General features: G+C 44.8%; 2 protein-coding genes, 1 non-coding gene and 2 pseudogenes across 6 annotated transcripts; 3 read left to right on the forward strand and 2 right to left on the reverse strand.

The window, feature by feature from the left end:
- Window positions 1-226223: 226223 nt before the first annotated feature.
- On the reverse strand, window positions 226224-774064 carry GLIS3 (GLIS family zinc finger 3). Of its 3 annotated transcripts, none has more exons than XM_047831214.1 (11): window positions 773956-774064; window positions 732394-732570; window positions 526574-526781; window positions 518380-519505; window positions 328179-328340; window positions 323990-324100; window positions 293504-293648; window positions 274200-274347; window positions 256075-256250; window positions 231271-231453; window positions 226224-230426 (listed from the first exon to the last, which is right to left on the reverse strand). In XM_047831214.1, the coding sequence occupies exons 2-11, from the start codon at window positions 732452-732454 to the stop codon at window positions 230290-230292; spliced, it is 2457 nt and encodes an 818-aa protein (XP_047687170.1). In that variant the 5' UTR covers window positions 732455-732570; window positions 773956-774064; the 3' UTR covers window positions 226224-230289. The 3 variants fall into 3 exon arrangements, with proteins under 3 accessions (XP_047687170.1, XP_047687168.1, XP_047687169.1); XM_047831212.1 differs by lacking the exons at window positions 732394-732570; window positions 773956-774064 and adding exons at window positions 660023-660509; window positions 673574-673707; XM_047831213.1 differs by lacking the exons at window positions 732394-732570; window positions 773956-774064 and adding exons at window positions 660023-660509; window positions 671427-671488.
- On the reverse strand, window positions 400085-413596 carry LOC125150447 (deoxyhypusine synthase-like; annotated as a pseudogene).
- Window positions 487162-487268, forward strand: LOC125151021 (U6 spliceosomal RNA). Its single transcript, XR_007146584.1, has one exon. It is a non-coding gene; the product is annotated as a U6 spliceosomal RNA (small nuclear RNA).
- Window positions 774065-833766: 59702 nt separating the features above from the next.
- On the forward strand, window positions 833767-834472 carry LOC125150566 (hypoxanthine-guanine phosphoribosyltransferase-like; annotated as a pseudogene). The gene has a single exon (XR_007146383.1). The product of XR_007146383.1 is annotated as a hypoxanthine-guanine phosphoribosyltransferase-like (transcript).
- Window positions 834473-859023: 24551 nt separating this feature from the next.
- On the forward strand, window positions 859024-942767 carry SLC1A1 (solute carrier family 1 member 1). Its single transcript, XM_047831419.1, has 12 exons — window positions 859024-859240; window positions 899822-899962; window positions 919264-919356; window positions 921003-921117; window positions 922583-922625; window positions 924290-924388; window positions 927358-927542; window positions 929092-929199; window positions 931091-931213; window positions 931879-932073; window positions 938353-938487; window positions 940559-942767. The coding sequence occupies exons 1-12, from the start codon at window positions 859150-859152 to the stop codon at window positions 940803-940805; spliced, it is 1575 nt and encodes a 524-aa protein (XP_047687375.1). The 5' UTR covers window positions 859024-859149; the 3' UTR covers window positions 940806-942767.
- Window positions 942768-958992: the final 16225 nt, after the last annotated feature.

A 958992-nucleotide genomic window follows, 5' to 3' on the forward strand; every position in this document is an offset into this window, starting at 1 on the left:
ATCCGCCTCCCGGCTTCTGGCGGCTCCTGGAGGCTTCGAGGCTCCGGGGCCCGCGCCGGACTGGAAAGTCCGAGCCGCCCGCGCCCTCCTGCCCGCGGCGCTCCGGTCCACTCGCGACTCGGAGGAGCGCGGGCGGCGGGGTGTGAGCGAGCCGCCTCCGCCGCCATCTTAGAGCCAGCGAGCCCGGGGCGCGTGTGGGCCGCGCGCCGCCTCCCGCTGTCCCGCCGCGGCTTGGCGCGGGGACGGCCGGGTCCGAGCTCGCGCGGCCCCCGCTCCGGAGCCGGAGGCGAGGTGCCCCCCTCGCTCCCTGCGGGGCCGGCCGCTGCCTTCGCCGGAGGAGGAGAGGCGGCCCCCCTCGGTGGAAGGCGTTGAGGGTGGGGTAACTCCCACCTGCCGGACCGAGCGCCCCGTTCGTCTCTAACCTCCCCCACCCCGAGATAAGGCGCTCCCGCCCGGCTTTCAAGCCGAGCGAACCGGGATCCGGGCTCAGCCCACCGTCCCAGTGCTGGCCTCGCCCGCCCCCGGGCCTGCTGACCACCCGCGCCGAGGGCCTGGGGTTTCCGGCCAGTGGCTTCCGCAGTGATGGATGCCGCCCGCGCCCCGCCGCGCCCACGGCTCCCCGGTGCTGGTCCGCTGCTCCGCGCCCGGGGTCCCGCAGGCACCTTCGCCCGCGCCCCCGGCCTCCAGCACGGCCGCTAAGCTGCTTATCCGAGACAATAACATTAGAACTAGAGCCCGAGGAAGTCCGCTCTCCTGAGGCTTAATTTTTGCACCTGCAAAATAAGGGCTCGGGGCCGACATAAATTCCCGGGGCTAAAATAAGAACAGCGACCGTTCCTGAGCTCTTACACTGCCCCAGACATTGTGCTTAGCGTCTTACATACATTATCTCATTTAATCCTCGCGGCACCGCTATTAGGTACGAAATATTCTCGTGTTAGGGAAAGCAGGCCCAGAGTCTTCATACATAGTGGTTTTATGTCACCGATCCGTGCCATGCAATATTAGATAAGGGTATTTTAGGAAGCGACTCTTTAAACAATAGGCCCAAGAAAGTCATGTTGCCGTAAGGTGATCTCGTAAGGACCCCACAGAGGCTTACGCTCCTGGGTTCTAATGCAATAGTGCACGGTGGTGAGCTCGGGGCTACCCCTCAAAGGTTTAGGAGGTAGACCCTTCTTTGAGCCTGAGGCAAAGGACAGTGCGGTGCCCGACAGCAGTTAAACCCTCCAGGTTGAGAAGAATCATTGTGACATCCACGTGGAAGATAAGGGACGCATTCCAGCCGTAGAAAAACTGGTAACCATTATGAATACTCGTTTCTAGTACATTCACAGGTGCAAGACCTCTCTCTCCTCGTAATGGGGTGCGGGGCACTTTGCTCGCGCTGCATGGCACTGAAGGGCCTCTGCTGTTGCAGTCCAATCTTAACGGGTCGCCTGTCCCTCCCCTGGCCGTCAGCTCTTGCTCCTTCACTGCTCTAAGGGAACGCAGTGGTAGTGGCCTCCCCACCCTTTTAATTGACTGCTTTCGATCTGCAGGCCAGAAAAACCACAGAATGAAGCTTGTGCAAAACTGTGTCCCCAGAGTATAAATAGGTATTTTGAGGAACTCTTAAAAAAAAAAAAAAAAAAAACAAAAAAACACCCAAAAGTGTGTGACCTTTACATGAGGACGTTGTAACATCAGGTTTAAGCTGCTTAGAGACTTTTTTTTTTTTTTTTTTTTTTTTTTTTTACCGACTCGATGTGGCCTTTGCCAGAGTTAGGAATCAATAAACTTAAGTGAGTTCTTTAAAAGTTGGGATTTAGAATATTTCCTCCTGTTTTAGGATAATTGATGATGTGACTTGTACACCACTAGTGAGGTTCTGTAATAGGAAATTTTCGATGTTACCGCCAAACTGAATCAAATAACCAAGCTACCAGTTCTAGATTCAGAAACATACCGGATTATACCTGGATGTATTGTTTTCTGCTGTAACTAGTTATGAAAGGACCCAGAAACCCCTTTACCTATAGCCAGTTCTTTTTTTTTTTTTAATGTTTATTTATTTTTGAGAGAGAGAGAGAAAGTGCAGGTGGGAGAGGAACAGAGAGAGAGGGAGACACAGAATCCGAAGGAGGCTCTAGGCTCCAAGCTGACAGCACAAGCCCCACGTGGGGCTTGAACTCACAAACCATGAGATCACCACCTGAGCCGAAGTCCGACATTTAACGCCTGAGCCACCCAGGCGCCCCCCACTGTAGTCAGTTCTAGTAGGATCTTTGTGGTCATTGTTAAGCATCCTTGCACGTTCACATATGTTGTACACAGATTTCTGAAATAAATTACGGGGGCGCCTGGGTGGCTCGGTTGAACGTCTAACTCTTGGTTTAGGCTCAGGTCATGATCCCACGGTTCATGAGTACGAGTCCCACATCACGTTCTGCACTGACACTGTGAAGTCTGCTTAGGATTCTCCCTCTCTCTTCCTCTCTCTCTCTCTCTTTCTTTCTTTCTCTATGCCCCTCCCCCTCTCATTCTGTCTCTCTCAACATAAATAAACTTAAAGAATTTTTGAAAAAGAAATTATGGAAGTCACAGAAAACACCCAGCAGTGTCTAGCATTTATCACCTGTCAGGAGGCTTAATAAGAAAAGATACCCAACCCCAAAATACTTCACATTCCTTGACACATGCAGTAAAGTGCCAGTGCAGTCACTATTTGTTGAGTATCTAAAATGGGCCAGACATCGTTCTTGTCTATAAAGTGCTCAGAGTCAGTATCTGTGAATTTAAAACGTTGTGGCCTTGGGAACATGGACTGTTTTTGCTCTCAGCTTGGGCTGATTGGCAGAGACATCATTTAACGCATTTGTATCTGCACCACTTGAAAAACATGAAGCCTGGATTATGTATGGATGAATACTTTATAAATCACTCTTAAGGGTGAATTTCCTTTTCAGTATTGTCTTAGGTTATTTCCTCCTATTGATATCTGCTGCATATTGAAAAACTAAGAAATAAACATAAATGCTTATAAAAGGAAAAGGTGAATGTGGAAAGATAAAACACTGATACGGGATAGGTTTACTTCTGAAAAATTGTAGGTATGAGAGTGTTGAAAATTAACATATTGGTCTGTGACAGCTTACCCCTGAATTTGTGGTGAATCTTTGTGTGAAGCAGAAACCACTCCTGTTTTAAACTTTTCACTTGATTATAATATCTAATTTTCTTCAATTAAGAGATGCCTAGAGTCTTAATTCTCATATGTGAAATGAATAGTTTCATCTCAACCTGTATTTATTGAGTACTGATGATATGCAGACCACTGGGGAATTAGACTACTAGATTACTAATTGCCTTTACAAGTTCTAAAATTCTGAGTATATATGACTTATCAGTACTAATAGAGAATGGTAAAGGGCAAGGTAATTCAAAACTGTAAATAATTTGCCGCTGTTCTCTGGAGAACTCCCAAATCTACCCATCCCCACCCAAAATATATTTTGGTTTTAAAAACATTGCGGGGTGCCTGGGTGGCTCAGTCGGTTAAGTATCTGGCTCTTGATTTCGGCCCAGGGCATGATGTCACAGTTTGTAAGATCAAGCCCCACATCAGGCTCTGCATTGACACATGGAGCCTGCTTGGGATTCTCTCTCCCTCTAGGTCCCTCCCAGGCTCATGCTCATGCTCTCTCTCTTTCAAAAAATAAGTAAACATCAACAACAACAACAACAACAACAAACGTTGCAGTATTTTTTCTTCTGGTAGATTGGCCTTTCTAATTGTGTTTTCAGTAATACAAGCCAGGTGTTTACTCAGCAGTTTTGAGGTATGTCCATCCTTATATATATCCAGGAATGAGATTTTTACCCCAGCACGGAAAGATGGTAATAGAATCCTAAGTTGACTGACTTTTCTCGAGACCAAAATACACACATGCAGCTCTTTCCTTCAATTAATGCAGAATGTCAAATATAATAATTGCCACATTAAAAACAAATACCTGGAAACAGCCCAAATGTCTGTCAGTAAGAGGATGGAAAACAAATTGTGATACATTCACACAATGGAATACTATTGAGCAGTTCAAAGGAACTGACTCGTGAGACATAAAACAACATGGACGAATCTCAAAAACAACGTTCAGCAAAAGAAGCCAGGCACTAAGAGGACATACCACATGAATCCACTTGTGAAAAGTCCAACAACAGAGAAAACTAACCTGTATTTAGTGTTTCTCAGTGATGGCAGGGGTGATGAGATGAGATTTACCAGGAGAGCACGTGAGAGACAACTATCTAAAGTGATGGAAATATTCTGCGCTGTCCACAAGCCTCATACGGCTATTCAAATCTTACTGTAGATCAATTAAAAATTTAAATTCAGTTCTGCAGCCACACTGGCAACATTGTAGGTACTCGGTAGCCACAGATGGCTAGTGGCCACCAAATTGGCTCACACAATTACAGACCATTTCTGTTGCAAAACTTCTACTGGAGAGTGCCGTTCCAGATTTTGTTTTAGGTGCTATTTATATGTGTGGTTGCCATTGTCAAAATTGTATACAGTAACACTGCATATGCATTATATGTTGATAATAGCTGCCCCCAAGCCCCAGACATCACCATTAGACCTATTTATTACCGTATCACCTACCCATTTGAACCCACCTTTGACATTTCACTCAACACGGCAGAGAAAACAAGAAGTAATAGTAAAATTATCATTGGGGCGCCTGGGTGGCGCAGTCGGTTAAGCGTCCGACTTCAGCCAGGTCACGATCTCCCGGTCCAGGAGTTTGAGCCCCGCATCAGGCTCTGGGCTGATGGCTCAGAGCCTGGAGCCTGTTTCCGATTCTGTGTCTCCCTCTCTCTCTGCCCCTCCCCCGTTCATGCTCTGTCTCTCTCTGTCCCAAAAATAAATAAACGTTGAAAAAAAAATTAAAAAATATATATATATTAAAAAAAAATTATCCTTGGCAAATTTTCAAAAATGTGTTCAACGTGACCATACGGTAGACAATGTTGATATGCCACTCGAAGAAATGAGTTCTGCCACATTACAATCCTGAAAGCATCTAGAAGCCAAAGGAATTGCTTTTGAGGGCGTAAGTGAATGAATGCTAGATGAATAAAGAGATTTTTTTTTCCTATTTCCCTACTGGGATGGAAATGTCCTAAACATGTTGAATGTCATATAATCTTATTCTGAGGTAACGTTGGGAGTATTTGAGAGATATGCTGATTCTATGACCAGATTGAGGAAGCCATGTAAACTCTTTAAGTAACAGTTAAGACTCAATGCTTTTAGAGGTGGAAGAAAAGGTTCATAAATCAAGGACTGAATGATCCCAATTCTAAGCTTCTATTTTTTGTGCATTTTCATGACACACTAGGTGAATCAGTTTAAAATACTAAAAATATACGATCTTGTAATACTTTGTGAATTTAGGAAAAATTTTGGTGGAGTAAATACTTAACTATAAATAAAGTTAATAGGTATTTCCACCAGCATTTCTTAACTTTATGAACCGCTGGCATATTTTTACAAGATAATGAACGTGAACTGTATTGGAGATTATTCTTGTAACTTAATGAGCAACTAATATCAATAATGCATGCTGGGAAGTATTCTATTTTTACTCAATTATTATCAAAAGTTCTTTATAAAGAATGTGATTTGATTTAATCCAGTCTTTAGCTGGGAAAGAAATGCTTTTTAAGTTGGTTCTGTTTCTCCCTTTATTTTTTCCCCCCTTTAATGTACTGTACAGTCTGGAAAAAAACATCTCCCAAGTTCCTGTAGGGCCATTATTCCTATTTTAAGTATACTAAAAGTATCTTCCCACTGGAACACGTCAAATATCTCACCTTCCCCCAACCGACATCACAATACATTATAAAGCCTACATTTAAATAGTTTTTTAAATACTTATGTCAACAGTTAAAGCATATGACTGAATTTTTTTCACCCTTTTAAATATTTTTTTACCAACTTAACTCAGCCACTACTAAAGAAAAAATAAATCACAGATTCAAATTACATGAATTTGTCTCTCAGTGATGTTTTGTTTTGAAAAAGAGAATTTATGTGCATGGAATGTTTTTCCAAAAAAAAAATTTTTTTTTTGCTCATAAACATTTTTTTAAGTTTATGTATTTATTTTAAGAGAGAGAGCACGAACAGGGGATGGGCAGACAGAGAGAGACAGAGAGAATCCGAGCAGGCTCCACACCGTCAGCACAGAGCCCAATACAGGACTCAAAATCACAAACCGTGAGATCATGACCTGAGCTGAAATCAAGGGTCTGGACTCAACCAACTGAGCCAGCCAGGTGCCCCTGCTAACAAACATTTTTATTTTGAGGGACAGGGAACACAAAAATATACATTGTACAGTGGAATGTTTAAAACACTTCTCTCCAAGCACTATTTGAAATGTCATCTAGAATTTTCTTCCATGAAAGAGATTAAAGGTGGGGCGCCTGGGTGGCTCAGTGGGTTGGGCATCGGACTTTGGCTCAGGTCATGATCTCACAGTTCATCGGTTCAAGCCCCTCATTGGGCTCTGTGCTGACAGCTCAGAGCCTGGAGCCCACTTTGCATTCTGTGTCTCCCTCTCTCTCTCTGGCTCTCCCCAGCTTGCTCTCTGTCCCTCAAAAATAAATAAACGTTTAAAAAAATGTTTTTTAAGAGATTAAAGTCATTTTTAAGATTCATAGATCTGGCTTAATGTGTGAAAGTACTTATTAAAATGTGGTTTTGCAGACCTCCAGTCACATCATATCAAACATATTAAAATGCACTCATATATCACATAAAGTATAGGTAACTAAGAATTGGGTTACAAATGACACATGGTAAGTTTGTAGACATCTAATTATTTGTTCATCCTGATGTACAGCTTTCTTTTCATATTTCGAAGTCAACTTTTTTTTTTAGGATCACCAACATTTTCAGAGAAGCTTGAAAAATGTGTAAGTCCTGAACATAGTGCTTGATGAATAAAATGGCCCTGAAATATATAGCAGGAAAACTAAATTTAAAACAGTTTGCCTCTTAATTTGTTTTTTGTTCTTCCTATGGGGGGGGGGTGGTGGTGGAGGGAGTGTTAATTAACCAAAAAATATGGAAATCCAATGAGATAACAAAATGTCAGTGAACTTTGAATACTAGTTTCATAAAGGTGAGAAAAAACTAATATACTCAAGAAATAGATTGTTTTCTAAGATGACTTAAGTGCATTTGAACTCAGTACCCTAATTTGACACAACAATCTTTACTTCATTATCAAATTACACAACTGGATTTACATTACCAGGACACCCTATTTGTAGCTTCTAATGTGTGACACCATAATTATAGACTTCTTGTTAAATGTGATATCATGCTTCACCTAGAAGAAGTAACCCTTAAAGAAAGAACACTAATTTGGTTGAAGATTGATGAAAGAGAAGAAACATGAATGTGAATAATTTAAAGTGATATATAAAAAGTCTGACAAGGGGTTTTTCATAGGATTACATATGCCTATTTCTGAAAGTGAATAATTTTTTTTAAGATTAAATTCTTCCTGAAATCAAATCAAAAAGATAAAAAAGTAAAATCGCATAAAATAACCATGTCATTTCCTTTCAAGTCAGTGCTGATTCAGTGACCCAACAATGTAACACAAAGCACTGTGTTTCTGGAAGCACCAGAAAATACATCGGCTTCTAAGGAACCAGCTACAGAGATAGGAGAACTGAATGACACGTAAATAAGAAGGTCTAAAATGGAGTTTTATCTGAGTAGGCATTCTTACTTCCTTGGTAAACTAGGGAAGTGTCCAATATAAATAAGAGTGATTCTTAGAAGAATGTTGTTAACTTTGTTGTATAATCATAACATTACAACTTGTTAGCACTTCTTGGAAAGAAAGAAAGGAAAGAGAAAGAAAGAAAGAAAGAAAGAAAGAAAGAGAGAGAAAGAAAGAAAGAAAGAGAAAGAAAGAAAAAAAGAAAGAAAGGAAAGAAAGAAAAGAATGAAAAAGAAAAAGTGCTACATTTGGCAATCATCTTTGAGAAAGAAATATCCCAAAAGTTTATCATAGACTTCAAAAGATATAATGCCTACCTGTCAGAAACAGGTAAGGTAGTCTGGGGGTTATAACATGTTTGGAAAAGAAGTTGACACAAACTTGAATATCTGCAAACATCCTTAATCTGATGCCAACAATAATGAAGCAATACAAAGGTAAGAGAAGGAAAAAAATGTAACCAGAAAATATCGTCAACTGAGATGGTTAGTACGGTTTTTTTTTTTTTTCAAGTATTGTGGCTTGTGGGTTGACTTGCTCTGCTTTTTTGTTTTTTTGTTTGTTGTTGTTTTTTTTGATTTGTGGAGAATGAACCAACAAGAAACTATGAACCAACAAGAAACTTAACTACAGTTAAGACTTGGATTAGCACTCTAGCACGAGTGAGAGACACATTCTGAAAACCAGTAGGAAGGAAATACTGACAATATGCGAAAGTTACTGAGCATGAAAGACACTCAGTGCCCAGATATTTATTGAGGACATCCTACATATGCCATAGGAGTTATTGAGGGGAGGGGAAAGAGAGCAGGTAGGGAGCAAGAAGAAAGTAAGATACAAAAGAACTTAAAGGTGGAAGTTCCTCCCTGTACCAGCTATCTTTTATTTGTTCCTCCAGATTCACTATTCTCCACCTTCCTTTCTAGAAGGCTGACCGTCATGGGCCACCCTGTTGGAGTCCCATGCTTTCTGGTTTCCATCAGTGGGTAACACTGGCAGATTGCAGTTAGGGAGGAGGGTGAGATCTGGGTTTCCCCCTTACCACGTTGATTCAAAATAGCTGTATTCCTTGACTAAAGATTCTGATAAAGCCTCCTTCCCCATGTGCCTTTGGGTTTAGGGGCGGTTACAGTAACAGCCCCACTGCTCCCTAGGTCGATGCCCCATCCTCTCTGGCTCCCTTACACCCACCAGCTCCTCTGTCCTTTAAGTCTCCTCAAATTGTCCTCTTTCTCATGTGTGCTCTGTTTCTTTCTCTCTCTTTTTACGACTATTTATTTATTTAGAGAGGACAGAGAGAGCATGTCCAAGTGGGAGAGAAGGAGAGACAGAATCCCAAGCAGGCCCTGCACTGTCAGTCCAGAGCCCAACGCGGGGCTCGAACTCACGAACCATGAGATCATGACCTGGGCCAAAGTCGGACACTTAACCGACTGAGCCATCCAGGCATCCCTGTCTAATCCTGTCTTTATAAGGACACCAGTCATACTAGATCAGGGCTCACCCTAATCAACTCATTTTCACTACAGACCCTATCCCCAAACACAGTTGCATTCTGAGGTAGTGGGAGTCGGGGCTTCACTATATGAATTGTGGGGTGGGGGTAGACAATTCAGCACATAAAAGACTAGCTGAAAGAGAAAGGCATGGAATAAATTAGAAAATAATCTGACGGTTAGGAGGACAATACAAATATAAGACAAGGGAAGTATTACACTTTGAGCAGAACATTAGAAAGGGGGAAAGAGGAGGGGGATGAGCACAGTTTTACGAATAAATGCTAATTTCGGTGGCACGGTAGAGTGAAGACACCCCTACAGAAACCACAGGAGCTACGAAGAACCGTCCCTCTGGAGACTGAGCTGGGAGCCGTCTAGGTACCAAAGTGACAACAATAGCTAACATCTGTGAAGCACTCTGACGGATTGCTAGTTATTTTTCCCCCTCCTCTATCATCACAGAATTACCCCCTGGCTTTCCCGGAACTTTTCCACAAAGCAACCTTTCAGACTTGCTTTTCCGGTCGCCCCTAACACTAGGTGAAGAACTGTAACTACCTTCCCATCAGTCGCATGTATTCAGAAACACTGATGGGGCCCCTTCTAAGAAATCTCCACTTTGCTTGCTTTGCCCTTTTCTCCTTGATCCCCTTCTCCATCCTGCTGCTTAGAACAAGGATACCACAAACTTGGACCAAGCCGAGCACATGGGGCGACAGAATAGAAGACTAAGTCCCCACAGATTGTGAGACCACTATACTGCCCTGTCTCATCTGTGTTTACTGGAGAAAAAAACACTGACAGGCATCTTGTCATCTAGCTGAAATGAATCCTCATTAACACAAGCATTTTCTACGTGCTAGATTCTGTTCTCCGTTGGTTTACATGTATTATTGCAATTAATCCGGTTAACAGTTCTTTCTGTAGGTGCTATTAAGATCCTCCATAAGGAAACAGAGATTAAACTTCCCGAAACAACACATCTGTGGAGTTTAGGATTTCAACCAGACTAAGAATCAGGTCACTATGTTGAGCCGCCTTCCCCTAGGCTGATCTTACACCCAACAGTCCCCCTTATGGGGAATACGGTTACTTTTGAAAGTTACAGCCTAAAGGAGAGATTCGTAGTTGATTTTGCAACAGCGCTACACCGTCTACCCAAGGAGGGAAAGCAAAGGAAATGAAAAACTTTGGCGAAGCCTTCTGCACATCCATCCTCTCATTCTGCTGCTTCTTTTAGCCTCAAATGGGCACGGTTTTGTTTACCCACAGTGTGTCTCTTTCTAAACGTAATTTCTGAGACCTTTACTTTGGAGCCCCTTGTGAAGCTCTAAAAAATGTAAGATGCATCTTCTCTGTACTTCTCCGCCTCTGATCAGCCCCAGAGGGCAAGAAGGTGTTTTAGATCTGAGCCACAAAGGAGCCTCCCTTGGCCTTATTCTGCCAGAACCCTTCTCAGAAACCCAGCTGGGATAATCTTTGGTGCGATCCAGGGGCAACTTCTGCACTTAATTGTCAGATTTCTCTTGAGAAAGACTCAGCTCTCAGTCAGGAGTCCATCCTTATGGTGACAGTCCCTGTTGTACTCCGTTTAGCAGCAGGACACCCTTTAAGAGTGTTACTGGGCTTTGTTAACCCCTCTCTTAGAGAAACTGGAGAAAAAAGGATTTTAAGGGCATCTTGATTTTTTTTTTTTTTTTTTTTTTAATGTTTGGAAAGAGGGAAAAAACTGGACCAGTGGAGATTGTTCCAGTCCCTTCCCATCTGGCCACATAAAAGGCTTCAGAAAGGCCACTGGATCTACTCGGAGGATATTAAGTCGCTATAATTCCATAAAGAAATAATGCACTAAATAAGGGACCCATTTACCCACTTGCCGTAAGAAGTTCTGAAGGCAGAACACAGAAGGCAAAGGACTTGTGATGTCTCTCACACAATTTGCTCTCAGGCTACAGATAGCACAGATCCTTACAAATGGCTTTATTAAGATGGGATTGTGAAATGAATGTATCCCTGAACCGACTGCGGTTTTTAATTTCTCCTCTTTCCAACCAATTTTTCCAGCTAACAGAGGCATTTGTAAAGTACATTCACACTCAGCATTATGCTGGGGTATAAATAAATGCCTATTCCTTTTTTTTAAACAGCTTTATTGAGGTGTAATTCACATAGAGTAAAATCCAACCATATTAAGCGTACAATTAGATACACTCTAGCAAGGTATGCAGTCATGTGGCCATGACCGTAATCAAGCTATGCAACATTGCTCTTACCATTAAAGTTTCCTTGGGGTTCTTTGCAGTCAATCATCTCTCACCCCCCTACACCTCACCCCTATCTGTGGCCCCAGGAAAACTTTGATCTGCTGTCATTATATTTTCCCTTTACTGGAATATTGTATAAATGGAAACATACAACATTGAAAGTTTTGGAGGTTTTTTTTTTCTTTTTTCTTTTTTGGTCTGGCTTCTTTTACTTGTCAGGATATTTTTAAGATTTATCCATATGTTGTGTGTATCGGTAATTCCTTTTACTGCTGAGTAGCGTTCCATTGTATGGAATATGACAATTTGTTTTCTGACTTTTGTTATTATAGATAACGCCGCTATGATTGTTTGTGTACAAGTGTTCTTGTGGACAGATGTTTTCATTGCATTTCTGTGGATACCTAGGAGTGAAATTTCTGTGTCACGGTAAGTGTATGTTTTTACTTTATAAGAAATTTCTAGAATGCTTCCTAAGTGACTTTATCGTTTTGTACGCCGAGCAGAAATGTGTGAGGGGGCTAGAGTTACTCCACAGCCTGGCCAACCCTTTGGACAAGGGTTAATATGCCTTTTCAATTTTAGTTCTTCTAATGCAAATGTAATAATCTCATTGGGGTTTTAATTTGTGTTCCCCTAATGGCTAGTAATGGCGATCATTTTTTCACATGCTTGCTGCCCATGTGTCTATCCTCTTTGTGACACGCCTGTTTATGTTTTGTATATTGTTGACTCGCTTGTTTTCTTAGTGAAAGAGTCCCTAACACAGTTGGGATGTAAATCCCTGTTTCTAAAATACTTGCAAGAAGTATGCCTTTTCATTTCCTTAAAGTTATCTTTCAAAGAGCAAAAGAGTTTGGGGCGCCTGGGTGGCTCGGTTGGTTAAGCATCTGACTCCTGATTTCGGCTCAGGTGGTGATCTCACAGCTCATGAGTTGGAGCCCCCGCATCGGGCTCTGCGCTGACCGTGCAGGGCCTGCTAGGGATTCTCTGTGTCCTTCTCCCTCTGCCTCTCTCTCTCTCTCTGTCTCAAAAATAAATAAAAACATTTTTTAAAAAAGAGCAAAAGAGTTTAATTTTGATGAAGTTTCATTCATCAATATTGTATTTTATGGTTTGCGCCTTTGTTTTATCTAAGAATTCTTTGCCTAACCCAAGGTCATTTGACTTTTCTCCTATTAACAATAGTTTATTGGGGTGCCTGGGTGGCTCAGTCGGTTAAGTGTCTGACTTTGGCTCAGGTCATGATCTAGCCGTCTGTGGGTTTGAGCCCCGGATCCAGCTCTGTGCTGACAGCTTGGAGGCTGGAGCCTGCTTCAGATTCTGTGTCTCCCTCTCTCTCTGCCCTTCCCATGATCATGATCTGTCTCTCTCTCTCTTGCTCTCTCAAAAATAAACATTAAAAAATTTTTTTTAAACAATAGTTTATTATTCTAGCTCTTAAAGTTAGGTCTATGAGACATTTTGAATTGATTTTTGTGTAGGATGTGGCGTAAGGTTAAGGTTCACAATATCCAACTGTTCCTGTACCATTTGTGAAAAAGACTATCCTTCTCCACTGACTTGCCTTTCTGCCTTTATTGAAATCAGTGGCCCAGACATGTGTGGGTCTATCTTGGGATTCTGTTCTGTTCCACTGGTATGTTTGTCTGCCTTTGCCCCCATACCACATTATCTCGATGACTGTAACTTTATAATAAATTTTGAAATCTGGTCCTATTAACCCTCCACTTAGGCCCTTTCTCAAAGTTGGTTGGGACATTCTAGGTCCTTTGCATTTCCGTGTGAATTTTAGAATCAACCTGTCAATTTCTACAAAAAGACTTGCTGGGATTCATGTTGGTATTGCATTGAGTCTGTAGATCAATCCAGTGAGAAGTGACATCTTAATAGCAGAGAGTCTTCTGACCCACGGAAAAGACATATCTTTACTATTATTTACGTATTCTTTCATTTCTCTTGGTAATGGGTTTTTTTTTTTTCATTTTTTATATACAGGTCTTACACATCTTTGACATACTTATCCCTAAGTATATCATAATTTTTGATGCTATTGTAAATGATATTGTTTCTAAATTCCTTTTATTTGTTGCTGGTGTAGAGAAATGTAATTGATTGTTTATATTGATCTTGCATCCTGATACGTCGTAAAAGTATCATTTAGTTATGGGTGTCGATTCCATCACATAGTCTATGTAGAGAATCACGTTGGCTGTGAATCAAGACCATTTTATTTCTACCTCCACAAACAGTAAGACTTCCTCTCCTAATTCTCCCTCCCCACTAAGGTCTCAGAGATGAACACTGTTAGCAATTTCTGGTTCTAATTCCTCTGATAGTTCAAATTGAAATAGCGTCTATTGATACTGGACAATGAAAGATGCCAAATTTACCCTATTTTCCCCTTCCTGCATCCTGCTTTTCTCCCTGACTCCAATTTTTCAAATTACATTATACTTTTACATTGTCTAGATGTATAACAATTTTTCTTTCCATTTCTGATCATATAGTGGGGTAGGTAAGCTGAATAAACACCCTTCAGTGAACGCCTAAGAACTCTGGGTGAAGTATTTTAAAACAGCTTATTAAATGCATTGCTGAGCTGGCAAGAAAGTAGGGGAAATTCTTAGACTTAGGAAAGAACAAAAGCCCCAATCAAAAAAAGTAAAACCAGTGTTGAAAAGAGAAATATACCATTCCTTAGTAAGCTAGAATTTCGATTTAATGGTCACTTGGAGACTGGAGACAAAGCCTTGGACCTCATGAGATGAGAATTATAATCTGAAATCCTTCCACAAAGCCAAGACCTCAAGGCTACACCCTCAATGAAAATGTGAATTAGGTAAAAGAAAACAGTCATACAAGAGAGAGGACAAAGAAGACAGAGAGGGCACGGGGGCCTTGGACAAAAGAGATTCCCATATAAAATCTTTTGCAGAGTCAATTAAAACCTCCTTCATTTTTATTTATGTAATCACTATTTTCAGGGATTTTTGATGAGTGTGGCTTCATTTTAATATTTTCTGTACTTTTCAGTTCGTCTTAGTCTCTGAATCCTTTTTCCCTGTGGTTATTGGATAGTGATGAATTTATGAACAGAAGAAAGAGAGTTCACCTTACTCTCAGCCCCAACCTTCAGTTTATCCACAGACAGCCAACATACAGTAAATACCACTGGCTGTCTTGGGCTTAAAGCAGATGAAAATGAATTTGAATTTAGTTGTTAAAATGTTTTTGTGCTTGCTAACGTGATCAGTATGCCACTCTTTGATTTTTGTTTCTCTTTGCTAGATGCTAGTCTGAAATTTTAAGATGCAGAAAAATATCGGAAAGCTTTGTGTTTCCTTAAAAAGAAAAGGGAATCTCACTTCTTATATTTGTGTTTGTATGAAAAAAGTATCACTTTGACAAATACATCAGCAATAGTGAGTGCGTGTCAAAAACTAGGAAGTAAAGGTATAGAAATTAAAATACAATACGAAAAGTTAGAACTACAGTTTTTTTAAAAAACCCACCAAATGCAATCCTTTGCTCCTCTGAGATATTATTCCTTAATGGTTCACAGTTTGGAATCCTTGTACTCTCCTAACTCCCCACAAATTGATTTTTCGTTCCATAAATTTCTTCCACAGACTATAGAAAAGTTTCTTGATTTCTTTTCTTTTTTTTTATTTGTTTTTATTTCTTTTGAGAGAGAGAGAGAGAGAGAGAGAGGGAGGGAGGGACAGAGTGTGCAAGTGGGGGAGGGGCAGAGAGAGAGAATCCCAAACAGGCTATCAGCACACTGCCCAACTCGGGGCTTGAACTCACAAACCCTGAGATCATGACGGGACCTGAAATCAAGAGTCGGATGCTTAACTGACTGTGCCAGCCAGACACCCCAAACGGTTCTCAATTTCTTTTTTTTTTTTTTTTAATTTTTTTTTTCAACGTTTATTTATTTTTGGGACAGAGAGAGACAGAGCATGAACGGGGGAGGGGCAGAGAGAGAGGGAGACACAGAATCGGAAACAGGCTCCAGGCTCTGAGCCATCAGCCCAGAGCCCGATGCGGGGCTCGAACTCACGGACCGTGAGATCGTGACCTGAGCTGAAGTCGGACGCTTAACCGACTGCGCCACCCAGGCGCCCCTTTTTTTTTTTTTTTTAAATTTTTCAATTTCTAATTTCTGTTTGTGCTATAGTTTTATTCCTTCACGAATTTGGAATTTTGTGAATTCTAAGTGGGATTTTTTTTTAATTTTTTTTTAACTTTTATTCATTTTTGAGAGACAGAGAGACAGAACACGAGCAGGGGACAGGCAGAGAGAGAGGGAGACACAGAATCCGAAGCAGGCTTCAGGCTCTGAGCTGTCAGCACAGAGCCCAACGCGGGGCTCGAACCCACCAACTGCAAGATCATGACCTGAGCTGAAGTTGGACGCTGAATCTACTGAGCCACCCAGGCGCCCCTCAAGTGGGATTTTAAATGAACTTGGAGGCTATATAATTAGGCACTTTTTCTCCCTTCTCCAGTTCTGAAGGCTGCAGATAGTTGCTTTTAAAGGAAGAAGAGGCATTTCCCTCTTCATCCAAATACACCTTCCTTCTCACATTAATGTGTTACTAGTGTTAGACCATCCTACATTTAGCTTTTCACCAATGGCCTCCAAAATGATTTAAAATACATTGCACTTCCTATTAAGAAAGGTGCATATTATCTGGTCAACTTTCTCCTGGCGATCTAGCATCAGAAGAATTTACTCAATTTATTTTCAATTTGGGTTTTAGAACTAGCTTTATTTCAGTGTTTTTTTTTTTATTTTTAAAAAAAAATTTTTTTTTCAACGTTTTATTTATTTTTGGGACAGAGAGAGACAGAGCATGAACGGGGGAGGGGCAGAGAGAGAGGGAGACGCAGAATCGGAAACAGGCTCCAGGCTCTGAGCCATCAGCCCAGAGCCCGACGCGGGGCTCGAACTCCCGGACCGCGAGATCGTGACCTGGCTGAAGTCGGACGCTTAACCCACTGCGCCACCCAGGCGCCCCTATTTCAGTGTTATTTTGAGGAAATCACATCATCTCTCTGGGCTTCAGTGTTTGATCTATAATGATCTATAAAAGGATTAGCGATGTTTAAAGTTTAAGGAATACCTCACTTGAAAGTTGATCGCCCTGGGCGCCTGGGTGGCGCAGTCGATTAAGCGTCCGACTTCAGCCAGGTCACGATCTCGCGGTCCGTGGGTTCGAGCCCCGCGTCGGGCTCTGGGCTGATGGCTCAGAGCCTGGAGCCTGTTTCCGATTCTGTGTCTCCCTCTCTCTCTGCCCCTCCCCCGTTCATGCTCTGTTTCTCTCTGTCCCAAAAATAAATAAAAACGTTAAAAAAAAAAAATTAAAAAAAAAAAGAAAGTTGATCGCCCTAAAAAGTGTGAGCAATGCAATGGTTTCACTGCAACTTTATAATTTAAAATGGTTACCCGGTTTTTGGTGAAACAACCTGAAACAGTATCACAGTTTTGAGCTCCTTCTTGAATACATACATATTAAAAAAAATTTTTTTAATGTTTATTTATTTTTCAGACACAGAGAGAGAGACAGAACAAGAGCAGGGAAGGGGCAGAGAGACAGAGAGAGAGAGAGAGAGAGGGAGACACAGAATCCAAAGCAGGCTCCAGGCTCTGAGCTGTCAGCACAGAGCCCGACGCGGGGCTCGAACCCACGAACCGTGAGATCATGACCTGAGCCGAAGTCGGATGCTTCACCGACTGAGCCACCCAGGTGTCCTGACACATACATATTTCAGTGCAGTTTAGTTTTTGAATTTGTATAATTCCCACAGATGTTTAAAATGCTATATTCTACTTTCTATTAGTAAAACTCAATACAGGAATATTGCAATTGACATACTAGAATTTGAATTTTTACTAACTCTGAACCTTGTATAAAATATTTAACATAGTAAAATGTTGATGAAACAGCTATTCATGAAAGCAAATTTTATCCCTATTAATAGGCTTTTATGGATCTAATTAATGTAATTGTGTTTCACTATGGCAAACACCATGTGTTTGCATGGTCCGTATATTTTTCTGTAAAGTTAAGTGTGGCAAACTACCTCCTAAAAGCTGTGGGAAAGATTTTGAAATACCATTGGAAATTTTCAAACATTTAGAAAAATAATTTAGATTTAGGAAATATTTTGGACTCTTTGTGCTATGGAAATCCAAAGTATTGCTTAGATATTCTTAACATATGTTCACTTTAACCACACTTGTAGCTATGTTTCTTTTATGTTTGATCTCTCAACATGTATACTGTTATTAATGTGAGACATAAATCTGTATATATATATATATATATATGTGTGTGTGTGTGTGTGTGTGTATATCCATCCATCCCTTATTAGTAGTTACAAATAATGATTTTTAAAAAATCAATGCAGCATATAAATTTGCAATTTTTAAAAAATATGGTTTAAAAATTTCTTTAATGTTTATTTATTTTAGAGAGAGACAGAGCGCAAGGGGGGGAGGGGCAGAGACAGAGGGAGACACAGAATCCGAAGCAGGCTCCAGGCTCTGAGCCATCAGCAGAGCCTGATGTGGGGCTCGAACTCACAAACCGTGAGATCATGACCTGAGCTGAAATTAAAAGTCGGACGTTTAACCCACTGAGCCATCAGGGTCCCCCTGCAATGTTTTATGCCCATGTTCAGGAGGAACATGATTTTACCTGAAGTTAAATTAAATAATGCAGTAGTGAGAGGAGATGTTTTCCAGTGGAATTTTCCTGTGTTATCCTGGATAATAATGACAACTAACATCTATTGAAGATTCTCCCTGTGCCAGTCAGTGAAATGTATATTCACTCATCCTTCTAAAAACCCTAAGAAATAAGTACTATTGTAATTCCCACTTTTGGATATTGAGAAAATGAGGCCCGGAGAGCTTAAATAATTGTTCCTAGGTCACAATTTTTGCAGCATTGTAGAGTCAGGATACATACACCTAGCTGAGGGCCTACAATTCACTCTGGTGCCCCTCCAAGGTATGGACAGTTATATAGGTTGACTAAACACAAATCCTTTTTTTTCCCCCCCAAATAAATGAGTAGGCCAGCTTGAATTAATGATGAATGCAGACCTTTCAAAAATGCTTTAAAAGATATGCCTATTGGGACGCCTGGGTGGCTCAGTCGGTTAAGCGTCCGACTTCAGCTCAGGGCATGATCTCATGGTTCCTGGTTCGAGCCCTGCGTCGGGCTCAGTGCTGACAGCTCAGAGCCTGAAGCTGCTTCGGATTCTGTGTCTCCTTCTCTTGCTGCCCCTCCCCTGCTCACAGCCTGTCTGTGCCCGCCCCCCTCCAAAATAAACATTAAAATTTTTTTTCAAAGATATGCCTATTAAGATAGCAAAAGGTAAAGTATGTGATTGCTGAACCTTTTGGTCTGATTCATTCATTAATCTAATGAAAATCAGGTACTCTAGGATCCTATAATGCGTCCAAAATCACCAGACACTGATTTTTAGAACAGAAGAACTTCTCGTTTATGATAGAAGATATATATACCTAGTCTGAAAACAAGAATCATCGTCTTCCTCCCTTTCCACGTGCTCATTTAAAAATCTGCATGTTCAGGAAGGCCCAGACTTCTCTGCTGATGGGCATCTCTACCTAGAGTCCCACAAACACCTTCAACTCAGGATATCTATCCGACACTTGACCTTACCATTTTTATCCTAAAATTTAATTTTTTATCCTGTATTCCTTTTCCTGATGAATGGCATCACCTCCATTCTAGTTGCCTGAGCTAGAAATCTGGTGGTCCTGTTAGACTCCTACCACTTACCTCCTGTAGCCAGTGAGTCACCAAGTCCAAAACATTCTGTCTCTTTCATCATTTATCTCTTTCACCCTCACTGTTTTTCCTCCTTCCCCGCTGCCACTGTTTTAGAACAGTCCCGTCTCCCCGGGATTAGCTGAGCAGACATTCCCAATGGTTTTTCTTTTATCTGATCTAGAAAATGCTACTAGAATAAGCTTAAAATAGAAATCTAGGGGCGCCTGGGTGGCGCAGTCGGTTAAGCGTCCGACTTCAGCCAGGTCACGATCTCGCGGTCCATGAGTTCGAGCCCCGCGTCAGGCTCTGGGCTGATGGCTCGGAGCCTGGAGCCTGTTTCGGATTCTGTGTCTCCCTCTCTCTCTGCCCCTCCCCCATTCATGCTCTGTCTCTCTCTGTCCCAAAAATAAATAAACGTTGAAAATAAAAAATAAAAAAAAAAAATAGAAATCTGGTGATGTCTTTCCTCTATGTAAACTCCTTCAGTGGTTCTTCATAGGTTTTTTTTTAACTTTTTAAAATGTTTATTTATTTTTGAGAGAGAGAGAGAGGGAGGGAGAGAGAGAGCGGGGAAGGGGCAGAGAGAGAGGAAGACACAGAATCCAAAGCAGGCTCCAGGCTCCGAGCTGTCAGCACAGAGCCCGACGTGGGGCTCGAACTCACGAACCGTGAGATCGTGACCTGAGCTGAAGTCGGACGCTTAACCGACTGAGCCACCCCGGTTCTTCATAGTTTTGAGGGTATTGTTCAGATTCCTAAGCTGAACACACAACACTTACTACCATTTGGCCTAAGCCTATCTTTCTAGACAATTGGCCGGTCGTCCTCCCTGTCTGGTGGCGCAGGATGCCTCTCAGGCTAAGCTGGCACGTAGCCAGGAGGGTGACTGGAACGGTAAGGTACATGTCAAATGTGGCTGCCGTTCATAGAGCCAGTGGGCAAATACCAAGAGCTGTGTCTTCTGGAGTGCACGGTGAGGTCTGTGATAACAGCCCAAACCTGAGAGCCAGGCTGAGAGCAGAGACCGAACTCTGGAGCCAAACCGAATTCAAAAACTGAGTAAATCAAGGATGCAGGAGGTTTGGAAGGAAGGTCCGTCTCAAGGAATTCCTGAGGCGAATCACAAATGTTTGTAGCCAACTTTTTGTGTTATTTCCATGCCAACTGCAAGGACATGCTGGGCTTCATGAAAATGGATTAAAGCAGAGGAGGTCAAAGCCACATGCGTTTATCTAGGGATGTTACTCTGTTTCACGTGTCTGTGGCTAACCCAGGTCATTGCTTTTCCCCGAAAGTCTTCCTTCCATTTCCCTCTTCCCTAACTCCGACTCACCCCACACAATGCCTGTCAAGCATCACCTCGTCTGTCAGTAGTTAAGAGCCAACATAAATTGAGAATTTCCAATCTTAGTGGCACTCCACCAAATGCTTTCGTACATCATCTCACTTAAGCCTCATTAAGAAAGGTGCCTCTGTTTTCTTCACTTTGCAGATTAAGAAACTGATGTTTTGAAGGGCACCAGGGTGGCTCAATCGGTCAAGCATCTGACTCTTGGTTTCAGCTCAGGTCACGATCTCACGGTTCATGAAATCGAGCCCCACAATGGGCTTTGAGCTGACAACACGGAGCCTGTTTGGGATTCTCTCTCTCTCTCTCTCTCTCTCTCTCTCTCTGCCCCTCCCCTGCTCTCTCTCTCTCTCTCAAAATAAATAAATAAACTTTAACAAGTTAAAAAAAAAACAGATGTTTTGAGAGATGACTCAGTGTGCACAAGGTCACATGACAATTACATTATAGGGTAAGGAATTAAACCCGGACAGTCTGGCCCTCAGGTTTGAGCCTGTTAACCACTGCTGGCCCTTACCAATTCCCCAGGGTGATAGGAGATGCCTCCCCATGTGCATGTGTGTTTACACTCTTGTGACCCCAACCCTCTCTAATATAATCTTTTACTCATCCGTCTCTCCCAGTGCTTGAAAAACTCCTAAAAATCAGGGGTCAAATACCTATGACAAAAGTAGAATTTCAATAAGCATCAGTTTAATTAATTAATCATTACTGTCCATCAAGTCGCTAGGGTGCATAATTAAGGACTTTGGGTATTGAACCAAAAACATTCATGTCAACTAAATCTGGACTGTTGTATTATTCTTCTGTCCTTTGAGGATATTTCTTTAATAAAATCTGGGCTCAGTCCACAGGAATGAGAATATTCTCTCACCTAGACTGTATTAGATATGGATAAAATACCAATTTTATTTGCCTTCATGCTTTATGCAATCAACCGTTTGCTTCAGGTAATCATTACCATACTACAGTTTTCAAGATAATTGTTATATATACAGTAGATTTAAGTAAAATGTTTTTCCTAACTCATTTTGTATCCAGCTTGGCCTTCAAGAACTAGACTGTTTTTCTCCTTTTTCTAAAAGGGTGGCTTAGTCGGTGAAGCATCTGACTTTGGCTCAGATCATGATCTTGCTATTTGTTTGTGAGTTCGAGCCCCCGCGTCGGGCTCTGTGCCGACAGCTCGGAGCCTGGAGCCTGCTTCGGATTCTGTGTCTCCCTCTCTCTCTGCCCCTCCCACACTAGTGCTCTGTCTCTCTCTGTCTTTCAAAAATAAATAAATGTTAAAAAAATTTTTTTTAAGATGTTTTCAACCAATTGTTTCAAATTGTAAATTTTAGGATTTTATTTCAGTCCACCAGTAAGTGCCTCCCAGGCTTTTAAGGGAAGGAAAAATGGAGGCGGGGATAAACCTGAAAATATACTACCAGGAAGGATATGCATTGTCCAGTCCCAACCAGGCTTGAGGAAATTGGCCATTAGTCTTGTTCAGGCAGGTGCCTCGAGCCCCAGAGGAATGAAGCGAGCAGCAGATCTACAAGCAAGGAAAGCAGCTTGTAAGCTCTTCCCCACCTTGCCTACCCTTGCGCTCGTCCCCTGAGACGCAGCCAAGTGGTGCTCCTGTGCTTACAAAGTGGTCCGAAGGAACACGAAGAAGCTTCATCTCATTTGTTTCCAGATTTAATCCTGCTCCCATCAGTCCATCTTTTCTTTTTTCCTTTTTAAACAGGAAGTACAGACTGACAAAATAGGAATGCTCACCCAGGGGGCACCCGGGTGGCTCCGTTGGTTCAACATCCAGCTCTTGGTTTCGGCTCAGGGCATGATCTCATGGTTTGTGGGTTCGAGCCCCGCATTGGGCTCTGTGCTGACAGGACAGAGTCTGATTGGGATTCTCTCTCTCCTTCTCTCTCTGCTCCTCCCTTGTTCTCTCTCTCTCTCTCTTTCAAAATAAATAAACTTTAAAAACTTTTCAAAAGGGGGCACCTGGATGACTCAGTCGGTTAAGCATCTGACTTTGGCTCAGGTCATGATCTCGCGGTCTGTGGGTTGGGGCCCCACATCCAGCTCTGTGCTGATAGCTCGGAGCCCGGAGCCTGCTTCGGATTCTGCGTCTCCCTTTCTCTCTGGCCCTCCCCTGCTCATGCTCTGTCTCTTTCAAAAATAAACATTTAAAAAAATTTTTTTAAACGAATGCTCACCCAAACAATATCACAGGGCAAAACAAAAACAAAGCAAAAAAAAAAAAAAAGGTTTAACATTTTTGTGAGCTAATTACAGCACTTCTATCAGAATAAAGGAGAGAAAGACATTAGGAGTTGTTTCGTCAAGGCCACGGATTTCACCAGGACACCTTGCAAGCTGGAGGAGGAGGCCCCACCTCCAACAACGACCTCATTTCCCTTCAAGAGTAGAGGGCAGCCCTGGATCCCTGCCTTCGCCCTGGTGCTTTCCATCAGAGCAACCGTCCTGGGGCTCGTCACTCCCTTTGGATCCCCCAGCACACGGGCTAAGTCTCCAAATCTTTTCCTCATCCGTCATGATCTAGCCACACACTGAGACCTCGGAAGATGTGTGCAAGACAGCTGAGGGACAAGTGGAAGGAGACTTAGTTGGGCAAGAAACGATCACCTGTTGTGTCAAACTCCTGAGATGTTATAGCTGATCTGACCCATCAACTGGCTCTACCCTAACCTAACTAGGTCTCCCCAGAACTGGGGTGGGTCTGCAAACCTGGGGGAAGGCTGTCTTGGGTCACTGGGTTTTTGTTCAATCTTTAATAAAAACTTTTTGAATGGCTCAGTCCTGGCTCTGTTTCCTGATATTAAAGGAAGGACCACAGGTCCATTTGGGGCCAGACTATTAAGGAAGAGCTGCTCATGTCTCAGACTAGATTTCTGGTGGTCCAGAATTAATTAGTGATACACATCAATGAAGAGACAAATCTGGGGGACAGAGCAGGACCATGTATGTGGTCCAGATCTTTGTTCCAAAGAACAAAGTCCAGTTCCAACTCGAAATTCTAGCTTTTATGTTTTGTGTGTGTATTTTTTTTTTGGGGGGGGGGTCCTTTTTTTAAGAAAAATTGTTTATTTTTGAGAGAGAGAGAGAGGGAGACAGAGAGCGGGGAAGGGGCAGACAGAGAGGGAGACACAGAATCTGAAGCAGGCTCCAGGCTCTGAGCTGGCAGCACAGAGCCCGACGTGGGACTCAAACCCACGAGCCATGAGATCATGCCCGGAGCTGAAGTCAGAGGCTCAATGGACTGAGCCACCCAGGTGCCCCAGGGGTTGTTTCCTTTAAGTTTTATTTTTATTAAGGAAGATTGTATTTTTTTTACCAAGATCTTATCTGGTATACCCTTACGCATCTTTTAAAATATAAATGACTATGATTTTTTTAATAAATAAAAAATAATAAATAAATAATAAATAAAATTTATTATTTTAAAAAATAAATAAAGTTTTATTTATTTATTTTGAGAGAGACAGAGACAGTACAGTTGGGGGAAGGAAAGAGACAGAGACAGAGACAGAGACAGAGAGTCCCTAGTAGGCTCCACGCTGCCAGCACAGAGCCCAGAGTGGGGCTCAAACCTGCAAAGTTGTAAGATCATGACCTGAGCTGAAACCAAGAGTTGGAGGCTTAACCAATTGAGCCACCCAGGTGCCCCTAACATATAAATGGCTATTATTAATGTAATATTACAGTAGCAAAAAAAAAATATGTTGTCTTAAGTAGATTTCATTTCCATTGAAATATCATTTACAATTTCAGGTACATAGTTCAAAGTTAAACTCAAGTGTAGCCACTGGTCAAATTGCCACGTAACACATGTTGGTGGGATACAAATTGACTTTACTGCTATCAGTATATGGTCAAGTACTATCAAAATTTAGCAACAAAAATCAGTGAGATAGACAAATACATCTGAGAAATTAATCCTCCTACGGGAAACATTATGAAAGTTAATTGGTAAAGAAAAGTGAAATGTGTAAATGAAAATTAACTTTCACACTCAAAATTATTATGGAAGCATAAAAAGAAAGCCAGGAGAGAACGTGCTGCCACAAATAAACTTTCATCATGACATTCCATGGCAAAATACAAAAACAAACAAATGAAAAACTACAGGAAAAAAAATCTGTCTTCAAATTAAGACATTTCATATGTTGAGGTGGTCCCAAAATACAGCACATCAAACCCGTGTTGTTACAGGAGAAATCACAGGCAGCCAGAATCACAGAAAAGTTACTTTCCTTAAATATCACAACAGGAGATTCCTTTAAAAGCTCAGATTGTTTACGAACGAGGAAGAACAAGTTTCCGACTTTCTGAAGAATGTTTGGACTTTGGGTCCTGAACCACCCCCCCCTCCAACAACACTAAACAATGTCTCAACATATTTCATTAACGTCACGTGAAGTCTTTGTTGTAGCATCTGACAAATTTTCCGTGTTGAGCACTTCTGACATTTACGGTTCAAACGATTAAAAAATATAAAAGTGATACTCTCAGAAGCATTTGAGCGGTAAGAAAGGAAGCCTTTTCCAATGAATTTTACAATGCACCTGAATGGAATTAGCCCATCATTTTAAAGCTTAAATCATATCCAGATGGTTTTTCAGAAGACACTTAGAGCCAGAATCAACTTAGAAAACCAGGGACGCTCATATCTACACAGATTTATAGTTAAACGGTAATTGTTCCTTTGTCTTTTATAAATCACTAACAAGAATAATACTGTTAATTAATGGTGAATCAGGCTCCAGTGATCTATTCATATTCTCCAGCATGTTGCTCTGGAGGTGGTAAGCAGCGAGGGTGTTGATAACTGTATTGACTCAACTTGGAAAGAGATTAAGAATCTCAGTATGACAACTAATATGTATTTTCTTGTTATAAAAACATTTCGTTCTTCTGTTCAAAATCTACAGCGGCTTGCTTAGTCTTTTTATATAGCAGCTCAACTCCTCTGCCTAACCCTTAAGGCCCGTTGTCAATTCACACCTTATGCCCAATGTCCTCGCTCAGATTCATTCTCTCTCTCTCTCTCTCTCCCTCTCTCTCTCTCTCTCTCTCTCTCTCCCCAACATGGATATTTTTGCATCACTCAAGTTGTTCCATTCCTTCCCCTCCATCCATATCCACACCGTCCTCCAAATCTGACTCAAAAATCAACCACAGGGGCGCCGGGGTGGCTCAGTCGGTTAAGCATCCGACTTTGGCTCAGGTCATGATCTCACGGTTCACGGGTTCAAGGCCTACGTCGGGCTCTGTGCGGACAGCTCAGAGCCTGGAGACTGCTTCGGATTCTATGTCTCCCTCTCTCTCTCTGCCTCTCCCCTGCTCGCACTCTATTGCTCGCTCAAAAAATGAGTAAACATTAAAAAAATAACAACAAAAATATACACTTCGATGGAGGTTTGTTCCAAGCCTTTTTAAAATAAAAATTAATCAATTTTTAAAGCAGTTTTAGATTTATGAAAAACAGAAAACACATTTCTCATATCTCCTTACCCTCCCCTACAATTTCCCCTGTTATTAACATCTTTCATTGTTATGGCACATATATTACAACAGAGGTGTAATGTGCATTGATGAGCGAATATTGGTGCATATGAACTCAAGTCCATTGTGTCCACTAGGGCTTGCTCTTTGGATTGTACTTTCTATAGGTTTTGACAGATGTTTAATGACTTGTATCTAGCATTCCCACACCAGACAGCATAGTTTCAACGCCCTTAGGATCCCATCTTCTCCTTCATCCCTCTGTCCCCTTGATTCTCTGGAAACTGCTGATCTTTTTACTGTCTCCATATTCTCGCCTTTTCCAGAATGCCATATAGTTGGAATGTTACACTTAGGTAGCCTTTTCAGACTGGCTTCTTTTACTTAGCAATCTGCACTTAAGATTCCTCCTGTCTACTCATGGCTTGATAGCTCTTTCTTAATCACGGAAGAGTATTTCATTGTAGGAGTGTACCACAGTTGGTGAGCCATTCGCCTATCGAAGGACCGCTTGGTTGCTTCCAACTGGGCAACTGTTAACAAAGCTGCTATAAGCATTTGTGTGCAGGATTCTGTATAGGCCAAAGTTTCCAACTCATATGGGTATGTTTCATGCCTTTTTGAAGAGACACGGCCTCGGGCGTGATGTCTTTCCCCTCCTCCCCCAACCAGTTAGAAATGGCAGATGGCATAGTCAATCTGGAAATCTTCCCCAGGTTTTCACTGAAGCCAGTGTCGCCTTGGCAGGGATTACTGAATACCCATTTGCCTTAAGAAGGCCACCTAGAGAGTATTTCCAAGGGCCAGCTCACTGGTACCTCTCACTCCTATCCACCCTCACCCAAAAAGTTTCCAGCAGGGAAAGGGCACCTCGTGAAGACACTTTAGGGAAAGCAACCAGCAGGGAGAGGGGACTATAGGACGGCACCTTTAAAGATCCCTCAGGCCTGGCGGCTGTGGCGAGACGTGCCCAGCAGGTGTCTGATGGCCATCAGATGGGCCCCATGATCGAATCAGTTGCTGTACATCACCGTTGACAGGAAGCAGCCTGGGTGAACCCAAATGAAGCCAGAGCCAAGAACGGCTCTCAGACTTTAAAGGGAGGTGCCCATCTGGTACCTCATTGTCAAGTGGGACGAATGTCATCGTGGAGACCAACCAAGACAAAAGACAAGGCAGGCAGAAACACCCGCCTAAGCCTCTCATGCCCCTTATCACCAAAGAACCGCAAGGACCCCGTTGCTTCTGTCTTGAACACAGACTTCATCTTTGGAAACGGGAAGAGAAAAAGGAAAGAGACCTCTAGGGATTTGAACTTTGCTCTAAAGGAATACTCCCCCGAAGTGGATCTTAAGAGACTTAATCTGCATGATTTGGCGTTCTTCCTTTCATCTCTTGCCACTCACCCCTAATGGGAAATGAGGTCCTGTACCTGTAATGATGTCTAGGTCCTTAGAAGGAGGAGGACAAAAAGAAGGAAAAGGGGAAACGGGCAACCTAAGGGAGGGAGCTTGTTACATTTGCATTCTTTTTTTTTAACATGTATGTATTTTGAGGCGGAAGGGGAGAGTGCAAGTGGAGAGAGAAAGAGAGAGAGAGAGAGAGAGAGAGAAAACCCCAAGCACCCTCACTTATCTTGAGCAAATTAAATAACCTGTGAGCATCCAAGTCCTTCTCCATAAAATTAAAAAACAAAACAAAACAAAACCCAACTCCTAATGTCTGTTTCACGAGCTGCTGGGATGATTAAATAAGATGCATGTAAATCTCCAGCATAGTCCTTCACACCAAGTGTTCTTAAGCTCTAAACTTTCCACTTGGTACAGGTCATATGGGGTATTTGACCTTAAATGTTTCATCAGTAAAAGGAGGGAATTACTACCTCTTTCACGCGTAGTCATAAGGGTTCAAGGGGGTAACTAAATAACAAGTGAGCACATAGTAAACGTTCACAGCAAATCTGTTTCTCCTCCCCCCCCCCCCCACCTGCTCGGGACACCTAGAATCGATGAGAGGCTCTTTTAGCCCTTCCTTAAGGGTCTAAATTCACACAAGCTAGTTTCTGTGAAGAATTTCTGAAGTTTCTAGTGTGTTAGGGAGTCTGGTTAACCTCACGAACGAAGTGCACTTATAATGTGGACACATTACACCTTGTTTCTCGGTGCATTTTCCTTTTCCATTCTTACCCCACACTCCTCTCCCTTCACTTCCTACGGTCCTCAGCCCTACCCAGACCTTTTTGCTGCAGGCCATGGGCTCCATACTTCTTTTACTGGCCAATCCTTCCCGTCTGCTGACCAGTGAAGGGTTGGTGGCCTGAAAATGGATCCCTCTTGGGTCTGCAATTAGTGGTAATGTGCTAATTAGTGTGTCATTACTTCTTCCAAGGTGTCCCATTTTAACAGGCTACTCTGGTAGATTTTGCGCTATATCCCAAAGGAATAATTTTTTTTTTTTTTTTACAGTTCTGATGTCACTCTTGAGTGCTAATAATGGGATATTTTGAGGTTAGACACTCTTTGGGAGCCCCTCCTATCATACTCTGAGCTGTCTAGTCTGCCAACACATAGTATACCCTGGTCAAGCCGGTAAAAACACCGGGACACCTGAGAACGTTAATTTACCCCCATTTTATCCAGTGCCAAGGGGGGGCGTGGAGCTCGGCACGCGTAAACCAAACAAGGAAATTGATTAAGTGGAAGCAATTTTACTGACCTAGAGATAAAATTCTGCCCTCAAACCCTCACTGGAGTTATATACATTTCATGTTGGAAACCGAAGAACACTATAAAATCCCCTTTGAATAGACATTTCACAAAGGGAGCGTATCAATAATGTGCTCATTGGGAACAGATTGTATTTATTCTGCTAAAAGTCAGCTTTGTGCAATGATGGTGTCTGCCCTAAATTTGGGACGTTAAAACCTCCCAAATCCGCGGTGATCGTACAGGGCTTTCGTGCTTATCATCTTTGTTCTTTCCATGAAATATAGACGCAATTACCATCGCCTCTTACGTGGAGAATTAGAAAACACACTCTGCTCCCTTTGGCTCTCATCCAGAAAGGCGGGCTTTCTACTCTCTCCCCAGCCTGGCAGGGTGTCCGTGGTGAGTCCTAGTATCTCTGATGAATCACTAACACTATGCATTTATTTACATATTTTTTAAATTTTGTTTAATGTTTACTCATTTAAAAAAATGTGTATTTAATTTTGAGAGAGAGAGAGAGAGAGAGAGCGGGGAAGGGGCAGAGAGAGAGAGAGGGAGACACAAAATCCAAAGCAGGCTCCAGGCTCCGAGCTGTCAGCACAGAGCCCGACGCGGGGCTTGAACTCACGAACCACGAGACCATGACCTGAGCTGAAGTTGGACGCTTAACCGACTGAGCCATCCAGGTGCCCTACTAACGCTATGTATTTAGAGAAAACTTTAAGAGATCTGAGAACTGATTCATGACAGCAGCATCTTGCCTAAAATATTTGAAAACTCCCTTCTTAATCATGAATTCATTTACTTGCAGTATTTGTTGAGCCTGCCTATTTCCTAGGCGCGAGGCTAGAAAGTGTGGTAAATACAAAGAATCCTTTCCCCGAATGGCTCCTAACAATCTATTCGAAAGGCAAGGTATACACAAGGTAGCTGGAATGTTCCTCTCACCCAAGGGATTGGCAAACTGCAGCCCCGTGGGCCAAATCTGGCTCACAGCCTGCAAGCTAAGAAAGGTTGCTCGTATTTTGAAGGGATTGTAAAAAGCAAAACAAGACAAAAACAAAGAACATGTGACAGAGTCTGTAAGTGGCCCCCAGAGTCTAGGACATTTACCATCTGGCCCTTTCCAGAAAGTTTGCTGACCCCTGCTCTACACAGTTCTGGATGTTCCTAATAGGATAAGTCCTTCTCCAAAGGCAAATGCTGGAGAACCTTCTCATGGTCCCCATAGACACACCCATTACCCAACCTCCTCTCTGATGTGTTTCCAAGGGTCACATATGTTTCTTTATATCTTGAGAGAGAATTTCAGTCTGCCTGGGCACTGTGTCCTACTGCTGACTTGTGCAGAAGGACAAACGCAGCAAAATGGGAAAGCAACCTTGACCGTTAGTTGTGTCTACACTGGTAGTTGTGTCTAAAGCACAGAAATGAGGTGAATGCATGCTTTTCAAGGTTTGGGGGAAAGGCAGGTTCCCAGTGTGACCTCTCCAGATGCAGCTAACAAGCAAGAGGCCAAAGTATTGGAGCTCGTAGCCATCAGCTCTCGGTTGCCACACTGGCCACCATTTTCAGCACACGCTCCATCACAGACCCAGAATTCCTGCTCCCTTGTCCCCCAGTGTGATTCTCACCTAAGTAGTTGTGGAGGTTCTTTTTATACCAGACGTCCTATATTCATCCAAACCTAGTTGCCTCGGAATATTGGCTTGCAGAGGGTTTTAAATTCAAATCCATTTTCAACGCCTACAGATCAGAAGATTTCATGAAGATCGGCCAGAGCGCTAAGGCAATGGGGCTGTGTCATGATGACTGCAATGGAGAAAATCACCATTGCGTCACTGCTGCTTGGACCCTGAGGCTGAGTGTCTGATGCTACTTAACGTCTTCATGGGTCTGCCTCGCTTGTGCTTCGTGACCCCTTTGGTCCCTGTGGATGTTGGAGTTTGTAACTCCTGTTTTAAATCCTCAAAATGCAAGAGATCGACTTTGCACCCATTAGGGTGGCTACTGTCAAAACGCAAAGCCAAAAAGAAAATGGCAAGCCTTGGCGAGGACGTGGGGAAAATGGAACGCTCGTGCACTGCTGGTGGGAATGCAAAGTGGTGTAGCCACTCTGGAAAATAGTATGGCGGGTCCTCAAAAAAATTACAACTACAATCACCACCCGGGTGCACACCCAAAAGAGTTGAAACAGGACTCCAGCAGATATTTGTACAATCGTATTCCTAACAGCATGATTCGTAGTGGCCAAAAGGTGGGAGCAACCCCATCATCCACTGACAGATGAACAGATGAACAAAAGGTAGTACGTATATATACGTACATACGCAATGGAATATTATTCAGCCTTGAAAAGGAAGGAGATTCTGATACGCGCCTGGGTGGCTCAGTCGGGTAAGCGCCAGACTCCAGCTCAAGCCATGATCTCACAGTTTGTGGGTTTGAGCCCCGCCCCACATCGCGCTCTATGCTGACAGCTCGGAGCCTGGAGCCCGCTTCGGATTCTGTGTCTCCCTCTCTCTTTGCTCCTCCCCCGCTTGCACTCTCTCTCTTTCTCAAAAAAAAAAAAAAACACAAACATTAAAAAAAATTAAAAAAAATAATACATCAAGACCATTTTCCCCATAACCGGCCAGTTAAATATTAACCACGCGATCGGGGGTAACTCAATCCCCCAATTCTATTTTCTTCTCTCTGAAACAGGCATGCTAAACCCTTAGCTCACTGCATTGTCATGAGGCCGTGGTTTCTAAACTGCCTCATGGTGGAATCAACAGGTGAGCTTTTTCATACCCCCAACAGCAGATCGCACCTCAAAATGTTGGGGGTGGAAGCTAGACATCAGTAATTTCTAAGTGTTTCCTGGTGATTCCAATTTCCAGCAAAGCTGGGGAGCCACAGGTTAAGGAAATGAGACAACATATAAAAAGTACCTTGCAGGTAGGAAGCGCTCAGTAAATAATCCATCTCGTTTACCAAATGTCTACTGGGTTCTCACATTGAATTAGCATTCTTTTTTTAATGTTTATTTACTTTTGAGAGAGAGAGACAGAGCACGGGCAGAGGAAGGGCAGAGAGAGAAAGGGAGACACAGAATCCCAAGAGGCTCCAGGCTCTGAGCTGTCAGCACAGAGCCCCGATGCGGGGCTCAAACCCACAAAATGTGAGACCATGACCTGTGCTGAAGTTGGACGCTTAACCAACTGAGCCACCCAGGCGCCCCTGCATTAGCTTATATATTCATTACATCTGTACACTCTCATCATATCCTTGTGATGTTTCATTATCCTGATTTCCCAAAGCAGGAAACCCCAAGTGATTAAGGAACTTGCTCAATGTCGATAGCTCATAATTCAGGGATGGTGATTCAAACCCATGTCGGCCAGACTGAAGTCCCCACCTTTCTGTCACATTGCATTAGGCTACGGACATTTTTTTCCCTTTTTTTTCTCCCTTGCTTTTCCAATCCTATAGAAACCAGTTCATCATAATGCTTTTCAAACTGATTAGGTTGCATGTAAAGAAAAATTACATCTCTATTCTGTGGGGTTTCTATCCACATCTTTAACGGTACTAATTTCCGCTCCGAGGCACAGAAAATAAGGGTTAACGCGTGTGGCAGAAGCAGACTGAGCACGTCTATTTGATAAATAATGTTACTTGAGCTTCCAATGTGGGTTTTATCCCTTCACCGATAGGCCAGTTAAGTATGAACAGACTAGAAAGAGACGCATGGATGCCACTCAAGGCCCTACTGTTTTAAGTATCTTTTACATATGTAACATTTGCTATAAGGGAATTTGTACTGGCTTAAAGCGAACTAATCACCACCACTAGAGAATTAGGCACACATGTATACACATTTTATAGATGCACATAACTGTTTCGAAACAGACAAAATTCCTGGCGACACCATGATTATAACAAGGCCTGCAATCACCACGCTGCCCCAAACACGTTGTCACGACTGCCTCCATCTGCGGGTTACTTAAGACTCACGTCAATTTTTATCCTGTAGGAAGACACATTCAAATGATTTCCCTAACTTTGGAAGTTACTCATTCCACATTTTTCTTTATTATTTTTTGGCATGGGAGGCTATTTTATTGCTCTGACCAAATGTCTATGCCTTGATAGCAAAAACACTTGCTTTCTTCTCATCTTACTTGGTATTTTTGGAAGAACAATTTGACGACTCCCATGAATGATTCTGAGTTAGCGGGAGAGCATCTGTTGCAGGCCGGTCCTTCCTCTTGTCAAGTTCGCGCAGAACCTAGTTTCAGCATTTCAAAAGCCAAAGCAGTGCCTGATCTGAGGTGACAATAAAAGGACTTTAGGGACGCCTGGGTGGCTCAGTCGGTTCAGTGTCCGACTCCAGCTGGGGTCATGATCTCATGGTTCCTGGGTTCCAGCCCCACCTCGGGCTCTGCGCCGACAGCTCAGAGCCTGGAGCCTGCTTCGGATTCTGGGTCTCCCTCTCTCTCTCTCTCTCTCTCTGCCCCTCCCCCGCTCATGCTCTGTTTCTCCTTCTCAAAAATAAATAAACATTTTAAAAAATTAGAAAAAAAAAGGACTCTGGATTCAAAGTCTTGACCCCTCACACCCATACAACCTTAACACGTTAACATCTCATTGGTAGACACCAATAAGTACTGTTTATACTAAGAAAGCATGTCCATAAATAGGACTCCTGAAAGGGTCTATCTTATATCCACTTACTTAATTTGGGTCTTGACATTTATCTTTGAAAAAATTTTTTTTCATGTTTATTTATTTTTGAGAGAGAGAGAGAGAGAGAGAGAGAGACAGAGCACAAGTAGGGGAGGGGTACAGAGAGAGGGAGACACAGAATCCGACGCAGGCTCCAGGCTCCGAGCTGTCAGCACAGAGCCTGACGCGGGGCTCGAACTCACGAACCGTGAGATCATGACCTGAGCCGAAGTCAGACACTCAACTGACTGAGCCACCTAGGTGCCCCAACATTTATCTTTAAATTTTTGATATTCAGGTGGGTTCTATTTTCAAAACGTTTCAATGGAGAGACATGCACATTCATTGCATTTGATAGTACTTACATGTTAAAATTGGTAAAAGAAGTCTTTTTCAAAGAATTGTCATACTTTGTTAGTAAGGACGAAGGGGTTTATTTCTTCATTGTTCATAGCGTTAATTTTTTTCCTCCAATTTTTAGCATGCCTTCAGTGGCCCATTTCTGCTACATGTTTACTTTATTGATTTTTTTTTAAAGATGTATCGATCATTAAAGATCTTTGGGAATATGTTCAAAAATGTTAAAATACTGGGCTTAATAAAATTACTACAGGCAGCATAAGCCAGATTGAGAATTATCTTGCCAAATAGTATTTCTCAGCAAGCCATTTGGAGAGACTTTTTTTTAAAGTAGTTGATACCTTGATCAAAAATATAATTTCTCCCTTCCCCCTTTTATTAACATTAGTCTCCTTCTATGCGTATTAATTCCTACCTAGCCACATATTAATTCCTGTATAGCTAACAATTCTAAAGTATTCCTAGCATTTATATGCAGTCTCAAAGGGATTAAGAATTTTTCTTTAGAAAATCAATTTGGATTTCTGTTATACCTTTGGGTTCCAAAACCGTGAGCTTTTTCCGAAGTAAGGAGGGGAGAGGAGAGAAAATTCTCCTAGTAACGAACCCAGTATTTTTCTGAGTTTTCCTTGAGGAGAAAAGTGTATTTGAATGGCTGTTGACAACTCAGTCAGCTTTGTGATGCCAGAAAAGAAACTCTTGGCCTACTGTAGGTAACAGGTGGGTGTTGGGGTCATTGGAAATCTATCTGGATAGCGTGGCCAGGGAACACCTCTTAGGTGGTAGATTGAAAAGCTGAATTCTGAAGCAAGAAAAGGAGCAAATGGTGTGAAATGTGGAAGTGATGGAGAACTTTCTGGGCAAAGGGGAAGGCCCATAAAAAGGACTCTGAGGGGGCGCCTGGGTGGCGCAGTCGGTTAAGCGTCCGACTTCAGCCAGGTCACGATCTCGCGGTCCGTGAGTTCGAGCCCCGCGTCAGGCTCTGGGCTGATGGCTCGGAGCCTGGAGCCTGTTTCCGATTCTGTGTCTCCCTCTCTCTCTGCCCCTCCCCCATTCTTGCTCTGTCTCTCTCTGTCCCAAAAATAAATAAAAAACGTTGAAAAAAAATTTAAAAAAAAAAAAAAAGACTCTGAGGAAAGAGGTCCCTGTGTTTGAGGAATGCACAGTTCCTAAGCATGTCTGAAACGAAACGGGAAGGAAAAGAATGCCACGAGAAACAATTATGATGGATAAGATGGCTCACGAGGGGCACAATAAAAAGTTCAAATGTTAATTTCTTTACTGAGTAGAGTTTTAAGCAGAACAGTAATATGGTTTAACTTCAGTTTTAAGAAGATTACCGTGACCACTAGAATATAAACTAGAAGAGGCAAGACTAATTAAGAAGCTATTAAAAAACAGAAATTGGGGCTCCTGGGTGGCTCAGTCTGTTAAGTGTACAACTCTTGATTTTGGCTCCGGTCATGATCCCATGGGTGCATGAGATCAAGCCCCATTCCATGTCAGTTGGAATTCTCTCTCTACTCCTCCTGTCCGCACTTTTTCTCTATCTGTCAAAAAAACCCCACATAAACATCAAAAAAAAAAAAAAAAAAGAAAAAGAAAAAGAAAAGAAAAAATGACCAGGGCACCTGGTTGGCTCAGGGGAGCAGATAACTCTTGATCTCAGGGTGGTGAGTTTGAGCCCCACATTGGATATGGAGATTACTTAAAAACAAAATCTTAAACAAACAAACAAACAGAAATGACCTAACTGGTTCAAGAAGAGAACTATAGAACAAATCACAAAGGTTAAAGACTGATAACTTTAAAAAATTTTGAAATGTTTATTTTTGAGAAAGAAAGAGACAGAGCATAAGCAAGGGAGGGGGAGAGGCAGAAAGAGAGGGAGGCACAGAATCCGACGCAGGCTCCAGGCTCTGAGCTGTCAGCACAGAGCCCAACGCGGGGCTTGAACTCACGGACCTCGAGATCATGACCTGAGCCAAAGTCAGATGCTTCACCAACTGAGCCACCCCCAGGCATGCCAAAGATTGATAATTTAAGCAGTACCAGGCACAGATGGTTTCAGAGCTGAATTCTTTCTAACCATCAATAAATATATAATTATTTTTAGTCTATCCATTCTACACTGTAGAAAAACATGAACACTTTTGAATAAAGTTAGAATAGCTTTAATAAAAAACCAGATGGGGACACCTGGGTGGCTCAGTCGGTGAAGCTTCTGACTTCTGCTCGGGTCATGATCTCACAGCTCGTGGGTTGGAGCCCTGCGTCGGGCTCTGTACTGACCATGCAGAGCCTGCTTGGGATTCTCTCTCTCTCCCTCTTTCTGTGCCCCTCCCCCATTCGCCTTTTTTTCTCTCTCTCTCTCTCAAAATAGATAAATAAACTTAAAACAAAACGGATGAAAGTAACAAGAAAGAAGTTTCTACTTGCTGCTTTTTGTTTTTTTTTTCTTTTTTCAACGTTTTTTATTTATTTTTGGGACAGAGAAAGACAGAGCATGAATGGGGGAGGGGCAGAGAGAGAGGGAGACACAGAATCAGAAACAGGCTCCAGGCTCCGAGCCATCAGCCCAGAGCCTGACGCGGGGCTCGAACTCACGGACCGCGAGATTGTGACCTGGCTGAAGTCAGACGCTTAACCGACTGCGCCACCCAGGCGCCCCTCTACTTGCTGCTTTTTGAATGGAAGGTATCCATCAAGAGAGCTCGACACACCAAATATTGCAGGAGAAAAACCGCATGATTCTGTCATTGCTTTTCACAGAGTCATTTGATAAAATGCATTAGCCACTCCTAAGAAAAACTAAGTAAGACAGGAACACCAGAAAGCCATGTGGTAGGTCTTGGCAGCTGGAGGAGCAGGTAGTAAAAACAACCATACCCACTGCTACAAAAGGACCAGTTTCTCTACCTGCCCGGCCCGTGTTCCAAGGACGCCTACCAGTGACAACCGGCATGGACACCTTCAGCACCAGTGGCAGGTGACCCAATACCAAGACCTATGACCTACTTCTGTTCCAGGGGCCTTCCAAGTGAGCAGTCCCGTTCCACCAAACACCTGTGCTCTGAGGACCAGCCCTTCAGTCCTCCTGACCCAGCCCATGCATGGGGCAGTGGTCCCAAGGATGGGGCACTTTACAACTACTGTTGGGATATCTTCTTCCTTTTCCTCCCTCTAGGAGACAGGAGATTTTGGGGGGCTTGGCTAGTCAGGGTTTCACGACCTTGATGCTAGGTGACGTTTTGGACTAGATAAGTCTTTGTCGTGGGGAGCTGTCCAGCAATTCTAGAAACCTTTGCAGCATCATTGGCCTTTATCTACGTGATGCCCGTAGCACGCAACCCTCTCCCCCAGTTGTAACATCCAGAAATGTCTCTGGACACTCCTGAATGTCCCCTGAAGGCCAAAATTACTGCAGTCAAGAACTGCCAGGCTAGAGGAGAGCAGTATGACTGTGTTGGTCACAATTTATGGCTTTGTTGCAACTACACCAGTAAATTCTCACTTGGGAGACAAAAAGCGAAGCTATCTGTATTAGTTTGGGCTGACAAAACAAAATACTGTGGACTGAGTGGCTTAAGCAAGAGAAATTTATTTTCTCATGCTTTTGGAGGATGGAAGTCTGAGATCAGAGTACCAGCACAGTTGGGTTCTGGTGAGATCTCTTTCTGGCTTGCAGAGAACTAGCTTCTCGCTGTGTCCTCATGTGGTGGAGACAGTGCGAGCTTTCGGGTCTCTTCTTTTTCTCATAAGGAGACCAGTTCTCCACTCCCATCACCACGTTTAACCTTGATCACCTCCTTAAAGACCCTGTCTACAACACATAGCAAGCTACGGCTTCAACGTATGAGTTTGGGAGTGGCGTAACTCAGTCCACAGCGACACCGATGCAAGACTTAAGAAAAACAATCTCTACCGAAACCCAACAACTACATTATATACAATGGGCATTTTTAAAATTAAAATCAGTAACAAGGCTGGGGTTTCTTCTATTATCACTATTCTTCAACACATTTTAAAGATGGATAAGGCTAGAGAATAAAAGAAACAGTGTAATATGAGGAATGAAAAAATAATACTGTCTTCATTTCCAGTTGGTACTTAGAAAATACAAGATATTCTGCTAAATATCTCTTAGTACTAAAAAGAGAATTTGTTAATGTGACTGGCCACATACAAAGTTAGTAGCTTTTCTATCAATATTATGTAATTAGAAATGAAAATAGGATATAATCCATTCATAAGCACAATTGAAAAATCAAGTATCCAAAATAAATCCAGGAAGACAGGAATTTGATCTAAATGAAGCAAATGATAACATTAAAATTTTTTTTAATGTTTATTTATTTCTGAGACAAAGCATGAGTGGGGGAGGGGCAGAGAGAGAGGGAGACACAGAATCGGAAACAGGCTCCAGGCTCTGAGCTGTCAGCACAGAGCCCAACTCGGGGTTCAAACCCACGAACTGTGAGATCACCACCTAAGCCAAAGTCAGTTGCTCAACCGACTGAGCCACCCAGGTGCCCCAGCAAATGATAACATTCTATTGAAGGACATAAAACAAGACCCAAAATTGGAGAGACGGTCCTTTCTATATTAATACATTATATTTATTGCAGTTCTAATTAGAATCTCAATATAATATTTCTTTCCAATTGGTCAAAATAAGTTTTAAAATTCAAATGGAAAAAGAATGTGCAGCAACTTTCCATTTTAAAAAATGACATCGGGGGGCACCTGGGTGGTTCAGTTGGTTAATCATCCATCTTCTGCTCAGGTCACGATCTCCCGGTTTGTGAGTTCGTGTCCGTGTCGGGCTCCGTGCTGACAGCTCAGAGCCTGGAGTCTGCTTCAGACTCTGTGTGTCTCTCTCTGCCTCTCCCCCACTCACACTCTGTCTCTCTCTGTCTCTCAAAAAATGAATAAATGTTACCAAAAAAATTGAAAAATAATTTTTTAAATGACATCAAGTGGGGACTCACTCTATCAGATACTAAAAGTACTCTGTACTCAAAACACTCGGTACTAGCACAATAATAGATAACAGTTAACTGCATTAAAATGAAATCTAAAATGAACACAGTAAATGATAAAGCTGATATTTTGATTCCATAGAAAAAAAGATTTTCTCTGTTAAATGATGTTTGCATTCCTAGTCAGTAACCTGAAGGAATATAAAAGTATCCCAACAATGCCTAAAGACAGAAGTATAAAAAATTTACAAGACAAAAATATCAGAAGAAAAATTAAGAGACTTTTTTTTTCAAACCTTGGAATGGAGAGAAAGCAAGACAGTCAAGTCTTGAAAACATACAGAAAAAGCAGTAGGTTTGGTTACACGAACCTTGTAAACTGTCAAGTCAAGTCAAGTCTTGAAAACATACAGAAAAAGCAGTAGGTTTGGTTACATCTGCCGTTGTCCAGATGGGAGGGAAGAGTGGTCACAATAGTGGTGGCCATGGCAATTGAGAGCAAAAGTTTTCATTCCCATGGTAAGGTGGCAATAACAAGATTTCCAAAAAGGTCAGATGTGGGTTTGAAAGTGGGGGAAAAACGTCAAATTAGATCAAAGTTGCGTGAGATCATTTTTAAGAAAAGAAATACAAATTACTCACCAAATTAGATGCGAAAGTGAGTATTTCTTTAGAATGAGAAAAGAAGCCACAACAAATTACAAATTTAAGAAGCTGCCAAATACTATAAACATCACTGAATCCAAAGAAATTAAAAAGACATACTATTTTTAATCAATCAACTGCTAGAAACGTTTTGGCAGTAAACTCTTTGTATCGCCTTTTATATGACAATGATTTTGTAAGATTATTTTGTAGATAAAGAAAAGGAAACTAATTCAGTCTTTGTTGTAGCCTGGTTGGTCAACTTCTGTCTTTTTATGATTGAGAAGTGGGATACATGAAACACGTGACGTCACATACAGATATACTTCTTATTTGTAGTACAGCCTCAATCTTATAGTCTATATAAAATATTCTGGTAAATTCTATTTCATGCAATTTTAATCCAAAGTATGGATTTTTTTTTTTACAATTTAATATGTTTCATTATTGAGTATTTGTGGCAAGAGAGAACTTCTGTTTTGACGAGGCACCTTTATGTTTCAAATGTTCCAATATTTACCTAAGTAAATGCTCTAATATTTAGTTAAATAAACATTAAATATTACACATCTGATGACTGGAAGAATGTTCCACAGCCAAACTTCTGGGTCCCCAAAGTTCAAATATTACTTCTCCTCTCTACAAAATACCTCTCCGTGAGATAGGTCATACTCATAATACAAGACAACCATAGGTCCTGAGCCTTAGTGTCACAAAGCGAGGTGAGTCAGCATGGGGAGTGGTCGGGAACTTTCTAAAGTGCCCCCATGCAAGAATACCTAGTAAGAACTTAACTGTATGTAGGAGTATCTGTGGGTAACAATGTTATCTCACTAAATCCAATCTAAATATATTCCTAACACAACTTCTTTGTAGCCACATCTCAAAAGTGTCTACGGCAATGGCATGAGGGAATATGATTAACGGTAAGTCAGAGATAAAAACAGTTTTATTTAATTGCAGATAAAATATGCTACTATTGCAAATTTAGAAAAAAATGCATGATATACAAACACATTTAGGTCCCAATATCTTAGAAAAGGCTCCTGCAAATGAAGGACACTGAAACTTAAGCTTTATAATTCTTAGTAAATTCACTTCTGCTTGACAGAAGAATCATATATGATTCCAGGTTTCTGGCTAGAATAACACAAGCCAATCCCTTGTGTAAAGACATGTCTCTTTGTTGAGGTTCATGGCATTTACCTAAAAAAAACCAGGTGGCTGGGTAGCACTGGGAAGGGGAATCCTTCCATGATGGGTTGCCTGGCCTATGAAGCTTCTTCCCTGTGGGTCAGAGACTCCCTTCCTCAATGTAGAGGCACCAGGCAGCCTGCCTGGGAAACTTTTCCTACCACTTCAGGCAGCACCATTATGGACCTTTGGAAACCCTACTAGCATGAGATGAACCAAGTAGATAAAATAGTACAAGAGCTCTGAAAATTAATTTGTAACTAGAACCACCATAGGGTGACTTATTGCTAAAATATAAGCTCTAAATAGGACCCAGTGTCTTCTAAAATAATAACCAAAATGTCCAGGATATGATTTTTAAAAATCCCGTTATATTCCAAGAACCCAGAAAATCACAACTCGAATGAAAAAGTGCAATAACCAAGATACATTACCCAACAAGGACTTTTTTAGAAGTAAGCTCTATGCCCAGCATGGGGCTTGAATTCACAACCTGGAGTTCAAGAATCACATGCCCTACTGACTGAGCCAGCCAGGTGCTGCTATCAAACAGGGGTGTTAAAGCATCCATATTAAGGGGCGCCTGGGTGGCTCAGTCGGTTGAGCATCCGACTTCAGCTCAGGTCATGATCTCCCGGTCCGTGAGTTCGAGCCCTGCGTCAGGCTCTGGGCGGATGGCTCGGAGCCTGGAGCCTGCTTCCGATTCTGTGTCTCCCTCTCTCTCTGTCCCTCCCCCATTCATGCTCTGTCTCTCTCTGTCTCAAAAATAAAATTAAACGTTAAAAAAAAATAAAAATAAATAAAGCATCCATATTAAAAATACTTCAGTAAACCATTACAAATTCTGTTGAAGCAAAGTAAACAATAGAAAATCACAGAAAAGAAATAACAGTTTTTAAAAGAACGATGCTGAAAATGTAGAACTGAAAATACAATAGTAAAATTAAATATTTGCTTGATGGCTTAATAGATTTGAAATGGCAGACACAGAATGAGTGAACTTGAGGACAGATCAACAAAATTTACCAAGTTTGAACGGTAGAGAAAAAAATAGACTGAAAAATAATTGAACAGAGTCCCTGAGCAAATGGAGGTAATAACAAACAAACAAAAATACATTAAGAAGGAGAGAAGAAAGAGAGTGGGCTGAAGGAATAGTGGTTGAGAACTTTCTACACTTGGTTAAAAAAAAAAGAAAGAAAGAAAAAAAGGGGTCAGGGGGGCATGGAAAGCCCTGAGACTGTATAATTAAGAAACTGAGCAAACTCCAAACATGATAAACTCAAAGGACTCCATGCAAACACATAAAATTATACTTCTGAAAACTAAGGACATAGAAAAAATCTGGAAAGCAGACAGAGAGAACTAACACATTAGCTACAGGGACCACCACTGTGAAGGTCGGTGGATTTTTTACCTGAAACGATGGTGGCCAGAAGGATGTGCCACCACATTTTTCAAACACTGAAAGAAAATACTTGTCAATATCAAATTTTATATGTGGCAAAACTATCCCTTAGGAATGAAGAGGAAATAAAAACATTCCCAGATGAAGGAAAACTAAAAGCATTTGTTGGTAGCACACTTACTTTTCAAGATTGCTAAAGAACTTCCTTCAAACAGAAAGAAAATAATAAAAGAATCCATTTTGAGCATCAGGGGTTAAAAAGAAATGCCAATGGTAAGAACATAAATATGGGCACATACAAAAGACTATCCTTCTCTTCATGAATTTTGTAAATTGTATTCTATGATTAAAACATACTGTGACCCTATCCTATACTCAAGACAATGTTACATAGAAGTGGGGAATGCAAATGGAACTGAATGGAAGAAAGGATTCCACATTTTACTCAAAGTAATAGAATGTTGATACCAGTAAAATGGTATAAGTTATATACATATTTTTAAAAATTTTTTATGTTTATTTATTTCTGACAGAGAGAAAGAATGTGAGTGTGGGAATGGCAGAGAGAGAAAGAGGGAAATACGGAATGTGAAGCAGACTCCAGGTTCTGAGCTGTCGGGCACAGAGCCCAACACGGGGCTAGAACCCACAAACCCCAAGATCATGACCTGAGCCAAAGTCAGACACTTAACCAACTGAGCTACCCAGGTGCCCCAGTAATATACATATTAAAATTTTTTTAATGTTTTTTATTTATTTTTTACAGAGAGAGAGAGACAGAGAGAGAGAGAGACAGAGAAAGACAGAGAGACAGCATGAGTGGGGGAAGTGCAGAGAGAGAGGGAGACACAGAATCTGAAGCAGGCTCCAGGCTCTGGGCTGTTAGCACAGAACCCAACTCTGAGCTCAAACTCAAAAGCTGTGAGATCATGACCTGAGCCAAAGTCCAATGCTTAGCTGACTGAGCCACCCAGGTGCCCTCCTATTTTTTAATACCCAGAGCAACCACCATGAAAACTATACAAACAGATAGACTAGATAAAAACACTATAAATAAATCAAGATGGAAGGCTGAAACATGTTTATGTAACCTGCAAGAAGGCAAGAAAAGAGAGACAGAGGATCAGGAACCCAAGGAAATTAACAAAAAGACTGAAGTTCTAATACATCAGTAATTTCCCTTTAAGTGTAAATGAGTTAAATACAGACATTAAAAGTATATCAAAAAACGCAAGCCAACTATATGCTGTTTACAAGAAACTCACTTAAAATTCAACAACATAGCCTAGAAGTGAAAGGATGGAAAAGTATACCATGGAAATATTAATTTTTAAAAAGCAGGAGTGGCTATTAATATTAGAAAAAGTAGACTTCAGAACAAGGAGTCTTATTAGAGGCAAAGAGGCACATTCCATATGTTAAGAGGATTGATCCACCAGAAAGACATTTCAATCCTAATGTGTATGCGCCAAGGAGCAGAACCTCAAAACACATGAAGCAGAACTCAATAGAGCTGAAATGTGAAACAGACAAATTCACAATTGTTGTTTGGTCTTTAATACTCCCTCTTAGCAAACAATAGAACTGATAGATAATCAGCAATAGATAATTAATACATACACATAGAAGGTCTGAACAACACAATTAGCCAACAAAAAATTGATATGTAGAGAACACTCTACCCAACAAGAGCAGAATGGGCATTTTTCAAGCATCCATGGGACATTTACCAAATAGGTCACATCTTGGGCCATAAAACAAACGTTAATATAGTTAAAATAACTGAAATCATACAAAATACATTCTCTGACCCGATGAAATCAAACTAGACTCCAATGAGAGAAACACAAGGGGAAAATCTCCAAACACTTGGAAATTTAACAACGCAGTTCTAAATAATGTATCAAAGAGAAAGTTTCAAAGGAAATTTTAAAATACACAGAAGTAAATGAAAATGAAAATACATTTTATTAAAATAGGTGAGATGCAGCTAAAGCAGTGCTGAGAGGTATATTTATTGCACTAAATTCTCTTTCATTAGAAAAGACGAAAGGTCTCAAACTAATAGTATAAATTCCTATCTCAAGAATTCATTGGAAAAAAGAGCAAAACAAGCCCAAAGCAAGCAAAGAGAATATATAGACTACACCCAATTTCTTCACTTCTCTTGTTACCAGGCCTATAGTCCATTGTCCAGCATTATAATTGTTCCTGTACAACTGTCATTAATTACTTGCCTATCTCCTTGATGTTTGTACCTAGCCAGAAAAAAAAAAAATGGTCTTCACATTTGTTAACAAGATTTCAATGTAACTGGAGAAAATCACAGCGCTATTGACCAGAGTCATTTCAAATCCATTACCATACCTCTCAGAGAGTCACTTGACACCAATATTATCCCAGTTTTCTGATGTAACTACTTTTCTACTATGTCAGCAGATGATTTCAAATCTCCAACATCCTCTTCCCCCTTTGTTCTAAGCTAATAACCTCTCTGCATGTTTTACACAAAAATAATACCATTCCAGTAAGAACTACCTACCTCGTCTTTCAACCAGATCGCCCACCAACCTATTTGTATCCATACTCACATACTGGCCTCCCTTGTAGTTACAATAAAAAAGTCACCGCTGCTATCTGAGTTCAACCTCTCCGCTTCCCTGTTTTCCTTTTTTTTTTTCAAAAAAGGAATTTTTGCTGCCAGTTTTTCTTTCCCTATTCCATTATTACGTTCCACTGGAGCCTTCCCATCCAAACTGAGGCATACTTTAAGACGACCCATTGAAACAAACATACACACACACACAAACAAGCAAACAACAAACTTCCATTGATTCCACACCCTGTCCCAGCTACACCCATTTTTCTTTGCCTCTGTAGAAAAATAGGGCATTGTCTTACACTCACTGCCTCCACTATCTCACCTCCCATTTTCCCTTCGAATCATCTTAATTGGGTATTTCGAGACAACTCAAATTTATATCTCTAGCCTAGACCTCTCTTCAGAACTCCAAACTCCTATATTCTACTTGACATTTCAATTTAGATGTCTAATAGAAAACTTAAATGCAGTCAAACGGAATGATTAATACCCCTTCCCAATTTGCTGCTCCAAGATCTTCCACTTCTTGCCAGATCTGCCATCAACCTAACTGCTCAAGCGAACACATAAAAACTTACAGCTTTTGGAACCCTTGATTCTTCTTCCGCTCACAACACAGCCTATATCCCAACCCATTGGTGCGTACCGTTGGTGGTATTTTCACTATTTCCGGGACCTGCCCACTTCTACAATCTCCATAGCTACCACCTTAGTCCGCATTACCTACTCGCCTCACATTTGCTTCTTAACTGACTTTCTGGATCCACTTGAAACGGAGACATGGCTAACAGGTCATTTTAAAGCAGTAGTACCTTAAACTTCTCCAGAAGCACATATTGTGTATGACTGTTTGCTTTTACTTCGAGTCTTAAAATAACACGTTAGGGAGAAATGGCTTCAAATGTCATTTGAGACTGGAAATGTCTGAGCTTCTATTTTGAAAAGACAAAAAGCAAAAAGAGGAATAGATAACCGAAGTTTGTATAAAATAATAAGGCAAAAAGAGGGGGATTTGGAAAGTTATACTAACAAGCAAGAGAACAAATAGGAAGGGGTAGGCCCTCTGCTAGAGACAGATGGTGACAACAGATGACAGCAAGAAAGCAGGGCCACTCCGTTCCTGTTCTGCCTGTCTTCTGCATCAGAGACAATGATCTTCAGACTGGAGGGGGGAGAACAAACTAGTTTAAGAGGCACTGATGTCAAAGATAGGTGGGAAGATAGAGAACATCAAGTGCCCTGGCTGAGTGAAGTTCGTGAGAGGGTTGGAGAGAAGAGGGGGTGAATCTTCCGAACCCCCGGAAGAATGCTGGAGAAGGGGAGAGTGTCACAGAAGAGGAGAGCAGGAAATGCCGTGCAAATTTTCACTGGGGGAGAACAGGAAATTCTGCAATTATAAAGCAGTGAGCCTGACATTCATCCCTGTGCAAAATTATGGAACGGATTATTAAAATGGATGGGTTTTCAAACAGTATAAAATGAGAGCCCGTAAATTCTTACAAAGGGAAGTGATAGTCACTAAGACCCAGCATGAGCTCATTAAGATTAAGCTGTACCCGACTCACCTCGTTTTCTGTTTGGGTAGGTTAACGACTACTGTTAAGAAGAGCTAATATTCTTCTGCACTTCGTCGATGTTAGCGTCTAGGTTAAGTGCTTTATGTGCATTTTCTCATGTGATCTTAAGTATCATTCCCTCTATTTTAGAGACGAGGTAATGGGTTTAGAGCAGTAACTGGCCCGAGACCACAATGCCAAAACTGGGGAACATGCATGTAAGCACAGGTTGGCATGTTTCAGAATTCACGGTCTTAACCTCTGCTCTATGATGCCCCTAAGGAGTACAGGTGTATCCCAAGAGTGCTATTCAAATGGCACACCTGGGGCCCCTGAGTGCCTCCATCGTTTTAGCATCCAGCTTTGGCTCAGGCCATCATCTGGCAGTTCGTGGGTTCGAGCCCCACATCGGACTCTGTGCTGGCAGCTCAGAGCCTGGAGCCTGCTTTGGATTCTGTGTCTCCCTCGCTGTCTGCCCCTCCCCCACTCACGCTCTGTCTCTCAAAAGTGAACAAACATTAACAACAACAAGAAATACACGAGTGGCACACCTGAATTACGTCCATGGCCACAAGATAGAAAGAGACGGAGCCACTGATGGTATGTTTGGGGTGGCCCATAAATGATGGAATGACCATTTTCAAAGAGCAGTGGTTCATGTGTCATTGTTTTCCTGAAAAACAAATCCCCACCCATCCCAGAGCCCCATCCTTAACCAATTGTTGGTTAACATTTTCATGAACAACCTGGCTAGGTAAGTAGATGGCATATTATCACATATGTGGGTGACCTGAAACCTAGCTGGCTAGTAATGGACTTCCCCAAAGATCTCAGCATAGGATGAATAAAACAGGAAGCAGTAGGTTAGGAATAAATGTAAAAATCTATCACTTGGGTTTTTCAAACTCTACCCAATATCACATAGGGGGAAAAAAAAAGACGGGCCAACAACAATTCATGAACAGCTCATGCGTGGTCAACGGCAACTCTGTAGTGTCACAGCCCCACGGTCAAACATCTCACCAAGGCAGAAAGGTCAAATCAGGAAGTTTTAGACTAGATCATTGAACTCACTCTTTACAGAAAGGCTCCAGGATCACACAGGTATTACAAATAGTGCTAATAGCTGAGTCCAGAGAGTAACGCAGGGGAACATACTAGACAACAAGCAGCCAGGAAACTTAGCAATGGTACAGCTTTACAGCAGGAGACGGAGAAAGATTTCAGTGAAATCAAATTTCCTTTCTTTCTTTCTTTCTTTCTTTCTTTCTTTCTTCCCCTTTTTTATTTCTTTCTTTTTTCCCTTTCTCTTTCTTTCTCTTTCTTTCTTTCTTTCTTTCCTTTTTCCCCTTTTTTCTTTCTTTTTTCCCTTTCTCTTTCCTTCTTTCTTTCTTTCCTTTTCCCCCTTTTTTCTTTCTTTTTTCCTTTTCTTTCTTTCTTTCTTTCTTTCTTTATACTATCTTTTTCCCCTAAATGTATATAGCAGAAGGCTTCTAATTGCTGCGGTCTTTTATTATTTTCCTTTCCTGTACTGTAAGTAGGCCTTAAAGTAACTTTGAGAACAATGTTTCTTGGTTTACTTCATCATTTTAATGTTTAAAAAATTAAAATGCTTTTAGGGTTTTTTAAATCTTTTCATGTGTATACTCTTTTAAATGATTTTAGGCTTGAACATGCATGTGTCCCTTGATGTTAAGGGAAATCCTTTTTCAGATTAAAAAAAACCCTTTTTTAATGTTTATTTATTCATTTTTGAAAGAGAGAGAGAAAGACAGAATGTGAGCAGAGGAAGGCAGAGAGAGAGGGAGACACAGAATCAAAGCAGGCCCTAGGCTCTGAGCTGTCCACACAGAGCCATACATGGGGCTCGAACTCACGAGCCATGACATCATGACCTGAGCCGAGGTCGGACGCTTGACTGACTGAGCCACCTGGATGCCCCATCCCCTTTCAGATTATTGTTGCTATACTGAAGCTTTCATTTTGTTTGGTTCCTGATAGGTGTTTGGGGAAGTACATATAGCACCTCTAAGGAGCCTGTGAAAATTGTATTTCGTAGAAATACAAGTACAGAGTATGATGTGGCCACCAAACAGCCTAAGATGATTTGATACTACATTAATTAAATTATGTATCCAGGAAGAAGAAATTGATCATCTCTCTATATATACAGCTAAACCCACACTTCGACTAATGCTTAGTTCTGACCCTTTAAGAGGATGCACAGACATGCCTGTATTTCCACAGGTGATCTGGGTGATGGAGAGATTTGGAATCATGTAAGATGAGCAACTTTTAAAGAAATTGGGATGTCTTTCCCGGATAAGACACTAGTCCCTATTTAGCACGCTGTAGAAGTGACAGGACTGATAGCAGATTATAAGAGCAAATGGAAAGATCAGAGTTTTGTCACTTTACACAGTAGTGTAGCGGTTATAGCGTTAGACTGGCCTGGGTATACAGCCCAGCTTCACTGCTTCCTAGCTGTTTAACCTTACTCAAGTTACTTAACTGCTCTGCGCTACAGTTTTCCTATCTGTATGTGGTCAAAATGACAGTACACGTGTCATTAGGATTAAACGAATTAAGCTATGTAAAACACAGAGAACCATGGCTGGTACCTGTTAAGCACTCAATACGTTGTATTTACTGATAAAGCACAATAGAAATTTTCCTCTTGTTGGATGACAAACGGATGATCAGACTTCGGGTGGTGGTTCAATCCGGAAAGGGAATGATGGGGAAGGAAGGAATGATCAGGTCAGGTTTGAGAATCGGAGTTTGCTTGTGTTTCTCGTGGAGTAAATCTGGCTGCAAAAAAATGCACTATAATTACTCAAGTTAGGGTATTTAAAAATATCTAGTGACGTCCCATAACCCAGCAAGATCAAACACAACTCATTGCCATTTGATTTTTAACTGGACTGTCAAGAAGAAAAGTGGTCTAGCCGGCCTGGGCAAACGTCTTGGTCTTTGCATGAAACAATACAACCCGCTGCGAGTATTCTGTAAAAATTACCGTGAAAGTTACCTCTCACTTCACTCTGAGCGGAGGTGGCCCGTCAGAATAAATTGCAGTCCTATGGATGATCTAAGGAAAATGTGTACATACACATGAAGCAAGTTCTATCACGAAGTTAATTTTATTACATCTCTGGCCAATTGACATTTCTTTTTTTTTTTTCTTTTTTTTCAATATATGAAATTTATTGTCAAATTGGTTTCCATACAACACCCAGTGCTCATCCCAACAGGTGCCCTCCTCAATACCCATCACCCACCCTCCCCTCCCTCCCACCCCCCATCAACCCTCAGTTTGTTTTCAGTTTTTAAGAGTCTCTTATGCTTTGGCTCTCTCCCACTCTAACCTCTTTTTTTTTTTTCCTTCCCCTCCCCCATGGGTTTCCGTTAAGTTTCTCAGGATCCACATAAGAGTGAAAACATATGGCATCTGTCTTTCTCTGTATGGGTTATTTCACTTAGCATCACACTCTCCAGTTCCATCCACGTTGCTACAAAGGGCCATATTTCATTCTTTCTCATTGCCACGTAGTACTCCATTGTGTATATAAACCACAATTTCTTTATCCATTCATCAGTTGATGGACATTTGGGCTCTTTCCATAATTTGGCTATTGTTGAGAGTGCTGCTACAAACATTAGGGTACAAGTGCCCCTATGCATCAGCACTCCTGTATCCCTTGGGTAAATTCCTAGCAGTGCTATTTCTGGGTCATAGGGTAGGTCTATTTTTAGTTTTTTGAGGAACCTCCACACGTTTTCCAGAGTGGCTGCACCAATTTCCATTCCCACCAACAGTGCAAGAGGGTTCCCGTTTCTCCACATCCTCGCCAGCATCTATAGTCTCCTGATTTGTTCATTTTGGCCACTCTGACTGGCGTGAGGTGATATCTGAGTGTGGTTTTGATTTGTATTTCCCTGATGAGGAGCGACGTTGAGCATCTTTTCATGTGCCTGTTGGCCAATTGACATTTCTTGTCTACTGTGTTTACTGCTGTAAATCTTCTTCCCCAAAATGACTGTAAATCTGTAAATGCTGTAAATCTTCTTCCCCCAAATCTTCTTCCCCAAAATTTGAGAAACAGGAGCTGGGGAGCCGTTGCCAATGTTAGGCTGGATTCTGTGGGTCCCAGAGTCTCCTGATTCCTTTATCCCTGTAGCAAATTTTTAGTGAGCTGTGTGCTAAACTCTCTCCCAAGTCCCAAGAAAAGAACAAAAAGAAGGCAGACAGTGTTGCCGCTCTCCTATAACTCACATTCTAGTGAGAAGACGCAAACAGGCAAAGGAAGGCCAGGAAGTATAGAAAGCATTCGAAGAGAACTGAACAGGGCATAAAGGTAGGACTTTCTGGATGGTTGCTTTGGACTGAGTGGCCGGGGAGGCCTCTCTAAGGAGCATCACGTCTCACTAAGACACGAATGACGATAAGCGTCCAGGACTGTGAGGCTCACCATGCTAAGGAAAGGCAGCATCTAGTACAATGATTCTAAGGTGAGAGAGAAGGCCAATTAGGCTGGAAGGCTGTGGCTAGGGTGGATAATGTTTATGGGAAGTTCAGGGATGCAGAGTCCAGATCATTTACAGCATTGTAGGACAAGATAAGATATCGAGACCGTAGCTTCAATCAGGAGCCAGGCATTTGGTAGATTTTAAGCAGAGGAGTGATTTGATCTGATTGTATTTGCATACACCCATCTTGGTATTACATGGAGATTAGATCACAGAAAGCAAGAGAGCAAGCAAGGAGATGAATTGGAAGGTTATAGCAGTAGTCCAGGCAAAGATATGGAGATGACTTAGCAGGAGATAGGGTGATGGACAGAAAGAGAAATAGTCAGATTTGGGGTAGCTTTTGGAGTTAGAGTGATGGAACTTGGAATTCTTTGGTGAAAGACAGAGAGAGCCGAATGATGGATGTGTTCTAAGCTTTTGGCCTTAGAAATCTATAGAAATGGTGCCATTTTCAGATATTTGGGAGTTTGGGGAAGGAATGGGTTTGGGTAGGGAAAAACGAAAATTTCTCTTATAGACAAATTAAGTTTAAATGCCTATTAGCCATTCAAGAAGAACTGTCTAGTATGAATTTGGATATTTGAATCTAAGTTTCAGAGAAGAGGTGACAAAGGGAAGATAGTGATTTGGAAGCCTTAAGCTACCTGAAACCATGAGAAAGGCTATACCACTTAAGAGGATAGGGCCAAGTTACCAGGCCAATGGGTACTCCAATATTTAGAGATCAGGTAGAAGAAAAGGAGGAGCCAGAATACAAGACTGAGAAGGCTCAACCAGTGAGTTAGGAGGAAAGGCAGGAGACACGCTAGCCAAGAGGCCAAGAGAAGAAATAATTTCAAGGAAGGAAGGGTCAATTGAGTCCAACGTTGCTACACAAAATAGAGACCACTGGATTTGGCAGTTTCAATAGAATGGTGCATTCTGAAGCTCAACTGGAATAAACTGGAGAAGAGTATGTGAGGTGAGGAGACCAACAACTAATAGTACATCTAGACAATGTAATTAGTAGAGCCCTCTGAGACTGCAACAGCCTCCTCATGATACTGGAAGAGCTCAAAGAATGGTTCATAATTTTTAAAAAAAATTTGTTAGTGTTTATTTTTGAGAGAGAGAGAGAGAGAGAGAGAGAGAGAGAGAAACAGAGCATGAGCGGGAGAGGAGCAGAGAGAGAGGGAGACACAGAATCAGAAGCAGGCTCCAGTCTCTGAGCTGTCAGCACAGAGCCAGACACAGGGCTCGAACTCATGAACTGTGAGATCATGACCTGAGCTGAAGCCAGACACTCAACCAACTGAGCCACCCAGGCGCCCCAAGGATGGTTCATAATAATAACGAGGGGATTTGTGCACCTGTTAATGATTTGGACCAGATGACCTTGGAAATACCTATCATGTAATGGTGGTCTACGATTCTTTTATTCTCCAGGGTTTATCTGATACTGCTCTCTTGCTTGCCTAAATTGCCAGTGCGGTGTCCCCCACCTGATCCCTCCTCAACCTTATCAGGGATAGATAAATTATTTTCATTAGACTTTATAAAATACTGGAAATAGCTCTTGAATTTTTATTACCTTCACAGTAGACTCTAGACTGGGAACAAGTGGCCTCATTCAACCGTTTCATAATGTAGATAAGGCAATTAAGGCTCTGAGAAGTGAAATGACCAGTCAACTACAAAATTCAAAGATAATAGCAAAGCTAGGGCTAGAACCCACGTCACCTCATTTTGGTTCTGATCATCTCATTACTTGCCCATTTTCGGTTTCTATCTCTGATTTTTATAAACTATCTGCTTACAATAGGAACTTTGAAAGTTGTGTTACAAATAGCAAAAAACAAACAAACAAAAAAGCAAACTAGAAACCAAGGAGCACCTCAAATTCTCAGCTTCAGAGAACGGAAGTTCTTTTTTTTTTTCAGGAATGAGCTAAGGCATTTGTTCCTCCAGCTGCTGGAGTAGTGACAGCGGATGGCTCGCAGCCGAGTCCTTCTCTGAGAAGTGTCAAGTCATAGGGTCAGGCAGACTCAGCAGCAATCCATAAGATGGAAGAGGTAAATCCAGAACCAAGCATCAGCAGGACAGAGGGCACAATTAAGTTGCATTGACATCTTTCCTTCAACACAAACCTATGGCCACATGACGGGTCCCTGGTGATTAGCTTACCAGGGAGGGAGAAGCCCAACAGATGGTTCACAGATGGGTCATCCTGATATGGAGCGCAAGCTAAAAATGGGCTGCTGTTGCACTAGCTACACTCAAGAGTGTCTCTGAAAGTAAAGTGTGAAGGGAAATCCTCACAATGGGCAGAGCTTCAGGCAGCGCATCTGGTCATCCACCTCGCGTGGAAAGAATGACGGACCAAAATGACCCTCTATACCAGTTCATGAACCTAGGGAAATGGTGTAGCTCATTGTTCAGGGACCTGGAAAGAGAAAAATTAGCAGACTGGTGACCAGGGCACCTGGGGAAGATTTACATGGGTGGGCCAATGGGAATGAGCCCGTGTGTGAAGATCTTGGCATCACGTGTAAGAATGCCTTCTGGAGAGCATCCTCTTCTCCTTCATCATTCTTTGTAGAAGAGGCCCTAAACAATGAAAAATACAGAATGGCATGGCCAGTTGCTAGCGGCTAGCCTCTGTTATTAGCCATTCCAGGGCTGGCATAATGGTCACATGAACAGAGAAGTCACAGTGGCAGGGATGGAGGCTATGCATGGGCCCAGAATGGCTGCCATTCGTCAAGGTTAATCTTGCTACTGCCAGTGCCAGATATCCCACCTCCCAGCAACAGAGACCAGTGCTAAGTGCTGATATGGCATCATCTTCGAGGACACCAACCAGCTTCGTGGCGATAAACTGACCACTCTAAACCCCTTCCATTCTGCAATGCATCTTGGCTAGAATCAAGAGATAGTCCAGGTCTGGTTTTGCCTTTGCGGTCCACAGGACCTCAGACAGCACCACAATTCAAGGGCTTACAAAGTATCTGATCCCCTGACATGGGATCTTGCACAACATTGCAATGGACTAAGGATGCGCTGGACAACAAATGAGATAATAGCAGTAAACACATGACTGTGGGACCTACTGGTTTGATGACATACTGCACCACCCATAGGTTGCCAGTCTGATAGAGTAGCCTTTTGCAAGTGTAACTGAGGCAATTGCCTTATGCTTATGCTCTAAGCATAAGCTTATGCTCTAAGACCTAGTAACTTAGGGCTTAGGGCTTAGGGCTTATGCTCTAAGACCTAGTAACACCCTAGATCCATGACTACTATATGGTACCATGTCCCCCGGTAGGTAGAATATACGGGTCTGGTGCCCAAGAGCAGGAAGTAGTGAGTATCCTTGCTCACCACCCCTCCAAGGGACCAACTTGTAGAATTGGTGCTTCCCATTGCTACAATTCTAGACAATGCAGGTCTCGATGTTCTTCCCCCACAAAGGGAGAAATGTTCTGTCAAAAGATGCAACAACAGTCCCATCAAACTTTCAGTTAAAACTACTACTGTCACTTTAAGGTCCTCATGAGGAGAAGAAAGCAAAGAAAGTAGTGCAGAGAAAAAGGAGTCACGATCCTGACATGAGTGCCTGACTCTGAGCATCAGGGGGAGGCAGGGCTACTGCTTCACGATGAGGGCAGGGAAGAATGGTACCCATGTGGTTCCGTTGGGAATCTCTTGATATGCTATACTGCCCAGTTTTGACAATGATTGGGTAAGTGCCAACACCCATGGATTGAAAAATTCATGGTGCAGCGGTTTGGACCCACAAGACATGGGGGTGTGTATCACCCCATCATATACACTGGTTAGATCAGGCAGAAATGTTGGCCAAGTCTGTGTGAAATCTACAATAAACAGTAGAGTAAGGACACAATGAAAACTTAATAAAATACGTAAGTGAATTCAAATGGCACAGGAAATAGACTTCAGCAAGTACTGTTATGTATCATCTAGATTCCTTGTTCAGGACTGAGGAATTTATTACCTGAGTTGCTCGTAATATTGACAACTAATGGCTTTCAGCTGAATTTTTACCTGTGAATCGCCCTAGCTAAAAGAGGTACTTTGCCCAAGGCCACACCTACTCCTGGGGCACAGTCCCCATTCAGTTATTGAATGATAAAGGGGTTCAAGGACTCAGGCCCTTTGCCTTAAGGAGGGACAACTCTGAAGGACCATCCCAGCTCCAGAGCTCCAGGCTCTTGTTTTTTTTTTAAAGTTTATTTATTTTGAGAGAGAGCTAGTGGAGGAGGGGCAGAGAGAGAGAGAGAGAGAGAGAGAGAGAATCACAAGCAGGTTCCTTGCTGATAGCTCGGAGCCCGAAGCGGGGCTTGAACTCACAAACTATGAGATCATGACCTTAACCCAAACCAAGAGTTGGACGCTCAACCAACTGAGCCACCCAGGTGCCCCATAGCTTCCAGACTCCTTATTGCAACTTCAGTGTAGTTCCACTCCCCCCCTTGACTCAAATTTACTTCCTTTACCATCCCATTGAAGGGTTCATCCCAAGGGTGCTCACCAATGAAGTTACTACACACAACACAAATCTTTCTTAGAATCTGTTTCTCAGGGACAGGCAGTTCAAAAAGCATATGGTAGGTCCATGTGAGATAATATCTCTAATCATGAGGATTATATTGTAGTAGATAATTTCATGGAATTGGGAAAATTAGCTTAGGACAGTTGTGAAACATTTGCTCCCACTTTTATAAAACACATGTGTATAAACATGTAAATACACCCTGAGAAGAAGTATAAAGTAGCAAAATATTAAAGAAGTTTCTTTGGGTACTAGGCTCAAGATGTTTTTCTATATTTTTAATAATCAATACTAGATATCTTTATTTTTAAGCTTATTTCTTTATTTTGAGAGAGAGAGTGCACGCAACTGGACGAGGGGCAGAGACAGAGGGAGAGAGAGAATGCCAACCAGGCTTGGTGCTGATAGTATGGACCTCCACATGGGGCTCAATCCCACGAACCAAGAGATCATGACTTGAGCCAAGATCAAGAACTGGACGCTTAACCAACTGTGCCACCTAGGTGCCCCTAGGTATGTTTATTTTTAATCAGATAATGCATTGTTTTAGTGAAAAATTTTGAGTGTGCAATATACCTAGAAAAACAAAGATGCATGTATAAAACAGAAAGAAATAGAGGCAATAAACAGAGTCCAATATAATTACTATCTATTCTAGTTGACTCTTGAGTTAAGAATGGGAAATAATTTATCTCTCTTCTCTAATGCATCTTCTGACTAACTGAAGTTACCAGGTAAGGTGGACAAACAGGAAACTAACACCTAGGAGTGGAGTTTCTGGGCCACACGGTCACTGTATCTGTAACCTTTTGGGGAACTGTCCGTCTGTTTACCAAAGTGGCTGCACCATTTCACAGTCAGTAGTTATAAGCCACATTATTTTTATACCCTTAGTTGAAGCAGTTTTATGGTCTGAATATTCTTCCAGATACAGATTAGTCATTTTTCTTAGATGGGTCCTAACACCAAGGAAAAGACTAGAGAAAAGCAGGAGAATTTGATTGGTTCCCAAGGCACCATCACCATCCCAAGGTGACAATGAGTTAAACGTATTAGTTTTTCTTCAAGTTGGACACTCACCCCTTAGAGCATTTCCCTCACTGTTCCTGTCCATCCATTTAAGGTGTGCACTCATTAGCCAACCCACTCAAGAATCGCTACATCAATGGTATAAATATACAATGGAATATTACTCAGCCATCAAAAAGAATGAAATCTTGCCATTTGCAACAACATGGATGGAGCTAGAGTGTATTATGCTAAGGGAAATAAATCAGTCAGGGAAAGAAAAATAGCGTATGATTTCACTCGCATGTGGAATTTAAGAAACAAATCAGATGAACATATGGAAGGGGGGAAAAGAGAGAAGGAAACAAACCATGAAAGACTCTTCATGATAGAGAACAAACTTAAGGTTGATGGAGGGAGGTGGGTAGGGGATGGGCTAGATGGGTGATGGGTGATGGGTCCTAAGGGGGGCGCTTGTGATGAGCACTGGGTGTTGTATGTAAGTGATGAATCACTGAGTTCTACTCCTGAAACCATGATTACACTATATGTTAACTAACTAGGATTTAAATAAAAATTTGAAAGAGAAAGAAAAAGTAGCTGGAAAATAAAAAGGATCACTACATCAAAAGTGTGAACTTTTTTTTTTTTTAGTGTTTATTTTTGAGAGAGAGAGAGAGAGACAGAGACAAGAGTGTGAGTGGGGTAGGAGCAGAGAAAGGGAGACACAGAATCCGAAGCAGGCTTCAGGCTCTGAGCTGTCAGTACAGAGCCTGATGCAGGGCTTGAACCCACGAACTGTGAGACCATGACCTGAGCCGAAGTCGGACGCCCAACCGACTGAGCCACCCAGGTGCCCCTAAAAGTGTGAACTTTTCTCATTGGCTTGTTTATCCCCAAGATCCTCTCAAAGAAAAGAACCTGATTATTGTCCACTCAATTGCTTTACCTTGCATAGAGATCCAAACTTTAACTGAAACCAGAAATTGTGAAAATTGTTACCCAGTGCAAGGTTGTTTTGCTTACTTTTAAAAAATTATGCTATGGGGATGCCTGGGTGGCTCAGCTGGTTGACCATCTAACTCTCGATTTCAGCTCAGGTCATGATCCCAGGGTTGTGGGATCAAGCCCTGCGTTGGGCTCCACCTGCTTAGGATTCTCTCTCTCTCTTTCTCTCTCTGCCAGTCCCTTGCTCTCTCTCTAAAATAAAAATAATAAATAATTGTGCTATGTAAATTTTATAAACAGGGTATATTTGCTTTTCCTTTCTCCTTTCCCAAGGTTGGATGATCCCAAAATTTGGAAAATTAGGAAATCTGCCATAGACTATGATTGAACATCAAGTTCAACCCCCAGGTTCTTGGCAGAAGTTCTCACCTTGTAAGAGGAAGCATACGGTTCTTACGTTTTTTTTTTTTTTTCATTTTTTGAGAGATAGAGTCAGAGCGTGAACAGAGGAGGGGCAGAGAGAGAGGGAGACACAGAATCTGAGCCAGGCTCCAGGCTCTGAGCTGTCAGCACAGATGTGGGGTTTGATGCAGGGCTCGAACCCACAACCCATGAGATCATGACCTCAGCCAAAGTCAGATGCTTAACCGACTGAGCCACTCAGGCACCCCAGGAAGCATCCGGTTCTTAAAACCATTTTTCTGGTGCAAAATTTTAAGTGGGGAAATTATGATTTATTCAAGTGGCATCGAGGAACACAATGACCACATCTTTAACAGATTCAAAGAAAATGCAGAAAAACAGTTTCAAGTGGGTGTCCTTGAGCAACTCTAAATAAAAGCCAAATGAATCCCATCAAAATATATTTTCAGTGAAGATTTTTTTTGAGGAGGCTAATCAAGAACAACGTGGCTACATTTCACAGGATGTTGAACTTCCCTAATTTGAGGTGGGGAGGTTCTAAAACATTAATAAAGACTCTATGTATATATTTTGAAGTAATTCATATCTCTTCCAATTATTAAAAATAATCAGGAATTACATAATTCAAAGCCAACTGGCTGAATACATTATAAACTGTGTTTTTGCTATTTTCTTCAAGAGGTGGCTAATTAGCTGGTGAACAGACCTGCCATCCTTTATCGGATCTAGTGACAGTTAGTTGTGAACTCCACTGCTTGGAATTAAGTGATATTTCCAGGAATGTAGCATTCACACTCACGTAAGTACCCTGTGGTTAGCTTTCAGGGGTTCTACCTTCATAGAAGGAGAAATCCTTAACCTCTGAGGGATGTGAGAAAGCCCTGGGTGAACATCAGACTTACCTGGAAAGTTATTTACAAGCCACATTTTGTCACGGGCATTACAGAAATACTATTTTTCAGTCCTTTCTGAATACATAATACTCTTGGCTCAAATTTCAGAAGATACAAAAGGTTAGGCTGTGATAAAAGCTCTCTCCCACTCCTATCTGCCAACCACCCAGTTCTTGACTCTAGAGGCAAAACCCATAGTATCGTCTTTTTGTAGAACCTTCCAGAGATATTTCACACCTATATAAGCAAATATGTATATTCATCCTTCTTTTTAGCAGCACTGGGAGCAAATGATACACACTCTCGCTACTTTCAGTCCAAGTATCTTGACCATTGGCCTGTGTCTGTAACCTAAAGTTCCTCATTCTTTATTGCAAACGCATTACGTATTATTTTATGTACGCACCGGAAGTGTTTCATCTACCTGGAAAGGTTTCAAAAATACATGTTCCTGGGCCCCCTCATCGCCCTATAGAACCCAAATCCATGGGGCTACAGTCTGGGAAGATGTATTTTCAATAACCTCGCCAGGTGACTTTCGCCCATTCAGCCCAGCTTCTTCCTGCTGATTGGTTCCGGGGAATCGGCCTTCTGGGTTATCTATTCTGAGTATCACTATTGCCCGCTGAGCTTTTCGCTGGCGTTACAAAGCAGAGGTTGTATTTCCCCTACTCATCGGTAGTACATGTTTCTGACCGAAAGGAGGTATATACTATTCATTGTTAGATTTATAAAAATCTAACAGAAAAAAAAAAAAACAGAAAAAAAACAACCCCCCCCCCAAAAAAAACAACCCCCCCAAAACCAAAGCAGATTCCTACAGACTGGTGCCAGTAAAGTTCCCTATCGATTTACTACACCACACTCCGCTGAAATGGTTCTCCGTGAACCTCCACTTTTCCTCTGCTTTACTTAACCCCCCTCAGCCGCTCTGTCTGCCTGCCGCTCAGGGTTCTCAAGGGGAGCAGGAGCAGGAGAATGATGATGGCCACAGCGAAGGCTCTGATCAAATCGCCAGGGGAAGCACACCTACCCAACCCGTGCAGAAAAACTGATTGTGATTCTCCAGGAAGGCCCTGAAAATCTCCTGGGTCATCACTATATTCGTTCGGCCAAGGGAAAATGATTTATTTTTTATCAAACAGAAGAATCAAAGGCAAAGGATGGCACATCTGTATCTTTTCCTTCCCCCTCTTACCAGGGTAGGACATGCTCTCCCCCCCCCCCCCCCCACCCAGAGGCTTGTGGTACAAGATAGCGTATCATCCAACGGTTTGTAATCACATCTGTATAAACTCCCCTCTCCCAACCCATCCCCGAACTGAGCCTTTCATTTTTTTAACATTTGCTTCTCTTCTGGTGTTACCAGGTTCATCATCAGTGAGAAGGCATAAGTAAAATGGTTCATCCCCTGAATGTGGCCGGAGGTCTTGCCAGTAGAACCCTACGTAACGGATAGTTGTTTTTGTCTGAGTGATTTGAAAAAAAAAAAAAAATTCTAACAATTGCTTTAAACGGCTAAAATGAAAGATGTGGTGTTCCTAACTGCTTTGGAACCCTCAGTATCTTAATTGATGACAGCGACCTTTGAGGTGGATTTTATGAGAGCAGGAAAGGAACCCACATGTACTGATTACATTCTCTGTCGATTACTTAGATTAATTACAGAAGGAGGGTTCATATGTCCCATGTCATAGATGGAGAGAGGAAGACTCAGAGAGTTTAAGTAATTTACCCAAATCCCACATCTGGTGAGTGACATAGCTAAGGCTGGAAACTAGTTCTGACTCCCAAAATTATGCTGCTTCTACTAAATCACGTTTACCATCTAGACAAATTACATAATTTACAGGCACATTTGCAAGAAGAAAATAGTAAACAAATGTAGATAAAACCTATTCGATATTTCATTATGAATCCCCATACTGGATAATTGAGGTGATTCAATTCCCTAGACAAGCATTTCTGTGGCTGAATGGATAATTATTGAACCCATTATGCTATCAGATCACTTAGATCGTGTGTTATTGAAGAGAGACGCTATTCTAAATATACTACTATACGTAAATTGCGCATTGAGTTTAGTTTTAGAATACTTTTAGCTATAACTGAGTATAACAGCTTCCTGAGCAAGTTCCAAACGGAAAAGTGTTTGCACATTTGTTGTTGTCGTTGTGGATCGGGAGCAGTTCTATACTAAATTTAATCAAACATTAGAAGTGGATATATGGATTTAAATATTGGCTTTAAAGATAGATCCTGATGCATACTAGGGTTCTCTAACAACATCACACTGAAAGGGATCAACCTCAATAAGATTTTTTTTTTTTAGTCTAAAAAATAAGATTGTTTTTTAAGGACGATGTTTATCTGTTTTGAACCTCCCTGGGTTCTGAAAGTATCTGTCCCTGTTATCAGGAATGTAAAATCTTTGCCTGTTGACTTCTGCTTTTGTGTCCCTGGTGAATACCAAGTCACATGGCTACCACAAGCTACAGTAGTCTTAGGATAGAAAATATTTTGCTTTTCCAACCTTAAAGCAGAAGTGGGCAAGTGGTGGGATGCCTGGGTGGCTCAGTCGGTTAAGCTTTTGACTTCGGCTCAGGTCATGATCTAGACATTCGTGGTTACAAGCCCTGTATCAGCCTCTGTGCTGACAGCTCAGAGCCTAGAGCCTGCTTTGGATTCTGTGTGTCCCTCTCCCTGCCCTTCCCCCGCTCGTACTCCGTCTCTCTCTCTCTCTCTCTCTTTCTCTCTCTCTCTCTCTCTCTTTCTCTCTCTCTCTCTCTCTCTTTCTCTTTCAAAAATACAATAAAAACATTTAAAAAATAATTAAAGAAGTAGGTAACTGGTTATGAGTTGAGTAGCCCAGCTATAGGAGTTTGCCGTGAGGCCCAGGAATCCTATGTGGCTGGGCAGAGTGACTGGGATTAACTAATGGGTTCTAGGGGATTGTTACTTTAGGTTAATCCCATAAAATGCAAAGTGCCTTCTTTGCTTATTAAGAGTCTTTAGCTCAGATTTCCCCAAAGTGTTCTCCTTGGACCACGACTTAGTGGGATGTCTCTCAAGCTTATTGATTTGACCACCATGCAATGTGGTCAAATGAGCTTGAAAAATTAGAATTGATTTACTACCTTGTTAAAATAGATTTGTACAGTATTAAGTTGTATGTAATTTCTCGCTGTCTCAAAATTCCTGTTTCTGGTGTATTCCTCAGCACAGAGTTACTGCACTTTATTTTCTTCCCTGTTCATTCAGTTCATAAGCGTTACACTTTATATGAAATTATAGCATGTCAAGTCCCTTTACTCTAATTTCTGTTCCTTTATTCCAATTCCCTCAAGTAATATGAATCCAAAACATGGTTTTATTATCATTTGAGATTAAAATCACAGGACTTCTTCATCTCTTTCCTTCCAACTATTTTTATTTTTTTGAAGTTTAAATTATTTTTTTAAATTTATTACAGTCATACAGGCACATATTTATGACATCAAATAGTCCTAAAACTTTACAACAAGCACAATGTCCCCATGCCTCACCTCTCTCCTCCCCAGGGACACTGTTCCCATATTTATACATCTCTCTGTCTATAAATAATGTGCATATTATCTTGATTTTGTCCCCTTTTCCTCAATTGTTATTTTATTAATAAAAATTTCCCTTTTCTTCAACTATTATTTTATTATTAATAATTACTTTTATTCAATAAAAATTATTATTTTTATCTTATATTTCAGAAAATTTCACACATATTTAACAGTAACAGAAAGAATACAATTAGCCCTCACGGACCCATCCTTCAAATTTAACGATGGTCACCTTATAGCCATTCTTTTTGCATGTAAATCTCGCTCTTTTCTCCAGGATTATTTTTCCACTTACCGTTTTTCGCTGAATATAGATACAGAAAAGTACAAGTGTCAAAGTGCATTGCTCATTGCATTTTCAAAGGGAACATAGCCACAAAACTAGTACCCAGATCACGAAGCAGGCAGGGCATCAGCAACCCCCAGAGTCCCTCATTAGAGCCCCTCACTCAGTCCTCTTTCCAGTTGACAACCCCCCAAGAGTAACTACCCTTCTAACGGCACAGATTCAGTTCCTCTGTTTTTGTGTATCACATAAAGGGATTCGTACAGTATGGACTTTTTTTGTTCTGACTTCTTCCGCTCCATACTGTATTCCTGGTATTCATCCTATTGGGTGTCTGATGTACAGTGTTCTTTCTTTTTTCAAATGTTTATTTTTGAGAGAGACAGAGACAGAATGTGAGTGGGTTAGGGGCAGAGAGAGAGGGAGACATAGAATCGGAAGCAGGCTCCAGGCTCCGAGCTGTCGGCACAGAGCCCAACGCGGGGCTCGAACCCACAAGCTCTGAGATCATGACTTGAGCTGAAGTCGGTCGCTCAACCGACTGAGCCACCCAGGCGCCCCATATTGTTCTTTCATATTCCTGTTTGGTGTCACATTGTGTAAGTATGCTATGGGCTAGCCATCTCACTGTAGATGAGCATTTCAGTAACTTTTTAGCTATTTCCAATAGCATGGCTTTGAATGTACTAAACACGCTTTTGCCGTCCATATGCTTGTGTTTTTGTTGGGTACCTAGAAGTGGAATTTCTGGGTCATAGAGTATGTATATATGTTTGGCTACAGTACATTCTTTCAAAAAGTTGTCAAAGTTTATTGTCTTAATACATACTCCCACCACACTAGATCGGAGCCCCAATTATTCCACATCCTTGACAACACTTTTTTTTTCTTTCATTTTAGCCATTCTGGAGGGACTGAGGTAGTTTCTTATTATGGTTTTAATTTGGACTTCTCTGTAGACTAATGAAGTTCAACACCTTTTCATATGTGTATTGGCCATTTGGATAGCTTCTTCTATGAAGTGTGTGGTCAAGTCCTTTGTCAATTTTCCTATGGATTTGGTGAAATTCCCTGTGTTTTGAATAGGAGTCCCTTTTCAGATATATGTATTGACAATATCTCTTCCTACTAATTGGGTTGCCTTTTCAGCCCCATAATAGTATCTTCTCATGGATGGAAGTTTTAAATTTGAAAATAGTACCGTTACTCATTAAAAAAAATTTGGCTGGTGTTTTCTATATGCTGTTTAAGAAATGTTTACCTACTTCAAGTCATAAATATGGTCCCCTACATTTAATTCTAAACTCTTTACAGTAAAGTTTACAGGTAAACTGTTTTCCCTTTCATGTTTAAAACTTCAATCTTTCCGGAATTTCATTTATCATGTGAGGTAGGTAGAGGCCAAGATTTATATTGTATACAATTGTATATATATATGTGTGTGTGTGTGTGTGTGTGTGTGTATATATATATATATATACTATAATATATGTAAGATATATGTTACATATACAATATGTATAATAATATACTATTAAATATTGTAAATTTATTATATATAATATATATAATATGATATATAATGTATAATATATAATTAATTATATTATATTAATATATTAATATTATATTATTGTATTAAATTTATAAATAATATTATAAATATAAATATTGATCCAGCACTATTTATTGACAATTTTTTCATTTTTCCATTGCATTAAAATATATCCTATTTGTCATAAATCAGTTGAGTACATGTGGATCTTTCTGGAATCACCTCTTTTCTGTAGGTTTGTTCTTACTGAAATATCACAGTTCAAGTCACCGTAGCTTTATAATAGATTTTGGCATCTACAGTGTAAGTCCTCCAGCTTTCTCCCTTTTAAAGATTGTCCCAGGGCACCTGCGTGGCTCAGTCGGTTAAGTCTCCAACTCTTGATTTCAGCTCAGGTCCTGATCCCAAGGTTTATGGGAGCAAGCCCCATGACAGGCTCTGTGTTGACAGCTGGGAGATTGCTTGGGATTCTACCTCTCTCTCTCTCTCTCTCTTTCACTCCCTCTCTCTCTCCCTCTCTGTGCCTCCCCTGCTTGCTCTCTATATCCCTCTCAAAATAAATAAAATAAACTTAAAAAACAATAAAGATTCTAAGGAGTTTTTTTCCAGTTCATACCATTTCCATATCAACTTCATAATTACCTTGTAATTGTTCGAAAAAATAATAATAACCTGCTGGCATTTTTATTGGATCAAATTGTGTACAGAGATTAATTTGAGGATAATGGGCCACTTTAGAAGATAGAGTCTTCTGACTCATGAACATGTTAAGTATCATCACTTACTTTGGTCTTATTTACCTTCTTTAAAACTGTGTTGTATTTTTTAGTGTCGCTGTTTTGTACTTCGTTAGATTTATTCCTTAAAGTATAAAGTATTTTATACTTTAAATTTTTTTACTCTCTCCCTTTATGTGGCTGGTATACAGAAAAACAATTGAAATTTGATTTTTTTGAGAGAGAGAGCATGAGCTGGGGAGGGAGAGGGAGAGGGAGAGGGAGAGAGAGAGAGAGAGAGAGAGAGAGAGAGAATCTCAAGCAGGCTCCACACCCAGTGCGGGGGCCCGATGGGACTGTGAGATTATGACCCGAGCCGAAATCAAGAGTTGGATGCTTAACCGACTGAGCCAGCTAGGCACTCCTTGAAATTTGAACGTTGTCCTTGAACTCAGCAATCTTGTTAAGTTTACTGATCATTTAGATGCTTCTAGATTTTTCTAGATAATCACATTATCTGCAAATAATGATAGATTTCTTTCTTTCCATCCTTTTTACATTTTCTTTGCCCCCATTCATTTGCCTGGCTAGGAGCTCCTAGTTGGATAGAAATGGTGATAGCAGGCATCCTTGTCGCTTTGCCAATTTCACAGGAAACGTTGTCAGTCCTTCATGAGTATCGTATTAGTTATAGGTCTTTATAGATTTCAAAATCACATTCACTGTGATTAATGCAGTAAGTTTCTTCTATTCCCAGTTTGCCGAGATGTATTTTTTAAATCTTGTATCACAAATATTTCTCTTTAGATCAGGAGTCAGCAAACCAGAAGCTGATTGCCTCTTTTTAATAACGTTGTGTTGGAACACAGTTACACCCATTCTCTTATGTATTGTCTATAACTTCTTTTGCACCACCATGGCAGTGTTGGGTAGTTGCAGCAGAGGTCCATATGTCCTTCGAGCTTAAAATATTAAGAGTCTGGCTCTTTAAGAACAAGCTTGCCAATATCTGATGTACATGATCACATACTTTTTTTTCCCTTTTTCCGTTAATGGAGAAAACCACTGATAAATTGACATGGTAAACCAGTCTTGCATATGGGGAGAAGTCCCAATTGGTCGTGGCTATCCCTTTTATAATTTGCTGGGTTGGATTTGCTCATTTTTATGTATTTATGTCCCCTTTTTAACTGCCCCATTTACTTTTTAAAGTCTGCTGCCTCTTACCTTCCTTTCCACTTTTATCTGGGTTTTCTCTTTCCTCTTTCCCAGTGTCCCTGTCTTGCTCAATTTAGATTCTATTCCAAGAAGCATCTCCTAAGCGTGACTTTGCCCCTATAGGTTTCCGGTTTTGCCAGTTACTGGGGCCATACAATTCCCAAATTTCAGAGCGTACAGTGACTCCTTTACTCATCCCAGTGCATTGGACTCTAACATTGGCTGTTTCAGATTCTGTCCTCAGATTGTCTCCTGGAACCTTCTAGCAAGTACCTGTTGGTGATTTTGAGGTTCTCCTATCCTCAGGACACCCTTTTGCCTTCCTTCAGCTTTCTCCTTCATACCACACAGATGTCGATGGAGCTACAGCTATGACTTATTTGTCACCAGTTGTTCATATTTTAGGCTCATGGGGATATTTTATTACCTAATTTAATTGTAAATGTTGTGCTTGGATTTTTCCTTTTGTTATTCTATTTGCTCTGTTTTATTATAATTCAGGGAGATTTACTGCCCACAGCAGCAGCCTGGAATCCTCCTTTATTTATTTCTAAATCAAACAACTGCATATTCTTTGTCACGTAGAAATGCGTACTTCAATTCCTGTACCACTAAAACTTTAAAATCACTTATTTAGCATGGAGCAATTCAAATACCCTACGCAGGATTAAGGGGAAAAAATCGTTCAATTCAATGCAGACCTCAAGTTGTAAACGCACACTCTGTAACAGGATTGGGATGTGTGTCACAGAAAGAATCAGCTTTACCCAAAGAGAGCTCTGTCTTTTGCCTTGGCTGCTGGGAGATCTCTAGCCCCTGGAATATTTTGCCTGATAAGAGTGTTTTTGTTTGCTTGGGAGCTTTTGCTCTGAAGAGTCTACCAATGTGATGTATGATAGGTGTTTTGGAATTTGCTGTATCAGTTCAAACTTCTAGAAGAACTAGAGATTCAAGGTATTAACCAGAACCTCCAGGAGTGGCTGACACCTAACGGCCAGCCACATGGGCAGTATGTGATCAAGCCCCATAAGAGCCCTGGACGCCAAAAGCTCAGATGAGGCTTCTCTGTTGGGTAATACTCTGCATATTGTCACATGTGGATATGCCAGGATGATGATTTGTCCCTGAGGCTGGTGAAAGCTTCATGGTTGGAACCCTCCCAAACCTTGCCCTATGCGTCTCTCCCTTTGGCTGCCTTTGATTTGCTTTTTATTGTTGTGTTTGTTTGTTTTTGCTGTACTAAAACTGTAACCCTACGTATAGCGCTTTCCTGAATTCTGAGTCATTCTAGCAAATTAGGGAAATTAAGGCGGGGAGCGGGAATCCTTGACTGTGTGGCCAACTGGTTAGCAGTGAGGATGGCCCGAGGAGTCCCAGGCTGGTGGCTGGTGTGTAAGGGAGGGCATTCTTGTGGAGGACTGTGCCTTTCTCCTGTGAATTGTGGTCCGATTTCCAGGTAGGAGGTAGGCATCATGACTTTTAATTAAAAAAAAGGTTGGGCATCCACATATTGTGCAAATAAACACAGATTCATTATAGACTAAGACAAATTAAGAAAGCATAGTCTAAAATGGCATATTATAGGGAGTTGAAATATACAACAATGACAAGGAATTAAAAACACATGAAGGAATTAAGGTGGCATTGGTTGCTAGTTGGATGGCATTCTTGCTGTGATTCTAGAATGCTTATCTCCTTCCTGCTTGTCATCCTCACAGGGCTCAAGATGCATCTCTAATAATGAAGATCGATAGGAAAATGGGAATCCACAGAAAACAAACTGTTATTCTAATGCAGATCTGAGGGAAGTGCAAGGGTGACTGGGTCACTAACTACATAGCTGCCTGGAAAGAGGAGGAGAGAGAAGCAGATGACCAGGGAGGTGGCCTTGTCTGGCTCTCCTTGGCATGTGGAGAAAAGCAAGCAAAAAGTACAGAGTAAAAGGACATATATCCTGTGCCCATGCATTTTAAGTTACACTCAACCCACCCACTAGTAATGACAGCCAGTCTTTGTGTTAGTGTACCTAGTTACATCTTCCTCCAAGTAGAGTTCTCTTTTCTCTCTTGGCCAAGTGTAGGAGGCCATGCCAGACCTACTCTACCAAAAACTCAAGCAGGTTCAATGATATGGTAAGAGACGCAACACAAAAGCATGTGCTCTGGCACAGATTCTCTTATGTGCAAATACTGTGCCTTCTACCCAGCTCAAGGAGTTCACGAGACAACCAATGGGTCTATGTCCACCAGCCGGGAAGATCGCATATTTCATTTTGGGCCATCGTAATCACCCAGCTTCCGTGAAAGACAGCAGATGGTATTAGAGAACCCTGTCTACCCACCTGCATTCTTTTTTTTTTTTTTTTAAATTTTTTTTTCAACGTTTATTTTTGGGACAGAGAGAGACAGAGCATGAACGGGGGGGAGGGGCAGAGAGAGAGGGAGACACAGAATCGGAAACAGGCTCCAGGCTCTGAGCCATCAGCCCAGAGCCTGACGCGGGGCTCGAACTCCCGGACCGCGAGATTGTGACCTGGCTGAAGTCGGACGCTTAACCGACTGCGCCACCCAGGCGCCCCCCCACCTGCATTCTTCATCACATATAATTTTGCACTTGATCTCCTATAATTTTGCCGGTTTGGTAATTTACAAAGTGCAAGTCACTTCGGACTGAGCCAAGTTGTCAATATTACCAGTATTTGCACTTAGAACGTGTGTTCTGGTCTAGAGTTGTCTGTGGTTAATGAACAAGGTCAGTGGCAATGGGTGTGGACCATGACCGCAAGATTTGCAGGACAGATGTTCTATTTGCTCTGATACACTGCACTTGATAGGTGGCTTGTCTTCCAACCATGTCCAAGAATGTTGTCGTCTTCAATTTAGGATTATTTTCTGCATCCTTGAAGGAATGGCAATATGTACAGGGATAGAAAATCAGGATGTGGGAAGCCCAGAGAACACTCAGCAATAAGGTAGTCATATACCATTTTTATCAGACTCCTCTAAGATTTTGTTAAATGTGTTGTTCTAGGATTCAGTGCACTTAGTGGCGGGGTGTAAGCGGTGCCTGGATGCAGGGAAGAAACTAAGTAAGGTCCGCCCTTCAGTGAGCCGTCCTAAAATCCTCACTTCCCTCAGAGTTACACGCATGATCATTTCCCCGTGTCCCCAGCAGCTAGGTCTGTCCCCCTCAGAATGAAGAATGAGAAGCTAAGGGCACCCACTTGGTTTGTAACTCTGACATTTGGTCATGTTACTTAGCTTTATTAGGATTTTGTTGATGACAAGTATGGTTTCCAGGGTGTCGGTACAAGACTAGGCACTGTTTCTACTGGGTTTTCCATTCTGCTGATCATCTTTATGTGTTCCTCTACTATTTCATCTGGGGAGGATGGTCTCGAGGACTAACAGCCATGATAGGTTCACCCTCTGATTACTTCCAGAGGTAACTACTTCCTTACTTCTTTGTGAGGAAAACCTTTCTGTTAATGGGGCATCTGTAATTATGAGAAAGCTATTCCCTGTGTTGTGACTTTCCACAACTCCCCCCCAGAACAATGTACAACAGATGTACTTCCTTTTCCAGAGGGCCAGATTTAAATATATAAAGCCGGCTATCTACTCTTCTCTTCAGGCATTATAAACATATCCAATGACTTTATGTGTTCTGTGGTACACTTCTAGGATGTCACATTTCATAGACATCATCTAGGTAACTTCATGTCAATACAAGGAGGTAAATGAGGCCCAGAGCAGTTGATGAAGGAAAACTCTACTTTAAATGCCAATTAATGAAAGTAGAAGGAATGAGAGAATTAGGAAAACATCATTTCAAAAACTTCTGTTAACATCAATTTGGATAAAGTGCATCAAGGTTAAAATCCTCGGGCGAATGGTTGATGGAAACCTGGACATTCATTTGGTGTCAAACTAATTCCACATAGAATACTTTCCAATCACAAGAGGTTAAGTAAAGTTGCACACAGTGGGTCCAGAGTGCAATCATTCCAGTGAAGGTCAATTTTAGCAGATTAATGGTAGATCAGCTAGAAGTAATGTGTTTTCCGATGGGATACAAAACATGACGTATACAACATCATCTATGGTATTCTGTCCATGGTGTTTCACTTGAATCTATCCATTTAAAGTCGTTTGCACAGGAAATACACTAAAAGAGGCTGTCACCAGATAAATCCAAAAAGGTAGAATATTCTGGAGATCAACTAGCCTTTAATGTTCAACCCAACTATTGAAGGAACTATTCTTGATTAAAAGAGACTTATGGGATATATGTATATATTTCAAAGATATGCCCTAAGGTGTGGTGGGATGTGACATTCTTTCCTTTTTCTTTCTTTCTTTTTTTTTTTTTTACAATGAATATCGTGTATTCTTTCTATAACAATAAAACATCACTTTAAAAATGTATGGCCAGGGCACCCAGGTGGTTCAGTAGGTTAAGCGTCCGACTTCGACTCAGGTCGTGATCTCACAGCTCTGGAGTTCGAGCCACACATCGGGCTCTATGCTGTCAGGACAGAACCCACTTCAGATCCTCTGTCCCCTCTCTCTCTTTGCCCCTCCCCTGCTCATGTGCTCTCTTTCTCAAAAATAAATAAGCATTTAAAAAAAATGTATGGTCAACTTGGCTAAATGATTTAGGAGATTTTTTCCAGATGATTCCGTATGAGATTTTTTCCAGATCCTGCCATACTTGTCATCCTCCCCTGGCTGAACGCCTCCTCGCTATTATTGTTTTCACATGTGATTCCCATCATTTGGCAACACGCCTCAGATGTAATCTTACTGGTACACAGTGGAACTTCTGAGCTGACCATTATTATTAAGGCAACTGAAGACTACATTGCCTTTATGGAAACTCAGTCATCCTGTTGACTGTATAAACAGTCTGTAGCCCCTTTAGAACACAAGTTAATGATTTAGAATAGACTATTTTAGAATATAAATTGACTATTTAGAATAGAGGTCAAGAACATGGACTCTGGAAGTCTGGGAAAAATGATTTAATCTCACTAAGTCTCCATTTTCTCATCTAGAAAGCCAAAGAAACACTAGAACCTGTTTCACAGGAGTATTATGGAGGCTAAATGAGACAGCATAGCAAAGGAGTTGATTATGGTGCCCGGTTCAAAACATGTAATAAATAAATGTGACCTAGTAAAAAAATTATTATTGTGGTTATAAACTCTTAGCATGAAGGTTGCATCATTTAGACTCCCTCTAATATTTCAAAATTACTTTGATCAAAAGTGGTGCATTTTACCTAGGGAAAATGTCTTTTAATAAAAAAAGTAACCACATAAGCAATTTTCTTCATTTGACAATAAATATACCACTGTATTTCTATTTTCCTTGTACTGTGAATTCTTTCGTTAACTCACCAACAATGGAACCTTTCAATGGTTAGGACCAGTGGGGTCCAGAAAGCACTCACTTGAGTGGAGTAACCCCTGGACTTCAGGGTAACACTTTAGGGGACTTTTGTGTGCACTGACATTCTGTGAGAAGACTTAGAATTTCATGAGTCACCTGGATGATTGAATGCTCTGAACTTTTCCATGCCAGACAATTTGCTCTATATAGAGTTGGTATACTCACAATTAGCTAGTATAACAATGAAACCTCAAGACGCAGGAGGCAAAAATCTCAGAATTTTTTGAGAGCATTCATTAAAATGCAGAAATAAATACATGGTCATCTGCGTGAGAGGTAGGTAAAGTGATAGAGAATCTTAAGTTTAAAAACAGTCCCCAGGGCGCCCGGGGTGGCTCAGTCGGTTGAGCGTCTGACTTTGGCTCAGGTATGATCTCATCATGGTTTGCAGGTTCAAGCCCCACATCGGTCTCTGTGCTGATAACTCGGAACCTGGAGCCTGCTTCAGATTCTGTGTCTCCCTCTCTCTCTGCATTTGCCCACCCCCTGCCCTGCCCAGCTCACACTCTGTCTCTATCAAAAGTAAATAAACATTTAAAAATAATAATTAAAAAGATTAAAAAATAAATGAATACAAATAAAAACAATCCCCTGAAAATGCCAAACAAGCAGCCCAAGAACAGAAAAATATAGAGAAGTTGGATTACCTTAAAGTAAAACCTTCTTTTGGAGTTTGATGTTATTTTAGTGATTTAAATGAAATCGCTAATTTTGCTATATTAATTAGGATTCTTTCCACTGCAAGTTACAGAAATTCAGGTGATTTCAATAATAATGAGATGTATTGATTCACATAACTGGTAAGTGTAGAGTAGGGCAGATTTCAGGGTTGGCTTCATCTGGCAGTATTAGCATTCTGTCCCAGAGGTTGTTCTTTGGGGCACTGTCCTCCTCTGTCTGTTGCCTTCATGAAATGGCAGACCCAGTTCTAAAACCTGTTCATCACCACTTCCAATGTTATCATTTAAAGGTAAGAAAACATTTTCCATAAATTTCCAACAAGGTCCCCTTGACCTCCCTGGCCAGTACTGTGTCTTAGCCCCCATTCCTGAGCCAATCATTAACAAGGGGTGGGGTTACTTCTTTTTTTTTTTTTAATGTTTTATTTACTTTTGAGAGAGAGAGAGAGAGAGACAGACAGACAGAGACCAACCACAAGCGGGGGAGGGGCAGTGAGGTAGGGGACAGAGGATCTGAAGCGGGCTCTGCACTGACAGCAGTGAGCCTGATGCGGGGCTTGAACTCACAAATCTTGAGATCATGACCTGAACCAAAGTCAGATACTCAACTGACTAAGCCACCCAAGTGCCCTGGGGTGGGATTACTTCTAAGGGAGCTGTGGATGAATGGACAAAAACTGGGAGATTCTTGGTAGGAAGAGAATCAGTGTTTTTAGTAGGTCACCAACAAGGAGTCATTTTTGCAAATAGGAAGTTGGATGAAGCGGGGTATTACTTTATTTCCAGAAAATTAGTTTTTCTTACAAAACTTGGCTTTTAAACAATTATGAAGGGAAAGAATCCAAACCTTTTCCCATCTGGTTTTCCCCTTTGCTGCAATGACAATAGTAATTCTGAGCGGGAATAACAATATTGTTATATATCCTATCTCCACCAGGTTTTAGAATTCCCAAATGGCTATGAACACTTTCAAAATGTGTGTAGTTTGGAAAAACCTAAGTTTTATTACCTACGTGGTAATTTTCCTTTAATTTTTAGAACGTGGGATTTTTTAAAATGGAGGTGCAATCTGTATATAATAATCTAGACTTCAAAATGTTGTTATGTAACAGCTATTTGATGTTTGACAAGTTTTTGACACTCTTTAATGAGCTTGTTTATATCTTTAATCTTAGAAATAAATTTACCAAGTGCAAATCTAGCACCAAGTATGATGAATTCATCATTTTATCCTTCAAGAGCAGAGTGGCATCTAAATTCAGCAAGTCACTTCTTAATTTTCTTAAACTGAAAACATACCTATGTACCGTAATTACTTCCATCTCAGTACTTTTCTCTGGCTTTCATTTTTCTTTCTTTTTTTTTAACCAAATTAACTATCACTTTCTTATTATTTGGGACTTCTAAGCTATTGTATGTGGAGAAAAGCCTTTTTGCCTCTCTGAATCACCATTTTCTCCTCAGATCGCTAGAGTCCATGAATCATTCATTCATTCATTCATTCACTCAATAAACGTTTGACTGCTGATCACAGCATTAGGAATTCAGTTTTTGTTCTGTTTTAAGTAGGCTTCACCCTCAGCACAGAGCCCAGTGGGAGCCTTGAACTCACAACCCTGAGACCAAAACCTGAGCTGAGATCAAGAATTGGATGCTTGGTCTACTGAGCCACCCAGGCGCCCCAGAGTTGGGAATTTAAGAAGAAAAATTAAAAAAAGACTTGGTCCTGGCTTTCAAGGAATTTACAGTAAAATGACATCGACGGACATCTAGCACAAAGGAACTTTTAGAAGGGGTTCAGTCCAATAATGGAGATGGGAATGAGGTATTTTGGAATTACCTAGGAGAGGTAGCCTAAGTCACCTTCAATCTAGAGATGAATCAAGGGCAAGTTTTCTTGGAGATGATGATATTTGTGCTCAATACTGAAGGATGGGTGGGCATTAGCCAGGTAGACACAGATGGGAGGGGAGGTGAGGACATGCAGTGACAGAAGACCCCGCGGTCAAAGGCATGAAGTGAAAGCATAGCTTCACGCCAGGGGAAATTATAAGCTATTCATGTTATTGGAGGAACAAGTATGAAGCAGAGTGTGAGAAAAGCAAAGACAAAACAGGAACCAGGAGGCACTGGGAGATTTTCCTTCCTGTAGGTGACGAGGATTCATTGAAAGATGCTATTTAAGGGTTAGATGGAAACATCAGTGTTTTTCTAATATGGTATTCTAGCCTTCTTTAATTCCACTTATGGATTTCATCTTCGACATTTGAAACAATCTGAAGGAAGCTGTCCCTGGTTTATCCTGGAATTTTCTACCTTCCCGACCTCACTACCACTGCACCGTGATTAGTATGGTGCTAGGATACTGATTGAATCCAAAATTCTTTCCCTTACTCAACGGAACCAAAATAGTTGTGGAACTTTCTGATGTCAAGGAAACACAACTGTGAATTAGTAAAGTGTGTGTCAAAGGAGATCAGCAAAGCCTCCACTATTACCCTGGATTATGCCACCCTCAGTTCAATTTTCTTTCCATTTTCATAAGGTTAATTGTTCCCCCAGAGACACAAACTTCAGAACTAGCAGAGTAATCTGTTGCCTTTGCCCTCTCTGATACATACAAAATTCTGGGTATTAGAACCCATTTTCCTCCTCCTCCTCCTCCTCCTCCTCCTCCTCCCTCTTCTTGTACTCAGAACAATCTCCTATTAAGATGCAAATTCTAGAAGTGGGGATTCATTAAGCTATTACCAGATAATGACAGCATGAATTTACTGACTCTTAGATGCCCAATCAGAAGGGAAATGTATTTGTTGTCCAGGGTCAAGTGGCCAGAGGTGAAGAAGGGCCTGGAAGGCTGAGAAGGAAGGACCCAACATAAGCTCTGCCTTTTCATAGCAAGAGGGCCATTTTCAGCCACTATGGTTTTTCGAGTAAAGCAATCCAGGGTCAAGAAGTGCCTAATACTTGTTAACAAAATAATAGAAGGGTTTATTATTCAAAAGGTGTAAGTTCAAAACCATTAAACAGAAGCGCATTTCTTCAACGTGACTACAATCTTGTCCCAGAAACTAATAAAATGCTTGCCTTGTTGGTGCACTAACCTCTCCTGGGTGACCAGGCAAGGAAAGTAACCACAGCTATGACAGGGAAACTGAGTTCAACTTAGAGCATCTATTATCTTCCTCCTTGCCTTGTCCACGCTGTTGCTTGAATGAACAGACGAGAGATGCCTGAAGTTCTGGCAAAGAATGGGGCACATTTCTTTCAGAGTTCCCCAGAAGGAGAGCTAGAGGCAGTAAAGAACACTGAGACGGTCCTACAGGGAGGTTTGAATAAAGAGAGAGAAGAGAGGGGGCTGTGTGTCAGATAGGGAGGGAGAAAGCACACAAGAGGAGCATTTTCCTCCTGAGGCTTAAGTCTGGAGAAGCTTTCCAGTAGGCTGTGTACTAGAAGGAGTGAGCCCGAGAGAACTCCTATGACCTCCAGTCTTCCTCATTGCCCTAGAAGTCTGGCTTCATGGATGCGCAACCTGCGTAGGCTCGATTTTTAATTTGAACTTGGGTTTGGTAAGCCAAGTGACAAGGGAGCGTGAGCAGAGGGGATATTTGCAATAGGGCAACATGCACGTGTGCCTCCATCGTCTGCCATCCCATTCGGGTCTAATGTTCAGGATGCCCCGTGAGCACAGCATTCCCCTGCGCCCAGAGCGAGTGGGGACTTACTGGGATTCAAAGCAAGTACGTGGTAAGCTTGTTACACCCATGTCTGAATAAGCAGAGGCTCCAACAGCCGCCAATGGCCAGGCTTTCTCTTTGAACCAGAGTTTGCTTCAAATGCAGAAGGAAGGCAACGGTGTTGTAAGAAACACCAACGACCCGGTAACCTATCCCCGCCTACTTGTCTCACATCCCTGTACTAGCTAACTGCTTATGCTAAAAAGAATGTCAGTCAGTTCTTCCCTACTCATCAATCACTTAAGGTACGACGTGTTGGTAGGTTGTGCACAGATCAACAGAGGAACTAAAAACAATACTTCCGTGCCGTGGTTCCACTGTTGCAATGAGAACAAAATTCGTATGCAGATATGAGCTATGAGACAGGAATGTGTAAGTTCAGTGATCCGGCACACAGGTTCATGGCTCTTTTGTTTGCGTTTCAAGCTGGTCTTGCACAATAAAAAGAGTGGTACGATTGATGCTAATAATTAATATTTTGATTCGTCTTTACTTGGAACAACATTAAAGAGCGAATTAAGAAAACGCCGTGACAATTTGAGAAAGCTTTTCAAAAGAAAAGAAAAAGCTTTAAGGTTTCATACCACTAATGATGTTCTTTTTCTGCTTTTTGCACAAGGGGCCGCGCAGTTCTGTTTTGCACCGGACTCGACAAATTACGTAGTCAGCCGTGTGGCCCTATCTCTTGAGATCGACTTGAACTTTCAGTTCAGATTTTTGTATTTCTTTTTTTTTAATGTTTATTTTTGAGCGAGAGAGAGAGAGAGAGAAAGAGAGAGAGAGCATGCAGGGGAGGGACAGAGAGAGAGGGAGACAGAGAATCCCAACTTGGGGCTCAAACCCACGAACCGGGAGATCATGACCTGGGCCGAAATCAAGAGCTGGACGCTTAACTGATGGAACTACCCAGGCGCTCCAAATTCTCGTATTTCTTAACCGAACATGGTTGGCCCAGTGGGTCTTGCTTTCCAGCATGGCTCATCTCACTTATCTCCATCATGCTTTTTCTTGCAATCAGAAATAGGGTAGGCATAGCACTGCACTCCAGCCTCTACTCATGGTCCAACCCACTATTCTTCTTCTTTGTTAATTGGATATATCTGGCATGTAACATTATGTAAATTTAAGGTGTACAACTTGTCAAGGTGCCATATTTATATATTATACTGTGATTGCCATTGTAGTGATTCTTAGCATCTCTAACACATTACGTAATTATTCCTCCCTCCAGCCCCTGATTCTTAACACCTGTTATGAATTACGCTCTACCAGTATTTGGGGGCCTTCATATTAAGCTCCAGATTTCACTAAAACACAAAGGCTCATCTGCAATAAAATTCATGCCTCTAGCATCTTGCCTCCAAATGGAAGAAATACCATCTCTGTTGATTAAGCTTTGGTTAGGGGGCGCCTGGGTGGCTCATTCGGTTAAGCATCCAACGTCAGCTCAGGTCATGATCTCACAGCCCCTGAATTTGAGTCCAACATGGGGCTCAACATCTGGGCTGTTCTGACAGCTCAGAGCCTGGAACCTGCTTCAGATTCTGTCTGTCTGTCTGTCTATCTCTCTTCTGCTCTGCCCCTCCCCCACTCATACTCTCTCTCAATAAATAAACATTAAAAAAAATGAAAAATAAGTAAGCTTCAGTTCACCTACAAGTGACAGACAGCCCCCCCCCCCAAATATTGGTTCCAGCAAGTTTGCAGCTCTTTCCTCTCAGAATCTGGAAGTAAGTGATTCAGGGCTGGTATGTGCTCTACAGGGATGGTGGCTATTTTGTTACTTCTTTTTCTTCTCTTTTTCTTCTCCTATTTTGTTGCTCTGCTCTGCACAACCTTTCTTCCCAAGACTGCCTTGACATTCAAGACGTCTGTAGCCATCAAGCCTGTCTGCGGAATAGCTGGAATGCGCAAAAGGAAGGAGAAGGGAATGCCCCTTTCCCTTAAGAAACTTCTAGAAATTACACAGACCACTTCTACCGATATCTTACTAGCCCGAATGTAGGCACTTAGCTATACTAGGTGCAACAGGGAAATTGTCACCGTTCCCAATTGAGTTTTCAGGTCCCCATAACCTTAAGCTTTCTGCAGAGTGTTCAATGAAGTCCCTGTGGTGCAATGCCTCACACACAACATAGTCGGTGATTTTTCCTTTCCTTTCCCTTTCCTTTCCTCTTTCTTTCTTTCTTTCTTTCCTTTTTAGAGAGAGGGAGAGTGTGAGCAGGGGAAGGGGGAGGGGGGAGGGAGAGGGAGGGAGAGGCAGAGGGAGGGACAGGGAGAGAGAGAGAGAGAGAGAGAGAGAGAGAATCTCAATCAGGTTCCATGCCCAGTGCCAAGCTGGACAACATGGGGCTTGATCCCACGACCTTGGGATCGTGACCTGAGTCAAAATCAAGAATTGGAGGCACAACTAACTAAGCCACCCAGGAGCACCTAATTTCTTCATGTTTGTTTTGGCTGATAAGTCAGGAGCAGATAAAAAGGAATATAATTCAAATGCAGTAACAACAATATTTAAAAAAAGAATCGTGCTATGTTATCTGCTTTAGAAACTGGATTTATGTTCTAATAACAGATATTCTTAAAGTGGATTCTATCTGGAAATGATAGACAAACTTGAGTGTGCACAGATGCCTTTTGGGGGCAGCTGCACAGAAGACTGATTTCTGGATGCTATCAACAAATATTCTGACTCAGAACGCTTGGGGTTGGGCCAAGAATCCCAATTTTCAGTAGGTACCCAGGGTAATGACCATGACAAATAATACCATAAGACATGGCAGTTTAGGTTGCCTTCACCTATAGTTGGCTCCCTCAAAGCCCAGCACAGGGCCACATCTTTTTTTTTAAGTTTATTTATTTTGAGAGAGAGAGAGAGGCAGAGAGAGAGGGAGAGAGGGAATCCCAAGCACTGTTAGTACAGAGCCTGGTGTGGGGCTTGAACTCACGAACTGTGACATCATGACCTGAGCTGAAATCAAGAGTTAGAAGCTTAACCGACCGAGCCACCCAGGCATCCCTAGGACCACATCTCTAAAAGTTAGATTATGAAGTCGAGAACGTGATCATTCTTCCTGTACCTTCCATACACTACTGCTAATCCCAGGCTTAACTTATTTCTGGAGTTCCCTCTCCAAAACTACTATCTCCTTTCTATGTTTGCATTATTCCTGATTTTTTTTCCCCATCAAGCCCCCTCTCGAGTTCTCTACAACCCAAGCCAAGAAGGCTGAGAAGCCTTGAGGACCGGCCGGGGGAAGTGCTGGGTGGTCAAGAATAAAATGGATGCTATTTGCCATTACACCCATTCGTTCATCTGATCCCTAGGTTGGTCAAACAGTAATGTCTTTACACAGTGTATTAATAGTACAGTTAATAAGCATGCATCCTAACGCAATACTTATGCGATATTTGGCTTCAGGTAGAATATATTAAGAATTAGAGTTTTGATATTGATTTTACCCTGTGATTCAATGTTTCATAAAATGTGCTATACACATCTTATATATACATGAGGTCATTTTAAGCGGTACCTCTGAAGATTTTAAATTTGAGTAGCTTCATTCTCACCTTGCATTTGTGGCATGCAGATCTAAATTTCTATTAGTGGGAGTGACACGAAGTTTTCTTTTAATTGTTTTTAATGTTCTCATTTATTTGTGAGACAGAGAGAGACAGAGCATGAGCAGGGGAGAGGCAGAGAGAAAGGGAGACACAGAATCCGGAGCAGGCTCCAGGCTCTGAGCTGTCAGCACAGAGCCCGATGGGAGGCTCAAACTCATGAACCGTGAGATCATGACCTGAGCCGAAGTCCGATTGAGCCACCCAGGCGCCCCTCTTTTAACTTTTTAAGTAAAGAAAATGACTTAACTTTAAATGAAGATATTAAGTAGAGGGGGCTTAACAAAATGGGAATCGTGTGCTTACAACAACAGAGAAAGTTATGTCTCCTTCTGAAGGCAAAATAAACTATAAAAACTTGGATGCGAGTTCTGGGTCTGTGTTGGGGGGTTTTGAGTGTCCTTCTTAACCTCCCTAACCCTGTTTCTTCATGTGTAAAGTGGGAATAATAACAACTCAGAGGATTGTTGTATTAAATGAAATAATTCATGTAGATAGTATGTTCAATATGGACAACTATTATTATTTAATATGGATCAAATTTATCTTGCCTTATCTTGATGTTCAATGTGAAATCTGCCCGGACAGTGAAAGATTCTCTGGGCTTTCCAAAAAAATTGGTTTCTCAAAAGGTGGCCTGAGAATATTAAAAAAAAAATTTTTTTTAATGCTTATTTATTTTAGAGAAAGAGAGAGAGAACGAGAGAGAGAGCAGGGGTGGGGCAGAGAGAGAGAGGGAGACAAAGGATCCGAAGCAGGCTCCAGGCTCCAAGCTGTCAGCACAGAGCCCCACGCGGGGCTCGAACTTAAGAACCACGAGATCATGATCTGAGGTGAAGCTTGCTGCTTAACTGACTGAGCCACCCAGGTGCCCCAAGATGGCCCGAGAATAAAGGTGGTAAATGTCCATCGATAGCTTACTAGGTAATTTATGATCGAGCAGCAAGATAGACGTCACATCTCTAAGGACACTAGGGACAGGAGGCACCATACCAACCCTGGCCTGCCTTTTCCCCCAGACTTTAGTATGTAAAAGACAAACAAAAAACTACGTTCTTTAAACTAATGTTACTTTGGGTGTTTATTGTTTCCAGCTGAAGAAAACGAAAGCCTATACAATAGGTGATCACAACATACCATACCAACAGCTTGCACAGAGGGGCCCCTGGCCCCGTCTTGGAGGATCCAGGGAGACTTCTGGAGGAGGTTGCTTCAAAGGAAATGAGATATACGAGTGCGGATCCAGTTCTAATGTATGAACACGGTGAAGGAACATTGTGGAGGGGGGTGTGGGGTATAGGACAGTATTTTAATAAATTATCAGGCATGTAAAAAAAGGCTGTATATGTACACATATGTGTATATATAACGTAAGGAGTTATATTCTGCATAACATATATCCTATATATATAGACACGTGCACATGCAACCAGCAAGAAGGGGAAAGCTGGGGTCAGGGGAGGGGGTGGTGAGGATCTGAAAAGACTTTATAGCAGAAATGAAGGTCGAGAGCATTTCTGAGAGTTGAGAGTGCTAGGCTAATGAAGGAAAGACCAGGTAGCTGGGACCGAAGAAGCACCAGGAACACAGGCAGAGATACAAGCAACAGCCTGATTTTGTGAGCGTGACCTCTGTGTAGAGATGCCAGCACCTCTGTGTGGCTCCGCTGCGAAGAGCCGTGAACCCTGGGGCGCACCTAGAAACGAGTCTGGACGGTGGGCACCAGGTCACACAGAGGCTTAATGCCAGGCTAAGACAAGGGATCAGGGGGTGCCACGAGCGACCTTCAAGACAAGAAGTAATACCACCAGGACCGTGGGCTTGAAAGTTCACCTTGGTGACAATGCGGAGGATGGTTTGTTGTGTGAAACGAGGGGCCATCACTACAGTCTAGACCAGAAATGGGGAAACAAAACAAAACAAAACAAACAACCCTTAGCAGGGGCCACTGCAGCGGGGCAAAGAGAGGAGGCAGCAGGCAGAAGGACTGGGTGAGTTGAGGGAAACGGAGAGGCCAAGACTGATTGCCAAGTCTCTTGATGGATACAGAATCTAGAACACGGAAAAGAACATGGCATCTAGGACATACCGATGGTCGTTACAGAGATGGTGAATACAATTTACCATCGACTGTATTTGTAGTACCAAAGGCACATACATCCAAATGGCCATTAGCTCTGTGGGCCCGTGGGTCTAGTACTCAAGGGAGACAGGGCCATGGAGAACTGTCACCTCTTGGTTGGGAGCTCACCTCACATCAGAATGTTCCAGTGAAAACCTGTCTGAGAGAGTCTTTAATAACACAGCCCAAGATGAATCAATGCAAGCGTGGAACGTCCTCTCATTTTTGCCTTGTGGTCTATTTCCACATCATTTGTGTCATGCTCTGGCTTCCCAAAGAGGATCTGGTCTAACTGCTCGGAGGACCATTCCTAACAGCTCTAATTTCAGGCCCCTCTGTTTGACCCCGATTGATGGTCCGGTCTCCCCCATCAGACCAAAATGTCACAGCTTACCCCAAAAGTTCTGCCAGGAAAGGTCCTAAGACATATTTCCTATCTCGAGAGTGAGATGGCCTGTTTGGATGGGGGTGCTGAAATCAACAACAAAAAATCCTCACCTCCACGGTCCAGGGGTCTTTCTGGTACCCTGGTTATTGAATACACAGAATTCTGGATTTCTGCAGGTCTTGAAGACAGGGCTGTTTTTAAAGCTCGAGTAACATCCAGATGACTCTTTCACAGCCGGCAACCGGACGGCCCGCCTGTGAAGCCTCAGCATCACACGTGGCTCTGCCCGGTGTTCGCAGTGACCAAAGCGAATTGGGGCCAGAAGAGCCCCCAGTAAAGCTGCTCTTCTGACTCTCTGCCTCTGCCCTTCTTGCTTCTGCCACTGAGCAGATTGCAAGAGGCTGGTGCCAAGTCTACATTGCTTAATAATAATTCTCATTAGCATGCTGCCTTGGATGTGTACTGCAGAGCAAAATTTAGCTCCTCCTCGGTGTGCACCAAGAGAAGAGCCGTGAAATTCTCAGAGCGTGCAAAACGCTGGAAGTCCTTGGCGGAGGAGACCCCTCTGCTTGGTGACAGTTCCCTCTCCTTTTCTCTCCCCGACACGGTGGGAGAGACAAACAAGAATTTGGGCGCCGAACCGGGAACCTTAGGTTCCTTCTGCCTCTGCGTCTGCGCGGCCCCCACCCTGGAGATCTCAGTCGTTCCTGGCTTCCGACCACAGGGTCTGATAAATTCCAAAAGCCCGCGGCCTGCGCATGCCCGGTGGGCCCGCAGAGCGGAAGCGGTCCGCCCTGGTCTGTGCATTTGACCACGTGGCCACCGAACGCGTGCACCGGCCACCCCGTGACTTTCCTGGGGTCGCTCACGTTAGCGTTCATCATGAAAGCGACCGGGGCGCCGTTTACTCCCCTGCAGATGCCGGGGTGACCGGATAACACCCTCGAGGGGGCACACAACACCTTGTGCATTCACAGTCCTCCATCGCCTCTCTAACAGGGGCCCCCTTTCCCACAAAGGCTTTCACATGCCATCTGCTGTCACATGATAGCCTGTGCCAGGTCCTTATAAGAAATGTATTTGATCACCCCGTTTCTCATGCCTTCTTTAGAAACGGCAAACTGAACAAGACATTACGGCGGCTTCCCACGGCAGGAATTATGTGCATATGAAATGCAGTGAATTAAAAAGACTTTTTATTGTAATTGCTGGCTGCCAAATGGCAAGCACACCCCCTTATGAAAAATGTACAGAAGTTATCGGACTTAGCATCTAGCAGAATAGATATTTTTCTGTGCGTGTGAATTTGCTTGCCAAGAAATGTACAAGGGGAGTCTGGGCCATTTTGTAGTTCTATATATACACACACACGTATGTGTATATATACACACATACATACAGATAACATATATTACATACATACATAATATATATGTTATAGATGTTTTATATGTATATGTTTTATATGCATACATGTTATATATGTGTGTTATATGTATATGTGAGATATATATAATATATATTATATATTATATATAATATAATTATTATATAATATTATATATAATATAATATATATAATATGTATTATATTATATATAATATATATTATATATAATATAATACATATTATATATATTATATTATATATAATATATATTATATATATTTACATATTTTCTTTTTTTCCTTTTCCTTTTCATTCATTTTTTTCCCTTTTTTCCTTGTCTTTTCTTTCTCCTGTTGCCACCATTGCTCTGGACTGATCGGAAGCTAAACTCCGTGGCCAAGAAGTGCCACTCTGTGAAAGCCGCCAGAACAGAAGCAAGAGACAGAACGGGTACAAAGTGTCCCAGGCAACAAATGAATGAGTCCGTTCTGCCACGTCTTATTCTCGAAGAATGGCACTTCCTTTGTGAATTGAAAAGAAATGTAAAGTGGGGGAAATGGCGAAACAGAAAATTAATAAGAAATAAAAGATTTCTGGCTCTCCTGTCTCTCTTCTCCTTCCTGACCTGTGACAGCGCACGGCCATGTTTCGCAGTCTCGCATTTTCATGTATTATTCTGTTACCTGTCTGTAGGGAGCCTCGAACGGGCTGCCAGAGAGACAGTCTGTAATTGAATGTTCTTTCAAGAGAAGGACTTCTATCAGGCCTGCCAAGGGAATAGAGGCTCCACCTGCTGACTTTTTTATGTTTGCCGACTCCGAAAGAATGCAAAGCATAAAGAAATTGAATGGCAGTTATTTCTTTTATAATTTCTCCATGGAAATAGAGTTTTCAAAACTATCGATGAGATACACCAGGCGAACTCGGGCTTTCAAGATGAAATTGCAATCTATAGCTTGTTCTAAGAGTGGGGATTATAGCTGGCTTCCCTGAGCCAGCATAAGTAATTACTTTAATCTGTAACAACATATAAATTCATAAATTGTTGCCACCGTGGCTCTCAGGGAGTACTTGACTTTTCAAACCGTGGCTCTCGGCCGTAAATTTACACTACACGGCTGGTCCAAGTGTGTGCTGTTTTAAGAAGCTACACAGTCCCTCGTTATAGTCTGGAAGCAATGCTAGGCGTTTTCGATCTGAGGAATAAAGATGAAATCCTAGTGAAAACATTAGTATTTTCAATCGCATAGACGCGATTTGAGTATTTGTTGCCCGCATTTCTGAGAGAAGCTTGGCTTCCAGACAATACCCACGTAAAACTCTAAGCCATTTGCTTGTCTTTTCCTTGGTTAAAATTGCCGTGAAAATGAGCATGGAATGCATTACACATGTGCTTAGTTACTTAGCAGCTTGGACAGTGGGATCCTTGAGGGCAGGCACATCTCCCTGCAATCTCCATGTGGTGGGTTTCATTTCTCATCGCGATTTCATTCACTGACAAATGATAAGCTAATTACCTGTTGGATTCAATGAAATAATGGACCCTGTATTTATGGCCTGGGTTTTGTGCTTGGAAAGACAGCTTTACATTATGTGTCTGTTTGTTAATTTTTTTAACGTTTATTTATTTTTGAGAGAGAGAGAGACACAAGCATGAGTTGGGGAGGGGCAGAGAGAGAGACACACACACAGAATCCGAAGCAGGCTCCGGGCTCTGAGCTGTCAGCACAGAGCCAATGTGGGGCTTGAACCCGTAAACCATGAGATCATGACTTGAGCCAAACTTGCAAGTTTAACCGACTGAGCCACCCAGGTGCCCCTGCTTTACATTATTCTTAATTATGAGTATTTTTCTGTATTCTTTTCTGTACTCCTGTGAGCCACTCTAAGGGACAAAAGTGTATATACTCGAGCATCCCCCCAGCCCAATGATGCTTATGGAGGTGTTAGTTAATGGGTTTTTTTTTTTGTCTTCCCCATAACTCTTCCGCTGGTGACACACTAAGTACCTCATGAGCTACGACACATCCCCACTTCTTTAGGGTTAGTCACATGACCCAGGTCTGGCCTCAACATCCTGGTCCAGTCAGAGATCTTCCCTGGGATTAACACATGGACAGTGGGAGGGAGAGGCTACCTCCTTTCTCAGGAGTTGCTAAGCTGTGGCTGTAGGAGGCCATGTTTTCTCTCACGTGGTGACAACATGGCTGACGTGGGGAAAAAGAAGCCTCAAAGCTAACTCAAGACTGACAGAGATGAGAGGCAGAGCGGGAGAGAAATACCTCAGCAGGGTCAGCTCTTGTTCCTGTCCCCGAGGCCCCGGTTCCTCCAGCCACTTCCTTTGTTTCTGGGGGCTACCCTGGGGTCTCCCCGTGAATCCTGTCTCTGGATCACCTGACTCTGTGTTGGGTTTCTGTGGTTCACAACCGAAAGACAATTAAATACTTGCGGGGGAGTGAAGAGGCCGCGTTTTCTCTGTTTTGCAACTAGAATCACAAAGGATGGACAAAGAGGAGCAGAGACACTTCTCGAGAGTAGCAGGTAACAACACAACCCAGCATTTGGGTAGTGCTCTATAGACGGTCTTCCAAGTACTTCCATAACCATTTTCTCATTTGACCCTCGTGGTAGTTCTGTGACATGGAGAGAGGACGGTGCATAATTATACACATTTATAAACAGAACAGAGTGGCAAGTGGAAGCTTTGGCTGTGGTTCTGGAATTCGAGTGAAGGCCCACAGCCGAGAACAGAGGATCCCGAGGTGGGTTTACGTTCTGTATTCCGAGGACTCCCGGTTTGGGGGCCCAGCCCCTCACTTTACAGGTTTACTGGGAAGGGAGCCAGTTTGGACAATCCACACAATGAACCCCAGATCCAGGGAGAGCCAAGAGAATCCCTTGTGAACAAAGGGGCATCCGTAAGAAGTGGTGGCTGGCGTACCCAGGCCTAGGCGGACATCCGTTTCACCAGGCTGCCTGAGTCTAAATGGAGCACAGGAAAAGGGCAATGCAGAGAAAAAGGGGAGTGGGAAACGGATGGCCAGAGAGGTTACTCTCCAAGGCCACAAGCCCAGGCAGCGGGTGAGCTGCGGTCTCCAGACAAACCACTGAGGTTCACGGTGTGAACACGCGTCAGAAGCACGGGGTGTGAGCCTTGTACAGACTGCTCATCCGACCCTGAGTCCCTGATTCGCGAAGCCTGGTGAAAAGGCCAAGACTCTGCATTTCTAACAAGTTTCCAGGTGAGGCTGATGGTCCTGACCCGGCGATTCTGCTTTGAGGGAACCACTAATCTAGGCCAACTCACTTCAAATTCAGGATGTCTTGTGCACCGTCACAGCGCATGCTTTCACCAGCGCACCAGGAAGTGTTCATTCCCTGTCTCACTGTGCTACTGACATATTGTCGATATTCCGAAATACGATTTTCCAAGAAAGAGGATTTCCTATCAAATATGCACTTTTAGCATACCTCTGCAATTTTGTACTATGGATCTGAAATGTGACGAAAGCTATCCTGGACAGGGGCTACCTAAGCTGATGTTGGAAGCAAATGTTCTAAACTATGAAGTCTGCATTGCTTTTTCAGTGTACTTTAATTAAGAAACGTGCAGTTTAAAAGCATGGCTGATTGCACCAGAATTCTTCTCAAAGCTAGAACAAGCCATCCTAAGGTTTGTATGGAACCACAAAAGACCCCGAATAGCCAAAGTAATATTGAAGAAGAAAACCAAAGCAGGAGGCATCACCATCCCAGACTTTAGCCTCTACTACAAAGCTGTAATCATCAAGACAGCATGGTATTGGCACAAAAACAGACACAGAGACCACTGGAATAGAACAGAGTCCAGAATTGGACCCACGAAAGTATGGCCAACTCATCTTTGACAAAGCACGAAAGAACATCCAATGGAAGAAAGACAGCCTCTTGAACAAATGGTGCTGGGAGAACTGGACGGCAACATTCAGAAGAATGAAACTAGACCACTTTCTTACACCGTTCACAAAAATAAACTCAAAATGGATAAAGGACCTGAATGTGAGACAGGAAACCATCAGAACCCTAGAGGAGAAGGCAGGAGAAAACCTCTGTGACCTCAGCCGCAGCAACTTCTTACTCAACACGTCTCCAAAGCCAAAGGAATTAAAAGCAAAAATAAACTATTGGGACCTCATGAAAATAAAAAGCTTCTGCACAGCAAAGGAAACAATCAACAAAACTAAAAGGCAACCGACGGAATGGGAAAAGATATTTGCAAATGACATATCGAACAAAGGGCTAGTATCCAAAATCTATAAAGAACTCACCAAACTCCACACCTGAGAAACAAATAATCCAGTGAAGAAATGGGAAGATGAATAGACACTTCTCTAAAGAAGACATCCGGATGACCAACAGGCACATGAAAAGATGCTCAACGTCACTCCTCATCAGGGAAATACAAATCAAAACCACACTCAGATATCACCTCACGCCAATCAGAGTGGATAAAATGAACAAATCAGGAGACTATAGATGCTGGCAAGGATGTGGAGAAACGGGAACCCTCTTGCACTGCTGGTGGGAATGCAAACTGGTGCAGCCGCTCTGGAAAACAGTGTGGAGGTTCCTCAAAAAATTAAAAATAGATCTACCCTGTGACCCAGAAATAGCACTGCTAGGAATTGACCCAAGGGATACAGGAGTGCTGATGCATAGGGGCACTTGTACCCCAATGTTTATAGCAGGACTTTCAACAGTAACCAAATTATGGAAAGAGCCTAAATGTCCATCAACTGACGAATGGGTAAAGAAGATGGGGTTTATATATACAATGGAATACTACTTGGCAATGAGAAAGAATGAAATCTGGCCATTTGTGGCAACATGGGTGGAACTGGAGGGTATTATACTAAGTGAAACAAGTCAGGCAGAGAAAGAGAGTTACCATATGTTTTCACTCATATGTGGATCCTGAGAAACTCAACAGAAGACCATGGGGGAGGGGAAGGGGGAAAGAAGTTACAGAGAGGGAAGGAGGCAAAGCATAAGAGACTCTTAAAAACTGAGAACAAACTGAGAGTTGATGGGGGGTGGGGGAGAGGAGAAAGTGGGTGATGGGCATCGAGGAGGGCACCTGTTGGGATGAGCACTGGGTGTTGTATGGAAACCTGTCTGAAAATAAATTATATTTAATATAAAAAAGTTAAAAACAATAAAAGCAAGGCTGAAGAGTAGCAGTGCACATGAGAAATGGTAGCCTTGGCTTTGCACATGAAATGTACATCAGGAGAAAAAAATAAAGCAGAAAATAAACAAGATGAACTCAAAATACTGTAGCAAATGTTGGGCTGAAACACTGCCAGGTGTGGAGGTGTAGAGAGATGAACACACATTTTGGTGGCAAGGCACAAAACTGTTTAAATCCTTTTTGCAGAAGTTTCTGAAAACTGTAATTTTGGCATGGATCTATGAGCAGAGTTACTGCTTTTATCGTGTAGGCAAACCAGCAGTATTCTGTGAGAATTGCCCTGTCCGGCCTTGAATGTTGTGTAACTTCCCAGAAACATCACCTCCACAGATGCCAAAGAATAGAAGAGAGCAATGAAGTCAGAAATTTTTTCTATACAATAAAAATATACCAGAAGGTGTGAAGTCTCAATGAATGGTAGCTAGCTCGTGTTCTCTTAAGTAATTAAATAATGTTCCTACAAAGGACTCAAACTGTTATTTTGGGGTCTATGAGAACATGTATACATAGGTATATATAGATATGGTTTTTTTCTTTAAAATGTTTTATTAAGTTTAGCTTACTACAAATTTGAAAAATTATAACTTCTTCTTGCCAGTGTTGATGGCGGAGGAAAAGTTTGAGATGAGAGAAGACAGTATGTGTGTGTATGGTAGTGACCAGAAACTTTAAAATAAAGAATCTCAAATCTTCACTTATTACCTAGAAAATGGTTGATGAAGGGGAGGAATGGAGGCAGGTACCCCTGAACATATCTGTCCTGCAAAGAAATAATGAAATATTCTAGCCACCACCTCATCATTGCTCCCGTGGGAGAAGTTCTTGTCAGCCTTGAACTTCTGATTAAAGAACTCAAGGCTAATCAGGGGAGGGGAAGACAGAGAACTGTGCTCTCTGGCTTCTTCCTCCCTTTCTGACTATGGGGCCAACACCTAACCTTACACAGAAATGGAAAAGAAAGACCCTGACCCAACGAACTATCTTTATGTCTCAGAGCCCTCTCTGTGAAGTAGATTTTCTTAGGCAGGATTTCCAAACACTGAACCATGGTTTGGAAGGAAGACAGAAAAAGAAATATAGGATGCTAGGATGAGACCAGGAAGGAAGAAATCATGAGAAATTTATATACTGGTGAGAAAGTTTGAGAAATGTCTTTGGGTTCACCCAGAGTTTTCTCCTTGGACTATTTCCAGTGGACTAAATTTGAAGGTAACCCAACTAGATTTTTCCTGTTGCAAGCACAATAATACCAATTGTGTGTGTGTGTGTGTGTGTGTGTGTGTGTGTGTGTGTAAATTAGGTGTGTACAGACCTTGCTCATTTCTCATCACTATTGTGTTCAGAGAGAGGTATTATCTTCATCTGACAGATGACAAAATTTAAGGGTAGGGGATAGCACAGCACTTATAAATGACTGATCTGGGGTGTTCCAAACCTGGCTCTCAGACTCCAGAGCCCTCTTGGCCTCTAATGGCCTCCCTGTATTGGGGGGGGGGTGGATTTTAGTGGAATCTAGTAAGTGAAAATATTCCTTAGTGGTTAACAACTTGTAATGGCTTTAGTTGAAAGTTGGGACGTGGCATAAACCTAGGGTAAGGGAAGGAAAGAAAGAAAAAGAGGAAGCAGTATTTAGGATACGGGCACGGCCATCCTGGAAGGAAGGACCAATAAAATTAAACCAGCTCAGCTTTTCACCCTGGTTGAGGACTGCCCTTGGCTATGTTATCCAAGGCATGTAGTAATTAATCAATTCAGCACATACTTATTCGGTGATTGGTTATTTACTGGGTGATTGGTTATTAAGCACTACACTTGGGTTCCCAAGACATAGCCCCTGCTTTTATGACTGACACGCAATGGTTCTCAAACTATCACAATTAGAATATTCTGAGAATTTAAAAGGTCTGAAGCCAGGAACTATAGCTATTTGGATTCACCTGCTCTGAGGGGAGGTCTGGATACTGTTATCTTTTTAAAGCTCTCCTGGTGTTTCTAAGGTATAGCCACAAGTGCGAGCCTGTCTAATGGGGGAGACCAGTTCCCAACGGCAGGACGGGACTGGGTTATAGGTTTGTGGAGATAAAATGTCCCTTGGCTTTAGTAGTGGCGATACAATTGTCATTTCCTGTCTACTATAGTATGTGAAAGGTTGGGAAACATTCAAATCATTAGCAAATAGATCACAGGCAAAGAGCACGGCGTATAGGCAGTCAGTATTTGTGTCCATGTGTCTCTGTGGGGGCTTGTGGAATCTGATCCATTATCTAAATAAATGCTCCAAGCAGTCCCCTGCAGGAGCCCTCTCAGTAGGGCATAAAACAAAATTGGAAAACCGAGGGGATCTTAGAAATCTAGCCCAATATTTTTGTCTCAGAGATAAGGAAACTGCTTCAAGTCACAGAACATGTCAGGGGTGGACCCTGGCCATGGGCTCCATTCTTTCAGACCCTCCCCAAGTATCTTAATGGTAAATCATAACCATAACCCTGCATAGGATGTAGCGTTTCATTGCATCAAGTGAAAAATTAGGTGTGTGCGCAAGTCATATTTATAACGAGGCATCCCCCACCCATTGGTAAAATAATAATAATGATAATAATAATAACAAGGTAACACCCTGGGAGGACTTCACTTCTGCCTCTATCCGTATACTGCATACCGAGGAGAACCAAAGTCCAAGTGACAGAAACCCAAGCCAAAGGATCTCAGGACAGTCTGATCATTTCCTTGAGCCCCACGAGAGAAAAAAGAAGATACATAGAGCTTCCCCAGGTAGGTAAAATGCCAAGTTCCTGCCAAGCCTTCTTCACTCTCCCCGGCTGCCTCTCCATCCCTCTGCCAGCTGCTGTTTTCATTGCTGTCGTTATTTATGCTTCTCTGAGGGGAGCAGAATGCTGCCAACCTGCTCGGCCCTCCTCAGACCCCCTCTTCCCACTGTTCCCTAAAGTGCCTTCCATCCAGCCTCCCGCCCATTTCTTTCTCTGGCCTTTACGTTGCTCCTCATTGTCCCCGAGGTCTTAACCATCCCGTCACTTACTTCCTGCCGCCATTGCTATCGCCGCTGCTGTGCTCCGCTGCCATTTTGATTGGAAGCACCACCATTTCCGGTGGAAATTCTGACCACTGGTCCTCAATCCCCAGTTAGGTGGGGTGGATGGCTGCTAATACGGGCTCAGAACACGCAGTGGGTGGAAACACTGCTCTGTTCTGCAGACACACTTACTACCAGGTTCTACCCAGGACCACACTCTGGCACTCTGCCCTTTCTCTTTAATGCTTTCCTCACGGGAAGAATATTCTACCTTCTTTTAGTAATAGAGGGCCACCTAGCTACAGACCGTGTCGTCCAGCCACCTGGAAAGGTGGTCCAGCTTAGGTAGTGGCTCAGTTTGGGCCAATGGATGTGAGTATCACCTCATATCCACTTAGGATATTCTTAGCTTTTTAGAGTCCCCAAAACTATTCGACTGTGACCGTCCCGCATAGTTGTTGAGTCTAAGGACTTTGCCCAGCAGCCTGAGTTTGAATGTCAGCTACGTCACCTGCCAGGCGTGTGATCATGGGCCGATCAGTGACCCTTCCGAGCCTTTGTAAGTGGGGAACAACAGTGGTACCTACATCGGAGTGTTGGGGGGACTAGATGGAATACACATGAAATACACACGCACATGAAATACACATGCAGCACACTATTTGGGACCCAGTAACTGCTCAGCGCCATCAGCTGTTGTTGGAGTGTACCCTACCAATGATCTGTCTACAGGTTAGGATCTGGGTAAATTGCATACAAAATAAGAAGGTCATGGGCTTTCATCGCTCATGATGACTGATGTCTATTGATGGAAGTTTTGTCATTAGCCAGGGGTTTCCCATCACAGTTGCACATTTTGCTGGGATGCTCAACACAGCCTGGTGACCTTCAACTCTGCCCAATCTGTTCTCTATATGGCTACAAAGGCTATCCCTTTGTTTTTAGGTTAATGCCTACAGTTTTATATTCTCCCAGATTCCCATGAGGAATTCTGTCATATAAACTGTTTTCCCTTAAAATTGCCATTGCTCAGAGATCGGACCTACAGTTCCTGGCACTATTATTCTTTTTAGAAAATACCCTATTTTAAAATTTTTGCGCAAATATTTTTTCATATTATTTTAGTTATGATATAGTGAAACTGCTGTACCAAAGGGACCCCAAATCCAATGGCTTAAATGGGATAGAAGTGTGTTTTTTCTCCCAGGTAACAGCCCAGAGGACTGTGTGTGGTCCAGGCACACAAACCACAGGTCGTCCAGGACCCTGGGTTCTTTCTGCCTTATTCTACCCTCTCCTGCGGTGTTGGCCTCATCTGCGTGCTTGAAGCTATTTCATCTTGACGTCCAAATGCCAGAAGAAAGGAAAGGGCAAAGTTCAGGATGAGTGGTTTCATCTTTACGGAAGTGACCTCAAGGAAGTCTCACATATTGTTGATACTCACATCCACTGGCCCAAACTGGGTCAGCACCTGGCTGGACCACCTTTCCAAGTGGCTGGACGATGTGTTCTGTAGCTGGGTGGCGCCCTGTTACTAAAAGAAGGAGGCAGAATAAATACTGGGGACAGCGAGTGGCCCATGCCACAGATACACGTGATTAAAAAGCTCAGCTAAAAGGGAGGGGTGTATTATGAAAGTCACAGACACCTTCCTACCCTCTCATCTTCAACACCACTGCCCGAAGGAAACCACTAGCAGAATCCAACGCTGTGCCTTTTAGCTATTTTGATGACCGAGCTTATCCCTACGTAATATCGTATAGACTCTAAACCGTCTATCAAAATCACGTATCTCTACATAACACCTCATTGATTTCCTGTAATGCCTCACTAGGTATTTTGTCCTCATGCTGTGGACAGCTAAAGAAGTTGGAGGAGCTGCACAAAACACCTCCTTGAAAGCAGCAAAGACCTGCAAGACGCTAAGGAGACTTGGGGTTAAGATGTAAAAGAAGAGGGCAAACTAGAGGGAGAGAGAGAGACCCAGCCCTCGACATGCTTTTTTACCAGAGGGCTTTTGCCAAAGTTGGGGAAGCGGCTGCAAAGCTAGCACCCTTCTGGTGACATTTCGGGGATTGGCTCAGTCAGTTGAGCGTCTGACTTTGGCCCAGGTCATGATCCCATGATTCGTGGGTTCAAGCCCCGCACCAGGCTCTGTGCCGACAGCTCAGAGGCTGGAGCCTGCTTTGGATTCTGTGTCTCCCTCTCTCTCTGCCTCTCCCTTGTCTGCACTCTGTCTCTCTGTCTCCCAAAAATAAATCAACATTAAAAAAAATTTTTAAAAAATAGTGCAAGCAACTCTAACGTTGACGTTCTATTAAGGGGTTCTGGGAAGACCTTCATAGAGCAGTAACACCTACTGCTATTTGCACAAGCAAATGCATAGCTCCCCACGAGGAAGACGTCACCATCCCAAGGCCTCAAATTTGCCTCCAAATAATTTGTAAAATACACTATCGAACATGCAATGAAAAATAACCAGGCTTGTAAGACAACAGGACGCAATGCTGAGTAACAGAAGAAACTTAAACAATGGAAAGAGAACCCCCAAACTTGAGTTATCAGAATTTTCAGACATGGTTCATACAATAACCATGCTTGCTACATTTATTTCATAAATAGACGGTCTCACCGTATCAGAAGCGAACTGGAAACTCTAAAATGCAATGTTGAGCCTTAAAAAAACAAAACAAAACAAAAAAACAAACCCAAGATTAAAAACACAAGGAAGAAAACATCCGGAATGTAGCACAAAGAGACAAAGGAAGAACATTACAAAAAGAGAGGGTAAGAGGTATAGGGGATCAGTGAGAATTTCTAGCCTATAAAAGGTAGAGGGGTGCATGGATGGCTCAGTTGGTTAAGCCTCCAACTTTGGCTCAGGTCACGATCTCACAGTTTGTGGGTTCGAGCCCCACGCAGGGCTCTATGCTAACAGCTCAGAGCCTGGAACCTCTTGGGATCCTGTGTCTCCCTCCCTCTCTGCCCCTCCCCCACTCATGCTCTGTCTCTTTCTCTCTCAAAAATAAATAAACAAACAGACAAACAAATAAAAAATCTTTTTAAAAAGTGGAGAGAATGGGAAGGAGGTAAAATTTGAAGAAATGATAGCTCTGTCTTTTCCTTTTTTTTTTTTTTTAATGTTTATTATTTATTTTGAGACAGAGAGAGACAGAGCATAAGCAGGGGAGGGCGGGAGAGAGAGGGAGACACAGAATCCAAAGCAGGCTCCAGGCTCTGAGCTTTCAGCATAGAGCCGGACACAGGGCTGGAACTTAAAACCCTACAAACTGTGATATCATGACCCGAGCTGAAGTCGGAAGCTTAACCGACTGAGCCACCCAGGCGACCCATCTCTGTCTTTTTCAAAAGCAATAAAGCCATCCGCACATGATCCCAAGAATCCCCATGAACCCTATGTAGGTTAAATAAAAATAAACCTGTACCTGGACACACAGACAAAAAATAAAATCTGTAGGGGTGCCTGGGTGGCTCAGTCGGTTAAGCGTCCAACTTCGACTCAGGTCACGATCTCCCGGTCCATGAGTTCGAGCCCCGCGTCGGGCTCTGGGCTGATGGCTCGGAGCCTGGAGCCTGCTTCCGATTCTGTGTCTCCCTCTCTCTCTGCCCCTCCCCCGTTCATGCTCTGTCTCTCTCTGTCTCAAAAATAAATAAGCGTTAAAAAAAATTTTTTAATAAAAAAATAAAAAATAAATAAAAAATAAAATCTGTAAAACAGCATGAAAAAGAAAAGAAACATTTCAAAAGAAGGGCAGTTAGGTTAAGCACTCACTTCTCTGCAGTAACAAAGGAAGCAGAGAAAACAGAATAATTTTAATTTTAATGTTGAAGCTTGCTATGTAAAGAAAATAAATTGTCATTTATAACTAGACCACTCCAAAAAGTGCAGCAAGAGTACAACTTGGAAACTAATAGAGACAAAAAAAGTTGGATTGTTACAAAGGGTAATGCAAATAAAACAGTCGGGAAAAGTCACAGCAAATAAGACCACAGATTGAATTCAAACATATCAGTCATTCCATTGAACATGAAAGAACCAGATATTCAGTTTGAATAAGGGATGTTCAGATTGCATTTAAAACAAAAGGAAAGTCAATTATACACTGGTTTATAAATATTTTTTAAATATTTAACATAGAAGGATACAGAAAGCTTGCGAGTAAAAGGAAGAAAAATCATTTCAATACTAACTTAAAGAAATAACTGTCACTATACTAATACCAGAGTAGTCTTGAAGATGAAAAGCATCAGCCTAGTCTTTACAGAGAAATGGTTTCTACTTAACGAGAAAATGCCCTGCTCACTATGAAGAAATCATTTAAAATTTGAATGTACCTACTGACATGGCCTAAAAATATATGAAGCAGCATTGACCTAACTAAAACCAAAAATAGACAAAAGTGAGAAAAAATTAGTACATCTCCGTAACTGAAAGAACACAGCAAAAGAAGGAGTATGTAAAATTTAAATAACATGATTAACAAAATAGACCTCAACGACACAACCTCAGAGTATACATAGTTCTCAAGTACACACAGCCATAACATTCTCAATAGAGAATTTATTTCCTAATAACAGGAAATTAAAGTAGTGTGAATAAAAATCTGTAGAGCATTCCCATAAGTTTGGAAATTAAGAAACAGTCTGCTGAATAATTAATGGGTCTAAGAAGAAATCACAATGGAGAGTAAAAATCATTTTCACTTGGGGCACCTGGGTGGCTCCGTTGGTTAAGCATCTGACTTCGGCTCGGGTCATGATCTCACGGTTGGTGAGTTCGAGCCCCGCGTCGGGCTCTGTGCTGACAGCTCAGAGCCTGGAGCCTGATTCTGACAGATTCTGTGTCTCCCTCTCCCTCTGCCCCTCCCCGCCTGTACTCTATCTCAAAAGCAAATACACATCAAAAACATTTTATAATAAATATTACTATTTATGTATTATTATTACATAAATAAATAAAAATAATAATAATAAATAAAACAGGGAAACTGCCAGAGATTCTACAGACATTACAAAGATTGTCAGAGGATGCTATGAGCCACTTTATGTCAATACATTAAATTTTTTATATGAAATGGAGAAATTCCTAGGCAAATTTAACTTACTGTTTAAGAAATAGAGACTGAAGAGTCATATAAAGTCGTATAAGGGTCACCAATTAAAGCCTTTCCCACAGAGCGCCTGGGTGGCTCTGTGGGTTGAGCATCCGATTGGTTCAGGCCACAATCTTGCAGTTGGTGAGTTCACGCCCCACATCGGGCTAGCTGCTGTCAGTGCAGAGCCTCCTTCGGGTCCTCTGTCCCCCCCCTCTCTGCCCCTCCCCTGCTTGTGCTTGCTCTCTCAAAAATAAATAAAACATTTAAAAAATTCTTAAAATTTTTTTTAATGTTTTATTTATTTTTAAGAGAGAGAGAGAGAGAGAGAGAGAGAGAGAGCGCAAGTGTGTGTGAGTGGACGAGGGGCAGAGAGAGAGGGAGACACAGAATCCAAAGTAGGCTCCAGGCTCTGAGCCATCAGCACAGAGCCTGATGCAGGGCTTGACCTCATGAACCGTGAGATCATGACCTGAGCTGAAGTTGGAGGTTTAACCGATGGAGCCACCCAGGCGCCCCAACATAAAAAAAAATTTTTTTTAATAAAATAAAATAATAAAATCTTTCCCACAAATAAAACTCTAGGCCTACCCACATTGTTTCAATGGTGAGTTCTACCAAACACTTAAGGAAGAAATTATAACATGCTTAAATAACTCTTCCAGAAAATGAAAAACAGGGTGTAGTCCCAAAATTTACTTTATGAGACTGGCATGACTTTGCTGCCAAAACCTCACACTACAGTCAGAGAAAGGGAAAGCTTCCAGCCTTGTCACTCATGAATACAGATGCAAAAATCTGCATAAAATAGAAGCAAACATATGATCAAGTGATATTTTCCCAGGAATACAAAGCCTAAGGTCATTGAATTCAGCAGGCATTTACAATAAAGACGTATAAAAAAGTTAAAAAGGGAACTTTCTTAGGCTGTTAGAAGACATCTACAGAGAAAAGAAATCTTTTAACAAACATTCTTAAAAAGGTTGAAAGTTTTCCTCTAAGATCGGAACAGGGTAACAGGAGAGACATACTGTGTTTCAACATCATGCCTTTTAACATTACTGACGGGTTGAGCAAGGCAAGAAAAGGAAATAAAGGGTTGGGAAAGGAGCGGGCAAGCTGTCATTATTTAAAGAATATAGAATTGTATATGCAGAAAAAAAACAATATAACTATGAATTACTCAAATTCATGAGCGAGTTTGTAACTCTGTAGGCTAAAATCCAGTACACGAAAATCAGTGTTTTCTATACATCATCAATAACAGAATGAAATATTTTAAAGGTTCAATATTAAATGACATCAAAATACTATACAGACAGGAATAAATCCAAATAAAAAATGTCTAAGGCCCTTCCAGAAAGAACCATAAAAACATATTAAGAGACACTTAGAAAAAAAAAAAAGAGAGACACTTAGGGGGTGCCTGGGTGGCTCAGTCCGGCTCAGTCCGTTAAGCGTCCAACTTCGGCTCAGGTCATCATCTCATGGTTCATGGGTTCAAGCCCCACGTAGGGCTCTGTGCTGACAGCTTGGAGCCTGGAGCCTGCTTCAGATTCTGTGTCTCCCACTCTCTCTCTCTCTGCTTCTTCCCCACTCATGCTCTGTCTCTGTCTCTCTCTCTCTCTCTCTCTCTCTCTCTCTCTCAAAAATGAATAAAAATGTTAAAAAAAAATAAGACATTTAGGAAGACCAAAAAAATGGAGAGTTACCCTATGAACACAGATTGGAAGCTGAATGCAGTAAAAACTGTAATTTCTCCAAATTGATATATACAGTCAGTGTATCTCAGTCAAAATCCCAAGGGACGGTCCTCTCTGCCCTGCTCTGGGTCTATGTGTCCACCCTTATGCTGCAACCACACTCACTTGGTATCGGGGGTACAAGTCCTTTCAGCTTGCTCCTCATCTTTAAGAGTATCTTGGCTTTTTTTAGCTTTTCACATTTCTTTTTTTTTTCATGTTTATTTATTTTTGAGACATAGAGAGAGCACAAGCAGGGGAGGGGCAGGGAGAGAGGGAGACACAGAATCCAAAACAGGCTGCAGGCTCTGAGCTGTCAGCACAGAGCCTGACGCGGGGCTCAAACTCACAAACCGCGAGACCGTGACCTGAGCCGAAGTCGGAGGTTTTACTGACTGAGCCATCCAGGTGCCCCAGTTTTCTGCATTTTGAAAATGCAGACTCAGTTTATCCAATTCCATTAACCAACAAAGAACGAGCCACACACGCGTTTGGGCGGTAAACTTCCAACAAAGGCAGCAATGCAGGAAAGAGGGAAAAGATGGGCTTTTGGATGGATGGAACTCACGTCATTAGATATTTAAATGGGAAAAAAAGAATGAAATTGTACCCCTATGGCAGAGCATAACTAAATCAGTCATAGATGGGTTATAGAGTTTCAACGTGAAAGGCAAGACAGTAACCCTCATAGATGATACGACCGGAGATTATCTCCATGACTCCGCATTAGCATAAACATCACACACTGCACCCCGAGTCTGTGCCGACACCCATACAATCTGTAGGTGAGTGGAGATTGGCTCCGTCTATGCTCAAACCCTTGCCGCCTTCTGGGAACAATATCCTGTCTGTAGTTTCCACGTGAGGATGCTTCCCTGCTGTGCTGAACCAGGATCACCACCGGGGGAGAGCCCCCTGCACCTTTATTTATAGATAGGACTAGGCTTCTTCTTTTAAAAAAAATTCTTTAATGGTTATTTACTTTTGAGAGAGAGAGCGCAAGCAGGGGAGGGGCGCAGAGAGATCCGCGAGATCATGAGCTGAGCTGAAGTTGGATGCTTCACCAACGTGAGCCACCCAGGTGCCCCAGAACTGGGCTTCTTGAAGTACCCGAGTCTGAGAACGTGAGAATCAGACATGAACTTGGCAAGAAACGGTGCGCCGTTAGAGGACAGACCACGGTTAATTGTTTCCACCCATTCTGAACGTCAGGTGTCAATTTTTTGGACGTGGCTTAGGGGGAAGGTATGGAATTAAGAGAAGAAAAAGGGATGGAAATAAAAAGACTTTGCTCTCTGCCAAAGCGACAGTCAAAAAAAAATTTTCTTGGTGGCTCAGTTAGCTGTGATCTCCCTGAGTTTGAGACAAGAAAAGCTTCAGCGTGTAAGCAAACGGGGCTTAGAGATGGAAGGCACGAGTCAGGTGGGTCCTGAGGGGGATCGCAGGTCAGGCAACTGTCCATCATCTCCAAAGAACTAGCTATCGAAGATAAGCCATATTGGACAGCATCTTACTGGAAAGATACAACAGCATCACAAAGCACCCGTCTCCCTTTACTCGCCCCTAAAGTTTCTCTGACCTTTCCCAACATGTCTGAAATTCCCCCTTGGAGGAATTTCTGTCGTTAATGCTTTGATCCTGATTACAACACGAGGAAAGCCACGGTTACCGGCATGTTGGTGTAAATGACTTACTGCAGAGAATAGGTCTTGATGAAGCAAAAACAGGAAGCACTCACATGAGGGGAGGCAGAGGCAGAAAAGCAAGAAGCGAAACTGGAAGAACAGGTGCCCCAAGAAAAGGGAGGGACGGATGTAGTTCAGGTTTGGGGTTAAACCGACAGATCTGGGTTAGCACTGTGGCTGCATTGGACTAGTGATCAGAGCCTCGATTTTCTTGGCTGTAAAATGGGAATATACATGACCTGCATTTGTTTCAGGATCAAAGGAGAGTATCTGTTAAAACACCCGGTGGACTGTTGGACCCAGAGTGAGAGTTCATTTTTAGCTCCCATATGGCCAGGGTTTCATTTTTTTTTTAAATTTCATTTACTTATTTATTTTTGAGAGACAGAGAGAGAGAGACAGAGAAAGAGAGAATCCCAAGCGGGCCCTGAGCTATCAACACACAGCCAGACACGGGGCTCAATCCCATGAACTGTGAGATCATGACCTGAGCCAAAACCAAGAGTCAGACGCTTAACCAACTGAGCCACCCAGGCACCCCCAGGGTTTCATTTTTTAATTTTCCCACCCAGACCAATCTCCCTCAGAGCCAGTTCCTTCATAGTACCTTACATCTATCTATTGATACGTTTAAAAACTTACGTCTGCCTGTGGCTTTTGGGATTATATAAGAAAAGATTCTTTAGAAAAAAAACCAGCATGAGTCAGTCCATTTTGTACTCCTCAGCTCTTAATATTTGTGGTACTATCTTTCAAAGGAACTATCAGGGACTGGAAGAAAATGAAAATATCATTTGCTTTCATAGTTTTTTCTTCTCAAGGTGACAGTGTTTTTTACAGCTCTCTCCTGACGAAATGTATCGAAGTATTGATAAAGGTACATGGTGATCTGAAATCATATAGGAATAGTTTGGACAGGACCCAAGGACAAGGGTATTTAGATAAAAGTCTACCTTCCCTAGAATCAATGATGCTGTCTTCGAACAAGGCCAAGAGAGAATCTAATTTATTGAAAAGGAACATAGCTATTTCTTTCCCTTTGGAGCAGTAGCTTTTAAACCTGAACCCACAGTAAGAAATATATTTTACATTGTGACCTGATACGTACACATTGTGTGTGTGTGTGTGTGTGTGTGTGTGTACGTGTATCAGTTTGAAATAAAAGTTTTTATGGAATAAAACTTAGCCTTACTGTATTTCATACACTCAGAAATGTTCCGTTTTACTCTGATCTTTTTAAATGCTGTGTGAGACCATGATATTGATTTTATGTTTCACACTTCAAAAGCCACTGCTTCTGGATTTTACTCTTTTTGCTTCTTTTGAGTGGAAAGCCGCCTCGTGTTAGTTCTAAGTGCACTTAATTTGGTCCGTTCCCATTCCTGGGATCTGTGTCTCCAGAGATAAATGTTAGCTAAGGTAGAAGAATATTGAGAAAAAGGAATTTGTGATCGGGTTGGTTCATGGACCTGTCATGTAAATAAATGCAACAAGGAAACTCTTACCAAATTTTATATTTCCTGCCCGTTCAACTTTTATTGTTCTCTATTTCCTTCTTTTCTTATTTTCCAAAGACTAATTTTCAGCTGATATTAGGCATGAGAGGCTATCGAAAGTAGGAGACGAGACTAACGTTTAACGAGCACCGACTATGTCTAAGGTCCATTATTTCTTCCCGTCAATCGCTCAAGGTATTTTTGTTCTTTTATGTTTCAAAAAGAAGCTTTTACTTTTTTCCTGAGGAAAAATAAATTTCATATTTATATTACCTATATTTATATTATTTCCTTTCAATCTATAAAAAAGGGGAGATTTCTCAAGTGTCTCCTTTGACTTACAAAGTTTTACCCACACACATTAAGTAAGATTCCGTGTTTGCCCTTCGATTTAATATTGTGGCTCACCAGAAACCAAACATACCAGTACCCAAACAGAGGTAACCACATTCATCTTGCAGCAAAAGCAAAGTAGGTTGCCCACGGTCCAAACGCTGAAAAACCCGGTTCATGGTAGAACGAAGCCACAAACCCAGATTTTTACACCAAATCCCCGCAATGTATTTCCTTTATGTCAACATGAAGTTAAAACCATGAAAAAGAAAAATTAAACCTTATGTTTGTAATCGGCTAACTCCAGTAAAGCACACGCATATCGCTTCTCTTTGAATTATTTTGTTGTTGTTGTCAGACTCCTATATTTGCCAGTTATTACACAGAACATATGTTGAACCTTCCAGCACGTCTATGTGTATACATACTCCCAGCGCACCATTTATCCATTGAGAGCACTCTGGAGCTTATAAGTTACTTCTGTCATTTTTCCCACAAGGATTCCATGTTTTCGGCTGGCCTCACAAAGAAACTCGGGATTCTAATTTATCTTTACACCACAACATTTGCTTTTATATTAGCCCCCTCAACGTTGCAGAGAAAAATCAAAATAAAATGCTTTCCTTTTTAACCTCTAGGTCTAAGTGAAGCCCGTCAGGGACTTTAAAATAATCACATTATAGTGGATTCTTGCTTTGGTAAACACTTTGCAGGAAGTGAAATAAGCTTTGCCTGTCCGAGGCGAGAGTGAAATCAAACAACAGTGCGTGTCACTTGCCTGAAGTGACAGGAATAAAGAATAGATTGTATCCACTTCTCTACTCCCACCGAAGCTGCCTCTTTCTCCTGAGATTGTATCGCGGAGATTCCGGGACACCCCTTAACCTACAGGAGACACTGGATCTAAAGCTGAGGCAGGGACCCCATGCCTTTTTCTAATTAACAGCTCTACTGAGATATAATTTACATACCAGAGCCCTGTAGTGATTCTCCCCATAACAAAATCTGTAACTCCGAAACTTGAAAGGCAAATAATACAAACATAAATTTCATGCTTTCACCAATTTCCGCTCAACCGGCCTCCCTTACCATTTTGCTCACTCCCTCTTCCCCATTTTTCTTTCCCACTGGCCCATTCTTTACTGCTCTGTACAGGCTATATTGAACACAGCAGCCCTGGTATTTTCACATGGGAGCGTTCAAGGATTCCATACCAATTATGCTTTATGCCAAGTAGGAACAACCATAGAATAGCATCATTATCCTTGAAAACGCAATCATCGCTGCGTTAGGGCAGAACTACAATTATACCTGATGCTTTCTTTTCAGAGAGAAATAAATTGGCAGGAGGGGTAGATTTCTGAGCTATGATTTTTTTCCCATCACCATTAACACTTAGTACCCAGTTTTTCCCTCATAGCATTTGAATGGTGGCATGGATGGAGACAGGTCCCAGGCCAGTGACTAAATAAAAGGCGAGACTGACATCACACACATGAGCCCGTTCTGTCCAAGCGAGGACTTCACATGCCAACCCTCTAACTCATTCCAAACCGTCGTCAGGTACGTAAACGTTGCTTTAGTGTCTGGAAAGATCTTATGAAAACCCCAAAGAAGTTGACCCTCAGCTGCATTGCATTGTGAGTCTCCGAGATCCTGAGGTTGCGGTGGGAGATGCCATATGACAGAATGTCCTGCTGGAGGCGAATTAATTTGTGTTTCTTACTCTTCTATGGCAAAGGAGCATGCCCGAAAACTGACTTTGGAACTCACGTCCAGGGAGAGAGAAGACGAAGTCCTGGAATCAGTGAAGTAGAGGGTGGGGCAAGGGCAAGGCATCCTTTTTTTTTTGTGTGGGGAAAAGGGTAAGATGAGTCTTTTGTCCCCCGAAAGGTTTAATCGGGCAGAGGATGTTTTCAGGTTAGAAAAGGGACAGTTATCTAAACCCTGAGGGTATAGATTCCTGAAAGGCAAAGTTATCAGTGGACAAGCTGATTATGAATAAAGCAACCGGGGGTCTGGGGGGGGGGGGGTGACTGTAGGGAACTTCTGGCCAAGACCAAAATGGAAAGAGCTGTATTTCTTCAAGGACCACAGAAGCTGGACAGGAATGTGGACGGTCAGGCAGCATCTCGGAGGGAACCTCGATCTCATGTGGGAGTGTGAAGGGCAAATTCACTAGAGCAACAGGGCGGAAGAGCGAGACTCAACTCAGGTGTAGAAGTTGTACTGACTTCTGTTGGTCTATGTAAGGCTGAGGATTATTATCATTATCATTATGTTACAATTTATGGAAACGGGATGCATCAGCTTTCTATCGCTGCCATAACCAATTACCACAGATCCAGTAGCTTAAAACAACACGAATTGATGGCCTTACCGTTCTGGAGGTTTGGAGTCCAAAAGGGGTGTCTCACTGGGCTACAATCAAGGTGTTTCAGAGCTCCCTCCTTTCTGGATATTCCAGGGCAGAATCCATTTCCTCGTATGTCCCAGCATCTAGAACCTGCCCATGTCTCTTGGCTGGGAACTCATTCGCTCTAATGCCTCACACTGAGTCCTTCTGACACTGGTGTCTCTTTGGCTTTCTTGGTTCTGCCTCCCTTTTCCCCGTGTAAGGACCTCTGCGATTATACTGGGCTCACCCGGGGAGTTTCCTCATCTTGAAGTCAGCTGATGAGCTATCTTAATTCTATTTGCAACCTTAATTCTCCTGGGCCGTTCACCTAACACGTTCACGGGCTCCAGGGATTAGAAGTCAGGCCTCTGTGGGGAAGGGGCACTGTCCTGCCTATCCACACACAGGAACTCCAACAAGGACGTACTGAATGTCCCCGTAATGCATCCTGGGAGAAGGAGCACCAGCTAGCTGAGGATTGAACGGAACCGACCCTCGTTCTCAATACTGGCTTGCACGTGGAAGCGTAAAAAAGCGCCATCGCCCCGGCTACACCCTCAAGTGTTTTTTAATGTTTGTTTATTTATTTTGAGAGCAAGAGAGAGAGAGAGAGCTTGCAAGCAGGGGAGGGAGAGAGAGAGAGAGGGAGGGAGAGAATTCCAAGCAGGCTCCACACGTCAGCACAGAGGAAGACTCGGGCCTTGATCCCACGAACCGTGAGATCGTGACCTGAGCCAAAGTCAAGAGTCAGGTGCTTAAGTCACTGAGCCACCCAGGCGCCCCCACTCTCACCTGTTCTAATTTAACAGAATGGGTTTCAGACACGGTAATATGACCCAGGTGATGGTTATGTGCGGGTGGGGCTGGGAACCACTGACTCGGGAGCTAGGACTTGCCATCCTAACTCCAGTGGGTGAGGACAGAAACCCAGATCACGTATGTCCTGGAATTCTGGGTTCTTTCCTGACTTCTATCAGTTCCGTTACATGTCAAGTACCACTTTTCTAATTTACCTCAAACCATCAAATATAATGTGTGGGCTTTAAATACTCTTAGCAGTAAAGAAATCTTCCCCTAGGGGAAAAAAAATATTATTTAAAATTGCATTTTGTACATTTTAATGCACTTTCCCCATCTGTCTAAACTTGTTTTCCAAAAACGCTTTTCACTGAAAAATCACATCAAGGGTCCATCAATAATAGTTTATTTGACTATATACACACCCAGCTCACGAGTAATGAAGAGTTAAACTCTATTTCATTTACTTTAATGAAATCTATTTTCCTGAGGCTTCACTCTGTAGTACTTACTTCATAAACACTTTGTGGTACTTCATTCAGTTTATGCTTTTTCTGTGTTGTTACTTTTCTTGTTTTATTTCATTCTTGCATATAAAAATTGTTGGTGGTTGCCATGGCAATTCTAATTGATTTCTTTCTGCTGTTTTTGTAGGCTTTTTAAAAGATTTGCACAATACATCACTCATATTGTTATTTTTATCTCCGTAAATTTGTAATGGTCTCTCCAAAAAAAAAAAAAAAAAAGCCATGTAACAAGAGCATCAGACGTTTCTTTGCTCAGTGGTGAAGGCTGGTGAGAACAGCAGAAAACAGGAAGCAAAGCCAAACTGGGAAGAGCAATGAAGAAGAGGGTTACAGTTCAGAAGTAAAAGCGTGTGCCACACAAAAGACAGAGTTCAGGTACCCGACTGAGCGGCCATGCAAGGGTGAGAGATGCGCTTTTACAGAGAATTGAACTTGTCAGTGTGAGTCAGCTCTGGAAGGACCAATAAAGATGGAGAGAGAGACAACCAGGTGACAATGTTCCCGTTTTCTTTGTTTATCTCCTGATGGATCTGGAAACCATCTCTGCTACTGCCACACACACACACACGCACGCACGCACACACATATGCACGCACACGCACAGAGAAGCATGCCCTCCCAGAATGCAAAAATGTCTATTGTCAGGAGCAGCTAACATTTCCATAAACCAGAAATGTCTTCTCCGACAGGATGCTGCCTCCTTGTAGGGAATGAGCTACATTCCGTTTGCCGCCCTAGAGATCATCAGAAAAAGTAAAGAAAGATTCCTGCGGATCTGGAATCAATTGAATCAGATTTTAGGTTCGCTGTAGAACTCCAGGAAGTTTACGTATTTTTTTTTTTTTACTTACACCACATTTTCACCCAAAAGCTAATTGCGGTGGGATACAAAAAACAAAACAAAACAAAACAAAAATACAAAAAACAGAAAAACAAAAACAAGACACCAATACAACCAAATAACAAGAAAGTAAAGGTAATTTAAAATCATGATGTTGTACACCTGAAACTAATACAATGTTATATGTCGGTTACGCCTCAATAAAAAACCGAAAGTAAGGTACACTGTGAGGTCTGCATGATGCTTAAAGACCAACTGAGAATCTGCCTCTGAGCTTCTTAGTAGCTAACGCAAGGAGGACAGCTTGATAAGAATCAAGATTCACAGGGGGGCCTGGGTGGCTCAGGCAGTTAAGCCTCCAGTCAAGCGTTCGTGAGATCAAGCCCCATTGCAGGCTTGCTCTGATGGTGTAGAGCCTGCTTGAGATTCTCTCTCCCTCTCTTGCTGCCCCTTCCCCACTCTCTTTCTTTCAACATAAAAAAAAAAAAAAAGAATCAATATTTACAGTGCCACTTATCAGGTGCATCAGAGAAACACAATCTTTCCCAGAATTAAGACAAGTAGGAGATTCCCCCGGAGGAAGGGATCGTTGAATGTAATGGACAGTGGCCTCAAGAATTTCCCTGCCGTATGAAGCAACACCTATCAGTCACATAGCCACTTTTCCAAAACTCCCATCGACTGAAGTCAAGAGCATAAGGCTGGAGCACTGCTCAGAGGCAGCTGCTGCATGAATGTCAAGAGTTTTGAAAGTCAACCCTACGCTCTGTCTTTGTCTTGGTGGTGGAATTGACATTCCATCTGTCTTTATTGGGGAATCATCAGCTAATTTCCCTGAAAGAGGAATTCACATATGAAAAAGGCGGCCACATTGTCTTAGTTCCAGAATTTAGTCTTCCTCTGGAATACTATCTAATCCCCTTCCTTATCATAGTGGGGATCTGTCTCATCTTGATAGTCATTTTCATGATCACAAAATTTGTCCGGGATAGACACAGAGCTAGAAGAAACAGCCTTCGTAAAGATCAACTTAAGAAACTCCCCGTGCATAAATTCAAGAAGGAATTCTTGGGAACTGGTACGGAGGAGAAGAGAACAGAAGATAAGATCGGTTTATTTGCTAGAAAGAACTTTCATTGTTTTCTCTACTAGTGAAGTAGGGAATAAGTGGCCAGGTATTTTCTCTACCAGAACAGTAATTTTTGCTTTGAAGCTCATGAACCCAATGGTACATCTTCCCTGGGCAGATTATTTAAAATGTTTTTGTTATTATCTCTCGTGAAACCTGTATGTGTTTGAACCTAAATATTCACTCTTCCATCGTTTACTTGAGGAAACATATTCTAGTTGACTAAGCCCTGGTCTATTTTGTTATTAAATTGCACAATTAAGTTTTGCAAAAAACCCCGCGTACTCAGAAGACAAAAGGTCTCGGGGACAGTAAACATGATTCATCTGAGGAACCCGTTGTAAAAATTACATTACACAGGCCTATGTGAAATATGCAAAAGCTTGGGAAAATAAATGCCCGGCATAACCTACCATAAAACTTTTAGATAAATTATTATGACCCTATTCCTCTGGTACAAGCGTAAATGTGTTTCCGATAAATGCATTTTATTGTGTTTTGCTTCGTAAGACCACCCTATTATAAATTCAGGATGGTTAAAAGAAAAATGCAAGATCCTCTCTTCCTTTGGCAGTCAGAACAAGGTTTTTTAAACCAAAAACATATGTTAAAATGTACCTCCACATGTGCCAGCTAGTTACTGACTGATTACTGACATGTGTTTGGGCTCCAGGGACCTCAGCTTTGCTCTCTGCTTCTCTCCTCAGCTCAAGACCATGCGTCTCTCTCTCTCTCTCTCTCACACACACTAACACGCACACCACACGTTGGGAATTCAGACATTAAGGAGGTAACAGGGACCTCGGAGTTCAGAGTAAACACGTTCCTTGATGGAAGAACAGTGTGGGACGAGGCACGCAGTACCTTACCCTGGGCGGGGGTGGGGGGGGGGGGCGGGTCACGAGCGAATGGTTCTTGCCAAATTCTGAATACCCCCTCGAGCTTGACTTGCTCGTTGGCTCGATGGTTTTCCTCTGAATGTTTCAGTCGTGTGCATGATGTACTAAAAACAGAGAATTTCTTCATCGGTTCTTCCCTACAGGTAAGTGAACCCACCATACTGCTGGTGGGACCCTCTTAGCAGCTTACGGTGAGAATACGGCTTCGCAAACAATCTAGTCTTGTTCCTCTCGGTTGCCAAACCCTGCGTCTGGTGGCCATGGGAACGGGCCACACGGACCCCCGACTGTGGGGAGCGAACCCACAAGGGCCCCCCAGCTGGTACCCTCTGGAACCCCCCCCCACCACATCTGGGCTTGGTGCTGAGGCCACACTTCCCAGGCTGCTCTTAGCCAGGAGCTCAGGGGGGCAGGGAACTGGGTGAGGCCCACGCCTGGGAGACCCGGGGGTCTTTTCACAGCTCCAGGACTCCTGACACCCTCGCTGAGGGGGATGCTTCAGTCCTTTTTCTCTCCTCCACTCAGAGTCAGACTAGCACCAGGCCTGAAGACACAGAACTTTTCCAGCTCCTTCCCCGTTTTCTCTCACACAGACAGTTCCCCTGAGGAAACCTTTGCCTATTTTAATCCTGGCTTGGCATCTGCTTCTTGGAGGACCAGGACGGATATAACATACTCTGTTTAGTTTCAAAGGTAGGTGATGTCACCTACGCTTAAGGAAATACATCCCCGCAGGGCGCCTGGGTGGCTCAGTCGGTTAAGCGTCCGACTGGCTCAGGTCATGATCTCACCGCTCTGGAGTTCGAGGCCCGAGTCGTGCTCTGTGCTGACAGCTCAGAGCCTGGAGCCTGCTTCGGATTCTGGGTCTCCCTCTCTCTCTGCCCCTCCCCCACTCACACACTCTCTCACTCTCAAATATAAATCAATGTTAATTTTTTTTTTTTTTTTTTTTTTTTTAAGGAAAGACATCTTCCCAAAGACGGCGGCTCTCAAATAGTTTTCTGCCTGGAAAGGATGTATTACATTTTGAGCCTGATCTTGCCACACCCGTAGATTTGGATCCTGAATTGAACCAGATTAAAATGCCTTATAATTGATGTTCCAAAATAAATTCCTAATTTATTCTCTTATCCCAAAAGTCACAATGCTTCCTCTAAGCCAAAAGTCATTGACAATCAATCCATTCTTCCTAAGAACGCTGAGACTTGGTTTCCTAGGGCTCCACTCTCACATAAATCCTACCTGTAGATTTCATCAGTCGGAATGTACGAATTAGGGTATGTTCTGCGGCCTAAATCTCAGCCTTTCTCCTGATTGACAGTATTGGCAATATTCAGCCTCATATTGTTGCTTATACAAGAGATCCGTCCCGACATCATGTGGACAGGTAAGCATACATGTAAGATCACTCAAGGAAATGCAGCTTTTTGGGGTTCTTTGAAGCAGCAACCAACCCCTTCCCCCCCGCCGCCCCTCAGAATTTGGAACCACAATGGAGTCAGATACAGATCAAAAGATCATCTTTTAATATTTGGTAGACCTTCTATCTAGACCATGGGTTGCCCATCGAACCTCCTAGTGCAAACAGACAACTGAAGGACTCCCAGCTGTGAGCCAGAGCATGGCCATGGATAGAGCACTGCATGTGGCCAACGAGTGATTCCAGAGAGAGGAGCAAATCCTTCCTGAGAACAGGCCAGCTCAGAAATAAAAGTGTCAGTCTGTTCTCCCCCTCACGACTGACATAAGTTACTTTTGCTCTCTTGGGAAGTAGTGAGAGGGAGGCAGAAAGAAGCTTCCTACTTCTTCTGCAAAGACAGCGTTTTTATTGTGTGGGCCACGGTGGAAAATCAGAGAGTAAGACAGAGAAAGAGCGGGTCCCACCAAACCCCAGGCCCTGATCTACCACCGGGGAGGTCAGCGGCATTAACTCTGTGCGCAAAGGACAGAATGTCGCTGGGCCACCTCGGGTCTGGGGCTAGCCAGGGTAGACGCTGTGCGGAAAACAAAGCAGACTTTCCTTCATTTCATTACTCTTCACATGTTTCAGAACAATTCATTCAGGATTCACATAAAGTTAGCTATGGGCTTTTCTAAATAGAGCTCTTACATCTTAAAAATAAATCCCAGGCTTTTAAAGCTCTGTAATTATCCTGTCTGTTATCTCGTCCGCTGTTTCGTCTCTCATTTGTTCCCTTGATCCTTTATCTGGATGGGGGTTTGCCATTTTTACATGGCTCTTAAAGCACATTCGGGATATTTTCAGAGATGGGGAGGTAGGAGAACAGATATGTCACCATTTGTATGACTTACTCATTTTTCTGGAAATTAACTCCTCAAGCACCTGATGAGTAACAGGCACCTGGGCATGTGGATTTTGAATAAGAAGTTCCCTTGTATCATTTCACTGCTGTGATCACATTTAAGGATGAAAATTCCTACCATTTCCCGCTCCGTGGCACTTATATCTTTAATTGCATTGCATTGTTTAAATTGCATATTTTTAGGGACCCCATTGTTAATGACTCATATAACTGATTGAGACCTCAGTGACCTCTGCAGAATAAGCTTGTTCTTTCGGGAAAGATGTGTAGAAAAAATGTGGATATACATCTCAGGGGAAAAAAAAAAAAATCATGTGTGACCGAAATACCACATAAACAGATGTAAATTTATGTAGAGTTTTCTGATTTAAAAAGTATTACATACTCATGCAGAATTTAGAAATTACAAAAAACATATAAAATGAAAAAAAGCACATAAAGTAGAATAAAAGCCATCTTTTAAATTATCATCTGATGCAACCATTAGCATTTGGGCATCTTCCTTTGCGGTGTTTTACCTCTCACACCCATACACACAATGGATCATACTAAGTAGGGCTTCATAACGAACTTTTTCAGATTGTGAGTCCTTCCAAATACCATGAAGTAGACATTAAAATGTTTTTTAATGATGGCATACACACGAATTTATCATTAAGTATTTTATCAGACCCCTCTCCTTTTTTTCCTTTTCTTTTTTTTATTATGTTATTTTTCATCATGATCCCCATCACCTATTTAACCCAATCCCCACCCCCACCCCCACCTACCCTCTGGTAACCATCAGTTTCTTCTCTGTAGTTAGGAGTCTGTTTCTTGGTTTGACCCTTTCTCTCTCTCTCTCTTTTTTGTTCCTTTGCTTGTTTGTTTTCTTTCTTAAATTCTATGTAGGAGTGAGGTCATATGGTTTTTGTCTTTCTTTGACTGACATTTTGCTTAGCACTGTACTCTCTAGATCCATTCATGTTGTTGCGAACGGCAAGATTTCATTCTTTTTATGGCTGAGTAATATTCCACGGTGTGTATATACCTCACGTTCTTTATCTATTCATCTATGGACGGACACGGGTTGCTTCCATATCTTGGCTGTGGTAAATAATGCTGCACTAAACATGGGGGTGCATGTATCCCTTTGAATTAGTGTTTTTTTTTTTTTGTATTTTGGGGCTAAATACCCAGGAGTGCAATTAACTAGATTGTAGGCTGGTTCTATTTTTTTCTTTTTTTGAGGAACCTCCATACTGTTTTCCACAGTGGCTACACCATTTAGCAGTCCATTTTTTTCAACCAGACCACTCTTAAACATATAATACTTGTAACTCCAAAATTTTCACCACTGTAAATAATGGTATCATAAACGTATTTATACAAAGTTTTTTTTTTTTTTTGGTTATATTGCTATTTCCATAGGAAACAAAACAAAATTACTGAATTACAAGACATTAATATTTGAAAGGCGAAGATCAAATGGTAGGTTATTAACTTACTCTGGGGGAGTACCCAACGAAGACACTTTTCTTCTGGTATCAGAATAACTCGGGAAGTCAAATGAATAGAAGTTCTTTCAAGGAACGTAGAATCAGAGCCAGTGTTGGCAGTCTTGAGGGATATTTCCTCCAGGTCGTGGGGAGTTCTGATACCTCTGACTTCTTCAGTTGAATTGATATCTTTATGCCAAAACATTTTGTCATCACAAACCTTATTTATGCTCCAATTTAGACAGCTCTTGGCTTGCAGTATTTACCACAGTATAAGGCACTTTAAAACTCCACCTGTGCCCAGATCCCTCCCCACCGTCAACAAAGGGCTTCATTTGTCCCAGCTGAAATGTCAGCTACCTGGCCCTTGGTGGGGCTGGGGCTTTTCCAGTGAGAACGTGCTGATGTAAACAACAAAAAGACCGATATGCACTGGAGAATTAAAGTTCACAAGGGAGGAACTGAGCACCTACAGTCGCGGGGGACAGAGTCAGGTGACAAACACTGAAGAAGCGAAAGAGGCACTGATGGCTTAGATGTAGTTATGATAGATGCTGCTTCTGGTAAAAGACTGTAATTTCCATTTTTTTCTCATTTGACATAAATAACTGACTTATTATATACTTCTGACTTTTCTATCTTTCTTCTGACAGTTCGAATATGTTTTCATTTCTCTTGGGAATTGGGAGAATTATCTATGTATTTCTTGAGCTCTCGTTCAGCCCAACCTTCCCTCAAAAGTAGGCTTGGAGTCAGATGTGAAGTCAAATTAAAATATACCTGGAGAGGGGTGCCTGGGTGGCTCAGTTGGTTAAGTGTCCGAATTAGGTTCCGGTCATGATTTCATGGTTCATGGGTTCGAACCCTACATCAGGCTCCCTGCCTGAACAGATCTTCTGTTCCCCCCCCTTCTCTGCCCCTCCCCAACTCTCTTTCTCTCTTGAAAATAAATCAAAACACTTAAAAAATGTATCTGGAGATTGAGTAAGAAACTAACAAGGAAGAGGGCTTGTTACTAGGGCTACTTACAGTTGGAAAAATCCAAGTTACTTTATAGTTCAACATGGATATGTCTGCATGTCCAAAAGGAACACAAGGGGCGCCTGGGTGGCGCAGTCGGTTAAGCGTCCGACTTCAGCCAGGTCACGATCTCGCGGTCCGTGAGTTTGAGCCCCGCCTCAGGCTCTGGGCTGATGGCTCGGAGCCTGGAGCCTGCTTCCGATTCTGTGTCTCCCTCTCTCTCTGCCCCTCCCCCGTTCATGCTCTGTCTCTCTCTGTCCCAAAAATAAATAAATGTTGAAAAAAAAATTTAAAAGGAACACAAGAAATTTAGGCACTCTGATGTGCAGCTCTTTGAAGGCTAAATTATATCAATTAGCTCCTCAATGACTGCCTTTTGGGAGTTTACAGGCCACGGGGGTATCCCTCAACCAGACAGATCTTTTTTTTTGTTTTTAATGTTTATTTCTTTATTTTGAAAGAGAGAAAGAGAGAGAGAGATGAGATCCCAAGCAGGTTCCATGCTGTCAGCACAGAGCCCAATGCAGGGCTTGACCCCTCAACCATGAGATCATGGCCTGAGCCAAAATCAAGAGGTAGATGCTCAGCCGACTGAGCCACCCAGGCACCCCTAGACAGATCTTTAAAAATGCAGGTAACAGAACCAATATTCAACAGGTACAGAGACAAACAGTTGATGAAATGAGGAATGTTCGGAATTCTGAATTCGACTCAGTTGAAAACTGTTTCATTCGTTTCTTCAGCACATATTTACTGAGTATCTCCTACATGGTGGTGCTAAACGAGATACCATGGATTTAGGGATGGACAAGACACACAAGGTCTTTGTCCTGTTTTCTGAACTCATAGTACGATGGAGGGGATAGGACATAAGCATACACAAAGGCACTACAATTCTGTGTAGTGGTAAGTGCCAGAAAGAAAAATGAAGCAGTGTGAGGGGATAGAGGTGATGGGGTGCTGCCTTAGTTGGGGTGTCAGACTCGATGAAGTGAGGGAGCAAAGCCACGAAGAAGCACAGAGGAAGAGCTTCCCGGGTGGAGGGAACTACAGGTGGAGAATGGTGATGTGACTCCAAGGGCCTTTTGAGGGAAGAACAGGTAAAGGATGGAAGGAAATTAAGAGTTCTGTTTGTGCCGTTTTAAATTTGGGCTGCCTATTAGACACACAGCTAGAACTACCACAGAGCCAGTAAAGGTGAGTTTAGAGTTCAGGGAAGACTATCCAAGACAAGGTAGAGATGTGGGAACCACCAAAATATAGATAGTGTTCCAAGCCGTGGGACTGGAAAAAATGACTTATGGAGAGAATATGGGGCGAGAAGCGACAAGAGGAGAGAAGATAGGTGATGTGAGAGCCTGGCATTGTGCCAACGTTTAGAGGTCAATGAGAAGCACTTCTGGGTTGTTGAGAAATATGGTACCAAGAAGTGACCGGGAAAGTTTGCAAGATGGAGGTCCTTGGTAGGATGATTTATAGCCCATGTAATTTATAGTCCAAACCGTGGGGTTTTTTGTGAGCTATTAATAATTCTGCCAACACAACACGTGCAAACTGGGACTATCCTGGGCAAACAAGAACATATGGTCATCGTGGCCACTGTGACCTCCATGAGACTGGTTTCAGTGGAGTAGTAGTGACGGCAGTCTGGTTGGTGTGGGCTCTGGAGAGACCAAGGGTGAAGAAATGAAAACAGGAACCCCAGGCAACCCTTTCGAGAAATTTCACAATAAAGAAGCCAGCGGAAAAATGGGACATGGCTAGAGGGATACGAAATCAAGGAAAGGGGTGGCTGGGTTTTTTTTTTAATGTTTGTTTATTTTTGAGAAAGAGAGAGAGAGAGAGAGCATGAGCAGGGGAGGGGAAGAGAGGGAGGGAGACACAGAATCTGAAGCAGGCTCCAGGCTCTGAGCCATCAGCCCAGAGCCCAACGTGGGGCTGGAACTCACGAACCACGAGATCATGACCTGAGCCAAAGTTGGATGCTCAACTGATGGAGCCACCCAGGCACCCCAGGTTTTTTTGTTTTGCTTGGTTTTGTTTTATGGGAGATCTCGTAGCATCTGCGTATGCTAATGTGAGGGATCTAGGAGAGAGGAAAAGTTTGGGGATGCAAGGGAAAGGAGGAGCAGCGGAAGCAGCTTCTGGAAACAGGAGGGCAAGGAGGGATCCTGTGTGCAATTGGAGTGGCTGACGTCACACGCGCATGAATTCGGTTCACCCATCGCAGTGAGAGGAGGCAGACGACGTGGAGACGGGTGCACCCAGTTGCTAGAGCTGGTGGTGGGAACAGGAGTGTGCTTCGTCGACAAAGCAAGAAAGAGTCTACCCTTTCCCTCCCACCAGAAGTCACGGTTTACCATTTGGGGGCAATTTTCTTCATAGGTGTTAAGGAGAGACATGCGAGCTATTTCTTCTCTCAGGAAAATGTTCCAGTATGGAGCCTTTAACAGTTTACCAGCAAATGTGGAAATTCTCTCAGGTCCAATTTAGATCTGGCAGAGAAGATGAATATTACTAGTCAGTCAGCAACTGCCTATAACAGATGTTTTTGTTGAATTGTGAACATTAGCAGTTCTATCTGGCCTTTTCAGAATTTGAATTAAGTAACAGGAGAAATAGCCAAGGGTACATTGAGACCTGGGTGGGAAAAAACTGTGGCCAGAAATGTGAAATACAACATCTCATGAAAACTTGAGCACCCAAGAAACGTGTGACCCTGATTATTTGATCTGAAAGAGGGAGAGGGGGGATAAAAGCTTATATTTAGCAGAATTCAGGGGTTTATGGATGTGGATAATCTATTTCAAACAACCATTGGTAGGAATTTTAGGGAAATGTAAGCTTTCTGTGGGGCAGCATCCAATAGACCAAGCAAATAAGTATTCCCAGTGATTTCCTGTCTGGGTATAACTTGGTTCAATGGACTCAGCAGAGAAAAACCAGAATTGAATGGTTCAGATTCCAAATCGTGTTCTTTCCAGAGTTGAACCCCCTTGAATCTACCATACGGCAGGGTAACGGTAAAGACCACATTCTCTCTCTTGTACGAATTAAACTTCCATTTTCCTCACTGGCCAGATAAAGTTACTGAAAGACAATTTACTCATCTGGAAAATGGCGGGTGAGTAGTCATTTCCAGACGTGCCTCTGGTCTCTGCAGACATTGGTCCACAGCAATAGAATTATAATGGAAGTCACCCTTCGGCCTTCTCCAGGCAACAATTGCACCTGCTAAGGTAACTGCCAGTACGACCCAGCCCGCTCACCAGTGAGACCCTGTGGCTCACACTGGTACCCTACCACCTGTGCCCTCTACTGCCATTGTGAGAAATCGACCATGCTTGGACAAAACCAATGCTCGGTAAATTCACTCACTCCATGGTGAAAAATGGAGTCCCTAAGAACAGGATTTTACAGAGGGCACAAATGTCGCAGTTTACGGAGAGTTGAAAGAACGACCCATAGTGGAACGGTACTTGCAAGATAGTTGCTAGAACTGATGTTATTAGTTGATCCCACAGACCTTTCTATTATTCAATGACTAACTTCGACCTAGGTGTACTAGCAAGCCTTGTATCCAGAAGAATTTCCCCTTTCACACTGGGGGTAAAAGCAAAGTACATTTTATAAGCGTTTGTAGACATAATCAGGTCATTATCTTATACTGATAACCCCAACTACGGAGAAACATTGACTACTACGTGATATATACCATCAACAGCCTTTTTAAATTGAAATATGATTTTTTAGGGGCGCCTGCACGGCTCAGTCTGTTGAGTGTCCAACTCCTGATTTCGGCTCAGGTCACGATCTCAACAGTTCATGAGTCTGAGCCCCGTGTCCGACTCCGCACTGACAGCAGAGGGCTTCCTTGGGATTCTCTCTTTCTCTCTCCCTCGCTCTCTCTGCCCTTCCCCTGCTCGTGTTCTCTCTAACTCAAAATAAATAAATAAACTCTAAAAATAAGAAATATGTTCTTTAAAAATTCCTTTTTTAAAAAAAACGAACACCATGTTAACTGAAAAGATAGATTAAGCAGAGAATGTAGTGTTTCACGACAAGCTCTCATTTAAGGTTCAGTTCAGGCTCAGATGCTTAGAAACCGCTGCAATTACAACCGCATCCTCTAGACCTGGATTCGCCCTTCAGAATTCACCTGTGAGGTGCGGGGATAATGGTCAGCATGATGTGAACTATAACTGAGCACGTAGATGAAGTTGTTTTCGTTACTCATATATATGTATGTGTGTGTATATATATAAGAACTGGGTTGAGTTGCCTTCAACTGGTTGACCTAATGCCACAGTTTCGAGGTATTTAATGAAACACTTGTTCATTTCACTACTGTAATCGTCCTTGCATATTGGGGAACAGAAAAAATACTGTTTATATTTCAAACATTGTTATAGAGCCTTAAGTAAACATTTGCTAATTTTATACGCCATAATCTTTTCTTGTTTCGGAGTGATTTTTTTTTTTTTTTTTTTTTCGTCAGGGAGGGTAATGTGTGTCTCAAACATTTTTATAGGCCCTCGGAAAACTCGCAGACCTGGGCTCGGCACCTTCGTGCTTGATGGCTATAGCGGGCCTGGGTGCTGACAAGGACCTTGGGCTTGAGCGATGTCTGAAACTTTAGTTCTGCCAAGTTTCAGAGAAGCTGCACCGCGATAGGCATTCCTCGCATGGCATCCACATTCTGGTTGTCAGATGCAAGGGAGGTACTTCTTTCTAACTTTTCCATCCAGGCTCCACTTTCCTTTTCTTCTCCCCCCATCTCTTAAAGGTCTGTTGCATCACAACAGCTAAAACACACTTTATTTGCTCCCCCCGCCCGAAGCTCTTGCCTCCAACCACAGAGGGCCAACAAGGTAGACTTGCTCAGATGACACTCAGCCCAATCATCGAGTACACTTCGATTACACAAACTAATTGATCAATTAAATTGAATGGCTTGGATGGTTTGTAGTAAGGTGCTGTGCATTTTTGCTATTTAAACATACATGTTCGGCTTTCTCTAAAATATCTTGTAACTTTCCAACGAAGCTTTTCTACTGACTTTCCTTTGAATACGCTTAGCACATTTTTGCTGTTGTTTGTTCATTAACTCAGTCATTCAGCAAACATTATTTTAAAAAATTTTTCTAATGTTTATTTTTGAGAGAGAGAGACAGAGCGTGAGCAGGGAAGGGACGGAGAGAGAGGGAGACGCAGAGTCCGAAGTAGGCTCCAGGCTCCGAGCTGTTGGCACAGAGCCCGACACGGGGCTCGAACCCATGAACTATGAGATCATGACTTGAGCTGAAGTCAGAAGCTTAAGCGACTGAGCCACCCAGGTGCCCACCCCTCCGCACCCCTCCCCCTCCTGGCCCAGATCTGTATTTTGAAGCTCATTCCCTCACAGTGCCGAGTGGGAATTGCTAAAGACCACTGGAGGCCTAAAGACCCAGCCTTGGTGGCTACGGCTGGCAAAACGGGGCAAATTCAAAGTCTGTTATAATAGCGTAGGTGGAAAATGATGCAAGCTTGAACCGAGGCAACAGAGGGGAGAGAATGGAGGCAGGAGGGAAAGAGGCGTCAGGAATGAAGAACAGGGGGAACTGGATAAAAAAAACAGGTATAGGGGAACATTCTCTATTATCAAAGCCCCACAGAGTCCCCCTCCTCCAGAAATCCTTTTAAAGCCATTGCACACCATGGCAAATTCTTGCACCTCCGTATTTTTATCTCTACAAGTAGATTCTCATCTCGTTGCAGCCAAAGACCGTATTGTGTAGTTGTTTGTTTCTCCTCCAGTGTTATGGGCACAGTAAATGCTCAATAAATACCTGTTGGAGAATGAGAATCACGAGTGCTTTTTCACATGGCTCAAAGGCAGTGCCCATAAGAATTAAGCCAACAAAGGAAGAGTTTAAATCTTCTTCCTTAGATGTATTTTTAAGGTTAGGATGCTCGTTTATCTGTCCAAGATGGCATAAATGATTTCATAGGGCCCTTTCCAACTACGTGATTAACAGCCCTTTTCTGAGAAGAGCTTTATATATGTTACTGCTAATAGCAAGAGACCTTCTCCTGGGGCCTTTTTTCCTTTTTATGTGATTACGCTGATATTTTAGAGAAAATGAAATTACTGCATCCCAGCTGAGAAGTCCTTTTGAATTTATAAAGTGCAGATATTGCCAGAGGACTGGAAAGTTGAGGCAGATCTCTTATCCAATCATCAATGGATAGTTTTGTTTTTTATGATCCTTCTTACAAAAGTTCCACTGTGGTTACCAGTGTCCAAATTTAACATTAGTGTTACCCTTGACAACTGAATCCAAGAGCTTCTCTGGAAATTATTCCAGCTAGTGTAAAAAGATGATTATAGTTGTAGAAACATTTGGGGTGCCTGGGCGGCTCAGTCGGTTGGGCGTCCGACTTAGGCTCGGGTCACGATCTCGCGGTCCGTGAGTTCGAGCCCGGCGTCGGGCTTTGTGCTGACAGCTCGGAGCCTGCTTCTGATTCTGTGTCTCCCTCTCTCTCTGCCCCTCCCCCACTCACGCTCTCTTTCTCAAAAAGAAATAAACATTAAACAGTGTGAAGGCAAAAAAAAAAATTTAAAAGATAAAACTGTTAAGGCAGCATTCTAAAAAACTCTGCTCATTCAGAATCTCAGAGAGGGATCTTTAACAATATTTGAAAGCATTTTTGGGGCGTCTGGGCGGCTCAGTCGGTTCGGTGTCCGACTTAGGCTCGGGTCATGATCTCGCTGTCTGTGAGTTTCAGCCCCGTGTCGGCTCTGTGCTGACCACTGGGAGCCTGCTGCAGATGCTGTGTCTTCCACTCTCTCTGACCCTCCCCCATTCATGCTCTGTCTCTCTCTGTCTCAAAAATAAATAAACATTAAAAAAAATTTTTTTTAATTTTTTTTAAACATTTTTGTAAGGTTTATTTATTTTTGAGACAGAGAGAGACAGAGTATGAACGGGGGAGGGTCAGAGAGAGAAGGAGACACAGAATCTGAAACAGGCTCCAGGCTCTGAGCCATCAGCACAGATGCCTGACGCGGGGCTTGAACTCATGAACCGCGAGATCAGGACCTGAGCTGAAGTCGGACGCTTAACCGACTGGGCCACCCAGGCGCCCCTAAAAAAATTTTTTTAAAAAAAAGAAAGAAAAATTTGAACTTAATGTGTCTGAGGGTGGCTTTGTCAGATTTCCGTTTGTGGTGAGATCTTGATCCATTCTGCCAGAAATTATTATTTGTTACTATCTGTTATTATTACTACTATTATTTTGAACAAGGGGCTTTTAGTAAAGCTCCTCCAAGGGGACTAGATCAGTCCTTTGTCCTCTGCTTCTCACTTCTGGATGATGGGTAAAATGTTGAATGCGGCGGGCCACGAGGCAGAGCTGAAGCAGTCCTATCAGCCCCTTGTTATCTACATCTAAGCTTCTCATCTCACGGGGAAAATGAAATCGTTACTATGTTTACGCTACTGTTTTTCCATTTTTTTTTTAATGATTCAGAGCTGAGTATAATCTCTAATTGCAATGTGAAGGCTATGATCACAAGATACTTTAGGTTTAATTTGTATGAGTAACATTCTCTTCATCATTCTTAAGTCTAGAACGTCAACACAACAAGAAATCAAGCCCTCCTGTATAGTATTTGCTGATGTCCATGGTGTAAATATTCCCACTGTGGCTGATTTTGAGATGACGAGGTGACGTTACTGAGGGCAGAGTTGGGAACGTGTGCAATCTCATACCATTTTAAAACATCGCCACCCCACAGATAAGAGAGATGTATACCTCAAGAGCACAGATAATGGTAAAATGTAGAAAAACAATTGGGAAGTGAGGAATTTTGCGTACATAATACCTTCGTTTTCAGTATAATTAATTTAATTGCAAGTCTATATAATTTCACTCTTAACAATGACTGTATCTAATCCCGAAATCACAAGATTCCTGAAACTTAACAACCGGCTTCTGTGAACTGGTACAAGTCTTACTTCCACACCACTGGAAGTTTCCACACCATCTGAATGATGGGTAACAAGAGGGACAGACTCTAGTAGACAGTCACCTGCCAGAGAGCTATCCTTCTATTTTCCCTTCCTAACAAAATCTGATTTTATTAAATGAAGCATATGTCACAAAATGGCATTTCTGAGTCTTCCATGTAGATGGGGTGGCTTTATCCTTCCAGCTAATAAGTTGCGAGTGGATGACATTGAATGAGATCATAAAATCTCCTTACAAGTGGGCAGGAGGAAGCTGACCTGTGCCTTTTGTCCCTTGCCCTTGCCATTGATACTGGACAGGTTAGGCTAGATAATGCTCCAGTAACACTTTAGTCGCCAAATAGCAGAGGCTAACACGACAAAAGTTAATTTTTCGCTTCACGGCCGGGGCAGGTTTCTGGGGCAGCTCTGATCCACGTATCACTCAGAGACCCGGATGCAGTGCCTCCGCCTTCTTGGAGCTGTACGACCTGGAACACGCAGGCTCCTCAGGCGACGTGACTACTTTTCTATGATTCAGCCCGGAAATGAAACACTTCAATTCTGCATCCAGCCAATTGGTCAGAATTATTCATATGTTTCTGTCTAACTGCAGGAGAGGGTAGGAGGGTACCTTCCTTAATTGAGAAAAATAAAACATCAAGGTGTGCCTGGGTGCCTCAGTCGGTTGGGCATCAGACCTTGGCTCAGGTCATGCTCTCATGGTTCATGAGTTTGAGCTCCATGTCAGGCTCTGAGAGTCTGGAGCCTGCTTTGGATTCTGTGTCTCCCTCTCTCTCGGCCCCTCTTCTGCTTTCTCTCCCTCGCTCTCTCAAAAATAAATAAACATTAAAAAAATTTTTTTAAGAAAAATAAAACATCTGATTTGTTTAAGGCCATCAATTTTGGATTTCTCTTATAACCAAATATAATTCCCAAGCAATACAATCGGTACCAAGTTTTGTAAGTGTACTATAGGTACAGTCAGTGGCATTCAGACCGTGTTATATTTTGATCCCACTGGAAGCACATACAAGAGTCAGCTAGTGAAGACAAGTGGAAGCTATGGACCCAACGCCAGCCTCCTTTTTCCAGGGAGAAAGACCCACATTTTAACAAGAGACCCCAGTCCTCGTATACTCCCCAAGCAGAGTGAGTCATGAAGAATGCAGTTTTTCCCTAAGAAATAATTTTGAACATTCGTGTGGTTTTCTCTTTTGCCTTTCTGAATATAAGACCTTCACCCTAATCTACCCCCAGGTATCCATCTGTCTGAGAAGAGATTAGAAATTAAAGCAGAAAGTATGCAAAGGGAAGGAGGAGGTAATATTCAGCTCCTGACATCAGAAATCGGATGGTGCAACAACACAATGCCCTGTGAGCCAGGTTGTTTTCCTGACAAAGAATTTTTCCCAATTCCCGCATGCCCCATTTAGCATATCAAGGCCAAACCCAGCCTTAGGTTTGATCTGCCGCCAGAAAGAAAAATGATATGACACAAAATTCATTGAGAAACCCACCCACCTGGTCCCTGAAAACAGTAGGAAGACAGGGAAGGAAAGGAGACAGGGAGAGGGGGTGTTGTGACCAGACCTGAATGCCTGGTTTTGTCCTCGCTAGGCTTAGGCTGAAAGGCGAGGGAAGTGCACTGTATCAGCCATGACAGGTCTGAAGGTGAACCTGAGGCACAAACACAGAAACATGACAAACAGGGCCAGAGAGAGGAGCATCCGCAGTTAGCGTTTCCAAGCTGTGCTTAGTCTATACATGGGACAGATATGGAGTTGAAGCCTAGTCTATACATGGGACAGATATGGAGTTGAAGCCAGAGGGCATTCCAAGAGGTCCCCTGTGGCTGGGTGAGGTGCCGGAGGTCACCTGCCAAGTCAAAGGACAAGCCAGATGACACAGCTCGGGGCTCAGGGGTTTCTGGAGCTGCAGGATCCGAGTGAGGAGGTACCGAAACACCACAGAGCGTCACCTGAGTCAAAAGAAGGGATCCTAATGGCATTTGAGATAGTCATGCAAGGGTCACGTGTGTGGGCAAAGGATGTCCTCCCAGAGCCCCAGTGGCTCCCAGCCAGTTCACACCAAGGAACAGCATGTGTCTCTTCCCTAACCGACCTCGCACCCCAGAGAGGCACACCGGCCACCTTGCCCCTAAACATGTGAGTGTAACTTTAGAAGAAGGAACAGGAAGAAAGGTAGGCTTTTTGAGGACATTTTTTTTTTCCCCTAGAGAGACTAAATTTTACTGCAAGGTTGTGAGAAGGGAGATGACTCATTTTCAAAAATTCCAAATAAAACTGTGCTGGCTAGTTAACAATAGGTGAAAACCCTATTGGAAATATGTACGAACCCCCTACCCACAACGGAGTCCCAAGCCCTTAGACACTTCACTTCCTGGTTCTTCTTCCCCTCTCCATTTCCGGGGCCTATTTTTTGCCAATGAGCATGCAAAGAACTGCAGTCCCCGTGACACCTCAAGGAATGTACATATGTTCCGGTCAGACTACCTTTTGGCCTTTGGTGGGCAGAGACCACTTCCGGGTAAGGCTGTAACCTCTGTAGTCCTCAGCCAATGAGGAACGAGGGGAGGGGCTTCACGCTAGGAGATAGATTGCCTGCTGTAACTGCCTCCTCCCCCCCCCCCCCCCCCCCCCCCCGCCCCCCGTGTACCTGTCCATCCACATCTGGTCTTGCCAAACGTTGATTAAAGCCTGACTTCATGGCGCGTGAGTCTGGTGTCTCTCCTTTGATGGGATCACTGGGCTTATTTCTCACAAAAGCACCGTTTAAATTATTGGATTGGCCAAAACTGAATCTAGATCAGATTAATTCATTGGCCTACTAACAAGGTAGTTTATACTGATCTTCAGGAGGCACAGGTAACCATAGACAAAATAGAGGAACTAGCCTATCTTCGGCAGTGAAACGAGTTAAACTTTGCGACCTCACCATGGAATATTTTCACCGCCAGGTACTCTCAAGGTATGCTGGTGACGCTGCTTGGGATATAAAATAAGCAGATTTTCAGGATCTCTTTTGCACTGCTGGTGGGAATGCAAACTGGTGCCACTCTGGGGAACAGCATGGAGGTTCCTCAAAAAATTACAAATAGAACTACCCTAGACCCAGCAATTGCACTACTAGGTATTTATCCAAGGGATACAGGTATGCTGTTTCAAAGCGGCATGTGCACCCCCATGTTGATAGCAGCACTATCAACAATAGCCAAAGTATGGAAAGAGCCCAATGTCCATTGATGGATGAATGGATAAAGAAGATGTGATATATATATGTACAATAGACTAGTATGCGGCAATCAAAAAGAATGAAATCTTGCCATTTGCAACTATGTGCATGGAACTGGAGGGTATTATGCTAAGTAAAATTAGTCAGAGAAAGACAAATATCATATGACTTCACTCATATGAGGACTTTAAGACACAGAACAGATGAACATAAGGGAAGGGAAGCAAAAGTAATATAAAAACAGGGAGGGGGACAAAACACAAGAGACTCTTAAATATGGAGAACAGAGGGTTACTGGAGGGGTTTGTGGGAGGGGGGGATGGGCTAAACGGGTAAGGAGCATTAAGGAATCTACTCCTGAAATAATTGTTGCACTAAATGCTAACTAACTTGGCTGTAAATTTTAAAAATTAATTCAATAAAAAAAAAAAATAAGCTGATTTGCCCCCCGTATAGGGCTGGTTGCTCACTGTCAAAGATGTTCAGTTGTGTTTCACACACAAGTAGTTTCTAGATTCAGTACCCTTTCTCCATCTGTTTACTCTAATCATCTGGTGAACTATCTGGGATACACCACTAAACCCCCACAATTTTGCTCCTAAGTAATGAATAGGGTAGGGACCCCCCAATGCCTAACACATATACATATTGAGTGTGTGTGTGTGCACGCGCGTGTGTTTTGTTGAGGAGTACGTGGTATAAAGATATTGTTCTTTATTCTCCCACCTCATTGTATTAGGGTTCAGATAGATCTGCATATGAGGGCCTTTTTTTTTTTTAAATAACAGATTTTAATCTAAAATATTGGTGAAGAACATGTGAACTCTAGTTCAAGTTTCCATTCGCTGGGTGTGGGGTCATGGATACACTACTTATTTCTTCTGAGCCTCAGCTTCCCAATCTGCAAAATGGGGATACATACCTAGCTGTGGAGTTATGGGTAAAATAAATGAGTTCATATGGTTGGGAAGTGCCTGGAAAGATCTTGCCATAGAGTAAGCACTGTGTCAAGTGTTTGTTCAAGTAAACTTTATGGAGGCTTTATTATGTGAGCTCTCTTCTCCTATTCAGGTCTACGGAACTATTAACCTTCTCCAGAAGGAACCATTTATGTCCAGAGGCTGTCTGGGTCGATTTGGGAGTCTCCTAAGATGTTAACGGACAGGAACTAAGGACTTTCTTTAGGGGAAGCAGAAGATACCTTGGGGCTGACCACTCCCCATCTGCATTGATGTATCCTGCTGTTATTAAACAAAAAGGAAGTCAGGGCACCTGGGAGGTTCAGTCGGTTAAGCCTCCCACTCTTGATCTCCACTCAGCTCATGATCTCATGGTTTGTGGGTTCGAGCCCCGCACGGGGCTCTGCGCTGACAGTGTGGAGCCTGCTTGGGATTCTCTCTCCCTCTCTCAGCCCCTACCCTACTCATACTCGCTCATTCTCTCTGTCAAAATAAATAAATAAACTTTAAAAAATTAAAAAACAAAACAAAACCAAAAAGGAAGCTATCATCAACAACAAAACCGCAATCCTAGCTGCCATTCTGTGAAGGGCTAGAGTATCACAGGGAAGACCAAGCCAGTTGACTCATAAACTCTTAAGTGATGCCAGGGGCGCCTTGGGTGGCTCAGTCAGTTCAATGTCGGACTTCGGCTCAGATCATGATCTCACGGTTCGTGAGTTCGAGCCCCACATTGGGCTGAATGCTGATAGCTCGGAGCCCGGAGCCTGCTTCAGTTTCTGTGTCTCCTTCTTTCTCGGCCCCTCCCCTTCTCATGCTCTGTCTCTGTCTCTCTCTCTCAAAAATAAGTAAACATTAAAAAAATACTCCTAAGTGATTCTGTTGATATCACGGTGCAGGAGAAGGCTGCCCACATCCACAGTGTGGAATCTGGCAACGTTGTGTCCTACCATGTCTAGACGGAGAAGAAGACAGAGTCCATGGCCCATGAAAGCAAGAGACAGAGACAGAGAGAAATTGAGAGAAAGAAGGATTAAGAGAGAGAGAGAGAGAGAGAGGAAATCTTACACTTACTGATTACCTGTGCATGTGGAGCACAGATGATTGCCTTAATCTTTCTCTATTTGACCCATCAAGTCCCCTTTGATTCCACACAGTCAGCCTCGGGTTGGCATCTAATGTCCTCATTTCTTGTCTTCTCCCTTTACCTTGGGTCTTCAAAATGAACTTTAAATGGACTCTGTTTTACCTCAGCCTTCTCCTCCACAATGAAGAATCCATGTAACTGTGGTTTTGATGAGTTCATGTTTTTTTCTCTAAAAATTATATTAAGATAACTATGCAGATATTTAAAGGTTTTTTTAAAGTTTGTCCATATGCCTCCTAAAATGATCTCCTGTTAAAGTATGGGGCTTCTGCTCTAAGAGAAGCTCGAATTTACAGAGGTTAATGCAGCTACGTGGTACCCTGAAGAGAGGAGCAAGAAGCATCTGAAAGGGATGAAGGGGCCGGGGGACTAGGTGTCACCGCCTGGTGACAGTCACCGCCTTGGAGTGGGACATCGGGCAGGTCACTTCTCCCTTTTCTCCTTGAAAAAAGCAGATGGGCAAATGGTGGGGTGAGAGCTCACTCAGGGCTAAGAGTCTGCGGCAGGTATTGGGTAGCAAGGACAGATAAATAGCAACAACAAAAATACAGCTGGGCTAAGTCGCGTCTAATGATTGAACTAAAAAATCTCAGCGGCAACAACATGAGGGCCTCGGGAAGCGTTGAGTCTTCATAAACCTTGACCTTCAGGGTCCCTTGCTGGAGTTGCAGAAATTGTGGGAGAGCAAGAGGGTCCGGAGGGTTGAGAGACCCAGAAAGAGTGACATCAAGAGTGGTTGCCCTTGGGGTCCACACTGGGCAAGAAGCCTTGGGGACCCACAGGGGGTTGATGGACTCCGGGGAAACCACTTAGCCTGTGGGTCAGGTGGAGGTGCAGAAGGCACTCAGTGAGAACGAGCAGACGAGAAGATCAATTAAGTAACGCACACACCCTCCTTCTTTCTCTATAAGACCATTTCTAAAAAACCTACAGACCTTGCATCTGATCCTAAATCCCCTCTTTAAAAAACAGAAGGACATCCCTATTTTGACATAGGCTCCAAAATGCATAAGAAGGTCCTTGTAAAAATCTATCGGCTATTGTAAACATTTACAGTCTCTCTTGAATGGATTTTAAAAAATATTTTCAGTTACAGATTTAATGGCAGAATGTTTCAGAGGCCTGAATTATCTATTTAATATTAAAATGATTCTTGTTGGGAGCCATCTGTTGCATGATCAGCCATGGAAATTCTTTACAGGGCTTTAAATCAGCCCTCCTAAATGTTTGTCATGCTTCAGATATCCCCCAGCACTTGTGTTTCCGTTTAGAGGAGCGAGGTGAAGGGCTTTGAACTCAGAGGCAAGACACGATGCCTTCCTGATTATTCAGTGCTGTAACTGAAAACACTGTGTTCATCACATGGTTTGCTAAGTTGTCTTTTTTCCTAAACTACTTTCAACATTTTCCTTTACTGTGACAAAATGATGCTTTTGAAAAGAGGACATTGCGAGAGTATTTGAATCTCCTGTCAGATCACTCTTGGCTCATGGCACTAATCAACTCATTTTTTTCTTCTGCACCATTGTTTTATCTTTGAAAAACGTAAGAATATACTTCTGCTCACTTTTCCCCCCAAGTGCTATTATAACTTGAGCTAACCCTATTTTACCAAGTAGGTTTCATTGCAAGGGCTCACCCGGAATCCCTGGGCTGGGAGCTGCCTGGAAAAGAGCATTGGGAAAGATTCTGAGGCTGCATGCGCTGAGGCTCATTTGGAAAGAGCACCGCGATCGATTACTTATGTCTGCCCTGCATTAGGAGAAGTGAGCGTGGGCCGCCGCGAATTTATTTGCGATCTCTGCCTATTTTTTTCCTCTGTCCCCCTGCTGCTGTGCTCATTCACAAGCATTGTGAAATGGCTTTCACTCTTAGGCTAAGCCTATAGAGTAAAATTAACTCCTCCATCTGGGAACCAAACTTGAACGTGACACCAGAATGATAATACTTACAATGACAATAGCAGAAGCTACATCTGCTGAGCATTTGCTCTGTCCTAGGCGTCCCCATAGGTACTTTGCCATCATTAAATAATTCATTCTTCACAAGCATTCCACCTTACAGACGTTACTCCCCAATTTCAGAGAGAAGGGGACTAGAGCTCCAAGGGGTTAATAACTTGACTGAGCTCGTCCTTTTGCTCAAAGCATCCTCATAAATTCCTTCACGGAGCTATTTCCCAGAAGAAGGTTTTGGCAATCGTTTCTAGTTTTATCAAGATGTAGTTGACATAGAGTGCTGTGTTGGTTTAAGGTGTCCAGTCTCATGAGGGTACATCTGTAGTGAAATGATCACCACAATTCATTCAGTTAACATCCCAACACATCATGACAGGGTTTTCTTCCAGGTACACGATTTTTTGAATTGAACAGCTTATTTGTTTATTTAGAGAGCATGAGCGGGGAGGGGTAGAGAGAGAGGGAGGGGGAGAATCCCAAGCAGGCTCCACCCTGTCAGCGCGGAGCCCAGCACGGGGCTCCAACCCACGAACTGTGAGATCGTGACCTGAGCTGACATGATGAGTCGGACACTTAATCAACTGAGCGCCACCCAAGTGCCCCTGAGATGAAGAGTTTAAAGAGCTGTCTTGTGCAGAAAAGATGGGGGAAGTAAACGTTTGGACTTTTATGCTTGCTGTTGTCTTTCCGAATTGGAAACTGTGAATCAGCCCCTTACATCTCACCTCATCAAGTGATTCAAGAATTCAGGAAACAAGCCTTTCCTGAATGTTTTTTATCGGCCAAGTACTGGGAATTCAGATATATACCAGGTTCTCCTCCCAGCTAATCCGACAGGTGCTGTGTGTTCTCAGTGGCCGGCCACACGTGCCCTCCTGGGGTCACTCTTCACATCCCCCCTGAGCACCGCACCCTTCTGATTTCCCTTCTCTCTCACCAGCCACCTCCTGCTCCTGTTGCTATCAGTTTGTCCTCTATCCAATCTTAGCCCGGCCATTTTCTCATCTCTGTTTATATGCTCTAGTGCAGGCCTGTCCAACGGAAATATAATCCGAACCCTGTTCGCGATTTTAGATTTCCTAGCAGACGTATTAAAAATAAATTGAGGGGCACCTGGGTGGCTCAATCAGTTAAGCATCCAACTCTTGAGTCTGGCTCAGGTCACGATCTCACGGTTCATGAGCTCGAGCCCCACATTGGACTCCATGCTGACAGGGTACATCCTGCTTGTGATCCTCTCTCTCTCTCTCTCTCTCTCTCTCTGTCTCAAAAATAAACTTTAAAAAAATGGAAAAGAAAAATGTGAAATCAATCCCAACAACTTTATCTGACCCAATATAACCAAAACATTATTCAACATGTTATCAATATAAAAATTATCAGTGAAATATTTTACAGTTTTTGTATAAATCCTCAAACTCCTTTGAGGAGTATTTTATCCTTTATACTTCCTCACTTAGATGCTAAATTTTTATTGGAAATAATTGGTGTGTATTTAGATTTCACAAAATTTACAGCAGAAAAAGTAGATTCACATACCCAAGTCAATGCCAACCTTTTTTAGAAGATGCCAATAGTTGAACCGAGCATCAGCTTTTGTATTTAAATTACTGAAACCTAAATGTTGAGCTCCTCATTTGAGAAAACCAAGCGCTTAATAACCACATGTGGCTGGTGGCTACCATATTGGATAGTGGCACTCCTATTGTGGAATGGAACTCGTGTTTCATGGCTTCAAACGCCTCATTGGCCAATGGCTCTGACATTTTTATCTCTAGCTGGACACGTCCTCTGAGTTCTGAATTGTATACCTGAATACCAACTTGGATGACTCAAATTTGATATCTCTAAAATGGAACTCCTGATTTCCCACCACAAACCTGATCCTCCCTAGCTGCCTTAGGTCGGCTTTCCAGAGGAACAGACTCGGAAGTGAAGATTTGCACAGGGGACTCCAGAGCTGAGAGGGGTCTACAGAGATGTAGTTCCTTGAGATAAGAGGGCTGGGCATGTGTAGCCCTGCGTTAACTAGTCACTGGCTATGGATTGTGCCTGAAGTGGGGTGTTATTCTGGGTGAAGGCAAGGTCCAGAGAGCAATAAAGTTGTGAGGCCTCAGTGCTCACGTTCCCTGCCGCTGGGGGAATGAAGGCTACAGTTCTGTAGGGGGTTCTGAGAGGCACACCCAGCATCCGCCACGCCTGGGGAAGACAGGTGTGATTCCTGCGCAGCATCCTAGGAATCAACCGTTACTTCCCATGCCCATGTATTTATAGAGTGAAGGAATGCGTGAAACAACATCCAGTCTTCCCCACCTTAGCTCTTTTACTCTTCCCACACCCTGTATACTCCAGCACACCCCCGTCCGCCCTCTGTCCTCTGTCCAGCTTCCACCCGCCCACCTTCCTTTGCAAGTTCCAGCTCTCGGCTTCATTGCCAGATCCTGGGCTGCCTTTACCTGGCTCCCTGATCCGAAATACATCATGGCGGTTTCCAAAATACATCACTGCGGTGTGCAATTCTTTTATTTTCTCACCTTATTCTCTCTCTTCCACTAGAACTGTAAGCTTCAGGAACATGGGTTTGTTTGCTAATGTAAGCCCCGCACCGTGAACCACACTTAGACCTTATTAGAGACTCACGTTATGAGTTTACAGAACGACTGAAAAGACAAACAGTTGAGTCGAACAGGCAGAACAGAAAGACAACGGTCATAAATGAACATGGCCTGGTGAAGGTAGGCCAGGGTGCTGTGATCTAGGGCTGGGACATGTAACTAAAGATATCCATTACCTCTGTAGGTATATCATCTTAATAGTCACTGAATATTAAGCAAATAGTGGGGATCAGGTGGACAGAGAAGGGAAGGTGAGAGGCAGAGAGGTGGGCATTCTTGGCAAAGGAAACTACCGCCTCATTTCTTCCTGTCTTTCCCAGACCAGCCCCTTTCTCATTGTTCTGGATCTGTACAACCACCTCCAGGCCTTCCATACCCACACGATCACCCTCCCCACTGCACTCAAATCTCAGCTCAGTGTCTCCCTGCCTGTGACTCGCGTCACAGAGCAGAGAGAAATGCCAGCCTCCGCTCAGCCAAGTCAGACACTCTCTGAAGTTGTAATAAGCTATGAGGCATCACCCCATATGATCCATTTTCGATAATTCCAGCAAACCAGCTGTCGATTCAATTCTGCTTAAAGAATCCCTTTTAAATGATGTGGTCAATTGTCTGCATTTCGAATTTAATTCAATTGTTCTATCTCAATTGAGTGCTCAATTCAGAGCAGTTAAGTGGATCCAATCCAAGCTTTTCAATCGTTGGTCAAAGTAAATAATCAATGCCATCTAGCTAATGGTCCTTCCATGAAAGGTAGTTGTGATCTTAGTGGTGATATTACGGTGAGATGGCCTTACGAGCATATCCCTCTACATAAGAGTGAATTAATGATAATTTTATTATCGTTGTGAAGAGTGAATAATAATTTTTAAAGGTGGTTTGTCCCGTTTCCTAGGGTAACTCCTCATGCCAGGACTACTAGAAGCCCAGTGCTGGCTTCAAAAGACTCCAATGCAGGTGTGAGGCAATCATATAGTGATTTATAGACTTGAAAATGGCCTCCATTTACATCTTGTCAGGAACAATAAGACTTTACTTCCTCTAGGAAAAAAAATAAACAGATATATCAAAAGGAAATTGCTTTTATGGGCCAGACACAGGATTGGATGCGTTGTGCGCTATTGTTTACGTGCACATCAAATAACAGAAAAGAAAAAAAAAAGCCTAAATTAATACTCTAGGTTCTGTTCTTGTGACTGTTTCCAAGGCTGTTCTTGCTATTTTGCCTAAGCAAAGCTTTTGTTTGCCTTTGTAAGGCTTACTTTGTTTTCAGATGTTAGCACATGAAAGGGTTTGGCAAATGTGTCTCTCTGAGGCAAAAGTTTAGAAGTGAGAAATTCAGACACTTGTAAAATGCAAAGATACGTGCTTTTACTAAAGTCCACTTCCGGATGGAATGTCCGTTCACCACCTCTTAGTTGCTTGGACAAAAGATGTGTGAACGGATCCAATTCACAACCTGACTCCTATCCTCCCAGGACGGACATCGTCTAATGTTTGAGCTTCAGTTAAAGACTCCAGTTCTCTCTCCCTTCTCCTCTTTTTTTGTGTATGTGTGAAAAGGAGGAAACTAAAAATGTTTGCGTCTCTGCTTTCCTCTCTGTCTCTGCTTTTCCCAGGATAAAGCTCTGTATACGTATTTCTGTCTATCACTTTAGTGGTGAGTTCGATGTCTACCAACACAATGACTTTGACTTGAGGGCCCCAGCTTACTGAAAGCCTGGCACCTTTTCTTACTTTCCTCTTAAGGAAATGTTAAGCAAATCGAAGATGTTTAACACAGTCTTTTACCTTCTGCTGCTGAGTTCGTGTATTTGGATCCTTAGCAAGGGCAGGGCCTTGTTTTCGTGTCTAACTACAGTACTTTTCCCCTCCCTCCTCTGCCCGCAGGTACATTTCCCACTTATCAACAAGCATGTCGAGTTCTTTCATCCACTCCACTCACATTCTGCCTCAACATCCTATACAATCAAAGCATGATGAAACAAGATTTCCCATCTTTCCTCCTGTTGGAGAAGTGGATAAAGTACCCCAAAGATGGCTGATGGGGCTAAAACAAACTCTGGTCTCTAGCTTAGACTTCTTTCTTTAACGTTCTTCTTCCTTTGTTTGCTGCGTGCACGAACTCCCCCCGCCCCAAAAAAAAATATGGAGACTGATAACTATAAATTACCCTTCCCTCTCGCATTCGGGCTCAGATCTTTGGAGAAATGGTCTCTTCTGAGCCCTCCGGTGTTAAATAAATCTCTGATCCACCAAGATCTCCGAGTGCCCGTTGGTTTCTCTGCCAGCGTTCCAGCCTGGTTCCGTAACACTACCACTTGGATTGGGTCATCATTTTTTAAAGATACCAGTGCCATCTTCAAGTGTTTCTACATGCAAGTCAAATTGTGTCTCGAAGTTCTCCTCCACCACCTGGCCCCAAGTCCCTCCGTCTGCCTTCATTTCCCCTTTCCGTTTCCGGAACCAGAGTGTTTCCCTGGACTGGGAGGGGGGACATGATTCCCTCCAAATCACCTTGACCTCTCTTGGTATGCATTCTTGCTTACTTGCCAACTGGAATGCTATGAAAAGGATTTTACGTGAGTGGGGCCTCTCATTATTTCCAAATTCTTCAAAGAACTACTTATGGTTAAATAAGTTTTGAATTAGTTTAGTGGCAGCCATCACTCAAAGATAGCCTTAGAAGCCTTTAATCTATTTTTATCCCTAATTCTTTTCCATTAAAGCCGTTGTATAATATGTTAGCAGACTCAGTACATTTTCTTGACTTAGGAACTAATTATAAATGTTAGAAATCAATTTGGGGTTATGCTGCTTGGGGCTGGTAGTATGTTGCCATTGGATTTTCCACAGAACACGAAAGAAGAATACAGGTGACTTCCCTGTCTTGGGGAGGGAGGTGGAGCACCGTGTTCCTGTCTTTGGGAGTTGAAGGGGGAGTCTGTACATTTCTTGTGTCCACTGCATCGTGTATCCAAAAAAGTCAAAAATAGCCCCTCCTCTCTGTAGTTCCACAAAGGAAGTCCCCTGTGTAATCAGCTTACATCTGTGAACTTGAAAATTAAGGAACAAACTATTGGCTCATTCTCTACTTTTTGTTTCCTCCCTGTTTCTCACAATTGAAATTAAAATGATTTCATAGCTTACAACTCAGTTCATCCTCCATCTAATCTACTTGATAACTCTCCTAGCTACTGCTGATAAAACGTCTTTCTTAACCCATCTTTGGTAACTCTTCCCATGGGGGCTTGGAGCCAAGAGAGAATAAAAAATTTTAAAAAATAAAAAAATTAAAAAAAACACCTTTGGATGCTATCTTTTCACATTTTGGGAAAAGGTTTAGTGATCCCAGCTCTACTCCAAAAAAATTATGTGGGAAGCATTTCCCTGTTGGCTGTTTTCAGCTAATCCTTTAAAGCTTTGTACAGACATTTATCTATAGATTTCTTTCTTTATCTCTTATTTATCTCTCTTTTCAAAGACATTATTTAGATAGTAAGGTACCCTTTTGATCTCAAGATAAGTCATCTTCTGAGAATAAAATTAGAGAAAATCAATAATGTTGTGGAAGAATATTTTAAGACACAGAATGCTGCTTATGCTATATTCAGTGGGAAATGTTATAAAGCAACATGTATTGTATAATCTCATTTTTATATCTATCTATCTATCTACCTATCATCTATCCTTCATACACAAACGTAAGGAAAGCCATGTAAGGCAATACATAAAACATAAGGGGCAATATAATTATTATGGCTAATCTTTATATCTTTTTTTCCCAAATTTTTTTTCTGGAGAGGATGCGTTGCTTGTATTAAGAGTATTTTTTTAAATAGCATTTTTACTATCCTTTATCATATGCTGTGGATTGTTACCAGCAGAAACTACATTAGAAAGCTTCCATTACTAATGACTTTGAATCATAAAAGCTGTCCTTTATTGTATCCAACCTTTTTAAAAACTTTTTTCAACTGGTGGTTTACCAAAATCAACAAGGAAAACAGGCTGACAGAAGGACAAGAGAGAGTCATTTCACTGTTCAGAAAGCACTAAACAATGAGAGAACACAGAGCTCTCTGCCAGCTGTCTGCTCTTGCAAGAGTGGCAGAGAGATGGCTGTTCTGTTCCCGACATGAAGAGAAGGTACATCAGGGTTGGAGAGGATAAGAAGACTCCTCTCATTATTCTGGAGTCCCAGCCCCAGAAATGTGATAAAAAGCTAACATTTGTTGAGCTTACTATGTGTATGCAGTGTTCTAAGAACTTTTTAATGTGTTAACTCGTTTACTCATCCCCCAAATCCTATATGGTGGGAACTATTATTATTCTGGTTTTATAGATAAAGACACTAGGGCATAATGACTCATTAATTTGCCCAACATCTCAGCCAGCAAGGGGCAAATATGAGGTTTGAATCAGGCAGGGTGGCTCCAGAGCTCACGCTGTGAAGTTCTGCACCTCACTGCCCCTCATTTGTTCCTACTGAATGGGGTCCGGGCTCTCCGGTAATAAGAAACACTCCTCCCATAGTGATGGCCGATCCCACCATGAGACTCTCCATCTGACCTAGAGTTTTACCGAGATAAAAGGGTGCCCAGACAACACGATAAGTAGAGAGATGACTTTGGTTGGATTCTTCCAGTCGGACCCTATTTGCAAGATTTGGGTGCATGTAGTTTACTTGGAGGTGGTTTTGGGAGGGGGAAGTGAGGGAGCAGAGAAAGTGAGGCCAGGAAGGAGGACAAGTCAAGAAAGAGAGCATTAGGTTTGTCATTGGCAATTGATCCTCCCTGGATCCCCTGACGGCATCACAAAGAACCGACATCAGAATTGTCCTGCTCAGGACTGGGGAGGCGTGGGTATTTATCTACCAGAATCATTCCTTGTTGGTCAAGGAAGCAACAAATCCCCAACACTTCTGGGCTGCCCTACAGGCGGGCTGAGAGGGACTCCCTGAGCTGGAAAAAAGCCTTTGGGCAGCAGTGAGGTCAGTGGACTTGAGTTGGAAGCTGTCGGCTTGCACAGTAGCTGTGCCCTAGAGCTACAGGAGAACTGAGTCAGGACGTGTGTTATGGCAGGACCTCAAACAGTGCCTCAACGGTGCGTCATTAAACTAGTGTTGGCTATAGATTTCTTCAAAATGTTGTTAGAGTTCAGGCTGATGAGGACTCCCGGGGACCTCAGGGTGGTCCCCAGCCTAGCCCAACAGCATCACTTGGGAGCTTGTTAGAAACGCACATTCTTGGGTTCCTCCCCACCAGAAGTCCTGAATCAGAAACTCAGGGAGTGTTACCCAGCAATCTGTGTTTTCAGAAGCCCTCCAAGTGATTCTGAAGAACACACACACACACACACACAACCCCAGCAAACCAAAGTTTTAAGGTAGAAGGGGCTCCCAGTCATAAATCGGTTTATCTTCCTAGGGAAAATGGTGACTTAGAACTCTTCCAAAATGCCAAATATCTACGACACAGGCCTGCAAGCCCTAAGTTTCTCACAGTAATGATTTAGACACTCCCCACCCCCCTCTAGTTTCATGTGTTAGTTAGGGCACATATTAGACTGCTATAACAAAAGAAACCAGAGACAGTGGCTTAAACAAGATAGAAAGATATTTCTTACGTAACAGTCTAGCCCATATAGGCTGGTGGGGCAGTTCCGCTCTAACGAAATCGTTCAGGGAGCCGAGTTCTTTCCATTTTGGCCCCCGGCCACCTCCTTGGGGGGTGTGTGCATCTGGGTAGTCAAAGCCAGGTTGCCGTCCTATTCAAATTCTGGCCAGAGGATGGGACAGACAGAAACAAAGTCCAGAGACAGAGGCGTGTCTTAATTTGCAAGTGACATGGGAGTTGAACACAACATATCCTCAAATATTCTGCTGTTCCAAACTTAGTCGTATGATCACGTGTAACTACAGCACGTGCTGAGAAATGCAGTCTGCAGCCAGCGGCTTTGCTCCCGGGAGAAAGGGATCCAGAGGACAACCTGCAGATAGTCACAGCACGTGCCACTTACTGTTCTTGTTCTTTGTTTTGTTTTCTATTGTATTTACTTATAGCCTGCCTCGTTCCAGGAAGGTACTAAGACACCTTCAGTATGTGAGTTAGATCTCATTCAGATGAGGAAAAAAAAAAAATCTCATTCAGATGACTAATTAAGACTCAGCTAATATTGTCAAGTGAGGAAGCACCACTAAGATCTTTTTTTATTATTATTTATTTATTTTGAGAGAGAGACAGAGAGGAGACAGCAGGAGAGAGGCAGAGAGAGAGGGAGGGGGAGAATCCCAAGCAGGCTCCACACCGTCAAGCACGGAGCCGTGTGGGGCTCAAACTCACGAACTGTGAGATCATGACCTGAGCCTAAACCAAGAGTCGGATGCTTAACCGAATGAGCCACCCAGGCACCCTCCACTGGGATCTTTTAAGGAAATCTATGCTCAGGTATATTGGACCAGATATCTGTCATCTGGTAAAGAGGAAATTACTGCGAAGGGGACTCAGATCAGAACAGTTCTGAAGAAAATAAAGGTGAATGACAACGTTAAAGTTTCTAGAAAAAGCACAGAGAGGATGAATTCAAGAGAGGATATTAGCCACAGAAAGTGAGCCTGTTCTCACGGCAATTTGCCCAGACTTGGCAGGGCCGAGGGATGGAGCTTTCTCTCTCTCATCTGTGGGCTCGCAATGCATCCCACCAGGGCACCTTTACAGCAGGTTAGTTCCAGGGTTTGGCTCACATGGGGCTATCAGTGAGAAAGGGTCTAATCCATGGTAAGATTGGGAGGCACCAGAGGGCTAGGTCAAGGCTGGCGTGCTGTAGGACTCCAAGCATCCTTGGATCAAAGCGTACTGAACTGCAAGTCTAAAAGGTAAAAGTTCAGTTGTTTTTGTTTTTGTGTTTTTTAAGAGCAAAAAACCAAGTAAAGGAATTGGAAGAAGGGCACCTGGGTGGCTCGGTTGGTTAAGCGCCCGGCTTCGGCTCAGGTCGTGATCTCACAGTTCATGAGTTCGAGCCATTTGAGCCCCGCATCGGGCTCTGTGCTGACAGCTCGGAGCCTGGAGCCTGCTTTGGATTCTGTGTCTCCCTCTGTCTCTGCCCCTGCCCCGTTCACCCTCTGTCTCTCTCACTCTCAAAAGTAAATAAACATTAAAACAAAAAGAATTGGAGGCCGCTGGCACGTTCTGTGGGTGTCACGGCATATGGGAAAGAACCGGGTTGGTGGGGGACAAGAAGGGACAAGAAAGCACAGGAATAATGCTTTTCTGAACAGCGCAACTCTCAGAGCTAAAGGCAAATCTCTATTATTTCTAAAGTAATATGTCACCTCAACACCGTCTATGAATGGATTTAAAAATAACAATTTTAAATAAATCATAATTAGAAAGCTAATTAACGGAGGCAGTGCACAATAAAAGACACAGGCCTTGAATTGTGCCCCCGGAGCCCGCTGACTTGTGCTTCTGTGGTTTTTTGTTCCAGAAGGAGGGCCTATAGATTATATCTAAATATATCTCAGGAAACCTAACAAGTAAGCACGAGCACAATTAAGCCACTCGACATAAGGCGAAAAGCCTCACCAATGTCACCAAGCTGCAATGTCCTTTTAAATTTAAAGCGTCCATAAAGCCTAAAAGGAAATACCAATCAGCAACCCTTTATCCTTTTAATGAAGGCCAGCGGACTCTCATATTTTTATCTCTTTTGCTTTGCACTACACAGAAATAGCCTGAGTATGTTGTTTTCTTTCTGCACACCACAGAATTAGCAGACAACTGTACATCCAAAACTATCACTCTCTCTTTCTTCATCATTTCCTTTAACAGACAAGAAATCTTCAGCACCGTTTAATTATGCTTCACCTGCAGATAAAACACTTTGAGTCCCAGGTATGCATAAGAAATAGGCTTTAGATATTGCAAAGGTCCCAGCACACCCTGGGGTTCTATTACCACGCACAGCTTTGCCTCTGGCAAGACAGCGAGAGCTCCGGCCTCGGACCTCTCCTCCTCTTCCCTGTTCCTTGTCTATCCTTCCACCCTCTGCCCTGGCTCATGATATTCTCTCAGCAGGAGGGAATGATCTAGAGCTTACGCGCTGGTGCCACACTGCCTGAGGTCACCATTACAATTCTGCCCCCTAATAAGTTGGTGTCCATGCAAATCACAGGGGGACCTTGTAATGCAGGTTTGGATGCGGTGGGTCTGGGGTAGGGCCTGAGATTCTTCTAACGCTGCCAGGCCATGGGTCATACTTTGAATAATAAGATGTGTGGTATCATCCAAATCTGGATTCTAATCCTCTCAAGAGCTCTGGGACCCGGGTGAGCTTCTCAGCTTCTGCCAGTCTGCTTAAGCCCAACGGTACCTTGGCAGATCACCAGGGGGGTTAAATGAATTAACGGATGTAAAGTGTCCAACCAAGTGCCTGGCACTTCGAGATATGCTCCCAATAACCGTTAGCTAGGAAGATGTTAGGAGCAGGTCAGTAGACATTAATCCCAAGGGTACTTGCATTTTAGAAGAGGTGACTCCCATCAGCCGAGCCTAAGTGCTTTAGTTCCAACTTGTAATATCAAATAAAGAAATTACATGGTACCCCTGACCACTGGTGTTGCTGCAGCCAAACTCCAGGCCAAGGGCAAAAATACACAGGGCAAGCTCTAGAACAGCACAGAATCTCTAACTCTCGGATCTCCTTTTGGCCGTGTTAACGGAATTCGTCTACTTCAAAACGTCACCAGTGATTTCTGCTTCTGGCCAAAATGGAGTCACAGGGACTGTTATTTCCCACCTGACATAGACAGACAGACAGACAAAACATCCAAAGCCAAGATATTCAGGACACTAGAGCCAGGCAATGAGAGAAGACACTAATTCTTGAGAGAAAGGTAACAAATGAAGTGACAGCTATGATTGTCCCCACTTACTGATTGCCTTGGGAGAATTTCCAGGCCATGGTGCAGGGAAGGAGAACTCAGGTGGAGCCCAAGAGACTCCCTCTTTCAGCTGTGGAGACAGAGAGAGCTAAGAATCCAAGGAGACCTTGGTGGCTAGAGATTCTGGAACAGAGTCCCAGGGAGGAGGCAGCTGCACAGAAAGATCTCTGGACATCAGTGGAAATACGGATCAGTCTGTGTGAGCTGAGACCAGACGAAGGAATAGCAGGAAAGAAGGGATCAGAAAGGGGAACTTTGGGGGACGACAGATCGGTTCATTGTCTTGACTGTGGCTTATACGTACGGCAAAGCTTTTCAATATGCACACGTCTGTGGTTTGTTGGATGTCCATTATACCTCGGCAAAACTGTCACACCAACAGCTTCCCCCTCGCCCCCAATTTCTGCTTGTTAGCCTTATTGTTTGGGATGCTACAGAGATCATTCCCATGGCTTTGAACTTGATCCAAACCACCTGACCCTTTCACCTGATTACCGCAGCAGCTCCTCAGTGAGTCTCTCGGCTTCCACCTTCGTCCCCCGCGGTCTATGTGCGACGCAGCGGCCAGAGCCATCCTTCAAAGATAAAAGCTAGATCAAGTCAGTCTTCTACTCACAGCCTTGCCTTGGCTCCTATTCCAATTGGAGTAAAATCCAAATTCTTCAGTGTATTCAGGGCCATTCATAACCTGTTCGTTGTTACCTCTGATCTCCTGTCCTGCCACTTTGCTTGTTCTCACTCTTTTCAGCTCCCCCGGCCTCTGCTCCATTCCTGGGACATACCAGGTACACTGCTGCCACGGGACCTTTGCACTTGCTTTTCCTTTTGCCAGAAAAGCTCTTCCCACGGTCAGCAGCTCAACTGACTCCTCCACCTTCTCGAAGTCATTGCTCGAATGGTGCCGTCTCAGTGAGGTCCCTCCTGACCTTCCTATTTTAAGTTACGACCCATGCCTCATTCAGTTTATTTGTTGTTTATTGTCTGTCCATAAGGGCAGGGATTTGGGGGTGTTTCATCCTGAAATACATCCCAAGCTGCTAGAAAAGAGCCTTGGCGTGTGGTGGATGCTTAATCGATATCTGTTGCACGAATGACTGATGATGCATTCCTTGACCTCAGACATGCATTAATACTTGAATGACCTTGGCCTGCCTACAGGTACATAGGCCGAGGTGGCTTTCCATTAGGAGGACAGAACCTCAGTTCTGATTTTAGGCAGAAGTTAGGGTAAACAGAGGTCACCTCTGGTTACATCTCTAGCAAGCTGGGCAGTCAAGCTCTTCGTCTTTAACCGTCCTCCTTGAATTGTGTTTACAGTTTTATTTTTTATTATTATGGCTACATGGCTTGTTCCGAGAGGGGTCCATCTGTCTCATACCTCCTCCCCACTCCATCTGTCTTCCCCTAGCGTGCTCTCTCTCCCACTTTCTCTCTCTCTCTGACCTTATGATTTGAATAAGTGCAAAAAATCTTTGGCACTATCCAGAGTGAATGAAAAGCTCAAGGCTCTCTCTGTTGTTACAACATAGGGAAGCCAAGGAAATCAATTAGAGGAACTGGGTGGTGGGGGAGTGTGGCACGAGAAGTTTGCTTGTTTGTTTGTTTATTTGTGTGTGTGTTTGTTTAAACTTCACTTCGTTCTAAAAAAAGAATTTAAGCTCAGCCAAGGATAGGGGTGTTTTAGTGTCTTCTTTTTATAGTGTAAGGAAGGGAGCTAATATTTTTAAACATCTACACATTGTGACAGGTGCTGTGCACGCACACACACACACACATACACACGCTAAAATATATGTCTCATCTATAACACAAACTAAGTTCCAAATTTTTCACATTATAAAAAATCTCAAATATTCAGAAAATTAGAAATGTGAACACCCAGAAACCCACTATCCATAGTCACAATTTTTAACAATTTGGCCATATTTGTTTTATCTTTCCAGATAACTTTTGGCTGAGGCATTAAAAAATTATAGACATCATAACACATCACCCATAAATATTTTAGCATCCAATACTAAATTCCCCACATAACCCGAGACCGTTATCACGCCTAAAAATATAGTTCCCTAACATCTAATCCAAAATTTATCCCTAATTGACCATGGATTATTATTCCTTTTGATGTTCAAATTATCCCAAATTTGGCCGAGGGGAGCCCCTTAAATCTGATGCCTTTTGACATGACCCCCTAAGTCTTTAAATACTTTGTAGCTTTGAGGCTCTCCCTATTTAATCACTGCCACATGCCAGAAATCACGTGCTTCTCAAAGGAGCTCTGATTCCTTTGAGTACGAAATAGTTTTTAGAAACCAAAATCTGAGCACTGGGGATGTTTATTACTACTGTGATGTCATTGCTTCTAATCTAGGTCCTTTCAGTGGTCCGATCAAGAACACGTATTTTTAAAAGTACATGGATTTGGGGCACCTGGGTGGCTCAGTCAGTTAAGCATCTGACTCTTGGTTTTTGGTTCAGGTTATGATTTCGTGGTTTGTGGGTTCAAGTCCCACCTGGGGCTCCATGCTGACAGCGAAGAGCCTGCTTGGGATTCTGTCTCCCTCCCTCTCTCTCTGCCCCTCCATACTTTCTCTCTCTCTCAAAAATAAGTATATAAAACATTAAAAAAATAAAATAACATGGATTAATAATGATATTTTTTATTCTCATTTGACAGTCTAGCATTTTTGCTTATATTGCATGATTTTATACCTGTTATCTTATTTAGAACATCTTGACTCTTTTTAAAAATTTTTCTTTAATGTTTATTTACTTATTTTTGAGAGAGAGAGAGAGAGGCGGAAAGAGGGAGACAGAGACTCCCAAGCAGGCTCCGTGCTGTCAGTGCAGAGCTCAACGCGGAGCTCAATTTCATGAACCATGAAATCACGACCTGAGCTGAAATCAAGAGTGCTGCTGAACTGACTGAGCCATCCAGGTGCCCCACAACATCTGGACTCTTAACAAATTATTTCCTTTAGCCTATCACATTTACAAAACAGCTCCAAGTTGCAATCCCAATGTTACTATAAATGACAAAATGATTGAATAAAGTGCAAGATCATTCAGCGGTATTTTTCTTGTCCTTAGATATGAGTATACTAATGCACTAGGAATTGCATAACGTGCCCAGACTTTAATCAGTTACTGATAGAGCCAGGGCTCTACACAGATTTATTGGACTATCGTTCCTTCCTCTCCGTCCGCATCACCAAACTACAGGCAGAGCTGGAAGAAAAAATCAGCTGAAGGAAATAGATTGACAATAAAGAGAAGAAGAAGAAGAAAAAAAAAAAAAGAAGCCAGAAAGGTACTTGAAATAGAAATGGGCCTGGGGGGCTGATGAAAAGTCTGGCTGGGGGTGGGTACAGTGAAACCAGCCCACTGATTCCTCGCCCCCCCCCCCCCCGGGCTTTCCCCTTTCCCTGTAACTGTGGTCCCAGGCCAGCAGCCTCAGCAGCACCTGGGAACTTGTTAGAAATGGCCCATTCTAGGCTTATTTAATCAGAAACTCCAGGGTGGGACGCAGAGATCTCTGTTTTCACAAGCCCTCGGGAGCTTCTGACTCACGCTGAAGTCTGACAGCCCGTGTGCTCTGTACCTTAAGATTTCTGTTCTGGAAAGTCAAATTCGGGGTGCCTGGGTGGCGCAGTCGGTTAAGCGTCCGACTTCAGCCAGGTCACGATCTTGCGGTCCGTGAGTTCGAGCCCCGCGTCGGGCTCTGGGCTGATGGCTCAGAGCCTGGAGCCTGTTTCCGATTCTGTGTCTCCCTCTCTCTCTGCCCCTCCCCCGTTCATGCTCTGTCTCTCTCTGTCCCAAAAATAAATAAACGTTGAAAGTCAAATTCCCAGGAGCCTCCCAGGAAGAAAAGGGGTTTTATGGTTTTGCTCCTCCCCCTATCCCACATGCATGTAAACTTATCCATAGAATTTTTCTGTGACTCTATTAAAAATGAATATACATGTTATTCTTCCATACATCTCTTTCCATGTCTTACTTTTTTTCACTCAACGTTATGCCCACTATACATGAGAGGAGGTATTTTGTGATAATAAAAGGACTGGAAACGAAGAATGGGAATGCAGAATAGGCGAATAAACTAAAAGGGCAACATACGTGCCCCTCGACTGAGGGATGTGACCATTCCGAAGCCCGTAGTCCCACTCCAGCTCATAAGACCCCAGGGGCGCAGAGGTTTTCGATCCGAGTTCTGGGTGCTGCAAAGAGCTGTATAATTGTGACGTCTGACCAGGTGGTTTCCTCGCAAAACAGACGGTCACGGAGCGAAAGCCGAGGCCCGCAGTCCAAGGTGAAGCTAAAGCTCGCTCGTCATGAAGAAGCACTTCCCTAAGGTGAAGTATGTCAACGACGAGCTCGGGAGGACGCTAAGGAGCGCGGTGGTGGAATCTCAGCATCCTTGTTTTGCCCTAGTTTTTTTTTTTTTAATTTTTTTTTCAACGTTTATTTATTTATGGGACAGAGAGAGACAGAGCATGAACGGGGGAGAGGCAGAGAGAGAGGGAGACACAGAATCGGAAACAGGCTCCAGGCTCTGAGCCATCAGCCCAGAGCCCGACGCGGGGCTCGAACTCACAGAGCGCGAGATCGTGACCTGGCTGAAGTCGGACGCTTAACCGACTGCGCCACCCAGGCGCCCCTTGCCCTAGTTTTTTAATGTGTGTGATTAGAAGGTTGCTATGGGTTATGTCGTCTCAGTCTACACATATTTATGTTGTCGTTGCCTGCGTTCTGCTCTTCCTGTCCTCAACGGCCATTGGCGCTCAAAAGTAGCGTGCATGGTGAGGAAGGAAGGGGCACTGAAGGACTCCGATTTATTAGGCAGTAAGTGAAAGCCGCCCCCGCCCCCAAATCTGCAGTTACAAATGTTCTGTCCTCATGATGCGTCCTTCTCTACACCTTGTCGGTTGCATGGTGACAACCGTCACCTCTGTGCTGATGATCCCCAAATTCACATCTCCTGTCCACACCTCCCTATTAGACTTCAAACCCACCTAGCTAACAGGTTGGCGGACATCTCTGAGTCCCAGGGATCCAGCAAACTCAGCATGGGCAACGCACACGTCACCTGCCTTCCAGCCGCCGATCGTCTGGTTTCATTATTTCGGCAACATTACTCTTCCTCTGGACCACAAGGCTAGTAGCTTCTTATTCTTTCCTCTTGGCCCACCAACTGGTGGCGAAATTAGTTCCATCTTACCTCTAAACTCTCATTTGAATATGATCCTTTTCATGCCTGTAGCTTGTTTCTAAACGTAGGACTTTATTATCTTTTATCTAAACAATTGCTGTAGCTTTTGTAATTTTTGCCTTGTCTTCGACCGCTTTCTACCTTATGTCTGCCTCCAGAAAATGTCCCACTATAATAACTAACATTCACTGAGTGTTGAATGTTTACCAGTCACTGTTCCAAGGACGTTCTGTACGTCGTCTCATTCGATCCTCACGTGACGCGTGCACTGACACCACTTCGCCACCGCTCCGAAACTTTCAACAGCACGCCATTCCTTCCCCCATAAATTCCAAGTCTTTCGTGAGTTGTTCCCCAATACAGACCGCCAGACAGATTTCCTCCCATCCTTTCCTGCATTCACTATGTTCCAACCCGACTGGATCGCCTGTTGTTTCCCTAACACGTCATGTGTTCGTGGCTCTGTTTTCACCCATGTTCCCACTCAGCCTTTTCCATCTCTACCACTGCTCGCCTTTTAAACTCTAGCTTGAGGGGCGCCTGGGTGGCTCGGTTGGTTAAGCACGGGACTTCGGCTCAGGTCATGATCTCGCAGTTCGTGAGTTCGAGCCCCGTGTCGGGCTCTGCGCTGACAGCTTGGAACCTGGAGCCTGCTTCGGATTCCGTGTCTCCCTCTCTCTCTCTTTCTGCCCCTCCCCCCGTTCACACTCTGTCTCTCTCTTTCTCAAAAGATAGATAAACGTTAAAAAAAAACCACACACACACAAAACTCTAGCTTAAGAAGTATCTCCTCCACCAGACTTGTTCTAGCTGTTAAAATAACTATCTCATCATTGCTCTTTCTTTTTTTATTTATTCACTAAATATTTATTGCCTTCATTATTCTTTCAATAAAAGTTTTACTACTAGGTATACATGATGGCATGTACTTCGTATCTCTGGTACATTCCTTAGAAATCTGTCTTAGAGGGGAGGTAAGGTTAACATGTCTCTTTCCTCCCCATGATGATAATCTCCTTGAGGATAAAGGCCGTGTCCTCCTGTTTGTAGCTCAATCTACAACCCCTTTGACACAGTGCTTAGGATTCATGCAAGCGGGTGTTCATTCATTTAAAAAAAAATGGCTTAAAAACCTACTGTGTTCCAGGAACTGGCACTGAACAACGAATAACACAGTGATTGCCCTTTGGAGTTTATGGCCTGGATGGTTATAAGCATCTGTCAACAAATCATTAGAATGCAACATGGCATATGCCGGAAACATGGCGATTAATCATGCCTCCTCAGGGCAAAGGCAGGTGACAAAGGGCATTTGAGTCGGGTCTTTAAGGATGAATAGGAGTTCAGTAAAGGAGAAAGACAATCCAGAAAAGTCAAACCATCGGTCAAGGAGTACATGTATGAAACAGCATGAAGCAAAGATCAGTAATTCCAAATTATCAGAGCTCAAGTGACCGGTGGAAGGAGATCCAGCAGACCAGTAGATGTCAGGAAGATTACGGAAGGTCTTACATACCATACCAAGCAGACATTACTGTGAGGAAGTTTAAGGTAACACTGAATAGATATTTGTGGGGTACCTGATGAATTTTTCTCCCATTTGTGTGGTTCTAGAACCTTATACCACATCATGAATCATATATCCTTTCATCTACTTGCCTTTGTGATTGAACCCAAATTTTGCAACCTCTTTTCTGGCTCCAGTGCATTCACATGACCCCACATCCACGGGCAAACACTGACATGAAACTAAGCAGTCATTCTAGGAGGGGGAGGGACATGTGACAGGCATGAAGTAGGAAAGGTAGCCTCCAAACCCAGGAGATTCGGAGTCCGTCCTCGAAGGAAGAGCAATGTAACTCATATCATCTTTCTAGAAAGCGAGCTTCAGAAGTGAGCTTTGGCTTGTTTGGGTATTTGTTTTAACGTGAGAAGAGTTTGTTTTCAAAATGTGTTGGGCTGTCAGTTACATGATTAATTTTCAATTAGCAGTACAAGATGCAAGAAATCTAAGCCTCTGCTAATCTGCTTAGGTCAGCATTACGTTTTCACATCAATGCCTTTACCCCCAAACCTGCCCTTTTAAGAAGAAAATCTAGGATCAGTCATTTGATGCCCGCCCACCCGCCTTGGCCCGCCACACACCCATACATAACGTCCAAGCGCCGCAAAGACTTTTCTAGACAAACACTCGAAGGTCCTTCCGTATCTAGGTGCCAGGCTATAGCCAGTGTTATAAGCATGCCACTGAATCCCGGTCCCGCTCGGTCCAGGGGATTCTTGGTCACTCCCATGGAGATGCTCTTGCTTGGACACTATAGTGAGCTCCACGGCGAGGTCTAGCTCACATTCCTGGGCTGGGGCTCCCCACATCACTGCCCTGTAACCGGGCCCAGAAGGACCGCAGGTTGTAGCCACAACAGATGACAGGATCAACCTTCCTTAGCCCCCATGTCGAGCTCATTGGGCTAAATCATCTGCCCCAGGTTGCACAGCAAGAGAGGACAGATCTTGGATGCAAAGTCAAATCTCCAGGTTCCCAATGCTTTGCCCATTAGGCTCTGCTGCCTCCGGTGAGAAGATGGGACTTAACTGGGACATGAGCTGAATACCTATAAGGGGTTTTATGAGGTACCTGAGCCTCCGGGAGTATCAACACTTGATCACTAAGAACATCAGATCATGTCTAACAGGTCTTTGTTGTAAAAAATTTTAATGTTTACTTATTTTTGAGAGAGAGAGAGAGAGAGAGAGAGAGAGAGAATCTGAAGCATCCAGGCTCTGAGCTGTCAGTACAAAGCCCAATGCGGGCCTTGAACCCATGAACCCGCAAGATCATGACCTGAGCCAAAGTCGGATGCTCAACCCACTGAGCCACCCCGGTGCCCCAAGGGGAGCCTTTTTAATGCAACATTTGTTCGATCAATACAAACTTCAGGGCCACCTGGGTGTCTTGGTTGGTTAAGTGTCTGACTCTTAGTTTGGGCTTAGGTCATGAGATCAAGCCTGGTGTTGGGCTCTGTGCTGACAGTGAGGAGCCTGCTAGGGATTCTCTCTCTCTCTCCCTCTCTCGCTGCCCCTCTGCCACTCTCTCTCTCTCTCTCTCTCAAAATAAGTAAACTTTTTTTTTTAACAAAAGTGTCTTAAAAGTTTTGTAACATACAAACATAAGGGATGAGCAAGATGTAAGTATGACATAAGGATTTTAGAGTACATCACATTGTGACAAAAAGCTTCACAAAACAAGTTAAACAATCGACACGTCTAAGATATACATGCATATCCATTTTTAGTCCCTCATCCATAGAGCATAACATATACCACAATCGTAACAAGAACCATATTGTGACAAACCTCCCAAATTATAATGTTTCGTATGTATAATTGAGCTCTTCATCAAAACACGGGTTTTGAGATGAAGACACTTTTGGGGCGCCTGGGTGGCCCAGTCGGTTGAGCGTCCAACTTCGGCTCAGGTCATGATCTCATGGTCCGTGAGTTCAAGCCCCGCATCGGGCTCTGTGCTGACAGCTCGGAGTCAGGAGCCTGTTTCGGATTCTGTGTCTCCCTCTCTCTCTGACCCTCCCCCGTTCATGCTCTGTCTCTCTCTGTCTCAAAAACAAATAAACGTTAAAAAAAAAATTTTAAAAAAAAGAGATGAAGACACTTTCTCTAATGTGAAAAAGATACTTTATGAATGCTAAAATAAATGTATGTCCCAATTGGGCTGCTTCTCAAATTCTTAATAATGTTCCATTATATCCCCTCCCCAACGCTCACTTTGGATTCCACTGTTTACCCGCTGTTCCCAAGGGTGATGTGGTCCCTCTCTGCAGGGACCGGTGCATTCAGCATGCCCCAAGGAAGGCAAAGTGACACGAAGCATGGATGGTCGGGCCAGGGGGCAACAGATCCCGGTGCTGAGCATCAGAAATGTCACCCACTTCTAGGTTTCAACTTGCTCTTTTGCAAACAGAGCTGGGACGGCGGGGGGGGGGGGGGGGGGGCGCATTGCGCAACTTCTGAGGTCGTCTCCATCTCTGAAATTTTGGACGCCTAGCAAGTTGGGGAAATTCTCTGGGTACCCAGCCTCCTCCAGGAGATAAAGGACTACCCCAGAGGGTGCTACTGAAGACCTCAAGGTTTTGTCACATGCCTGCTCGTCTCTGCAGAGGCCCCTATCGTCCCGGCGAAGAGATGAGCTTGGCTACCCACAAGGCTTGGGGCGGACATTTGGAATATGTAATAGTCCGCATTTAAAATTTTGTATTTCGTTAGTTTGAGGCGGTTCAAAAGGGAGAGGGAAGAGGAAATAAATTTAACAATTCCACACCCTGTGTACAGCAATCTTAGAGACGAAAATAGCATCTCCGGCCCAGGCAACAAAGACTTAAGAGCCGATGGATATGGTCCACAAAAGATAAGCTGACTTTCATTAAGTGTAAACTGTTTAATATTTCACCTGATGGTAACTATCAGGTATGTTCCCTTCGGGGTTACAAACAGTGGCTCGCCATCACCACTTTTAGAACGGGATGCCTGGGTGCACACTAAAAATGCCTCCTCTCCCCGTCCTCCTTATCTCTTATGGTAACAAATTTCTTTCCTCTCCTGCAAGCCGAGCAAAGGCAGTCTGCTTTCTGGCTCACACATACCACACGCTGGCCACCCACAGCTGCTAACAAATATGCAGACTTTTTTTTTTTCCGCTGCAGAGGAGAGCATTTTAGCTGGTATTCAGGAGTGATAGGCCGGCAATCGCTGGTCTCTCCACGCTGATCTTAAATTTGGGTTACGTAAGAAGGTTGCTTTGTTCTTTGGCGCTCTCCCATCCAAGAGCACTAATGAGATACCTAATCTGGAAGAAAGTTACAGACCTTACTTTATGAATTCCTTCGTGTCCCCTAAATAATGACGTGTGCATCCAAGGGGTCAGAGCACAGACCTTAAAAAGGATGGAATTCCATTTCTTAAACCTATCGGTAGAGATCAATAGGGATCGCCAGTCTCAGGTTCGGTCGCAGGGATGCAGACGCGGAAAGTCCCTAATGCACGTCTGTAATGTAAATGAAATGCGCACTGGGTGTGGGGGTGGGGGTGGAAATTCTTCTGCCCCGCTTGAGAGAGAGGAGCCATCCAGGGGGTTCACCAGCAAGGGATGTCTGTGGTTCCAGCTGCATTTCAATGCAGTGCTTAGTTTATTCACCAGGGGTCATCAAAGGTCTGGATTTTCTTTGTCTACTTGTTGATTCTTATGTGCACTGTGCACTCGGAACCCCTGACTTCGTTAGAATTGTGCATCAGGAAACGTGGCTCGCAGTTCCTTCTTCCCAGCACGGCAGCCCGCCCCCCCTCCCCGCACCACCCAGCACTGAACTGTTCCTCTTTTCAGACCTCGACCAAAATACTATAGCAGGAAAGTCAGGCAGATGCGTGAGGCTAATGGCTTTTTCCAACGGAACCCACTTCTTAAAAAGGAGAGAGAAGAAACATGGTATCTCATTCCTTCTTTTCTTTTTTCTCTTTTATATCATTGCTTCCAGTTTTCAAAGTTGGGAAAGGTAAGGCTCACCAAACTACCGTCTTCTAGATCCATGAACTGAATTGTGGGTGTGGAAAGTGTTGAGTCATGACTCCCAACTGGTTAGATTTTTGCTTGGTAAGTAGGTTCCTAGAGGTCCAGAACAGGTCAACAGAAGAACACGTTAACGTCATGCTGTGAGAGTTTTTCAGCCCCAGTGAACGGGTAAATAATGGAAGTCTTCAGAGAAGATTCTGGCGCTGGTATGAGGGACCAGGATCCCACAGGTCTCGGTGTCCCTGGTAATGTCTGGATTGAACGCCTCCTTGTGAGCAGCTCAAACTACTTATCTCAGTGTTTCTGCGACAACACCCTTAAATGTCTTTAGCACGAAGCCAGTTTGATTGTTTCTTACTGTGCCCTCTGAATAAACCATCTTTTCAGGGAACCATTCTTCCCTGAGGCTTCATAGCTCCTACTTAAGACTCAATGGTGACTCCGAAGACCCTTCCTCCTGCCCCCAAATAGGCAGAAAACCAGCCTGGATATTCAAGTGGGAGTATCCTTTATGATCCATTTTAAATGCAATATTAGAGTCAACAGTCACGACTGTAGGATGTGAGGGCTGGAAGTGACCTCAAAGCCTAATCCAATCTTCTCCTATCTCACAAGTTTGCAAACCCAGCCTCAGAGCAGGTGAAGACCACTTCAGGCCATTTGGTGACAAAAACTAGAAAACCCTTAAGAAGCAGGACTTGTTCCCTGGCCCTGTGCTGTTTTATGTGGAATCATGGAACCCAACATCAACTTCTGCAAAACGACTACTTTTCCTAAGCATCCCCAAACCAAATAGCAGGGACACTTCTTTCAAAGTGACATTTATACCGTCAGTGGGGAACTGAATGCCTGAAGGGTAAGATAGTGATCAAGGGATTTAATCCCAAGGACCAAGGGGAGGCAGATATCTGTGAAAAAGATAAGAGAGCCCGGAGCTGCTCATGGCTTCCTATATTTAGACAATGGAAAAATACCGTAAGCACAAAGGCTTTACTAGCCTGTATGTGTGTGTGTGTGTGTGTGTGTGTGTGTGTGTGTTTCAGGAGGAGTAAGAAAGTCTTGGCATAGTCCAATATTTCTTCTTTGTTTCTCCATTCTTCCCTCTGATGGTGGTCGATTTTCTTGTCCTCAGATACACCAGTTATGTCCCACTCGCTCTACCCCCAGAAAATTATCAGTCAGTCAACAAGTATTTTAGTGAGCCCAACAGGTCACAGACACTATGGGGAATGTGATCTATTTTGAAAACCCACATGTCTATCTCATTTCAGGAGTCTACTCTCTCCCTACCCAAGTCATTGTTTATTTGCTACTTTGTTTTTGTTTTGGAGGGTGTTTCCATGCCTCTTATTGGATAGAGATTAAAGGTTTTTAAGGGGCTTTGAGGCAAGATGATGAAAACGCGGTAAGCTTCTGTTTTGTGACGAGAAGGCTGCAGAGGGCATTCATTGTAATCATTGACTATAAAAAGCATAATTATAGCAGATGATGACCCTCTGTTTCCTGTAAGGCTCAGCATGATGAAATGGGTTTTTGCAAAGAAAGCTGACAATTCAGGATGCGTCGATGAGCAAACAGGAAGGAGCGGCGTGGTGGGGCGGGGGGGGGGGGGGGGGGGCGGGGGTTGTTAGGAGCTACCTCAAAAGAAAAGTAATGGAAAGAACCAGGGCTGGTTAGCCTGAAACTGACAAGCCGTTAAGGCAACATATTCACTTTCTTAATAACCAAAAGGGCTACTGAGAGGCATTTCGGCTCTGTAGAACCATAACCCAGTAGGTGGAAGTTTTGAATAGGCAGGTTCAAAATTAACACAGGGAGTCCCCCCCATCAATTGCACTGGCTGTTATGCCTTCCGTACTCTTTTACCAGAGCGTTTTTGCGGAGGCTGGATGACCATGTTGTAAAGGGGACTCCAGAAATGAATAGAAGTTACATTAGATACTTACAAAGGCTCTTCCTCTGCTAAGGTTGTAGACTCAACATCACATCAGATGTGAATAATCTACAAAAGCAACCTACTGAGTATATTTCTACTCAGAGGTAACTCGGATTGGGTATGGCTAAATATGACTGTCTTGCTTTTTGTAATTTGACCTCATATTGAACCTGGGACTTTTTTCCTCCCTGCCCCCCACCAACACATTGCTAATCCACACCCTGTATCGTCACAGTCTAAAACAAGCAGTAAAAATGTACTTCAAGGTTAGAATTCTGATGCACATATCAGAAAAACCCTAGAGAAAATAGTTTTAATGGGATAATTATTTGTCTCATAAACAAATTCAAAAATAGACATTTTGGGACTGATATGGGAGCTCCATGGTCATGCCAAGGACCCAGATGTCGAGCCTTCTTTCCCACCATCATCAGTATGTGGCTTCACCTCATTGCCCAAAAGGGCTGCTGGAGCTCCTGCCCTCATCCCAGACAGGTGGAAGGAGGAAAGAGACAGAAGAGCATACCTCCTGCCTTTTAAGCAGCTTTACTGGAACTCTCACAGAACATTTTCACTCTGTCTCATCCACCAGATATAGATTCAAAGAAGGCAGGACAATGTATTTATCTGGACAGCACGGGCCCAGCTAAAACTCAGGCTTCTGTTACTACGGGAGAAGAAAAGAACAGCTATCGGGAAGCAGCTATCAGCTCCTCCTGAGGAGAGTTTAGGTATTGTACAAAACAACATATTATCTAATGTCTTGATTTCTGTTTTCCTCAATATTTTAAAGTGAATTCACTTAAAGCAGAGACCCAAGTTTTCATGGTAAATGGTGAGAGAAAAGTTTCAAGTGCAACTTTACCTTGAAAAAGGATACTAAAATTCTGAAAATATATTTATCTTTATATTTAACAAGATCTAGATTATAATATCAATTGCTTGTCAAGTTTTTTTCCAGCAGTGAAGTGCTGATTATTTCATCTGATGTCATTTTAATGAGAAAGTAGTTTGACCTAACAATAGAGCATTCTTTGTTTCCATTTGTCTTTTTTTTTTAATGTTTTTTAAACATTTAGTTATTTTTGAGAGACAAAGAGAGACAGAGCGTCAGTAGGGGAGAGGCAGAGAGAGAGGGAATCCAAAGCAGGCTCCAGGCTCCGAGCTGTCAGCACAGAGCCTGACGTGGGGCTTGAACCCACAAATTGAGAGATCGTGACCTGAGCCAAAGTCAGACGCTTAACAGACTGAGCCACCTAGGCGTTCCCTACATTTGTCTTTTCTACATGATCATGGAGAGAATCTCTGTGTGAAAATATATGTTACCTTTACTAAGAGTTTCTCTTAGGTCTTTGATATTCAAATCATTCTCTCTCTCTTTTTTTAATTTTGTTTATTTATTGATTTTGAGAAAGAGAGAGACAATGCAAGTGGGGGAGGGGCAGAGAGAGAGAGAGACAGAGACAGAGGGAGAATCCCAAGCAGGTTCTGTGCTGCCAGTGCAGAGCCTGATGAGGGGCCTGAATGCTCAAAACTGAGAGATCACGACCTGAGTCGAGACCAAGAGTCTGATGCATAACCGGCTGAGCTGCCCAGGTGCCCAACAAGCCATTCCCTTGAAGAGCCTAGCCTAGCCTCAGAGTTCCAGATGTTCACTTCAAAATTCTCACTAGCTGACTTCTAGCCAGACTCTTAATTGTCAGGGACTTTGAGTGTGATAGAATTGCTTTTTCTTTTTTTTTTTTATTTTTAAGAAAAAAAATTTTTTTTAAATGTTTATTTATTTTTGAGACAGAGAGACACAGAGCATGAGCAGGGGAGGGGCAGAGAGAGAGGGAGACACAGAATCCGAAGCAGTTCCAGGCTCTGAGTTGTCAGCACAGAGCCCGACGCGGGGCTCGAACTCACAGACTGCGAGATCATCACCTGAGCCGAAGTCGGATGCTCAACCAACTGAGCCACCCAGACGCCCCAGGATTGCTTTTTCAACATCACTTCAGTTAACTTTGTGAAATCTTGTCCCAGTTGCAAGGTCTGCGATTTCTAGATCTTTTTACTACTGACTTCTACGACCAGATAGTCACAATTCGCAATCTGGTAGAAAGTCTTCTACAAATATTTGGATGGATGGAGAGAAACAAACATTCCTCTTTAGTGGGGAGGGACAGTCGAGTGAGCGTCAATATGGTAAGTAGTTCATTGGTGAATATTTTTACATTAGGAAGACTCTTTTTCCACAATCTGATGAATATAGGATTTTAAATAACAGAGTTTTGGATAATGAGGAATTTCTTTTCTTTCTCTTTCTTTCTTTCTTTCTTTCTTCTTTCTTTCTTTCTCTTTCTTTCTTTCTTTCTTTTACTCAGTGTGTTATAGCTCAGTTAGGAAGTCATATATATGTGTGTGTATATCTATATTCATATTTGTATCTATATCTACATCTCTATCGATATCGATATCTATAGAGAGAATCTACCGTGTATCAGGTGCTATGCTAGAAGCATTCTGCATGCTATCTCACGTAATGCTCACAAGTCCATTGAATAAAGTCTTAATTGCCATTTACAAATCAGAAAACTTAGACAATCTGAGTAATTTCTAAGTGCAGAGAGCACCGAGGAGCTCTAATTTAAGTCCAGGACTGTCTGCCTCCCCAGCCTGTGCTTTTTAGTCTAGAAATATGTTATGCTTCAAGATTTTGATCAACTTGCTTTTCAAGACTGCCATTGTTGATGGAAAGGGTGGGCCAGATAGAATGTTTCTTTGTGGTCAGCTTAACATAAATCAGGCTTGGAACTTCTTGGAAGGCAGGAGGCCTTTATACCTGTATGCATTTCTCAGCCACCTATGCCTGTAGAGTAGGATGTTTTCAGCTGCAAATAACTGAAACCCTTGCCAAGATTGACTTTCAGGCCAGTGACGATCAACATATGATCCCTGGACCCACAGGATCAGTATAACCTGGGACCTCGTTAGAAATGCAAATTCTCCACCGTTCATGCTCTGTCTCTCTCTGTCCCAAAAATAAATAAATGTTGAAAAAAAATTAAAAAAAAAAAAAAGGGGCGCCTGGGTGGCGCAGTCGGTTAAGCGTCCGACTTCAGCCAGGTCACGATCTCGCGGTCCGTGAGTTCGAGCCCCGCGTCGGGCTCTGGGCTGACGGCTCAGAGCCTGGAGCCTGTTTCCGATTCTGTGTCTCCCTCTCTCTCTGCCCCTCCCCCGTTCATGCTCTGTCTCTCTCTGTCCCAAAAATAAATAAATGTTGAAAAAAAAAATTAAAAAAAAAAAGAAATGCAAATTCTCTTCTACCCCCGGGGTACACGGAATCCAAAACCCAGGGCGGGGGACCCAGCAATCTGTGTTTTAATAAGACTGCCAGGCGATTCTGCTGCATGTTCAGGGGTAAGAATTACTGTTTCAGACCACAGAGAAATGCATTTTCTCACTGAACAGGAAATACGCAGGAAAGAGTATCTCCGGGTGCAGCAGGATTGGGGCCGGGTTCTGCTTCTCTGTGATGCTATTCCTTCTGTCCTTCTCAGGCTGACTCACTTGAGGGCCACAACGTCCAAAGGCCATAAGTAAGCCACCTCTTCCTTTGTCTTTTTCAAAGAGCGGAGATAGACAGCATTTCTAGAAGTCCTCCTAACAGGCCTGCCCTCCGGTTTCAAAGGCCAGAATTCTGTCACCTAAGTCTTCAACCCATCACTGGCAAGTTGAATGGGACCAACGCGATTGGGTGAGCCCGATCAAGACCCACTCCCTGCACTGTGGTCATACCGAGGAGGGACGCATTCTGGAATAAAAAATGAGGTTCTTACTGAAGGGAGGAGGAGAGCAGAACAGGGAGGCAGAATGTGCGGGAAGAGATATTGCACAGGCTTCCAAGAGAGTCAGCTGCGGCCATGAACACAGTTAACTCACTGCAGCAAGTTCATAGCTACCTAAGGACTTCAACCTGGATTCTGTAAATTTACTTCAATAGTCTGATCATTCTAATTTGTTAGCCTTTTATTTTTATTTATTTTTTTCTTAAAAAAATTTTTAACGTTTATTTTTGAGAGAGGGAGGGAGAGAGAGAGAGAGAGAGAGAGAGCATGTGAGCAGGGGAGGGGCAGAGAGAGAGGGAGAATCTCACAGAATCCAAAGCAGGCTCCAGACCCTGAGCTGTCAGCACAGAGCCCCATGTGGGGCTGCAACCCATGAATACAAGATCACGACCTGAGCCGAAGTTGGACCGTCTGCTGACTGAGCCACCCAGTCTGACTGAGCCAGCCCCTAATTCGTTAGCCTTTTAAAATTTCAGGCCAGAAACAGCAACCTAGAGATCACATTTTTAAGTTTTGGGGACATTTGGAATCAGCTAGGCATAATCATACACTAAACTAAAGAGTCCTTTAGTAACAGCATTTAGAGATCTGTTTCACCTACTTTAGCTGAATGTTTTATATTTTTATACCAGAGCTCTGTCTGAGATAATCATAATGGAGAGGCTACCAAATTATGGTTAAAATATGTATTTTCCTTGTACCGTCTCTGAACTTCTTCAAATGACAGGTGTTTCTTGCGAAAGGAGATTCTACTCATTGCTATCGTGTCTATAGCAAGGATAATTTTTAAATAATGACTCTTTAAAAGAGAGACTCTGAAATGACGGGCAGACCGCTTTGATCACCGCGCTTTGCTGAACAACCCAAGAAGTTGTTTGGAGGCAGGTAGGAATACAACAAGCATTTCGTCTTCGCTTGATCCCCAGATGAAGCTACCAGTCGGGGAGGCGAGTAATTACCGCACCCTCCACTCCATCCCACGTGAATGCCACAAAGCTCTGCAGTTGTTTAGCTGTAATGTGGAACCGATCCCAGCAGATGCAGTAAACGAGTTCCTCCCCGTGACAGTCTAGAAAAATCCGCACAGCCTGCATGTCATTGCTGCTCTGTACCTCAGCCCTCCCCGGCCCTCCTATTCCTTGGGTTTCTCAATTAAGGGCTTTCCTCATTTATATTCTACATCTGATCAAATACCAAAAAATGTGGATTAGTCACATTCCTACATAAATTTAAACATTATGTAACGAGCATCCCAGCCGCTTGGGAAGGGGACCCTCCTGTTGCAAAGGGCCCCGGGCTGGCTCTCTGTGGCGCCTAACCCCCACCTGGGCCACCAACCTGTCATGCCTGCTACTTCAGGGTGATGCAGGGTACGATTCTGGGCTTTAGACCTCTGCAGGGAAGCGGGGCGAGGTGGGGGGGGGGGTGTCTCTAAATCCCCTGCCAGTCCTACTGTCGTGACTGGAGAGAGATCGGAGGAATGTGTGCTTGGTGTGGTGGGAGAAAACCTTGGGTTCAAATCTCAGCTCGGCTACTTATTAACTGTGTAACCTCGGGCAAATTATTTAAAACCTCCGAGAGGGTTTTCTCATGGGTCGACCGGAGATAATATCACCCCCGCCCCCGGTTTTGGGGTTTTATGATGTTATGAGCCTCTGAGAACAACAGGTTAGAAGTGGCTGGCATTGTTGATGCCTTTTTTGCTCATCACCATCATAATCTGAAGGAAGAGGAAGGATTCCGCCTTGTCTTTTCCCTAGTCTTCACTACTAAAATTCTTGCGCCCCACCCCCCAAAACCCACCACAACATAGGTGGAGCCAACATCTCCACTTTCTTGCCCCCCAACTCATTCATTAACCCGTTATTGTCCAAACATTGACACCTTGGGGGCACCCGGGTGGCTCAGATGGTTGAGCACCCTGCTTTTGACTTGGGAGCAGGTCGTGATCTCAGGGTTGGGAGACTGAGCCCTGCGTTGGACTCCATACTGAGCATGAAGCCTGCTTGAGATTATCTCCCTCTCTCTCCCTCTCTGCCCCTCCCTCCGTCCCTTTCTCTCTCCAAAAAACCAACACAAAACATTGACACCTCGGGCTAATACAAGGTTACATGTCACCTGCATCTCAATAAAACTGGAAAAAGGCCAAGTCTGGTTATGTCAGAGCATACCTTGAAATGCTATGCCTCCAAGAAAGATCCAGAAAGGGCTGGGTCTCGCCCACCCTACAAACAAACCAAAAGAAAGAAATTGACAGCTGGGTGCAGTTTTCTTCTCTGCATTCTACCTGAACGTGCTTCAGCATCACCCGTAGGGCTTATTACAACACGGCTTATTACAATTCTGGCTCAGGAGGCCTGAGAACCTAGATTTCTTCTGTGGTCACAGGTGGTGCCGGTCTGTGGGCCACGCTCTGAGAACCACTGAGCTGGTCCACACCAGGCTGATCATCAGACTTTCTTTAAGAAGTTTACAAAAGAGGGGCGCCTGGGTGGCTCAGTCGGTTAAGCGTCCGACTTCGGCTCAGGTCACGATCTCGCGGTCCGTGAGTTCGAGCCCCGCGTTGGGCTCTGGGCTGATGGCTCAGAGCCTGGAGCCTGCTTCGGATTCTGTGTCTCCCTCTCTCTCTGCCCCTCTCCCGTTCATGCTCTGTCTCTCTCTGTCTCAAAAATAAATAAACGTTAAAAAAAATTAAAAAAAAAAGAAGTTTATGAAAGAATCCAAGTCTCTAGACACACCGTTGGAGGTTCTCACTCAGTAGGGCTGGGCGGGTCTTAGGAATCCGTCTTTTCTCAGGCCCCTCAGGTGACGCTCACTTTTTTTTCTTTTTTTTTTTTTTCAACTTTGGGGAAGCTGCTGTGTGAGTCTCAGCTCTGCGAACACATTTCCCCAAGATGCCCAGTGGTTTTGTTGATGCGGGACATTCCTGAAAAGATCCTTAACTCTTCTGGGCCCCTCCTCGAGTTTTCCTGTCCAGTCACCATCATTCACCCCAACTTCTTCTTGATTTCTAGATGGATGCCATTTCTCCTTGTTTTAGTCTCTGCTACGACCAGAAGACCGAAGTCCCAATGCCTTGTAATAATTTGTTTCTGCCTCTCAAGACATTTATGTTTCTACATCTCATATATGTATTGTTCATTTTTCCTCTCCCCAACTCCTCTCCCCAACAGGACTAAGAATTCTTGGTCTTCCAGGGTAGTGACTGTGTCCTACTTAAAGCACGCCCTAGGGTAAAGCCTTCCAAGGATTAGGTGATCAAAACAAAGTTGATCTCCTACGGAAGGCAGTCACACCTTCCTCCACTGCTGTTATCATAAACCCGTGTTTCCCCCCAAATGTTTTGGTAGAAATAGCTAACATTTATGAAGCTAACTTTTTGGGCTCTTCCAAGCACTTCGTCTGCATCAAACCATGTAATTCATTGGACTAACTCAGGGCATCTTGCAACCAGTATTGTTTTTTCCCCCGGAAACCGCCCTTGTAAAGTCAGAGCAGCCATAACCCTCTTAGCAGGTGAGCAAAACCGAAGGGGCTAGATGAAGATAACTGAGGAAAAACCAGAAGTCATAGTAGGACATGGAAGCTACGTCCCTATGCTGTGTGTCAGCACATCCTACCTTCTGCCATGCTGACCCAACACCCCTTAATACAACCTGGAAAAACTACCTCACTTTATTTTGATATAAACATGAGCACGGGGGCAAGGTCTTAAACCAAGAACAAGAAGAGCGGGTCAACACCATTAATGGTGATGTATGTGAATCACTGAACGTCTATGGGCATAGTTCCTTACGGGCAAAAATGAAAATAATAATATACCTTATTGTGATGATCTAATGAGACGGTATCATTGGAAAGAGCCACTTGGGAACTTACTGCACAAAACTGGAAGAATTCAACAGCTGCAGCATCACGAGGGGTGGGTTGGGAAATCTGGAGGAACTTTGTTTTATTACGGGTTTGGACACCTATGGTTTGAGGAGCGTGCCGTCGACGGGGATCAGAGACGCTATGCGTCCCACAATGTGCTGCAGACAGTCTTATACAGTGAAGAACTATCCTGCCTGCATTGGATTTTCTAGTCACAGACTTCTCAAGTCAAGAAGCCAGACGTTTGTGTAGGTGAAAAACTTGTTTATGATCATCAGAATGTAGATCCCTACTTGGGTTAACGTATAAACACCAACTAGTTTTGCACGGTCGAAATGCACATTGAATTTTCCAGATGAAAATTACCATGTAAATTGAGGAAATACAGAATTCAGTCTTGTTCAGAATGTTTCCAAGGATTGCTGGCCATTTTGAAATTCATATCACTGAGGCTGCTTGTGGTTTTGAGTCACAAGTACCACACATGTGTTTTAGTTTGTGCCTGTAACTGTAGTATCCACAGCGATTTATATACATGTATACATGCATATACACACATATGCATCAATATATATATAAACATATATACATACACACATATATGTATTTACATAACCTTTATTTGAAAATGTGAAAAAAGTGGGGTGCCTGGGTGGCTCAGTCGGTTAAGCGTCTGACTCTGGCTTAGGTCATGATCTCACTGATCATGAGTTCGAACCCTGCGTCAGGCTCTGTGCTGACGGCTCAGAGCCTGGAGCCTGCTTCCGATTCTGTGTCTCCCTCTGTCTCTGCCTCTCCCCTGCTTGCATTCCGTCTCTCTCTGTCTCTCAAAAATAAAGAAACGTTAAAAAAAATTTTTTTTAATGTGAAAAAAGTTTGGGACACCTGGGTGGCTCAGTCAGTTAAGCGTCTGACTTCAGCTCAGGTCATGATCTCACAGCTCTTGAGTTCAAGCCTCGTGTCAGGCTCTGTGCTGAAATTAAGAGCCTGGAACCTGCTTCAGATTCTGTGTCTCCCTCTCTCTCTGTGCTCCCCCGCCCCCCGTTCGTACCCTGTCTCTCTGCCTCTCAATAATAAATAAACAGTAAAAAAAAATTTTTTTTGAGTGAAAAAAGTTCAACTAGGACAGTACTAGTTGAATATTATTTTAATTTCAAAATTAGGATTTGAAATTTTTTTTTAACATTTATTTATTTTTGAGAGACAGAGAAAGAGAGAGAGAGTACAAGCCAGGAAGGGGCAGAGAGAGAGGGAGACAGACTCCAACACAGGCTCCAAGCTCTGAGCTGTCAGCACAGAGCCCATCACGGAGCTCAAACTCTTGAACTGTGAGATCATCACCTGAGCTGAAGTCGGACATTTTTACAGACTGAGCCCCCAGGGCACCCCTGAAAACCTTGGAATTTGAAGTATGTGTGGGTGATTCCCTTAAGTCTTATCATACCTAAGTATTTACATGTCAAAACACATATTGGGGCACCTGGGTGGCTCAATCCATTAAACCTCTGACTTTGGCTCAGGTCATGATCTCACGGTTTGTGAGTTCAAGCCCCACAACAGGCTTTCTGCTGTCAGTGTGGAGCCTGCTTCAGATCCTCTGTCCTCCTCTCTCTCTGCCCCTTTTTCACACTCTCTCTCAAAAATAAATAAACATTAAAAAAAAACCCCACATATTATTTCATTATAAATTACTTCTCTCATCATGCCCTTTACATGAAGTTCGAGCATTATATTGATGTCTTTGAAATAGTGCTTGTAGGTAAGCTCTTCTACCCACGGACTTAATTTCAGAATAGTGAAAAGGCAACGCAAAGTGCGTGCTTTATAAAGACAGAGCCAGGACCGAGTGGGTTGAGGGCCACTACACCAAGAATTGTGGATGATTGCTATCTGTCCTCGGTTTTGCGCAAGAGATGGATAGATAGTTCTCTGCTCTCGGTGATGTCAAGGTCGTTCTATTAGACGTCTCCCTGCTTGCTTCGTGGGTCCTCTACTGTGTGTCCATTAGCTATGGCTTGCTAGAGTCATCTCTGGGCAGATCACAGTTTCCTGACAGAGAAGTCAGCTGTGGGGGTGGGAGGTGATCCCACGAAGAACGGCCGCTGGCACAGCTGGACCCTGAATTTGGTTCCCCGCGTGTGCATTTGTGCGTGGGGGCTTAACGAGAATGCCAGAGTGTCTTTGTTGGTGGCCCGGCGAAGGGCCAATTATGGCATTTATTCTAACGCACTTATATCCTGGGCTGTGTTTTAAATATGATTCTACTTTGAACTCCTTACTGAGAAAACTTCTCCCCTCACATGTGTCAGTATGGGTGTCAAAATGTGTCCAGACATTTGAGGAGAGCAAAGAAGACTTTGCTTGACAAAGGTCAAGAAGGAGACTCATTTCCCAGCTCCAGCCCGTGGGCTAAGGCACTTCCACAAACAACACCTTGTTCACGCTTGACCACTCTGCGGACCGTGGACTATCACCTCCATTTAAGCTCGAGGAAATAGAAATAAGGAAGAAAGGGCACATTTAGGGCTCATCGATGAGGACAAGATTTGGGAATCAAGCCCACATCATCTGATTTCGAAGCTGACATGGGTCTTTCCAAGGTATTTCCTTACTCTCTGTCCCCGGCCTTCCCCAATCCATGTGTTTATCCAACTCATCTCTGAGCCCTGTACTTTATGGCAGAAGGCCGTAGCTGGCTCTCTGTAAAGATGGCTGCCATCAATTCATGCTTCCCCTTCCGCCAAGGACGGAAGTACGTCTCCCCTCCCCTTCAGTCTAGGCCACCCTTGTGGTTTGTTTTGGCGAGAGCATACAGGGAGTTTCCACTGTGTCAGTTCAGCCCCTAGGCTTCCAGGCACCTGGTAGCTTCCATTTTCCCTCCTTTGGAGCCCCGAGCTACTCTGAAAAGAGGTTCAACTACCCTTCTGGAAAGTGAGACTTGGCCGTCCTCCAGATATCCCAGCCACTCCAGCTATGGTACCAGACTTGGGACGAAGCTTCCGGGCTCTCCCCATCGAAGAGCACACACAGCAGACATGAGCCGTCCCTGCTGAGCCCTGCGAAAGTTCCAGACTGACAGAATAATGAGCAATGAAAAGGTTTTGCTTTCAACCACCATTTTGGGGACAGTCCATTCTATAGAAAAAGGCATCAGAGACAGAAACACCACAGAACACTCGCAGAGCAGGAGAGACTGCAGGGAGACTCCGAGAAGGGCTCACCGAAGAAGAATTTGGGTTGAACCTCGCAGGGAGGAGCGGACCCTCAGGGGAACCTTTCTATACACCCAGACCACCCCCCCCCCCCCCGGAGCACCTGTCCTATCTTGGAAACAAAACACAACGAATGACAAGTTAGGGAAAGGTACATGAAAAGGGCTGAAATGACCAGAGCTTTTGCCTCTGAGATGAAGAATGCCTCCCTTCTGCATCAATCTGAACGAGACCAGTGAGGGGTAAGACCTTATTCCCTACATATGTTGAGGGAAACGCTTGCCACCCTTCACGCCCCGGTTCCATGTTCATTTTTAAGCCTTCCTCTGTGTTGAGATATGTCCTGTATTTCTCTTCAAAGATTCCCCCTCGGCCTTACTAAGTTATTTTATTTGCAGCCATAAAAACACGCTAAGAAGATCCCCCCCCCCCCTCGTTAGTTTCTTAATTTTTACGACTTCCAAAGGAAGCACTTTCCAGTGCCTTTTTTTCAAGTAGGTACTCTCGAAACGGGTGTGGATTTATACGGTACCGAGCATGCAATTAATTTGTCATAAAGAAAAAAAATCTTTGCAAAGGAAGCTATAAAATCCAATGACTTTTGCTACATTTCTTCTCCCAGTTTCTAATGAGTCAACATGTGTTGAGAAGAAATTAGTCAGCGAAGAACGTATCCTATTATACAGCTTCACTTTTGCGAGGGTGAGTCAGAGATTCCCCCGTGGTGGTGTTCTGGGCACCTGGCTGGGCTGAGTAGGGTTAGGGGTGAAAGAGAAACTCTCAACCGACGTAAAAGGAAATGCTAGCAGAAAATCTTCCAAACAGAGCCCGACTGAGGAAAAGCAATTTGTAGCCAGACTTCGGTTCTATTACTCTGGAAAAATGCATCACGTTGTTTTCCGCTGTCCCGTAAATCCCCTCGGCTTCTAACTGGTCTGGACAAAGCCACTGCCCCACCACACGAGACAAACAGACGCGAGATAAGCATTCGACGTGATGACCTCATCGCAGGTCCCACTAGATAAAGAGTCGTTTTACCAGCGTATTCCACAAATGTTTGGAATGCCACTACCATGTGCAAAGCACTCAGTCGGGGCGAGGGAGCCCCAGATGAGCCAAGCTCAGACAGCCTTGTGAGGCCCTGAGACTTCTGCAGAAGGGACCGGCACACCGACAATGCAAGAAGGGAATGAGGGGGTGCGGGAGGGGGCACGGATTGGTGGAACCCTGTTTGGGAACGGCATTTGCCAGCCTGTATTGCTCCCAAACTGAAGCGAGCGATTTTCCACTGGAGGTGCTTTTTCTTTTTTTCACCGAAGTACAGTTGACCCAGGATGTCATGTCAGCGTCAGGTATACAACACAGTGATTCGACGAGTCCTTACATCGTGCTGTGCTCATCGCCATCTGTCACCACGCAATGCGACTGCCATCCCAGCGGCTACGTTCCCTGTGCTGGGTCTTTCATTCCGGGACTTCCCCACTCCGCAACTGGAAGCCTGTTCCTCCCACTGCCCTTGTTGGGGATGCTTTTTAAATCCCACCCCGGGAATGTGACTCGAGGGCCGGAGAAAGGAACCCAGGCTACCTCCCTTCTTGTATTTGGACGGCCACACCTCTCCCGTAATTTCTGGAGCCCAAAGGGGGACGCCGTGACCTAACACGTTCTGACAAGACAAAATCTTTGAAGTGTGTGTCGAGGACGGAATGTTTATGTCCCCCCTCCCCAAATTCATATGTGGAAACCTTAATCCCAGTGGGATGGTATTTGGAGGTGGGGCCTCTGGGAGGTAATGGAGTCAGGGGGGTGGAGCCCACAGAAATTGGGACTGTGCGCCCTTATAAGAAAAGACCAGAGAGCTGGCTCTCTCTTCCTGCCATGTGAAGGTACAGTAAGTCAGCCAGCTGTCTGCAGCTCAGAAGAGGGTTCTCACCAGAACCGGCTCATACTGGTGCCCAGATCTAGAACTTTCAGCCTCCAGGACTGCGAGAAGTAAGTTTCTGTTGTTTATAGGCCACCCAGTCTATGGTCCTTTTTTTGTTTACTTATTTCTTTATTGTTTTTAGCAGCCTGAACTGAGTATAAGACCAAGGGTTATCGTGGCCACAGCACAATGAGGCAGAAACAAGTGCTCACCTCAAAGCCAAGTTCAGGAGCCTTGCCACTCTGTGTGCTCCTGCCCACAGGTGGAACGTGCTTTTTATAAATCCTAGCTCTCTAATAATTAAAGCTATTAGGGCAAGGATGACAGCGTGTTTGGATGGTGCTTTCTTCTCCAAATCTTGAAAACAAATTTTTTTTAATGTTTTTAATTTATTTTTGAGAGATGGAGATAGAGCACGAGTGGGTGAGAGGCAGAGAGAGGGAGACACAGAATCCGAAGCAGGCTCCAGGCTCTGAACTGTCAGCACGGAGCCCGAAGCGTGCGGGGCTTGAACGCACGAACCGTGAGATCATGACCTGAGCTGAAGTCGGAGGGATGCTTAAGCGACTGAGCCACTCAGGTGCCCCTCCCCCCCAAATCTTAATTATTCTTATTTTTTTAATTGTACTAGTAACGGGAAGGAGAAACATATGGGAGAGCTCGAAGTGGTAAGCAATTATTTTTAAGTCGGATACACTCAAGCCTCGCTTCGGCAAGGACCCAACCAGTAAGTATCACTGTGGGAATGCTAACATGGAAACTGGTTTCAGCTTTGTTTATTTCGTATTTAATAAACATTTATGGGGAAGCTGTGCGCAGGGTACTGTGCCTCCCACGGACCAGCTCATCCACCTGTCTGGTCAACCTTTCCTCACAGAGGATCGCCAGGACTGCGAGCTCCACGGGTCCCCAACGAAACGCATCTGGCCCCAAACCTGTTCCTCCGTCTGCGTTTCTCAACCCCGTAAAGGACATCACCATCCTCCCAGATGTTCAGCCCCTCCCCCCTTTCCAAATCATCCCAGCTGCCTCCCCTGTCTCCCTCCTCACCCCCCGCAAGACACATCAGCTGTCCAACCCGACCACACTTCCTAGCCATCCCTTTCTTTCCATTTGATTATTCTGCAACTTCTGGTCTGACCGACCGCCCCCTAGATGATCTGCCCCGTTGTACATGGGTAATTCGTGCCACCCGTCATCTGTCCTCTTTTCTTTTCTTTTCTTTCCCCAGTAGCAGCTTAGCCGTGGGGGGAGAGGAATTCCAAGGATTTGAAGACAAGAGCATGGGTCATCTAGAACCATGGGCCTTAGCAACACCACAGGAGAGCCTCGTCCTTCGTGGGACTGGCCCCCAGAAGGGATACTGAGTCCCAGTCCTCCGGTGAGGCTGAAATAGACTCGTGTACTGCGTTTTCCTCTTCCCCTTCCCAGCTGATCCCTACTGGACAGCCTCTTGTGACTCTATCATAAATTTCCAGCCACTCCTCTGGCCAAAGCCTAGAGTGACTCCCTGTCAGCTGAAGAATACAGTCTACACATTTTAGCGTTACCTAAAGGCCCTTTGCAATCTGACCGTGATCTGATTTTCTGCCACTTTTTAATTTCCTTAAAAAATATTCTCAGTATCTTCCACCAACTTAAGTCCTTCAAACAGCCTCTTGACTCTCACACTTCTGTCATTTTCTCCTGGGGCTCGTACCTCTTTCTGGAATGTCCTTTCTCCCACATTTCTGTTTGCCGAACTCCTACTCAAGCTGTGAAGCCCATCTCAACTGCTTCTACCCAACACCGAGCCTGCTTAGCTCCAACTTGTCCTTCTCAGGTCTAACTAATAGTTTCCTCCTTTGTGTGTATCAGCCATCATAGCAGCTCCCATGTTGTGTCTGGTGTTCCTGGTTCAGGTACCCACCGTTTCCCTTAAATCGAGGGGAGAAACCATGTCTTCTGGTTTTAAGATGTATTTTATGTATTTATTTTGAGAGCACGAGTGAGCATGAGTGTCTAAGCGGGAGGAGAGGGGCAGGGGGAGAGAGAGAAAGAGAGAGAGAATCTCAAACAGGCTCTATGTCCAGCGCAGAGCCTGATGAGGGGCTCGATCTCACAATCCTGGGATCGTGAACTGAGCCAAAGTCAAGAGTTAGAGGCTTAACCAACGGAGCCCCTAAAATAACTTCGCTTTTAGTAAATCTTTCTAAAGCCTCCAGTGTATACTTTGAAAAGCAAAAACAAATCCTTTTTCATAAGTTTATAAGACATCTAATTAAACTGCATGATTACAGTAAAGGTGCAAATGCCACAGTTTTGAAAATACACAAACTATTAGCAAAAAAACTTAACTAGGGGGAGAAAAAAATACACAGAGCTTGTTAGAGAGCCTCCTAGCCGCAGCTCAGTGAGCCTTGGACAGTCAATACAGTTTCAGATGAACCCGAGGGTATTAATTAATTGGGGACGTTAGTTAAGAGACTTGTTAATGCGTTTACAAGGTACCCCAGAGTTCTAACACAGAGTAATCTGGAGAGTTTTATTTCACACAGGACCTTGTCTAAAGTGATTGCTAAAACTTTGTTTCTTTGTGGAGAAATGGCCTTTGTGAAAGACTCGATGATAAAAGCCAGGTAATAGCTTTACGGATTACTTTAATCTTAATAGATCGTAAGGGAAAGCATTTAAGTTTTTCTCAGTGTCATCTCATCGCATTTTATAGACAAAAATAATGCCATTATGATAGCTGACAATCTAGCCATATGCTCCCAGTTCCCAGCACCAAAGTTTTAGTTGGTATATCAAATCTGCAAGCACACTTTCGTCTGTCTGGACAATAGTGAGCGACCAAGAAATAAGTGAGGGTTTTCATTTGTCTTTGTTGCCATAATAATACTTAAAGGTAACAGGTGCATACATTTCTAGATGACTGGGCTGTATTTTTAGTAGTTTTAAGCATATATATATATTCAATAATAACAAATGATTACATTTATTGAATTCAAAAATGGTCAGTGTCTGTTCTAAGTATCTTACAAGCAGTAACTCATCTGGGGACACGATAGACAGCATAAGGAATAGGGTTAGTAATCTGTAGCAAGTTCATATGGTGACAGATGGGACCTATATTTGTCACGGTGATCACCTCACAATGTGTACAAACGATGAATTGCTGTGTTGTTCACCTGCACGTCAGGATGGTCAGAGATCGGAGCCCTTCCGTTGTTGCCCGTGTAAACTACAAAATCTCAGGGCAGAAGGTCTTAGCTCCTTCGCAAGTGAGTAATATGTTCTTTTTCTTTAGCTTGAATGATGTAAGATACCTGTTCTGAATACGCCCTAGGGCCTCTCTTCTTTCCCTACGTAATCTCCAAAGGGTTGTAATTTCCTAAGACGAGAGACGCGAGGTCTGTGGAAAACCTGGCCGAGCCCCCAACCCAAGCAGCAGCAGGTGGGGGTCCGCCGGAAGTGGAGCCTCACTGCAAGTGTGGCTGCCATCTGTCACCGTACAGGGTCACTGACTCTATTCCCTATGCTGTGCCTTTCATCCCGGTGGTTATTCATTCCCTAACCGGAAGCCTGGATCTCCCTCTCCCCTGCCCCTTCCTCCTTCCCTCTCGCAACCCCAGTTTGTGCTGTGTGTTTATGGGTCTAAGCATTCCAATCTTTCACAACTCCCGATCCCAGAGATTCTTTGCTTTTATCATAATATCGGTGACAAACACACAGTACTCATTATGTGCCACGTACTGCTCTGAATGCTTTGTGTCTATTAAGTCACTTAATCGTCACAATGATGTGAGATGAGGTTGAGCGTTCTTACCACCCAAACGGTAGGTGTGAAGAATGAACCGCAGAAAGGTTAAGTCACTTTCACACGGTCACACAGCTAAGCTGGGAGCTGAGACTTGAACCCAGATGAAATCCAAAGTCCACACTCCTACCGCTCGACTACCTGGCCCCTCGGGAGACTTTGAGGAAAATATCCTGGCTCTCTTTCATTGAAGCCCAAACGGTGAAAATCATTTGATAAGTTCCTTTTTAAAAACCTGATGCGCCCAAGCGCTGGTGAGGACAACCATGATGGGAACATCATTCGCTACTGGAGGTAGTAGGGTTGGAACCACCATCTTGGAAGATTCTTCGGCATCACGCAGTACGGATGAAGACGAATACACTTTAGACGAATACACTTCTATTTCACTGTCGGCCACTGATACCATACACATATCCGTGCTCACGGGCATCGGGATAAAATACACAAGACCGTTCAGGGCTGCACGGTTTGTGATAACCCAAACGTCGCCGACAGTCTTCGGCAGTTCCACCAATGAACTGCGCAACGAACTGCGACATCACAACAAAAATACATGACCCTCCCGTCTCATCCAACCACACGGGTGAAATGCTGAGCGAAAGGAGCCAGTTACAAATAAATCCATACTGTGGGATTTCATTTAGGTCAAATTCAAAACCCGGCAAAACTAACCTGTACTGTTCATCTTTGGGTGATAAACTAAAAGATGAGCAAGAGAGTAATTGCTTTCGATGTCAGGCAAATGGTTACCCTGAGGAAGGAGAGAACTGCAGTCGGGAAGGAGTATACCAGGAACTCCTGAGTTGCTGGCAAAGGGCTACGTCTTGACTCGGATGGTGGTTATATGTGTTCATTTAAAAAATGCTTGGCTAGGCGCGCCTGGGTGGCTCAGTCGGTGGAGCATTCGACTCAGCTCAGGTCATGATCTCACAGTTTGTAGGTTCGAGCCCCACAGTGGCCTCTGCGCTGACAGTGGGGAGCCTGCTTGGGATTCTCTCTCTCTCCCTCTCTCTCTCTGCCCCTCCCCCACTCATGCTTGCTTTCTCTCTCAAAAATAAATAAATAAACTTAAACAATACAATGAATAAAAACACTCGGTTCAACTTTGAATATAGCACTGCCCTGCACACCAATTAAATTTCATAATAAATAATTTAAAAAAAAAAGGTAAATGAAAGAAACCCAGGGAGAAGGAGAGAGAAAGAGAATGGGAGAACAGGAATTAGGGATGAACAGGATTAGCTAGATCTCTCTCGTCTCCTTGTCTCTGGGTCACAGTCAAGATACAAAGTCCCAGAACAGAGCGTCCTATTGGGTCTCCTCTGCCATGTGCCTGGTGAGGCGCCAGGGCAGCGCCAGGGAAGCTCTGGGTTACAGTGTGGGCCCCGCCCCTACACTAGAGTATTAAAGGAAAAGGGATTGGAATGCCAGAAGGTCCCCAAACCAATAATATCCTGTAGAAGTTCTAGAACTTTTTTTTTTCACCTGTTAAATAGGGGCTGGGGGAGGGGGTGTAATGGTTTGTGTCCCCATTATCTCATCTTAGTGAGACAGAAGCCCTAAAATCACTCTGAAAATCTGAAAGCTCTGCATAGAACATGCATGACTCTATTCCTAACAACAACCCAGAAGGGCCCGACCAACGACGTGCTGCATGGTATTTCATGGTAAACCCTTGACAGCGCTAACCCCATTTCTAGAAACAAGGGTGGGTTGTGGCCAAGTTGGAGGAACACGCTGACTGGAAAACAACTGTGAAACCAAGCAAGAAAATTAAAACACACACACACACACACACCCCCATCGCATCCTTTCTGTTCCTCTTAAGCAGAGAACAATGAAGCCACAGGCCGGTGACTTTTGGCAGTCCTACCACAGACCCAACCACAGGACACGTTGCCCTATAATGCACACGATCACGGCGGTGGTTGGTTTTGAAAGTTGAGACCTGCTTGTAACAGTCATTTCAAGATGCGCGTGGGGCTTCTGCTGGCTTTATTCCCCCTTTCAACGAGAAACTCAAGGAACAACAAAATTCCACAAATTCTGTGGTGTAAGTTATTGACCAGCTTGTAGGGTAAACCTTTGTTATGCTATAGTTATCTGGCATAAATGCACTTCCCGGAAGCCAGGCAGAAAGAAATAGATTTCCCACGGCCACAGCCTCAGGACAGGCACAGGTCACCATCCTCCCGGTGGTAGGAGACCGGAATCCTCTCTTCCCCCTCGCTCTATGGAAAGGAAAATAGGAGTATCGATTCAGTAGCCCTCGAAAGAGATCGAGACTTGTTTGTGATTTTTTTTTAAAAGTCTTTTAAACTGTTTCACTTTTTCTTCGCCTCCTCTTTACTCACGTAGTTCTCCTGGCTTGGGTAGATTCAGCAAGATCTGGCAATATGAAAGAATAAACGCCATGGCAAGGTCATTACCCTGTTTCAAAGGAATGTGTTGTGGGAGAATGGAAAAGGGTGGCCGTGTATGAGGCTTAGGCTTTTCAGATTATATCACAGCACAGATACAACAGTTTTCCAATAAATGACATCCTTCACTGAACAGATAGGTACGGTTTAGGCAGACTAGTGTAATAGTCCTTAAATGATGACAAGTGTTATTAGGGGAAGAATATAGATGCATTTCAGTGCTGTGGGTTGGTTGCATTTTAAATGTTTTTTGATTTGTTTGCTTGTGTTATAAAAAAAAATGTGTGCACACTGAGGGATTAGAAAAATGTAGAAAAAGAAAAAAGCACGTATGAGACTAAGAAATCACTCATTACCCGACTACTCAGATAACTGCATAATTCTGTGATACACTTCCCTTCCACAGTATTTATTGTTTCCTATTTCAAATTTTGTTCATTTGCTTTGTTAAGTATCTCACCGGACGTTTCAAAATATGCCTAAATAAAAATTGAAGCAGTCCCAAATGTGAATATATTAACTCATCCCATTATCAACTTCGCAAAGAGTTTCAGAAATGACGTCTCCGATCTAGTTCACGTTAGTAACAAGTCAATCAAACTACCATGTTCCCCCTCCTCAATTTCTCGCTCTGCTCTGCATCAGCCAGTGGGTTCTCATTTGCGATCCAGTAAGATCAGGGCTCCCCCAGACTCTGTCCTGGTCAGTCTTCCACTGGAATGGTCTCAACTGTCAGTCGCTCCCAGCTATCAAAGCCCCTGGATTTGTGCATTCATAAAATTCAGGCTAATCCTCAACCCCTCCAGCAATTCCCCTAAACAAAATGAAGTCCCATGCCCGCATGGTTGTGGTCACTTTGGGTCCAGCAGGCACTGATGCCATCTGGGGGGGAAGGGAGGTACAGTTGTTGTAAACGTTCCATCTCCCCCCAACTGCACTGTCTGCCTTTTAATCTCATTTTTATTGTTTGGGGAAGGATAGCTTGTTCTGTTGTGGTTGTTGTAGGTATGTATAATTGAATCTACAGATATTTCGCTCTGTGATTTTTATTCCACTGCTTAAGGTTTTTTTGTACTTAATTTTTAGGCAAGTTGAAAAATGCTTATCGGGTGTTGTTAAACATACCCCAGCCCAAAGTATATAAAATCTATAAAGAACTCACCAAACTCCACACCCGAAAAACAAATAATCCAGTGAAGAAATGGGCAGAAGACATGAATAGACACTTTTCTAAAGAAGACATCCAGATGGCCAACGGACACATGAAAAGATGCTCAAAGTCACTCCTCATCAGGGAAATACAAATCAAAACCACACTCAGATATCACCTCACGTGAATCAGAGTGGCTAAAATGAACAAATCAGGAGACTATAGATGTCGGCGAGGATGTGGAGAAACGGGAACCCTCTTGTACTGCTGGTGGGAATGCAAACTGGTGCAGCTGCTCTGGAAAACACTATGAAGGTTCCCCAAAAAATTAAAAATAGAACTACCTTACAACCCAGCAATAGCACTGCTAGGAATCTACCCAAGGGATACAGGAGTGCTGATGCATAGGGGCACTTGTACCCCAATGTTCATAGCAGCACTTTCAACAATAACCAAATTATGGAAAGAGCCTAAATGTCCATCAACTGACAAATGGATCAAGAAGATGTGGTTTCTATATACAATGGAATACCACTTGGCAATGAGAAAGAATGAAATCTGGCCATTTGTAGCAACATGGATGGAACTGGAGGGTATTATGCTAAGTGAAATAAGTCAGTCAGAGAAAGACAGATACCATATGTTTTCACTCATATGTGGATCTTGAGAAACATAACAGAAAACCATGGGGGAGGGGAAGGAAAAAAAGTTAGAGAGGGAGGGAGGCAAACCATAAGAGAGTCTTAAGGACTGAGAACAAATTAAGGGTAGATGGGGGGGTGGGTGGAGGAGAGGGGAAAGTGGGTGATAGGCAGGGAGGAGGGCACTTGTTGGGATGAGCACTGGGTGTTGTATGGAAACCAATGTGACAATAAAGTATATTTTAAAAAATAAATAAATGAAATAAAATAAAATATGCTACAAAAAAAAAATACCCCAGCCCAGATGTTTCCACTATTCAGTTTGGTGCCCTCATCACTCTCAACGTAGGGATCCAGTTCTCTCTCACCCTCACCCCCCACCCCCAGACACAATTTCTCGTGACACCATAAGGACACATACGCAGGAGCGTGACAAAGACCAAGCCTAGGCTTATGGACACACACGGGCATAACCTCTGATGTTCAGGCAACTAGTGAGCCCAGTGGGGACCAACTTCCCACCTGCACTCACTACGGGATTCACGGCCATGGGCACCTATTCTGGCAATCAAAGATTTTCACCCTTTGGGTCCAAACAGTTGCCAAAGGAACACTAGACACTAGGTTCTTCTTGGCTTTTGAGCACTGTCCCTCTAGCTCTGTCCTTCTCCAGAAGCTCTGTCCTTCTCCAGGTTGGCTAGCCTCCTATCTTTTGTATTTGTTCAAATGTTTTTTTGGCTACCTTCCCACAATCAGCTCCTGGAATTATGGGGGCGTGTCTGGTGACTTTCTCGCTTGCTCCTTCTGTCCCCAACCCTGCATTCCCCAATTCCTACCTCACATTCAGAGCAGAGAAGCAGACGCTTGCACCATCATTAAATCTCCAGAGAGAATCAGGAGCAAGTGGAAAGCTATTGTTCCTCTCCTCTCCTCATCCACATACCCCTCCAGGGAATATCTGAAGGCCAGTTTACAAGGAACGCCATCCCCTCCCGTAACTTAAAATGGGCTGGGCGCTCCTGACGTCGTAAACGAGAGCAAAAGAAAAGCAATGTAGGTTTGTTTCCTTATTACAATCAGTTCTATAAAAATAAAAGAAAACTCACCTGCCCGGTGGAGGTGCATTTATACAGGGATTGTTTCTAAAGTCAGCATCGAAAATCCTTTCGATCGCTCAAAGTAACGTTTACTAACATTAAACACAAGACCGTTTGAGATTTATTTTGTAGACTAAAGGAAGGAAGGAAGGAAGGGATAATCTGTCTGCAGACGTATAGTCATTCGAAGTATGCTGCCTTTAAAATAATAATGAAATCCCTCACAATAAACGGGGGAAGGGGCAGGGAAGTCCAAAGTGTTCCTGCTCTCCTTCAGGGTTCACTGCACTCGTTTTGATATTAAACCATATAACCTTGATCCATGTTAATAGATGTGTTTGTTACTCTGAAAATTGAACGAGAGAGTTGAGTGGTTACTAGGAGTTAAATTATCAGATAAACAAGTAAATTATCTATCTAATCTACATATGTATGTATGTATGTATGTATCTATCTATCTATCTATCTATCATCTATCTCTCTATCTATCTATCATCTATCTCTCTATCATCTATCTATCTATCTATCTATCTATCTATCTATCTCTATAGAGAGAATAGACAGATATACAAACTCCACTGTAATTCTATTAACAGAATATAACTACTCTTCATATACTGTTAATTATAGTTAGTATAATATACTGTTAATCTAATATTTTCTTTCCAGACTTTTACACACACATACGTACACACAGAGTATACATTACAATGAATCTCTTGAAGCTATGTATTTTCACATTCCCTAATTATTTCTCAGATTCGTTACCTTTGGAACGATGAAGGTTTTTTTTTTCCTATTAAAGTTTATTCATTTATTTTGAGAGAGAGAGAGAGAGAGAGAGAGAGCGCGCATGTGTATAAGTGGGGGAGGGGCAGAATGAGAGATGGAGAGAGAGAGAATCCTAAGCAGGCTCCACACTGTCAGCACAGATCTCAGTATGGGGCTCGAACTCACAAACTGCAAGATCATTACCTGAGCCAAAGTTGGACACTTAACAGGCTGAGCCACCCAGGCACCCCCGAACTTAAAAGTTTTAAATGTATGCCATTTCTTTTTATGCAACGTTTTTAAAAATGTCTTTGCACATGAAAAGAAAGGTAATATTAACCTGTGCTTTTTCCCATGAGTTTATTATGCCATGTGCTTTTCCATTTATAATCTGGCTTCCTTTTGGTATACGGTGTGTGGTAGGGAAAAAAAAGCCTTTTCCCCCAAAAATGTTAGCTGATTTTATCATCGTTATTTATTTAATCATCTATTCTTTCTCCACTATTTGAAATGCTCCCTATATTACAAAGTAAACTCTTATTCTATTCTTAGAGTTTTATGACATTCTAGATTTCTTTCTGTCCATTCCTACACTGGATCATATTGGTTTAATAGAGTTTTATAATACATTTTATTATCTAGAAAATCTATTTGTCTTTCCTATACAAATATTTCCTCCTAGGCTGTAAACTTTTTAAAAACAAGGACTATGTCATTTAAATACCATATTTATTGAAACTGTACATGGGCCCAACACAGTGTCAGGCAATAAAAATACCTTTTACATGTAGGTTATTTGGTTTTCAAAGTTTTATTTCTTTATTTTTCATACGAGTTCTTTCATATCCCAATTCCTTTACCAGTATGATAAAAGTTAGATCAAATCGTCAAAAGCTCCTTCATGCCTCAAATACAGGCACATGGTAGGTACTCGGAGAATTCTCATCAGTTTCTACACCGCCTTTGGTCCTCCTCAAGAAGGCTGAGCCGAAAAGCAATGAGAATTGGCATTTACAGCCAGTGACTTAACATTTTGATGGAGTCAAGTGTAAAAGAAATTCCATCCTGAGCCTAAACACAATTAGAGACCTCCTGAGATTCTGCTAGATCTGTTGTTCTCAACTGCAATTGCCCTGAACAAACAGCAGGGGGACCCTGATGTCTGCGAAGCATCACAAAGACACCACGGGAGTGTATTAGTCTCCTATCGCTGCTGTAACAAATTACCACCAGTCTCGTGGCTTAAAGCAACACACAGTTATTCACTATAGTTCTGGACACCAGAAGTCTGAAATCAGTTTCACTGGGCTAAAGTCAAGGGCCACACACTCCTCTGGAGGCTCTAGGGGAGAGTCCATGCCTTTACCTTCCTTCCTTTCTCTAGCGCTGTATTTGCATCTCTTAGCAGTTGGCCTCTTCCCCCATCTCCAAAGCCAGCACAGCAGCATCTTGCCGCCATCATTATATTGGTTGCTTCTGCAGTAATTAAATCTCCCTCTGCCTCCCACCTCTAACTAAGGACACTTGTGATGACATTTAAGGCCTACTCCAGATAATCCAGGATAATCTCCTTTTAAAATCCTATATTTGCTCACATCTGCACGGTCCCTTATTGTCATAGGAGGTAACATTCACAGGACCCAGAGATTAGGACCGGGATGTCTCATGGGGCCATTATTCAGCCTACCACAATGAGTGATCCCAAGCTCTCTGTGTCACCGATTTTGATTAATGGGCCCGGAGAATGTATCATTCTCCAAAGGAGGCATCCCTATCCAGAAAGATGCTTCTTCCTTCACTCACAGAATAGGATGCGAACAGGCACGGAGGTTATAGAAAACTGGCATAGTCCCTGCCTTCAAGGGGGATCTACGGTTTTGTTATTGTTGTTGTAGTTGTTAAATTGTTAGACTATACAATTAATTGTAGACTATGTATCCTGGGCAGCGGAATCCATGGATGTTATCTATGTTGTAGGAAAGAGAAAAACTTTTCCTCTACCCTCTTAGGTCAGTTGCTGGGGTGTGTCAATTAAACTGACAAAAGATTCATAGAAAAAGGTCACATTCTTTGTTATGCTAGGGAACCTCACAGAAAAGAAATGACAACCTGAAAGAACAGTTTAGCTTCTTGGGAGCTTATATACCATTTTAACAAAGGGTGCTAAATTTCGGGTAAGTGACAAGACAAAGGAAAATGGATTTGGGTTTCTATGGGTGGTAAATTTTGGGAAGGTAAATATACAGAGAAAAATAAGGGGGATAAGGGTTTTTTTAAAGTAAGGTTTGTTTGTGCCGACCCATCGCAGGGTGGACTTTCTGTCCCCAGCGATGAGGGTTGTTTTTATCCCAGTACAGGAGAGGGGACGCCGCACACCTTCACCAGGAAAGTTGTTTCCTACGCTTTGACAGGTAGGAGGAGGGCAGAGAATTCTTCCTGTGTTTGCTTCTTAACTGCCTTCAGCTGAAAATAATCCTTATGCAAACGCTTCAATGCAGCTTCAATGCAGCTTCAATGCAGTTGTCTCCAAGTCTTCTAGCCTTGAGGATTTGTTCTTTCCTATTATTTTTATCTGAGTCTGTTCTCTTACAATTTCCATTCTAGTTGCCAGAGAATGATAATACACATACACATTCCCACTCATGCTCAGACACACACAGACACACACAGACACACACACTCACACACACACACACACACACACACACACACACACACTACCCAATCCTGCCCCCACACCCTTAACCAAATAAATATACATATAAAATAATAGGCAGTTGGAAGAGCTTTTTAAAAAACGTACAGTAAGGGAGATGAGAGCGACAGGGCAGACTTGATGGTAACATTCTGTGTAGGGTAGTCAGAGAAGAGCTCTCTGATCAGATTACATTTTAGCAGGAGCCAACAGGAAATACAAAGGAACAAGTCAGATGGCAACTTAGGGAAAGGGAACTAGGCGTGCAAAGGCCCTGGTACTTCGCCATGCTGCTGTGTTTAAGGAGTAGTAGTCAAGAGACCAGTGCAATTTCACCCCCCACCCCTGTATTATCCTAAAGCCACCCCCTCCTCTAGGCTCTTTACCTCTGTCTTCTTGGTCCAGCCAACTCAGCCCTTTATACATCATCGCTATTGTTCTGAGTTACTTCCTACAGATTGTCTATTGTGTGTCAAGCAATGTGCTAATCTCAGTACACAAATTTAATTCTCTTCAACTGAAACAGGAGAGGGTTAAGATAAATTGCCCAAAGCCATACAGTCAGTAAGTGGCTCAGCTGGGACTTGAATCCAGGCAGTTGGATTCCTATGGCCTGACCTCCTACATCATTGCCTACCATTTCTGCAGTTGTCAAAACCTTTGTCTTTCCCTAGAATGGCCGGCTCTATGCAAGGGACTATGCTTAAGACTCAGCTTTTGTTGGTCCTCTATATCATTCCTGTGGGATTTTCTCCCCACTCCCCTCTTCACAGACTTTAGCCCCATCTACTATGTTCAGGAGGCTCTCTGTCTTGTCCGTCTTGTGGTTCCACAGTCAATATTTTTATCTCCCTCAAAGGAACCCTAAGTTCCCTGACCCCAGAGCCACATTCCATACCTCAGCTGTAGTATCCAGAGGCTGGCAGACCAAATGCTCAGAAAAAATAATTTTGGGGGGACTAATGACTATTTCTCATCAATTTGAAGACACATGCTTTTGTTACACTGAAACATCTCTGAAATCACTCATTCAATTCATGGTGTGTCGGAGTTAATTGGCGGGTTTCTTTTTCTCTCCCAGAAGCCTTCTAGATCTGATAAAATACAGTAATTAAACATCTTGACCTTGACCCTTCATTTGGTGGCTTGGAAATTTACTCAGCATGGTGGAGTGAAGAGACGACCTTATTCTTTTCTGACCACAACAGTGCTGGAGCAGAAGGCTCTTTGCTACTATTCAACACACACTCGTGAGAATTCCACTTATTAGACTATTTATGTGACTCCTGAAGTAAAGAAAAGCATGTACATGTAGAAAACGATGGTGTAAGACCCAGGACTTTAAATACCCGAGGCCCGTGTCACAGACAATAAAAAGAGGGGCCCACCGCCCAGCAGAGAAAGTTTTTGATGTCCGCAGATAACGTCTCCTATAATTTATTTTCTCTGCTGGAAAAAAAAAGAAGTTCGTGCAGGAAACATTTTGAAGCCAAGTAAATACAACAGAGATGCCCCACCATTTCCTGCAAGTCTGATTAAAAATAGGAACACTGCAGTCCTGGAAGTAACTCATCTGTCAGCTGCAAGGCCATACCTTGGGAAGGGAAAATCTCTGGCAGCTGCCGAAAGCAGCGGAAAGCTGCGGGAGGCAGGTGTTCGCTCATACATGCCCTTTGAGGGGGGAAGGCTACACTGCAGAGGCTCCTATGGGCAAATATATAAGTGGCTTCTTGATAAGAAAAGGTAGGGGTCGAAAAAGTATTTGATTTCTCATCTTATTACTTCCATGTCCACCCCAGCCCTCCAATTTTTCCCCATCCGCGTTCTCCAAAATGAATTCTAATTCCTTGCAACTAAGAGACGGACTGAAATGCGCCCCCCGCCACGACCGAAAAAGGGCTGCAAATAACCATCAGACTTTTCACTCTCTCCCCCTTTACCTTACCAAAAATATTGCAAACCAATGCAGACGTTAGCTCCGTTACAAATATTTATGGCTGTCTTTCTTTCTCTCTTTTCTTTTCTTTTTTCTTTTTTTTTTTTTTACACGCCTGAATTACAGGAACACGGATTGGATCTTCAAAGCAATATATGGGGTTTAAGCTGAGCGATTCCCATGCAAGTCTGTGGGAGGCACACAGCGAGAATCCTGTAATATCTCAGAGGATTTATTCCTTTTTAAGTTCTTTTATAAGAAGCCTTTGCTGAGGGATTTGCAAGAACTCAAGATTATTTAGTGATAATGGATGAGAAATGTTGCTGGAAGTGTAAAAGGCAGTCACATTACCGCCAAAAGAATTCCTTATAAATAATGTCATTATGGCACAAAGAATACCAAATGAATTTAATCATTACCTTCTAATTGAAGGACTCTGCCAAGTTTGCTTCTTGCACGACGTTGGCTATTTTCTGTTCAGTGGGACCCTGTCAAATGTAAATAAAGAGTAGGTGAAGGGGCATGATTAATCACAAAGCCGGTGAGACAAAGTCTGTGCCAGGGGCTTGGTGGTGGGAATTGGATATTGCACGCCTTGTGTCCCTCATGCCCCCACTTGCCTCACTCGCTCCCCAGAGGGGCCTCCTAATCCATGGATTTGGGCCAGTGGAAGTCAAACGGTGGCATATTCAGGGACGCCAGGGCGAGATTCTCTTAAACAAAGCAAGGGCCAAATAATGCTTCCAGATGGAAACAGAATACGGTCTTTGAGGAAGTGTTTTCACCGGGGGGAAAAAAAGTCACTTACATGCCACATTTTTAAGGTAAGCATTTTATAGTCAAACAAATACTTCTAGAATTTTTCAACAGGGCATGTATATATGCAACTTTCGATATGAATTCTCATAAAGTCTTCAATTACGCAGGAAGTTTATGGCCCAGATCAACTGAATTAAGTGATTTTTTTTAACTGTTGTATTTTATTTATTGATTTGTTGGCTGGTTTCTAAGTACTGTCTATACCCAACGTGAGGCTTGAGCTCACAACCCCAAGATCAAGAGTTGCAGGCTCCATCGACTGAGCCAGCCAGGTGGCCCAGTGAATCATGTAATTAATTAAACTTCGCATTTAAAATTTTGCGAACATTCCCTGAAAAGTCTTTATACATGCTTTATTCCTCTTTCGTGGCTTATTCAGCACAGAAGTACCACAGTTAATTCTTTTGGTAACTGGAGATTTCCTAGTTAGTGTTATCTTTTTGACCGTCAGTTCCATTTCCACAGGAGTAGAGACTTAGAAGGCAAATCAATTTAAAGAAATGACCTGGAAATTGTTTTAACATCCTCAACATGAGTTCTTAAAGTATCACTGCCTAAGGAAGGAAGGGAGGGAAGGGGAGAGAGAGAGAGAGAGAGAGAGAGAATGAGAAATAAAGAAAGAAGAAAGAAAAGAAAGAAAGAAATGAAGGAAGGAAGGAAGGAAGGAAGGAAGGAAGGGAGAAAGAAAGAAAGAAAGAAAGAAAGAAGAGAAAAAAGAGAGAGAGAGAGAGAAAAGAAGTTCCAGTTAATTAAAGATACTGGTCAAATAGAAATTGAATGCTTATAATTCCTCATTCTTCCACTCACCCAATTCCTGTCCACACAAAACTACAGTTGAAAAATTCACCTCAAGATGTTCGAATAGATTGCATTCCCTTAACTATAGAAGGGCTAACAAAAAACCAAATCACTTGAATTTACCCGTTTGGAAAGAGAGCACCCCTAGGTGGTTGTTATTGTGTGAAATGGCTAAATGCCTTCACAGCTGAAGCCAATGCTGAATGAAGATTGTCGGCGCGTCCGCATTTTGCAAGGCCTAGGATGTTGTCCGTGGAATGGAGACAAGATGGCTGTTTCACTGGCAGTTTGGGGGGGAGCACCGTGTGCCACAGTCATCTGTTTTGGTACCCCGCCCCAAGAAAAAGGGACCCTCTCTTATGAGAACACTCACAACATGATATACCCTGAGATGAATACAATCTTTTAAGGGGCTTCATGTGGAGTGAGACAACAGACCTCACTATGTGCTCTGGCATAAAGCATCACTCACAGTGTGAAGGAGTCACTCAGGCCTGTATACCAATGGGCTTCTCAGAGAAATGGCAACACCAAACATGACAATAAAGATTTAAAGGACCAATGTTTCCAAAGTAACAATCTTCAAGCCAGTCAACGTGTAGGAAAAAATTATATGTGACACCACATTCTAGAAATTTCCATCTAAAGCCACCGCTCTGGGTTCTCTGCCACTCCTCCACAGTCTGGCTTTGCCGAAGAAGGCTTAGTCCATAGATATGAGAAATAAGAAAAAAAAAAACAAACAAAACACAAAACGAAATTGAGAGAAATAAGCAGCCTTCTCATTCCTATTTTCCCTTTTTACTCAGAGCCCAGGAGAGTTGAAGCCCAGGAAAGTTAAATATAGAAAAAATTCAAGGATTTCTCAGGCTCTCTCACCCATACTACCTATTTCATTTGCTTTCACGCTTCTATTTGACTCTGGCTTCACTAAAGATAGAAAAGCCCCATATAATCCCCATTCCTTTCCTCTTCCGTGGTGGCAGTAATGGAAAGCCACCTTTGGGATCCCCAAAGAACGTGGAATTCAAATGGAGTCGTTTTCGGGGAGAAAAGAGGGGAAAAGAGATAAGAAGGCAAGCTGATCCTGTGAAATCATTCAGATTTGCGTAGAACTTTCTGTTTTCAGAATGCATGGGAGTACAAATGTGGCGAGAGCACCAAGGAAGCTGAGGAGCCAATGGGGTGGACTGGGTCTTGGGTCAGCTTATAATCCCCTTTCTTTTCCAGGTCCAGCCCACAGTGCCTGCTCTGTGCCAGTGGAACTTGCCCCTTTCCAGAGTTTTTCTTTGCTTTTTGTCATCATGTTTTTAGTGTGTCTGGAGGTGCCTTTATTTTTTTTCTTTCTAGTTTTAGTTCCAGTGTATGGAGGTTTTCAATGCAACCTTTTTTACTGAGATAAAATGGACATAACATGAAATTTACCATTTTAAAGTCTAACCATTCTATGGTTTTTCAGTATATTCACAATGCTGTGCAACCATTATTATGTAATTCCGTGACATGTCCATGACCCCCAAAAGAACCCCTGAGACTGTTCGCAATCCCAACTGCCCCCCATTCCTCCATGCCCTGACCGCCACTAGTCTACTTTCTGTCTCTCTAGATTTGCCTATTCACACAATATGGCACCCTGCTTGTGTCTGATGACGTCGTCGTCTTCTTCTTCTTCTTCCTCCTCCTCCTCCTCCTCCTCCTCCTCCTCCTCTTCTTCTTTTAATGTTTATGTGTTTTCTGAAAGAGACAGAGTACGAGCAGGGGAGGGACAGAGAGAGAGAGGGAGACACAGAATCTGAAGCAGGTTTCAGGCTCCATGTTGGCCTCACAGAGCTCAATCGATGCAGGGCTCAAACTCGCCAACAGTGAGATCATGGTTGGATGCCCAACTGAGCCACCTAGACTCCCCTTGGCTTCCTTCATTTAGCATGTTTTCAAGTTTCATCCATGCTGTAGCATGTAACAGGCACCTCATTTTTTTAAAAAAGAATGTGGCTGAATATTTCATTGTATGGATACACCACATGTTTTTGGTGTACATTTTTGTTTATGCAGTTGATGGACATTTGGGTTGTGCCCACTTTTGGGCTAGTATGAGTAAAGCTGCTATCAACATTCATGTTCAAGTATTTGTGTGAACGTTTGTCTTCAATTTTCTTAGGCATATACCTAGGAGTGGAACTTCTAGGTCATATAGTAATTCTACGTTTAACTTTTCTGAGGAAATGCCAAACTGTTTTCCACAGCAGTTTTCCCACTGGTAATGTGTGAGAATTCCAATGACTTCCCATTCTCCCCAACATTTGCTATTTTCTTTTTGATTGCTGCCGTCCTAGTGGGAAGTGATATCTCATTGTGGGTTTGATTTGCATTTACCTAATGACTAATGGTGTTCGTATGGTTTTAATTTTGTTTTTTGAACTATCTTGAGGCTTACAGAAGAGTTTCAAACATAGTACAGCGAGATTCCGTATGTATTTGGGCCCAACTCTGAGCTTTCTATTCTGTCCCACTGGTCTATAGTGTTTGTCTATCCCGTGTCATACCACACTATTGTCATTAGAGGAGCCTTACATTACAAGTTAATGTCTCATAGTTCTAGTCCTCCCTCGTAGGTGTTCTTCTTCAGCAGTCCCCAGTGATTCTCACGTCTGTTTTTCTATATGAACTTCAGTATCAACTTAGAAAGAGTTTCTGGTATTTTTTTTTTGGAGTTGCACTGAATTTATAAACTTAGGGGAAACTGATATCTTTTGAATGGTATCATTCTAGCCAAAAACAGGGAATAGATTTCTAGTTGTTCAAATCTGCTTTTGTGTCTTTCGAGACTGTTTCAAAGTTGTCATTGTATAGGTTTTGCCCATTTCTGGTTAAATGTATTGCTGAGCATTTTATCTTTCTTTTTTTCAGTTTGCCTGCCTTCATTCATTCATTCACTCATTCATTTTTAAAGTAAGCTCTATGCCCAATGTGGGGCATGAACTCACGACCCCAGACCAAGAGTCACATGCTCTATTGTCTGAACCAGCCAGGTGGCCCTAAGCACTTAATCTTTATATCCTGCTACTTCAATGAATTCTTTTATTGTTTGAGTTGGCTTTATCGTTGATTCTCTGCATTTTTTCAAAGAAAACTATCCCGTTGTCTTCAAATAGACGTAGTTTTACTTCTTTTCCCATCCTTAGGCCTCTGATTGGTGTCTCTTGTCTAATTGCATTAGCTAACACATTTAGTGTGATGTTTGATTCTTGCCTCTTTCCCAATCTTGGTGAAAATACCTCCAATATTCCCTCTTTAAAGAGAATATTAGCTTTAGGACTAAGGTATATATATTTTATCATATTGAGAAGGCAGCCCTCATTTCCTATTTCCATGAGTTTTTTCATCATGAATGGGTGATGCATGTAGCCACAGGCCTTCTCAGCATCAACAGAAATAGTGCATCCCTTGAATATATCCGCCTTGGTCATATGACATCATTTTATTTAACGTAGTATTGGATTATGTTTTTAATAATGTGTTTGTTTATTCCTTTAATTTTTCTCATTCCCCTATAAAGACTGAATTCAACAAATTTTCTTCCATCTCCTCTAGATTGGGATTTTTTTTGTTTAGAATTTCTGCATTAATATTTATGAGTGATACTGGTCTCTAGTTTTCTTTCTTTGTATCGTCTTTATCTAGTTTATGTATCATGATGTACTTGCTTCAAAAAAGGCATCAGGAATTGCTTCTATGTTTTCAGTGTTCCTCAAAATTTATAGAACATTGGGACAATCTCATCTTGAAGATTTGGTAGAAATCACTTACGAATCCAGCTGAGCATGGCAACATTTTTTGGTGTGGGTTAGTTTCTTATAAACACTGTTTCTTCCATAGAAATGAGTATGTTGGAACTTGCAAATTCCAATGGCATCGAATTTGAATATTCTGGATTTTCTTAGAAATTATCCACTTCATCTAGGTTTCCAAATTGAATTGCACAGAGATCTGCAGTATCTTATCATTGTTTTTAATTTTTTCTGCTTCCCCCATCATTTTAATTTGTATGTTTGTGCTTTTTCTTTCGTTGTTGTTGTTGTTTTTAATGTTTATTTATTTTTTGAGAGCAAGTGGGCACACAAGCTGGGGAGGGGCAGAAGAGAGAGGGAGACCCAGAATCCGAAGCAGGCTCCAGGCTCCGGGCTGTCAGCACAGAGCCTGGCACGCGGCTCCAACTCACAGATCGTGAGATCATGACCTGAGCCGAAGTCGGACGCTCAACCGGCCCACCCAGGCGTTCCTTACTCTTTCTTTTCTTGATCCACTTAGCTAGTGGTCTATTTTGTTAACTTCTTTTAATTGCAATTTTGATTTGTTAATCAGATCTGTTTTTCCCTTTCTCAGGCATTTGACCTCAGCCCTAGGGATGTGGCTGTTGCTTATATCTGCTATTCCTCTATTCTTTCCAGGTCTCCTTACTTCTTACTAGCCAATTCCCCATTACCTCCATCTCTTTTTATAGATAACAATGATTTTTTATTAGCTAACTTTACTTATTAGTAAAGGGTGCTCTATACTTCATTATTTTAGACAGACAAAATGCAAGTCAGGGAGAGGGGCGCAGGGAGACAGAGAATCCTAAGCAGCCTCCAGGCTCAGCATGGAGCCCAACATGGGGCCTGATCCCACGACCCTGGGATCATGACCTGAATCGAAATCAAGTGTCGGACGCTCAACCAACTGAGCCACCCAGGTGCTCCCCCGCTTTATTTTTTCTTTTTTTCACTATTTTTAACTTTACCTCCAATATGGGGCTTGAACTCATACCCCCAAGTTCAAGAGTCACATGCTCTCCCAGCTGAGCCAGCCTGGCACCCCTAGATAATAATCCTTTCTATTAAGATTTTCCCATTCAAATGACACCCTGATACATGTGCCACCTCTTGGGTTTGTTCCCTTTCCCACCCACTCAGCTACCAGCGACCTGCAGCCTTCTCAAGTCTACATAAACGCAATACTCTTGTACTATCTCATTGATCTGCGAGTCTCTAGTTATGGCTCCCTCTAATCTAGCATTTATGATGACATCAGATTACTCTAGAGTGTTATTAATCTAATCGTGCCACTTCCCAATTTTAAAGTCCTCAGGGGTACACCACCCTAAACATGAACCGTGAGCTCCCAGGCAGGGAACCCAAGGCCCTCTATGCTCTAGCCCCTTCTCAACTCTTGTGAGCCAACCCTTTGGTCTTGTCCCCTTTCCTTCCCCTTTCCTTTAACATTGTAGGTAGAATAGGCATTTTGAAGTTCCCTGAACAATTGGGTTACTTCTCTCTCCTTTTCCAACCATTGTTAAATTGCTCCTTCTGCACAGAATTCTGTCTCTGACTTCCGTTTAGTGAACGCACCCATTGTTCCTCAAGAATCAGTTCAAGGATTCATTGATTTCGTCTATTTTCGCCTGCCAGAATGACACATTTCCTCAAAGACAGGAACCATGTCTCACTTGTCCCAAATTGCCAAGTTCTTCCCCAAAGTAGGCAATGAATACATGTATATTGAATGTTGAATGAATGGATGAATTTTTATAAATGTGGTCTTGGTACAACACTGTGAGGTTGAGGTACTTTCTAAGGAACAGCTAAGGACACAAGAGGGCATTGTTATTCTAAGACATTTTCTATCCTCCCTGAGGTGACTCGATGAGGGTGTCGAGTTTCAAGTTGTGAGGCCAGTTCCTGGCTCCTCTATATTAGAAGTTGGGTGTTCTTCCGTGAGGCACCCTGGGAATTTTATGTCATGTCACAATTACCTGCATGACGTGGGGTCCCGACGAGAAACAAAAAAGGTGCACTCAGCTTGGATTTTGAAGACAACTAATTACTAGAGTCTTTACACAGGTACGAGGAGGATTAAGGAAACCAACAGGGAGTGTTGGGGCACGTAGCAATTTCCAACAGTGAGAAGCCATTACCGCCGAGTCCTAATGGGGGAAGCGGAAAGAACTGCTTCTGGAGTCTGACGAAAACTGGAGCTATAAAGAGAAGCTTCTGGACCGGAGGTGGAGACTTAGAGATGCAGTGACGGTCAGAACAAAGCACACTTCCGAAATGCAGCAGGGGAAGAAGTACCCTGACTCTCTCCTCTGTCCTCCAAGCTCATGGTGGTGCTTTCCCTTGGTTGGACCCAACTGGGAGCTAGAATCAAGGGCACCTGGGTGATGCAGTCTGGAGGGTCAGTCTCATCCCCTCCAAGCACAGGGCAGGGTGGAAAAGGGGGGGTGCAAGGGAGGAAAAACCATCAAACCTTACCTTGTCTATTTTGGGGGGGGGGGGTAAAATACATATGAAAATGATACGTAATTCAGAAACTGTATGCAACAAAGATTATTTCCCAAATTCAACATTGTCGGAAATACCAAAGAATCGACAGTTTATTTTCCTCTAGGAGGAATGCTTAGGACAACTCTGATTATTTGGGTCCTGTCTGCAGTTGGGTAGCTCTCCTCCTCAGAGCTGGTGTGGATGTGGCCAAATTAAGACATTTGGGCACGTGAGCACGGTGTCACATGGGCGCGGGCTACGGTCCATTTTTATGAGGAGGACTATGCACCTCCTTCGCCATTGCCTCCCAAATAATTTGTAGCCGTGTGCGTCCTCCTGTAGGTCTGTGTTAGAGGTGGGACGCTCAGGCATTAGAAACAATTTTTGTGCAGTGCTTTTAAAAGCATAAAAGCCATGCCTGGTAATTACCCAAAAATCCTTCAAACCACCCAATTCGATACTTCCTATGATAAATGCAAAGAACAGTGAATGCCTCACAGAGGCTGTCAGAGTGCAATCCCGGGTATGATTTGAGCGATACGCCAAGGTACTCCCCCCAGAAGGATCTATCCCATTTGCTCTCCTCACATTCTAATGTGAGAACCCCCATGATTCTCGCACGAGCAACCCCCCACTTTGGGTTATTTACAATCGCTTCCAAGGTCCCATTTTAAAATACATACAAGGTACCTAGGACTGGTGGCAAATTTGCACGCGGCCCCATGATTTCATTTGTCAAATTAGCCAGATCATACGTTCACTCATTCAACACGGACTTGCTGAGAATTTACTCTGTGCTGGGCACTATACCAGGTGTGGTTACACAAACCAAGAACAGCGCAGTGGTGTAGGTTATTTTGGGATGGGAGATGGGTGGAGAGAGATTACACAATGTCCGGAGCTAGGGGTCTTACCAGAGAGGACGCATGTGTGCTTCACCAGCCTAAACGAAAGGAGCTAAGAAAGAGACAAGAGAAAGCTGTGGCATTGGGGCATAGATGAATAAGGTGGGCTCGCTTTGACAAAGAGACACGTGGGTCTGTGGATAGTGGGTACGTTGGAATGACAGTCATGCGAACCCTTATTATATGCCCCACCGAGTGTTAAAAATTTAGTGATTTCTTTACTTCTGTTCTTACGTGGTGGTCATTGTGATGCCCACCCTTTCGATGAGAAACTTGAGATTCAGAAAGAAGGTGGGTCCCCTATGTCCAAGCAGCTGGTACGTAAAAGAGTCAGGAATCGGGGCCCCTGGGTGGCGCAGTCGGTTAAGCGTCCGACTTCAGCCAGGTCACGATCTCGCGGTCCGTGAGTTCGAGCCCCGCGTCGGGCTCTGTGCTGATGGCTCAGAGCCTGGAGCCTGTTTCCGATTCTGTGTCTCCCTCTCTCTCTGCCCCTCCCCCGTTCATGCTCTGTCTCTCTCTGTCCCAAAAATAAATAAACGTTGAAAAAAAAAATTAAAAAAAGAGTCAGGAATCAAATCCGATTCTATCTCCAGAGTCTGAACTTTCTCCACTGTGTAACATCATCCTCCTGTAGGGCTGAATTAGTAAAACATCTTCTCCTTCACCTAAAACTTGACAATTCTAAAAAAATACAATACAAAACAAAACAAAACAAAACCTGCTTAGGCTTTAGTGGTCTCTTGAAAAGAGCAAATACTAAAGGGGAATCTTTCATCCTTACAGGATGTTACATCCTAAGATCCTTACTATCTTCATGGTTTTGCCCCACCCCCCCCCCGGCTCAGTTTTGTTTTCTGAGGAAAAGCTATGAAGACACACAGATTACTCAACAAATGTTTGGTGAGTGAATAGCACCATAATTAAACAGTTAGAAGTCACACAACACTTTACAACACATAAAACACAAGTAGATGTCTCAATTCCTCCTCCCTAAGACTCATTTCCCATTAAATCCCAATTTTCCACTTGATGAACTGCAGACCCTCCCAGTATCAACAAGGATTAGGCTGTGTTTCCTTGTCAGACTCTGACGCTTCTGAGAAGCAAATTGTAACCAATTGGGGCTGGACCAAACAAAAGCCCAATAAATGAGTAACTTCGCTCAACGACCTGCTGGCTTTCTTAGCTTGTCACTTTCCACAGAGAAACAAAACAAGGCAGAGAAGATGACCTAAGAGCTTCGGGAAGTTTTGGCCTCTTTTTTGGAATTTGTCAATGGAGCTGGTTTCCATGAATGAGCTGTCTCTCTCTTAACTACACATCAACAGGCTCAGGACCGTGCACTTCCAAGGTGGGCTGACAGATAAATGTTTGTTCCTTCAGCTGGCCTGATGAAAACCACCAGGGCCCTGCCCATCTAGACCACAACAGGAGACGAACAAAAGCCTAGGTCGGTTGCTTCTGAGGTGTGGTGGCTCCCAACACCCACTGTTTGTTTCCACACGTGGCTGATGGGATTCAGTGGCAAGTGTCCGCTCAGTGTGAAAGTAAAGGGAGAAGAGAAGAACACAACCTTCCGTCTTCCCAAATTAGCAAAGCCTGAAGAAGCCTCCAAATCACGACCTTGCCTAGGTTTTTGGTTGAAACACCATTTCAGCTTCCACCCTGTGGAAAGCAGGGAATAAATCCAGGGCGGTCATCCTGTCTCCCCCTGTGTATTTCTACCTACGATGCATCATGGTGAGCATATTCTGCTTCTTGCTGGAAGGAGGTGGGAAAAAGAAGAAGCCAGTGCATTCCTACTTTCCTTACTTGTCTTCTGTCTACACCTACGTGGTTTCCAGTGAGAGCTGAGCCTCCTCGTCTGTGGTTCCCACTAGACAGGCCCGCGATGGTCGCAGCTTCTATCAGGTGACCCCTATCACCACCTCCCCTTTTGTCCTTCCAGCCCTAGAGGTGGCCGCGGATTCCGACATTACTAACCTCTGGGGTGCCTCACCATCTCACTTGGTGCTTCCCCTCCTCCGTCACCTACATAACCAATTCCCTGAATGAATTCACTCTGTTGTCAACCCATGAGGCTGTTCCCTGTTTTTCGGGTTAGACCTTGATTGATACATGTGCATTCTTCCCTCTATTGTGATGGTGGCACCTGGAAGGCAAGACGTCAAACACAATCTCAAGTCCAGTACGTCCAAAACCCATCCTTTTCCTGTTCCACCTTCCTGCCGGCTAGACTGGGGGTTCACATCAAGGGTGTGAGAAGCTGGAATTGCACTTAGAGGGATCTCAGAGAATATCTGTTGAGCAAACAAGTCTCCCTGGCATGTTGTGGCATCCTGAGTTTCTTGTGTCCTTGTGGTCAGCTTTTGGCCAGGATGGAGGTGATGCCATTCCAAAATGAGGAAATATGGCCCCATTCCCCTCTGTGACTTAGGGTAATGGAAAGAATTTGATAATAGCATCAAATGCTCTATAAATAAAGCTTACTTTTGGGCACGTTAGGACACTTTCCTGCAACAAGAGATAGAAACGAAATCAAACTGGGGCCCCTGGGTGGCTCTATCGGTCAAGTGCCAGACTTCGGCTCAGGTCGTGATCTTATGGTTCGTGGGCTCGAGCCCCGCATTGGGCTCTGTGCTGACAGCTTGGAACCTGGAGCCTGCTTCGGATTCTGTGTCTGCCTCTCTCTCTATCCCTCCCCTGCTCATGCTCTGTCTCTGTCTCTCAAAAATAAATAAATATTAAAAAAATTTTTTTAAAGGAACTAAATCAAATAATTTAAGCAAAAAGAGGAAAACTTATTGGCTCACAGGACTGAGAAGCACAGAGGTCACACAAGCTTTGGATACGCCTGGGTCCAAGGGTTCAAATGATGCCTTCAGGAATCTGCTCTCTCTCTTCACTCTCTAACGTGCTTGTCTCTGTCTTGGGTCCCTTCTCAGACAAACCCTTCCCCATGATCGTAACAGGGCCTCCAACAGCCCCACGTCCCATGGGATCTTAATGCCCTCAGTCTCAGGATAGACATTTCCTCTCTCTCCGTGTCACTGCCATGGCTCCAGAGAGGACTCTGGTTGGTCCTGCTTGGATCTTTACCCACCCCTGGAACTGTCACTCCCTCCTTTGTGACCAGAGGCTCTGGGAGGATGCCACCCTTCGGCCACCGGGAGCAGCAGCGGGTGAGGGCAGAGCCCCTGGCAAATGACCACAGGCAATGTGGTGCTGGGAGGCTGTCAGGCACCGAGGGAAAAGTACCTGAATCAGAAGACTGGAAATGGAGTTCTAACCCCAACAGCGATTTGCTCTGAGAGCCCAGGCAGGCTGATTCACCTCTCACCCTGTTCTCCTTGTCGGTAAAAGGTGCAGCTTGGGCTTGCAACAGTGATTGGCAGGCACTTTTAACCCCCAAACGCTCTATTTAAGTCACCTGCCATGCAAAACATGTAGAACCGTAGTGAAGCTGGCTGGAGAGGTGATGGGGGGCTGGGGCCCCCACCTGCTCTCCTCCTCCTTCCAACCCGATGGGCCGCCTAGGGCTCTTTGGAACACCGTTTGAGAAACCTGGAGGTAGCTGATCTCCAAGGCCTCTCCCAGCCTGAACTTTGGAGAATTCTATGTAGATTGTCCAACCCTCTTTAATCTAATTTTTCTCACTTTCCCTCTATTTATTTTTTGGCTAAAATCATGGACATTGGCTACGTATGAGAGGCCACTTAGGAAAAATAATCATTTATTTAAATGCCCAGCCAATTTACTTTGGCCCGTTTGGAGCTTGTTTTTCCTGACGGAGAGGGAATAAATTTCTAAAACCCACTTTTAAGTTCGGGCTAGAAAAGGTGAGTGTTCGAGCAAGGGAAAGCGGGCAGCGGAAGTTGCCAAAGCCGAGCGGAGCCGGAAGCAGTAAATCCAAACCGCCTCCATCCCGTCAAACGTGTGCCCCACTGGGCATCCAAGGCCAAGTGCACTCTCTGGAACGGATGGCAGAGGAGGAGGATGTGGTGGGTTTTGGCCTCGCCACTTGTGAAAACTTGCTTTCGGGGAGACACCTTCGGCTCCAATATGAGTGTCTTTTATTGCAAGAGGAAGGAGAGAGGCCGGGGACGTGGCCTTCCTACAGCCGGGAGCGAGGTGGGGGGAGGGGTCCTTTGATCCGGGCGTTTCAGTGGACGCCAGGGCCTTTGCTCCTCTCCTCCCTGTGACTGTTTATTCGGGAAATACCTACAGGGAGTCTGGACGGCAGACACCGTTTTGGGGTTTGGAAGTAATTGAGAGGTGGTCTGAGAGCCGGTGGGACCTTAGGAGGAAGCGGGGAGGCGGGCAAGGCGATGCGTGGACACGGCGTGCGAAGGGAAGGCCGGTGCCGGGCTGTCGTGTGCAGGCTGGCTGTGGCTGGGGTCCGGCCGGACGGGTCCGCGTCTGGGCCATACCGACTGTGAAATACTTTAAACAGCGTCCCTGCCCTGTGATGTGTGAGAAGTGAGGGCAGATACACGTGCACCGCACATCCCAGCGGCAACACGACTGGTGGGATGAAGACAGCTTTGCTGGGAAGGCGGCACGTGGTCTGTAGGAAGAGGGAAGGGAAGGGGAGCCTTCTAGGGGACAGGGGGCGTGTGACCACGTTCCACGGCCACGTACGCGCGGTGAGATTAGCACACGGTTGCTGGGAATGAGCACAGCGCTGGGCGGTGAGTACTGGATGGGGTCACACAGGGTCGGGATGGGTCTGCTGACATTGCTTGAAAACCTGGCCTCGAGGGGTGCCTGGGTGGCTCAGTCGGTTAAGCGTTCGACTCTCGGTATCGGCTCAGATCATGATCTCACGGTCTGGGGGCGCGAGCCGCACGTCAGGCTCCGTGTCAATGGTGCAGAGCCTGCTGGGGAGTCTCTCTCCTTCCCTCTCTCTGCCCCACCGCCGCTTGCTCTCTCTCGGCCTCAAAATAAATACATAAACACTTGAAAAATAAACAATAAACACCTGGCCTTGATCCTGGTGCAGTGACTTGGGGGGGGGGGGGTGGAGACCAATCACTCACGCCCAACTGGCCAACAACCTGCTACGTTCTGTTTCATAGAAACCGACATTTGCTGAGCATTTACTCTGCTCCAAGCCCTTTCGAAATGCTTCTCTTGAACCCTCAGCGTGTGCCCGGCTCCACCGGCCCCCAGCGAAAGACACATGCAGGGGCGGTCGCTGGCCCCCGGGGAGGCAGTGTGAGGAGGCGGGAGCAGAGTGACTCAGTCGCTCTTAGGAAAGGAACATTCAGGAAAGAGCCCACTGCGCGCCAGTCTCTGTGGGACACGCTCTCCACTGAGTTCTCACAAAACAGTGGCTCAGTTGATGGCCGCTACACTCTCACAGGTGCGCAAGGCCGAAAACTTTGGAGACGCCCCCTGTCTCTCACGCCCCGCGTCCAGTCCATCTGGAAGTCGTGTTGGTGCACTACTTTCAAAACACATCCAGAGTTCAACCCCTTCTCTCCCGTCACTGCTGCCGGCCTGGCCCCGCCCATTATCTCTCCCAGATTCTGCCCCCTGCAGGCTGGCCTCCGGGCTTCAGCCTGGGTGACTCGTTTAGAACCCAGATCGGGTCACCTGATGGCTCTGCTTAAAGTCCGGCGATGACTGCCCCCACCACTACCATAAAGCCAACACCCTACCCTTTGTCTCCAACGACCAAGCTCATCCCACCCTTCTGTTACCCCCCAACCTCCTATCTTCTTCTCCCTCCCCCTCCCCCACTCCACGCAGCGCTCCTGCTTCCTTCCTTTTCCTCAAACTCACCAGGCATGCTCCAGCCTCAGGACCTTTGCTCTAGCTGTGCCCTCTGCCTGGAACACTCTTCCTGAAGGTATTCCGCTCATCTAACTCTCTTATCTTCAGGTCTGTGCTCTTGGAAGTTGTGCTGACTCCCCCATCGAGTGCTGCAAGCTGATACTCCATCACTCAGTGAGTCTACCTGCCTTGACCTGGTCTCTGCCCTTTCGCACAGCACTTCCCGCTTCCTACCCTAGTATTTCCTTTTTCATTCTGTGTGTTGTTTATCCTTTCTTGCGAGAAATAAGCCCCACGAGGGCAGAGATCCTTGTTCGTGTCATTGACAGATTCCAAGTCATCCAGTGAGTGCCACTTAGTAGGTGCTCAAGAAACACATGCTGGACGTAAGGGATAGGGATGTAGCCGATTATTCACATCAGTGGTGGAGCCCGCGTGTGGACTCTGGTCTGCTCGATGGCAAGTCCTGGGCTCTTGCTGCCACACACGAGTAGGAATAGCAAGCCAGTGGGGCACACACGGGCGGGCAGTCTTCTGCACAGATTTTACACCAGTCATGCCGACATGGGGCAGCACGGCCGATGCGGCGACATAGAATAAAGCGAGCTTTTCTAGCTCAATTTTGTTGTCACTGTAGTCTTTAAAAGATGAACAAATGAATAAAACTCATGGCTGAGAAGACATCCTGAGTATGTTCGCGTGCGCGTGCATGTGTGTGTGTGTGTGTGTGTGTGTGTGTGTGTAGGCATTGGCCACTATCCTACAGCCTTACCTCATTCAGCAGGCATTTAACAAAGGCAGCATTATTGAATACCAACTAATTATCTGGCAGCAGCAGGAGAGACTGAGAGATGGATGGGGACAGAGCGCACCTGACAGGATGAAACGTTAGTCACTCACAGATGTCTTTCAGGAGGAGGACTGGCCAGCAACCGCCGCTGTGGGAGCGCCCCGTGGAAACCCTTTATATCCCGTAAGGTTTCAGACCTGAGAGGCGAGGCTGAGTGGGCAACACGGAGCCTCTGAAGTAGGCAGCGCTTCTGGATTGCTCCCCAATTGCTGCCCTGGACCGGGTCCCGCCACCGCCACCTGCTGGTGGGGTTTAGAGCGGGGAACTGGTTAGCCGTCTCTCTATGCTCCAAATTAGCACTGTGCCTTCAGCAGTTAATCCTGAAGACTGTTCCCAAGTCTGGAGAGAATGTCGCTACCATCGCAATATGGAAAGCTGGACGGGCGCAATCCTCTCTAGAAAGAAGAAAGCTGGACGGGGAGAGACTGAGGGCAGTCTCACCCCGACCAAGGGAGTTACATCCTTCACCCAACCGGATGCTCCCTCTTAAATGTTCAGGCTCAGATATATGCCCCAAGAGGGATGTTTGGCTCAAATACATGGGCTCTACCGAATGCTTTGTTCAGAAACGAGCCACAGCTACTCCAGGTGCAGGGACTCATTAAGTGAGTAAGGCTACCGAACACTCTTAGCAATCGAGAGACATAAGGGGTATCCTCTTGGTTCCTTCCAAATCACAGGCAGCAGGAGAGGGTAGGATGCGGTTGGACAAGCTGCTGTTGCAACAGAGACTACGTTTATTTTGCACAGAAATCAAATGATTACCTCCCCAACCCCCCAAATTACTAAAGCTGAACGCCGGAGATGATATCAACACAGGATCTCCCGAGAAATTCATTTTCTTGTAAAATAGCTGCTTCACAAAGTGGTTTCTGCCACAGAAGAAACATCCAAATCTCTCTGCCTTTTGTTCCCCTTTCCCCAGCTCACTTGTATTGATTGGTGTGCAAAGATGTTTAGGGGTCCGTGATGTCCGAACCCTGTCGTGGTCTCCGCACTTGACAGATGTCCTATGTGGGTGGCCTACTGCTCCGCCTGGAATTTGCAGTTTGTGTGTCATAAACCATTTCTCAGAAGATACCATCCAGGTCTTATGATTGCTTTGTCAAATGTGCTCATTGTAAAAGCCGATCCTGTGTGCTCTACAGTCTCCAGTAGACTTGGGACCTCCTCTAGGCCACCAGTTCTCAGGCTTCAGCATGGCCAAGCTGGTTACAATACCGTGCTCTCCGAGCCCCACCCCGAGAATTTCCAACCCCAGAGATCTGGGTGGCGATGGAAAACATGCATTTCTGACAGGTTCCCAGGTGGTGCTGATGCTGCCGGTTCTGGGGTCACACACTTTGAGAACCTCCGTTCTGTGCTTTCTACTTTGCTCCTTGAAGAAAAACAAACAAACAAACAGCAGTTGTCTTGGAACTCAACCCATGTGGAAATAGCAAAGTTGGCACAGCTGTGAGGCCAAAGGCAGCTGGAGAACCGGTTGGGAACTGAGGGCTGGGTACGGAAGTGAAGGGAGGTGTAGTTCACGTTCCTCATGGGTCCTCGGAAGATCCTTCTCCTTGAGGAGGAACCCAACGGTGAAATGATCAGTATCAGTTGGATTCTTTTAGTCGCAAATAGCACAAAAAGGGGGGGGGCAAAAAAACAGTGGGCATTTATTGGCTCCTATAAACCAAAAGCCTAAAGATTGCTGATTTCAGGTATGGCTTGATCCAGAAGCTCAAATGAGTTTTTCTCTGTAGCCCCGTCCTCTGCTTCCTCTCTATTTGCTCCATTCCATTCTCAAATGGCCTCTTAGATTCTGGTGACAAAATGAATGAGAGCCAGTCTCTCCCGTTGGTCAAGCCCTTTAGGAAGTGTGCTGTCACAGCTGTTTGGAAAATAGCCTGTGAGGTCACCCCCCTCCCTATGTTCCAGAATACAGAAGAAGAAGTGCAAGGCATTGACCAATCCACGATATATTAACCATAATGGCCATTACCACTTGAACACTGAGAAAAGCTTATGACAGTTTAAAAACAGCACAGTCCTATGTTTATTATCAAAGCTTCCTGTTACGCAAACCCACTCCTGAAGAAAATAACAAATTTCACCTTGGGAACTATGATACAACTGTTCTCTCCTTTGCCTCCATCACGCACGAAGTGGCGGGCTTGGTGGTGGACACCTGTCATCTTAATGGGAGAATTTGCTAGAAAGAGTGGCATAGGCAAGACAAAATTGTAGCCTGGAGCCCCCGGATCTCCAGTAAATTAAAAAAAAAAAAATCTTTCCTTCTGCTGAAAAACACCTGGCTAGCTGCAGAGTCAAATAGGAGACTCTGAGGGGACATAATGCTATTCTAAGTGCTATTTTCAGTCCCGTGGAGTTTTCATTTAGCTCTTCATGTAATAGGCACATGTACAAAAGCAATTAAACTAGAACAAAGCGGAAAATAACAGCAGGCAACTTGCTGCCTTCAGTTACAGTGCTCCCAATCTGGAACACTGTCAGTCACTGGTGGGGACTGCAGAATGAAATTAGTTGAGGGGGAAAAAAATATTTTTTTTGGCTGAGTCAGCATCCAAATATAGGAATCCTTCTGAAGGATTGCAGGTTTCTCAGAGGGCTAGGCTGGAGGCAAGGAGTAGATTGATTGTCCAGGAACAAAGACTTTCTGCAAAAGGTACTCGTTTTCTGAGTTGGGCTCTGGAGAAACCATTTCTGGGCTCTGGAATCTTGCCTCCCTCTTTGTGACCCTGCACTTTGTCTTTATGTCATTCTGCTGTGCCATTACAGTCATGCCCTTCCGAGGATGATAGGGGCCAAAGGTGGGGGGTGGTTCAAGTTGTGTTTTAGTTGAGTTATATGACAACTGATGGGGCCCCAACCTCACTTAAGTATCAAAGAGTGTGTTAGAAAGACACTGGAGGCTAATAGGACCAGAGGGAGAGAACCTGCTGGACTTCAGAGACTGGCTACAGTCAACGCCCACCCATGGACTCTCTCTCCCCCCATCTCCCTGTCTCCACTCTGTCCCTGCTTGCTGAAGACAGATTCCCACAGATGATGGATGACGGTCACCAATGGCTTCTGATTCATGTCCTCTAATATCTATGACCCAAAAGGACAAACTCCACAGAAGAACGAGTCCATGGAGGAGGTGAGAGGGGGATCACTTGTGAGTAGAGCACCAGCAGAGAACCAGGTCCCAGAAAGCAGAGCAGGAAGGAGCTCCAAAGAGGAAGCAACGGTCCAAAGGATTGAATGTCAAAGAGCAATCAAGTAGAATGTGATGGAAGACTTCCCGATGACATTTGTGACGCACGGAAGTCAACGTCACCTTTTTCTGGGCACATAACCTGTGGAGGTGTAGACATCATAGTCCTTCTCCTGAATTTGGGTGCCCTAGTGTTGTCACGGAACGCATTAATGTGGGTGACCGCTGAGACCTTTGTGGCTCTATGTGACGGTGGTTCACATGGTTAGCATGTATGAATAAACATAAAAACAAAATTTGATACAGGACCCGTGAACAACAATGAAGTAAATCTTAGAGAAGAACCATGACGGGTCTAGCTTGGGTCAAGGTCACGTGCCTCCCTCCCCCACCGTGTCACTGGGAAAAGATGCTAAAGTAAAAAAGGTGGGCCAGGCTGAGTCACATCATGGCTACTCCTGCGGACAAGGGGCTGAGCACTACGACCCACAGCCCCCCTGGAATGACATAATTGGAGCTGGGGAGAAGCTGTTTCCCAAGGAAGCGAAGAAAGAAAGGTGGGCGTACAATCAACAAACACGGTTACTGGAGCGCAGTGAAGCGTAAACATATACCCAGTCATCCAGTAACGATTATTGGCTATTCATATCAACATTCATGTTGCGCGCACGATTCATCATATCTGTGATGGGTCTTGGGTTTATAAGAAGTGGGAAAAGGCTGGACAGGTCGCTGGGCAGACCTGTGGAGATAAATCGGGTTCTGTGGGATGAGCGCTAGGGTGGAAGAATTTACAAAGTGCTGTAGAAGAGAGAAAGGTATGGGTTCTCCCGGGGAAGATGGACAGATCTGGGTGAGCTTTGCGGGGAATCAAAATTTAGAAGAGGGCCTTGAAGGAGGCATACATAGGAGGTTTCTAAGGGGGCAAGATGGCTTCCCAAAGAAGTCTCCCCAACTTACCTGACCCCTAAGCCCAATTTTATTGGAAAGCATTTCAGATCTGCATTACATAGGCTAAGTCTTGGGAAATACGGAAATAGTCCTAACGTCAAAAAGAGAAACTAAAGCTTACAGCAATCGATTTGACCAAAGTAACACAGCCCGACAGGGCAAGGCCAAGGTCAGAACCCAGGCTTCTGACTATCTGCAAAGTGTTTCTTCCATTCCTCCGCATAAAATCCTGAGTATCAGGGGTCAGGAAGAAGGCTGAGCCCGCCCTGGTGTTCAGCAGGATGATCTGGAGTGCCAGACCCAACCACAGTTATTGTGTGCCCGGGCATTACCGACTTACTAGCCTCGAACAATTCCAAGTAGCAAGTGCTCACGGTGATTTGCAAAGTCACAAACAAGTTGTTGGACCAAATCTGTTTCAGAAAAACACAACTGGCCCCCACAGACCCGTGAGCGCCCTACATGCTACATCCAATGATGAATGGATGTTGAATTGCCTTTACATTAAATTGGTGAGGGCCTCGTTTTAACCCAGGCTGTTTCCTTGGTAGAGCAGTGACTCACAGTGAAGGCGGGCCCGCGGTTGCCATCAGAAAACACAATGCTGGACCGAGAGGCCCTCTTCTACTTACATGACCTGGTAGGACCCACAGGCAGAGCTCGAGAGGGAGGAGAACCTGGAAGTCACTGAGCTGAGTCGGCCGCTGGGGTGCTGGTGGTTTCCCACGGAAGGCTGAGCTGCAGACCCTTCGGATTTCCTGAGCAGAGGCACAGGGCCCTGTGCGAAGCCCGAGCAGGGCTGGGCTGGGCTGCTGGGCCAGGTGGGCGAGTGGTGCGGCCCGGAGGCAGTGACTCGAAGGGAGAGTAGCAGCAGCAGCAGCCGGGCCCAGAGAACAGGCGCGGGAGTCACCGCCCCTTCCCTGTGGCCTGCTTGTTACGGGGGAGCTCCACGAACTTAATTCCCCACCAGCCACGGACCGAGGCCAGCAGGCGGGCCCTATCTGGAGTGTGGCCTCACCTGTGGGAACGTGATCCGAGCAGGAGCGTTGGGAGCTTCCTCCTAGTCACCTTTCAAAACGGAGAGGCCGTTACAGGGGCAACAGAGGAATACAGACAAAGCATCACGGGCTCGTGGGTGGCTGGGGACGGGGAACACATGCGTCCCCACAGTCCCGGTGTAATATCCTGTGATTTCCGAGGAAAGATCAGTACCGACGCCTGTGATGAGTCGGGGGGAAGCAACACCCAAAGCACAGTAAACCAGCCGTGTAAGACGCGAAATGAACCGTCACCTTCCACAGTGCGGTAAAAATTCCAAATTGTCATCACGGTGGAAAATCAAAACAGGGTCAATGAGTGCCACCTGACAGACCGAGCCCGCCCACGCCCAAGGTTTCCGCGGGCCTCTCCTGCTCACCACTTCTAACAACATACACGGTTTTTTTCTTTTCTTTTCTTTTTTAATATTTTTTGTTCATTTATTTATTTATGGGACAGTATGAGCAGGAGAGGGGCAGAGAGAGAGGGAGAGAGAGAATCCTAAGCACTCTCCGTGTTGCCAGCACAGACCCCCTCACGAAACCACGAGATCAGGATCCAAGCTGAAACCAAGAGTCGGAGGCTTAACTGACTGAGCCACCCAGATGCCCCAACATACACGTTTTTCATGTTGCAATTGTATCATCAGTGTGCAACAGGTCAGAGAACTCAGAGTCATTCTTGGGAGGGACTGGGACATCTAGTAATATTTGCTTGGTTATTTTTTTTTGGTTTTATAGAAAGACTCTCCATGACATGAATCCCGGCTCTGCCATTAACTGGTTGTGTGGCCTTTGTGACTTGACTTATTTAACCTCTGTGAAACATAACTCGAGAATCTTAGAAAATGATAATTCCGTGAGATAAATCTCTGAAGTACAGAGTATAGCCCTGGAACATCGCAGGTGCTCAAAATGGTGGCTGTTAATGTCATTTTTATTATTAAAACACAATCCTTGCTTTTGAACAGCTCGCAGTCTAATGGGAAAAGCAAGACCTAGGTGTGACTCATGCAGGGTGTAATAGAACAGGTAAGTGTAGGTTGTGGTTATTTCTAGGCTTAAGACCACTTTTGTATGATCTGGTCCCTCTGGAGGTTTCTGTCCAGCTTGACAGTGATTTGCAAAAATTCCAGGAAAAAAATCACAGACTCTCATCAGGCTAGGAGAGCGTTCTGGATTTTGGAGCACATCGAGATTTTTGCCTAATATGGAAAGGCAGAAGAGACCTTAGTGATGCCAGCACTAGGCAGCTTGGATCTCAACTTTGCCTGCATCGGGAGACCTTAAATTCCAGTGCCTGTTCAACCAAGACGCCAAGATAATTCAAAAGAGAGAGAAGAGTGTCATCGGTAAATGGTGCTGGAACATTTAGATTTCCGTTAGCAAAACCCCACACCATACACATAAACGAATTCGAAGTCGATGCCGGACCTAAATGTAAGAGCTAACACTGTAACACTTCTAGAAGAAAACATAAGAGAAAAGCTTCATGACTTGAGTTGGCCAAAAAGTTTTTAGATATGTATGACAAAAAAGTATAATCCGTAAAATGAAAATTTGATATTTTATGCTTCATCAAAATTAAAATATGAGTGAAAAGACTGGGGTAGGGTATTTGCAAATTATATATCTGATAAAAGGCTTATTGCTAGAATATGCAAAGAACTTTTGGGGCGCCTGGGTGGCTCAGTCGGTTAAGCGTCGGCTCAGGTCATAATCTCATGGTTTGTGGGTCTGATCCCCGTGTCGGGCTCTGGGCTGCCAGCACAGCTCTGGAGCCTGCTTCAGATTCTGTGTCTCCCTCTCTCTTTGCTCCTCCTCGACTCGAGCTCCGTCTCTCTGTCTCTCAAAAATAAACATTAAAAAAAAAAAAAAAACAACTCCTACACTTGTAGAAGAAATCAATCTGATTAAAAAATAGGCAAAACCTTTTAATAGATATTTCGTCAAAGAAGACATATAAAGGGCTAATAAACACTTGAAAAGATATTCAATATTATTAGTCATCAGGGAAACATAAATCAACAATTGAAAACACTGACAGTGCTAACTGATGGCAAAGATGTAGACAAAATGGAACTCTCAATCGTTGTTGGGAATGTAAAATGGTACACAATGGAATGTAGTTTGGCAGTTTTTTAAAAAATTAAACATAAACTTGAGGCGCCTGGGTGGCTCAGTCAGTTAAGCGTCCGACTCTTGGTTTCGGCTCTGGTCACGATCTCAGGGTTTTGTGGGTTGGACCCCTGCGTCAGGCTCCATGCTGATAGCGCGGAACCTGCTTGGGATTCTGTCTTCCTCTCTCTCTGCCCTTCCCCCACTCGTGCTGTCTCTCTCTCTCAAAATAAATACACTTAAAAAAATTAAACATAAACCTATCATATGATCCAGCAATTCTGCTCTGTATATTTGTAGAAAGATACCTAAGAGACATGTGTATTTCCACATGAAGGCACGTATGCCAATGTTCATAGCAGTATTGTTCATAATCGCCCCAAACTGGAAACAACCCAAATGTCTGTCAACTGCTGAACAGATAAACCGTTGTATATCCATACAGTGGAATACTGCTCATCAATAAAAAAATAACATACTGTAACATCAATGAGCCTCAGCACTATTATGAGATATAAGAGAAGCCAGATGCAGAATATTATATATGGTCTGATTCTATTTATATGGGTACCCACAAAAGATAAATTCATAGAGACAGAAAGGAGATTAGTTGGCTATCAGTCCAGAGGTAGGAGCAAGGATTAACTGCACATTGGTAGGAGAGAACTTTTGGGGATGATGGGAATGTTCTAAAACTGGATTGTGGTGATTAACTGCACAATGCTGTAAGTGTATTTTTTAAGTAATTGAATTTATAAACAATTAGAATGGGTAAATTTCATGCTATGTAAATTAGAACTCTATAAAGCTAGCTAAAAAAATCCCAGTGTTTAGGGGCGCCTGGGTGGCTCAGTGGTTGAGCTTCCAGCTCTTGATTTCGGCTCAAGTCATGATCTCGTGGTTTATGAGTTCAAGCCCCACGTCAGGTCCTGGCTGACAGCGTAGAGCCTGCTTGGGATTCTCTCTCTCTCTCTCTCTCTCTCTCTCTCTGCCTCTCCCCTGCTCACACCTTCTCTCTCAAAGTAAATAAACTTAAAAAAAAAATCCCATTGTTCAAACTTGTCTCCAGAACCATTATCAGAATCTTTGGGGCTGGGACTCAGGCACCAGTATTTTTAAAGCTCCCTGGGATATTTCAATGGGAAGCTAATGGGAACGTCTGAGGTAGAGGAAATAGTATGGATTTGAATTGCTTTTTCATAACTCACCAGCTGTGTGACTTCGTGCATATTATTTAATCTCTGCAAACATTATTTTCCTTGTTTGCAAAATGGAGAAATAATACCTACCTCGTGAAGTTTCTCTGAGGCCCAGATGAGACGATGAGTGTAAAAGACTGCAGAATAATGTCAAGTGGGAGAAGTGTTACATTTTGTATATTCTCTGGGAATGGCAGTCTAGAGTAGAGATGACAGACATGTGATGTGAGCCAGGACCCCCGAAGGCAGCCACAGGTGCATCAAGAGACTGAGTACCGTACATCCTTACGTCAAGACACCCCGCGAGGCTAAGCTCAAGGGTATAGATGGCTACTTTGACCTATGCCAATCTGTGATAATTTAGTAGTCTCCCAAAGAGCACGTCAAGGAGACCAGGCTTCCAACACCCACAGGCCAATCTATCTGAAAGTTGGCTTTGGATTAAAGCTATCCAGATGTCATCAATAATTCAGGAGAGCTTTGCAACTGGAAAGAGGGTCAGATAGTTGAGTTCCTGACACATCAACATCCTTAGCGGAGCAGCCTTTCATAGCTGCTCCAAAGACATTCAAGTTGTATCAGTTAGGGTGTGTTCAGCCACAAGTAACAGAACACCTGATTTTTAAGGCCTTAAGTCATGCCTGTTTTTTCCTGTAGCAGATGGTCTGGAAGTAAGCGATCCGAGTTCGTTTGGGAGATCCAGTGGTGTCTGTGAAGGACCAAGGCTCTTTCTGTTCCGGAGCTTGGTCATTCATCCCCATCGTGTGAGCAACTTCTCTCCTGGGGGTCAGAAAATGGCTGTGGGATCTTGCAGGCACTCGCTCTCACATGACAGCATCCCAAGGAGGAAGCTGGGGGGTGGGGAGGGCAGAGACCCAAAGGCATTCTCTTCACACACCTCTCTTATTAGGAAGGAATGAACACCCTTTCCCAGAGGTCCCAAGATACCAACCCTGTCTCTTACCTTAGCTGAAAGCGGGTCAAGTGTCCACCCCGTTAAGGAGGAAGAAGGAGAGATGGTGGTTGGAGAAGCAACAGGGAACATCCGCTATATCCCTTATCTTCATATGCTGTTTTACAGCTATGCATATGTAGGAGACAATGTTCCTAATTACAGGCAACAGAAAATGTTCCTGGCTAATTTAACCAGAAATGACTTTATTCATAGGAATTTGAGTAATTCAGAGTTGTCGGGACATCTGAAGAATGAAGCTTGAGGTTAAGCTGCCAGAAACAATGTCCAAATACATCAGAACTATTCTGATGAAGAAGCCTCTGCGGCTGTCAGTCACCACACACAGAATCTACAGCTCGAGCTATTGCTGTCTCTCCGACGAGAACTCGGTCTTGGGCTCACTGATACTGCCACGGCCATCAGAGACCGAGCCCGCGTGTGCTCTCTCATCTTGGCTGTCGGGTCGCTAGCTCCCAAGTCAAAGTACACTGTGAGGGCATCTGATTGGTGGAGCCCAGGTCATTTTGCCCGGCTGCAGAGGAGTCTGGGAAGGTGAGTGTCTGGCATTTTGGGTACTTCTAATGGAAGGAAGTCTTTGTGCTCAACCAAGACTCAGAAAGTAGAGCCTCAGACACGGGGCAGCTGGAGTGAATTACACATGCCTACCTCAAGGTTAATAATCTCCTCTAATTCACAGCCTTCTGTAGCCGTCCTCATGTTATAGAAACAGCAACTGAGGCTCAGAGGCAACTTGCCTCATCCAAAAGTCTAAACTCTACAGAGACACATAAGTAAGCAACGATTAATGTCCAAGGATATTCACTGTGCATTGTTACAGCATATTAATTGAAAACAAACCAGATGCCCATCATCAGGTGCTTGTTACTAGGTATTTGTTGATAAATTGTGGTATATTTACAAAACAGATACTATGCAGCCCATTTTATTTTATTTATTGTTTAGATGTTTATTTATTTTTAAGAGAGAAAGAGAGAGAGCACAAGCAGGGGTGGAGCATAGAGAGAGGGTGAGAGAGAATCCCAAGAAGGCTCTGTGCTGTCAGTGCACAGAGGTCAACATGGGGCTCTATCTCACGAACTGTGAGATCATGACCTGAGCCAAAATCAAGAGTCAGATGCTTAACCAACTGAGCCATCCAGATGTCCCAGTAGTCTTTTTGAAACATGGAGATTTATATGGGCTGATAGAAGAAGCTGTTCAGGGTGTTCCAAAACCATATGTAGAGGAGAAGTCCACTACTGTTTCAAGAAACTCAAGTTATACATCTACACAGCTCCACGTATTCCAAACTGTTAAGGGTGGTTGTCTCATGGGGTGTGACTAATGGCAACCTTTGCTTTTTCTGTTACATATTTTTTTGCAGTTTGGGGATTTTTTACTCTAAGTATGTATCATTTGGTAAACAAACTATTTGATAAATGCATTAATCGAGCCAACCGAGTAGTCACTCTAGTCACTACCTCGTCCACGTAGGTAAGTATTTCCCCTGTTTAGAGGATGAGAGGTGGAGGCTTGTCCACGTTTAAGGGCATGTGGGGCTCTAAGGCTGAGATACCGAGGTGAAGATTAATGAGTCACTCAAAAAGTATGGTCAGTGGGAGCAGAAAAAGGGCAAGAAGTTCAGTTTCCCACGAGAGGCTGGGCAGGAGGGGTCCATCGATGGCAAGAGTTGAGGGAGGGCATGGATAATGACAGGGTTCCAGGCAGCTGTAGAGTTTGGGACAAATACTTGGTCCCCGATCAGTGTAGGATCCCGTAGGCCAAGGCACAGTCAGGCGGAGGGACCAAGACCAGTGCAGTGTGTCCCACGAGGCTGGACGCTAGTCAGAGACCGGGGTAAGAGAAGTCTGGGAGGCAGAGACCAGGGCCAGGCTCAGGTCAACACTAGGCTTTATTCTGAGGCACGGACGGGCAGCTGCAGGGTGCATTGTGCGATGCCTGTTTTCTTCTTAAGGGTAAATATCACTAAGAATTTAGTATTGGTGAAAACCGTTCTTAGCTACAGGAATCCTACATTCCAATACCAGAAAGGGTACGACTAAATGCACAAACACTGAAAGAGAGGCAATGGACATGAGTGTGACGACGACTTAGTGATTTCTCAGCCAGTGTAGACAAAGAGGGGCCCTTGGATGACTCCGGGGGAGACCCTCTAGTTGAATGCTTTGGCTTCTGTCAAGTCCCCTCGAGAGAAATGACTTCAGTATTGATGAGGACATCCCAACCCGGGCTTCCCCCCTGATCTGCGTTTGTCCTGGACGTCAGCTGTGGGAATCGTGGTGGGGAATCCATCACGCTCCGGCCCTGAACTCCTTGGAGGATGCTCTGCCATAGGAGAGCAAAGGAAGACCGAGTACAATGAGCCGAGAGCAATGCAGTTGGTGCTGTAAATCGTGCCGATGTGTCCAAGTGAGCAATATTGCTTATTCACAGCAAGAATGCCTGGCTCCCACTGACCACAGAAGGACAGCTGAGGAAGGAGACCCTCCCCGGCCGAAGGGGCCACGATGTTGTCCTCTTCCCTTGTGTGGGTGGCTTGATGTCGGTAGCTCGCTCTCCACACTCCCCAGCACATGCGACGTGTCAGTGCAGGTATCACAAACCACTGGTGACGAGGCGTGCGTGCGGAGGCGGGAGTCTAGCAGGATCGCTTGAGCCAATGAGGGAGTGTCGCCCCTGGAATGATCCTTCAACGTCCATGCGGCTTTCTGGCTGAGGCTCCTGGGTCAGTCCCCACGCTGAATACATGACTTTGGGGGCAGTTTGCAGAGCAGCTTGGCACGTACCACATGGGTGGGTCGTTTTTTCCTTCCCCATTTTGTTTTCTTTTGCTTTCCGACATCAAGGCACTCTAAGCCACTAGACACAGATTCTATCCAATAACTTCATATGAACCCTTTCCGGATGGGCTGTTGGTAGTCTGTCCAACGTACAAAAGTTGCAGAGCAAAGAGAGAAAAGTCATCAGTCCCTCGAGGCGCTACAGCAAAACACTCCACGGGGCAAGCTGGAAGCCGCACTGCCTGGGATTGAATCCTGACTCTACCCCTTGGGCGCACTTCTTAGCTTCTTTGCGCCTCAGTTTTCTCATCTGTTAAATGGTGTTAAATGTAGTGCCGCCCCATAGGGATGCTGTGAAGATTCCATTAACTTTCTTTCTTTTGTCTTTCTTTCTTTCTTTCTTTCTTCCTTTTCTTTCTTTCCTGCTTGCTTTCTTTTTACAAAAGAGTATGTAGAATAGTGCCTATCATACACTAAGCGCTGGATACATGGTAAGCCTTGTTAGTATTCAAAAATCTTGTTGGCAACTTCTACGGGACCTCACAGGATGGGAGTAAATGGATGGGTGGCCTTGAGCAACATGGTGGGATGCTCAGCGTTATCGATGGAGAAAAGTGGTCGTCGAGCCGCAATCCCGGTTAAGCGGGACTAAGAGATTATCTCCCACGGACTACACTCACAAAAGGGTTTACTGCCCCTCTACCAATGTGTCTGTTTACAGCAAGATTTAGAATGGGACGTGGGGGCACCCAGACATTCGTGTCAGCAGATCACTGTGTCCTTCCCGAATGTGAAAATCGACGCGGGCGATGGGAGCGTTCGTTGGTGAGCCTGGAGGGAGAAGGGGTAACCTCAGGTGGTGCAGATGTCTTGCGGCCATCGCACAGAGAACGTCCCATTGGGATAATCTGCTTTCCCGGGATTGTGGAGGATACGAAGGGGGCGGGGCGGGGTCAACAGATGTCGCCTTGCTGACACAGCGCTTGGGGAACCGCATTAGAGTCAGGCCCTGGGCGTCTCCAAAACTCTTTGGACATCGTGGCTCCAGATGAGTTTCCTCCAAACTGAACCGGTGCGGAGTAGAGTCTGGTCACTGAGTCAGGAGGTGAAGCTGTCTGGTGTGGAAGAGGATGGAGAGATGTGTACTTACCCGAAGTCTCCTGAAGGCCTTTATGAAGAGTATTTCATAAGCCCCTTGGGTTCCCGCGTGCAGGGGGCGGATATGCTCCGGAGGCACCTGATGGTCACTGAACGGCATTGTAAGGAGGGCGGTTCTACTCACCACAGGCCTTGGAGCTTACAGATTCTGAAGCGAGCACAGGGAGGGGGGCTCAGGAGGAGAAGGGGGAGCACTTGTCAGACAGACGGCCTGGGAAACATGGAGGTGGATGCAGACAGTGGTAGGGGTCCACCACGGTGCGGGATAGGGGCGAGTGGGGATGGAAAGCGAGAACCCCCTGTTTTGCTCCTGCCACCTTCAGTGACGCCTGACCTGCATCAGGTAATGAAGTGCGTGTGTGGCTGTGGAAGCGACGTAGGGCTGGAGGTCCACCAGGAACACCCAAGCCTCTAAGATGATGCTCCGGGGCGGGGAGGGGGGAAGCAATGGGGTTGAAAATGCTGTTCCTTGAAGCTTGAGCAGAACTCTGTCTTCTGGATTGGCTCTTTCATTCTGCTCTTCCTCTGCTCTCTCCATCCTTCCCCTTCCCCCCATCTCTCTCTCCCTGTCCCCCATCTCCTCCCTAAGTCTCCCTCCCTCCCCCAGCAGCATCTGTCTTACCCGACTCTCCCTGCACCTGTGGTACCCATGGCCCTGCCCCTCTGGAATTCTGCCTGTTTTCTGAGCCCTGTTCTCCAACCTCCTCAGCAATTCGGTGAGCTAGGCAAATGGCTTCCCACGGATTCCTTTTTTAATCAATTAATTTATGGTGAAGCTAATTAGAATGGATTTCTGTTGTTTGCAGCCAAGAATTTGGAACGATAAATTCTCATTTTCAAATATCCCTCCCTGGTAATTTACACAAACATAACAGCAACAAGGAATACGTGAGAAAATCACAGCAAAGAGAAAATTATGGTAAGCGTAGGACAAAGCCGGAGGGACCTTAATACACAAAATTCATGTTATATATTTCCATGCCTTTTGTTAAAGGTGGGTAGCGAATTTGGATCTTAGTTTCCTAGTAGTCAAAGCAAAGATAGGAACACAATGTGTTATACAATTCTGTGCTCATAACAAAAAGCCAAAACCCAGTCGCTCCAGGAGGTGGTAACTGATACTAACTCTTGAGAACAGTTTCTTCCATGGCTCCTCCTAAAGAGATCACGTTAGGAAAAAAGGGAACAAAATCCTGCCTGATATCCATGCAGTAAATAGAATACGGTTTCCTAAAACCACAGATGAGGAAAACAGAAGCCCTTTTAGCAAAGGACAACTCAGAGAAATCACTTCCATGGATCCTAGCACAATCCAGTTACTGGGATGAGCTCTGGCGTAATTTAGGGATAGATTTTGGAAGAGTAAACTTTCCAGCAGCTCTCATTTCACAAGGTGTGTTTCTCAACTGATCTTTTGAAGGTACTGAGCTGCATTAAATTTCAGATTATACTACCTGACAAGTACCCGGACTGAGCTATTCAGTGGTTAATCATAAATTCCTGTTATCAATGGTGCACTGCACTGGGCTTACAATTAACTTTTTGGGGAGGGTGAGATGTTAAGAATCTTGGGGCGCCTGGGTGACTCAGTCGGTTGAGCGTCTGACTTCGACTCGGGTCATGATCTCACGGTCTGTGGGTTCGAGCCCTGCGTCGGGCTCTGTGCTGACAGCTCAGAGCCTGGAGACTGCTTCCGATCCTGTGTCTCCCTCTCTCTCTGCCTCTCCCCGACTCTCACTTTGTCTCCCTCTGTCTCTCAAAAATAAATACATGTAAAAAAAAAATAATAAAGAATCCAATGTGACATGTTTGGAGGGAAAAACCAACCCAGCCGTTATCGGAGATGACCAAAGAAGTACCTGTGAACACAGTTAAATCTTTTTCTTAAAAAAATAAATTAGGGGGGTACCTGGGTGGCTCAGTTGGTTAAGCTTCCAACTCTTGATTTTGGCCCAGGCCATGATCTCATGGTGAGTTTGAGCGCGCTCTCTCTCTCTCTCTCTCTCGGATTAAATAAATGAACTTTAACAAATAAATCAAGTAGGTACACCCCCAATTTCATAGCAGCGTTACTCCCAACAGCCGAAAGGCTGATGCGACCCATGTGTCCATCCACAGATGAATGGATAAACACCATGTGGTCTGTCCATACGATGGCATGTTATTCAGCCTGAAAAAGGAAGGAAATTCTGACACGTGCGACAACACGGATGAACCCTGAAGACACTACATGGAGAAACAAACGAGGCACGAAAAGACGCATATTGTATGCTTTCACCTCTATGAGGTTCCTAGACTAGTCAAATTCGTAGAAGCAGAAAGGAGGACGGTGGCTGGCGGGAGCTGGGGAGATGAAGGATGGGGAGTGAGTGTTGGGTGGGGACAGAGTTTCACTTCGGGAAGATGGAAAGAGTTCTGGGGGTCCATGGCGGTGATGGTGCGGAACAATTTGAACACGCTCAATTTCTCAAAGCCGCACGCTTTACTATGACTTAAGGGGTAAATTTTATGCCGTAAATATTTTACTACAATGAAGAAAAAAAAAAAAAAGAATGGGGAAAACAACCCAATCTGGAATACTCCAAAAAAAAACAAAAAAAAACAACAAAACGGATGAATGGCCTCAAAGTGTGACAGTATAGAGCCTCTCCACAAAAATTTTAACTTGAAAATCGTTAAAAGTAGGCATTGATAAATGCCTACCTTGGCCATAAAAAAAAAAAAAAAATCCCCTCCCCCCCCCCCCCCCAAATCTCCCAGGTTTGGAATGTCTAATTTGGAGCAATAAGGTGCCCTGGTGAGTCTTCCAAGATAAACAGATTCCAAAACACACGTTTCGGTAAACGAATTTATTAGCTTGCTGCCTCTGGTTGTTCCCTATGGCCATCTGAGGCCGTGATCTTATTAATTCCTACAACAAGCCCGTATAAGTCAGGTCCATTGTGCAGATGAGAAAATCAAGACTCAGAGAGATCAAGTGGCTTCCTGAAGGTCACATAGATAGCAAGTCAGGGATCTTGGATTTGATCCAATCGTCTCCCGTACATCTGTCCACGCAGACTTATAGGAAGCCCACGGACTTTTATTACATCTAACGGATCCTCCCCCAGGGCAAGTGTCACCCCGGTTTCCCTGTGCCCGACTTTAGGGGCTGTTTGGGGCCAGTACGAGACAACTGGAAAGGCCTCACTCGTAACCGAAGGCGCCCTGCTCCTTCTCTGTCAACACCCTCAGAACTGATGGAGGGGATTAGGACCGACAGCAAAGGCGTGAATTTCCTTTGCAAGTTCATTTCACTTTATTTCCTCGTTAGTAAACATTATGGAAAATCTGTGTGTCACACTGGCCTAGAAACGGGGGCCGGGCGTGGGGTTAAAACAATTCATGGAGAAAATACTTGGAGAATCTCTGCTTTTCCACTCTCCGACCTGCAGCTCTTGAGCACAGAGCCTGCGGTGAACTCGGTTCAGAAAAGCCCTAAGCAGGCCGCCTCGCATGATTCCCCGGGGAAGTTATTACCCAATGAAGCCCGTTGCACATTCTACCCTGCTCCCCTCCAGCCCTTGCTAATTGCTCCTAATTATATACCTCCCGGATCCCTCTCCCCCTGGGGTGTGTGTCCAGAAAACACATGGTGTTTTGTCTTCTCGGGGGCTAATTAGGATTTGCTGAGGGAAGAGGCAGAGCTTGGAGCCCTCTGATCTTCCAGAAAGGCCTGCGCTCCTTTGTCTTCCTCACTGAAGTTCCTCGACTCTGTTTGTCTTTCTCTGTTTGGACACATCAGCTTCATTAGAAGCCAGGTGCAGCCGTCCTGCGGTTGGAAGAAAGGGGTCTCTTCCCTCTTCGTTCAGGTACCTCGTGTGTGGGCGGCCTGAAAGAGCGTGTGCAGAGCTCGCTGAAAGCCCTGTTGAGGCCAAGGTCCCCCTTCTACATTCCTTCCAAGCAAGCTGCGTTCTAGGAAGATTCAGTGGCATTTCTCCAAGTGGAAAGGAAGGGGTCTCCCTATATTCTCCCTACGTGGCTTGCGAGGATTTTTTTCCCACCGAGTCGTCCGCCACCTTGGTGCACGCGGTATGTGTTCACTAACGACAAGTATGTATTTCAGCAACTCTCTGAGTGATCTCCTCGGTGGTCAGTAGAGGCCTAAGTAAATGAGGCGCCCGTCCGTGTCTTCCGGTCATATCTTGCTTTGTCGGCCCCAGCTTCGTCTTGCTATTTCTGCAACGATACTGCCCATCTCGGTGACGTCGAGTTGCGGGGCCGGATGGAATTTGGGGGTCCCGCCCTGCGTGTGTTCTGATGACCCTCAAAGAAACAACACAGTATCTTGGACAGGCCGAAAAGTCAGGGGCCTAAGGTGCAGACCAGGATGCCACAATCCAGATCCTCGGCGGACTTACGTCCCTTCTCCGCACCTCAGCTGTTCCACCTCCGAAAAGATGTTTTACTAGATGACATCCTGTCAGCGGTCTTCATTTGGTTCCTCAACCACTTGTTCACTTTGAGTTGCAGCGATTTGCTGAGTGTTGTGAGCAAAGAGAGGAAAGCTCACGTTGGTCTTTGGTGAGGCTTATTCTACTCCCAACACATGGTTGCCTGGAATCACCTACTTGAACGCAGCCAACTTTAAAAAAAAAAAAAAAACTGACCACGAGCGAAAAGTCCCTTCTGCTGCACCTGGAATTGCGACTTTCCTTCTCCACCCTCCGCCTCCAAGGCTCTCCTGGCCCTGGATCACTGCCCTTTCTCTTGGGGGACTTGGTCTCCGCTTTTTCTCCTCTGGGAGTTCATCATATTCCTTCTTCAATGTCAATTTCACTCAAGAGCCACTCACTCACTCGCCTTGCTCTGAAGAATCTTTAACATTCAGAGCAGTCTATGAAGGTGAAACTCACAGTAAACTCTTACAAGCATTTGATATTAATCACAGGGCTCCAGAAATAGACTCCCCTTTTAGAGAAGAAATGTACCTGCTATAATTGCGCCACTTGCCTTGGCTTGGAGGTTGCCATTTTGGACAGCAATGTGAGTTTCCTTTCTTCTTGCTTCCTGCCTATGTGAACGAGGAAATGCCAGAGACCTTCCCACCCCCTCAGCCAACCCAGTACTCCCTGTTCAGGTGCTTCTGCCAACTAATTAACACCTCCTTCACAAGCTGTAAATTGGACAGCAGGTGCACATGAATGCAGAACCCAGTGGGGAGTCTCATGCTTTCTCTCAACATATATTGCATGAAAGGCAGGAAGTGAAGTCAAGTGGGCTGATGGGAAATTCATGTTGCCAAAATGGCCGCCCCCAGACTCTTAAAGACGTGTATGGGCTTTTGACACAAAATAAATTTTGCCTATCTTTGGTGGCTTTTCAAACGTACTCCAATGGGTTCTTGAAGTCCTGCAAAAATTATTGGACACCTGTGGGCAGCCCTCGGGTGCCTACTAGGAGTGTAGGCACTTTGCACACCTACCTTGGGCCCAGTGAACATTATCCTCCCAACCTTCCAAGGACCAGGGTCCTGATCATTAAATCCCTGCCTCTGGTCTCAATCTGCTCCAATCTGTCCTTTATTTTTCTGCCAGTGTTCTGTCTGTGAGTCACGTAGGATCATATCACCAGTTTAAAATAGTTTTTTGCTTCTCCAGATCGCACAGGATATATCCTCAACTATTTGGTGGGGGCCCAAAACCCCCAGGGTGTGTCTCCTGCTTACTTCTCCCTCTCTCCCGATGCACACTCACACCATACGCACCAACCAGACCGAACTTTCCATAGCTCCTGCACGGGCAGTCTTTCCCCACAGCTCGGCATTCTCGATCTGTCCCAGTCCTGTTCTCACTCCAGAAGCCACAAATTCTTACTTTCTCCAAAGAGCTCAGAAATAATTTTTTATTGGCCTTCAATTCAATCCACTTCAATCCAGTTCTATTCAATTCAACAAAGCCTACTGACCAACTAACTTTTCTGTGTCAAACACTCTGTTATGCTCAGGACATTCAAAGATAAGTAAGTCGTTAGCTCTCCCTCCCAGGAGCTTACAACATAGTGGAGTAGAGGAGACATCAGTAAATACCTGTAATAAACTCTGATGGATCCTTCTAGATGGTACACCTCAAGGTCTGTGGCAACACAGAATAATTTGTTCTTCAGACATGGTAGCCAGGCTCGGGGAGGGCACATATGTTGGGGGGAAACCTCGGAGCAGGGGCTGACATTGGAATGGACCTACCATACCTTTCTTCTCTCTTTGCTTCGGCTTCATGCTTCCTGGTGCATATAAGACAGCTCTTTGTGTAACATGGGAGGAAAACAACACAGAGATGGATAAACCAAATCCCACGCGATGGGCCCACAGTGCTGGGAATATTAAGTGTAACGGATACTGGAAGATGTGAAGAAACAGGCTTTGCAATATGTCAGAAGTTGGCTAACTTTCCTTTAAGTAGAGCAGGTCCTCCTTTCAGAGGGGGAAGTCTTTTTGTACACACACACGATAATAGGGCTACAGCAAGCTGCTAAACATAGTCTGGTATGTGTGCAAACAAAACTGTAGAGGTTTGCAATTTACTGCTGAGAGTTTCAATCAAAATTTCAGAAAGTTCTGGACTTCTAGGTAATATGTGAAATAATGGAATAGGCAGGTGGCAAAAATCTAAGAGGGGAACATTCAAGACTTCGCTTTCTCCTCCCCGAGAGGCAATGATGACTTTAACCAGGATGTGCCAGGGAACAACCGGTGTGTGGCCAGTGTCTTTGTGTGTGTGTGTGTGGCCCGTGTCTTTACATGTGTGCGTGTTGGTCTGTATGGTGATGCCCACTTCTTGATTTAGGTGTCGGTCTTTGTAATCGGTTTTCAAAGTGTGGCCCCTGATCAGGAGCAAGAACATGACCTGGGAGCTGGTTAGAAATGCAGAAGCTCAGGCCCTTCCCCAGACAGACCCACTGAGTCAGACTGTGTTTTCTCAGGATCCTCAAATAACTCAGATACACATTAAAGTCTGACAAGCACTGTGTTACCTCGTTCAGACTTCACAGCATCTCCACGGGGTTCTCAACGCTCAGCTTCAGGCTTCAAGCACACAGGAGATGCCTGATCACATCCCCTTGTCGTGCGTGTATCACGCGTGTAAGGGTAATAGCGAGGGGGGCACCCGGGTTGCATTTACTGCTTTCTTCCCCGAGCACATACGTATGCCACACCCATTTGAGAAGTAAATCCGTAGAAAAAATGGTTTCTCCGTGAAAACTTCTTCCCTGACTCCCCGCACACACACACACACACACACATGCATGCACGCACGCACACACTTGTTACCAACTTCGAAACGGCAATTATAAAGCCAGTAGGCAGGCAGGAAGGGGAACATCTGTCAAAGGAGCACCTGATGTGTCTCAGAGGAATAAAGAAAAGCTTCCATTACTGTACATAGAGTGTATCAAGAAGGGAAGTCTAACTAGACTTCCCACTTGTCCATTGTTTGTTGTGGTTTTTCTTTTCTTTCTTTCTTTTTTAAATGTTTATTTTTGAGAGCGACAGAGACAGGATGTGAGTGGGGGAGGGGCAGAGAGAGAGAGGGAGACACGGAATCCGAAGCAGGCTCCAGGCTCCGAGCTGTCAGCACAGAGCCGGACGTGGGGCTCGAACTCACAAGCTGTGAGATCATGACCTGAGCCACCCAGGCGCCCCTGGTTTTTCTTTGAAATGTTACCCTCTCAATAGAATGGACCTGCCAGCTCACCTCTAAGCCCACTAAACAGGAAAGAAACAGAGGGCGCCGATGACCCTACTCCTTCTTCCTCTGTCCACTGATGCTTGCTCTCCAGACCATACTTAGAAAAGATAATGCGTATAGAAGGTAGACAGCCCCATCGACTGCTCGCAAGTTCCATGCCCTCTTTCTCAAAATCTCACTCCCCACCCTTTCTTCTTAAAGCATTTTTATTTATTCCTGAAGGGGCGAGCTGAATGCCGGGGAACGACTGGAAGCAGCAGCTTGGTCTGACAGTAGTCAGTGATGTCAGGGTTTTGATAAGCGTCTTGTTGGTTGAGGTCCAATATCCGTTAGTTATTCATATATGGTAATCCTGGAACTGGGGTCCTCTTGACGTTCCAGTGATGGTTCTGGCTTTCAGAGAGGCCCCCCTGGTTAGGCTTCCATGCACCTTTTAGAGCATATGCCAGGGTCACAGAGACCCCTTCTCCCCCCTGCCTTACTCATCTGGAGAACCTGGTGCAGGAATATAGCAAGCACTGGGAGTCATTGGTCCGACCAGGAGCGGGTACCTGGGCCAAGATGGAAAATGCAGAAGCTCTTCTTTGTGGATTACAAGTCCAGATTGATAGGATATATATCCATATGTCTAGATTTACATGTACATATCCATCTATATTTATCTGCTTATCTATATGTAGAGAGAGACTGACTGGCTGGTGTACTCTCTTTTCTTTCTTTATGCTGCTAAAGCATAAGCCTTGGAATGTGGGATGGGCATCATATGCTAGCTCTGTGGCTCAGAGAAGCAGAGGAGGCTGCACAGATAGAAGAATAGAACAGTCCGGCCAAAACGAGTAGATGAAAGATGGGAGACAGACAGAGACAGAGAGAGAAAGACACAGAGACACAGAGAATGCCCGAGCTGGGAGTGGTACCTGCTTACACTTGTACGCTGTGTTCTTTCTTTTTTAAAAAATGTTTATTTATTTTTGAGAGAGAGAGAGAGCACAAGCTGGGGAGGGGCAGAGAGAGAGAGAGAGAGAGAGTGAGAGAGCAAGAGAGACAGAATCCGAAGCAGGCTCCAGGCTCTGAGCTGTCAGTGCAGAGCCCAATGCGGGGTTTGAACCCACGAACTGTGAGATCATGACCTGAGCTGAAGTCGGACGCTTAATTGACTCAGCCCCCCAGGTGCCCCTGTACCCTGTGTTTTTTCAATAACTTCCCCTTCCCCACTTCAGCAGCCTCAGGTTGGCTTTGCTACTTTACAGACAACAGACTTGCTGCTTCCCCTCTGTCCGTGTAGAACTGTTCTTTCCTTCTGGAGCTTGGCTGTAACCACCCCCCACCCGACTCTGCTCTCTCTGCACCAGTCCTGAGGTCGCAGCCCAGAGAGAGTGAGGCGGAGAGAGGAAGTCTTGGTATTGTGTGTTCTGTGCAGCTACAGCGTCATCGTGGCTGCAGGGTCCCTGTGGTCCCCCCGCATCAGGATGGCATGTCCTACCCACTTCAGAGCTCTCCTGGAACCTGTGTCAGGCAGTGCAGGAGGCAGTCTTGTCATAGGTCACTTTCTGGATCCGTCTTCTTGGCGAACCATTAATAGTACTAACTGCCAAGAGGACTGACTGTAGATGCAAAGTCCTTCATGGCCAGGGGGTCGGGGGGGAAGTTAGGGGCAACAGTTTCACAGCAAACTTTTCAACAAACATAGGTGGGCTGAGGAGGGAGGTGACCCGAGAGGGATATCAATTGTGGATCCTGGAGAAAACTTGGAGAAAGGCAGCCAAGGGACAGCACCAAAGCCTAGCAGAACTGCTGGGTCATCTGCTTCGACCCCTTGAATTTTACAGGTGGGGAAGGGAAAGCAACATTTATAAGGGCCAGCCATGTGACAAGCGCGTGAGTCGTCCACGAACCCTGTCATCTGGGTATGATCCTTATTGGATAGATGAAGAAACTGAGGTTCAGAGTGGTCTGGTCTGCATAAGTGGTGAAGAAGGAGGGGATTCCGAGGCCCTCTCACTCCCAAGCTCAAGCTGTAGTCAGAAGCGGCTTGGCCACATCACCTGACTAGAGCCTGGTCTTCGACTGCCAGAGCAGCGCCTTCCGTATCTCACCACGCTGCCTCCACCGTGGTGAGGTCTGAATGGCCGAAGCAGCGCTGATCTCAGTCAGAGCCGGAGCTGTGCCAGATAATCTACATGCTTGTCCCACTGCCTGTGAGACAAGCATGACTATTCCTGCTGGAGAAGAAGAAATGGGCCCAGAGCAGCGTTGTCTAGGAATTGATTTCTGATGCCGCGAAGTATGTAAGTGGCAGAGAACAACCAGGTGTAACTGACACCGAGGTCCGTGACCTTCCTTGATGCCCTCCCAGGATGTGAGAAAAAGTAATAGATCATCCACTTCCTCATCCTCTGCTCCCCAGAGGGGAGTGGTCTAGCCTTAAGAGAAATCCCAGTGACTGTATGTGTGTGTGTGTGTGTGTGTGTGTGCATGTGTGAGCAAGCTGGCAGGAGAAGGACTGAGTCAGGAGTCTATTTTCAAAAGTGTATGTGAGTGTATATACCTAGTGCCCTCTTCATGGCAAACTGGGAAACATACTGATGGGGGACCTGTGTTCCCCCCAATACCCCATGTGGCAGGCACAGAAGTATCCTGCCCCAATGCACTGCCACAGGGTCTGTGCTGGGCTGACAGCATTAACTTCATTGGAGTCTCTGGAGGGACCTCAGCCAACAAATGACCAAGACAGCAACAGCCGAGACACGGTCCTCTCAGGGTGGCATTGTCCAGTGAACTTCTTGCACTCCCAACTCTGTTTCAGCATCTGCTTCCTGGAGGAGGCAACCCTCACTACTCACAGCCTCATACTTCATAGGCGACCAGACTGAAACACCAGCCTGCTAGAATATCATGCCACGAAGGCAGGGATGGGCATGTGTGTCTGCGTTATCCCCAGCACCCAGAATAGTCACTGGCACATAGAGTGGGGTGTGGAGCTCAGGAAACAAGTGTTAAATGAAGGAACGAAATCCAAATCTCTGTATTTGCTCACACTGGGATTGGTTGGGTCTGTACTAGTGCTGCTTTCCCCGTCTTCTATTGCACTGGCTACCTCCTCCTTCAGCGACACCAACATCCAGGCCCCTTCCTTTCTCTCTCTGGCTCGGTTACTGAGATTTTATGCCAGCACAGGGCTCCAGATTCAGAGCCACCTTCTGCAGTTGCTCCAAACCACCTGCCCTCTTCTCTTCAGTTCTCCACTTCCTCTGCTCTCTCAGCCAGACAGGTGCCGCGTCCACCTGTCGGGTGCTCTATGCTCACTTGTCCCAGAGCCACGCTCCCAAAGTGTGTCCCTGAAGAGCACTTACCCAGCAAGGTTCCAAAGTCCTAGGTGTCAGGCACCCTCTATTTATTTACTTATCTATTTATTTTTTATATCTTTTATATATGTAACATGGGGATGCCTGGGTGGCTCAGTCGGGTGAACCCAACGCTTGATTTCAGCTCAGGTCATGATCTCATGGTTCATGGGTATGAGCCCCGCATTGGGCTCTGCACTGACAGTGCAGAGCCTGCTGGGGATTCTCTCTCTCTCCCTCTCTCTGTACCTGCCCTGCTCGTGCGTGCATGCTCTCTCTCTCTCCCTCAAAATAAATAAAATTAAAAGAAAATAAACATGTAACATAAAATTTACCATTTTAACCATGTTTAAGAGTACAGTTCAGTGACATTAAGTACATGTGCTCTCATACCATACACAGAAATAAATTCAAAATGGATTAAAGACCTAAATGTGGGATCTGAAATAATAAAACTCCTAGAAGAAAAACATGGGCAGTAATCTCTTTGATATCAGCCATAGAAGCTTTTTCTAGATATCTCTCTTCAGGCAAAGGAAACAAAAGCAAAAATGAACTACTGGGACTCCACCAAAATAAAAAGCTTTTGCGCAGTGAAGAAAACCATCAACAAAACAAAAGACAACCTACTAAATGGGAGAAGATATTCACAAATGATGTATCTGTTAAGAGGGTAATCTCCAAAATATAAAAAAAAAAGTATACAGCTCAACACTGAAGGAGTAAATAATCTGATTAAAAAATGTTCAGAGGACCTAAATAGACATCTTTTTTCCAAAGCAGACATGCAGATGGCCAACAGACACATGCATCACTCATGATCAGGGAAATACAAATAAAAAAAAAATGCAATGGGACACCACCTCACGCCTGTCAGAATGACTAGAATAAAAAAGACAAGAAATAACAAGTGTTGGTGAGGATGTGGAGAAGAAGGAACCCTTGTGCACTGTCGGTGGGAATGTAAATTGGTGCAGCCACTGTGGAAGACAGTGTGGAGGTTCCTCAAAAAATTAAAAATACGATCCGGTAATTCCACCACTGGCCACTTACCTCCCACAAAGAAAAATACTAACTCAAAAAGATATATTTACTGAAGTGTTACTGATAATAGCCAAGATGTGGAAGCAAGCTAAGTGTCCATCAACAGATGAATGGATAAAGAAGAGGTGCTATGTATAGACAATGGAATGTTACTCGGGCACAAAAAAGATCTTGCCGTTTGTGACAACATGGATGGATCTACAGGGTATTGTGCTAAGTGAAATACATCATGTAGAAAAAGACAAATACCACTTGATTTCACTTCTATGTGGAATCTAAAAAAAAAAAACAAACGAACAAACAAAAAACAGAAATAGACTCAAAAAGACAGAGAACAGGTTGATGGTCACTAGAGAGAAGGGGCGGGGGAATGGGCAAAAAAGGTGAAGGGGAGAGGGCGATCCTGGCTTCCAGTTACGGAATGACTAAGTCGTGGGGATGAAAGGCACAGTATAGGGAATATAGTCAGTAGCATTGTGATAGCGTTGTATGATGACAGACGTCCTCCACACTTGTGCTGAGCAGAGTACAGACACGTTGAATCACTGTGTTGCACACCTGAAGCTCATGTGACGTTGTGTCAACCGTACTTCGATTCACAATGTTCTGCAACCATCATCACTACAGAACGTTTTTATCGTGTCAAACAGAAACTCCGTACCCATTGAACGATAAGTCCCCATTCTCCCTTTCCCCAGCCTTTGGTATCCTCTATTCTTTCTGTCTCGATGAACTGGCCTGTTCTGTGTACCTTACACACGTACGGTATTCGTCCTTGTGTGTCTGGCTTGTTTCATCGACCACGATGTTTTCAAGGTCCATCCATGTGGGGGTACGTCAGAACTTCCTTCCTAAGGCTGAATAATATTCCGTTGTGTGTATAGGCCACACTTTGTTCATCCATCCGCTAGTTGATGGGTATTTGTGTTGCTCCTACATTTTGGCTACTGTGAGTAAGGCTCACAGTAGGAACTGTGGTGGGTCAATATCTGTTTTTCGTCTGTTTTCAATTGAGTATAATAGTGGAATTTCTGTATCACGTGGTAGGTGTATTTTTAAGTTTTTGAGGGCCTACCCAACTGTTTTCCATGAGGCTAAAAGGTACTCCGTGGTCCATAGACTTCATCCTCCAGCTCTTTCTTTTTTTTTTTTTTAATTTTTTTTTTCAACGTTTATTCATTTTTGGAACAGAGACAGAGCATGAACGGGGGAGGGGCAGAGAGAGAGGGAGACACAGAATCAGAAACAGGCTCCAGGCTCTGAGCCATCAGCCCAGAGCCCGACGCGGGGCTCGAACTCACGGACCGTGAGATCGTGACCTGGCTGAAGTCACGCTTAACCGACTGCGCCACCCAGGCGCCCCCCTCCAGCTCTTTCTTGAAGAGCCACAATGTACTTCTTACTAGCAGAGTAAAGGCTCTGACAGGTCCTGAAGTAAAGAAATCTGAGTAACCTACACCCACCGTTCTCCTAACCAATTTGACCTTTCTTTGCAGAACATACCATCGTCTGCTGGTTTGGGAAACAGTTCTCTGAGCTCAGCAGGCGGACATAGTAAGAGCTGGGGCTCAGGGCCAGTGCAGAATCAATCAGAGCCCAGAGACAGCGTCCCCTCCAACTCTCTAGCTGGCCTATTGGGCCACCCTGGCAAGTTCGCTTCCTTCTCCTGGGGCTCTGCACGTGCTCCATTGTCTGCCTGGTCCACCTTTCCTCTGCTTCTCGGAGATGAAGCTGGCCTTTAGGACTAGCTCAGGTACCCACTCTTCTGCTTAGCTCTTACGAAACTGTGTTGCCCTCTTAAAGGGCTGCCGCCTCCACTATACCGAGGGTCACATTTAGTTTGCAAAAACCACCACGTGGGGAGCTTATTAAAAACGCAGACGTCTCCATCTCACCCCCAAAATTCCAACTCAGTAGCTCCGGGGTGTGCATTTTTAACAAGCACCCCAGGCAATGTTCTTGGGCAGATGATTCTTGGAATGCCCCTGTTGTTAGCTCCGTGAGGCTAGGAACCACTTCTGCTTCTGTTTCTTGTACACAACGAGTGTTTCAATGAGCAAAGGAAGGAGCGTGTGCATACGTGCATGGATCAAACAGCCTCTGTCTCCTCTTCCGTAAAAGAAGTTGGAAGAGATGTTCTCTAAGCTGTCTCTTCGTTCAACTTCTCTTTATAAAGTTCAGGTTATTTTGGCCCCAAGACACTTTATCAGAACCATACACAGCACACAAACCCAAGCACATGGAACCACCCGGGAGACCTGGTGTAGAGGACTCAGTCTGCGCGAATATTTAGCCAATGACCCAGGACTCACAGTAATCGTAGTTTTGAAACTGTCGACTTTAGCCTAAGCTAGGGATCCAAAGAATGGCAGGTGCTTCTGCCCCTGTGAATTCAGCCTCACTCTCCCTAAGGGCAAGTAGCTGAGAGGCAGCATTGGCAGAGCTGAGAACTCCTTAAGTGTGAGGGCTGGGGGAGGCACATGGGGAACCAGGGCCCGTGGCGGGTGCTGGGTGCTGAGTAGCCTCCTTGCTGCTTATAGGGGGCACAGACCATTAGCCTTGGCGGGGCCCCCGAGCCGAAAGAATGCTCCCACCATTTTTCGGTGGAGCCTTTGGACGTAAAACCCCGACTCTCCTCTCCCTGTGGACGCTGGAGGTTTTGAGAGGCAGCTCTAGCTTCTCGTAAGAACTACAGCCTGAGAAAAATGAAGTCTCCCATTGCTTCTAACCCCTCAGCGTTTCAGAGGAAAAGGTTAGGCTAGGACTGCCAACATCCAGCAAATATTTGGTTAGCTTAGAGAGAATGGGTACTCGTTTTCCAATTCCCACAGACTTCTGTGTGCCCAGTTCCTTTTATTAAAAACTTCAAATCCAGAGATAAAGTCGAATGGCGCTCCAAGCTCCAAGCATTCATCTGTATCCCGGGGAGCAGGACCCAGAATCTAAACAAAGAAATCTTAATCAATAGAACTCATGAATTTCCTCCAGGAACAGGACCCTACGTAGCGGAAGGATCAGCAGAGGGTCCTAATTGTGGTTTTCTTTGCGTTGATGTTTACGGGAAATGCTGGAGGACACTCCTTCGGTCGACTAGGGTCAGCAAGCTACGGCCCACGGGACATCCTGCCCGCTGCCTTTTTTGTATGTTTTTTGTACAGCCTGTGAATTAAGAATCTTTTTTTAATTTTTTTTTTCATTTTTAAATAGTTGAAATAAATCGAAAGAAGAAAAACATTTCATGACATCTGAAAGTTGTGTGAAATTCAAATTTGTGTCCATAAATACAGTTTTATTAGAACACTGCCACACCCATTCCTTGGCGTGTCGCCTGTGGCTGCTTTCGAGTGACGGGATTGAGGAGTGGACACCGAGCCCATTATCTAAAATACGTACTATCTGGCCATTTCCAGAAAAAGTGTGCGTACCCCTGGGGTCGGGGAAGCAAGACCTGGCTATCAGTAGTATTTGTGCTAAAGGCTATGAAACACATACGCACAGGTGAAGAATTATAAAGCCGGCACCTGTTTACCCTAACAAGAGGGTCAGGAAATGAAACACTGCTGGTCAGCACCCCAGGAGTCCTCTGTGTGTCCTTTCTTCCCGATCAAAGTTCATCAGTATCTGGACCTTTGTGAGAATATCTTCCGCGTTGTTCTTGTATATTTCTACCACCTCAGGCTTGTAAATGAATCACGCGCGTTTTCAAATTCGTTATAATAGAACACTATCCCTCTTTTTTGTTGTTGTCTTGCTTCCTTCCATTTAGCGAAGCTCATCTATTCATTTGACCGTTGATGGACAGTTGGGGCATTTCCAGCTCGGGGCTATTGTGAATAGCACTGCTATGAACATCGTGTATCCGAACCATCGCTGACTTATGCAAGAGTCTCTCCCTCGAGAGGAGTGGGATTGTTGGATCGCGGGTTATGTGTACCTTCAGCTCTACCCGTTAATGCCAAACTGTTCCCCAAAGAGACCGGAGCAAATCGCGCTCCCACCAGCCGCCTCCTTACTTAAGGAGCACGGAAACTCTCTGAGTCTTGTCAGCCGGCACTATTTGATCTTCAAACCCTGAACCACAGTCCCCTGGAGAGCCAGACAGGGTGCGTGAGAGCCATTATCCCTTCTGCCCTGCACCTCGTGTCTTACAAATGTAGCAAGAAAAATGGTCAAATTTTCCAAGAGTGACCCTGGAGGGAACATGAACTCTTTTAGGTCTTGGCTATACAGGTCAGCCAGGGTGAGAATGCCCTGATCACCCTCCCCTCTCCCTCCCTAACCGCTCCAACTCCCGTGATGGGCGCTAAGGAGGCTCATCACAGCCCAGGGGTCAGGTGCTCTCCCAAAGCCTGTGGAGTGGGCGGGCGGGGCGGGAGCAGGGAACGGTAACTGCCCCTTCCTCCTCTGGGAGACGGGAGGACTTCGAAGGTCGGGGCGTCAGCTCCTGGGAAGCAGATGCTTTTGTCTTTTTCTGCAGGGTTTTAGGAAGACTGGGCAGCCAAGGCCTAATCCCCAGCGGCCAGCGCTCCGTAACCCCCTCACCTGAGGGACCAAGCACTTAGCGGCCTTTCCGAGGCCTGATGTAGCTTCACACTGAACGGGCACCAGTAAGCCCCAAGCCCCAGCGCATTTATCCAGTTCGGGAAGTGGATTAATAGAATAACCAATAAAACATGTATAAAAGCTTTAATTAAATCTGATGAAATAAAACTTCATGTTTTATTTATGGACACTCCCAACATGTAAAGGATTCAGGGACACATCATTTTTACTGCCATTTCGTCCTCGTATCTATAATTAAATCCAGGCTGCAGCTCTGGGCCAGAGCAAGGCGGCATTTTAAAGCCGGCCTTGGACCGGCCCTCCCCCACCCCCATCTGCTTTTCATTAGAATTACCATCCCCATAAAGGAAGGAGGCTTGCGGCAAAACAAAACAATAAAACAAACAAACAAACAAAACGGCTGTTGCCATTGTGTTTTGAAAGGGCATGCCGAAGGCAGATTGCAGGCAGGTGGGCGTCCTATTTCCAGTTTTATTCGGTACCAAGTGCACAATCCCTTCATTCTACTTTTGACATAAAAAAAAAAAAAAGGACTTCATGAAACAAGACAAAATAACTTATGATTATACGAAACATAACTGTGACAAATCACGAAACTATACATATTAATAGAAAAAAAGTGTACCTAATTCTTTAAAAGATTTATGACAATAAGCACCAGATGTGTGCCCCTAAAGTAAAATCGGCCCCATATCCAGTTTGATATACGCAGTTCATTTCTCTACGTGAGTGTATATAACTATGTACAAGAGTCTGTGTGATTTATGGAAAACAGATTTCCACTCCCCCCCCCAAAGTGCTTTATGTCAGCAACATTACACAGGATGTTCTGCTGTCTGTACAAAATAAATCTTTTCTTCTTCTTCTTCTTCTTCTTTTTTTTTTGCTTTATCCATTGCAAAAAAAAAAAAAAAAAAAGGTAACCGCAGAAATTCCACACCACCAACAAAAAGTGCCATTAAAAATGCTGCTATAAAATGACATGGTCAAAACAGACAAATAAAATAGCAAATAACTGAATTGGACATTTACAGTCACTATTCCCAATACTTCAAGACAACTGGAAAGTCCAGGTTCTGGGACAGACAGGGGAGTTGAACGTTTACCTCTGCTCGAGTACACTAATGTGCTCGACAGCTGGTAAGTGAAACACGACAGAACCACACCACCCCTGTTCTATCAGGGGGTCCCCTGAAGGCCTTCTGTCCACTTCGAGTCACCTGTGCAATTTGGGGGAGACATGGTTAAAGGGAGACACCCCACAGGACCAGCAAATACTTAAATAATATTTAACGGCCGATCAGAGGCTAAATTACAACTGACATTTTGAAATGGTCCCTTTAGGGAATTAAGACAATGCAGCAAATGAAATGTCTCTAAGCAGACTGATTTTTTTTTTTTTAATGTAATAGGATAATTGGCTTTGCGCTGTGTGTATTTCAGCAGTTTTTTTCAAAACAGGGGAATGACAATCTCTGCTCAGATGTTGATGAAAATGGTTACAATATCGAGACTAAAAAGGCCAGGAAATGGAAGGGAGTGAGTTTCTCGAAGTTTCTACTCTCACTGCTACAGACATGATGATGAATGCAGATATATATCTGGTACGACACTGGAAGCAAGCAAGGGGCAGATTTTAAGGTCAGGGGAGACTCTGGACTCTAAGGACAGCCTGTGCCGTCTATAAGGAACCCGAATGTGTCGAGCCCTGAGGCCCCGACTCCAACCCGCAGCCCTTGGGATACGCTTGACGGGTATGTGAGGGGGCAGCTGACCTCGCGGGTCGCACTTGACTCTGCTTCCCGTGCGCTCCCTATGCTAACACCAAGGTCCCTTGGTGGGGGAGGCGGGGGGGGGGGACTGGCTTCCATCCTGCTGAGGGAGGAGGCCCTGAGGTGCTGCTGCTGTCCCCTCCCCCCACAAGCAGCGACAGGGCCACCGTGAGGCCGGGCTAACACCAGAGGCGGGCACAGGGGCATGTCCCCCAGGCAAAGAGGACGATGACACCCAGGGGTTTGTGAGGTTCAGCCTCTGGCTTCGCCTTCCTTCCCTCCCTCCCCGTAAATCATGTAAAAGCCGCGAGGCACGGAGGCATCACTGCATTAACCCTGCTTTTTGTCAGCTTCTCCCTCCCTCATCTCACACATGAAGAACGTTCTGAGTTCCCCACGCAGGCCTCAGCGTTCGAGAATGGCCGCGCTGCCTCCCTAAAGACACCGGATCTCTACCTTCCTTTGCAGAGTGTGACAAAGGACACGCAAGGGATGGCAGGTAGCACGCACGTGTCCTCCTTTAGGCCAAGTGACCTAACCCACAAAGTCTGCAGGGGGGGAGGCCCGAGGGCTCATCTGGAAGGGAAGCCTTTCGGAAAGCAGCGCAGATCTTTGTCAAGTGGGTAACTCGGCCCTCTCGCGGGCCTGGCCTTTCTCAGATCGGAGCTCAGCGGTCGGCGGACCTCGCCCACCGTAAAAGCGACCCCACACGTGGCTCTTTAGTCCCCTCTCTCCGTGACGTGTTGGGATCCGGTCCGCGTCAAGCAGCACGTGAGCGACTGCCGAGCCCGACTGGAAGGACCTGTCTGTCTGGATACAAACTGTCCCGGGACGCCCAGCTGGTTAACCCTTCTCGAAGACCGTAACGATCCCAGTTGGACAAACCACATTGTTTCATTTGTGTTCAGAACCCATTCTTAAGGACAGAGAAAAGAAACGTTGAAACGCGATAGTTCTGGAACGCCAGAGTTTACCAGGGGGTCTCTGGGGGGTGGCTAATTTTTACGGCCTTACGCGCACGACTTAAGATCTTTTTGAATAGCTTTGTAAACGCATCACAGAAAGTGGCTTCCTATTCAGGTTTGCTATCAAATGACCAAGAGCTCTGTGGAAATTCCAGGCTAGAGTTACAGGAAAAAAGCGAACATCTGCTGCCCCAGCCTTCCCTCTACCTGCTCCCTGGGAAGACCTTGCCAAGGGTGCTCAGGCAGTGGCGGTGGGCGAGCGGGAACAGAGAAGAAGGTGACAAGAGCGAGGAGGGAGAGGACAGTACGGGGGAGGGACAGACGGAGGAGTGGACATCCTAACGGAGGCGAGCGGAGGCTGTGCAAAATAACTGGACATCAGGCACCTCTCGTGTGGTTTTTTGAGAGAGCCCAGGATCTCAACTCGGCGTGTCCCTGTTCCACATCTTCTAGCACGACCTGGGCGCGGCACTCCCCGCGCGGAGGCGAAGCGTCAACGAGTCAAGTGATCTTTTCCACTGAACAAGGCCTTCGAGGTGGAGTCGCCTCACGCGGTCAGCCCACCGGGGTTTCTGCTACGGCACTGGGAAGGGGTCGGGCCCACCCACTTCCCGCCGGTGCCTTTCGCTCAATGCAAAACTATGACTCTGGGGGGGCTCCCAGGCGCTGAGAGGTGGGACCAGGAGGGGCCACGGGCTGTGGCTAAAATGGATGTCGCTGGGGTGATTAAGATAACTATTTCCATCCAAAGAACAGACCTCTAAATATTTTTCTTCCTTTAAAAGTAGATGTAAATAACAAGTCTTTAGCATAAAAGAACTAAGATAAGTTGCTGGAATATAAAACAGGTTGTAGTGCCTTTTAAGGGACTGTGCTTGATAGAACCTCATTTTGCTTCTGGAGAAATACTGAAAAGCGACTGGTTAGCACGGGGACGGGAAGAGCAGAGAGGCACCAGCTCTCCGGGGTGCCAGGCCGGTGCAGTGCCAGGATGGGGGACGGGGGGCTCCTCCGCGGGCTGAGCCCAAGCGGTGCTTTGGATGCAGATTTCCCTCATCGGGTCCTGCCGGAGCCAGTGGGGAGGATGCGTACGGGGCGAGGCAGTTCTCTGTGCTTCTGGAAACTTGGGTTTTCCTTCCCTACTTGGAGTTCTGTGCGAGGGTGGTCCCCGAACTACACTTTGACGTGTGCGTCATTTCACTGGTGTCCTTTGAGAGTGGACAGCTGGAAGGAACAGGTGTCCGGTAGAGTGCCTCTAAATTCCCTTTGAAGAGACAGTCCTGCGGGCCACCAGCAAATCCAGACAGAGCAGCAACCACACGCAGCCCTGGGACGGCCGGCCCCGACCAGTCCCGCCTTCCAGAGGCACGCCTGGGACTTTGCAGGTTCCACGGAAGCGGCTGGCATCCTCTTCGTGCAGTCAGTGAGGGCGTGAGAGTACAAGGTGGCGAGTGACGAAAAGGTTCCGGATGCCAGTGGTAGTGGAGGCAAGGGGAGCTTTTAGCCTTCGGTATAGACAGAGGAGAGCTGGCTAGGACAGCGGTCCACAGCGCTGATCTGCAAGAACGTGGCGTCTTCAGGCCCGCCACGCACAGAGTCCCCGAAGAGGCCGGGGGACCCCGACGGCAAATCATACACTGGAAGAGAAGGAGAAAGAAGTCAGCGGTCCCGCCTGTCTATACCCACCGTGTGTGCCCTACGGCCAGTGCTGAGTGGGGGCCCAGGGTTAGGACCTTCAATGGCTCTCTGTCCCTGGGGCCCTCAGTGGGGAAGGAGGCTGACGGACTTGCAGGCCTACGGTCAAGGTAAGTCTGGGCAGGAACGGTCAAGGTAAGTCTTGGCAGAAAATACGGGCTGAGTGCAAATAAAAGTCAAGTGTTCAAGGGAAGGGTGAGGGTGGCCTGAGAAAGGAGATGACTGCAGTTGAGCCATAAAGAAAGATGGAATTCTCACAGAGGGAGAGGTAAAGAAAGAACATTCTAGAAGGAGGAAACAGAGCACAAAGACGGAGAGCGAGGGGCTGTGGGGCCACGCGCACGGGCAGCGCACGTGGGGAGACAGGTGTGAAGTGAGGCCTGGAGCGTCTGACCAGGCCTATCTCGTGGGGGCTTTGACTGCCTCACCAAGGAGAAGACTTTATCCTTTAGGCAACTGGAGGCTAAGGTATTCGAGGAGGAAAGGGGCTTATTCTGTCCTTCATTTTTGGAAGGCAATGCTTACAGTGGTGCAGAGGGAAGAATGGTAAAGGTAGAGTTGACGCAGGGAACACGCTGGAAGGCTACAGCTGTTGTCACAGCCCGGGAGGGACACTGTGGCCCCTGAACCAGGGTGGTGGAGGTGGGCCTGGAGAGGAGCATGAAGGTGCAAGATACGACAGGGGCGGATTCAACAGGATTTGCTGCGGTCACGTGCGGGGTCAAGTCTAGTCCCGGTCTCACCTGCTAGTCTGCCGGGGTTTCTAAGTGACAGTCATCAACATACCTGCAATGCCCGAGTGAGCCGAGAAGGCCCTGTGGAACACGTCAAAGCCAGCCTGCCCCATGGGCGTGGGGGCCAGGCAGTCCTCGAAGGAAGGCACCACACTGCACGAGCTGCTGGGCAGCACGGCTCTCTGGGGGTCCGGGTACTGTGGGGGGCAGAAGGTCTGGAGCTGCCCATAAAATCCTGAAATACAAACATGGCAGTGATCTACCGCAGAAGGCCGTTCCAAACACCACCCCGGCGCAGCCAGACCCTTGCTCAGCCTGGCTTCATGCAACAAAATGCCTTTAACTCTTAAGCCCACCTGTAAAATCTTGTAAGTGAGCCTCCGAAATGCACTATTTCCGCAGAAGCTCTTCTACCTTCAGGGGCCAACAAAGCTTGTTGGCTTCTGACATTTTTACCTCCTGCTCCAGGACTGGAAGCTGAACGAAGGGCTCCTTACCTTCCCCAGATGCTCTACAGAGTCCTGGAGACCGCAAACCTGACCTTCAGAGAACGTGCCTACCCAGACCCTCCCACCACATTTGGGTACATCGTCATCACCTCCTTTACCTTACATTCTGTTCTGCTTTTCACATTTGGTAAAGCCTGAAGCATGCTCTTAACAAGGCCCTTGTTTTCTTACAAAGAAAAAAAGCAAAATCGATCTGTCCATCCATCTGTCCTTCTAACGGATACGTTCAAACTCCTTTATAACTTTTTCACTATGTTGAATAGGTATGGGGTACCCATAGGACGGAATATGCTAGAATATATTACTGTTGTTGATCTTTGCGGTAAATGGGAAAACTAGAAGTGAAGACACAATGTAATGAAGAAATAGGACGAAAGGTTTCTTAATATTTGCATGTAATCATCGACATTCTGCTGATCTTGTTTCACTGATGTCTTTCAATTTTTCTTTTCTCGCGTAATGGAGTTTTCCTTGGGGCGTCTGTGGTCCTTTCCCATGATCCTCTACACCTTCCAAGATATCTTACCTTTTCTGCCTTCCTTCTTGCCTCGTGATACACTTAAGTCAATGGATTGTTTTCCTGGAGCATAAGAAGCTTTTAAAAATCTAATAATGAAATCTTCATTTGATGCTTTATTGAAGGGAAGGTTGTAGTTCTTTGTGTCTGTTCCCTCACCTGCAAACTGTGTCAGTTTCACTGGCTATAGTGAAGATTAAGGGATAGGAAGACCATATATAGCATTTTAAGGTGCTTTAGAAACATTGGCTATTCTTAACATCACTACTGTGTTTCGGGTAGGAAAAAAACACGAGAGACTCGTAGAGAAAGTGACCCAGGGCTCATATGAAATGATGGAGAACTCGGGACTAATTCATTGGGCTTTGGGTCCCCAGTCCTGTGTGCCTTTCTCCACTAGAACTCCCCCTTCTCACTGATCAATAGGTAGGGGAGGTGTTATTGGGTTCTTTCAAGCTCTCTTTAAGCACAACCAGGGCACACGGCCACATCCAGTCTACTACACTCTTAACCCTTCTCACTTCTGTTTCGTACTCTCAAGGGGCCTGTGTAAATGCTCCCATCACCTTCAGCCAGGAGGCCTGTTCTGTGGTTGCTGGGGACGTCACCAAAGAAAAGTGTGCCTAACTGCTCAAAAAGACACAGGCTGGCCCTCCAGGAGCTTATGATCCAAGACGGAGGGACCAATGCAGATTTAGGCATGGAGCACACTCACAGTAGAAAATGAAATAATAACCCTTTACAAGCAGACAGTAGTATATTTTGTATAGGATCCAGAGAAAAATGCACATAAGGTTTTGGGGGAAGGTTAAATGCATACATTACAGTAGAGACTGGGAAAATACCCGGGGAAATATCATGTTCAGGCAAGAGAAGAAAGAATGGGAAACCACTGGCCTTTCTCTGTTTGACCCCAAAGGCTTCCGTCTGATCTTGACAGACACATGGGCAAAGGACCCAACCAGACTACTCAAAGATTCCTATAATGGATCGACCAATATGGACAAACTCAATCCTCTAGCCAACAAAGAAATAAAATCAAGACAATATTCTACCTATTAGCGAAGATTTCTAGAAATCATTCTCGGTGCTGGTGTGAGAATGACAATCACTTCTGTCCAGCGCTGTGGACACCGGGAAAGTACAAGCCTCTTGGAAAACCACTGGACAACCTGGGTGTAGATCCCTAGAAGTGTTCACATACATACACCTGGACTTGAGGATTTTACTTCTGAGTACGTATTCTAAAACTCTTTTCCAAAGCACAGAAGGGGGCGCCTGGGTGGCTCAGTCCTTAAGTGTCTGTCACTTGACTGTGTTCAGGTCACGATCTCACAGTTGGTGGGTTTGAGCCCCACATCCACTGTATGTTGACGGTGTGGAGCCTGCTTAGGATTTTCTCTCTCTCTCCCTGCCCCCCCTCCACTCCCATTTGCTCTAGCTCTCTCTCTCTCTCTCTCTCTCAAATAAATAAACTTAAAAAAAAAAAAAAGAAACAAAGAACAGAGGAAATTCTGCACAGAGACAGTCATTGCAGTGCTAGGTGTCAGAAGACCCAAGAGCCAAACGGGCCGCCATAAGGGGATGATTAAGCAAAGACTGATATGCTTATACGATGGAAACATTAAGTAGGCATTAAAACAATATTTACAGGGTTTTTTTTTTTAAATTTTTTTTTCAACGTTTTTTATTTAATTTTGGGACAGAGAGAGACAGAGCATGAGCGGGGGAGGGGCAGAGAGAGAGGGAGATACAGAATCGGAAACAGGCTCCAGGCTCTGAGCCATCAGCCCAGAGCCCGACGTGGGGCTCGAACTCACGGACCGCGAGATCGTGACCTGGCTGAAGTCGGACGCTTAACCGACTGCGCCACCCAGGCGCCCCTTACAGGGGGTTTTTAATAACATGGAAAGACCATCATATAAGGTTCAGAAGAAAACAAAAGCAAGATTTGAAGCGGAATATGGAAACTAGGTGCAGTCACGTGGGAGCCTATGCAGAGCACAGACATCAAAGCAACGTTTCTATAGTTGTCGTTGGGCTGGTTTTTTCGGGCTTTATATTTTTCTTTTCTTTTTTTTTTTTAAAGTATAATTTATTGTCCAGTTAGCTAACATGTGGTATATACAGTGTGGGCTTTATATTTTTCTGAACTTTAATAGCGATGAAGGCCAAGTATGCCGGAACTAGACTTCCTGGGTTCAAGTCCCTGTGTAACCACTTACCAACTGTGTAGTCTTAGTGAATTACTTAGCCTCCCGCTGTCTGTTTTCTGATCTGTAAAGTGGGGTTAAAAGTAGTACCTACACCTCACTGAGTTATGATGAACATTAGAGAAGTTAATATTTACATATTATAGAATATAATTTGATAATTACGTAATTGATATTTGTATATTTTAGTTTACATAGTATATGATGCGTTTGTTAAATAAGTAAAATTAAAAAGTGAAATTTTATAACAACCGAGTTCTCAAAAAAACCCACAACCTAATTATTAAAAGAAAGAAAATTTTCGGAAAGGCAACAAGTTAAGTCCTTCAACAATAACCAAACGGAAAGAGCAGCAGGCATGTGGCACACACCCACTTCCCTGGTAAAATCCTCTGGAACATTCTTGGCCCTGTGGGGACCTGAGCTGCGCACATCTTGCCCATGTTGGTTCCCACGTCTTGCACTGACACACGTCCTGATTTCCTCGCTCACCCCCGGCACAAGCTCAAAAGAGCAACATGTCTGAGTGATCTGAAGGAAACTCGAACGAGCAGCTTCATGGTTTGGGAGGTTCCTTGGACTGATCTTGACTTTGGCTATCTGGTGGCCAGTCATCTATATTAGGATGAAAACAGGGCTGTGGACCACACTGTTGGTTTATTAGAGTGTAATGTCTCCTCACTGAGAAGAATAGACACTATCTGCTATTTATATCACTAGGCTGGCTCTGCCCACATTTGTCACCCATAAATTCCCTGACAGCGTTCCTCAGTGTACTGTTACCCTTCCAAGAGGAGAAGACATTTCTCACCAAGCTCCCTCAACTCCCCAGATAGGGACATTAATCATTCAGGTATGTCAGGAACAGTGACGCAGACCTTCACTGACCTTTTGTCAACACCACTTCTCTCTCTTCCCTATCTTCTCTCGTGCTTCTAAGACAGCAGAAATGTTACCTGGCTTCAGCCTACCTCTGAGTATCGTGATGTGTGAGTGTAAAAGGTACGTCGTGTGGTGAAACACACCCGGTGAGGTTAACTCGTAAACCCAACATCCTGGGCTCCATCCCCCAGGCTCCCCCGTCGGCCTGGATCAGAGCGAGAAGGCGGAGTGGACTGTAATTCCTGCCTGTGGCTGTCTTGGCTGACACAAGAACAGCGGGAACCAGAAAATGGCCCCACAAGCATGTCTGATCACTCTCACAGCCAACCCGGGGGAAGAAAATCCTCTTTATTAAATCCGTCCCTCCAAGAAGCCAGTCACTAGAGATGCCAAATCCACTGGTGTGGATGGCTGTGGTCAGTCAAATCAAAGAGCTTTAACATATCCTCTTTCCAGGGCTGTTTTCACAAAATGAACGAAATTTTAAAAAATTCCATTAGGGTCTTGCCACACACACGAACCCTAAGGAAGCCTAACTCGTTTTCTGATGAATGGCTCCTGTATTCCAGCTGTTGGACTTCGTGTAGTGAATTTGGATGGAATGCTACCTCTCAGACCAAAAGCAAAATGAGGCAAGATGTTAACACATTTCGTGGGCCTAAGACAAGAGTGATGGCAAGGTCAGCCAATCTGTCAGTCAGTCAATCAGTCAATGACTATCAGCGGGCGCTGGGCAAGGTGCTATCGGAGAGACCAAAGAAACAGAAGATAATACCTCGCCCTTGAGGATTGATAATGCCCTCAGAGCGAGAGCACACACACAGTTATAACAGCGTAGGAACAGACACGTACATTCGGGTTGGCAATAAATGTTAGCTGTCACCTTTAGTTATAAAATCGCCTCTCCCCCGTTTTACAAGTTACTTTGCTTCTAAAAATGGAGGAGGTGGCAGGCAGGGAGGAATCTGCAGATAAACTGGATCTGCCCAAGTTGCAGCTCCTGAAGGTCAAGGAGAATCATTCCTCCTCTTGTCAACTTTGGGGAAGTGTTTTCCCTTCTAAAAACACGCCTGGGGCCGCCTGGCTGTCTCAGTTAGTTAAGTGTTCGGCTTCAGTTCCGGTCATGATCTCCTGGTTTGTGAATTCGAGCCCCGCGTCGGAATCTCTGCTGTGAGCGTGGAGCCCATTTCAGATCCTCTGTCCCCCACTCTCTCTGCCTCTCCCCCACTCACTCTCTCTCTTTCAAAAATAAATATTAAAAAAATAAAAATATACCTTTTTTTTTCTAATTATAACTTGTATCTCTAAATTCTCCTGAAATCAATATTACTCTATGTTAACTAACTAGAATTTAAATAAAAACTTGAAACGAACAAAAATTATTTGAAATTAATTTTACCAACTAGAAAATGTAGAACAGTGTAAACGAAGAAAGGAAAAACTTTATTTCCACATTCAGATATGGCCAGATATATATATATACACAAAGCTGGCACGTTATATATATCGCTTTGTTTTCTTTTCTCTCCTAATATTCTCTATGGGCTACACGCATCACTAAACTTCTTTTCGTTTTTAATGTTTCTTTCTTTATTTAGAGAGCACGAGCGGGGGAGGAGCAGAGAAAAAGAAAGACAGAATTCCAAACAGGCTCCACACTGTCAGTGCTGAGCCCAACACGGGGCTCGAACCCACAAACCGTGAGATCCTGACCTGAGCTGAAATCAAGAGTCGGACGCTCAACAGACTGAGCCACCCAGACGCCCCTCACTAAACTTCATTCTTAAAAAAACTACCTCTTCGGTTTGTCACATGGGGGTCACTGAGGCCTCTGTGATGACAGGTTTGATCAGGAGTTCACAGTCACTGTGGCTGCTGAGGAACAAATCAGCCCCATGAAGCTGGGTGTCGGCTTCCTTCCCAAAGTGGAAGGGGTGGGGCGGGTGGGGGGAGCCAGAGCGAGAGGAATTGTATGACTACATACGATCACAGAAAGGTGTTCTCTAGGGCCGTCTTTCTTCGATGACGAAAACGATCTCTTTCTACCTGTATCTCGCTGTCCAGCTAACCGAGAGCTTGAGATGGGCTAGTGGTACAGAAGAACCGGCCCTTTACTTTTATTTAATTTTAATTAGTTGAAATTTAAACAGCCATCTGCCCTTCCCAGGGTTAGCACACTTTGTTTCAGAAAGGTCTCCAGTGATGGGGCGCCTGGGTGGCTCCGTCGGTTAAGTGTCGACTCTTGATTTCAGAGCGGGTCATGATCTCACGGGTTTGTGACTTCGAGCCCCACATCGGGCTCTGCGCTGACAGTATGGAGCCTGCTTGGGATGCTCTCTCTCCCTCTGTCTGTGCCCCTCATCTGCTCGTGTTCTTGCTCTCTCTACCTCTCTCAAAATAAATAGACTTTAAAATAAAAGAAAAGGAAAAAAAAAAGAAAAAAAGCAATGTTTCTGGTTAAATTCCTGAAGGAAAAACACATGGCCCACCACCCAGGGTTTAAATAAAAGCCAGACAAGGCTTCTTAGACTCATGGCCTTCAAGATAGGAAATATATTAGACTCTTTATTGCATTTATCTTTTCCTTGAAGATTTACCACTCCAATCTTTGGGGAGGAAACCAATATATAAATAAGTAAGTGAACGACGGTCAGCCAACTTGCAGCCCTCAAGAGGGCGGATGAGCACTGTTCGAAGCTAAACCTCCAGGGCATTTCAGGTCTCCTGAAGGTGCGAGCCACATTCCCCTTCGGAAGTAGAAGGAAGAGGAAACATGTCGCCCACTTTCTTTCGTGCAGACTGTGGACACAGCTGGCCGTGCCCACTGGGAGCGGCAACAGGCACTGGCCGGTCCCCAACATCCCATCTGCATGATGGTGGAGTAAAGCTTGACACAGAGGCTCTACCCAACCGTTCAGCCCCATGGAAGGGGAGGGAAACCATCAGCCTACACCTCGTCAAGCCTCTGTGTCGGGAGCTGTGTGCCCAGTGGGTTCGTTTATGTGGCAGATGGCTTTGCAAAGCCCAATTCTTGTTTTCCTCGAAGGTGAGGGTGGGAAGCACCACCAAACTCTGGGCACCAGGGAAAATGCTGGGTGCACGGTGTTCAGAATCAAGACCGACCCCTCCCTGCGGCAAGCTGTGCCCTGACCATGATGACAGCTTAGAGGGGCAGGCAGCCCACAGGGGCAGCCCACACGGGCAACAGCAAGGTCCCTGAGAACTACTTCTCCAACCAGGTGTGGCCTGAGCAGGCTCAGAAGCATCCTTTGTGAGGCCCCTTGGAAATAATGCCGACGGCCATCCCCTCCGTGTGACCTGAGGACATCGTTTCAGGGGTCAGGCCAAGCACTGCTGTGGCCAGCCACGGCCAGGCTTCTGGGGCCGGCTGTGTCTTGACCTTCCAGAAGGAACTCGGATTACTGTGTGTGTCTGCCCCTGTTGCGGTATTTCTGTAAAGGGGTTCATGGCATCTAGTTGATAAGGTAAGAGCAAAAAATCGAGAGGACTGGAAGAGAGGGACCCGTGTCACACAGTTATCGGCACTCCGCAAAAGCCACTTTTTCCTTTTCTTCCGCCAACACAAGCATTTCCAGTTTTCTGCTTTTATTTCACTCAACAGCTATTCACTAAGCACCTGAGCGCTGGATACATGATGCTGGCTAAAACACCCTGCGTGCCATCTTGGAGATTATGCTTTAGGGAGAAAGAAAGAGAAACATATAAATGAGAAACCAAGTAATATAGTTTCAGACTATGTATGACGACAACCAAAAGGGCATTTTCTTTAAGGGATGTATCCTCTTTTCTCCAGGATGCGTGCAGGGTGAGAAGCAGAAAAGGCAGCAGAGGAGGCAGAAGTTTGGATGCTCTCACAACTTTCAAAAGGGTTTTGAACAGCGGTGCCCTCCGTCTGGCCCTGGCTCGTGATGGCAGGTCCCACGAGGAGCCCATCCTGCGGCTCTGCTGGGGACCAGCCCCAGGGACTCTTTCTCCTCCAGTGGCTCTGACTGATTCGCGCCTGGGAGGAGGGTAGGGGGGTATCGGAGGCACAGGCAGGGCTGGTGGCATCTCAGCCCTTTGGTGGCACAGTTTGTTTGGTAGCCAAGTGGAAGGAAAGCTATGTATTTATGAGCTTTATGGCTCTAATTATTTTTCCGCAGAGACTATAATTTTGTGGGTTACTTTAGGAAATGTGGAGGGTTTTTTTTTTCTTCTGTCTCGGTCCTAGAATTGCTGCATGATCAGGGGCATGGATGAAACCTAGGCCATGAAAGAGACAGCCCAAACCAGCAGGGACAGGGACAGACAGAGAAGACATGTGGCCCTACTCCCTTCGGCTCCCCTAACTGATTTCTCTTTCTCCAACTCTCTTAGGGCTTTTCGTGCATTTCCTTCTACTCTTTCAGGACCCTGGAGCTGCCCCCTTTGACTACCTTCTATGACCCATAACACAAGCCAACCAGAAGAAGAGGGGGAAGCCTCTGCTAACGCTCCTGGAAGGTGACAAGCATGTGATCTTTGGCATCTCGGTTCATTAGCCTGACTTTATTTTATTGATTTTGCTTATTTTTTGACATTTTTATTTATTTATTTTGAGAGAGGGAGAGGGAGCACAAGCAGGGGAGGGGTAGAGAGGGAGGGAGAGGGAGAGAGAATCCCAAGCAGGCTCCACACTGTCAGCACGGAGCCCAACGCGGGGCTCAAACCCACGAACTGTAGGATCGTGACCTGAGCTGAAATCAAGTCGGACACTCAACCGACGAAGCCCCACAGGAGCCCTATTAGTCTGATTTTCTACGCTGCAACCTTACTGAAAGAAGGGCCCAGGGAATCACATGCTTATGACTCACAGGGCACCTTGGGAGAATACTTGTAGGATTCCTGGTCACGTAGACAGCTGATAACTCCTGTCTGGTAAGCAAGCAGGGGGTTCGAACAAATGTTCCCACTGCAGAGACAAACGGACGGACGCAGAGGAGTTGTTGCGTTCCCTGCGTTTACAACCAGGACTTTGCTTATACGATGCCACGCAAAGGAGAGAAGAGTGGCAAATTCATGCAATCATTTTAATATTTCCCAACATCCAGGTGTTTGGAATTATTCAAGGATCCAGCCTTTATCTTAAAAGCAAATGGGCAGCAGAAGTAACACGGCCACCATATTAGTTCCTACTAAGTTCAGAGCTTTCTCATTTATAGTTCCCTTGCTTTGGCATTTTTTGCAGAACACTCTGGTTAGTGATACACCAACCAGTCAGGGAATTCTATCAGAAGGAAGGAGACGGACTGGTATTTATTTGCTCCAAGTCAACCACCACCCTATGGGCTTCGTATAGAAAATCTTCATCCTTTCAATTACTTTGGCGTTAACGGCATGGTCCCCAGGTTGAGCCAAAGAAGCAGAGAAGTTAAAGTAACTTGCCCAAATCCTCAGAGCTACCAAGGTACAACACGAAGACTCAAACCCTGGTCTGTTTGTTGACACGGTTCATCCAGACTACCAGGACTTGAGCTCATGGGCCAAATGAGTTTAAACAGAATCTTGCCACGTTTGTGGACGTACCTTATTGCCAGATCAGAGGCAACTTATTCACACTGGACCAACATTTCATAACATACACTTTCAATAGGGAGAAAAGCATTAGATAAATTAATAAAAATCAATAAACATCACCTAACCACCAAAAAAACTCTAAAAACCCTCAAAAGTAAAAACAGAAACAGTTTAGAAATTTCTTCTGGCCAATTTTCTGATTTAGTCACTATTTTATTTCTATCCATTGCACGGACAACTTGGATCTGGGTTTGAATCCTGGATGGCCCGTTAACCAGCTGTGTTCATTTATCCAGTTTGGATACCTTATTTTCCTGCTTGGGCCTCATTTTCTTTTAAAATAATACCTACTTGATGGGGTTGTGGAAAGCATTATATACGAGAGTGCATATAAAAGCATCTATCGCCTTCCCTGGGGTGCAGAAGGCCCTTTGTAAACAGGAGCAATTATTATTACCATGAAATAAGATCAGAAGTATTTCTAGGTTCTGTAGAATGCACAAACAATTCTTCAGCAGTTTTTCTCTCCTAACCCTTAAGTATAAAATGACACTGCTCTTCAAAGCAGAATCTCCACAATTTGATTGTCACTTTTGGGCTCCTGGTCGTGGCCATCAACGCCACTCAGGTCTTCATGTAGCGAGAACTCTGCTAAGTCTCCTCCCTGGACGCGGTGGAGAAAATGACTCTTCATTTTAATACAGAGTCTATAAATGGGGAAGCTTCAGGAGCGGCTCACAGACTGTGTGAGGAAGACAGATTTTTCTTCGGGCTGAGAACTGAACCAGCTTGCAAAGCACTTGAGCTATTTACGACTGACATTTAAGCAGCTACTGTACCAGGAAAGAGGAAAATAATGGAAATAATAACCCTTAAAATTCCCATTGGACACATTCCTGTTGTAGGAACCCTGGGGCCGTGGCTCAAATATTGACCACCGGAGCAAATGCCTGGTCCCCTTGCCCTGGGTCAGGTGGGGGTGCAGAGCTGAGAGCTTCTACTTAGAAAAGTCCAACTGGATCCAAGAAGGGGCGCCATTGTCATCTGCACCCTCTGCGGCCGGCCGACATGCCACAGTGAGACACGCTCGGAACATTCTGAGCGCTTTCCTGTGCTCGCACCCCGCACAGCAACCCAAGGTGTTTGAGGTTCTTGCCCACGGAGTCGGGTTCGGGGCCAGGGTGGGGAAAGAGGGAGAGGGTCTGCTGGAGATGTCCACAAAGGGCCAAACAAGGGGCTGGGAGTGGGCAGAGCCTGTTGCTGACCGGGGCACCAGGGAAATGGGACACGGCAGGGTGGGAGGGAGGGAACGCTCCGGTTCAGAGACGCCATCCGTTTTCATTTAAAATATCCTCAACCCACCCAAAACCCTAACGCGTGGTGGCCTCTGGCTTCCAAATTCTCAAAGTGATAAGCTGCCAAAGTAAACTAATTGCAACGTGTCTCTGTAATTGCCATGTGTGGGTAGCTACAGCGATAGTAAAATGGTTCAGTGAATTCTGACGGTGATAATGAAACATTTGGAGAGGACATAAAATGAAGGCTCTCAAGACCAGAAGACCCAGAGAGTCCAAAATGGATTTGAAAGCCTGGCTTTGTGGCCTGGAGGAAACCATAACCCCTCTGAGCCTATGAGTCCCTGTTTCCAAAAGGGGGGTAACAGTCCTCATGCGGCAGCATCATCATCCCCACAGAAGGAAGGGGAAGAGGCAGCGGGAACAAATGGATGGGGTGCAGGGCCCAGGTGCCCACGAGTTGCCGCTCACACCCAACGCCTGCCTGGGACTCAAAAAGCCTGGATCCGTGTGAGGCCCCGGAATGGAGGGTTCAGGATCTAGACACTGTGTCTGGTGGTCATGTGACGTGAACACCTTGGCCACTGCTTAGGGTTGAGGAGAATGAGCTGGGAATTTCTGTGTGAGTGGGGGCCACCCTGTTGCTGGTGTATGTCCCCCGACTGAGGGGCTGTAAGGATCACACGAAACGGTAAGCGTGACAGTATTTGGCAAACAGTAAAACCCACTGAGAATCCTAGCCCCTCTTGTCCCAACAGCCTGGTGCCACTTACCCTCCTGCGTTCTCTGAGTACAAAGGTGTATCTGTCCTGGTCGAGGAGAGCTCTGCCCCATAACGCTCACAAGCAACTGACTCGGGGGTACTCAGGCCGAAAGCAGAACAAGGAAAGAATGGCAAAGAATGAAGATTTAATCCCCTGTGCCTTTGTCCTTCCAAGCTAGCTCTGTTGCAAGAAAGGTCTGGCAGAGAAGAGGATTCCAGACACAGGTAAAGTGCTGCAGCCCCCGCTGGGGTCCGTGTGAGCCACCCTGGCTCTTGGCAGGTTTTGGATTGTGCTACATTTACAGGACTTCCCCGGGAAGTAGAGGAAGAAGAAAGCTGGCAAGTATTGACTTTCTCCCGCCACTGGCCAATTGCTTCCTCTGGATAACCTCTGACTGGGGAAGCACGGCAAGGGAGCACTGATCCTACGGTTGGGGTCTAGGCCAGTGACTCTTAAAGTGGGTACCATGGCATCAGCTCTAGCTCAGCTCCGGGCAGACCTAGTGAATCAGCACGCCTGGGTGAACCACCTGGAAATCTTCATGTCTAACAAGGTATTTCTTACATTAGAGACTAAGAGGTACTAAGAACACCTTTAGATGATTTTTAACCTTCTGAAAGTTTTCCAAATGAAATACACCAATAGGAAAACACAGAACAGCTTGGATTTCATTTGCAACGGAGGAAGAGAGGACTTCTGATGGGCATCTCCTTTCCTGGGCTGGCCCCCTGCCCTTTCTGCTGGACTCTGAGAACCCTTGGAGATAAAGTCACGATGACTGCCCTTAAGTGACTTTGGATTATACTCTGAGCAGATATGGATCAAGATGGCCTCCCTCCCCACCCCCGGGGCCCTTTTTGCATATTTAAGTTCTTGGTCAAGGTGAAATCATGGGACCTCATCTGAGTGACTCAGAAGTCTTGGTCTTACTGTGGGCTTCATACTTATCTTGTGACACAAACTTCTGTTGTCCGGCTGTAACCAGATTTCCACAATATATCCAGTCCACTGACTAGGTGACTTCTTGCTTGTTTGAACCCACGTCCGTGATTACACAATTTCCGAGCACTCTCATCTAAGAGTGGGCCCCATCTTGTGCCAACGGTTTGAGTATTTCTCCTGCTGAACCTCTGCCTCACAGTGAAGTTCCTGTTCTATACTACCAGGCCTCCCCCAAATCTATTCTCTTGAATGTTGAGATGACATCTGGGCTTGAAGTCAATCAGTAAAGAAATATATATAAGTGGGTTTGAGATAGCAGAGGGGACACTACCTTTATGAAACCTTAAGAACGTCACTGGATTCCAGGATCTGTGTGCCCCCTTCCACCTGACTGCCAGGAAACTTGCCTTTTTATCTTGTTAGACCTTGTGGTCACTGACTACTAATCCGGGCCACCAAATTTATGACCTGCTGTCTCCACTCCACTCCTTTGGCTAGAAAGAGTTCCTCCCACCACCACCTGGGGGTCCATGCTCTGATGGGTATGTATAATCCACAGGGTCCTTCCTTTCCTGCTCAATCGCATTCCACTGCACACTGAAATCCTGAATTTTGAGTATTAAGCATCTAAAAAATGTGCCGAGAGCTACAGGGAATAAATAGATGGCATGATTGCTTGCCTACACATAGACCATAAGGAATATTCTCTGAGTTCAAAGGTTTTGCTTGCCAAACATCACCCCTTGTATATAAGCTCAGGACAGGCAGGAGTTGTGTCTGTGTCTACCTAGATAGCTTTAGCCCCCCAAAGAGGATCCAGCACATAACAGGAGCAGAGTATCTGAGAATGAGTCAATGACACCCACACTGGAGCCTCCTGTGCAAATACCAATGGTGAGAGGGAGCATAATGAAGCTCAAAGATTCTGATCGTCTACACAATAGCCCATCAGTGTGACTTCCTGTTCTAACATGGATTTCCTTTTTTTTTTTTTTAATGGAGGAAGAAACAAAGATGATGAAGGTTTGATTGGCCTGGTGCAGGTGCCCTGAGAGCTGTGCTTCTCCAGGCCACCTTTTTGTGCCAGCTGCCTGACAGGCCACTGAACATGAGGAAGTGAAAGACTGGGTAGAAGAATTAGGTAACTTGACCCATCCATAGAATGCCCTGCTCTCTTTTAGGAAACCATCCCAAGGTCAAGGAACCTGATCCACTACTCTGAGTTCCATCTCTAAACAGGGGCAGAAGTGTATTTCCTACTCTCCTCACAAAGTTACAGTGAGAATTCAGGGATTCCTCCAACAAATATCTTACTGAGCACTTCCATTATAGTTACTGATAAAACTTACTGATATAACTGATGTAACATACAGTTACTGATAACACTTTTGTACCTAAGAGTAATTTATAAATTGCAATATAAATGCAGGCACTGTCCTTCACCTCACCGGTATGAATAAAAACACCACAGCAGCCCAGATCCACAGATGCCAAAGACCTTGGGTAAATGCTTGGCTCATTCAGATCTCCTGAATCATTGGCCATCGTGACAAGAAAATTTAAAAACTCAAAAGAAGTTGTGCTTTGGGATGTGTGATAAGAGACTGGGTTTGGTGGAGGAATGCAGGAGGGAAAGGCTGGCTGTTACACTTAAATGATCCAGAAAAATGTCTGAATGTTTTTACTTCAATGGCCACATCTTCTAAGGTCTAGTTCTCCGAGACCTTGCTAGAGAATGAAATGGAGAGGTTAGTCAGAACATTTTGGAAATCTGGAAAGGGAAATTTTCTGTAATCAGAAAGGGTGCTCTCAATTGTAAGTAAACCACCTAGAAGTCCTAAGAAAACTGGGTTGTTTTGCAACATGATCTGAGCCCAGATGATCTGAGGGAGCACAGATCAAGGCAGTTCTGGCGTTTCATTGTTATTTTGTTTTCTTAACACAGTGGCCTCATTACCAGTAACCCATATGTTCCTGATGTTGGCTCCCCCCCGGCTTTATTTTAAGGAAACTCCACCCACAGCTATTCACATTCTTTCTTTAAACCATCAACTGCTTATCATGTTTACAAGGAAAATTCCAACTAAAAATACAAGAATTACAAGACACAGATTGCCATTAATATGTTCATCCCTGAAGAGTCCAACTAGGCAGCCTGTAAAATAGAGTTATAAGAAAATATTTAACTTGAGTTTAAGAGCTCCATTCAAAGAGAGGCTAAACTTCATGAGTTGCAGATATAAGACAGAACATTTGCTTCTGGAAAAAAAAATGTCATTAATTCCCCCAAAGAATGAAAAAGCCCTGTAGCTGTAATAATGCTCCTCACTTTTCTATAAATGCTTTTAAGGTAACTGACAGGAACGTCACAATAGTCAATGAAACGGAAATTTTCTGGATATTTTCCTTCTCTTCGATACATTTTTGGGTTCCAATTAAGAAAACAAACCGCCATTGCCGGTGACATGGCCTGCCCAGCAGGGTGAAAGAGGAAGCAAAATGCTCAATAAATAATAGAAACACCCAAGTAGCAGTTATGGCCACTTCATCCCTCTTAGAATGAAAGCACCTTTAGAGCTCAATAAAAAAACGAAAAGCTGCTGAATCACAGTCGTAGCCAAAGGAAAAAGCAAAACAACTTTGTTGCACAAGCTGGCGAGAATTAAAACGCTTTGATGATGCCTAGGGTGAGGAAACAGGGGCTGTGCACTGTGGTGGCATCTGAACCGGCAAAGCCTCTGGTGAGGGATCTATGGCCTCACCTATCCAACTTTACAGTGTGCACATCCACCAATCTGGCAACTTCTCTTCCAGAAATAATTCCTGCAGAAAGCGTGCAAAGAGATACATGTGTGTGTGAGAGTGATCGTGTAAACATTCTTATGTGCATGAAGAGATTTAATACAGCATTGTTAATGAAAGCAAAAAAAAAAAAAAGGGCTGTCAGTAGGGGAATGATGAAAAAAATGACATGTTCCTGTAGGTACTGTATAGTTATTTATTTATTTATTTATTTAAAAAAAAAATTTTTTTTTTTAACGTTTATTTATTTTTGAGACAGAGAGAGGCAGAGCATGAACAGGGGAGGGCCAGAGAGAGAGGGAGACACAGAATCGGAAGCAGGCTCCAGGCTCCAGGCCATCATCAGCCCAGAGCCCGACGCGGGGCTCGAACTCACGGACCGAGAGATCGTGACCTGGCTTAAGTCGGACGCTTCACCGACTGAGCCACCCAGGCGCCCCCTGTATAGTTTTTTAAAAAAGGAGTTGCTCTGGGGCACCTGGGTAGCTCAGTCGGTGAAGCGTCCGACTTCGGGTCAGGTCATGATCTCACAGTTCGTGGGTTCGAGCCCAGAGTCAGGCTCTGTGTTGACAGCTCGGAGCCTGGAGCCTGCTTCGGATTCTATGTCTCCCTCTCTCTGCACCACCGCCCCCCCCCCCCACATTCACGCTCTGTCTCTCAAAAATAAATAAACGTTAAAAAAAATTTTTAAAAAGGAGTTGCTCTACATACATATACCTAGAAAGCAGAAGCATGTATATTTTTAAGTTAAAAAAAAAAGTAAGTCATAAAATAAAATGCAGAATGTGAGCCCATTTTTATAACAGGGCATGCGTGTATTCACATGGATATGTGTAAGTATATTTAAATACACATACACACACACATTTCATTTCTGTAAACATTTAAAAAGTCATTGTCTTCATAGTCATTGTCTCTCATCAGTACTGGAGGCAACTTAAACTCTTTATAAGCTTAAGTACCCTAAGCACGTTAAAAAAAAAAAAAAAGGAACAGGTAAATTTTTCCTTTTCTAACTTAAAATAGTCGGTGAGAATTTTTAAAGTGTGTTTTAAGGACTGTGCTAAGAGACCAATAACCCTGGTTTGTTGAGTTAGTAATCAGTCTCCCAAGTGACCTGGGGTCCACGTGCTGGAGAGGCAAACGCTCCCCCCACCCCCGCCCCCGTGAGGACAGAGAGCGAGCGCTCCCTTCCCTATACCCACAGTAGACGCATATCCACTGACCGAGAGCACAGACTGTCATCAGACGGTCCTGGGTGTAGTTTCCAGCTCCACCATTTCGACAGTAAGAAATCTAGGGCAAGTTACATAACGTTTCAGTGATTCAGATCCCTCAACTATAAAATGGGATTAAACAATCCCTTTCTTCCTTCCTTCCTCTTTTCTTTATGAGAGAGAGAGAGAGAGAGAGAGAGAGAGAGAGAGAGAGAGAATCTTAAGCAGGCTCTACAGTCAGCACAGAGCCCGACACGGGGCTTGATCTCACAACTACAAGTTTATGACCAGAGCCAAAATCAAGAGTCAGTTGCTCAACCCACTGAGCCACCCAGGGCCCCAACGTACAACCCACCCTCACGAACCATCGTCCCTGAACTGCCAGCAGAAGCTGAGCCCTGGGAGAACCGTCATTAACCCTTCCACACTTAAAACTTCACACAGACAGAATTCCCAAGCCACTAAAAACTTCCATAGCACTGTACGCACGGGCACCATCCCAAAGGAGAGTGAGTGTGGGACTGGGGTGAGACTGTTCCTCAAACCGGCTCTGATATTCCCTAGGTATGTGACCCGGAGCAAGGTGCTTTATCTCGCAGCCTCGCGTGGGAGGGGAGGGTGTGTTGGCGTTTTTACTAATGTTATTCTGAGGGTTAAACAACACAAGTGGAGGTATCCGGAGCACCCGGCATCTGGAACCCAGCAGAAAAAGCACAACAACCAACAACAGTTCTAATCAACTGGGCATCTACTGTGGGCGAGGCATTTGTCTCTCATTCTTACACCAACTCTGAAAGAGAGGTATCGCTACCTCCCTATTAAGAGCCAGGAAACGGAGATTCGGGGCATCACATGACTTGTCCTTAGGGTTCCCCTGCAGATCCGCCTGACTCTGAAGTTCTTTTCATCTCCTTTTTTTTTTTTTTTACCCCCCTACAGTTCGTTATTTGTCTCCCTGTATCATTTGGGCAAGTCACAATGTCCTCTTCTGGTGATCCCTTCTGAGATAACATGACCGATTTCAGGGTATGTAAGCTAGTGGCTATGAATACTTTTGAGAACTGAAAACAACGCTTTGGCAGCCTGGGGAAACAAGGGACTTTTACCTAGGGGAAAGCCTCGAAACACCTCTTCCACCGGCTGCCCCGGCTTCCCCTGCTCACAGGGCGGCCCCTGCCTCCCTCTTCACTGCCGGACACTCAATCCCAGGTGCACAAAGACTCACGGGAAGGAACACTTCCTGTACTAAGCTAACCTTAATGTGTCAGGGAATCACTGGACCATCCCCTTTCCTCCAGGGAGAGGTCCCAGGAAGTTGGGTGAGCCCCGGATATGTAATGAGAGGGGCAGAAAACAGGAGCAAGTGCTCAAAGAAGGGCCCCAGAAACTTGACTCCTAATCACGGTTTTGCCAAGGGCTGGCTCTGCCAAACGGCTGAAGGAGTCATAGGCAAAAGTCCCTTTCCTTCTCCTCCCCCTCCATCCTTTCGCTCATTCTTATTTATTCCATAGGCTTTTATTAAGCATTTACTGCGGGCAAAACATTGCATGAGAATACAGTTCCTGTCCCGAGCACACTTAGTTTAGTGATGGCTAGCTGACTCAGTCATTTTTTTTCAAATATTTTTTTTTCAACGTTTATTTATTTTTGGGACAGAGAGAGACAGAGCATGAACGGGGGAGGGGCAGAGAGAGAGGGAGACACAGAATCGGAAACAGGCTCCAGGCTCCGAGCCATCAGCCCAGAGCCCGACGCGGGGCTCGAACTCACGGACCGCGAGATCATGACCTGGCTGAAGTCGGACGCTTAACCGACTGCGCCACCCAGGCGCCCCATAGTCATTTTTTTTTTAATGTTTATTTTTGAGAGAGAGAGAGACAGAGCGTGAGCAGGGGAGGGGCAGAGAGAGAAGAAGGCACAGAATCCGAAGCAGGCTCCAGGCTCTGAGCTGTTAGCACAGAGCCCCACACAGGGCTCGAGCCCATGAACCTCAAGATCATGACCTGAGTCGAAGTCGGACTCTTAACCGACTGAGCCACCCAGGTACCCCTGTTGACTCAGTCATCTTAACTATTCTTATGGGTATGTGGATTTAATCTGTGTGTGTGTGTGTGTGTGTGTGTGTAGATACTTAGCTACAAATACAGACTACTCACAGTTCATTTCCATAACCAACCATTCAAACAGCTCTTCTGATGAAGAGCCCCTCCCACAAAGCCCAACATGCTTTGTGCCAACTACATCCCATACACGCACCTAAATTTAACTTTTGTTTCATAGAATTAGCACAACTGTCAGAATTCATCAAGTACTAGTTATGGAAAACTGCTCTTGGGGCAATTCTGTAGTAATTAAGTGTGTAAGAGTAATTAAGAATTTCTCCGGATCTAATACTCCGTCCCTAGGACTATATGAACATTAATAACCTCATGGCTGATACCAGAAATGAGTCCTGATTGGGGCTGCTGATGGTACCATCGGAAAGACATCACCGGCTCACGCTCCTTCAGCTTCCTCGGTGAAGATCTGATTTACAATCAATCTTATCGGTTTTCCAGAGATTTCAAGGGGAAGCGGTGACACACGCTTAAATTCTAAGCAATACGATTTCTAGGCTTGCGATGTATTATTTCACAACTGCACGAACGCAGATGTGACTAAATTTCCTGTGGGATGGGGTATGTTTATTGTCTCTACCATCTGCCTTCAAAAACACTAACCTTTAAACAGTTCACATTAACCCCCGGCAATGAGATCAGCCACGGTGGTAACCCATAGGACTCTTCTGGAAAGTGCCATTGCATAATCGCTGTAAGTAAACAGGGGAGTGTAGAGGAAGAAGGTAAACGTCCTCATTCCATTTAAATATCAATGCTCTGAGGGTTCTTCAGCTTGGAAGATGGTTGGGCCATTTGGTAGGACAAGCCATTTACAAACGTGTTTTGTTCCGGGAGGCCTGTTGGTGGCTGGAAACCTTTTGTTTCCTGATGTAGTCAATTTCAATGGGGCTGTCAGCCTTACCACGCCACACTGGGGAGGGAGAATGCCACCAGCGTCTGGGAGCTGACCGGCCAGCTCCTACAGGGCCAGCAGGCAGGGCAGTACTCAATCACGAGAGAGAACCACAGGAGCCAGGACGGACAGAGAAGGCTCCCGCTCCCCGCCAGTGCCCTGCTATCAGCCTGCTAGGGCTGGGAGGCAGCTCTGTGTTGTTTTCCCAATGAAATCTAATGACTGGGTCATGTGTGATGGAAATCTGTGCATTGGCAACTGGCAATTCCAGAGGTGACAACAAGAGCAAGCCGTGGAAAACACAGAGACCGAAGCGACTGGGAGGCAGAATCCCCAGAAAGCCTCTACTCTGGATTTCTCAGAGGCGATCTGTGTGAAGGAATCTGTGAGACAGTTCCATTTCACAGATCGGAAAACCGGCCCGGGGAATGTTTGGCAGGCCCTGCAGCGTGGCTACCTGATAAAGATCATTAACAGAACCGCAATTTTGTTAAGCCTGGCAATGCACCGAAATAGCCTTCCTCCCAGAGATCCTTGCATGTGAGGGTAGCCACGTGACGAAGTGCGGGGCGGGGGGGGGGGTGCTTGTCCTTCACTGCTCTCTTGCCCTCTGCCTGACACTGGGACAAGACTCAGAGAACATCACACCGATGCTGTCACCAGGCGGATGGAAGCCACAGATGCCAAAGCCGGAAGCTGGCAGGGGCGGGCACATCGTGGGCTCCGTGGGCCACCCCCGCACCAAGCAGTGTCTACACCCGGGCGTCATGCAAACCCATACACTGGGGGTGCTGCTCTAACACAAGAAGCAAACTCAGAAAAGTCTCGTGCTCTGTGCCCCGTGGGTTACAAAGAACAGGCTCTTTGGGAAAACTTGGGATTGGGACAGGCCACTCAAACTCGACGAAAGCTTCCAACTACAGTACCAACAACATAATCAAGAGGGAACTGGAGCAGCCAGTTCCGGGTGGCAGGAGGCTCCTTGGTGGTTCCAAAATGCACAACAGTGGCAACTGGAAACGTGGGCTGGCAGGAACTGAGACGACAGGTGCTAGAACCGGCTGGGCCAGTAGCCAGGGGCCTCGTGAGGCCAGGTGCACTCCTCTCTGGGGAAGGAGCCCTTAAGGTCGTGCTCATTTCCAGTTGTATTAAGATTGGGCTAAAGGGGCTCCCGCCTCTGCGGCAGCTGGGCTGAAGGCTTTTTCATCCTCTTCTTTTGCTACTCCAGCTCGTCTTGCCTAGAAAAGACTGCGGGCGGACAAACAAAATTCCGCGCTATTCTGACATCATTCCTCTACTTTACCAGCCGCACCTGAGTGACCCAGACTGTTTATTCAGGTCACTGTTATTTGGCTGCTCTATGGGGATGGTCTGATATAATCCCAGCAGTTCGTGTGTAACATTTCTACCTCTCCGGTTCCGGTCCCCACACAATGCCCTGGCTTACTTTCCTAAAACGGCGGGATGGCTTCTCCACTCAGCGGTATTACACTTAGCACGGCCCCAATCTCTCCCTGAGCTCCTCTTGCTGGTTTCCAGCCTCCTCTCCCTCTCTCGACTCCAAGGCTTAACCTGTGCCTCCCAGCCGCAAACAAACTGCCTTTGGCTCTACTCTCTGACATGCCATGCTGTGGTCTGCGTGCACTGTGCACTTCACTTTCCCCTGCCCGGAAGGCCTCTGCCCACACAGCCTACCCAATGAGCTACTCATCTTCAAAAGCCTACTCTGGAGTCCCCTCTAGGAACGCTTCTCTCACACCCTCCTCTGAGTTAACCGGGTACTTCTTGATATTAGTAACGGTGGTATTGCCTGTATCACTGCATCGATTAGATGACATTCATGTCATTTGCGGAATTGAATGTGGCCTCTCCTTGATGGGTCCAGAAGCAGGAGGGTTGTGAAAACCCTGTTCTAGGAATTCCCATGGCATTCTAACAGCCCGGAATGAATAGGGCATTTAAAAAGAAATTATCCATTAGCACCGTAACAAAATGTACAAATATCAACTCTCAGGCAACTAATCCAGGCAAAATTCTGAAGCTTGCCTGGGCAAGAGAATGGTCCCAAAGAGAAAGAAAAGACTGAGGAACAAGCTTACATGATTGGAAAGGGTTGTTTCTCTGTTTACATCTAAAATAAAAGACTAAAATGTACTTACAAGTTGCCTTGGAGATACCACCCAAACAGACGCCCGTAAATGCTATCAACACTCAAACATGAAAAGAAATGACACCTTATCCACCTTCCTCATGAAGGCATTATCAATGGACAGAATAGACGAAGAATCAACAAAACTGAGCTCTAGTCCTAGGTCATTCACCAGGCGAGGGAACTCGAAAAAGCAATACTATTCATCTTTTCAAAGTACGCCTTTTACAAAACACTCATTAATATCGTAATAATGTTGTATGGTGACAGATGATAAGTACACTTATCATGGTGAGCGCAGTGTAACATACAGAATTGTCCAATCACTACATTGTACGCCTGAAACTAATATAACATTGTATGTCAAGCATACTTTGATAGTAAGTAAATAAACAAAGACACACACACACACACACACCCCACAAGGTCGAAGCGCTGTATCAATTAATGTGGTGGGAGTGAAACTCAGTGGGACCTCATTTTCATCCACATCTGTAGAACCAAAGGCCTTTGAATTCTAAGGCTCTCTGTAAGGCAACAGCATCTACATACAAATATATTTCCTCATGGAAAGATGCAGACACATATTTTGGTGTGCCTTTGATTTAGAAACATGTAGATGAAGAACGTGGCTTGGAAATGTGCACCTCTTGTAAAAGACATCCAAGGGCTTTGCCAAGAAGGCAGCAATGCCTAGACATTTGATATTCTTCTAGGTCTCAGTTCCCATCTCTAAAAATATACTGATGACATTTTCTCTGACCTCTACCTACCGCAGGGAGTACGGAAAGGATGGGGGGGAAGGCACTCAATAAAGCCATGACCTTCTTGAAAGACAGGACACTCACTCATTGTGGCTGTTGTGTTAGCAACTGTGACACAGTGCTTGGGCTTTTAAAGACCTAGTTTTATTAGGGGATGAAGTTCCCCGTGACCAAGATGCTGTATGACGTCACCCAGCAAACTAATCCAACCGAAGCTGAAAGGCACGGCCAATAATTACAACTCATTTAGAAGGTCTCTGCACCTCCTCTTGCCCCCAGCACTGTATCACCCACTTGAAAAATATTAGATCAATTTTCTCCTCATCCTAAGGAGCAGTTGACGAGCAATGCTCGTGCCTAGCAAGTTCCAGAAAAACATTTTCAGACAAAATGCTTGGAGGATGAAGTAAGGCTGTGTCTGGATGCCTACTCCGTCATTCCCAGCAGTGGCTCAGTGGCTAAAGCATGGACACTCCCTTTGCAAGCCCATCACAGCGGGCCACTTGCCCATCTTCTATGAGAGAGTTATGATTTCCCAGTTTGCACAACTGTAGCCTGATCTATTCCAGAAAGACTCACCATATGTATTTATTTTTAGGCTGCTGTTAGCAGTTTCTGATTGGCCATGGGAATTTTTAACAATTAAAGTCAAAGTTAAAAAAACAAAACAACTCAACAATTTCAAGTTGACGATGTATTCATGATTCCACTAAAGAAGAGGAATATGGAAGAAGAGCCTTTGGCCAAGAGGTAGGGCAAAATCACAAGGTAGGTCTCATTTTCTGGGTCTTGTTTCATTTTGCATTTGTTGAATGCGAGAGTGTCAATCATCTATTCAGTAAATATTTACTAAATGCCTACTTTGCACCAAGAGTTACGCTTGCTCTAAGACTAGAAACATTATCCCTCTTCTCAACGAGTCCCATAAAGGCAAGGGAGGGAGGGGCACCTGGGTGGCTCAGTCAGTTAAGCGTCCGACTTCGGCTCAGGTCATGAACTCGTGTGAGCAAATTGAGGAATCAGCAAGAGACAGATGGAGGAGAATCCTAGTTTTCAGAAGGAGTTGAAACTCTTATTTAAATGGATAGTATCCCCTTTGCCTCCAGGAAGCAAAAGGTTATGCATGGTCTGACTCTACATGACTTGGCATCTGAACTCTAGGGATGTTCACAGAAACAGGTGCCTGAGTCAGCAAAACTGGTGTAAAGAAAGAAATTAAACCAAACTTAGTTCTCCACATATGTTCCAAGCTACACAGAGGATCTGTACATTTTGTGAACACCATCATGATTTTTCTTGCTTTCCTTCTCTCCTCTTCTTTCTCTCTGCACTTCCCAAGTATCTACGCATCTTCACAACGTGCAGAGGACTGTGCGAAGTTCTTTCCGAGAAAGAACGAGTCAGAAAATTGTGACCTCGGGAGGAAGTAAAGGCAGGTTTTCCTCACAAAGTAGTAACGCACGAGGTAGAGAGAGAGAGCCAGAGTGCCATCAGAGAGATGCAGGTGACATGCAATCAGAGTCCAGAGTCAGGAGAGATGAAATCCAGCTAGGAAACCAGCGAGGGCTGCTGAGAGGAAGTGTCATTTCACCTGGGCCTTGAAGGATGGAGAGGCTCTGGGGATATGGGGCCTGTGGGAGGAGGGGCACGCCTGGGCAAAAGCATTCCTGTTCCCTTTTATGTGACTGTTTTTTGTTTAGGAAGCGAGATGCTGTCGTTAGGGCCTATCCGTGAGGTGTTGAATTCCCGGCCAATGAACAGATCACCATCTTGGGCTGACCACTTTGGGGTGTCATAAGTTATATCAGCTTAGCACCAACACCAGGAAAATACTATGAGAGTTCAGGATGATGAAGGGTGACATTCTATTTTATTTTACAAAAAGTTTTTGAAGTTTTTATGCATTTATTTTGAGTGGGGGAGGGGCAGAGAGCGAGAGGGCGGGAGAGAGAATCCCAAACGGGCTCCGCCATGTCAGCACAGAGCCTGACACAGGGCTTGATCCCACAAACCATGAGATCGTGACCTGAGCCAAAATCAAGAGTTGGACGCTCAACTGACTGAGCCGCTCAGGTGCCCCAAAGGGTGACATCTGAGAGGAAAGCCGCTAAAGCCAAAGCCTGGTGTGTGACAGAACCACAGAAACTCACCCCTGGTAACTAAGACATCTGTCTAAAAGCGACAGCACAACATCGCCATTCAAGACTCAAGGCGGTGGCCGGCTCCCCACTTACCATGAACATGGATTCCATTTGGTTGAAAGGAAGCATTTGTTTCTGGCTGGTAAGACTTCAGGTGCGACGCGCCCGCTGGCTGCTGGGGGTGGGGGGGCTGCGTCCTCTGCATGACCGAAGAAGCAGCTGGAACCCTCCGGGGGCTGATGTGAGGGGACGGGGCAGAAGGTACAAACCTGGGAAAAGGATCGTAAGAGGAAGCGTGAGGGACATTAAAAAGCAGGAGCAGAGGCAAACTCTTCAAAGCTGAATTCTAATGTCCACAGTGGCTGGATGAGAGCGTGACAAAAAGCCCTCAAAAGAAATTGGCGAAGACTTTCCTCTCCCCTTTTCAACCACTGACTTCTCAATGGAGATACTGAGGGGATGAAAGAGATCAACAAAGGGAAAATGCACTCACAGTTTGGGTCTGTGAAGCCTCTCCAAAGGCATTTCAAATACTCTGGCTTTGGTGAAATGCAAAGCACGTCTTTTGCCAGGCCCCCTTTTTTCCTGCTAATTTTTAAATTCGTTTGCATTTCAGGGGAAATTTGATCCTTATGTTTCTGATTCATTTACACTTAGCTCATAAACATTTTGTTCCGCGAGGTAAGCCTCTCTAACCCTGTTCTCTTTCAACAACACATTTTCTTCTGCCAAGAATGCGCGAATTTGAGCCTCAAAGGTCGAGTGGGGGACCCAGAACCCAGGCTACCTGCGTGGGTTCCGCGCGCGGTAGAGAACACTGCCCAGGGCACAATGGGAACACGATGTGGGACAACTTTCACAGTCACGTGTGCTAATCGTAATAGGACTGTCGGCAGCTTTCTGAGCAGGGACATGCAGATGTTCAAACAAGGGGACACGGTCAACTAACCTGAGATCCAAGCCTGACAGCTTTCTGCCAGTCTTCTAAGTGTCAGGGGGCAAGTGGCAGGGTCTCACTCCCTGGGTTCCAAATGACAGTTCGGACCTGCCAGCGCTGAAGGGAAGGTGTACCCACGAGTGCAGGGTTAAGGTTTACCGGTGTCCACGGACTGCCGTCACGAGTGGGGCGGCCCGGGGAACCCGTCGGTGTGGTGAAATGAAGCCGCAAAGTAACTGGGGAGCAAACTGTGTCAGCAGTGAATTGGCCAGTCCCCCCCAAAAGGCCCAGTAAGCTGAAAACTTCCAGTGGGTTGTTTCTGACACCGGCTGAAAAGACAGGCTTTGTGTTACGCCGACCCGTAGAGGTTGCCCGCGGTGTTCACGTCTTAGTTCGCAAGGATGAGTCCCTTCACTTTGCTGGGCTCTTGTGTAGGGCCATGGATGGTAGAAAGGGACACGGAACCGGTCAAATTTATAAAGTGACCTGCAATGCTGTGAATCGGGGCAGTTAACAGGGCCCAGCCTGGGCGTTCGTGCTGCGGCAGTAATAAGGCGTGGGCCAAAATCCCCCTGAGGAGGCTGTGAGGGAAGGGGGTGCGGGAACCAGGGAGGGGGGTTGGCACTCGCCAACCTCTGGAGAAGAGAAGTCTCTGGACGAGGCCGAAACACGCTGGCTGGGTCAGATGCTTATTTTCACTTTGCTGAAGGAGACCGGTAACCGAGCGCCCCGGAGCCGGGGAAATACGTGTCTTCGAAGTGTCTCATCCTAGTTGGAATTAGCCTGAAAAGACGTGCTGAACTGAATGGCTCTGAAAGCCATTGAGCCCTGGCCAGCAAATGAGCCCTGGCATTGCCCTGAGAACATCTAGTGAGAACTCGCAGGCCGGGATTCCTCATATGGAGGCGATTTTCCTGGGGAGTATGTCTCTAATGTGTCTGGCAAGGCTGTCTGAGGTCGTGGGAGGGGGCTGAGGAATTGTGGGATCGCAGGCTTCAGGGCGAAACGGAGTCCACACCACCACCCAACCCCCTGAGCCCCGTGGGCAGGAGGCCCTCAGGGAGAGGGGGGAGGATTTGGATTGCAAGACAACCTGTGTCACGGGCATCTCAGTTCCGGTTCTGAGCAAGGCAGCGAGCTCCTTTGCCTTGCTTCCTAATTCTATTTCTTCATCCGGGAATAAAAGACGTGGCACACTCTCGATGGTTTTCTGGTCTTTTCTCTGGTGCTTCAGCCACTTTTCCTTTCTGTCGAGGTCCAATGGGGCAGAGATGTGTGGATGGCACAAGTCACAGTACGGAGAAGTCTGAGCCTGATATTGGAGGCTTGATGGAAGAAAGGGATTCCGTTTCCCCCGTCCCCCAGCAAGTGAGTCAGGCTCATACACAAGGGTTTGATTAACAAAGAGAGAAAAGGCAGAGGGGGAGGGGGAGGGGGAAGGAGGCAAAGATTGTCAGCAATATAAAATCTCATCTTTCTGTAATTAGGGATGATGTGGCTATAGGGTGAACTGTGATTACTTGCTATAAAGAGGGGAGAATTCAACCAACTAAAAGGACAGAATCCATTAAGGAGTCATCCAGAATTTACATTCCTACAAACCGACTCTATAGCTATACATAGATTATATATCTACCTACAAATGATACATCCATGTATCTATCTAGGGAATATATAATTATACGGTAATTATACGTCATTCTTATCTATTCATTCACACAAGTTCCAAACTTTGGCCATGCCCTCTGGGCTACCACATATTACATAAAGTACTGATGGTGAGCAAAGGAAGACAGATGTGGGGGCTATTACATCAAGGTGTTAGCAATGCTGATCGCAGAGACGTTGGTGGGGGGAGTAAAATATACCTACTGAGCCTTCAACTCACTTCACATTTGGCTGTTTGCTAATTCTGACTAAAGTTTTCTCCATGTTCAAATAAGTAACATTACATGGCATTAAATTAACATAATTTTAAAATATACTATGTCCCTTCATATAAAGTACTAATAAAAGTTTAAATGTAAACTATTCTGGCTGAGATAAATGAACACCTTGAGAAGTCCTTGATTTGGAAAGGGAAGGGACTCCAACAGAACTCTTAACTTTTACGCATACATAGAAAAGGTGAAAAGTGACAAGGTGTGATTACGATCGTCCAACGATTGCTAGGAACCAGGGAATAAGAATTCAGCACGGAAAAGCCCGGTGTAAGAAACGAGTGTGTAAATGTGATTGATTTTCAAGTACAGCACATAGATTTAATTTTGTCACTGCTGAAAAATGGTACATGGGATGTTATTGAAAAAATCTCTCCCAATCTCGCTAATTTCAATTTAATTTTTATAGACCTGCTTACTAGTTAACCAGCTCAAGGTAGGCTAGAATTAAGCACATCAAAATCAGAGGGGTGAGGGGGCAGGGGAGGAGGGCAAAAGTGGGGAAGTCCCTCTGTTAGAGGGAAGGTCCTGGGAGCTTCTGGAACAATCACTGACAACTTGTAACAAGACAGATGTCAGAAATGTTTTATTTATTTTTTAAAATTTTTAAATGTTTATTTATTTCTGAGAGAGGGAGACAGACTGTGAGCGGGGGAGGGGCAAAAAAAAAGGAAGACACAGGATCCGACGCAGGGTCCAGGTTCTGAGCTGTTAGCACAGAGCCTGACGCAGTGCTTGAATTCATGAACTGCAAGATCGTGACCTGAGCCTAAGTCAGAAGCTTAACTGACTGAGCCACCCAGGCGCCCTGGAAACGTTTTTTTCTTAAAGCCAAAAGGACTCAAGAAACTTGAGTGGTTTGAGGCCATTCACTCCAGAAACGAGTGAAGAACCAAGAACACGCACACTTAAACGGGAGCTCATTACGCCAAAGGTGGAAAGTTCTCACTTATTGAAGGTCGGGTGTGGGGCCTCACGATCCCTTTGTCTTAGCGTCCTCGCTGATTTTCCAACCTTGGTTTTTGAACACATGCTCACACACCTACCACAATGGATATGATCTGAGTATTCTGCCCAAAACAGGGAATTTTTTTTTTTAAATCCAAAGCCAGGGAATTAAAATATTTTGATGCTAAAATAAACAAGTTTGATGCTGAGTCTAAGTTGCAGTGATTTACAATTTTCCTCCCATGGAACAGCTCATCCCCCATCACGTCAGGACAAGATGACGACGTCACTCTAATTCATTCTGAGTTATGGCAGTGTCCAAGAGCCAGAGGAGAGAAGGTCTGAAATCTTTCTAGGTCCAAATCTGTCCCCCCCTGTTGTGGATCCACAGTTGACATTTCACAGATTTCATTTAACCCAGCTCACCAGTCTCTTCTTTGAAACATTAGAAGATTGTTAATGTCAGAACGCACACAACGGACTAGAATTTTTTTTTTTTTTTGAGACATCACTGCTTACCAGAAACACTTCACACAAAAGCAAACCAGAGAACTGAGTCAACCGTTTGTACTCATTCAGTGGAGGAGTTTATGTAACCTCAGCATGAGCCATGGTTCAATGGTTTGTACCCTTCCCCCAACCTCCTGCCAAAAAACAAAACAGAACAACACAACAACAACAAAACCCAGGCAGGAAACAGGTTTTAAAGGGCTCATCAAAAAGCTTCTGGGAAAAAAGGACTTAAAAAGGCTTCTATAGCTACGTATCTACACACATCTTAGGAAACGTCTGGTTGTTCGGGGTAGCTAGTCGGTTACAGTCCTTCCGTTCTGTGGTCTGCTCCCACCCTCGGCTCATACTGAGTCTCCCAACCTTGCAGTGAGGTGGGCCAGAAGCAAAGAGGCCATCTTTCCTGTAAATACAGTACTCAGAAACAATCTTACATCGTTTCACAGAATGGTAGGTCCCAACGGAGAAACACAGAACGAGTGAGGTTCACGTGCAGAAAAATTGCAGATGGCAGGAGAAGGAGACAGATATCGCTGAAGACCCACTGGGGTTGGATTCTGGCTCTGTTCCTCACTAGCTGGGTAGTGTTGAATAAATTCCCCGACTTCTCCCAGCCTCAAATTCAAGTACAAAGTAAAGATAATCTTAGCCCCTACTGGGGATCGTAAAATCTGAGATAACATATTCCTTTCTTCATCCAAGAGATATTTACTGAGCACTGACCCAGTGTGTGGCTCTATTCTGATCACTAGGGACAGCGAAAGACATGACCCGTATCCCTGCCTTTGTGGGGCTTATATTTTGGTGAGGGGAGGCAGACAATGAACAAAGTCAAATAAGCAAACTATACATTGTACTTGGGACACGAGTACCAGGGAGAAAAATCAAGAATGGAAGGTGAAGGCTGGGGGTAGATTATGAACAATTTTAAATTGGGAGGTCAGAGATCTCAGAGTATTTCAGAATGAATGTCTGACACTTTCCAGCTGATCAATACGTGTTTATGGAAGGACTGCTCTCAACAGAACGTGCACGTAAGGTAACTGTGACATTGACCCATACCCAGGGCTTGACAGCTGTGTAAGACTGTTGTTCCAGCACGGCATTCCATTTCTATTGAGTTCTTGAAATAAAAAGTATTAGAGGACTCTCTCCTCTCTTGACTACTCAGATACGGATACCATGGCTCAAAGAAAACAAGCATTTGGTCAGCTGGCTAATTTTCTAGTTCTAAGGGCAGATATGGTGGCCTTGTGTAAGAGTCTCATTTCTCGGTACTGGGTTTCCCACCAGAGTATCCTGAGTTCACAAATTCATACAATCATATAATGTTCTAGCTGAAGGGCACTGGAGCACCACCTTATTTGGATGACATAAAGTAGGCCCAAAGACACAAAATGGTTGCCCAGTCACACGGCTAGTTCTCCAGACCTCGCTTTATCCTAATAAGGAAAGATGCCCTCTAGTGGAGATGCAGGGCAAGGTGAATGGGCGGGGTGAGGGAGGGGGATAGGGGACTCCTGTGAGCGTCTGAGATTCTGAACCTTATCACCAGCTGATGGGGATGGGTGCATCAGCAACCCACTGCCTTTAAGAAACTTGGCAATGAGTGTCCCAGTTTGCTTTGGTGAACTCACTCTGTTAGGCGCTATGCTCTTCATATGGCCAAGCTGGGCTTACACCTTTTGTCTTTTCCAACTGGATAAGTGCTTTCAGATAACGCTCTCTCTCTCTCCTGTCTCTAAGTCCAAGGTATTTCTGTGTCAACTACATACTGTATTTCTTCAAACAAAATTGACTAACAGACCATGTTGCAGGTTAAGCACATGTCATAAGTACGTCTTACTTTTCTTCATTTGTGCTGTGTATGCAAGCAGCTGTAACCAGCAATACAGGACTGAGCGTCTTAGCACCGCGTTGGGGGTTAATACTTTGAAAAGAGGGGTTTCCATGATCAAGTGGATTAAATGTTGGTTGATATGTGCTTTGGACAGTTCTCCCCCACCCTCCCCCGGGGGGTAACAGACCTCCCAAAGAAGGAAGAATGCATCAGAACAACTTGTTTCATTGTATTCACACGGAAAATATTATTGATTTGCTGCTAGGGAGTAGAAATAATGGATACAAACTGGTCTATGGTGGATTTGGGGAGGTATTTGTTATCCCCCAGAGAACTGCGGTGGTTTTTAAATTCATCTGTGAAAACCGATCAATAAAAAATGGCTTTAGCAGTTGGCCAACTACAGAGGGGGGAAAAAAGGAATCCTTTTCAAAACCTAAAAAGAAAAGCACAGTTTTAAGGATTTCACATCTGATTTAACATCTAAAAAAAACCCCCCAATGATAATACCCCACTTTGTATAGCCAGACAGCACTCCATTTTAGTAGACTTTAGTGGTCTTTATAACGATTTATGAATCACTTCATGAATTCCTGGCTGACTCATCTGGGTGACTATAGTATCTACTTATACTTCCCTTCTGTCTCACAAAAGAGACACTTGGACTCAGTTCAATCCAGATTTGTCCCCGAATGAATCACAGCACGTTACTGGGGGAACTGCAAATTGAATTCTGCTTCTGAGACAATCAAGACCAGCTTTCAGTAATGAAGAAACAGCCGCTGGGAAGTGTGGGTAATGGCAACACTGTCCATCTGGGCAGGGCCAAAGCAGGCCAAGAGCTGTCCGTCCGTCCGAGGATTCTGTTCCAAACCGGCCAAAGAGCTGAATCCATCTCCTGGAAGGGCTTAGCGTTTCATTCTCCTCACGAGAGGCTGGGTCAATATTAACTGCAGATAATTTATCACAGTGGACAAGACCAGGACTCAAAAATGATTGCCTGTGCCTCCACAGACCGTGACAAAATGAGGGCTGTGAATCGGGCTGTAGGTGAAATGATCACCGAGGCTTTTTAAAGAACACCCACGTGTATATTCTGATGAGTGAGTGTTTCTGGGAAGTAGAAAGGATCGTGTTCTAGAGGACACTTTGCTCCGTTTGGGGAGAGGGGGTCAGTTCTCACTCCAGAAAACAAAGTTATCAGTGCCCAAGGCAGAGAAGTGTTTTTTTTTTTTTCGGGTGTAGACTGAAGCAGGGCTGAGGGCATCACAGTATCTCCCCACTGTGGAAACGAACAGGGAGGGGGAGAGGACACCCGGATATGTCAGAGAAATGAATTATGCAGGACACATTTAACCAAGAGCCGGAATTTTTTGGACTATCTTGACTGCAGAATTGGCTGTGACTCAGTTGTTTGTCTATTTCAGAATCTGATGTGATGGGGAGAAAGGGAAGAAAAGTCTGATTCTGCCAAATCCTCTTTACAAAAAAAAAAAAACAAAAAAAAAAACCACCGACCAGAAGAGAATTTATCCTGAGTGGTCTTAGACATTTGATGGCAAAAATGCTGCAATTAAAAAAAACCAAAAATCAAACAAAACAAAACAAAAAACCTTCTGCAATGACACCATCCTTTGGGCAGCTCTGAGCAGGTCAAAGCAAAGGGATTAACTCATGGCCCTGTGGCAAAGAGAAGACTCTCTCTTGTTCGGCTCGGTGTTAGGCACAGAGTGCAGTCTGCTTTGCCACGGAGTGCATCGGATGAAAGAGAAACGTTCAGAAGGGAGAGTAATGAGAAAGCCAGATGAAAAACGACGGAGAAAAATGTTGTTTGGGGGTACACACGAGAAAGGGAGGCGCGGGCAGATAAAAAAACCGCCCCTTCCGTGCCTTTCCCCTGGTCTCAAAATGTGAGCACGAGTCTCCTGACGACATCAGAAGAACTTTACTTCTAGAATTAACTTCAGATGCCATCCTACTGCCCAGGGTGGCCAGGTGCCTTTGAAAGCCACTGCCAAATGAGACCCTGAGAGTCAATATAATGCATCAATTTGAAAAGGAACTAACTGGGTGGTGATTTGGTCAGTGATAGCATGTGCTGTTTATGTGTGATTTATTGTTTTCATCTTCAGGATGCCAGGTTACTATTGTAGTAACCACAAAGGAATTTTCTGTACCTTCCCCTGAATACAAGGCTCAACATCTGGTTAGAGAAATGAATGGGCGGAAAACACATCTAGTAAAAATTCCCAAGTAGAGAAGGGCCCTTGGCTCTTATACACAGAAAGAGCATCAAATGCTTGAGGGTGTTTGCTACCATTTTGTATCTCCTCATCCAGTCCTATGCAGAGATAAGTACAGTATATGATAAATGTTGGTCACTGCTGTTGACAAATTACTCGCTTGAACAGACTGAGCTCCCGGGCAGGTGCCAGTTTCTGTGTCCAGGTAGACGGTACCTTTGCCCAGTTGGTGCTGATGTCCAGTTGTATATTCTATCTGCCCAGAGACCACGGTTTCTGTTTCTGAGGGGAGATCATCTTATTCAAGAGAACGATTCCAGTCATTTACTGTGAAGAGGATGATTAAAACAGAGAAAGGTGTTTCTCCTTTCAACAAAACAGAAAAGCAACGGACGACTATTTTTTCAGTAAAGGAAGCAAAGAACCTTTGTCTCTTGGCTTCTGCTCCCCTCAGTGGTCTCCCACCACCAATAGGCAGATGGACCTTCACTTGCAAAAGGACACAATACAGTTTCTTCCCAGCCAATTGCCCCCCCCCCCGCCCCCACACAAGAGGGGAAAAGGTAAAGTTGATTTCCACATCCCACTAGAAACACTCAGGAAAGGCTTTCCTTCGAAGAGCCTTTTGTTTGTCAGACACCAGGCACTTTGCAATGGGCCAATGTCTTGAGACTGAGGCTAGAAAGGCTCGTGGGCTTTCAGTTTAGAAATTCTGCCTCCCTAGGACTCGTTTCAGAGAAGCTCTGTGACAGGAACACACAGATACATGTCAAGAACATAATGGCTTAGTTTGAACTCCACGTTGCCCCGTGCCAACGCACTAAAGTAGAGGTTGCGAGAAAAGGAATTCTATTTTACCTCAAGCCTTCCTTGTTATTGTCATGACTCACTTTCCTGACTGAAAATCCAAGGGGACTAAAAAAAAAACCATCATCTTGGGCTTTGCATGAGGTGGACTTGTTTGGAATGTGGGAACAAAATAAAGATGGCTGACTTGGCCTTCAGGGGTGAAATGAACGAGACCTCTTTAAAATGAAGAACAAGTGCACTTCAAAATTAAAAAGAAACACATGGAAAGCAATCTGATGTGAAGGGATATTTGAACCAAGAGTCAAGCTATTTGTTTGGTGTAGTGACACACGTGTGCTCGCATCAGCTTCTCCTGCTTTGCCCTGAGGTGACGCAGAGGAGAACGTGCACTTGGAAGACCAGTCATCACCTGCCCCGGGTTCCTGTTACCTTTCCCAGAAATGATAAAGGAACCATAGCTGCAGTCCTCCCTTCTGTTCACATCCTGTTCATTCCACACAATTCCCAAGCGCTGAGGGCGGTGGGGGAAGAGCTGTAAGCATGACATCGTCTCTGCTCTCAGGGAGCTACGGCTCTAGTGGATTGTAAGCCAATCAGTAAGCAGACAGTGTAATCTCAGGGGCTGTTAAATCTATGAAGAGAAATAGAGTTAACAGAAGAGAGCGGGGTTGGGGGGTGTGAGCGGGGGGTGGGGGGTGAGGTGAAGTGGTCAAGAGAGGCCTTTCCAAAGCGGTTCGCGTTCGAGCAGACACCGGAAACGAAGGCACAGATCATGTTAACTTCCGGTGAAGGTGCCTTTCAAGTTTCAGGAACAGCAGGTACAAAGGCCCCGAGGCAAGGTGAGCTGGTGTTTTCCAGGAATCGCAAGAAAGCCAGTGTGGCTGGGGCAGAACAAGCAGGAGGAGCAGTGGTAAATGGATGTGATTAAGGCCAGACCACAGAGGGCCCGGGAGCCTACAAAAAGGAGTTCAGACTTTATCCAAGTGTGGTGGGGGAAGGGCCCCAGTAGGAAATCGGCAGATATTCCATTTACATTAAAAAAAATTTTTTTTTCAACGTTTATTTATTTTTGGGACAGAGAGAGATAGAGCACAAACGGGGGAGGGGCAGAGAGAGAGGGAGACACAGAACCGGAAACAGGCTCCAGGCTCTGAGCCATCAGCCCAGAGCCTGACGCGGGGCTCGAACTCACGGACCGTGAGATCCTGACCTGGCTGAAGTCAGACGCTTAACCGACTGCGCCACCCAGGTGCCCCTCCATTTACATTTTAATACAAGTTTTTTTTTTAATGTTTATTTATTCTTGAGAGGCGGAGCAAGCGTGGGGGAGGGGCCGAGAGAGAGACTCAGAATCCGAAGCAGATTCCTGGCTCTGAGCCATCAGCACAGAGCCCAACGCAGGGCTTAAACCCAGGAGCTGTGAAATCATGCCCGGTGCTGGAGTTGGGTGCTTAACGCACTGAGCCACCCAGGTGCCCCTGCATTTACAGTTTAAAGGACAGCTCACATGGTGTGGGTGCTATGGGGCAATGGCCTTGCCTATCCTAATGGGGTGAGGGGAGAAGGGGATGGTGTGAGCAGACCAGACCCTGGCGTGGGGGACAGTTTCAGGACTGCAAGAGTTGAGATGGGAGGGGACAGTGGAGCTGATCAGGCTTAAGATGTGTTTGAAGGTCGAGCTAACAGGACTTACGGATTAATCAGACGAGAGAATGCTAGAGAAGGGGAGGAATCAAAGTTGACTCCCAGGCTTTTTAGTTCTTAGTAGTAAACGAAGGAGCTCATTATTCTCCTCTGTTACCAAGAAAACAGACTGGACTCTGAAAATTATGCTCATAAAAGTTTTGCAGACAACACAGACATTTAAATTAGAGACAGATCAGAGACAAATCAGACAAGACTAGAGAAGCCAGTTCAGCAATGTCCTTTTGTTGTTGTTTTATTTCCCACCCCCCCCCCCCCATGGGAGCCATTCACAATCACTAGGTAAGTAAGAAGAAAGGAGCAGGTATCACCGATTTCCCCGTATGTGTGTTAAGAGGAGTAGATCAGGTTGGCATATTTAAGAAGCTGTTAGCAAGGCGAGTATCTCTGTAAGAAGAATGCCCAGTCCAAAGGCCAGTAACTCAACTGATATCTGCTATAGAGGGTAAAGCATGGCTGCGGTCATGGATCAGAACGGAAGAAGTTTAAAGACTTGTGGGCTACTCTGCCCTGGAATAAAGATCGAAAAGTACCGGAAACTTTCCACAGATACAAAGAAAAAAAAAGCACCAGGACCCCAAGCTTTTCCAGTCTAAGACCCAATATTCTAATCTCCATCTTCAAGGCTAGGATACTGGGATTTTCTGCTTCTTCTAGGCTCACAGCATAGACGTGGGGAACAACGTTCATCACATTCAGTGATTCTCAAATAAAACGTGTGTGCGTGTGTGTGTGTGTGTGTGTGTGTGTGTGTGTGTGTATTGTGGGTAGATTTTAATCACCACCTCTCTTGACCTCGATTATCTGTGGAAGTCACTTTCCTAGAAACTGACCCCTTCATGGGACACTAAATGAAGATAACTGTTTTCAGGATAGAAAGTGCTACAACCCAAAGAGACAGGATGAGGTATGCGATCACGTGGCGTTGGGAGAGCAGACGCCAAGGTGCGGGCGGACAAAATGGCCATTTGAAGCCTCTGTTTTTCAACCAGGGCTCTTCCCAGTTATTTCAATGGTGAGGGCTGACAAGCTTTATTTTTGGGCCAGTGCTTAATAATTGCCCTGTAAAGGGGCACCAGGGTGGCTCAGTCGGTTAAGCGTCCGACTTCGCCTCAGGTCATGATCTCACAATCTTTGAGTTCGAGCCCCGTGTTGGACTCTGTGCTGACAGCTTGGAGCCTGGAGCCTGATCCGGATTCTGTGTCTCCCTCTCTCTCTGCCCCTCCCCCTGCTTGCGCTCAGTATCTATCTCAAAAATAAATTAACATTAAGAAAAAAATAGTCGCCCTGTAAGTCACGTACCCTTCTATACCTGTGGGATGTGTCTGTGACCTGTCAGAGGAATGATTGCTCACGGGGAATGGTTTTTTTTTTTTTTTTTAACACTAAGTGACTCTTCAAAATCCTCGAATATAGGTCATGACTACATAAAATACAAGCTTGGGATTATAAGGGACGAAACTTGTCGTGTCAAATTGTATTAGAAACAGAAAATAACATAAAACCTGTGCTGCCTTGCTGGTTTAGCCTTTACAAAGGACAGCCTTTGTCTCTTGGGGACCAGACAAACTGGTTGTGTATTGTCATTTTTTCTTCTGTTGGGCATAGAATATGTTCTGAACTCTCGATGGGTGGGTAACAGGATAGGGAGGTCTCGGGAATGTATGCCAGAATCACCAGGGTATCCATCCTGGGCAAATACACAAATCCCTGTCCTCAAGAGAAAGCCTAGTGTCCCGAGTGCCCTTTAAGAGGCTCCTCCCCCATTCACACACGAAGCTCCGCGCATTGCTGGCATTGCCTCCTCTTAGCTTTTGGGCATACCCATGGCCAGGTCCGATGGGCTTTCCGATTTCTGGCAGATGTTCCTTCTTCTACTTCCATTTTTGGGTCATTCCTGTGTATCTTCACAGCCTTTCCTGGCATCACTTCACAATAGCCTAAGTGATGCTTGCCTGTTGATCTGGTCGTCTCTTGTGAAGGCTGGACACTCTGACGGGTGCCCTCATGGCTCATTCGGTTGAGCATCCGACTTCAGCTCAGGTCATGATCTCATGATTCATGAGTTTGAGCCCCCGTCGGGCTCTGTGCTGATAGCTCAGAGCCTGGAGCCTGCTTCAGATTCTGTCTTCCTCTCTCTCTGTTCCTTCCCTGCTCATGCTCTCTCTCACTCTCAAAAATGAATAAATGTTAAAAAGAAAAAAAAAAAGACCAGACACTTTGAGAGGGCAGGGTTCTGTCAGTCGTGTCGACCACTGTGTCCTCAGTGTTTAGCATTATCGCCTGGTACCCAAAGGGCAGCTGAGTAAGTGACTCAAAAAATGAACGTACCCCAGTGCTGGGATAGATTTTGATAAACTTGAATGTTTCATATGATGCTTCTGAGTTTAGCCATTATTGCACATATACTAGGAGATTAACAAGAGAGAGGAAAGATTACGTGGGGTGTGTGTGTGTGCACACGCATGTGTGTGTGAGGCTGAAAAAAAAAAAAACCTGAGCGGGTGAAGATATCAATGTTCCTGCTTGTTTAGAAAATCCCGGGGAAGAAAGGACAGCAAAGCTAACAGACCTAGTTTTGAGCTGTTCAGACGCTACAGATGGAGACAGGAATGGATGGTGAGTAGCAGGCTTCTCGTAGTGAAGATCACAGAAAAGCAACGTAGGGAACCCCCACAGTGGATGACAGCAGGGGGGGTCCTAGCAATGTGTGCGTGCGCATGCGTGTGAACATACGCATGAGAGCAATTGTGTGTTGTAGCAAAGTATGCGGGTTGCACGAGATGGCTGGAACCCGAAGAACTGGTCCACCACTGTCCAGACCAACGAATCAGGCGGGACCATTCTTTTCTAGGAGCCTCCCACCTGGACAACGGTAGCCGGCAATGGCCTTTTGTTTCCTAGGCATTCCCCCATGGGTCCTTCTTCCCTTCAAACCCTCTTTAGCACCTAGCACTGTGGAGCACCGGGCACGCGGTGTGGAGGCTGTAAGGAAATTTTACGTTCCTGCCCTCGGAGAACGAGTAATTCACTTAGCAAGGCAACATCTGGGAAATGACAAATAAATAAAACAGATGATAATAACCAAGAGATGTAACAGGGGAACTTGTCTCTGCGAGCTGTAAGAAGCAAGGGGGCTTTCTGGGTTGAGAACTAACCCAAGCTCCAGGTTGGGTGATGTTTACTCAAGAATAGGACAATAATGGAAGGTCCTTATTGTCTTTTTAGGTAGAAAAGATCCTGAAACAAGATGTAGAAACAAACGAACTAAGACAGTGAACAGTCTGCTTTGACAGGAGCAGAACTGTACAGAATTGCAAAGAAGATACACAGAAAACAGTTGCTGTCCTTAACCCCTTAGCATCCAGAAAAGCTACAACAGGTTTCCCATGCTGCCTTAGAAAACGGTATCAGTGAAGACCAGCCCTGGTTACTCAAAGGCATGGAAAGACTGTACATATACATACCTAGAACTGGGGCAATGTCACATCTGATATGAATAAAAAACAGTATGGCTTCCCAATACTTGACATGGACTCAAGAAACCAATATTCCTTTTTTGGTTTTTTTTTGGTTAAGGTATTTTGACTACCTCCTCAAAAACAACTGTCCCTAACATTCCCTGCTGTGGATTCCTGTACTAGATTGTGTACTCCCAGAGGAGGCCACATCATTTCTCTATTTTCGGTCTTCCCTGGTTCAGAGACGGGGCTCATCGGAGTCGCTCCATGCGGTCGATCCACAGGTCTCCTTAAGCTCTGTCACTTGTACTACAGAGCACGCCATGTCTGGGCACTTCTGCCGAATGGAGAGAGGCAGCTGTGTTGGACAAGATGAGCGACACAGATCCAGCTGACTTTTCTTGGGACTGTGAAGATTTCTCCGTCTGAGGAAGGGATTTGCATCAATCTGTTTGTTTCCTCTGCTCTAACAGACATACTATGAAACAGTATGAATAGACCTTTCCAAAGACACAGGGTTCCTCTTATGGGAAGCCACGGTCATTAAGTACCACTGGCTCGCTCAACGTGACATAGTCAAACACCCCTTCCCTTAATAATGTTTAAATCAACATTTGGTGACATAGTGTGGTACTGCTTAAATCACTGAAACGATGTATCATCCAGATACTATTTCGAAATAAAAATGGATACTCATCAAATTGAGAGAACTTGCGTTTATTTTATTTTATGACGGTAAGGATCAAAGAAGCTGATGCTAACTGGATAGACGCGGTGGACTGTTCCTGACTTCTGACAGTGACTCAGCTCATTTTATTAACAAGTTAAAGCTAAGTAAATGATGAATCAATGCCCGCGAAGCAGGAAAGAATGCCAGTTTCCCACTAAAAATCGCAAAGTGTGATAAACCTATTTCCGTTAAGAAAACTGCTGGAGTTTTTACTGGGGGATTTCCCAGGCAAACAGAGGCAAAAATACATAAACCAGAAGCGGAAGGTAAGCACATTTCCTCTTCGTGTTTTTATGCTGCACACTAATGCAAACACAGGGCATAATTCAGGGCTATTTCACATTATCCTCCTCTCCAAAACCCGATCGGAAGAGATAACCTTTCATACACTTGCCCAGTCCAGTTGGGTTGGCAAAGGAATGGGCACACATCTGGTGGGAAGGACACAGCAGCATGGCCAAGCCACAGACGTGAGAACGCTTCATCACTCAGCCATATAAAGGACCGTCATGTCCTTCTCCTTCCTCTCCCTCCTCCCTCGCATGCTGGTCTACCTCGTCAACTACTGTCGTTACTTAACAACACCCTCCGGCTTCTAAACCTCAATCTCAGGGATGCCAAGGTTGCCTGTCTTCACACCATGTCACATGACTCTGTCACATGCTGTGGTCCATTTCATCTTAACTCCCCATGGCTCGAAAGAGTGAAGGGACACCGCATTCCCTAAGAGGTGGTCCTGATGAGGAAGGTGCCTGTAGAGGAGGAAAAGAGCAGGGAAGTCTCAAGTCTGGAACATTCTGCAAAACATATGTGCTGAGCTCTTCATAAATTGCTAATGTCATGAAGCACAATGATGATGATGATGATGATGGTAACTTTCTAAAAGGTGAGGAACTTCATTAGATTCAAGAGGACAAAAAAAAAAATGAGAATTGTGATCTTACTAAATCCTGGATCAGAAAAAAAAAAAAAAGATGAAAGGAAAGAAAAAAAAATCCAGCTAGAAAGAACGTTATTTACACAATCGAGGAAATTTCATATTGACTGCATATTAGATAATGCTGTATTGATGTTAACTTTCCGGAGTGTGATAATTACATTGTGATTATGCAGGAGAAATGTCCTTCTTAGGAGAGCTTTCCCGAAGTAATTAGGGTTAAAGCTCAATGATATTCACAACAATCTCTCGGAGGGTTTCTGAAACAACAGGCAAGCAAACAAACAAAGGATCTCTGGAAGCAAAAAGAGAAAGAGATAAGACAGAGAGACAGAAACAGAAGATGGAAAAATATTCACAGTGGGTAAATATGGATGCAGGGCGTATGGGTGCTCACCCGTACTATTCTGGCAGTTTTTTATATGTTACCAACTTTCAAAGGAGGGAACGGAAAACAATTAAAATTATGCAACAAGATAAAATATTAAAAACAAACAAAGCCAAGCGGCAGGAGCACCTACGGAACACATTCCAACAGCCTTCGTTGGAGCTGGGCTTTCCAACATCAGGTGTTTGGGTGGTTGTTGTTAACTTCAATAATGGCAAAGATATTTTTCTACATATACTCTTTTTAGGCTGTGCACAAGAAGAAGATACACAGATTGCTTTTCTCTTGTATTCCTGTAAAGAGTCATCATGAGTATTCATAAGAAGATGGGACGAAGGAGACGAGGTCCCGAGAGATGGGCTTCTCAGCTGTGCTACCTTGTGGAGTTAAGATTCTCAACCAGGCAGGAGGAAATGAGATGATGAGAAGCCCATGGCTTACATCATTTAAAACCCAACTGGAAGGGCGCCTGGTGGCTTTGGTTGGTTAAGTGTCCGACTCTTGGTTTCAGCTCACATCATGATCTCATGGTAGTGGGATCAAGTCCCGTGTTGGGCTCAGTACTGAGTATGCAGCCTGCTTGGGATTCTCTCTTTCTCCCTTTGTCCCTCCCCTGCTCATGTGCTCTCTCTCTCTCTCTCTCTCTCTCTCTCAAAATAAAAAAAATAGTAAATTAAGAAAAACAACAACTGGAAACTTAATAAAATGCTGCCATGGATAAGCTCATCTCAACCTTCAGCAATACATCAGAAAACTGGCAGGACTACATGTCCCCAGTATCCAGGAACTTAAGAGCTGGTGACCATTTGTACTGTTCTGCTGATGGAGCCTGGAGGAGGAGGCTTGGAGCTGTTTGCACTTGACCACATATGCAGAACAATGAAAAGAAGTCTAACATCTTCCGATCTATATTTCTAACTACTAGACACAGCCGCCTAAAACCCCAACCCTAAAGCCCATTTATTATTAAACACACATCTAAAAACTCATAGACGAGGCCAACACCAACGAAACCACAGATCGCTGGTGAAATTCCAGACTTCCAAGATTGAAGACCTTTGCTCCCGCTGCCTATTCAACCAACCCATTATTAGTCCCCCAAATGCCTATGACCGCAGCACCGGGGTCCCCAAAAGAACTTTTTTTTACCGTGGATGTCTGGGAGTAACCCCTACGTAGGTCAATTCGAGCCTGCTGACACGTGGAGAGGAAAACAAGAGGAACCGTGTGCTGTCCACGCCACTGGCGGGTTCGGAGGTCCACAGACGAACCGAAATATCAAGATTTTAAAAACTGTCCCCAAAACTCTTTATGAGGATGGCATCAACGCAGAATCTTTGGTAAAAAGCCCTTTTCTGGTCGCCCGCATAAAATCCTGTGCCCTTTAACCCTATACTCTCAAAGCTGTCACCGATCTACGGGCTCAAGGCACCGTCTTGCACCTGGAAGGCTTTCCAGCCTGTGGGGACACTGCCTTAAAGAGGAGCCCCCGAAACAGACTGAGGACAGTGTGAGAGGCGGAAATTCGGATGCGTTTTCCCAGCATCGGACACTTCAGTGCCTTCTCATTTTTCCCCCCACGGAAAAGACGACAGGTAATGAGCTATTTGGTCCACGTGCTTTTTGCACGTGTACTCTTGACACGTCCCCTCTGGAGGACTCAACCCACCACCGATGGATGATCAACAAAATTCAGCAACTGTCACGGCGCTTCTCCGCGCGGCGGACTTCAGCGGCGACACCTACTAGAAGAGAGCCGGCTGGCCTTACCTGTCGGCTCCCGCGTCCACGGCCGCGAGCGGGGGTAGCTGGGGGGCGGGGTGGTGGGGGCTCCCCTGCACGCTGTGTCCCGGAGAAGGGTGACCGACAGTGTGCGGGGCTCCGCTTCGGCTCGAGTGACTGCTGGAGAAGACGGAGGCTGCAATCAAGGAGAACAAGCATCAGACGGCGCGTGTTTAACCCCGAAGGCTGACCGCGAGTGTGATTTAGGGGCCTGCTCTCCTCTCGGTGGCGTTAAGGGGACAGTTCCTGGCTCACTGGATCTACACGGCTTCTGTTTTCATGGTGGAACAGGCTCCCCGGCGGGTGAGCCCTTCCTGCTGCCCGGGAAGCGCATGAGCAACTGCCCTGAAGTTCATGGTTCACCTCCTGAGCGGTGCCCTGCCCTCCCGCCAGCTCCCAGTGCGGGCACCATAAAGTCGGTCGATCCTGTAATGTCTGCATCTGCAACAAGGTCGCTGTACAAGCACTTTTCAGTCACAGGGGACGACAGGGGACAGAACACTTGGTGTGCTGACCCACAAGGGGCAGGACACAGGCCTTCTGCCTCTTCTCAAGGCTGCCGCGAGCCTCTGTGGGTCAGCCTGGCTCTCTCTTGTGTCCCTGCTGAATCAGGGGTAATAGAATATCTTGTCCTGGTCGTAGCTCCAGGGCAGGATCTGCCACCCTCTTAACCCCAGAGACTGACTGACCCCGGGCATTTCCCTGATGGTGTGGTGGATGGACACACTTGGTCCCCACCAGTGATGAGCCCATGCCCGGCACCACAAAACACGAAAAGGGGCCTCAGACACAGCTCTGGCTTTCCCCCCCACTGTTGCCCTATTACGACACAGAGACTGAGTTGCGGCCTCATTCATAGGGGCAGCCTAGCCTCTGAGAAGTGTACATGACCTCAGACTTAAATACGTGCCCGTTTAGATCAGCTAATTGGTACAATGTCACAAAAGAGACGGGGCTTGTCACTTTCAGAGTCTATCGCTATCAGAGAGGCTCTCAGTGTCTGGGACCTACGCAGCAGACATCTCATTATGCTGCAATCAACCCAGCATCATTACTCTGACTCTCTTCAACTTCCTTCTCTATACAAAGCGATGCTGAGCTTTCTACCCATCTCTGCTCTTTTTGAACTTACTCCACTGATGTCAAAGAATAAATGGATCTAAAAAAAAATAATAAAAGAAATCAGGTTCAGGATTAAGAAGCAGCAGCCACATAATCAAAGAGATTTGAGGGTTTAAAAGTTCAGGGAGCGATACTTTTAGACCAGGACCACTTTTCTCCAGCCTCTTCAGGTTAGAATTAATACCCCAGATGACCCCGCCCCCCAAAGCTTAACCCAATGGAACGAGAGTTCAAGCACTTAAAGGAACATGTGAAGAAGCAGAATTACCATCTTTCTGCTCAAAAGCTACTGACAAGGGTGTGATCTGATGGGAAGGGTTTATTTCTGGAAAGTCAGCACTGTGTCAGGTTAACTCTTGTCCTCAGAAAACTGCTGCCTCCACAGCCCCCCAAGTCTGAAGAGGTGGTGAGACTAGAAAGTGCTTAGTAGCTCAAAAAGGCACTCACGGTGCGTCAGCCTCCAGAAAAGTTGCACGTTTGCAAACTCGCTAGAGTCACCTTATGAATCACTACTCTCATTTGTGCTCAGCTCACTCGGGCAACCACAATTCTGCTTGTATTCCAAATAATAATTTTACCCAGGGGAGAAGGCTGTTTGGAGTGACTGTGGCAACGGTTTCAATGCTGGTGTTTGTCAGCACGGAGCTTGGTGTTTTATATACTATTCCAAAAACTAATGGAATAATAAGAGGTCACAGAGACACTGTGGAAGCACAGCTAATTTTTTTCCTGCCTTAGCGTAGAAACATGAGCTCTCCTATTTATTCTGCTGGAGTTGCTGAACGCGCCCACCGCTTACGATCCCCTGGAGGTGTTCCTGTATGTATGTGTTCCTCACAAGGGAAGCAGGGCCCCTGCTGCTTCCAACCCCATGGGCAACAGGGTCTCTTGGTGCGCACACTCTATGCTCTACTCTACGGCAAACAGAAAAATGTGGTGCTTCCCGGAGGTCTACGTCAGCCGAATCAGCTACATTTTTGCATTAGCTGCAATCAAAGAGGTTGGGAAATTCAGTATGGTTTGCAGCCTGCCCCACACCAAAAGTTAGGTCCGGTTAGGGCCTCTCCTTCAACTAATAGCCAGGACCAACCGTCTCGCCATTCCTCCATCCATCCGTCTATCCACCTGTCCATCCTCCAACCATTATTTTTTCCTACGTGCCTACTATATGCTAGCCATTCTACTATATGTGGGTCCCTAACCTTGAGGAGGCTGCAGTTAAGCGAGGGGAAGAGGTCTCTATACATCAGTGCTACCCAAATGCTGAGAGCCACTAGGAGAGATCATCAAGTGGTGTGCAAAGCGCTTTAATGCACTGTCTTCCCTTCGGTCCCATGATGTGCCCTATGCTCCGGCCAAATCAGACAACTGGCCCGGCCTCAAATATACCACAGCAACTTGTGCCACTGTGCTTTTGACTATAATACCCTCTACCTATCTTAATACTTTTGCTCTGAATGCAGTTACTTATGTTCCTCTGATTCCTCTCTCCGCAGCCAATCGTTCCACAGGTACGTATGGAGTATGTATGTGTGGCCGCACTGAGCCAGGTCCTGGGACACACTAGGGAACAAGGTGGCCTTGAGGCCAGCTATCTCCAACAGTACCATTCATGCTTGTTTGACTAAACAGATACGAACACAAACTCAATGTCAATGGAGTCCTTCTTGGGCTCAAGGAGCAGGACAGGAACAAAAAGAAACATGTACCCGCCCAATCCTGTTGATCGCTGGTCATAGACTGCTCTCGGGTGTGGCTTGTCTCGTATCTCCAAGTAGGCACGTATTCCAGAGTGGCTAAAGCTCTCCCAGATACCCAAGAGCAGGGCATCCGAGAAGCCTGTGGGCAGAAGGCCAGAGACACAGGGTACAGTTGAGGGGAGGTGCTTCTAAGTTCTACCTGGTGCAAACGGTTTCCACAGCAGCATCTGCTGGTAGGAATAAGTGGTGGAGAGGCTATGTGGTGGGGCGTGAGAGGTCCACGAGACAGGGCAGAAGACTCAGAAACCTGCCCTCCTGCTGTGCGGAGGCTGTGTTGACCGGCCAGCAGTCAAACACATATCGATAGCCCTTTCTTCCACTGCTAACCCTGGTGAATGGCACTGAGACAGGCAGGGACCCTTTGACTGGGGACCCCACGAGAATAACAAAGAGGGGTGCTTTAGGGCTCGATTTGAAGTCTGAATTTATAAAGTATACAGAACAGTTTCTTATGTTGGTTGTAAGAAATCCCCTGTGAGCAAACCGAAGCCTGTGACTTGTCTCCGTTGCCTAACAGATGGGATGAGAAGTACGGGACAAAATCTCTCCCGGTGAGGTAGGGAACCTAGTAGAAGCTTCTAGTCCAGTGTCTACACAGAGCCCTTTGTGTGTAGTCCCGGGCAAGACTGCTGCTTGTGGATGCTTCCCGTGACCACTGTAATGACCACAGACTTAGAGGAAGTACAAACAACACGGCTTACCAACATTCACCCAGCCCCATGTCACGCACCCTTCTGATAAAATGGACAAAACTCTGGAATGAGATAACTGTGACTTTGGTAGGATTGCCCTTGGCCTCTACCAGAGATCTACATTTCTCAGTAATCGCCACTGTGGCACAGGTAGTATCTCTCCTACTTATACTGACTTCTAGGAATTTCCAGCTCTGTCGGTCATATGTCCAGGGTTCTATATTAGCATAGTCTAAGAACTTCCTTCCTTCCTTCCTTCCTTCCTTCCTTCCTTCCTTCCTTCCTTCCCTCCCTCCTTCCTTCTTCCTTTCTTCCTTCCCTCCTTCCTCCTTCGTTCATTCCTCCTTCCCTCCTTCATTCATTCCTCCCTCCCTTCCTCCTGCCTTCCTTCCTCTCTCCCTCCCTTCCTTCCTCTCTCCCTCTCTCCCTCCCTTCCTCCCTCCCTCCCTCCCTTCCCAATTTTCCAGCCCCTACTCCACCCGAGGCAGGTGCTGGTCTCTCTTAATGTTTGAAGCTGAATATCTGCTGACTTCACACATAATGTTTTGCCAAGTGACTTTTTAACCTCCAGAAGAAAATCTCCAGGTGACAGCGCAATAGTAAGGTTGTTTACAAAAGGAAACATTTCCTTCCATACACACTCAAAATGATTTTTCGAACTCAGCCAATGGGGCACACAACTATCGATCAGAGTGTAAGGAAGGGAAGTGATCCCTCTAGAATCTAGAGCAATATTAACAAAATTGCTGTGATCCAATCAGCTGGTGCACGCAGGCTGCCCACGGGGGTGGCCTTCATTGCCCCGTGTCACCATGGGGGTTAGTGCTGCTTTCAAGGCTGGAAGAGAGCTTTTAGGGGACTCTCCAGACACGCTGGTGACTGACAGCCAGAACAGGTGATTAGGCATGGCGGAGGAACATATTGGAAATTCTTATTGCTTTTGTGATTGAGAGATGGTGGAGTCCCCGAGGAAATAAAAGCCTGGTGTTGAGATGAAGTCTGTGAGCTCTGCCCTCAGAGGAGGACCCAGGAGCTAGCCTCCCTGCTCCTCTGGGCTTTCTCTCTGGAGCAGAGCTTACTGAAGTCTCCCCACCTGTCTCCTGTAGAGGGGGGCGCAGGTAAGTAACTCAGTTGGGCTTTAGCGTGCTAACAGAGCAGCATGGGTTGACACGTGTGGTCCCCAGATGCGATCTCACCAGCTACTGGGAGCAGGGAATTCTAGGCTAGAGCCTCTAACTAGCTCAGGTTAATCTGGGTTAATCAACAGCCCTCTCTCCATCCACATGAAAACAATTAATCTGTATCTCTATGGGTACGGACAGGGCACCCTCGGGGATACGTTAGCTGTCATGTGCGAAAGGAGGCAGGCAAGGAGTGTTCCCGAAATGAGGCCAACTTATCTCAGGCCCTTTTCCCAATGCCACAGAAGGCTACCATGGGCCTTGGTTGGTGACTATGTTTTCGTCATTTTAGAGGGCAGGGAGGAAGACCTCCCTTGTCGGGCTGAGGTGTATTGAAAATAGCCGACTGGAGGGCACGGTCCTGTTCGAAGCCTTGTGGGCGGTCAGAGCCCTACTTTTCAAGCTTCACCTTACAAACCATTCATCCAGGGTCGAATGTCGATTCAGATTCACCAGGTCTTGGATGCAGGGAGGGCTGAGGTTCTGAACCTCGACCAAACTCCCAGAGTGCCTGCTGAGGCTGATCTGGGGAGTGCACTTGGAGTATTAGGTGCCAGACCACATCTCAGCTGCGTTTCGTCGTCCCGCTGCCCTACACCTCAGAGCCAAGTTAACATTTACTGAGTACTTTGCAAATCCCTCCCTGGTTTACTGATGAGGAACTTGAGGCCTTACTGGGTTCCTGACTAGGGTACCCGGTCTAGGTCACGGGGCTGAATTCAAACCTAGGAACACAGATCTCAGATCACATGCCTAAGAGTGTTGATCCTGTCTCAGAACTCCCGCGCACCCCATTTGCAAAGACTGGAGTCACTAGGCGTTCTTCCCTCCCACGCACAACGCACCCGGCCGGCTTCAGCCACCAAAATGCTGGTTACAACGCAAGAGGGATCCTCCCTCTTCTGCTTCCGCCCATGCTGAGAGCACCGGAGTGACCTCAGCACGGCCGAGAGAAATTTTCCAGCTCAGAAAATTAACGGAGGTGACAAGTTAAGTAAATTATTTGGTTTGGAAAACAAACAGCTGGTAGGAAATGTGCTTTTTCCCAAATAAAGATTTCAGACGCCTGTCAGGGGCGTATTGATCTACTGGTGGGAACGAAGGCGGGCAGGGAGGGGTTATTCGTGAGCAATGAGATACATGCACCTGTTCCCACAAGTGGCCACAGCGTGGTAGGCTGAGAGGCCACCACCTCCGTCAGTCACGCACAAAAGCGGATTTGCCGTGCAGATCCGTTGAGTCTGAGCTCTTGCGGTTAATGTGCATTTGGAGTCATTTGCGCTTGCTTAAAAAGCCACTGCGTTGTTCTCTGTAGCGGGCCTACTCTCGTAGGAAAGGGGGAACCGGTGTCACCCACCGGCTGTGAACTCGCTTACAGTGAGTGCTTGAGTGACGCCGTAACCCTGAGACGTGACAGTTAATGCTTGGTAGCCGGTGCCCTGGAGGAGGTGTGGGCTCACCACCCATCTCCACAGCAGTATTTCCAGGTCCGAGCACAGAGGGCTCCGCTAAGCAATGAAACCAGGCTGAGTTGGCTTTCACAGAGATATTAAAAAAGAATTCGAGGGGCGCCTGGGTGGCTCAGTCGGTCAAGCGGCCAACTTCGGCTCAGGTCATGATCTTGTGGTCGGTGAGTTTGAGCCCCGTGTCGGGCTCTGTGCTGACCGCTCAGAGCCCGGAGGCTGCTTCTGATCCTGTGTCTCCCTCTCTCTGACCCTCCCCCATTCATGCTCTGTCTCTCTCTGTCTCAAAAATAAATAAACATTAAAAAAAAAAAAAAGAATTCGATTCCCATACGAATGGGAATGCTGAGGTCAACCCTGTGTCTGCCTCCCCCATCCATGCCCCCACATCCCCCAGAAGAAATTTGAGCCTGGGAAGGATTGAGGAAACTGTTGAACTGTAATGGAAATGTTAACTCCTTTGGCCTCCCTAGAAGCTGGGCACTCAAGACAGACAGTATCAGAGTGGTTCTTAAGAGAACAAAGCGGGCACAGCGGGAGTCAGACGGACTCGGCTTTGAATCTAAGCTTTACCAATTCCTAGCAATGGGTCTTGGGCAAGTCACTCAAGCTCAGCTCAGTTTCTTCATCTTAAATAAGGAGACTATGTCACAGTATGACTAAAAACACTTAGCACAGTGCCTGGACTGTGTTTAACTACCCAATAAACCACTGTCGTTATTCTTTGGTTATCTTTATTATAATGATTCTTATCAATAGGCTGGTGGAGGGGGGGGGGGGGGGAGAGGAAACAAAGGCGTGTGGTGGCCCGCAAATGGTAAATCTCCAATCCGGTGTGGCCTCTTATTTAAAGATGCATATAAACTGTGGCCTTGAGTCATTTGAAAACACAAAAGAGTGTACATACATCATGCTTTCTACTAATAAGCGTTTTCTGTTCAATTTTTCTATCGCAAGTGCTGTAAAGTCTTCGGGGTCTGCAGAAGAACCCCCACAGGGTTAAAATGTTGTCCTTTATTGTACAGGGGGTAAGGCACACCTGTGAGTTACAACCCCTAATGCGGTTCAGTTTAAAGACAACAAAGTCATTTTCATGCATGACTGCTCTTCGCTTCGTTAAGGAGTGAGAACGGGCTGTTACTAGAATGTCAACACAACCAGCCCTCTCTGAAGCTTAGTGTATCTGCAAGTATTTTTACATTTCCAGTGCTTTTTATTTGTTTCTCCAAGCGCATAAAGACGCGGCCGTGGTTAATTTTCAGGATTCGAAAAACACTTCCCTTCAGTCTTTCTGGAGAAAGCCACTACCGCTGGGGGTGACTGGAGCTTCGCTCCCCAACAGTGAAAACCTGGGCCCCCATACCTTCTGTGGTTGTTCGCATTTCGCCATGGAACGATTTAATTGCTCTCATGACCCGAGTTCACGAACCAGGGAGAATTTTCCAGCAAGGAAAAGGGCCTGTCAGCTGGAAAACGGCAGAGATGCCGCGGTGGCTCCTTGCCTGTGTGGCCCATGGCTAGCGGGGGCCTTTTTCTCTCCCCTCCCCGCTTTGCTGGGCATTCTCCCTCCCCGACACCCTCCCCGGGGGCGGGCGAGCGGCTTCCTTCCACATTCCAGCCGCATTAGGAAAGCAGAGCTTCTTATGGGTTCACGCAGCCATCTCTGTAATCTTTCTCTCCTCCTGGAGGCATGAATAATTTTAATATTGCCAATCCCTAAAAATCTATTCTTTCTTGCCTGTCTTTTCTCTCCCCTCCCTCTTTGCAGTGTGGAGTATCATTATCCAGCAGTACTGATAAGAGGATAATGAAACAATCCTTTCTCAACCGGCTCAGGTGGCTGTCAGACTAAAATGACACCATCCGTACATCCTTGACATGCTACCCCAAGCTAATTGATGGCAAACAATGGTAACTGTCACCTGTGCACTAAGACAAAGAAAACACACTCGTGTCACCTGATGGGAGAGCTACCTGGCAACCGATGAACAAATGTGTTAGAAAGACGTTCCATTAAGGTAAGAGAGGGTACATCTCTGAAGAACATGCCTATTAACTTTGAGCTTAAGAGCGCTGCTGTTCACTGGGGAGCAGAAATAAATAAGGTAAAATGAGAATTTATTGATGTCTGGACAGTTACATGAATATTCAGGTTCTCTTACAAATAGATATTCCCACATGAGCTCCAAACTTCTGTGCAGGCTGCCCAATTACATTTCCACATCATGCAGCTGGATTTACAGCCAGGGAAGAGGTTATTAGTATTTGGAAGAGGACTTATGCTTACATGCCCTTCTGGAAGACACTGCGATACAACCAGAAGATAATGGCTGAAGTCATCCAGGCAGATGCCAAAGGTTACCATCAAACGTCCTGAAATACCAGGTGTAATTAACTGCGTGTCGGAAAAGCTCCTGAAACATGTGCCTTTCAGAACAAAGCCGTTTTGTTACAAGTGAAATGGCATTTTCTGGCACCTCTCTCAACTTCTCTGGGACCAACATTTCAGGCAGCCCCTCTTGGGTCTTTCCAGACAATGAAGGACTTATCCAACCTCAAATCTCATACCTTATCGTTCTTCCCTTCACCTCCCAACCCACTTACTCACTCACAGAGAGTCAGTTACACAGCAAGTCAGGAAGATAATGTGAACAAGGAGTACCCTGGGAGAAATTCGGTACTGCCACTATGTGTTACGTCATCCCCCGTTTTGAAGAGAGGAGGAGAGCAGTCAGAAAGGAGAAAGATGGAGCAGGTATGGAGAACCATTCCTGGAAGCTCTTACGGGAATGTCCCTCATCTCTGTTTTTGGAATAAAGTCTGATTTGGCCACAAAAACCCATGTTAGTAAAAAAAAATACTTGGTTCTCTAGCTCCTCATTACTTATCCCTTAGTTGCCTCCTACCTGTACCTTGTTGACCCCAAAAGAGGTCTCCTCCCTTTTAGATGCTACCAAGACAACCCCGCCCACTCCACTTCCATGCGGTTTCTAAAATCATTTCACAGAGAAGGCTTCTTGGAAACAGATACGGAGCACATACAGCCAATCCAATTTGTAACGCAATTTTCTTCTAGCCAACTCAAGGGCTATTTACCAACCCTGAGCTCTCCCAAGAGACCGCTTGGTAAAATGGAGTCACAACAGCCCTTTTGGGGAATTTAGGAACCACGGTTTGCAATGACCACTGGCCCTGGGCAAAAATGCACAGAAGAGGAATATGGTTTTGTTAGGACTCCAGAGAAGCCAAAGAACCCCCTTTCCTCCTTTTCTATGCTTTGCCCACAAAGTGGACGATTTTCTCACTTCTCCTTCAGGTGCCCAGTATTACCTCCTAGATTACTCTCAGTGTAGACAGACTCTGATAAGTCATTGACATGTTACCAGGAATTATGCCCATTCATAACCTTTCTTAAGGAACTTAAAAGCTTTTCCCTACCTGTTGAATGGAGTGTTCAGTGTCGGGTTATATGAATTTCAAGCATCCTTATTGTTAGTTAGAAAGTGTATTTTGAGGAAGTAAGCATGCTTCCTAAGCTTAATCTTTCAAAATTTTCCTTTTCTCCTGGGCATTAATGTGTAAGTCTACAAGAGGCCCGAATCTTAGAAAACACGCTCCTTGATATTTGAGGGTTTAAGCCTCTTCTCTTTTTAGGAAAAACAGACCTTAGTAGAATTTAACTGTGACAACTCTCTGTGATATCCTTGTCAGCCCTGGGCTCACCATAACCAGAACTGAGTCCTACCTGTCTTCTGGCAGCTTCTTCCTAAGCGGTGGCCACATTACTGAGGGCTTAATTCCCACCATGGCCCAACGTTGTCTCTGCAGATAGCTGCTTACAATGGGAAGACTTTAACGGTAGTAACTCCATTGCGGAGCCCCTACCTTTGGGCTTCCGCAGACTATCTGGGGGAGGACAGGAGTGCTGGGTAACAGGCAGCACAGGTGGTATGGGCCCCTTCGAATGAAAGAGCTCTGCTGTGTGACCTGTTTTAAATATTGGGTCTTACACGAATCTCTGCAAACCCAGGGGCTGGAAGACTACTCAGGTATTTGCTAAATCGAAAATACTATGGTGATCAAAAAACCTATGTGTACTGGCAGACTTTTAAGACAAAATGTGATCAGACATATGGAAGCCACAAGCTTCTTTGATTTCAGTCAGTCATTGACGAAGGTCCCAGATATAAGTGGAAAGCAGAATTTGGCAAACCTGTTGTGTAAAGGGCCAGAGACTAAATACTGCAGGCACTGCTAGCAACAGGCAATGTCCTCAATTCTGTGAGCAACTATTCTCACCTAAGAGCCAAGAGTCTTTTTTACATTTTACATTTAAAAACCTTAAAAACATCCTTAGCTCTCAGGCCGTGCAAAAACAGGAGGCAGGCGGGCCATATATGGCCCGTGGTATAATAAATTATCTGTTGCATGCTAACTCCTAAGAACCATCATGAAAAGACTGTGGAACTATTTTTGAAATATGGAAACCAAATTTGAGGGAAGCAAATAGTCAAGAATAGTTTTCTAGACACCTTGGGGTCTATTTTGAGATAAATTGCACGGCCTGGAGAGTCTATTTACAAAACGGGATGAGGAAGGACCAAGGCTATGCCTCAGCAAGGCTGACACAATGATGGTGTAAAACTGCACTGATTGAGGCCATCAATCCTGCTTCTTCCTTCTGCCATCTACCCCACCCTCACCAACCCACTGCTGAGTAAGTTTGCTTCTCAACCCAGCGCCCTGGGGCTCTGTAGGACCAGCCAGTGCGTACTTCCACTCTTCATAGCAACAACCACCAAAGAAGTCTAAGTCAGGGGTGCCTGGGTGGCTCAGTTGGTTAAGCGTCTGACTTCGGCTCAGGTCATGATCTCACGGCTCATGAGTTCGAGCCCCACCTCGGGCTCTGTGCTGACAGCTCAGGGCCTGGGGCCCGTTTTGGATTCTGTGTCTCCCTCTCTCTCTGCCCCTTCCCCACTCGTGCTCTGTCTCTGTCCCTCCAAAATAAACAAACGTTAAAAAAAATTATAAAGATCTGAAAACACGTCTCAAAATATGGGAGTTCTAAGTCCTCATCTTGACTTGAATTCTTCTCAAAAGGAACACTTTATCTTAGGACAGCGATTTCTGAACTTCAAGCGGTGGTACCCAGGACTAAGAGGAATGGAGAGGAGGGGTTCTGGTCTCCATCACAGACATGGGCTCAGTCTAGGGGTCATTCTCTAAGTGTTTACGCAAAGAGGACGGAAAAGAGAAAGGAACATATGCCAGCTACAGAGAGCATACCGAACTCTTACGTGCATTCTCCCTTAATGCCTGTTTCAGTCCTAGGGAGCCACTATTCTTACCACCGATTTAGAGAAGAGGAGAAGTAACCTCCCCAGAGTGGAGAGCCAGGATTGGAGCTCACATCTAGCTCCGCGTTCTTCCTGCCAGACCACACTACCTCTAAAACACAAACACAAACAGAAAACATACTACGTTTGAATTAAAACAATCAATACTTATCAAGACACAATTTTGACAGTGTGATTTCAGAGGCACTGCCGCCCAAGTGATGGGCTTCTGATTCCAATTTGTTTTTCTTTAGAGACCTACAGTGCATTTCCTTAACTCATAAAATGTTATGTGAAGTACCGAACAAATAAAAATATGAAGAACCATATTTCAGTTTTCTTTTCATCTACTCAATATGCCGATCAAATTCCCAATCTGTTCAGGCTTCCATATTTTCCCTGTTTCTTAAATGGGACTGACGGGTAATTTCTGGCACCTTTTCCCTATCTGCTTGACAGAACTGTAACATATATTGTCCTCGGATCTGGATAAAAGCAACAACAAAAATTACTAATAGACGCTGAACACGTGCCATGTGCTAAGTACTATTACAAGAGCTCTGTCATTTAATCCATCAACTGACCTCAGGAAGAGAGAAATAAATTTGAATTGGAGAAGTAACATGCCACTTGTAAGTGTTCTATTTGAGCATAGATTGACTACATAGATGGTCAGAGGTATTATTAAAAAAAAAAAAACGTGGCCAATGATATGACTTAAGAAAAGAGATACTAGGGGTGCCTGGGTGGCTTAGTTGGTTAAGCGTTTGATTCCTGATTTCATCTCAGGTCATGATCTCATGGTTCATGAGTTCGAGCCCCGCATCAGGCTCTGCGCTGATAGCATCAAGCCTGCTCGGGATGCTCTCTCTCTCTCTCTCTCTCCCTCTCTCTCTCGGCCCCAACCCCTGATCGCACTCTATCTCTCAAAAGAAATAAATAAACTTTAAAAAGAAAAAAGAATAGATACTCAATATTGCCCATCCTTACATTTGTACAGATAAATATGACCCCAAACTGCCTTAGTACTTCAGAACTATGGACCTTAGATCGCTACCTTACCAATCAGAACGTCTTCAGGGGCAGCTGACACATGACATTTTTCATGAGGTGCATCCCTGTCTCAGAAAAATGTGACAAGCATCCCTGTGGGCCAGTCTGAGGAGCAAGCTCTTATGCGTGCTGACGACAGCCTTTCCCCTTTTCCCTTGAATAGTGAACCAACAGCCCCTCCCCAAAGGCAGAAACAGGACTTTCATGGAATCCCCAGGGAAAGGTTGCAGGGAAGACTGTAAAACTCGACTTCTGAGGGTGTGAGTGGGCGTTAACAGAGCTGCTGGACAGAGCAGAAGCCAAGACGGGAGCAGCTAACTTCACGGAGACCTGGGCTGGAGTTGGAAGAGGTTGAGGCCGAGGCAGCCACTAGAAATGGCGTCATGAGCGTGAATGAAGCTAGCACAGCCTTGAAATGTAGTGGGAAAACTGAGTTAAGAGGCTAAGGAGGAAGCTGAAACTTCTGAGAAGTCAAGGCGGGCTGTTAAGGCGGCCTTGACGGTGTGAGTCATGGCCAGGGCGCCTGAGTGGGGCAGATCATTCTCTGACAGTATTAAGGAAGATACAATAAGAGCCAGCCTTCCGAGACACGGCTGTTGGTCACCTGAAACGAGTCGTTTCCACAACTACTCTCTTTATGCAGTGCCTGCAAGATGTTTTCTTCTTTTGTTAACAGTAAATCATGGCAAATAATGTCCAAGCTGATTCAGTAATGTCCTTCACTTTTGAGTTTTATGCTATTCACATTTATTTTCAGGGCTAAGACAAGTGTAAAGAAATGAACTCTCACTGTGACTACAAGCACCCGGAAAAGGCCCGCTTTCCTTTTTTCTTTATTCTTCACGGGAAAGAGACAGGTCTACCCGTTCCTCTCTTTCCTCGGAAGGTTCAGTTGAAGCAGAAGGTCAGGACTTCAGACCCGGAAGTTGGGCCCAAGCCTTCCTCACTGCAAAGCTAATGAGTTCCTCATTCCAGGAATTCTATCCTGAATTCTCCGTCTTGCCCTCTGCATCCGTCTCCTAAGACCTATTTGTGGGTACACTTCGAAGTAAACACAACCTTTCCTTCTCACACCCATTTGAATGCCAGCAAAATAACATGGAATGAGAAAAGAAGAAACAGTAGTATAAAGACAACCAAGACTTTGTTCAATGGGGATAAAGCCACAACCAACCCAGCGTCATGACGTTCCTTTCCCCCACGAGGTGTGGAATTATTTTTGCTCATCCACACAAAATAATTTTACAGCAAAAACCTGTACGTATTATAAAACTGAATAATTCAGCTTAATCTTGCGTGAAAAACTAACATCAATACAAGGGAGTAAGTGGATATGGAAAACGGAAGCACCAAATTAAGCAGCTTGCAAACATACAAAGTCATTAACATTAGCCTGCATACATACAAATGTGCCCTGTGCTGGCTGGGAATCAGAATTTTAATTTTCTTCAGTTGAGCAGTTACAAGATCTCACTCTTAATCAAAATATGAGTAATGCCGTTGTAACAGTGGTGGGGGTGGGGGGAGACGAGCTTAATATCCACTGATAGATTTTCCTTAATGAGAAACAGAAATGTATACTATGGGGCAATTTTTTTTCACTATTTGATTCAGTTGTATTATCTTTGTAAGTATTTAATCATAAGTTCCAGAGAAGCATTATTCTATTTATCATTGCAAATATATGGCATATCACCTATATGTTAAACTGTCTTTTGTGGACAGATTTCCATCACATGGTTTTCATGCCTAAATTTTAAGATTATTATTTTTTAAAGTTTCACCTTTACTGACATATAACTGATATATAAGACTGTAAGATATTTCCAACTGTACCTCGTGGTAATTTGGTATACTAACTATCTAGACACTGTGAAAGGTTCTCTCCATTTAGTTAATGATGGGCAATTCTTATTGTAACTCCCACCAGTCAAAACTGAGATTATATTCTGCTATAACACTCCCACGTTTCATGATCCAGAGCAATAGCTTTTGAAGCGTTGTTCCTGGACAAGCAGGACCCAGTGTCGCCTGAGAGTTTGTTAAAAATCCCCAGCAGAAATTCAGATTCTTGGGACTAGCTCAGAGCTACTGAAACAGAAATTCTGGGGGTGGGGCTCAGAAATCTGTATTTTCACGCGTCTTCCAGGTGACCTAATGCACATAAACAGACTGGCTCAGGGCCAGGGAAGGTGAAATCTACAGGTTAATGCTGTCATTGCCTGCAACGGGGAAGAGCGAGGCTTGCTCCTACTGTTACGGATTTTCCAATCCAACTTGGTAGATAAACCACAGATGTGTGGGATGTTAAGAACAATACAAGAGTTTGACGAGCAGTTCAAGGCAATGTCAGAAGAGACGCGGAAAAGACACTGCCAAATGTTTCCCTTTAAATCACTTCTGTAACCCCAGTGTCCACCTCCTTCTGTCCACTGCTGGGTCCAAGTCGTTCTGTCCCTTTTTCACCTCTGGTGAATTCTAAGCAAATCACTGCTTTTGAAGATCGTGCAAGCAATATCTATTGCATTTTTTATAATGCTCTATGCCTGCTTTTATATAGATCATGTTATTTGATCTTTGCAATTCTGTAAAGTTTAACCCATTGGGAAATTTGTGTGTCAATTTACAACTTCTCATAAAGTCCCTAAGTTAACAACCACTTTTTGAGAGCAGACTGTACGAGGCACTTTCCTATAAAAATATTTCTAGCCCCTACAATTCTGTAAGCTGTCCTGAGATAGCAAATATATTCAACCTAAGAATACAGAAAAGGTATTAAAACATATACCATAAAATTACATTAAAATACAACATTAACCATTTCATGAAGTATGTCAAATCCCGCATGGATTTCATATGGTGCTATTTACTACAAAATGTGGTGATATTGTGAGCGGGAAGGCTTCATTTCCCCATAATAAGGGTGAGGGGAAGGGAATGACAATATATGACTTCAAAATTCCTGCCCTAAAATAAGCCTATTTTCCTTCAATAATTCCCTATAATATCTGAGCATCGCACTTCTATATCCTCCTGAAAAATCTAACGTTGCATTCAAAATTTTAAAAATTCAAAAGAACTTGCAAGTTCTAAAACATGATCATTTTATATCTCAGTATTAGTGTTACCAACAAAATCCCACCATTCTTGCATATTTCCTTGTTCTAGGTGCATTAGTTCCTCACTCTATGGGTGATTTCCATGGGACTCAAACACCTCAACCACACTGGCCTCTACGGTGTCTTTATGGCTCAGGCCATCGGCAAAGACCACGTTTTATTGAATCTGTAGTACAGTTTCGATCTGGAAGGAGCCATAAGCTTGGTGACCACCTATGGTACAGATCACCCGCCATACAGCATGCTTTGTTAGTGAACAGACTCTCAACCAAGAGCAGGCGGTGGTCCAGGCTGTCCATGGTGCTGTAGACTCGTTATTCGTGCATTCCTCTGCTTCATGAGTTCATCGAGGAAGCTGACGAGACCTTCTTCACAGGCATTAAGCCTTGGAAGTGGCAGTCACCCCTTGATCTACTGGCTGTGAAATACTTCTCCCTCAGATTATCAGCTAAATTACCTAAATTTATAGGCTAGCCTGAAGCATTATCTAGATATCTAGGGCACAGAACTTCTGAACAACAGGGCAGAAGACGTGAGGGAGCCATCCTTGAGAATTGCTCATCACTGTCCTGGCCTTCCCATTAGGTCACAAGATTGCTCTCAGGTTGGCTCAGGATCGGGTCTAGGGACCCCGGGATTTTCAGGATAGTAGGCAAGTAAACACCTCAATTGAAAGTAGTCCTCAGCGTGAACTCAAGCGATATTTTGGCTGCTTGAACCTGGAACGCTATTTCCTTCCACGGAAATAAAAGCCTTTTCTGGAAATCCTTTCCAATCACATTCTCTGGAAACGCTGTCTCAATAAGGGAAGCCAACATGTTAGGAGACTTGTAAGATTTGCAGGTGTGAGAACTGCCACCTTTCCTGTTCTTAGTGCTCTGCAAACCATCCCTCTCTCGGAATCTCACAGATGGTTGTTTACTAAGCCAGTACAAAGGTCCATTTCCAAATCATGACTTCTGCAAACCGAGTCCTCAGTCTCGTGGCTTCTAGAAAATCCTGGTGCTCACTGCTGAACTGCTTCTGATCCTACACCATACGTATTCAACAGGTTTCCCTCAAAATATTTTTCTGATACATCACTTTTCTAGCACTTGGAATTGTAAGTGCTTAACAATCATTAAACAAATATTTCCTCGACTTTGTGTAACAGAACGTAAAAGGAAGGGCTCCGAGGGCTTTCACCATTTAGCCAAGTCTTTATCTTTGTCAAATTCCCTTAACACTTAGGAGTTTACGCTAAACAAATTGATGAACAGCTTCAGTTTCCTTTGGCATTTTTCACTGTTTGGCTTCTTTCCACAGATCTGTAGTACAGGTTTGAAACCGGTAGGAACATGCACTCCTGGCACGTGCATTTCTAGCACTTTTTTTCAGGGAGGTTTAACATTTTCCTTGTGTGGTTTTCCCTCCTGCTTTGTTCTGCTCTGGGTTTGCTGTGTATTCAGCAAAACAGAAGACTTCATCAATTTTTGAAAAGAGCAAGAACAAAGGAAGTAAAGTAGGACCCAAGGGACACAGGCATGAAGGGAGAAGGAGGGGGCATAAACTTTCACGGCAGTGCACTAACTCCAGGAGCAAAATTCCAAGAACACAGTTCAAGCCGGATGGTCACCTGCCTGGTCCAAACGTCTCCAGAGTCACAGAAAATTCAAGTCAACAGAAGACGCTCTGTTGATACTATGGCAGCTCGGGTTCCTATGCCCATCACGGAAGCTTGCCCACCACGGCTGGAGGCTCAAAGCTGGGAGCTCATAATCGTTTTGAAGACCACACACGGAAAAGTGTCAGGAGGAAGAAAGAAAAAAAAAAAGGAAATCTGTCTGGAGTGATGAAGCTGGTTCAACACAAATCTTTAAAAAAAAAAAAACTTTGACCACACTCCCAGACATACAAAACACACATCAAGACAAACGTGCCTCCTCCGTTTGGAAAGTGAGCCATATCCTAGATGCCACACAGGGCAAAGGTACTATTGTTTTCCAAAGATAGAGATATCATGGCTTCCCAAACCCATTTCCAAGTTAAATGCAGTGAGACTAGCCCATTACCATCAACTCTCCATAGTGGATGTTGGGCCCGCTTTTCAATCGATTCTGGTTGGCTTCCACTCTTAACTATGGGATCCCAGGTCTTTACGAAGGTCATGGATTTATGGACTGAGGGACTAGGAATTGCTATGTAGCCTGTCATAAACTGGTTGCTAATTTAATGTGCTAGAATAAATGTTCCTATATCAAATATTTGGCAAATCAAACAGACATATGTGCAAACAAAAACGAGTCACGCTTTCTCATGTATATATCTAACACAAAATATTTATATGAGTTGATAACACTGTACTCTGGTGTATTTCATGTGTTTCTATGTACCTGTAGCCGAAACGTCTGTAAGACTGGGTCTGCCCCTCAGATCTCCTAGGGTCTCAAATAGCAGAGGCTTTGTTTTCTCTAAGAGAAAGTACCCAGAGCAGCTGATAAAGGGCCACCAACAATGGGACGACATTAAGAATGTCCTGATGATGGACCCTCTCCAAGTATTTGCGTAACGCCCTTTGCCCTGAATTTGGATCAACTGAGAACTATCCAGTTAAGAAAAAGTCCTACAAACATGGCTTTTCCTAGCCTACAGTCATGCATCAGTAAGTTCTTAATTCTTTATGGCTTATGAGTACTTTTAAAAAGAAAAAAAACCCAGTTTTCTGCCAAAGCCTGGCTCCAGAATCAGATGGGGGTGGCTGTGGGACTTGTGATCCACAGATAATAGAAAATCCCCATTGTCTGGAAGGTGGGACTGGGGGAACTTTCGCTTTCATATTCATAGCATGACAGCAAGGGCTTTCCACGTGTGAGGGATGGCAACCAATTAGTTTGCACAGGTACATCATCATTACAGAGAGTGGAAAATGCACAAAAATCCAGGCGAACAAAGTAAACGGAAACAAATAACTTCCTTATTGCATATTAATCCTTTCTTATTTTTCCTTACGTAGATGAAAGTTTCCAAATATGGAGTCAGCTACCATTCAAACCCAGGCAGAAGGATGCCAGGCTGGGAGGGCCGTCTCATCCCCACCCCACCCCCCCATCCCAGTGGTCCACAAACCATTCTTAAAGGGCGGCTTACTGATGTGAAATTCTTCTTAGAGACCTGGGGCTTCCTTTTGAAATGCAAAGATGACAATAACTGTTCCATTAAGAAATCCACATGCAGCCTGTTACTTGCTTACAGCGGGGGGAGGGGGGGGCACTTTTCCTTTGGGTCTGAGTCAAGTTAATAAATTTAAGATACCTGGGAGAGCTGGGTGCCCTGGACTTTTGGCAGATGTCCAGAACTAAAAGAGCTAATGCATTATTTTACTGTGTTTCTTTATGAGAAAAAACAGCCTGCTGCCAGCTCAGCTCAGGAATCAGATGGGGAGCAGGGGTGGGGGGCAACGTGGAGCCCCTGGATAAGGCAAAATACAGATGATCTTAGGAGAATTTTTCTCATGTGAGCATTCCCTTCAACCAGAGGGAAGGGCCTGGGGGAGGACAGTGGCCATGGCCTCGGCCGGCCCTCGTTACCTGGATAGAGGTCAGGCCCGGGCCCTGGGGAGCGTCCCACCGCACTGTCGGCAGCGGCATCTCGAGGGGAAGTGGCCGAGGGCAGGGGCTGCACGGTGAGGCAATCCGTGAGCAGGTCGGGATGTAGCTCTGTGCTGGACCGCAACTAGGAGAAGGAGAAAACAGAAGACAGATGAGAAAGGAAAGCCGTTCCTAGGAACACTTCCCTGCAAAGGCATCGTGCCCTAAGGTTCGATGCGATGCAATTCAGCACACATATATTTATTAAATGGCAACAACCGTGGGTCAGCCATTGGGCTTAACAGAGAGTCAACAGGATGGTGACTTCTCCAGGGCTGATAACACCTGGCAGGTGATTCCGGAAAAGTACGCAGCTTAGAGGCAGATCTGACTTCGGTCTTTGATGTGTTTCTACTTCTGGGAACCCAGCTTCCAATTATATTTCCGTTTATTTGGTCTGTATCTTATCAGAACTTGTAGTGATAACAAATACAGACTCAAGTATATTTGGTCCAGATTGGAAGGTGCTTTTAAAATAAAGAGGTATGACCAAGAAAATATCTCAGAGATAACTGAGAAACGCCCATTGAAATTTGGTGCCTACAGATTTTACACGAGAAGAAAATATGTAGGTTAAATTTTAAAATATTATGGAGCACGATTCAAAGGAAAACTAACGTCATTAGCAGCAATAAAAACCCAACAGTCAGTTGCACATGTACACACACACACACACACACACAAATAAGGCACCACAATTTAGATCTTCATTTAATCATAATAGCAAAATACTTCTTTACATACTAAAGAGTTATATGTTTTAAAAAAAAAAAGGCAGGGATGCCTGGGTGGCTCAGTAGATTAAGCCTCTGACTTCGGCTCAGGTCATGATCTCACAGTTTGTGAGTTTGAGCCCCATGTGGGGCTCTGTGCTGACAGTTCAGAGCCTGGAGCCTGCTTTGAATTCTGTGTCTCCCTTTCTCTGCCCTTCCCATGCTCACGCTCTGTCTCTCGCTCTCAAAAATAAACATTAAAAAAAATTTTTTTTTAAATAAAGGCAAAATATCTAAGACTAAAGAATAGGTGAAAAATTATCTGATCTCTTTATGAAAAAGAATTCTGGGAGTGTAATTTGAATGGGGAAAAATCACAACGAGAAGTTTAGCTACAGGAAAAATACAAACCTCTGCTTCTATAAAGACATAAAACCTTAAAAATATAGAACTATATTTGTTACATATACTGAGAATAGCATCTTCCGTGTTTAAAGAGAGCATATGAATTCATTTTGCCTTTATCAAGACAGAACTAAACCTTCAGATCTAGGGTTGGAGTACACTAACTCAGCCAACAAGTATTGATCGAGTGTCAGCTGCTCCTCTAGGCTCTGGGAATACTGGTATGGAGCTTCTCCTCGAGAGTGAACCCAGAAAATCCATGATGTCAGGGGGCACTGCTGGTGGGGAAGACCAATATACAGAGAAGGGAGACTGCGGATAGGAAGGACAGCGACCTTAGGTAGACAGCCTCTTGGAGAGGGCTCTGGAAAGGAGCCTGGGAAAGGGGGTGGGACTGAGCCCTGAAGATACGTCAGGGAAGAACCCACCAGCCCTGGGGTGCCTGGATCATCAGAGAAGAGTGAGACTGGAGCGGCACCAGCTTGGGTCTTGGAGAAGAGAAACAAGACAGAACCAGGGACATAAGCGGGGAGAGATGGAATATGTTTACTAGAGCAGGAAAGGGCCTTCCAGATCATTTAAGGCTCTTAAACATTCTCTAGTCCAGAAATTACTTAATGAGTGGGGCAGGAAGCACACAGAGATTGCCTCACTGCGCAGCCCTTGGTAGGAAGAAAACATTTAAAAAAGGAGAACTACCGGGGTGCCTGGGTGGCTCAGTCGGTTAAGCGTCTGACTGGCTCAGATCGTGATCTTGCCATTCGTGAGTTCAAGCCCCGCTGTGGGCTCTGTGCTGATAGCTCAGAGCCTAGAGCCTGCTTCAGATTCTGTGTCTCCCTCTCTCTCTCTCTCTGCCCCTTCCCTGCTTGCACTCTCTCTCTCTCTCTCTCTCAAAAATAACTAAATAAATAATAAAGTTTAACTGACTGAGCCACACAGGCGCCCCTCCTCTGTTTTGTTTGTTTGTTTAATCCTTTCCTCCACTTTCCAAGTTTTCTACATTCCGATGATGAGTTAGAACTGGCTTGCACCCATCTAAGAGAGCTGTTCGTGTGTATCTTTCCTAAACCGTCCAGGCAATGATGTCAAACTTCGAGCTTGAACTTGGTCAGATTGAGAATATTTACACCATGGAAATTGGCAAATGCTACAAACTGGGCCTTTTTCATCTGGAGAGCTGGTTAACTACTACTCTGATCAGAAAGAAAACCAGACACGCACATGAAACATCAGTAAGTCGCTAGGCAGTAACTTCAGCATTCCTTGGACCTCAGCAAGCTTCATAAAGAGACAAACATATGTCCAGGTCTTAGTCCAAGAATATACAAATGGCATCGTGACCCCGCGTACAGAGAAAGAGCATTTAACACATGTAGTGAACGAGACGTAATTGCATTATAATTTCCTCAGCTTTGCCACATTGGAATCTCTGACCAAGACCATCTGAATTAGTGGCTAACCCTCTTAGGGCTTTTGGAAGGTATGTTTGTTATTTTGGTACTAACCTAACACATGCTGCGTAAGAAAAACTGGAAAAAAATCCAGGCTTCGAATGAGTTCTGGTGATCACTTTTAATTTACATTTCATCATTACAACGTGATCTGGGGCCCACATGTTCTCTGAAGCACAGACATGAACATCTCTCTGCTTTCTATTACTCTAGGGTTTTGTAGTTATCGCTACCAATTCGGTCTTTCCAAAAAATTTCATGGCCATGGACACTCCCGGAGTCAAAGGCAGGCAACTCTTCCTTAGCTTCAACACGTACTCATAGTTGCTAAGAGTGTGATTCCACATGAGTTTGTGGGGAGAGTTAATTTGGTTTTCTCTGGGATTAGGCATGGTTCTAGAAAGTGCTTCTTAAATTGAACAAGCCTTGAGGAACTTATGTGTAATTTCCAAAGGAAGACCACATGCATAGAAACACAGCAACGATATGTAAGGTTAGTATTATTCTCTGCCTTCTGGATTATTTAAGGCTCTTAAACGTTCTCTAGTCCAGGGATTATCTAATGGGTGAGGCAGGGAGGTATAGCACGAGCTCCGGGGAGGGCTGTCATTCTATATAAAAGTTTTATATTCGGAGTAAGAAACCCAACTATTTATATAAGACAAATTACACAATGTATATTTCAGCATCTTCTTAGTTGCTAGGAATGTAAAGAAGATAGAAAGAGATTCTCCAATGAGGGATGATGTCTAACTATGGTTCTCCAATCTGGGCGTGCATGAGAACCACCTGTAGGCCCCACCACAGAGCTGTTGACTTATTAGGTCTGGGGTACATTTACAACAAGTTCCCAGGTGATGATGACGCTGTTGGTCTAGGGACCAGGCTTTCAAAACCATTGGTCTCTACGAATCCTGATGAGTGGAGCTGAGACCTTTCTGTTTAAGGGAAGAGGAAATGAGTTGTAGAAATAAGGAATCCTAAAAACCGAATTGTCTTTAAGACCCGTGCCTCACGCGACGGCTGCTTATTATGTCTCCCTTGAGACCACGTAACAAGCAATGGTTACATGAGGTGTGGGTCTTAAACACAATTCGGATTTTTATCTTCTTTCACAGGAGTAAAAACAAAAAAAAAAGTTAAGAAAATTTTTCATTACAGTCTAATCACCTATCCTTAGGAGATAGCAAAGGACTTGCCCTTTATGGAAACTTTATTGATCTTTACAGAAAGAAGTAGAATGTGACCCACTAATCATCAATTCGGCTACTTTAAAGGCCTGCTGTGTCTCCTAACCAAGGGACCTCTATTTACGTCACAGAATGTGAAAGGCACTCCTGGAGTCGTTCAACTCCGTTGCCCTAACCAACACCCCTTAGTTCCAGAGTGCCACTGCCTGTCTCGATCCTTCTCGTTCGTTCGCTGGAAAAGTATTTCTTGGGCCTCAACCACACGCCAGGCACCATTCTAGTGGCCTGACGTACATCAGCAATCGAAGCAGATAAACAGGCCTCCTGAGGAGTCCCCATTCTGGAGGCAGTGAATGGTAAACAAACTAACCAGACAAGTAAATCAAACAGAAGGTGGCAACTGCTATAGAAAAAAAGAGAAAAGGGTAAGGGCAGCTGTACTGGGCCGGAATGGGAATGTAGGGGGACTGTGGCCTCACAGGGAAGATATATTTGAGTCTGAAGGAGCTGGGGAAATGAGCTAAGTGCCTATCAAGGGGAAGAGAGTTCTAGAAGGAGAGAAGTAGACAGAGCACAGCCTTGCTGTCTGCAAATAGCCCATCTATCATGGCTGCTCCCTCCTCCTGCCTGGCCTTCCTCCCCCCAGTGTAACTTCTCCAAGCCCCGGTTTCCGGCTAGCTGCCTGAAGGAAGCCTCTCACCACCAGGCCGGCCCACACTGCCTCCCATGGTACAGGGACAGCTGCGGGACCTGCTTTCAACAATCCTGCGACTGGACATGTGTTTGGGGCTTTGTTTCCTGTTACGACTTCCATCTGCACAATTGTGTTAGGAAGTCTGTGAGGACCTGGCTGACTGGCTGCCCTTTTACACTTTGGAAACTCTACAGCCGGTGTCGGGGCAGACCATTCGGTGAGGACTAGGTCTGTAAGAACGAGACACAACGCTTCATCTAAAGGAGGTTATGATCTCTAGTGGTGTGTGCGTGTGTCTAGAAAATACGATGTGGTCATGTCTCAGTTACCCCTAATGACGGAGGATCTGGAAAGACACAGATGATCGTAACTGTAGCAGAAAGGCTGATGATGTTTGGCCCACGTCCATCCCGCCCCCTGATCCCTTTGATTAGCCCTGTGCTGACCCCCTGCCCCAGCTTTGGTGTCCCCATCCCCTGGTCTCCGTGTACTTTCCGGCCAACAGCTGGCAGACCACTCCCCACCCCAAACACACATATGAATGGCTGACGTGTGCTCCTTTGTCTCTCAGCGGGGCAAACTTTGAGGCATAATTTGTGCTCCAGAACCCCCTATGGGGCTCTAGAGCTCCTGCCTAGCCCCTTTCCCTTCCCCATCCCTGTCCTAGGTTCTCCCGGGAGCACTCCTTTAAGAACTCATGCACCCCAGCCCTTGGCCCACAGTCTGCTTCCAGGAGCACCCAACTTAGTAGACACCCCCAAATTCATCTGATTTGGTTCAGGAATGCACCAGCCCATCGGCAGCACTGAAAGGAGGCTCGGATGCCCACCTTTTCCTCCTCTCCAATGCCTGCTCTGCCCACACCCTGAGGGTATGGTAAACTGATGATTACTGAAAGTGGGGTGTTCTGGGCCTTTACCATAAGGCTAAAAGCATGACTAGGGAGTCTAATTTACAAGAATACTCAGCATCCAAGGGGCCTCATGTGTCCCTGGGGCCAAACCTTCGTCTGACGCGTGACTTCCCACTGCAACCTGGCTAAGGGGCTCTCAGACTCGGCTTGACTCCTTACGGTAGTGGGCAACTTACTTCATCTTGGCAGGAAGCTTCAACTTTAGACAGTGCTGATTGTCGGGAAGTATTATTATTGCAGATGGAGTCCTGATCCGGCTCTTAGCGATTTTTAGGACTGCATGCATGCGTCTTTCTCTTCATGGAGAAAGGCTCGTGGACATACTAGGAAGAAAGGAGACATCTCCGCGTCTCGGAAACCAATCTGTGAGTCTTGGAGTATTAATGATCCTCATCTTCAACGACCCATTTTAGGGCTTAATTTCTCAGCCTATCCAGGTGCCAAGTAAACAAATTGGCTCCTTAGCTTCTGTGCAATCTCCCATTATGAAATATTTGTTCCAAATGATAGTTTTTCAACGTTAATAATGAAATCACCCATCAAGGCTTGACAAGGTTCCTACATTTGGAAACTTGAGCTGCTTCCCTAACAATGCAGGGATTTTTCCTAATATATAAAAACAAGGCACCGTCAATTGTGATTTGTATTTGTTTTTTGTTCAAGACTATTCTGTTAATGTTTATAAGCTCTCGAAACAAGAGACGGAAATTCTACTCCCGTCATTTTCTCATTTCAGATATGATTGAATAATCGTCCAAGATTAAGTGAGTCAAGTGGAAATAATTAGGAAAGGGAAAAAGGCCCAGATTCTCCAATTTTCAGTTCCATTACATTTTATTCCAAGAGCAAAGGCATTCTGTTGGTCTCAAGCGAGACATACTTCCAAAGAAAACGAGGCACAATCAAAGGCCTTTTGTTTTCCTGTTCTCCAATGAGCACAGTCTATCTGGGCTATGCATGTTTATGCATCACCTTATAGGGATTCCTTTGTTCTCCAGAAATCAAATGCCACCAAAATATGTTTCTGAAGAAACTCAGCCAGAAGGAAAGACAAGTAGGATTATTTTTCCAGAGGGTTAAGGTTTAGTACCAGAACATTCTCATCAAGCATTCTCTATGACGCTTTGAGCAATGTGGATCTTGGGGAATTAACTCATTGCCAAAAGCCTTAAAAATAATTACAACGAATTAACCTATTATATTAATTACAATTAATTTCCAGTTGAATCTAAAAACTCTCTCTCTAGGGGATTCCTCAGCACTGACATTTATGAAGTGGCTTTGGCCTATCATAGGTAATTAATCTCCAACAATCTGCTATCAAATTCGTTTCCTTCGGGAGTGACCAATTTACAAAAGCGAAAGAAATGATAGTGAAGACTTAGAAAAACAGAACTGGAAGAAACCTCTTTGGGAACATGAGGTATTGGCCAGTTAGGCACCTGAATTTCTGTAACCTATTTACTTAGCAGTGACACCAAAGGCCCAAAATTTTGTCCACGGCCGATTAACGAACATGCCGAAATATCCGAATAGATACACTTTGTAAGCGACGTAAAAAATCTGTCCCAGTATACATACAACAAAACTACTGGTTATTCAGTCAAAAATGGTGGTTGAGGGAAACTATTCACAGAAATAGAATTTCAGAGTAAAAAGGAACCAGGGTCCAATCTTCCGACGCATCCGCTCCGTGACCGTGCTGTCCAGGAGAGCTTGCTTCCATAATGGAAGTTCAGCTCTGTCCCAATTAGTAGCCACTGGTCACATGTGAGCAATGGGCACTTGAAATGTGGTTCGTGCAACTGAGGAACCAAATTTTAAGGTGATTTAACTTAGTTTTAATTAATTTAAATTTCAATGCGTGGTATCGAAGTGCCCGGTAACAACACTGCACAGCACGGTGGCAGCCTGGCCTTTGTCTAAATGCCTCTGACAACTAATTTCCCTACAACTTGGGTTCAACGGGTCTGATCATTAGAAAGCTTTGCCTCCCATGGAACTGTGATCTGTCTCACCGCGATTCCCACTCACAGGGGCTCACCTCTCCCCTTCTCCCGCAGACCTCACGGAGTCGCTTGGCTCACTGTCTGCTTTATGGCTCTGTGAATATTTGAGAAGCCTCGAAATGCTGCAGTTATCACAGAATTTCAGCCCTGAGAGGGGCCGTGGTTTAGTGTGTCTGAACATCTATAGATTTTATATAGGTAAGAGAATACGTACGCAGGAGGAGTTCGGGTGTTTCAGTTTAACAAACTGTGGTTCAGCTACCGTGGGGTCCTGGGCGGGTATATTCACTAGCCTGAGTGTAGTTTCCCTTCTGTGAAATCAGGCTGATAGCACTGAGCTGTGTCAGCTGTAGATTCAGAAAGGACTCAATGCCTGACTCACAGAAGTCACTTACCTAAAATGTTAGTTCCTGCTCTCCCACACAGTAGATTATTCCACTCACCACCCCACTTACTCTCACCACCAGACCTAACTGGACGTGCAAACGTGTAAATGACATCCCAGTACTGATGGACTGAACTAGCTGTCTGACCAGGACAAACACATCCCGTGTTCTAGACTCTCCACTTTTATCCTTGTAGCCTAGAAGAATCAGTAGCTTTCAAAACTCCACGTTACACACACTCTCTCTCTCTCATTCATTCATTCGGCACATTTACCGAGCCCTTACCATGCGTCCAAAACTATGATAGGTCTAGCAGATAAAGGAGTGTACAAGATAACTCAGCTCGGTGTCCTTGTGGAATTGAGAGAATGGCTCAGATAAAACTTGCTACTAAGTAAAATCCCGACGTCTTTTCTCACACGGGAAGCTCTGTACTTCTGGGGGTCCTTTATATTCAGAAGCTGACTCTTCAAAGCCCTGTTGTCATTGGGGGGGAGGGGGGACAGGATCTCTCGGCTGTATACTACGTGATTCTGTCGCTCAGCTGGCTGCTTCATTTCCTACTTTGGTGCCATTTGCAAACGGGATCAAAGTATTCGCTGGCACCAGAATTGATGTTAAATCTCAGTCCCAGAGGGAGTTATCTCTGAAAAATAGCACATGCCCTACTGACATGAAGCCATTAACAGCCACTTACACAACAGCTTATCTGTGATACAGATCATGAAAGGTAAGAGTGTAGGCTCTGGACCCAGAATACCTGGGTTTGAGCTTCCGTATCCTTACTTATGAAATGTTAGACAACAATAAACAAGTTGTTTCACATCTCTTTAGCTCGGTTTTCTCTGTAAGACGTGGCTAATGCCACATAATTTACAAGGTGGTTGTTGGTGGTAGGTATCATGAGATAAGTATTTCACTAACACATGGTTTAGAGCATTCAATAATTTTTATTGTTTCTTTTTCCATTAATATCCAGTGTGGAAGCACCACAGCACTGTTCAACATGTACTTTATTTTTCTTTTTCTCCTATTGTTTTAGGTATTTCCCTCTCTCTCTTTTTGTATCATATGGGGGTCATACGGATCAAATTCGAATTCAAATTCAAATTCACAAGTTCAAAGTTCAGTTCCCCCACCTACTGATGTGCGGCCTTTGGCACAATGTGTCACCTCAAAAGGCTTCAGTAGCATCCTCTGCAGAATGGGTGTGAGAACACCAACTCTGTGGGGTTATTACAGTATGACATGAGGTGACCCACAGAAAGTGGCTCACGTAACACATAGTTAACTTTCTTTTCCTCACTAGAAGCTATTGCGGTTGTCGGGAGGGATTCCCTGGGGTCTCGTTTATCTTCAGAAGAGTCTGGGGCCACGCGGTATCTGGATCAAGATGTTAGCATAGTTTTCACGCACAAATATCACCCTGAAATTATTCTATCTCAGAAGAATACAGCTAGCTTTCATTCTCTTGGAAAAGTCTAAAATAAATTAGAAATCAAAACCAACAAGACCTTTCCAGAACCCTGGTTGGGGGGAGGTGGAGGGGGGATTTCTACCTCTACATGTCGCACTTATGAGTCGGTAGTACTCTCTAGAAATCCCGGACAGAGGTGGGGGCGAGCTTTGAGAGGATGTTGAAATCAGGAAGGCAGGCAGCTTGGATTTTCTGTATCGCTACGTTTGTAAAAGCACCATTTTCTTCCTAAGTCAATATTATTGTAAAACTGACACCGAGAATCTTACGGGTTTTTTTTTTTTTTAGTGAAAAACGATATGCAAACGGACACAGTCTAAGGTGGATTCAAACTACATTCGGAGGAACATCGCAAAAACAGAACGTGAAACCGAAGGGTGGATTGGGTATTTAAGACAATTAGAGAAATAGTAATTAGGAATTTCACATGTCACCAAAAAACATCCTCCTTCACCCTTCGGGGCCTGGTTGTGAGGTCCTGAAGATGAAGACCTTGTCCCTCCCACAGCTTCGTGACTCCCCCTGACAGCGGCTCCGTGCGCTCATGTGCCCACACACATGCTATCCCATCCAGCCAAGTGTAGCATTTTTCTTCCTAGTCAAGTGTCCTCCAAGTTTAATTAAAGCAGCCAGCTATCTAGCAATTACTTCCCCCGTCCGTCTTACCGCATCCGTATTGTCTCCCTTTGAATTGATTTCTGACTACAGCCCCTGCCTGTGCTACAGCTGAGCCAATGTGGGGAGAGACTAGCGGCAGAACTCATCCCCCCACCCCGCCTTTCATTGCATTAAAATGAATTGTCGGAAAAAGATTTAAAGCTGATTTTAACCACTGTTTGGACCATTTTTAAAATGCCTGCTTGTAACAGTTGAAGGCTGTCATTTGCACAGAAAGGCCCTGCTCTCTGTTCTCCCACCGGAGCCGTGCTCCGCACTCGGGTTAATTTCCCCAAGCTCAGTGCTGACCGTGCCAGGCCCCCACCCGCAAAGCCCTGTGGGGTCCCTCCACCAAACATCACCTACAGCCCCGACCGTCGGCTCTGCCAGGCTGGCTCTCGCTTGACCCTCGTGGCCCATGTCCCAGGCCCGCGAGCCACGTGGAGCCCAGACGCTCTCCTCCATACCGCTCGTCCACGTCTCCCACTGTACTTCCGGCCACGAGCCTCCTGTACCTGGAGTCCCCTTCGCACCAGACTCTACAACCTGCAACACATCGTGCGTGCTCTCCAAGGCCCTCTTCCTTGAAGCGTCCCCGGGTCTTCCAATCCCAAAGTCACTTGTTCATTCTCAAGTGGCAAGGGCAATTTCTATCACCCTTGATGGGACTTGTGGTTTCCTACACTATATAGTAGCTTATTTATAAAATGTGTGTGTGTGTGTGTGTGTGTGTGTGTGTGTGTGAGATGGAAGACAAAAAAGCTCCTTATAAACAGAACGTGTCTGTTTGCTCATGTAAGCTAAAATAGTGCTTCTTTTCACGTGAAAGGGACTCTGTAAATGTTTGGGGAGATGGGTCAACAATGGACAAATCAAAAAATGAATTAACAGGCGCTAAGAATTCGTTAATCCACGCTTATCCTTAAGAGCGGCCCCTAAAGACAGATAAAATCCTGTCTTCCCGAGATACAAAGGGAAACCGAGCGGAGCAGTTTAAGCACGCTGAGACGATCAACTAAGAATAAAACAGGAAGTAGCCAAGCGAAACCTTAACAGAAGTTAAAAAAATAGACACTTGGGAAGTTTATTTCCTCATACTGCTCAGTCCCTGGTCATGCCAAATTTCACCAGATAACATGATTCCTCTTTATCTACTGCCTCTTGGAATGTCCAAACGAGCAGTCTTTCCAATTGGAAATGCTAGTTCCTTACCTTTTCCCTCCCTGCCTCTCATTCATCTGGAAGGGCTGGGAACAAATCCAAATTGCTACCTTTGCTTTTAAAGACTCGACATGTAGCACATATCTGGGAAGCAGAAAACAGAAATTTTGAGCCGAATGGGCCCCAGATACACCCCAGCCCCCTTGGTGACCACCTACGCAGGCAGGACAATAGCTTCTATCTTCTGACATCTGGCTGAGTGAGTGACCAGCCATGGCCCTGGTTCCTCTGGTCACCACACAGCCTAACATTCTTCCAGAGTCTTTTTCCCCCTGAGGTAATGTCGTCAACGTAAGAGCTCACCCATGGTGTTATTTTTGTCAATGCAGAGAAATATTTTACTGAAAGTAATTTCCCCTCTCTCGTCCCAGGACCGTATGCCTTAGAGTGGTCCATGAATCATGTGACCTTTGACTCCTTGGGTGAAACGATGCTCTTCTCTCGAGTCATCAGAAAGGAGGCCTGGTTCAGAGAAGTTCTCTAGGGTGAAACCCCGGGCGGCAAGTGGAGTCTTCTAGAGGCTTCCTGTAGTCTCTACAGCTCCCGCCAAAGTGATTTCCATGTTCAGAATCTACCGTTCCTCCTTTGGACACCGACAATACTTGGTCTTTCGGCTTACCATCCATGAACTCTAATGAGCTCCAATCTCCTCTCAAAAAATTAACCCTGTCCCAGAAATCCAGACTAGACAGACATAAGTCCAAGGGAAGCTTGGGGGTGGGGGATGACGAGGGCTGCCAGCAGTGACTCGTCGTGCAAGGGTTCCACCTCAGACGCTCTGTCCTAGACTAGATCAGTCCTGTTGCTTCTGACAGAACGGGGAGAAAGAACACTGGGTCAAGATGAGGGATTAGAAGCAGGTCGTTGCCAATGCTGCACGCACTCCTCTAAGCTGGACAGCACGGACGCCGTTTCTCTTCCCCACATGTCCTGCCATCTGGAGGCCTTAGCGTGGACACTTTTGTTCCCAAGGTCTGCAAGGAGCTTCAAACTCGGCGGTCGGCCGTGTCTATCTCCACTCTCACACACTCTCACATCTGTCTTCACGATGAGCACCCCCTTGGGAAGATGCTATTCTTGGAAGTAATTTCACATTCTGACACTGCAGAAAGCTAGCACAAGCTACAGCTACTTCAGATCTCTGCAAAGAGCGCTGTGCACTGGTAACTTTTAGTCCACTAGAAACGGAGGCATCCAAGCACTGCTCCGTATATGCTGAGAGAAGGAAAAGTGCCACGGAAAACATGTCTTCCTGCAGTCCCCAATAATTCTCCTGAGTAGAACGAGGAAAAACCGATGGGCTGTGGAGTCAAACAACCAACACCGGAAGCCAGTGGCGGGGGCATGTTTTGGGTCTGACTTTAAAGACAGAAAATCAGGTTATGTTCATTTCGCCAGAAATCAACAAGTCAGTGGTACCCCATGTAAAAGAAAATCTTAGAGACAAAACGCGAGACGCTGAGAAAGAATAATTCTCTCTCCTTCTAAGAACTCTGTTTTACTGTTCACAAAAACTAAAGCCTGGGATTTTCAGCAGAAACCCAAAAGTCTGTTGGCAATGGAAAACCTCACGTCTCCGTAAAACTCCCAAAGCAATCAAACATCAAGGAAAGGAAGTATGTGACATATCAGTGACTTACTTTTCCCCCAGTGTTTTGAAGATCAAAAGAATATCTCTATTTGACCAACAGGACACTCTCCCCCGCCCCCACCCAGTCTCCAACCGCTCCACTGCGGGGGGTGGCGGGGGGTGGGGGAGACTAAGCAAATTCCTTGGTTTCTCAAGTCATTACCATGGGCTAAAATGATGTGACAATAACAGCAAACAGAGGTGCCGCCTACACCAACCCTCTCATCAGTTTCAAAGTATGTTTTGTTGGTTTTCGTTGACGCCACTCAAAGGAACTGGTCACTCATGGTCTCGAAAGTTTGACAACAAATTGTGTGATTAAATTCCTTAAACACGTCTGTCCATTACTAATCCTCTTTTGCCAACATCCCTTTCAGAGAAAAATCACCGCTCCACGGTGCCTGATTTATATTTCATTTTGAGAACAGGAAGTAAAGGGATTAAAGTTAAGGATTAAAACACTTACTCTTTACTGCATTTTTGCTCCTCCCGAATGGCTTCCTGGTTGCTATGGCTACTGTTCACTGGTCCTTAGCCCTGAATGCACGTCTTTGCATTAATAAAATATTTTAAATGAGACTTCACGGAAAACAATAGGGAAAGTAGTTTAAGTTCAATTGCTCTTGAGAGAAAAAGCTAACATTTTTTAAGAATCTTTTTTTTTTCCTTTGTCTCTTTATTGGTATCCTCGAGAGTGAAGCTTGAGCTGGAAGACAGCACGGGGACAATCTGAAGACATGCAGTGTGAAATCAGAATTACGCGGCAGGGGCACAAGAAGGTTACTCTGAGATGGTGCGTTGGTCCTGACTTTACAGACCAGCGTTTGTAGGGAGATTAAGGATCCCTGGGAATTCCTCCAATGTTGCGACACCACAGAACGTTTTAAAGGCAAAAATGCACGTAAATGTGGTGTTGCAATTCCACATCGCAAATACCAGCCAGGAAATGAAAAGCTGAGGAGTTTACCGCCACAAAGTCAAGTTAGGCCTATCCGTGTACGTATCGTTGTTTTGTAACTGAAGTCACTGGCGTGCTTGGGGGGCAGCATCTGCACAGGAGTGTGGCCAAAGAGGTGACAGCCACGAGCAACATATGCCTCCGGGGCTGAAGGCGTCTGCGCGTATAGTGCACACAGCTGATGCAGAGCTGGGTGTCGAGAAGGGAGGGTGACAGTGACAAGTGAGCAAACACAACTGTGTTTGAGTTGCTCCTTTGAAAACACTCCCCTGACATTCGTTTTAGAATATACTGCCTACATTCCTTTCAAAAGCCAAGGAAAACTAAGGAGATGGAAAAGTAAAACTCCATTTTAAGATCTATTCTCAAAGCCCAATAGCAGGATAGACTCCAGGATAAAGTGGAATGACTTCTAATACACCACCCCATCCGTTTTTCCCCCCATGCTTGGTTTTTCTCTGCCTTGATATCAAGTAGTTTCAAACTATTCTTCTGCCCCCCAGAGACCCTACTGAAACTACCTCCCTGAGGTCCAAATACCCTCATCATTTCTCATTTCCTCCGATTCCACGTTCCTCACATAATATCCACAGAGGACAGACGTAGATGCTACTTGAAAATGCGTAATTAAAGCCGTATTAATAGACTAATGGGAACAAAGGGACTGATACATTTCCTTTGCCATACAACAAAAGCAAATTTTATAGGGATCTTCCAGAGACAATCCCCTAACTGGAAAGAACGATGTCATGGTGACCACTCTAAGCGTCATAATACACAGGCTAGTGGTATGGATAATTTTAAGCAAAGGTGAGTAGCTTCCACATCATACCATAAGCTAAATGGTGCTGCCCATGGACAGGACTGTAGAGTCTGAAACTAACCTGGATGGAAATGGTCAGAGTTCAATGCAGACCCACAAGGTAGAATCATGTCTTTCCCAACACCCGTGTTCCTTCTTTCCTGGCTTTGGTCTTTTCTTTTGGAAACCACTTTTATTTAGGGATAATCCTGAGGACTTAGGGTCATTCCAGGGCAGGCTAGGGTTCCTGTCTGTTGTTCTTGTGCATTTGCGATCAAGACAGGGCAGAAGGAACCTACCCTTTAGAGGCAATTCTCCATGAGTATCTCAGGTTTCTCCACGTGTTGGGAGTAGAGGAACTGGCTGTCTTTCTGAACTACCTTTTAAAGGACGTTTCTATACTTAACAGCTTTGGAAAACGGACTGGGGTAGTCTCTTCCTCCCGAGCAAAATGTCAAGCATGCTTTCATCCATTAGAAAGGATTTGGGTTCCCTGAGCTCAGAATTTCCCTCTGGTAACACAATCCACTGAAAGTGCCAGTGTTGCCTGGCCCTCTCTGTGTCACCTTGTGGGAACTGGGACTTAAGAAAGTGGCATGAGAAAATGATTGTACTCTGGCTACTGCTATCACTATGAGTAATAAGCTCTCCTTTTGTCTCTGACCCAGGAGGTTCGTGTCTTCGGCCAACATCCATTAAATGACAGCAGGCTAACTTATTAGCTCACACCTAGAGTCAAATCTCAGACCCTTGATACTTGATAGTTCCTGACAACCACAGAACCATCCCTAGATGTGCAAAATAGTTTTGCCCAGAATATTTTTATAATTAATGGGAGTCACTCTAAGTCAGTCCACATCACATTAGCGGTCCAATCTCAAGTGATTCAGCTAAAGAAATGTTACACTGGGCATCTGCTCACCAGGACACTCTAGTGGAATTAGGGGTGCCTGTAGGGCTCCAGAATGATCCCACAGTCATGTGTCCCAGGGCTCATTAAGGCACGTGTGTGATCCCACGTATGGGGTAGAGGATGGGACAGAGCCCCGAACGAGAAGAATGGGGGCTGGCACCCTTATGGGTACTAGTGTGGGCTCAAGGATGCCCACCTCGATAGTAGGGCTGGTTCAACCCCCAAAAGGAAGCCAATGCAAAACGCAGGGGCCCTTAAGGGGCAGGGTCTCAGTCAGGGGCCACGCCACCACCTTCTAACAGAAGGCTGCTAGAGAGCTTCTGCAAATGATTGTCACGCAACAACTTGCTGACAAGTTATAAAGCCTCGCGTGGTGGAAAATCAGACAGCCCTCAGTAGAAATGGTAGCGTCCAAGGAGCACTGGAGGTAGAGTCAGAAGATCCCAGCTGATGACCCACTGTGCTTTGGAAAGTCATGTAGCTTCTCTGAACCTTCTTTATCTCTCAAATGGGATTAGACTAGTAACTATAATACTAACCCTGGACACCTGCTGTGAAGAACAGAGGTAAACAGACATAAAGATGCCCAGTAACCTGTGCTACACACGTATTTGGGAGTTATTATTTCTCTTCCTTTTCTTTCATCTCTTATTTCCTAAGGGGAGGAAATAAAAATGGGTAATTCTATCTTTTATGTCATTACTGGATATTTGAAACACCAGCATGCCGCCTCCCGCTATCGGTGATGGTCGAGAAGCTAGAAGTAGTGTTGAGCTTGTGAGTGTTTTACTGTGTTAATATCCTGGTCCATTTCACTCCTAATAACCTGATAGGGGAACGGGCTCACAATCTGGGCGGACGTGGGAGGCTCGTTAGGTGGGACGAAGGGTTAGCTTCCTCTGCTCATTTATGCCATGATTTAGAGAACCTTAATAGGTCTGTCTTTATGACTGTGGGAACTTGTACATATTTTTCCATAGAAAAGAACAAGATTATTTAAAGAAGAAGAAAAAGAAGAAGAGGAGGAGGAGGAGGAAGGAGAGGAGGAGGGGGAGGAGTAGGGAGGAGGAGAAGAAGAGGAGGAGGGAGGGGGAAGAGGAGAATGGATCCTTTGACCGCTACTCTGAGTACACAGAAATGAAATCTGATTTTTGTATTTGCTTATGTACAAATGAGGAAATGTCAAGAATGCCCTTTGTTTTTTGTTTTGTTTTGTTTTTTTTTTAAATTGTTTTTTCAACGTTTATTTATTTTTGGGACAGAGAGAGACAGAGCATGAACAGGGGAGGGGCAGAGAGAGAGGGAGACACAGAATGGGAAACAGGCTCCAGGCTCCGAGCCATCAGCCCAGAGCCCGACGCGGGGCTCGAACTCACGGACCGCGAGATCGTGACCTGGCTGAAGTCGGACGCCTAACCGACTGCGCCACCCAGGCGCCCCAAGAATGCCCTTTGTACTATCATCTCAAAATACAATTTATCCAACGACCACGGTGGGTAAGTATTACCCAAATTCCTTCGGCCAGTGCTTGTACGCTAGGTTAGCCCAGAGCACTACTGTGATGCAGAGGTTCTTGTCTGATGTGCTCTGCTCTCTCTTTACCAGTGCCTTCCGCACTGACCTTCCCTTTTCAGAGCCCAGGGATGTCCTTGCAAATACTGAGTAAGGAATGTTTCTCATGGCAATGGTCTTTCCTATACACTTCTGAGTAAAAAGAATAAAAACAGAGGGGCCCCACAATAGGAGAAGACATGCACCAGTGTTAAGCCATTGTGACAACATTTATGTGCTACGACCTGGCTTTAAAAAATTTTCTTTTTATTTGAGAGGGAGAGAGAGAGAGAGAGAGAGAGAAAGCAGAGGACACAGAAGGAGAGAGAGAATATTAAGCAGGCTCTTCATAGAGCCTGATGTGGAGCTTGATCTCATGACCCTGGGATCACGACCTGAGCCAAAATCTAGAGTCGGGCACTCAATGAACTGAGCCACCCAGGCGCCCCACCACTACCTGGCTTTTCTATTTCCCATAGGGGAGGGTGCCAAATGGGAAATATTAGAAAAACAATTGCTGGAAGGAGGGTGGGAGAGGGGAGTGAAGCCTAGCACAGGAGAGGAAGAGGCAAGAGAGCTCACCTAGCTGGTCAGGGAATACAAAGTTCTAAGGCCAAGGAAACCCTACTGCCAAAAACACTTGTGAATATAGCTATAAAAGTAACGCTTTGAGAAAGTGCCAGGAGTCAGGCCCAGAAAATGGAAAAAGAGAAATCCATATCTCAAATTTTGACAAGGCAAAAAAAGAGACAGAGCCTAGAAATGCCACGCGTCACCACAACACTTAGAAATCATGCGTGAAAGATTCTAGAAAGAATCATCGGTCGGTGAGCAGTTCAGAAAGAAAAGGGTCAGTAGGAGCCAGGAAATGGACATTGAGAACAACCAGAGAATCCTCCTTTCCTTTTTAGATGCCATTATGTGAAAGCCGCACATGTAATGAGCTCAGAATTCACCAGGACATTTAGCAAAGTCTCTTCGTGATAGCATCTTGGACAAGACTGAGAATCCAGGAGCTGAAGACAGCCCAGCTGGGTGCAGTCATAATTGGAGGAGCCGCTGTATCTAAAGAATATTGATTAATGGAAATATGCCAACCTAACTAATTGCCTTGTCTCCTTTCACCCTAAATCCCTAATTCGTCCCCCACGTTACCACCATAATTATCTTCGATCCGACCACAGTCTATGTTCAAACATCTGAGCGTGGCATATAAGGTCTGTTAACATCACTTCCCTTGTCAACTTTTTCAACCTCCATGCTTGCCTCAACAGCCAATAAATGACACTGCAGGTCTCAGGCGACCCTAGCTGACACGAGTCTGTGGCGTGAACAACACGGAAAGAGTAGAGAGGCATGCGATCCATGTGCTAAAAGACCCGGAAGCTGGGTAATAAGAAAAAAAATCGCAGGGAACCAGTGATATTAAGGCAGAATCTCTGCATACATCAGTGAGGTCGTTAATGGAAAAGAAGGATCCCGGGAAGGCAGGACAGACCAGCTCACATGCGGGTGTTCCAGGAAGGGACGTTTTTGAGCTAAAAAAAAAATACACATATGTAAAGAATGTTTGGACGTATTACTTCTTAAATAACAACAACAACAAAAAGAGATTGCCTTCGTTGTCAGAAAGCTTCAGATGAACAGGCTTTATGAATATCTTTTGGGACTTTCTAAATGTGATTCCCCAAGCTGGAGGATGTGATTACATTTAAAAACTCTTGTAATTCTGATGGGCTACAGCTGTGCCCACAGCTGGCCCCACGGAGGGGCTGTGTAGCAAGCACCCACCCCGAAAAGCCACTCAGGAAAAACATCCTTCTATTCCAGTTAAAAGAGCCGCCCCACGGGGGCCATGACTATCTTTAGTCCTTTAACAGTTAACTCAAGAGTTAGTCTGTACTCGACCAACAGCGGAAACAGTGAGCATTCAAGATGTCACATGATGCGTTGCGAGCGTTTATAAAGAGGGCTCCGGACTGTCGGTTGGGGTGGGGGGTGGTGGAGAATCATCTTTTGCCAAGACGTTTCGTGGAATGCCAAGACTGCAAACAGTATGTCAAGACTTAGCGGACAGCTCTGCATTGGGCCGTATTAACTCTGCCGCACATTTCCGTAGGCCTTTTGGCGTGTACGAAAACCAGCACCTTTGGGCATCGTACTTGGCTTCCTTTCTGCTTCTAAACTTTCTCACTTCTCAGAAACAAACTAAAGAGAGCAGAAGGAGCAATAAAAAAAAAAAAAAAAAAAATGCATCCTGACTCTAAAAGGACGGAATAAAAGGAGATGATGTACACGCCCTGGCTCGGAAAGGTCAAGGCATTAAGTGTGGTGCGGTGAGATCCTTCCTTTACTATCGCTACTTCCCCGGTCACTAGGAAAGCACGGGAATTACGGAGACTGGATTCCACCCGAGGAGGCCCTCAAGGGGAGCCGAGCCGGGGGTTCAAATGTCTGCTACTCCCGTGACTTCTCACGCAGGAATCCAAGGGAGCCAGCGGGGGCAGGGAGAAATCTCCTCTCCCCTTGCACGATTCGTGCTATTTTCTGACTCGCACCTTCTGGCACCACTCAGACGGGCCAGTTTCCTCGGCAGCAATGCAGGAGGCCAGGCTGGTCTTGCTCTGGACGGCAGCCCCTCTGGGGTCAACTCCCACCTCTGTGGCCATGAGCTACCTCCTCCCAGGGTGGACTGTCTATGTGGAGGGCTGCAGCTAGCCCTGTGCTTGTGTCTTCTCACTGATGCCCACAGCAGTTCCCACGGAAGGTTTTTAAACAGCTAAAATCTCTTGGAGGGAAAAATACATTAATGGAAGAGTCTGGAGTAGAGAAAACCAACTTCCTACAACTGCAACAATCACCTGTCTTCTCTCTTAGGAAGCTATTTACAAAAAAATTTTTTTAATGTTTATTTATTCTTGAGCGAGAGACAGAGAGACAGAGAGAGCGGGGAAGTGACGGAGAGAGAGGGAGACTCAGAATCTGAAACAGGCCCCAAGCTCCGAGCTGTCAGCACAGAGCCCGACGCGGGGCTCGAACTCACGAACCAGGAGACCATGACCTGAGCGGAGGTCAGACGCTTAACTGACTGAGCCACTCAGGCGCCCCTCGAAAACTCTTAACAGACAACATGATGTAATTCTAACAGTGATGTCTAACCTTTACTTGGCATATGTAATGTGGCAGGCACCACGCTAAGTGTTACTGTCATTATTTCATTTAATGATATAAACACACTGTATTAACAAGCATTACATGACATAAAATTAGGATAATAATGACTGATTTAAAAGTTAGCATATTATTGGGGCACCTGGGTGGCTCAGTCAATGAAGCATCCGACTCAGTCGCATCATGACTTCGGATCAGGTCATGATCTCACAGTTGGTGGGTTCGAGCCCCCGCGTCGGGCTCTGTGCGGACAGCTCAGAGCCTGGAGCTGCTCCAGATTCTGTGTCTCCCTCTCTCTCTCTGCCCCTCCCCCACTCGTGCTCTGTCTCTGTCTCTCAAAAATAAACGTTACAAAAAAAAAAAAGTTAGCATATTATGATAAACTTGTACGATCCTGTAAATTCTTGGATATATAAATCAAAATGTCTTTTAAAAGTATCTGCTTATTTGCTTGAAGTATCATAATCTTTTCCTCTTAGCACAGTGTCTGTAAATTAGTTGGCATGAACATATTTGCTTTGAACAGTCAAGTGTATAACACAAAGGGGTGGGACCAGGTATATCAAATAATTAATTTCCTTCTGTTTTCATAGAGAACATTCAATTTGCACTAATATAAATTACACGTCGAGGTTCGCCATTACCCATTTTCATGTGGTTAATATTACCTTCAAATAAAGTAACTTTAAATTTTAACATAAAGGGTTCTAGTTTGTGGGTGTGATGGTTAGTTTTCTATGTCCACTGGGCTAGCCTCTAGTCCCCAGTTAAATACAATAAGACACTAATCTAGGTATTGCTGTGAAGGCATTTATTTATTTTTGAGAGAGAGAGAGAGAGAGAGAGAGAGAGAGACCGAGAGACAGAGAGACAGAGCATGAGTTAGAGATGGGGAGAGAGAGGGAGACACAGAATCCGAAGCAGGCTCCAAGCTCGGAGCTGTCAGCACAGAGCCCGATGTGGGGCTCGAACTCACGAACTGTGAGATCATGACCTGAGTTGAAGTTGGATATTCAACCGACCGAGCCACCCAGGCGCCCCATGAAGGTATTTTTTTAGACGTGACTAGTGTCTACAATCAGCTGATTTTTAAGGAAAGGAGATTATCCTGGATAATCTGAGTGAAGCTGATCCAATCACCTGACAGGCCTTGAGACCAGAACTGAGGTTTCCCTGAGGAAGAATCCACCTGCGGAGTGCTCATCCGATCCTGGGGCCAGGAACCCGGGTACCACCTGGACTCTTCACTTGCCCTCGCCCCTGGCATTCGATCCACCATTACTTCCCGCTGACTCACTTTTGTCCCAGCGGCCCGCTAACCCTCCCCCGGGCCTCCATTCTATCTTGTAAAAGTGCACACCCTGCTGCCTGGTGCAAAGGCTTCCTGTCTGTGTCTACTCCACATGCCGATTCCCCATCTATCAGCCCACCCCTTGTCAAAATCCGGCTTTGACATCTCTGATTGCCTCAAGGGAACGGAGTGTATCTCACCTTTTTTTTTTTTTTTTTTTTTTTATACCAGGCACTTAGCAAAATATCAGATCCGTGGTAAATGTCGGGTGAGTAGGAGGCAGTCCCCCAAGGCACATGGAGCACAGATTCTCCTTAGTTGGGTACTGTAACCAAAGCCAGGTGAAACAGTCACTAGGAGCCCTGCATTTCTGTTGGCTCGGAGGGTCTTTACCCCCTTTTTAAACTTTTCTTCTTTTATATAGACTGGTACGTGATACACACAGACCCGCACGTATTTAACGAACACGGTTTGATTTGGATGTATGTAGACACCCATGATGCAATCACCATAGTCAAGGGAACAGAAGGTAAGGGACACACACAGCACCTCCCAGAGTCTCCCTTGTCATGTTACGGGATTTTGGGTCTATTTTTTAAAATTTTTCTTGTCATCAGAGGATCTTAATTTTGGAGAGTCCGTGAAATCTCTAGAGCCTCTACCTAGAAAACACATTTAGCATATCGGCCCTGCGACTTTCTAAGTTTCCTGAAATCCATCCGGCCGTGGAGCTCCCACTTATGGTCGGTGGAGCCCAGGTTAATAACCCCTGAATGGGACCAAATACCACAGGTTCAAGTCTGTTTAATTCCCTCTGGTTTGGGTCTCGGCTGCCTTTCCCTTGTTTGGATCTCTCTTGGACCGTCATCCAAGAGTCCACATGACCCAGAAAGACTGGCCATCGGAGCCACTGGAAGATTATTCAGTGCTCAGGAAGGAATGTATTGGTGAGGACTCTTGTGTGGGTATTTACACTATCCTGGACTGGAGGTCTGTGATAGAACAATGCCTTCTGCTGAAGCAGCTCTCCTTTCATCTTGGAGGCCCTGCATTTGCCTTTCAAGCTAGCTGGAAGATGGGAAATGGAAAAACTAGGGGCGTGTCACGTAAGCTAAGTCAGGAGGCAAGTCATGGCGCTGCTTAAAAGGAGCCCCTGCCTCCTGGCATCCAACCCAAACACGACTCTGAAGACACGGCCACCAGCCCGGGATCCACCGCGACAAGTTTCTACATCAGGCTTATCCAAGCCCTTGTGTGAAGTCACCCCGAAAATAAACCCCCGCGGCTCAGAGAACCCAGAGACAAACGAATGGGAACACGTTGCCCGTGGATATCAAAGACAAAGCTCCAACGAAAGGGGAAGACGAGGGAACTGGCGGAGGTAGCAGTAATTCCTCTGGGGATGTGAGTACTTTAAGAACAGAGACGAAGAACAAAGCCCCAGAAGAGCTGTGGGGAGCTGTGTCATGATATTTGAGGACATCTATTAAGGCAGAGGAGTCTGAGCTAAACGCTTTTTATTCCAAAACCATTTTCATCGAGAATTCACACAATCTAATAAGGGAAAGGGAATGAGAAGCTTAGAAGGCTTCTGTCAATCAATCAAAAAAGCAATTACCTAGGAACTATTTCCATAAGGTAGCTGTGCTAGGCACTGTACAGCCCGAACTGGTTATTAAAACGCCCACCAGAGGGTCCTCATTCCTTACACGGTTGGCCGGAGCTGTGCTGAACACCCCCATTTTTGGTCACAAGTAACAATTTTCAGGGGGGGACAGAAATAAAACCACTTTGCCACGTATGACAAAGTAGACTGAAGTCATCAAGGACAATCTAAAAACCCACGGGGGGGAGGGGGTGCGTGGGTGGCTCAGTCGGTTAAGTGTCTGGCTTCAGCTCAGGTCATGATCTCACACTCCGTTGAGTTCGAGCCCCGCGTCGGGCTCTGTGCTGATGGCTCGGAGCCTGCAGCCCGCTTCCGATTCTGTGACTCCCTCTCTCTCTGCCCCTCCCCCCCTCACACTCTGTCTCTCTCTCTCTCTCTCTCTCAAAAATAAATAAACATTGAAAAAAAATTTAAAAACCCACAGGGCTCCTCTTGGCTTTCAAACAATAGAACCTAAGACTTCACTCCTTAAGAATCTCTAGCCTTTGCAAAGGAGCTCTCAAGATACCATGTTCCAGAACCACTCTCTGTGTGACGTCGTCCCAGCCGTTCTCCTAGGGTACTGAAAGCACAGGAGTCCCTGCGTCTCTGGTCAGGATGTCATCTTCGGGAGGGCAAGTTCAGGCCTTACTTGTTTCTAAATCCTCAGAGCTGCACCTGTGCTGCCTGCGGGCCCCGCCCAGTGAGTCACTGATGCTGACCTCCTGAGTCATATTCTTAGGTGGGAGAGGAAGGCTATGCATTTCATGGTCTGGCACCCAGTCCCTCTAACGTCACTGCGATTAAGGACAGGCTGCAGAAAAGTGCAATTATAACAACCTAAGGTAATCCTGACATCTACTGCTGTGCCCTTCCTGGTACCAGGTTCTTTTAAAAGAAGTTCAAGCGGAAAGGTACAGTATTTTTTTTTAAGTAGGCCCCCTGGCCGACATGGGGCTTAAGCTCATGACCCCCTGATCAAGGGCTGCACGCTCTACCTGCTGAGCCAGTCAAGGTGCCCAAGAAGGTGGAGTTATTTTGACCTAAGCAGTGCTTTTTAAAACATTGCAGCTAGCGCCTTTATTCTCGTTTCTAAAATGAATACTGAAATGTGCACCCAAGCATTACACCTGAGTAGGTCCTTCTTTGTCATCTCCGTATCAACTCCCACCCTGTTTCCTTGCCTGCGTTTGCGTTACTTATTTTCTGTTGACCTTCTTATCATTGTTGGGTTTCATCAAGACAGCGTGGCTCTGTGAAGACAGAAGATATGAGTCTGTCTTGTATACGCTGGGACATATGGGTTTAACCCAGTGCCTGGCACACAGCAGGTGCCTAAGAAATATTTGCTAGATGAAAGAAATGAAATCGCGTGAGATTATTTCTCAAATAATTTACTGGAAGAGTGTTTTGAGGACATGCTCTAGAGGATAAAGACGGTTTTGTTGGCCAAGTGATTCTGAGCAGGGCTTAATGTTCTGTTTCCTCCACAGTATCAGATAACCCAGGCTCTGAGAATTCTTGTGAGAAGAAAGCCTTGAATATTATTTAGCTCTGCATTTCCCAAATATATAGGACAACAACAAACTTTTTAAAAGTAGTATCTGATAGGGGCGCCTGGGTGGCTCAGTCGGTTGAGCGTCCGACTTCAGCTCAGGTCATGATCTCACACTCCGTTGAGTTCGAGCCCCGCGTCGGGCTCTGTGCTGACAGCTCGGGGCCTGGAGCCTGCTTCGGAATCTGTGTCTCCCTCTCTCTCTGCCCCTCCCCTGCTCATGCTCTGTCTCCTTCAGTCTCAAAAATAAATAGAAACATTTAAAAAAAAATTTTTTTTAAAGTAGTATCTGATAACATCCTGTGGAACGTGTTCCAAAGAACCCACTTAGGGCAACACTGCTTTAAGAGCTACAGAAAGACCCTGGGCCTCTAGGCCCAGAGACGCTGGAATTTTCTGTATTTACAAGGCTGAAGGCAGCTTTTCCTGATCTCTCCAGAAAGAAAGAGAAGCTTTTTCTCACAAACTGCTTACTTTATGGACAAGTGACCCCGCCATTCCACTTCCCACACCCGACACGGATTCTCAACTCCTTCTCAAGGGCTCCAGAACCTGGTGGTAGACCAATGCTCTCAAAAGCGTGGCTGGGACCACTGGGCCTCGCTAAGACAGAAGCCTCTGCACAACTGGCTTCAACTTCCGATCAGCTGCTTTGAGTATGAGGTTAAATTTAAGAGGACTTATTTCTATCATTTACATTCAATTAATTAACACCGCTACTTTGGGCCACAATTGTTTGCCTTATCAAAGCCAATTCAGTGGCCTTCTCAAAATCGGTTACCCTCAACAGAGGCATCAGGACAGTCGGGCCGGGTAGCAGGTGCCATCATCGTTCTCAGGGCAGATACAAGCAACACCAACAGCCATTAAAGTATGGAAGTGGGTAAATGACTCACTTAGAAAAATAACCATTTTAGTGCCCTTTTAACGTGAACCGAGCATCGTGACTCTTCCAATATGATTTCCAATGTGATTTATCACGTGAAAGGAAAACAGGTTAGCACATCTTGAAATCACGTGTCCATGACAGGCGCCTACTACTGACATTCCTTGAGGGTCAGAGGGACTTTTCATTTATTCCTGAGAAGGAATGAAGGAAGGAAGGAAGGAAGGAAGGAAGGAAGGAAGGAAAGGAAGAAAGAAAGAGGAGGGAGAGGGGAGAGAAGAGAAGAGAGGGAGAGAAGACAGGGAGGGAGGAAGGGAGGGAGAAAAAACAAAAAAGAAAAAGGAGAGTCACAACCCGGAAGGCTCTGTGTGCCCCACTGTGCACGCCCTGTGCCAGGCAGATGTACGGAAAACAACACCCATACCAGTAACACCAGCAACTGTAATATGGGCCTCCACGTAGGGGAAATGGATTTTTTCACACAGCTTTTGAAGATTCCAACAACCGCACACAGCAAGGTGAGCTTTGTGGGACTCAGTGGAATCATTTATAGGTTTGAGTCTCCATGTGTGTGTGTTGGGGGCGGGGGGGGGGGGGGCGGCTCTGAACAGATTCCATCTCCCGGAAGAGAGATGTATCCCTAAGCTGCTCTGTCTTAGCCAGAGAGCTATTGTAAGAGCTGACCTCTCAAGAAGGAAACACGAGCGCACGTGGGGTTCGTCCGCATTTCAGATGCTGTGCTGGGTTTATAACAGGCTGCGCCCAAGTTGCAGAACTGAAAGTCATCAACCAGGGTGGGCCGGAGGTGAATGTTAACAAAACGTTTAACCAATCAACGGCCAGAGTCTGGCGTCTTCCGGGAGCTGTGAAATGGACGGCACATTCGTGCCATCTCTGACTTCTGGCCCCGCATTCTTTTGCGTTCTCTTTAAGAAGTCCGCTTGGAGGACAAGCCAGAGGCGAAGGGAGACCGCCCCCCCCCCCCCCCCCCCCCCCCCCCGCCCCTTATGCCACTACCAGGGTACGAATGAAAAATTCAGATAAAGCTCACAGCCTTGAGGAAAGTTTCAAGCTGCCTTGGTTTTCTCTTCTTCTGCCACTCATTATCGGGCAGAACTGAAGGACAGATTCTGCCTTTTGCTCTGCAGGCTAAGTTCTATTCTCGCTGGAGATCATCGCTGGGGAGTGGAGTGTCTCGCTACTCGCTTATTCGCGGAGCCCTCTATTTAATGGACTCGCGATCGGGAAGGCGCATTCCACGGAAGAAGTCAGCTCTCCCCTGATGGAGTGAGTGGGTGTGCACACGTTAGGCAATGAGAAAAGTTATTTTCTGCATGCCATGAGCCAAATTATCCCAATTCCTTTGCCGAAGAGCTTCCCCCGCCCTTCTCCTTTTTTTTTTTTTCTCTTTGTAGCTTGAATAATATTTAGCTAAGATTTCAGGTTCCTGGTTTTCAGTAGGATCCAACAGGTGTGGGGAAGGGTCATATGCCCACGGCCAGAGTCGTGAGGTCTCTGCCGTATGATGAGCGTCTGTCTTCGGGCTCGGGGAGCCTTCTCACTGGCCCGAATTTCAGAGCAGGGCCTCATAAAGCCGGCAACGTTAAGACCCAAATAATGTCATTTAGTGTCTAGGGGGAGGTTAAAAAGAGGATTAGAGGAAAGCAGGCAGGCAGGGTATATTAAACGAGTCCATGACTAGCAGGGTGTGACAGAAAAGGGTTTTATTCTTTTCAACAAAACAATTCCCCAGGGCTGGGATCATTACTCCACTGTGCCTTTATCACCTTGGAATTTTTATGGTTATTTTTGATGAATTCACATTTTTGTAAAGGCTTTTTTGAAATGATGCCAGTTTTCAATTTTTAATTAAAGTCGTAAATAATCTTAATTCTGCCTTAAAAGGTTTATTGTTTCTTACTTTTTTTTTTTTTTTAGTTTATTATTGCTGCCAGGAAATATTTCAAATACCAAGCACTGATGTGAGTTAGCAATTAGAATCTCTCCAAGGTCTAGTAACAACGTTGTACACCATGTAAATATCACAGACCAGTTTACCGCACGAGGTCTGAAAGTGGGGATTGGCTGCTTTCAGGTTTATTCACAATGCTTCTCCCGGGGGTGGCATTTCCTCTTTTTTATCGGATGGGGCGACTTTCATCGTTTTAATTTCCACAGATTAATTTGTCACTGATTCGTAACAGATTTTAAGAATCTTTGGATTAAAAAAGACAGGTCACTAAGGTCTGGGCAATGAAAGGCAGCCACATCAGTTCAGCCATTTTCAGGAAACAAGGTGCACATTAAAAGCTAAATGAGCACAGAGTACCTCACTTTACAGAAGACAAAATTAAGAGCATAATGCAGTATTTGATATTAGGCTATCATACAGCTCCTCGAAAGTACACCCTGGCTACCCAGCCTCACTGCTGAAGGCTGTCTGCACAAATTGCCCATCAATTTCTATTTTGTAGCCTCGGGTCCAGTTTTCTTTTTCAAATTAGTGCTTCAAGAATCTTTCACACACTCCAAACTAAGTCTTCCTTCATATAGAGGCTGAGACAGACCACGTCTGAACAATAGAAACCAATTAATTAATGATCCCTGAAAATATCTCATTATGTTTCCATACCTACTGTCAACCTAAGTGACCTTCTTAAGTTGACTACACAATGTGATGCTTATTTGTCTGGATGCGGCACTTATATTCCCTCATGTCCATGGCAGGTGTTACTGTCTGTGAAGGTGAAGGTGCTCTCCAGTCTCAGGATAGATTTCCTAGTATGGTAAAACCCCACACATTTCAGACAAGGTGGGAGGTGGATGGTCAGATTTAGGAGAAAAAACTCTCAAGAAGGTTTTTTTTTTTTTTTTTGAATTTTTTATATGTTTATTTATTTTTGACGGAGAGAGAGCGAGCAAGCGAGGGAGAGAGAGAGAGAGAGAGTGCGCGCACAAGCAGGGGAGGGTTAGAGAAAGAGGGAGACACAGAACCCAAAGTAGGCTCCAGGCTGTGAGCTGTCAGCACAGAGCCTGATGCAGGGCTCGAACTCCTGAACTGCGAGCTCGTGGAGATCACGACCTGAGCTGAAGTTGGGATGCTTAACCAAATGAGCCATCCAAGCGCCCCTGTTTTGTTTTTGTTTTTTAAACAAAGACAACTTAACAGTTCAAGTTCACAAGATACACACGGAGATAATGGCAAAAGCCGTTAGACCGTGGTCCTGCAACACAGCATGCAACGTTGGTGTTGTTCAAATATTAAGTGTCCTCCTTAGAGCTTTAGATTATTAATTCACTTAGCAGTTCCTTACTCTTCTACGGTACAGGAATATCTTCAGTGTGGGTTTAATGGTCATCTGTTATCAGTTTACTGTATTCCAATAGAAGAGACTTACAGAAAAAAAAATGATTTAACAACTGACTTACAAGAGTGGGTTTACATACAATTAAGAGCATCTATCAAATCCTTCCAACTGGGCATTTTTCTAATTCGCAGGGAAGAGGTCAAATTCTTTCCATATATGAGCCTTCAACTGGCACTGTGCTAACACCTCTCAAGAAGAAAAACCTCAAGTAAAAAAAGACTACACAGCATTTCCCAACATAAAAGCATTAAATCCCTATAAACCAGGAAAGAATGCACGATTCTAGTTAACTGGAAGCCACAGTGACCTGAACACCAGGGTCATGGGGTTCAATCACATCATGGGGACTTGAAGTATTGTGAATCTTAAGACTTCCCTTAAATTTGTTACAAAGGGCCCTTACATGAATCAGGTACCATCTCAACACAAATGAGACACTCATAAAGCTAAGGTCAGCTCAGTGTGGTTTTCTGCCAATGGTGAGAAGTTGCTTATTGGTCCAAAAAGTTAGAAACTCAGTTACTGGGACCTCGAAAGCTGCTAAACTCCTTGTCACCATGGGGCCAACCACTTGCTGGAGATCTTACGAGATCACGAGAGAGAGAGAGAGAGAGAGAGAGAGAGAGAGAGAGAGAGAGAGGTGGGGAGAGAGAGAGAGAGAGTCAGTCAGTCAGACAGGTTGGCTGGTTGATCTTTAACATTTCTCCCAAATCCAAAACTCTATGATTTCTATGTGCGCTAAAAGCCACATTAATTCCTCACCGATATTAAAGTCATTTTAGGTTCAGTTCCTCTCTCAGATTTCCATACACAGCACCTATTAAGAAACGTGTCTGGGAGCCTGGGTGGCGCAGTCGGTTAAGCGTCCGACTTCAGCCAGGTCACGATCTCGCGGTCCCGCGGTCTGTGAGTTCGAGCCCTGCGTCAGGATCTGGGCTGATGGCTCAGAGCCTGGAGCCTGTTTCCGATTCTGTGTCTCCCTCTCTCTCTGCCCCTTCCCCGTTCATGCTCTGTCTCTCTCTGTCCCAAAAATAAATTAAAAAACGTTGAAAAAAAAAAAAAAGAAACGTGTCTTTTTCTAAGCTTAAAGGGAGGGATATTCTGCACTTAATCATCCTGGAGATACACCTACCTTCTCCATCAGAACTAACAGGGTTTTGACCAATTGATATTTTAGGAAAAAGCACTTACCTCCAGAAAGGGTTTCTGTTGTGCTCTTTTTCCCAATTCAATTTTCTTTAGCTATTTGGACTTAATCTCCATAAAAGCCTTTTGTTACTCTCCGGTTTAGGTGACTTTTACTAATTTCCTCTGATTCTTATCATACAGGCCCTCCCCCAGAAATTCCTATCTGGTCATACGAGCTATGCAGACCACAGCACTGCTGTTACTTCGGGGAAGATGTCCCCCTCAGAGAGTCTAATGCGTGAAACTACCTTGAGAAGTCAAAGAATTCCAGGGCCCTGCACAAGGTCCCAGTACTGCCAAGAGTAACTTAAATGTGCCTTTCCTGGCTAGATCCATTCTCTTTCGAAGTTACCTTTTTTCTCGCTTGTTGATCTTTGGAAGAATGTGCCTTCACGTGCTTTCTGAGGGAGCTTGGGTCTGTGTAGCGTTTGGAGCATCCTGGAATTTGACAAGCATAAGGTTTCTAAATGAGAAAGAAAAAAAAAAAACAAAACAGCTGTAGTTAAATCATAGAGGTGACCAGGGAAGATTTACTCAAGACTACTGACTTCAGAGCATGAACTGTTACCAACTGACTGACGTGAAATGCTGGGTAATACTTGTGGGTTTTAATTAGAAAGCCCAGTAAGTTTGCATCAAGGGAAAGGGGAGAGTCAACTTTCAAGAAACGAGGAGGCAGCGTTTAGGGGTGTGCTCTCCCCGCAAAACGTCTTGTGGCATTTCTGGATGTGGGAATCATTAGTAAGCATCTCTAGTCATACTTACAGTTCTGTTCCCCTGAAAACAACCTCTGGTATTGTCAGAAACTAGGAAACACACATTCTCTAAGAGTTCGGGTATAAAGAAGCTGCAGAAAAGTCCAGAAAGGACTGGGAATGTTTCAGAGGAAACCTGATTCAGAGAGAAGGAGAGAATTAAAAGGGAGTGTTAGTGGAAAGTGAGCGAGAGACCATAGGTTTCAAACAACAGACACATGCAAACTCAGCCGGAGAAACATTAAAATTATTATAGGTATGACAGGTATGGGGGGGGGGGCCCGGTGCTCAGCTGGGTTACACGCGTAAGCTCTTGGCTGAGTGTAATGAGACCACAAGTTTCGGCCACCTGCAACGCCCCCAGGCTCCTGAGATGTGAGGTACAGAGCCTAAGGCTGAGCCCAGAATCTTTTTAATTTTTGCACCCCTGGTGACGGGTATACAATTATGAGGAATGAATGAATGGGAGCACGCCATACATCAGTTCAAATTTTAGCACCCATGCCTACTGTGACAACAGAATTCATAGCAAGGGTTTGAGAGTATTGGCTTTTATGTTATGAAATAAAGCGAAACTGTTTACTCAAAGAACTAAAAGAAGAAGTCGCAAGATAAACTATGTAAGTCACAGCGTAGAGTCACTTTGTACCTCTCAGTAGGTGACGTTAATTGGAGTTGTGCCCTCATGATTTGAAATGTAAGCAGGAGAAGTGAAACCCTGCCCCTAAAATAGGATGCTTGCTCTAGGAACCTGCTCTTCCAATGACCAAAAAGAAAAAAAAAATTCAGATTTTTAAAAATTATTATTTCCAGTTTGCTCCTGTTTTCATGTGGATGTTTGTCATTTCGGGAACCAACATCTACGTGGATTCTTGCCCCGCTGGAAGCTGTATTTATGCTTCATTTTTTTGTTTCTGCCATTTTTGATTCCAAGCACAACGTAAAGTCATGAATATATAATTTAGTTGGACACTCCCAATTTGAATTCGAAGTTTGATGTCTCTGTTCCTTGAGTGACTGATTGACTGAATCACCCAACAGGTCTGAATGGTTTCATGGTATGCTGGGTCCTGCGTCACATGTAAGAATGCTAACAATGAACATTGGATGCACCAGGCTCTCCGTATCTCAGGTTTTGCCAACGGCGAGCCAACATGGGCTGAAGTCACTAGTCAACGAGTTTCCCTCGGGCAAACAAAAGTTTTCTTTCACCTGGGAATCTCTTCTGGGTTCGCACAGCGGTCTTGCCACATAGCCTTCCCCACCCGGCCCTGGCTTTAGGGGAACAACCAGCTGATATCTCTATTAGCGGTCATGTTGTGACCACATAAACTTGCATTCTGGGCACTAGAGGAGATGTGGCATGTTCAAAAAAAAAAAAAAAAAAAAAACAAAGAAACAAAAAAAACAACTGGGAACATTAACATGTTATATAAACCAACCCTATTATTATTACGATGGTCACTAATATCTGGGTTGAAAAGAAAAGGGTAATGTCATTTTGTATTTGAGTTTGGGATGTTCTTGAAACATCTCACCATCCCTCCCAGCTGGCCTTCACTCTCTCCCCTGCTGTTAGCCACCTGGGATCAGTGTGCCAAAATAGCAATGTCAGGGGCGGGTCCAAGTGGTGTACCCGTAATTTGACCTCAGGTTACCCCAGCTTTAAATGGCATGCTATACTTTATTAAACTATATTTTCCATGTGCACTGTAAAATCACTTCCCCTGTTTAGACAGTAAGATGCTAACAGGGAAATAAGTTAATAAAACTTTTCAGGGTTAGAATTTTGAACTTGGGAAAAATCATTTTCCTGTAAGAATCCCCTGAGCTGAAGAAAAGATACTTTATCCAAAATTCTGACAGCATTAGCATAAGGAGTGGTTAATGAAAGGAAATGGGGCCTAAATTTAAATAATACATTCTTCAAGCAGCTACAGTTTGCTTTTTAAAACAAATGCTTAATTTCTGCACGATTTAAAAAGAGCTTAACAATTCGTTTAACGCAATAAAAATTTAAACAGGAGGTAGGTTTGCATCTTAAAAGGAGGAACGATGGTTTTAAAAGATTTAATAGAGAGGTAGTTAAAAAAAAATAAAAATGGCTGGGTTTTAAAAGCTACTGCATTGAACTGAATCATGAAATTATTATCTGTGGTAGCTTTCCTCAAAAGTTTTAAAACGTGATTTTTTTTTTTTGAATTCCAAAATGATTTTAGAAAATGCTCATAGTCTGATTAGCTAAAATTAGCTCCAAGTAAAGAAGGGTATTGTAGAGCCGTAACACTCAGGCTTACAATAGTTCTTACAAACTACAGATAACTAGCTAGAGTGGAGGCAATTTCTCAAGACAATCTTGTCTTGTGAACGCTCATTCTCCCATGATAAAGTTTAATGACAAATTGGAAAATTTATTAGATTCTACCAAGGCCATTTTAGACTTACAAAATAGGACATTTTAACATAATTTATTCTTTTTTCCCCCTACTTCTACCTTTAAAAAAATCCTGCTATTCACCAAATTTATTCACTTAACATTCCACTCTGGTGGTCCTAAGATCACGGGATTCAATCCAGCTAGAGCAGGAGGGGGCTATGCTGTGTCCATATTGCTCTAATTATATTTCGGCTATTTACCAGGCAAACCCTCACATTTATGTATCTTAGGAGATAATGCTGTTTAGAAAGGTTATGTGACATATAGCTAAAATGACTTCTATCAATATGACTAATAGAGACTAATATAAAATTTAATAAATATGTCAACTGTAACATCAGAAGAATCTTAAATATGTATGAGAAGGTGTGTAGAAATAACAGTATCTTTTCAAAATTCAAATTCTGGTGTAGTTTAATAATAGACATCAGAATGTTAACACTGAAAAAGTACTGCCATGAATATATTATTTGCAAGCACGTGGGATAAGAGCTCTGGGATGTGTACGAGACATCCATCCTGATGGCTTTGTTGAGTGAAGCGAAACTGCACGGAGTCCACCTGGCCCCGTGTAAGGAAAATGGCATCGAAACTTGAGAAATGCCAAAGAGGACAATCAACAGAACTGAGAAAATAAAAGAGCCTCAGAGAACGAGCAGAATGTTACGGCACTGAGAGAGTTAAGGTGTGATAATGGCAATCAGTCGTTCTCACAGGAGTTATGCCAATGGATCTGTGGCTGTTAACACAACAGCGGCGGGCGGCACGGGGAAACTTAACCCTGGGGAAAGATGTGCGGATGCTTTGCAGATCGCCCGAAGGTGAAAATGCCAGGTGGCTTCTCTAAAGAAAAAGGCAAGATTCACTCAGTAACCATGCCAGCCTCAAAGCTCTTATGGCAATAAGAAAAGAACCAGGGTAAAAAAACAAAACAACAACAGTAACAAAAACCCAAAAACCACAATGCTTCCTCTCCAGCAACAGTATATATGATCTACTTCAGCATCCCGATATTTGAATACTTATGATGATGTCCAATCCCCAGCAGTCATTCTCTGTACTAAAACCTGTTATGCGACAGCCCCTGAAATGCCTTTATTTCATACACACAACTCTGTCTCAGGCGGTTGTAATATTTAGGGTAACCTGTGACTACAGAAAAATGAGGAAAGAGCCAGGCGGGGCCCCTTTTGGACCTTTACCAAGGTTCCACTGCTGCCCTTGGCATTGTCCCTATAACCTGCAGACCATAAAGCAAACACCTTCCTGTCCCACTATCACATGGGCCCTTCCTCACACCGGGGCTCAGGGCTCGGGGCTGGCAGCTGGAAAGCCCATGCTGTCCTTACAGTGTCCAGATGTGTCCTCTGGTGCTTGGCACGGTCACTGGAGTTACTGAACGCCTTCTCACAGCCTGGGTGCTGGCACAAATAGGGCTTCTCGCCTGTGTGGCTCCGCAAGTGAATCTTGAGATTCTCAAGCCTTGAAAAGGCCTTCTTGCAACCTTCAAACTGCAAAGAGAAAACAAGTTTCAGCTGTTGAGAAGGAGCTTGACTGTTTGGGTCTGGGGGGACAGGGAAGAAAAAAAAAAACAGGTCCTTAGTGTGTATTTAGCCAAAACCAAAACACAAAAATAATAAAATAAAATGAAATCCAAACAGTAACAAATATTCTAAAAATATCCACATATTTATGTGAACTGCATTTTTCCACTAATATACATGCCACTTTCCACACCAGATCTGGGTCCCAACCTGATTTCTGTGATTACTTATGTCAGAGAAAATTTGCTGTGAACCATCTGGCTCAGTTAATAAAAATACAGTAATGCGTGTCTTAAAGATTTATGAAAAAATTAACACACTTTTCCATTTCCAAATTGGTCTAAATGGAAGGAACCAGGAAGGAAGAAACTTTTGACAACTAATAAACTAACAATGACAACAAAAAATCAAAGTGAAGTATGAGAATAAAGGTGAGCAGCAGATCCCAGAGTCCAAGATGAAAACGGCGTGTTTCCGTGGAATCGTTACTATCGTAGCTTCCCGAACAATCTTCAGGACTTTTTCGACTCCCCCAAAGAATGACTCCGTTAACGTCCACTGTGACGCCAAGCCTAATGAGATGGAGTCTTTTTAGCATGCTTTTAAAAGCAGAACTGGAACACAATTCATTTCAGTGCTGGGAACGTTTTCCAAAGAGTGATCGTTTTGCTTGTTTTTGTTTTTCTAAGAAATGTTGTTACCTAGCTCATGAAGAGAGGAATTGAAAGTGAAGGGCTGAGGATTTCAAGAAATGCTTTACTGGTTGGTCAATAATATTTATTGATGGTATTATTTATTTCATGTCTTCTGTGGGCAAAATAACAGCTGTTATGTAAGAGGCTCACGGTGAGTCCAGTCCTGAAGTGGCCATCTAGTAAAGAGAACGTGTAAGAGAAAGCCTGTAAACGAAGCATAAGTGTGAGGTGGGCACACCCCCTAGGACTCGCTCTTCACTGCCAAGCCCTAGAATGCTGATGCCGCTTTGACAATTTGAATCCCATTTGAGTCCCCGCTGCAAAGGAAACGTAGAAATATGGAAAAGGTACCAGAACAAAGCCTAGTAGGTTTCAAGCGATCCAGAAACCTCATTTCTTGGAGAGGAACATGGGACGATGGGGGGAAGGACAGAATAGGAGTAAAGAAGGTAACTTTAAGAGGGTTTCCATTCAAAACCAGCAGGTATTCATTAACCTTACCAGAAGACATTTTATAAAATTCCTCGGTTCTCTCACTTAACGTGAGAGATGATGGAGCGTGGGGTACATTGTTTAGGAAGGGATGACCCAGGGCTGGCCAGGCTCTGGCTATCTGAGATTTCATCTTTAAGTGAAGGATGAACTGAGGAGAAAGGATAATCACACATGTCATAACTCCCATCTATTGAAGTCGTCCAGATTTTGCGTGCTGGAGTATTTTAAGAAATTTATGAAAGTTGCACTTACGCTTGATTGAGAGTTATACATGTTTCACAGACATATGTTGGTTTATTTCAATTTTGATATTTTGCTTAAAATAATTTTGGTGTTTTCCTGATTTCGATTTCACATAAAAATAAATTTAGCCTGAACAGAAGAGGATTTGCTGATGAAGCCACTACTTTTTGAACAGAGTGAAAGGCATATGATGATACGCTGCTTGGGACAGACAGAGGAGTTAAGTGGCTTATCTCTGCAGGTTTTCGAGTGGGTCTCAAATCTGAGAGTAAAGGGGCTCAATGTTGACCCCCCAATTCATGGCTAAGAGGCCTCTCCCAACCAAACCTCTGTTTTTAAGGTTCTCTCCAAATGACAACTCGGAGCAATGTGCTGGAGCTCAGCCGATCTGACGTGGGAGTCAGCCGGTGGGCCCTACTGGGGTCTGAGATGAGCTTGTGGTCTTGGACCCCTCAAGCCTGTAGTCTAGTTCCTAGCAAGGCTCTTTTGTAGGAGAGATGCTGTTCCAGGACCAGCTCCAGGGTGCAGACCCAGACCCGGGGAGGCCCCAGCCTCCACCCTGTGGTCCAGTCGTCCCAGATACTGGTCAGAGAGAAGGCTACGTTGTCGAGGCACCAACATGGGGGTTGGAGAACCCCTTTAGAACAGGTGAATGAGGTTTCTCCAAGCACCAGACAAACAAGACACTCCCCCCTCCCCGATCTACTGCAGAGTGATTAGGGGGATCTCAAGCACGTCCTAGAACTAAATCAAACCGTCCACCGGATGGCACATAAAGTGGATGTCATACTGGTGTTTCCATGCTCTCTCCTGTTAAATGTCCAGTTAAAATCCACTAATATGCTATTATTACTATTAACGGGGGCAGTGACCGAAGACTAAGCGGCTTGTGGCATTCGGAGCAAATGAGTGAAGAGTGACCTGCATCTCAGAACATCCTGACCATGTTTAAAGAGCAAAGACGGAAGAAACTATGAGCGCCTAGACTGAAAATGACAACCACAAGATTATCTACAAAACCCTGAAAATCCAGCTGGTCTCAGATGTCTCCTTGGCAGCAAGAAAGGCTGGAAGGTAACAGTGTCTGTGGTACCTGCACTGGCATTAGAGTATTTTTAGGGGAAAAGATGAACAGTGAAGGGGTTTGACCCTACTGGGTTGTATGAATAAAGGCAAGAGAAGGGCAACTTCTTGGACTCAGGGGCTCATAATATATACCACCCACCCGTTCCTGCTGAAAAAGTTCACCCGAAACCATGAACCCCAAACCAGTAGAGTCAGGCTCCGAGAGATCGACAAGTGCCTCCTCGGGGGGCCTAGCACCCAACGCATCACGGCCGGTTGGCCTGATGATTGAACACCTGATTGAACTTGCCACACCAATGATTCTCCAGAAGAGGAAGGAGGTGCTGTTCGTTTGTCTAATGGTGTCTGGATGAGACTTGAAAGCAAACCATTTTGTAATGAATCATTATCACTCATTATGGGAATAACCCTGTAATTCAACACAAGAATTTCCTTTCCCTCAGGGCAATTTTACCCCTAGATTTATAAATTCAGTTAAATGCAAATGCATTAAAAATAAACTAACATTTAGATAGAACTATAAAAGACTGTTACAGAATACTCCAAAACTAGATGCTTTGGGTGTCTGGGCAAATGGATGCCTTTTTCCTTATTATTATGTTGTTATTCCTTTTTGGTTTTTTTCATGTTTTCTAAATCTTTAATGAGTGAGTTTTACATTGTGAATGAACATCTACACCTAGGAAAGCAAGGACCACAAAAAGACTGTTTCCTTGGGTAGCCAAATGCTTTCCTATCAGGTTTCCTAAAGTACAACGTCCATCCTGAGACCCAAGGTCCAAAGTGTCACCTGCCTGCTTGGGTCACTGTCACCAAGCAAGCCTTACACTAGACTTGACCAACAGACTACTCTCAGGTCCTCTCCTTTCCAGACTGGCTGGAGGGCTGGTAGAACCAGACCACCAAGCCCGAGGTTCCCCATGGTTCAAGGCAGCATGCAAAAAGAGAAAAACAAACTCTGAGAATCCAAGGGGGTTAGCAGAAGGAGGAAACACAGAAAGCAAAAGAAAGACAAATACAGGATGGTAATGTGGGAGGGAGGGAGTGGGGGTGGGGCAGGGGTCTGATATATGCTAGTTAATGACACGTAAATAACCTTCTTTCTTTGTCCCCAGCAAACACTGGGCAAGCCCTCTGAGCAGGGTACTATGTGTTAGGCACTGGGAGGAGGAATATGAATGAAACTCAAACTTCACTCCTGGGAAGAAGGAAGCAGCCACTTACATACTGATGAACCTTGAGCAGGGATTCTCAGAGAGGCGCTGCAGGAACCAGCAGCATCCCATGGCCTTGAGAGTCTGCCAGAAATCCCGGAATTCCCAGCCCCACCCAGACGTACGGAATAGAACCCCGGCCGGGGTGGGGGGCAGCCACCTGAGTGTTGATAAGCCCTCCAGGAGATTCTGACGTTCTATCCTACCCATGAATGCCGTTCACATCCTAACCACCGTCGATTTGCTTCAAATCTCCTGACAGAAGTAAACCGTCTTGCAGGATTCACCCACTTCTCATTGGGGCCAAGAGCTCTGCGAACCAGCAATAGCCCTGGCCTGGAAACATCTCTGTTGTGGAGGGAAGGCCGGTTCTCTCTAGTCACTCGGCAAATGGCACAAAATTTCAGAATGCCGGTCTCGTACTAGAGATTCTTGAAAACTCCTGACTTTTGAATCTGCTGCCAGGCAGATACCTGGTTCTGAAAGAGGTTATTGCCTACGGGTTCCCTCAGTAGCCTCCGGACCAGCGCAACTTTCTGGTTTCTAGCAGCCCTTGCATTCCCCTGTTGAGAGAAAGCATCGTTTCCCATTTGCGCACATTTCGGTGACTTTACAGAGCGTGGAAGAACAACGCAAGAAACTGGCAGTGACAGATCTTTAAATCTCGTGGGTTTTGGAAATACTGCATTGCGCGAAGCCTCACTCTGAGAAAAATCTCTAACTCTGAGGCCGTTTTCAAGTAACAAACTTTAATTAAAACGTATAAATTGCCTCAAACCCAGAGAACCCGAGCTTACGCCACTTTGCTAATTTAGGAGATTATTTCATATTTAGAGGATCACAACTGGACTGTAATCACCATCCATATATATTGGCTTGATTACAGATTGTTGACATGAAGTGGTATTAAGATGACCTTCGAAATATTACTTTCCCTTTCTATTAGAGGCTTTTGTGTAAGGTTTTGAAAATGAAAGGCTCATTAGACACCATTAAAATAGGATTTATTCCATATGTGTAACCAATAATCAAGTCGAATATTACTCCCTCCCCTAATCAGCTACTTAAAGTACTAAGAAGCCCAGTTCATATTCAAAGCCGTAATAACAGCAAACCTTTCCTGATCAGATTTCTATACCATCACTAATGTCAACGAAATCCAAAAAGAGAGGAGTCTAGGATGCTGGCAAGGTTTTCTAAAATATACATTTGATTTCAATTAAGGCGCCGTGTTTATGACCCTTGGAGGTATATGCTTTTACAATTTCATCAGTCAAAACCAATTAATCCCATTAGTGACGGCTGCTGCTATGATGTGTGGGCAGCTCCAGAAACGGACCCATGAATTATGGCTAGTTTACATCTTCCCCTTACGGCTCAAAGACAACAACGATGAAAGGCATTGGCGGAAAGGTCAGCAAATATTTCTAATGCCATGGATACAGTCTAGGTGACTTCCACAGTAAGACCAAGAGTTCAAGTCCACTCGAATCATGGACATACCTGTAAAAGGTGTAAATGAGAGAGAGGGCCGAAGCTGGAGCGGAGGAGGCGAGAAATCTGAAGGAGGCGAGAAATCTGCATCCAGTATTCAGCCAAGCTTTACCAGTTTCCTTGTGGGACAGCGATGCCCCAGCTCAAGCAGGAGTCACTAGCCACCCAGGCATCTTGTTAAAATGCAGGTTCTGATTCCTAAGGTGTGGAGTGAGGCTCCGGGTAGATCTCCTGGGTGATACTTCTAAATTCTGAATGTTCCAAGATTACCCTTTGAGAAACCCAGTTCTAGGGATCGTTAGACTGCCCTGAGCTTAACGGGATTTTTTTTTTTTTTTTTTTTTTTAAAGACGAGAGAAAATAAACAAAAGAACTGGGGCAAGAAGAAAGAAAGGGACAGCTTTTGATGAACCAAACTGTGGCAGCCTCATCCTTCAAAGTGTGGAAGAGTAAAATCTAATTTTAAAATTTAGGGTGGGAAGATAACAGAAAGTGTTGTCTGGGAAAAAAAAAAAAAAGAAGCAGCAGAAGAAAAGTCAGAAAAAAAAGGGAGGGGGGAGAAAGATACAAAATGGAAAGACGGCAGAGGACCACGGGGCCGTGTGATTTTGTTTCTCCTGCCTCTGCCCTCTGTGCCTGGACACACGCCTGACCTCGCCGCGGCCCTGTGGTCTCTGTGCCCCGCGCATTCTTATTAGCCCCGGACGCTCTCGCAAATTCTTAATATTGACAGCACACCGGTCTGCAGCTAGTGTGACATAAAGGGAGAAGAGGGAAATAATTCAAATGTTTTGAGGCTTTTTCAAGGTATCTGGTTCACGCATTCACTACACTGAGAAATGGGGAATTTCTTCCCCTTGGTGTTTCCTGCAGACTGCCAATTCTGGGGCGAGGACGCGGAAGAGGCCTTCCGTGTGCTCGCTTCGTGATCTTCCTCATGTTTTCCGTCTAATCACCTTCTTATCTGTAATGGGACAACTTAACCGACAGAAGAGGGATTTCCGTGTTTCCTTTTGGCTGCCGAAAGGTAATAATATCTGACGTTAAGAGTTTTTCAAAGGTTCCACCCAGAGGCACAGGGGCCTCCCTGGGAAACGGTCTGAAGTCTTGGTAGGGTGAGCCCTGCTTCCTTCGAGAATTCTCTGGACGTCAGAGAGAGCGGGGCGCCCCGGACTGATTTTCCAAAGATTCCAAATATCTACATCGACGTGCACTTGCACCTCCTGAGACAGCCTCCCAAGTTTCCCTGCCGGTGGGTCTGGATCCGGCAGCAAGACGGGAGAAGGCGCTTCACACCTGGGGGTCCTGAGCCAACCTTCCCGTGCGCCACTCAGCTGGCGTTCTGAAGTGACCTACGGGACTCATGTATCCAGATCTTCTGGAACCATTACAAGTTTTGTAGAATTAATATAAAACCCTTTCTGTAATGTTTTCCTAACCCGGAATAAAGGGATCCCAGTTACTGTGTCTTTTTTCCCTGTTATTCTGATGTACACAACGAATCTATTAACTAGCTCATAAATGCAACTTCCCGGCTTCTTGCGCCTCTTGGTTTTGATTAAGAAATGTGTCTGAAACAAAGTTTTACCCAAACGGGCACTACGCATGTATTTTTGCTGGCTTAAGGCAAGTCGTTGCTTCCTAACACTGTGGGCTATGGGTAGTAGTCGATCCTCAAAAGGGTCCTTGCTCTGCAAGAGGTGGCAAAGCGAATGAGGGTCCAGCTTAGAAAACAAAAATCAAAGCGATGTTTTCGAGAAGCCACATGACCATGTAGAGAGAAGTATGCTGTATCTGTGCCAACATTTGAACCATATTAAATTTTTATGGAAATTATCAAGTGTCTGGTTTGTAACGCTTGAAACTTGCTGGGGACAAGTGGGACCTCATCCCACTGTATTTGCAATCAGAAAGCGAATATACCCCCACGGTGCAACACGGGTATTGAAGTCAGATCATATGGCCCTCTCCAGTTAGTCAACAAGTATAAGGTATCATATGTTACTCGTGTTGTGTCCGTACAATGCCAGAAAGCTATAATCTCAAGCAAATAATTATTCTGTGAGCGGGCAAATAATGAACAACGTTGTCTGGCGTGGTTTAAATATAATAATAAGTAAGTTGCCTGAGCCTGCTGTTATTATTAGCATTGATTTCGTGCAATCTGCAAATACATATCCACTAGAGCATGTATGTTTCCCAGGCTGACAGTCAGATCTCAGTAAATGCGGTATGATTACACATCAGTAGAGCAAATATATTTAGGGCCTGTAATTGGTCCTGCGTAAATGTACCTGAAAGAGATCAAATTACTTAATTTTCTTTGTATCTGTGTTTCTGATCTCCACATGTCATATATGATTCCTTCCACACACATGGACCCACACAAGCACCGCAGAGTATCAAAAAGCAACATTCAGATGTTGTGCGACTCTGTATTAACGAAGACACTCGTTCCAAATCTTTCAGTGCCAGTCTGTATACCAAAGTGACCAAGCCCCCCTGCTCCTCAAAGGCACTGGGAAATTCGGAGTTTCTTGCACATGCGGTACTAACTAGGCTCTGTGGATGATACAACAGAATCATCAGGCCCTATGCTGCCTTCTCTGCCTTCACAGGGCATTCCAGGAGACAGACGGATGGCAGAGTAAATCTGGGATCTGACCCAGCCCGCTCCGACACCCCCCACATTATTTTCTACGTACTAAACTAAGGAAACTGACAGGTGAGAGAATCCACTTTTGGATTTTAGACATTATTTTTCACTTTTTTTTTTTTTTAAATGTCAGAAACATTCCATAAAACTCTAGTTTTTCTAAAAGGTCGCTCGAGTTTCAGGTCTTTCAGGACAGAGAGGGATAGACGAAGTAAAAGGCAACTAAATTAAGCAGAAGGAAGGGGAAGGGGAGAAACAGAAACGGGAAGAAAGGCTGAGCGCATGCGCGGTGAGGCCCGCTCCCCCTCTCTGTCCCCCACCCCGGGCGGCCGGCCAGGCCAGCTGCGGTTCCTTAATGAAGCAGCATGCGCCTTTCTGTGTCGGCCTCTGCATGTGCTAGTCCCCGTAAGTGGTGACATACGACTGACCCTCCAGCCTGGAGTCACCTCCTCTGTGACACCTTCCTTTATGCTTTCAGCAAGGCCCAAAAGGTCGCTCCCCACATGCCCACCAGGCCTCGCCCGCTGCCCTGCTAACACGCGGCCCTACCCTAATTGGAGGAGTGTGTGTCTCCCCCCGCTAGGCCGTGAGCTTTACGAGGACAAGGGCCCGAGTTTTAGCACTGGGTACAGTGCTTGGCATGTACTCAAGTGACTGCAGATTATTTGCTAAATAAATGCCGAACGAAATGGAGAGCATGAACTCTTTGTACAAAAAAAAAAAAACCAAAACCAAAAAAACCAAAAAACCAAAAAACAACCATATTGATTTCCTAGACTTCCCTGTGTAGTAAAGCTCATTAAGGCCTTCTAATTAGGTAGGGCCAGTCAGCTTTCATGGTGACGTCAAATAATCAACATCGCAAACGCTATAAAAACGTATTTTGTGGGTTCTGCCGGATTTGAAAGTTCTATACGACTACTGTAAAATATCGATGTAATTATCTTGCTATCTAACCATGTGGGGAAACAATACTAATACCAATACCCACATGTGGTTGTATCTTTTTATTTTTTCGTGGACGCGATGCACTGACCTCTTTATTAATGTTCTGAGAAATATGCAGCAACACTGGCGAAGTGAGTGAGTGAGCAGTTTTCCTACCACGCCCTTTTCCAAACTTGAGCTAAACATACACAGGCCCACTGGGAACACGTTATTAGCAATAATTCGAGGCACATAAATGTGTGCCTTCTTCATACATAAAGGAAAAGAAACTGTTTTAAATTGCCCTTGAAGAGCTGAGCTAACATGCTCTCAAATATGCCAGGAAAGAGACTCTCATCAGGGCTTCTCGTGCAAAGAAACAAGATCTTTGGGACCGTGCCCTGAGTTGCCCCGAGTCAAGTATGCCCAAAGAGCAGGTCAAGTAATTTCGCATGACGCCCTGCCCCTGCCCACCACCCGACAGCTCTCCGGGTGGGAGGCGGACGCTGCCACCCCATATGATCCCAGGTGACAAGGACACCGAGCTCCAGAGCTCTCTGTGTTCAGAGTACGGGGGCCGTAGCAAGGCCTTGGCTCTGCCTTTCCCTTTGGCAGTGGACTGGCTCCCCTGTAATCGTCTTTGACTGCAAAGAGGAGAAACGCCACCGCTTGCCTTCAGTTCTATTAAGAATTGGCATGCTTCGTTTAACAGAGCTAAGCAATATATTTATTTACTATGGTGTTTCCCAAAATGATTGCTGAATTCTGTCATCTTTTGACTGAGAAACTGTTTGCGGGTTGCAACAGAATGTATGCTAACATACATACAGCAACACAAACCTCCAAGACAAACTGTTTAAGTCAATTTGCTATCATATAAGCACATAGGTGCAAATATGTGCATATGCACTTGTGGGTACAGCCATGGGCACACACTTTAACACTTACACACATAGCCCACACAGATTCTGTAATAAATGTGTGTGTTTAAGATCTGTGTGCAGGGGTGTAGAGGCAAGCATGAATTTGCCAAGAGAGAAAAGGAAATTCACACACGAAGAGAATAATTTACCATAAATTGGCCCACACGGAGTCTATTCCAAAAAACAGAGTGCAAGATGCCAAATTTTTAATGGCTCTTACTATTCTAGATCTGGCCCTGACAAGCTTTGGAAGAGATACAAGTGGGCAGGAAAGATGGGATTAAAAAATTATATCTTAAGCCTTTTCACTTTCAAATGTAAAACTTCCACCACCATGACAGGGGGAAAGAGAGTGATAGGGATATTTTCCTGACACTGTGCTTTTCTCAACAAAAAGCCGTCGATTTTCATTATGCACTGCTTAAATATAAATTCTGTACTTGCTAAAAGTCATCTGTGTCTGGCTGCTTAAAAAAAGCAGCAGATATGGAAATAATGGAACTCAAACCTTAGCCCCAGCAGCCATTACAAAGGTGTGAGCTCAGCGTGACTCGCATGGCAGCTCCAGGGTCCCAGGACTGACAACCTTTTGTGACAACCCGCACGGTTTCATCAAAGCCACTCGCTCGCCTGCTTCCAAAACCCATCCCTTCCAGTTTTCTTCCTTTCGCAGCTGAGCTTGTCCACGTGGCCGTCCCCGCACACACCTGACTGGCACATAGCAGGTACCAAGGGCTTCGTGCCTTCAGCTTGCTCTTCTTCTCTTTCCTTGCTCTGACTGCAAATTACCTATCGCCGCTCTGAGCCCTTCCTCCCCTCGGTTGCTGAGAAAATCGCTCTCACGCCTTGCCCCTTCTTCATTATCCCTTGGCTCACCCATGGGCAAGCAGCTGTCACTCAATCTATTTGCCCTTTCCAATCATGACCGTTTAGGTTTTGTGACCCACAGGATAGCCAATCGCTGTATGCATACACTGAGTTTCAAGATCCCTGTAATTCTTAAGAAAATACTCTGGCTAAGAATCATAATCCTAATTCCCTTCACTTAACGCCATTTCTACCTTCTCTCTTTGGAACTTGACTCCATTGATCCCAAGAATGACAGGTCTACATAAAATTCTACCTAAAACTGTCAAGCCTGGGTAGGATGTGGATCATCTCAGGTGTATTCACTTGATGAGAATACTGGCCTATTGTTCGGAATAGTTAGCCTTTTCGTTAAATTTAAACTTCTATGCTTTCTTACATTGCAAACAGTTACAAAAAGCTGAGTGAAACATGTTCCGTCTAAGACACGTTTCTTCCTTTATTTCATCTCTCTGATTGTCTTATAGAGCCAGTAATCCTGATATGAAAGAATTTAGCACACAGTAAGTTCTCCAAAAATAGTTAGCCATTATTATTGTTATCGTCTTTTAGGCGACCACATTTTCTCCCTCTTTTACAAGTGAAGGAAGGGAATTAAGGCCAGAAAGGTTGAGTGGCTTGATAAAGTTGCACAGCTGAACATGGCCTTCTGGCTCAATTATTTAACCAAGTTTTCCCTCCATGTAACTCCAAGGGAATGTTCCTTCTCAAAAGGTCAAGGAGAGAACGAAAGAAACGTGTCTTGGAAGGAATCCAAACACATTTTTTTTTCTTTTGTTTCCTCACGAAGTGAAAAATAGTAATAGTTTAAAGTTACTACAGCGAATAGGGTCAACCATCCTAAATTATACCAATCATTCTCACCAAAGTCTGAGCACAGAGCGAACCATTAGTGATGACTGAAAAGTACCGTAAGCCTTATGTTCTTGGTTCTGATCTTCTTTTGTGAGACGTGACACGAAACACTCAACCTGAGCATTCTACAAGGACCTCAAGGCTGCAAACAATGAAATACCTTACAACCTAAATGCTTGCTCATTTCATCCAGCGAAGGGGTCCCTGTATTTACCACCAATTTATCGACGGTGACAAGTATTTGTTGTGGTGCTTCTAATTCCATCTGGAGCAAAATTCCTCAAGAAGGAGGAAATAGTTCATTTTACTGTTTTCCTCGGCGGTACAGAAGAATCCTGCGTCACATCAGAACCCGTGTCACATGAGAAGGCACGTGGCTATCAGCTGTTAAACCTGGCCTAGGCCTCTCCTCTGAGCTCCAGGCCTACCGCCTAGTCAGCATCACCATACTGATGGCTCACAGACACCCCAAAGTAAATTCCAACAATGACCTTTCCCAAAACGGAGTCTTCAGTCCCTGCTCCCCATTCACCCAGCAGTGTAGGCCCAGAGTCTGGACATAATCCTTGACACATTCCTCTTTCCCAGACCCACGTCTACTCTCCAAGTCCTCAGAAGTATCTCTCAAACATGCCTATTCTCTCCATCAACATTTGACCTCCCTGATCTAAGCCACCCTCTCCCACGTGGTCTACTTTAACATGTTCCTAACAGGTCCACCCGTTTCCCTCTCCCCCCACCCCCATCTAGTCTCCACACTGCTACCAGAGTTCTCTGTTAGAAACCGGAAATCTTAGGGTGTTGCTCTCCTGTGGTACAGTCTTCAGCCTACAGTCTCCTACCTCGTCCTCTTCGCCGCGCCCTCCTCCCCTCTCATCCCTCTGCTCCATCCACACTGGTCTTGCAGTTTCTCAAAGGTGCCATGACCTTTCTCACCGCAGGGCATTTGCACGTGCTATTTCCTTTGCCTAGAAACTGTTTTCTTCCTATTTGCCTGCTTAAATCCTCATCTTTTACAGTTTAGCTGAAATATGCCTTTTTCAGGAAAGCATTCTCTGTCCCCAAGCTTAGGTTTAGTCTCCTTCTTCTAGAACATCCTCACGGAAGGTGAGCCCCTTCAGGACAGGGGCCAGCCCAGGCCTCTTCATGATGTACGAGTGTGCACGCTGAGCTTTCAATGCAGATTTGTCGATTAATGGACAAATGAGTTATTCTATATTGAAATGCAAGTTATTTACATTCTAATGTTTCTTTCCCTCCCTCCCTCCCTTTCTCTTTTTTTAAAACGACGTTTCTAGGGCTTAAAATCTACTCAGAAAAACTGTACACTCGTAAGCACGGGGCTTGTTCTAACAAACAATGGGGAATACTAAAAGATGAGTAGAACTCAACAGACCCTCAGGTCTGGAGGAAAAAAAAAATATTTGTGAAGCCCTCTATAATTTCTAAGTGCTATATGAAATGCAAATGTTTTCTAGATTCCAACTGCACACACAGAAATATCTCAACTCATTTTGACAAAGTTATTCACCAGGGAGATGAATAAATAGCTTCACTAAATACATATGGTGCAATTATACCCGGCAATAAGTGACAATAGGTCTTGCTTTATAGTGATCTAAAAATTCAAAGCCCAATTCTTTCAGCTGCTCAGTAAATAATACTGAAAAGACGTGGTGGTAAAGCAACCGAAGAACAGGCTGTATTAGTAAACGCTAATGATCTCTTTATGATCGTCAGAGCCACTTCTCTTTCTTCCGAGGGAAGGAAAGCTTCTCGTAAATTAAGAAGAAAAAAAAAAATAGACATCCACGAGCTACAGCCAAGAACAAAATGAAAGCAGGGAGTCCTTCTTTTGATCTTTCAAAAGTAGTATTTAGTTGAAGAATGTATGCTGTACTACAGAAAAACATGACCAGAAACATGAGTGTTTGGGACCTGAAAAATACAGTCGTTGGCAGCTGGCCTTTAAAAAATACATTTATAAGAGAAGAAGAAGAAGAAGAAGAAGAAGAAGAAGAAGAAGAAGAAGAAAAGGAGGAGGGGAGGAGGGGGACAAGGAGAAGGGGGAGGGGGAAGAAGAAGAAGACAAAGTGTATTTGTCTCCATAGCTCCGAAATTCAGGGCAAATGGACACTGACTTTAATGAAAGGGGTCAGTTTCAGACTTCTTTTTAGAACGCAGAAGCCTTGCAAGTAATTGGTGTAATTAGCAGGTTAGATATGCAAATCCAATTCAAACTTGAAATGTCTGAGATGGAAAAGCAACATCAACAGGAAAGAGAGAAGGAAGGAGGGAAGGAGGGGAGGAAGCATGAGGCCCGCACCCTCGCCCCTCGGGACAACCTGAGGTCAGCCGAAGCCACAGTTGAGACAGAGGAGGGCCCTGCGGGGCACTTGAAGACAAGAGGGGGAGAGGGTCCACCCAGACGGAGAGAATTTAGAGAATGACAATCATCAAGATCCCCAACTACTGCCCTATTTAGAGCTCTTGTTTGCATGCTCTCTGAACTTGTGGTATTTATTATTTTTCTAATTTGAGCAAACCATGTAAGCTTTTTGGCACCTCAAAAAAACAAAATCATATGGCCAATAAAAATGTTTATTCAAGGGGGAAAGAGTTAGCTTAACAGCAATGGTGTCCTACTTTACTGGCCATCTGACTGCTGGGAGTTGATGGTCGGCCTTGTTGACCTTCTGCCTGTCTGGGGTCCGTTGGGTTGAGCCCCCCCACCCCCCCGCACCGCCCCCCTGCCGGAACCAGGAGCCTCCAGAGGGCAGCACCCCCTGCAGGGGATCCCATGGCACTCTCTGATCTGGATCGGACCACAAGCTCACCCAACTTGAACTTTCTTTGCACGCTGTGTATTTCCTTCATAATGATTTACTCGTATGTCATTCAATAAGCATTTCAGGGATCATCCGTGTAATGTCTGCCTCCCGCGTTCTGCATCTGTCTTGTCTACCCCTCTGCTTCCAGAGCCTAGCGTAGTCCCCGGAGCCCGCCGGGTGCTCAACGAATGAAAATGACAAAATCTGGGACTGATGTGTAATATGAGGTCAGACCATCCAAATGGCAAAGCTATTCTGCATCATCCTTGAGTGAGTGATCAAAAATCAATGATCTGAAGTTGTCAAGTAATTATCCTGCGGTGACAATGAGGAAGGCTGGAAACAAGCATATAATAAGTGTTATCGAGGACAATGCTTCTCAGACTTTAATGCGCACACAAATCTCCTGAGATAATCACTCACAAATCTCTGACTGGGTAGGTCGGGGTTGGGACCTGAGGGTCTACTCACCTAAAAAAAGCAAACAACCAAACAAAAACCAAAAAACAACTGCTGCTTATCCTCAGGCCATGCTTTAGAAGGTCAGGTCCCAGGAGGCCGAAGGGACAACCCAAACACAGCCTTTCCTCCCTGTGAAATCTTACTTATTTTGCCTTAAAAAGCTCCACATTGTGATCCTTGTTCGTGTAGTTCCTGGTTTAGATACTCACACAGATGTCTGTTTGGAAGGGAAGAAGGATCACCGTTTCTTGGTTTTCTCTGGGACCTGGGATCTGCACTACGTAGGTTCTCTGGTGAATTCTGCATCTTGCTAGAAAAGTAACCATGTCTTTACTATTCCGGTGGAAGTTTCAGTCGTGTCAAGGGAATGTGGCCAGAAAAAAAAAAAAATCAACTCGGGTTTTTCTAGAGAGCATTCTTTTTTATGATAAACGATTTCGAGAATATTTGCCTTTTTTTTTTAGTTCTTTGGAGAAATTAGCGCATATACAGCACTTAGGTGTTTCTAAAACGCAGAGGGTCCTTTTTATCAGGATTTCTTTCCATTTCCGTGATCAAGGTCACACGGATCATTTTTCAAGTTGCTAAGTCATTGTGAAAGCCTGAAAGGGACTGATGGTTATTGACACTTTGATCTTTTACACCAACTTCCCTATCTTAATATTCAGTGACTTCTTCATGAAGTGATAGAGTTTGGGTCGTTCCCCCAAACAGTGACATAATAACGTAGATATTTTCTGCAGGGAATGTCTGAATGTGTCTTCCTAAACATGGTCTTGTTCCACACCGCGATGCAAACAGCTGAACCACATTCATTCTTCTATGGATTAAAGATAAATAGTTTGAAATATGTTTTTGATAACAGTTTTTCTGCTAGCACTCGATGTGGCTCTCCTGGAGGAGTGCTGCCAATGGTAATTAAATTTGTTCATTATGTATATGCCTCGTCTACCTCCAGCATCACACACGCACAGGCACTTGCTGAGAAGTCAAAGTGTGGCTTTATGTCTGTAGTACACCCATCAACATATCAAAATCCAAATTTAGAATCCTAATTCACAATACCATTTTTTTCCCCTTTTTTCTCCTCCTCACTTGGAGTAAATTAAATTCAGTCTTTGTTGGAAGGAAATGTAAAATGTGTTTCACACATACATTTAACACTAATCTGTTCTCCCTACCTTAATTATGCTTTGAATTTCTGTGGGATCTGATATTCCAGGGACTCAATTTACTTTGATAAATATTCATTGATTCTCCTCCCCCCATCTCCATGAGTGCTGCGAAACATCATCCTCCATTTTGCATTTGGAGAAACTGAGGCACCAAGGAGGAATCTCAGGGTTGCCACTCACCACAACCGTAGAGCTGGAAATGTGACTTAGGAGCCCCCTCTGACAAAGGGGCAACCCTCCCGCAAAGTTGAGAAATAGCAGGACAATGTTCCAGGATTAAACCAGAGGTAGCCTGCTCATATTCTAGGCACAGCTATGTTCCTATTTTTTCTTTTCCCTCGTACAAAGTGCAAGAACAGAATAGCTGCCCTGTGGTTAAAGAGAAATGATTACAGAAAAGAACAGTTGGAGAAAACAAGGCAAAAGTACTTGGATTTTAGTCAGTGGGAGTCCATCACAGTAACTAATGGGCTGAGAATGTTTCTATTTTTTCACCAAGTAATCCATATGCAAATTTCCTGCAGTATTCAATATGCACTTCCAAGCTCAGTAAATGTTTTCTATTCTTTTCTGCTTAGCTCTCTCAGCTTTTTCCAATTAGGCCCTGTTTATTTAGAAAAAAAAAGAAAATGTCTAAAGAAAGGATTAAGCTCTGCATCTTATGGAAAAAGAATGAATATCAGAAATTCTTTCAGGATCTAGAGGATGCATTCTTTACGCATCCTCCCCACTGGGATGGGTAATGAGAATAAAGTAAGAGGAGGATGAAGCTTTTTACTCCATTTGGTTTGTTCAGCTGAAAACATGCCTTTGACTCTCTGGAATTAAGTCCAAAATTCATGACAATTCAGACAATGGTGCACACGGACTAAGCCTGTGGGCAAAAATAAATAAATAAAAGAGAGATGGGGAAGCTCAAAAGGACCCACCTGGAGAGCAGAAGTTCCACAAAAGCAGAAGAATTCACTATGGGAGGAGGGGACGAGGGGACAGGCTGTGGGGGGAGGAAACACACAAGGCTGATGCCAGCAGCTGCTTAGGTGAAGGTGACCCAGGAAGCAGCACTGTGAGTCCCAGGGATGACTCAGAAAACATGGCCCCCCAGGGGTGGGGGAGGGAGCATCGCGAGTGGAAGTCCGGTCTTTCCATCGTGGATCACGACACTCGTGAAGACAGGTGGTGTCCTGCCTGGCTCTCTCAGGATTGAAAATGAAAGTGAAAGGCCATTTTGTGCTTTAAAAAAAAAGGCAGTTCCATCAAAGTTTATCAATAAAACCTCTGCACTTGAATTTCCTGGAAGACACAGGGTTTGAGGTGTCATGGCGACTGAGAAAGAATTTCTGCTACTGAGAAGGGCCTGCTTCAAAGGGCCGTTGTGAAACTCAAAGAGGTAACATATATACAATATTTTTACAAACTTAAAAGCATCGTACCAATGAAAGAGGGCTCATGAGCAGTGGCTGTGGTTGGCATTAAAGAACAGGAAGTACCCAAGATGCCTCTGGGATCTCAGAACAGTCTTACCAAACATGGTCATGAAGAGTTAAGTATAAAAAAAAAAAAAAAGCCAAAATGTCAGATCATTTAATCTCCCAGCATTTAGAGATTCAAGAGCCAAAGGAAAAAAAAATTGATAAATTATATTTAAGGACTAACTGGTCACCTGGTGACTGAATGATATATCTAGTTCTTCAAAAATCCCTATGTTGAGTTTGGTTGCTTAAGAGGTAGAACATAAAAAAGCAAAATCTAGGGATGCCTGGCTGGCTCAGTGGGTGGGATGTGTGACCCTTGATCTCCAGGTCCGGAGCTGCAGCCCCACATTGGGTGTAAAGCTTCCTTTAAAAACAAAATGTGGGGCGGGGGAGAGGGGGCGCCTGGGTGGCTCAGTCAGTTGGGCATCCCACTGCGGCTCAGGTCATGATCTCACAGCTTGTGAGTTCGAGCCCCGAGTCCTACTCTGCTGACAGCTCGGGGCCTAGAGCCTGTTTCAGATTCTGTGCCTCCCTCTCTCTGTGTTCCTCCCCTGCTTGCACCCTGTCTCTCTCTCTCTCAAAAATAAATAAGGATTTTTTAAAAATTTAATAAATAAAAGGAGAATCTAGGGAAAGGAAGGTGTCAGTATAATCAGCAGGAGAAATTTAAGTTTCCCTTTAATTGCAGCTAGGGGAAGACCTGGAATGCAGTACACAAACAAGCCAGTGGTTAAGGCCATTCCGTGGTCTGCTCTGCCCATGAATATTTCTTACTACAATCTATATTCTCTGGATTTAGGAAAAACAAAAAAAAGAAGGAGGAGAAGAAGAACAAGAAGAAGAGAAAAAAGACTTCCAACTCTGGTCATACTACCTGCTTACACTGTCCATGAAAAAAAAAAATCTTGTGGTTAACATTACCCAAAGGTCATTTATAAAAGTTAAATTCTATTCTTCACTGCAGCAGTTGAAAGAAAAAGAGATCACCTCCAATAGCTTTCTAAATTTTATTTTTAAGTTTCAAGACACAGCAATGCTCTCAAATTTCAATTCCTTAAATCGCGAGCTTAGAGAAAAATAAACCAAACAAAAGCCTGCCAAAAATCCAGGCGAACTATTAAAATGTTACGAGCAAGTGCCCTGGGTTTGAGCCTATAGTTGGTATCCAAATCAACAGAAATGTCCTGGACAGAAGCCTTCAGATCACCATGGAACAGGCTTTGATGCCCTTTGTCTAATTCTGTGGAGACCCAACCCTCAAGTGGAATATTTTTGGCCCATCAAATAAAGGCCTTTCCCAGAAAGCCAGAGGGCTTGGAGACATCATTCTGATTCTCAGCCCATTCTTAAGTAACTCGACACTCTGGATCTGGCTTCTAGCTTCAGGATGCACAAAAAGACATTACATGGAGGGGTTTTTTGTTTTGTTTTTTTTCTTTCTTATTTTTTTCTTCTGATCCCACGGACCCATTATACTCTTTTCTTCTTTGATTACCAAACTGGCTTCTGCCTTCGGCCAACTCTGAATAAACCCCCAAAGAGTCATTCTGTGACAGGAACAGCCTTGCACACGAGAGGGCTGACCATGGTTGAACAACTCTGGATGGTTATTTAGTCTTTGGCTGGCTGTTTCTCCTGCAGTATCGCTGAAACCATCGGAGCTCCCCCCACCCCCCAAAAAGGGAAGAGTTCTGCCTCACCTCTCAGGCACATCAATAACAGGAACAATCTACCCGTGCAGGCTCGAGCTGATTAAGCCCCCGCATCTTCCCTGGCAAATTGTCTAAAAACTCCATCCTGCGAACCCGCCCTGGAGCTCAGCATGGCTTATGCAGCTGGAGCTAAAACCTAAAAACTCTCTACTGGGCCTCCAAGCCCCCCTGCCTCACCGTGCTACGGAATGGGAAGAAAATCTCCAAGTGGCTCCGTATCTGCGGGTCTCATTCCTCCTCTGAAGGTGTGGCCTAGGGGTCTCAAATGGAAAAGCAGGATAAAATCGTCCGCAAGTGGGGGGTTTGGAGTCCTCGCCCGAGCGTTTTACGCTGCCCACACGCCAAACCTGTTCTTGTTTATGCACTAATCAATGTATTTGGACTGAATAACACTTCTCCAGTTTGGCGGCCTTGCCAATTAATGTCTTTGCCTCCACCTTTATAATTAGCACATCTAAAAGAACACTGTAAGAGTTGCTATCGAGGTGGCTCTGAGACTGCGTGTGCGGGAGGAACAAAGGCCCAACCACATGGAGCTCCAGACGAGCCCCGAGACGGAATGCGTGTACTGTGGATATGTCAACCAAGAGACTTCTGGAACCGCCCTAAGGATATACCACTGGGGCAGCACTGACACAGAAAATGAGATCCTCACCCCAGAGGAAACACGAGAAGAATGGTGATTTTAAATAGAAACCATTTATAAAACCTTACTGTTAGGCACACAGAGATACTACCATTCTGGAAAACACACCAAGAAATCTCAGCACCAGCAGACCTCTTGGTGAAGTTTCTTCAACGCTCACCCCCAGTCTGGCTCAGATGCCTATAGAGGAAAGTTTCTTAGCGTGTTTCCTTTTGTCTTCAAAATTCAGTGTTGACGTCCCCCCTCACGGGTCCACGCAAAGGCTCACGCGGTAGATGCTACGAGACTGCGCACGACGTCCTGTGTGAAAGGCCCAGGCTGCGAGGGCAGCCCTCCCCACCCTGGCAATGGGAAATGAAGGGCCAAAGGGATCAGACCTTTGGTGCTGGAATATTCTGTGGTAGGCAATGTTATCCTCCTGAAGTTCTTCATAAAGGGCTGATTGGCAGTGGAGGGTTCTGACTGCTCCATTGCCCCCAAGTCCCTGGTTTTCCACAGCAATGTTGCACAACGCTGCCTTCTGTTCTCTCAGTTCCCTGAAAATGTATCTTGCAGGTAAATCTCTGCCGTGCACAACCACCAAGCCCTCAAGTGAACACGGTTCAGAAGAGTCTTCCTAAACCTCCATGCGCTTCCCCCCCCCCCCACCCCCCACAGGACTTCCCGAAGCCCTTCCTGACGTGGATGTGTCTACACAGCCCTGCATTCTTCCCATTCCACTCCTCGAGTCCAGGAGCTCTTGGTTGGGCTTCTCTTAAGTGCAGGGCCCAGGCCTGTATGTCATGGAATCTTTCATTTGATGAGCAGGGTGGGGCTCTGACTCTGGGCTGCGGGCCCTAGGCTCGCAGCACGTGCACATGAGTGGGGCTGGGGTCCTTGCCCCCAGAGAGCTCACCCACTATTTGGTTAGGTGGGCACGGGAACAAAAAGAGGCAACACGATGGCATATAATGAAAGACAGACATGGGGGCATGATTCTGGGCTGACACCATCCAGGAAGTGGCTTCGGAGATGGGTGTCAAAGTACAAATAGGAGTTCAGGATGTCTAGTAGGTGCTTCGGGATATCCGGGGAGAAGAGATATCACCGGCAAAGACCTAGAGGCGGGAAATCAGACAATGTGCTGTGGGACCTGGCCTTGAAAGAGCAGCAAGAAGCCTTTGGTGGTTCAATACAGAGTTAGAGGTCCAGGACAGGCTGTGGTAAGGACTGTGGGAAAGCCTTGAGCCCCACTCTGCACTGGGTACATTGCTTCGTTTTCAGTAGGCACTCGATCAATATAGGTTTTACCATGAAAAGCAGAACACGAATCTTCCCTGACTAAAACGCTCCACTGGTTTCCTACTCAGAGTAAGATCCGAATTTCTCTCCACAGCTGGACAGCAAGGCCATGGGATCTGGTGGCTGACATGTCCCTGGCCCACGTCCTCACAAACACTCTATCTGCCTCTTCTAAAGACCCACAAAGCCCTTCCCGCCTCACAGTCTTCTCCATGCCATGTCTCCTGGCCTCCAACCTCTTCCCAGGAATGGCCTTCATCCCTTCCGAGGAATAGTTATGTCTTCTCAGGTCTCAACACCATTAACCCCTCCTCCAGGATGTATTCCCTGACCACGTTCTCTTGGGTAGCTTAACTGCTGCAATGAATGGAACTGCATGCCCCCAAAACTCCATGTTGGAATCCTGACCCCCAGCTCCTCAGAATGAGACTTTATTTGAAGACAGGGTCTTTACAGAGGTAATCGAATCAGTGAGAGATCACTGGGAGGAGGTGAGGGGGGAAGGCTGTTCCACTACAACTGGTATCCTCATAGAAAGGGGGGGAGGCTGAACATAGAGACTCACATGGAGGGAAGACCAAGTAAAAATACAGGGAGAGGACGGCCAGGTGAGAGGCTTGGAACAGATTCTTCCCCCACAGCTCTCAAAAGGAATTAATCCTGACGACGCTTGGATTTCAGACTTGCAGCCTCCAGAAATGTGAGGCAACACATTTCTGACAACACATTTCTGTTATTTAAGCCACTCAGCTGGTGACACTTTGCTATGGCAGCCCTAGCAAATGAATCCATCTGCCACATCCATAGGACTTGCCGCCATCTTGTGGAATCATACGGCTTATTGATTTGTGTATCGCCATATCTGCCCCTTACGATGCAGGCTCTGCGCAGCCAGGGGTCTTCTCTTGCTTTGTTCATCCTATTCCCTGACACCCAGAATGGCCCCAACACATAGCAGTTTCACAATAAATTTCTTGTTGCTTAAGTGAGTGAGTAGGTTGTGTTTGGGCGGGCTGTCACTGCAAGTCTACGACAGCACACCCTATACTGAACTGATGCTTATTTAAAGGGCCTCCCCATCCCGGGCAGGAGAGCTGAGCCCGCACTGTACCCGCAGGACCTGCCAACGGGGATGGCAGCATCATCTGCTGGTGCCTTTACAAAAATTCTCATCTTGCTCTCTGCCCAAGCGTTTTGTACGAACATAGTTTGAAAGATCCAGTTGTTTCTTTCCATGTCCCGATGTCCCGCCAAACCAAACTCAACTGATTGAAATATAGCCTGCTGATGCTTTTGTAGAGCTGAAGAAGGAGGTGGCAACCTTCCACCCCTTAGCTGAATGGTGTAATTGGCCTGCCATAGAGAATTGGGGAATTTTAACACATTCCCCATTTGGCTGAGCTCACCAATTATTCCCCAGTTGCTATCAGAGCCACAGACTTTTCTTCTTTGGGGTCATTAGGCTTGTCAAAACTAATTTGTCACCACAACTGCTGACCCTCATTGCTCTGACAGCAGCACAAGCATCACCCTAAACAGGCTCTTGCGTTACGAGAAAGTAAATGGTTCATCAGAACTCACCGGGTGCCTGCCGTATGGCTTTAATGACCTTTTGACCCCAGAAGATGTGGAAACTATCCCACAAGTGGCCAGGTCTCAAGGTCTGCATATTAATCACTTTGTTGTTAATATATATGTGTGTGTGTGTATATATATATATATATATATATATATACACACACACACACACACACACACACACACACACACATACATATAAAATGAGTAGATGCTTGGAATACAGACTCAAATCTGCTATGTGGCAAAAAATATGCTATTCTTGGGCTTGAACAAAACCCGAATACATTCCATGTTCTCTCCACTGCAACCACCCGACGGAAGTCAGGTGGAATTAAACACGCCATAAATCATGGATCCCTAATAAGCCAGTCAGAATAACATTCTTTGAAAGTTTCTTGATTGTAAATGCAAAAATATTCCAAAATCAAGGTTGCCAACATTCAGCAGAAAGGCGGAGACGTGCCGTGAGGAAACAGCGTTCCGTTCTGAAGCGGTACTCTGTGGGCTCACCCATATTGAGACTGGTTACTAACCATTTGCCAGAGTTGGCAGGTTTAGTGGGTCTCCACACAAATCCCTGCACAATCAGACAAAGGTAAGAACAAGTCTATTAGTTTCACAAACGCACGGGGGGAGATCGGTAGTGATCGCAAAGCAGGCGGTGTGAAAAAGCTACGTTAACGCTTTCAGGCTCGAGGGTCCCGTTTAATACGTGAACTAGTGTAACCTTCCCAAGTAAGTTATGATCTCAAAGTACCTTGATATAAATATGTCATATGGAAACGGTACTTTCAAAGGACCTTTGTCTTGTCTTCTTAAAGAGATTCAACCCTAAGTATAACTGACTTTGGAACAACTGGCTGCCGCTAGGTTTTCTTGGTCGCGCTATGGATCAGACACGATGGTAACTTTTGTGAAGAATAAAGGGAAGCTGGACGTGCCCGATGCCCCCACTCATGCCTCATGCCGTTTCTTCCTCAGAAATATTAACTCTCTCCTTCTAAAATGGACACCGGTTCCCTGATGAAAATTAACACTGTAAGGGTACAACTTGCGAAAAGATTAAAGGTCTCGAAAACACGCCAAGTCTTTGGTTGTTTATTTATATTTATTCAAACAAATTGGACAGGCTCATAGTTGGCCGCTGATGTCATGCCTCTGAGCACTGTTTTGTTTGCTTTCAGGTTGAGAACGGACTGGACAGGACCGGTTGAAGGCCAGCGGAGCGGGCTGAGACAACAAAAACAAGGAGGTGGAGGGAGGCGCCGAGGCCAGAATCTTCCAGGAGCCACAGATGTAGCCGAGTCCTAATGATGTCACTCCATTTGTACTCTAGCTACAGGGATCCCCCACCCCCAGACTCTGCATTTTCAGCAAGGAGTAAGCTGAAAACTTGGCAAATCTCAGAGTCACAAAGTCCTGAATTGGCAGCCAAGATCTGGATGTGAATTTTAAGTTGTTTTCTCCCCAAATGTCCAACAAGATCTGCTGTGATTTAGAAAGGGGGGTGGGGGGGGAGATTTATTGATACATAAAAAGCTGCATTTCAGAGTTGCCAGGGCTTCAATAAGCGGAATTTCACAAAAGACCACGTTAGGGTCAGTAATGGAAGGGACCCGCAAATAAAGGCAAGTATAATTACATGGTATAAATGAGGAGAGGTTGCCAGCGTCTGCACGTTGCCAAATGCCTCAAATATTCATGTTCTTTGAAAGACTTATTTTTGTGTCTATGGAGGATGAATAAACCTCGCTAAAAAAATAAGGCTCTTCCCAAACCTTTGCTCATTTCTGGAAGTGAACCCTTTTGCAGGTTCTGAAATGTTTAACTTTGTTTCTCATTAATGTGACATGTTCACACATCGCCTGCACTTCTGCAGCTCGGCACAAAACCGGGAGCAGGAGTGTGAGAACAGTGGCGCAGGGACTGCGCACCCCCCACCCCCCAGCTCTGCTGGCCCCATGGGAGAGGTGCAGCTCGTTTTTGTAAGACGTGGGGTCAAACTCTGTACCTCCGTGAAGTGTGAGTTATCACAGAAAAGCAGAGGCTTTTGTGGGGTTGGCCAAGTGCGATCCTGCCTCCAACCAGCCAGAGGTCAAGTCAGCTCTGTGCTCGGGCCTATCCTTTGATAGAGACATTGAGAAGGAAGAACACGCTGAATAAAGGGGGCTTTCTCCTAGGTCCTCGCATCACGTCGCTAGAGCAGAAGGGCCATTTATGAGTCAACTTCTGCTCTGTGGCTCAGCTTTAGAAACACTGGGAAAGCAGAGGCTGGGATCTCTGCCCACCCAGACTGACAACATCGTGGTGGGGCTTCGTTCGGCTGGGTGCGGGCCGTCCTTTGGGGAGACACCCATGGACAGTGTTTGCAGTAGAGAGTGTAGAAAAGGACAAGTCCTTTGGAGACAGTGCATGGCAGGGCCTTCTGTGTGCCCTAAGTCCGTTTTCGGGTTTGTTTCTCAATCTGGTTGCCACGAAGCTGCCATGAGCTGGACGGGACCCCCTGCTCTTTGAGATCCGTGCAGGTGCACGAAATATTTCAGGCTGCCATGCTCATCGTAAGTGAACAATTCCATCCGTGCGCTAACTGGGAGAAGTCCCTGGAAGCTGGAGGGGCCACAGAAGGCGCACAGAGCCCGGCGGGCTGCGAGGCATCACGGCTGGCCCCAGCGTTTACGGCAGATTGATGGGGCTAATTTACGGAATCATCAGTGAAAGCTTCGTATCTCCTCAGACTCTCACACAGCCCTTTGTAGACAGAAAGATAAATCTGAGGCTCAGAGCAAGCTCATTTAATTTTCACCTGACAGCCAGTAATAACAGAAGCATCATATAAAGGTTATGTTTCAATGAAAAAATCTATTACTGGGCGTACAAAACACACTCGCATTAATTACATTTTCTTTGCACTGCATTTGACAAAAGGTCAAGAAATTACAAAAAAAAAAAAAATAAAGAGAAAAAAAAGCAAAGCCAGGGAGAACTCTACTTATCATCTGAAATTTTCTTTTTCTGATTCCCCAGGAATTCAATCACACACTCTGTACTTTAATGCGGGACTATGTTTAATTAAATCAGGTGTTCTAAAGATGCCTAGCCAAAAATATTATCAGGCATACTGCAAGGATCAATTCTTCTCCAAGAGAAGAATTCTTCCTCCACGTTTGCAAAGTTGCCTGTGTCTACAGTAAACCTTGTCTGTCAGGCTGGGCTATTTGAAAAGAACAAGAGACAGGAAAAGAATCTTTTCATATTTTGTCTTCACAAAAGGTTATCGGGTGAAATGACTTAGACAATGTTGAGGCCTTGGTATTTTCAGAGTTTCAGGGCAGAAGTGGGTTATGAGGGTGAACTGATGTTTTGTTTTGTTTTTTAAGCAAATTATGACCCTTCAACTTCCAAAGTTGTAATAACTGAGGGAGATCTTAAGAGACAAGACATTTTCCTCCACTAATAACTCCCCAGGAGCGTAATAGGTTCTGGGGTTTCTCGCCTTTGAGAAGTCAGGTACAGATAACTGTTTCCCTAATCTTGGTCCTGCTAACTGCCTCTTGTGTGATCTTAGATAAACTTAAAACTCAGCAACATACCCTGAGGGGAACAGTTTTCACTCTTGAAAAGGAAAATAACAATGAATCCCTCCTAAGGTTTATGCATCACAGAATGCTTAAAGGTACACAGTAGGCACTAAAAAAAAGTAGTTTCCGCACATCTCAACAAAATAAAGGCCATATATAAAAACTTCACAGCTAACATCATACTCAATGATGAAAAACTGGAAGTTTTTCCTCGAAGGTCAGGAATAAGACAAGGATGTTTATTCTCGTCACTTTTACTTAACACAGTACTGGAAGTCGTAGCTACAGCTATCAGATAAGAAAAAAAAAAAAAGGTATCCAAATCGGTCAGGAAGAAGTAAAACTGTCACTATTTGCAGATGACATGACACAGAAAATTCTAAAGAGTCCACCAAAAACCAATCAGAATTAATAAATGAATTCAGTAAGGTTGCAGGATACAAAATTAATATATAGAAATCTACTGCATTTCTGTACACTAACAACACAGCAGCAGGAAGAGAAATTAAGAAAATAATCCCATCTAAAATTGCACCAAAAAGAATAAAATACTTGGAACAAATTTAACCAAGGAGGTAAAAGACCGGGACTGTGCAAAGTATAAAACGCTGATGAAAGAAATTGAAAACCACACAAATGGAAAGACATTCCGTGCTCATGGACTGGGAGAACCAATACTGTGAAAATGTCCACACCGCCCAAAGCAATCTACAGATTCAAAACAAACCCTATCAAAACACCAGTAGTATTTTTCACAGAACTAGAACAACATAATTCTAAAATTGGTATGGAACCACAGAAGACCCAGAATAGTCAGAGGAGTCTTGAGAAAGAAGAACAAAGCTGGAAGCATCACAATCCCAGATTTCAAGGCATACCACAAAGCTGTAGTAATCAAAAGAGTGTGGTACTGGCATAAAAACAGACAACAGAACAGGACAGAGAGCCCAGAAATAAACTATACGATCCATTAATGTACAACAAAGAAGGTAAGACTACATAGTGGGGAGAAAAATCTCTTCGATAAATAGTATTGGAAAAACCAGACAGCTATATGCACAAGAATGGAATTGGACCACTTTGTTATACCACATACAAAAATAAACTCAAGATGGATTAAATAGGAGACCTAATGCCATAAAACTCCTTAAAAAAACCCCCACCACAAGCAGTAATCTTTGGACATCATTCTTAGTAATATTTTTCTGGATATGTCTCCTGAGGCAAGGGCAACAAAAGCAAAAATAGACAGTTGGGACTACATCAAAATAAAAGGGCTTCTGCACAGCAAGGAAACCATCAACAAAACAAAAAGGCAACCTACTGAATGAGAGAAGATATTTGCAAATGATATATCTGATAAGGGGTTAATATACAAAATATATGAAGAACTTACACAACTCAACACCAAAAACCCAAATAGTCTTGTTAAAAATGGGCAGAAGACCTGAACAGACATCCCTCCAAAGAAGACACACAGATGGCCAACAGAGACATGAAAAGATGTTCAACATCACTCATCATCAGGGAAATGGAAATCAAAACCACAATGAAGTATCACCTCACACCAGTCAGAATGGCTAGTATCAAGAACCCCCCCCCCCCAAATTAACAAGTGTTTGGGAGGATGTGGAGAAAAGGCAACCCTCATGCACTGTTGGTGGGAATGCACACCGGTGCAGCCACTGGGGAAAACAGTATGGAGGTTCCTCAAAAAATTAAAAATAGAACTACCATATGATCCAGTGATCCCACTACTGGGTATTTAACCAAAAGGAAACAAAAACACTAATTCAAAAAGGTAAAAGTGCTATTTGTATTGCATCATTACTTACAAGAGTCCAGATATGGAAGCAACGCAGGTTTCCACTGATAGATGAATGGATGTACACATATACACACACATATGTGTGCGTGTGTGCACACGCACACACACACAATAGAATATTATTCATCTATAAAAAGGAACGCACTCTCGTGACAACATGCACGGACCTAGAGGGTGTCATGTTAAGTGAAATAAGACAGACAGAGGAAGAAAAATACCAGGTGATTTCACTTTTATGTGGATTCTAAAAACAAAAAACAAAAAACAAATAAGCGAACCAGAAACAGAATCGTAAACACAAGAAAACAAACTGGTAATCGTGAGGGGTAAGGGGGTTAGGGTGCTGAGTGAAACTGGTGAAAAGGATTAAGAGGTACAAACTTTCAGTTATAAAATAAATAAGTCACAGGGATAAGAAGTACAGCATAGGGAACACAGTCAATAATACTGCAACATTGTTACCAAATAACCTCTGTTGTATGTGGTAACAGAAGGAACTACACTTACTGTGGTGAGCACAGGGTAACATAGAGAGTTGCCCAATCACTATATTGTATACGTGAAACTAATATAGCATTGTATTTTGACTACACTCCAATAAAAAACACATCTATTAATTTCCTTTCCTAATTCAATCACTATAACCCATTGGTTCATAACTTTTACTCGCATGCTAGGTTTTAATCATCAAGAGCCTAGAGGAGAGCTCTAAAAAATCTGGAGAAAAACATCAAGCCCCCTAACCTCCAGATCAAACGTGTGGACAGAAGGCCAGTTGGTGGCCAGAAGATGCTGCTTCCAAGACCACCTGTGCTCCTCCTCTCCACCGTGGGCAACACCACTCGCATCCAGTGAAGGACATGCTAAAGAGGTACCAACTAACGACCAAGAGCCACTGGCCACCAACTTTCCCAATGCCATCTGTGTTGTTTATCTGGATCCCAGGAAACGGAGGGAACTGGGGAGAACACAGAGTAGGAAATACGTCACGTCCTCCTATAACCATGACCGTCATGTACATGCATGTCATTGTATGTTAAAAACCTCCTTGGGGCGCCCAGGTGGCTTAGTCGGTTGAGCATCCGACTTCGGCTCAGGTCATGATCTCGCGGTCCGTGAGTTTGAGCCCTGCGTCAGGCTCTGTGCTGACAGCTCGGAGCCTGGAGCCTGTTTCAGATTCTGTGTCTCCCTCTCTTTCTGACTCTCCCCCGTTCATGCTCTGTCTTTCTCTGTCTCAAAAATAAATAAACGTTAAAAAAATTTAAAAACAAAAAAACCCCTTCTTCCTCTAAGTGTGGTCTTCAGGCCATCAGCATCAGCATCACCTGACTGCTTGGTGAAAATCTAGAATTCCAGATCCCCAGCCCCACTGAACCAGCATCTGCATTTTAAGAGAAACATAGGTAATTTGTTTGGGAAGTCATGGTTCAAACATGCAATAGTGGTCTTCTCTCCTTTCTCAGACTTTAAGCTAGAGTATAAGCTCTGAGAGAGCAGGGAACTTTGACTTTCTTGGACACACATATATATCCCTAATGGCTAGAGCAGTTCCTGGCACACACTGTGTGCTCAGTTTATATATAACTGTTGTGTGAATGTCTAAACAGCACTGAGAACATTCACCAGTGTCTAGAAACAAGATTATGGCTTTCTTCAATGCCATCCCGGGAAATGACTACTGTAATTGGCAGGAATAAAAAAGTTTATTCAATTAAATGCAGAAAAATATTTATTAAGCAAATTCCAAAAAAGTCTGGGGCTGTAATAAAAGCGACAGGTGTTAGTGGGCTGAAATTGGCTTTACAGAAGCCAAGCTTTTTTTCTCAGATAATGCTCAGTGACGATAGAAGAAAAAAAATGTCCCATGAACTGCTTTAAGAATTTATCCCTTTAAATAACTTTACTGAGGTATAGTTTGCACACCATAAAATGCACCCAATTTAAGAGCTCCCGGGGGTGTATGAAGTTCAGTAAATATACTGAGCTGTACAACTGGCCACAATGTGGTTTTAGAACACCGTTGCCATCCCAGTGAGATGCCCTGTGCCCATGTTCTCTGTTAATCTTTTTTCCTACCCGAGCCTCAGGCAACCTCCATTCTACTCTGCAAAAAATTGATACCTTGAGGACTCTTCGGTCAGGTACACCATTTATACTGCATGTGCGACCGTCCTTGGGCACTTAGCAAAGAAGCCTGGGAAGGATCTCCCCCGGCACATAGCTGACTCACCTTCAGTTACTATAATGCACCTGAAAATAGTTTTTTAAGTCCACTTTTCTTTAAAAGTTCTCTATCCTACTGAAATACCAATATCAGTATATAAGAATAAATGGACCAGTGGGGCACCTGGGTGGCCCAGTCATCTAAGCACCCGACTCTTGGTTTCAGCTCAGGGCAAGATCTCATAGTTTGTGAGTTCGAGTCCCACGTCGGGTTCTGTGCTGACAGTGTGGAGCCTGCTTAGGATTCTCTCTTCCCTCTCTCTCTCTCCTCTTCTCTCTACCCCTCCCCCCACTCGCTCACTCTCTCTCAAAAATAAATAAACTTTAAAAATTAAAAAAAAAAAAACAGAATAAATGTACCAATGTGTTTATTGCTTTATTTGTTACAGGGACAGAAAAACAGGGCACAGCCTGAATCCTTAGCTATACTACCTTAATATTACAGGCTGTGATGTGTCTATAAGAAATATGTGTTAGGGTTACATTCACGCACTTGGAGAAATGTCCACAAAACACCACTAAACGAAAAGCAATGTGCTGAGAAGTAAGTATAGTATGATCCTATTTTCATAATAAAAAAGGAAAAAAAAATCATAGGTGTGCACGTTTGTATGTTTGTATAACCATCACGATTTCTATCACCATCCCGAACATACAGACAGACAGGAACCAAAATGTTAACACTTGTTACATCAAGGGGGAGGGTTACTGGGGGCAGGAGGCGAGAGGAAAACACTTTGTACACTTGGGATGAGCAAACATTGCTTTGCTGTTTGAAAAGAAAAAATACCATAAATTGTATCTTTCAAAAGTACAGTTATGTTTTCTATTTTTCAGAGTAGCTTCCTTATCCCTCCCCACCCCCTACCATAAATCTAAATTCATATGGTTTTACTAAATGTGTGGGTGAAGATATTATGTGGATTGTGGAGACTTCTGGGTTATAACTTAAGTTTCAGAGTTGGATTTAAAATTCACAGTGCTGGTGTTAAGGGAACGAAGACGTCGGCAATCATGACTTTATCATGGGACAGGAGTAGCCGGACATTCAGGACAAAACCTCACCTTCACTGGCTCTCAACATTTTCGTGGAAATACAGTAAATGCTTAGTCTCACTATGGCCCCGATGAATAACATACAGTCCAATGCTCACTGTAGTCTAAGTAAGACAGAAAACTCATCAGTAAAGCAACAAAGAAGATTGCCTTTAAAAAGCATTTCCAGCATCACAAAATGAAACTGACTACGCACATCTTGAAAAATATGTATTTGTGTGACAAGCCTCCTCTAAAAATGCTCCTTAAAGGTACATTTTGCAAAGATGTTTGATTAAACCACACAAATGCATGTGGAACCTCACTAAGGTACCACGGTTCTGTTTTTTCACCCTGGCTAATTCTTTTCCTCTTTTGTGAACTTTTGTTGTTTTTGTCAATCTCACTGTTATTCTTTTTAAAATAGATCTTTTAAGTGTAACACCCAGAAAGCCACACAAATGATAGGTGTACAGGTTGATTAATTATTGCAAATTGAACACACTCGCGGAACCACCATGTAGGATGGAGAACTAGAACATTTCATCATGAATTCTAAAAGAAATCCAATGTCTAATTCCAGGGAAGAAAGCCTGAATTACCAAATACGTGTGGTGTATTGAGGTAGTTATTCCATCTGCTGGGATTTAGACCGGGCTGTCTGGGTAAAATTTAAATATGAGTGAGCGAGCACATTTAAATATGACTCCACAGAGTCTAGAGACAAAACAACTCTGGAAAATGTGTGAGGGCTCCATCGACATGGCTCGCCACAGGTATTTTCCATTGTGTCACAGGACAGCCTGTCAGGACCAATGACTCGCTCATGTTTGAGTCACAGAACTCAAGCCAAGCTTTTGACTCATCTCTGGGTTCGTTTTTACCCCTCAGCTGCCCTTGTCACCAAGGTGTAGCGTAATGAATGCGTGTGACCCGGCAAACTGAACAGAGCCTCACTGTTCAAAGAAAGGAAAACAGACGATTAATTTGTCAGCACAAAGTGAAGACTCAGAAGGCTGGAATATCAATCTCTTGTTCAATCTGTTATTCTTTCTTTGAGTAAGAGATTGCTTAGAATCCACATTCAGGTTACCAATGCAGAAGTTCAAAAGTGAGCAGACCTGTAGACTCCATATACTTGACAAGAGAGATCTCCAGAGAAGAACAGGTCTCGGGGAAGGATTGATCAATGCCCGACGTTTCTGCCCAAAGGAGACCCTCTTTGGGTCTTGAACCTACCAGACGCACAGGAATTCGTTGGCTCGGTCGGAACGGATATAAGGCAGTCAGAACCAACCCCATGAAAAGCAGAGATCTCAAGAGTTTACAGAGAACTTCTGTGACTGTTGCTTACAGCCAGTGGGGTGCTTTTCAGCTATGTGCACGCTTTGGAAAGCCCAGGACAGCTCTCTGATTCGGCAGATCCCTTCCTCCCAACCAAATGGAACAACTGTGAAAGACTCAGCTTGCTGTGTATGAAGTAACCACAATAACTCGGGCCCTTTGTCTTTAAGTTCCCTACCCACTTTGTTAGAAGCCCAAATGGTTGCTTTCAGAGTTACCCCTGATGACGGGAAAGTTAGGCAACAAGTATGCCTCTTCCAGAAATGGGAGTAAAAGTCAAAAGGAGGCATTTTGAGAGTACACTTTCAGGGAAGGAAGCTGGGCGAGGGGCTTCACGCTGATTCTGTTATTTCCTGCTTCAAGACATGCCTTATAACTCGGTGGATAAATTCTACCGACGGTGAAATATTTTATTTAGAATCGTAGAGTAGTTTTGGATTCCCAATGAACAACACCAACACGCACAGCACGGACACACCCTCACTTTCAATCAGGAAGTCGGTAATTCAGTTTCAGCTTTCCCCTCTGCTTAAGTGCAAAAAGCTGGCACGTCAGGCGATTTGAAAACAATTATTAAGGGTGGTTTTCGGAGCTGATACACATATATAACCACCAAAGAGCTGGCACAGACCCTTCTACTTAAGCTCTGAGATTTCCTGACGCAGACGATAAAGAAGGCCTTTGCTGTTCCACTGATGCTGGTAAAGATTTGGGACTCAAATTACCATAAATAAGATATTTTAATGGTGAAAAACGCAAAAGTAACTTGATCTTCTAGTCCTGATATTATGACAAGACAGTTTCGATTCTTCTTTGACAGACAATTCTGGTAATTTATGGAACATGAAGTCCAAAATGCAAATTTTTCTCTTTCCCAGTCAACTTGGGAAAACAAAAGAAATCACGGTTTTTTCAACCTGAAAGCCTGCCATAGCCATCTAGCCCACCGGTGTTAAACCCTAGAGCAGTGACTCTGAACCTGGGGAGATTTCACCTCCGAGGAAACATCTGTCAATGTCTGGAGACATTGTTAAGTTGTCATAATTGAGTGTGTGTGCATGTGGGAGGCAGTGGGGTCACAGCTGGCACCTGGAAAGAGGCTAGGGATGCTGGTAAAACACGCTTCGATGCACAGAGCGGCACCCCCAACCAAAGAACTGACTGGCCCAAAATGTACTGAGGCTGAGAAACCGTACCCCCGAGCACGGGGATACAAGAGTATTTGCAGAAGCAGAAAACGAGCCTGCCTTCAACGCTGAAATGCACATAAAACCCCCACTACAGTCAACGTGGTTCAACTTCTGGCAACACTCGACTGACCACTCCCGCCCAGCACTGGCAATTAAAGGGGAGGGGGGCAGGCAAGCGTGCCCCAAGTTGGGTAATGAACTCAAAGTAGGTTGAGAGGTTCAAAGTTGGCTGTATTTGCCCTGCGGTCCTGCCTTGGTCTTTTGCAGTAAAATAAAAAATGGAGAGAGGAGAAGATTGCAGGGGAGGAAGGAGACTTACGGTTTCCACCCTCCCTGAAGCAAGCACCGTGGCACAATGGCCACGTCACTCCTCTTAAAGCAAGGACATCTGGGGGCTCATTTCAGACTCTTCCCGTCCACACTCAGCACTTCCTGTGTGAGGTCACCTACCCCAGAAGGAGCTTGAGGCTGAATTCTAGTTTGCGTTTTAAGTGTCCCACTGTCACAAAGCAAGACTGGCTCATGATAAAAGTGACCCGGGATTGAAAAAAAGGAGTCATTATCTGATTTCTATGCAGTCATCACTTGCACCTAAAAATAGCATTCTTCAGAAATGAGAAATTTCTAAATAAGCCATTTGGGGGAACTAATAACAGGTTTATGAGAAGGAGAGAGGAAGGGAAATGAAAAGAGATCGGCCGCACAATTAAGACACAGACACAACCGACATGCCTGGATGCTGCTGCCACCACGACAGCCAGGACGCAAAGCGGGGTCTAAACACAATAAATTAATCTGTGGCACACGCAGTAGAGAGGATGCCCCCGTTTTGACTGGCACCTGTTTGCCGACATGAAAACACTTGAAAAGCGGGCATGCTCCTGCTGTCCGTGGTACAAGCAGAGGCTTTTGTGCACAAAGGCGTGTTAGGACACTTCCCTTTCATGCGATACAGTATCGCGGGGTAGCATTTCATACCCCCACTGATTTTCCTATCCAGATTAGAACGACAGGCTTGATCTTCTATGGAACACCGTACGAGTACTTTACTTACCAAAGGGGGAAGAAAAGAGAAGCCGGTTTTGATGAGCAGTGCCTGATTTGGGAAGAATGAAATCGGAGACCGCTCCCTTTCCTCACCCCCTCCCCAGTATGGCTTTTAGGGCTCCAGACTGTTCTCTGCTTTAGGACGAAATTTATGCAGAGAACCAACCACCCCAATTCTTTATGCCTCTAGTGGAACTTGAAACTTCCCTCGTTCCACACCCTCACTAGTAGGTTAGCCCTGGATCCTGCGAATGCCTGGGGCGGGGTACAGCTGTTCAGTTTTGGAGGGCATGTTAACTTCTTCAGGCTGTGTCACACATAACGATGGGGGCTCCCCAAGGAAGCATGAACTTTCTCATCACTATTTCAGTATTTGGGGCCGGCAAACTTCCACCTTATTTCTGAGTATTTGAAAATACTTGAGGGGTGCCTGGGTGGCTCAATCGGTTGAGCATCTGACTTTGGCTCAGGTCACGATCTCGCTTGTGGGTTCGAGCCCCGCATCAGGCTCTGTGCTGATGGCTCAGAGCCTGGAGGCTGCTTCGGATTCTGTGTCTTCCTCTCTCTCTGCCCCTCCCCTGCTCACTCTCTCTCTCTCTCCCTCTCTCTCTCTCTCAAAATAAATAAACATTAAAAAAATTTTTTTTAATACTTGAGAAGAATTTATTATTATGGAAAAACCATAAACATACACAAAAAGGAGAAAGAATAGGGTGATGAAGCCCCAATTCCGTTCAACCAACAATTATTAAAAATTTCTACATATGCTTCACCTATCCTTTTTTTCTTTTATTTCTAATATACATATACGTTACTACAAATCCTGTATAACTTGCCATTTCACTCCCAGATATTCAGTGTGCATCTTAAAAGTATATATGTTGTTACATAACTACAATGCTATTATCAAATTTAGCAAATTGTTGTGGGATTTTTCTAAAACAGGTTTTTTTAAAAAAAATTCAATTCTAACAATTAAAATTATCTGAAAATTATCTTTTCAACAGAGGCTGTCTGAATCAGTTCCTTAAAAGATATGAACATTGCGTTTTGTTGTATCTTTTTAGTGTATTTCTAGTTTCTCGACTGAAGTTTCAGAAGGGCTCCTGTCTCACTTCCGATTAATGTTGTCATGGGGGCTGGTCACTTATCAGATGAGCTATCTATAAGTGCTCTTCCTTTGTTGGAAAATATGAAATGTGACAGGGAAGGAGCCCTTATGACTCAATGTAATATTACTATGAGAATATTCTTCCTACCTGTGAGTTTAGCTTCCACCTTATACTTTTCTAGTATTAGTATGTATATTTGTATTTATGTATTCCTCAACTTGTTTCAAAAATGATTGAAGAGAGACTTCTACAAAAGCAGATTCTGATTTTTGTATTGTAATAATTCTCCCCAAAACACATGCTTCAGTAAGTCAGGGTTGCTCTGGAGAATTCTGGCTTCTGATAGTAAATGTGCATTAACCAAACTGCAAAGTTAGAGGGCACAGTCCTCCGAGAGCTTGTCCTCACTTCTGACACTATCTGCAAGTTTAGACGGTTCTCAAGAAGCATCCTCAGCTTTGGTAACTTGCTAGATGGATCCAGAGAACTCACTGAAAGCTATTGTACTCACGATTATGGATCATTCCAAGAACGAATACAGATGAAAATCATCCAAGGGACAGACTTACACAGGGAAGCGTCTGAGAGGGTTCCAGATCAGAAAACTTGAGCCGTCCTCAGAATGCACCCGTTACCCTCTGCTCTGACATGAGACAAGCCACATGGAGTATCACTGTCCCAGTTACCTGGGCTTTGGTGTCCAGAGTTTTTACTAGGGCTCCATTCTGACCGACAGCACCAGGCTGACTGGTGTCACCAGACCCAAAGCCCTCATCCTAAATTGCGCGATTGGTCTTCCTGGCCTGGCCAGCCCACCCTAAGGTCTGAGGTGGCCACCTACCCCTCTAAAATAAAGACACTCCTATCACATATGACACAGATTACCTCTGAGAATCCGAAGGCAAAGGGGACCTCTCACTGAGCAAGGCCAAGTTTGTTTTAGTACACAAGTTATCTGTTCTACCCATTTTCATACGCAAATAATCCACCTGTTCTCACTCACCATGCTAATCCTAGCCCATGGCTCTTACTATGATCTTTACCAAGGAGTAGTTTTCACACAAAATTGCCAGGAAATTTTAAAAAGAGAAGTAAATTATACCCAGCAATAAATATCTCTGATAATATAAGAGTATCAAAACAAGAAGGTGACCTCCCCATAATAGTTAAGAATGAGAGTCATGGAATAACAGCTTGAAAAATATATACCGTTTCCAAGTATGCAATTAAGAAGGGGGGAACGTAAAAGTTTGCAAATTTTTATTTTCGAACTTACTTTTTAAACTTTCACCCGTCTACTTCGCCATTGAAAGCTAACCAAGGTTTTGACTGTGATCCATCACAAGCCCTTACGGACCGAGGTGAGATTTCTTAACAGAAAATAAGCTTCTTATAAAAATTAACATTCTACGAACTCGGATCACTTGTGATTCCTGTAAGTGCGAAAAATAAGTGGACATATGGTACAAATTCTCACTCGTTCCTATTTTATTTTGCAAGTGAAATGTGTAAAGCTCTTCAAGACCTTCCCTACCATACATGAAAACAGACTAAAGAGTTCTGGATTTACACTTTTTTTTTTCTTTCTCGACATGAAATTTTATGAATTACATACAGTGGCAGGTCAAACACTGGGTTTGGATACATTAATGGCTGCTTTCTGTGGCACTAAACACATGGATGAATATGAAGGGACCATGGTTTAATTTCATCTTTTTTCTTCCTTACGAACTCGTTCCTGCATCCACACCCTTCCTCTGATGCACAGCCAGCCGAAAGTGGGGTTCCATTTCTATTCGTTCGAAACTTCTGGATCACCTTCCCTCCATACATGAAGGAGGGGTTACTTCCTTAAAAAATCTCTGTTCCATTTGAAACGTTTCTTTCTTAGTGATTTTACTGCAGTTAAGGCACTGAGTAGAGCTAGAAAACTTCCTAACGGACACACGTGGACTCTCCTAGTCTCCAAAAGTCAGCTCCCTTTGTGTCTTCAGAGAAAGTATTTGCACGCTGGCTAGTTCAGAGGGCAGGAAGTACGTGGGAAATTTATAATGGAACTATTACGAGTTTAAAAGAACAGCTTTCGCATGTGTTTTTCCAACTTGAAAGTGTTAAAGACTATAGATTGCAGCTGAGGGAGAATTAAGGTCCCTATTTACACGTTTCACGGTACCTGCGAAGCTCAAAAAGAAACGAACTCAGCTGCAGAAAGTATTCAGTTCGCTCAGGCAATTTCCTTGTCTTCATGTAGGGGAAAAGGTCTTTTGATGTCATCGGCTAGACAAAGGTGCATATGTAGGAACCAAACAAGCAGCCAGAAATTTTAACGTGAAAAAAGAGAGAGGAAGAAGGAAAAGGAAAGAAAAGGTGCCGGGCTTAGAAAACATGGTAATGCATAGGGAGGAGAGGAAGAAGCAGGTGCGGGGAGAGACGCTTCCTGCATCAGGGATCCCCAGGTGGGGTGGCGGGAGGCTAGAATGTCCTAGGGAGGCAATGCATTCTGAAGAAGGGTGCTCAATATTATAATCTTACATTCTGAATATTGACAAATATCTTTCATTTGGTAACACAAACCTTGGTGAGTCCAGCCCTATAAAATCTTCTGGGCTGGTGGAGGCAGGCCTGTTCTAAGCCAGCAGCCAAGAAGATTCTCAACAGGAGAGGGGGTGAGCAGTCAGAGGAGGGAAGTGCACCCCCAGAGGGCACAAGGAAGGGAGGGAAGGGCTGGGATGGGGTTTACGCTCTTCAAAAAAGGGCATTTGGTTTTAAAAGACTGAAAATGTGAAAAATATTATGAACACTTTTAGAACCCTGCACACTAAGAACCCTTACTGAAATGTCAAGGTAACCTTGGGGGCACCCTTGGGTGCCGTTTACAATTCTGGAATACAGTCAACCTGTGATACTTTCTGGAACCTCACTGACCTCGGTGGGGGGCGGGGGGTGGAGGGGTCGGAGGGGGCATTCTGTTTCGCTTTTGCATTCACAGGGCATCTCTCTTTTGAAAAGCTCAAAGCATTTAATAGGTGTTTACTTTTTTAAATTTTTTTTAATGTTTATTTATTTTTGAAAGAGAGAGAGCACGAGCAGGGGAGGGGCAAAGAGAGAGGGAGACACAGAGTCCAAAGCAGGCTCCAGGCTCTGAGCTGTCATCAGAGAGCCCAACCCAGGGCTTGAACTCATGAACCACGATATCATGACCTGAGCCGAAGTCAGACACTTCACCGACTGAGCCACCCATGCTCCCTGGTGCTTACTTTTTCAAATTCTCCAAGAATCTGAAATAAACTAGAATCCAGTAACATATAAGGCTTTACGTGCACTCTCCAAGTCAACGCATTTGGCTCTCTTTTACGGTCCTGGTCATTGTCCACGTTGACAAGCCTCCTGGATGCCCCAGAGAGCAAAGCTATAATCACGTGAAGACCCCACAAAAAAACATCAAGATGTTCCAAACCTCTCTGCATCCACAGCCTGCATTAACACATTGCAGCCGTCAATGAGCACAGATAAATTAGGTGGCTGCAAGGGAAAACTGCTAAGGTGTATCAGTAACTTTAAAAAAAAAAAACAACAACCCAAAAAGCCAAAAACTAAATTGCGTGTAGGTGATACACCCTAATTCTGTCGCTGGCTCATCGGATCAGTAGCCAATCGGGTCCTGGCGGGCCATATGTGTATTTATAAATATATCTGCTAATGTAAAGGTCGCGCTGTTCACTGCTCAGGGAAATCAGGCACATTTGGAACCATCCCTAGAAGATTTTGGTTCCTTAAAAAAAATATTTTGACAATTTGTGACAAATGCAATCCTGCCCCCATATGTGTTGTACTATTTAAAGGGAAATGACACCCAGTTGCCTTCACATCAACACGTGAATTCTTCTCTTTTAATAATGACATGAGAAGGCGACGAGGGGGTCACCTTGCCGACAGATTTAAAGGATGTAAGCATCTTTTCAAACTTTGTATTTCCACACTTGGAGAAGACGGAGCCTCTAAAATCTGTGTTACTGTTCATAACACAGGAAGTAACAGAAACCTCTCTTCCAAATCCAAGGAGGAAGTGGGAATATCATGAACGGCAAGAAAATGGTGGTGGATTCTTGCATGGAACGTGGCCTTCTGCCCCCCACGCTCATTTACTCTGCCCAGTACTTCCTGCCCACTGTTCTCGGGGCAGGGGGGCGGGGGACTCTGCTTAAATGTTCCCCTCTGCCAACCTCTGCAGAAATCTCTCACGGACTACGTCAGGACACCCAGGCATCTCAGTCGGGGCTGGGAACCACACTGTGAGGCCGGAACGCCCAGAAGTCCAGAACCAACTTTATGCATCATTCACTCACCTGCTTGTATCCCACACTGTTCTTTAATACCAACACAATGACGAGGTTTCCCCATGGTATGGAAGACAGAAATTCAAAACACACACACACACACACACACACACACACACAAACTCACAACAACACTTGGATGACATCTATCTTTGGTGGGAAAAAAAAAAGCTTCTGACAAGAGGGAAAGGTATGAAAATATTTTGAGAGAACTTGTTTAATCACTCAGCAATGCCTTCCGCTCAATCTAGCCCTCGAATCTGAATAACCATGACAGATGGCTCCTGCTAGTTTAAAAAAAAAAAATTAGCTAAATTTTCAGATAACGCAGCCTTCTGTCATGTTCTCCTACTCCGAGGCTTATGTGGTTTGATTCGCAGGCTCGGAACCGCAGGCCGCTCGCGGGCGACCAGCTTTCGCTCAGCAGCCACAGAATTCACACCACTCGGTTCCTCATGGTCAGCACCCCAAGGTGGGGGAGAGATAATGACAGTTTGGATGACAAAAGACCTTGAGAGGCCATCAGTCCCCAACCCAGGTATTAGATCTGCATTTTACGCACAAAGCAACGTTTGAAACGCGAGGGCCGAGAGGAGAACTTCTGACTCTGTCAGCCTCGCTATCTCTTTGTAGCAGAATAAACTCATATCTGATGCTATAATTACAAGCCTAATGGACACACTTAATTTATTTTGGAGAACTCAAGTTGATATCCACGAGTGCTATTATTGAAAAGACTAATGAGAGCTGCTCGGTAAGAAAATAAAAGATTTATTGAATTCCTTTTAGCACCCGGCACAGCTTAGCAATTTTGAGAGCCCATCAAAACAGCAGACACATCCCCTGCTCAGATGTGCTGCATGGGATGTGAGCCGGGTTTCAGATTTTCAATAACAAATCTGTCACTCCGATTTTAATTAGACGGCTTAAAGCAGCTCCATCAATAATGGCAGAATGGCGGCTTAGTTCAAAGATCATAGAGATGTTACTCGACTTTAATAGTTCTTTTATACAAGTACATATTTCAGAAGTTTGTGAGCCATTCATCTTGACTACCCCTTTCACCAAGGAGAAGGAAAATCATCCCTAATTGAATTGAACCACGAACACTAGCAGTCATCACCGCTTCTGCGCCAGGCGGTTGCATCCAGCTGGTTAGGAGGTCTAATTTCACACCACACGGCAATGAAATGCTGCTAACTTTTATTTGCGAGTGTAAAACGGTAATCTTTCATGACAGCAAAAGGCCAGTTGATGCCGCGGGCGCACCCTCCACCGGTCTGAGGCTGAGAGACGGACGGCGGTCTTGGAGTAGAGACGAACGAGCCTTTCCCGTGTAAGGCTCACAGGAGCAAGGTGGAGGCTTGCCTGGGAAGGGCGCTGGCGGCTGGGGACACTCCTCAGCCCCAGAGAAGGTGGATGGCGGCCGGCCTCCCGGGGGGAGGATGTTGCCAAAGGCCTAGCCGTGCCTACAAGGGGATGGGGGCGTGTACGATTACCACCGCATGTCTGTCCACTGATTCTTGTTACATGTTGATGTACATGTTGATCTACATAAACACGGTTAATGCAGTGACATATATGTTTCTGTACTTTATGCCACGGAAATATACACATGGCAATACACACACACACACACACACACACACACACATATGCACACTCTCTTTTCTTTAGAAAATAAAATCAGGCTACATATACTGTGAGGTGTTTTGCTTAACAACTCATGATAATTCTCTTTCCGTGTCAATACGTCCATCTCCAAAGCATCATTTTTAACAAGCACATAATATTCCATGATGGATTGCCCATCTTATTCAACCAGCCCCCTCTTGGTGGATGTTTAGATCATCTCCAATGATTTTGCAGTGACTCGAGAATATGTATTTATATGCATTAATACTAATATAGAGTACATGAACATGCTCTCTGTTATAACATGTACCATGCATATACATATAATTTAACTATGATGTTAGAATAAATTATCTTAGGATAAATTCTTAGAACTGGAATTCCTAGGTCAAAGCATCTACATCTACAACATTTTTTGGCATATAAGATAGCCACTGTTTTATTTATGTATTTATTTATATGTACATGTATTTATGAATTTGTTTATGTATTTATTTGGACAGTTCTGTGTCTTTTTTAAGCTCTGACTTACGTTCCAGTGAGTTAACCCACAGTGTAGTATTAGTTTCAGGTGTACAATATAGTGATTCAACACCTCCATACAACACCCGGTGCTCATCTGGGACAGGTGCAGCCCTTAACCCCCCATCACTTATTTCACTCCTCCCCCCCCCCCCCCCCACCTCCCCTCGGGTTACCGTCAGTTTGTTCTCTATAGCTAAGAATCTGTTTCTTGGTTTGTCTCTCTCTCTCTTCCCTTTGCTCTTTTGTTTTGTTTCTTAAATTCCACACAGGAGTGAAATCACACGGTACTGGCCTTTCTCTGATGGGCTCATTCCACTTAGCATAGTACCCTCTAGCTGCATCCGACTCACTGCAAATCACCCAGCCACTGTTTTAATGCCTGGACGAGGAGTGTTTTGTTTTAGAAGCACCTTCTCCTGAATCAGATCCTGACAAAGCCCCAAACCTGCTACTGTCACTTTCACAGCATCAAACAAACCCATAAGGTCATCTCTTCTCAACTGTGCTGTCTGTCACTCTCCAGAATAGTGTGAACATTCCCTGGACCCACTTGCTGAAAGTCCTTCCGTCTGATGAGTCTGCGGTGACGACTCAAGTCCTGACGCTGATGCAGCATCTAAGTATCACACGTTCGGAAGGGAGACCAAGGACCTGGGGACAGCACTATCTCGTTGCTCTGTATCAGCTCTGCTACTTTTGAGTCTGTCTGCCCTCGGGGCAGTGACTTCGCTTCTTCGTGCCTCAGTTCCTTTTTTTTTTTTTTTTACATTTATTCATTTTTGAAAGGCAGAGAGAGACAGAGTGCGAATGGGGGAGGGGCAGAGAGAGAGGGAGACACAGAATTCGAAGCAGGCTCCAGGCTCCGAGCAGTCAGCACAGAGCCCAACGCGGGGCCTGAACTCACAGACCGTGAGATCATGACCTGAGCCGAAGTCGGACGCTTAACCAAATGAGCCACCCGGGCGCCCCATCTTTGTGCCTCAGTTTCTTAAGGACTCATGTTTCCTCCCCCAAGAAGCTTCCCAGACCTTGCTTCTCTGAGTGAGAGGCCTTCCTTTGGTTCTCACATTCCATACTTCACCCAGCACAACACTGAGCACACAGTTCAATGGCTGCCTGCCCTTCCCCAAACCTAGACGGGCAAAGCAGGAACGGTGCATACCAGTATGGGCAGCTTCTCATGTACCGTTCGTCGCGGAAGGTAATTACTGAGTGCCTACTTTGTTCCAGGTTCTAGGCATAGATACCTCTTTACTGGGGACATAGTGGAGAATACAACAGCTGAAGTCCCTGCTCTCATGTGACACATATTCTAGTTGGGAGGGGGGCAGACCAATGGCCGAAGAGGTCAATCAGCAGTCTAGCAGATATGGTAACTACTCTTGAGAAAAATAGGACAGAGTAAGGGGAAAGGAATGCCAGAGGCTGGGGGGTGGGGGTAGGGAAGGCTTTGAGCTTAGGTAGGGTGGGGTCAGAGAAGGTGTCCCTGGACAGCTGCCACACGATGGTGCCTACCATTGGGAAAGGTCACTCTCACTCTCTGGAGGGGACTCCACTCCTTTCATCAGTTTATATTTTGTTCAATAAAAGGGATCTGTTGCTAAAGGTAATACGAATGACAAATAAAAAATAAATACAGACGAAATTTTTTTTAAAAAAAAGAGTTTTTAAGTATTTTTTTCTACTGTAAACAGCTCTGTGCAAGGCACTAAATAAAGTGACTTTGTGACTAGCCTAAGTCCTCAAAGAACAAAAGCTTCCCAAAGGAAACTTTAAGTGTTTCAAGCTCTCAGTGTTGAGGGAACTCCTACACACACACACACACACACACACACACACACACACACACACACACGTCTAAACTCAGCAGCAAAGGGGCAGGGCCCGTAATAGAAGCCTGGTCCGCAGCCTGGAAGAGCCCACCTCTCTCCACTCCAGCTGAGACAGAAGAGAGACCAGCAGGCTGCCGCGTCCTATGAATTCCAATGTGACACAGCCCCGAGGGCACAGGCGCTGCTTTGTCCCCGCGACTGTGCCGTGCGTCTGGACACCTCGGACAGGCTGCACTGACCATCATCTAGAGTGGCTTTCACTGCTCAGGCCTCTGGTATTCCGAGCGGTGACTTTTTTTTTTTTTAAGCCGAAGGCATTTTCATTGAGATCTCTTCTCAAAAACGAGGCCATTCTCACAGCCGGTGCACGGTGAGTGTTTTTTCGGGGTGCACCTGGGAAGGACTGCCCCTGCATCAGATTGCTGTCCAGTTCTGCCTTCTGCTCCTCGCTTGCCTTTTCTCTTTTTTCTCCTGCCTGCTCCCTGCTTCCGGCTGCCAGCAAGTCAGATAATTAAATGCCAAAGCAGTGACACTTGGCATTTCAATGAGCGCTCTGTATTTACTACAGGATCCCTCTCCACAGCCCTCCTGCTCAGCGTGTGTGCGGGCTCCCTGCTGTCCTGCCCCCATGGAGGGCCCCTCTGGTGCACAGCCGGACCCACTGAAGAGGGAGGAACTCGGACGGCAGCCCAGGACCGAAAGGGGGGGGGGGGCGCGGCACATTCCCCAGCTCCTCTCCTGAGTTTATGTCCTCCATGCAATGAAACAAGCATTTGTTAAGTCCTTAGCCCTCTGGGCTCACCCTCTGCTGGGATCCTTTTGAAGTAGATTCTGCATGAAAGGGAAAAAAACTTTAGGTCTGTCCACATCAACCAGGCGCTGCCAGGATACCGCCCTGCACATGACTGGGAGGTGATGCCACCTTTACAGCCCACCCACCCTTACGTGAGACTTATCAGAACAGAAGTGGACACGACACGGAAGTCTGACCTCGGCTCCCAAGGCTGTGGTTTAGACCTTGGAAGAACTGCACTCAAAATCTGCTTCTTCGCCTGCAGGCATCATGTGTTCAGGCAGTAGCTCGGACATCGCTTCCTCCTGGAAGCCCTCCCGGACCCAGTGAGTCTGGGGTAAGTGCACTCCTAGGTGCTCTGACACAGCTAGTATCTCACACAGCTCTAGGCCACAAGCTCTGAGGATAGCAACCGTGTCTCACTCGCTGCCACGGCCAACAGTGCAAAGACCGGCACCTGGAGTGTATCGATGGTGCAATCCAGAAGTCCAATTCAACTGCTTTGCAAGTCAGATGGAAAGGTACCTTCGAATCCCTTCATGCCATACAGAGCTCACTATGGTCCTAAAATCATCAATATGATTATTAAATTGGCAGATAGTTTTTATTCTTTCATCATCTCTTCAGATACTACGTAGGTACTGAGTACCTACTGTTTTCCAAGCTCTGTCCAAAAGACTTGCTACTCAAATATTCTCTTATTTCCTCCTCTAAGGGCCTCTGTTTTTCCCATTCAAGAAGGCAACGCATGGGCCACCTTCAAGAAAGTTGCTCACAAGTGCTTTAGGGGAAGTTTTCTTAATTTTTTTAAATGTTTATTTTTTTGAAAGAGAGAGAGGGAGTGTGTGTGTGTGTGTGTGCGTGTGTGTGTGTGTATGAGAGCAGGGAAGGGGCAGAGAGAGAGGGAGACATAGAATCCAAAGCAGCTCCAGGCTCTGAGCGGTCAGCACAGAGCCCGACGTGGGGCTCAAACTCAAGAACTGCAAGATCATGGCCTGAGCCGAGGTCGGACGCTGACCCGAAAGAGCCACCCAGGCACCCCTCAGGGAAATTTTCAGTCAATGCCCACATTAGTCTGAGTCTGAAGCAGGAAGCAACACATCACTGTTTATACCGTGGGTGCCTTTTAGCTCAGACGGCATCTACTAGGTACTCAATGAGCATTTGTGGGAAAGTGAACAAACGAGCAACCCAAACACGCAAGCTGCTGCTGCATTAAGAAATCTGGGGGCAAAATCGGTAACTAATATGCAAGGAGACTACGAAATCCTTGAGTGGTACCTTCTCCACATCTGCCTCACTTCCTGTGAACGTAGTCAAGATGGAGTAAGAGAGACCGGATTTACCCTGACCTGAAACACACACACCCGCCCCCCAGACAAAATACATAGAATAATCCTTTTCACGATATTGGACACCAGGCAGTAAGACACAGGGGTCCCCGAGACAAAGAACAAGCAGGCTGGGGCCTATCGCCTCAGCTTACCGCCTCGAGAAAATTCCCAGGTGGCAGCACAAGGGAGAAGGACTCAGGAAGAAGGCACAGACTCCCTAGATTGCGAAAATCGAGCAAGGGGATACCAAGGCAGCTAGACTTTACAGGACTGAGTAGAGACGCCCACAGAGAACAATCCAGAAAGAGAAGACGTGCAGAGGGTCCCGTCAAGCATCCTGCAGAGAACTAATAAGGAAGCACGTGCACGTGAATAAACTCGCTGGGTGTGAGGGACACACCGAAGGACTAGAGAGAACAGAGTGGAGCACTCACAGATGGCTCCTGACAGTTCTACCAACCAGAATGGGGGAACTCAGAGTCCACCGGGCATGGGGTGGACGGCTCAAGAGGGTTGTGACTCGGGGGTGGGGGACAGTTAGCTGTAGACTGACCACTGCTCACAAAGCAAGACCTGAAGGGTCAGGTTGTGTTTAGGTGGCTGAACTCTACCCCAGAGCAAAGCTGAAGAATATTCACAGGAATGCAAAAGTAGGAAGCGCCCAACAAGACAGAAGTCACATCGTGTGGCCGCGTTGTCTGGCAGCCAACAACTACCAGGCATCCAAAGGATCAGGAAAACGTGAGCCACGGGGTGAAAACAAAAATCAACCTGGTTTTCATGGACTGACGACTGACAAAGATGTTAGAGTCAGCAGGCGAAACCATTCCGGTAGCTGTTACAACCATATTCCCTACATTCAGAGAGTAAGAAGGGACATGAAGATACCGCAAAGATCAAACTTCTCGAGATGAAAACTTCACTGTCTGCTAAGAAAATCACTGGAAGGGACGAAGAGCAGATCAGACATCGCAGAAGGAAAAGATCAGTGAGGTTGAAGACAGAGTGACAGAGAACATCCAAAATGAAACACAGAGAGAAAAGAGAAGTTTTGAAGAAAGAGGAGAGTTTTTGATGGGATGACAGTGTGTCTGGCTTGAAAGTCCCGTCACACTGCTTCCTGCCGCACGTGACCAACTACTGAGTCCGACTGCCTAGCTGAGGTGGCGACTCAGGGTCCTATTCACCGTCAAGCCCTAAAAAGGGGAAAAAATGGGTGGGAGTGTATACATGCACAAATATCGGATCTGGACTGAAATGTGTGAATAGGTGGGGGTAAAACACTCAATCCTACTTGTGCTGGTTATGGCTAAAGTGACTGGAGCAGAGAGCTGCTTTAAAAGATTTGTTTTTAAAGTTTACTTACGGATTTTGAGAAAGACAGAGAGAATGAGCAGGGGAGGGGGAGAGGGGCAGAGAGAATCCCAAACAGGATCCACCCTCAGTGCAAAGCAGACGCAGGGCTCGATCTCATGAATCGTGAGATTGTGACCTGAGCCGAAATCCAGAGTCGGACGCTCAACCGACCGAGCCACCCAGGCGCCCCCACAGAGAGCTGCTTTTACACAATAAATTCCCGTAAAAACCCAACAAGTTCCGAATTTACTCTTCACACATTAGTATGGCCCAAAGGCATCTGAAAAACCAGCATCTAATTAAAAAGAAAATAAAGTTTTTACTACGCCCCACTACCCCACACATAAAATTCTTTTCCCATGAAAATGGCTTACTTAACATGGCAGTTAGCTCAACTACCTTTTTTTTTCCCCCTTAAAGGAAAACAGGCTTTGCTTCCTGTCTCCTTTCACGTGGTAGGTTCTCGGGGCCCAGGGTGTGGACCTAGCATCTGGGTCATCCCAGCTGCTGGCGCTGGACATTTGGCATGAACTCAATCACCAGTAATTCATTTAATCGCTCAACCAAAAGATAGCACAGAATCACCAAGTCACAAAATCCTGTGGCTGGAAGTAACAGATCATCAGTCCATTTATCATTTCTAGTTGCCCAGTATTTACGCTCCCTTCCTAACTCGCCCACTGTCTTCTGGGAGAATCGGTCCTTCGTGAGTGTGAGGTATAGAATGAAGACAAGGGTCAATCCGGGAGCTGGCTGTCCACTACAGAAACCACAGGGGTTCCAGCCAGGGGGTGGGCATGTTATCGACTCAGAGTTGGGCCAATACTGGATATATGTCCTCTGGGTACTGCATTTTGAGTACGTGATTCAATTGTCAAAGAACTGGTTGAAGACTGTCCTAAAGAAAGTGTGCTGACCAACATTAGGACTCATTCACAAACTCTGAGAGGTGCTTTGGATTCCATTCAATCCCATGCATGGTCCTCAGCCCTCTTATAGATCCTGCGAGTGCCCCGCTACCTGCCTTTGTTTGCTGACCTTTAAACTAGGGTTGATAATAGTTCCTACCTCAAAAGTGCTTAGGACAGTATTTAACACACAGTAAACAATAAATGTAGCAACAAGAAGTAATATTTTAGTATTATTATGGATTATTTTACAGCTATTGAGTGGGAGAAATATACCTACCATGTGAGTTTATTTGGGATCACATGGTGTACTATAAGATGTCACTAATCATATAGTGACATATACCAATTTACATGGTACTCATCGTAAGTTAAGGAAACTTGTTCTTACACTCCATGCATGGGATTCAGAGGATCCACGGATCCCCTGAGATGCCATGCAAAGCTGTGTGAGTGTGTGTGTGCTTGTATGCCTCTATATTTCCATCTGGGGAGGGAGGAGTGGTCCAGCGCCTTCTCAGAGTCTTATTGCCATCCATACCCCCGAAGGACACGCACCATTGTTTTAGAGCTTCTGGAGAGAGATATAAGGTCCCTTTGACCTTGCCTAGTGTCCTTTCAAACTTCTGGGACAGGGCTTACGATGGTAACAGTCACTGCAGCTGCTCACAGCCAATTCCTTGAGCTTGCCCAACATTACAAGAGCTTGCAAGATACTCAACCTGGGGGCTAGCCTAAGAGGCTGGCGATTCAACCGAGGGCCTGTTGGCAGAGGGAGGTAGCCTGCTCTGATTACAGCTTGCATCGCCAGCTGTAAAGGGGAGGGGACCACACTGGAAGTGACCACTTTGGGGCTGTCTGGAGAAAAAATGGCGAGAAGCTGCATTTCTAGTATAGCGAAGGCTCCAAAATTATCTCTGGATTGATTAAAGCCCTGCTGGTGTATAAGGATGTGACGATAACTTCACTATTAGAATAACGTGAGATGGGGTAGGGCAGGAGAAGGTGCGCGAGAAGGAGGCCTTCCTTGCATCGGTATAGGTTTCAAAGGGAGGGATGTTTAGGAAGGTTTTAAAGAAGCTATCTCTTTTGTACATGGTACCACAGGAATTTGAGAATAGAGATCAGGGCTTTGCTTAGTCAAGGGCTCATCCATTCTGTGTACCTCAGTTTCTTCACCTGTCAAGTGACGCGGCTGTGACAAATAAGCTCTTGTGGTCCCTTCAGCTCTATCAGTTTGAAAATTAGTGGGAAAAAGACAGTGTTACACATACAAAGGCCGAACGTTTTACTCAGTGTCAATCACAAACTGGCCAGCCCTAACTTATCACAAATCTAAAGCAACAGCATCCAAATTAATGTGTTTTCACGGCATGAAAAACCGTCAGCGTCGGCCCATGCCTCGACCACAGTTCTACCAACCGAGCAGCATGCCGGACCCCCGCCTCCAAAGGGCACCAAAATCGGAGTTTTCAAAAATGACAGGGAAGGTGAAAATGGAGGTCAGAGGAAAACAGATCTAAAACGATCCCCAAATAGAGGTGAGAAAAAGCTGAGAAAATTAAAATTCCACTTGTAAATAAAACGAGGCCATTTCCTTACGAGAATAACGTCTGCAGGTTTTAAAGTAATTTAACTTGAAATTCATTTCCCTTCTTAATTAAAAACCCAGAGTATGTCACATGTAATTTTAAAATGCAAAGTGGATGAAGAATGCAAGCAGGGAAGAAGGAGAACAGATCCTCTTTCGGGGAATGACCGATAACCTAACTTCTGCCCCCTGAAGTTGGCCATCTTGTCTACGGGGACGGGGGAAGGCTGGCTTTGGAGGTGTGTAGAGTTACATGCTCCACATGGGGCCTTGAAACCGCCCAAGATCTGAGCCACATATGAAGTCCAAGTGTTTTTTGAAGACCTTCCTAGAGAAACCAGCCCTTGGGAGCAAGTTTAGAAACCAGTCCTTGACTTGATGCCCAAACCATTGATTTCATCTGCTGGTCTCTCCTTGGTCTCACATGAACCTGTGGGCCATTCTGAGTGCACACACCCCCCACAACTACACTCCCAGTCTGGGCTAACTAAAGAACAAACAAACAGCAAAATACAATTAAAGTTTCATTAAACAGTTAAAGGCCCTCTTGACTAAATCAATCAGTAAATAATTTTATGCTTCTACTGTTGCTAAGACACAGTGAACGACAGAGGCCATTAAGGCATACAAAAATGCATATAACACGGTCCCTGCCTTTGGAGAGTTTACAACCCAACAGAGCAGGTAAGAGAGAGAACTCAGAGACTGTGCAAAGCGGTCGTGAGGGCCAGAGGGGTTGAGAGGCGGGCCTGGTTCTCAGTGGAGAAACACCCCAATGGTGGAATACTGAGGTTGATGGCCAACTGGTGATGTGCTGAAGGGAGAAAGTGAGGGAAGGCAACTTGGGCCCTCCGATGTTCTCTACTGCTGGGAACTAAGGAAAGGGTGTGGTCGCTAATGAGGTGAAAGGATACAAGGAAGGGAGACAGACATGCAACCAGGAGACAGGGGCTGTGCTTGGGACCTTCCGTTTCCCGCAGGCCCATGAGAAAACCAAGAAAGATTTCCATGGGGGTGGTGGGTAGAGGGCTGGAGACAGTGGGCCTGGGCGGACTGCCTAGCTTCTTAGGCACAACTTCTTCTGCACAGTGGAGATGGTATTAATACCTTAAACAATTGCTCTGAACCAGGGATCAAGAAATCGCACCAGTAGCATGGTTGGCATAGAATAACAAACTTGAAATAAAACCTTTCATCATCGGCTCTGGAGCTCAGGAGAAAGGTCTCAGATTCCAGGTCCCAGCTGATGACTTCCCCTGGTGCCCTGCTCTGTGCGGGCCTCCTGCAGGGAGCGTGCTGCCTCTCCCCTATTTGCTTCCCTTGCTGATGAAGGCTCTGACCATGAGCACTCCCAAGGACCTCCTCACTCACTCCCACCTCCTTCCCCACTGCCGCACAAGGCCCGAGGTTTCTAGCAACTCCCACCTCGGCTCCGACATAGTGCTCATTGACTCTGGTTTCTCACCTGCCACCAGAATTCTCTGAAAAGCCAATGTGATTCTCTCCTTTTCCTACTTATAAAGCCCACAGGTATCTTCACTGCTTTCAGGAGAAAGGCTGTCCCATCATCCCCCTGACCCACCCCTCCCGGCCGCGACCTCCCCTGTAGGCATCCCTAACCTTGAGGTGTTTCCTCAAGGGGGATGCCGCGCACCGTTCCCTCTGCACACACTGTTCCCTTCGCAGAGAAAACTTCCGTGTCCGCCTCTGAGCTCTGGGCGTGACCTGGGTATCCCGCAAGATACAGCTCCAATGTCACCCTCTGCAGCAAAGCGCCTCCTCTTCTCCTCACTGAGACAGTCCCTCCCTCCTCATTTCAGGTCTCATACGGGGTCTGGTTTGGAGGGCTAGCCCTCCTGGGAGCCATGATGCTGTATCCGGTTTTATGCACTCCCTAAGAAAAGCCCAAAGAAGGCCCCCCCCCTCTGCTGAACGTAAGGTCTGAGACTCCCAAAATGCTGCTGCGTGAAGACACTCCCCTCTGCACAGAGAAAACCAGGACGAGGCTTACGGATGAGCTAGAGGCGATTTGTGATTTTTTTTTTTTTCTGTCAAGAGCCCGACAGCACTTTTTACCCAGAGCTTTCCTATGAGGAACTGTGCCCCAAATCAAATCGCCTTGATTGTTCCTGGGAGCTGATGCAAGTTAGTCAACGGGTGGGATTTCACTTGACCGAACTCCTCAGCCCAATTAGCTGCACAGCCAAGGGTCGGTCTGCACCGATCTTTTCTTCACGGTCTTCCATTTTCATATCGTATTTGAGGTTTCAAATATCCAAATGTGAATAATGCTGTTCTTCCGCAGCAAGGTATGCCTTCCCTCTTATGCCCAGAAAGAACATGGAACATGTTCTGGAACATGCAGCATCCCGATAACACTGAGCATCCCCGTGCTCCTGAGGGTTAGAGTGGACACGTTGTTCTCGAACACAAATTCTTCCTTGTGCCCTGTCTTCAGCTCCCCACCTGCTACTGCCTCCTCCTTTACCCACCATTCACCATCAGCAGGAAATGAAACGGAAGAAGGAAAAGGGAGACCCTGACCCCCGCAGATGGGGGATGGGAACTCAAGCCACCTCCCCTTCCCCCGGTAACAACCTGCTCTCGGGGGTGTATCGAGAGTCTAAAAAAAATGGCCTGCCATCATCATCGTTCAAGAACACAAATGAGACGGCAGAATTAAGCTTCTCAATCGGTTACCAACATCCAGTGCCAAGGTCTAGAGCTTTATATATGGCACCAGCTGGCCCAGAGAAGTACCGCCGGACTCCAGGGCTTCTGGGGACGCTGTGCCAACGGTGAGCCAACGGCACAGCCTCCGTCCCAGCTCACCCTGCTCTGCGGAGACGGGGGCCACAGGACGTCTGGCATCAGTGCTGCCACAGCCGGCGACGAATGGGAGATGCTTCTGGGGAGCAGGCTGCGCGAAAGATGCTGCTCGACAAGTTGACGTTAAAAAAAAAGGGCTATAAATATGCCATGGGCTCCCAGTGCTGGAAAATTCTTCCTGATGGGAGTATGATGTTTCTCACTGATGCGGAGGTAAAGTACTTCAGACTTGCGTCAGGCCAGCTGGATCTGGATGCCTCTCTCAGAGGAACTCCTGGGTAGAAGCCCCCCTCCCCTCAAACAGCCTCCAAGCCCCCTGTTACTTTTCTGGTATGACTCTCAGCCCAGTTTAGGTAAACAACGGCGTATCATTAGTTTCTGTCGTGGGGCTGTGAGCACCAGGGACAGAGGTCCTACCATCGCCAGCTATTAGCGGGGCCCCTCCAGACAGCAGGCAGTCAATAAGTTTCTGCAAAATAGCCTTCTATCCATCGAGCTCCCACTACTAGTGGCTTCCTTATCTGCTGTCTGTCCTGCCCCGTGGATGGAGTATCATGAGCTCTAGGCGAGGCACCATTGCTGGTCCCAAGGTCGAGAAGGACAATGCGGACACTTGCTTTACTGGCACGTTGAATACGGAATCAGCAGAGCTGGTGACACCAGAGACACCACACTCCAAGTATACCCGCCTTCACAGGAAGAGCAGTGATTGGCATTAGGGAGGCATGGCCATTACTCCCAATGAATGTACGGTTTAGTAAGAAAGATAAATCTGAGAAATTATGTCAAGAGTAAATATGACCACACGTAGAAGATGCTTCCGTGATGCAGAAAGAGGGAATATCTCAAGGAAATGGAGATATGAGAGATGTGAAAATTACTGGAGCAGGTGTATCTTATTAAAAGTTACCTGGCTTAAGGCGATTTCACTTTAGGAATTTTCATGCTTTAAAAAGGGGTCGAAATTGATTCTGGTGAGTAGGGTACAATCCCGTTACTAATCATAAATCTCCATCAGTACTTACACCCAACTTGCCTCATTCTCTCCAGGGCCTCTAGAGAGTAGGGAGAAGAGGCCACATTAATATGGTGGGTCCTCTCCCTCATCAACAGAGAGGCCCTTCGGAGGCAGGAATGGGGTATCACAGCCATGGGGACAGGGCCCCAGTTAGTCAATACCCAGTGGGCACCTGCCACCGGGCACGATGGAGTCAATGCTCGAGCCATCTTAAAGAAGAACGACCTCCTTCCTTTCCTCTAACATCTGACGATGCCATTAAGGAGACAAAATTACAGCATAGGAAACCTAGAGAAAAGAGCTAAATGTTAAGAACCAGGGGATTTTAAGGTTAAAGCAGTAAGACATTAAGAGAAGAGAGAGGACAGGAAATCAGAGGGGTCATGGAGGAGTCAGGATCGAGGAGGCCTCAAACAACTTGTTAGGACAGGGGACTGGGGAGAAAGTTCACTGCCACTGGGAAGCAGAGCCCTAGGGAAGGTGGGGGCTGGGCAGGTGTTGGGAGTGTGCACCTAGGGGGAGGGGAGGGTGAGAGGGGACCTACAGCCACAGAGGAACAGGACACATGAGCTGATGAGAACACAGGAAGCTGAATCCCTAGACCACAGCAAACCTGCGAGATCCCACACAGGGAAAAGAGGCCTTCTCTGGAATTATCTCTGGGAGGAAGTCCTCTCTTCGTGTCCCCCAGGCCTTGACTTTTACCCACACTCGAACAAAAAAGATTACAACGCAAGTGGTTCAAGGCGACACCTGGAAACCTACGCATAGTAAATGTGTCGGGGGAGGGGGCCAGTGGCTGGGGTCAGAGTCCCTTGCTAGGGGACTGGGAAGGGGCACATAAAAGCAGTGGCACTGGCTCACTGGAGCAAGGAAAGTGCAACAGGCACTGAATCAGGTAAAACACAAGGAGACGAGGGGCAAGGAATCAAGTCAGACTCTGGAGACCTCGTGGTTGGTTCACCCAGGCTCACCTTCCAGTGGCTGAGACACAGCGAAGCCAGGGGGACCTTTGTCCTGCTTGCCGGGGGGTGGGGGCAAGCTCTGCTTCCCAAGATGCATGAAGGACAGCTTATCCATCCTAGGGCTGGTCTGGAGTCGTATCACTTGGCAATTTGTCAGTTTAGGAGCCTATCTATTACTCTGAGTATCAGGAAGTATGTGGAAACTGACCTTACGTGCTGTTTAAATAGAACACACCTTATTAACAGTTAATTCTAATAGTTACATGGAGCGCTTTTGTGGGGAGGGCCTGACTCTTTCTTGGGTTGTGAACACAGCACCGCTACACAGGTGGCATGACGCGAACATTCAAGGCTGTCGATGGCTCCTTGATGACTTAATAAAGTTGGTGTATTTTCCTAAGACTTCGAAAAAATAAGGAATTCAAAACTCATGGGCTGAATGGCTGAGCTCACAGACAGACGGATGGAGGCTAGGACATCCCACATAAGCTAATCCTTGTCATGAGACATCTTCTATCCCAACACTCTACCAGGCGGGCCCAGAAGACTGCAACCTGTCCAACGGGATGACCAACCGCCCGCCGGCAAATTTCTTTCCCAGAAGGACATTCAAAGCCCTGAGAGATATGGCGAAAGTGTCTAGAGAGCTCTGGCAGGCTCTGGGCTCTGCGTGTCTACTAAAGAGGGAGGAATCCTCAGACAGCTTTATTCTTACTTCACCTGCATAGTGACTGCTTATACTTCAAAAATAAAGTCCCGGATTGGCCTGTCTGATTTTATTATGCCTCTTAGAATGGCGCATTTCAATTCTTTCGTTGTTTCCAGGCAGTGCTACCGTATTTACTTGCTAATGCAGAGAACACAAAAGAAACGTGACATTCCAAAAGGTACTCTTTCCCATGATTCTGCCCTTCCTCTACCAGCATGGGGTTCCTTTGACTTCAGTTTTTCGCCTACACAGCTGCATAAATTAAAAAAGAAATCATCCGACAACACTGTCTCTTTTTCCCCCCCTCCTGCACAGTAAACCCCTATCCCAGGTGCTCTGAGCACGGAGACTCCAACTCCCCACCGAGGTCCCCGAACCCCAGTCAAGTCCTGCTTACTCATGCCAGGCTCTGCACGCTTGTTACGGTTCTAGCCATTCCGACTGCAAAGGTCAGATGTCTGGCTACACGACCGCAGCGTTTGTGCGTCTGACTGCACTCCTGTTTAACAAGTGGTCACTGACAGAAAACAAAGAAGTTTCTCTCTCGCTCTCTCTTTTTTTTCTTTTCCTTCTGGATAAAAGCTGGGGCCCTCTATGGATACAGGAAAAGATGCTCCACAAATTTCCTATCCAAGTAAGTGCAAACCAATAAATATATGAGATTCTTTTAGGTTCTGGTCAGTCGAGAAAAACCAACCCTGAAAATGATACTCTATATCCGCTGACCTATTTAGCCAATGGATAGTTTCAAACTCTTTTCTTTACCAACACTTTTCTCAGAAACAGAAAAAACAAACAAACAATAATTGGCTTGCATCTTGAATTCCTTTATTGCCCCTGTCATCTACAGAAGCCTTCAGGCAGCTAGCCAGAAAGAAGGTAGGACAGTCAAGGCCTAGGTCACTGCGGGGGTCACTGGCTCTCAAATATGAGCAGAAACGGCACAAAACCCAAACTTGCCTGAATTAGAAGAAATCAGAGTCAAAATCAAGGTGAATGGCCATGACTGAGGCCCCCTTGGCTAGTAAACAACATTCTCTCATCCTTGGTACAGTCCCTTTACACGGAGTGTCATTTACAAGGCAAAATTTTCATCGTGTCCGTCAAAACTAGGTATGATTTTTCCATCAGAAAGGAGATTCCACAATTTTAGGATTTGTTAATTGCAAGGGGCTGGTTCCTGGTGTGTGGATATTTGAGGCCAGAAGGTAGACCTGCGTTTTTCTCTAGAACACAGCTAGTGTGGACAGAGAGCAGCTACCACTAGGTCCATGATTTTTTTTTTTTTTTAATGAAGTGGGTCATCCAGCAATAGCAAGGGATCTTTCAAGTAATAAAACATTTTGGCAAAGAGAGCAAGGTTCGCTTTCCTGAAAGAAAGCCACACTTGCTCTGGAAAAGTAAGGGATTGTTGATATGCAACCCCCAAGAGAAGCAGAGGTCATCTGTGTTAGGGATTTTAAGTACAAACCCAAACCACTGAGTGCTGCAACAATCTAGCTCCATAAAAATTCTTTCTTCATGTCCCCTAGTAGTTTTTGCCATTGCCAATTTAAATGAAAACTTTATAACGTTACTAAACTATAAACCGCATAATGTGTTCTACCCACATCAATTATAAATTCATTTGCAGAGAAAAAGAAGAGAAATAAACCAGTCACGATAATTAAAATAAATTAAGTGAGGAGCTGTCAAGAATGACTTTCCTGAAGGAAAACAAAGTCTCCTTTTAGTTAAATTACAGAATGATTTATAGAAGATTAAAACCACCAAACAGATTCTCAATACCTGGGAGCCACGGGGCCCACTGAGCAGGGTGTTCGGCATTTCTACAGCACGGGCCGTGCTCCACCCGACAAGAGACTACCTTTGGCCAGTACCTCGTGTGAGCAGACAGGGTTACCTGGGCTGGTTCCACAGTCCAGGACGCCCAGGAGCCTGCGGAGGCCAGGAAATGGAGGCTAAGGGTGTTGCTGAAGATGGTCTACTCTGGGCCTTTGATGGTTGCATGAATCAAACTTTAAACATGGACTGAAGCATGGGGCGCCTGGGTGGCTCAGCTGGTTAAGCGTCTGACTTTGGCTCAGGTCATGATCTCACGGTTCGTGGGTTCAAGCCCCATGTCGGGCTCTGTGCTGACAGCTCAGAGCCTGGAGCCTGCTTTGGATTCTGTGTGTGTGTGTCTCTCTCTGCCCCTCCCCCACTTGTGCTTTGTCTCTCTCTCTAAAATAAACGTTAAAAAATTAAATATGTACTGAACCTTCCTTGTGTGATAATAAACGATTCACACAATTCCAGCACCACCTCCGTTCTCCACCTCTATTCTGATCTCTCAAGCAGATTTACTGCAAACTCAGGTATAATTAGGAATATCATACTATTAATCCACCATCTGATTTTTCATCCCCAGGGCCATATGTACCACTGAGTCTCCGATTAATGTAAGCTATTCCTCGAAGCTAGCTATATTTTGAGGCAGAGGGCTGGTCTCCCGATAAAATATGAGTAAAGTCTCGAGATCAGGCCCAACGTTCAGTAAAATGTGGTAACTGGTAAACAAGGTAACGCCACTTGCATAGACCAGGAGGGAGCTTCAAATTGGCAGGTCACTTGTTCACATGAGGTCACTCAAGTGAATAGGCCATTTAACTCACTCCAGCTGCACTGTGGCCTGGAGAGGGGAACAGAGATGATAGGAGGGTGTGGGGGTAAGCAAACAGGACCAGATCCAGCAACACAAATACAATCAAAAGCACAGGGGGATAGGGTAGCAGATTATCACAAATCAACCTGGCTCTGGTCCTATATGCCTAATGCCACTTACTCGACCTAACATGATCACTGACTTCCTTGGAACTTTTGCCCCAAGAAGGGAAGACAGCACGAGGCCCAGAAATGCCCAAAGAATTTAATACCAGCAATTTATAAAAAGGGACAATAAAAGAAAAATCTTTAGGAAGGAGACTGTTTATACACTTTAAACTAGATACTTGTGTAGGCAAATGGAACCAGTAAGAGCGGTCCAGATACAGCCTGTGACCCAATCTGGGGAAGTTCTTTGTTCCTATGCGTCTGACACTCTCCTCCTAAAGCTGGGAAAATGGACAGGGGAAACCAACCACACCCTTCCCCCACTGAGAGACGTCCAGTGGGGAAACCACTTCGACCCCTCAGGCAGCACCAGCCACACCAGGGGGATCCCCAGTGGCACCAGATAAACCAACCCAACCAAAATAGCTCCCCCGAAGGTCTGAAGAACCACAGCCTACTAAAGTAATCAAAGACCCATATGCTAAACCTAAATAGGGTGACTGCCTACTAAAATAAAAAAAAAAGAAAACACTAAAATACAATCTGGAGTTTCCAAACATGAATGACAAAATATCCAGGATCTAATAGAAAATCACACATCAACCAAGAACCAAGAAAATCCCAACGCGAATGAAAAAGACAATCAACTAAAGCCAATACTAAAAAGAATCCGAGAAATCAGATGTTGGAATTTTCTGAAAAGGACTTTAAAGCAGCTTTCATAAAAACGCTTGAGTCAATTATACATTTTCTTGAAATAAATGAAAAAATAAAAAATCTCAGGAAAGAAACAGAAGCTACAAAGAAGAATCGAATGGGAATTACAGAACTGAAAAACAAAGTAACAGAAATTTTAAAACTCACTGGATAGAGTCGATCATGGAGACCAGAGAGGACAGAACAAAAGAATTCACCCCATTTCAACAAAAAGGGAAAACATACTGAAAAACTAACCCACAGAGCCTCCGGGGCCTGCAGGGCAATAATAAAAGGCTAGTGTTCTCAACAGCAGAGTCTCAGAAGGAGAGAAGAAAGTGGGAATGGAAGAATGTATGAGGAAATTATGGCCAAAAACTTCCCAAATTTGGCGAAAGACACAAACCCACAGATCCAAAGAACTTAGTGGGTGCAGACAAGAAGAACTCAGAAAAATCCACATGAAGAGACATCATGATTAAAATTTTAAAAATAAATTAAGAAATCTTAAAAGCAGCCAGACAGAAAGGCTATACTGATTACACGTGAACATCAATTCAAACAAGAGTGGATTTTTTTTTTTTTTTTTTTGTCTGTAACCATGGAGGACAGAACCAAGTGGTTTCACGGGCTAAAAGGGAAAAGAACTGTCAACTGAGTGTCCTATATCCAGAGAAACTATCTTTCAGGAGTGAAGGGAAAATAAAAACACTCTCAGATGAAGGAAAACAAAGAATTTAATGCTACCAAAGCCACCCTTAAAGATTAGCTGGAGAAGTTTCTTCAAACAGAAAGGAGATGATTAAAGAATCCTGGGACATCAGCAAGAAAAAAAGAAAAAGAAAAAAAAGAGAAATATTGCTACATACAACAGATTATCATTTACTCATGAGATTTCAATTAAGATTTGATGACTGAGACCAAAATTACAACATCATCGGATACTCAAGATGATGCTATTTAAAGGCAGGGAAGGTAGAAAGACTTCTAAGTGAGGTTTCTACACGTCACTCAAAACTTGCAGGAAAGGCACAGGCGCTAGAATAGCTAAAATTGTCTTAACGAAGAAGAACAGAGTGAGGAGAGTCACTGTCTTGGCTGTGAAGGGTCACTCAAGACAGTGCAATACTGATGACAGGACAGACGCACTGATCAACGGTGCAGAATGTAGAATCCAGAAATCAGCCCATACAAAATGTTCAATGGACAGTTAACAAAGGTGCAGAAACAACCCAGTAAAGGAAGGGAAGGATTTTCAACAAATGGCGCTGGGGTACCATGGATAAATGGATGTCTATGGATAAAAATGAGTCTTGACCTAAGCCTCATACCTCATACAAAAATGAAGTCAAAATGGATCAAAGGTGTAAGTGTAAAGCATAAAACTATAAAAGTTTTAGAAAAAAAATAAGACAAAATCTTTGGTGTCTAGAATTAGACACAGAGGTCTTTCTTAGGCTTCAACATCAAGAGCACAATCTGTAAAAAGAAATACTGATGAATCTTTCCTCATCACACTTAAAAACTTTTGCTCCGTGAAAGCCCGTGGGAAGAAGATAGGAAAATAAAAGCTATGGTCAGAGAAAATGTTTGTAAATGTGTATGCATGGATTATGTGTATTTAAATAAAAAACCTGAAATTCATGGTAATAACACAAATAATCCAATTAGAAAATGGAAAAAGAGATGTACAGACATTTCACAGAAGAATATAGGGGGAGGACAAGAAAACACATGAAAATATTTCAATAGCATTAGCCATCAGGAAAATGCAAATTGAAACCAAGAGATATCACTACTTGCCTACCAAAATAGCTAGGAATAAAGAATAGTGACAACACCAACTGCTGACAAGGATGTGGAGAATTTGGCACACTGATACACGCTTGTGGTACAGCCACTATGGAAAATGGGTTGGTAGTTTCTTAAAAAACTAAAAATAAGGGGCATCTGACTGGCTCAGTAAGTACAGCATCTGTCTGACTCTTGATCTTGGAGTCATGAATTCAAGCCCCACATTGGGTGTAGAGACTACTTACATTTTTTTAAATTAACAGATGACCCAGAAATTGCAACAGTGGCTATTTATCCAGAGAAACGAAAACTTCTATCCATACAAAAACCTACACACAAAATGTTCCTACCACTGTTATTTGTAACAGCCCCAAACTGGATTCAGCCCAGATGTCCTTCACCAGATAAATGGTTAAACCAAGTATGGAATACTGTGAAATAAACATACGATGCAATATTACTCAACAATAAAAAAGAATAAGATCTTGATACAACAAATTGAATGAATTCTGAATTGAATGAATTGAATTTTCAGTGAATTAGGGTGCGTGAAAAAGGCCAATCCAAAGAGGTCACATATTGTGCGTTTCCACTTCGGTTAACACTTGTGAACTGAAAAAATTTGAGCAATAGAGGACAGATTAACGGTTGCCAGAAAAGTTAAGGAAGGGGGCGGGGGAGGCAAGTGGGCATGGTTATGAAAAGGAAACAGAGATCCTTGTGGTGCGGGAAATCTTGACTGTAATGGTGACTACAATCTACCCAGGCAATCCAACCGTACAGAATACACACACGTACACATGAGTGTATTTCTGTATTATTTCTTACAAGTGTATGTAAATCTACAACGATCTCAAACATTTCAATTCTAAAAACCTGAATGGTGTCACCATTCGAAGGATGAGACCAGGTAGTACTTCCACTATAAAGCTAGTTATCAAGCATGGCATGTGACAACCTCGGCCAGGTGCACAGCATGGAAAGGGCCTTGGGTACACTACTTTTGTGGGTAGTTTTTCGTCAGTCAGCTCGTTGGCACTGAAAAGTCACTGTTTTATGAGAGAAAGAGGGCGGGCATGTTACATTCACATAGCATGAGAAGGCGTCACGAGGAAGAAAGATGTCAGTAAACACCGTATCAGTCTGTTACCCATTACTGTTACCAAAGGTCTTAAATTTCAGAGGCCAGTGAGTGACACATATGTTTTCTTCACCAAAGGCTGACTGGCACCTGGCACAGTCCCTGACTCAGGACAGGCACTCAGTAGGGCTGACCAGAGAACAAAGAACAAATTGACACCTATCACAGAGTCACTAAAGAAAGGAACCCCAGCCAACTCGGAGTTTGCAATGTTCTAGCTCTGGAGGTCAAGTAGGGATCTCCTGGCCCACTGGCCATTCCCTAAGTCTGAGCTTTCGACTACACAGAAGAGTAAAGTAGCTTGATGAAGTGACCAAAGCTGTTCCTAAAGTCAAAATTAGTTTTCAAATGCCATATCTATGTTTGATATTTAAAAATATGTTCAATTTCATACAAATTAGATTTCATACAAGTCCAAGAACTGAGCACACCCCCATTCCTTCAACAACAACAACGAAAGTTCATCCCTTACAGTGTGCATGCCCCAAAATGTGAAAAAAGGAAAGATCTAACTCACGAAGGGGTTCTTCAAAGTATGCGATGTTCAAGTGAAACCGTTTCATTTGGCAGGGAACCACACGGAGGTCTCTGATGGAGAACATGAAGGCTTTGGAACTTGACAAGAGTCTCCACGGTATCTCTACCCCGAGTGGCTCTCACGTACAAGTAGCTCCCAGCAGACCAGTGGAGGCGCCTGCTCCCACGACCACTTGTACGGACAGGGTGTTAACGGGGAGAAGTGGTACATCGGACATCGTGTGACAGGAAGTGATGTTGGCTCTTAGAACTTGGAAGGCATTTTACTGAGATGCCTTGGAGGTCAGTGTACCAACTGGGAGGTCAGTAGCCATCATGACAATGGGCGTCCCTTTTACTTTTACTTTTTCCTTCCCCACAAAGCTTCTTAAAAGAAGACACAAAAGAGTTTCAGTGGAAGGGACCAGGCTCAAATCTGTAGCAAGATTAAGAAATGCAAAGGATAGAAGTAAAACAAAGCGAATCATGTAATTAGACAACCTGGACATTAACAACTGAAGTTATGATTCCATCTGAAGGTTCAATATGCTGGGAACGCTTAGGAAAATTACACAAGTCCTGGGGTCTGATCACTCCACTTGGTATATATCTTCATCTGTCATACTCCACATGGTGGCGAACGCAATTACCAATACTTTCATTTTTGTTTTAATTTAATTACATTTTTGTATTTTAACTGAGGCTTAACTTGGGAGTTGACAGTATTTTATTATTATACAGTTTGTCAACTTTAAGTGGGGTGCATTTTTTAAAATTATTTTTGAGAGAGAGAGACAGAGCGTGAATGCGGGAGGAGCAGAGAGAGAGGGAGACACAGAATCCAAGGCAGGCTCCAGGCTCTGAGCTGTCAGCACAGAGCTTGATGTGGGGCTCGAACTCACGGACCACGAAATCATGACTTGAGCCGAAGTCGGCCGCTTAACCGACCGAGCCACCCAGGCGCCCCTAAGCGGGTTGAATTTTTAATTGAAATTTTATTGTAAATTAAGGCCAATTACTTTTAGAGGAACTGAGGCCAGATTTTATAGCACAAAGTCAGTGAGACAACAGGACTCCCCACTGAAAACCTTGCCTCAGGCCAGCTTTGCTGTTCACACCACAGCCCCAACTAAGTGATGTTAGAATGAGGACATTCAGAGGACAAGAGCAGTGGCATTCGCTTTATTCTTACAGGGTACCTAGGCTGATGCTTAGTGTTAAGAAAAACAAACAAACAAACAAACAAACAAACATGTTTTCCAGAAGTAGTTTTGGAAGGGAAAAGTGACTTTTCTTTTCAGCTATTCAATATATCAAAGCATGGAACCAAAGAAGAGGGATTAGTGAAAATGAGTTGTCCATATATCTTAATGCTAGATGCTTAATGCCGGTTGCTTCTTTGAGAAAGGGGGCAACAAAGAAATGCTTTTCCTTGTTAAAGGTTCTGCTGAAAAGTGTTCAAAGCAAACTGCACTCACTGCTTTATGCACGGATAAACAACGGAAATCAGTGTCGGCTCTTAAAACTTGGAAGGCATTTTACTGAGATGCCTTGGAGGTCAGTGTACCAACTGGGACGTCAGTAGCCATCATTACAATGGGTGTCCCTTTGACTTTTTCGTTCCCCACAAAGCCTCTTGAAAGAAGATGCAAAAGAGCTCCAGCGGATGGACAGAGGTTCTGAACCCAAACCCTTCTCGCCATAAAGGAAGGCATGTTCGTTTATGGGATAGAGTTGGTAAGATTTTCAACCCAGAAGCTCAAAATATTTCTCCCATTACCAAGGAGTAAATGGTATTTAAAGCTGGGTGATGGGCATGTGTATTATAATTCTTCTTTTTCCTTTTGATAATTTTTTTGTGAACTTCTATAATAAAAGTAGGAAAAAAAAAGTTAACAGTGGATTTTCTGTCTTCGTCAAAGTATTCCTGGCCTCTAAGTATTATTCTAGTTTTAATTTGGCCAGTGTTAAACCAAAAGACCAGGCTGTGTGATGTCCAATAATCTCTACTTTGACCAATCCTGATCAGGTCAAACACTTTTATCCCCTAGGAGGTGCCTTACAAAATTGTCTCTAGTTTAATTGGATGTGTGTGCAGATTTTCCACTTGGGAATAAAATGCTCAGCAAATCCTCGCAAAGTGTTTTCCCTGTGTGTCATAGAGCCAACCGGCTAAGGCTCTCGGTAAGGCCGGCTGCCAGTGGAAACCGTAGCTTTCCTGGCTTCACACGTGAGCCAGATGTTGGGGATTTTCTGAGCTGCAGAATCGTGGGGAAGGAGGTTTGTGCATGTCCTGTGTTCTCATTCCAGCTCTCAAACTTTCAGGATTTATGGCCACTCAGCAGTGTCACGAACTGGCCCGAAAATATCCCCAGAGGAAAGCCCACTGACAATGCACCTGACTCTGCCATGGCCCCGTCCCATCTGCCAGATCAGGATCTCTTTGTACTGCTTCTTCCCCCAACTGCTCTGCAGAAATGCAGCAAGGCAGGTGCAATCTTTAATTTTTTGAAACCCGCAATTCAAAGCAATTCTGCTACAACTTAAAAAAAAACAGTTTATTTCCTTCTAGCATTGTATGAAATTAATACTTGCCTATTCTAGACAATTTACAAATACATGAAATAAGAATGCATATGTGTTATTATAGGGATATGTAAAAATATCCCAGAATCTCACTATCCATGGAGAACCAACTTTGTTCTCGTTGATTTTCAAGGACAACTAAGGAATTCCTGGGATCACAATGAATGTCTACACTTGCCATCATCAGAATGGATGTTTGCAGAGGGATGCGAACATACATTTAAACACTTTTGTAAGCATTTTCCTTATTATTACATATCCTTAAATAACTTTGATGGCTGCATAATTTTATCAAATGGTTACACCATAATTCATTTTCCTAGTCCGAGACCACTGGACATTTAGGTTTTTTTTTGTGTCTGTTATAAATAATTTGCTTGGAGACAAATGTATTTTGACAATGGAGAATCCAATTGAAAATGAACAGTTTTCTGAACAATCACATCCACTCTATTTCAACCAGCCTTCTTAATGTTTATTTATTTTTGAGAGACAGTCAGAGAGAGAGAGAGAGAAAGAGAAAGAGAGACAGACAGACACACCATGAGTGGGGTAAGGGCAGAGAGAGAGGGAGACACAGAATCTGAAGGAGGCTCAAGGCTCCGAGCTGTCAGCACAGAGCCCGATGTGGGGCTCGAACTCATGAACCGCGAGATCATGACCTGAGCCGAAGTCGGACACTTAACCGACTGAGCCACCCAGGTGCCCCTCAACCAGCCTTCTTAGGAGCCGCCCTTCTCAAGCTCTAGTACACATGAGAGTCAGCTGGAAGGTGTGGTAAAACACCAATCTCTGGGCCTCGAGGTGGATCTGAGAATCTCCTTTCTGACAAATCCTGTGGTGTGGACCTCGCCTTGAGAAGCACCGCTCCGGAGAAGCCCCCTGCTGCATTTAGGAAATGGACAGAAAGGGGCTTCTCACTGTGGGCTCATCTCTTTTTGACCCTCCCAGCGAGAAATGAAAAGCTGCTTCGGTTGACATCCCCCAGCGCGGTCCACGGCCTGGCATGTGCTCAGGTGCTCTCCTTATGTTGAAAAATGTTTGGCAAATAAGTAATGCTGGCAGGAACCGTTCTGACACCTACACCTCAATTTGGGATTCATTTTCCTCGCTCAAGATTTGGCAAGTGTATCCCTTCCTTAAGGTTAGGCTGTGAAAATACACTCTGACTCACAGACCTAGTTTAAAATACCACAAAAAGTCATCAACGATTTCCACAACTAATGAGTCTTAAATACCTTCATTTTGAGTTGTTTTACGTGTGCTGCCTATGGGACGAGATCTAAGTATTTAGACCGGGGTTGTGCATAATTGTGTGAATAAATCACGAGAACAAAAACTGTCTCCCTGTATCCAGCCTCTGCCCGATGTCCACTGATGATCAATCCTGCCATTTATGTTGTCTTCCTAAAAATCATTCCTTATCTACTGTTTATTTCTGTTCCCAGCAATATGGCAAATGAGATGTTCAGAGAACTTACCTATGATGCGGCCCATCTAAAAATGCCGGTTAAAAATTTTTAAAGAGTTTTTTTTTTTTAATGCATGGCTGCCTTGGCAACAGAATAAGGGAATTCTTTAAAAGCCAGAAACACATACACATACACAAACGAAAAACCCCAGCAATCAAGGGTAAGCAAGAACTGGGGATATTCTGCTAATCCCAGGTACCCTAGAGCTTGGCTTCTAAAGGGCCAGGTGGGAAAAACGACAAAGCACGGATCCAGATTTCCATTCGAGTTCAGAGAGAGACTCATGTATAAAGCAGGGGCTTCTGAATGGCAACACGGTCAGCAAATGAGTTGGGAAAACAATACGTGTAAATAAGCCTGACCTACAGAGTGAGACACTGGACACAGAGGTCTTACCTCTTGAGAAAGAGAGAAAAAAAAAAGGCTGCCTTACAAAATTCCTAACCCCAAAACCTGGATTTGGATCCAGAATTTACAGTATTTGAATGATCCCAAACACCCCAAAGCCGATCATTTTAACTGACTGATAGAGTCTCAGAGATTTTAGAAGCGACAAACATTCCCCGGAAGAATGCATTTTCGACCCAGGCCTGAAAGAATCCCCAAAGGTGAAGTTTTTAAAGAGTGTCAGCGCACAGTCAAAATTTACCACCAAGTGATAGTCAGTGGACACTACGCATGACAGAGCGAGACCTGAGAAGCCTGCCAGCTATAGAAGTATTGAAATGTCACATCTAGTAGGGTTTAAATATTTGAAGAAATAGAAGAGAAACAAAGAAAAAAAGGAAACAAGACATTTTAAAAATTGAGTAAGCAGTTCTGAAAAATGAAAACTACTTCTGAAAATTAAACATGCAATCACCAAAAATAAAAATACAATTTATGAGGGGCGCCTGGGTGGCTCAGTCGGTTGAGCATCCGATTTCGGCTCAGGTCATGATCTCGTGGTTCGTGAGTTCGAGCCCCACGTCGGGCTCTGTGCTGACAGCTCGGAGCTTGGAGCCTGCTTCAGGTTCTGTGTATGCCTCTCTCTCTGCCCCTCCCTCACTTGCACTCGGTCTCTATCTCTCTCAAAAATAAATAAACATTAAAAAATTTTAAAATATATATATGTAATTTATGAGTTAAAGAGCAGAGGAGATGTGGCTGCAGAAAGACTTAGTAACTTGGAAAATGGATGTATATAAATTAGATGGAATAGACAGAGAGACAAGGTGATAAAAAAATTAGAAGAGTTTAAAGGATATAGAATGTAAACTGAAAACACATAATAAATAGACGTCTAATCAGAGTTGCAGGAGATGATAGCACAGTGATGGAGGGAAGTCAGTATTTTGAAAAAGAACTTTCCTGAACCGAAGCAGACAAAATGCCATGTTGTAGGAACCACAATGATGTCTAAGCGGGACAAGTAAAAACAAATTCATCGCTAGTCACACAACACCCTAGGCAGCAAAACACCAAAGACAAGGAAGAGAACTTAAAAGCAGCTGAAAGGAGAGACAGATTCCTTACAAAGGAATAGCAGTGAGACCCAACAGCAATACTGGAAGCTAGGCAGAGAATGGGATCTCCAAAACGCTGCTGTGAGACACAACTATCTACCTGAAATTACACACGAGGTGTAAATATCTTTCATGAACAAGGAGGAAACAGAAATGTTACCAGAAAGACAAAAAAACTGAGAGGTTCTCCCTGAAGGAACATCTAAATCATGTACTTCAGGGAAAAAGGAAAATGATCTCAGATTAAGTTCTGGGGTTTTTTTAAGTTTATTTAGTTATTTTTGTGAGAGAGGGGCAGAGAGAGAAAGGGAGAGAGGGAATCCCAAGCAGCCTCGTGCTGTCAGCACACAGCCTGACGCAGGGCTTGAACTCACAAACCGTGAGATCGTGACCCGAGCTGAAGTCGGATGCGTAACCAACTGAGCCACCCAGGTGCCTCACAGATTAAGTTCTGATAACAAGAAAGACTGGGGACCAAAGAAAACGGGGAAATTGCGGGTAAATACACATATGGACTATTAGTATAGCACTGAGATTTAACTTAGGGATTAAGAAATTTAAAAACATCAATCAACTCTGGAGGATGGCATATAATCCTGATGGGGAGTGAATGAAGTTCATAAAAGTGCTGTTTGGAAAAAAGGTACAGATATTGATTGGCTTTACTTTAAGTTGAGGTAAACACGCATGTTATGATGTCAAAATCTGTGGGAAAGAGCTACAGCGGTTCTTCAAGGAATATTCATAACCCTCCATGCTTATGTTAACAAATAAGAAATTATTATTATTTAAAAAAAATTCTTAAACATTTATTCGTTTTTTGATAGAGACAGAACGTAAGTGGGGGAGGGGCAGAGAGAGAGGGAGACACAGAATCAGAAGCAGGCGCCAGGCTCCCAGCTGTCAGCACAGAGCCTGACACGGGGCTCGAACTCACAAACCGTGAGATCATGACCTGAGCCGAAGTCAGATGCCTAACCGACTGAGCCACCCAGGCACCCCAACAAATAAGACATTATTAAGAGTTGGGGGAAAAAACCTGCAGAATTAGCCCAAATTAGAAGGAAAAAAATAATATGGGTAAGAAAAAAATTTAATACAATAGAAAACAAAACCACAAAATAGAGGATAAATGAATCAAAAATTATTTTTTTTCAGATAAATAATTAAATAGACAAGTCTCTGGCAAGATTAATGGGGAGGTGGAGAAAGATGACATAAATTAATGATAACAGGAATGAAAAGGGGACATATTTACAGATGCAGCAGAGATTAAAAAGGTGATGATGCTTTATGTCAATACATCTGTAAATTGAGATGAAAAAGGCAAGTGTCAAGAGTAACATAAATTACCAAAACAGAGTTAAGAATAAACAGAAATCCTAAATGATACGACAGCCATTAAATAATTCAATCAGAAATCTAAAATTTTCCCACTTGGTCTAGATGGCTTCGCAGTTGAGTTCTATTTACATTCAAGAACCAGAAAAGTTCCAGTTTCCATAAAATCTATCAGAGAACGGAAATGAGATTAAGACTAGCACAGGAAATTAAAGTTTTAGGTGATCCACATTAACATCAATGCCAAAATCTTGAAATACTGACTGGCAAACTAACTCATTCAATACATAAAAAGTACAGCACGTCATGACCAAGCTCAACATGTTTTTTTCTAGGAATTTAAGGTTCATTGACCATGTCACTGAGCAATTAAGGAGAAAATCATATGACTATCTCTACAGGAAAGAAAGAAAAAACATTCAGGGTAAAAACTCTTAGCAAACTAAGCAGATAAAAGAATTTGGTAACCCATTAAAAACATATAACCAGTAGTATTCTCAACTGTGAAATATTTTCAAACATGACCTTAATGGAAACAGGAATAAGAAGAAGGCATGTACTATCAGCATTTCTATTCTGCATCACACGGAAGGTTCTCACCTATACAATCAAACGAGGAAAAGAAGTGAAACGTATCAGGACTAGAAAAGAAGACAAAATAATCGTCACGTGTAGATTATACAATCTTGCCCCCTAAAGAATCTACAAATTACTGGAATTAGTAAGTTTAGAGAAACTTTGTTTATTCTCTTTTTATATATACACAATAATCCATGGTTGTCACTGTTTCTCTGGGTGCTTAAATTCACCCAAATACCTGTGGAAATTCCTATAGGCCTGTGCCTGTATTCTGTTAACACGATCCCCATGACCGTTTGAGCAGTTCCTTGCTTTCTGGCTCCAAAAAGACAATCCAGGTTCACTTTGGTCTTTCTCTGCTCCTGATGTGGAATCAGCCACTTCTGTAAGGAGTCCTGTCTCATTTTAGTGAAGAATGACGCTAGAAATTAAGACTGTTTGCTGAGTGTGCTTATTGCTAAAGGGTTATCACTTTCCAGGTCCTTTCAATGCACAGAGCTAGGAAATATATGAAATCATGAGTTCCTCTGATAGAACCAATTCAAAATTTAGTACCACAGAGTTTTTTTTCTTATCTTCTTTTATTGCATAATTATATCTCTTTCCTCTTACAGTAAAAATATTGTGGTTTGTAATTATATATAACAGATATGTATTAACTTAAAATTTTTTAATATATATATTTACCCATGTTTATTATTTATCTGCTTATCTACTTTATCCTATAATATATAAAATTTTTCATCATACTATAAATATTAACACTAACAATAAACCTACTAAGTAGGGTTTCAGATTTCTTTACAGTTCTTTTTGCCTTTAGTAAATATTTCATAAGAAAACATGTATTGAGTACTGTTGTAAAAGAGTGTGAATTAATTATTTGCTTATGTTACCTATTTGATACGCAGTTAGGATTCTTTTGTTTTTGTTTCCATTCACTTTTAAGGTCTGGTATTTTTTCATCCTTTATGGTTTCATTTTTATGAAGTAACATACACACATAGTTCAAAATTCAAAACTATACAAATCGGTATTCTCCAATCCTGATCATCTTCCATCCAGTTATTTAACCCAGCCCATCGAGTCAGCCATTGTCATTACTTCTTCGTTGATCCTTCCTGTGTTTCTTTTTACAAGATTAAGTATAGGCACACCCACAGCTGCACACATGCACACGTGCATGAACGTATTTCCCTTTCTTTATGAAACAAAGGGTGGCATACAACATAGATTTTTTGTACCCTACTTTTTTTCACTTAAAAGCTATCCTGGGGGGCGCCTGGGTGGCTCTGTCAGTTAAGGGTCTGACTCTCAGTTTCGGCTCAGGTCATGATCACACCAGGTCATGGGATGGAGCCCTGCATCGGGCTACCACTTTTTTTTTTTTTCAAGGATCACTGAGACCATTTATTCTAGACACGATGCTGACCAAGGAGTGAGGGAAGGACTGGGTGTGCAGGCTAATAAACAGAGGAGAGGGAGGACTTCCCTGGAGCTGTAGCCATTCCGTCCGCATTCTTCTCAGGGGTGAAGGCATCTGTCTCTTTTGGACAAAGGTTCCAGCTACAAGCAGGGGGAAGACCAGGGGAGGCATAGGCACACAGACCTTGACAGGCTGTGCCTCCACCCGGATCTTGCCCCAAGAGACAGCTTCGTCCAGCCCGGCACCAGAGTCAGATTCATCAAATTCCTGGGTCATGTGGATGTCGACAGCTTAGTCGGCCCCATTCCCCATGAGGCTGGCGTTGGCGGTGTGGTGCTTGACCACACCCCCACCCAGGATGATCATCTGAGTGTGCCTGGCAAAATGGCCTGTGTGTTCCTGAGCCTCACATCCTCAATAATGTCCAGGACCAGCTTGGGTTCTTGTGGGAATCAAAAAAGATCACGTTGCCCAGGGAGCCATCTGTGAGCACTGGGCTCCACACGGGCATGTGGTTCTTCTGAGCCCAGTAATATACTGATTCTGTGTTGTTGATCTCCTCGCCCAGCCCGGCGATCATCTTGGAAGGTGTCCACTTCACGCCCTCCGTGTTCCACTCCAGCACCATCCAGTCCATTATGGGCATCAACCAGCCCTCAAACTTGCAGCAACTGTCACTGGGCACCAGGAGGTTTCCAATCCTGTTGATCCCATCCTCACACAGCTCCTTCCCCCTGAGACTGAAATCACCCAGGTACGTGGTACCAGGCACTTCTTCGTCCACACTGCCAGCTGTGGTCACTAAGATGTCCACCGTGTTGTATGCTGCATGAGGTAATGGATGCGACAGCTGACGGTACAGAGCCTGCTCGGGATTCTGTCGCTTCCTCTCTCTCTGACCCTCCCCCCCTCCAAAATAAATAAATCAACTTAAACCTGCATTAAAAAAAAGAAAGAAAAAAAAAAGCTGTCCTGGATATCACATCGTACCAGTTCATGGAAATATTCCTCATGATTTTACAGCTTTATGGGATTCAATTATACGCACGAGCCAGGGTTATTCAACTATTCTCTAGAGTTAAACATTTGAATTTCATATCTTGCCATGGCAAAGAATACTGCAACAAATAACTATATGTTGCTTCAAATCTACGGAGGTGTTTCATAAAGGTAAATTTTTAAAAGTGCAATTGTTAGGCCAAGGGTAAAGAAATACGTAGGTTTGTTGACTACCATGAAGTACCCTGTCATGGAGGTTAAATCATTCTGCATTCTCAATAGCAATGGGTGAGAATCCTTGTTTTTCTGGATTCTCCGGGAGAATGCTTTCTTAAGAAAGGATGCATTTCTATCCACTCAGGAATTTAAAATACAAATCTGTTAAAGTTATCATTTATAAAAGCAACAACAAAAATATACATCATGGGGGAAACATACTAACAAGAGTTGTGTAAGATTTTTAGGTTACAAGAAAAAGCATAAAACTTCCTGAAAGAACTTCGAGACGATATAAATAGAGAGATAAGGCATATACTGGAATAAGAAGGCTCACTGTTGTAAACGTGGCTATGATCCTCTAACGGAGCTAGTATTCAATGAGCTTTTAATCAAAATCTAAATAGGATTTTTCAAGGACATTGACGAGCTTATTCTAAAATGTATATAGAAGAGCAAACAGCCCAGAAAGAGAGGCCAAGACAGGCTTAAAGAAAAACTAGGCTGGGGGGCTTGTTCTATCAAATGACAAGTCTTAGTCATTATGTAATTTAATACTGAAGCATGAGGATAGAAAAACAGACCAATGGGAAAGAATAGAGATCCCATAAACAGACGCATTTATATATGGAAACCTGATACATTACAGAAGAGGCAAAGTATGGATTGTTAAAAAATGCTGCCAGAACAGCTGATCGTCCGCAGGGGGGAAAAAGATTCCAAACCTTAAAAGTGATTTCAAGAACTTAAAAGGGAAAGATAACAGGTTAACACATTTAGGCAAAAATATAGGACATTATTTTGAAGATCGTAACGTAGGAAAGGTGTCCTAGGTAAAATAAAGAAAAACACAAGCCACCATGAAAAAAAAAATGCTGTTTAACTTCGAATTAAGAATGCGCATCGGAAGATGTTACAGTGAATAAAAACCCAAGTCACGAACTGGCAGAAGATATCCACCAAAGGATAGTATTCAGAATAAATGGAGGGCTCCTTCAAATCAGTAAAAGACAAACAACCCTCTTTAAAATAGGCAGAAAGACTTGTATTTCACAGAAGAAATACAGTCAGCCAATGAGCATATGAAAAGAGGCTCAGCCTCACGAGTATGCAGAAAAATGCAAATTGTGACTCTAGGGAGAGAAGATTTTATACCCAACAAATGGGCAAAGATTAAAAAGGCAATGAGAAAATTGGATGTGTGATCCACTAGGACTCGGGGATTTCTCTCCCAGAGAAACTCTCTGCACGTGCCTCCTGTACACAAATATGAGAACAATTAAAACAGGGCTGTCCACAGTAACAAAATACTTGACATGACCCAAATTTCCACGATGGTAAGCGGGATCACCGAACCTGGTACAATCATTTAATAACTATTACACAGCTGTGAAGATTAATGATCCATAGGTTCACAGATAGAAGTGGAGAAATCTTGAAAACAACAGGAGGCAATAAAGAAAGTCATAAAAGAAATGCATTCAGCATGATTCTATTACGCACACTTGAAAAGCAGACAAAACCAAACAATATATTTTTAGGGATGCATATACATGTGGTAAAACTTTAACGAAAAGCAAGAGAGATATTAATACGGTATTAAAGTGGCAATTTCCCCTGATGGGGAGAGAGGGTGAAGGAGACACCAGAAGATTTACAGACGTAGACGATCATCTGTCTCATAAGCTGGATGTTCGATTCATCAGTCATGTTATTATCACTTTCATTTAAAATACCCATCTATGTTATACTCACTCTCTGGCAGATAAGATCTATTTCACGATGCTAAAAAGTTTAATGGAAAGGAAGAAAAGATGATCTTCTCAGTCCTTTACCTAAAAGCTTCTAGTGGCTTCCTGTTGCCTCCAGGATAAAACCTAGCTTCCTAGCAAGGGAGGCTCTATGCTCTTCCCCACCAGGCCTCCAGCTACTTCTGCAACCTCGTCTCCTGCCATCTGCCCCCTCAGTCCTCACCTCCACTCACCTGTATTCTAGCGACGCCCTGTATCATCAGAGCCCCGCGCTCACGTCTGAGCCATGCCCCTCTGTTCCCTCTGCCTGGCACGCACTCCTCCTGGGTCGACTTGGCCAATTCCCCTACTTTCAAATTCAGCAAACACCCGATACTTAGGACAGTGTCCCCTGAAACTGCCGATGGATATTTGTTTCTGGGCTTTCACAAGGCTGTGCTTCAGTTCGTCTGTTTGTATGTCCCAGCTCACTTGCCTTCGAGATCTCTGCAAGGCAGGGGCTCTATTTTCATTTCAGTCCAACCAACGTTTCCCGAGTGTTAATGTTATGTCATGACTGTGCTAGGCGTTGGATCTGTTGGATTCATCAGCAGCAAGCCCGATTTCCTACCCTCACAGAGCTTGCAATTGAGCTATACTTATGTACATACTTACGCTCGCTGCAGTGTCCCACATATGGCACGTTACACAGTTATGTCTGACGAATCGGCGAAGGAACACTCAGTGAAGGAACAGACCAAGGGACAAATAAGTACTGTCCTTTTCATCTTTAAACAAATAAGCACGGGGCACCTGGGTGGCTCAGTCATCTAAGCGTCCAACTTCAGGTCATGATCTCATGGTCTGTGAGTCTGAGCCCTGCGTCGGGCTCTGTGCTGACAGCTCAGAGCCTGGAGCCTGTTTCAGATTCTGTGTCTCCCTCTTGCTCTCTCTCTATGACCCCTGCTCACACTCTGTATCCCTTTCTCTCAAAAATAAACATTGAACAAACAAGGCTTTTTGGCAATAAATCATCATTTTAGTGGTTTTTATTTATTATGAACTTTAAGGCTGTAAATTTAAGGCTACCTGTCAAAAACTAAACTTTTTCTTTAAAAAACCCACCAAATACGTACCTAAATGGAGATATTTTATTCTTATGAAATTTTCAGAAAAGATTAAACTAAACCAACCAATTAAAATCCAGATTCATTACACAACATGATGCCAAGCAATAATACAGATTGTGCGTGGAAATAGAAAGTATTAATCCAAGAATTCCTTTTTGATCTCTCCCACGTGAAGCTGTTTGTAAACACGTTTATTTGCTGTGCACTTTTCTTTAAAATGAACAAATTCCCAAGAAAGAGTTCAAATCAAGCATTCTCTTAAATTTATAAATCTCGTAATAGCTTCAGGCATCCAAGTAAGCCGTCTCCAGATCTGCCACTTATGACTAGATGCCAAGAAATACTTAAAATGATTCATCTCTCAGACACTAGCTTTCAGCAAACCACACAGAAAAACGAGTAAGGATCATCTTCATAACATGGCTACGCCACTCAGATGCAACTTTATTCTCGCTACGCTGGCCCCTATTCTTTGGTGGACAGATGTACTATCATTCTCCCATGGACATCTTTTTGTGGCCTTCCCGGGTGGTTCCTGCTCGTCCCACCGTGGCAGGGTGAACACTGGCCCCTCCGGCCATGTCCGCGTTCTACCCCCGCAACCTGTGATACATTCCGTGACGTGGTCAAAGGAACCTGCAGGTTGATTAAAGGAAGCGTCCTGAGCTGGAGAGATGATCCTGGATTCTCTAGGCAGGCCTCATGTCGTCACAAGGGGCCTCCCAAGACAAAGGCGGGAGGATCTGAGTTAGGAGATGCTGTGACGATGGAAGCAAGAGGTTGGAGGAATGTGAGGAAGGCATCACGCGCCGTGGAATGCGGTCACCTCTCCGAAGCTAAAAAGGGCAAGGATTCTTTCTTCAGAGTTTCCAGAAGGAGCAGGCCCTGTGACATTCTCCCCGTAAGCCCACTACAACTTGTTCTGGATTTCTGATCTCCAGAAAGGTGGCATATGACAAATCTATATTGTTTGAAGAGACTAAGTTTGTGGTAAATGTTACGGCAGCGATAGAAAACTCATGGACTCCTTTTAGACTTTATTCCTGGCTGTGCTATCTTGCCCCGGCAGTGTTCCGGCAAACGCTCAAATGCTCTCATCTCTGAAACGATCTTCATGCCTCACCGGCTATCCCTTTGTACTCTGGTACGATCTGCATTAACGGGATATTTGTTGGCTGTGGCAGCCAATGCTGGTTAGCTACCCGGAAGCCATTCCCAACTCACTCCCTTGCTGCCTCATCCTGCAGTGGCTAGAAAGTCAAACGCCCTTCCCCAGACTCTCTTGCGATGAGGGACGGCAGCATGACCCAGTTCTGGAAAAGCAGGTGTATGCCGATGTCTGCTGGGAGAAAGTCTGAGGAAAACGTCTGCTTCCCTGAAAAAGGGGAAGATGTGACCAGTGTGACCATTTCCTTCTTACTACCTTGAAAATGGGCGGTGATGGTTAAGCCTGCATTCACTGTGTCGCTATCGTGAGCAAAAGGCCAAGAGAACGTCAAAGACAGGCTCTGATATTGCTGACTCATGGAGCCAAAGCCAATAATTGCCTATCCCTGGAAACTTCTGGTTTTGTGAGAACAATACAGCTCCTGTTTGTTCAAGCCCCTGCAGTGTGGTTTGGTGTTACTTGCAGCTGAGGGCACGCCCAACTAGTACATGACCTTTCTCGGGTAGCACCTGTTACCAAAAGCAGCCAGAACACTGAGGCTTCAAAAAATATAACAGAATCCTCCTTAGCACATAGTTCCACGCATTGCTACATATAAAAAGGAGAAAAGTAAACAAAGAAAATAAGAAGGAAAAAGAGAGAGGGGGGAGGGAGGGAGAGGGAAAGGGACAGAGATGGAGAGAATGGGGGAAAGGGGGCCAGGAAGGAGAGAAGAGGGCATGAAAGGAGGAAGCAACTGAAACCCAAACTTCAGTCACTGCTATCCAACTACACATTGAAAACAAAATGCTGAAAAATTAGAAACATCCACCTTCGTTGCCTCGGTCTCATGGAATTACATGCTATAAACACACATTGAAGAACAGGCAGTGGCAATCAAGTTGAGACTTTCAAGCACCCAGTTACTCCTTCTAACATGAAGGGACCACCTCTAAGTCTCCCCCTCGTCATTCTGCAAACCTGAAAACCAAATCAACTCAGAGCACTATTAGAGGAGATTACGAATAAAACGCTCCCATATTTAGGACACTACATGTAACGTAAAATTCCTAGAGCAATAACCCGGATCACAGTGAACTGTCTAGAGGAAATCAATGTCAAGGAGATCGAAGCTTACTCCAAAAATGAAATTCATCTAGCCACTTCCTACAATTGTCTCTTTGGTGCGCACATCATAAAATATAAGATTTCAGGGGCGCCTGGGTGGCGCAGTCGGTTGGGCGTCCGACTTCAGCCAGGTCACGATCTCGCGGTCCGTGAGTTCGAGCCCCGCGTCGGGCTCTGGGCTGATGGCTCGGAGCCTGGAGCCTGTTTCCGATTCTGTGTCTCCCTCTCTCTCTGCCCCTCCCCCGTTCATGCTCTGTCTCTCTCTGTCCCAAAAAATAAATAAACGTTGAAAAAAAAGATTTAAAAAAAAATATATATAAGATTTCAGATTTGTGAAGGTTTTTTGGTAAATCTTTTGTGGCCAAGACAGAGATCTAAAATGAGCCTTTTCATTAGAAGATTCCATTTATGATGGCTATTATTACTATGGTGGTGTCCAAGGGAGCCAAAACGTTTAGAGGCTGAAGTCACGACCTATGTGGACAACCTACTGAAAGACAGGCATAGTTCTAGAAATGGAGACAAAGAGAAATCCCAGTTCTTGTCCTTGTGAGGCCCAGATTTTTATTAAGTAACAGACATTAACAAATAAATACAAGTTATAGGATATAAAAGGGGAATTACAAGTTCTTTCAGGGGAATGAGGGAATAATTAAAAAAAAAAAAGAGCCAAAAAACCCCTCCCTTTTCCATGCTCATGTTTTGGAAACACTGTTATTGTGAAAATGTCCATACTACCCAAAGCAACCTATAGATTCAATGCAACTGCTACCGAAATACCTGTAGTGTTTTTCACAGAACTAGAACAAATAATCTTAAAATTCATATGGAACCACAAAAGACCCCAAATAGCCAAAGCAATCTTGAGAAAAAAGAACAAAGCTGGATGTATCACAATCCCAGATTTCAAGCTATATTACAAAAACACAGTCATCAAAACAGTATTGCACTGGCACAAAAACACATAGATGAAGAAAACAGAAAAAATGTCCAGAAATAAATCCATGCTTATATGGTTAATAATCTATGACAAAGGAGGCAAGAATATATAATGGGGGAAAGATAGTCTCTTCAATAAATGGTGTTGGGAAAACTGGACAGCGACATGCAAAAGAATGAAATGTGACCACTTTCTTACACTATACACAAAAATGAACTCAAAATGGATTAAAGACGTATGACCTCCCATCCAAGTACTAACCTGAGAAACTTAACAGAAGACCATGGGGGAGGGGAAGGAAAAAAAATGGTTAGAGAGGGAGGGAGCCAAAACATAAGAGACTCCTAAAAACTGAGAACAAACTGAGGGTTTACGGGGGGGGGGGGGAGGGAGGGGTGGGTGTGTGTTGGGTATTAAGGAGGGCACCTGTTGGGATGAGCGCTGGGTGTTGTATGGAAACCAATTTGACAATAAATTTCATATTAAAAATGAATAAATAAATAAGTAAATAAATAAACAAACATTAAAAAAAAAGACATATAACCTAATATAATAAAACTCCTAAAAGAATACATAGGCAGTAAACTCCTGGGTATCAGCTCTAGCAACAGTTTCCTGTTTATGTGTCTGCAGGCAAGGGACACCAAAGAAAAAATAAACTATTGGGACTACATAAAACTAACTTTTGCACAGCAAAGAAAACCATGAACAAAACACAGAGATGACCTACCGAACAGAAATATTATTTGCAAACAAGTTTTTCAATAAGGGGTTAATACCTAAAATATATAAAGAACTCATACAACACCAAAACAAAACAAAACAAACTCCTCACAAATAATCTAATTTAAAATGGGCAGAAGACCTGAATGGACATTTTTACTAAAGTTATAAAGATGGCGGCCAACAGACACATGAAAAGATGCTCAGCACCACTAATCACCAGCGACATGCAAACCACGAGATACTCCCCACACCAGTCAGAATGGCTACTATCAAAAAAACAAGAAATAAGTGTTGGTGAGGATGTGGAGAAAAGAGAACCATCCTACACTCTTGGTGAGAATGCAAACTGGTGCAGCCACAGTGGAAAACAGTATGGAGATCCTCAAAAAATTAAAAATAAAAATACCACCCAATCCAGTAATTCCACTGCTGGGTATTTACCCAAAGAAAGTGAAAACACTAATTTGAAAAGATATATACATCTCTACGTTTACTGCATCATTATTTACGATAGCCAAGATATGCAAGCAACCCTGGTGTCCGTTGACAGACGAATGGATAAAGAAGATGTGGTGTATATAGACAGTGGGATATCACCAGAACATAAAGAGAATGAGATCTTGCCATCTGTAACAACAGGGATGGACCTAGAGGGTATTATGCTCAGGTGAAATAAGTCAGACAGAGAAAGACAAACGCCGTATGAGTTCAGTTATATACGGAATCTAAAAAACAAAACAAATGAATGAACAGTAAAACAGCAACAGACTCATATATATGTAAAATGCTGGTTACCAGAGGGGAGGGGGATAGGAGGATGAGCAAAATAGGGGAAGGGTATTAAGAGTTATAAACTTCCAGTTATAAAATCAGTAAGTCATGGGGAGGAAAAGTACAGTGTAGGGAACAGAGTTGATAATATTGTAATAACGTCATATGGTGACAGATGGTGACCACACTTGTCACGGTGAGCGCTGTATAATATACAGAATTGTTGAATCACTCTGTTGTCTACTTAAAACGTGTAATATTGTTGTGTTAGTATACCGAAGTAATATAATTCAATTAAAAAAAAACAAAAACAAAAAAACTCTCCCTTTTACGGATGGATTGGAGACCAGACCAAGGATGGTAAGAAGAAGAAGTTCCTTGACATTTTGACGGGTCACCAGAGAAGGGCCGTTTCAGGTGATGGAGCAGTAGGACGACTTTAATACGTGAATTATTCAAATGCCTCCACCAACACCAAAAACGTCTTCAGGGACAAAGTTGGAGAATGAGTTAACATCTGGTAACAAAGTCATCCGAAAGATGAAGGCTTAAGGGAGCATCCAGACAGATACTGTAGTGTGAACAGAGCTTGCAATTTTTTGGGAGAGACTGGAAAGACCGGTCTACAGGGAAAGTACAGTTTGGGAACATTCTGTGTCACCAAGCAAATCGTTAGTGCAACCAGGGGCGGCAGTCCACTGTGCGGGTCTTTCGCTTTGGTCGGGGATACTGGAAAAGGGGGCACTGCTGATCGGCTGTGGGGCTTCAGAGAGCACCTGACAGAGCTACGGACTGATGTACTGAGCAGGTACTGTGAGATCCTCACATGTTAATCCCTTCAATCCTTGCCATGACCCTGTGAGATATCGATCAGTGCCCCCCAATCTACTAGAATTAGAATATGGAGTTTTGAACACACGTAGATCGGAGTCCTGGCTCTCTCGTGTAGTCCATCTGTGATGACATAAAATTTAAAATGAGACTGAAGGAATAAATGACGTCAAGTTACCCTCCCAAGGAATCACGGCAAGGTCAAAGTAGAATTAAAAACCACAGGTCTTCCCTCTACAGGCTGTGGTTCTAACCCTCTGGATGACGACGCTCCCATGGTGATCTCTCCCATCTCCTCGGGACAGCCGTCAGAAAGATGCAAACTTCAGCTCCTACCTTCACACATTTTTGTGTTGCCACTTCTGCATTCAATATTCTCTGTGGCACCTAGCACAGCAAAATATGTCTTGAAATAACTGTTGCAAGAGAGTAAATTGGTGCATTCTATTTTAGGGGGTTGGAGAGGAGCAGGAAATTTGGCAATAATTATCAAAATTTCAAACGCGCCCACCCTTTTTGGAACAATGTCACTGCTAAGAATTTAACCTCCTGCTAGACACTAAAAGTATGCCTTGCCATTCACATAGGGATATACCCACGAATACACACTCATGCACACAACAGGCTGATAGGAGCCAGAGTAGCAGAGTGGCCTCAGGAGCGTCACTGCACCAAGTTCAAATCCTACTTCCTCCCGCTTCCGCCATTTTCTACCTGTGACCCTGGGCTTCCTGGATCTCTATTCCTCAGTTTATTCATCAGTAAAATGGTGCTAAAAATAGTAACTACCTCATAGACTTGTTGAAATAATTCAATCAATTATCTTTGCAAAGGCCTTGGGCCAGCAAGTATTAGGTACTGTTTAAATGTTAGCTGTTATTAGGATTTCCCGTCAAACACTGTAAGAGCAAAACAATCTGAAAATAACCTAAATGTGAGCCAAGAATAGAATGTCTGAATTCACGGTGGTACCTCCGTATCAAGGAGAATGACACTGTCACCGAAGATCCTGAAACGTATCTGCAGGAGCTTCTTGTCCAGAAGAGAGAGAACATACATGTGTCAGGCAACCAAGTCTATCCGGGGATCTGTGGGATTTTTCTTCCATTCATTTGTCTGGTAGCCATTTGTGGAATCAGTATAGTACTAACTATGGTCTCAATGCTCCAGGATGAGCAGAAACGTGAGACAACACAAAGATCAAAGTCATGCACATGTGCACATGGACAGTGCACCTTTACAGACCCACACGGGCCCTTCCTGCCCGCCGCCTCACCCCTCAATTCCCAGCTATTATGGGAAGAAAACATGGGAGCCACCTTCCTCCCGTCCCTGCTTCCATCAGACTTCCCACAAAAGCTGCCAAAATAATTCGGGAGAACGCATATTCTCCCGCCCGGATCTACACTGTTAGGCCCTTTGCTGTGAATTCCATCTTTCACACTCCTTGCCTGACAGGTAAACTGCATGAGAGCTCTTTTTACGGATTTTTCAGAGCACTGGTTTTGACTAGCGTTAGTCACATGCTTCAAGAAAACTGGAGTATGTCCACATCACATTGAACCGTCCATATGGAAATTTTGGAAACAGAGCAGAGGGTCAAACCAGCCAATGAGAATATAACTTAGCTGTGGGCCAGATTATTAAAAAATGTGTCATCTCTGAATTCAAGTCATGTCGTAAGCGTATTTCTGAGATGAACAGCTGATGACCTGGGGCAGCCTGTGGGTGACGAGTGGGGAAAGGGGGGAGAAGCAAGACGTCGCTCCTTCACTACCCAATGTCTGGCGCTCTATAGTCACTGGGTCCTCAGACCAATCCTGTGAACTAAGAGTCACCAAGCCCACGCTGACCATGAAAACGTCGGGGGTGGCAAAGAACTGCCCACACTTATTGAGCGGGCAAGTGATGGAGCTAGGATTTAAAATCCAGGTGGGTTGGTCCTCAAACCACACTCTTTCTTCTAAAGCTCAACAGTTCCGGGCAGAGTTCCAATTTCAGTAATGGTAAAGGAAAGGGTATCAGAGTAAACAGAAGGTCTGTCGAAACTCCCAGTGGTGCTCCTTGACCCACGAAAACACTGCAGGGTGACAGATGTTCCAGGAAGTCCTTCTGGATCCAAGCTGCCCGAGGAAGAGGAGAAGGTTACAGCCAAGGCCCAGTGTCATGAAGGTGACCAGAATGAATGGTGAACACTGACCGGTAGCCTGAAGCATTGCTGGGATTCACCTGGAAGTTCTCGTTTATGCTGAAGAAGCCTCGTGACCGAGGGTCTGACTCATATTCCTAGAGGAAAGCACTGCTGGGAGAAAATCTCGGGAAACCAGCTGTCAATCCAAGTACCCAACAGGGTCGTCTGGTACTTGGCTCAGCCCTGCCTGAGCCTGATGGGTGCTGCCCTACCCCGGGGCCCCCAAAAGACAGGGGACATTTAGGATTAGGGTAAGTAGTAGCAAAGAGCCCTGAATGGACAGCGAAACAGCCAAGATCTGAGCTTGAGATGGTGTGACCCTTGCCCCCCACGTCTGGCACACTAATGTGAGAAATAAAGTCCAATGTCTCTGTGTCCCTTTCTCTCTTTCTGGTTCAAAGGCGCTCCCCTTCATCCTGGTGCCGGCTTCAACCCTGTCTGGATGCCACCCCCTTCAGTTCTCCCCCAGCACTAAGAGGCGTATCCATCCTGCTCAGACGTCCCCGGGATGGTCGGGATTTCAATGGGGATTCACTGACCGTTTAAGACAAGCCTAAAGAAATGAAGGGAATAAATACCTAGTGGTAGAATTTCAGAGCCTATGAAAAAATTGAAGATACAGTCAAATCCTGCACGCACACACGGGCCCACATATACAAAGTAGACAGACATAAAAGAAAGAGAAGACACACGGATGTATAATTAAAAGGAAAGTATATCTATCCATAGCATTTAATCAAGAATATCTACGTGGGGGCGCCTGGGTGGCTCAGTTGGGTTAAGTGTCCGACTTCAGCTCAGGTCACGATCTCACGTGAGTTCGAGCCCCACATCAGGCTTTGTGCTGACAGTTTGGAGCCTGGAGCCTGCTTCAGATTCTGTGTCCCCTTCTCTCTACCCCTCCCCACTCATGCTCTGTATCTCTCTTTCAAAAATAAATAAACATTAAAAAATGTTTTAAAAAAGGTATCTATGTGTACTCTTGCTGTGGAGAACTGAGACCTGGGAGGCAATGGCAGACTTTTGAGGGTTACCTCCCACCTCGCACGCCACTGGGTGTCACCCCAGCCCTCTGTGAGGCCAGCCTCGGGTCAGTGTGCCTTTCTCTGCACACACCAGGGCTGTTATGTCCATGCTCCCTCTGTAGCTAAGCTCCTACCTGACCAAGAAAACCCTTTCATTCCCCGGTTGCTTCCGTTCTATTTTACACTTAACTCTGACCAACTCTTCCCAGTCTCTGGAAAGTCCACTGACAGTAAAAGCCCTGTGGGTGGCTGAGAGGGGGTCTGGCCTAGTCTGTATGGGGCTCGGAAGGGCATGCCACCAGACGGCTCAGGGTCATTTCTACAAGCCCAGTGCAAAGCACGGTCCCTGGCTCACAGTAGGCCCTACAGGTAGATTTGTTTGGCGTCTCTGAACCGCTTGGTCAGGACAAGTCCAGTCCTTCAGGCAGGCTTAGAAGTTGCCATCAGCCCTTCAACACGAGCACTGATCCTGACCACAGTGGGCAGCACCTTTCCCTGCATTCATTCTGTTCCTGGGTGAAGAGGAAGGCAGAAGCTTCCAGAGGTTCAAAGCCCAGCCCCTCACGCGGCAGCCCCGCATAAACGGAGCAGCGCCTGTAGAATTCTGTGTGGGTTACCCCACCTTCAAGTGCTCCTTCAGGTTCAGCTTGACATCTTGAACACGGGGGGCAAAGACTGATCTCTGTGGGTGACTCTCAGAGCACTCTGTGGTCATGTCTCCATCCAGACCGTGAGCAATTCACATGGGACGTGCTCGGCATGTCTGCTTATGTAAGCCCTGCGACACAGTCCAAAGGACCGTGGGTCGGGGACCCGGGAGCTTCCGGCCCTCGCCTCAATGCCACGAACTCTAAAACCACTGATGTTTAGAGCTGGGAGCAGCGTGTGAGACGATGGTATCTACATTTTACAGATGAGGACATGGGGAGAAGGAGAAGTGAGGTGATTCCACCACGATCATGCACTTGACCCCAGCAGAGGGGTAACTCAGCCCAGCGTACTTCGCAGCATCATGGGTCTCGACAGGTTGACATTCTGAGCTTACAAGAGACATTCCTGTTCTTCACAAGAAGATGGATGAATCTGTAGATGAATCTCAGAGAATCTAAGTGAAAACACTGAGTCAGTCCGTCTCTCCCTCTCCCTCTCTCTCTCTCTCTCTCTCCCACCCCACTCCTTCCAGAGCTGTTCCCGAACACCATGTGTGAGAGAAAACAACAGAATGGAAATTGCTCATATGGAGCATGAGAAGGCTGTCCACCTCCCTCGCACAGCCCGTGCACAAAGACAGCCCCTCAGCTGTGCCGCAGACACAAGGTGGCTCGTGCTCATTGTTTATTGTGACAGCTGACAGGCCAGCTGGCACGGATCACTCCTCACTTCCAACAGAGATGCCACCAGGACACGTGTGACAGGTGCCAGCTGCCGCTCAAGAAGGTGGGTGGTGTCCTTGCCCGTCAGCGGGGTGCAGCCCGTGGTCCAAGCCCCGTGTCCTATAGCCCGCCACGAGGCCACGGCCGGCCGGCAGAATGCAGAAGTGGGACCGGCCCCAGGCGCACCATCCTTGGGAAGGGGTGGCCACCCACTCATGCTATCTGGGTCGCCAGAGCCACGGGGGGAGCCAAAGTTGGCTCTAATGCTCCCAGCAGGTCTGTGTTATATCCGGCAGAGGACCAGCGGTTCTGGACAGAGTGAGGAGGAGAAGGAAGAGGCCAAGTGTTGCCTGTGAAGACCACGCTGGGCGCCCCTGGAAGTGGGGGCCGGACCTGAGGGATCTGGCAGTCTCAGGAACGGGGGTAGGGGGTGGTCCCATCCCCAACCTCGGCCAGGTCCACCTGGATTCACCGCAGACAGAAAGCAGCTCCTTGCAGAGCTGGGGGAGGGGGAAGGGAGAGGGGTTTGCGCCCTGACCCAGGGCACAGGACACAAAGGGGGCCCTCAAGTGGCGGGTGCGAAGCAACACAACAAACCCCTTCTGCGCTCAAGTTTTCCTTCGCCAACCTGCTCAGCGGGGTGCAGAGAACATGTTCTCAACCTCATTGCCAGATAATTCTTCATTGTGGGGGGCTGTCCCGTGCACTGCGAGATGGCCAGCAGGTCCCTGGTCTCGCCCCACTAGACTCCAGCAACAAAGCCACCCCCAACTCTCAAAAACATCTCCAGACGTGGCCCCTGTCCCCAACGGAACTCCCAACTGAGAAACCACTGGCATCAAGGTCAAGAGCCCAGGCCCGAGACTGCTTGGGTCAATGGAATCCCAACTCTGTCGCTCACTAGTCAGACACCTTTGGCCATGTCGTTCAACCTTTGTGCTTGTGTCCTCAGCTATAAAATGGGAGTGTAATAACAGAACACAACCTTATGAGGTGGCCCCAAATGGCAAGTATTTCATACAGGGAAAACTCTCACGGTGCCATGGCTCACGGTCGGGCATCCCTGTACCCCAGAGGAGCCCAGGAAAGTCTCCGTTCTCCCACAGTCCCTACTGGCAGGGCTCCAGCCTACAGCCCACCTGTGAGGGGCATCTGTGCACAATTTGGAAAACAGAAGAGAAGGAGAAGCCATGATTCCCCTCCAGGACAAACCAACGCAGCTGTGCGCGGGCACAGGTGGGAAGTCTGCCTCAGCTTCCAGACCTCCTGCAAATCACCTGCTTCGGTGCCATCGGCGATGGAGGTCATCTGTGGCTGTCTCTTTTCATTTCTGCAGCCTCTTCATTTTTGGATAGCCAGATGCACTCTTTCCTGACCCTTCCTCCACCAGCCTGTCCAATGGGTGTGTAAGACATAACTTCCTGTATGAAATTCCCTCCCGCTTAAAATAGCCAGAGCAAGTCCTTTTTTTTCCAGACCAAATGCTAACTTAGGAACCAACTGACTCGATCAAGATACTAAAATCGTACCGTCAAGAAAGTGTTCCTGGGAGTAATGATGCACTGGTATGTATGTATGTATGTATGTGTATGTATATATATATACATATATATATATATATACATATATATATATATATACACACACACACTGTGTGAGTGTGTGTGTGTACGTATGTATCTACAACAGAGCATTTATTTCCAAAGAAAATTCCAAAACATGAACCAGGTAGAAGTGGAGCCTTTCAAGATGGCCAGGCGTGTGGAGAAGGGGTATGCCCAGGGGGTTCACCACTTGCTCACACTTCTTCCCACACCCGCAGAACCCTAAGGTTTTGAAAGACCCTCTTTGCAAATCTCCGCAGTAAGAGAAGAACCCTAAAATACACGCCAGGCCCACGCACGCCAAGTGCTAGCGTGGAAGTTTGCATGAAGTGTTCCCAGGGCCAGAGAAAGGAGCGAGCGACTGCTGACCTGATCGCGGAGCAAATCTGTTGTGTGTTTGAGTGTGTGTATGTGCGTGTGTGTGTGCACGCGCGTGCAAGCGCACTGTGCTCGGCCTGGGGAGAGAAAGGCTCATTAAGAAGCAGGGTCCCTGTCCTTAAGGATTTCATAGTCACACGGCAGATGAAAGCAGAAGCAAGACGGAAAGACCCAGAAGATATGGCGCCGTGTGTTGGGAGAGGCACGCGGCACTGGACGTGTCCTACGAACACGGCCTCAGTGAGCAGATGCTGGGCTGGGCTGGGCTGTGCAGCACAACGTGCTCCCTGACCCCCACATGTGACAGGAAGCCCACCCCCAGGGCGCTGAGAATATACAGTTGCCCAGGCAGGGGAGGGAGCCAGAAGCTGGCATCCCACCCCCCTGGTGAGTCAGGAGTTGCGCTGCTCCGGGCCTGGGTCTCCCGCCCGGGGAAGGCCCATCGATTAGGAGGGAGTTGCCATATGGTGGTTATTTTCGAATCGATTTTTGGTGAATTGCTTTCATCTGGTGGGTTCGGTTTGGGTGGGCCAGACTCCACGTTTCATCCGCTATGACTTTCAGAAAACTCAAGGTTTTCATGGGAAACTGGGCAGATCTGCTCTGAACACTTTTTTTTTTTTTATTGTTTTGACACACCCGCCAAGAGACTGGTCTCTCTTTCCAGCACTGCTTTCAAAAGTCAGATTTTTATGGTTGAGAATTCTCATTAAAAATGATTACTTTTGGCAGGAGAAGTCGGAAAGGTGACAGGAGAGGGGGAAGTATTAGAGGCACTGAGATTTTTTTTTTTCCCTTCCATTTGCAGAAAGCCTGCCTGTAAAACAAACATCGTGGGGAGAATGAAAAAAAAAAAAAGTTTGAAACACACAACGGAACCCCTCCTAACCTTCACAGGTGGCATTCAAAGCAATTTCCTAAATACAGGGGTTCACCCACGGTCCCCATCACCTACTCCTCCCGACTCGGTAGGCTGCAAACCCGCTGGGTGTGGGGCCGTGTCTGCCCCAGCTCCGGTCTCTCTCTCTGCACGGTCTGAAGGGCCTGGTGCGTGAGAGCACCAAAGAGACCTCGCGAGGTAACAAGGCAACGGCTGATGGTTATTCGAGGCCTGGGGGTGGAAGAAGCCAATGCACAGTATGGACACCTAATGTAGGGACTAGAAATCCAGGCGAACCCAATTCTTCTCGGTAATGCTGCATTTATGCTTTCACCCGTGTCATGGGCCACAAACAACAACAACAACAAAAATCATTCCTAACTCTGCAATCATTCTCTAAAGGAACTGAACGTACAGACTTTTCTTGATGCTTCTGTTTAGACATACAATTTCTTGAGGACATTGAGATTCCAATCTTTTTTTTTTTTTAGTTTTTTTTTTAATGTTTGTTTATTTTTGAGACATAGCACGAGTGGGGGAGGGACAGAGAGAGAGAGGAGACACAGAATGGGAAGCGGGCTCCAGGCTCTGCGCTGTCAGCACAGAGCCCGACGTGGGGCTCGAACTCGTGAACCACGAGATCATGACCTGAGCTGAAGTAGGATGCTTAACCGACTGAGCCACCCAGGTGCCCCGGGATTTGTGTCTTTTTAACTCTCATGCAAAAATATCCCTCCTCACATTTCTGTGCAAACTAAGACATCCCCTCGTGAGCTGTCAGGAAATGTGGGGACCTGGTGGGTCCCAGCCCCACTTTGCCTGAACTTTGTTTCCTTCCAATACCTGTTCACATGCTGGATCTTGTCCCTGGTTTCCTGTATAGGATTAGAGTAAAAATGTGGCCTTTCTTTGGGGACTCTCCAGCTCTCTGTGATAGTTTGGGCCACAGTGTGGTGACACCCATCAATTATTTGGGGTCCTCAGCCCTCCAAACACCAGTGCATCCCTCTCAGAAGAAGTGACAGACTTCAAGGTAGCTACAAGTTTAAAAACCACGTCCACAGCAGACTCCATTTTCCCTGGTATATTTTCTAGTTTGATGACAGTGTTGTGATTTTTATTGCCCACAACCAAGGAAGCAGTCAGGGTTAAAATTCAAAGTACTGGGGGCGCCTGGGTCGTTCAGGCGGTGGAGTGTCCGACTTTGGCTCGGGTCAGGATCTCACGGATCGTGGGTTCAAGTCCCGCGTCGGGCTCTGTGCTGACAGCTCAGAGCCTGGAGCCTGCTTCGGATTCTGCGTCTCCCTCTCTCTCTCTGCCCCTCCCCTGCTCATGCACGCGCTCTCTCTCTCTCAAGAATAAATAAACATTTAAAAAAAAAAAAAAAAAGGAAGAGGCAAGGAGGGATTTTCCCTAGAACTACCAGGGCCAGCTTGGCCCTGCTAACGCCTTGATTTCACACTTCCGGCCTCCAGAACCGTGAGAGAGTTATTTTCTGTTATTTTAAGCCCCCCAATCGTGATGCTTGGCTGTGGACACAGAAAACTAATACAGAAATCGGCCAGTCCAGTGCCTTCAAAGTGCAGACGTACATGTGCACCGAAACCCAGGGACACCTGGAGACGGACCCAGTGGGACAGGGCTGAGTCCTGGTGGAGCTGAAACAGTTCAGCTGTTCACTCACTTGTCCGTGCACTCCCTCAACAAACATTCATCGAGCGCTTTCTTTTTTTTTATAAGTTTATTTATTTTGAGAGAGTGAGAGAGTGAGCAGGGGAGGCACAAAGAGACAGAGAGAGAGAGAGAGAGAGAGAGAGAGAGAATCCTAAGCAGGTTCTGCACTGTCAGTGCAGAGCCCGGCGTGGGGCTCAGACTCACAAACTGTGGGATCATGACCTGAGCTGAAGTCACGAGTTGGACGGTCAACTGACCGAGCCACCCGGGCGCCCCTCATCACGTGCTTTCTTACTCAGAAGATGTCACTGTGTACTGGAGAACTCGAAGACAGACCTGCCCCTCTTGGAGCTGTCCTTCCAGCAGAGTTGACAGATGATCAACAACCGTCTATACAGTCCATGATTTAATTACAAGTAAGGTAAACGCTACAGAGAGAGAAACAGAGTCTAGGGATGAGAGCTCAGGATGGTGATCCTGGAAATTAGGCAAAGGTCCCCCCAGAAGTGGCGTCTGAGAGGAAATCTAAGGGACACATTAGAGTTAGCTCACCACGCCACATAAGAGTGTATGTGCAGGCACGTGATGAAAGGGGTTTTGAGGAGGTGATGAGGTAGAATGAGAGGAGAACATTCCAGATAGAGATTGTGACCTTGTCATCAACCTTCCGTCCACCATGCTGCCTTTCCTGGAAACCCATACAAGACCAAGAGAATGCACAGTCCTGTCAAGTTCTGTTAACCAGATAGTAACCATGAACCACAGCAGCCTAGAAAGACGAAGGAAACTCGTTTGCGGTATCCCCTGGACTACACAGGTCCACTCTAGAAATATCACAATGTTCTATCTGAAATATTTCACCTTTCGCGAAGCCAAAAACACCCTCTCTCCATTCTCCCCTACCCTATAGATAAAGTTACGTTATGTTTTTTCCCCCACTGTCTACAAAGAAGTTCAACAACAATCACAAAGACTTCTCTCCACAAGAACTGGCATAACCAATCTGGCCCTGATAAATAGGAACTTGGTAAATACTGTACAGCTGATAAATTCTGTCCCAATTATACAGGCCTATCAAATTCAAAGGTGGTTTTGTGGTAGGCTATTAAATGCATGGTTCAATTACAACCTTCCTGCACATAACATTTCTTCTCTGGTTAAGGCAGCAAATGCTAATTCAAAGATTGGTCATATTTTCCACTCGAAGTTCATTACTTTCAGAGTAAATTGAGTGCAGTGAATGACTGGCTGACCCCAACCACCCCTCACCCAGAAAGTCAATGGCCACACAGCACCGTCATCCAAGAAAAAGCTCCACACATCTGAAGCCAGTTTATATGGAGTCGGCCACGAAGTCAGGGAGGACCAGAAACTACAGGAATTTCCATTGTTTCTGCAAGAGAGCTCCTGGCCAAACCGTCTCATTTTCTTTCAACAGGGGGACCTTACGTTTTGTGATTCCTTTACTTTCTCGTTTCCACTTCACACTAAATCAACGAGAAGAATTATATGCTCCTAAACAGAACAAAGGGCCAGAATGAGCGTCAGCAGCATACATCAGACCAGAAGCGCCACGGGGGCGTTTTACAAGACTTCACGTGAAGTGACAGTGTGGCTCCCCAATGCGGAAAAACAATGCAAGTCCTCTGCCTTGAGATTCCCGAGCTCGTTTGCAGTAATTGCCTTGGCCCACCCATCCCATCTCATTCGGGGAAGGCTCTGATGTTTTCCTGCAATTTCTCTGCTCTGATGCTGACTTGAAAAAACTCCTCCACATGGATGCACTCAATCACCCAGCATTAAATGAGACATCTAAGGGTTCTGCCACTCACCATTTCTGTCATGTTTTCTCAGCCCTTGGAGGACTCCATTGTTGTGCAAAGCCACTACAATCCCATTACCAGCTGGCATACGATCAGATGATAACTAAAGTGAACACAAACACTTAACCAGCACAGGGAACCGCGGAGGCCTCCCTCTTGGGCAACGCGGCCCAGGAGATTTTCTGACACCAGATCCACAAGCCAAACAATCACATCGCAAAACGCTTTCAGTGTCGAGGAACGACCATTCAATCAGCCCTCACATGCCTGTCATCTGGTCCCCAGCGCTGAAGAAACAGTCAGCTTGGCCTTTATTCTTCTCTGAACACTTTTTCAGAAACCGCTAAGTCGTTCCAGTCTCCTTCCCCCCCGTACCACGACTCAGATGTTTGCGAAGGCCGGTTATTAGCGCCTGGCCTTGCGCTGGTCTCTGCACGGCAGTTAGGAGTTGGCTTGGGCAGACTAAAGAGAGACGCCGGTCTGGTTCTAGGGAAGCAACTACAACCAGTTCAAAGAGTTGTTCTGACTGTTCCTGGACCCCTCTTTGCTCTGCAGCAGGACGGAGCAGGCACTGTGCACTTCAATCAACAGATGATGCGGTGTGGGCCCTGTGCGCCGTGGAGCAGACAGAAGGTACACCCTCCCTGCCTTCGAGAAGCTGGCAGTCTATTTGAGGGCGCATACGCATGCTTGCACACGCACACACACACACACACACACACACACACACACTATTAGTACAAGGAGATATATAAATGTAATGTGAGGGATAGAAAGAGAGGACAAGCACTCGGAGAAGCCTGAGAAGGCAGAAACCTCGGGCGGAGGTGGTCCCCAAGTCTTTCCAGAGTGCAGATGACCAAATAGGGTCTATAAAAGCGGGTAGGGTTGACTTCCCCAGCTCCGAAGTTTGGGGAGATTCCGAGGGGGGAAGTGTCCCAAGCAAGGACAGACCTCTCAGGATGAGCAGCCTGTAACAGAGGGAGTCAGTGGGGAAGCTGCGGAGGAGCAGGAGGAATGTCCCCTCCTTAAAATACATGCTCAGAAAGCGGTGCCCTTTCTTCAGTATTTAGGTGTCGGCGCTAAGGCTGAGAAGCAACTTTGGCAGGAACTCTGACTGCGAGGGTCAGCGGGTGGCGTGTGTGACCGGAACATCAGCAATAAGGTTGTGAGACGTGTTGGCCAAACTGACTGCAAGTAACATGGCTTCTAATGTGGCTGCTCCCCGGCCGGCTGCCTGGGTAGGAGGGTTCCGGACCCAGCCCCAGCCCACGGAGCCGGCTTCTGATAGGAAAACATGGTTACATGTTACACGCTGGTGCTGTGGTATCTTCACAAACACCTGATTTCTGAACACTTGGATTGAAACAGGAGCAAAACTCTTCCTGGGAAGTGATCACAATTTTCAAGCGCATCCTGCTGGGAAGGAAGGGAGGCAAGAAGGGAGGAACGGACAGAAATAAACTTGGCTCCCTGCCAGTGGCCCCTGTCATGTCGTGCCGGGAGGGATGCGGGACACAGAAAGGGCAAACTGGGACGAGGTGGGCAGACACAGTCCAGCCGGTGCTCCTCACCACCCCCCACCCCGTCCTTGCTCCCACAGGATTGGGCTCCAGCAGCCCAGGGGGTGTGCACCTGTCCCCGGAACCCACGGCCGAAGGAGAAGTCACTGAGGACTGAAATAAGGTGACTCACCCCCCACCGGTTGTTCTTCGTGAATTAAAAGAACGTCTGGGAAGTCCTTTCTCAGTATAATTTACCATCTCTGAATTGAACTGAAACAGATGGAAAGGTAGGGGGTTTTGTGCGTTCTCGGCCGTAAGTGGGATCTTGACCGGGACTCAAGAAGGGAAAAGCTGGTGAGGACGGCTTACAGAGTGGCTCTCCCACTGTCCGACCTCCGCTCTGGGAGCAGACAGTCCCCCGGGTACCAGCTGTGGCAGAGAGGCCTGGTCCCTGGGGAGGCAGGTACGTGCACACCTGGAAAGGGCCCCCCAAGTGAGGCTGAACATGCCCCTCGGGATCCCTGCGACAGTGGGACGGCCCACACGGCAGCGAGCTAATGAGACCAACCGTCCCTGACGAGAAAAGAGACGTGACGCCGTCTCACTCAGGGGAACGATCGTGGAGAATCCCGGAGGACACAGGCTGAGGTTCAGGTTCACGTTCAGGCCGCCCCGCCTACCGTGTGCGCGGAACTGTGCACGGCGCCCCCTGGCGGGCAGCTGACAGGCGCTGGTGCCATCCTCTAGTGCAGCACGGAGCACAGAGTGTAAGAATTAGAAGAATTAGGGGACAACAGAAATAATCTTGGCTCTTCAGCACACACAAACTCAACAGCAAAGGCTGCAGGCGTATATGGGAGGTGTAAACAGCGCTTCCACGTTTGTGACTTCTCAGTCTCTCGCACGCATCCTCGGGGGACCACGCTGGCCTGACCGCACACGTCTCGCGAAGAACGAGGCAGGCACCGGCCCCGTGTGCACATCTCTTGGATTATATCACACGGCCTAGGAGTCAGGCAACCTAACCACCCAGGATAGATGTATGTATTTTTCCAGCGCTCCTGACACCGATTTGTTCACTTAGCAAATATGCCTATGAGATACCATTTGAACCCATCAGTGACCAGTGCGGCAAAGAACCCTGTCGTCGGGGAGGGGATGGGGGAGGAAAGGCCAACAGTGTGCAGGAGACGTATAAAGTAGGACGTGAGTGCGTTCTACAGCACGCTGGGAGTTGGTGAGCGCTAGGGGAAAGAGAGTGGGGCGGGGTCAGGGTCAGGTAGGCCGAGTGGGGATCCGGGGATCAGGAAGGGTGTGTGGGCTGCTGATTTGAATAAGGCGACAGGAGATTTCACGAAGAAGGTGACGGCTGAGCAAAGCCTTGGAGGAGGGGAGGGTCCGCACATGACTGGAGGAGAGAGCTCCAGAGAGAGGGGGCAGTCAGTGTGGGGCCACTAAGTCAGGGGCGAGTCTTGGGCGCAGGAGGAAGGGCCAGGGGCTCTGTGGCCAGGGTGGGGTGACAGGGGGAGGTCCGTCTGCTTGTTGTTAAGATGCCCACCAGAGGTCTGCATGCTGGGAGGAGACTGCAGTTCCCCCTTGTAAGGACTGCCCCTGCCAAGGCCCCCGCCATCCAAGGGTGCCCTTGTCTGTTCACACCCGCGTCACAGCCAGCCACCTGGGCAATCCGGGGATAGTGTCACCCACCCTTCGTTTGGTATTAGAGAACCCTGACTGTTTTTAATGCGGTACTTTCCACCCTTGAAACCAACAGGGTGGCTTGTCTAAGACCTTTAGGAAGAGTCACCCACCGCCTCTAGGAGACTCTTTTTCGACCTCTCCCCGGTCGCTTACGTGGGGTCAGGTTACAAATGTCTGATATTGTGGGAATTAGTGTAGAGCCCCACGGAGCAAAGCAAGTAAATTAGCGGCAGCACGCATTGTGGATTCATTTCAAATTCTCTCTTGCTGTCACCCTGAGAGAAGCCAACGACAGTGGCCACGCATCTCCCTAGCACGGCCGCTGCAACACTCCCCACAAATCAACCTCCACCTGCTCGCCGTGCCAAAAATAGAGCAGCTCAGAGATTTCTGTGCACTGGAGAAAGCAGTGGTCTCGGGGACTCACAAGGACACAGACCTGATGCAGAGCTCGTCCAAGAGTAAAAGGAACAGGCACGTGCAGTTCTTGGACAAGCCCCTGGGAGGACGTAGAAGTTTCTGAGACCATTACCTAAGCATCTCACTGTATTGTATGTAATATACGAAGGTCATACTTCGCTCCACTGGAATGTATGTCCTACCCTTTACTTAGGAATAAAGGTCAAGTTTGGAGCATGGTTCAGAACAGATAATGCAGACTATCAAAGAACAAACCGAATTATTAGCTCACATTCGTTTTTCAATGATTATAACATTTTACATGTAGTTTTGATGCAACTGGATAAGAAATTTCTCTGCTGTTTGAAAAAGCTCTCGGAGTCAAACCTGCCTAACGCCTAGTTTAATGAGTTAATATCACCAACAGCAAGACCCAAGATTCTATACCCCGCACAGCAAATCTGCGCAGCCCTGACAATCCACGGCTCCAAATTTGCCTGATACGAGGTAACTTCAAGCCTCGGGTAGCTTCCCAAGGTTTTTATCTCGTGCTTTGCAAGCACAAGCCTCCGCTGAGCCACAGTCAACCTTCCTGTTCAACAATGTAACAGAATCTCATCGTTAATTAATATGACCCAACGCTGCATTTCACACAAAGAGGCTGTTTCCGTGTTTCTAACAGCATGTACTCGAGACTTTCCCCGAGCTAGCTCTCAGAAGCCTCTGGTCTTCTGTCAGAAACAATCCGCGGAAGCACCTGTCAACCTGTACTTCCGGAATGAAGCATGCGACCAGCGAGCCTCCGCTGGCGTGGAGGCTCCAAAGAGGAGCCATGGAATATATAAAATCACAAACAAAAATGCTGAACAATAGTTCTTCTTTTTTTTTTTTTTTTTTTGTCTTTCATGCAGCTAAGACACTTCTTAAAGAAGTTTGCTTAAGATACCTGCTTAAATACGAGAAAGATGAGGACAACTCAAGGTCTGAGGACGCGCTATGGCCAGGCCCTGGGCAAAGACCGTTAGAAGGACTTTCTCCTTTAACTGTTACAGCAACCTGCTAAAAGGCCACCCCACAACTACCTTTCTCGTTTCAAGGATAAGCGAGTGAAGCTCTCAGAAAGGGTGAGTCCCACAGCCAGGAAATGGTGGCACTCAAGCCCCAGGCCCTGTGCTTGGCTTGATGGTTTTATGAGTAGAATCTACTCCATTCAGGGACAAAAGATAAGAGACTCTTCTTTTTTTTTTTTAATTTCTGTTTTATGTTTGTTTATTTTTGAGAGAGAGAGAGAGAGAGAGAGAGCGAGCACCAGCAGGGGAAGGACAGAGAGAGAGAGACACACAGAATCTGAAGCAGGCTCCAGGCTCTAAGCTGTCAGCGCAAAGCCCGGTGCAGGGCTTGAACTCACAGACTGTGAGATCATGACCTCCGCCAAAGTCAGATGCTTAACCAACTGAGCCATCCAGGTACCCGATAAGAGACTCTTAAATATAGAGAACAAACAAAGGGTTGCTGGAGGGGTTGTGGGAGGGCGGATGGGCTAAATGGGGAAGGGGCATTAAGGAATCTACTCCTGAAGTCATTGTTGTACCATATGCTAATTATCTTGGATGTAAATTAAAAAATAAATTAATTAATTAAAAATAAAGAATTTACTCTATTAATATCTCAAACTTCCCCCCCGTCCTGAGAGTCTATTTTATAAAAGCACATTCCAGCATGCACTTTTACAGAATATTCTTACCTTCCCCCACCCCCAACCCGGTTCTATCCATTTAGGTAGAAAAATTAAACTTCCCAAGTCACAAATGGGTATGCGTTCGTTGGCAGCTGAATTTAGCAAAAATGCCCTGTCCTGATTTCTTAGAAGGTTAAAGCAATGCTTGCCAAATGACCCTCACACTTTATTCCCACCTATGTGCCCAGGAGAGATACAAACACATGTGCACACTGGGTGAGACTTGTACACAATGTTCATGGCTGCTTCATTCACCACAGTCCATAACCAGTAACAGTCCAACAAGGAAGTGGATAAATAAATAGGTCGCCTCCACAGACTGGAATACTATTCAGCATGGTAAAGGGACAAACTATAGACACACACAATACCACGAGTGAATCTCAATTAGAGCGGTGCAAGAAGCCAGCCACAAACAAGTATGTGCAACAAGATACCATTTATTTAAAATCCTAGAAAATGTAAACTGAGCTGCAGTGACAAAATCCAGACCAGTGGCTGCCTAGGATCACGGGCGGAGGGAAGAACGGATCACAAAGGAGCACGTGGAAACTGTCGGGGCTGAGGCGCGTGCCCTCTGTATCTTGTTTGGGGCAATGATATCACACATGCCTGACTCAGATTCTCTCTTTAAAAGGATATACTTGGGGTTTTTTTAATTAATTAATTTATTTTTGGAGAGTGTGAGCATGCATGTGTGTGTGAGCAGGGGAGGGGCAGAGAGAGAATTCCAAGCAGGCTCCACACTGTCAACTCAGAGCCTGATGAGGGGCTCGAACTCACGAAAGGGGACACCATGACCTGAGCCCAAATCAAGAGTCGGGCGCTTAACTGAATGAGCCACCTAGGCGCCTCAAAAGGATATACCTTATTATGTACAGGATATACCTCAATAAATCTGAAAATAAGTATATCGGTTTACAAAAGGAATCATTTATATACTGAACTCTAGTTAATCAAATCTTTTTTAAAAACGTAGTCATAATTTTCGAAAAGTGCCCAGTCCTTATCTGGTACAACATGCAGTTTCAGCGAGCTATACTGTTTATTTCAGATTCTGAACTCCTGGTAGTCAAGATCAAGTTCTCGTTTTTAGCTTAAGTTCTATGCAGTTCCCAACACAGCATTAGGCATTGCAGCTGTTCAGAACACGGAGTCTAAACACATCTCCATTCTGTTTTTCCTTGCTTTCCAAAGAGATCCTGGGAGCAGAATCTACAGTGAGCCTGCTGGCACGGCCATTAGATCCTGAAAGAGTGTCACCAAGGAAACGTGTGCGAGGTTGTGTGGCCCCTACAGGTTGTGTTGCCTCTGAAAGCTACATGCAGTCCTGAGCCTGAACTTCAGGTTTTCTGTAAGACCAGGTATAAGGGGAAGGGAGGTGACGGGACTGAGTTTAGCCTACAAGAGGTTAGAGACTAGAAAGTACTCTAAGACCTAGATGTCCTCCCACCTCCTTCCTGTCTCAGGGAAACTAAAGCCTCTAACATTAGACTACAGGCACCAGTTCAAACTCTGTGTTACCGACCCTCAGAGAGACAGGTACTGAAACTGTGAGTGTTCAGAAGCTCATACAGCAATTTGACACTGCTGTGATCTGTGGACTCAATTCTCATTGAACAGGGTATACACCAGTCTGATACTGTCAAAAACTTAGGGTGAACCCAGTCATGGACAGTTTCATCATAGTGGCTTAACATATAAAAAGAAAAAAAAAACTAGTCTTCCTTCACACAGGGTTTGAAAACATAATTTTATGGCATGGCTTACCCAGTGAAGGTTAGTTTTTCCCCACAATGAGAGTGAGAGCCAGAAAGAGGCCACTCTATCATCCAATCCAATCCATACAACCCTCAGCCTGTCTGTAGGTGTTAGGGACTGAGATTGTAAAATGAAATAAAATAAACCTTCTCAAAGAGGAAGTTTGTCAAAAGTGCTGTGTTTCCATTCTAATTAGTATCATGGCCATATAAGCTGCAAATATGGCTGTCATCACGTCAAGGATCAAAACGTAGGTCATGATAATGGCTGTGTGGATATAATTAATTTTTTTCCTTCCTTTTTTGTCTTTCTTGCTCCCTCTCTCTTCTTCTTCTTTCTTCTTATTTTTATTCCTCTGAGGGGAAACTTAGGACCGCACTTATTTCTGAATCAGCCCCATTCGTGTTTGGAGCAGCAAAGGTGGCTGACCCAGATGGGGCTGTTCTATGTGGCCACTGCTTACATCTAATCGGGGGGGACCGAATGCAGCCCAGGAAACTCTGGCTCCTCGTTTCTAATGTGTATCACAAAGGTTGGTTGGTGGGGAACTCAGAGAGCATGACGGACGGGCTGCATCACACCACATGGTTCTGGCGGGGTTGGGGGGGGCACGTGAGAGCCCCCAAAACTGTAACACACTGAAATGGGCAACAATGGAGGCCAAGATCTTGAGTTTATATGCAAGGTCTTCTTGATGTTTATTCTTCCTATCTCAGCTCAGTCGTCAGTTTCCCAGACAGCCATCCCAACTCTCTCCTGATTGGACTACTTCTTCCGGTTTATTTACAGACATCACGAATTCAGTCCTGTGAATCTTTGACTGGTGTCTACCTTTCGTTAGTAAGTTCCACAGGGCAACAGCCACGCCGTCCTGTCTTGCTAAGCACTAGTCCCTAACATTTAATCAAGCACAGTGATGAGCAACAGAGTACATCCAACAAATGTCTGTTGGAAGAAGGGATGGATGAATAAATGGATGAATGAATGAAGTCTCTAGATACTAGATATTAGCATCTATATATCATGCTTTGGCCCTGTTTTTAGATAAAAAGTTAAAACTAATCATGAGTCTCACAGAATCATTACACTGTTTTTTTAGGTAGGCTCCACAGCCAGCACAGAGCCCCACACAGGGTTTGAACTCATGACCCTGTGATCAAGACCTGAGCTGAGATCAAGAGTTGGACACCTAACCAACAGAGCCACCTGGGTGCCCCAATCATTATAATTTTTAAAAAGACTGGGTAGCCCATGAAAGCCTTATTATCAACTCAAAAGGAAATAAAAATCTCTAAGACTCCAGAGGTGAGAAATATACTGAGGGTATATAAATCATAATTCTTGCCCATGGGGAGTTTTACAAATGAAATAGCTCTTTTCTTCTGGAAGGGGTGGGGAATAGAGAAAGATATTTAGTTTTTTCTGTACTTCAATTAGGATAAAATGTTACTGGGCACCTGGGTGACTCAACTGGTTAAGCGTTGGACCTCAGCCCAGGTCATGATTTCATGGTTCATAAGTTCAAGCCCTGCGTTGGGCTCTGTGCTGACAGCTCAGACCCTAGAGCCTGCTTCGGATTCTGTGTCTCCCTCTCTCTCTCTGCCCCTCCCCCATTTGCACTCTGTTTCTCTCTCTCAAGGATAAATGAACATTAAAAAAAATTGTAATAAAAATTAAAAAAATAAAAGGATAAAATGTTACGAATCATTTCTGAAAACAAAAGTCATGGTAGAGAAGAAGAAATTTTATAATATACCCTTATTTCTGCTTTGGGTCAAACCACGATCCCAAGAACATTATTGGTTACAGATAGTAAAAACCTGAGAGAATATGGTTAACCTATGCTGTAGACAGAATGTGTCCTCCCAGAGTTCATATAGTGAAACCTAACCCCCAATACGATGGCATTTGGAGGTGGGGCTCCTGGGAAGGGATCAGGTCCTGAGGGTGCAGCCTTCATGAATGGGATGAGGGCCCTCGCAGCAGTCCCCAGAGACCTCTTGCCCCTTCTGCTGTGTCAGGACACAGAAGGAAGACGGCTGTCTATGAACCAAAAGAGTCAGGCTCTCACCAGACATAAAATCTTTTTTTTTTTTAATTAACATTTATTTCTTGAAAGAGAGACAGAGCACAAGCAGGAGAGGGGCAGAGAGAGAGGAGGACACAGAATCCGAAGCAGGCTCCAGGCTCTAGGTCTGAGCTGTCAGCACAGAGCCCAGCGCAGGGCTCGAACTCACAAACTGTGAGAATATGACCTGAGCCGAAGTCGACTGCTTAACAGACTGAGCCACCCAGGCACCCCTCAGACATCAAATCTTGATTTTGGACTTCCCAGCCCCTACAATTATGAAGAATACATTTCTATTGTTTCTAAACCATCCAGTCTGTGGAACTGTGTTATAGGAGCCCAATTGTCTAAGACAACAAAGGCTTTCTTCCAACATCAAGATTATCAGTGCACAAGTCCTTTACCAAAGAGGGCCTCGAAATCACTGGAGCTAGAAACGAGGGAATTTACCCAGGCAGTACTTACTAAGACAGCGATGGTAAGTCATTAGATTTGCCACAGAAGATTCTTATTGATCAAGCCCTGTAAGCAAAGGTCTGTTGTTGTTGGTTCTGTTGTTGTTGTTGTTGTTGTTGTTGTTGTTGTTTTGGTTTTGTTAGCAAACATACAATTACTTTTATTATTTTTTTATCTCATGAATAACAATGATTTTCTGCCCATTCAAAGCAGTGATGACACAGTGAGTTTTATTAATGTGCATTTAAGTACGAAGGCTCAATGAAAGTTATCAAAACAGATCTATTTTAAATTTCTTCACTGTCTTCCATTTTCCAAAATAAAAGTTTGAGGTGGCCCCCAAAATGCACACATACGTGTACACACAGAGAGGGAAAAAAATCGTCTGTACATCCAATGGTGTTCAAGGAAAATAATGCAGTAAGATGGAAATCATTTTGTAATAAATAATATACTTCTAAAACCTCAGAGTTCCCTCACTAGAAGCCATTTAACATCTGTTTCCTTTAAGTATACTTCTTAGGCTCTATTTTAAGTAAGCATTAAGGACACTTTTACCAATATTATTTCATCCATTCAAATGAGCAGGTGATACAGAAAGCGGCAGAGGAAGAGTAACTAACACGTCACACAGCTGGTAAAAAGCGGGGTTGGATTCAAAGCCAGATCTGACTCCCAATTGCATGGGTTTCCTGGCTCTGAGGACGCACCTGCAGGGGAAGAGGAGAGGTCCCCAGCGAGGTTCCTTCCAATCTCACCTCTGCCCCATCTTTAGCTCAACCATGAGCACAGTGGAACCTCTGCACAAACACATGCACTTGATCTGCTACCTTGTAATTAGTTCCACCAGTATGATGGGGAGCCGTCCACCATGATACAATGTCAGTAATAAGCCAGCTAAAAGGACACATCTACTTAACTAAACAAGCCTTAGTCCTTTCCCAGTTGCTAAAATGATTTCAGAAGATTTTCCAAGATCTATCCAAACAGGTCTTTAAGCCACAAGAAAAACAAGGTAATTCGGCAGTTGTTCACAGCAGGGGTTTTGCGAAAATGGTTCGCAAATGGATACACTACAATGCCTTTAGCGTTCCCACAGCTGGTAAAGGACAACCAGTTCATTTGAGGATTGAAACATTTTCAAATTGCACTGTAAAATCAGACAGATTTCTCTCCTGCGCTCTCTCTCCCGCTTTCCTCTAAATGTGAGGCTCCTTCTTGTCTTTCAAATCTATTGTTCGGTTAATCTGTGCACGCCAGAATATTCTAATTTAAATCTGAGCCTGGGACATGCTATATTTTGTTTCTAGCTGCAAGAGTGTGAAAGCCATAAATAGCATGTACTGTGCTTGTTCTCTGTTCCTAAACAGTCTGATAAGCTCATATTGAAACCATTTCAGCGATCACATTTGACAGCTCGCTAGGAACCTGTTCAATCCAGCCTCCCAAGCAGTCCATTACCGCTGCCAGTTTGCAGGCGGACAAGGCACTCAGACACCAGGCTCTAAATGAGACGAACCCTGGCGGAACCCTCGTAGGAGAGGTGCACTCTGGCTAACGGGCCGTCAATCTGTCAGTAGCTCTTAAGATTCCTCAGCCTCGTCCAACTGCAGGTCGGCTCCGTGCTGAGAGGAAGGGGGAACACGGTGCACAGAGGGGTCCTGTCAACTCCATTTCCAGGGACCTGTCTGCAACCTTGCATGCCGGACCGAATCAGCACAAACCAGAACCACAGAGCTGCTGCAGGGCCCTTTCCTTCCCCTAAGTCCCTCACTCATCCATTAAATAAACAGTGATCAGACATCAAGGAGGTATAAAGAGGCCTTGTACCTAGAGAACTCTGAACCCAGACGGCTCTAGGGCCAATCGCGGGGGGCATCACACACAGCAATATGACTCTCTCCACATTTCTTAAATGTTCTGGGCCTCAGTTTCTCCATTTGCCACATGGGCATTATGTAACAGAACACTGGACTCCAGAGGAAATACTCAACAACAAATCAGTCCTCCTCCTCCTCCTCTTCCTTTCATTGGGACTTAAGATTTTCTCATTTTCTCAAATCGAGAAATTTTCTTATTTACATTGAAATAAAGAACCTATAAGACATCGAGGAAGAAGCAGGGTTTCTTTTTTTCCTTCTTTTTATTTTTCAGTAGAATGTTTACTGAAGTGTGACATACAGAAGGGTATAAATCATAAGGTTCCAGGCCCCTGAATTTTCACCCAAGGCAATACGTCCAGATGGGGGCAGAACATAACCAGGCCTCCGGGAGGCCCCTCCCACCCACCTCCTGCTGCTTCTCCCTGCAACGATAACCTCTTCCCTGAATCCCAATCCCACGGATTACTTTTGCCTGCTTCTGAATCAGGTAACATGTTAATAACGTGGACATGTACCAACTGCAAACGGAAATGCAGGAGACCATAGAAGATTCACAGCCAATGAGCTACGTCAGAGGGACAGCAGGTGACGAAAAGAAGTATACACGCTGACAGCAACGGAAGTAATAAAGGTGACATGTTAAGACCGTGCTGGGCTCTCTTCTCTCCTTCTTATTTTTAATCCTAACACTGTAGAGCAAAAATGAGAAAAATCTTACACATTCCAGGGCTAGGACTCATTTTACCTGCTTTCTAGAGTGGTGCTAATTTGAGAAGGCATAATACTACGAGACAATGAGGAAGAAGGAGATGTACTTTGTAGAAAAGAAGAATCCGTTAATTTTGAAAGTAACTGCCATCACCCGAGCTTAAAATACAGATCAGTAATTTCCCCAGAAGACATCTAAAACTTAAACCTCACTGACCTCTTCCTTAATACTCTAAAAACCATCTTCGAAATCCTTGGGATCCTTGGAAAACAAATTTTAGAAATTCTCATCTACTCAAGGGTAATGCTATTTTCCCCTTGGGATTAGAAATTAGAGATCAGCAGCCCTTTTCTTCCCACTAGACCAGAATGGGTGCCCCCTCCTGTTCTACCCTGCAGACCTGGGATACACCCCCCCCCCCTGCCCCTCAAGTGAACGAACCAGAGAGATTCCAGAGAAGACCCTCAAAGAAGGCACTAGGCATTTGGGCATGAAACTCTAGGACAAGTCCCTTACAGCAAAGTCTAGGAGGACGGGGTCCAGACTGTGGATCCTCACATCCCCTTGGACCCATGGATTCCTTGTCTCACAGGGAAGGAAAAAGGTGGGGAAGGGCCCCCAGAGTGGGGCCTATCAGAGCTGTGCTCCATCAACAGGAGGGTGGACACCACTGGGAGCCTGGTAGAAATGGAGAATCCCAGGAACCCCCCGCCCCTGGGCCTATTCCATCAAAATCTCCTGGCGATCCCCATGCACATTCAAGTTCAAGTATGGGTGCTGGCACAGGGACCCCTTTTGTCCAAATTGAAGCATGGTGCTGCATCTGACAACTGTCCATTCCTTGAATATACTCCTTAACCAACTTTAAAAATGAGAGCCAGTGACTTCAGATGAAATGGTATCCCATTCATGTGCACGACAACACAAGGACCGGTTTTATTCTCTGACGACTCAGGCAAAGGATCCGAGAAAACTGGAATGACATGGGTCCTAGGTCCTAGGTCCTTCTGGGTTCAGACTGAGTCGTGAAGTTTCAAAACACTGCTACAGATCCCCCAGAAATTTTTATTAATTCTGTCAGGGCATAATACCATCAGAAAAGAAATAGACCCTGAGAAAAATCTGGCTCTATAATGAAGGGTAAGATTGCACAATCTAATTAGTATATTTTCAATTAAGGCTGAGCTCTCGGTGTGTTTTTCCGCTGTTTCTTGAATTAGCAGAGACCTGTGAGCATGTTTAGAGAAGGGATATGTTAATTAGAGAGACAATTCCCCAATAAGAAGCTGAGCCCATGATACCCAGGTAATTAGGAATATTATAACAATCCGCTGACCCTTCGGAGGCCCTCTCCTACCGCCAGCTGCCCTCAGGAACCCACAGAAGGCCACATCGCCATTTCCACTGCCTGTCACTTTCGCTGCTGCTTTGGCAGACGGTCCCATTTGCAAGTGTTCAACCACTAGCTTGGGGAGCCCAGGGGCACCGGAACTGCTGGCACTCCCCCTTCCAACAGCGTCTGCTCTTCTGTCCTCGGGGACACTTGGTTGAGGAGTTGAGTAGTATAGTTGCGCACACCCAGAGTTCTGAATCTCGTCCTCAGAACCGGAACGTCACCTGGTACCCTGGAGCGTCCCTCCTCACCTAGTGGTGGGGGGGCACCAACACACCAATGTGGGGGCGGGGCGGGGGAATTCACCAGGTCCTCGGGCAGCAGCAAGATGGCGCCCGACCTCACCGTATTGCTGTGGGTGAGGCAGGACACTGAGCCCCGCATGTGTTTGGGAAGCAAACGTCACCGACAGGACTATAGATGAGACAGTAAAGCGGAAGCACAAGGCTAGGAAGGAAAACAAGGCCAGCCTAAAAGTACCGGGAGTAGAAATAACCCCCATGAGACTGCTTACTAGGGCATTATAGTGTGCAAAGTGCCTTCCAAATGTGCACATTGTCCTTCAATCTTTACCACAACCACTCGTGGTTGACGTGACCCCCATTTCACAGATGGAAAAATGAAGGCTCGGATTCCTTGTGGAAGAACACATAGCTAGTGAGCCATGGTTCAACATGAATGTAGTCAAGGGAAGCCAAAGTTCTGGACCAGTTCTTGACTGCAGTCAAACCAGAAAAGACTGGTTTTGTCAGATCCCCGTGAACTGGATAACCTCAGCGTATCCCCAAACCTACCTCCTGATTTCTCCTGTTCTACATTCTATCGGTCTCCTAGTTCAACCTCCAGATATGACCCAATCTTTTTACATTTGTCTCCCACGGACTCCCCACATTTCTGCTTTTCATTTCCACCGCCACTGGCCCAGCTGGGGCCCGGCCACTTCTCTGTTGTTGCAACTCTGCCCTAACTGACATCCCTCCGCCAGCCCCCCCGCAGTCAGCCGGGTGACAGAATGAGCCTCCCGCGTGAGGTCAGGACACAGTCCTTCCCCAGCAATCATCCAACTCCCTCAAAGGCACAGCCTCCCACTAACCTCCCTTCCCATCTTGCCTTCCTCATCCGTCTCCTCCTGTCTGACCCAAAACTCGGTCTCCTTGTTGCATCCCAAACACAAGCCCCGCAGCCTTGACCACGCCTCCTAACACTCCCTACGGCCTGAATGCCCATCTCTTCATTCTCCTCCAACCAAGAGCAAATCCTCCCTTGGAGGCTCAGTCAGGTGGGATTTTCAGGCACCTTCCCAGACCCGCTGTCAGGGTGAGTCTCTCTCCCCCTCACACACCACACTGGCTTGCCCTTCAGCTTCTCTTATTTTATCTGTAGGCTTTAATTTGCTTGACTCACCTGCTAGACTGAAAGATTCAAGGTCACCTTCATACCCTCCGTGCCAACCACGCTGTTCACGCAGAATTACCATCTAAAAGGAACCTCAGTGAGAATTTTCCTTTATAGGCTTTTTTTTCCCTTCCTCATCAACAAGAATTCTGGAATCAACTGCATTTTGCATTTGGTTTTTGTTTGTTTTCTAGCTGAGAAGCTAAAAGTCAAATCTCTTACCCTCAGGCCTCGCCCTATTCTCGTTTTCTATCTTCTCTCACCCTGGTTTTCTACTTTCTAGTTGTATTTTTCTATTTTGCGTTTCCTTTAATTTACCTTAACTTCTGTGGAACAAGATGAAATACAAACAGACATGTAAAGAAAGATTCGGTTTTTGAGAAAGGACTGACAACTTGAACTGAACGGGAGATTCCCACGGGGAAAGAAGTGGAGAAATCAGCCCAAATTCATTACAGTTTCTGTCAATAGCCAGTACAGGCCTGAAACAAGAAAGCAGTTTGCTCCTTGAGACACGAAGGGTGCTATGCTGGAAAGCAGGGCCGGGGACTACTCTGCAGCCCTGTAGCTTGAAGCCCTGGGGTCCATGTACTCAACAGGTGACCAGTACACAGAACATTACCCAAGACCGTTTTACTTAACTCTGACTTCCCAAATCCATGCCCCCCATAGCAAGTGACTGTTACTTGTTCACAGAGCAGGGACTAGAGAAGAACCATACGTGATATACCGGGAGGAATTGCAGAAAAGCTGGTATTTGGAGGAACCGTCCTTGATGCAAACACCCGTCCACACTCCTTCTATTTGAGTTAACTACTGACTCAGGAGAAATGAAAGCCAGAAGGAGGTGGGCTGGAAATAAAAGGGGCTGAAGTGGATGCCTGCTCATGGGAGTTACTACTCCACGGCAGCTAAGGCAGAAAGAAAGCCAGAGCTGAAGCCAGGGGGCATCCAGGTTCCCACCTTCGCCCCTATAATTCGCTAGCCTTTGGGAAACTCATCCACTTGTCCGAGCCCCCATTTTCCCTGTCCTGAAATGGGAAGAGTTATGGCCTCTTTACTGGTACTTTGAGGATCAAATGAAATGACATGGGAATTTGCTTTATAAACTCTTCATAGATAAGACTTCTTTCCATTTCAACAAAGATTTATCGAGCAAAGCAACACAGGAGCATAGATCAACGGGCTTCCAAATCACAAGGCCTGGGATTTAAATTCCAGTCTGTCACTTCCTAGTTTTGTGACCTTGGGCAAATTACTAACCTCTCCAAGCCGCTGTTTTCTCGTTTGCAAAATGGGACAGGAGTGCCTGCCTATCTGACAGGTTTATCATGAGGATTAAGTGAGCTGGTTTTTTTATCTAAAAAAGTAGCTGCCATCTAATACGTGTTATACATGTGTTTCATAAATACGCCAATTATGAATGTCTCATAAGCCAGGCTATGGTGCATGCTGTAGGGATGGACACACACACACACACACACACACACACACACACACACACAGAATAACAGTGGATCCGGGCAGACCTTTCACGGCCCAGGCAGTACTATAACCTATGGCCCTAGGAGATAAACAATAAGCTTCTCAGGAACAGAAAAAGAAATGACCACCTTGATGAGGGAATCCTAGCTGGAATTCTCTTGAATTTCAAATTGCAGATTTTCATCCTGCCCTGTGGTCACTTGATTAATGTACAGTATCTTTTTCCAAGAGTTGTTGTGATTCACTCATGCTCATGAAATATTCAAGCAGTTTAACAAAACAAAACAACAACAAAAAAAACCCACATTTATTTAATGAACTATTATAACGACAGCTGTGGAGAACTTTCACTGTGCTCAGTGTTTCAGGAGTATTTTATACACACCTTTCAGCCGGCCCACATTCAAGGAAGACACGAAATTCAGGAGGGGCAAAATGAAAATCGCTTCATTGGATAAAAACTTTTACAAGATCTCCTGTCCATCACTGCGAGCTCTGTAGCTTTTTGTTTTTGTTTGTGTGTTTGTTTTAAGTGGAACGTTCACGAAGGAGAACCTCTCTTCCCTCTTCCTGTTCACCTGGCCTGGAAGAGGTGACCTGGTAAGACTTCAATGAGGCCCAAGTAACTTCTGTCACTCTTGGATAATTCATTTTGTAATTAATCAGAGGTCTTATTTAAGGATGATTAGCAGGCGGCCATTTTCCAGTTCTGACATTCTAAAAATACGGTCCCATGATTGACTACTTCTTTTGAAGTGTGGCAGAAAAGTCGTCCAACTTGTTACCAAGCTCCAGAAATCCTCTCTGTTGACACAGAAGGAAACCTCTAATTACATGAGTCACTGTAGTTTTACAACTGAATAAACTGTTAACTAAATTGGAAAAATTGTCATCAAGATGATAAAGGCCATTCTGGGGCTCCCTGCCAAGCACCCCTGACTTGTACCTTTCAGAGAATGACCTCTTGTAAAGAGACTGACGTGCGGGAGATTAAAGGTGAAATCCAATACACTCGCCCAGGTCTCAATAGGCTGCTTTGTCCTGATTAAAAGGAAAAAGAATTTCCTGGGCATGTTCCTTTAATGTTTTTATCTCAGGAGTGGGCACGGGAATCCACTCTGTAAACCACTGCTATGTGCACATTACAAAGATACCCGGCCTGTTGGCTTGTGACAGAGTTTCACATGTATTCAACCCTCCGGTGCTCTTTTGCTCATTCTTTTTCTTCCAAGTTTACATTTGCACAGCTTCCTTAATCTTTATTTCTTAAAGGGGTGAGCCCGGCCTTAAATGCATTAAACACGATGCAGACAAGTGTTCGTGTCTGTGGAAATATCAGGAAGACGACACCTTAGGCTCCCTCCTGACTCTGCTCACCTGCTCCCCGCCTCCCGGTGATCCCCACATACAACCGAGGAACTTACCCCACACCTCCCTGCCTTCTCTCGCTGTGAGCCTCTGCGTAAAGCCAGAGAACCCACCACATGAGGAGCCACTGCTCTCCTACAAACTTGGGCAAGACAGAAAAAAAAGAAAAGCAGCATAACTGGGGCTGGGCACCAGACCTTGCTCTCATCCTGCCCTGTTGGAAGATTTTAGGATCAAACATCTTTTTTTTTTTTTTTTTTTTTTTTTTTTTTCAACGTTTATCTATCTTGGGGACAGAGAGAGACAGAGCATGAACGGGGGAGGGGCAGAGAGAGAGGGAGACACAGAGTCGGAAACAGGCTCCAGGCTCTGAGCCATCAGCCAGCCCAGAGCCTGACGCGGGGCTCGAACTCACAGACTGTGAGATCGTGACCTGAGCTGAAGTCGGACGCTCAACCGACTGAGCCACCCAGGCGCCCCTAGGATCAAACATCTTTAAGGATCCTTTCTACCCCTAGGCTGATCCCATATGCTACCTGCTTAATACGGAATTTGCCAGGCCACCTCGTTATCCCGGTAGACGACGGTCCGGCCTATGTACCCAGTAAGGTATTTTTGCGTATATAAAAAATGGCTGTGAGGAGTAACATTCAAGGGCTTGAATGAAAGAAAAAATTTTTCCTAGCCGCCCGCTGCAGTATTATTTAGCCACCGAAGCGCAAAACAGAGAGGCGGCCACCCACCGGTCTTTGCCTCTTCCAACCAATGTAGGGCCTTGACGTGCCAACTGTGGGGACAAGCCCAGAGTTCACTTCCCTGGGGCAGTTCTGTTCGCGCGGGCCTGCAGCCTAAGAACAAACGCATCACGTCTCATAAACACGGGGCACCGTCTCATCACATCTCATCATCAGCAGTACTGGAGGCAGGCTTCCAGCCTGCCCGGCTTAACTCCCTCAACTTCCCAGACCAGGGAGGTGAAGGCAAAATAAACGAAGAAGCGACCTGTCCAAGGCCACACCACCAGTTGGTCCCAGAGCCTGGGTGACAGCCTGCTTCTAGCTTCCCTGTCTGAAGCTCATTGCCACTGGATTTCCTAAGGCGTATTTGCTTTCTTCCCAAACGCATCCCAACAGCGTCTGCTAGGGTCACAGAAAGGTCTGCGAGAAGGTGACTCTGCAAAGCCGAGGGGCAGATACCAAACACAGGGACGGTCCGTCTCAAAATGTTTGGGAAGATTTGTGTGTCAAGAGGAAAGACAAAGCCAGGCAGCCCTGCTTCAAAGGATTCCAAGCAGCGGGTAACGGAGACCTCCTGTTTAATGAAGTGACCCCCCTCTGGTCACCTTGCAGAAAAGCCCTCTGCATAACCCTGGGACTTAGCTCACCAAATATGTACCCATGAATACCTTCTTTATTTCTGGATGGACAGTCATTTTAACGGGAGACAGAAATAGGGACGTGTGGGCTGGCCTTGGTCTTCCAAGAGGTTGAACCTTCTAGAGTAGTACAATCATGTTTTAAACGAGGTGTTTAAATCATGGAAGCTTGTACCTCATAGGTTTAAAAAAAAAAAAAAAAGACCTGCTACATTGAATATATAGTCTCCTAATTCCAAAGGTTTTCTGTCAAAAATTCATTGTTTGAAAATGGTGGTAGAGGGGCGCCTGGGTGGCTCAGTCGGTTAAGCAGCCGACTTCGGCTCAGGTCATGATCTCATGGTCCGTGAGTTCAAGCCCCACGTCGGGCTCTGTGCTGACAGCTCAGAGCCCGGGGCCTGTTTCAGACTCTGTGTCTCCCTCTCTCTCTGACCCTCCCCTGTTCATGCTCTGTCTCTCCCTGTCTCAAAAATAAATAAAACATATTTAAAAAAAAAAAAGAAAAAGAAAATGGTGGTAGATTTCTAAGTTAGCCCCCCAAATTGATTTCAATAACAAAGTGTTACAACATGATACATTGAAAATGGAAGAAATCCCCACTGATGGTTCATCACCAAATAAGGGCAATCTGAAAACAATAAAAGTAAATAAAAGGTATTTCCCTAAGATCTTTAATGCTAGGCAAATGGAGAAAAACAGATTCAATGACTATGGATAGGAAAGGCATGAGAAGTTTCTGGGTGGAAATTCTGAGCATCGCATGGACTGTTAAGGTTGATAACAGGAAAGAGCCTTCTATAGAACTAAGTGGGCCATGAATCACGCAAGATGGAAAAAAGAGAAAACACCCTGAGAAGATGAAGGGGTGAGGGAACAAGGGTGCCTGGTGAGTACTTCTGGGTCTGTCATTGGGTGGTGCTGTTGACTTGGGACATTGGAGCCCCTGCTCCTCAGGTAAGAAGGTTCACGTGAGGGTCATCAGCAGGGATTCTCAAAGGTGCTTTGATGGTCCAGTCACATCAGCACCACTTGGGAACTTCTCACAAATGCAAAACATCAGGTCCCACCCCAGACCTAATGAAGCAGAAAGATTTCTTTCTCAACAGGTAGCCCTCCGGGTGACTGTGATGCAAGGTGAAGTTTGGGAACTACTGGTACAGTCAGTAGGTGGTCAGTCACATGGGACATCTGCCAGCCAGGCAATGTGGCCACACCTTAACTAGTGACTGTACTTTAAGGCACTGGTTCTCACATCTGGCTGCACGCTGGAATCCCTAGGAAGCTTTAAAAACCCCGAAGGTGCGGTTCTCTCCTCCGAGATACTGATTTTAACTGACACTGGGGTGTGGCCAGGGCATGAGAATTTTTAAAAGCCCCCAGATGATTTTAACACGTGACATTTGGAAGCCAACGTCTGAAAGAGCTTCAGTCCCATTCTGCACTCGATTTAAAAAGGCTTCTTCTAGATTCTCTCCTCATGGGTCCATGACCCAGCTTGGGCTTCGTAACCTGGTTACCACTGGGAAAACCCAGACCAGTTAGGGTTTGCTTCCCATAGGCCGGCAATCCTCAGCTGGGGGTGGGAGGGCAACTGTACCCCAGGGGAGGCTCGGCAATATATGCCTGGAGACATTTTGGTTGCCAAGACGAGGGAGGACGAATTTCACTACTGAAATCTGGCGAGGAGAGGCCAGGAAGACTGCCAGACATCCTATCCTGCCCAGGACAGCCCCCCACAACAGAGAATTAGAAATGTCATTCGTGCCGCTTCCAAAAAGTCCTGCCGTAGACAAGTCAACGGTTGTCCTCAATCCACTTTAGCTCTTGCACCTCGGACTGGGTGGAAGAAAGGATGGGTCTGTTCCACAGGCACACCCATTCTGACGCACTGGGGCCCCAGCAAGGCCCCCTTTCTTGTGCGGGTGATTCTGTGAGGTTGTCAGGTGTCTGCTCCACTGTTAATGACATAGCGCTTCCTTTCCAATTTGAATACGCTTCCTTTTGCAGATGCTCTGTGGGCCAGCATCCCTAGCGGGAAGAAATAACAAGTAGAGGGTCTGGGTGCCAGCGTCTCGCCCGACACGCTAGCAGTTCCCATGGCCAGCCTTGACTCCACTGCAAGTCTCCAAGCTTGAAAACATATCAAGCCCGGGGGGGCCTGGGTGGCTCAGTCGGTTGAGCATCCAGCTTCAGCTCAGCTCAGGTCATGATCGCTCAGTCCATGAGTTCGAGCCCCACGTCGGGCTCTGTACTGACAGCTCGGAGACTACTTCGGATTCTGTGTCTCCCCCTCTGTCCCTCCCCTGCTCACACTCTGTCTCTCTCACTCTCCAAAATGAATAAATGTTTAAAAAACATTTTTTTTAACATATCAAGCCCAATGACTGGCAGAATAGGGAAGTGAAATGGAAACAGGGTCAAACGTGGACTAAACCTAAGCGATCTACATTCAGACACGGGCTCTGGAGCCACTGTGGGTTAACCTGCGCCCGAGTGACAATGCCTGCTGCAGGCAATAAACTCTAAGGAGCCTGACGCCTCCTCGTCTGGTTTTATTTTGCCTCACAAAACGAGGAGAGCATAAAACCTCTCGCCATCTACTCTCTGTTTTATCCCAAATCTTCAACACCCACTGTTCCGAGATTTCCACACGGATTCAGAGCAATTTATGGCAGCCCAGGTGTTTAAAGTTCCAGGTTGAAACATTTGGTTAATTAACATCATGCTGCAAACGCTCAAAATCACTTCAGCTGCCACTAGAATGGTACAAAGCTACCAAAAACAAAAACTGTAGGGAAAATACAAACAAATGGTGGTATCCTGTGCAAAGCGATACAGGATTAGAGCGACAATAAAAGCTGCGAGAGCTCTCTTGAATTAATGCTGTGCTCCTGGAAAATGCTTTTCCAAAAGGACAGTCTTTCAGTAAAGACTTGAGAACACATTTATAAAGAGGCTGCAGCTAAGTGCCAGGACACAGAACCACTAGCACTTTCTTGGAAAGAAAAACGGTGCATGAGAAAACAGGGCAAACCCAAGAGTGACGATTTTGGAAATATCAAAAGAAATGGCCATTTTTCTAGGGAGAACCCATTTCGGGACCATGACGCTCCCAGCACAGGTTCTCTACACTCACAGCTCAGGCCCCTCTCCCACCCAAGGGTCCAGGTTAACTCCTGTATCTTAATTCTTGTGAATGCCTACCTGTGCCTTTCTTTCCGATCGCTTTCAGTAAAACATTACTTCTTTGGAAAGGGTCCTGAAGTGGTTCTGTCAGACTTCATTTTTGTAAAGTATGACATAATGGGAGAAGATGCTTGCAAATGACATATCAGCAAAAGGGTTGGTATCCAAAATCTATAAAGAACTTATCAAACTCAATGCCCAAAAAACAAGTAATCCAGCAAAGAAATGGGCAGAAGACATGAATAGACACTTTTCCAAAGAAGACATCCAGATGGCCAGCAGACACATGGAAAGATGCTCAACATCACTCATCATCAGGGAAATACAAATCAAAACCACACTGAGATACCCCCTCACCCCTGTCAGAAATGGCTAAAATTGAACTCCAGAAACAACAGATGTTAGCAAAGATGTGGGGAAAGGGGAACCCTTTTTGCAAGACTGGTGGGAATGCAAACTGGTGCAGCCACCCTGGAGAACAGTACGGGGGTTCCTCAAAAAATTAAAAATAGAGCTACCCTATGATCCAGCAATTATACTACTAGGCATTTATCCAAAAGATACAAAAATGCTAATTTGAAGAAGCACATGCACCCCAATGTTTATAGCAGCGCTATCAACAATGGCCAAGTGTGGAGAAAACCCAAATGTCCATCAACTGATGAATGGATAAAGAAGATGTGGTTTATATATACAATGGAGTATTACTTGGCGATCAAAAAGAATGAAATCTTGCCATTTGTTACAACCTGGATGGAACTAGAATGTATTACGCTAAGCGAAATACGTCAAGTCAGAGAAGGATAAACATCATATGATTTCACTCATACGTGGAATTTGAGCAACAAGACAAATGAACATAGGAGAAGGGAAGGAAAAATGAGATAGAAACAGAGAAGAAGGCAAACCGTCAGAGACTCTTAAACACAGAGAACAAACTGGGGGTTGCTGGAGGGGAGGTTGGGTGGGAGGATGGGCTGAGTGGGTGATGCACATTAAGGAGGACACTTGTCTGGATGAGCACTGGGTGTTGTACGTAAGTGATGAGTCACTGGGTTCTACTCCTGAAACCAATACTACACTGCATGTTAACTCAAGTTTAAATACATACATTTTAAAAATAAATAAAATATTGCAAACAACTCTTAAAAAATAAAGTATGAAGTGTAGAGAGTTGGAAAGAAATACAGCTTTCCTAGTTTTGAGGCAGGGGACAGGCTGAGGTACATTGAGTTTTCTGTGTCTTTTCTTTCCAAGTATTGGAGGGTGGGGAGGGTGGGGAGGGTGGGGTGGGTGAGGGGGCAGTTCTGGCTTGCGCCCTGGCTGGAGTCCCAGGTGGTATCCAGGTGTGGCTGGTCTAGGCTCCACAGGGTCAGTCTGCAGGAAGGGCTGGGGAAGGCTGTCATGTAAGATTAAAGAAAGAGACTATGAGGTCACAAGTTGGTCCTCAACAATGCCTCGGTTGTTGGAGGGCCGGGAGGGCATGGTTTCAAGCACTGTATTTCATCTGTTATTCAGATTGCTCTCAGGAAAATCTTCTTCCCCCGCAAGTCCCGGCTGCCACAGATCTGTGCATGAAGCCCGAACGAATAATCAGAAAGATAAGTTTTGCTTCCATGTCTGAGGTACTGGGAACTGAGACAGTACCTCTTTAGGAGAATGTAACCGAGTAACACAAAAGGGAGACAAGACCCTCATTTAAGACGAGAACAAGACGCAGCTCCAATTCATCTGTGGTTCCAGAAACGCAATATAAATTTGGTGGAGTGAAGGCTAACAAAGACTCTCTCCTTGACCAAACGTCACACGGGCTCCTCCAAGCCCTCTTTCCGACAAGGCCTCATCATAGAGCCCCATCCTTGGCTTGTCTGGTCCACTGTAGTAAGAATCCCTCCATCCTCGATGGTCCCTCTTGGTCATTTTCCACCTACTGCTTCATTTTCCCCTTCATCCTGCTCTTTGGCTATGACCTCCCACATATATTTGGACTTGAGCCCACTTCTACACTGGCGTCTCTTCTCCTCGATTGCAATAGTTACCGAATAAAATCTGTCTTCACCACTTTAGCTAGTGTCCAGCTCTGAAACGCTCCGACAGGGATCCAGGTGTAGCAGCTGTAGGAGAGGCAGAGCCTAGCGCCTGGAGCCCCGGCCAGCACCCAGCCCGCTGGAGTCCCCAACACTAGGCGACAGTTGAGAGTACAGATAAGGCCAAGAGGCGAAGCAGGCAAACGCCACCAAAAGGGGCCAGCGTGGAAGAAGAAAAGGAGCAGGCACCCCTTCCACATCTCAGAGGAGCCAGAAAACCGCCAGGGGATGCCCAGCAGCACGGATGGGAGAGAGGGGTCTACTCAAGAGGGAAGTGGAGCTCCTACAATAGAAGAAAGAGTGAAGTCTTTGAATCAGTGTATAGCTCCTAACTCGCCTGCAAAACGTCCCATTTTCATCCTCATGTGCCAAGTGCTATGAAATAGGCATAAAGTATTTATGTATATGAATATATGGATCTGTCCAAACGGACATGAAATACACCTGGCCCCTTTCCCTTAGGCAAAGAGCACTAGTCACTCCCTGGTCTCTCAGAGTTTCTCTCTGGGTTTTTATCTCCCTCTCCTGTTTGCCTGGCCCTAGTTCCGTTTTCAGTTAAGAGCCTTCAGAGAGAAATAATCTGATTGGCCCATCTCGTCCCTGTGTGGGAAGAACTTTCCGCTGGCCAGTCCACAGACTGGCTGTCTTCGGGTCAGGTGCACGAGTGTCATCCAGCCAGCCATGTTGGAGCCAGGGTCAAGTGGAGGAGAACGTGGCAGTCCGGAAGGTAAGCGGTTTTCCTCAGAAAGAGACTGTGTGTGTGACTTAGGCTGTGAGTGCTCACAAGACTGTCAAAGAAGTAGAGACATTAGCAAGTTTTCTCAGATCTGTTTGAAGAGAAAAGCAAAACTCCAAAAAATGCTCTGCTCTACTAGGACAAATACAGATGACTTAATTTCTCAAAGACTTGGGGCAGGCTTCTCCGTAAATTACCACAGACACCATCTTAAAAGGCCCCCCTGGACAAGAGAAGGGGTAAAGAAATCAACCACAAGATGCTACTGATGAGGCAAAGTTTTGGCTGAGTCAAAAAGATGAGGAAATATAAATTCTGAGGTAGAGACAGAGACACTACATTGGTATCATACCAGTAAGAGACAAGGCAAAGAAAGGAGCTGAGGAAATTAAATAAATAAATAAATAGATAAATAGATAAATAAACAAATGAATAAATAATTAAGGTCTGAGATTGGCTGTAGGGGCAGGGGGGAAAAAAGGAAAAGAAGTTGGATTTACTCTTGACATAGAGCTGCTGCTCCCGCGGTGACCACAAGCCCAGCCAGCACTCAGAGTGGCCACAGATCTCCCAATTCCAAGACCTGGCCATTTCTTGATTCCATTTCATGTTTCTAAGGAAAAATCTTTTGCTGGTCTTGCCCCTCACATCCTTATAATAAGCTCTTTTACTTGAAGAAAGACACTCGCAAATCAAAGAACCCAAAGCACACACTAGATCTTGTGCATTTAACCTAACTAGAAAGTTGTGTGAGGTATAGTGTTCTGGATTTTTTTTTTTCGCTATAATACTGACTTTTTTTTTTTTTAACTTCTGTACATGCAGTGTAACAACTGGGAATACAAAGTAAGTTCTGGTCCCGGCAGCCAAGGCCTGGAAAAAAATCTGACAGCAGGCTTAAGGTGAAATTAAACATAGCTCCAGAATCACAGCCTAGATATTCGAGTCCCAGCAGTAGAGACCGCCAGAGCTCCAGCACCCTCAGAAACCTCTGAGTAATCCTGGAAAATGGAAGATGTGTCAAAGGCTCGGAGGGGGCTGGGGGTGGGGGAATGGCAAATGTCACTCATGTTTTCAAAATGAAGAAGAAGGTAGATTCAAAAATTGTACACAGGTCACCTCGGGAAATCTTGGGCAAAATCAAAAACGGTTTATTAAAAGGAATTTTCATGGGAAGCCAGAAAAAGAAACTGCAATCACCAAGAGGCAGCAAAATTGTACTCGGAATTGGCCGTATCTGCCTAAGCTCATTTTCCCCTTTGATTATACCAAAATGCAGACTTCCACGATGCATTTTATAAGGCCTGTTATGATAGTCTTATAAATTACGGGGTAGGGATGTAAGTCCTAAGTCATTCTCAAAGTTGACATCCACCTCAAGAGCGGTTTCTAGCAGTATGCCACAGAACTCTGTCCTTGGTCTATCCAGCTTAACATCTTCATATGAACTTGGATGAAGACAGTAACAGGAAGGCGCATCCTCCTCAAATCTTGGGAGGTCACAGTGCTAAGAAAGGTAGCAAATACGCTGAATGGCATGGTATGGAACCAGAGAGGTTTGGGAGATATGAGAGATGGGCTAGCAGGATGTGATGTTCTCTGCTTGGGTCCCAACAAGCAACTACATCAGGAGAGGCTGGTAGCTCCCTGGCCTCAGTCGCAGCACAGGAAAATACTATGTCTTCATCAACAGAAAGCTAAATATGACTCAGAGATGGGTCAGGGTCGTCAACAGAGCTAATGAGTTAGGTTGCATTTAATGTGCATATGGTTTCTGGAACCAGAGAGGTAATAAACTCTTTCTATGCTGGACCATACCTGGAATATCCTTTTCAATTCTAGTGATGTATTTTTTGAGGAATGTGCATTCACTGGACCACATTCAGAAGACAGCTACCAGGGTTGTGCAGGAACTGTAAATTATACATATGAGGAACGGCTGAATGAACCAGGTGTGTTTACGTGACAAGTGTGGGTAGGGAAACATGCCCATTTTTCGTGAAATTAATGAAAGTCTGTCATGGGGAAAAGAAGCAATACTTTCTCTAGGTATCTCCAAGGGACAATATTATGGATTAAGCTATAGACGGTATTTTGGTTTATTGTGAAAATAGAATAGGCTCCCTGGGCAGGTGTTCAAAGGCCCAATAACCACTACAAGGAAAGTTCTAGAAGAGTCAGCTGTAGAATCTGTAGATGGGTTAGGTCATCTTTTAAGGTCCTTTTAAATCTCAAGAGTCTCTGGCTTTTCTCAAATACTACATTTTTAGTCCTGTATTCCAGTTCTGATCATGTCAATCCACTAAAACCTGCTACTGTTTCCAATTACAAACGGACTCAAATTCACACCCTTTCATCTACCACGTAAAGACCTCTAGCAGCTGGCTTAATGTGCCTTTCATTTTAGTTTCACAAATATTTACCGAGGACCTACTACAATCCAGGCACTATGCTAGGAGGCAGAGATATAAAAATGACAAACATACGGTCTCTGGCTTCAAGGAGCTCACAATCTAGGGGGAGAAAGAAGTTTAACCTAACGCCGTCAGGGTGAAAAACAGAGCGGGCTCAGTGTGCTCCCCCACAGGAGCACCGGAGAGGGGTCCCCCGGCTCAGCCAGGGAAGGCCTCGTGAAGAATCTCGACTTGGCATTTTGGCTCCACAGTTGCATCTGATCGTGTCTGGACACTCTTGCTGTTACGTGGGAAAGTAACTCCGAGTAGTTTAGACGAAGCCAATGGGCTTCTCCGGGATGGACTGTGCTGGGACAGAAGGGGTCTCTGCATCCCCATCCCCGTACATTCAAGAGAAGACAGCATGGTCCTCCTTAGGAGGGAGCTTTTCCATGGAGGATTCTGGTCCCCCTGGCCACTCCTTGGGGAAGAAGAGGGACTAACGCCAAGGACAGTGTGACATCCGCTGAAGCCGGTCAACTAGGGAGTCAGCCACGCCCTCCACAGCCAGAGCTACGAAGGCCTCTGTTCTTGCTTCCAACTTTTCCAGCAGTCTCCCCAGAAAGGAAGTCTGGGTAAGTCTCAAGTCTCAGGCAGGGAGGGAAGGGGCCCCAATGTGCTCTCCAGTCTCACCTATGGCCACGGGAGCCTAAATAAAACTGACGCTCTGCCCCATGTACCGCAGGTCTGTGTGTTCATACCGAAGTCAGCCAAATTCGGAAAACGAGGGGTGAGCGGGAACATCTGACCCTCAAACCCTACTCTGACCCTCTAGTAAATTCTATCATGAAGGGCATATTAGAGTTAAATGCAATGCAACATTTAAGCCAAGGCATGGAAAGCAAACATTTTATTTTTAATTCAGAATGACTTCCGTGAGGATCAAGGGAAGAGAATGTTATTTAGGAGAAGAGGTAAGGCTGCACGTGAAGCTGTGAGATGGCTCACGCGCTGTGAGGGATCCTGCTGAAAACTCATTTCCCTGCGGATCCAGTCCAACTGGCCACCTTAAATGCGGATATTATATGGGGGATCATATAGTCAGGCCACGGCTCAGTACGTGCATAAGTCAGTCTCGCAAACAGAAAAAAGGTTAGTTTGCACAGTCAGAAACAGCTTGCTTAACCACTTTATGGTATTCAACTGTGTGCTTATTTTTAAATTCTATTAAATTGCTCTGAAGGCAATGACCAATACGGGGAAAAGCGTCTCTTCATGGGGCGCATGAAAGCTTCTTTTACGATGAGGATAGAAAGGTGGCATCGTCCCTTTTGGAACTGAGGTCCTCTCTGGGGTGATCGGACGTCCCAGCTGCAAACTTTCTCGGGAATTTCACCCCACTCAGATGCTGCCCTTCCAGCCACCCATCACATAACCAGACCTGGCCCGTCCACCAATTCAGGCTCCTGCACAAAATCTCACCAACTTTTTTACTGCCAACATCTTTGCCCGTTTCTGGAAATAGGCAGTGTAGTCCTCCTAAAAAACCAACTTTGGAGTGCCAGTAACTTTACTGTATTCTTTCACTCTGCAAGAGTCCCCAACAAGCACGAAGACGGGTTCAGAGCAGGCTAGGACTCAAATAGCTTCGGGTTCCTGATGGAGTCAGCAGGCTTCTGCCTGTACTGAATGTCACAGGCACAGAGATCATGGGGGATGAATGGCCGGGTTCTAACCAGCTCAGACGAACACCAAGGATGTCTGAGCAAATTCTCACACGAGCACACCGATCAAGACACAAACATTTAACAACAATCATCACCACCAATAGCTGCCTTAGATCCCAAGTGGGTTATATCTTGATAGGAACTGCTTCAGAAGTCTGGGATACAGAGTCCCAGAGCTGCGGCTCATGTGTCTGTCAACTGTTGAAATATTCACACGCATCCGCACAGGCTGGTAAATAACCACAGTCCTGAGTTCCCCTTCTACTAGGTCCTCCTGGAGGACCCGTCCACCACCTTCCCCACAACATGATGGCCCAAGAAAGCCTCGCACAAAATGTATTGTCCAGGACCCGCTCTAGTGACATAGGGGGCATTCCGACTGGCCAGTGCCCATGCCAGGCCAGCTATTAAAGACTGGGACTGTCACCGACGCTCATAGCTCAGGGGGATTCTAGAAGGAGTATCCTGTGCTGGGCCCATTCTAATAATCCAATTCTTTCCCTCATTCTCTTTCATACACGTCTCTCCACTTTAAACATGCATGCACCTAGGAATAACTGTCTGCATAAGGATCCTCTGAGGAAGGTCTTAAGGTCACAGAGTATATGTCTCTATAGAGAAAAAGCTGTGCCACGCTAGGAATCTTTCATACCTTTCTTGCAGGATTCAGATCTTTAAGTGGTGAGACTTTTTCAATCTGCAAATATTAGCGTCCACTGAAAGTCACTGACATCGCTTTTATTAGCCTGGTGAGGCTCTTACTCCCACACCCAATCAGATACAGGCCTCCATGTAAGAGGGATAAAGAGAATAAGCCTTCACACCTGCGGATGAAACCCTAAACCTGCCATCGGGGTCCTTGTAGCTGGGGAAAGCTGAACATTTCACAATGAACTACAAAGATTTATTTTTCCTCCTGTTTGAGAACAATAAACTCCTTCTGGTGAATGTAGGATCCTAGGCGAGTAATTACTACCCAGGCACACGTTTCAGAGGACCGTCTGAAAGCATCCATTGATAACCTCGGGTGAGGCCTAAATTTCCCTCTACTCCCAGTCCCAGAAGAAACTGGGTCAGAATGAAAACAGACAATGGGCCTCAAACAAACAGAACAGAATGTGGCTCACTTCTCTCACGTGCTTGTGAGGGAATTCAAACATTACTTAAGCGAGACACAGCATTGCTTATTTCTGATGCGGAGTGTGATAGGAAAAGCAGACGAAGACAAAGGAAAAGTTCTGTGGGGGGAGAGGGGAGGAAGGGAGGTTGACACGCACAAGAGGTTGGGAAGACAGAACCAGTATGGAACATTCTGGATGGCTGGAAACTGTGAGAGTCCCAACATTTGCTAACCCTGCCTGGTGGAGTACTTTATACCTACGCCTAAATATATCAAAACCCACCTCTTCAAAGACCTAGCAGTAACCTCCTAGTAACTGTAGAGCAGAGGAATTGATGGAAGAAACAAAGGGGCCTAGCAAACATTTTTTTCCACGTCACTCAAAAAAAAAGAATAGAGTCATACTGATTTGAGATGCTACATAAGTATCACTTGAGAAATAACCTTTAAAAAAAAAAGAGCATAGCAATCATCCTAACCAGAGGTTTGAAAACTCTTTAGACGTCATCAGTAATTTTTCTGGGCTCCAGAATTTTCACCAATTTCTCCCACGCTAAGAAATGTCGGATGGACGCCATGCCAAACTCAATGAAGAAATAAGGGACTAGTGCTGAGGCTAATATTTTAAAGTTAGATCAGAGGTGTTTATTTTTCCCCATATGTATTTACTTTAGGTAAACAGGCTTGAGGAAGGTACCAATTTTTATAGATAACACATACGTACGCATGTACGTGAATGGAAACGACGTGCTGGGGGCACAAAGCTGGTTAGTGTTCTCGCCCTGCCTCTACTCCACTTCTCTCTACTGTCGCATCTTGAACTTACTCTTGGGGGACCTGTCCAAACCCTCTCCACCTGTTTTAACTCCAAGGCTGGTGCTCTTGATAAGGAATGCCACCCCCTACCTACTCCTCATCCCCAGAGTAAGACCCCAGGAGCATTCGGCAAGTTGGCAGGTGAGAATGTTCCTCATGTACAAAAACAATTAGAGATGAGAGTACATCGGGGGGAGGGAGGCCCGTGTATAAAACACATCCTGTTCACCTCCAAATACTTTACAGCTTTAAAGAATGGATTCATTGGAGAGATGGGCACACCTGTATATTTGCACACCTGTATTTGTACTCAGTTCTATTTTGATAAGTCCCTGAAAGCCCCATTTCAGAGGGTGTGGGCCTAAACAAATACCAAATAAAACTTTTCCTCCCTGAAGTAAAGGGCTAAGCTAGACAGTGTACGGTTAGTCTTCAGGATACGTTTCAAGTGTATATAAATGTCCTCTCAGTCTGAACTGGTGTCAAACATCATACTTGGGTTTAAGTTTGTTTATTTTTTTAACCGCGGTAAAATACACATGACATTTTAACCATTTTAAAGTCTACAAGACATCTGTATTAAGTGCATTCGCAGTGTTGCGCAAACATTACCGCTATCTGGTTCCGGAACACGTTCATCCCCCCGAAGGGAAAGCCCGCAGCCGTTAGCGTTTGCGCACATCCCTCACTCTCCCCAGCCCCCCAGTCAGCCATGCGTGTCCCATCCGCCTCTGTGGATTCACCCTATTCTGGACACATCGTATAAGCGGAGTCACACAGTATGTGGCCTTTTGTGTCTGGCTTCGTTCACATGGCGTGTTTCCAAGGTTCACTTGTGCCGGGGCATCCATCAGCACTTCATTCCTTTTGACGGCTGAATAATATTCCAGTTTGGCTAATTACCACATCCGGTTTATCCGTTCGCACGCCGACGGACATTTGGGTTTCGTCCTCCCTTTCGCTCTTAGGAGTAGTGCCGCTCATGAACATTCACGTGAAAGCTTTGGTCTGAACCTCTGCAAACCCCAACCAAAGTGGCGACTCCTGCCCATGCACCCCTGGCACGACTCTCTTCACAGCCCTCTCAGGTTCTCTGAAATTATTAATCTGTTCATCTGCTTGTTAACTCCCACCTCTCCTTTCTAGAGTATGAATCCCACGAGAGCAGGATGCTCCTTGTTTTGTTCACGATTCCATCCGCAGTGCCTACAACAGTGCCAGGCCTAGAGCAGAGGTTTCTTTAGTGGATAAATGTCTGAGTAGTGCTCAAAGCTAAAATGAATTCCCGCGACTGAGCCAGATTCTGTGCCTGTTAACTTTCTTCGCAAAGGAGACAAAATTCTAGATGGCAACGGGCTCTGAAGCCCAAAGAAGAGAAAGGAATGTGGCCCCAAAGGAATCTGGCCAAGTGAACACCGCCAGGGACCAACAGTAGAGTGCTCAGATTTCAAGTGTTCATTTAAGGCTCTGCCTTTCCTTCAGAGACCAGTCAACACTGCCATTGGCTGTTTCTGCTCCTGGGGTGAAGCCAAAGGAGTTTACTAGGAGTCCTTAAGGTAAGTTCGTTTCATCGTTCCGTTCTGTTGTGTTCATCAAATAGAAGCCTCCAAGCACTTACTCTCCCGTCAAAGCAAAAAGTCACGTTATCTACAAAATCCTTCAACTTGTACAGGCTCACACTTTACCCAGTTTGGATCCTACTCACAGCGATCAGATTCTCGCCGTTTGAACGAGAGAGAGAGAGGGACAAAGCGGAAATGGGTGAATCGAGCACGAAGCCTTCCAAGGATCTCACTCTAGCCTTCAGGAGATGAAAACACGCCCCGGCACAGAGAGGTTACAGTGCTTCCTCACGGTCACAGAGCTTCCGGGGGGCAGAGCAAGGAGCCCATCTACACTGGCCAGCGGAACATCGGCTCCGCGGGGGCAGAGACCTCGCCTTTTGTGGTCATAGTTCGACCGCAGAACAGACCGGTGCTGGCAGGGTGCTCACCTCCCACAACTCCACAGTGTTGCCACATTTCCGAGCTCTCGAAGGCACAGCACAAATAAACATATTTTCCCAACCTCTGAGGAACCACCTGAATTTACGGGTTGACAATAAACACCTTGGTTAGAGTCATGTGAGGATGTGCCCTGGAGCGAATGCAATAGTTGGAGCCTGTGGGTTGTGCAGGTGCAGAAACGGCCGTCTACAGAAAAAGGAGGCCAACACGGGCCTCGTCAGGGGCTCAGGTGGAACGGGATCACAGAGTGACAAATTCAAGGTCTGAGGACGTCATCTTCTTTGTTGCTGGAACAGGTCTATGGCTACGGACCTGCACTGCCTCCCAGCTAGAGTAAATAAATCAAGAGCACATCATGGAAAGCCAAACTATTTTGAAACAAGAGATTTTTTTGTTTAATTTTGTTTTGTGTGGGGGTGCATGTGTATCTTCTTGACCAAATCATCTGAAAAACAGCAGTTTTCAACACCTCGCTCGTAGGCGCTCCTGACCACTATGGCCTTCGGGACTTGGAAGATTCCATTTCCTTAAAAAATGAAATCCATATTGGTCCCGATGAGGGGCTCCCAAGGCTTTTTCCATACGAGCTACTAATTAACATTTCTGGGATTTAAAAAGGACCACCCTGGGGCACCTGGGCGGCTCAGTCAGTTGAGCGTCCGACTTCGGCTCAGGTCACGATCTCACGGTGTGTGAGTTCGAGCCCCGCGTCCGGCTCTGTGCTGACAGCTCAGAGCCTGGAGCCTGCTTCCAATTCTGTGTCTCCCTCTCTCTCCACCCCTAACCCACTCACATTCTGTCTCTGTCTCTCTCAAAAATAAATAAACATTTTAAAAAATGTAAAAAAATAATAATAATAAATAAAAAGGACCACCCTAACACTGATATCTAGGACTTTGTAAAAATGGCGATCATGCCACCTTGATTTTTAAAATTCGATTTTCTTCTCTTCCTGGTCTGGTGGGGAAACGGGGGAAAAAAATGATGCCAGACAGGCTTCATCTTTCTCCCTTCCATTGCTTCTGCATCCTGGACCGAGAGTGAACAGTTCAACTGGGGCTTTCTGCTTCTTGGCATATGGAGTTGTCATCCTTGACATCAACAGATTTGGCAGGAGCCTCCGTGTTCTCTTTGCTGGGCTATTCTGAGAAATGCAGCCACAGATGTCGAGTTTGACTAAGCAGAATTCGGCCTCGCGTTACTCTAAATTCCAGGTGAGACTAAACCCCAGGGTGCCTCTGCGCAGCCCTGTTCCGGATCTGACTGCTGAATGTCTTAGCATCACCAGCGAACTCCTGGACGGGGCACCTGCCACGTGCCCAATCCGGGGGCAGACAGCGGGGGGCTCCGAGATGATGGAGACAGAGAAGCTGCCTGTCAGGGGCTTGCAGTCTTGAGACAGAGGAATGATTAAAATGGGTAATTACAAGACCGAGAATGTGCAGTGTTAAACCTTCCAGGAAGGCCGGCAGAACCTTCTCATGAACTGGAGGCAGACACGTCGCTCTGTGGCCCTGCTGGAGATACAAGGAGTGCACAGGCCTTGGTGATCAGGTTCAAGGCAGAACGCGGAGAAGCTTTCATTTTCTCCGGAGCAGCAACAGTCGGCTCGTGTCCAAGCACGGAGTGTTTTCCAACAATGGCCAGCCCGCAGCTTTGTTGTGGGGAATAAAGGAGCCCTACAGACAGTCTGGCTTTTCGTCTTCCTTCTTGAGAACATTTCTCCTGCAGGTAAAACTGGGTGACAACGAACGTCATAGGGCAGCCCCGAGGAAGGGGAGAAGTCTTTTCTCTGGAGAGGGCGAGCAGGCAAACGAAACCGTCCTTGCCCTGATGCCCGGGACAACGGTGAAGGGATGACAGGATGGGTGATGAGGTGTGCAACTAGCCCTGTGTCCTGTGGTTGGTCAGCCACATCCACCTCTGTCAGAGTCCTCATCCAGCAACACCCCTGGGGTTGGCCCGGGTTATAGAGACCCCAGACAGGCTCCGGCGGAAAATCTAGAGCACTGGACGGGCTACGAGTGGGGCTCATGGCAGCCCCTTCTCATAGCGTGGGGCCCCGCAAAGTGGAACCTCTACTCTGTCTCCAAGATCCCCTCCAGCTCAGAGAACCTATGCTCGAGGCCTCACCTTGAAGGCCTGGGGATCAGACGGTCCTCCTGGGGATTCTATTCCTATTCCCCTGTCATAGAATGAACTCCCCAGGGATGTAGTTTCAAACTCCTGACTCCTTTTTAAGCGACTGGCTTTAAGGGTGGCTGAGATGGGTACCATCTGTTCACAGGGTTTCCTTTAAATTGTTATAGATCTCCCCTCTCCCATTTAGAACTGAGGATTTTAGAAGGCACAAACTGAATAAAATTCAGCCTGAGATTCGAATGCCTGTGCCTCAGGAGACTTTCTATGGATCCAGGTTTCTGGGAGCCAGGGTAAAGGCTAGAGAGAGAAAGGGGAGTGGAGGTGGGGAAGGAAAAAGCAGGACAGAGAGGAGAAACAAGAGAAAAGACAGACAGACATGGGTCTGTGAGGTCACGTGGGCACTTACAGTCACAAAGACAAATTACATCTGTACAGGAAAGAGAAAATCTTAACGGGTAGGGAAAAGGAAGGTGGCGAGAATAGCTACCTATTGCCCAAACAGCATCTTTGTACGCTATAGAAAGCCTTCCTTCTGTCCTTGGGACCGTTTTTGGCATGTGCCAGGAAAAAAAAAAAAACGCCATAATAATCGTCTAAAGCTAGGAGGACTCAGAAGGTAAATGGTACTCCCTCGAATTGTGCAGTGTAAAACCTGCACAGCCTCATATCCTGGCCATACAACCTTCCTAATAACTAGGCTCCAAAACTGCATCTCCCTTAATGAACACCATGATTCTAAAATACCTGGATGAGCATCCTCGTGGAAGGTCAACAACATCCTAAGGAACCAGAAGCTGAGATCATCCTAACTGCAGGGCTGGCTTCACAGGCATGCAAGCTGTCACACAGGACCCCAGCCTTACAAGGGCTCTACACGTGGTTCCATGTTCTGCTGTCACCATCTCAAAGAGCCCTAATAATTTTGAACGAGGGGTCCCCTATTTTCGTTTTGCGCTGGGCCCTGCAAAGTACACAGATGGTCCTAATTTCCAACCAAATTTTCTCTGGTTGGGTCCACCCCCAAGAACAACAACTAATAAAGATTTAACACTTTTATTCTAAAGAGCTGAACACAGAAGCATAAAAATGGGTGACCACGACCAATTTTCAAACTGGGTAATCGCAGGTAAATAAAGAGAAGCACCTTTTCCATTTCCCAGAAAAGGCTTAAGTCCAGCAGGCACTTGGGGTCTGTTTCAGACTCATTATTTGTCCTTCCCTGAGAGGCACAACGTAAAGTCACGTCTTGTGTGGACCAGTTCACTCCTCTTCAAATGAAAGAAAATTGAAAAAGAAATGAAAAAAGAAAGAAAGGTCAAACCGACTTCCTAGGGAAGAGAAGAATGCAGCTTGGGGGGGAAAAAAACAGAACAGCTTACTCAATTTTTCAATGACACCAAGAGGACCCTTTGACACTTCTTGGCGAAGACATTACAGTACTTCCAATGTTGTAAAAAGAAAGGGCGGGAGGGGTGGTCTTCACCGAGAAAGCTTCAGAAAAGAGGCCTTCATGATGGACGTATGCAAAAATGCACAAGCCCATGGCTATGAATCTTAACCTCTGTTACGTTTAAAAAACAAAACAAAACAAAAAACTGTAAAGAAAATAAAATATTCTCAAAATATCTACAGAGGCTTTGGAACTCAGACATTCTCTTCTGGTGCATCTGCCCTTTCGAATGAGTGACTTCTCCAAAGCTGAGGAAAAAAGACAAAGAATCATCACCTGATGCGTGGACTGGTACCCGAGCACAGACACACCTACTCGGAGAGAAAAGGAAGTGAATCCAGGATTGAGCTGTGCTTCCTCCAGCCCAGGAACTGCCTGAGGGGCTTTGCTTTTTTGTTTTGTTTTCTTTTGCTTTGTTTCTATTTTTCTATATTTAACAACTAGGAACCACACAGGCACAACAGGCAGAGTAAGTACTGCTCTCAGGTACGAAGTCCTACCCCTAAGTATAGTGTCTTACTTTGACTTTCTAGATTCTCCCGCCCCTACACACATGCGTGTGCACACACACACACACACACACACACACACACACACACACATACACACACACACACACACACGCACACATACACACAGACCAAAACAAAAAACAAAAAAAAGGTTCCCATTGCTGCTGAAATTCCATACCTGTTTCCACATGTTATCCATTGATCCTTGAATATGCTTAGCATAACCATCTAAATCTTGCCTGATAAATTGCAAAATTAGACCCTCTCCGTGTCTACCTCTGGCCAGCGACTATTTCCCCTCGTGGGCAAGAGTCACATTCACTTGTTTCTTCCATATATCTTCTAACTTATTTTGTGGTGAACGTTTTGTATAGAGGAACAGCGGAGACTGAATCAATAATGTTTATACACAGAAAAGGGCTCACCCCTTCTTTGGCAAGGTCGCTGTTGGGGACAGGGGCACAGAGTCAGCCATCCACAGCTGATTTGGGTCTGGAGTTACTGCAGCTTTCATTTCAATTCACCACTGGCTTCAGTAGTTTAAGGGTGGGGTCAGGACTCTTTTAGCACGACTTGAGATCTGAGCACTGATGAGATTCCAGAGATCTCTTTATGCCTTGCAGTCAACCCATCGATTTTCCAAACTGGGGTATGTCTCTTTCAGCTTTCAAGTCAGCCAGGCAACTTTCTGGGTCATGAAGAAACTCTCTTCCTTCTCCATCACAGCTCCTCGCTTTCTGCACTGCTGACCGTCTCCCTGCCCTGCTTCAGGATGCCCTCAACCTTTGGATGGTGAGTACAGAACACTCCAGAGCCACGACAGGATTTCTCTCGGCTCTCCTGCCCCGTTCCCAGCGAGCCTTCACCAGGCCGCTGCCTTGCTCTCAGCAAAGGCCACACACACCTTAATGGGAACCTCTACATGCTTCTCTGCCCTACTCTCCCTACAACCCCTGTGTGCCTGGAAAGACCCAGAAGGTGGTGGAGGCTTGCTTGGTGGCTGGGGATCTTGCCTTTCTAAAGAAACAGGCAGGCACCCCAAGTTGACTAAAAGTTGGGCTAGTCTCTTCTCACTCTGCCTGTGACAGGCTTCTCCTCTTCCTACCACTCTGCCAGGGGTGAGCAGCCTGGGTTGCTTCTCTCCTAGGAAGGGCTTGTCACTTTCTGAAATTTCATTTATGTAGATTTCTTTGTGTCCTTGGCTCTCTCGCTGGTTTAAAAACATCTGTGTTTGTGTTGCTTTTTCTCATTGTTAGAGGAGGTGTGAAGGTCTCTTGCAATTTTCTACACATGAACCAGAACCTTCCTCATACTTTTAAGGCCACGTTGAATTCTAGATGCATCCTTCTTCCGTGGCCCTCAGGCTCCTGGCCAAGCTGGCTGGCACCTTTGAGCCCACTGGCCGGCACCTGCACACACACAAACTCCCAACAGGTACACAGCAGACACCTGGCTGGAGATGTCTTAGCCAAGCCTCCAGTCTGGAAATTTCAGCCTACCGGAGCCTCTCACTTAATGCAATTTGAACTCTTCACTTCATTCTGTCCTCAGCTCTCCAAAACTAAGTGCCTTTCACTTATGTCTTTACTTCAACTTACCAGTTTAACAAGCACTGTCTTTCCAACTATGAAGCTGGATCCTGATTCTCCTCCCAGCCAACCTCTTTCTTATCACCTTGGGTAATGGTCCCTCTCAGTTCACCTAATGCTTTGTCCTGTCACCAGAGGGGGCCTGCCCACCCCCCGCCAGCTCACTAATGGTGGCATCAGTATAGTATTCCCTTTCTTCTCCATAAGTCAACCAACCTCTTGCCCCAGAATCAAAAGTCTCAACCTGCCCACAGGTACCATTCTTACACCCTACCCCTGACTGTGGGTTTTCTCAACTCAGAGCCTGCCTGACGGTCCCTACCTTTTGGCCTATTCCTTGTATGGTCAGCTCCAGTTTCTACGCCAGTCTTCCGGTACATTCAGTTAGACTTGCACACCATCCTCTGTCTGCCCGCTTTATGACGGCTGCTTCTCTACTGTTAACATCACGTTGCAACATAAGAAGGAGGAAAAGAAGGAAGACTTTCCACTCTCTGCTCAGACACTCATATAGATAGCCAGACAATGGTTTCACTAGACCCTCTAATGTCTAACATTTAACTCTAGTAAAGACTTGAACGACACAGCATACATATCAGCATAGCTTAGGGTAGAAAGGAGATCCCCACAATTCCTTTGAAAACCTAACATGTGCATAACAGCCCAGTAAAATATCTGAATTACCAAAAGCACCAGGAAAACCAACATCACGGTATCTTTGGACGCTTTTTTAAAGGGAGAAAGCAGCACGTTATTCTTTCTCCAAGCTTGTCCTGTGCCATTCTAGGAAGAAGAGTTAACACGGGGAAGCCACGCACGCGGGCTAAGGAGCGGCCACCACACACTTCACCTGGGTGACCAGGGTATCCTGAGACACACTCCTGTGCCCGGGGCAGCCGAGGTGCTGGAACTCGGCTGTGGAAACAAGGGTCATGGGAAGCAGAGGCTGCCAGGCCCTTGAGGTCCTGTCACGGCACTTGTCCCCAGGCGGTCCCAGCACCTCTCCCTGGCAGGACCGCAGGACCGCAGTACTCGTCGCTGTTCCACACTAAGCAGCCGGACGTGGACATCAGTGTCCGCGCGGGACTGTGCGCCCCTCGATCCCAAGGAGCCCGACACACACAGTCGTGTGAAATTGCTACAGTACCCCTGCGGCTTAGTGACTACCTGAATTTAGGAGACAAAGAAAAGGCAGTTCAAAATGTAAACCTTGATGATGCTGTAGAAGGTGTTCCTTGAGGAATCCTTGCCGGTTTCCTCACACCGGAGCTCCTGGCCCGAGTGGGCGAGCGGTGAAGGGGAAAGAACGGGTTCAAAACTCGCTTTGCCTCTGTGCCGGTTTCTGCCACTTGGAGGGTCTATTTTTCATCATTAAAAACTCCGAGGCAGAGACGGGATGGATACTGGTTTGAGGCTAAGCAGACTTAAGGTCTAGTTTCCACTAGATCTCTTACTTGCCGTGTGACCTTGGCTGTGTCATGTATCCCCTCCGAGCCTGTTTCACACTCCCACAGAATGGGGTGCCGACAGCCCCACTGCCTGCCCGCCAGCACTGCTGTGGACACTAATTTGGGTGGCGGGTGCTAAGGACGCCATGCACACAGTAGGTCCCATGTGCGTGATACCAATCTCGTTGTTCTGTTGACTAAGCACTTGAAATAAACTCATTTATATCCCTCGCATCCTTATCTCACCACACTAATACACTGATGATTTAAAAAAAAAACAAGTTCCATTTCTGCAAAAAACGACACACAAAGAAAAAATACTATTTCTGAGCCGACACCATCCTAGGTCTGTTGAGAGATGTGATTTGTACATTTTAACAATATTCCCAGGAGCAAAATGTGTGAGACGGTCGTTTCTAACTTCTACCTTTTACTTCTTTTTTATTCCCCACTTAGTGAAATTCTAACTCTTAGAAAACATGTAACACAATGGATAACTCGGACAGTGTGGCACAGACTTTTAGAAGTATGTAACAGATTATAGTAGAAAGAGGGGAGACGTACTTGACCTATTGATGCAGGAAAGCATAATACTATTGAAAACCAAATCCTACCAGACAAATGGTTTACCGTAGGAATGAACAATGATTAAACATCTGGAAATCTAGTCATGTAATTCAGTACATTAACAGAGTCAGAAATTCAACCAGATGACTGTCTCAATACAGGTTAGAAAAGCTCTTGGTAAGATTCAACCTCAATTCATGATTTAAAGAAAAAAAGACGAAGAATTCAAAAAATGGCATTGTATCAGAAGCATATTTACTGAAATCAGAAGCAAGGCAGGCATACTTGCTTATCATTACCTCACCACTAAGAACTCAACCACATATCGAAGGTCTTGAATAAGGCGCCTACCCAAGAAAACAAAGGAGGTACGAATATTAGAAAGGAACACCCAGGGGCGCCTGGATGGCGCAATCGGTTAAGCGTCCGACTTCAGCCAGGTCACGATCTCGCGGTCTGTGAGTTCGAGCCCCGCGTCGAGCTCTGGGCTGATGGCTCAGAGCCTGGAGCCTGTTTCCAATTCTGTGTCTCCCTCTCTCTGCCCCTCCCCCGTTCATGCTCTGTCTCTCTCTGTCCCAAAAATAAATAAACGTTGAAAAAAAAAATTTTAAAAAGAAAGGAATACCCAGTAAATTAGGAAAATCACCTAAAAAGAATTATTAAGGCAAATAAGGCAACAGGTTGGGTCAGCCACAGGGTGGTCATAGAAAAAAACACCTTTTCTACTCACAACTAACCAATTAGAAAAACTATTCACAATGTGTGTGTGTGTGTGTCCAATATCCAGTAATAAACCTACTGACAGAAGTGAAACAAAAATGTAAAGAAAGCCATAGTACATAAAGGAAGACATAAATAGGTAAAATGCCAGAAACCAAATGGTGAGACTCAATATCACTCTGTGAAATGAATGTGATTCCTATCAAAATCAAAAGATTTTCTTACAGAACTTATCAACTGAGTCTGCAGCCCATCAAAACTAAAAAAAAAAAAAAAAATCGGTAAGATCAACAAAATTTTGAAAAAGACTAATAATGAGAGGAAACATCTTGTCCAGATGTCAAAACATATTTTAAAGCTATAAGACATTTCTTATAAACTCTGAAATGTAGAGACTCAATAACTAACAGGCTACTGAGAGAGAAGAGAAAACCAAATAAAAGAAAAAGGCAAAAATCAGAATGCAGTTTATGCTAACGGTAGCATATTATCTCAGTCGGAAAAGAACAGACTTTATTTAATGATGCCAAATCAACTGACATTTATTGAAGAAAAAAACAGATGTGCACCTTGTATGATACATGGAAATAAATGCTACAGAAAATAGAGACAAAACTGAGGAGAAAAATTAAACAAGTATTAGAAGACCACACCAGAGAATTCTTTTAATATTAGGATAAAGCAGGCCTTCTTAAATAAGATAAAAATCCACAAATAGAAGTGATTGAAGGATGTGACTGTAAGAACTGTAAAGCTTTTATTCAACAAATCACAGAGGTATTACTTACATAAAATTTATACATTAGTTCAAGGTTTTCCTTGACTGTCACTACTGCACCACTAATTTTTATTTCAGAAAATATATCTGTTGGATTTATAATATGGCTTTCGCAAGATTCGCATCCATTTGGCTAATGCCTTTCCTATCAGTCCTCAATTCCAGACCCTTTGCTCAGAGAAGATGGATAAAAATTAACCAGTGTCAGAAAGGAAACTACTCAACTCTTACTTCGTTTCCATTTTCTCATATAGGGAAACGGGCTTGAAACTGTGAAACTGAAGACTAATTTGGAAGGAAAAAAATAGCAGGAGAGCATGTGGCCATATTAACTGGGTCCCAGTGTCCCAGGGCAGATGGGTCCTAACCCCCCAGGGAGTCACATCTACAAATGTGACTGGTGGGGCACCACCGTCCATGGTCTGGGAGCAGAGCAGAGACAGCTGAAGATGAAAAGCTGTACTGGTCTGGGGCGCCTGGGTGGTGCCGCTGGTTGAGCATCCAACTTCCTCGGGTCACGATCTCACGATGCGATTTGGGAGATCAAGCCCCGTGTCAGCCCCGTCTCAAGCCCTGTGCCGTCAGCACAGGGACTGTTTGGGATTCTCTCCCTCTTGCTCCCTCTGTCCCACCCCCGCTCATGCCCTCTCTCTTTCTCTCTCTCAAAATAAACAAATAAACATTTAAAAAAAAAACAAAAAAACCTGGTACTATTCCTAGGAATTTGCAAACCAGTGCCTCTCAGGGACAGGGCACCTACCTCTGGTCCCTTCTCAGGTTTTCTCCAACTCAGAGCAGTCCCTCCACAGGGTCCAGCTGGGCGAGCAACACAGCCCAGACAGAAAATGAAACATCGGGAGACACTGAACAAAGGATGAGTCAAGGGCAAGTGGAATGGCTTCTTTTTTAAGCGGTATAATATTTGTTTCATTTCCACACGCTACATAAAGCCCTTCACTTTTCATTTTATTGCTTTTGAACCTTTTCGTACCAATACCATGCAACAGCCAAAGTAAGAAATTTTCTGTCGTTTTTCAAAATTTAATATCAAATTTGTTTGTGTTGTACAAATTCCCAACTCCTCTGCCTTAATGTATTAAGTAACACAAATGTCATGTTCTACCAATTAGTAAACAGGCTTACTAAAATAGAAAGCTCTCTGTATTAACCTTATACATTTCCTGCAGGCCAGAAAAAAATAAGTAGCAGAACCCAAATGCTTCTAAATCCACAAGTCAGTGTGATGCTAATTAACTGAACTGAGAAGCATGGAATATTCCAGGTGAAGAGTTCTGTTTAAGATGCTAGATTGGCTACACTGTGTGTATAGATGGCACTCATAAAAATTGAACGGTTAGAGCATGCTGTATATTTTTAGCTCTGAAATGGGATCATGTAGTTCTAGATTCAATTAGAAAGGGCACAGAAAATACAGACTAAGAGACTGGACTTTTAATTTTTTTTAGAGAGAGAGAAAGCATGAGCAGGGAGAGAGAGAAAGCAGAGGGGGGAGAGGAGAGAGGGAGGGAGGGATGGAGGAGACAGAGAGAGAGAAAGAGAAGGAGGGGGAGAGAGAGAGAGAGAGAGAGAGAGAGAGAGAGAGAGAGAATGAATCTTAAGTAGGCTCCATAACCAGCATGGAGCCCGACCTGCTATTTAATAAAAGAGCAAACAGCACTGGTCCGGAGGGAAGGCTGGCCATATACGCAACTCCCTGGCGCAGTAGTCCAAGAGGCTCCAGCAGGAACTCATTAACACCCATAACTGTGGGGGCAGCTGGGAACCTATCTGACCCCCTACCAGGGTTTCTAGAAGCATCCAGGCAGGGAGGACCCCTGGGTGGGAAACCCTCTGGAGTGAGAGCTCCCCGTCTACCCTCGAATGCGGATGTCCCCACCATTTGCAGAGCAAGGCATCGTCCCAGCCATCTCTGGGTTGTCAAACAAGAATGAAAAAGAAATTTGCTGGCGCAAAGCTGAAGCTCCTCACCACCAATGCTACCTACAGCTCTCCCCCTGCTACCCCAGGCTTCTCGGTTTCTAAAAATACCACAACTATGCCTTCCTTCCTTTTTTGTTTAATATGAAATTTATTGTCAAATTGGTTTCCATACAACACCCAGCGCTCATCCCAACAGGTGCCCTCCTCAATGCCCATCACCCACTCTCCCCTCCTGCCCACCCCCATCAACCCTCAGTTTATTCTCAGTTTTTAAGAGCCTCTTATGGGTTGGCTCCCTCTCTCTCTAACTTTTTTTTTCCTTCCCCTCCCCCATGATCTTCTGTTAAGTTTCTCAGGATCCACATAAGAGTGAAAGCATATGGTATCTGTCTTTCTCTGTATGACTTATTTCACTTAGCATAACACTCTCCAGTTCCATTCACATTGCTACAAAAGGCCATATTTCATTCTTCCTCATTGCCAAGTAGTATTCCATTGTGTATATAAACCACATCTTCTTTATCCATTCGTCAGTTGATGGACATTTAGGCTCTTTCCATAATTTGGCTATTGTTGAAAGTGCTGCTATAAACATTGGGGTACAAGTGCCCCTATGCATCAGCACTCCTGTATCCCTTGGATAAATTCCTAGCAGTGCTATTGCTAATAATGAAGCAACAGAAAGATAAATAAACTGATCCCATTCACAACGGCACCAAAAATCATAAGATACCTAGGAATAAACCTAACCAAAGATGTAAAAGATCTGTATGCTGAAAACTATAAAAAACTTATGAAGGAAACTGAAGAAGACACAAAGAAATGGAAAAACATTCCATGCTCATGGATTGGAAGAATAAATATTGTTAAAATGTCAATACTGCCCAAAGCAATCTACACATTCAATGCAATCCCAATCAAAATTGCACCAGCATTCTTCTTGAAGCTAGAACAAGCAATCCTAAAATTTGTATGGAACCACAAAAGACCCCAAATAGCCAAAGTAATTTTGAAGAAGACCAAAGCAGGAGGCATCACAATCCCAGACTTTAGCCTCTACTACGAAGCTGTAATCATCAAGACAGCATGGTATTGGCACAAAAACAGACACATAAGCCAATGGTATAGAATAGAGACTCCAGACTTGGACCCATGAAAGTATGGCCAACTAATCTTTGACAAAGCAGGAAAGAATATCCAATGGAAAAAAGTTTCTTTAACAAATGGTGCTGGGAGAACCGGACAGCAACATGCAGAAGAATGAAACTAGGCCACTTTCTTACACCATTCACAAAAATAAACTCAAAATGGATAAAGCTCCTGAATGTGAGACAGGAAAACATCAAAAAAAAACAAAAAAACAAAAAAACAAAAACAAACCCCTAGAGGAGAAAGCAGGAAAAAACCTCTCTGACCTCAGCCACGGCAATTTTCTTACTTGACACATCTCCAAAGGTAAAGGAATTAAAAGCAAAAATGATAAAGATAAAAAGCTTCTGCACAGCAAAGGAAATAATCAACAAAACTAAAAGGCAGCCCACGGAATGGGAAAAGATATTTGCAAATGACATATCAGACAAAGGGCTAGTATCCAAAATCTATAAAGAACTCACCAAACTCCACACCCAAAAAACAAATAATCCAGTGAAGAAATGGGAAGAAAACATGAATAGACACTTCTCTAAAGAAGACATCCAGATGGCCACCAGGCACATGAAAAGATGCTCAACGTCACTCCTCATCAGGGAAATACAAATCAAAACCACACTCAGATATCACCTCACGCCAATCAGAGTGGCCAAAATGAACAAGTCAGGAGACTATAGACGCTGGCAAGGATGGGGAGAAACGGGAACCCTCTTGCGCTGTTGGTGGGAATGCAAACTGTTGCAGATGCTCTGGAAAACAATGTGGAGGTTCCTCAAAAAATTAAAAATAGACCTACCCTATGACCCAGCAATAGCACTTCCTTCTTTCATCTGAGCCGCAGACAGCCCAGCTTACTGGGTACCAGCTTACTGACTGTGAACTCCAAATCTACCCTGTTTTGCTCTGCTGGACATTGCTATAAATTTCTCCTTTGCCAAGTGGTGTAATATTACGCTTTGCCAATAGAAAAAGCTAGACGGTCATAGCAGAAGAAGGGACTTCTCTTCCCACTTCTGATGCTTTGACTGGTTAATAATATTTTACACTAAATTTTCTCTATTCAAATTACTGGTGCGGTTTTTCTGCTGCTCGAACCCTGCCTGATGCACTGTCTCAGCACTATTCTATGCTGATACAAAGCAGCTCCTTTACAGGACTGAACAAGGAGAGAAAGAGCACAGAACAAAGGAAAAGATGGTTTGTTAAAAAAAAAAATGCTAAAAAAAATGCTATATAAAGTTGTTGCCAAAAGAAGGAAATAGCCATGAAGGATTGGAGGAAAAGCATTCCTGTGAAATAGTTTTACTTCAAGAACCACGAGACTATTTCTGAGAATTTCCGACATGTCTTTGCAACAAGATTCAGGTAGGCACTGCGTGTATGAAACTGCAGAGCAAATCCTCATGGAGAGAAAACTGCTAGGAACGGCCCAGGGTTGGAAACCAAACTTGCCAAACTTTTAAGCCCCAAGTAAGACAGGGAAGAGCAAAGTGCATTCTGGGAGAGAACACACATTAATAATGTCTCGTTTCAAGGAGAAAAACAACAACAACAACAACATAAGCATCAAAGCAAGAAAAAAACCACGGTACTAGCAAAGACTGATCCCAGACTTTTCCTCTATGATATCAATAACTGGAAATAAAATGAGGCAACAACCAATGAGCTTTGAAAGAAAAAGATTATGATATAATCCCTCGAGATCCCGTAAAGTCATCTCTATTGAGTAAAGATAACAGGAAAACTCCTCAGAAAGCATCATGCTACATATGCTTCCTGAAAGACTTCTCAAAATACCACCAGCTGGTAAAGAAAGGACTCGAAATGAAGAACTCAAAAATGGAGAAGTATGAGCACGAAAGGGCTGGTGGTAAGCATGAGTTCAGAAACTAAACATTCCAACTGAAATTCAATGTCATTTATAAGATTATAGAAATACAAAGCAAATTCTTAAAACTGTTTCTGAATTACCAATGCAACGTGTAGGGGGGCGCCTGGGGGGCTCAGTCAGTTAGGTTAAGCATCAGACTCTTGATTTTGGCTCAGGTCATGACCTCATGGTTTCTGAGATCGAGTCCCTGCATTTAGCAGCACAGAGCCTGTTTGGGATTCTCTCTCTCCCTCTCTCTCTTGCCACTCCCCCACTGGCATGCATTCTCTCTCTCTCTCCCCCTCTCTCTCAAGATAAATAAATAAACTAAAAAATGTAAAATGTAATAAAAACAGTCATTTTCAAATTGTCATTTTCCAATTATCATAATGACTGAATTCTAAACTTCCAGTTGCAGGGAAGTTGTTCAAAGGATGTTACATTTCTTACATTATGTAAGTGGAGAGAATCGAGAGAGTATTTCATTCATGATTTTGATGACTGGAGAAAAAATTCTACACTATTTAATTATAAAATTAATCTTAAGCTAAAAACAGGATTTTTCAACTTCCAAATCACAAAAGAAAAAAAAGGGCAGACAAACAAATACATACTAAAAAAAAAACAACAAAACAATGACTAAACTGATATCCAAAAACTGTTCAGTGTTTTTCTGAATGGTGAATTTAGCCTTTGTCCTCCTTTAGATTTTTCTGTACCTTCTAATTTGTTTACAATGACCAAGTCTAATCTTCATAATCAGAAACAAGAGAGTAAATATTGGGAGAAAACCCTGGGCCTCCAAGAGCAAGAGTTTCAGAAGAGACACTCCCTTCTGTCACTGATGTCAGTCAGTCCAGTCCACATGCTACAACAGCCGCCAGGAGACAAGAGGAGTCTGACCAGCCACACGGAGAAGCCGTGAGAGAGAGTTCCGTCGGGGGCGTGTTTTCTTTCTTGACTACAGGGTTTTGGGGGGTTTTGCTGTGTGTGTGTGTGTGTGTGTGTGTGTGTGTGTGTGTGTGCGCGCGAGCAATATGTCCATTCGATTTCTCTCCTCAATGCAGATTTGACCAGTAAATCAGGTCTGATCACTGATTAATAAAGAATATCAGAATAATGGATTTTAGAACCCCTAGATAATCCAACCTCCCGGTCTCACTCATAGAGAACTAAGGCCCAGAAAAATAAATGACTTGTTCAGGTCCAGCCAACAGAGTTAGTTCCAATAAATGTATAGGATTAGCAGAAATACCATAAAACTCAAAGTTTTATGAAGCCTGGAGGGCCTCGGATAAGGCTCAATAAAAATGCCTTGTTGAATATGTAGGAACTTGCTGAGCAGAGTAGATTTCTCAGATACTGGCCAGCTCTACAACTTTACGGTTGAGGAATTAATTGGCGACCTTGTCTTCCAGATATTGAGACTTGCAGGTTGCTCCTTTGGGTCTCCTTACTGCCTCTGGACCTAAAACCATTGGAGGGGCGGCCCGGCTGGTAGCTAAGCTTCTGGAACAGCTCCTCAGCCCTCTAAACCCCAGGCTCATAAACTTTCCAGCTGCTATCCCCAGGAGGGAGCAGGATTAGAGATAAGATATTTACATATAAAAATCATTAATAGGTTTAAATGTGCATGGCCTACAAGCACACCAAAGGCCCCAGTCCCTGTGTGTGTCACAGTCCACAGTGGCTTTCACAGACACTTACTGTCTGAAAAACCTAAAGTTTCTTCTTAACCTACCTGTCAAACACTGAGCTATTTTTTTCTACCGAACATCAAAAGGTTTTTTCTTCCCCCCACTGCAGGCCTACTTCAGATTGAGGCAGAAAGTACCTTGAAATGAAAGTGTGTGCGGAGCGGTGCTTTTTGGTCTACGATGCATACTTACAGGGAAATTAAGCCATTAAATTTACTCCAGGGCCTTTTACAGCTGTTTTGCTGTTTTGCCAAAGCTCTTTTATGAAAGATTTGGGAATCGTTCTAAAATACCACGGCGGATTTTAAAGACAAACCAACCCCAAGGACACTATGCGTTTTCCAGCATGCAGTGTAACGCTCAAAGTTCCCATCGGGGAAGTGAAGCCTGTGGATGACAGGAGAGAAACTCTGGGCATGCCCTAGCCACGTGTGACGTCCCTGTCGAAGCGAGGCAGGGACCCAGGGAACATGGTTCCAGGGCACTCAAGCAGCCGTTTCACCCACTGTCCAGTTGGTCCGATTTGCATTTGCGTTTAACCAAGATACTCAAGCGATGCTGTCTGATTCAAAACATTAGGCACGTGCACACACACGCACACACTCCATACTGTATTGTGTATATACATATGGTTTACGTATTGGATCTCAATTCTGTCCTCACTATCTCTGCTGGAGTTGAGATTTCATAGCTGAGATTCCTTTAGAGAAAAGTGCTTCAGATACTTTAGTTAGCTAACCCCCTCATTATAAGAAGGTTCTAGACAGATCCATTCTGCGCCAAATTCCTCTCCCTTGAGTATAACAATTTAATGGATAATGACTCAGGATCAGTTCAGATTTCCTCCGGGGAAGGATAATGAACAAACTGAAAAATAAGGACAATTTCTTGGGAAATTCTGTTTGTTTCTGGGATCTCTCAGATACAGGTGACTATGTCCCCAGACACAAGTGTGGTGTCTCTAAACCCTCTGGGGCCAAAAGCGACCCCAGAGGAGGTGGTGGTCCCTTTGTGCGTGTGTGTGCGTGTACCCACCCACTCGGGCGAGAGAGTAGGAATGGAGTCTTTACTCTGCCCCAAATATTCAGATTCTTGTACCCCAAGTAATCAGCACTCAAATATTTAAACAATGAAGTAATCAACTAATTAATCTGGTGCCAGTGAGTCTCCAATTATTTACTAGGAAGCTTTTTACAGTTCCTTTATGAGCCAGCCAGAACAGCCCTGCTAAGAGAGAAAAGAGCTTTGCAACATGGCAGCAAGGTTAACCACCGCCACCCCCCCCCCCCCCCCCCCGTCCTTTATGCATCTATACTTTACTACTGAGAGATACATACAGGTACACTCACAGGAAACAGCTATCTTTGTCATCATTTTTTCCTTTCACCACCGGGATCTTTTTTCTTCCCCTAAAACTGGCTTGTGATACTTTGACCAATATTATGCAAAGAGATCTGTAAGGCCTTTCAATTTCAAAGCATGCTAATACACCAAAAGCTCCCACTCAGGAATTAGCAATTGTCACAAAGCATTGCTTGAATTTAAATCAGGAGACAATGCATCACAGGAAGGCATGGGCTTCAAAAGCCTATGGGTACATTTCAAAGGGACAACGTGATGGGAAATATTCATGGCAGAGATCTGCTAGGTAACCGCGGGGCCAATGTGAATAAGGAAATAAAGTCATAAGTACTCATCTTTCATCAAAATCTTGTAGTTCTTCTTTCTTCAAGGTATAGAAGAACCTCGTAAACAATCCAGAAATGATCTGAGGGAAATGCGAGTAGGATGGGTTCACTGTCCCGAAACTAAACCATACCAAGTTTGCCAACACAGCGTGCTGGGGTGGAATTAGAATAAGGGTCTGAAATGCGCCATTCCTAATTTATCCGTGGCCTTGAAGTCTCTACCAATGTACGCTTCTGGTCTTGGACCTCAAATTTTGACTCTTAAAAGGAGTACGTGGATATCTGTAAAGTGTTAAGCAACGGAGTACTAGGGAAAACCTTAAGAGACAGCTGCCAATACGGTTACCTTTAAGAAGCTCTTACTACTTCCTGTGGATCTGCTCCTGGGACTGCCAGGATGGATCAAGTTCAGTGTTCCCTTTGCCATCCTCCTTGGAACCCAGAATTCCTGATTTGGCATTTTTATTCTTTGGAAAACCTACTAAGGTGGTGTTATAACTTATAATTTCTTACCAGATCTTTTTAAAAGTCAGTCGTCCTAGGGGGTGCCTGGGTGGCTCCGTCGGTTAAGCATCTGACTGTTAACTTTGGCTCAGGCTGTGATATCACGGTTCATGAGATCGAGTTCCGCGTCAGGCTCTGCACTGAGAACACTGAGCTTGCTTGAGATTCTCTTTCTCCCTCTCTCTCTGTCCCTTCCCTGCTTGTGTGTGTTCTCTCTCTCTCTCTCAAAATATATAAACATTTTTAAAAAACTCATCCTGAGAGTTTTATAAAAACCATACAAACTCATCCATCACAAAGCAAGATAGAATACAATATCAAGAAACAGACCTGAAAAGGACAAGCAACAAATGGGTAGCATTTCCCTGCCTTGGTAAGACCCTTTTAGGCAGAGAATGATGCCAATAGCTCTTGCAACATAAAAGATAGAGCTCAACATACACTCTCCTGCTGGATCATCCGGTCATCTCAGATGCTAGAGAAGGCCAGGCAAAGCTAGGCAGGGATGCCTTCTCTAATCATGGAAATAGTCCCCTCATCCTCTACTTCCAGTTCTGAGCCTCTCTCAGGGCTTCTTTATTCTATGGGCTGTTTCCAAGCTACACAGCTTCTCTGTTAGAGTTCACCTCAATGATATTTAGGCTTGACCATTTTCTGAATGTAGGCTCACGCACAACTCCAATCCCTCAAAGATGGACCGCTCAGTGCTATTTACGACCGCTGCACAGTTTGGGCTATTATGAAAAGGGTCAAGCCATGAAGTCTTTAGTTGATCACTGCACAAGGACCAATATACAATGTTCCCACATGGAGAGCGGGTAGAGTTTCAGGGAGGGTCCATTCTTCCTGGACAGTGGAGTCAGAATGTCTTCAATCCATCAACGATGTTTGGGCAATAGTGGGTTAATTTTCAGGGAACAGAAAGAGTTTTCTATAAAACTTACAGGGACATTTTAAATAGCCACTACTGAGCTATCGAGATTTAGTTCCTATGTATGAAATACATTCGGTGTAAATAAAACATGACATTTTTTTCTCTTTACAATTTGCTGAGAAGTCTAGCCAAGCATGAACTTTTTTTTATGACATCCTGCTTATTACAGAGATTTCTACACGTTACAGAGAACTGGCTTTCGAGACAGGACTGTACCTTCTTGTTGTGGTATCACTGTGCAGTTGCTGTGATTATTTCGTTTCTCTCTTCTATAAAAGTAGAGTGGATTCAACAAGAGAACCCGGTGGGGCGCCTGGGTGGCTCATTCGGTTGAGCATCCAACTTCGGCTCAGGTCATGATCTCGCGGTTTTTGAGTTCGAGCCCCGCATCAGGCTCTGGGCTGTCCAGCTTGGAGCCTGGAGCCTGCTTCGGATCCTGTGTCTTTCTCTCTGCCCTTTCCCTACTTGTTCTCTCTCTCTCTCTCAAAAATAAATAAACATTAAAAAAAATCATTTTACAAAGAGAACCTGGTGATATACACGAGCAGCCTAACAAAGCTACACGCATCATTTTATAGTTCACGTATAGCCCCAAATAGAACTGAAAGCCCAAATTAGTAGTAAAATAACTCTTAAATAAAAGCATATGCTTTAGCCACAGAGCATGATGTGTGTAGTCATAATCCATTTTTGCTTGGGTTTATTGCTTTGTTTTTTCAAATATTGGCCCCTGAAGTAAGTGCTTCTCTCTCTCTCTTTTAAATGGCTGCCAATCTCAAATTGGAAACCAGCTTTATAACCCTGTAGCCACCACATTCCTGCTCTACACCTGTTCCTCTAATACCTACCACCTGACTTCTATAGTACGGTAGAGACAGAGATACATTCGTCCGCAACAATTTACAAGAATGATCACTACAGTCGGGCTTGCACGAGAGCACTGATGGGTAACATTCATCTACATACAGGATGCTTAAAGCAGTGGCTCTCAAGTCTCATGTACTCCCACATCACCTGGGGCTACGTTACACCTTCCGATCGTCAGGTCTCACACCTCCCAAGCTTCAGATTCGGAAGATCTTGGATGGGGCTCAGAATTTTGAGTAAGCACTCCCGTCACTCTGAAACATCCACGAGTTGCCATACTTTGGGACTCGCTTGTAAAAGGGGCCCGCCTCTCCATTCCCAGGCTTAAAGAGCTGATCCATAGACCCTTGTGGTATGACTAAGGGCAGAACTGGCTGGGAGATTCAATACATGGCCACAAAGCAGAAACTCAGGATGGTCCCTTCTGGGCAACATACCACTCTTCCCCAGCCCTGACTGGGACTTACCAGGTACAGGGTAACATAACACAGTGGTGGACAGTGTAAGTCATGGTCAGGCTGCCTGGGTTCAAATCCTCCCTAGTTAAGGACTTAACTTCTCTCTACTTCAGTTTCTTAGTCTCTGATACGGGAATAATAATGAGCATCTACCTTAAAGAATTAATGGGGAGTTCCAATAAATGAAAACATGCACAGTATACAGAGCAGCACCTGGCACCCAGGAAGTGTTTAGTGATGGGTCTGTACGTATCTGATGTGTTTTACAGAAACCCCTGCTTACGATGCAGAACACAAAATAGTTACTGAAAAAGTAACTCACAGAGTCCCATTATACAAACTGAGCGCCAAAGTATGGGTGTCCAGTCTTCTTCACTGAACTTCGTACAAGGAGTGTGCTGCAATCCTTTCTTCCCACTCTCTAGCACTTCTTTCTCTCTACCTCCCCTCTAGCTGGCTATCTCCTCCTTCCTTCTCAACCCAGGGGGTTAGGGTCTTCTTGAAAATTTACTGTCGAGCTATACCCAGGCTGGGGATGGTCAACGTTGTGAACCAGGAAGTCTCTAGAGAAGCAGGGTCATTTGCAAGTGGGTCCCCAAACCACGCTTTGATTTGAGGCTGGAACAGTGCCCCACCTAAGCCATGATGTGGTATCCTCATCACCTGGGCTTTGTCACAGAAATTCTAGGAATTTAGTTATCTTTTCTGAACACTTCCTTTCTTATTAGCCTTTTGTGGCTCATATGCCTCTGAAAACACTCAAGTTCTCCTCCTCATAGTACTTTCTAGATATTGCCAAACCCCACCATCTTGGGAGACTCAGCCACATCCCTGTTCTCCGTCTCTTCAGTTGTCAATCTCTAAACTCTTTCCAGCCATTGTCAGATTTGGAGATTCTACCCAACTAATTACATCCTCTTGTGACTCTGTATTTTATAAAGCGATCCCTTATTACAACAAAGATTTATTTTGTTTTCCCTATTCCAATCATTTGGAAATGCCATGAAGAGCCATGTTTGGGGCCCTATCCCTGTTCCAAGATCCCTTCTTAGATGGCATTTGTTTAAATCATCAACACAGGACCCAGTTATATGTCAGTCACCCGGTCCTAGCCACCTATGTCACCGACAGAGCAACCATGATCTCGGTAAATGGGATTTTGCTTCCATTTGGTCCATCAGGCATTTTCACCAAACCACCGAATCTACCGCTAACGCCAGTCTAAGAAGGATCATCGACTGCAAACTTCTGGACTTTCCATATACAGAAACTTAAGTTCTTATTTAAGAGACTTGCTTACAGTCATACAGTCAGGGGGCAGCTTCCAGTGTCCTGGCCGTTCCAGTAATTTTTCTGCCTATGCATTGCCCAGTGAAGATATAAAAGACATATTCGTCAACAAATGTAGTCGACACATGATGAGGATGTGTCTTTTACCTAGAAACATAATTGGATTTTCTTCTCATGTTGTTAAACTTTCTTCCTCATCATCACTTATATTACCTGCCGGGTACCCCCCAGTACAACCAATCTCCCATTCTTGAACATTTCTGGTTTCTACGAAGTGCAAAAAAAAAAAAATTGTCAGCAACTTTGAAAATTAATACCCTCATAGTTAAATCTCTATGAAGAACCATGAAAAATTCGTAAGGATAAATTCCTAGAGGTAGAACTGCTAAGACAAAAAGTATGCACGGTCTCGAGCCTTCCAGCAGCTGCCGACAAACTGAGAACTGTATTTACAAGAGACACTAACATACTGGAAGGTGTCCAGAGGATGACAACCGAAATGTCTATTCAACACGTCCTCCAGGCAGGCTGAAGGGGTTGGGTGCACCTAGAATTCTTAGGGAGGGAGCCTAATTCCCTCCAAAGGGAAAGGACTTTTGTTTTCTTGTCTGCTTCTATGTTTCTCATTTAACGCTGATTCAACAATATCAGAGGAAACCTTGGGGGAAAGTGGGTTCCTGTGCCAGTTGTTAAGCTTCTACCTCTCAGCTTCTGTGCTGTTCTTTGTGATGCTGGGGCTGGGGACCTGCAGCCACACCCCGCCTTTGCCGGGCTGGTCTGGGGGCCCCCCCATTGGCCTCTACCTACAGGAGTGCCAGAGGAAAACCCCAAGAGGGAGAAAGGCTGGCTCCTTCCACATTCCTCTGTCCCCTCCAGCATCTCCCCAGGAACAGTCCCCCATCTTGGCAGCCGCAAGTGATTACACTTTGAAGTTTTTCCAGGGCTCTTGGGACCAGCCTCATGAGCGCACTTTCCTCCTCAGAGACCTGGTTCCCAGCTCTTCCCTGAGACCCTTTCCTGAGCTCCTCAGTTCTCATCACTCTGACTTCTTCTCCTTGCCCCCATCTCCAGGGGTGACAGCTGCTTCGTCCTCCTCTGTACCTTTTCATTCCCCTAATACCCAGTTAACAATTCTATAGGATGGATTCTCTCTGTTAAAATGACTGGTGGGATTCCGGTGTCTTTAGTGGACCCTGGCTGATACAGTTTCCCTATAGCTGGGGCCGGTAAATTCAGAAGCATTTCCCTCACATCTAGAATATAGTAAAGGAAATTCCTGAACGGAGAGAAAGTTAAACCAGGTCAGCCATCTTAAAAGTATTTTTGTCAATGAAATCCTTTTCACAAACACAGGCTTGGGCCAAACTCAATATATATATAAAAGCACAGGTGATTTGGCTAAATTGTGAGCCTGCAGCATCCTGCCCCTTACCTGCCTGGCCCCACCCCTTGCCTGCAGCTTCTCCAGAGCCCTGCCCCCACCTTCCCTGCCCACATCCTTCTGTGAAACTCTTGGGTTCAGTGGAACCCTGTCTGGCAACCACTCATCTATACAACTTGAGTTCTCTTCCAAATCTTATGATTCTATAACTAGGTAATTCTTCTTGCACGGTCCCAGGGCTCTCTGGACATCCGCGCGGCCCCAGCAATAGCTCAAGCAAAACACAAGGTCTCAGCCACGCACATAACTGTCCCATCCACAGCCCCATCTTCCGACCACAAAAGGAAACCCAGAGGAATCACTGTGTCACTGCCATCCCTACCGTTAAGAATACGTCAGCGTCTTTCATTACAACTGTCCTTCTTTCAGAGGTTTCTAACATGATTTTAACGTTTATTTATTTTTGGGACAGAGAGAGACAGAGCATGAACGGGGGAGGGGCAGAGAGAGAGGGAGACACAGAATCGGAAACAGGCTCCAGGCTCTGAGCCATCAGCCCAGAGCCCGACGCAGGGCTCGAACTCACAGACCGCGAGATCGTGACCTGGCTGAAGCCGGACGCTTAACCGACTGCGCCACCCAGGCGCCCCTCTAACATGATTTTAAAAATCTGCTCCAGCTTGAAGTTTGGCATGAGAGTTCTTGGCTCCTCTTTCTTTCAGTGAAGCCACTAAAAGTGTGTTTAGCTACTTCAGAGCTCAGAGAGAGCCTTGACAGTCCTGAGTAAGAGAAATCTCAAGTTGGAAATGCCTCCTTCCCACCCCCCAAATCCATTAAGCTTCCTTTTCTTAAAAAAAAAAAAAGACAATGTCCAGGCTATTCGCTGAACATGTAGCTTTTCTTTTTCAATTGTTAAATTAATTGAACCAGGTCTTGGTGATACTCAAACTCTTCAAACATGAAAGAGTTTAATGCAAACAAGATATTTCACATTAGAGGTGGTTTTCCTGTATCCATCTTCCACGATAGCTAGGTTTTCCACTTATGTCTTTATCTTCTTTGATCCCCCGAAAATGGGGTCATATTGCTTTTGAAGCAAATCCCAAATATTTTGCATAGGTGATATTTATGACGTGCAGATACTTTTTTCTTTGTGCCTTCTCAACGACTGACAACAAAGGGTTGGTAAGTGAGAAGTGTCAGAATTATTCCCTCTTCACAGAAGAAAAGATGAAAGTCCAGAGAACTTGACTTGTTTAAAATCCTGGTCAAAGCCTGACTAGGAAGTAGATGGCCTCGACGCCTACCCTGTGCTTGCTCTGAAAGGCAGGCTGCTTTCGCAAACTCCTGAAGCACATGCAAAGCAGGGTGAAGCCAGCGAGAAAGGGAGGCCACCCGATCCAGAACCGTCTGCAGACCTGGAGGGCCTTGTTCCACTGATGGGGTTTCTCTCTCCAGGAAAGTTCCTCTGTTCCTCTGCTTTGGGGACACAGTTCAGGTCACAACCTGGAAAATACCTTCATCCCCAAGCCTGTCCTCAGTGCCGGGAAGAGCCTGGGCTCTGGAGAAACCTGGAGAAGCCAGGACTGAAATCCTAGCTCGACCACTCTGAGCCAGGGTCAGAAGAGGTTCTTCCTCTGATACACACATAAAACAAAAACAAAAAAAAATCAACCCACTACCTCAAAAGGTTTCTGCGATCGTGAAAAAAAAAATCCAACACACAAGAGAAATTCAATAAACCGTAGCTACTGATAAGCAAATATAAACATTGCCCCCCAACACACACGCAAAAAAAAAAAAAAAAAAAAGGAAAGAAGAAAAGAGAAGAAAAAAAGAGAAAGGTGGGTATTTTACAGATATCTGTTGATAAAAGAGGAGATACTATGAGTACTGTCCTTCCTAAAAGACGAAAAATATGCACAATCATTTAAGACTACAAACAAGGATCCATCTGGAAAATACTGTTGTAAAAGTGTGCAGGAATCTGTCAGCTGGTGAGACCCAGTGACTCTGGGCTCGCTGGGCCACTCCGCAACCTGGCTTTGCGATTCAGCCAGTGACTGCGTGCTATGAGTCCCAAACCCTCCTATCCTTTCTTCCAATTCCAAGATGCCTCACCTGTTAGTTTACCCATTTATTTTTCCAATATTCTTGCATTCTTGAGCATCTCCCAAGCATTGTGTTAGGCACTGGGGATACAGAAGAAAGTAAACCAAGGCTCAGTCTAGGATAAGGTGTGAGGCATTCATCTCAAATATACAATTTAAGGGGCCTCAAAAAACAGTAATCAAAGTAAGTAACATTTTGGCGCAATACCTTCAATAATCAACATCAATACAAAAGAGCCCAAGATAAACAAAATATCAAAATTTTAGGTAACGACAATATCATGAACAGGTTGTGCTGATCCATACTGGAGCTGGGGCAAAAGGAAAAATCAGGGGGCGCCTGGGTGGCTCAGGCAGTTGAGCATCTGACTTTGGCTCAGGTCATGACCCCATGGTTTGTGAGTTCGAGCCCCACGTCGGGCTCTGTGCTGACAGCTCAGAGCCTGGAGCCTGCTTCAGATTCTGTGTCTCCCTCTCTCTCTGCCCCTCCCCCACTCATGCTCTATCTCTCTCTGTCTCTCAAAAATAAACATTTGAAAAAAAAAGGAAAAATCAGGAATACTGATTCTGTCCTATTTTAAGACTACAAACAAGGATCCATCTGGAAAATTTTGACATTTTGTCCAACATGGGTTTCTTGGTATTAATATTGATTACTTCAAATATTACAGTAAAATATTCTTTATTTGGATGAATGGGTTTCCGGCATCCCCTTAGATTTCTGACTCTAACCTTGCCCCTAAACAAGACGCATCTTACAGTCAGCTGAAACCTGAAATCCCACTGAGTCACCAACAGAAGCAATCTAAAGGCATCGAGGATGTATTATGGATGTCAAGGCTGAGAAAGATCAAGTGGGGAGGCCCGCGGCACAAGGCTGGTCAGCAGTGACACCCAACGCCAGGCCTTCTGTTGGATCTTCTTTGCCATTCACGGCCCCTGTACACACGCAGGTCCACAAACCAACCAGAGTCCCACAGCCAGGCTCTGTGGAGCATTTTTCCAGCCTTGGCCGGCTGGCTCTCGGTCATGACGCCAGAGTCTGCTCCAAGACTGAGTGACCGAGGCCGCCACGGTTCCCGTAGCTGCGCCTGGGTTACACAATGAGCTTCATGTTCAATCCAAGTCCAAACGCTCAAATCCCGACACGGCACCAAGGATCGCCACGCTACGTGGGAACATGACTGCCAGACTCAACTGGTATAAACGTGACCTGCTTGATTTCTTCTCAAAATATTCTAAGGCATCCAGTTCCTCTCTCCCAGGCTTCTCCAGGCAGGGCTTTGCCCCTTCCGCCCTAACCACATTCAACTCTTTCTACTCTGTGGCACGTTCCTGCTATAAGCAAGTACACCTCTGGGGACAGAGGCTGTCGGCTTCACCGTATCAGACTACCTTCCCTGGCCTCCCTTGCACCTGCATTTGGCCATGCGCCTCCTTTGTAGCCGACGAAGTAGGAACGGTAGGGACTGTTTTCAGACCTCCCATATGCAATCCTCTTTTCCTTCGCTCCTCATCTGGCTAAACGGAGAGAGCACTGTAGGCTTCCAGGGTAAAGGAGCCAAGGCGGGTAGAGCATGGGTCCCTGGATGAGTGTACGAAAAGCGCCCAACTAGATGGAAATAAACTTTCATTGGAAACTCAAGAGTGAGCCCGTTGAGATTTGGGGGTCTCTCATAGCAACTAGCTTATCCTAACATACTTCCCCAACTAGACTGCAAACTTTTCACTGGCTGGCTCCGTATCTGACGCACCTCTGTATTCTCAACAGTGAGCACACCCAGTAGGTGTGCAACACAATCCTGTGGCAATTAGCCACCTGTATTTCCTTCTTGAAGCTATTGTAAAAAAGTGCCTCCGCCACCATTATCGGCAGAATGATTAACGACGAATTGCTCTCTGTCTCTTTATACTGAAAATGAAGGCACGATATTCCTAGGAACCCCTGTTAATTATGAGCACTAAATAGAATGGTTCATGCTTCTTAAATGCCCCTTCATAATCAGCTAATAATCTAAATATAAACAAACATACAATGGCAGAGGATGGAGTCAGAGTGGGAACCCCAGACACGTACTTGAGTTTTCCTCTGGAAAGATCTTTAATGCACTATAGTGTCTTAGGATATGTTTCTGCTCTGTGCATATCACAGCTGACATCTTGTCAAAACCAAGGGAAATAATTGCATCCCCGGGTAAGAGTATCATGCAGGCAGCAATTTAAATGTGGCACGGCTTATCAGCACCGATTTACTAACATCTTACTGTATATAACCACGCGTGGTAGGAGAAAACTTATACATCCTTACCAAGATTTAGGCATGAAAACAAAATCTGTTATGCCTCCAATTCAAAAGAAGAAAGAACAAAGGAAAAGGGCATGAAATAAGCTGTGTGTCTTCCTCTTAGGAACAAACTTTTAAAGAAATCTAAATCCTGGTCTGCTCACCTTCGTTTGAGTTGGGTGGACAAGACATAAGCCAGTCTGCTCAGGTCTTGAGGGAGAAGAAAAACAACCCATCTTATGAGCTTATTAAGCCAAACACCTCAGCAAGCCGCAGGCATGCTACTCATTTATTACACAAAACCGAAATCTTCTGACAGTCCATAATTATGTGCTGAGAACTCTAATGAATAACTCCGCATCAGAAGGATTCACCAAACTTTGATCAGTGTCCCGAGAGACAGCGGGTCAAGATGAACCTTGAAATCTGATTTACATCACCCGTCCCCATCTAGCATTCTAAAACCACTGGGGTTTTTTGTTGTTGTTGTTGTTGTTGTTGTTGTTGTTGTTGTTGTTGTTGTTTAGCTCTCCATTCTTCACCTGGGTATATTTTGAAAACATAATTTTGTCAAACATCCTAGAGCAATTATAAAAAACGTTAGCAGTCGCCTGTGAAACAGACTTAAGGCAGAGTTTATATAACTTCCCATATGTAATTCTCCATACCTTTTTGATCCTAGGGCCATGATCATAAAAAAGTCACATTTTAGGGCTCAATGCTATATTAGATTAGATGGGTAACTAGCTATAATTTTGTATCCGGTCCTCTGCAAGTGACCAAGGTTTTGGTTTGAAGTAGTGATGTGTTTCAAATGAGCAGTCCACACACCCTTTTCTCTATTCCCTTTGGTTTTAAGACATATGAAGCAGGAAACAGAAATCTGATTTAACTGAAGCTAAATAATCCAGAAAAGGAATAGAGCACATGCTGAGGGTTTTCATCAACAATTTGGTGCAGATGACAGGGCTGTATGTGTGGTGGTGGGGGGCGGTGCATGCTAAATGAAAACACAACTGCCTTATGGACTTTCTTAGTAGGGCTAGAGAAAGAATGGTAACACACACACACACACACACACACACACACACACACACACAGGCCACCACCCCTAATTGCTGCATTTAAGGCAGACATCACTAATCAATACCACACTCTTTCCAACTGAGCCTATCAGTCTATCATCCCTACCCTCAGCCCTCTCGGTACCTGCTACCAGACCTGTGGAACTGAAATACTAAGTGAAATCCAGTTTCCAGCTCTGAATCTGTCCAATTACTAATCAATGTTTGAAATGGAGAAGACATTAGGGTTGCTCAGAGCTCCCTCCATTTACAGGTAAAGAAAATGAGCAATGGAGATGTTAATTGACTTTTCAAAGGGCACACAGCCAAGCCACAGGGATTTTTTCCAGTGAAATCTCTAGACTGCTAACATATTCTTTCTTGGGATGATTTATACCATTGAAGACACGTACAAGTTTTCAGAGTAAAGGGATTTGAGGGGAAAAAAAATGCAGTGTGTTTTAGAAACCTAGCCAAACAAACAAAACTCCACTGCACAAAGTATAAGGAGAGCTATAAAATCACTCTCAGCCTTGAAATTGACGCAAGACGATTAGTAAAGCTTACTGGAGACCCTTGTCTCAGATATCCTTTGCCTACGTCGACAATTTCTGGTCTCACCTGCTACTTCGCGCCGGAATACAGGAGAATGCACAAAGAAATTACCTCTAGAGAAAGAGAGCGCCTCTGTTTGACCACTCTGGGTTCACAGACATTTGCACCATGGTCACATCTGATCTCCCACCTCTCTCCGCGGGGTCAAAGTCACTCGGGGCCCAGTTACCACTCAAAGTCCAAGGTCAGGTTTTTAAGAACAAAACAAAACTTTTCCAGGCCCCGTTTAATAAAGGTTACTCTGTGTTTGGGGCTTAGTAGCCTTGAAAACTCAGCAAGGAGTCCCTCTGGGAAGAGAGACAACTCTGAACCCCTCAAAACCTGTGATCTAACATCCCTGTCATCTCTCTCTCTCTCTCTCTCTCTCTCTCTCTCTCTCTCACACACACACACACACACACACACACACACACACACACACGTGACCCACCATCTTGGGGGCTCTCTAAATGTGAAGAACCCCTCGCGAGAAAGGTCTGCGCACGGAGAGACAGTGGCCGACTGCTAATGCTGCGAAAGCCAAAAGCCTCCAGCAGGTTCTCCGCGGTGGAGGAGACACAGCCACGGGGAAGGACTTCCCACAAGGAGCCGGGGAGGAAGCAGCTGGGGAGGGGGTGGAGGTGGGTGACAGAGACGTGGAGCCAGAAACGGAGCTGTGAGGAAGAAGGGGAAAAAAGGCTGAGCAGCCGAAAGCCGGTGGTTAAAATAACTCGTGCTAACAGAGTGTTCTTTGTTACCATACACTGCTCCTTGTTATCACACATTACAGAAAGTTACGAACAACAGAAGCGCGCCACTCACTCCAACCGCTCCTGCAGCCCGGGGCTCTGGTGACCCGAGGGACCCCCTGGCTTCCCCCCGGGGGGAGGTGGCTGCTGTGTCCAGAAGGCCCTGTGGGGACCGCGGCTGTCAGCCACCCGGCTCCCCGCACCGGCCGGAACCTTCTCCGCGGCCCGGCCTCGTCTCTTCCCCGCGGCGCGGTCCGTGCGGGTCAGGACGGCGCGGACACGGCCGGTCCCGTGGGGGACAACAGGTGACTCGGCGAGCTTTACGGGCAAAGGGAGGCACAACTTTCCCGGGGGGAATCAAAAAGCCCAGAGAAAATGATCTCATGTGGGTTTAGGCACAGAATTAGACGCTCCACAGCCAACGGAGCAAACAAAACGGCTCGCCTGTGAAGGCAGCGGGAAGGCACAGCCCGGGTTCGGGGCCAGGCACGGACGCCCCGGGGTGGGGGCTCTGAAGAACCTTCTCCCTCTCCCCGCCTCCATCACCCGCTTCCTTGACTGAGGAGACGGCGGGGCAGGAGAGCCCCCCCACCCCGGCCCATCCTCTGCCCGGGCTGCCCGCGTCCAGGCCAAAGGAGCCAGGCCCACCCCTCCACACACCGCCCCCACCCCCGCTCCCTGCAAGGCCTCCCACTCGGGCCTTTCTTTCCCCGCCACACCGGTCAAGTGTGCCCCTACAAGTCACCGCATCCTTCGGGCGCCTGGGGGGCTCAGCCGGTCAAGCATCCACCTGTCGGTTTCCGCTCAAGTCATGATCTCACAGTTCATGAGTTCGAGCCCTGCGTCAGGCTCTGAGCTGACAGTGCAGAGCCTGCCTGGGATTCTCTCTCTCTGCCCTCTCTCTCTGCCCCTTCCCTGCTTGCACTCTGTCTCTAAATAAATAAACTTAAAACAATGTTATGGATGTCAACTCGGCCGCTCTCTCTGCGTCTCCACTCGACTTCTCGCAGCAGTGGTCAGACGCTAAGAAGCACTTTCTCCCTGCTCAGACTCCCACCGCGGCCCCATTCTAGACCGTGTCCCATCCGCCTGTATGATCGATCACTTTTCCTCTATCGCTGATGGCTTTTTATACGCCCACCGCTCAAGTCTTGATGTCTTCTCATGGTTGCCTTTTCTTCTCGTCTCTTACTTCTGCACCATGAGAGTGTGCTTTCTCACTAGACGGCAGGCTCCTTCGGCACAGAGACTGTGTCCACCTCACTCGTCTCTGACTTCCTCTTAGCAGGTGCACGAATCCTGAAACAGGAGCGTGCCTGATCCCTTCCTGTCATCATCAGAGCGTGTCATGTGTCCCTCTGTGGGATCTCTCAGGTACGTTTCCTCGTCATTCCCACTGCCACCTTCTCATTTCATCCTGTCCAGGTGACAGCCAGGGTTATAACCTAACTGATCCCCGCACCTGTACATCCTCCCCTGTCGTTCCACACATCTAGAAGCGGAACATCCTTCTGAAGACAGATACGCCTCACCTCCCTCCCAACTCCTTCAACCTCTTCCCTTCACCCTTACACGGGATGACTGATGTCCAAATTTTGCAGGATGAGAAATTCGGTGTTCTTGATAATTTGGCCTCGACCTCCCGATGTTATCTGCCACTGCACACATCCTACACCCTACCCCTACCGACACACTCAACATAGATTTCCAGCCTTCTCTTTCTTTGAGCATATGGTTCTTTGGGCCAAAGATTTACTTACCTACCCCCCAGTCCCCACATCCCCGAGTTTCATGGTCTCTGTGAAGCGGCCCCAGCCCCACCCGAGAGTGGGGAGTCATTCGTCCCGTCCCTAGGTTATCAGAACACTTAGCCCATATCTCCATTATACCACAGAACATGTTATAGACTAAGTAATATCTTCACGTGTACCAGACTGTGAACTCTCACAGATCAGAACCCTAGTCTTGGTGTTCCCAGTACTTAACACAGCACCTGGCACATTCGACAATGTTTAATACACTGGGTTGAAGTCAATGAAATTTCGAAAGAATCTATCAGCAACACATCTTCAGCAATTAATCACACACAGGAAATTGTGAAAAGTGGGTGTCTCTAGAGAGAAAAAAAATGACGGAACGTGTTAAGAGACAGACTTACTTTCCACTGCATATCCCTTTAATGAGTTTTGGACTTTTTACCACATGTGTACTATTTTCCAACACACTCAGAGGAGGTGTTACAGTATGTGCCCAGCACTGTGCATAAGGAGGCTTTTAGGCACCATGGAACAACTCCACTAACCAAAGAAATTCATGAACGTGGGGTAACTTCTGTGTAGATTTTCTATTTGCCCACCCATGCCCACAGAGCCATGATGTTGTTCAGTTGCTGAGTTCTGTGCTGCCTGATAACAGAATGATTTATGGACACGTCCTCTCTCCTGGATCATGAGCCCCTGGAAGGCAGAGACCCTCCACGCCTCCCCTCCATGGCCTCTACCAGCTCCTAGTGTAATGCTCTTCACACACTTGGCCATCAACTTGCAACTGTTGAGTTAAAAACACAGCGAAGTTTGGGGCACCTGGGTAGCTCAGGGCACATGGGGCACCTGGGGTTCGTTGAGCATTCGACTTTGGCTCAGGTCATGATCTCACAGCTCATGAGTTCGAGCCCCACGTTGGGCTCTGTGCTGACAGCTCAGAGCCTAGAGCCTGCTTCAGATTCTCTGTCTCCCTCTCTCTCTGCCCCTCCTCCACTCGTGGGCTGTCTCTCTCTCTCTCTCTCTCTCCCTCTCTCTCTCTCTCTCTCTCTCTCTCTCTCAAAAAAAAAAAATAAACATTAAAAATTTTTAAAAGAAAATACGGCATAGTTGCAAATTTGAAAGAAAAGCAATAATGATATTAGTTTGTAGCTAATAATCCGTGTTAAGCTACGGCAAGGAAAAAAAAGGCTAAAATACTGCTAATAGGTAACAGCAATAAATAGTAGGTTTACTATGGTCACACTGAACATAGAGCTAGAATAGCTATAGAAACGTATTGTATTTTGTCATTCCTTATTTAGGTCATGGATTGATATATATTATTCCTTCTCCACTTACGCTAGCAAAACAAGTATTATCCTTTTATGTGAGAGACTTGAATACACACACAGCCACAACCATCCAGAGCCACTGCTCGGGAGATGAGAAAAAGTTCTGAGATGAAAGAGGGAAAAAGGAAAAGGGGCTCTGAGATGATATCCTTATAAACAAAATAGGACAACAATCAGCAATTTCCAGATAGATCGAAACCTAACTCCCCTGGGGAAAATAGTCCAACTAAATCCTTTAGTGCCTGGGAAGCAGTCTGAAAGCCGCCTGCCGTGAAAAAGAACAAAACACACAGGATGTACACTCCATCCTCACAAAGCCGAAGGGACAGTCATATCGACAATCACATTAGAAGTCAGAAAGCAGTGCTCGCTTCAACAGCACATCCACTAACGCTGGAACGATACGCAGAAGATCAGCATGGCTCCTGCACGAGGGTGACACGGAAAAGTTAGAAAACAATAGGACATTTAAGGGAAAAAAAATACAACAACACAGGATTCATCTAAGTGAGATGAATGTGTACCGAACGCCAAACACAGAAATACGCAATATCTGCGTGCCTACGTGAGACAACAGATTACCAGCGCCCCAGCCCGTCACGCAGCCCAAGCCTCACCATTTCCTCCCCTTTCTTCCTCCCTCTCCCCCACCCCACGTAATCGTTCTCTCTGGCCCCTGAACACACCCAGAGATTGATCCAGCTCTGCCTATCCCTTTTTACCACCATCCATCCTGTATCGTGGTCAGTGACAGCTATATAATCAACCCAATGAACCTCAGGTCACTTGCACAAAGACTCCGCAACCCATTTGCTCTCTAGTCAACTCTACTAGTTGATGCCGCACAAAACACAGCCGACTAGCTAGACCACGTCTGAGCACAGCCTTGTGGATCTGGCTTTGTCCTCTCTCCCCACGCGCCTTAGGGGCATTCTACCTCTCAAAGGGAGAAAGACAAATGAATATGGGAAAGAGAAGATAATAAAATAGAGGTTAGTGGCATACAGATAACTCCTTCTCAGGTCACTTAGAACAATGACTTTATTGACCTGTCTTCTTTGGGAAGCGAGTATTAGATTTTATTTACCTCTGTAGTCCCGCAGCTTAGCCCAATCAATCATATAAAACATATGCTAAATAAATTGTTGGTGACTCGGTTAGTTAAATAAAGGGAAGAGAAAGGTAAGAAAAGGAAATGTTCTCAATTAGTACTCACTGAAGTGAGAAACAAGTAAGGTCAACAGAAGAGAAGCGTAATTTTCCCTTACTTTTCCTGACCTAAGCGTGTCCTGAAGTGATTCAATATGGCGTCTGTCTCTTATACCAAATTTGAAAGGATATTAAAAGTTCATAGGACACATGGCAAAGGAAACAAACAACAAAACAAAAAGACAACCTACTGAGTGGGAAACATATTTGCAAATGATATATCTGATAAGGAATTCATATCAAAAACTATAAAGAAATTACACAACTCAATTACCAAAAAATTGCAAAGAAATTACCAAATTACCAATTACCAAATTACCAAAGAAATTACACAACTCAAATTACCCAAAAATCCAATTAAAAAATAGGCAAAAGACAAGAACAGACATTTCCCCAAAGAAGACATCCAGATGGCCAACAGATACATGAAAACATGCTCAACATCACTCATCATCAGGGAAATTCAAGGCCATGATGAGATACCACCTCATACCAGTCAGAATAGCTAAAATTAAACACACACACACACACACACACACACACACACACACACACATACACACACAAGAAACAAGAACTGTTGGTAAGGATGTGCAGAGAAAGGAACCCTTGCACACTGTTGATGGGAATGAAACTGGTGAACAGTGTGAGGGTTCTTCAAAAAAATTAAAAATAGAACTACCATATGATCCATAATTATACTACTAGTTATTTGCCAAAAGAATATGAAAACACTAATTTGAGAAGATCTATGGTCCTCTGTGTTTATTGAAGTATTATTTACAATAGCCAAGATATGGAAGCAACCCAGGTGTCCATCAATGGACTTACTTCTAAGTGAAGTAAGCCAGTCAGGGAGAAACAAATACCATATGATTTCACTTATACATGGAATTTAAGAAACAAAGCAAATGAACAAAGAAAAATAGAGACGAACAAAAAATAGACTCTTAAATATAGAGAACAAACTGGTGGTTACCAGAGGGGAGGTGGGTGGGGGGATGGGTGAAACAATTTTAGATTGAATTCACCACAGTAAATATTTACTGAGTACCAACTATATATAGGGTTTGTTTCCAAAGCAGGGAGAAAAGAGATAAATAAGGCTTCTTCTTTCCCTCAAGGATCTCACAATCTAGTATCATGTTCCTTGAAAACTGCAGTGCCTTTAACTACGATGTAAAAAAAAAAAAAACTCCAATGAAATTTCACAATATTTATAAAGTCATACGTCTTTAAGGCCATAGCCAAAAGAGACATACAGTATTCCATTTCAAAAAGCCCAAATACTTTATAGCCAAATCCTACAGAGCCTGCCAATTCAAAGGGCCTCACCCTGAAAGACCCATCTTCATTCCTAAGAAAATAAAATAGACCAGTCTTCAGAAAGAGTTTACTAATGAGTTAATTCTGACAAAAACATCCATATCCATATGTCCATGTTAAGAGGAAAAAAAAAATCTGATGTTAAGGCTATCCCCCACAACTTCCTTTAAACAAAATCTAAGTGTTTGCTACTTTTATTTTTATGGGCTGCTCCCAGAGATTTTGATCTGGGCTAGTTTTTCATGTTTCTTAACCCAAGTATTCATGTCTGTCACACTGCAGTGTGGCTGCTGAAGCTCAAGTTATTGGGGATGCATCACTCCATTATACCATGGGGACAGATGCCACCTATGAAACAGCTCATCATAAATATATCTCAAAAATTAAAAGTAAAGATGTCTGAAAAGTCTAATCTTGTATAGAGAATAATATTTTTCCCTTCATATGAGTTTTGAGAGACAACAAATTACATGCATATGTGTATGTGTTTTTACGTTAAAGATAATACACAACTACATGCTTACATATATAGCTTTAAGAATTCAAACAATATATGACTAAAGGGGAAAGGAAAACAGATTACTATTTCAAAATTATTGGGGAATTACTGAGGAAGAATACTGCCGAAACATAAAAATATTAAAAACGTAAAACATTAAACTCTCATGTGTCTTCACTAACAAGGTAGTGAAGAGGGAAAAATCCACACTTCCCTGTGACCACAAAGAAGAGTATTTCTTCTTAGTCAGACAAAATGGCACCTTCCCTTATGTGTCATGTCCTTGGCATGAGGGGTGTGACGTCCAAGGACGCTGCTCTTTGTCTGGTCTCGTGTGCCCTGCATCAGTGAGCGTGGCCCTGTCTGGGCTCCGGGGGACTTCAGGATTCGTACTTCCCATTCCCACCCCACCTGGGCCACAGCACTTCTTCCAGAAACACGCATCAGGTGGAGCTGTCATGCAGACCATCTGTGCCACTGCCACCCTTCTGCAGAGGCCCAGGGCCCTCGCCCTCTTCTGGAAAACACTGCACTTCTCCTTATTGCTGGTTTCCTGCCTAAACCCCCACCAGATCCAAAACTGTGATCCAGGCTTAATCAATATTTGACATGAGTTTAAGAAAACCCTTTAAATTCATTCATGTTGAGGATTATTAAACTGACCCACACTCAACAAAAACAAAACAAAACAAAACAAAATAGGACTTTATTACAGTTGTTGTGGTGTGTCCCAGGAGAACTTGTATTTTAACCTTCTTTGGGACTTTAAAAAAAAAAATTAGAGAGTCAGGTGAGAGAGACCTAAGAGCAGAAGGCACAAAGAAACCTTCCAAGTTCACTGAACGCACAAGTCTGTCCTGCCTGACGCACTCTGGCTGCCTGGTCCAGGACATGGAAATCAGGCTGGAGGCATTCAGGATGGTTTTCAGGCCAAGGACACTGGAATCAGGCAAGTTTACACTCAAACTGTGGCTCAGTCCCATGACAGCTGCCACAGTAGCAGTGTTTCTCGGCTTCTGCATCTGTAGGGACTGTAATACTGCCTCCCTCACAAGGCACAGGGAGCAGTAGGCAATGACACCTGGCATACACTGTGCCCTCTCACTGCTCAGCTGGGGTTATTACTGTCACTGACATTCCCGGGACCACCAATGTCACCACTGCAGCCTGTTAGAGTCAATATATTATACTTTCTGGGAAGACAAGTTTCATGCACAGCAGTTATAACCACAAGCTCTGAAGTCTGAGTTCTTTGAACAGTTTATTTAAGATCTCTGGGTCTTAGCTTCCATGCGTGAAAAGGGGACGATGGCATCTATGGAGTTATCGTGAGTGTAGGTAATATGTGTGAAGTGTTTGCAAGAGTTGTACATAGTAAGCATTTTTTCCACTTAACCTTAGAGTGTCTGAAATTTTTTTAAGAAACGATTTATGATAATAAGCACACAGATAACTTATTGTAAGGTAGGCATTTTGATAAGCTACATGCATCCACACCCATATAGGTACACATGTGTACTGTATGTGTATTTAATTAGCCTCATTTACAGATGAGAAAACTGAGGCACAGAGTATGGAAGCAACATAGCTGAGTGGCAGAGTCATGATTTAAACCCAGGCAGTCTGGCTCTGGGCCCCATGTACTTAATCACTATGCTGTGCTGCCTTAAAAAATGTTGAAACAATGAATGAATGTTCCTGCTGGAAAAATACTGAAAAGAGTCAATGACCTTGACCCGCCTGTTTTCAATGAGCAGGGACAGTTCTTGCAAAGTGCGCACAAAGGGAGGACAAAGGCATGTGGAGGGCAGAGGAGGGCAGACTCAGCGTTCCCTCTGCACGGCTGGCAGGGGTTTTCCAGCCAAAGTCGGAACACAAGAGTGGCCTCAAGATTCAAAAAGGAACCCAGGGTTTTGGCCCCAAATCCAAAGTCACTTAGTTTACAGCAAGTTTTAAACTGACAAGGAACAAATGCTTATTATAGGCTTGGCCTTCCATGGTAACATGAGGGATGTAAATAATCAGAAGACTCAAGTTGGGTCTCTGAGGAAGCTTACTCAAGGCCAAGGTATCTTCAACTTCCCTCCTCACCCAGTGGTGAGGCCAATCTGTCCATCTACAACTTCTCCAGACTTCGGAGGGTGCACGGGACTTGGTAGCCTAAACAGCCTCCAGTTGACCTTTAGGCTATTTGAGGTCAAAGACATATTCCACTACTGGACAAGGTGACCAGAAGGCCTTGTCAATTCATCAGTATCCCTAAGGCTTCATCTCATAAAATCCTACTCCAAAAACCTAGGAATTTTAGGTCAACTGTGTGTTGAATCAGTGTTGTGCTATTGACTAATTCTTGGGAGTGATTCCTTGCTTTTCTCAGCCTGTTTGAATTCAACTTCCTGTCAGTGTCTCGACTTCTGGTCCCTCTAGATCTCCTTTTCAATGGATGTCTCCCAATACGAGACTTTAAGCAACCCAAAATCTCAACCCAAAACACCAAAAGTGGACATAAAGAGATGGGGAATAAACATGGTTGGGAGGGCAGAGGGGCTGAGGAACAAGGGAGAAAATCAAAATGGGTCACTGAATTCTTGAAAGGATGAACATTTTTCAGCTACCAGATTAACAAATACTGTGTTCATAAGGTGTGGGAGCAACGGGCACTCCCATGTACCGCTAGTGAGAGTGCCCGTCTGTACAACCGCCTGCGGAGGTGAAATCTGCCAACATTTGCCCGATTTGAAACGCACACACCCTTCAGACAAGCCATTCCCTGGACACAAATCTTATAACTGGGTGCCACCTCATGATGCCTGAAAAAGACATCCAAATGGCGAGTACTTCTAAATTTCAGGCGAGATTTAATGAAAGGGTTTCCTGATAACCAAAGGACAAACAAATTATACGCAGCATAAGCTTATATGAACTCACAAGCTATGTTACAACAAACATGAAGTCCATGTAGACAGAGCTCATATTTGCTGGTCCCTTTGGTGACTGTTTGTTTAGGTGGCTGCCCCATTTTACAGAATTCAAGAGCAAAGCTTACTGGATCACGGGCCAGGTCATACCACAAGAGGAAAGGTCTGCATTTGAGAAAGGGGGACACAGGAGTTCTAATCTCTCTTCTGCCAACAAACTATCCTCTTGAAGAAGACACTTCACTCCTCTGATTTCTTTTGTCCATGAATGGCAAATGTGAACTAGCTATAAATTTGCTTCACTTTTAATGATCCATTTATACTGCAACTAAACTGAGCTGAACCTCAATCCAGCCACACAAAAGAAAAAAGGAAAGAACATTTAAGAAATGGGTTCCAAATAACTGATGGGCGTCGTAGCTGTTGGTTACAGTTGACCTTGAACAATGCAGGGCCTAGAGGTGACAACCCCAATTGGTTGAAAATCCATGTATAGTTTTTGATTCCACCAAAACTTTACCAATAGTCTACTATGGATTGTAAGTCTTACTGGCGATATAGGTAGTCAATAACATACTTTGTAAATTATATGTGTTATAAACTATCTTCTTACGATAAAGTGAGCTAGAGAAAAGGAAATGGTGTTAAGAAAATCATAAGAGAAACTACATGTACAGTCCTGTACTATAAAAAATCTGCACATAAGTGGAACCATACAGTTCACACCCGTGTTGGTCAAGGGTCAAGTGGACTTCTCTAAACCCCGCCAACAACTTCATAAGGTAAGTATTATTATCTTCCTTTTTACAGTTTAAGAAACTGAAACTTGGAGGAGTTAGTGATTTTCTGGATTCCAGAGCCACCAAGAGAAAGGGCAAGGAATTAGACCGAACTGGATTTTACCCCAAACCTGGGTTCTTTGCTCTTTGCTGTATTTCCTCTATACCTGGTAACCCAAACTTAAAGAAAAAAGTTGCCATCGCTGATTTTGTCAAACCAGGGAATGCATGTGAATGCAAATCAAAGAGAGAAATACATTTTTACGGGAAAATAAAGAGAAAGAATAAAGATAAGTTTGTTCACCAAAGGACTAAATAGATAAAAATAAAAACTTCTCTGAATCACCATAAATGACTTAAAATCTACGTTTCTACCTAGTGCTAAAATAACCAGATGACCTGTTGTTAATTGACTCTATTTAGACTAAGGTAAATACGGGTGGTTTTCTTTTCTCTCTTTTTTTTTTTTTTTTTTTGTTGCCCATCGGTTGTGTTACAAAGACATAGACTGAATCACTCCTACACCTAGTCCAGGAATAGTTCCAAGTAAAAGGTCATTTGTATTGTTAACTCATACCAAAAAAAAAAAAAAAAAAAAAAAGTAACACACATTCATCCTATGAATAACTCCAGAACTCTTAGTCCTCAATGGTCCTTTCTTTAACTTGGTCACCATTTATAATTTTTAAAAAGCAAGGTTAGGGGTAAGGGGGTGCAGCCCTTACTTAATGTAGTTAAATCCATCTAGTGGCTGAAGGACTAAACTAAAAATTACAGATGAACATAAAACCTGGAATCGTAACACTCCTGGAAGAAAACGTAGGCAACAAGCTCCCTCACACAGGTCTTGGAGATGAGTTTTTTTCTCAATCTGACATCAAAAGTGAAAACAATAAAGCCAAAAATAAACAAGTGGGACTACATGAAACCAAAAAACAAAACAAAACAAAACAACAACATCAACAACAAAAACCTTCTGCACAGCAAAGGAAATCATCAACAAAGTAAAAAAGCAATTTACTGAATGGAAGAAAATACTTGCAAATGATGTATCCAATACGGAATTAATATCCAAAATATATGAAGAATGCATACTACTCAACCCCCAAAAACCCCCCATACCAATCCAATTTTAAAAAGGGCAGTTTAAAAAAGGGTGGTTTCCAAAGAAGACACACAAATGGCCACGAGACACGTGAAAGACGCTCAGCATCACCCACCCCAAGGGAAACGCAAATCCAAACCACAATGAGGTACCACCTCACACCTGTCAGAATGGCTAGTCTCAAAATGACAAGAAATGCCAAATCTTGGGAAGGACGTGGAGAAAAGCGAACCCTCGCGCACTGCTGGTGGGACTGTCACTGGTGAGGCGACTGTAGAGAACAGTATGGAAGCTCCTCAAAAAATTAAAAATAGAATTATCATACAATCCAGTAATTCCACTTCTGGGTGTTTATCTGAAGAAAACAAAAACACTAACTCAAAGAAAATATATGCACCCCCTCCCCATGCTCACTGCAACTTTATTTATAATAACCACGATACGGAAATAACCTAAGTGTCCATGGACAGATGAATGGATAAAGAAATCATCACACACACACACACACACACACACACACACACACACACACTGGAATATTATTTTTTCATAAAAAAGAATGAAATCTTGTCATTTACAACATGGATGGTCCTTGACAGCATTATGTTAGGTGAACTAAGTGAGACAGAGAAAAACAATACTGTATGATCGCTCATGTGTAGAATCTTAAACAACAACAACAACAACAACAACAAATAATAACCTCATGGATACAGAGAGCAGACCGGTGGTTGCCAGAGGCTGGAGGCAGGGGCGGAAGAAACAGGTGAAGGTGGTCACAAAGGTTTTTTTTTTTTTAAGGAAAATATTGCCTAGATATTATAAATTGGTGAAAATTGAGGGGAAAAAATGCTTTGCTGTGGGCTGTGGAAAAATTCTAACATGACTCAGGTGGAAACAATCTGTTGTTCATAGAGCCTATATGAAGTGCTGAGGGCCTCACATGCATTATGTCTTTTGGTTCTCCCAAGACTGTCCTCATTTTATGGAGGAATACAATGAGGCATGCTGCTGGCCTGTGGCATAACTGAGATTTATACCCAAGGGGATCTGGCTACAAAGGGTACTTGCCCCTGTGGGAACAACGCAGGGGTTAAAATCGTTGCCACTGGGATAAGGCAGAAGTGTAAATACTGAGACACGAAGTCCAACCTAGCATGAATATGTTTAGTTGTGTTAATTCGAAGTGTTAATTCTGACCTCCCTACATCCCACCCCTCCCTCTCATGCTTCCACTGGCTTAAGAACCATACTGTTTCTAAAATCTTCAAAGAGGGGCACCTGGGTGGCTCAGTCGGTTGAGTGTCCGACTTCAGTTCAGGTCATGACCTCGGGGTTCTTGAGTTCGAGCCCCATGTCAGGCTCTGTGCTGACAGCTCAGAGCCTGGAGCCTGCTTCGGATTCTGTGTCTCCCTCTCCCTCTGCCCCTCCTCTGCTCGTGCTTGGTCTGTCTCCCTCTCAAAACTAAATTTAAAAAATATTTCAAAAAAAATAAAATCTTCAAAGAAAAGGAAAAGGAGAGGAAGGAAGGAAGGAAGGAAGGGAAGGGTAATAAGCTATCATAGAGGAACCTTAAATGCGGATTACTAAGTGAAAGAAGCCAGTGTGAAAAGGCTGTATTCTGTATGGGTCCAACTCTATGACACTGTGGAAAAGGTGATACTATGGAGACAATAAGATCAGCACTTGCCAGGGGTTTGGAGGAGGGAGAGGCGAATAGAGCGCAGGCTGTTTAGGGCAGTGAAACAATTTGGATGATACTATACTGATGGATACGTGTCACTTTATATTTATTGAAATCCACAGCACGGACAACACCAAGAGTGAACCATCTATGAATTTAGGGAGATTACAATGTGTCCATGTCGGTTCATCTATTCTAACAATTACACCACTCTGGCGCAGAAAGTTGATTAATGCCGGAGGCAGGGAGGATATAAGAACTTTGTACATTCCATTCCATTTTTTTGTGGACCTAAAATTGCTCTAAAAAATAAAGTTGACTTTTTTATTAAAAAAAAAAAGGTAATTATGAACTCCAGAGAAAAACAAAATTTGTTTAGAAAAGAATGGGCACTCACAGCTCACCTTATGGCTCAGCGGGAGTCACATCCAGGTTTTGTGGGGCCTGAAGCTTAGACAATTGGGGTGGGTGGGCAGTGAGAGGGGGGCTCTTTAAGAAAAGAAAAACACTAAATCAGAAACAAATCAGAGAATTTCTAGCATTGTTGTTCACTGTAAAAAATAACAGTACAATTGCAGGGGCGTATCCTTTGGCTGAGGGTACTGGCAGTGGGGACCACTCTCTCCCTGAGTTTCTCGACATTTTCAAAGCTATGACCCGGCCTTCTAAACAAGGCTGGAGGGAGGGGGAGGGAAGAGGCAGAGATGCCGTGAGGGTAAGACGGCTTATAAACCGACCAAGGAAAGGAAACAAAGGATGGAAGAAGCTAGAAAGAAGTCACTCATTGCTCCAAAGGAAGGGGTCTAGTTGCAGAAATCTTTCTTCCCAGAGGGATCCACAGGTCTGGAGAGCAGCCCATCTCCGATCTGTGGGGGCGGGAGCATCCGCTCCTATAATCTCCTGTCGTCTAGGGCCACTTGGAACCAAGGCTGCCTCTACTGTAAATGATGAGACAAAAGGAAAAGATTCTTCCAGGGTTGAGAGGAAAAAGATGCGAGTGGACCTCTGCTTGAGTGAAGACCTATACCACTAACACAACATCAACCCCGTAAGGGGGAAGAGGGCGAGACACGAGCCTCCGTGAACTCCTGGGCTTCCGGGCTCACCTGCGGGCAGAAGGGTGGACCCACTTGGTGCTCCCGTCACTTGCTCTTAGAGGTCATCTGGGTGGCCTTCAGTGAGAAGGGAGCTGGAAGAGGTAGCATCTGCTATGACCACTTCCAGCGCCTCCCTCTTCTGGAACTTCGGACTGAACACTTCAGAAGTTAAGTGGACAATCCAGAGCGAGATGTCCAAGACTCTACCGGCAAATGTTGCTCTCACGGAGCAAATGTTTTGCCAGGGTAAATTATTTCCGAAGAAAGACGACCAGGGAAATGTGACATTCTGTGGTTGTAGTATGTGAAGCACTTTGCCCGATGTCAGTAAAGAGTCTCTTCATTACGTCCTGATTCTCATCAGCTTGGACAGTTTATTGGGACCATGTCCCAAGAACCCAGTGGTGCTGGATCTGCAACATCCTCAAAAGCAGCAGGAAGGCCTGCCACTCAGTTAAGGCAAACGGAACGAAACACAACAAACACACAAACAGCAACCACAGAAAAGTGACGTTCTGAACAATTAAGTGTCCGCTGACTGGTGGGTCATGTCTGGGCCCTGCTCTGATCCAGTGCCCTCTTTGGACGTTTGCTGTGTTATCCTTACAGCTTCACGTGTATAAGGAAAAGTTCATAACTTTTTAAAAACAGGGTCTCAGTATCACACTGAGAAGCCCACAGATTCTTTGCCACAGCAGGACGCTGGATGATTAAAGAAGGAAGGGCTGGTGTGGTTGAGAGATACGGAAATAAAAAAACCAAATTTCTGTCTCTCGGAATTTGGTTTCTCACTGAAACTAAGGAACAGATCCATTTACAAGACTTGGTAAAACTTTCTAACATGCTAATTCCCTCTTGCAAGTGTGAATAATGACTGCCTTTTAAAATCCTGCAGCAACAGACAGAGACTTGCCGTTCGCTGACCTTGGAATATCCCCAGTGAGGTGTCCCTCTGTGATACAAGAGTTACTAGTGGGGGATGGGAATAACGAATAGGGGAGCGGAAGTTGAATGATATACGGGGGACGCCGTTAACATTTTCCACCAGCAAGATCGATACGCTGTGTAACAGAAACAGAACAAATCGCTTCATCAACTAACCCTCACGCCTGAAGAAAGCAACTCATAGGTTTGGCGGCAGAAGTCAGTAAGCAAATTACCCTGAGATTAATTGGATATGTACTGAGGTCTCTGTGGCATTTCTCTCTTCCAACTGTACATAGTACGACTGTGCCTTAAAACTACCAGGATGGCTCTAAACTTCATCTAATTTCTGACCTATTGAAACATTCTGTCTTACCCCTTCTGTAACATCGCACTTCACCTTTTTACTTTCCCCTTCTAGGAAAAGACCATGATCAAAGTTGAGACAGAGAATTACAGGGATCTTGATTCAAGTACAGATAAACTCAGGATTCAATTTCCCTGAGGGGCTCACTCACTCGTCTTTCCAAGTTAGCTCTCACGTACCGCTGGGAGACAGGATACAGACGTGCTTGCTGAGCTCAAAGTGAGGGATGCCTGTGTCCAGGGCAGAGTGGGATCATCCCCAAACTCCCAAGAGATGGGCTCAGAAGATACACAGCCCAAGTATGTTTGGGTCCCTGATGCATGACAGGCCAGGATGTGCCCCCGGGAGACATCTGCTCTACCCAGCTCCGGCCCATAGGCTGAGAGGCTGAGATGAACATTCTAGAAACCTCAGGAATGAAGGATGAGTTCAATGCCTCCTCACCTTAGGTTGTGCCCTCACTGTCCCTCCAGTATAAAAGTGGATCAGTATAAAACTCTCCTTACTGGTCCATAGTCTTGCTCCCAGCGTGCTTCCTAAAGCCATCCTCCACGCGGCGGCAAAAGTGAGAATTTATAACACAAGTGTGATCAGTTCCTTCTCCTCTTCCGTACTGTGGCTGCCCAGTGCTTCGAGATCAAGTCCAGGACCCCACTGAGCGGCCTGCTACAGTCCTGCCGGCAAGGAGGAAAACCACCAGCTGTGAAACCGGGCAGTGGCCGAGGACAGACGTGGGGCACAGTCTGTATTAGGATGTTGTGACAAAGTACCACAGAGGGGCGGCTTAAAATAACAGGAACTCAATGTCCTCCAGCCCTGGAGGCTCAAAGTCCCAAATCAGGGTGTGAACAGGGTTGGGGGGGCCAGCTCTGTGCTCTCTCCTGGCCTCTGGAGGTGCGCTGGCCCTCCGTGGCTTCTAGACGCATCACCTGGTCTCTGCCTCTGTCTTCCCAGGGTCTTCTCCGTGTCCCTCTCTTCGTATCTTCTTCCTTGCACGCATGTCTGTCTTTGTGTCTGACTTTTCCCTTTTCACGAGGACACCAGTCACACTGAGTGAGGGCCCACCCTAATGACCTCATTTGAACTTGATGGCCTCCAGAAAAGGGCTTACTTCCAAACAAGGTCACATTCTGACCACTGGGGATAATGATGGCAGCGTATCTTTTTGGGGGGGGGACACGACTCAACCCAGAACAAAGTCCTGCTCCGAGAGGAGGCCTGACTCTCTACACCCCCTCCAACCCTAATTTCTCTGTTTCTGTTCTGCAGGGCGCATCGAATTACACATTAAGCACACCCAGAAACACGTGACTTTGCATTTTAAAATGCTGTTTGCATTTTATTTCACCTGACCTAAGCCCACAAAGAGCTTAAATTGCTTGAGATGTGTTTTCACCCTCCAGTTCCTCCCTCACCTTCCAATGTAAGGAAGGCTGTTGTGTAACTGATCACCTTGGGTGTAATTCTCTCACGTAACTCCACTGAGCCTCAGTTTCCTAGCCTGTGAAGTGGAAACAGTAGGACTTCCCGTTCCGCCTTCTCTACTGAATGTTGCCACAATAAAACGGCATAGAGTGTAGAAGAATGATTTGGAAAGGTATGAACTAGTATTAAGGGGAAAGACTGTGGCATTCCAATGCTGACTTAGTTTTCTCTGTGTTGTATGTTAGTACCAGGAATCGGAGCTCTTAACAGAGAAACTGGAGCAAGTGAGGCAGTGCAAGCCTAGGAGGTTTACACTGGAAGGTCGTTTCTCCCCCGTCTGAACTGGCCTCACTCCCTGCCAGGTCTGACCTGTTACCCCACACACTCTCCTGGTCACAAATTCATCTTCTAACACGCATCCTGGTCCCGCAAAATAGATCACTCATGAGATGAGGGCAGATAACTTCTGGAAAATTGAGACAGTATTTTAGAATATATCTTCTTAAAAGGACATCTACAACAGAACCGGGTAAAAGACAGCTGACTAATTAAGAAAAACAAGTAATTTTCTTAAAAGCTCGCTTCCAATAGCTCTTGATAACATGAGTAAGAGTATGATACAGAATCATGTTGTATTAAGTGAAATGGGCTTTTTCCAGAATAAAATAAATCGAAGACAAAATTACATCATCTTAAATGAAATAAGGTTTCTGGGTATAATTAGTTGATTTTAACCAGAGGAATAAAATCAATGGTGTCTTTTTATTTTAATTTAGCAGGATTTCAGTGGTCATTTTCACAAGTGGACTTACAGTTATATGGTGTTTAAATGGTATAATATTGGGGGAGGGTTTGGGACACTGAGTCTTGTAAAGCTTCCAGGCATAGACAGCCATTTACTCATCCAGTGGATCACTGTACAGCTTTAACTCACACGAACAGAAATTGCCCAATGGATGGAATTCTATGGAATTCTATACGGCCCAGGTGCCTGGTGCTCCTCCAAGGGCCTCTAGTTGTACAAGTCCACAGGGCATGCAAAAGGAATGGTGCCCCCTGAGGTGTGCAATATGGCAGTCCTAATGAAGACGAACTAGGATTGGGGGCCCTAGGAAATAGCAGAGTATGGAGTGGAGTAGACATAACTCACAGTAACCTCATGGAAGGCTGTGGGGGGGATGGAAAAAAAGCTCTGGTCTAGGAGTCCAATGGACTTGGGTCCTGGATTGCAATCCAGTACTTACTGGCTGTATAACCTGAGATCAAGTCATGTGAGCTTTTAAATAGGAATGAAAACCATAACTACCTTTTCTACCTCAGAGGATTACTGTGAGACTCCAATGAGATTATGCATGGGACAGTGCTTTGTAAACTCAACCTAACAAATGGAAGATGTTATTATCTCCGGTGGAGTTCAGCCTCCTTACAGTCTGTCTCAAACAATGAAAACTCTTTTTCTCTCAGGGTCCATAAGTAAATATTCAAATACAGCTGTTCCTACTTAATTTTATTCTGTCATGAACATAGTGGGGTTTTTTTTATTCTTATTCTGCAGAAACCATATGAGGTTGCTTTCATTTGTCATTGTCTATTATCACCGCCACAAGTCATTCCATATAAAATATCTCCAAACCAACTCTTGACTCAAAAAGTCTCCTGGGTAGAGCAGGTTGGCTCAACAAGTGATGTCTATACCTACTGCCTTCCCGGTGAAGATCCAGAAAGCTGTTGAAACTGCTACTAATTAGAGCTGATGGCAAAAGAAGTTTAATCATACAAGCACTGCTGCCTTGGCAAAGATCTACAAATCTCAAGCTTCTTGTGGCTCTTCTTATCAAAGTCGGGTCACGAGAGGAAGAGAACTCCCTTTTCTGCTAATGAGTCATTATATCTAGTGCCATCTTGGGTACCAAAAGTGCACCCCTTCTGGGACTTATTCTAAATGGAAGAGTGAAAGGAGTTTCACTTCCAAAATCAAGAGGCAGAACATTCAAGGGCAGATCCTGGGAAAGTGCAAATTTAGACCTCTAAATTTCCATATATTTTCAGTACACCATGGTTTCGTCATGAGCGCTGAAACTGGTGAGAAGTTAAACACAGGTGGGGATTATCCTCACCTCAGGCTCAATTTCTGCTTTAGAAGATCCCACTCTATCTGCGTTAGATGCTTCCCCATCAGAACACGATAGATTCTAGGTACAACCATTCTTCTAGGACAAGGAACTAACCCTCCATTTATATCACTATTTCTTTAAGAAAAGGAAATCCCAGTAACAACTAGGTACCTGGAAAAATTTACAGTCCCTTCTACTACAATTTTGGACACATAAAGGATTGCTTCTTTATCAACTAGGCATCACACGTTGTCCAGGCCATGGCCAGGGTCCTCGGAGAGGCCAGGGAAGGAAGGAAGAGGCTCCTACAAGCTCTCACTCGGCAATGCCAAGTGACATGAGGTTTTTGTTGCTGTTGTTTTCGAGGCTTTTTTTAACCCAAGTGTTTGTGTTTCGGGCACTGGCCATATTCTCAAAATAACTGCCCTGTGCCCGTATAAATAAGGCTGATAAATTCAGGTTCCCCTAACTCGGTGGTTCCCAACCAGGGACAATTTTGCCCTCCCGGGAGATATACAGCAATGTCTGGAGACATTTCTGTCACCATTGGGAGTAGAGGGGGTGCTACTGGCATCTAGTGGGTAGAGGCCAGGGGTGCAGCTAAACATCCAGTAGTGCCCAAGACAGTCCCTCCACCACAAATAACTCCCCGTTCCCAATGTCGACCGTGCCAGGCTGTGAAGCCCTGCCCTAATGAGTAGGACAGCACACCTTGCTAGACGATGTAAGACAGCCCCTGGGACAGACAGAAACTCCATCAAATACAGACTTAAATAGTAAAGCATTGAATATGCTTTCTTTCACAGTCATTGGATAGAAATGTGCACACACAGAGCTTTTAAGCACGGTTATAATCTCCATTTTTCTCTCTGCAGTTACCCTCAATAGCTCAGCACAGAGAGAAAAAACAAAGGAAATGAGTAGGTGCCAGAAAGATGGGAGACAGGAGGCAACAGAAGGGAAAATTAAATGTAAAGAGAGAGAAAAAAAAAAAGCCCCTTCCCTGGATATAGCGTGACATAACACTTCAGTAAACCAGAAGAGGCATCCCTTTGGAGCCAGTGAAGTTTTACTGCCATCGACATGAACATCATAAAATTTTCCAAAAGCTGAAACGTAAGGTTTTGTTCCCTACTTATCCTAATTCACAGTAAACAAACCCAATCCATGGTACAGAAAAGGTTTCCCGTTAAGCAGTTTCTATAGTAAAGAGAAATGTAATCGTATGATCTTAAAATTAAAATTATTTTCGCAGACTCAAAGGGCTTCCCTGGCCCAGAACAGAGTCCCTGAGCCTTTCACACAACGCATACATTTAGGATGTGAACTAGAGTGAAACCCCTGAGAGACCTCAGCCAGTAGTCTTTCCTACTGCTCCTTCTCAGCACTTATTTATAAAGACCTTCTTAGAGCAGGCTCTCGAAGCAGAAGTCAGCCAAGCACGTGAGAAGATGCACTTGGGAACACAAGACACCATCAAATTCACTGAGAAATTAATTTATTAAGAGACAGAACCTCAGCATCTCGCTGTTGGAATGGCAGAAAAAAAGTACTACCCACTGCTTTCTGTGTCCCCTCAACACACGCTGACCAACAAGTCACCCAGTCTGTTCCTCAACTCCTGTCCCCTCAATGCCACCCCAATGGCAGCAGTGACTTAATGTTATTTTTCAGTGTCTGCTCACATACTGTTAAGTTCTATACGAGCGAAAATATACAGATCCTGCCGCTAACATTCCCTCGATTCAAAAGCATGAAACCATGATGGTAGAAATCTGTAGATTCTCTTGGAACATTCCACCTTGTCTTCTGTCTGCCTCTCTTCCAGGCTGAAGACAAGACACAGGAGTGCCAAAGGCAGGCCCGTCTGAAGCACACTCTCCAATCCTGTCTTTTTCTCTTCAGTGGCCCCTTGAGATTCTTACAGGCAGATGGGAGGTGGTCAGGGCAACATAACAAAGCCGGGGAAAGGGGACACAAGGTATCTATCTGGTAGAGAAGGGTTCCCCTTTCCTTTCACCCAGCCCTTGGGGAGCCCAGACATACAGACATCAATGTCTTCACGTCTCTACTTCTCACTTCACTTCGTATCTGGTCAGCTCATCTCAAAGCCTTAAATACTGTCAGCACACAGGTGACCCCGTGATCATGCCAGACTCTATGCTTTTCTTTCCTCCAGACCCGCCACGGGGGCTCATCACAGGTTCCTTAAAACCAACTCTGAAACTGAACCCTCTGCTTCCTCCCCAAACCTCCCCCATGTCAGTTCAAGGTAACTCCCACCCTCCCAGATGTGCAAGCCAAACCCTGGGGTCCTCCCTGACCCTTCCGTCTCCCACACTCCATTTCCAACCCATCGGGAAATCCTGCCACGTCCAACTTGTTTCTACATAGCCAGAAAGCCACCGCTTATCCCAACTTCCACCTCTGGACATAAGCAGGAAGACCAGAGAGAGGGCGACTGCAATGACCCTACTCCTGGAAGTCTGGTCTTCCTGTCCCTGCCTCTTGTTCCACTTCAATACACTCTCCATATGGCACCCAATAACTGTATTAAAACACAAATCCGATTGTCTCCCCCTTCTACTCGAAACAAGGCCCTAAACAACTTAGCCCCCATTTTTTCCCCTCACCTCGTCTTCTGTCTCCAACTCGCTCACTTCGCTCCAGTCACCCTGGGCTCCTTGATGTTTCCAGAATTTGTCAGGCTAACACTCCTGCCTCATGGCCTTTGGACTTCCTGTTGTCTCTGCCCGAAACTTTCTTCCCCCCAGATATCTGCATGACGTATTACCTCCCCCTCTAGAGCCTAAGCCCCAAGGGGACAGGGAACTTGGGGTTGATCTGTTCACTGCGGTATCCCCGGGGCCTTAATGTGACATCGGCATGAAATAGTTGCTCACTTTCAGAGACTGCAGAGAAGACACACACCTCTAAGCAGATGAATGACCCTGCCCTAAGATGTAAATGTAAACTAAATATTTAAATTTATCTAAAAGATCTTTAAGGGACACTGTTATAAAATAACCTTATTATAATAATTTTTCCGTACGAACGCAGTGTTTTTATTGAACCCTTGTCACAGAATCGAGATTCAACATATTATATACGTATGTGAGTAAAAAATGAGAAAACAAAATCAAGCATTTTAGAGATGGTCAGTACAACATATTTTAAAAATACACGAATTCTGTACTTAGAGATTTATACTGCTCCCCTCCCCCACCCCCACCCCCTTCAATTAAGCCTGTTCTAATCTTGGCCAAGTGAGAATCCAGCTTCAGAATTTCATTCCCAGGCACAGCTGTTTGACAAGTGTAGCAGGAGCTTGTCAAGACAACTGGAAGCATCAATCCTTTGGAACACAATGGGCTTCTTTGCCTTTCTTTCTTGCTTTTTTTTTTTTTTTTTTTTTTTTTTTGGCAGCCCCTATTACTCGCCAATGGTAATTAGCCAGCCAATCTTTGGAGGAAACGTACTATCAGGCAACTAAAAATGCCTTTTATGAAACTCTTCCCTGAAAATAAATCACTGACACTGCAAATGGTCAATAGACACTCTTTAATTTTAAATGAAATGCCCATTGATTTACCAGGGTCTGTGTTCCTGACCCCGTGGTCTAGCGAAATTCATTTCTCCCCCGAAATACTGAATCCAAGAAAAGTGACAGTGACACGGCTTTTGGTTTTGATTCACTATCTCGACGGAATAAAGCAGTGAGAGTGATTTCTCCATCATTTGCTCAGATCATCCGGCTCCTTCCTTGGCCGGTGCCGGCGTGAAGGCCCCGTTTCCCAGACACGGCAAAGAACCAGGATTACGGTCAAAGCTGGCCTTCCCGGGGCCCACAGTGGGGCAGGCTCAGGGTGACCCAGACACAACTCAAGCTGCCAGAGTCTTCCCCAGGGGCGGCTGCATGCGCTGAGCTTGAGGAGGGACACACCTGCTCCACAGGGACAACCAGAGACGGTGACAATAAACTCCAGCCCCGTGCCAAGAACCCAGACACGCCCCACATCCATTTATGATGCAGCTTGGGGCTCGCAGGAGAACAAAACAACAGTACCTGCCTCACGGTCACAGCTGTATAACAACACCCCACACAGCTCCCACCAACGCCTTCGACAAGTTTCGACAAGTGCAGCTGAATCACTTGAGATGGGCCAAAAGGTCAGGGCCCTGAAACTTCGCCAGCCTGATTATCTAAAGCCACTGGAAAGCACTCCCTGTGTTTCAGAGAACAGGTAGACTTTCCACTACACAAAAGCAGCTTTGTTTCTGTATCGGCGACGCCTCCTAATTAGAATCGATGATTTTTTTTTTTTTATTGTCGCTCCTGATAAGCTTGTTTACCTAGCTTCATTTTCCTAAAACACTTGAAACGTTTCAAGGAAGGGTGAATGTCGGCAGAACGCTGAGACAGGCCTTGAACCTGGGCTGTGGCACTGCATGATGTTTACAATTTGTCATCCTTGGGGGTAATTCTGCAAGCTTAAACACACCAAAGGACAGAGTGTAAAGAGCCAGGCAATTTCATTTTGTTTGAATATATTTATGGAAATGGACCAAAAGTGTCCATAGAGGCACATTGTCATTTTTTCCTTGAGTGTGTGCCAGTCCATGACCAAAGGCAAGCATTCGGAGACTGGAAGAGCATTTATGACCACACTGTGTGTATCAAATAAGCTGCTTTATGAACAGATGGGGAATATTGTGTTTCAGGGTCTTAGTAAAATAGCCCTTCACACCAAATTTCTGTTCACAGTGGTGGATCTCTCAGTGATTCACTCATGACCTTGCCCTTGATAATGAGCAGATCTCCCTCAAGGGTGAGTGCCTGTGGGACATGAAGACATCAGGCATCCTCATGACTTAGACAGATGATGAGCAGTAGGGAATTATGCACCAAGAACATGTAATTTGGACAAGGTGGGAAAAAACTGAGTAATTCACTTGAGATAACAAGAGTTTTCCCAGCAGTGGTGACTGTATGGCGATGGAATCCTTGGAGAGTAAAAAACAAAAAAAAAAATGGTTGGGCTGAAAAAGATCCACTAAGTTGAAAAGCAAGTCATAGGAGCCAGCGCTGGTAAGAAAGAAGAAATGGTCTTTCACGAGACCACTTTGACCATGTGGGGTCGCCACTCACGGAGAGCTCAAAGATCAAAACTAAAATGCATCTTCTTTTCAAGGGGATACAGAGAACCAGGAGAAGTCAGGGGTCTGTTCAACCTCCTCCTACGCACACAGAAAGACCATCCTCTCCAGCCTCCCTTACATTTAGCTGGGGTCAAGTGACTGATTTCTGGGGCCAATGGGATGCAGGAAAAAGTAAAGCGTGTCACTTTCAGACCCGGCTCCTCATCTCTGTTTCTCAACATCCTGTCTTTCACACTGGACCCAGAGTGCCATTCGACGGAAGGATCCTGAGTCACTGTAGGGTCACAAGCTGTATTAGAACATGAGTAAGTAATGAACCTTCATCATACCAAGTCACTGAGACTTGGGGCTGCCTGTTACAGAAGTTATCTTAACATATTATAATAATGATACTTCCTTGTTAGCAATTGCCTTTTCGAATGTCATGTTATTGCCTAAGAGTTATGTCTCATCTCGTTCTCAGGCAGGATGATTTCAGAGCCCTGCAGGAGCAATGACAGAAATTAATTTGTTTTCAGATCAGGAGAACACAGGTTACCCATGGGGGAGGGGGGTCACGTGGCATCATTTTCTAAGATTTGAGAGAGAACAAACTATCCTTCTGTTTCCTAGAAGCTCACTCAAAGAATTTTTTAGCTTTTTATTATGAGAAATCTCAAATCATCATACAAGCAGTAACAACAGAATAATGGACCTCCATGTATCCATCACCTAACTCCAAGCATATGGATATACAGATATATGTATCTGTATATGCACATATACTGATACACACACACACACACACACACACACATATACAGGTAGATAAACAAGTATGTATGCATATATATTTGAGGTCTACTATATGTTAATCTAATCACTGAGCTGGGCACTGTGGGCAGGACTCAAAGGTGAATAACGACCTTGGAGTTTATAGTAAAAAGAACAGAGTATAAATCTCAAACTCCATGAATTACTTCACTCTGAGGGCTACAGTGAGGATTAAAGTAATCTAGTAGCTCAGAGTTTGTAGCATGGTTATTTGCCTCTCCAACACCTGAAGCACCTGAAGGAGTTTCTCTCCAAGGGAGAGGTTTACTTCCTTCCTAGTGAAAACTGGCTAACCAACCCCTGGGAGAACCAGCCCTGCATCTTTTCTCAGCCATTCACCATCCAAATGTATGAATTTTATCTTTGCTGAAGTTCTTTCCCCAAAGCAAAGCTTGAAAAGGTAGAAAGAAAAAACACGATGCAAAGCAAGGGGCCCTGACGCAACATGGAAATTCTCAGGGAAGGGGAAATAGTAGGAGTCCCCACAAACGCAACAGAAGATAAATTTCCACTTTTGCTGAAGGTGGGGACCCCCACTTTCCCTTCATTAAAACTGCTCACACCCACCCCCAAGTCTATTCTCTTGGCTAACAAAGCACCATTTGATCTTTTCACTCCAGAAACTGTGACAGGGAATGGAAGAAAGGAACAGTAGAAGACAAAGAGTTTAGAAGTAGCCATGTTTCTCATCAAAGGATAGGATTACCAGGCCTGATATCCAGGCCAATTTAAAGGACTTTCAAATAAACACTCTAAAACACAGAAATCATTCTGGAAGAGGGAAGCCTGAGACACCGCCTTCTAAGTTTTAAGAGCAAGACTAATCAGATGCTCTATCTGGAACCCTCTGAACACCTGTGCCCCCTGTGGTTGGCTCTGCACTGTGCTGGTCACACAGGCAAACGGCCCGACCTGGCGAGGCGCGATTCCCAGGCGACTGCTAGAGCAGGCAGCTCAAGAAACAAAAGGCCCATCTCTCCTTCCACTGCCCTCCCCTCTCTAGAGGCACGAGGCCCTACAGTGTTGAGCCAGAATCACTGGGGATGGGCACCATTTTGAGAACTGATTTAATTTGTACCCCTCTAACCATCTCAACACGTGGAGCTCTGTTCTGCATTGATTCAGTCTGAGCAGAAAACAATTCCAAAGTAAATCTTAGCAGTGGGAGGAAAGTCTTGAAAGGGTTGACAGGCTCAGCATAAGGAACACCCGTCCAAAGCTTTGTTGAACACCACTTCACTCTCTTTACAGATTATAAAAAGGAAACATTTAACTAACAGAAGGTTACTCATACACAGGATAATGTATGCAGCCTCTGTCCACGTCTTAATCATTCTACATAACTGATCAAATAGCTCTGGTCTCTGGTCTCTCCCAGATATAGTTTTTTTTTTTTTTTCTTTAAAGTCCATCACAGAAAATGCTTTCATGCTTGTCTTCACTTACGTGTTTCCCTGGCTGATCACTTGGCCTAAGAAAACTTTCTGTTTCACGTGATAGTGGCCAAGAGATACATTCTAATGAAGTTTTAAACTAGAAACTTTAAGAGACAACGAGATGGTTTGGGGGAGGCAGTTTCGTTTCACAAGCATCAAAGTACAGGACTTGCTACCTCACTGATGCTGCCTCCTAAGTTTTGTTTGTTTTATTTTTTTGTATTAACTGGATTTGCAATACTATTAACTAAGTGTGTAATTCTTTCTAATTTTCAAAACATTATCCCTATTTGGTACTTACAGATCCTTTATTATTGGTCCAAGGTAAATTTCCGGCCTCTTTTCCTTCTCCTACCTACTCCTGGACCAAACTACTTGGGAACTGTTTCTTTTCCTGGGCTCTTTCACACCACTGTGTTATTAGCACATATTGGGGCCCTTCCCTTGAATGGCCTCCTTCCCTTTCTCTGCAAGAACTGCTGTCTTCTTTCAAGATGCAGTTACCTTCTCCAAGAAGCCTGCCCAGACTCTACAAATAGTTGGAAGCTTCTTCCCCTGTTTCGACATGAAAACAATTTGCATGGGGCTCTATCAAAGCCTTGTTTCACTACTGTGTAAATAACTGTTTACACAGTTATCACCCCTAGAAGACTATAAGCTCCTCAAGGAAACATCTCATTTATTTCTGTAACTCCCAGCTTCCAGGACAGGGCATGACACATGGCTTGTACAAAGTGACCAAATAAATGAATGGACACACGTTGATTGACCGGATACATCAGTGCATATTCTATTTGGGGAGGACAGCTCTACATGTTGGTTTTCCCAGGACAAGCCTTGTAATATACTGATATTCTGGCGACACAGAACCCCTTCCACTCTCAAAAGCGTCCCTATTTGAATAATAAATGAATTCTACGGTCACCCTAAGTTTGGAGCCTGGTATCATTACTCATGCAACTGCCCCTGCCTACCCAGAGCCAGGTCATCTTATTGTCCAATTTCTCAACAACTTTTCAAATTAACTGCGTCTTAATTCTTCAAAATTCTCCCTCAAAAGGGTTAGTCATTCTCCCTACTCAAGCCCAGTGTCTATGGCCCAAGAAAATAAAAGTAGCTACTGTGCCACAACGTAAGCATACCCAGGTTTCATTCTGTTTTCTCACCAAATTCCTATCTACGCCAACTTCCTCTATGAGCGACGAGACCTATTAAACCAACTCATCTCCCCTCTGGACGAGGCTGCCCATAGTTTGAGCCGACGGGGCATCCAGCCCACCCAGCCAGGTACTGTGCTCGCCAGTCGTACATCCACTGCCTGGCGTTGGAACGTTCATTGTCCTATTGATAGTCCATTGTCCTATTGATAGTCTAGACGCCCTACCTGGTAATTATAGTAGAAATTAATAAATCTGCACGGAAAGAAAAATAAAACATCTCTTTTCCACATCCTTCTCCCCGGAGCTTGAAGAAAACACTTCTGGAAAGATCAAAGAGAATCAGACTACCTCTTTTTTTTTTTTTTTTTTTTTGGAAAAATAAACGTGTTTGGTCTTTCACTCTACACACTCAGATTCTGTCTGGACTCCGAGATGTCAGCGCGACCAAAGGTAATCAAGACATATTCCAAAGGTCACAGAAGACATTTCTAATAAATTGCCAAACTAATTTTACACTGGTGCAGTCTGAAGGAACTAAGAAAAACACACTTTAGAATCCATATAGGAGCAAACGTCAAAAGGTTTGAAATACATTCCCCTAATCAGATCGTTCATGCAAAGATTTACATAATTCTAATTTTAAAAACATAATTTCGGGGCATGAAATCAGAGAAAAACCACAAAGCAAATATGAACTAAAAGGAACATCAACCGTCATGTAGTTAATGATTTTGTTTTATGAGGATAAAGCCTCCAAATATTTAACCTCTTAGGATTCCTCTCATTATCTATTGTCTTTCATTCATCCTAGAATTGCAAGGCAAAGAAACAGAAACCACGATTCGCTTTGAAACGTTTGCCCAAATCTGCTACGAATTTATTTTCAGGACAGAGTTCATGAAAGGCCAGCTCTCCAGGTAAAATGGATTAAATGCCTTCTAAAGGGAAATAAAATTAAACCACTACCAAATGGAAGGCTTCTAAACTGTGTTTTGGGATGTGAAATTCAATTTGACAGACGCCTTATAGACTGTGGTCGATGCCCCATCTGATGAGAATTTCTGTGGTTTTACATTTACCTGCACCAAGGGGGTTGTAATTTATGGTAACATATATATGTCTACAGTATGTTGAACATGTAAATATGCCAGTATCTCTTTCTTAGGTAAAATCAATGGGGAAAAAAAAAATCTTGCGATTTAGAATTTCTTTTTTCTTTTTTTTAATCACAAAGCTCGCATTAACTATTTGACAGACTGATGCCTCGTGGGATAGAACTTGGAAACCACACTCTCTCTGATCTTTACCAGATGTTTCGCTGGTGGTGTTTCAGCCTCCAGAGACAAAGAGGATATTAATGTTAATTTTATTTATTTAATCACATCAGGCAGATTTGATAAAAGGGAAAATTCAATATTTTGGTAATTTACCAACTCTTCAGAAACATCCCTGGTAGCAAAAGTGTTTTGAAGACCATTTTATATTAAAAGCAGAAAGGCTGCATTACCTTACCTTTAAAAATGGGAACAAGGTGGCAAATTCGTCTGTTGCACTTTTAGCTCAGGGGGGCAGGAAGGGGCGATGACATACATCGCTCAGCACAGTCTCATCCCAACCTTCGCCTGACTATTAATTGCAAAGGAAGAGCACCCTGACACGAAAGGGATGCTCAGCTGAAAGCCTTCTGCCACTACCAGAGTCCCTCGGTTATCATCGTATTTCTTGTCTCCGAATGTTATTCCAAGGGAACAAGAAATTACCCTAATCACTGTCAGGACGGTGGAGATAATGAAGATGTGGTCGCTACAAAACACTGCCTCCCCACACCTTAACTGAAATGACAGAGCCGGCCTTCATTTCCTTAGAGTTCAATGTCAGAACGCAGAAGCTTTCAGAGCACCGGTGCCCACCCTTGGCTCCACTTTAGAATCACCTGGGAAGTAGCCCCCGGGACCAATGACATCACAGGCTCCGGGGTGGGACCCAGGTCCGGGTCCTTTATAAAGCCTTTCAGGCAATTCTAATGTCAGCCAAGGTTAAGAACCACCTGCTTGCAGGTGCTAAGTAGGCAAGAGGCAAACAACTTAGTACTCTAAGAAAAATCACGTTAATTTCTCCAGCTCTGTTCTCGTCATCTGAAAAAAAAAAATGATATGTATGGAAGGGAGGTGGAGTGTTAGACTCATTATTGACTTTCTTTTATTTGTAGATAATTCATACTTACAGTTATGAAATATTTCAAACAGCATAGCACAGAAAATATTTTAAGATACCTATGACACCTATATTACTACCACCCAAGCTAAAAAGAACTTAACATTTGTTTCCATTCTCTCACTCTTGGAAAACAGATGGGGCGACATACCTATCCCATTTCTTCTTACTTCTTTCCTCTCTAGAAGTATCCACTATTCTAAGGTTACTGATTGTCCTGCCCAGTCCAATTTTATTGTTTAATCAAGTAATTATATGTCTGCAACAACTATATAACACTGATTAGTGTGTGTCTAAATCTATACAAATTGTATTACACTGCATATACCCTTGTATGCATTTAGTTTTTTTCATGCAACATTGTTTTCTGAGATGTATCCACACTGATATCTATCTATCCATCTATCCTATCCATCCATCTACCTATTCATCTATAGAGATTTATACACAGTTCGTTAATTTTAAACTCCTTTCTATTATTTCATTAAGAATAAATCACAGTTTATTGATTTATTTCATCTATGGACAGATCATTTACCTTTTTTTTTTTTAAAGAAACAGAAGTACAATAAACATCTTTTTGCATATGGCCCTGTCACCATATGCAAGAGTTTCTCTAGGGTAGACATATAGACATGGTTTTGTTGGATATGCTCACGTTTTTTAACCTTTAAATTTTTTTTTTAATTTCAGAAAGAGAAAGAGCATGAGAAAGCAGGGAGAGTGTCAGAGGGAGAGGGTGGGAGGGGGGAGAGAGAGAGGGAGAGAGAGGGAGAGAGAGGGAGAGAGGGGGAGGGAGGGAGGGAGGGAGATAGAGAGAGAGAGAGAGAGAGAGAGAGAGAGAGAGAGAGAGAGAGAACGAACTCGTAAGCAGGTTCTGGCTTAGCAGGAACCCAATGCAAGGCTCAATCCCACAACACTGGTGTCATGACCTGAGCCAAAATCAGAGTCGGATGCTCAACCGACTCAGCCACCCAGGCGCATCTGGATATGCTCACTTTTACCTTTACTAGATATTCCCCAATTGCTTTCCCAATTGAAGGTTATAAAGTGGTCACGGATAGTTATAGTTTCCTACGGTCTCTTCTGCTCATTTAACTCTGGCCATCGCATCAGTGCCAAGCCTTATCAAAATAACAAAAGAAAGGATGTGATTGAAAAAGCTTCCTCCAAAGTTTACAGTGAATTTACTTTTCCTCAAGAAATGTCTTACATGGCTAATGCTGGCCCATGAACCCATAAATCAGGCCATTAAAGAGGAATGGGGACATGGCCCCGGCTCTGTATTTATTTTCTTGTATTCCATAATCCAATGTTACTTAAAAAGCAAACTGCCCAATATTCTAGCCAAAGCAAACAGTCCGGACTTTGCCAGGCAAAATGCCTGTGGAGAAATGAGTCAATTCATACAAAATTCAAAGCTGTCTTTGGTCAGTGACATTTTCGTGAAAATCTGTGGGTGGGTCAAAGTCTTGCAAAATTCCTTTTTGCCATTGGACAAAATTCATCCAGGAAAAATAAGAAAAATTAAGTGGCGACCCACATTCCCCCTAATTCCCTTCTTAACACTCCCTAACCTCCCAGCACAACCGCTTGCTGTTGTATGCCAAGGCCAGCCATCAGTGTTTCTGATGCTGGCAACAGAGTGGCTCACTGTCCCCCTTTTGCCCCTGCTCGCTCTGCTCCCATCAGATAGGCTTTCTCACGAGAAGTACTGGCAGACAGAGTGTGCCTGATCTCATTCAGAATACACCTTCCTGGGAACGCTACCCGGGCGTTAACACATTCTTCAACTTCGTGGCTAAAAGACCTGTGGTCGAGACATTCTCGGTGGGCGCTCTATTGGAACCATTGCGATGGCTGCTGTTAGAGATGGTTAATGTCTATCAATAATTTGGGATGATACTTTATGTTGCCTTTTTAGGACCGTGAAACAGGGGTTTGAGAAAGTTGGAAATTCTGAGGCTCTGTGCCTTGTTCTGACTTGAGCGAGCAAACCCTTCTCATCTCAGAAAAACATAAAAGACTTCAGCACAGTCGTACCTGGGAATGCTCAAAAGTTTTGGTGAAATCTGAGATTCATCAGTGTTGGGATTGGTCTACCGTCCAGAAGGTCGAAACAGAAAGATTCAGCATCTAGAAATGGCTTCAGTTAGTAGACGGCAGTGAGCGGACTCAGGTATTTTTAATATAACGTTGCCATATCCCGGTTTCTGATTTAATGGAGGGTCTGTCTGTCTGACTGCCCGCCGAGGACTTCCCTTCTCCAGGCCCTTGCCACTGGCTGGGAATATCTCTGTCATCGGGGCCAGGCCTGGAAAGAGAGCAGCCGGTCTGGCTTTCCACAGAAGAAGAAGAATGAGATGTAGAGAAGGGTGGAGTTGTTTGGGCGGGAAAGAGAAAAGAAACCATTCTCTTCTTCCAGTAAGTTAACCAAATAATAAATGAGCAATCCTCCCCCCGTTCTGCCACCTCAAATCCAGAGTGATCCGGATCCCAGAGTTCTGGGTGAGACAGACGAGTTACAGTCAGAGATTCTGAGAGCACGTTCTCCCCATGCGTGAGCTGGAATGTGGCATCCGGAGAGAACACCGGTGCTCGTCTCTTACCGTAAGCACGCTGTCGCTGAATAGCCCCGTCACACACCCTTCTGCCACCATGACTTCCAGAAGCACAGTGTGCTGCTCGTAGCCATGGTCACCAAACACAATTGGGTCATCACGTCTTTCTTGGGTCAAGAAGCTAAGTGAGTGAAAATGATGACTAACTCTAACTACGGTTCAGAGAAAATTAAGAGCAGTTAAACATACGTGAAACAAAAGTGAACTGGGGCCTATAATTTAAGCTGCTCCTAGCCTTTGTGGCATGTGACACGGCCACAAAAACCCAAAGATCACTTCATGTCTCTAAGAGATGAATGTGGTCATTTGACTTGGCAACCATCTGGAGCTTTGAATCAACTACCATCAGATTTCAAAGCAGTGGGAGATGAAATATTTCAGTGTTAACAATTCTTTGTGTCTGGATTCCAAGAGTGTAGAGACTGGTTTTGCAAAAGGCAGAAAATGCATCCTTTCAGATGAGTATCCACATTAAGTATGGCGTCTTCTCCCCGTGGCCACAGCCCGAGTGGACCACCGAGCTCCACAGCAAAGGTATTTGCTGCCCCTCAGCTAGAACCCTACAAATCAAGCAGATGACATACGGCAACATAATAGTTGTGAAAGACACAGTGCTCACACTGTGAACGTTTTATGTGAAAACGGATACCTTCCTGCTAAAAACATACAGTCCCAAGACTAGAATTTTGCAGTATTAGTCGGCTCCAAAGAAACCCTGTTTTGTAGAAATACATTTGCACTGTAGCATGTGTGACTTAATGTGCTGTGGGTCTAGATTTGATAGGCCAGCATCAAATCTGGCAATCTGAATTTTTTGGTTCCATCCAGAAGTGGGAAGTACACAGACTAGGGAAGAAAAGAATTCATCTCCCGTACCCATCCCGAAAAATACAATGAAAAGCTATCCAGAGGTCTGCAAATGCTCACTTCTCAGCTTATTCTTTCACCGAAGTATTTCTATTTTTAATAGTCATCGCGCACTTTAGCAAAAGTCAACTTTATAAAGTTATACGCCGCTGCAAAGTCTGGGAACAGTGGGAAAATGGGGAAACCCGACTGCACAAAAATTAATTTTGCAATGCAAAAAATATTTTTTGGATAATTCAAGCCTTTATGTTTATTTCAGCAAAGCCAAATCCAGCAAACTATTTTCAGCCAGGATTAGTCAGAACTAAAAGGTTGGACTGTTTTCCTTCAGAGACCGAATGTCTTTCCTGCCTGCAATAGGCCCGTGTGTTCCAAACGGAGTAAATGGAATTGCCTTCAATTGCTTGTCTCTTTCTGGCATTTTTAATGCAGAACCCTACTGACAGAGCAAGGTTTTGCTGCCTGAAATGTAATTATTCTTTTCACTCATATAACCTGGCATTCTCACAACGTATCAGCTTCTGGTTTTCCTCAAGAAAAATCGCAACATGGGGCAGAAGGTAACGGCAAGAAATGCAATTTCATTGCACCAGAAATTCTTAAAACTCTTTCAGAAATACCTACTGGATAGTAAAAAGGTGCTTCTAATACCTGCATTACAGCTATCACCTGTTTGGTTTGCTTTTACAAAAATCAGACAACGGGACCAATCTACAATCAAACACAAACATGGCCCAGGTTCTTTCTCATCAAGACCTACTATAGCGAGGAGCGACTCCGGCCAGGGTCTGAATCAGTTCCTTTTCGAGATGATTTATACATTTCACGCATTCGGTGAGCGGTGGCATATCCAATATCCGGGGAGCACCTACAATGCTCGGATTTTAACTCCGAAAGAAATAGTCCTGTCCATCTAAGCTAATATAAAACACATGTTCTTCTCCTTCAAAGGGTTAAGCGAGCTGTCTGAGATTGTGCAAAGCTGCCCTATGATCCCAAGGGTGATGTCCTGCTTGTAAACCCTCAGGGTTTCTGCTAGGTGTGAAATGATTGTGAAATCACTTAAGGGTCCTATTATTCAAAAATAGTAAGTTTTGCCAAGAAACAGACACAGTTCCAGGATCGATGTCGTGAAAAGGGGAGGCAGGGGAGAAAGAGACACTACGCCCGCTCCCTTCCACACCGAAGTCCCCTCTTGCTTCCTTCTTCTTGTACTTCCCCACAAAATTGTCTCTCCTTAAAATCCAGCAAGATCCTGTGAGATCCTGCTTCTGTGGGATCCCCTGGGTGTTGTTATGCCGGCTATAAATCATTAACTAGTCTCACAAGCCCGGAGTGCCGCGGTGTGGGTGTATGCGGCAACATTTTTACTAGCCAAGTCGCTAAGTGTGAGTTCCTTTCCAAATATCAGAACTACACCCTCCTCCAACCCCAGTGCTCGCCCAAGTTACTGGAGGGGAGGAAAGAATCACTGACTATTTGCTTTGGAAAAAAAGCTGAAGCTCGCTGGTAGGCAGTGTGTGTTTCTCTGCCCTGCACATTTCAGCAACTGCAAGCTGGTGCCTGGGAGGCAGGGATTTTCCAAGATTCTGGACAGCGCGGCCGATATCCACCTCCCCTTGACGTTTTGGGATCACGTTACGTCTGCAGAAGAGCATCGCGAAGTGGAGAGAGACCACCGCCGCTAATAATTTAAAACAACCTTTCCTGTCCCGGGGCTGAAGGGAAGTCACCTTTCATGGATCCCTAGGCCCGCACGTATCCAAATTCCGTAAACGCCGAGGAGGAGCCCCGACTGGCGGCCAAGTTCGGAAAGACCCCCGTGCACCTGCAGCGACCCCCTGCGACCCTGAGGAGACTCACCGTGCACTTGTTGGGCTTCTCCCCGGAGTGGACCCGCATGTGGATCAGCAGTTTGTACCGGGCGTTGAACGGCTTGTACCTGCGAGGACAGCCGGCCCAGAAGCAAGTGAAGTCTTCCCCTTTGCGCTGGTCGATGTGCACCTTCTCGATGTGGCGCACAAGTTCCTCCTGCTGCTCGTACAGGGCGCTGCAGTCGATCCAGCGACAGCAGTGTTTGCCCCCCGCGTCTTCCACGTCGCCGTCCTCGTCCAGCGCGGCCCGCGGCAGGGCCAGTGGCGGGGCGCGGGGGCCCAGCTCCGGGTGGTGCAGGTGTGGGTGGGCGTGGTAGGGGGGCGGGGGGCCCTGGGGGGCCGTCGGCAGCGGGGGCAGCGGGGCCGCGGGGGGCAGGTCCAGGGCGCCCCCCGGGAAATCGTCCAGGCGCTCAGTCTTGAGCAGGCCGGCCGGCTGGCCGTCGGGGTCGGGCAGGCCGTGCTGCACCACCGTGTTGGCGACCAGGCCGGGCTGCGGGCCCCCGTGCTCCAGCTGCTGCATGCGTTCGTACTCCAGCGCGCCGTCCTCGCCGTAGGCCGGGGGCACAGGGCCCCCGCCCCCGCACGCCCCCCGCACGCCCTTCTGGCCGCTGGGCCCCGAGCACGGCGAGGGGATGCAGCTTCCGCGCACGCCGAGGAAGTGCCCGTAGACCTCGGGCTGCGGGGACACGTTGGCCGGGGAAGCCCTCGACCCGTTGATGTAGGCCACCAGCGACGTGGGCGAGGTGCGGATGATGGTATTGAAGTCTATCCCAATGCCATCGGACAGCGGGGACAAGGACAGCGCTCTCTTCTTGGAGCGGGCCGAGTGGGACCTGGCCGACGAGTGCCGGGGGCTCGGGTAAGGAGAGTGGCTGTTGTCCACGCCGAAAAGGTAGGACGGTAGTGAGTTAGAGACATTATTGCTGGACATGGCTGTCCCCGGAGGAAGGCTAAGGAGGTCCCCTAGATCGATGCCATTCTGGGAGCCGTGGCTGGAGGGCAGCGACGGGACAGCCCTGTAGCCATGAGACCACTCTTGTTTCACGCTCAAGGCCGACTGACTTTCCGTCAGACTCAAAGTCGTGGACGCCAAAGACTCACGAGAAGTAAGGGACCTGGAACAGCAGCCAGAAAGGGGGGGGGGGAAAGACAAACATTTTAGCAGGATATGGATTGCTTAAGAGCTAAAAGAACACTGCATTGACAATCCCTTAAGTATTTCCCCTAATTACATTCTCAGCTAAACACACATTCTTTGGCTAAGATAAAACCCCAGGCTTTTAGTTCCAGGTAAATAACATTTTACCAAGAAGAACAATAGCGGCTAATGCTCACTGGAATCACAAAACAAAAGATCTATTGTTATAAATAATCTTAATACTTTAATGATAATAAATAGCCCTTGCTTTGTTTTTAAATATCTTTTTTAATGTCAGGGGAAAAATTTAGAGACCTGGGAATAATTACTGATGCCATTTCATGGCAAACCAAATAAGTAAGTATTTATTAAGCACTTACTGTGCACAGCACACTACAGATAGACATTGCAGGGGATACGAGTCTAAACAGAGTTCCACCCTTTGAGCATATTCTATTTGGCTAAGTAAAACAGAAACCCGTGCTTCATTTGGGGGGAAAAGAAGTGAATCCTCAAAGTCAAACGGTCATCCAGGGGACCCAATACTAATTTCACAACATTTCACTGATGATCAGGAATTCTAAAGATTTCTTGAAGAGATAGCAACTCACTCCATCAGCGCTCAGTGACAACATCAAATCAACCCAGGAAATGAAAATATACAAAAGACAGCTATGATACATAAGGGAATGACAGCCTGAAAAATCAAGCCCTATTTGGAATTATGCACTTGGGCCATGCAGGGTGTAACGACGCTTGCTAGTCTGGGGTTTTCCACGAGTCCCTGTACTTAATTAGAGCAGCCCTGGGACCAAGAGCAGATTTTCTGCATTTAGGAGAGTCCACTTGGGCAACAATCTGTCTCCTGTTCTTCTTACCCTTTACGAAACATGCCCCACGGGTCACAGTCTTTACCTGCATCTCAAAATGGCTTGTAACGTAGTCTGGCCACTTGAAAATTCGTTTCGCTTTACTGGGACACCACTGCCTTAAAAAGCGTTGAAAGGAAATGTCCAACCCTTGGACGTAAATTCGTCACGAAGAGGTTAGCTGTATCACTCACTTGATTTCCTGATGCAGACAGGGTATCTATCAGAAAAACCTGGCTCATTCTTATGTACCTGCGCTGGCTTTCTACGGAGATTTTTTTCTGCCCCTCCCCCCTCCCCCCGCCAAAAATTAACCAAAACAAGGTACTCAACAGAGCATCTCTCTTCCCAGAACAAACCCATTTACTATACTACAGCTGTGGTACAGCAACCTGTTGCAAAGAACTGAGGGAAAGGAGAGAAGCATTCCCATCCCATCTGTTCCTCCAGCTCCTTCTCACTAAATGGGAGCCAGGAACACTGTTTCCTACAAGCATGAGATATCAGTAAGAAAACATCTTGACTCTCAAATGCACAGGATAAGGTGATAGATAACACCGTTATCGATGTGATGTTTCCATCGAGTGAAGTAATGTTTACCAATGACAAACACAGCAGGAATTTACGTCCAGTTGCCCTTGACACAGATTTTTTTTTCACCATCCCCATTTTTATATTCAGGCTGAAGTCCTTTTGCAAGCCCCAAAGTGGTTTCTGAACCATCCGTGTTTTTTTTTTTTTAATTCCCCGCGGACATTTTCAATTATTTCCCCCCCGCACACCTGCAGCGTGCAAGGACTCCTTGCAGAAATCAGCTCAGGGCTCCTGGTGATGGGATGTCAAGGGCCTTTTGGTCCCTTCCCCAGAGAGATTCCGGAATTGCTTTCTGACCCAAGCCAAATCAGTAGTCGTGTCATATATGAGGCAAAGACAACTGACTTTGCTTTACACCCTGAGGTCGAGAAGGTTTACAGAACATTCTCAAATGGTCCATTTGCCTGGTCACTGTCATACTGGAGCATTTCAGATTTTTAAGCAGTGAATATCGGGCAGAAGGTCTTTTACCCACCCGCATATACTTTGCATCTGAGATTACATTATTTAGTTTGAGGGCAGCCTACAGTGAGACATGTTCATTTATTCCACTGTCGAGAGATATTTCTCATTTTTTCCAAATTACACCTAATTATGGCATGATTCAAATCTGATCATAACCCCACGCAGGCACGTCCCTTGGCTCTGTGGACATCTCAGTTTCCTAAGACAGTTACCATATACTTTCCAGAAAGCAAATGCTATATTCTGTTTTCTATGGCAATAATATGAACAGAGAACTCACTCTTCTATATCAAACACCTAATACGAACAAAACTTCCAACGAATGAGCTTTGCCTAGCCACCAATCTCCCCCATGTGCAATTACCCAGCTATTTCCATCATTCAAAGTTCTAATCCATGAAACTTCTCCCAAATACACCAGCTCTCAGAAGAGACCTCTTTCCAAAAGAAGTTGTATACTGTCTGTACTGTGCCTTAAATGTAGCCTCCGCTATAGGCATCTGTGGGTGTTATCCTTCTCAGTGAAATCCAAAACCCTTCCACATGAGGGATCATTTTTGTCTCCCTGGTACCCACCAGACTATGAGATATATCGTAAGTTTTCAAAAACTGTTGACTAAGAAGGTGAATAATCAGTATGATGATATGTCACCATCATTTATAGCTTACAAGGCATCTTCCCTGCACATAATCACATGTGATACAACCTGTGAGGTGAGTAAACTGGATTTTTAAAATAACTTCTATATTACGGAGAATAAAACCGAGGTTCTGTGCAATTCCCCCCACTGATACCCAACAAACACACACAGAAACTCCTTATGGAAGTACAAATGAAGTCACCTTGGACAGGCAGTCACCTAGCCGGATCACATATATTTCCGTTTTGTCCACATCATACCCCAAATGTGGTCCAGAATGCTCTGCCTGGTTCACAGACCTGGTATAACAAGCTTAAGGTCCTACAAGCTAGGATTAGAACCCACATTTTCTGTTCTCCTTCTGCAACAAGGCGCTAAATGACCGTGAGAAGAGTCCCAAGGACTCTCTCCTATAGCCCCTGATGCTGGGCACACCAGGCCCACGGGGAAGAAACTGACAAAGGGCTGTGGATCTATCACCATACAAGATGCTCTCCATTTCCGTATGTTCACCTGCTCCTATGGGTATTATTGCTGGTGACTGGTTAATTTGGAGCTCTATAGGAAAGGAAAGAGACAGAGCTCAAACCAAATAAAACCATTATGAGAAACCCCATCAGTGAAACAGGTTAGGGTGGCTGGTGAGGCAAGAGCTTAGTAACCCTCATGGCACCATAAGGGGTGTGATGGCCAAGCTGGATGGCTTGGTTCAACACCAAGTTCAAAAGAAATACTAACTTACAGATCACACTGACTTCCTCAAACTGATCCTCAAGAGAATATATGTTATATACGACATGGGAAACACGAGCCCTAGTCTATCTTTAAGTTCTCATCTATGAGCATGGGCAAATGCCCCAGAAGAATTAGCACTCCATCTGAAGGCAGTATGACTTTATAAAATACTAGAACTTACCGAGAGCCCAGAGTCCATCCTCAATCCCCTTGGCCTCCTCTGAGCTTTGTGGAGATATTCCAACCCAAAAGGAAACCCTAAGAAACTCCACCACCAGAAATCACCTCCAAGTATCTCCGGTTTACTAGCTCTAGTATGACCTAGATCACAGATCTAGAATGACATTATTAGACTGATGGTCGCACTCTGTAACCGACAACAAGCTAAGTGACACGAGGCAAAGCATTTAGACTTTATGGGTCTTGGTTCCACCATCTATAAAACAGAGATAATACTTGCAGATGGTTTATGAATATTCAATCATAAAATGCAGAATCACAATATATGTAAATGCACTAGGAAAGCTGAACACATACAAGACCCATGCAAGTAGTGTCTAATCTCTCCTGTGGCCCAACTTTTGCTACACTGGCACATGGAGCCACTGTGGAGGCTATCCTATCAGCACTTGTCATTTTAGACGAAATACACACAATACAAAAAAACTCTGTCTTACAGAGTTTTGGCAATGCCTAAACCAAGAATGGCTGCTGGGTCTTCGAGAAGGTAAGGTATAGTTTGCATTTGTCAGTAACTGGGGCTAGTCAGAAATGGTTGGGAAACTGACAGAGACAAATACACAGCATCAGGGCACGTTGTGCATCCTGGATTAAACGGAACCCAGCAAAGCTACAGAACAGTGCATTTTCCAAAATGAGCACTCCGGAAGAAAAGTACTCAAATAAGGTCCAAAGAAGAAATACACACAGCAAATCTATGGGGGACTAGTCAATATTATCAATCATTAAGAGAATTCGGATTAAGATCAAGTAACAATTTGCACACCAAACTGGCAAAAGGTACCAAAACAATAAAACCTAGTACTTAATAAGAAATCCGGAACTCTCAGATTACTGGTGAGTTTATCAATGGGTACACCTTTCCTGCAGTGCAATTTGGGAATACATATCAAAAGCCTCAAAGCTGTACATCTCCTTTAACTCAGCCACTTTGCTTCTAAGAATTTATTCTAATAACTAGGGCCCCCGGGTGGCTCAGTCGGTTAAGCATCCAATTTCGGCTCAGGTCATGATCTCATGGTTCACAGAATCAGGCCCCTGTTTCGGATTCTGTGTGCTTGTCTCTCTCTCTCTCTCTCTCTCTCTCTCTCTCTCTCTCTGCCCCTCCCCCACTCACACACTGTCTTTCTCTCTCAAAAATAAAATAAACATTACAAATTAAAAAAAAATTGTTCTAATAACCAGAGATATGCAACAGAAGATTTACAGAATCGAGCCAATAAAGTATTACTTATAATATTTAAACAAAGGGAACCAACTAAAACTGCTCAGTAATAAGAGACTGATAAAAATGCTAGTTTTAAAAAAAAAATAAAATGGAATCTTGGGCGGGAAGAAACCATTATATGATGCTGAAGGTTTTTATTACAAAACAAAGTGTTTCTATTAACTAAAAAAAAAAAGGAAATTATAACACTATGTAGATAATTATAGATCAATTTGGTGGAAAGAAAAACCTAGGCCTCTGATGATGTGTTTGCACATAACTGGAAGGGTGTGTCTCATAATCCCCCCCATGGTCGCCTGTGGGTGGTAGGGTCCCGGAGAACTATCATTTACTTGTGCTTTTCCATATTTTCCATCACGAATAACAACTACATAGATAATCAGGAGAAAACAATAAATTTTACAGCTTTCTATAGGACAGCCATCGCTCTGTCTGAACAGTTCATTCCCCCTCACCCACTTCCCCCGGGCATGTCTCCAGTGGATAAAACACACAGATGATTCTGTCTCCGTCTTCTCTTTATCTCTAGACAGCAAAATGCCTTCAAGTTGAACGGCTGCCTCCTACCCTTTCTCTCCTCTGATGGAACACACAAACCAACTTAAGGATCACAAATAAATGCAACCTTCCCGAATTGCTAAAAGTAATTTCCATACTTCACCAAGCCACCCCACCTCCCAACTCCTGTTCCTTTGCTCACCCTGCCAAAGAATTATTTCCATAGAAGGACTCACAGAATACAGAGTCCAAAAACATATGTCAATGCACCTTTAAGATGCTGTCCTTTAAGGATACGAAATTATGCTAAGGAATCGGATATGCCAGAAAACACTGAGATAATGACCCTTCTCTGGCCGACCCATGAAAGGGACTGCATCAGGTGTGTGGCTGAAGCCGCCTGTGCCCTGCCTGCCGTCACTTTCTCCATTAATTATGACTCTCTGCCTTCAAGGCATGTGCTGGACTTGCTACGGACGGGAAGCTGAAGGTTTCCCAATGACACCTATCCCAGAGCACAGTTAATTTTACATGCAATACTCAGCAAGAGTGAGGAGTCCCTCCAGGCATAATCATCGATGGGAAAATGACAGCAGCAGTTTCCCATCACAAAAATTCTCAGGTGAAAAACAAGTTTCCATCTCATGGAAACACTGGCACGAAATAAAGGATCCGGGAACTCTGATTTCTGTCTGAGTCTCAAGCAGTGGCTGGGAGGACGGTGCAGACAGGTGAGGGGGAAAAGAGACAGAGGGGAAGCGGGGGGAAGGAGAGCAAGGAGGAACGGGCCCCCGCGACTGTGAGACACGCCAGCAGATTCCGTCCCCCGGGAAGAGGAACAGAGGGCTGAGAGTCCAACTCCTTGCCAAAATCACAGTTACAGCAGGGCCAGGATGAAGAGGCAAAAACTCCGGATTGTGTGTCTCAAGGAAGGCTACTTAAGGAAGATGAAGCCAATCATTTCAAACACAGAAATGGACTTGAGGCATGGCACGGTATTTTGATTTTAGGTTCCCTATCGTATCAACCTTGCGAGATAACAAAGATTTGTCCGCAGGGGTGATTGCCCCTTCGTATTCGAGTCTCTCCCACAGAGACTGACACACAGCCCTTACTGGAGCCACATATTCCGGCACTGGAGGAGGCACTGTGGTGAAATGCTGTGTAATTCGTACCTGAAAGCGTGTCTTCCCCGACACGTGGTAAAGTCTGGAAATGGTAACTTCTATCTTTACTTCTACCATCTCCCTAAACTTCAACTGTTGCATTATGCAGACGGTAGGTACTTCATCGATATCTGGGTGGACATGCGGACGCACGGACAGACAAAACAGAGGAGAAAGCAGCCTGGGGACACTGCCGCACATACACCGAAAATGAGCAGCTCAGAGAGATGTACACGGCACGTCTCGCTTCTCCAGCCATGACAGGACCCAGCCTCCCCAGGAGTTGCCGGATTTACACACAAGGCCTTAGTCACTAAGGCCCCCAAATCTCAAACTGGGCACTAATTTCACTCGCGCTATGAGACAGCAGGTGTTAAACCATTGTTCCCAATTAAGATGATATTATGACACATTCTTAGTTTTTATACACATTCCCCTACAAAGCTCAAATCCAAAGAGTTGCTTGAGTGAGTATGTGTGTGTGTGTGTGTATGTGGGTGTGTGTGTGTGTGTGTGTGTGTGTGTGCATGTGTTCAGGAAGGGAAGGGAAAACACTCGTGGGGTGTGATTATACCATAAGAAGGGGGGAAAAAAAAAGTAACTTGAGACCTGGTATCTGAAGGAGGTATATTCAGGTTGGCAGCATTCATTGCCCTCTGTAAGCTAGGACTGATCTGGTTGCATGCTGTAGAGACCTGGCTTGCTGGAGGTGAACTGGGTCCCAGTCGCTGAACCATCATGGGACTGCTGGTGACCACTAGATTGTTGCAGCTGCCTTTTCCAATGGACTTGCACTGAGGCCCAAAGCCAAGAGCCCCTAAAAACAAATGAATCAGGTTAGCTTTCATGTCCCTTACATCAGAAATCAGTCAATACACACACGTGCACACTTACGTCGGGACTCCTCTTTCAAGCCAGTCCTCGGATCATCTTTTTGTTCATTTTTAGGATTAGTGATACCAAAAGCATTCTGTAGTTCCAATTAAAAAGCCACTGCTGCAATAAAAACCCTACAATAAAAATCACCATTGATACCAAATGTGCTTACATTTCGCTCCTTCTACATAGAAGTACCCAGTTATTCAGAACCATATTCTATCATGTCCTTCCCTAAAGGGTTAAGGTGGTAAGTAGACGGGATTACTTGCATCTAGAAGTTTCTTCTAGAATAGTCCATGTTTTGGATCACCCAGCAAGGAAAGTTGACACTACTGAACAAAACACATTTAACTGGTTTACTTCTTTCCAATTCCGGCCTTCTATGACACCTCTTTTAAGGGACATAGTCTGGCCATGTCTTTCCAGTTCTGATTCTGATTTCTCCTCTTCATCCCAATACATTGTCATCGGACACATTCCCAATTAAAAAAAAATCAGGATGAAAGAGTAGTAAACAAAACACTCATTCTAAAAACAGGATGGTAACCAAGTCCAACATAGACTTCTCATTTCATTAGTAACAATCTCCAAACGCAGTAAAATTTGGTACGTACCCCAAGGAGAAAGGGAAAAAAAAGAAACCCACAAAAATCTGTGTCATGATGGAAAAGTGAAAAGCATCAAGAGAAAGTCGAACACCACCGTGAGTCACTTATAAAAAAAAAAAATAATCGTGGTTGGATCATTCTAGACATTCTTTTCACATGGATGTACTTTTTCAAACATTCTTTGCAAACTACCTGGTCATGTCTCAGTGACTGTACACTCTGTTCCCATTTCAGGCAAAAATAAATATGATGTCAGATTTTAACAAATTAGGCTCTAAAATCTTTTTCACCAAGTTCCCCATACTCCTCATTAATCTATCTGGGATCAAAGTAAGTAGAAAATCATCATGGTAACTTTCCTTAGCCCTAAGGGACATAATTTCCTATTTTGTTTTCCAGAAATTAAATCAACAACCAAAAAATGACTTTGTCATCTTTTGTAACATTCTCTTCTAAGAGCCCACAAAACTAAAGGATAAACAAGAACTCGGAGCAATGACCATACTCTCATCAATGAAACCACATCTCAAAAATGCTGAGAGAGTCACAGTGTTTTTAGCTGGCAGGAGCCTGCTTTTTAGTCCAGCCCTCTGGGAAATCTCAGTGGTAATTCACTTGCCCAAGGCCACACGGGGATTTCATGACAGAGCAGAAATGGATTCCACTCTGGTGTATTTTCATGGCACCTGTAAGCTTAAGTTTAGATACTGGATGCTCAGTTTCCTCCTTGGATACTTGCCAAGACCATTAGCTCCAACAGAAATTTCTCTAATTTTCTTTTTCTCTCTACTCACCTACTGCTGCTTATACCTGATGTATCTTCTCGCGCCTTGAAAGACCTATCACAGATAGTCTCTCTTCTCTCATAAACTCATACAACACTGTGCCCTCAGGCCCCCATCTTGACACCAAAAGCAGTGGATGTGTTCTCGTGCAATGATCGTAAACTTAGTATTTTTGCAATTTCCAACAAGCTACATGCCATTTGCTTTTCAAACTCTCTTTTCACCTTGGAAAGTGGTGATGTGATGGTTCGTGGCCTAGCCCGGTGTGGAAGACACTTGAAATGGCTCCCCAGGTTCCATCACTATAGCCACTGCTACTAAAAGCAACATCAGATGTCAGGTATTCAGTCAAACTCAATGTCACACATCATCTGATTCCTTCTCCATAAAAAGGTACTAATACCTACCTTTAAACCAAAGACATATTAGCAGCTGGAACAGCACAACCAAAGAAATACTACCTGAAGACAAAGCATATTGATACTTTTTTTCATCAAAGCTAAGAGGCCATATATTGTAAGGCACAGTATTCTTTTATATGAGGTAAGAACACGCTGCCGGAGAAACTCGTGTCGAGGTTTCAGAGACACTCTGATGTGGAAACACACATACCTTAGAATCGATAAATACGAACATGATCGGGAGCACCTTTGCATTTTCACTGCCTCAACTCAGAGGTCACCTCTTCCCCCCTCCCCTCCCCCACTGCCAGCTGGGCAGATGCGACCAGTGCTTTTCCTTCCCCCACCACCTCTCACAACACATCTGCCTCAGCACCTGTCGGGAACTGTAATGTTTACGTGCCTGTCACCTCCTCCTCTTTTATACCTTATGGCTCTTTAAAGACCTTGGCTGAGGCAGTTCTGCTTCCGCCGCACCTAGCGAGAGGGCCCGGACGACAGTACCCACCGAAGTGTGTCACCGAAGTTAAGAAGGAACGAATGAATGTGGACACAGAGAACAGGTTAGTGGTTCCGGGGGAGGGGTGGGGAAGGGACCTACAGTTCCACTGACAAAATAAGTAAGTCATGGGCATGTCCTGTACAGTGTGGTGACTATGGGTAATAATACTGTGTCGCTTATTTGAAAGCTGTTAAGGGAGTCAATCTTAAAAGCCCTCATCACAAGCAAGGAAGGAAGGAAGGAAGGAAGGAAGAAAGAAAGAAAGAAAGAAAGAAAGAAAGAAAGAAAGAAAGAAAAGAAAGAAAGGAGGAAAGAAAAGAAAGAAAGAAAGAAAGAAAGAAGGAAGAAAGAAAGAAAGAAAGAAAGGAAGGAAGGAAGGAAGGGAAAGGAAGGAAGGAAGGAAAGAAGAAGGAAGGAAAGAAGGAAGGAAGGAAGGGAAAAGAAGGAAGGAAGAAAGAAATGAAGGAAGGAAGGAAGGAAGGAAGGAAGAGGAAGGAAGGAAGGAAAGAAGAAGGAAAGAAGGAAGGAAGGAAGGAAGGAAGGAAGGAAAAAGAAGGAAGAAGAAAGAGAAATGAAGGAAGGAAGGAAGGAAAGAAGGAAGGAAGGAAGGAAGGAAAAAGAAAGAAAGAAAGAAAGAAAGAAAAGAAGGAAGGAAGAGAAAGGAAGGAAGGAAGAAAGAGAAAGGAAGGAAGGAAAGAAGGAAGGAAGGAAGGAAGGAAGGGAAAGGAAGGAAGGAAGGAAAGAAGGAAGGAAGGAAGAAAAAGAAAGAAAGAAAAAGAAAGAAAGAAAAAGAAAGAAAGAAAGAGAAGGAAGGAAGGAAGAGAAAGAAAGAAAGAAAGAAACGAAGGAAGGAAGGAAGGAAGGAAGAGAAAGAAAGAAAGAAAGAAAGAAAGAAAGAAAGAAAGAAAAGGAAGGAAGGAAGAGAAAGAAAGAAAGAAAGAAAGAAAAGAAGGAAGGAAGGAAGGAAGGAAGGAAAAAGAAGGAAGAAGAAAGAGAAATGAAGGAAGGAAGGAAGGAAAGAAGGAAGGAAGGAAGGAAGAGAAAGAAAGAAAGAAAGAAAGAAAGAAAAGGAAGGAAGGAAGAGAAAGAAAGAAAGAAAGAAAGAAAAGAAAGAAAGAAAGAAAAAGAAAGAAAGAAAGGAAAGAAGGAAGGAAGGAAGGAAGGAACAAAGAGAAAGAAAGAAAGAAAGAAAGAAAGAAAGAAAGAAAGAAAGAAAGAAATGAAGGAAGGAAGGAAGGAAGGAAGGAAAAGAAAGAAAGAAAGAAAGAAAGAAAGAAAGAAAGAGAAGGAAGGAAGGAAGAGACAGAAAGAAAGAAAGAAAGAAAGAAAGAAAGAAAGAAAGAAATGGAAGGAAGGAAGAGAAAGAAAGAAAGAAAGAAAGAAAGAAAGAAACGAAGGAAGGAAGGAAGGAAAAGAAAGAAAGAAAGAGAAGGAAGGAAGGAAGAGAAAGAAAGAAAGAAAGAAAGAAAGAAAGAAAGAAAGAAAGAAAAGGAAGGAAGGAAGAGAAAGAAAGAAAGAAAGAAAGGAAGGAAGGAAGAGAAAGAAAGAAAGAAAGAAAGAAAAGGAAGGAAGAGAAAGAAAGAAAGAAAGAAAGAAAGAAAGAAAGAAAAGAAGGAAGGAAGGAAGGAAGGAAGGAAGGAAGGAAGGATGGATGTGTGTAAGTGCGTGTGGATGGTAACCGGGCTTCCTGGGGGGATCATTTCATGGTGCGTGTAAATACAGAGTCCCCGTATGGCACACCTGAAACCAATATGGCGTCACATGGCAGTTACACCTCAATGAACAAAAATTTTGATGAATGAATGAAAAATAAAAGACAGTTGCACATGAATATTAAAGAGTCACACATTACTTCCACTGAATCCCTCCTGGTTTTCAAAAACAAACTCCAACTAAGTCCCCCTTGATGCTTCTCCACAGCACTGCCGACTAAGTCTGAGCCAAAGACAAAGCCGGTGGGAATAATTAGAAACCCGTCCTCCCGGGTGACAACTGCCTCTGTAACCCTCCGCCCTGGCTTCGCACAGTCAGACCATCTCCTCGCTCTGTAACACAGAGACATTAACCCTCCCTTCCCCAGTGTCACCTCATTGTTACCACACCACTTCCTCCTCCCAAACTCCCTGGCCACCTTGAATCTCATCTAACCACAGAGGAATGGCAGCGTCTGAAAGCGCGAGGGTGAACAGTAAATGTATGGGAAACAGGCCACGATTGTGGCGCAGCCATGAGAACGTTCTGGAAAATGGTACTGTCCCTCTCACGAGGGGAGGCAGATGATACTTTGACCAAGGTCCACGGTGCTCAAAGCAACCATCCAACTCCAATGGGGTTTTCACGGTGCCAGACAGAAGGAGCACCCCCAGACCGCTCAGAAGCACGCTGTGCTCTGGAGGCAGCCTGACTCGGGGTGGCCCGCCTCCACCCCCGGTGGTCATGTGACTCGGGCAATTACTGCAGCGTTTGTAGGCCTTGTCCCTATCCTCTTATCTGTAAAATGGGAAGAGCAATAACACTACCTCACAGGACTGCTGTGCGTCTAGCACCGATCACACACGTAAAGGACCCCGCACATCTTCTGGCACGTGGGAGGTAGTCGGTGGACGTCAGGTGTCAGTGTAGTCCCTGCTGCTATTATTATTCATGCCTCACACTGCTTTTTTGTTCCATTCTCTTTCTTGAAGAAGAAAACACTTTCTTATAATTCCTTGCGCAAAACAAGATAGTAAATGATGCTATTTAATTCTCTACCCACTTCCAATATTCTCTCTGCGTTGAGGCCAGAGCCAACTTTTTAAAAACCAGGTGTCACCGCAGATAGAAGAGAAGCTTGCATTTGGCCAAGTTTGAATGTTCCTTGGCTTGTCACTCCCTGAAAACAAACCACACAACTTTTCTGTCTCCCAGATGTGCCAACTACTTGTGTGCTGGTTTTCGTTTTGAAATACCGCTTATTTTTAGAGACTGCATGATGTTTTTTAAAAACGTGTTTACGGCTCAAGGAAGGATCCGAGGAGATGGCATTCTGAGTACTACATACGTTCTAGCCAAAATCACGGCGTGCTGGTGAGGAGTGCAAAAGTACTGCATTTTTGAGTCTCAGAACCGAGAAGTAATCTTCGCAGGGGCATGTTTTTAATTAACGTCTTCGTTAGTTAAAAGGGTTCTCTTGAAGTCCAACAGTGGATGGTGTCACCATTCTCCCTGCTGAGGCTACGCCCCTCAGAATGATTGATGTTTACCCACTGGTTCCTCTAGAAATGACAGAGATATGGAGGGGGGACAGAAACGGCATATATGTGGGAGGGTCTTAGGGAGAGGTACCCAAAGTTTGTGGTTGTTATTATTCCTTTAACTGAACCCTACAGAATGCCTAAGCCAGGGAGCCCCTGGAGACAGATGGACAGGGTCTTGGCCTCCATGAAGCCCTTATTCCGGCTACAGAGATGAATACCAAACCAACTACCCATTACAAAAGTGGCGATCCCTGCTTCTAGGCTGGGTCGTATGAAATGGCTTTCTTTACAGGTCAAGTATGACCAAATAAAAACAATTTCTATATGGTTCAACCTAACACAAACGCAGGTTGTTATGGAAACAGAAAAATAATACACATCGGGATTTGAGTCCTGTCTCCCCAACGCACTGGCTGTGACACTGGGTAAGGGCTCTAATGTCTCTGTGCCTTGATGTCCTATTCCCTAAAATGGGGACAGTGAAAGGATAACTATCTATTAATATATGCCTTTCCATCTCTGAGGACCAGGATTTCCTTCCCATCCTTTCACTTTAAAACATTTCAGAACTACTGAAAAATTGCAAGAACAGTACAATGAAGTCTATCTGTTTTGTCTCTTGATAAACTGTATTTACCGCTTTATCCATCCAGCTCTCTATCTCTATATAAGATTACTGTTATTACTATTAATTTGTTGAACCATTTAAAAATAGTAGAGATTTTTGTCCCTCACCCCTAAATACATAAAACCATAGAATAATCATCAAATTCAAGACATTTGTCAATGACATATTAGCACGAAATATACCACTTATATTCAAATATTACCAATTATCCCAATAATACCCTTCAGAGCAGTTGTTTTCCAATCTAGGATCATGCATTTCAAGGAAAGGTTTTGAGACTCGTGCTGAGGTAAGTTAGTAAATCACTGCATATCAGGGCACTGAAGGAAGATGAAAAAGTAGAAAAATGAAGGGAAAAAAAAAAGTACAAATTAACACCACATAAGCACTACAGTGAGTACGGTTAGCACCCCAGCTCCACCATGGACTGCCTGTGTGACCTTAGACAACCTACTTAACCTCTCTGTGCCTCACTGTCCTGATCTCTAAAACGGGACTAATACGAGTACACACCTCACTGAGTTGTTTTGAGGATTAAAATATCTACGACAGGTCGTATATTTAGGGCTTGGCACTTAATAAATACATTGTAAGTGTTAATTATATTTTATTCAAGGGCTTCCCTCATACCTTTCTGAAATTGTTTTAACACCTCTTCTCTCCGGAGTGACAAAGACTACAGGCTGTCACCCCCCTTTCCAAGACCTTCTCAACACACAGTAGACTTCTCCCCCTGTGGATGGGCCCCGGCTTCAGGGCTCCCTCTTTCGTTCATATTCCGCCCGAAGACTGGAAATTGAAAAAGCTTGCATACTAAGCACACTCCACTTGCCATGTAGTATAGTAACAACTTAGCGCTTGTATGTGTGTAGCGTGTGACTCTGAATACGTCGAGGCATGGGTAAATGGCCAACACCACCAAATGATGAGAATCGGAAGGACATAACTGGCTTTTCTACCCAGGGCAAAGCATCTCAAGCTAGCAAATGTGGCAAATGCTCAAAACTGCATGAAACCCTATGGACGGTAAGGAATACTGGACATGGCGTCCTGCCTCCACGGAGCTTACCATCTGTCCAGACAAGACATACTCGCCTGGGAACCATCAGATAATGAGACTGGACTGTACAGGATTAAGCAGGAAGCTGAATTTCAGAGATGGGGGTTCAGAGGCGGGAGAGATCTCTGTGTTCCAGACAATTCATCGAAGAAGAAGAATTTTAACCACAAAGGCATTTCCCAGAGTTCTTCAGGAAGTCGAAGGGTATTCAATGGTAACAAATATGGCAAGGTCACGGAGAGATCTATAGTCAAATAGCTTTGGGAAACCCAATGTAACAAAGTTAAATGTATCTTTCTATTACAGAGCCTTTACCCTTAGAGCTTTCAAAAATGCACATGCATGTAATAACACTCCCAGAGGAGCAAATAAAAGGAAGGACGAGCACACGGACGAGGAGATGCCTGAGTGTAGTCATGGAAACAGCAGGAGCAGGCAAGGCGTGTGCTGGGGCGAAAGGAAGAGGAGTCAGGGCTGCCTGTAGGAGGAGGCTCTGTCTGACCAGGAGAATGGGAGGAGACAGACTCAGGACTGCTTTGTCGTCCTGGAGAACTTGCTCTAACAACCTGCCAGTAGCCATTCATCAATGGCTCCAAACCCAGCTGCGAATCAGTGTTTCCAGATTCACAGGCTCCCCCTGTGAATTACTTCGGACTCACAGGTCCCCCCTCCCACCAACAAGGCCAGAAGCTACTGGTGCAACGGGCCAGCCGGCAGCCACCTGGACCCTGTGCCGTGGTGGTGGTGCGCCCGCTGAAAGCCAGCCCTGCCCAAGAATAATCGGGAGGCCTCGGGGACAAAGCTGGAGGTGCACGTGAACCAGAAGCCGCCCGGAGGCTGGTCAAGGACAGAAATAAGGAGGTGCCGCTCATGGAAGCAAGAATAAGGTGGAGGGACGGGGCGCCTGGGTGGCTCGGTCGGTTAAGTGTCCGACTTCGGCTCAGGTCATGATCTCACTGTCCGTGGGTTCGAGCCCCGCGTCGGGCTCTGTGCTGACAGCTCAGAGCCTGGAGCCTGTTTCGGATTCTGTGTCTCCCTCTCTCTGTGACCCTCCCCCGTTCATGCTCTGTCTCTGTCTCAAAAATAAATAAACGTTAAAAAAAAAATTAAAGAATAAGGTGGAGGGTTTCATAATTGGTTGACAAAGATCCAGGAGATGGAATTTAAAAAGGAGGGGGGAATCACATAAAGACTAGTTAGGGGGAACTCCACTGCAAAGTGAGGTACTTCATCCCAGCCAGTAAACGGGCCAAACCTGAATCCAGAGTAATGAAGATTCCCACGAGGGCGTGCACTTCTCCCACTACTTTGCCCTCAGGAGCGCAGCTGCTATCTACCAAATTTACCCCACAAAGAATACAACTTTCACACCAACACTCTTTGTCAGCATTCTGGAATGTTGGCCCCCTAGTACAGAATCACCAGCATTACTCATTGCATTTGATCCCTGCATTAAACGGGATCGTATTTATACCCTGAGAGATTAAAAAATATCATATTCCTTTCTGTAGAACTCAGGGGCCCAGATTCCTAGACATGAAGCCTCAGTCTTGCTCCCCACCACCAGGCACTGCTGCTAAGATGTTACTAATACACAGCTCTGAACCACCTCACAAAGATGTAAAGATACATTAAACAACATTCCCGAAGCGTATATGCTAAAGTCCCATCAGTCAGCTATTGTACATCAATTATCAACTAATTAGTACAGTGTGCTTATGCTGACCCTTCTGTTCTCCCTTGTAATGATTTGCCAAGTTAACTGAGAGCTGCTATGCTCCGTAGAGACTCTGACTTTAGCAAGAGTGTTAAATAAAGTTCACCAACAATTAGCCTAGAAAACCAAAGAGGAAATGTAAGCACATTTTATTGCTTTTCCCTCGACAAATTTTCTAACAATCCTATGGGAAGAAAGGAGATATATTTGTTAAATAAGCAAATGATTACTCTGAAATATAGTAATACCAGTGCAGGCATGTTTAGGAATGTACTGCTCGGCGATCAGGTATTTATTTCCCGTGTCCCTGCACCGGGCTACAGTGTATACGCCAGGGAGGGTGGGTCCACAGATGGTTCTGGCTTACAATCTAATGTAATGGGCTTAAACCATGGGAGTAATCTTTAAAAATAAAGGAGTTCAAGACGAAATAATTACACTGGCTCTATGAGGAGAGGGCTTCCATAAATAGTAAGAAAGGCCGGGAGCAAAGAGGGGAGGGCGCAGACTCTAATGGGAGAAAACTGCCTCTGTCCCGCCTCGAGCAGGTCACATTTATTAACCGCCACCTGTGGGCTTGGGGCCTTGCCGTACGAATGGAGCCCTAGTGCTGGGTTAGCCCTCAAAGAGCATCTGACCAGCTGGAGAGAACTGTAACCAATGCAGGAAACGATCAGGAAACACCCAATCTTAAACTCAGTTGCCATCATGCTGAGCACATAAAGTGTCCAAACAAGAAAAACATCTGCATAAACTGGAGGGGGCTTGGTGGAAGGGGTAAGGCTGGGTCTCAGCCTCTTGACGCTGGAGGGGAGAGGGCGGCACAAAGAGTGGGCGGGCCACAGCGAGGAGGGAAAGTGGTGTGGAGGCAGCACGGTGAAGCAGAAAAGAATGGGAATACTGGGGCCAGCCGTGTGACCTTGGGCAAGTTCCTTAAACTCTCTGTGCCTCTGTTTCCTAATCGGGAAAGTGGGGATGGTAAGTGTACCTATCTTCACGAGGCTGTTTGGAGAACTAATAAGTCAATGGGTGTAAAACACTTAGAATAGTGCCCGGCGCACAGAAAGTACTCTATAAACCACAGGGATTCACATTCTGATTAAAGATTTTCAGATTATATGGGACCTCCTAGGCCAGCCCCCTGTCCCCCTCGAGAAAGCTATAGTGTTTGGGCACACCTGTGATGTGCTGAGGAACTACGAAGGGGACAGTCTAACTATTTATAGCACATATGGAAATAGAGCAAAGACTAAAGACAGGAATCCAGGCTAGGACACTGTGGCTACGATCTCAGGATGCAGTGATGAGGCTTGGGACAAGTCGGGCAGAAGCAAACACAGAGTAACCTCAAATGACCTTAGAAAGAAAGCAGAAAAGAAGGTTCTTGAAGGGCCTATAAGAAGTACTAGATTACAAAGTCTTCTCCAAAAATCAAGGCCATGTTTTCCCTGAGCTGCCATATGCACCCCCCTCCCCGACAGCCCCAAGTCAACCGGAAGCAACGATGGAAGGAGAAATGGAAAGCAGCCCACTGGCGAGACCCCTCCCCGTATGGACCAGTGACTGGGGCCCCTCTGTCAGAGAGCAGGTGCCCACATGTATTTGTTGGGCGAATGAATACAGAAAAAAACCCTTTAGGGCTACCCATAAGGCAGGGCGAGTTCAAACCACAAATGTAGTTGAGAAGTCCCCACTTAAATGTATCATAAATGGAAGAAAGACAATAATCCTTGGTGAACACAACTGTTGGAGACACTGGTCTCCAAGGTACTGAACAGCTGGGAACATTACTAGTTTGCCTCCCTTTCTCCACACTCCCTACACACACACACACACACACACACACTCTCAACATGAAAGGAGCGTAGTCTAAATCACTCAATACAAATCAATAGAATTTTTTTTCCAGCATCTAAGAGCTGGCTCAGAGTCAAAATCCCATTCAATCCTTTGTATTAGAGATAGCAGATTCTTAGTTCTAAAAGGCAAGTCTAACACAGTCATCATTAAGAGCTGCTAGGCTCTCTCTGTTTTCCCTCAAACCATAATTCCTCAGAACTGTCCGAAGAGACACATACTCTACCATAAATATTTTCTGTTACATATGCTACATGGGCTGGCAAGTCCAGATGGGATGCCCAGAAGCATCAGACCCAGAGAAGAGGCAATGATTATGGAGATTACACTTTCCTACATTAAAAATTCAGTCACCCATCTTCTAAGAACCAGACAGCACCCAGCTTCCGACACCCAGAAGTCCCCAGGGCTGAGAGACTGCCTCTAGGCCATAGCCTCTGGACACTGTGCTCCAAAAAAGCCCATGAGCAGTCCAGGTATATGGCAAGAAGATGTGCTGAGCTATGATTTATCACTTGTGTTCCTTTGTCCCAGAGGGGTTATTGTAACAGAGCTAAAAGTAGATGCTGTTTGATTCCATCCTCTCTCCTAGTCCTGTGTAGAACCGTTTAACCCCACTGAGATACCCAGCTGCTCTGAGGAGGAAGCCAGGAGAAGGGGAGAGTGCCCAAAGTCAAGGAAGGCAGTGGGGGCGGGGCTCATGGCTGCACGACAAACCTACAAAGACCAGACTCTGCATCTGGGACTCCGGCCCCTGCAGTTGCCTGTGGCCGAGCAATGCACAGACCAACACACTTCTGGAGACCCTATGGGCCTGGTCAGTGGGCACCTCAGCAAGAATCTGTGGACCACGAACCAGGAAAGCTCTTGGAATGTTCTGCTCTGTACAAAGATCCTGGGATCTTGCTTCACCCCAGCAAGATAGTAGGCATCCCCAGGCAACGATGACTGACTAAAGTTCCTACTCATCAACAAGATGGGGTCTTGGAGTCTGATTTGTTTTGATTTAAAGGAGATAGTTCAAAAAACCATTTCTTGTACATGCATTGGTGAAATAAATTATGAAGGTATCTCTAAAATATTTTCAGTAAGGATGACTGTTCAGACACTAATCTTAGCAAGACCATTCTAACTCTAAATTATCAAAATACAGTCCATATAATTTGCTTCCAAATAAACTTACCCCATCTAAGTACATAAAGTCACGTGGCACTTAGAGATAGGCAGGTTTCAGAGTCACAGAACTTTGAGAAATCAAATTAGGTTTTAAGGCTGAGGAATTAGTGAGAAAATAAATCACGTCTGCCAAATTTCACGGGGCATCCCTTCTCTTTCTTCTTACAGCTGTTAAATACTAGTCAGCCAAATCTACTCTCCTAGGTATTCATCTTGAAATGATGGATATATCCAGAAAAAAAATAATAAAAGGAATTCATATCTTGTCTTTGGTCTTCTTCCATCCAGCACACCAAGCTCTCTGTGGTGAACCACCTCAAGGTTCAGAAGAGATTCTGCTCCCCGTTCAGAATTCTAGGACCAAGGAAAGGGACAACTTCTTCCCTCCTTGTTTCAACACAGTGGGAGCCTTTGTTTGCAAAGACTTTCCCACTACCTTCTTTCAAAAATGTGTCAGTCAGAGCGATCTGGGGGAGGGTGCAAAAACATGGCGGCTGGGATGGTTGCTGTTACACCTCAGGTGAGGTGTCAGAGGGATGAAGATTGAGAAATCTTGCATGAATACGGGCTGTTCTGTCATGGGACACCAGCGGCGCGGGGAATGGTGGTAACACCTCCGTCCAGAGGAGGAAAGAACAGAGTCAGAAAGAAATTTGTAAAGAAGACATATAATTCAGCTCAACTGATTTGTTTTTTGACACGTAGCCTTGAAAAGAACAATTCTACCTCAGATTCTTGGCAACTGCACACTGATTTTTTGATAAGTTTTAACATGCATTTCACTAAATGCGTGAAGGGAGAGTGAGGGAGAGAAAGGCCAGGTATCCAAAGACAGGGAGGCTTGTCAGATTTCTCTTTTCTGTGGCATTTTTGTGTAGTCGGTCAAATGAAAATTCAAAACCATATAATTAGATGGTTGTTTATACATGATTAAGCATGAGCTCACTGGACTTTACATGCCAAAAAGTCAGAGATGTGGTTAAGGGCAAGAAGGAACTCTTAATAAAAGGAAATAAAGCTGTAATACATTTTTCACTTATGAATAAAAATAATTCAAAGGTCTCTAGATGGAAAGAGAAAGAAAAAAATCAACCATGAGTAGGGGCAAGAAACCAGATAATTTTGTAAATGGCTAGAATTCATGTGATGTAAAACATAAGCCGCTGGGAGGAAAAAGCTTTTCCTCCTCTATGAGCCTAATCCGATTTTTGTTTCTTGTAAACATAACTCACAATGAGAACATAACAAAACCTACCTGTATTATATTTCTTTAGAATTGTTCTGGGAAATAGTTAAGCAAGGAGATGTCATGCGCTCAAAAGAGTTACTTGTTCTCTTCATGACCGTCCCCACCAGTAATTCTCCCCAGAGAAACCAAAAGCTGTCTGCTTCCTTCAAAAAGGCAAGCGTCCTTCCATTTATCACAGAGGCAGAATTTTTCTTCCCCAAATGAAGTGACCCCAACAAGAGCAGGGTTTAGCTGCCCATAAACTTCACACGCGGGAAGAGATCCCCCAGAGAATCTGTGATCTTAGCTTGGGGCTCTCAAAGGTGGTGAATCACCTGCTCCCAGAGATCAAACACCAAGCTCTGGATGAGGTCAGTGGGCAAGCCTTTTAGAAGACACAGGAATGGAGTGATCCAGGATCAGCCGACTTCTTCCCCCTTAGGTAAGGTGTTTGAGCCATTACTATCACCCTCTCCCTGCGGTGAAAATACACCAATACAGGTCATCCCCGGAGGCCACCTAGGCAAGTGCAAAACCCTGACATGGTTTGACAGTGGGTCCTATTGCTGCCCTACAACCACACCAACTCTTTGGGTTGACGATGACTGGTACCTTCACACACGAATGCTGTGACATACACAAGAGCCGACCGATCAGAACGAGCAAAGCCCACGGGAAACCCAAAGTACCGTCCTTAAGACGGAGACTGAAACGAATCTACTAACATTCAAAAAGCCCACAATGCCTAAGAAGCATTGACTTTGACAGCCTCTGAGAGCAAGGTCTCCAAGTCACTTCAGTTCGCAATCTGTCAGAGGGCACTTCCATCTCTCTCTCTCTCCCCCCGCTTCTCCTCCTCTGCACCGCCCCCCACCTCACACACATAATATGAACATCAACCAGCTCTGATTCCCAGACCTATCTCCAATCCTGTACGTACATATCTGCCCATTGAAATCTGAATGGAATACACTGCATTTAAAGCTATGTGGCAAACTACACAACACAGGAACTCCTTAAAAGTTCATTTCCAAGAAACTAAGATGATCACAGAATATATACCTAAAAAGGCCCAGACACTTGAGCACAATACTCACAACTAATTTGGCCATGTTAACCTACAGAGCCTTATGTATTACCTATGCGTCTTACTTAGGAAACATGGACTCTGCTCTAAAGATACTTTTTAATTATTGACGTAATTTGGTCAAATAAAGTTCTTAACAATATTCACTTCCACGAGCCAGAAATTCATGGCTTTTTGTCTATAACATTGAAGGAAGGGGGAAAATCTTGCTAAAGTAATATACGCTGATGATTTGAAATAGTTTACTATCTACCATAGTTCCAGATAAGAAATGTGACGATTTATTTCTAAACAATGTGTGGCATGTAACTCAAAACCGCTTTTCATCAATAATTAACATTAATAATTAACAAGTATAAACAACAAAAATACCTCTTGGAAATGTTTCAACCCGGCCCTTTCCTCATTCCACAGCCTGCCTACTGCCCCCCTTTACCCTCTACGTGGGGTTAATGACTAAACTTCCCTCCTCTCTGACATGCAACACTACCCAGCAGCAATCTTCCCAAGAATGTGTGCACAAATGCACAGGACCGAAAAGAATAAAAGTCTTATCAAAGTCACCTGAATCTGGCAAACACATTTCTAAATTAGCATCTGCGGTTACAATCCACTCAATAGCGAATTAGGTTTTCCTCCAGGACAGAAATCCACCCCAAACATCTACGCTCCTGCTTACCCATGGAATGTTTTACGCCTTTAATCCAGGGATTAGCCTAGTAATAAAAATTAAACACTCCTCTAGATAAACATAGCGGAAGGAGACCATAATGCAAAAAAACTGCCCATTTAAAAAGAGGCCAGAGCCACCGTACCAGGAATTTACTTGGCAGTCATTCTGAAGAGCAGTCAGTTGGACTGTTTAAAACGACATGCTTGTCCTTTCTACATCTTGATGGTTTTGCAGAAAAGCGTCTTCAGAGTCAAACACATCTCTTATACCAAAGGTGTTTTCACCATCTGCCTCTTCAACCTTTCCGGCCACCTGCCCTAGCACTTGGCATTTAAATTTGTCAGTCCCCTGAAATTCCTCTCCTCCGGCCACTCCTTCCCTCACCGAACTAAACACAGGTCGTATCCTGAGTTCCTGAAGTTCAGAGTCACGCCGTGTTGTAATTTCTTACAGCACACACAGATTCGACCAGCCCTGACCCCCTTCCTCCACATACCTCCAGCCTCCAGCCTCTGATCCAGATGTGGCCATTATTCCTCCTGGAAAGTGGTCGGAACCCCCGGCAAATCACCTCCTGCTTAAGCTAAGTTGTTCCTGTTCCCAGGCTGTTTGGTCACTGACATTCGGAAGCGCTGGAAGCAAGAGGCCCTCCCCACTAGGGAGTTCCCAGACCACAGGCAGTGTCTGTCTGTGTAAAGGTGCAGGGATAAAGGTGTTTACATCTTTTTCTTGGCTGGGGACCTCAGACAGCCGTGCAGTGTATTTCACATACGCTTCCAGGGCTACCTGCTCCCTGGCTTCACAATGTCCTGGCAGGCACACTCAGGGACAGCTAGGACCTTGAGCAAAGGCTGGTGTGCCCAGAGAAAAGCATCTGACACATGCAGCCTAAGAAAGTATGTCTCAGGGCGCCTGGGTGGCTCAGTCAGTTAAGTGTCCAACTTCAGCTCAGGTCATGATCTCACAGTCTGTGAGTTCGAGCCCTGCGTCAGGCTCTGTGCTGACAGCTCAGAGCCTGGAGCCTGCTTCGGATTCTGTGTCTCCCTCTCATTCTGCCCCTCCCCTCCCCCCCCCCCCACCTCTCTCTCAAAAATAAACATTAAAATTTTTTTTTAAAGTAAAAAAAAAAGACACAATGTCTCTCTTCAAGTGGAAACGCTGGTGAAGTCAGCCAGCCCTGCCGCACAAACAATACTGGGCAGGTCATTAACTTGCGTGTTTCAGACGGCGGCGATGAGCTCACCCACCTTTCTGGAAGTGCTATTTTAGCTGCTGAGTTTATACAAATAAAACCCGTAATTTTCTAATGGCTAAACTAGGAATGTGTTCGAAAATAGCTAACTCGCAGAGAACCCTGCAAAAGCCACACAGGGAACTCACGAAGGTGAGCCTGCGCAGTCTGCTGTTCAAGTTCGCATACATCTTCATAATTGCTACATATGTATTACCTTGACAGTAAGCAACCACAAAGGCGACCCGGGGATTTTTTTTTTTAAAGTTAGGCGGTTACTGCTGCATTGTGTTTTCTCCCTCTCTTTTTTCCCTTTTGCAAGAGAAAAAGTAAGTTAGTCGTTAACTACACAAAGGAGTTAACATTTAACTTGAACACTGTGAGTGCTTTAGCTCTCGACCCCCACCCCCTTTCTTATTAGAGTGAAAATAGGTTCAGGAAGTCTCTTACTAATTGTCACAGATACTGGATGAGATCTGACTACATCATTTTGCTGGCTGCGCTCACAGGAGGCCCCGGGGGTCGTTCATCCACAGGCCCCTCCAGGCTGCCCAGAATCCCTGCCCCCCCTTCCCACCCCACACTCCCATCGGTGACGGCGTTCTATCTCCCCTGTAAATCCTCAGGTAATGTTATTTTTGCGTCTTCCGTGTTACTGATCACTTCTGCCTTATGTATCAGGTCTGTCGCTCCCCCTACACTGGTGGGTCTATGAGGACAGAGAACATCCCGCCCCTCAGCCCGAGTGCCAGGCCTCAGCGCCAGGCACAGGGCACACGCTCACGAAATGTCCAGGGACAGGGAGTGCCCAGACCACGCCCACGCAGTGGGGACCATTTCAGCAGGGGCCTCTCTCCACAGGTGGCTGGGGGAAAGGCGCCTAGGAGAGTGGTGTTTTATTATTTAAAATAGGGCGGGTGCTGGGAGGCCCAGACATGGGGTGGCAGAGGGGATGTATCTTTTCTGAGGCCCCTGCATTCCTAAGCTGTTCCCTCTCTCACTCCCCAACCGACAGGGGACACCTCACTGCACACACAGCCCGCCCTATGGAGGCAGCGACCGTCTGACCAACCTGCCACCTTTTCCGTGAAGCCCCCTACGGAAACAGGAGTCTCTCACACTTGTCGCCTCTCTCCCCATCCTTAGCCATCCAGAAGCCCCTCGATGGAGGTGCATAGGCTACCTGGGTACCCACATGGTGATCAGATTTCCTCACCAAGAACTGATGACACTCTTCCCGCGGCTGCTGCTATTACTACTAATTGCTAATAATAATACACGTATGCATTAAAAGCACACGAAAGCTAATGTTAATGGAAAGCCTACTCGGTACTCGGTAGCAGGGAAGGATGTCTGGCCCTAGGCCTGGATGAACCCACTCACCTCGCAGAACAATGCTCAAGACTACCATCCCATGTCACAGAGGAGGCAAACCGGGAGTTCAGAAAACACAGTGACTTGAGAAAAGTGAGGATTCAAAGCCGGTTAGTCCCACTCCGGAAACACGCAAGGACGTCTAAGGGCTCACACGTTCTTCCCCGTCACCCTTCACACAACCGGACAAGTCCTACTAAGCGGGGAGGAGAGGGGACAGACGGTCACTGATCCCTCTCCCAACGCTACCACACTCACCCAAACACCTTCGTTTCCACACGTGAGCAGAGTCAGGAACGACACCTTCAACCGTTCCATGCAGGCTCCACAAAGAGTGTCATGTGTGCAAGCACAAGCAAGTGACATTCTTCTAACCTCCACGGTAGCGGCTAAATGTCTATCATATAACCCTCCTCACTTTCAGGAATTTTCGGGAGATGACGTCAACTTCGTGTGCTTACTCGTTCATCCGGAGGGTAAACCGTACTAGGTAAGAGCAGGTAACACGCAGATCACAAGAATTACAGCGCACACGGAGGTCTGATAACACGAGGTAAGATCACAAAGCTGTCGGGACACTGAGGGGGAGAACATGATGATAATGACAGTGGGTGGCATTTAGGAACACAGTGTGAAAACACTTATCGGCATAAATCTTACTACAGGAGGGACTCGCTCATTCTCTGTTCCTTTAACAGTGTTGGGTGCACACGACTCATCAGGACATAAATTAAGGACATAAACAGGACACGTGTGTGCACACACACACACACACACACACGCACCCAGAGAAGCACAAAGATAACCACACCACGTAGCAGGTGCCACGAGAAGTAAATAGGAGGTGCCCTTAAGGGACAAGGTGCTACACCCTTTCTACTAGAAATCAACCAGTGCTTAGAGCAGTACAAGTAACATTAAAGGGGGTCTTTTCTAAAATTCTGCCATGGTAGGGGCGCCTGGTGGCTCAGTCGGTTAAGCGTCTGACTCAATTTCAGCTCAGGTCATGATCTTGAGGTTCGTGGGTTCAAGCCCCTCATTGGGCTCTGTGCTGACAGCATGGAGCCTGCTTGGGATTCTCTTTCTCCCTCTCTCTCTCTGCCCCTCCCCTGTTAGCTGTCTCTGTCTCTCTGTCTCTCTGTCCTTCTCTCTCTCGCAAACATAAATAAAACATTAAAAAATTAAAACTAAATCATGAAATTCTACCTCAGTAACACAAGATTTGATCTTTCAAAACTGCACAGACCTAAAAGCAGAGTCTGATCAGCCATCAACTGTCCCCAGGCATGTGACTGCTCTCTCCTTTCGCTCTGCAGTAAAACCAGTCACAGGAGAAGGAGAGACATGTGGATGTACGGGTGGGTGTGGTCAGTGGTATGGGGACGAGAGGGTGTAGGCCAGAGTCAAGTCACAAGGCCAGGAAGCCAAGCCTCGTCTGTGGCTAAGCAACTGTGTGAACTTGACCAGACCACTTGGGCTAAACCTCCCTGTCAAGCCTGGCTTGGTGAAATCATAATAAATTATCTAGCCCCTGGTGGGGCATAAACCCGATACTCAGTAAGTGTTAATTTTCTTTCGTATACCTGCAGATCACAATGAAAACCCTTCATCTCTTGTAATCTAAAAGACTAACTGTAAACCAGTTATTTCAGAATAAATAATGAAATCATTTGAAGGACATCCTTCATGAGAAAAAAGGCATCCCTGTGCTCACCATGCTTTGAATGCATAGATTTACACGCCAAGAAGGAGTAACAGAAATCACGTTTCCAACCTCCTTTATCATACAGTGGTAAAATTCAAGTCCAGAGATGGAAAGTGACTTTCTCCAGAACACACAGCCAGTTAATGGCTGGATCAGGACAAAATCCCAGTAATCAGCCGTCCAACTAATTCCCCATTCTACTGTATCCTTCTAGATCCACGGGACTGTCAGTTATAAATGACGCCTAATGGCACCAATGCCTCTGCGGCCATTAAAAATGTCTCTCACCTTCAAATTAGAGTGAAGATAGAAAATGGTAAGTTCCTCCTACACAATGGGCACTGAATGCGGGACAGGAGTGTTGAGGAAGAGATGGGCGGTCGGGGGAGCAGAGGAGTGAGCACAGAAGAAGGGATAGGGAATGAAGAGGGACACAGAGGCCCCCTACTTTACAACTGTGCCTAAATGGAAGCCCCCCTTCAGCCCAAAAGCTGAATCTGAAAATGCCCCCAGACGGATTTCTCCTTCCCTCTGTCTAGAAGCCTCTTAGAGGAGACAAAAGACACAGCTCTCCCAGATTAGACAAAATCTATGAATGCTCAGGCGGAAAGGGAAACGACACTGTTTACCTGCAATAGTTTAAAAGACAGGTTCAGTTGGAGTTTTCTTAAATCCCTTCAACCTTAGGTTTTGGCAGAAGCACTTCCAGACCACAGGTTTCAGGGGATCCCAAGCCTGCTTGTTTATCCGCCAGACGTGAGCCTTCACAGAACCAGTACCCGGGCTGCTCTGGGACAGCAAGCATCCAGTTAAGGAAGAGGGGTGAAAAATCTAATTCTAACCTATCAAACTCGACAGCATCATTTTAAAAAAGATTCCCATCTCAAAGAAAGTCTACAAGCAATGAGTGAGGCTACAAGGCCATGATTACGTCCTGGCATCATAATAATTGCGGAAGAATTGTCCAATTAGCAATCCCACACTTAGGGAGTTCCGTCGCGTTGTGGCCTGTCTTCATCTGTTTTGAGGGAAAATTCTGCCTTCAGGAGTCCGAAATAATGACAGAACTCTTCACTATGTCTGTGAGTTTGGATGGAGTCCTCAGGGTACACGGCAACCTTGCCTGGTAATGAAGCAGAGAAATCACCTGTTCCTGCTTAAACCTGCTCACACCCTCCACAGCCAGGAGAGGCCCTGGCTGATGTCCCGGAGGAAAGGACAACCTCTGGAAGGTGACAGAACCAGAAGCATCTGGGGTTAGGATCCTCAGTCCTTCTTGAGCCAAACTCTTACCTACAGGCCTCGCAAAAAAAAAAAAAAAAAGGGTCTAGAAAACATAGAAACATCATCTAAGGTTCTGTAAAATTCTGTTTCACAAGTATTTATGCGATGCCCAGTTCACATGGGTCTTGGAAACCTGGAAACCGAACTTCGAAGCCTTCCTCCTCAACCAACCAGCAACAGTCTTCTTCCCCCTGCCCTTCAAACCTCCGTTAGTTGCCGCTTGAACAGCTGGGAAAATGCCGCTTCCTCCAACACTGCTCTGCCCGACCGTAAAGGGTGCGTCAGCCTCAAAAGGCAGAGAATGGCCCCACCAAAGGAGAAGCTTCTAGCAAGCAGAAGTGACTTGGGGACGCTGCGTGAGGCAGAGTTGTGGCCTCGGCAAGAGGACGTGTGGGGACTGCCGGGACACTGCAGACAAGGGAGGGGGAAGGGACTGGACAAGAACATTTCTAAAGTCATTGCCAACGCACCGTAGTGGCCCGAGAGGCTTTAAAATCCAGCGTCAGGTTCTCAATGTTTATAGAAGCTACGAGAATTTTCAACACACTCATCCAAAGGCTGTTGTTGTATGCGCTGCTCTCCTCTCCTCCACTGTGTGCCATGAGGCAGGTAAACGACCTTTTCTCGGCTTCAGATTTACCGTCACTTAAAGGAAGGCGAGGGATTAAGTAACCTCTCCAGTCCCTTCTAGCTCCAACATTTTCTGAGTAATGCCGGAGTATACTCTCCCCACTTGTTACCAAATTAAATCTCAGGAATTCCATCTACCTATAAGCTGCAACAGAATCTGCTAAAAATCCCTACATGTGAAAAGAAAATTAGGTGACAAGTCACAGGTAAACAGGGCAAAAGCAACAGATTTCTTATATACTCTCGATTATGAGTTTTAAAGTGTAAAGGAAAAAAATTAGGTTAAAAATACCTAGGAATAGCATGTAATATGAAGAAAACTATTTTTTTTCTGAAGACATGAATAAACGTAGACACATACATGTTCCTAGGTGAGAAAACTAAATGGAGTATGTTGACCCTTCCAAACTATTTCATTATCTTAACGCAGGGCTTCTCAGCTTCTCATTACTGACATTTTATGCCAGATAATTCATGGGTGTGTTTGCGTGTGTGCGTGTTTGGGGGTACCCTGTACATTGTAGGATGGTGAACAGCATCTCTAGCCTCTACCCAGTAGATACCAGTAGCCCTCCCCCTGGCTGTGGCATCTAAAACTAAAGTCTGTCCAGACATTGCCAAATATCCCTGGTGGACACCACCCTTCGGGTTGGGAGCCACGACTGGTGGCAAAGTGCTAAAGGGCTCTTCCTTATTCACCACCTTGACGATGGATTCTCAAGTTCACCTGGAAGAATCAAGTCTCCTCACCGTCCAAAAGGCTTTGGGAAAGAAGAGAAATCTGTTACAGAGCTATGAAAGCGAAAAATGTGTAGTCCGAAAGACTACAGGACCGAAGAGAAGCAGGACAGGAGCAAAAGACCACGCCCTCAAATATGCAATGACCGTCAGCATATGAGGGCACTACAGACGAGTGGGGGAAAGGAGGTCGTCCAAGTAAACGATAGTGGAGCCAACTATTTACTGTTTGGGGGAAAAAAAAATCAAAGCTAACTCCTTATCACACTATGTATGTTCCGATTGTGTACTTACTACATAACAAACAACCCTAAGACTCAGTCTTTAAGACGACGATTTATTATTACCGCGTACGATTTAGAGCTAAGGTCGACCGGGCTCAGCAGCGGCTTCTCGACTGGGGTCTCTCACACACTCCAGCCCGATGTCAGCGAGAAATGCGGTCATCCGGAGGGCAGAGTGCATGGACGTCTCACAGGCTGGCCGTCAACGGGGACACCTCAACATGGCCACTCCACAGGACTTGGGCTTCTAACGGCATGGCAGCTGACCTCGAAGAGGCTGCTCTCGGGCCGTTAAGGACCATTCCTGTAGCGGGCACAGGATCACTTCTGCCACCTGTTGCTGGCCAAAGTTATCTTGGGTTCATCCAAATTCAAAGGGGGTAGAGAAAGAAGCTCCACTTTGTGAGAAGACAGCACAGCAAAGTCACACCAGCAAAGAGCATACGGAATGGGAGAGATGGTCTCAGTCGTCGGCGGGAGATATGATCGCACAGCCAAACTGTACCAAAATAAACTCCAAGCAAATTCAGAGCTAACTACTGAAATATAAAACAACGAAAAGAAAATACGTGAGTTTTTCTTAAATATCAGGATGGCGAAGGCAAAGATAAACAGATGTAGCTGCAAAAATATTTTAGCTCAAAAAGCACCAAAAGCAAAATGAAAAAGCAAACAAAAGACTAGTAATATACTAGCTTTCTACATAACAAAGGGGTGAGGGCTTAATATGTAAAGAGGCCTCACGAATCAATAGTAAAGACGAACATTCCTATGGCTGGGAAGGCAAAGGACATAAACAGTTCACAAAAGAAAAATCCAGCAGATAAGACCAAAGATAGACACTCTCCCTATTCTGCTACTAGACTGAGTAGGGTATAAAATGTGATCTAGCCCATTTCATAATACAGTCAAGAGTATTTAAAATGTTCATTTGACCCCGTAATGTACCAACATTTTAAAGATACTTGTGATAACACGGTTTTAACAACAACAGCAACACAAAGCAAACTTGGTTAAATAGAGCACGCTTCCCACACACATAAAAAATTTCTGCTGTACTTAAAAACCCTATTTCCAAAGAGTACTGAAACTCATGGAGGAAAGTCCACAGCAATGTAAGAAAGAGAACACAAAACTTTATTTACATATTAATCATCGCTACTATCTATTGCAAAATAGCCACACATGTTTATCTCCTAAAATATTAACAGTGGATATCTCTGTGCCTGGGGAATACTGGAAGGTAATTTTATTGTATTCTCTGGGGTTTTTTTTTTCAGTATTTAAATATTTTTTGCACTGTAAACATGTTTATTTTTATACTCAGGGGAAAAAAATGCTAGTTAAAGAAAAAAGTACCAGTACCAGTGGGTAAAAAAACTGAAAATGTCACATGTTACAAAGTTACTGCTGCAAGAATAAAAAGCCAGTTTAAAACCAGGAGAATAAGCACGACAGGGCAGTCAGTGACATCAGGGGTTATCACACCTGGAATCACTGACCCATTACACAGCCCATTCCGTCCACAAACGAGTCACTTTCTCAGGCTCCTGACCCGGTCATGGCGTAGATTCTCACGTATTTGTACAACGTGACTGTCTGATACATTTTTCTTTTTCCTCTTTCAATATTCAGCCCATTTGTTTTCTTTGCAAAGCTCAACATTTCTGTCTTCAGAGGCATTTCAAATGATGAAATACTGAAGAAAAGTCAGCACTCACACAGGAAAACATTTGCGTCTGCTATTCTTTGGTTCAGTTTGCCCCCCTGAATGTCAGAGGGTCCCACACACATACAGCCTATACTGCTCCTTTATTTCACGAAGGAATCGTGCAGATAGTGACTCCCTAGTCCCTTGGCTCTCAAGCTGGAACGTGCATCAGAATCCCCCTGGAGGGCCTGTAAAAACATAGAACACTGGCCCCACCCTCAGAGTTTCTAGGTCAGTGGGTAGGCGTTTATCTGTAGTTCTAACAACTTCCCAGGTGATGCGGACGCTACTGGTCTGGGGACCCCCACTTTGAGAACCACGGCTCAAGATCACATGACCAACTAAGCATCTTCCCCCCAGGTGCGATGTCTATTCATTTGTCCCTATTATTCACACAAGAATATGTATGTGTGTATACACACACACACACACACACACACATACACACACATATATATTGTATTTGCTGACACAATGAATCACTCACAACCCAAATAAATCCCAGGACCCTTCACTCCACATTCAGATGGAGGAGTCCTTTCAAAGAAACACACTTTTAGTTTATTTATTTTTGAGAGAGAGCACACAAGTGGGGTAGAGGCAGAGAGAGAGAGAGAGAGAGAGAGAGAGAGAGAAAGCCCAAGCAGGCTCCACACTGTCAACACACAGCCTGATATGCAGCTCGAATTCACAAAGCACAAGATCGTGACCTGAGCCAAAGTTGGACGCTTAACCGACTGAGCGAGCCACCCAGGTGGCCCCCAAAGACACAAACTTCTGCAATGCCTATAAATGTCACCTTCTCTGCCACAGCTGTCTGCCACTCCCCTTCACAGACAACTCTTCCCCCCTTCGGCAGCCCAAAGCCTTCCTTCACTCGTCCGCTCCCCCACAAAACAGAATGAACTCTCCCCAGGGTTCCCGAAAAAATAAGGTTCTTCCCTCCCTTCTATCCTGCTGTTCTCTCTCAACACAAACTTACCTGCTTCCATTCCTGTTTGACTCTCCTTACTATGAGCTTATTAAAAACCCCAAAATAGGTAGAGGTGGGTGGGGGGCCCCAGGGGAACCATGGGATTTCTTTCTTTTCAAGCAACACTGCGTTGTCCTTCAAGAGCCAGAGGGGAGAGATGCACTCAGTCACACAATTAATCACGTTTGTCCCTGTCACACGCCATCCTTCCACCCATTCAGTATACACTTGCCACATGTCTGCCATGTAACAGGCCCTGTGTCAGGGAATCAGAGAACCTGCAAGCAAAGGTGGGCTCATCTGAGAGGGCACAGGGACAGAAGGCTGCTTCATGGACAAACACATGAGCTGGCCTGAATGGTGTGAGTTCAAATCTGAACTTGATGTCCCTTAAAGCCCACTAGCAGATATGCGACGTATCTTCTCCAAGAGCTGAATTCCTCTGATTTCACCCCATTAAAAAGCACACATCCTTGTGAAGGGCAGGTCCTTTAAGTCACCAAGGGTCCCACCTGAGTGTGAGCTAAGTTTCAAGCCCTTACCTGAGAAGAGCGGCCCTGGATCTCTTAGAGAAAGAAGAGAAATGTGTTGGTTTTGTTTTGTTTTGCTTTTAAGGAAATAAAGAAAATAGGATGGGAATCGAGAGGGTACCTGAGGCAAACCACACCCCTCCCTGGTTGTGACTTCTCTGAAGGGTGTCCCCGAAATGCCCTTCCCTACCCTGGCCTGGGTATCATCTGCAAAGGTTCCCCAACTGTGATGGCTGAGCCAACAGCATCGGCATCACTGGGGAACTTGTCAGAAACCCAAGTTCTCAGGCTCCACCCCAGCCGTGTGGAATCAGAAACTCTGGGGGTGGGGCCCAGCCACTGGCATTTTCACAGGCCCTTTGGGAGATTCTGACACGGGCTCAAGTTTGACAAGTACCGCTCTGGCACCTGGGTGCCTGCCTCTCGGCCACTAGTACGCACTGTCACTGTGGGTCTTAATGATGTGTCAGACTCCCTCGTGAGCGTCGGAACACCACTGTCAGAGAGGTGCGTGAGGAAGTTACCAACCACTCACGAAGAGCTAAGCTCTGTGATAACGGGCCAGAGAGCAGGTGCCTGGGGCCGAGTCCAGAGCCGGTGGCTAAAAGGGAAGCCGGTCACTGACAAAGGTCAACGTTACTAGCGCTGTCAGGTAAGTCGTCGGTCTCCCAAACCGGGGCAACCTGTAATGACCCAAGCGGCATGGCCGGGCACGGTTTTGCCTTCTTTTGTCAATGCTCAGAGCGCTCGACCTGGCCTGTCTTCACATGCAGTTGACAAGGGCCCACAAGAATCCTTGCTGCACCATGAAATGTTCAACTCATGCTATTTACCATCCTTGGTCTCTCTTTGGAGAGCAAAGGGGAGGGAGGACGATGCATATTTTTAGAACCAGGGACGATTTATCATTCAATGAAACAGCACACGCAGAGGCCTAAATCAAGTGTGTGGAAATAATATGTTGTTATTACTAGTCTTAACTCTGCTAAATTATAACCTATAAACCCTGCGACGCTTGACTTAAACATCCCATCCGCGTGTGCAGGAAATCTAAATGATTATTTCCTTCTTTATTGCACGCGTTATGGGAGGATTTACTGTTGCTTCCACGAAGCGTATGTGAGGAGCGTGTCCTCCAGGATGTTGGTGTAACCAGGCACCACGGATAAGCGCACAGCCCCCATCACGCGTGTATTCCGGGAGCCTTTATGTGCACTTAATTAGTTCAGCTATTGCTTTCGTGGTTCATTTAGAAGCGTCACGCTTCATTAAATATCAATAAATTTTATCCTTAAAAAACCCTTTCAGTAAAAATACGATTGTCTCTTCAAGTGATAATCTTGTTAATGGATATATATATTGCAACTATGTCTATCAGAACCGAGCAAATTCTGAATCGCCGTGGTTGCGGCGCCCTGAAGCTACACGCAAATTGCGTTCTATAGTTTAAAACACATGCCTCATCCACACGTATTTTCTTACATAGGGGGAAAAAAATCTTTCCTAACTTTCCCCCAACGGTGCGTCTTTTAAGCTTCTATTTTTATTTTGTCAAGAATGCCTACTTCTGTTTCACGAGCTCCTTTTATCCGTTACATCAATTCCAAGTTCTCTTTATTGGAAAAACAGCTTTTAGCAACTTTTCATAGCATGAAGGAGAAGTTTTCAGGAAACGTGTGCTCCTCGCTTCCTTGATACGCGTGTCCAAAGAGGGCGGGGGTCACAAGGAAGGGCTCACCCTGTCAGGTGTTAAAGGGTCGACTCTCTCGGTGGATCATCTGGGCCGCTGGCAGAGAGCCAGGGGCAGGGGGGTCAGCTGGGGGGGCTCAGGGTGATGAGGGAAGAGCTGCACCTACCCAAGAAGAAAGAGCAACCGCTGGTGGACCCCCCCTGCCTGCCAGGTCCAGCTCACAGGTCTTCTCCGTGGAGACAACCCACCCTGCTCAGTCCGGGAGGCTGTCACTCGCGTCCTCATTTCCCGAGAGCACTTTGTGAGCGCGCCCATGATAGAATACATTATAATGTGGTATAGTGATCCATTCATTCTCATCCATCCATCCATTCAACAAAAATGTATTGCCAAGGATACGATGGAAAACAAGACAAGGAAGATCCGCCTTTTCAAAGTGTGCGTTCTAGTGGGAAGGAGATACACAATAAAACAGGTGAATGAGTAACTGAACATGGTCATTTCAAACAAGAGCACGTGCCACCAAAGAAAGCAAGCAGGTAGGTGGGACTGAGAATCACACGGGCCAGGTGGTGACTTTGGACTGAGTGTCAGGAAGGCCTGGGGAAGAGAGTTCATAAACTGAAATGGTGTAAAGAAACCAGTCGCCTTGGGGCTGATCACACTGGGTGTGTTGCACAAAAAAAAAAAAAAAAAAAAAAAAAAAAAAAAAAAAAAAAAAAACCAGGCTGGCTGGAAAGGACTCAGCAACGGGGAGGGTGACACCAGATAAATCTGGAAATGACTTCACAACTTTTTGACTCGAGACCACAAGATCCTAGGAAGCAGGGTCTGTGTCTCACCACAATCTACACCTCTGGTCCGACTTAGTCGCACCTCTGACACGTGGTCAACAAGCATGTGTTGAATGAGGGAAGTGAATGAGCCACCTCCCAAGGTCACGTACAAAACACTGAGGATGGTTTTCCAGCACTCTGCACAATCTTCCTCCTCTCAGCCGTCTCTTTCAGTATGATGATCACATCTAGCCTTTCTATAAAGATAACGTATCGTGCGCTCTTACTGCTAGAGAAGGTTCTTTTAGTTGTTTTTCCATCAGAGATAATAAATTTGTGCCTACAGGTCCACGTGGTTTCACCGATGGCCCTTGTGGCTGAGAGCAAAATACATTCAAGAGGGGAGAACCGGGAGGTGAAAAGGGCCGTCTGATGGGGTTTCAAGAAGTAGTTGAGACAACTTCAGACTCACCTCCCAGGTCCAGTTTATTCAGCCAATAACACACAACCGAGAATGAGCATTAATATTAGTGTCACCTCGTATCATCATCATCGTCTCTTTGAACACAAAATGATACAAATGAACTTTCCCAGTGAACTCTGTTATCATGATGGATGAGAAGAAAGAAAAAAAGGAGACAGCCTGCTGAAAATACTTTCATTTCCACCCTGCAGAACGTTTTCGGTCCTTCTGGTCAAAACTGGGTTTATGTTGCCTCCTCTGTTTCTTCCTCACAGCAGGCAAGGTAGATGGGAGACGGTTTCTGAATAATGGATGAGGGAACGCCTGGTTTCATTTCTTCACAATAACCCCCAGGAGTGATCAGGAGTGGGCCATGTCAGCACTGACGGGCCTCGAGACCACCACAGATCCAGAAAGCCAAGCGTGATCACATTGGGCATGCGTGGGGAATGCAAACTTGCTGGGTTTATGCACACCAGCAAAAATTCCAAAGGGGCCTGATGCCAGGAAAATGCCTCATTTTGTCAGAAGGGACATCTCCCACACAGCAGCGGGTCTGGCACCGCTTGAGCCACATGTTAAAAACAAAGCAAAGTGACATGTGATACGGGCCTCACTGCCTGATGACAGAATTCACGAGCTGTCTTCACTCTGAGCTTTCCTGGAACAGACCGAACCCACATAGCCTAAGCCTGTTTGATGGCTTTGTCTTATTGTCATGTTGTTTTCTGCCAAGTTCGTGCCTTGTAGAGGTAACTAAGACTTGTTTTTCTTATCACAATTTTAAGGTTTATTCCCAAGTTATTGATTATTAAATGATCATCAAATCCTAAGGAACTCTGTACTTTCCAACCTACGCCATAGCCATGTTCGTGTTTCGAACATACCGACCCTTTTTCAACTTCTGGAAGCATGTACGTGACTTCAAAAAATACCCTCATCTACTGCTAAACCATGGGGAGGCACCTCTCTGAATATTCAGTGTGGACGACCCCTCAGAATCTCCATGGGTGACCATCATAGTCTACAGTATACTGGTTTTAAGAAATTGTATTTTTAAAAAGGTTGGCCTACTAAAACTCTGGGGGCTTTTTGGGTCAAGTTCTTTGGTCACTTCCATGACACCTGTTCTGACCTGGATCCTAAGAGTAAAAAGAGCTTAACTTAGAGTGGGCAGAGGAACCACGATGATAGTAATGGCTTCCCAAACACCCCTCCGTGGAATCACTGTTATTTTCTTTTCCCCTTTAGTATCTGTTTGTCTCTCTCCCTCTTGTCTAACCCTGACTATTATGGCTTAGAAACAGGTATCTTTCATGCTGTATTAGTTTCCTGGGACCAATGCAACCAAAGTACCACAAACTGGGTGGCTTTAGACAATTGAAATTTATCCTTTCACAGTTCTGGCTACAAGTTCTAAACCAAGATGTTGGCAGGGCCGTGCTCCCTCTGAAGGCTCTCAGGGAAGATCTTTCCCCGCCTCTCTGTAGCTTCTGGCATTCCTTGGCTTGTAGACACATCGCTACAGGCTCGGCCTCTGTCATCACTTGGTGTTCTCCCTGTGTGTCTTCTGAGTTCAGTGACGTTCTCATTTCTGTGTCCGTGTCCAAATTGCCTTCTTTTTTTTACAAGGAAACCAGTTATCGCATTAGGTCCCACCCTAATCCAATGTGACAACACCTTTCAACTTGATTACATCCACAAAACCCTATTTCCAAATAAGGTCACATGCTGAATTCCAGGTAGGCAAGAATTTGGTGGGGGACAGTACTCAACCCTGTACAACTGCTGAGCCGGCCCCCTTTCAATTACCACCTGCTCCCCGGAGTATGAAGAACATTCACAGACAATAACCATTACTCATGGAAGAACAGTGAAAGGAAGGTGACACGATTCAATGAAGAAGTCTCGCAGGAAAAAGGCCAGCAGCCTGGCGGTTTCAGGAACCACCCCTGAGGTCAATTACCAACAGATCCATCATGCAAAAGTACCTTCCAAGCATCTCTTCGGGAAAATATCCCTTCTGGCTCCACCAACCTCTTCTCTGCCCCCAGCTTCTGATGGGGGCATCTTCTATCCACCTCCCACACCAGCTACATGAGGATAAACAGGAGAGCGACCGGCTTTGCAGGCATCACGAGAGGCACTCAGGCATATAATGTCAACTCCTCCATCAGGGAATGGAAGAAATTGAACTTCACAGAGATAAAGCCATCAGCCAAGTCGGACCGGAGAGTTAGGGTCTGAACACAGTCCTGCCCGACCCCAAAGCTGATGCCCCATTTTTTTTAATGTCTGAGCGAGAGCACGTGCACACCTGCCCACACCTGCCCACACACGCCCCTCAGAAACGACCGCTCCATTTACCCTGTGTCTAAGACACGCCATTTTTTCAACCCATAAGATCTGAGAAGCAGAAGATACCTTAGATAACACCTACTGCCATAATTTCATTTTACAGATGAAGACGCTGAAGACCAGAAAGGGTAACTGAATGACCTGTGTCCACGATCGCAGGAATCATCAAACTGGGAACAGAGCCTCCAACTCCCCGGCTCCTACCCCGGCCTGGCAACATCTGGCCTCTCCTGCGGAAGGACCGTACCTCGCAGACAGGCCGTTGGGAGCACAGACACTGGGAGGGGACTGCACGGGTTCCCATCTCGGCTTGGCACTTACACATGTGCGCCAGCCACTTCCTATCTTGGCCTCGGTCTTCTGAACTGTAAAACAGGGGGAATAAGGACAGGAGTCGCACCGTATCCAGCGTCCAGTGGGGCTGTCGAGAGGACTAAACGTGCTCAGAGCTGCGCCTGGCATACAGTAAATGCTCCAATCAGGCTACTTGTCGGTAGCGGTCGTGCTGTGGTTTTATCGCGACACGATTATTGTGTCACTATCATCATCATCATCATCCAATAAAAAGCTACAAATTGAGTGACTTCGGTGTTTTTGTTATCGCCATACGTTTCTGGCAGCCACACCGGTTCCAAGTCCTCATTCAAGGACACGAGGATACAGAGATTTCCTGGTCCCTCCTAATAATTAACTTCAACCTCACTCCATAATCTACTGTGTGTCCTGTTTTCCTATAAACACGAAATGTGCAAAGGGTCTCTATCCTGGCTTTACTTTCCCCGACTGTCTGAGCCCACATTTAACTGCCTTGTTCCAATGACGGTGGGTCATTTAGTGTCCTGAAAAGCCAGCAATGTTATTACATCCTGACTCTGGACTCCAACAAATCCTCGCTCCGTCCCTCTCGTCTTATCTCTTTGAGTCTCAGGAAGGCAAACCCTGGGAAAATTATACAAACAGCCCCAAATATTTGAAATCAGCATTGTCTTCATATGCGTACTCCTCTCCAAAAGCTTAGAGCGTTTCTCTTTCAGTTTTATTCTTTCATTAGCCCAAGGCTTGCTAATTAATTGGAATTTTCCAGGGCTTTTGTTGCTGTGACAAAGGCGAACAATGCGAAAGCTCATTCCTTCTTGTTAAAGGGGTCTATCCACCCTGCAAAGTGTAGCATTGGAGAGGGAGGGGATGAGAGGGAGGATTAAGTCGACTTTGAAAGGGTCAGACTTTGTGGGTTCCTGCCCCCCCCTCCCCCACAGCTGCCTTTATCGTCACCAAACCTGATTTATGGGAAGTGACATCTTAACCATGGCTTTTATCCCTCCAAAGGAGAGGCTGCTCGGAGGGCATTATGTAGGATCTAAAATTAGATGGCAAAGAACATCCTATAAGCTTGGAGCAAACAATATTGGGAAGCGAAAGATACTGTATTTGTTGAGAGGGCTGTGCGAGAACAAAAATCCACAGAGCAGGAAGGAACCAAAACCTAAATGAACACTCCCAAGCGAGGCACAGACCAGACCTGAAGGAAATAAAAAGATGCTTAATCTTGGCAAAAATAGCACCGCTTAAACCAAAGATAGCAGAGCAGCTGGGGGCCGGGAGTAGAGAAGGGGAACGAAGAGAGATTAATTCTGAATTTTGTTCCTGGCTCCCCTTCCCGTGTGTCACGCCACTTACTGCTCCATCCACTGGGTCCCTGAACTCGCGGAGATGCCCATGGGCTGTGTGGCATCCGCACTGTGAGGAGTTCCGGGAATGCAGGGCAAATGCGGGTGGAGGGGCCCTTGAACACGGTGACCAGGCCATTCCCGACATCGCCCTGCGAGTTCCTATGCTTTTGGGCGACAGAACCTGGAGAGCCTTCAGGACGTCTCCTGCACCAGGCTGATACCTGAAGGGCAGTCACCTGTCGCGCAAGGGACCGCTTGCTTCTGAAGGGTTGCGCGCAAGGCGCCTGTGCAGGTGTCCAGATAGAACTGCACAGGCAGTGGAAAGGAGGGACTGGGAGCAGTCTGGCGGTATCGGTAAGGTGCACGTACGCAGGGGACAGAGCATGGGGACAAGGATGGAACTCTGAGGGTCCCCGATGTTTAGGGCCTGTAGGCAAAAAGGAATCTGCACAAGAGGGAGAGAAAGTGTGTCTGGGGTGGTGAACAAGAGGCGGCGGGAGGACAGGGAGGTGCCACAATATTTAAAGGCACAGGCGCTGCCGTGAGAGCACTTGGCTTCAAATCGTGGCACCTCGAAGCACAGAACTTCTCCGCACCCCACTCCCCTGCTGCGCCACGGGGACCACGACGGCACATCATGCAGTTGCTCTGATGCAGGGTACGTGACGCGGTGTCTTGCTTCTCTGAAGTATTCAGAAACCGTTGGCCGTGATTCATGTTTACGAAGCAGACAGGACTAGACACGCCAGGTCACGGGTGACTGAGAGCATCTCAGCTCCTTCCCTGGAACTTCTCTGAATACTCTGAAGAGAATCAAGGAAAGCCTCGGCCCACGGGATGCTGGGGAGAACTCTAGAAGACCACGAGGGGCCACAGGACGAGGAAGATGGGCGCCCCTACATAATCTTTGCCAGAGAGCTGGCGCATGGCGTTCTGGGGCCTGAAAGGTGACGTAGATCACAAACCATAAAACGGCCACTCTTACACCAGCGGTGGGGGGTGGGGGGTGGGAGGGGAAGGCGGCCGCACCCAAGGCCAGAGTTCCAGCCCGGGGCTGGCTACTGACCTGCTGCTCACCCTCGGGAAGGTCCCTTCTCCTTCCAGAATGGTTTTATACATGCGAAGGGGCCATCCAGGTCCCTTCCGGTCCTCACCACGTGTGATTCTGTAAGTTACCCCGAGACTCAACAGCTACACAGAGAGCAGTGACCCCGCTGAAGACATTGGGGGTCCAAGCGAGAAACAGAGAACCAGGAGTCACCCAAAGTTCGGCAACAGGGGACGACGGTAAGGTGTGGAGACAGCCCTCCTCCTCGGTTTCCTCCTCCATTTGCTCCAAAACCAGAGGCGAGAGGAAGGAGCAGGAGAAAACCAACCCAATCAAGGCTGAAACGAAAGCACTGCTTCCTTTTGCTCCCCAGAAGCTCTAACAGAGCTTTGAGGATGGGGCGGGGAAGGCGGGGCTAAGAAAGACACAGTGCAGGGAACACTGATTCAAGTGGACAATCAGAAGCAAACTCGGGGTGCCTGGGTGGCTCCGTCGGTTGAGCATCCGACTTCGGCTCAGGCCACCATCTCGCGGTCTGTGGGTTCGAGCCCCGCGTCGGGCTCTGTGCTGACGGCTGAGAGCCTGGAACCTGGTTCGGATTCTGTGTCTCCCTCTCTCTGCCCCTCCCCTACTCATGCTCTGTCTCTCCCTCTCCGTCAAAAATAAGTAAAATTAAAAAAAAAAAAAAAGAAGAAGCAAACTCAATTACCGCTGGATCCCGAAGGATAAAGACCGCGCCTACCTACCCCACAACCCTCATTTCACCAGGGAGAGAAACGACTCCCACGGTGCCGTGCATGGCCTAAGAGTGAACCGTCAGTGACACAAAGCTGCTCTGGGAGCTCATGTTGGCTGAGTCAGTCTTATACCAATTCTGTAGAAGTATGCAACGAACTGGTCAAATTCCAAACTAAGACATTTCCTAATAGGAGATTTTTGTGTGGGACATAAGAGGAACGAATGCCTATGATTGCTAAATTCTTGGGAAAGCCTGGATTTCCCCCATTTTCATGGAAAGCTAAGAAGACAACCAGGAAAAGAAAAGAAAATACATTAACTCCCCCACTACGGGCCAGAAATGCTGCCAGGTGATTCCACGTATGTTCTCGTGCAAGCCTCACCACTCCGTGGGTCTTCTATGTTCTGAGCTCGCTGAGGAGAGGAACGTCATACTCATCCATGAATCCTCAGTGCTGGACAGAGGGCTGGTATACAGTAGGCGCCCAGCAGACGCTTGCCGAATGAGTGTAAGATTTTCCTGGTGCATGAAGTGCGGATCAGAGAGATTAAGAGGTCTACCTAAGGGGGTCACCTCGCTGATACAAGTGGCAACACTGGACCTGGGAATTGGGATTATCCGACCCCCATGGCATATTCATGTTCCTCTTGCTACATGGCCTGCCCTTCAGATACTTCTCTCCAACCCCCAAAATAATTATTTTCTAAAAGACAGACTGGCTGATGCGAATCGCACTTGGTGCTAACGCATTCCCTTCTTCAAATCCTAGGCTGCTTTCAAAGTGTTTCTTTCGAGACACCATTCCTGGTCTGGTTGCTCCTCTCCACTGGCCAAGTGTGGTCATGATCCCCAAAGGCACTGATGAGAACACAGTCTTAAGGGACTGCAACCCCGGGGGGTGCTCGCTGGTCTCCTGAGATCCGTCCCTATCCCTCAGAAATAACATAACTGGCCTGGTCAAATGCATCCCTTCCTTCCCTACGTGAGAGCAAAAGGTTGCAACGCAAAACTCAGCAAGCAGGTCAGACCAATCGTGGTCTTTCTCCTCTCTCCCTCTCTTTGTCTGTCTGTCTGTCTCCTCTCTCACTTGCCAAAGCTTCAGACTAGCTCTCTGCTGTAAATGAGTGTCTAAAGTATATCCAAAAATGAAGGTCTTTTTTTCCCCTAATTATATATATGTAAGAGAAGTCACGTCTTTCAGTCATTTTTACTTGAAGCTGTTAACTGGACTCTATTTTTCCATCCGAGAAAGCCCAAAGAAATGAATAATGAATGATCCAAAACAGACTACATTGGAACAGTTCTGTATATTATATGCAAAGAAATGTTCCCACAACAAAGTCACTAAATGAATGTCACTATGCCTGAATAGAGGAATAAAATTAAATTGTGATAAAAGCAAGTTGTTTAAAGGATCTTTAGTTCGTGTCTACCAAATTACTCTGAACATTATGTGCTGAACAAAGGCTCTGATACCCATAATATTAAGTCTTAACGGAAACATTTTGAGAAAGAAGCCAACATTTTTACTTTAAAAAAGATTTATGTATCATTTTCCGATTTTATGGGTATTACAACTGTCCTCCAAACCTTTGAATAGTGTCAAATTTTTTTCCAGCTGAATATTCTGCTATATTATGTTCTCTTTAATGCTGGAGGCCATGTTAGGATGTCTTACAGTAAATTAAACAAGGAACTCCATGGCAAGAGACGTAAGCCTTTGTCCTCGGCTGGGCCTAATCACTGAAACATCACTATGTTTCATATAGATTCCCTAACTGGCATAGAAGCAGAAGGTCTGGTTAATGAAAATCATGGCAACCAGGTAGGAATATACTTAATTTATAAGTGATGAGCTATTTAAACTAAATCTCAGCAATCGGATATTTTTTCCCCTCGAGTCAAAAATCATCACCACCATCTTCAATGAGGAGTCTCGTCTCCACACTTCAGGCATTTCCCACCCTGAGTTCATTCTTGGCCAAGGTTCTGCTTCTGTCAAACACGGTCTACTGGCAGTTCTCTGAATTTTAATCTCATAAATGAGACTTCCACAGCTTGGCTTACACAAGGGAAACATGAAGAATGACATCAAGATTTCTACTTCGCATCCACTGATCTTTAATAAAGTAACAGCATTATTGGCCTCGTTTCTGGAAGTTCCTGAAAGTCCTGAGACGTTTACCAAGGCTTTGAGTGAACTCCGTGATGTTGTCAGAGGTGAGGTCTGAAGATGTTGTTTAATGTAGAGACGCAGAAAAAACACAAAAGAATGAGCTCAAAGGTCTGGCTCTTGGCCTCACAGCTGGACTACATACGATCTAGTATCTTCCTTTGCCACAACAGACTGTGGGACAATCAGTGAAATCACCAAGGTCCGCATGTTAGATAATAGGGTATACTGATACTAATTTTCTGATTTTGATACTATACTGGTTACATAGAGAATCTTCTTGTTTTTAGGAACTACACACTAAAGAATTTAGGAGTAAAATGGTACTTACCATGTCTGCAACCTACTCTAAATGGTTCAGAAAAAAAATAGAATAATGGAGAAAAGTTAACATTTGGGAAGTGTGAGTACAGAATCCAAAGGAATTCTTTACATTACTCTTGACATGTTTCTGAAAAGTCTGAAATTGTATCAAAATAAAATTTACAATAAATCCTGGCTATATAATTGGCAATTAGTAAATATTCACAGAAAGCCACTTTAACTTCTTTTGCGCATGGTAGCCTCACACATAAAATGGTGGGGAGCTGAGCTATCCCCAAGTGGTCCTGATTCCATGATAAGTACTCTTAATAACATATAGCAATTTTCTTGTAACATACAGAGAAAACGGGAAGAGCTGCAGACATGATTCCTGCCTTCAAGGAGGCTGAAGTGATAAAACGGGGATAAGTGCTCAAGATGAGTTAAAGCTAATTGGGAAAACTTTCTAGAAGATATGTTTCAAACGGGATCTTAAATGCAGTAAGGATATGAACAGGCAACGAGGTGAGAGGAAACTTCATGGGAGGAACACTCTTTCGAAGACGTGTGGAAACAGGCCTGAGGCCGCTTCCTGCCAGGAACACTGAGAAAGTTTGTTGGCTAGGATGCACGAAGAGGGGCTCATCAACAGGTCTGCACTGTTTGGAACAGTTTTGCAAAACCTCAAGTGAGGACGCAACGGAGGCACATGAACTGGTGTTAGAGTACCTTACTGGCCTGGCAGGAAGCCTCTAGCCCACCGTGCCATGAATAGCAAATCAAAGTCTCCGAGATAGTCATCCAGGACCACGCGTCCCTCTTGTTCCCCAAACGCATGCCCGGTAGGACATCCCAAAGATCAAGCACTGGGTACAGTCAACACGTTGCTCTCAACCCAAAGTGGGCAAGTCTCACTCAGGACACGACATATAGTGGAACTCCTCCACCCACTCTGCAAAGTCTTCAGAAAGATATCTGTGTTCTATCCAACATTTGTAGGTTCTGAGGGTGTGTTTTCGTAGCAACTACCTAAATTCACATAAGCAGGGGCATTCCAAAAATTTCCACTATAAATACTAAGTAAAAAAACATCCATGAACTTCTCATAACTAGGGAGCATATACAGAGGCAAGGGAACACAGTGACATAGAAAAATGAATTGCTTACGTGCGCCTAGGTGGCTCAGTCGGTTGAGCGTCTGATTCTTGATTTTGGCTCAGGTCAAGGTCCCAGGGGTCGTGGGATGAAGCCCACTATCAGGCTCCCCACTGAGCATGGAGTCTGCTTAAGATTCTCTCTCTCTCTCTCTCTCTCTCTCTCTCTCTCTCTCTCCCTCTCTCTCTCTGCCCCTCTCCCCTGCTCACACTGACTCTCTCTAAAATAAATAAAAATAAGTAAAATTAAAAAAAAAGAAAAATGAATTGATTAATTAAAATGACTTAACTAAGAAATCATGTAGCTAGAACTGTGCTCGGGATCCTTAGCACAAATGGGTCACACAAAGGGAGTCATAGGAGAGTGATTCAGCTTCCATCTAAGGATGAGGTTTATTACCACCCACGTACATGGTTAATGCACTTTTATTAGAATCACCTGGAAGTCATATTTAGCATACCAGGCATTCACTCCTGAAATGCTATGACTTTCCATCATGGAAGGGATATTTATTAAATTCAGCTCTGCAAGGACGGACATGACAATATACATATAAGTACAATATTCACCCAAACAGTATGGAGATAAAAGGTAGTTTTGTTTGTTGTTTTTCTTTCACCAAAGAGGGTCTGGGGAGTAGCTTAAGTTAAGCCTTCAAAAATGAAATGTGTTATACCCACGCCTCGTAATAAAGATCCCATAGAAGCTGCTTAGAGAGAAATTAGATTACAATTTAACCTCTCATGGTCTGTTCTTCACCTTACAAGAAACGATAAACTCTTCAGCCTTCTATTTTTATTGAGGAAGTAAGAAAAGAGGGAGGGAGGTAGGAAGGAAGGAAGGAAGGAAGGAAGGAAGGAAGGGAAGGAAAGGGAGGGAGGGAGGGAGGGAGTAAGGAAAGGGAGAGAGGGAGGGAAGGAGAGAGGAAGGAAGGAAGGAAGGAAGGAAAGGGAGGGAGGGAGGGAGGAAGGAAGGAAGGGAGGAAGGTAAGGGAGGGAGGGAGGGAGGGAGGGAGGGAGGAAGGAAGGAAGGAAGGAAGGAAAGGGAGGGAGGAAAGGAGGAAGGAAGGAAGGAAGGAAGGAAGGAAGGAAGGAAGGAAAAGGAGGGAGGAAGGAAGGAAGGAAAGGGAGGAAGGAAGGAAGGAAGCAAGGAAGGAAGGAAAGGGAGGGAAGGAGGCAGGAAGGAAAGGGAGGGAGGGAGGGAGGGAGGAAGGAAGGAAGGAAGGAAAGGGAGGGAGGGAGGAAGAAAGGAAGAAGGAAGGGGAGGGAGGGAGGGAGGGAGGGAGGGAAGGAGGGAGGGAGGAAGGAAGGAAAGAAAGGGAGGGAGGGAGGGAGGGAGGGAGGGAGGGAGGAAGGAAGGAAAGAGAGGGAGGAAGGAAGGAAGGAAGGAAGGAAAGGGAGGGAAGGAGGCAGGAAGGAAAGGGAGGGAGGGAGGGAGGGAGGAAGGAAGGAAGGAAGGAAAGGGAGGGAGGGAGGAAGAAAGGAAGAAGGAAGGGGAGGGAGGGAGGGAGGGAAGGAGGGAGGGAGGGAGGGAGGAAGGAAGGAAAGAAAGGGAGGGAGGGAGGGAGGGAGGGAGGGAGGAAGGAAGGAAGGAAAGAGAGGGAGGAAGGAAGGAAGGAAAGGGAGGGAGGGAGGGGGGGAGGGAGGGAGGAAGGAAGGAAGGAAAGGGAGGAGGGAGGGAGGGAGGGAGGGAGGGAGGGAGGAAGGACAGAGGGAAGGAAGGAAGGAAGGAAGGAAGGAAGGAAGGAAGGAAAGGGAGGGAGGGAGGCAGGAAGGAAAGGGAGGGAGGGAGGAAAGGGAGGAAGGAAGGAAAAGGAAGGAGGGAGGAAGAAAGGAAGAAGGAAAGGGAGGGAGGGAGGGAGGAAGGAAGGAGAGGGAGGGAGGGAGGGAGGGAGGGAGGGAGGGAGGGAAGGAAAGGGAGGGAGGGAGGGAGGGAGGAAGGAAAGGGAGAGAGGGAGGGAAGGAGAGAGGAAGGAAGGAAGGAAGGAAGGAAGGAAGGAAGGAAGGAAAGGGAGGGAGGGAGGAAGGAAGGAAGGGAGGAAGGTAAGGGAGGGAGGGAGGGAGGGAGGAAGGAAAGGGAGGGAGGGAGGAAGGAAGGAAGGAAGGAAGGAAGGAAGGAAGGAAGGAAAGGAAAGGGAGGGAGGGAGGGAGGGAGGGAGGAAAGGGAGAGAGGGAGGGAAGGAGAGAGGAAGGAAGGAAGGAAGGAAGGAAAGGGAGGGAGGAAAGAGAGGGAGGAAGGAAGGAAGGAAGGAAGGAAGGAAGGAGGGAAGGAAGGAAAAGGAGGGAGGAAGGAAGGAAGGAAAGGGAGGGAGGAAGGAAGGAAGCAAGGAAGGAAGGAAAGGGAGGGAAGGAGGCAGGAAGGAAAGGGAGGGAGGGAGGGAGGGAGGGAGGGAGGAAGGAAGGAAGGGAAGGGAGGGAGGAAAGGAGGAAGGAAGGAAGGAAGGAAGGAGGGAAGGAAGGAAAAGGAGGGAGGAAGGAAGGAAGCAAGGAAGGAAGGAAAGGGAGGGAAGGAGGCAGGAAGGAAAGGGAGGGAGGGAGGGAGGGAGGGAGGGAGGGAGGGAGGGAGGAAGGAAGAAGGAAGGGGAGGGAGGGAGGGAGGGAGGGAGGGAGGGAGGGAGGAAGGAAGGAAAGAAAGGGAGGGAGGGAGGGAGGGAGGGAGGGAGGGAGGAAGGAAGGAAAGAGAGGGAGGAAGGAAGGAAAGGGAGGGAGGGAGGGGGGGAGGGAGGGAGGGAGGAAGGAAGGAAGGAAAGGGAGGAGGGAGGGAGGGAGGGAGGGAGGAAGGAAGGAAGGAAGGAAGGAAGGAAGGAAAGGGAGGGAGGGAGGCAGGAAGGAAAGGGAGGGAGGGAGGAAAGGGAGGAAGGAAGGAAAAGGAAGGAGGGAGGAAGAAAGGAAGAAGGAAAGGGAGGGAGGGAGGAAGGAAGGAGAGGGAGGGAGGGAGTGAGGGAGGGAGGGAGGAGGGAAGGAAGGAAGCAAGGAAGGAAGGAAAGGGAGGGAAGGAGGCAGGAAGGAAAGGGAGGGAGGGAGGGAGGGAGGGAGGGAGGGAGGAAGGAAGGAAGGAAAGGGAGGGAGGGAGGAAGAAAGGAAGAAGGAAGGGGAGGGAGGGAGGGAGGGAGGGAGGGAAGGAGGGAGGGAGGGAGGGAGGAAGGAAGGAAGGAAAGAAAGGGAGGGAGGGAGGGAGGGAGGGAGGGAGGAAGGAAGGAAGGAAAGGGAGGGAGGAAGGAAGGAAGGAAAGGGAGGGAGGAAGGAAGGAAGGAAAGGGAGGGAGGAAGGAAGGAAAGGGAGGGAGGAAGGAAGGAGAGGGAGGGAGGGAGGGAGGAAGGAAAGGGAGGGAGGGAGGGAGGAAGGAAGGAAGGAAGGAAAGGGAGGGAGGGAGGAAGAAAGGAAGAAGGAAGGGGAGGGAGGGAGGGAGGGAGGGAAGGAGGGAGGGAGGGAGGGAGGAAGGAAGGAAAGAAAGGGAGGGAGGGAGGGAGGGAGGAAGGAAGGAAGGAAAGAAAGGGAGGGAGGGAGGGAGGGAGGGAGGGAGGGAGGAAGGAAAGGGAGGGAGGAAGGAAGGAAGGAAAGGGAGGGAGGAAGGAAGGAAAGGGAGGGAGGAAGGAAGGAGAGGGAGGGAGGGAGGGAGGGAGGAAGGAAGGAAGGAAGGAAAGGGAGGGAGGAAGGAAGGAAGGAAAGGGAGGGAGGAAGGAAGGAAAGGGAGGGAGGAAGGAAGGAGAGGGAGGGAGGGAGGGAGGAAGGAAAGGGAGGGAGGGAGGGAGGAAGGAAGGAAGGAAGGAAAGGGAGGGAGGGAGGAAGAAAGGAAGAAGGAAGGGGAGGGAGGGAGGGAGGGAGGGAGGGAAGGAGGGAGGGAGGGAGGGAGGGAGGAAGGAAGGAAGGAAAGAAAGGGAGGGAGGGAGGGAGGGAGGAAGGAAGGAAGGAAGGAAGGAAAGGGAGGGAGGAAGGAAGGAAGGAAAGGGAGGGAGGAAGGAAGGAAAGGGAGGGAGGGAGGGAGGAAGGAAAGGGAAGAAGGAATGGAGGAAGGAAGGGAGGGAGGAAGGAAGCTGGTATAAACCACATTCACTTAATCTGAAAATCAGATGCAGACTTCAAAATGTGGAATAAGGAAAGAATCTTGCTGGGTGACTTCTTTAAAAAATTTATCTTTAGCTATCCAGGAGGGGAACTGTGTACATCATCCAGTGTGATCTTTAATGGACTGATAAGTCATCACATGATATAAAGCTTTATGACAAAAGCAGTCATATGGAAGGAATCTGCCTAAGATGGTTGGAACTCTTTTTCTTTTAACGTAGATTAAGCTTAAAATTGGGTCTCCAGTGTTTGGACTTCCCAGGTTGTCAACGGGTGTAAGTAAAACTCAGCACCAGACACAGCACAAACAGCCCCATGTCAACTGGCTGAAGGGTTAAATGGCTGAAGAGGGCTGGCTCCCAAGGAATAAAATTTTCAAAGTCATTTGAAAAGAAACCAGCGACCAAAGGTTGAGAAATCATTACATTTTGTTTGTATTGGAGGTAACAATGACCAAAAGAGCTGATGATGTTGTTGTTAATTCCGACAACTAATAGACTTGCTGAACATTTCTTTTTTATAAAACATCTCCTTTCTACTAGGTACTTGGTATTTAAGGGTACACGAAAACTGAAGTTTAGCTCTGCTTCCAAGTGCTAGGATCTGAGGGAAAACAAAACAAAACAAAACAAAACAAAACAAAACAAAGCGTGTCTCCCAAATGAATCACATTCAGGCTTGGAATAAATCCACCTAATTGTCTTATTTATTTGAAGAGCCTTGTATTTACATCGGTCTTTCTTACTATCGATGAGCTTTCTCTCCTGGAGCATGGCTCAGCTCCAACCCTCAGTATCTGCAGACTCTTAGCTTATTCCGTCCCGAAGAGGAAGCTGGGCACTGGCAGCAGTGTGGGGTCACCTAGTCCACCGAGGTCATTAGGTGCCCAGACTAAGTCAATGACATGGTTTCTTGCGGTGAGAATTCAGAGTTGATTTAAGCATCTCCGATCATCCCAAATCCCGATGTACAATATTTCTTTTTTTTTTTTTATTTTTTTTCCACGTTTTTATTTATTTTTGGGACAGAGAGAGACAGAGCATGAACGGGGGAGGAGCAGAGAGAGAGGGAGACACAGAATCGGAAACAGGCTCCAGGCTCCGAGCCATCAACCCAGAGGCTGACGCGGGGCTCGAACTCACGGACCGTGAGATCGTGACCTGGCTGAAGTCGGACGCTTAACCGACTGCGCCACCCAGGCGCCCCCCGATGTACAAATTTTCTAAGGCACTGTCTAAAACCTCAACAACGGATAGCACTACCCGGACCTGAGTTTCGGTAGTAAATGCGATATAAAAGTTTTTGTAATAAATGATGAATGAAGGAGTGAGTGAATGAATGAATAATGAATGAGGATGTATCATCTGAGAGGAGTTATGGCACCAAGGGCTTTGTGTGTCCTCTGCACAGGTAGGGGTGAGGGAAGTCTCTAGCAAGGCAAACATCATATGCCAATCTCCGGCCAACATGCTAGATCTGTGCAATACCAACCCCAACGCACTGTTAGAAAGACTTCCAGCTCTCTGCAAGCAGGCCGTCTGAGTCAGGGGTCTCACAAATGCCCTCCACGGCCAGGCAGATGAGAGGAGCATAAACCACCCAGAGGGCAGCGGCTGACTGCTGTCACGTAGGACGGAAGGCCGTCTAGCTGGCTGTTGTTTCAACTTTCCGAGGCAGCCGAGAGTCTGAATTTTCGTGTGCCATCCTCTCGTTTCTAAACGTTACCTCTGTTATTTTTCCTTAACACTGTGCGGATTTAACAAAGCACAGCTCCTGGCCACCGCACTCTGCCATGGACTCTACTCCCTTAATCTCCCATCCAAATCTTTCTACCTATCAGCGAGAACTCACTGCTTATTCTTACCTTCCCTTCGAGTCTGGCAAAGGATGGGTGCTGGGAGTGGCAAACCAGTATCACTGAAGAAATCACCCAAAACAGAATGGGAAAATCAAGTAGAGGCTTTACGTGGCCAACTTCCAGTTCCAGTAAGGACTCACGCACCACGAGGTCCTGAATGCCCTCAGCAATTACGCTCACGCCTCAGTAAGCAACCTGTTTCCTCCTATTCTATCACCCGTATTCTCACCCCACTACAGTTTGTCCCTAACTCTTCCTATTTATGAATCATGCCATGTATGTCTTTTCTTTTTGTAAATAGCTTCAAATTCTTTTTGAAAAGAAGTGGGGTGTGAGTACATTTCAAATAAATAAAGCCTTCCAGATGTTCACGATATTCCAATTACAGTCAAATGTATTACTATATTTAGGGGCTATATATTTTTAACACAAGGAATGATTCCTGAAGGGTGATATTTTCAACAAACGGTATTGAAAACTTCTATATTCAAAGTTATCATTGGAAAACACTGGAAGATACTTATTTCAAATGATTTATGTTCTTAGGCCTTTAGCAAAAGACAGAAATCTTAGTCTGAATACCCAGTTAACACACACACACACACATTTTCATATAGAAAAATAACCTAAGCCCTCCTATAAATTAAAAAAAAAAAACACTTAGACTTCCACATCTCTTAGTTTTAGCCCTCATATTCCAAAATATCTGGACTTCTGCAAGAAATTCTACAGAAGTACGTGAGACCATGAAAAACATTTGAGAAGGGACATCTCTCTAGAAGTAAAAGCAAATAAGACTTTGTCCCTGCAAAATGAAGGTAAATACAAAGATGCAAAGTATGAAGCAATGGCGTGTGCATTTCTTCATATTACAACTTGTTATCAGGAAGTTAAACAGTCCTCCTGTATTACATCTACTTAGAAAAACAATGCAGCCCGTGAACCTCAGCTCAAATATATTGCTTGGTAACACCAAGGAAAATACTCAAATAGACAATTTTAAATTCACTGATTTAAATTAAAAAAAAAAATGAATTCCAGAAATTCTGATGACAAAATGGCATGCAAAAAAAAAAAAAATCTTTCAACTTAGAATATTTAATTCTTAAAAGACAAGAATTGTAGTGTGTAAGGTAAGGACACATCCTGTTCTAAAACACCTCAGTGAGGATCAAAAGAGAGAAGAAAGAATTGGATTGTGCAAAACTGGGTTAGCACATCTATCATAAATTATCTAACTGGCATTTTCATAGACCTGCCACTACATTCCTTTTAACGCATATGCTCAACACACAGATGCTACGTCTATAAACTGTGAATTAAGCTCCCTTTTAAATTACTGTTCCTTTGAAATGAATGGTGGTTAAACCCGTGCTGTGGTTCCTTCATCCTAGAGACGCATGCCCATCTCTCATCCAGGTTCCCAGGCTATGATCTAGGAGGCAGCAAACGTTGATTCCAATTTTTATTATTTAGTGAGTCGTTGGCATTTTATTTATACGCTGGCATCTGACCTGACTTAATTTTAGGTTCTTCCAACAGGAGCCCTCAGACGTGCAAGGATCCGTATCTGACCATCATCTTCACAGCAAATACGGCCAGTGGTGCTTGCAGAAGTGAGATAACCTGGGAACCGGCCAAGGGCATGAGGGAATGAGAGCCAGAGGACAACCAATGACAGCGATGGCCCTCCCTAAGCACTTGGGGCTTCTGAGACCAGCATTCCTTCCTTCCTTTAAAAAGCCAAGAGTCCAAACAGGAAGCCTCCTCAGAAGTTAATTCAAGGCCTTTCTAGATGGTCTCCCTATGTCCAAACTCCTCTCGCGCTAACTGGACCTTGGGATTCCTCCATCAGAACCCAATACTCTTAGCTACAAGCCTCCTAATTAAAGGCAAATCACCTAAGAAAAGTCGCACCGGAATCTGTCAATGGTGTCCCTCTTTCCAACATGGAGGATGCGGATTTGAAAGCAGAGGGGTGGAGAGGGAGGCAGTTTTAGGGCGCCGGGCACTGGGTGGACAGAAGTGGTGTGGGAAGGGAGGGGACTCCTCCGACACTCTGGAACTCAGTGGGTAGGGCACCTCCTCCTGGTCACCAAGAACATGGTAAAAAGTTGGACCTCCAGCTACTGAAGACAAATGACTATAATTTTCATACACCCTCTGAGATACACACACAAACATGTGCCAGGTTCTTACCCATGGCGGTCCACAGCCCCTGCACACACAGGAACTGCCGTCTGTCGTTGCCCTGCAAGTGCCCAGCACGACCCACTCAGCTAGGACTATCCTTCTGAGGCTTAGGGCTATATCCACCCAGGTCTCTGCCACACATTTTCAAAGCCCAAGTGCCTTCCCCCACAAAGAACTCCCGTAACGAAGGGAGGAGACCCAGAAGAACAAAACACCGCAACAAACGAGAGACTGAAGGTTTCTTTCACATCAACATCAGGCATCAGGTTACCCACATTACCTGCCTTTTCTTGTTTTAATAACACCATAAAGGAGGTATCATCATTCTCATTTGGCAGATGAAAAAAAAAACAAAAAACTGAGGCTCAGAGAGTTTCCAAATTTGGTCACAGTTGCATAGGTAGGAAATGATGTAGCCAGGACTGAAACCCTTTTTGCGAGCTAGAAGCAAGTGGCTCTATGTTGATGAATCCTCTTTGAGCCCCAACACTGCCACTGCACCTTCCCTAACATAATACCAGAGTTCCTTGATGCTAACTTGAAAGACTCAGGGCACAATTGTTGCCAGCAGACAACCCTAAGTCTGCTGAACAACAAAGGACAAAGGACGTGAACACAGAACCAGAACAGCGCAGTGGAGGGCAGACTCTGGCCCTTTCTTCATGCCTGGGTTGTATCAGAAAACACCCTGAACCTGGATTTGGGTGGCACCCTCAGTGGGCTTGTTAAAAAGAGGAAAAAAAACCTCATTCTCCCTCTTTAAAAAGTACCATGCAATGTAGAACACTGGGGAGATATTTTAAAAGTCAAAGAATAAATTAATAATCACTCGAAATCTCACTGCCCAGGGACAATCATAGCATTTTAGGCTCTTCTCTCTAGACTTCTCTGTGTCTATTCATATCTTGAAAGCAATTCAGCCTATACCTTATATGAACTAATGTAAGTTGTTATTTTAACACTTCTCAAAAAACTATTCGTAAACTTAATTTCAGTATTTCACCATACAGACATTACCAGTTTGCTTAACTTTTCCTTTACTGTTGTGCCTTGATTTCCTTTTCGTAAGTTGTAACAATACAAAAAAAGACAGGAGGGGCACAGGGTCGGGACGCATATTCCAGCCCTAGTCCTTGGAGCACTTGGAGCTGATCCCTTCACAAAGACCAAAGCTATCCGTTTTGGGTGGACGTGACGGACAGAAATCGTACACAGACCTACATGTATGAAACAGATCAAAGCCAAGGTGTTGGCACCAATGGAAGGGAATCAACCTTCTTAACGCCCCCAACCCCCCACAGCTTCCCGGACAACCTTGGAGGAACCCTCGTGTCCTGAAGAATAAAATAAAACCTCACTGAGTGCACTGCAGTGGTTTCTAAGTTCTCTTTCGGCTTCTATGAAACCAACGTTGCCCAGGATGCAAGAGGAAAACAACACTAAGGCTTGGTGGGTTCAGGAAGCCAGCCCCCCAGAAAAACTGTAAGAAGACGTCACATGGAAAGTATCTGTGGTCAGTCTGAAGTGGCTTTTTTGTTTGTTTTTTTCCTTTATCTTTCTCTGTCTCAAAGTGCGGTTGATAGAGAGGAAAAAAGAGAGGAAAAAAAAAAAAAACACCACAATACCGAATAAGCTATGGGACCCAAAGACAGGAGCATTCCAAACCCTGAATGTTTCCAGCAGATGTATCAGCCATTCTTCAGAATTCACTAACTCCCATCACAGCTTGGGCCCTGGATGAGACAAATCAATGTGAAATATTTCCTCCCTGATTCTGCCTGCTGACGCTGAGTGTCAAAGCACATTGATTATCGCCACCTTCAGGGAAATATAGTGATTTATGGGGCGAAGCTGGCAATCGCTGTGTGTCCCTTCTCGAAAGCCCCACATTTCAGTAAATCTTTTCACGGGCCTGTTTCTTATTCTTAAAGGTATGCTCTGGTTTCCGAGTGAACTGGAATGACTCCGGTCAGTTGCGTAATGCAAGATGGGTAGACACTCACGCAAGGAGATCTGAGGGGTGCTGGGAAAAACGCCCCCGCCCCACCAAATTCCTGTCTCATAACTGACTTCGCCACGGTACCTGAGAGAACAACTCGCTCTAAGTCGCTTTGGTAAAAGATACTTTACAAAGTAAAAAAAAAAAAAAAGAAGGTGGCATAGGAGAACACGTGAACCAGAATCACTTATTCACAGCCTTTAGGTTGAGCAGAGATCAGAATCCTAAGGCAAAGAGATGGGACAAGGCCAAGTTGAGAAGCAGAAGGGAGATAGATACACAGAAAACCTGGAGCGAGGCCTAGAGCGTCCAGGGCCCAGAGTGTTGAAAACAAACAAATAACCACTGAGTGTTGTCGCCTTTTACCTGTTTCATGGTTTGGCCTGCAGCTTGTCCTAACCACACCTCACATATTCCAAACTCATAAGCACATATAATTCACGTCAGAGGAATCACAGTTTAACTACGATTACAAGCAGGAAAATATGAGCCCCAACTTTCTAAAGAAATTGAGAAGGTCTGATACATCATTGTCTAGCGTACAGAACTGTTCCTGACGTGTATCGACTTATCAGAAGTCTTTCACGAAACACACGTTTCAGTTATGCAACCCTCACCCATTACCCATTAATAGTATTTCTTAAGATCGAGAAGAAAAGAAACAAACATCTTTCAGGCTACCTGGCATACACACCAGTCATTTAAATAAACTTAAGAACTTGCAGATGAGGGAGGTTTCACTATTTGGGTTTTTTTATTTTACAGTTTCTACCAACTTAAAAATAGCCGTTTAAAGATAATATATGAATTATTTAGGGCTGTAATTACCAAGGTGTTCTGTTATACGCCTTGGCAAACAGCCACTCTGTGATCACAAAGAGCCACACTTCAGTCTGAGTTATGGATGTTGCCATAATTCACACCTTGGACGCTGTTTCGCCCCACTATCGTACTGCTTCATTAAAGATGTTTATATTTGGATAGTTTGCAAATGTTCAGCATGAAAGACAGAATCCAAATGTGTGAACCAGACAAGAGAAACTTACTGGCAATTTGAAAGCATGGAGGCTATTAATAACGAGCAAGCCAGAAAGTTACTTTTCCTTTCACTAATGTTTAGAAGTTTGCCCTGGAGACATGCATGTATTTTCTCTAAAATTATTAAGACACTACCTTAAGACAGCTTGTCATCAAATGATAAAATATGCATAAGGAGTCCCCAGCTTTCAAAGGTGTTCCATCCTAAAATTCCCTTACGCAGGGTCACTATGCATCCTTGTTTATCCGGGATAGTCCTGGGGTATTATTAATAGCACCCTCTTCCACTCTCAAAACTGCGCGGTTTGGATGACAAATTATTTGGAAACGCTATTTATTAAGTCTCTCTAGGTTTTAACCTGGGCTACAACCTCCCATAGAGCGGGAAGAAATCTAAGCTTTTTTAAAAACCACCCTTTTTAAAATTAATTTCCAGCAACAGAAACAGACTACCCATGTCATAGCATTTCTGTGAAAAAGCAGGCTTGAAATTCAAACTTGACATTTCTCCAGGAGCCCACGTCATTTTCTTGGACCTACAACAACATTCTTTTTGCCACTGGGCAGATACCTGACTTCAGCTCCAAGTTACCAACGGTTACCTGTTCAAGGCCGAGTTGCGGGGGCCAATGAGGAGCAGAGACAGAAATCCTAAGACAGGGAACGAGATGGGGGATCCTGGGGACCAGGTAGAAGGAGAGGGGGTGGACTGGGGAGAATTAAGGGCAAAGACTTAAGGGGTAGAGCCCCCTCCCAGCAAGATCCCCAAAGCTACTTCAGTCCTAGGTCAGCAATAACCCCACACCATCCAGTGCATCCTCTTGGCTTGGCCTCAGATCAGAGTCACAGGGAAAAACCAAGGCTTCCCCTCCTCACCCTAGTTCAGTGGGTAGGCTTGGGGTGTTCAGCTGCTCTGGGCCTCAGCTCCCTCACCAATAATGAGGAAACCCTTCCGTAAGTTTTGAGGGTTATTTTGCGATCAAATGAAACACTCTTTGCTACATCCTCCCCAGTATTACACACAGCTAGCACTCAACAAATGTCAGGCCTATCATCAGAAATCTTTTTTTTTTTCTTAGAAACCTTTTCTTTCTGATTTTCATTAAGGAAATCTGCCCTTCCCGCCCCACCAGAGAAAAGACGCCACTCGTGTAACTTTTTCCCACTCCCCCTTCTCTAAGGCACACCAGCAGATTTAAAAACAACAGCCATACGTTCCTCCTGTCTTATATGCAAGGCGCTGGGTTGGTGGGGTGGCGGGAGCCAGTGAATAAAACCTCCAACTGATTTGTTCAGATGGACCCGAGTACAGGTGCTGGGTGGGTGGCATCTCCTCCGCTCCATGAGTGCCACCTTCTCCCTGGCTGTCCAGAATGCCACTCTCTGTTCTTGAGGGAGGAACAAGGGGGCTTACAGGTGCCCTCGGATGCTGAAGCAGCATGTCCACCCCACAGATGAGCAAGTACAGTCATAGGTACAGGAGGGTGGCAGTCTTTCTGGAAGATGAGTAGATGCCTGGCCATGAGCCATCCTGGGGCTGCTTTCGCCTGATGGTAATGAGAAGGGCTCATAGCTCCTCTCTACAGGCATCATTCAAAGATGCTCCCCTAAGCATCTGTGGGTACTGTTCAGGCTCCACCTCACTCCTGGACATTGGGGCTGACCATGGACAGCACTCATGCCGTGCAGACACCTGTTTTTCCTCTGGTCCTCCTTGGTCCACAAGGCCCACAGTCACCATCCCCAGGCTCCCTCCAGCCATCCGGATCCTCCGCCTGCTCCTCTCAGTCGCTCTGAATCCAGACAACAGCCAGGGACCCGAGCATGACTGTGCTCCATGGCATGTGGGCCACTACAGCCACGCTGTGCCAGTAAATACTGTAATGGGCATTCGTCCTTTCTGCCTAACCACCACCCAAATCTCCTTCCTTCATATATATGTATATACAGGAATGTATCAACAATACCCACAAATGAATCCACTTTGAAGGGTAGGTATGGTGAGCTATGATGTGCCAATGGGAAGACAGGAAGGGAATAAAAAGGTTCTAGTAAGGACTGGGGTTTGTTAACATGGTTGTCCATTTTGATCAGTTATTGAATTGGTGCCATCTGAGCACTTCGTATTGAGTACTAAATCTTTCTTTCTTTCTTTCTTTCTTTCTTTCTTTCTTTCTTTCTTTCTCTTTCTCTCTCTCCCTCCCTCCCTCCCTCTCTCAATACCTTTTTTTTTAATTTTTTTAAATGTTTTTATTTATCTTTGAGAAGAGAGAGAGACAGAGCATGAGTGGGAGAGGGGTAGAGAGAAAGAGGGAGACCCAGAATCCGAAGCAGACTCCAGGCCCTGAGCTGTCAGCACAGAGCCCGACGCAGGGCTCGAACTCACAAGCTGTGAGATCATGACCTGAGCTGAAGTTGGAAGCCCAACCACTTGAGCCACCCAGGTGCCCCTCTCTCTCTCTTTTAGAACGTAATTCCCTTGAGATACAGCAGGTACTATCTGCCACAGCCCTCACACTTTATGGCATTACGGTATGCCTCCTCCAACACAATAAACTTACATGCCTGGCTTCTAGAAACATTCGATTTCCCCCAAATTTTGGCCATTTACAGTGATAAACTATGGGCCCCTGGATACAACTGGAGCCTCCTCAATACTCTTGGGGGTATTTGATCATCAGTGACAGGACAAAGCACAGAAATGAGTTAAAAAGTGAATTAAGAGGTAATGAGAAGTCACAGAGATTTGTAGGAGAACGTTCACCAACTATAAACTTCAAGAGCTCACTCTTCATGTTCTGCTTCTACAGGGGATAGTTCTCCGTAAGTCCCAGTTTCCCCAGTGAAGAAATAAAAAATCAGAACGACAGACTGGATTAGTTATCTATTCCCACATAACAAATTACTCTAAAGCTTGATGGCTTACAACAGCAACCCATATTCATTATTCATCATACTTCCTGTGGCAGGAATTTGGGAGAGGCCCAGCGAGGCAGTTCTGTCTCAGGGTCTCTCATGAGGCCGCGGAGACCTACGGTCATTGGAAAAAGTTGTCTGAATTGGACCTGCTTCTGAGGTAACTCACTGACACGGCTGACAAACTAGCAGTGGTGGTTAGCAAGAGGTCACAGGTTCCCACATGAGATTCTCCAACATGGCTGCTTGAGCATTCTCACAACATGGTGCCCTGCTCCAGGGTAAGTGATTCAAAAGACCAAGACAGAAGCTTCGTCATCTTTTTTAATGACCTAACTTCAAAAGTCACACACCGTCCACAATACTGTATTGGTCACACAGGCCAGCCCCAATTCAAGATGGAAGGGGACTGACTACATAAGGTATAACCCCTCGGGGGCCCTCTTGGAAGCTAGCCACCACTAATGAAATTGTGACGACAATTGCTATCATTTACTGAACACCTACTGTGTATAACAGCATTGGTCTAAAGTGCTCTGTATCTGTCATCACATCTGCTTCTCCCCACCAAAGAGCACAGGTGAATGCAACTCACCAAAAGCCACACACAAGTTAGCAAATGGCACCCAGTCTATCCCACTGTGATGCCTTGAAGGATGGGCATGGGTGGCTGAGACAGAGAGGGGTCAGGCCCGGAAGGCATCTACCAGGGTGCTATTTGGCCTGGAGAGTCTGGGGGAGACAGCTGACTGTCTTTGGGTTGTTAAGGCAGTGCCATAATGTAAGAATTGTACGTGACTTCTGTGTTACTCCTAAGAAACAAAGCTGAAACCAGGTGGTAGATGTCTTAGGCCAAAAATTTAAATTCAACACAGAACTTTTAAAGACATATCAGTGGATGCTGGGGGTTACATCAACCATGAGTGTCCAGGGTTCCGTTAAAGGAATACTAGCCATGAAGCTCAGCAATTCTGCAAGGAACCCCCATTTCTACACCCAGATGTTTCCATGCCACTCACTGTTGCTTTGATGGATTTCCTGAGCAAAGTACTCCATGTCTTTCTCATTAACTTAATTTAGCTTCATTTACATGGTCTAGCATGCTACCGAAGGAAGCAACAGTCTTAAAAATCTATGGATTTTCACGTGAGTCCTGGCTCCTTTATTCCAGTCCGCGTGACCTTATACTTCAATAAAGTCGTTTTTTAAAAGTACATGTTGGGTATTCTTTTCAAGTCAGTAGCTATGGCTATAACTGTAACCCGTATGTTTAATGCTTTCGTGTATAATTTTGCTTTCCTGCCATGCAATATGAATGCACAGCCTCAGCCCCTTTCCACATTCCCTGCCCCGCCCCCAAATAACCTACTTGCATAAAAACACTGGAAGTGCTATAAACCCTATCAGAGATTCCACAGGGGAGAGTTAGTATCCAAGCAGAGAGGTCTGCTATCCCAAGTCATTCTAGGCCTTTCCTCCAAACAGGGGTTCCCCATCCATGAAAAACTGGCCCCCCCACGCTGTGCCAACCTGGGGTGCTCTGCCCTTCCCTTTCTCCCTGCCTTCCCCTCGCCTCCATCTGCCTGCCTCCCTTCTTTGCTTTCCCTCACTGTCTCAGGCAAACACATTATAGATCATGCTTACTGCAGAACAGTTCTCTCTTGGGGGTCGGGGCATTCTATTATAGTTGCTAAGAAAAATAAGATTATATTATTACATTTCTGATTCTGTTCAATTGCTGCATGGTGCTTCATTCTATGGATGAAATAAACTTTTTACCCAGTTTTCTTCTTCTTATGTGTATTTATTTTTAAGAGAGAGAGACAGAGTGTGAGTGGTGGAGGGGGCAGAGAAAGAGGGAGACACAGAATCTGAAGCAGGCTCCAGGCTCCGAGCTGTCAGCACAGAGCCTGATGCAGGGCCTGAGCTCATGAACTGTGAGATCATGACCTGAACGGAAGTCGGATGCTGAACCAGCTAAGCCACCCAGTGGCCCCTATCTAGTTTTCTTCTGAACAAGTTCCTTGTGCAATCCTGTATCTTCGCATAAGAATGTAAGGAGTCCCTTACATTGTTAAATCGAGATTAGATTTAGATTAGATAATATTCATCCACAAGTGTGCTAACCTCAGCCCCTCCCACATTGCTAAGGATAATCAAGAGTTGGCTGTAATAACTTCTACTTTGATTTGGAAGTGTGGCTAATTATATATAAATATTATTTCCTATTAATTGGTGTTTTTAGTATAAATGGCCTGAGTTAATTTTTCCCCCCCAGGGCTTATTTTATAACCAGAAGGTCAACTTTTCATTTTCCCCATTGGTTTCCTATGGCAATAAAAATACAGGTACTGAAATGTGTTATACGAATTTGAACTGCGATTGGATTTAATGTAACCAAGTAGTTTAAGTGAGGTACCCACTAGGCTGGGCAGGGGCAGTGCTTTAGAAGAATCATTTCCAGTTTTCTGCCCCCAAGGACTTGTAAGGCTAATAGAAAGCCAGACATGTCAAAAAACAAACAAACAAACAAACAAACAAACAAAAAACTAACCTATATATGATCCAAAGAAAATGTCAGGGTCCCGACAAGGTAGAAACAAATAGAAGGAACTTCCTAATCAGTTGGCATGTAAAGCTAGCCCAGTTGGAAGTGGTTTGGGAAGTATTACTTTAAAAAAAAAATTAAGATAAATTAACATAAGAAGAAGATGGACCTGAAAGAGACCTTTGAAACAAATCTAATCATTATCTTACAAAGGGAGAAACTGAGGTGGAAACTGATAGGGGGACTTTTATAAAGTCACAAAGATTGGAATAAAGGAGCCAGTCCTCACATGAAAATTCACAGATTTTTAAGCTGTTGCTTCCTCGGGCAGCATGCTAGACCATGTAAATGAAGCTAAATTAAGTTAATGAAAAAGACACGGAGTACTTTGCTCAGGAAATCTATCAAACCAACAGTGAGTGGCATGGAAACATCTGGGTGTAGAAATGGGGGTTCCTTGCAGAATTGCTGAGCTGTAAGCAGGTGTTGCTTTCGTGCAATGAACTCTGGACTGTCGTGGTTGAAGTAACCCCCAGCATCCACTGAATACATATACCATAAAATTCACCCATTTTGCGTGTACAACTCAAGGAGTTTTGGTAAATTTGCCAGGTTGTGAAACAATCACCAGAATACAGAATTAGAACATCACCGTCACCTCAGTAGTATCCATGGTGCCATACAGTTAACCCCTATTCCTATCCCCGACCCTAGGCAACTTTCTGTCTACACCGATTTGACTTTTTGAACGTTTCATACAATTGGAATGACACTGTGTGGTCTTCTGTGCCCGGCTTCTCACACTCAGTGTAATTTTTTCAAGTTTATCTTCGATAAATCATGTTTCAAAATTCATTCCTTTTTACTGTTGAATACTATTCCATTATATGGGCGCACCACGCTTGCATTCATTCTCCAGCTGATGAAAATCTGGGTTCTTTCTACTTTCAGCTATCAAACGTGGTGCGAACATTTGCATGCAAGTCTTTGCATTAAGATGAGGGGGGAAACGTTGTAAAACTCCATCAATTCCAAGAGCTTTGTCTCACAAATTAGGATGCATCTTACAATCAATCACTTATCTATCAAGGTCCCAAAAGGAAAAAGACGGCACACTCAAGCTAGGATAATCTGAGGAAGGTTTAATAAGGAAATTGAATGTAAAGGTAAAAACAGAACCAAAGATGGAGGCCAGGAAGGCGACAGTCACGTAGGTAAGAGTTTGCCACCTCGAATGCAAACTGGTGCAGCCCCTGTGGAAAACAGCATGGGTATTCCTCAAAAAATTTAAAACGGAATTAACATACGATCCAGGAATTCCACTACTGGGTATTTACCCAAAAAGTATGAAAACACTAATTTGAAAAGATATATTCACCCTTAGGTTTATTACAGCATTATTTACAATAGACAAACTATGGAAGCCGCCCAGTGTCCCTCAATGGATGAATGGATAAAGATGATGCAGTACGTATACGTATATGTATATGTATGTGTATGTGTATATGTATAATAGAATATTACTGAGCCATCAAAAAGAATGAAATCTTGCCATTTGCAACAACATGAATGCATCCGAAGAGTATAATACAGAGACAAACAAAAAACAGACTCTTAACTATAGAGAACTGGTGTTTATCAGAGGGGAGGTGGTGGGGGGTGGATGAGTGAAGTAGGTGGATGGGATTAAGAGTACAATGACAGTGACAAGTACTAAATAATGTATAGGATTGTTGCATCCCTATATTGTACACCTGACACTAATATTACACTGTATGTTGGGGCGCCTGGGTGGCTCAGCCAGTTAAGCGTCCGACTTCGGCTCAGGTCACAATCTCACGGTTTGTGAGTTCGAGCCCCGTGTCAGGCTCTGTGCTGACAGTTTCAGAGCCTGGAGCCTGCTTCCAATTCTGTGTCTCCCTCTCTCTCTCTGCCCCTCCCATGTTCATGCTCTGTCTCTGTCTCTCAGTAATAAACAAATGTTAAAAAAAAAATAAAATATTACACTGTATGTTAATTACACTGGAATTTTAAAATACATTTTTATTTTATTTATTTTTTATTTCTATTTAAATCCAAGTTAGTTAACATATAGCATAACAATGATTTCAGGAGCAGAACTCAGTGATTCATCATTTACATATAACACGCAGGGTGCATCCCAACAAGTGCCCGTCACCCATTTAGCCATCCCCCCCAACACCCCGCCAGCAACCCCGTTTGTTCTCTGTATTTAAGAGTCTCATGGTTTGCCTCCCTCTCTGTTTTTATCTCATTTTTTCCTTCTCTTCCTCTGTGTTCATCTATTTTGTTTCTTAAATTCCACACGTGAGTGAAATCATATGGTATTTGTGTCTCTGTGACAGACTTATTTCACTTAGCTTAATACATTCGAGTTCTATCCACAGGGCTGCAAATGGCAAGATTTCATTCTTTTTGACCACTGAGTAATGTTCCATGGTGTATATATGCCACATTTTCTTCATCCATTCGTCAGTCAACAGATATGTGGGCTCTTTCCATACTTTGGCTATTGTTGATAGCGCTACTATAAATACTGGGGTGCATGTGCCCCTTTGAATCAGCATAAGAAGGACATTTTATTTTTTTTTAATTTTTTTTTAACGTTTATTTATTTTTGAGACAGAGAGAGACAGAGCATGAAGGGGGGAGGGGCAGAGAGAGAAGGAGAAGAAGAACATTTTAAAAAAGAGTTTGCCATCCTGAGGAAAAAGCCCCCTTCTATCAAGGAGCACATTCAGCACAAGGTTCCCTGGGAGAGAGCTAAATGAATAAATCCTGCTTCCTCACTCCTCTCCTCTCCTCTCCTCTCCTCTCCTCTCCTCTCCTCTCCTCTGATCTCCAGCCAGGGTTCTCCACCGGCCACACCCTACTGGAAGACAGAGAACAAGGGCCATGGACACAGTCCATATAGACCAGCCTTCCAGGGCAGGGAGCAGGTGGAGAAGAGTAAAGGATGAACATGGAAGGGTAACCAAGCTACATACCTGGCAGTGTGTCAAAGTTAAATTGGCAAAGTTTTCTTCTTTTTTTTTTTTTTTAGCAATACACAAAACAATGGTGCACCTTCATTGGAGAACACTAGCCTTGATGAAATAAGATAGGATCCCAATTTGGCAAGAATCATGTGTTCACATATACATGAAAAAATCTGGACATAAATACTCATGTTCATGGGGGAGTTTAAGAGGAATCCTTCTTGTCTACATTAAAATGTTCTATAACATTAAGATTTTTTTTTTTTTACGGTGAATATATCCTATTACCAAGACTTAGGTCTTCATGGTTTCTGAACACCAAGCCTCGTTTTTGTTCTTCAAGCTTCCTTTCATGCCTACTGACTCCCCTTTGCCCACGCGGCTTTCTCTGATACAGAATATGGTCTTCTGCCTTCTATTTAGAAAGTGTTTTAATAATAGTGTGTCGGAGAGGAAAGATTTAATAAACAAGTCAATGAATAAATCAAAGTGTCCTGAAGCTAGTTGTCTCATCTAGCTCACTGATCACACTGGTGATCTCTTAGCCAAGTTACAAGGAAATTAAATACCACAAGAAAAATACTGATGAATCAGAGAAAAAATGAGGAGGAAATGGAGGAAAAAAGGAGAAACAAAACTCTAAAAGCAGAGAAAAAGTCAAGAAAAGATAAAATGGAATTTCTCTCAAGAAGGTTAAAGTAAGTGGCTAGGGTTTTACCTTTTTGGCCTCTAAAATGTGTATCATTTATATGTAAGTGAAAAAAATGGACATAATCTTTTCTGACGAGCCCAGAAGTTCTAATAATAAACATTTATGATGCCAAAGAAAACAATAAGTTTTTAAGGGGCAACAAAAAGCAAAGAAATGATGTTCTTGAAAACATTCAGTTTTCCCATAGAATATTTCAGAATCTCTCCATCCACCTTCTTTATCCACACTAAACCTTCACCAGCATTCAGTGTTGTTTTATTTAGAATACTATAAAATGCCAAGAAACACCTTTTCAAGTTTCTTGAGATGAACTGTGTGCTGATAATATTTTAATAACATTTAAAAGGTGACACATCAGTTGTTATTTTCTAATTTATAAAAATTTCAATCCCACAGTATTTCCGTGACACGACGCATCAAGCGATCTTTTGTGAACGAGGGTGAACAGTTAAGCATAATTTATAACATCATTTATACGGGAAAATGTGTTCCAAGTTCTGAACAACCAACTTACAAACAAACTTTTGGAACCCGACCCATTCCTCCGCTAAAAACTGCCTGACTGGTTTCAACCTGTGAACTCACCAACACGTCGGTCAGGGTTGTTAGCAAAATAGCTCGGTTGGCTCGTTTAACTATCCCATTCCACTTACTCACTTGTCCATTCATTCATGTATGCGTGCATGGTGCGTGCATTCAGCAAATATTTACTGAGTGCTTACTCTACCAGTGCGCTGGGCTGGAAGTGAGATGATGGGGACACAGAGTTGAGCGACACACGGTCCTGCCAGCAGGAAAGAAACTTCTGAGCGGACCAAGCTAGCCAACGACCCTAATGCATTGTGAAAAGGCAAGGGAGGGAGGGAAAGAGGGAGGGTGGGAGGGAGGGAGGAAGAAATATAAAGGAGAAGACATTTCAAGAAGAGAGGCCAAGGCCCCAACAACAAAGAGCTCGGTGTGGGCAAGGAAGCACCAGGAGACCAGTATTCTGAAGAGTACAGGGCCAGACCACACTTGTGCAGTACGAGGATCGACCCGTGATCACGAAGGAATTAACAGACCATTTCAAGGAAGAAACTCCTTCATTTCTGGCCCCTGTTGGCCAGCCTTTGAGGACGGGTTTAAGCACGCAGACAAAACATTGAGATTTTGGTTAGCTCATTCTGTAACCCTCCGGGACCTGGGTCAGCAAACTATAGGCTGTAGAACTCTGTGGCCTTCAAGCTCAGAACAGATTTTACATTTTTGAATGGCTTTTTAAAAATCAAAACAATAGGAATATATTGTAGCACATGAAAATTAGAATGAGATTCAAATTTCAGTGTACATAAGGTTTTACCGGAACAGTCACATCCATCCGTTTACACAGCATCGGTGACTGCTATCGCAAAGGCAGAGATGAGCCGGAAACGGTGGGGACCATATGGCCCACAAAGCCCAGAGGATTTACTACCTGGCCCTTGACAGTCTGCTGACCTCTGACACAAAAGACGGACGAACGAAGGAACACCTGTGCGATGGCTTCTGTGACTGAACAGACCAGTCGCGACGTGACCTGGGGCTGAACTAGGGTGAGTGGTAACACGGACGGAGAGAGCAGGGCAGGTTCAGGACACGACGTATCAAATCAGCAAGGTGCATGAATGGAATCAAAAGTCACGTCAGGGATCATTTCAGGTTTCAGGTTTGAACAACTAGGGAGGGGGCTGTTGTCTCCACCTGAGCGAGAAGACTCAGGACAGATGCTGGAAGGATGAGGTGCCCGTGAACACAGTTCTGGGGAGATGTCTTGGAGACCAGCTGGATATACATGGGCTGGAAATGGAGGCTGCGATAAATCCTTACCCGTTTCACCTCTGTACACTGAATTCCACAAATCACTTCTCAGATGCCAAATATGGACTCTGCTTCCACAGCAGCTGAATGAGTATTTTGAGCAACCGTGTGGTGACCGTGTTTATCAGCCAGATGTTCAGCTCCGGCCGCAGCAGCAACACATTCACATAGCAATGTTTGTGTAATTGTTTCGTTCCTGGGGTATATGACATTTGGGGCAGACTCTTTTATTAACCAAAAGAAAAACGGGCAAAAAGAGAGAGAAAATTAAGGTGTTGACACTAATGGTAAGAAAAATAAGCATCATTAAAGGCGGAAATTATTAAGCGTGCCCAGATAGTCCCTGGATTTAAGCTGATGAACACATGATTCATTATGAAGGAAAAACAGTAAATTAAGGAAAACAGGTGTACATTGGGGGAAACACCTTCTAGTGGAAGACAATGTCTAAAAACAGAGGTATAATTAGGGGCTCTATAACCGTTTTTTCACACACATATCCCAAGGCTCCCAGAGTGTATTTGACTTCTGTATGTGTAACCACCTGACACATTTTCAGGAACTCATTATTCTGAGAGTAGGAGACTCCTTGCATTAATCTGGGAGAGGCTGAGAAGCTACACATGATAAAAGTAGCCAAAGAGAACAGAAGGAATGAGACGAAAGGGTTGCATCCTGAAGAAACCAGTGTTTATTGGTTAAGCCAGGTGAAGAGAGCCCACAAAAGACACTGAAATAAGACAGCCCGGGAAATATGCAGAGAACCAGAAATCCCACGATAGAAGGGAGTAGATACCCAAGGAGTCAAGTTCCAAGAAGGGTTAAGTTATGAGCATTTCAATGACAGCAGCCACTGCTGTCTCTGCCCCAGACCTTCTTCACTCTTTTTGCTAATAGCACCCCAACTCTGCCTTGGGAACCTCTCTTTCCCCACTCCCGGTCACGCGATCTGAATGTACGGATCCCACCCATCGCTCCAAAGATGGGCCATGACCATGACTGGCTTCGGCCAACCCTCATATTGACCAGAGTGACTGACTGGTTCGAGGCTGGGCAGGAACCCCAGCAGAGACGCTGGAGTGCAGGGAGGTATTCCCTGGGGCTTCGGAGAAAAACACATTTTCTCTGCCTTTCCTGGAAGGTTTACCATGAGGACGTGAAGTCTACAACAGCTCGCAGACATACTGCCGTGAGAGGGGAGATCTGGAGCCGGGAGGAGGGGTGAGTAGGAGGTTGGGGGGCGTGGAGAGGTGAGTAACTGCCACTGAGGAGTGCCAGGGTGAAGCCAAACCATGGGAGGCAAACAAGGACATGGAGGGAATCCAGGTCCCTGGTGAATCACTTCAGGCACTGGATTAAGCCTCAGCTAAGGCCAGCACTCACTTCAGGATTTTCAGTCGCATGAGCCAAGAATTCTCCATTATGTTTAAGTCAGAGTAGGTTCAAGCAGACGAGACAACGAATCCCAGTTGACACAGAGGGTCACTGGTGACCTCAAGGAAGGCGATTCCAATCGACTGGCAAACACATTAAATGTGATGGATTTCTCCTAGAAGAAATGTGGATGGAAGAAAGAAGTGTGGGCGCACCCAGAAGAGGATGGGGTGTGGTCAAAAGAGGACTGTGCTTAGTGTTGTTGTTGTTGTTGTTGTTGTTGTTGTTGTTGTCGTCGTCACCGGCTGTCTGTTTGCTGGCTTGTTTTGAGACACAAGATACCTGAATCTGATTTGAGAACAAACCATAAGGATCTAAAACGGAGGAGAGAGCTGAGGGTATAGAAGGGAAAGTGAATGGCTGCAAATTCCGCTTTCAAATTAGGGAGGGAAAGGCTTTATGCTTTCTGGTCACTCAACTTCAGGAAATCTCTGACAGGACTGTCTGGAAAGGGGATCTTAGAAGCGTTCGAGAAAATGTACAGATCAGTTTTATTTCCTGTGCTTTTACTAAAGACTTTTTTTTTTTTTTTCAGATCAAAGTCTCTACTCTGCAAAGAAGAAAGCTTGAGGAGGCTATAAAGAGGGTCTTCCAAAAATGTACAACACGACCGGCCAAAACAAGATTGCGTTCACCAAATTTCACTAGGCAAAGACTAGCTGGCATCCCTGAACCTTCAAAGAGATTTATTTTCTACAAATAAAAAGTACTGTTTCCAACAGAAACTATGGTCGAACAGTGGGATGTTTAAAGAAACCACCATATTCCCAGGCCTCTGAGGTCTACGAAATAACAAAAGATAATCTCTCCCGCGGCATGTTGCTGGGCTAGAAGAACCCTGGGCCTCACACCTCAAATTCTCAGGTCTAACGAGGAGTTCGAACCATCCGCAAATGAAACGATATATCTGTGAAAAATGCAGAACTGAATGCCTGGATGAAGATCTTTGATAGATATGAACTCCGGGTCAATTTACGCCAAAGCTGAACTGTTTAACTGTCTATTGAAATGCGACCTGTCAAATCTGAGTACAATTGAGAGATTAACACAGTTTTCACATTTCAATGTAGATACTTGGCATGTAGCACTGGGAGGAAGAGGGGTGGGACTAAATCCTTCATACTGACAAACAACAACTGTTTGACACCTTCATCTGGACATTCACGTCGGCAGAAACAAAATACTTGTGTGTGTGTGTGTGCGTGTGTGTGTGTGTATCCAGAGGAACTGAAAGCCGATGAAGAAGCCCTTTGAAAATGACAGACTCTTAGACAGATTTAGAGGACTAAAACTCATCACACTCATTTCTACCTCTGGCTCACACTTCCCAATGCACAATGATACAACCCAGCTCAATTTTTTTTAATTTGTTTTTTAAAGTTATTTTTGAGATAGAGAGAGAGGAGAGAGAACAAGCAGGGGAGGGGCAGAGAGAGGGGGAGACACAGAATCCGAAGCAGGCTCCAGGCTCCGAGCTGTGGGCATAGAGCCTGACGCGGGGCTCGAACCCACGAACCACGAGATCATGACCTGAGCCAAAGTTGACCGCTTAACCGACTGAGCCACCCAGGCGCCCCCAACCCAGTTCAATTTTATGATCTAATGCCAAATCCACTCGTCGTGCAGAGCAGCCCCTTGCTGCAGCCGCCCCCCTGATTCCCCCACTGTGGGGAGGGGATGCAGCCACTGCCAGCCTAACCTAAACTCTCAGAATGCCGAAGAAACACCTGCAGAATTAAAATGTACATTTTTTTTCCCCAGGATGCCTTTACCTCAAAACAATGCTTACAGAGTGATTTAGAGACTGGGGGGATTAATGATTTTTCATGTTTAAAGTTAATAATGGGGGCGCCTGGGTGGCGCAGTCGGTTAAGCGTCCGACTTCAGCCAGGTCACGATCTCGCGGTCCGGGAGTTCGAGCCCCGCGTCGGGCTCTGGGCTGACGGCTCAGAGCCTGGAGCCTGTTTCCGATTCTGTGTCTCCCTCTCTCTCTGCCCCTCCCCCGTTCATGCTCTGTCTTTCTCTGTCCCAAAAATAAATAAACGTTGAAAAAAAAAAAAAAAAGTTAATAATGACAGCTAACACATTACTACGCGCCACATAGTAAAGTCTTTATGGGTAGTTTTTCATTTAATCGTCACGGCAATGCAAGGACATCAGCGTCATTTTTCTCCTTGTGCCTGTGCTGCAGATGAGGAAACAGCAGCACAGAAGGGCTAAACAGGTTGCCCAAGACCACCCGGCTCGTGAGAGGCAGAGGCGGCCTGCAGGGTGAACAGCCTGGCCCACCGCCCTGGGCCACCTCTGCGTGGGCCGGAGACTAGGAAGCCAGCGGAAAGATAACTGAATATCACTTTTAGGTCAGGGATTCTCTGACTCTACCCTTGCTTTATCTGGCTAAAGCCAAGTACTTCCAGGTCAATCGCCACAGGAACACTATACGTACCTTGAGCCCAGCTGGAGACAGCAGGGTTAGCATGTGCGGCTCAACAAGCAAACTGTTCACCAACGGCAAACGCACTTCTATTCTATCGACGTCACATTCCCCTCTCGGCCTGCCAAGTGCAGGCCTGACCAGGCCTATGGTTTTCATTTTCGCTCAGTCCCCAGGGAGACAAGCCCTTATGGGTCAAGGCAGATTTCTGCCACACAAAGGTAATCTAAGAGACTAGCCGATCTCTAAAATCCGGCTTCTCTCTATGGCCGTCAGCACATGCCCCCCCACCCCTCCCCACAGTGAATGATCAAAGAAAGGAGAAATGATCTGGAAGAGGCTTGAGACGGGGGGCGGGGGGGCAAGGACTTCTATTTTAAATCCTGAGACCGCAGGGGCCGTGGACAACTTGTGGCCCTCGGTGCACACGTCTCCCTGCCCCCAGCCTGACGTCAATGGGAAGGAGACTGTGCGAGAACCAGGCCTCTGGGCGGCATCCAGAGAGTGGTCTTAAGAACATAAAGTCTTTACTAAGTTGCTCAACCTGGTGTAGCACAAGTGTCTGAAAACAAGCCTGCGATTCTGCCTGGGCTCAAGTGGGCAGGATTGGAAGACGCCGTTTCTACTCTGGGCCCTTTTGTTGAGCCGCGATTGTGCAATTCAGCCATGTCCCCATGCTCTCTGTAAAGTGTGAATCAAATTTTCTGTCAGGGAATAGTATTTTCCACACTCGCGGAGAGCATAATTTGAGAAACCCTGGTTGCTTGCCAGTTTTTAAAAATTCTGACTGTCTGTGACAAGGGAATGTATCATTTTTTGCCCAGAGCCCTACGCCAATCTCCACATGCCGGGAGACCGGCCTCTGTGGGTGGCTGCTTTGTGGTGACACCGGGGTCCATCACCTTGTATGCCCTTCGGCAGAGGCGAATCCAGGGCTACGAAGGAAGGCCATTCCTTCCCGTCACACCGGCGGCCAGAACGGGAAGAGGTCTGGGTCCCCAACTTCTCTGACGGTGCACCCTTCAAGTAGAAGACTCGTGATCATGCCCTTCACAGACGTACATTGGTTTTTATACAGATTACACACCCACATTACTGGTCCATGCTAGTTCCATTATGAAACACACAAAAGTGCCACTTTAGGAGAGGACATGAGAAAAAAACAGATGTAATTATAGAAGTTCTAAGATTTTCTCCCTACGCTAAAATGGGTGCCCACACTCCATTCTGGAGATCCCGATCTAACTCAATCCTCTCATTTTGTAGATGATGACACTCCATTCAAAGAGGCAAAATGACTTCCAATGGGTGTCGCCGAGTTCATGGAGAACCCGCAAATCCTGAGCCCGGATCAAGGCTCCTTCCTGAAGGTTGTCAACAGCAGCTTGAGCTCTATCTCCCTGCGGGGCATCTGTGCACACATCGGGTGTCTGGGTTTGTCCTAATGCCCAGGCATGTCGCTGGCACTCACGGTGCGGGCCAGGGATCCCAAACCTCCCCCAGACTCTAGCAGGGCACCCCGCACAATGAATGCCCTACTCCGCGTGTCAACAGAGCCCCTGCTGGGAGCGACCCTCTCAGGACGGGCTTCCTTTTCGTGACAGAAACTTCATCAGTGACAAGTCCGTGCTATGCTCACCGCGCCAGCCGCGCTCTCGGATCCTTATGAGTCATTAATTCCATTTCACTTTGCTCCACAATATTAATCACAGTATCTGTCAAAGAGAAACTCACTGCTAGAGCCTTTGTATAATTCCTGTCATTTTATGTTCTGCTCTGCCCGAGTTTCTTAACCTCCGTGCTAGTGACATTCGGTGCTGGAAAATTCCTTGTTGGGGGGAGCAGTCCTATGCACTGCAGATGTCCAGCAGCACCCCTGTCCTCTACCCACCAGAATCCAGTAGCATCCCTCTAGTCATGACAATCAGAATGCCTCTGGGCACTGCCCAAATCACCGGTAACCAGAACCCCTGCTCTAAGGCCAAGGCTGGAAATGAGAGAGCTAAGCTACATGGGGGCATAAAGGACAGGAGACATCCCATCGCCTCGTCCTTAATTTCTTCTGTCAATATCAGCCTAAGGCTTGGCATGAAGACACAATGCACAGTTCACAGAACATGGGGGCTGATGCTCCGTCCGTCAGCTGTGTGCCTCCAGTCCAACAACAATGCCTGGCATGCAGCAGACACAGCTCAGGTATTTACTGAATGAAAGGAGCCTCCTTCCACACAATACAGACCTTAGTTAACTCAAGCCTGAATAAGTGAGCCTGATTCCAGTAACAGAAGCCCCAAAGACCTTCTTGAGAAAACATCAGAAAGTACCCATTATGATAGCTTTGCAATATATGAAGGATTTGTGGTGTGGTTAATCATTCCATCTTGGAACGACCCAACCAGAAAGTAACCATCAGATTATCTTGCCTCTTGTTATCAGCAAGGTTCGGCATCCAATTGCCTTTCCTATTTTGCGGTGGCCTTAGTTTATCTTAACGTCCTTCGGTATTATCTGGGAAAGCATTTGAATTGCCAATCTGAAAACAGGGCTGTGCAACATGCTTTGAATTAGAATAGAATTTCAAATTTGGCCTGCTTAAATTCATATCCAGCAAGCTATTTATGACTGCTAAGCAGGGATTTTTTCTTTCTTTCTTTCTTTTTTTTTTTTTTTTAAGAGCGAACTGCAGTGAGCTGCCCTGGGGACTTTTTTTTCCTTTGGTTGGGATTTTATAATCCAGAAAACCTAAGTCTTCGGTTTAAAAATAAGCAAGCCTCCCTGGAAAATAACAGAGCCTCGAAATACAGAAAGAAATGTACCAGTTACCCTGCGAGCCTCGGGAAAGAAGGCAGGCGCAGGCCCCCACTGGGCTCATCTGGATGTGGCTTCACTTGCCCGGTCCCATTGCCTGGGCTCTGACCAAGGCAGCCTCCTCATGGTCTCACCAAAAGGCCACAGGCCCACTTTGGGCCTCCTCTCGCGTTGGAACAGGCCTCAGTTCCCTCTCCCCAGGTAAACCCCATCTCTCTTACGTTCCTCCATCCAGAAAGCCTTCTCTGATACCTCCGTCAAAATCACGACCACACTCATAATCCAGACCACACCCTTCCCCACTTAACCAAACCTTGTCTCGTAGGGCTTGGCTATGGCTTCCTAAAGATGAAGCTGGTCTCCCCATTTAAGACTAAATTCCTTGAGTGTCCACATGCCTAGGCCCACCAGCAGCTAGCTCAATTCTGGCCCTGTGGGGAGGGCCCAATAAAAACTTGTTCACTATGCTATTCCAGATTGTCCTACGTGTATGACTCTGTGCCCTGTTCTTTATGTACAATATTTTGGGGGTTCTTCGTGATTTGTATAAATGCAAGGTCCACCTGGCCCTATTCTTAACAAAACCCACAAAATGGATTCTCGTTGGGATGGCGTGGGCAGTGGGTTTTCCAGCAGGCTCCTAAGACAGAGGAACCCTAAGGAGATGGCATGCACACTCACTGCAGAAAGAGACCCAGCAACCACCACCACCATCCCACTCGTCCCTCGTTCTCTAAGCAGACAGACGCTATGTTACTAACTGCCGGGCTCACAACACCAGCTAGTGGGGACGAAAGGGGATATAGCCTCGGCTGAAGTCAGCTCTCAGGAACGAAGGTCACCAATGGTAGGAATGTAAAATGGTGTCGCAACTTTGGAAAGCACTTTGATAATTTCTTAAAGAGTTAAACACCACACTCCTTAGGATGGCTCTATACACAAACAAACAAACAAACAAACAAACAAACCTTTTAACAGAAAATAACAAGTGTAGGCGAGGAAGTGGGGAAATTGGACCCCGGTGCAGCCTGTATGGAAATGGAATGGAGTCTCGTCAAAAAATTAAACACAGAACTACCCTATGAGCCAGGAAGTCCATTTCTGGGTATATACACACAGAACAATGGAAGGTAGGTTTGCAAAGAGCTATTTGTACACCCATGTTCATAACACCATTATTCACAATAGACAAAAGGTGGAAGTAATCTGAGTGTCCATCTACAGATGAACAGATCAACAAAATGTGTCTGTACTTACAGTGAACTATTATCTACCCTTAAAAAAGAAATTCCGGCATATGCTACAACACGGATGAAGCTTGAGGACATCACGCTAAGTGTAGTAAATCAGTCACAAAAAGACAAACACTGCCCGAGTCCACTCACATGGGTACAGAGATTAGTCAAGTCTACTGAGCGTGAAAACAGAATGGTGGTTGTCAAAGGCTGGGAGGAAGGAAGAAAGGGGAGTTGCTTAATGGGTATAGAGTTATAGTTTTGTGGGAGTGTTTTGGTTTTTTGTTTTTTGGTTTTTGGTTTTTTTTGAGAGAGACAGAGAATGAGTGAACACAAGCAGAGGAGGGGCAGAGGGAAAGGGAAGGAGAGAATCCCAAGCAGGCTCCATGCCCCATGCAGGGCCTGGATGCGGGGCTCGATACCACAGCTGTGAGATCAGGACCTGAGGCAAAATCAAGAGTTGGATGCTCCATCCACTGAGCCACCCAGGTGCCTCGAGAGTTTTCATTTTGTAAGATGAAAAAGATACTGGTTGCACAACAAATGTGAATTCATTTAACATACTGAACTATAGACTTCAAAATAATTAAGAGGGTAAATTTAATGGCCTGTGAGTTCTACCACAATTAACATTTAAACAAATTTTTTGATCCAGCAATCCCACGCCTCATATCTTCCCAGGAGACACGAGAGCAGTATCTGTAATAGCCAGAACGTGGGAACAACCCAAATGTCTACCAACTGAGAAACAGATCAATAAAAAGCGGTATGTCCACAGAACGTAGTACCATCAAACATAGGAAGAAGTAAATACTGACACTTGCTACAACATGGATGGCTCTCTAAAACATTTGCGAAGTAAAAGAAGTCTGACACAGAAGACCACACTTTATATGACCCTACTGACATTAAGTGGCCAGAAGAGGCGAATCCGCAGAGACACGACACAGACTGAAGGGTGCTGGCGTCCGGCAGTGGGACCAGGCAGCGCCTGTAAACGCACGTGAAGACCTTTACGGGGGTGACAAGCATGTCCCCAAACTGGATTATGGTCACGGTTGCACAATTCTCTAAGCTTGCCAGAAGTCCCTGGATTGTACACTTCGAATGAGTGAGTTATATATGAAATTATACCCCAATAAAAAAGTTACAAATAAAAACAAACCACAAGGCCCACTGGTCTGTTTTCTTCACGGACTGATGTCCACCTCTCTGACCCCGAATGTTTGTGTTTTAGGAGTTTCCCCTAATGAGACACAGCTTCATTTGAAAACCCTACTCGCGGCTGATCACACCTTGGAAACAGAGATGCATCATCAAATCCATTCATTCACTCAAGAAGCAAATATGTACCGAGGAACTATGCCGGGCACTGGGAGCAAAACCCACAAGAAGGCAGATGTGGTCTCCTACAGCCCCAGGTTAAGAGTTACAGACACAGAAGCACACAAAATAAAAGAGGGTGGTGTGATCTACAATAGAGGACACAGAGGCGCGACAGGGCACACGGGTGGGGCACGTCAGCTTGACTTCAGTATCAGTGCATCCGGAAGAAACTAACCCTCAGCTGAGGTCTGAAAAGCAAGTATGGAGACACAGGTGAGGGAGGTGAGGGGAACTGTTTTCTGAGCAGGTGCAAAGGCCTAGAGGCAAGGGACATGGAACATTTGGAGAAGTGGGTGCTGCTTGGTCGCAGTGTGACGGGTGAGGTAAGAAGAGAAATTTGGGGAAAGCAAGCAGGAGTCAGACCATAAGGGGCCTCCCAGGCCTATGAGAAGGTGTGGGTTTTATCCTAAGTGGTACAGGGAGGCGAGGCAGTGCTTTCAGGAAACGAATAACCGAATCGAATTTGGACTTGGGTGGAGACGAACTGGAGGAGTCAAAACTAGAAGCAGGAAGGTTCATGAGGAAGGGGTTGCAGACGGATGGTGGGCTGGGCCTGACGAGAGACAGAAGTTGCTAGACAAGTGTACCTGCCTGCCGGGAAGGGGCTTGTTCTCACGCGACTTCTGGCCATTGCCGTGTAGACCTCAGAATAAGATACCAAGTCCTCCTGGATCTCACCGGGTTCGGGCATTTATTCTAGTCCCTTCTCCTCTGGCTGCTTCCTTCGACTCAGACACTTGCCATGCTTTGCACCTCCGTAGCCTGCCTCATCCCTATTCGTTCTTGACGTCTCCGTTTAGAAACCCTTCCTGCAGAAAGCCATCTCAGACAACCCAGCCACACCCTAGGCTGGAAGCCTCCCCTACACGTTCCCTTTGAAACATGTGCTTATTCCCTACATAGCATTTATTACGTATTTCTGCAGTGCAAGTGCCCATATGATGATCACTGAGTGCACGCTATCCCACAGAACTTCCTATGATAACAGAGGTATTCTGTAACTGTGCTGTTGAACACCGTAGCCACTAGCTACGTGCAAGCACGTGAAATGCGGTTCGTGTGACTAAGAAACTTTATTTTCTTTAGATCTAGATTCAGATCCAGACGTGGCTACCATAATGGGCAGCACAGCACGAGGCATGATAATCTGTAAATGCAGGTACCATACGTCGTTCATCGTGGATACTGGCACTGGAGACATGCGAGAACGTGACAAATATCTGTGAGTGAGTGACTAGTATACACAGGCTCAGAGCACCAATAACTTTATTCATTCATTCAATTCATTCATTCGACAGCCACACTCATCCAGCATCTGCAAGGTGCCTGCAGCCATTCTGGGTACGAGGGTCACACAGCAAATCCTCCCCTTCCATGGTACTTACACTGTAACGGGGAAGGCAAGAACTAATCATGTGAGCAAAACAAACAGCTCCAGAGAGGCAGGTTCTATTAACAAAATCACAGAAGCCAAGGGAAGGGAGGTAGCAGGTGATGGAGAGAGGGTGTCGGTTTTAATGACACTGCATCTCACTGAGCGTATTTGCCAGACTGGCTGCCCCAGCACATATCAAACAAAACTCACCACGGAAGTTAATGGAACAAACTTTAACAGAAAGTAAGATAATTGCTCAGAAATAAATTCTGCTCTCTGATCATCTTGTCATAAAAGCTTTCAAGTATGCATTTTTGCGGAAAGGAGGCAGTGGCAAAACTGACCCATATTCTGTTTCAGAGCTATTAATGTGTCAAATGGTTAGCCCCGGCAGGCAGAGAATTTCTGCAAACTTGTGGAGAAAACCTCTTCTGAATTACTTAATGTCACAACATGTGTCAGAAGCAGGGGCCAATCAAAATCTCCATCTGCAGCTTATATCTTCTGTTTCACAATTAAATTCACCCCACATCTCCTGAGCATCTCCCTAAGTGAGAGGGCTGTGCTAAGCGTCAGGATAGAAACCCACTGGTGTCTCCCCTCCAAGAGCTCCCACCCTAGGAAAAACAAGAGAAACCACACATTTAAATCAACCAATCAATCAATCAATTTAAAATAAATTTAAAATAAAATTAAAATAAAAGGCCCATATGGGCAGAGTCTGTCACACCATTTTCCTTCTTTTGGTTTTCCTGTGGCTTCCTGAAAGTTCTTTATCCGTGGTCATAAAGTCTCCAAGGGTGCTGTATTTTCTCCTAAGACCAAGGTTATTTCATAACTCCGCATCTTGCGTGCAATGAAATCTTCCTTCGCTACTGCAGCATCTAACACCATTGAGATTACAAATCATGTTGCTGGGAAACATGTCAGAATACAGAGTGCATTTTGTAGGCTGGGAAAAAAATGTTGAGGCTGGTCAACGGCAGACAACATATACTAGTCACTTAGCCAGGAGGAGATTCCCCAGTAGGATTATCTGGACTTTAAAAATATTTGCCTACCTCTCTTCGTTGTGCCGGTTAAAGGGAAACTGGGTGGGACCGCACCCCCTAGTTTAAAAAGCCCTGTGTAAATGGTCATTTGAATAAAAATGGAGACTCTGCCCTCATAGCAAGAGCTGACTGGTGCGCAGATAAGCCAGTATGCGAGAACGGAGAAGAGAGATTGAGAACTTGGCCTCACAAACATCGAGGCACAACGCTGCTGGGCTCACCCCCAGGCCCCGCCCTGGAGGAGGGGACTAACACGCAAGCGAATGATGTGCACGTGTGTGCACGTATACGTATGTGTGCATATGTATAGACATACTCACTTTCAGGTGGAAAAGGAGCTCACCTCCCTTGTTAATTACGACGGCGAGCTTTTGTGGAGGGCGACACAGGGCTTATCATTCATGGTGAGGAAAAAGTCTGTTTGGCCCGAGTGCCGCTCTACTGAGAAAAGATTCCTGAATTTTCTCATGCTCTGCTTTCATGGATTTTCACTATAATGCCACCACCTGGGTCTATGCCATGGACCCGTCTCTCTATGATTCAGTTTCTATGCAGTGAACGTTCCCGTCATCAGCTTCCCTTTCCAGTACCTCCGGAAAGCTCTAGACTCTGAAAACACGTCTGTATAATTGAACCACTTCAAAGTTTCCTCATGACACTGTGTTACTACAAAGTCATGTTCCAGCTTTCAATGTTTTTTTTCTTCAACACCACAATACTTGGTTGGTATCTGCTTGCCTTCAAAAGAAAGGCAAACTCGGTCGTTCAAAATCCTTTTCTTAAAATGGTTCTGCAATATAGGGATAGACACAGGAGACTTTAAAAATCAAAAATCTGGTTCTAATGCAATCCTAAATTCAAATAGAACTCTCATTTTGATGCTGGACTCCGTGTTCTTTGGTGTGATGGTCCCGCTGCGGCCCTCCTAATGTTTGAGAAAATCATGTCCGTATAAATTTATTACATATGCTTAAAGAAGACGGTTTTTTAAGAAAAAGTCTTTGACTTTCCTTTCTATTTAAACAGCCAGATGCCAGGACAGTGTTTCTTTCTTGGTTCCAAATTAATTCCATGTAAGGACAAAATGTGGATTCAATTGCCAAACTCGCTGGACTCAGAGAACCCCACCAGGGTTCTGAAGGAAGGCTGGGGACAGCCGGTGTGGACCGGCCACACGTGAGTTCACCACGATGCACACCCTGGTTCTGTTTTCAGTCCTCCCCTGACGTTTCTGCGGTCTCCAGCCCACCCAAAGGCCACTGTGGCCTAGGACTCGGGTTTCAGAACGCCTCACACTTTCCTGGTATGTTTATTCCTACGACAGCCTCGGATCTGCAAATATTCATTCCCTATCTGAGGAGCAGGATGTGGGGGAGGGGGCTGTCACAACAAAAAGAGATGAAGCAGACAAGGAATGTCACATGCATTATATTAAAAATCAAAACTCCTCCTCTCCTGAATAGCAAATTGGAATCAATCTGATTTACCCCACAGCGTAAGAATGGAGACCCCACTACAGTAAAGGGTGAGCAGTCAAAGGGGGACGGAGCCATGCGCTGCAACACGCGTGAGCGAAGCGAACAAAGGAGAACGTGACATTTCCCGAGTCAAGTCCGGTTTGCTCCTGTCAGTCCCTCTGTGAGCGGTGTCCCTGCACGGAGCCGTTACTCAGGGTCTGGAAACGGGCTCATGGGTTGGGTCAACCCAACGCCCGGCAGCCAAAGACGACTTCGGTGCTTTCTCTGGAAGAGTGCGTGCGGGGTTGTGCACGGAGTGTGGCTGGGACTTGTTTCACTCGGCCCAGACACTACACCTGCTTGCAGGCCATTAGCCATAAAGGCATGGCAGCATTTAAAACAGAACAAGGGGCTCCTGGGTGGCTCAGTCGGTTAAGCGTCCGACTTCGGCTCAGGTCACGATCTCGCTGTTTGTGGGCTCGAGCCCCACGTCGGGCTCTGTGCTGACGGCTCGGAGCCAGGAGCCCGCTTCCGATTCTGTGCCTCCTCCTCTCTGCCCCTCCCCTGCTCATGCTCTGTCTTTCTCTGCCTCTCAATAATAAGTAAACATTTAAAAAAATAAAAATAAAACAAAACCCTAGATTAGCCTTCCCCCCTTCGCTATAGGGCCTTCACCCTAAACGTGGGCAGGCAAGTGACTCGTTCCTGAAAAGGGGCAACACTGGCAGAGACTTCGAAGAAGGAAACACTGCACGTGTGTGCACAGCACACAGCCAGGACTCCTATCTGAAGGCACCGCCCTTGTGGAAAGAGATTAAGAAATGTCATCTGGTTTTAAAGGAGGCCACTTGCTGTACCCTCATCCCCCAGAGGCTCCCCCTTAGGAAGATATGCCTTGCTTCTAGCTTTTAAAGGGTTAAGCTCCAAAAAGGTAAGGCTAGTACAGTTTGATTTACCTGTCAGAAGCCTGGGCGGGGGCCCTATACCTGTGGTGCCTCAGTAATAAGTAAGTCTTCAGCCAATAATCAAGAGCAAACTCCCATTTTCTGGTCACTTTCCGTTGGCATCTCGAAATCACAGTTCAAACAAAATTAAAATAAACAAAGGGATTTCTGTGGAATTAAATTTCGCAGCAGCATGAAATAGTATTTAATAAAACAACCAACAGACAATAATGGCCTCTCTAAAATTAAAGCAAGATGAGGACTTACAAACATATGGGACTTATTTAGCATCTTTTATGAGACTGAAAAGCTCATCAAAACGGACTTTTCCTTCTCCCTCTACCTCCATTAAGATTTATTTAGATTCTGCTCTAGAAGACATGGTACCATTCGCCTAAAGCGCAACTCTCTTGATTCAGACGCCGGACTCCGTTCTCTTCAGTCTGATCTAGCCCACACCCCACTGCTCAAGCAGAGAGACCACACGTTATCCGTCTTGTGTCGCTTCCCTTCTAAGAACCACCATAACCTATCAGCCAACAAGTCCTACTGGTGATAGTTTCCGATTCCACCCCCAACCCGTCCACTTCTCCTCAGCACCGTTAACAATCACACAGTCTACACCAGAGCCGCTCGACAGACTTTCTGTGACGGAACCATTCCAACATGGTGGACACCAGCCACAGGTTTGTACCAAGCATGGGAAACGTGGCCAGTGCAACTGAAGAAAACTGTGAGTTTCAGGTTAATTTGTTTGGGAAGGGGGGGGTGGCGGGGGGGGGGGGGAGATATACATAAATGTTTTAAATTGCCTTTTCATATGCTATTTCCTGGGATATGCTGGGTTAGATCTCTCTCCGCCTCTTCCAACCCTGGTCTCGTGCCCTCTGGCTACTCTTTTCAGGCCTTGCTCTCCTCTCATCCTTCCCCTACTCTACAAACTTCTTCTCTCTCATGTTCTCACACAGAAAATGTTGGCTGGTTCTTTTTTTCTTACCTTTCCTTTTAATTGTGGTAAAATGTACCACCATCATCCAGTATACAGTTCAGAACTGGTAAGCACATTCACATCATTGTGCGTCGACCTCCAGAAGTCTTTCATCTTGTCAAACTAAAACTCTACCCGTGAAACTACAAGCACCCCCCTCAGCCCCTGGCAGCCACCAGTCGACTTTTTGTCTCTAGAATGTGACCACTCCAGGAACCTTGTGTAAATGGAAGCGCACGGTACTTATCTGTGTGTGGCTCATTTCAGTTAACACAACGTCCTGAGGTTCATCCATGTTGCTGCACGTGCCAAATATGTTCATTAATTTGGAATCAAACTGGAACCACCACATATGGCTAATGGCTACCATATTGGACAGGCAAGTCTAAATCATCATCATCTTTCCCCAGTCTTCCACACCCACTCTTTGCCCCATTATCCGTGCCCCACATTATCAGCCAAACTGATCTTTTTAAAAAACCAATCACAACATATACTCAAACAACCCATGTGCCCGCCCCACCACGACCACCATCTTAAAACACCCCTATGGCTTTACTTTTTTCACAGCAGTCATAGCTATCTGAAATAACTCTTCCTTATTATTTATTTCTTTATTATCTGCTTCCTCTTCTAAAATATGAGCCCCGAGAGAGCCAACATTGGTCATCACTGCATCCTTATTAACTCAAACAGTGCTTGGCACATGAGTAGAGCTCAACAAGTAACTGTTGAATGAATACATGAATTGTGAGTTTGGAATAGACATGTTTTTTTATTTAATTTCTTTTTTTTTTTTTTTGGCTTTACAGCAATCCTCCACTAATGAAGGTGATTAGTGAATCCTCCTCGAATGTGACCAAGTGCTTTGAGCTTCTGCACCTAACATGACAGGGGCTTGTTGTCACACATCCACTTCCTCTCACACGGTCCCCTGTGACCAGTGGTGCAAATCTGACAGACAACTAACCACCTTCAGGTACACGGGCTGCAGACACCAGCATGAGGTCCTCAGAGTATCTCAGCAGCTTAGGAGTGCCATGCTCTAAACCTGAGCTTTCAAAACTGTGGCCTTACTGGGTGACAGGTGTACCAAGACAAGGGAAACCTAAAGACCCACGGCCCCCAGGCCTGGCGACTGCATCCTCTACAAATCTTACCCACTTAACTTTGTGTGCCGTGCAAACACCACCACGTTCTATGTCTCCAGACACAAAAGGGCTGCGAAGCACTGTTAACCCACTGAGCCCACTCCTCAATAAAGGAGATCAAGCCCCAAACTCTCGAAATATCATTCAGATATTTAGATATCGGTTACTTTTCTCATACCCATACCGAACAGGGAGGAAGATGAAAAAAATACCACGTACAAATTTTACCTTAATTGCTAATTCTACACATCTTTCAATGAAAAAAAAGTTAGTATTTTTTTTTTAATCTCATAAGTCATACAGCTGAGCTGAGGGAAGGGAGAGTCCTTGGGCAGTAGAGTCAGCGTGTGCAGCAGGCCCACGGTAGGCAGGGAGGAGACAGGGCTGCCCCATGTGACTGTTATGGTGAAGAGGTGAGGGCCCAGGAGGCACCCACGTGGCCAGGAAATTGAGGGGGAAAAGGAAATATACTAAGGATAATAGAAGCAGGGCTCTCATTGTTGGAGAAGGGAGATACAAATACACTAAGGGATAAAACCAGAACAAGCACTATGGTGTTGGACCGGAACCGAAGGTGGTGATACGAGCTCGGTTTTAAGTTTTTTATCTTGAGAGGGAAAGCGAGAGAAAGAGTGAGTGTGCACGCACAAGCAGGGGCGGGGCAGAGGGATAGGGAGAGAGAGAGGGAGAGAGAGAGGGAGAGAGAGAGGAAGAGAGTGAGAGAGAGACTATCCCAATCAGGCTCTATGCTCGGAGCAGAGCCCAATGTGGTGCTCGATCCCATGACTCTGAGATCATGACCTGAGCGGAAACCAAGAGTAGGACATTTAACTGACTGAGCCACCCAGGTGCTCCTGAACTCAAGTTTTTAACATCTACAGATAGACAAACACAGGAAGATAGAAACGTGTCTGTGTGTGTGTGTTTCCTACTCCTTCCTGCGGCAAGAGCCTAGACGCGATGATACCTCAGTAGTAAGCACACCTACACCCAAACCCTGGTTTCCGAACGCCACTCCCAACCAGAAGGAACTATGGCTCTTTGGAGAAATGACTCGTTCCAAGGATGGGGCAAGAAACTACTAGATGAGCCCGGAAGATCTAATTATAGCAGAAGGTAAAAAACTGCTCAAAGAGTGGTAGGGACATTTCCAAAGGACTCAGGAGACCGTCTGAAAGCACTACCACTGGCCAAATCTGGAACGTTTTGAATATCAAAATAAATATTGATAGCAATGGATTATAACATAGTGGACAAAAGGAAAATCCATGATACACTGTATGTGTAAATAATTTTTTTTTTTTTACTGTTGAGTTAAACTAATAAATTTAGAAGGAAAGTTGGAGTTAGAAAGTAATCAGTGTAAATAAACGCAGAGGGTAAGAGTTTGATGAGGAATAGGATATTTAAATAATCTCAAAATATTTCCATATCAAAAACTTATTAGGGGTGCCTGGGTGGCTCAGTCGGTTGAGCGTCTGACCTCAGCTCAGGTCACAATCTTGCAGTTCGAGCCCCCTGTCGGGCTCTGTGCAGACCGCTCAGAGCCTGGAGCCTGCTTCGGATTCTTTGTCTCCCTCTCTCTGTCTGCCCCACCCCCTCTCGCTCTGTCTCTGTCTCTCAAAAATGAATAAACGTTGAAAAGAAAAAAAAATTTAAGAAAGATGCAGACATATATCAAAACTCAACATTTTCGAAGAGCGGAGAGAAGGATAAGGTAAAAATGAGATACAATGTTAACATCGGGGGGATCTGGGTAAAGGGCAAATGGGAATTCTTTGCATCACTCATAACTGTAAATGCCAAGTTGTTTGAAACTTAAAAGGAAACCAAAAATGCATGGGTAACAGATGAGAAATAAAATATGTTATTTTTCATCCGGCATTTTCGTGGAACCCTAAAACACGTGCAAAATACATGACTAATGCAGGGCCCAGGAATTAGCTGGACAAAAATTTTCTCCCGTTCCCCTCAGATGAATGGAAATACAAAGATCAATTAGCGAGGCAAGAGGCTTTGAAATTTCTCTAGATTTAATTCAGGTACCTGACCTGATTTTTTTCCCCACAACTCCCCTTTGATATCAAAAAACGTCTGAAGACAAAGAACTATGAATGCACAGCATAGAAAATCTAATACTTGCCTTTGGCTAACACAAGGAAAAGGGGCAAACATAACATAGGGAAATACCAAGGGGCAGGAGAGGAGAAGAGCGCTGCCTGTACTGATGATGAAGGGAAAAAGAGGCCTCGGCAAACGAGATGATAGGAATCAGACAGTCTGAAAGGGCATCGTCATCTGTCCTTAAGCAAGAAGCCCCAGGGCCGGGAACCAACTCTAAGAGCTCTTAAAAGGGACCCGAGGTCAGCCAGGCAAAATTCCCACCGTAAAGAGAAGGGGACTGATAACCAGAGCTGGGTCACCACCTGTCTTCAGTCTGACCAAACCAGACAAAAACCCAGAGCCTCTCAGGCCACCACATCTCCATCTTCTGGGCACAACAGTCCCCTTGAGACAAAGGTGATCCGTCTGCACGGCAAGCCCGCGGGGATTTTACGCCACATATTCAGGAGACCAGTGTCTACCTTACATGTGGCTCTGGGGGAAATGTCAGGACCAGATCAGCTAGCTGCCTGTGGACAGAATGGGGAAGGGAACCAGGGGGCGAGATGTGTGTGACACCACTTTACAAGCTCTAAGCTTTTTGCCCACATTCGGGACCACACGCTCTCTGAACCCCGTGGCAAAGTGTATCTTCCTTCTCTCTCTTCTCCTGTTGCCACTCCCAAACTAAATACATCCTGGCTATCCCACTTGCCACCCATCAGAAAGGCAACCTCTCTCTGCATCCCATTCCTCATGACTCACTTCTTCTGGGAAGCCTTACACTGACTCACCTTAGGACCTGGAAAATGGACACGCAGAAATGGGCTGCTTAGAAGGGCCCCCCTACTTCGCCTTGCATTCAGCCTTTTCTTTTGCGAACCACTGAACACTCCTCACCTACAACAAACATAAACAGAACCGGCCAAGACTGTGCTTAACCCCAAAACACTGAAGCTTGCCAAATGTTTCAAGTCACAGTGTCAGTACTTAATGTCGAGTGCTCGCACAGATCACTAATTCGGGAGGCAACTTTTGAGACGTGAGAGTCAAAAAACAGTACTACCTAAGAAAAAAAAAAGTATAAAGGCATCACCCGAACCAAGCCTGGTCAGTACCAAGTTCATGGAAACGTGTTATACTTTAACTATGTGCTAGCCATTTGAGTAAAAAAAAAAAAAGAAAGAAAGAAATGCAGTATATGTTTTGTATCTTAACACATTGGCTTAGCAAGTGCGTATGTTTGAGATAAAAGACATCAAATTCATTTTCCTGTCAGTAAGATGAATGAAAAAGACGTGGCGTCCCACTCCTCGGACTACCGTGCTCCTTCACAGGCTGTACACAACGAAAGGCGGGTGACAGATTATGCCTCCACTCTGTTTAGCTCAGGAGCCTTCAGGTTTACTCCTTTAAGTGCTGTTCCTTAGAAAATTTGGGGAAAAACACTCTTTTAGGTAGACCGGGGTGTTTGGGTTTGTTTTGGGTTTTTTTGTTTTCAAGAAGGAGAAAGATTACTTTTAAAGCACTTAACATCTCCCACACCTACACTTCCCAAGAAGAATTCTTTTTAGATTTATGAACTTGCTTTGAGATAATGTGGTCCCAAGTTTTAATTTTGCACATTAGGAGACAAGAAGACAGATGGAGAAGGGGGTTAACATCTGCCCTGCCTCTTCTTCCTCTCCACCCCAGCACATACCCACACGTCTCCAAGGTGGAGAACACTCAAGTCTTGGTCTCCTACTTTGTGACTTTGGTAAAGTCATTTAACCTTGTAGGGGAGACAGATAATGACAGATGACTTCTATCACTGCTTCCTGAGTTTATTGCCCATGAATCACCACCCTCAGGTCAAAAGTTCATAAGCACGCCTCTCTCAATGACACAAGCAAATTGCCCCACAAACTGACCATAAAGAATCAAATTCCTCTAAAATCCCCAAGCCCACTGACTGATCCTTTTGGAGGCCCAACTTTATTTTCTCTAGTACCTGGGCCCCTTGAATTCCCATGGCTGATCTCATGGTTCCTTGATGAAAGAAGTTTTTTTAATCGGCCCCTACAACACCCACAGGAACCTCTTGAACAATTGCTACTCACATGAGAACTTTCCATGAACGTGCGCAAATACGTTCACCGAAGAAGCCAACCTAAAACTCCCTTAGGCTTTTAGCCAATGTTTTTAAACTCCAGCTATGTTCCGAAATTAAGATTTGAGGTTTGATCTTAATTTTCTTAAAATACTGATGCTTTTCTACATTTTCTGGTCATGTCTTTGACAACAGCCCTGAGGATGCCTTATGAGGATGGGTTTCCCAGGTGGTACAGTGGCAAGTTTTAGACACTTTACATATTGAGACCTATTCTCTCTAAATTCCTGATCCGATCTGTCAGGCTGATCAGTAACTCCCACAGTGGAAACAAAACAAAACAAGGCATAGAGGAAGACGCCATCGAGTCCCATAGCTTCTACACTTCTACAACAAACAGCCAGAAAAAACCCACCAAAGTAAACTGCTAAGCTCACAACCGGACGCATGTTCAAAGTACCAAATGGTATTTATACCAAGGCAAGGAAAGTTCCCACCATCACAAAGAAGGGTCTCAGAGCAAACTACTTTGACTCGGAGCTCCCTGCACTGATCAAAGCACACGGGATGCTGAGCCGACACTCGCCTCCTTCAGGACACTGGTCCCGAACCCACAAGACAAAAGGGGGGCACCAGGGCGGGCTCAGAGATTTACTTCTAGTCCTAACATACATTCAGTCATGATCATAACCAAGCAACTAAAAGCATGGTACCAGACCATGAATTTGTCCGTGTTCCATCTGGCAATCACACTGGTAAGAATTTCAAAAACCGTAGGAACGTTTATCATCAAGACGTCTTGTAGGATGCTGTTCCTCACGCACCACGCTCTTTATGAGGATTCTGGGAAAAATCACTGTCTTGTGTCTCATTATTAGAAATAGCCCTGCTTCACTATTTAACCTTGAGGGCACCATGATTCACACTGCTGATTGTGTTTCCCTCACTGCCCTGCCTCCGGGAAAACTCAGACCCCAATCTCTGACTCATCTCTAACAAACAGCACAGGGCCTTGTGCGACGCATTTTGGGTCCTACCTTAACCCTTTGCTTCATCCCACTTTCCCTGCTCCCCATTCCTCACTTACCATGTCTCTCCATCTTTTTCTATAGCTTAAATCTTCAAAAGCTGCTTTTAACCATTTTTGAAACAAAGGAGATATTTCAAGCTATTTTCATTTACTGATGTCAATGCTGAACAGCAAATTCGTTCCTTCAGTGACTTCCACTTCTCAAACACTGAACACTGTCACTATACCAACACATAAAAGCATCCAAGCGCCCATGTAATGTTCTCTTACACATAATTGTATGCCAAGAATTAGAGCACAATTGTCACTTTGAGTTGCCCTATCATTACTGCAATATTTTTAAGCCCTCGCATTTACACAGATCTTCACAGATACTTTTCTAGTGAGCCTTTATCTCATGTGATTTTCTCAACAGCCATACGAGGTAGTTACAGCAGATACTATTATGACTATCTTCATGTTTACAGATGAGGAAAACAGCCTCAGTGAGGTTAAGTAGCTCGCCCACATGGACAAAGTCAGTAAGCTAATAAAGCAAGACCACAGGGGTTTTTTTTTTTCCCTCCACAAGCCTAGCATTTTTGCCCATAACTATAAACTTTTGTCTCTTCTATAGTTTACTGTGAAATCCTGTCCTGGGATGTATGACTCAGATGTTTTGTTTAGTTGGTTTTGTAAGCAGTATCAGCCTGCTCGTCAAAATCACATCAATTACTCTTTGGTAATGGAACCTGGGCATGATGAGAACGAGACAGCCAAGACTCTGGAAAATTTCTCAGCCATTAGAAAATGCATGAGTAATTTATTTCCTCCACTGGAATTCAGTGATGGCATTAAGAAAACTCATTCCTGCAACCTAGCAGGGAACACGGAGGCTTTAATGTGGTCTGCTAACGTAGTCACAGAGTAAAACTGCCTCTTGAGTCACTAGAACTAGTAAAGCCGGGTAGTAAGAGTAGCCGATGGGCCTTAGACAACGCAGGCTGGAGACAAGAGCTAACTGCTTCTCGATGACGAGCTCCCACTACTTCAGCCACATCTAAGGGAAAGAATCATGAAGTTCACATCATGTTAATTTCCAAGCCACTGACATTGCTAATGTATGAGAAGGGTGAGATGTTGACAACTTGAACTCCTGGGACCTTGAATAAACCAGAGTCGACGTATCCTACGAGTCCTCAATTTGGGGAGGAAGGGAACACTGCACAGGCAGCTTCTCTGAGTTTTAACTTCTTCGGGGAAATGAGGAAGGAGAAGGTCACACGTCTTTAAACGCCACATTCTATGGCTGCGTGAATACCTATTAGCACCACCTACCTGAAACAGTATTGCTTTAATAATTGGCCAGGATTCTAAAATATATTTATATAACGTGTGGGTAATGGGTAATGTTCCAGCACATTTAAATCATTATTCTGGAATCTGACTATTTTCCTTTAATCAACTTCAAACATATACTGGTTTGAATTACTAATTCCTAACTCTGAGACAATGTATTCATACACGTGTCTTTTCCCAACAGATCTGGCAGTGGGTGCTCAAGTTCATTCTGCTTTCCAACGTTTTGACGGTAAGAATGAAGAAAAGTAAGTTGGCCTCTTACGTGTTTATTTTTTATCTACAGATAGCATGAACGGTCCCCAACTAATCTATAAAATTCTATGGAGACAGGACCATACATGCGTTTGCAACAACCGCACGCTCAGTGCTTTGCGCGCAGTCATCAAGATAAATTTTAAAAATTACCAACAGAGACAACTTACAAAACTCAACCACGAACAGTAGTTCTTCCCTAGAGGGTGCTATGCCTGGGCTCAAACTCCGGATCGCAAGCAGCCTGTGGCTAAGGGCAAGTGAATGGTAAGAAAGAGTTCGGCAAGGACAGGAGAGCAACGTGGCTTCCTGTTTCTTTCCGAAACAGCCCTTTACAGCATTACCTCCAAGCGTGGAGTTAGCAAGGTATGAAGGAGACAGCCAAGTGGACTTCTGGCTACTTCGTATCTGTATAACCTTGGGCAAGTTACTTAACTTTCCGGGACCTTGATTTCCTCCATTCCAAAATGGGGCAGGAGCCACAGTATTTACTTCACAGAGTTGTTGATCAGGACTAAAAAGACAATGGGTGCCCAATGTCAGGCTATTGCAAGACCTCAAGAAGTAGTGACTCTTATTATGAATGAGTCTGAAGTAAATTCCCAGAGTATTAACCCACCCAGTTGTAATGGGAATCAGAATTATTCATGCCTAAGAGGAACACAGCCGATCCTGGAGACAGACACACACACACACACACACACACACACACACACACACACACACACCTCGCACAAACCTGGTGAGAATACGCATTAGGAGCATCCTTGGAAGAAAAACAAAAGTCCTACCACATAATTAGGAAGCCTGGTGTGGGGACCGATCTGCAGAAAGACAGCACAGGAGCTCTGTCCCTTTGCTCTGCTGATAAGGAGAGGCGCGGAAGGGGACAGCGAGCTCTACAACAGCCAGCAACCTCACCAAGCACCTCTAGGTTTCTCTTCCTCCCTTTCTTGGGTATTCTTCTCTGAGGCAGGTGACCTTTCCTGCTCCCTGAAAGACAGGGCTGAGTTTGCCGGACTCCCAAGGATAGTTCTGGGTCATGTTATGTTACAAAGGGAAAAAAGCTGTTAAGTTAGGCCCACATAATGACAGTCTTAAATGGAAAGACGGGATGAGCTACTAGAGGTTTTAAAGCAGGATTTGTGGAGGAGGGGGTGACTCCAGGATTGCACTGGCGTCTTTGGTATGGATCCCTGTCCTAGGGCAATGGCAAGATACGGGGCAGATCGGTGCAGAGCTTTGGGCACAAAGGACACTCATAATTCTGAATGCGTGCTCTGGGGTTCCCATGGGAATTTCATACTACTGGCGGAGACAGTCACTCGAACCATCCACTGAAATACCTGAATGATATCTGAAAAAGCCAGTATCTCTAAGAGTCAACGCTGATTTACAGAAGACAAAGGAAGATTCAGGAACTCGGGAATCTGTAAAGTCTTGGCAGAAAGATACAAGCCTATCTGGAACTTCTACAAGATCAAAAGGTTCCATGAAGACAGAAACCGACAGGTGTTCATCGTGGGATGAAACCAAAGCCTGATCTTAGTGAAGGCTAAGCAGTTCTGAATTCCCTTCAGGAAGGGAAAAAAAAACCAAAAGGAGATGCGATGCAGATTCAATGGAAAAACACACTGTTAGGGGTCCTAGAACCTCCTTCATTTCGTCAAAGGTTTCCCCTGGACCCCAGGGATATCGGCAAAGAGACAGTGACATCAGAATGTGTGGCACGACCGGACCAGACCACGTCATTTGTTGGGATCAGTACAGGTTTAACTTAGAAAACCTTGGTAAGGCCCCTCTATCATTTTTCCATCCTCCAGCCAGCAGGATTATTCTTCCTATTCTTAACAAGAACAGAAGGGGAGTGGGCAGGAGAATTACACAGTTATAAAGTGACCAAAGCCTTGTATTGCCAGGGAACAAAAATAAAGAACATTTTCTGAAAGACAAAAGGCTGAATTAGAAATCGGTGGAGGGAATCTAAGGCGGCAATTAAAAGGAAAAGGGGACCGCTCCCTGGGGAATTAGGAGAGAAATTTAATTTTTTAAATGCTGTGTTTTAAAGGGTGGTGGGACATTCTAGGCACGACAGACAGAGCACCCGGGGCCGCAGGAGGGGCTGAGACAGAGATGAAAGTCGGAGGGGAACAGGGTATGCCATGAGGATGTGCGACTCCTCAGGGTGGCCATGGGCCAAGTTCCAGCACCATCAACCTCCAAAACATTCACGTACAAAGATGTATTTTGCACACACGAGCTCACATTCATAGTCAGCCAAGTCACACACGTTCACTCACTGTCTGGTCTCACCGAATGCCTGCCATGAGCAGGGGGCAGGGGGAGGGGGGTAGCATGGGACCCCAGGCACCTTTCTGCAAGGCGCTTCCCAACCCCCACATTCCTACGCCTGCTTGCGCAAGCCCCTCGGCCTTCAGGTAAACACATCTTTGTTCTTAATAATCTGTGAACACAACGAGAGGAAATGAAAAATGGTCAAAATAAGGATGCTTCACATCTACATACAGCCCAAATTGAGAAATTGCTGCTGCCACCTATTGTTGGAAACACAGAACTGAAAGGCGACTTGGTAACTGACAGCCCGACGGGGAAGCTCTCGCTCTGCTGTCGACTCGAGCATGAAGTTCAAAACCCACCTGCCAGGAGAACCACATCAAGAAAGTCCACGCTGCTTTGAAATACAACAAACCCACAGTGGACATTCACAGCTCCTACATAATGCTCTGTTCAGGACAAGAAGATTTTTTTAGCAATAGTTAACAGTTTCCATGTGAAAAATCATCAGACAGCTTTATATATGCTGACCGAGGAGGAGCTCCAAAGCAAGCTGTTAGACATCAAAGACCAGGCTCCGAACGGTGTGTGTGACATGTGACTGTTCGCTTTTACGGAAAGGGAACGTGCACGTGCAGGCCTGGGTCACCTCAGCCCCGGTGCACGAGACAATAGCGGCAGTGGCCCTCCCTGGGGGAGGCGTGAGGGAGTGAAACCGAACTGGGGGAAGAGACGTGCTTTTACAGAACATGCCTGGTGTGGAAATTTTTCCTTGTATACATGATATCTTTGCAAAAGGCTTTTTCAAAAACAACTAAAAACAAGTAAATGATAATTCTGAAAACAACCAAAGTTGATGTTAAGCTGTTGTGTGCAAAGAGGGCATTTCAAAAGAGATCTAAGCTAGGGAGGTTACCAGGACCAGTCAGTCCCCAGAGGCGAGGATCTGAGCGGAAGAGCACGAGCTGCTAGCATGACAGAAAAGTTACAGTGGGCCCGAAAAGCCTTTCTGGGGGGGCTGGAGAAGTTGTCTATAGCACAGTAGCACCCTTTACACCCTGAAAAAGTGTCCTGTAGTAGGGACAGTTTCTGGTTCTTTGAATGTATTAAGATGTGAAAACAATAAGTTACTTGCAGTTTTATTAACATTTGCTTTTTTGAGAAGCGTCGATATAAATCAAAGTCTGTACCACAATGCTGTTTCTTATTTCAGAGAAAAAGAAAGACAACCCTAACACTCGTGAAGCTTTTTCAGCTATTTCCTAACGACACACGTGAGAGCGAGGTGGAAGTTTGTGCTTGGGTACACAGCCTATCAAATGTCACATCTGCTGAAAACTGGTTCTGGAGAATAATTTCTGTAAACTTACTTATTTCTTAATACTGTTCTCCTTAACTCGAGATAATACTGACATTTACACTGAAGGTGGAGTCTTTAAATGTATTCTGAATATTTGCCCAATCGAGGTAATACCAGGAAGAAAGTAAATCCCTTAATTTCTGAAGCAGTTCTGCAAGAGAAGGAAGGAGGCACAGGCAGGCCACAATACAACAGTACTAGGCATTCCTGGGAAAACTACTGTGAGACAGGCAAGCTGGCAAAGTGAGCATGGGGCACGGCAGGTCAACTCAGCCCTGCAGCTCCAAGCACTGAAACAGGGCCTCCGATCCAAATATGTATCTCACATTTTGAAATCTAGTTTTTAAAAAAGAAAATCCATAAGGTATTATTGGGTAAATCTCCACTGACTGGAAAAGGAAAGGAAAGGAAAGGAAAGGGAAGGGAAAGGGAAGGGAGAGGAGAGGAGAGGAGAGGAGAGGAGAGGAGAGGAGAGGAGAAGAAAGGAAAAAGGGAAGGGAAGGGAAGGGAAGGGAAGGGAAGCGAAAGGAAGGGAAGGGAAGGGAAAGGAAAGGAAAGGAAAGGAAAGGAAAGGAAAGGAAAGGAAAGGGGGTTGGAGAGAAAGAAAGAAATAAAAAGGGGCTGGGATTAAAGAAATGCATGACTTCCAAGCCAGAGATGGCACAGAAAGAACTGGACTTTTGGTGGTGGGGGAGGCGAGGGGCAGATCTGACTGCCACGGGCTAGAGGGAGATGGGGCCCAGCTTACTGCCTGCAGCTCTCCTCTGCAAGTATGCAAGTACCCACACTTTTGTGAAAGTAAGCTACACGAAACAACAGAACATCTGCTGCCGGAGGCTCCAGTTTTATCAGCAGCCATGAGGAAACCTTTGGAGAGAAATTGAGTCATTTTGCCTGCTTGCCGTGTGAATCCATGATGTTCCCCAAACCATCACAGAGCCAGCATCACCGCCATATAATACTCGGTCACGGACAGGGCCCGAGGCACCAGGTGAAGGCAGCCGCAAAACCACAGAAGCATTAGTCAAGGAAGGAGAATGAGAGACCGAAAAAATACAAAAAAGCAAAAATCCCTCCCATTCTAAAGGAAACCACAAAATCAAATTCCAAACATATAAAAGGATCTAATTCTGAGAAAGTCAAATCAACCATCCCGTTATGAATTCAGCCCAAATGAAAGTAATTTCATAGAACAGTCAAAGTGTAAAACAAATAGGCTTAGGATGATGAAGAAGAAAAAGAAAGAAGCAATATCCATCAAAAATGCACAAGCATTCATGAACAAAAAGGAGAATGCGAACAGGCAGACATTTTAAAAAGCAATTAAAAGTCTTGGAGGGTGTAAGTATACTCACTGAACTAGAAAAATTCAACAGATGAGGTAAAATCTATATGTAACACACCCAAAAACAACAGTGAACTAGGAGGTATTACTTTACTTCACCTACAAGGAAGAACAAGGGGAAAACTTATTTTTCTTTAAAATATTAAGATTCAATTAGGAGATTCAGAAGATAAAGAGGCTCTGTTACACATCGAAAAACAATTCCAGAAAAAAAAAAAAAAAAAGAATGGAGGGAATTACAAAGATGGGGTATTTGGAGAGATCACCCACAATTTCAGAAACAAATCCTCCGAGTGAATGCATGAACAGGACAAATAAAGATAAATCTGCATCTGTATGACACTGACATAACAGAAAAACATCAGAATAAAGCAAAACTCTTAAAGGAAAAAATTAGATGGTTAGCAAACTTGAAAAGCAAAATAGAGGCCAACAATGCTAAAATCTTCAAAATACTAAGTAAAATTGTGGACAATCTAGAATTTTATGCCCAACTAAACTATCATTTAATCAGTCAGACAAAACAAGATATTTTAAGACAATGACAGATCAAGATTTTATCACTCATAGAGACTCCCAGGAAGTATAAATGTGAACAGATACTCCTGCTCACAGACCCTCATGGGAAATACTATTAAAGTATATACTGCAAAGGAACCTAACAGAAGGCATGGGATCTAGAACAGTGACATCTACCAGGCCAATGAAGGCCTTCCGGTTGTCATCATGCTCCTGTTAAAGCCCTTCCCTTTCTCTGGTCTACAAAAGTTAGTTTGCCCAAACAATACTTCTCTTTTTTCTAGTTACCAGCAATTAAGATGTTGAAACAATTTCTTTAAATCTTTAGCTTTTTAAAAAGATTGATATTAATTTGCTTTTTAATTCACTGTTTTATATTTCAAAAAAATGTTTAAAAATGAAACAAAGAAGGGGAGCCTGGGTGGCTAAGTCAGTTGTGGGTCCTACTTGATTTTGGTTCAGTCATGATCCCAGGGCCAGGGTGGTGGGATTGGGCCCTGAGTCGGCTCTGCACTGAGCATGGGACCTGCTTAAAATATTCTCTCTCTCTCTCTCTCTCTCTCTCTCTCTCTCATGCTCTCTCTCTCTCTAAAAATAAAAACAATTTTTTCAATTAAAAGAGTTTTTAAAGATGAAATAAAGGAGTCTAACTTTAGCACTATATTTTCTGAGGTTCCTGTCCTCACTCTGCCACTAGCTGTGTAACTTTAAGCAATTAGATAACTTCTCTGGATCTCCATGTGCTAACTAAAATATAGATAATCATCTCCAACTTATTTGGTTTGTTCAGGAGTTAAAATCCAAGAAAATTTCTGAATGTTACATAGGGACTGACAACGAGTAGAATACTATAAAATAATAGCTACTATCATCAATGTCATCAACAGAGGTTTCTAGAAGAAGCCATAATAAAGATAAAGAAGTTGGAAGAACTAGAAAGGACATCTATTTTTTTTTTTTTTTTTTTTTTTTTTTTTTTTTTTTTAAATTTTTTTTCAACGTTTATTTATTTTTGGGACAGAGAGAGACAGAGCATGAACGGGGGAGGGGCAGAGAGAGAGGGAGACACAGAATCGGAAACAGGCTCCAGGCTCTGAGCCACCAGCCCAGAGCCTGATGCGGGGCTCGAACTCACCGACCGCGAGATCGTGACCTGGCTGAAGTCGGATGCTTAACCGACTGCGCCACCCAGGCGCCCCGAGAAAGGACATCTAAAATTAGGAGACCATCTGTATTATTCCTGTTCTCTTTTTTTCTTCTTCTATTACTTCCATATACGAAGTCATGTGTAAACATCTGACACTAAGATGTCAGTGAGTGATAGGTTAAAATTACCCAGGACACTGTGACCCTACCAAAGAGTAGACTGTCGATCCTAATATACCTCAGTGCCATCAGTGTGTAAGCAAAATGCTTTTGTGTTTGAGACCATTTCTTTTCTACTCTAATCATCACAACTCTGCTTCCAAGATCACCACATGACAGTAATCTCTATATTAACAAAAAGGATGAGTCCCAATGGCCAGCTCCATAATTTTGGTACCAATGATTTAATTACACTGCTGATGTGCTTTTTCAAAGAGAGCGTGTTCCCAAATTATCTTCCATCTTTAACACTGGGAGACAAGATGACTCCCTGATCCTCCTGGTTAACTACTGTTTCTCTTGTGACAATCTCCAGTCCAACACCCAGAAGTTACAGCTGGCCGCTATTACCACAGAAACCCCGGATCTGGGCACTAGACAGGTCTCCTCCCGAAAAGCCTAAGTTTACAGCAGGACTTCCCCCTCCTACTTAGGTACTATCCCAGGTTTGCCTTTCTTAAGGAGTCTAAAACCTTCAACTCCCTCCAGCCTTGGCTAAGGGAAGCTCTGCTTAAGGAAAGTGAAGTCTTCGGGGCTTAGACTACCTTCCAAGGGGCACTTCCAAAGACTCACACTCCAGGACTTCTTGTGACGGCTAGAGTTCAGCTGCACCAATGGAACTCTAGTCTCAGCACCTCAGTCTCCGTACCAACCTCAGTCTCTGCACTCAAAGACCTTTGACTAAAGTGACTCCCTAGACCCCCGCATGGGTTTTCCTGTATTATCACTCCTATTATTACTTCATAGACCCTCCTGGAGGGAAGTCTGTCTATGGAATGCCTCAGCCTTTTGTAGCCTTTCCAGTTCTTCATCACCCCTAAACCACTTGCCGGAAACGACTTTGACTAGTGATTAGTTAGAATGCTAGTTCTCAGAGATCTATCCTCCCCCCCACCCTCCGGCCGACCCCTGCTCCCCAACCATTAAAGGTTAGAAGTGAGCATGAATCCAAAATCTGGGAGAGCTCCTTGGTCAACCGTTTCAATCTCATCTATTCAATCTTCCAGAAGCAGAAATCCTGGTATACCAGACATCACACCAGGCAGGGCACTTCGGGAGAGGCAGGATGGTCTGCTGGAATAAATGTGGCTCAAGAGATAGAGTTGTTCGACTGCTGCATACCCACTGTGTCACCTACAAGATTATTTGTAACCTCTCTGGGTCTCGGTTTCCTCGTTTGTAAAATAACAGTATAATAGGATGTACCTCAGCGTACTGTCACGAGGATTTCAAGAGATAGCACATGAAACGTGTGTAAGCACAGTACCTAGTATACTGTGAGTGTTCAATTCACGTTAAGCTCTTATCGTGTTAACCTATTATTTATATACCCATTCTTACTGTTGAGAGATTAACTGGCTTGCTCGAGTTCATACGCCTATAGAGAGACTATGTCAAAATCAGAACACTGCTCCCTCTGACTTTTAGACGCCCAGGTCCAAGCTCTCAGGCATTGCCCTCTTCACCCCTCACAAGGCTCTCGAAAGCTGGAAGGACTGGAAACTATGCCCCTCCGGACCCTCCCTGGTGTCAGCCTGGTCCGCCTCAGTGAGGCGTGAAAGCTGCACCCCATTGGACGTCATAAAAACGTGACGAGGGGGGGCCCTAAGTGGGCAGGGTTGGGGCGGGTCTCCCAGAACGCGGGTCCAGGGAGAAGGCTGGCACGTGCGCCACAGCTTAGGACTCAAATCGAAACTTTCATCAAGCTCCACATCTTTCCACTTGCTCTGGGTGATTCAGCCGTGCTGGGAGTGAGCTCAGGACGCTTCTTGTAGTGATTCGGTCCTTTCGGTCGGTGCCAAACAGAGCAGAAGAATTCATTCACCCCCAGTTCCTCCTACTGGCTCTGGGCGAGCACCCTTTCTAACGGCCAACAGCCGTCCTTTCTGTGCTTCTCGGAATCAAGGTCCTCTGTGAGTGTGAGGGCTGTGTGTGAGTGTGTGAAAAGGGCACTCCAGTCCAAGGCACTGGAGTGTCCCCATGGCTAGAAATCTCTGTCATCTCAGATGCAAACCAAGATCATTATCGCTTAATCACTTGGCTGTACTTGACCGTCAACAGTGGCGGGGCTGTGGGCTGGCGAAAACAGATTAAAGAGAAGCAAAGAAAGGAACAGAGGACTGAGTCAAGCTTTCTGCGCAGAGAGCATCCCGGCATACTGATGAACTTCTTTTTCAGATGGTGCCAACGGACAGAGACAACAATCACCCCTCAAGAGCAAAATAACCATGTAAAAGAGATTTTGAGTGTGGCTCAAGCTGCTTACTGATTAACGCTTTTGCACACAACACTCTCCACAAAGCTGCGCAGTCATTGTTCCCAGTAAAACAAACCTTTGTTGACAACTGGAGACAAATGATCCTTGCTGACCAAGTTCACTGTTCTCACACAGCTTAATAGCTGGAGCGCTGCTCCCTGGCCGCAGCCAGGAAAACTTGACGCGGTTGTAAAGAGAGAGAGAGAGAGAGAGAGAGAGAGAGAGAGAGAGAGAGAGAGAGAGAGAGACTGGGGAAAGAAAGAAAGAAAAAAAGCAAAAACCAGAGAGAAAGGAAAACCTTTTGTTTTGAAGGTGAGAAGGAGGCTGAATGATCTCATGTGCTAAACATGTCTGTGGTTTTACATCACCACGTCTCTTTCACTTATTAAAGTTGTGAGTTTTTAAAAAGTTCCTGCTCCAACCGAACTTCTAATATTAAGAAGTCCCACTTTCGGCAAGTATTTCCCTTTCCACATGGGTTGGGATGTGACAGACTGAATATTTGTTTTCATGTTTAAACAGTTTTTTGTTACAGTTATTTGCAAATATTGGCTGTAGCACCGAACTGTAGAAGCATACCTCATTTTAAGAAAACCTGGGTGGAAAAACATCTGAAATTTCAAGCAGAACAGCCTAATTGCCACCACATGATCAAAAAACATTCACTTCAGGGCTACTTTCAATGACAAGGTTCCCACGGCATTTCATTTACTCACAAATATTATTGAGCCCCGCTAAGTGTGAGGCAATTTTAGGTGCTATCTTATGGGGAACAAAATTCAATGTATTGATTTTTTTTTTTTGCTTCCTAGTTTGGGGGCCACTTGAATGGGGTAGACCCACGTTCTGGGAGACAACGTAAACCTGAAATAAGAAATCCTTCCATCGGAGGCGATCTGAAGTTCCAATCGGTGGTTGCTTTTCTTTCTTTTCTTTATAGCAATTCATTAAAAATATTTTTTGAGACCAGGATTCCCTTGGGAGATGACTCACCAGCACCTCTGGTGAGAGTCATTTCCAGTTCCATTAAATCTAGGGAATCCTTCATGCAGCATAACCCCATGAGGCACAAGTGGCCACATCCACGTTTTCTGCACCATGTGAAAATCGTGGAGAGGTTTTAGAAAGCAATTTGACAAAAAGGATAAAGAGTCAGCAAGATATTCGTTTCCTTCACTCATCCTATTTAAAAACAATTTTAAGGAAATAGTCCAAACTCGGGGGGAAAAAGTGTATTCTGCAGAGATGTTTGCAGATTATTCATAAGAGCAGAGATGCCTTTTGAAATAACCTGAATATCTAACACAAGGGGTCTCTGGGTGGAATATTACACAGTCATAAAAATTACACAGTCGTAAAAAGAATGACTTAATGACATAAAAATATTACACAGTCATAAAAAGAATGACTAACCACTCAGGGCAATTTTACATTAGCTAAAAATAAAAAACAAAAACAAACAAACAAAAAAAACAAACAGAATATAGCATTAAGTCTATACCATGACTACAGTTATTTTAAAAGTAAATATGCAAAACAAACAAACAAAACAAAAATAGTTTCAAGTTAGAGCCTGAAGATACTTCTATATCAAGCTCATTGTTAAAGCCCCAGGCAAAGCTGAAAACCTCTAAGTGGGATCTTTCTCAGCCCGGATTAATTATTTTTTCAAACCACAAGTAGTTATTTTAATGTAGCACTTTCGTTATCAAATTCTGCTAGCTTTTTTATCCCCAATTTCATAAAGGTTACGTTTTTTAACAGGGTCTATCAAGTTGTTGATTCTCATGACTTGATTAACCCTCTAGTAAGACATGTCTTTTGTTTTGCAGTACTTTTTCCACTGCTTCCCATGAGATTAAATTAAGAGAGTAACAACTGGCAGGTTCATTTCTCTCTTCCTGTGTTTGGAAACACTGGAAGCAGATTTTCTCTTTTCTAGTCCCCAGCTCCTCCAGCGCTGCGGTGTGGTTTTAAATAACTTCCCCTTCCTTCGTTAATGTCCTAGCCCAGCAGGTTTCACATGGGCAGGCTGGGTCTCTCACGTGCTCTCTTTATTCTACCTTTGGCCAGTTATCGTCCAGAATTTCTTCCTGAGAACGCTTCAGAAGAATATTCCCCAGGAATTTCCTGTTGCCGCCCTGTCTTATTTCTGTAGCCCGGACACAGTGTAGCCCAGGGAAAGGAACTGGGGACTCCTCTGCCTGCTTCTCATGAAGCTGATTCCCCCACAGAGCTTTCTAAGAGGCAGTGTGACACAATGTGGCTACAGGAAGACCACAGGGAGGGAGGTGATCTCTTCACACAGGCTCAGTGTCTATCCCTCCTCCCATCCCCGACCTCTGCCAGCATGGAACTGACACATGAAGAGAGAGAACTGTTACTTTGCTAGGAAGCCAAGTATGCATGTGAATATTTTTCTGAGTTGAGAATGAGAGAGCCTATTCACATGAAAGAAGATGTTAATCTCCCCCAACATTCTAATTTTCTTCCTGAAATACACCTAGATCTACCAGTTTACAATCAAAAACCAAAAACAAAACCCAAGCACCAAATATTCCCTCATCCCACAGTGCTACCTGAACTCAGAAGGCCTCTATGAAACATCCAAAGAGACCTTAAGCGTTTGTGGGCAGCACGATAAACGTGCCACCCGTGTTCTCAGTTCCTGGCGCAGGAAAATGGACAATTTCCTGAAGGAGCGTTCTCCCGTGTGCCATTCCTTGTGAGTCAGGCACCTCCTACCCGCTGCATTGTGTGCCCACTTGACATCTTTCTTCCAGAGTCGGCTTTCTTTAATTAAACCCTTAAGCACTCATGCCCCAAAACAGTCTGTGAGTCAGGCTTTCCCTGGGGTTCAGAGGTTTGAAATGACCAGCAGAGAGAGACACATTGCAAGTGCCGTGAGGAGTGCTGCCTCCGCCGCGAATTCTTCTTCCCCATGAGGAAGCCAGTTCAAGACAAATTATTAGACGGTTGTTCTCTCTCACCACAGAGTCGCAGCCTCTTTTCCTCTGTGCCCGGGGAAGATGAAGTTCTCCAACTTCTGCATTCCCATGCAGAGCTAGCCTATGGGCTCTGTGTCATTCCTCGGGGGCTGGGAGCCAACTCCAGCACTCTTCACCACTGAGGAGAAAACATCTGGGCCAACCCTCCCAACAAGTGACAGTCACTGAGACCTTGGCATCAAGGCTGAGAAGCGTTACACTCGGGCTATCTTCCCTTAAATTCAATAGAACAGAAGGCCTGGACTTCAGGGGATCTGATAATCGTCAGGTTCCATCCTTTCCTTTTCAGACAGCATTACCAAAAAATAACCTAAAGGTTTTGTATGGCTTTCTAGTGCCTGTTCCCCTTCTTATTACACTATATCTAGCATATTAAATAGGTTTCCACTCGACTATACCAATGGCCGATTAAAAAGTATTGACAGGCTATTCCCCAGCACGGTGAAAAAGAGAACCCTGGCAATGAGGGCTGTTGCCATGATCGCTAGGTTTCAGGAGTGTCAGCAAAGAGCGTCATGAGTTTTCTAACTCTGAATCGCCAGAACTCTACCACGATCAGGTGTGACAGCCCCTGCCTCATTCATCAGCATGACGTTATTCTCTAAGTAACTTTTCTCAGCCTGTTTCTTTTTCATGCCGGATTACTCCTATAACCATTTAACTTTGACCGTTTTTGCTAATCCAATTATAATTGATAGATAAAATTATAGTATGTCGGTAGTGGATGTAAGTTTTATATTTTTCATGATTACTTTGCCATCTAAAGCATCACTTTGACCCTCTAAGGTTTTCCCTCCAGAATTTTTTTTTTTTTTAAATAGTAAGGGGGCACCTGGGTGGCTCAGTCAGTTAAGCATCCAACTCTGGATTTCAGCTCAGGTCATGGTCTCACAGTACTGAGATCAAGCCCCTTGATGGGCTCCATGCTGGGTGTGGAACCTGGTTAGGATATTCCCATTCTCATTCTCTCTCTCTCTCTCTCTCTCTCTCTCTCTGCCCCTCCCCTGCTCACATGCTTGCTCATACTCTCTCCCTCTCTCTCTGCCCCTCCCCTGCTCACATGCTTGCTCATACTCTCTCTCTCTCTCTCTCTCTCTGCCCCTCCCCTGCTCACATGCTTGCTCATACTCTCTCCCTCTCTCTCTGCCCCTCCCCTGCTCACATGCTTGCTCATACTCTCTCTCTCTCTCTCTCTCTGCCCCTCCCCTGCTCACATGCTTGCTCATACTCTCTCTCTCTCTCTGCCCCTCCCCTGCTCACATGCTTGCTCATACTCTCTCTCTCTCAAAAAAAAAAATAGCAATCATCATAAACAAGATTGTAAGATGGCACTAATATCACAGCACTAATAGGTAACTGTATCTTCATACAATCAGAACACATTAGTTTTATAATCAGAGTAAAGCAAAAAGGTTTGAAAAGATGTAAAACACAAGTGGGAATCCTAAAGGGAACAAAACAACTGTCAAAATCATATAGCCCTGGTTCATCAAATTTCACTACAAGAAATATTCAAATAAAAGCAATACATGGTCAGGGGAAGAGAACTTGGGCCATTCTAAAGAAAAGAATATGTCGGGGCGCCTGGGTGGCTTGGTCAGTTAAGCCTCCGACTTCGGCTCAGGTCATGACCTCACTATGTGTGGGTTCAAGCCCCATGTCGGGCTCTGTGCTGACGGCTCAGAGCCTGGAGCCTGCTTCGGATTCTGTGTCTCCCTCTCTCTCTGCCCCTCCCACGCTTATGCTCTGTCTCTCTCTCTGTCAAAAATAAATAAAAACATTAAAAAATTTAAAAAACAAAAAGAAAAGAATATGTGTGTGTGTATACACACATATACGTACACATACACATATATAGGTATATGTATATAATACATACATATCCATATATAATATATATATCCACATATACAATATACATATATGTCCACATACATAATGTATATGATAATATATATTAAACTAAATTTTTACTGAAATTCATCTTAACAGGCATTTCTTGTCCTTTTCTTTCAAAATATTGATTTCAAATGAACTCCTCCTCCACCACCAGAAAATCCCCCTTCATAACTGTGGTCTCATCAGAGTTTGCCTCTCGTACAACTCCAGAACGTGAAGGTGCACTGAACTCAAGACCGGCACCAGCGTGGTGGGTTAAGTGGGTGAGGCAGGGCCAGCAGGGATTCCTGACAAGCAAGGCAAAATGAGCTCCAAGCCCAAGGAAAAAGATGGTGGGGTGCCCCGACACCGTTCTCCGTCAACGGTTTCCTTTTTACAAGACTTGTGTTTTATGTTTTAAAATGCAAGGCAATTTTGCATTACACTCATAATACGGCCACATCTGCTTTAATATAAAAACATCATTGCTGTTCTTTTCCTAAGTCTTAGAGTGGAAGTATACCATATTTATCTTTGGCTCTGGGTCCCTCAGCAATGCAAAGGAAGCGACAGAGGACCCCAGGGGTCTGAGCAGTGGGGAAGGCTAGTTTGCTGCTGGGGACACAGGCCCATCCATGGTGGCCCTCTGAAAACAACTTCTGACCGGGTCAGCCTCGGGAGCAGGGTGTCTCTTACGGTCCCCGCTGGGACACACGCTGGTTTTCACCATCTCATTCTAGGGCACCTCTAGGAAGTAATAAAAAATGTGTACCAACCAAGCTATAGAAAACTCGCTCAGACTTGGCCACTTTCCAGGAAATCCTATACCTTTGCTCAACATCTCTCTTTCTAAAGAGCACTTCTCTTTCTTTAGAGCTCCACAGGGATCGGTCTGCTCCCTTTGAGGTGAAATCGAACACACAGTGGCATTCCAAAGCCCCACGCTCCACAAAATGCTCTGACTCCAGCTACTTACTGGGCATGACCAACATATACCATGGAATCGCCTGGCTGATGGCGGCCATCTAACAGGCTCCCTGTCTCTTCTGGGATCCAACACGCGGAGATGACGTGCTCCTGTCCTCACCAGGGGCACTCTCTACACCTGCACCAGCCAACAGTGTAGTCACCAGCCAACCGCAGCTCTGGAGCCCTTACCATGTGGCCAGTAGGACTGTAGATGCACTGTACAAAGTCCACACCAATACTGAAGACTCGGCACATGAAAAAGGTAAAACATCTCAACAAACTTTTCACATTGCTTATACGTTAACATAGTATTTTAGATAGGATGTGTTAAATAAAACATCATTAAAATTAATGCCATTTGTTTTCACTTTGTTTAACATGGCCACTAAAAAACTTTTCATTACATGTGTAGCTCTTATGTGTGGCTTGTATGTTACATTTCTACTAGACAGCACTGCTCTTGATAAGCCACATACAGAAAAGCCCACGTTGCATGCACACTAATAAAACGACAGTGTGTTTCAGACAAACCACCCTGGCTGACCCTGGTTCCACATTAGAGATTCCAGGCCTTTGGTCTTCAAGACCTTCTGTCTTCAAGGCCTTCCACCTCTAAGAATTCTCTCTTAAAAATAAAGAACCCAGGGGTGCCTGGGTGGCTCAGTTGATTGAGCATCCGACTTTGGCTCAGGTCATGATCTCACAGCTCGTGAGTTTAAGCCCCGTGTCGGGCTCTGTGCTGACAGCTTGGAGCCTGGAGCCTGCTTCTGCTTCTGGGTCTCCCTCTCTCTCTGCTCCTAACCCACTCACATTCTGTCTCTCTCTCAAAAATAAACAAACATTAAAAAAAAAAAAATTTTTTTTTAAATAAAGAACCCAAAGGAGACCAATACTTTAATCCATTCTTAGCAGCAAACCCATTTAATAGAAGGAGCTTAGCAAACTGATAGGAGAGTGAGATCTTATCCAATCTGTGACAGCCCAGGGCATAGGAAGGAGTCAGAAGTGGCCAGAAAGGATCTGCCAGCAGTGACTGAGGTGAAAAGATATCAAACCATCAACATTCCCTTCTGCCAGGTGATCTCAGCAGACACAACCCTGACATTCTGACATTCAAGTTACACTTGTAGGACCGTGCTTGTGTTTAAATCCAACTCTCTCTCAAAAGCTATGCTGTCTGCGGATGTATGTGAGTGTCTTTGTGTGTGTGTTGTATTTACACAGTGCCTTAGACACATACTCACATTCACACATGCACACACACACATACACAGCACTTTCACAGATCTGTAAGTACAGTACTGACACCCTTCGTGGCTGATTTGAAATTGTAGATGGGAAATCTACGCTTTGTAATTTGTCCTTCTTTCTACATCATGCATGTAGAATAAACAGTGTGTGGCATGATGGTTCTATCACTTTGGGATAATCCAACCTAGACACTGAAAGACAGAGCTAGTCATCATTTTTAGGTACGTGAAGGGCTACCACAGATGGCCTGAGCATCACAGTGGGTTGCTAAGGGAAATCATAAATGCTTCCCTGGCAGCTTTCTTAAACTAGGGATGGATCTGTCTGGAATGGATTATGTACAGTCTACACTGGCGGGGACACTCTGAATAACTGTCTTAAGTATCTAACTACCACAACGATTTTCCCTGCATTAGGAAGTAAATCAAAATCTTCACCAAACCCACCTGATATGAGGACACATCCTTCATGAGGCAACATTTAGAAGAGGATTTTGAAGAGAGGTAGTTGGTCTATCTGACTATCCACTTTTTTGTATTCCAAGAAAGTGGATTTCTTTCCTTGGCTGAGAACACCTGGTAGTTCCCTGCTTACTCTTCGTGCCTCTCTCTCTCTCTCTCTCTCTCTCTCACACACACACACACACACACACACACACACACACACCCCAAAACTCCTCATCCTAAATCCTAGCCATTTTTCTAGCCCCAACTAGCATTCTAAGCCATCAATAAATCTTTCTGGACCACCTCAACCCACGTGCACTCTGAACTTCTTTGGTGCTTATAAACTGTTGTAGGTAACACTGTAGCTGAATCCCTCTGAACCATCTCATCACCATGACTGGTGTCTTCCATTCGTTCCCTGAAGTTCGCCATGGAATAGTCAATGCTCTGGCCGGGAACCTACCTTCTAATATGCCAGGCTACTTCAGCTCCCACCAGTGGCGCTGGATATTTACCTAGAGTCATTATGTTTGTTCTCAAACCCATTTATGACAGACATGTTTATGACCTATATGTGGTTATATTTACATACTCTAATTAAAGATTATATAAAACGAGTAGAAAAAAGAAGGCAGGTTGTTTCTCTATGAAACACTGGAAAGGGTCCGAAAAAAAAAAAAAAGTGAGTACTTTTTAAAAACTGCTGCTAGGGGTGCCTGAGTGGCTCAGTCAATTGAGCATCCAACTTCAGCTCAGGTCATGATCTCACAATTCCTGAGTTTGAGCCCCGTGTTGGGCTCTGTGCTGACAGCTCAGAGCCTGCTTCAGATTCTTTGTTTTCCTCTCTCTCTGCCCATCCCCCACCTGCTCTCTGTCTCTCTCAAAAAGAAACAAACATTAAAAAAAAATAAAAAAATAAAAATAACGGCCGGTAACTTAGGTGTGAGGTAAGTATCTGTCAAAGCTCTTAGGTGGGAGCTGGAAAATCTACAATGGGTCTATACTCAAGATCGCTTCACAGATGTGTCTACATTCTCACTATGCATTAAAGAAACCAATACTTTTAAATTATAGAAGAGTTATGCAAGACAAATGATTGAGGTGGAATCCCAAGAAGATGGCCCTTACTCACAGAAAAGACCTTGGTCCTACAACAAAAGACTGGCAAATAAATATGCATTTAAATACTTTAAACTGCTCTAACAGGCTGAAGATACACATAGCAACTTTAGGATTTCCCACTTGAACCAATGTTTTCAATTATCTAAACAATTACCAGTCCAAAGCATGCTGGGTGAGAAGAATTCTACTGCTTGGTAGGTGTGTGACCTCAGACCCCACAAACACTGTCCCCTCGCTCCGAGAACAGATAATTGTGGCCTACAACTTGAGCATTCTGCCCAGGATTACGTGCTGCACAAAAGCAAGAAGCCACATCTGTTTAAGAAATCAGGAGACCAAAATTCTGGTCAGAACTTACCACTTTCCAGCTTTTGACATCAAGCAATTTTCAGGTTCTGTATCTATCAAAGAATAACAAAACCACCCCCACTAACTTTGTAGTGTATTTATAGGAAATAAGATAGACTATTTTGTAAAGGTGCTTTAACAAGTACCCAGAGCTGTATACCCACAAAGGGTATGACGGTGGACAGCGAGCATTTTTTCCAGAGTGAAGGAATACACAGGGGAAGAAGGGTGGAAATACAGGAGTAACTAAGTAAGACCCTAATGACATCGAGAAAGGGATGTCTGCGGCGGAGTGGGGGAGGGAAATAGATAGAATGTGTAAATGCAACCCAAACGGGTTGTTAGTCTTTCCCCAAAGGCATCGGCATTTGCTGCCAAAATGGTCGTCTTTCAACACAGTTCAAATCATGGCATCTCCACCGACACAGTAAAGACGGCATCGAAGGATGTGGTGGTGTGGCCTCACAGCTGAACGCCTCCAGGCCCCCAGGCTCCGCCCCTGCAGGTACCCTTGTCCCGGAAGGGACTTCTTCCACAAATCCATCCCTGGAATGAAAAGCTCAACAACCCTTCGCCTCTTCCATTTCTGCAGTTCCTCTGTGGACTCCCAAAATACTTGCTATTTCTTATTATAAACCGAATTCTGCCCTTTGTTACGGTGAAGTGTTCCCTGCTTGTTAACTGCCTCGGGAATAGGGACCTTCCTTTTCAGCTTTAAGTCACCAAAGAGCATCTGTCCATGTGCCCCATACGGAGCAGGGTAGGCCTGAATGAGAGTTCCCATGATTAGAGGAGTTAAAGCCCATAGGTTGTGTTCATTCTCATATCTTCTATTCCTTACTCTGCCATTATTTTGCCTCTTTCAGTTTGACTGGCAACCTACGTAAAGCATAACCGGGCTGTGTTAGAAAAAGAAACACCCCACTGCAGGTAGGAGTCCATTTAATACCGGAGTCCAATATGTAAGAAACCCTCTTAAAATTCTTCTTCCATTTTAGATGGTTAATCAGCCTTTGAAGGGCTTCTGCGCACATGTAAACCAGTATGTATGCCAGTATGTATGAAGTCAGTCACTGCCGACGAGATGAAATAGGCCATCCTGTGTTCCCATATAGGAAGGTACAAAGTGGGCCTTTCCAGATCTTGTTTAAGATAAAATATTTCCACGACTCCATAGGGGATCCGCTGTGAGAACAACTTACATGCATTTTTCTCGAAGTGCCACTTTTGGTTGTTTTGGGATGTCTAATGGCTCCCACCAAAACTTAAGTAGTGAGTCCTAGCTGAGGAAGCCACCACAGTAGTCATGTATTTTCCAAATGAGGGCCGGACTTAGGGATCCCCACTAACCGCTGCTGGCTCAAGGCAGCTAGCTGATGAGAAATTTGCTAAGGTCAAAGGTAAGAACTGGCATCATCCCTTTCCTCCTATCATTTCCTAAAACAAACGTGCATTGTGGCCCATCATGGAACCTACCTGGGGCTCTTAAACCCATCAAGTGCTATCCCTTCGAACACCAGACATAGGCTATAAATGACATTTCATTTGTTTTAATGAATATTGTCCAATGAAATCGTCTGTGTCACTTCCCTCAGGTTTTGTGTGTGTGTGTGTGTGTGTGTGTGTGTGTGTGTGTGTATATGTGTGTTTACATCCTTTACTCACACAACCAACACCAGAAAAAAGTCAAAGCAGCTTCACCCTAAATAAATCACTTCACAGTTAGTTTGGCTTAAGCATAAAACAACACATTTGTGAGAAGTGGTTAAATTCTCTATTCAGTATGTTCTATCTGTCACTCAAACACCTTGTCCTTGCTCCCTGCCTTGGTCTTCCTGAGCGCAACATGTACTGAGACGCCATTTAAGTAGCTTCCCTCTGCCGTTTTGTAAGTATTTCCAGCCTCACACAGAGTTTAAATCCCACAACAGCTTCAACTCTCTCAATAGCTGCTCTCCCTCTGCTAACGGTATTGTCAGGCAAACCAGCTACTCCCATGGGACGGATCCTTAAATCTTAAAGGGCTGCTGTTCTCAAACAGATACAAAGAAAGATGAACTTGAAAAAAAGGATAATAATCTCATCATAAAAAGAAATGGAAGAATAAAGGGATATATCATTTACATGATTAAAATTATAAATCTAAGTATAATATAAAATATATTAAAATATATAATTTTACAATATGTAAGAACAGATATATAAATATAAATACTTTTACACATACAATCTCTCACATCACATCAAATTTGCATATATATCTAGGAGTCAACAGCATTACTTGGGGGATATAGACATCCCAAAAAGATATGAAACAAAACATTTAAATATCAAAAGAAGATAAAGCAACTGTTACTTATGGAACATGACAGCATACTGAGAAAATCCAAGATTACAAATGAAAAGGCTAATTGAATTAAGAGAATTCAACAGTGACCGGACAACAAAGTAAGTTTATGAAAGTTAATTATTCATTTCACCAAACATTCATTTACCATTTACCAGTGTCAGGTAAGGAGCTAGGCACAAGGGGTACAAAGAAAGATAAAGTTCAAAGTATGCAGTGACTTCTACCAATAAAAACCAATCAGAAGACATGTGGAAATGAAGATTCCATTCATAACAGCAACAACATCAACAACAACAAAGCATAGTATAACTTTAACAAGAAACGTGTTGGATCGACTTGAAGAAAATTACAAATCACCTTGAGAAATAGAGACTTTTTTTTTTTTTTCAATGTTTATTTATTTTTGGGACAGAGAGAGACAGAGCATGAACGGGGGAGGGGCAGAGAGAGAGGGAGACACAGAATCGGAAACAGGCTCCAGGCTCCGAGCCATCAGCCCAGAGCCTGATGCGGGGCTCGAACTCCCGGACCGCAAGATCGTGACCTGGCTGAAGTCGGACGCTTAACCGACTGCGCCACCCAGGTGCCCCGAGACTTTTTTAAAAAGACTGACCATAGAAACATGCCATGTATGAGAAGACTAGCAATTATAAAACAATTCCAATGAACTTGGAAACTGAAAAGGAAAAAAATGTTCCGAAGTTCATCTGGAATGGCTGGAAAAGCTAAAACATTTTTGGAATAAAAAGATAAGGAATTTTCCCAAGCTCTTAATAAAAGAATTCTAAAGGTAAAATAATAATGGTACTGGCCAAAGATGAAGAGAAGCCACTGGAACAGATGAATGACCCCAGATAGAGACACTCTTATAAAAAAAAAAAAATAACATCACAGTTCAGTGAAAGCAAGATAGGCTGTATTCATTTATAGCTTTGGGGAACACTGACTACGTAGAAAAAATCTTTGCAGAACTTTATATCCTACTATTCAGTAAGTCTAATCAATGATGATTCAAAACATTAAATATAAAATGTTAATTTATATAAGCTGAGAAAATATAGGTGAATATTTATCTGGTCAATTTTAGTAACAGAGAAATGCAAACTCAAATAATTAAGATATCCGAGCTTTCACCTATCCAATTGTGAAAGATGAGAAATTATGCTGTTCCATGCTAGTAAAACTGAACTACAGTGAGTATCTCAAAGGATACTTTGCGACTATGAATTGGTACCATGTTTTTGGATGGTAACTTGGCAACACACACCAAGGGAGGCCCCCTGATCCAGCGATTCCAATCCTAGAAATTTATCCTGAGAACATTTTCAGAGCAGTGGCAACAGATAGATGTACAGAACACTGTTCACATCAAATGTAACTTACAGTAGCCAAAATGAGAAAGAGCCTAAAGGCTGTTTACCAATAGGGGAATGAATAATTACACATTTGATTTAAAGATTTTTTTTTAATTTATTTATTTTTGAGAGAGATGGAGACAGAATTCGAGTGGGTTGGGGCAGAGAGAGAGGGAGACACAGAATCCGAAGCAGGTTCCAGGCTCCGAGCTGTCAGCACAGAGCCCGACACGGGGCTCGAACTCATGCACCGTGAGATCATGACCTGAGCCGAAGTTGGACGCCCAACCGACTGAGCCACCCAGGCGCCCCAATTTAAAGATGTTTAATTAAACAAATTTCTCCTAAGGTAATATTATATGAAAAATGCGCAAACTCAAAGCTATACTGCAGACTATTATAATAAACTTCATTTGCTTTAAGTCAGGGATGGAACCACAATTAATCTTACTTTATTTTTTATGTGTTTCAATATTTTCCTAATTTCTACAATGAAAAAATTATATATATTTTGTTTTCAGATGGAAAAAAACATTTAAATAAATAAAGCAGTATCACCAACAATAGCAAGCTTTTTTTTTTTTTTTACAAGATCAAACTTTTAAAAATAACTTCAAGAAATTCACACACAGAAGATCCACAATGAACTCGTGAAATCCAAATAAAGTCTGGAGTTTAGTTAGTAGTAAAATACCAATACTGGTTTCTGGGTTTTAACAAATGTAATGGAAGGTGGTTTAGATACTGTTGACCAGCATAAGGTCACTGGAAAATACTTTAAAGTTCATTATGAGCCCATATATAACCTTAGTCAGACAGCGGGCCTGCTAGGGGGTAACAGAGGCCTGTCTTTGAGGCTTTGTCTCTGATTATATTTGCAACCTTTCTATACATCTGAAATTATTCCAAAGTAAGAAGTTTACTTTAAAAAGAAAAAGAAGAAGATTCATAGCGACTAAAGAATTTGTTTCTTTGGAAGATGGCCTTTTGCTTCTAAGGACCTCATCACCAAGAGGACCATGTTCATTCATAAATCACCTCCTGGAACTCTCAGAAACTACAGAAAACTAGGCCAGTTGATTTTAAGCAGCAGGATTGGGGTGATTTTATGTTTTCATTCGCCCATTTTTAAAAAATTGCTATAACAGTAAACGTAAATACACTAAAAAATTTGAAGCCACTTGAAGACAAAATACTAGGCTACCCTAGATAACATTACTTGGATTCTTTTCTTTCTTTTCTCTTTTATCCAAGCAACCTTCCACATTCCTAACATGTGGTAATAATTTAACCTCTGTACTTCTCCAATCCTATTATTAAACATAGTTCTTCAGCTTTACCATCACAAAGCCCCAGATGTCAGCCAGCAAACAAACTTACTCTGGCAAATGGACTCTCGTGAGATGGCCATTTCCCACCTGCCTCCTGCTTCGCTGCATAACCTCTCCCCAGCGTTCTAGGTACTTCTCTGCCTATCGTTAATGGAGACCCCACCACCTATTTGTTACCAGAGCACAGAGGCACAACACTTCAAGAAATCGCCAAAGCTCTGAAACTCAAACAGGACTGCCGAAAGACCTGAGATTTCATGAGACCCAAGGGTCTCCGGTTGCACGCTTCTAACAGAAGCCAGAGAATCCACTGCAGAACCACGGTCCCCAATCCACCACTGGTGCGTTCAACACCTTCCCCAATGCACACAGAGAATAGAAAAGAGACCTTCTTTATGAAAAACACTGGTGATTCTTCATCTAATCAAACTTCCCATTTCAAAGGAAAGAAAACGGATGGAACGTTAGGGGTGGGGGGGTTTACGTGGGAGGAGTTAAAGTTGACTGGTTTTCACTTTGTGTGCCTGGTTATGGACAACTTACCAACTCCCTACCCCCACAACCCCGGCCCTTCTTCCTCAGGGCTCAGACTCAGACCAAAGTTAAATGGGGGCGCTTTCAGTTTATGCTTGCGATGGTGTTACGCAAGACCAACCCAAAGAACAAAAGATAATGCTTAACCACGGAGAAAGAAGCAGGGCCTGTTCAAACTTGTCTCTATTCACAGATGGGGGGCTGGGGTGGGCAGCACCTCCCTGTCACTGTGACATGCAAACCATGAAAGCGTATTACTTAGATTTGCTGGCATTCGAGCCTTCCTGGAATAAAATGTCACTTGGTAATTTCAAGGCAACGGGTAAAAGCTCCTCCTTCTCTAGGTGACCAAGGTATAAAAAAAGAAGAGAAATGTGTTTTGGAACTTAAAGCACCTACTTGAGCTCTTAACTACTGAGTTAATTTTACAAGTAAGACTAGTCTTTATTTGTTTAAGTCCTGGACTTCCAAAGGGATGTCTAAGCATGGCAGGTAGACATGGAGAGGGAGACGGAACTGGCTGGCCGTATAAAGACTGCTGCTGACTCCTGGGTTTCTATCCCTTCAGGTCACGTCCCCATTCCCTCTATCTGATTAAAGTAATTCAAAGACTGCCATTGAATTTGAGGGTCCTTCTCCAGCCCATCTTATTAGCCAAGCACCTGTTCTATTCACTCAGCATTCTGGAAGCATAAAGCTAAAGACATACTTTTGGTTCATTAACTGTCTAAAAACCTCTCTTTCTTTCCATGTCTCACCACCTGGAGCGCACCGTCTGAGACAGCAGGCACCAGCACACGTGGCTTATCCAAAGTGCTTTAACTTTATAAAATGCACGCTGGATTTTGAAGACTTAGCAGGGAAAATATCTCATTGATAATCCCTTTTTATACCGATTACATGTTGGGATAATAGTATTTTAATTGTGTTTGGTTTAATTAAATATATTATTGAGATTAATTTCACTATTTGAATTCTTATTTTTTTAACAAGTCTGAGAAACAGTTTTAAATTGTATCTATGGCTCACATTTGCGGCTACCATAGCACTCCTACAGAGCAGCACTGCTCGGGAGATAACGTGGTACCAGGACTAGAGACGTTTACGCCAAGCAGCAAGCACAGGCTAGGTTTTCTGAATTTTCTGGAATTCTGGGAATTGGAGGGGGAAATGAGATCTCAAGAACTCATCCCAACATAAAACTCATTCCTAGAGATCATCCGAGTCCCATCCACAAGTGCGACAGAGAAAATATCGCAAAGTTCAGATGCTCCATCCAGGTCTAGGACAACACGCACAATCCAATGTGAGCACCTCTCTCCCTTGGGGATACTTCAAGTGAGGCCTGGCTCCTCAAGTGAGGAGTTCACTGTTGCCGGAAGCAATGAAGCGGGGTGGGGGGGGATGGGGTGGACGAAGAGGGAAGACTTGAGGAGAGGGAGAGAAGGGGAAGGGACAGACTGAGGTAGGAAGTGGAGGGGATAGTGAACATATGGATGGGAAGATAAGGAAGGCTATGTCTACAGTGGAAAGAAACAAACCCCCTTCCCCACTGCTCAGGGTAATTCGAAGGCTAAGACTGAGAAGGCCAGTATCAAGAATGAAGTTGACAATGCCCAGGGAGGTAACTCAAGAGTGTGGCTCCACTCAGCAGAGAAAGGCACAAAACTGAAGATAAAGGAGACGCCCCTGGGCACACCGAGGCCTTAGAATACCCCTATGCCAAATGGACAAAGCCACATCCTGGAACTCACTCACTTCTCAGCCTTTCATCTTTGTCAGCGGTCATAAACCCACCGTTTCGCTAAGTGCAGTTCCCTTTTCAGGGAGTCGTAGAGCCCACGGCACTACCTCGTGACTCCATGAAGATGGGTCTCTTTCACACTCTTCTCTTAAATCTCACAAAATAAAAATTAAAAAAGCGTACTCCTCTTATGAGAAAATATGGATTTCTTTTTGTCTTTCAGGGCCAAATAGAGTCCATCAGAACCAGGGTGCCTTCTAGTAAGACCTCCAGCGATGGCTCTGCACGGATGCATCCAGGTGGTGCCCATGTCACAAAGGGCCGTATTCTGAGAGTTCACGTGTTGGGTGGTTGTCTCGTGCTCAGAACACACTGTCAATGGAAAAGGAAATTAAGCAGAAGCAAATGGCTAGAGAAAGACCCAGGCTAGCCCAAAAGGTCTCTTTAACCATAAACCTGAACGACATGACGGAGTAGTCCTGGTTTGAGGAGCCATGGTGCGGCGCTCAGCGGAGAGAAGGAGGGAAAAGGGACAAAAGTGCTTTCGTTCTATCTCGGACAGGAGGGAACCCTGTCAGCAGGAACCAAAGACCGGGCTAACGGCTAATGGAACAATGTTCATCAGGACCTGTTACTCCGGCAAACGCGCCCAGTCAAGCTCGCAGGAAGAGAGATGGGGGCAAGGACTTAGATACAAGCAGGTGAGATGCACGTGGACGTAGGTGAAATGCAGGCCAACAGGCCAAGCTGGGGATGGCGGCAGAACGGCTCCCCCCCACTCCTATCTCCTCCTCACTGGAGGCCCAAGAGGCTAAGCCACAAGTTCCTGCCACCTTGTTGTTGTAATACTAGTTCGTGGCACCCCTGGGCCAAGAGACATACCCAACATTCTGTCTATTAAATAGGTCGATTCTCACACTTTGGAATCAGTCTGAACTCTGCCACCCCGTTTCCTGCTCCACTTAACTTTTACACAGTACTGGCTTTTTAAGGGTAGTAAACCCCAAAAGCCTAGCTTTGCAAAGATATGATATCATTCGAAAGGAATGCAGTGACCTAATACTGAAACTATGAACTACCTTGAGCCAGTAGTTCACAGGGGAGCTGACACATGTTATTTGTTTTCCTAAAAAAAAAAGAAAAAAAAATTAAAATATCACACAGCCTCCCTGTGAATCACTGTGGCACCCCAGGGTACCTCAGAGAACAGTTTGGGAAACTGCAAGTTTAGACCATGCCACTGTAATCAAGAGTGTCCTTGCTGGTTTTCATTTAAAACAAACAAACAAAAAAAATCTACGTGGCCCATTGTAACCTCTGATCTATTCTCTGTTAAGGATTCTACATCTAAGCCACAGCCGCCTTTGGGTAACTGATAAACCCCGGGGCAACCCAGAGAGATTCTGCAGAGCCACAGACAGGGAGGACAGGGGGGCGCCGTGGCAACGGACCGATCAATCCGTCCCCTTTAACTACTTCACCCTACAGTAGAAGTGGGACAGGGAGAAGTGTCTGAGGCAGTATGTATGTTTTTCATTAATTAACAGGTGAGATAAGTGTTGGGTCAATATTACAGACTGCTCACGGGAGGTGGGTGCCTTATGTATGTTTAATGATAATCATGTGATTTTTGTCCCTGCTAAGGCTAAGACACTAAACTCTAAAATAAGCAAAGACTGTACCGAGACCAAAATAGAGGAAAGTCAAGTCTGTCCAGTCATTCATTCATCCCTCCGGCATTCTACACGTGTTAAGCTTCTTTCATGTTCCAGGGCCCTGTATACTTTACAGGGACCAGAGCAATGAACAAGCCAGACCCAACGTGGCCTCTGTCGTGTCTAGGGCAACGGTGATTTTTTCCATCTGCCCCACACCAAGAGAGAATCTTCAGGCTTCATCTTACCTGACCTCTTGGCAACATGTGGCCGAGTGATCACCTCCTCTTTCCCGGAACATTTTGTTCACTTGGCTTCCACGACCTCTTCTGTCCTCGTTGTCTTCTTACCTCACTGGCTGCATCTTCCCTGTTTCTTCCTCTTCTCGGCCTCCAAAGTTGGTTGCCCTGTGGCTTGGTTCTTGGCCATTTTCTCCACCCTTACTCTCTCCCTGGGTGTTTCCTTGTGGTCCCATGACATCAAGTATCATCTCTATACTGTTAACTCCCACATTCCTATCTCTGGCTCCCACTTTACTCTGGAGTTCTAGACCCGTGTATCCAATTACGTACTTGAAACCCTCACTTTGAGACTAACAGGTATCCCAAATGTACTATGTTCAGAACAAAGTCCCGATCTCCTCCGACCCCTAAACCCTGATTTCCCCATCCCAGGAAATGGTACTTCCATTCACACTCAGGCCAAACACCCAGAGCTCTTCCTTGATTCTTCTGTTTCTTATCACAACACTAATCCCTCAGCAAGTCCTGTTGGCTCTACCTTCAAAACCTATCCTGAATCTAAATGTCCCACACTATCTACCCCACTTGCTGCAATACACTAATGCTCTCCCTACCTGTTTCCACTCTTCCCTACTCAGTCTATTCTCAGCACAGTAACCAGAAACGCCTCTTTAAGATATAAGTTAGACACTATCAATCCTTTACCTACTATCCACTCCCTTCAAGGAGTTCCCATCACACTTGAAATCCTTGAGCTCCCTGTTGCAGTCTCTAAGGACCTAAATGATCTGGCGACACTACAATCACACTAGGGCTCCCGTTGCTTTTAACTCCTCTAGGAACCCTTCTCCTTAGATCTACAGGTGACTCAGTCCTCACTTGAATCAGAGAAGCCTTCTCTTGACACCCTTTCTAAATATTCTTCCCCTCCTTCTGAACCCCATCGTTCTGCTCTGTTTCTCTCCGTAGCACTCACTACCCCATAAAATTACATCTGAGGTAGGAATTGTTGACTGCTCCTCCCATTAGAACATGAGGTGAGTGCACGTACTCTGTCTTGTTCATGCTGGCACTCAGTGTGCTCTCGAATACTTAGTGGAATAACAGTCTTCTGCCTTCGCCGAGTTTACGTACGGTGAACGATGACACAGAAGAGACCTGGGTATATGCTACCTCATTTATCTTTTTAAATTTCTGTGAGGTGGGTACAAGTATCAACCCTAAGAGAGGGTTAAGTCTCTTGCTCAAGATCCCAGAGGTGATCAGAGGGAGGGTCTGGATTCATCTCAGGCCCATGGCACTACTGGGCTGTACCCTTAAGCCACCAGGCTATGCTAAGTATACCACCTGTATACCGTCCTCTGGGAAGGGGTGGGCTGAGCCCCAATGACGTCCAATGCTTCAATTCTACCTCCCGTCACAGAAAACAATGTCGTCACTTTGTACTGCTTGAAACTGAATTTCTCCATTAAGTCGCAAGGACTCTTTTACCCCAGTACAACTCGGTGATGACAGCTGGCAACAGACCAAGGCCGAACAGGTGCATACAGAGACCAGGTGGTGTTGGCGGCGGGGGGGGGGGGGAAGGGGCTGAGGCATCACATGCGACACTGGCCATCCTAGTTCACTACCCAGAGTACCCACACTATGAATTTCCCCCTTCTAAAGATTTACACATTTGAAAGAGAACCGCTAGAGGTGACAAGTTCACGAGTCTGGTTGGATTCAACCAAAGCAGAATACTGCAGCAAACACCTCGTCCTTGGTTCTTTATCTGTCACCAGGAAAATCAGTCGCCTGGCTGGTGCAGAAACGCCAAACGAACTCCTTGCCTTAAACTTTGCGTAACTGATTGTGCCCGCTACGGTGCCTCAGATGGACCCCACTTACAGCCCGATACAACGCTAAGAAAATTTTCTGGAAGCCCCCGGCTCAATTCTGGAACAGCACAAGACCTAAAAACAGGTACCACAAGATCAGAGAGACATTAAGGGGACATCGCTTCTTTCCTCTACGATAATAAAATTAAAAACCGCCCATCTGTGCACCCTATCAAGATATCACCGGTTCTCACTGTTCAGGCCACACAGCACACATACAGACCTTACTCACACACCTGTACACACTCCCTCCTTATTCGGCCCGGTGGTTCCTAACTACACAGAGGGCAAAGAGCACCGGCTATGAATAATGATGCATAGTTACTTCCCTGCAAATATTACAAATGCGAAAAAAAATCCAGACTCATTCCAAAAATTATAAAGAATTATTTTAAAAAACAAACTAAGTATATGTCTTCAACTCTACTACTGAACAGGAGCCAAAATTACTCTTGTGTTCTAAGTTTACCAAAAATAATACAAATTGTGACATTTGGCAACAATGAGAGCCTAATTTAAAATCACTTTTGACTCTAAACCCATAAATTTTATAAAACTGGTAATAAGTGCTCCTTGCTGTGAGATGACCCATTTACGTAATAGCTTTGAGAACCCCATTCTTTCCTAAAAATCAGGGCTTAGAAAATATGGGTGGGCGGGGAGGAACAGAAAGGAAAAAAGCAGAATGTCTGAGGGTGACAGGGAGTTTCACTGCTTACAGAACAAGAGAAAAGCTGTCCCCCCATGCATACGCCCACCCCACACACACCCATCTTCCCTCCTTAACCCCGGGAGAAAGTTTTTTAAGCCAACACAACTCGTCTCCCATCTACTTCCTCAGCTGGCAGTATTTTCGCTGGACTTTTCTAGTTCCTGGACATTGTCTGGTCTCTGGACTCCAGGTCTCCAGTCTTCAGATAAAAGATGAGTCTACAGATGGGCTGAGAAGGCAGCCAGCCCCTAGGAGCAAGGAAAGCCAGAAGAGGGGGGGACCATCCTCCCTTGACTAAATTCCTAGAGATGAAATGATTTCTAAGCAGTGCTTTGCAAGATCCTGGCAAGATTGATTTCTGGACACAGAAAAATGAAAATTAAGCAAAAAAAAAAAAAAAAAAAAAAAAAAAAAAAGAAAGGTGGGGGTAGATTCAAACAATAGCCACCATCGCAATGCTCAAATGTCTGAAGAAAAGGAATCCCTAATCTCTTTGTCCTTGACACTCCCCAGCTGGTTAGCCCGTCAACAGCATCACCAACACTAAGGCCCACAGGCCTAGTCAGACACTTCTTAGGAAACAGACTGTCCTTTCACCCTGCAAGTCAGACAACAGCTCCAGCTCCCAGTTCCTACAAGGTGACCAGGCTCCTTAGGAACCAGAAACCAAGGAGAGTTAGAAATGAGGCTCCAAAAAATCATTTCACTCAACCTCTTCATTTTACAGGGTCCAGATTGCTAAGCCAGCTCTCTTAAATCTCTCTACGGCAGTTAGTGAAGGACCTGGGTTTTGAGCCTCATTCTCCTAAATCCCCAATCTACTGCATCTTGCTGAAAAAAATGAACGGAATGGCTGTCCATCCTTCCATAAATAAATAAGAACGCAGGTTTAAAAACCATATATGTGGCCAATATGCCTTAGTGGTTAAGACTATGTACTCTGAAGCCAAACTGGCTGGTTTATGTCTTGGCTCTACCCCTTACCAGCTATGTGACTTTGGGCAATTTATTCAACCGTACCTCAGTGTCCTCATCCATAAAATGGGAAGAAGAATAATAGCAATAACAACCAGCATGAGGGTACCTACTTCATTGGGTTTTGGGGCAACTTAAATGAGATAATATGTCTTATTAACCTATTTTAAAATGAGCAATCAGGGGCGCCTGGGTGGTGCAGTCGGTTGAGCGTCCGACTTCAGCCAGGTCACGATCTCGCGGTCCGTGAGTTCGAGCCCCGCGTCAGGCTCAGGGTTGATGGCTCAGAGCCTGGAGCCTGTTTCTGATTCTGTGTCTCCCTCTCTCTCTGCCCCTCCCCCGTTCATGCTCTGTCTCTCTCTGTCCCAAAAATAAATAAACGTTGAAAAAAAAATTTTTTAAATGAGCAATCAAACACTGAAGATAATGTCTACCACATCGCAAGTGCTATGTGAGTAGCAGGTGAGTACCAGTATTCTTTCAAATTTGATTAAGACTATAAAGAAATAGGAAAAAGAGGCTACGGTCTCACTCTGCTTTATTTCTCCGGGCTCGTTCTAAATAGTTCTCAAATACACAAGCTTCGTTTGATAAGAGCATTTTGCAAGGAATTCAATAGTGTGCTTTCGTGTATTGCCTAGATCTAATTAGTGCAATTATTCTAAGCAATTTAAGAATAAGAATAAAAGTGGGGACAGATCCTACTGGTATTTAGCTCTAATCCATGACTTCTGGTTTGAGAATTGTTATCGACTGGACATCTATATACTGTACTCCAGGATCCTTGGTGATGATCGAAGAGCCCATGCTTGTCGGTCTGATTCTGGAAGCTCAGTCCGTCAGTCCCAGGGTGGGCAGCAACTCCTCAGAGTCTGGGTCCCAGCCCCGAGGGCTCCTCCTCCCAGCTTCTGGGTTCTGGGAACTTCCAACTCCCTCCTTTTGATCCTCCGGCCCCAGGGCCATAGCTGCCTCTAGCAATTACTATCTTTATTACCTCAAAGCTCTCCTTTGTGCCTTTTTAGTCTTCCCAGTCCTGCTTAACAAATTTCTGATACCAGAATCTCTCCATTACAATACCTGAAGTGGCTTCTCTTTTCCTGACTAGACCCTGGCTGATGCACCACTGGGCGGGCACCGGGCAGGCACTGGGCTCCAGCTTTCTCACATGACACAAAATCACCCCTTGTGAAAATCGACAGAGAAAGCCACTCCAACTTTCACCTGGAATGTTAAAATCCTTCGTGCCCCTTACAGTGTTCTCTGCTCAATGTCTTTTTTTTTTTAAGTTTATTTATTTTGAAAGAGAGAGAGAGAGAGATGAGAGAGAGAAAGAGAGAGAGCAAGCAGGGGAAGAAGGGTAGAGAGAGAGAGAGGGAGACAGAGAGAATCCCAATCAGGCTCCATGTCGTGCAGAGCCCGATATGGGGCTCGAACCCACAAACCGAGAGATCATGACCTGAGGCGAAATCAAGAGTCAGGGACTTAACCTACTGAGCCACCCAGGTGCCCCTTTTCTTAATGTCTAAGTTCAGTTTATCCACTTGAGATTATGGGATCTTCTTCAATTAGTTAGTTGTCAGTGCAAACTAAAGACACGCTCCCCACTGCCCGGACATACTCTATGTGCGAAATTTCTTATAATCCCTACTACCTTCCCGATTTTCTCTCTTTCCTTTGGGTTTGTAAAATGAGCTTCCAACTCTAAAAGACACCATCTAAAAGTATCTATGTATGAAGATATGTTTCTAATACCTAAGAGTGGAGGAAAACTTGCCTCTGGGCATGTTTGCTTATTGATTTAATAAAAGCATTTATATATAAACTGTAATATATTATATATAATATGGAATTGCACATGACCTATAATACACATAGTACATCACAGAGCATATATAATATGTATCATTTTCAAGGATGCCTGCCTGGGTGACTCAGTCGGTTAAGCACCGGACTTTGGCTCAGGTCATGATCTCACGGTTCATGGGTTGGAGCCCCACAGTGGGCTCTGTGCTGACAGCTCAGAGCCTAGAGCCTGCTTCAGATTCTGTGCCTCCCTCTCTCTGCCCCTCCCCCACATACACTCCCCCCCCCTCAAAAATAAATAAACATTTAAAAAATACACATGTATCATTTTCACAGGCCTAATGTATTTATGTTGCCAGTTACATATTCCGTATCATAAGTAAGTACATAAATCCTGTGAAATTCATTTATTATTTTTAACGGACTGTTACTTATACAACTTAGTGCTTTTTAAAGTCTCTTCTTTCCCTCTTCCTATTTAATTGTGAGCTCCCTGAAAGCACGTACACATGCAAGCGGGTGTGTGTTTGTGTGTACGTATGCCTGGCACTGAGCCTTGCCCTGTAAATGTGTGTTGGATTGAGTTATAATCACAAATCTACAGAGATTTCAGTCCACATCTTGGTCACCTTTGATCCCTCTGTAGCTACGCAGAACAACGTCTTGGTTAAAGTCGATGCTCAGAAAATATCAAGTGACTGACACACAGAAGCTCTTAAAACACGATCAGAAAAAAATACATTTTTTTTTCTGTAAAGTGTCGACGGAGCCTGAAGAAAAAGCACAGAGGAAGAAAGGCTAGAATCAGAAATATAAAGGGGCGCCTGGGTGGCTCAGTCTGTCGAGCGTCCGACTTCGGCCAGGTCACAATCTCGCGGTCCGTGAGTTTGAGCCCCGCGTCGGGCTCTGGGCTGATGGCTCAGAGCCTGGAGCCTGTTTCCGATTCTGTGTCTCCCTCTCTCTCTGCCCCTCCCCCGTTCATGCTCTGTCTCTCTCTGTCCCAAAAATAAATAAACGTTGAAAAAAAAAAAAATTTAAAAAAAAAAAAAAAAACCACAAACACCTCTGAAAATTGTGGTGCTTTAGTCAGTTGACCGGCTCTTTTACTGAAACCAGTTTAGATTTAGATTAGTGGGTCTGGACACTGGCCCTGAGAGACATCTGGACAGTCCAGGGCATTCTGGGCTGTCACCATTGGTGGCGTTCGGTGGTGAAGGCAGGGATGCCACCTGGGCCCGCACACAAAGAATCACCCACGTCCCACACGACTTTCGAGTATCCCATCAGACATTCACGTAGGTAAAAACCTGTTTACCGTTATCTGAGCTTAAAACCTAAGTCCACTTTACTCTCATGATTCCTATTTGCGCTAAGTTATCTAAAATGAAGTCACATCACAAATCAAAGGAAGACTGATCACTGTCTTGATAGAAGTATCCTAGAGTTTTGTCCACTGTTTCATAAAATCGTTTATCACTGGAAGTAAAGGAGGTAGACATCTGACCCACCCACCGCTACGACCGACACAGTTCTGGGTCGTCAGAATTCTAGCTAAAGACGTGATTCCTCCCTCGTGCCTCTGGTATAGTTGTGCTGAAACATTTTCATATTTAAACCCACATGTGTTATGAATCATGTTCCTTTTTTTCCCCCTTGTATGTCATTTATGAAATTATATTGACTTTCTAAAATTACATCCACAGGTAGATAATACTGTCTATGCATTTTGTTTGAGAATAATAAAGAGGGCAATAAAAAAAAAAACGTTTAGATGGAGGGAAGGAGGAGAACAGCAAAAAGGTATTCTGGTGGGAACACGCTACTGAGAAGAAAGAGAGTGAGGTCTGGCAACAAGCCCACAGAAGGTATCCGACGAATGCTTAAAAATGAATGGACTTTGTTTAATCCTTCTTTCTAGGCGAAAAACGCCGCATGGGTGTTTGTCATGGCTTCCGGGACTTAGCCAGATGCATGGAGGGAGGCAGGATACACCAGCCCTCAAACCTTGGCTCTGCCTCTTACGAGTCATGTAAACTTGGGCGAATACTTGCGATTCTCTGAATGCTGATGCTCACATTTGCAAAATGGGAGTAATAAAAAAGGCTTTACAAGTTGGCCTTCCTGAATCTTAAAAGTCCATCACCATGTCCGGCATATCAAAGGCCTTTGACAGAGATTAATTCCTGCCCTCCCAGATGTTGCTTCATTTTCTAGTATGCCCAGAAAGAGGGAAAAGCCAAGACAGTAACTGTGGTAGGTATCTACTGCAACGTAATGAACTACCACCAATTTAGTGGCTTAAAACAACACATGTCCAGCTGACTCTTGAACAATGCAGACGTTAGGGGTGCTGACCTCCTGCACAGTCAAAAATCTGCGTATATAACTTCTGACTCCCCCAAAACTCAACCACTAATCATCCTGCTGTGGGCCAGAAAAAGCCTTACCAGTAACAAACAAGTTTTTGAACACCTATTTGCATGCTCTATGTGTTATATACAGCGTCCTCACAATCAAGTAAGCTAGAGAACAGAACACGTTAGTAAGAAACTCATAAGGAAGAGAAAATACATTTATAATACCTTATTGCAAAACACCCCTGTTTAAGGGGACGTGCACAGTTCGAACCCATGTTGTCCAAGGGCCGACTGTATCATGTCAGTTTCTGTGGGTCAGGAACATGAGTGTGGCTGAGTGGGCCCTCTGATTCAGGCTCTATGGTAAGGCTGCCATCAAGGCATCAGCTAGAGCTAGAGCCTTCTCTGAAGGCTCAACTGGTAAAGATCACCTTTAACACTCATGTGGTTGCTGGCAGAATTCAGTTTCTAGAAGGCTGTTGGGACGGAGGTCTCCAGGTCTTTCCTGTCTGTTGGTCAGATGCCTCCCACAGTTACCTGCCACATGGGCCTTTCCAACACGGCAGCCTGCTTTTAACAAAGCATACAAGCCCAGGAGACAGTAGAGTCTGACAGCAAGACAGAAGTCCTATCTTTTGTAATCAAATGATGAAAGTGACATTGCATCATCTTTGTAATATGTATAAGCAAGTCACTATAGCCAGCCCACACTCAAGGGGTGGCACATACAGAAAAGTCTGAATTCCAGGAGACGGGAATGGTGGTAAGCAGGGAGGCGCCTTAGAACTTGACTGTTACAAAATAAAATAGGGACCTGTACAGAATTCTTTTCTAGATAAGTGAAAAAATTAGCTGAGTCAATATGTATACAATGTATGTTACCTAACTTGACAATAAATTATATTTTAAAAACATTAGTAAAGAAAATGTTTTCAGTACCCAACCCATGTACCTCAACTGTTAAAAATTTAACTCACTGAATGGTGCCTGGATAGCTCGGTCGGTTAAGCATCCGACTTCGGCTCAGGTCGTGATCTCGCGGTTTGTGAGTTCGAGCCCTGTGTCAGGCTTTGTGCTGACAGCTTGGAGCCTGGAACCTGCTTCGGATTCTGTGTCTCCCCTGCTGGTGCTCTGTCTCTCTGTCTCTCAAAAACAAAAATTTAACTCACCAGTTAATGTTATATGTTTTGTGTCTGATAGATTCCTCTTAAAAATCTGGCATAAAAGCCAGGAATATTCAAATCACAAAAGGATGCCCTTAGATTATATAACCCTACAGGAAAACAACGATGCTAAAAATGTTCAAATCTGACAGCCAAACCCCTTCTAATTGCTGTATTGTTCAAAGTGATTTCAAATAGAAATCATGGGTCTGTGTACTTGAACTGAAGCCTGACAATCCTCCCCTTCACTAAACTCTAAATACAAAATGAACCTAAAGGCTTAATGGATCATCCATTAAATGTTCTTTCTTAATTCCCACATCCCAGAGTGAAAGTCTGCATTACCTTTAAAAAAAAAAAATGAATTCCCTTAGAAAATGCAGTGGCCAGCACCGAAAAACTGATGCAAAACACCGGTGGTTAATCTTTTAAGAAGAAAAATAAATTTACAAAAATTAACTCTCTAGAATTAACTTCTGTTGGTGGCCATACTTGTAAAAGTTTACTTTGGAATCGCACCAGCTGAAGAACGTGATTTCTGGAACAACTTTGGAAATGTCACTGTTGTTTAAGACATACACCCCAAAACTGCCTTTATGTAAGGGACTAAGTAAGTCCCAGGTGTCACCCCACACAAACTGCCCTTCTCTGAGCAGGTGGAACCCACCTTTATTCTATGAGGCTCTGCCCCCACCTCAGCTGGATGAGCTGGGGCTAACACACACTGGACCGATCAGACTCTTTCCAAGGAACCTGAAAATGGTATACAGGGACACGACCCAGCTGACTTGTAGCACGGAAGTTCTGAGTACATTACATGTTTCAGGCTGGAGAAGAAAACCATGTTGAGCCCATGGATACCGTGATGGTTAATTTCATGCGTCAACTTGATGGGAGCCAGAGGGTGTCCAGATGTCTCATCAAACATTACTCTGGGTATGTCTGTGAGGGTGTTTGTGCATGAGATTACACTGAACTGGTAGACAGAGTCAGGCAGAGTGCCTTCCCCAGTATGGATGAACCTCGTCCAGTCAGTAGAAGGCCTGAACAGAACAAAATGGGGGTCCCTCCCACCAGTAAGGGGAACTTTCCTGCCTGGCTGCTTTGAGCTGGGACAGCAATCTTTTCCGGCCTTCAGAACCAAACTGAAATATCAGCTTGTTGTGGTTCTCCAGCCTACCAGCTTTTGGACTGGAACTTACACCATTAGCTCTCCTGGTTCTCAGGCCTTTGAACTCTAAATAGAACTAAACCATGGGTCTCCAGCTTGCCAACTGAGGTCCTGGGATTTCTCAGTCTCCACTGGCTCCAAGTGAGCCAATTCCTTATAATAAATCTCTTTATACAAATATCACACACACACACACACATAAATAAATATCCTATTGGTTATATTTCTCTACAGAACCCTAATACATATACTAAGAAATACAGAAAAGCAGGGGTACCTGGGTGGCTCAGATGAGCGTCCAACTTCAGCTCAGGTCATGATCTCACAGTTTGTGGTTCGAGCCCTGCGTCGGGCTCTGTGCTGGCAGCTCAGAGCCTGGAGCCTGCGTCAGATTCTGTGTCTCACTCTCTCTCTGCCCCTCCCCCGCTCATATTCTGCCTCTCTCTCTCAAAAATAAACATTAAAAAATTAAAAAAAAAAAAGAAATAGAGAAAAGCAATATGGAGGGAGAAAAATGAAGTGATACGTAAAGAAAAGCAGAAATAAAAGATCATGTTGCGTGCAGACAAAGACCGTGGGGAAGTGCCGTGTTCTTAGACTTTCAAAAGATCTAGTTGGCCATCCTGTCCTTGGGTACCATGAAACACTCCTGATCCCTTGCGCTAAATCCATAAGCCAGCACAATGGGCTGCAGCTGACTGCAACCAGAAGAGTCTTGAATGATGTACGTGGTGAACCAGAGCTCTGGCAGTGCAAAGCCCCCGTCTCCAGCTTGGCTCCCTGACTCGTCCAGACAGAACACAGCAGGACAGCTGAGACACAAGACCCTGGGGTCAGAAAGAAACTGCATTCACTTCCCTGCTTCCACACCTACGAGCCATGTGACTGCTGCTAAGTTACTCTACTTCTCCAAGTCTTAGGTTTCCTGATCTAATGACACAGGGGGCTGCTAGGAGAATGAAGAGAACTCTGAGCTCCAGGGCCATCACTGGAGGCCTTCCAGATGGCGCCCCAGTTGTGTGGCCCAGGAGCTCTGCTTCACGCAGCAGGCATACCAGAGGAAGGGCTCAAAAGTTAGCCTTTACCGTATCTTTCTTTTTTACGTCACGTTCCCTACCTGATTGTCACCAAAGCCACTGTCTTCAGCAAGTGAGGAGGGGCACTTTCAACACAAATTGATACAAACACCCGAGACCATCTATTTGTGAGTGGTTTTTCCGCTTCAGCTCACTCTACTTTTCAAAATAAATATATGCCAGGCACTACACCACCACACATAGTAAAAGTTATGGCAGAAGTACTGTGTCTTTCAGGAAATCATTCTCAACTGCCAAGAACCCAGCCTTCTGAAGCAAGCATTGTACCAAAAGAGCAAACAAAATCCTAAGAAGTACACAGGGCTCTGGAGTCAGTGGGACATGGGTTAAAATCTTGGTCAAGTTTCTTATTCTTCCTAAGCCCCTCTTTTCTCATATTTTCAAGGGGATACTTCATAGCGTTGGGAAGCATTAAAGTAAGATATGCAAAGGCAAGAACTAAAAGAAGTACTAAATAATTGCTAACTTATTTCCAACTCTAGAATAAAAAATTGAAGTGCTAAGTACTTGCTAGCTTATTTCCAACTCTAGAATACCCAGGAACTAATTAATGTATTCTACTTAATAATATACTAATAATCACCCAATGGCCCCACGAAAAAATGTTGCTATTAATTAACTTAAATGGGTCTAATCCTGTCAAGTACGTTGGACCACTTTACCTTAATGCAGTTGGGTAAGATTCTGCACCTAAATGCCATTAAACCTCCCCCTCAATGCAGGGTGGCCCTGCACTCTAGCTCATCCAGGATAGTCCTGGCCGTAAGTATTAATAGGGCCCCATTTCTCTCTTGAAAGTCTCCTGGTTTGGATAATAAATTATAGGATCACCTTCCCTAAATAAAGTAAAATTTTTAGATGAAAGATACACTTCTACAATTTGTTATTTCACATCCATGTTTGTTTACTGTGGTTTATGATGATGTAAGTTTTTTCCGTCCAGCCTTTGAGGCAAACTGAAAACAAGACCAATCGGGGCTCTATATCTACATACCAAGTAGCTTTTCAGACTGTCCAGACTCGGGAGTTATGACTGGGCTGTCAGCCTCTATCTCACAGGACAAGTCGCACAAACGAACAGAGTGGCAGGACAGGGCCGTCCCACTCAGCAGCGGTTGCTGTGGTTTATGGAGGCCTGCACAGCCCCACACTGACGGACAATCGGGGAGCAGAGTAAAAGGGACGCCTCTGGCACTCCGCGGTATAAAATGCACTCTCACGCTTACCATCCAATGTGACTCTCAAAAGCAAACACCATTTTCTACCCCCCCATCTCACAAGCTGCCTGCTGCCTGCCACACAGCCGGGGGACACCTGGAAAGCCGATGCATTTGCTCACAAGTTCCCTGAAGCTCACCTTCTCTCTACCTGAGATCCCCAGAACCTGCCTGCCTCAGTGTCTTGACCCTCGCCTGCCACCCACTAACATGGATTCGAAGACCGATTCTGGGCCTTCTCCCCCATTGTGAGCCCTGCCCCCTACCTCCATCCATAACGTCCAGCTTTGTTCATCAGCATCATGAAACCAAAGCCAAGGATGAGACGCTCCCTGGCCACACTCCTCCTCAAGGCTACGCGGCCAGGTCTGCCCTCTGCCTAGACCCTGCCCATTTGGAAAGAGGGATAAAATTTCACTCGCCACTCCATTTGACACATGGAGAAACCGAGGCAGGGTAGACAAGTGGCTTCCCCGAGGTCACACGCCAGCCGTGCGTGAAGAAGAGCATGGGTCTTCTGAGTCCAGGGTCCACCATGTTTCTCCTCCAACAGCGCTTCTCAAATTTTAGTGTGTACTCACAAGGTCAGCTACATAATCGGCAGGGATCGGTGAAAATGAAAATGAAAATGAAAATGTTGGGTCCCTTGTACAAAAAGCAGGATAAAATGACTCTCCACTCTTGTCTAGTCCCTCTCTTGACTGGCCATGGTTTTGTTTTCTGGTTTTGGGGGGGGGGGGGTTGTTTTTCATTTTGGTTTGTTTTTTTTTTTGTTTTTTTTTTTTTTTGCTATTTACCACTTCTGCATGGGGAGTTACCCAGAACCTCACATGGGATGGGGCATCCTGAGCACATGTACCCAGCCCTGACCTCCCCACACTCATGGCCGGGTCCCTGAGGTAGAGGGCAGCAGTGGGTATCGGGTGGGGGCAGGGGAGCCAGCAGCTGTCCTGGCAGCATGTGGGACCACACATGCATGAACGGAGACTCCCGGCACCCCGCACGCGCTCCAGCGTCCCATCGGGTTTCACTTACAACGCACAGCTTCAAAGATAAAATCAGTAAGAATGGCAAGACAGCGATCACAGAGCACTCAAGTCCAAGCACGGGGCGCTCCTTCTGAGCTCGGGCCCCTGGACAGTCACTGCTCACGCGGCCAGGACACTGGTCTTGTGCTGGATCCTGTTAAAAGGCACAATCTGAAGAAGTCAGTCTGGGGTGGCCCTGAAACTGCGTTCCTAACCTGGTCCTCAAGGATTTGGACTATCCTTGGACAGCAAGGTCCCACACCACAGGTCTCATTTGTCACCTTGCTTATTATGTCAGAGCCAATTACAGGCCTTCTATTTCTTTCATTATTCAAATAAGGCAGCCATAAAAGTAGGTATTAAATACAAGTCACCATCCATTGTATCCTTAAGTTTTGATGAGTCAGAATTAGCAAATCTATTCTTATCCATGACATCCTCCTGCCTGGGGTTCAAAGACTTCACAGAGGTGTGCAAAGCGACCTCTGCAGGTACTGATGTCACTCAGGCGGCCCTCACACAAACACGGCCTGATTCCTGCCCAGGTAGACAATGCCCCCCACCTCCCCCACGCTCAGAAGGGCCTATTACTGGAAATCGTCAAGTACAAGATGGAAAGGGCAGCTGAACGGCGGTGATTTTTACAGGTGTACTTGTTCACGAAGGCAGCAACCAGAAACTCTGAGGGAGAGGGGAACAGGGTTTCTCAGAACTCCCGTAGCAGGAGCTCTCACACCGTGGAGGCCTACCAGGCATCAACCCACGCAGAGTACGCAGAGGATGAGATCGCCAGCGAACTGAGCCTCAGTCTCTTAATCCCTAAAATGGGGCCTGTCACACCTGCCCTGCCCCATAGGATGGAACCTTTGCTCAAATCATAGGGGACCATCAATATGCAAGTTTGTGAACTCTAAAGCACCGTGCAAGTCCGAAGCTGTTACTATTTAACAGTCTTAGAAAATGCTACAGCGGATGCTATATTCCAGCTTCGCATTCTACAGTATCAGAGGCACTTCAAGGGGGCAGGGAGTGCTAATGCAATACGTTCTTTGAAAGGGGGAATATCGTGGGATTGACAAATCACTTTTATAACTAGAACAAACCATGCCTGCTGTTCAGTAGTACTTGGAAATCCATCATCAATTTGATTTACACGCTGCAACAATAAATCACACAAAGTATAGACCGTGTAGCCCAAAGAGGAAACAAAAGTAAACAGGGTGTTTCACCTGTGCTGTTGGCGAGGCGAAATGAAAACCGTGGCTACCTCAACTGGAATAATGCCTCTGGTCTCTGGCTGGTTTGGTTATTTCTGGAACCTTTTATGGAATATTAACTTTATTTGCTCTATTCTACAGGAAGCCACATTGGAAGTGCAAGGAAATACAAGTGATTAAAAAGCAGAAGTGAAAAAAAAAAAAAAGTAACCAAGTATTTTGCCCCAACTTTCAGTAGCGAATGTATCAATCGATATATCAACGCATAGAATTAACTGATTGTTAGATCAATCTATCAATGCACCGAATTAACTGATTGAATATATCAATCAATATATCAATGCATCTCTTCAAAAATGCAAGACCCCATTTGCTATTCTTAACCCAGCGCTAACATAACAACATTCGACATGATTCACTCACTGCTGTCAGCAGAATTTTTTTTTCATGGTTTGTCCAGGAATAAACATAAGTGAAGGAATGATACAGGAAAGTAACATTTTAAATCAGTGGCAGCATTTTAAAATTTATAATGTGGCGGTGGGGGAAAAAATATGAAGCTAACTGACCCACTAAGGAATCAAGCAGTAACCTAAGCTCCAGGTTATAACCAATTGAATTAGCAAACCACAAACAGTAAAAAATCAAAATAAAATCTGATGTATTATTTAAAGTACAACTAGTCTCTAGACCTCCCAGGTTCACACATTTAAAGAAAAAAAAAAACAGGTCTTTACAAGAGACACCAACCTTAAGTTATACAAAAGAGTTTTTTAATCCCAATTAGTGTCCTTTGTTGATATTATTCTGCTTTTTCTGACCAACAATAATGAATAACCCACAAGCGCTAATAAATAACTAACTCCCTTTGTCTCCAAGGACAGCAGAGCCCAACAAGAAATGTCAGAGGCCCTCAAGTAAAATAAAAAACCTTTACAATGAAAATCTTCCCAATTATATGGTCCTACGGGGACTGCAAATGTGGAGTTGTCTTAAATATTTAAATAGCTGTGTCAAATGTGCTTAAAGTGAGGATCATAAAGCTGATTTCCCAGATGCTTTGAAAAATGCATTTCCACCAGTCTAATTACGATCCATAACTATGAAACAGCAAGTAGGGAGAAATGCCATTACGGGTACAAGATAAGTGGGGTTCTGTACTCCCCAATCTTAGCAGGGCCAGGAGGCGGCCAGCTAGGGAACATCCCGCAGCTCAGGCAGTAGCCCAGATAAATACAAACATTCTCACCTCAGTACATTAAACATTCACATGTAGAAAGAAATCATTGTTAAAACTAACCTCTACTATCTGAGAAAGGTAAAGCTAAAAACATCCTTTTATGGAAGCACAGAGCCAATCAACAGACACACGGACACTGCGGAGAACCAGGGATCCCACTGACGAGTGAATGTGTGAGGAAGGGCTCCATTCTGTTACCTTCTTCCGATAGATCTCCTAACTCTGTGCACACACGGGGCCTAGAAGCAAGGGCACCCCAGAGCCAATAAAAACACGCTTCGTCCAGTTTTCCAAATATTTCCCACTAAAAGGGACCCGAGCTTTTTGGAAAAATGGCTGATTCCGAGTCTAGGGCAGGGAAGTAAGCATAAGTGGACCTAGAACATCCTGTCACGCGTGAATGCAAGGAAGTGCTTAATGGGAACTTATCAAAAGGCCACACGAGCTGGCATGAAGGGCCTCGCACCTGCCAGGGCTGGGACAATTTGAGCATCAAAAAGATAAGTGATGGTAATGAATCACGACACAGTGGATTTTTAAAAAGAATACATGAGGTCTAGAGTGATTCTCGAAAAAAAGGAGAGAGAGGAATTCTTCTTGCAAGAAGAATACCAACTAATAAGCAGAGAAGGGATACCGGAATCAGAAAATCACCATTAGGCAATTAATAACATGATGACTGACTCACACAAGCATCGCTGATGGAGAACAAGATATCTGCATGATATTATGCATCAGGTTTGAAAGGGGAAGGGTCCACAATGTGGAGATCCTGGGACCCCACCTCAGCCAAATGATCAAAGCAGCATCACCAACACCAGGATACATGAGCCTTCCGGGCTCCTGGTGTGATGCACCAGGGCCCGCACAAACACCCTGTGTAGTCCTCCTGCCAGAAATGTTGAACCAGAACCTGATCACAAAGAGATGATTAGACAGCCAAACTGGGAGACAAAACAAGTGACCTGAACTTGAAAATATCGACATGGTCCGCCATGAAACACAAAGGAAAGGCAGGGGCAGAGGGCCATTCCAGAAAAAAGGAGACTAAAGAGACATGACAACCAAATGTAACGCAGGATGCCTGACTGGATGCGGGACCAAAGGAAAAGAACAGCTAACAGAGGACACGTAGGCTACAAGTGGGGGAAAAACAGTATGACACGTAAAATAAAATATAAAATAACGTTATAAAAATTGCTCTGAATATGAGCTTAAACACGTATTCTATTTTAAGATGTAACTATATACAAGCGATACTACTGGATCAAAGTTAAATTCCTTGGTCATGATTAACGTATTCTGGCTGTAAACGTGAAAGACACCTGCTAAGGAATTTGGGGGTGAAGTGTCAGAATGCCTGCAGCTTATTTCCAAGTGGTTCAACCTGCTTGAGGAAGAGAAAGAGAAAGGTAGCAGATGCTGAAAGCGAAAGGCGAGGTAATAGAACATAATACAAAATAAGACAAAACCTAACTTTTTTTAGAAAGATAAATTCAGGAGAAAAGAATGCGTCTTATTTATGAAGGGAGTTACGTAGGACTAAGTAGGAATAGTTGGGCGGGGCTCCTGTGGGTGTGATTTGGGAGGACTTGTCCTTCCTCCTTTTGCCTTTTGTCCTCCTTCCCCCCCAGCCCCACCCGCAACCCCCTACACCCTTCTCGGAAGACAGACTCCAGGGCAAGAGCAGGGAAAGTTGGGGAGAAGCCCCGCGATCGTGGGCCCGACATCCCTGAGCTTCTAACCATGAGCTGTACCACCTGCCCGGCTGCTCTTTGTGCGAGAAAAATTAACTCCCGTGACAGAGGCTCCCACAACGTTCTCGGTTCGTGGCACTCTTAGTGTCTCAGTAATTTCCTCATGGTGCCTCCAGGCCAAAAGGAACACCTGACACTACCCTTTATTAAGATGTTAAGTGTCAACAACTTAATAGTATTTATGTACTAACAACTTATTAGCTGTTTGAAAAAAATAATATGCATACTATTAAGAATAAAAGTACCTTGGGGCGCCGGGGTGGCTCAGTCGCTTAAGTGTCCGACTTTGGCTCAGGCCATGATCTCACGGTTTGTGGGTTCGAGCCCCGCGTGGGCATCTGTGCTGGCAGCTCGGAGCCTGAAGCCTGCTTCGGATTCTGTGTCTCCCTCTCTCTCTCTGCCCCTCCCCTGCTCATGTGCTCGCTCGCTCTCTCTCCTCTCTCTCTCAAAAATAAATAAATACTAATAAAGTTGTTAAAAAATAAAAGCATCTTTATTTCATTCTTAAACGGACACTGCTACTGATGGGATGTGCACTCCGCTGACGCCCTCTGAATACCACAGCTCTCAGAATTGGCTCGAATACCACCATCACCTTCAGCTCCTCCTCAATCCACACGGATTTTCACTTAGTACTTGCTTGTTTTTATTATGATAAAATATACCTAACATAAAACTGACCACCTTAACCATTTTTGTTTTGCTTTAAAGTTTATTTATTTAAGTAATCTTTCCCTCCAACGTGGGGCTCAAACTCACAACCTCGAGATCAAGAGTCACTCACCACTGACTGAGCCAGCCAGATGCCCCCCCCCACGTGAAACAGTTGTGTTTATTTATTTATTTATTTATTTATTTGAGAGAGAGAGCACACGTCGGGGAGGAGCAGAGAGAGAAAGAGAGAGAGGTGGAGTAGCGGGGGGGGGGGGGGGGAGGATACCAAGCAGGCTCCACACGGTCAGCACAGAGCCCGACGCGGAGCTCGAACCGATGAACTGTGAAATCATGACCTGAGCTGAAGTCGGACACTTAACTGGGCCACCCAGGAGCCCCTTAACCATTTTTTAAGGGTATATTTAGTGCATTCACACTGCTGTGCAAGCATCAGCGTGCATCTCCACAACTCCCCATTGCCCCTCCCTCCAGTCCACAGCCACCACCAGTCTACTTTCTGTCTCTGTGATTTCACTCTCCTAGGAACCTCGTATAAGAACAGCTATATAGCATCTGTCTTTTTGTGCCTGGCATGAGTCACTCAGCATCGTGTCTTCAAGGTTCATCCATGTTGTACTGGGTGTCAGAATTTCCTTCCTTTTTAAGGCTGAAGAATATTCCGTTGTGTGCATGAGACATAACGTACTGTTTATCCATTCATTCGCCTCCACTTGGGCTGCTCCCACCTTTTGGCCCACCAAGCGCCGGCTCTGTCATCACAACTACTGAAAGGGTAGCTTTGCAAAGCTTTGACACCACTAGAAACAGCACGGGCAATCTAGTGTTCAAAGTCTGAACCTCCTCAAGCTAGCGGTTTGCCTGGTGTCCAAAGGACGCCACATCTTCTCTGTTTCCCTCAAGAGTAAACATACCCCACGGCTCCCCGAGTTTGCTGGGTGCTCCAGGGCCCTTGGCACACGACCCGAGAACCATGCTCTGTGATGGGAAAGCCACTGTTACGTGAGTCTTCGGTTGAGTGGAACTTACTCCTTAAGTAACATAAACACTACAATTAAGTTTCTATTTCTTACAAGGCTCCCACTAGATACGGCTTGGAGTCAGGTATGTGTTTGTGTGGCAATCCTTAGAGAACGTATTTTCTGTACGAAGTTCTGCTGGATTCCTGAGAGATGGTATAGTCACTCTCAAGGCCTAGAAAGTGTGTTTTCTTAGCCACCCTGTAAAGGGCACTTGGCCCCAAAGTAATGGTACCCCACTGTGACAGTTTTACGTCAACTTCAGCGGGTCATGAGGGGCCCGGATATTTGGTCAGATATCATTATGGGTGCTCCTGTGAGTGTTTTCGGATGCGACGTACATTTAAATCAGCGGACTGAGTAAAAGAGATTGTTCTTCCTAATGCGGATAGACCTCCCCAATCAGTTGAAGGTCTGAAGGGAATAAAAGGCTGACTTTCCACCAGGCAAGAGAGAACTCTTCCCTGAATGACTGCCTTCACACCGGGACGTCAGCATCTTTTCCTGCCTTTGGACTCAAACTGAAACGTTGGTTCTTCGTGAGTGTGTTTCCCACCTGCTGGCCTTCAGAAAGGGGCTACGCCAGCCATCAGCTTTCCCGGGTCTTCAGCTTGCTGACTCGTCTTCCATTTCTTGGCAACGGTCAGCCTCCACACTCTATTCAGATACAGGTACAGGTACAGACACAGGCAGAGATATATTTCCTATACGATCTATTTTGCTAGAGAACCCCCTAACTAATATACCCACAGAGTCACAGGCTCTTTGGTACCTCTCTGTCTGGGTCATGACAATGTCAACAACGCATAAGAAAGCGATGACAAATCCCGGGAGAGATGTCGACGTCAAGTTTATCACACCATTCCATCACATCATCCCCAGGGCTAAAACCCTTCCGCAACTCACAGAGGGTCAAGGTAGATCCAAACTCCTCGACACACCATTCATAACCTTTATCTGGCCTCTGCTTATTCCTGTCCCAGTCTCGTCTCCTACCACAGTCTGTACACTCCCCAGGGTAGAATCAGGCAGAAGTTAATGAAATGCACCATGATCTCTCTCTCCAGGGTTTGAGAGTGTTTGTCTCTCTATCCAGAATAGGTTCCGGACGGCATCCCTCGCACACATACCTACACATGTGCACAGACGCACACACGCGTGCACACACACACCACATACAATCTGCATGCCTGCAAGGCTAGCTACTTATCTTTCAGGTTCCACCCAGATATCCTACTCTCCTTCCAAATCCACTCATCGAGCACAGGCTGGGAACCCTCCAAATGTGGCCCTAGTGCCCTCAGTGTATCGCTACCAGAGCCCGAATTGTGCTTTAACTGCCCATTCATTTGTCTGAATTCTCCTAACTCCTTGAGGGCCGGACTGTGTCCCACTGGCTACTGTAACCCTAGGACAGTGGCTCACCTATAGTACATGCTCAATAATTCTCTGTTGAGTAAACGATTGGATGGAGTTCAAACGGTCCAGGACACCATCTTCAACCAGTTATTGGCTTAGTTTAGGAACTGTCAACTGAGATCTGAAAGAGACACATTCAGCCACCGCTGGCACCATCTAGAGTGGCCAAGCTACCGAGGCCAGAAAGGATGGTAACACGGCTGTCCTCAACCCCTGGCCCATGCTCATGCACACCCCATCCATGCACATCCAAAACAGATGCCACAAGCTCAGAAGCTGTGCAAGGAGCCAGAAAGTTAAAAAGAGGAGACTTGGGGGCGGGGGGCGGGGGGGGGGAGGGAGGCAGGTAAACTAATGCTTACATTTTACCTGAGTTCCAGGATGTATTAACCCTGAGAGTTCACTGTCCCTGGATTACTTGAAGCATTTTTCCTAAACCACGAGTACACTTATAACCACTTCTGGTCACCATCAAAGTAACATCCCCAAACTCCTGACCAGCTGGCAATGCTGAAGTCACTTCTACTTCCTAGACCTTAGTTCCTGTATCAGTCAATTAACAGTAGCGTCCGACTCAGGGCCATCGTGGGGAGTAACTGAGATCGCATATTGGAAGTCTTCGACATATTGGGAGACTTCGACTATCGTCGCCAGTCAGGCTTTCAACACAAGTATAGACGAAAGCAAGCTACGGCATACTAGACCAGCAGGGGCTGAAAGATTTTACTAGGTCTCGGCCCCTGAAAACCCAAGCACGTGAGCTTGACATCAAGGAACATAGCTTGTCACACCAGGGACACAGCACCCTGACAACAATGGGGTTTGGATGCAGACCCAGGAGAAGTGTTTCCTATACTCGTACTAAACATCAGCAGGTGTAAGAAACAAAACAACCTCAAACCAACCCTAAACCAATAAATAAATAAATAAATAAATAAATAAATAAATAGGAAAAAAGCGACATACATGTTTCAGGCTTTTCCTTAATCGACCCATTTATACCATGGGGAGGAGTACGGAGACACTAAAACAACTTTTTGGTTATTTGCCTGATACAAATAATTATTCACCCTAACTGGGTGAGCTATCAGTTAAGTGGGTGAATGGCCACTTGGGCTGCTAGCAATTCCCTTTCGTAGTGCAAACACTTTAAATATAAACATTTAAAACCAAATGCTAAAAATACCTAAAGGAACAGATAATTGTGCTATTTTACATAACAAAGCTGTAGTTCACAGGAGATACGCGGTCTTTCTCTTTCTAGCCCAAATACACATCTCATTTGCAATATAACTCATTAAGTCAACACCGGTTTCTAGAGAGAGTGTTTCATTCAAATAATCTGCTGTTCTCCAACAATTATTCTTTCATTTCGAATGCACATTAACCAAATACTGCTGAATTAAGAGCATATTCTCTCCGCGTTTCAATTAACCCAGTTTTCCAGTTCTCCACAGGCCCCAACACATACCCCTTCGCTTTCTCTTCTAGCTTTCTTCACTCTTGTCACCAGCTTTGTTACAAAACGTACGGGTTCTGCTCTAGGAATAATTTTTTATCATTTCTATGTACTAATTCTTCACTTTATTGGCTATTAAAATCTCTCCTCTTTTATCCTTTTCTTTCCAAACCTGTCTTCTGACACCCAACTAGCACAATGACCCTTCTGGCCGCCCCCCCCCCCAACCTTCCACGGCCTTCGGCATCCAGCCCCTTTGTGTATCCAGAGGGCGGGATTTCTCTCAAGTCACCCTTCCACCTTCCACCGCCCACCCACCCTCATCCGTGTTCCTGATCTGTCTCGCCTTCCACTCTGCTTCACGGTCCCACAAGGTGTCACGTTTGCCACTGTGGCCTCCGCACCCTCACACGCACATCCACACCCACCCCCTGGCCAAGTAAGCTACCTACTGTGAGACCATCAGCTCTGACCCTGACACTCAATCACCTATGTTTCCATATGATTTGCTGGCAGAGGAGGAACCAGGGGGAGAAAAAACTAGTTTCCACTTGTAAAAGATCCCAGAAAGACAATCCTACCTTTCCCAGGATTTGGAGGAAAAGGACTTCCAAACTCCTGATGCTTTGGCTTTAAAGTGTGTGGCCCTGACATGCCTCCAGCCTGGGTGACCTGGAATCGTGGCTTCCCATTGGTGAGCACTTGTCTCCGGGGGCTCAAGGCGGGCAGACGGAGGGGACTCTCGGCCATGCAGCTCTGAGGAGCCAGCCCTCCTCCCGAGGGCATCTTGAGATGCAGGCTGTTAGCAAGGCTTCCGATGGCAGAGCTCAACGTGCTGCCACAGGACGAGGGGCCAGGAGTCCCAGAGTGGGCTCGGATGGGAGGAATGTGTTGGCCACTGACCATCCCAGGCCCCTGCGGGCTTCCTGATGTCCGGTGGAGACTCATGCTGCATGACCTTCCATTCATTCTGAAAAAACCCGTGGCCAGGATGGTCAAGTATCCAATGGAACTAATGAGTCCTTTCAGGCAAAGTCCAATAAGTTATCCATGGTGTGGGTTATTAGCCTGTTTAAAAAAATAAATGCAGGCATTTTTAAAGGTAAAAATGAAAATAAGTCACAGTGAATTTTCCACCTGTGTAGCATTCACATAAGGAGGAAAAGAAGCAGTCTTAGCAAAACAGCCTTTTATGCAAGGCAGGGTCATCAAATACATGGTTCATTGGCAGGCACTCTCCCTTCCTGCATTCACGGTAGACATGGGTTATGGATCACTGCATTGTTGTGTTTACCACTGAGCCCTTCTCAATACAGGGCTCTTGGCAACTACAACCAATCAACTGGTGCCAGCTTGCAGGATGAAACTTATTTTGCTCCCCAGAGGATCTGACCATCCTAGTTCACTTCTGCTACAGTGAGTCTTAGGAAACCCAAAGCATCACCTCGTGAGCTATGAGACCAATGCTTCAATGTTTCCAGGAAACAAACCAAAGATATGGCCTCTGAAAAGGATGTCAAACCACCTCTGATTTTTACTGTAAGAGCAAATTTTTCACAGTCCCTGGATTTACAAAAGATAAAAATACGGGCCTGGGATTCTCGCAAAGATGTCATATGCCCATATATCCAAACACAGCAACATGATGATTCTGAGCTACGGGGATGGCAAAAGAATCGACATCACCATACTCTCACCTTCTATGAAGGCCCTAGAAAAGGAAAAAGTCTGTGCAAAACACTTTATGGAAAGCATAACAAAAGAAGAGCCCTTCTAACGGTAAGTATGTCCACCATACTCCACATACAGTAAATCAGCCATTCACCACCCCTTTCCTCAAGCAGCAAAGAGAGAACCAAGGACTGATAAGACCACAGGACGTCATTATGCATCTGTGCATCATAAGGTCAGTACTCTCTGCTTACGAATCTTTAGAAAAGGCCATTCCTTGACTTGATCTGTAACAGCCCTCTGAAACGTACACAGACTCAATGAGGTGATTAAGTGTCACTACTCCAAATGAGTGACAGACACAGTCACAATCCGCATTCTTTTCCACAGACAGGATAGTCATGAAAAGAAGCCAAAGCTGAACAAATGCAGGAAACAGGACTGAGTGCAAAGCAGCAGTGGTCAGATATTCTCAACTGGATGATTCCTGCTTTTTCTATACGACCCACTCAGTGTCTTAGACAAGTATTTCCAACCAAATCCTAAATGAGTGGCTCCATCGGTCATCAAGGGCAGAACATCACATAGAGAAAACTCTCTACAAAGAGTTTTTGTTTCTTTGATCCTTTTAGGAAAGCAAAAATATTTGATTTTCAAGTCAAGCACTCGCTGTGCCCTCAGAATTATGTGTTCCCATATGTTGAAAAACTTCAAAAATTATTAACAACACAACATTTGGAAAGTTTTCCTCATCCTTACCAATTCTCTACCTTATGAAGAATTCCAGGGATGCCAGGGTGGCTCAGTCGGTTAAGCGTCCGACTTCAGCTCAGGTCATGATCTTATGGTTGGTGGGTTTGAGCACTACATTGGGCTCTGTGCTGACAGCTCAGAGCCCACTTCCCATCTTCTGTCACCCCTCTCTCTGCCCCTCGCACATGTGCATTTCTCTCTCTCAAAAAATAAGTATTGGGGAAAAAAAAAGAATTCTATTAGTCTAAGGCACCCAGGTGGCTCAGTTGTTAAGTGTCCAACTCTTCATTTCAGCTCAGGTCGTGATCTCACAGTTCAAGAGATCAAGCCCCGCATCAGGCTCTGTGCTGACAGTGTGGAGCCTGCTTGGGATCCTCTCTCTCTCTCTCTCTCTCTCTCTCTCAAAAATAAACATTAGAAAAAAAGAATTCTGTCACATTTCATACTACCAAGCCAAGCATTCTTGAGAAATACTCTGATATCTAACTCCCGCCCTTCCCTCCATTACAGTCCCCAAGAATGGACAAGTAAATCCAGCTTACCCAAACCTTATCATTTGAGTTGTTTTATGGAACAATAAGAAATGAACCCTGGTATCAAACTGGTTGTAAGATGCTGGTTTTTCACGTTGGAAAACTTCTAATGCGTTTTCTGCTGTGTCCATTTAAAAAGAACTCCAGTATATTATCTTCCTGTCTATTGATTCCTGGGTTGATTATGAGCAAGAGTCATTTGATGTCTCTGTGCTTTGCCAGAGAATATTTGCCATCTATTCTCCACTAATTCATAAAGTAGTGTTTTCCGGGGGCGCCTGGGTGGCTCAGTCGGTTAAGCGTCCGACTTCGGCTCAGGTCACGATCTCGCGGTCCGTGAGTTCAAGCCCCGCATCGGGCTCTGTGCTGATATCTCAGAGCACGGAGCCTGCTTCGGATTCTGTGTCTCCCTCTACTCTCTGCCCCTCCCCTGCTCATGCTCTGTCTCTCTCTGTCTCAAAAATAAATAAAAAACATTAAAAAAATATTTTAAAAAGTAGTGTTTTCTGAGTACTCTGAACCCTGCAGAAGAGAGCCCTCATTCACTACGAACCTAAATAAACAAATAAAAGTATACATATGTTGTATCGGCAATTTGTTGAAAATACAGAATCATCCAACATGACTGGCATTATGAGTCACTATGAGTCCATGTGACCAGTGTCTGAAGATTTGCAGACTATGCCCATTTCCAGGTTTTTAAAAATAAAGGAGTCATTTCTTTGGCAGCAATATCACATGCAAGCAGAAATTCTCATCAAATATCTGAATAAAAACACGTAAGTAGGTACTTAGTATTGGGTCAGATCATCAAAAAGGTCAGTGTGCAGGAAAAATAAAGCATTAAGAAGTTAATTAAGTATCAGACACTCATACTTGCCTGTCAACCTGGACTTTCATTTTATTTTATTTATAAACTGTGCCCCTGTTTTAAATCACTTTAGGTTGGAAGTAACAACAATAACAAAAAATGCACTTAAATTTTATTACCAGAAAAGCAACAGCTAGAAAGTAAAGCGGTTGATACCATAAAGAAACGCCAGTGGGGCAGTGGCTTATGAGCTGAGAAAACCAGCCTCAAGTCAAAAATAAACTGTATGTGAAAATATGCTTAATAATCCAGTTTTCACATTAATTATGCCAACAGATTTTTCAAGCATTAGAGACCAGAATTTAAAAATCAATTTTATCTACTGATACCATAAAACTTTATATACTTTTTAGCTAGGCCATATGTTCATTTATAATCCTAGGCCCACTTGGTAACAAAAAAGGAATGAACTGCTAACTTTTAAGAAAGACGCTTCCTCATTGAGTCAGAGTGGGGGGGGGAAAAAAGCACTCAATTAGAAGGCAGGACACCAGAGTTCTACCTGTGGCACATCATTTATAACTTCTTTGGACTCAGAGCTTTCGTCCATAAAATAAGGAAGTTGGTCATAATCACTGAGGTCTCTTGAAATTCTGATCTTCAAAATAATTAAGATAAGGAAGATGATCCAACATACCTACTGATGGGGCGCTTGGGTGACTCAGTTGGTTAAGCATCCAACTTGGGCTCAGGCCATGATCTCATGGTTCATGAGTTAGAGCCCCACATCTGGCTCTCTGCTGTCAGCACAGAGCCCAGAGCCCACTTCGGATCTTCTGTCCCCCTCTCTGCCCCTGTCCTGCTTGTGCTCTCTCTCTGTCTCTCTCAAAATAAATAAACTTTAAAAGAAAATACCCACTTACAGAGATCAAGGATAAATATGTAGATTTATGACGTTTAAATCAAGGGGACAGGGTAAACATGGAAGCAAAAATAATAATCTCCATCCACTCCATCAAAGCAAGAGCTGGTAGGAGGCTCGCACGCCAGCAGTGTGCCGAAAGACAACACTTAAAAGACAACCTTGAAAAATGGTATCCGGATTAAGTTTGCCTACGCTTTGACGAAAAGTGAAATCATAACTCATCAGTATCAAAATCTAAGTGGTAGGATTCCACTGGTAGAGCATCCTTCTATTTAAAAACTTACTCAAGTTTCCCAGAATTACTTCTTTCATCCTCTATCCAGTACCTTTCCCCAAGGTATCAACAGAAAAAAAAAAAAAAGAAGAGAAAGGAAAAGCAAGGAACATCCAAAAGTACAAATTTATGGTATTCTGAATCTGACATATTGATACATTTAGAGTTTTTAATACTCCATCGGTTCAAATAATAAAAATGTTCATTTTGTCAAATGAGTCAATGTGAGTTAATATATTCTTCCTTTGACCACTTTCAAACTCCTAAAACATCCTCCTTTAAGTCAGGTCTAAAAGGAAATTACTTAACTGCTAAGGAAACTCAGCCACAAAACCATTTAATGATTTCACTAGTTTTCTGGAAAAGCTATGACTTTGATCAAAATACAAAATCATGACTCTACCTTCTACCCAAGACTCTAGGCACTGCGGCTCACAGATTAAAAGATTCAACAAATGAAAAGCAATGTTAACTCATCCATTCAAGAGTATTCCAAAAACATGAGTTCCATAATGCCTATTTACAGCCAAGAGCTCTTTCTTAGTAAATATCATTAATAAACTCATCTAGAGTCATAATTCATCTGATGAGCCAGTTAATTATTAATTTTCATACATCATTTCATTTCCTTAGGCTACATTTAGCCTTTGTTACATTTTCCATTCCTTATGCCACAAGCGTTATTCTTACCCCACACAGAAAACCTGATAATGAGGCACAAAATAATGTCAGCAAACAAACTGCTCCTGAATTGGTTTCTTTATATACATCTAAGCCATCTAAAATAGAGGTTTTATTGATTCTTTTTATTCTTTTCCCTTCAGGTTAATGATTGTATAATTTCATTAACTGCTTTTTCAACGTCTCTGCCTTGATCATTAATAGACCCGAGCTATTCCCCTGCGCTTCTCCGGTTACAGCGTTTGTAGCCTGAAGAATATAGAAATGAAAAGCCTATTGACAGATAATATAAGTTATTCTCATGCACGGCTGCGGTGTGAAGCACATTTTGCAATTCAATCAAGGACAGATAGAGCTGAATGTTCTTAGATCCCAGGAGTTCATTTTAATAAGCAGAATGTACCTTGTCCTAACACAGGTGACTGACTCCTCAGAAAAGACTGTATAAACAAAAACCAATCGTGTAAGTCATTTTATTGGCAACAATATAAACACAGCTATATTAGATGAAACCAATAAATCAAAATTATTCTTGTCTCCAATTTTAACGAGAGGAGAGTGCAAACATGTGCCCGTGTACCTGGAGGATATTATAGAGGAAATGCCTTGGATGTGTACAATATCGTTTCTCTAAATTGGAAGGGAGGGTACTGAATTATGATAAAGTAACCCACAACAAGGGAGGGTTGACCATTTCTGTGGTTTTATAACTTTATTCAGTGAGACCGACAGATTCACAGACTTCACAACAGAAGTTACACAGGAACAGAGGGGGATGTTTCCACATCAGTGAGACGTGAAACACAAACTCAGGGAGGTTACACCTCGTAACCACCACATGTAGAGCACACAGTCGTGCAGGCAATGCCAAGGTCTGATGTTGGTAATGCTAAGAATATTAACATATTTATTCTGAACACTACGATGTACAGATATTACTCAAGCAATAGAATCACCAATAAGATACAATCTAAAAAAATCAAAGCAGTGAAGCACTGAGTTCTATCACTTAAAAAATATGAAGATAAACTACTGTTCCCTCCAGAGATTCAAGACCTTTCTGTCATTCAAGACCACTCAGAAAAGACAATATAATGAACATTATGGATCTCATCTAATAGGACCCCTGACTGTCTTATCTTTGGATTCATTTCAACCCTTACCTATCTAGAAATACACATATTCTAATTTTTCTATTTTTCTATGTTGTAAAAATCTCCTCAATGAACATCATCTTCCCTAAGTATGGTGTAAAATATCTGGCAGTACCCTTTTAAATTTAAATTAACAGCTAGGAGATTCAAAATGCAGGTAGTAAATACAGACAAAGGTAAGAGAAAGGGGGGAAGGAGGACGGACATAGGAGAAAAAGAAATGATCAAGTCCAATTCAGAAATTTATTCTCTAAGTTAGTCAATCCTAACCTAAAAATCAAAGCAGAATTGAGAACCTTCCACATAAAACCAATAATTACAGATTACCGAAAGACATTCAGAACCTTCAGGAAAACACTACTGGAAGGCAACATTAAAAGTTCAGTAACCTCTCTTAGAATCCCCGCTCCATACTTCAATCCATCTATATAACTCTCATACACCCCAAGCTCACTAAATGTCACTACTTTTAGTAGTAATTACCTACAAATGTTTCATTTACCTTGCCTCAATCACGAACTCGTCAAGGAGTAGGAAAAGTTCTAGAAATCTGTGGCCCTACCACAAATGGCAAGGGAGAAGGAAATAATTAGGACTGTAAGAAATCACACAAAATGAGAATGAACTTGGAAGCAAAAGGATTTTTTAAGACAAACATAGGTTATGTTCAGGAAGGTAACCATGCCGTGGCCGTAAGTTTAACAAAGCACTAAAGTTTCTAAAGCAGCGTTTTTCAAACTGGTGGCAGACTGATAGTAGGCCCTGCAATCAATTATTCAATACTGAAAGTGTTTTGTAATGAAACAGAACTGACTAGAATAAAAGAGAAACTATCAGAGTACATCAGATGTATTAATGGTTAAGTACTGTTTTACTTCAGTTTACTTGTGGGTATACGTGTCTGTAGATCTTAATGCATATAGTGTATTCTGGGTAAGATGAGAAAAATGTAGTTTATTGTGCATTACAGTCAAAAAGGCATAAAAGCCACTGTTATAAAAGCATTTAGACTATCTGCCTGCCCAGGCATCTACAAAGAGAAAAACCTACAGGTATAGATAGAGCTGAATAGCCAAAGTAAAACAAATATCAAAATACAGCTGCATTAAATAAGTATTATTTATTTTAATTAATATAAATTATACATATATACACATATATATATAAAGTAGATCTATAAATTTGACATTTTTGGCTTTGTAAAACATTAGGATTAAATAATAAAAGGCTGTCCTACCACTGCTATCTTTCACTGTGTATTTGACTCAGTAAATATCATTCGATCAACATCAAACAGATTGACCAACTAACAGAATTAGGATCAAAATGACCCACAATTTTAGTTCTTCTTCATTGTAGAAGAGGGAAGACCTTCCCTGAAATAGAACTTCATTCTCACAATGCCAAAGGGGGACAAGTTTAAATTAACACATAACTGCCCTTCAGAACTGATTTTTTCCAAACGGGTTCTTAATAGCAGTTAACCATCAGATCCCATGAAGAGGAATTTGAAATGGAAAAATGAACACATTCCTTATGATGTCACCACTGAATTAATTACCTGAATTGCAAAGGGTGAACACCACATGTCTCAGACATGGCCATGGTCTGAGACACAAAGGCTTCTTCAGAAATATAAAGGAAGAGTAACTGGCTGGAGTTTTTTCTTTAAAAACAAAAACATAAACAAACCTCCACCTTTATACAAGAAGATACAAAGGTAGTAAAATTTGGCAAATGAAAAAGACATTCTTTGTCAGTCTTTGAGGACAAATGACTACTCGGTCTGTGTGAATAGCTATTTACACAGCTAAAGATCACAATCCTTTCAAAAAAGTAATAAATATCTACTTATGGAAGATTCTAGAAGTAAAACTGAATTTATCACTCACTAAACCAAATATTAAAGTGTCCCCCATGCCATGTATCACTGAACGATTTCTTTCCTTCAGTGTAGTTATTGCTTAAAAGTGACCAATAAAACTATTTTTAGTGTTGGTAGACAAAACTTTTACACAAGTTAAATTATGTTCGCTGACATCACTGCAGAAGTATGAACATTCGCAACAATGACTAGTCCCTTAACCAACATGACAACATATTTATTTAAAAAAAAAAGGGGGGGGGAGGAGAAAGAAAAAGAAAAAGAAAAAGAAACAAAGAAAGAAAAGAGAAAAAAAGAAAAAACCAACATGAATGACTCAGTCAAGTTACAGAAAGAAGTGGAATCTACTGGTCATGCTGAAAAGGTTGGGAAAACATTAATCCATTTCTTCACACACAAGAAAAACAAGAACTTGTACACAGCCCTGGCATCTCGTTAGCTTTCTGTGTATAGTATTCAGCAGGCCTAGAAAGGAAACTTCTTAGATCTGGCTCGGAACTTGAGGAATAACTGCTATTCAGAAAGCCTGAGCTCTATCAAGGCCCCTGGCACGGGGTCTGACCTCGTGCTGTAGCCCTACCTGCCCATCTGCAGTCCCGCAAGGCTTGCTGCACCTGAAGGAATGTGCGGCTGCTCCCATTCTTGGCCTTGAGGAGATCTGATCGGACGAGAAGGGCCCCATCGGCTTCCTCCATCTCGGGTCTGCTCTCAACTATGGACAGCCCTCATGATTCCAGTCTTCCAGACAAATCCCCTGATCCTGTTCCCAACGTGGATCATAATCGGATCCTTGTCTCTGTTCTTACTTACTGCTTTCGAGTCCACATGGGTGGTCCTTCCCCTCCTCACTTCTATTGTCCCCTTTTTCCCCAAACCCACATCCTCCATACCCTCCAGGTCCACCCCAAATACCCACTTTAGGCCTTCCCCCAACCTCTGTTAATATCTGTACCTGTTTGTAAAACAGTTAGAACTACGCTATTGTACGTGGTTCACGGAATTACTCACAAACAATGAAAACTCATAGCTAAAAGCTGGGAAACAAATACAGTAATTTCGGCCCTGAGACCAGGCACTTCTTTTGATGTGGGGGGTGGGTGGCCCTCACAGAGGAATTGTCAAATGCATCTGGAGATGGATGGTGCAAGGCGCATTCTCCTTGCTCACCCCGCACTGGCTCCGTGCTGTATGCTGCACTCCTGTCTATGGTCTCCCTATCAGGCCCTCATCGGGACAGAAAACACAGCTTCTGTTCTGCTAGTGTTTTCCTTGATTCTATCATGTTAAGTGATGCCTGGCCAACTAACTCTGCAATCTCAACTGTTCTCATCATCTTTAAAAAATTTTTTTAATGTTTTTATTTTATTTTTGAGAGAGAGAGCGTGCATGCGAGCGAGCAGGGGAGGGGCAGAGAGAGAGATCATGAGATCATGACCTGAGCCGAAGTCAGACGCCCCTGAGCCACCCAGGCATCCCTGTTCCCACCATCTTTAAAGGGAAATCCAAATTATCTGACCGACTAAAACGTTGTTATGTCAGCAAAGAAGACAGCCCCAGGAGTACATATTGAATCATCCAACTTACATAAGGTATTTTTAAAGACAGGCAAAATTAATATATCTGTTAGAAGTCAAGGCTGTGGCTAGGGAACACGGTGACTGGAGGGCAGTGTGAGAGATGTTTCTGGAGTGTTGATAACATTCTATTTCTTGATCTGAACACCAGTTGCTCAGTTGTGTTTAGCTCATGAAATTTCATCAAGCTTAAGATACGTGTACTTTTCTGTATGGATATTTTATTTCACCCCAATAAAGAAAAAATGGGTTTAGTGTCAACTCTGCCTGGAGTAAATGAAAAACCTGGAACTGGGGCATCTTTTATCAAACGACAGGTTAGAGTCATTTAAAGATTCTGTCATAGGCCTCATCCTCCAGGACGGAGTAAGGCAGCACATTTTTTTTACCGCATAGATTTCCTACATGCTTGTTTATTTTTAAATTTGATTTTCAATCTTAATGGATCCTGTGAAGCAACCAAACAAGTGAAAAGTTGGAGTCAAGTCCTGTCTTTCTACCTTCTTTCTAATACCCTGTACAGAGAATAATTACAGAAACACAGAAAATGACTTCTCCAGGGAAGCGAGTGTGGCCTGGATGCCACTTCCTGAATTATCTTCTTCAAGAGGTACTTCATCTATATTCGGCAAGAATTACAAACTAACATTCCAACTCCAGAGATCACTACCTACAATACGCGAGGGACCAAAGTGAAAAGATTGTCCTCAGATTTAATTTAATAGCAAGGAAGAATACTCAGAGAAAAAAAAAAAAAGACTGAGGACACTCAGCTCCCTTTCGAAACAATGGAAAGACCCCTTTCTGCCATATGAATGAAGGCAAGGCTGGTACCAAACGTTAGTTTGCTGTTATCTAACCTCCCCCACCCCGCCTATTTTGGCCCAATAGGAATTTCACCTACTAGGTGAACCCTGGAGTCCACCCCACCTGCCCCCTCCCCTCAAAAAAGGTTGCTTTTCTTATTTGGAATGAAGATCACTTCCAAGCAAACCAACAACAGACCTCAGGTATTCGGTGTCTGACAAACTGACTACCCTTAAGTAACTTGGGTGGAATTAGGCATCAGAGAAAAGATGCCCTCTCCCAACTGGCCTACGGTGAACCAGGAAGACAGGGAGCAACAGCAGCACTGGGACTTAAGTGCTCAGGCTCAAGAACTGTTAAGTCCTTCGAGCAACAATGACGACTTCAACAGCCAGTAAGAAAAAGTGTTTTTGGAAAGTAACTGGGAAAGAACTGTCCCCTACTCCTCTCAAAGGCACTGGAGGGTCTAGTCCGGCTGCCACAGACAACTAATGGCAACTGGAGTGCATTCGCGTGTGACCCTTAAACTTCAGCAAGTTCCCAACTGCAACACATGATATACAACATCACACACTCCTGTCTCTACGTGGCTGCAAGCTTCCCCCCAGCCTCCTTTGTGAGCAGATCCTCTTTCGCAAACCTTCGCAGGACGCACTTGTTTAACACATTACCAAGGAAGTAAAATCCGAGGAGGGACAAGAGGAGAAATGGGAAGATTTAAACCAAACAAGTCAATTTTGTACAAAAGAAAAAAAAAAAAAGAAAAAAAGCTTCCCAGCTTAGCGTAACAGAGGGTGCTCTAATGGAGAACGTGACACAGGGGGAAAGGGATGTCTGGCTGACTCCCAAGGCAGAAATCATGACTCATCAAAGCTTTCAGTGGGGACACAGAGACTTCACATTAGTCTGGAGCTCACCTTCAGGCCAAGAAACGCTCTCTGCGCTGGAAACTAGGAAACTGCAGTGTGTGTCCGGCATCGGTACCAACCGGCTGTGAGCGACTGGACAAAACCCTGCGAGTCTCTGGCTCTCGGTTTCCCCGTTCACAGGTGACCCCATCCATCGCCAAGGTCCCTTCCAGCGTTCACCGTCTATACTTGATATTCCCCGGTCCTTTTCCCAAAGGGAACTGGTCCGCTGGGGGGAGCTGCGGTACACGCCTCCCCCCACCCAGCCCGACCCAAACTCCGCGGAGATACTGAGGTTCTGGAAGTACGTGACCAGACGGTGCAAAGCCCTTTTCTCTGCAAAGGGGGGCCGCAGTTACAAGAGTCCCGTCCCCACAGATGCTGCTCCCCGTGATTCCGGAAGTACCCTCCACCCCAGGCCCCAGGCCCGAGTTCAGATGCTCCGGGGGATCCGGGCCTCCCAGATGCCCGGGAAGCCTAGCCGAGGGGTGGGGAAGACGCAGCAGAGGGGCGGGGGCCTCTCCAGGCGGGAGGAGGACTTGCGAGATCCGGAGAGGTGCTGGGGACCCACCGGACGGGGAGACGCGCCTGGGGCAGGGCTGGAGGAGAGCAGCACTTATCTGACCCCGGCTGCCCTCCCGCCCCAGGTCCCAGGCCCCAGTCACCAGGCTCCCCCAGCAGAGGGGCGGGTCTGAGCGGGGAGGCGACAGGGACCGGCTGGGGTGCGCTGCTGCGACCCCGCCACTCTCCGGCCGCCTCTGACCCCAGCCCTCGGCCCAGTCCGCGAGCTAGCGCAGCAAAACAAAACAAACTCGCGCTGGTTTCCTGTTGTGCAACCCAGTCCTGAGTAAGTCCGGGCCGAAAGGGCGCCGCCGCCGGCCCGCGGCGGGGAGCCCGGGCGGCGGGGACCCGCGCGCTGCCCTTCCCGGCCGAGCTGGGACGCCCGGGCAGCCGCGGGCCCCGCCAGCCGCAGCGCCCACGGAACCGGTGCCCCAGCCCCCGGGTCTCCTTCCGCGTCTTTCCTCCCAAACACCCCGGCGAGTCGAGGGCGCGACCCGCGAAGCCAGAAACAACCTTCTCCCAAAGCGTGTCCCTCCAGGTACCTAACTGAATCATCCATAGGATGACAAATACGTCCGGGCCAAGTTTTCCAGACACTTGGGCAACTTCCTCGTCCCCGGGGTGATTTGTCAGCTCCAGTGAGTAACTTGGAAGTGTCGCTCGGGGCAAGGTGTGTGTCTAGGGGAGAACCTGGTGCTCACTCACGCTTTCCAGAGAGCAGCCCCGACTGACTGCAAAATACACACAGGGTCATTTACAGGGACGGGAGCCGTGAGCACGACAGAGTGCCCGAGACTGAGACATTCTCCAAACAGTGCTGACATTCTGTCGGCCCCAGAGAAGTGTAAACGCGGAATGACGAAGCCGAAGCCGGCGGGGAGTGCGAGCGTCTGGGTACGTCTGCGCATTCTGCGGCGTGGGAGGTGATAGTTATAGACCTGGCGGCTGCGGGTGGCGGGACCGTCCCAGCGACAAGCTCAAGGACCCCCAACCGAAGGGCCTCCTAGAGCAGTGGGGACCTGGTCTCGGGCGAGGTGCGAGCGTGCAAAAAAAACGCCCTTGGTGGAGCTTCACAAACACGTGGGAGCTGGAAAAGGCAGCTTCAGCCCCGTGTGTGTGCGCGCGCGGGACCTCACGTCACCCCACCAACTCTCACTTCTCCAAAGTTTCCCTTCAGTGGGGACTCCTGGGTGGCGTGCAGGACCACAGCCGCGCGTCCTGTAACTTGCCTTCATTGTGTGGCCCTCTGGCCCCTGCTGTTCAAAAGAAAAACCAAAAACAAAATCTCCTCCTAATTAAAGAAACTTTAATACCTTGTGGATTTCCTCTCCGTCTTCTACACCAGGCGCTCTTAGGCAACTGACAACAACACGGCTTGATCACTAACTGAGGGCTGCCAACAGATCTTTCCGAAAATCTGGGGCTGGGGGGCGGGGTGCGCGTATCCTTAAACCCGCGCAAACGCCACTGGCTCCGCGTGGAAAACTAATTCTAATCCCTAGTTTGTATCTCGGAGCGTTAACTCCCCCGCACTCTCAAGCGCCTGTTTCTCCCGACTCTCGCCTGCGAGCAAAGTTCCTATGGTAGCCACTTACCAGGTAACCCGGATTTCCACAACAAAGCCAGGCAGGCGTGTGGGTCCCTTCCCCTGCCAGCCTGTGAGTGACAGCCGTGGCCAGCGCTGGCGAAGAGTAACTTGGGGCTCCAGCCCTTCAGCGCGCTCCGCGGGTTCTGCCTCCTTCGGAAACGAAAACTCTCATCCAAGCCGGGGGACGGTGCGCGGAAACCCGGCCCCGGTGCCGTGTGTGTGTGCGCGCGCGTGTGCGAGGGCAGCGGCAGCAGGGGGAGGAGAAGGCAGAGGGGGGGTGGCTGGACCCTCGGCATCAGCGCATTCTCCCCCCCCCCACACACACACACACAGACATACACACACGCAAATGTTTTTAAAAAGTTGAGTTTCGACTTTGTGCCTCGCCTGTCCCGCTCATCCTCGCCCCGGGCCGGGGGATGCGTCTGGGGGGCGGTGCGGGATGCTGGCTAATTGCTTTCGGCGGCGGTTCCGTGGGGGGGGGGGGGGGGGAGCGCTGGTGCGAGCCTGGACGACTGCTGGCGAGCGTGGGGGGGGGGGGGAGGGGCAATGGCCCTGGCGCTGGTGCCCTTGCGCGCCGCGCACTGGGCTGCAGGGGCGGCGCAGTGTGGACACGGCTGCAGGGGGAGGGAGGCGGGAGGCGGAGAGCGGGGGTGAGGGAGGAGAGGCAGCCCTGAGAGGAGCGTGGATAAGTGTTCATCAGCGCAAGGGCCGGCCTGTGGCCAGCTGCTTCCTGAGTGTGAGCGCTGGTGGGGGGCGGGGAGGGGGGCGGGGAGGGGGGGAGGAGAGGGAAGAGGGTGGAGACGGGCTCGCTGGTCACCAGGCTGGCCAATTCGATGGCTGAGCTTATGTCTCCCTCTCCACGCGTTCACACACACTGTCCCTCCCTTGTGCCTGAGCGTTTAGGAACTCCAGAACAGGGTACAGCAGCCAGGCACTCGGCCACCTTCTTGGGCCTTATTTGCTGAATTGGCTTTTTTTTTTTTTTTAACATGAAAAATGTGTCAGCTTTTCGACAGGATCTGATGTCAAATGGTAAAGAACAAGTGAAAAAAAAAAAAACCCCAAGAGTAAAATGGAGAGATAAAAAATTTTTAAAAAGTGGTAAATGGCAAAAGTATCTTCTAATATACAGTATTCGATGAACACAACTTCAAAAATGGCTAGATGAGGCACAGAGGCCGCCCTTGGCATCTTTTCTAAGTAAAGGATAAACAGAGAAGAAATGGAAATGTTACTCGAATATAAAATTCTAAAAACAGGCTGTTAGAAATGGAGGCACACTCCCTGCATACAGTGAGTGCATCTATACAGTGGCACTTTCTCCTTAAGAATTCAATACCCTCGCCTTCATACCCCACCTAGGCTGTGACCCCAGCTTTTCTGAAGAGGTTGTCCCCAGAAGGCCAACTATCCTCAGTGGTACAGCTGGAGATGCACAGACTTCCATCTCGGGAAGCAAGGTATATTTAATGTACAAACACCCTCTAGTTAGGCCTTTCTGTGGTGACACTGAGAATTCCACTAGTCCTCATATTCTGTTCTAGGGCTTTCGCTCAAATATAAATTGACATTCAAGTAGTAGATGCTAATGATCAAGACAGAAGCCCTCAAGTACACAAATGACTGTCCCTGGAAAACCAAATAAAATGCTGACAATTTTTATTGTCAATCAATTTCATTTCAAATGAAAATCTCATTTCGTTCTTACTTCAGAAAGAATATTACTAGAGTGGGTCTGTATCCAAGATATTGACATCACACACAAAAAGTCCATTTTCACAATACTTAGGTCTCGTTATGATCTGCTTTTCAAGACTTCCTTTAGGGAAGGCATTTTTTTTCCCTCTCCTAAAGACACAAACTCATCAGAACATTAATCACCAGAATATCTGTCAGCAGAAGTGGAGGGAGGGAAATAAATTTGTAAGTGCTTAGGATATGTCATTTGGTCAATGTAACAGTTTCTCTCTGTTCTTCATGTCCTTTTAAATACAAGTATCCTAGTCCAAGATGGCAACAGAAGGGTTCAACCACACACAAGAAAAGACTCATAAAATAGAAGCATGCAGCACCATCACAAAAACAAAGAAACCCAGTGGAAGAAGTTGCCCTGACTAGCCCATTGTGGCTACTTCTTGCAACATGCCTGACATTCACCAAAAAAACTCTTCCTCATTAACTCCAGCCTTCAGGCACAGAGCACCATGGGGACACTGACCCTTTAATATGTCTCGGGAAATTCTCTTCATCCCAACTCTTGTACGGAGGGCTCCCCAGGAACAAGACAAGCCTGGGTGGAAACTGCAAAAAAAAAAAAAAAACAAAACAAAAAACAAAAAACAAAACAAAAACCCTACCATCTCATGATTCTAAATATGATGGTTTTCATGCATGAAATGGTATCCTGGCGGTCTGAAGAAGCTTCCAAACCCCCCACTTGATGGGAACAGCTTAGCTGGAAGAGAAAAATATTGTGCTACACCCTACTGTAATCAATGGCTCATGGAAATAAAACATTGGGAAAGCTCTGAGTCACCAACCTGGAGATCCCCAAAATTCTCTTCGCTTATAAAGAGCCCCGGGATGGGAATGTCATTTTTTATTTAGGTGGGATTTTCATGAGCCTCTAACATTCCTAAGACCTTTCCTACTAAATACGTACAGCACATTGCTTGACTTTTTTTTTCTTTTTTTTTTCTTTTTTTTTTTTTTTTTCGGCCAGGAATGTAATCTGCAATGTCCTTATGTTCCATGGCATATAGTAAAAATGCAGCATTCCCAATAAAGCCCTGGAGTGACTCAGAATGAGATCTGCACCTCTTCTAGACTAAATTGGTCAGCAGGGGCAGGGGGAGGGGAGAGTAAGAAATGGTGGGAAAGGAAATAGTGTAGTGCAGTTATGACACCCTCTCCCTTCCCCAATAAGCTCTCAATCATGGGTCAGGCATCACGCCCTTCCAGCCAGAGCTGGGAACTACAATCTAGTTGGTATCTTCCAACTAGATTGTTAGATCTAGATACGTACAAGCTTGTATGTATCTCTCAACTGCTGACTCAGGGCAGCTGACTCAGCAGACAGAACCCTGCTGCCAGCTCCAGTCCAGTTCTCATTCATTTGAGAAATATTCAGTGAGCACTCTGTCCCAGGATGGTGGGGGCCGGGGGGAGGGGGGGCGGTAAAGGAATGAACACTTGGAAGCATTGTGCAAGGGAAGATGTCACATGAAGCATTTTGCCCAGTGCTGGGGATACAGCAAAGCCTCAAGAAATGACGGCCCCGCCCACCGCACTTCATCGTGGCAATCACGTGGGATTGGCACTAGTAGTCTCCCAGCTGAAGCCACGAAGCTGGAGCTCGGGAAACACTCAGAGTGAGAGGCAGCGCCAGGTGCAGCAGTCGTGAAGCCCCAAGCCCTGACAACAATGCCATCCTGCAAAATAATAGTGCCAACTCTATGAATGTGTGCAAGAAACACTGCACGTGTACAAAGTGTAAGGCATCTTGTGATCGATGTCAGAGAAGTGCAGTTAAGTGTGGAGGACCAGGAATAACTTCCTATTCCATGCCACAGGCAGTAGCTTGGCTGTTTCAGCCGGACCTTAAAGGAGGGGCACCTGGGTGGCTCAGTCAGTTGAACTTACGGCTCAGGTCATGACCTCACGGTTCTTGAGTTCGAGCCCTGCATCAAGTTCACTGCTCTCAGCTCAGAGCCCGCTTCCGACCCTGTGTCCCCCTCCCTCTCTGCCCCTCCACTGCTCATGCTTTCTCTCTCAAAAATGGATAAACATTAAAAAAAAAAAAGGAAGGGATAGAGAATTAATAAGCAAAGAAGACTGTTGCAAGTGGAAGAACCAGCGTCAGAGAGACACAAAAGATCCCGTGTATCTGCTCACACCAAGCAGGAGTACAAAATAGGAACATTCACCATCTCACAGCTACAGTAGTGGAACACAGTGGACTCTCGGAGGGAACATCCTAACAACTGCAAACCTTCAGGAGAACTGTTGTTTGTGTCGGTCTGAGCGATCTGACAGCAAACCATTTACAAACTTGCAAAGAACTATGATCAGACTTCTACTCCTGTAAAGTGTCTATAGAGAGAAACAAGCTTTAACCCCCAAAGGCAGATAAGCTGAGCTAACAGCCCCAGTGACAGTATGCCTAGCTATTAACACACACACACACACACACACACACACACACACACACACACGGGAGCTGGCAAGAGTCCAGTTATGTAGAAAAGCAGTGGAAAAAGTCAGCGTTTGCCAACTTAAAGAGGGGAAATAAATGTGTCAGATGGAAAATTTCCATTTTACCTTCCTAAGCGAACAGTACAGACAGCGGAATGCTATCAGTGCTCGATACCCTAATGAAACTGTTAAATTGATCTTTCTACTAATTCTGCCACGAGTGCAGTCAGCCCAGACTCTCCTGCTTCCACAACAGCGATGCGATGTTTGGAAATTATTATTTACACCCATCACATTCATGGCATCATACCTCTTTTCCTTTCTAAGTTCAAAACTGTAAATCAGAGTCTAAAATGTATCACTCCACATGCGACTGACCAAATGAATTATTTTCAACATATAGTCCCTCTTCCTCTTTTTTTTTTTTTTTTTTAAATTTTTTTTTTTTCAACGTTTATTTATTTTTGGGACAGAGAGAGACAGAGCATGAACAGGGGAGGGGCAGAGAGAGAGGGAGACAAGATTGGAAACAGGCTCCAGGCTCTGAGCCATCAGCCCAGAGCCCGACGCGGGGCTCGAACTCCCGGACCGTGAGATCGTGACCTGGCTGAAGTCGGACGCTTAACCGACTGCGCCACCCAGGCGCCCCGTCTCTTCCTCTTTTTTTAATTGGTAAAATTTTTCTTCCTATTTTATACAAACCTGATTCAGATGCATCTAATGTTCTGCAAAGGTTGACAGGATATTTCTTGACATACTGCTAACATCTATCAACAAAGAGCTTACCAAAATAAAGAATAAAGGGGCACCTGGGCGGCTCAGTCAGATAAGTGTCTGACTTCTGCTCAGGTCATGATCTCACAGTTAGTAGGCTCGAGCCCCACATCAGGCTCAGAGCCTGGAGCCTGCTTCATATTCTGTGTCTCCCTCTCTCTCTGCCCCTCCTCTGCTCACTCTCTGTCTCTCTCTTAAAAATAAATAAAAACATTAGAAAATCTTTTTAAATAAAGTTTGTAGACATACACAATACTCCACAGGCAGCCAGTTTCCTACTCTTTACCACTTAAATCCACACTGGCCACTTCTATATGATACATAATATAAAATTAATTACCTCATCGTAATGCTATCTATGCATAACCTGCCTTCTCTAAGTGCCTTCTAACAGGTAGAATTTACATTTCTTCATAAGCCTTTCATGGCCAAGCAATACTGGTGAGCACTAGTAAGTAATTAATGCTAAGGGAATGTATGCATGCATGAGTGAATGAATGAATGAATGAATGAATGAATGAATGAATGAGGAAGCAAAAGAATGGCTTTTTCTACCTTGAGAGTTGGTGGACAGCACTGACAATTGTCTTGGAGCATCCATGTGATCATTCCAATACTCCAGGAGAGTCTAAACACCTGTCATTCTCTTTCTGTGCCCCAAGGCTCTTCATTGTCAACTGAAGCTTCTTCTTGGGAAAGAAAACTCGCTGGGTAAGCAATGCTTACAAATCAGGGGGGTGAGCCCCCCCCCTGCACTGCCCCAATGATCCTTCCCCAGCTGACACCCCACACCTCCTTCGTGCCTCCAAACCAGGTCATTTGCATCACACCCTGAATTCTGCCAAAGGGAAAAAAATATATTATGTACTAAATTCTGTGGAGAAAAAAAAGAGGGAAAGCATGGAATGAGGGTGCAGAGAGGAAGACGGATGGTTTCAAAACAAGAGGAGGCCAAGAAGGCAAGACAGCGGTGGGACATCATTAGCATAAGCGAGGACTGGGAGTAAGTTGAGGACAGAATTAAGCTCTACAAAAAAACTGATTTGGTGGCTTTTCAAACTCCTCCCCAACTCACCTCAGGTTCTGCACACACCTACCCGCAAGGGAGTCTCAAGGCACTCGGAAATTTTCTACAAGGTCTAAGTCCCCGTGACCCTGAAGTACTCAGGGGGCTTTCACACCCATCCACACTTCCTTTTGCCGCTGGAGAGGAGGGACGAGTCCGTGTCACCGCCCACCAGACAAATGAGCAGCAGCATCTAAGGAGACCTGCCCTGGGTAAGGTCCCGACTCCCTTCAGGCCGGACCGAGGTTCCAAGTTCATTGTCTGCATTCCTTCCCTGACCCTCACCACACCCCAGTGAGGTACGATGCAGCACAATTTCCATTGTGCAAATGAGGAAACAGAGGCAGAGACTGGGGGGTGACCTACCCTTCCGGCGTCACCCGGCTCCTAGGGGAATGCCCAGGCTTCAGGGCGATAACCATTAAGCTACTATTCTTCCGGTGCGGGGCGCCCGCTCCCACCAGACGGTTCACTCACTCAGGCAGGGTGGTGTGCCGGAAGGGGGGTGGACTCTGGAATCAGCGAGCCCAGAAATGCTAACTCTACCCCTTCCTGGGAGAGCGTGGGCTGGTTCCCGAACCACTGAGGACCTTGGTTCTGCTCCCTGAGTTCCTGCACAGACTGACTGGGAATTGCGCTACTGGCCAGCATGCACCCCCAGTCGGGGGCTTCCTCTCCTGATAGAGGACGCAGCACAGGAACTCCCCTAGACCCGGCTCCAGGAACGGGCTTCACGACTCTGAGAGAAATCTCTCCCCGCTGGCCAAACTGTACGGCTCATAAATTCAGACCTAAGCCAATCAGGCATTCCCCTGGACAGAGACTGGTTCCTAATTTGAGCCAATACGATGGGAAGAAGAAAGTCCTGGCTGCAGGGGTGGGTTCAGTGATGGGCGGATGACCCAGTCTGGGCCAATGAGACATTCTCAGGAGAGGAAAGTTCTTTGGTAGCTTCTGAGGAATGTGGCTTCTCCTCTTTCTAGGGAGCCACTGGAAAGGGGCTCTCCTCTTCTATGGGTTGTGGAGAAACAGAAACGAAGCTATTTTCCTCTCAGCCTGCCAAGGAAGGTGATACTTTGTGAGGGCAGGGTGAAGAAGGTAGCGGAAAACAGACCCAGAGCTCCGATGGAACCCTACCTGATCTCCATCTCTGACCTCTGCACGGTTTCATTTGTGGGAGCCAGCAGATCCCTTTTATTTTTTTCAAACAAATAGCTGCCAACAACTTCCAGAAGCAACCGAGGTGTTCACGGTACCACAGAGGATGCAAAGACAAGCAAGACAAACTTAAAGGGGCTCGCTACCTGTCATAAATAGTTTTTGTGATACCATTTTAGCCTGGTAATTTAAAAAAATTAACATGACGGCTCATGTTCTTTTCAAGATCCTCCTACCATTTGGTCAGTATAATATTAAACGAGAAACATTCCACTTCCCCAGTAATTACACAATGCCCCCTTTCAGACCAGCTGGTCAACCTCTGGAGGTCAGATAGAGTAGCTAATCCACTTGGTTGTCAGACAACTGCCTTGAAAACCAGGCCATTTCTACGTGTCCTGTTACTGGTTAACAAATGCAGCCCCAGAACTCAGCACCTCATAGGAAGTGTGTGCATTCCCAGATTCCTGTTGAAATTGGGTTTCATCTCACTCCCAGATAAAACAGAGTCAAGATTTTCCTGGAATGACGTTTAGAAATAAGACAGATTTGCATAGAAGTGACTTCCCAGGCATCTCTGAGTCCCACTCATTTCTGTTATTGCTGTTGTTATTAATCACCTTAGAAGGTTTCAGTTCAGCCTGGAACACGGCCTTCCCCCAGCCCCCATGCTTTTCCGTCTTGTGTTTTGTAACCAAATGTCATTTCAAACTCAGCCATAGATGCCATTTGGGGCTACTGCTGTAAGCGGTAGGAGCAGAGAGTCCTTAGATTCTAGATTGAATTTCGGGGCCAGCAGTTAGACAGTCTGAGCTTGATAATAAGATGCTATCTCAGCTGGTTGCATAGGTCAGAAATGTTCTTCCTCCGCTGCTTTCATTTTCCTTCCAGCAAGAAGTGGTCATTAAGGAGAAACTGGTGAGTGGCAAGTTATAAGCCGTAAGCTTAAGACACAGCTTAATTATGGCAATAATAATAGCTCATAGTTACCAGAAGCTTATTATGTGCCAGGGGCTGAGGTAAAGTACTTGAGACTCTTGATCTCATTCAATCCTCATGGATCTCAGTCTAATAAGTGGCAGTGGTGGGACTAGAACGCAGCTCCCTATGGCTCCAGGGCACATGCTCTTGGCCACAACACTCTACTGCCCCCACAGAGTCCTGCTTTATTGGAAGACATTTTGATGAGATACGTGGTAAACACAATTATACGTAAAACTGACAAATAAAATATACTGTACAAATGGAATGGGTCACGGCCAGTTATGTGACACTTCCAAGTGATGCTAAACTCCTATAGGTCCTCAAAACCTGCCTTGAACACTCTCCCAAGTCCTCAAACCTCTGTTCTTATGTCTACACTGAATGACCCTGACTGTCCACTTCTTCTGCTCTGCGAGGCTTTCTATTGTAGGGAGGATAATATCCATCCCCCCACTGCAAAACAATGCCCATATCCTGATCCCTGGAATCTGTGAATATGTCAGCTTAGAAGGCAAAAGGGAATTAAGCTCCAGATGGAAGTGAAGTTGTTAATAAAATGACTTTAAAATAGGTAAGTCTGGAGTATCCAAGTGGGTCCAACGTAACCACAAGAGTCCTGAAAAGTGGAAGAGGGAGGCAGAAGAAGAGAGTCCGAGAAAGTGACTTGGGTGCAACCGCGGAAGGGCCAGGGAGATGCCGTGTTACTAGCTTTGAAGATGGAGGGAGGACCCACAAGCCAAGGACCTCGGGCAGCCAATGGAGGCTGGAAAAGGCGATGCAACAGAGCCTTCCTCAGAACCTCCAGAAGGAAAGCAGTCTGCCACCGTGTGACCTCAGCCTCACCGACACCCGTGTCAGACTTGTATCTTACAGAAACGTGAGATGTGAATCCGGTCATTTAAGCCACTCTGTTGAGGGTGATCTGTCTCAGCGTCAACAGAAAACAAAAACACCTTCCAAGCTCTCCTCTCTCCCAGCAGCCCCAGGGCCAGGCGCCACCAGCTCAAGGTCCCCAGGGGATACGGCCCTGGCCAGGATAAAACGTGAAATGTACTATTTGGGAACTGGGTCTACACATCCCAGGCCTTCCCTCTGTGCCCCCTGGAGCACCGCAAATGAGCATGGAGATTCACCCGAAGCCACATCTCTGCCTCTGCCCATCTTCCCGTGGGAAGAGGAGTGAGGTCAAGTGAAATGACCAAAAGGCAATGAAGTGGAAGGCAGAGGTGGGCAGGAGAAGGAGGAACTGGACAGCAGGGGGATGCAGGAAAGGAGAAAGTAAAGGATTGACAGGAGAGGAGGAAAGAGGAGTTAGGAAACAGAAAAAAGAGAAGAAAAAGGAGGACAATGAGGAGAAAGAAGGAAGCCCCAGAGCCTCGCGGTGGAGAAGAGGGAAAGAGTAAGGAGGGGGGACCTTGTTCTCTGCCTCCTCCCACCCCACCAAGCACCTGGTCACCCTCGCCTCGGCCTTCCAGAGCTCCTGCCCACTCCGGCGGTCCACGTGGAACTCCTCCTCCCTGCACTGGCCTCTCACGATGGCTGCCCTTCAGATGCCCGGGAGTGCCCTTCACGAACCTGGCCAGGCCTCCTCCCCGACATTCTGATGTAAGGGCCTGGATGAGATCCGGGCATCGGGACTCTAACTTCCCAGTGACCGTGATGGGTAGCCAGGGTGAAGGGGCTCTGTCCCAGAGCCCTCTCTGCCCTCCCCAGCTCACCGGGAGTGGATCCTACCCTCAAATCAGACCCCGTCTGTGGCCTGCATTTGACACTCGTCCTAAAGCTGAAGACGCCACATCAAGCTGCTTTAAGGACGCAGATGCTGGGGCCAAACTGCCGAGATTCAGTCCTGGCTCCACACTTACTGGCCAGGCGACCCTGGGGACGTCACCCTCTGCGCCTCTCTCTCCGTCTGCAGAAGAGGAACGGACATGGGAACAGAATTAGAGCCTTGTTTTGAAGACGGAGTGAGTTGATATTTGAGGAACCCCTAGAACAGTGTCTGCTCCACTGAGTGCGTGAAAAACGCCTCGGAGAAAATAAAATCAGCTTACTTCATCTCTGAACCGTCACTCTGTGTGCATGACCCCTGCCCTCTCCACTGACATCTGGGCCCTCCTATGGTTCCCATGACACCAAAGCCACCGCACTCTGCACAACAGAAACTGAATAAGGTCTGTTAAGTGGACTGTTAATGAACATATAATCTGTTCATTAACATCAAGAACTGGCTACGCGCTAACAATTTTTATCGAAGAAGGGTCACCTAAATCGTTCTCACCTAGCCTTGGGCTCCTCCTGGATGAGTGCCGCCCGCAGGAGAGGAACAGGGGACACACAGGTTGAAGGGAGAGCCGGAGAGCAAGGGACTGCAAGGCATCAGGAGGGGTCCTGAGCTGGGTCCTGAAACCAGGGCATTTCTGCTTCTCTAACAGGTTCAGAAGGATGGAAAAGAAGACTGAGAAAGAACAGGGGTGGAGGTGCTGGGGAAAATATCCAGGTAAGGGGCAAAGAGAGGCCACAGAGAACAGACTTGGCCACTCGGTAACCGAGCCTAGGGCTGGCCCGGCCTAGATCTCTGTTTGGATGGCTGATTTGCATACACATTCATATACATTTTAGCTCTGCAAGTAGACTGTCCATATGTGTTTTATTTACTCGCATGTCTTTTTTATCTTTACCAGTTGGCCTATATTTTTTCTCTTCACATTACGCCAGGAGACCTTCACTGCAACAAGCCACTCGGCTCCAGGGATGGTGGAATAACTCCGAAAGAGACATTTGAGACAAGATGTAAAAACTTTGTATTAGGGTACAATAACATTTACAAGGCGCAAATTTGGCGGCCAAAAGATTTCTCTCAAAGGTATGAAAAAATGTCTGTGCTCTATTTTCAAAGAAACCAAATAAGACATGGTCCCTGAATCACTGTCTGAATGCAAACAGCATTTGGCTTTGATCTGAGTTGTTGAGAACTATGACCAATTTATCCCACAGATGCCAAACCATCAGAGAATGTTTTCAAGTCTGGATTTCCATATCGGGATTCGGCTACATGCTTTCTCTCTTCATTTCACATTACACAGGGCCAACCCAAAATACTGTTTCCAACAATGGATGTAGTTGGGATGATGATTTTGTATCTAGGAGCAGAAAACCTCTTAGTAGCAAGGAGTGGAAAAGCTCTTTTCCTATAGACACACTCCTGTGACCTGGGAAAAAGTACACAATCGTAACTGAACAGTAAATGGGATTATTTGATGGGAAAATCTTCCTCTGCTGTATTAATGATGACTTCACAGGCAGGCTCGGCCAGTTTCTGATTAAATGGTTGATAGAGAAAATCTCCAAAATTCATTTTTCTGGTGTATGTGCCCCAACCAATCTGCCCTGGGCCATCCTGCCTTCTGCCTTGTCCATAAAGAGCCCGTGGTGATTTTCTGAATTTTACTTGTAAATTTAAACCCCAAATACGCTCACATGGGGGGTGAGGGGAACAATCCAGCCCCATAGGAAAGCACATCCACCATCTTGCAAGCCTGTGGAACGTACCAAGAACCTCCTGTAATGAGTCAATAACCCAGGGCTGCTCGCCCCTGGGGTCTCAGTGGAATTTCTTTTTTTAACACTATGAGGACTTCATCAGCACATAAAGTCTCCAAAGTACTTTTCACTCTGCCAACAACCTTCTGAAATAAGCAAATGGGGGTGGTGATGTTGATGTTTTACATAACTTCTCTATGCTTCAGGATTCCAAACCACCTGAAGAGAAGTTTAAAGCCACAGTCTGAAGCTAGAGAACTGACTCCTTCAGAATTCTGGGTACATCTTTGGGGTTCACAAGCTTTAGCGGATTTAGACAGCTTCTAAGGACGGAGTCTCCACAGAAGAGCCACTTCCTAAAGCTGGAAGTGTCTTTCCAGGAGTTCCGAATTCCAAAGGGTCTGGAGATAAAAGTGTCTACCTTCTGTTAATCCCACGTCTTTTATTTTGGGAACCTTATTCTGAGAAGAGGTCCCTAAGCTCATCAGACTCCCAAGGGCATCCACAGCACAACAAAGTTTCCTGCCCCCGTAACTCTCCGCCCCAGCCCCCATGTTCTGGAGCTCTGTCCACTCCCCCTCCCTCCCACAGCAGATTCGCTCCAAACCTCGTTAAGGACTCCTACCAGGCCCCTGACACCTGCCCTCTGCCCGGCCCAACGCCAAGAAGGCCCTGACCCTCCTGCCTCTGGCCTTATCAAGCACCTCTGCTCTTTGTGGTCATCTCCCCTGCTCTCTATGATCCTCTAATGTCCTGTTTGCTTTTGTTTCTCCAAAGTCTACTAGCAAGGGCTGGCTGGCTGGAACAGGGAAGATGGCTAGACCACAGATCACAGGAACTTAGCTCTAGACATTTCAGGTTTTAGAGTGAGGCCGTTCTAATTGAACAATCAGAAAACCAGAAAAGATTTTTTTGAAGCTCTCTAATCCCGTCCTTCCCCCAAATGTCTCCTTGTGGCTTCTGGAATTCTTCTTCCTCCTGCCACCTGCATATGCTGTTCCCACAACCCTCTTCCCTTCCTGCTCACCTCCGAGAGCGCCCGCTCTCACCCCAACACAGCCCAGGGGCAGTACGGAGGCCTCGGAGCCAGGAGGGCCTGAATCTGAACCCCAGCTCTCCCAGCTGTGCGTCCTCAGCCCACCGGCCCAATTCTCCACTGCTCCGTTTACTCATCAGGAACAGCCCCCGTTTCCTACGCGCTCACTCAGGCCAGGCACTTTATCTATATTAACTCACTTCATCCCCACGACAGCCGTATGGGGTGGGCAGTGCTGTCCCCACTTAACACATGCACACACCGAGGCCCAGCAAGATCAAATTCCTTGTCAAACTAGTCAGTAGCTCCTCTCCTGAGCCTCGTCTTCGGGCTTCAGAGTCTGCACTATGCGAGGCTGCCTCTTCGTGGAAGGAAAAAATCCTCTAAGATGAAAGTCACACAATGTGGAGTAGTCTTGTGCTGATAAGAAATAACATGGGTGTGGGGGGGGGGAGGGGAGGGTGCCTGGCACGTCACTGTCATCATCATCTTCCTCTAAAGATCATTATTCTGACCTTCAACCAAATAAATCCACTAACTCTGGTCAAACTCGTCTGCCTACAGAGTCCACAGGAATCTGAGGTTGAAGAAGTCAGCGACCAAATTGTCCTCCTTTGCCAGCCACTGTCACCCTCTCACTTAAACTTTCCACTCTCCGCACCCACCTCCTCTCTCCTTCACCCCCACCATCCTGCCTGTCCCAAGTCTGTGGCATCTGGCCACTGTTCAGTCCCCAGCACAAAGGTGACTTACATACTACTTCAGATATGAATGGTCCTGGACATGACTCCTTAACCGTAGGCCTCGCTCCCTCCCTCTGGCAGTGTCTCCTGCCCAATTACTTCTGCCTGTGATGCCCTTTCTGGACCAGTACCCGGCCTTACGATCAAGTTCCAAAGCCAGCCTCTCCCGCAGTCTTTCCTGGACCCCCTCTCCTTTGCATTTTGCGCTGGGTGTGAGTAGGCTGGGGGGGTGGAGGGAGGTGGGGAAGGAGTCTGTGCACATGGTCCTTCCCATCTCTACCTGATCTGTAATGTCCTACACAAGCTTAGAGCTCAATATTTATTAAACAAACAAACAAACAAACACACACCCATGAACTTCTCAACGGGGAAAACTAAAGCCCGGAAAGGTTAACTGACACAAGGTAGAGACAGCATTATGTAATACTTAATGTAGTAAACCAGACTGCCTGAGGCTAAGCCAACTTCCTATCATTTATTAGCTGGTGTGACCTGGGGAAAGACACTTAACCACTTTGTGCCTCAATTTTCTTAGCAGTAAAATGGGAATAATAATAGTACTTTTCCCTACCATGGTCATGAGGATTAAGTGAATTAATACGTATAAAAGGTCTGGAAGGTCTCAGCCCATCGTAAGCACCTAACTATCAGCTGCTGCTGCTGCTATCAATGGCAGAGCCGGAATTAGAACTGAGGACCCCTGGCTTCCAGTCCCGTGTTCTGCGGACAACCTCCATCTTCCAGCCCTGTGTCCCTACCCTTGGTTCAACCTCCCTGCTCCCTGCAAAACCACACGCACGCCCATGTGGGTAACACTCAAGTCAACAGGTAAACATTTCGTTTCCATTTAAGGTGGTCTAGAACCTTGAGGAAGCTACAAAATCTCTAGTCAAAACAAAAAACAAAAAAAAGGGGGAGAAGAAAGAAAGGAGGGAATCCTTGTCAATCACAGTGCAGGAGCGCCTCTTAAATCTAAGACGGACGTAAGTCCTGGGGTCCTTTGTGGCTCCTCCAGCTCCAAGATAATCCTGCTAGAACTTCTGAAATCCCACCATGACAGGTTTAGAATGTCACCTGGAAAAGATCACTGATTCTGGGTCCAGGCAGAACGGGGTTCAGATCTGAGCCCCGTCACTCCCAGCACCGGGACAGCCTGCGAGTTCCGAGAGGACGCTGTTGCTCCTTCACTGAGAGGGAGGGAGCATCCAGGAACTCACGTGTGGGAGGCACGCAGCCCAGCACCTGGCACCCCAAAAGTGCTGAGTCCTAGTCCTCCGGGAGAAGCGCACCCTCTTCCTCTCATTCCTGGTTAGGTCAAAGCCTCCTGAGAGCACGTCTCAATGGGGAGCTAAGTGTCATGTGACTTTGCTGATCAGCATCCGGAGAGCTGGAATTTCCCTAGGGATTAAGTGCTAGGGGTGAAAGCAGGAAGTCCCGAAAGCCAATGCGTCAACACGCAGCTTGTGAAGTCCTCTGGCTGCTGGAGAACACTGCCTTCTCCTCCCTCATAGCCCCTCCACACACTGCCATCCCTCTGTACCCTCGCTCCTTCAAAGCATCTTCTCCTTCAGACACCCCTTCCACCGAGGAAGGCCAAGAGTCGAGTTCTGGCTCTCACCTGATTAGGAAGTGGCCTCTCTCTCACTTAGCATCATGTGTCCTCGATGCATTTTCCTGGTGAAGAGAACAAATCCTATCTGACCCGACAGAATGTGGAGGGGACAAGCGACTACGACCGTCCCCTAGATGAGGAGCCGGAAGCTGAATAGCTTATCACCTGCCAGTGTCTTCTCTCTGCAGTCAATGTCCTGCAACTACCACATATGTAATGACACTCTCCCGGTGTCAATGCCCCAACTACTAATGTGGCAGAGAAGAAGGCTTCATTTTTAAATGAAACAAATTTCTATTTTTTTAATATTTTATTTAAATTTCAGTTAGTTAACACACAGTGCAATATTGGTTTCAGGAGAATTCAGGGATTCACCAGTTAGATACAATAGCCAGTGCTCATCGTAACAAGTGCCCTCCTTAATACCCATCACCCCGTCTATGAATTTCTATTTTAAAAGCCTTTAAAGAGATTCTAACCCTTCTAAAACAGGATTAAGTCGTAAATTTCCCCCTCTTTTCCGTCAACCCCTCAACCATAGAGCTGTCTTTGAAATCAATGTGGTAGAACCATAACTTTACCTAACAGTATTCAACCAGCCAAATATTAGTTCTATCGTTTTCTGCACCAAGGCTGCTGATAACTTTTCCTCAAGGGAGAACTCTTTTCATGATAGAGATTATTATAGAAGAGGTAAACTTGGAATACCATACTTTGTGTGCCTATATCCTCACGAACTTCCCCATGAGACATGGTGGGTGCTGGCAGAGAACTTTCCCCGGCCCTCGGGGCCAACCTCTTTGGACACCTCCTCTGAGCCAAACCCGACAGGAGGTTCCTGGTAGGAAAAAGTCTGACTATGGCTGGTCAGTAGGTGGCGCCCTTTCCCTAGTGTTGGTCCTGGCCCCTGGCTCAGAGGTACCTGGACATGTTCCTCCAGGTCTAGGCTCCAGAATGCAGGACTTTGTCTCATGTCACCTCTTAGGATGCTATTGCCCCAAAACGCTATGCTACCCTAACATCTGGAAGGGAACCAGAATAGGCATTACCCATTGCATTTTTTAAAGAAAATACATTATCATCTCTAACGATGACCACAATGAAATTAACAAAAAGAAAAAAGCCATTCCCCCCTTACAAAGGTTATACTATACCTCTACCTGCTCCCCCAATGCCAATGTCACTCCATCCCCACCAAACAAGATTTCCCTGGCTTTTTCTGGGTTTGGAAGAGAGGGGAGGAGTCCTACAAACTAAATTCTAAGGGATAATCCTTATTCATCTACCCTTGCAAACCTAATAACTGGTCACGTGAGTCAGTGTAACTGTGTCACAGATTCTCCCATTAAGTTCCACTACTTGTCTTTCTCACTTTTAACATCCACCTTCGTTTTCTGTGGATCTTTGTTTAGCTAGACTGACTTTATTACAGATCAACAGATATTTTAGCTGCTCCCACTGTTGAGCCAAAAACTGAGGCGTGCCTTGAGAGCCTTCGACTTGCTTCATCTAAATGAAAGATGATGATGCTTACACAGGGCACTCCTTGTTGGGGACCAGATAAAGGATGCGTGCCAAGAGCACCCTGGTGAGTCCCCGAGAGGAGAGCTCACTGAGGCCTGGTGTGGTCAGGGACGCTTCCCAGAAGACACTAGACCAAGAGTCTTGAGGCATGGCTGAGTTTGGGACTGTTAGAAAAGAGCAAGGGCGGTCCTTTCGGGGGTAAAAGTAAGGAAAGAGTAATTAAGAGGACTGGAAGACAAGGTGATGGGGAAATCTCATCAGTAAAGGTACACTGACTACAACAGCAAAGGCAGGAGGGAGCAAAGAGAGGTCACGGATGAGGGGTCAAGTGGCCTTGTGGGAGGGGACAATTCATGGTGAGAGACAGTGGGGAAGAGAGTCTGCCAAGCTAGGCTGGGATTACAGCTGGCAATTCTTCACTTCTGAAGCAAGGAATGCCTCTGGGCAAGTGTCTATCACCAAGGCTGCACTATACTGTAACAACGAGGACGAGGATTTGCACGCAAACCTTAGAACAGTTTAAGAACAAACCTCTGGTGTCAGCAAGTTCCTGGTTCGAGTCCCGGCTCTCTGGTGTACTATCGATATGACCCTAGATGTGCTTTTTAAGTTCTCCAAATACCAGTTTTCTCATCAGTAAAATGGGTCTGAAAACAATATCCATTTCATAAGGCTGTTAGAAAATTTAAATCTTATAATGAACATAAAACCCAAAGACAGCTCCTAAATGGGGGATGGAAGACAGTGAATTGGCACAGCCTTGGCTTTTCCTTCTTGCTACTTCCCAAATTTATCTGCACGTAAGAGTCGCCTCAGATGCTTGGTAATATACAGAATATCCAGTGTCCCCTTGGAATGTTCCCCCCTTGGAATTGTAATTCAACAGATTTGGGATGGAACCTAGATTTTGTGGAGTTTTTTTTTTAACTTTTTAAATATTTATTCATTTTTTGAGAGACAGAGAGCAAGCGGGGGAGGGGCACAGAGAGAGAGGGAGATACAGAATCTGAAGCAGGCTCCAGGCTCTGAGCTGTCAGCACAGAGCCTGACGTGGGGCTCAAACCCACGGACCATGAGATCATCACCTGAGCTGAAGTCGGACACTTAACCGAATGAGCCACCCAAGTGCTGCAGATTTTGTGTCTTCAGAAGTATGCTAGGTGATTCTTACCATCAAGGAAGTATGGGAATACTAGCAGTATTTCTGAAAACAGTGGTTCTTAAACTTTATCCTACATCAGAATTTCTGGGTGCAGGTGAAAATACAGACTACTGGTCCCCAGGTCTAGGGAAGGGTCTGGGAACAAGCATTTGCAAGTAGCTCCTAGGTGATGTTGATACAACCGTGGAGAGGGTGGGGAGGACCACACTTTGAAAATGGCTGCTCTGGGGCGCCTGGGTGGCGCAGTCGGTTAAGCGTCCGACTTCAGCCAGGTCACGATCTCGCGGCCCGTGAGTTCGAGCCCCGCGTCAGGCTCTGGGCTGATGGCTCAGAGCCTGGAGCCTGTTTCCGATTCTGTGTCTCCCTCTCTCTCTGCCCCTCCCCCGTTCATGCTCTGTCTCTCTCTGTCCCAAAAATAAATAAATGTTGAAAAAAAAAAATTAAAAAAAAAAAAAAAAAAAAGAAAATGGCTGCTCAAAGCAAAGTCCAAGGACCTGGTGACTCAGAATCACGTGGGGTGCTGGTTTACCCAGGTCCTTTCAAAAGGGCCAAAACTGGCCTACGATTCCACATCTGTAACAAGCACTCCAGGTACTTCTGATGAATACTGGGTTTTAAGAACCCTGCTCCAGGTACAGCTTTGGAATGTTACAATGAGCCTGTGCCTGTGCACACACACACCCCTTAATTTTAGGTCATAACATAATTTCAGAAACATGAAAATGCGAACATCACGTAATTCTTAGAACAAAGAGAGTACAACTGGCTAATAAAAAGTCAGGGCCTTTAACTGCTAGGTTAAGTTCAGAATATACCCTTGCCTACTTGAAGTATCAGTATTTAAATCAGAAATCAGGCCCAAATCAATCTCCCTTGTGTTTAGCTGTGACTGAAGCTGCTCTCTCCACAACAACGCCTTTTCTCAGCCACACAGTGGCAGCCCACTGAAATCTTGACCGTTAAAAAGAAGTGATGCCCACCCTAAAGATGCTGACCTAATCAGTGAGAGGGGCAGCACTCACTCAGTCTCCCCAACTGATTTTATCTGCAGCCATGTTTCAGAACCACTGCTTTAAAGTCATTTGTAACTCATTGTATATTTAGGAAGAAGATATCCTTTAAAAAATGTCAATCTGTAGGAGCGCCTGGGTGGTTCGGTCGGTTAAGCGTCCGACGTTGGCTCAGGTCATGATCACACGGTTCGTGAGTTTGAGCCCTGCATCGGGCTCTGTGCTGACAGCTCAGAGCCTGCAGCCCGCTTCAGATTCTGTGTCACTATCTCTCTCTGTCCCCCGCCCCCCGTTCATGCTCGCTCTCGCTCTCTCTCAAAAATAAACATTAAAAAAAACATACATTTAAAATATCAATCTGTGGGGTGCCTGGTGGCTCAGTCAGTTGAGTGTCCAACTCTTGATCTCAGCTCAAGTCTTGATCTCAGAGTCATGAGTTCAAGCCCCACGTTGGGCTCTGTACTGGGCATGGAGACTACGTAAAAAAACAAACAAACAAACAAACAAACAAAAAAACTATCTGAGGAAGATATGAAAATTCCTACAAAATAACAAAAGCAAACACTGCTTATGTGAATTTAAAACATTTTAGCTTATCTACTACTGAGGATTATCCATGCTTTTATCTGATACCTGCTTTAATCAGTCATAGGTTCTAAATGCATCTTTTTTAAAAAGCAGCGGGTTTTAGGGGTGCCTGGGTGGCTCAGTTGGTTAATCATCTGACTTCGGCTCAGGTCATGACCTCATGGTTCATGAGTTCGAGCCCCGCATCAAGCTCTGTGCTGACAGCTCAGAGCCTGGAGCCCGCTTCGGATTCTGTGTCTCCCTCTCTCTGCCCCTCCCTCTCTCTGCCCCTCCCTCGCTCTTGCTCTCTTGCTCTCTCTTCCTCTCTCAAAAATGAATAAACATTAAAAAAAATTTTAATAAAAAAAAAGAAGCAGGTTTTATTTGAATCCTACTACGTGAAACAGTCATGAAGGTATGAGTTTATTTATCTGTTGTTCATTTCACCTGGGACCCAAAGACTTCAAACCATTATGGGAAAAGTAGGAATGCGAAGAAGTACCTGGGTAAACTGCCAGCTGCCAAGCACATGGAAGTTATTACCAACAGCCTCCATTTCAGCTTGGATCAAAGCAAGAACTCTTCTTTGTGTGATTTACAACAGATAATATTAATATAATACTTCTACATGGTGAAATCGCTGCGAAGATATGCTGAGAGAAACCTGAACGTGCTTATGATGTGAGAAAATTAACTAGAAAAAACTACAGAAATGGAAGAATGTCAAAATAAGTTACCTCTGCAGCTAGAAAAGAAGGGAGGAGAAGAAGGAAACTCAACTGCTTCCAAATTTACGCTTTAAATGAGCAAATAGGTTGGTGCTGTTAGGAGCCAGGGGTACTCACCGTGGGCAAAGGAAGACCGACCTACAGACAGAATGAGGGAAGGGCAGGGAAGGCCCTCTAGAACTGGACTAGATTTGCAACTATGAGCATGACCCTCTGAATTTTTAAGAACATAGGCCTCCTAAAAAAAAAAAAAAAAAAAAAAAAAAGAACATATGCCTCCTAGTTCTGTCCCCTGGAAGCACCCAGAATGACATTTCAGTAAAGTTGCGCACACCTAGTTTTAGTTTCTAAAATATTTTCGTTTCTAAATACGCTCCCCCCTATAAGGAAGCAGTGCCCCTTGGGTAAACAGCTGATTACAGGGCTGGGGCTGGGAAAGTACTAAGAAAGCCAGAAACATCTCGTGGCAGAACGTACATCCTCCACAACTGATGCAGACAGGCAAGGAACACAGAAGCAGCCGGAAGGGCTCCCTCTAGCCAAGTGTGGGCAATGCTGGCATCACAAGAGGATAGAAGACACGGGAAACAAAAAGAATCCAGGTGTCCACTGGGATACAGAAAGATGTAAGTAGGAACTAAAGAAATGGGGGAGAGAAAGCTCTTCGTCTTTACAGTGGAATTCTAATAAATACAGAAGAAATGTCAGTTTCAAAAAAGGTCACAGATCTGTAACTTCCATACTAATGACAGATGCAGATGGCAATTTTCAATGGATTCTGAACTACCGGCTGAAAGTCTGTTGGTCAACAGGCTATCTGGAGAGTCTCAAACCGTCTCCTCAGAGTACTTGCTGATGATAGAGGGGATAAGTTCCTGAAAGAGGGGACACCTACCAGACAAAACCTTCCCTCGACCATCAAAGTGACCTCACGTGTCTCCCAATGTGATGTACTGAGGACACGATGCACACGCCGGACTGCAGCCTGACCGCGATCACGCGGACCCCAAAACGCAGAACCTGACCCCAACCGCGAGGACCCCATCCAGCAAGTTCACAGCGAGGGGCATTCTACAAAACAGCTGGCCTGCACTCTTCCAAGATATCAATGTCATGAAAGACACGAGGAGCTGCTCCAGATTGAAGGAGACTAAATACACATGGCGACCAAACACGATGAGTAATCCAGACTGGATTCTGGGTCAGAAAAGAGCCACAAAATTGAATAGTGACTATATATTAGACCTTAGTATCATATCAATCCTGAATTTGATCACTACATTGTGGTTGTGTGAGAGAATATCACTGTACTTCGGGGATACACGTTGAGGTATTAGAGGGTCACACGATGTCTGCAACTTACTCTGGAAAGGTTCAGAAATGGGGGGCAGGAGCTCAGGTGGTGGGGGAAGAGATCTCCAAATTTGAGAGATGTACAAACAGTAAATCTGAGTGAAGGTATACGGGAGTTCATTATTCTATCTGAACTATCTTCCTCAGCATTTAAAATTTTTCAAAATGAAAAATTTTTTATTTTTTTATTTTTATTATTTTTAATTTTTTTAACATTTATTTATTTTTGAGACAGAGAGAGACAGAGCATGAACGGGGGAGGGGCAGAGAGAGAGGGAGACACAGAATCGGAAGCAGGCTCCAGGCTCTGAGCCATCAGCCTAGAGCCCGATGCGGGGCTTGAACTCACAGACCGCGAGATTGTGACCTGAGCTGAAGTCGAACGCTCAACCGACTGAGCCACCCAGGCGCCCCTGAAAAAATTTTTAATTAAAAAATGGGGGCACCTGGGTGGCTCAGTCAGCTAAACATCCAACTTTGTCTCAGGTCATGATCTCATGGTTCATGGGTTCGAGCCCCGCGTCAGGTTCTACGCTGACAGCTCAGAGCCTGGAGCCTGCTTCACAGTCTGTGTCTCCCTCTCTCTCTACCCCTCCCCTGCTCACACTCTGTCTCTCTCTGTCTTTCAAAAATAAATAAATGTTAAAAAAAATTTTTTAATGATGTTCTAAAATTGAGTGTATCATACATTTCGGTAAAAGGCAAATGCCAGTAGCTCTTCATAATGCTATGTTATCAGAAAATTTCAATCCCAGTAATTGTTTTAAAATGTACTTTACCAATAATGTGATGAGTAAATTTGTGTTAATGATTTAGAACCAAAACTCTATAAACAAGCTATCCATGGGTCCCAGATTGGTTGTCCTTGATCCACAGGACTGGCCTTACAAGTCTTTTTTTTTTTTTTTTCAAGCATTGAATGAGTTACTTTTTTTTGGCTCTTCTTGAAAACCACTCGGCCTCCCAGTAGGTTAAGCCAAGTCACAACTACGCTATGGGTCATGCTCTCAACGGGTCACTCAAGCTCTCTCCATCCTGAATATCTTCCTGACCCAGCCAGCTCTACTCACTCCAGTTACCTGCCTGGCCCCAGAAAGAAGTTGAGTTTGTGAGCTCTCATCTACACGACAAAGAGGGAAAGTGAGATCACCGTCCCTGGAAAGGAGTTGAGAAAGAGGTGGAGTCCGAAAAAGCATCTCGAACTCAGCATGCCCCAAACTGAATTATTGAGTTCTCCTTCCTGTTCCATCCCTACTTGACTGACAAGCCAAAACCTAGCAATTATCCTTGATGCCCTCCTCTCCACGAAGATATCTATCAAGTCTATCCCTCCATTCTACAGAGTTTACTTCCTAAGTATTCTCAAATGCATCCATTTAGCTCTGTTTCTGATACCAAAGCCATCGGCATCACTAGAACCACCACCACCATTGTCGTTACCCCCATCACCATGACTGTCACCATCGTCACCGCCACTGCCACTACAACCTCCACCCTATTCTGAACTCTCACTGTCTTACTTCTACATTTTTTTTTAATGTCTATTCATCTTTGAGGGACAGAGACAGATAGAGCAGGAGCGGGGAAGGGGCAGAGAGAGGAGACACAGAATCCGAAACAGGCTCCAGGCTCCGAGCTGTCAGCACAGAGCCCGACGCAGGGCTCGAACTCACAGAGAGATCATGACCTGAGGTGAAGGCGGATGAGCCGACTGAGCCACCCAGGAGCCCCTCACCGTCTTACTTCTAAACGAAGCTTTCTAAGTAGTTCATCCACAGTCATTCCGGCCTCTCTTCAATTTGGTCACTACACCGAAAGCAATGTGACCTTTTGCAAAATGCAAATTTTGAAGCCTGCCTCCTGCTTACAGATCCTTCAACGGCTCCCACAGCTCTTGGATAAAGGGAAAACCACCTTAGATAAAGGGCCTGCAAGGCTCTGCATGGTCTTGGAGCCCAGCCATCCCTAGAACCTCATTTCTTGTCTTTCCCCTCTCTGCTTTTCTATTCCAGCCATCCTGATATTCTTTCAGGCCCTGATACTCAGCATAATCTCTTCAAAAAAAAAAAATCCCAGTACCTAGAATTGTATTAATCTTAATTCTTGGTTTATCACACCATTTAAATTGGCTGATGCACGGCCCTCTTTATGTATGTATTTAAAACAATACAACGAGCTCTTCAGAGCTCAGTATCTGAAACCTTACCAATCATTTGCACGTCCCTTTACGAACCTCCCCCACACCTCACTGCCAGTCCCTCTGAATTTCTGCTCTTTTTAAATTCGGGGATTATTTTCATTGACTTTTTTCTTGTTTTAGCACACACACTGTACTTGTATACCTAAGCAATCTACTGTTTCGGGGTTTTTTTGCTTTCAAACTTTTTAAGAAGGCATCATGCAGGATACGGTCTCTAGGACCTGCTTGTTTTCAGCCAGCATTATGCTGCCAACTTCACCCGCGAAGCCGTGAGCAGAGACTCACCGACCGCTACTGCTGTGTAATATTCGTTAGGCGAACGTCCCCCGCCTGCTCTGCTCTTTGTCCTCCTGGCCTCGTTGACTCTTATTTACCCAACAGCTCTGGGCACACGTGTCACTTCGTCAAATGTTTCCTGACCTTCGCCACCAGATTAGACCCCTGGTTTCTGACAGGCCTTCTGAGCGCCCTGCGTGCCTCCTCGGCCAACAACACCGCAGTAGTGATTCGACACCATGGTGGTTTGAATTCATCTGTCCTCCCACCCACTTGGCGGGAAGGTCCTGGGGAACAGGCACCATGCCTATGCTTCATCGCCAGCAAATCCCCAGCTCCTAGGATGTCATACGACTCAACAAACGCTGTTGCCTGAATGAACGCACAAATCGTGAAAGGAAGGGTTCATCTCTACAAAACAGTCCGCCCAACTGAACACGTTCAGAGATAAGTGTAAAACCAGTCTCTCTTCCTGACTTTCACATCTCTTTGACGGCATCATCATTCTTTCATTTACCTAGCTTAAAAATGTTGACATCAGGTCTGATTCTGGTCTTTCCCTGACCCCTTACATTGGATTGTTCAGTCATTTCTGTTCTTTCTGCTTTGAAAAGGGCCCTTAACCCAACACACCATCCCAACCTGATATGACTTCCACATTCTCTATTTTTAGCTCCCTAAAGTGTACCGGATCATTTCTCATCAGCTTATCTTTGCTTATGCTGTTCCCTGTCCCCAGAGAGTCCTTCACTTCTGGGCTGTACATTTCTACCCAATGCCCACTGCAAATGCTACATCTTGCCCCCCCCCCCAAATACTTCCCTGATTTCCCAGATGGAATGATCTCTTCAGTCTCTAGCCATTATCACCCTGTACCTCGCCCCATGCTTGTCTGTGCCCAATGAGAAGTTCTTCTTAGTGTACGGGAACAAACATGGGCTCTGTATTCAGACCCGACTACAAATCCTTTCGGCTATCTGACCTTCGGAAATCATCTATACAGGAACAATCATACCCAACTCTTGGAAACGTTGCTGACATTAAAGCCAATAAATACCTGGCAAATGCTAGATAGGAATCTACCTGTGTTTTCCTGGTGTAACGCTTTTGGCTTCAGCCCCCACCTCTTACTCACTTTTCCCTTGGGAAGGAGGGAGTATGATTTACCAGATTAGTGAACTTAGGAGAAAGAAGTGAACATCCTCACTTAACTACTTTCCTCTCTACTCCTCCTACCTCCTCCTCTGCTTTCTCTCTATCCCTCCACCTCCTCTGCCCTGTCCACTCATCACCAGCTCTCTTCTGCACGATTCTCACATTCCAATCTGTCCCTTGGTGCCTACAGAGACAGGCTCCACCCTGGGGGGAGGGGGCGGGTGCTGGGAGCTGGACTAGGGGGTGAAGCTCTAACTTGGGGCTGGGTTGTTGGCAACCCTTTTGGCCACACTTCTCAGGCCAGTTCTGTCATTAGCTTATCAGTGATAAAGCTCATACTTTGACCTCCATCTATCTGCCCACTTTCCCTGTCTTATTTCTCAACCGGTACTGAACTCGGGTGGGGAAGAAAGGGAGTTATTTATTGACTTCCCAAACCACAACCATGAAGTAATATGACGCCTGTGTTCAAACAAACACACCAGAACTTTCACACCCAAATAAGAGATGCCCTTCCAAATAGTCCCCTGAGGAAGTGACACATCTATTCCAATATATTCCAACGTATTCCACTCCAGTTTAAAATCTCTTAGATGTCTCACTGGAGTCTGTGGATTTTATATGAATATCTTCACTGGTCTCAAGTCACATCTGAAAAGGGCAGATTTGAGCAACAGCATTTGAAAATAGCAAAAAGTCGTTTGGCACCAAGGCTAGTGAATAAGCATTTGAGATCAACAATGGAAAGGCATTAAAAAATGAGATGTGTGTGTGTGTCTTGTAATTGGGAAGGAAGGCGTATTCAAGATGCTTGCACGGCACCAGTAAGTGACCACTGTGAACAACAACGCTCACCTGGCCACGTCCAAAGGGCTGTGTTTACTACTCGGATCACTTCGTAGTGAGGCCTGTAGCATCAGATGCTGACTTCTTCTAAAGGATGGGGAGTCATGCCTCTGGCTTTGACTTTCTTTCTGTGTCATCTCGGACAACCAAACTCGTTCAACATCCTTCAACTCTGTGTTTTCATCGGCAAAATCGGATTAACAATAACACCCACCACAGACACCTCACAGGATGACTGTGAGGGCGGCAGGAGCGAGAACAGGTGAAAAGGCTCCTTGTCAACTCCAGCGACAATACCAGTGTCGGCTGTAGTTATTGTTATGATTAATATTCTTCCTTGAGGGTTTCAGCCTTTTCCCCCTCCTTTCACCCATATGCTTGGCAGCAGAGTTGGATTCTGAAATATCTTCTCATAAAGAGACTGAGGTCAATCTGAACACTTATTCCAGGATTCACACAAACTGCTAAGGAAAATGCAAGGAAGCAGGAAGACTGCCAATGACTCAGTGAGCACCATTTTCTGGAAATCACTTGCTTTTTTTGCCCCGTTTTCTGTAAGTCACTTGATTTGCTGTAGCTTTGGGTGATTTATTACAAGTTTCTACAGAAAAAAAAAAAAGGATTAACCTTAGCCATTGTCTTCTCTTACCTCACTTTAAAGGCTAAACGATGTACCCTATAGCCTCAAACTGCCCCTGCATGCACTGAACAGCAATTAACATTGAGGGAGAGCACACTGTGTGCCAGGTAATATGTTACATATTTTAATCCTCAACAACAGCCTGATGCTCAGCGTACTGTTTTTGCGTCCATTTTGTAGACAAGATCGTGGAATCACAGAGAAAGTAGATAAAGTGCCCGACCACCCAGCCAGGCCGGTGAGACCGCAAAGCCCGTCTTCTTCAGCGCACTCTCGACCTCTGAACGCACAGGTCTGGGGTTTCCAAACTGCAAACCCTATCACAGTTTTTCTCCTTTAGTTTTTGTTTTGAGGCCAGAATAGGTCCTATTCTAGGACTGTCTGTGTGTTGGTGATGAGTGAAAAGTTCTCCTTGAAACCACTTTAAAGAACAGAGGACCCCCTAATGTGGTGGCCTGGATCCTGAGAAATGTGCTAGGGCATTAACATCTGGGCGAGCATTAAAGAAAGAAAGGTTTAACGAACTACATACAGTTCATCTTTAACTCAGCATTTGCGACGGATGTTCAGAGCCTACTAGAAATTTTTACTAAACCCAAGGCCCTTAAAACTCGTCTCCACTTAGTGTTCTGGATGCTCTCCATTCTCTGGTATCGATCCCTTTCCTGGAAAACACATGTTTCTGCAACCACTTCCAGAACAAAGGATGCATCTTCTACCTTCTCCAATCTTTGTCCACACTGGAACCAGACAAACACACTTTAGACCCACATTCACCTACTGCTGGCACCAGAAACAATGCCTTTATTTTTTTTTTAGATAAATACCAGGTTTCATTTTAATTTTTTTTCAACTATAAAAGTAATCTTGTTTGTGGTATGAAACTTGATAAAGAAAAAAATATGACATCTGGGTGGCTCAGTCGGTTAAGCATCTGACTTGAGCTCAGGTCATGATCTCAGGGTTTGTGAGTTCGAGCCCTGCGTCGGGCTCTGTGCTGACAACTCAGAGCCTGGACCCTGTGTTGGATTCTGTATCTCCCTCTCACCCTTCCCTTCCCCCACTAATGCTTTCTCTCTCAAGAAAATAAACAAACATTAAGAAAGAAAGAAAGAAAGAAAGAAAGAAAGAAAGAAAGGAAGGAAGGAAGGAAGAAAGAGGGAAGGAAAGGAAAGGAAAGGAAAGGAAAGGAAAGGAAAGGACGGAAAAAAGAAAAATACGCCCTGGGTGAAAGGGCTATATGTCGGTTATGTGCCCACGAAGCCTGACATTGCTCCTGGCACTTGAAGGTGCCCAATAAACGTAGACGATGAGTGAGTTTTGTAAAGACCCGTGAGCATTCATTGCCAATGATCTCCACTGCTGTGCCTCCAGCCACCAGGGCACTGCTCAATGTCAGAGACACTTAGTGGGCACTTGAACAACCCACAATACTGAAACAGGTGCAGGGAGGAGGGTCCAAGCTCGCAGTGCACTCCGCGTCCATGTCTGCTCAATCATGCACAGGAAGATGCAGTGACACCTACTGTCTAGATGGAAGGAAGACTACACGACGCACATCTACCTCGTCACAAGAACATCATCCCCACCTGCCTCTCCTACCTTGCAGGCCAACCGTGAAGGCCAGCCCACATGCTTCTACGGAAAGCTTTCTGTGGTCTGCTGAATGATTCCCCACCCCCCCCAAAAAAAGATGTCCATGTCCTAATCCCCGGAACGTGTGAATACGTGATTCCACATGGCAGAAGGGAATCTGCAAGGGTGATTAAGTTAGAGGTCTCCAGGTGGGGAGACTATCTGAGATTACCCGGGAGGGGCGGATGTAGTCCCAACGGTTCTTATAAGAGGGAGGCAGGGAGAGTCCGATTCAGAGCAGAAGGCAGTGCAGTGACGGAAGCAGAGACTGGACTGAGGCACTTTGAAGGTGGAGCAAAGGGTCACAAGCCAGGGAGCACAGACAGCCACCAGAAGCTGAAAAAGGCAAGGCAACAACTGTCCCCTCAGAACCTCCATTAGGAACTAGCCCTATTGACACCTTGGCTTTAGCCCCATGAAGCAGGTTTTAGATCTGTGGCTTTCAGAACTATAAGAGAATAAATGTGTGTTGCTTTAAGTCAGTAACTTAAGTAAAGGCAACCAAATTACTTTTTGGTAATTTGTTACAGCAGCAACAAGAAACTAATACACCTTCTCTAACCCTCAGGTCCACACTGATCTCTCCCCCCGCCCCCATCTATCTGAATTCTAATTAAGTCTGAATACACAACGTAGCATTCAAAAATCCCCAGAACCTGTTTCCTCATCCAAGTGGAAGTCCCTCGGGGCACAGTCCCCTAGGCCTGTTTAACGTCTCGTGGACGAGGGATATCTAACCTGGAGCCAGCTCGGGAAAAGGTTTAGCAGATACTTGCTGAGAGGAAGTAAACGCACAGCTCAAGACTCCGTTATACATGATGAGGGAGAGATCACCCTTTGATCTTACAATTACAGCATGTCAGTAGAAATGGAGCGTGTTGCGGGGGCATCTGGGTGGCTCAGTCAGTCAAGCACTCAACTCTTGATTTCAGCTCAGGTCATGATCTCACAGTTGTGGGATCGAATCCAACACTGGGCTCGGTGTTGGACATCGAACCTGCTTAAGATTCTCTCCTCTCTCTCTTCTCTCTCTCTCTCTCTCTCTCTCTCTCTCTCTCTCCCCCTGTCTCCTCCTCTCTGCCCCTCCCCTCTGAATAGAACTCATGTTCTATTTCAGAAAAACATTTTTAAAAAAATGGAGTCTCTTGAACAGACTTTTGTATACCAGTGTTCATAGCCCAACAATGCAATATTACTCAGCCTTTAAAAAGAAGGAAATTCTGACACGTGCTACAAGAGATGGATCTTAAAGACATGATGCTGAGTGAAATAAACCAATCACAAAAAGACAAACACCGCATGACTTCCCTTATATGAGGCACTTAGAAGAGTCAAACTCATAGAGACAGAAAGGAGAATGAATAACGGTTACCAGGAGAGAACAGGAAGAGGGGAGTTCTTGTTTAACAAGTACAGAGCTTTAATTTGGGAAGACGAGAAAGTTCTAGAGATGGATGGTGGTAATGGTTGTGTTACAGGGTGATTATACCTACTGCCACTTAAATGCATACTTAAAAATGGTTAAAATGGTCATTTTTACATCATATATATTTTACCACAATTTTTTAAAAAATTGAGTCTACAACCTCAGGACAAAGAACAAGAGAGATCTGGAAACATACTCAGGCTGGAAGCACCTGAAAAAGCAGGAGGTGTGGGGCTCAATTGGGAAGACGGAGGGGCTGGCATTGGTGTGGAAGATCTGTGTATGTGGGCTTACCCCAACTCTTAACGGTGACAAAGCTTTCCCTCCTCCCCACCAAAAGGCAAAGCAAATCCTTCAACGACAACAAACCGGTAATGAGTTCTCTGTGCTCATTCTGGGGGTCCAGCACTAAACAAGATGTGCAGCTCAGAGTCACGTGAGGGAGACACACAGGACACAAACAATCACTTATATAAACGGAGGCTACAATGGTCAAGGAGGTCAACAGAGGTCAAGGAGGTCAAGGAGGTCAGACGAGGAAGTGATGCATGAGCTGAGTGGGGAGTGGTTGAGATTGAAGGTGCAGTGGGTGAAGGTGGAGGGAGTGTGTCCTCAGCAGACAGCACAGCAGGTTTCCAGGACCCGAGCAGAGCACGGGGGCTGAGGGAACAAAGGGGGTAGTGCACTTCTGGGGAGGTGGGCAGGGGACAGACATCAGGGCCAGGGGTCATGTTCAAACACATGGTCTTGTCCTCAGAGCAAAGAGGAATCGGTAAAGTCATACTGGGGTGCGGAGGCGGGGTTAGGAGGAGGTTGGGATGCTGTGACCAGATCTGCATTCTGGAAAGAAGGGATAAGAGAGATGTGGGGAGGGCAGGTAGGAGGCCATTTCAACGGCTGAGGGCCCTAGAGAAGTGCTGGAGGAGACGAGATGCTAGACAGATCCAGGTGGGATTCAGAACTGGAGGTGATCAGGTGTTACAGCATTACAGTTTATAAAAAATTGTTGTATCAATTAAAACAAGATGTCATCAGACGGATGTGGCTCTGATGCCATGGCTGGCTACATAAGAAAACTAAAATCCAAACCTATAAAGGCTTCAAGGTCACAAAATTAAAACCGCTAAGGACAACCAACACGCACAGCCAACTAGGCTTTGAGCTATAGCCAGTCAACAATCTCCTTACCTTTCTTCTAACTTTTCTCTACTAAAGCCTCTCCCCAAGCTCCTGTTGGTACAGCACTCCTAACCACTTCCAGCTTGGTGCTGCCCAGTTTGAATCAACGTTTGCCCAAATACACTCGTAAAATTGTTAATATGCCTCAGTTTATCTTTTTATGATTCTGATGTCATTAGAGGGAACCAATGGAGAACCCTCACGGCCTCCAGGAGTGACGAGCAGCCACAGGAAGGTACCTGCTGAGCCCCCTTGGGCTCCCTGCTTTGTCGCTGCCTCCGGAGGTGATGGGTAAGTCCGTCTCAGATCCTAGCTGCATAGTTTTTGTATTATGAGCTTTCAGACTTTATTTGAGCATTTCTTTTTCTGACCTAGGTCTGGAAACCACCTGGAGTCGGACTGGATCCAGGGTCATACTGGTCCAACTTGGCAACCAGACTGAGACCAGGGTGAAGACTCTGGTGAATAAAATTTTGTTTTAAGGCTGAACCAAAAGGTTAACCTAACCAAAGAGAATTTTGAATTACAGTGACCACAGTGGAGAACCTTTAACCTAGAGAAGCTTATCCATTTAGGAGATGCCCTAGAGAAAATGGGGTCTCAGCCAAGGACTCACCATAAAAAGTAGACAGAAGTTTATTTATCCCCCTCTACAGTTTCTATGACCAGGATGAGACCCACTGGGACACCTCACATGCTTCGGAGCCTGCAGATGGCATCCTGGGAAAACTGGCACAAGCCAGGAAAGGGTGAGAATTCCTACCAAAGTCAACTCTTCCAGATCTCCACCTGTGGTGCCTGGTTGTGAGGGGAAGGTAACATTTCACACTGTCACTCCCTTCCCAAATTCACATTGACAGGCAAAACACACACACACACACACACACACACACACACACACACACACAAAACAAAACAAAACAAAACAAAACAAAAATAACATTTGTAAGAATAAGATCTTTGAATTGTGCCTCGTGGATTTACCTTTGGGAATGCATCATTGCGGACCCCTACTCTCCTAGGGACAGCGACTACCTCTCGTTTGTCCTGTTTGTGTTCTGAGAACTTGGCTTCAGTTGGTTAAGCAGCTGACCTCAGCTCAGGTCATGATCTCACGGCTCGTGAGTTCAAGCCCCACATCGGGCTCTGTGCTAACAGCTGGGAGCCTGGAGCCTGCTTTGGATTCTATGTCTCCCCCTCTCTGCCCCTCCCCTGCTCACGCTGTGTCTCTCTCCCTTTCAAAAATAAACATTTAAAAAATTAAGATAAAATATAATAAAAAATTGTTTCTTAAAGACAGCAGCAAGTTACCTGTTCAGATGGCTTTAAACGTTTTTACCAGTATTTGCAGAGATCTTTAAGATTTTCACCTATTTTCCAAATAACCCTCCATTTTTTTTCTTTTTCTTTCCTTCTGGTAAGAATCCCTTACTGGATTTTATATTTCAGGGATGGTCCTCACTTCCTAGAGAAGGCTGCAAGGCCCCAAAATATGGATGAACAAAATTATGGGTTGCACTCCATCCGCGGGTAGGGTTTCCTCTTTGCTGCCAGCTCTCAGGGGAACTGTCTAAATCTTTTCTTACTTTGGCTATCTTTGGGAGTGACTCTGGATCCTGGGAGAACTGTTTCTTCTATACCTCTTTAGGGGTACCTCTTGCATCCTTGGGGTTGTTCAGGAAACCTGACAAGAGATTCAAGAGAATTTAAAATAACTCTATGGGCAGAAGCTGGCCAAATTGGAAGCCGGTACTCAGAGCCTAAGAGGAAGGTTTTTTTAAAGGCCTTCTCCCCTAAGTTAAATGAAACTATGTACCCAAGGGAAAGAAAACCATTCCAAAGACTAACAGCTCTAAATCTAGAATCTAGAAGCCTGTGATGTCCATCTCAGTTGAACATCTTCTTCCTGATTCAGAGAAGCAAACTGAAGGTAATATAGTTGGATGGGGGGTCAGCCTTGAGATCATTGAGGTTACAACCCAAGTCTGGGAGGAATTAAAAACAACTGTACTCGTCTTACATATCAAGTCTTTACAAGAACAGAAATACTGCTCTAGAAAGAATTCAAAGCCCCCCCACCCCCATCGTTTTTACCAATCCCAAAACCTTCCCTATTCACCTCCAAAGGCTTTCAAGTATTGTCAATTTCTTGATTTAGGATCAAAAGTCCTTAGCGGAACTTGTATTCTTTCCCTGTGCTTTGAGAAGTCAATATTGCACCAACCTTCCCTAGGAACTGAGGGCCATCTCTGAAATACAAACTCCAGTGAGGGGATTCTTATCAGAAGGGAAAGAAAAAGGAAAAGAGGAAAGGGGTGCTATTTGGAAAATAGGTGAATTAAAAATCTTAAAGATCTTCTCTACAGATACTGGTAAAAACGTTAAAGCCATCTGAACACAAGATAAACTTACTGTTTATCTTGTGTTCAAAAAACACAATTTTATTTATTAATTTTTTTAATGTTTATTTTTGAAGGAGAAAGAGACTGGGCACGAGCATGGGAGGGGAAGAGAGAGGGAGACACAGAATCTGACACAGGCTCCCGACTCCAAGGTGTCAGCACAGAGCTCAACGCGACTCACAAGCCATGAGATCATGACCTGAGCTGACGTCCACCGCTTGCCCGACTGAGCCACCCAGGCTCCCCAAGAAACACAATTTTAGATCCAATTGTTCTCTTATAAACTAGTGACTTTTACATTAATAATGCCCGTTTCATGGCTAAAACTTTAAAACAAAAGCTATAGGTCTCTGTTTATATGTCTTTATGTTTATGTATATCTATGTATGCATTTTACTGATGTGTGATATTTTTCTACCACGTTGGCATTGCCAACATCAACTTGTAAAGGGCTCGGGGCGCCTGGGTGGCGCAGTCGGTTAAGCGTCCGACTTCAGCCAGGTCACGATCTCGCGCTCTGTGAGTTCGAGCCCCGCGTCAGGCTCTGGGCTGATGGCTCAGAGCCTGGAGCCTGTTTCTGATTCTGTGTCTCCCTCTCTCTCTGCCCCTCCCCCGTTCATGCTCTGTCTCACTCTATCCCAAAAATAAATAAACGTTGAAAAAAAAAAAAAATAAAAATAATAAAAAAACTTGTAAAGGGCTCTATTTAACTGGCTTAAAGACAAACAACCTCAAGGACAGAAAAGCACTCTACAAATTAAGTATGTTCTCAGAAATATAAACACTAACCCAAATGTTTTTCAAGGTCACACGATCTGAGATAATCTACAAATGAAATTTTCAAGAATACTGATGCTTTACTGTATGTGTACTTAAAAATAGTTTCCAGGGCACCTGGGTGGCTCAGTCAGTTAAGTGTCCAACTTCAGCTCAGGTCATGATCTCATGGTTTGTGAGTTCGAGCCCCGTGTCAGGCTCTGCACTGATAGCTCGGGGCCTGGAACCGGTTTCAGATTCTCTCTCTCTCTCTCTCTCTCTCTGACCACCCCCCCCCCCCATGCTCGCTCGCTCGCTCGCTCTCTCTCTCTCTCTCAAAAATAAGTAAACATTAAAAAAGTATATTTTTTAAATAGTTTCCAAAATGTTTCTGGTAACTTGAAACAAAAGTATACTGAGGTAAGTTAAATGATGGATATTCACTGAGTATCTCAGATCATTTCCAGATAAGATAAAATAATGAAACATTACTGAACACAGTTTTTATCTACTTTTGGCTTCTTATTACAGAGAAACTAAAAACATTTGGGTGTGTTAATAAACATGTCCTCTGCATCACTGAAATGATGTACTACTGAGGAAGCATATGCTTCTAGAAATCAAGAAATATACTCATGAATCTGCCAATACAAAGAATGCTGATTTCTTACTTTTCACTAGAAATGAAGGTTCCTAAGGGTTAAAAACTCTAATTAATATGGAACTGTTAACTACTAGAAATAATAAGGGAAAAAACTCTGTATGCAAGGAAAGTAAAATGTGTTTTGGCCAAGAAAAGGTCAGGAGGTGTGAAGATGCTTTTTTGTTAAGGGAAATGTAAGGAATTTTTCCCTAAACTAAAAGCTGGTTCCTTCAGGGGCACCTGGATGGCTCAGTCGGTTAAGTGTCCGACTTCAGCTCAGGTCATGATCTCACGGTCTGTGAGTTCAAGCCCCACGTCAGGCTCTGTGCTGACAGCTCAGAGCCTGGAGCCTGTTTCGGATTCTGTGTCTCCCTCTCTCTCTGACCCTCCCCCATTCATGCTCTGTCTCTCTCTGTCTCAAAAATAAATAAATGTTAAAAAAAAATTTAAAAGCTGGTTCCTTCAGAATGGGAAAGAGGAGAACAAAGGACAAACCGAATGGATTATGGAAAGCTGGGAACAGAGAGACAGAGGGAATTTTTACCTTGTGTACTCAAGCTGGCCAAAACTGAATTGTTATTCCAAGGGTTTTAAACGTAAGCTTTAATACAATAAGGTACTTACGTAAAACTAAAAAGTTTCTTTCATCTACCTAAAGGACAAAGTTGTCCTAAACTCTTAGTCTGTTCTTGACAATGAGAGATTGTGAAAGGACTTCCTTTACCTTGTAAGTAACACACCTGGAAAACAAAGCTTTCGTGTTTTCCTAAATTAATTTCCTGTGCTTCGTGTTGCCTTTATCAGGTCTTTGATGCCTTAAGAAAACTGAGTCTTCTCAGTATTCGAAGAGCTAAAGCTTTCCTCACAACTATGTAACCTTCTGTATTTGCCTTTGAAATGTTCTGTCACTTTGGTGAAATAGATAATTGAGTATATTCTTTCACAATGGTCTGTGATCCTATTTAGTCAAGCATCCAAACTTCCCAAAATCAAATTCTAAGTAAAGACTTTTTGACCTGGAAGTAAGTTTGGGATTTTCTAGAAGGTTCCTGGAACATTTCAAAAGATTTGTTGTCTCTCCTCATAAAAAGACAGATATTAATTAGGTAACTAATTAGCCTTATTTGCTGTTAAATTACATGAGAAGCACTGTCAAGTAAGAAGTAATAATTATGTTATATTTGTATGCATATAGGTTATTAATATAAGTGTTCCAGGGGCGCCTGGGTGGCTCAGTTGGTTAAGCATCCGACTTCGGCTCAGGTCATGATCTCATGATCCGTGGGTTCGAGCCCCGCATCGGGCTCTGTGCTGACAGCTCAGAGCCTGGAGCCTGCTTCCGATTCTGTGTCTCCCTCTCTCTCTGACCCTCCCCCGTTCATGCTCTGTCTCTCTCTGTCTCAAAAATAAAAATAAACATTAAAATATATATATATATATATATATATAAGTGTTCCAGCAATTATATAAAATTCCTAGAAATCTGATATATGTCCTGGTATAATACTATCACTTACAATTCTAGTTATTATCTCAAACCCTGTATGCCACAGAAATAACCAAATTTTCTTGTTGACAGCATTATAATGAACTTTGAACAACTCTTTAACCATGGCCATTTTTAAATCTTTTTTCCCTTACAGAAACTTACTTTTCTACTCTGATGCTTTTGCAAATAAATGTTCCTACAAAAGTGCTTCTTCATCTTCCAGACGACTCATGGGAAGGACTCTAACAAGTACAAGTTTCTGATAACTTCCAGACCACACCACTGAGTAAGAATTGGCAGAGCTCTAAGGGAAAGACTGACAGTTTCATAAAACTAACAAAAGATCAAGATCAACAAGAATTAGTTACATTGGACTGAATGAACTGATAGAGATGATTTTATAATTTTTATGACTTTTGTTTGAAACACTGTGGTGTTGTTTTTCTAGAGTTAGGAAAATCTGTCTTTTCTCTTAAACTATCATTACTTTGGTAAAATGTACCTTTGTAAACAAAGATGAAACATTTATCTTTTCTCCTTATCTGATTCCTCCAGAATTTGGAAACTCCATTCTTATTTTCATGGAGATACAGTTATTTGCTTAAGTTCAATAGGAATCTGTTCTTCTTGCAACAGGACACAATTGGAAACATTGGTTATATGACCAAGACTTTGATGAAATGTCGTATTTGAGAATATGCATAAAATCAGATGTGAGAAGATAGTTTGAAGGAACTAAAGTCGACTTATGGAGCCAAAAAAGTCCCTGGGAACAAAGAGCCTGGCACCTTGCTTACAGAGTTCTCAGCAACCTTAGCAGGTGAGTAAGGCAGGTCACTTCCTGGCAGGCCCAGGAACTTCAAGATATCCTGGGGACCTCATGAAGAGAAGAATTCACCCAAACAGATAGGTATTGCAAGTGAAGTCTGATGGTGAGTTCTTGGCGTGGCTTCTTAGCCTGGAGAGGCTATAAAAGTCCTATCTAAGACTCCCTCTGAAAAGTTCCAGGAAAGCAGATTTTTAAAAGGTCTAATATGGTCAATCGCTATTCTTGCTGCACTTATGTAAATAATCAGGCCAACTTTAATAAGATTAGATTTATTATGCAAACAAATTAGTCTTACTGTAATTATGTTTATTAGAAATAGGGGCGCCTGGGTGGCTCAGTCAGTTAAGTGCCCGACTTTGGCTCAGCTCACGATCTCACTGTTTGTGAGTTCAAGTCCTGCGTCGGGCTCTGTGCTGACAGCTCAGAACCTGGAGCCTGTTTCAGATTCTGTGTCTCCCTCTCTCACTGTCCCTCCCCCACTCACACTCTGTCTGTCTCTCTCTCTCTCAAAAATAAATGTTAAAAAAAATATTTTTTAAAGAAATGAGGGTGATGTAGAACAAACACTGTGTTTCAGTAGAGGATTATAACACAACCTATAGATATCAGATTCGACTCCTGTTCATTGTCTTTGAGGTTTTATTTTATATATATATGTATATGTATATATATATGTATGCGTATACATGTATATATGTATATATATATTTTTTTTTTTAATGTTTATTTATTTTTGAGACAGAGAGAGACAGAGCATGAACGCGAGAGGGTCAGAGAGAGAGAGGGAGACACAGAATCTGAAACAGGCTCCAGGCTCTGCACTGTCAGCACAGAGCCTGACGCAGGGCTGGAACTCACAGATGTGAGGTCATGCCCTGGGCCGAAGTCGGACACTTAACCGACTGAGCCACCCAGGTGCCCCTATATATATATTTAAAATATCCCCTGTTTTCTCCCACCCTTCTGATTTGGATCACAGAGGCTGCCCTTGAAGCGCCTTATAAGGGACCATACCTCAGGCTCTCTCCACAACCCAACAGCAGCCATACTTTAGGGATTTGAACCTTGGGTCCCATCCCCCAAATGAAAGGGACTCATTTAGACACTTGGATCTGCATACCAGCTGGAGATCTTACATTAAAATTAACTAGGGAGGTTCCTTCCCAGAATTAGAGAACATCTTGAGACAGACAGCTCTCCCAAGGTCACGAATCAAGATTTTCAACCCCAATATGAAACTTTCACTCCTTTCGCCTTTTTGCTCCTTGCTTCCTCTCTGTGTTAACGCACAGGAAGGCAACACTCCTTCATTCTGGCGCCTGTCACTGAATCTACTGCTGAGTCCACAGCTGTACAACCAAAGTCCCCAAACACTCTTGCTAAGGTGGGTTTTTTTTTTATGTTTATTTATTTATTTTGACAGAGAGAGGGAGAGAGAGAGAGAGCACGCACACAAGTGGGGGAGGGGCAGAGGAGGAGAGGGAGAAAGAGTCCCAAGCAGGCTCCGCTCTGTCTGTGGGGAGCCTGATGCGGGGCTCGATCCCAAGAACCAGGAGATCATGACCTGCGCCGCAATCAACAGTGGGAAGCTTAACCAACTGAGCAACCGAGTTGGTCACCCAGGTGCCCCAAGGTGGTTTTGGGTAACAGAACTGCTTTATGTTACTTACTGGATGAACAAAGAGGAAGCTGGATCATTGTACCTGGACCATTACCTCCGGTACTGCAACACATACAAGAAATTAACAAGTCCCTTGGTTAAAACAGGTTGATGACCCCCACCCCGTGTACATTCTTTGATTTATTTGATATCAGCTGGGTGGTTCATGGAGGCCCCGGCTAAGGAGGAAACTTCAGTCTCTTGGTACCAGCCTCCCAACAGTCATCACTGGAGTCTCCCTGGAGCACCAGGTTCTCTCCAAGGTCTTAAATGCATGTTCACAGCCATCCACAGTATATCACATGGTCTCTCTGAGCGTGGAGAAATAGAAAAAGGGTAAGCAACCAGATGAACAAGATGAGAAACAATTCTGCCCTCACAACTTAGGAGTGTCACAAGGACACGAGAGCCACTTAACTCTCACGGTGACTGGAGAGTGGCGCCCATACCAACTTTTTGGTCAATCTCTCATGGATGAGAGGATGGCCAAAAGAGGGAAAGTGTTTAATTAAACAAGGACAGTAGACCAATAATGCTCTCAGGCCATGGCAGCCTACGTAAAAAGCAAACCAAAACCTAAGCCTCTAAATGCCTCAAAGTTACAAAATCAAAATGCTAAAAGCAACCAATCATGAACAGCTAACTAAACTCTAAGCTATAGCCAATCAATTAACTTTCTTACATTTTTCTGTTACCTTAATTTTCTTTCTCATGTTCCCCAAACTCCTGTTGGTGAAACACTCCTAATCACTCTTGGTTCGGCACTGCCTGATCCAAATCAATCCGTGTTCAAATAAACTCAAGATGTTTAATATGCTTCAGTCTACCTTTTAACAAAATAGATATTTGGTCTTCATCCCTGTTCCCAGCACAGAGCCCCTAAAGCCCTTAAAATTTTTTCCTAAATGATGAGAGGCCTAAAGGTGTCTTTTGTTGTGTTAATGAAGTGACTTTTGGACCACACCTAAGGAAGGGGCCGGCTGCCAGGAGAATCCAGCATGTGATTAGAAGGCGGGACCTTTTAGTCCCCTCCTGAGCCTCTGCAGAGGAAAGAGGGGCTGAAGGCTGAATCAACTGGCAAAGGCTGATGACTTCATCATTCATGCCCGTGTAATGAACTCTCCATGAAAACCCAAAAGGATGGGGTTCAGAGAGCTTCTGGGCTGCTGCTGAATCTGGGACCTGGGGAGCCTGGCTTGCTCGGAGAGGGCTCAAGAAGCTCCTCACCCCTTCCCCGTACCATGTCCTCTTGGCCTCCTCCATCTGACTGTTCCCGAGTTACAACTTTTTAAGATAAACCTAGAATCTAGTAAGTAAAATGTTTCTCTGAGCTCTGTGAGCCTCTCTAGCAAACTAACTGAACCCAAGGAGTAGGTCATTGGAACCTCCAATCTCAGTCAGCTGGTCAGAAGCACAGGTCACAATCTGGGCTTGTGACTGGCATCTGAAATGTAGGGGAGACAGTCTTGCAGGACTGAGCACTTAGCCTGTGGGATCGTACTCCCTCTCCAGGTAGGAAGTATAAGGACTGAGCTAAATACCCAGCTGGGTACCCAGCCGGTGCCTGAGAACTGCTTGTTACTGAGGGAGGGAAGGGGAACCCACAATGGAATTGGGCGCAGAATCAGGAGGTACGAGTGATGAAAGAGAAGGAAGGGTCTCAAATCTATCTGAGCTTTGTGTTTTGTGACACTAATGGATGGGGCCTTCAAGCTCACTGACTAAAGGTGTGATCGGTGTTACCACACTGCAGCACTCCAGGGGGCACCCTCCACCTTGAAGTCAATGCCGGTGGTGTCCCCTGGACTTGTGCACAAGCAGCTACCCCGTGAGACATGTGACCCACAGACAAGATGTGGTTGCCTGACCTGGGCCCAATTTCCCCGTCTATCGTTTTCCTCCTAGTGCACCTGACGGCCGTCATCAATGAAACCTGTGCCCAAAGCCCAATGGAATCAAGTGTTTCATGTTTCCCTGTTCAAGTTAAACCCCGCCCACTGAAATCACATGACGAGCCTGGCCTTTCAGAGGGATCTGGACAAAAGGAAAGCAGGAAGAGGAAAGCCTCTGTGCGCCCATGACTCACGCCGGAGGCATGCTGGAGGGCTGTCTGCTCTCTCCCCACTCATCGCTGTCGTCAACATAATGCTCACGCAGCCCAGCGCATATGGTTTTCTGGACATGTGGCCTGTGGCTGGGAGGACCCGTGGATGCCGCTACTCCCGGGCCAACAAGTCACACTCCACAGAATTAACAGGAAGCCCAAGATGGCCTCACCCCTTGCAGCTTGAGAAGGCTGGAGCAAGGAAACAAAGATCTCTTCAGGCCTCCCCCAGAGACTCCAAGGCAGCCCAGATGACGCCAGGGCCCCTAAAGAATGAGGGGGCCACGCCTCTGCCAGGGGTTCCAGTCGGGTAAAGCCAGAGAGGGACCCACTCTACCCAGTAACTGGCAGCAGGGGGAGGTGTTCACCCCTCAGAACATCACAGCAAAACAGACGGCACTGGGTGGCATCCAGGGAACCTCACCTGCCCTTCTGCCCCCCCCCCCCCCCCCCCCCCCCCCGCTCACCTCTGCGGACAAGTGCACCGGGGCTCTGCCCCACACCCTGATCCCCCGGGAGGCGGGGACACCCAGAGAAGCCAAGCCCTGGGTCGCAAGAAAGATGAAGCCTCCTGAATCCTGAAACCAAATGAGACTACGTTTGTCAAGAAGTAATTTACAGGGGCGTCATTGTGACGTCGGGTTGGAATCCTGCTCTATCTTTAGCTGTGGGACCTGGGAGGAGATTCTAAACCTTTCTGTGCCTCAGTGTTCTCATCTGTGAAAGGAGGATGATGGTGAGTAGCTCTGTGCGCGGAGCACTGTGAGGATACAAAGTGTCAGACCAGCGCCTGGCACGTGGGGAGCAAACAACATCATCCAGTAAGAGCATCTCCTATTATTATTCTTTTAGGACAGGAGTCTGACAAGCTGCTCCCAGGCTACAAGCAGCAGGCTGACAGCGTGCAGTTCCTGCCTGCTTCCCGTAAGCTCCGGCCGCCACCGTGCGTGAGCGGGTGCCAAGCGCCCCCGGGGAGGACAACGTTTTGTTACAGAGGCTTACGATGATGAATACGATTCTCAACTCTTGCCTTTTGCCAAGCTATAGCTTTAACGCTTAAAGAAGTGGCCTGAGCCTTTCTCATTTCCCCCAATAAATATATTGAACAGCTGTGTGGGGTCAAGAAGTTTTCCATCTCCATAGGCCTGTCTCCTTGACTGTAAACCAAAAGCTCTCTGAAGTCCCTTCCAGCAGCCACATTCTAGAAGGGTCCTTGACGCCAGGTGTTCATAAAGCCAGCCAGGGACCTCTGCACTTGTGTGTGAAGTTCCCCTTTTCCCACTGAGGGTCTTGTCTTTCCTTTTTCGTCTTGTGTCTAGAAATCAACATTTCAACGTTGCAGTCAGAGTAACTCTCCAAATTTATAAATGTGACAGCTAAAAGAAGATACCTCTGAATGGTAAAATGCTTCCCAATAGGTATTTCTAGTACCTCACAATTTGTCCTGGGACTAAGTGGTGTCCAGGAGCTTGTAAGAGTCACCGTAACCCCACCTACCCCACCCTCGGTGAGGAAGTCCAAAGGCCATAAACATTTACCAGTAAGAACGTGCCAGACGCTGTGGCCAGCCCCTCCTTCTCTCTCTCTGCAGAGTCCCCTCACAGGGGATTATAGCACTGAGGGGTCAGAGAGAACTTTAAAGTTCGTCTAGTCTGACCACCTCCCTGATACAAAAACCTCCTCTGTAACATCCCCGCATCTTCCCTGTGCTTAAGCGCCTCCAGGGATGGGAACTCGCAACCTTTATAATTTATTAGTTTTTGCATCTTTTCAACAAGTGGCTAGGTGCTGCTAATCCAGCGATGAAGCAGATTGAAACAGTCCCTGCCCTCAGAGGGCTTATGGTCTAGACGGAGATACAGGGGAGTAAAGGAATGCAGTGAAATATTAATCTTTGTGCTTTTGTTTTCCACACTTCCTTGAACAGCACCTTCCCCCAGGTCGACCAAAGGTTTTCACGTATCTTTGATGAACATGGGAATTATTTCAGCAGAAACGCTAATAGACAGAAACAGTTAGAACTCACTTTTGTGATGTCCGGCATAGGCTCCAGAAGCCCACAGAAAAAAACAGTTTTGAAAGACAAATCATTTTGATTCATGTCTGGATTCTGCCCAGAGAAGAAAGGCTCCCAGAAATCAGGAGTCTGGGTCTCAAGCCGGGAAGGTAGAGAATCGCCAAGCTTTGGGGCACATCAGAACCCCCCGGCGGGCCAGTGTAGACACAGGGTGCTGCCGGCACCCACCCAGAGTTTCTGACCCCGCAGGCCTGGGGGGAGTCTCTGCACCACGAGAACCTTCCTAGGTGACACTGCGGCTCCAGGGACCACACTTTGACAGAGAAAGACCCAGGTTCAGGTCCCGGGGGACTATGTGTGACCCCCCCCCCCCCGCCTGGGCGGGAAAAGCACAGTGGCCACGAGGTGGAAGCTGACGCCTGGGGAGAGGGTGGAGCTTGCTGAGAAGAGGGACCAGACTCGGGATCATCCGGGGAAAGAAGTGGCATCGATAGTGAGAAACGTTTCGTCGTCACCCACCAACGGCACCGGAGAGGGGCTGGGGGGGGGGGGAGGGGGGAGCCAAGCCAACGTCTACAGACCATCGGCTGCCATCCGAGCCAGGAATGAACGTCACATCAGCTGTTCCCCCCACTGCTGTGCGGTTTGGACGCTCTACTGACCGCTCCCGCACAACAGCCTGAGACAGTCTGGCACAAAGGGGGCTGCCTTGTTGCCCTGGACCGTCTTCTGCATTCGCTTCCTAGAGCGAAGGTCAACTGCCCAGCACAAACAGTGCAGCTTGGAACAACAAAAATGTATTCTCCTCCAGGTCTATAGTCTACAAGTCCAGAGTCACGTTGCGAGCAAGCCCTCGTCCGTCTGAGGGCTCTTAGGATTCTTCCCTACCTCTTCCAGCCTCCAGAGGCCCCAGGCGTTTCTTGGCTTGTGGTGGCACAACCCTAATCTCCGCCTCCGGCTTCACACGGCCTCATTCTCTAGGTTTATCCATGTCCTTTCCTCTTCTTGTAAAAACACCAGCCATTAGATTTAAAACTCATCCGATCCAGGATGGCTTCATCTTAATGTAACTAATTACAACTGTAAAGACTATTTCCAAAGAAGGCCTATTCTAAGGTTCCAGGTGTACATCAATTTGAGGTGGGGGGGTGAACTGAATCCAATCACAGAACTTCCCTCACCCCCCTTTGCAACAGCTCAGGACACTTATTATTCAAGGACACGCCCCTTGAAATAGAAGCTGGGATTCTTGACAGATAGAAAGTAGGATCCAGAGAAGTGATTCAGTGGCAGGAAAACCCCTCAAACCTGCACCTGGGTGGGAGTTGGTCAGCAGTAAAGCCCACGAGTTACACAGTTACAGGCGCGTGTGACAGGTGATGATGAGGAGTGGGGGTGGGGGGAGCCGCCGGGACACAGAAGGCAGGCACTGAACACAGACTTGGGTGTGAGGCACGGCTTCCTGATACTTAGGAAGTCCCAGGTGAGATCTGAAGGATAAACAGGAAGTCCTCAGAGGAAAGTCTGGGTGGGGAAAGAGACAGTGGGGAAGAGTGTTCTGGAAAGGGGGAACAGCTGGGCAAAGACCTAGACGTGATGGGGAAATACCATTTATTCCAGGAGCTCAAGCACATTCAAACTGGCTGGCTTGTAGCCTGGTGCAAGGGGGCGGGGGGTGGGGGGCGACTGGGGGACTGAAGTGTGAGCCCCTGGCTTTCACCTCTTGAAGTCACACAGAATGATCCCAACCATTCTTCAACTCGCAAATCCTTATGTCCTTCTAGCACTTTAAAGACGGATCTCTTATTATCTTTAAATACTCTCTTTTCCAAGTTAAATACACTTACTTACTCCAAGGACTTCTCATATACTTTGGAGTCCCATCTCAATCCTGACTGTCCTGAAGTCCCGCGAGAACACTCCAGCTCGTCTACATTTCTCCAGGCAGAACCCCTAAATGGAAGAAAAACCGCCAACCCGACATCGCAGGATCCGTGTTTACCGACGGCACCTTTCCTTCCTAGACCTGGGTGTACAACTGAGGCAGGTCTTTGCAGCAAAGATGCTAAGGACCTCAATGTCCACCATTAATTTCTTCCTCTTTACTGCACCCCAGATTTTAGCTAAGCACATGGTTGGCCAACTAGAGCCTAATCCCCGTCTTCTTTGTATCTGAGTATGTGACTGTGTGGCTTAACCACATGACTAAGTTCTGGTCCACACGATCTTCTTTTTTTTTTTTTTAATGTGAAATTCATTGCCAAATTGGTTTCCGTACAACACCCAGTGCTCATCCCAACCGGTGCCCTCCTCAATGTCCATCACCCACTTTCCCCTCCCTCCCACCCCCCATCTTACTAACAAAGCCATTTATTCTGGTCTTCCTGCCTCCCCTGCTGGCGGGAAAGAGAGACAGACAGCTGTAGCAGCCCTGTGTTAAGAGACGGAGGAGAGCAGAGAACACCAGCCCGTCTGGGTCTCTGGATGATTTCCTGAGGCAGAGAGCAGTCTACTCACCCTAGATGGCCCAGCCACCTCGGACCGTTACATGAGGCAGAAATAAATTTCCATAACCTCTGGGCCACTGTAATGACAGCAGAGGTCATCCTCATGTGGACCCCACTGCCTTTGGGGTTCGTCCACGTAGGTATTCAGGAAGCACATCAAGCATCCACTAGGCACTAGACGCTATGTATCTGGCACCTGACCCATGGAAGTATCATTATTTCCGAGATGGGCAGTATATTGTCCTTTGTTCACAATCTGTCTTGTGACAGCAGGAAACCGGGTTCAATGTTAGTCTTTTCAGCTCCCTGTTGGGCCTTGTGACACCGGTCACGAGCTCGGTGGCCACTGCTTCATCTAGGCTGCCTCCTTCGATCCCCAGAATAACTTTACGAAACAGGTTGCTACTACTCTCCGCTTACAAATTTAAAAAAACTAAGCCTTTAAAACAAAATGATTTCAATTTTCTTAAGAATCAGCAAATAATATAATCTAAAAAAGATAGCAAGGGGCGCCTGGGTGGCTCAGTCAGTTAAGCATCTGACTTTCGGTTTCAGCTCAGGTCATAATCTCATGGTGGTGGGATGGGTCCCCACATCAGGCTCCACACTGGCAGTGGGGAGCCTGCTTGGGATTCTCTCTCTCTCTCTCTGCCCCTCCCCTGCTCACTCAGTCTCTCTCTCTCTCTCTCTCTGCCCCTCCTCAGTTCACTCAGTCTCCCTCCCTCTCTCTCTCTCTCTCTCTCTCTCTGCCCCTCCCCTGCTCGCTCGGTCTCTCTCTCTCTCTCTCTCTCTCTCTCTCTCTCTCTCTCTCTGCCCCTCCTCTGTTCACTCGGTCTCCCTCCCTCTCTCCCTCTCTCTCTCTCTCTGCCCCTCCCCTGCTCACTCACTCTCTCTCTCTCAATAAATATTTACAAAAAAGTAAAAGAGACAGCAAGAAATCTCTAACATTTTCTGAACAGTTGACAGTGACAGAACAACATCTTGCTCTGTGACCTCCCCATTTGGCTCTGAATTAATTTCCCAAATTCAATCCACTGAGCAACAGACCTTCTGCTCCATGGAAGAAAACATGCTGCTTTTGGTCAAACAAGTTCGAGGACTACAGCGTTAATAGGGAGATTCACACTATGCATTTAAATATTTAAGTCTCTGATAAGGCCTGCAGAAAAAAGACCTGACCGACTTGATTTAAACAGGAATGCTTCCTGGGGCGCCTGGGTGGCGCAGTCGGTTAAGCTTCCGACTTCAGCCAGGTCACGATCTCGCGGTCTGTGAGTTCGAGCCCCGCATCGGGCTCTGGGCTGATGGCTCAGAGCCTGGAGCCTGTTTCCGATTCTGTGTCTCCCTCTCTCTCTGCCCCTCCCCCGTTCATGCTCTGTCTCTCTCTGTCCCAAAAATAAATTAAAAAACGTTGAAAAAAATAAAATAAAAATAAAAATAAACACAAATGCTTCCCAAAGGAGACCCTTTTATTCAAGAAATGCCATTAACTTCCTCTGGGACTTGGAGCAGGGCTGCTCTAGACAAAAGCGCAGTGCAGTGGGATGGGAGGAACCCTCCTGCTTTACCTGCTGGGATTCCCCATCACTTCCAGATTTTACACCTGATCAGAAATACCTTCCCAAGAGAAATTATGTTATTATAAAGCTCCAAATGATGCTTTACAAAAAAGGTAGAATTTCAGGCAAACCAGGGAAAACTATTTTGCTTTCAAAGCCCTCTTGAATTCCTTAAATCCTACCTGGAATGCTTGTCTGCTCTGCTGACCTTTTAGGGGGAGGAAAGGACTAGATTTACTGTCCAGGCTTAAACACTTAGAAACAAAAGTGAAGCAGGCAACATGAGCTCTCGTAATTCAGGGGCTCTGAATTTGAATCTCAGGTCAGTTACAGCAAGTATGACTCAGCAGTGTGATGTCAGGCAGGTTCAGTCAAATTTGGGAAATGGGAATTGATTCTTGCACAGGTGATTCAAGGGGACAGTTAAAGACCGTCCACATGGGGTAAGTCCCAGGCAGGCTCTAAATCTTCCATTTCTAAAGGAGCTTTCCGGATTCAATATTCAGACTTTCTACAAATTAAAAAAAAAAAAAGAAAGAAAGAAAGAAAGCACGGAACCAGCTCAAAACAAGCAACTGTAAAAACAGGCAGTCCGGGGTGTGCGGATGGACAGAAAAGGCAGGGTTGTCAAGGAGCTGATAGCTGGAGAGGCTGGGAAGCTGGTGAGTGCCCTCTGCCCCCTCCACCCTTCCGGAAATGATTGCAGAGCAAATGCATGCTCATTAACAGCAGGCCTACTGGAGGGCCAGACTTTTCTGGCCCTGTCTGCAATGCCAGGGACCTCGCTCCAGTGTTGTCATGGGGAAGTTACTGCTGTTCTCCTGGCAACAGGTTACCCCGGTGAACGCCAAACAGGCTGGCCTGGCCCAGCGAGCAGCGGGTCTAGCACAGCATGCTGGCCCCAGGCTGCCTCGCCCACCCCCTCCCTTCACTCGCCCACTCCCTCGCCCACTCCGCCACCTATGCATGAGGTGGCATCCACTCCTGTGCACGAAGACATGACAGGAGGCCATGTGTATGAGGGAGAAGGGTGTCCACAGCCCTCTCCTGCTTCTGACCTTCAGAGGCCACGGCCAGCCACAGGCAGTCACCCCCACTCCCTTCAACCCACAACTAAAACGAGAACAGCTCTCAGAAGAAAACACCCCTCTCCGCCTGTTTTTACTGGAGAGCTCAGTGCCATAATCAAAACAAATCAGAAGCATAAGAAATACCTCGATGATGAGCGTCGTGACTGAAGTCTATAATACAAAGCGAAATGAAGCCCTAAGTCAATTAACCTGTGAATTTGATCAATTAAAAACAGACAGCTAAACAAAAAGATTCTGTTAAAGCAGATCCTTAATGGCTCATAGGGTTGTTGGATTTAGCAAATAAAACAACCGCCAATGCAACTCAGCAAAGGGTCTTGGCTCAAATTGTCTGAAGGGTCCCCTCAACTTCACGTGCTTCCTGTATCCACCAGGCCCGCGGGGGTGGAAAACAGAGGGGCAGAACGCAGTGACTCCAGGGGCGCCCGCACCCCACCTGCCGAGGGGTGGTGCTGACCCAACCCGTGTCCAGCACCTACCCTGCAGGACCCTAGAAACATCAAGAAACAACAAGATCTCTTTAGGCTTGTCCTACAGGGCTCCAGGAAGTAGAGCCTGGGTCCCCCGTCCTTTGCTGAAGTGCCCCACGCTCCCTTCCCCGACTGAGCCAGATGTAAGGGACATGGCCAGGTGGCTGAGTGGCCCTTCCCCTCATCCTGTCCTTGGTGTCTGGATCCAGTTCCAAGAAATTCAAGTAGTTAATACAGTACCATGAGCACCAAATGTAAAAATCTGCTGACTCAGAAAAATCCCCTTGGTGACAAGATGGCCAAGAACAGTAACTGGTGAGTCAGGAGACCTGTGTCTGAAAGCGATGGGCCATGTGATCCTGAGCAAGTCCCCGCACCGTTTCCCCATCTGTTATCAATAGAGCACAGCGTGTTGTTAAAGCAGGATCACAATAGCAACAGAAAACAATACTTCTCTGGCTCTAGCCCACTGCAAAATCCTCTCCCCGCTCTAATTTCAGGAACCTCCGAACAGTCTCTCATGTGGGTTCGAAATTAGTCCCGTAGCATACACGGCTTTCCTCATCTTCCGCTCTGGGTCCTTTAAGAGATCCCTGTGCCCAAGGCTCTCCACTAAACCCCTACCACTCGTACAACTGGCATGGCTCCACAGGGCCAAAGCCACCGTGCCACAGCAGGCCACCAATCCTTGGGGTGACAGTCCTGGGTCGGGGCCCTCAATACCTTGGTATCCTTGCTTCCACTGCTGGTGCCTGACCCTGATGTGTGCACCAGGCTGTTTGTATAAGCACCATTTCTCTGATTCCTCACACATCCCCTGAAAACTAGCTGTAAGAAGTTCCATTTGATGGAAGAGGAAGGTGAGACTCAGGAAGATTGAGGAGGAAAATCACGCCCATGAAACCTATAAGGGGCAAAACCAGGATGTGGACTCAGGTCCATAGAACTCCAAACCCCACCATTCCACCAAGCCCCCACCTAAGGGAACGTGGGGCTCTAGCTGCTCTGAGTTACCATCCCAAGTCCTACACAACGTGTGTGGTATTTCCCTTAGTGGGTAAGCCTTTATGACAACAGACAGATGTATACACAAACTGCACTATAGCTGGTTGAAAGATCTGTGAAAAGAGGTTTACAGAATTACCTGTCACCTATATATATAAATGCTTGTGCAAACAGATTGAGAAAACATGAAATTCCAAGAGAAAAAAAGACCAAGTTAACAGATAGTCCTCAGGGAACAAACTACACACGATTAATAAATATGCAAAAATCCAGCATTACTAATAAATGTCTTTAAATGCACCAAAATACGATTTTTTTTTTTTTACCTGTGGAATTAAGGGGAAAAAATACTCAAAGTTGGTTACGCCACCGGCTTCTGGGGCACAAGCCAGCACAACTTTCCAAAAGGTGATCTGGCAACTACTTAGCAAGAATCTTTAAAAGCGCATATCCTTGGGGCGCCTGGGTGGCTCAGTCCCTTGAGGATTTGATTCGATTTTGGCTCAGGTCATGATCTCACAGTCGTGAGACTGAGCCCCGTGTCGGGCTCCACACTGAATATGGAGCCTGCCTGGGATTCTCTCTCTCCCTCTCTCACTGCCCCTCCCTCCCATGTGCACATTCTCTCCCTCGCTCTCAAAATAAATAAACTTTAAAAAAACAAATAAAAGCACATATCCTTTAACACCAAACTCTTCACTACAGGTCTTTATGCTGAAAGAATCATCAGAAACTTCATAAAAGACTTATCTACAGACATTCATCAAAGCATTAATTATTGTAACAGAAAGCAAAACAATACAGCGTCTAAAAATCAGAAAATGGTTAATTAAATGCAGCCATATGACTGGATACGGTTCAGCTATGAAAGTGACGGAGTCAAAAACTTAATGACAGAAAAGTGCTAACATCATCGTTAATTTCAAAGTAAAAATACAAAATCCTACATACAATATGATAATGCTCTGAGTATAGAAGACCGAAGGCAATATTTTCCAATGATTCTAAACGTTTCAAGTGCCTTCCACGATGATGTGTATTTCATGTGTAACCACAAAAACGTAGCTAACAAAATTTCAGGTGCCTGCAGGTCTTTTTTTTCCCCTAACATGCTGAGTTGGATGAGGGCCTCCAGCATCACCAGACTAAAAGAACATGGTGGGTCCCTCCTGGGCAATCATTTTGGCTCTCCTTCCCTCATATCACAAAGCCAGACAGGTGCTGAACAACATAAATAGTAATAATAATAGAAACAGTAGCAACCGGTTTTGAGGCTTTACTCAGCCGCCAGGTTCTACACTCAGCTCTTTATAAACAGTGTATCATTTAATTCTCCCCAAACCCTAGGAGACCAGCAGTACTCTGTTGGAAAGATGAAAACACAGGCTCAGGGAGAGGAAAACACTTACCCCAAACCTCTCAGTTAATGTGCGGCTAAGCAGGGGCTGGAAACCAGATATGACTTTCAGGAATGCTTTGCTCTTTCCCTAATGTCTGACTGGTAAGGACTGGAAATTAAATTCATTGGGGGTTTTATGTGTGTGTGTGTGTGGAAATACAAAAATTATATTTCGCCATAGCATGACTTCTTTTCACAGAAGTCGGGACACCCGATTCTAATCCTGTCTCTTTTCCTGACAAGCCAAGAGACAATGAACAAGTCACATCCCTTCTGAGATTCTCTTACCTTTACGTATGGGAGGTTTCACTTGTTAAAATACAGCTTTCCCAGTCATTCTCCAGGCCTACAGAATACGACCCTCTGGGGTTGAGCCTAGTATATAATTTAACAGGCTCCCTGGGTTATTCTTATTCAGAAGAGTTACTCTCTGGGCTGATAATTTGGAACCAACATACTAAACAATCTATGAGTTCTCTTTCACATCTACCAGTCAATTACTGCATGGCTGGGGCCTCAAGCCTGAGGTCAAGGGTAGCGATCTGAGATGATGGGCATAAGATACTAAAGATGGGCCCACCTGGTCTGCAAGAGTAGAACTCAGAGAGAAAAATCAGAAGAAAGCAGTGTGAATACTGGACCTCGGTCCCTGCACCCGAGCGAGCCCCAGGGACTAGGGTCTAAACTGCAGGAAAGACGTGGAAACAGAGAGTGAAGGAACCAAAGGGATGGCTTCACATGATCACCTAAGGAGTTTTAAAAAGTACTGTTGGGGCGCCTGGGTGGTTCAGTCGGTTAAGCGTCCAAATTTGGCTCAGGTCATAATCTCACGGCACATGGGATTATCTACAGACATTCATCAAAGCGTTAATTACTGTAACAGAAAGCAAAACAATACAGGCATCTAAGAATCTGAAAATAGTTAATTAAATGCAGCCATATGACTGGATACGGTTCAGCTACGAACCTCTCTGCCACTCCCCATTCTCTCTCTCTCTCTCTGCCCCTCCCCCATTCTCTCTCTCTCTCTCTCTCTCTCTCTCTCAAAAATAAATTAAAACATTTTTTAAAAATTTAAAAAGTACTGTTGACTGGGTCCCACCTCCAGATCCTTACTTAATTGGTTTAGGGTATGTGCCTGAGCCGTGGGATTTTTAAAAGCTTCCCAAGTGACTCCATTTTGAAGCTAAGCTTGGGATTCTCACATTAGCAAACGAGACACAAAGCCCTAGAAATCAGGTAGCCTTATGTGCTACAGACATACCCTTAAAACGGCTGAAAATTGATTCTTCAAGGACGCTCCTGATGAGCTCCCCAGGAAGAAAAAAAAAAATCATCATCTTTTGGGTTAAAGAACAATTGAGACTCTCAATACAAAACTTCCTCAATATATTTAGGGGGATAAACTCAACACCTCAGTCCTGCTTCACTAGCTTGCTCGGCTTACATACAGGTTTGGCTGCATAGGAAGGATTCAGTCTCCAGGTAGATGAGTCACATGAAGCCTATGCTGACTGGCTGGGTTTTTCTTCTTCACTGGAGGGAGGGAGTAGATCTGTTGTTTTGTCACTGCCTAGCTAAAGCCAGTGGGAGGGTGACACTTAGCACTTAGAGAAAAGGTATCATTTTGAAGTACCGAAGACAGCGGATGAATTGTATTCACGAAATAGATGTTTCGGTCTACTTTTTAATTTGTTCCTGTTTGAGTTAACTGAGAGTTTCATCTTTATTTTTAAAGAATGACATTTACACAGCTGCTCAAACTGCCAATCTGTTACATAAACAGCCTTGTTTTCTAAAAAGCTAGCACCGTCTAGAGGCCAAATAGTGTGCAGCGTTTCGGATTTCTCTTCTCGAGGGGACTCTCTTCAACCTGTTGCCTCCAGCCACTTGTGATGTGCCCCCAGTCCCGAGCAATTAGGGTCAGGTAGCGCAAACTGGATTTGTCACACAGCAGAATTTCCTAAGCCAGGGGAGCGGACAGGGAAGGGAGGACCAGAGTGACAGTGCGAAGCCAGACTGCACTGCAGTGATGGGGCCGGGGGCCCTAGAACAGAAGAAGCTTCTCACCGACCTCAAAAGTTAAGCTTTGGAACTGGGCCCTGGGCTTGGCCAGCGACTTCACCCACAGTGACCTGGCTCTGCTACCCATACATCCAGGGAGGAGCCCAACCCTTCGGAATCCAAGCCAGGGCTAAAAGCTGCAGGTCTCGTAAGTTGGTCTCACCAAGCATCAAGACGACAAACAGCCTCCTCAGTTTGCCTCACACACCGTCACACGCCGACAGAAGTATCGGCATCATCGTGGGTACTTGTGGGAAATGCCCAGATCCATAGAAGCAGAACCTGCTGGTGCAGGGCCCGGGAAGCTGAATTTTAACATTCCCTGCACCTGGGGGCTCAGGTTCATTCTCACCAAAGTTCGCAGCAGCTGTTAAGAGCCCCCGGGGTTACCCCGGGGCGGGGATGGGGGTGGGGGAGTAGCTAGGCTCTCTTTCCATAGATCCTGGCTTTTCAACAGAGGAAGGGCGGTATGTGCAGGGCTGACCTCAGAGCTGCTCGGTTCCCCACGTGTCCCAGAGGCTGACCTCCCTGGAGGGGAGCTTCGCTCTTCCAGGGCTGCAGCTGGCAGCCTTTCCCACTGTCTCCGCTGAACCCGATGGGGCCAAGCCCCTTGCACTGTCGTGCCAACCAGCTAACCTGACCCATTAGTCCTCGCTAAGTGATCTGTGCTAATCGGCAAGCTCTGGTCCCCTGGTTCTCAAACCTCAGTGTGCACCAGGAGCACTTGTTAAAATACAGATCACTGGGCTCCGCGCCCAGAGTTCCTGACTCAGTAGGCCTGGGAGGAGGCCCAAGAATCTGCGTTCCTTATAGGTTCCCAGAAGATAATGCTGATGCTCCTGATCTGGGGACCGCTGGCTCTCAAGTATTTGCTGGATTTTAGAATCACTTAGAAAGCTTTAAAATGTTTCAATGAGCAGGCCACACCCCATCCCAATTCAATCACAGTAACTGGGGGGTGAGACCAAGCTGTCAGCACCTTTTAAATTACCCCAGGGGATTCCAACATGCAACCAAATCTGAGAATCTTAACACCGTTTCTGCATCAGAGCCTGGGTAGTTTGCTAGGCTTAAGACCCCTGGGCCTCCACCCAAAGCAGTCTGGCACCAGTGGGCACCGGTGCGCCTGGGTTTCTGACAAGTAGCTCAGACGACGATACAAACCGAAGTTCAGAACTTGTCACGGCACGTTAAAATCCACGGAGAGCCTTTGAGACAGTAGAGCCCATCTGCCCAGAGATTCTGACTCGGTCGGTCCACATTGCGGCCCTCGTACCGGTCACTTTCATGGCTCCCCAGGTATTTTAATATACAACTGGGGCTAGGATCACCCGTGGAACTTTGTTAAACTACACGGATGGATGCCCACTCCCTACCCCAAAGTTAGCGAATCAGAATGTTGAGCACTGACAACAGGGTATGTGTTTTTAACAGGCCTCGGAGAATATTCTGAGCATGGCCAGATTTGAAAACCGGTGGTCTAAATTAAATTTCCCTTTTTTTAACCATGGACTTCTGAGAAAATCTGTGAAAACTACTGGCTTAGATTAATGCAATTCTCATTATTTCTGTTAGTGATAGCAAGCATTTCTTCGGCACCTCGATACGCCTGCTACTTTGGATACGTTATCCCTGATCCTTATAGCAACCTGGCAGGAATGAAGTTTGGGAGGAAAGCAGGGACAGCAGATTCGTGCAAATCCAGACGCCACGCAACATGACAGCTCCGATTCTAAGGTGGAACGTGGTGACACGCCAGGCTCTCGGGGAAGATGGCGGTGGGGCCCGAGATCATTCTGGATGACCCCCTCCCTCAGGCGCTGGCACCTTAAATTCCACCAGGAAGCTTCCCCCTGGCCCTCGCCTGCCCACAGGCCACTTGCGAACACGTGATTCTGCACACCGCACCCAGCCCTTGGGAAACCCACTTTTCCCTCATTTCCCCCCTACCCTTAGAGTACCCATAATTCTCCTCGGCTGCAGTGGCCTTTGGCTTGGACTGGGAAAAAGGGCAAACCTCCTCAAAGAGCTGCAGCGCTGTGGAACTACAAGACCCTGCCCGTGCCGGTGCAGGCGACACCTAAGAGCTAACACTGGTAGTCGGGGCAAGGGAACCAACAACGCACTCCAGGGTCAAAGTACAAACCGGAAATCTCCCTGATGCAGGTGATGCAGAAAGCTCTCAAGACAAGCTAGGGAGAGGAGGGCAGGCAAGGGCCGGGGAGGGGAGGGGAGGGGAGGGGAGGGGAGGGGAGGGGAGGGGAGGGGGGCATGTTTTTGGTGGCAGAGTGGACTTCTCAGATGTTGTCCATGAGGAGACTGGGCTGATCTTCTCCCTGGACCCATGAACCTGCTGACCATTGTAGGGACCCCGATCCCACCTGATTCTTCTGGAAACTGTGCTAACACCCACTGCTAGACACTGTTATCCTTGAGGTATCTATCCTCTGGCCGCAAGTTGTGCTTGCTCATCTCTCATACTTCCCGGTCCATTCGTTCCCTGAGCGTTCCTGTGCTCCCTATGCAGGGACACATTCTCCTAGTTGTGTTCTGCGACTCCACAGGCATGTGCTATGTTCCGTGAGTCAAGACTGCACCAGTGCGATTTCGTCCATGGTTCCCCTCCTTCCCCCCTGCCACCACTCCACTGAGACTACCCCTTTCAAGTCCACCGGTCACCTCCATGTTGCCCAACCTAGTGGCCAATTCTCAGTTCTCATCCTGTGTCCCGAATCAAGCAGGACTGGACAGCTGACAGGGTTTTCTCCTTGAATTGCTTTCTTTTTGGCTTCCTGAAACTCCTTCATTATCCACTCTTCTCTGACTCCTCCCCCCACCCCTAACTGGGGAGTGACCCAGGGCTCAGGCCTTAGGCCCATTCTTCTCTTCTCCTGTCTTCTCCTTTACACTCATTCCCACGGTGGCATCCAGTCTCCTGGCTTGAAGTACCAGCGCTGCTAAGAGTCCCAAATGTCATCATGAGTCCCAACCTCTCCCACAGGCTCAGGATGCCAATACCCAACCGCCTAGTCCATAGTCTCACCTGGATAACCAACAGGCACCCCCAACCTCACCTGTCCACCACTCAATTCTGATCTTTCCACCTCGGACCCACTCGTTCCACGAACGTCCTCAACACACAGGGTAGCAATTCTCTCCTTCCGGCTCCTCTGGCCAGAGCGCCTGGTCTCTTCTCTTCCTCTCAGACTGCCAGAGTTCATCATCGGCAATCTTATTGGCTCTAGCCTCAAAACCCAGAACTCACACTTGTGTCTTCACTGCCGTAACTCTGCTCTAACTCACTCTTACTAGTCACCTGGCTGGACTCCTTCCACCACATTCTGCCTCCCTCCAGCCTATGCTCAATACAACGGCCAGAAGGATCCCTTTAATCCAAAGTCAAATTAGGTCACTCCTCTATTCAAAAGTCTCCAGACATTTCCACCTCATAGTAAAAGCCAAAGTCCGTACAAGGTCCTACCCAATCTACTCTCACCATTTCCTGCCAATGGGCCCCTCTGTTACCTCACCAACCTCATTTCCTCCCTCTGCCCTTCCTTCACTTGGCTCTTCTTGGAACACCCTTAGGCAGTTCCCTCACCCACTTCAGGGGTTTATGCAGATACTGCCTTCTCAGGCCTTCTATCTAACCTGGTAAAAACAAAACAAAACAAAAACAAAAAACACCACAAGCCCACCCCCCGCCCCGCCTCTTTGTGCTGTCCGTCTCCTTGCTTTGTCTTCTCCATAGCATTTTTTGTTTTCAACCATTGCATATGCATTTTACATATTTGCTTATTGTCTGGCTCTCTCAAAACAATGCAAGCTCATGATGGCATTTTACTACAACAGCCTGTACTCAATAAATATTTTTTGTAATTTTTTTTTAACGTTTATTTTATTTTTGAGACAGAGAGAGACAGAGCATGAACAGGGGAGGGTCAGAGAGAGGGAGACACAGAATCCGAAACAGGCTCCAGGCTCTGAGCTGTCAGCACGGAGCCTGACGCGGGGCTCAAACTCACGGACCGTTGAGATTGTGACCTGAGCCGAAGTCGGCTGCTTAACCGACTGAGCCACCCAGGTGCCCCCTCAATAAATATTTTTGAGTATATCTTGTTAATTCTAATACTCACTACCCTCCTCCCTGCCAACTGGGGTTTGGAACCTGCAGAAGAGGAACCAGGGTCCATATGTCTCACCACTTGCCTTTGTTTCTCATTTTCCAAAACCCTCCTCTAAGATTGTACGTGTGGCAGACTGAATATAGGTATTTATCTCCATTTCTCCCCAAACTCATTTCCCAGGGTAAAAAGCCAATAGGTAATATTTAAAATTTAAAAGTCAAAGCTACATGTGATTTTGCAATATGGAGGAAGATAAAGCAGAGAGGAAAGTGCTTGCCTCTGGGGAGTAAGAATCTGGGGGTGGGGGGAGTAAGAGATGTTGTTGTTGAATTTGTTGTTTTGTTTTTTAAATCTTAGGGTACAATTTGATTGCAAAAATTTTAAAGAAACAGATAAAATACAGTAATGGGAGAAGATTTCAATATACTTTTTTCAAACCGGTGAGATCCAGAAGATAAATAAACACAAAGACTGAATATTACAATCAACTCACTTGTTTTAATTGCTAAAGAATCTGACATCCGCTGAAGGAAAGACACATAAAAATCAATCACGTACATGACTGCAAACAAAACCTCAAGAAAATATGGAAAGGAGAGATTTTATAGATCTCATTCTCTACTGAGAAGCCAGTAAGACTAGAAATAAATGATATATAAAGGGAGCTTTAGAAATATAGAAATTCCTTTTCTCTCTTGACGGAGCTAACTTTCAACAGCACTTGCTCCCTGGGGACACAATACATAAAAAGCTTCATTTGACAGTCAAAGCTGAGCAATGACTTTGGTGTTGTAGCCAGTGACTACCCAGCCCCTGAAGCACTGAAATTCATTGATTAAAAGGATGAGGACCCATATGGCATCTTGATTTAAGAGGAATAAAAAATACATTAAATAATTCCTAAAATATCGTATCCATTATTCATAAGCGTGGTCATTACTTTAAATCCAGAGCCACGAAATGTCAATCAGCTGATGGAAAGGACCAGAACTGCCAATGTCTGTAGCACCTCTATGCCCATCTCTGGTCAGCGGCTCTGGAAGGACTGAGGACCAGTAGGCAATAAGATTTACTGACAGACGGAATTTCAGCCAATAGCTGAAAAAAATCTTTCAAGTATCTGGATAAGTGCTTCTCAAAGTTGTGTGTCAGTTCAAAAGTGTGGTTCTGGGCCCCACCCCTGACCAACGGAATCTGAATACGTGGAGAAATTTTTAAAATCTACCTTGTCCAATAGGGCTTTCTTGCTGCAGTTTGAAAAAAACTAGATTTACATGATCTACTAACAATGACCTCCCAGTAATCCAGAGTGAACTAAAATCATGGAAGATAATTGACTCAGCATAGTAGCTCTTTTTGGGGGGGAGGGGGGCGGGGGGAAGGGGTCTATTGCTCTATAGTTTAATTAAAATGAAGTCTTGACAGTAACTACCTGATAGGCTTGACACACAACTATTTTTTTGGGTTATCTTTTATAATTTTGACTTTGATTCACCAAGGGAACGACAGTTTCCACTCGACACGGATACCACGTCAACCACTGCCCAGCACCACACCTCCCATCCGCGTATTCCCACCCCATTTGTTCATCACCCAGGAAGATCTTCCCTAAGAATGCCCTCCCAAGTTAGGCGAGGTATTTCACAGAACAATAAAAAATGTGTGTGAATCTTTTCATTGCTAATTCGACTTCTGGGAACATATTCTAACATTTCTCAGACTGATACGCAGAGATGTTTGGACCACTATGCTAGCTGGAGCATAGCTTGTAACAGCAAAATAACTGAATCGGCCTAAGTATCTGTAAGAGTTAGAATGAAGTGTGTCTGACTGTAAGAGAAAGTTTAAAATAATCACCACTTAACCAAACAGGAACACATTTCTCTCTCACCTGCAAGAATTGCAGAGGACGGAGACCATCCAGGGCTAAGACAGCATCTTCGTGGCGTCATCAGGGACCGAGGTTCCGGTCTTGCCGATTCACCACCCTCAGGAAGTGGTTTCCATCCTTCAAGGTCCAGTGCACAGCCACATGTTCCCTACATCCTTCGGGATCACCACTCACCACCTGGGAGAGTGATGGGAAAACGGGGAAATCTGAGCACCCGGGCATGTTGAAATCAAGAACAAAAATTAGGCTTAAAGAGATACTGCACTGGACCAGGTTTACTGGATTCAACTTAGAATTTAGATTCTTCTTCCTACTTCTATATAGATGGGAACCCTTCATGAAATGTGAAGGATGGAAAATTTCTTTAAATTACATTTTCTCTGTTCACCTGAGTACAGTGGGAGTAAATCTACAATCCTACTGAGCTGTGCTCTTGAAAAATTGTAAAACTTTTTTTATTTTAAAGTCTCCTTCAGATTGCTTTACTATCTGAGTTTTGGAGGTAGGGGACTGAATTTTCCTTCCTTACTCCAAAGCATTAAATGAGACAAAAGGCCTCCACCTCTGATGTTCCTCTCAAGTCAAATAATATCCTCCTTCCTGGGCCAGAGAGGAAGTGGAATCCATGTGTCTCGCTCACTTTCTCTCCTGCCTCTTCTACCCACAATGTCCTAAGATCAATGAAGCTCAGTTTTTCTTCTGCTTCCTCCTCCTGTCTCCTAGGACTTCCCTCAGTACCAGCACCAGCCATATAACTTTTGGAACCCGATGCAAAAGGAGTAAGGGCCCTGTGTTCAAAACTTATTAGGAAATTCAAGATGGTGATGGCAGAACATCTAAACCAAGTGCCGGGCCCTTCTAAGCACAGGGCCCTGTGTGGCTGTGCACGCGGCATGCCCACATGGCTGACCCCGTGGCTGGCCCCACATCTACCCAAAGCCTTGAAGTGATGGCTTTGGGGCTTTCACCCTCCCTACAGAATAACTTCCTGCTTTCTGATGCTGGCTTATCACTTAGACCTTACGGGTGATAAAAATAACTTCTCTAGATGTGAAGGAGCCTGGACTTCAAGCTTACTTCCCTGTTGTGGGTTCAAACAGAATCTGACTTGATGACTAAAGCTGAGTAATGTCTTTTTAAAAACCAGGGGGTGTTTCCTCTCCCCTTTCCTAGAAGCCCTGCCAATCACACTGCACTGTGGGTGCAAACACTTTTGGGATAGAAAAACAAAACACCTGGGGCGCCTGGGTGGCGCAGTCGGTTAAGCGTCCAACTTCAGCCAGGTCACGATCTCGCGGTCCGTGAGTTCGAGCCCCGCGTCGGGCTCTGGGCTGATGGCTCGGAGCCTGGAGCCTGTTTCCGATTCTGTGTCTCCCTCTCTCTCTGCCCCTCCCCTGTTCATGCTCTGTCTCTCTCTGTCCCAAAAATAAATAAACGTTGAAAAAAAATTTAAAAAAAAAAAAAAAAAGAAAAACAAAACACCTGAAAACATTTTTAAAATAGTATTCTTGTCACAAAGGGGAAACACACAAATCCCTAAGCTAAGAACAGGAGCTTCTGAAACAAGAACAACTGAATTTGGAAAACAACTGAGTAGAAATCCAAAAAATGAAAATATGCTCATTTAAATTAAAAAAAAAACTGCAAAGAGTATTAGCAAACTGAGAGTTGGAAAAACAAGACCAAACAGACCCAGAGAAATAAAGAAATTAAGAATATGGACAAGAGGGGCGCGTGGGTGGCTGTCCGACTTCAGCTTAGGTCATGATCTCGTGGTTTGTGAGTTCGAGTCCTGCATCAGGCCTGCTGCCATCAGCGTGTCAGCGCAGAGCCCGCTTCGTATCCTCTGTCTGCCCTCTCTCTGCCCCAGCCCCCGATTGTGCTGTTTCAAAAATAAACATTAAAAAAGAAAAAAAAAAAAAACAAGGTATAAATGAGATGCTAGGAGACATGGAGGAAAGAAAGGGGACACTTCGGTATATGTCTGGTCAAAATTCCAGAAGAATGGGATAGAGAAATTTGAAAAGAGGCAATAAAGAGACAATTGATAGGAATTTTCCAGAACTGAAAGAATTAGAGTAAGTAAAAACCACAATGAGTCATAAGCAGGGTAAGTAAGAACAATTTCAAATACACTGTAGTGAAACTACAGAACATTGGGAGAAATTCTGCAAATCACAGAAGGCAGATTATCTCAAAATGAAAAACCACACATTCAGACTGGCTGCAGGATGGCCTCAAACTTCCGGGAAGCAACAGGGGCTAGAAGACAACGAGATCCACCTTCACAGTGTTCAGAGGGAAAACCGCCACAGCAGAATCCTACCCACAGATCAATGACCATTCTAGAGTGAGGGGAACGTAAAAGCATTTGTTATACATCCCAAGCCCAACAGAAATAACTGACCTTCACCAAGAGCACTAGTGCAAGAAAGACTGGCAAGAAAGATCAGGAAGCCACAGTGACAGGTAACATTCAAGAGCAATGGTACGAAAAGAGAGAGAAAACTGGCACAGAATATGCAAACAATAATAACTGCTCTTTTGCATTTCAGAACAAACAGGCAGGGCTGGAACTCCAGACAACAGGGAACTTGGGAGGCTGAAGACGGTTGTTTGCAGTAGAAACAAGACGTGCTAAATTCCTCACCTGCTTAGAAAGAGAACAGAAATGAACCTTAGTATATATTTTAAAGTAACAACACTGTAAAGGCACCTACTAAAGAGCTAGACCCAGAATTCATTAACTTTCAAAGTAGGGGAGGAAAGAAGAAAGGGAGATAACTTGACCATCCCACCAAACAAGAGAACAGGTGGGTGCCTGGTGGCTTAACTGATTAAGCATCTGACTTCAGCTCTCGTCAGATCTCGCGGTTCGTGGGTTCAAGCCCCACGTTGGGCTCCCTGCTGACAGCTCAGAGCCTGGAGCCTGCTTCGGATTCTGTGTCTCCCTCTCTCTCCCTGTCCCTCTGCTGCTTGTGTGCATGCTCGCTCACTCTCTCTCTCAAAAATAAATAAATGTTTAAGAAAGAAGAAGAGAAGAAGGGGGGAAAAAGCAAGCAAAATGGAAAAACCAAAGCAAACAGAAACCAACTAAAATGATATAAGTAATTCCAAGTAGGTCACATCAATAGATAATACATACAAATAAGACTCATTCACTAACAGAGATGTTCACAGATAAGTCAATGTTGAATGAGAAAAGCAATTTGTCATAGGATATATACAAAGAAATCCGTAGAGTAAAATGTCCCTTGTGTACATTTAAAACACACACATACACTGGCACATACTGCCCTCTGATACCTAAGTAGGCATATTAACATATTAACAATATTTTAAGTATACATCTCAAATTCAATGATCTCTGGGATTGGAACAACACAGAGAATGGGGAATAAGGAGGACTTCGATTTTATCTGAAATGTTTTATTTTTTTTAATTTAAAAAAAGATCAAAAGCAAATATAATAAAATTCTCATGGACAATGGGTATAGTATAGTTTACTATTCTTCAGACTGTTCTGTATTTTTTTTATTTCAAAAATTAAAAACAACTAAACAAAATATAAATCAAAATTGGGAGGAACGGGAGCGAGAAGAAATCTTTTTGCATGTGTCAGAAAATATTTTTTAGTGTTTTAGTGCTAATTATAAGTATTAGAATATATATTTAAAAAACATAAAAATATGTTTCTCTAAGAATTCTCCATTAGATTTTACAGTGACTGAAAATCAACTTCCCACTTAATTGGTCAGAATTAGTGAAGTTTTCATAGGCAAAAAGTATGTAATCTGGATTGCCTAATGATGGACATCAGAGGATAATGGAAGATTTTGTTTTGAACAAAATATTGTGGTTCCTTCAACTAGGGAGCAGGAAGTGGTACCCAAAGGACTCTCTGTCATTTATTGATGGGCCTTAGGTTTTTCAAATTAGTTTCCAAGCCTCTTCAAAGAATCCAATTTTATCACAGAGCTGGAAATCTGGAGCACAAATTGTCATTTTCAGAGAAAATGAATGTACAGTTTTCTTTAAAAAAAAAAAATTCAGGATTCTGCATCTGGAGAAAAAATAAAAATTATAGTGCTTCTACTTGAGTTGTGTTTTGGAACTAAGAAGTTTGATTTAACCCCCAGAGGGTTAATAGCTGTTCTTGGTTAAGAATAAATGAGACCATTTTGTAAAATATTCTCCTTTTCATAAAATAAGTGTTCAGTGTGAGCCTGAAGCATCGCGTTCATGAAGTAAGGTTCACAACTGGGATGGAAAAGAGAGTTCTGTAGTTACAAAAGAAGCCTGTCTCATTCACCCTATTCCTTCCTTTAAATAAAAAATGTGGCCATTGTTGAGCTTTGCTAACATCAGTAAAGCTCAGGAGACACCCAGAAGCACCCTCTTTGGGGTGGCTAACTGATTTTCTCAAGGTCATGCAGGGATATGGCTCAGGAACAAGGGGAAAACCTGAGGTTTGCCTGTGACTAGTAAACTTATACTGGGCTCTTTGTGTGAGATTCCTCGGTCATTGATCTCCAAATTAAAAATAGCTCACCATTCACCTTGGGTCCTTCTGGCCTGCGAGAGCATGGAAACGTGAACGGCTGAGGCACGGTGTGGTGTGTCCTGGGTAAAACCAAGAGCCTTTCCTCACCTCGGTATTAAAGAGCACAGATGACAACCAAGGAGCCACTCCTCTCACAGATGACCGTTAAAGTAAATTCTGTCTGGATTAGGCTCTGGGTAGGGAAATTTCTTCCATTGGCCACCCATAGGCTTTAACGGGCAGAGAAATTATCAGGAGGGGATAACCAGAGGGGAGACGGTCAGGACCACGGCCGGCCTGAAGGGCAAGGTGTGGTGTCGAGCGGCTCAGCGTCCCCTTGCTCCTTTGTGGCCACAGACCCTGGAAAACAACATTTGGATGGAATGGTCGAAAGAATAAATTGGTCCTAAATGAATGTTCTCAAGCATTGCCCAACAATGACTGCTCTTTGTCTGGCGAACCACAGAATGATTTTGTGAACTGTAAAAGAAAAACATATCCCCTGGTACACAAAGCAAGTTCTGTTTTCTACACATTTAGCAGGTGTAAGTGACAGCCCTTCAGGCTGAAATGTGGGGTCCCTGCACACTTCAGAGCTCCAGTCCTTAATGGTTTGTTGGTTCACTGGTTTGGTCCGGAGGTTAGTTAGTTCTTTGGAAAGTTATGTCAGCCTGGATATGGTGGCCACCTCCCAAGACTCGGATGTATCTTTGATCCCGGAATGAACAAGCACAACTTGACCCAATTTCTCTGTCTTCTCCAACTCTGAGAAGCATTCTAGCCTGACATCCCTATGCCATTAAAGGCTGAAACTGCTGAGGCAAAGGTGACCAGATTTCTTTGTCCCACCGATCAGGCAGAACCACAAGCTGGGTGCAGACTGCTGTAGCCAAGCAACCCCTCAAAGCCTCCACTGTCTTGCTGCACGTGAAACTGCTTGCTATATGATCTCCTTTTATAAAGCCTCAGGTCTCTGACCTCAGGCAGCTTTCTTTAAAAGATGAGGAGCAGGGGTGCCTGGGTGGCTCAATCAGTTAAGCGTCCGACTTCGGCTCAGATCATGATTTCACAGTTCGTGGGTTCGAGCCCCGCGTCCGGCTCTGTGCTGACAGCTCGGAGCCCGGAGCCTGCTTCAGATTCTGTGTCTCCCGCTCTCTCTGCTCCTACCCCACTCACGCTCTGTCTCTCACTCTCTCAAAAATAAAGAAAATAATAATAATAAACATTAAAAAATAAATGCACAAAAATGAAAGATGAGGAGGAGGTGTGGGGTTCACCAGTACCAAAGCTCACCAACCCCACTGAGCCTCAGCACTCCAAAGTCCAGGGGCCCTAGTTTGTCTCTGCACTGAGCCCAGCTCAGAAACAACTAAGGCATTTCCAGAACTGTCCCCAGGTATTGGCCAAAGGCAGCACGTTTATCTGTGTGTTACCAACAGTTCTGTGTGTTACACTGATTCCTCACCTAACAGTGTCTCTCAGCAGGTCCAGCTAAAAAGTTACCGAAAAGGGCCGCAAGTGGGAGCAGGCTGAAGCCGGGGACACTCCTGAGACAGACTCAGGTCCCTTCCCGAAGCTGCACAGCAGAACAGTGCTCGCCTATGCCCTGCGCAAGACGTATGTTCTGAATTATATGTGCTGTACTTAATTTGGCACCCACAGCTGCTGAGTTGTTTTCCTTTCTCACAGTCTCTGCTGCACCACTTCAGGAAAACCCTTCGTAGCTAAGGGAGCCCTCTAAAAGACCAGTATGCTAAACTTGCAAGTCTGACAATGACAAGCAGAGGTATACGAATGAAATTAGGTGCCTTAACCGGAACGCCACGCTTCCGAAGCATTTTTCTTTGCAAGATTCAGTTCACACCCTTAACCCAGGACGCCTCTCTTCATGCTCTGGGGAGAAGGAAAGAGCACCCCTTTAGCGGGCATGAGGTCACTGGACAGAGTTATTTCCCTGAATGAGTAAGTGATAATTCCTTTCCCTTTCGCTATAATTAACACATAGTTGTGCACTCTGGCCTGGAATCCCTTTTTATAGCCAATATTGTCTATAATAACTGCCTGCCCTCAAGAACCCATCTGCCCCATCGTATTGAAGCCAAGACCCCAGGGCATCGATCGCCCCGACACGGTCAAGTATAGCGGCACCAACACAGGCAATATGCTGTTCACTTTGTCGGGCCTCTCACACGATGGTCCTGGAACCAGGAGGACGTCACGGGCAGCACTGGGATGATGCAGAAGCTGTCCATGAACTCCCTGGGCAGCTGTCCTTCTCCCTCCGGGAGGATACACTACAATTCCACCCTCAAAGAGGCATCCCTTTGGGCGAAGGCACTGTCACCTCCATAAAGTTCCCCAGAGGCAAAGGAACGGAGTGGAAAGTGTCCTGACTTTGGAGTTGTGCAGATCTGAGTCCCAGTAAAACCTCTCCTAAGGCTGCGGGCCAGACACTTAACCTCCCCGAGCCTCAGATGGCCGTATGTAAAACCCCACAACTTTACAGGGCTTGTATAAGGCAACATCTATTTAGGCAACGTGTACGGACTACTGAAACTGATGCCTGATACAGGGTAGGTCCCAATAAACTATAGATGTCACCACAATTATTCAATACAAGTGCTTCCAGGAACAGGGTTATTAATAACCTTGACACTTTGTGATGTTATCTAGACTACCTCAAAACCAGTACAGAATCAAGTAGGAGCTAGATAGAGCAAGAGCTAGATAGAGCTATACACTTTATAGCCCGGGAATTAGAAGAAGGTTCTCAGAAGGGTAGGAAGAACGAAAAGCAAGCCTTATCACCTTTATTTATAATCTGGCCCTCCATGTGTACCCCATCCCCAGCAGAGACACTGACTCGGTGAAACTGCTGGCCTAATATCCTTCAGTTCATCGAGCAAGAACTAGAACAAGAGCCCAGGTACTCTATTTCCAGCCCCAGGCTCTCTCCACCAAATGACGCATGTACATATACACTGATGAAAGGGTCTATGGTAGCAAAACACTAGATCAGGAATCAAAAACCTACTTCTATTTTTTTTAAGTTTATTTATTTATTTTGAGAGAGAGAGAGAGAGAAAGAGCACACGCACATGTGCACATGTAAGCGGGGGAGCAGCAGAGAGAGAGGGAGAGAGAGAATCCCAAGCAGGCTCCATGCTGTCAGCCAAAATCAAGAGTTGGACATTGAACTGACTGAGACACCAAAGCGCCCCTTAAAACCCTGCTTTATTTTTTTGTTAAGTTTATTTTGAAAGAGCGAGGGTACATGCAAGCCAGTGGGGCAGGGCAGAGAGAGAAGAGAGAGAGAATCCCAAGCAGTCTCCGCGCTGTCAGCACAGAGCCTGACACGGGGCTCGATCTCACAGTGAGATCACGACCTGAGCTGAAATCAACAGTAAGGCGCTCAACCAGCAGAGCACCCAGGCACCCCACAAAAATCTACTTTAAAACTAGAAAGAAGCATCGGGCAATTCCTGAGAGCAATGAAACGTTCCAGATCCTGACTGGTGTGTTGGCTACAGTTACATAGATACATACATTTTTCAAAACGCATCATCAGCTGGATACTTCAGTTCTGTGCATTTTAGGGTATGCAAATTATACCTCAGTTAAATTAGTTGTGAATCCGTATTTATGCTTCCCGGCCCCAGCTCTGACACCAGTGAGCTGGGTGGTCTTGGCCGAGTCAGTACCCCTTCCGGGGCCTCAGCTTTCTTGCCTTCATGATGAAGGGTTATAATCAGACAAAACCTAAAGTCCCTTCCAGCTCAACACTGTGATCTGATAAACATGACCTCCTCCCTTCATTTCAGCCTCTTTTTTATGCCCACTGGGCTCAGCACTATGCTCAAAGAGACTGGCACACCATTCAGGGGGACGAGGGGGTAACAATGGTGTGTGCAGGGAATCCAGTGTCTTTCTATTGCATCATTAACTCTGCAGCCACACTTGAAAGAACACGAGTGGTTTTGCACAGGGATCCGGCAACGCAACATGACTGAGCTGTGGGATGAGAATGATCTGGCCCCAGAGAAGTGTATCTGCCACCAGAGATAACAACTTTCACATGGAGAGTGGAGAGAATGTTTCCTGGACAATAAGAATGACTGACAGATACTAAACGGGAGGAAATTGAAGGCTCTGCCAAGTTTCGTGATAAAATGCTATTTCTCACGGTAAGGTCAAGCTGTCTCTAGTGCAGCTCCTGCTTTTAGAATACAAAGGGAACACAGCAGATTCAATAGAGTGCATCAGGCTTTGCAAAGAGTATGCGATCAAAGGCCACTTGTTTCATTTCTAAATGAAATTGAATGACTATTACAGCAATAAAAATCATCAAGGATGAGTTTGGAATTTGCTGATGAACTAAAAGCTGAGAAACATCAGTAAGAAAATCGCTAAAGGTTTGATCCCGAAGCCCTTTGGATATAAAGTGCCCATGATGTTTTCAAGATTACACACGTAAAAGGAAGGCTAAACTGGACTTTCATGGAGAGCATTACGCCAGCCACTACGGTTGGCATTAACATATTAATGAGTACTTAAAAAGGTGGAATATATTTACTGGCATTAAATCTTATAGCTTCCAAAGACTAAGGATCTAAAAACAAAATGTAACGTGTATGAATCATTGAGTATTAGTGCACTTATTTATGCAAATGGAACAGAAACAAAAGTCATATTTTAGTCTCACGTTGCATTAAAACAGAGAATCGTATTTGTTCCTCATTTTTAATCTTTGGGGAATGATCTTGTGATGGTTAGTTTTATGTGCCAGCTTGACTGGACCACAGGGTGCTCCGATGTCTGGTTAAACATTACTCTGAGTATGTACGTCTGTGTGGTTCTGGATGAGATTAACATTCGAACTGATAGACTGCGTAAAGCAGATGGCCCTCTCCAATGTGGGTGGACACCACCCAATCTGGTGAAGGCGTGGACAAAAGGCTAAGTAAGATTCTTCAAGCTGGGACATCCAGGTCCCACCTTCAGACTCAGAATTGGACTAGAACTTACACCTTTGGGGCTCCTGTTGTCAGGCCTTTGGACTCAAAGGAAATACAGCATAAGTTCTCCTGGGTCTTCAGCTTGGCTACTACAAGTCTTGGGAATTTTCATCATCTGTAATCACATGAGTCAATTCCTTATAATAAATCTACTCATGTGTAACTATTCTATATTTGTGTGTGTGTATATATATATATATATATATATATAATACATACATATATGTGCATATATACACAGAACCAGTAAAATATATATATTCTGTTTTTCTGAAGCTCTCTAATACAAACCCCCTCAAACGATTCATCAATTGATTCACGTTAACAGTATTCAACATTTTGGGGATTAGATATCAAAATTTACAATGAGTGTAGCCTTTGATCCAGCAGTTGTCCTTCTAGGAATTTATCTCACAAAAATACTTGGACACGTACGCAAAGAACGAAGTATAAGGATCAGGGCCACCATGTTGCACAATGTCAGGTTCAGAGGCATCATTATCACTGAGGCTATGTCGATGGTGTCCTTCAAGCATGACAAAGACATTCACTATCATGTTGTTTGAAACGGCAAATAATTCATAACAATGAAAATTTGGAGGATGATTAAATAAGTTATGTTACAGGGGCACCTGGGTGGCTCAGTCAGTTAAGTGTTGGACTTCAGCTCAGGTCATGATCTCACGGTTCATGTTCAAGCCCTGCATCAGGCTCTGCGCTGACAGCTCAGAGCCTGGAGCCTGCTTTGGATTCTGTCTCTCCCCCCCCTCTCTCTGACCCTCCCTTGCTCACATTTTGGCTCTCTCTCTCAAAAATAAACTCTAACCCTTTTTAAAAAAATTAGTATGTTACATCTACATGATAGGATTCTATGGATATAATGCCTTTGTTGATCTATATGATCTGATGATCTATATGATCTATCAGATCTATATAATCTGAAAAGGAACACTAAAAGTTAAGAAAACCAAGGGCAAAACAATGTAGAGTATGTTCCCACATCTGTGTATATATGTTTTTGTTTACACACACGCACACACACACACACACACACACACACACACACACAGAAAATTTCTGGAAGGACATATAAACCATTAATACTAGTTGCTGCTGAAAAGTTACCATGACAAGGAGTTCTACTTTCAGTTGTACACCGTTTTTTAGGGTGTGTGGGGGGGGGGGGATGTGCACGCACATGTGTTTACCATGGACAAGTATTATTTTTGTAATTGCAAAAAAACTAGACTAATACAAAGTGCACCCGTTCATTCAGTAATTCGGAATTATGTACTGAAGAGTGTGCTGAGTCCCAACCCAGGCAAAGGGCTCATCGTCCAGTGGGATTCTCTACTTTGTTCCTGGGAGTGTCAATCTTGCTGCTGTTGTAACTGGTAAAATACAGCCTCTTTCATTCCACAGGTATTTATGGGGCCCCCACTCTGTGCCGGGGATGTATCAGGGACCAAGGAGACAAAAGTCTTTGTCTTCATAGTTCTTATAGTGTCTCTACTTAGGTCCCCAGGGCTGTGGTCTGTGCATCACACTCATGCGGCCGTAACAGACCTCATACGAGCAGTCATTCCACAAGTGCTCTCAGAGGGCGGGCACAGCGGTGCACGTGTGCACGACGCATGGGTGTGCACACAATGTGGCTGGGTTCCCTGGCCAGCCTTCACACAGACAAGCCTATACAGCGAGGTCTCTCTTCAGAGCAGATGAGACCAGTGCATAAAAGGTCCCTGTAACAAGGAAGGTCTTGGGAACAACCAGAGTCATCTTACAGAACTGCTTCTTCCGCTGTTCCCTCCACTCCTCTGCTCCAAAACCCTCCCAGGCTGGCTGCAATTCAGCAGACAGCTAGGTTCCTAAATCCCAGGCTGGCTGGGCGCCTCAGTCCTTAAAACTCGTCACCAGTTTCATCCTTGACATTTCCACCCGGTGAGACCATAGCAGCCTACAGAGACAGGAGGCTTGCACAGTTCACCAGAGGGAATCATTCTGGATGGTCATCTTAGTTACCATTCTCCGGGAGTTCAAGGCGGCTTCTCCCGACCAAGTCAAGGGCTACCGTTGTTCTGGTATCTACCAAACCCCAAACGTCCGGGAACGCCCACGGCTGTGCACTCGCGCATCTCCCCACACACCTGCTTCCTCACAGCTCTCACTGGCTCCACTGCTGCTGCGGCTGAACCGGCATGGGACCCATCAGACCTTCTCTCTTTCCTTTCCTGCTTTGACCCTGCAGGTTCGCCTGGACCGCTTTTGGAACCAGCAGCCCAAGGCAGACAGAAACAGCTACTGATCCTCCTTTACGACAAAGATCAGGACGCATTTCTGATTGTTATTTCTATTGTACTGAGACCAAGCCCTACCGTCTTTCTGGCTGACTCCTTGGAGTAGCAGCTGCTCACCTTATAATGATTCCCTCCCATGTGCAGAGCAGTAATAGCTTCTGCCTGGTGACAGCAGCAAGAGATCCAATAAATGGTTTATTTAACATTTTGTAGAAAGAACCCAGGAGTACCCAGTACCCACGAGATGCCAAGACCCAGATTTTAATTTAATTTTAGAAGTAAAATTTATTTTAAAAGGTAGAGTTGCCTGCTTTGGCCCTTGGGAGTACAATAAGCAGACATTGATTTCCGCTGAAGAAATCATCAAGAATTATTGAGCTGAAAAGCGCAGGCTTGCCCTGGTCTCCACCTCAGTCAATATTTACCTTGAAAAATAATTAATCTTGATGGTAAGGAAAAGCAAGCACCAGTATGTATTCTTACTTTTTCCATGTTGAGACAAATGTTGAATACACACACACACACACACACACACACACACACACACACACAGGACTGCCAGAAATGGCAAAAACTTGAAGTACAAAATTAAAGCCCACCTAAGATCTTCTCCACACCCCAGTGAAGTCAGCATTCCCTCTGCCACACTTGCTCAGACTTCCTCACTTGCCTTATGCACAAGGTGCTCTTTGCTCCCAAAGAGGCAGCAGGGTTCACAAGACTCGAGGCATCACCTAAGCGACTGACTGCCACAAAAGGGTCCCGTGTCTCGGTGTGTCTTCCACGAGTAAGAAGGAGCAACAGCAGAAGAGCAGGTGACTGAGTACGCCTGGTTATCGTAAGAGAAGCAGGATTCACCTCAGAGCCACAGTCATTCTCCCACAGCCCGCATGCATCTGCAACCCAGAAAGCACACACTCAATAGCTCCACAAATGTGGCTGATGGCTAAGAATGCTGGTACAAAAATTACCAGTAATATCCAATTGCTGTCACTTAAATAATAACTGCTAATGTGCACTGAGCTCTTGGCATTTACCAAGTCAAGTTCGGCCTTTCACAAGGATGATCTCATTTATTCTTTACCTTAACCTCGTGAAGTTGGTATCATTGGCTATATCTTAGAAATGGGGAAAAAATTTTAAAAAAATTTTTAAAAGCCCTCACTCCTATGAAAGACATTGCTGGCAACGGTGGCTGCTGACAGCTCCCAGCTGCCCCTCTTCAGGAGCTGGCCTCTGCACAAGGGCTGCTTCTCTCAAGGTGATATCCCGCCCTGGGGACAGCCTTCATGCAATAACCATAGATGTAGGGGAGTGCCGAGGCCTGGCCCTGTCGTCTGCAGAAAGGACCCCTCCGACCATCCCAGGGATTGGCTGAAATCTCTCTTGCAACTGCAGGCAGTTCAGCCCCTCCTTCTGCACAACCCTGCTTCCCTCACTCCCATAGAGGTGATGCCCCCTTTCCTAGGGAGTCCAATCTAAGCCAACGGTTGTCATAAAAAAACAATCTGATGGTTGGGAGACTTAGACTTACAAAGCTGTGGTGTGTGAACCATTCCTCGCCAGATGCCTCACCTAAGGGGCCAAGATCAACCCCAGGATAGATTCTGGCTGGAAGCCCAAGCTTCCAGATGCCCACATTTGTATGGAGCAACTCTGAAAGCTAATCCTGACTTGGCATCAAAAGTCAGTGAAGGCTCCTAACCACATTTCCTGACCTTGTCATAACATGCTGATTTTATTGCACCTTAAAACCCTAAATTCGGGGGCTCCTGGGTGGCTCGTTTGGTTAAGCATCCAGCTCTTGATTCTGGCTCAGGTCATGATCTCATCATTCGTGGTATCGAGCCCCACGTGGGGCTCTGTGCTGACAACGGGGAGCCTGCTTAAGACTCTCTCCCTCCCTCTCTCTCTCTCTGTCCCTCACCCCACTTGCGCTCTAACTCAAAATAAACACATAAAAAGAAACCCTACATTTGACTAACTATCAGCAGAAAATCTACAGCCTAATCCGAAGCTCCCACCCTAATGGTAAAGGCAAAGACCTTGCAATCTTTCAAGTTTTTATTTTGTTTTTGCAAGTTAGGGAGGTTAACTCTCCTCCCCCCACCCAAAAGAAATAAAATGTGTGAACAATTTAATGAGAAAAATCTGAGTGAAATTCCAACAATCCACTGATATTCTCTTTCTAGCTTATAAAGCAGAAATAAGGAAGAGACGAATGGTCAGTGAAGGAGGATACATTTACTCACACCATACTGAATCACTAAGAAGTACTCATCAGTCCCCCGTAAGAGCCCTATCTTCCTGGAGAGGCAACTGCTAAGACAAGATCTAAGACAGCTCATTGTGTATCAAACTAATCTCTTTTCCCTGAAACCCGCGAAGGAGTTTTTAAATGTTTTTGCCATGGATTTTTTTTCCCCCTATTACTTTCCTTCTTCCTTCTTTTTATCTGTGTTTCATTCTTTTAAAAAGAATATTCTCTCAGCTAGGAAGGAAAGCAAAGTCTCATTTTTCTGCTGACTGGCTTGTGCACAACTGGAAATTATAAAAGAAATTGCTGTATCATTGATGTAGTAAGAAAACAGGAAGACAATTTTCATCCCAAAATGAGCCCTCTCAGCTGAAGCTCCCTTTGTAGTTGATGACACACGCTTTCCATCTCGGCATGGGGCCAGTTTTATTAAAATCCTATAGCAACCGCTTATTTTTCAAACAACACTCAAAAAAAGGCACTTTATGATGAATTTCCTTTAAAATTGCTCATGGTCATGTGTTTGCCACCTTCAAGGACTCCAATGGGAAAGGGATCTTACTTCACAGGGGCAAAGTCTGAACATTATTCTTGTGATGAAAAGCACTCGCTGGGCCCGCAGGTGACGCCCAAGAAAAGAGGTGGACGGGTGTGAAAGCACAGAAAAGCTGGGGATCCAGCTCTCCGCACATCACTTCGCTAAACAAAAAGAGTAAACTCTGCGGGACCTAAAGAGCGTGCCAGGCAACCCGGCTATTATGCCGGGGAATGACACGAAAACATAAAAGATGCCTGTCTCTGAGAAACTGGACCAGAGATGCCTATTGAGGAGGTAAAGAAAGTAAGCAGAGAAGAGGGTAGTGATGGAGAAATGCTGATGCCCCAAAGAGAAGGTGAAGGCCGGGGAGAAAGAAAAGGTGAAGGACAGTGGAGAGGAGAGAGATGGACCCTGACTCCTTATTTACTCTGTCAACTGGAGATCAGTTTCATTAATCCCAAGAGACAGCCTTCATCTAGGAAACCACCAGGAACAGAAGAACCAATAAACTGAAGATGGTCTTAAACAACTTGACTGCTTTAGCACCAAGCGACTAGAGACCTTTAGGGCACAAATGATCAAAATTAACCTGCCTCCACCCATCCAGTGACTTCTCTACTTATTAATCTGTGACCCAATGCCTGCCACACACACACACACACACACACACACACACACACACACACACACTGAAGAAGAATATGGGATAAGATCAAAAAAGTAGTGACAACTTTGGAAAGTAAATGATGGAGTTATTATTTTGTAAAAATAATAATAATAATAATAAAATGATTAAACTGCCCCGAGCATAATTAAGGAGCACAGAAGTCAAACACATGTTGGAGCAGAAATCTCACATACTGTAGTAGCAACAGTCCTGTCCAACAGGCGTTTCCTAGCATCTGAGCTGCTAGCACTGAAAAGCACCTTGGGGCACCTAGGTGCACTGACAGTGCAGAGCCTGCTCGGGATTCTCTGTCTCCCTCTCTTTCTGCCTCTTCCTCCCTCTCTCTCTCAAAAATAAATAAGTAAACAAGAAAAGAAAGAAGGAAAGAAAGAAACAAAGAAAGAAAGAAAGAGAGAGAGAGAGGGGTGCCTGGGTGGCGCAGTCGGTTAAGCGTCCGACTTCAGCCAGGTCACGATCTCGCAGTCCGTGAGTTTGAGCCCCGCATCAGGCTCTGGGCTGATGGCTCAGAGCCTGGAGCCTGTTTCCGATTCTGTGTCCCCCTCTCTCTCTGCCCCTCCCCCATTCATGCTCTGTCTCTCTCTGTCTCAAAAATAAATAAAACGTTGAAAAAGAAAAAAAAAATTTTTTTAAATTAAAAAAAATAATAATAAAAAAATTAAAAAATTAAAAAAGAGAGAGAGAGAGAGAGAAAGAAAGGCATCGTAGTGGTCAGCTTCTGTAACACTGTTCCATCCAGAATAGATTCTTTCCACCTGTATCACATCCTCAATAAACATTTCCAAGTATACATTTCCAACAACATTTCCAAGCACACCGGTTTTTCATCTGTATCTCTGCTCTACCCACAGTGAGTTCATTTAATTCTTCTGCTCTAAAAATGCATACACACATGCTACTAACACTGATCGACCCTTTGTGCCAGCTAAAATAATCTCACAAGAGTGGGATGCCTGGTGAAGTTAATAAACTTCAGGTTACAATGCCCTGTGGCAATTCTTCACGCGAGGCTCCCACAGTGTCGCCAGTTAGCAGGAAGCAGAGCAAGCATGGGGTCTTGTACCGTGTTACAAAAGAGGTTTCTATAGTCATCAAACCTTTGCTTCAATTCCCCTTTAAGTAACTCCAGTTCGATAGCAGTCTGGATAGAATTCCTATAGAGACTTGCGTATTAAATATTGAGAACACCCAGAGTTGACACAAAATGCGTGGTCAAGTCATAAAATCTGCCCTCCCACGTTACAGTTGGCTGGAAACTGAATGGGATACTCATGGTGCTCACTGTGAGGGTGGAAACACTGGCTTACTCTCACTGGATCTTAAGATACCCTTGAGTCTACCGAACAACTAGCACCAAACATGATAGCCAATCCCTCTCCAAACCTCTGTGTGCCTTGGGTCTCCCTCTTTAGTGAATTCTGAACCCCTAGATGAAACTGAGGACCACAGTACTTTTGGTTAACATCTACATATCCCTTCCCTCAAAAAGGGTAAATCTCAGGGTAGGACATTTGGCCATTTTTAAGCGTGAAGTTCCATCAATGGGAGATTGGTTACATCGCTTCAGTCAATGATGGTACTTTCAGGCAAAGGAATGGTGTACTTCCAATTAAAATGATGGTATAAATGGTGCTCACAGTATGTAATTAAGTGAATAAAATCAGGTTACAAAGTAATAATCATAATACAGTCCCACTCATTTCTGTTTGAAAAATGTCTGTGTATGCAGAGAAAAGTAACTGAAAAGTTCCAAATGTTCTGAAACACTAATAGTTCAGGAGTGATTACTCTCTAAAAATGGGATCGTGCTCATCTTTTTTATTTTCTTCTTTATATTCTGTATCTTTATACTGTCATCATGTATTGCTTTGAAATATGTCTTTTTTAATGTTTATTTTTTAGAGAAGGAAGGAGAGAGAGCGTGCACACACATGCACAAGCAGGGAGGGGCAGAGAGAGACAGGGAGACGAAGGATACAAAGTGGGCTCTGCGCTGAGAGCAGAGAGCCTGATGCGGGGCTTGAACTCATGAACCATAAGATGACGACAGGAACCAAGGTTGGATGCTTAACCGACTGAGCCACCCAGGCGCCCTGATCATGTATTGCTTTTAAAATATGAAAACTATAAAGTTTTGGAATGAAAAGAAGTGAGGTATTCTTCACTTACAAAAAAAGATCCATGTCCTTACAAGAGGATTTCTTTATAAAAGAGGAATTCACTTCTTTGGAAGATTTTCTATCTGCTGTAGGTCTTTTCCAGACACTACCATCAAAGAGTAGTTCTGCTTTCCATAGACATGACAAGGGTTGTATATGGGGCGGGGAAGGCAGGTGAAATACGCACAGCTTAAGCATATGAAAACCACCACCTGCAGATGAGACACAGCAGATCAAGTGCAGGGAACTCCTGTGCTGCCTCTTTCACCCTGACTTGTTCACGTGGATGGACAATGGTCGAGACTCCAAAAACACCATCAATCAATCGTAGATGACTAACCCACAGGCAGCGCTGTGAAGTCCTGATCCAACTCGCCCCACTGCCCCAGCCGCCGAAGTATTTATTTTTAACCACAATATGGGGGGGTGGGAATCATTTTGTGATTCTCGTTTTGAAGATCTAGAATGCCTGCACCAAGAATTCATTTGGGCCATCAAAATCTTCATGTAGGGGCGCCTGGGTGGCGCAGTCGGTTAAGCGTCCGACTTCAGCCAGGTCACGATCTCGCGGTCCGGGAGTTCGAGCCCCGCGTCAGGCTCTGGGCTGATGGCTCAGAGCCTGGAGCCTGTTTCCGATTCTGTGTCTCCCTCTCTCTCTGCCCCTCCCCCGTTCATGCTCTGTCTCTCTCTGTCCCAAAAATAAATAAACGTTGAAAAAAAAATTTAAAAAAAAAAAAAAAAAAAAAAATCTTCATGTAGATTGCAACACCCATCCCCCTCTCCACAAGGGTCAAGGAGCTAGAAAGTATGCTGGGTGCTCCTACATTCACATATTAGACTCTATTATCATCTTACAGTATTTCTTATTTTATAAATATGAAATTTATTGTCAAATTGGTTTCCATACAACACCCAGTGCTCATCCCAAAAGATGCCCTCCTCAATACCCATCACCCACCCTCCCCTCCCTCCCACCCCCATCAACCCTCAGTTTGTTCTCAGTTTTTAAGAGTCTCTTATGCTTTGGCTCTCTTCCGCTCTAACCTCTTTTTTTTTTCCTTCCCCTCCCCCATGGGTTTCTGTTAAGTTTCTCAGGATCCACATAAGAGTGAAAACATATGGTATCTGTCTTTCTCTGTATGGCTTATTTCACTTAGCATCACACTCTCCAGTTCCATCCACGTTGCTACAAAGGGCCATATTTCATTCTTTCTCATTGCCACATAGTATTCCATTGTGTATATAAACCACAATTTCTTTATCCATTCATCAACTGAAGGACACTTAGGCTCTTTCCATAATTTGGCTATTGTTGAGAGTGCTGCTATAAACATTGGGGTACAAGTGCCCGTATCTTACAGTATTTCAATGCAATCAAATTTCTTTGTTTCAAACTCAGGAGCTCTAAGGATTCATGCAAAGGTGTAGAAGAAAAATCTGGCAGGCCAGGAGAAATCCTTGGAAATGCCATGGTGGGCAAGTGAAGTCTCATCTTGGGTCTGAAAGTACTGGGCACCCAGAGGACAGGAAGAAATAGGCCAAAGGGGCAGGCAAGAACATGGAAAAGGTGATAAGGACAGTTAAAGATAAACCTCACAACTTCCGAAGGCTCTATCCTATCCTTATGCTGTATGTAGCCAACCAAAGAAAATCAGACCATTTGAATCTTTTAGTTGGATTACTTTGATCGTATACCCAGCCCGTACCATTAGCTTCCAATAATTTAAAACAGAAACAAGAAACCTTGAATTTCTTCAACTCGTTACCTAAGCCAGAGTACTCTCAAGTGAATCCAATGCGACAAGTTGAAAAGTGAAAAAAGAAAAAAAAATTACAACCTTTTCTTTGGAGGGGAGGCGAAGGGGGTCTACACCATGCCAAATAACTGGTTTGACTAGATTTTTCCTGCCTGAGATGACCCACAGTTTGGGTGTCGTGAAGACACAGCCTCTCTGTTTCTTTCCTGTACTCGGAGAAGGAACGTTCCATTCCACGCAATTCATGAATTTTAAAAACCATGAGCCTTCCTTCACATTCTGGAGGAACACAAACGTTTTCCTGTCAGAGAGCTGTTTTGAGCATAAATGCTCAAGTGATTGCGATGGTGACAGGGAGAGGCCTTTTCAGACTGGGTCTTTGTTCTGAGCTGGCTGGAGACTCCAGCACTAGGACTGCCAGTAGGGTCTGGACATATGGTTGAGCACAGAGAGCAGGGACGGAATTTACCAACCACCAACTGCCATAACGGCCCCGCGCCTGGAAAATGGCCAACAGTTGAACCAACTGCCAGTGCTGCCATGTTGTCATTAGACAAGGAGCCAACAGAAAAATTACATGACCACGGAAGACCACTAGCTCCCCCTTGTGGTGGAGCACAATGGCTAAGTCCTGCCAATTCTCCACTAGAAAGACAGCCCTGAATTCCATGCACGAAAGGATGAAGACCCTTTCTGGAACAATCCTATCGGCCCATTCGAATAGCTGCCTTTATCTATACCTTTCCAAAGAGCTAATATTTACAGCCTTCTAATTTTGATGACAAAAGTCATATCACTCAAACTCAAAGCTCTCTAAGGATTCTCCACTGACCTTAACATTAACTTCCTGGGCACCTGGGTGGCTCATTTGGTTGAGCATCCAACTCTTGATTTGGTCTCAAGTTGTGATCTCACAGTTCATGAGATGAGCCCTACATCGGGCTCTGCACTGACACTGGAATTCTCTCTCCCTCTCTCTCTACCCCTACCCCACTCATGCTCGCTCACTCTTCCTCTCTCAGAATAAATAAACTTAAAAAAATTAAACTAAAAAAAATTAACTTCCAAAATCATGACATGGCTTTTAAGCCCCTGAGGATGTATCTCCTATGCACCTCTCAACCATCACCCTCCCCTTCACTTTACATTTCCTGGACTTTCTCTTGAGACCTTCAGTATTCTCACATTTGATGGCTGTCTTTGTTAGGAATAACTGTGATTCCCCTTTGCCACCTTCACCCCATCTCATCTGGCTAAATCTGTTCAGATTTCACTTAAATACCACCTCCTCCTGGAGGCATTACTTTATCCCTAGACTAAATAGATCTCTCTGTTCAGTCTGAACTTAGCACCCTGAATTTCCTTACCTAAGCACTCCTGACAATCATAACTGCTTATTTAAACTCTTTCTTCCCCATTAAAAGATGTTCTCTATAAGGGCATGTACTCTGCCTGTAGTTCACCCCTCTACCCTCCACACCCAACACAGAGACTACAGATATTCATTGAGAGAATGTGTCTGAAGCAGTAAATTCTAGAATGGAAAAAAGAAGTGCCATATTAAGACACCAAGGGAAGTATTATTATCTTCAATTCATAATGAGGAAAGTGAAGCTCGGAGAGATGTACATGGCTTGGCCGACACTATAAGGGAGAATGTGCCAAATCCAAAATCCACACCCAAGTATAATTCCAAAGCCAATGAACTTTCTACTGCACGATGCTTCCTGTTAGGCAGCCCAAGTCAACCACAGTCAACTCTTGCTTAATTGCGTCAGTGAAAGCATCACATGGCATGGCTGTTCTCAAACAGTGAATAATCCTAAAATCATTTCTATCAGGCTTTAGGTGGTAATTCTTTAAGGTGGTGCTTTTGTTCTTCCATTTTAAAAGAGATTTCTTTTGATGTTTCAATATCGCCAAAGAAAAGAACTCTGTCACTCTGAAAAGCCCTTACTAGTGAGCTTTACCAACCGGAAAGCAACACTGAACATCATGAAGCAGAAAACAGAAAGAGCATTAGGTGAGGTGTCCACAAGACCCTGGCGCTAAGGCACACCCTGGCCCAAGCCTGAAGGATGACCTTGCCTAGACTACTCCATGTTTCTGAAACCTGGTTCCTCATCTTTATTTTTTTTTACAATTTTTTTTAAGATTTTATTTTTTTACAATATAATTTATTGTCAAATTGATTTCCATACAACAACCAGTGCTCATCCCAACAAGTGCCCTCCTCAACGCCCATCACCCACTTTCTCCTCTCCCCCACCCCCATCAACCCTCAGTCTGTTCTCAGTATCCAAGAGTTTCTTATGGTTTGCCTCCCTCCCTCTCCGTAACTTTTTTTCCCCCTTCCCCCCCACCATGGTCTTCTGTTAACTTTCTCAAGATCCATATGTGAGTGAAAACATACAGTATCTGTCCTTCTCTGACTATTTCACTCAACATAATACCCTCCAGTTCCATCCACATTGCTGCAAATGGCCAGATTTCATTCTTTTTCATTGCCAAGTAGTATTCCATCGTGTATATAAACCACAATTTCTTTATCCATTCGTCAGTTGATGGACATTTAGGCTCTTTCCATAATTTGGCTATTGTTGAAAGTGCTGCTATAACACTGGCGTACAAGTGCCCCTATGCATCAGCACTCCTGTATCCCTTGGGTAAACTCCTAGAGAGATAAAGGTTTTCCCAAACAAACACAGAAGGAATTCATCACCACTAAACCAGCCCTATAAGAGATCCTAAGGGGGACTCCGTGAGTGAAATGTTGCAAGGACCACAAAGTACCAGAGACATCACTACAAGCATGAAACCTACAAATACCACAATGACTCTAAACCCTTACCTTTCGATAATAACACTGAATGTAAATGGACTAAATGCTCCAACCAAAAGACATAGGGTATCAGAATGGATAAAAAAAAAAAAACAAGACCCATCTATTTGCTGTCTACAAGAGTCTCATTTTAGGCCTGAGGACACCTTCAGATTGAAAGTGAGGGGATGGAGAACTATGTATCATGCCACTGGAAGTCAAAAGAAAGATGGAGTAGCCATACTTATATCAGACAAACTAGACTTTAAATTAAAGGCTATAATAAGAGATGAAGAAGGGCATTATACAATAACTACAGGGTCTATCCATCAGGAAGAGCTAACAATTATAAATATCTATGCACCAAATTCAGAAGTCCCCAAATATATAAAATAATTAATCACAAACATAAGCAACCTTATTGATAAGAATGTGGTAATTGCAGGGAACTTTAATACTCCACTTACAACAATGGACAGATCACCTAGACAGAGAATCAATAAAGAAACAAGGGCCCTGAATGATACATTGGACCAGATGGACTAGACAGATATATTTAGAACTCTGCATCCCAAAGCAACAGAATATACTTTCTTCTTGAGTGCACATGGAACATTCTCCAAGACAGATCACATACTGGGTCACAAAACAGCCCTCAATAAGTATAAAAGAATCGAGATCATATCATGCACACTTTCAGATCACAATGCTATGAAACTTGAAATCCACCAAAGGAAAAAGCCTGGGAAACCTCCAAAAGCATGGAGGTTAAAGAACATCCTACTAAAGAATGAATGGGTCAACCAGGCAATTAGAGAAGAAATTTAAAAATATATGGAAACAAATGAAAATGAAAACACAACCATCCAAACCCTTTGGGATGGTTCCTCATCTTAAAAAAAAAATAAAAGAAAAGAAGCTAGAAGCATGGACCATAATGGGCTTTTATTTACCAAATTATATTCTGTTTTAAAGTGGAGGTGGTCTCCACAAACTTGCTGACTTATACTTGCATAAGGCAATTAATTCTGTTTGGTGTGAAAAGACCTCTTCAGGCAGCTTCAGTTAGAAAGCTCAGGATCTTGTTTACGTTAACAAAGTCTTCATTAAACAGGACAACTGATGCCCAAAAGAATGTTGTTTTCTTTTTTCCTGAAAATTCTCTCCAACTTCTCGAGTTCTGAATGCAAAGAACTAGACTCAGAATTCTAATCAGATCCCAAATGGTGTCTACCTGCTTCCTTGCTGCGCATCTCTTCGGAAATTAGTTTCATCTTTGAATTTTTGTACATCATAAAAAGATTCTCTAGTATCCTGACCAAGCAGACCATGAGGCCCTCCCACAGTGACAATTCCCGATGGCTCGTTCAGCTTCTCTTCTAGGTCTTCTAAAGAAGTATCCCCAAAGATGTTTTAAGAATCTCAGGAAGCAAAGACCTCTATCAAACCTAAGTGTTCTCTGCAATGACTGATACACAGTGCCCAGTTTGCTCTCTGATCTTAAAGAAAAAGAACCTTCCAAGGCCTCTCCTCCGTCATATGAGAGCAACAATACCAACTCTACAGTTACTAGAAGAACTGGGTACGATCTCCTTACGTAAGCAGTACTCAAAGGGCAAATCTCTGTTACCCTGTGTCGAGGGCTTCTAACCAGAGGTTCTACCATAAATTGAAAATTGTCTTGAGAGAGTATGGTGCCATGAAAAACAAACAAACAAAAAACCACTGACCTGAGAAGCAGAAGGCCCAGGTGTAGTAACTGGAAGAGTTGGCTTAGATGCTCACGGAACACATCAGAATCCCAAACCGATTTTGACAAGTTGGAACCACGAACCAGATCAACAGAGAGTTTATCTAATAAAGGCTTTGTTCATGGCCAAAAAGCAAACAACAACCAAAAAGGAAGCATGTGGTTGCAGGAAAAGATGGATGGGGAAAGAATGGAAAGAACTGGAAGCAGGAGCTAAAATGCAAACCAACAGCACACTGTGGTTACCCAAAAGTTAATCTTTTCATGGACTCCTGGACCCGTGGAAAGCGTCCTCATTTCCGTGAGTCTTGAGACAAGAAGCAGCATCATGTCCTCAGATTCTGCCATGATGGGCAACCCTCCTCCTCCAAACCTTCCCCTTACACACACATGTCACATCACCACACCAGATCCCTGCGCTTCCTCTGTGGTTCTTGCTGGATTTGGGTTAATAGGACCTTATCTCTCCTGGACAAATATCTCTAGTTTTGGTTCACATGGCCCATCATCCCAGACTGTCAAAATCTTTGGGGACTGTGATCTGCTCACAGCCCCTTCTCTCCAGATGGTGATGGGATCTCAAACAGTGGCTCATGGGGAAGGACGGGAACATGGGAGCTGCACAATGTCACATGTACTAGACCGAAAATATACATTTCATGTGTATTCTATACATAATAAACATATATTGAATTATTTTATATTAATAAATATAAAATGGAAATATCTTGTATTTAAGTCATTATTGTATCTTCCTTCCAACTAAGGAATAGCAATCAATCATACTCCATGTACATTTCTTGAGGTAATTAGTCCTCAAGCCAACAGGACTCTGGAGAAGGAATCAGAATGCTGTGGGGAACTAAAAAATAAACAACAGACCTGGTCCTGCTTCCAGAAATGTGGACTTGACATAAACATATAGGAATCACAAATAAGTGATCTCCTTCAAAGGGGAAAAGATATAACTCCTCCAAACTAGATTCAGCGTAAAAGCCACACATTTTTGTAAATTAAGGGGGTAAACTGCAAAGTTGAGTTACTGAAGGTCCATATTCCCAAATGTTAACAGTGACCCAGGACAGGCAGAATTATACTTTGCACCGACTTTTCATTTCATTCATTCGTATTGTCTACAATTCTGACTTTCATGGTAAGAAAAATTATAACTGTTGGGTTCTTAGATTCCTACACAAACCGTGGTGAGGCCCGGTTCCCGTGACTGGCATCTCCTCTGTTCCTCATGAGAGGAAACACAATGCGTCCCCCTGCTGACTCACTCAAGGCAGGCCCAGGACAGATCCTGATGGACTGGGGCAGAAGACACATAAGTCGCCCCAGTGCACTGTCTGGAACTGCTGAGTGAATCCCTCTCCCAGGCTGACCTCCCAGCTGCACCCACGACAATCCTTGGCCCCAGGCATCAGTTGATTCTCTCCCTCTGGGTTCTGTCCGTGGACACTGTCAGCTCCAGGCACTCTGACCCAAGGGCTGGAGTTCTGCCCACAAAGTCCCAACCCAGTGAGAGCACTTCTGGTGCTCTTCCCTGCCTGGACTTGTCATTAGGACACCCCGCCATCCCCAGCGAGGGGCCCTCCTTGCTGCCCTCTCATTAGGATCTGCTCGAGGCTGGACTATTGCTATACCGTCTGACTGGCCACACCCCTTGCCTTGTCTTAGTCACCTCCTGCTAATGCCCTATGGCCAAAGTCATCTTTACAAAAACAGAATCACCGCATGCTACCTCTCTTAATGCTTTGCGGTGGTTCCCCATTCCCAAAATGAAGTTCAAACCTATTGCCTGGCTCAAGTCTCCCTGAGGACCTGACCCTGTGCTTTGAGGGTACAGGCCACTGCTTAGTCCTCTTGTATCTTGTACAATAAATGTGGATGGAACTGACCTGTGCTTCTTTGGATGCTCAACTCTGCCTGTCTGTTTTTTTTGGTTTTTTTTGTTTTTTTTTTTTTTTAGCTATCCCTGCACCTGGTCTGTTTCAGTCCCTATTTAGTCCAGCCTCCATGGTAGGTCTGGTGTTGGGTCCTCCCCCCGCCCCTCCTGTAGGATCCCTGCTATTTTGAAGATATAGCTGGGTAACTTCCATTCAATCTACTCTGCTTATGCTATGAAGGGTGGCTGAAGTGTCCTGAGACAGAAGGAATTAGTCTAGAAGGAATTCATGGGTACACCACCTATGCAGCTGCCCAGGACCTATGCTCCACAGGGCTCTGCTGTTGCCATCTTGAAATGTGTTTTCTAAGTTTCTTTTTTTGTTACTGAAGTGCAGTTGACACATAACGTGACATCAGTTTCAGGTGCACGGCATAGTGATTTGACAACTCTATACCTTATGCTATGCTCACCACAAGTGTCCCTGCCATCTGTCACCATGCAACACTATGACAGTACCATTGACGACATTCCCTAGGCTGTGCCTTTCATTCCCGGATTTATTCCTTCCGTAACTGGAAGGCTGTACTTCCCACCCCACTTCACCATCCTCCCACCTCCTCCCTCAAGCAACCATCGGTTTGTTCTTTGTATTTATGGGTCTGTTTCTGCCTTTTTAAGTTGGTTTTGCTTTTTACATTGCACATATAAGTGAAATCATATGGTATTTGTCTTTCTCTGTTCAAGTTCACTTAGCATAATACTCTCTAGGTCCATCCATGTTGTTGCAAATGGCAAGATCTCATTCTTTTCTATGACTGAGTGCTACTCCTGTGTGTGTGTGTGTGTGTGTGTGTGTGTGTGTGTGTACACACACATACCACAGCTTCAGCATCCATCAATGGGGTTCTTTCCATTATCTTGGCTATTGGAAGTAATGCTGCAATAAACATAGGGTGTATATATCTTTTCAGACTAGTGTTTTCATTTTTTCTGGGTAAATACCCAGTAGTAGAATTCCTGGATTGTATAGTCCTTTTTTAAATTTTTTGAGGAACCTCCATTCTGTTTTCCATAGTGGCTACAACAAAAATTCCCACCAACAGTGCACAAGGGTTCCTTTTTCTCCACATCCTTGACAAAATTTATTATGTCTTGTCTTTTTGATATCAGCCATTCTGACAGGTATAAGGTATCTCACTGTGGTTTTGATCTCCATTTCCTTAATAATTAGTGATATTGAGCATCTTTTCATGTATCTTCTGGCCATCTTTGTGTCTATTTGGTTCCTCTGCCCATTTTTTAATTGGGTTCTTTGTTTCTTTAGTGTTAAGTTCTATAAATATATATATGTTAGTTATTTATATATTTTAGATATTAACATTAATCACTTACTGGATATATCATTTGCAAATATCTTCTCCCATTCAGTAGTTTGTCTCTTTGTTTTGTTCACAGTTTCCTTCACTATGCAAAACCTTTTTACTTTGGTGTAGTCCAAACAGTTTATCTTAGTTTTTGTTTCCCTTGCCCAAGGACACAGACCTATAAATATGTTTCTAAGGCCAGTGTCAAAGACACCTCTGCCTATGTTTTCTTCTAGGAGTTTTATGCTTTAGGTCTCACATTTAGGTTTTTGATCCATACTAATTTTAGCTTTGAACTTCTGTTACGTAAGTGAAATCTGATGGAACAATGGAGCAGAAGCATGAGCAGAGGAGACACGTTCAGCATGCGTGTCTGCCGCTGTTTCTTGCTGCTGCATCTGCACTTGGCATGTGTGACGCCCCGTGAGTATAGAGTCCTGGTAAATCTACATGCACGGAAGTTCGGGAAGACTCGAAGTGAGTACAAGGTGAGCAAGTTCCACCTACAGTTGAGTAAACTGACACCTTAGAGAGGCCGCTTTTCCACTGAGCCAGAATTTGCTTTGAATGTAGAAAGACAGAAACACAAATGACCAAGGACCCTATCATATTCTTTCTTTTCTTTTCTTTTTTTTTTTTAGGAAGCAACTTTATTCATGCCAGCATGGCTCAATTGGGTTCGTACCCAAAGAACTGAGCCCCCAATGCCACATGGCGCAGTTTTTTATATATTTTCTATTTTTTTTTTGTCTCCCATATATGGTAACACACAAACGTGCTGTCTGATTAAATGGTCTCATCATATTCTTTCTTAATCATGTTACTTCTCAGGATTGGCCAACCACTTATGCTGAAAATGATGTCACAGAAGGAAAGGAAAAGTAGGGCAACCCTTAGCTCCTTTTCCTTCAAATTCTTCCTTATTTATCAGGAGAGAATGTTGGTAGAAGGTGCATATATCAAGAAGTGAAATTTAAAAGCTGAGTTAATTTTGTGCAGTGATTCCACTGTTCTGGTAAGAACAAAATGCATATGCGTGTATGAGCTCTGAAATACAAACTGCATATGACTACACTGATTCAGCATACAAGTTAAACACTTCATATTTACAGTTGCAACTGGCATGAAAACATGTCAGAGACATCCCAAATGTATTTCAGAGTCACCTGGGGAGGCTGGGGTTCTTGGGGTCCACTGAAAACCTACTGAAGCAGAATTTGGAAGTGGCTTGGGGGGTGAGGGGAGGGTTAAAGCTCTTCAATGTGATTCTGATAGAGTCGATCCATAAACCAGCCTTCGGGAACCACTGCTCTAGGATGATGAACCGTTAAAGCCACATATGTTTCCGAGGCCCGTCTCAATTCACAAGAAGAATCCATTCAAACTCTACAAATGTTATGCACGACCCCTGGACAAACTCTCTTTCTGGGGTCTATAAAAGACTTCCTAACACTCAGAGTGAAATTAATGATTTTTCGTTATCTGGAGGAAAGACGTGACTTTCAAAACTCTAACTATGGAAGAATTTCTAGCACGTGTATACACCTTTGTGACAGAGACATTTCACATCTCGCAAGGAGTGAACGGGCAGCAGGATGCTTCCCCCAGTGACACAAGAAACCTCGGTCCAGATACATACATACCTCTGCTATCTGATCTTCCACGGACGCACAGAGAAGGGCCTGCCCATCGCAGCCACCTCAGTGGTGCTGCTTTCTGATTAGATGCTGGAACTGCCAAGTACTGCTGCTCCCAGAGCAGTTACAAAAGGAGTTGGAACAGCTCCCCTCCTCTGAAGCAATAGCCTTGATGGGCTAAACCCTCTACTCCACCCACCCCTCCAAAGGAAAAAGACAGAAGGTGCTGGTAGCCGACTTTGACTATCCTGAAACTTCCACCTCACAGCATATTTTAAAAGAACCAATAGTAGGCCTTCCAGCCAATGAGTGACCACTCCCTAAGAAGACATCTCACGCAGACCCAGTCTGAGGCCCTCAAGACAGCTAGGCCTGTGCAGGCCAAGCTCCTTCTTGGAGAACTACCCCCCGCCCCCATTCTGACGAGGCTGTCGATCCAGGTATCATATGCACCCCAGCATGAGGACAGAAATGAGACCTCTGTTAGCAGCAGGGCCCTCCCGCTGGCCCTCCGGGATGACCGAGTCCACATCACAGAAAATGCAGGTAACGCTCAAAGGCCAAAAAAGTTAGCTACGCTTTTCAGAGAGAACCAGTGTTATTGCGCATATCCTTCTCGACACACACATACACACACGCGCGCACACATGACTGAATACACGGGTTTGAAATCCACGTTTTACCTGAATACGCCTTGAGCGTTTTCCCAAGAGATGGAACATTCTTCTACAATTTGCCGTTGATCATCTGCGACAGCATGCCCTTAGATGAGCTATTCCAGCCTGCTCCCCACTGTTGGGCATGTACATCGCTCTGACTTTTCATTATTGTAAATAATGCTCTGATTGCTCTACCTGCTTGATCTTCAAGGCAAAGCCTGTCTTCTCCTGACACAAGACACCGTTCTTAGTCCTTTACCGCTCTGTAAAACTGACCCCTACCGTCAGCACTCTCCGAAGGATATGGAATGCTCCCAGGTTTGGAGGGAAGGGGGGTTTCAATCAAGCCTGATCGACCCCCGAATTTCTCCTTCACCAGAAGCGAAAGGGATCTGAATGTTCTTGTAGAACAGAACCTGGGTTTTCTGTAGGGCACGCGCATGGGTATGAAGAAAAGGGGTGTACCAAATTACAACATATACAAATCTCCTTTCTACATGCGATGAAGGAGAACAACTTTTGTCTATTTTAGCACATAAAGACACGACCTGTGTGCTTGTGCTACATTTAACCTAAGATAAACCCCCGAATTCTCCCACATCTGACCCGTGCTCTCTCTGGGCTGTGCAAGGGTACCATCTTGTGGCTGATACAAAAGGTAATCAGAAGACACTTAGCTTCCTAGCGTGTGATCGTATGAGAAATACCAGCTAAGTACAACAGCAACACCCTCTTTAACAAAATGTTTGCTTCTACAGGAACAGAATATACACGTCACCGTTTATTGGCTTTTTCAAAAACGTGTGCATATACAGCAAATGCTCAGAGAGCTTCCTGTCCCCAGTGATACCATTCTGATATGAGCCAAAGTGTTTCAGAACCTTCTAAACACTAATACTAGAGAGAAAAAAATGACATTGTGAGTATTTAGCTCTCTGGTTTTGACAAGAAGTCATTTATTAAAAAAAAAAAAGGGGGGGGGCGCCTGGGTGGCTCAGTCGGTTAAGCGTCCGACTTCAGCTCAGGTCATAATCTTGCACTCCGTGAGTTCGAGCCCCTCATCAGGCTCTGCACCAACAGCTCAGAGCCTGGAACCTGCTTCGGATTCTGTGTCTCCCTCTCTCTGCCCCTCTCCTGTTCATGCTTTGTCTCTCTCTCAAAAAAAAAAAAAAAAAAAGAAAGAAAGATTAAATAAATAAATAAATAATGGACCAGGGAGTAGGGTCCGGGTGGATCCATGATTTAAGAAATAAATAAATAAATACATACATACATACAAACTCTGGAGTAGTGAAAAGATCACAAGAGCAGGTGTTAGAATAACCAGGCTGTAATCCTGGCTGCATAAGTTTCAGAGATCTTGGGTCACTTAACTCGTTAGTTCCTGATCCTTCCTCTGGAAAAGGGAAAGACTACATCTCACAGAGATGCTGGGGTCACACGCAGAAGTACTGGAGTCATCTAAAGCAGCAGACAGAATGGAAAGCCTTATTACATCCATTCAGAACAGCTGGATTAGCAACCTGGATTGCTCTAAAGAAATAATTTAGCCTTGCTCCTTAAATATTCTCAGATATGATCCTACCAGAGAGACCGTCCCTCAAAGAGGGGCAAAGGGTTCCGCTCAGAGGAAGTTAGGAGGGAAAGGGGTCAGCAAGGAAAGGTTCAGAAAGAAAAACCGACCATCTTTTAGGTGTCAAGCACCTGAAGTGTTAGGAGAATCTGCAGAGGATTTTCCGAGGCTGAAGACAGTTATTCTAAACCAAACCTTTAAAAAAAGCAATGGGTTACAATGTCCAGTAAAATGCTGGACCTGCGACAGCTTGGAGCCTGGAGCCTGCTTCAGATTCTCTGTTTCTGTCTGTCTGTCTGTCTGTCTCTCTCTCTCTCTCTCTGCCCCTCCCCTGCTTGTGCTCTCTCTCTCTCTCTCAAAAATAAACATTTTAAAAAATGATAATAAGTAATAAATTAAATAAAATCCTGGATCTCTGCTCTCTAAGCACAAGAGCAACAGAAGAAATCACAAAAGACAAGACTGACCTACTTCCTTCTCTTTACTGTTATACTTCATAAGCCAAAGGTCCAAACACAAAACTGAAAGATGGCAAATTTTATTTTTTTAAGTCATTTGCAACACATGACAGTAGGGCTCATGTGACTGGTTTGCTTAGCACTAATTTGCCGAAGGGTATAGATGGAAGTAGACGCCTTATAAGAGAAGAAATATAATTTCTTAAACCATATGAAAAAGAAAGCTCAACCTTTCGTAGTCAAATAAGTACAGGGGGCACCTGGGTGGCTCAGTTGGTTAAGCGTCCGACTCTGGCTCAAGTCATGATCTCGCGGTTCATGAGTTCAAGCCCGGCACAGGGCTCTCTGTTGTCAGCGTAAAGCCCACTTGGGATCCTCTGTCTCCCTCTCTCTCTGCCCCACCCACACTCGTTCCCTCTTTCTCTCAAAAATAAGCTTTTAAAAAACAATTAAACTTTTTAAAAATTAAAACTACTAGATACTATTTTGCACCTATTATACACAAAAAGAAAAAAAAATTTTGTTTTCATGAGCATACCCAATGCTGAAAAAGCCGTATTGAGACAGTCATGAATCCCTGCTAGAAGAGGGAAGCATTTTGGCAACGTGCATCAAGATGCTTACAGATGTGCATGTTCTCTGAGTCATCACTGATTCTACTGCTGGAGTCTGAATAGTGCAAAGGTCAAGAGTGCAGGCTCTAAGCCAGGTCGCCTGAAACTCTCCCAGCCCCACCGCTTACTGGCTAAACAACCGGGCAAGAAAATACCTAACTTCTTCGTGCCTCAGATTCCTCATCCGTAAAATAAGGTCATAATGTTACCCTATTTCACCAAGTACTATGAAGATTATACCGGTAAATGTAAGCCACCTAGAATACGGCTGGTACATCATAAGATGTATTACTATTATTAATATTATTGCTATTTTCATCATTGGAAGAATCCAGCAGTAATCTGGAAGTTGCACTGGTTGAGGACACATGTACTGAGTAGTATTTTTGGTTGGGCAATGGAGTACACAACAGTTATTGTCTCTGACTTAAAAAGCTCATTACACAGCTGCAAAAAAACAAAAACGAAAACAGAAAACTACACGTCTATTGAATTAAAAGATTGAATAGCATACTGTGGATTACTCTACCGTCAGTAAAACTTATCTTTATGAGGCTTAATTTCTTCATCTGGTATATGGATATATCACAGATTCCTTAAGAGGATCAGAATAGTCATGAATACGAGGTAGTTTTGGAAATAGTAAAGTAATATGTGAATGCTAGTTATTATTTGTTAGGGTCTACAGAAGGTCAATTATGAAAATAATTTTAATATTCACTGAACATTTGCTATGTGCTAGATATTGTATACACATTATCTCATATAACTCCTTAAAAGCTACCTGGTTTACAATACAAAAGTACACAATGCCAATTAAATTAGAATTTCAAATAAATAATGAATAATTCTTTTAGTATAAACATGTCCAAAATGCAATTCTTCAGTGTTTATCTGAACTATTTGAAACATACTTGTATTAAAAATTATTCGTTGTTTACCTGAAACATTTGAAACGTACTTCTACTAAAAACTTATTTGCTGTTTACCTGAAATTAAAATTTACCTGGGCATCCTGTAAATCCCACATCGATCCTATGAAATAAATACAATAATTACATATGGGAGAGAGAGTCAGAAACAATCTTAGTTGGTCCAATGACAGATCACCCATCACTCCTACTATGGATCAGAAAGAGAAGGAAGTGTTAAGTCAAAAAGCAGAACAAGAAAGCCCGGAAATCATTTCCCGGTTCTCACTGCTCTGTTATCGTTGCTTAAAATGTTACAATTTCTCAGAATACATTAAGCCCAAATTCAAACACTAAACATAAAAACCTGTTGCAAAGCCAAATCTAAATGACTTTGGAATTATCAGCCATTTTGGAAGATTGACAATATCCGTCCCTTCTTTTAGTGTGAATTATCTAGAGATGGGAGAATACACATGTAAATGCTTATAAGCTGTTTTGAGTTGATGAGGTTTCAGGTTCTGGGAGCAAAACCTCGGGTTGCTTCATTTCTATTGGATGGTGGCAATTGACTTGTTTTCTGCTGTTTCGGTGGACCTTGAAATTATCATGACTGTTTGCTTCAGTCACATCAGTTCCCCACTCAGGGAATAAACTGTGTTAATTCACAGCGGCCTTGGTGATGAGAGAGGCATTTTCAAACATATTGTTGCTCTTGGAGAAAAGATGTCACTTCACTTTTGCAAAAGGCAGGTGCCAATATTCAGTATGTGTCACGGTACATTGCAAAGGTGGAATCAAGAGTGTGTGTGTGTACGTCTTGTAACACTAACACCAATCAAAAAAGAGAGAGAGAGAAAGACATAGAGATCTGAACTGGCTTCCGATCTCAACTCTAGAATTAACTAGTCGTGTGACCTTCAACTACTCCCTTACTCTTTCTGAGCCCAATTTTCACCACCCATAGCCTGACATCAATATCTGCTCTACTCCACAGGAGTACTTTGGCGCAAGGTTGCAAATCTAGAAAGCATCTTGGCTGTGTGCTACTAAGACAGATTATAACTGGTTCAAAGCAAAGTGATTTCAGAAACAAGAGGCAAACTTCAAATCATTACTGCCCATCTGCAAAGTCTGATAATACAGTATTCCATTAAAGACAATACTTTTAAAAGCACCAAAGGAGATGAGAATAAAAATGTCAGAGCTGAAGGCAAAGGTCTCTATCAGTGCATCTCTCTTTAATGTGATCAGTCATGCAGGGAATCTGTTAAACATGTGTATTTCTGGGCCACACACCAGAGATCATAAATCAGTAGAACTGGAGTTAGCCAAAGAATCTGCATATTTAGTAAGCTCCCTGGGTGATTGAGAAGCAGGTGGTCTATTTAAAACACTTGGAGAAACACTGGTCATTATCAATCAAATACAAACACATAGTTAAGGTTTTTAAAGACAATAAAGTAAAATGAAACTGGTAGAAAGCAAAAATTAGACTTGATTCAATATAAAGTTCTGGAACAGGAGAGACAAGACATCCCAACAGTAGGGCAGGAGAGAGGAAGTCACAGCGTATCTATTCTCTCAAAATGTCTCTCAGGTTGACCTACAAGAGCCAGCTGGTGAAGATGATGGAGGAAAATGGGCAAACCGAAGAGTCGAAGAGGCAATACAAATTGGAAGAAAAACAAGGGAAGACAGAAATTGCCACAGGATACACAGGCTTTGGAATAGTAGTGCTGTTGAGTCCTACAAATATGGGAGAGATTCAGGACAGTCACTGGTCAGAGGAGAAAATCAATTCATTGAAAAGGAGGTTAAACAGTAAAAACATCACTGTCCTTATAAGAAAATGATATACAATGTTCATGGAAAGGTTGTTGGTGTGAAATAAATCAAAGTATGTTCAACATGAAATTACCTTTTAAAAATATCCCACGAGAATTTCAGGAGATGAAAAAGTACTTTGAAAAGCATAAAGGGGGCACCTGGGTGGCTCAGTCAGTTAAGTGTCCAACTTCAGCTCAGGTCATGGTCTCCCAGTTTGCGAGTTCAAGCCCCACGTTGGGCTCTGCACTGACAGCTCGGAGCCTGGAGCCTGCTTCAGATTCTGTCTCCCTCTCTCTCTCTCTGCCCCTCCCCCATTCTCCCTCTGTCCCTATCACCCAAATATAAACATTTTAAAAGTTAAAAAAAAAATAAAATCATAAAGAATAAATGATACAGTTATTACTTGTAGTATTTTTTGTGACTATCAAATTCATTCACTGCTTGTGAGCTTTGGAAGCTAGCTAAGGAGGGCTGTATGGTATTATCTTTGGATCCCCAGTGCCTACCACAGTGTCTAACATATAACAGGCACTAACCAGGTGGATCAGTGGGCGGATGGGTAGATGGACGGGTGAGTGAATCAGGTTAACACAAAAGACAAGGGAAGAGGTGCAAGTTCACATGGCATTCACCAAACTTCACAAGCGTCATTCTCTACTTGGATGGCACTGCCCAGTTGTTGTCACGAGACTTGGGCACATTTTAGTACTAAACTGTGCTAGCAGTCATGCATGAACCTCTGACTGAGGTGTGTTTATGGTCTTCCTGAAGGAAATACATCTTGATTCATTTAACCTGATGTGCCCGTTACCTAATTGCTGTCCCCCAGCTCCACACCTACGTTCTTCCATCAATTCTATATGGCTGGGTCTTGCTTACTACAAACTCCATCCCCCAGACTCCTCCAGGAGCTGGTTTTCTGTTAAATTCTAGCAGGAGAAAGAGACATTATTTCCTTCTCATATTCTTTTGCTTCTGGTGTTTCTGGAAACAGCTGCAGCCTGTCCGTGATCTAAGCTCCTGCTGTAACTGCCCTTCTTTGGTGGTCCACGCACTGGCCAGGGATTCCACTCTCTGCAGTCCTCGTACTGGCTACATGGAACCCCTAGACACCCGCTCTTGGGCTTTTATAACAATCTCTGTTCCCTTTTATTTCCCTAGTCCCCAGAATTACTAGCTGCTTCCTACAGATACCTACTTTTGAGTATTATTCTATTTACTTCTCAAATCCCCTTCTTTAGCTCGTCCAACCCTTCAAACATCCATAAAACCAACACGTGTATTAAATTCCCCCATTTGAAAATTCTTTTGAAACAGAACTGGTTTCTGTTTTTCTGCCCATACTCTGACTGATACACTTGGTAAAAATCAGGGTTTGTTTTTTTTTTTTTAATGTAATAGGATTACACTAGGTATTGAAAGCACGGGTTCCAGAACATTTAATTTGTTCCCTAAGGGTCCAGAATAGAAACTGAAATTAAATTGTAGAATTAGATTATCGTGAAATCGCATATATAGGGGATAAAATGCCTTCCCCTTATCCTGGAGTGGCTCCTTGTTTTGATTACTTTACTATTGTTATTTTGCAACCCCTTTGCTTTTTTACACAGACCTACAGTTACCTCCTCCTCCTGGAAGCCTCACCTGATTACCCCAGCTAACCTTGATCTAACTTGATCTTGCTCTGAATTCTTTTGGTTCGTCGGTTCTCTGATTTAGTGACTATTTCTCTGGGTATGTTATCAATCAGTCTTGCCCTGACTCACTCCCCACACCCAAGCAATCATGGGAATTCTCAGAAAAACTGGTACAGATACCAAGACCTCACTCCCCCTCCTAACCTCCTAAACCAGAATTTCTGGAGGAAACCAGGAGGCAGGAAGGCATATATATGTTTTTTACATTCCTCAGATAATACACCCCTCAAGATCAGGGCCCTTCCATTTCTCATGCAGCATTTACTGTGCCTAACACAGTTTCAGCAGATGCAGTAAAAATATGTCCCTTTTTCCAATGAAGTGACTGAGTGAAGATTCCTAGGAAGACCAGGTGGTGTCACTCCTGCCTAATTAATATTTCTGGGCCAATGAAAAGCATCTCATGTAGCAAAATGTGATCTTCCCTGGACACAATGGCTCTGTACCTGAATCCACCCTTCCATTGGTTTTTTGGCCTCAGAGAGAACTGCATAAACTTCAAGAAAACAGAGCAAAACGTCAACAATGCAGACAACTCGGGTTCTCTGAAAAGAAGTGATGGCAAGGGCTGAGACTGCTAGACCTCCTGCCAGGAGGTAAGCCTCTCCCCCTGCCCCTGAGGCCTGAGAGCTCACTGCATTAGGTTCTGGGCATTAGCATTCTAGAGAGCAAGCTTAGGAAACAAATGCTTAGTGAGCTAGCGAGGAAACACCAAACAGACTGCATTTTTATTCACCTCCTGCAACCCCATTCGTTTTCAATGACATTTGGAGTTGTTATCTGAAAATTTAATTTTCCTTTTACGTCTCCTACTCTCACGTTGTGGACTTAAATTATTCCTCATTGCTAGATGAGCAACCCAATCTAGGTTTACCGTGAGCCATTTATTAGGCGACTTCTATGGCGATATACAACCCTCACCTAGGACAGAAGCTGTTTAGCAACTACTTCTAATTACTAACAGGCTGAGAATGGCATGTTTTCCAAAAGCGGTTTCCACACAAACTCAGACCTAACTACATTTTAACATTTCTGAATTCGAATTATCCAGTTGTATTAAAAATCCATGAAGATGGTTAAAAGGAAACGAACTCTAGATTTATGGGTCCAAAGGGGGCCTCCAAATGTCCCCGATAACCCTTCTTAGGTTACACCTTGATCTCCCCCATTTGAGCATCTACCTCCAGAAGAGGCACATTTGGATAATCAGCCCTTTCTTCACACTAAGTGACCACCAAATTATTGTGTTCACAGACTTAAATTTCAACGAAGAGGGGAGTACTGACTGGCGAACAAATCTCCAGTAGTAGAAACTGCACCCCCCCCCATTCTTCACTAGCTGGGTGGTCCTTGAATCCCTAACCATCCCCAGACCCCTCTCCTTCAAACCTACCGCCTACACTGCCCCTGCTTTCCCAGCGAACACCCAGCTTACGCTAACGTTTCGTAATAACCTGCTGGAGTGTGTGTATCCTTTGCTGCCAGCCAATCAACCATTTCACCTAAAGGGCATCCAGCTTGTTCCCTCTGTTCCCCGCTTAACACTGAAAAAGCTGTGTGCATTTGGGGTTACCAGCTATCGTCCGACACTCTGTTCAGGGGCTGTGTCAAAGATGTTTCGAAGTTTTCCTCCCTCTTTGTGGGACACATACTTAGTGGTGAACTCAGGTTGCGGAACCTTGATGACTTCTGGGTTTCAGTAATTGGGGGGGCAGGGAAGGGGGAAGGGGGCGCTTAGAAACAGCCGCCATGGGGCGCCTGGGTGGCGCAGTCGGTTAAGCGTCCGACTTCAGCCAGGTCACGATCTCACGGTCCGTGAGTTCGAGCCCCGCGTCGGGCTCTGGGCTGATGGCTCAGAGCCTGGAGCCTGTTTCCGATTCTGTGTCTCCCTCTCTCTCTGCCCCTCCCCCGTTCATGCTCTGTCTCTCTCTGTCCCAAAAATAAATAAAAAACGTTGGAAAAAAAAATTAAAAAAGAAAAAACAGCCGCCATGCTGCCAGGCAACAAATATGGAGCAGCTGTTTAGACAATACTCTTCATTTGGCCAGGACTCACTATCATGGGAAAAGAACTTTCTAGAGACTCCATATGACGATGAAAGTTAAGTTTCTAAGTTGCCAATATCAGCTCTGCATTCTTTAACAAGGACTACTGCCCACGGTCAAGTGTGTGCCAGCAACACTGCAATTCATTCCTCCTTCCCTGCCATCTTGTTTTCCTTCTGTTCCTTTCTCTTCCTTTCTTTTGCTCCCTTCCTTCCTTCTTTCCTTTCTTGTTCTCCTGTTACAAACTTCTTTCTTAACCTTTACAAACTTCTTTCTGAGAAGTCTGTAACGCCAGCTGGTTACTATCTACTAACCTGTGGGTCCTCTTCTTACCCCGACCCCTTCCCCCTCACTCCCACCCACTCAACCTCCACCCACCAACACAACCCTGGTGTTCAAAACACGTCATACGAAAGACTTTCCATTCCTTGTACCAGAACTGGAAAGATGAGCCTCAATCGAAATGCTGTTGCACAACACTGGGTTGTAACCGTTACCACTATTTGAGATCACGTGGCAACGTCCGGCTCCTCCCATTTCCTGATATTGCCCTGCAGAGAGCCAGAATCCAAGGGCAGGCCTCGGCCTTTTAGAAGACGCTTCAGAATGGCAATGGAGTAAGAGATCTGGAAGTGTGTTTCCAATTTCTAAATAAAGAAAACTCTCCAGACACGCATCAGGGACAGTGTACTGTCCCCGGCGAAGTGACAGCAGCTAGAGTAACATTGGTCGCAGTTTGACAGGTCTGTTTCTGCAACCCCTTGTGCCCCCCACACTCATTTTCTCCTCCGCCTCCCTCTGCGAACAAAAACTTCAGAGATTCCCAAAAGCCCAAAGATAGGACCTGCTACCTGCTACTCAATAGCTACGTCTTCAAAGCCATACGGATGTTAGGTTCCTTCGTGCACTTTAGACCTGGCCTGGGATTCTCTCTCTCTCTTTCTCAAAAATAAATAAATATTAAAAAAAATTTTTTTTCTTAAGTTGAGTCCAATGGGAATCAAAAGCAGAGCACAAAGAATATAATCAATGATATTTTAACAGCTGTGTAATGGGATAGATGGTAGCTATTGCTAGTGAACATAGCATAACGTATCAACTTGTCAAATCACTGAGTTGTACATCTGAAATGAATTTAACATTGTGGGTCAACTATACGAAAGAAAGGAAAGAAAGAAAGAAAGAAAGAAAGAAAGAAAGAAAAAGAAAGAAAAGAAAGAAAGAAAGTTGAGTCATGCCCCTGACACCATAAAAATCCTAGAAGGAAAACACAGGCAGCAATCTCCTAGCCTTGGATCTTGGCAACGATTTTCTAAACCTGACTCGACTTCACAAGCAAAGGCAACAAAAGCAAAAATAAATAGGATGACATCAAGCGAAAAAGTTTCTGCACAGCAAATTAAAGCATCAACAAAATGAAAAGGCAACCGGCTAAATGGGAGAAAGCATTTATAAATCATACATCTGATAAGCAGTAAATACCCAAACTCTACAAAGAAATCATACAAATTTACAGCAAGAAGACAAACCATTTAAAATTCTCAGTGTCACTAATCATCAGGGAAATGTAAATTGAAACCACCATAAGATATCACCTCACACCTGTCAGACTGGCTGTTATCAAGGACAAGAAGTAACAAGTGCTGGGCCGGGTACGGATAAAAGGGAAAGCTGTGGGCTGTTGGTGGAATGTAAATTAGTACAACCACTATGGAAAATAGGATGGGGTTCCTCAAAAAATCAAAAATTAAAAATAGAAATACTGTATCATTCTACTTCTGGGTATTCATCTGAAGAAAACAAAAACACTAATTCCAAAAGATAGATAGATTCTTCAATGTTCACTGCAGCATTACTGACCACAGTCAAGATGTGGAAATAACCTAAGTGTTTATCGATGAACGAATGGATCAAGGAATTGTTGTATATACATACACATATATGCAATGGAATATTATTCAGCCATAAAAAAGCATGGAATCTTGGGGCACCTGGGTGGCTCAGTCAGTTAAGCGTCCGACTTCAGCTCAGGTCACGATCTTGGGATTCATGAGTTCGAGCCCTGTGTCAGGCTCTGTGCTGACAGCTCAGAGCCTAGAGCCTACTTCTGATTCTGTGTTTCCCACTCTCTGCCCCTCCCCAGCTCAGGCTCTGTCTCCCTCTCTCTCAATAAATAAACGTTTAAAAAAATTTTTTAAAAAAGAATGGAATCTTGCCATTTACAACAACATGGATGGATCTTAAAAGCATTATGCCAAGTGAAACAAGGCAGAGAAAGACAAACGCCGTACGATCTCACTTACATGTGGAATCTAAAAAACAAACGAAAAAACAAGCACACACATACAGAGAACAGATTGGTGACTGTCAGGGTGGTGGCCGGGGGGTGAAAGGGGTCAAAGGGTACAAATTTCCAGTTATAAAATAAGTCAGTCACAGGGATGTCACGTACAGCATGGTGACTATAGTTAACAATACTTTATTGTGTATTTGAAAGTTGCTAAGAAAATAAGGCTTAAAAGCACTCACCATAAGAAAAACATGTTTTGAAGCTTTGTACGGTGGGGACGTACTGTGGTAACCATTTTGCAACCTCAGCAAATTACCGAATCATTATGTTGCACAGCTGAAACTAATATAATGTTATGTGTCAATTACACCTTAGTAAAAAAAAAAAAAAAAAATTAAAAAAAAAGAAATTGAGCCTTGCCAAGGTAAAGGCAACTGGGAAACATCCTGGACTTTCCACCTGTTTTCTCTAACAAGGTATCAGGACAACAACAAACAAAAAACTCACTGGAACGACTTAGCAGATTGGAGATGGCAAAAGAATCTGCGACCTTTGACACAGATCAATAAAACTTATCTTAAGATCAGAGAGGGTAAAAAAAAAAAAAAAAAAAACAAAAAAAAAAAACAAGATTAGCCAGCGATTCCAAAATCTATTCTAATGACTGCTATCCTGTCTCCCTCTAGGGTGCTCCCTCGTGTGGTCTTTTCCCTTTGAAGGAAGCTGTGCCCATATTCCAGAATCCAAAGGCTGTGGGGGAAAACAACTTACCTTGTCTGGACATCCCACAGTGCACAGGCCCACTTCAGGCCTTCCAAACGCTGCTGAAACTCATATGAAATATGGGCCTTTACAGTCTGTATTCCCAAAGGCTCTTTGTATATTGAACTAATTAAAAAATTTAGAGTTCAAGACAACGATCTGAACAAAAAAAAAAAAAATAACCAGCTGAATATACACTCCTTGGTCCTGGATTGATGACAGTATCTGGACTTCCACACAGGACAATCACATCACGTGAAGCCAGAAAACCACACGGTAAAGATGCCTGCCCTCGAGAACTGTATGCAAACTGCACTGGTTCCAAAGTGCGGTGGGTATGCGGTGGATATGTGAACAAAGGTTCAAGTCAGTTCAAATTTATTGAGCACCTACTACATTTCAGGCACTGTTCTGATCCTACAAAGGCACAATTAGCGCACGTCATCAGAAGTCGGCCTGGGCTCACAAAGAGTCTATCAGGAATGCGCATCGTGGGAACTTCGCGGGCCTGGTGGGCGTGAGTTCCTGGTGAAAACAGACACCATCTCCACCTTCGCGGCTTCGAGCTTGCTGGCGGCGACGTTCAGTGCGAGCCCCGTCATCGGGGTCAGCGGAGGGGCTGAAGCAGCTGGGCCAGTCGAACCTGGCTCCCACCCTGCGCAGAGAGCATCATCAAGGAGCCCGGGGAGCACACCATGGCGGGTGCCGATGAGCTGCACCTATTAGCCTGAACGACCTGGAGGAAGCCCACACCTGCATCCCCACCAAGAAATCCAATCCGGTCGTCTCGTGCTGCAGGACAGTCAGCAAGGCGTTGCACGTGCCGTGTCTCCCCAAGTCCTCCCCACAAGCAAGCACGGTGACTGTGACGCAAGGCGAGGCCCCTCCCCGACGGTGGAGGGAGGGCATCGACAAGGCGTGGGTGTCCGCCCGCCAGGAACTCAAGCAGCCCCCCACGCCTGGCCGAGAGCGCGAGTGGGCGGTGGCCGAGACCTGCCAGTTACTTGACCCCAACACCCTCCCTGGCTTCAGCCAGCGCGCGCTGCGCCTCCCCCGGCCAGCAGGCGGCGCGGCGGCGAAGCCCCAGTGGGCCTGCGCGGAGCAGCAGGCGCTTCGACGTCTGCCACGGGGCGCTGCGTGCAGGCGCCCTCCAGGTCATCGTCACGCCGCACAGCCTCTGCGCAGGCGTGGTGATGGCGCCGCCCCGGCTGGCGGAGCCCGTCGGCCTCGTGGAGGCCTCGCGTCAGGATCGGGGGCTTGGCTGCATCTACTGCACCCTGAAGGGGGAGCGGAGTCCCAGGTGGCGGGCGCCCCGGTGTTGGTCGTGGACGCCCATCGAGCCCGCTGGCTTCACCGCTGACCTGAGGTCCCACGCGGCGGCCAGGCCTTCCCCTGCTGTGGGTTTGACCTCTGGCAGGTCCTGCCCAGAGGCCCCTCCCCCACGATAGCAGCCCCAGCCATAGGGTGCCCTGATCGAAGGCATCCTACCCCCCGGGGCCCTGGGCGGGACACAGCACAGCACCCCGATCACCCACAGGAACAAGCCCATCACGCCCGCAGAGACTGTCCAGACGCAGGGTGCCCCCCCCCGACAGTTTTGCGGGGCGCACTCCGTGTCATCGCGCAACGTGAACTCTGGATGCCATTTCCTTCAATATTTATTTCAGGATTGCAAGGGCAAGACGAACGCCCTCAGCAGTGCGGGGAAGGAAGGGATGCGACGCCCAACACTTTTATTTATTTATGTATGTGTGTGTTTATTTCATTTCGTTTCTTCAGAGGGAAACTCAAATGCCCAAAAAATAAGTAAATAAACGCATTAAGAGGTTTATTTGGGTAAATGGCCCCTATTGGATTTTTCCCCCAGAAAAAGAGAAGGAACAAGCAAGCAGGTGGGCTTTTCTGTTTGGACAGAAACTTCAAGGCAGGAAATCTTTTGCCGTGTCACGTTGAGCACCTCCAGCTGTGATGGTGCCAGTGGAGTCATAAATTCGAGATGGCGGTAAAAGAAAAAAGACAATCTGTCCGGGGCGGAGAGACAGGTAAATAGACAGCATAGCGTGATAAGTGCAACAACCCAGAAGGTTGTAAGATAGCACAGAGACAGGAGTGGTTAACTCCGTGTTGGGATGGAGTATTTCATTCATCCCTTCATTCTGTAAGCATTTCCTGGACACACACTAGGTGCTGCAATGGACAAAAACCCAGATAAATGCATGTTCCAGCAGAGAGGAAAAGAGACAGTTCAAGCAGAGGAGACCACATACGTGCATAGATGTCTGAAAGATTACGGTGTGCTTGAAGAACTGTAAGACACTCCAAATGGAGAATAAAAAGTGGAGAAAAGCAGCAGATGTGGCTGAAATGTGCAATTACTCAGACTATGGATTGAACGCAATAATTCATACTATATGCAGGAAACAGCATGAGTGAGTTTTGTGGAGGCTCAAACCCCAGACAGTGTTTCTGCATATTAGGTGATTGGTAAAGTCTTAAGTTTCTAGTAGAGTCTAGGTGCCTGTACCGTGGGAATGCTTAACATTTCTGGCCTCAGCCTGCACCCTTGGAGGTGGGGAGGGCCCTGTTAAGTGGCGTCAGAGAGTCACTTCATTCTCTCTCTTGGGCTGGAGGACCCTCAGCTGGTGGTGTCTCTTCCCCACCCGACGGTCCACCAAGGGGCAGGACAAGTGCCATCAGCTGTAGCGTGGCTACTTCTCCTTATGCTAACTTCCCCACCTTTCCTGAATTCCCCTGGGAGATTTAGGTTATTCTTTTCCTAAAGCATTTCACGTGTGACCCAAAGCAGTAGGAAGTTGGGGGCAGAAACAGAAATTAGGCCTTTAAAAAAAAAATAGTGAACATTCTTATATTGCAGAAGGAGAACAAGCGACTGTTTGGGCTTTTAGAGAGAAAGTATTTCCAGTAGGCTCGTGCCCTTCCTCACTCTTCCTCGGTTTCCCCTTATTCAGCCCCCACTCCTCCCTGTCTACCTCCCCCTCCCCTTTCTATCACTGCCTCCTCTGCCAGCCACTTCCTCAGTCTGGAATATTCTACAACCTCGAGTTTCAGCTGGATACCAGTCGAGGCTTCCTCTGACCCACCACCCTCCATACACTCCTTCCGTAGGGTGGACTCTCTTGTGGAGGGGACATGCCCCGAGGGTACTTCACCTCCAGTGGACCTGCCCCCAATTTGCTTTCTGACTTTCCTTAAAGACCAAGAAACCTCATCTGTGAGAGTTGTTTCTTCTAAAGGCTACCCTGTTTATAAAGAGTGTGTTCTCTTACTAATATAGCTTTAACCTTGCTCCTTGTGAATTAGTAACAATAGACTAGATCTCTCTCCTGGTATGGTCTTTATTAAGTCTTTCCACATTAACTGGAAATTCACTCTGCCTGGATCACCTAAAACAATGGACTGTACTCCAATAGTTTCTTCCTCATGCCCAGGTTTCTTCCTGATAAAAGTCTAAGAGGTAGGTGAGTGACTGTGTGTGTGTGTGTGTGTGTGTGTGTGTGTGTGTGTGTGTTGGGGTAGGTAAGGTGTGACAGTTTGTTGAACCAGATATGTAAATATTTATTTGAAATTTAAAAATAATCCCATTTCTCCATCTCCATTGAGAGCAGGAAACCCAGAGAGAGGCTTGCATTGTTAAAGGATTTCAGTAAAGCACTTAGCACAAGGAAACACACATTCAATACCTGAAGGCTATTATTCCTACAAAAGGTGGATCTCCTTTTGCACCCCTGGGGCCTTAGGATGGGCTGGTCTAGGTAGAACCTATCTCTTCCCTGGCTTAGCTGGGGTTTTATGGCCCCTCTTGGAGAAAAGCCTCTAAGTCAATTACCTCGCTCAGTACAGCCTGGAACTGATTCTAATAGGAAACATGGTTGCAGCTTTTTTTTTTTTTTTCCTATCAGCTCCCCTCCAAGACTTGACTATGTTCTCTTCTCCCTCCCCGATCGCCCCAAAAATGCAACATCCATTGGAAATCTTGAAGCTAAGGCAGGAAGGATACACTTTATGATATACTTTTGTTTCTGGATGAATTAATCGTTTACTTCTGTCAGTGGTGGGAGCACCTCAAAGCAGCCCCGTTCTCTGAGTCAATACTATGGCACTTAAAGTGACAAATGCAAACACACCAGAGTACACAGAGACGTCACTTGCCAGAGTGAAATAACTGGAGTAACTGGAAAAAACCCAGAGCTATTTTAGGTCACTATTCCTCCTGAATCATTGCTTCCACTTTATTGCTTACATATTGGAGCTTAATTTTTTTTTAAGTGAGGGGGTTTTGGGGGGCAGCTGGGTGGCTCAGTCGGTTAAGCGTCCGACTTAGGCTCAGGTCATGATCTCACGGCTCCTGAGTTCCAGCCCCACATCCGACTCTGCTGACAGCTCAGAGCCTGGAGCCAGCCCACTTTGAATTTCTGTGTCTCCTCCTCTCTATGCCCAGACCCCGCTCACACTCCACCTCTCTGTCTCAAAAATAAATAAACATTAAAAAAAATAAATAAAAATAAAAATAAAGTGAGGGAGTTTTTCCTAATCCAGCAATCCCACTCGGGGGAATTTGATAGAAATAAAAGCACCTTTGCATCGTGGTGCATGTAAACCTTGTTTAATGCAGCATTATTTATAAGATCAAATTTAAAAAGTAAATTTTTCTTTTACATTAGTTTGCTGGTTGCTAGATTTTGAAGGAAAAGCTAATAGAGAACATGATTTGTTCTAATAATGAAGATAGGAGGGGTGACCAGGAAAAAAAAAAAAACTTCAAGATGACATTATGACTCAGTGGACTTGTTATGGTTTATTGTCTAACTTGGCCTTTCAACGAGAGGCTAATATATACCAGAACTGGCAGCAGGAAATATCTGATACCAGGCAAGTCTTTGTTTTCCTTTGGACGAGGAAGAAGTCTTTGGTCAATAATTCAGAACCTCAGAAAAACAGCCTCCAAAACAAAACGTTATGCTGCCAGCTCCCAGTTCATTTATGCTCCAAGCACATTCAGTCGGGTGGCAGAGATTTATTAAGCAGCTTTTATGTGTCAGGCAGGGTGCTAGGTAAGATGAGTAAGAGTTGGGTCGGCTCTCAAGGCAGTCTAGTTGGTTGGAGATGGGGAGGGAGACAGACACGTGCACGAAGAGGATGCTGGTGATGACGACAACAGGACTAATGTGCAGAGCAAAGAGCATCACTGGTCATAGGAATAAAGGTGTGGGTGTGTATGGGTGAGCCTGTGGACATTCGGTAAGATCAGGGTAAGAAATGCAAGATAAGGGGGCGCCTGGGTGGCGCAGTCGGTTAAGCGTCCGACTTCAGCCAGGTCACGATCTCGCGGTCCGTGAGTTCGAGCCCCGCGTCAGGCTCTGGGCTGATGGCTCGGAGCCCGGAGCCTGTTTCCGATTCTGTGTCTCCCTCTCTCTCTGCCCCTCCCCCGTTCATGCTCTGTCTCTCTCTGTCCCAAAAATAAATAAACGTTGAAAAAAAAAATTTTTTTTAAAAAAAAGAAATGCAAGATAAGGCGAGGTAGGAGAACCTGTGTAACCAGGTAGGAACTGTGAAGACCAGTCTTTGCCAGACCACAGAAGATTTTTGTCCTATTCTATGGGTCTTGGAGTTTTTTCTTGTAGGCAATGAGAAGCCACTCAAAGGTGTTCCAAAGGAGAAGCTGGAGTTGGAGGCAAAATTTGCATTTCAAATAGATCACTCCAGACTCAGATAGGCACATGCCCAAAGGCAGGTCCAGGTAGGTGACAAAGGGAAGAGTCTCAGTAAGAAATGGTGGGGCCTGGGGCACCTGGGTGGCTCAGGCTCAGGTCACGATCTCACAGTTTTTGGGTTCAAGCCCCACCTTGGGCTCTGTGCTGACAGCTCAGAGCCTGGAGCCTGCTTCGGATTCTGTGTCTCCCTCTCTCTCTGCTCCTCCCCCACTCATTCTCTCTCTGTCTCTGTCTCTGTCTCTCTCTCTCTCTCAAAAATGAATAAAAATGTAAAAAAAAAATTTTTTTTTTGAAAGAAATGCTAGGGCCTGCTTGTGGGCAGCGGTAACAGGGATGGAGAGGAAGAAGTGCTGCCTCAGAGATTTACACTTAAACAAGTAGGATGATGTGACTGATTGGATACAGAGGAGTCCTAAGACGACTCCCAGGATTTTGGTTCAGTGGCCTGGGTGGATAAAGGTAAATAATAGAGCAAGACAGGTGCATTCTTTAAGGGCCAAGTCCTGCACTTGACTCTCTGTATATCGTGACGTACTAAATATTCATGGCTCCTGTTCTCATAGTTAACCATCTAGAGGGGGGAGACAAACATTAATCCAAAAAGTCACACGGGGCGCCTGGGTGGCACAGTCGGTTAAGCGTCCGACTTCAGCCAGGTCACGATCTCGCGGTCCGGGAGTTCGAGCCCCGTGTCAGGCTCTGGGCTGATGGCTCGGAGCCTGGAGCCTGTTTCCGATTCTGTGTCTCCCTCTCTCTCTGCCCCTCCCCCGTTCATGCTCTGTCTCTCTCTGTCCCAAAATAAATAAAAAACGTTGAAAAAAAAATTAAAAAAAAAAAAGTCACATAAAGATGTCATTGCAAATTGTCCTTGTGCTAGGTACTATAATGGAAAAGGGAAGCTACTACAAGACAGTGTAAGTACCTGGTGTGCAAGCAACAGGAGGTCACAGAATATGGAATATAATTTCTAAGGAATTAATATATATTAATTATATATATTATATATTATATATTATATATTATATATTATATATTATATATTATATATATTATTATATATTATATATATTATATATGTTATATAATAAATAATATATATATATTATTTCTAAGGAAATAATATATAGCGGGTAAAGTCAGGACCCAAGAAAAGCGGTAGGCCAAGGATGAAACCCTAGGTAACACCAAATGGGAGAGGAGGACTGAAAAGGAGGTAAAAGGCGGAAAGATGGATGGAAAAAAATAGAAGCAAAATTTGTTACGGAAGACAAGTAGAAAATTTCAAGAGACAATATTCCAACAGTTAAATTTAGCACAGAGGAAAAGTAACATAAGGACTAAAAAGTCCCACCAATTGTTAAGTATGGAGGTGACCGCTAATCTTGACAAGCAGTTCACGCAGAATCAGAAGCCGGATCGTAGTGAGTGGAAGAGTGAGGGGTGAGAGACTGTTGAAGGGAAAAGAGAAAGACCTTGCAGGGTTGTTAGAGGGGCGTTGAAGGAAAGGAGGGTTGGACTTCAGGAGTAGAGAAACTTAACAGCAGGCTGAAATTACAGGGAAGGAGAGCAAGGGTCCCAGAGGAAATGAAAAGGCTGGGATCAAAAGAACCAGCAGAAGGGGTTGCTTTCATGTGCAGGAGAGCATCCTATCCTTCTAGAGTGGCAAGAAGAAGTAAAGGTGGGTGCAGAGGTGGGTGTGTTTGTAGAGAGAAGCTGGGAACGTGAGGGTTCGTGACCAAAGACCTCACCCCGGTGCATTGTGAAGGCGATGACTTCTCTGCTGGAAACCAGGACCTGAAGGAAGTAGACAGGTGAGCAGCAGTTGCCGAAAGGAAAAGAAGAGAAGCTGGCAGGGGACAAGTAAAAGGGCTGAGCTGCCAGGCTGTCCCTGGCTTTGCAGCAGAGCCAACCCAGCCAGAGATGTGATTTTCTAAGTGATGTGTTAACATCACTTAACAACCTGGGTTCTGAAGGAAACTCACCTTGCGTGAATGATCCCGAGACTGAGTTTTGCCTGGAGGCTGTGGCGAAAAGCCAGGCTGCGGGAGAATTCAGAGATTGAGTGGGTTCGCAGTTTAGATGATTGACCATGTGGGCCAGATCAAGGAAGGAAATGAGTGACGTGAGAAGAGGAATGATTGCGATAATACCCTGAGCTTGAAGGAGCAGAGAACGCTGGGACACTGAAGGACAAGAGTGTTGAGAAAGGAAGTGCAAGAGATCGGAAAAGAGTTGAGGTGTGGTCAGAGAATGGGCTGCTCAGGACTTATGATCTGAAGTGGTTCTGAGCCAAAGATGGACGTGGCTTCAGCAGAGTGGAGTTTACTGGAGTTGGGATTACGACACCGAGGCTCAAGTGTTGGGTGGCTCATCCACACAGGCATCTCAACACCTGCAGGATCAGCAGATAAGGGGCAGGGGTGGAGAAGCAAAGGGCTCAAGTATCAGTGAACTTGTTGGATTGGTCAGGGGTCTATAATTTACAGTGATCAGAAGGGGAAGAAAGCACAGCCTCCTGGCAGGGCCCTGAAAGGAACAGGGATTTTTATCCATTAATGTAGGGGTGACGTTTGAAGCAGCCTCGGGGTCTTACTTTCCTAGGGTTGCCATTACAGTACCACAAAATCAGGTGCCTTAAAACAACAGAAATGGACTCTCTCGCAGTTCTGGAAGCTTGAACCTTGAACTCTGACATGAAGGTGTCAGCAGGGTTGGTCCCTTCTGGACGCTCTGAGGAAGGGACGGCTCTTCTAGTTTCACGTTGCCACTGGCAACCCTTGGTCCTCCTTGGCTTGTAGATGCATCACTCCAACCTCAGCCTCCAGCATCGGCTGGTGTTCTCTTGTGTCTTCACATGTTATAAGGACACCAGGCTGGATTCAGAGCCCACCCTATCCACTACTCCAATATGACCTCATCTTATCTTAACTCATATAACGATCTTATTTCCAAGTAAGATCACATTCTGATGTACTTTGGGGTGGGCAGAGGTTAAGACGTCAACATATCTTTTGCATGGGATACAATTCAGCCCATTACACTTGGGCAATTGGGAAAAGAAAAACACAATTCTATCACTAGACCATGAGTCACATGAGGAACAGAATGTACATCTTTTTTGGAAAGGGACATTGGGGCAGCAAGCCCCTCTGTCACTTCACAATCACTTATCTTCTCTGAGTCTCAATTTCCTCCTCTATAAAATAGGGCATTCCTACTTCAGAAATCAATTGCAGGGATTACATGAGGTAATGTATATATAGAACCTAGAGCATGGCTTCACACATGCTCAATAAATGGCAGCCTTTTTATATTATAAAACAACTCTTCAAGTGCAATAATAATAGAAAGAACTCCTGTTATACCTTTTGCACAGATCCACCTATTGCTTATGATTTCCATTTTTCTCCATTTGTTTCTTATACATGTATGTCTATCTCTCTATACATACACACACGTTCTATTTCTATTTCTATTTCTATCTCCACGATTTTTCTTCCCTAAACCATTTGAAAGTAAGTTTGGAGGCACTGTGCCCTTCACTGATAATCAGTGCATATTTGGGGGCACCTGGGTGGCTCAGTCGGTTGAGTGTCCGACTTTGGCTCAGGTCTTACAGTCCATGAGTTTGAGCCATTCGAGCCCCACGTCGGGCTCTGTGCTGACAGCTCAGAGCCTGGAGCCTGTTTCAAATTCTGTGTCTCCCTCTCTCTCTGTCTCAGTCTCTCTCTGTCTCTCAAAAATAAACAAACATTAAAAAAATAATAATCATAATCAGTGTATATATCATAAGAACAAGGATGTCCTCTTACATAACCACAGTGTGATTATCGAAAACAGTAATTCCACTTGATACAATACTGTTATATAGTCCATATTCTTTTTTTTAAGATCGTACTTTAGGTTTACAACAAACTTGTGAGGAGGGTACAGAGATTTCCCATATATCCACTGTCCTCACATATGCATTGCCTCCCATCATCAACATCATTCACCAGAATGGTACATTCTTTACCAAGGATGAACTTACATCGACATGTCATAGTCGCCCAAAGTCCGTTGTTTATCTTAGGGTTCACTCTTGGTATTATATGCTCTATGGGTTTTTTTTTTTAATGTTTAATTATTTTTGAGAGAGAGAGAGAGAGAGAGAGAGAGAAGAGCGTGAGTGGGGGAGGGGCAGAGAGAGAGACACACACACAGAATCCAAGGCAGGCTCCAGGCTCTGGGCTGTCAGCACAGAGCCCGATGTGGGGCTCGAACCTACCAACCATGAGATCATGACCTGAGCTGAAGTTGGAAGCTTAACCACGAGAGCCACCCAGGTGCCCCTTTGACAAATGTGTAATGACATACACATTGTATGTCACCATCATGATAATCATCATAACATCATACGGAATTTTTTCACCCCCCTAAACACCGTCTATGCATCTCTCTCCACCCCCACCCCTGGCAACCACTAATATTTTTTATTGTCTCCATAGTTTTGCCTTTTACAGAATGTCATGTAGGTGTAATCATAACGTATGTGGCCTTTTCAGATTGGATGATTTCACTTAGTAATATTAAGGCTCGTCCACGCCTTTTCGTGACTTGATAGCTCATTTCTTTTTAGTGCTTAATGATATTCCATTGCCACTTACCTACTAAAGGACATCTTGGTTGCTTCCAAGGTTTAGCAATTATGAGTAAAGTTGCTATAAACGTATGTGTGCAAGTTTTGGTGCAGATCGAAGTTTTTAGCACCTTTGGGTAAATACCAAGGAACATGATTGCTGGATTGTCTGGCAAGGGAGTGTTGAGTTTTGTAAGAAGTCACCAAACTGCCTTCCGAAGGCGCTGTACCGTTTGCGTCTCCATCAGCAACAAAAGAGAGCGCCTGGTGCTCTACGTCCTTGGCATTTGGTGCTGGCCATGTTCAAGTTGGCCGTTCCAGACTGGTACCTCGTTGTTTTAATTTGTGCTTCCCTGATGACATATGATGTCCAGCGTCTTCCATATTCAGATTTCATCCGTTATGTAATGCTATATTTTCGATTTGGTTTTTCCCAGTCCAGGATCTAATCCTGTATTATACGTTGCATTAGTTTCACGTTTCTTTCATCCTCTTTGATCTGGAGCGGTTTCTTCACCTTTCTCTGTGGGACGTGGCCTGATATCTACCAAGAGTACAAGCCAGTGATTTCTTGAGTGTCCCTCAGGTTGGGTTTGCCTGATATTTCTTCATGCTTAGATTCAGGTTATTCATATTTATCAGGAAAGCCAAAGAAGTAATGTTGTGTCTTTCCTGGTACATCACATCAGGAGGTACGTGATGTTAGTTTGTCCGTGTTTAGTGATTAACTTTGATCACTTAATTAATACAAGACAGTTACTTTTTTGGTCATTGCTATTGTTAAAAATTCAAAAGGGTCTCTGTTTCCATCTGATTCTATTTTTACTGACAATAAAATCCCTATCTTTCCTGTGACCTTTATAGCTCAGTGGGCCTGAGTTTGGATTTTTTACCCTAATCACAGAGTAACCAAAACTGGGACAGAAAACAGCCCTGATGGCTGAACCAGTCCACCTAATGGATGGACAGGCTGAACATGGTTCCATTGAAGGCTCAATGGCAAGAAAATAGTTCCCGATTTTTAGAAAAGTCTCTTCCATATTCTCCATTTACCTTTGACTGCACTTCTTTCTGAATTTATTGTGTCTGCCCTTGGCCACTGATCCTGAAGACTCAGGATTCTTCCCAAAGAATGCATAAAGCACGAGGTTTGCAGCTTTCCTATCTTTCTTCTGGGAGAGTTCAATTCAATTACATTGTTTATCATTATTATTATTTCAGAGCCCCTAACTCAGACTAAATGAGGAATCTGGGGCTGTTCTGAGCCTTTAGCCTCTCAGGAAACATGGAGTTAGGCTTCGGTACCTATGCTTCAAATACAGAAGAATTCTTTATGGTTATAGTTCTTGAACAATCACCAAAGGAAAATAACCTTCAAGATTTAATTTGATGAAGGGGCACCTGGGTGGTTCAGTCAGCTAAGCGTCTTGACTTTAGCTCAGGTCACGATCTCACGGTTTGTGAGTTTGAGCCCCGCATCAGGCTGTATGCTGACAGCTCGGAGCCTGGAGCCTGCTTCATATTCTGTGTCTCCTTCTCTCTCTGCCCCTCTCCCACTCATGCTCTCTCTCTCTCTCTCTCTCTCTCTCTCTCTCTCAAAAATAAACATTTTTTTAAAAATATTTAATTTGATGGTACTGTGTATCGTTGAGTGGAGTGGAAGGAAGAAGAGTTACCTTTAACTCAGATGAAATAGATCTGAGAAATAATCCCTTCCGTTCAAAGGTCAGCTTTGCACGTCATGCCAAAGTGTTTCAGAAACGGTGGCCCACTGCATTCGTTTGATTTTCCCAAAGAGAACCTGATTTTGCACATCTGACTCCATGTTTGTTTTTACAGAGTACAGGCTAATGCAAGCACACTTTTGATTCCATTCACCACTAATGAGAAAAGAGTATCACTCGAACAGCTCTTCCTGTATTACAGAATGGCAGAACACTACCAAATATAGCCATGTCTAACTATTATGAATATCTTTAAGCTTGGGGACCAGGGGCACAATAGCTAGCACTATAATTAGCTGCTTAATCAGCCTGGCTTGGGAAAACACACTGTGAGTGCACTATTCTTGCACTAGCTGACTAACTCCCGATTTAAAAATGCAGGCCCACGACTCTGGAGAACGTCTGTAACAGTGTCAAATGCTTTCTGATTGTTCATTAAGAATAAAACGGGCATCTATTGCGTTTCTCCAACCTACTAAAGGTTAATGTCGAGGGTTTTATGCCGGCCGTGTTCATAAATTTACAAACTGTGCCCATGAATTTAAATCCTGGTAATTCAGCTTATTAAACTCCAGCCACATCTTCTCCCTTAAAAGGCAGAATTTCCTAAGTAGAATATAAATGCATTCATTGGCTTGTGATTACTTCTCTGACTTCTAAAACAAGGCAAGCTGCACGTGTCGTCTGATAATTTTGTTAGGTTCTGACATGATTTTCTATTTCCCCTTTCTCATGCACTACGATATTTCAGTGTGAACATGTGACTGTCAGAGATTTTAATCTGCTTTCTTTCTGATGCATCTGAGATCTGTGACGGTGTCTGCCATCCAAGCCTAGCTCGGATGCTCCAGTCCAGAGGAAAGGACCCCCGCACAACCCATGAGTCACTTGGGTATTGTGCTTGGAACGGTGATATCTCCCCTTCCAAAAGGGGCTGAGCCTACTCCAAACTGGTTCCTGGGGAGGCTCCTATGGAGGATACCTAAGTAGGGATTGCTGTTAGTTGCCAGCCGGCTATTGCCACCAACCAGGCTAAATTCCATGCCAGGTAATTGCCTTCCTATGTAAATTTCCCTACGATTTCAGTATCATAAACTACACTTATCCTTCCTATCAAGAAAGGCATCTGACCCTAGAGGCTACTGAATTCGTGGCAGGTCATTGGTAATGGGAAGATCCATAGACATTTTTATTCATTCTGCAGACACTAAGTGACTGCTGCATACTAAGAACTGTGAGGGCATGAAATTCAAAGAGATCTAGCCTCCTTTCTCACAGTTGGTCTCCTCCACAGACTGCACCATCACCTCTGCAGTAAATGATGGTGTTTTGCCAGGTAGGGATGGAGTCCTTAATCATTAAAAAGCTCACAGAAAGAAATTCCACCATCCCTAAGTTACCTATTTCAATTATTTATACTTTTCATAGCCAGAAAGTCTTCATTTATTCTAACTGCTTGGTTTCTCAGCCTCAGCCTTCCTGCCATTTTGGACTGGATAAAATTCTCTGTGGTGGGGGGCTGTCCTGTGCACTGCAGGATGTTCAACAGCTACTCAGGCCTCTACCCCCTAGATGCCAGTAGCACCCCCACTACTGGAGACAACCAAAAATTTCTCCACGCATTGCCAAATTTTCCCTGGGGGAGAAAACTTTGTCTCTACCTTGAATTTTTTCTTTTACAATTTGACGACAGGCTTTTGTTGTTGTTTTGTTTTATGGAGATAGAGAATAACTGGCCTCCATTTTCTATTGAATCATATCAGGGGAAGCTATTTTTACTTTCATAAACAAATATAAAAATGTCATCATCTGCTGACTGGATTTCACTATTTTTTTAATGTTTTTATTTATTTTTGGGACAGAGAGAGACAGAGAATGAATGGGGGAGGGTCAGAGAGAGAGGGAGACACAGAATCGGAAACAGGTTCCAGGCTCTGAGCTGTCAGCACAGAACCTGATGAGGGGCTCGAACTCACGAACTGAGATCATGACCTGAGCTGAAGTTGGACACTCAACCGACTGAGTCACCCAGGCATCCCTGGATTTCACTATTTTTAAGTGAACGACAGTGTACCATTGAACCAACTGTTTCGATTTCTTATTGACAAGATTCCTAGTTTCCTTTCCCCATTTTTAAAAATTATTTTCATAGGCAGGCATATCAAAGACAGATTTCTATATGGCTTTCATTTTGAAGTCAATGATTCTTAACCATTTTTATATGACCCTTCGATATTCAATTCCATGAAACCTAGGTAGCCACTCCTTACAGACATGCATAGGCACACACATATAATATTTGGACATAATTATAGCAGCTTCAAAGCTACCCCGTCTCCAAGCCCTTTCACGGGTCCTAGGTTAAAATTCCATGTTTTGTTATGTTTTTATTTATTTTTGAGAGAGAGAGAGAGACAGAGAAAGCAGGGGAGAGGCAGAGAGAGAGAGGGAGACACAGAATCCAAAGCAGGCTCCAGGCTCTGAGCTGTCAGCACAGACCCCGACGCGGGGCTTGAACTCGTCAACTGCGAGATCATGACCTGAGCTGAAGTCGGACGCTCAACCAACTGAACCACCCCGGCACCCCAACATTCCATGTTCTAAAACATAGTTCTTTGAGTTCTGATTTTTGTGAGGTTATGAAATAAGGTCGGAAAATGGCCGATCAAGTTCGATCATCACAAAACCTTTGCTCTTTTCTAGGTAAACACCGTTAACTTTTTCCAAAGCATCCAAGCATCCTACTTCTTACCAGCCCTGTCATTGTTCCTTCTGTGTTTTCCAACCATTATTGCTCTTTGCTTTAATTACTGATTTGGATAGCGGCAGAGCTGTATTACCCAACAATAGAAGCTGGCGTGTGTCCCACCCTCGCTCCTGTGCACTCGTCACCCAGCAGCTGCTGAGGCGAACCTGGCGGGGCCTTCGAAGCTAGTGTGACCCTGCTATGAGCCTCCCCTCATCCACTTCTTCAAGCCCACTCTCCTGCAAAGAAAGGAAGGAAGAAATCACATGCACAAAAGCCTTGGCAAGCGATCCGAACGATTCCTTGGAAGGGGTGAAAGACAATGAGTATATCGTCAAGCAAATAACTTCTAATTATCTATATAGACATTTCTCCAAGGGGGTACTTATTTCTCTCCTTCCCCCTGGCGCCCCTCTCCTCCTATGCAGAACAGTTAGGCTCTCCTCAAACCCAGAGACTCCACTCCATCCCGGCCCACAGAGAAAAAGGCCTTGGGGTTGATGGGGCCTCCCCTCCGGAGAAGGCAGTTTGAGATCATCAATTATTACTTCAACATGAGCTTTGGTGAGTCACCCTCCCGATCCCAAGCCCCTGTGACTTTTCAGAGTATTTCTTCCAAACACACAGAGTATTCTTCCCCTAAGGAATTCTCATGCTACCTGCTAAGAAGCTAATAGTTTTTCCATGCCATTACACCAGTATGAGCTCGCTTAAGTGGTCATCTTCTACATCTTGCTGCTCTACGTATGCTCCCTGAAGGAGCAGCGTTGGCATTACCTGGCAGTTTGCTAGGAATGAGCAGCATCTCAGGCTCCCCCCAAGATCTACCGAACCCGAATCGGCATTCTAACAACATCCCAGGTGATCTGTGTGCACACCGACGTGGGCTCTGTCACCATGTTCCCATCCTTACTGCCTATGCTGGAGTTGCTTTGGGGTCCTGGCACTGTGCTGGGGATTGTAGAGTGCTCCCTATTAGGGACGTGTCAGATTTCCCTCCAGCTAAGAGTGCCTCGACACCGGCGCCCTTCCCCCACCCGCTCCCCACTACCACCCTCCGGACTTTGAAATGTTTGTTCAAGCTCATCCATTTACCTCACGCTTTGTAGGAAAGGAGAGATCAGGACATTTTATGATAGCAATCACCTGTTCTAAGTAGTCTAACACGTACCAGGCATTGTGCTAAGTTCTTTTGTATGCATCAGTTCACTGAACTTCTTACAATCACCCTGAAAGTGGCTAACCTTATCCTCATTTACAGATGAGGAAACACAGGCTCAGGAAGATCAAACAACTTGTGCAAGTCCTCATAGCCGGTCAGGAGGCAGAGGCAGGATCAAGCCCTGGTCTGTCCTTTCCCCTGAACCATGATGCCAAGTGTAATTAGTTACCAGGTACCCAGGATGGATCTATCTAATCTAATCTATCTATCTATCTATCTATTCATGTATATATCAGAGCGATTTCCCCCTTCATCCCCTTCCTTAAGCAGCCCACAGCTGGAGGCTGTCACTGATGAGGAAATTGACAATATAGTGTGACATATGCTATCATGGTGCTAAGTGTAGGGTGCTATGGGCACCCACAAGAGGATCATCCAACTCAACATTGGGTATAAGGTTCAGTTTACTGCGAGGCATGACGCTGTAGCAAAAACCTGAAGGAAAAGATGAGGAGAAGAATATGTGAGCAGAAGAAACAGTGTGAAGGTCAGAAGCAAGAGACTACGTGGTCAGTTTAATGAATGAACGGAGAGAAATACGGTTGGGCTGGAGCAGAATGGGGGGGGGGGTGCTGGAGTCAGGTAGGGAGAAGGGAGGACAGGCAGTCGGATGAGAAAAGGCCCAGAGGCAAGCGGAAATCCTACGCAAAAGAATCTTAGGAGCCACAGAAGGAGGTTGCTCCAAATTCTGAGAACAAGGAGTGTCATCTAAGCACAGGAGGAGCACGACCACATTTGTCTTAGAAAGACTGCTCTTCCGTGGGGTGATGGGTCGAAGGGAGAGCCAGAGAAGACGATGAAGGGTGAGAAGGCAGTGGAAATAATATGGATGACAGATGATGGTGGACTAAGCTAAGATAATACAGCAGGAAGGATACAGAAGCAAAGGGTAGGGGCACCTGGGTGGCTCAGTCAGTTAAGCCTCTGACTCTTGATTTCAGCTCAGGTCATGACTCATGGTTGGTAGGTTCTAGCCCAGCGTCGGGCTCTGTGCTGACAGGGCAGAGCCTGCTTGGGATTCTCTCTCTCTCTCCCTCTCAAAAATAAATTTAAAAACAGAAAAAGAAAAGAAAAGAAAAGGGTAGAGTTATTTAGGACTTCAGTAGGGCTTGATGGATCAGATGTGACAGTGACAGGGATAGGGGTGTCAGGATGATGTCCTCCATGTTTTGCTTAGGCAGGGGTGTGCATATGAATACCATATACGTGGGTATGTTAGCAAAACTATCCCTACAGATCATCTCTAAATTAAGACATGAACACCACTTTATCTCCTAATAAACTTACAGCTGATTTCCCCTTATGGTTACAAGAAGCCTCCTCAGTTATTTATTATCAGGTAAACACACTTACTGGTGTTAACTGGGTCATTCCAGGACATACACAGGGAAGATTATTTATTGTCACAGCATGATTTTCTAAACAAAGATCACTGGGCAGGGGGAAACACTGAAGAATCTAGTCATTTCAGCTAAGTTACGTTTCTCGCTACAAACAGTCATTTGGTTGGTGGATTATCAAACACAGGTTAAAACAAAAGAGGAAGAAGTAATAAACCACACACTATAGAAAGAAGGGGACCAGTCATAAAACAGAGTGTCAAGGAAGAAAATATTGGCCACAGATAACCCAAACCTAGAGGCCTGCCTAAGAAACATGCTTATTACTGACTAGTTCAAATTGCAGACACGATTACTGAAAGTTTCTCGATCCCCAAATGCCTATAAATGATTTTCAGTATCTTTTCTGACAGCACACATATTAAAAATAGGAACGGGGGTGCCTGGGTGGCTCAGCTGGTGAAGCAGCTGATTCTTGATTTTGGCTCAGGTCATGATCTCACACAGTTCATGGGATCAAGCCCCACTTTGGGCTCTGCGCAAACAGCACGGAGCCTGCTTGGGATTCTCTCTCTCCCTCTCTCTCTGCCCCTCCACTGCTCAGGCACATTCTCTCTCTCTCTCTCTCAAAATAAATAAACTTTTAAAAATATAGGAATAATTTCTTAAAAACCCTAGGTACTGTAAATCTGAAGGACTAGGTTCTATGTAAGCTATTTTTTTCTAGATATTAAGATTAAGATAGAACACAGAGGGGCGCCTGGGTGGCTCAGTCAGTTAAGCGTCCGACTTCAGCTCAGGTCACAATCTCGCAGTCCGTGAGTTCGAGCCCCGCGTTGGGCTCTGGGCTGATGGCTCAGAGCCTGGAGCCTGTTTCCGATTCTGTGTCTCCCTCTCTCTCTGCCCCTCCCCCGTTCATGCTCTGTCTCTCTCTGTCCCAAAAATAAATAAACGTTGAAAAAAAAATTAAAAAAAAAAAAAGAACACAGAGAAGCAATTGTTTTTTCTCTCTAGTACAGAGACAGGTAGAAAAGGCAACCTTATTCTTTTAGTTGCAGTTGTAGACCAAAAGGGAAAAATGAATGATGAAGATAATATTAGGGTTTCACATTTGTATAAGGAATTTATGCCTGTATTGAAACTAGGATTGAAAAACATTCATAAGGGTTGCACATCAATCACCTATAACATTGTTTGAATTAGTGGTACACTTGCTTTGGTCCATCACAGATGCATTTTAATAGGCATGGATCCTCCTTAGCCTTGCACCAAAGGATGCTACGGAAATATCAGTGTTAAACAGGATGCTTCAGGGATCAGGGGTGTGGTCAAGGATACCTTCCGCTGCTCGGTATCCCGTTCATAGGTACTCCCTGGAGAAATTCTGCTCATGTTTAACTGCCAGCAAAACTTCTCCGACCCCTGAGCAAATGATTGATCTGAGACACAAGATGAATCTTTCGCTGATCAAATTTCTCTTTCTTTTCACTTTGGCCCCCGGGAAGATCGGAAGGCAGAATTTGGGGCCCAGATTTAGTCCCTGTCTGGGACATAATCGTCACAAACCCTTGGGTTTTTTCTCAAATTGTGGATGAGCCTAAAAAGGCTTACAAATTCCTTCTATTTACAGCCCTTATACAAGTATTGAAACAAGTACACAAATTTTAATGCAAACAAAACTGTTAGACTACAATTCATTTTACTGGCGTTTGCACATATGACACATGAAGCTGTGTCGTCCAAACTGATAAGCACTCACGGTGCTCTCGTTCCCTGTGCCCATTACTATGGTGTGTGGTGTGATGGCTCAATCTCCTTACTCCTTTTCTCCATTAAGATTACTACAAAACCATTGGGGGCACCTGGGTGGCCCAGTCAGTTAAGCATGCGACTTCGGCTCACGTCATGATCTCACAGTTCATGGGTTCGAGCACCACGTGGGGCTCTGTGCTGACAGCTCAGAACCTGGATGCAGCCTGCTTTAGATTCTGTGTCTCCCTCTGTGTCTGCCCCTCCCCTGCTCGTTCTCTCTCTCTCTGTCTCTCCCTCAAAAATATATAAAAACGTTAAAAATTTTTTTTAAAACATTACTGTGAAACTGTCAATGGTAGGATGTATTGTAACGACATTTGGCTTTTGTTTGATGCAAACAGATCTTTTAGATTTTAGGTCTATCTTGATGCTTTTCTCATTAGTCCCATGACCATCCAACTAGAAACACACACTCAATCCCCAAGATGAAGTACTGAATGATCCTACAGATGACCCAGAGTGTTCTTACACTATTTTCCAAATTACCATAAAAATCAAAAAGCAGAAATATTAAGTGCTCATAGAAAACTAACATTCCCTGAGAATACATATGGTATATTCCTGGTTGAGAACCACTGATTTAGGGGTTAGTGGCATATCAGTTTTCTCTCTGGTCCCATCTTTCCATCCCACTTTTATTTTCTACTTGGCCTCATTTTTAGAAAATCCATATTCTTGGTTTATGGTGCTGTATGCTCTTTTGTAAACTACCTAAGCTTTTCTGAAGCAGAAGAGAATAAAAACCCACAGCTCGTGTTGCCAGTGAAATCACAGGTAGGCAACGGGATTAAGACACCATCAACCACAGTTTCAGGCTGCAATTTTTGCCTTTTAATCTGCCGTCCTTCTCGTCTATCAGCTTTTGATGGGCATTCTCAAAGCCATAGAAAGCTAAGGAAATAATTTCTAAAATTGTTTTCTGTTAAAAAAAAAATGCCATTTAATATCTTGGCTCATTAGGGTCCTAACCAGGGTAGACGAAATAAGTTGGCCTAATACCAAATGCACTTTAAACATTAAAAAAAAAATTACGTTAAGAAGTGGCCCCCAAATCTTAATATGGGTATGGAGAAAGAAGGTTGTCAAATCTTGTAACAAAATTGCCTAAGTCTCTAAACAGCATCGCTGTCCTCAGGGACTTTCTGAGAATAACTTGTTCATCCTACTGCCCACACAGCCCGGTGGCTGGCTCAAGGTTAGGTGGCTCTCTTCCAAGAAACACTCCTTCAGGCCCGGCCAGGTAGAATGTGTCTCCTGCTGTGAAAGGCAATTGTGGGCAGTGCACAATGTGGCTTTTGTGTTGTCTTGGGGAGCCTATGGATGGGTTCCTTTAACCAAAGTTGTTTAAGAGGGGAAAACCTGCCCCAGCCTGGCATCTAAGTTCAGATCCTGCAGCAGACATTTCTAGGAACTCAAAAGGAGCTGAATCGGTCATTCTGAACTAGAGACTATAGTTACTCTCTAGTCACTCTAAATACTCTAGAACAGATATCTATAGAAGAGTGCCATCCATCTCACCCTGGGGGTGTGCCTCTGTCTGTTGCCCCTCTAGACTTGGGGATGTGGATTCAGTCTCACTCATTTTTAAATCCTCAGAACCTGGCATGGTATTTGATGCTTGGTAGAGGACAACATTTATTTACTACACTTAAATTCTGGTAACTACAGAAAAACACAAGCATAGCAGATACTGGCTGGCTCTTCACCAAAACGCTTTTCCTTTCCTCTGGGGCCTACAATTAGTTTTTATTTCCAGCAGACTCTCTTGTAGGTAAACACAGTCACATGACTGAACCTAACCAGTAAATTATGGACAAAAATGGATGTACCACTTCCAGGCCTGGCCCATAAAAATTCATCTCCCCCTGTCTCTCTCTCCGCATTTGCCTCTAAATGTTGGCACCCACGGTGACCTTGGAAGCCATTGTCAAAGATGGCAGACAGAGCCCACGTCAGCTTGGATCCCTGAATGACCGCGTAGAGTACAACCTCCTTTGCCGGCCCCTTGGTGCCAAATAGACTTAACATGAGTAACAAATAAAATTTTGTTTTGGCAAAATTTAGGGTTTATCTGTTTCAGCAGCTAGCACTACCCTAACACAACACGTTAAATAGATGATGCCTTATTAGCATTGTTAAAGGCAAGATACCATGATGTTAAGTGTGCTATTTAGAGTCCAACCTGGGCTTGAGTTCTTTAATTTAACACCCACTCACTCAGAGGCCTTAGGTACACATTTAACACTCCAATCCCAATTCCGGGCTCTTGTGAGGATTGAATGAGCTCTCGGATGTCTATGCCCTAGCATAGCTCCTGACTGATGGAACCACACCATTAGTGTGTGACTGCATGGCTATGGGAGATGTAATCCTGTCTGTTGGACTCCTTCTTGCTCTCTTCCAATACCACGGTCTCATTCTTAATCCCTTTCCTAACCAAGGGAGGAATTTCTATCAGACTGGGACTTGCCTTTTGAGTCTGCACATTTTATGTTCTGGTTATTTTTCAGGTATGAATTACCTCAAAGGCGATGCAAGTTCCAATTTCTACCCCTAAAGAATCACCCTTTTTGCTATGTCCTGTTTGTGACTACTTGGTAGATTGTCAAACTCTTCAATGCTCTGACAAGCAAAGATCTGCAAAGGGCCCAGATATGACTCTCTTATTTAGGAAGGAACACCAGAAACATCCTGGACGTTGCCACCCGGACCCAGCATGACCTTACATGATCATGTTCCCAAGTCTTCTAACCGGCAGGGAATGTTTTCCACTGCCCACTTTAACCACTACTTAAGTACCCTAAAAGAATACAATTTTTTGAATACCAGAATTTCAAGAATACAAAAGAACACAATTTCACTTTTCAGATGATCAATTGAGACCCTAGAAGGTTTAATCCGGCTGAAAACCTGGATTTTGCTATATGAAGTTCTGGCCTTCCAAACAGGGCTCGATATATCCAGATGATAGACTTCCACCCTGCCCAACTTGCCACCATTTTCACTTATAGACCTGTGGTCAGATGTTTCTTATTTGTAGGGATACAAGTCTCTGCCAGGTCAGTAGAAGCCAGAACCACACCATCCTTTAAGGGGAACTGCAAAGGCTCACATACATTTCCTCTCAACTGGTTGGAACATGAAGTTGGCAAGAACCAAAGATGAGGCCATATGTGAGAGATACAACAGGGTGAAAACCAGGGTCAAAGGCTTGAATGCCCACAATAACGAGCACGAGGCCAGTAGGGTTCAGAACAGTAAAGCAGGGCTGGGCAGGTTTTAGATTAGATAATCTGGGTTTAGCAAGATTTCCGATAAGAGGAAGATACAGCAAAGCATGTACAGCCCAGGGGTGTTTCCAAGTACTTCTGAAACATCCAGCTCAACGGCGATGTGCACAGCTTCAGGAATTAGACTTCCACTCCTAGTCTACCACCTGCCCTCTATGTGGCAATGTTGTTTGAAGTTATTTAATCCCCCTGAACGCAGTTGAACCTCAGTTTTCTCATGAAGGATATGGGGGTGGTAAAAACAATCATAGGATGGTTTTAATGGTTACATGAGATAATGCATGTGAAATGCTGACGGAGGGCTTGTATCCTGGGGGGCTGCAGGATTGCCTGGCCATGCCCGCTCACTCCCTAGACGTCCAACAGCTTATTGATTAGAATAAGTTTACACCTTCTGATGGCCCTCCTCATCTATCCAAGAGGCCTCAGGGAGTGTGACAGAAGATGGAAATCTATCGTTTCAGTGGATTTAGGGATCTGTCAGGATATTTGCACCCCATGGACTCCCTCAACCCAAGTCCTGGGTGTTCATCCTGCATCAGGGGTCAAGTCCTCAAGGCCTAATCCCAGTTAGACTCTTCATTCTCTGAGTACCCTGGTTCCGGCAGAGTAAATACACCAGTAGCCTCAACATTATTTTTCCAAACACTCCTTGCCATGGATTTGGCATTTTGTTTGCTAGCCAGTAAACCTTCAAGGTTGTACACAAGGTCACACTTGGCTGCCTTGTAAACAGATGCATGTTCAGTCACCAGCCACGGTGGAAGCATTTTGTTTAGGGCATCTGTTTGCAAACTGCACTTGAGTCCAGCATCAGGTGAACTCGTTTGCAGGCCAATTCTCCCTATAGACAAATGAAATCAATAACTCACATCATATTCATGTTTGAAGAAACTGCGTATTTTGCGATCTTTCTGCTTGGGAGCAGAGTAAATGCACCTATAGGTATGGATTTTAACCTTTTTGGTGTCATGAATCCCTTTGAGATTCCAAAAGAAAGCTTTGGATGATCTCCCCAGCAGGGGGGAGAAAAAAAGCAAAAATCATGTACACAAAACATTTTCAATGTTTTATTAAATTATCCTTGACTTTATATTTCTTTTTATCAGTTAGGTTTTATATCAAAAAGTAATACATTCTAAAGGAAAAGTAGTCAAACAGTTTGGAAGGGAAGAAAATGAAAACAAAATTTCCCTTTGCTACCGCTCTCCCTCAGTTGCACTCCTCAGAAGCCACAACTGTTAATAATTCTTTGTATATACTTCCATTTAAAAATACATGGACATATTTGGATTTTTTTTAATGTATGCATTTATTTTGAGAGATAAAGACAGTGTGAGCAAGAGAGGAGCAGAGAGAGAGGGAGAGAGAGAATCTCAAGCAGACTCCATGCCGCCCCCATGGAGCCTGATGTGGGGCTCGAATTCATGAGACCGTGAGATCATGACCTGAGCTGAAGCCAAGAGTCAGTTGCTCAACCAACTGAGCCACCCAGGCATCTCTATATTTGTATTTTATATATATGGGCAGTCTTTGCTTTGCACAGTAGTATTGGGCCATAAAAGTATGCAAACTGAAACCATGCAAAGGGATGTTAATAATAATGGGGGAAATTACAGCTGTTTCATTATCCTTAAAGTTTTTCGTCAAAACATTAAAAATTCTCTTACTGTTGACCATAAATGCAGAAGAAAAACAAAAAGCAGTAAAACTACTATTTATTTAGAAACACTTGGAACACCTGAGAATTAAAGTATGGTGTTCCTTTGTGAAACATTTGGCAAGAATGTTTGCCCTGGTTTTGTCACAGAACTTGATGATATTGAGAGAATGTCTTCTCTGTGCCTTGTCAAAACTGTCATACTCCTTTCCAAATGTGGATCTGTTTCCAACATTTATTCTTTGTAATTTCACCATCATGAAATAATTCCGAGAATTCCCTTAACATGAAATATTTCACTGGTGTCACTGCCCCAGAGACCACTTCATCTTTCTTCCTACAGCCTCTTGCGTTGTTTCTGCAGGTAAGTAGGAGATTTTGTTAAATTCCCCTGCTGTCTATCCGGCGTCTCTCCAACGGTGGCAATGTCAGCATTTCTGAGGTCAGCCATTTCTCCTATGCTTCCATTTCAAGAGATTCGAATTTATCTTCCAACGTTATCACTAGTCTTTGTTGCACCGAATGCCCTCTCCTGATCATTCACTTTTGTAAAATGTCACGTGGGTCTGTAACTCGCTTTGCCGTGGGTTTGTGAACTGAATAACAAATGTGCAGCGACTGTTAACAGACATCGAAGGAAGTCTTAGGGGATATTCACTGAGTATGGTGTGCATCTATTATTTATGTAGTGATTTGTGGGCTGAAGAGGTAGCAGCAAAGTTTGTACTTTATCCAGTGACTCACAGGTAATGTACCATGGTAACTGCAATTGGAAGTATGCTGTGGGACCGGTGTTACTGAACTAACTCATGGTACCTGAAATTTGTTAATATCAGAACCATGGAAAGCAAGGATTGCCTGTGTGTGTGTGTGTGTGTGTGTGTGTGTGTGTGTATACATATATATATATATATATATATATATATATACACACATGTGTACAGTTATACACTCTAAAGAAAAATGGATCATATCATGCATGCCATACTTCACTTTTTTTAAATTTCTTTTTAATGTTTATTTATTATTGAGAGACAGAACATGGGCATGGGAGGGGCAGAGAGAGGGAGACACAGAATCGGAAGCAGGCTCCAGGTTCTGAGCTGTCAGCACATAGACTGACATGGGACTCGAACTCCCAAACTGCGAGACTGTGACCTGAGCCGAAGTTGGACGCTTAACCGACTGAGCCACCCAGGCTCCCCCATACTTCACTCTTTTATTCAACACAATATGGCACTCATTCCAAATAGTTACATACCATCATATGAATGTACCAGTGTTTATCTCACCTATTCCAATCGATGGACATATACATTGTTCTCACTTTTTTGTGATGGCAACCAACCTTGTAATGACCATTCCTGGTCATGCAACGTTGAGTCTTTGTGTAAATACATCACAGGATGAATCTCTGGCAGTGAAACTGCTAGATGAAAAGGAATATGCATTTTAAATACTATTAAGTATTGTGGTCCTCAAAAAGGTTACATCACGTAACATTCTCACCTACTTAATGTGAGAATTCCTGTTTCGCCAGCCACATATCGTCACATTTTACCATCTTTGCCTATCTGATAACACGCCCAGGACATTATGCACATGATTTCAGAGTGAGTTTCAGGAACTTGTCTCTTTTCTCCAAACCAAATTGGTTTTTTGGTTTTCTGTTTAAGTATTTGGGGATGAAGATTGGTTAGAATCTGCCAAGATGGGTGAGGAAGGTGGGAAACAATTGGTATTTTGGAAGGGAGATCTCTTTTTGTAGGGGCTTTCCTACACATTGCGAAGCATCTGGCATTCCTGGTTCATGCCCACTAAAGGCCAGTAACACCTCTAGTCTTTGGGATAACCACATTTCTCTGAAGCCCAGCTGAGTGGGATCCCTAGCTGAAAACCACTGGCCTAGATAGCGCAATCTTTTTACCAAGACTTAACAGTCACTCATGAGCCATCCTGAACAAAGGAACTGGATACAGCCAGATATCCTTTGAACAGCCACCCTGTGCCAGAGCATACCTGGGCGATTTTTTTTTAATTCCACAAACAGCTATTATAAGAAAGGAACTGGGCCGTAACTATTGAATTCATTGCACTCAGGTGGGAGAAACAGACACATAGACCATATCACCTTGTGAAAGTCACAGCACTGCCCTAACGAGAGAGTTAAAATGAGCGATGCTATAGGGCTTGCTCTTATCTGCAAAATCTTCTGAACTAATTATTGGAAAGGCCTCTGTAAGAATTTTGGAAAGACTGAAATACAAAATAGTATCAAAACACCATGGCAAAGGCTGCTGATTCAGACGTCGGAGGGAGAAAGGCCTTCGTGGGTAGTACTTGAGTTGGATCTCTAAGGGTGAGTCAGGTTTCAAAGTGGTGGAGAGGAGGAGAAAGGCAGTGCATGCAGGAGGAGAAATATGAGCCAGGGCAAGGGGTGGAAACATTCAGGACTTCTTCAGGGAACAGGTTGCTGCCTGTGTGCTGGAAGTTAGGGTGTGGAGTGCAGTGTACTCAAGATAAAGCTAGGGAGGGAGGTGGGGACCAAACTGCTGAAATCTTTTGGGAATGTGACACAGGCCTTGCGATCTGTCATTAGGCAATTAGACTACAATCCAATGAATTACAAAATATCCTCACCATTGCTGAGGGCTAGGATTTTAAAATTTCTTAGAATTTAGATCATGAGTATTACTTTCTGGCCTCAATTATGGGAGACTTAGGCTCACTTTTTCTCTCAAAAGTTTAATCTTTTCTGATTACATCAGAAAGACTATTTGGTGCTCATCTGGCTCGAACAGCTGCTAATCTCTTTTGAACAAGGAGAATGCACTGAGAACCATCTATGGGGATCTGAACAGAAGTCATACAGAATAGCTGTTGGGGATTTAGAGCAGTGGTTCTGAACCCTGGCTGCTCAATGTAATCACCTGGGTAGCTTTTATCAACTCCTGGAGTGAGGCCCAGGCATGTGTGCTTTAAAAAAAAAAAAAAAAAAAAAAAAAAAAAATCACTCCCAGGATTTTAATGGGCAACCAAGATAAAAACCCACAGATTTAGAGAAGTCATTGAACAGGAGTCCATTGACCACACATGGAGGGGAAGAGGCAATGTGAAAATCCTGAATGCACAGTTGCAAAATAGACCAAGAACGTTATAGAGTTCAAGAAGAGGAGACATCATTTTCTTCCATCACTTAATCCATATTCCATTACCGTGACTCTCTTATCTGATAAAGCACAGACCCTTCAAACCTCAAGAGAGGAAAGATAATTAGATGATTATATAGTTGGACAAGTATCTCTAGCCCCAAACTATTAGTTTTAGGGCACTGTGATCCAAGGAAGGTGTAATTATCCACTGCTTAGTGTCATGTTAAACAAGTCAATCAACTTGAGGGTAAGTTGGGTGGGGAACAACGGAGCGTGTTTACTACTCGATCTGCGTGATAACATAGAACGATGGATTCCGCTGTGCAATTACAATAATGCAGGTCAATGCAGAATGTCTAGTTTTTACAGCCACAAAATTGCTGTTCATTTCCCCAAGCGATTTATCTTTCCCCTATTAAGAAATAGATGCTTCATTTTTATAGCACTTTCATGAATATTCATTTATCCTTAACTGTCTTAGAAAGCATTCCAAAATTTTTAAGTAGTGTCTGCTACCAAGAGATGCATGTTGGCATCTGCACTGCTGATATATTAGGAATTTTTCTGAAGCACTGAATAATGAATTCGATTTTGTCTCTACTAGCCCTGAGTTTTCGTGTAGGTCCTGTCAGTAACTGCTGACTTGTAAGGCACCATGAGAGCATAAAAATTCACACAGCGCTGATCCTTCCAGTTGATATTCATGAGAGCCTGAAATAATCTGTCAGATGGTAGAGCCAGATTCCTAGTGAGCCTGATGCCCCATGGGCCTTCTCTTCCCACAAGCAGGAAAAGGAGTTTGTCCCAAACAACTGACCAAGGGCAGGTGGTAATGATGGGGCCAGTTGGAACTGAGAGGTGCTGTCATGGTAAAAGGCAGTGACCCACAAAAGCTGTGACCTTGAGAGTCCATGAGAGCCCAAGGAGTCAGCTGATTGGTCATCTAGAAGTCTCAAAGCACTGATCCATTGCACCTGATAAATTACAGTGTGGGGGTTGTCTCTTTCAGCCAAAGAGACATTTCATTATCCAAGCACATGTTTTTGTGTCAGCTATGGGTGAGATACTCAGTGGGTTTCAGTAGTAACAAAGGACCTCAGCTAAGATGCAGTCATTATTGGAAATGGTGGAGAGAGGGGGTACTCTCATTTGTTAATGACTAGCTCACTGCCTTGCCTGCAGGATTCATTCATTCATTCATTCATTCATTCAGCCATCTTGTTCTGAGAACAGTGTTAGACACAAAGATTGTCTCTTCCTTCCTTCCTTCCTCCCTTCCTTCCTTCCTGCCTTCCTGCCTTCCTGCCTTCCTGCCTTCCTGCCTTCCTTCCATCTGTGAATATGTAAGGAGTACTTACTATGTCTTAGATGCTACGGTAAATATGGTGAACGAAATTTAAGTGATGTATTCTAGCACAGGAGTTCTTAATGTGGGGTCCATGAACTGCTCTACAATCTGTAGATAGACTTTGAGGAGTCAATGAACTCAGATGGGAATAAATTACATCTTTATTTTCAGTAATCTCTAATTGAAATTTAGTGTTTGATTCCATCACGAACGTAGGCAACAAACCTCAGCAGGATTAAAAGTAACTGTGTCTCTGTCGCCAACACCAATGAAAGACATTTTTATCTCACATTACGTTTTTTTTTTAGTTTATTTATTTATTTTGAGAGGGAGAGCATGCAAGCGAGTGCATAATAGGGGGAGGGACAGAGAGAGAGGGAGAGAGAGAGAATTCCAAGCAGGCTCTGCACTGTCAACACAGAGCCCAATGCCAGGGCTCAAACTCACGAACCGGTGAGATACTGACCTCAGCTGAAATCAAGAGTCTGACACCTAACTGAACGAGCCACCCAGGAGCTCCTCACATTCCTGTTTTTGCAGACATCTCAAAAAACCAATTATGCTTATCACCACTTAGAGAATTATGATAGGTTTTATTATTAAATGTATAAATGAAGAAGCACATGTAACTATATAACAAATTTACATTTTAACATTTTGTTGATTCTACTTCAATATAATCGGCTTCCTTTATAATCCTAGGTATTTTACTTTATGCATTTAAACACGTTATTCTGAGAAGGGATCCAAAGGCTTCACCCAACACGAGAGCAAACTTTGGCACAAAACGGTCATGAATCCTTGCGCTAGTAAGAGATAGGCCTCAAGGAAATAATCCCGCCAATATGTACTTATAAAGTGTTAAGAGCTCTAAAAAAAAAAAAAAAAAAAAATTCCAGGTGCATGAGATTCCAAAAGGAAGACATGATTCCCTAGGATCTAGTGTAATGGGATCTACCCAGATTCTGCTTCCATCTCTCCTGTGCCAAGCCTTGTGTGGGCTCTGGAGATACAGGATCTATGCCTGCTGGTCCAGTGGGAGAAGTCAGAGCCAGCTGCTCATAAGGAAATATATAACCAAGATGATTTCAGTTAGAGATCAGAGCCTGAAGAAAAGGAACCGGGGGAAAGAGATAAAGAATGAATGCCAGGAGGTGCTGTGGGACATCTAGAGGACAGGGAAGCTCCTCTGAGGAGGTGACATTCATTTCTTGCTGAGACCTGGAGGAAGAATTTGACAGATAGCTAGGACAAAGGCCCTGAGACAGAAATAAGCAAACCTTCCATACCCTTGAATCCAAAGATCCAGACTTCTTAATTAGTGGTAATTCTTTCCCTTCCATGCCCCACTTTTGGACAAAGAAATGAATCACAGGAGTCCGGAGAGGAAATTGGAGGCTGTCTAAAGATCAAATGGTCACCACGTGGCCAGAGGCAGCAATGGGGATGTGATCAAGGGACCCCGAACACACCCTGTCCAGACCCTCCACGTGAGCTGTATCCCGAAACAGGCAATACCTCTGGGCAACCCTGAGCCTTCCCTAGACCAGTTCATCGCTATCTGCCTTTCAGACAGTAAGTTGCTCTTATCAGAGGTCACTCCTCCTTCCTGGAGAAGATCCACAGATATTCATCACCTGATATCACAGACCACAGACCTCTGATTCTCAGAGGCCTACAGCAGCGAGACGACCCGTCCACCATAGAGATTGGGGAATGGCAGCTATTTGCCTGTAAGTTGCGTCTTTAGTCTTGCCTTCCAAGCCCCGCCCCCTGTCGGGGTCGTCTGACTCCAAGCCCCGCCCCCTCATGAGCAAAGAGTTCTAGTGAACCCACCTTTTCCCAGCTGGATCCAGGGAAAGCTACTCATTCGCCCTCACGCCTTGGATCTTCAGGACAATCACTCTTTCCTGATTAAAAAAAAAAAAAAAAAAAATGGCACCAATGCTCTTATCTGGCAGCAGTCTTGAAGGCATCACTTACAGCTTCTTAAAATCTACCGAAATCCTGCCCAGGGGCTATTAAACAAACTCATATGAAGGATTTACTTCTAAAAAACCGGAAAGTAATTTCTAGGGTACATCACAAATCACCTGTGGCTGAATTATTCCACTAATGCCATAAAGGGCACATGGAACCTTCTATCAGACTCTCTTTCCTGATCTTGCTACACCTTCAGTTGCCTTATTCTTGTTCAGAGCATCCTACACACATACCTAAAATGTCAGGAGAAAATCAGTGAAGGTTTGACATGCCTTGTAAAATGTTACTAATTTCTTTCCTGTTCATTTCTATCCATCTACACGTAGTCCATGGTCAGAGGTGAGGTGGGGCCTAACGATCAGATGACAGACCTCACCCACTGCAAAACGGTGCATGTTAAAAAAAAAAAATTAAATTCCCTCTATTTCACTCTATTTGAATGAAGACAGGTAAGTGGCTTAGCAAATGTTGGAAAATATTTTCCAAAATCAAGAGTTGAGGCAAAAAGACTTTTGGCAGAATGTCCAGTACTGAGAAAATCCACAACATCCTTGGATTTCTAGTGAATCATCCACGAAAGGGTTTTTCCTTCTCAAGTGATATTGTAAAAGAGGCCTGAGGTAGCAGGGCCTTGAAGTTGAAGTCAGTTGGCACAGGCTCCAGAACCAGCCCTTGCCATTGGTTCTGTGTGTGACCCTGAACAGGTTTTACCCTGTGCTATTTTGTCTCTCTGGGCCTCTGTTTCCTTATCTGTTAAATTACTGGGTTACAAGAGATATCCCTAAGACCTCTTGCAGCTCTAACCCTCTATGAATCTCTGCTTCTCTAAAGAGAATAGGTCCACGTGCACCAGGCAGGAAGTTCCTAACAGGAACGTGACCCTAGCAAGTATCTTCAAATTTCAAATATGGTCTCCTGGGGGAGGTGTCATCACTATGGCAATCGTATGGGATATGTAGGCAGTTGGTGGATTTTTTCTTTTTTTTTCTTTTAATTAGAGATTTACTGACTAAAAGAATATGTCAGGCATTATGTTTTTTTATCTTCCCTATGCCACTTGACTTTAGGCTCTTTGGGGTGATTTGTACCATTTCTGCTGGCACATCTCTTAAGAAGGAGCCCCTCCCCATCCTGAGAAAAGGAAGAAGAAGAGAAGAGCAACATTTCCCACCTGGATTCTATGCAGCCTCATCCTGTGAGAGCTCCACTGTTCTTCATTAGTTATTTTTTAAAAATTTTTTAAAGTTTATTTATTTCTGAGACAGAGAGACACAGAGCATGAGTGGGGGAGGGGCAGAGAGAGAGGGAGACACGGAACCCGAAGCAGACTCCAGGCTCCGAGCTGTCAGCACAGAGCCCAACATGGGGCTCAAACTCATAGACCGCAAGATCATGACCTGAGCCGAAGTTGGACGTTCAACCGACTGAGCCACCCAGGCGCCCCCTTCATTGGTTCTTTTTAAAGTATTTCCAGATCAAAGGAATTGGGGCAATGCTCCATATTTTTTCCTCTCATGAATATTTACAATGTTTACTAGTACATTAAAGAGTCTGAGAAATCCTGCAGTAAAAATTCCTGCCTAGCTTTGTTCAATTCAGAATTTCCCAAACTCGGAACGCCTGGGTGGCTCAGTAGGTTGAGTGTTTGACTCTTGATTTCAGCTCAGGTCATGATCTCATGGTTCGTAAGATCAAGCCCTGCATCGGGTTCTGCTCTGATGGTGTGGAGCCTGCTTGGGATTCTCTCTCCCTCTCTATCTCTGCCCCTCCCCACCTATGCTCTCTCTCTCTCTCTCTCTCTCTCAAAATAAAAAACATTAAAAGAAAAAAGAATTTCCTAAACTCATTTACCTGCAACCTTCTCTTTCATAGCACCTACCAGTACTACATGGGTACACCAGGAAGGCTGGGGTACAGATCAGGGACTCAAGGAGAAAGAACACAACCAGGAGACATTCACACTGGGATGCCCATGTATAGTGGCCTGAGTGGTGGCCTCCAAAAGATGTGTCCACCCAAACCTCAGAATGTGACCTTATTTGGAAAAAGGGTCATAGCAGATAAATTAAGTTTAGGATTAGTGTGGGCTCTAAATCCACCGAAGAGTGTCCTTATAAGAGACAGAAAAGGACACGCAGAAACACAGGAGAGAAGGTCACATGAAAACAGGCAGTGATTGGAGCCATACTTCAACAGCCAAGGAAGCCTAGGGCCACCAGGAGCTGGAAGGGGCAGGCAGAAATTCACCCTAGAGCCTTGTTTCTGTTGACATCTCAATTTCAGACTTCTGGCCTCCAGGATGATTAACATTTCTGTTGTTTGAACCCACTGAGTTTGTGGTAATTTGTGGCAACAGTCCTAGGAAACTAATACATCATCCTTACCTCCCTGTGTCACAACCTACTAGCTGAGTCAGTTGGCACAAATTGATACCTCTGATCATCATTTTCTTCATCTTCAAAGTGAGGGAAGAATACCCACTCTATATCTCTAGGGTATTTTTGGGTCTTGAAAGGAAAAATGGACACAAAGGTGTCATTTAACTAAAGAGTTCATGGATGTGAACCCAGCTTCTAGGGTTGGGACCTGAAGGAGAGACAGGACATGAAATCAGAGGACACTGATGGTCATTCCTTCAAATGTTCATGTGTTCATTCAGTATATACTGTTCCAGGCACTGTTGCTGGCACTAGGATCCAGAAGTGAATGAAACATAGTAAATCCCTGCCCTTGTAGAAATTACATAGTCATTGAGGAAGTTAGACAATGAACACACAAGTAATCCATTTACTATCAGAGAGTGACGGAAGGTGTCTGGGTTCTGATGCAGCCTATAGCCCTCAATTCCAGGTCACCACTGATTTGACACGCCTGATAGTTTCCCCCACAAAGATGGCAAGGGACATGTTTGATAATAGCAATATAGTGGTGGAATCAGCACGTCCCACACATGCTTTCCACCTGGAGAAGATTCTAAAAATAAATAATTTAGTGACATTGGAGACATTTATCTTTGACAACAACATAAGCAGATATCTAAAGCCGGGGTGACCCAGTAACTCCACTGCTAGGAATATATCCAAGCAATATGAAAACACACACCCATGCAGAACTGAAAAGAGGTCTTCAAACAAAACACACACAAATGTTCACAGTAGCATTATTCACAGCAGCCATTAGGGAGAAACTACCCAAGTGTCCATTGGCTGATGAATGGATAAACAAAATATGGTTATCCATATAATGGAATGTTATTCAGCCATGAAAAGGAATTGGAGTATTAATACATTCTACAATTTGGATGAACCTTGAAAACATTATACTAAGTTCAGAATAGAGAACCCAGAAATGGACCCACAAACGTATGGCCAACTTATCCTTGACAAAGCAGGAAAGAATATCCAATGGAAAAAAGAAAGTCTTTTCAGCAAATGATGCTGGGAAAAATGGAAAGTTTGCAGAAAAATGAACCTGGACCACTTTCTTACACCATACACAAAAATAAACTCAAAATGGTGAAAGACCTAAACATAAGACCGGAAGGCATCAAAATCCTAGAGGAGAAAACAGGCAACAACTTCTTTGACCTCGGCCACAGCTACTTCTTACTTGACATGTCTCCAGAGGCAAAGGAAACAAAAGCAAAAATGAACTATTGGGACCTCATCAAGAAAAAGCTTCTGCATAGTGAAGGAAACAATCAGAAAAACTAAAAGGCAACCGACAAAATGGGAGAAGGTATTTTCAGACAACATATCAGATAAAAGACTGATATCCAAAATCTATAAAGAACTTACCAAACTCAACACCCAAAAAAGAAATAATCCAGTGAAGAAATGGGCAAAAGACATGAATAGACACTTCTCCAAAGAAGACATCCAGATGGCCAACTGACACATGAAAAGATGCTCGACATCACTCATCATCAGGGAAATACAATTCAAAACCGCATTGAGATACCACCTCACACCTATCAGAATGGCTAAAATTAACAACTCGTGTAACAACAGATGTTGGCAAGGATGCAGAGAAAGAGGAACCCTTCTACACTGCTGGTAGAAATGCAAACTGGTGCAGCCACTCTGGAAAACAATATGGAGGGTCCTCAAAAAAATTACAAATAGAACTACCCTATGACCCAGCAATTTCACAGTAGTATTTATCCAAAGGATATAAAAATGCTGATTTGAAGGGGCACATGCACCCCAATGTTTATGGTAGAACTATCGACAATAGCCAAATTATGGGAAGAGCCCAAATGTCCATCAACTGATGAAAAGGTAAAGATGTGGTGTATATACACAATGGAATATTACTCAGCCAGCAAAAAGAATGAAATCTTGCCATTTGCAACAACACGGATGGAAACAGAATGCATTATGTTAAGCGAAATCAGTCAGAAAAAGAGATATATGATTTCACTCATCTGTGGAATTTAAGAAACAAAATAGATTAACATGGGAAGGAAAGGAAAAATAAGATAAGAACAGAGAGAGGGAGACTCTTAAATTAAGAGACTCTTAAATATAGAGAACAAACTGAGAGTTGCTGGAGGGGAGGTGGTTGGGGGGTGGGCTAAATGGGTGATGGACACTGAGGAGGGCACTTGTTGGGATGAACACCGGGTGTTATATGCAAGTGATGAATCACTAAATCTATTCCTGAGATCATTATTACACTATATGTTCACTAACTTGGATTTAAATTTTTTTTTTTTAATTCTATAAATAAATAAATAAATAAATAAATAAATAAATAAATAAAATTTTTGTGGTTAAAATAAGAAAACATTATGCTACATCAAAAAAGACAAACACAAAGGGCCATATGTTATATTATTTAATATATACGAAGCCTCCAGAATAAGTAAACCCATAGAGACCGAAAACAAACGGTGGTTGCCAGGGCCTGGAAGAAAGGGCAAATGGGGACTGACTATTTCATGGAACAGGGTCTCCTACTGGGGTGAAGAAAATGTTTTGGAACTAGATAGAGGTGATGGTTGCACAACAAGGTTAATGTACTAAAGTGCCATTAAATGATATACTTCAAAATGGTTAATTTTATGTTGTATGAATTTCACCTAAAAAAAAAAAAAAAAAAAAAAAAAAAGCCAGTGCAGCCCTTTCACGTTGCTGTCTGGAAGGGGTGGGAGGGGAAGGAACATTCCAAAGCTTCCCAAGTGCGGAATCCTCTGCTGCTCAAGTTCAAAGCCAGAGCCCTGCCAATAGGGATCTAGGAGAGGAGCTCTTACTTAAAGGTCACCTATTGTAGGATCTGGCAGGCTCACAGCCTGCAGTGGCAAGGGCTGGGGCAGGGGTGGACCATGAGGTGTCCACGACCCAAAACAAAGGTGAAAGTCTGGTCAGGAGTCGAGGAGGATCCACGGAGGGTGGGGTCGCCCCCCCTGAGAGCCCGGGTCGTGAAGCAGCTTTCCCTGTGGGTGCAACGGTGAGCTCATGTTAGCTCCACTCGTCTTCTTTCACTGTGACTCCGCTCTCAGAGCTTCCCTCTTACTTCGGGAAAGAGCTTACAGGCACATTGCAACACAGCGCGTTGGGGAGAGGATGTGATTTAGCTTCTCGTTGCTGCTGTAACAAATTACCGCCAACTTCACGACCAGCAATATAAACTTACCATTTACAGCTCTGTAGGAGACGAGTCGGATGTGGGTCTCGCTGGGCTGGAACCAAACGTTGCGGGACTGTGCTCCCTCTAAAGGCTCCAGGGGAGAGTCTGTTCCTTGCCTTTTCCAGCTGTGGAAGCTGCCTGCACCCCTTGGCTCGTGGTCTTCTTTGTCTTCCAAGCCAGCAGTCATATCACTCCAACACCTGTCTGTCATCTCGTTCTCTGACTCGCTGTCTTCTCCCATCTTTAAGGACCATTGTGATTACACGGGGCCCGCTTTGGTAATCCATGATAATCTCCCCATCGGAAGGTCCTTAACCTAATCACAGCTGCAAAATTCTTTTTGCCATGTAAGGTAGCACATTGACAGTCTCCAGGGATTGGGACGGGGACATCTTCAGGGGCCATTATTCTGCCTACCACAACGTGGTGGGGAAGGGGATATCTGCTATACAGAATCACTGATGACCATCAGCAGAGAGACCCACAACCTGAGGGACACGAGACAAGAACTAAGTAAATAAGCTGAAATGCCTCGATTGGTCCCTAAATTAGCGAAAGCTACCCTATCAGAACAGAAAAGGAGGAGCCCCAACAATATGTGATTCTAAGACTAAGAATGAACATGTCTGAAGCATTTGCTAGGTGCCGGCATCTCCCCCCCACACACAAATATTGTACCTGGTATGTAAATTAACCCACATTCTATAAATGAGGAAAGAGAGGCTATTAGGCAGGGAGATTGTGAGAAATTACCTGAAATCTCCATCTCGTGGCTGGGAAGTCTACCACATGGCATTCGAATCTAGTTCTATTTGATGTGAGAGCTGAGCTCTCAACCTAACGGTCGTATTACAGCAGGCACCAGGAGGCACACTCTTGTACCCAGAGCTCAAGCTGAGAGCGGAGTCCTTGTGAACATAACAGTCCCATGCGGACATTTGGTGGGCAGCTTTTCCTGGGGTGATTCTGATGCCCAAGCTCCTTCCATGTGTGTCTCTGCCACCTTCTAGGCCTCCGGGTCTCCAGCCTCTGGAGGCAGATAAGAAACTAGGGGCTGAAGACAGCTTTTAACCACTTCTTCCCCGAAGGGACGCGTCTCCTGTGTCCACATACCATTGGCAGAAGCTGGTCTTATGGACCCACCTCGATGCGGGAGGCTGAGACATCTAGCCTCCGGGAGGATGACCACTTTCTAGGAATAAGTGCCCCTTTGGATAGGAAGTATAAATGTGGTGAACGGCTGATCATCTCTGACAGGACAGTACCGATACGAGTGAACGAATGAATGAGTGAATGAAGAAGTCTTGCTTCTCACACGCCTACTGACAAAAGTGAAGGAGACCATCTCTATAAAGTTGCTCTCTAAGGCAAGAAAAGAATGACCTACCTCATCTAGATCCAGGTTTGCTAAGGTCTCTGGAGTTATCTGAACAGCATCGAAGCACTCCATCTTTTCTGAGGACACGGTGTAGAGAGACATCGAGTTGTCCATATGTATACAAAACAGGACCCCCGATATGTCACTAGATGCCCAAGTTAAAGACCGTATTCTAACCACATGAGTTGACGAGTAGTCAGTGCGCTCTGGACAATGGCATGCAAACAGAATTGTGACACGAGACCTCTGAGCAAGTGTCCTTAAAATAAGGGGGGGGTCCTTTATTCCCCTCTTCCACTTCCCCCAGACTGGAGGTTAGGGAGCCGTCCTGGGTCATGGAGTAGGTTCCTAGGTTTGGTGGGTCCCTAGGTTTGCTGAGCACACAGTTGCCAAACCAACCCCGGATTGCTCAGCTCCAGCGTGGGTTTACGTGACAGGGAGCAATGTCTCTGACGTTTAAACCACTGTTGTCCTCAATTTTCCGTCACGTGCAGACAGACCTAATCCTGACTATTCCACACGGGACTCTGTCTCTCTTTAATCAAAGAGAATCATCATGCAAAACACACCACTAATGACCAGACCAGCCTCCAGCACAACTATTTTCTGTGAATCAAAGGATCTGCCCAGAAACCTCAATTTCGTCACCGGCATTGCTGCCTTCCCCGCCATGCCGGTGTCCGTGATGGCAGGGCCTGCCGGGCAAGCTTTGAAACGACTTGACAACCGGGAGGAAATGAAGGGTTTTCTCACAGGCCTTGCCCACAAGCTGCCTCGCTGACAAGCCTGTTTTATGCTGAGTGACTCTGCTGGGTTGGGCTAAAAGTACAATGGTACAAATCCTTCCAGACAGCTGTCATCTGCCTGGAAATTGTAGCTTCCTGTTACCACTGTAAACCTCCAGGGACAGAAGCTCAAAGTGATTCTCTTCCTACTGACACTGTTACAGGGAGATGTGCCTCACCTAATCTTTCCCTGGCTGGGCCTGCTAACCCAGACAACCTGCCATCCCGGGCAGAGGCTGACAGAGCCAGGCCTCTGCTGATCCACGGTGATGACACTTCTCTGGAAAGTTCTGCGTGTCAGTGGGGAACTCAAACTTTTGGTTTTGACTTCTACAGAATCTCAAAGCTTCTCAGTAGGACACTGTTTCCAGTTCCTGGCTCCAAGCAAAGCCCCATTGAGACTGTTTCTGGCTTTTCCCTTTCACAGTGGGGGCTTACAATATTTCTTTGATCATGAGTGCTTAGAGAAAGTAATGGATCTTATGAAGTACCTCCTCCTAGACAAGAAGCACAGGTGTTCATGCAACATACAACTTTGCCCCACAATTTCCTAAGGTTCTAGGATCCCTGATGCCCATCCACGAGTGCAGAATCCCCAAGTTAAGAAGTCTTGCCTTGAGGGGCGCCGCGGTGGCTCAGTTGGTTAAGCATTCAACTTTAGCTCAAGTCATGAGCTCGGGGTTCATGAGTTCGAGCCCCACATTGGGCTCTGTGCTGACAGCTCAGAGCCTGGAGTCTGCTTGGGATTCTGGGTCTCCCTCTTCTGCTGTTCCTCCCCCACTCACACTCTGTCTCTCTCTCTCTCAAAATTAATAAAGATTAAAAGAAGAAGAAGAAGAAGAAGAAGAAGAAGAAGAAGAAGAAGAAGAAGAAGAAGTAGTCTTGCCTTGAACTCCAGAGCAGATTTAGAAACCAAAGTCATCTAGTTTCCCTCTTTGAGATAGTGCCCTCACTACCACTCCAAAACAGAGTAGTCCAAATTGATTCTAGAGGCTTCAGTTGCTTACAGGCTTTATTTTCCTTATGACCAACAGTGAGGGAAATGGTGCACACTCCCTCCCCCCTTCCTGCTCCAAGGTCCTTTATCTGCAATTTAAGTCCCAACTAACTCTCTGTTCCTGACTTGTCTCATACAAATAACCCACACCCAGCCACACTGGACTCTGTGTGCAGTTCCCCAAACATGTGGAGGTGTCTTCTGTGCCGTGCCTTTGCTCAGTCAGTTTCCTACCCCTGGATACTTCTTTGCCCATCACGATCTGTCAAAACACCACTTCTTCTCCAGTACCCTGGAAAAATAGACTTCTCCATGAAGCTTTTCCTAAACCTTCCTTTGTGCTGTCAGCCTGAGCTTGAATATCTGTTACGGGACACATCGCCTTCCATAGTAGATTATTTGAATTCTTGAGGTCTGGGATCAGACTGATTGGGTTTCGATTCTGGTTCTGTCTCCTTCTTGCTGTGTGACCTGCATGCATTTCTTAACCTTCCACTTCTCTCCATTTCCAAAACCCTATCCTAGTCCAGACAACTGTCATCTCTCACCAGCCCCCTAACTGGTTTACCCTGCATGTATTCTATCAGGTGGAACCATAGGAAATGGCCCGCTTCTAGGACAAAAAGAATGGAAGTGAAAATTTCATCGGATTCAATCTGATATGTCTTCCCATCTGGTTTCCACACTACAGAGTGAGTTGCCATTTTCTAGAGCCCCCTGCTTAAGTCTTCAATGGCTTTACCACTGCTCTTAAGATAAAACTAAAGCCCCAAAGCATGGCCTACATGCTATCTGATCCTCCTCTCTTCTCTAGCTACGTATCCCCACCATTCCTTATCCCCTCTGCAACAGATCCACCGGTTTCTCCTAGTGCCTCACCCTCTCCACGTTTCCTGCCCCATAGTACTTTTACACATGCTCTTTCCACTACCTAGAATATTCTCCTCACCCCCCTCAGTCACACAACTCCTTATCCTTCAGATTTTGAGAGTCTTGTCTGACCTTTCTGCCTTCACCAAAGGCCCCATTACATCATGTTCTCTGGATGTGAAGGTCATCTCCTCCACAGCAGCTGTCCGGTGACCATTTTACATTTATCTGTATGATTAGTTGACACGTATCTGCCTCCCCCATTGGCACTGTAAGTTTCATGAGAATAGGGCCTGAGTCTATTCTCACTGACCGCCGAATCCCCAACCCAATGCCAGGCATACAGTGGGTGCTAACATGTTCTGGGGGCTAAATAAAACATTTAAAACTATGGAATGGAAAAATGAAAAGACTGGATGCAAGGCGACCATGGTGGAAGCAGATGGTAAGATGAAGACCTGAGGCCTATTCTACATGCATGACCTTGGCTGTTCTTTAGAATGTCCATCTTTTGCTGTAGGCATTTTATAACCAAGGAAACTCAAGATATCAAGTGACTTGCCGGCGGTCACATAATGGTAGATCTAAGATGCCCCTCTAGATTATCCCAATCTCATCTTCTTTTTATTTAAAAAAAAATTTTTTTTTTTTTTGAGATAAGCAGAGGAGAGAGCAAGGAGCCCTGGAATGGGAGCCAGGAACTCTAACGCCCACAGGAGCCAGGCAGGTAATGCAAAGACTGAGGTGCACCAGAGCTCAGATGAGAGAGAGTGTTGGGAACCACATCCAGCTGGAAGGTGCACTCCCATCTAATTCCAGCTCTGAATTATTATTGGTGGATGGGAACTTAGGCCCAGTATTTTTAGGCTATCCTAATTTTTTTAAATATTTTTTAATGTTTATTTATTTTTGAGAGAGAGAGAGAGAGAAAGAGAGAGTGAATGAAGAAGGGGCAGAGAGAGAGAGAGACACAGAATCCGAAGCAGGCTCCAGGCTCCCAGCTGTCAGCACAGAGTCCGACGCAGGGCTCAATCCCATGAGACTGTGAGATCATGAGCTGAAGTCAGACGCTTAACCAACTGAGCCACCCAGGTGCCCCAGGCTATCCTAATTTTTAAGAGAAATTTAAACGTGGACTTTTATAAACCTGATTTTAAAACACTATGCAGATCACAGGGCACCTGGGTGGCTCGGTCGGTTGAGCGTCCAACTTCGGCTCAAGTCGTGATCTCGCGGCTCGTGGGTTCGAGCCCCGCATCGGGCTCTGTGCTGACAGCTGGGAGCCTGGAGCCTGGAGCCTGCTTCAGATTCTGTGTCTCCCTTTCTCTCTGCCCCTCCCCCCGCTCATATTCTCTCTCTCTCTCTCAAAAATAAATATTCAAAAAAATTAATATAAATAAATAAATAAATAAATAAATAAATAAATAAAACACTATGCAGATCAAACGGAACATGTCTGTAGGAGGATTGTGGGCTTCTGGTGCCCATTTGCAATTCCCACTCTAGTTGAATGGGAGAGCAGTAAGAAAGATGCTGTATTGCCATACAGACTTCTGCTTGTACCTCGCATGGAAAACATTTGGGTAGGGCCCTCATAAATAACCTTAGCAATAGTTTTCCAACTTGAACTTTGATGGTTCCATGAAACTGAGACGTCAGGATCAGTTAATCTATAACTGGTTTTATTGTTCCAAGATCACTATGTTCTGTGAAAGCAAAGAAACAAAGCCTGCAGAGGATAAACATCTTCATTCTCCCCAAGGAAGCCAATGGACAAGGAACTCAAATGGCCATTGTCAGAGAATGTATAGATTACAGACTAGGGTGTTCCCTTTCCAAACAAAATACAGTCCAAAGATAAGCTTTGGCCCTTAACTTAATTCAAAGAATGGCCCTTAAATTAATTCAAATTCCCACTGAGACATTGCAATCACTTTCAGTATCCCAGAGATCATGGGAAAGTTTATCTTTAAAGTCATTCTGAGTTCCTTTTTCCCTAACGTTTTTCACTGAAGGAATAAATGAACGTCACACACTGCTCTTCCAAGAAAGAAGCTGTGATCGAATCAGTATCCGCTTTACTTTCAATTTCTCAAACTCTGGGGGGGCCGGGCACGTAGAAGAGCTTCACGGATTTTCCCACCTGACCTCCCCCACCTGACCACCCACTAAGTACATGCCTCAGAAATCACTGGGATCTTTTTTTTCCTATGGTGTTTATTTACTCAATGCAATCAGTAGCTACTCAGCCACCATCATGTAAGTTATTTTGTGGCACATGCTGCTGATTTGAGATCCTAGGATGTCTCTCATCATACTCGCCTGTAACTTTTAAAAGGCATCAGAAGCCAGTAAGAGAACTCAGGAACAACCTTCCCACATTCCTGGGTCCTTTGAAGAGGAGTCATTTGATTGCTGTCTAGGATAGTTAGCATGTTTACACTGCTCTTACATTAGTGAGGCTAGGCAACTACTGGAACAGGCAACCCAGGAGTTTTGACCCATGAACAGAATAAAAATTTGTTTCTTGAGTCAATTCAGGCTGGTGGGGTGGGGGTGGGGGCTGAACAGTTCCGCTCCACATAGTCAAGCGGATTGGTCCACAGGGATTTAGGATCCTCCCATCATGTGGGACCATCACCCTCTTAGTCCAAGGGATGACCATGTTTTTCTGCAAAGGGCCATATAGCAAATATTTTAGGTTTTGTTGGCCACATGGTCTCTGTCACAACTATTCAACTCTACCGTTATAGCACCAAAGCAGCCATGGACGATATGTAAATGAATGGGCATGGTTCTGTTGCAATGAAACTCCATGTACAAAATCAACCAGTGGGCTGTGGTTGGCTCATTTTACTCTAGGACCTTCTCTCTCCCTCTTCTCTCTCTCTCTCTCTCTCCATTCAGATAGTGGATAGAGAAAGGGCAAGTTCCAGGAGAGAGGCACATGTAAAATTAATGTCGATCCCCATATAACTGTCAGGAGGATTACATTAAACAATGTTTGCAAAATGCTTAGCGCAAAGGTCACTATCTAGGAATTGCTTGATAAATGGCACTGTCATCTTTTTTTAAACACAGGAATAAAGTACCTTTGATAGTTACAGGAGTAGGTGGTCATATTCAATTGAGGGGAATCAGGAAAGGTTACGGTTGATTCTCAACGGTAGGATAGGATTTTAACAAACAGCACGGGAGCAGCTTGAGCAAATACATAGCAGTCAGAAAGCAATGCAGAGGGGCACCTGGGTGGCGCAGTCGGTTAAGCGTCCGACTTCAGCCAGGTCACGATCTCGCGGTCTGTGAGTTCGAGCCCCGCGTCGGGCTCTGGGCTGATGGCTCGGAGCCTGGATCCTGTTTCCGATTCTGTGTCTCCCTCTCTCTCTGCCCCTCCCCCGTTCATGCTCTGTCTCTCTCCGTCCCAAAATAAATAAATAAATAAATAAATAAATAAATAAATAAATAAATAAATAAATAAATAAAAAAGAAAGCAATGCAGAGTAAGCGCATATGGCTCCAGTTGGCTGTAATGCAGGGTCATAAGGAGGAATTGTAAGATACATCGGTATGGAAAGGTAAATGGGCTTTGAAGAGCAGGTTTAAAGATCAAATGTTCAGTGGCAATAGGGAGCTACTGAAAGTTGTTGAGAAGTATACACATAAGCATTGTGTTCCAAAAATCTGTTTGTAAATTTGTTTTTTGAAATAGACTGTTTCCTTCCTTCCTTCCTTTTCTTTCTTTCTTTCTTTCTTTCTTTCTTTCTTTCTTTCTTTCTCTTTCTTTTCTTTCTTTCTTGAGTATACACGAGCTGGGGAGAGGGGCAGAGGGAGAGAATCTTAAGCAGTCTCCATGCTGAGCATGGACACTGATGCGGGGCTCAACCTCATGACCCCGGGATCATGACCTGAGTGGAAATCAAGAATCAGACACTCAACCGACTGAGCCACCTGGGCGCCCCCAGACTGTTTTCTAACATAGTAAAGGCAATAGGAGTCAGAGTCCCAGATTGGTCCACAAAAGCTTACTTCTCAGGTTTTTATAACCTGAAAATATCTGCAAAGAAATGGTTTTACCCAACTAACATGCCCAGAAAACCAATTCAGCTATAGAGCTATATAAACGTTGCTCTGATTATCATGGTCCAAATCTAAAATAAACTTTCCTTGGAAAAGTTCCTCAGTTAATGTGTACAAAGATTTATAGCTAACTATTGAAATTCCTGGAAGGGTATGTCATGATAAAATACAGACTTCATTTTGCCAACTCATTTGGATACTGAGAAATGCTTTGCATAAAGGTAGAGCTGTGAAGTCAGAAGCCTTTAGCTGGGCCCTCATGTCCAGATCCCTACAAAGAACTACTTACACTCCTTGACTCAAACCTGTCGGTTTTGTCTGTTAGAAGCCATCTGAGTTGAAAGCATTGACTTCAGTCACCTTCGGAACAGGAATCCCTTCAGCCACCTACTGCTGGAGAAATCTGTTCTGATATTCAAGGAAGGGTCTGCGCAAACTGCCATTGAGTGGAAGCCTCAAAACTGGGAGGACTCACGGCCACTGCCTCATTCTGACGTTTAATGGGCATAGTGATTTACGCATTCATTTATCCCATCTGCCGTGTGCCAGATGCTCTACTGGTGCCAGAGGTAGTAGAGACAGCCCGTAAGAGTCATCCCTGGAACAGGTGTTTACACTGCAACACTGCAATTTATTTTCTGGGGGTATGTCCAGGTCAAAGCGGTACCTAGGAAAAGAGGCATCTAAGATGGTCTACGGGGTCATGGAAAGCTTTTCCAAAGAGGAGGGTATCTGAGGACAGATGTAAAGATAAACAGGAACTTTACAAAGAATGGAAGCCAATCTCAGAGGACACAAGCAAATACCAAAAGCATTTGATTACAGAGCATTGTGCGTATTCAACGAATATTTGCTAAGGGGACAGAGGGGTGGACACAAAGAGGTAGGTCTTCCGTGGCAGGCCTCTATGGTCCTCCACCCAGAGGTAAAGAAGCCCTTCTTCCTTCCAGATCTCCAGCGTGCCTGCGAGTTTCACTCCAACTCCCTTCAGCTCCACAGAAGACATCCTGGCTTTTCCCATTCTGTTAAGTTAAAAATTAAACATCTTGACGAGGGTGGCTCAGTCTGTCAAGTGTCCGATTCTGGCTCAGGTCATGATGTCATGGTTTGTGAGTTCGAGCCCCGCATTGGGTTGTCTGCTCTCAGCACAGAGCCTGCTGTGGATCCTCTGTCTCCCTCTCTGTCTGCCCTTCCCCCACTTGTTTTCCCTCTCTCTCTCTCTCTCTCTCAAAAATAAATAAACTTTTTTTTTTTAATGTTGACAGGGGCACCTGGGGGGCTCAGTCGGTTGATCGTCTGACTTTGGCTCAGGTCACGATCTCATGGTTCTTGGGTTCGAGCCCCACATCGGGCTCTGTGCTGACAGCTCGGAGCCTGGAGCCTGCTTCGAATTCTGGGTCTTCCTGTCTCTCTGCACCCCCCCCCCCCACTCACACTCTCTCTCTGTCTCTCTGTCTCTCTGAAAATAAATAAACATTAAAAACAATTCTAAATGTTGACAATGAGGAGTTCTCATCCGAATGCACAGTTTAATGCTGCATTAGCCCCCCTCCCCACTGCGAGCCCAGTGCCGAGTTGTGTGCTGGGAAGAGACGCCAAAGCGTGTGCAGTCGGGGCCACCAGTCAGTTATAACGTCACCAGAGACTCGAAGATCTGAATTCAAGAAACACATCAGGACAGAGTCGGCACACTGTGTCCTACCAAACCGTCTGATTCGCACTCGACGTGACACACGAGAACTGGGTTTGTTCACAACCATTAATACAGCTCATGCTCTGGATTCCATCTGTCACATGCAATTCTCTGAGGTGCTCCGTGGAAATAAGCCGCTCTGGGCTGGTGGACAGGGTCTGGATGAGGCCGACCTAAAGAACTGTTGGAGTCTCCTCTTTTCCATCGTGGGGTGACGGATCTGGCAGACACTTTCTTTGCTTATGTCTTTCATTCTTCTTTCCACACTCCATCATCTTCCCTCTCCCCATTGTCTGTTTCACACCCAGAACTACAACTGATAGGGTACCCTGAATGAGAGGATGGCGTTCAACGGCAGGGGGACTGGGCGAGATCCCAGAAGGACTCGTCAGAAGTTAGAGTTCCCAAGAGCTGACCGCATTCTCCGCTCTTCTCTTCGGACAGCAAGGCAAATGTCCCTCTGCCTTCTCTGGGTCTCCTGACCCTCAAACAGGATCCTTTTTAAAAAAGTCCTTTGATAATTAACTTAGATGATCCTGCATCTACCCAGTATTTACAGACAGATTTAGGGGCAGATGGGTGGCTCAGTTGGTTAAGCATCTAAATTTAGTCATGATCTTGCAGTTTGTAAGTTCGAGCCCCGCATCGGGTTCTGTGTTGACAGCTCAGAGCCTGGAACCTGCTTTGGATTCTGGGTCTCCCTCTCTCTCTCTCTGCCCCTCTCTGTCCCCCTAAAGAATAAATAAACTTGGGGCGCCTGGGTGGCGCAGTCGGTTAAGCGTCCGACTTCAGCCAGGTCACGATTTCGCGGTCCGTGAGTTCGAGCCCCGCGTCAGGCTCTGGGCTGATGGCTCGGAGCCTGGAGCCTGTTTCTGATTCTGTGTCTCCCTCTCTCTCTGCCCCTCCCCCATTCATGCTCTGTCTCTCTCTGTCCCAAAAATAAAATAAAACGTTGAAAAAAAATTAAAAAAAAAAAAAGAATAAATAAACTTAAAAAAAATACAAATAAAAAATAGAAAAGCCCTGGGGTGACAACTGGGATATTGCCCATTAAGCCGCGCAGTCAGCAGACAGTCTGGTTCAGTTGCTGGTCAAACCACGGAGCCTGTGCCCTCCTTCCTCCGAAATCATGCGTGTGCCAGGATGCACGGGGTCCAAGCATTCTTTGGTAGCAGTTGTCCCGCTCCCCACCCCGCAGTCTTTTATGAGACATCGAGTCCCATTCCAACACCTTCAAGTAACAATCGAGCGTCCAGTCCTCCAACTCTCATGAGACATTTTCAAGTCCCTGTTACCCAAGACAGTGAAGCTCTTGCTACCGCCTGCTTCCAGACCAAGCAAGCCTGTAACGCCAGCCCCACTCACCACTTACATTGTTTGTTCATTTCTGAGACACAGGGATAGTCAGCTTGTGTTTTCAGTCCATTTCTATTTTACGATGAACCATATAAAATTTCTAAAATTTGATTATTTTAATCTATAAGAACTGCAATCGCAGGAGGTTCCATTTAATGTTTTTAATTTTTTTTTTTTTTTTTACATTTTATTTGTTGTGTCTGCATCTTGGAGCAGAGAAGGTAACAGAATATAAATTTACTTTTCCAAGCTGACCAGAAGTCTCTTCTCTCCTGTAAAAGGAAATTCCCATTCATGATTTCAAAGTTGACTACCAGAAAAAGAAACAATGGGGGTGGTGCCTGGGTGGCTCAGTTGGTTAAGCCTCCAACTCTTGATTTCAGCTCAGGTCGTGATCTCATGGTTTGTGAGTTCAAGCCCTCCATCAGGCTCTGCACTGACAATGCAAAGTCTCCTTGGGAATCTCTCTCTCTCTTTCTCTCTGCCCCTACCCTGCTCACACACTCTCTGTCTCTCTCAAAATAAATAAACAAACTTATTTTAAGAAAGAAAGAAAGAAAGAAAGAAAGAAAGAAAGAAAGAGCAGGGATCTTAAGGTCAGAGCAAGGAATCAAAAAAAAAGTGTCACCCAACTAAGGAGACTAAAATTGGGGGGATCAATGATGGAGAAGAAAATTACTAGGGTTGAAAAGGGAGATAAGATGGGATTAAAGGAATCAAGAGGACGCCATTAGAGAAAACACTTGTGAAACATGCTTCCGGAGACCGGTTCAGAAAGTGACAGTGAGGTCCAACAATAATACGCTTACATGTCAAGCGACCGAAAAGAAAGCAGATTTGACCTAAACTCTGGGTTGCCCTGGCAACTCTGTTAGGAAACTCCTTGTTTTTCCCCAGGAAAAGAAAATAGCTTAGCTGGGCTGGGTTCAAAGAGCTAGGCTCCGAGAAGACAAGACTATGTTATTCCAACTGAGACACTACAATACTGGCGTGTGCACCCCAGTCTGGGACCTGGTTGCAGAGTGGTTTGATCCCAAGCTTATCCGCAGTAGAAACAAGGAGACGTGACTCCCAACAGCAGTGTGAGGTACCAGTGAATGGCCACAGAGGAGGAGTCCTGGGGAAGATTAAGGGACACGACTACTGCCAAAGGCAGGGAACTCTCTTGACCCGGTGCTTGACCACCGGAGTGATGAGCAGAAGTGCTGGGAGCTGACTGTCTGAGATGCAGTCTTGGGTTTTTCTCGTTCAGCTCAGAATCCCCTTCCCCCAGTCAGTATCTCAAACATACAGAGGCTTTTCTGCAAAATTATATACACTACTTAATTCCCAAGGGCATTATATTTTTTAAAAAAAATTTTAATGTTTATTTATTTATTTTGAGAGAGAGAGAGAGAGAGAGAGAGAGAGAGAGAGAGAAAGCAAGCTGGGGAGGGGCAGAGAGAGAGGGAGAGAGAAATCCCAAGCAGGCTCCACACTGTCAGAGCTCACAAACTGTGAGATCATGACCTGAGCTGAAACTGAGTCAGACGCTTAACCGACTGAGCCACCCAGAGACCCCACCAAGAGGATTATATTTATTATGCTTCACACACACAATAATAAAGACATCCCAGCAATGTTCCCCCATCAGAAGCTATACATAATCACATACTAAGTTTTCCCCTAACCTTTCTGTCTGTGTTAGCATCATGATCTTAATTGTCTTCCAGTTTACACACTTCTCTTGAATGCATACGAAAGATCAGCTCTTGGCTCTGGTCTGTCTGTCATATTAGAATCATTAAGCCAGACTCCTATTCATTCCATGTGTGGCAGTCTCTCCCTTCCAGCAACTGCACGTTCACCTGGATGAAGCCCAACATCTGGTTGCTGGACACGACTTCACAAGTGTGGCATTCCCATTACGTTGTGGGTTATCATGAGGACAGCAAGCCATTGCCTCCCTAGAAGTCCACCTTCCTCTCCCCTCAGGGGAACACAGATGAAGAGCCAAAGCCTCCGGCATGTATGCAACCAGGGACATCCGCGTTCCCTGCAGGTATACCCTTTCATGCTAGTCCCAGCTTTCCTGAACCTTAGGATTGTAAATCGTTTTCACACTTGATTACAAAATGGCTTCAAAGATTTTGTGCTTGAATAAATTATCTGAAAAGAAGTGAGTAAAAGCCTACTTGGGAGCTCAGTTTTTAGCTCCTTCTTCTGTGGGGTGCCAAAACATCTTACAAGAAACATGAAGTTTAAAAAAAATTAGACAAGACTACTATTTTTTATCATATGGAAACTGTCCCATTGCGTTGGAATTATATCTCATATATTTTATCTCATGCATGCTAGTTGGTCGTATTTTGTCATTTTATTTGTTATGCACCGACCCTGCGGAACATCAGAAAAGAGAAATTCAAGCACAGCATTACTGTATGGTGTAGCATGGGAGAAAGGGCCCAGGATTAGTATCTTGGCCTCTCTGGACCTCAGTTCACACATCTCTTTAATGGAGAACACAGTATTTAACTCACAAGGGCTATTAAAAAAAAAGCGTATGGAATTTTTGCAAGCTGGACAATACTAGAGCATTTTTATCACTGTTTTAATGATATAAGAATCATAGAGTGATGGAGCAGGAAGGGACCTTGGAAGTTAACCAGTCTGGATTTAAGAAATTAAGAAACTGAGCACCAGAAGGATTAAATGACCTAAACTTGGTTATACACCATGGGGGGAAACTTCGACTCTAGATGCAGGTAACTGAGTCCCACTACAGATCCTCTCTCAACAACAGGGCCATGCGGATAAAGAGAGAGAGAGAGAGAGGAGCCAGATGCCATCTGAGGAACCAGTGGAGAGCACTGGGGACAGCAATGAGCTCGAAACACATGTGCCCCATCCAGGGAGGAGAGCTATTATTTGTCTCCAGGTAATCTTTACCTATATCAGCGTATAGAGGCCCTGGATTGCCAGATCCTCTCATTTTTTTCAAGAGAGACCAGAAATCTAGATCTTTGTGGATACGTGAAGCCACCCAATTTTTAAATCCGCAAGCAGCAAAATAAAAAATAAAAAAAATACGACTACATCAAACTAAAATGCTTCTGCACAGCAACAGAAACCATCAACAAAGTGGAAATTTAAAAAAAAATTTTAAAGCTATTTCAATTATTTTTTATTTTTATTTTTTAAATAAAAATTATTGTCAAGTTAGCTAACATACAGTGTATACAGTGTGCTTTGGCTTCAGGAGTAGATTCCCATGATTCATCGCTCATGTACAATGGTAAAATAATGTTGTATCAGCCAAACAAAACACCTGAGGGTAAAAATTAGCCCATGGTTTACCAGTGTGTGACCTCTGATCTACAGGGAAATGTCCAAGTTCTTTCTCGTGGTATCAAAGGCCCTCCAAGATCCGTCCCCTGCTGCCTTCTCCAGCTCCGTCTCCCACCTGTCCTTGCCTTGGACTCAGGGTCCAGCCACACTGAACAGCATGTGATTCAACAAACACACCTACTGATGCTCGCAAACGTGCCCACTGATGGTCACTCTGCTGCCCCTGCCCCTTGCCCCCTGTCCCTTAAGCCTGCAATGAGCCTCTCTCCGCTAATTCGCATGTTTCTTTTATGATGGCTCGGCTCTTATTCCCACCAGGAAACTGTCCCTGAGCAGTCTCCCCTCAACACCACCATCAGCCAACATGCTCATCCATTATGTTCTTGCAATAACTTGCACATGTGATTATATTGACCTCAGAGCACTAAATGCTCGTTTTATGTCCGTTGTCCCAGCCAGAATCTCAATGTATGTGGAACTGAAATTAGACTCTTGTTTCTTACTCAGGTGTGACCACTGATCTCCCTTCTGGAACCTTACTCTGCTTCTACAGTGGTCTTTGACTCTAAGTACTACTGATCTATTGGAGGAGATGCTGAAATTTTCTCAGCAATGGGTTACGTCATGGAGGACACCTTCCTCAGGGACTCAGGTGACTCTACCTCTTTGGATGGGAGGTTTTGGAATGAAGTTAATCTTCTGAATCTCCTCAGCACCTGAGGCAAGCCCATCCAACGTCTAGGTCCTTTTTTGTCTCCCTTTTGCATTATTTTTCACTGTTTCTTTCCTATTCATGCTCCAAAGGAGCTGAGCTTTCCCTGACTGGTGCTTGTCACTAAAGCCAGCACCTTAGAAAGTTCACATGACTCAGCCCCACCTGGAATCTTGTACAGACCTGCAATTTTTTACCGTAACAAAGTGGGCTAAATGGAGGAGGAGTGTGGAGGGTAAATTCGGCTCTACCTGAATTGTATGGACTGATACCAGATAACTGAGTGACCAAAAGAAAATCGCGGTGTTTAAGTGAAGAGTAGACGAATGTCAGAGAGACCAAAGCACAGATGAGCGTTGCACTACATCTCCTAATTCCCAGCCCAAGACATCTTCCACAGCTCTCAGCCACCCCAATCTGGGTGGCTACTTGAGTCTACGCCATCAGAATCTTGATGTTTAAACAGAATAAATTCTCATTGGGGGTGTTTATCACAATAAAGCCCTGAAGTACAGTTATAAAGATTTCACTTTAACTTGGCAGAACCGTGGACAGCGCCCAAGTTTGGGCCATAAATTCTTCCCCTATGAAGCGGGAAGAAATCTTGGCAACAACACATTAAAGCTCTCCAATTTTACAGATGAGAAAACCAAGTACCCAAAAGGTTATATATATGACTTGTCTAATGTTACGCAGAGATGAAGGTCAAATTCAAGACTCAGAATCTATTCCAGGTCTCTTTGCCCTATACTCTGCTATTTCCCAACACATTATGACAACGTGGGGGAAATGGCAAAAGAACAAATCCAGGGGAATTTAGGGGACACCTGTTATTTCTCATTTTTCAGCATGCATGTCTTCTCACTTCTGTCTTGGGGAACTAGAACTTCCCTACTGCAGGGAATGTATCCTGCTTTCCTCTGGTCAGTGGGTGTTATGTCAGACTGAGCCAATTTAGGTTCTCATTCCCATGATTTCAATATGAATAGGATTACTCAAAAAAGTAACATATAGTTGAAAGTGATACATCTCATTGCTGGCATCCTGAGATGGGTCTTTCAGATTTGAAGAAACTTCATCTCATATAACCTGGAATCATGCAAATATAAAGATATATATTTTAATTCTCCTAAATATTTGCTATAGCCCTTCCTTATTCTTATATCATTCATCCTTCTAAAACTATCAAGAATTAAGAAGCATTTAGTGTTTTCACACTTCATTAGGTAATTTATACTTTTTTCCAGACTGCAGGACAGATAGTGCAAAGTAGAATTTAGCTCTAAGATAATAATCAGTATCTCATTCTAAAATAGAAATATAAAAAAAGTCTACTCATGGTGACCCTTAAACCTGCCTTTAGGACATAATCTAAAGCTATTATTCTTTCACATGGGTGAGTCCATAAATCGCTGAGTTTGGATTGATTTATATTTCATTCACAGCTTGTATGAGATTGCCTTCCATCTAACACTCTTTGGTTACCCTGAGTTCATTTAAAATGTGTCACCACACTCCCTGGAGACAACGAAGTAGCATGATCCACAATTTATGGATGGAGGGATAATAGAGTTTACACAGGTGTACATAACCTCAGAGAACAGGGTGGGGGTGAAAGGACAAAGGAAAAAGGAAAAATGAGGCATCTTGTGCAGTAAAAAGAGCCTGAGTTGAAAGTCAAACAGCCATGTGATACTGGGGTTCTAGCTCTAGCTCTGTCACTAACCAAGTTATCTTTAATCAATCATAGCATTTCTCTAGATGGATGAAGTTGCCCCTAACATTTGTTCCAAAACAACATCATAGGATCTCTCCAGTCATTTATGCAAATAATTTTTTAAAACACTCTATTCTTAATATCACCATGAAGTGATCAATAATGGGACAGTCAACGATGATGTGTTGTTCTTTCTAGATCCTGAAAATATATGTTTACATAAGAAATTGATTGCACCCTCTGGCAGCAGGAAAGCAGATATTTAGAAAGTTTAGCAGGACCTCATTCACCTTTGACACCTTCTGGGGCCTTGGTTCAAGTGGATTTGGGCACAAATATCTCTGGGCTGTGTAATTACATAAGGGCTTTAAACTGCAGAAACACCTAGTATGATGCTAGATTGAAAATCCAAGATCTGGGTTCTGGTCCTGCCCACAGCTCCTTCTGTGTATATGACTTTGGCGTACTCATTAGGACCCTGGCAGAACACAAGGCCACAAAGGTCCAGGGATGCCATGGGAGGACTGAACCACCAAGCAGCAGGTGATCCAAAATGTACCTGAACACATCAGAAACCATCAGGAAACCGAGCACAACCAGTACTCACTCATCTTTCACCTGGTCTCTGCTCCCACCAGCATGCTGGCTTTGTTCTCTCTTATTTCACACTGGCTTTCTCTACTTGCTAAGAAACACAGTCTCCCACAGCTCTAGACTCAGGTTTGTTTGTTCACTCAATCAGCTATTGCTTTAGAGACTGACTGTATGCCATGCACCATTCTGGCACTAGGAGCACAGTGGTGACAAGGAAAATGTCTGCCCTCAGGGATCTTCTATTCTAGTGGAACGGAGAAAGTTGCGCACTAAACAAATGCACAAATAATATACCAGGTAGTGGTAACTGCTGCGGAAAAAAAATAACCAGCAAAAGGGGCAGGGGAGTGCCAGGTGGTGGCGCATGTTATTTTATAAATGTGGCCGGGGAAAGACTTCTCATGTTGGGTATTGTTTGAACAAATAAAGGAGTTAGGGAGAAAGTAATAAGAATATTTGGTGGGTGGGCAAACACGAAGGCTCTGAAGTGAGAACATGCTCTTGACATGTTTGAGGATAAACAAGAGGGCTAGCGCGGCAGCATAGACACAGGGGAAAGGAAAGAGCTGAGAGACAAGATCAGAAAGGTAGCAATGGCCAGACCATACAGATCCAAGGTAACTGTAAGGATTTGGGCTTTTACTCTGGAAAGGAAAGTCATTGGAAAATACTGAGCTGAGAAAAATGAAAGGATCTGATTCATGTTTTAGTAGAACCACTCTGGCTGTATGTAGAGATTAAGGGGTAGGAGGGCAAGATGGAGGAGGTGAGACTATTTCAACAACAGAGGTGAGAGAATATGTGGCTGGGTAAGAAATCATGTGGTAGAGTTGGTGAGAAGTAGCCATACTGAATATATTTTGAAGGCAGTCAGCATTATGTGCTGAAATATTGGATTTGGAGGTAAAATTAAAAAAAAAAAAAGGAGAGAATCAAAGATAGCCCAAGGCAGAGAATAAAAGAAATCTGAAGACTGAGCCCTGGAGCTCTCCAACCTTTAAAGACCGGGAGCTGGGAACAAACCTGCATAGAAGACTGGGAAGGGATAGCCAGCAAGGTAGGAGGAGAAGCAAGAGAGTGGTGTCCAGAAGCCACCTGGAGATAATGGAGGAGGGAAAAGTGATCAGGATGCTACATGCTGCTGAGCGATGGAGAAAAATGAGTCCTGAGAACTGGCCAATGGATACAACCACAGAAGGTTCACAGATGACCTCGACAAGAGCTGTTTTTAGTAGAATGGTAGAGACAAATGCTCTAAAACCTTGTGCCACTGAAGAGGTGCTGAAGTCTCGGTTCTAGTTTTTAAAATCCCAGAGATAAGCCCTGCTTAACTTGTTTGGGTAAAGCACCCATCTTAAGGTGAATGAACTACGACCTTGGGGAAGGATAATTTCATGGATCAGTGGTGGACCAGTCAAAAGTGGATCTCAGGCTGCCGTGTGAGAACACGGGCACTCTGAGATATATGTGTGGATGGAGAAAGGAGAAAGGAGAAAGGAGTCAGGAAGGGGGAGGAGAAGGAGGAGATCACCATGGATCTCCCAGACACTGGGTCTGTAACTTAATCTTCAATTATACAGTAGCATTGAAGTCCCAGTGTCACAGAACTGGTGTTAAAATCAGATCAAACAAGAGACTGTGGTGAGGGAACTCTGCACATATACCGCAACTTCTTTGCAAACTTGATGGATGACTGTTGCGTTGCCGAAGTGTGAGCACACACTTGTATGGCACTCCCTGGCCACACTAGCCCCGTGAAGAACCTGCAGCCATATATATTTAAAACAAGTGTATCTGGATGTTCTGACTAGAGCAACACCATTCTTTTTCCCAGTTTAAAAAATTTTTTTTTCAACGTTTATTTATTTTTGGGACAGAGAGAGACAGAGCATGAACAGGGGAGGGGCAGAGAGAGAGGGAGACACAGAATCGGAAACAGGCTCCAGGCTCTGAGCCATCAGCCCAGAGCCTGACGCGGGGCTCGAACTCACAGACCGCGAGATCGTGACCTGGCTGAAGTCGGACGCTTAACCGACTGCGCCACCCAGGCGCCCCTCTTTTTCCCAGTTTTAAATACTGAGAGCTCTTAGGAACACATTCTCTTAATATCTCTCAGAACAGAAAGTAGGAGAAAACATACCAAGAGGAGCTTAAATTAGAAGTAGCATAAGAAAAATAAGAAATCATTAGCAAGGCAGGAAAGGAAAGAGGCAAATAAAGAAGGTTGCTTCCCCGCCCCCCCACATATCTGCATGCAGTGGGGATTTGTCCTTTTTCTTTCTTTCTAGTTCTGACAAGGCATTTCAGATCTGAAGTGTTTTAAAAATGAGAGATCTTGAAGAGCCTGAGCCCCAAATGAGCCTAATTACCCCGTGGTTCTATGTTAGGTCCTTAAGGAGGCTTGTTAATTCTTTGATATGAAATGAGCCCTATTTGACGAAAGATTTGAGGAAGTTTTGTTCCTATCCTCAGGGAATTAAGAATTTTTAAGAAGTGCTAAGACTTGTCAGACTTCCTCTCTGGGAATTGTAAATGTCCTAACTTCTTTTACCAAACCAGGAATTTTCTCACAAGGCTCAGGACATGAATATGTGACTCTTTTTCTGCGTTATCCTCATCTTCTAAAATGAACCACAAAAATCAAGATAAAAGACACTGAAGTTCTGAGACCTCAGAAATTAGTTCAGCAAGCATCTTATTGCATTTCACCTTCTTTTGTGTTTCTTTATAATCATGTTGACTTATTAGTCCAAAGAAATGGATAAATTCCCATGTTTCTCTTTTTAACATAAAACATCTATAGTTCTTACATAGGGGATACATTTTCCACTTGTGACACTTAAAGAACTAATCTCGGGGCACCTGGGTGACTCAGTCGGCTAAATGTCTGACTTCGGCTCAGGTCATGATGTCACAGTTCGTGAGTTCAAGTCCCACATGGGGCTCTCTGCTATCAGCACTGAGCCCACTTTGGATCCTCTGTACCCCACTCCTCTGCCCCTCCCCTGCTCATGCACACACTCTCTGTCTCAAAAATAAATAACATTAAAAAAAGAACTAATCCCACAGAGACTTTAAGACAGAGTAGAAAGAAGAATTAGAATTGTTAAAATGTCCCATTCTACCCATAGTTATCTCTACATTGAATGCAATTCCTATCAAGATTCCAATGGCATTTTTTCTACAGAAGTAGAAAAAAATGATCCTAAAATTCATGTGAAACCACAAAAGACTCGGAATAATCAAAGGAATCCTGAGGAGAACAAAGTTGGAGGCATCACTATATATTACATATTACATATTACATATTATATATTATATATTATATTACAAAACCATAGTAATCAAAACTGTATGGTACTGGCAGAACACACACACACACACACACACACACACACACACACACATAGATCAACAGAACAGAACTGAGAGCAGAGAAGTAAACCCACATGTATGCAGCCATCTAATACTTGACAAAATAGCCAAGAATATTAAATGTAGAAAAGACAGTTTCTTCAATAAATGGTAGTGGGAAAACCGGATATTCACATGCAAAAGAATGGAAGTGGAGCCCTATCTTATGCCACCCACAGAAATTAACTTGAAGTATATTAAAGACTTAAATGTAAGACCTGAAACTGTAAAACCCTATGAGAAAACATAGGAGGAAAACTCCTTGACACTGGTCTTGGCAATGATTGTACGGATCTGACACCAAAAGCAGAGTTACAAAAGCAAAAATAAACAAGTGGGACTACAAAAAACCAAAAGATACGACCAACAAAATGAAAAGGCAGCATATAGAACAGGTGAAAATATTTACAAATCACATATCTGATAAGAGGTTGACACCCAAAATCATTTAAGTAGGTCTTCTCCAACCCATCTGATCTCTACAGGAGTTTTCCTGGGAGCTGTGGGTCCCCTCCTGCAGCTCACCATGTGGACCTTGTTGACACCACATGTCCTACCCTGTGTTCTCCTGTGGACCCCCGCCCTCCAACATGCCCTTGGCCAGAGTCCATCCAAAGTGGTGCCACAGCCTAGCAATGTGCAGGCAGCCCCAATAGGGGTTGGCATCACCCAAAGTGATTCCTGCCCCAGGGTGAGGAGAAGATCACCACACACATCACTCCAACTATAACCCCAGCAAGCAGGCTGACGGCATACACCTGGTCTGACTGAAGGCCCCACCCACCAAAGAAAGCTTCTTAGGGGACAAAACAGTAGAGCACACAGAACACACACATGCAATATTTCTGAAGTGTCAGGGTCTGGTGAACAGGGGACACTGCACTCCAGGACCTCTTCTTCCTAAAGCCATGACTTTCTTTTTTTCTTTTCTTTTCTTTTTTTTTTTTTTTTCATTTTTCCCCACCCCATCCCCAGTGGCCATGACTTTCACAGCAGGAGACATACCTGACTTTCCTAACACATAGAAACAGAGTTAACAAAAGAAGGAGACAGAGGAATGTGTCCTAAATGAAAGAACAAGACAAATCACAGCAAGAAACCTAAACTAAACAGAGATAAGTAACATGACTGATAGAGAATTTAAAGTAAAGGTCATAAATATAGTTACTGGACTTGAGAAAAGAGTGGAGGATATTAGTGAGACCCTCAACAAAGAGATAGAAAACATAAAACAGAACCAATCAGAGATGAAAAACGCAATGACCAAAATTAAAAATACAGTAGAGGGAATAAATAGTAGACTAGAGGAAGGAGAAGAACGGATCAGCAACCTGGAGGACAGAGAAATGGAAAGCAATCAGGCTGAACAGGAGAGAAAAAAAGAATAATAAAAAATGAAAATACATTAAGGGAACTCAGGGACACTATAAAACATAATAACATTCACATTACAGGGATCCTAGTAGGAGAAGAGAGTGAAAGGGGGCAGAAAATGTATTTGAATAAAGAATAGTTGAAAACTTGCCAAGTCTGGAGAAGGAAACAGATATCTGGATCCAGGAGGCACAGAGATGCCCCCAACAAAATCAACCCAAGGAGGTCCACACATAGTCATTAAAATTGCAAAAAGTAGTAATAAAGAGAGAATTTGTAAAGCAGCAAGAGAAAAGAAAACATTTATATAGAAGGGAAACCCCATAAGGCTATCAGTTGATTTGTCAGCAGAAACTTTGCAGGCCAGAAGGGATTGCCATGATATATTAAAAGTGCTGAAAGAAAAAACACCCTGTACCCAAGAATACTCTATCCAGCAAGGCTATCATTTAGAATAGAAGAGAGATAAAGAGTTTTCTAGATAAACAAAAGTTAAAGGAATTCATAACCACTAGACCAGCCCTACCAGAAACGTTAAAGAGGTCTCTATGAGTGGAAATGAAAGACCATAAACAGGAATAAAAAAAAATTAGGGAGTAAAAAATCAATAAAATTAAATATATCTATTAAAATCAGCCACAGAATAAATCCGTGACCCATGGGTCCACGAAATAAAGGGATGTAAAGTATGACACCATTTACCTAAAGTTTCAGGATGGGGTGGGGGGAGTAAAAATTTAGTGCTTTTAGAATGGGCTTAAACTTAAGTGACCATCAACTTAATAAAGACTGCTATATGCATAAATCTAATGGCACCCACAAATCACAAACTGGGAATAGATGTGCAAAAAATAGAGAAAGGAATCCAAATATATCACCAAAGAATGCCAGCAAACCATAAGAGAAGAGGAGGAGGAACAGAGAAGAACTACAGAAACATCTCAACAAATTAAAAAAGATTGAAATTATATCATGCATCTTTTCCAGCCACAATGTTATGAAACTAGAAATCAACCACAAGAAAAAGTGTGGAAAGAGCACAAATACATAGAAATTAAATAACACGCCATTAAGCAATGAATGGGGTCAACTCAAAAAATACATGGAGGCAGGGAGGTGGTGGCGGCCGCCCAATGCGCATGAGCGAGTGACTCCTTCCGCTCTCCCGCGGTCTCCGCCTTCTGTGGAGCCTCCGCCTCCTCCTCTGTTGCACTTCCGGCTGCCTCCTCCTCAGGCTACTCTCAGCGCATGCGCCCATCGGCTCCGTTATGGTGACCCGCAGCCCCAGCGTCGTGGTTAGTGATGATGAACCAGGTTATGACCTAGATTTATTTTGTATACCTCATCATTACCCTGAGGATTTGGAAAAGGCGTTTATTCCTCGTGGACTAATTATGGACAGGACCTAGCGTCTTGCCCGAGACGTGTTGAAGATGGGTGGCCATCACATGGTAGCCCTCTGTGTGCTCAAGGGGGGCTATAAATTCTTCGCAGACCTCCTGGATTACATCAAAGCACTAAACAGAAATAGTGATGGAGCCATTCCTATGACTGTAGATTTCATCAGACTGAAGAGCTACTGTAATGACCAGTCAACAGGGGACATAAAAGAAATTGGTGGAGATGATCTCTCAACTTTAACTGGAAGGAATGTCTTGATTGTTGAGGATATAATTGACACTGGCAAAACAATGCAAACCTTGCTCTCCATGGTCAAGCAGCATAATCCAAAGATGGTCAAAGTTGCAAGGCTGCTGGTGAAGAGGACCCCTCGAAGTGTTGGCTATAAACCAGACTTCGTCAGATTTGAAATCCCAGACAAGTTTGTCGTAGGATATGCCCTTGACTACAATGAATACTTCAGCGACTTGAATCATGTTTGCGTCATTAGTGAAACTGGAAAAGTAAAATACAAAGCCTAAGATGAGATTTCAAGTTGAGTTTGGAAGCGCCTGGAGTCCCCTTGGAATCACCAGTCCCGTGTTCTAGTTCTGCGGCCAGCTGCCTAGTAGAGCTTAGTGCCTGTATCTCCTAAGAATGTTATCTGTTTTGTATTTTAGAAATGTCAGTTGTTGAATTCCTGAAGTCTTTATTTGCACTATGAGCATACAGACTATCAGTTCCCTTTGGGTGGATTGTTGTTTGACTTGTGAATGAAAAATCTCTTACACCACACCACTATTGAATGAAAATAATGAAATTGTATCTGTAAGAAACATTTGAAAAGAAGATATATTCGTTTTTAATTGGTATTTTAATTTTTATATATTCAGGAAAGAACAGAAGTGATTGAATATTGACAATTATACTACTGTGTATTTAGAAGAGGAAGAAACAGTTCTCATATCAGTGACAGCATCTAAGGTATTGTGTTGGATAAGCCATATGTCCTGGAATTATTTTACTGTTCCAGTAGTATCAACTGTATTTCCTCACTTGTTCAGATGATTTCCAGTGAATTTTTGTCAACAGTTCCTTTTAAATACAAATCAGCAAATTCCAGAAAACTTTACCACATTTTGAATTCTTCAGTGTAAAAATACTTACAATAAAGGCTGTCTCTTTAAAAAAAAATACATGGAGACAAATGAAAGTGAAAACACAACAGTCCAAAAATCTTTGGGATGCAGCAAAAGCTGTATAGCAATACAGGCCTACCTCAAGAAGAAAGAAAAATCTCAAATAAACAACCTGACTTTACATCTAAAGGAGCTAGAAAAAGAAGAACAAACAAAACCTAAAACCAGTAGAGGGAAATAATAAAGACTAGAGAGAAATAAATGAAAAAAAACCTCATACAACTCAACAGCAAAAAAACAAAACAAAATAAAACAAAAAAACACACACACAAAGAATCCAAATGATCCATTTACAATGGGCAAAGACCCTGAATAGACATTTTTCCAAAGAAGATACTCAAATGGCCAACAGGTGCATGAAAAACTCAATATCATGAATCATCAGGGAAATAAAAACCACAATGATATATAACCTCACACCTGTTTGAATGATTATTATCTAAAAGACAAGAGTTGACAAATGTTGGTGAGGATGCGGAGAAAAGAGAACCCTGTGCACTGTTAGTGAAAATGTAATTTGTGGGGCACTGGGGTGGCTCAGTCGGTTGAATGTCCAACTCTTGATTTCAGCTCAGGTCATAATCTCAGTTTGTGAGATTGAGCCTCCACGTTGAGCTCTGTGCTGACAGCAAGGAGCCTGCTTGGGATTCTCTCTCTCCCTCTCTCTCTCTCTGCCTCTCCCCAGCTTGTGTGTGCATGTGTTTTCTCTCTCTCTCTCTCTCTCTCTCTCTCTCTCTCTCTCTCTCTCAAAATAAATGGATAAACTTAAAAAGAAAGAAAGAAAATGTAATTTGGCACAGCCCTACTCTGGACAACAGTAGAGAGGTTCTTCAAAAAATTAAAACTAGAACTACCCTATAAACCAGCAATTCCTCTTCCGGGTAATACCTGAAGAAGAAGAAATCACTATCTGAAAGAGATAATGGTACCCCCATGTTCCTTGCAGCATTGTTCACAATAGCCCAGACATGGAAAAAATCTAAGTTTCTACTGACAGATGAACAAATAAAGAAAAAGTGAAGGAAATTCTGCCATTTGTAACAACATGGATGAACCTTGAGGGCATTATGCTAAGTAAAATAAGTCAGACAGAGAAAAGCAAATACTATATGACCTCATTTATATGTGGAATCTAAAAGAAAACAAAACTGAGCTCATAGAAACAGCAGATGCATATAGGTGGTTGCTGGGAGGATGGGGGAAGTGGGTGAAGGTGGTCAAAGGGTACAGACTTCCAGTTTTAAGATAAACATGTTCTGGGGATGTAATGTACACCATGGGGACTACAGTTACCAATATGATATCATGTATTTGAAAGTTGCTCGGAGAGTAGATCTTAAAAGCTCTCACCAGACACAAACAAATCAGAACTATGTAAGGTAATGGATGTGTTAACTAATCTTATTGTGGTAATCATTTTGCATTACATACATATGTGAAATCATCACGTTATACACCTTAAAGTTACACAGTGTGATATGTTAACTACATCTCAGTAAAGCCAGAGGGAAAAAGACAGTAAAATGTTTGCAAATTGGCATCGAAATTAGTACAAGTAATTTTATCTTTTCATTTATGGAATAGATTCCTTACACTTTGAAATGCCTCTCTCCTCTTCCCCCACCCCTTACTCAAATCTTAACAGAGAGTGTCTGTCGTAGGGGTTATTAGTGTTTGAATTCTTTGTCGCTCCTCCTTCCGGGCCCCTCCCTCTGGGAGGTTACCCATTCCTGACTCACTGATTCAGGTTTGGTCATATGACTTAACTTGGCCGTTGAAATATCAGAGAAAGTAATGCGTTCACCTTTGGGTAGGGCTCTAAGAACCATCACGCAGCCTCCACCTTCTCTTCTCCTGACAAGATCAGATATGACACAATCGGAACTACTTTGTCAGCATGGGTCCTAAAGTTAATAAGTCGGAGCCAAGCTGAACCTGCCCATGAGGGACACATAGCGTGAGCAAGAAATCAATGTTCATTGGTATAAAGCTCTGAGTTTCCGGAGATCATTTGTTATTGCAGCATAACTCAAACTGACAGAAAGTGCTAAATTATTTGATATATTATGTTTATATACTATAAATATTATGAGGTGCCTGGGTGGCTCAGTTGGTTAAGCGTCCAACTCTTGCTTTCAGCTCAGGTTGTAAGATAGACTCCCGAGATGGGCATGGAGCCTGCTTATGCTTCTCTCTCTCCCTCTCTTCTGCCTATGTGTGTGTGCGCACGCCCTCTCTCTCACACATAAATAAATTAATTAAAATAAATTTTAAATATTAAAACATTATAATTATTTTTAAATTGCATAATAAGATCTCTAAATTTTCTAGGCTCTTAATTTTCTGGTAGAGTTCAAAAGAATGGAAATGACAACAGAGTATTCCAAGTGAGTCGGAAAATTCATGTCACAAACCAATAATTCCCAGATTACTTTTGTCTATGAACCACACCACCAGACTGCATTTATTGTAGATCAGTCAAAGGACTCTGCAGAGCTAGAGGGGCTCTGTTATTTTATAAAAGGAACACTCAGAGAATACTTATTATTAGACTTGTCTACTCAAAGTGTGGGCTGTAAACTTTTTTTCATCAGTGAGACAAGCCCAAAAATTTGGAGTAAGTGCTTAGAAGCTCTTACAGAAATTTGACATTGCCAGGACATCCAAGCTCAGGACTGGTCGAATTGTCTTGTTAAACAAGGTAACAGAAGAGTGTGTGTGCAGGCTGCCCGATTAGTGTGGTGAGTCACATGTGGCATACTAGGATTGGTCCGCCACGTGTCAGAGATGAGTAATACATACATACACACACACACACACACACACATACATACACACATACATACATACATACACACATACATACATATAATCCTGGTCCTTCACCACAGATAGTTTGAAAAGCACAGCCCTAGAATCTGCTTGGAAATCATCACTTAAAGCAATGGGACCCCCTGGGGATACCTAGGTGGCTCAGTTGGTTAAGCATCCGACTCTTGATTTCGGCTCAAGTCATGATCTCATGATTCGTGGGATCGAGCCCCATGTTGGGCTCTGGGCAGACAGCATGGAGGCCCTCTCCTCTCTCTCTGCCCCTCCCCCATTCATGTGTGCACACGTGTGCTCTCTCTCCTCTCTCTCTCTCTCTCTCTCTCAAAACTAAATAAATAAGCATTTAAAGTGATGGGACACCTAACACAGGACCTGAGAAGCACAGGAACATAATATGTAAAATTGAACGGTTTTCTTGGGAAAATGCACCTTCACACTAATAGTCTTCTTGACATCTTCAATCCCACTGCAGATTTACAAAGGTAGACGGAAGTAATGATATTTCTTAACTACCCATTGTCTGTGCAGCACTGTGTATACAGTTCTCAGGTTACCAAATGTGTGTCATCAAAAACACAAGAGAAGAGAAATCTTCCCTTAGGGGCAATTTTACTCATGGGCGGCCCGGGGGTTGGGGGGGGGGGGGAAGGAGGGGAAATCTTTCTTGGCCTTTAGAGGTTGACTTGATCTAAGAAGTAGCTCAACTGTATAATATTCTATACAAATCTGACCTATGGGTCTCTAAAACAGAAATTACGGTGACAGTAGGGAGGGAAAGGAGAGAAAAATGTTAACTATGCTCAACTTTCCTTTGAGATGCTCTGATCTTTCTTTACTTCCCTTGTACCTCTACATGCCTTCTTAGCCAACCTTCTTTCCTTCTATGCTCCCCTCGACTCCCAAAATAAACTACTCATCAAAATTACTTCATTCCCTCCCTTTCATTATAGGTAATCTCAGGTATGAAGGAAATAAACTGACCGGATTACTTTATACTCAAGTGTGGATGACTAATGACCTCTTAATCCTCCTGGAGACATCTGTTGTTTTTAGAGAATATACATATTTTAACGCATCAACTTCAGAGGGGGAAGCACAAGAAAATGAAAAGAAAATGTTTGGAAAAATAGGTGAAATTATACTAGATCAAGGAGGCAAGATGACTTCTGAGTCACCTTCTTCCAACCACTTCCTGATTTTCACCCCTTTTGCTATTTCTTACATAAAATTTTCAAGTTTTTTTTCACGTGACTCTCAACACTAAGAAGAATAGGGGTAGTCATTGGTAGAAAGGAATCCTTTGTACATGAGGTGTAGGTCAGGGAGAGTCTGCATGAATGAGAACTGAGGGAGATAATACACCAATGCTTAGAAGAGAAAACATTTGAAACATCATAGATATTGAAAGCTGAAGGACACCTTGCAGATGATCTAACTCAGTGTATCTCCAAGTGTGGGACACAAAATGCCTTCAGGGACTGCCTACTGGCTTGCAAATCATTAAATGAAATGGAATCACGTAGTGAAGAAATCGGTCATTTTTCAATTACTTTTCAGGTTTTTATTTTATCAAAGATAACAACTCAGCTGAGGTAGCCCTTAACAGCCCTTTAACTATTGGTTATTTTAATCAAGAGAAGAGGCCTAGGGCTCAGAGTCTCCAATAGGCAATGGTCTCCTTGTAGCATTTAATAAAATTGTTTTGTTTTCACTATTTTTTCGTTTTTTACCAAGATCTTGGAAAGCAGTATTGATTTTCAATTTGTAATCGTAATATTAAGTTTCTTTTAAAATATATTCATTTAGAAAAAAGAAAATGAGTTCAAAGAACACCTTAGGTAAATAGTGTAAGTGGTACTTCGATGTGGAAAAGAATTATGGAAGTGGTATGCATAATCCTGAAGCTGGGAGAACACTAATCTAATTTGATGAACTTCACACTTGAATTTAAAACCAATGAGAAAGGAATGCCTCGGAGGCCCAGTCAGCTAAGCGTCCAACTTCAGCTCAAGTCATGATCTCATGGTTTGTGAGTTCAAGCCCCTCATCAAGCTCTGTGAGCCTTCCTGGGATTCTCTCTCTCCCTCTCTCTGCCCTTCTCCCACTTGGCGCTCTCAAAGCTCTCTCTCAAAATAAATAAACCTTAAAAAATAAACAAATAACAATTTCAAAAATGAAATAAAATGGATGAGAGAGATACGCATGCATGTGGGGTGAACATACATGGTGTTAAGATAAGACATAAACCTGTCACTTGTAGGTAGTATATAGGTAGTTAACTCCTCTGAACAGACAGACGCCTTTGCAGAAACTGTAAAAGGATGTGGCCATCAGGTTAGAGCTCACAAGCTTCAGTGACACATCTCTTAGGAACCTCTGTTTCTACCTGCATATTCAACTACAGCGTTACCAGAATCAGGGCATTTTTCCACCACTTCCTCCTGTAAGACAATCCTTGGGGATTTCCCACCATGTACAGATCTTTCATGCATTTTTTGGTTTGTGACCAGAAAGAGGATAATCCTATAAGATGAATACAGAAAATTTACATATAGCATTGTATACATTTATAGAATAAATAATGGTAATAAATGGCAATTCAGCATGATCTGGATTAATTCAGATGTTGCCAGGAACTATGGACATACAGTATGCATTTACTCTGAGTCAGCATGTGAGAACTGTAACCATTAATGTAAAATAGCTTTGGTTGAGCTCTACAAATGTTTATTAAATGCCAATAATGTTTAATAAACACCAGGAATTATGCTACATGTTAAGTAATCATGATCCAAAAGATTCAGGCCCTGCCTTCAAGGCATCCACAGTTGTATAGATTAAGAATGAACCATAGTATATTTATGAATTTTGTCATAATTTATACAAACAGTTTTACTTTGAATTACTTTATTTAATACTTATAGAAACATTTTGATGAAAGATTTTATTGTCATCTCCATTTTATAGGCAAGGAAACTTATGCTTAATCAAGTTGAATTGCCCAAGATCATTATTTGCAATATTAGTAAGCAACAGAGAAAAGCTTTCAACGCAGGAATCCTGCCTGCCTATCAGTACTCTTCTGGCAATATCAGCCACCCAAAATTATTCTTCTCATATTTCTGCTTCTGGCTGTAATGAAGTAACATGTGCTCCTGCTGAGAACAACTTGAAAAGCCGGAAAAAATAACAGACAAAATCTATTTGAAGGCATTAAATCTATTTGACATCATTAGAAAATTGCCTTAACAGCTAGGATTTGAGTACAAGATGACAGAGGTGAGGGAATCTGAAAAATGAGGCCTACCCAACAGAAAAACAATGCAGAAAATCAATGAACCCAAAAGCTTGTTCTATGGCGGGGTGGGAAGGGGGGGGGATGTGATGCTAAAATTCACAAGTTCCTACCCAAAGTGATGAAGAAAAATATGAAGAGAAGATACAGGTCACCAATATCAGGACTGGAAGAGAAGACATCATTCTAGACCTGAAATACACTAAGGATAGAAGGGTATATTGCTAACAACTTTATGCCAATAAATTTTGACTACTTAGATGGGATGGACACATTCATAGAAAGATACCGATTATCAAAAACTGACACAACAAAAAATAGAAAACTTGAACAGCCTAGTATCAACTAAAGAAACTTAACTCACTGTTAACAACTTCCAAAAGAAACTCCAGGCCCAGAGCACTTCACTGGTGAATTCCATCCAACATCTAAGGAAGAAATAACACCAAACCTACACATACTTTTTCAGAAAATAGACAAAGAAGAAACACCAAATCATTTTAGAAGGCCAGTTTTCTGATTCCAAAACCTGACAAATACATTAAAACCAAACAGAATTATAGAATATTCTCCCTCATAGCACAGATGTAAAGTTTAACAAAACATTAGCAAATTTAATCCAATAATTTATATCTAATATATTGGATAATATATACCCTATAATGACAATGGATCATGATCAATGATCTTGGGGATGCAGGTTGGTGTATCATTTAAGTCCCATTCAGAGTCCAGAGTGCTCAAGACCCAATCAGTAGAGAGAAATCACATAGTAACTAAAAGGGAGAAGTTTGATAGAAAGAGCTACTGATTTCAACAAAGGAGTAACTACAGAGACACAAAGACAATGCTACAGAACGCACTAACCCTGAGGAAAAGTACCCAAGGAAAAACAAGCTTAGAAGAGAGCCTTCATCCCAAGGCTGGGATGCAGACCTAACTGGAAAAGATGTGGTTACAGACTGCGGGATGATGAAAAGGTTCTCTGGGTGGCCCAAGTAGTAACTGGTCCACAGGCATCAGACAAGCAAGGAACACGCTCCCAAGGTCCGGGTGGGCCAGAGCTGGTGTGTGGGCATGAAGTGTGTGCACTGGGCCACAGTAGGGGCTGAGACGAGAACAAATTAATTCTTTGAAAGTCTAAGTGAAACAAAGAAATTTCCAGACCAAAAAAAAAAAAGGTAATTCATTGCCATAGACCAACCTTATAAGAACTATTAAAGGGAATTCTTCAGGAAAAAGAAAAATGATCCCAAACAGACATACAGAATTTAGGAAGGGATTAAGAGCACCAGAAAAGGGAAACATGTAAGTAAACCTAAATGAATGTTGACTGTATGAAGAAAACACTAATATTATCACTACTAATTCTGTCTTGTATTTGTATCAAGTTAAAATGCGTAACAACATAAACATCAAAGGTAGAGGTTATATGTTCCAAGTTCCCGCCGTTATGTGAAAGTATCAATTTATATTAGGTACTAGCAATTCAAAAATAAATGTAGCAATAATTTCCAGAAATAAAGAAAGTATAAAGAACAAGTTGACTGGAATGATAAAAAAAAAATTTAAGCCAAAAAGTAACAAAGTAAGTAGTAAAATAAAAGCAAGTAATAAAAGAAGAAAAAGGAGCATAAAACAGGTATGACAAATATTAAGTTGATAGAATTCAAAATATATCAGCAACTGAATGAAGCAGAAATAAATTACTCAATGTAAGAACCAAGATGTTCAAAGTGAAAATGAAATCAAAGCCAACTGTTTCCTACTTTCAAAAAGACACTTTAAACAATAAGGACACGGAAGTTTTCAACATATAGAAAATTATATATCATGAAGACACTAATTAAAACAAAGGTAGTATAACTACCCATATATTAGAAAAGAAGACTTTTATACAGAAAGCATTACTAAAGATAAAGAGTGATATTTCATAAAATAAAAGTGTCCCCTTCACCTTTCTGTAAGAGTCTGTAAGGCTGAGTATATTTAATGATTCTATAACCTGCATCCTCTAATAATTTCTCAATCTCTGCAAACTCCTTTTAACAATGCTAAACTTGTCAACTCTCCAGAATGATTCCTAAATCTGTGCAGCCAGTTTTTCTGTGAGCTTCTCTAAAATCATGTCTTACATAAAGTTGACTTCTAACAGATTGAACAAATCTGAATACAAATAAGAAACTCACCAATATCAGATGACAGGCGGACACACCACTGTCTCTCACTGGAAGCTGTGGAAAGTAAGTTGTAGACTCATGTCACTGAGAAGAAGTTCCACCAGTACCTCACCCAGCTTCCCAGGAATCAGCCTAAAGCCAAACTGTACACAGCTCATAGTAGTCCCTCCACAGTGCTTATCTGCTCAGTGACCGTGGATCTACCAGATACCACAAAACCCAGGAAATACCTCAATATTCCACGTGGAGCTCAACTAGCAATGGGCAGTCTGGATTGGTCACTTACAGCAGTTATGGCAGGGGATGATTTGTAAATGAGATGTGCTTCTCTCAAAAAAAAAAAAGTATTATAGTAAAGTATATATCATGAAAACACGAATTAAAATAAAGGTGGCATGACTATACTAGTATTAGAAAAAAAGAAGACTTTTAGATAATAAGCATTACTATGGATTAAGAATGGTTTTTCATAAAAATAAAAGTGTCAATACAACACAAAATTATCTATTCTAAAATGGTATGCATCTAATAACACAGTTCAGAAATACATAGAGCAAAACCTGACAGCACTAAAAGAAGAAATAGACAAATCCACAGTTACAATAGATTTTAACTTCATCTCTTAGTAACTTAAAGAATAAACAAGACCTTTTGGGATGAGCACTGGGTGTTGTATGGAAACCAATTTGACAATAAACTTCATATATTGAAAAAAAATAAAAAAATAAAAAAAAGAATAAACAAGAAAAAAATCTGTAAGTATATAGAAGATCTAGATAACCTGATTAAGAAACTTCCTATAGTTAACATATACAAAACACAGAACCAAACAATGGCAGAATACTTATTATTTTCAAGGCATAGGGAACACTTATCAAAATTGACTATATGGTAAGCCATAAAATATGCATTAAAAATTTTCAAATATTAAAATAATTCAGAACGTTTTATGAATTCTGTGGAATTCAGCTAGAAAATAAACAAAAGGCTATCTAGTGAATTCTTCCAAACATTTAAAAGGAAAAAAGAACAAATATTATACAAATTCTTCCAGAGAAAGAAAACCAATGCAAATTTTTAACTAAGTCCTAAAACCTGCAAAATCTTTATACCCTAATCTGACAAGGGCATTGTAGGACAATAAAGTAATATGCTAGTATATGGCTCATGAACCTAGAAGCAAAATTCATTTTTAAAGTTAACAAATTTAATCCAGAAAAAAAACATAAGAAGTATAATACATCATGACCAAGTTGGACTTATTCCAGGATTACAAGTGTTTAACATTCAATTATAATTACCATACTTCACCACATTGACAGAAAAAGAGGGAAAATCATATAATTATCACTATAGATGCAAAAAAAGCACAGTTGATATAATTCAGCACCCATTTATTTCTTATTTTTATTTTTTTAACATTTATTTATTTTTGAGACAGAGAGAGACAGAGTATGAACGGGGGAGGGTCCAAAAGAGAGGGAGACACAGAATCTGAAACAGGCTCCAGGCTCTAAGCTGTCAGCACAGAGCCCGATGCGGGGCTCAAACTCACGGACAGCAAGATCATGACCTGAGCCGAAGTCGGACGCCCAACCGACTGAGCCACCCAGGCGCCCCTCAGCACCCATTTATTAAGAAAACTCTTAGCTAACTAGAAGGAGCTCTCATAATCTGATAAGGAGGAGTTCACATCTTATTTAAGGTAAAATATTTAAAGCTTTCCTCCTAAGACTGGGAAGAAGACATGAATGTCTATGGTCACCACATCTACTCAATGTTTTAACCAGACAAGAAAAGAAATGGAACAGAAGGGATTTTAAAAAGGCCTAAAATTGTCATTACTTACAAATAACATATTTGTGTATCTAGAAAATCAAAAATAATATACGCTTAGTAGAATGAATAAATGAATTTAGCAAGACTGCTGGAAAGAAGATTAATACAGCAAAAATCAATTGTGTTTTCTAGATATCATTAACAACAATTAGAAAATTTAAAAAAATTAAAGACATCATTTACAATATGAAAAACCTAGTAAAAGATGTACAAGACCTCTACACAGAAAACTCCACTAACTTTTAAAAACTAAGGAAGACCCAAATAAATTAAGGAACATACCAAGGTCATGTAATTAAAGACTGAAAATCCATAAACTTGATATATTTTAATGATGCCAAATCTCCCTAAAATTGATCTACAAAAAAAATCCTGGAAAGTTTTTCTGTGCATATTCACAAACTATCTAAACTTTATATGAAAATCCAAAGGATCATTAATAGGTAGAATCATTCTCTTTCATTTCTTAAAGAGAAATAGTAAGAAAGAGAAGTAGAGTATATCAAATATCCAAGCTGATGATAAAGCTACAATAATTTGGACAGAGCGGGGATTGGTGGAAAGACAGACACATAGATACATGGAACAAAATAGAGAGTCCAGGGGTGCCTGGGTGGCTCAGTCGGTTAAGCCTCTAACTGCGGCTCAGGTCATGATCTCGCGGCTCGCAGGTTCACGCCCCGCATCAGGCTCTGGGCCGACAGCTCAGAGCCTGGAGCCTGCTTCGGATTCTGTGTCTCCCTTTCTCTCTGCCCCTCCCTGGCTCACCCTCTGTTGCTCTCTCTCTCTCCCAAAAATAAACATTAAAAAAAATAAAAAAATAAAAAAGAGAGAGAGTCCAGAAACAGATCCTCACATACACAGATACAAAAGTGACATTGACATGCCATGGACAAAGGATGATGTTTTCAATAAATGCCGCTGGATTAACTGGATATCCATATACAGAAAAATGGATCTTGACCTCTGCCCCACACCATTCAAAGTAATGAATTCCAGGAAGATTTTAGATCAAACGAGAGAAGACAACAAAGCTTTAAAAACAGAACATATAATATCTTCATGCTATTGGGGTGCACAGGGATTTCTTAAACAAAATGCATATTCACCAAATTTCACAATTTTGTTCAACTGGATTATGTTAACATTTTAAAATTCAGGAAAGCAGACGAAATCATTAACAGAGTAAAAAGGCAAGCCATGGTCAGAAAAGAGGCTTGATACACATCCATCCAGCAAACAGCTCATATCAACAAAAGAATACAATGGACCACCTGGAGGAAGAGTGAGTGAAGACTTGAACAGACACTTCAAGAAAGAGGAGGTATCCAAATGCCCACTAATGATATGAAAAGGTGATGATTCTCATTAGCCATTGGAGAAATGGACAGCAAAGCCACAATTACATGCTCACCAGAGTGGCCAAATTAACATTTTTAAAAATCTGACAATACTGTCATAGATCGGTTTCCCAGGGAAACATATTCTGGCACTTCCAAATTTGTATGCAAGGAGGTTTACTAGGGAATGCTCTTGAAAATATCTATAAATTGTGAGGGAAGTAGGATTGGGCAGAAGGGAGAATCCTGCAGTACGATGGCTCTTGGAAATTGCCTCTACCCCATCACCATCACCATAGCACCATCACAAACACCACAGATCACTGTACGTGCTACTCCCGGCGGAAGGTGCGTGACCTTGGATGTGGAAACACTCTTTGCCTAAGGGAAATTCACAGATGCACCACCACCATCACCAACAGTTAAGCGAATGAGCACTTTGGTCCCAAAGAAAGGTCTAGGTGGAATACCACGGAATTCCCTATAAACATCAAGTATTGGTAAAGATAGAGAACAACTCATCTCTCACACAGTGCGGATGAGAGTATAGTTTGGTACAGACACATTGGAAACCACCTGGAAATATCTAAGAAAGCTGAACATGCATACTCTATGACCAAACACATACATATTGTACCAAAAGACAGGTACCACAATGTGCCAAGCAGCATTATTTATAATGGTCAAAAACTGGAAACAACCCAAATGCCTGTCCACAATATAATGGGTAAATCATTGTGGCACAGTCATACAAAGAACACTATTGCTGTCCAAAACAGCACGGATGAATTTCACAAATGTAATGTGGATTGAAAGAAGCCAGACCCAATAAAGTGTGAGGTGTGATTTTATAATTGCAAAGTTCAAAGACAGAAGATATATGTTAATAGTAGGTAGGATAATAGGTATGTAGAGAGGCATTCTCGTGATATGCCCAGCACAGAGGAAGTCAGACCCAATACAAGTCGATGTCTCCAACTCCAGGTCCTGAAAGATACCAGTAATGTGTATGTGGCATCTCCCCCAGCCAGGATAAAATTTTTACATTCCATCTTCCCTAGGCTTCCCTTTATATTTAAAAAAAATTTTTTTTAATGTTTTATTTATTTTTGAGACAGAGAGAGACACAGCACGAGGAGCGGAGGGGCAGAGAGAGAGGGAGACACAGAATCCGAAGCAGACTCCAGGCTCTGGGCTGTCAGCACAGAGCCCCATGCAGGGCTCAAACTCAGGCACCGTGAGATCATGACCTGAGCCGAAGTTGGACGCTCAACCGACTGAGCCACCCAGGTGCCCTGGCTTCCCTTTATATTTAACCAGAGGAAGGAAGAAATAATAGAAAAGAGGAAGACACTAGAGTTTTTAGTTTGTCATATGTATTGTTTCTTTACTTCGTCCAATAAAACTGTAAATATCACTGACGTCATTTTACACCTTAAAAATTATTTTTAAGCTGTAAGAGAAATAAAAAAGAAATGTAAATATAGACATTCCCTATATGAATTTATAATTGTATATAAGCATTAGTGGATTAGGAAGTGGGAGGCTGACGTACACGTAAAACACGAAAACGATAATATCAGAAAGCATGTGATATTGCACTCAAAATGATCCATAGGCAGAGGTGGAGACAGGACATTGTAAGATGCAGTTTTTTGAAGGGGCTGAGCTTAAGAGATTTAGTTGGAGGGGGTACAGACTGCTAGTTGCTTACCCAATAGTCATTTTTTATTTCTTATTTAGTAAAAGAGAAAAACCTGATTTTATTTGAGGCCACAATCTGCACAATCATCCCCATTTTCCAGCTTTTCTTACAGCTAGATATGACCAGGTAGCCAAGCGCCGTATGGCACATCTAAGCAGAGCACGGGATGGAGAGTCCGGGAATATCCTAAAAGGTAACTGACTCAGGATGCCTGGCGGGGCTCCATCAGTTAAGCGTCCGGCTTCGGCTCTGATCGTGATCTCATGGTTTGCGGGTTCGAGCCCCACATCGGGCTCTGTGCTGCCAGCTCAGAGCCTGGAGTCTGCTTTGGATTCTGTGTCTGCCTCTCTTTCTGCCCTTCCCCCACTCATCTGCTGTCTCTTTCTCTTAAAAATAAACATTTAAAAAAATTTTTAAAGTTAAATGACTCAATAGAGCAGTGTAACTATTCTGCTTTTCCTCACTTCCTCCTGCTGTCTGGCTTATGATAGCTGGCACTCCAGCAGTCACTTTGGACCATGAGGCTAAGAGAGTAGAACAGAGAGGAAGAAGGAGTGTGGGATCCCAATGACCATGGAGCTCCAACACAAGCACCAGGCTTTGAACTCCTCCTGAGAGTAAAACAGATGATCTCTAGCTCAGGTGTATAGAACTTTCTATTCAGGTATTAAAATAAGGTGTGGACTTAATGGCTTGATGGGTCGTACTGGCTCCCAAGAGCCAATTGTTTAATTTTCAGAAACATCTGTGAGTCGGCTGTTAAACACTTCCATTTTAAAAAACAAAGCTATATAGATGTAAAGCTAAATAAATACCCTATTCAAAGGCAATAAATACTCAAAAGCTCACTATGTCCTAATTATTTTTATGGCCTTTTACCATTTTCCATGCCCTTGACGTTATTGGCATGTGTCTATGCGTATGGTAGAAATACTTCATAAGGTGTCACTGTACATCTCTTCCTAACTCCAAATTCCACGATTTCATGTTGGTAGCTTAAAACTGGCCATGATGGAAGTCTTTGCCCATGGAACCCAGCAAGTGTTAAAAATCAGGGCTGCTTCTTTTTTTCTTTTTCTCTCCCTTTTGTTTTTTGTCTGGAGAACTTGTTGGGAGACACTTGCCAGCATACTATGAGTGAGGTCAATGCTATCCCTTATGATATTGTTTGTAATAGCAAAATCCTGGGGGCGCCTGGGTGGCTCAGTCGGTTAAGCATCCGACTTCAGCTCAGGTCACGATCTCGTGGTCCGTGAGTTCGAGCCCCGTGTCGGGCTCTGGGCTGATGGCTCAGAGCCTGAAGCCTGCTTCCAATTCTGTGTCTCCCTCTCTCTCTGCCCCTCCCCCGTTCATGCTCTATCTCTCTCTGTCTCAAAAATAAATAAACATTAAAAAAAAAAAAGTAAAATCCTGGAAACGAACCAAAGGTCTGTCAGTAGGAAGCCTGTTAAAAATCTGTGGGTATATCCACACAGTATGGTATTCTGTAGCAGTTCAAAGGAATGAGGAAGACTTCTTTATACCAACAACTACACAAAGGACTATTGAACAGAAAAAGGAATGAACAAGATCTCTGTATCATAATATTGAGTGGGCAACAGAATAAATGGAGAGGAAGCGAGGCTTAGAAAATGTTACCTTTGTGTAACAAAGGGCAGGAGAATAGAAATATATATATTTGTGTATGTTTTCTAAAAAGAAGCAACTGAAGGATAAACCAAGTATCAGTAGATGTCTACGAAGTGTTCCATAGGTTGAGAGGGAGAGGGGACCGAGAGTAAAATGAGAATTCTCTGCTTATGCTGATTTATAGTTTTGACTGAACTATGTAAATGTTTTACAGACTTTACAATGTATTAGATTTTTGAGGGTACCTGGGTGGCTCAGTCAGTTAAGTGTCCAGCTTCAGCTCAGGTCATGATCTCGTGGTTCATGGGTTCGAGCCTCATGTCCGGCTCTGTGCTGACAGCTCGGAGCCTGGAGCCTGCTTCGGATTCTGTGTCTCCCTCTCTCTGCCCCTTCCCTGCTCATGCTCTGTCTCTTTGTCTCTCTCAAAAATAAATAAAAATGTTAAACATTTTAAGACAATTTTTAAAAAAATAAAATTTATTAGATTTTTAAAAAAACAACTCCTAAAATTTCAGAACAAATGGAAACCCATGGTCCTAACTGCATATCGAATTGATGTCATAACCACACAGGGAAGATAATTTCTTCAAGTGACTATTACACACGGTAATTTGGCTGCATATATCTCAAGGGATATGTTCTAGGGACAAAAAGAACCAGAAGAAATCTTAAGCTGCATTCAGTGGTCTTATTATTAGAAGTAATGTTTATACATATATATATTTTACTATTACATGCACATTATAGGATTAGGAAATCAACACTTGAATTAATGTCTTTAAGAACCAAGATTTTCAAAATAATGAGAAGAGTGATATGAGTAAATTGAAGAAGTTTAATTAAAACTCTGTAGTGTTAATTTTGAGTTGGCTCACACACATTAGGATGGCTACTATGAAAACAAACAGAGAGAAACTAACAAGTGTTGGTGAGGATGTGGAGAAACCGGAACCCTTGTACGTTGCTGGCAGGAACGTAAAATGGTCCAGCCAATATCGGAAACACTATGGCAGTTCCTCAAAGTATGAGACACAGAACTACCACATAGAATTCCACTTCTGATACGGACACAAAAGAATCAAAAATGGGGACTGGAACAGATATTGACACACCCATGTTCACCCCAGCATTATTCACAACCCAAGTGTTTATCAGTGGGTGAATGGATAAACAAATACAACGGAATATCATTCAGCTGTAAAAAGGAAAGAATTCGGACACATGCCAACACAGATGACCCTTGAGGATGTTATGCTAAGTGAAAGGAACCGCTCACAAGAGCACAAAGAGCCATAGATACAGAATGTAGAAAGGGGGTTGCCAGGAGCTGGAGGAAAAAGGAGTGGGGAGTTAGTATTTCATGGGTAGAGTTTCAGTTTAGGAAAGATGGACAGTGGTAATGGTTGCAGAACAGCGTGAATGCATTTAATGCCACAAAACTGCAAATTTAAGAACATACATTTAATTCATTATGAATAGTTTATGATAATAAAAAAATTGGATAGGAAATATCAGTATGAACTCGTGATTTGTCTCTTTCTATGAACTCTGTACTCCTGAGTGCTGTCCACTAGAAGGCCTAGAAACACGGAGAACCTGCTAGCAATGAGCGACCCCCATCACCAAGACTGTAATTTCTAACTTCTATTCTCCACAAAAAGGAGCCCGGAACCTTTGGAGAAATGGCTGATTCCAGTTCCAGGGCAGGAGATGTATGAGAGGGTCTTGGGACATTTTGCTGATCCAGAAAATAAGAACACAGGTTCTTGCTAAATACACAGGAGCCAAAATGAAGGGCTCCCGTTAGCCAACGATGGGACAATGTCAGCAAGGACAAGAATCATGACTGTAACCGCCTGAAACCTATAAATCCACCCAAAAACACAAATCCATGTTTTCTTGGGGATGCCTGGGCGGCTCAAGGGGTTAAAGCGTCTGACTCTTGATCTCAGCTCAGGTCATTATCTCACAATTCATGACACTGAGCCCCGTGTCAGGCTCTGCCCTAACAGCACAGAGTCTGCTTGGGATTCATTCTCTCTCTCTCTCTCTCTCTCTCTCTCTCTCTCTCTCTCTGCTTCTTCCCCGCTCGCACATGCGTGCACTCTCTCTCTCAAAAATAAACAAACATTACAAATAAATAAATCTATCTATCTATCTATCTATCTATCTACCTATCTGTGTGTTCATAATATCACTGATTAAAAAAACAAGGAAACAAAACATCATCAGTCGCCCTTGGAGGCTGCTAGCATACCAATGCATGATCGAGAAAAACCAATAAAGGGAAAAAATTAACCACAGATCCTGCTTTTTCTGTGCAAACTCTATTTCAGGGTAACCAAGTAGTCGATGAGGTAAAAATTCTTTTTATAGAAGAATTTTAGCAAATGTATTCAGAGGAATGGTAGAATTAGAACAAATTAAATAAAATGGTAAGCAACCATCACTAACAGATGCCAAAGCTATATTCAAAAGGTTGATGGTGAATTTATCTCAGATGAATCAGGCTGACATCAGAACCCACTGTTCGTTCGATTTTAGCATTGCCAACTATCAACCCTCTACATCTAACCACTCTCCTAGAGGAAAACAGTGGACACAGAGAAACATGAATTTGCCACCATGAAGAAGCAAACAGCCAAATCCAGAATGTGGGGAATTTTGTAGGACAAATGCCCTAGTCCCTTCGACAAACAAACGAGATGGGAGGAGGGAATCTGTTGTAGAAAAGAGACTTTAAAACATTAACAACCCAATGTAATGTGTGGATGCATTTGGATCCTGGTGTCCAGAGTATTGTCCCTGGTTCCAATTTGCCCTGGGGGCCTTCATGGTTGAAATCTGCAGTTGGGAAGACGTATTCTGCCCTTTCTCTTGGCCTCATTAGAGCTGAGGGACATTTACCACAGCCTCAGTCTCTCCTCAGCTGCTGCTAGAAATAAGTAAGCGAGTCTCTGCATCGGGCCAGTTCACATGGGACCTCCCCTCCTCCCCGCCCAGGACTCTGTGGGTCACCTTACACTGTGATGACCAGGCATGGCTCTCAGTTCAGCAGCCCAGCCACCAGGAACCCAGGGTGGCTGGGAACTGAAGCCTCAGATCCTCTCCCTGCCTGACTACACTTCCTCCCACATTTGTGTTGATGTGGCTGCACCCCAGACTGGGAAGGGATAGCCTGGGAGGCAGCCCCCTAATGGGCGGTAAGGGACAGAACTGCTACCCTCTATTCTCTAACATATACCCCCTTCTTGGACAAAGCCTGGAGAGAGAAAACAGCACCAGCACCTCTTACTCTCCCTTTGCCCCCGCCCATTCCCTTGACCAAAAAGGGGTGAGAGCTTCTTCTAATGCTCCTATGTATTCACTTCCTGCTGCAACAGAGTGGCAGCTGCTGTAGGGAACAGGGTGTCTCTATTTCCTACACTATAGGAGAATTCTATGAGATGGATCTTCCATGCTGGGGTTTTGGCATTCTTAACATGGAGATGAAAGAATAGGAAACATTCTTTCCCATGATAACAGTCCTTCCTGCTACGTAATCCCACACTTCCGGCAGAAATGGAATGTTAGCACACTTTTTTCTTTAAATTGCTACTGTAACAAATCCTCATCTCCCAAGCATAGCAACACCTTGGCCTAGCAGGGCAAAGAACCTGTGCTCCCACATTAATAGCATTTATATTACTACACACACACACACACACACACACACACACACACACACAGATTTAAGTGGAATTAAAATACGCATATTTTAAGTTTCATATTTTTAGGTACACAAATAATAAGTGACTATAGCCTTGTTATAAAAAAACAACTCGCCCACAGTTTTACAACTTACTTTTGCCATTTCAAAACCACTGCATGTTTACCATTTTCCCACGTAACTCACTGTTTTCCTGAAATATGCTTTTCAATACCTGAATGGTGTTCCATTGCTAAGGTATCAAATTGATATTAAGTGTATCTGTGCATACTTAACCAATCTTTAGCCAATTCACTTTACTATCACGTAGTTTAATTGTTTCCCACCAAGCTGGAATGAACAGCCCTTTTTGGGGGGGGGGGGGTGGAATTTGTAGAGGTAGAATGATTAAGCTAAAGAATTTAAACACTCTTGATGGAAGATGTTACAAACTGCCTAATTATCCTCAGAAAAGTCATAGCATTTTTTAGGTCTACCAGCAACATGGGACACTGTCCATTTCTGCAAACTTTCCCTAAGTTTCCAATTTATAATATTAAAATTACACATTTTAAGATATTTTCTGTTAAAACACCCTTGTTTAGCTGGCAAACAAATACCGATATAAATTTTCGTTTCCTCGAGTGCTAATGAGATTGAAAATTTGTTCATGTTTCAAATACGTATTGGCCATTTGTATTTGTTACTTCAAATGTTATCTTCAGATGAGGAAATCGAGGTTCAGGGAGGTTAAATGACTTGTTCAAGGACACACAGTTTCTATGTAGCAGATACATTTTTCATATGTAGATATAGAGACACAGAGACAGAGATAGATAGATATAGATAAATATAGATTCTAAAAGTGAAATAGAATTGTTCTTCCGTTTGCCAGAGTAGGCAATAAAGCCCATGGGCAAAGTTCTGTTGAATTCGGATCTCAAGGACATCTAAATAATATATAAGTCCCTTCAGGCCAGATCATCTTTATAAAATATTTCTTAGAGAATTGCTGTGACCGTTTAATGAATTACAGTTCTTTTATCTTTTAATTTATAATTGCGAGATGAATTCAATGAGGAAGAGATTGCTAAAAAGGGCATCTGAATATGCTGACAGCATCCTTCTTACTATCCATCAGTCATGAATGGCCGCACAGCCGTAGATGCTGAAAGAGACTCTGGTCCCCATGACCTCCTTCTCCCCATTAGCACAGCATGAGGACAAACCAACCAACTGCATATGTTTTATGATGGTAGAATGCAACCAGCATACTATTTCTAGAGTCAATCAGATGCTGGTGCCTTACTTTTTGTCTCTGAATGCTTTTCATTTCCGTCCTGAGTAATATAGAAGTCCGTGCTGTCACCTGATGATGTAACCTTGTATGGAAAAGTCAAAGTCTCTTTTCTGTAATAACTAACAAGAGAGTCCACGAGTCAACAAGTAAGGGGAGAAATAAAGAAAGGAACAATAACAATAAAGGAAATGCCCGCCTTACTTAAATGTTAAAAAAAAAAAAAAAGCACACTGGCAAAATGTCACGTATTAAGAAACGGCCAAGGGATTATATCAGCAGGGTGAAGGGATTTGGGGGGAGGGGAGAGATGTTAATACCTATTGGAGGGGGAAAATCCAAACAATTCTTCCTACGTGGCTTTAAGGTCTTACCCCAGGAGAGTGAAGATTTTGTTCCAAGACCTGAGTGGGTCAAGTTCCCCTGGAGGGGAGGACTTACAAGAAAAATGCCTCCTAACTCTTGTCCAATTTGAGATTATTTGTGTCCATGACTATCACAGGCAACACAAATAAAGAAATAAAACTTACGTCTTAAGGGTCTCTGATCTCCCCCCTCCCCAAAGTGATGCTTCCTATACCTACAGGTGATGATCTTATCTTTGCCTAAAAGAAGGCAAATAAATCACATTAGGAGCCACCAGCAGCAACGGAGAGTGACCTGAAGAGCTTGACCCCCGCCCCATAAAATGTAGGTAGCTTCCATGTGAGCACAACACTTCAGGACAGCCTGGTGGCTCCCGGACGTGGACGGATGGATTCCTGAAGATCTTGCAGAAAGTAACTCACGCGATGTCGCTGTAACAATTCTGTATTTGTTCCTCATCTAAGAGATGATGGTTTCATGCACAGAGTTGGTGTATTCAGCTTTCGCGAGACCGCCTCGTCCACCTTGATCGTCCTCTGACTAAAACAGAGAACTGAAGGAAGTCACCTAACCTTCTTTTTGCCCCAGATTCCTCAGCTGTAAAACGAAGTCGATGACGACACACGGTATCTCATGTGGCTCTTCCTACAGTCCCATGAAGGAACATGTAGTAGTCCCTACTGCATCCAGGTGTTGGGAGGATCAAAGGAGTTAATCTGTGCAAAGTGGCTGGAAAGGTGCCTGGTACATGCTAAGTGCATTGTGTCTGCTTACTAATTATTTTTTATTGCCAGCTAAAGTGGAATTTCCATGGAACAATAGCATAAACACAGTTTACAATTCACCCGCTTTGAACTTTTGAGATTCTTGACTTTTATTCTTAATGTAGGAGATTTTTATTGTTTCACAATGAGTGTATATACTTTGGTTTTATTCATCTTTCAACATTTAACTACCTTATTTAAAAAAAAAATTTTTTTAATGTTTATTCATTTTTGAGAGCGAGACAGAGCAGAGACAGAGCACGAGCAGGGGAGGGGCAGAGAGCGAGGGAGACACAGAATCTGAAACAGGCTCCAGGCTCTGAGCGGTCAGCACAGAGCCTGATGCAGGGCTCGAACTCATGGACCGCGAGATCATGACCTGAGCCGCAGTCGGATGCTTAACCGACTGAGCCACCCAGGCGCCCCAATATTGCACTACTTTAAAACTGCGTAACGTACATAAGCATATGTGGCACCTGGGTGGCTCAGTCGGTTAAGCATCTGAGTCTTGACTTCAGCTCAGGGCATGATTTCACAGTTGTGAGATCGAGCCCTGCGTGCACTGGGCTCCACGCTGAGCACAGAGCCTGCTTGGGCTTCTCTCTCTCTCTCTCTCTCTCTCTCTCTCTCCCATTCTCTCTCTCTCTCTGCCCCTTGCCTGCTCATGTTCTCTCTTTCTCTCAAAATAAATAAATACACATTAAAAAATAAGCATAAAGCAAGTATGCGCTGTATAGGCGTTAGGTGTGAAAATGTGGTAGGTTGAGAGTCCCTTGCAACTTTAATGGGCAACGACTACTTATAAATATGCAAGGATTCTCATGGGTCTGAAGCAGTTCAGGTGTGGTCCTGACAGGCAGGCCACAAAAGAGAGGGCGTGACAGATGCCTGCTCAGGTGGGCTCCAAGCAACACTAGCGAAGGTACTTGTGCACCAGGCACTAAAGTCTTTCACACACATTGTCTTCAACTCTTACAAGACCCCCATGAGATACAGAGTATTAATGCCTCCATTTTGCAGATGTAGAAACTGAGACCAAAAAAACTTAAGCAACTTGTCCAGAGTTCCCCAGCTGGTAAGTGGTAGTGCTGGGATTTAAACCTAGTTGTTCTTAAATACACCTCAAAAAGTCGTGACGTCCAAGAACATCTTTGGTTCTTCCACTGTTTTCTCTCTTGAGGTTCTGTTTATCTCTTAAATACAGCCCTACCCACAACTGTAACGGGCGAGAGTGTGCTCATGGGAGACGCTTTGGGAAACGCAGAAAGAAAGCAAAAAGGTTCGAACAAGGTATTATTCCCACCCGAAGATGACCAGCATTAAAACTTTGGCATATTTCCTCCTAGACTCTTTTTCTAAGCACTTGATTTTATTTTATAGGTTTGTTTTAGGTAGCTCTGACCAAATTATATACACAATTTAATCTTCCTTTTTCCCCCCCCTCATATTATTGTAACCTGGGCTATCTCGTGCAATTAGACATTGCATAAACTTCCTTTCTAGAGGCTGCATAAGGCACGAGAGCAGGACAGTCCTGTAATATATTTGCCGTTCCTTTCATGTTGGACATCTGAGTATTTCTAGCTTTTTTATTGTGGGATGAATATCGCTGTCCCCTCTTGCTTGATAGTTTCCCTCCTGATGTTTCCTCAGATCCTCCTCAGGCTCACAATGACCTTGATCTCCCTCTATCCTTCCTTGTCTCAAAATGTACTTTCTGGAAAGGAGCTGACAAAGTCATTCGTACTAAAGTGTATGTGGCTCATAAAGCTGAATTAGTGTTTCTTCGAGAATGCTTGCATCAATTTCAGCCAAAGGAATGAAGCTCTAATTGTGGGTTTTTAGTCATCAGATCACCTAGTCGAGGAGCTTCCCCCCCCCCCCCCCCATTCAGCAAGTAGACTCCAGAATAACAAAAATGTGCAGGGCTTACTTTGTTAGGAAAGCTGGCGAGAAGGCAGCCTGGAGCTGCGGAGGTGCTGATGTGGGAAAGGAGAGAAAAGAGTTTGTATGAGTGAGGGTGAAATAATAGGGTAGAAGAAGGAAAGAGAACTCGAAAATGCACTTAGCCTCGCACAAGACATTTGGCACCACTTACCTGGCTTCTCCATCTCCCCTGTTGGCCTTTCCAGCGCATTTGGCCTTAGGGACGGGCCCGCCCACGGTCTCCCAGCAGGCCGGGTGCTCAGACCCAGTCACTCTGCCGAGGCTCACAGTTCGGGGGCCTTCGACGGCCACAGAGCCAGTCAAGTTGTAAGAGGGCCCACTCCAAGCCCTGTGTCCACAGACACTCCAATGGGTGCCTCACCGCCCGCTACTCAGAAAGGAGAGCTCATGACACGGGCGGGAGCTGGGGGGGGGGCGGGGGCGGGTAGAGGTGAGCGTTCCCCACGTCCTGTTCTGCACCCCCACTCCACCCCCAGCACCCCCCCTGCCCCTCCCGCTAGGGGCTTCAAGCTCTCCAGGCTGGGGGCAGATCCTTGGCTCCGGCGGGGAGCAGAGGGGCCCCACTGCGGGCCTCAGTTTCCCTCAACTCTCCCCACTGGTCAAGGGGGTCGCGGCGCCCAGGGGTCGGCGTGGAGGCATGGGGGGCGGGGCGGGGCGGGGCTGGGCGGGCGGAGGGGGCAAACCACAGTGGCTCCGCCCCTCTGGGCCAGGAGGGGAGGAAACCGTGAATCCGAAAAGCTGGTCTGGCAGGACAGAAAAAGAGAGAGAGGGAGGGAGGGAGGGAGAGCGAGAGCGAGAGTCCAGGTGCAGCCTGGGCGGGCGTGGCGCTGCGGGCTCCCCGGGACCCCGGGCGCGCGGCGCACGCCCCCACGCGCAGCCGGCCCGCCGCCCCTCCCTCCTCCCTCCTCCCTCCTCCCTCGCTGGTTGGCCCGCGCGCCGCAGAGCGCGGCGGCGGCAGGAGGAGCCGGGCGCGCCCGACGCGCACTGCCGGCGAGGTGGCCGGGGCTGCGGGCGCGGCGCGCGAGCTCAGGTGGCGGCGACGGTGACAGCGACAGCGGCGGCCGCAGCAGCCGGCGCGCACCCGCTCCCCGGCGCGCCCGCGTCCCGCACCCGCCCCCGCCGCGCCTCCGCCGATTCCCCGCGCACAATAGCGGCCGCCGCGGCGGCGGCTCCCGGCCCGGGCGCCCGCCATGGGGAAGCCGGCGAGGAAGGGATGCGACTGCAGGCGCTTCCTGAGGAACAACTGGCTGCTGCTGTCCACCGTGGCCGCCGTGGTGCTAGGTGAGCGGCGGGGCGGGTGGGCGGCGCGCGCGCACCCTCCCGCGCCCCCGGCGCCCGGGCCGCGTGCGGGGCCCCACGGGGGCGAGGGTGGCGGACGAGGCGCCCCCCGGGCCTCGGAGCCGCGCCGGGGCTCCCCCGCGTGCCAGCCGCAGAGCTCCTCGGGGACTCCCGTTTGGGGGCTCCCCGAGCCGCGGGTGCCCGCTTTACCCAAAACGGTCCGAGGGGCTTGGAAGGGGAAGGGGGGCAAGTAGCTCTCGGTTCTTCCCGTTTGGAAGCAAACGTGGTTTATTGTGGTTTTAATCCTCTGTGCTTTCCGCGCCCCCCCCCCCCCCCATTTTTTCCTGAACCATGCTGCCGGGACGGGGTTGGAGGGTGGATTACGGTTCTCGGTGGGACTGGAGGAGGCACCTTAACCTCAGGGATGCCCAGGGCCCCCAGGGGAGGGAGGGAGAGGGTGTTGCCGTTCACCTTGGGCCACATTCTTGCCGGAACTCAGGGGGGTGCGGTTATGGCCCCCAGGAGGTCGTTGGGGGAAGAAAGATCCGAGAGCCCAGATTTCTTCGTTTCCCACCCGGATATAGCCAGAATAGCCTCCTGGAGCCTCCTTGCTCTCCACACTGCTTTTCTATTGAAAAGAATTTTCAAGTCCTATTTGCTTGGTTTTAAACAAGGGGGTATTAAAATGATTCACTCCTGACAGATTACTGGACTGAGTTGATGTCTGAGCCATTGCTCAGAGGTATGAGTTGTTCCTATTTAGATGATGAATTTGTGCCCATTTGTCTTACAACTTGGGCTCTGGGCTGCTCCCCATCGGGGATGGAGTCTCCTTTCCTCTCTGAGCTCACACAGGTGCAGACACCCAGCAGGTGAGATTCCTTGGAAGTCCCCATCTTCCCTTTGGAAACAGCTGGGTTTGCTGAAGGGGGGGGGGGGGGGGGAGGCGGGGAACGGCGGCTTCTTCCCCAGGGATGCTTCTGGCTATCAGAATATTTGGCACTGTGTCCTCCCACTCTTGATGCCCCTCCCCCAGAAACCTGTGGAAGTTATAGAAACCTCAGAGTCAGATTTGCTCCTCCAGAGCCTTGTGCAAAATCAAGTCAGATTTCTAGCAAAGAAGTAACATCCTGGAATTGCCTTAGCAGAGGCCGTTTGTGGGAGGAAAGAAGAAGAGAAGCAAGTCTTTCTTACCTGCTTAATTCTGTTTCCCCCAAGGGCCAAGTGGCTTAGGGGTTTTTAGGGAAGGTTTTTAGGGGCAGGATACTGCCCCCTACATTTAAATAAGAAACTACAGAGAGAGGGATTTGATTCCCATGCATCCAGATAGATGCAATATCCTTGTGTGTTTTCCTAGTAATAAGAGTCCGGAATTAATTGTTAAACCCTTTTTAAGGATGGTTACTGGATAACCCAAGGCTGGCATTTCCCTCCCAATTCCTTGGGAGAGTGGAATAATCCTGCCTCTTTAGCTGTAGGATTCTCATCTGGTGAAGAAGTGTTGCACATCGCTGTTCAGTGTACCAATTCACTAGAGGGTGGTTTGGAAAGGATTTTGAGCAGTTGTTCCCTGGCCTTCGGAACCCGTTGCATAAATACATCTTCAGTGTCAAGAGGGATCACGTGCCCATTTTGCAGTTGTGGCCTTTGGCGTCAGGGCACTTTCCAACAGTTTTTAATCTGGGTGAGCCCCGGGAGCTTGATTCAGACACTCTTCTGGAGAAAGGGAAACCACCATATAAAAATTTTAAGTGCTCCACTGAAGTCTTTCTGGACTTACTCCTCCAGGAGCAGCACAGGGCGATCCAGAGGGTTTCTGCTCCTGGTCTGAAAAGTGCCAAGCCTAGGGCCACCCCCAGTGTGCCCATCCCTGGAACCCCACCCCCACCCCCCATCCTGGGATCTTCCTTTTCTTTCTCCAGAGCACTGGGTCTGAGTGCAAATCATACCTCTGTTGGTGTAGTCTGCACTAGCTCAGTTTAACCAGAAAGAAATTCCAGCTAACTTACGACAGTGAGGCTGAGTCCACATATAAACCGAGAGTAAGTTTATTTTTAAAACAGTCTTAATTGATACAGAAAATCACAAGCATGGTCATGCAGCCTCCTTTCTGGACCTTTTTTAAGAAGAAGAAACTGTTAGGGGCGCCTGGGTGGCTCAGTCGGTTAAGTGCCCAACTTGGGCTCAGGTCATGATCTCACGGTTCGTGGATTTGAGCCCCGCGTCCGGCTCTGTGCTGAAAGCTCAGAGCCTAGAGCCTGCTTCAAAATCTGTGTGTGTGTATGTCTCTCTCTTTGCCCTCCCCCACTTGCACTCAGTCTCTCTCTCAAAAATAAACATTAAAAAATTTTTTTTAAAAAAGAAGAAACTGTTACATGTATTAACTACCTTGATAGAATGTCCTCTTCTGATTATAGCCATCCAAATGTTTGGTCCCCGCTGTAATTCAGCAGACCTGACACGTTAAGATATTTTGATTATTGAAATGAGGGACGAAGGTTTTTATGAGCTAGCTTAAAGCCTCTGGTTTTTCAAGACCTAGGGTGTGAGGGGAAATGCAGTTAAGGAGCATTCATTTTTTAAAAAACGAGATGGAAAGGATAAACCATTTTGTTTTGTGCCCCATAGCCTGATTCTCAATTCACTTAAACAGACAGAAATTCTGAGGGTAGAATTTTTGTGCTCCAAGTGAGAATTCTGTCCAGGCAGAATCACTGTGTGTAAAAACTCTGGGTCAGAGCATTCTGATTCAGGTGATCCAATAATGATCATATCGTGTACAGATCTTCCTCCACTTATGATAGGATTAGGTCCCAAATAAGCCCATTGTAAGTTGAAGATATTAAGTATCATAATTCAAAAATGCATTTAATATACCTAACTTACCAAGCGACCACTGTGGCTTAGGCTAGCCTAGCTTAAATGTGCTCACAACGTTTACCTTAGCCTGCAGTTGGGCAAAATCACCTCACACAAAGCCTATTTTATAATGTAATTTGTTGAACACGGTACTGAAAGTGAAAAACAGTGGTTGTTGGGTACAGAATGGTCGTGAGCGTATCGGTTGTTTACCTCCGTGAAGGCCTCGCCGTCAGAACTGCAGCTTGGCTCCCACTGCCCAGCCCCACGGGGGAGAGAGGACTGTACCACATCTCTCTAGCCCACGAAAAGATCACAATTCAAAATTTGAAGTCCGATCTCTGCTGAAGAGGCATCACTTCCACACCGATGTAAAGTTGAAAACCCACAAGTGGAATCATCATGAGTCAGGGACCGTGTGTGTAATGTTTTAGATTAAAGCACTCATGAATTGTTCACCCCACTCACAGCATAGAGCTTGATCTTTCTGTCCAGGATGTGCTTTATGTCAGTCTTTTGAAACACCTGATTTCCACCTTACAGATTTTCAGGAAAGGAAGTAGATGTTATTTACATGACAGAGCTGGCGAGCTGATTCATGCTGAATAATTTTCTTCAGCGTGCTCAGGAAGCAATCATTTATAGATTCAGATTCCATTGTCTGAAAGGGAGAACAATTCTTTCACGTTATTAGTGATACCCTTGCTCCTTGTCTCCTGCACTGAGCCTCTGGTAGCATACATTTGGCAATGCTAAGTTGAGTCCTGGTAAATGCTCTCTTCCTGCTTCTGTGTGTCTGTGACAGGGCTGGCTGCTGCTCAGGCTGTACCTCACCTGCACAGAGCCTTGTGTGTGGCGATATTCCAGAATGCATATTGTCGTTGATAAAGCTCTTTTGGTCTGGTAGCTACCATGCCTGACGCTGCTGGGCCTTTAATCAGCTCATCCTGGAATATACCTGCAGCAGCGAACACTTAAACCATTTGTTCATTCAACAGGGACTGTTCTAGGGCCTGGGGCACACAGCACTGAACAAAACAATAGAAACCCCTTTCCTGGTGGAACTTACATTCAAGTGGAGGGAGGTAAATAGAATAAGTAGGTTAACTACAACATGGAGTATATTAGATGGTGAGAGCACTCTCCAGTAACATAAAGCTGGGAGGGGGTTGCAGTTTTAAATAGGGACACCCCTCCACCCCCACCCATGAGGGTAACAACTGACTGCAGACTAAGAAGAGGTGAAGGAACATGTGCTCCAGTGTCTGGGGAGCATCCTGGCTTGTTTGAAAAAGAACAAGGGGTGGAGTGAGGGAGGGGAGATGGGGAGACAGGAGGCTAGGAGGGGACAGAGCACTGGGAGACTGTAGGCTCCTCTAAGGACTTTGACTTTTACTGGGAGCTGGGAAGCCATCGCAAGGTTTTGAGCAGAGCTGTGACAGGGTCTGGTTGTATTTTAATCAGCTCGCCCTGGCTGCTGTTTTGACCACAGACTGCAGAGGCAAGGGTGGAAACAGAAGCTGGTTGAGAAGGCTAGTGTGCCTAACCTACTGTGTATTTGACTTATTATACCTCTCTAATCTCATTTCCATCATGGCTGATGAAATATTAGGAAATACTTGTGAAAAAAGTCAATGACATGGGAATGCACGCTGGTGCAGCCACTCTGGAAAACAGTATGGAAGTTCCTCAAAAAACTAGAAATAGAATTACCCTACGACCTAGCAATTGCACTACTAGGCATTTATCCACGGGATACAGGTGAGCTGTTTCAAAGGGGCACATGCACCCCCATGTTTATAGCATCAGTATCAACAATAGCCAAAGTAGGGAAAGAGCCCAAATGTCCATCAATGGATGAGTGGATAAAGAAGATGTGGTGTGTATACACACACACACACACACACACACACACTCAAACTGGAGTATTACTCGGCAATCAAAAAGAATGAAATCTTGCCATTTGCAACTGTGTGGATAGAACCGGAGGGTATTATGCTAAGTGAAATTAGTCAGAGAAAGACAAATATCATATGACTTCACTCGTATGAGGACTTTAAGAGACAAAACAGATGAACATAAGGGAAGGGAAACAAACATAATGTAAAAACAGGGAGGGGAACAAAACATAAGAGACTCTTAAATATGGAGAACAAACAGAGGGTTACTGGAGGGGTTGTGGGAGAGGGGATGGGCTAAATGGGTAAGGGGCATTAAGGAATCTACTCCTGAAATCATTGTTGCACTATATGCTAACTAATTTGGATGTAGATTTTAAAAAATTAAAAGTCAATGACTTTGCAAAAATTGCAACTGTAAAGTAGGTATTGCTTATGTATATAGGCTTACATAGATATAGTTAGAGGTATAGGTAGAGCTAGAGATGAGGAAACTATAAAGATCCCTACATGCAGGTGAGGAAACTGAGACTCAACAGTGGAGGACTTAGTCCTGGTCACCTCTGGCTTGCTCCCCGTCTCCCTGTCATACCTGGTCCTTGCCGGCTCTCCTGGGAATCAGAAGTGTGGCTGAGTGACATATCAGGTGGAAAATAACCTGCACCGTGCACTTTGGTCTGTATTGTCCTTCTCTCCCCCTGAGAGTGGGAAGGGGCAGAAACATGCCTCCAGGACTCCGGGAAGGGCGGGTTGTGCCCTTGGAGGAACACGTGCTCCAGAGGATCTTGCCGGACTCATCAGCTGGGCTGGTGTCTGCTCTGGGCTCAGACCTACCCTCATGCCTCTGTTCACGAGGCTGCCCGGCTCTTCCTCCCGCTGCAAAGTCTGCCTCTCCTGCCTTTTAACAGAGAGGCTCGGCATGACTGTAGCAGAGGGTGTGACGGAGGAACACGTTCAACAAAAAGAGCAAGCCTGCTGAGGAGGCAGAGCCAGACCCTGGAGGACCTAGAATGCCACGCCAATGAGTTTGGACACGGTCTGAGGGTTAGGTCGGCAAAGACACGATCAGAGCCGTGCTTGAAGAAGATCATTGAGGCAGATGGATGTGCAGAATGGATCCCGGGAAGGTAGCCTTGCAGGTGGGCAGGCTACCCAGGGGATTAATGTCCGTGTCCGGCAGGGAGAGAGGGGGGCCTGGGCTGCGCAGCAACAATGGGAGTGGAAAAGAAATGACGCTGAACTCTAGATGCTCAGCAGGTTATCCTGATGGAGTATGGCTGAATCTGGTCCTCTAGGGGAAGGAAGTGGCAATCTCTAGCAGGAGAGGGAGTCGTAGAAGTGCCACAGGCTTGTTAAGGAACTATTGTGCTCTCCTCCTGTGCAGAAGGAATATCTGCTGAAGGTGTCTGGGTGGCTCAGTCGGTTGGGCGTCCAACTCTTGATTTTGGCTCGTCGTGATCCCAGGGTCATGGGATCGAGCCCTGCATTGGGCTCTGTGCTCAGCATGGAACCTGCTTAGAATTCCCTCTGTCCCTCCCCTGCTTTCTCTCTCTCTCTCTCTCTCTCTCTCTCAAATAAAAAACTAAAAAAAAAAAAAGGAAGGAATATCTACTTGTATGTATTATTCTGCAGTTAGAATATATTCTCTCTCTCTCTCTTTTTTTTTTTTTTTTTTTGCCTCCTCCACTAATCTGTGAACTTCCTGAACCCATAGCACCTGTGACAATGTCTGGTAGATGCAATACATTTGTTGATTTATTGAACCATTTATGGCCCAGAGAGTAAGACATTGTCCTTGTTTATGGAGTGAATAAATGAGTCCCAAACTTGGTTTGACCCTCATTTCCTCCATAAATTCTCTTCTGCCCACTTTAACATCCTCTGATCTGCATCAGTGACCCAGATTAACACTTAGTCTACATATGTATCAAGCATGTTAATCTTTTCTTCCTCAAAACTAGGTTTATAGGGGCCCCTGGGTGGCTCAGTTGGTTGAGCATCCAGATGTGGTTCAGGTCATGATCTCCAGTTGTGAGTTCAGGCCCCACATCAGGCCCGCTGCTGTCAGTGTGGGGCCCGTTTCAGATCCTCTGTCTCCCCGCCTTTCTGTCCCTCCCCCACTCTCTCTCCCTCAAAAATAAACATTAAAAAAAAGCGCCAAACACTAGATTAAAGACTCCTTGAGGGCAGAATCACTCCTACCACCCCTAACAGACACTGGAAAATGAAATGAGACAGTGAAGTAATGAAACTTACTTTTAAAAGCTATGTAAGAAAGTGTACCTAATACTTAAACTCTCTGGGCCTTTGTTTGTTTTTTTTTTTTTTAATTTTTTTTTAACGTTTACTTATTTTTGAGACAGGGAGAGACAGAGCATGAACGGGGGAGGGGCAGAGAGAGAGGGAGACACAGAGTCGGAAACAGGCTCCAGGCTCTGAGCTATCAGCCCAGAGCCCGACACGGGGCTCGAACTCAGAGACTGCGAGATCATGACCCAAGCTGAAGTCGGATGCCCAACCGACTGAGCCACCCGGGCGCCCCATGGGCCTTTGTTTCTTATCAGAAAGAAGAGGGGTTCAGATGAGGCAGAGGAGAAAGGATTTCATGCACATGCCAGCTCCCCTTTATAGATAGTAGACTGCCGTGTGCGATATGAGTGTTAAGAAAGAATTGGAAACAAGTTCTGCAGTTGATTACTGATGTCTGCCAAGGGCTTAGGAGCAGAGAGTAGGGGCATGTGTGCCACATGCTTGTCGACCTTGGGTTAGAAAATCTCTGAGGTTCCTTCTAGCTCTGATCCTGTAGCTCAGATTATACCATCATTCCTCAGTGTATTGCTGGGAGCCATAGGACCTCTTCCATAGGGCACAGGGTGTGAAAAGTCATTAGGGGAGGAGGAAATGACCTTGATGTTGAGTCACATATAAACCTCTGTGAATTGGGTCTAATAACGTAAACTGGGGGTGCCCAGCTTGTTCAATTAGTAGAGGATGCAACTCTTAATCTCAGGGTCCTTAGTTCAAGCCCCACATTGGGCATGGAGACTACTGTGTAAAAAAAAAAAAAATAATAATAATGTAAGTTGTATGTGGGACTATTACCTGGGCGATGTTCCAGGTCAGCATTAGATTACTCAGGAATATGAGGTCTCATAAACTTGTGTTGTTGCTGTATATGCATACATATCTTACATGCATCTGCTTAGTTAAGAACCTTAGAGAGGAGGCCCTTTAGCTGGCTAGAGTTCCACATATTAAAGAATTAAGAGAAGAATTTTGGGCTTTGAATGTCTATGCCTAATGCTTTCATTTTTTAAACCAAATCAGAACCAAGACAAATTTGGGACTCCCTGAACAGATTCTGATTTTTGGTTGTTCTCTGCATGGTGTATACCTCAAGTCTGTAAGACCAAAACCCCACCCGAAGTTATGCGAGCCCAGTAGTACAAAATGAATCTTTAAAAAGTTATCACAAGCCTAAGATTCCGCACACCTTGTGTTGTAGACACATTCTATCTGTTGGGAGGACTTTGAAGGTACATTGCTAACGTCCAGCGAAGGGAAAGATGGTGTGTGTGCTTGTGTGTGTGTGTGTCTGTCTATTCAGTTTAATACAAAAGAGAAGATTGTCTGTGTTCAGTATCTTGTTAGATACTGGTTAACGTGAGATATGTTGGTTTTTTTAGTACAAAAAAGTTCTGTAGAATCAAAGTTACCCACCTGTCAAACATTTGAGCAGCAAGCAGAAGAAATAAAGGAAACTTTAGGGGCGCCTGGGTGGCTCCGTCGGTTGAGTGTCTGACTTCAGCTCAGGTCATGATCTCATGGTTTGCGAGCGCGAGCCCCACATCGGGCTCTCTGCTGTCAGTACAGAGCCCACTTCAGATCCTCTGTCTCCCCTCTCTCTGCCCCTCCTCCTCTCTCTGTCTCAAAAATAAACATAAAAAAATTTTAAAAAAAGAAAGGAAACTTCGCACGAAGACAAGCAATGGAGAAAACTACCATGTGCCAGATCAGAATACGGTAGCTCGGACGGCTAAAAACCCTGGATTGGTCAGACAAGGTGTAAATAACTGGGATTAGGAATCAGCTATCGGAGAGCACATGCGTGCTCCCGTGAGGACTCGCTCGTGAAGAAAGGAAGCTTTCCACATTAATTACTTGCGAGAACTTGTGATTACCTTTACCAGAGCCGAGCCTCAGTGTAACTGTCCTGTGGGGAGTCCGACCCGCTGGCTTCGTGTTCGCCTGGGGACCTGCACATCTCCCCTGTGTGCGTGTCACTGGAGACCCAGAGTCACGTATACTGTGGGGACTCCACTCTCGAAGAAAATGAATTCATTTTCGATGACATCAAGTGGCCCATTTAAACACCCCGGCAGCAGTGTCTATTGAAGTAGCAAGTGTTTTCAGTGGTCTTCCCTATTGAGAATGTTAAACATACATCTAATAGCAGAAGATATTGGAGACAGTTACCATTAAGCCAATAGCTCACTTTGGAGCTGTAGTTTAGCTCAGTGCATAGATTTAGAAGGAGCCAATTCATTATACTTGCTGAGGAAACAGCCCGAACTACAACAAAGAGTGCTCTGTTGCCATTAGTACACCCCACAGTAACACCTCTGTTGATGGAAAGGAAGTGTTTCGGTGACTCACTCGTTGCCAGAAATGTTACTACCCTACGTTTGAAAAACATCTGCCAACTGCCTGTTCCATTACCAGAGGTAGAATATATCCTTTCCAGCGAATGCTCCTGCACTTCCCGGGATGGATGGACCTTGTCCCAGCCCACAGACGCTTCATGCTGTGCGTCCTGGGTTGTTGCAGTCCCGGCCCCGGGCCCGGTTGTGTGAGTTCTGGGCATACACTCAGCCGGAACAAGACCCAGGGCCAGCTCCTCCACACCCAGGCTGAGGTCTCCGTTCCCCCAGCCCTTCTTGGTCTAGGGGTCCCTAACTGTGTCCACAGATAGGACGGCACATCTTCATGTGTCCAGGAAGGGTCCTGACATGAGCATCATGTGACTCTGTGAGGTCCGCATGTTGATACAAAGTGGTGGCCTCTGGGGCTGGAACTTCCATTCAGAAATGACATAAGTGAGCATCCACGCTATGTGCTTATTCTTATAACTGTTCTGAGATGATTACCTGGGTTCAGTGCTCTCGGGTTTTTAAAACTTCATCTACTTACTCAACTAAGGAGGAAACCCTTCGAGAAGAGCGCTTAAGTGAGATTATACAATCAGATTATCTTTCAACCGCTGTTCTGTTGCTTGAGAGTTACCAGGTTACTTATAATTCAGTAAAGAATGAAGTCAACAACAAAAAAATGCATCGTCACCAGAAATATCTAACCATGGAAAGCCCAATCTCCAAACCTCTTCCCATTCCTAGAAGATAAACTGATTTTGCTCAATTTCTCTGGGTATTTCCTAGACTTAGTTGTCTTCTGATTCCCTTAACCACTTTACGGGTTTCATACAAGATTGCCCAAATTATGAGACAATGAGGGAGACACATATTCTCCTTTGAAAAATTACTTCTCTTGTGGTTAACCAAGCCTGCTATTTGCTAATATTTGTCAGAGGGTTACTATGAGTTTTATGCACATTTATTTCTCATTTGACCCTTGATACAATGAGGCAAGAAGTTTACCCTTTTACAGATGAGGAGAAGGAAACTTAAAAGCTTTAAGTCCCGTGGCTGAGGTCATAGTCATAGCTGGGATTTGCACCCAGGACTGTCCAACTCCCAGTCTAAGGAAGGTTCTTTCACTGTTAAGCAGGCTCCTTCCTTCCTAGCAAGTCTTGATACACCTAATGGGTAGTTCAAATTATTCTTAAAGGTTTCACTCTTGGGGCGCCTGGGTGGCGCAGTCGGTTGAGCGTCCGACTTCTGCCAGGTCACGATCTCGTGGTCCGTGAGTTCGAGCCCCGCGTCAGGCTCTGGGCTGATGGCTCGGAGCCTGGAGCCTGTTCCCGATTCTGTGTCTCCCTCTCTCTCTGCCCCTCCCCCGTTCATGCTCTGTCTCTCTCTGTCCCAAAATAAACAAAAAACGTTGAAAAAAAAATTTTTTTTTAAAAAAAAGGTTTCACTCTTGTTCAGTATCTAAATAGAGCCTTTCCTCCCATTTCTTCCTCCATGCCTTGCCTGTTTCATGTCTCCTCTTTATCCTGGCCTTAACCTGGGGAAGTCTACAGTGGTTAGCCTTTCCCCCATTCTCCTCCACAAAGCCTTCTATTTGAACTTGTATGCTAGTTGAGCTTGTCTACTGATTGCTTTCCCTGGGTGTGTTGTACTTTGCTGCTCTGATGCCTTTTTTTTTTGCTTTTCAAATTTTTATTTAAAGTATAGTTAACATGTAGTGTAATATTGATTTCACGACTAGAATTTAGTGATTCCTCACTACATACAACACCCACTGCTCATCCCAACAAGTGCCCTCCTTAATGCCCATCCCCCATTTAGCCCATCCCCCACACCCACCTCCCTTCTAGCCACCCTCAGTTTGCTCTCTCTATTTAGGATTCTCTTATGGTTTGCCTCCCTCTCTGTTTTTATCTTATTTTTCCTTCCCTTCCCCTATGTTCATCTGTTTTGTTTCTTAAATAACACATATGAGTGAAATCATATGGTGTTTGTCTTTCCCTGCCTGACTTGTTTCACTTGGCATAATACTCTCTAGCTTCATCGATGTCAATGCAAATGGCAAGATTTCATTCTTTTTGATGGCTGAGTAATATTCCATTGTGTACATATACTACATCTTCTTTATTCAGTCATCAGTTGGTGGGCATTTGGGCTCTTTCCATCATTTGGCTATTGTTGAGAGTGCTGTAAGCACTGGTGTACACGTGCCCCTTGGAAACTGTATTTTTGTATCCTTTGGGTAAATTCCTAGCTGTGCTCTTGCTGGGTAATAGGGTAGGTCCATTTTTAATTTTTTGAGGAACCTCCACACTGTCTTCCAGAGCGGCTGCACCAGTTTGCATTCCCACCAGCAATGCAAAAGAGATCCTCTTTCTCCGCATCCTTGCCAGCATCTGTTGTTGCCTGAGTCGTTTGTTTTAACCATTCTGACAGGTGTGAGGTGGTATCTTGTCGTATTTTTGATCTGTATTTTCCTGATGGTGGCTGCTCTAATGCTTTTGCTCATGTGTTTCACCTACTGTTATCCTACCCATCCTTGAAGGTGGATCATCTAATTCCCACTTTTCCTGGGTAGACCTCTCTAGCCACCCAGCTGGAGCTAATCTGCCTTCTCTGTGTTCTGGTAACCTTTAATTTATATCCCCACGTCACACTGGTTTGCACCCCCAAACCAGTCTTGCCCTGTGGCAGACATCACCAACTACTTACAGCACTCTTTACCACAAAGATCAGTTATGGCCCCAGAAGCCCCAAAACTATCCTCCAGGCAGCCACTGTCAATCAAAGGAAGTTGGCATATGAGGTGAAAAGCGTTGTCTATGATTGGGAAGATCTGTTCGTTTAGCCATCAATTAGGAGGTCAATTTAAATGGAGCAAGTGTTGATGTTACTGGGGTTCAAGTCTGTGTTTTGTCCCAGAGTGTCAGGCAGTGTGCATGCAGATACAATAGCAGTAGCCCAAGTGGTAAATGCTGCAAGAAAGCTACGTCTCGCCTTGGGCCTTAATAGAAAAGAGGCAGAATTGAGAAGGAATTCTGGATAAGGCTGGGAATGGCCTAGAGCAGGTGTAGTAGGAGTCCTGGGCTGGAAGATTGGAAATATTACAAGCCCAGGTAGAGATAACCATGTGAGTACAAAGGCCCTTCTCCAGTCTTACGTCCAATCTCAGTATCGTGTGCAACTACTATGTGAGAAATGTATTGTTGTGTTTTTACAACCTCTCTTTCTTATCTCAGTTTCCTCAGGATAGAAAAAAGTGCTGTCTCATTTGGGTCTGTCACCCTGACAGCATCTAGCTTTGCACCTACTTCATAGAGGATGCCCCCACATCTTTTCTTCACTGAGTTTCTTTAAAGCAGAGGTAAATCCTTGGTGAGCCTATCTCATTGATCCCCTAGTTAACCACTTAGTTTTATGGGTTCTTGAGTGAAGACCCTTGGGAACTCCTATCACACACATGTCACCCCAAATATACTTTACTTCTAGTTTGGGGATCCCAGAATAAGAGGAAACCTGGCCACTAACAGTGTTGAAGCCATTTTTGTGTGAGCTCCGCATGGCCTCAAAGTTCCCAGACTGGAGGGCATCTCCTCACCTTGAAGAAGGTCTGACCTTTTCAGGAAACCAGCACCAGAACCAGCCTGATCTCCAGGGAGTTGTTTTTTTTTTTTTTAATCTTTTTTTTTTTAAGGTTTATTTTTGAGAGAGAGACAGAATGTGAGCAAGGAAGGAGCAGAGAAAGAGAGGGAGACAGAATCTGAAGCAGGCTCCAGGCTCCAAGCTGCCAGCAGAGAGCCTGATGCAGGGCTAGAACTCCCAAACCGTGAGATCATGACCTGGTCCAAATTTGGCTGAGCCACCCAGGTGCCCCTCCAGGAAGTTCTTTGGACTGATTACAGAAGATCCATCAGATCTCACAGAGTTGGTCATGGCATAAAGCTGAATCAGCCTTGAATGATAGAGCTTTTTTGAAAGTGCTATTTAGCGATTCCTGTCTTTTTGTGCATTTATTTCCAACACACACATCTTTTTACATCCTTGTCCAGATTCTGCCCGTTTCTCTCCCTGTCTGGAGATGATTTTCTTTGATAAGGAATTTACTAGCCTGTCTGTGCTGCCTGTTCCAGTAGACCTTGAGCTTGAGCTGCTTGGATAAACACTAGATTTGGTCATTAAAGAGTCTGAAGATGGGTTTTTACTTTTTTTATTGGCAAAAGTTAATTGTCAACCAGGAGACGTAAGAGGTTGGCTCCATTGCTGCTTCCTCTTCATTGATTCCTTTCTTACACCTGGAAAATTTCCTGAGCTTTCATCACATGGAGGAGCTTCTGAGTTCCACGGAGGGATGCATGGCAATGTGACCAGTTCAGAAGTCACACACCCTGAGAAACATGCCCAGGTCTCCTCTGCAACTGGCTTGCCACCTGCATCGAACATTCGTATTTTCCAGTAATTTCCAACCGGCTTGCTTATTTTGGGGGGAGAAAAAAGTTTGCATCTACTGTTGTGTAAGCAGAAATGATTGAATTGGTTGAATGCTTTTTTAACCTCAAGTAGAATAACCACAGAAGACAGGACTTAGTGACTCTAAGATCTGGAACGCTCAAGTTCCCTACTGTAGGCCTGGGCCCCGAGCTCTCTTAGACGTTTGCGAATGCTGCTCAGTGCTCTGGGCTCTGGAGAAAAGGGCTGGTGGATCCTAGCAGGTGGGTTTGCAGCTGTGGCTGTTTACTTAGCTTTCCTCTTTCTCTGCCTTGACAGGCTTCCCCCATCCCACAGGCACCGTCTGTTGTCCGTGAGAGCAATACGGAGAAAGGGGGCTAAAGAACTTCACAAACATAAAATCTTCTGAGATCCCCAAAGTAAACAAAACCCTTAAAGTACTACTGTGAAAAGATGATACTCCCCATGTTTGATTTGGGGGGGGGGGTCTCGGATGGTCATCTTAAATGCATTTATAGGTCTTTCTAGACTGTCAGTCTAACCCGTTGTTCTCAAATAAGCTAATACGTGATACTTTATAAACCTGTCAAATGCTTTATAAATGTTTGTTATTGTCTCTTACTGTCAAAGGGAGGGGTGCAAAAGGTGAAATTTGGATCCTGGGAGCAACATTTGTTGAAGACACAATATCATCTTTGTGTGTTTTCTGGGGCCCTGCTCTCATCCTGTGTGAAAAGGCATCTGGGCTCCTTTTAGTGACTATCTCGCATGTTTAACATTCTAAACATGACTGTTCTTTCCTTTCACAAATAATAATCAAACAAGTTGGCTGTCTTTACCTTCTTTCTTCCAGTGAAGATTAAGAAAAATATCCAAGGTATTTATAGACAGATTCCTGACCCAACCTTTTCACGCAGGGAACCGCTTTCATTTTGAATTAAGAAATACCATAAAATTCTTCAAATGCGTCTTAACTCACTTGAAAATAAAAGTGAGTATTTCTGTGGTCCTTGTGGGGGTGGGGAAAGATGGTTCAGAATAACAGCTCCGTGGAAGTTAGGGCAGATAGGTAAACAGCAGCGAGGCAGCATGGGGGGGAATCATTAGAGACCGAAGTTCAAGGTGACACATTGTCCAAGCAGAGGTGAGGAACCGCTGAGGAACATCGGGGAGTCCCAGTGACTTAGACTGAGCCTTCTGAGTGCAAGGTTCCTCAAACTGGAAATTCCAGGCTTGGGGCAAGTCTAGAAAATCCAGGCTGGCTGGCTGCCTTCCTTCTGCCAGAGGTCCTTCTCTTTCTCTACTCTCCAATTGCTCATGACTAAAACCAGCAGTGGGGAAGACGGTTGGATTTCATTTACTCATGGGGAGCAGGCTTTCTGAGATTGTGTAATGAGCCAAGAAGGTGTTTACAGGAGTTGTAAAACTGGTTATGATAGAGAGGTAGTGCCCAGACATCTAGTGTTAAACCTGAGGAAAAGGTGTGTCCCCCAAGCAAAGGATCCCATGGCCTCTCCACACCATACGAGTCCGGGTGAGAGAACTTACGATTCCTTCAGTGACTTGGAAGCCAAGTATCTGCACAGGTACCAAAGAGAAGAGAGAATAGAGTGTAATCACAATGTGGATGAAGGTCTTCCATAGACATGGCACAAAACCAGCCAAGATGTGACATCTTCCATGAGATTATCAGATATGGTAGAAAATGGGAGATTTTAGAACCCGTAAGCCAAGTCATGGATGTCTGTCTCAGAAATACCCCGAGCTTACAACTGACACATCTTTGAGGGAGAGAGAGTCTGCTTGTTCCCAGATTGAAAGGTTCACCCACAACTGGCCTCTCAGCCAATCATGCTCACTATAGAGACTACATTCCTGGTGGGCTGGTCCTACAATGACCTCATCCTCATTTGAACCCAAGGGGCTCTTTGGACTCCTGGGACCCCAAAACCTTGGAGAAGTCCAGAGGCGTAGGAACCAGGCACCCCACTTCACATGGGTGCACTACCATAGCCATTGTCAAAGGAAGACAATCCTACAGGTCACGAGTTCCTAGAGATGCCATATTTATGATGCGCATCTGGGTTGGGTGGCCCTGGACAATGTGGCAGAATTTGTATCCACATTCCTGTGGCCCAGTTGTCACGCCCAGCCAGTCGCGTCCCCTCTGCTATTTTCTCCTGCCTTTTGTAAGTAGGTTTGTTGGGTTAAGAGTACAAAATGTGGTGGCCTCCTGGGCACGTGCAGTGGACATCAGTTATGCATCCCTGGTTCTGCTCAAGGCAGCAGGTTTGATCAAGTAGCTGTGGAGGGTCAGGCTCGGTGCTGGGGCAGTGGGAGCACAGAAGTGAGTCTGCAATGGTTATGTGTCAAGAGCTTCAGATGAGGGGATGGGCCGAGACTGAGGTCTGTTAGAGGGGATACTGGATGCAGAGGTAGCTCAGCGGGGCCAAAGAGTAGACTCATTCCTCCTGGGGAGACAGCCCAGGAAAGGCTTTCTGGAGGAGTTAACATCTTAACTAGGTTTTGAGGGGTGAATAGGAGTTCACTAGGCAAAGATAGTAACAAAAGTTTTTTCTTAGAGGGGAATCTCTGCAAAAAAGGGCACAAAAAATGGGGCACCTGGGTGGCTCATAGTCATGAGATTGAGATAAGGAGAGAGAGTCCCAAGCAGGCTTGAACTCATGAACCATGAGATCGTAACCTTGAACTGAAACCAAGAGTTGGATGCTTAACCAACTGAGCCACCCAGACACCCCTCAGAAGTATTCAACTGAACAGAACTTAATCGGGGGACACTTACTGAGTTGAGTAGGGTAAGACACCCAGGGCTAATTCCTGTGGAAAGCTCTTTGCTCCTCTAAGCCTGGACGGGCAAGAGGAGGGGACAGTATAACCACAGCCCAGTGAGGGTTGGGGCTGTGGCAGAGGGGCCACACAACAGGACCCATGTGGCCGCAGGAACTCAGCCACTGCTAGAGCCATAGCAAGGTAGGTAGTAAATAACTCTGACCTCCCCCTCTCTCTGAGATCTACAGCTAGTGCCTCTTCGTGGCTAAACTCAGCCAAAACCAGAGGACAAGGAACCCTGAGCACGCACTTGGTAGAGATCAGCCTCCTGGGACATGAAGCAGAGCAAGGAAGCACAGAAGTTAAATCTGAGGGGCAAGTAGAGAATAACCAGCACAGAGCCATATGGCATTGAGTGCTAAAAGGTTTTCTTCGGACACGCTTATCTAAAAAAAAGTGTTGAAAAGATACCAGGTCTGTGAATGATGGCCAAGAAGTAAGTCTGTTACTATACAGCTGCGTGACCATTCTCCTGCCTTGCCCTGCCCCACAGGCCCATCCTCTTGGCCTCCATGTCCAGAGAGCCTTGCCCCCACATCAACCAGCCTTTTTTTTGCCTGCAGATGGGCAGCGGTGGTTGACGGTGGAGACACCCAGAATACCAGTGACACCTTCTCCCCCACCTGTAATTTAGGACTCATCTAACTGGAAGTGACAGAAAATCCAGGTCAAACATGCTTAAGCCAGGAGGGTGGGGAGGGAGTGGAGGGGAGGGTGAAGCATAGAATTTATGGCTCAGATAATTTAAGAGCTCAGAAATAGTAATTGGCTTCAGGTACAGCTGGATACAGGGGTTCAAACAGTACCATCCTGGCCTGTTCTGTCTTCACACACAGTTTCTGCACACCTGTATTCTCACCCTCCCGCAAGGCTCCCGTTGGTGGCAAGATAGTTGTGAGCACAGCTAAGGGTTTCTATTTCCCTCTTCTCTGCCCAGCAGAAGAGAGAAAGTTTCTGATCCTGTAGTTCAAACAAGACTCCCTTGCCCAGGCCTGAGCCTCAGGCGGCCCTAATTGGGTCACATACCCATTCCTCAATCAGTCTTGGGATGAAGGGAATGTGATTGGTTGGTGGGGGGCACGGTCACTCCTTATCCCACGCCGTTTCACCCACTCTGAACTGGTTACAGGTTCAGCTGCACCTAAGATAGACTGAGAGACACAAGGTGTGCTGTCAACAGCAGGGACAATGGATGTCAGGTGGCAGTTACCAGAAATGCCCTGCCTTTTATCTTTTGTGTTCCTAAGCTATTTCCTGAGTGAAGTTAGTACATAATCATAGGTCAAGTTTTATTGAATTCATAGTGCTACAGACACGTTTGAAGTTGTTTAGATACTCACCATACACCTTGAAATTGATGAATTTGGGACAGAAACCACTTTATTTTTTTGATGTTATTTAATTTTTAATTTTTCTTTGATGTTTATTTTTGAGAGAATGTGAGCAGGGGAGGGGCAGAGAGAGAGGGAGACACAGAATCTGAAACGGGCTCCAGGCTCTGAGCTGTCAGCACAGAGCCTGATGCGGGGCTCGAACTCACAAACTGTGAGATCATGACCTGAGCTAAAGTCAGACACTTAACCGACTGAGCTACCCGGGTGACCCTCTTATTTGTTTTTTGAGAAAGAGAGAAAGGGCGAGCAGGGGAGGTTTTACAGAGGGAGAGACAGAATCCCAAGCTGTCTTCAGGCTCCAAGCTGTCAGCACAGAGCCCGATGTGGGGTTCAAACTCACGAACCATCATGAGATCATGACCTGAGCTGAAGTTGGATACGTAACTGAGTGAGCCACCCAGGCACCCCCAGAAACCCCTTTAAAATCTGAGAGGGGGAAAAAAATTAAGCAAGGGTGACAGTTGAATTTTTGCTTTAAACTCTTAAAAATTCTATTTTATAAAAGCTTACAGTTAATATCATATTTAATGGTGAAAGTCTGAATACTTACCCCCTAAAATCAGGAATAAGGCAAGGATATTCATTCTTACAGCTCGTATTCAATAACTCACTGGGTGCAGAACCAGTGCTATAGGGCAAGAAAAAGAAAAGGCACAGATTGAAAAGAAAGAAAGAAAACTGCCCCTGTTCACAGGTGACATGATTTTCTGCATAGGAAGTCCCAGGGAATCTATAAAATAACTCCTAAAACTAATAAATGATTTAGCACATTTGCAGAATACAGAGTTAATGCACAAAAATAATTTTTTTATTAAGAAAATTTTTTTAATGTTTATTTACTTTTGAGAGAGAGAGAGAGAGAGTGCAAGTGGGGAAGAGGCAGAGAGAGAGAAGGAGACAGAAGATCCAAAGTGGGCTCTGTGCTGAGAGCAGAGAGCCTGACACGTTGCTCAAACTCATGAACTGGGAGATCAAGACCTGAGCCAACGTCAGACGCTTCACTGACTGAAGCACCCAGGCACCCCAAAAATCATTTGTTTGATACACTAACAATGTAAAGTTGGAAATAGAAATTATTAAAATATTATTTATAATAGCTCCAAAAATAAAAGATTATATTTTTTTTTTAATTTTTTTTTTCAACGTTTATTTATTTTTGAGACAGAGAGACACAGCATGAACGGGGGAGGGGCAGAGAGAAAGGGAGACACAGAATCGGAAACAGGCTCCAGGCTCTGAGCCATCAGCCCAGAGCCTGACGCGGGGCTCGAACTCACGGACCGCGAGATCGTGACCTGGCTGAAGTCGGACGCTTAACCGACTGCGCCACCCAGGCGCCCCAAAAGATTATATATTTGACAAAGTATATGTGGAATCTGTAGGCTGAAAATTATAAAACACTAATGAAGAAATTAAAGACCTAAGTAAGTGCAGAGACACACCTGTTAGTGGAATAGAAGATTCACCACAATAATGATTGAACTCCCCCCCCACAGTAATGTGAATTATAGATTTAATGCAATTCTGATCAAAATCCCAGCAGTATTTTTTTTTTTTTTTTTTTTTTTTTTTTGCTACATCAGACAAGAGGATTCTAAACTTTATGTGAAAAAGCAAAGTAGCGGGGCGCCTGGGTGGCTCAGTCAGTTAAGCATCCGACTTCGGCTCAGGTCATGATCTCACAGTCTGTGGGTTTGAGCCCCGCATCGGGCTCTGTGCTGATGGCTCAGAGCCTGGAACCTGCTTCTGATTCTGTGTCTCCCCCCATTCATGCTCTGTCTCTCTCTCTCTCAAAAATAAATAAACATTAAAAAAATTAAAAAAAAAAAAAGCAAAGTAGCTAGAACTACTAAAAACAGTTTCGGAAGTTTTGGGTTGTTTTGTTTTGTTTTGTTTTGTTTTGTTTTGTTTTGTTTTTGAGAGAGAGAGAGAGAAAGTACAAGTAGGGGACAGAGGCAGAGGGAGAGGGAAAGACTCTTAAGCAGGCTCCATGCCGAGTGCAGAGCCCGACATGAGGCTCGATCCCAGTACCCTGGGATTATGACCTGAGCCCAAATCAAGAGTTGGATGTTCAACTGACCGAGCCACCCAGGTGCCCCAGAACAATTTTGAAAATAAGAAGAAAGTTTAAAGAATTACACTTTACTATTCTAAGACAGTGATCAAGACACTGTAGTACTGGTGAAGGGAGGAGAGACGCATAGATCAACAAAACAGAATAGAGATCCTGTAAATAGACCCATGCAAAAATGCCCGATTAGGTTTTGAAAGAAGTGCAAAAGCTATTCCAAGAAGAAATGATAGTCTTGTAAGCAGACGGCACTAAAAAGACTGGACACCTGTCTGGCAAAAAAAAAAAAAAAAAAAAAAAAAAAAGAACCTCCATATAAATGGCACATTTTATGCAAACATTGACTCAGAGCGGATCACAGATCTAAAAGAAAAGGGTAGGGGTGCCTGGGTGGCTCAGTCGGTTGAGCGTCCGACTTCGGCTCGGGTCATCATCTCACGATTCGTGGGTTTGAGCCCCACCTTGGGCTCTGTGCTGACAGCTCGGAGCCTGGAGCCTGCTTCTGATTCCGTGTGTCTGTCTCTCTGCCCCTCCCCCACTAGCACTGTGTGTGTGTGTGTGTGTGTGTGTGTGTGTGTCTCTCTCTCAAAAATAAACAAACATTAAAAAGAAAAGAAAAGGGTAAAATATAAAACTTTTAAGGAAAAAAACAGAAAAATCTTCATGACCTAGAGTTAGATAAGAGTCCTCAGATATCCAGAGCACAAGTCATAAGAAAAAAAAAAGTGGTAAGTTGGACTTTATAAAAATAAAAACTTGTTTTATGAAAGATATTAAGAGAATGGACACATATGAAATCTTCAACTTATACATCTTAAATATATGCAATTTTTAATTTCAGTTATACTTCTACAAAGCTGGAAAATAAAAGATAACAATCAACAGACTAGGAGGAAATAATAGATCTGAACTTGTATCCAGAACATATAAAGAATTTTCAGGGGCACCTGAGTGGCTCAGTCAGTTCAACATCTGATTCTTGATTTTGGCTCAGGTCATGATCTCACAGTTTGTGGGATCGAGCCCTATATCGGACTCTGCACTGACAGGGCGGAGCCTGCTTGGGATTCTCTCTTTCCCTCTCTCTATGCCCCTCCCCTGCTTTTATGTTCTCTCTGTCTCTCAAAATAAATAAACTTTAAAAAGAGAGTTTTCAAAGTTCAAAATGATAAGAAAACAGCCCAGCTTTAGAAATGGGCAAAAGATTTGAATGGACACTTCACCAGAGAGGATACACCAATGGCAAACACACAAAAAGATGTTCAGCGTTATTAGCCATTAGGGAAATGCAAATTAACTCCGTGTGAGATGGCACTCCATACATACTAAATAGCTAAAATAAAAACACAATAGCAAGTGAGGAGGAGAATGTGGAGTCACTGATACTCTTTCTTACACATTGGTGCTGGGAATGTGAAATGATACAGCCTCTCAAAAAGACAATTTGGCAGTCTCTTATATAGAGTTCTACATACTCTTACCATATGACCCAGCAGTCCCACTTCTGGGTATATGCCTAGAAGACAAACTTGGATTCACACAAAAAGTAGTACATACAATGTTTACAGCAACTCTAATCATAATCACTCAAAACAGGAGACAACTTAGATATCCTTCGGTGAGTGAGTGGATACATACACTACAGTACTTTCATAAGATGTGATCTATTTGGCAAGAAAAAGGAACATCCTATTGACATGGATGAAACTTAGATGAATCTCAACGGTATTATGCTCAGTGAAGGAAGCCAGTGTCAGAAGGCTGCATAAACTATATTCTATTCACATGGCATTCTCGCAACAAAACCATAGTGATGTTGAACAGATAAGTGCTTGCCAGACATTAGGATGTGTGCGTGTGTGTGTGTGTGTGTGTGTGTGTCTGTCTATAAAGCTATATAGTATGAGGGAATTCTGTGGGGTGATGGAGCTATTCTACAATCACATCCTAATTTTGGTGGTGGTGGAGGTAAGAATTGTAGTACATGTTAAAAGTCATAGGACTATATGCTAAAAAAAATGATAAACACTGACATGCACAAGCCTCAGGGGTCAGGTTGGTGCACACAGGTGCATCGTTTGCAAAAGGAGGTCTGTGTTTAATGCTGAGGAATTTCTGCTTTCTGGCATGCCATTCCTGTGAAGAGCAAAGTCTCCTGGGGCCTGATGCTGCCCACATTCCCACCAAGGATGCTAATCTCTTGGTTCTGATCACTGTGGGGCGTGGACAGAAAGGGAACTTCTCAGCTCTGTATCTGCCAGGCAAGCCAGGACCTGCTGCTTATCTGGCCCCGGGGGCATACATGTCACAGGGATGGTGGAGGAGGTTAGGCTTTGCAAACACCCTTGAGCTGTGTTTTGAAAAATGGCAATGTTTGCTAAAATGGCAAATGGGTAAGGAGGGAAAGCAGACGTGGCAGAGACCACGGCACGGGACAGAACTGAAACACGGCTGGGCTGGGGCTGGACCACGGAGCTTGGGAGCCACTCGTGGTGCAAAAGCATTGAAAAGGCTTTACCCAGGAGAGTGACCTGGCCAGGTTTGCTTCTTGCAGAGACCACTCTGGCTTTGGTTCTGAGCATGAATTGGAGGAGAGAAGACGGGAGGCAGGAAGGTGTCAGGAAGCTGAGGAATTAGTCTTGGTGAGAACTGAGGCGGTCCTGAACCAAGGCGGGGTCAGTGAGGTTGGGAGGGAGGGAGAAGGATCAGAGAGCAGTTTAGCCAGTAGAATCAGAACCTGGAGGCTCCTGGGTGCTCTGGACCCATAATGGGACACCAGGTCATCTAGAATGTCCCCCAAGTAGGCCACTTTGGACCCACACTGCTTCAGGATCTCAGGTGTGTCAGTTGTCCTGTGGGGTCTCAGGCATGGTATCTTACTTCCTGTGCCTCAGTTTTTCACCTGAAAATGAATGTACCGCATGGAGTTGTAAAGATCCATCAGAGAGAGTTAAACTGAGACCAGCCTTCTGTAAATGTTTGCAGTGACAACACAATTTAGGGAGGTAAGGAAGGAATTCTTCCAGGCACCTATGTCTATGTAACTAATCACTCCCAAACTTAAGTAGCTTAAAAAACAATCATAGTACCGTCTCTTGTGGTTGAGAGTCAGCGAGGCTCAGCAAAGCAATTTTCTCTTGGGGTCTCTCTTTGTGACAGCAGAGAGATGGTGGCTGGAGCTAGAGTCAAGTGAGGGTCCATCACTTGTCGGCTGCCTGGGGCTCTTCTGGTGTCTCTCCTCTCCTCTTCTCTCTCCTCATCCCAAGCTCCAAAATGAACCACCTTACCATCTTGCGAGACCTTCCCCACCCCCCCAGCCACCCAAACCATGCATGTGGGATTCTCACTCTTGTCCTGCCTTTGCTGTCTCCCCCTTCTTCACGGAGCTCCTTTTCCAGCCTCCAGCCCAGGAAGAGCCTGCTGACTGCCTTATCTCCCTGCTCTAATCTGTCCTGCACACCTCAGGTTTATCTCCAGCCTGGGCCGCCTGGGCCTGCCTGTGCTTTGTGCCTGCTCATTATCTCTCCTAATAGCTAATCGTAGTATCTTACTTTATAGGTTAACAGTGGTTCATCCCATATAATCCTGGCAATGAGCTTGTTGATAAGGAAGAGACTTAAGGGTCAGAGAAGTATGCTCTCCTCCCCGGCATTCTGGGCATTTCATGATATGCGATTTTAGTTTCTGTAGTTCTCTATACCACCCCACTGTGGACTGAATGCACTCTTCAGGAAGCACTGTGGGGTCAGACAGACCTGGGTCTCCAGACTGGCCATGTGACCTTGAGCAAGTTTCCTGACCTTTCTTGTATTACTTTATCTGTAAATTATCTGTGTCTTTATCTGTAAATTAAAGGCTTGTTAGGGGGGCCAGGGTGGCTCAGTCAGTTGAGCGTCTGACTTCGGCTCAGGTCATGATCCCGCGGTTCATGGGTTCAAGCCCCACATTGGGCTCTGTACTGACAGCTCAGAGCCTGGAGCCTGCTTCAAATTCTGTGTCTCCCTCTTCTCTGTTCATCCCCTACTCTCACTCTGTCTCTCAAAAATAAACTTAAAAAAAATTGTTTTTACTAAAAAAATAAAAAATTTAAAAAAAGTGTTGTTAGATTTGAAGATTACAGAAAATAATGGACTATAAAAGTGCTTAGGAAAGACTATACTTTCAGGGGTCATTTTTATAGTTTGTTAAAAGTGTTTAGGACAGAGGCATTTGAATGTTTCTTCCCCCTTTTCCTTGGTTTTGGGGTGTTTCCCCCACTCTCCTTTGTCCTCAGAAGCAATCCCTGCCTGTTGAATTGTATTCTCACATCAAAGGCTCATCTGAACTTCAGCCTTTCTTAATCCCGGCTCATGGTTATCTCAGGGCGGCCTTGAATTCTTACAACTTTGGGGCAGCTCTCCTGCAGGCCAGCAAGGTCTCTTGTCTGTGATCTCTGTGCCCACCCCCTCCTGCTTACCCGAATGTGTGGTCTCAGGGGCAGGAGCGCCACCTTCTCGCTAGCTTCACCCCGCCTCACTGCCCCTGGTGCTGCACAAAGATGACACAGAACACGTGTAGGACTCAGGGCCACCAGACGCTTCTCGAGGTCATGGTGATGGTGATCGTTTCCCAGTCGTGCAGTATTTGCTGTCCTCTGAGCAAGGTGGCTCTCCCTTGTCTGATTTGTCATGTTCCTATACCATCTTCAGTGGGAAAACAGGAATGAGAGACAGCTTGGGGGGTGGGGGGCTGCCTGGGTGGCCCAGTCAGTTAAGCGTTGGACTCTTGATGGCAGCTCAGGGCATGATCTCAACGGTTTGTGAGATGGAGCCCTGCACGGGCAGAGCCTGCTTTGGGATTCTCTTTCCCTCTCTGTCTACCCCTACACCCCTCACTCTTTCTTCCCCTCCCCTGCTTGCGCTCACATGCTCATACTGTCTAAATAAATAAATAAATAAATAAATAAATAAATTTTTTTAAAGAGGAAATTGGCTTGTATTTGATGTGACCTCACAGAGTTTAAAAATTGTTTTTAAGCTTATTTATTTATTTTGAGAGAGAGAGAGAGAGAGAGAGAGAGAGAGAGAGGGGATCCTAAGCAGGCTCCACCCCCCAGCCCAGACCCCAACCCAGGGCTTCATCTCACGGCCCTGGGATTGGGACTTGAGTCAGACGCTCAACCTACCGAACCATCCAGGTGCCCCTAAGCTTCACATTTAAAAATTGAGTGGATTCACACCAAGACTCAGATTCTTAGTTTCTCTTCCAAAAACTGAGGAGACGAGGCCACCAAAGACCCTCATTTCCACATGCCAGCGCTGGGCAAGAGCGGTCGGGCCCCCACAGACCCTGAGTCATGCCTAGGTCACTGCTGTTCTGACCCCCTAACCTTGGATGTTTGCGATCTTGGATGTAAACTGAAAAATCATTAAACTGTATTTAAACTCTACATTTAACAACGGATCAGTTCCTCATTTTGATTTTGGGGCAGGTGACTAAGAATCTACAGTGACGGAGGTCCCAAGCCCTGTGCCACCGCTGACCATTTGTCATTGCCGTGGCTGTGGTTTCTTCGACATCGAGGAGCCATCAGTCCCATTTTGTCTATCGAGGAAGAGGGACAAATGTCAGGTCACTGCTTCCACAGTCACCTTTCAACAGAAGTCCCTCCCCTCCCCAAGGAGAAAGGTAGAAGTGACTGGGAAGGCCACCCTCCCTGAAGGGAGAAGGAAGAAGAGGAAAGGTTTGGGGGGGGGGGGGGTGCTGGGTGGCTCAGTTGGTTGTGTGACCCACTCTTGGTTTCGGTTTAGGTCATGATCTCAAAACTTGTGGGTTGGAGCCCCACGTCAGGCTCTGCATTGGTAGCTCGGGGCCTGCTTGGGATTCTCTCTCTGTCCCTCCCCTACTCAAGCTCTCTCTTTGTCTCCCTCTCTTTCTCTCTCAAAAATAAACATTAAAAAAAAAGAGGAAGAGAATCTTTTTCGCTTTATAGTTCATCACATTTAACGCCTCCCCCCCACCCCCCACCCCCCACCGAGACTCAGGTCAGGTATCCTTCCTTCTTGACTGATGACAACACTAAGACACCAGGAGGCCACTGTTTGCACTCTGTCCCAGAGCAAGGACTTAAGTAGTGAGCAGAGTTTGGGTCACTTGTATCTAACTTATGTCACGTTCCCCCTATTCTGTCTGCCCCTTCCTACCATATTTCTGAGACTGGTGTCGGTGGGTATTTACTGGTTTGAAGACAATTACAAGCTAAACTTAAAATAAAACTTGAGTTTCTGCCAGCTCTAAAGAGAAGTTTCTGTTCAGCCCTGCCCTGGGATTGGGTCCTCCAGGCCTCAGAATTTTCCACCGAAATATCTCTAATTGGATAGTCTTCAAGGAAATGGGACCAAGTGAGAATACGATAAATACACTGCAAAATAAAAACTTCTTCCTCGAGGTTTTTAGATGAAGCAACCAAAAAGCTAAGTGATGGCAGCTACGTGTGTGGTAGAAATGGAAAGAGATTCCAGATTCCTGAGTCTTCTTTCCCTTATGCTTCTTTGAGTTTGGTTTTCACTTGCACCAGAGTAGAAGTTAATTTGGAAAGCTCTGTTCTGTCTATTTTTGCTCCTGTTTTAACCTGTTGCTCACTTCCTGAGCCTTCCAGCCGAGGGCCAGGCTAAATCCTCTGCATTCCTTATCCCACTTAACCCTCACCTGCAGTCTTAGGAAATCTTACTGTCAGTCCCTCTCTGGCTGATAAGGATACTGTGTCTTAACAGGTTTAAGTAGCTTACGCAGGTCACACAGCTGTTAACTCTCAGAGCAGACTCAGCTCCAGATCTGGGTGACATACTCATATGTCCTTTTATTTTTTTTAATGTTTATTTATTTTTGAGAGAGAGAGAAACAGAACATGAGCAGGGGAGGGGCAGAGAGAGGGAGACAGAGAATCCGAAGCAGGCTCCAGGCTCTGAGCTGTCCGTACAGAGCCCGACGCGGGGCTCAAACCCACAAGCGGTGAGATCATGACCTGAGCTGAAGTCAGACGCTTAGCCCATTTTTTTTTTTTTAAGTTTGTTTATTTATTTTGAGAGTGCATGTGAGTGAGCGGGGAGGGGCAGGCAGAGAAGAGAGAGAATCCCAAGCAGGTTCAGCACTGTCAGTACAGAGCCCAACGTGGAGCTTGCAGTCAAGAACTGTGAGATCATGACCTGAGCCAAAACCGACAGTTGGATACTTACCCAACTGACCCACCCAGGTGCCCCAACATACTCACATATCTGAAATGACCTGTGTCTTCACCTAGACTCTAAACTGCATGAGGACCAGGACCATGATTGTATCGTCCAAAGAACTTAGGGAAGTATTTGGATGCAGCTGGTTGTGAGTCATTAATTAATGACCGCTGATTTTTTTCTTGGCCATTAGTTTGATTTTTCCTTTCCTGCAGGGATTTTCAGGTCACGCTGTTCTCAGAATGATCCCGGTTTTCTGTTGATTGTTTTGATTGATTTTTCTACCCTGTAATTGAAAATTAAGCTCCCATACATCTCCTTCGTGGGCTATGATCTGCAATCTGTAATCACAACTTTTCTTTAAATTGATCATCTTCTTTTGAGCTGTTAATAAACATGTCTGGTTTCATTGGAGGTTTCAAATAGTTATTTCCAGATGGTGAGGCCTTCAGATCTTAGAAGCTCATGCATAGCCTACTAAGTGGAGGTTTGAACAAAATACCACATTTTGGGCAATCTTTGTGCTATTAGTATGATGATTAAAAGAAAAAAACAAGTTTCCCTATATTTTTGTCTCTCTTCCACCCCATGAAAAAGCCACCAAATTGTCAGCCAATCAAAATGGAAATGAATCACAGTTAATATTATTATCTGCCTTTCTTTTCCTGTTTCTTTTTAAAATCAATTTAGCTTTTGAATGTGTATGTGGGGTTTTTTTTTAGTGTTTATTTTTGAGAGAGAGAGTAGGGGAGGGGCAGAGAGTGAGGGAGACACAGAATCTGAAACAGGCTCCAGGTTCTGAGCTGTAAGCACAGAGCCTGACACGAGGCTCAAACCCATGAACTGTGAGATCATGACCTGAGCCGAAGTCGGACGCTTAACCGACTGAGCCACTCAGGTGCCCCCCAATTTTTTTTTTAATATTCATTTATTTTTAAGAGAGAGAGAGAGAGAGCAGGGGAGGGGCAGAGAGGGAGACAGAAAATCTGAAGCAGGCTCCAGGTTCTGAGCTGTCAGCACAGAGCCTGACACAGGGATCAAACCTATGAACTGTGAGATCATGACCTGAGCTGAAGTCGGATGCTCAACCCAGGCACCTCTGTGTATGTGTTTTATTAATTGAGATGTACTCCACATAATGTAAAATTTTAAAGCAATTCTATGGTTGTTAGTATATTCACTGTGTTGTACAGCCATCACCACTAAAGTAATTTCAGGGCATTTCCAGACATGCCCCCCCAAAAAGAAACCCCATACCTATCCCTCACCCCCATCCTATGGCAGCCACTAATCTGCTTTCTGTCTCTATGGATGTGCCTGTCCTGGATATTTCATATAAATGGGATCATATATAAGATGCAGACTTGTGTGTCTGCCTTGCTTCACTGAGCATTAAGTTTTCCAGGTTCATCCAAGCCCTAGTGGGTGTGAGTACTTCAGTTCATAGCTGAGTAATGTCTCATTACCTAGAGATCCCACAGTTTCTCTGTCTAGTCATAAGTTGATTGACATTTATTATTTCTCACTTTGGGGCTCTTATGAATAAGGCTGCCATCAACATTTAGGTACAAGTTTTTGTGTAAAGGTATGTTTTAACTTTCCTTGAGTCTGTACTTAGTGGAATTGTTGGGTCATGACTCCAGGTTTAACTTATCAAGGAACTACAGTTTTGCTTTGGGGGGGGGGTCGGTGCACTGTTCTACAGACCTGCCAACAGTGTAGGAGCATTCCAATCTCTCCACATCTTCGTCAGCCCATCATTTTCTGTTGTGTTCATTTGCTTTTTGAAGAGCCCCCCCCCCATCTCGTTGTAATTTCCATTTGACATTTCTCTAACAACTAACAATATTGAACCTCTTTCTATGGGATTAGCAGCCATTTGTGTATCTTCTTTGGAGAAATGTCTATTCAAATCCTTTGCCCATTTTTCAGTTGTTGAGTTTTAAGAGTTGTATGTATACCTTCTGGGTACTAGACCCTTATCAGATACATGATTTGTATATCTACGTTTCTTGAATCAATTGCAAAGCAAAATTTTCCAAGAAGATCTGCATTTTGCTGCCATGTTGCGGTCTCTATGAAGCCCTACCTCATATTTGATTATTAGTATCTGGAACATCACCAGAACTTACATTAAGGCTTGGGGAGACACCTAGGTGGCTCAGTCTGTTGGGCAGCCAACTTCGGCTCAGGTCATGATCTCAGAGTCTTTGAGTTCGAGCCCCGTGTCAGGCTCTGTGCTGACAGCTCGGAGCCTGGAGCCTGCTTCAGATTCTGGGTCTCCCTCTCTCTCTCTGCCCCTCCTCTGCTCACGCTCTGTCTCTCTCTCTAAAATAAATAAACAGGGGCGCCTGGGTGGCGCAGTCGGTTAAGCGTCCGACTTCAGCCAGGTCACGATCTCGCAGTCCGTGAGTTCGAGCCCCGCGTCAGGCTCTGGGCTGATGGCTCAGAGCCTGGAGCCTGTTTCCGATTCTGTGTCTCCCTCTCTCTCTGCCCCTCCCCTGTTCATGCTCTGTCTCTCTCTGTCCCAAAAATAAATAAACGTTGAAAAAAAAAAAATTACTTTAAAATAAATAAACATTTTAAAAAACTAAAAAATTAATTAAGTAAATAAATAAAAATGCTTTTTCTTCTGGTGCCGAGATCCTGAGACTTTTATTGCAGGAATATCCAGAAGTATCAAGAGGAACATACTTTACTTACATTTCGTGCGTCTCCTGGGGGCTTTGTATGTCATTGCTTTAACCCTGAAATTTTTTGATAGAATAAAAGGAAGTAATTTTCTACTGAAATAAATATCATAGAGTAAGGGAATAACTTTGTAAATTTATCACACTTCACATATTTTATGTGAATTTCTCCCCTCCACCTCTGACCCCACTGCTTTCGAGCTTGGCGACCATGACTCCCCTGTGAGAGCCATAACTGTTTTAAGGATTTCACGAGAAAACCTACGACGCGTATATGGCCTCTAGGAATAGCTCACATCGCCTGAGTACTTACTATGTACTGTTTATTCTAAGCACTTTACAGATAGTCTCATTTTTTAATCTATCAGTGGCTTTATGGGGTTGGTATTTTATTACACCTGTTGTTACAGATGAGAAAATAGAGGCACCGGGGGCGAGATAAGTATTTGGCCCGAGAGCACACAGCTAATTGGTGAGGCCAGTGTTTGAACACAGATCATCTGACAACAGCCTGCCTCCTAGAGTTGGTGCTGAATTAGTTTCTTCCTTCAAGATGTCTCACATGATTTAACATGCCTCATTTCATCATGTAGATTAAAGGCCCTTTGGTTATGCATTACTCTCATCTCTGTTTCCCTGTCGGCCAGTGTGTTTCAGGAATTAGGTGGTCTGTAAATGATTGTTGGCTAATTGATCCCATGAGGTTTCACTGCAGTACTTGGAACAGCAGTGAATGTTTTAATATAGCAAGGCTTTCATATAGCAAGATCTTTCCTGTATTCTGTGGGACTCTCAGCTTTAATCTTCATGAGCTCTCTTATCCATCTTAAAGTGGACATATTGTAAAGAAAAGGAATAAATAATTGGAGGTACTGTAACATCTAATAGTATGGTGGTTGAGCTAATATGAATTAATCCCTACCATCTCCCACCCAGAAATAGAACACCCTTCTCCATTTCAATATAGCCAAACCTAAACTCAAAAGAAATAAAGGAAAATCCTCATGTAACAGCAATTAAAAGGAAACATTTCAAAGCCATAAGTGTAAAAAAAACAAAACAGTGACGTAGTGATGTCAAGGCCTAGACCCAATTATAGGCCTTAATGATGGGAGACAGGGATTTTTATATCCATATGGGAAAAAGAGCTATGATCTTGGACCATATGAGTGAAGGAGCTAGAATCTTATCAGACCTCTGTGTAAAGCCTGGATTCTCAAAATTTGGCCCTATGCTTTAGCCTTGAGTCGGGCTCCGTATTGGCAGCTCAGCGCCTGGAGCCTGCTTCAGATTCTGTCTCCCTCTCTCTGTCCCTCTTGTGCTAGCATGCGTTCTCTCTCTCTCTCTCTCTCTCTCAAATATAAAGAAAAATTTTAATAAAAATAAAAATTAGTCCTATGCTTGAAAAGAATACCAGAAAAATTCTACCCAGTGGTTTAGGAAAACCTCAGGAAAGCTTGCCATCTGGCCGTGGCTGTGAGTAACCAGGAAAGAGGGGCACCTATGAAAAATTAAAATGCACACTTAACTGGGTGTGTGATCTGAATTTACACCACCACAGAATGCCGCTTCCTAAACTGAAAAACTAATAGGAGAACTGTCCCAGTGGTCTTCAAACTCCAAATCCCCAAGAGAAGTAGGTATCCTACTCCAAGAAAGCCACCCCCCTCCCCAAAAGAGAAATCTACAGTCAAAAATTATAAATTGCACAAGGAAATGACACAAGTTAATATACACACTACATGCAAGAGAATGTATATTCCAAATATTGGAGATAATATAGCAATCTGAAATAATACTAAGTGTGTTTAAAATGATTAATGAGAGTGGCTCCTGGGTGACTCAGTTAAGCATCCAACTTCGGCTCGGGTCATGATCTTGTGGTTCATAAGTTTGAGCCCCACTTCGGGCTCTGTGCTGATGGCCTGGAACCTGCTTCGGATTCTATGTCTCCCTCTCTAGCCCTCTTCTGCGCTCACTCGCTCAAAGAACAAACATTTTTTTAAAAGTTTTTAAATAATTAAAAAAACAGATGAAGACAAACCATAAAAGACTCTTAAATACAGAGAACAAACGGAGAGTTGCTGGCAGGGTGTTGGGTGGGGGGATGGGCTAAATGGATGATGGGCATTAAGGAGAGTACTTGTTGGGATGAGCACTGGGTGTTATATGTAAGTGATGAATCACTAAATTCTACTCCTGAAGCCATTATTACACTATGTTAACTAACTTGGATTTAAAGTAAACAAAGATAACAAAAAATCAAAACAAGCAAAAAGAAATAGCTGAGTAAAAACTTGGAAATAGAAGGATACTCTGAAGAAGATACAGTAAGTTCCAGAAATTAGAAAGTTGGCAGATGAGTGAAATACCAAGTAAGTGCGACCCATGTCAAGATGGATAAGCTGGAAAGCAAGTACGAGAAAATCAGAATGAATGCATCACAGACATAAGAAGGAATATTAAAAAGCCCCCAAATCCTCATATATTTGGATACTTGTGAGCATATTTTTAGCTAATTTACAGTTCTAAGAAGAAATCACAATAGCGATTGGAAGACATTTAGAACTAACAAGTTATGACTATATAATAACTTAGAGAACACAAACAGAATTTAGAAGAAAATGTAAATTCTTACATGCATATATAGAAAACAGACACGCTAATGTGCTAAGCAGTCAACTCACAAACCTATTCTAAAACAAAAATTCTAAAAAATTTTCTAAAAAAAAATTCTAAAAAACATGGAACAAAATCATTCGGTGAGAGCAGAGTTTAATGGTACAGAAAACAAGCAAAATAGTGTGGTATGGAGTACTAAACAGCACGTAGTTAGGATAGATGTACCTGTGTTAATATGAATAGGTCTCAAACATAGAGTGAAAACGTCTCACAAGGAAAAGGCAGGCTTCGAAAGACTGTATCCAGACTCATACTGCAGAAGTCAAATTTTCAAACACGTAACAAATGATATTACATATTTTAATGGATAGAGACATACAGAGAAAGCTGTTATGGACCCTCAACAAAATCAGCTTTCTCCCTGAGCCAGACTGAATTCTTAATGGTAGGTGGTGGACAAATAGGGAGATATGATTCAGCGTAAACTATCATCATTAGTGACAAAGCAGCACAGACCACATTTCCTGTTGACAGGGGACAGATCCATCCATGAAGGAAACTGTTTATCATTTGCATTAATAACAACATTGTATTCTTTTCTTAACTCCTCCCCCTCAGGTCCTCTGCACTCAGTACTTGGCATATAATTAGATATTAATAACTGCATACTTGTTTTTGCTTTTTCTTGAACTTAGATACTACAAAGAATGCAATTAATGTACTTTCCTCCCTCGAGCCTGAAAATGTGCAGTAACTCAAGCCTTTGTGTCATAATTTCTGCTTGTCCCCTTTGGTTGTCGGGAAAAGCCACTAACATTCAACAAAATTGTCTGCAATGGAAACGTGTAACAGTTGGGCAGTGGTCAAGAAGCATGTGCCTCCAAAGTGGTATTATCCAGCGCTTAAAACAGATGGTGTGTAGCGTGAGAAATTGCCTATGATACAATGTTAAAGGAGAGATACCAAACACAAAACAAAACTGCTTGTGTGCTGTATAATACAGATGAACTTTGAAAACGTACTAAGTGAAAGAATGTAGGCACACATGCCATGGTATCAGTCAGGATTCTCCTGAGACACAGGATCTCCTGCATATACCTCCATGAGACTTCTTTTAAGGAATAGGCTCGCATAACCGTGGGTTCCGTTCAAGTCTGGAATCCAGAGGGCCGGCCAGCAGCTGGGGCAGGGCGTTGGACCTGCTGTCTTGAGGCAGAATTCCTTCTCCTTGTTTTTGCTCATCAGCCTCAGTTGATGGGATGAGACCACCTAGGTTATCAAGGGTAATCTTTAATTAAGGTGAACTAATTGCAGGTGTTAGCCACATCTGCAAAATACCTTCCCAGCCACACCTAGATCGGTGTTTTACTGAGTGACTAGTTCTACAGCCTGGCCAAGTTAACACGTAAGACTAACCATCACAGCCTCATGTTATAGGATTCCATTGATAGGGAATGTCCAGAAACGGCAGATCACAGAAAGAGGTTAGTGGTTGCCAGGGGCTGGGAGAAGGGGGGGTTGGAGAGTGGCCACTAGTGGGTAAGCCTCATGGAAATATTCTCAAATGAGATAGTGGTGATGGTTGCCCAACATTGTGAATATACTAAAAACCCCTGAGTTGTACATTTTAAAGATGATAAATTTTATGTTACATGAATTTTCTCTCAATAAAAAATTGCCCCCAAGCCCTGTAATTATACAGCCATTAGGTCATGATCTCACAGTTCGTGAGTTCGAGCCCCGCGTCAGGCTCTCTGCTGACAGCTCAGAGCCTGGAGCCTGCTTCAGATTCTGTGACTCCCTCTCTCTCTGCTCCTCCCCTGCTCACACACTGTCTCTCTCTCTCAAAAATAAAATAAATATTTTTTTTTTAATTTAAAAAAATTACAAGATATAGGGGCGCCTGAGTGGCTCAGTTGGCTAAGTGTCCAAATCTTGGTTTCGACTTAGGTCGGGGATTTGAGCCCCACATCGCGCTCTGTGCTGGCAGCACAGAGCCTGCTTGGGACTTTGTCTCTCCCTCTCTCTCTGCCCCTCCCCTGCTCACTGACTTTCTCAAATAAATAAACTTAAAAAAATTACATGAGAATGCACTTGAAGGGCTTTAGGACATAAAGCATGTACTCGGAAATTGTTAGCCATTATGTTACGATTAACCTTAATTGTATACCGAGAAATGAAAACAGCTTCACTTTGCATATATTTGAGTTGGTGAGATTGGGAGTGAATTTCCGAACTCACTATTTCCAGTAGAACTGTGACAATATGGCTTGTGCAGTAAATACATTTTTTTAAGGGTTTAAAAATAAAGTCTTACAGAGGCATCTCTGTGGAGCCAAAGTTCACATAAAGAGCTCGCACTGATGGAACGCCTCAGCTCCAAAGAAGATGAGAAAGGGGTACAGATACATTTCAGTGGAAGGACGGACAGAGAAACCATCCTTGCATCTGTTCATTGTGTGCACATAGTCATTTGCTAATAACTGTACTCATTCTGTACTTTTTCTTTTCTGGTTGTTAACGTTCATCTTAGATTCGCTCCCAAAGGGCAAGAAGGCGTATTGCGAATTTCCCTAATAGGGTGCGTAGCGTGATGGCATGGCTGGTAACTGTTTCAGTGATAATTAAAAATATTTTTTCCTCTGCCAGTATTTCTTATTTAATCAAGCCAAAATCAGTCTGTGTACCAGAGAACTATTCTGGGGCTTTGATTAAAAAGCCACAGAAGATTTTAATCTCTTCTCTCTGAAAATACCCTAAAAACAGGAACAATGCTGTTTTCATAAATCTGACTCAAATGCCATTCAACTGCTATCCCTGAATTAATTTTCATACCTACAGAAAAACCCACGTGTGCAGAGAAACGAAGGCTGGATAAAACCTGGAAAATGGGGGCCAGGGGGAGGATAGGTTGGTATAAGTCATTATGCGTGATTTCTAGAATTATTTCTTTCTAAAAAAAAATTGTTTTTTAAATGTTTGTTTATTTTTGAGACAGAGAGAGACAGAGCATGAACGGGGGAGGGTCAGAGAGAGGGAGACACAGAATCTGAAACAGGCTTCAGGCTCTGAGCTGTCAGCACAGAGCCTGACGCAGGGCTCGAACTCACGGACCGCGAGATCATGACCCGAGCCGAAGTCAGCCGCTTAACCGACTGAGCCACCCAGGCGCCCCTAAAAAAAATTTTTTAATGTTTATTTTTTGAGAGAGAGGGAGAGAGAGTGTGAATGAGGGAGGGGCAGAGAGAGGGAGACCCAGAATCCAAAGCAGGCTCCAGGCTTTGAGCTGCCAGCACAGAGCCCGACTTGGGGCTTGAACCCACAAACCGTGAGAGCATGACCTGAGCCGAAGTCGGACGCTTAACTGACTGAGCCACCCAGGCGCCCCTCTAGAATTATTTCATGAACAATAATTTTGTATAAGCTTAGAGTGAAAAGAATCACCCCATTTCTTCCACAGTAGGCTACTGGACTGGCAGCTCTTTGAGACACCATGAACTTGAACAAGAAACCGGTAGCCGAGGTCTTAATTGTCTTCCCCCCTAGTTTCTTCCATCCCTGTTTTATGGATGCACTTAGCATAAAAAGTGGGGAAGGCCCAGCCAGCTGTAGGAGCTAATGTAATGGTCATATGAGCCCATTTTAAAGTTGAGGATACCAAGGCTCAGAGATTATCACAGCATCTTGAGCATTAGAAGGGACCTTGAAGGCATCTCATCCAAGCCTTTTGCCCTGAGGGGAGAGTTTAAAATTGTGGCCCAAGTTACACAGCTTGTAAGTTGATGGAGCCAGAACTCGAACCTGTTGTTCTAACATCGTGTTCCTCCCCAGCTGCCTCACTACTTGCTTAGGATCTTCTTGCCTTTGTGAGGGGAGGCTGCACAAGAATGAGTTCCTGGTAATTTCTGGGGCTGCAGAGGTCCTGATGACAGTTCTCCCCTTGGGCTCTGTTGTCGGCCCTGCCGAAGGCCTCCGTAGAGCTATACCTACCATTCAAAGACATTCTTGACCTTCCCCTTCCGTAGTTCGGGAGTTGCCCAGCCAGGTGGGTCTGACCTACCTCCAGGTGGGCTCTTATTCTCAGCAGACTTTGACCTTGGAGACCTCTCTGCGCTCTTGAATCCAGTCCAAGATTCTGGCTCTGGATAAGGGTAGAGAAGGATTGTGCCCTGTGATATCCTGACCTCATCTTGGATCCTGGAAATTGACAGTGATTTTTCTTACCAGGCATCTGGTTTTTCCAGACTGCTTTGAGACCAAGATAAAACACACCCATTTACAAGGTGTGGCTCCTGGCTGAGGTTCTTCACCAGCTACTTCTTACCCCTGAGGGTCCTGGGGTGACATCTCTGGCCCAGGGTTCATCTCTCAACTGCTTCTCCAGGTCTGGATTGGTATTTATAATCCCCTCTTTTTCAGGAAAGAAAGAAAAAGGAAGGAAGGAAAGGAGGGGGGAAGGAAGGAAGGAAGGAAGGAAGGAAGGAAGGAAGGAAGGAAGGAGAGGGGAAGGAGGAAAGAAGGAGAGAGGGAAGGAAGGAAGAGAAGGGAGAGAGAAAAGGAGGGAAGGAAGGAAGGTGAAGGGAAGGGAGAGAGGGAGGAAGGAAGAAATTGGAATTTGTGATACTCTAAGAACATACTTGACAGAAAGTTTTCATTAATAAATATAGTAACCTTTTCGTGGTGATCATCACCTCTGATAGCTTTGAAATGGCTTTTTGTGGACTCTTATCTCTCCCATAAAAACCCACATCTGGATAAAGGCTGAAAAACAGCAAGTGTATTCCTTTCTAATTTCCCCGCATTTATTTGAGGTGGAGATGATTAGAGGCAGAGTTAATCACTAGTAATATAAACCCTAAAATTGGAGCTCATGGGGTTCTTTTGCTATTCAACAGAGTGCTTCTGTGGCTGTTTTTTGAGCACAAGACACATCTCCTTTCTTTTTACATAGAGCCTTCTTTGACATACAAGCCAAACATTTACTGGAGACGGCCTGAATAGTATGAGAGAGAATGTCTGTTTGTTTTTGTTTTTGTTTTTTTTTTAAAACACTGGATCCTACAGGGTATCCTTACAGCGTAAAAGAGGTATGTTTCATATAGAACAGTGGAACATAGGCAATTTGTGAAGTAGGAAGTGAGCACAACAGGTTTTTTTCAATTTACTTAAAATATTTTGAATCCTTGGCATTCTTAACCATTCAGGAGTCTCTAGCCCTGGGTTTTGAAATATGAACCAAGGAGGGTTGATACTGGAGTTGTGTGTGTGTGTGTGTGTGTATCTGGGCAGTAATAGAAATGTTTATGTATGTTTGTTCCAAAAATATTTTAAAATGGCTGATCAGAAATACATTCAGAAATGCTTGCACAAAATAAAGAGATCAAGACAGAGGTGGAATTTGTAGGAAAATAAAATTAAACCAACGATAAGGTTGCTATGCAGATACTCCGTGTGGGGTTATTTTATTTGGCCTGCTAACCGCTGCGGGAAGTACAGCAGAATTTAAATGAAGACTCTAGTATTGATTATAATTCACATCTCTTTTCATTGACCTAGAGTTCTTAACTGTGCCCATGCAACTATAAACTTTCACAGACTAATGATCTGAGTTTGTAAAGGAGCATATCCAGTGATCTCCTCCTTGACTCTTACTGCCCTTTGTCATTTTATTTCCAATTAACATATCACCCTAGAAGGTGGATGGAGGAAAAGAGATGTACAAATCATCCCAGCCCATCTTATCTCTTGGTTTAAAAAAGAGAGGGGTGGAGGGGAATGGGGCTCCTAGCTGGTGACTCTTGATCTCAGGGTTGTGAGTTCGAGCCCCATGTTGGGCATAGAAATTGCTAAAAAATAAAAATAATAAATGTAAAAAAAATAAAAAATGAGAGGTTGGGAAAGGGCAAAGTGTGGGAGTGGGAAAGAGGCAGTTAGATGTTAGGACCGTTTGAAATTTGTGATTCATAGTTACCAAAGCCAGCACAAGAAAAGAATTCGTATAGACACCTATAAAGGCAAGCTTTCAGAGAAGGTGCACTTAAGCCTTGAACAACACAAGTTTGAACTGTGCAGGTACATTTACACACATTGTTTTGTGGGGTTTTTTGTTTTTTGTTTTTTTCAGTAAATACAGTCCAACACTGTAAATGTATTTTCTCTTCCTTACAACTTTTTTTTTTTAATTTTTATATTTGAGAGAGAGATAGCCAGATCACATGCAAGCAGGGGAGGGGCAGAGAGAGAGGGAGACAAAGAATCTGAAGCAGGCTCCAGGCTCTGAGCTGTCAGCACAGAGCCCAAAGCAGGGCTTGAACTCACAAGCAGTGAGATCATGACCTGAACCGAAGTTGGACACTTAACCGACTGAACCACCCAGGCACCCCATGACTTTCTTAATAACGTATTTCTCTAACTCACTTTATGATAACAATACAGTATACAATACACATAACGTACAAAATATGTGTTAATTTTTATCAGTAAGTCTTCCAGTCAACAGCAGGCTGTTAGTAGTTACATTTTTTGTGGAGACAGAAGTTATACGTGCATTTTCAAATGTGTGGGGGTTGGCGCCCCAGACCCCAGCATTGTTCAGGTGTCCACTGAATAACATTTCTTGATTTTGAACATTTTCCTACACTCACATAATTATAAGCCTCAGTGTCCACAATACTCAGATTCAGTAGCCTCTCGATCAGACCAATTTGGACACATCGTTATCTAGAAATTACTAAAAAGGATTGGGGTGCCTAGGTGGCTTAGTTGGTTAAGCGTCCAACTTAGGCTCAGGTCGTGATCTCACCGTTTGTGGGTTCGAGCCCCGCGTTGGGCTCTGTGCTGACAGATCGGAGCCTGGAGCCTGCTTCAGATTCTGGGTCTCCCTCTCTCTGCCCTCCCCCACTCATGCTCTGTCTCTCTCTGTCTCTTAGAAATGAATAAATGTTAAAAAAAAAAATGTAGGGGCGCCTGGGTGGCGCAGTCGGTTAAGCGTCCGACTTCAGCCAGGTCACGATCTCGCGGTCCGTGAGTTCGAGCCCCGCGTCGGGCTCTGGGCTGATGGCTCAGAGCCTGGAGCCTGCTTCCGATTCTGTGTCTCCCTCTCTCTCTGCCCCTCCCCCGTTCATGCTCTGTCTCTCTCTGTCCCAAAATATATAAACATTGAAAAAAAAATTTAAAAAAAAAAAAAAATGTAGACATAACTAAAAGGGATTCAGAGAGCCTTAGACAACACATTTGTTCAACAATGTGTGAATATATCAAACCAAGAGAACATTATGCTATTACAGAAGATGCATAAACAAGGAGTATCATAAAAACTACCATGAGAAGAGTATATATGAGGAAATGAGAAAAAGGAACACTGGTATGTAAACTATAAAACCTAGGACACCTAAGCTGCCTCGCTGGCTGAGTTAGTAGAGCATGTGAGTCTTGATCTCAGGGTCATGAGTTTGAGCCCCTGGTTGGCGGAAGAGATTACTTTAAAAAACAAACAAGTAAATAAAATGTAAAATACCTAAGGTGGACCAAGAATAAGGGGAGTGTGTAAAAACAAAATAATTATATTGGGTTGAGTAAAATGATGAATTTCGCTTCCTGCCCAGAAGGATTTGGGACATTTTGTCATTATAATAAATGTAATTGCAGGAGGAAAGAGAGAAGACCAAAAGCTTTCAAGTGAAGAATATATTTTACAGAATTGCGGAATAAATGTGTACTTTTTATTCATTAAAATGTTTGGTTTTTGAGACTCAAATTTCCAGACTCATGGAAGATCATCTAAACTATTTTTCATGCCATTAAAATGTGGGGGTCTTTGGCGGGTATTTTTCCATTGAAATGCATACAGGAGAACTCAATGCTATTCCTCTTTTCTTTTTTCTGATCTTGTTTCTCTTAGGGATTGCCATCGGCGTCTTGGTTCGAGAATACAGCAAGCTGTCTAGTCTGGAGAAGTTCTACTTTGCTTTTCCCGGGGAAATTCTAATGAGGATGCTGAAACTCATCATTTTGCCGTTAATTATATCCAGCATGATTACAGGTACCTTGAGAAAACTGATGGTTCTCTGTGATTATTTAAGGAGCTGTCTCTTAAGTTGTGCTTTTCTAATTATGAAAAAAATTGAAATGCATTTGATGTATCTCACGCATCACACACACACACACTCTCTCTCTCTCTGCTTACTTGGAAAGTATATATTGGCTTGAGTGGGAATATTTCATTACTCACAAAGTGCCACTGCTCTACCTAGGGCACTGTCCACCAGCTTCATTTGGCCAGCCATGTGATGTCTTGTGAGGAAGATGCCATTTTCTTTTTTCTTTTCTTTTTTTTTTTTAATGTTTATTCATTATTTTTGAGAGAGAGGGTGAGCGGGGGAGGGGCAGGGAGAGAGAGGGGGACAGAGGATACAAAACGAGCTCTGGCCCAACAGCAGAGAGCCCATTGTGGGGCTTGAACTCAATGAACTGTGAGATCATGATCTGAGCCGAAGTCAGACGCTCAACCGCCTAAGCCACCCAGGTGCCCCGCAAGATGCCATTTTCAAACATACTATAAATAACACTCTATCCAGGACACAGGAGTAAAACAAAAACGAAACAAAACAAAACAAAAAAAATACCATATTTGGCCACTGAAATGTCAACCATTGTCCCCAGGCGAAATGTGGTTGTCAGTTTTGAAATTGTTTTCGGTAGTTCACTCATCTGTTTCCCACCTGCAGCCGTCCTAGCCCCCCCACCCACCCTGGGCAGCTGCCCTTGGAGTCTCTCTGCCTTCCCCGCTGGGCTTCTACTGCTCCGCATACCTGCCCTTGAAAACTCACAGCCGCGTGCTGCGGAAAACGTTTCATTATGGGTTTGCACCGCATTTTAACAGCCTGGCATTTTCACATCTGAACTTGTGACACAGTTGGCTTTGGAAATGCTTTCTCCCTTAGTGGCCATTCTCTTGCAAGGTCCCTCTAAAGAGCAGGCTTCCCGCTGGAGGTGGAGAGTAATTTGGCTTACAGAAATGTTATTTGTGTGGGTGCGGTGAGCTTCTCAGTGCATTCCAGAGTCTCTCGTACTTACCTTCGTTCTGGCGATAGGTAAAATGTGGCCCGCCCCTCCCTAGTATTGTCTGCTTGAAAAAACTCAGGTTTTATGTAACCGCACAGTTAGGAATCTTGACGAGTCCTTTTCCAGAACATTTTTCCCCACTGCCACTACGACGACCTGGGGCTTATCTGTGGGGAGCCCTGGATGTTAGCCTTGGGTGGGGGCAGGGGGCAGGATCTGCTGTGCCCAGCTATAGATCTGGCTTTTGAACTTTTCAAGTGCCAAACTCCAGTCACATTAGAATCTCCTGGTCTGGGTGTTCTTGGCTTATTACCAGCCTAAAAAGAGCGTTTAATTATTTGTACGTACGTGTTTAATTGTGTTTTGAAACGCCCGGCTTCTTTTAGGCCCTGCAGCCTGAGGGCCAAATCAGCAGGCCAGTGTGTTGTACCATGTATTGTTCATCTGTTCAACTTTAAGTTAGTGTGAGCATCTGAAACTTGCAAGATTTCATGTAGGCATCTGGATTTCTGGCTTCCTCTGAAAAGAATTAAGATCACAAAACACTGAACCCATGTACCCCCCTCCCCCCCTCCCCAAGACCAACAGTGATCTAGAGCTAAGTGACAGCTACTCTATTTAGTTTGAAGCTAATACGTTTGAGGATACCGCAGCCCCCCTACCCTATCATCTGACACCTTGTCCGTGCTGCTCATTTACCTGCTGGCCCAGTAGATGTTGCCTTTATCACCCCTTAGAATTTTCTCAGCCTCAAAATTCTAAATCTCTTCTGAGGCTCCTTTGAAAAGATGATGAGAGCTTTGGACTCTCTCCCAAGAAAAACATTCACAGTTAAACATATAATACTATACTTGGCATGCACTTGCGCAAGGTACATAAATCACTTGATGATCAATACCACTTAAAACTTGGGTCTGTGCAGGAATGTATGGAAAGTTGATCCAAATTCGGCAACAAATCCAAAACTCGTGCGTTAAACCGGGTTTCAGAAGAAGAGGTAAAAATACATGTGTGAATATACTAGTATAATATGTGATGTTTGAAATATGTATCAGTTTTGGCAGTCAACATCTAGTGGTATTTTTGCAGTCGGGCTGTTTTGTGTGCTAGCTCAGCTTTGCAGATAATCTAGGAAAATAATTTGCAACCCTCAGCACTTTGCTCACCACGTAGCCCAGCTGCTTTTTCAAGCTGTATCACAGGTCTGGACATTAAAAAAAAAAATGTTTTTAAATGTTTGTCTATTTTTGAGAGAGCACAAGCAGGGGGGGACAGAGAGAGAAGGAGACATAGAATCTGAAGCAGGCTCCAGGCTCGGAGCTGTCAGCACAGAGCCCAAAGCAGGGCTTGAACTCAGGAACCTTGAGATCATGACCTGAGCCAAAGTCGGACATTTAACCAACTGAGCCACCCAGGCGCCCCCTTAACATTTCTACATTTTTCCTTTACCAAACGCTGGCAATTAAGAGCAAAAGAGTGCAGAACCGCTACCCCATTCTGTTGTCATGAGCAACAGAATAGTCAAAAGATTCAAGGGACATGAACAAAGCAGGATGGGAACAGTGATCTCATATTCATGTTTTAAATTGTCAGATTAAGGTAATATGACTAGCGCGGGCAAGGTTGTGGGAAAACAGGCTCATTCATACATTTTCAGTTTGGAACAAATTTGGTGGGGGGCAACTTGGAACATGTTCTGATCTCTCTACTTTGTAATTCTGCTTCTCAGAATTTCTTGTAAATAATCAGATATGTTCAAAGACTTAGGTACAAGGATGTTCATAAAAGCATTACTTTTATAATGGTGGTAAATTATAAGTAGTCTCACTGGAAGTTATACACCTAAGCTATGAGTCTACAACTATTAAAAACCTTGTCTTGGAAACATTTAATGACATGTGGATATGTTCTAACACGGTGTAAAATAGGAAAATAAAACAAATTACACAATAGGATGTTGTATACAATCCAAATTTTATTAAAATTTATGTGCATTTTTAAAAGTTGGGATGAAAACCAAATAGTTAATAGCAGTTAGATATGGATAGTAAGAAAACATGACTCATTGCTCTTCCTTTACATTTTCAAGGTGAATACGTGTTTGTTTTCTTAAAAACTTTTTTTTTTGTTGTTTTATTTCTTATATTTGAGAGACAGAACATGAGCGGGGGAGGGTCAGAGAGAGAGGGAGACACAGAATGTGAAGCAGGCTCCAGGCTCCAAGCTGTCAGCACAGAGCCTGAGGCGGGGCTTGAACTCAAGAACCTGGAGATCGTGACCTGAGCCAAAGTCAGATGCTTAACCAACTGAGCCACCCAGGCACCCTTTTGTTTGTTATTTTTGTTTGGTTGGTTTTGCATTTACTTTCACTCTTCCTCCCTCTCTCTCTCCCTCTCCTTCTCTCCTTTTCCCCCTCTCCCACTGTCTCCCAGAGTGGGATGGGTTCTGCTCTGTGTCCCACAGCTCTGTTCCCAGCACCTGTAGCTCTGCACCACCTTTTCCGTGGTGCGTGGTCCTTTCTCCAAACCCTGCGGTGGTCCTCTGCCTCCCCAGTTCAGCACAGAGCCAGGAGTGGAGGATGGCTGTGGAAATGCACAGGAAGAGCAGTTTTCACATTTCAGAAGCCTTTATAAATGCAGCAGACCATTAGCTTATTTTATACACTTATTAGGACAAAGAAAGATGCTTGTTGGAAGCTGGGGCGAGTTAAATGGATGTCCTAAGGACACACACATTAGAGGGAGAAACAAAATTGAGACCTACGATTAGTAATCTGTGCTTCTGCATAAAGGAAACTCTCTTGATGGATTAACATGTAGGAAAATTAAAAAAAAAAAAAAAACCCTCTGCCATGAAAGCCTCCGCTGACATAAAAATAGTTTATAGCTATTTCTTTTTAAACAGAAGCATCCTTTTTAATGTGATGAATGAGGGTAACATGTCACATTAATCGGGGAAATTTGAATATAGGCTTAGATGGTACCAAGAAATTATTGATAATTTTGTTAGTGGTGATAACGGCATTTTAGTTATGTAAGAAAATTTCCTTTTTAATGCATATGGAATTATGCAGGGATAGAATGACAGAATGTCTAGAATTTAGTTAAAACAGGAAAAAAAGAGAAAAGGCACAGTAGATGTAATCTCAAGGCATTTTTAGAGACAGGCAGTGTAGGCACTAACAGAATCCTTCCTGTAATTGACATTCTGAGGATCATGCTCCTGCGGGTGTGCAGAATATCTGTTTGGGCCCCCTTAACGTTTAGGTTTCTAAGCTGTGCTTATATCAAACCACTGGGGAATCAGCAAGAGAATTGTGGTTCTGGAAAGTCCTGGTCCAGGTCTCACCACCAGTGAGTTTAAATTCAGGGCACATTTTCTTGAATACACAGATGATGATGACCTAGGCCTCCCATGACCATCACAGGAAAGGGAACGGCCCCTCAACCCGTCTCCCAGGGGTTCCCTGAGCATCATTCCAAGATGGCACCTTAGCTGTGCTCAGGATGAGACCCCCATCCTTTCCACTGCAGCCTCTTGGCCGCCACCACTGGGCCAGAAGTGCTCTGCCGGTCACAGCTGCCTCCTCTGGTGTCTCCAGTGACTGCGGCCACGCCTCTGACCCTGAGGAACTCTCCTTTTGCTCCTCTCTCCTAAGATAGGAGTGAGAATTCTTCACAGGCTGTTCCTTGGGACAAAGCTTTATGGAAGTTTGGGGAATGAAAGTAGGTGAAACACCAACAGTGCCATCAGGCCTCTCCCTTAAGAGGGAGGCCTGAAGAGGTCCCCCTTTGCTCAGCTGCCAGCCCGTCCCTCCACATGATGTTCCAGGCATTGCCATCCCCCGACACGAGGCTTTGAGAAGGAAAAATTTCACCATCACATAGGTCTTCCTGCCCCAGCCCGGAAGCAAACCAAGTGGAAACCCTCGTTGTGGGTGCAAAGGGGTGATTTGCCTTGTGGGCCCCATCAGGACACTCACTCCAGAATGGATAGCATCCGTGCCTGCTGGGTTGGGGCTTACCCACCCAACCTGCAGGACGTGGGAGTCTGTCCACGTTGGGCTGTGTTGAGTCCATGCCACTGCCGGTGCAGTCTGTCCTGAGAGCAAGATGCTTACTCCTGCCTGTTCCTGTGGCACCTTACTCTGGATTTCCTTCAAATGTTGGCTCCTCAGAAGCACCCACATTGTACTTTGTCCTGTGGGTTTGCAGTCCAGTACATTGCAAATTTATACCAAGCCAAGAAAACTCCCTCCTTTCCCTCCATCCCAAACCACTGAGTCTCTGGGTCTTAGCACTGATTTCACCTCTTGGACAAATTATGTACCAAACATGAGACTTTGGTAGAGAGCACCTGCATTCTGTATGTCGATGAACCTTCCCCTTTTGACAAGAGTGTTGGTTGAGGATTGAATTTACATCTGTGGGAAGCTTCTTCAAGGATAAACGGAAGACTCCACCCTTCAGTGATTAAAAAAACAAAACAAAACAAAACTTGTTTCAAACTTTAAATGGTTGTCACTCCAGCAGCCCCTATACGTCAGGACTTCAAATTTTTAGGGCTTGATCTCCACTCTAAGGCCTGAAGTTTTCCACTACTTTTTAACCAAGAAAAAAAAAAAACCTTATAGAAGTTTAGATAGAAACAATATTTATCAAACAGCAGTCAGATGTAAAATACGCAGCAAGTAGGGATCTGCACACTTTTTTTGGTAAAAGGCCAGATAATGAATATTTTAAGCTTTTCGAGCCACATGTTCTCTGTCCAGCTTCCCAACTGGCTGCCACGGAAAATCACCCATCAACAATATGTAAGTGATGGGCATGGCTGTGTGCCAAAAACGCATTTATTTGCAATAACAGGAGGCCAGCCAGCAGCTGGCCAAGATAAAGGATAAGGCGAGATTCTAACTCTCAAGGTACAGTGCAGTTGAGGTGGAATCCTGGTGGCAAGATAAACCAGCATGGCAAGCAAATACTACTATCAATCAGTGAGTGAAATTCCCCCAAGAGGCAGTGAGGCATGGAGCCGGGAGCAGGGTAAGTGAAGTCGGTCAAGGTTTTTGGAGATAACTATTTAAAAAAATTTTTTTAAATGTTTATTCATTTTTGAGGGAGAGAGACGGAGCGCGAGTGAATTAGGGGCAGAGAGAGAGAGACCGTGAGACACAGAATCTGAAACAGGCTCCAGGCTGTAAGCCGTCAGCACAGAGCCCGATGGGGTCTCAAACTCAAAAGCTGTGAGATCCAGACCTGAGCCGAAGTCGGACGCTCAACTGACTGAGCCACCCAGGTGCCCCAGAGATGCCTATTTTTGAAATTCAGGCTTTGCAGGAGAGAACACGTTGGATCGGGTGGGCTGGGGAAGGCTTTTTTTTTTTTTTTTTTTTTAAGCGATGTATTCATTTACTCGTAAGCAGCTGTGAACCTGGGTACTATCCTATGTCCTCCAATGGAAAGAACCAGGCCATGTCCCCCCCTCCCTGAAATGGGGTTTGATTAAATTCAACATTTGTTAACCCCGCCTTCATGAAAACAGATAAACAGAAAACCACACCTGTGAGAGGGTGGGGTTCCTGCCACTCACCCGTTCATGCATCCTGGGACTTCTGGCCAGGTCTGTGAGTCCCCTTGTGGCCAAGAAGGTGGAGGAGTGGAAAATGCACATGTCACTTGGTTGTACAGCTTGCCGTTGGGGACCTAAGAGCATTTAATGTCCGCTTCTGCTGGTGGGAGTGCAGGGAGTATGGGTGCTCTTTTGGAACCATTGGTGGCTTCTTAGTTTCATCTCTAGAAAATTGCCATTTCAGGGTGCCCTTTAAACTTACAGTTCCATGCTGGGGAAGGCAAGGTCGTAGCCCCAAACCATACAGGCCATGAATGAACTTCTTGCCTCATTTGCAACATCTGTAACCACTGGATTCTGCCTGAATTTAAGTACTTTTTTTTAACCTTCCCAAGCCTTGCTAGGGAACCGAGAAAATAAGATGAACTAAGCAGGTTTGTACACACGAATTAAGCATTTTCCTAAGATCATCAGGAAATTCATGTTGAGTTAGAGCACAGCTACTGAAGCCAGAGGACTTACTATATTAATTTGATGTCTCCATTGCCTTTTCTGCAAAGAAGAAAGGGGCACCTGATGTATAAGGAATGGAGTCCCCACAATGAGCATGCCATTTGCCACAATAATAAAATGAAACATGCAAGCTGTGTCAGTCTAATTCTGAGCTAGTGAAGCTGGAGAATCAACCATGAATGAGCCTGACTTCTGCCTCTGCTGTTACTACACTGGCTCACAGCTCCACTCAACTCTAAGTTAACCTGTTGTGTTTTTTTTTTTAATTTTTTTTACGTTTATTTATTATTGAGAGACAGAGCACGAGCATGGGAGGGGCAGAGAGAGGAGGAGACACAGAATTTGAAGCAGGCTCCAGGCTCCGAGCTGTCAGCACAGAGCCCAACGTGGGGCTCAAACCCGCAAACTGTGAGATCATGACCTAAGCCGAAGTCGGACACTTAACCAACGGAGCCACCCAGGCGCCCCAACCTGATTTTGTTTCTTAAAAAAAGGAGTGAAAAACCATGCAGGGATTCTAAGAAGCCTCCTATATGTTGAATGCGTGGACCTGGGATTCCACCCCTTCCTTCTTTCCTTCCTTCCTTCCTTCCTTCCTTCCTTCCGTCCGTCCGTCCGTCTGTCCGTCTTCAATGTCTGAGGCTCTGTGCTAGGCACACATGATACAGATAAGTCCTGTTCGAGCAAGGGAGAGTGAATACATTGTAATCTGGTATGCTAAGTGCTTTGGGAGAATGAGGACACTGGGGTGGAGTTTTGAAGAAAAGATAAGAATCCAATGAAGGGGGTAGGGGCTCCAGGCAGAAGAAAACAGCAGCTTGCATGGCACGTTGCCAGGACAGTGAGGCTTTGAGCAGAATGCTGGGCACATGAGGAAGAGGAGTGGATTGGCAAGGTGAGCAGGTGCTTCGTCAGGGGTCTGTCTAGGCACGGGGAAGGAAGTGACAGCAGTGACAGCCAGAAGTGCTGTTCTCTGCAAAAGAACACCCTGATCAAGCATCAGGTGGGGAAGTATTAAAAAAAACAAAACAAAACACAGTGACACGTGTTAAAGGTAGTAAGGCAGACTTTATTCGGGACCATCATGATAGGTGGGGACCCTGCGGGGTCCGATTTCGCAGTGGGGGAGAGAGATGGGGCTCAACTCTATCAGCAAGTGAGAATTGATAGCCAAGGAGCAGGGTAGGGGATCAGTGGATGGAAATTTATGAGGAGGAAACATCAGAGGTAAGGGGGATTCTAGCTAAACCAACCTAGTAGGATTCTTGCTGAAGGCAGGCCAGGGTGACCAGACCCTAGCTGGGGGGGGGAGGGGGGAGGGGGAGCCTGATCAGGTACGGAGAGTGATCAGATATGAGGATTCTGGTTAAACCGACTTAGCACAGTTTTTATGAAAACTAGATTTTGCAGGAAAATACAGATGGGCATAGAGGTTCAGGAGCCTGACAAAGTGTGGTCAAACAAAGAAGTCTGTGAGTACCGATCTTAGAGGGGCAGGAGAGTCTAGTGGTTAAGCATACCAGACTGCCTCGATGTGAATCCTGGCTCTGCCATTTGCTAGCTGTGCAACCTGGACACTCAGCTGTAAAACAGGGAAATAGTAGTACTGTGTCATGGCATGCCTGCTACCGTCAGAAGTTTCTAGAAAGTCCCGGCATTGGCATGAGAAGCTATTAGAGTTGAGACGCACAGTTGAAAGTACACGTGATGGATTTCATTCTGGAAAGGAAAACACATAAAAAGACTTAGCCTTTGTAAGACGCTAGGGTGTAACGTTCACCAGCAGGCAAGTGGCTTCTACCCAGAATCCTGAGCTACCAATTTTATAAGGAGGAGAAGCAAAAAGCTCAATAATAGGGGCGCCTGGGCAGCTCAGTCGGTTAAGTGTCCGACTTCAGCTCAGGTCACGATCTCACAGTCCTTGAGTTCGAGCCCCACGTCGGGCTCTGGGCTGACAGCTCGGAGCCTGGAGCCTGTTTCAGATTCTGTGTCTTCCTCTCTCTCTGCCCCTCCCCCGTTCATGCTCTGTCTCTCTCTGTCTCAAAAAAAAAATAACTAAACGTTAAAAAAAAAAATTATAAAAAAAAAAGCTCAATAATAATTAGGCTGTAGTTAAAAAAAAAAAAAAAACAAAAACAAAACGAGACTTTTCACGGAGCTGTTAGCCGTCTCGATGTCAAAGCATTCGTATGGACTTTGAAGAGAATAGCTGAGTCCCTCAGATCCTCTGAAATGTGTTTAATGCTCTTCCTGAACCATAAGCCTCCTATAAACGCTCGTGAGGTCTTCTGGAAAACTGGTCCCAACTACAAACACCACCAAGGTCTGTGGTATAAAAAATGTTGGAAACAGCCCCCTGGATGGCTGAAGACCAGGAGACCAGCATGCTGCTTCATGACACATTTTAAACATCAAATGTGGACCTCCTGACGGAGGCTGCAAAAGTGACCTTTAGTTGGTTCTGACCGAGGGCCAGTTTACCTTGTTTAACTTCACAGAGTAGTCTAGGGTGGTGATGTAACCTATCTTCAGGGAGTTCTTTGTATTGATGCCTCTTAGAAAAATAGATGTCATGGGCAAGGCGTGCACAGAAATATATTTTGTATGCCCCCTCTGCCTCTTCTCTGCCCCTGTCACAGCCCAGGAGGATTAATCCAGGCTGCAGAGATGGCCCTGTGTCCTGGAATAACAAAGCCAGATCATAGTCTGCCTTGTTTACCCTGGGGAATGAATTTGTTCATTTAATCCTCGTAGCAACCCAAAGAAATAGGAAGGGAGGTGGGACCTTATGTCCATTTTCAGAGATGAGAGCAGTTCCAAGGACTGTTCCAAGATCACACAGATCATAAGGGCAGCACCAGGGACTGGTACAGCATTCCATTCTGGGACATTCTGCTGTCCAGGGACCAGGGAGAGGGGTCTGGGGCAGGCAACCATACCTAACTAGGTTACTCATTCAACCAACACATTTATCAAGCTCCTCCTACGTGCTGGGCACTGGCTATGCTTTGGTGAACACGCAGCTATCTGGGTCTCCTGCCCTCCATGGAGCTCACTCTAGTGCAAAAGACCGTGTGTAAATAAATAACGAGCCCAGTGACAAAAATTGTGAAAGGTGATGTGAGCAGGGTGTCAGATGAGGAAAACAGAGGAGGCTGGTTTAGCCTGATAACTCAGGGAAGGACCCCAAGGAAAAGACTTGAAAGTAGACAAGTGAGGAGTAGGGGACGGCAGTCAGGCAGAGGGAGGCGCCCACCAAGCGTGGCAGGGAGCTCAGTCTGCTCCCCGGGGATGGGGCTGGAGCGCTACTAAGCAGGAAGGTAGCCCCGGCTGGGCTGGGCAGGCGGGCTCCCTGGGGACAGGGTCTCTTCAGCCAGGGTGAAGATCTTCCAGTTGATCATCAGTGTCCTTGGAGGTTATACCAGAGTGTGAAATGGCCTGGTGGGTGCTCTTTTGCACCGGTGTGATGAAGGAATACAGAAGGATTCTGGAGAAAGTGAGGGAATGCATGAGCTAACTCTTGCTAAGTGCCTTCCATTTGATTAGCCCCACCCTTCAGATTGATCATTTTTCATTTAGCAACAGTGGAGGCTGTCTACTGAGTGCAGGTTAAGTTCTAGGCACTGTACCAGGTAGGTTATACGTACTGTTTCTAATCTTCACGGCAGCCGTGCAAGATGAGGTTGTCCACTTTGCTCCTCGCAGTTACCCTGTAGGAGGTAGAGACATTGAAAAGCTGCATTTTTATAGATGGAGAAACGGGAGTCTGGAAGGAAAAGGCTGGGCTGCAATTGGAGCCTGTGCTGTTGTTCTCCATGCTGGTGATAGAGGGGTAGGAGTCCTCGGCATAAGAGGGTTTTAACTCCCATGCAGCAGTGAGTTTCTTGGATGTTGTGTCCATTCCCAATTGTGAAGTGCCCACAAATGCCAGACCAAAAACACCTTCCAATAATGGAGTTAATTTTGACACCTTAATGACAAGGTGGGGAGAGATTGTCACGAAAACTTTGTTCTCCAGTGGGTGGTAGCTTAATCAGCCCTCGCAGGAGTCTTTTGCCCTTGGGTGTTTATTTTTAAAACGTGCTATTGTTTAGCCCTCTGCAAACTGCTTCCTTTGTAGTGTTTTTATAAAAGGTTCTAAAAGATTATTACAGCTCTGGCCAGGAGCCAGTATCCCCAGCTCATCAGAGCCTCCTCCCAAGGTAAAAAAAAAAAAAAAAAAAAAAAAAAAAAAGCAAGTGTGCTGTCTCAAAATAAAGAGCTAGCAGGTCCCCCTAACTTCCAAGGACAACTCGAGATAGTATCCCTGTTTCTAGGCCATAGTCCAGCCTCAGAACGGTCGCTGGTTGGAAAGGACAGTGGTGAGCTCACTGGAAACCGGACTTGTTAAGGAAATAAAAATGCAGTGTTAAAAATTCAAAACTAAATTGATGTTTAACTTATTAAAGTTAAACTGCTTGTTAAAGGTGGTAGGGTGGACTTTATTCGGGACCACCATGGCAGGTGTGGGGACCACTGCAGTGGGATTTTGCGTCAGTAGGAGAGATGGGGCTTAACTCTGAATATAGCATCGCAAGAGGGAATTGGTCGCCAAGGAGGAGGATGGGGTGGGGGGGTGGTCAGTGGGTGGAAAGTCACTAAGAAGGAACATCAGAGGTACTGGGGCATTCTAGCCAACTGAGCTAACAGGATTCTTGCTGGGAGGCAGGCCAGGGTGCCCAGGAGCCACCTGGGAGACGGTGGAGGATGGGGAAGCTACCAGAGGTGGAAGGTGGGGGTTCTGGCAAAACTAACTTAGCAAAGTTCTTGCTAAACCTGGATTTTGCAAGAAGTACACAGATGGGCCCAGGAGAAGGTTCGGGAGCCCGACTAAAGTGCGGTCAAGCAAAGAATCTTTGTCCGAATCCTGCTCATCTCTTTCTGCCCAGTTCAGATGCTGTCTGCCATATCACCTCAGCCCGGGGACACCTCTGACTCCTCTAGAAGCCCGTGGTGCCCATCCCCTGTGCCAGCACTCTGCAAACATCCCGTGTCTTTTTTTTTTTTTTCCTTTTTGTAATCCAAGTTACTTAGCATGTAGTGTAATAATGATTTCAGGAGTGGAATTTAGTGATCCATCACTTACAGAATAACACCCAGTGCTCATCCCAACAAGGGCCCTCCTCAGTGCCCATCTCCCAGTTAGCCCAGCCCCCCACCCACCTCCCCTCCAGCAACCCTCAGTTTGTTCTCTGTATTTAAGAGTCTCTTAGGCTTTGCCTCCCCGTTTTTGTCTTATTTTTCCTTCCCTTCCCTTAAGTTCATCTGTTTTGTTTCTTAAGTTCCACATATGAGTGAAATCATATGATACCTGTCTTTCTGTAACTAATTTCGCTTAGCGTAATACCCTCTAGTTCCATCCACATTGTTGCAAATGGCAAGATTTCATTCTTTCTGGTCACCGAGTGATATTCCACTGTGTATATACACCACATCGTCTTTATCCATTCATCAGTGGATCGACGTTTGGACTCTTTCCATACTTTGGCTATTGTCAGTAGTTCTATAAACATTGGGGTGCATGTGCCCCTGGAATCAGCATTTTTGTATCCTTTGTATAAATACCTAGTAGTGCAATTGCTGGGTCAGAGGGTAGTTGTATTTTTAATTTTTCGAGGAACCTCCATACTGTTTTCCAGAGTGGCTGCACCAGTTTGCATTCCCACCAGCAGTGCAAAAGAGATCCTCTCTCTCTGCATCCTTGCCAACATCTGTTGTTGCCTGAGTTGTTAATTTTAGCCATTCTGACAGGGGTGAGGTAGTATCTCATTGTGGTTTTGATTTGTGTTTCCCTGATGATGAGTGATGTCGAGCATCTTTTCATGCAAAGCATCCAGTCTCTTAAATGGATGGGAGAGATCCAGTTTTTTAAAATTTCCAGTCTGTCACAGATCAGTAACCTTTGTAGACTATAATAAAAATGAATTATGAGGGAAAGATATAAAAAAGTAAAATGCTAGCCCTACTTTTGTGATTATATTTCACAAACTTGAAGTCCGTGTTCAATTACTGTTAACATCTTTAAACCCTTACCGCTGGCTTCTGTACAGACCCCATCACACCTGCCTTGTGATGTGTTAGTGTGCAGGCCCCTCTCACCTGTCAATTCCCAGAGGTGGGTGGCCGCTCCCGGAAGAAACAAGATCTGGGAATGAACCACAAAGAGAGGCAACCAGGCTTTGCCAGGCATGAGGCATGGCCTGAAAGGGATCAAGGTGGCTATTGAGATTTGAGAGTAAAGCCCCGGGATAAAGTACGGTGATATCCCACCTGTTTGGGAGGAAAGTGGCCATGCCATTTGACCTTTTCCCCGGTAAGTGACGGGACTGTTTTCTTAACCGCTATGTCATGCTGCCTCTTATCCACGTGCTACAAAATTCTAGACCAGTGCTGCCTTCCAGAATGTTCTCTGTGATGCCATCCATTGCAGTAGGCACGAGCTTCGTGTGGCCAGGGAGCACTTGAAATGTGGCAGGTGTGACCGAGGAGTGATGGAGAGGTGCTGTCTCCAGAGTCTAACATCTGGAGTAAGGTACCATTCTGTGACATCCGTTGAGCCAGACCACATGTTCTCAGCAGGAGCAAAATTGCTCCCAAGGCAGCAAAGGCCGAGTTTTTGGGATAAGGGGGAGCAATGTACTCTTTTTATGCAAAGAGGACATGTATACATTTAGTACCTAAACAGTGTCCTGTAGTATTAAAAGATCATGGGACAGGGGCGCCTGGGTGGCGCAGTCGGTTAAGCATCCGACTTCAGCCAGGTCACGATCTCGCGGTCCGTGGGTTCGAGCCCCGCGTCAGGCTCTGAGCTGATGGCTCGGAGCCTGGAGCCTGTTTCCGATTCTGTGTCTCCCTCTCTCTCTGCCCCTCCCCCGTTCATGCTCTGTCTCTCTGTGTCTCAAAAATAAATAAACGTTAAAAAAAAATTAAAAAAAAAAAAAAAAAGTTAAAAAAAAAATTTTAAAGATCATGGGACAGGTGTCTAAAAGGCTGGGGGAGGGGCAGGGAGAGCACACAATGATGAGGGGACATGAGAGGCAGAGAAACACTAAGATACTAGGTGCGTTCTCATGTGGAGGTAGGTCACGCATGAAAAGTGTTTCTGTTGGTCTCCCTGGGAACTGAACCAAACTGCCCCATACAAGTGGTTTCTTTTTTTTTTTTTTTTAATTTTAACGTTTATTCATTTTTGAGAGAGAGAGAGCATGAATGGGGGAAGGTCAGAGAGAGAGGGAGATACACAATCTGAAACAGGCTCCAGGCTCTGAGCTGTCAGCACAGAGCCGGACGCGGGGCTCGAACTCACGGACTGCGAGATCATGAAGGTGGTTTCTAAGGAGACTACCTGCCGAGCTCCTAATCACTGCCACAGGGTGAATCTCTGAAGTGGGCTCACTCTGTAAGGAAGGAACTACCTGTACAAAGATGCAGTTCTTTCTGAGGGAAAGCATCAAATACAAAATTCTTTTTTTCTTTTTAGGTTTTATTGATTTGTTTTGAGAGAGAAAAGCATGAGCAGGGGAGGGACAGACTGAGGGACAAAGAAAATCCCAAGCAGGCTCCACAGTGTCCGTGCAGAGCCTGACGCGGGGCTCGAACTCACAAACCGTGAGATCGTGACCTAAGCCGCAATCATGCGTCGGACACTTAACGACCGAGCTACCCAGGTGCCCCCACACTAGCCAGATCCCAAGCACACCTGCCACAGGTAGCTTGTGGTCAATACAACAGAAGCACGAAGAGGAAGCACTTCACCATGACGGTTCCGTGAGGCAGCACTGGTCTAGAATTTCACAGCACGTGGATAGAGCCACTGTGAGAGAGTGGTTAAGAATATGGCCTGTGGGGTCGAGTCTGGACTGGGATCCCAGCGTCCCCACCAAATGGCGAGGGATAAAGGAGGTGACGCATTCCACATGTACCCACTGTGCAGGACACAGTGTGTATGGTCACTGTCATTTTGATTAGAATTAAGCCTCAGCATCATTGCTATTATTAGCAGGTGGGGTGTATAGACTATCCAGACAAGCTTTCCACGTTCAAGTTAAGTTCAGGAATGTTCCGGTGACTTGTGGAGGTTTTCAAAACAGGCTGTTGCTCTGCGTATGTTCCCAGCCTCTGTGGTGGCCCATCACCTCTACCCCTGGCACCACGTGATAAATAGTCCAAGGGCCTGGAAGTGGGGGGCCAGCTCTGCCCCTCATCAGTGATGGCTGGAGAGGTAGAAGCGTAACTCTAGAGGTAAAATGTACAGAAGTACAGTTGTTGGTTCAAATACATTTCTGGTTTGTTTTTGGTTTTTTTTAATGTGTGGGGGTTTTTTTTTGTTTTGTTTTGAGAGAGAGAGAGAGTATGAGTGGGGGAGGGACAGAGAGAGAGGGAGGCATAGAATCCAAAGCAGGCTCCAGGCTCCGAGCTATCAGCACAGAGCCTGACATGGGGCTCGAAGCTGCAAACCGCAAGATCGTGACCTGAGCCCGAGTCGGACGCTTAGCCGACTGAGCCCCCCAGGCGCCCCTTGAGTTACATCTCTGATCTGTCCGGGAGAATTATAGGACTAAGGTAGATTTGAGGAACGGGAAGTAAAGCCCTTCCCAAAGTAACTACAATACAATCTCTGTCCTCCAGCAGAGGGGAGCTGGCAGACTGCTTTAGGGGACGTATTTGTTTAAGATACTTCCCACCAAGAATCTCGTTATTATGAAGCCTTTTATTGCCAGCTGGGTCCTGGAATAGAAGCAGAGGCAGCAGCCCATGGCCAAATCATTAAGACAAATTAAGACATATTAGCATATGCTGGAAACAATTACCTACATAGATTTAATTTGTTTCACTGCTGGAAGAAAACCCCGAGAGGGCACAAAACACATACCCAAGAACAGTTCTGCAGCTACCCTCTGAGCCTGTCACTTGTCCGTACCTTCGGGGCTGGGAGCTGCTGAATTTAGACATCGACTCGAGGACGAGACATCTGAAAATACATCCTCGCTTGGACCAGGATTCCATGGGCTTGTACAGGTTATGTGGAGTTTTGTGGAATTGGTGATTTTGTTTTTTAAAATCAACCATTGGTATAAATAATTATTTTGATTGTTTATGAAAATAATGCACAGAGCTCTAAAACGGAATATTCAAGCACAGTTTTATATTCATAGAATATACTTAGCAAACTTACATATTTTGCATTATTGTTTGCTCTTTTTTTTTTAATTTTTTAATGTTTTTTTTATTTTTGAGAGAGAGAGAGAGTGGGGGAGACAGAGTGCGAGCAGGGGAGGGGCCAAGAGAGAGGGAGACACAGAATCCTAAGCAGGCTTCAGGCTTTAAACTGTCAGCACAGAGCCCGACGCGGGGCACGAACCCACGGACTGTGAGATCATGACCTGAGCCGAAGTCGGCCGCCTAACTGAATGAACCACCCGGACGCCCCTGTTTGCCCTTTTTTTAAAGAGACTGAAGCTCTAAATAGGAAATCATCCATTCTGTGGCCTTTGGTGTCTCCTGATTGTTGTTGTTGCTACTATTTCTTGAAGAGTCGTTATTTTTAATCATCTTACCACAAGGAGAAGAAAGTCTTCTCGGCACAGCAGAGTGCATTTTTCCCAGAGAGAGAGAATAGAATCTAGCATCGGGCTTTTTCTAGAATGTGTCTGTTGCGATATGCCCCTCACGTGGGAATGACAGTCTTGTCCCAGGGGCTGGTGAATGGGCCCTTCCAACATCCTGGGGTGCTCGCTAAGTTGGCCAGAACCCCTTCTCTCAAAATATTAGCTTCCAGAGGAGCAACCAGCAGCCAGAGGAATGGTGTGTTTGCAGTGGGAGCCGATTTGTCCTGTCATCGTGGCAATGACCAGCTTCCTTCCAGATTGGTCCTGCACATCGATTATGTACAGTTATATGTGAGAAGCACAAACCCCACTTGAGAAAAATAGGCGAGGCTTTTATAGTGTGAGGAGTGAAAACAAAAGCCACCTGTGCCTGCCATAACCCCCCAGTTTACTACCTTCTCCTTGGGTCGCCTCACAACAGCTCCTCATCTTTCCCGCCACCCTGCACTTCAGGCTTTGCTAACAGTTAAGGCACAAGTCACAAGTGTTGAAGATTCAAGAAGTCATTTTCTGTGATGATTGTTTGATTCATAATGTGGTTCTTGGAAACAGGGCAGGGTAGAGCCTGAAACGTTCCCCCTTTTTTTTTTATAATTTTTTTTAATGTTTATTATTTTTGAGAGAGAGAGAGAGAGAGAGAGAGAGAGAGAGTGAGTGGGGGAGGGGGAGAGAGAGAGGGAGGCACAGAATCCGAAGCAGGCTCCTGGCTCTGAGCACAGAGCCTAGAGCCAGATGTGGGCTTAAACTCACGGACCGCGAAATCATGACCTGAGCCGAAGTTGGACACTCAACCGACTGAGCCACCCAGGCGCCCCTGAAACCTTCCAATGACAGCGTGCTGAAAGATGGCCTGGTTGCTTCACCACTTACCCTGTCTTCCACATAGTAGCTATCCAGTCAACCGCGTCATTTGTCTCCATTTATAGGGCATCTTCAATGGAAGGCAAGGGTTTCTAGCAAGAAGGGATGTGTGCCTCCCCCTCTAGGGCTATGGTTGGCATTCTAGACAGCCTTTTCCCTTCCGGACTACATCCAGTCATTTTATAGGCCACCCAACACCATTTGAGACTACAGCTAACAGTGTGGCCCTAGGTCTCTTCAATTAGAAATTTAAAAATTGGGAAAATTTTTTTATATCCTACCTCTTTAAAATGGATATTTTAAGTTGTCTCACAATCAGAGCCATACACAGTAAGGTTGTTAACATAGAAGCAATTTGTAAATCATGAAAAGAAGGAGAAAATGTGGGCCAGGGTAAATAATGAAAGTACTGTGATTTAGTATTGAAGTTGGCCCTGAGACTATCTTAAAGCTCCAACAGTAAGTGGATGATTAAATACATTATGGTACAGTCACAGGACAGAAGATTATGTGGCCATTAAAATTCCTCCTGAAGAATTTGTAATAAGAAAATGCTTATACAGTATTAAGAAGAGAGGATCAAAAACTGTAGAATTCAGTCAGCTATGTTTACAAAAAAGAAAAAATATTGACAGGAAATTTGTCAGAATATCAACTATGACTGATGGAATGGAGTGATTTTTATTTTCCTTTTTTCAGACTACTATATCAAACATATATTATTACTTTCATAGTCACCCATAAAAGTTATCTTGGGTGCCTGCGTGGTTTAGTTGGTTAAGTGTCCAACCGTGGCTCAGGTCCTGACCTCGTGGTTCGTGAGTTCAAGTCCCACATCGGGCTCTCTGCTGTCAGCACAGAGCCCACTTCAGATCCTCTGTCCTCTCTCTCTATCCCTTCCTCGCTCTCTCAAAAATAAATAAACATTTATTTTAAAAAGTTAACCTTTTTGGCCGACTCTGAGCTTCCTGGCAGAAAAGGCAGAAAGGGAAACAATCACGAGTTTTACAATATTCATTACGTGATGAAAGAACTCTCCGTTCTTCAAGATAAAGTTTTTTTCTGGATACTGAATTCCAGAAGGGGTTTATCCTGAAGGCTGTGGAGTGATGTGATGTACAGTCCTCGAGATTCTCTGAGTGGATGCGGAAGGGGAGCTCCTGTCTCGTGACCAGCCCCACGAGGCACTGGCCACGGGCTGAGGTGGCGGGATTATGGGGAGGGGGCGCCTGCACCTCACCCCTCTTCCGTCTCCATTCTGTGTTGGCAATCTTGAAGCCCTTCCTTTGCCCGTTGTGTCTCATGCGAGGTGGGCCTAGCAGATGGCAGAGGACACCCTCAGCCCTTCATTTCACACCTTGAGGATTGAATGGACCACCAGGCCTGGAAATCCGTCTTTTAAAAATCAGCGTAATTTGGGGCTTCTGGGTGGCTCAGTCAGTTGAGCGTCTGACTCTTGATTTCAGCTCAGAGCATGATCCCAGGGTTGTGGGATCGAGCCCCATGTCAGGCTCTGTGCTAGGCCTGGAGCCTGCTTAAGATTCTGTCTCCCTCTCTCCTTCTCTGTCTCCCTCTGCCCCTCTCCCATTCTCTCTCTCTCTCTCTCTCTCTCTCTCTCTCTCTCTCTCTCTCACTCTGAAATAAAATTAAAAATGGACAAAAATGTCATTTGACTTCTCCCCCCTCGCAGGTGTTGCTGCCCTGGATTCCAGCGTATCTGGGAAAATTGGTCTACGTGCCGTCGTCTATTATTTCTGTACCACGATCATTGCTGTGATTCTAGGTAAAACCTATTTCTGATTCCTTATTCTTCTGTAGAATTGTGACTCTTCCTTTAAAAGTAGTTGGGCTTTTTTTAAAATGTACTCTTTTTTTGTAATTCGGAAAGCAATATTGTCAAATTACCATGAACCTTTTGGGCTTCAGGTCTACACAACACCTTTTCCATGAAGAAAATATAATACTGACTCAAGTTCAGCCATGGTGCTGCTCATTAATGTCCCTAGTAAGAAACAGGGTGACAGTTCTGTGCCGTTATTAGAAGTGAAGCCAAGAGCTTCTGTCATAGTGGAGTTGAGTCTAATGATGAAGTATTTCCAAAAAGATAACATTTCAGTGCATCTCAAATGGGACATGGTAGTGAGGGCTCACAGCAACTTGCCAAGTATAAGTTCCACATGAAAAAGGGAGAACATTCTGATAAGGGAATATAGCTGCTCTCGGACCTCTGGCATTCTTTTACGAAGAGAGTGTGGCCCATCCTTTGTGACCTGACGTTTTAAGGATGCCCCGCGTGGGAAGAGAGGACTGGATTGTACTCAGATGTTGCAGCCGCGTGACCCTGCCACCCTGCATTAAGAGACTGTTGGGGTGAGGTGAGGCAGTGGGGCTGGTAGGCAGGGCACCTGGGAGGGCCTGAACCCTGCCTTAAACCAAAGCCGCACCTCCTCAGAAGCTTCCTGAGGGAAGCGCACATGAAGGAAAAAGCGGGTGTGTGTCCCTCCTGCCAGGTTGAGTGGAAAGAGGGGACCACACCCACCTTGTCTTTGTATTGCCCACCGACTCCTCCCACCTGCGAAACCTACCTGCTCTGGTCCTGATGCCCTGCCCACTGTGGATGGGCGTTGCCCTTGGGAGGAGTGATAAAGGACACGGAGACTTTCTTCTTCACCCCCTCCAGTCAGGCAGCCTCTAATGACTTGGGGTGTACTCCAGCCTCCCACCTCTGCTTGGACACCTCGGAGGATAGGAACCCATTACCTCCAGGGACCAAAATGGTGCCCTCAGATACCCCCCCCCCCCCCCCGTTGAGACAGTGCCTTACAGCAAGAACTGTCTCCCCCTGTAACACCTGTTTGTCCTCCTTCCACCACCCCCCCCCCCCGAGAGTCACAGGGAACACTATTTTTCTTAACCCTAACCCTTTTTTGGATTACACAACAGCCTTCCAGATATCTGAAGGCTTGTAGTATGAAAGGAAGTTAAGGCTTGTTTTGTATGAGCCTCTGGAAAATAACCAGCATCTGTGGATAAAAGTTACATAAAGATATTGAATGGCTTGAAAATGAACTCAGTTGGAAAATGAATCACCCTCACCCCAACCACTGCCTAGGCTGATCTCATAAGCTAAAGAAAAGAAAATAGAATGTTCTCATCAGCAAGGGTTTCCAGAAGCAATTCTGGAATGCAGCCTCTTCATTTACATTAAAAAAAAAAAAAGTGGGAAGAGTTCCTTCTTCATTTAAATAGAAAAGTAATCAAGGCTGCTTGGAGGTCCCAGCTGAGACTCAGCATCTTGGCTGGACCGTGGAGTCCTCCTTCTGGTTTTGCCTGGTGCCACTATGCCTACTGGTTCTAAGAAGGCTACACCAGGGGTGCCAGGTGTTCTGGAAGGTTCTTAATGCTCTGTGGTGCTCTCTTGGGCCGCAGGCATCGTGCTGGTGGTGAGCATCAAGCCTGGTGTGACCCAGAAAGTGGATGAGATTGACAGGACAGGAAGCAGCCCTGAAGTCAGTACGGTGGATGCCATGTTGGATCTGATCAGGTGAGTGTTTTGCCAGTGGGGCAGCCCCCGAGGCATGCCGCCTGTGGTACTGTGGCCACAGAGGACCACAGCTTGCTTTAGTGCACTGCTGTAGCTGTCTTGAAATGGCCGATAGTTTTTGAATCATTGCGTGTTTTCATTTTGCCCTGGACCTCAAAATTGCATAGCCAGTCCTGCTCGCCAAGCCATGGTTCCAAGAGTGGGAAGAGAGTCTCCTCTGTCAGGATTTAGGATGGACAGAGAAGCAGAAAATACACTTATTGCACTAAGATGCTGGGCTGCTGCGTTGGGGGGTCAGCTCTGAAGCACACTTGAAGAAATACCTTCTTTTTTAATTTTTTTTTTTAACATTTATTTTCAAGAGAGAGCGACAGAGTGTGAGCAGGGGAGGGGCAGAGAGAGAGGGAGACACAGAATCCAAAGCAGGCTCCAGGCTCTGAGCTGGTCAGCACAGAGCCCAACAAGGGTCTCAAACCCATGAACCACAAGATCATGACCTGAGCTGAAGTTGGATGCTTAACCGACTGAGCCACCCAGGCGCCCCAAGAAATACATTTTTTAATTGCACCGGAGAAGCCCTCTTCTCAGAAGCAATCAGGGCTGGGAATTGGTCAGTTACTTTTAAGATAGCAGAGCAGAGAATCATTAAAAAATGACACAGGTACACATTACATATTTTGTGGACACAAAATTTAAATGTGTTTATTTGCCAGTTTTTGATGTAGGGCCAAAATCTTTTCTGTGAGCGTGTCAGTTGACTGTGATTCTGTATCATTTTTCTTGCACCTGTTGTGCTTGTAAAGGCATGGTGTACAAGTTCCAGGTTCAGTTTTCACGAAGTACACAACAAAATCCTTAGAAACTATAAAGAATGCTGAGTGCCACATCCTGCCAGTTTTTCTTTCCATTTCTGTGGACGCCCCTTACCTAATTTACCCACAGAAATTTTAGTCACTGGCTTCGGTCGAGTTTCCAAGCATTGAGTTTAGTTTTGATGAGAAACCACACCTTCCATCTCACTCCCATTTCACTGACTCACATCATTTTTAATTCAGTCATTATGCTGATATTCTCATTTGGCATAAAGAATTTGGGAACAGATGCCACGGACTCTCGGTAGGCATACTTTCTCGTCAATGAAAACAGAAGCGTACAGAATATTAAAGGAGTCTCTTGACTGGGAGTGTCCACCTGCCAATGCATTGTTTCACCGAGGACAGCGAGCGTACCAATTACTCAGTGACTCAGCTGAGTGATGGTTGTGTGAGAGAACTTTCTAGACTCGGTTGAAGCTCAGCGGGGGAAAAAATCTTAATACAAGGAAGTATTTTGCAAAGGAGAAACCAGAAGAGGAACCAGAGTACTGATGCTATATTCTGCTCACCTTCACCCATGCGTTGGTTGGGTGTGACAAAAACAAAACACTTGTGCTGTAACGTGACACTGTTTTTCATGTCTCCAACAGGAATATGTTCCCGGAGAACCTTGTCCAAGCCTGTTTTCAGCAGGTAAGAATAACGACTTTTGCCTTCAGATTGCTGTACTCTTCGATTTACTGATTAGAATCGTTGTTCCCTGCTGTGACCCAGGAAGTAGAATGAGCACATCAAAAATGGCAGGAAACCCACCCTGGAGTGTGAATGTGGAGCAAATCACAGGTGCCTCTGGGCTTCAGGTCCCAGAGAAGTCCCTGTTGTTACTGACCCCGCTGCTCCCTTTCCGTGACACGTTCTTGTCCCCAAGAGAGCTCAGATGAAGCCATCAGGAACCTGTCGAACAAAGAGCGTTTAAAAATGTGGGCTCTTGTGCCTGTGTTTTTGAGAACCATGTGATATTTGTGGAGACGCTTAGACTGTTTCCAGATGCAGGCACTGAAAAAGCAACCCTCCGACTCCCTGTTCCTTTCTCCCTCATGTTGGGAGAGCGGTATCTAACCCACACGTGTTCAGTCTTTTGGGTGAACACTGGGTGTTCCCGGTGTTCAGTCTTATCCTTAATCACTGCGCACCCGTTGCTGACCCTCCGGCTCCCCGGCGATGTAACAAAAGCCGTGATTTTTTTTCTCTAGGAAAGTTGAACAATCTCTTCACTCCCATTTCCTCACAGCCCTTTTCTCTTGTTTATCTGTGCACTTAAGACAGCTGAGTCTATCACAAACTGCCGAATTCATTTACATAAATTACATGAACAGAGACCTCTGTGTGTACCAACAAAAATGGCAATGAAGTTGCCCCCTGCCAACCTCCAAGAGGCACAGAACCACCTCTATTTCAAGGGTGCCTTTGCAGCTCAGCCACAGTGGTCATTTGTAAGGTTCTTGATGTTGGCAGTGCCTCGAAGGAGTGACATTTATGCCTGGTGTCTTGGTATACTAGCTCTTTCTTAAACCTCTCTGCTGAAACCTTGCAGGACCAAACAGAGCCGAAGGAAGGGAATTCAACAGAAATCTCACTCATGGACTAGCCCTAAAGGGACTGTTGCTGCTGGAACAACCATCTACTTCTTGACGTTTATTAAAGTCAGGGTGACTACAGTTACCCAAGTAATGAGGTGTTCCTCCCAGATTAAAAATGAGAAATGAATAAACAAATAGAAAGAAAATGATTGATAAGATCACTGTAAGAGTCTGTCTGTCAAAGCACCTCCAAATAAAACCTGTACTTTCAGGGCACCTGGGTGGCGGAGTCAGTTAAGCTTCCCGCTTTGGCTCAGGTCATGATCTCTCTGTTTGTATGCTCCAGCCCCTGCATCGGGCTCTGTGCTGACAGCTCAGAGCCTGGAACCTGCTTCACATTGTGTCTCCCTCTCTCTCTGCCCCTCCCCTGCTCATGCTCTGTCTCTCTCAAAAATAAATAAACATTTAAGAAAACAACAACCCAAACTTTCTTTCCCATCGTCGCCCTGTTAATCTTTTACTATGAAAGACAACATTCTGACATCACTGAATGGTGGCCATGGGAATCAAGGTTTGGATTTTATGGTCTCACTTTGGCTTCCCAAGCCTCATGGGAGGTACTATCAAAATCTGCAACCGAGAGAGGTGACAGAGGCAGAAGGCTTCAGTGGCACTCAGTTAGCCAGAGTCACATATTCCCATCGTTTAGACTCAGGTGCTTAAAAAACTCTTATTTTGTTTGTTTCTTTGGTCTTTTCTTCCCCCTCCAATGTGCAGTATAAAACCAAGCGTGAAGAAGTGAATACTCCCAGTGAGCCCGGGATGAACATCACCCAAGCATCTGTCACAGCCATCATGACAACTGCCATTTCCAAGGTACCTTGTTGCCCGTGCCCCTTCCCCCCCCCCCCCCCCCCCCCCAGGCAGGCGCTGAGTCATGGAGCAAGCAGGAGACAGAGATACAGTCTGTCCTCATTACTTGCGAATTCATCTTCTCACTAAAATGTGTTTGCCACCCCAGAATCAACACAACGCTCTCACGTCATTTGCGGACAGAAAGCGGTGAAAAGTTTAAGTTGCCCAATGCACACATGGCCCTCTGAGGCTGAACAAGGCTAAGCCCTTTTTTCTTTTTTTTTTTAAATAGGCTCCACACCCAATGTGGGGTTTGAACTCACAACCCTCAAATCAAGAGTCACATGCTCCACCAATGGAGCCATCCAGGCACCCCAAGCTCTGCCTTTTTGTTTCAGCTCTCGTATTGTAAACAAGTGTCCTTTGAGTAGCATGTTTATGCCACATTTTTCATGTCTCTGTGCTTTTTCATGGTGATTTTACTGTTTAAAACATCCCCCAAGCATAATGTTGCAGTGTTGTCGGTGGTTCTGAGGGCGAGAAGGTTGTAGTGTCCCGTGTGGAAAATTATCTGTGTGTTAGATCAGCTTCATTCAGGCCGAGGGTGTCGGTTGTGACTTCAGTGTTAATGACTCAGTAATACACATTACATATTCATGTGTTTCTGAACAGAAACACACCTACAGCAAGGTTATATGCTGATTATCTGATGAAAATGTTGTGAGCCCTGGTTCCCCAGAACCTGACCTTGTATTTCCCCTGGGAGCAAGGATTCAGTATTTGCTAACTCAATGTTGGTGGGTGGCACTTTGTAAAACATAACCCCCAGGCATTACGAGAAGCATCTGAACCACCCAGAGAAGAGGGTGGTGAGCCCCATTGCGTCTACACTCTCCACTACTCCATTGAGTTGAGTTGGGCACCTCTTGCTTTAGAGTTGCAAGACCACCTAAATATGGAATACAAGGCCACGTTGCTTCTCCAAAACTCTCTGCCCAGATGTGATTCGGGGTCCGGAGTTTTCCACCCTCGATGGGCCATGCAGCGCAGGCACTGTGTGTCATGCAGCTCAATTCAGTGGGGTTGGGAAGCACCCTCTCCAGGACAGAGGACGTCAGTATGCCTGCAGCAGAATGCCCTGCCAGGTAAAGAGGAATAAACCACAAGCAGCCTCACCTCAGTTCTGCCACCAGGAGTTCGCCATCCAATTATAAATAAAACCCATTAGGTTTTGAGAGCGGTCGGCATTTCAGCTTTGGAGATGAGACTGTGTGGGCCCGAAGCAGTAAATCTGTAGTCCTAGAGAAGGTCTCTGCTGAGCGTTCTCTGCCCCCACCCAGAAGGGAACGATTTAAGGAAGAAAGAAATGTTTGGTAGACTTGGTTCAAATCAGAGAGACCACGGTTGGCTCCAGCTTCCTGCTGCAGGAAACATTAAGTCCTCCGACTGGCTCTGTGGCCCTCCATGGCCGGGCTCCTCCCTGGTTTCCCGGCTCCCTTCCCAGTGGCCTTTTCTCTTTCCCATCCAGACCCACCTCCTCAGTTACTCCTTATTCCTGCCTTTCCACGTGGTTCCGAAAAGATTTTTTTGAGCACTCCCTGTGAGCCAGGCCCTGCTGGGCATTGGGATGACAGTGGTACAAAGACAGACAAGGCTTGTGCCCTCATGTGACGAGGGATGAGTATTGCAATAGGGAAGGACAGGGTGCTTACTCCAGGGCTTTCAACAGAGAGGCTTAAATTAGTTTGGGGGCCATAAAGGATGAGTGGAATTCTCCAGGCAGGGTGCAGCGGCCTGGGGATGACTGGCCTCTGCTTATGCCATGTTTCTGGTGTTGGCCTTCATCTCTTGGCTGCCCCTACCGCTCAGGCTTAGCTTTCCCTAACCGCCGGGTGCCCCCAGTCAGTCTCCACCCGAGGCCTGTAACTTGACCGCGCAGTTAATGACACACCCTCCCGCTACCATTGGTTTGTTTTTCTCACGGTTAATCTTATCTGTCTAGCTGTATTTTAAGACTTCTAAGTCACCAATGCAGTCAGCATACTCTAGCTGCTCGATAAATATGAGTTTGAGCATATCAGATGATAAGTAAAAAAATGGCACCCCAGTAACTTATCAACCATAAATGATACATTATAAACCTGGCTTGCGGCACTCAGATCACGTTATCTCCCTGTGAAATCTCTCAGTGAAATCTCATGCTGCACCACTCAGATGAGGTTGTGTCTCAGCGTATCTCATGCTGTTCTTACTCAGGATAAGATAACGAAATGGCTTATAGTAGCTGGTATTTGGTTAATATTTATATCTCTTCGATCCCGTTGGTCATCCAGGATCAGAGGCGGGAAAGAATGCGCCTGTGTTTTACTATCATGATACAACAGATAGTAAAATGTCCTAAAAATGTTCACCCTGTTAAATATTTTGCAGTTCCTGCATTATTAATTCCTCTCTTTTTCACACAGACTCCAAATATAGCTAGTAGTTAGAATAACTCTGAAAAGCACCTCAAATCTACAGTTCTTATTAAAAACGTAAGATATCCCAGTTGGTTCGAGCCCCACATGAGGCTCCATGCTGACAGCTCAGAGCCTGGAGCCTGCTTCAGATTCTGTCTCCCTCTCTCTCTGCCCCTCCCCCGGTTGTGCTCTGTTTGTCTCTGTCTCTCTAAAAAATGAATAAACATTAAAAAAATTGTTTTTAATATAAGACATCCCAGAATAAGACATCTTCAAAAGAAATCTTCAAGTTTGGATTTTTTGAGAGAGAAAGAGAAAAAAAAAAAAATCACTTTAAAGTTCAGCGGCAGATGGTGGGGGCAGTAAAAACTTGGGTTGTTTTTTTTTTTTCTTTTTGTCCCCAAGTATGGTGGCCTTTGGTGGATCACTAGTTTAGTAGGTGTGGCCGTGGTATCTTTCCATTTCGGGGCCTCTGCTTTCCAACAGCATTCTAATCACGCATCCATATATTCTCTTGGTTTTGACCCACAGAACAAAACAAAGGAATACAAAGTCGTAGGCATGTATTCAGACGGCATAAACGTCCTGGGCTTGATTGTCTTTTGCCTCGTCTTTGGACTTGTCATTGGAAAAATGGGAGAGAAAGGACAGATTCTGGTGGATTTCTTCACTGCTCTGAGTGATGCAACCATGAAAATCGTCCAGATCATTATGTGGTGAGCAGATGCCTGTTAATGCCATCCTGCTTCTCCTGACAGTTGCCCCCTCAAAATTGGAGTAAAGAAGCCTAGGAAGGGTGAACATAGAATATCAAGACACTAGAGCATTCAGTAACTATGCGTATTACATAGGAGTTAGTTCACTAACAAGAATCTAGGTTTTAGCTATTGTCTTTTCTGGCAAAGCCCTTGATCGTCTTACACCCAACCAGCATTCACCTAAGAAAATAACTCTTTTTTAATTAATTTATTTTGAGAGAGAGAGAGTGAGGGTGGGGAAGAGAGGGAGAGAGGGAATCCCAAGCAGGCTCCACGCTGTCAGCACAGGGCCCCACATGGGGCTCGAACTCACAAACCGTGAGATCATGACCTGAGCTGAAATCAACAGTCAGATGCTTAACCAATTGAGCCACCCAGGCGTCCCTCTAAGAAATAACTCTTAAATTAAGGATTTGAGGGGCGCCTGGATGGCTCAGTTAAGTGTCCAGCTTCAGCTCAGGTCATGATCTCATAGTTTGTGGGTTAGAGCCCCGCATCAGGCTCTGTGCCTGCTTTGGATTCTGTGTTTCCCTCTCTCTCTGACCCTCCCCCACTCACACTCTGTCTCTCTCTCTCTCTCTCAAGAATAAATATTTTTAAAATTTTTCTTTAATTAAAGATTTGAAAGGGTTCTTTGCACATCACAACACAAGGTGCTTTCCTTGTTAGGCCCCGTGCATAAGTGATGTTCAAAATTCTTGCTACTGGTACAGCACAGGCCTTAATCCATCCAGATGAAAACTGCCATTTGGGTCAGCATACCAATGGCATCACCCTGTCCCTGGAGATGCCAAACTCCAACTTTTCTAGGTGATCCCTGCCCCACTTACATTGAGTTGTTTCAACGTTATGGACTCTGAAGTGTAGACAGTGACAGTGACTCAAAGGGTTTCGTGATTTCAGCCACTTACTCCCGCTGAACCTCACCTTCATCATCTGCAAAAAAGGATAATAGGAATCTGCCCCTAGGTTTGGGAGAAGTGCATCAAGGGAAATGATGCACGTCAAATACTTAACCCAATACAAGGCACGTAATGAGAGCTCTGCAAACAGGGCTGTTCTGACCACTTCTACTAATCATACTGCTCTGTGGCTGACACTACCTCCTGGGGAACAAGATGACTGAGGCCAGGAAGAGCATGGGGGCCATATATGGGGGATCAGGCAAAAACGAGATCTGCCGTTGTGACTGTTAGCAGGACGTATGTGTACCGGGAGTGAGGCATGGGCTCTGCACTCATTTAACCACACGTTCTTGCCGAGTCTGCTCATCTAGGGTGGCTGAGGTGGGTAGGATTTAAGACACATGTGTGGGTGCTGAAACCTGGCGCCAGGGGTCCACCAGGGCCTGAGGCCGAAACCTTGGCTTTATCGTGTAGCAGGTGTGCTTCCCAGCTGAGCACACGTGCCAGGCCAAGGTGCGTGCCCTGGCCCGTTTCCTCCCCAGCGATCCCACCTTGAAAAGACACCAGATGACAGAAGTGTCTTTGCTATGCTTGCTTTCTAGTTACATGCCACTTGGCATTTTGTTCCTGATTGCCGGGAAGATCATAGAGGTTGAAGACTGGGAAATATTCCGCAAGCTGGGCCTTTACATGGCCACCGTCCTGAGTGGGTACGTCCGACTCCAGGGAGGAAGCAGCCAACTTCTTTTGGGCCGACGGACTGGTGCCGAGAAGCTGCCTTTTGGTTAAAATCGGCTTCTCCCCTGTGCAGGGAAAGATGGTTGAGAGATAAGAGAGCAGGGGGAGGAGGGCTGCCCTTTAACAGCTGCACTGGAGGAGGATCCCACTGTGCTACTTGCCAGATCTCGGCAGAACAGCCTGGACCATGGTTTGTTGCTGCCTTTGTTAGTTGTGTTAAAATCATTTTTTAAAATGAGCAAGACCCACTGGTAGCCTCTCTTGGCGTTCACTTCTTCAAGGATGGAAACTCACCAAACTAGTAGGAATGGCCCACAGGTACCCCAACCCCAAGAAAGACATTAGGCAGGGCCCAGGTGGAAGGAGACTTGAGCCAGTCGGAAGGGATGGCTGGTTGGTCCCAGCCCTGCAGGTGGGGCCGGGCACCACTGCCACACCATGCATCATCCAAGTGTCAGGGAGCATGCTGGGAAACTCTTCAGCTGGGAGGTACTGTGTAAAAGCTGGAAGGCAGCAGGGGACAGGTCGTTTGCATATTTATTGCAGCTCAGTCATTGGCCCCTTAAGGGCAGGTATGGTGGATAAGTTAGGAATGCTGGCCCCAGATGTCTAGCAGGGACAGGATTCGTCACAGGTGTTAAGAAACACAGACCAAGGGAATAAATAAGTATCATCAGTTTGACTCGCACAGGTCAGTAGCCCCCAGACGCCCAACTTGAGCAATGAGCTCACCCGATTGAAGGCAGGTGCACTGGGGAGCTTATCTGTCTTTACCAAAAGCACCGCCCTGCCAGCCAGCAAGAAGAAGCCTGGGTTCCTCCAGTGTGAGGGCCATTGTCAAATCTCAGGGCCCCAGTGGTAAGGCAGCAGGGCCATCTACCCTTCTCGAGGACAGGGCCTGGGTCCAGGCAGTCATTTGGCTGAGTTTTATTATACTGAGCCATTTTCTAACACAGTTCTGGTTTCTGTTCTCTCGCCCTACCTTGGTTTTTAACAGAAGACTCAGCTTCTCATAGTTCTTAGCCACAAGCTCTATGTGAAGACCCTCAAGATGGACCTTCAGGATCTGTATTAACAATGATCATTTCTTATTGTTTCAGCTTTGAATAACTGATCTGTAAACCCTTTACGTGGACACTATATGGCATCTGAATTGGTCTCATTTTTTAAGCCCCCTGTTTTGTGTAACCTATATATCTCATTGTGAAATAAGGAATAGTTTTGGAAGGCAAGAATAACAAAGAAAAGAGGCTCAGTCCTGAAGTAGGTGGAAGGAGACTCCACCAGTATGACTGGAGGAGAGCAGGGACTTCCTCCTCACCACAGCCTGCCTGGCCTACTAGATGGTGGGCACCATCCAGCAGGACAGCAGTGGTCCAGGGAACAGACGGGCGGAGTGCTATGATAAGGGCCTATGGTAGAGGTTTGTGCAGAGCCACAAACCTACAACAGAGGAAAGGGTCTGCCCAACCTGGGAAGGTAAAGGAAGGCTTCCTGGAGGAGGGGGACCTTTTGCTGAGTCTTAGAGGAGGGATAAGAATTCAGCAGCAGCAGCAGGTGAAAGCATTTTAGCACCTGTTGGCAGAAATAGCGTGTACAAAGCTTGGCGGCATGATGTAAGTGTTGTGTGAGCTCTGAAATGTGGATTCAGCTACTGGCTTCACCGCCGACTTTGACAAGATACTTTGTTTGCTAAGTGAATGTCCTCACCCTCACTGCCGGAATGGAGACCTGCCCTACCTCTCATTTTCTTTTGGGTTATAATGAAAATCAAATGATATGAGTAAAAAAGCTGTTTGAAAAAAAGGATTAATATGAGGAGGTGGTGTCATCTAAGAACCTGCTTCTTTGACTTGTTTCCAGGCTGGCAATCCACTCCATCGTCATTCTCCCGCTGATCTATTTCATAGTCGTTCGGAAGAACCCTTTCCGGTTCGCCATGGGAATGGCCCAGGCTCTTCTGACGGCTCTCATGATCTCTTCCAGGTAAATGTACGAGGAGTGTCTGGAGGAAGTCTCTGGGCTGCAGAGACTAGTCAGCTCTTACTGGCTGCGGCTGAGAGCTGTACGGGCCACTTGTGAAGCTGACCAAGCACCGGCCACAGCTTGTGCTTCTGTAGCTAGCTTTAACTCCAGGAAGGACCTCTGTCTTCCCCCCCCTGCGCATCCTGGAGCATATTGCTTCACCCTACTGCATATTCCCTGCCCTCATGGCATGGCCTGCAGCCCAGAAGGGGTTTATGGTGTAACTCAGAGAATGGCGGACACAGCACGTTCGCACTCCTGGACCTGCCCAGAGTGCCAGCATGCTTTGGGCTCTTGGTTTAGTTTCGGGAATAGAAGCGTCTCTTCAGGCAGGGATTGAGCACCAGCATTCCTAGACCATACGTTCCTTTCTCTCTTTTTTTAATTTTTTTTAATGTTTGTTTATTTTTGAGAGAGAGAGAGAGTGTGAGCAGGGCAGGAGCAGAGAGAGAGGCAGATACAGAACCCAAAGCAGGCTCCAGGCTCTGAGCTGTCAGCACAGAGCCCAACACGGGACTCAGACTCACAAACCGTGAGACCGTGAGATCGTGACCTGAGCCAAAGTCAGACGCTCAACCGACTGAGCCACCCAGGCACCCCGACCCCTTTCTCTTTTTATCACACAGTTCGGCCACACTGCCTGTCACTTTCCGCTGTGCCGAAGAAAAGAACCAGGTGGACAAGAGGATCACTAGGTTTGTGCTGCCCGTCGGGGCTACCATCAACATGGATGGGACTGCGCTCTACGAAGCGGTGGCGGCTGTGTTTATCGCACAGTTGAATGACCTGGACTTGGGCATCGGGCAGATCATCACTATCAGGTAGGGCGCGAGGCCACACTTACTTTCATTTCTGTTACTGGAATTGTGGCAGGTGAAAGTCATCTGAAGGGAGTTCACGAATGGTCCACTGGTGGATTGATTTTCTTGGTCTAAAGTCCCTTCCCAAGATTAAACACATTACCAGAAGTGGAATCGTGGTGTGGAAGGTTTCTGCTTCAGGGTCTGACTACCCAAAGGTATCACTGTTCTCAGTTCAGTGCACCCACTAGGTGCTAGGCACACAGTAGGTGCCAAGGATTCAAGATTGAATAAGGGCCAGGCCCTGCTTTCAGGGGGTCCCCAGTAGGTAAGGGAGATAGATATCTAAATAAATGCTGAGTGGTGTGATAAGGGCTCTAGTGGAGGTCTGAGGGGACACAGAAGGCACCAAAGAAGGAAGGGAAGGTGAGGAGAGGCTTCCTGGAAGAGGAAAAAGCTTAGCTAAGTCTTAGAAGAGGAGTAAGAATTTAGTAGGAGAAGGAACCTAAGAGCACTTGAGATAAAAGGACTAGCATGTACAGGGGTTCATGATATAACCATGGCCTAGTTACAGAGTTCAGACTATTGGATGTGGCTACATAAAGAGAACAATGTGGAGAACACAGAGAAATGAGTGGACAGGGATCATCTCATGAAAGGCTTTGTGAGAGGCGCTCATGGAGGGGCTCAGTCTTTCTTAATATGGGCAGATTTGCATTTTTTAAAAGCTAACTTGGTGATATGGTGGGTAGACTGGGTGGATGGACAGGAGTTAGCTGGAGGACTAGCTAGGAGACCACCACAGGAGTCCAAGTAAGGAATTAAAAGGCCTCCATCCAGGCACTGGCCCTGGGGATGGAGACGGGCTTCCAAATTCAAGGGGCATCAGTGGATTCAGAGTGAGGGACGGGGGAAGGTTAGGATGACCTCCAGGGTTGGTGGATGCTTCTGGACTGACGAATGGCACTCACCAGAACAAGTGGAAGAGAAGAGTCGGTGGGAAGATAAAGAGCTTGTGCTGTTTGTCACGTTGAATTTGAAATGCCTTTAGGACATCCAGGTAGAGCTCTACAGTGAGAAATGTGGTCTTGACTGCAGATGAGGAAGTCGGACTCATCACCTGGAGGGTGGTCACCAAGCACATGGGTCACGAGTGAGTCAGTCATCCGTGTTCGAGTCTCAGCTTCACCACGATTAGCTGTGACCTTGGCCAAGTTACTTGAATTCTCTAAGCTTCTATTTCCTCACCTATAAAATGAGGATAATAAGAGTACCTACATTTTATGCGAGTGGTGGTAATTAAGTCAGTGCATACAAAATGCTTAGAATGGTGTATATGTAGTGAGCCCTCAGGAGATGTTGAGACGGTTAGGAGGGCATTACATAGGGAAGGTTTGTGCAGAAAAGACAAGGACTAAGAACTGAGCCTTAGAAAATCCTCACATTAGAGGCAGGCAGAGAGGGGAGAACCAAGAGGGAGACCAAGAAGGAACAGAAAGGGAGGAGGAGAGGGGCACCTGGGTGGCTCAGTTGGTTAAACTTCTGACTTCTGCTCAGGTCATGTCTCACAGTTCATGAGTTCAAGCCCCGCATCGGGCTCTGTGCTGACAGCTCAGAGCCTGGAGCCTGCTTTGGATTCTGTGTCTCCCTCTATCTCTGCCCCTCCCCTGCTCACACTCTGTCTCTCCCTCCCTTTCTCCCTCCCTCGGAGATAAGTGAACATTTAAAAAAAAAAGAAAAAATTTTAAAAAAGAATAAAGGTAGGAGAGCCACAAATCTTGCCCTGAAACCTAGAGAGGAGAGATTTCCAAGCAGAGAATTCTACTCAGGTGAAGACCGATATTGTCTGCTCGAGTAGATACTGCAAATGCCACTCGTGAATTTTTCCACAGTTGGTTCTCTGAGACAACACCATTCAAGATGGTAGTCACTAGCCACACACACACAGGTTGGACGGAACAGACACAGAAGGTTCCAACAGTATAGAAATAAGTTCCGCCATTATGGAAAATTTTGCTGGACTGCGCTGCTTGGAAGGGGTGGATTGGGTTGAAAGTTAATCTGGAGACTTTTATGAAGTGAACAGTGGGAGTTTCCAACTAAACCGGGTCCCTATGCGAGGTGGACTCTGACCTTGCCGAGTTAACTCACTGCTTCAACCCCAGCACTTGGCACAGGCATAAACTCCAGGCATAAAGTAAGTTCCGAGAATGTTCTTATACGGTATTTTTTTTCTAATTTTTTTTAATGTTTATTTATTTTTGAGAGAGAGTGTGAGCAGGGGAAGGGCAGAGACAGAGGGAGACACAGAATCCAAAGCAGGCTCTAGGCTCTGAGCTGTCAGCACAGAGCCTGATGTGGGGCTCGAACCCACGAACCGTGAGATCATGACCTGAGCCGAAGTGGACGCTTAACCGACTGAGCCACCCAGGCGCCCCTAATACAGTATATTTTTAAATTTTCCCCAGCCCTAAATCATAAAGTATTTATTGCCATTTGCTCGATGTTAACTGAAGCCCAGTACAAAGTGGACCATTTGGCACGTCAGCTGGGAGGCAATACCGATGCTGCCTGGCCTGTAAAAAGTGTCCGAGGCTTAAGAAGCTTGAGCCCAAAGAGCTAGAGTGAAGTCCTGTGGTTGGAACAGCAATGAGTGTGTTAAAATTGAAACCTTGAGTCACGTCTGAGAAAGCTCCACAGCCACCTGTGTGTGGTCCAGTGGTTGTGACTTTGGCCATTCCCAGCAGACTTTCCCAACCCCCTCGTCCTGGCCTGTGGCACCCAGTCTGCATTGGACTGATTTCCAAACAGTGGTCGCAAGAGGCGCCCGTTCTTTTGGGCATTTGCCACTTTGTGATGAAGTCCACACACCCCCTCAGTCTTAACATTTCCTAGATATTTCTAACCTTGTTTTTTTTTTTTTTAAACTGACTGCTAGAGAAGTAAACTTTGGGCCTAGAGGCTAAATAATTCACATCAAAACCTCTTGCCCTGCTCTAGTGTTGTGTGTGGGTTTTTTTGAGATTTCATTTTCAAATAATCTCCATATCCAACATGGGGCTTGAACTCACAACCCCCCAGATCAAGAGTCACACGCTCCACTGACTGAGCCAGCCATGCGTCCCTTGTATTCTTCAGGCAGAATTGCTGATAAGTAACTACCGGCCCATAGCCAACAACCACAACTGTGAAGCCTAGAGTAATCATTGACCTAAAATTTAAAATCCTCTCTGGCTCTGCCTGGGACAGAATGAAATAAGAAACATGAATTTTCCCTTGACAGGTTACAGTTGTGGCTCATGTGGCTGACGGTTAAAGAGATCCCATAGTTCATCTCTTTTCTGTGGTCCTTTTGGGCTGGACATCGAGGAAACATAGGCACCATCCGCCCAAGACAAACCCTTTTGTGGTTTTATCATAATATTCACTAATCAAAGGTTATACCTGATTGCAGATGGGGCAAATATTCTTGTAACAGAAGAGAATTACTGGATTTGGGGCCTTCAAAGAGCTTAGAGGGGAAAAGGAGCCATAGGGGCAATAATAGTGATTGTTTTGTGTTAGCAGTAATAGGAATACTGATGGCAGCTAAATAGCAGAAATGGCATTGGTTTTTTTTTTTTATCTTAGAGTGTGTGTGAGCAAGGGCGAGGGGGCGGGGGGCGTGCAGAGAGAGAGGGCTCCAGGCAGGCTCCACACTCAGCTCGATCCCAGTCCCACAAACCTGGGATCATGACCTGAGCTGAAATCAAGAGTCTGACACACAACCGAGCCACCCAGGGGCCCCAGAGATGCCATCAGTTTTTAAGCATCTGCTGTATCTTGGTGCTCATACTGGATGCCCTTTCTATATTACCTCATTTAATCTTCTTGGAGCCCTGCAAGGAAGACAGTCTCCCCATCCTCCGGGCAAGAACTGTGATCCGGAGGGAACTTGCCTAAGGACACGCTGTGAGTGAAAACAGCCGAGGCAGGTCTTGTTGTTTTTTAATGTTTATTTATTTTTGAGGGGTGTGGGAGAGGGGCAGAGAGAGAGGGAGAATCCGAAGCAGGGTCTGGACTGTCAGCACAGAGCCCAGAGCAGAGCTCAAACCCATGAACCGTGAGATCATGACCTGAGCTGAAGTCAGACACTCAACCGACTGAGCCACCAGGGGCCCCAGAGCCAGGTCTCCTTGACGCTAAAACGCGTGCTGGCTTCAGTTCACACCCCAGACCCCGCCTGTCTGGAGACCTAAGTGCCGGTCCAAAAACTAGATCAATGCTAGGAAAGTACTTTCTACTGATGGTTATTGTGTGTTCTTCTGTGAAAACCCTTTAAAGTCAAAGTAGAATATATTCAAGCCGAAGGAATACGTTTTTATATTTTTTTTACCCCATCTGAAGATTTGTAATTCCCAGTCTCAGACCAAAGCCAAGTCAAATGGCCAAAGTTTAGGAAGCAAGGTCAAGGCTCAAGGGCAGAGTTTTCTTTGACCAGGCGGGTTTTGAGCCCACCGATATATTCAGTTTAAATATTTTCAACCAGCATTGACATAAACTTGGGTTTTCCAAAGAGTACTTAAGTCAGAAAAGATCTCAAGGATTATGTAGACCTGAAACTTTTAGAGGAATTGGGACAGCCCCAGAAATCTCTAATTTACTGTAAATTGGTGGCCACAGCCCCTGGAGGAAAACACACCTGTCAAAGAATGCTGGCCTGTGTTTGACCTTACCCTCGAACTGCGCTGTCAGCACAGAGCCTGACGCGGGGCTCGAACTCATGAACCACAAGATCATGACCTGAGCTGAAGTCGGACGCTCAACTGACTGAGCCACCCAGGTGCCCCGTACTGTTTTTTGTTTTTTGTTTTTTGTTTGTTTTTTTGAGAGAGAGAGAGAGCGTGAACAGGGGAGGGGCAGAGAGAGGGAGATCCAGAATCCAAAGCAGGCTCCAGGCTCTGAGCTGTCAGCACAGAGCCTGACTCAGGACTCGAACTCATGAACTGCGAGATCATGACCTGAGCTGAAGTCGGACGCTCAACTGACTGAGCCACCCAGGCACCCCAGGGAGTCTTCTAGTTTAAATGGACTGTTTCTACATCTTCCCCCTTTCAACCCAGTGGCTTCCTTGGACTAAGGATGAGAACATGTGTCCAGAAAGTACAGTGGGTGTCCCATCAAGCTCATTCAAATTCAGGGACTTTTCAGGGCATGGTTTCCTCCAAAATGACCAGACTTAAATAAGGATGATACTGTTGACAAAAAACGGCACATTCCAAAGAGAGGAATCCCTAGCACCACATTTTACCTGCCCAAGTGGGATCTTTTTAGAATTTTTGTTTTTTTTAATTTTAGAGAGAGAGAGAGCACATGAGCAGGGAAGAGGGGGCAGAGTGGGGGAGAGGGAGAGAATCTTAAGCAGGCTCCATGCTCCGCACAGAGCCTGACACAGGGCTTGATCCCCTGACCCTGGGATCATGACCTGAACTGAAATCAAGTCAGTCACTCAACCAACTGAGCCATCCAGGCTCCCCACAAGAGGGGTCTTTTTAAATGTGTCATAAGGAAGTTCACTTGGCTGCCTCCCCTCGTTCCAGACCCCTCTTCCTTTTGCAGCAGGTGCATCCACTGGCCAAAGGAGCAGTCAGGAATAAACGCTTGTATCTTGCACAGGAAGCATGGCTGGTTCTCAGTTCAGTGCCCTGTCGGGCAGCTCCCAGAAGCCAAGAGTCTCACGATGTCAAGAAAGTGCATAAAACGTGCTTGACCACAGCCTCATTCCTTTGTCTTCCCCAGAAATACCCTTGCCATCCACCCGGACCACCCTCCCTTTGACCATCCTCCAAGGCAATGTAAATTCCTGGCACATATGAGATGCCAGTTGATGACTGGCTGGGTGAACAGATGGACAAAGGGAGAAAGGCAGGCAGGCAGCGAGGTAATTGGCGCTTATGGAAGGGGATGGACGCACGGATAGGTAGCTGATGCCTTCCACAAACACCCCAGGTGGTAAAACTCTCGCCTTCCTCTTGAATAGCCCTCTTGCTCATTTTCTGAGCGCGCTCAGGCAGCTCGTCTCCTTTTCCTTCCGTTAGAGACACTTGCCATGTCTCCCCGCGGAAGGAGATGGACTTCTCGAAGGTCCCCCACCGCTCCCTAACGAGGCAGAGCTGATGCTCAGCAGAGAACAGATCCTGACTGGCCAATGTGGGGGGAACACGGCCGTAACAGCCATCGGGACTAAAGGTTCCAGGCCAGGGGCCCTGAAGGGAGACACAGGTGTCTAACTCCTCTTCGGCTCGTGTGTTTTGGCTGCAGTGTCACGGCCACGGCCGCCAGCATCGGAGCCGCGGGGGTGCCGCAGGCCGGCCTGGTGACCATGGTGATCGTGCTGAGTGCCGTGGGCCTGCCCGCCGAGGACGTCACCCTCATCATTGCTGTCGACTGGCTCCTGTGAGTTGGAAGAAACACGCTGCCTCTGCCGGCTGGGGAGGCAGGCTTCCCCGCCCTGCAGAACCTGCAGTCTGTCGTCATTCTGTCCTCAGACTGCCACTGCCTCATGAGCCATTCGTTGCTGCTTCAATTTCCCTCTGGCCAGGCCATCTGATAAAACGCGCTTAAAAATTAACTCCTCATAACTTGGGGCAGTGATTTTAAAAGGCCAGTGATCTCCATTAGCTTGTTTTACCTGGTAATGCTGGAGGATGGGTGGTGGGAGGAGATGAACAGAATGATAAGGTGAAGACAGAGTCACAAGCATGCCAAACCCCATAGGCCACCCTCGCCTATACCCGGCCCGGGGTCAGCGTCATAGGTGTAGAAGCGCCTGGTTTGAAGTCAGCCCGTCTTCCCGAGATCTTCAACATCATCAGGGACCATGGTAGGAGCTGTGGGGAAAGACCAGCTGGAGTTTGAATCGCTGTTCAGTGTCTCAGCAGCTTTTTGACCTTGAGGATGTCCCTTAGCTTCTCAGAGGCCCAGTTGCGTTATCTGTGAGATGGGACAGATTCTGTGCATTTCATTAGGTTGTGCAGGGTCTGAGTGGGTTCATGTGACCAGCGTGTCTAGAACAGTGTCTGGTGGGCAGCATTTGCCCAATAAATGGCAGGTTTTCTTATGATTAGAATGATTTGGAACATTTGCATCGTAACTCTCTCACACACGTGTGTGCACGGACACATGCACAGAGGGCTGACGAACACAGCAGAAATTCTGGGCAAGGTCGTGCCTTGTGTGACCCCCCCCCCCCCCATGGTTCAGGTTGGAACGAGCCTGGTCCCCAGCTTTATCTTGGTACCCGCTTTGTGCATTGGTCTCGCTCTGTCCCCTGGCCCTCAGGGGCAAGTGTAGCTGCATATTGAGCCATTACTCGGAACCAGCCCAGGGTTACCAGGGAGTCTGGCACTGTGTGGTTTGCATACATCAGCTGAAATGGTGAAGACAGTCACGCCCCTGAAGGCCCGGGCTCCTGCCCCGGGAAGGCGTGCCATGGGGGCCCACTCAGCAGCTGGCTGTGTCCCCCAGCCCCAGCGGAGGTGGGCCCTTTCTTGCCAAGATACACCACCCCTGAGGCAAGTACTTCTAGTTTTCCTTCTAGTGACCATGGTGGGTTTGTAGTTCTCTCCTTTGCTCGATTCTTCTGGAACCAGTGACCTTCACTTCCAAGACACCCAGAGAAGCCAAAGGTCCAGTCTGATCCATGGGATAAAAAGACACTAGTTGGTTCATACCAGGGTCTGGTTCATTCCATGGCCTCATTCTGAATCACAGGAGGGCGCCCAGATGCGGAGATCTGTCCCGCAGGTGTAGTTCTCACAGAAGTATTCACGTGCACAGTTCCCACCAGCAGTGCTCCGGTGTTCTGTCACCAGGGCGCCTTCCTGCCACAGGGTCCTCTCCAAGCTCGGGGTTATGGCCGGCTGGGGGTGTCATAAGGAGAAAGCTGCTCCCCGGCTGACTTCTGTTTTCTGACCCTGTGTCCCTGCTGGCTTGCTTCTAGAGGGACCCGGTGGCGCAGAAAAACGACTACACCAGGGACACACAAACGCACAGGAACACTTGGAGGCACACACACACACTCCCCCTTTGGCAGAAACACTACCCCCAGGGGCCTCTCACCTTAGCTGAGACAGATCCGGGAAATGCCCCAAGACGGAGGTTAGGAGTGAGAGGCTCACTCAATTCTGAGCCTCCCTCGGCTCCCCCAAAATATTTGTAAAGACTCTCTTCACGTTTCTTGGGGAGGAGAGGAGGGAATTTGGGGAAACTGGTGCTGGGCTTACGAGGGTCCGTCGTGACTTACTGGGGGCACATGCCCAGGGAACCTGGTTACTCATTCTGTACTTTCATGAGCCACCTTCTGCTCTGAACCTGTGAGGAGAGAAGCCTCCCATCCCGCCATGAGGATGGCACTCTCTGCATCTGCTTAATTCGTACCTGAACGCTCCAGATCCCTTTCTGTCTCCGGTGGCAAATGGAAATGAAATCTGGGCCTCCTGTCTGACTCCCCCTCTCTCTTCCCCAGGGATCGGTTCAGGACCATGGTGAACGTCCTCGGCGATGCGTTCGGGACGGGCATTGTGGAGAAGCTCTCCAAGAAGGAATTGGAGCAAATGGATGTTTCATCTGAAGTCAACATCGTGAACCCCTTTGCCTTGGAATCCACAATACTGGATAACGAAAACTCAGACACCAAGAAGTCCTACGTCAATGGAGGCTTTGCGGTAGACAAGTCCGACAGCATCTCATTCACCCAGACCTCACAGTTCTAGAACCCCTGGCTTCATAGGACCAGGAACGGTGAAGGACAGCTCCCTGAGAGTCATCTCTTAGCAAATTCAAACATTCAATAAGGAGAAGAAACACACTGATGGCCAATTGTACATTTGATTTGATATACAGACCTCCAGATTATTTTCTATATTTGGATTCACCGCTTTTGCTCTCCAGGTGGGGTACCATGAAAGAAAACAGATTAAAAGGAAAGCTGTATTGTCTGCAATGTAAAAATTCTATGAGAAAGTTTGGAAGTAGGTAGAGTAGTAACTATTGGATTAGGTAATGGGTGTGGAAGAAAACTTGCTTTCTCATACGCAGTCCAGTGTTTGGGTTTTTTTTTAAAAAGACTCCTTAATTACAAATTTTTACTCAAGCTTTCTATTGGCATGGATTTCCTTTGACTTCTCACATTTTTATAGATTATAATGCATATAAATACTACCACCGCTGCCCCCCCCCATTTAATGTGCCAAATTGTCCGTTTTTAACTCATCTCCAGCCAATGTCAAAGAAACTATTTTGAAGGAAAACAGACCAGCACAGTTCTGCAATAACAGTTTCAAGACGGGTGAGGGGTGTTGCAGGAAGGGAGAAGGGTTCTTTTTTCAATGTACTGTATTGGAACACTGGTAACTAGTAATCCAGTGTTCAGTATAGAGCTAGATATATATATAGATATGTATATATTTATTATTTTCATATAAGTTGCCAGACAGAGATCAGAATTGAACTGTCAATGGGAAATAAAGAGCTCTCCTTGTACTTGAATAATAACTACGATTTCAATCCAGATCTGCTTTGGGGCTTATCCCAACTCCTCCCTCAGGAGCACGAGAATGAAAAATTGTGTTGTCTGTTCCACGTCTGTGTACCAGCCTCATAGCAGACATGTATTATGGTGATACGGTAAGGTGGCCGTTCATGTACAACTTCTAGACTCTACTGCTGGGAAGGAATCCATATCGGCTCTATATAAGATAGTATGAAGATGTGTCACTCACCTAAGGCTGGATGTGTTTTTATCCAACTGGAAGGCTTCATTCTTCCAAGGTCAGTTACACCCACTCAAAAAATGACGGTTCTTTGCCATTTCGTACCCATCAGGGCCCAAACAACGGTGGCAGACTACCAGCTAAATTGTACTTTAATATGGTTTTGGTGGATGGAACAAGTCACCCTGGCCGGAAAAGCACTGTCCTTACCCTGGATTCTTGCAGAGTAAGTCCACGAGTTGATCCCCACAACACGAGATGTTGGTATCCGTGGTTCAGGGAAATTCTTCCATTGTATCAAACTTGTCTCCTCCTGAAGGGACGATTGTCCTAACTGGTTAATCTAGTCACCTCGGCCCTGCTTAATTAAAATCCATGTCCTGTCATTCTTCTAATTTATGAAGATAGCTTATTAAAAAGGCTGTGCTTCAGCACTCATCTTGTAAATAACGCTGAACAGAAAAACTTGTATTTACAATGAGATCCAGAATAATCCTGTTTCTGCAGTGTTGAGTAGCCAGTTTAAGCCTGCGCTTTTCTATCGAAGAAACCAGAAACTGTCCCAAAGGTACAGGAAAAGTAAATAAATGCTCAGTGTTGACCACCTGTCCCTGAAATCTACAAGAGAGTGATACTGGATTGTCATGTAAACACCGCAGATATGGACCAGCGACTGATTCCACGTGCGTTTTAAATTGCAAATACTGGGGGTGTTCACTGGAGGTAAATCTAACTATCAACGCAACTGTATTCATAACTTATCTCGGGCCCGAGAGGTCCTACCCCCTTGGCCGTTTGTCTCCGACTGGAGGCACTCAAGTTGGCAGAGCTGTTCGTGAACTGTAGGTCATCCTAATTTTGGAGTGAGTTTGTAACCAGCCTCTTAACACACTGTGCTGTTAACTCATAAAAAGAAACCAATGTTCCATTTCAGTCTCAATAAATACTTCGTCATTCTTTCTTCCCCCGCCTTGTTCTTCCTTTATCTTTTATCTCACTCAGGTGGGGCGTGGGAAGGTGGAGACAGATTGTAAACGGATTATTGTTTTCAAAACTCTTTATGCTCGAGAATGAAAAAGCCGGGCTTGAGGAAAAGTAATCTGATTCTTCATGTGAATCAGTGGGGATGATAAGGCTGAAATGCAGTGCCATAAATTATAAATAGTTCGTCCATATTTTATGGCTGAGATGGAGAAGGTGTGATTTGGCCAGAAATTACTATACTGGGAGGTAGTCTTATCTCAATATGATGGCGACCTGGTTTCACTGAAGGACCATTCCTGCCCTCAGAAATGGGACGATAGACTACAAATGTTGTATTCAGGGAGGTCGTGCCTGGAACCTGAGTCACGACAGGGTTCTGCTGGTGCCCTTGCTAGCAGTCTGTGATAGCAAACAAATGGACAACCCCCTAGGCCCTACTGAGGGAGGGCAGTGTCTCACAGAAATGTTTGTCATTGCAAATATTAGTCTGTGGCCAGACTCATTCAGAGTAGTTTCCTTCTTGAGGCAACATTAGATAAAAACACCCAACACATCACTTAGAGATTTGCTTGGAAGATTAAGTGTACTTGAGCAGGACCCCCCCCCACCCATGACTTGGTTCTTGCCCAAAGTCTACTCCTATACAGAGGGATGGTGTTACCTCTAATAAATGACTGTTTCTCAACAAACCATTGGACAAGGCCCTCTATTAAAAACACACCCCATTCTTAGAATAGCTTGAGAAAACTGTGTTTGGCTTATAATGAGGCAGTGGGCCGGCAATGGTGTTGGCTTTGCAGATGTTAAGAATCTTCCCTTCTGGAACGGAAAGAGGAAATGGTCATGCAGAGCCTTGACATGATGCCAAGGAGACACAATTTGCCAAGCAACTATTCTGTATTTTCTAACTGCCCAGCAAGCGATCACAGAGCCCAGTGAGACTGCTTTAAGCATTAGATGAGAAGATAGACGTAATGTACGTAGCACATGAAACATTTCATAAAAGCTAGTGCCTCCTGCCAAAAAGTCCTGTACACCCTTGTCCCCCACTTACATGGGTCACCCACAGATATCCAACTGACATGACCGAAAATTAGAGTTTTCACCACTTGGCCTTACCTGGGTTATTAGAACAAACAGTAAATTCAACCTAGTGAAACTTAATAAGCAACCCCCATTGTATAAATGGAAAGCTCTTTCTGAAAATGGGACATTTTCACTTAAACAGTATAAGACCTAGAATATTGCCTCTTTCCTAAAAGATCATGTGGCTGGAGGGGGGTGGCTCAGTCAAACGTCCAACTCTTGATTTCTGCTCAGATCATGATCTCACTGTTGGTAGGTTCGAGACCCCTGTCTGGCTGTGCACTGACAGCATGGAACCTGCTTGGGATTCTCTCTTTCCCTCCCTCCCTGTCTGCGCCTCTCCCCTCAAAATAAGTAAACTTAATTTTTTTTTATGTTTATTTATTTTTGAGAGGCAGAGCATGAATGGGGGAGGGGTAGAGAGAAAGGGAGACACAGAATCTGAAGCAGGCTCCGGGCTCTGAGCTGTCAGCACAGAGCCGGACGTGGGGCTTGAACTCACGAACCGCGAGATTATGACCTGAGCTGAAGTCGGGCGCTGAACCGACTGAGCCACCCAGGAGCCCCAAAATAACTTAAAAAAAAAAAATCACGTGGGGCTTAAGCAAAAATGATGGTTGGCAATCTTTTTTCTGTGGGACACACAGAGGGCTTTGAAGTGCTCGGGCTTCGTGTGTGAGGCTAAGAAGCACATTCACAGAGCACACCCCTTCACGTGTTCTGAAATCAAAGTACAACGTGAAGTTCACTTTTGCCATCTTGGTCCATAAATCTCATGTAACTGTCCCCACCTGCCGGAAGTAGACTTTGTTCCGGGCCCCACACGGGGCTTAACATCCCCTCCTGTGCTGGCAGGTACGCCTCCCTCCCTGCAATCTTAGATCTTTTAAGTGAAAGCCATAGAATATAAACCAGAAGGAGGCCTTGTGAAATTAGCTTTGGGAACAACATGTGGATCTGTATACATTGAATTAGGTGCTGCATTTCAGCGTATGAAGTTACTGACCACGGGTGGGAGATGCCTGGGGACATTGCTGTACGTGAGGCCACAACTCTTAAGCGCTAAGATCTAACCACACCCCTGATGCACCATTTCTTCTCTCACTGGGAAAATGCAGGGCCGCGCGTGATTTGGAGGACGTCTCTGGGATTACTGAGACACTCCAGGTTTCGTCTACAAATCTCCACTTTGCCCGTTGTATCACGAGGTTCCGCACAGGTATCCGTAAACCCCCAAAGCCCAGATGAAATCAATATCTCTTTTGTTATTCTCGCTGGAGGAAAGGGGAAGGAAAAGCCTCGACCTCCTCTAGACACGGTTCCCTGATCTCTAGGGGGCCTCACCAGCCTGGAGCTCCAAGCCCTGGCCTCGGGGAGTGCAATCAGGTGTTACTACCTAGGGAGAAAAGTGCCCTTTATCAAAAGATGGAGGCAAAGAAGTCGTGAAAGTAATATACAGAATCAGCCAAACTCCTGAGCGGTAGTGTTTGGATCCCAGCCCCCGCCCCACGACGCACACCCCCCCACCCCCACCCCCACCCCATTTTCCCTCAAGAAGCTGACTTTTCCTGACACATTAGTGGCTCTGGTAGCTGCCGTTCCTCCGAGACTCAGGACAGCTATCAGCCAGGTTATGAGGACGTCGCATCCTCCTCCCTCATTTCAGGGCATTTAGAGAATGCCAAGTTGCCTCCTCTGGGAATTTCACAGTCAAAGGTCTGGCCACCAGGGGAAGAAATGAGGGTCTGAGGTCCTGCCTCCTCTTCCTCCTTCCCTGCAGAGAAAGGCCTGTTTTCCAGGGTGAGGATAAGACCCACTGAAACGAATGGAGTGCTTGGTCCCAGCGGGGGCGCAGGAGAAAAGGCACCATTGCTTCATTGCAAACATGCTTTGTTTCATTTTAGGGGCACCGACTTCTTCACAAAGTGCTGAAGGCGCGTGCATTTGAAACATGACTTTGATCTTCCACCAAGCATACAAATATAATTTTCATTTAAAGAGTGTTTGTGTTTCCGAGGTGTCCGCTTAGCTCGGCAAGAATAATGAGAGCCCAGCAGCAACGCTTGTCTGAGCCGAAGACTCCCGGGAGGGGAAAATGCTTCTCCAGAATGAACCAGTGGATACTGAAACGTCCAGGTCCTAGGAACCTGGGTGGGCCTGTCGCATGTCAGAAAAGTGCTACTATGTAACTCATACCTAAGTTATTAATAAAGCAGCACAGGGAGCAAGAGGAACACCAGCTTGATCTTCCCCCAACACCTGGCTTTTTGTCTTCCCAGCACCGCAAATTGGCTTTAATTCCCCAGGTTTAGACGCTAGTCCCGCCATTTCCTAATTTCTCCAGAAAGGTTAAGACGGACAAGAATGTGTCAACTTCACATTAAGCACACACAAACTCAGAGCTCTTTTGCCAGGTCAGGAGGGGCCAGTGCGAAAAACATGCCACCTGTAGTCCATGAGAAAACCAGAAAAGCAAACAAGGCTGACCCAGGCTGCAAGGATACTGAGTCTGCCTTTCTGGCAAGAAGGAAAAGTTTGCTCGAATACCATTCCAGGAACACCATTCCAGGCAGCCAGCCACCTACCTGATTCTTTTTTTTTTTTTTTTATGCTTATTTATTATTTAGAGACAGAGACGGCGAGAGAGAGAGAGAGCAGGGGAGGGGCGGGGGGGGGGGGCAGGGGGGGCAGAGGATCCGAAGCAGGTTCTGCGCTAACAGCAGAGAGCCTGATGCAGGGCTCGAACTCAAACTGTGAGATCTCAACCTGAGCCGGAGTCGGATGCTAAAGCGGCTGAGCCACGCAGGTGCCCCTGGCACATACTCTGTTCTTGGGTGTCATCACCTTCCGTAAAGATGACACTCAAAGTCAAGTAACAGTCCAGTTTCTTTCAAGATGTTGGCCCAGCTGCTACAGGCACCAAGGGAGGAGTTTTCTCCCGCCAGGATGAGTGCAGCTAGAATGGCTGTCTGGGCTCCAGGAGAACAGCACACGGGAAGCTCGCTTTTGTTTACTGGACAGATGTTTGCACAGCAGTTACTGCGTGGCAAGCCTCGTTCTTAGCACCTGACATATGTTGACTCATTTAACCTCAACAACATCATGAAGTAGGTAGTGTTGTTACCCCCTTTCTAAAGACGAGGAAACTGCTACAAGATGTTCACTTGCCTGGGACCACAACTGAGCTCACACAGCAATCTGGCTCCAGTATAGACATTCTTTTTTGTTTTTAACTTTTATTTGTTTTCGAGAGAAAGAGAGAGTGTGAGCAGGGGAGGGGCAGAGAGAGAGGGAGGCAGAATCCAAAGCAGGCTCCAGGCTCCGAGCTGTCAGCACAGAGCCTGATGCGGGGCTCGAACCCACAAGCCGTGAGATCATGACCCGAGCTGGAGTCAGATGCTTAACCAACTGAGGTGCCCCAAAGTGTCAACATTCTTGACCAGACACTGACAGCCAGAGAAGGCCAGGAAGCTAGAGTATTAATTCTAACTCAACTTTGGAGTGGCCTAAAATTTTCAAGACAACTTACAGTCATTGTTTACCCTTACCGAGTGTGAACTGTGTGCCTGGCACGCTCCTAGATGTTTTACACGCTTAATGGCATTTATCCTTCTCAACACTCCTATCAAGCAGGTATTATTTTCCTACTTTTCCATCTTCCAGATAAGGGAACTGTGGCTCAGAGAGCTGAAGTGATCTGCCCAAGTTCACACAGCTGGGACTCCAACCGGATTCCAGAGCCTGTGTTCCTAACCACTGAGGGGGTGCCTCAAAGTGTCTAAAAACAAATCCATGCAAATGGAAAGCAAGGGTAATCAAAAACCTCCCAGCAAGGGCAAGTCCAGATCTAGATGGCTTCACTAGTGAATTCTACCAAACATGTAAAGAATACCAATCCTATCCAAAGGATACAAAAACACTGATTCGAAGGGACACGTGCACCCTGATGTTTATAGCAGCACTACCAGTCAGAGCAAAAATATGGAAAGAGCCCAAATGTCCATCAATTGATGAATGGATGAGGAAGATGTGAGGTATATATATACAATGGAGTATTACTCAGGCATGAAAAGAATAAAACTTGGGGCACCTGCGGGGCTCAGTCGGTTGAGCGTCCGACTCTCGATTTTGGCTCAGGCTATGACCCCAGGGTCATGGGATTGAGCCCCGCGGCTCCTTCATGCTGCTTAAGATTCTCTCTCTCTCCCTCTGCCCTTCTCCCCTGCTCACACACATTCTCTCAAAAAATAAATAGATTTTAAGAAGAATGATATCTTGCCATTTGCGACAATGTGGATGGAGCTAGTGTATTATGCTAAGTGAAATAAGTCAGGCAGAGAAAGATATATATGATTTCACTCATATGTGGAACTTAAGAACCAAAACAGATGAACATACAAGGGAAAAAAAAGAAAGGCAAACCATAAAACAGACTCTGAACTACAGAGAACAAACTGAGAATTGCAGGAGGGGAGGTTGTGGGGAGATGGGCTAAATGGGTGACGGACATGGAGGAGGGCACTTATTGGGATGAGCACTGGGTGTCATATGTAAGTGATGAATCTCTAAATTCGACACCTGCAACTAATATTACACTATATGTAAACTAACTCAAATTTAAATAAAAACTTGAGGGGCGCCTGGGTGGTGCAGTCGGTTAAGCCTCCGACTTCAGCCAGGTCACGATCTTGCGGTCTGTGAGTTCGAGCCCCGCGTCAGGCTCTGGGCTGATGGCTCAGAGCCTGGAGCCTGTTTCTGATTCTGTGTCTCCCTCTCTCTCTGCCCTTCCCCCGTTCATGCTCTGTCTCTCTCTATCCCAAAAATAAATAAATGTTGAAAAAAAAAATTTTTTTAAATAAAAACTTGAAACAAAAAAATTTTTTTAAGATTACAAATCCTTGGGGCGCCTGGGTGGCGCAGTCGGTTAAGCGTCCGACTTCAGCCAGGTCACAATCTCGCGGTCCGTGAGTTCGAGCCCCGCGTCAGGCTCAGGGCTGATGGCTCAGAGCCTGGAGCCTGTTTCCGATTCTGTGTCTCCCTCTCTCTCTGCCCCTCCCCCGTTCATGCTCTGTCTCTCTCTGTCCCAGAAATAAATAAACGTTGAAAAAAAAAAAAAGAAAAAAGATTACAAATCCTTCTCAAACTCTTCCAAAGAATAGAAGAGATAACACTTTCAAACTCGTTTTCCAAGGCCAGCATGACCCAGAAATCAGAGGCAGACAAAAACATTGCAAGAAAAGTATAGGCCAGTATTTCTGATGAACACAGATGCAAAAATCCTCAAACAGAATGTAACAAACTGAATTCAACGACACATTAAAAGGTTCATACTCCACGATCAAGTGGGATTTATTCCTGGGATACAAGGATGGTCGACATTTGCAAATTGATAAGTGTGATACACCACAGTAACAACATGAGGGATAAACATCATAGGATTGTCTCAATAGATGCAGAAAAAATATTCGACAAAATTCAACATCCTTTCATGATTAACTCTCAACATATACAGAAGGAACATCACACATACAGCTTCCATATACAGAAGCCCACAGCTAACATCATACTCAATGGTGAAAACCTCAGTTTTTCTTGCAAGATCAGGAATAAGATAAGGATGCCCACTATCCCCACTTTTTTTCAACACAGTATAAAAAATCTTAGAGCAATGAGGCAAGGAAAAGAAATAAAAGGCATCCAAATCAGAAAGGAAGAAGTTAAATTGTCTTTCTTTGCAAATGACATATTATGTATAGAAAACCCAAAAGACACTGCCAAAAACTATTAGAATAAACAGATTCAGCAAAGCTTCAGGACATAAAATCAATACACAAAAATCAGTTGAGTTTCTACAGACTAACAACAAATTATCAGAAAAAGAAATTAATAAAATTCTATTTATGCTAGCATCAAAAAGAATAAAACAACAAAAAACAAGCAAAAAAACCCAAAAACCAAAACAAACAAACAAAAGAATAAAACACTTAGGAATACATTTAACCAAGAAAGTATAAGACCGGGACTCTGAATACTAAAACACTGATGAAACAGGGCGCCTGGGTGGCTCAATTGGTTGAGCGTCTGACTTTGGCTCAGGTCATGATCTCATGGTTCGTGGGTTCGAGCCCAGTGTCAGGCTCTGTGCTGAGAGCTCAGAGTCTGCTTCAGATTCTGTGTGTCTCTCTGCCCCTCCCCCACTTGTGCTCTCTCTCTCAAAAATAAACAAACATTAAAAAAAATAAATGAATGAAAAAAGAAAACACTGATGAAAGAAATTGCAAGAGACATAAATACATGGAAAGATACTCCAGGCTCACAGATTGGAAGAATTAGGATTTTAAAATGTCCATACAACCCAAAGCTTTCTATAGATTTAACCCAATTCCTATCAAAATTCCAATGTATTTTTTTTAGAAATAGAAATCACAATCTTTCATTTCTGTATGGAAACAACAAAAAAAAAAAACAAAGCAATCTTGAAAAAGGAAAAGAAAGACGGAGTCCTCACACTTCTTGATTTCAAATAATATTACAAAGCCATAGTAATCAAAAAAGTATGTTATTGGCATAAAAATAAACACGGGGATCAATGAAACCAAAGAGGGGGCCCAGAAGTGACCCCATGCATATGTGTTCAATTAATTGTTGACAAAGGAGCAAAGAATACACAATGAGGAAAAAATAGTCTCCTCAATAAATGGTGCTGGGAAACCCGGATGTTCACACGCAACGGAATGAAGCTGGAACCCTAACGTACACCCCACACAAAAATCAGCTCAAGATGGATGAGAGACTTGAATGTAAGGCCTGAAACTGTCAAACTGCTAGGAGCAACCGTAGGGGAAAAGCTATGCCCATCCTGGCAATGAGTTTTTCGGAGTTGACACCAAAAGTGAAGCTTAAAGCAAAAATAAACAAGCGGGACAACATCAAACTAAAAATCTTCAGAGCAAAAGAAACCATCCATGAAATGAAAAGGCAATGTATGCATGGGAGGAGACAGGCCGTCTGTCCATAAGGGGTTCATAATCACAGTACACAAGTCTTCCCACAACTCAACAGCCAAAAGGAACCCAACTTAAGAATGGGCAAAGGAACTACCAGGTATTTATCCAAAGGATACAAAAATGCTGATTCCAAGGGGCACATGCACCCCAAAGTTTACAGCAGGCATTATCAACAACAGCCAAATCACAGAAAGAGCCCAAATGTCAATTGATGAATGGATAAAGAAGTGTGTGTGTGTGTGTGTGTGTGTGTGTGTGTGTGATGGAATACTACTCGGCAATCAAAAAGAATGAAATCTTGTCATTTGCAACAACATGGATGGAACTAGAGTGTATTATGCTAAACAAAATAAGTCAATCAGAGGAAGATAAATATCATATGATTTCACTCATGTGGAATTTATGAAACAAAATAGATGAATATAGGGGAAGGGAAGGAAAAATAAGATAAAAAGAGAGGGAGGCAAATCATAAGAGACTCTTTTTAAAAAAAAATTTTTTTTAACGTTTATTTTTGAGACAGAGAGAGACAGAGCATGAACAGGGGAGGGGCAGAGAGAGAGGGAGACACAGAATCTGAAACAGGCTCCAGGCTCTGAGCGGTCAGCACAGAGCCCGACGCGGGGCTCGAACTCACGGATCGTGAGATCGTGACCTGAGCAGAAGTCGGACGCTTAACCGACCGAGCCACTCAGGCGCCCCATAAGAGACTCTTAAAAGAGAACAAACTGAGGGTTGCTGGAGGGGTGTTGGGTGGGGGTGGGGGCTAAATGGGTGATGGGCATTAAGGAGGGCACCTGTTGGGATGAGCACTGGGTATTATCTGTAGGTGATGAATCACTAAATTCTACTCCTGAAATCATTACTATACCATATGTTAACTAACTTGGATTTAAATAAAATTTAATTTAAAAAAAATGGGCAAAGGATCTGAGTAGACATTTTCCAAAAAAGAAGCTATTCAGACGGTCAGTTGGTACATGAAAAGGTGCTCAACATCACTACTCATCAGAGAAATGAAAATCAAAACCACAAAGAGATGTCACTTCATATCCACTAGTATGTCTATTATCAAAGAGAAGAGATAACAATTCCTGGTGAGGATATGGAGAGAAGGGAACCCTCTCGCACTGTTGATGGGATGTCAATGGTGCAGCCACTGTGGAAAACAATATGGAGGCTCCTCAAGAAATTAAAAATAGAACGACCATAAGATCCAGCAATCCCACTTCAGGACACGTATCCAAAGGAAATGAAATCACTATTTCAAAAAGACATGCGACTCCCAGGTTCATTGCAGCACTATTCGCAATAGCCAAGATGTGAAAACAAGCTAAATGTCCACTGATGATGGATGAGTGGATAAAACGAATGTGATACATACACAAGGTAGAATATCACTCAATCTTAAAAACAAAAATCCTGCCATTTGCAACAACATGGATGAACCTGGAGGGCATTCTGCTGTGAAAGAAGCCAAAGAGAGAAAGAAAAATACACTGCATCGTATCACTTGTATGTGCAATCAGAAGAAAAAAAAAAAAAGTCAAATTCACGGAAACAGAGTAGAATGGTGGTTTCCAGGGGCTGTGGGGTGAGGGGAGGAGGGAAGGGTCGGTAAACAGGTACAAACTCTCATCTAATGTACAACATGGGGACTATACTTGACTGTACTGTATAATGGACATTTACCGAGAGTAAGTACATGAGGTGATGGATGTACTCATTAACTCAGTGGTGTGAATCCTTTCACCATGTATAGGTATATCAAACTATCACACCGTACACTTTAAATACATCACAACTTTGTCAATTATATCTCAATAAAGCTGGAAAAAAAAACACCTACAATGTAAAAAGGCAATGCATGATGGTATCCGATCGCCACCTCTTTAAAAGTTATCACTTTTTATTATTTAATGTTTATGTTTGGGAGAGCGCAAACGGGGGAGGGGCAGAGAGAAGGGGACAGAGGAGCCGAAGCGGGCTCTGCGCTCACAGTCTGACAGCAGCGAGCCCAATGTGGGGCTCGAACTCAGGAACCGCGATGATCATGACCGGAGCTGAAGTCAGATGCTTAACTGACTGAACCACCCAGGGGCCCCACTCTGGCATTTGTTTAAACTGAGCTTACCCCAAAATCAACCTTGTCAATTTCGTTTGTAGTCTCTCTTTTCAAAACTGGGTATCGTGGTTTCAAGATCTGTGGTTTATTTCCACTGAAACCTAGGATGATAACAATGTCTCCCTTCTTTGACCTCAAACGGTTTGAAGTTGCAAGGCAGGTCTACAGAGCCTCATTCATGTATTTAAATCCTTCCGCTTTGGGGGGCGCATCAGGTTGAGGGAGCCCCTGAGCGACAGCGCTGCCTCTTTGTGAAGTGAGCAGCCCGAGGCTGAGCCTCTGTTCAGACGTGATAACTGGCCATGTGCATCCCTCCGTCTTTTCTTCCCACGTAATTCCTGAATGAGCTACAGGTATCCTGATAATCCTCTAAAGTCTATTTACCACAATGACACCTTCACAATAGGAAGAATATGCAGCAGTAACAAGAACCCACACCTGAATCCAAGAGGAGCCCCCGCCTCATTGCCTCTCAGCACCCACTCCACAGCATAATCCCAAGTGTTCCCTGCTCTGGCCCTATTGCCAAACACACACCGTGGGGGGGGTGGGGGGGGGGGGGCGGGGGGGGATCCCTCCCCAAAAGCTTTGACTTGACCTTCTCTTTTATTTAGTCCTGAGTTCATCTCACTCAGGTCACATATCTATACAAATCTATGAAATAAAGGCCACTGTGTCCTTATGTCGGCAGAGTAATTACTCTCTCAATCAATACTTTATTCCTGATGATTAAATACTCCCACCTTCACTTCACAACTCAGCCAAGGCCAGACGGTTCTTTCTTACAGGAGCCAGTCTCCCCATCCCTGCACCCCACGCACCATTAAAGCACCGTTAAAATAAGTTGCCGGATTATGTCTTCCCGCCCTGATGTTTAGTGGCCCCCTTTCTCCTCTATGACCCTTCCACCCTGTCGAGATTCTATTGTCCTAATTTTCAGACTTCTTCAATGGCTTTGTCGTGGCCTCCCTGCTGCCAGCCTCCACCCACCTGCTGAACCACCTGCCTCCAGCTTCTACCCACCCCCAAACCACCCTGAACAAGGACCATCAGATTAACAGTCTGCTTTCTCATCCCCAAATTCTAATGGCTTCTGCCTATAGCTCAAAGTCTAAAATACCGAGTCTAACATTTAAGACACTTTAGAAGATATCCCTAGAGGATGTTTCCTCCTTCTCCTTCTCCATACACATACCTTTCATTAGATTCCAATTTCCTTTTTCCAAACCTCTTCTCTACCTGGTCTTCCTATTCCTTAGTGTCAAAAAATAAATTACTGGGCCTCAGCCCCAAGACCTCATCATTTCTAACCTATTCTTTCTTTACCTCAGAGGCCTTAGAAAAGTCACAGTATCTTGGTCCACAATCAGATACTACCTTATTAATTTAATTAATATGAGATATGATTATGACATAATAAAATTGAGTTCCACAAACTATGGATGATAACTGAGTATCATTATTCAATATTCTTTTATTTTTTTTTTTAATTTTTTTTTTCAACGTTTATTTATTTTTGCGACAGAGAGAGACAGAGCATGAACGGGGGAGGGGCAGAGAGAGAGGGAGACACAGAATCGGAAACAGGCTCCAGGCTCCGAGCCATCAGCCCAGAGCCCGACGCGGGGCACGAACCCACGGACCGCGAGATCGTGACCTGGCTGAAGTCGGACGCTTAACCGACTGCGCCACCCAGGCGCCCCTCAATATTCTTTTAAAAACATTTTTTTTTAATTTTTTTTTCAACGTTTTTTATTTTATTTTTGGGACAGAGAGAGACAGAGCATGAACGGGGGAGGGGCAGAGAGAGAGGGAGACACAGAATCGGAAACAGGCTCCAGGCTCTGAGCCATCAGCCCAGAGCCCGACGCGGGGCTTGAACTCCCGGACCGCGAGATCATGACCTGGCTGAAGTCGGACGCTTAACCGACTGCGCCACCCAGGCGCCCCTAAAGACATTTTTTTTAATGTTTTTATTTTTGAGACAGAGAGAGACAGAGCATGAGCAGGGGAGGGGCAGAGAGAGGGGGACACACAGAATCTGAAATGGGCTCCAGGCTCTGAGCTGTCAGCACAGAGCCCGACGTGGGGCTCGGACTCACCAACCGTGACATCATGACCTGAGCTGAAGTCGGACGCTCAAGCGACGGAGCCACCCAGGCGCCCCTGAATTGTCTTAAATACAAGTCAAAACAGGTGGCTGTGGGCAAGATTCAGCTTCAGATCAGCTTTACGTGACCATAGAGCCTTTTGTTGTTTTAGATTTGAACTTGAAAGATTGAAAAAAAAATGTGAATGCCTTGCAGGAGGTGGAGGGCGTCACCTTTCACTGTCCACTTCACCCAGTCCCCATCACACACGGTTATTTCAAACCCCACTGCTTCCGACAGCCGTGAATCCGGGCTGGTCCTGAAGACACGGGAGGTTGTAACACATTTTGAGAGTCACGTTTGCAACATCTCACTGCCCTGGCGAGTCCAGAGACTCCGGGAGGGCACAGGATGGGTCTTATACTCGTTATATAGCTCACCCCTGCCCCTCCCATCCCCAGGGCACAATACAATACTGAGCCCGCAGTAGGAGCTTAATACAAATTGAGTGATTCCATACGAGTCTGTGGAATCAATGTAGTGAACTGTCAGGGCTGGGAGACGGCGTGAATCAATGAACGAAGGACGTCATCAGTGGCCCACGCTGAACCTCCCCTAGGCAACGACAAATGAGCTTTCGTGGCACGGAGCTCCTTGTCCGTGAATCCAGACTTGTAGCAATATCGCCCAGTACCCATGGTCTGTCCCTGAAAGGCATCCCACTGAAACAGGTGTGGTAGTAATCTCAGTTCAAGAAAACCAGTTTAAGTGTCAGTTCCCGGAGGAAAAGGAACAGGGATATTTCGTTGGCGACAGGGGAAGGGAGCTGGCTTCCTAAAAAGGCTCATAACAAACATCGTATTCCAGTGACCGGAAATAAGACCAGACAGCATCTCCTGGTGGCCGAAACAAGAAGTGGTTAACCTCATTCCAACTTCTGGCAAGAGACCTTAGCTGCCCTGTCACTCTACGGAAAGGTTCTGAGTTCCTTTTTGTCTAACCACTTAGGTTGTATTATCTGGTATGCACAAGCCTCAGGGACAATCAGGTGACAGCCAACAGGGTGGCGGGAAGCGGGAGAAAGAATACAAGGTTTAGAGACAAGACGGACCAGGGTTTGGAAACTGGCTGTGACGGTCTAGCTTCTCCGAGCCTCGGTATCCTTAGCAAAAGAAAGTGGGGGGGAGACCTAACACCTTCCTCAAATAACTCAATGAGGTGCCAATAAACAGCTGGCACCTGCTGAGACTTATTTTGTGGCGGCAACTGATCAAAAGTGCTTTACATGTGTTAACTCATCTGCCTACAGCAGTTAACGTTTTCAAGTAGCTGTTGTAACTGCCTCCTTTACGCACAGAAGGACCCTGAGACAGAGTTCTAAGCCACTTTTTGCCCAAGTCAGTCACGCGGTAAATGGCAGAAGCCGTTCAAATGCAGGTGTTCTCCCTGCAGACCCCTCACGAGAGTGCCCTTGGGAGCACTTGATCTAGCACGGGCAAACTGAGGCACTAAGCAAATGAATGAAAAAACGCCAAGACGCCGGTCGGGTAGGCCGGACTGTTGATTTCAGCTCAGGTCATGATCTCACAGTTTGTGAGTTCCAGTCCCACGTAGGGCTCCGTGCAGAGAGCACAGAACTTGCTTGGGATTTTCTGTCTCCTCTCTCTCCGCCCCTCCCCTGCTCACATTTTCTCTCTCAAGAAAAAATTTTAAAAAAGAGAGAGAGAGAGAAAAGAGAGCAGGCAGGAAGAAGGAAAAAAAGCTTTATTATATCCCTTTACTGGAATCCCAAGTATTCCAAAGTTAGATGGTAAGGTCTTTACGTGACTACTGCCCTCGGGGCACCTGGGTGGCTCAGCTGGTTAAACATCCAACTTCTCCTCAGAGCATGATCTTGAGATTTTTGAGTTCGAGCCCCACATCCGGCTGTCTGCTGTTCTCACAGAGCCTACTTCAGATCCTCTGTTCCCCTCTAACCCTGCTTGCTTGCTCTCTAACATAAATTTTTTTTTAATTTTTTTTAATGTTTTTTATTTATTTTTGAGACAGAGAGAGACAGAGCATGAACGGGGGAGGGGCAGAGAGAGAGGGAGACACAGAATCGGAAGCAGGCTCCAGGATCCGAGCCCGACGCGGGGCCCAGAGCCCGACGAGGGGCTCGAACTCACTGACTGCGAGATTGTGACCCGGGCTGAAGTCGGACGCTTAACCGACTAAGCCACCCAGGCGCCCCTCTAACATAAATGTTTTAAAACTTTAAAAAAATGGGGCACCTGGGTGGCTCAGTCGGTTAAGCATCTGACTTCAGCTCAGGTCATGATCTCACAGTTCATGAGTTTGAGCCTCCCATCCAGCTCCCTGCTGACAGCTCAGAGCCTGGAGCCTGTTTCAGATTCTGTGTCTCCCTCTCTCTCTGCCCCTCCCCTGCTCATGGTCTGTCACTCTCTGTCTCAAAAATAAATAAAAACACGAAAAAAAATTTTTTTTAAACTGTTGCCCTTGTCCTGGCCTCCTCTGTGGGAGGAGCTAGACTAAATCACCCTCCACACCCATCCAACCTAAGCAGGACACGAGGTAGCACAGCCTGGCTGGTTCAGAAGCATCCTGACCTCTCACAAGCCAAAGGCCCAAGACAACCTGTGTACTTCAACTCTCCGACCTCAGAGCAAACTCTCCACCTTGCTAGAGGCCTCTCTTCTCCCTCTTCCCTTTAAAGTCCTAATCCTGATGACTGGGCGGTCTCACAGCCCCCAGATCCCCTTCGCCACGTCTGGGGCGGACACGGTGGCCCTCAGTGCTGTCACCTTGGGGTTCTGGTGTTGAAATGAAGATTCCCCCCACCCCCACCCCATGTGACCCTCCCACACAAAGCACAGCCCGCCGTACATGATGTTTATTGTCCGTCTTGGTGGAGGCAAAGCTGCGGTCACCACAGAGCCCCAGAGAGCAAATGAGGCCCAGCGGGTGATTCTTACAGGTACATGAGGAAAATGGATATTATATCATGGGCTACAGGGTGCTTTTAAAATAAAGACAAGGAAAACACGTACTTACGGGGGTGCCGGAGGATCGCCGTAAAAGGCACAGAATCCCGAAGGGAAGATTTCAGCCTGGGAGCTCCTCACTCTGCCGAAGAAGCTTCGACAACCTATCCATCCGGGAAATGACCCATCTGCACCGAGGAAAAGTTCTTGTCCTCGGCCCGACCTTGCTTTTGCCAAATTTCCTAGCTCTGAGGGCGAAAGTAAGCACTGGCTCTTTCCTCTGATGAGCAAAAAAACTACAGCTGCCCTGGGCCCAGTGCAGAGGGGCCGACGGGAGCAGACCCAAGGGGCGGGGGGGGGACAGGGGGTGCACCTCCTCTGTCGGCAGGGTTCCCGGGACCCGGGAAGAGAGGAGGGGGTCCTCGCCAAGAACTGCAAGTCCCCAGGGAATGCTGGGTTGGGTCATCTATTCAGAGAAGCACAGCTGTGCCAGAAGATTCATCGGTCACACATGGGCCAGAGCGCTTTCCTCGGGCTGCCCGCACGGAGGCCAGAGGGCTCTGTTAATGGAATAATCGAGTAGAGTCACGGCCATTATGAGCAGCACTCAGGGGCCAGGTCAACCTGCATGCACAACTCATCAAACCTCTGCGGTTCCCCGTATAAAAGCAACCACCTTCTATGTCAAACACACCATGTACACTCTCATCTTTAAAATAGTATTTATAGGGGCTTCTGGGTGGCTCAGTTGGTTAGGCGGCCGACTTCGGCTCAGGTCATGATCTCGCGGTCCGTGAGTTCAGGCCCGTGTCGGGCTCTGTGCTGACAGCTCGGAGCCTGGAGCCTATTTCAGATTCTGTGTCTCCCTCTCTCTGACCATCCCCCATTCATGCTCTGTCTCTCTCTGTCTCA

This window comes from Prionailurus viverrinus, chromosome D4 (assembly GCF_022837055.1).
Source record: "Prionailurus viverrinus isolate Anna chromosome D4, UM_Priviv_1.0, whole genome shotgun sequence".
Classification (NCBI taxonomy): domain Eukaryota; kingdom Metazoa; phylum Chordata; class Mammalia; order Carnivora; family Felidae; genus Prionailurus; species Prionailurus viverrinus.

Excerpts from the sequence above, each read along its gene's own strand:
- GLIS3 (XM_047831212.1), bottom strand. The coding sequence starts at position 660,410 with ATGAATGGAAGGTCATGCAGCATGAGTCTCCACCGGACATCAGGAAGC. Across the intron at positions 519,506-526,573 it reads ATACCTCCTTCAGATACCAG|GTCCCTTACTTCTCGTGAGT; the intron begins GTCTCAAGTTAC and ends CTGCTGTTCCAG. Across the intron at positions 231,454-256,074 it reads AAATGGAATCCATGTTCATG|GATTTTATGGGCAGCTCCAG; the intron begins GTAAGTGGGGAG and ends TTTGTATTTCAG.
- SLC1A1 (XM_047831419.1), top strand. The coding sequence starts at position 859,150 with ATGGGGAAGCCGGCGAGGAAGGGATGCGACTGCAGGCGCTTCCTGAGG. Across the intron at positions 922,626-924,289 it reads TCCAAGCCTGTTTTCAGCAG|TATAAAACCAAGCGTGAAGA; the intron begins GTAAGAATAACG and ends TCCAATGTGCAG. Across the intron at positions 932,074-938,352 it reads GGGCAGATCATCACTATCAG|TGTCACGGCCACGGCCGCCA; the intron begins GTAGGGCGCGAG and ends TTTTGGCTGCAG.